Genomic DNA, 1,153,433 nt, shown 5'->3' with positions numbered 1-1,153,433 from the left:
GTAGAGAAAAAGTGGAGAAAAAGTGGAGAAAAAAATGTAGAAAAAGTGGAGAAAAAGTGGAGAAAAAGTGGAGAAAAAGTGGAGAAAAAAATGGAGAAAAAGTGGAGTAAAAATGGAGAAAAAGTGGAGAATAAAATGGAGAAAAAAATGTAGAAAAAGTGGAGAAAAAGTGGAGAAAAAAATGGAGAAAAAGTGGAGAAAAAAATGGAGAAAAAGTGGAGAAAAAGTGGAGAAAAAAATGTAGAAAAAGTGGAGAAAAAGTGGAGAAAAAAATGTAGAAAAAGTGGAGAAAAAGTGGAGAAAAAGTGGAGAAAAAAATGGAGAAAAAGTGGAGAAAAAGTGGAGAAAAAGTGGAGAAAAAGTGGAGAAAAAATGGAGAAAAAGTGGAGAAAAAGTGGAGAAAAAGTGGAGAAAAAGTAGAGAAAAAAGTGGAGAAAAAGTGGAGAAAAAGTGGAGAAAAAGTGGAGAAAAAGTGGAGAAAAAATGGAGAAAAAGTGGAGAAAAAGTGGAGAAAAAGTGGAGAAAAAAATGGAGAAAAAGTGGAGAAAAAGTGGAGTAAAAATGGAGAAAAAGTGGAGAAAAAATGTAGAAAAAGTGGATAAAAAGTGGAGAAAAAAATGGAGAAAAAGTGGAGAAAAAGTGGAGAAAAAGTAGAGAAAAAGTGGAGAAAAAATGGATAAAAAGTGGAGAAAAAGTGAAGAAAAAGTGGAGAAAAAATGGAGAAAAAATGGAGAAAAAATGGAGAAAAAAAATGTAGAAAGAGTGGAGAAAAAGTGGAGAAAAAGTGGAGAAAAAAATGGAGAAAAAGTGGAGAAAAAGTGGAGAAAAAGTGGAGCACCCTTTGGTGCCTTTCATGTGGCACTAAGGGGTGCTTAGCTTTGTATTTAGCCAAAAAAATGAAAAAAAAAATGACGTAGGATTCCCCCTAGTTTTGTAGCCAGCTAGGGTAAAGCAGACGGCTGCAGCCTGCAGACCACAGCTGGCAACCTCACCTTGGCTGGTAATCCAAAACTGAGGGCACCCCACGCTGTTATTTTAAATTTAATAAATAATTAAAAAAAAAAACACGTAGGGGTCCCCCAAAATTGGATCACCAGCCAAGGTAAAGCAGACAGCTGGGGCCTGATATTCTCAGACTAGGGAGGTCCATGGTTATTGGACTCTCCCCAGCCTAAAAATAGCAGGCCGCAGCCGCCCCAGAAGTGGTGCATCCATTAGATGCGCCAATCCTGGTGCTTCGCCCCAGCTCATCCCGCGCCCTGGTGCGGTGGCAAACGGGGTAATATATGGGGTTAATACCAGATGTGTAATGTCACCTGGCATCAAGCCCTGGGGTTGGTGAGGTCAGGCGTCTATCAGATACCCGACATCACCAACCCAGTCAGTAATAAAAAAAATAGACGACAAACACATTTTTATTTGAAAAAACACTCCCCAAAACATTCCCTCTTTAACCAATTTATTAGAATGAAAAACAAATCCAGGTCTGGTGTAATCCAAGGGGTTGCCATGACGATCCACACTGTCTCAGTCAATGAAGAGCAGGATGTTCCCCATTGGCTGGGAGAGCAATGCAGTGACCTGAGCTAACATCAATGGGTCAGCCCAGGTCACTGCAGGGGATGACAAGTGCTGCTGTCAGCGAGGTACATTACCTGCGCTGATCTCCAGCACACTGACAGCCCCTGTCACTGAGTTCAATGACCGGCGTCTTCACACCAAGTATCGCGAGAGGTCCGTGACGTCACCGCTAGTCAGTCTCGGGTCGGAAGCGAGAGGTGATGTGACAAGCGGCGGCCATGGAGGACAGTGACAGCGCTGAGGTCGGGATGGCGGGACTTCATCACCGCAGGTAAGCCGAGCGGGACCATGTGTGTGTGTGTGTGTATGTGAGTGTGTGTGTGTGTATGTGTGTGTGTGTGTGTGTGTGTACACATGTGTACATGCCGCGGGCAGGAGGGGGCGGAGGGAGCTGAGCGGGGAAGTGTGGGCTTCCTGCACGTAACTAGGATAAACATCGGGTTACTAACCAAAGCGCTTTGCTTGGATACCTGATGTTTATCTTGGTTACCAGCTTCTGGCAGGCTGCCAGCGATGGCTCCTGCACACTGTAGCTGTAAAAAGCCCTGCTTTTTGCTGCTAGAACCGTTCTCGAACGTATCTAGAACTATCGAGCTTTTGCAAAAAAGCTCGAGTTCTAGTTCGATCTAGAACAGCCCCAAAATCACTCGAGCCTAGAACTGGAGAACCGCGAACCGCGCTCAACTCTACTTAGGAGCCTTCTCAATGGGGAGCTGTACTAGGGTAGGCAGGGGGGTTGGCCAACACAAAGCTTGGGACTTTCCCGGTCACTAGAACAACCACCTGGGGGGCAGGTTCCACTTGGGGTAGAAGTAGGAGCAACCATACACAATCTTCAGTCAGTCTACCCGGGACATCACTTCTGGTGACATGACAACACCACCATCTTCTTCCTTTTTCTTCTTTCTCGGGGCCTGTGACTTGGAACGGAATGCTCAGCCCAGGTTCCCCACTACTGGAGAGGCAACTCTTACAAAGGACATTTTCCAAACACCTGTGGCTTCTTCCAACTTATCCGAGGTTGACGGAGTCCATCACAGTGGTGGCCAGTACTTCAGCAGCAGCAACTGGGTTACTTAAAGAACTGTGAGTAAAGACACCTGGAACTGCAGCAGCTAACTCGGACTCTTATTACCGGCGCTGGCCCCCTGCGCTTCGGCACCAACATCCACCATTACCACTACTCACCTCATCATCCTCCCCGGGGCCCGCTCCACCTGTGAGGAGTGATATCATCTTCGCTGTTTCTACCTTCAGCCCCAGAGGATGGCGACAGCATCGGTGGCTATTCCCTGGCCACGTACCACAGGTGGTGTCACGACAATCATCCACCTCCTAAACCCCATTTTATTGTGGACACCTCGCGGCACAAAGTCGGGCACGCTACCCGTGACATCCCGGACCCGACATCACCGGTACGGTGCCGAATAAGGTTAACCCCTGCCTGCTGGGTGCCACACCAGCAACAGATCTGGATGATTTGCACAAGTGGATTCAGCATGGCAGAATATTCTTCAGACAGCCATTAATAACGTCATTGATAGCATGCCAAGATATGTAAGACTAAGTATCTGTCTTTCTGTATGTGTTGCTCATATTCAATACTGGATAAATTGAGATGGTTTGATAATTTTGTTTCCATTTTCTAGCATTTGCATATGATTAACATGTCTATCAGATTGTGTGATTTCTATAATACCAAGACTTTTGCTTCTTGATATTACAATTTCAATGTTGAGGAGTGTATTTATAACAGCAAGTTCCAATTTTATCTCTACAGCTTACAGCATAACCAGTTAAGTTTCATAAACAGACCACTTTGGTCTGCAGATGTATACTGTATACACTATGCATTTACATTATGCAACTCTTCATTCATTTATCATATATATATATATATATATATATATATATATATATATATATACAGTGCTATGCAGAAGTTTGAGCACCACTGGTCAAAATTACTGTTATTGTGAACAGTTAATCAAGTTGAAAATGAAATGATCTCTAAAAGGCATAAAGTTAAAGATGACACATTTCCTTTATATTTTAGGTAAGAACAAAAAAAAATATTTTCATCTTTAACATTTTAAAAACTACTAAAATGAAAATGGGCCAATGCAAAAGTTTGAACACCCTTGGAGATTTGTGTGCTCAGATAACTTTGACTATCATTTCAGACCATAATTAGCCTGTTAGGTTTGTGGCTTGTTCATTATCATAGTTAGGAAAGGGCAGGTGATGCAAATTTCACAGCTTTATAAAAACCCAGCTTCCGATAACCTTGTGCAAATTAAACAACAGCCATGGGTTTTTCAAAGCAGCTGCCTGGCACTCTGAAAATCAAAATGGTGAAGGCCCACAAAGCAGAAGAAAGCTAGAAGAAAATAGCAAAGTGTTTTCAAGTTTCCCTTTCCTCAGTTCGAAAAGTAATTCAGAAATGGCACTTACAGAAACAGTGGAGGTCAGGATAAGGTCTGGAAAACCAAGCAAAATTTCTGTGAGAGCTGCTCGTAGGATTGCTAGAGTGGCAAATCAGAACCTTCACTTCACTGCAAAAGTTCTTCAGGAAGATTTAGCCGACTCTGGAGTTGTGGTACATTGTTCTACTGTTCAGAGACACCTACAAAAAAATGGCCTTCATGGAAGAGTCATCTGAAGAAAACCTCTCCTGCGTCATAACCATAAAATTTAGCATCAGAAGTATGCAAAATAACATCTAAACAAGAGTGATGTATTTTGGAAACAAGTCATGTTAACTGATGAGGTTAAAATAGAACTCCTTGGCCACAATGATCAAACCAAATGTTTGGAAAAAAAAGGAGACAGAATGTCATGACAAGAACATCTCGCCAACCATTAAGCATGGGGGTGGATTAATCATGCTTTAGGTGGTGTTCTATCCAATGACACTGGGAACATTTCATGGGTAGAGGGAAGAATGGATTCAATTAAAGTTTAACAAATTCTTCAAGCAAACATAACACCATCTGTAAAAAAGCTGAAGTTAAAAAGAGGATGACTTCTTCAAACGGATAAGGATCCTAAACACAATTCAAAATCCACATTAGCCTATGTCAAAAGGTACAAGCTGAAGATTTTACAATGGCCCTCAAAGTCCCCTGATCTGAACATCATTGAAAATCTGTGGCTAGACCGCATGCAAGAGGACCCAGGAATCTTACAGAACAAGAAGACTTTTCCAAGGAAGAAAGCATGAAAAATCCTCAAACAAGAATTGAAAGACTCTTGGCTGGCTACAAAAAACATTTACAAAATACTTTGATACTTGCCAAAGGGGGTGCTGCAGGGTACTAACCATGCATGGTACCCAATATTTTGCATTGGCCAACTTTATGTTTTGTTGTGAATTTAATAATGTAAAAAATATATACTGTATATATATATATATATATATATATATATATATATATATATATTTTATTATTTTTTTGTCTAAAATGCAGAGGATATGTGTTATCCTTAACTTGCAAAAAATCTAACATTACATGAGTTACTACCGTACTTACACAGAACACACATTGCTGCCATATTTATATGACCGATTGTTTAGTTCTATAATTTATCTAACTTTAAAACTATTCCATTTATTTTTGCTTATATTGATTTTAGGGAGCAGCACAGTGACAAATTTAACATGGATATTGAAAGAAACTGAAAAAACAACTTGAAACAACTTTTATTATTAATATGTGTAACCATCTTAGGCGTGAATGGAAACTGTCACCATTGTGACCTTTCTAAACTATTAATATGGGCATACAGGTAATAAGAGGCTGAGATAGTCTTACCTGTATGCTTAATATCAGATACTTTTGTACCGCCCCCGTGTCAACGGCCGAGCCGCTTGGATCCAGAACCACGGTGCCTTGAAGGGTCTCCGGACCCGGGGGTTCGTGCGAACAATCGAGTTTGAAAAAGGGAGTATGTACAGGGGAGTTAGAAGTTCGTGACGCCACCCACGGTGCGTGGTAAGGTGGAGTACCAATGCTGCTGTTGGGGAGCCCGGTGGCGGTGGTATGGCAGCAAGGTGTTTAACCCCTCCGTGGGTAGAGGGTTTTGCACCCCGGGGCCCGGTGATGGCAGTGAAGGGGTGCCATTGGGAAGGGAAAGGGTTTCTGCGTACTCACTCAGTCCAGAATGCTGACACCGACAGCTTGTAAACCAGAATTCTGAGCACCGCTGCAGCCAGGAAGGAGCACGCTTGGATCCGTGCCTTTGGTGTCGCTTGTTAGCCTGTGACCTTTTCCGTGGCACCTTCTCACTGTTGGACCCCATAGCATGGAACTAATCGGGTCCCGCTCACCCGTATGGCTAACGGAGTGAACTTGCTCTCAGGGTTCACGCTTGGGATTTGATGGACTGTGTTTTTGGGAAAAGTCCTATCCCATCGGTGCGCTAGTATCCCGATTTTAGAGTGGGTGAGGGATGAATCTTGAAGACTTCACCCCCGTCGGGTAAATTACCAGGATGCTTGAAGCTACTTCCCGGCCTAGAGTCCATGTACCCTGTCGTACTCTGGCCACTGCCCGTAGATGGCTCAAGGCCGCTGGCTGCCCTCCTCGGCAATCCGTGCCCCTTGACACGATCCCCTACGACTGGGGTTCCAGCTCCTACCAGGCCCAGACCAACGTCTGCCACCTAGGAGACTTTAGGAGCCCTGCTCCTCACCAGTGACCTCTCCCTCTCAGAGAGTCATGCTCTCTCTCCTACTCCTTCCACTCCTTTTCACTTTTTCACTTTCCCCTACCAACCCCCCAAGTGGGCAGCCCTATTCCCTTCAGGCCTCCCAATGGTGTGTCTGGTGGGTATGGTGTAAAGTGTTCCTAGGGTTTTGACTGACTCTGATCTTAGCAACACCAAAGAACAGGGATCCGTAACCAAGCAGGATTGGATACTGTGCTGAAGGGCAGGTTGCACAATACCCTGTGACGACCTGATAGGCCAGGGCATCACACTTTGTTGTGGATAAACCATCTTTTATCGTTCAGAAGATAGCCCTGCTTTTGCACTTCATTAGCATAGTTTTCACAGCCTATTATAGTCACAGTCTACTAATCCAAACAAAGGGGTCACAATCCAACTACTAATCCAAACAAACAGGCAAGTCTGCCTGTGACATTCATTCTCTGAAATCCCACGCCTGCGCACTAAAAGTTGCGACGTTAGCCTGTTTCATTCTGATTTTTAAAGCTGTGTGGTTAGCTTTCTGGATTTTATTTAACTATGAAATCACTATACAGGCAGGAAGGGAGGAAGTAAGTAGGGAGAACACTAGTGATGGACCAACCCGAACTGGAAGTTCGGGGTCCGTACCGGACACCTATTATCTGTTCATGGACCCTGAACACAGACTTCTCTGGGACATCTGTGTTACTGTTCAGGTTCAGCCACCCAGATAAAAATAAAAAAGTTAAATGGAAGCAAAATAGAGATTAAACCAAGAGAATATTACTTACCGATTCTCCGTGCGGCTGTCACACTGCTTCCGGGTTAGCACTCATGTATATTCCTTGCTTGCCCCACCCACCCTCTGTGACAGCATCTGTGATTTGTTGTGGAGTATAAAAATAAATATTTTGAAAAAATGGTGCAGTGTCCCCATATTTTGATACTCAGCTAAAGCAGACGGCTACAGGCTGCAGCCCCCAGCTGTGTGCATTATCTTGGCTGTGCATCAAAATATGAGGGACCCCATGCAGCTTTTTTTAATAATAATAATTTTAGAAAACTGTTTGGTCCCCCCAATAAGGACACTCTGCCAAGATAAAGCAGACCACGGGGAGTCCCATAGTTTTTGGGCCCACCAGCCTAAAATAGTAGTCTGCAGCTGCCCCAGAATTGTCGCATCCATTAGATGCACCAATTACAGTGCTTTACCTTGCTCATCCCGATTGCCTTGGTGCTGTGGCAATTGGGGTAATATAAGGGGTTAATGACAGCTGTAACTTGTCAAACAAAAATCACAGCTGCCATCAAGACCAAGGTTATAAATGGGAAGGGGTCTCCCCACTACTAATCCTGTAAGCAAAAACAAATAAATGCAGAACACACAAAGATCTTTATTTATTAAAAAAACAAAAAAAACAAAAAAAGCCTCTTTCTCCAATTTATTAACCCCCAAAACACCCATGCAAGTCCAACATAATCCACATGAGGTCCCATGATGATCCCAGCTCTGCTGCATCCTGAAGTTGCAGTGTGCAGTCACATTAGAAAATGTGACCACTCATTGCAGCATCAGGGACACACTGACAGAGCCGCAGCTGTGAGCAGTGACATTTAAAGTGCACACTCTCATGGCTCTCCTACGCATGCCAGGTCCTCTCTACTGCACCAGTTGTAGCACCCACTCCATCTGCCAATTGGTTTATTGAATTGAAAAATGAAAGTACGGTATTTCATGAATGTGTTGGGGGTTTTTTTCTACAAATACTTTTTTTTAGTTCATAATGTATAATTTTACTAGGTTTATAATCTATAGACTAAGGTAAGAAATACCAATAAATACCTAAAATCATTAGATAAAGAATGTCATTGTAATATACAGTAAAAAATAGAATAGACTCACAGCTGAACAGACATCGAGCTACTGAACATTTATTTTTTAGAGCTGCAGTGGCTCAAGAAATCTTTGGAACGCTGTGAAAAATGGGTCAAGCATACTCGAAAAGTTCAAAGGACAACTAAGGAGATTATACAGCAAAAAATAAAAGATTGATTTCACATTGTTGTCGTGACAAGGTAAAAATGAAAATATTCAGACATTTCTATATTAAGCTCTATAGAGATATTCTGCAGATAGGATAGAAACTGAGAAGTATGAAATACAGTCCTCAAAATTGAAATTGTAGCCCAAAGAAGGAAAAAGTTGTGGAATTATGGAAATCACTTAATCAATAGACATGCTAATGATGTGCAAAGAAAGACACAATTGACTTCCCACATTACAAGCATTGAGCCCATCTATTTCTGATGTTCATAAAAGCCCCATCCTGGTGATACCCTAATGTTGAGCCTGCTGTGGCTGTCGCCATGTTTGTCCCTATTATTGAACCTGCTGTGTAGCATGGTAACGGTGCTCCTCTTGTTGTCCCACATAGTAATAATGCCCACCACTGTACCTCTTAAATAGTAAGGCTCCCTGTGGAGACACGGGGCTCAATGGGTGCTCTCGTCCACTAAAACCCGCCGCCTTTAGAAAGACAGCGTGGCTCAGGGCTCATCCCAACTGAACGCCAGCCTCCTTAACCGTGGGCGTAACACTACTCAGACAACACAGGGTGAGGGAACCACAATAATTAGACTTTATTGGATCCCCAAACAATTAATGGCACATAACACATAAGCAGCAAAGCACACAAATGTAACAGGCAACAGAGTCTCACCCTTCCGCTGGCTCACCAGGGATTTAGAATGTCCATGCCTCAAAGGTTCCAGGGCTATTTACTCCAATCCAGCAGCACCCCGCTTTCGGCGGGCACCCACCGAAAAAGGAATAATGCCAGATTTAGGAAGCTGTGTGAGGTCTGCAAAGTCTGTAACAGGTGACTGAACTGTCCTCCTTAGGTAGTCCTGGTATGATGATACAATCCTGGCAGCCGGAGTCGAAATCCCTAGGCTGTGGATATGGTCTCCAACCGGAACCGGAGTCCCTAGATTGAAGCCATAAGATATCTTGATCCTCTAGTCAGCTCCAAAGAGCTTAGACTGGATCCATCAGCATCCATCAACAACCTGGTGGCTTAAAGAAATCCCTTTTATAGCCACAGCCTTCCACTTGGATACACTGTGTCCTCATCAATTGGTTGGACAAGAGCGCCTCTCCCATTGGATGAATCTCAAGCTGCATGGACAATGTTCATCCAAATGATGTGCATAGAAAGACTGAAGATATCTACATGAAGTCTGCAAGTCACAGACTCGACAATGGCAACTGAGGTAATCACATTAGCAATACACAACTACAATACAATGATTACTGGAAGAGTCTGGAGAACAATAGCTAAGCAAACATGAGCTAGCACACAGAAGAACAATGACGTCTGGCTGAATGTTAAGAAACTTTAACCCATGAGAGGCATTGGGTGTCCATGTCGTCACATTCCTCCCCCTTCTTAATATTAGCCAGACATGATAGGCTTCCGATCACCCTTCTCCTCTTGACGGCATTGTCCTTTTTAATGGTGAGGTCAGCAACAGAGGCTCACATCTATACACCTCCCCCTGATTACCTCCCCCAAGTTGAGCAGCCATATTGCGGGCAAGCACTAAGGTGGGGTCCATGAGTTGGGCTTGCATACATTTCTTACTATCAATCGTCGCCCAGTCAATAGCCACAGTGTGGTTAGGCTTACTCACGGTTCTTGGCTCAGAAGTGGATGCTGGAGACTGGGAATGTGAATTATCCTTGGAAAAGATGTTAGAAAGATCCACATCAGGGTCCTGCTTGGCTTGGAAGTGGGTGATGGCTGCTTCCATCTGACTGGATAGTCCTTGTACTAGGTCATTCTCCAAAATGACTGGTGTGAGCAGGTAATCCCCAAGCCCCACTTTCACTTCCCTCTGAGTGGTATCCGAAACAACAGGCTTGGTGGGGCCATCTATGAACCCCACTTCAACTTCCTCCTGGCTAGTCCCCGAAACAACAGGTGTGGGGAGGCTGTCCATAAACTCCATATGGACCACTTCCTGGTCAGACCCCAAAATAACTGGTGTGGGGACAGTGTCCATAAGCTCCACATCAGCCTTGCTCTGGTCAGTCTCCACAATGACAGGTATAGGGAGACTGTTCACAAGTCCCACATCGATCGCTTCCTGGTTAGTTCCCAAAATACCAGGGGTGGGGATGCTGTTCATAAGCTCCACATCAGCCTTGCTCTGGTCAGTCTCCACAATGACCGGTATGGGGAGGCTGTTCACAATCCCCACATCAATCACTTCCTGGTTGGTCCCCAAAATACCAGGTGTGGGGAGGCTATCCACAAGCTCCACCTCGACCTCTCCCTGGTCGGTCCTTAGGTCCAACTGCACACATGCCAGAGGGACGTCTGAGCGCTGGCCCTCAGCCAGGGAGATGGATAATTGGGAATCTGGTAAAGGGTCTTATGGGAAAACAATAACTGGGCTTACCAGGGTAATGGAGGAACCAGTGTCTCTTAGTCCCTGGCTCTTGACCGGCTGAGCTGGCACATGGGCTCCAAGCATGCGGCCTCGGTTTTGGAGACAATCTTTATCTATATGTCCATGGCGCCCACATGTATAACAGCGCCATAGATTGGGCGAGTCACAGGCCCTGTTTGTAGTCCTTTGTTTTGGCGCAGCTTCTGCTGGGTAGCGGGACCATCCTTCTCGACTGGCTGGTGTTAGCAGTACTGCAGCTGGAATCCCATAAACATATTCCAGAACATAAGCCCTCTCTTCTCTTGAGGATCTAGGCCCCAATGCATCCAACAACGCTGTGGCTTGGGCCATTTTGGACAAAGTTGATTCCCGATTGTCACTAGATCCATGATGTGGCACATAGTTTAAATCCTCTGGGTCAATATCGGCGGGATCCTCATCGTCCTCTGCATCATTCTGGGCATCCCAACGGACTAATTTTTGGATCAAGTCTGACCGAGTCTCAGCGTTCCAGTAGATAATCTTTCACCTCTGGCACAGATCCTGTAGCATCCATTTACTGCAGCGGTCGTAACTCCTCTCAGGTCCTTGTCCCATGGCTGAGCTGGTGGGGTTGGACATGGCAGCGTCCGAAACCTGAATACCTCCCCTATGGCCTGCTGGGTATACTTATGTGCCTCCCTGGTTGTTGAGCCCTGGACGGTGTCCGAAAACACCAGTCCGCTGCAGCTCCCCTGGGTAAACCAGGCTGAGTAGTATCCCACCGCTGCCACCAATTGTGGAGACACGGGGCTCAGTGTGTGCTCTCGTCCACTAAAACCTGCCGCCTTTAGAAAGACAGCGTGGCTCAGGGCTCATCCCAACTGAACGCCGGCCTCCTTAACCGTGGGCTTAACACTACTCAGACAACACAGGGTGAGGGAACCACAATAATTAGACTTTATTGGATCCCCAAACAATTAATGGCACATAACAGATAACCAGCAAAACACACAAATGTAACAGGCAACAGAGTCTCACCCTACCGCTGGCTCACCAGGGATTTAGAATGTCCATGCCTCAAAGGTTCCAGGGCTATTTACTCCAATCCAGCAGCACCCCGCTTTTGGCGGGCACCCACCGAGAAAGGAATAATGCCAGATTTAGGAAGCTGTGTGAGGTCTGCAAAGTCTGTAACAGGTGACTGAACTGTCCCAACCTGAGTGTCCTCCTTAGGTAGTCCTGGTATGATGATACAATCCTGGCAGCCGGAGTCGAAATCCCTAGGCTGTGGATATGGTCTCCAACCGGAACCGGAGTCCCTAGATTGAAGCAATAAGATATCTTGATCCTCTAGTCAGCTCCGAAGAGCTTAGACTGGATCCATCAGCATCCATCAACAACCTGGTGGCTTAAAGAAATCCCTTTTATAGCCACAGCCTTCCACTTGGATACACTGCGTCCTCATCGATTGGTTGGACAAGAGCGCCTCTCCCATTGGATGAATCTCAAGCTGCATGGACAATGTTCATCCAAATGATGTGCATAGAAAGACTGAAGATATCTACATGAAGTCTGCAAGTCACAGACTCGACAATGGCAACTGAGGTAATCACATTAGCAATACACAACTACAATACAATGATTACTGGAAGAGTCTGGAGAACAATAGCTAAGCAAACATGAGCTAGCACACAGAAGAACAATGACGTCTGGCTGAATGTTAAGAAACTTTAGCCCATGAGAGGCATTGGGTGTCCATGTCGTCACACTCCCTACTGCCCTTTAGATAGTAAATGTCACAGTTCCTCTGCTCAGTACGTCTAGGACATAATGAGTGACTGTTTGCTGTAATTATGGAATCAGGGTGTGTTGCGTTGTTAGTTTAGTGAGTGATAGCTCAGTCGTCTAATGTGATTCTGGGAGGTACTGGGTTTGTTGATGTTTTCCTTGTTCCTGGTGATTGCTCAGCTACTTAGCTGAGCATTTTATCCCAGTACTCTGCCAGTTGTAGCATTCTGCTTAGTTGTCCTGTTGGCCTGTATTCCTGTGCTCTGTTTGATTGATCTAGCGATGAACCTCATTCAAACCATCTGTTTGCCTAGCCCCTTTGCTCTGATCCACTAGCCTCCAAATATTCTGACTCTGGATCATGACCTGACTATACCTTTGTTTATCTCCTTAATCCTTGACATGCTCTCCTGTTATCTGACCCTGGAACATTTGACCCTCCCTTGTGACTTGTGTCCCATTATGACTAGCCCTATACTTTTTTCCCCAACTATGGATCCAGTTCATACACTCTGTGATCAGGTGGCGAACCTGACACCTGACGCAGCTGGTTCAGGAACTGGCCATGGAACATCAGAAGTTATAATCCTCATAGTCCCAGTTGCAGGGTCAGGGTTCTATTATTATGGCAGCTTCCTAAAGTTCTCCACTACTGACTGTAATTATGACTTCTGAACCTTCTGATATGCAATTGTTCTCTACTGAACCTGTAGTAGCACTTCCTCCTAATAAATTTTCAATGGAGAAAGACCAATTTCGAGATTTTAGGAAGAGCTGTAAACTATTTTTTTACCTTGTGACCCCGGTCCTAAGGGAATGAGTCCCAGCGGGTGGGAATAATCGTGTTCCTATTGTGAAAAATTACCCTCAGACTTGGGCATTTTTACTTTGTCTCCACTAGCCCCAGAACGATATTTTGATGATGCCTTTTTGATCATTAGAGAGGATCTATGATGAACATAACAGGGTACAGTTGGCAGAGGCAAAGATCATGAACCTGATGCAGGGGGGTGGCACTCTTGAGGACTATAGTTAGAAGTTTCGGCATTGGTCCTCTGAAGTACAGTGGAATGACACAGCTCTAAGGTGCCCGTTCCACAGATTCCTTTTAGGTACTCTTAACCCCTTTTTGCGGGCTTTTTTTTTGCTCCACTTCTTCCGAGAGCCGTAACTTTTTTATTTTTCCATCAATCATGCCATATAAGGGCTTCTTTCTTGCGGGACGAGCTGTACTTTTAAATAAAACCATACATTTTACCATATAGTGTACTGGAAAGCAGCAAAAAAATTTCAAGTGCGGAAAAACTGCAAAAACAGTGCAACCGCATAATTGTTTTTGGGATATTTTATTTACCATGTTCACTATATGATAAAACTGAAGTGTTGGTGTGATGTCTCAGTATGGTATGAGTTTGTAGACACCAAACATGTATAGGTTTTCTTTTATCTAAGGGGTTAAAAAAAAGTTCACAAGCTTGTCCAAAAAAAGTGGTGCTCTTTTTGCGCCATTTTCTGAGATTTTTCGGTATCTATGGCTTAGTGATGGCTTATTTTTTTCGTTTTGAGCTGACTTTTTTAATGGTACTATTTTTTTTGCAGATGCTACGTTTTGATCACCTGTTATTGCATTTTGCGTAAAATTTGCGGCAACAAAAAAAATGTAATTTTGGCGTTTGGAAATTACCAATTAGATGTATTAATTTTATATTTTGATAGATCGGGCGTTTCTGAACGCGACAATACCAAATATGTGTATATTTTTTATTTTTGTAACCCTTTAATTTTCAATGGGCTGAATGGGGGGTGATTTGAACTTTTAGGTTTTTTATTTTTTTATTTTTAAAACTTTTTTCAACTTTTTTTTTATTTTACTAGTCTTCCTAGGGGGCTATAACAATCAGCAGTCTGATCGCTCTTCCATTTCTCCAGATCACAGCTACACAGCTGAGATCTGGAAAAAAGGTGCTTTACTCTTACACACGGGAGTGTTTCGGCAGTGAGAGAAAGTGACTCATGATAGCTACAGGAGTCATCACATCACCCTGTGCTACCATGGCAACCACTGGAAGTTACATGATCACATCACATGACTTCCGATGGGAGTGGGTAAGTTATCCTTATGGCAGCGCGCTGATACATCTCACTGTCAGAATTTGACAGCAAGATGTAAGAGGTTAATAGGCGCGGGTGGAACACGATTCCACTCGCGCCTGGCACGCACACATGTCAGCTGCTGAAATCAGCTGATATGTGCGCGGATTGCCACGGACTGCCCACGACAGCCTGAGGGGCTTAACCTCACACGATCCATGATGTACCCAGTACGTCATGTGTCGTGAAGAGGTTAAGAACACTCTGTCTCTGCATACTCCACCCTGTTCCTTGGGGAAGCTATGACTCTGCTATTTGTATGGATCGAAGAATTCAGGCGAGACATGATAAAAAAGAGGAAGTCAGTCTTCTGGGGTCAGTCCACTTACCTGAGGTGGAGCCAGTGGAGGTAGGAGCAGCCAGCTCAAGGGTCTTCGAGAAGAGATGTCAATGCGATCTCAGACTCTGCCTGTCTTGTAATCGCATTGGACTTGTACTGAAGGACAGCTTGGCACGCTCTCAAGCAAACAAGCCGCTGGGAAATGTGTGACTCAGATAAAGTAACGCTGAACATGGAATTACTTTTCTAAAGTCGCTAATTATCACTATTCGCTTCATTGACTGTAAGTCTACAGTTAATTTTATTGATTTAGGACTGGTTTTGAGACTAGTATTAAGGACAGTTAGGTTGAAAGGACCCATTAAAACTGCTGCCATTGACTTAACACCATGACTCCAGAACCAGTGGGTAACTGTGGGAATTCTGTAATGCTCAGAGTGAGAGAAGTCCAATTACACATACGACAGTTGCGTTCGGACCTACGGACTTCTGACACAATACCAAAAACATCATGAACAAAGGGGGGCCCTGATAAGGAGAGGGAAGATGGGACACCTCCTGCACTTACCTGCAGCTGTACTCTCTAGCCAGCTATATTAGGGTTCTTTCACCCAATCACCGAACAGGATACCTAATGCTCTCGCAAAGCCTTGTGCTCACCCTCACTAGTGAGATGGCAGGAGAGGAACACTAGTCCCACTGCTGAACTATTACAACATGAAGGGAAGTAAGACAAAGAGGGTGAAAAAGGATACAAACCAACTCCACTGCTGCAGCCAGACTTCGAGGCAGCAAATGGATGGGCAAAAGTCAGAACCCCAGCAGTTCCTTCCACCTAGATGGCAAGGACAAAATGGATTATATCAGCAACAAAGGTTGATAGATATTGCCACTATTTGAAGGTGATGGGCGTGGTCACAGAGCGGCTACACCTGACATGGACTGCTAGAAAACTGCTGGCAACAAAACTGACATTAATTCTTAATATATCAAAGGAAAGGAAAAGACGTTGAATCATAAGGGTCTCAGAGCACATTGACACTCCGGCCCTGTACCTGATGCAAGTTTCTAAATGCAGAGAGATGGCAGTGACAAATTCACTCTCAGAGTGGGAACTCTACATGCTAAGTCCATCTCCTGTTATGTATTGGATAACATACCTGCGTGGTTGGTGTTGGGAATTCCATGGCTGCATATTTGTAATCTAGTCATTGATTGGTGTCAGAGGAATATTGTTAAGTGGAGACCCTGTTGTCATAAGAAATGACTTAATTCCATAAGTTTTTTCCGCTAGTCTGGAGGGTCTGCCGGTGTACCTGACTGATTTGAAAGATGTGTTCTCAGAAAAAAAAGGCAGACATATTACCTCCCCACTGTCCTTATGACTGTGTTATCAATTTTATCTCTAATGCCAAATTACAAAAACTCACCTACATAATGTGTAAGATCATGAATGGACTACAAGGAAAGAATATGTGAACCAAAATTTACAGAAGGTTCATATTCCTCCTTCCTCCTCATTTGTTGCGGTTACCAATGTCTCCCAACGAATTCCTGTTGATTAACAGAGTACATTAGATCCGGACATGGGTCCCTAAAGCAGCTTCCAGGTTCATCTCTCAAACAATCATAGGTGTTGTGTTCTCAAACAGCAGGTTAGTAGGACCACCTTTCAAACTATGATCATCCTACAATGTGAATGGATGTTTGCTCTATGAAATGCTATTTTTTTTATTCATGTCTGACAAGAAAGTATTAATGTATATGTTTTATACATTAGAAAGTAATAATACCCCCTGTGTGTCCCTTTGACAGTTAGAATACCCTTAATGCCTCTATAACTTATTATGCTTCTTAAATGTCCGCTGAGTGTCCCATTGGATTTAATAATGCCTTAAGTGCTTCAACCTCAATGCATGGAAACCATGTTATGCACGCTGATACAGTTAAGAATGGCAGTCACTCTGATTAAGCCCTAGGCACATTACCCCCGGTAGCTACGCTACTGACTTGAGTCGCTCCCCGTATGCGATGTGTTTCTTTTTTGGTCCATTTATATTTTCAACTGGGTCTAAAAGAATCAAATCTCTAACAAGTGTAAGGAGGTTATCAGATGCAACGGCGCAGAGAATGAGGAGTAAATGGAACTGAACCAACAATGTTTTTATTAACTATATACAAATTAAGGATTATGAAAGATAATCATATGACACAAGTAACAGTGTCAACTCCTCTGCTCTTGGTCCGGCCAGGCCTTTCATACTTTGCATCTGTGAGACAACTGTCACCTGACCTGGTGTATCTTCTAAACCCTTTTCTCTCCTTCCAGGAAACACTCTCAACTCTTTTAGTTCCTGTCTGCTCTTATTACCTTTGGTGAGCAAATGGCGATTTTTCTTTCCAGACACTATGAGAAGTTAGCTGTATGTGTTCTCTGCTTAGCTGAATGTGTCTTCTGCTTTACTGACTCTCTTATACACTTGTACTAGCTTACTTTAATTGGGTATGATCTGCTCCCAGTTTGTTCTCAGGTTGTGAATTCCTGCTGCTGTGTAATGTCAGCTGGTATCAAGCCCAGGGGTTAGTAATAGAGAGATGTCTATCTGACACCCTCATTTCTAACCCAGTAATAAAAAAAAAGCACACACACAGGAAACAATTGTGTATTTGAATAAAGACTCCCCCACACCTCTCCATTACTAACACTAGGGCTTGATGCCAGCTGACGTTACATAGTTGACATCAGCCCCAAAAATTATTACTCCACTTGCCACCAGACCAGAGCAATTGAGAAGAGTCAGGCAAAGCCCCAGAATTGGCGCATCTAATGTAATGCTCCAATTTTTGGATGGATGGTAGCTTTTTTATGTTAGGAAGACCCAAATAACCATGGGCCTTCCCAGCCGGATAATAGCAGCCCCCAGTTGCCTGCTTGCTCTGGCTGATTACCAAAATAGGGAGAACCCCATACCTTTTCTAAAATTATTTATTTGTTTGAAAATGGCTAAAGACACCCTTTAGTGCCACATAAAAGGCATTAAAGGTTGCAAATGTATAATATACAATCTACTACAATAGCAATTAAACACTGCCTGTATGGCTGCTCTAATCTAAGCTCTCCCCCTTAGACCAACTCTCCCTGAACTTTTCAGAGTAGCGTGTGCCAAGCATTGTGTCCGAGGTCTCATATAAGACCAGGTGATGTGATGCAGCTGGCCAATCACTGTAATGCCAGTTGCCAATATGGCTAGGGCATTACCTTATATGGCAGGCAATAACTGCATGTTTATTGGTTGTCTAACAGCCGCAAAACATGGTGGGTGGGGACTCGAGCATGGTGCTCAATCGAGTAATGAGAGTACCTGAGCACCTCAATGCTCTATTAAGTATCAAGCAGTGGTGAGCATGCCCATTCATCATTAGTAAACTTTAAAGTTGTTGTGTACATGCCTTTAAGATGTAGCAGAGCCGACAGCTACCTTATTATGTTTGTACTGTTAACATTTTCCTTTGGAGATATTGAACATGAGAATTCAGCACACAGAAGTGGATTATATACTGAACAAAAAGTATAAACACGACACTGTTGATTTTGCTCCCATTAGAGGAAATCAAAGATCTAATACTTTTTTCATGTACACAATTGCCCTTTCTCTCAAATATTGATCACAAATATGTGTAAATCTGTGTTAAGCTGGGGTCACACTAAATGACAGCGACAACGACGTCGCTGTTACGTCACCATTTTCTGTGACGTAGCAGCGACCTTGTAAGTTGCTGTTATGATCGCTGCTTAGCTGTCAAACACAGCAGCCGAAGCAGCGATCATAACGACACGCGTCGCTGTTCTGCAACATGTGCAGAGAGCAGGGAGCTGCGCACACTGAGCGCTGGCTCCCTGCTCTCCTAGCTACAGTACACATCGGGTTAATTACACGATGTGTACTGCAGCTACATGTGCAGAGAGCAGGGAGCCGCGCACACTGCTTTACGCTGGCTTTTTGCTCTCCTAGCTACAGTACACATCGGGTTAATTACACGATGTGTACTGCAGCTACATGTGCAGAGAGCAGGAGCCGGCGCTGGCAGCGTGAGAGCGGCGGAGGCTGGTAACGAAGGTAAATATCGGGTAACCACCTTGGTTACCCGATGTTTACCTTGGTTATAGCTTACCGCAGCTGCCAGATGCCGGCTCCTGCTCCCTGCTCACTTCATTTCGTCACTCTCTCGCTGTCACACACAGCGATCTGTGCGTCACAGCGGGAGAGCGACGACCAAAAAATGAGGCTGGTAACGAAGGTAAATATCGGGTAACCACCTTGGTTACCCGATGTTTACCTTGGTTATAGCTTACCGCAGCTGCCAGATGCCGGCTCCTGCTCCCTGCTCGCTTCATTTCGTCGCTCTCTCGCTGTCACACACAGCGATCTGTGCGTCACAGCGGGAGAGCGATGACCAAAAAATGAAGCTGGACATTCAGCAACGAGCGGCGACCTCACAGCAGGGGCCAGCTCGTTGCTGGATGTCACACACAGCGACGGGACGTCGCTGCAACGTGACAGAAAATGGTGACGTAGCAGCGACTTTGTTGTCGTTGTCGCTGTGTGTGACACCACCTTTAAGGTGGTGTCACACACAGCGACAACGACGTCGCTGCTACGTCACCATTTTCTGTGACGTTGCAGCGACGTCCCGTCGCTGTCGCTGTGTGTGACATCCAGCAACGAGCTGGCCCCTGCTGTGAGGTCGTTGCTCATTGCTGAATGTCCTGCTTCATTTTTTCGTCGTCGCTCTCCCGCTGTGACGCACACATCGCTGTGTGTGACAGCGAGAGAGCGACGAAATGAAGCGAGCAGGGAGCAGGAGCCGGCGTCTGGCAGCTGCGGAAAGCTGTAACCACTGTAAACATCGGGTAACCAAGGGAAGACCTTTCCCTGGTTACCCGATATTTACCTTCGTTACCAGCCTCCGCCGCTCTTGCTGCTAGTGCCGGCTCCTGCTCTGTGCACATGTAGCTGCAGTACGCATCGGGTAATTAACCCTATGTGTACTGTAGCTAGGAGAGCAAGGAGCCAGCGCTAAGCAGTGTGCGCGGCTCCCTGCTCTCTGCACTGTGACATGTAGCTGCTATACACATCGGGTTAATTACCCGATGTGTACTGTATCTAGGAGAGCAAGGAGCCAGCGCTAAGCAGTGTGCGCGGCTCCCTGCTCTCTGCACATGTAGCGACGTTATGATCACTGCTGCGTCGCTGTGTTTGACAGCTAAGCAGCGATCATAACAGTGACTTACAAGGTCGCTGTTACGTCACAGAAAATGGTGACGTAACAGCGATGTCGTTGTCGTTATGTGTGACACCAGCTTTAGTGAGCACATCTCCTTTACCGAGATAATCCAACCATCTCACAGGTGTGGCATATCAAGATGCTGATTAGATAGCATGAATATTGCAGAGGTGTGCCTTAGGCTGGGTACAATAAAAGGCCACTCAAAAATGTGCAGTTTTATCACACAGCACAATGACAAAGATATTGCGGGGGTGTGCCGTTGGCCTGTTGGCTGCAGGAATGTCCACCAGAACTGTTGCCCATGAAAAGAATGTTCATTTCTCTACCATAAGCTGTCTCCAAAGGTATTTCAAAGAATTTGGTAGTACATCCAGCCGAACTCACAGCCGCAGACCACGTGTAACCACAACAGCCCAGGACCTCCACATCCAGCATCTTTACCTCCAAAATCATCTGAGACCAGCCACACTGACAACTTCTTCAGTAATCGGTTTCCATAACCAAAGGATTTCTGCACAAACTGCCAGAAACTGTCTCAGGGAAGCTCATCTGCATACTTGTCCTCTTTGCGGTCTGCATAACTGATATGAGTGGGAAAATTCTAGCATTCGATGGCATCTGGCATGTTGGAGAGTTGTTCTCTTCATGGATGAATCCCAGTTTTCACTGTACAAGGCAGACGGCATGTATGTCATTGTGTGGAGGAGTGGGTTGCTGAAGCCAACAATGTGAATCAAATTGCCCAGGTGGCGGTGGGGCTTTCGTGTGGACAGACATATGATATGGACAACAATGATGATCATGTTACTTTAAATCATAGGTAGGGAACCCCTTCCCGACCATGACATATAGGTACATCAAATGTAGTTAAGGGGTAAAGGTAGGACCACAAGGAACATTTTAACACTAGAACTACTGAGGTAGTCATTTTGACTACTTTGCACCATGTATTTCTATATAGGTGTCACGAGTCCAGTAGTTCTAGTGTTAAAACTAGATTACTTGCATAATCAGGCGATTTGCTGCTGGTAATTCAAGTAATACCAAAATGAGAAAGTTTGAGTCATGCACCTTCAGGTTCTGCACAAGGTATAACATAGTGCATGGAGTATTGCTGTAAGACTGGGGCAACATGACGACTTTGGCCAAAGATCGCTGTATGATTATGTTTTATTGCAGCTTAATACAGGTGAACAGGGTAAGATTGTGAGCCTTAGCTTACCCCAAATGCGACAAGCGAGAGGCAAAAAATCTGTCTGGTTATGACTTTTCGTGGTTTACTTGGTGCAGTACTCTAGTGGTTGCAATGGAACCCCATTCACCTACAATAGGATGCAATGTAGCATTAGCACATACAGTAGCAATCTTAAGCCTTGCTACCTGTGCTGTGGCCAAAGACACCATGTAGCTTCAGCCTAAAAATAACCTGTCAGCTTGGAAATACAGTAACATCTATGGTGGCATGTCATACAGCAGGAGAAGCTAAGAATATTAATATACACAGTCATGGCCGAAAGTGTTGGCACCCTTGAAGTTGTTTCAAAAACTAAAGTATTTCTTCCAGAAAATTATTGCAATTACACATATTTTGTCATACACATGTTTATTTCATTTGTGTGTATTGGAATAACACAAAAATAAATAGATAAATAAAAAAGGCAAATTGGACATAATTTCACACTCCAAAAATGGGCAGGACAAAATTGTTGGCACCCTCAACTTAATATTTGGTTGCACATTCCTTTGGAATAAATAACTGCAATCAATCTCTTCCTATAACCATCAGCAAGCTTCTTACACCTTTCATCTGGAATTATTGACCACTCTCCTTTTGCAAACTGCTCCACGTCTCTCATATTTGAAGGATGCCTTCTCCCAACAGCAATTTTAAGATCTCCCCAGAGATGTTTAATGGGATTTAGATCCATTTTCATTGCTGGCCACTTCAGAACTCTCTTGCGCTGTTGCCATCCATTTCTGAGGGCTTTTGAAGTACAGTATGTTTGGAGTCATTGTCCCGTTGGAAGACCTATGACCTAGAACACAAACCCATCTTTCTGACACTGGGCACTACAATCCTTTGGTAATATTTAGATTTCATGATGCCTTGTGTAGTCAAGGCACTAAATGTCAGACGCAGCAAATCAACCCCAAAAAATCTTTGAACCTCCCCAATATTTTACTGTAGGTACTGTGTTATATTTTTTTGTAGACCTCATTCCATTTTCAATAAACAATACAATAATGTGCTTTACCAAAAAAGCTAAATCTTGGTCTCATCTGTCCACAAAATGCTTTCCCAGAAGGATTTTGGATTACTCGCATATATTTTGGCAAACTGTAGGCTAGCTTCATATGTCTCTGTGTCAGCAGTTTGGTCTTCCTGGGACTCCTGCCATAGCCTTTCATTTCATCCAAATGTTGATAGTTGTTGTGACACTGATGCACCCTGAGCCTGCTGGACAGTTGCATTTCTTTGGAACTTGATTGGGGCTGTTCATCCACCATCTGGACTATCCTGCATTGCAACCTTTCTTCAATTTCTCTCTACCGTCCACGTCGAGGGAGATTAGCTACAGTGCCATGGGTTGTAAACTTCTTGATTATGTAGTGCTCCGTAAACAAAAGACTTCAGATCTCTGGAGATGGACTTGTAACCTTGAGACTGTTGATATTTTCCAACCATTTTGGATCTCAAGTCATCAGATAGTTCTCTTCTTCTCTTTCTGTTCTCTATGCTTAGCGTGGTATACATGGATACACAATGCAAATACTGAGTCAACGTCTCCTCTTTTTATCTGGTTCCAAGTGTGATTTTCATATTGCCCACACCTGTGGCTTTCCACAGGTGAATTTGAATAAGCATCACATGCTTGAAACAAACTAGTTTACCCATAATTTTGGAAAGGTGCCAACATTTTTGTCTGGACCATTTTTGGAGTTAGGTGTAAAAGTTTGCCCAATTTGCATTTTTTTCTCAATTTTATTTGTCTTGTTCCAATGCACACAAAGGAAATAAATGTGTATAACAAAATGTGTCATTGCAATAATTTTCTGGGAGAAAAACTTTATTTTCTGGAACAATTCCAGGGGTGCCAACACTTTTGGCCATGGCTGCAGGTTTGTGGGAAGATATCCAGTACAGCTCATATTTGGCTTAGGCTGCTTTCACGCTACATTTTTTTAACATGTGTCATGAACGTTTTTTTTGCTGCAAAAGCGGATCCTGCTTTTACAGCAAAAAAATGCATGCAAACGCATGTGTTATTTTGCAGGATCCTGTCACTTTAAGTTTATGGGCGGCCATTGGAGTCATATGATCGGGAGTGAGGGGAACTGAACGTGAAAGACTGGGAGCCAGCTTCTGACAGCTGTGCAGGCTCGTAACCAAGGTAAACATCGGGTAACTTTCTTGGATACCCGATATTTACATTGGTTACGAGTCTCTGCAGCTGCTAGGAGCCGGTTCCCTGCACACGTAACCAACGTAAACATCGGGTAACTAAGACCGTGGTTACCCGATGTTTACCTTGGTTACGAGCGTCTGCAGCTACTAGGAGCCGGCTGCCTGCTCCCTGCACATGTAACCAAGATAAACATCGGGTAACTAAGACCGTGGTTACCCGATGTTTACCTTGGTTACGAGTGTCCTCCGCTCTCAGGCAGGGGAGAGAGAGGGAGGGAGGTGGGGAGAGAGGGAGGGGGGGGAGAGAGGGACTGATCACGCGAGGCTGGTTTCTGGGCATGCTCAGTAGAGCAAGCAGGATCCTGTCTATCAGCATGCCAGCGTTCAACTGAGTTTGCATGCTGTGTAGTCAGGATCCAGCAATTTGCAGTATTTGGACGCAGCTCAAAAACGCTACAAGTAGAGCTTGTTGAAAACAGTTAAAAAACTGCAAGTTGCTGGATCCTTACTATAACGCACGCAAATGCAGGTGAACGCATGTGGACGCGAGTCCATTGCAAATGCACTGAAATGAAAACGCATTTGCACTGGATCTGTTTTTGCGTTAAAAAAACGTTCATGACGGATGTTAAAAAAAGTAGTGTGAAAGCAGCCTTAGCAGTCCAGTGGGTGGTCCGAATCAGTGTCTGACAGCCTTCATGTTCTAGGTCTGCATACAGAGATAGCTGTCAGTCACTGATTAGGATAGCCCCTTGATTGCTATGCGCAGAATAAGCAGGGATTTTAACCCCTTAACGACCGCGGGCCGTAAAATTACGTCCTAAATGACATAATCTTACTGCCCGCGGTCCTCCGGCGGCAGCATGCCGCGATCGGCACACATCTCAGCTGATTTTCACAGCTGAGATGTGTGCCTGCTAGGCACGAGCAGAATCGTTATCTGCTCGTGCCGATTAACCCCTTAGATGGCGCTGTCAATACATGACAGCGCCATTATAAGCGCGATCGCGGTAAAGTTTTTACTTACCGCCGAAACTGGAAGTCACGTGACGCGATCACGTGACTCCCGATAGTTGTCATGGTAGCACAGGGTCATGTGATGACTCCTGTACTACACCTGACTTAGTTTCACTTTCGCTGTGCCCGGGGCACAGCAAAAGAGAAAGAGAGCGTATGTGCTGTTTACAGCCTTGCAGCTGTGATCAGCAGATACTGCAGAGCGATCGGAATGCTGATCGCAATAGCCCCCTAGGGGGACTAGTAAAATAAAAAAAAAAAGTTAAAAAATAAGTTTTAAAAAATTAAAAAAAAACAAAAAAACCTAAAAGTTCAAATCACCCCCCATTCGCCCCATTGAAAATTAAAGGGTTAAAAAAATAAAAAATATACACACATTTGGTATCGCCGCGTTCAGAAACGCCCAATCTATCAAAATATAAAATCAATTAATCTGATCAGTAAACGGCGTAGCGGCAAAAAAATTTCAAACGCCAAAACGACGTTTTTTTGTCGCCACAACTTTCGCGCAAAATGCAATAAGAGGCGATCAAAACGTAGCATCTGCGCAAAAATGGTACCGTTAAAAACGTCAGCTCGAGACGCAAAAAATAAGCCGTCATTGAGCCTAAGATCCCGAAAAATGAGAACGCTACGGGTCACGGAATATGGCGTAAAACGTGCGCCACTTTTTTCGGACAAACTTCCGATTTTTTTTTAACCCCTTATATAAAAGTAAACCTATACATGTTTGGTGTCTACGAACTCGCACTGACCTGAGGCATCACACCCACACATCAGTGTTACCATATAGTGAACACAGTGAATAAAATATCTCAAAAACCATAGTGCTATCGCACTTTTTTTGCAATTTTTCAGCATTTGGAATTTTTTTGCCATTTTCTAGTACACTATATGGGAAAACTGATGGTTTCATTTAAAAGTACAGCTCGTTCCGCAAAAAATGAGCCCTCACATGACCATATTGACTGAAAAATAAAAAAGTTACGTCTCTCAGAAAAAGAATGGCGAAAAAAAAAAACGGAAAGCGAAAAATCGGCCGGTCGTGAAGGGGTTAATGAATAAAATACAAGATGTGCAAAATCATTTCACAGAAATCTGTTCAGCTTCTTCAGCTCACGCTGTTGCAAGATAAGACCGCATGTTCAATGTGAGAGATTTAAACTATCATTTAATATCGCCGAATATTATGGAAGAGGTAGAGAATCTCCTCATAAAGCAAATTGATAAAGCAGCGAGTCTCGGAGAGGTAATTATTATGGGGGACTTTAACTATCCTGATATAAATTGGGGAACAGAAACTTGCAGTTCCAGCAAAGGAAATAGATTTTTGATAACAATGAAAGATAATTACCTTTCACAATTGGTACAGGACCCCACAAGAGGGGGAGCACTACTAGACCTTGTACTAACCAATAGGCCAGACCGCATATCAAATATACAAGTTGGGGGTTACTTGGGGAATAGTGATCACAAAATAATAAGTTTTCATGTATTCTTTAATAAGATGTCTAGTAGAGGGGCTACAAGGACACTAAACTTCAGGAAAGCAAATTTTAAACGGTTGAGAGATGATCTTAGTGCAATAAACTGGGATGATGTAGTAAGTAATAAAAGTACACAAAGCAAATGGGAGACTTTTATGAGCATCCTGAATAGGGCTTGTGCAGAAAATATACCCTATGGGAACAAACATGCTAGAAATAGGAGGAAACCCCTATGGCTAAATAGAGCTGTAAGGGAAGCAATAAAAGAAAAACAGAAAGCCTTAAAATAATTAAAGAGGGTAGGTAGTGATGAGGCATTATATAATTATAGAAAATTAAATAAAATATGTAAAAAGCAAATTAAGTTAGCTAAGTTTGAGACAGAGAGACTCATTGTGACAGAAAGTAAAAATAATCCTAAAATATTCTTTAACTACATAAACAGTAAAAAACTGAAAAGCGATAGTGTTGGCCCCCTTAAAAATAGTCTTGGTGAAATGGTGGAAGGGGATGAGGGTAAAGCTAACCTGCTGAATGACTTTTTTTCTACGGTTTTTATACAAGAAAATGCCATGGCAGATGACATGACCAGTGATACCATAAATTTACCCTTGAATATTACCTGCTTAACCCAGCAGGCAGTACGCCGCCGCCTCGAAATCACTAAGGTTGACAAATCTCTGGTCCCGGATGGCATACACCCCAGAGTACTACAGGAATTGAGTTCTGTGATAGATAGACCATTATTTTTAATCTTCTCAGATTCCTTAATAACAGGGTCGGTACCGCAGGACTGGCGCATAGCAAATGTGGTGCCAATATTCAAAAAGGGGACAAAAACTGAGCCGGGAAATTATAGGCCGGTAAGTTTAACCTCTACGGTTGGTAAAATCCTTGAGGGTTTCTTGAGAGATGCTATACTGGAGTATCTCAAGAAAAATAACCTTATGACAGAGTATCAACATGGGTTTATGAGGGATCGATCCTGTCAAACTAATTTGATCAGTTTCTATGAAGAGGTAAGTTCAAGCCTGGACCAGGAAAATGCAGTGGATGTTGTGTATATGGACTTTTCAAAAGCTTTTGATACGGTGCCACACAAAAGGTTGGTACATAATGATAATAATGGGGATAGGGGAAAATATGTGTAACTGGGTTAAAAACTGGCTCAGTGATAGGAAACAAAGGGTGGTTATTAATGGTACGTACTCGGACTGGGTCTCAGTTCATAGTGGGGTACCACAGGGGTCAGTATTGGGCCCGCTTCTTTTCAACATATTTATAAATGACCTTGTTGGGGGCATTCGGAGTAGAATTTCAATATTTGCAGATGATACTAAACTCTGCAGGGTAATCAATACAGAGGAGGATAATTTTATATTACAGGGAGATTTATGTAAATTGGAGGATTGGGCTGAGAAGTGGCAATTGAAGTTTAATATAGATAAATGTAAGGTCATGCACTTGGGTAGAGGAAATAACATTTATGATTATGTACTTAATTGTAGAACACTGGGTAAAACAGACACAGAAAAAGACTTGGGTGTATGGGTGGATGGTAAACTTCACTTTAGTGGACAGTGTCAGGCAACTGCTGCCAGGGCTAATAAAATAATGGGATGTATTAAAAGAGGTATAAGTGTTCATGAAAAAAATATAGTTCTACCTGTGTACAAGTCACTAGTGCGACCACACTTCGAATACTGTGTACAATTCTGGTCACCGATATATAAGAAGGACATAGCTGAACTGGAGAGGGTGCAGAGAAGAGCGACCAAGGTTATTAGAGGAATGGGTGGGCTGCAATACCAAGACAGGTTATTAAACTTGGGGTTATTTAGTTTGGAAAAACGAAGGCTTAGGGGGCATCTAATCACGATGTATAAATATATGAGGGGACAGTACAGAGACCTTTCCAAAGATCTTTTTACACCTAGGCCTGCGACTGGAACACGGGGGCATCCGCTACGTCTTGAGGAAAGAAGGTTTAATCATAATCACAGACGAGGATTCTTTACTGTGCGAGCAGTGAGACTGTGGAACTCTCTGCCGCATGATGTTGTAATGAGTGATTCACTACTAACATTTAAGCAGAGCCTGGACGCCTTTCTTGAAAAATTTAATATTACCAGTTATGTATATTAGATTTTATGACAGGGTGTTGATCCAGGGAACTAGTCTGATTGCAGTATGTGGAGTCAGGAAGGAAATTTTTTCCCCATTGGAGCTTGTTTGCCACATTGGCAAAAGCCTTCCTCTGGATCAACATGTTAGGCTACAGGTTGAACTAGATGGACTTAGGCGGGCTTTGCACGTTGCGACATCGCAGGCCGATGCTGCGATGTCGCACGCGATAGTGCCCGCCCCCGTCGCAGGTACGATATCGTGTGATAGCTGGCATAGCGAAAACTATCGCTACGCCAGCTTCACACGCACTCACCTGCCCTGCGACCGTCGCTCTGGCCGGCGACCCGCCTCCTTCCTAAGGGGGCGGGTCATGCGGCGTCACAGCGACGTCACACGGCAGGCGGCCAATAGGAGCGGAGGGGCGGAGATGAGCAGGATGTAAACATCCTGCCCAGCTCCTTCCTTCCGCATATCCTACGGAAGCTGCAGTGACGCCGGTAGGAGATGTTCCTCGCTCCTGCGGCTTCACACACAGCGATGTGTGCTGCCGCAGGAGCGAGGAACAACATCGGACCGTCGCGTCAGCGTAATTATGGATTACGCCGACGCTGCAACGATGATACGATTACGACGATTTTGCGTTCGTTAATCGTATCATCAAGGCTTTACACACTGCGATGTCGCATGCGATGCCGGATGTGCGTCACTTTCAATTTGACCCCACCGACATCGCACCTGCGATGTCGTAGTGTGCAAAGCCGCCCTTAGAGTCTCCCTTCAACCTTAAAAACTATGATACTATGATACTATGATATTTTAATTTTTGTCTCATAAATCAATAGTACATATGAAATGAAACAACTTTGTAATATATCTTATTAAATAAAAGTGCTTCTTTCTCCATATTATGAAGACTATGAGGTATATACAATGTGCTATTTGTAGGTATGAGGTGGTAGTGATAAATCTCAGTGCTATGGAAACATGTATTATCTTTGACAAGTTTCAGCAGAAAAGGTTTTATGATATTGAAATTGTGGTTAAGAAAACATAACCATTTCAGGCAAAGATTGGAACATCAGTAAAAACTTTCCAAAGCCATAAGAGTAATGCCCTACAGGCTCAAATTAGATTTAAAATTGTTAATCATATTCTATTTTTCCTGATTTGGCCCTATCTGATTATTATCTATTTCAGAAATTAAAAAAATAGTTGAAAGGATGAAAATTTACAACAAATTTGATAGCAATTGATGATGTGCAGTCGTGATTTGCAGAACAGGACAACATTTTATTTTTCCAAATGAATAGAAAAAGGTTACTATGTTGAATTAAATAGTATTACTTTGAGAACATGTTTTTTCTAGGCTATACCCCTTTATACTGTATATACAGTATATGAACAGACTTGCACAAAATTGTTGGTACCCTTCTATTAAAGAAAAACTGACAATGGCCACTGAAAACTTGAATATGGCAAAAGTAATTTTTAATTAAAATGTACGTACTGAATATCAATTAAATTTACTAAATATCAACTATTGAACATCAGACTTTGCGTTTTAATTGTCGCTCAGCAAAAAAAAAAAAAAAATGAGAATAGCTTGGACAAAAAAATGATGATAACTGTAGAAAAGACTGAAAATAGTGTGATCATAGGGAAACGTTAAACTAAGGTGTGCCTTGTATTTAGCATAACAGGTGTCTACAAACTTGTAATCCGTCAGTCTGCATATTAAAAGAGTGAAAAGTAGTTACTGTGCTGTTTGGTGTCGTGTGTACCATACTGAACATGAACCACAGAAAACTAAGGGGAAAGATGTTCTAGGAGATTAGAATGAAAAATATAGACAAAGATGTTAAAGGGAACATATCACCAGATTCTTGCCTCGCGGCCACCATCTATGTGACATTATATACAGCATTTTAGAATGTTGTATATAAGTGGCCCAAGCCGATCTGTATAACATAAAAAACAGCTTTTATTATACTCTTCTGTGGGGCGGGGCGGGGCAGTCCGGTCCGATGAGCGTCACTAGTTTCAGTCCTACACCTCCTATCATCTCGTGATCACTGGCCTTTTCTCCTGCTCCATGTGACTGATGTGTCCTACGTCATCTACACAGAGTCCCTCATTGCGCTTCTGCACAAACGCACTTCACTCTGCCCTGCTGAGGGCAGATTAAAGTATTGTAGTGCAATTGGGCATGTTCTTTGACCTATTCCTGCTCCTACAGTACTTAGCTATGCCTGTAGCAGGGAACAGAGAAGTGTGCGTGCACAGGAGCAAAATGCAGAAATCTGTGTGGATGACGTAGGATGCATCATCCACATGGAGCAGGGAAGGAGGAAGGTGAATGCAAAACGATAGGAAGCACCAGACTGAGCTCACTGAAGCCCATCGGCCTGGACCGCCCTGCAGGTTAGTATAATAAAACCTGTTTTTTATGTTATACAGATCGGCTTGGGCACTTACATACAGCATTCTAAAATGATGTATATAAGAGCTTACTGGTGGTGGCCGCAGCTTATAGGGGACAAAGCTGGTGACTGGTTCTATTTAACGGTAAAGGCTATAAGAGCATCTAAAGACAGCTAGATGCTCCTGTTACTACAGTTGCACATATTATTCAGAATTTTATTGTGTAAGGGACTGTAGTCAACTTCAGGGTGTAGCCTGAAGAGGTATGTTGCTGACAAATTGAAGAGACAGACAATACAAATGTTAACTAAAGAGCCCATAAAAACTAACTAGATTAGAGGTAAACATCAAGGTCAAGGTAGATAACATCATCCAGCATCGGTCTGGCGTGGCTGGGTAGCGGGGAAACCCCTGGTAGGCCCCGACCTTGTCTGTAATCTATGCTGTCTCCGGCAGCCTGCAGGGTGTATTACAATGACCTGCGGACAGGGCTCGCCAGACGCCACTGCGGGTGATAATATTTTATGCAGGCAGTCAGATGATAGCGCCAGTAGCTACACAGGGTGTGCGCTCCTGACTAGAGATGAGCGAACCGGTCCCGGTTCGGCTCGAGGCGGTTCGCCGAACGGGGGGTCTGGCTCGAGTTCGGCTCGTCGAACGTTCGACGAACCGAACTCGAGCCCATAGGAAACAATGGCAGGCAATCACAAACACAGTAAAACACCTAGAAAACACCCTGAAAGGTGTCCAAAAGGTGACAAACAACTCACAACATAACACAAACACATGGGAAAGTGACAAGGACATATACTCATGTGAAAACAAAACAGCTGGACAAGGAAAAAGAGGGAGACACACAGATATATGAGTATATGCAAAGAAACATCGATTCCATTATTGTGCAACTTGAGCCCTGCTCATTTTAGGCTTCCAATCTGGATAAATTGCCTGAGCTCGCCACGTACGCCTTGAGGATCTTGTCGTGTCCTGCAGCCAGCGTTCTCTCGGAACCTGTCTTCAGTGCTGCTGGGGGTCTGCTGGCAGATAAGCACACGTGTCTGTCCACTGACAATGTGGACCTGGCTCTCAGAGGACTTTTCTTCCCCTGGGTCAGCCAGGGGAGGCGAAAGGCACGCGTATTTTTGAGAGTGCTTCATGCAAAGCATCTTTTTCTTTGTCAAAAGGGGGGCTCAACCGATGACAGTCAAGTGGGGTGTGTGTGGCCCAGTTAGTGGCAACGAGGGAGACTGTGGTTGGAGTCCCCTCGCTGTGTCTCTAAAAGAACCAAGATGAACAAGTCATGGCTCTCAGAGGACTTTTCTTCCCCTGGGTCAGCCAGGGGACGGGAAAGGCACGCGTATTTTTGAGAGTGCTTCATGCAAAGCATCTTTTTCTTTTTCAAAAGGGTGCTCAATCGATGCCAGTCAAGTGGGGTGTGTGTGGCCCAGTTAGTGGCAACGAGGGAGACTGTGGTTGGAGTCCCCTCGCTGTGTCTCTAAAAGAACCAAGATGAACAAGTCATGGCTCTCAGAGGACTTTTCTTCCCCTGGGTCAGCCAGGGGACGGGAAAGGCACGCGTATTTTTGAGAGTGCTTCATGCAAAGCATCTTTTTCTTTGTCAAAAGGGTGCTCAACCGATGCCAGTCAAGTGGGGTGTGTGTGGCCCAGTTAGTGGCAACGAGGGAGACTGTGGTTGGAGTCCCCTCGCTGTGTCTCTAAAAGAACCAAGATGAACAAGTCATGGCTCTCAGAGGACTTTTCTTCCCCTGGGTCAGCCAGGGGACGGGAAAGGCACGCGTATTTTTGAGAGTGCTTCATGCAAAGCATCTTTTTCTTTTTCAAAAGGGGGCTCAACCGATGCCAGTCAAGTGGGGTGTGTGTGGCCCAGTTAGTGGCAACGAGGGAGACTGTGGTTGGAGTCCCCTCGCTGTGTCTCTAAAAGAACCAAGATGAACAAGTCATGGCTCTCAGAGGACTTTTCTTCCCCTGGGTCAGCCAGGGGACGGGAAAGGCACGCGTATTTTTGAGAGTGCTTCATGCAAAGCATCTTTTTCTTTGTCAAAAGGGGGGGTCAACTGATGCCAGTCAAGTGGGGTGTGTGTGGCCCAGTTAGTGGCAACGAGGGAGACTGTGGTTGGAGTCCCCTCGCTGTGTCTCTAAAAGAACCAAGATGAACAAGTCATGGCTCTCAGAGGACTTTTCTTCCCCTGGGTCAGCCAGGGGACGGGAAAGGCACGCGTATTTTTGAGAGTGCTTCATGCAAAGCATCTTTTTCTTTTTCAAAAGGGTGCTCAACCGATGCCAGTCAAGTGGGGTGTGTGTGGCCCAGTTAGTGGCAACGAGGGAGACTGTGGTTGTAGTCCCCTCGCTGTGTCTCTAAAAGAACCAAGATGAACAAGTCATGGCTCTCAGAGGACTTTTCTTCCCCTGGGTCAGCCAGGGGACGGGAAAGGCACGCGTATTTTTGAGAGTGCTTCATGCAAAGCATCTTTTTCTTTTTCAAAAGGGGGCTCAACCGATGCCAGTCAAGTGGGGTGTGTGTGGCCCAGTTAGTGGCAACGAGGGAGACTGTGGTTGGAGTCCCCTCGCTGTGTCTCTAAAAGAACCAAGATGAACAAGTCATGGCTCTCAGAGGACTTTTCTTCCCCTGGGTCAGCCAGGGGACGGGAAAGGCACGCGTATTTTTGAGAGTGCTTCATGCAAAGCATCTTTTTCTTTGTCAAAAGGGGGGCTCAACCGATGCCAGTCAAGTGGGGTGTGTGTGGCCCAGTTAGTGGCAACGAGGGAGACTGTGGTTGGAGTCCCCTCGCTGTGTCTCTAAAAGAACCAAGATGAACAAGTCATGGCTCTCAGAGGACTTTTCTTCCCCTGGGTCAGCCAGGGGACGGGAAAGGCACGCGTATTTTTGAGAGTGCTTCATGCAAAGCATCTTTTTCTTTTTCAAAAGGGTGCTCAACCGATGCCAGTCAAGTGGGGTGTGTGTGGCCCAGTTAGTGGCAACGAGGGAGACTGTGGTTGGAGTCCCCTCGCTGTGTCTCTAAAAGAACCAAGATGAACAAGTCATGGCTCTCAGAGGACTTTTCTTCCCCTGGGTCAGCCAGGGGACGGGAAAGGCACGCGTATTTTTGAGAGTGCTTCATGCAAAGCATCTTTTTCTTTTTCAAAAGGGGGCTCAACCGATGCCAGTCAAGTGGGGTGTGTGTGGCCCAGTTAGTGGCAACGAGGGAGACTGTGGTTGGAGTCCCCTCGCTGTGTCTCTAAAAGAACCAAGATGAACAAGTCATGGCTCTCAGAGGACTTTTCTTCCCCTGGGTCAGCCAGGGGACGGGAAAGGCACGCGTATTTTTGAGAGTGCTTCATGCAAAGCATCTTTTTCTTTGTCAAAAGGGGGGCTCAACCGATGCCAGTCAAGTGGGGTGTGTGTGGCCCAGTTAGTGGCAACGAGGGAGACTGTGGTTGGAGTCCCCTCGCTGTGTCTCTAAAAGAACCAAGATGAACAAGTCATGGCTCTCAGAGGACTTTTCTTCCCCTGGGTCAGCCAGGGGACGGGAAAGGCACGCGTATTTTTGAGAGTGCTTCATGCAAAGCATCTTTTTCTTTTTCAAAAGGGTGCTCAACCGATGCCAGTCAAGTGGGGTGTGTGTGGCCCAGTTAGTGGCAACGAGGGAGACTGTGGTTGGAGTCCCCTCGCTGTGTCTCTAAAAGAACCAAGATGAACAAGTCATGGCTCTCAGAGGACTTTTCTTCCCCTGGGTCAGCCAGGGGACGGGAAAGGCACGCGTATTTTTGAGAGTGCTTCATGCAAAGCATCTTTTTCTTTTTCAAAAGGGGGCTCAACCGATGCCAGTCAAGTGGGGTGTGTGTGGCCCAGTTAGTGGCAACGAGGGAGACTGTGGTTGGAGTCCCCTCGCTGTGTCTCTAAAAGAACCAAGATGAACAAGTCATGGCTCTCAGAGGACTTTTCTTCCCCTGGGTCAGCCAGGGGACGGGAAAGGCACGCGTATTTTTGAGAGTGCTTCATGCAAAGCATCTTTTTCTTTGTCAAAAGGGGGGCTCAACCGATGCCAGTCAAGTGGGGTGTGTGTGGCCCAGTTAGTGGCAACGAGGGAGACTGTGGTTGGAGTCCCCTCGCTGTGTCTCTAAAAGAACCAAGATGAACAAGTCATGGCTCTCAGAGGACTTTTCTTCCCCTGGGTCAGCCAGGGGACGGGAAAGGCACGCGTATTTTTGAGAGTGCTTCATGCAAAGCATCTTTTTCTTTGTCAAAAGGGGGGCTCAACCGATGACAGTCAAGTGGGGTGTGTGTGGCCCAGTTAGTGGCAACGAGGGAGACTGTGGTTGGAGTCCCCTCGCTGTGTCTCTAAAAGAACCAAGATGAACAAGTCATGGCTCTCAGAGGACTTTTCTTCCCCTGGGTCAGCCAGGGGACGGGAAAGGCACGCGTATTTTTGAGAGTGCTTCATGCAAAGCATCTTTTTCTTTGTCAAAAGGGGGGCTCAACCGATGCCAGTCAAGTGGGGTGTGTGTGGCCCAGTTAGTGGCAACGAGGGAGACTGTGGTTGGAGTCCCCTCGCTGTGTCTCTAAAAGAACCAAGATGAACAAGTCATGGCTCTCAGAGGACTTTTCTTCCCCTGGGTCAGCCAGGGGACGGGAAAGGCACGCGTATTTTTGAGAGTGCTTCATGCAAAGCATCTTTTTCTTTGTCAAAAGGGGGGCTCAACCGATGACAGTCAAGTGGGGTGTGTGTGGCCCAGTTAGTGGCAACGAGGGAGACTGTGGTTGGAGTCCCCTCGCTGTGTCTCTAAAAGAACCAAGATGAACAAGTCATGGCTCTCAGAGGACTTTTCTTCCCCTGGGTCAGCCAGGGGACGGGAAAGGCACGCGTATTTTTGAGAGTGCTTCATGCAAAGCATCTTTTTCTTTTTCAAAAGGGGGCTCAACCGATGCCAGTCAAGTGGGGTGTGTGTGGCCCAGTTAGTGGCAACGAGGGAGACTGTGGTTGGAGTCCCCTCGCTGTGTCTCTAAAAGAACCAAGATGAACAAGTCATGGCTCTCAGAGGACTTTTCTTCCCCTGGGTCAGCCAGGGGACGGGAAAGGCACGCGTATTTTTGAGAGTGCTTCATGCAAAGCATCTTTTTCTTTGTCAAAAGGGGGGCTCAACCGATGACAGTCAAGTGGGGTGTGTGTGGCCCAGTTAGTGGCAACGAGGGAGACTGTGGTTGGAGTCCCCTCGCTGTGTCTCTAAAAGAACCAAGATGAACAAGTCATGGCTCTCAGAGGACTTTTCTTCCCCTGGGTCAGCCAGGGGACGGGAAAGGCACGCGTATTTTTGAGAGTGCTTCATGCAAAGCATCTTTTTCTTTGTCAAAAGGGGGGCTCAACCGATGCCAGTCAAGTGGGGTGTGTGTGGCCCAGTTAGTGGCAACGAGGGAGACTGTGGTTGGAGTCCCCTCGCTGTGTCTCTAAAAGAACCAAGATGAACAAGTCATGGCTCTCAGAGGACTTTTCTTCCCCTGGGTCAGCCAGGGGACGGGAAAGGCACGCGTATTTTTGAGAGTGCTTCATGCAAAGCATCTTTTTCTTTGTCAAAAGGGGGGCTCAACCGATGACAGTCAAGTGGGGTGTGTGTGGCCCAGTTAGTGGCAACGAGGGAGACTGTGGTTGGAGTCCCCTCGCTGTGTCTCTAAAAGAACCAAGATGAACAAGTCATGGCTCTCAGAGGACTTTTCTTCCCCTGGGTCAGCCAGGGGACGGGAAAGGCACGCGTATTTTTGAGAGTGCTTCATGCAAAGCATCTTTTTCTTTTTCAAAAGGGGGCTCAACCGATGCCAGTCAAGTGGGGTGTGTGTGGCCCAGTTAGTGGCAACGAGGGAGACTGTGGTTGGAGTCCCCTCGCTGTGTCTCTAAAAGAACCAAGATGAACAAGTCATGGCTCTCAGAGGACTTTTCTTCCCCTGGGTCAGCCAGGGGACGGGAAAGGCACGCGTATTTTTGAGAGTGCTTCATGCAAAGCATCTTTTTCTTTTTCAAAAGGGTGCTCAACCGATGCCAGTCAAGTGGGGTGTGTGTGGCCCAGTTAGTGGCAACGAGGGAGACTGTGGTTGGAGTCCCCTCGCTGTGTCTCTAAAAGAACCAAGATGAACAAGTCATGGCTCTCAGAGGACTTTTCTTCCCCTGGGTCAGCCAGGGGACGGGAAAGGCACGCGTATTTTTGAGAGTGCTTCATGCAAAGCATCTTTTTCTTTGTCAAAAGGGTGCTCAACCGATGCCAGTCAAGTGGGGTGTGTGTGGCCCAGTTAGTGGCAACGAGGGAGACTGTGGTTGGAGTCCCCTCGCTGTGTCTCTAAAAGAACCAAGATGAACAAGTCATGGCTCTCAGAGGACTTTTCTTCCCCTGGGTCAGCCAGGGGACGGGAAAGGCACGCGTATTTTTGAGAGTGCTTCATGCAAAGCATCTTTTTCTTTTTCAAAAGGGGGCTCAACCGATGCCAGTCAAGTGGGGTGTGTGTGGCCCAGTTAGTGGCAACGAGGGAGACTGTGGTTGGAGTCCCCTCGCTGTGTCTCTAAAAGAACCAAGATGAACAAGTCATGGCTCTCAGAGGACTTTTCTTCCCCTGGGTCAGCCAGGGGACGGGAAAGGCACGCGTATTTTTGAGAGTGCTTCATGCAAAGCATCTTTTTCTTTTTCAAAAGGGGGCTCAACCGATGCCAGTCAAGTGGGGTGTGTGTGGCCCAGTTAGTGGCAACGAGGGAGACTGTGGTTGGAGTCCCCTCGCTGTGTCTCTAAAAGAACCAAGATGAACAAGTCATGGCTCTCAGAGGACTTTTCTTCCCCTGGGTCAGCCAGGGGACGGGAAAGGCACGCGTATTTTTGAGAGTGCTTCATGCAAAGCATCTTTTTCTTTGTCAAAAGGGGGGCTCAACCGATGCCAGTCAAGTGGGGTGTGTGTGGCCCAGTTAGTGGCAACGAGGGAGACTGTGGTTGGAGTCCCCTCGCTGTGTTTTACATGCTTTTAGAAGGGCATGAAATGGCTTGGAGGTTGACTTTCATCATATGCAAACTGTTGGCTACCAAAATGCTGCCTTTCCAACAACTGTGGTTATAGGCAATGAGGAACATACTGATGAAGATGAGACGCAGATACCCGATTGGGATGACAACTTAAATATTCGGTCAGGGCAAGAAGAAACTCGGTCTGAGGGGTAGGGGAGTGCAAACACAACAATTGATGATTAAGTTCTAGATCACACCTACTGTCAACCCACAGTCAGACACTCGAGGAGGTCAACAGAGGCGGTGGAGGAGGATGCAACCGACGTCGAAGTAACCTGGCGCCTTCCTGGACACAGTCGGAGCACTGGTAGCACGTCTACAACTGCATCCTCAGCCACCACTCTGCCTCTGAGCATTATTCGGGGTGGATCAACAGGTCGCATGGCCTCTAAGCCTTGCCTAGCCAGGTCCTTTTTTGACATAGAAAAAGATCGCCCAAATTATGTGATCTGTAAAATTTGTCATGGTTCTCTTAGTAGAGGTCAAAACCTCAGCAGTTTGACAACTTCTTCCATGAATCGTCACATGAATAAATATCATATGGCCCGATGGGAAGCTCACCGTGCTGCAATGCGGCCTAGCGGAGCGAACCATCCACCGCCTGCCCCTTCCAGTGCATCCGCGCGCTCGTCATCTTCTAGGACTGTGGGGACAGCTGTCACACCTGTTTTTCCACCCACAACTTCCACCACTGTAACCGCAACAGGCAGTTTGCTTGGTAGGTCGTCAGTTGGTTTGGAAGGGGAAACAAGTGAGTGTGTACAGCTCTCTCAGACATCGATAGCACCAACTTTGGATGAAGGCAACATCATGTCTCCGCCTGCACTTTCCTCACAAAGCTGCATTTTTCCAGGGACACCCGACTCAACACCGTCTACACACAGCAGCCAGATCTCTGTCCCTCAGATGTGGTCAAATAAAAGGCCACTTCCTGCGACCCATGACAAAGCGAAGAGGTTGACTCTATCCCTCTGTAAGCTGTTGACTACAGAAATGCTGCCTTTCCGCCTAGTGGACACACAGGATTTTAGAGACCTTATGTCTGTCGCTGTGCCCCAGTACCAGATGCCTAGTCGCCACTACTTCTCTAAGAAAGGTGTGCCCGCGCTACACCAGCATGTCGCACACAACATCACCGCTTCCTTGAGAAACTCTGTGTGTGAACGGGTGCATTTCACCACCGATACTTGGACCAGTAAGCATGGACAGGGACGTTACATGTCGCTGACTGGCCACTGGGTAACTATGGTGATAGATGGTGAAGGGTCTGCTGCACAAGTCTTGCCGTCCCCACGACTTGTGTGTCAATCCTCTGTCTGTCCAAGTTCCGCCACTGCTTCTGCATCCTCCACCTCATCTGGGTCCTCCACCTCCGCCCCAAGCCTGCCTGGTCAGGCCACCAGCGTTCTCACTGCGCAGAAGGAATCACGCACCCCTCATTACTATGCTGGTAGCAGAGCGCAACGGCATCAGGCGGTCTTTAGCTTGACATGTCTTTGAAATAGGAGTCACACAGCGACTGAGTTGTGGGCAGCTCTGGAGACTGATTTTGATAAATGGTTGTCTCCACTCAACCTGCAGCCTGGTAAGGCCGTGTGCGACAATGCTGCAAACCTGGGTGCGGCCCTTCGCCTGGGCAAGGTGACACACGTGCCTTGTATGGCTCACGTGTTTAACCTTGTTGTCCAGCAATTTTTAACACACTATCCCGGCCTAGATGGCCTTCTGACCAGGGCACGGAAACTGTCTGCAGTGCTCACTTCCGCCGTTCAACCGCCGCACCTGAGCGACTTGCATCGCTACAGAAGTCTTTCGGCCTGCCGGTTCATCGCCTGAAATGCGATGTGGCGACACGCTGGAATTCAACTCTCCACATGTTACAGCGACTGTGGCAGCACCGGCGAGCCCTGGTGCAATACGTCATGATGTATAGCCTGGGCCAACGAGATGCAGAAGTGGGGCAGATCACCCTGATGGAGTGATCTCAGATCAAGGACCTATGCACCCTTCTGCACAGTTTCGACATGGCGACGAATATGTTTAGCGCTGACAATGCCATTATCAGCATGACGATTACAGTCATTTACATGCTGGAGCACACGCTAAACACTATTCGTAGTCAGGGGGTGGGACAGCAGGAAGGGGAGGAACTACAGGAGGATTCATATGCGCAAGACACAACAACATCACCAAGGTCCAGACGTTCATCATCACCAACGCGGCAGGCATGGGACCATGGGGGACAGGGATCAACAAGGGCGCATGGTAGCAGGTGAGATGTTGAGGAAGGTGCAGGAGGACATGAAGATATGGAGGACGAACTGTCCATGGACATGGAAGACTCAGCAGATGAGGGGGACCTTGGTCAAATTTCAGTTGAAAGAGGTTGGGGGGAGATGACAGAGGAAGAAAGAACGGTTAGCACCTCTATGCCACAAACACAGCGTGGACTTGGTGCGCATGGCTGCGCAAGACACATGAGTGCCTTCTTGTTGCACTACCTCCAACATGACCCTCGTATTGTCAAAATTAGAAGTGATGATGACTACTGGCTTGCCACACTATTAGATCCCCGGGACAAGTCCAAATTTTGTGACATAATTCCACCCATAGAAAGGGACGCACGTATGCAGGAGTATCAGCAGAAGCTGTTACTCGATCTTAGCTCGGCTTTTCCACCAAACAACCGTGCAGGTGAAGGGAGTGATTCTCCCAGTTGTAACTTGACAAACATGGGACGGCCTCGTCATCTTCAACAGTCTACCCGTACCAGTAGGACCGTATCTGGTGCTGGTAACAGCAATTTTATGGAATCTTTTCATAATTTTTTTAGACCCTCCTTTGCAAGGCCACCAGAGACAACAAGTCTGACACATAGTCAACGGATGGAGAGGATGATACAGGAGTATCTCCAAATGAACATCGATGCAATGACTTTGCAAATGGAGCCTTGCTCCTTTTGTGCTTCAAATCTAGAAAAATGTCAAGAGCTCTCCAGTTACGCCTCGAAGATTTTGTCGTGTCCAGCTGCCAGCGTTGTCTCTGAACGTGTCTTCAGTGCTGCTGGGTGTGTGCTGACAGATAAGCGCACGCGTCTGTCCAGTGACAATGTGGACAGACTGACGTTCATCAAAATGAACAAGTCATGGATCCAGAAGGAATTTACTACCCCTGTGTCATCCTGGGGAGAGTAAATGCTTGTGGATTTGGAATGTGCTTGATGCAAATCAAAACATCCTGTTTGCAACTAGGGCACAAGTGCTGCCACTGATAAGGTGTCTGTGTGGGGCCCAATTTTTGGAAAAAAAAGGGAGACTCCGCTTGGAGTAACCCTTGCTTGCTGTGTTTTTTAAAAATGATACAAGATGAACAGATCTGAAGGCAAGATGAAGCCAACATCATGTCTCCGCCTGCACTTTTCTCACAAACCTGCATTTTTCCAGGGACACCCTACTCAACACCGTCTACAGACAGCAGCCAGATCTCTGTCCCTCAGATGTGGTCAAATAAAAGGCCACTTACTGCGACCCATGACAAAGCTAAGTGGTTGACTCTATCCCTCTGTAAGCTGTTGGCTACCGAAATGCTGCCTTTACGCGTAGTGGACACACAGGATTTTACAGACCTTATGTCTGTCGCTGTGCCCCAGTACCAGATGCCCAATCACCACTGCTTCTCCAAGAAAAGCATGCCCGCGCTACACCGGCATGTCGCACACAACATCACCACTTCCTTGAGAAAATCTGTGTGCGACAGGGTGCATTTCAACACAGATACTTGGACCAGTAAGCATAGACAGGGTCATTACATGTCACTGACTGGGCACTGGCAAACTATGGTGAGAGATGGAGAAGGGTCTGCTGTACAAGTCTTGCCGTCCCCACGAGTTGTTTCAATCCTTGTTCTGTATGTAGAAGTTAATACACTGCTTCTGCCTCTTCAACCTCGTGTGGGTCCTCTACCTTTGCGCAAACCCTGTGTGGTCAGGCCACCCTTCCTTGCAACTGCGCACAAGGACTACCACACACCTCCTTACTATGCTGGCAGCAGAGCTCAATGCCATCAGGCGGTCAAAGTTTTACTTTGAAATGTATGGGAAATGTGAGTCACACCGCTATTACAGAGAATAGTAGTCAGGCAGGGTCAAAACATTAATTGAGGAACAGGAACAGAATGGGACGGCCAGGACTTAATCAGAAAACAAGCAGAGGTGAAATGCGTATCGGCCAACAAGGTACATAAACAGCAAGCAGGAAAAGTAGTCAGGTAACAAGCACACAAAATCATAAAACTGAACTGGGGGTAAAATTAACCAGAGGTTCATAGCTATGTCTGGCAGTGGTCTGCAGACAGGATGGGCATAAAAAAGGGTGTGGTGTCTTCCCATTGGTTGTAGCTGAATGATGGTATTTCATCTGTGAGATACCCACCAGCTACATTCAGCCAGAGATTCTGCATCTGTCAAGGTAATGCAGCCCAGTGGGTGAGCATAACCTGCGTCCACCTGCGCCGCTGGCATCGACTACTCTCCCATCATCAGCACTATTCATGAAAGGAACACGTTGTCACCTGGCGACCGGAGTACAAATTGACGGAGCGGACTCCGTTGGTGACTTAACAGCCGTGTGCGGCAATGATGCAAACCTGGCTGCGGGCCATCCTCAGGGCAATGTGACACACGTGCCTTTTATGGCTCCCGTGTTGATCCGAATTCTCCAGCAATTTTTAAAACACCATCACGGCCTACATGTCCTTGTGCAGCGGGCACGCTCGCTATGTGCTCACTTCCATCGTGCGCACACAGCAGCTCAACAACTTTCATCACTCCGGAAGTCTTAGGGTCTGGCAGTTAAACGCCGTAAATGCGATGTTCCGACACGCAGGAATTGGAATCTGCACATGTTGCAGCGTGTGTGGCAGCACCGCAGAGCCCTGCTGAAATACGGTAAGACATATAGCCTGGGATAAGTTGATCCAGAGGTGGTGCAGATCACGCTGCTGGAGTGGTGTCAGATCAAGGACCTATGCACCCTGCTACACAGTTTTGAAATGTCGACGAAGATGTTTAGCACTGGCAATGTCATTCTCAGCGTGACAATTCTGGTCATCTACATGATGGAGCACACTGTAATTATTATTCGGAGTCAGGTGTTGGGACAAGAGGAAGGGGAGGAAGTACAGGAGGAGTCATATGCGGAAGGGATAACAAGATCTACGAGGTCCAGATGGTCAGCGGCACCTATGCGGCAGTCATGGTGAGGGAGAGGGATTAACAAGGGCGCATAGTATCAGCAAAAAGTGTTGATGAAAGTGCAGGAGCCCATGAAGAAATGGAGGACGAACTGGCGATGGGCATGGAAGACTCAGCAGATGAGTGAGAGCTTGCTCACATTTCGGTTGTGCGAGGTTGTGGGTAGAGGGCAGAGGAAGGATGCACGATTCTCACCTCTCTGCCACCAACACACCAAGGACTTGGTCCTCCTGGATGCACAAGACACATGAGCGCCTTCTTGCTGCACTACCTACATGACCCTCGGATTGTATGAATTTGAAGTAATCCTGAATACTGGGTTGCCACACTGTTAGATCCCCGGTACAAGACAAAATTTGGCGAACTAATTCCTGCCATAGAAATAGACGCACGTATACAGGAGTATCTGCAGAATGTGGTACGCAATCTTAGATCTACTTTTCCACTAAACACCAGTGCTGCACAGAGTGAATCTCAACACTTTGTCATGGATAGGAGGAAATGGTCTTTTACTTGTCCACATCGGAGGGACCGAGGGATGGCTGCTGTGCTGAGATGGCGTTGAGTACGGTGTCCCTGCACAGTTGCACTTTTGGTCATATCCCAAAATGAGTTGAAAAAGGACAGATGCTGTTGGAAAGGGGAACAGGTGTGTTGGAAAGGGGAAAAAAATTTGGGTCCGTGGATTTGGTGGTTAAACAACTGTAACATTTGCTGAAGAAACAACATCTGTTACAGTGGGACTGGCAGATTTGGATAAAGTGGTATATAATCTGTGACCGCTATATAACAAAAATTAATAAGAAAAGAAAGAGAAAGGTATATATCACCTTCAGCAGTCAGTGTCCACCGTGCTCCCAGTTGGAAAAGGAGAGGTTGGCAACTTGAAGGTTTGGTGGAGGATACAGAGCTGTGTGGCTATGAAACTAATAGTAGCCTGAACCGAGTTAGACGCCATTCGGATCTGGAGACTGTGAGCCCTGTTAGCGTCACAGGGTCCACATGCCCACCCAGCCCAGGAACTCCCTGTTAACAACACAGGGGCCATTGAGTACGCTGACCGTGTGCGTAGGGGCCACACCTGTGGACAGCAGGCGCATCAGCAGCAGCAGGCCTGTTAATGCCACTGGGCTGCACAAGCAGGACTGTTAGGACAGGAGCTGGTCTTAACCGTTCTGCGTTACCAACTGTGGTGGTGGCCTGCATCCACCACCCTATCCCTGCCTACCTCTGGCCTAAAGCCGCAATGGGTTCAACACATGGAGGTGTGCTCTTTCGGAGCATAATAGAAGACTGCGCACCTCCTTGTTGGCTCCAGCCCCTTTTATAACCTGGGTCCGCCCCAAACCAGGGTGAACCACAATGCACCTCCTGGAGACAAAAGCAGAGTGACACGTCATGAGTGGCATAACTAGCGTCCTATTTGGAAACGCAACTTCAATGATGACCTCATGGCTGCCATGACCCAAACACCTCACCAGTCATCGTCTGACCATCAATAATGCGGTGACAAGTCATAGGTGTGGGCCTCTGCAAGCCATTTGGGAGGACACCTGATGCCCTGTGGTCTATATGGGACCCCCACATCAGGGCCAGGGCCAAAGAGTTCATTACCGGACCTAGTCTCTGATGCAGGAAGTGCCTGAGCATGCTCAGTAGCATGAAATACAGTCTCTGAAAAAAGACTATCAGCTTTAGCATGGTGTCTAGGCACAAAACAGGACTTAGACCCGGCACAGAATGCAAGCACCTGTACAAAGAGGCTTTTCACACTTAGTGTGGGAGCATGCGCTGTATCCCGAAATGAAGACTTAGCGTCAGGAATGGCACAGTCAGGCTGAGCATACTCACTAGGCGAAACACTGTAATTATGCTGCAGCTGGGGTACATCGGCACACGCATGCGCACTAGCTGCCTCTCCACACTTAGACGTGGAGGGGAAATTTGTCTTGGAGATGCTGTCTATGAACAGAAGGAAAAGCTAAAGGAAGCCTGACTTTCTATCCCTCCGAATTATGAAATGCAGCAATGAATTCCATGAGTTTGCTATAACATTAGCGTAGCTAAATGTGCATGAGGGTGTGATGTAGAGGTGCTAGAAATAGCTTGTCACCAGTGGGGCACTAATGGAATACAACAGCCAGTTCTATGATGCCACAAAATGGCAGTATTTTGTGCTATCATTATAGCTTATTAAAAACAGAGCACGAGGTTGTCATGCAGAGGTGCTGCACATAGATTTGCAGTAGTGTGAATAGACAAAAGTACAATAGCCACGTTTAGGATACAACTAGGTACACTGAGTGTTTGCTACTATAAATGGCTGAGTTTAAAAAAGTTTGAGTGTGCAATGCAGGCAGACGTGCTGCAAATAACGTTCCAATACTGTGAATTGACAAAAGTACAATAGCCACGTTTAGGATACAACTAGGTACACTGAGTGTTTGCTACTATAAATGGCTGAGTTTAAAAAAGTTTGAGTGTGCAATGCAGGCAGACGTGCTGCAAATATCGTTCCAATACTGTGAATAGACAAAAGTACAATAGCCACGTTTAGGATACAACTAGGTACACTGAGTGTTTGCTACTATAAATGGCTGAGTTTAAAAAAGTTTGAGTGTGCAATGCAGGCAGACGTGCTGCAAATAACGTTCCAATACTGTGAATTGACAAAAGTACAATAGCCACGTTTAGGATACAACTAGGTACAGTGAGTGTTTGCTAGTATAATGGCTTAGTTAAAATGAGTTTGAGTGTGCAATGCAGGCAGACGCGCTATGCAAATGTCTTTGCACTAGTGGGACTATAGCAAAGTCCAATAGCCACGTATAGGATGCCACTAGGTACACTGAGTGTTTGCTAGTATAATGGCTTGGTTTTAATGAGTTGGAGTGTGCAATGCAGGCAGACGCGCTCTGCAAATGTCTTTGCACTAGTGGGACTATAGCAAAGTCCAATAGCCACGTATAGGATGCCACTAGGTACACTGAGTGTTTGCTAGTATAATGGCTTGGTTAGAATGAGTTGTAGTGTGCAATGCAGGCAGATGTGCTCTGCTAATGTCTTTGCACTAGTGGGACTATAGCAAAGTCCAATAGCCACGTATAGGATGCCACTAGGTACACTGAGTGTTTGCTAGTATAATGGCTTAGTTAAAATGAGTTTGAGTGTGCAATGCAGGCAGACGCGCTATGCAAATGTCTTTGCACTAGTGGGACTATAGCAAAGTCCAATAGCCACGTATAGGATGCCACTAGGTACACTGAGTGTTTGCTAGTCTAATGGCTTGGTTAGAATGAGTTGTAGTGTGCAATGCAGGCAGATGTGCTCTGCTAATGTCTTTGCACTAGTGGGACTATAGCAAAGTCCAATAGCCACGTATAGGATGCCACTAGGTACACTGAGTGTTTGCTAGTATAATGGCTTAGTTAAAATGAGTTTGAGTGTGCAATGCCGGCAGACGCGCTATGCAAATGTCTTTGCACTAGTGGGACTATAGCAAAGTCCAATAGCCACGTATAGGATGCCACTAGGTACACTGAGTGTTTGCTAGTATAATGGCTTGGTTTTAATGAGTTGGAGTGTGCAATGCAGGCAGACGCGCTCTGCAAATGTCTTTGCACTAGTGGGACTATAGCAAAGTCCAATAGCCACGTATAGGATGCCACTAGGTACACTGAGTGTTTGCTAGTATAATGGCTTGGTTAGAATGAGTTGTAGTGTGCAATGCAGGCAGACGCGCTCTGCAAATGTCTTTGCACTAGTGGGACTATAGCAAAGTCCAATAGCCACGTATAGGATGCCACTAGGTACACTGAGTGTTTGCTAGTATAATGGCTTGTTTAGAATGAGTTGTAGTGTGCAATGCAGGCAGACGCGCTCTGCAAATGTCTTTGCACTAGTGGGACTATAGCAAAGTCCAATAGCCACGTATAGGATGCCACTAGGTACACTGAGTGTTTGCTAGTATAATGGCTTAGTTATCAGTTGGAGTGTGCAGAGGACAAGAGGGTACAGTGGCAGGATTGTGGTGCTCTGGGTAGAGGAATGGAAGCCTGCCTTTCTATTCCCTCCTAATGGTGAAATGCAGGTAGGAAATCCCTGACCTGGGCTACACAGACGCTGTTGCTGTTTGCAGGACCTGTCACCTATGGCTCTCTGACCCTGCCGGTTGGAGCCCTTAAAAGGACTGCTATAAAGTGCTCTCCCTAAGCTGTCTAACGCTGTGTATGCAGCGCATACAGCTGTATCGGCTATAGGACTCAGGAAGACGGAGCTGCGACAGTGATGTCTGACACCAAAGACGCAGAAGGCAGATAATGGCGTCCGTGAAGAAAATGTCCGGTTTTATAATGCAGGGACATGTGACATGCAGATCCTATCACACATGCCGTTGCTTCTCTGGCTCAAAGTCCACTTAGCTGTGTGTGTGTCTGGGATTGGCTGACATGCTGGCCCGCCCCACAAGACGCGCGCACTTAGGGAAGGAAGACAAGAAAAAAAAAAAAAAAAAATGGCGATCGCCATTATAGAAACAGCAGTGATCTGAAGGCGCTGTTCACGCACACTATACACTGAAATGTCATAATAGTTTGATTCACAGAGTGACTTACACTATTACAGCAGAAACCAAGCTATGATTTAGCTGTTTTTTGGCTGCTAGAACCGTTCTCGAACGTTTCTAGAACTACCGAGCTTTTGCAAAAAGCTCGAGTTCTAGTTCGATCTAGAACATGCCCCAAAATCACTCGAGCCGCGAACTGGAGAACCACGAACCACGAACCGCGCTCAACTCTACTCCTGACCTGGAGGCACCCAGAGCTTATGAGCTGCAGCGCGGCAGGGGCAGAGCAGGAGCTCCATCCAAGAGGAAGAAAATGCATTCTAGTGGTGGATCTGCTAGGACCTGCGATGACTCATACCCATGTGACCGTGTGGTAGGAGCCGGGCAGGAACTGCCGACCGAGGATGATGTGCCGGAGGAAGAAGTTTCCGGTAAACGAGGGATGAGTGGGACATGGGGGGGTGCAGGGTGAGTGGCATATGGGGGGGTCCATACTGTGACAAAGGGGTGTTAAGGGATACAGGGTGTGCGGCACATGCGATTTCAGTGTGTTTGAGAGAGGGGTAATATAATAATAATAATATTCGGAAAAGAGTGTGTGCCGTGTGTGATTTGGGGGGTGCAGGGTGTGTGTAATTTGGGGGTGCTGGGTGTGTGTGATTTGGGGGTGCAGGGTGTGTGCACCAGTCCCTGCTGCATGATGTCAGTGAAGTCCACACAGTAGCCATATATCAGTAAGGATTAGGGAAAGAGGGATAGCAGCAGTCAGAGCATGGGATGGGATAGGGAAAGCTGGGTGCTGAGCTGAGGTAAAGAGGCTCTTTTCCTTATCATCATCCATCTTTTCTATGGTCTGATATCCATCTTGTCCTCAGCTCTCAGCTTTCCCATTCTCTGATATCAAGTGTCTTATCCTGCACCCCCCAGTGTCAGTGTCATTATCCTGTACCCCCAATGTCAGTGTCATTATCCTGTATCCCCAGTGTCAGTGTCATTATCCTGTACCCCCAGTGTCAGTGTCATTATCCTGTATCCCCAGTGTCAGTGTCATTATCCTGTACCCCCAGTGTCAGTGTAATTATCCTGTACCCCCAGTGTCAGTATCCTTTACCCCCAGTGTCAGTATCCTGTACCCCCAGTGTCAGTATCCTGTACCCCCAGTGTCAGTATCCTGTACCCCCAGTGTCAGTGTCATTATTCTGTATCCCCAGTGTCAGTGTCATTATCCTGTACCCCCAGTGTCAGTGTCATTATCCTGTACCCCCAACCAGTGTCAGCATCATTATCCTGTACCCCCAGTGTCAGTGTCATTATCCTGTACCCCCAGTGTCAGTATCATTATCCTGTACCCCCAGTGTCAGTATCATTATCCTGTACCCCCAGTGACAGTGTCATTATCCTGTACCCCCAGTGTCAGTGTCATTATCCTGTACCCACAACTAGTGTCAGCGTCATAATCCTCTATACCCAGTGTCAGTGTCATTATCCTCTACCCCCAGTGTCAGTTTCATAATCCTGTACCCCCAGTGTCAGTATCCTGTACCCCCAGTGTCAGTATCCTGTACCCCCAGTGTCAGTATCCTGTACCCCCAGTGTCAGTATCCTGTACCCCCAGTGTCAGTGTCCTGTACCCCCAGTGTCAGTGTCATTATCCTGTACCCCCAGTGTCAGTGTCATTATCCTGTACCCCCAGTGTCAGTATCCTGTACCCCCAGTGTCAGTATCCTGTACCCCCAGTGTCAGTATCCTGTACCCCCAGTGTCAGTGTCATTATCCTGTACCCCCAGTGTCAGTATCCTGTACCCCCAGTGTCAGTATCCTGTACCCCCAGTGTCAGTATCCTGTACCCCCAGTGTCAGTGTCATTATCCTGTACCCCCAGTGTCAGTATCCTGTACCCCCAGTGTCACTATCCTGTACCCCCAGTGTCAGTGTTATTATCTTAGGCTATATGTAATTACTCTTCAGGGGCCTCTATATGTGATGATAGTACAGGAGGGGCCTCAGTTTAAATAGATGTTAAAAAAAAAGCCTGATCTGCCTATAGAGCAGTATTGTCAGAATACACAGGACTAGTGAAGGGTTTATCCAACATGTAACACTAATGTGGAAACCAGTGCAGCTTTTATAGGCCTCTGTCCCTACAGGATGACTGCCCACATCCAGTACAGACACTGGTGGCCAATGATTACCTGATAATTATTTAAATGTATGATGGTGGAAAGAGAAGAGAATTCACCAGAGTCTCCAAATGGAAGCATGTATGGAGGGTAATGCTTCACACCACCACATACTGACTCTTAAGGCCCTGTCACACACAGAGATAAATCTGCGGCAGATCTGTGGTTGCAGTGAAATTGTGGACAATCAGTGCCAGGTTTGTGGTTGTGTACAAATGGAACAATATGTCCATGATTTCACTGCAACCACAGATCTGCCAAAGGTTTATCTCTGTGTGTGACGGGGCTTTTAGGCCCTGTGCGCATTGGAAAATGGCATTTTCTTAAGAAAATTCCACACCCGCGGCAAAAAAAACGCACCAAAAACCACATGTAGATTTGCTGCGGTTTGTTGTGTTTTTGGTGCGGATTTGCCGCAGGTTGGTCCCTGCAATTTCCCTGCGGAAATTAAGGGACATGCTACTTCTTTTTGCTGCAGAAATTCTGCAGCAAAACCTGGAGTGAAAAAAAAAGCGCAGTGGGAGCACAGCATTTGATTTGCTCATAGATTTTGCTGGAGAAGGACTGCAGGAAGGTTATGAACAAAATCTGCAGTTTTTCTGCAACAAAATCTGTGGCAAAAAACGCAGTGTGCGCACAGGGCCTAATAGGGGATTTTTCTATATGGTGGATGATAGATGGTGGCAGAGGTGGGTTAATCTTAGTACAGTCATGACCAAAAGTTTTGAGAATGCTACAAATATTAATTTTTACAAAGTCTACTGCTTAAGTTTTTCTAATGGCAATTTGCATATACTCCAGAATGTCATAAAGAGTGATCAGCTTAACAGCAATTACTTGCAAAGTCAATATTGGCTAAGAAAATGAACTTTAACCCCCAAAACTCATTTCACCATCATTGCATTCCTGCCTTAAAAGGAGCAGCTAACATTGTTTTAGTGATTGTTCCATTAACACAGGTGTGGGTGTTGATGAGGACAGGGCTGGCGATCAATCAGTCATGATTAAGTAAGAATGACACCACTGGGCACTTTAAAAGGAGGCTGGTGCTTGGTATCATTGTTTCTCTTCAGTTAACCATGGTTATCTCTAAAGAAACACGTGCAGCCATCATTGCTCTGCACAAAAATGGCCTAACAGGGAAGAGTATTGCAGCTACAAAGATTGCACCTCAGTCAACAATCTATCGCATCATCAAGAACTTCAAGGAGAGAGCTTCCATTATTGCCAAAAAGGCTCCAGGGCGCCCAAGAAGGACCAGCAAACGCCAGGACCGTATCTTAAATCTGTTTCAGCTGAGGGATCGGACTACCAGCAGTGCCGAGCGAGCTCAGCAATGGCATCAGGCTGGCGTGAGTGCTTCTGCACGCACTATGAGGCGGAGACTGCTTGAGCAAGGCCTGGTTTCATGCAGGGCAGCAAAGAAGACACTTCTCTCCAGAAAAAACATTAGGGACCGACTGATATTCTGCAAAAGGTACAGGGAGTGGACTGCTGAGGACTGGGGTAAAGTCATTTTCTCAGATGAATCCCCTTTTCGATTGTTTGGGACATCTGGAAAACAGCTTATTAGGAGAAGAAGAGGTGAGCGCTACCACCAGTCTTGTCTCATGCCAACTGTTAAGCATCCTGAAATGATTCATGTGTGGGGTTGCTTCTCAGCCAAGGGAATCGGCTCACTCACAGTCTTGACTAAAAACACAGCCATGCATAAAGAATGGTACCAGAATGTCCTCCAAGAGCAACTTCTCCCAACTGTCCAAGAGCAGTTTGGTGCCCAACAATGCCTTTTCCAGCATGATGGAGCACCTTGCCATAAAGCAAAGGTGATCACTAAATGGCTCATGGAACAAAACATAGAGATTTTGGGTCCATGGCCTGGAAACTCCCCAGATCTTAATCCCATTGAGAACTTGTGGGCAATCATCAAGAGACGGGTGGACAAACAAAAACCAACAAATTCTGGCAAAATGCAAGCATTGCTTATGCAAGAATGGACAGCTATTAGTCAGGATTTGATCCAGAAGTTGATTGAGAGCATGCCAGGGAGAATTGCAGAGGTCCTGAAGAAGAAGGGTCAACACTGCAAATATTGACTTGCTGCATTAACTCATTCTGTCAATATAACCTTTTGGTACTCATAATATGATTGCAATTATATTTCTGTATGTGATGTAAACATCAGACAAACACAATTAAAAAGGGCAACAGATCATGTGAAAATATAATTTTGGTGTCATTCTCAAAACTTTTGGCCATGACTGTAGTCTTTTCCATGTGAAGATGCTGGATAACATTTTGCTTCTCTTTTAATATTGTTTGGCTGATGAACTCGGTGGTTTATACCGAGGACCAGGAATGTCCGTGTGTAAGAAAAACTGCGACTGACTGTAAATAATAGATTCCATTATTATTTACAATAAATATGAGGCTGAACAAGAAATCCTGTGATATATACAGGCACAGGACAGGTTTCTTTTGCGCACTGTATAGTTTTCTAAAAGGCGCATGTTATACTGAGAGAAGCCGAAAATGATCAAGTAATAAAAACGTTAATGATAGCTATAGTGTGGGCCCCTAGGGTCAATTTCCCTGGTAGGTCCCTGGCACCCCAGTCCGACCCTGTCATCATCCATCACCTTCTTGGTCAAAGTGGACTCCATACAGCAGAGCTGGACACGACGCTGGAGGTCCGTGGATTATGCCGGACATGGAGGGCTTTTTCGGGCTTATTAAAGTGGTTAACCAGGGTATATGTTTGTGTTTTTTATTTCTAATAAATGATTTTTTCGGGTGTGTGTGTTTATTTACTGTAATTTACAGATTAATCATGGAAGGCATCTTGGGGAGACGCCTGACATGATTAATCTAGGACTTATTGGCAGCTATGGGCTGCCAATAACTCATTATTACCCTGATTTGCCAACGCACCAGGGCAAATCGGGAAGAGCCGGGTACAGTCCCAGAACTGTCGCATCTAATGTATGCGGCAATTCTGGGCGGCTGTTGGCTGATATTGTTAGGCTGGGGGGCTCCCCATAACGTGGAGCTCCCCATCCTGAGAATACCAGCCTTCAGCCGTATGGCTTTATGTGGCTGGTTTTAAAATTGGGGGGGACCGCACACCGTTTTTTTAAATTATTTAATTATTTATTTCACTGCACAGTATAGACACGCCCACCGGCTGCTGTGATTGGGTGCAGTGAGACACCTGTCACTCAGCGTGGGGGCGTGTCTCACTGCAACCAATCATAGGCGCCGGTGGGCGGGGAAAGCAGGGAATACGAGATTGATTAATGGGCGGCCGGCTTTTTCAAAATAGTAAAAGCCGTCGGAGCAGTGTGAATACCGTGCAGCGCCGCACCGGTGATCGGGGATCGGTGAGTATGAGAGAGGGGGTAAGAGGGATAGACTGACATGGACAGAGAGAGGGGGACAGAGATAGTGACCGACTGACAGAGATTAGTGAATGACAAACATTGTGAGGCGCTTCAGAACGCAGCTTTTCAGCTGCGCTCTGAAGCGGACCTTTTTTAAGCTGCGGTGCAGAGTGCACACCTGCGTACATAGCCTCAGACATCAAAATCGTATGAGGGATGTCACACGTTACAATTGACTAGGTTCGTGCAACAAAACGTTTAATTCTAGACAAAGATACGATGTGTTTGTGATCAACGGTTTTGCGTTCAATCCTGATCGCAAGTAGACGTCACACGCAGATACCTCACAAACGATGCCGGATGTGCGTCACTTACAACTTGACCCCAACGACGGATTGTGAGATATATTGAAGCATGTAAAGCGGGCTTAAGAACAAAGCAATGGACTATCCTGAAATGGCCTTCTACGAGCCCCAATCAAAATGCTATTGACTATCTGGATATGAAACATGCAGTTAGGAGAATGTGCCTTCACACTTGAGACAGCTGGAGCAGTTTGGTCTCAAGAAATGGGTCAAAATACTGGTGGACAGGTGCAGAAGTCTCATTGACCATTACAGGAATCGTTTGATTGCAGTAATTCCCTCAAAAGGTTGTGCAACAAAAAAAATTAAGTTAAGGGAACAATCAATTGTGTCCAAGCTAATTTAACCAGTTTGCTATTGAATTATGGTTCAACAGAAACATATTAAAAAAGTCTAATTTATTTGTTGATATTCAAAGAACTTGCTTTTGTCAATTTGAACTTATATTAGTGACCATTGTGGATTTTTCTTACTTTAACGGAAAGGCACCAAATATTTTGTCCATGTCTGTATATATATATAGACATGCCTTCCATGTTCTGTTTTTACTATTAGGCTGGTTTCAGACGTCCGTGTTTTAGGTATGTGTGACATCCGTTTTTAACATGGATGTCACACGTACCCATGTTACCCTATTGTGTTTTCACACAAACCGTGTGGCCCCGCTATTGCACACGGAGGCGTGCCCGTTTTTTCTCCGGCAGCACGGGTGTCACATGGACCGCACACTGATGTGATCCGTGTGACATCAGTGTGACATGGACCGGAGAAAACATGGGTTTTTAAATAAAAAGATTTTCTCTATTTACCTGTATCCAGCAATGCTGTCTCCGGCTCTGTTGCCTCCCGCTCATTATATTCATTGATTATTCACTGCAGTGAGCAGCTGGGAGCACGGGCATCGCTGTGACAGTGCTTGAGACAGCACTGCCGAGGACAACATCGCCGAGGACAGCATCGCTGCAGACATCGCTAGTGACAGGTGAATCAGAAGACAAGATATAAAAGTATTAATCTTCATTGAAAAATCATTAAAAGAACAATATGGGGTGTAGTTACAAATCAGTGCACAAGATGGCATACCAGAGCAGCAGAGAGGATGTGTCCGGTTTACAAGGGAAAATTACCATGTGTGGAGCCTATAGTGAATATCACCCAGTACATGGTCAAATAGGTCAAAAATTCAAGACCCCGTGACAGGTGAAAAACCAAAGTGGCACAAGTAAAAAGATAATTATAACTAACCGCAGATCATCTTTCTCACTGCTGAAATGGTGCCAGATCCCACCTACGCACGTTTCGGCGCAAGCCTTTGTCAGGGACATGATATCGGCAGGGTGATCTCATAAATACAATGTCCCAGCCAATCAGATCTTATTGTTGGGTGCATGCACTGTGCATACCAACGCAGGGCGCCAACGGAGAGGCGCGTCATCGCCATGGAAGAGAAAGAGGCCATCACCCTGAGTCACGGCCCCACGTGATCAGATCACATGATGCATATAACGCAGGAGGACCCGGCCCCAGTCCACCACGATGATAGAGATACGCCCCCCCGACAACGCACTGGCCGGAGACAACGCATGCGCACTAGTCTGAGGCACCGGAGGTGTAAGGTACAACGTGTAAAGTTTTTCATATGTTACAGGGTAGATGTGGTTAATTAAACAGTACTTTTCTGGAGTGTCATAAAATACAAAAAACAAACGCATTTATGTTCATATCTATTATAGCGCAGAGGACTCGCCAAGGAACACCAATAATAGAAAATATCGATTAAGAAATACATATACATTAATAAGCGTACACATGTGCAATTAGATGCATTTATATATGCACATGCCTGTACAAACAAAATGCATATATCTATAAATATACAAACTAATAAAAAGATTTCAAAAAGATACACTAAAATAGCCATACAAATCCTGTATGCTGGTATATATAATATTAAATAGAGAGATATTAATTATTTTATATTTATATATATAAAAAATGTGCAAAAAATTATCTATCCAGAGATATTCTAAATAAAGTGTAATTAATTTCATGCAAAATAAATATGCTGAAAGTGTAAATTATGAATATACGACCAAGAGGGAAATTTTTTTTTTAAATATATATGATTCCCAAGTAAAAACACATGTGAATTAGAGTATCGAAATCTGAGTGAAATATGTGAAAGATTAATATACTAAAGTGTAAAAATATGACTATATGTGTAAAATATATAGTGTGATACAAAAAATAAAAAATAAAAATATATATATATCTCATATAGACAGTCAATACAAATATAAAAATATAAAAATAACACGTATAGACCATATATATTAGTGAATTTATATAAATACATAATCACACAACCTCTCTCAATCAAACAAAATTGACCAATACAACAGCTTGTCAAATATTTTAGATATTAAAGGTCACAAAATCCGAGGCAAGTTCATTTTCCTCTTGAGTTAAGAGAGACCGGAAGAACTGTATAGAAGAGCTGTTTCAGAATTAGACCCAAATATCTGTGTATATAAGTTATAATCTGTAAAAAGGAAAAGCAAAAAAATTAGAATTCATTAGAATTCATCATCAGAGAATGCCTCTGATACATCTCTAAGTACAGGCACAACCACTTGGAGCCTGAAAAGAAAATTTGAAATAAAACAGACGAAAAAGAACAAACAGGGAAGAAAGGACCAGAATGACGAATCTTTGAAGGTAATCAACTTATCTACTTTCCAACTATCACCAGTCGATGTCTCAGTTCTCTCTAAGGGGCTAACATTTGCACCATCTGCCCGATTTGATACTTTTACAGCTATAAAGAATCTACACCTATTCGGTAGGAACCTAGTCTTTAAAAAGTGGTTCCATAATGAAGATGAAAAGAAATTATTTCCCTCAGATGTCGAACAGGAATCCCTTAGGATCCTTGAAGACCTAGCACAAGAACACGCAGTGAGAGATACGGGTAAGATACCTGAAACTATCAGAACAAAGTCTCAAACGTTTCCCCCCTAGCATCATGTCCAGCGGTGGACCTTTTCGTTAAACTGGTGTCAGATGAATTTGGTCAGATACCTAAAAACATCTATAGAGAAAATATGACATTGGAAGAGAGACAGAGTCTTAATCGTCTTAAACAAATCCCAGATATTCTTTTCAAACCAGCGGATAAGGGGGGTAATATTGTTCTTTGGCCTCAAAAAATGTATGAGACTGAGGCATACAGACAATTGAAGAATACCCAATGCTACAAGAAACTAACTTTTAACCCTTTGATTTCCTATAGAAGCATCTTAACAGGAATGCTAGAAAAAGCAGCCACTTTTGGACACATAACAAAAGAGCTCTCACAAGCATTGAATGTCTCTGATCCCGTGGTACCAACTATATACTTCTTGCCGAAGATACACAAGAATCAAGAAAATCCTCCAGGTAGGCCCATAGTATCGGGTGTAAGTGGCCTTTTGGAGAATGCATGCTGATTCATTGACTTCCATCTAAAAAAATTAGTTGAAAATCTTACTTCATACCTGCAAGATACCTCAGGTCTTTTGAGAAAACTTGATGAGGTATGTATTGAGGAAGATATGCTTCTGGTGACGTGTGATGTTGAGGCTTTGTACACCTCCATCTGCCACCAAGATGGTCTTAAAGCTACCTCTTTCTATCTGGAGATGAGCAACATGGAAACTGGTTTTGTGAAGTTTATTGAGGATCTTTTGGAATTCACATTGACACACAATTTTTTTACCTTCAGAGAATCTTTCTACCTACAGCTCCAGGGAACAGCGAGGGGGGCGGCTTGTGCCCCATCATACGCTAATCTGTTCCTGGGGCTGTGGGAGAGAGAATTGTTTCTCTCTTAGAATGATTTGTCAATGGACTGGGTCATATTATGGACCCGGTACATTGAGGACATCTTTTTTATTTGGAAGGGTAGTGTAACTGAACTGAAGGAGTTTTTTTTACAAAATTGAATCAGAATCATTATAATCTTCACCTAACTTTCAAATATGATTCTAAAGAAATTGATTTTTTGGATGTGTTGATAAAACGTGACCAGAGCAACCAACTTCAAACAGACATCCATAGGAAACAAGCAGCGGTGAATTCGTTGCTCCATGCCACGTCATCACACCCGACCCAAATGTTCAGAAGTATCCCCACAGGGCAATTTTTATGCTTGAGGAGAGTTTGTTCCACCAACTCTGATTTTATTAAACAAGCGGATGGGATGAAGAAAAGATTTTTTGAACGGGGACACAGTAAGAGAAATGTGAATTTGGCGTACTCTAGAGCGATTGATAGTGATAGACAATCACTATTATATAAAAAGCAAGACAATCGAAAGAAAGAACAGGTCCGTTTTGTGACAACATTTCACTCACAGTGGAATATAATGAAAAAATGCATGGAAAAATACTGGCCTATTCTTTCGGATTCAACATTGAGACAAAAACCCTCTTTAATCTCCGAACCCGCCCCAATTGGGGCTGTGTGCCATGTGGACGATGTGTGGCATGCCTGAATATTGAGCGTGCCACACATTTTTCAGACTCCAGTGGATCTGCAACATATACAATCACACATCATATTACTTGTGCTACAGTTGCGGTAATTTACCATGCCACCTGCCCATGTGGGAAAATCTACGTGGGCCTTACCACCCGTGCCCTGAAAGTTCGGATTAGAGAACACGTCCGTGACATCATTGCGGGGGGGCGTATCTCTATCGTCGTGGTGGACTGGGACCGGGTCCTCCTGCGTCTTATGCGTCACGTGATCTGATCACGTGGGGCCGTGACTTAGGGGGATGGCCTCTTTCTCCACCATGGCGATGACGCGCCTCTCTGTTGGAGCCCTGCGTTGGTATGCACAGCGCATGCGCCAAACAATAAGATCTGATTGGCTGGGATGTTGTATTTATGAGCTCACCCTGCCAATATGACGCCATGCCCCCCTGACGAAGGCTTGCGTCGAAACGTGCGTAGGTGGGATCTGGCGCCATTTCAGCGGTGAGTAAGATGATCTGCGGTTAGTTATAATTATCTTTTCACTTGTGCCACTTTGGTTTTTCACCTGTCACGGTGTCTTGAATTTCTGACCTATTTGACCGTGTACTGGGTGATACTCACTTTAGGCTCCACACATGGCAATTTTCCCTTGTAAACCGGACACATCCTCTCTGCTGCTCTGGTATGCCATCTTGTGCACTGATTTGTTACTACACCCCATATTGTTCTTTTAATGATTATTCAATAAAGTTTAATACTTTTATATCTTGTCTTCTGATTCTTCTTTGTGTGAATTGGTGGTATATTACTATGTGAATCAGTATATTATCCATTCTATTGTGACTAAAGGGTGGTGGTATTATCTCTCCTTTGAGTGACCATTTAGATTACCTTTCTTGGTCCATTATTTTTCTGGCTGAAAATTTGTTTTAGTGACAGGTGAGTATCCTGCCAGCAGTGTGTGTGCAGGGACGTCCAGGAGGTCATCGGATTTCCCAATGAACTCTGATGACCTCCTGATGACACCCCTGTGACAACTGCACTACAGCAAGTGTCATGATGGTAACTTCCAGGGGTTCTTGAGAGTTCATTGGGATCTCCGATGACCCCCGGGATGTCACTGCACAAACTGCTGTATACTCACCTGTAACCGGCGGTGCTGTCCTCGGCTGTGCTGTCCGGCGCTGTCCTTGCGATGCTCTGGCTTCCAAATCCTCGGGCAGTGAATAATCAATGAAAATAATGAAAGGGGGTCAGAAGCAGGAGGCAGCAGAGCCGAAGACATCACCACTGGATACAGGTAAATATAGAACATCTTTTCATTGCAGAGACACGTGTTTTACCCAGTACGTGTCACACGCATGCAAATACGGATGTCACACGTGTGACACACGTGTAACACACGTGTAACACACGTGTGACACACGTGTGACCATAACCATGCGTGTGACTGGTACCTGATTAAACACGGACGTCTGAAACTGGCCTTAGCAGTATTGGTAAGCCTTTTATCCAGCAGTTTAAAGCTTTAAGATAAACTGAAGTAATTTCTGATTTAAGACATTCTGCAAATCTTTTTTTGTTTTATTTTTTTTAGCGTTTTGTTACATCAAAGTAAAAAAACAAGATATTAAAGACAAATTCCCTTTAAGAACTCAAACATTATGATAAAATCAACTAGAGTTTTATATGTTGTATAATAACATAGGAAAGAATGTTAATTTTCACTGTAAAACAAAATGCTTGAGTAATTCTCTTTATTTATATCTATGCCTGGAGACAACCAACCCAAGTTGATGATATACTGGATGTCATCCATACCTCTAAGGCTGCTGATTAGAGAATCTGACTAGTTATACACTACTGTCTCCCTTTTTCTATACTGTCACATAACTAAGATTTGTCATTCAGTCCTCAGTAGAAACTGTATTGATTGTCATTCTGCTTTTACAGAAATAAATCTAACTATGAAACAGTTAGTAAGACAAGACTGAGAATTTCTGTGGCAAGACTATTTTTCAATGCAATAATTATTGTATTGTATTAGACAAAAGTACAGTAGCACTACATTATAAAGTTACTCAGGAATAGTGATGGGCAGACCAGGACTGTAAAAGTCCAAATCCTCGCAGGTTCAAAAGTACCTGAGCACCGACCTCGGGCACAGAGTTCTCAGGGAACTCCAGGTAACAATCTGAGTCCAGCAACTCAAGTAATGAAAAAAAATGTGCGGCTGTACACTGCTTCCGGTCTGCTCCCACTAATTCCGAGGCCACTCATTATCCTTCATGCATATTCACTGCTTCCCCCACCCATCAGCAGTCCCCACGTTTCTGATTGGTTGCAGTCAGAGGCGCCCCCACCCTGTGTGACAGCATGTCTGACTGCTTTCAATCGGAGATGTTTTCTGTGTATGTATATTGATGTAAAAATAAATAAATAAATAAATAAAAAAATTGGCGTAGTGTCCCCCTTATTATAATACCCAGTACAGATATAGCATAAAGCTAAAGGCTGCAGCCCCCAGCTGTGCGCTTATCTTGGCTGTGTATCAAAATAAGAGGGACTGCATGTGGCTTTTTAAATTGTTTAAGTAACTAATTTAAAAAAGCGAGGTGCAGTCCCCCCAAATTATGATACCCAGCCATGATAAACAGCTGACGGATAATATTCTCAGGCTGGGGAGATCCATGGTTATTATGCCACCCAGTCTAAACATAGCAGCCTGCAGTCACCCAGGATTGTTGCATCTGTTAGATGCCACAATCCCAGAACTTTTCCCGACTCATGTCGATTGCCCTGGCGCAGTGGCAATTGTTGTAATAAGGGGTTAATAACAGCTCATAGCTGGCACTAAGCCCTAGATTAGTAATGGGAGGCATCTATGAGAACCCCCATGGCTAATCTGTAAGGGAAAAGAAATAAACACAAATATAAAAAAAATACTTTGTTAATTAAAAAACAAACAAAAACACCCCCCTCTTTCACCCCTCTATTAATCCCCCAAATACCCAGATCTAACAGAATCCACATGAGTTTCCATGATGAGTCCAGTTCTGCTACATCTGAAGTGACAGCAGTCAGTCATAGAACATGACAATCATACGGGCAACAATTATTGAAAATATTGGTTGACGGATTATGTAACTAGCACCAGGTTTCTGCCTGATTTCTAATACATTAGGAAGTGTACAATATACTGTAAATCTCATATCTATAATTATACAGTGAAATGCAGACAATAATGTTTTCTAAAGCAGGAAACTGTGACTTACAAATGTCTCTAATTTTCAAATCCTTCTCTATAAAAGGTTTTCTTTGTTTTGATCTTTGGCTGAAAATAGGAATTTAGGGCCCTTCATTCTTGACGAAGGCGGAGGAGGCTCATAAAAAAAAAGTCAGAACCAATTTATCAAAATATGATTCTAATTTCAACTAGGGACAGGTAACAGTCAACATAGGTGGCCAGTTCTGAAGCATGGGCAAAAAAAAGTTGAGGGCATCTTCTGATGCTATCTTGCTTTAACCCTTTATTATTATTGTATAGTGATTGAGGAGCCAGAGAACAGTGGGATAATGCCTGGGACTAGTGGGATCAGCAATGCATTCTCAGGAGAGGTAGTCAACAGCTGTTTAGTGGTTCGTGAAGTAGGGGATGGCAATGACTGATCCTAACCCTGCATTATGTGCCTAATAAAGAAAAAGCTGATAATAATGGCAGGAACTTACAAGAATCAGGGTGTATTTAGGCATTAGAATTGATTTAGCTTCCACCACGGACCATGATCGTGGCTGTTTTCCCTTCTAAAATCTCTTTTTATTTCAAGGTTACTTTAAATATATTTTTCTCCCTTTTGTATCAAGGTTAAAATACTATACTTAAAAGCTTTACAGGTTTTTATTCCAGATTTTCCAGGAAACACTTCTCAGTGGTTGAAAATACTTCATCAAGCTATAAATGAGAAGGACTCTTGTACTGAGAACCTGCTCGGTGTTTGTAAAGAGACCGCCCCCATCTGATCAACTCAACTGATATGTCTTCAGGCTGCTTAGGCTACTTTCACACTTGCGTTCAGCACAGTCCGTCACTATGGAGAATAGCGCAGTCCGTTAACGCACTGCGCTATTCTCCATAGACTTGTATGGACGACGCACTGTAACGCAAGTGTCAGCGTTGCATCCGCTGGATGACGCAGCGTCGTTATTTTGACGCTGCGCCGGGCTGATGGAACGCTGCATGTAACTTTTTTTGAGCAGCGGAAACCTTTATTTTTCACTGCGCATGCTCTCTTTTTTTTTTAAATCACAAACTTTATTTTATTTCTCGGTGGCCGAACGTTCAGCTGAGCGCTCGGCCGCCGGCATGTCAGGGCACTCAGCTGAGCGCTCGGCCGCCGGCATGTCAGGGCACTCAGCTGAGCGCTCGGCCGCCGGCATGTCAGGGCACTCAGCTGAGCGCTCGGCCGCCGGCATGTCAGGGCACTCAGCTAAGCGCTCGGCCGCCGGCATGTCAGGGCACTCAGCTGAGCGCTCGGCCGCCGGCATGTCAGGGCACTCAGCTGAGCGCTCGGCCGCCGGCATGTCAGGGCACTCAGCTGATCACCCGGCCGCCGGCATGTTATAGCGCTCAGCTGAGCCCTCGGCCGCCAGCATGTGAGAGCGCTCGGCTGCCGGCTATTAAGAGCGATCAGCTGATCTTCACAATAGTCGGCTGCCGGTACTGTAAAGAAGAAAATAAATAAATAAATAAACAACGCTTTCCGTTATTTTGTACGATCCGTAGCATTGCATTGTGCCACTATATGCAATGCATCCGTTTCATCCGTCACACAACGCAATGCTACGGAAGCCGTCCAACGCAAGTGTGAAACTAGCTTTAGCCTTGTACATGACCTGCAAAAATTGATTTTTTTTTGGGATGTATAATTGACATATCTAAGATTCACTCTATACAATTATTTGTTTCATTAGTAAACACAGTGATCATTATATAACCACACATTAACAGTTTTCCTTTCATGTAAATATTAATTACACTATGGGGATCAATTGCAATAGAGCTCTTGACCTAGCTAAGTAAATTAAATCTGACTTTTCCCTTATTACAATAAGGTGCTCGGGTTCTGTTATATAGGATGTTAAAGATCAACAGCTAATACAGTGTTAAATGGTTTATAAAGGAAAGCGGAAAACCCAGCTTCAATTTAAAAGTCAGGCTTTATTCCCACACACATAGTAAGATCCAAAAATCAAGCCCTCATGCAGCTACATTGATGGAAAAAACAAGACTTGTCATTAAAGGGAACCTGTCACCAGATTCGGGGACAATAACCACCAGTGAGCTCTTATATGCAGCATTCCCCAATACTGTATATAAGAGCCCAGGCTGCTGTGTAGAATGTAAAAAACACTTATACTCAGCTAGGGGGGCAGTCCAGTCCGATGGGTATCGCTACTCTCCAATCTGGCGCCTCCTCTCTGCGGCGATCTCCGTCAGCCGTCTTATGAGGCCTGTGTGCATTACGTGTACTAAGTCATACACACTGGCCAGCATTAAGATCCTGCGCAGGCGCACTTTGATCTGTCTTGCTCATTGCTGATCAAAGTATTGTAGTGCGCATGTGCGGGCAGTCTTTAACCTTTTCTCGTGCCTGCACTTTACAGTACTTTGATCCGCCCTCAGCAGGGCAGATAAAAGTGTGCCTGCGCAAGACAAGTCATCAACACTGGGCTGGGTAGAAGGGGGATGTCGATGGCTGCAGAGAAGAGGCGCCGGACTGGAGATCAGTGACATCCATCAGAACGGACCGCCCACTAGGTGAGTATTATAAAAGTGTTTTTTACATTCTACACAGAGGCCTGAACTCTTATATACAGTATTCTAGAATGCTGTATATAAGAGCCCACTGGTAATAGCCGCAGTTTCTAGTCACCAAATCTGACAGGTTCCCTTTAAGGAACTAAGGGAAGTTGTGAATATTCCAATAAAGCCGGTACATGTTTGTAATGAACAGCAGACAAATGTAACACATATAGTATCTGAGAAAAGAAAACAATTCTGTACAACGACTTAGTTGCAAAAGGTGTATAAATAATTTTATTAAATATTATGAAAACATCATAGCAAGCAGGAAAAAATTACATAAGATGTAAAAAACATAGAGTCAGACAGTAAACACCAGCAGATGGCGCCCTCACAGCACACTGGCACGTAGGACCACACTGAAAAAAGCCAAAAATTGTAAAGATCCAGCTGAGAGGCACCCGTGCAAAAACAAAAGTGCTTCAAACACTGGAATGTGTTAGACAGGCAATCAGTGCCCTGTCGTGACCAACACAGTAAATACAATGAGCCATACAAACAAAACATGAATCAATGCAGAGTCACGGCAGTGTGCAGCCCAACGTACCTGAATGTGAAATGAGGGTACCAGGCCCCGACCTACAGGTTTCGGTGTTTAATCCTTCTTCCGGGGGTGGTTTCAAGTTAAAAAATACATGCTTATAAATGATAGCCCTCCAATCAAATCCATGTCGATCTGAACCAATCAAAAAGTCTCAATACAAACAGCCCCTCAAAAATGGCATGCGACGCTCACTGTCATTGGTCAAATCTTGTGATGTAAGGACCGATCCTCCCCGTTAAACCACGTGGTACCGGAAGTCCAATGAAGTTGGCATCGCATCACCATCATGAAAGCAGGGGGAGGGCGTGACTGTTAGACCTGCGCATAATGTGTGTATGAGATCCATAGCGTGGGCGTGTGCATCGGAGTAAACATTACACCTCCCAGATGAACTAAGGGAAGTTGTGAATATTCCAATAAAGCCGGTACATGTTTGTAATGAACAGCAGACAAATATAACACATATAGTATCTGTGTGCCATCTTTCCACATCTTAGACCCACTTATTTGGTCTGTGAATAAGGACAAACTGAAACATAATGGCCCCCATTTATCAAGACCGATGTTGTTCATGCCAGTCTGTTACGTTGCCAATGGAGTCTGCTCTGGCGACTTCTGCTCCGGACGCCGGGCGGCGCCGTGTTCCCGCCGTGGGTGGTGCCGGTGGTGGGAGAGGAGTTGGTGCCCGTGGCTCTGCGGAGCGCAGGCTCCACTCATCCTCTAGGCTGGGTTTCCCTGAAGCCAGCAGTACCACTGGCTGACTGTAGGTGGCGTGTGTCTTCTGGCTGAAGTTGCCAACTTTCACCTGCAGCCAATGGGAAGACATCACACCCTTCTTATTGCCCCTCCTGTCACATGACCACTGCCAGAGATAGTTCTGATTATCCTGGCTCCTGTTACGTCCTGTTCTGTTTGGTGATTCCTGTATGCTGATTTCTGCATGTTTTTGACTACCCTCCTGCCTACCGCTTTGTACCTCTGCCCGATCCGGATTTGACCTCTGCTTCGTTTGCTGACTACGTCTTTGCCTGCCGATTCTGTCCCTGTTCTGCTATTCCTTGTTTGACCCTGCCTGACTACTACTCTCATTGGACTGCAGCCTTCTACAGGTAGTGATCTCCATTGCCCTGTGTAATTCCAAATCCCTGTATAGGGGTTAAAGGGTTTCAGGGTTCTGGGGGTCCTGCTTAGTGGGTGGCTTCCCTCTAGCCTCCCCATTACAGGCCATCTGAGTCTGTGGATCCAGGCAGGCCATTTCATTATCTCTGGCCCATCTACAAGGAGAAAAAAAGGAAAAAAAAATGGATTCTCTCCATGCTGTGCTAAATCAGGTGCACACCCTTTCTGGTCTTGTTCATGGACTTACACAGCAAGTTCAGGATCTCAGGTCTGCTCGGGTCCAAGTCCCTGCACCAGCTACCTCATCGTGTCCAGAGTCCCGTCAACTGCAAGGGAGCAGATCCCATTGTGGAGCCAAACATGGAGTGCCTGGATCTCAGAGGCAGTCGCTTCCAAAGGAGCAGAAGTGTCTGAGTGGGCTCCAGGATACCCGCTCAGGCGCCCAGGTACTTCCTTCAGACCCTATGAGGTTAATGATACCTGTCTCCTTGTCTCACCAGGGAAAATCTTTGCGGCTGCAGGCATTTGTTGATTGTGGATCTGCAGCTAATTTCATAGACACTATTGTAGCAAAAGAGCTGGGTTTGCCTTTGATTTGATTGAATGCACCCATTAGGATATCTGCTATAGATAGTACACCTCTCACTCAGGGTGTGGTTACTTTTGTAACTCCAGAGATATCCATGCTGGTTGCGGCTCTGCATGTAGAATCTGTGTAATTTTTTGTTCTGGAGATTCTGATGTCAGCAGTGGTATTGGGCATGCCATGGCTGCGCAACATAACCCCGTCATAGACTGGTACCAGGGTGAGATTGTGTGCTGGAGCCCTGAGTGTCAGGACACGTGTATGTCGTTACCGGAACCTATTTTCATACCTTATGCATTCAGGGAATTTGCTGATGTGTTTTCTGTGTTTGCGTCTGAAAAATTACCTCCGCACAGAGATTATGACTGCCCCATAGGTTTGGTCCCCAATTCCCGACTCCCCAAGGGTAAAATGTATAATCTTTCTGGTCCGGAGCGTCAGGCCATGAAAGATTATATAGCAGACAGTCTGCTGAGAGGGTTCATCAGACCATCCAGGTCACCAGTCGGTGCTGGATTCTTTTTTGTTGATAAAAAAGACGGTGGACTAAGACCTTGTATTGACTACCGTGAACTTAATGCTATTACTGTAAAGAATCAGTACCCTCTGCCACTCATCCCCGATCTCTTTAACCAGCTCATAGGAGCCCGGTGGTTCACCAAACTGGATCTCAGGGGTGCATATAATCTAATCCGCATCAGAGAAGGGGATGAGTGGAAAACAGCATTTAACACTCCAGAGGGACACTATGAGTATTTGGTAATGTCTATTGGGTTAAGTAATGCGCCGGCTGTATTTCAGAACTTTGTTAATGACATTTTCAGGGATATCTGTGGACTATATGTGGTGGTTTATCTGGATGACATCCTGATGACATGTACGCACTGTACTCCAGAGACTCAGGGAGAACTATCTATTTGCTAAATATGAGAAATGTGTTTTTTTTGAGGCAGAAGTTAATTTCCTGGGTTATATATTGTCTGCAGAAGGCTTACGCATGGATCCCTCTAAGCTTCAACTGATTAAGGAGTGGGTGCAACCCAAGTCTCTGAAAGCCTTGCAGCGTTTCCTTGGGTTTGCTAATTATTATCGCAAATTCATTAGAGATTTTTCCAAAATTGCCAAACCCCTCACCGATTTGACTAAAAAGGGGGCTGATGTGGTTAATTGGAAGCCAGAGGCGATCCATGCCTTCTCTACATTAAAAGAATGTTTTTTCTCAGACCCGATTCTGGTTCAGCCTGACCTTATGCGTCCATTTATTGTAGAAGTCTATGCATCCGAGGTTGGAGTGGGAGCGGTGCTATCACAAGGTACTCCGTCTCTCACTCAGCTTCGTCCTTGTGCCTTCTTCTCCCGCAAGTTTTCTCCCACAGAGAGAAATTATGACATTGGTAATCGTGAGCTGTTGGCAATTAAATGGGCCTTCGAGGAATGGCACCACTTCCTCGAAGGCGCCAAACATAAGGTCACAGTCATCACAGACCATAAGAACCTCACTTATCTGGAATCTGCTAAGAGACTCAATCATAGGCAAGCTAGGTGGGCAATGTTCTTCTCCAGATTTGATTTTGTAGTAACATTCCGGCCCGGTACCAAGAACACAAAAGCTGATGCACTTTCCCGTAGCTTCTGTCCCTCTCAGTCTGAAAACTCTGAACCAGTCCCTATTTTAGATAAAGGCATTATTATGGCATCTGTTTCCTTGGATCTGATAGAAGAGGTCCAGAATACCCAAGACCAAGCTCCTGAAACCACTCCTGACCGTAAACTGTTTGTCGCCCCCTCACTTCGCCTACGGGTATTCCAGGAATCCCACAATTCTGTGCTGGCAGGTCACCCTGCTATCGGCAATACCCTCCGACTAGTAACAAGGTATTTTTGGTGGCCAACCATAGCAAAGGATTGTAAGGAATATGTACTGGCTTGTGAGACTTGTGCTCGAGCCAAGGCACCCCGTACCCGCCCTGCCAGATTTCTCCAGTCCCTACCTACTCCAGTAAGCCCTTGGACACATCTCTCCATGGACTTTATCACTGACCTTCCACCCTCCGAAGGGAAGACTTGTATCTGGGTAGTAGTGGATAGATTCAGCAAACAGTGTCATTTTGTTCCTCTGTCCGGATTACCCAATTCTGAAACTCTTAGCAAGTTGTTTATTAGGCATATTGTGCGGTTACACGGGGTTCCGGAAAATATTGTTTCTGACCGAGGAACACAGTTCATCTCGAAATTCTGGAGGGCATTTTGTAAAAAGATCAATATAGAGCTATCTTTTTCATCTGCCTACCACCCAGAGACCAATGGTCAGACTGAACGTTCCAATCAAACCCTTGAACACTATCTCCGGTGTTATGTGTCTGACCGTCAGTCTGACTGGGTGGAATATCTGCCGCTAGCTGAGTTCGCTATCAATAACCAGTATCAGGAATCCATCAAGACTACCCCCTTTTTCTGCAATTTAGGGTTGCATTCTCGTTTTGGTTCTTTTTCTTCCACTGTGGTGGATACTCCTGAGTAGAGATGAGCGAACTGGTCGCGGTTCGTCTCGAGGTCGGTTCGCCAAACGGAGGTCGCGTTCGAGTTCGGTTCGTCGAACGTTCGACGAACCGAACTCGAACCGCATAGGAAACAATGGCAGGCATTCACAAACACATAAAAACACCTAGAAAACACCCTCAAAGGTGTCCAAAAGGTGACAAACAACTCATAACACAACACAAACACATGAGAAAGTGACAAGAACAAATTCTCATGCGAAAACAAAAGAGCGTAACGAGGAAAAAGAGGACGAGACACAGATATAGGCATGGCACGCCCTTCTAAAATCATGTAAAACACCGCAAGGTGACTCCAAGCGGAGTCTCCCTTTTTTCCAAAAATTGGGCCCCACACACACCCACCCATTCAGTGGCAGCACTTGTGCCCTAGTTGTACACTTTACAGCTAGATTTGCATCAAGCACATTCAAAAATACGCCATACTTAACCGTCCCCAGGATGACACCGGGGTAGGTAGCAAAGTCTTTCCTGATCCCAGCTCTGTTCATCTTGGATCATTTTTAAAAAACACAGCAATCAAGGGTTACTCCAAGCGGAGTCTCCCTTTTATTCCAAAAATTGTGCCCCACACACACCCATCCATTCAGTGGCAGCACTTGTGCCCTAGTTGTACACTTCACAGCTACATTGGCATCAAGCACATTCAAAAATACGCCATTCTTAACCGTCCCCAGGATGACACCGGGGTAGGTAGCAAAGTCTTTGCTGAACCATGACTTGTTCATCTTGGCTCCTTTTAAAAACAATGTAAGCAAGGGTTACTCCAAGCGGAGTTTCCCTTTTTTCAAAAAATTGGGCCACACAGACACCCCATCAGTGGCAGCACTTGTGCCCTAGTTGCAAACAGGATGTTTTGATTTGCATCAAGCACATTCCCAATCCACAAGCATTTACTCTCCCCAGGATGACACAGGGGTAGTAAATTCCTTCTGCATCCATGACTTGTTCATTTTGATGAACGTTAGTCTGTCCACATTGTCACTGGACAGACGCGTGCGCTTATCTGTCAGCAGTGCACACACCCAGCAGCACTGAAGACACGTTCAGAGACAACGCTGGCAGCTGGACACGACAAAATCTCCAAGGCGTAAGTGGAGAGCTCTGGCCATTTTTCAAGATTTGAAGCCCAAAATGAGCAAGGCTCCATTTGCAAAGTCATGGCATCGATGTTCATTTGGAGATACTCCTGCCGTTGACTATGTGTTAGACTTGTTGTCTCTGTTGGCCTTGCAAAGGAGGGTCTAAAAAATTTATGAAAAGATTCCATAAAATTGCTGTTACCAGCACCAGTTACAGTCCTACTGGTACGGGTAGACTGTTGAAGATGACGAGACTGTCCCATGTTTGTCAAGTTACAACTGGGAGATTCACTCCCTGCACCTGCACGGTTGTTTGGTGGAAAAGCCGAGCTAAGATCGAGTAACAGCTTCTGCTGATACTCCTGCATACGTGCGTCCCTTTCTATGGCTGGAATTATGTCACAAAATTTGGACTTGTACCGGGGATCTAATAGTGTGGTAAGCCAGTAGTCATCATCACTTCTAATTTTGACAATACGAGGGTCATGTTGGAGGTAGTGCAGCAAGAAAGCACTCATGTGTCTTGCGCAGCCATGCGGACCAAGTCCACACTGTGTTTGTGGCATAGAGGTGCTAACCGTTCTTTCTTCCTCTGACATCTCCCCACAACCTCTTTCAACTGAAATTTGACCAAGGTCTCCCTCATCTGCTGAGTCTTCCATGTCCATGGACAGTTCGTCCTCCATTTCTTCATGTTCTCCTGCACCTTCCTCAACATTTCGCCTGCTACCATGCGCCCTTGTTGATCCCTGTCCCCCATGGTCCCATGCCTGCCGCGTTGGTGTTGATGAACGTCTGGACCTTGGAGATGTTGTTATGTCTTGCGCATATGAATCCTCCTGTAGTTCCTCCCCTTCCTGTTGTCCCACCCCCTGACTCCGAATAGTGTTTAGCGTGTGCTCCAGCATGTAAATGACTGGAATTGTCATGCTGATAATGGCATTGTCAGCGCTAAACATATTCGTCGCCATGTCGAAACTGTGCAGAAGGGTGCATAGGTCCTTGATCTGAGACCACTCCATCAGGGTGATCTGCCCCACCTCTGCATCTCATTGGCCCAGGCTATACGTCATGACGTATTGCACCAGGGCTCAGCGGTGCTGCCACAGTCGCTGTAACATGTGGAGAGTCGAATTCCAGCGTGTCGGCACATCGCATTTCAGGCGATGAACCGGCAGGCCGAAAGACTTCTGGAGCGATGCAAGTCAATCAGCTGCGGCGCTTGAAGGGCGGAAGTGAGCAGACAGTTTTCGTGCCCTGGTCAGAAGGCCATCTAGGCCGGGATAGTGTGTTAAAAATTGCTGGACAACAAGGTTCAACACGTGAGTCATACAAGTTACGTGTGTCACCTTGCCCAGGCGAAGGGCCGCACCCAGGTTTGCAGCATTGTCGCACACGGCCTTACCAGGCTGCAGGTTAAGTGGAGACAACCATTTATTAAACTCGGACCGCAGAGCTGACCACAACTCCTCAGCTGTGTGACTCTTATTCCCAAGACATGTCAAGCTAAAGACCGCCTGATGACGTTGCGCTCTGCTGCCAGCATAGTAATGAGGGGTGCGTGATTCCTTCTGCGCAGTGAGAACGCTAGTGGCATGACCAGGCAGGCTTGGGGCTGAGGTGGAGGACACAGATGAGGTGGAGGAGGCAGAAGCAGTGGCGGAACTTGGACAGACAGAGGATTGACACACAAGTCGTGGGGACGGCAAGACTTGTGCAGCAGACCCTTCACCATCTATCACCATAGTTACCCAGTGCCCAGTCAGCGACATGTAACGTCCCTGTCCATGCTTACTGGTCCAAGTATCGGTGGTAAAATGCACCCGTTCACACACAGAGTTTCTCAAGGAAGCGGTGATGTTGTGTGCGACATGCTGGTGTAGCGCGGGCACACCTTTCTTAGAGAAGTAGTGGCGACTGGGCATCTGGTACTGGGGCACAGCGACAGACATAAGGTCTCTAAAATCCTGTGTGTCCACCAGGCGTAAAGGCAGCATTTCAGTAGCCAAGAGCTTACAGAGGGATAAAGTCAACCTCTTAGCTTTGTCATGGGTCGCAGGAAATGGCCTTTTATTTGTCCACATCTGAGGGACAGAGATCTGGCTGCTGTGTGTAGATGGTGTTGAGTAGGGTGTCCCTGGAAAAATGCAGGTTTGTGAGGAAAGTGCAGTCAGAGACATGATGTTGCCTTCATCCAACGTTGGTGCTATCGATGTCTGAGAGAGCTGTACACACGCACTTGTTTCCCCTTCCAAACCAACTGACGACCTACCAAGCAAACTGCCTGTTGCGGTTACAGTGGTGGAAGTTGTGCATGGAAAACCAGGTGTGACAGCTGTCCCCACAGTCCTAGAAGATGAAGAGCGCGCGGATGCACTGGAAGGGGCAGGCCGTGGATGGTTCGCTCCGCTAGGCCGCATTGCAGCACGGTGAGCTTCCCACTGGGACCTATGATATTTATTCATGTGACGATTCATGGAAGAAGTTGTCAAACTGCTGAGGTTTTGACCTCTACTAACAGAATCACGACAAATTTTACACATCACATAATTTGGGCGATCTTTTTCTATGTCAAAAAAGGACCAGGCTAGGCAAGGCTTAGAGGGCATGCGACCTGCTGAGCCCCCCCCGACTAGTGCTCAGAGGCAGAGTGGTGGCTGATGATGCAGTTGTAGACGTGCTACCAGTGCTCCGACTCTGTCCAGGAAGGCGCAAGGTAACTTCGTCGTCGGTTGCATCCTCCTCCACCGCCTCTGTTGACCTCCTCGAGTGCCTGACTGTGGGTTGACAGTAGGTGGGATCTAGAACTTCCTCATCAATTATTGTGTTTGCACTCCCCTCACCCTCAGACCGAGCCTCTTCTTGCCTTGACCGAATATTTAAGTTGTCATCCCAATCTGGTATCTGCGTCTCATCGTCATCAGTATGTTCCTCATTGTCTATAACCACAGGTGTTACAGTTTGTGACAAAGGGTCAACATTATGCTCAGAAACTTGGTCCTCACGGCCTGAATCAGAGTCACAAAGGTTCTGGGCATCACTGCAGACAATTTCCTGGTCTGTACTCACTGTAGCTTGGGAGCAGACCTCTGATTCCCAGGCTATAGTGTGACTGAACAGCTCTGCAGACTCAGCCATCTCAGTTCCACCATACTGTGCAGGGCTGATGGAGACTTCAGAGCTGAGAGAAAGCAAGTTTGATTGGGATGACAACTCAGAGGACTGGTGTTTTTTGGATGCGGTAGTTGAGGTGGCTGAGAGGGCAGTTGTTGGACCACTTGAGATCCATTCAAGCATTTTCCTTTTTTGGCCATCATCTACCTTTGTTCCTGTTGTTCGTGTCCGTAAAAAAGGGAGCACATCGGATTGTCCACGGTAAGTAGTAGACATCTTACTTTTGCTGGTAGATGGTCTATCTTCAGCAAATGTTAATGGAGCTTTGCCACCTTCCCCACGGACAAACCCTTTTTTTCCTTTTCCAACACGCCTCTTCCCCTTTCCACCAGCATCTGTCATTTTGCCACTCATGTTGATTGCGACAAGATTGTGCACTTAAAATGTGGTAGTAAAAATTGAGAGGTGGTGTAGATTGCAGCGGTGGTCTAGCTTTAACAGCAGAATAATAAAGAATAATTATCCCTGACAATGTAACTACGGCCCTTAAACTGGCAGCATAAATTGCTAGTATAATGGCTTAGTAACAATGAGTTGGAGTGTGCAATGCAGGCAGACGTGCTGCAAATATCTTTGCACTAGTGGGACTATACAGAAGTCCAATAGCCACGTTTAGGATGCCACTAAGTTCACTCAGTGTTTGCTAGTATAATGGCTTAGTAACAATGAGTTGGAGTGTGCAATGCAGGCAGACGTGCTGCAAATATCTTTGCACTAGTGGGACTATACAGAAGTCCAATAGCCACGTTTAGGATGCCACTAAGTTCACTCAGTGTTTGCTAGTATAATGGCTTAGTAACAATGAGTTGGAGTGTGCAATGCAGGCAGACGTGCTGCAAATATCTTTGCACTAGTGGGACTATACAGAAGTCCAATAGCCACGTTTAGGATGCCACTAAGTTCACTCAGTGTTTGCTAGTATAATGGCTTAGTAACAATGAGTTGGAGTGTGCAATGCAGGCAGACGTGCTGCAAATATCTTTGCACTACTTGGGCAATACAGCAGTCCAACAACCACGTTTAGGATGCCACTAAGTTCACTCAGTGTTTGCTAGTATAATGGCTTAGTAACAATGAGTTTTAGTGTGCAATGCAGGCAGACGTGCTGCAAATATCTTTGCACTACTGGGGCAATACAGCAGTCCAACAGCCACGTTTAGGATGCCACTAAGTTCACTCAGTGTTTGCTAGTATAATGGCTTAGTAACAATGAGTTTGAGTGTGCAAAGGGCAGGAGAGTACAGTGGCAGGGTTGTGGGTCGCTGGGTAGAGGAAAGGAAGCCTGCCTTTCTATCCCTCCTAATGGGGAAATGCAGCGAGGAAATCCCTGACCTTAGCTACACAGATGCTGTCATCTTGTGTAGCTGTTAAACTCTGTTTTAAACTCTGTCACCTATGGCTCTGACCCTGCCGGTATGAGCCCTTAAAAGGACTGATAGAAAGTGCTATCCCTAAGCTGTCCAGCGCTTTGTATGGAGCGTATACAGCAGTATCGGCGATAGGAGCTGTGCCAGTGATGTCTGACACCAAGGACGCAGACGGCAGATAATGGCGTGCTGGAGGAAAATGTCTGGTTTTATAATGCAGGGACATGTGACATGGACATCCTATCACACATGCCGTTGCTTCTCTGCCTAAAAGTCCACTTAGCTGTGTGTGTGTCTGGGATTGGTTGACATGCTGGCCCACCCCACTACACGCGCGCACTTAGGGAAGGAAGACCAGGAAGAAAAAAAAAATAGCCATTATACATACAGCAGTGATCTGAATGCGCTGTTCCCGCACACTATACACTGAAATGTCATAATAGTGTGAGTCACAGAGTGACTTACACTATTACAGCGGAAAGCCAGCTAGGAATTAGCTGTTTTTTTTGCTGCTAGAACCGTTCTCGAACGTATCTAGAACTATCGAGCTTTAGCAAAAAAGCTCGAGTTCTAGTTCGAGCTAGAACAGCCCCCAAAATCACTCGAGCCGCGAACTGGAGAACCTCGAACCGCGAACCGCGCTCAACTCTACTCCTGAGGCTGAATCAACTGTGTACACACTGAAGGCATCTGGTCTGAAGTGAAGGAGAACTTGAAGAAGGCAAAGGTTGGTCAAGCCTCCTCTGCTTATAAGAGACGTTCCAAGGGCCCTAGCCTTGGAGTTGGGGACAAGGTATGGTTATCAAAACGGAATATTAAACTCAAGGTCCCTTCTGCTAAGCTGGGTCCGAGATTTATTGGACCTTACGAGATAATCAAGGTAATTAATCCCACAGCTTTCCACCTGCAACTGCCCCCATCATTTAAGATATCGAATGTATTCCATAAGTCCCTCCTCAAGCTATATCGTGTCCCCGTTCACCCAGTCAGTGCTCCCCCTTCCTCCTGTTTTGGTTGAAGGTGACTTGGAGTATGAGGTGCAGAGAATACTTGATTCCTGTATTGTCAGGGGGGCGGTACAGTATTTGGTGCATTGGAGGGGTTACGGCCCTGAGGAGAGGTCATGGGTCCCTGCGAGCGATATTCATGCTAAGGGTCTGGTCCGGCGGTTTCACCTCCGATTTCCTGGCAAGCCGGGTTTTGAGGGTACGGAGGTTCCTCGTGGAGGGGGGGGTACTGTTACGTCGCCAACGGAGTCTGTTCCGGCGACTTCTGCTCGGTTGCCGGGCGGCGCCATGTTCCCCCCGTGGGTGGTGCCGGTGGTGGGAGAGGAGTTGGTGCCCGTGGCTCTGCGGAGCGCAGGCTCCGCTCATCCACTAGGCTGGGGTTTCCTGGAGCCTGCAGTACCACTGGCTGACTGTAGGTGGCGTGTGTCTTCCGTCTGAAGTTGCCAACTTTCACCTGCAGCCAATGGGAAGACACCACACCCTTCTTATCCCCCTCCTGTCACATGACCACTGCCAGAGATAGTTCTGATTTTCCTGGCTCCTGTTACGTCCTGTTCTGTTTGGTGATTCCTGTGTGCTAATTTCTGCGTGTTTTTGACTACCCTCCTGCCTATCGTTTTGTACCTCTGCCCGATCCGGATTTGACCTCTGCTTCGTTTGCTGACTACGTCTTTGCCTGCCGATTCTGTCCCTGTTCTGCTATTCCTTGTTTGACCCTGCCTGACTACTACTCTCATTGGACTGCAGCCTTCTACAGGTAGTGATCTCCATTGCCCTGTGTAATTCCAAATCCCTGTATAGGGGTTAAAGGGTTTCAGGGTTCTGGTGGTCCTGCTTAGTGGGTGGCTTCCCTCTAGTTTCCCCATTACAGGCCATCTGAGTCTGTGGGTCCAGGCAGGCCATTACACAGTCTTGATGAGAGGGTGTGTTGAAGTCATTGATATATTAGGAGGCACACACCTCTTAAAGAATCAGGCGCATCTCAGAAGTGGCGTACACCTCACTTCAAATCTTGCTCCCTTCTGTGACTGGATTAAATTTTTGGGTGTATGATACATCACACTTCATCATAAATTACACAAGTGGGCTTCACCCTGCCCTACCGCTGATCCGCCCAATTCTGACCATTTTCACGAAGCCGATCAAAGCTGGTGTGAAAATAACAAGTTAAAAAAAAAAAATGTACAAACTTTTTGCATGTTTCAGGATTGTCAACTTTTCAAAGTGTTTTACACAAGATTTCTGGCATAATTTCTTTGATGAGTCATGGCCATTATATTCTTCTAGCCTGTAGGATGCAAAAAGAAAGTAAGAACATTCTAATTTTCTGTAGTTTGTAGAGGAAGGTAAAAACATTCCAAAAATAGTCCACAGTCTAAGCAACAACAAAGTTTACAAAAAAAAAAAACGGTTCCGGCCCGGAATTGATCTTGTATATCTGCCCGGACACCTGTCCCCATATAAACAAAAGAATCTGCAATCGTGAATTAACATATGCGGCTATCATATGGCCGCTTAGGCACGTCCTAAACCTACAGTATAATAACCAAAAGGGACAAAAAGGACTTAACGTGTAGACATTCAATTGCAAAATAATAAGTCAGAATCACAACCTTAAATACTGCATATAAAAATCATTTTTATTGTGACATGTAAAAAACAGGTTGGATTTATATTATATATATATATATATATATATATATATATATATATATATATATATATATATATATATACATAGACTACATGATAAAGGATACAGGGATAATGAGGATAGAAGAAAGTAGCACATTAACCCCAGCATGTAAAGTGTAACAGGCTAGTAATAAGGTCACCCATGAAGTATTCTAATAGATCGCATGAAGTGATCCTATATCATGGGGTAGCAGGGCAAGTCAGATTGGTTGGATAAACGGAGGTGACAGACAATGAATCCTCCAAAATTACATAGTTAAGATCTCCATGTTTCAAAGTGTATGTGCTGGTAACTATATCACCAGACAGGATTGAAAGCGGAGCGCTTCTGAATAGTACATATTAAACCAATCAGGCTTACCCATGTATCAGACTGCGCCGGAAAAATCACAACTCGTGTGCCCCTACGCGTCTCGCCTCAAGCTTCATAAAGGGGGGAGGTGACCAGGAAAAAGTGCCAGTCACTTTTCAAAGTGTTTTACACAAGATTTCTGGCATAATTTCTTTGATGGGTCATGGCCATTATATTCTTCTAGCCTGTAGGATGCAAGAAGAAAGTAAGAACATTCTAATTTTCTGTAGTTTGTAGAGGAAGGTAAAAACATTCCAAAAATAGTCCACAGTCTAAGCAACAACAAAGTTTACAAAAAAAAAAAACGGTTCCGGCCCGGAATTGATCTCGTATATCTGCCCGGACACCTGTCCCCATATAAGTTTATGGGGACCAGAATATGATGCTTTAATATAGTGGTAGAATGGATAGGGGGATTAGAGCAAGCACATTATACTTACTAGTCTCCTGCATGGCTGTAACAGTACTTCCAGGGCCACTCATTATCCTCCATACATATTCGATGCTTCCTTCGCCCAGCAGCAGTCATGGCTTCTCTGATTGGTTGCAGTCAGACGCGCCCTCACCCTGTGTGATAGAATGTCTGACTTTTTTCAATTACAGATGCTGTGTGCATGTCTATAGTGTAAAAATAAATAAATAAAAAAATTGGCGTAGGATACCCCCGTATTAAGATACCCAGAAACAGATAAAGCATATGGCTACAGGCTGAAGCTCTCAGCCGTGTTTTTATTTTGACTGTGTATCAAAATAAGAGGGACTGCACGAGTGAGTCTTTTTTTATTTTGGGGGTTAATAAAGGGGAGAAAGAGGGTTTTTTTGTATTTTATCTCAAATAAATGATTTTTCTGTGTTTTCTTTCTTCTTATTTACAGATTAGTAATGGGGGGTCTCATAGACACCTTATTACTAATCTAGGGTCTTAGTGAGCTGTCATTAACCCCTTATTACCCCGATTGCTACTGCACCAGGCCAATCAGGATGAGCAAGGTAAAGTTGTGGCATCTAATGGATGCAAAAATCCTGGGCGGTTGCAGGCTGCTTTTTTAGGCTGAGGCACCCCAATAGCCATGGGTCCTCCCCAGTCTGAAAATACCAGCCCCCAGCTGTCGGTTTTATCAAGGCTGAAAATCAAAATTGGGACGGACTGCACGCTGATTTTTTATTTATTTATTTATTTAGATAAGTGCACGGCTGGGGCTGCTGCCTGTAGCTGTATGTTTTATCTGTGTTGGGTATCAAAATATGGGGGGACCCTAGGCCAATTTATTTATTTATTTTTACAATATAGGTGCACACACAGCGTCTGTAATTGAAATCAGTCAGACATGCTGTCAGACAGAGTGGGGGCACGTCTGACTGCAAACAGAAATGCCGAGACTGCCAGGGGGCGGGGGAAGCAGTGCATATGTATAAACACTAATTAGTGCCCCAGGAAGTAGTGAGAGCACCCCATAAGTAGTGTTACAGCCGTTTGGTACACTGGTAGGTTTAACATGCTTGCTTTTCCCTTATTTTCTTTATTTTTACTTTATTTTCCTTTAATTACCTGAGATCTGGATAGGTACTCGGAGTTCCCTGAGAATTCCGAGCCCGGGGCCAGCGCTCTGGTACTTTTGAACCAACACAGATTCAGACTTTTAAAAACCTGGGTCCGCCCAGCACTAATCACAATACATAGCTAACTGCAGAATTTAAAGGGTTATTTACATTTTCACAAATGAGTATTGTAAAGTAAGAACCTGCTATTTTTTAAATAAATGCTATTAACATGAAGATATGAGGTTAATCTGCAAGATTTATATTCTAAAACTGCCCATCAGCTAGACTAAAAGCTCTGCTACCAGGAGGAAATCACCTTTATTCCTCTCGGCAGCCTCAGGCTTTCAGTTATAGAGACGCAGCTGGAGCATTTTTAGTCACCACTCACCGTACATAGTGAGTGGCAGCTCTAATCGCGGCCTGGCTCTGACTGATAGTCGGCTCTGTACTGATACAATGCGGAGCCAGCTGTTAGCAATTGTCGGGAGCGGTTAGAGGTGCCACTCACTATGCATAGAGCGTGACTGAAATTACTCCAGCTTCACCTCTGTGAATGAAAGCCCAAGGCTGGCAAGTTGTGGTTATATAGCAGACACACATCTGTTTACAGAGAATCTATAAAGCTGTATAAAATGTTAATATGACACACATCATGTTTAAGGGCTCAGGTTCACATAGGGTTCCAATCTGGAGTCCAATTTATGAGGAACTCCAAAGTATATTGCTATTTAATTATAGCAATCCAAAATAGTACATATGTGATCATTCAGTCTCAAAAAGCAGCCTTTTATCATAGATACGAACAAAAAACAAAAGTGACATATTATAAGAAACGTGTACATAGATATCAATATGTTGAATTAATACTACAAAAAGTATCAACAAGGATGTTTGGTTACAGCAATAACAAAAATAACCAAAGCAAATCACATATGGGAAAACAGAGTGCAGGCAAAGATAAGTATATATGAGTCAGTAAATCAACCAAATTAAATAAACTAAAAGGTTTAAGTCTGGGAATATGGTAGAAATGTGCCTGGTAACATCACCAAAACAATTGTATAAGCAGAGAATATGAGGTATTTGTGCTTAGATTGTATATACTATACAGTACATATACAGGGGGTAAAATAAGTAGTGAACATATCACCAATTTTCTATGTAAATATATTTCTAAAGATGCTACTGACCTGAATTCTTCACCAGATGTCAGTAACAACCCATCCAATACACACAGGCAAAGAAATCAAACCATAGATGTTCAGAAAGGAAGTGATGTAATAATGAGAAATGACACAATGAAAAATGACATATGTACTATCTTGGATTGCTAATATGAAATTGTCTATCAGCATTAAAAATTGTAGTAATAGGACTAGAAAAAGAAGCGCTGATAGGGTATTACCAGATGACAAGAGTAATATATAAAATATATACACTCACCTAATGTGGTTGTGAAACTCACAACCACTCACAAGCATAAGATAATGGCGTCTGCCGCACCGCCTCGTGGATGAGCATTCAAACAGGAGAAGAGAAGGGGTTAATGCCGCACATCAGCCAAATGAAGATGTAGAGTTATTGATAGATTAATATCTTTTTATTTCATAGGTCTACGCATTTCAAGGTTGAAACCTCTTCCTCAGGACCAGAACATCAAAGCATGCTTTGTTGATGTTCTGGTTCTGATAAAGAGATTTCAACCTCGAAACGCATAGACCTATGAAATAAAAAAAGATATTAATTTATCAACAACTCTACACCTTCATTTGGCTGATGCACAGCATTAAAAATTGGAGTGCTGAATTCTTCTTACATTACAATAAAATGTTATATATTTTTCCAGTCCATAGATGCAACATGTGTGCATGCAGAATAATGTCAGTCTACACATGTCAACTTTTTAGTGGATACAATAATTAGTACCTGTCCCGCTCACCGCTGGGTGATGGTACTTGCGGCGAGCTAGAAAGTGGACCCACTGGACTAAAGGGGGAACCATGGGTCTACCCTAACATAGGGTAAACTACTGGGACTGTGGAAGGACAAAGTCACAAGAACAGATGGGGACCACCAGGGTGGCTCAAGGCAGGTAGCACAGGCAGGATGGTCAGGCAGAGTCTCAAACACAGCAGGGCAGAATGGACAGGAAGAGTCCAGGTACAGGTAGAATCTCTAGTACCAACAGGGCAGGCAGAGTCCAGGTATGGGCAGAACAGGACTGGAACCAGGTGCCAACAGGTAGGATGGACTGGTAGCCATGTTTGGACAGGACCGGCTGGCCCAGGAGCCAACAGGCTGAATGGGCTGGGAAACAGGTACAGGAAGGACAGGCTGGCCCCAGGAGCTAACAGGCTGAACGGGCTGGGAACCAGGTATTGGACAGGACAGGACCAAGATACAGGATGGGACCAGACGGGACAAGTGACCTGACAACTGACTAGACAGAGTAAACTGACTAACGGGAACTATGGTGTTGAACAGGCTACTCCCTAGTGGGAGATTGCCCTAAATACCCAGTGCCTCTCAGTGATAGGCTGAGAGACACTTCCTGGGAGTGGTGCGCTGGCCCTTTAAGAGAGGGGCAGCTGTGCACGCACTCCCTAGGAGCGATCCCGGAGATGCAGTGACAAGCGCACAGACTCTAGGAGGCGGGGGAGGAAAAACCACATCCAAGAGAGGCAGAGATGCTTGGCAGTATGGAGGGACTCCGGCCGTGGTGGTGAATGACAGTACACATCCCTGCAACAGAGCAAGGAGTAGCATTACAGTACCCAAGAGCTCTACTCACATAGTGCTTCAACAAAGGGACAGCAATGATTTTAAAAGACTGATTAAACAATGAAATGTAGGAAGGAATGTGTTTCACTTTCTAAAACATATAGCATTGCTGTTACTTGAGAATTGAGCAGCTGTCAAGAAGAGAGATAGAAATAATCACAAATAATTACAGTATGCCTTAGGAGGATAACACAAAAATGTTTGTCAGGTTTGATGTATTTTACTACATTTATTTTCTTTAAAATTAAAGTCATATTTTGATAACAAAAAACATTTTTTTGTTGTCTTGTGGATCCTGATGGTCAGTGCTTTAATTAGAGTCCGATAGGCCCCAGAGCCAAATTTGGACTTGGGCCCCCACCTGCATGTTGGTAAGATGTATGGGCCCTTATAGCATTCTAAATACTATAAAGACATACATGTTTCCACTCGCATAATGTAGTAATCTCCCTCATCCTATACTAAAGTAACCCATCCCAGGCCCCTTCTGGTAGGAATGTCCCCAATTCTGTGTCCTTCCTGTTAAGAATGTCACCTATCCTGGGCATCTTCCAGAAATAAGTGTCAACAGTCTTCTGGGCCCCTTCCTGGTATAATGTCCCCAATCCTTCACCCCTTTCAGTAATATATGTCCCCCATCCTGGACCCCTTCTAGTAATAATGTCCCCAATCCTGGTGTAATGTCTCAATCCTGGCCCATTCAAGCAATTAGGATGAGTCGGGCAAGCGCCAGGATTGGCACATCTAATGGATTAGAAAAAGAAGCCAGCACAATTGTTTCAATATTTTCTGTTTCAAGGAACTGATTTACCCGTTTTGCTGTGTGACAGGGGGCATTGTCCTCCATGAAACTTGCTGGCTGATTGAGTGATGAACACAAGTAAGGAACCTCGTGTTCTTGAAGAAGGTTCTGTTACACACTTGCATTCACTCTGCCATTTAGCTGTATGAGAGGTCCAACTCCTGCTGCAGAAAACATTCCCCAAACCATGACACTTCCTCCACCACCTTTCACTGACTTCTTAACACACTTTGGGTTCAGTCTTTCCTCAGTTTGTCAATGAACATAATATTTCCCATCAGACCCAAATTAATTAAACTTGCTTTCATCACTAAAATTAACTGTGGATGACTTCTATGTCCACCCAAAATTCTCCTCTCCAAAGGTGAGTCTAGCCTTTTGATTCTTTCTGCTAATGAGAGATTTGATTATTGCAGAGTGAGATTTCAGTCCAAATGCTCATAAACGTCATGACACTGTATGATGAGACAGATCCTTACATTGTTAAGTGCTGAGCAATTCAAGCTGCAGTATTGAAATGATTACCCATGGAGATTCTCAGCATTATCCTGTCTTCGCTTTTATTTGTCTTCTTCGGGGACTTGAAAGAGTTTGTGATGTTGTAAAGATGCAATATTCTCAGAATTACAGACTTGGAAGGACCAACTTCTCTTGCTATGGCTGATAGGGTCACACCTTTGGCCTGCATCTGGACAACCTGCTGCCGGGGGGGGGTTCAGTTACTTTGTAATTTTATAATTAAGGAAATTAGCAGCAGGTGCCAGATTAACTTACTAATTGTAATAATTTACAGGTATCTGAACGTGTTCTCTAATTTTGATCAGTGTTCTTTTGAATTTATCTCATGTACATTTTTATTATGTGCTTTACAATTAATTCAATTTATGAAATAAGCTTAAAATACTACTAGTTTACTCATGTTAGGATATAATCACATAGGACTACACAATGACCTTAACATTTAGGAAATTGTGTGTTGTTCTGTAATTTTAATCTGTGATGTACATGTTGACTGGTCATAGAAAAAGACGTAAGGCAGACTTTTTATGCAAATATATTTTAATAGGGTAAATAGCAGAATGTTATATGTCTGTCTTTGTTCTGTGTGGTAACATAAAAACAACCTCTGTTATACAATATATGTCACGGAAAAGACCAGTGTATGCATATTTAGAGCAAACTTGCTGTCATTGTTATGTAGTTATACAGTAATAGAACCACATTTTATCTATTTAGCGGAGTAAAACATTGCACTGCATACAATTTTCATAATATATAACTTATCAATTCACTGAAAAACAGATATCAAGACAGAAAAAAAACAATACGGATCTTTATATGCAAATATTTATTTAAATCCCATTTTACCATGTTTCCGTTAGTCTGCACTGGAGAGGGCGCACCTTTTTCCAACACATGGTTTTATATTAAGCACAAGGATAATACAGCATGCAAGAAGCTGTTATATTCCCTCTTGCTAGCTGTACACAAGGTTCCATCCAGATGACTAGTCTCCCCATTCTTGACTCTTTAGAAAAGTATGGGCCCCATTCTGCTGTATATACATGTATAAAAAAAACTGAAAAGTGCAGTATAAAGATGCACACAAATTTAGCAACTTTTTATGTTTTTACATCAATTGCATGTGCCTCTTAATTAAACACATCTTAATCCTGCGCAACCCTCATTGAGAATGGCCGTTGGATGCAAAGGGGGGTCACCGTGGTACTCACTCAGTTCATTAAGCTGACACTGACAACTGGTCAAACAAGTCTCTGGACACCGCTGCCGCTGAGGGGAGCTTAGTTCGGGTCCCGTTACCAATGGCGCTGCATGATGATCCGTGACTTGCCTCCTGGCACTAAGTTTACTTCTTTGGTGGTCTTGGCAGTTTGAAGCTTTCCGGGTTCCGCTCCCCACTATGGCTAAGTGTGGTAGCTTGCTCTCAGGGCTCACGCTTGGGATTTTCTGGACCATTTTGAATTGGAAAGTCCTATCCCCCTCGATGCGCTAATGCCCCGATTTTGGAGCGAGTGGGAATGGATCTTGAAGGCTCCGTTCTCCTCGGGTAAATTATCGGGTTGCCTGAAGCTACTCCCCGACCTAGATTCCACGTAGCCAGCGATGCCTTGGTCCCAGCCCGGTGATGGTGCAAGGCTGCCAGCTGTCCTCCTCGACAGATCCGTGTCCCTTGCCACGATCCCCTGCGACCGGGGGTCCAACTCCTCTAGGCCCAGACCACCATCTGCCACCTAGATTGCTTCCCAGGAGCCCCGCTCCCGACCTCCTCTCACTTTCACTTCTCAAACTCAACTCTCTCCTCTAGACACTCCTCACCTCCCCTCCCCATCCCCCCCAGGTGGGTGACTCTATTCCATTCAAGCCATCCACTGGTGTGTTTGGTGGGTGTGATGCAGGGTGTATCTAGCATTTGATTAGCTGATATAGGCAACACCATATAGTTAGGGACCCTAAACCAAGATGAAGGTGGATACTGCACTGGGAGGGCAGATTGTGCAATACGCTGTGACGACTTGATAGTCCAGGGGCGTCACAGCATAAATTTAAAAGTTTGAACATTTTGAAATTTAATTTTTTTTTTACCAAATTTTTTATATTTTTATAAACGTCAATAATATCAAGCAAAGCTTACTGCTACTATGATATGTAAAAGTCTCAGAAACATTGGGTTATGTTGAAGCGTTCCAGAGTTATAACCTCATAAAGTGACAATCGTTAGAATTGAAAAATGATGCTCGGTCATTAACGTACAAAGGGGCTCAGTCCTTAAGGGATTAAGACTGAGCAATTATGTCATATTATTCCCACACTCGCTGATATACGATATAAATTTACTGAATGTGTCTCGTATCAAACGACAGTAATCTGTAGACAAGAAGATTTATAAAGAATATAGAAGATAAAATAAAATTATGCGCCACAAATCAGTTAATATGTTCTACCTATCTCATTTCTCTTCCAATGACCATAGGCCCTTAATATAAAATGAACGAGGAAAAAAAACATCTCCTGTGATTTAACATTCAAGTTAAAATATGCATTTAACATTTCAAAATAGCTTCCAGGGACACACAGCTGCTGAGCTAGCGCATCCAACCATGTTACGCACAAAACTGTCTCCATGGACCGCTACAATTCCCATCATGTCATGTTTACCAAATTTGATTAAAACATACACTTTGCATTTTAAATATTTCTAATCAATGTTTATTAAACCTTACTACCCCCTGCTTCCCCGGCTTGAGAGCCATCTTACGGAATAGATTTGGAACCTGCTAACATAGAAATATTCCAACATCTAAGTATTAATGGATTTGTTCTGATTACAGAGCAGACATATTTAATAGACTGCAGTTTACAGTCTGAGAATAGGATCCAGACTATAGAAGGTTACAATGATCAGTAGGTGGATAAGTAACGTAAGGGCAGACTATTATAAGTGATAACGACCATTTAACACTATTTTGAGAAACTGCTTTTAATTCCATAAATGTATTAATACAGCACAAAAAAATGAGGAGGCTAAATAAACAATTTTATTAGGATCAAACAAATGCAATGTAAAGAATGCTTTAAATAGTGCAGCGCAATATCTTGACGCCATATACATAAAATTATTATTATTATTATTTACAGCACTGATTTTGTTTTTTATTATTGTTGTCAATCAACTTGCCAGAGGAATGAAACCCTGTTTCAGGTTCCCGGATATAGCAATCCAGCCCAATCTTCCATAAACATGTATAATTGGACTTACCGTGTTTTCCGGATTATAAGATGCACTTTTTTCCCCCAAAACTGGAGGTAAAATGGGGTGCGTCTTATAATCCAGATATGGCGGCGGTGGTGGAGCAAGGTCACAGGAGGCAGGGTCGGCAATACTGAGCGTTTTTCTTGAATTCACTCTCGTCAACCACAAGCAATGCAATAGAGCTGGCAGATCAATGGCACCTGCCACCGTGACACCCAACAAGCCCGCAATATTGCCAGCCTTTCATCCACTGGCCCTTCTGAGCTGCATCACCCCCTCCTCTGAGCCCGCATCATCACAGACCCTGCCTCCTGTGATGTTCCTGAGGCGCTCCACCACTACCGCTCCCCCGAGTTAGATATTATAAAAAGCACTAGGATTATAAAATGGACCTTCATTTTAACATTAAAAACTATTTTCTACTATTTTCCTCCTCTAAATTTGTGGTGCATCCTATAAAACAAAAAATACGGTACATTAATTTGTATTTCAAGGGAATAAGTTGGTGTCAAATGTATTGGAAGATTCAATTTGTCTGTTCATCATGCAGTCGGTATAGATACAAGATATGGAACTTTGGCAAAATATGATCCGATATCCTTGGCTTGGTCTTGAGGTGCTTATACAGATGAGGAGCATTCATCTAACAGCTATCTCTCCAGAATCCTCCATACACATGAATACTCAGCTAGGTATGTGTCTTCTCAATAGGGAGAAAAGTAAGCCACTGCCGACACTTTAGCATTTTTACTTCCCATGAAAGTAACAGGATCACCGTCTCTTGGAGGACAGTTGGGAGGCCCTCATATACATCAGATGGTAGTCCAGGCTTCCCGAATGGTTAAGGTTAATGAGACTTTCAGTCTTATGATATCGATAACCTACTGATTCGTCATTCTTAACACATCTGTGGAGGTCTGATACCCAACACCTGCCTCTGATCAACTGTTAAAAACTCCATTGGTGGCTAGATTTAAACATTGTATGAAACCAAAACAGCACAGCGCAACCATTATGTAGTGGCCAATCTTGGGAACTGCAGCTCAATTCTTACTAACTTTAAGGTTATGTGCACACGATCCGGAGCGCCAACATTCTGGATGCAGCTCACTTTCTCTTCCAGAGATGTTAGCTTCCTGGGCAGGAATCACACTCTCCATGCACATGATCCAGACTACTGATGCAGAGTAATTTTGCTGTGTTCTCCTGCTCAGAGCACTAGCATCTCCGCAAGAATAAATTGACATGCTACGGCTCGGAAAGCTCTCAGTTAAAGGAGCGTCTAAAAGAAACACAGTAAGCATGGGATTTCTATATATCCCATCCACTGTTTGCGTGTGACGCCCTGGCAAAACCAGGTAGAAACACAGAACAGGCCCATGCATAACGCATAACACCGCTCCCGCACAGGGATAAACCAGCTGACAAAATCCTAGTCACCACCTTAGGGAAGGACAGACACACCAGTGGGCGGGACCAGGTGGAAGGTAAACGCCCACCAAGGGGTCTGGAGAGCCCGGGGCGGGAAAACAGTGAGATAAGTTTAGGGAGAGAGTGGAGTTTGGAGGTGAAGCTGACAGGTTTCAGGGTCAGAGCCCTGACACATCGGCTAGGTGGCAGACAGTGGTCAGCGCCAGCAGGAGACGGGGAGACAGCTGCCGGAGATCCAAGGTGGAGAGGAGCAGGGTTGCAGCCTGCCGGTACCGACACTGGAGAACCAACCCGGAACCCGTGTACAAAGGGGGTACTTGGACCCTGAAGCCAGGACCGGCACCAACGGCCTAGCTAATTAACCAATTGAGGGCAGGATCTTAGGTTCTGTCCCAACCTAAGTCTCGAAAAGTAGACAACCACCCACCGAGAGGGATAGGGCATCCGCCACGGCCAAATAGATCCCACGGTTAGCGTTTGACGGGCAAGGGTCCCACCCAAAGGACCGGGAGCAGACTCCTGCATTAGGAAAGGGGCATTGACCACCCGAGTGGGTGTGGGACCAGATAAACCCGTTTGCGGCGGCCGGCCACCATCATCTTGGTTTACCAAAGGACTTGTGTGATTTATTCAACTGTGAGTAACATTCTCAGTCTGACCGGGTGCGCCGGCCCCTGCCGTTATCATTCCCTGCACAGAGACATTGGGCCCCAGGGCATCCATCCCTGCCCACGAAGGGGTTAACATCCAGCTGCCAGACCATCGCCCCCGGGAGTTCCACAGCAGCAGCGGTGGTGCTACATCTCACCACACACCGAGGGTGGCGTCACAGACAGTTTTCAACAACATCCGTACAAATATGTCCCTTCCTTTTTATTTGAAGTGTCCGCGTGACCGCCGGGTCCGGTAGAGTCCCTCGAGCTATACCGCAGACCCAGATCCGAGCAGCACGGCTGCTGGCATGGGGGATGCACACTTGTACTGTACAATGCAGAGTTTTGAACTCACCCTAAGGCCCCCTTCATATGTCCATTTTTCCGGTACGTGTGACAACCATACATGTGACATTTTTTTCACAGATGCCAGATGTACCCATTATACCTTGGGTGCTGCTCATATGCATGTGTTTTCACACGGACCTTGTGTCCAAGTCTACAATACAGAGACATGTCCATTTGTTTCCAGCAGCATGAATGACAGGGGCTAATACAACTCTATGGATCTGTGTAAATACACACAACACATAAATGGCATCTGTGTGCTGTGCGTGTTTAACATTGCAAAGGATAGGAAAAGCTTTGTAATTTCATAATCCATACTGGAAAAATACAGAGGGCACACTTTTTTTTAAAAGAATAAACAGATGGATGGGTGAAGGAAATAAAAATGGATGGTGAAAATGGACCATGCCATATGTAGCGCCCCTGAGGCTGTGGTCGCTACAGGGTACTGCAATTGAATTAAGGATCAGTATCTATCTGGGGTAAGTGACAGGTGGTATGCTGATTCTCACACCAGACACATTTCACATGCAGTTAGGTGCCTTCCCCACAGTAGGGAGTGGACTGGGGTGGACAGGGAGAGTTAGGCCTAAGCCACACGGCGAGAAAATCGGTGCGAGTGGAGTGCGATAAAACATCGCATTCCACTCGGACCAATTCTAGCCTGTGTTTCAGCGCACATGAGCAATTATTTTCTCAGCCCTAATCGGACCGAGAAAACAATCGCAGCATGCTGAGATTATAATGCAAGACTCTTTTCTCTTGCACCCATTCAAGTGAATAGGGCAAGAGAAAAATCGCACTGCATTCGCGGTACACCGGTGTACCGCGTGTGCAGAGCGAGAATCGCAATAGCCGGCTACGGAGGAGAGAGGGAGAGAAATCCCTTTCTCCCCTCCTCCGTGCCAGCCAGCCCCTCCGCAACGCTGGCCCGCCCCTTCTCAGTGCCAGCCCGCCCCCTGCAGCTGAGGTCCGCTCGCACAGTTGTACCTCAGACGCGGGGATACTAGCAAGACACTCGGCTCCTGCTGTGCTGCCAGCGTGAGCCGAGTGTCATGCGATCATCGCACTAGTGCCCCATGTGGCCCCGGCCTTAGCCATCCAGTAGTATGGGACTTCCCGGTCACCAGGACAACCACTGGAGAGCAGGTGCCACATGGGGTATAAGAGGAGGTAGCCATGGCACATAGTGAGCTTTTTCCTGGAGGGACGTGCCATGAGACCAGACTGGGAGCAGGAGAGCAACAGTGCTGGTGGGACGAGACACAGCTTATCTTTCTGCTACAGGGCCTGGGGCTTGTGAGCAGGATCTCAGCCCAGGATCCTTCTGCCAGTCGCTGGACAGCGAGGACAAACAGGACATTTACACTGACACCAGTAACCACCTGGAACTTGCATCGGATAATCAGAGACTTACCAGCAGTGAACCAGGACACTCTTGGGCAATCTCCTAACCAGTGAGTAAAACACCTGAATCGGAGCTCTTGCCTCATTTGCATTATTTACCCGCGTCGTCGTCAGGCACTCCGGCACCCACGGCCCCCTACTAGCCAGCCGGCCATCCTCCCGGGAGACCCACTCTGCCTGTGGGGAGTGACTCCATCTTGGCTGCAATTAACATCGACCCCCGATGAGAAGAACCCTGCAGCGGCGGCCCCCATACCTGGCTGCGCACCACAGATGGCATCACAACAAAAACTTTATTATCCTTCCCATGTACATAACCCCTTTCAAGCAACCTAAAGGGTCATGGAACCGGGCAACGGCCACCCAATGAACTGTTCCAGTGAATATACTGCCCGGGACCGAGTACGCCAAAGCCCTGGGGCTAGTCACATACGTACTTGATTTTATACGGATGTATGAAGGCGGCCTAACAGCAATTATACACTGAACTGAACTGTGCTACAGTGGAACCTTGGTTAATGAGAACAATCCGTTCTGGGAGTGTGCTTGTTAACCAAGTTACTCGTTCAGCAAAGCAGGATTTCCCATAGGAAATCATTGCAATGCAGACAATTCGTTCCACAACTTGTTGCATGTCCCATCCTGGTCCCCTGTTGTGCCATTCCACACATGCACAAACACACACAAACTCACACAAAGACACACAAACACACACAAACACACACAAACTCACACGCACATATTATATGCTCACCTTACCTTCCGTTCCATCGCCTGCTGGGACTTGCTGTTCGCTAGCACGGGCTGAGTATTGGGTAACCATGAAGACGAGGGAGGAACTTTCGCATCCAGAACGCTGACGTCAAAGCCAGAAGCCTCTGATTGGACAGCGCGCTGCCTTTGAGTAGCGTCTGACAGCGGAAGTTCCTGTCTCATCGCCGATGGTTACCGATAAACAGCCTGGAGTGGCGAACTACAGGACCCAGGAGGCCGGCGATGGAATAGAAGGTACACATATTATGCTCACCTTACCTTCCGTTCCATCGCCGGCCCCCTGGGTCTTGTAGTTTGCCGCGAGGATTTCTTCCTCGCCGCGATGCACTGGCGAACTACAAGATCCAGGAGGCCGGCGATGGAACGGAAGGTAAGGTGAGCATAATACTGTATGTGTGTGCGTGCGTGTTTGTTTGTGTGTGTGTTTGTGCATGCATGTGGGTGTTTGTGTGGACTGCAAGAGTGGGTCAGAGCGCGGTGAATGTACGGAACCGGAAGTGTGTGCGGTGAGGATTTTGCTCGCACAGCAAAGCTTGCTCGTAAACCAAGTTACAAATTTACAGAAAGCTTTGCTTGTTAAGCGAAATTCTCGTTAACTGGGTTACTCGTTAAGCGAGGTTCCACTGTATTTTATACACTGTTTATATCCAGCATCTGCCAAAGCATAAAATAACTGATTGGTGAAAGTGCCAAGTGTCAGACCTCCACCAATCTGATATTATTGACCTATGCTAAGGGACAGCCAGGGAGGAGGTGTCACACAGTCAGTAAGTGGAAGTGAGAGGAAACGAACGTAACCGTACTGATTGGAGAGTGTAGCGGTGACCTGTGGGCCTAGGCATGTGGTTGCCGGTGGAGTACGGCGAAGTACTCCCGGAACCATAGCACTGACGGGGTACAGAGCCCTTGGTCAGGCAAACGCTCCAGGCAGACCTGATAAAATCTGCACAGTGAGGGGACCATCCAGGACCTCACTGACCGTAAATTCTGGGGGCACCAGCAGTGAAGGGAGAACCAGGGACCGGAACGGAACACTGATCCTACAGGGTTCAAACTGCCCACCATACGGACCAGAGACTGAAAGACTACTAGGAGGGGACCCCCAGACGCTCCAAGCCATGGGGACCCACCAACCAGAGACAGGTGCAAGGGAAAGAAGCCACCAGGTCACCACACCAACCAGCACTGGGACTAAGGGGACCAATGGCCAAGACCAGCCTTCTTCGGGTTGTCAGCCATAACAACGCTGTGAGTAAAGAAACCAGTTGCACTGCAGTCTCTTGTGTGGCCTACCTTCTTTTCACACATACCTCCCTCACCTACCCCCCAGGGGCCTGGCCGTACTTGCGGAGGGCCCAACATCCAGGCTGCCATTAACACCAGCCCAAGAGAGACTGTGCAGTGGCGGCTCCCGCAAGTGGCGTCACAACATAAACTTTATTATCATTCCCCTGTATATAACACCTTCCAAGTGACCCCCAGGGTCACGGAATCAGGCAACGGCCACCCAGTGAACTGTGCCCTGTAAATATACAGCCCGGGACCGAGTACCGCATAGCCCTGGGGCGAGTCATATGCAGAGACGGTTAGGCAGGAATTACTAATATACACCCAGAACTGCTCCTGGTTTTGGGTGCGTATTGCACCTGACATGTTCACTTTAGTGTCTGGAGTTTAGCACTAGGGAAATTAATTGTTTTTAGTTAGAACGTATTTGATTTTCAACATATTTTATTTTTTTTCTGACATACAATAAATAATTCTTGTGCCATGAGTATGTATAGAAACATTCACAATGCAAGGAAGAAAAATATTCTACAGATCAGGATTCCATATAATGTGGTATAAATATTAATAACAATTGTGCCCGAGCATCATAAATATCATGTACAACTGTTATTCCATGGTATGTTTCAAGGCACTCTGTTGTTATGCAGCTAAAACATGGATAAGAAGAACTTTTGAGTATGAAATAGTTTAAAAAAAAAAAATGGATTTCCATGCGTTCAATAGACAGCAATCTCTCCTATTTCCCTCACTGACGAGGGGCAATCACCCCGAAACATCCTATTTCCCTCATACAGATGAGCACTCATCTTGGCCAAGATCTCATGTGTTTTCAATGGGAAGAGAGGAGAAAGCAGACACATCTGGCTTTGGCTTATCTTTCCTAAAAGCAAAAGGACTGGTCATTGGAACACCAACTGTCCAACCCTACTCTCCCCCTACATTATCTGTTAGGGGAGAGTCAGGAAGCCCCCATATACTCCAGAAATTGGTGGGTTCAGATCGCTTTCATGTGTATTCTGAACTCTTGTGGCTTATTTACTCTAATTATCAAATCATATCTAAAATCTAAGTCAAAGAAATGTTATCACAACTTCAACTATCTCTATTAGAATACAGTAAGTTATTATTATTATTTACTATTATAGCGCTATATATTCCATGGTGCTTTACATGTGAAAAGTGGTATCTATATATATAATTGCCTTATTCTGTCTGTCTGTCTGTCATGCTCCAAAATTGTGTCACGGTGACATTGTGTCACCGTGACATGTCCTTACGGTGACACAAAGCTGATTGGCCGCTGGGTTCGCCATGGCCCCGCCCCCCCACACGGATTGGCCTCTCGCCCTGGCTGCGCCCCCACACGGATTGGCCAGCCGCTCGCCCAGGCTCTGCCCCCCCCCACAGATTGGCCTCTCGCCCCGGCACCCTGCAGGCATTGGCAACTCGCCCACGCCACGCCCCGCCCCCCTCACGCAATAGACGTTAGCTCTCGCCCCCCCCCCGCATTGCCCGAACTGACACGGTCACGGAGCCACGAATCCCAGGTGAGTACTGTACTCCCCCCCCCTTTCCCCCCTCACCAACGGGAGCCCACATCAGCGTACGCCGCCGCCGTATGCTGGTGTTGGCTCCCGTGCGAGCGGGGGACGTGTTGCGCTGGTAACCATGCTTGCATAGTTACCAGTAAATCAAGGTCCTGCAGCGGCGGGACTTCCACACGCACAAACATAACAGCACACACACACGCATACACACACACATCAGATCGCACTCACTCTCACAAACACCTCACACACACCTCACACACACCTCACACACACATCGCATCCACACACTCACAGCATCCGGCGATATCGCTTGCTTCTCGGCCTCGATACTGTGCTGTTGTGATCTTCCAGGACCTGACGGAGGATCACATGGCCAGAGGCATGTGGTATGTCCGGATGTTGTGAGTATCAGCGCGTATGTGCGATATCGTCAGTGTCTGTGTGTGTGAGTGGATGCGATCGGGTGTGTGTGAGTGGATGCGATCGGGTGTGTGTGAGTGGATGCGATCGGGTGTGTGTGAGTGGATGTGATCGGGTGTGTGTGAGTGGATGCGATCGGGTGTGTGTGAGTGGATGCGATCGGGTGTGTGAGTGTCGTCAGAGGAGCACGGCGTGCTGGAGGAGGCTGGGAGCAGAGAGGCTGATCATGGGGAAGGCTGGGAGGAGAGAGGCTGATGCTGGGGGAGGCTGGGAGGGGGAGGCTGATGCTGGGGGAGGCTGGGACGAGGGAGGCTGATGCTGGTGGAGGCTGATGCTTGGGGAGGCTGATGCTGGGGGAGGCTGGAAGGAGAGAGGCTAATGCTGGTGGAGGCTGATGCTTGGGGAGGCTGATGCTGGGGGAGACTGGGAGGGGAAGGCTGATGCTGAGGGAGGCTGGGAGGAAGGAGGCTGGGAGGAAAGAGGCTGATCCTGGGGAAGGCTGGGAACGGGAGGCTGATGCTGATGGAGGCTGGAAGGAGAGAGGCTGATGCTTGGGGAGGCTGGAAGGAAAGAGGCTGATGCTGGTGGAGGCTGATGCTTGGGGAGGCTGATGCTGGGGGAGACTGGGAGCGGAAGGCTGATGCTGAGGGAGGCTGGGAGGGGGAGGCTGGGAGGAAGGAGGCTGGGAGGAAGGAGGCTGGGAGGAGAGAGGCTGAACCTGGGGAAGGCTGGGAAGGGGAGGCTGATGCTGGGGGAGGCTGGAAGGAGAGAGGCTGATGCTGGTGGAGGCTGATGCTTGGGGAGGCTGATGCTGGGGGAGACTGGGAGCGGAAGGCTGATGCTGAGGGAGGCTGGGAGGGGGAGGCTGGGAGGAAGGAGGCTGGGAGGAGAGAGGCTGATCCTCGGGAAGGCTGGGAAGGGGAGGCTGATGCTGAGGGAAGCTGGAAGGAGAGAGGCTGATGCTGGGGGAGGCTGGAAGGAGAGAGGCTGAGGCTGGGAGGAGAGAGGCTGATGCTGGGGAAGGCTGATGCTGAGGGAGGCTGGGAGGGGAAAGCTGATGCTGGGGAAGGCTGGGAGGACGGAGGCTGGGAGGAGAGAGGCTGATCCTGGGGAAGGCTGGGAGAGGGAGGCTGATGCTGGAGGAGGCTGGAAGGAAAGAGGCTGATGCTGGCAGAGGCTGATGCTGGGGGAGGCTGGAAGGAGAGAGTCTGATGCTGGTGGAGGCTGATGCTTGGGGAGGCTGGGAGAGGGAGGCTGATGCTGAGGGAGGCTGGGAGGAGGGAGGCTGGGAGAGGTAGGCTGAGAGAAGAGAAGCTGATGCTGGGGGAGGCTGATGCTGGGGGAGGCTGGGAGAGGGAGGCTGATGCTGGGGGAGGGTGGGAGGAGGGAGGCTAGGAGGAGAGAGGCTGATGCTGGGGAAGGCTGGGAGGAGAGAGGCTGATGCTGGGGACAGAGAGGAGAGGCTGATGCTGGGAGGAGAGAGGCTGATGCTAGGATGAGAGAGGCTGATGCTGGGAGGAGAGAGGCTGATGCTGGGAGGAGAGAGGCTGATGCTGGGGGCAGAGAAGCTGATGCTGGGGGCAGAGAGGCTGATGCTGGTGCAGCATGGGGGATGGAGCACGATGGGGGGGTGCGCAGCATCGGGGATGGAGCATGATGGGGGGGTGCGCAGCATCGAGGATGGAGCACGATGGGGAGTTCACAGCATGGGGGATGGAGCACGTTTGGGAGTGCGCAGCATGGTGGGTGGAGCACGTTTGGGAGTGCGCAGCATGGGAGATGGAGCACGATAGGGGGTGCGCAGCATAGGGGATGGAGCACGATGGGGAGTGCGCTGCATGGGGGATGGAGCACGATGGGGAGTGCGGAGTATGGCGGATGGAGCACGTTTGGGAGTGCGCAGCATGGCGGATGGAGCACGTTTGGGAGTGCGCAGCATGGCGGATGGAGCACGTTTGGGAGTGCGCAGCATGGGAGATGGAGCACGATGGGGGGTGCGCAGCATAGGGGATGGAGCACGATGGGGAGTGCGCTGCATGGGGGATGGAGCACGATGGGGAGTGCGCTGCATGGGGGATGGAGCACGTTTGGGAGTGCGCACCTCCCCCCAAAACACACACACACACACACACACGCGCGCGCGCACTGCACAACACACCACACACCACACATCACACACACACACACACACACTGGGAACCACAAACAACTGCCCTACACAGACACCCACACACACAGACAACGCTGCGCACACACAGCACCCAACACACAAACACCGCGGCACACACAAATATACGCACATACCGCACAACACACACATTGCACAAAACATACCTCCCCCCAAAACACACCACACACACACAAACCGCGCAACACACACACAACGCTACAGACACACCGCGCTCCACAAACAACGCAACACACGCAACACACATACAACACCGCTCTCACCCCCCGTCACACCCAGACAACACCCAGAACATGTACAGCCCCTACACAAACACTTGGTAACTACACACAACAACATCTATATATATATATATATATATAACAAAAATCATACATGAACTACACAATACGTAAATTCTAGAATACCCGATGCGTAGAATCGGGCCACCTTCTAGTACATAATAAATACAATAATCAAACAAAACAAGGCACAGACTGGTACAGGAGGAGAAGGACCCTGCTCACGAGGGCTCGCAGTCCACAAGGGATGGGTGAGGATACAGTAGGCGAGAGTGGAGATGTGGTGCTATAGCAGACTGAGGGTTACGATAGGTTGTAGGCTTGTTGGAAGAGGTGGGTCTTCAGGTTCCTTTTGAAGCTTTTCAAGGTAGGAGAGAGTCTGATATATTGTGGCAGAGCATTCCAGAGTATGGCGGAGGCACGGGAGAAATCTTGGATGCGATTGTGGGAAGAGGAAATAGTGGCAAGCTGCGGTTTCTAAGATTTTTGAAGGAGATACTGAAGAATATTGTAGAAGATCATGAAGCTGAAAAAACACAATGGCCAGTCTACGAAGGAAGTATGCTAAAAGTTTGTAATGGCACAAAACTTTTACATTAAGAGATGTTGGGGGGCGTGCATTAGGAAGCAGCATGAGATTCACAATGGAAAGACAATCACAGTATCTGACAAAGGCATGAGCGGAGACAGGGAGAAAGCCGGGAGAACATGCTGACATAATTATGTTGGCTTGCAGCTGAGTAGAAGACTAGAATACTGCCTCATGAGACACCATGAATGTAGTCGTGCCTATGTTTAAGTAAACAAACATTGAACGGTCGGTATGAAAACCACATATTACCAAATTAAATTATGTAGACAAATAGATGAGTAGCAAAAAAAGCAACATATTATTTAATTTCAACTAATAACATTCATGTGAGAATATTCTGGTGGCATCACTGATTGGACGAGAGCTGCTGAGTGACAAACATCACTCCTGAACGATATGCTTACATTCCCTTTTACAGGACACTTAAGACCCATTCATACTCCACATATCAATGCTTACTAAACATCAGACAGACACACCTGCTTGTACCCTATTATCTATGACAATCATATGATAAACAGGATAGCTGGAAGTAGATTTGTAAAGGGGGGGTTTCACTTTTAGTTTTCTGGCCTCAAAAAAAATGAAATCAGATGTCAGTTAGCCTCCTCAAGTGCAATGCTGTCTCTCTGCTGCAGCTTCAATCTCAAATTCTCGGGGGTCTCTGGTAATGTGCATTGTAGTTGTGTGATCATTGAGTAGCCAGTAAATAAAAACTGGAGAAGTGGCAGAGAGGTAGCGCTGAATTTTCGTAGGGTAAATAACATTTGATTTTTTTTTATCTTAACTCAACATTAGTCGTTAGATGCCTGAAAGCTCTAAGGGCGGCTTTGCACACTACGACATCGCAGGTGCGATGTCGGTGGGGTCAAATCGAAAGTGACGCACATCCGGCGTCACTTTCGACATCGTAGTGTGTAAATCCTAGATGATACAATGAACAAGCGCAAAAGCGTCATTATCGTATCATCGGTGCAGGCTCCGACATTTCCATAATGCCGATGCCGCGATAGGTACGATGCTGTTCCTCGTTCCTGCGGCAGCAGACATCGCTGTGTGTGAAGCCGCAGGAACGAGGAACATCTCCTTACCTGCCGCCGGCGGCTATACGGAAGGAAGGAGGTGGGCGGGATGTTTACATCCTGCTCATCTCCGCCCCTCCGCCGCTATTGGCCGCCTGCCGTGTGATGTCGCTATGACGCCACACGACCCGCCCCCTTAGGAAGGAGGTGGGTCGCCGGCCAGAGCGACGGTTGCAGGGCAGGTGAGTGCATATGAAGCTGGCGTAGCGATAATTTTCGCTACGCCAGCTATCACAAGATATCGTACCTGCGACGGGGGCGGGGACTATCGCGTGCGACATCGCAAAATCGGCTTGCGATGTTGCAACGTGTAAAGTCCGCCTAAGAGGAAAATCACTTCAACATCTTTATAGGATATGAACTTAAAGGTTAGCCATCGCATTTTTGGTGCGTTTTTCTGTCAGATGCAAATGTGGTGCAGAAAATTCTCCAACCAAATATTCAACGTGCGCACATATCCGATTGGAGTAATCCAACATGGAGTTTAATGAGTTCACCTGAGGTAAGATCACCTGAAGTCAAAGTAGGAGTACCATGGAAACAGCCAGCTGTGACCTCAGGTGAACTCACTGATGTCACCGCTCTCACAGCTGTGTCTCTGTCACTGTCTCCTAGACGCTACAGTGATCGGTCATGTTTTTAAGGTGACTGCGCACTATGACCTCAGGATGTTGCAGATACGGGAATCTCTTGGGATGCCGTGCTGTGGATTACGTCGGACTTGCAGGGGTGTTTTGGGGGTTAATAAATTGTTTTCTTTGTTTTTTTAAATAAAGGATTTCTCTCTGTGTTTTGTATTTATTTCTTTTTACTTACACTGCTGTCATTAACCACTTATATTATGCTGATTGCCACTGCACCAGGGCAATCGGGATGAGTAGGGTAAGTGCCAGGATTGGTGCATCTAATGGGTGTGACAATTCGGGGGCAGCTGCAGACTGCTATTTTTAGGCTGCCGGGAGTCCACCAACCACGCGCCTCCCCACCCTAAGAATACAAGCCCCCAGCTGTCTGCTTTATTTTGGCTGGGTATCACGATTAGGGGGACCCCATGCCGTTTTTTTAAATTATTTATTCATATAATTGAAAAAAAGCCATGTAGGGTCCATCATATTTTGCTACACAGCCAAGATAAAGCACACAGCTGGAGCCTGCAGGCTCCAGCTGTCTGCTTTATCTGCGCTTGGTATCAAAATACATGGGATCCCACGCCATTTTTTCCAATTATTTATACATTTTTACACTCCACTTCAGGGACCCAGACAGCTAGTATGAGATGAGGGCAACCAATCACAGACACTGGCACAGAAGGTGGGAACGCAGTCTGACTGCAACCAATCATAGATACTGTCACAAAGATGAGTGGGGGAAGCAGTGTATAGTAAAAAAGATTTAATGAGCGGACCTGGAAGCAGTGCGACAGCTGCGCAGAAACTCTGTAAGTATAATTGTCCTGCTTAAATCCCTATTTGCTTACATTTTCTTTTTTTTTTATTTTTATCCAGGAGGCGAAGCCCGATCAATAACAGACTTTCCTTAGAAGTTAATGTTTGGGGTCTGTCCAGAACAGACACCGAACTTTACAGTTTGGGTTCACCCATCACTAGCTATGGGCCCAGACATAGAAGAGAGCAGGACTTTGTAAATACAAAGTAACTTTTAGAATGGGTCATCACATCAAAAACAAATATACACAAGTGAGAATGGCAGTTCAGAGTTTAAATTTTTAACCGCCAAACTGAATAACGATAATTACCAGGAATGAAAGGTTAAAATGGAGATGTTACTATCCAAAGATTATTGTGGGAGGTAATTACTACAGACAGGCCACAGGGTAATGATCAGAAATTGTAGAAGTAAAACAGACAGGCCAAGGCTACTATCAGCCTACTACTGGAGGAAGTCCAGTTAAGGCTAGGTTCACACTTCCGTTGTTTTGCATCAGTCACAATCCGTCGCCTTGAGGAATTACGGTATCCTGCAAAATATTTTGCAGGAATCCAGTTTTTCCCCATAGACTTCTATTAGTGACGGATTGCGACTGATGATGCTGTGTTGCATCCGCTGCGTCGCGGTCAGTCGGTTTTTAACTGACCGCCGGGCGGGAGCAACGCAGCCTGTAACGTTTTTTGAGCAGCGCGATCTGTAGGATTTTGCTGCGCATGCTCTCTCTGGCTCCCTGCACCCATAACCAGGATACACATCGGGTAACCAAGCAATGCGCTTTGGTTAGTAACCCGATATTTACACTGGTTACGTGTGCAGGGAGCCAGAGCTAAGCGGTGTATGCTGGTAACCAAGATAAATATCGGGTAACCAAGCAAAAAGTGCTTTGCTTATACCCGATATTTACCCTGGCTGTGCAGGGAGCCCGACACTTCCCCGCTCGGCTCCGCCCCCTCCCGCACTCAGCATGTACTCACACACTCACACACACACACACACACACTCACCTGTCCCCAGCCCTGCAGTCCCCGCGGCACTGACGTCCTCAGTGCCACGGCCTCGCTCGGCTCCACCCACCTCGAACTCCGCCCCCTCGCGCTCCGCCCCCCACACACAACGGAGTCTGACAAAGAATTCTGTTCTTTGTCATCCGTTGTACAGCGCATCAGTCACATGCGTCAAGCAACGCATGTGACTGATGCAAAACAACGGAAATGTGAACTTAGCCTAATCCACATAAGACATGAAAGCACAGCAAAAGGAATTTGGGAGGCACTGAAAAGACTGCATTTCTACTAAGACAAGACAAAGGTGAAAGTACAACTTACAGGCAGAAAAAAAATTGGAATTTACTTCTATCCCCCTCGAAGCAGTCCAGTAACATTAACCTTGGGTTCCACCGCACTTTTAGGACCAGCAAGTAGATAGCACCTGATCTCTGCAACCTCCAAGGACAAAGTTTTAATCTGTGTGACCAAAGCATTCACAGTGTTAATGATGACGCCTCAGTACACAAAATGGGGCGGGCTGGCTATAATATTATGCCTGTATAGCCTCACACATTGGTAAAAGGGGAAATAAAGCCTAAACCACTGAAACTAAACTCTGGTTTCTTCCACAAATGTCTGATTGTTGTTACTTCTGCTGAAGTCAAACAAATTTACATCACTCATACATGGGTAAAAAGGTAATAAAGCCTAAACTACTAAAACAGCACCTGAAGCCTGCTGGTTCCTGTACAGACCAGAATCAAACTCTGCACAATATCCTAATGGTTACACCACAGATCAGAATATCCCTAGCTACACAACTAAAAAAAAAAACACAATTCGGACCATTTTGCTCCTACGGAACCAGAGGGAACACATAACTAACCAAACTAATTTAAAGTACAGTGGTAGAAGAAAATTCAAAGTGAATAAAGATATAACATGAGCACAAGTGGACAAAGGAGTAATAATAAATGCAAACAAGGGAAACTTATTACCAACCTAATAGAAAAAAGGAGAAAAGTGGAAAAAAAGACAAATAAGACAACACAGGGAAATTACCAAATAGGTCTCTGTCAAACAGTAGGAAAATCCCAAGGAGTAAAATTGGATCTCATTAGTAGCAGTTCACACAGAAATATAGCCAGCACTGAATGCTTTAAAGAGGAAAGTATGTATAGCTCCACCAAGGATGTGATTGAAAAGACACAATGAGCAAATCATAATACATTGAAAACAAAGGTAAAAGGATTTGGCTAGTTAGCTAACCATGCTACAGCTAAGCATGCAAGAAAACAGACTTTGGAGCAAAAGGTCACAGCTAGTGATGAGCGAGTACTAAAAAGCTCGGGTGCTCGAAGCTCGGGCCGAGCCTCCCAAGATACTCGTGTACTCGGCCCGAGCACCGAGCCCAATGTTATTCTATGGGAGACCCGAGTATTTTTGTGAAATGACCCCCCGGCAGCATGTAGAAACCCTAAAAATGTCACAAAAGTCTCAGAAGAGTGCTCAAATGACATGGCATCAGCATGGGGAAGACCCCTTGAAGCATTTATCACTCAAAAGTCACAGCTCTGAACAATTTTGTCCGAGTTTTACGCCATTTTTACGGACTCACCAGAAAACCTTCCAAAATGACACCAAAATGAATTTTCATGGCGGAAATGTTAAGGGCACATACCCAATAGTGAGATAGAGCTGGTGTATGTTACTTTTTGAGATTAATACATGAAAGATTTTACATGAAAACCTTGTGTGGCACTCCGATGTCCAAAACGCACGTTTTGTGCTTTTTACTAGCGATGTCGGTCATTTTTTTTTTTTCATTCTATCTCCCTCAGTCCGTCGGTCTGTCTCTCTCTGTCTTGTCTGTCCCCCTCTCACAGTCTGTCGGTCAGTTCCCCCCCCTCTCTCTTACTTACCGTTCCCCGATCACTGCCGCGGCGCTGCACAGCTGTTCAAACTCCGGTGGCTTTTCCTCTTTTGAAAAAGCCGGCCGCTCATTAATCAATCTCCTATTCCCTGCTTTCCTGCTTTTCGGCGCCTATGATTGGTTGCAGTGAGACACGCTCCCACACTGAGTGACAGCTGTCTCACTGCACCCAATCACAGCAGCCGGTGTGTGTATACTGTGCAGTGAAATAAATAATTAAATAATTAAAAAAAACGGCGTGCGGTCCCCCCAATTTTAATACCAGCCAGATAAAGCCATACGGCTGAAGGCTGGTATTCTCAGGATGGGGAGCTCCACGTTATGGGGAGCCCCCCACCCTAACAATATCAGTCAGCAGCCGCCCAGAATTGCCGCATACATTAGATGCGACAGTTCTGGGGCTGTACCCGGCTCTTCCCGATTTACCCTAGTGCGTTGGCAAATCGGGGTAATAAGGAGTTAATGGCAGCCCATAGCTGCCACTAAATCCTAGATTAATCATGTCAGGCGTCTCCCCGAGATTCCTTCCATGATTAATCTGTAAATTACAGTTAAAAAACACACACACCCGAAAAATCCTTTATTAGAAATAAAAAACACTAACAAAGTCCCTCATTACCAATTTATTAACCCCGACAAACCCTCCATGTCCGGCGTACTCCACAGTCCTCCAGCGTCGCGTCCAGCTCTGCTGCATGGAAGTGACAGGAGCTGCAGAATACACCGCCGCTCCGGTCACCTCCACGCAGCTAATGAGATGAGTATAGCGATCAGCTGAGCTGTCACTGAGGTTACCTGGATCCAGCGGTGGATGCAGCGGTGGCCGCGGGTAACCTCAGTGACAGCTCAGCTGATCGCGCTACTCACCGCCGCTCCAGTCAGCTCCATGCACCAACTGCTGCTGCTGTCACTGAGGTTAATCGCGGCCACCGCTGGATCCAGCGGTGGCCGGGAGTTACCTGACTGACAGCAGCTGATCGCGCTATTCCCTTCATTAGCTGCGTGGAGGTGACCGGAGCGGCGGTGTCTTCTGCAGCTCCTGTCACTTCCATGCAGCAGAGCTGGACGCGTCGCCGGAGTCCGTGGAGTACGCCGGACATGGAGGGTTTGTCGGGGTTAATAAATTGGTAATGAGGGACTTTGTTAGTGTTTTTTATTTCTAATAAAGGATTTTTCGGGTGTGTGTGTTTTTTAACTGTAATTTATAGATTAATCATGGAAGGAATCTCGGGGAGACGCCTGACATGATTAATCTAGGATTTAGTGGCAGCTATGGGCTGCCATTAACTCCTTATTACCCCGATTTGCCAACGCACTAGGGTAAATCGGGAAGAGCCGGGTACAGCCCCAGAACTGTCGCATATAATGTATGCGGCAATTCTGGGCAGCTGCTGACTGATATTGTTAGGGTGGGGGGCTCCCCATAACGTGGAGCTCCCCATCCTGAGAATACCAGCCTTCAGCTGTATGGCTTTATCTGGCTGGTATTAAAATTGGGGGGACCGCACGCCGTTTTTTTTAATTATTTATTTATTTATTTTACTGCACAGTATAGACCCGCCCACCGGCTGCTGTGATTGGGTGCAGTGTGACACCTGTCACTCAGCGTGGGGGCGTGTCTCACTGCAACCAATCATAGGCGCCTGTGGGCGTGGAAAGCAGGGAATATGAGATGGCTGTGTACAGAGCACAGCGCGCCGGCCGGTATAAAGGCTCGGTCACGCTGTGCAGGCCGGCCAATCACTGCAATTCCACAACTAACAGGGCTGTGGCATTGCAGTGGTCTGCCAGCCAATCCCTGCATGAGGGCTGGCTCTCAAAAGAGCGCCAACATGCAGAAATGAAGACCACGAGTAAAGCACGAGTATTGCAAAATTACTCGGTACCCGCCGAGTAGCCCGAGTACAGTGATACTCGTGCGAGTACCGAGTAGTAACAAGCATACTCGCTCATCACTAGTCACAGCATCAAATCCTCAATACCACTTCACCTCTTTGGGGAAGGCTTTCTTCAACATCTCACTGTGTGTGTGGATATTTTTGCTTTACTGACAGTCACTGTTCTAGTTAAACCCAATGAAGTTTGAATGGATGAGATCAAGACTCTGTACAGACGACTCATGTTCTTCCACACCAAACTCACCCAACCATGCTTTTACAAACCTTGTTTTGTGCATTTGGGGCATAGTCATGAAGAGCATAAAGACCTTCCCTAAAGTATTCTCACAAAATCAGAAGTATAAAATCATTTAAAATGTCTTGGTATATAGGAGTATGGAGATTTCTCTTTACTGGAAATATGGGGCCTGGGCTTACCCTGAAAATTAACCTGATAGTTTTAACTCTTCTCCACCAAACTTTACAGTTGGCAAAAAGCAGTAAGGCAGATCATGCTCACCTTGCAGTCATAAAACACAGTGTTGTCCATCAGAATCTCATATAGAGAAGCTTGATTTGTCACTCGACAGAACACATTCCCACTGCTCAAGAGTGTAGTGATGATGTGATTTACTCCACTTTGTCTGGTGATTGACATTGTGCTACGTGATGAAAGGTTTGCATGCAAACCCATGCAATGAATAGTTTTTGTATTGATATTAGTGCAAGAGAAGAGAACTCTCTAATGAGTCAGCAGAGTGTTGGAGAATATTATGTGTACAGCGAATGCTACTTGAAATCATTTTTACGCATCTAGGTTATTTGATGCACTGGAAACCAGAGGTTTTTTTAATCTATGGACGGTACTCCAATTAATACACTGACTCTGGTGGAAGGTAAGAAAATTGCAATGCCAACATGGGATCACACAATTTAGGTCACTATGGGATACCCCATGGCTCCCTAACCTAGTTCCATTGAAAGGGTTCAAGAACTTGAGTCTAGGTAACCATATGGGTGATTGTTCCTATGTCTTTGATTATATATTTATTGGTCTTTGAGCAACATAATTGAGCCCTGATTTATGAACCTAGGGGTGGATGTATGGAATTTTTTCACTCAACGTATGTCGTTGTCCTGTATGTACATTGTGTTTTACATGTTTTTCTATCCCTATGCACTGTTTTTTGATAATTAATAAGATATACAATTTTGTATTTTCTATGCAGTGCTTATTTTAATAATTTGACTTAGGGATATGAAGTTATGTGGGCAAATGTAAAGACTTTTTGGTCCTCTGTTTCTATATCATATGTAGTTGTTGCCCTTTACTCTTGTAATGAGGTCCATATATGCCTTTAATTTGGTCTTAATTGCTGAGTGCTGAGTTGCATAGCACATAAGGTAGGGGGATGATTAGGATATCTCATATTGTAATGGGCAATCTGATTAAGGGCTTCTCCTTAATGCAATGAAAATTTGGAATAACTCACACTGAATTTTATAAATACCTCCAGCTATGGCATGCCTATCAGGCAGAGGGGCTCATTCTTAATGGCTGTGTACCCAAATATTTGATAATACAGAGGATAGCATCCTCACATAGCTCCAGAGGTCAGATTTCAATACTATTACCAATGTGTTCAAAAGAAAGGTAGAAGGGCGTAATTGGTCCTATAGAAGAAGGCCATTGTCAAGAAATTTTGGAGAGAGCCTCTGTGTCACCCCTGGACCATCAAGTCATCGCAGGGTATTGCACAATTTACCCTCCTGTGCATTATCCACCTTGCTCTTGGTTATGGGTTCCTAACCGAATGTTGTTGCCTACAGCAGCGAATCAAATCCTAGATACACCCTGCCCCACACCCACCAGACACACCAGTGGACAGCTTGAGTGGAATAGAGTCGCCCACCTGGGGGGTCAGGGAGAGGAGGTGAGGAGTGTAGTCAGTAGTTGTTGGTCAGAGAGTGTGGAAAGAGTAACCTTCGAGCTGTGAGGAGCTCTGAGGAGGTCGGGAGTGGGGACTCCCGTACGAAACTTTCTAGGTTGCAGACGGTGGTCTGGGCCTAGAGGAGTCGGACCCCCAGTCGCAGGGGATCGTGGCAAAGGGCTCGGATCTGTCAAGCAGGACAGTCGGCGGCCTTGCACCATCACCTGGCTGGGACCGAGGCACGACGGGGTACATAGACCCTAGGTCGGGGAGTAGCTGCAGGCAACCCGATAATTTACCCGTGGAGAACGGAGCCTTCAAGATTTGTTCCCAACTGCTCCAAAATCGGGGCCCTAGCCCAACAAGGGGGATAAGACTTTCCATTCAAAACGGTCCAGAAAATCCCAAGTGTGAGCTCTGAGAGCAAGCTCCCACACTTAGCCATAGTGGGGAGCGGGATCCAGCAACTTCCATACTACCGGGACCACTAGAGAAGTAAACGTAGTGCCAGCAGGCAGGTCACGGATCACCAGGCAGCATCATTGGGGCCGGGATCCGAACTAGCTCCCCTCAGCGGCAGCTGTATCCATAGACTTGGTTTACCTGGCTGTCGGTGTCTAATGGACTGAGTGAGTACAAGAGTGATCCCTGCATCCCACGGCCCTATCCCCACATCGAGTCCCGGGCATCCTCCCTACCCGTGGAGGGTTACAACACCTGGCTGTCCCCCGTCATCACCCCGGGTACTACCCAACAGCAGCGGTAGTATTCTCCCCAGTTACCGCGCACCACGGGTGGCATCATAAACTCTAATATCCCTTATAAATACCCCATTCATTTGAGTGACCGCATGACCCCTGGGTCCGGAGACCCTCAAGCCACTGAGAACCCAGATCTGAGCAGCTCGGCTGCTGCCACGGGGGTGGCACACCTCCATTGTCCCTAAATTAATCACCTAGGTTAACTTACTTGTACATGTTGCACCAAGCACACAGAACTCCTCAACTACAATTTGACATAGGGCTCCGATCAAACCTGTGCTAGATGTAAAAGGTACTCAGCTAATCTGCTGCATATGATGTGATCTTGTTCCAACCTGGAGTCCTTTTGGAAAGGTGTATTGGAATTTAACAGGGTTTATTCAGTCAATATCCTACACCTTTTGTGTGTGTTTTGGGGTATGCTAAGTACTTATATATGGATGACCACAGTAAAACTGAGGTGTCTTGTATGTTGTTTATGGTCAGGAAATGAACTACTCAAGATTGTATGTCGGAAAAGGTACTTAAAGGGAATCTGTTAGAAGGTTTTTGCTACCTCATCTAAGAGCAGCATGATGTATGCAAAGAGATTTTGAATACAACAATGTATAACTTAGATTACTAGTTGCAGTCATTCTGACACAGTGAAAGATTTTATTTTTTGTATGTAGCAGAGCTCTAGGAGCTGCCCCCGCCCACACCAAGCTTTCAGTGTACATTTCCATAGACAGAAGCTGCTAATCACAGAAGGGGCAGAGCTGGACTACACCTCACATGCTGCTCAGACCCACTAATGATAAAGCTAAGAGGCTTAAGCTAACAAAAGCACACTTTGAGATAAGAGATGGCTGGCTGTTAACTGCATGTTAACTCTTACAGCATGATGCCTTCAGATTATATAGCAAAAAAGTCATGACAGAGTCTCTTTAACCTATTATCTACAAATGTCCTTTTTTTTGGGACGTCTAATCTTTTGCTTAAAATTCATTAAATTAAATTAATTAATCATTAATTAATTCATTTAATTTATTCATTAATTTTGCTTAAATTTTATTTTATTTTTTATTTTTTTTTATCATTAAAAAACTGTCATTTAATAAAAAAAAAAGAAAACTTCTAATTTGGCAAGTAATGAGTTAATAAACATTAATGGGTTACTGAACCTGGAAAGGGGTATTTATTTGAAAAGAAGTACTATGATTAGATTCAAGAAGATATGGGCTCGGGTTTGGCATCAAGAAAATTGCAGAGATATTGCCTAGGTCTAGTCTGGTCAATATTAATGTATAACAAAAAGACTGATGGCACCTTTTAACTTTCTAATGTGAACAGGTGCATATAGAGCATAAAACATAGTAACACAAAAGAGTTGCACGCTGTAGTGCTAAGATATGTGGAACCATCAATATGGGAATATAGACATGCAATACTGCTATGGAAAATATGTACAAATTGAGATACTTCGCACACAAAAATGGTCCAACAGCAAACGGTAAGGCAACCTCTTATTGTTGGTTCCCTGCCTACTCTAATGCCTCTCTTTGGGTTAAAAAAACCGTACAATTTATGGGCGGACAGGAACCTGCAAATAAAGAATTAACAGCGCCTAAAGGCCGCTTTACATGCTGCGACATCGCTAGCTGATGCTAGCGATGTCGAGCGTGATAGCACTCGCCCCCATCGTACGGCCGATATATGGTGATCGCTGCCGTAGCGAACATTATCGCTATGGCAGAGTCACATGCACATACCTACTCTGCGACGTCGCTGTGACCGGCGATCCGCCTCCTTTCTAAGGGGGTGGTTCGTTTAGCGTCACAGCGACGTCACAGCAGCGTCACTAAGCGGCCGTCCAATCAAAGCGGAGTGGCGGAGATGAGCGGGACGAACATCCCGCCCACCTCCTTCCTTCCTCATTGCTGGCGGGACACAGGTAAGGAGAGGATCCTTGTTCCTGCGGTGTCACACGTAGTGATGGGTGCTGCCGCAGGAACGACGAACAACATTGTTACTGCAGCAGCAACAATATTTGGGAAGAGGGGGGCATGTCACCGATTAGCGATTTTGAACGTTTTTGAAACGATTCAAAATTGCTAATAGGTGTCACACGCAACAACATCGCTAAAGCGGCCGGATGTGCGTCACAAATTTCGTGACCCCAACGTAGCATGTAAAGCCACCTTTAGGCTCAAGAGCAGGAGTGCTCAATCAGAAGGCATGACCCTATAAAGAAAAAGACTGATGACACATCCCAACTTTCTAATGTGAACAGGTCATACTCAGCATGAAACATAGTAATCAGATTCAACTCACATAGTCCCGCTACAACTTTTCGCAACATAACTCCACGTCAAACTCCATGGCACCAAAATGCATCTCAAGGTTCTGGTCAACTGGTCCAGGAAGCCATTATATATCACCCATTTCCTTGAGATGCCTGGATTTTCATTGTAAATAAGCACTTGTACCCTGCCCCCCCCCCTTCATATCTCTTTGTAGATTGTAAGCTCTCACGAGCAGGGTTGTCTTTTTTTTCCCTCTAAATATTGTATTTTCTATAAGGCCCTGTGCGCACTTGCCAGTTTTTGCCGCAGATTTCCTGCGGTTTTGCTGCATGTTTCGCTGCATGTTATGTTCATAACATCTCGGCAGTGATTCACCAGCAAAACCTATGGGGAAAAAAAAATGCTGTGCGCACTATGCGGATTTTGACAGCTACATGTTTTGCTGCAGGATTCCTGCAGTAAAAACAATTGCATGTCACTTCTTTTCCGCACGTCGCTGCGGGATTTCACTCCATTGACTGCCATGTAATTGTGAAATCCCGCAGGGAATAACGCAGGCAGCAAATTCATAGTATCATAGTATCATAGTATCATAGTTTTTAAGGTTGAAGGGAGACTCTAAGTCCATCTAGTTCAACCCGTAGCCTAACATGTTGATCCAGAGGAAGGCAAAAAAACCCCAATGTGGCAAACAAGTTCCAATGGGGAAAAAATTTCCTTCCTGACTCCACATCCGGCAATCAGACTAGTTCCCTGGATCAATACCCTGTCATAAAATCTAATATACATAACTGGTAATATTAAATTTTTCAAGAAAGGCATCCAGGCTCTGCTTAAATGTTAGTAGTGAATCACTCATTACAACATCATGCGGCAGAGAGTTCCATAGTCTCACTGCTCGTACAGTAAAGAATCCTCGTCTGTGATTATGATTAAACCTTCTTTCCTCAAGACGTAGCGGATGCCCCCGTGTTCCAGTCGCAGGCCTAGGTGTAAAAAGATCTTTGGAAAGGTCTCTGTACTGTCCCCTCATATATTTATACATTGTGATTAGATGCCCCCTAAGCCTTCGTTTTTCCAAACTAAATAACCCCAAGTTTAATAACCTGTCTTGGTATTGCAGCCCACCCATTCCTCTAATAATCTTGGTTGCTCTTCTCTGCACCCTCTCCAGTTCAGCTATGTCCTTTTTATATATCGGTGACCAGAATTGTGCACAGTATTCTAAGTGCGGTCGCACTAGTGACTTGTACAGAGGTAGAACTATATTTTTTTCATGAACACTTATACCTCTTTTAATACATCCCATTATTTTATTAGCCCTGGCAGCAGTTGCCTGACACTGTCCACTAAAGTGAAGTTTACCATCCACCCATACACCCAAGTCTTTTTCTGTGTCTGTTTTACCCAGTGTTCTACAATTAAGTACATAATCATAAATGTTATTTCCTCTACCCAAGTGCATGACCTTACATTTAACTACATTAAATTCTGTGCGGTTCATTGAGTTTTCCTGCATTATTCCCTCCGGTATTTCGCGGTTTACCTGCGGTAATGTTCATCGCTGCCCTGCGGTTTGCAGGGAAGTGATGTCATTATGACAGGAAGAGGAAGCGGAGAGAGTAAACACACACATCACAGACACAGACATAGAACACACACATCACACTCAAACACAGACACAGACATATAGAATACATATAGAAAGCAAACGGGCATATAGAAAAAAAACACGTGGGCTCCGCCGTATTTTTACCGTCCAGCCGAAGTAAACACACAGTGGTGGCCCGGTATTCTCAGGCTGGGGAGGGCGAGGGGCAAGGTTCATACCCCCCCCCCTCCCGCAGCCGAGAATATCAGCCCGCAGCTGCCCTGGGACTGTCGCATCCATTATGCGGCAGTCCCGGAGTGTCCCCGGCTCTTCCTGTTGCCGTGATGTGGTGGCAATCAGGGTAATATAAGGAGCTAATGGCGGCGGATGACCGCCACTAAGTCCAGGCTTGATCATGGCAGCGTCTATGAGACTGCTGACATGATCAACCCGTAAGTAAAGTGAAAAAAACACACACACACCAAAACATCCTTTATTTTAAATAAAACACAAAAAAGCCCCTGGTTCACCCCTTTATTAACCCCCCCGAAACACACAGCTCCGGCGTAATCCACGTCCTCTGATGCTTGCATCCAGCAGTGACTGACACACTGCTGAATGCAGCCTCGCAACGAGACAGCAGAGGTAACCACAGGGCATTTCCCACGGCCGGTAATGTGAACACACATTACCGCTCGGGAGAAATGCAGCGTGTGGTCACAGGGACTCTACCTATCTATCCCTCTATCTATCCTTCTATCTATTCTTCTATCTGTCTTCTATTCTTCTGTCTATTTATCTATTTATCTGTCTGCTATCTATCTCAGAAGGAAATTACTTTTTTTTTTTTCAATGTGCATTGCATTGAATGCATTAAAGCACATGTACCAACCCGCATGCGGTAAAACCGCAGCAAACCGCATGCGGTTTTCGGGTTCGGTTTGTCACAGTTTTTTACCACGGGTGCGGTAATCTTTCAGACCCTGCGGAATTTTCTTAAGAAAATTCCGTTTTCCAGTGCGCACAGGGCCTAAAGGGGGCTTTACACGCTGCGACATCGCTAATGCGGAGTCGTTGGGGTCACGGAATTTGTGACGCACATCCGGCCGCATTAGCGATGTTGCTGCGTGTGACACCGATGAGCGATTTTGCATCGTTGCAATAATGTGCAAAATCGCTCATCGGTGACATGGGGGTCCATTCTCGATTATCGTTACTGCAGCAGTAACGATGTAGTTCGTCGCTCCTGCGGCAGCACACATCGGTATGTGTGACGCCGCAGGAACGAGGAAGCTCTCCTCACCTGCCTCCCGGCCGCTATGCGGAAGGAAGGAGGTGGGCGGGATGTTACGTCCCGCTCATCTCCGCCCCTCCGCTGCTATTGGGCGGCCGCTCCGTGACGTCGCTGTGACGCCGCGCGGACCGCCCCCTTAGAAAGGAGGCGGTTTGCCGGTCACAGCGACGTCGCCGGGCAGGTAAGTATGTGTGACAGGTCTGGGCGATGTTGTGCGTCACGGGCAGCGATTTGCCCGTGTCGAGCAACAGATGGGGGCGGTTACCCACACTAGCGATATCGGGACCGATATCACAGTGTGTAAAGTAGCCTTAACTGTTACTTGTTTGTATATGATCCTCCTGGATTGTAAAGCGCTGCGGAATATGTTGGCGGTATAGAAATAAAGATTAATATTATTATTATTATTATTATTATTATTATTATTATTATTATTATTATTATTATTAAGACAGTGGCACTCTGTAGTGCTAAGTTATGTGTAACAATGAATATGGGAATATAGACATGCATTACTGTTAAGGAAAACATGTAAAAATTATTTCAAATGTTTTTTATTAATTTTCAAATATAACGTAGGGTATGAACTAGGAATGTATGGGGACACAAAAGGAAAAATTAGGGGTGGTGATTACAACGGGTAAACAGGGGGAATAAATAAAAAAAATGAAGCATTGAAAGATCATAGCTTTTACCTTTTGTTAACAGTTGATTAATCTGAATGAGTATTTTTACAATTATTATATATACATCATAGCTGGGTATATAATGGCATAAAGAGAGCTTAGTCCTAGTCAATGGAGTCAGTAATATACAAATTGTGTGTGAAGATTTTGATCTAAGTAAGCCATTTTCGGTTGTATGTTTCCAAGTTCTTATCTCTTAGAGCCAAATTATGTTCAAATGTATTGTAGAGGGAAACTCTCTCTACTAGGTCCGCTATTTTGGGAGCAAACACCTATTTCCATCTTGATGCTATAAGATGTTTTATGGTTAGTAAAATATAGCAGATGATATGTCTAAATTTGTTCGGAATGTCTTCAAGACCTATTGAGGGCAGAATTATCTGGGGAGTGAGCGGGATATTTAGATGAGTAATTTTCAATATAAGGCCTTGTGTCTCCAACCACAAATTATCAAGGATTGGGCAGTTCCAAAATATATGGGTTAGGCTTCCTTTCCCCCCACAATTCCTCCAGCAGAGGGTTGATTTTTCTGGATAAATCATGTTTAATTTTTGTGGGGTGATATACCACTTAGAGAGTACCTTATAGTACGTTTCTTGAAGACTAGCGCAGGGGGAGTTTGTGTATATAGTATCTAGTGTTTTCAAAAACCTCTCCTCCTTAATTTTTATTCCCAGGTCTTTTTCCCATGTTGTTTGATTGGCCCCTTTGTAAAGGTCTGAGTCTTCATTAAATACCTTATAAATATTGTTAATTTTCCATGTTTGGGCGTTTAGGGGGTTGTTCAGTAGATTGACTATAATAGATGGTAATTTATGTTTGACTTTTTCCGTCAAAAAATGTTGGTTAATGTGTAACCAATTTCTATACTCTTTGTTGGAGAGACCAAATTTGAGTTTAATCTCTCCAAAGGTGACCGGGATGCCATCTATAAGGATATCCAATAGATTTGTTATACCGTGTTGTTTCCAGGTTGCCAGATTTATTTTGGGGATAATAAATTCTAGAGTTTCCAGGGGTATGGATTTTGGAGTATCATTTGTTTTGCACATCTGGGCGTTGTGGAGGAGATATTTCCAGGCAATGATGGTAGATTTATGTAGCATATTTTTGGGTAAGGGTCTCGAATGATCCATGAGATGAGCCAGCAATAGGGCAAGTAGAGATTTGTTGTTTTTTAAAGTTCTTTCAATCATAACCCAGGCTGGGTTGTCTGCATCTTGCAGTCATTTTTGGCTAAGCTTTGTAATGCTTGCTGAATAGTAAGCGAATATGTTTGGGAGGCTTAGTCCACTGCTCTTTTTATGTTTTGCTAAGATGGATCTTGCAACCCTAGGGTTATTATTGTTCCATATGTATTTGACTAACTGGTGTTGGAGTTTTTAGAGCCATGATTTGGGGATGAATAAGGGGATAGAGCGAAAAACATGTGAGTTTAGGCAGTATTGACATTTTGTATGAGACTACTCTTCCTATCAATGAGAGTTCAACTTTTGCAAAGTTCAAGAGGATTTTTTGTATAGATTGGTAAATGGTCTCTAAGTTTGTTTGAATTATATATAAGGGTTTCGTTAAAAACATGCCTAGGTATGATATTTTTTCATTCTCCCACTTGAATGAGTATTCCTTTTTAATAGTGTCTTGAGTATCTTGGTCCATATGAAAGTTGATTATTTGGGATTTTGTTTGATTAACTTTATAGAAAGAAACCAGAGAAAAGCTATTTAGCATTTTAAACGTAAACATTGAGATACTTAAAACACAAAAATGTGTTTCTTAGATTATAGGGTCATGCCTTCTGATTGAGCATTTTGTGGCACATATGACTTTCTGATCATTTTTTATTAACTCTTTAGGAGATTTAAAAAAAAAACCAGCAATTCAATTTATTTATTTTAAACATCAAAACTGTTCACTATAATTGTCATGTTATATTTTCTCTGTGGGTTGATATGAGCAGGCCAATAGCAAATTTATATAGGTTTTTTAAGTTTTGCTACTTTTCACAAGAAATTATTTAAAACAAAAATCATGGCCAAAAAAGGCATTTACGGCACAGATTTTCTTTTTTTTATGGTACTCACTGTATGGGATGAAAATTGATACATTCTTATAGTACAGGTCGTTATGAATGCTACAATACCAAATATGGTACATGGTGACCATGTAGAAGGCCCTTGTACACCGAAACGCGTAGTCCAAGCAGGCTACCACTCCTAATCTCTTTCTTTCACCGCCCAGAAGTGTGGCTCCAATTTTATGGAAGTTTTTCAAAATAAAGATTTGCAAATGCAAAAATTTTTTTAATATATATCTGCATCCTCAAATTTGTCCGCTGGAGTTATAAAGTTTTTTCATTTGGATTTCCCGTGGCTGGCTCCTGCTCTGGTTTTCCGTGCGGACTATCTTCTGGATTGATATTGGAATCCACACACAGGAGTGTACGGGTAAGCTGGCTTTGAAAACTATTTAGTTTTTTGTGTATTTCTATATAGGTGTCACGAGTCCAGTAGTTCTAGTGTTAAGTGCTGAAATCAGCACTATATCCAGTCTCAGCACTTGCAGCAAGAATCTGGCTGTGTGCAACAGCCGGCTCCTGCTGTGGATGGCAATTGAACTAGTCCAGATTTTCTTCTTGGGCTTCCAATTTCAATGATGAGTGTATTTAGCATAGTCACTTTTTTTTTTTTTTTTAAATAAATGAGACTATTGAATGACTATTCCTTTTATAATGCACTTATTATACAGGCAAATGACAAAGTTGAAAACTATTACAAAACAAAAGAGTTTTGCTTGTTATTTTACGAAAAAAATGGTGCCATTTATTTCAATTTTCTGTAAATAGGCTTCTTTTTTGAGGGACTCAAGGCACATGGAAGTGTTTTGAAATACGGACATTCACTTATTACTTATAATTTTGAGCTATATACTAATCAAGCAATAGATTTCTAAGCACGTCTTGTAATACTGTTAGTTTAACCATAAAGTAAAAAAAAAACAATATGTTAAGCTTTTTGCCGCGTTTGCAGTTGCACTTGGTAAAACTAGCATCAGCGCGCCTAAGGGGTTGAAACTCAGTGTAGAGTTATGTTATTTGACATGTTTTACCAGGCTATGTCTGTTACGTGAGTAGCTTTGATAATGACTTTGGACACCTTATGTGTAGTATATCTAACACAAAAAGAAGTTACATTTTCATCATTCCGGTAAAATAAGGAACTGGAAAAAAAATAAAAAGATGAAGAGTACATGTGTCTTTGTGAGTCATTTAGACTATGCCTATGGTTTGTGACACCATATCTGGTGTGCTTTGGATTTGTTTGAGCGGGATTTTCAAAAAGGATATAAATTACCACTAGAGTTATACTATTGCCTAAAATAGGAGGGAACACCACATCTTTTTTTTATTATTATTAGGTTAAACAAAGGCTAAAAATACCCTTTAATACCACATGAAAGGCACCAAAGGGTGCAAGGGTACAAAACCTGCTCTAATCTAAGCTCTCCCTCCTAGATCAAATTTCCTTGAACTGCTTAAAGAGGAGTGTGTGCCAATTATCGCGTCACCGGGTCATATATAATTACCAAGAATGACAGATAATCCCCATATGTTGACTGGCTGTCTAACAGCCACAGAACATGCAGGGTGGGGACTCTAGCATGACACTCAAGCACCCATGATACTCAGCAGAATATCGGGCGTACCCAAGCATCCCGGTGCCATAGCATTTAATTTCATTCAAGTTTTGTTGCATAGATTGAGCTGACACTATTGCCCCCTGAGCCTGCAGGACAGCTTGAATTTCTTTGGAACTTGATTGGCGCTGCTTATCCACCATCCAGACTATTCTGTGCTGCAACTTTTCATCAATTTTTCTCTGCTGTCCACTTCAAGGGAGATTAGCTACAGTGCCATAGGTTGTAAACTACTTGATTAAGATGCGCACCATGGGCAAAGAAACATCTAGGTCTCTGGAGATGGACTTATAACCATGAAGTCGTTGACATTTTAACAATTTGGTTATCAAGTCCTCAAAACAGTTCTCTTCTCTTTCTGTTCGAGTTAAATACCCCCCTTTTTATATGGTTTCATGTGTGATTTTTATATTGCCCATACTTCTTATTTGCCACAGATGAGTTTGAACGAGCATCACCTGCTTGGAACAAAGTTGTTTACTAAAATTTTTTAAAGATGCCAACAATTTTGTCCACCCCATTTTATTATTCTATAGAAGTGAATGACAGTGTAAGGTATAGTAGCAAACTATGGGCAAATGGATAGAATATTAAGAAATTGCTAGTGGGAAAATTAAAATTCCCAATAGATCCAGTGGTGGGAGTCCCTAACTGCAAGGTAAGTAATCATTAGTTTAACTGACCAATAGTTATGAATCAGGATATCAGGGCCAAGACAGGACCCCAGCATGCATTTTGCATTAGCTTATCAAGGGGAATAGATATGAAGGTGTTTTATCTAGTATATATGGAATGTACATAATGGTCACCTGTATAATCTGTACATGTGGCACCGGCGCAACCGGAATTATCTTTCAGCACCAATATTGAAGAGGGACAACACGTTAGGAGAAATTTCCTGGTGAAGTCACAGAATGTGCTGAAAGAAGCCATCAGTGAAAGACACACAGTATTGTGAGCCATGCGGCCATTTTTAAGAGGTCCAATGGAAAGCGTAATTTAGAGAATCTCGCATCAGTGCAACAAATGCCAATTATTTGCAACATCCAAAAGAAGAATAAAAATAAACAGAGTATGTAAGAGGGGGAGCAATACAATAAATGGCAAGTCTATTAGTAGTGACAAAGATATGTAAAATCATGACCACAAGAAAATGCAAATTGTTGAACCCATTTTTGTGTAGCACTATAGATGGCACCATTTTTATGTGGTTTAAAGTGCAACGAATCATAAGTGAATTAAAAGTCAGTAAAGAAAGAAAAAACAGAAACAATAGTTAAAGCAAATGAGATTTGCGTGGAGGGGGGGGGGGGAAAGGACGGAACAAAATGAAAATAATTAAAAAGAGAAAGAAGGCTTGTACAAAATAAAAAAAATGTAACAAAACCACCAATTGAATTCTATTGAGTAGTGGACCTCCATACACTGAGGAAGAAATATGACAAAAAGTCCCAATGAAACATAAATATGAAAAGTTCCTCACTTTAAGATATCACTGGTTGGTGAATCTTCAGACTCATCCAGACAGCTCATAGGAGACAAACAGGCATCACCTAGTATAAATGGTAAGGAAATATATAAGAGTCTTCATCCACAACTGGTACAAAACTAAAAACCAGAGAACATTTTTTAAAATGAAACAAAGAAATAATGAATCTACTCCAGGAAAAAGGGGGGTAGGGATATGCATACCAACACAGCGTAAAAGTAACATGATCTTATAGAAACAAGGCAAAATTAAGTTTTTCATTTAATCCATTATGGGACATGGTGCCAAGCATAGCTATCCACTGCCATTCAAGTCGTGCAAATGCCAGTTTCAAAATACTCCCTTCAATGCCACAATGTTAAAGATAAATGCCTCTGGTCTGGAGTCCAGATTGATCACATCCATGAATGATCTTAAAATTTTTCAGTAGAATTTTTAGTGTGGATACATCGTCAACGATGCTCGCTTTAATAATGTCTCCACATGTTCCTCCACACGGATGCACAATTATCAGGAGGTAAGTACCATAAAGAGTTTGGAACATGGACACATGGCGTAGTAAATGGCATAAGTGCTGTTACATGAAATATAATCAGTTATAGCAAAACATTGATTTTTGTCGGTTGGGTACAAGATAGACAATCTCCACTTAAGTAACATCCTCCTCTTGGTCTCCTGTTGGTGGAATTCCAAGGAGTAACTTTTGACTTGTATATTTTTAAAAATTTTAGCTTTACAGGATGTAAGGAATTTTTTAGTTTTGACAGAATATATCTGATTTTTCCACTTAGCAAAATCAAATTCCAACTCCATATTTAGTTTAGCTAGTGCTTCTTTGGATAAATCTTTTTTTAGAAATATTTGCATGTCATCAATTTCTATCCGAGTTCGTTGAGAGCTTTGTCATTGAATTTTATCAAAAGTCCCATGAAACCGTTCGAACATGTATCAGCTAATTGTTCCCATTCTGTTTTGAACCATTCATCACTGAAGACAAATGAAGGGAACACCTTTATCCGTAAGCCTCTAGGGATAAGATGTTTCTCTATCTATTTTGCTAAAAAACCCTTGTCTCAACACAATCTAGATCCTCCAACTGTTTCAATTTGTGAATGTGTGCTTGTTTATCTAATATGGTTCAATTTAAAAAACAATTTCTGGATCCTTCTTGAAGACCTCATTAATTTGAGAAAGCCACAACAAGTTATGGGCTCTAAAGTCCATTTTTCCGGAATCATTAGCTGTGTAAAACACAGAATTAATCAACATAAGCAAAATCACATGACATACACATAGTATATGTACCGCCCTCACGTCAGCAGCAGGGCTGTTCGGATCCGGATCTGCAGTGTGGCTCGAGGGGTCTCCGGACCCGGGGGTCTCACGGACAATTCAATATAAAAAGGGGATGTTGGTCTGTGGGGATATTGTATACAGTCCGTGATGCCACCCACGGTGTGTGGTAAAATGGGGTACCACCGCTGCTTTTAGGGAGCACTAGGGGCGTTGGGATGGCAGCTAGCTGTTGTTGACCCTCCGTGGGTAGGGATGGATGCCCCGGCACCCAGTGTCCCTGTGCTGAGGATGGTGATTGCAGGGGCTGGCGCACCCAGACGGACCGAGGAATGTTGGTGTACTGACTATTGAAGAAATCACACAAGTCCGTGATAAACCAAGGTGCCGGTGGCCGGAGCTCCGCGGCCTGGTGTATTCTGGTCCCTCACCAGGGGGGATGGTCTGTCTCACTTTCCTCTGCACTACTTTTGTTTCTTATGGACTTCCTGGTATGGAACACGGGAGCCCGCTCCCGTTATTTCTATTGGGAGACTTGCCCGCTGACGCTGGCCCTTGGGATCTACCAGGCCCTGGCGGATGCCTTATCCCCCTTGGTGGGCTGTTGTCTGTTTTTGGGACTTTTGTTGGGACAGGACCTATAATCCTGTCCTCAATTGGTTAATTAGTGAGGTCGTTGGTTCCGATCCTCGCTTCAGGGTCTAAGTACCCCCTCTGTGCACGGTTTCCGGGTCGGTTCTTCGGTGTCAGTACCGGCGGGCTCCTACCCTGTCCCGGTCCACCTCGGATCTCCGGCAGCCATCTTCCCATCTCCTGTCAGACACTGACCACCGTCTGCTACCTAGCCAGAATGCCGGGGCTCCAACCCCGACGCCTTTGCTCTCTGACTTTGCTTGCACTTGACATTCTCCTCTCAACTTCAACTTCCAACTCCACTCCTAACTGAACTCAAACTCAAACTGAAACTCAAATTGACTCTTTTCCCACCCCTGGGTTCTCTAGACCCCTAGGTGGGCGTTCTCCATCCGCCTGGTCCCGCCCACTGGTGTGCCTGTCCTACCCTAAGGGGGGGTGACTAGGATTTTGTTGGCTTGGTGTAACCCTGTGAGGGAAGGTGTTATGCGGGGGGGACCTATTCTATGTGTGACCACCTGGGGCGCCAGGGCGTCACATATACTGGCTTGGAGCATGATGTCACTAGGACAGCATGACATCCCTCAATGTAATTAGAGGATGAACACAATTGGTCTAAGAATAAATTAAAACAATGAAGAAATCTATGTGAAACACACAATGTAGCACTATATTCTAATTTAATACAAATATACAAATCTTTATTAAATATGGATTACATATAATGATAATACATAAAACTGAAATGCATCAATCTGACGAGTACCAAAGAGAATTCCAATATATCCAAGTACCTTGAATATAAAGATGCACAAATATAGACCAGCACAGGTGTCCAGAGATGAGCAAACCTGTTCGATAAAGGCTCTCCAAACTCAGGTTCGGTACGAGCCTGAGCTTGTTTGTTTGGGCTCGGCAAACACGGGCATAAAACTCGTATTTGGTTCGATTTTCCAACAAACACCGCCTTTTCAAAAATACATTTGGAATCCGGAGCAAAGTGGTATGAGCAAGAGCTTCATACTCACCGATTCACCAGAGCGGCTGTCACACTGCTCCCATGCAGAGGAATGCTGTTCTCACGGCCTCTCCTTCACTTCCTGTGCCACTCATCCCATATGCACTGCTTTCCCCGCCCACCAGCCAGCCTGATATCTGTAATTGCTTGAAGTCAGATTTTCCCCCTTCCTGTGTCACAGCGTCTGCCTGCAATCAATCACAGGCCCGGTCTACAAGTCAGTAGTATCATGGTATAAAAATAAATAAACAAAACAATTGGTGTAGGGTCCCCCATATTTTGAAACCCAGCATAGATAAAGCATATGGCTACCAGGTGCAGCCCCCAGCCCTGCTCTCATCTTGGCTGTGTATCAAAATAAGAGGAACTGCATGCTGCATTTTTTTTTTAACTAATTAATTTTAAAAAACGACCTGCGGTCCCCCCCAATTTTGATGCCCAGCCATGATAAAGCCGGACAGCTGGGGATGGTATTCTCAGACTAGGGAGGCCTATGGTTATTAGGCCCCCCAGCCTAAAAATAGCAACCTTCAGAACTGTCTAGGTTGCAGACGGTGTTCTGGGCCTAGAGGAGTCGGACCCCCGGTCGCATTGGATTTAGTACGAGAGTGACCCCTGCATCCCACGGCACCCCTCACCGAGTCCTGGGGCATCCCCCTACCCATGGAGGGTTACAACTCCTTGCTGTCCCACTTCATCACCCCGGGTACTCCCAACGGCAGCGGCGGTACTCCCTAAATTACCATGCACCACGGGTGGCGTCACAAACTATACATAAACTCCCCTGTAAATAGCCCCCTTTCGTTGGAGTGGCCGCCTAATGGATTGAGTGAGTACAAGAATGATCCCTGCATCCCACGGCCCTATCCCCGCACAGAGTCCCGGGGCATCCTCCCTACCCATGGAGGGTTACAACACCTGGCTGCCCCCCCGTCATCACCCCGGGTACTCCCCGGCAGCAGCGATATTCTCCCCAGTTACGGCGCACCACGGGTGGCGTCTCGAACTCTAATATCCCTTGTAAATACCCCCTTCATTTGAGTGGCCGGACGACCCCCGGGTCCGGAGACCCTCGAGCCACAGCGAACCCGAATCCAAGCAGCTTGGCTGCTTCCACGGGTGCGGCATACCTCAAAAACTTGGCGTCACGAACAGGATACGAGCAAGACCCACTTACCTGGGTGACGTGCGCCTTGAAAATCCAAACCACGGGTCAAGAATCCCATTTCCCGCCATTTCCGCCATCTTCCGTAATCTTTTGGCGCCAAAACGTCACCTTCTCGACCAAAAGCGCGCAAAGCTCAAGCCCCGCCCTTCGTCCTGAGAGTCATCCCGGAACCGGAAGTTCCCAGAGGGCCACAGCACAGAAGTGAGTGGTGGGCGAAAACCGAGGGGGCGTGACAGCATGTAGCAGCGGAAGAGAAGCAGGGACGCCAGGACTCTGCCATAATGTTCCTGGACCCCGGAGAAGAAAGATGGCGGCTGCGCGAGACTGGTCACCGTGCTGTTCCCGGGACCGCGACCTGGATCGAACAAGAAACGGAGCAGCTCTGCTGGAGGATGCAGACGCAATTCCTGTTCATACTAGACCACTGGAGGGAATAGATGAGGAGCCTGGCAGTGGCAGTGCGAGCCCTTGAGATCGAAATCCCACGTCAGGAGCGGGTAAGCGGATACCCAGTTCCAGCTGATTCCACTAATCCGGCCGATGCGGCTGTGGGATCCGGTCTACCTCCGCTTACGGCAACCACCTTACCACCACCAACGCCGTCCTCGGTGGACGCCGAGCTGCCCATTCAAACCCCGGCAGCGGAACCTTCAGCCCCAATTTATGAAGAACCAGCAACGAAGCTCCTGGCCCCGTCACCGGATCAGGTCATGACAGCGGTCACCCAGACACCGACCCCACCAGACCCGGCTGCATCACCGGGCCCATACCTAGAGACTGAGCACCCGGACTCCGCTTCCCCGACTGCGAAGCAGTCGGTTCTTCTCCATAAAGTGGTGAAGGCGGAACCTGAGGAGCTACCAATTCCGCCACCGCGCGGCATCCCAGCGGCTGTTGGGGCCGCAGAAATACAGCTTAAACCCATGCCAGCAAAGGAGGCGAGGTCGGATGCTGACGCCCCCTACTGGGAACGACACCAACAACAGCTCTATCCGGAGATGACAACACAAGATTGACAATGGGAGATTGTTGCCCGTGCTCAGAGGGAGAAAGAGCATCTGAGGAAGGCCACCTTCCGCGTCAGAGGGCCACGGCACAAGGGCCATGTGAGGCATTTTGACCCCAACAGGTATGGGGGTTTCTGATGGATGCAGGCCTCAAAGAGGAGGTGTTTGTCTCCCGTAGAGATATAGAGGAGCATCTTCCGAGAGAGCACCCGGGCTGCAATCTAGAACCGGGAGAGGTGGTGTCCAATACTCGGCATTGGGGAGAGCAGGGTTGGTATGCCCTGGATGTGAAGTGGCTTGCCATGGTTAATGAGCAGGTCCTGCCAGTTGCTGCCGTCGATTATAGGCACCCAAGTGAGTCGAACCCAGCCATTTAATGTTAGCAAAGTTAGAATGTAGATCTGTGTTTTCCTTTATTGTTTTCCATAGTTTGTTATTTTTCTTGTATCATAGTAAATAGTAATGTTTATAAAAGAGAAAAAATGTTGAGTAATCATACTGGGTTTTAATCAACAGAGAATTTTACCAGATTGAGAAAAAGTTGATATAATGTTTGCACAAGGTGCATGGAGTTCGGTTATATCTATATATATTTTAGTAGTAAATATGGACTATGGGCACGGGACTGGTTGTGGCCAACACAGACTTCTGTTATTGTACATAGTTGCACCTCCTGTGCCAACCAGAGTCTTCTTTGCAACACCTGGGACCTTAACCTGATCACGGACCCACGGATAGGAATGCAGCGGGTCAGGTTGTTTGGGTGGCGGGTTGATGGGATCTGGGACGTTGGGACTGGACTATCACAGGAAGAGGCTGCAACAGAGTAGGTTGAGCCTCCGCTACTAACATAACCGGTAGCGTTCCATAGTTGAAATTATGAACTCTAACTGTTTAGTAAAGTTTAAGGAATGTGCCTGCCTAATGTGGGATGAAAATCTTGTAAATAAAATGTTTCCCTTTTTTCTTACAGTTCTGCAAATAAATCTCTGGATGTCCTGTAGCTCGGGGACGAGCTACGTTTAACCATGGGGGAATGTGACGCCCCTGGACTATCAGGTCGTCACAGGGTACTTCACAAGCTGCCCTTCCGTGCAGTATTCTGCCTCCCTCTTGGCTCTGGGTCCCTAACTAAATGGTGTTGCCTCCAACAGCAAATCAAATCTTAGATACACCCTGCACCACACCCACCAGACACACCAGTGGACGGCTTGAGTGGAATAGAGTCGGACCCCCGATCACAGGGGATTGTGGTGAGGTGCTCGAAACTGTTGAGGAGGACAGCCGGCAGCCTAGCACTATCACCGGTCGGGAACTAAAGGCACGACGGGGTACACGGACCCTAGGTCATGCAGTAGCTTCAGGCAACCCGACAATTCACCTGTGGAGAACGGAGCCATTATGATCTGTTCCCACCTGCTCCAGAATCGGGGCATTAGTGCATTGAGGGGGATAGGACTTTCCAATCCAAAACGGTCCAGAAACTCCCAAGCATGAGCCCTGAGAGCAAGCTGCCATACTTAGCCATAGTAGGGAGTGGGGTCCGGCTAGTTCCATACTATCGGGCCATCAAGTTGAAGTCAAACTAAGTGCCAGGTGGCAGGTCACGGATCACCAGGCAGCACCATTGGGGACAGGCCCCAGACGAGCTCCCCTCAGCGGCAGCGGTACCCAGAGACTTGGTTTACCCGGTTGTCAGTGTCTGCTTATGAACTGAGTACGAGAGTGACCCCTGCATCCCATGGCACCCCTCACCAAGTCCCGAGGCATGGAACATTTAATCTTTTCAAAAACATCAATTGTTTGTTAGGACTATTTATAGAACTTTTTATTATTTATTTTTACTTTAATTTATATAGTATCATCCTGTCTCATTTATATATCAGTAATATGTGATCACCTGTTCTTTTGCATTCCTTTTAAAGGAGCTCTATATTGGTTTAATATACAGTTAGGTCCAGAAATATTTGGACAGTGACACAAGTTTTGTTATTTTAGCTGTTTACAAAAACATGTTCAGAAATACAATTATATATATAATATGGGCTGAAAGTGCACACTCCCAGCTGCAATATGAGAGTTTTCACATCCAAATCGGAGAAAGGGTTTAGGAATCATAGCTCTGTAATGCATAGCCTCCTCTTTTTCAAGGGACCAAAAGTAATTGGACAAGGGACTCTAAGGGCTGCAATTAACTCTGAAGGCGTCTCCCTCGTTAACCTGTAATCAATGAAGTAGTTAAAAGGTCTGGGGTTGATTACAGGTGTGTGGTTTTGCATTTGGAAGCTGTTGCTGTGACCAGGCAACATGCGGTCTAAGGAACTCTCAATTGAGGTGAAGCAGAACATCCTGAGGCTGAAAAAAAAGAAAAAATCCATCAGAGAGATAGCAGACATGCTTGGAGTAGCAAAATCAACAGTCGGGTACATTCTGAGAAAAAAGGAATTGACTGGTGAGCTTGGGAACTCAAAAAGGCCTGGGCGTCCACGGATGACAACAGTGGTGGATGATCGCCGCATACTTTCTTTGGTGAAGAAGAACCCGTTCACAACATCAACTGAAGTCCAGAACACTCTCAGTGAAGTAGGTGTATCTGTCTCTAAGTCAACAGTAAAGAGAAGACTCCATGAAAGTAAATACAAAGGGTTCACATCTAGATGCAAACCATTCATCAATTCCAAAAATAGACAGGCCAGAGTTAAATTTGCTGAAAAACACCTCATGAAGCCAGCTCAGTTCTGGAAAAGTATTCTATGGACAGATGAGACCAAGATCAACCTGTACCAGAATGATGGGAAGAAAAAAGTTTGGAGAAGAAAGGGAACGGCACATGATCCAAGGCACACCACATCCTCTGTAAAACATGGTGGAGGCAACGTGATGGCATGGGCATGCATGGCTTTCAATGGCACTGGGTCACTTGTGTTTATTGATGACATAACAGCAGACAAGAGTAGCCGGATGAATTCTGAAGTGTACCAGGATATACTTTCAGCTCAGATTCAGCCAAATGCCGCAAAGTTGATCGGACGGCGCTTCATAGTACAGATGGACAATGACCCCAAGCATACAGCCAAAGCTACCCAGGAGTTCATGAGTGCAAAAAAGTGGAACATTCTGCAATGGCCAAGTCAATCACCAGATCTTAACCCAATTGAGCATGCATTTCACTTGCTCAAATCCAGACTTAAGACGGAAAGACCCACAAACAAGCAAGACCTGAAGGCTGCGGCTGTAAAGGCCTGGCAAAGCATTAAGAAGGAGGAAACCCAGCGTTTGGTGATGTCCATGGGTTCCAGACTTAAGGCAGTGATTTCCTCCAAAGGATTCGCAACAAAATATTGAAACTAAAAATTTTTTTTTGGGTTTGGTTTATTTGTCCAATTACTTTTGACCTCCTAAAATGTGGAGTGTTTGTAAAGAAATGTGTACAATTCCTACAATTTCTATCAGATATTTTTGTTCAAACCTTCAAATTAAACGTTACAATCTGCACTTGAATTCTGTTGTAGAGGTTTCATTTCAAATCCAATGTGGTGGCATGCAGAGCCCAACTCGCGAAAATTGTGTCACTGTCCAAATATTTCTGGACCTAACTGTATATATCCGCTTTCTACGTTTTAGGTTTTAAATGCATTAAATGTTTTAATTGTTACTGACAATAACTTTTTCTAGGTCTAATATATGTATATGAAGTAGTGCGATACATTATGGCAACTGCAATATATTCTAGTGTGCGTTCGCATTGATTTCAGAGGCATACTCATAACACACAGCCCTTTAGATATACTGTACGGAGTTTTGAACTTTTGTCACCTTGCGGCGCATGCGTACTTGCCTTTTTTCCCACGTTCTGAACTTATATGACCTCCTAATACCTACGCTCTGTGCGGCTTCTGTTTTTGAGCCCTTAGCATGCGCAGATTCTCTTTTTGTATTAATCGATTCTCTTTTTATAGATTAAATATGTTTTTATTTCTACATTAATATAATAAAAACAAAAATATATATAATTATATATAATTTTAAATATATCTTATATTGATAACAAAAACATTTTTTATACAGATATAATTTTCTGTTTTTGGACATATTCAACCACTATCCCATCGATATATTTATCTTTCACACAAAGTAATGAGACATTATTCACAATATTGTTTATTACACAATAGCCCATTATTTATTTATTTAATTATTTTTCACAAATGTATTATTCATTCATTCTATCACAATTTAATTTATTTTTATGGAAAACATTTAATAATCTCTTATGGACACTAATTGCACATACAGTATATCATCTCTTTTTCACATAAATATGAATAGAAAGTTTTTCTGTGGCGCCTATCATTAAGGCCCGTTTCACACATCAGTGAAAAACACAGACGTTCTTCACTGACGTGTAAAACACGCACATGTCCCTCCGTGTGCCGTGATTCATGGCACACGGGGGTTGTCTAAGTGCAATCCGGGCTCCGTTCTCCGTGGTCCGTGATTGCACATAGAGATTAACTCACCTGTGCCCGCTCCTGCTCTCCATGGTGCTGAACGCTCCCGCGGTGCAGCATACGGCCGGCACTGACCTCCGCAGCAGCTGCTTCCGGGTCGGCTGTGTCGTGCATTCATGAATATGCACAACAGTAATGAGCTGGCTCAGAAGCAGCAGGCTGCACGGGCTGCAGAGAGCGCTGCTGACGCCGGGTGAGTAAAATTGATTTTTATTTTATATGCACGTTTTTTTCTGGCACGTGTCTCACAGATCACACCACTGCGTGGTCCGTGGGACATCAGTGATACCAGAAAAAAATGGACATGTCTCCGTGCAGCAATCATGGACACGCGGGTACGCCGCACGGAGACAAGGTCAGTGAAAAATCACTGATGTGTGAGCAGACCCATTCATTAGAATGGGTCTGCGTATGTCAGTGATTCTGGTACGTAGAAAAAAAAGCACAAACGTACCAGAATCACTGACGTGTGAAACAGGCCTAAGGCGATGGAAACTCTTGACAGTTATACCTTCCATTTAGGGGTTCTGGCCACTTTGAAGGAATTAAGCAATATATTGCGATATAGATTACGCACAACCTTTCTTTTTCTCTTTTCTTTTTAAACGATGCAATGTCTGCGGTGGCGTTCATCATTAAGTTAATGTTGTACTCTTGATGGATGCAGCATCTGTTTACAGATTCCAATCACTTTAAAGCCACTCATAAAAAAAAATTATATATATTTTTTCTTTATTTTTCTGTTTTCAATTGTATGTGGGCCATGTTTGTGCATGATTATTTATATAAATGTTATTTCTATGTAACTTTGATACTTTAATGGGATATGCTATGTCACGCTAATAGATTGTCAGCCTGACGATTTTTTTCTGTCAGTAGGCGGTCTTCTGGGTATACCATAAGTATATAGATCTGCTATTTCCATCTGTTTCATGCTTTGTTGATGTCCTGGTCCTGAGGAAGAGGTTTCAACCTTGAAATGCGTAGACCTATGAAATAAAAAAGATATTTATTCATCAACATCTCTACACCTCCATTTGCCTGATGCGCAGCATTAACCCCTTCTCTTCTCCGGTTTGAATGCTCATCCACGTGGGCTGCGGCAGATGCCATTATCTCATGCTTGTCAGTGGTTGTGACTTTCACAACCACAGTAGGTGAGTGTATATTTTTCATATATACTACTCCTGTCATCTGGTGTTAACCGATCAGAGCTTCTTTTTTCTAGCTTTATCATATGACCAGAAGAAGCAGTGTTACGGGGGTGCTGTCTGATATAATATAGATGTTAAATATTCAGACAGCCTGGGTCCACCGTGCGGTGATAGTAGACTGCTGCCAGCAATATACAGAACTAAAGTAGTCTCGGTAAGTTCACGGAGATAAGTAAATTAAATGTTAAATAAGGTAGTACGTTATTAAATATATATTAAGCGCTATCACTTATAGCGACTACCGGACACGTGGGTATAAAAGGAAGTGAACCTCTTGTTACGTCACAGAGGACACCTATGTTTTATAGGAGAAGGACCCCATTAACAGTCACAGAATTCCTAACAATGCTGCCTCTGTTGCCTCACAGAGGCAAAGTGTAAAGTATAGAATACTGTGTGTTTAAACACACACACAGTATAAAGATGAATAACAGCAGCACTCACCATACCCGCTGTATCCTGGCTCAGTGTTATCCACACTGACCTGCGTGTACCAGGTGCTAACCACACCGTATGGTGGTACACTGACTACCTGCACCTGCCTTGACAGCCTGTGTGCAACTCACAACCAAACCCCACTCCCAGAGGAATGTGCCTAACTGGCCAATGCAGAGCAGGGGGAAAGATAGCTGCTGAAGTGGCAGTATAGAATCGCCAGTGTATAGGTAGCGATTCACTATGGTAGTTTAGCAGGAAAACACATACATGGGCGGCTACCTCATGCATGCACAAAAATGACTGAGCGCTGTGCGGCGTGCTCCATGGTCTTTTATTAACTAAGAACCCCCCCAAGATAGTGACGTCCATGGCAAGACCGAACCTGGGCCAATAGGATGAGAGAGCGTCATCACTGACATCACTACAACCAATCAGACGCCTGCGCGTCATCGGTGATGTCTCCTGCAGCCAATCAGGCAATGCCACGTCACACGCCGAGAACCATGTGATCCCCGCATCATCTGTGATGTCTCCCACAGCCAATGGACGGCTGCCACGTGGCAGACATGCTCAGAATGGATTAAACCACACTTAGTGCAAAACTCCGTTACTTTACTTAACGCATGCGCAGTCGCCCTGCTCTTTGGACTTAGTCCCAAAACCACACAGAATTCAGCCCAAAGACTGAGAAGCAGACTGACGAGTGACACGCCACGACCGGGAAGCAGACGGGGAGGAACCCAAACGAGGCAAGGCAGGATCTCGGTCCATAACAAGCAGCTCTACTGGTTACATGGGCATGACATCAGATAAGGTCCTTTTAGCCACTGAGATTTACACGTTATTGTTACCATAGAAAATGTTGACACATGGACCTGGAAGCAACAGCATTGCTGGTGAGTACCCAGCAGTGTGTGTGCAGTGACAGGAGGTAATCGGAGCTTCCAGGTGTCTCTGGGTTGTCATCAGGAGGTCATCCGAGTTAAAGGTATAAAGGCTCGGGTTCGGTTCAATAAAGTCTCACGAGCGCACCCCTTGCTCACCAAGTTGCGGGAGGTTCACTCATCTCTACACATGTCATAATTTCACAGTGAAATTGTTAGTTTTTTAAATCATGACAACTAATGGTAAATATGAACCCAGTAATGTTATGAAATGTAAACCAATATTTATATACTAGAAGGTGGCCCGATTCTACGCATCGGGTATTCTAGAATTTACGTGTTGTGTAGTTAATGTATGATTTTTGTTATATATATATATATATAGATGTTGTTGTGTGTAGTTACCAAGTGTTTGTGTAGGGGCTGTACATGTTCTGGGTGTTGTCTGGGTGTGGCGGGGGGTGAGAGCGGTGTTGTTTGTGTGTTGCGTGTGTTGCGTTATTTGTGGAGCGCTGTGTGTCTGTAGCGTTGTGTGTGTGTGTTGCGCGGTTTGTGTGGGTGTGGGGTGTGTGTTTTGGGGGGAGGTATGTTTTGTGCAATGTGTGTGTTGTGCGGTATGTGCGTATATTTGTGTGTGCCACGGTGTTTGTGTGTTGGGTGTTGTATGTGTGCGGCGTTGTCTGTGTGTGTGGGTGTCTGTGTAGGGCAGTGTTTGTGGTTCCCAGTGTGTGTGTGGTGTGTTGTGCAGTGCGTGTGTGGCAGTGTGTGTGTGTGTGTGTGTGTGTTTTGGGGGGAGGTGTGCACCCCCCATCGTGCTCCATCCCCCATGCTGTGCACCCCCCATCGTGCTCCATCCCCCATGCTGCGCACCTCCCATCGTGCTCCATCCCCCATGCTGCGCACCCCCCATCGTGCTCCATCCCCCATACTGTGCAGCCCCCATCGTGCTCCATCCCCATGCTGCGCACCCCCCATCGTGCTCCATCCCCCATGCTGCGCACTCCCCATTGTGCTCCATCCCACATGCTGCGCACTCCCTATCGTGCTCCATCCCCCATGCTGCGCATTCCCCATCGTGCTCCATCCTCCATGCTGCGCACTCCCCATCGTGCTCCATCCCCCATGCTGCGCATTCCCCATCGTGCTCCATCCTCCATGCTGCGCACTCCCCATCGTGCTCCATCCCCCATGCTGCGCACCCCCCATCGTGCTCCATCCCCCATGCTGCGCACTCCCAAACGTGCCCCATCCCCCATGCTGCGCACTCCCCATCGGGCTCTATCCCCCATGCTGCGCACTCCCAAACGTGCTCCATCCCCCATGCTGCGCACTCCCCATCGTGCTCCATCCCCCATGCTGCGCACCCCCCATCGTGCTCCATCCCCCATGCTGCGCACTCCCCATCGTGCTCCATCCCCCATGCTGCGCACCCCCCATCGTGCTCCATCCCCCATGCTGCGCACTCCCCATCGTGCTCCATACCCCATGCTGCGCACTCCCCATCGTGCTCCATCCCCCATGCTGCGCACTCCCCATCGTGCTCCATCCCCCATGCTGCGCACTCCCCATCGTGCTCCATCCCCCATGCTGTGCACCTCCCATCGTGCTCCATCCCCCATGCTGCGCACCTCCCATCGTGCTCCATCCCCCATGCTGCGCACCCCCCATCGTGCTCCATCCCCCATACTGCGCACCCCCCATCGTGCTCCATCCCCATGCTGCGCACCCCCATCGTGCTCCATCCCCCATGCTGCGCACTCCCCATTGTGCTCCATCCCACATGCTGCGCACTCCCTATCGTGCTCCATCCCCCATGCTGCGCATTCCCCATCGTGCTCCATCCTCCATGCTGCGCACTCCCCATCGTGCTCCATCCCCCATGCTGCGCATTCCCCATCGTGCTCCATCCCCCATGCTGTGCATTCCACATCGTGCTCCATCCCCCATGCTGCGCACTCCCAAACGTGCCCCATCCCCCATGCTGCGCACTCCCCATCGGGCTCTATCCCCCATGCTGCGCACTCCCAAACGTGCTCCATCCTCCATGCTGCGCACTCCCCATCATGCTCCATCCCCCATGCTGCGCACCCCCCATCGTGCTCCATCCCCCATGCTGCGCACTCCCCATCATGCTCCATCCCCCATGCTGCGCACCCCCCATCGTGCTCCATCCCCCATGCTGCACACTCCCCATCGTGCTCCATCCCCCATGCTGCGCACTCCCCATCGTGCTCCATCCCCCATGCTGCGCACTCCCCATCGTGCTCCATCCCCCATGCTGCGCACTCCCCATCGTGCTCCATCCCCCATGCTGTGCACCCCCCATCGTGCTCCACAGTCACACATCAGACAGTATACACGCACACTTCTGATCGCATGCACTCACACACACACCCCACTTCTCCCTGTGCCCACCGGTGGGCGGTCCCAGCAGCTGTGCTGCACGCCATGCTCCTCTGCCGACACTCACAGATCCGATCGCATACACTCACACACACACACATCAGAACACACTCACACACATCCGATCGCATACACTCACACACACACACTGACGATATCGCACATACGCGCACACAAAATCACAACATCCGGAGATACCACATGCTTCCGGCCATGTGATCCTCCGGCAGGTCCTGGAAGGTCACTGCACAGTATCGCCGCCGAGAAGCAAGCGATATCACGGGATGTTGTGAGTATGTGGATGCGATCTGATGTGTGTGTGAGAGTGAGTGTGATCTGATGTGTGTGTGTGTGTGTGTGTGTCTGTGCTTATGTGTGTGCGTGTGTGTGTGTTCCGCCGCTGGGTCTCCGTATCAGTTCGGGGAATGCGTGCGGGGCCAGAGCGAGCATGCAATGCGTGAGGGGGCGGGGCGTGGCCGAGTTGCCAATGCGTGCAGGGGGCAGGGGCGAGAGGCCTATCCGTGTGGGGGGCGGAGCCTGGACGAGCGGCCAATCCGTGCGTGGGGCGGAGCCGAGGCGAGGCGAACGGCCAATCCGTGCGGGGGGCGGAGCCGAGGCAAGGCAAGCGGCCAATCCGCTGTTTGTCACCGTAAGGACACAATTTTGGAGCAAGACAGACAGACAGACAGACAGAATAAGGCAATTATATATATAGATGAAGTAAGATTCTATAAAGTGAGGGACACTGTGTAAGGTATAGTAGCAAACTGAGGGAAAATAGATAGAATATTAAGTAATTCTTAGCAGGAGTTCTCAACAGATCAAATAGTGGAAGACCCTAATTTCAAGTAAAGTAATAATTAGTTTAACTTACCCATAGTTATAAAGCGCTGATAAAAGGACCAGGGAAGGACCCCAATGCATGTTTTGCATTAGCTTTATCAAGGGGAATAGATAGGAAGGTGTTTCATATGGTATATATAGGGGATGTATATACAGGTCACCAGTATAATTAGAGCACTTGAGGCAGGCTCAAGCCGGAAGTATTATCTTTCACCACTGACATTCCAGGGGGACAGCGCATGTGAGGAGAAATCTCCTGATGATGTCACATACATGCGCACCTTACTGAAAGAAGCCACCTGGGAATAACACACAGTATTGCGACATACAATCTTGTGGTCCCTTTTTCACACATCTCATTACGATCATGAATAGACTTGCTGTCACGCAATACTCTAAGATGTACAATAGCAGTACAGCGCAGTAATTTGGGACAGGGAGGATTTCTGAAACTACCTGAGAAGGTAGTTAGCTGTTAAACCACTAGGGGGCGTTAGAGTGGAGAAAACGTATGAGCAGAAACTTCCCTAGCAGAGGTAATACTAGTCAAGCCCACCAGATGGCAGTAGAATCGTCAGAGAGCCGTGTCACAACATGAGATCTTGTAAATACACAGGGGCAAAGTCTAAACGTAGTCAGAAGGAAGCAAACAGTTAGTAGCCTGGAAATCAGAACTCAGAAGCGAGGGAGAATGGGAAGACAAGACAGAATCAAGGTAAACAGATAATGAATGACCAGGGAGACAGCGGGAGAGACACTGACAAGAAGGAAACAGAGAAGGTTAACAACAGGTCAGGTGAACACGGAGGTCAGGCGGGGGGCAGGACAGACAACAGGTCACTCACGAGCAGAACACAGCAGAGCCAGAAATATCACTGGCATAGTCCCAGAGAAACAGTACCCTAATAAAGCAGCCTGACCTCCAGAACAAGGCAGGAAGGATTAACCCCTAACGTGACCTGTATCAGATGTGAAACTAAAAAAAAGGCTCAGCTGCAGCTGAGCCAGGAGTGAATCATGACACTTGCCATTTTATTGTATTACTCCCCATCTTACATACTCTGTTTATTGTCCTTCTTCTTTTGGACACCGCAAATATCTGCCATTGGTTGCGCCAATGCGAGATTCTCTAAAATGGCACTTCCCATAGGACTTCTTAAAAATGGCAGCTGTTTAACGCATGCGCCATGGGTCCCAACACTGTGTTTTTCCCTGATGGCTACTTTTAGTGAGGCGCACATGTCCATGGTGTCACCAGGAGATTTCTCCTGACATGTGCAGTCCCCCTTGAATGTCGGTGGTGAAAGACAATACTTCCAGGTTGTACCTGCCACACATGCACTGATAATACAGGTCACCATTATCTATATCCCCTATATATACTAGATAAAACACCCTCATATGTATTCCCCTTGATAAGGCTAACTCGAAACGCGTCCTGGGCTCTTTCCCTGGTCTTGATATCAGCACTTCATAACTATGAGTAAGCTAAACTAATGATTGCTTAACTTGCAGTTGGGTCTAAAGGGGGCTTTACATGCAGCGATATTGCTGGTGAAAGCACCCGCCCCTGTCGTTTGTGCGTCACGGGCAAATCGCTGCCCGTGGAGCACAAAATCGTTAGGAGCCGTCACACGGACTTACCTGCCTATCACGTCGCTGTGGCCGGCGAACCGCCTCCTTTCTAAGGGGGCGGGTCGTGCGGAGTCACAGTGGCGTCACTAAGCAGCCGCCCAATAGAAGCGGAGGGGCGGAAATGAGCGGCCGTAACATCCCGCCCACCTCCTTCCTTTCTCATTGCCGGAGATCGCAGGTAAGCTGTAGTTCCCGATGTGTCACACGTAGCGATGTGTGCTGCCTCGGGAACAACGAACAACCTGCGTCCTCAACAATCAACGATTTTTTGAAAATGAACGACTAGTCAATGATCAACGATAAGGTGAGTATTTTTGATCGTTAACAGCCGTTCGTTGGTGTCACATGCAACAACGTCGCTAACAATGCCAGATGTGTGTCACGGAATCCGTGACCCCGGCGATATATCGTTTGATACGTCGCTGCATGTGACGGGGCCTTAACACTTCCCTCAGATTGCTACTATACCTTACACTGTGTCCCTCACTTTATAGAATCCTACTTTATGTATAATTATTGGTTTACATTTGATAATATTACTGGTTCATATTTACCATTAGCTGTCATGATCTAACAATTTCATTATGAAATTATATGACAAGCGGACTTGTTCTATATTTGTGCACCTTTATATTCCAGGCACTTGGATATGTTGGAATTATTCTTGGTAGTCCTCATATTTACGCATTTTAGTATTATGAATCGTTATTACTATATACAGTATGTAATCCATATTTAATAAATATTTGTACATTTTTATAAAATAACAATAAAGTTCATTGTGTGAGTCCCATAGGTTTCTTCTCCATATATAAGCTCCTTCTTTTGTATCTCATTGAGGCTTCCAGAGTGGAAGAAGTCTTGTTTATGACGTCCATATGTTAGTTTATATCTAGTATTTTTCTATGAAAATACCCATGTTTTGTCCTGTGTTGTCCCTGTCCATTTTAGAGGTGACAATGTGTAATATTTCCATATAGGTCACCGTTGTGGTAATGAGTAGAATTGCCATATGATGAACGTTTTGTCCTAGAACTACAGATGAGTCCATTCACAGTAGTGGTAGGAAATTCTGTTTTCCAGTTTTTGATAAAATTACCAGGAATATTTCCAGAATTCATGCTAGAACATCAATCTTTAAAGTATAGCAAATCGAGGGCTAATCCAAAATTGTAGTGTGCCAAAAACACCAAAAACTCCTTCATCAGATAGAAAAATCTTTATCGGTTCCAATACACATGAGGGCATAGAAACAACAACATTTCGGCCAATTCAGGGCCTTTATCAATCCATAAAAAGATGTACATGATAAAGGCCCTGCATTGACCGAAACATTGCTGTTTTTATCCCCTCATGTGTATTGGGACCAATAAAGATTTTTCTAATTGATGATTGAGTTTGTGGTGCCTTGGACACTAAAATATTGGATTTGCTTCGTAGCGTTTGGAGGGCTGCACCAAGTGTGTGGGAGATATCTGATTTTGTAAACTGAGGACTAATGGTGGGCAATATACATTACCAAGCACACTAAGGCGGGCTTTGCACGTTGCGACATCGCAAGCCGATGCTGCGATGTCGCACGCGATAGTCCCCGCCCCCGTCGCAGGTACGATATCTTGTGATAGCTGGCGTAGCGAAAATTATCGCTACGCCAGCTTCACATGCACTCACCTGCCTTGCGACCGTTGCTCTGGCCGGCGACCCGCCTCCTTCCTAAGGGGGCAGGTCATGCGGCGTCATAGCGACGTCACATGGCAGGCGGCCAATAGCGGCGGAGGGGCGGAGATGAGCAGGATGTAAACATCCCGCCCACCTCCTTCCTTCCGTAGAGCCGCCGGCGGCAGGTAAGGTGATGTTCCTCGCTCCTGCGGCTTCACACACAGCGATGTGTGCTGCCGCAGGAACGAGGAACAGCATCGTACCTGTCGCGGCAGCGTAATTATGAAAAAGTCGGAGCCTGCACCGATGATACAATAACGACGCTTTTGCGCTCGTTAATTGTATCATCTAGAATTTACACACAACGATGTCGAAAGTGACGCCGGATGTGCGTCACTTTCGATTTGACCCCAACAACATCGCACGTGCGATGTTGCAATGTGCAAAGCCGCCCTAAGTATCAGAGAAATATGAAAGTCTCCATTGGTCATACACTTTTTATAACCGTAGAAGATATATGGAAAATCTGGCAGGTCACGACAGCCACGCAGCTCACGCCATTGTGCTCCACTTCATATAACATTAGTTGCGGATCCTTTAGATGGAGGTGTAGTGAGCAATGGGAATGTTACAGGATATCGCTGTGCAGTTTATTTTATTAAGACTTTCATCGCTATGGCAACTGACTTGTCACCTAAAACAAATTTATATTTATAAGATGCTGAGCATGGTCATACATACAATATCACATGCCTAGATTCGGCTTCCCTGCCAGCACAGTAATATGTCAGTGAAAATCTCAACTGTTTCAATTACTGGTTTATGACAAAAATAAATACAGAACTGGGAGTCGTATAATAGACACTCAGTAATATAGTACAAAGGAATGGAATTATGTGCCGTTTTCAATGTTTAATTATTTACTTTTCCTTAACTGCATCAGGTTTTTCAATTAATAGAACCAGAACTAAACAAATTAATAGACAATGATTTTACAATTTTGGCAGGTTGAGGAAGACTTGAGGGGAAAGGACAACTTAGTAATGGATGGCTACCTAAAGTGAGTGGGTACAATAGCTGTCAGGAGCACTGGTATAATTGGGGGGTTCATATCACAGAAACAGTGCAACTATTATTTGACAGCAGTTCTTCTCACTCCCCTGTACAGTATATCCATAGAAGCATGAATAGTGACAAAGTGAACAAAATCAGAAAAAGCGTCTGAGAACATTTTGCTCCCAATACTTTTTTTTTGCTTGCATTGGGAGCTTACAATCCGGAATCCATGGACAATTCTTGTGCTTTTCATGGCAAGAATAGCACAATACAGTCCATACTAACATTTGCGATCATAGTACTGGGATACTTTTAAAATGCAATTAATTGTCATGCGTCTGGATTCGAACCCTTGAGTCTATTACTCTGTGGCCAGCTTCTCTTCCAGACCATAGTAGATTCACCTTTTCTTCAGGTGTTTAGTTTCTGTTTTCCATGTTTTGGTTCTATTAGAATAACAGATCTATTCATTTACTCATTTGCCTGCCCAATCACCTTTTGGGTTCCGCTTTAAATATGTTCTTCATGCTGGTATTTCCTGCTGGTGATATTCTCATTTTGAAGTCCAGTGATATTGCTGTTTATTTCTGACAGCTAAGATATTTCTCTCTGCTGTTTTTGTTCTCAACTCTGCACCTATCTTATGTTTGTTTTTAGTCAGTAGATAACATTCTTTAGCAATTTTCACCTTCTCTGGGATGTACCTTACTCACTCTGGGATCATTTTCTACGTCAGCACACCTTCCCTTCGGTAGGTAATTTTCACTCTGCTCTGCCCTCTGCTTCCTGAGGAGGAACGTGAAGTGTTCGATGGCCGATCAGGCGGCATAGGCCTGAATTGCCTTAGTTTAGTTTGTGGTCAGGGCTATTCCAACTCCAGCAGGAACCACTAGGGACTGCAGGGTTAGGATCTCTAGAATGTAAAGGAACTGGCAGAGGTAGTAACAATTTTTAGTCTGTTACCTTTAACCCTTTGTAAGTTGTTGTATGAACATAACAGCAATCACCAGAGTAATTGGCTAATGGCCCCATGTCAGGGTCAAAGCAGCCCTGATGAACACAGGGCTATCTCCAGGTTTTTGTGGGCCCTGAGCAAAAGAGTCACAGTAAGCCCCATCTACACGCAGACACGCACATACACAGATACGTACACATACAGGCATACGTACATATACATATTTAAAGACAAATTCACAAAAATACATCTAAGTAGACCTAAATATATACACAGACATATACACTGACATACATAGCTATGCACATCATACATACAGACACAGATATTTACAGATTTACAGATATTTTTAATATGGGCAAGTCGGCAGCAGCCTCACTCACCTCCCCTGCTTGTTGCCCATCCAGCTCCTCCCAGGCATGTGGCTGTGCCGCGCTTATTGGTGTCTATGACTAACAGACATGGCCACACACGGTGCACACTGACACTGCTGTATATGCATTACAGGAGTCACTGGGGATATACAGCATTAGGGGGACATACAGCTCTAGAGGGGGACACTCAGCTCTTGAGGGGGTATACGGCACTGGGGTCGAGGGGACATACAGCTCTGGGGTGGTATACAGCACTGGGGTGGGGAGGACATACAGCTCTGGGGTATAGAGCACTAGAGTGGGGGGCAAAGCTCTGGGGGGTATACAGCACTGGGGTTGGTGGGCATACAGCTTTGGGGGTATACAGCACTGGGGTGGGGGACACATAGCTCTAGGGGGACCAAAAGTTTGGACACACCTTCTCATTCAAAGAGTTTTCTTTATTTTCAGGACTCTGAACATTTTATATTCACATTGAAGGCATCAAAACTATTAATTAATACATGTGGAATGAAATACTTAAAGTGTGAAACAACTGAAAATATGTCTTATATTCTAGGTTCTTCAAAGTAGCCACATTTTGCTTTGATTACTGCTTTGCACACTCTTGGCATTCTCTTGATGAGCTTCAAGAGGTAGTCACTGGAAATGGTTTTCAAACAGTCTTGAAGGAGTTCCCAGAGATGCTTAGCACTTGTTGGCCCTTTTGCCTTCAATCTGCGGTCCAGCTCCCCCCAAACCATCTCGATTGGGTTCAGGTCTGTTGACTGTGGAGACCAGGTCATCTGGCGTAGCATCCCATCACTCTCCTTCTTAGTCAAATAGCCCTTACACAGCCTGGAGGTGTGTTTGGGGTCATTGTCCTGTTGAAAAATAAATGATGGTCCAACTAAACGCAAACCGGATGGAATAGCATGCCGCTGCAAGATGCTGTGGTAGCCATGCTGGTTCAGTATGCCTTCAATTTTGAATAAATCCCCAACAGTGTCACCAGCAAAGCACCCCCACACCATCACACCTCCTCCTCTATGCTTCACGGTGGGAACCAGCCATGTAGAGTCCATCCATTCTGTGCTGTTTCTATTTGTCTTAGTTAAAACTGTTATTTAATGTTTTTCATGCTTGTCTCTGCTGCCATCTACTGGTCAGACCTTTTGGCTCCTCTGTTTCTTTTGTCCAGCCCATGGGAGTGTCTGATGACCCTCTTGCATCACATCCTGGTATGTTCATTCCAAACCAGAGTTTGTGAGAACAACATGCCTTATTGGAGCTGCTAGAAGCAAAGTCTTCTGACCGTAGTAGCTTCAGAGACAAGCATCACAGGAGAACTACAATGCCAAGTACTTGGACCGCTGTACTTCTGCATGTCCTTAACCTTTGGAGAAAATAAACCACCATTGTTTCATCTCAGCATGTGCATGTTTAACTCTGGAGCGCTCTGGTCCTGTCTGCCTCACCTATAGGAAAAACAAAGGTAAGATTCTCACAACCTCTCACAACTACGTGCCTTCAATCGCCTTTAAGTGGGGACAGAACACATTCACCTTTTCTACAAAGACACGGTGGTTGGATCCAAAGATCTCAAATTTGGACTCATCTGACCAAAGCACAGATTTCCACTGCTCTAATGTCTATTCCTTGTGTTCTTTAGCCCAAAAAAGTCTCTTCTGCTTGTTGCCTGTCCTTAGCAGTGGTTTCCTAGCAGCTATTTTACCATGAAGGCCTGCTGCACAAAGTCTCCTCTAAACAGTTGTTCTAGAGATGAGAAGGTGTGTCCAAATGTTTGGTCTGTACTGTACATCTCGGCGGGATGTTAGTGCTGCAGCTCCTCTCTTCATGGTAGATTAAAGGGTAGATGCTAGAGTGTATGAGCTCTCTCCAGGTACTTTCTCTTCATCTGTGGGACGGGAGTTCAGCACACTGGGTGCAAGCTCCGCCCACAGATGAACATCAATGCCCCTGCACACAATGCTCAGCAGTGACACGCTGCGTGCAGGAAGGTGTGGCTGCCGCCCGAGCACTGCAGTCCCCAGAACTCGGCTTGAGGGACACAGGATACATCACCGCACCTGCCGACGACGAATGGGACCCCACGGAGGTCCAGGGCCCCCAGTACTTGCCCTGGTGTGCTGGGTGCTGACGCCGGCCCTGGGCGGACATTCAGATGAATGGTCGTCTATGCGCCACTCAAGTCCTGCAGTTTTCTACTGTGGAAGTTAATACACTATAGATGCAATGTTGCAAAGGCCTATGGCACACTGGAGTCAGACATAGATGTGGGACGGACAGAGAATTTTTATATTACATTATTTATACATTTGTGGGTTATTTAACAGTTTGGGGAAATATTTGATAATAAGACATCCCTTTACCGGCTTGCTCAGCTGTTTTCAGAACTACATTAAAAGTGAATGGAGCTTGAGCGAGTTCCAGAGCTGAGAATATGCAAAAAATGATTAAGATTGAAATACACGGTTAATATCAGCTTCCTTTACAGATGCATTGATGGAAGAACATTGCTACATGTAGCAGCCTACTTTAGAGAAGAAGAATGCACTGAGGTAAAGAAAGATCCTTACATTTTACTGTGACATTGTGCCTATGACCTTCAGTATATATGACTTTCATTAGAAAGAGATTTAGGTAGTGAGAAATATTAATTCCAAGGGTTCCAAGACACTTTGCAGTGGAAGGAATCAGTTTAGTTTTTCTTGTGCCAATGATATGAAAGCGGTTCAATTAGAGCCATGTTAATTCCCATTTAGCGACGTCCCTCTAGCACTAGATACAGAGTCCTGCTTCACACAACAGAACTGTTCAGGAAACGCAGCTTTTGATCTATATTTTTCGGATTCATAAGATATTGAAATCTTGTTTGTTTTTTTAAAGACTATTTTGAAATTAGACGTTGACACAAATGTATTAGACTATAAAGGAGCAGCACCACTTCAATAATCTAGCGATGCCAAAACTGTGTAGGTATTTATTAGGCCGGGGCCACAGGGGGCACTAGTGCGATGCTCGCATGACACTCGGCTCGCGCTGGCAGCACAGCAGGAGCCGAGTGTCATGTTAGTATCCATGAGACTGAAGTCCGACTGTGCGAGCGGACCTCAGCTGAGGGGGGGCGGGCTGATGCTGCGGAGGGGCGGGCCGATGCGGCAAAGGGGCGGGTCGATGCTGTAAAGGGGCGGGTCGGCACGGAGGAGGGGAGGAAGGGATTTCTCTCCCTCTTTCCTCCGTAGCCGGCTATTGCGATTCTCACTCTGCACGCGTGGTACACCAGTGTACCGCGAGTGCAGTGTGATTTTTCTCTCTCCCCATTCACTTGAATGGGTGCGAGAGAAAAGAGTCTCGCATTACAATCGCAGCATGCTGCGATTGTTTTCTCGGTCCGATCATGGGGCTGACACACAAGCTAGAATTGGTCCGAGTGGAATGCGATGTTTTATCGCACTCAACTCGCACCGATTTTCTCGCCATGTGGCTTAGGCCTTAACCTCATACACTGTTTGGTACTGAGTTAGTTAGTCCCCTTGGAAAGGCCTAGTTGATTTGTTTCCCTTATGGCCCTGTTTTAGGCTGGGTTCACGTCTGCATTGGAGCCTTAGTTTGGAGCTTCCCTTGCAGATTATGTGATTTCTACCGGAAAAATTAGAGCACCACACTGTGCTATTGTCTACAGTAAGATGTTAAAAAACTGATGGACTCCGAGATCAGACAGTAGGGTCTGCCTGGCACTGATGGGGTCAATCATGTTACTGATCCATATCTGTTATGAATTAATATTTATGTTCCTATCATGAACAGAACAATGGAATTAAAAATGCTGATGTGACCTCAACCATATGTTACCTGGTTTGCATTAAAGCTGCTTATTATTGTGGATATTTACTATGTTTTTTTATGAGTAATTTGTGTCTACACTATTACAAGGAGGTTATCTGGGTTATAAAAACTTGGGTCAAATGTAGAAACTACTTATAAGTAACAAAATATACCTTATCTAACCATATTTCCCAACTTTAAAAGACGTAATAGACAAAAGAATCACTGATCTCGGGGAGACCAGCCAGAGAAAACACTGCCGGCAGCCAGCGAGGGTGCTCAACACAGTCAAATCCTAGGTGCATTGCCCCCTGGGAAGTATGCAAATCAAAAAGGTCCATGGAGCCTCTGTTAGGAGTCTCAACACAGACAAAAAGCCAGATATCCCTCTGGGAAAGACCTAGCCAAGGAGGGGCTCTTTTTAGGAGACCACCATAACCACTATATTAAATGGTCCTTTTAGTCAATATCCAGCTCTTGACGAGTTTAAAGATATGACAAGGGAAATACCAAGGCCAGGTATCCATCCACAGACAGCCGTTTTTGGTTATTGCCCCTCATCAATGTGGAGTAGGATTCTGGCTAGGTGTGAGCAATGCCTAGTAGATCAACAAGACAAAACAATCACTGATCTTGGGGAGACCAGCCAGAGTAAACACTGCTGGCAGCCAGCGAGGGCGTTCAACACAGTGAAATCCTAGATGCATTCCCCCTGGGAAGTATGCAAATCAAAAAGGTCCGTGGAGCCTCTGTTAGGAGTCTCGACACAGAAAATAGCCAGATATCCCTCCGGGACGTACCTTGCCAAAGAGTGGCTCTTTTTAGAAGACCACCATAACCACCATATTAAGTGGTCCTTTTAGACAATATCCAGCTCTGGCTATTTTCTGGCTATTAATATCTGGCTATATTCTGTGTTGAGACTCCTAACAGAGGCTCCACAGACCTTTTTGATTTGTATACTACCCAGGGGGCAATGCACCTAGGATTTCAATGTGTTGAGTGCCTTTGCTGGCTGCCGACAGTGTTTTCTCTGCCTGGTCTCCCTGAGATCAGTGATTGTTTTGTCTTGTTGGTTTACTGGGCATTGCTCCCACATGGCCAGAATCCTACTCCACACTGATGAGGGGCAATACCCCGAAACAGCTGTCTGTGGATGGATACCTGGCCTTGGTATTTCCCTTGTCATATCTTTAAACTCATCAAGAGCTGGATATTGACTAAAAGGGCCACTTAATATGGTGGTTATGGTGGTCTCCTAAAATGAGCTACTCCTTGGCTAGGTCCTTCCCGAAGGGATATCTGGCTATTTTCTGTGTTGAGACTCCTAACAGAGGCTCCACTGACCTTTTTGATTTGCAAACTTTCCAGGGAAAATGCACCTATGATTTCACTGTGTTGAGCGCCCTCGCTGGCTGCCAGCAGTGTTTTCTCTGGCTGGTCTCCACGAGATCAGTGATTGTTTTGTCTTGTTGGTCTACTAGGCATTGCTCCCACCTAGCCAGAATACTACTCCACACTGATGAGGGGCAATACCCCCGAAACAGCTGTCTGTGGATGGATACCTGGCCTTGGTATTTCCCTTGTCATATCTTTAAACTCATCAAGAGCTGGATATTAACTTAAAGGACCACTTAATATGGTGGTCTCCTAAAAAGAGCCACTCCTTGGCTAGGTCCTTATCGTAGGGATATCTGGCTATTTTCAGTGTTGAGACTCCTAACAGACTAATTGAAAGACGTAATAGAGGGACAGATTATGTGGCATTATATGTTTGACCATGTCCTTAACCATACACCTAGCCATCCTCATTTACCATTTCATCATCCCCTGGCCATATATGAAAAATGTTAGAAAGTTATATATGAATACTGTAAATACAACAACAACATCGCGCTACTCACCTCATTTGTTGCGTGGAGCTGACGGGAGCGGCGGTGTATTCTGCTGCTCCTGTCACCTTCATGCAGCAGAGCTGGACGCGACGCTGGAGGTCCGTGGATTACGCCGGACATGGAGGGCTTTGTTGGGGTTAATAAATTGGTAATGAGGGAATTTGTTAGTGTTTTTTATTTCTAATAAAGGATTTTTCAGATGTGTCTGTTTTTTAACTGTAACTTACAGATTAATCATGGAAGGTATCTCGGGGAGACGCCTGACATGATTAATCTAGGATTTAGTTGCAGCTATAGGCTGCAATTAACTCCTTATTACCCCGATTGCCAACGCACCAGGGCAAATCGGGAAGAGCTGGGTACAGTCCCAGAACTGTCGCATATAATGTATGCGGCAATTCTGGGCGTCTGCTGGCTGATATTGTTAGGCTGGGGGGCTCCCCATAACGTGGGGCTCCCCATCCTGAGAATACCAGCCTGCAGCCGTATGGCTTTATCTGGCTGGTATTAAAATATGGGGGGGGGGACCGCACTCCGTTTTTTTTTAATTATTTATTTATTTATTTTACTGCACAGTATAGACACGCTCACCGGCTGCTGTGATTGGGTGGAGTGACACAGCTGTCACTCAGCGTGGTGGGCGTGTGTTACTGCAACCAATCACAGGCGCCTGTGGGTGGGGAAAGCAGGGAATACGAGATTTATTAATGAGCGGCCGGCTTTTTCAAAAGAGGAAAAGCCGCCAGAGTTTAGAGAACAGCCGTGCAGCGCCACGCCGAAGATCAGGGAACGGTAAGTATGAGAGAGGGGGGGAACTGACCGACAGACAGTGAGAGGGACAGATAAGACAGAGAGACCGACAGACAGACATAGAGAGAGACCGACCGACCGATGGACTAAGGGAGAGAACGAAACAGAAAAAGAAAAAAGACCGACATCACATGAAAAAAGCACAAAACGTACAGGGAGCAAACAGAGATGCGTCCGTGTCACTCAGACGTGCGCACAGACCCATTGACTTTCACTGGGTCCGTGCTGCGTGTTGTGTGCTGAAAACGGACATGCTTCCGTGCAAAACGGAGACACAAACGTAGCACGCACACGGACCTTAATGAAAAACGCACATGTGTCCTCAAACATTAAATAACATTGGTGCACGTTTGGCCGTGTCTCCGGTATATAAGGAAACGGACCAAACACGCACGTGTTTCACGGATGTGTGTTTCAGGCCATAGGTTGTAACTGGACGTCACTGCTGCAGCCCTGTCAACAATGGAGCAGAGGTAAGGCAATTCTAGAGTTTCAGGTGCATCAAAATTAAGCAATATTCTATTTTTGCTATTCATTTTTGTAAACAGACAACTCTAATTTCAGAACTTTGATTTCTAAGCATACTGACAGATCTTTTTCAACAACTGTTCAATCTATATTGTACAGAGAACAAAGGAGGAGAAAGGGGTTTTCATATGCCGCGCCAATGATCAATGGTTCAAGTAGTCCGATTAATGAATCTTTATTTTGCACAGGTCTACGCATTTCTGGAGGCTCAGCTCCCTTCCTCAGGACCGTCAGGCACGAGAAAACATCAAACATCAGTGATCATTGGCGCGGCATATGAAAACCCCTTTCTCCTCCTTTGTTCTCTGTTATCTGCCACCTGGGTTGCTGCTGCCGTGATCTAATAAATCCATGCTTTTACAGTAGTTGTGACTTTCACAACTATATCTGGTGAGTATCTTTGCTCCCTGTCCCCTCCCCGCACATATTGGTGTAAGACCCTATTGCGCTTTTTTTCCACAGCTCTTCACTGATTGACAATCTATATTGTAGCAACTTTAGTTTGTATTTTATATTGAAGAACTGACTTATACACCTACTTTTGTCAGTGACTCATTTTTTTTCAAATTGTAGATCTTTTATTTGTGTTTTTTATCATATGACATTTTTGATTAGTGATTTATAAAGATGCCTATTTAGAGTGTTAAGGCCGCTTTACACGCTGCGATATCGGTACCGATATCACTAGCGTGGGTACCCGCCTCCATCTGTTGTGCGACACGAGCAATTCGCTGCCCGTGCCGCACAACATCGCCCAGACCCGTTGTGGCGCCCCTGACCCGGTCAGGCACCACAGAGTATTGCACCCATGCGGGAACAATGCTTCCAGGTAATCTCCAAAGGCCAGGATGAGGCGCACACACAAACACATAGTGACCAGGCCTCCCACATTACCAGAGGGGACCCTTGGGTAGCCAGAAGGGGTTAACTTTCAATTCCCAGCTGGGGGTGTGTTCAGGGGCTGGTTGCTAGGAAGCAGGGCAGAGAGAGAGAGGAAGAGGGGAGTCTGGAGGAAGAAGTTGAAGTGTGTGGAAGGGAGCAGAGGGGCTCTCGTGTCAGACAGGTCCTGAGGAGTGCAGTAGCTGAAAGCGGGGGAGAAAGGAGTACCGTGGGTCGGCCTGAAAATCATCCAGAGAGAAGGGTGGCTGAGTACGGAGATCCCGGTATCCGAGCACACAAGGGGAACTAGGTCCCCAGTACAGGCAGCAGATCATCCAGAGCTGCTTAACCTACAGGTGGGGGGGGGGGGTACTTCATGCCCTCACCACGACTACACAGAGCTTGAGCCAAGCAGCAATCACCAGGCCCATAAGGGGACAGGGCCAGAAGCCATCCCACCAAGGCCACGCTGCCGGCAGACGAGCCAGAGAGAGGGGAGCAGGGTGGTAACAGCTTCCCTGGAGGGGTCCTACCACGCTTCAAGCAAAGGATCCTCCTAAAACAGAAAGAGTGCAAGGAAGGCGAGCGGACAGCTACCCTCAGAACGGCCTCCTGGAATTCCTGGTTCAACCTGGTTATCACAGTGTCGCCCGGGCATCTCACCGTGACCTCCAAACAGTGAGTAAACACGTTGAAAGACTTCTTGGACTGTGTTTGAGTCATTCTGCGACCTGTGGTCCCACACACATACACCGGGGCCTGGGGCTTGCCTCACTCTCAGGGGGCTAATATACTGACTGCACCCACCATCAGCCCCAGGCATCCCTTAATCTGCAGTGGCGGTCCCCGCTGACCGCAATACTGAGAGTGGCGTCACGACAATCCTAAAAGAAGGTTCCCTACCTGTGACCAGACTGTTCCATCCACGTGGAGTCCCTGAAGGTACTGCACCGACACATACTAGCGGGGCTTCACAACTTCTGGCGTCACGAACAGGATAAGGACTAGACCTGTTCAGACAGGTGACCGTGTGCCTCAGAGGTCCGACCGCAAAAATTGAACCGCCGCCATATTGCCATCTTCAAAAGCGCACGCTGCAGCCCGCGCGAGGGAGAAGAGCACCGCCCACGAAGAGGTGTGGCCGCCCCAGAACCCCCACAATTCAGAGAGCGTTCTGATCCAGGAAGTGGAAAGGGGGCGCGGAGATTTTTGAAGAAAAATGGACGCTGCAGGAGGTAATGCCCCTGGTCAGGGCGACGCAGCCCAAGCGATGCCCGCCCCCGTCGCGCTGGACGCAGCAGCGCCTGGTGCCGGTGCCGCGGTCGCAGCTGCGCCGGCCGAAGTCTCCCCCATAATGCCAGTTTCCTTACTGTATGTCCCAGGAGCGCAATGGCTGCCCCAATACGCCGGTAAAATAGACACGCTGACCGGGTTTAAGAAGAAGATCAACACCCTGCTAGACATGCACGCGATGACTGGTAAGCAGAGGGACGCTGTGGTGCTGGGACAATTGACTGGAGCAGCAGAATTGGAAGCTGAGTCCTGGACCAATGATGACCGGGGCTCTGTTGAGACCATCTTTGCCAAACTAGCAGCTGCTTTTGAACACCGCACAGAGGGAGAGCTGAGGACGGACTTCTATAACTGCCGTCAGAAGCCCCAAGATAGTATAAGAGACTATGCCCTCAGGCTGCAGGCTGCACTACGGGCTCTCAAGCTGGTGGACCCTGTCAGTGATCAGGAAGGAAACCGGATGATGAAGGAACAATTCTTGCGGGGCCTGCGCTCTCCTGAGGATGGGAAGCAGATGAAGCTGTGGTCCCTGGAACACCCTGACGTGGACTTTGCCATTTTGAAAGACAGGGCAGTGAAAGCACTCCAACCTCCTGTGGACACAGACCCCGTCACACCAGCATGGCCTGCCAGTTCCACGGCTGCAGGAGCGGAATCCTCCTCGCAGGCCCTGGTAACTGCAAAAGGACTCAACACGCCAGCAGAGACCATAAATACACTATCCTCCCAGGTGCAACAGCTCACTAAGGACGTCGCACAAATCCTGAAAGCAATGCAGTTGCCCTCAGAGACCAAAGTCCCTCATCGGATCCTGCTAGCTGACAACCCAGAGGACGTCCCTTGGATGCGGAGGAGAAGAGGTCCCCCAACCCGAGGCAGGAGCAGTGATCGCTATGACTCATCTGGACAACCCATCTGTCGTCGTTGCCAGGAGGCAGGACACTATGCAAGGGCCTGTCCTTTAAACGAGCCAAACCTGGGGCCGGGGGCCAGTCCTCAGGATTAAGAAGATCAGGCCCAAGTCGCTGCTGTGATCAGTACGTGGGTGGACGTCCTGTCCTGTCCATCGTCCTGGACGGGATCCCTACCCCGGCGTTATTGGACACCGGCTCTCAGGTAACCACGATCCCGTATGTCCTGTATCGTAGGTTTTGGTCGGACGACGATCTCCGACCACCGGACCCCTCCCTCACCATCTATGCTGCCAACGGACAACCTATAGACCAGATCGGGGTCAAAGAGGTAACCATAAAGGTGGGAAGGCAGGAAATGAAGGGACAAGGACTGATTGTTGTGGACACTGATATTAGAGAAAGGAACCCGCAAATGATTTTAGGCACTAATGTCATAGAAAATTGCCTAGGGGAAGTGTTGTTGTTGCTTCACCAGATTGTTGAAGGTGCTGAGGGCAGGTCGCAAAGAGCCTTGCAAAAGGAGATCCGAATCATTCTGAGGAAGCAACAGGTAAAACAGACTGGCGGTGAGATTGGTAGTGTACGGGTGATGGATGCTAACCCCATTGTGATACCCCCACGGAGTGAAATGATGATGTGGTGTAGAGCAGCGGTAGGTCTCAGAGGACAAGATTACCAGGCTGTACTAGAGCCCACTCATTCAGACCACTGGCCCACGATTCTGACAGCCAGGGGGGTAGTTGATGTACACAAGGGACGAGTGCCTGTACGAGTGTTGAACTGTGGGGAGGAGGAAGCCAGACTACCAAGGTACGCTACCATAGCCAAACTGTTTACATGCTCAAATGACGCCATAACACCTGTAGGTCCCCTGACACAAGCTGACTCAACAGAGGATGAGACCTCCCAAAAGCAGTTAGAGGACTGGTGCCAGAAACTACACGTGGGGACTGACTCTACACCCGTCTACCAGAAACATGGGGTTTACAGGGTCGTGCAGGAATACGAGCAGGTCTTTAGTAAGAACCCACTAGACTTTGGTAGGATCAAAGGGGTGCAACATCACATACCCACAGGCAGTCATCCTCCCATTAAGGAAAGACATAGGCCTATTCCACCAGCCCATTACCAGCGCACAAAGGACATGCTGAAGGACATGAAGGAGGCAGGCGTCATAAGGGACAGTTGTAGCCCCTGGGCGGCTCCCCTGGTCCTGGTAAGAAAGAAGGATGGCACGATGAGGATGTGTGTGGATTACAGACGGATAAATCAGATAACACACAAGGATGCCTACCCTTTGCCAAGGATAGAGGAATCCCTCGCTGCCTTGAAAGCCTCTAACTACTTTTCTACCCTAGATCTTACTAGTGGCTACTGGCAAGTATCTGTAGCAGAAGAAGATCGGGAGAAGACGGCCTTCACCACCCCAATGGGCCTCTGTGAGTTCAACAGCATGCCATTTGGACTCTGCAATGCCCCCGGGACCTTCCAGAGGCTTATGGAATGCTGCCTAGGGCACCTCAACTTTGAAACCGTCCTGCTCTACCTGGATGATGTCATCGTGTACTCCAAGACCTACGAGGACCACCTGAAACACCTGGCTGAAGTCTTTGAAGCACTATCCCGATATGGAATGAAGCTGAAACCATCCAAGTGCCATTTACTGAAGCCAAAGGTCCAGTACCTAGGTCACGTGGTCAGTGCAGAAGGAGTAGCACCGGACCCAGAGAAGGTCACAGTCATCCAGGAATGGCCCACACCTACTACCGTCCGGGAGGTACGTCAGTTCCTTGGCTTGGTAGGCTACTACAGAAGGTTCATCAAGGGCTACACGAAAATGGCAGCGCCTTTGCAAGAGCTCCTGGTAGGCCACCCAAAGAAGAGAGGAAAGATCTCCGGCCCGCCATTTCACTGGGGAGAAGCAGAAGAACACTCCTTCAGACAAATGAAAGGGGCCTTGACGGGTGAAGAGATCCTAGCCTACCCTGACTACGGTCTGCCATTCGTACTGTACACAGATGCCAGTAATGTGGGACTGGGAGCAGTGCTTTCACAGGTGCAGGGAGGCAAAGAGCGTGTGATTGCTTACGCCAGCAGGAAGCTCAGGCCTACTGAAAGAAACCCGGAGAATTATAGCTCATTCAAGCTAGAGTTCCTGGCCATGGTATGGGCTATCACAGAGCGGTTCAAGCACTACCTGGCAGCCACCAAATTCACTGTCTTCACGGACAACAACCCCCTGACCCACTTGGATACTGCTAAATTGGGTGCCATTGAGCAGCGTTGGGTAGCCCGACTGGCGAATTATGACTTTACTGTCAAGTATCGAGCTGGCCGCAAGAACGGCAACGCAGATGCTCTGTCCAGGATGCCTCACCTAGCAGACGAGGGTGAAGATGTAGATGATCTTGAAGAGATTGAGCTGCCAGCGTTCCATCACCATGGAGCAAAACAGTGTCGGCAGTCGCGTGCCAACCGCCAAGAGGTGACCCTGAACCCACTACCTCACTACAACTGGAAGGAGACCCAGGAAAATGATCCAGCGGTAGGCTTGGTAAAGAAACTGATCAGCCAGCCGGGCGCCAGCCTTGACAAAGGAGCCCCACCTGAGGCACAGTACCTATGGAAGGAGAGGGGTCGATTATTCATCTATCAAGACAAACTTTACAGGAGCATCATTGACCCGAGGACGCATGAGAAGGTGTGGCAAGTGATTGTACCACAGAAGGATACGAGGATGGTGCTAGAAGCCTATCACAATGGTGCAGGCCACTTTGGTTGGAAGAAACTGGAGGCCCTACTTAAAGTAAGATTCTACTGGGTGGGCATGAGATCTGCCCTAGAGAAGTGGTGTCGAAACTGCGGGCCCTGCAATCTTAGAAGAAAAGACCAGCACAGCCAGAGAGCACCACTCCAGCCAATCCAAACTAAACGGCCCCTGGAGATCGTGGCCCTGGACCATGTAAAGTTGGCACCCAGCAGACAAGGCTACAACTACGCTCTCACTATGGTTGACCACTACTCCAGATTCCTGGTGGTAGTACCAGTCAAGGACTTGACAGGTCAAACTGCAGCCAAAGCTTTCCAGACACACTTCTGTCGACCACATGGCTATCCAGATCAAGTGCTCACTGACCAAGGACCAGCCTTTGAAGCTGAAGTGTTTAAGGAGTTTTGTAACCTATACGGCTGCCAGAAGATCCGTACTACGCCTTACCATCCTCAGACCAATGGCATGTGTGAGAAGATGAACCACATCATTCTCGACCTTCTGAAGACGCTCCCACTAGAAGAATGAAGTCAGTGGCCGGAAAAACTGCCCGATCTAGTGGACATGTATAACAACATCCCTGTGAGTTCCACGAACTGCACACCGGCATACCTGATGAGGGCCAGACCAGGGAGATTGCCAGTAGATCTGGAAATGGGAGTTGAGACCCCTGAAGACCATCTACAAGGTGCTGATTGGGATTCCAACCGCCAAGCCCAATACAAGAAAGTACAAGAGTGTGTGGAGCGAAGCCTGACTCAGCAACGTGAGAAACAAGAAAAGGCCTACAATCGAAAAGCACCTGCTGTTCCTTTGATGCCAGGAGATATAGTTCTCAAAAGAAAGAGAAGACGTCATAAACTTGACAATCACTGGGAAGAAGAACCCTATACTGTGTTGCCATCGACGCTTAGCAGTGAAAAGACATGCCTTATCAGCAAAGATGGAGGAAAAACAACAGCTGTCGTTTCTAGAGATCGCCTAAAGAAATGTCCTGAACAACGAAGAACCCCTGAAGAAATTCCCAACCCTTTGCTAGTTCAAGAACCAAAAGAAAAGATGATCCATACTGTACTTGGAGATTTCCCAGCAAGTTGGCCTCAATACAATGGAGCAGTAGTTATTCCAGTCATTACATTCCCTCAATCTAGAGAAGTAAGAGAACCAGAAGAACCTGTCCAGAACCTGGAAGAGCCAAATGTAGCTGAAGCAAAAGACCATGCACTGGTATCAATACCCAGTACACCCATTATTCACATTGAGACACATACATCGGGTGGGAGGACACAACCTCAGACAGATGACAGTATAGTACTGCGTAGATCAACCCGCAGCAACTTTGGTCAGCTCCCATTACGCTATAGAGAAAGTACAGTTTAGTTCAAAGTGACGGTATGAAATGTAATGTTTCACCTGTTTACAGTTAAGTAACGTTTAAGTGAAATGTGCCCACAAGGACTATTGTGAGACCTATTTAAAATGTTTTCTTTACACTAGTTCACGTGCATTTTAAAAAAAAAAAAATGGACCACCGGTTATGAACTGGCTGTAACCACAAACTCTTGCATTGTAAAAAGTTACCTCCTTGGTATCAACCACAGAGTCTGCCTGTTGAGGGGCATGGCTCTGCACCAACAAGGGGGCACGCCTGTTTATGGGGCCTGCCCTCCAACACTCGGAAGCGGGTACGCCTGTTTATGGGGCCTACCTTACACCACTCTCCTCAGGAGAGGAAGATTGGAGGAAAGGTCTGGGGAATGTGATGGCCCAGCCCTGGTCACCAAAAGGACCGGCGACCTACCTCCTGGAGGTTTTTGGGTGGGGTTCGGACATGTGGGTGGTTGGTGGTGGAATGGTACCTGGTATGTTTAAATGTAAATAATTGCCCCTGCGTGGGAAAAGTTTGTATTTACCTTTTTCTCTTGTCTTTGCAGCCCGAGGACGTGCTGATGATAACTAAGGGGGAATGTGGCGCCCCTGACCCGGTCAGGCACCACAGAGTATTGCACCCATGCGGGAACAATGCTTCCAGGTAATCTCCAAAGGCCAGGATGAGGCGCACACACAAACACATAGTGACCAGGCCTCCCACATTACCAGAGGGGACCCTTGGGTAGCCAGAAGGGGTTAACTTTCAATTCCCAGCTGGGGGTGTGTTCAGGGGCTGGTTGCTAGGAAGCAGGGCAGAGAGAGAGAGGAAGAGGGGAGTCTGGAGGAAGAAGTTGAAGTGTGTGGAAGGGAGCAGAGGGGCTCTCGTGTCAGACAGGTCCTGAGGAGTGCAGTAGCTGAAAGCGGGGGAGAAAGGAGTACCGTGGGTCGGCCTGAAAATCATCCAGAGAGAAGGGTGGCTGAGTACGGAGATCCCGGTATCCGAGCACACAAGGGGAACTAGGTCCCCAGTACAGGCAGCAGATCATCCAGAGCTGCTTAACCTACAGGTGGGGGGGGGGTACTTCATGCCCTCACCACGACTACACAGAGCTTGAGCCAAGCAGCAATCACCAGGCCCATAAGGGGACAGGGCCAGAAGCCATCCCACCAAGGCCACGCTGCCGGCAGACGAGCCAGAGAGAGGGGAGCAGGGTGGTAACAGCTTCCCTGGAGGGGTCCTACCACGCTTCAAGCAAAGGATCCTCCTAAAACAGAAAGAGTGCAAGGAAGGCGAGCGGACAGCTACCCTCAGAACGGCCTCCTGGAATTCCTGGTTCAACCTGGTTATCACAGTGTCGCCCGGGCATCTCACCGTGACCTCCAAACAGTGAGTAAACACGTTGAAAGACTTCTTGGACTGTGTTTGAGTCATTCTGCGACCTGTGGTCCCACACACATACACCGGGGCCTGGGGCTTGCCTCACTCTCAGGGGGCTAATATACTGACTGCACCCACCATCAGCCCCAGGCATCCCTTAATCTGCAGTGGCGGTCCCCGCTGACCGCAATACTGAGAGTGGCGTCACGACAATCCTAAAAGAAGGTTCCCTACCTGTGACCAGACTGTTCCATCCACGTGGAGTCCCTGAAGGTACTGCACCGACACATACTAGCGGGGCTTCACACCGTCACACTACTTACCTGCCCGGCGACGTCACTGTGACTGACGAACCGCCTCCTTTCTAAGGGGGCGGTTCGTTCAGCGTCACAGCGACGTCACAGCTGCGTCACTGAACCGCAGCCCAATAGAAGCGGAGGGGAGGAGATGAGCGGGACGTAACATCCCGCCCACCTCCTTCCTTCCGCATAGCGGCCGGGAGGCAGGTAAGGAGAGGTTCCTCGTTCCTGCGGTGTCACACGGAGTGATGTGTGCTGCGGAACAACCTCGTTACTGCTGCAGTAACGATTTTTGAGAATGGACCCCCATGTCACCAATGAGCGATTTTGCACGTTTTTGCGACGATGCAAAATCGCTCATAGGTGTCACACGCAACGGCATCGCTAATGCGGCCGGATGTGCGTCACCAATTCCGTGACCCCAACGAGTTTGCATTAGCGATGTCGTAGCGTGTAAAGCCCCCTTTAGGCCAAGTACAGACAGGGCAAATTGCGGAAAAGACTGGCTACATATGTAGCTCCCTGTGTTCATGCGCATTAAGAAATTAAACTGCTTTTAGATTACATACATTAATCTGGTCCATAAAAGGGACTAGACTCGTGCATGATGCAATTTTTTTTCAACACAGATCTGAAAATCAGCCATGTACACCAATAAACTGGCTATGATAGGTCTGTGTGCTTTCCATGTGCACTCGTCACTCATGGACAAGTTATACGCATATCTGAACAATCCCTAACAGTCTTGTTTTGTATTTTGGCTCCCTGAATTTGTTTAAATTGATTCAGCATGCCACTAATTTCTGGTATTCTTGTCAAAAGGATGTGTCTATGCTAAAAATTACAACCTGTTCTCGCACTCCCTAATTACTCAGTGTGCTATTAGGTTGATTCCCAAGCAAAAGGTCACTGGTTCAAATAGAGCAGCAGCCATGAAGAAGATTTCCCAGGAAAAGAGAAACATCATCATCCAGCTCATAGATAGCTATCTTTCGGTCAAGAAAATTGCCAAACTGCATCATGTGAGTACTATGACAGTTGGAAGAATATGAAATGAAGTCCATCCATCCATTTAAAATCCAAGAAGCGAATGTCCAGACAAAATATCGGAGTCACAAGTGCAAGCAGCTCGTATGCTTTGTAATAGTGAGATCACAGAAGTCCATGTAAGCACCTTGGGATGCATGTTACACAGGTCTGGAATAGTGGTCTGAAAAAAGGTGAAGAAGCCTCAACTTCAATATCGTCATAAGAAGCGTCGGCTTGAGTCTGCAAAGAAGTATGAAAAATGGACATGTATAAATACATGTGTGGTCAGTATAAAGGACTGGCACATGAATTATTTCTTCCAAAGATAATACTAAGGACCAGGGGGCACTCGCTGCGAGTGGAAGAAAAGCGATTCCGACAGCTAAATAGGAAAGGGTTATTTACAGTTAGAGCAGTCAGACTGTGGAAAGCCCTACCACAAGAGGTAGTAATGGCAGATACTATAACAGCTTTCAAAAAAGGGCTGGATGATTACCTCATTACACAAAACATTGTTGGTTATAAATGACTTAATGACCAAATGTAGAACTGGTGGAGGAAGGTTGAACTAGATGGATTTAGGTCTTTTTTTCAATTTAAGTAACTATGTAACTACTATGTAAGATTGGAAGTGGGTAATTTGGAGCGGTGAGATGAAACTCAATACACTAGGCTCTGATAGCTGCAAATGGCTCTGGAAGAAACACGGGTAAAAAGGGCTAATGGATCGGGAAATTGAAGAAACTGTTAAGTTCAGTGCAGACAGACTGATGATATGGGGGTGTGTCAAAGCCAAAGGCATTGGATACTTGACCAGAATCGATGGTGGTCTCAATGCTGACCTATATGTGAGTACAAGATGAGTTACTTCGTACACTCAAATAGTATGGGCATTAAAAGTACGACATAGTGTTCCATCAGGACAACAACCTGAAGCATACGTCGAAATTGATAAAGAGATGGTTCAATGACAATGAAGTAGAAGTGCTGGATTTGCTTCCACAATCCGCCGACCTCAAACCAATTGAAAACTTGTAAGTAGAGTTGAAGATAAAGCTGTATACATACCCAAGTGAGTCGACCAGTATGTACCAACATTGGGAATGTGTAGAGGAGACCTGGGATCATATTTCAGACAAGACATGCTTGAATCTGATTGAGAACATACCCAGAAGGATTCAGATAGTGTTGAAAGCCAAAAGGTGGATTTACAAAATACCAACAAAATAATGGCAATTAAAATTTTGATTTTTAGGAACAAAACAGTAACAATGCAGTGATATGACAAGAATCTGCATGACTAATCATATGCTAAATAGTTGCAAGTCAAATTTATGTATTAGATAGCCAAGATCATTGTCTAGAAAATGAAGGTAGCCTAACACTCAAAGCGGTAGGGGATGGTGAGAATTCTGGCCTAAAAGTCAAAAGGTAAAAACGTAACCCCATGCTCATCACTGTATATTTCCATTGGTAGCATCAGAGTAACTGCACAATGCATCCTTTAAAGAGAATTTACAAGTGCATTTTTGCTATGTAAACTGAGACCAGAAAAAGGTCACTCCAGTGCCTTTTTTGTCAACTGATTGCCCAGATTAAAAATTTGCTACAGTGGTCAGGTGACTGAAATGTAATATCTTTGGTTGTGCTTCTAAAACAGGCCTGCACAACATACACCCGAAGGATGTTGTTCAGCCTGCAGAGAACCAGGAGGCTTTGGTTCACATCTTCCTATATTCAATGTATTTGTGTTTTTCAAACGCAAATACAGGTGAACACTGTAGCAGTGTGAGGGGAATATTGCAGAAAGGGACAGCGTATGAGATGCGTTACGTAGAGAGGCAGTTTAGGGGGAATGTAATAGAGAGGAATTGTATGGGCGGAATAATTTGGAGCGGGACAGTATGAGGGGAATATTATGAAGAGAGGCAGTGTGTGGTGAACATTGCAGAGAGGGGCCGTGAGAGGGGATGTTATGGAGCAGAACAATGTGGGGGGGGCATTAAGGAGAGGGGCAGTGTGAGAGGAATATTATAGAGAGGGCAGTGTGGGAGGAGACATTACAGAGAAGGCAGTGTGGGAAGAATGTTATGAAGAAGGGCAGTTTTGGGGAGACATTATGCAGAGGTGCAGTGTAGGGAGGATATTATGGAGAGGTTCAGTGTGAGGGGATATTATGGAGAGGGGCAATTATTTATTTATGGACACACCATGGGAGGGTATTTTATTTATGGGGCAGTATAATGATACTTTTTTTTTTAAGAGCACTTTTTCGAGAAGTGCTGCACAACACAGTCCATTCTATCAAAACACTGGAACCACTAACATTTGGGATCAGAATACTGGGATACTTTTAAAATGCAATTGTAATGTGTCTGGAATCAAACCCTTGAATCTGTGCTCTGTGGTCGGCTTCTCTTCCAGACCATAGTAGATTCGCCTTTTCTTCAGGTGTTTAGTTTCTGTTATCTATACTTTGGTTCTATTAGGATAACAGGTCTATTCATTTACCTGCCCAATCACCTTTTGGAATCGGCTTTAAATATGTTCCTCATGCTGGTATTTACAGCTGGTGATATTCTCATTTTGATGTCCAGCCATATAGTTTCTGCCAGTCAGTGGAATACCAGATAGGATATTTCTCTCTGCTGTTTTTGTTCTCCACTCTGCACCTATTCTATGTTTGTTTTTAGTTGGAGAAGCTGGAAGTCTTTTTTTCCTCTGAAAAATCACAGTATATTGTACAGCATTACTAGCTAAAGTAGAACATTTTTATTAAAATATTCAATATATCCAAGAATACCTTTTATGAAGAGCATTGGGTCTTTTCCTATTGTTACTGTATTACTATTTACCATTTAAGTAAATTTACAATCTGTAGCGATCAATACACATCATATGGGCAGCACTGTGGCTCAGTGGTTAGCACTGCAGTCTTGCAGCGCTTGGGTCCTGGGTTCAAATCCCACCAAACAGTTTGTATGTTCTCTGTGGGTTTCCTCCACCACTCCAAAGACATACTGATAGGGAATTTAGATTGTGAGCTCCTCTTCTTGATTGAGAGCCTGTCTAGTGATTCCTGCTGCCCAAACCTCAGGTGGCAGGAATAGCACCCTGGCTGCACAATTGCTGCCAGTTATTTAATTCTCTGAAATGCTGCAGCCCGGAGACATAATCTGCTGATGGAGAGCCTACTAAAGGAAGTGGCTGGCATCAGACAGGTCTGTACAGACTCAACACTGACATAGAGTGCAATACGATGGCACAGTGTATTAGGGCAGGGCATGGAGGGACCACTGGAAGCATTTATTAAAAGTATTATGCAACTGTCCTGGAGATACAGCCCCACCAGTTTTAGCAAAGCTGGCTGTGGTAGAGTCGTCTGTCATAGACCCATAGCGTTACAATTGATCAGAAGCTCCAATGCAAATGTGAACCTAACCTTACTAAAAATAGAAGGCTTCGAGAAATGGTTTGGTTCCACTTGCGCATAGCTTCCGATGCGAGAGTATCAGAAGTTATATGCTAATGACCCTCTGCTGTGAGCGTCAGCCGAGGATCATGTGACTGTGATGTGATCTTGCGATCGCGTCACAGCTGCGGAGAAAAAGGAGGGAGCAGTTTCTCCCTGGCCTGCCTTTGCGTACATTACACTGCAGTCAGATGACATCCGAGTGCTGTGCGATGTTTCACACCCTCCCATAGAGTTCTATGGGTGCATGTGAGCCAAGACTCGCTGCCAAACAGCATGCTGCGAATCATTGCTCATGCCAATATGGCATGAGAGATTAATCGCAGATGGACATTGCCCCATAGTTTTGCACTAGAGAGATGTCTAAAGTGGAACCAAGCCCCAAGTTGCGTTTACATAAACCCGCTTCCGCACTCCTATACCTATACATTGCACATGAAGGGTATCTTTACTAGAGTTGAGCGCGGTTCGCGGTTCTCCAGTTCGCGGTTCAAGTGATTTTGGGGGCTGTTCTAGATAGAACTAGAACTCGAGCTTTTTGCTAAAGCTCGATAGTTCTAGATACGTTCGAGAATGGTTCTAGCAGCAAAAAGACAAGCTAATTACTAGCTGGCTTTCCGCTGTAATAGTGTAAGTCACTCTGTGACTCACACTATTATGAAATTTCAGCGTATAGTGTGCGGGAACAGCGCATTCAGATCACTGCTTTTTTTTTTTTTTTCTTGTCTTCCTTCCCTAAGCGCGCGCGTATAGTGGGGCGGGCCAGCATGTTAGCCAATCCCAGACACACACACAGCTAAGTGGACTTTTAGCCAGAGAAGCAACGGCATGTGTGATAGGATGTCCATGTCACATGTCCCTGCATTATAAAAACGGACATTTTCCTCCAGCACACCATTATCTGCCTTCTGCGTCTGGGTGTCAGTCACCGCTGGCGTAGCTCCTGTCTCCGATACTGCTGTGTACGCTCTATACACAGCGCTATACAGAATAGGGATAGAAGTTTCTATTAGTCCTTTTAAGGGCTAATACCAGCAGGGTCAGAGCCATAGGTGACAGGTCCGTGAAAACAGATTTTAACAGCTACACAAGATGACAGCGTCTGTGTAGCTAAGGTCAGGGATTTCCTCGCTGCATTTCGCCATTAGGAGGGATAGAAAGGCAGGCTTCCTTTCCTCTACCCAGACCCACAACCCTGCCACTGTACCCTCCTGCCCTTTGCACACTCAAGCTCATTGTTACTAAGCCATTATACTAGCAAACACTGAGTAAACTTAGTGGCATCCTAAAAGTGGCTGTTGGACTTCCATTAGTGTCCCACTGGTGCAAAGCTATTTGCAGTACCACTGCATTACACCCTCCTGCTCTGTTTTTAATAAGCTATAATAATAGCAAAAAATGCTGCCATTCAGTAGCATCCTAAAAGTGGCTGTTGGACTTCAATTAGTGTCCCACTGGTGCAAAGCTATTTGCAGTACCACTGCATTACACCCTCCTGCTCTGTTTTTAAAAGCTATAATAATAGCAAAAAAAGCTGCCATTTAGTGGCATCCTAAAAGTGGCTGTTTGACTTCCATTAGTGTCCCACTGGTGCAAAGCTATTTGCAGTACCACTGCATTCACCCTCCTTCTCTGTTTTTAATAAGCTATAATAATAGCAAAAAATGCTGCCATTCAGTGGCATACAAAAAGTGGCTGTTGTACTCCATTTGTGCCCCACTGGTGCCAAGCTATTTACAGCAACTCTGTATTACACCCTCCTGCACATTTTGCTACTCTATTTTTATAGCAAATTGATGGAATTCCTTGCTGCATTTCATCATTAGGAGGAATAAAAAGTTAGGCTTCTCTTACTGTCCTGGTACCCACAGAACACGGCCACTGTACCCATCTGCCCACTTTTGCCACGCTATTTTATTTGCCCAAAGAGCTGACTCTTTTTCTACCATCATAAAATTGTCTGGAATACTAAGTTATTGTTTGTTTGCTGCCAAGCAAGGTGCAACACCTGTGCATTCTTCACTCCTTTCCATTTGTGGAACGTAATTATTAACTGCAGGTAGTCCAGCCAATCTGTGCCGAAGGTGCAGGAGTGGATATAATGTTTCCTTCATCCAATGGTGGTTCTCTCGATGTCTGACAGCTCAACAATAACATCTGTTTGCGCTTACAAAACAAGTGACGACCTGCCAATCACACTCCCGCTTACAGGTAACGGGGTGGAAGTTCAGTGTGAAAAAGCATGTGTGACTGCTGTCCCCACAGTCACAGAGGATGAAGAGCATGCAGATGCACGTGATGGGGCAGGCGGTGGTTGCACAGCCCCGCTAGGCCGCATTGTAGCACAGTCAAATTCTCATTGCGACTTATGCTTCATTTTAAGTCTTGTATTTGGTGTGATCCCCAGTATGCAGCAAAACTACGCAACATGAAAAGCACTGTATGTAGTTGGGTTCATAAATGATTGTTTCACTTTCTGAAAACAAACAATAAGAACCATGCACTAAATTTAAATAATAGAACAATCTATTCAGTTGCCTACTGCTTGGTAAGCCCTCTGCGTAGCAGCAGTAATTGTGTGTTTGTGTGTGTGTGTGTGTATGTGTGTGCGCGCGAAGACAACTTACTAGTGGCGCATCACAAGAGCTTCCCAGTTATCTACCTAAACATAGACAAAACACATCACCCACCCTGAATACCCTTGTTAGCTGAAGCCTCACAGATAAGGCAGATGATAACAGTGTGAATGCAAACCACACAGCTCTGCAACACAGTCATGCAATCTTGTAAACCAACATTCAATGCAAACATGTGTCGCTGTCCCTCTATGATTTAAACTGTACGTGACAATTTGACAGTGCAGAGGCAGCAAGTGTGATTGTCTATATAGTCGTCCTACCCAGAACAGATATGTGTTTTCATAATAAAACAAAGTGTTGCGTGCACGCATTACTGTCTGGGCACAGCCTACCGTACCCGGGTAATGTGATGTCCAGTTGCCATAAATACAGACTTTACGCTCCTATCATGGTTAACAGTATAGACAGCACCGGAAGAATGTTGGTCTGTGGCACAGGATGCTGCTCACTGGCGTTACGGTACTCCTCACCAAACTCCACAATGACTCCCCTCACAATTGAACGAAGTGTTTCCGCAGTTGCTCCTTCCTGTGTGCCGATTTACCCTAGCCGCAGCCTAACTCCAGTGTTTCGCCAACTGAGCATGCTCTGCCTGACTGTGTCATTCCTGAGGCAAAGTCTTAATTTTGGGCTACAGCGCATGCTCGTTTGGACTGTGCCAGAGTCATTCTGCGACCTGCGGCTCAACACACTTACACAGGGCCCTGGTGCTTGACTCACTCTCGGGAGGCCACTAAAACTAACTGCACCCAACATCAGTCCCAGGTGTCCCCTTACACTGCAGTGGCGGTCCCCACTGACCGCAATACTGAGAGTGGCATCACGAAAATACATATAAAGAAGCAACCTAAGTGTGACCAGACTCTTCCTCCACGTGGAGTCCCTGAAGGTAATGCACCAACACAACACCTGTGGGGCTTCACACTGACTGAGAAAAGCATCTTTGCACAGGTACTTGCACTCCGTGCCGGGTCTAAGTCCTGTGTTGTGCCTAGACAGCATGCTGAAGTGGATAGTCTTTTTTTCAGAAACTGTATTTCATGCTACTGAGCATGCTCAGGCACTTACTGAATCAGAGCCTAGGTCGGGTAATGAACTCTTTGGCCCTGCCCCTGATGTGGGGAGCCCATATAGACCACAGGGAATCAGGTGTCCTGACAATTTGGCCAGGCTACTCCCAACAGGCTTGCAGAGGGCCGCCCCTATGACTTGTCACCTCATTGTTGTTGGTCAGACGATGACTGTTGAGGTGTTTTAGTTGTGGCAGCCATGAGGTCATCATTCAAGTGGCGGTTCAAAAGAGGACGCTAGTTATGCCACTCATGACATGTCACTCTGCTTTTGTCTCCAGGAGGTGCATTGTGGTCCACCCTGGTTTGGGACGGACTCAGGTTATAAAAGGGGCTGGAGCCAAGAAGATGGTGCCCAGTCTTCTATTATGCTCCGAAAGAGCACACCTCCATGTGTTGAACCCATTGCGGCTTTAGGCCAGAGGTAGGCAGGGATAGGTCATCGATGCAGGCCGCCACCACAGTTGGTAACGCAGAACGTTTAAGAACAGCTCCTGTCCTACCAGTCCTGCTAGTGCAGCCCAGTGGCATAAACAGGCCTGCTGCTGCTGATGCGCCTGCTGTCCACAGGTGTGTCCCTGTTACGAGGGGGACCCGGGGAAGCGTGCCAAGATGGGAAATGGACTGCTTCCGCCGGTCAAGGTCCACTGTGCGGTGTAAGGGACCGCCGCTATGGTGGGTGAAGAGTGAGCGGGTTGCTGCTAGCGATCGTCTGGAATGTCACAGACGATCTATGTACACCGATCTGCCCTAACCCCTGAGGGTTGTATGGCACAGATCTCACGGCTCGGTGTACCTGTTGCACGGGGAAGCACAGAGGTGCCCACGCACGTGTGCCAGTGGAAGTCACGAGAATATGGCACGAGGGTAGCACAGAGGTGCCCACGCACGTGTGCTTTCAATAACCAGGTGAGTCCAATGGAGACTTGAGGAGCTCACCTGGGACAGGAACACGGCCTGTTGACGGGGGTACTGCCGGAGCAGCAAGGCAGGAACACGGCCTGCAAACGAGGTACTGCCGGAGCAGCAAGGGCCAAGCCCACAAGAGACAGTAATGCCTGAGCAGTGGCGTGGCAGCACGCTGCCAGAAATCCAAACATAGAAGGACGGTCGCGCGCCACCATGATGGCAGGGGGAGCTTTTAAGGAGGTGCAGCTCCACCCGAGGGCGGGCGCGAGGTGGAGATGACGGACTTGACCCAATCAGGGTCCACGACGTCCCAGCCTGGCCAGTCAGGATTCACCACGTCACCAGCCTTGTCATCAAGCCGTGTGACGTCAGTGAGCGAATCAGGACCCACCACGCATTGCACATGCTCACCCTCCTGCCTCTGGGAAATAGAGGCGGGATCCTCGGTCTCACAATGTGCAGAGATAACGGGAATCTCACTGCTTCCCTGAGCAGTAAACCTCTGCACATTGCGCAGCCTCGCAGACCTTCGGGGCCGCTGAGCAGGAGAGTCTGCGGCAGGCCAGGAATGGGAGACCGCTTCACTCCTTGTAACAGGAGAACCACTAGGTGTCACCCTTCTGCTGCCTCTCTGAGAAGGTATCTCCTGCACACTGCGCAGTCTGGCAGACCTTCGGCGCTGCTGAGCAGGAGTACTCGTGGCAGGCAAGGAATGGGAGACTGCCCCAGTCCCTGCCTCAGGAGAGCCACGAGATGTAACATTACCCCCCGTCTAGGCCCCCCCCTTGTCCGTGCTTGAAGGCCGCTATCAAACCCGGGGCGCGGATATGATCCTCCAACTCCCAGGATCTATGCTCCGGACCACGGCCGGCCCACTCCACGAGGTAGTACCTCTTGCCCTGTATGACTTTTGTCTCCACAAGTTTTGCCACCTCAGGGTCGTCGGACGGGGAGTCGGTTTGAGCCGGCAGGGACCCCGAGAATTTATTAAGTCGTACGGGTTTCAGGAGGGACACGTGAAAGGTGTTGGCTATAGCCCAGCGTGGAGGGAGCTGGAGTCGATATGCCACTGGGTTTACCTGCTGTAGTACTTTAAACGGACCCAGATACCTAGGGGCGAATTTGGCTGCCTGTACCCGTAGGTTAACATTCTTAGAGGACAGCCATACTAGGTCACCAGGGGCGAAGGATGGTGCAGGGCGGCGGCGAACATCAGCCGTTGTCACCATCCGGTCTTTGGCCCTTTTAAGAGCCTCTTGGGTGTCATCCCAGATCTCCCGGGCCTTGGTCGCCCAATCCTCCACTCTAGTATCGGGTGACGTAATGGGCATCGGAACCGGGATTCTGGGATGTTGTCCGTTATTGAGTAGGAACGGAGTCTGGCCAGAGGATTCATGGACCGAATTGTTAATGGCAAATTCGGCCCAAGGAAGGAGGTTAGCCCAGTTGTCGTGGTGCGCGGATATAAAATGGCGGAGGTAAGTTACCAAGGTCTGATTAGTCCTCTCCACTAGTCCATTGGTCTCGGGATGGTATGCGGAAGAGATGTTCAGCTCTATCTGCAGGAGCTTACAGAGCTCTCTCCAGAAGCGAGACGCGAACTGGGGACCCCGGTCGCTCACCACCTTGTCAGGCATGCCATGCAACCTAAATACATGCCGAATGAACAAGGTGGCGAGAGCACGTGACGTCGGGAGTCGTGGGAGAGGCACCAAGTGGACCATTTTAGAGAAGTGGTCCGTGATGACCCATACGACCCTGTGCCCTGCTGACTTGGGCAGATCTCCCAGGAAGTCCATCCCTACCACTTCCCAGGGACGATCCGGCACTGGCAGTGGGTGAAGAAGACCTGCCGGTCTCTGCCGGGACGGCTTATTCCGAGCACACGACATACAGGCTCCCACATATTCCTGTATGTCCTGGGGTAGTCTCGGCCACCAATAATGCCTGGTAACCAGGTCTCTGGTCCTTTTGACCCCGAAGTGACCCCCGACCTTGGAGGCATGGGCCCACGATAGCACCTCGTTCCGTAGTTCAGGGGGAACGAGGGTTTTGCCAGGTGGCACCTGGTCCAAAGAAGTGGGAGTGACCATCCTCAAGCTGTCCGGGGGTAGTATAAGACGAGGCTCCTCCTCGTCCTCCTCCAACACAACCATACAACGTGACAAGGCATCGGCCCGTACGTTCTTCTCACCGGCCAGGTGGCAGATAATAAAGCGGAACCGGGAGAAGAATAAAGACCAACGGGCCTGCCTTGGGTTCAGGCGTTGTGCTGTCTGGAGGTATGTGAGGTTTTTGTGGTCAGAAAAAACCTCAAATGGATGCTTCGCACCCTCCAGGAGATGCCGCCATTCCTGGAATGCTAGTTTCATCGCCAGTAACTCCCTATCCCCTATGGAGTAGTTCCTCTCGGCCGGAGAAAAGGTCTTGGAGAAAAAGAAACACGGATGTTTCCTTCCTCGTTCGTTTTTCTGGTACAGGACTGCACCTGCACCGACCGAAGAGGCGTCTACCTCTAGAAGGAAGGGTTTGGAGATGTCTGGACGATGAAGGATGGGAGCTCTGGAGAAGTGAGTTTTGAGAGTGTGAAATGCCTCTACCGTTTCCCGTGTCCATGCTTTGGGATTAGCGCCCTTGCGGGTAAGGGCAATGATGGGTGCTGCCACCGTCGAGAAGTTGGGAATGAACTGGCGATAATAATTGATAAACCCCAAGAATCGCTGGATCGCCTTCAGTGAGCGGGGCTCAGGCCAGTTCATCACTGTCTCCAACTTCCCCGGATCCATTGCTAACCCCTGACTGGACACTATGTACCCCAGGAACGGCAAGGATTCCTGTTCAAAAACGCACTTTTCCAGCTTAGCATATAACGAATGGGTGCGGAGCCTCTTAAGTACTCGGATGACATCCCTCCGATGGGTGGTAAGATCGGGGGAGAAGATAAGAATGTCATCCAGGTATGCAACCACGGAAAGATACAAATCCCGGAAAATGTCATTCACAAAGTCTTGAAATACGGCGGGGGCATTGCAGAGTCCGAAGGGCATTACTAGATACTCGTAGTGACCGTCCCTGGTGTTAAAGGCGGTCTTCCACTCATCGCCCTTTCGGACTCGCACTAGATTATACGCCCCGCGTAGATCCAGCTTTGTGAAGACCTTTGCCCCGCGGAATCGATCAAATAGCTCAGTAATGAGGGGCAAAGGGTATTTGTTCTTGATTGTGATTGCATTTAATCCCCTGTAATCGATACAGGGGCGCAGATCCCCTTCCTTCTTCTGCACAAAAAAGAACCCTGCACCAGCCGGTGAAATAGACTTGCGAATGAACCCCTTTGCCAGGCTATCCTGAATATATTTGGACATAGCCTCCGTCTCTGGAGCAGAGAGTGGATACACTCTGCCCCTAGGGGGCTCGGAGCCTGGCTTCAGGTCTATTCGGCAATCATATGGCCGGTGGGGAGGAAGAGTATCTGCGGCCCTTTTGGAAAAGACATCCCTGTAGGCCTCATAAGGTGTCGGTAAACCCGGCCCCTCAGTATTCCCTGAGGACCCAACCGACCTAATGGTAGCGGGTGGTTCGGTAGTCACGAGGTGCTCTCTACAGGATCCTGCCCAGGATGAGATCTCCCCTGTTGCCCAGTTGAGTATAGGAGCATGCTGTCTCAACCAGGGAAGACCCAGTAGGATCTCATCCGTCCCCCCTGGAAGCACCAGGAAGGACACCTGCTCATGGTGTCCCGGTGGTACATCCATCCTGAGAGGGATGGTGATCTGGGTGATAGGATCGAGTAGTATGGACCCGTCGACTACCCGGACCCTGAGTGGCTTGGGCAACAGAACCAGGGGAACTGAGTATCGGGTTGCCAGGGAGGTCGAGATGAAATTGCCTTCAGCGCCTGAGTCCAAGCAAGCCAGGGCAGAGAAGAGAGTAGTGCCGAACTGCAACTGGGCGCTGATAGTCAACCTAGAGGGAGAAGTAGCGTCTAGAGTCCCCCCTCTGATAGAAACTAGACGCTGTCTTTTCCCGACGGTTTGGGACATAGGGTAGCTATGTGTCCCCTCTGCCCACAGGAAAAGCAGATGACACAAGACCGAGAACCTGGGGCAGAGGAGACCACCTTGGACACTTCCATTGACTCCACGGAGTCGCCTACAGGACTGGCTGGGGGACCTGTCTGATGGAAGACGGGAGTCAGACGCTTTTTAGGCCGAGAAGACGTGGGTGCTGAAGAGACCTCGAGCCTTCGCTCCGCCTGGCGGATGTCTATGCGAGAGGCAACCTGAATCAAGGACTCTAAAGTGGCAGGCACCTCACGTGTGGCCAGTGCGTCTTTGACAAACCCTGCCAGGCCCTCCCAAAACACAGGGACAAGGACCTTATCCGGCCAGTCCAGCTCTGCGGCCAGTGTCCTAAAGTGTACAGCAAAGTCCCCGACTGAAGCAGACCCTTGCCGAAGTCGTAGGAGGCGCAGCGCGGAATCGTGGGTGACTTGAGGCCCGAGGAACACCATTCTCATGGCCCCAAGATAAGCTGCTAAGTTATTCACCACACGATCTCCGCGCTCACACAACGGCGTGGACCACTTCAGCGCTCTCCCTGTGAGCAGGGACTGGACGAAGGCTACCTTCACCTTCTCGGTAGCGTAAAGAGTCGCGGACAGCTCTAAGTAGGTGGTAACCTGGTTTATAAACCCACGGCACTCAGAGCTGTTGCCGCTAAAGCGCTCTGGAAGCGCAAGGCGAGGAGACCTTCCGCCCAATAGCACAGCCTGGGTAGCCGCCTGGGTGGCGACTGTCGTCAGAGTAGTCTTATCGGAGGAAGACTGCTCCACTGCTGCCAATCGTGACTCCAACTGCTGCACATAACGCAGCAACTGCTGCTGCTCTTCAGCCATAGCCAGACCTTTGGCGCGACCGTAATGTTACGAGGGGGACCCGGGGAAGCGTGCCAAGATGGGAAATGGACTGCTTCCGCCGGTCAAGGTCCACTGTGCGGTGTAAGGGACCGCCGCTATGGTGGGTGAAGAGTGAGCGGGTTGCTGCTAGCGATCGTCTGGAATGTCACAGACGATCTATGTACACCGATCTGCCCTAACCCCTGAGGGTTGTATGGCACAGATCTCACGGCTCGGTGTACCTGTTGCACGGGGAAGCACAGAGGTGCCCACGCACGTGTGCCAGTGGAAGTCACGAGAATATGGCACGAGGGTAGCACAGAGGTGCCCACGCACGTGTGCTTTCAATAACCAGGTGAGTCCAATGGAGACTTGAGGAGCTCACCTGGGACAGGAACACGGCCTGTTGACGGGGGTACTGCCGGAGCAGCAAGGCAGGAACACGGCCTGCAAACGAGGTACTGCCGGAGCAGCAAGGGCCAAGCCCACAAGAGACAGTAATGCCTGAGCAGTGGCGCGGCAGCACGCTGCCAGACATCCAAACATAGAAGGACGGTCGCGCGCCGCCATGATGGCAGGGGGAGCTTTTAAGGAGGTGCAGCTCCACCCGAGGGCGGGCGCGAGGCGGAGATGACGGACTTGACCCAATCAGGGTCCACGACGTCCCAGCCTGGCCAGTCAGGATTCACCACGTCACCAGCCTTGTCATCAAGCCGTGTGACGTCAGTGAGCGAATCAGGACCCACCACGCATTGCACATGCTCACCCTCCTGCCTCTGGGAAATAGAGGCGGGATCCTCGGTCTCACAATGTGCAGAGATAACGGGAATCTCACTGCTTCCCTGAGCAGTAAACCTCTGCACATTGCGCAGCCTCGCAGACCTTCGGGGCCGCTGAGCAGGAGAGTCTGCGGCAGGCCAGGAATGGGAGACCGCTTCACTCCTTGTAACAGGAGAACCACTAGGTGTCACCCTTCTGCTGCCTCTCTGAGAAGGTATCTCCTGCACACTGCGCAGTCTGGCAGACCTTCGGCGCTGCTGAGCAGGAGTGCTCGTGGCAGGCAAGGAATGGGAGACTGCCCCAGTCCCTGCCTCAGGAGAGCCACGAGATGTAACATTACCCCCCCGTCTAGGCCCCCCCCTTGTCCGTGCTTGAAGGCTGCTATCAAACCCGGGGCGCGGATATGATCCTCCAACTCCCAGGATCTATGCTCCGGACCACGGCCGGCCCACTCCACGAGGTAGTACCTCTTGCCCTGTATGACTTTTGTCTCCACAAGTTTTGCCACCTCAGGGTCGTCGGACGGGGAGTCGGTTTGAGCCGGCAGGGACCCCGAGAATTTATTAAGTCGTACGGGTTTCAGGAGGGACACGTGAAAGGTGTTGGCTATAGCCCAGCGTGGAGGGAGCTGGAGTCGATATGCCACTGGGTTTACCTGCTGTAGTACTTTAAACGGACCCAGATACCTAGGGGCGAATTTGGCTGCCTGTACCCGTAGGTTAACATTCTTAGAGGACAGCCATACTAGGTCACCAACGCACACGGACTGCGTAACCAATGGCCCCTGTGTTGTTAACAGGGAGTTCCGGGGCTGGGTGGTCGTGTGGACCCTGTCACGCTAACAGGGCTCCAAGTCTCCAGATCCGAGTTGCGTCTAACTCGGTTCAGGCTACTATTTGTTTGAGAGTCAATCTGCTCTGTATCCTCCACCTAACCTTCCAGTTGCCAACCTCTCCTCTTCCATCTATGAGCACGGTGGACACCGAATGGCAATTGGGATATCTACCTTTCTCTTTCTTTTCTTCTTAATATTTTTGATATAGCGGTAACATAGTATGTACCACCTTATCCAAATCTGCCAGTCCCACCATACCAGATGTTGTTTCTTCAGCAAATGTTAATGTTGCTTAACCACCAAACCCACGGACACAAACTTTTTTACCCTTCCAAGACATCTGTTCCCCTTTCCACCAGCATCTGTCCTTTTTCAACTCAGTTTGTATATGACCAAAAATGCAACTCTGCAGAGACACCGTACTCAATGCCGTCTCAGCACAGCAGCCAGCCCTCGGTCCCTCAGATGTGGACAAGTAAGACCATTTCCTCCTATCGATGAAAATGCATTGAGATTCACTCTGTGCACCACTGGTGTTTAGTGGAAAAGCAGATGTAAGATTGCGTACCACCTTCTGCTGATACTCCTGCATACGTGCGTCCCTTTCTATGGCAGGAGTTATTTCGCAAAATTTTGTGTTGTACCGGGGATCTAACAGTGTGGCAACCCAGTAGTCAGCATGACTTGTAATTCGTACAATCCGAGGGTCATGTTGTAGGTAGTGCAGCAAGAAGGCGCTCATGTGTCTTGAGCGTCCAGGAGGACAAAGTCCTTGGTGTCTTGGTGGCGGAGAGGTGAGAATCGTGCCTCCTTCCTCTGCCCTCTCCCCACAACCTCGCACAACCAAAATGTGAGAAAGCTCTCAATAATCTGCTGAGTCTTCCATGCCCATCGCCAGTTCGTCCTCCATTTTCTTCCTGGGCTCCTGCACCTTCCTCAACTGTTTTGTTGATACTATGCTCCCTTGATAATCCCTCTCCCCCACCGTACCATGACTGCCGACAAGGTGCCGCTGAACATCTGGACCTTGTAGATCTTGTTATCCCTTCCACATATGACTCCAGTACTTCCTCCCTTCCTCTTGGACCAACACCTGGCTCCGAATAATACTTACAGTGTGTTCCATCATGTAGATGACCAATATTGTCACGCTGAGAATGTCATCGCCAGTGTTAAACATCTGCGTCAACATTTGTAAACTGTGTAGAATGGTGCATATGTCCTTGATCTGACACCACTCCAGCAGCGTGATCTGCATCACCTCTGGATCAAGTTAGCCCAGGGTATACGTCATAATAACGTATTTCAGCTGGGCTCTGCGGTGCTGCCACAGACGCTGCAACATGTGCAGATTAAAATTCCTGCATGTCGGAACATCGCATTTCTGACGTTTAACGGCCAGACCTTAAGACTTCAGGAGTGATGAAAGTTGTTGAGCTACTGGGTGCGAATGATGGAAGTGAGCACATAGCGAGCGTGCCCGCTGTACAAGGCCATGTAGGCCGGGATGTTGTTTTAAAAATTGCTGGAGAATCAGATTAAACACGTGAGCCATACAAGTCACGTGTGTCACATGGGCCTGACGAAGGCACGCTGCCATGTTTGCATCATTGCCACACACAGCTGTTAAGTCACCACCATAGTCCGCTACGTCAATTTGTACTCCTGTCGCAAGGTGACAACGTGTTCCTTTCGTGCATAGTGCTGATGATGGGAGAGGAGTCGACGCCAGCGGTGCAGGAGGACACATGTTATGCTCACCCACTGGGATGCATTACCTTGACAGATGCAAAACCACAGGCTGAATGCAGGTGGTAGGTATCTCACAGATGAAGTACCAATATTCAGCTACAACCAATGGGAAGACACAACACCCTTTTTTAGGCCCCTCCTGTCTGAAGACCACTGCCAGACATAGCTATGAACCTCTGGTTACTGTTACCCCCAGTTTAGTTTTATGAGTTTGTGTGCTTGTTACCTGACTACTTTTCCTGCTTGCTGTTTAGGTACCTCGTTGGCCGATTTGCATTTCACCTCTGCTTGTTTTCTGATTAAGTCCTGTCCCTCCCATTCTGTTCCTCTTCCTCAATTAATGTTTTGACCCTGCATGACTACTATTTTCTGGAACTGCAGCCTTCCACAGGTATTGATCAACTTGGGCCCTGTGTCATTCAACATCACTGGAGATTCGGATTCAACACGTGAGCCATACAAGGCATGTGTGTCACATTGCCTTGAAGAAGGGCTGCAGACTGTTTAGCATCATTTTCGCACCCGGCATTCCCTGGCTGCTGGTTGAGTGGAGACAACCATTGATGATACTCGGTCTCACTCTACAGAGCTAACTGTCCACAATTCCTCAGCGGTGTCTCACATTTCCCCTACATTTCAAAGTAAACATCTGACCGCCTGATGGCCTTGAGCTCTGCTGCCAGCATAGTAAGGAGGTGTGTGGGATTCCTTGGGCGCAGTTACAAGGAAGGGTGCCCTGACCACACAGGGTTTGGGCTGAGGTGCAGGAACAACACGAGGTTGATGAGGCAGAAGCAGTGGAGGAACTTGTACATACAGAGGAAGGATTTAAACACACAACTCATGGGGACGGAAAGACTTGTACAGCAGACACTTCTCCATCTATCACCATAGTTACCCAGTGCCCAGTCAGTGACATGTAACGCCCCTGTCCATGCTTATTGTTCCAAGTATCTGTGGTGAAATGCACCCTGTCACACAGAGTTTCTCAAAGAAGCGGTGATATTTGGTGCGACATGCTGGTGTAGCGCGGGCACGCCTTTGTTGGAGAAGGAGTGGCGCCTGGGCATCAGCTCTTGGGGCACTGCGATGGGCATAAGGTCTCGAAAATCCTCGGTTAAAAAGGTTGGAAAGGCAGCATTTTGGTAGCCAACAGTTTGCAGATGCAGAAAGTCAACCTCTAAGCCATGTCATGCCCTTCTAAAAGCATGTAAAACACAGCAAGGGGACTCCAACCACAGTCTCCCTCGTTTCCACTAATTGGGCCACACACACCCCACTTGACTGGCATCAGTTGACCCCCCTTTTGAAAAAGAAAAAGATGCTTTGCATGAAGCACTCTCAAAAATACGCGTGCCTTTGGCCTCCCCTGGCTGACCCAGGGGAAGAAAAGTCCTCTGAGAGCCATGACTTGTTCATCTTGGCTCTTTTTTTCAAAAGCGAGGGGACTCCAACCACAGTCTCCCTCGTTTCCACTAATTGGGCCCCACTCACCCCACTTGACTGGCATCAGTTGACCCCCGTTTTGAAAAAGAAAAAGATGCTTTGCATGACGCAGTCTCAAAAATACGCATGGCTTTGGCCTCCCCTGGCTGACCAAGGGGAAGAAAAGTCCTCTGAGAGCCATGTCCACATTGTCAGTGGACAGACACGTGTGCTTATCTGCCAGCAGACCCCCAGCAGCACTGAAGACAGGTTCCGAGAGAACGCTGGCTGCAGGACACGACAAGATCCCCAAGGCGTACGTGGCAAGCTCAGGCAATTTATCCAGATTGGAAGCCTAAAATGAGCAGGGCTCAAGTTGCACAGTAATGGCATTGATGTTTCCTTGCATATACTCATATATCTGTGTCTCCTCTTCTTTTTCCTTGTCCAGCTCTTTTGTTTTCGCATGAGTATATGTCCTTGTCACTTTCCCATGTGTTTGTGTTGTGAGTTGTTTGTCACCTTTTGGACACCTTTGAGGGTGTTTTCTAGGTGTTTTTATGTGTTTGTGATTGCCTGCCATTGTTTCCTATGCGGTTCGAGTTCGGTTCGTCGAACGTTCGCCGAACCGAACTCGAACGAGACGCCCGTTCGGCGAACCGAACTCGAGCCGAACGGCGACCGGTTCGCTCATCTCTAATCTTTACTGCAGCTGTATTACATACTGACATGTTTAAAGCATATTTTAGAATACAGGTTAGTTAAGAGTTTGAGTATTGTTTTCCGCTCTTCATAGTAAAATATATGGCACATGTTTAGCATACAGGGGATGCAGAGATATTTAACACATGCAATCTTACATTAAATTATGTGCTTATATGAAAATCTTATGAGAAATATTAGCCTTGCTGTTCCAGTAAGTAGCTCTACAGTCGGTTTTCTTTGACCGATTTAATTCTAATCTTTATCATTACAAAACTGTACAATAGTTCACTGGGTTACAGAGTAGCTGCTGTTGAGCTCCTAAGTAGCTGTAAAGAAAATCGTAGAGGATACTAAATTTAGAAAACTTAACACCAGACAGTTTATTCCGCCAGGATTACACCAGACAGCCAGAGTTGTGTCTTGAAATAGAAACTGGTCATTTTTGCTTCTTTTAGAAGTTGTACAGGAGCACAAAGTATAACATTAACTGCTTCCCAACATGTGACGTACATAGTAGACATGTACAGTGAAGGAAATCATTATTTGATCCCTTGCTGATTTTGTAAGTTTGCTTACTGACAAAAAGATGAACAGTCTATAACTTTAAGGGTAGGTTAATTTTAACAGTGAGAGATAGGATATACAAAATAAAATCCAGAAAAATCACATTATGTAAATTTATTTGCATTTTGCAGAGAGAAATAAGTACCATATTTTTCGGACCATAAGACGCACTTTTTTTCCCCCAAATGTTGGGGGAAAGTAGGGGGTGCATCTTATGGTCTGAATACAGGGCTGCGGCCGGGAATGAGGGTGCCGTGGTGGAGCGGGTTATCGGCGGCACGAGCAGGCTGTAGCAGCGCCTGCCATGACCACGTGGGCCCGCTCATTACATATGTACACCCATCATCCCGCCCATCATCTCTCAGCGCTGAAGCCAGCGCTGACAGGTGGGAGGAATGATGGGCAGGGGTGCGCGCATAATTAACAGCCGTCAGTGATCACCCCTGGCAACTACAGCCTGGCGTGATCATGTGCGGCTGTATTCACTGCCCCCCATGCATCATCATCAGCACGGGGGGCAGTGAATAAGTACGGTACACTCACCCGTCACCGTTCCCCTGCAGCACCGCGATATCCTCCTGTCTGCCGGCCAGCTGATATGTGTAGCGAGCGGTGAGAACAGAGATGACGTCATCCCTGTGCGTGCTCTCCACACACATCAGCTGGCAGACAGGAGGACATCGCGATGCTGCAGGGGAACGGCTCCACACAGGTCAGCGCTGGGGGCAGTGAATCAGTATATTCACCCGTCACCGTTCCCCTGTAGCACCGCGATCTCCTCCTGTCTGCCGGCCAGCTGATCTGTGTAGCGAGTGGTGAGCACAGCGATGATGTCATCGCTGTGCGCGCCGCTAGTCACGCAGTCAGCTGACCGGCAGACAGCAGGACGAGCAATGCTGCAGGGAACAGTGATAGGCTCCACACAGGTCAGCAGTGCTGCTGCCGCCACAGACAGGTGGAGGAGCGATGCTGCATGGAGCGAGGAAAGGTGAGTATAAATGTTTGTTTTTTGTGTGATACAGGATACATTGCATATAGCAGGATGGGGCCATACAGCAGGATGGATGGGGGTATATAGCAGGATGGATGGGGGTATATAGCAGGATAAGGGCATATAGCAGGATGGCAGTATATAGCAGGATGGGTGTATATAGCAGGATAAGGGCATATACTAGGATGGCAGTATACATCAGGGTGGGGAGCATACAGCAGGATGGGGGTATATAGCAGGATGCCAGTATATAGTAGGATAAGGGCATATACCAGGATGGGGTACATATACAAGGCAGAGGGATCATTACCAGGATGGGGTACCTTAGCAGAGAATTTTAGGACATTACCCCCATAACAGTGTAGGCAGCAGATCCTCGCCCCATAATAGTGTGTCATGACCACATTTTTTGCTTAAAATTTTATTTTCCTATTTTCGTCCTCTAAAACCAGGGTGCGTCTTATAGTCCGAAAAATACGGTATGTGATCCCTGGTGGCAAAATCCTTGTTGGCAAGCACAGCTGTCAGGTGTTTTTTGTAGTTGATGATGAGGTTTGCGCACATGTCAGGAGGAATTTTAGTCCATTCTCTTTGCAGATCATCTCTAAATCATTAAGATTTTGAGGCTGTCGCTTGGCAATTTGGAGCTTCAGCTTCCTCCATAAATTTTCTATAGGATTAAAGTCTGGAGACTGGCTAGGCCACTCCATGACCTTAATATGCTTCTTTTTGATCCATTTGATCAACTCCTTTGTTGCTTTGGCTGTATGTTTTGGGTCATTTTTAATGTTCTGGCGGAGGGAAGGAGGTTGTCACTGAGGATTTTACGGTACATGGCTCCATCCATTGTCCCATTTATGAGGTGAAGTAGTCCTGTGCACTAAGCAGAGAAACACCCCCCAAAACATTATGTTTCCACCTCCATGTTTGCCAGTGGGGACGGTGTTCTTTAGGTCATAGGCAGCATTTCTCTTCCTCCTAACACGGCGAGTTGAGTTAAGGCCAAAGAGCTCAATTTTTGACTCATCTGACTACAGCACCTTCTCTCAGAATCATCCAGGTGTTCATTCAGACGGGCCTGCACATGTGGCTACTTCAGCAGTTTGCGGGCACTGCAGGATTTTAATCTATTACGGCGTAATATGTTACCAATGGTTTTCTTGATGACAGTGATCCCTGCTGCCTTGAGATCATTAACAACTTCCCCCTGTGTAGTTTTAGGCTGATCTCTTACTTTCCTCCTGATCCTGGATACCCCACAAGGTGAGATTTTGCATGGTGTCCCAGATCGATGTCGATTGACACTCATTTTGTATTTCTTTCATTTTATTACTATTGCACCAACAGTTGTCTCTTTCTTACCCAGCGTCTTAGGGTACTGTCACACTTTAGCGACGCAGCAGAGATCCCACCAGCGATCTGACCTGGTCAGGATCGCTGCTGCATCGCTACATGGTCGCTGGTGAGCTGTCAAACAGGCAGATCTCACTAGCGACCAGTGACCAGCCCCCAGCCAGCAGCGACGTGCAAGCGACGCTGCGCTTGCACGGAGCTGGCGTCTGGAAGCTGCGGACACTGGTAACTAAGGTAAACATCGGGTATGGTTACCCGATGTTTACCTTAGTTACCAGCGCACACCGCTTAGCTTAGCGTGTGCAGGGAGCAGGAGCCGGCACTGGCAGCGTGAGAGCTGCGGAGGCTGGTAACGAAGGTAAATATCGGGTAACCACCTTGGTTACCCGATGTTTACCCTGGTTACAGCTTACCGCAGGCTGTCAGATGCCGGCTCCTGCTCCCTGCACATTCAGGATTGTTGCTCTCTCGCTGTCACACACAGCGATGTGTGCTTATCAGCGGGAGAGCAACAATAAAAAAACGAACCAGGGCTGTGTGTAACGAGCAGCGATCTCACAGCAGGGGCCAGATCGCTGCTCAGTGTCACACACAGCGAGATCGCTAATGAGGTCACTGCTGCGTCACAAAAACCGTGACTCAGCAGCGATCTCAGTAGCGATCTCGCTGTGTGTGAAGTACCCCTTAGGCTAGGTTCACATTTCCATTGTTTTGCATCAGTCACATGTGTTGCTTGACGCTTGTCACTGATGCATTGTACAACGGATGACAAGAATAGAATTCATTGTCGAACTCCGTTGTAAAAAGAGAGCGCAATCAGCTGATCGTTCACAATAGCCAGCCGGCTTTTGAGAGCGAACAGATGATCTCCTGGCGGCTGGCTAATGAGAGCGATCAGCTGATCGCTCACAGCAGCCGGCCGCCGGGTGATCAGCCGATCACTCACAGCAGCCGGCTGCCGGGAGATCAGCCGATCGCTCACAGCAGCCGGCCACCGGGTGATCAGCCGATCGCTCACAGCAGCCGGCCGCCGGGTGATCAGCCGATCGCTCACAGCAGCCGGCGGCCGGGTGATCAGCCGATCGCTCACAGCAGCCAGCCGCCGGGTAATTACTTGATTGATCGGCCGCCGAGAATGTGTGCGGGGGGTGGAGTGCAGGGTGGGTGGAGCCGAGCGGGGCCATGGCGCTGAGGACGTCAGTGCCGGGAACTGCATGGCTGGGGACAGGTGAGTGTGTGTGTGTGTGTGTGTGTGAGAGTGTGAGAGAGAGAGAGTGTGTGTGTGTATGTGTGTGTGTGTGTACATGCCGAGTGCGGGAGGGGGCGGACCCGAGTGGGGAAGTGTCAGGCTCCCTGCACATATAGCCAGGGTAAATATCGGGTAACTAAGCAAAGCACGTTGCTTGGTTACCCGATATTTACCTTGGTTACCAGCGTGCACCGCTTAGCGCTGACTCCTTGTACACATAGCCAGGGTAAATATAGAGTAACTAAGCAAAGCGAATTGCTTAGTAACCCGATGTGTACCCTGATTACGTGTGCAGGGAGCCAGAGCGAGCATGCGCAGCGAAATCCTACGGATTGCGCTGCTCAAAAAACGTTACATGCTGCGTTCCTGCCGCCCGGCGGTCAGTCGTTCTACAACTGATCAGTCGGGCGGAGGATGCAACGCAGCGTCATCAGTCACAATCCACCGCTCATACAAGTCTATGGGAACAACGAAATCCGCCAAACGGATTCCGTTGTTTACCAGAGCCGTGGATTGTGACTGATACAAATTGACGGAAATGTGAACCTAGCCTTACTTATGGTTTTGTAGCCCATTCCAGCCTTGTGCAGGTCTATGATCTTGTCCCTGACATCCTTAAAAAGGTCTCTGGTCTTGTGACAATTTAAGACAGCTGAGTTGATTAGGAGCATCTGTAGGAGCCAGAATTCTTAAAGGTTGGTAGGGGATCAAATATTTATTTCTCTCTGCAAAATGCTAATTACTTTATATAATTTATACAATATGATTTTCTGGATTTTATTTTGGATATTTTATCTCTCACTGTTAAAAGTAACCTACCCTTAAAATTATAGACTGTTCATGTCTTTGACAGTGGGGAAATTCAGCAAGGGATCAAATAATTATTTCCTTCACTGTATGGTTCAGGCTCCAGACATAGTATATGCTGGCTTTGTTATACCACTTTCATCATGACCCATGCAAATACTGATGAACACTAAACTAGTGCTTCGGAAAAGCTCTTCCAATAAGCTTCAACAACCAGTTCCAAAACAAAATGAATTGGAACACAAATAAATCTATTTAATACTTATTTATATGGAATTTAATTTTTTTTTCGCCCATCAAACAGATGAATTTACATCACAAAACATTACACAACATTACATCGAGTGCTATAGTCACCATACTGAAATGTTCATCTAGGTTCCTTGGCTCAAAACTTTATGGCATAGAGCTGGAAGAGACACCAGTAAGATGGAATTCAAGGAGTTATTTGGCACTTTGAGATTTTTTTTTACTATGGGGCTAAGAACATACCATCAGGTAGTTGCTGGCTGTCTATTCTTCCCAATTCTGCTGACGTCACAATCGACAGAGCAGCTTTTTCTCTTCCACTGTGGACAGGCGTTACTGCCGATGTCATGCTGAATGAAAGCCGCCTCCTATCAAAAATCATGACGTCAGCAGGGATGCGCTATCGACAGAGCTGAGTGAAAGAAAAGGCGCTACTCTGCTGATGTGATATTAAATGAAGCAGAATAAGTGATCGGAAAAAGGACAGTCGCAAGGCAGAAGAGGCAGATAGTTACCAACTGACATGTTTGAATCATCTTTTATCACTTTATATATGCTTTTTTTGCAGCATTTTTACTTGTATTTTTGAATGGGTGAAAAGTGCTGCAAAAATGCTGAAATAATCGATATACTGCATCTTAGCAAAAATGCAGCAGGTCATAAAATATGAGCAAAAAAAAGTATGTACATGAGATTTTAGAAATAACATTGATTATGCTGGTATTGGAAACTGCTGCTTATTTTATGCACCAAATACAATGCGGAAAAAATGCTGTAAAAATGCCACAAGTGAACATACCCTAAATGTATTGCTGAACGTACAGGCACACATAAATAGGAAATCCTGCTGACCGATTCCCCTTAATCCTTTCGGACTTAAAGTGTCAAATGTATACATCTAGTATATTTCTTTTCTTGGTAAACTGACCTTTAATTCTTTCTGATCGATCCCCACCATGTCTTCGAACACCATCCATTTCAATTCACGTACGTGATATTTGTATTGAAGAAAATATCTGTCTACTGTTGTCTACTTTTTATCTAATTCTTTATCTCCCTGAATATTTTTACGTTTTATCCTTACTTGTTTTTTCAATGGCTGATGTTTCTAAGGTCCTATAGATTTCTCTCATATATGACATTCCACCTGATCTTTGGCAATTTTAGCACATTTAATAAAACCTAAAGTGTCAAAGCAAATGTTTTTGTCAACACAGAAACGAGGTGCATTCCTGTTCTTAAGTTTCCGGAATTGTAATTTCTTGCTGATTTTGAGGTGGAAATGTGCCTCATTAGCTTTTGGGTTTGACTAATGATATGTCCCTGCTGCTATCATTAGGGGAGACTACGTTCTCCTTCTCACATATTCCTATTCAAAATTCCTATTAAAGTGTTTTGTAAAGGGTTTACATATAACAGTAAAGGCTGCTTTACACCAGACAATCTATTGTGCGATAGATCGTCGGGGTCACGGTTTTTGTGACGCACATCCGGCATCGCTGGCAATGCCGGCCTGTGTGACACCTCCCAGCGACGCAGTATCACTCACAAATCGTGAGTCGTGTACTGGTCGCTAGGTTCCATAATATTGGTTCTGAAATCAGGCGCCGGTTGTTCATCGTTCCCGTGGCATCACACGTCGCTCCGTGTGACACCACAGGAGCGATGAACATTGCGTACCTGCCTTCCGTGTCAGCCGCCGGCTCTATGTGGAAGGAAGGAGGTGGGCGGGATGTTTACATTCTGCTCATCTCCGCCCCTCCGCTTCTATTGGCCGGCGGCCGTGTGACGTCGCTGTGACGCCGAACGTCCCTCCCACTCCAGGAAGTGGACGTTCGCCGCCCACAGCGTGGTCGCACGAGAGGTAAGTATGTGTGACGGGGGTTACCGACTTTGTGCACCACGGGCAGCGATTTGCCCGTGACGCAAAAAGGACGGGGGCGGGTACGATCGATTGTGAAATCGCACAATCGGTCGTACCATGTAAAGCATCCTTAAGAGTGTTATCTACTCACTCAAGTGGCAATGTGGTATGGCATGCCTTGGATAAATCTCCAGGATTTAAAAAAATATAAAAATAAGCATATTTGGTATCACTGTGTCCCAAAAAGCCCAAAGTAAAAAAATATATATATATATATATATATGTATATATATATATATATATATATATATATATATATATATATATATATATATAAGCCATATAGTAAAAGCTGTGGGGAAAAAAAACGTCAGAGTTGTCATATTTGGGTCAACTCATTTCCTCCTATAAATTGTCATCTTACGTGCTCCCTCAAAAATTACAAGTTCATCTCAATAAATTAGAATATCATCAAAAATTTAATTTATTTCAGTAATTCAATGCTAACAGGGAAACGCATATATTATATAGAGTCGTTATCACTGATCTATTTCAAGTGTCTATTTCTGTTAATGTTAATGATTATGGCTTCCAGCCAAAGAAAACCAAAAGTCATTATCTCAGAAAATTAAAACAATTACAACTAAACACCTGCAAAGGCTTCCCAAGCATTTAAAATGGTCCCTTAGTCTGGTTCAGTAGGCTACACAATCATGGCGAAGACTGTTGACTTGACAGATGTCCAGAAGGCAGTCATTGACACACTCCACAAGGAGGGTAAGCCACAAAAGGTAATTACTAAAGAAGCTGGCTGTTCACACAGTGCTGCAGCCAAGCATATTAATGGAAGGTTGAGTGGAAGGAAATAGTGTGGTAGTAAAAGATGATATTGATGATAGATGATACTCTAATTTATTGAGATGCACTTGTATATGCATCCAAAATAGTATCAATATCAGCTACAGTTTCTCTCACAAAGAACAAGCCTTCACACAGCTAAATCAATAAATAAAACAAGGTATGGGTCTCAGAAATGGTGACACTAAACAGGTTTTTTTCAAAGTTCTAAATTTTGTTAAACAAGTAAAATAATCAAAAATCTACAAATTTGGTATTGCTGTAATTATGAGCTATAGCATCAAATTAGAAAGGAATTTTTATCATACAATAAACACCACAAAAAAAATTAAAAAAAATCCAAAAACAATGATGAATTGTTTTGGGAGGGTTTTCCCGCTGGAGTTTTTCAGTTCATTATAAGGTAAAGTCAATAGTATCTTTTAAAATCACACTACAAAAAATAGACCCTGATCTCTCAATCTCGACAGAAAAAAATGATGGTTCTTGAAGGAAGGATAGAAATAATGAAAGTATAAACAAAAATAGGCTGAGACTGGAAATTGTTGAGGAAATTAATCTTATTTAGCTACATTTTATAGAAAGAACACTTTTCTGTAATAAAAATAGAATAGTATAGCGCTCTCCATCCTATACAAGCTGATTCAAATAAATAAAACATACAAATGTCAGGAACATATATTTTTTACTCATTTGTTTCCCTCCAGTTTTTTAAATTTAAAGTGGTTCTGCGGTCACAAAATATTGAGGACGTATCCAAAAATAGGTCATTAATATCTGATTGAAGGGCTCAAACAACTGGCACCCACAATAATAAACTGTTTCTTACCCTGTCAGATTTAAACACTGAACGGAGCTGTTGGGGCATCTCTGTAACATCTGGCCACCGGAAGGGCAAAAACTCCTTATCTAAATGGGTGCCTGGTGTGAAGTCCCCACCAATCTGATATCGATGACTTGTCCTAAAATGGTAACTACATTCAATATTTACATTGGCCACTAGCAGAACTAATGCCTGCTTATCAATATGGGTGCCTGGCGTCAAGGCCCCACCAATCATATATTGATGACTTGTCCTAAAATGGTATCTCTGTTCAATATTTACATTAGGCCACTGGCAGAGCTAATAACTGCTTATTAATATGGATGTCTGGCTACTAGACCCACCAATCTGATATTGATGACCTTTCCTAGGATAGATTCTAATTGTCATTAGTTTGTCAGGTGGAGATGCCTGGACAAAAAAATGAGATGGGAGGGAACCACCCCTAAGTGTGATCTCTCAGGTGGAGATGCCCAGTCAGTCACAAAAAGAATTGATCATAACTTATTTTCATATATTTTGCATTATGGATTCCTGAGATTATCTTTAATATCCTCTTCAGATTGCCACCAAAGGGCATTAACCCCTGTCAACAGTTTGGTTGCAGATGCAAGATCTTTAGTACACCCACAAAAAAAGCAACTACGTCCATTCTGTTTGTCCAAAGACATCATGTCATCATTTGTGAATCATACCATACCTTTGGGGCTCAGGTAAAATAGAACTCCTATATCTTACTCAGAGTCCAGAACTTGGACTGTATGCAAAATAAACCGTGGTTTATAATTTTCTTTCCCATTATACAGTCATGGCTGAAAGTTGTGATGCTATACCTGGTGCAGTTAAAGGCTAACCCACCAGGTGTTGCCAAAGTACTAACAGACAGGAACTGTCAAGTAGAAACACTAGGTGGCGCAATACCTAAAGAAGAGTTGTCAAACAGACACAGAGAGGTAACGTCAGGACAATAGGGAAAACCGAGACAGAGTCAAAGAGCTAGCCGAAGTCCGTACACAGAGGGAGTCATTCAGTAAGTAGGGATAAGATTAGTTTACAGGGATGGGAAGGAGTAGAGAAGGTGGGTTAGACAAAGGGAGGTACATGAAAAGAGGAGGTCAGAACACCGGCACTAGCAGGATGGAATCAGGAGATGAGACGGAGAGGGGTCACGGAGGGGTCAGGAAATGCAGACACGGGCAGAAGGAGGAAGTCAGGAGAGGCGGAGGAGAGGAGCGGTAGTAGGACAAGATCAGGGAAGACACAAGCAGAGCAGAGCCGAGTACTTGCCGAAATCGAAAATATCACTGGCAGCGCTGCAGCAGGATCGGCTCCGTAATAAGGTGAGGGGGAGTCGAAATCGAGGCCCAGAGGAACCTCTCCTAAAAGGTCAGGAAGAGGTTGAAAACCCGGGGAGGTCCAAAAAGGTAATCCAGCTCTGCAGGAAGCCGGCATACAGAGCAAGAGTGTGAAACCAGCTCTGCAGGATGGCGGGCCTGCAAAGCATGGTCATGACAAAAGTGTTTCCTTTATTTCCTTTGTGTATACTGGAACAACACAAAAAAGAAAACAGAAAAGAGGCAAATTGGACACAATTTCACACAGCACCAAAAATGGGCTGGACAAAATTTGTTGGCACTCTCAATTTAATATTTGGTTGCTCGCCCTTTGGAATAAATATCTGGAATTTTGGAACACTTTTCTTTTGCAAACTGCTTTAGATCTCTCATATTTGAAGGGTGACTTCTCCCAACAGCAATTTTAAGATCTCTCCACAGGTGTTCTATGGGATTTAGATCCGGACCCATTGCAGCTACTTCAGAACTCTCCAGCACTTTGTTTTAATCCATTTCTGGGTGCTACTTGAAGTATATTTGGTGTCAATGTCCTGCTTGAAAACCAATGACCTACGATGCAAACCCAGCTTTCTGACAATGGGCACAACATTGCAACCCAAAATCCTTTGGTAATTTTCAGATTTCATGATGTCTTGCACATAGAGGCACACAGTGCCAGAGGCAGCAAAGCAACCCAAAACCCAAAAATATCTTTATATCTTTATCCCCATTTTGTCCGTAGGTACTGTGTTCTTTTCTTTATAGGTCTCATTCTGTTTCAGTAAACAGTAGAATGATATGCTTTGCCAAAAAGCTCTGTCTTGGTCTCATCTGTCCACAAGACACTCTCCCAAATTTTGGGTTACCCATAAGCATGTTGGCAAAATGCAGTCCAGCTTTTTTATGTCTCTGTGACAGCAGTGGGATTTTCTGGGGTCTTCATCCATAGCGCTTAATTTCATTCAAACATTGAAAGATCTGACACTGATGCACCCTAAGCCTGCAGGACAGCTTGAATTTCTTTCAAACTTGATTGGGGCTGCTTATCCACCATCCGGACTATCCTTTCATCATTTTTCTCTGCTGTCCACGTCCAGGGAGATTAGCTACAGTATCATGGGTTGTAAACTTCTTGACTATGTTGCGCACTATGGACAAATGAACATCAAGATCTCTGTAGATTGACTTATAACCTTGACATTGTTGATATTTTTCAACGATTTTTGTTCTCAAGTGCTCAGACAGTTCTTTTCTTCTCTTTCTGTTCTCCGTGTTTAATGGGCACACAAAGACATGCAATGCAAAGATTGAGTCTTCACCCAGTTTTATCTGGTTTCAAGTGTGATTTTCATATTGCCCACACCCGTTACTTGATTGCCACATATGAGTTTGAATGAGTATCACATGCTTGACCTCACAGTTTACCCAAAATCTTGGAAAGGTGCCAACAATTTTGTATTACCCATTTTAGGAGGTTTGTGAGAAATTATGTCCACTTTGCCTTTTTTTCCCCTCAGTTTTTTTGTGTTGTTCCAAAGACACAAAGGACATAAATATGTGTATGACAAAAGCTGTATAATTGCAATAATTTTCAGAGAGAAATACTTAATTTTCTGGAACAACATCAAGGGTGCAACATTTTCGCCCATGACTGTATATGAACCAAACTGCCTGTTGGAACATAGCCTAATAGAAAGAGGTTATTTTTGCTATACACCATGCAGAAAAAGATTTGGTGTTTACTAGTACTGGATTCATAATCTCTGATACTTCATCATTAAGGTATCTTGTCATATTTTTTCTTCTACTGAAAACATTATTAATAATAGTAAACAACATCATAATATATTAAAAAAACTTCTGACATTCTCATGGAGGCTGTCCAGCCTTAGGGTACAGTCTACAGTCACTCTATTTGACTGTGGACTTGTGAATCTTCACATTGCATGCACTGTGTGCTGTGAGGATTCTCCAGTGTCGGGCAGGGAGCGGGTAATCATGTGATAGGAAGTATGGGATTTACATACATGACTAGATTGTCGTGGCTTCACTCAATGCAAGTGTATTGAGCGAGACTGAATGTGGTCTAGTTGGAATCTTGCCGAAAGTATCACATCGCGACCCTCTCCCAGTATTGGCACCAGAGATACCTTATAGCATGCAGTGTGCGCCGTGTGAGCATTTACAAGTCTACAGTTACAGGTCGGAAAACCCCTTTACCTACTTTACAGTTTAACTTTATATCTTAGAGAGGTTTTCAAAGGATAGAGAAAAGTTTTGTTTGTCAGAAACATCACTGATTTTGCCTATGGGTTAAATCTGGTATCACAGGTGGTCCCAAAATAACTCATAGACCATAGTATTTTGGAAAGAAACACATTCCATTCCTAATTCAGGGCAACTTATTAAACAAACGCAATGCATAGTGCGGAATCTCTCATATAAGAGCGACATAAGAGAAGAAAAATTGAAAGTTAGGCTTCTGAAACTGTGTCTCGTCAGTATTTTCTTTATAATCCTTAATTAGTAGAAATGAAGTCCAAGGACCTGCTGCGTTTATTAGCCTACCACCTACTAGATTAGATTCTAGAGTATATTGCTTTCCTGAGTTATGATGAATAATTTAGCTGGTTAAAAATTAAAAGTAATGTTCCATCACAAAAATATGGGAAATGAAATAAAGAAACATTCAAGGCTTCTGTAGCAGCAAGATGTGTTATATAACAGCAGGCTTTGTATTGAGATATCACTAGGATATTTACAGAGAAAGTGATGATGAACCAAATGTGTACCAAAGTAGCGGTTTAGAGCAATAACTGGAGGAAATGATCAGCTTTTAGCACTGGGTAACATCCATTTTCATCACAGTGTGCATTTCAATAAATTTCATTGCCAGTATTGTCATGTAGACCTATTACGTTATTTATGCCAAGTCTTGTTTGTCACCATTATGACGGATTTTCTCATTAAATTATATACTTTGTGACTCTCCATATAACATTATTTGTCATGCCCACTAATTGCAATTTATTAATTCAACAAGGCTGTAGAAATACAAAATGTCTTTGTTGTAAACACTCTTGTTTTTCAGTATAAAAAAGGTAAGTACTTGATGTCATGAACCCAGGGATAACCTGAGCCGAATTATGCTAAAGGGAACTTGGGCTACCTCTCAAAGCTTGAGACTCCAGATGATACCTATGGCCAGATTGCAATATTTATAATCTTTATCATCACCACTGATGACGCCTATTGCCATTGGTGGCACCCATTTTCCTTCAACTACTCTGCGATTTTTGGTAATGCCGGCAATAGAGAGGCAGGAAGCCATCACCAGTTTCTTGCCCAGTGCTTTCTCTAAGGCCCCCTTCATATGTCCGTGAAAATCACGCACGTGTTTCACGGACATGTCAAAGGTGCGTTTTCCCCTCCGTGTGCCGTGTTTATGGCACTACGTGTGTTCGCCGTGTGTTATACGTAATAACATACAGAGAGCAGAAAGCCCCGCCTTACCTGATTCTTCCGGAGCTGTCTGTGGTGCTGACTGACAGTGTCCGGTACCGGCCACGCCCCGCTGATGCTGCTTCCGGCCCCAGTGAAGAAGATGCGTTGTTCAAATTCACTGGGGGACGGATGCAGGTGACAGCCGCGGCAGAGACTGCAGGACTCTTGGAGGTGGGTATGTGTTTTTTTTATTTTTTAAATGACACATGTGTTTCTCCGGTGCGTGTCACATGTACCTGCATCCACACTACATCTGTGTGGTACGTGTGCGGGCCCATGCTGCCGGAGAAACACGGACATGCATCCGTGTGGAGCACACGGGCTCACGTGTGCTCCACACGGAGGCACGGGCCACTGGCTGCACACGTGTATGCACATAAACCCATTGATCTTAATGGGTTTACATGTGCCCGTGTCTCTGGTACATGCGGGCACGGACCTAGTACATACCGGAGACACGTGCATGTGAAGGGGGCCTAAGGCTCAGCTAGTGCCATGATGTCATTGTGTCGGCTGCGTCATTCAGCACATGTCCGCCACCCAAAAGAGGATGGAAGCATTGTCGTGGGAGATTTTACAAAGAGGTAGGTGATTTCTTGTTTTCTTTTTTTACTGAATGAATTGAAGGAAGACGACATGTAATCATAATGAATTAGGTAGACTGGATACGTAAGAGATGATGGTTGTAATACTCGTTTGTAAAAGAAACTCTTTTATTATATAGCTTCCCTATTATTATTTATAATATCATCTCTTATGATCACAGCACCCTCTCTTGTTATATAAAACGCCATATCTTATTACATATCCTCTCTTGTAATGTTCTTTCTTGTTATGTATAGCTCTGTCCCTTATTACATAGTATGCTTTTTGTTATGTATAGTACCGTCCAATATTACATATTGTAGCATCCTTACTTGTAATAATGCCATTCCTTATTACACTTTGTCCAATTTAGCACCATCCATTATTATATAGTGTCCTCTGTTGTTATGTAGAACACTATCCCTTATCACAGTGTCCTCTTTTTCTATAAAATGCTAAGTACAGTGCCATCCCTTATTACAGGAATGGGGCACCTCTGACTTGCAGACCACATGCGGTTCAAGATAACTTTTCTGCGGCCCCCAGGCAGATTCCTAGAAACCACAGTGCTTGGCCAGCAGATTGTCTTGCTGGCTGCCTTCCCTTTAAACACGGCACACGGAGACAAAACCACCCCTTTAACACGTACGTGACAAAAACGTTACGTTTTGTCACGTAAGTGTGGCAGAAGCCTGAATCTGACAGCATTTGGTCATGTTCCATGATCGCGCACTGTGCCTTCAGTAATGTAGCAGAGCTGAAATCATCATAGGATCTAGAGTGGATTACGTTGGACCTGCAAGGGAATTTGGGGGTTAATAAAGTGATGATACAGGGTGTTTTTTGTCTTTTATTTTAAAGAATTTTTTTCAGTGTTTGTGTTTATTTACTTTCACTTGCAGATCTCAGGGTCTCAAAAGACACATCCCATTGCTAATCTAGGGATTAGTGGCAGTTGTGGGCTGCCATTAACCTATAGTCACATCTCCACTAGAGTTTGCTTCTGTGACCTCTGCCTCGGGCACCAGGCACTGCTGTATTCCCACTGCAGGTGGTGCTGACGATAGTGGAGGAGTCAATACCAGTAGCTCTGGTGGGCGCAGTCGCTGCCCATCCACCAAGCTTAGTCTGGCTGGGACTTGCAGTACCATTGACTGACTGTAGTTGTGTGTGCCTTCTAGCTGAAGTTATCAACTCCCACTCCAGCCAATTGGAAGGCACCACACCTTTTTTTTATACCTTCAGTGGTCTGCTGTCATTTGCCAGACATAGCCTTGTGTTTCGCTAGAGCTACACACTTTACTGGTACTGTGCACACCTTGCTCCTTTGTCCCACTTGACGTCGGCCTGTTTTCCTGACATTCCTTCTTCCTGTTGATTCTGTACCTTGCCTGACATCTTGGTTTTGACCTTGGTCTGTTTTCCTGACGTTTCCACTGCCTGATGATCCTGTACGTTGCTTGCCGTCTTGGTTTTCACCTCGGCCTGTTTTCTGGACATTCCACCTGTCTTCCAATTTTGTACCTTGCTGACTTTCTAGTTTTGACCCTGCCTGGCGACTATCCCCATCTCTGGACTGCAGCCTTTCCATAGGCAGTGACCTCCTGGACCTTGCTGTAAATCTAGATCACTTTATAGGGGTTAAAAGGTTTCAGAGTACCTCAGGATCCTGCTTAGTGGGTGGCTTGCCCTAGCCGATTTGGGTTAACCATTTTGTGTCTGTGGTCCCAGACTGCTGTTACACCTTTTATAATACCTCGATTGCCACCTCACCAGGGCAATTGGGAAAAGCTCGGTAAAGTGCTGGTATTGTCGCATCTAATGGATGCCGCAAACCTGGGTGGCTGCAGACTGCTATTTTTAAGCTGGGGTCTCCCCAGCCTGAGAATACCAGCCCCCAGCTCTCGGGCTTCATCATGGCTGGGTATCAAAATTGGGGAAGGGGACCGTAAGCTGTTTTTTAAATTATTTATTTAAATTATAAAAAAAAAATGATAGCGCCCAATAGTCCTAAAAAGACCAATAATATAAGCAGGGACTAAAGTCCCTGCTATTATTATTTATCTGTGCTGGGTATCATAATATGGGGGACCCTACCTCAATTTTTTTTATCCATTTATTTTTATACAATGATGGACGCATCTACCACGTGTGAATGGAAGCAGTCAGCTGGCACACTCAGCATGGGGATGCGTCTGACTGCAACCAATCACAGACTCTGGTTGGTGGGCAAAGTAGTGCATATGCATGAGTCTAATGCGTGACCCCGGATGTAAATAGGCAGCTGCTGAAGCAGTGTACCACTGTGCTATGGCCTCTGTAAGTACAGCCTGCTTGCCCCCATCCCACTATCTCTTCTACCACCATTTTTAATTGCCTGATTTCGGGTCGGAACCAATTTTTAGTTAAGTTTGGTTAATCCTGTCAATCGCCCATCACTAATCACATACTGTCTTATCACTATCTACACACTCATCCCCCCTCACTCCTCACACTATGTCCGCACCCATCCCCCCTCAATCCTCATACTGAGTCCGCATACATTCCCCACCTTGCTCCTCATACTGTATTCTCAAATTTACCCCCTAGCTTCCCATACTATCCTCATATTTCTCCTCCCATTGCTCTCCATACTGTATACACACACATCCCACACCCTAGCTCCCCTTACTGTGTCCTCAAATTTTCCCCCTCACGCTTCATACTTTGTCCTCAAATTCTCCCCTCTTGCTCCCCATACTGTGTAGTCAAATTCCTTCCCCCCTTTTCTCCCCATACTGTGTCTGTATACACTTCTCCCTCACTCCCCATACTGTGTCTATGTGAATTTCCCTGTACACCGTCTTCCCCCATACTGTGTACTCACATTTTTTCCCCATTCCTCTAATTACAGTAAATCTTTGGTGTCTTCAACTTCACTGGAGCACTTACCACACCAAACATCTGCCACCTATGTGGCGCCAAGAAGTGACGTCAGCAGTGTGATTAGCTAACCTAATCAGGTTCAGGATATTGCCCTGACAAATTGTACTCGAGCCTGAATGATGAAAGTACAATTGATTGCTGGGAGCCGGCGAGCTGCGCTTTCTCTGAGCAGTCTGTCAGCTTGACAACCGGATAAGAGAGCGGCCGACTCCCACTATGGGGGTGGCAAAATACAACTGTCGTGAAGACACCTCGGACCACTGCATCAGGCAGCCCGAAGGCGCTTCCCTATTGGCTGTGCCCAAGGTAAATGCCCCGCCTGCCCCCTAGATACGCCAATGTATGCAACCTCAAATCGCAAGGTATGCAAATTACGTTCTATAATCAATTTTTAATCATTTATATTAATAAGCATATTTTTTTTTACTGATAAAATAAATAAAGGGGTGGTAAAATTTGGTGACAGGTACTCTTTAAATTATTATATGATAACATATGCTTATATTATGCCTCATATGTACGTTCAAGTGTGAGAAACATCACCATAGAGATGATTTCTATGTATCAACTTTATTACAATTAGGTAGAAATAAATAGATATGATGTTTGTGTGCTGTGTATAAATGTTTCACATGAGTGGCAAAATTGCAGTGATATAAAAATATATTTAAACCAACCAGAAACTACTTTTCCGGAGCAATTTATTATGCATTAGTGGTTTGCTGTGACCCGAGTATAAAGTTACTGTACAATACAGTTATACTGCTGCTGACTTTACATTCTAAATACATTTTACAATTTAAAAGCTAAAACCAATTAGGAAAATCGATGATTCATCAAAATATTATATTTGACAAAATATTACTGAGAATCAGCCCAGTGACTGCCCTCGATATTTATAGTACTGGGTTCTATTCGGTATTTGCCTCTCTCTATAGCTAGTCTGATAGTCCAATGATCAGGGAGATATTCCAACATCCTATGTTTCTGTACCCTGTCTCTGTAGCTTCTTCTTTGATGCAATATTATACGATGTGTAAAATGGTGGCAGATATTTTAGGCGATGCATTCAAAGTAAATTGTTTAAATTCATCCGATTCAATGCATTCCTTAAAACCTGAAATAAATTGGATTTTCATGAAATTGATTCACTCATCTATAGAAATACCTAAGATGTACCCTTATAGAAAATTGTGCTCACCTCTTATAACAAAGGATATTTTTGTTACAGCTAACTGATAAATCATCTACAAGAAAGTTCAACAACAAAGGACTATTACCAATCCACTGTGCTACGATGCAGGATTGGAAAGATGTTCTCCTGGCATTGATAGATTCTGACCTCACAGAGAGAGATTATTAGTGCACATATGGCTAACAGAGACACCCCCAACCTGCCTTACCTTGCCTTTATTAATGGCCACCTGGAGAGTGCCAAATGGTCAGAGACAAAAGCAGGGAGGGGGGCAGAGGGTGTGGTAGCAATGGGCACAGCACTCGGAGGAGCCTACCTGGAACTACCACTACTCTTAAAGTGAACCTGTCAGGTGCAATATGCAGCCAGTACCATGAGCAGTTCTGGGTGCATATTGCTAATCCGTGCCTAACTCTCCCTGTATACACTAGCATAGATAAAGGGATGTTTAGAAAAAGTATTTCTAAAGATTTGTTATCATATGCTAATGAGCATGGGGACTAGGCCCAAGGGCATTGCTTCCCTTGCTAGTCGGCCCCATTAGCATGTTAGCACTCCCGTGTGGGCGTACTAACATGCTAATGAATGCGCAGCATCACAAGATGATCTCGCTCACCTCTTGCTGCCATCATCGCTCAACGCTGGATTTCAGCTTAGTGCCCATTACCCCTGAGTTTCAGTCATGCGCACTACTTCAGTTTGAAGCCGGGACGCGTGCACCCAGCTTCATAGTGTGTATGACCGAAACTCTAGGGTTATGCGCACTGAGCCGAAATCCAGCATCAGGCACCCAGAACTGCTCGTGGTTCTGGGTGCATATTGGACCTGACAGGTTCCCTTTATATTGGCGCACACAGTATGCCGTTATAGTTAAGGTGTGCGGTGGAGCAGGGAGACATGATCTTCCTGCACTACCACTATCCATTCTATAGAGCGCAGGACAGTTTAAGCCTGTAGTCTATAGAATAGCAGGTGATACAATGGCCAAAGTGCCAGCACACGCAGGATGTCAGAGTCCCATTGTGGTGACGTCATCATACCGGGACTCTGACGTTCTGTTTGTGCGTTGGAGCTATGACAGCTCGTTGCCTTGCTGATGGACTTGTTGAATCCTGGATTAGGTGAGTATGTGATGTTTTTTATTTTAACTAAAGCTTGTGGTGGACTGTGGGGGCATAAAAAACACTGGTGGAGCAACATGTAGTGTGGTGGCTACGATGAGGGTCCTGAAACAGAGTGGGGAAGGCCCTCATACATTGTAGTGACTACTGTTGAGATCCCTCATAAAATGTGGGGGCCATTATACAGTTTGAAGGCTAATATAGTTGCCATTATACAGTTTGGGGGATAATGTGGGTCAATTATACAGTTTGAGGGCTACTGCCAGAGCCAATATAAAGTTTGGGGGCTAATATGGGGCCATTATAGTGTTTGGAACAAATGTGGGACCATTTTACTGTTTAGGAGCTAATGTGGGGCAATTATATAGTTTGGGGGCTAATGTGGGGGTCAATATAAAGTTTGGGGGCTAATACAGGGGCCATTATAGAGTTTAGGAGATAATGTAGAGACCATTATAGAGTTTGGGGACTAGTGTGGGGCCATTATACAATTTAGAAGCTAATGTAGGGGGGATGATTCAGTTTGGGGGCTATTGTGGGGCCATTATACAGTTTTGGGGCTAATGTAGGGGCTATATTACAGTTTGGGGGCTAATGCAGAGCCATTATACAGTTTGGAACTAATGTGAGGCCATTTTACAGCTTGGCTACCTTGTGAGGGACCCTTATACAGTGTATGCGGGGCTATCATACTGTGGCTGGACACCCCTATACAATGTAGAGACATTTGTGAGGGTTCTCAAAGTGTCTGGGCAATTATACAGCACAGTAGCTAATGTAGTAGCCATTATACAGTTTAAGGGACACTGTTGAGGCCATTTTTAAAGTGTGGAATAATTATACAGTATTTTGGGGAAGCAGTATGAACAACATACTTTGTATAGGGAGCTGTGTGCCCACCATACTGTGTATAGGTGAGTTGTGGGATCTTTATACTGTGTTCTGGGGAGCTGTGGGGCCATCATACTGTGCATAGGGGAGATGTGGGGACATTATACTGTGTATAGGTGAGATATGGGAACATTTTACTGTGTATTGGAAGCTGTAGGACCATCATACTGTGCATAGGGATCTGAGGGGATATTATACTATACTATACTATACTATACTATATGATTTTTGTTGCATATGGCACCTTATCTTACATTTTGGCTGCTACCATTGTGGATTTTTATACTTCTAGGCACAAAATATTCATATCTTCACTTATTTGTGCAAGCATTTTGGACCCTAATTATGCACTGGGCACCCATTGTATTTTAACACTTTTTGGTTCTATATCATGTGACACCTTTTTCATTCTGCTACTGTTCTGTTACAACATTTTAACTAATACATTTATTTTTTGCAATTGACCTATTTTGGATTGTTTTCTTGTTTGGTGCCATGGATTCAGTGTAGTGCACCTGCATGGCATAACATTATTTGGCATGAGCAGGGCACATTGGAGGCATAATTGGTGTGCCATGGATGTGTATTTTGGCTGGACTTGAGTGAGCATACCATACAGATCAGATCACTAATGAGCACACAGCTGGTCAATGCCTGAGCTTGCCTGTGCAACTCAGAAGCACCAGAGAAAGCATAGTGAGGAGTGTTAGTGTCTGCAGTCTGAACAGCGTCTGATGCCGCCATGACACTTGGCAAGTTTAGAGCCAAACACTGAGTGACAGTCAGAGTGGTTGCATGAGAAGTGAAGCAAATCTGATCCAAGGATTACAGTGTGATACAAGACCTAAGAAGGGGCATTATTTTGACACATTTATAGGTGGAATCATGTTTCTTAAGGCCCCTTTACACACTGCAACATCGCTAGCGATATCGCTGTAACGTCACCGGTTTTGTGACGTAATAGCGACCTCCCCAGCGACATTGCAGTGTGTGACACGCATCAGTGACCTGGCCCCCGCTGTGAGGTCGCTGATTGCTACAAATCGTTTGGGACCATTCATTGGTCCTTTGTTTCCCGCTGCGCAGCAGGTATTGGTGAGTTCGACACCGTTACAACAACATCGTTAGCGACCCAGCCCATAGGCGTGCTAGCGTTCCCTTTCCAGTGAGGTCGTTCTGCAGGTCCGTATCACTGCTGCGTCGTTGGCCAGATCTGCCTGTTTGACAGCTCACCAGCGAGAGACTTTCCAGCGATCCCGGTCAGGTCGAGATCGCTGGTGGGATCGCTAGAAAGTCTCAGTGTGTAAAGGGGCCTTTATTGTTGTGAGTTTTCTGTCTTCTGTAAGATGTTTCACAGCCTGTGAGATACCTAAAGGCTGCTTTACACGCAACTACATTGCTAAGGAGATGTCGTTGGGGTCACAGAATTCGTGACGCACATCTGTTCTTACTAGCAACGTCGTTGCATGTAACACGTACGAGCGACTGCTAACAATCAAAAATACTCACCTTATAGTTGATCGTTGACACGCTGTCCATTTCTCAAATATCGTTGCTGTAGCAGGACGCAAGTTGTTAATCGTTCCTGCGGCAGCACACATCGCTATGTGTGACACCGCAGGAACGCGGAAAGTCACCTTACCTGCGGCCGCCCGCAATGAGGAAGGAAGGAGGTGGGCGGGATGTTCGTCCCGCTCATCTTCGCCCCTCCGCTTCTATTGGGCGGCCGCTTAGTGACGTCGCTGTGACGCCGAACGAACCGCCCCCATAGAAAGGAGGCGGTTCGCCGGTCACAGCGACGTCGCTAGGCAGGTAAGTAGTGTGACGGGTCCGAGTGATGTTGTGCGCCACAGGCAGCAAATTGCCCGTGACGCACAACCGACGGGGGCAGGTACGCTCGCTAGCGATCTCGCTAGCGAAATCGCAGCGTGTAAAGTGCCCTTAAGAAAACTACATTTTTTCTGCAAAACTGCAATTTGCTTTTTGATGCTTTACATCCTTGATAACAAAGAAATAATGAGGATTGTTCCCATATATCATAATCTGGATAACACAATAGTAATTTATCAACATATTGTATTAGAACAACTTCTGGGAGGGGAGGCTGAGAGTGGCTATGAATTGAGGCTATTGCCGCTGTGTACATTGTAGGTGAATTTTTGGCAGCCTATGGAAACACTTGCCAACAATATTATCTGTGTTTAAACATAAAACAATACAAGTACTGACAGTCCGCGTGTAATGGAACAGAGAAAAATGCATTTTCCAAGTCAATTACAGTAAACCAAGATGAATCATGAGCAATTTGTGACAACAAGATGTGGGGATTCAGTACTATGCGACTGACACATTCTGTTACTTCATTTATGTCATGTAAGTTATGGACCATGCAGTACGTTGATGGTTGACCTGGGGTAGATTTGTTTTTCACTGGGTACAATGGTGTGTTACAGGTAGATTGGCTTTCCTTTATAGCATTTGATTGGAATAATTCTTCTACAGTGGTGTTTTGACTAACTCCTGTGCAGGACTTAAGGCCTGCGCCACACATCCGTGTCTCCGGTACGTTTTTGGCAGTTTTTACACGTACCGGAGACACGTGCTGATGTTGACACATTATTTGTAATATAAAAAGCCTCACGTCAGTGTTTGCGCACGGAGCGTGTGTCCGTTCCGTGCGTACGTTTGAGCGTGCCGAAAAAGCGCTGACATGTCCGTTTTCCACCGGCATAACGTCCTCACGGATCCATTAAATCCTATGGGTCCGTGTTTACACGTACGTGATACGGATGGCCTCCGTATGCTATCCGTGTGGTCCGTGTCCGTGTTTTCATTAGAAAGGTTGTTACAATCTCAAATACTTTCAGGTGGCGTAGCTAACATATTTTTGTTGCACAAAACTAGCTATGCATTTGCAGAAGGAGTGAGCAAGCAAGCAGTTGTAGTTCTGTGTATTGAAAGATATATTTTGAGCAAAATTTCGGCAACGAAATATAATAATGGCACCACGGGTGGACACGGAGAAACTGATAACAGCTGTCGAGACTCACCCACCATTATGGGATACACGTGTTGATGGTTACCATGACCGACTGACAGTTGACCGCCATTGGAATCAAGTAGCTGAGGAAGTGTACCCCAATAATGCATGGGCTAGATGTTCGCCTGCAAAGCGTGCTAAATATGGTAAGTTGTTGTATGTTTTTATATTTATTTATTTAATATATATATTAGGATTTTTAAAATAATTACAAACTGTCAATGTGTTGTTATAGTTATGTTGTCTTTTAGTTAAAAAATCTTTGTGAAGAATTGGTATATGTACTACTCTATATATTGAGTTCATGTTAAATTTTTAAAAAGTTAACCAAACATTTCATAACGTACAAAAATCCAAGTATACTTATTTTTGTAATCTGCCTTTGAATTCTTCATGAAGTTAATTAACTAACTGATTAAACTGTCATGTGTTTTTAAATTCCCTGTTTTATGAGTCTAATTTTAGTATCACAATTTCAAATCATGTTTTTATTTTTTTTATAATTTTTTCTTATTTATTTAGTTAAATGACATTTCAATATCATGACCTACATGAATAAAATAATATTTCTAGTAATTTTTTGCCAAATGTTATTGAAAAAAAAAGGAAAATGTTAATATATATGACAATTACTTCAAAGATAATTTTACAGAAATATTATTTTGTTATGTGTTAATGTCAAAAAATGGTTTTGAATGATGAATATATTAAAAAAATTTTTGTCCTCAAAAGTATTTGGCCAACATTATTTGTTTAAATTGTATATTACATTTAGCAAACATTATTTTAATTAATGTGTGCAGATTTATGGTGAATGTTGCAAGTGACATATTTTTTAAAATTACACAGTTGACTTGGTGAAAAGGCGTTGGCGTTCAGCACGTGATCAGTACCGAAGGGAGTACAACCCTATACCATCCTCATCCAGCCAAGGCCGCAAACGCAGATATGTTTATTATCAACAAATAAGCTTCCTAGCACCCATCTTAGAAGTAACACAGTAAGTTTTTTGTTTTTTTTAAAAAAAAAAAAAAAAAACAACATTCATTTACTTCATGAAGATAATTGTACAAATATAAATGTTAAGATTGTAATATGTTGTCTCATTTCTTATAGAACGGAGGATAATCTAGACGATTCAGATGATCAACCAACAGCAGGTCCCTCTGCTACAGCCACCTCAGCATCAGAACAAGAACCTGGCAGAGAAGACAGTGAAAATCCTGAGATTCAACAAGATGCAGCAACTGAATCACATGAGGGTGGGACAGAGAGTGCACAAACCAACACCCAAGCCTCATCAACACAACAAACAACCACACCAGCTACACAATCAACACAAACAAATGTACTTCCACGTTTTGCACCACAACCTCTACGTGCCAGAAGAATCCGCAGACCTGAGGAAATGAGATCCTTACCGGAAATAATTGACACACGCATTATTCACATAATGAACACTCTAATTCCAGAAACAGATGCCGAGCGCTTTTGTCGGTCTTTATCTTCTAGCCTAACCAAAATTCCATCCGATAGGCAGGAACGTGTACGTGCTGCTATGCTGACCCTACTTTCAGCTAGTCAGGCAGAACAGGAACCAGTGAGAGTATATGAGGCCATAGAAAATTGGCGTACCATTATGCAACAACATACAGTCCCAAACACAACAGACAATCAAAATACAATTTCAACACAAACAACAATGGCAACTGTAATAGTCAATAATCCAGTATTACAACAATCTGGTCAACCTTCAATTGCTTCAAGTACGTTATTCCCAACACCAATTAGACAAGGGTATGTTGCAACCAATACTGGTGCCTTAAGCACTGTACAAAGTGCTACCTCACAGCAACCCATCAACTATATGAATTTACAACCCACTCCAAGTACTAGTTACTTTACTCAACCCACAAATATTGGTGGTTTACCTAACTTGTTTCCTGGTTCAACATACCCACAATCATTCATGATGCCTCATTATCCAATCACAACTATGTTACCTACACCACACTTACAAACATCAGTCAACTATCCTCAAGGTCAACAACATACACACACACAATACCCAATTACCCATGTAGATCCACAGGTGTACTCAACAACAGGCAATGTGTTGGGACAAACAAGCATGCAACAGACTGTTCCACACACTACTGTAGTTAGTAATAGGAATGTTGTTCAGCAAACAACTCCTTCCATTCCTGAAAATACTATTTCTGAGGCCACACAAAACAACATACTCAGCAACACTCAGGTTACTTCACTAGAAGATCTTGTTGACTTATGATCCACATTTTTGGAAATCTTTACATTCAAACAACAAATATGATGAATGTGTCAAAATTTCTAAAAAGAGGGATTTCCAAAAATGTGTAAACTCTGATTTAAAAAAAAAAAAATTCCATGCGTGATTATATTTTGGGACGGATCACATATATGTTTGATGGCATGGTTTTGTTTTTTTTTTTTAGGAACACATTTGTACCCAACCAATTTGATGGTTAGATTACTTCTTATCTTCTCAAAACACAGTTTACATTTATTATGTCTATGTCAATGTCCAACATGAGACCAACTTAATTGGTGGTCAATTTTACAACATTGTAACCAATGCACACATTTTTGAAAATGTACTCTTGTAAGTAATTTATATGTTTAATTTTAGAAAGAATACCATAAAAATTTACATTTGGTAAAATTTAACAGAAGATGAACAATATGTTCATTTTTTAGTTTTATGTGACAAAATAACAGCATTACTTTATGGATTAATATGCTTATTATTAATAAAAAAATATGTTTGTGAAAAAACTATCATGTTTATTATTTATATTTATAATTAATATTGCATTTTTTCAATAGACGTTTAACATTATTAATGTTGTAAGTTTCAAATAACAAAAAAAACATGATAGTAACACAGAAACTTACAAAAACATACATACAACATTCAGAAATCCATGTTGTTAACATAAATGTCAGTTGATGATTAACGCATTTTCCCTTTAATACAAGTAAGATTTAAGCTCTTAGATGTTTAGAAAAAATTAAACATTTTCGTATAAGAAAAAAAATTAAATTTTTATCTAAATAAATCCATGACAATCTTAACAAACATCACTATTATTATTATCATCAAAACAATTAAAGTAATCAGTAAATAAATTTCGAATTTGTAAACCAGATGTCACGGAATTATGAGACATAGGTTCACCTGTTGGATTAACAACATGGTTTATCTGAAATTCATCATCAACATAAGTTCCTCCTTCATGTATCCGACAGAAATTGTGAAGCACTATGGTAGCCTTGAGGACAGATGTGACAAAGTTTGGGTGCAACTGAATAGTTGTCTGATAAATGCGCCATTTGTTAGCTAAAATACCAAATGCACACTCCACATAACGTCTTGCTTTAGTTAGCCGATTATTAAAGTACTGTTTCCTGTCATCAATGGATCTCCTTGGATATGGTCGCATAACATGTTTGGATAATGCAAATCCTGCATCTGCTACCATCACATATGGTGCCAACGGTCCAGATGTACCAGGTAGGGCAACTGGTGGGGGGATCAATAATGCATTTTCTTGCAGGCGTTGGGCTAATCTTGATGAACGGAAAATACGGGCATCTGAGGCACTACCATAGGCCCCAATGTCTGCATAAATAAAACGGTATTCTGTGTCAACCAATGCCAAAATAACAACGGAAAAAAACTTATGAAAATTGAAATAACGTGACCCAGAGTTTGGTGGCTTTTTAACTCTGAAATGCTTGCCATCCAAAGCTCCTATGCAGTTAGGAAAGTCAACAGAGTCCTTGAAGCCCTTAGAGATTTTCAACCAATCTTCTCTGTTTGGCTGAGGCATCATTTGTTCTTTTAAATGTTGCCATATCATGTCGCATGTGTGACGTACTATAACGGCAATGGTTGATCTCCCCAACAAAAAATCAAAATGTAAAGCAATAAAAGATTGACCAGTCGCCAAGAATCTATGAAAACAAGACAAACAATGATTTACAATTAACAACAATATGTTATTTTAAATTAAACCAATCAAAATTAAATACAAACATTGATTCCAAACAGATATTAGATCAATAAAGATCAATTACACATTTCAATGTGAAAAATAACACATTTAAAAAAAATCAACAAAAATAAAATATACCTCAGAGTCACCATGAATCTCTCCTCTGGGGAAATGGAAAGCCGCATCCAAGTGTCCTGATGTTGCAAATGAGGTCGTAAAATATTTAGTAAGTAATCAAAACTCTCAACTGACAAACGGCAGTATGAAAAAAACTTATCTGGGAAATTCCGTAGCTCAAAAAATAAAGTATGGAAATGACCATGCATAGGTCGCATCATCATTAGTGGATGCACCCACAATCTGGTTCTTCTTACATTATCATAATGCAACATGTGCCGTCTAACGCCAAAACGACGAGATATAATCCAACATAAAAACACTAAGGCCTCCGTGGATAATGGCATTGCGACAATTTTGTCTCAACACATAGGTGCTCCAAGGCAAAATACAAGCAGGAAACAGTTTATAGTTAACTTTTATTTATGTCCTAATCACATACACCTATGTGTCATTTAATTCCAAGTAATCACCATTATCTCAATGTGTGAAACATGTTAAACACGCACAAAAAACGGACTGCACACGGAACACACACTGACGTATTTCACGCACAGGAAAACGCACACACGTACACACGTATGACACACGATATGCATACGGACACTACACGGAGGGGAAAAACGGACTGCAAATACGGAACACGGACACAAAAAACGGACTACAGCAAACGTACGTTTTTTACACGTGAGTGTGGCAGAGGCCTTAGGGATATTGTTTGACTTTTGGAGGGGGCATTCCTGGTTTTAAGGTGACAGTCACTGGAGGTCCATTAAGTCAACCAATGTAAATTTTTACTCTAGCCCACAATTTCAGGGGTACTGTTCAGTCTGGTATCATCTCGGTCTGTCTGAACTGTAATTACTGGGGTTGCTACATGAGCATCTAACAGACAAATATGATCTTCAATATCAGTCTGTAGGGTCATTGTCCCATCTTCATTATACACTATAGCAGTATGTAAAGCTTGACGTACATACGAGATCATCAGGAAATTGACAGGGGCTGTGTCATGTGGCGCCCTGGACAAGCCAGGACGTCACAGGTACTGCAACAACACACCCCACACCCCGGCTAGGCACATCAAAGTCAGACAAAAATCCTGGTTGCCTCCCTCCAGGGGCTGATGTCCACACCAGGGGTAGAGCCAGGCAGTTGGCCCCACCCACCGGGGAGTTCACAGTCCTGGAGGCGGGAAAAGAAAGGGGAGAGGAGAGTTCGGTTTGGAGAGTGGAGGAGTGAGGTGGTAGTGGAGCAGACTGACCGTGTCCGGGTGCGTGGCCCGGGCACATACAGCAAGGTTGGCAGACGGTGGTGACCGTCTGCAGGAGGGGCTGATTGACGTGAACCGTAAGGACCGGGGACGGGCGGTGGCCCGCCGGTACCAGATCGGGGAGCGAAGAGAAGCCAGCACCATTCGGCAGGGCCTACGGACCCCGACCAGGCTTGGAGTTGCCGTAAAACGGGTCAAATCCGTTAGCGAAGGGAACCTCCGGAGTTTCCCAGCAGTCAAGACCCGATTGAAGGCAACCGCTCAAACCGTGAAGGGAAATACAGTCACCGCCAAGGCTACAGTTCCCAGGGATCTCCCTAAGGTCAACCATCCTTGCTCACATAGTCTTTTACTAGGCAATGCTCCCACTAGCCAGATTCCTACTCCACACTGATGAGGGGCAAATACCCTGAAACGGCTGTCTGTGGATGGATACCATGTTTGGCATAGGTGGTCTCCTTGACTGGAGACTGCCCTTCCCGTGGTTGTTCCTTCCCGGTGAAAGACCTGGCTAGTTTCCTGCCAGCGTTGAGAAACATGTGATGGTGTCTCCGCAGGCCTTCTTGTTTTTTAGTGAGAAGGGAGGGATAGGGAGGGAAAGGGCATCAGGGGGTTAAGTGGGAGGTTGGCTCTTCAGCACAGGAAGAGATATAGAGAATGGCAGCTTCCTGTTTCAGTCAGTTAGGGAGATGCTGCTGTAGTATAAAGAACAAGAAGGACCAGAAAAGTCAGAAAGCTGCAGAGTGGAGCAAACTGGGTGGAGGTGGTTGAAGTAGGACATGGACAGGACCTAAGGAGTGAAGAAAGCCCAAACCTTCACCATCCCCTAGTCCCTGCTACAGTAACAGAAGCAGAAAGAAATAGAGAACAGCAAAGATCTGTAGAGGGGACTCATCTACAGTGAACGTAAATCCAGTGTGTCATGGTGACGTAAAGGAGTTGGGACACCCCTACCTTAGTTGTTATCTGCCGGTACCTGCGGGAAAGCAGTTGCGGCAATGGACATCAAGAGAGTCTAACCGTCCATGAGCCGAGCTGTGTGATCCACCACCATGCTGGGGGAGTGGGTCCAAAGCGGGAGGATAAGTTGCCCCATTTCGGCCGTCCCTGTAAAGACGGGTCAGATACAAAAGATGATGTGCATGAAAGATGGCGATGCTGATGCTGATGTCTCTGTAATGAAGAAATGGAAAACTTCTGTTAAGCAATAATTCTGTAAAATTGTTCAAGTGTTACCCAGTAGTCATCTGCTTACTGAGAGCATGGGACATGGACGTGTACGGGAGCCAGAGAAGCTGGCTGAAGAAGTGAAAGTGCAGCAGTTAGCAGGAACCACCTCCACACCACATAACACCTACTCCACTCTGTCGCTCCAGTATCTGTATTGTGCCGGGGAGGGTTGAGGATCTTTGCAAAGACTCTCGCCCATGACTGCCCCTCTCCAGCAATTTACATTATGTGTAGTCGGCAGGATGCGTCCACCCTGCATCCAAACAGGGAGAAGACTCTGACCCTGGGCGCAGCTGGGGCAGTGCCTGAAGTGATCCTGCAGCCGAATGAGGGGTCTGCAGGAGGAGCTACGATTAAGATGGTGCTTGGAGCTGAGCGGCCAGAAACGGAAACAGTGCTGCTGCAGAGCAATTTGTCAGAAAACAAAAGCAAAACTACTGGTAAGACCGCAAGCAAGAAGGCGGACGGCAGCGTGACTCCTAAGATGGTGGCAACATGTGGCCGGAGGGAATGTGACCCGACCCACTATGGGAGGAGAAGGCACAAAAGGGCGCAAAACAGTACCTGTCCTGAAGGAGTGTCGGCCATACTGAAGAGAGGTGCTGATGAGGAGGTCATCTGCAGGAGGTGACATCTGCAGGAGGTGGGCGCAGCAGCTGAAGAAACGCTGGCTGGTGAGTACAGCCTAGCGTGTGAGAGAGGCATGTCTGTGGGCGCGACCGAGAAGATGGATGAATGATGTGGCTGGGTCCTGGTGCCGGAAGAAGCTGGACCCAGGGCACAGGAAGCGCGCATCATCGGCCCGTCAGGCGCCATTCTGGAAACAGCGTGTGATGGTGCAGGACAGACATTGCAGAGCCGGATACAGCAGCATGATGTTGGCTGAAGGAAGTGCTGCTGAACTGAAAAAAGAAAGAGGCCTGAAAGGCCTGAAGTAATCTTGCCGGTTCCTAAATTGGTCGTAAGGCCCTGTTAAAAAGAAAGACAAGGGCTGGTTCAAGGGCCCTGTTGGAAAAGATGTTGTCCCGTTTCGGCTGGATGAGGCCAGAAGTTTGAAGCAGAAAGGTGATTTGTGTTTTTATAGAGGGAAGGGACATGCCCCTCGTGGCCGGAAGAGGCCAAGGACTGTGTTGTTGTGCTCCTTCATGTACTGCCCTTATCCTCATTTGCCCCTCTATGGACTGCTGTTTGCCCCTTCATGGACTGCCATCCCCCCCATTTACCCCGTATGGACCCGACTCTCATTCTTCAGGTTTGTTATGACGATGATGGTTAATTAAGCACGTGGTTTTGGGATATTTTTTTGCATATGTTGTGTTTTCTTGCAGGTCTCATTGCCAGGGGACTGGTGAATTTAAGTGGGGGGAAATGTAAGAGGGTGACCAGCACTCTACCTCCTTGGCAGTCAGAGACACACTGGTGGGGCTACTGTGTCCATGGGTGAGACTTTACTTTTGTTTGGAGGGCAATTAATTATTTCACTTTGCCTAATTATGGCTGGGACAAAGAGCAATATAATGGATTAATATGTGCAACAGCTCCCCCTTTTGTTCATTGCCCTCCATTCTAATTATTATATTTATATTTTGTACTCTCCCTGTGCTTCCCTTTAACTTATACCTTTGTGTCTGCCTCTTGTGGGATTAGATTGGGATTTGGTTTTTCCCTCTCCCCCCCCCCCACAAAAATCCTTTTTGTGAACATCTAGTAGCACCTTGTTTTTAATGTGTATTTTTCCTTAATTACTATTTATGCTATAACTATTGATTGATTAATAAAAAATATATTTTTATCTCAGCTGTTTAATCTCCGTTGCTTTTCTTTGTTGTTTCTTTTTTCCACTTGCCCAGTTCTAGCAGTTGACTGTGGCTCCTGTCAATGGCCTCATCTAGTACTAGGCAAATGGACACTTTCACTCCCGTTTCAGCAATCATTTTTAACAGTGTCCCTGCTGGTTAATTCTACATAGTTACTGCTTTGGATGCATTGTGGTGCTGAATTGATTGGCAACCAGGGCTTAAGGCCCATTTACACACAACGATATCGCTAACGAGATATCGTTGGGGTCACGGTGTTGGTGACACACATCCAGCCTAGTTAGCGATGTCGTTGTGTGTTACAACTTTTTGCGATCAGTAACGATTGCAAAAAGGTGTAAAATCGTTCGTCGTGTACACATCGTTCATTTTTAAAAAATCTTTCCTCGTTTGGAATGCAAGTTGTTTGTCGTTCCTACGGCAGCACACATCGCTATGTGTGACACCGAAGGAAGGAGCAACAACATCGTACCTGTAGCCACCGGCAATGAGGAAGGAAGAAGGTGGGCGGGATGTTCCGGCCGCTCATCTCCGCCCCTCCGCTTCTATTGGGCGGCCGCTTAATGATGCCGCTGTGATGCCGAACAAACCTCCCCCTTAAAGGAGGGATTGTTCGGCGGCCTCAGCGACGTCGGTGAACAGGTAATTGCATGTGACGCTGCCGTAGCGATATTGTTCGCCACGGCAGCGATCACCCCGTGATATGCCACCAACGTAGGTGGGTGCTATCACTCGCGACATAGCTAGCGATGTCATAGCATGTAAAGCCCGCTTTAAATTTGTTCTCAGGCCTAACGGCCTATGAAGGGGGAAAACACCCCGACATTTTTTGCCTGCTGTTTGAGCCACCTTCATTTCTTGTTTCATGCTACCGTCTGTATTATCTACTATATTTGATCCTTCTAACCAATTCTTTGGTTTTCCCATTTGTTTGTCTTATTCCTGGTTCTGACTCCTGTCTTTCTACGGTAGTGACTTTATCATCTAGGTCACATTCTGATTTGTCTCCTGGTACTTACCGGTAGTCATGGTTCCACTCCCGACCACACTTCTGTTTTATCTGTGCCATAGCTGCCCACCTGTGGCTATTCTGGGGGTCAGAAATCAGCACTCATTAGGGAGCTTTTTCCCACAATTATGCTGCATCTATAGAATAGGGTATAATTACTGATTACTGGGGTCTGAACTAGAGTTGAGCGATGCTCGAGTCGAACGGTTCGCCAATTTCAAATTCGAGTGATTTTGGGTGGCGTTCGACGAACTCGAACGATTTGCTTCAAGCTCGACAGTTCGAGTTACCGTTCGAGAACGGTTCAATCACCAAAAAGCGTAGCTAGTTACTAGCTGGCTTTTCACTGTAATACTGAGAGTCACTGTGAATCAGGATATTATCCAAATTCAGCATATAGTGTGCGAGGGGGATGGGGTTTAGTTCAGTGCTGCTGCTGAGTGCTGAAAGAATGGCGATTTTTTTTTTTTGTTTTTCCTAACCGTGCGTACAGTGGAGCGGGCCAGGCTGTCAGCCAATCACAGAAATACACACAAAGCAAAGTGGATTTTTACCAGACAAGCAAGGGCATGTGTCATAGGCTGTACATGTCACATGTCCTTGCCCTATAAGACCTGGCCATTTTCCGCGTCGCCGCCATTATCTCTCTGCTGCGGGTGGGTGACAGCACTGCTGCTACTGTGTGCGCTATAGACATACAGTGCAATCTACACATCACTTTAGGGATTAGGGACTACTTGTAATTTCAGCCCTTTTCAGGGCTACATTACAGCCGTTCATAGCCATTTTTGCTAGGCAGGTCTGTGACAGCGCTGTGCAGGGGTTTATATCACAGCGTCTGGCTACATCAGCTCAGGCAAATCCTTGGGGCATTGTTTAATTGGCAAGGATAGAAAGTGAGGCTTCCTCTGCTGACAAGGTAGCTACAGTACCTGTGCATTCTACACACCTCTCCATTTTTGCTTTGCAATTTTAATAGCAAAAAGTGTTGACACTTTTAGGGGCATACTAAAATTGTCTGGGATACAAACTTAGGGTTCCTCTGCTGTCAAGCAAGGTACACCAACTGTGCATTCTGCACAACTGTCCATTTTTGCTAAGCAATTTTAATAGCAAAAAGTGCTGACACTTTTAGGGACATACTAAAATTGTCTAGGATAGTCAGTGTTGGTTCTTCAGCTGTCAATAAAGCTAGACCACCTCTGCAATCTACACCACCTCTCCATTTTTGCTACGACATTTTAAGTGTCCAATTTGGTCACAAACAAAATGAGTGGCAAAAGGACAGATGCTGGTGGAAAGGGGAACAGGCGTGTTGGAAAGGGTAGAAAAGTTTGTGTCCATGGGATAGGTGGTAAAGCTACAGTAACATCTGCTGAAGAAAGGCCATCTTCCAGCAAAATTAAGATGTCTACTAGTTTTCGTGGACAATCTGATGTGATCCCTTTTTTACGGAACCGAACAACTGTAACAAAGATAGATGATGCACAAAAAAAGAACATGCTTGAATGGATTTCAAGTGCTCCATCAAGTGGCCTCTCCTCCACCTCAACTTCAACATCCAAAAAACTCCAGTCCTCTGGGTTGTCACCCCAATCGCACTTGCTTTCTACCAGCTCTCAAGTCTCCACCTGCCCTGCAGAGTATGGGGTAACAGAGATGGATGAGTCTGCAGAGCTGTTCAGTCACACTATAGCCTGGGAATCAGAGGTCTGCTCCAAAGCTACAGTGAGTACAGACCAGGAAATGATCTGCAGTGATGGCCAGAAGCTTTGTGAGTCAGATTCAGGCCCTGATGACCAAGTTTCTGAGCATAATGTAGACCCCCATTCCCAAACTGTAACTCCTCTTGGTGGAGACAATAAGGAACATACTGATGACGAGGAGACTCAGATACCTGATTGGAATGACAACTTAACTATTCAGTCAGGGCAGGAAGAGGTTAGATCTGAGGACAAGGGGAGTGCAAACGCACAGGTTGATGATGAGATTGTAAATGCCACTTACTGTCAACCCACAGTCAGGCACTCGAGGAGGTCAGCAGAGGCGGTGGAGGAGGATGCGACTTACGACGAGGTTAGCTTGCGCCTTCTTTGACACAGACATAGTACTGGAAGCACGTCAACAATTGCATCCTCATGGGCTCTAAGTCTTGCCTAGCCTGGTCCTTTTTTGACATCGCAAAGGATCTCCCAACTCATGTCATCTGTAAGATTTGTCGCCAATCTCTAAGTAGAGGCCAAAAACTCACTAGTTTAAGTACTTTGTCCATGAACCGTCACATGAATAACAAGCATAAGTCCCAGTGGGAAGCTCACTGTGCTACAATGCGGCCAAGCGGGGCGGGCCAACCACCGTCTGACCCTTCAAGTGCATGCGCGCGTTCTTCATCCTCTATGACTATGACTATAGGGACAGCAGTCACACATGCTTTGCGACGCAGACCTTTCACCTCTTTAACCGCAACAGGCAGTGTGATTGGCAGGTTGTCAGTTGTTTTGGAAGGGGAAACAGGTGCTGGTGTAGAACTCTCTCAGACATCGAGAGCACCAACTTTGGATGAAGGCAACATCATGTCTCCGCCTGCACTTTCCTCACAGACCAGCAGTTTTCCAGGGACACCTTACTCAACACCGTCTCTGCACAGCAGCCAGATCTCAGTCCCTCAGATGTGGACAAGTAAAAGGCCATTTCCTCCTAGCCATTACAAAGCTAAGAGGTTGACTTTCACCCTCTGCAACTGTTAGCTACAGAAATGCTGCCTTTCCGCCTGGTGGACACAAAGGATTTTTGAGACCTTATGTCCGTTGTAGTGCCCCAGTACCAGATGCCCAGTCACCACTACTACTCCAAGAAAGGCGTGCCTGCGCTACACCAGCATGTCACACACAACATCACCGCTATCTTGAGAAACTCTGTGTGTGACAGGGTGCATTTCACCACAGGTACTTGGACCAGTAAGCATGGACAGGGGTGTTACATGTTGCTGACTGGGCACTGGGTAACTATGGTGAGAGATGGAGAAGGGTCTGCTGTACAAGTCGTGCCGTCCCCATGAGTTGTGCGTCAATCCTCTGTATGGCGAAGTTCCTCCACTGGTTCTGCCTCCTCAACCTCGTCTGGGTCCTCCACCTCCGCCCAAAGCCTGTCTGGTCAGGCCACCCACGTTGTAACTGCGCACAAGGAATCCTGCACACCTCCTTACAATGCTGGCAGCAGAGCTCAACGGCATCAGGCGGTCATTACATTGAAATGTCTGGGAAATAAGAGTCACACAGCTGAGGAGTTGTGGTCAGCTCTGGAGACCGAGTTTAGTAAATGGGTGTCTTCACTCAACCTGCAGCCAGTGAAGGCCGTGTGAGACAATGCTGCAAACCTGGGTGTGGCCCTTTGCCGGGGCAAGGTGACACACGTGCCTTGTATGGCTCACGTGTTCAACCTTGTTGTCCAGCAATTTTTAACCCACTATCCCAGCCTAGATGGGCTTCTGTACAGGGCATGGTCACTATCTGCTCACGTCCGCTGTTCAAACGGCGCAGCTGACCAACTTGCATCGCTACAGAGGTCTTTCGGCCTGAAGGTTCACCGCCTGAAATGCGATGTGTTGACACGCTGAAATTCGACTCTCCACATGTTGCAGCAACTGTGGCATCACCGCAGAGCCCTGGTGCAATACGTTATGACATATAGCCTGGGCCAACGAGATGCAGAGGTGGGGAAGATCACGCTGATGGAGTGGTCCCAGATCAAGGACCTATGCACCCTTCTGCACAGTTTCGACATGGCGACGAATATGTTTAGCGCTGACAATGCCATTATCAGCATGACAATTCCAGTCATTTACATGCTGGAGCACACTCTAAACAATATTTGGAGTCAGGTGGTGGGACAAGAGGAAGGGGAGGAAGTACGGGAGGATTCATGTGCGGAAGGGATACCAAGATCTACAAGGTCCAGACGTTCAGCATCACCAAGGCGGCAGGCATGGGAGGGTGGGAGAGAGGGATTAACAAGAGCGCATGGTAGCAGCCAAACTCTTGAGGAAGGTGCAGGAGCCAAGGAAAAAATGGAGGATGAACTGGCGATGGGCATGGAAGACTCAGCAGATGAGGGAGACCTTGGTCAAATTTCGGTTGTTCGAGGTTGGGGGGAGATGTCAGAGGAAGGAAGCATGGTTATCACCTTGCCGACACAAACACAGCAGGGACTTGGTCCGCATGGATGCGCAAGACACATGAGCACCTTCTTGCTGCACTACCTATAACATGACCCTCGGATTGTCCGAATTAGAAGTAATGCTGACTACTGGGTTGCCACACTATTAAGGGGGCTTTACATGCTACGATATTGTTAATGTTTTATCGTCGGGGTCATGTTGTTAGTGACGCACATCCGGCACCATTAACGATATCGCAGCGTGTGACACTTACCAGCGACCTTAAGCGACCTCAAAAATGTTGAAAATCATTCACCATGGAGAGGTCGTCCCAAAACCAAAAATCGGTAATGGTTGATTATCGATATTGTTTGTCGCTCCTGCGGCAGCACACATCGCTGTGTGTGACACCGCAGGAGCGAGGAACATCTCCTTACCTGCCGCCGGCCGCAATGCGGAATGAAGGAGGTGGGCGGGATGTTACGTCCCGCTCATCTCCGCCCCTCCGCTTTGATTGGCCAGCCTCTTAGTGACGTCGCAGTGACATCGCTGTGATGCCGAACGTCCCTCCCCCTTGAGGGAGGGATGGTTCGGCAGTCACAGCGACGACGCCGACCAGGTAAGTGCGTGTGAAGCTGCCACAGCAATAATTGTTCGCTGCGGCAGCGATCACACGAAATCGCATGCACGACGGGGGCGGGTGCTTTTGCGTACGATATCACTAGCAATTGCTAGCAATATCGTAGCATGTAAAGCCCACTTTAGATCCCCGGTACAAGTCAAAATTTGCCGAAATAATTCCAGCCATAGAAAGGGACGCACGCATGCAGGAGTATCAGCAGAAGCTGTTATGCAATCTTAGCTCAGCTTTTCCACCAAACACCAGTGGTGCACAGAGTGAATCTCCCAGTTGTAACTTGCCAAGCATGGACCTGTCGAGTCATCATCAGTCAAACCGTACCAGCAACACCGTATCTGGTGGTAACAGCAATTTTATAGAATCGTTTCATGATTTTTTTAGACCATCCTTTGCAAGGCCGCAAGTGACAAGAAGTCTGACACATAGTCAATGGCTGGAGAGGATGATACAGGAGTATCTCCAAGTGAATATAGATGCCATGACTCTGCAACCCGAGCCTTGCTCATTTTGGGCTTCCAATCTTGAAATATGGCCTGAGCTCGCCATTTGCGCCTTGGAGATCTTGTCGTGTCCCGCAGCCAGCGTTCTCTTGGAACTTGTCTTCAGTGCTGCTGGGTGTGTGCTGACAGATAAGCGCACACGTCTGTCCAGTGTCAATGTGGACAGATTAACGTTCATCAAGATGAACAAATCATGGATCCGCAAGGACTTTTCTACCCCTGTGTTATCCTGGGGAGAGTAAACACTGGCGTATTTTTTAATGTGCTTGATGCAAATCAACGTGTCAAGTTTGCAACTGGGGGACAAGTGATGCCACTTAAGTGGCGACTGTGGCCCAATTTTTGGAGAAAAGGGAGACTTTGCTTGGAGTCTCCTTGCTGTTTTTTTAAAAATGTTCCAAGATGAACAAGTCATGGTTCAGCGCGGACTTTTCCACTCCTGTGTCATCCTGGGGAGAGTAAAGGCTTGTGGATTTGGATTGTGCTTCATGCAAATCAACATGTCAAGTTTGCAACTGGGGGACAATTGATGCCACTTAAGTGGTGTCTGTGGCCCAATTTTTTTTAAAAAAATGGAAACTCTTGTTGGAGTCCCCTTGCTGTGTTTTACATGATTTTAGAAGGGCATGACATGCCTATATCTGTGTCTCCTCCTCTATTTACTCATCCAGCTCTTTTGTTTTCACATGAGTATATGTACTTGTCACTTTTCCATGTGTTTGTGGTGTCTTGTGAGTTGTTTGTCACCTTTTGGACACCTTAGAAGGTGTTTTCTATGTGTTTGTATGTGTTTGTGTTTGCCTGCCATTGTTTTCAATGGGGTTCAAAGGAGTTCGTAGAACGGAGCCCCCGTTCGACGAACCGAACCGAACTCGAATGCTAGGGGGGTGGCTCAACACTAGTCTGAACGCCAGCAATTCTGGATAGGGAGTTCTGAGGAGTCCTATTTAATAGCCAAGATTAATGTTAAATCTCTGGTTTTTTAGATCTAACACTGCTTTTAAATTGAAAATCTACAGTGTAAAAATCCTGGAGTTTTAATGTGCTGTGTAAGTACATAATCCAAGCCATCAAATCTAACAGAATAATCAAATACTGTATATTAAAGCAGATGGTTCATTAAAATAAATGCAATTATCTTGTCAAAATTGAACCATTGGTTCTATGAAATCTAATTCTGAGCTTGCAACAATAAACAAATAAGATTAAAAACTATTACATGATAGTCATATAGCATTGTCATAAAAGGAATAATTCATATCAGTACGTAGGGTCAGGAGATGCTCTGCCGTGGGAGATCAGCCAAATGGAACAGGGTGGGGTGAATTATAGTGAACAATCATGAAGTTTGTATTGTAAAATATATTTAGAATTCATTAAATCTTGTCTTTACAAAGTTTTCTCTGCTGTATGCAGTTGGGATTGTAAATATGGGCCATTTATGTACTTCTGGTTATTAACCAGTATAAACAGGCTCTTGTGGGCCAACTCATGAAGACTGGTGTTGTACATGCCAGTCTTAATGAATTCAGAGCATTGTACTCCAGAGAACCCTTCATTAAGAGGTGCTTCTTCTCAACAGTGTGCGCTTTGCCAAACATGCTACTCCAGTTAAGGACTGGAGATTATTTCTGGATTAAAAGGGTGAAGAACGCCTGCATTTTTTGAGACACTGATAGACGACCATAGACATTCCCCATAGCGCTTTGGCTCCTTCCTATCTTTGCCCATTTTGGTAGAGCTCCTTCACACTGACATTGTGAAAAAGATTGTGACTCTTCAAAGCATTTTATGTCAGTATCCTGGCATAAAAGCTTTGCTGTATTGCCCCTTTTGTCTTTTTGAGATTTTCTTTGAAGGTTCTCTTTCATTAAAACTTTCACGACATCCGCCGTACATGTACGGCACAAGACGGAAGCGGGTGTATGGAGGGAGAGCCTGCCTTATACTCAGTAGGTAATGGTTTTATATTACAGCCAAGTTCCTTTATAATGTAAGGTATAATGCATAGGGTATAAGATCTATGTCATGGTTCCACCTCCCCGTCCACATGGCTGGGGGGCCGAGCCTTCTCTGGGGCCTCACTTCCGGAGCTTGGATGCTTTAAATTCTGTCATCTCTGATGAACCAGTGCCAGCTATTAGCTTAGCACTGCTTTGCCTGTAATTGCTGCTCCCTGTAAGTCTTTCCTGATTCATCCTTCCCCTGTGCTCCTTCTGTGTTTCATCCCACTTCCTTCCTTCCCACAATAGCCCCAGTCGTTCCCCCTTCTCCTACCTCCCCCCTCGGTTGCTTCCTCTGGTACTGACCTTGGCCTGACCTCGACCCCGCTTTTGCACGTTCCTCCAGTCTTATTTCTCACCGTACTGTGTATGACCTGGCCTGCCTGATCATCCTCCGCACACCCTGTGGCTTCTGTATTCTGGCTGACTCGGCAGGGCAGTGCTCCAGCACACACTGAATGTCCACCTCCATGCTGATTCAGCTTTGTGTAGTGTCTTTTCCTGCAGGGCTCCAGCTTCCCCTGGTGGTAGCCTGACAATATATGAGTAATGTAGGATGTGATAATACAGAGTATTACATGGTTAGTGTAGTAGAAATGTATAATGTAGGTGAAAGGTTAGAGTCCAACCAGTAACAGACTGCAGGGACAGACAGAGCTAATGTTGGGAGTAGTCCACCTAGGGAGGGGTCAAGCTAAAGAAAAGATGACGGTTCCTGCTAGACAGCATAGTTGGTAGTAGTAGTGGAGAGTGGCTTAGTGTGAAGTAGCATCGGACATATAGCCTGCTGGCTGTAAAGGCCGTATCCATTGGATAACTAGTGGCAGAAGGAGAGAGAAAGACTGGTTGAGAGATAGACCTAACCCTACTGGTGGGTTGAGAACAGACAAGAACATCGAGAGGGATAAATATTGACCCTTGGATGGAGTGGCCCCAGTTAATTGGAACTGGAGTGCAGTCAAAGCCAAGCCCTTTCAATCGTAATGGAATTGGGTGAATTTTACTGGTGTGTGAGCATAGGCCCTGACTCGAAATTGGTCTCCATAAATATCCAGGAATACAAGGCCTTACTCTGAGTATAACTGAACCTGCATAAAAAATGGATGTGGAGCAGTTATAGGCAAATAAGATTGTTACTACTATACTGGTGTGTTGGACTGGGTTGCACTGCGCCTTTCGGGACCAGGAATAATGAAGGTAACCCTGAGGAATTTTGACACGTGTTTATTGTGATATGCTGAAACTGAAACGTACTGGAAGTGTTATGCCGCTATCTCCTGTGTAATCTTGTAACTAAAGAAGTGTTAAATCTGAGTAGTAAAGAACCGTTATAGAAAAAACTGTTTGTCTCTCAGATTGTTTGTTGGCTTAAGACCTCCTTGCTTGTCAGAGCAGCGCTCCTTTGAAACCCTGCCTGTTGCAGGGCTTCAAAGGACACTGTGACATTCACTATATGCAGCAAAGGTATGGCATTGCTGTATATAGCAAAAGTGATCAGGTGATCGATCGCAGCTTCAAGTCCCCTAGGGGGACTATTAAAAACTGTTAAAAGTTTAAAAAAAATGTTATATGAAAAAAAAGCTAAAAGTTCAAATCATGCCCCCTTTTAGACCATTAAAAATAAAGACAACAAAATACACTTATGTGGTATTACCGTCTTCAGAAAAGTGCGATCTATCTAAATATAAAAATATTTAACCCGACTGGGAAACACTTTAAACAAAAAATTCAAGAACGCCAAAATTACATTTTTTTGTTCACTGCAATACCAGAAAAAATAGTGTAACAAACGATTAAAACTATTAAAAATTAAGAATATATATCCCAAAATAGTAACAATAAAACATTGTCTCAATCCACAAAATATAAGCCACCACAGCTGCATCGACTGTAAAATTAAAATTTTATGGGTCATAGAAAATGGCAACCCAACCCCCCCAATGTTTTGTTTGTTTTTTTTACAAACTTTAGAATTTCTTTTTACCACAAAAATAAAAAAAACTGAACGTGTTTTGTATCGCCATAATCCTACTGATGAGTAGAATCATATTGCGAGATCAACTCAACCAAAAAACTGTACAACATAAAAACAATTCCCAAAAAAATCTCTTCAGAATTGTGGGTTTTTTTTCACAATTTCTCCATATTTGGAATTGTTTCCCCAATTTTCAGTACACTATGTGGTATAACGAAAAGTGTAGTTCAAAAATATAACTTTTGCTGCGGAAAAAACAAGCCCTCAGATGTCTATGTGGACAGAATAATCCAAAACTTAGGGCTCTGGAAAGAAACTAAGGAAAAAACGATAAGCAAAAAAAAAAAATTGGCCCTGTTGTGAAGGGGTTAAAAGTGTTTTAAGTAAATACTGGATGTTAACGTATTTCAGAAAGTCAAATAAACAGGATCCTAAGGGAATGTAAAGTCTGTAAAAGGATGAATTTTTTTTTCTTGTTTTTAATATAAACATATCTTTTAAAATGTTTGGTGTTGACTTTGTTATATTTGATTTCTGCAGTTTTGCTGTGTAGACTGGAAATAATAAAACACATGAGAAATAGTTAGGCAGTGAGTTGTAGTACATTATCATGCTCATTTGATAGGTCTGTACATCTGACTACGCAAGATCAGTTTGCAATTTTCGTAAATATACAAATAACACATTTCTATTTTCAGGTTGATTTCAAAGTTTAATTTTACAGTTGGAGAAGATATGGAATTACTATGTGACAATGTTTGCAATAAGCATGACAAGTGAATATATTCTGCAATGATAACACCTTACTATAATTTTTGGATAAGTAATTATTTTTCTGATTCACATTTAATTCACTTATCTAACCATACTGTAGTTCCCACTGAACAGCAGTCTACTACAGTATATGTACTTGCACTTATTGACCAAGGTGGTATCCACGTTAGAATTTTTCAGGGTTTTTTTCTAATATTAATTTTTACAAAGCATACATGGCAAAACCACTCAAAATATGCAATGCTATGTATGTACGAGGAGCTGCCTTGGTGGGGGGCTGGCTGCATGACACATGGAGGCCTTGGTGGGGGGGCTGGCTGCATGACTCATGGAGGCCTTGGGGGGGCTGGCTGCAGGACACATGGAGGCCTTGGGGGGCTGGCTGCATGACACATGGAGGCCTTTGTGGGGCTGGCTGCATTAAACATGGAGGCCTTGGAGGGCTGGCTGCATGACACATGGAGGCCTTGGGGGGGCTGGCTGCATGACTCATGGAGGTCTTGGTGGGGGGGCAGCTGCATGACTCATGGAGGCCTTGGTGGGGGGTACTGGCTGCATGACTCATGGAGGCCTTGGGGGGCTGGCTGCATGATACATGGAGGCCTTGGTGGGGAGGCTGGCTGCATGACTCATGGAGGCCTTGGGGGGGCTAGCTGCATGACACATGGAGGCTTTGGGGGGCTTTCTGCATGAAACATGGAGGCCTTGGGGGGCCTGGCTGCATGACACATGGAGGCCTGGAGGGCTGGCTGCATGACACATGGAGGCTATGGGGGGGCTGGCTGCATGACACATGGAGGCCCTGGGAGGGCTGGCTGCATGACACATGGAGGCCCTGGGGTCCTGGCTGCATGACACATGGAGGCCCTGGGGTCCTGGTTGCATGACACATGGAGGCCCTGGGGGGGGGGGCTGACTGCATGGTACATGGAGGCCGGGGGTGCTGGCTGCATGATACATGGAGGTCTATGGGTCTGAATGATACATGGGGGTCTATGGGGCTGCATTATATATGGAGGTCTATGGGGCTGCCTTATACAACATGAAGGACACCTTATACATGGACTATAGGGGTGCATTATACATGGAGGAGTATGGGGCTGCATAATACAAAATGAAGGACACCTTATACATGGAATATAGGGGTGCATTTACATGGAGGAGTATGGGGCTGCATAATACAATATGAAGATTTATGGGTCTGTATTATAATACATATAGGACTATGGGGGCTAAATTATAATATATGGAGGACTATGGAGGCTACCTTATACATGGACTATGGGGGTTGCATTATAAAACATGGAGGACTATGTGGTGCAGTATAATATATAGAGAACTACTGGAAATTGATTATAATAATTGGAGAGCTATGAGGGCTACTTTATACATGGAGAACTATGAGGGTGCATAATAATTTATGGAGGACTATGTCATGCAGTATAATATATGGTGAACTATGGGGTGAATTATAATATATGATGGACTATGGGGTGAATTATAATATATGAAGGACTATGGGGTGAATTATAATATATGAAGGACTATGGGGTGAATTATAATACATAGAGAACTATGGGAAATGCATTATAATACATGGAGGACTAGGGGGCTGCATTGTAATATATGAAGGATTATGTGGGACCCTTTATACTATATGGAAGGCTATGTGGGGGCAACTATAGTATTTGGAGAACTATATACGAGGGGGGACAAAGATACAAGCATGGGATGGGAATGTTTTGTGCTGAGGGAAAAGGCTCTTTTCCTCAGCACTTAGCTTTCCCATGCTCTGCTATACATCTTCTCTCAGCACCCAGCTTTCCCATGCTCTGCTGTACATCTTCTCTCAGCACCCAGCTTTCCCATGCTCTGATATGGGAAAGCTGGGTGCTGAGGGAAAGATGTATAGCAGAGCATGGGAAAGCTGGGTGCCGAGGACAAGATGGATATCAGAACATGGGAAAGCAGGGTGCTGATAGAGGGATTTCAGATCATGGGAAACCTGGGTGCTGTGGGTAAAAGCCAAGTGTCAGCATCATTATCCTGTACCCCGAGTGTCAGTGTCATTATCCCGTACCCTAAGTGGCGGTGAACGTGGAGGGGGGGGCCGGTCCACATTTTGCACTAGGGCCCATCAAACTCTAGTTATGCCACTGCCCGTGAACATGTTTGTGACATTATCCATGAACATTTGGACATGAGGAAGCTACAGTGGGAAAAAAAGTATTTAGTCAGACACCAATTTTGCAAGTTCTCTCACTTAAAAAGATGAGAGAGGCCTGTAATTAACATCATAGGCAGACCACAAATATGAGAGACAAAATGAAAAAACAAATCCAGAAAATCACCTTGTCTGATTTGGCAAATATTTTTTTGCAAATTATTGTGGAAAATAAGTATTTAGTCATCTAAAAACATGCAAAATGACTGGCTCTCACAGACCTGTAACTTCTTGTTTAAGAGGCTCCTCTGTCCTCCACTCATTACCTGTAATAATGGCACCTGTTTGAACGTGTTATCATTCTACAAGACACCTGTCTACAACCTCAAACAGTCACACTCCAAACCAGGGCCGGACTGGGACTGAAAATCAGCCCTGGCATTTGAGAGCAGACAGGCTCACCTACTATGAAGTGAATGTGAAGTATATTTGTTTGTTTGCGGATTGCTTGAGGTCTATAGCACAATTACCACGTCCAAACTGCTGTAAAGCCAGAATTAAACTCTATGTAATTAAAGTCGCCCTACAGAAAGTGTAGATGTTCTTTAAGGGACTCTGTCAAGAGGCAGGACAATATTTGTAATAAAAACCTCAATGGTCTTTATTACATGCTGCCAAAAATCAATTTCAGATATGCTGCCCTGCTCCCTACACACATACTTACTTGCCTAGATGGGGGTCTTTATTACAATTATACCACAAACAACCAGTCAAATAGATCTGGCAACATTAATGCAACATACTCATCATAGGACAAAAAAGGAGTACAATGAGCACTAACTAGTCACTTGGAGAAAGTGGAGCTAAACCTTCAAATAGACGACATACGTAGCAGAGCCAAATGTAAAAGAAATAGGTGGCTCTCACCCCGATCCATAAAAGTCCTTTATTTTGTTTGCTTAAAAATCATGGATGCAGGAGGACGAAGCTTTGATGCCCGCATCCTCTGCATCACTGCCTGCATCCTCCTGCATCGCTGCCCGCATGCTCTGCATCACTGCCCGCATCGCAACCCGCATCCTCCTGCATCTATGGATTTTGAGCAAACAAAATAAAGGACTTTTATGGATCGGGGTGAGGGCCACCTATTTCTTCCACACTCGGCTCTCTTTTATTACAATCATGGCCCTATGTGATGTTAGAGTAACGTCACCTTCAGCTCTTTACAACACTTGGGCTGGCCAAGAACGCGGTCACTGTTCCTGTCCTGTTACAAGAGAAAAGGTTTTGGTACCATGTTAGCCAGTTGAAAATTATTGATTGTTCTCAGTGAGAGAAACAAAATTATAATCTTGATGTGATACCTTTTAATGGCTAACTAAAATAAAATAAAATAAAATGATCAGGCATGATATGACAAAATATCTGAAGAAACACAAATATATACACAAACAGAGCAGAGGGATGGCATAATAAAATGATATTTAAATAAACAAACACTGAGCTTAGAGAGTGAATCCTTAATTAGCTTTGATTAGTGGTGTGAAAGGGTTATTGTCCCAATATCCATGTAGGATCAGAGGTCTGCTGCCCTCGCAGTCTCTGGAGCAGACCTCTCAGATTTTGTAGTGGGTCATAAATCCTCCTGACAGGTTGAGTCCTGTGTCCACAGAGTTAAACATTTTAATAAATTTGTATTCCCAGACCCTGCAATGGCTCTGTGATCTGAAGTTGCCTTTTAATATGACAACTTTTATGTTTCTCAGGACACAATATAGACCATATGAAAGTTGTCATATTAAAAGGCAACTTCAGATCACAGAGCCATTGCAGGGTCTGGAAATACAAATTCATTAAAATGTTTAACTCTATGGACACAGGACTCAACCTGTCAGGAGGATTTATGACACACTACAAAATCGGTCTGCTCCAGAGACTGACGGCACCAAGCCTCTGATCCTACATGGATATTGGGACAATAAAACTTTCACACCACTAATCAAAGCTAATTAAGGATTCACTCTCTAAGCTCAGTGTTTTTTTTATTTAAATGTCCTTTTATTATGCCATCCCTCTGCTCTGTTTGTGTATATTTGTGTTTCTTCAGATATTTTGTCATACCATGCCTGATGAAGGGACCTGAGATGTCTCAAAAGCTTGCTTTGTAACATCATTTTATTTTAGTTAAGCCATTAAAAGGTATCACAATAAGATTATAATTTTGTTTCTCTCACTGAGAACAATCAATCATTTTTCAACTGGCTAACACGGTACCAAAACCTTTTCTCTTGTAACTAAAAATATCTGAAGAAACACAAATATATACACAGAGTTATCATTTTATTTTATTTTAGTTAGCCATTAAAAGGTATCACAACAAGATTATAATTTTGTTTCTCTCACTGAGAACAATCAATAATTGTTCCTGCCCTGGGCATGCACAGTAAATCAATGTCGCTGGTAAACTTACAACCTCTCAGGAGCCACTCACTTACAGTCATAGGGGTATGGACAGAGCAATGTCATTTTATTTTACCTTGACATTATTATAAATTTGTTTACTTTAAAGGATCAAGATTAAAATATACTGACTGTTGCTGGCATTTCACACGGGACACTTCTGCTGAACATGGATAAACTGCAGTTAGTTGTTAGTAACTGTTAAATAGGTAACCCACTACTTGGACACCCCTTCTGAAGCCCTATGTTCTCCCTCCCCCTAAGGAAAATAATAACACCTATACTCATTTTTGGTGCTGGCACCGTTTCAGTGGTGTCATCTCTGCCTCTCCCTGGGCTCACATGACTTTATGTCTCACAATCCCTGTGGAAAATCAGTGCTGGCTTCACTGAAAAATCAATACATCCAGTGGAAGTAAGACTTGCTGCTCTCTCATTTCCTTCTGATGTCAATTACATCTGCAAGAGGTAAGCATGAAGCCAGCACTGATTGGTCGCAGGGATTATTTGTAAAACATAAAAATGTCATATGAGCCCTTGGGGAGGCAGAGCTGTCACTACTGAAATGGTGTTATTTTTCCTGGGGGGTGGGGGGGAGTGAAAACAGGGATTCAAAAAAGATTGTCTGAGTAGTGAGGAACAGTTTTAAGGAGAATAGAAATGTGGTGAGAATGCGCTAAAAAAATTCACTGCACTGGACAAGTTATAGGTGCTATCCACTACCTGGACAATGCCTTTTTCAAATAAGGTTACCTCCCTTGTAAAATAATAATGACATATACTCACGTTGTACAGAGACAGACAGGGAATGAGAGAGACAGACTGACAGGGAAAGAGACAGACTGACAGGGAATGAGAGAGAGACTGAGAGGGAATGAGAGAGACTGACAGGGAATGAGAGAGACTGACAGGGAATGAGAGAGACTGACAGGGAATGGGAGAGACTGACAGGGAATGGGAGAGACTGACAGGGAATGGGAGAGACAGACAGGGAATGGGAGAGACAGACAGGGAATGGGAGAGACAGACAGGGAATGGGAGAGACAGACAGACTACTTGCACAGTTACACAATATACATTACCAAATCTTGCAGGTCCTGATCGGTGCAGAGCAGGAGAGGAGCCGCTGGGAAATGCAGAGTCTGCAACAGCTGAACAACAGGACCTGCCACTTCACTGGTCATGTGATCAGGCACATGATTAGTCAGATGACCTGACAGGTCCTTCACCTTAGCCTCCATTCTGGTCCAGTACATTTCCGTCCCTGCTCTGCGCCGATTACATAGATCAGTGCAGGAAGAGAGAGGGTAGCTCTCTGTGAGCGACCCGTCGGCAGAACTTGAGGCACACGTCAGATGCCATCTTGCCCTGTTCCAGCCCGCAAGCTGCATAGTGACATCAACAGCTGCAGCCTCACAAAGGCACAGTGCAGGTGGACTGTAACTAAAGGAGCTGGCGGCCCTGCAGTCTTAAATAGCTGCTGAAGGACCGGCCCAGAGGAAAATGCCATACTGGCCAAGTCCGCCTCTGATAAAAAAAGTTGCATGTGCATCCTTGGAGAGAGTGAACGAGTGGCTCACTGCAGGCACCAGCTCATCTTGCATTTGCAAGAACTGCCCTATGGCCAGTCCAGCCCTGCTCCAAACTCTACTATGGTGAAGACCAAAGAGCTGTTGAAGGACACCAGATACAAAATTGTGGCTCTGCACCAGGCTGGGAAGACTGAATCTGGAATAGGCAAGAAGCATGGTGTGATGAAATCAACTGTGGGAGCAATAATAAGAAAATGGAAGACAAACAAGACCACTGATAATCTCCCTTGATCGGGGGCTCAACGCAAGATCTTACCCTGTAAGGCTAAAATTATCACAAGACCGGTGAGCAAAAATCCCAGAACCACACGGGGGGACCTAGTGAATGACCTGCATAGAGCTGGGACCACTGTAACAAAGGCTACCATCAGTAACATACTATGCTGCCAGGGACTTAGATCCTGCAGTGCAAGACGTGTTTCCCTGCTTAAGTCAGTACATGTGCGGGCCCATCTGAAGTCTGCTAGAGAGCATTTGAATTATCCAGAAGAGTATTGGGAGAATGTCATATGGTCTGATGAAACCAAAGTAGAACTGTTTGGTAGAAACACAACGTATCGTTGTTTGGAGGAGACAGAATGCTGAGTTGCATACAAAGAACACCATACCTATTGTGAAGCATGGGGGTGGCAACATCATGCTTTGGGGCTGTTTCTCTGCAAAGGGACCAGGTTGACTGATCCGTGTACATGAAAGAATGAATAGGGCCATGTATCGTAAGATTTTTAGTGCAAACCTCTTTCCATCAGCAAAGGCATTGAAGATGAAATGTGGCTGGGTCTTTCAGCATGATAATAATGCCAAGCACACCGCCAGGGCAATGAAGGAGTGGTTTCGTAAGATGCATATGAAGGTCCTGGAGTGGCCTAAGCAGTCTCCAGATCTCAACCCTATAAAAAAACTTTTGAGGGAGTTGAAAGTCCGTGTTGCCCAGCGACAGGACCAAAACATCACTGCTCTAGAGGAGATCTGCATGGAGGATTGGGTCAACATACCACCAACAGTGTGTGCCAAACTTATGAAGACTTACAGAAAACGTTTGACCTCTGTCATTGCCAACAAAGGATATATAACAAAATATTGAGATTAACTTTTGTTATTGACCAAATTCTTATTTTCCACCATAATTAGCAAAAAAAAAAAAGGTGATTTTCTGAATTTGTTTTCTCATTTTGTCTCTCATAGTTCTGGTCTACCTCTGATGTCAATTACAGGCCTCTGCCATCTTTTTATGTTGGAGAACTTGCGCAATTGGTGGCTGACTAAATACTTTTTCCCCACTGTATCTGCAAAGTGGGTCCCCAAATCTTTGGCAACAGATCAAAGAAGCATGCGAGTGAAAACTTCCTGGTCCATTTGTCAGTGTTTCCGGACTGATAAGAACTTCCTGGATCGACTGGTCACTATGGATGAGACCTGAATTTATTTGTATGACTCTGAAAACAAGGAACAGTGAAAAGAGTGAAGGCACAGTGGTTCTCCTCGTCCAAAGAAGTTCAGGGTGCAAAAATCAGTCACTAAGGTGATGGCTTCTGTGTTCTGGGATAAGAAGGGCGTGCTGCTAGTGGACTACCTTCAAAAGGGTTCCACCATCAATGCAAGGTATTACATTGATCTTCTGGACCAATTGAAGGCAGTTCTGAAGGCCAAAAGACATGGCAAGCAGTCCAAAGGAATCTTGTTCCTGCAAGACAATGCCTCCGTTCATACTGCACAAGCGACCACGCCAAAACTGGCAGAGCTGGGCTTCCAGCTGGTTGACCACCCACTTTTTTCACCAGATCTAGCTCCCTCTGACTATCATCTGTTTCCAAAGCTGAATAAACACCTCAAGGGTACCAAATTTCACACCATTTCTGATGCCATGGCTGCTACGGATGCCTGGTTTAAGGCACAAATGAAATTCTTCGTTGTGCTAGGCTTACAGAACTTGGAATACCGATGTAAGACGTGTGTTGACATCAGTGAAATAAATGTAAAGTTTCATTAAGCTATCTCGTTTCTTTCTGGGTAAAGACAAAGACTTATCAGCAGCCCCTCGTACACCACGACTTTTATGAACACAGCCACCTGGTTGATCAGTTCTTGAAGAATAATAATATGATACATGCATGCTAGCAGGGCCGGATTAAGGTTGGTGGGGGCCCCTGGGCAGAAAATCTGGTGGGGGCCCCATAAACGTTAACATTTTTAGCCATAACAGTAGAGCGCGAACTGTAGCATTTAGATATAAATTTAATGAACATTTATCTTCTCCTGTTCTGCCACATTCAGATTTACAGTACAAATACAGTCCAGGATCACTCACAGCCGTCACATATACACACAGTACAATACAGATACAGTCCAGAATCACTCACAGCCGTCACATATACACACAGTACAATACAGATACAGTCCAGGATCACTCACAGCTGTCACCCATACACACACAGTACAATACAGATACAGTCCAAGATCACTCACAGCTGTCACTTATACACACACAGTACAATACAGATACAGTCCAGAATCACTCACAGCCGCCACTTATACACAGTACAATACAGATACAGTCCAGGATAACTCACAGCTGTCACTTATACACAGAAAGTAGAGTTGCTCACATATTTTTTTATTCATCCCAATGTTAAGGCAGCCAGGGCCGGCTCCAGGTTTTTGTGGTCCCCGGTTGAGTCTTAGTGGGCCCCATCCACACACAGACACGCACATACACATACAGGCATACGTACATATACATATTTGAAGACAAATTCACAAAATACATTTAAACAGACAAATATATGCACAGTCATATACACTGACACACATGCAGACACAGACGCATTAAAGGTGTTAATATGGAGAAGTCACAAGCAGCCTCACTCACCTCCCCCGCTTGTTTCCGTCCAGCTCCTCCAGGACATGTGGCTGTGTTGCATGATGGCCATCACTAACATGACTGCACACCATGCACACTGACACAGCACTGCTGTATATACATCACAGGAGGGGCTAGGGCCTACAATATATACATTACAGGAGGGGCAGGGGGCATAGACGTTACTGGGGGGCATAGATGTTGCTGGAGTGGCAAACAGCTCTGGTGGCGTACACATTACTGGGATGGGTGGCTTAGCGCTCTGGGGTGCTGCACTGACTGCTCTGATTCATATATACACACACAGCTCTGCTTCACACACACACACAGCTCTGCTACACACACAGCTCTGCTACACACACACACAGCTCTGCTTCACACACACACACACACACACACAGCTGCTTCACACACACAGCTCTGCTTCACACACACACACACACAGCTCTGCTTCACACACAGCTCTGCTCACACACACACTCTGCTACACACACACACACACTCTGCTACACACACACACACTCTGCTACACACACACACACACTCTGCTACACACACACACACTCTGCTACACACACACTCTGCTACACACACACTCTGCTACACACACACTCTGCTACACACACACTCTGCTACACACACACACAGCTCTGCTTCACACACACACACAGCTCTGCTACACACACACAGCTCTGCTACACACACACAGCTCTGCTTCACACACACACACACACACACACAGCTCTGCTTCACACACACACACAGCTCTGCTTCACACACACACACACACAGAGCTCTACTTCACACACACACACACACAGCTCTGCTTCACACACACACAGCTCTGCTTCACACACAGCTCTGCTTCACACCACACATCTTTCTTCAGCTCTGCTTCACACACACACACAGACCTGCTTCACACTACACATATTTCTTCAGCTCTGCTTCACACACACACACAGCTCTGCTACACACACACACAGCTCTGCTTCACTCACACACACAGCTCTGCTTCACACACACACAGCTCTGCTTCACACACACACAGCTCTGCTTCACACACACACAGCTCTGCTTCACACACACACAGCTCTGCTTCACACACACACACAGCTCTGCTTCACACACACACACAGCTCTGCTTCACACACACACACAGCTCTGCTTCACACACACACAGCTCTGCTTCACACACACACACACACACACACACACAGCTGCTTCACACACACAGCTCTGCTTCACACACACACACACAGCTCTGCTTCACACACAGCTCTGCTTCTCACACACACACTCTGCTACACACACACACACTCTGCTACACACACACACTCTGCTACACACACACACACTCTGCTACACACACACACAGCTCTGCTTCACACACACACAGCTCTGCTACACACACACAGCTCTGCTTCACACACACACACAGCTCTGCTACACACACACACAGCTCTGCTTCACACACACACACAGCTCTGCTTCACACACACACACAGCTCTGCTTCACACACACACAGCTCTGCTTCACACACACACAGCTCTGCTTCACACACACACAGCTCTGCTTCACACACACACACAGCTCTGCTTCACACACACACACAGCTCTGCTTCACACACACAGCTCTGCTTCACACACACACAGCTCTGCTTCACACACACACACACACACACAGCTGCTTCACACACACAGCTCTGCTTCACACACACACACACAGCTCTGCTTCACACACAGCTCTGCTTCTCACACACACACTCTGCTACACACACACACACTCTGCTACACACACACACTCTGCTACACACACACACACTCTGCTACACACACAGCTCTGCTTCACACACACACAGCTCTGCTACACACACACAGCTCTGCTTCACACACACACACACACACACAGCTCTGCTTCACACACACACACACACAGCTCTGCTTCACACACACACACACACAGAGCTCTGCTTCACACACACACACAGCTCTGCTTCACACACACACACAGCTCTGCTTCACACACACACAGCTCTGCTTCACACACAGCTCTGCTTCACACCACACATCTTTCTTCAGCTCTGCTTCACACACACACACAGACCTGCTTCACACTACACATCTTTCTTCAGCTCTGCTTCACACACACACAGCTCTGCTTCACACACACACACAGCTCTGCTTCACACACACACACAGCTCTGCTTCACACACACACACAGCTCTGCTTCACACACACATACAGCTCTGCTTCACAGCTCTGCTTCACACACACACAGCTCTGCTTCACACACACACAGCTCTGCTTCACACACACACACAGCTCTGCTACACACACACACACAGCTCTGCTTCACACACACACACAGCTCTGCTTCACACACACACAGCTCTGCTTCACACACACATCTTTCTTCAGCTCTGCTTCACACACACACCTCTGTTTCACACACACACACACACACACAGCTCTGCTTCACACACACACACACAGCTCTGCTTCACACACACACGCACAGCTCTGCTTCACACACACACACAGCTCTGCTTCACACACACAGCTCTGCTTCACACACACACACAGCTCTGCTTCACACACACACAGCTCTGCTTCACACACACATCTTTCTTCAGCTCTGCTTCACACACACACCTCTGTTTCACACACACACACACACACACAGCTCTGCTTCACACACACACACACAGCTCTGCTTCACACACACACGCACAGCTCTGCTTCACACACACACACAGCTCTGCTTCACACACACACACAGCTCTGCTTCACACACACACAGCTCTGCTTCACACACACACACAGCTCTGCTTCACACACAGCTCTGCTTCACACACACACAGCTCTGCTTCACACACACACAGCTCTGCTTCACACACAGCTCTGCTTCACACCACACATCTTTCTTCAGCTCTGCTTCACACACACACACATCTGCTTCACACTACACATCTTTCTTCAGCTCTGCTTCACACACACACAGCTCTGCTACACACACACACAGCTCTGCTTCACACACACACAGCTCTGCTTCACACACACACACACAGCTCTGCTTCACACACACACACACACAGCTCTGCTTCACACACACACACACACAGCTCTGCTTCACACACACACACAGCTCTGCTTCACACACACACACAGCCCTGCTTCACACACACACACAGCCCTGCTTCACACACACACAGCTCTGCTTCACACACACACACAGCTCTGCTTCACACACAGCTCTGCTTCACACACCACACATCTTTCTTCAGCTCTGCCCTTACCTGCTCTGATGCCATCCTCCTGCTACTCCGGTATAGGCCGCCGTCCTCCTGCTGCTGTTCCGGTGCCGCGGCCATCCTCCTGCTCCGGTGAGTCTCCTTTCCTGGCCGCGGCGCCGGTCTTCTCATCCGCGGCCGTGGCGCCGGTCTTCTCATCCACGGCGCCGGTCTTCTCATCCGCGGCGCCGGTCTTCTCATCCGCGGCCGCGGCGCCGGTCTTCTCATCCGCGGCGCCGGCCTTCTCATCCGCGGCGCCGGTCTTCTCATCCGCGGCGCCGGTCTTCTCATCCGCGGCCGCGGCGCCGGTCTTCTCATCCGCGGCGCCGGCCTTCTCATCCGCGGCGCCGGTCTTCTCATCCGCGGCGCCGGTCTTCTCATCCGCGGCCGCGGTGCCGGTCTTCTCATCCGCGGCCTGGGCGGCGTCCTGCTGTGACGGCCGCGGCATTGGACCACGCAGCAGAGCAGGGAGCAGGCATACCTCTGACCCCGGAAGTACAAACTACTTCCGGGGTCAATCAGCGTCCTGCGCCCGCAGTTTGTTTTTGCGTCTTAGAGACGCAGATACAAATAAATGTAGGTGTGCACACCTCCCCCCCCCCCGAAAACACAGCTGATGTATTAGACTGTCTTTACGGAGGGGGAGAGGGTGTGAAGAAAAAAAAAAAAAAAAATTGCTGACGGGTGGCAAGTATGGCCCTGGTGGTGGGGGCCCCCTTGGAAGCTCTTATGGTGGGGGCCCCGGGGCTGAAGCCCCGCCTGCCCCGCCTATAATCCGGCCCTGCATGCTAGGTCTTCCTAAGTGACTCTTTTTGATAAATGAAGGTTTTGGACAAGGGGCCACATGACCTAATTGGGTGTATGGAAATTGGTTGGTTTAACACCACCCACTAATGGAACCGGAATCAAACCTTACTAGTTATCACAGCATAGATAATGGTGACTTAACATTTCCTGCAAACTACACTAGCAGAAATCCCCAAACGTATAAGGGGAAACTACTTGAAGGAAATCTGTCAGCAGTATTTCACCCCCAAACTATGTATATGCTCATCCAGCTCTTTCTAAGAAAAGTCTGTCAATAACTTTACATGGACAGTCAGTTTCTCCATTACTGATAGATCAGTGTATGTATTGATATGCAAATGAGACTGAAGGACTATGGTAGCTCTGAAACTTATGTCATTCCAGCCCAGAGCACCTCCTTCTTCAATGACAGCTCCCTTGCCTGAGGTCACACACTACAAAGGCTGTTAGTCAAGCAGAAGGAGGAGTTACTGAGCAGGGAATAGAGCTGGAGTAACAGAATCTTCAGATCAACCACAGCCCTTCAGCCTCGTTTTATCATCAAAACAAACACTGATATCTCAGTAACAGAGGAGCAGACTGGCCATGTAAAGGTATTGCTGTACTTGTTTTTGTAAGAGCGATATTTGCATATAAATTTGACGTGTGAAATCCTGTTCGCGAAGCCAAGTTGACGTGCCCACGGGGTCTTGGGGGTTACTCGTCACCGGGTCAGTGTTGTTTTGGGTTGTAATAGCGGCCAGGCCCGGTTCCGTGATCACGGCGGTGTCAATAAACATGCGGATGATGGGGATAGTAGTTATTCGTGACGCCACTTGTGGTTTGCGGATATTATGGGAGCCGCCGCTGCGGGAGGTCTTCTCTGGGCGGATGATAACGCAGCTCGAATGGTACAGCTCTCCACAAGCAGAGATCAGGCCCCAGAGAGGATTTTGGGAGTAGTAGTCGCCTATGGCGCAGGGGCACGATGATGGGAGCGCCGGCAATGATGGGACGACACAGAGAGTGAGTTCAAGTTCTTTACTCACTGAGTTTACACTGCCTTTGGAGTGCCATACTCCGCTGTCATGGGCTCCAGCCAATCCTGGATAGTTCGGAGGCCAGAACCGATGGGTTTCTCTGTGAGTCCTGTCTCCCTGCACTGTGTTGAGTCCCAGCGGTTTCAAGCTACACTGGGACCTGAGTCTTTGGGTTTGTCTTCGTTCCGGTCACGTATGGCATGCAGCGCGAGTCTGTCACTGGTGCCGCTATTGTAGCACGACCCCAGGCACTTGGTGTGGACCAGGAGACTTAAAATCCTCTGCCCGGCGGATTCCGCTGGAAGGTCGTGCAGTACCCACCAGCCTAGGGCTCCGTACCCTGTTCAGTGCGCTCGGTCCTGGGGGAGCTACGGCCAGCTCTCTCCCCAGCGACTCCCATGCCTCACTTGTTCCCAGTCCGATGAGTGACTGCTTGACTGTGTGTGTACTGCCCCGCTCTCAGCAGCCGAGCTGCTTGGATCCGGTCCTTCTGTGGGTGGCTCGAGGGTCTCCAGACCTGGGGGTCTCGCGGTCACTTCAAATGAAAAGGGGAGTGATGGGATGGTGGGTGTAGTACATATATGTACAGGCTGAGCCGTACGGAGTTCATGACGCCACCCACGGTATGTGGTGATATTGGACACCACCGCTGCAGTTACGGGGCACCCTGGGGAGATGTTGCGCAGCAAGTTGTTAACCCTTCCGTGGGCAGGGATGGTGGCCCTGGGACCCGTTGGGGACTGGTGGTGCAGGGAGATGGGTGACCGCAGGGTGCTGATGTACTCACTATTAGAAACACACGAGTCTCTGGTAAACCAAGGTGATGGTGGTCGGTGCCCGCAGCCGGCTGCGTTCGGGTTCCCCCACCCGGCTGGTGTTCTCTGTCTTTCTCCTGCACCTGTTTTGGAATGGTGGACTGCCTGCGCTTGCAAATTTAGGAGTCCGCTCCCGGCTGGTTGTGGCCTAAGGAGCCCTTGCCCGTGGGATCTCTGAGCCTTGGCGGTGGCCTGTTATCCCCCTCGGTGGTCTGTTGCCTTCAATCGGGACTTTTTTGTGGGACAGGACCTCTAGTCCTGGCCGCAATCAGTTAATTAACTAGTTCCAGTCGCTTCTGGACCTAGCTTGAGGGTCTGAGTACCCCCCTGTGTGCTCCGGTTTCCGAGTCGGTTCTCCGGGTCGGTACCGGCGGGCCACTACCCTGTCCCGGTCCACCTCGGTTCCACCGAGCCGTCTTCCTGGCTCCTGCAGATGGAGACTGCCGTCTGCCTCCTAGCCAAAGGCACCAGGGCTCCTACCCTGGTACCTGTCAGTTTTCCTTCAGACTTCCACTCTCACTGAACTCTGAAACTCAACATCTCTACTGAACTGACTTTTCCCCTCCCCGGGCTGTCTAAACTCCTAGGTGGGTGTCTTCCAACCGCCTGTTTCTGCCCCCTGGTGTGTCTATCAAGCCCTTTGGGGGTGACTAGGGTTTTAGAGTTTGGCTGTGTGTTACCTGTGAGGGAAAGGTGTAATGCGGGGCCCTATCTGTGACTACCTGGCCCGGCCAGGGTGTCACATGTGTCGCCTTACTCACCTGGTTACGCCCCTCCCCCTGGGTTCCTGAATTAGTGAGCAGAGGGTCAACTACATTAGTGATGGCCACTCCCCAAGTCTATACCCTAGCCCAGTCCTGAGGGAAACTAAACTGTGTGTTTTGGTGAATTTCGGTGGTTTACCTGAGATGACCTCTGTGACGACATGGACTCTCATGGGTTAAAGTTTCTTAAAATCCAGCCAGACAGCATGATAGATTGTCTATAGATGGGGGAGAAGTCCCTCATTGTTTTTACAAGACTCTTGTTGACTCAATGTAATTGTGTTGGCCACTGAAAGCTAGACGTATTGTAGTTGTGTATTGATAATGTAATTACCTTAGTAGCCATTGTCTAGTTGGTGACTCCCAGTTTACATGTACACCCTCAGACTTTCTATGCACATCATTTAAATGAACATTGTCCATGCAGCTTGAAATTCCTCCAATGGGAGAAGCAATCTTGTCCAACCAATCGATGAGGACGCAGTGTATCCAAGTGGAAGGTTGTGGCTATAAAAAGGACTTCTTTAAGCCACCAGGGGTTGTTGTTGATGGTTGATGGATTCAGTCTAAGCTCTTTGGAGCTGACTGGCGGATCAGGACATCTTATGGCTTCAATCTAGGGACTCCGGATCCGGTTGGAGACCATATCCACAGCCTAGGGATTTCGACTCCGGCTGCCAGGATTTTAACATCAAACCAGGACTACCTAAGGAGGACACTCAGGTTGGGACAGTTCAGTCACCTGTTACAGACTTTGCAGACCTCAAACAGCTTGGAACCTGTGAGGCATGGACATTCTAAATCCCTGGTGAGCCAGCGGAAGGGTGAGACTCTGTTGCCTGTTACATTTGTGTGTTTTGCTGGTTATGTGTTATGTGCCGTTAATTGTTTGGGGATCCAATAAAGTCTAACTATTGTGGTTCCCTCACCCTGTGTTGTCTGAGTAGTGTTACGCCCACGGTTAAGGAGGCTGGCGTTCAGTTGGGATGAGCCCTGAGCCACGCTGTCTTTCTACAGGCGGCGGGTTTTGGTGGACGAGAGCGCCCACTGAGCCCCGTGTCTCCACAACCTCCTCCGTATCTGAGATGAATACTGCACCCCTGGATGAGGTGCAGTACCTTGTGGCACCTGAAGCCTTAGTGGCGCTACAATCATTAGCAAATACCTCCAATTAGAAATGTTGTATAGTTCTTCTGAATCACTATGTTGCTTACCTCATGCTCAGGGCATTACAAGACCTTACGTATTCATGGTTATGACCAGTCATATAGTGAAAGTTAGTTAGGTATCTATGGTTACAACCACTAGCAACTAAGGTCCTGCAATACCCTGCACATGAGGTAAGCGACAGTGAATCGGAAAAACTATACTACATTTCTAACTGGATATATTTGCTAACATTATTATTATACCCACTACATATTAGGATAGGATCTTAATGATGGGATTACCCCTTTAACCTAAGCAGAAACATAACTGTAAAAACTTTTTAACAATAATGCTTATTTATTTATGTGCACATATACTGTATACACAGTGGAAGTAGGGCGCACAGCGTCAATTTCTAAATTTACCATGGCTTGAATGTGAATATCTGTGACAGAAAGTGGAACAGATAAGGATTATCATCTGTCCACAATTATTGGGCAATTTGAATCTTTCATGATTATTATTATTGCGCAACTACAGTGCTGTCAGTCCAAAAGGTTAATAAACCTAAAACTGAATATTTAAGAAAGTGAAAGTGAGGTTTCTTCGGAGAATACTTGTGTGCATCATTATTGGGCAACTATTAGTGTGCAGCATTATTAAGCAACATAATGAAAAACTTACTTTTTCCATCTCAATTGTTTATTTTGATCTGGTAAAGTGAGAATAAAAACCAAACAACCTGAACCATGCAAAAATACATATCTGAAAAAAATATATATATTGATGACCAATATAGCCACTCCTCTTTTCAATAACAGTCAAAATCTCTTCCATGGAGTTTGACAATTTCTTAATCTGTTGACGATCAACTTTGGGGCAGCACCAACCACAGCCTCCCAGACACTGTTCAGAGAGGTATATTGTTTTCCTTCTTTTCAAGTCTCTTGTTTAAGAAAGGGCCACAAGTTCTCAATGGGGTTTAGGTCAATGGAAGTAACAGACCATGTCATTATTCTTTAATCTACAAGGACAGACAAGCAATGGAGTACTTCGATACATAGGATGGAGCATTGTCCTGTATAAAAATCATGGTTTTCTTGAAATATGCAGCCTTTTACCTGTAGTATTGCTTGAAGAAAGGGTCTTCTAAAACTGGTAGTAGGTTTGGGAGTTGATTTTTTTTAGTCAATTTTCAATCCAAAATGGTCCAACTAGCTCATAGCAGTACCTCACCTTCACCTTGCTGGCATCTGAGTCGAAGTGGCTGTCTTTGCTCAGACCAGGGACAGGCCCATTCAACTGGTGTGTCAACAGTCACTCTTATCTCATGAGTCCAGAATTATTTTGAAATTTTTTTCTTCAGATATTGATCCAGTCTTGACATTTCAACTTCTGTGTCTTGTTCAGTGGTGGCCGGGTGTGAACCTCCCTTACGTTGGCCAGGAACACTGAACACTTTGTACTACTGGGCTCTCCGCGGAAGTTGTAGTTCGGGAATATGAACACACTGGAGGATAATGACGTCCCAGTCACTTCATATTTGATTCTTCTCAATTCTTTGGCATTAAGGGTTGGTTCACACTGGTGTGTAAAAGAAATTGGTCAAATTCAGAAATGTGGGACAAGTGGAATCTGGTATTTCATATGTAATGCGACTGCAATGCAAGTGTGCACGTCTCCTGCCTAGCTTCTGTATGCCATCTGTGGCGCCCCTGACCTGGTCAGGCACCACTCAGTACTGCACCCATGCTGGGTCAGTACAAACAGGTAATCCCAAAGGCTGATTAGAGTGTGGACACACACAGACACATAGTGGCTAGTTCACACATTCACCATAGAGGGGATCCCTGGGCAGACCCAGGAGGGGGCATGGCCTCCACATCTCAGCTAGTGGTGCAGTGGAGAAGCTGGTTGCTAGGCTGCAGAGGCAGGCACAGAGGGGAGGCAGTAATGAGCCGAGTCTGAAGTGAAGTGTAGTGTGCAGTCACAGAAGGAGGACGTGCGCTGAGTCACTGGTGAGACACTGTACGTGTAGTGGCTGTCGGCGGGGGAGAACGGTTATCAAGTAGTGAGCCTGAAAGATACCTCAGGAGAAGTGGGGTGATTGAGTACGGGGACTTTTGAAGTAGGCCAGGCCAGCACGGGGAAACAGGTCCCTAGAGCAGAAATCTATTTACTGGAGTTGCTAAACCTGCTGGTGAGGGTGCTGGATGTGTCTCACCAACCAATACAGAGTCTGCAGCACACACAGCAACGAGTGGGTCCATAAGTGAGATAGGGCACAAAGCCATTCTTCACTTGGTCCTAGCTGTGCAGCAAACAGGCCAGAAAGGGGAGAAAGGCAGATGCGACTTCCCTGGGTGATTCCCGCAGAACTTTAAGTCAGGGGTCACCCCAAACAAGAAGGGCTAGGAAGGTGAGTTGACAGTCACCCCTACAACAGCCTGAAAGATACCTGGTTCCACCTGGTTCATCATGGTATCGCCCGGGTTGCCTCACAACTACCAACTGAACGTGAGTAAAAACCCTGAAAGACATTTCTGGACTGTTTGTGAGTTCTTCTGCGACCTGTGGTACTACGCACTTACACCCAAGCCCCTAGGGCCAGTATCACTCTCGGGAGGCCAAAACACCAGACTGCAATTACCATCAGCCCCAGACGCTCGTTAAACTGCAGTGGCGGTCCCCCCCATCACTCTGACCGCAATTACCGAGAGTGGCATCACGATTCCTATTAAAGTTAACCTGACATACCTGTTGCCGGAAGATTCGACACGTGAAGACCCTGAGGCGACCTGCAGGTGAGCGGGGCTTCACACATCCGTATACCATGTGTATGCCAGCCACAAGCTGTCTGATAATTCTGCACACCTTGATAAAGGATGTTGTATTCTTAGGTCACATCCTTCCTCATTGTACAATACACATCACCTGATCTGCTTCATCAAATAAGCATTCAAGTTTATACACCTTGGAGTTTGAAAATCTGCATAAAAAAGGTGATCTGGTCAAAATACTCACTTGCCTAATAAAGTTGCACACAGTGTAGACTAAGTTCACATCCATGCATCTGCAGACAGAAGACATATGTATCAGAGGCACATGTGAAAATTGTATGCAAGCGTTTGCTATATATCAAACTACGATCCTCTGATTTTCAAAATATACGTCATCTACGTCTCTACGTCCATCTAAACCTATATATATGTTTATACACCTTTTTTCTTACAACATACTTTAAATTCTCTTTTTTCAATTAGCTTTTAATGGTACAGACAGAAAAAACATATCTGGATGCATTTTTGTTTTCAATTTAGATGTATACGTCCACAGAAGGCACTGTATAAATGTGAACCTTGCTTACTCTAAAGCCATTTCATGGTTGTAAATTAAGGAGCTATGTACAGATTTATTATATTCATGTGAAAAAAGGATAAAAAGGAAGCCTCATGCAGAGTGCTTTTTATTTATATATATATATATATATATATACACATATATATATATATATATATATATATATTATATATATATATATAAATAAACATGTCAACACTTAATTTTTTTCATTCATTGATGTAATTTATAGAGGTATTGTCAAGTGGTCTCTTGAGAAGCTCAAAGCTCTGCAAACTCCTTACTTCCTGGTTTCTGTGTGGGTGGGCTCTGCTATTATTATTATTATTGTGAAGTATACACTGCTTTCACTATATTTACATATAGATAACAGGCATTTAAACAAGCACAAGTCTAAAGAAAGTGAAAGACACAATTAGGAGACCTGGTCTGAAAACTGATAATGAGGGCCAGAGGGTTTATGACTTTGCAGTACTGATAAGAAGAGCATGTCAGGAAATAAAAGAGTGAGGTGAGCAGATAACTACTGTAAAGAAATTAATGGGCTGGAAAGAGTTGATTGGGATCTTAGGAGTTAACTCTTCTTCTGGCACATAGTTTCTGCATAGGCTGGGCCAGGCTACTGTGGTTGATCCTGGCTCTACTTGCCTTCTCCATATCCACCAGGAAATCTGTGGTTCTTATCCAAGTATCTGGCATTGGCTGCAGCACTGACATTGTGTTCAAAGTCCAGCAGACAATCAGTGAGGTCAGTGGCTCTGCAAGTGAGGATGGAACATGCCCATCACAGATACTGAGCTCACTGATTGACTGCCATATTGTAAACGTGACGGCAGCAGCGCAGCTAATGCCAGATTCTCTGTTTTTCTTGATTAAGGTGAGTGCAGTGCGGTTTGTTATTTTTTTAACAAACTGAATCTTGTGCCAAACATTATTTGAAAAGGATAAACCCCTTTAAAAGGATTTTACCAAGATTTTAACTCCCTTCTATAAATGCAGCTGGAGAGGTGGCTCTAAATAAGAGATACAGAACATTCCAATAGTCCTGATCTGCTGCAGGAGAGTGGTTCCAAGCTCCTTAAAGGTAAGGTATCGGGTTTTTTTATTTTTGTATTAACCTTTGTCAGGCTGCATAATTTTGCCAAAATTTCTCGACCCCTTATCTCAGAAGGGGGTGGAGATATTTTATTGAAATTTGGCCAATATATTCTGGACCAAAACTGCTGAGATGTCACGAAATTTCAGCCCTCTACGGCTTTTCGGAAAAAAAAAATTATTGCAATTTAAAAAGGGAATAGTTACAATTGTACCTATTCAGCCGGACGAAGGTTAATAATAGTGATTATGAAATCAAGTGTTTTTAATACAAAATTAAATTCACTGTTTATTTAGTTATTTAATTCTAGTTATACTGAAACCCTGGGAGCTGCCATGTTCTACTTGCTGTGTGTAACGACAGTTACCTCAAATACGGCTGCGCCTGTGCATAGAAGACCATTGTCGGACTGCGACCCTATCTCCTGCACTTTATCTGCTTCCTGCTGTGACCTGGACAAGCTCCCTGGGCTGTCCAGATCACAGCACTGGGAGGAGATCAGCGCCATCTTTGTGCAGCTCACAGGGTATGCTGAGTGCTGCACTTTCCTCATGTCACCTGCTCAGGATATGTGAGTACCGGTGCCGGGCTGCCGCCGCTACTGCTACCCTCTGTCCCCCGCACCACTGCACCTCCGCTGACACTCTCCCCTTCCCCCACCGCCACTGCTGCCCCTCCACTGCCACTCTCCCCTCCCCCCGCCACCGCTCCCCTCCCCCGCTGCTCCCCCGTGCTCACCTCAAGCCTCTGCTCCTCAGCTCAAGCTCAGTGGAGCACGGTATACTGAGGTATACATGGGCGTGGGTGCGGCAGAGCATTGGGGGGCGTGCATGTAGCAGAGCATTTTGGGGGCGTGCGTGTGGCAGAGCATTTGGAGGGGGCCTGTGTGTGGCAGAGCATTTGGGGGGGTGTGCATGTGGCAGAGCATTTGGGGGGGCGTGCGTGTGGCAGATCATTAGGGGGCATGCGTGTGGCAGAGCATTTGGGGGTGTGCGTGTGGCAGAGCATTTGGGGAGCAAGCGTGCGGCAGAGCATTTGGGGGGCGTGCGTGCAGCAGGGCATTTGGGGGCATGCAAGTAGCAGAGCATTTGGGGGGCGTGTGTGCGGCAGAGCATTTGGGGGGCATACGTGTCGCAGATCATTTGAGGGTGTGCATGCGGCAGAGCATTGGGGGAGCGTGCATGCGGCAGAGCATTAAAGGGGAGTGCGTGCGGCAGAGCATTTGGGTGGAGTGCATGCGGCAGAGCATTTTGGGGATGTGTGTGCAGCAGAGCATTTTGGGGAACGTGCATGCAGCAGAGCATTTGGGGGTGTGGAAAACATTTTTTTTTTTCTTTATATTTTACTCAATTAAAAATAAATAATATTTAAACAAAACATTAAAACTTTACATTTTTTCAGTTATTGAAATTTTTTTTTTTTTGGACGACACCTTCCATTTAAGAAAGTCCTCAGATGCACTGCACATGTTCAGTCTCATGTCCCCTTGTTAACATAAAGTAAATAATATACTGTATATATACATAAGTTTGTAAGCCACATAGATCCACACATTCACGCAAAGAACCTTAGATTTCGGTCTTCCATTATTTACTCGTTTATGGCATATAAATGGATAATGATTCACAGTGAAACAATCTATTTAAAGTGTCACCTATGCAAAAGATGTTCTTATGAATGTTATGCAGTCGCTTTATAATTCTGTTTTCATTTATTGACAGCCCATTGCATTTCACTGCTCTCCACACTAAAAATTGTGAGCTCTTGAAATTGTTGCTGTCACGCAATGCTGAAGTCAATGCACTAAATAACTCATCACTCCATTGTTTAATGCCATTATTTCATCAAACTTTCATGGAGCAAAGCGGCTGATTGACAGTGGTACAGTAAACCTTATTTTATTATTTCATTTATTATAGATATGTGAACATGCAGTAAATCTTGAATAGTGGCAAGTGAGGTGTAAATGTATTCCAAACAATCGGCACCTCGGGAGCATTGTCTATTCTTTTCCATATCCTCCAAGCGGGTTACTAAGATGTTATTATTACATTGCTAGGGTAAATTGTTTTACATATAAGAAATTGACTTTGATTCAAGATGTAAGATTATACGTGTTATTACAAAAAATTACATTACGTGCAGCATTGCAGATTGGAAATGTTTTATTTCTCCCCTAATTCAAGGATATGTCCCAGTTTTTGGTGCAAAATATACATAAAAAGGAGGTAAAAGGTTGAGTTATAGATGATTCATTCTCACATGACTGGTCTGATATAGGTCCTAGTCAAGACTGCCCCATTCTATAGATAAGAAGGTCTCTCCATATGTGTGTGTGTGTGTGTGTGTGTGTGTGTGTGTGAATAGAAAGAGAACTTGCGCTCAAGGCTATCACCGACTGACCCCGGAAATATGGCGCACAACGCAACACACTACAACACAAGAGGTACACTAGAGACACTTTAACAACGGTGGGCCCAGCGCTAGTGAGGGGAAAATGGGACACCTCCTTCACTCACCTGCAGCTGTACCCTATACTCCTAGCCAGTTCATAGACAGGTTGCACACCTGATATCAAATAGGATACCCGAGACCCTCTCAGACCCTGTAATAGCCTTGGCTGGTGAGCTGGCAGGTGAGAAACACTAGTACCACCGCTGCACTAATAAAACATCAAGGGAAGGAAAGAAAGACAGGGGGAAACACAACAACAGATTGCTGCAGTCAGCACCAAGACTGCAGGCTACACATCACCTTGCAGAGAGGGCTCCACCAGCTCCTTCCACCTCCAGGCCAAGCATCGAAATGAGTAAGAGAATAACCAGCACCCTCTACTGGGAACAGAGGGTATATATAGAGACTGGGAGTGGTCCAAACCAGAAACACCGGGGAAGGTAGTGAGAATGCTTGCTGGCAAGGAATACTGACACTAATCCTCTCCTCTCCAAAGGTAAGGGAATATATTTAATCTACAGAGATTCAAGGCAAAGAGACTCTGGCCCAGAATCTGCCTCTAGTCTCTACAACAGAGATGACCGTGACATAGGGGAGCAGGATGAGAAGAAGCTGGTGAAGCTATGCCTCTTAGTTTAGACCTCTGAGTCTCATAATTTCCAGTCACCTTTTCAAAGTATGATCAGATCAGCCAACATGTGTGGGCCTAGTGTGTGAGCCCGCATCAAAGTTAGCGACAGAGCCTTGGACGCACAGGTACTTCTGGACATGAAGGTGTTAAAAATAGTGTGCTGAGTACCACTCAAAATCTAATATAGAAACAAGAGTGCTTTTTTAAAAGCAATAATGGCTCTGAAAAAAGGTAGACTTAAGTCCCTGTCACACACAGAGATAAATCTGCGGCAGATCTGTGGTTGCAGTGAAATTGTGGACAATCAGTGCCAGGTTTGTGGCTGTGTACAAATGGAACAATATGTCCATGATTTCACTGCAACCACAGATCTGCCAAAGATTTATCTCTGTGTGTGACAGGGCCTTTACTCTACCCTGAGATCTTGAGTAACTGACCTGTCCAATGCAGTTAACATACAAACACAGGGAGAGCAATGAAGTGACATAGCTGCTTTGCCTTCACCAAAGACTTGGGCATGCCACCTGCTGCCTAGAAGATGGAGAGTGGAAGTGCCCCTTCCCTTTCTAGCAATGCTACTGATTGTATTGTTTTATTTTACTATGTAAGAAGAATTAGTTGTGTTCTTCCATAATTAATAATGAAAGCTCCAGGGTAAAACAAGGCTTTTTATAGTATTGTGTAACACTCACTGTTATGTCTTAGGCGGGCTTTGCACGTTGTGACATCGCAAGCCGATGCTGCGATGTCACACGCGATAGTCCCCGCCCCGTCGCAGGTACGATATCTTGTGATAGCTGGCATAGCGAACATTATCGCTACGCCAGCTTCACATGCACGCACCTGCCCTGCGACCGTCGCTCTGGCCGGCGACCTGCCTCCTTCCTAAGGGGGCGGGTCATGCGGCGTCATAGCGACGTCACATGGCAGGTGGCCAATAACGGCAGAGGGGCGGAGATGAGCAGGATGTAAACATCCCGCTCACCTCCTTCCTTCCGTATAGCCGCCGGCGGCAAGTAAGGAGATGTTCCTCGCTCATGCGGCTTTACAAACAGCGATGTGTGCTGCCGCAGGAACGAGGAACAGCATCGGACCTGTCGCGGCAGCGTAATTATGAAAAAGTCGGAGCCTGCACCGATGATACGATAATGACGCTTTTGCGCTCGTTAATCGTATCATCTAGGATTTACACACAACGATGTCGAAAGTGACGCCAGATGTGCGTCACTTTCGATTTGACCCCACCGACTTCGCACGTGCGATGTTGCAACGTGCAAAGCCACCCTTACAGTAATAGAAATGCCTGTCCTAAAATAGCATTGAATCTGTAAGCCAGGGGACTGTTTGCTTGGTATAAAGCTCTATTTCTGTAGCCAGCTATAAGTAACAAAGTATGATCCAAAGACTAGAAATTATTTGGCTATGGAAATGCCACAATCTGCTCTTAGGCTATTAGCTATACAGACAGTATGATTATTACAGAACCATGTACACAAATGGATGTAATGTTGGCAATTGATACAGACATCTGTGTCGAATGACTGTTACTTTTCCTCAGGAGCAAATTTAGAGTACCAAGATAAAAGAGGGCTTACTACCTTTACCATATCAGAAACATTGATGACTGGATCACATGTAGAATTTTTAGTGGTGATATAAATTAATTACTGCAAGATATGAATATACGCTAATAAGCGAAAGGGTAACAATATTCTGAACGTTTTACTTTCAGGCGCCATAACTTACCATTCACTACAACTTTGAACACGAGACTACCTTCGTTTTATAGACAATCATTTTTTCTATTTCATACATAAATTTGACTTGCAACTATTTAGCCTATGACTAGTTATGCAGATTATTGTCATGTCATTGCATTGTTACTGTTTTGCTCCTTATGGTGGAAAACTCTTTTTATTCCTATATACTACAAATTACAACCTGTTCTCACATTCCATAATCGCTCAGTGTGTTATTAGGTTGAATTCCAAGCAAAAAGTCACTGGTTCAAATCAAGGAGCAGCCATGAAGATTTCCCAAGAAAAGAGAAACTGCACCATCCAGCTCATCGATAGCGAGTTCAAAAACATAGCGAAACTTCATCATGTGACTGCCATGACAGATGGAAGAATACAAAATAAAGTCTATATATCCAATCAAAAGACATGAGGTGGATGTCTAGGCAAAAATATCACAGCCAACAAGTTGGCTCATCACAAATTCTCAGGTCTAAAACAAGAATGCCGCGGAGACACCATCACATGTTTCTCAACGCTGGCAGGAAACTAGCCAGATCTTTCACCGGGAAGGAACAACCACGGGAAGGGCAATCTCCATTCAAGGAAGCCGCCTATACCAAAAAACATGGTATCCATCCACAGACAGTTCATTTCTTCCTTGGTATGAGCAATTGGGATGGACGAACCTGTGAGCTGCTCCTCGAACTCCTTGACTATGTACTCACCCACAACTTCTTCGTCTTTAAAGATAGAATCTAGCTGCCGAGGCGGGGGACCGCTATGGGCGCGGCCTGTGCGCCTTCGTACGCAAACCTCTTTCTCGGATTTTGGAAGGGGGGTTTGTTTGTTGACGGAGGTGCATGGGCCGCCCCCATGGTGTCAATGTGGGTGAGATACATTGATGATCTTCTGATCATCTGGCAGGGTACCATCTCTCAACTCGGGGTTTTCATGGATCAGCTCAATAGGAATAATTTTAACATCAAATTAACATACAATTACAGTGACAGTGGAGTTGAATTTTTGGATATTAAGATCATTGCAGATGAGTTTGGCACCCTACAGACAGATGTCTATAGAAAACCAACATCAGTTGATGCTTTATTGCATGCCACCTTTGCCCATACCAACTCCACTGTACGTGCCATCCCGGTTGGCCAGTACCTTAGGGTGAGACGACTCTGCTCTCAGGACAATGTATTTGAACATCAGGCAGATGATTTGAGAATGAGGTTTAAAAACAGGGGCTATAGTAACCGTTCCCTTAAAAAAGCTTACCAGAGAGCAAGGTCGGTGTCCAGGAATGAGTTACTACATGGGAGAAGAGATGAAGGTGTGCCCTCACAGAATACAAGGTTCATCTCCACATTTAATGAAAAATAGTCAGAAATGAGGGGGATTTTGACCAAATTTTGGCCGATACTCCAATCCGATCCTACATTAAAATCACATTTACCCCCGGTGTCACTTATGACTGCAAGACGATGCAGAAATCTCAAGGATTATCTAGTTAGGAGCCACTATGTTCCACCTATGACTCCTGGTCTATTTGGCTCTTCTGGACCTCTCAAGGGCTTCTTTCCATGTGGTCGCTGTGTCTCCTGCCCCAATGTCTCTCGCTGCTCTACTTTTCATGCCAGTGATGGGATTAGAACCTTTTCAATTAAAGAACACATCTCTTGCACCACCATGAATGTCATCTATCATGCTACATGTGGTTGCAATAGAATTTATATTGGCATGACAATAAGAGAACTCAGGGTGTAAGTAAGGGAGCATGTGAGACATATTGGGGCGGCAGTAACAGCGACCAATGTGGCGGAATTAAAGACCATTCCCTGCCACTTCCAGTTGGTTCATGGGTGCAACCCTAAATCATTTAATGTAAAGGGGATTGACGTAATCCACTGTGGCATACGAGGGGGTAATGTCAAGAAACTTTTGGCCCAACGTGAGATGAAATGGATCACGATACTAGATACAGTGACACCAAAGGGCCTTAATGAGGCATTAAACTTCGCTCCTTTTCTCTAGTCCTTCTATATAAAATGCATCATTCTTTTTGTTTTGTTTTTTTGTTTGATTTTATTACCAGTATATGTTCTTCCTTTCCCCTGTTCCCAGTTTCTAAAATTACAATTTTTGCCGTTTTAGGATTCTTTTCTTATTCAAATTCCGTTGATGGAATTTATATTGGATCTGAAATGAACAACTGAATGAGAAATTTTCCTATCTCCCTTTAAATGGACGCACTGTCACTTTAAGAAGATCACATTTAAAGAAATTCTTATTTTTCTTATGTTTAATATGATTAATTCATTATGATGTGATATATGTATACTGATGTAATCTCAGGATGTGGGCATTCAGATGCTCATACTTTGGTTATAATTCATGTCTGTATTCTTTAGCCATTTGTGTGTCCCGCCCTCTGGCTGTTGTGCGCGTCCGTGCCGTGCGGTGACTTGTCCGCATCGTCGGCACGGCATCCTAACATGGTGGGGGTGTTGCTGGGGGTCCCTGGTAACCAGGGGCTCCATGCATCTCCACTCACTGGATGGCCGGGGGACATATGTGTACTCTTACCGCGCGGTGCGAATGCGCCGCTAAGCGCAGCCCGACTGGCTGAGAGACACACTCTGGCTAAGGGCTGTGTCCCGCCTTCTGGTCCCTGCTCGTGCGTGCGCGCCGCGCGTCTCCTCGCCCACCTCTCTGGCCTACTTCTGATGGGCGGGGGTGCTCAGCGTCCATAGTTACTATGGGTTCCATGCGCCTCCTCCCACTTGATGGCCGGGGGGCATGTGATGTGGGGCGCGCTGCACGCATGCGCCTGAGCGGTGACCCGATTGGCTAGGACACAAATGATAGATTGCAGATCCAATGCGGTCACATGACCGCTTATTTAAGGTCCTTTTGCTGCATTATTTGGTACACCTTCCCTGAAGAAGCTCTTAACATCTACTGTACCATGAAACGCGCGTTGGAGGGTTCTTTTCTTGGTGTGAGACATCCAGGCGACCATCTTAGCCATGTCTAAGTCTTAGGACTTTAACCTTATAAATTTTATGCTGACTCGTTTGTTGCCTCTTGCATAGAAATAGCCTGACACTGGTCAGTTGCATGGTAGTTTATCCATTATATGTTTTGGAGTATGTGTTGGAGGCTCCCTACTTGTCAGCCATGATATGATTATAGTTATACTGAGTCCTTCCTCTCTTGGACTTCCCATTCCTTTGGTGATCTTGCCTGGGCTCTCACTAGCATGTGGGTTCTCACCCATTATTTAGCACCATGATAGTGTAATTATATAAACTGAATCTTTTTAACTTTTTTATATTAAATAAAGTTGTTATATTTTATACTCAGCCTATAAAACTCTTGTATTCAATTTTCTCTAAAAATCCTTTATGGAGTGGCATATGCATTAAATACGAGATGTGCATTGCTCAATTGTTCAAATATATATATATATATATATATATATATATATATATATATATATACACATACATACATATACACAGTGCCTTGCCAAAGTATTCGACCCTCTTGAATTTTTCAACCTTTTCCCACTTTTCATGCTTCAAACATAAAGATGAAAATTTACATTTTATGGTGAAGAATCAACAAGTGGGACACAATTGTGAAGGTGAATTATATTTATTACTTATTTTGAACTTTTTAAAAAATAAAAAACTGAAAATTGGGGCGTACAATATTATCCGCCCCCTTTACTTTCAGTGCAGCAAACTCACTCCAGAAGTTCATTGAGGATCTCTGAATGATCCAATGTTGTCCTAAATGACTGATGATGATAAATATAATCCAACTGTGTGTAATGAAGTCTGCGTTTAAATGCACCTGCTCTGATATAGTCTCAGTGTTCTGTTTAAAGTACAGAGAGCATCATAAAGACCAAGGAACACAACAGTCAGGTCCGTGATACTGTTGTGGAGCAGTTTAAAGTCGGATTTGGTTACAAAAAGATTTCCAAAACTTTTGAACATCCCAAGAAGCACTGTGCAAGCGAATATTTCCATATTGAAATGGAAGGAGTATCATACCACTGCAAATCTACCAAGACGCAGCCATCCCTCAAACATTTCATGCCAAACAAGGAGAAGACTGATCAGAGATGCAGCCAAAAGGCCCATGATCACTCTGGTTGAACTTCAAAGATCTACAGCTGAGGTAGTAGAGTCTGTCCATAGGACAACAATCAGTTGTACACTGCACAAATCTAGCCTTATGGAAGAGTGGCAAGAAGAAAGCCATTTCTCAAAGATATCAATAAAAAAGTGTTGTTTAAAGTTTGCCACAAGCCACCTGGGAGACACACTAAACATGTGGAAGAAGGTGCTCTGGCCAGATAAAACCAAAATCGAACTTTTTGGGCACAATATCAAACGATATGTTTGGCATAAAAGCAACACACCATCCCCACTGTCAAACATGGTGGTGGCAGCATAATGGTTTGGGCCTGCTTTTCTTCAGCAGGGACAGGGAAGATGGTTAAAATTGATGGGAAGATGGATGGAGCCAAATACAGGACCATTCTTGAAGAAAACCTGTTGGAGTCTGCAAAAGACCTGAGACCTTTCAACAAGACAATGATGCCAAACAGAAAGCAAAAGCTACAATGGAATGGTTTACAAATAAACGTATCCAGGTGTTAGAATGGCCAAGTCAAAGTCCAGACCTGAATCCAATCGAGAATCTGTGGAAAGAGCTGAAAACTGCGGTTCACAAACGCTCTCCATCCAACCACACTCAGCTCAAGCTATTTGCAAAGGAAGAATGAGCAAGAATTTCCGTCTCTCGATGTGGAAAACTGATAGAGACATACCCCAAGCGACTTGCAGCTGCAATCGCACCAAAATGTGGCGCTACAAAGTATTAACTAAAAGAGGACGAATAATATTGCACGCCCCAATTTTTAGTTTTTTATTTTTTACAAAAATTTAAAATAAGCAATAAATATCGTTCAACTTCACAATTGTGTCCCATTTGTTGTTGATTGGTCTAAAATTGGATGAGACATCCGGGGACTTCCCGGGTTTAAGGAGGGTTATTATAAAGAGCCTTGAGCATCTTTTCAAGGAAGGACCCCTGGGAAAAGCTTAATTAAAAATCCTTGTGATGTAGGGGCTTTTTGGAATACTCATTTGTAAGACCGTCTTGGCCAGGGGCTTTATGGAATTTTAGTTGGTCAACAGCATGACTGGTCAACAAGTCGGCTCATCACAAAGTTTAGCAGGTCTGACATGACAAACATGGCAGTGGAAAAGACAGACATGGTCATCTGTCGCCGAGACCGTGAATGCCGAATAGTGTGTTGTCTGCCAGGTGCTCGGGTTTGGCATGTTGCGGATCGGATAGACAGATTGCTGGGTGGGGCTAGGGAAAACCCAGTGGTCATGGTACACATTGGTACTAATGACAAAGTTAGAGGCAGGTGGAAGGTCCTTAAAAATGATTACAGGGAACTAGGAGAGAAGCTGAAGTCCAGGACCTCCAAGGTGGTATTTTCAGAAATACTACCGGTGCCACGAGCATCACTAGAAAGACAGCGGAAGCTTAGGGAGATAAATATGTGGCTTAGAAATTGGTGCAGGAAGGAAGGGTTTGGGTTCATGGAGAACTGGGCCGACTTCTCAGTCGGCTACAGGCTCTACGGTAGGGAAGGGCTGCACCTCAATTGGGAGGATACCGCTGTGCTGGGGGAGAAAATGGTCAGATGGATGAAGGAGCTTTTAAACTAGGATCTGGGGGGAAAGAGGGTAGTGGAGCAAAAAAAAGGAAAGATAGAGCAGATAGAGATAGTGAGATGGTAGGGGTACATGAAGGATTGGGGGGGATGGGACATGCAAGGAACGTAGGGAGACTAGGAGTAATAAAGGTGTTAATAGTATTAACCCCTTCACGACCTTGGACGGATCTATCCGTCCAGGATCGTGTCCCGTTAAGCCCCGCCCCCTGCCGCGGGCAGGCGGCGTGGATCGGCACACATATCAGCTGTTTTCAACAGCTGACATATGTGCCTGCTAGCCGCGGGTGGAATCGCTTCCACCCGCGGCCATTAACCCCTTAAATCTTGCTGCCAAAGTCTGGCAGCAAGATTTAAATGCGCGCGGCCATGTTTGTTACTCACCGCCGCCCCCACCGGAAGTCACGTGTGTTATCACGTGACTATCGGTGGTTGCCATCGTAGCACAGGGTCATGTGATGACGCCTGCAGCTACGAAGTTTCACTTTCATTTTCCCTCGGCCGAGAGCAGAGGGAAAACCAAAGTGACTGAATCTGCTGATTACAGCAGATAGCGATCAGCAATCGGATTGCTGATCGCTATAGCCCCCTAGGGGGACTAGTAAAATAAAAAAAAAAAGTAAAAAAAAAGTTTTAAAAAATAAAAAAAAAAACAAAAAACCTAAAAGTTCAAATCACCCCCCTTTCCCCCCATTGAAAATTAAAGGGTTAAAAAATAAATAAATATACACATATTTGGTATCGCCGCGTTCAGAAATGCCCGATCTATCAAAATATAAAATCAATTAATCTGATTGGTAAACGGCGTAGTCGCAAAAAAATTCCAAACGCCAAAATTACGTTTTTTGGTCGCCGCAAGTTTTACGCAAAATGCAATAACAGGCGATCAAAACGTAGCATCTGCGCAAAAATGGTACCATTATAAACGTCAGCTCGAGACGCAAAAAATAAGCCATCACTGAGCCATAGATCCTTAAAAATAAGAACGCTACGGGTTTCGGAAAATGGCGCAAAACGTGCGCCACTTTTATTGGACAAACTTGTGAATTTTTTTTAACCCCTTAGATACAAGTAAACCTATACATGTTTGGTGTCTACAAACTCGCACCGACCTGAGGCATCACATAGATACCTCAGTTTTACCATATAGTGAACACAGTGAATAAAATATCTCAAAAACTATTGTACGATCACACTTTTTTTGCAATTTTTCCGCACTTGGAATTTTTTTGCCGTTTTCCAGTACACTATATGGTAAAACTTATGGTTTCATTTAAAAGTACAACTCGTCCCGCAAAAAACAAGCCCTCATATGGCAAGATTGATGGAAAAATAAAAATGTTACGCCTCTCAGAAGAAGGGGAGCAAAAAACAAAAACGCAAAAACGGAAAGTGCCCGGGGGCTGAAGGGGTTAAATGTCTACTGGTAAATGCAAGAAGTCTTGCAAACAAAATGAATGAATTAGAGACTCATGTCAACCATGGATTATAATGTGGTGGGCATTACGGAAACCTGGCTGGATGAAAGCCATGACTGGGTGACAAACATACAGGGTTATAGTACATTTAGGAAGGACAGGAAAGACAAATAAGGTGGTGGGGTGTGTATATTTATCAAATCTACCCTAAAACCTGTGTTGAATGATGACATTGGGGGGAACTGCAACAATGTAGAGTCAGTATGGGTAAATGTACATGGGGAGGAGAATAATGGAAAAATGCTAATTGGAGTTTGCTATAAGCCTCCTAACATACCTGAACAAATAGAGGGTGAAATGCTGCAACAAATTGAAAAGGCAGCTAATAATAATAATCGGGTTCTTATTATGGGGGATTTCTACTATCCAGACATACAGTGGGGCATAGAATCTTCTGGTTGTGCTAAAAGCTGTAAATAGTTATCTAATATTCAAGACAATTTCCTCTCTCAGATGGTAGATGAACCGACGAGGGGAGATAATTTGTTAGACCTGGTCCTGTCAAATAGATCGGCTACAATTTCCTATCTACAGGTCCGGGAGCACTTGGGCATCAGTGATCATAATATGGTAAGCTTCAACGTAATATTCAATAGAACATTTCAAAGGGGAAATGCTAAAACCTGGAAATTTAGGAAAGCTGATTTCAACACATTAAGGGGTACTTTGCACACTGCGACATCGCAAGCCGATGCTGCGATGCCAAGCGCGATAGTCCCCGCCCCCGTCGCAGCTGCGATATCATTGTCATAGCTGCCGTAGCAAATATTATCGCTACGGCTGCTTCACATGCACTCACCTGCCGTGCGACGTCGCTCTGGCCGGCGAACCGCCTTATTAAGGGGGCGGGTCGTGCGGCATCACTGCGACATCACACGGCAGGCGGCCAATAGGAGCGGAGGGGCGGAGATGAGCAAAATGTAAACATCCCGCCCACCTCCTTCCCTCCGCATCGCCGACGGGAGCCGCGGTGACGCAGGTAGATGTTCCTTGCTCCTGCGACTTCACACACAGCGATGTGTGCTGCCGCAGGAGCGAGGAATAACATCGGACCATCGCGTCAGCGTAATTATGGAATTTCGCCGATGCTACACCGATGATACGACTATGACGCTTTTGCGCTTGTTAATTGTATCATCTAGGATTTACACACTACGATGTCAAGAGTAACGCAGGAAGTGCGTCACTTTCGACATGACCCCACCGACATCGCACCTGCAATGTCGTAGTGTGCAAAGCCCGCCTAAGGGAAGAGCTTAAATGTGTAGATTGGGACAAAGTCATGGTAACTGGGGATACTGAACACAAATGGGGAAAGTTTAAGGATATACTGCTAGAGTCATGTAAAAAACTTATACCATCTGGTAATAAAATGTCCAGGAATAAAAAGAAACCACTATGGATAAATAAGACTGTACAAAGTATAATAAAACAAAAACAAAGGGCATTTAAAATCTTAAAGGCTGAGAATACAGAAATAGCATTTCAGAAGTATAAAGATATCAATAGGAAATGTAAAAAAGAAATCAAACAAGCAAAACTAGCTACTGAAACGAAAATCACCAATGACATTAAAATAAATCCCAAAATCTTTTATAAATACATTAATGCCAAAAGAAAAACAAAGGATAGTATTGGCCCCTTAAAATATAATAACAAGTTAGTTATAGAGGACAAACAAAAGACTGAGATATTAAATAGGCATTTCTCATCTGTGTTCACCAAGGAACTGACTGTACAAGGGATCATTCAACAAGTAAAAAATCAAAGTTCACCACTCGATATAATCAATTTAACAGAAGAAGAAGTACGCCTTCATCTGAGTAAATTCAACATTGACAAATCCCCAGGGCAAGATGGCATTCATCCATGAATATTGAGGGAATTGATCTCCGTAATTGACAGACCGCTGTATCTCATCTTTTTAGAATCGCTTGTAACAGGGTTGGTGCCTCAGGATTGGAAGATTGCTGATGTGGTACGATATTTAAGAAAGGTAAGAGGGTAGATGAAGCAACTACCGTCCAGTTAGTCTGACATCAGTAGTATGCAAAGTCTTTGAGGGCATTTTAAGGGATGACATGCAAAAATATATTGCAGAAAATAATATAATAACTGACAGACAGCACGATGAAGTCGTGTCTAACAAACCTGTTGGGGTTCTATGCAGTGCCAGATTAAGGTTGGTGGGGGCCCCTGGGCAGAAAATCTGGTGGGGGCCCCATAACATTAACATTTTTAGCCATAACAGTAGAGCACGAACCGTAGCATTTAGATATAAATCCAATGAACATTTATCTTATCCTGTTCTGCCACATTCAGATTTACAGTACTACAATACAGATACAGTCCAGGATAAATCACAGCTGTCCACTTACACACAGAAAGTAGAGTTAAGGCTGCTTTACACATTTCGATCTCGTACGCGATCGCACACGCCCCCATCGTATGTGCGGAACAGGCAATTTGTTGCCCGTGTCGCACAAACGATTAACCCCCGTCACACGTACTTACCTTCCAAATGACCTCGCTGTGGGCGGCGAACATCCACTTCCTGAAGTGAAAGGGACGTCACACAGCGGCCGGCCAATAGAAGCGGAGGGGCGGAGATGAGCGGGACGTAAACATCCCGCCCACCTCCTTCCTTCCGCATTGCCGGCGGGACGCAGGTAAGCTGCAGTTCATCGTTCCCGGGGTGTCACATGGAGCGATGTGTGCTGCCTCAAGAACGATGAACAAAGAGACGTTCAATTTTTAGAAAATGAACGACGTGTATGCAATCAACGTTTTAACGCACAATCAGGGTCGCACGTAGCTGTCACACACTACAATATCACTAACGATGCCGGATGTGCGTCACTTACGACGTGACCCCGCCGAGACATCGTTAGATATATTGTAGCGTGTAAAGCCCGCTTTTGTCACATATTTTTTATTGATCCCAATGTTAAGGCAGCCAGGGCCGGCTCCAGGTTTTTGTGGCTTCCGGGTGAAAGCGTCTCAGTGGACCCCATCCACACACAGACACGCACACACACATACAGGCATGCGTATATACATATTTGAAGACAAATTCAGAAAAATACATATAAACAGACAAATATATGCACAGTTATATACACTGACATATATGCAGACACAGACGCATTAGGGCTCGTGCGCACGTTGCGTAATTACATGCATTTACGCTGCGTATAGCACTGCAGTGTAAATGCATGCGTCCTGCGTCCCCTATACAATCTATGTAGATTGTGCATGATACGTGCACCCATTGCTTTTATGAACGCAGCGATTTGGGTGCCAAAATGTTGACCCAAATCCGTGCGTTCATAAAATGAGCATGTCAATTATTCCGTGCGCTATGGATGCAGCTCCCGCTCTGTCTATGGTGGGGGCAGCAGCCAGAGCGCAGGAAATCAGCTTTTTTTGTACAGAAAAACTGCATCCATTATGCAGTGTTTCTGCAGCGATTTGACGCGCACATGTGCTGTCAAATCGCTGCAGAATATTCAGCAGTTACGTGCGCATGAGCCCTTACAGGTATTAATATGGGAAAGTCGCCAGCAGCCTCACTCACCTCTCCTGCTTGTTTCCGTCCAGCTCCTTCAGGACATGTGGCTGTTTCACGATGGCTGTCACTAACACACATGACTGCACACTGACAGCACTGCTGTATATACATCACAGGAGGGGCTGGGGGCTACGATATATACATTACAGGAGGGGCAGGGGGCATAGACGTTACTGGAGTGGCAAACAGCTCTGGTGGTGTACTCATCACTGCGATGGGTGACATAGCGCTCTGGGGAACCCATATAGTTCTGGGGGGGGGACGCACAGACTGCTCTAATTCATATATACAAACACAGTACTGCTTCTTACACACACATCTCTGACACACACACACACACACACTACAATGCACCCCCCATCACCCCCTACACACACACACACACACACACACACAATACAATGCACCCCCCATTACCCCTACACACACACGCACACACACACAATACAACCCCCATTACCCCTACACACACAATACACCCCCCATTACCCCTACACACACACACAATACAATGCACCCCCCATTACCCACACACACACACACACAATACAATGCACCCCCCATAACCCCTATACACACAATACAATGCACCCCCCATTACCCCTCCCCACACAATACAATGCACCCCCCATTACCCCTCCCCACACACACACACACAATACAATGCACCCCCCATTACCCCTCCCCACACACACACACAATACAATGCACCCCCCATTACCCCTCCCCCTACTCACACACACACAATACAATGCACCCCCACACACACACATTACCCCTCCCCCCACACACACAATACAATGCACCCCCATTACCCCTACACACACACGCACACACAATACAATGCACCCCCCATTACCCCTACACACACATGCACACACAATACAATGCACCCCCCATTACCCCTACACACACACGCACACACAATACAATGCACCCCCCATTACCCCTACACACACACGCACACACAATACAATGCACCCCCCATTACCCCTACACACACACGCACACACAATACAATGCACCCCCCATTACCCCTACACACACACAATACAATGCACCCCCCATTACCCCTACACACACACAATACAATGCACCCCCCATTACCCCTACACACACACACAATACAATGCACCCCCCATTACCCCTACACACACACACACACACACACAATACAACCCCCATTACCCCTACACACACACACACACACACAATGCACCCCCCATTACCCCTCCCCACACACACACAATACAATGCACCCCCCATTACCCCTCCCCACACACACACACAATACAATGCACCCCCCATTACCCCTCCCCACACACACACACAATACAATGCACCCCCCATTACCCCTCCCCACACACACACACAATACAATGCACCCCCCATTACCCCTCCCCACACACACACACAATACAATGCACCCCCCATTACCCCTCCCCACACACACACACAATACAATGCACCCCCCATTACCCCTCCCCACACACAATACAATGCACCCCCCATTACCCCTCCCCACACACAATACAATGCACCCCCCATTACCCCTCCCCACACACAATACAATGCACCCCCCATTACCCCTCCCCACACACAATACAATGCACCCCCCATTACCCCTCCCCACACACAATACAATGCACCCCCCCATTACCCCTCCCCACACACAATACAATGCACCCCCCATTACCCCTCCCCACACACAATACAATGCACCCCCCATTACCCCTCCCCACACACAATACAATGCACCCCCCATTACCCCTCCCCACACACAATACAATGCACCCCCCATTACCCCTCCCCACACACACACACAATACAATGCACCCCCCATTACCCCTCCCCCCACACACAATACAATGCACCCCCCATTACCCCTCTCCTCACACACAATACAATGCACCCCCCCATTACCCCTCTCCGCACACACAATACAATGCACCCCCCATTACCCCTCTCCCCACACACAATACAATGCAACCCCCATTACCCCTCTCCCCACACACAATACAATGCACCCCCCATTACCCCTCTCCCCACACAAAATACAATGCACCCCCCATTACCCCTCTCCCCACACACAATACAATGCACCCCCCATTACCCCTCTCCCCACACACAATACAATGCACCCATTACCCCTCTCCCCACACACACACACACACACACAATACAATGCACCCCTCATTACCTCTCCCCACACACAAACACAATGCACCCCTCATGACCTCTCCCCCCACACACAATACACCCTCCATTACCCCTCCCCCCCACACACAATACAATGCACCCTCCATTACCCCTCCCTCCACACACAATACAATGCACCCTCCATTACCCCTCCCCCCACACACAATACAACCCTCATCACCCCCTACACACACAAATTACACTGCTCCCCCCCTCCCTCGGAATACAGTACTCCTCCTCTGCCTGTCACAGAGCTGTGTTCCTTCACAAATGTTCCCCGTTATGTGTCCTCTGCCCCTCCTCACTCATCCCCATTAATTACACCTGTCTCTTCAGCTCCTTCATGGAGCGCTCGCTTCCTCATGTCCCCAGTGTGGCGCCGGCAGCACTGTGATGACGTCAGCGAGGTGCTGATCTCATCACGTTGCTGCACGTCGGGGGCGGGGCCCAGTCCCGGCGCGCTGTTCAAATGTATTTACGTCTGAAAGACGCAAATACATTTGAATAGGAACGGAAACAGGAAGCTGCGGTCATCGGCTCTGCTGCGCTCCTCTGCAGTGTACATGCCGGCACACAGCAGAGCCGGCGCACAGCAGAGCCGGCGCACAGCGCGCTGCCTCCTGCTCCTGCTAGTGTGCCTGGCATGTAAGGAGCGCAGCGGGGACAGCAGACAGCGGCCCACCACACCGTGCCCCTGCTTCTAGGTACGGCCGCAGCACATAGCAGGGAGCATTAGCACACCTCTGACCCCGGAAGTTCAAGCGGCCGCTGGTACTTCCGAGGTCAATCAGCGTCCTGTGCCCGCAGTTTGTTTTTGCGTCTTAAAGACGCAGATGCAAATAAATAGCGGTGCCCCTCCCCCCCCCGAAAACACAGCTGATTTATTAGACTGTCTTTACGGAGGGGGAGAGGGTGTGAAAAAAAAAATGCTGACAGGTGCCTAGTGCCAAGTATGGTGGGGGCCCCCTTAGAAGCTCTTTTGGTGGGGGCCCCTGGGCTCCAGCCCCGCCTGCCCCGCCTATAATCCGGCCCTGGTTCTATGAGGGGGTAAGTGCAAACCTGGATATTGGTAATGCAGCTGATGTGATTTATTTGGACTTTGCAAAGGCATTTGATACTGTGCCACATAATAGCCTAAAGGTGGCTTTACACGCTACGAGATCGCTAAAGCGATCTCGTTGGAGTCACGGAATTTATGACGCACATCCGGCCGCTTTAGTGATGTCGTTGTGTGTGACACCTATAAGTGAGTTTGAATCATCACAAAAACGTTCAAAATCGCTCATCGGTGACATGCCCCCCTCTTCCCAATTATCGTTGCTGCTGCAGTAACAATGTTGTTTGTCGTTCCTGCGGCAGCACACATCGCTATGTCTGACGCCGCTGGAACGATAAACATCTCCTTACCTGCGTCTACTGGAAAAGGAGGAAGGAAGGAGGTCGGCTGGATGTTCCAGCCGCTCATCTCCTCCCCTCCTTTTCTATTGGGCGGCTTTTCAGTGACGCTGCTGTGACGTCGCTGTGACGCTGAACGAACCGCCCCCTTAGAAAGAAGGCAGTTCGCCGGTCACAGTGACATCGCTAGGCAGGTACAGTCATATGAAAAAGTTTGAGCACTCCTATTAATGTTAACCTTTTTTTTTATAACAATTTGGGTTTTTGCAACAGCTATTTCAGTTTCATATATCTAATAACTGATGGACTGAGTAATATTTCTGGATTGAAATGAGATTTATTATACTAACAGAAAATGTGCAATTAGCATTTAAACAAAATTTGACCGGTGCAAAAGTATGGGCACCTCAACATAAAAGTGACATTAATATTTTGTAGATCCTCCTTTTGCAAAAATAACAGCCTCTAGTCGCTTCCTGTAGCTTTTAATGAGTTCCTGGATGAAGCTATATTTGACCATTTCTGTTTACAAAACAATTCCAGTTCATTTAAGTTTGATGGTCGCCGAGCATGGACAGCACGCGTCACATCATCCTACAGATTTTCAATGATATTCAGGTCTGGGGACTGGGATGGCCATTCCAGAACATTGTAATTGTTCCTCTGCATGAATGCCTGAGTAGATTTGGAGCGGTGTTTTGGATCATTGTCTTGCTGAAATATCCATCCCCTGCGTAACTTCAACTTCGTCACTGATTCTTGCACATTATTGTCCAGAATCTGCTGATACTGAGTTGAATCCATGCGAACCTCAATTTTAACAAGATTCCCGGTGCCGGCATTGGCCACACAGCCCCAAAGCATGATGCAACCTCCACCAAATTTTACTGTGGGTAGCAAGTGCTTTTCTTGGAATGCCGTGTTTTTTTGCCTCCATGCATAACGCCTTTTTGTATGACCAAACAACTCAATCTTTGTTTCATCAGTCCACAGGACCTTCTTCCAAAATGTAACTGGCTTGTCCAAATGTGCTTTTGCATACCTCAGGCGACTCTGTTTGTGGCGTGCTTGCAGAAATGGCTTCTTTTGCATCACTCTCCCATACAGCTTCTCCTTGTGCAACGTGCACTGTATTGTTGACCGATGCACATTGACACCATCTGCACCAAGATGAAGCTGCAGGTCTTTGGAGGTGGTCTGTGGATTGTCCTTGACTGTTCTCACCATTCTTCTTCTCTGCCTTTCTGATATTTTTCTTGGCCTGCCACTTCTGGGCTTATTAAGAACTGTACCTGTGTTCTTCCATTTCCTTACTATGTTCCTCACAGTGGAAACTGACAGTTTAAATCTCTGAGACAACTTTTTGTATCCTTCCCCTGAACAACTATGTTGAATAATCTTTGTTTTCAGATCATTTGAGAGTTGTTTTGAGGAGCCCATGATGCCACTCTTCATAGGAGATTCAAATAGGAGAACTACTTGCAAGTGGCCACCTTAAATACCTTTTCTCATGATTGGATACACCTGCTTATGAAGTTCAAAGCTCAATGAGGTTACAAAACCAATTTAGTGCTTTAGTAAGTCAGTAAAAAGTAGTTAGCAGAGAGAAATAGTAGAACGGGGCTTTAAAGCCCCGTTCTACTATTTCTCTCTGCCATCAGCCGCTTGGGGTACTGCTGCCTTTGATCCATACCTATGCTGTTACAGGAGTTGTGCCTGTCACAACCCTGATTGGTGAGTAGGATTACTCTTCTTTCACCCCCTGTTTGTCAGTGTAAGACCCTATTGCGCTTTCTTTTCCACAGGTTCCTCTTTGTGTCTGCAGTAAAAAGTAGTTAGGAGTCTTCAAATCAAGAAATTGATAAGGGTGCCCATACTTTTGCGCCGGTCAAATTTTGTTTGAATGCGGATTGCACATTTTCTGTTGGTACAATAAACCTCATTTCAATCCAGAAATATTAGTCAATCCATCAGTTATTAGATATATGAAACTGAAATAGCTGTTGCAAAAACCCAAATTGTTATAAAGAAAACAGGTTAACATTAATAGGGGTGCCCAAACTTTTTCATATGACTGTATGTGCGTGTGACGCTGCCGTAGCGATAATGTTCGTACGGCAGTGTTCACCACATATCATGCCACCGACAGGAGCGGGTGCTATCGCACGCGACATCGCTAGCCGATGCTAGCAATGTCGCAGCGTGTAAAGCAGCCCTTATACTAAAGCTCCAGAAGCAAGGACTAGGGGAAACTACATGCAACTGGGTAAGGAATTGGCTAAAAGATAGGAAAGAAAGTGTAATCATAAATGGTACATTCTCTAAATGGGCTATAGTCAGCAGTGGGGTACCACAGGGATCTGTGCTAGGACTGATTCTTTTTAATCTCTTTATTAATGACCTTGTGGATGGGATTGACAGTAAAGTGTCAGTCTTTGCTGATGACACCAAACTATGTAGGATATTAAAAACTGACCTTTTTGTAATATTGTACTATCAAGATCTAGATAAGATGTCAGAATGGGCAGATACTTGGCAAATGAGATTTAATGTTGATAAATGTAAAGTAATGCACCTAGGACGGAGTAATCCTATAACTGCGTATACATTAAATGGAAGTAAACTCGGGACTACAGAACAAGAGAAGGACTTGGGTATTCTCATTACAAATAAGATGAGCAGCAGCACTCAATGTCAAGCAGCAGCTGCTAAAGCAAACAAGATTTTAGGGTGTATAAAAAGAGAAATTAGATCCCGTGATCCCAACATATTGTTACCCCTCTATAAATCACTTGTAAGGCCACATCAGGAATATGGGACCCAGTTTTGGGCTCCACATTTTAAAAAGGACATTCAGAAGTTAGAGTCAGTTCAAATGCGGGCAACTAGACTACTACAAGGAATGGAAGGCCTCCCATATGATGACAGGTTGAAAAAGTTAGATAGGTTTAGCTTAGAAAAAAGACGTCTCAGAGGAGATCTCATTTATATGTATAAATACATGTGTGGTCAATATAAAGGACTGGCACAGGACGTATTTCTTCAAAAGACAATACTAAGGACCAGGGGGCACTCACTGCGAGTGGAAGAAAAGCGATTCCGACAGCTAAATAGGAAAGCGTTCTTTACAGTTAGAGCAGTCAGACTGTGGAATGCCCTACCACAAGAGGTAGTAATGGCAGATACTATAACAGCTTTTAAAAAAGGACTGGATGACTTCCTCAGTACACAAAACATTGTTGGTTATAAATGACTTAGTGACCAAATGTAAAACTGGTGGAGGAAGGTTGAACTAGATGGACCTAGGTCTTTTTTTCAACCTAAGTAACTATGTAATACTATGTAACATAGTGTTCCAGTAGTACATCGAACTAAAGCTTATGTCGAGATTGATGAAGAACTGGTTCAACGACAATGAAGTAGAGGTGTGGGCTTGGCCATCACAGTCCCCAGACCTCAAGCTTATCGAACACTTGTGGGTAGAGTTAAAGAAAAAGCTGCATACATTCCCAAGTGAGTCGAACAGTTTGCACCAAAATCGGGAACAAGTGGGAGAGACCTGGGACTGGATTTTAGTCAAGACATGCTTGACTCTGATCGAGAGCATGCCCAGGATTTAGACAGTGTTAAAACCAAAGGTGGATTTACAAAATACTAACAAACTAAGGAGCAAAACAGTAACAATGCAGAGAAATGACAAAAATCTGCATAACTAATCATATACTAAATAGTTGCAAGTCAAATTTATATATGAGATAGCCAAGATGGTTGTTTATAAAATGTCTCACGCTCAAAGCTGTGGTGGATGGTGAGATATTCAGCCTGAAAGTGAAAAATTGAAAGCACTGGTACCTTTCTGCATGCCAGTGTATTTTCCCAGCACATTTATCTTAGAACTTCTTTTTTCTTTTAATAAAAATAACACATTTATTACTTGCCTTATGTTGCTAGGCAACTCATGTTACTTTTTAATGGAAATGTTATAGTGTTAAATCAAGCTGAGACTTCGGGAATCTGTAGGCACCAGACCAGAGCCCTATGAGCCTCCTCCTTCCTGCCAGCAACTCCAGTGCCTCTTCTTATTACCAGACCTGGGTCAATATCATGCTTGCATAGCGCTCTGATTGCCAAATGTCCAGAATTTACAAGACAGTCCAAAAAAATAAGGCACTTTTTTGCCCTGTCGGTAAAAAAAATGTAAGTTGTCTATGATTTTTTTGAAGTTGAAGAAACTTACACAGATTATTTTGAATGTAAGTATCGCCATTTCACAGTTTACATGTCACTTTTATAGAAGTTACCTGCCATAGATAAGAACTTTACTAAATACTTTGCTTTCCCAAATCCTTCTGCAACCTAAGCTTCTTGCCTGGTCACACGATCACTGGTTGAGAATTGTTTGACTTCCTTGTTTTGGAAACTAACAGGTGCGCAGGCGGATCTCTATTCAGTAGAGCACACAATGCTCCTGTGCATGCTACTGCAGACACAGTTCTCCCCGCAGACACAGCTTTCCCCTGTATCTGTATATATACACAACAGGGTGTATATACATGTACGCATACTGCTCTGTACCCTGTGTATATATATATTTTCACCTGGCTGTATACTTTCTATAAAATAAATACATTAACATCTCTGTCTGTCCCCATGCATCCATCCACCAATCTATCCATCACATTAATGTGGACTATAATTAGTCAGGGAGGTGGAGTAGGGTATACACTTTATTGCCAGGGCTGCTATTCTGCAGCTTTGGGTTACTTTTATGAATTGTGTCAAGCCTCTGTAGGAGGGGGTCTTGTTGCCCCCATACCTACTGAGGGTTTTTTTTTCTGTTTTATGTGTATTATGTCAAGTGTGTTTCATATGGACTGTGCTGCTGCAGGAGCATGCAGTTTACTGATTTAGCAGAACTGAGACGGTGTAGAGAGTGAAGCCTGGTGAAGTCAAATGTACGCGTATGGTGCTGTAATAACCAAGTATATGGTAATGTAAAGTGTAATCTGTTATGTGTTATACATGTGGTTATAAATGTAAAGTGTATTAGGCAGAGAAGCTTTAGGATAGAACATATGTTGTAATAGTATTAGCAGAGTAGAGAATGTTAAGCAGGATGTAGTGTAAAGTATAGGAATGTTATGTAGATAGACTTTGTTAGTAATAGATATAGCAGTATCAGACTTTTCCTGACTACAGAGGGAGCTGACGAGAGCAAAGGTTGGAGGACTGACAGATGGCCAAGGGGTTGGTTGTTGAGACAGGCCTGTAAGGCAGGAGTTCTTCAGAGGGGTTCCAACTTCCATTAGTGAGGACGTGACCTTGGAACTTGGGTCCGTCAGGGAGCTCAGAGGTATCCTCCAAAGGTCACCTCAGGACAGGCTTAGAAAAGTTCAGGGACTAGACAGACATGCCCGAGAGAGAGTCCCTCGGGACAGGCCTAGGGAAGTTGAGGGACAAGAAGTTGTCTGAGGCAATGAGTGGATCACAGGTAGCCACAGAAATAATAGCATGATGGTAGCGGAGGCATAGCTCCAGCTGGAGGACTAGTTCCCAGTCAGCGGGATAGGCAACAGAGTTTCCTTGGAAACATCAGCAGTAGAACTGGATAAGTGTGGATATGTCTGTCGTGAACACAGAAGAAGTAATAAACTGTTTACAGTTATTTTGCGAACAGTTCTCCAGTGTCCTGTGTTTATCGAATACATCCAAGATGGTGACCGGCTGCAGGGTGATGGGCGCTGCCCTGAAAAGTACAGTAAGTGTCGCACAACCCGCCTGAAGTAGTCTACAAACACTGACCCTCTCTGACGAAGGAGTGTGGAGCCCTCACGGCCTGGTGTCTGCAACTTCCTTCTCATGGAAGAGTGTCCTGAACAGGATGTTATGCTGTTAATATGTGTGAAGCTAGAGGATAAGCATGAAGTGTTTAAGCAGAGTTATTACCCTTTTCATTAATTGACATGTACCACAGACGTAAACATTGTTGCCGACCATATACATCCCTTCATTGTAACAGTATTCTCTAATGGCGTTGGTCACATCTACTAGGATAATGCATGCTGCCACACTAGTTCTAGTCATTCATCTGAAGTCCAAAGCATAGAAGTACTACTGCAAAACTTTCTGTATTTAAAGGATCTCCTGTAAACACCTTGGTTACTTACCGGTAGCCGGTTTTTCCAGAACCCATGACAGCACCACGTGAGAGAGAGGGATCCGCCCAGCGAGGACAGGAAACCATTCTGAAATAAAAGGGCGGTACCTCTCCCCTTCGTCAGTTGATTACCGAGAATTGAGAGGACCTCCAACAAACGTTAGAACTTAACTCTATCACCAACTATAACACACACACATGCACACCCAGAATAGTGCACACTAAGGGTGAAAAGGGAGGTATTATATGGGTGCTGTCATGGGTTCTGGAAAAACCGGCTACCGGTAAGTAACCGAGGTGTTTTCCCCTCACCCATGACAGCACCACATGAGAGATTTCCAGAGAATAACGTATTAGGGAGGGACCAACGTCTCGAGCACCCTTCTACAAACGAGAGATCAGCCGAGGAGGATAGATCCAACCGATAGTGACGGAAGAAAAAGGAGAATGTGAAGACCAGGTAGCGGTCCTACAAATCCGGTCAATAGATACCTGCGTCTTCTCAGCCCCGGAGGGCGACACCACACCGGTGGAGAGGGCCCTTAAGCCCTCAGGGAAGGCAGTCCCACTAGATGAGTAGGCTAAGCAATGGCCTCCCTAATCCACCTAGAGATAGTGCAGTTGCACACCCACAGACCTTTCCTACTACAGAGAGGGCTATGAAAAAGGACTGTTTTCCCCACACTATGTGTCACTGAGATGTAGAAAAGCAGGGCCCTATGAACCTCCAATGTATGAATCTGTTTTACCCCTGTATTTGTAGGATGGCCGCAAAAGGAGGGAGGATTATACCCTGCATGCTATGGAATCGAGAGGCGACCATTGGGAGAAAGGGACCTATTAACACCTGACCCGGCCTATCGTTGAACAACTGAGCATAGGGCCGTACTACCGATAAGGCGTGTAAGCACTAATTCTGCGGGCGAATGCCAAGGCCCAGAGCAAAATAGTTTCCAATGTCAGGGAGATTTTTTTTTTTTTTTTTTTGGCAATAGGTTCAAAGGGAGGACTTGTGAGGGCGTCCAACCCTAATTTGATCCCCCGGTGGAACTGTCAGGCATGAACTCACAAACCCAATAACCTTGAACCCACCGATCTGCTGCCAGTTTTCCAATGTATAAGGTTCCCAGGGCAGAACAGGACCCCCTAGAGTGTACACTGAGAATCCTAGAGCAACCCCGTCTGCAAGAATGCCAATTTGCATGGAATAGGAACTCATACCCAAGGGACCATTTGCAAAGAAGGGGAACTTTAGCCACCCATAGAGTGTAGTGGTAACCGGTTTATGGCTCTTCCGCAAGGAAGAGACCGGGTCAGAGGAGAACCCTTCCGCATCAGCAACAACCTCTCAAGCTCTAAGCTGTGAAATGAAAAAACCCATTTCCTGCACGAGGAACACAGGTAACTGCACTAACAGGTCCGGAATCCCCGGCAGAACCCCAGGATCCGGGACAGACAATGTCCTCAGGAGAGAGAGCCATGGCCCCTTGGGCCAGAAGGGGGCGAGGGGAAGGACCCTCGCCCGAGCTTCCCAGAGCTCTTGGAGAACCATCGAGAGCATGACAACAGGGGGAAGGGCATAGGCTATTCTGAAGGTCCATGGAATGGAAGTGCATTCACCGCGAGGGCTGGACTGCTGGGAACATGGAACAAGAGGTCTATATGCCAGTTTAGCCTGGAGGAAACAGGTATCTCCGTGGTATTCACCACAGAGCCACTACCGTTGAAAGATCCACGGATTCAGGGATCATTCCCCTTGCCGCGGTTGATGGCGCCTGAGGTAAGCTGCCAACTACAGGAATGGCCCATCGGGATTCAAACCCACAAGCTCACACATCCAAGGCCACAAGCTTACCACGAGACCATGAAACAACATTGGCATTTAGAATCCAGTGAAGTGTAGAGCCGAGGGGGATTCTGTCCCAGTAAAGACCGTAAGATGCCAGAATGAGGGATGGGGATCGTGCCACCCCCAGCGTTTCAGGAAGGAGATGGTAGACTGAGTGACTGACAGCAACCGAACGAGCTGACCCTGGAGGGGGGGGCAAAGGGAATTTAGTGCTTGTTCTTCAGACCCTAGCATCAGGAGGCATGAGGGCTGTGCTGCTTCCTGTGCTGACCACCAGCCCAGGGATATCTGCACCTGGAGGCGAGCATCCCCAGCCGTACCGGCTGGCATCAGCAGTGACCACCTTCAGATGCCGAGGTAGCCAGGAACCCCACAGACAGGTTGCCTATGGACGTCCACCAAAGCAGGGAAGTCTTGACTGGCAAGGAGAGAATGACGTCCCCTTCAAACATCTTCCTAAGGGCTTTTTTTTTTTGTTTGTTTTTGTTTTGTTTTTTTTGTTTGGCAGGCAGGATTTGCCATTGGAGAGCCCTGGAGTGGAACAGGCCCCATGGAGCCGCCGGTAAGCACAATATCATAGTGCCCCGCATGGATATAGCATGTCTCAGAGACATGATAGCATGGCAGAGTGCCCCCAGGGCCTAATCTGACACCTTGAGTATCTACTCTGCTGGAACAAAAGGGATAACCTTTGCAAGGGCTGCTTGGCGTCGGATACGGTCTCCAACGCATCTTCCAGCTGTTTACCAAAAGGAGCAGAGCGACATACGGCCCTGAACAGAATACATGCTTGGTTTGCAGGCATATGGGACAGCCCTTCAACCATAATGCCATTCTGGCCAGATTAGACAATCCTGCACAATGGGCTCCCAGCCTGATAGCATCAGCTGACGACTCTGCAAGAATGCTGCTGCTCCCCGCAGCAGTGGTAAGTTTAGAAAAAGATATACTCCCGAGGAGTTGTATCCTTCAGCTGATCTACAATAGTTTGTAGCCAGATCCTAAAAATCACGGGCCGTGCAGGGATTTGGCAATAGCCGGCTTCAGAATTCCTGCTGATGTTTCCCACAAGTGCGTGCATACAGGAGCATGCATACGGGACCTGGAGAGTGAGTGCCGTAACTGACAGTAACAAGCCCCCACTGTTAGTGACAGCTGTTAATACAAAGCTGTCACTGTGTACATGTCAATCTGTAGGCATGGACCCCAACTTATGCTGTATGTCATAGGGGTGTTGTTGCCAACCGTGGAGGCTGCCGCTGCTGAATTGTCACAAAGGAAGGGGCTGCTACAAACCATAGAGCAATACATTGTGAGGATTAGCTCAGGTAGGCATAGGCAAGGTCACAGGACGACAGTATCTTCATAAAAAATTCCAGCCGTTTATGAAAAACTTATCATGAACGGCAAACATTAACATAACAGGCCTCTCCTGGCTTAAGGCAAAAACATAGCACAACCACATACTGTGGGCTTCCAGTCCAATACTGTCTCTATTGGAAGTGTGGTGCCTGTACACACTGGCTCCTGCCAGGGAACAACACTTGCTGTGGATCCGTCCAAGAACCCAGAGACACTCTGCAGACTCCCGTCTGTCTCTCCACTCAAGGAGAGCTTTGGTCCAGTAGCCACAGCACTAACCAGCCTGGCTTGCACACTACTTCCAGTCTAAACCCAGACTGAATTCCAGAGCCCTGTGTTCAGCCTCCAACAGGCTGATACATCCAGAGTTCCCTGCTCTGCTCTCCCACTCTGCAGAACACACACTGAGTCTCCTAATCAGACCGGACACACCCACAGGTGGAGGACTGTGATTCTCCACACCTGCACAGCACACTGGGCTTATTAAAGGGAACCCAGCCCTTAGTTGCAGAAAGAAGCCTTTGTGGAACTACAAGTCCCATAGCAACCTCTTCAGGTTAATATTGCAGCGACCTTCTCCACTGCGACATATAGCGACCATTTACCATAATGGTGGTTGCTACCTCACAACATATATATATTTGTAACTCGCATGCAGCAATCCATAGATCGAAGCAGAGACATTGCCAACTATGCCCCACACAAGGGGTCTCCGACACATGGCCCGCAGGCCATATCGGCTCTCTGCACAGGGAACACTCCGTATGGATTTTAGGAGTCACCTAATGATGCAGATGACATTCACGAAGATCACTCACCCACCATAGGAGATCAAGGGTACCGGTCCTGGAGGCTTCGTCGGAACATCCACAGGTCCTGCAGAAATCCTGGAGCCACAAGAGGATTTGCCCTTCTGGCTATTGAGGCCGGGCAGGTCTGTTTCACTTAGAACGGTGACTGTTCATACGGCTATGCCGCCGGTGCTCCAGAGAGTGCTGCTGCCTTTCTGAAGCCATCCTGGGATGTAGGCACGAGCACCCGTGCTGCTCCTCCACCTTCCGGTCCCATAAGGTGCCCCCCCCCGTTTCAATGCGCCCAGCGGTGTCCAGACGGCCGGCGTCTGCCCTCAAACACCGCCGCTGCTACTGCATGGGCGCCGCCATCTTCTTCAGGAGACATCACGCAAGCACGCCCCTTGTACCCTGCATGCCTTGCGCACGTCCCAGAGTGCGCCACATTCGGAAGTCCTACGCAGCAGGGGAGCACAAGGGGGGCGGACGGAGCGGCGGTCCGGAAACCCTGATGGGCCCTGCCGCACACCCCCGCACGGACACCAGGTTCCCTAAAGGCTGGTGGACGGCACTTCCAGCCCCGAAGAACGGCACCGCAGGACTCACCCTGCTTTTCCGGACACCGGACGGGGCTAGGTAAATATGGCTTCTGTACTTCAAACTTCTTACTTCAACCGCCGTATTCCAGAACAAGGTCTCCCATCAAGGACAGGAAACCAACTGACGAAGGGGAGAGGTACCGCCCTTTTATTTCAGAATGGTTTCCTGTCCTCGCTGGGCGGATCCCTCTCTGTCACGTGGTGCTGTCATGAGTCAGGGGAAAAAATATTTGTGTCAGAAACCATACGACATCTTCAGACATCTTAAGAAATCTATGCTTGGATAAGGCAGAGCTGTTTTGTCAGCACAAGAGGAACCAACACAATATAAAGATGCTTTTAATTATATGACTGATCAGTGTGTAGATAAATAGAAAGAAAGAGAGCTAAAAAGATATAGAAAGCGTTCTGCATAGAGCGATATATCCATTAGAACTCATTATGCTGCAAGCAGATTTCTGTCCAGAAGGAAGAAAGCGGTCTCTCTACTGCTTTATATTGATGAGGAGCAATATCTCGATTAGACTTAATAGATAGGCTCCAAAAAGTGATACTGCTGAGACAATTTTCTTCCTAGTGGTAAAAGATTGTTTTGCATGCTTTTTCCCCCAAGGAGAAAAGACTCCATCCAAACTGGATCATTGCAAGGAGCAAGAACTTCTTAAAGGGTATCTGTCACCCTTTTGCATTTTTAATGTGGGCATACAGATGGCATAGAGGTGAAACTAGCCATACCTGTATGCCTCCTGGATAATGGGTAATTTGGCAAAAATATTTTTTTATATCTTCCAGGCTAGGGGCATGTGCTAGCCAGAAGAAAATCCTGCCTCCGAACTTCATTATACTGGATTCCTCCTCCTCGTCTCTTCCCTGGTGTTCCAGTGAAGTCAGGTCTGCAGCCAGAAATCTCGAGCCTGCGCATTATGTCTGCCATCCCTCCCTGCAATGTTACACCCTTCTGTGTGCACACGCCTCAATTTTGCTGTGCGCGGGAGTCACTGCTGCTTCACAGTGCAGGGGAGAGACAGCAGGCAGAATATGCAGGTGCGGTATTTCTGGCCACGCACCTGATGTCACAGGGACTCTGAAGAGAAGGGGAGGAGGAATCCTGTATAATGAAGATCGGAGGCAGGCTTATCGTCTAGGCAGCACACGCCCCATAGCCTGGAAGATAGAAGATATAAAAGGATTTTTTGCCTAACAACTCATCATTCATTAGGCATACATGGCTAATTTAACCTTTAAGTCACCTGTATGCCCATATTAATAACTAAAAAAAAATACAAAAAAGGTGGCAGATTCCTTTTAATCCCTTCATCAGGAGCAGACAGAAAGTGCAATTGTGCAAGAACAATATATGGGCCCTTAGCAGACCTCATCAATGCTAAATTTTACCTGATTTGGATGCAGAAGTGAGCCCCATTATCTCTTGAGCTCCTGTGCGGCTGCCCAGGTTGCACCATGGTAACTCCTCCCCTGCCTATCATGAAAAATGGTGTATATACGGTACACATCTTGAGGTGAAGTAAGCTACCACATCAGAATGTAGATGTACGTCTCATGGATGGTGCAGGACCACAGTTGTGCACCTGCCTTTCACAGTGGGATTCAGCTGAGCTCCTACAGCATCTGCTGGGATTTGGAATAGCTCAGATCTCAGTTTAACTACTCAGATGCTATGGTAAAGCTAGAGCCACACAAGTGTATAAAACAAATTAGGTGTATGCAATCCATTTTTTTTTACACAGCAGATTTTAATCTTTTACAGGACCATTTACAGTTTCCCATCTTACAGAATAGTGATGTATCCATAAAAAGCAGATGCTATTCTGATGGTCCATATGGCATCCGATTATTTTCTCGCATTGTACAGACTTTGGGGTCAAATCGCTGCATACTGCAATATTTTTTCTCGTGCAGAATACAGTTGAGAAAAAAAACAATGGTCCAAGAGCAGTCCAATTTATACACTTGTGTGAGTGAGCCCTAAAAGTATCTGAATAGTATGACGGAGCGAAAATTGTCTCTCCTTTAACCCATCAACACCACTGCATCACGATAGTGCGTTCTTATGGCAATTGGCATCGGGGTTTGCCATGTTTTAATGCCTATTAGATGCTGATGGAATGGGGTTCAAATAGATGGCAGCTCAGTAAACACTAGCATGCCAGGTAATGCACTGCACTATAAAAGGATTATAATAAAAGAAAATGAAAACTTTAAAAAAATGTAAGAAAAAAACAAAATACCAAGGTTATTAATAAAAAAAAAAAAAAAAAAATAACTTGTTTGGGAAAAAACAATCCTCCAAGAAAAGTTCTTATATTTGATATTGCTTCATCCATTATGAAACTAATGTATTATTTATTTTACATGGTGAGCATCATTAAATAATATCTGAAAAAACAATTCTGGACTTGTTGCTTTTGTTCATCTCACGTCACAAAAAATGAAATACAAAATTATCAAAAAGTACTGTATAAATAAAAACTACAGCCACTATGCGAAAAACACAAGCCTCGTGCAGGTTAGGCTGCTTTCACACATCCGGTTTTAGCAGAGCCGGCCAATCCGGCTCTAAAACCTATGCAACGGATGCGGCGACAAAACCGCATCCTTTGCATATGTTTTTTACATGCGGCCCTTCCGGTTTTTGCCGCTTGCGGCAGGCTACTGAGCATGCGCAGTGGAAAAAAACGCATACGGCGGCCGGATGCGTTTTTTGATGCAGGACGCCGCCCATAGGCATGCATTGCAAATCGCGCCGCATCGGCCGGATGCGGTGCGATGCGGTTTTTATTGCCGGACAAAAAAACATGCCAGGCAACGTTCAGCCGCCACATCGGCTAAATCTGCCGCATGCGGCAAAAAATGGATGGAACGCAAGCCCATGCAGCACTATATGGCACTAATGTAAGTCTATGCAAAAAAAACGCAACCAACAGCAAAAAAAAAAAAGGTTGTGTTTTTTCTGCAAAGCGCCGGATTGTGCCGCACAGGAAAATACGGATGTGTGAAAGCAGCCTTACTTAACAGAGAAATGTAAAATTTAAGGTTCTCAGAATATGATACCTAAAGAAAATGTTTTTTAAAAAGTGATTTTGTGCTAAAGTAGTAAAACCTAAAAAAGTGGTATAAATTGTGTATCACCATAATCCTATCAACCCCCAGAATTAAGTTATGTCAATTATACAGGAAAGCACATGGAGTAAATATTGAAACCAGATTATCCAAAAACAGAATAAAAAGTCATTACAAAGTGATATGTACCCAACGTACCCAATGTACTAATGAAAAGTGTAAACAAGCCCTCATAAAGCATTGTCTGTGGAAAAGTGAAAGGTATACCTTTCAGAATATAGAGATAAAAAACATACTATTTTGTTTTTTATGCAAGACATAAAAGCAAAAGAAAAAATATATACATTTTGAATAATTGTAATTGCATCAACCTGCAAAATATCATATCAAATATACTAAATAGGCAATGGTGTTTTTTTTATTAATTTTACCTCTCAGAATGTAATAACAAGTGGTTCAAAGTTGTGCATACCAGAAAAAGGTGACAATGAAAACCGCTTTTAACACAAAAAAGAACCCCCCACACAGTTCACATAACAAGAAAAGGTTAAAATGTATGTCACATCTCCTCTAGAATCGGCTCCTGCAATATCTGGTTTTGTCACTATTCACCACCATAATAATTTTGTGGGTTGTGCTGGTGATGGAGGAGACATTAGGACCAGAAGGTTTGGGCGGCATAACCTCTGTTCAGCCAGACTATAGTGGCTGCAACCTGTAGTGCTATTCAATCTAGCAGTTTGGGTGTGTGTGCTGTCCAGCTAGTAAGACTATGGTGACTCCAACTTCTGGTGCCCCTGAGGCTTCAATCGCCACAGGGCATTGTATCTCACATAAGCTGCAGTACTCATCTCGCGTAAGGAAGACGTTAACCACGGGTATTCACTTACACAACACACACACAGCTCAGGTGCTTTCCCACTGGAACTGGGCTAGAGGTGGTCACCATAGCAATGAGACTTCCACAGCCACTAGTGAGTCATCATAAAGGTGGGGGCAGCACGAGGGAATTGAGGAAAATGCAGACTTTTACCTCAGAAAAGTCTGGGAACAGGAGAAAGACAGTTACTGAGGAGAATATGTTATGATTCAGGGACCGAGGAGGATCAAAAAATGCGTAATCCCAAATGGTAATAGAGTGGCTGGAACCTTAATGGATTGCAGACCTAATTCTGACACACAACTAGAAGCAGTCGTGAAACGAGCCTACAATGACCTAGTCATCTCGACACAGCCGGAGAACTAAATATTCTCACAGATAGAGATATAAGAAAGCTAATCTGCCTTGGAGCAGTCCCCAAAGATAGATAGATAGACCCCCACATGTAAAGGCTACGGTGATATAGAAAAACAATACACAGCTAGAAAAGACAGATTCAGCAAAGGTGAGGCCCAAACTATCTTTATAGGAAAGGATAGGAAGGAGCACTGTCTGCAACTGTAAAAAACCTTAATATATACCAGCACTTCTGAGATGGAAAAATCCAGAGTCACACAACCTCTCCCCCACTGTATCAGCACTCTGATGTTACTGGGATCCAAAAACACTAATACAGATAAGGGACTGAATTAATACCAAGCATGACAAACACAATACCTTGCAGAATCATGGAGCTAAGTATACAGACACTCCCAGTAGGGAATGATCCCATTCCACCAAGAACTCCACACAGACAATATAGGAATCAAGCATTAGTATCAAAGCAGAAAAAAACAACAAGAAAGTGGAAAACAAACAGCAGAGGTACAAAGACCACTTATCTGAGAGGAGTTCTGGTAGTAAGAAGAGCTGGTTACAGGATGTCCTTAACACACAGGAGACTATTGAGCACCGGCAAGTAACAAGAGAAAACTACTCAGTCATATAGTCCCAATCTGACCCTGATTGCCAATCCTCTACAGGTGTGTGGCCTTCATTCTACAAATCAACTGCACCACCAGCACTGACCACAAGAGGGAGCCCCAAACTGGAAAATGTATTCACAACAAGAGTGCTTAGGAGTTTCCTCTGAAAGACCAGTCAAGGAGAGTGCTGTAGAGCTTCCTTAGAGGGAGAAGGACAAGAGTACCATAATATCCATGGACTTACAGAAACACAGGCGCTAAGGAGAGTGCTTTAGAGAATCCTTAGTTAAGACCGGACAGACTGGAAGAAGCAGGAGTTTTCCGGGTGGAGCTGGAGAGACAGAGGAGCAACACGGTAGCCGAGGGGTGAGCCTAACAGCCCCTTCAGGACCGGCACGGTCAGAGTGCAAAACCCAAGGGTGGCATACACTCCACATTGCACCATCAGAATCTGCAGGGAAGGGGTATTTCATGTCCCATTGCCCACCACAAAGGTCCCGGGGCACAGTAGTACATAGAGTCAGGAGTCAAAACCACGGTCAGCTCCACATCTGATTTGTGCTGCCTGCCGACGGGACGAGAACTAAACCCAAAGACACTGGGGTCCCTAAGTAACTTCACACCACGGGGATCCACACTACAGAGTGGAAGGAAGTTAGACAATGAGAAAGGAAGAGAGGAGGCACTGAAATATGCAAAATTAGTAATTTATTAGACATCAAAAGACATAAATACTACAAGTAGAAAAAGTCATCAATAAATAATTATGATTTTTGCATGAAAATATGGAATAATGAAGCCACAGGGGGTAGGTGGGAACATAGGATAGTACCGAGAACACAATGATGAACCTACAACCACCCAACCTGAACCATGCCAGAAGAACAGCTGAAGGGCTAGTCGTGGATCGGAGAGGTGTATAGTTATCACAGGGGTAAAAGGATGAATAATCCCTGGAAGGGTAAATTAGAACCTTTAAATGGCAATAGTGACACATTTATTAAGATACACCGCCGAGCCGTGAGCCAGCCCTGGAGCCATCCAGATATGAAAAGTAGCCGTGGAACATGGAGGTGAGGCCGCAATAAAAACTCAACTAAAGCAACCCACACAAAAGTGAAGTCAGGGCTGTCACTAATGGGCATATGTAGTCGTAAAGCACAAGAGTGAGGCTGTAATAGAATGAGGTATATGAAACATGACCGATCTATAAATGCCCATAAGGAACGCTCGAGCCACTAAATAAATAGTCGTGGATTGAGAGGTATGTGTGAACATGGGGCGCAAGTAAGACTATAGTAAAAAATCTTGATAGTATAGCCCATAGGGTACACACTACCAATCATGTAGTCGTGGATTGAGAGGGTTGCAAAAAATGGAATGTATGGAGTAACAACGGCCCACCAAGTAGTCTATAGGAAACAGTTTCTGGTATGAAAGTGAGTGAATAGAAGTAAAGAACAATGGCGCCAGTGCCGAACACAGCAGCAGTCAGAAGTAAATACCCCATATGCATAGACCTGTGAGGACAGGAAAAGCTAGGGGCAAAAAAATAACATGCTGCTGCGTTGGGCAGTGGCGTGACGTAAAAGGTGAGAAAAGAGTGACAAGAAAGTGGAAAGGAGAAAACGGTGAATGATTAAGAAATACCAGGAAGGTTACCTAATGACTGGCTGGACGGGAAGGTGGAAGGAAGGAAGGAAGGTCTCACAGCTTCACAACACCGGTGGTGGCCTCTGAATCATCCGGGATTACCTGGGGCCCATGACGGCAAAAACCGGCACTCTGAAGGTGACAAACTGACAGTGAGTAAAAGAACTTTGTCCGCAGTCCTGGTGTCGTTCCGTCATTGTCAGCACCCCACGCTCCGGCACCAATGGCATCTACCCCCACCATCGTCCTCCCTGGGAGCCTAGCTCTGCCTGTGGGGAGCTGGACCATCTGAGTTGCGTTACCATTCGCCGCAGAGGAGAGCAACATTTTGCAGCGGCAGCTGATCGTTGGTCGCATACCATGGGTGGCGCTGCAAAGCAAACCCCCATCATTCCTATACCGGTTACCTTGCACTCTTTTATTGACACTGATTGGGCCACGGTGCCGGGTCAGGCCATTCACAGCAACCTCAAATACCACTGGCCCAGTGACAAGTAGCCCTAAGGCCCCGTGGGTGCGTCAAACCTGTAGTGCTATACAACCTGGCAGTTTGGGTGTGTGTGCTGTCCAACCAGTGAGACTATGATGGCTCTAACCTGCAGTGCTATTCAATCTGGCAGTTTGGGTGTGTGCTGTCCAGCTAGTAAGACTATGGTGGCTCCAAATTGTAGTGCTATACAATCTGGCAGTTTGGGTGTGTGTGCTGTCCAGCCAATGAGACTATGGTGGCTCCAACCTATAGTGCTATTCAATCTGGTAGTTTGGGTGTGTGTGCTGTCCAGCTAATGAGACTATGGTGGCTCCAACCTATAGTGCTATACAATCTGGCAGTTTGGGTGTGTGTGCTGTCCAGCCAATGAGAAATATGGTGGCTCCAACCTATAGTGCTATTCAATCTGGCAGTTTGGGTGTGTGTGCTGTCCAGCTAATGAGACTATGGTGGCTCTAACCTGTAGTGCCATACAATCGGAAAGTTTGGGTGTATGTGCTTTCCAGCTGGAGTAATCAGGTCTCTGCTTTGGCCAACAAGACAACACCACACATAATTTAAACTATGCCAGCTACAGTTTTACTAGCTATGGTTAATGTCTTTAGTCTAGCTTCTGTTTAGCCTGTGTCATTCATATATGTGTTTAAAAAATCATACCAATTTTCATCCACAAAATTGGGGTGAATAAAATCCGTTTGAAACTCCATATGTCATGTGAGTGTGTGATTATTGTCTTGCCTAGTATCTGTATAACATGTGTATGTCATCCATTTACAATGCATTTTTTTTCTCAGCAACCATTATTCGACAATCATTTACAGAACCATTTACAGTGTTCTATGCTACATAGATTGTATGTATGTATGTATGTATGTATGTATGTATGTGTCGCGGGCGGGGAGGAGGGTGTCAGCACACCGCGCTCACCCCTTCTGCTCGGGTCCGGCAGCTGCTCCTGGTGGCTCGAGCTGTGGGCCGGATCCCGGGGTTTCTCGAGCGACACTGCTCGCCCGTGAGTGAAAGGGGGTGTTTGTTGGGTGTGGGGATTGTTATAGTTCGTGACGCCACCCACGGTTGTGGTGATTGCACCACCGCTGCTCAGTATAGGGGTCCCGGGGATGGTGATGCGGAGCAGCCAGGTGTTGTGTTGCCCCTCCGTGGGTAGGGGTTGGTGATCCCGGGGCCCAGTGATGAGATGTAAAGTGTAGGGCCTGGAGGGCGCAGGGACGCGGGGGCAGCGCTGTGCCTTGCGGCACTGTGGTACTCACTCAGCCTGACACACGGACACAGTTTGTACGGTAAACCAACGGCTGGTAGGACGGTCCCACAGACGGCTGCACCTGCACTCCCGGTAGGTGACGGTGATGTCTCTCTTCCTTGCACCTGTGTTGACTGATGGTAGCGGTGGATTCCCTCCGGTTACCCGCTCCCCGGCTGCAATCTGGGCCGGAGGGGCTCTACACTTTGCCCGCAGGCGCTGGCCCTGGGGAAACTGGTGCCCTGGCGGTGGCGGTGTCTCCCCGGTTCAGGTTGGGCTGTTGCCTTCACTCGGGACTTGGTTGTTGGGGGAGCTGCGTCCCCGTCACTGACGGATTTGGCAAATCTGGCGACTCCTAGCCTTGCCGGGGTCCGAGAGGCCCCTGCCCTGGTGCTGACTGTCCTTCGGAACACTGCTCCAGACCACCGGGCACACAGCCAACGGGGTCCTTCCAGGAACTTCCAAACGGTCCCCCTCCAGACAGTCACCGCCGTTGCTGACCTTGCTGTTCTGGCCCTCACAAAGCTGGACCCTTCAGGCTGTCTTTCTCTTCTGTCACTTTACTTCCTTTTTCTCCTTTACTACTTTCACTTTCTTAACTCCTCCACTTTAGCTCCTCACTCCTGCTCCTCCCTGAGCTATCTGCCTGGTTACTTCCTGCCTCCAGTGTTGTGAGCTCCTTGGTGGGCGGAGACAACCGCCTGGCCCACCCCCTGGTGTGCATCATCAACCTCTGGAGGAAGGCAACAAGGATTTGTGGTTAGCTGTGGTGTGCCTACCTGGAGTGTGGGGTGTGGTGGTGTTGTGACCTGTGTCCCCTGGCTTGCCCAGGGCGACACATTCCCCCTTAGCAAAATGCAGACCGTCCGCGGGCTGCCGTCCTACACCGGTTTTATTTTTCTGTAAAAAGGGGTAACAGGGTTAAGCAAAACATAAATAACATTTTTTATCAAAAACTCTTCCCAAGACGGGAGGCACATTTACTTAAACGTTGCAATGGTATACGGTCACGGTTTCCACTCTCTCCCACACAAGCAACCTGGCCCTGATGCTGCCCCTAAAACCTAGGCAGCACCCCTTGACCCACAGTCCAGCACAAGTTACCCGAGCGGGATCTGTCCTTCCCCTCCAGAGGGTGGCCACCGGTTCCTTTGGTGGCTGGGCCCTGGCCTGCTCTGCTCAGGGCCCTCCCTCCAACCTGCCTCTCCGGAGGCGGTATGGCGGAAACGGTAACGGTACCCAACATATTTACAAGCCACTTAACGTTTGTGGTGCCCTGCAAGTTCACAGGCTTGTCCATGGATAGTTCCCATGCAAATAAACTTTAACGGTCCCCACGGGGACAACGGTGCCGGCTCCTGCCGGTTCAATCACAAAAGCAAATCAGGTAAAGTACTCGGTATCATTTTCATTTTCCTTATCATTTCAGAACTTTTTCAAAACTTTTTCAAACAAACAATAAACTTCAGTGATGGTCCCAACGGGGACGGTGCAGCGGGCATCCGCTGCCCTACTCCGGCTCCTCTGCTAAGGCGAACCCATCCTCTGCCACCAGCACGGCCTTCTTCCTTTCTCTCTCGGCGATCTCCAGGCCCAGCGGTACCGGCTCCCTATCCCAGTACGGCGCTGCTGCCGGCGCACGGGTTGAGCCCCGCGGGACATCCAGCACGTTACCCACTGTCAGGAAGGTGGGCAGCGTATCCCGCGGTGTCATGGCCTTGGGCGCTGCCTTGCAGCAGCAACCCGGCGCTACCTCAGCCGAGGTGTGGGGGATGGGCATAGGGGCTTTCCGCTGCCGGGCCTTCGGCTCGGAACGGGTCTTCGGCTCCGGCTCGGGGAGTTTTTCAGGGGATGCCTCCGGTTCGGTCTTCGGAGTCTTCCACGGCAACACCGCTGACTGGCTGCGGGCTCCGGCTACAGGTTGGCCCGCTTGGGTGGGGACGCTGGGTACTGCTACCGGTTGCGGTGGTAGCAGGCTTAGTGGCGGGGTCACGGCCTCCGGGACGGGTGGCGAGGGAGGCAGCGAAGGGAGAGGGCTTGGACCGGGCCCCACAGCCGCGATGACCGGCCCCTCAAGGGCATCGGGACGTGGGTCACTCACCCTCCCTTTCTCCGCTTCCTCCTCGCGTCTCCGCACGGTGGCTACAATGTCCGCCATGTCGGCCTCCCACTCCTCCATGAGGAGCTCCATCTTCACCTGCAGCCGTTGGTAGAGCTGCGCGGTCCGGATCTCCACCCACGCCGCGGTTCCAGGCGCGGGGGGTACGGTGTCGCGGGACGGCATCCACATGACGGCTGGTTCGTTTGCTTCCAGGAACGGGATGTTTGCAGAGTCCTGGCGTCCCTGCTTTTATAGCCGCAGCTACATGCGGCCGGCCGCCATCGCGTCCCCCTTAGCTCTTTCCGGCCCCTCCTCTCTCGGGGCGGGGTTTTGGCCTTCGCGCCTCTACTGCTCGAGAAGACGCTCGAGCGGGAACTTTTCGCGCCAAAGATGGCGGCTTCTGAAATTTTTCTGCCGGATGCCTCCGGCGGTAACAAGGCGCACCTCTACCTGAAGGCAGAGCGGTAAGATCCTGTTCGTGACGCCAAGTTGTCGCGGGCGGGGAGGAGGGTGTCAGCACACCGCGCTCACCCCTTCTGCTCGGGTCCGGCAGCTGCTCCTGGTGGCTCGAGCTGTGGGCCGGATCCCGGGGTTTCTCGAGCGACACTCCTCGCCCGTGAGTGAAAGGGGGTGTTTGTTGGGTGTGGGGATTGTTATAGTTCGTGACGCCACCCACGGTTGTGGTGATTGCACCACCGCTGCTCAGTATAGGGGTCCCGGGGATGGTGATGCGGAGCAGCCAGGTGTTGTGTTGCCCCTCCGTGGGTAGGGGTTGGTGATCCCGGGGCCCAGTGATGAGATGTAAAGTGTAGGGCCTGGAGGGCGCAGGGACGCGGGGGCAGCGCTGTGCCTTGCGGCACTGTGGTACTCACTCAGCCTGACACACGGACACAGTTTGTACGGTAAACCAACGGCTGGTAGGACGGTCCCACAGACGGCTGCACCTGCACTCCCGGTAGGTGACGGTGATGTCTCTCTTCCTTGCACCTGTGTTGACTGATGGTAGCGGTGGATTCCCTCCGGTTACCCGCTCCCCGGCTGCAATCTGGGCCGGAGGGGCTCTACACTTTGCCCGCAGGCGCTGGCCCTGGGGAAACTGGTGCCCTGGCGGTGGCGGTGTCTCCCCGGTTCAGGTTGGGCTGTTGCCTTCACTCGGGACTTGGTTGTTGGGGGAGCTGCGTCCCCGTCACTGACGGATTTGGCAAATCTGGCGACTCCTAGCCTTGCCGGGGTCCGAGAGGCCCCTGCCCTGGTGCTGACTGTCCTTCGGAACACTGCTCCAGACCACCGGGCACACAGCCAACGGGGTCCTTCCAGGAACTTCCAAACGGTCCCCCTCCAGACAGTCACCGCCGTTGCTGACCTTGCTGTTCTGGCCCTACGCAAAGCTGGGCTCTCAGGCTGTCTTTCTCTTTTGTCACTCCACTTCTCTCCTTTCCTGCTTTCACTTTCACTTTCTTAACTCCTCCACTTAGCTCCTTACTCCTGCTCCTCCCTGAGCTGTCTGCCTGGTTACTTCCTGCCTCCAGCGTTGTGAGCTCCTTGGTGGGCGGAGCCAACCGCCTGGCCCACCCCCTGGTGTGCATCATCAACCTCTGGAGGAAGGCAACAAGGATTTGTGGTTAGCTGTGGTGTGCCTACCTGGAGTGTGGGGTGTGGTGGTGTTGTGACCTGTGTCCCCTGGCTTGCCCAGGGCGACACATATGTATGTATGTATGTAGCATAGATTTATAGTGTTCTATGCTACATACATTTTTTTGTCTCACACCCTTTGACTTGCATTGGTGAGTCTCGTTCTGATATACGTGGCCATACACAACATTATGCCTTTTTTTCTCAGCCAGATAAAAGCTGAGGAAAAACTTGCAGATCAACACTGCCTCATTGCATAACATAGGTCTGAGTGCAATGCAGTTTTTTTCATTACACTCGGCGTATTTACACGCAGATGTGAGTAAACCCTAAAAGGGTGAATACCAGGGAGATGATAGAGTAATGGTGTAGTCATACCTGCAGATAAAATCTGTGAGTGCAATGCAAGAAAAAAATCGCATTGCACTTGCACCAATGTTGAATAATGGAGCAGAGCACATCTGCTAGTTTTTCCATGCTGCAACTGGCTCTGTACCTCGATATACAAGTCAATGGGTGCAAGAAAAACACGTGGCACACGGACCGCACATGGACGTGCATTTTTTTAACATGGTGTTTTAGCAAAAGCTATAAAGGTAGATAGCTGGATAAGTAGACAGATAGGTAGATGATAGATAAGTAGATGTGCAACACATATATAATGTCCCACTACCCTCTATTTTGTAAGCTTGCACCCTTTAGTGCCTTTCATGTGCCACTAAAGGGTGTTTAGCTTTGCTCTTAGCCCCCTCCTAAAAATAAAATGATGTGGGGTCCACCATTTTTTTAGTTAGTCAGCTAAAGTGAAGCAGACAGCTGGCAGCTTTATGGCTGATAATCCAAAATAGTGAGCACCCCACTCTGTTATTTTAAATTTATTTAAAATTAAATAAATAATTTAAAACAAAAAACATAGAGTCATCCGAGCCAAGGTACAGCTGCCAACTGTGATCTGTATTCTCAGGGTGGGCAAGCCGGCTCATAGTTATTGGACCCTCCCGAGCCTAAAAATAGCAGGCCGCAGCCGCCCCAGAAGTGACGTATCTATTACATGCACCAATCCTAGTACTTCACATTGGCTCTTCTCATTGCCCTGGTGTGGTGGCAAACATGGTAATAAATTGGGTTGATGTCAGCTGTGGCCCTGTGTGAAAAAGTGATTGCCCCCTAAACCTAATAACTGGTTAGACACCCTTTAGCAGCAACAACTAAAATCAAGCGTTTGCGATAACTGCAGAGTCTTTCACAATGATCTTGATAAATTTTGCCCACTCATCTTTGCAGAATTGTTGAAATTCAGCAACATTGGAGGGTTTCCAAGCATGAACTGCCTCTTAAGTTTGACAAACATGCAAAAGAATAAGAAATCAAGGAATGGCAAACTTTTATCACCACTATATAACTCTACTGCAATAGCTGCACGTGTGTGTATATGATAGATGAGGCTTATGCCATGATCTATAAAGATACAGACAGTGCGAGTGAGACAGACGAGCAGTTTTTACTGATGTTGTCCCCATCCGCCAGCTCTTGCGATGATGAGTCTCAGCAACATCGTAGCAGGCGACAAAATGCTGAGTCTAATGCTAGTGTCACTGAAAATAATTGGGTGCCCATAGAATGAAACGCCATGCGTGCCAGAATTAACTTCTATCACGGTCATCTAAGTGGACACTACAGGGTTTAGGGAGTTTTATTTTTTTTTTTAATTTAGCTCTCTGAGGAAATACTAAATTTAATGATTGGTTGAACAGACCAATTCATATGGTGCACATTTAATTGCTGGCCAGTGGCCACTCAACAACCTACTACTCCAAAATTTATAACTAGAGACTTGTGGATGTGGCGGCTATTTTAAAAAATTTTGGCTTGCTTCTCAACATGGGGCTATTAAAAAACACCATCATATCCTATTGGTAATCTGACATCCTATACACACCACTATGTACAGAAAAGTAATGGCCCACCAATGATTTAAAGCATTCTGTGATTCCTACACTTTGTAGAAAACTCAAATTGCCCACTTTCCAATGGCCCCAGCCATAACCAACTTTACAAAGTCAGGCCCCTGATAAATTATTTGAATGATACATTTTCCCACATGTATACCCCTAAAAAAAATATTTGTATGGATAGTAGTGATGGACAAGCACTAAATTTCTTGGGTGCACTTTACTCAAGCAGAGCTGTTTCTAGAGCTTGGGCCTGTGGGTGGCTGACTATTTCCACTTTCATTCCAAGTCTTGGGGTAGAGTCAACTGGAAGCTGCGCTGGGACAAGGAGATACACATGGTTGCTGATGGTATTTGAAAATGTGCAAAAACAACTTAAACAACTTAGGGCATGAGGCATCCACGCCTGCATCCTGGACAGTGGATTGGCCAGCACATAGCACAGGGGAAGAGACTATTGTGACACCCTTAGACAGTGATTGTAGACCCAGGTATTTGGCCCACCTGGTCGGGTGCTTGGATGACATGTGCCTGAGCATTCTGGTGTTGGTCACACTAGTGGAGGTCTGGCCCTTACTGAGCTTGGTACGGCACAGGTTGCATATATACCAGCTGGTGACCGGATCATCCTGCGTTATTTGAATGCCCTTATTTATTATATTGATGGCTGAACAAGCACTTTACCATTTACCTTTTGTGTCTCCTCTCTTTCCTCATACATTGTAATCTTGCGAGCAGGGCCCTCACTCCTCTTAGTACTTATTTAATTATGTGTTATTTTATAATGTCTTCTTGTAATTCTACATGCCCCCTGAATGGTAAAGTGTTATGGTATTGTAGCGCCCCTGAGACTGGGAGCTACAGGGTATTGTATTTTATATATGTATTCTTATGTATCTTATAATATCCGTCCAGGCAGGCAGAGGTTAACCTGGTAAGTTTCTTTTTAGCTCACACAGCCACACACACACACACACACACACACACAGGCATAGAGGACATTCCTGAGGTGGGGGCACGTGCAGGGGGAAGTTACAAAATGGACAGTTACTTTCATTTTAGGCTACTTTCACACTTGCGTTGAACGGCATCCATTGCATTGCATTGTGTAACGGATGCCTTGCAAATAGTGTGATGTAAAGGCAACGGATTCCTGGGAAATAACGCGTTGTGCTAAGTTTTCTAGCCGCGAGAGAGAGCCTCTGTAAGGGGTGGACGGACCCCTAGTGTGGAGAAGACGTTTTTCCCCCCCTGAAGATGCCACAGGAGTATGGTGGCACATTGTACAATGTTGTGTGTTATGTACGGTTCTCCCCCCCTAGGTGCCAGTGTAGTGAGTGGTTCCCCTGGTAACAGTGACAGGGAAGGAAGGGGCAGGGCAGCCTAGGAGTGAAGAGAAGGGGGGTTGGGCTCTGAATGCAGGGCAGTGTGCTGTGAGATGTAACATGGGAGAGAGCTGAGGAGAAGTGCCGGGGCAGAGTGCAGGAGTGGGTGCTGTGGCAGTGGAGCGAAGAAGTTGGAGCTAATCCGGAGCCGGTAGTGAGTACTGGAGCCGTCCCCTAGTTCAATACAAATCCCTGGGAAAGGGCTGGACTAAAATCGGGATAGGAGTACCACTGCTAGGGGGATAACAATTGGCCCCTGCAGGCAAAGGAAAGTGCCCGTAGAGAAAAAGGAAACCGTTTTCGTAGAAAAGGACTTGTAACTTGTAACGTACTAAAGTAAGCCTGCTGCAAACAGAAAGATGGAAGCTTTGTTTAATAAAACGGTGTTTGGTTTACCCGCTGCCTGCAATTGTCTCTTTCCTGAAAGTGAAGAAGGAGCTGGAGAGCACAGAAAGAACGCTGTCATGAATGGGCCCCATGCATCCACACTCTGCCCCAACAACACACCTGTTTTACAAGTAACGGCCGGGCCGGGGTTCAGCCTGCGGCCCACAAGGCGAGGGGACCCGACTACACCCCCTGAGGCGCCCCCTGCCCCCGTTACACCTCCATCATCACCTCACACGCAGGCACTACTGCACTCATCATCACACACATCCCGGCACTACCGCACTCATCATCATCACCGCACACGCAGGCACTAACGCACTCATCATCACACACATCCCAGCACTACCGCACTCATCATCATCACCGCACTCATCATCATCACCGCACACGCAGGCACTACCACACTCATCATCACACACATCCCGGCACTACCGCAGCCATCATCATCACTGCACACGCAGGCACTACCGCACTCATTATCACACACATCCCGGCACTACCACAGCCATCATCATCACTGCACACGCAGGCACATGCGATATGTGGTGATTGCTGCCGTAGCGAACATTATCAATACGGCAGCTTCACACGCACATACCTGGTTGGCGACGTCGCTGTGACTGCAGAACAATCCCTCCCTCAAGGGGGAGGTGCATTCGGCGTCACCGCGACGTCACTAAGCGGCCGGACAATAGAAGCAGAGGGGTGTAGATGAACGGGACATAATATCCCACCCACCTTCTCCCTTCCGCATTGGCGGTGGATGCAGGTAAGGAGATGTTTGTCGTTCCTGCGGTTTCACACACAGCAATGTGTGGTGCTGCAGGAACGACAAACAACATTGTACCGGCAGCAGCAGCGATATTATGAAAAGGAGAGATGTGTCACCGATCAACGGTTTTTGACGTTTTTGCAATCGGTGATCGTCGCTCCTAGGGTTTACACGCTGCGATGTCAGCAATGGCACCGGATGTGCGTCACTAACGATGTGACCCCGACGATATATCGTTACCGATGTTGCAACATGTAAAGCCCGCCTTAGTGGCAGCTATGGGTTGCTGCCATTAACTCCTTATTACCTCGATTGCCACCGCACCAGGGCAATTCGGGATGAGCCGGGCAGAGTCCCGGGACTGTCGCATCTAATGGATGCGGCAATTCCGGGTGGCTGCAGGCTTGTATTTTTAGGCTGGGGAGCTCCCCATAACGTGTGGCTCCCCATCCTGAGAATAGCAGCCTTCAGCCGTGTGACTTTACCTTGGCTGGTATCAAATTGGGGGGGACCGCAGGCCGTTTTTTTTTAATTATTTGTTTATTTATTTTACTGCACGATATAGACCCGCCCACCGGTGGCTGTGATTGGTTGCAGTGAGCCAGCTGTCATTCAGCGTGGGGGCGGGTCTGACTGCAACCAATCATAGGCGCCAGTGGGCGGGGAAAGCAGTGAATACTAGATGGAACTATGAGCGGCCGGCATTTTCAAAAGAGGAAAAGCCGCCAGAGCTTTGTGACAGCTGTGCAGCATTGCGCCTGTGATCGGTGAGTATGAGAGAGGGAGGGAGAGGAGGGAGAGAGACCAGGAGTGATTTTAAACAATATCGATCGTTCTGCTGGACATGCTGAGCATGCTCAGTAGAACGTGATGGAATCCATCAGTGGATTCCGCCGCTTAGCGCATAGCGGTGGAATCTGCCACCATAGGCAATCATTAGACACCTTGGCAGATTCCAATGGAATCCATCAAGGTGCGTTATTTTAACGACCCAAAAAAACGCTACATGTAGCGTTCCCTCCGCTCGAGGCTGCGTCGTCGTCCAGCGAATGCAACGCAGACACTTGCGTTACAGTGCGTCGTCAATTCAAGTCTATGGAGAATAGCGCAGTGTGTTAATGAACTGCGCTTTTCTCCATAGCGGCGGATTGCGCTGGACGCAAGTGTGAAAGTAGCATTAGTCAGAATGCCTTGGGGAAGCAGAGAAAGAACATGCAGTGATCAGCTCTCAAAGAGCTCTCTCTATGGGAGTGGAGCAGAGGTATCACTGGGTCCAGTCTGGTTATACACCCTTTTCTTACTGGGGACCGGGCGAGTGGATGGCTAGGGCCCTAAGCTGAGGAAGATGCCAGTTAGGAGATTCCCGATCCATTAGCCAGCAGAGACTTGGAATGGGAGAGGTGGCTAGCCGGGAAGCAACTGAGAGCCTGGGACCGGTAGTCATGTGGCATGGAGGAGAATAGAGTTACTGAGCCCCGCAGCTTTGGGTTGGAGAATTGTGGGTCCCAATAGCTCCACAGACAGGGAGGGGACCACCACAAGAGAGCACAGGAGGAGAAAGTCCACAGACTGCCTTACCAGACTTTATCTCTGCCCTACTTGGGAACGAACGGAGTCATTGCAGTGAATATGAAAGAACTGTGAGTAAATAAGATCTGAAACCCGCAACCCGGTGACTCTGACTCTGTTTGTCATCACCTTGTGATCCAGCGATACCCAGTTCCCCGTTTTCCCTCCCGGGGGACGCCCTGCCTGTGGGAGGTGATATCATCCTGGCTGAACCCGAACATCTCCCCCGGCAATGTACCATACAGCGGCAGTCTTATCCCTGGCCGCACACCACAGGTGGCATAGTCGATATCATCCGTTCCACTCCTGGAGGAGGAAAGGTCGGAGGAAGGGTCCGCAGCGGAGAAGGCCAGGACCCCAGTCACCACCGTAACCGGTTACTACCTCTCCAGGACAATCCTTGCAAGTCTCCCTTTGACTGTGGACCACGGGGCCATGGAATTGGGTCAGGCCATGACTTCTACAAACTACTGGCCCGGCGACGGGTATATAAGGTACGGAGGTATGGTCCTATCTTGTGCTCCGTGAGGTGTCAAAACTAGCGTAGTCGGCAGGATTGCGTGCCCAATAGAATGGGTTCTGCATGCCTTTACTGGACTGTCGTATGTTTATTTTGTGCACGCGGCTGTGGGCACCTTAACTACCGGACTGAGACTGTAAAAATGGCATCCATTGAGAATGGGATGGGTGCCATGCTTACCAACAGAGACTGGACTGACCCGCCCTTCATGGGTGGGATTGCAGTGGGATGTGAAAACCAGTGCCTGCCTCCTTTGTTGGACATTCACTAGGAGCCAGGAACCCTGCCTCCCCAGGAGAAGATGGGAAGATGACTTGGACTGCCCGAGTGCGGGCCTTGGCGAGTGATGGCCGGAGTGTGAGCCCGGCACCGCAGCCCGCACCGGGATTGGACTACCGTTCTAGTTCCCTAAACCTGGGTACATGGAGGGCCCTGGAGCGTTGCAAGGAGGGCTATTCTAGAATGTTTAATGGCTTGATTTATGCCACTGTTTCTTTTTCCTTTTTTTTCTTCTCCTTTTTCTTTTTCCTCCTGCTTCTTCCTTTCCTTTATTGAGTCCCGGTAAAAGGGACATGTTATTTGTTGATATGAAAATTTTGCGGTGTAATTTTCTCTTGCAGCCCAGGAGTGCTGCATTTCGCTCTGGTGGAATGTAGCGCCCCGAGAATGGGTGCTACAGGGTATTGTATTTTATATATGTATTCTTATGTATCTTATAATATCCGTCCAGGCAGGCAGAGGTTAACCTGGTAAGTTTCTTTTTAGCTCACACAGCCACACACACACACACACACACACACACTCACACAGGCAGAGAGGACATTCCTGAGGTGGGGGCACGTGCAGGGGGAAGTTACAAAATGTACAGTTACTTTCATTTTAGGCTACTTTCACACTTGCGTTGAACGGCATCCATTGCATTGCATTGTGTAACGGATGCCTTGCAAATAGTATGATGTAAAGGCAACGGATTCCTGGGAAATAACGCGTTGTGCTAAGTTTTCTAGCCGCGAGAGAGAGCCTCTGTAAGGGGTGGACGGACCCCTAGTGTGGAGAAGACGTTTTTCCCCCCCTGAAGATGCCACAGGAGTATGGTGGCACATTGTACAATGTTGTGTGTTATGTACGGTTCTCCCCCCCTAGGTGCCAGTGTAGTGAGTGGTTCCCCTGGTAACAGTGACAGGGAAGGAAGGGGCAGGGCAGCCTAGGAGTGAAGAGAAGGGGGGTTGGGCTCTGAATGCAGGGCAGTGTGCTGTGAGATGTAACATGGGAGAGAGCTGAGGAGAAGTGCCGGGGCAGAGTGCAGGAGTGGGTGCTGTGGCAGTGGAGCGAAGAAGTTGGAGCTAATCCGGAGCCGGTAGTGAGTACTGGAGCCGTCCCCTAGTTCAATACAAATCCCTGGTAAAGGGCTGGACTAAAATCGGGATAGGAGTACCACTGCTAGGAGGATAACAATTGGCCCCTGCAGGCAAAGGAAAGTGCCCGTAGAGAAAAAGGAAACCGTTTTCGTAGAAAAGGACTTGTAACTTGTAACGTACTAAAGTAAGCCTGCTGCAAACAGAAAGATGGAAGCTTTGTTTAATAAAACGGTGTTTGGTTTACCCGCTGCCTGCAATTGTCTCTTTCCTGAAAGTGAAGAAGGAGCTGGAGAGCACAGAAAGAACGCTGTCATGAATGGGCCCCATGCATCCACACTCTGCCCCAACAACACACCTGTTTTACAAGTAACGGCCGGGCCGGGGTTCAGCCTGCAGCCCACAAGGCGAGGGGACCCGACTACACCCCCTGAGGCGCCCCCTGCCCCCGTTACACCTCCATCATCACCTCACACGCAGGCACTACTGCACTCATCATCACACACATCCCGGCACTACCGCACTCATCATCATCACCGCACACGCAGGCACTAACGCACTCATCATCACACACATCCCAGCACTACCGCACTCATCATCATCACCGCACTCATCATCATCACCGCACACGCAGGCACTACCACACTCATCATCACACACATCCCGGCACTACCGCAGCCATCATCATCACTGCACACGCAGGCACTACCGCACTCATTATCACACACATCCCGGCACTACCACAGCCATCATCATCACTGCACACGCAGGCACATGCGATATGTGGTGATTGCTGCTGTAGCGAACATTATCAATACGGCAGCTCCACACGCACATACCTGGTTGGCGACGTCGCTGTGACTGCAGAACAATCCCTCCCTCAAGGGGGAGGTGCATTCGGCGTCACCGCGACGTCACTAAGCGGCCGGACAATAGAAGCAGAGGGGTGTAGATGAGCGGGACATAATATCCCACCCACCTTCTCCCTTCCGCATTGGCGGTGGATGCAGGTAAGGAGATGTTTGTCGTTCCTGCGGTTTCACACACAGCAATGTGTGGTGCTGCAGGAACGACAAACAACATTGTACCGGCAGCAGCAGCGATATTATGAAAAGGAGAGATGTGTCACCGATCAACGGTTTTTGACGTTTTTGCAATCGGTGATCGTCGCTCCTAGGGTTTACACGCTGCGATGTCAGCAATGGCACCGGATGTGCGTCACTAACGACGTGACCCCGACGATATATCGTTACCGATGTTGCAACATGTAAAGCCCGCCTTAGTGGCAGCTATGGGTTGCTGCCATTAACTCCTTATTACCTCGATTGCCACCGCACCAGGGCAATTCGGGATGAGCCGGGCAGAGTCCCGGGACTGTCGCATCTAATGGATGCGGCAATTCCGGGTGGCTGCAGGCTTGTATTTTTAGGCTGGGGAGCTCCCCATAACATGTGGCTCCCCATCCTGAGAATAGCAGCCTTCAGCCGTGTGACTTTACCTTGGCTAGTATCAAATTGGGGTGGAACGCAGGCCGGTTTTTTTTAATTATTTGTTTATTTATTTTACTGCACGATATAGACCCGCCCACCGGTGGCTGTGATTGGTTGCAGTGAGCCAGCTGTCATTCAGCGTGGGGGCGGGTCTGACTGCAACCAATCATAGGCGCCAGTGGGCGGGGAAAGCAGTGAATACTAGATGGAACTATGAGCGGCCGGCATTTTCAAAAGAGGAAAAGCCGCCAGAGCTTTGTGACAGCTGTGCAGCATTGCGCCTGTGATCGGTGAGTATGAGAGAGGGAGGGAGAGGAGGGAGAGAGACCAGGAGTGATTTTAAACAATATCGATCGTTCTGCTGGACATGCTGAGCATGCTCAGTAGAACGTGATGGAATCCATCAGTGGATTCCGCCGCTTAGCGCATAGCGGTGGAATCTGCCACCATAGGCAATCATTAGACACCTTGGCAGATTCCAATGGAATCCATCAAGGTGCGTTATTTTAACGACCCAAAAAAACGCTACATGTAGCGTTCCCTCCGCTCGAGGCTGCGTCGTCGTCCACCACGGGGCCATGGAATTGGGTCAGGCCATGACTTCTACAAATTACTGGCCCGGCGACGGGTATATAAGGTACGGAGGTATGGTCCTATCTTGTGCTCCGTGAGGTGTCAAAACTAGCGTAGTCGGCAGGATTGCGTGCCCAATAGAATGGGTTCTGCATGCCTTTACTGGACTGTCGTATGTTTATTTTGTGCACGCGGCTGTGGGCACCTTAACTACCGGACTGAGACTGTAAAAATGGCATCCATTGAGAATGGGATGGGTGCCATGCTTACCAACAGAGACTGGACTGACCCGCCCTTCATGGGTGGGATTGCAGTGGGATGTGAAAACCAGTGCCTGCCTCCTTTGTTGGACATTCACTAGGAGCCAGGAACCCTGCCTCCCCAGGAGAAGATGGGAAGATGACTTGGACTGCCCGAGTGCGGGCCTTGGCGAGTGATGGCCGGAGTGTGAGCCCGGCACCGCAGCCCGCACCGGGATTGAACTACCGTTCTAGTTCCCTAAACCTGGGTACATGGAGGGCCCTGGAGCGTTGCAAGGAGGCCTATTCTAGAATGTTTAATGGCTTGATTTATGCCACTGTTTCTTTTTCCTTTTTTTCCTTCTCCTTTTTCTTTTTCCTCCTGCTTCTTCCTTTCCTTTATTGAGTCCCGGTAAAAGGGACATGTTATTTGTTGATATGAAAATTTTGCGGAGTAATTTTCTCTTGCAGCCCAGGAGTGCTGCATTTCGCTCTGGTGGAATGTAGCGCCCCGAGAATGGGTGCTACAGGGTATTGTATTTTATATATGTATTCTTATGTATCTTATAATATCCGTCCAGGCAGGCAAAGGTTAACCTGGTAAGTTTCGTTTTTGCTCACACAGCCACACACACACAAACACACACACACACAAACGCAGGCATAGAGGACATTCCTGAGGTGGGGGCACGTGCAGGGGGAAGTTACAAAAGGGACAGTTACTTTCATTTTAGTCAGAACGCCTTGGGGAAGCAGAGAGAGAACATGCAGTGATCAGGTCTCTAAGAGCTCTCTCTCAGGAAGTGGAGCAGAGGTATCACCGGGTCCAGACTGTTTATAAACCCTTTCCTTACCGGGGACCAGGTGAGTGGATGGCTAGGTTCCTAAGCTGAGGAAGATGCCAGTTAGGAGGTTCCCGATCCATTAGCTGGCAGAGACTTGGAATGGGAGAGGTCGCTAGCCGGGAACGAACTGAGAGCCTGGGACCAGTAGTCGTGTGGCGTGGAGGAGAAGAGGGTTACAGAGCCCCGCAGCTTCGGGTGACAGAGTGGTGGGTCCCAAGAGCTCCACAGACAGGGAGGGGACCACCACACAAGTGCACAGGAGGAGAAAGTCCAAGGACTTCCTTACCAGACTTGATCTCTGCCCTGCTTGGGAACGAACGGAATTATTGCAGTGAATATGAAAAAAACTGAGTAAATAAGATTTGAAACCCGCAACCCAGTGACTCTGACTTTGTTTGTCATCGCCTTGTGATCCGGCGATACCCAGTTCCCCGTTCTCCCTCCCGGGGGCCGCCCCGCCTGTAGGGGGCGATATCATCCTGGCTGCACCCCAACATCTCCCACGGCGAGGTACCAAGCAGCGGCAGCCTTATCCCTGGTTGCACACCACAGGTGGCGAAGTCGACATCATCCGTTCCACTCCTGGAGGAGAAAAGGTCGGAGCAAGGGTCCGCAGCGGAGGAGGCTGGGACCGCAGTCACCACCGTAACCGGGGACTACATCTCCAGGACAATCCTTGCAAGTCTCCCTTTGACTGTGCACCACGTGGCCACGGAACCGGGTCAGGCCACAACTTCTACAAACCACTGGCCCGGCGACAGGTATACAAGGTACGGGGGTATGGACCTATCTTGTGCTCCGTTGGGTGTCACAGTATATGTCAGCATTATAGAAATAAACATAATTATTATGATTATTATTATTATTATCATGGCTAGTTATAGATCTCTGTTTTTTCCTTTCTCCCTTTTTTTCTACCTCTTTATCTCTCTTCCTTTCCCTTCTGGTTTTTACCTTTTTCTTTTCACCTTCTTTCTTCATCTCTCTCTTTCTCTTCTCCATCTCTCTTCCTCTATCTCTCTTTTTCTCACCTTCTCTTTGCTATTCCTTTCTCACTTTTGCTCTCTTTATCTTTTCCTCTCTATTGAAAGCTTCATTGACAACAATGAACAATGAGGACAGGTACAAGTGGAGGGGAGGGTGAAAGAGGTTTATAGCGCCATTTCGCAAACTTAGTGCTTCAATGGGTCCTATTGTGCAAGATGTCAGATCCGTTCCTTTACAAAGGTAATGTGGATCTTAAGTCATATAGTGATTAAAATACAATGTATTAACAATACCATTTGTAACTATATATAGGGAACATTTATATCAATATAAGATTTATACAGCAAAAATTTACATGTTATTTTGTCTTATAAAAAGACAGCAAGGTCATTTTTATCATTCATTCCCAAGGGACCTAGGGCTTTCAGGTCCATTATAAGGGTAGGGCCCCACTTTACGTTCTCCTACTTGCAGTTCTAAACGCACGTTTTGGGCTTAATTGATTTGACCAAAGTTGCCTTTTTCAGAAATTTAGCGCTTTATACAGCAAACATTTACATGTTATTTATCTTATAAAAAGACAGCAAGGTCGTTTTTAGGCTATGTCCGTACTTTGCTTTTTACCTGTTTTTTACCTGCTTTTTTGCTGCTTTTTCAACTGCAGCGTTTAATGCCAAAATGGATGTGTTCTGCTTTTCAAGCATAGTCTATGGGAATTTGGGTTTCTTGTCCGCACTATGCTGATCAAAATGCTGCCTTTTTGTGGCAGAAATTTGTGCAAAAACTCTGCTTTGCAGTTCAAAACGTAAATGGCAAAAACCATTGACATGTTGCCTCTTTGAAAAGCAGAGTTTTTGCCCAAATTTCTGCCACAAAAAGGCAGCATTTTGATCAGCATAGTGCGGACAAGAAACCCAAATTCCCATAGACTTTGCTTGAAAAGCAGAACACATCCATTTTGGCATTAAACGCTGCAGTTGAAAAAGCAGCAAAAAAGCAGGTAAAAAACAGGTAAAAAGCAAAGTACGGACATAGCCTTATCGTTCATTCCCAAGGGACCTAGGGCTTTCAGATCCATTATAAGTCTTGATTCCTTTTGCAGTAAAAGGCGATGGGTGTGACCTCCTGTTGGTCGTGAATTAACCCTCTCTATTCCAGCAAATTTTAGAGAATCGGGATTGCCTACATGGCAATCTCTGATATGTTCTATTAGGCGGGCTTTACACGTTGCGACATTGCAAGCCGATGCTGCGATGTCGCACGCGATAGTCCCCGCCCCCGTCACAGGAACGATATCGTGTGATAGCTGGCGTAGCGAAAATTATCGCTACGCCAGCTTCACATGCACTCACCTGCCCTGCGACCGTCGCTTTGGCCGGCGACCCGCCTCCTTCCTAAGGAGGCGGGTCGTGCTGCGTCATAGCGATGTCACACGGCAGGCGGCCAATAGCAGTGGAGGGGCGGAGATGAGCAGGATGTAAACATCCCGCCCACCTCCTTCCTTCCACATATCCTACGGAAGCCGCGGTGACGCCGGTAGGAGATGTTCCTCGCTCCTGCGACTTCACACACAGCGATGTGTGCTGCAGCAGGAATGAGGAACAACATCGGACCGTCGCGTCAGCGTAATTATGGATTACGCCGACGCTGCACCGATGATACGATTACGACGATTTTGCGCTCGTTAATCGTATCATCTAGGCTTTACACACTACGATGTCGCATGCGATGCCGGATGTGCGTCACTTTCAATTTGACCCCACCGACATCGCACCTGCGATGTCGTAGTGTGCAAAGCCGCCCTTAGACCAGGTGAACCAATTCCTGAGGAAATAGACTATAATGTTCCCGAAATCTGACATATAACGGTCTAATAGTTTTTCCTATATAGATCTGCTGACGTGGGCAGAAAATGACATACACAAGGAATTTAGATTTAGAAGCAATGAAATCAGGAATTGGTTCACCTGGTCTAATAAAACATATCAGAGATTGCCATGAAGGCAATTCTGCTTCTCTAAAATTTGCTGGAATAGAGAGGGTTAATCCCTGAGCAACAGGAGGTGACACCCATCACCTTTTACTGCAAAAGGAATCAAGACTTAGGCTAGGGCCCCACTTTGCGTTTTTACCTGCTTTTCCGGTGCTTTTTGGGTGCGTTTTGAGAAGCACCTTTTTTATGCCAAAATGCTTGCGTTTTCATTTTCCAGCCATTTCAATAGCATTTGTGATTTTTCCGACCCCACTTTGCGTTTGTAAACGCATCTGCTAATTTGCATATTTTGTGGCAAATACCATGCGTTCAAAGAAGCAACATGTCAATTGTTTTTGCTATTTTGGGTGCGTTTTGCTAACATTGAAGTCAATAAGAAGTAGCAAAAACCAAGATTCCTTCAAATTCCTGCGTTTTACCTGCTTTTTATGTGCAGAAAACATGCATTTTGGACTACCAAAACACATGCTTTTGTTCATTAAAATAATGATTTTATATGTCCCTTTACACACACACATAGTCCTACAATTAAATTTAAGAAAAATAATTATTTATTGCTATTTTTCCAATAAATAGTATATTACCGCTATAATTTTATTAAATAATTCTATTTCCTTAATTATTTCTAAAATTCTGTGTTCCTTTTTTTTTCCTTTTTTCATTGTGTTTGACTGTTTAAACTTTATTTAGCAGTGTCTTGATGTTCAAAACTCATCTGTCAAAACACAGGTGAAAAAGCGCTGAAAACGCATCTAAAACGTGGTAAATACGCATGCATTTTCAGCGCTAAATTTCTGAAAATGCAACTTTGGTCAAATCAATTAAGCCCAAAACGTGCGTTTAGAACTGCAAGTAGGTGAACGCAAAGTGGGGCCCTAGCCTTATAATGGACCTGAAAGCCTTAGGTCCCTTGGGAATGAATGATAAAAATGGCCTTGCTGTCTTTTTATAACACAAAAATAAAATAAACTAAATTTTTGCCGTATAAATCTAATATTGATATAAATATTCCATATATATAGTTACAAATGGTATTGTTAATACATTGTATTTTAATCACTATATGAAGTGAGATCCGCATTACCTTTGTAAAGGAACAGATCTCACATCTTGCACCATAGGACCCGTTGAAGCACTAAGTGTGCGAAACGGCTCGCAGTTGTCCGACACTGTAAGCCTCTTTCCTCCTCCCTTCCACTTGTACCTGTCCTCAGCATGATTCAATAAAAGCAGCATCTGAAGCTTCGGTTAGTGCTGCCTTTCTTTACCTCCTTCTGGATATTATATATTTTATATATTACATAGTCTACACTTATTAAATATATTACTGCCCCTTATTATATCCTATTATGAACAGAACCATCCCTTATATAGTGGATTTTATTATTTTTTTTTGTTATTAATAGTGCCCTGTGTTCATTTTATAGTGTCTTCTCGTGATAGATATAAAATAAAATGACCGCTGATGGAATATAGTAATGCTTCATTTTTAATGGATGAGGCTATAGATGGCCTTCTAATTAAATTATGTTTCATCAGCAGTCCTTGTATTTTATATCTAACAGGAAAGGACGCTATGTAATAAAGAGAGGGTGCAATAAATAACAAATAATATAGAAAACTCTTTGAATGAGAAGGTGTGTCCAAACTTTTGATCTGTACTGTATATAATGTATTATATACATTACATTATATAATAAGAGATGGCACCATACATAATTAGAGAGGATGTAGTAAGGGACAGTTTTGCATATTACAAAAGATGATTCTATGTAATAATGGGACGTCACTATATTATATACTAGCTGTACTACCCGGCTTCGCCCGGGTTAATAACTGTTAACAAAATAGAATGTATTAACATTCCTGAGATAGAATGTATAAATGGAATGTATTAACGCCCGGGATAGTAACTGTCTCTCTGCTTCTCTCCCATTCTCTGTCTGTCTCCCCCTCTGTATATATCTCTCTGTCTCTCTCTCTATCTCTTTGTCTGTCTGTCTCTTTCCCTGTCTGTCTCAATCTCTTTCCCTGTCTGTCTATCTATCTCTTTCCCTGTCTGTCTCTTTCCCTCTCTTTCCCTGTCTGTCTCTTTCCCTCTTTCCCTCTGTCTCTTTCCCTGTGTCTGTCTCTTTGTCTGTCTCTTTACCTGTCTTTGTCTGTCTCTTACCCTGTCTGTCTCTTTCCATTTCTTTCCCTGTCTGTCAGTTTCCCTGTGTCTGTCTCTGTCTCTTTGTCTGTGTCTGTCTCTTTCCCTGTCAGTCTGTCTCTTTGTCTGTGTCTGTCTTTTTGTGTCTGTCTCTTACCCTGTCTAAGTCTGTTTCTTACCCTGTCTGTGTCTGCCTCTTTCCCTGTCTGTGTCTGTCTCTTTCCCTGGCTGCATTGTGACACGCCAACATTCCATATAAGGGCGTGGCTGTGCATTCTTCTGAAGTTCTGGCTGCACTGTGGCTCCCAGCTCCATGCGCTTTAATGGAGGCAGGTTTTTTGGCAAATAACTGTAAAGCGCGGGGTTAAAATTTCCCCTTAAAACATAGCCTATGACACTCTCGGGGTCCAGACGTGTGAGTGTGCAAAATTTTGTGGCTGTAGCTGCGACGGTGCAGATGCCAATCCCGGACATACACACATACACACACACACACATTCAGCTTTATATATTAGATATACTGTATTATATACATTACATTATATAATAAGAAATGGCACCATACATAACTACAGAGGATGTAGTAAGGGACAGTTTTACATATAACAAAAGATGATTCTATGTGATAAAGGGACAGCGCTTTACATAATAGCAGACGATGTTATATAATAGCATGTAACATGTCTGGCCTGAGGAAGACGTGTCTGATGATGAAACGCGTAGCCCTTATTCTTTTGGGAAATTCTTGTGCAGATATTACCTGCCTGTCTGTCACACTGAGTAGCACTTACATCACCCTTTTTCACTTTAATTATCCAACTATTAATCAGTGAAAAGGATTAAAATTTGGGGAAGAGGGATAAACAGCCACCTATACAACAATGGGATCTATTTTGTATGCTTTTTTTAATATTAGTTGATGTCATATTTTTTTTTAATTGGAACTAGCCAGGAGGGGTGAATAAAATTGACTGTTATTTTTGTCTGATTTTCATTTTTGTATTTGTACGTTTTTATTTTTTGTATATTTAAATAAAGTTGTAAAAGAAAAAAAAAACACACAATAGCAGCTTTCCGATTATGTCAAAAATGGCTGGATGATATAGAACAGCCCGCCATCCAAAGTTCCTTTGAGGGTGTTTTAAACGTTTGAGGAGAGAGGAGTGTTTTTAGTGTTTTCAGTGATTTTAGTGTTTTTAGTGTGTTGTGTTGAGTGTTGAGTGTGTTGATTGTTTTCTGCGAATATGGTACGAAGTAAACGCTTTAAGCGTGTTGTTGTCCTCTCTGACACCGAGGACAGCTGTGATGATGACGACTTCTATCATGTAAGCGTCACTTTTATTAAAAAAAAAAAACCTCCTTTTTGTCCCATTGAAAATAAACTGCAATAAGAGGCAATCAAAACATTCTATCTACCCAAAAAGAATATCTCCAAAAATGTCCTTTCATGGAATAATAAAATTAAGCCATCATACAGCCCCAGTTATGAAAAATGAAATATGTTATGGGTCTCTGAAAATGGAAACAAAAGCTAGATTTATTTATTTATTTTTACAAATTTATAATTTTTTTTTCAGCATGTAAAAAAACAAACAAAAAAAAACTATACATATGTTTGGTATCTACATACTCCTACTGACCTGGAGAACATTATTAAATAATTAGAATACATTTGGATAAAAATCTCAGAAAAAGATGGTTGTACTAAAAATATAGCTCCGGAGAGAGGAAATATTGGGGGATAGTTTGGATTATGTTTACAGAGTAAAAGCTACCCTGATATTTCTGATATCTCCATGTACAGATTGTATAATAATATTGTATGAAGACATATAAATGTCACCACCGCCCCTATCCATATCCTAACCATAAGTTTCCCATACACCTGTCATACTCTGTACATGAAATAAGCACAGGCCAATGGGAACCACATTCATATAGGTGAATAAATGTGAGGCAGTGGAATATGGAATAAGATTATATATTGGAGATCTTCATGTTTATAGATTTTATCTGACACGTTTCCCATTTTTTCAGTCTCATCCCAAAAAGAAGCCAATACCGAGGTCTGCAGACCAGGATACCAACACTGGCTTCAATTCGGGCCCAACTCTGGATATACCAGGTACTGTGCTCTGATCCAGTAAAGGCTTTGGGGGTACACAGATTAGTTATATTAATATATTAATAATATACTAATAAGAGATTTATGTTGTGCTCCTCCCACAGATCGGATTTCATCACATTCAGTTGATGATCCGGACCGTACAACTAGGTAAGACTCAGATCTCCTCCATTACTCAATACCTGATGGGGATTAATGTCTAATGTGGGCTCATAATGTGTTACATTTATTTCACAGATCCAGTGACATCATTGCAATATCTGATGATGAGGATTCTAGTAGAGCTGGAACTTCCATATATAATAGTAAGTAACACTTCTAGATACAATTCAGGGTTATAGTAGAAGAAATAATGAATTTCCTCTACAATCACATGTCCATGTCTAAATCTAATGATTTAAGTCCAATTCTAGATGGGTGTGTGTCTTTTTAAATTAATGTTAAAGGCGTAATCCTATTTTAGATATGCTTTATTGGTGTCGATCCTAGGTCTGGGACACCTCCATACTGGGAGAACCAGTCACCTCCATGATTACTTATGGTCTTCATTGTCTCTACAGAATTTATTATAGGGGTGCAATACATTTGCTCTGCTTTTTCTGTAAGTTCCATAGACAGAGAGAGCCTTGCGCAAACAATCCTACATCTCCATTAAAACCTATGGAGGCTGCCATGAAACAGCAGATGGGGTCATAGAACCCCTATTCTTATACTAGATGAAGGGCCCAGATGACAGACCTCTATATTTCCTGAGGATCTACTATAAATAATTAATAGGATTTATTTCTTTGATGTTGAGCCTCAGTCATTGCTAGTACAATATTCTAATAAGAGATTTATGTTGTGTTTCTCCCACAGATCGGATTTCTACACCTGATCCGGACAGTAACACCTGGTAAGACTCACATCTCCTCCATTACCAGATATCTGATGGGGATTAATGACTAATGTTGGGCTCATATTCTGTTCCTTTTATTTCACAGCTCCGATGCCGTCATTACCATCAGTGACGATGAGGATTCCAATATTGGAGGGATTCCCCCATGTGATGGTAAGTGATCATCTCTAGATAAAATCCAGGTTATGATAATGTAACAATGAGTTTTCTGTATGGTCTCAGGTCAGTGTCCAAACCTGACAATTAAAGGCAAATTATAAATGGGTCCGTGTCTTTAATTGGTCAGTTTTTAGCTTTTCCACATTTGTTTTTCCCCTCTTTCTTTGAGAGATACATTTATACTCTATTTCCTCTCACATTGCCTTAGCAGTGCTTGTTTTCAGCCTGATGAGATGTTCTTATCAATGACCTCATTCATGGTACCATATATTGTACTGAAAAATGGGAAACAATTCCAAGTGAGGTGCATTTGAAAAAAAAGATTATTTTTTTTGGGCAACCCAGGGGTCCACCCCAGGTTTTGAGGACAAGCTCACTTCTGATCTTGTATTGAGCACATACATCATTATTAAAAATAAATTAACGAAGCAACCGATAGGGTAAACGTCCGCAGAAACTCATGGGCCCTGTTGTGGTTGAACGCCATTATTATTTCAGAACCTGGTCCCAGTGGAGGGTCCTGTGGTCTCTGGTGGTCTGGTCAGCCATGTATTCTGATCTGATCCCTTTTGTGTAGTGTTATTAGCGCTCTACGGTCCATATTTATAGACCCCTCTCTAGTTTGGACCTGCACACTGGCATGTCTGATGTGAACCAAATAGAAATCATTTTCTCTCTTCCATATTTCTGTACAGATAATTTTCCATGTGATGGTGAGAAAAGCTATGCTGCACAGCATAGGTGAGTTATTCTGGACACATCTACTGTATCTCTATATTGTAAGAAATGTTCCCTGTAGATTTATAGATGATTTCTTTTCTTTCCAGGACACCGCTGTGTAACATCCCCGGCTTTTCCTGGAGGATATTATATCTCCGAATTCCATATACGTTACCGACTTTGAGGTAACAAGTGGAAAGCTGGTGGAGCGGCTATTCCACCATTATAACAGCACAGTCTTTGGTTATCAGGTATGTTATCACTTATATCTGGGGGATATATGACTTATCCATTATCTCCATCTACAAACAATCATGGGCCCCCTAACCCAATGTCACTGGTCTGAAATATAGTTATTGATTATCTCAGGTAAAACTCACTTAGTTTGGCAAATGCTTGATATCTGGATATTTTAGAATCAGTTTATGTTTATTTGTGTTCTCACTTTTCAGAAGACCTCACGCCCCATGTAATGAGCCCAGTAGTGTAAATCACACATGAGAGTTGGGTACGTTGTTACATTGGGGTGAAAGAATTTCCAAACTTAATGTAATTTGTTTCTTCTTTTTTAGCTCCCTAGGAAAATGGCTTTCATGTGGAAGAAAAGCCTAAAGACAACAGCTGGTGAATGCCTCCAAGGGATGAAGGATAACCAGCGTATGTCAGTAATTCTGCTGTCCAATAGAGTCCTGAATTTTGCTGGTAGGTGACACATCACTTCCATCCTGCAGCTTCGTAAGACCCTGTATACAGGGCAGAAGCTGCTACTTAGGATGTAATACATCTGATATACTATTCCTACATACTCTTCTAAGAAAAACTAATAATAATTCAAAGAATCATTCAAAGTTTGAATTTTCATAATTTGTTGGCAAATTACTAATATTTTTATAAATTAACACACAAAATATCATTCTAGATTCACCATAACCAAATAATATTTAAAAATATCACAACAAAACAATCTCACAATTCATTTGATATGGTGAGGCAATGCAGAATTTTTGTCACATAAAGAGATTTGACAAATTTGGTCTAGTTACAAAGGGGTTAAGGAGCATATATTTTATATTATGTCCTGATATGTAAAGAGCTCCAGCAGGGTGTACTTAGATTTTCTCATCATGTATAATCTCTTTATTTTAGAGCGTATTTTTTTACTACGATCCTCAGTCGCACACGAAATGTGCCGCGCGGCTTGTTGGATTATCAATGGGGAAGCATTTGACAACCATGGCCCACTATGGCAGGCTTATGCAAAAAGGGTAAATGACATCCACCCTGAGCTGCCAGAGGTGACAAGGTGTCACAATTACACCAGGCACTATGACTACTACTACCAATGTACCCTATGTGATCACAAGTAAGTAGATTTTTTGACTTGTGAGACAATCACTATGGAGAGACGTCAGTGCGGTCCTGATGGTATAATGATTTTATACTTATATCAGAATGGACTGACGTCTGGCAGTTGTAGGGTTAAAGATGCTGCACATTATATTTTCTGTACTGCGACCAGTTCTTAATATAATGGTTCCAATTTATTTTTCATATAATCCATGGCATTAACCAACATTCATTCTCGTCTGATAACCAGTATTCCTTCTCTCTTACAGATTTGGACGTTACCAAAAAATAGCGGACGCTAAATCCTATTGCAGCCGCTGTGGAGGAAGATTACGCCAACTGTCCTCCAGCGAAACACGTAACGTGTAATATCTTACACAAGGACTGCAAACATTAAAATTGATGTTATGATATATTGTTGTCCATGGTTTCTCTGTGTAGATAACTATATAATCTCCCATTACCACCTACCAGAAATCTCATGTCCTCACAAGATCTCCTCTCTTTCCTCCTCTTGTCTGCCCCTCACACATCATCTCTAACATGGTACAAGGAGTCAGGCCCTATAGACTTGGTGACGGGAATTATCCTGTTTCTCTTTGTATGGTTCACTTATATGGTGTTGGGCCGTCCGCCTGATAGAATAGTATGGATGTAACAGACTGTAATCTGGCATGGCGCACTACACGTATCTGTGTGACCGCCTCCATTCACTAAAGTGGTAAATCTTGCTGCTAATATAGATTTTATTTGGATCCAGCACAAATCGAAAGTTAATGGCCAACATTTCCACCAATAGATGTTCTTTAAAAAGGACATCTGTGCTGATTACAGTCGGACAAGGGGAAGGTGGAGCATAAGTAAGGGGCTTTATGTCATAAGGCTCCTCACCTATACACCACCTTCCTTATATCCTGGACTAAATATATATTTGCAGAAAGATTTACCGCATTTTTCTTCTTCCCTTCCTCAAGCACGACTACCTCCATAGCGGTGTTTCCAGTTATTCTCTACTTCCCACCTAATACTATCCTTACCCATGTACATGTGTAATTCAGGGCAGCCATACCCCACCTTACTGTTCATAAGTATTTTGCTTGTGTGCGGCCCCAGTCTTTCATCATGGTGGTCCCTGCATCCTGCAGTGCATTAGTAATGTGACCAGGTATTAGTAAGTATGGCTGTTTTTCTTTGTACATGTGTCGCGGGCGGAGGAGGGGACGCCGCGCTCTCCCTCTGCTCGGGTCCGGCTGCCACTGCTGCTGCGGCCTCTGCTGCTCGGTGGCTCGAGCGATGTGCCGGATCCCGGGGACTCGAGCGGCGCTCCTCGCCCGTGAGTGAAAAGGGGGATGGTTGGTTTAGGGGATTTATTGTCCGTGACGCCACCCACGGTTGTGGTGATTGTGTGGACACCACCGCTGCTCTGTATGGGGATCCCGGGAGTGATGGTATGGAGCAGCTTGATGTTGGCCCTCCCCTCTGTGGGTAGGGGGATTGGTGGTCCCGGGGCCCGATGATGGAGAGTTAGGATGGTTGACAGGCGGGTTATGGGGCCTGTTGGGGTGCAGGGGCGCAGGGGCAGCGCTGTGCCGCACGGCACGGAGGTACTCACTCAGCCCAAGGATGATGACACAGTTCACGGTAAACAAGCGGCTGGTTGGACGGCTTCCTCGGACGGCTGCGGTGTTGATGTTCCCTGCAAGTTAGCGGTGACTGTCTCTTTCCTGACCTAAATACGGTTGTTGGTAGCGATGGATTCCCACCGGTAACCCGCTCCCCAGCTTGGATATGAGCCGGAGGAGCCCCTCTTTTGCCCGCAGGCGCTGGCCCTGAGAAACTGGTGCCCTGGCGGTGGCGGTGTCTCTCCAATATGGTTGGACGGTTGCCTTCAATCGGGACTTTGGCTGTTGGGAGGCCCAGGAGGTCCCCTTCACTGACGGATTTGGCAAATTCACGGCGACTCCTAGCCTTGCCGGGATCCGAAAGGCCCCTGCCAATGGTGCTGGCTTCTCTTCGTATACCGCTCCGGTACCGCCGGGCCACCACCCGTCCACGGTCCTTTCGGCAACCTCCGATCAGCCTCTCCTGCAAATGGTCACCACCGTCTGCTAACCTTGCTGTTCTCAGTCCGGGGCACACACCCGGACCAACTTCAGGCTTTCTCAACTGTCACTTTCTCTTCACTTTAACTCCTCTCACTTGCTCCTCTACCACTTCTTTCCTCCTTCAACTCTCTACTCGACTGCACTCCTCCACTTCCCTAGCTTAACTGCCTGTTTTTCCCTCCTCCAGGACTGTGAACTCCTCGGTGGGCGGAGCCAACCGCCTGGCCCACCCCCTGGTGTGAACATCAGCCCCTGGAGGAAGGCAACAAGGATTTTGTGTTCTGACCTTGGTGTTCCGGCAGGGAATGTGGGGTGTGTGGTGGTGTCATGACCTGTGACCCCTGGCTTGCCCACGGCGTCACACATGCAATAAATTAATGATAATATAAAATAATTACAATATTGAGCAGTTAATATTTCAGCCTATTTTTTCCACTCTCCACAATAGTCATGGTCTCACATGTGGCCTTCTGCCCGTGATAGTAATACTGCTACAAGTAGCCAGAAAAGCAGCAGCCAATACAGTTTTTTCATCATGAAGGGACCAGTGTTTTCTTTTATCCGCTGAGGTAAACGGATGTAAAAAGGCAAACAGAGACTCAGTGTCTGAACAACCAGACTCATTACATCTGGACTGTGTCCTCCTGCAGCAGATAACGGGAGACCTGAACCCATGGACTGGTTAAATATGTCTTACCTCAAACTACTCCCAAAAAGGAAATCATTTTTTTGACTACTTAAAGAAGCCATTGCTTCTCAAGTTTTCTAACACCAACCCTGCTTATACCAATATAGAATATTTTTGGACAACTAAAAGAATTTTAGCCATTGCTTCTTCTGAATACTAGAGTGCGTGTATAAGAACCATATGTGTACACATCTGCCACTAAAAAGGGGTCGTTACTAGAACATTTTTTTTTCATTTTATAAAAGCATAAAGGCTCACGAGTTACCACTTCCCATAGTAATATATGCTAAAGTATCTTTGACATTAACCCCTTAATAACCAATAACGAATATAGCATGTCATGAGCAGGTGTCAGTTTCCCATCATGATGTGCTATGTGCATCAAAGTTTAATCTGCCCAATTCCAGGATTGCTGAGGCATCCGCAGATCATCACAGATCCTCCACTAAATTTCACAGTTGGTGCAAGACACTGTGGCTTGTACACCTCTCCAGGTTTCTGTCTAACCATTAGATGACCAGGTGTTGGGCAAAGCTGAAAATCAGACTCATCAGAGAAGATCCTCTATGGTCCAATTGGGCAGATTAAACTTTGCGAAGGATGTATGAATCAAGTCGCATACAAGGTTATCCTGGAAAAAGAATTGCTTTCTTGTGCTCAGGCAATGTTCCCCAACTCTGAGGACTGTTTTTTTCCAGCAGAACAATGCACTATGCCACATAGCTAAGTCAATCAATGTGTAGATGAAGGACCACCACATCAAAACCCTGTCATGGCCAACCCAATCTCCAGACCTGAACCCCATTGAAAACATCTGGAATGTAATCAAGAGGAAGATGGATCGTCACAATCCATAAAACAAAGAAGAACTGCTTCAACGTTTTGCACCAGGAGTGGCATAAGGTCATCCAAAAGCAGTGTGAAAGACTGGTGGAAAGCATGCCAAGACGCATGAAAGCTGTGATTAAAAATCATGGTTATTCCACAAAATATTGATTTCTAAACTCGTCCTGAGATAAAACATTAGAATTGTTGTTTCTAAATGATTATGAACTTGTTTTCTCTGCATTATTTGAGTTGTGAAAACAATGTATTTTTTTGTTATTTTGACTATTTCTCACTTTTAGAAAACAAATACAAAATTTATTGCTTGGAAATTCGGAGACATGTTGTCAGTAGTTTATAGAATAAAAGAAAAATGTACATGTTACTCAAAAATATACCTGTTATAAAAACAGAATTAATATTTTTTTTCCCTTCTCACTTAACCTCCCCCAAACAACCTATCTAATGGCTGCTCACTCTCCATAGTCCCACAAGCTCACTGCCTTGGGGTAACCCTTGACTCTGCTCTTTAATTTAAGCCACAAGTCCAAGCCTTTTCTACCTCCTGCTGATTCCAACTAAAAAATATATTTCCCGGATCCGTATATTCATTAACCAAAATTCTACAAAAATACTAGTGCATGCCCTCATCATCTCCCGCCTCGACTACTGCAACCTCCTGCTATATGGCCTTCCTTTCAACACTCTTGCACCCCTCCAATCTATCCTAAACTCAGCCGCACATTTAATCCACCTCTTCCCCAGCTATTCTTCGGCTTCTCCACTGTACCAATCCCTTCATTGGGTTCCCATTGTCCAAAGACTCCAGTTCAAACTCCTATCCATGACATTCAAAGCCATCCACAACCTGTCTCCTTCATGCATAAGTGACCTAGTCTACCTGCACGCAACCTACGATCCTCTTAAGATTTCCTATTGTACTTCCCTCTTATCTCATCCTCCCACAATCACATACAAGATTTCTCCCGAAACCTCCCCCAATACTCTGCAAGTTTATACCACAATATATTAGACTCTCTTTCACCTACTGTGGAAACCTTCAAAAGGAACTTGAAGACCCACCTCCTCTGACAATCCTACAGCCTGCAATAACCCTTAGTCCACCATATCGCTGCATGACCAGTTCTACACCCACCTACTTGGTCCTTACCCATCCCCTTCAGTCCACTATACAGCTGCATGACCAGCTCTACTCTCAACTACTGTATCCTCACCTATCCCTGTGAGCCCTCACGGTCAGGGTCCTCTCTCCTCCTGTACCAGTCTATGCCTAGTATTGTTCACGATTATTGTACTTGTCCCTAGTATGTATACCCCTCTTCATATGTAAATCTCCATGGAATAAATGGTGCTATAATAATATATAATATTTTAATGGACCTTCTGAAATGTCACCGATTCTATACTCCAAGTACTGTGTTCCCCAGCAAGCTTATGACATTGTGTATGCCACAAGCGGTAGCCCTCTCACGACAAACAATCTGCTGATTTCTGATGGCAGATAAACTATCAAGAGATCGCAAGTAGTGCAAAACCCGTTCAATGTAAACCTTGTGACTAAGGGGCACTTTGCACACTGCGACATCGCAGGCCGATGCTGCGATGCCGAGTGCGATAGTCCCCGCCCCCGTCGCAGCAGCGATATGTGGTGATAGCTGGCGTAGTGAAAATTATCGCTACGCCAGCTTCACACACACACTCACCTGCCGTGCGACGTCCCTGTGGCCGGCGACCCGCCTCCTTGTTAAGGGGGCGGGTCGTGCGGCGTCACTGCGACGTCACATGGCAGGCGGCCAATCGGAGCGGAGGGGCAGAGATGAGCAGGATGTAAACATCCTGCCCACCTCCTTCCTTCCGCATAACCTACGGAAGCCGCGGTGACGCCGGTAGGAGATGTTCCTCGCTCCTGCGGCTTCACACACAGCGATGTGTGCTGCCGCAGGAGCGAGGAACAACATCGGACCGTCGCATCAGCGTAATTATGAATTCCGCCGACGCTGCACCGATGATACAATTACGACGCTTTTGCGCTCGTTAATCGTATCATCTAGGCTTTACACACTGCGATGTCGCATGCGATGCCGGATGTGCGTCACTTTCAATTTGACCCCACCGACATCGCACCTGCGATGTCGCAGTGTGCAAAGTGCCCCTAAGGCTATGTGCGCACGTTGCGTAATTACATGCAGTTACGCTGCGCTTTGTAGCGCAGCGTAACTGCATGCGTCCTGCATCTCCTTCATAATCTATGAAGATTATGCAGGAACCGTGCACACGTGGCGTCTTAGAGCGCAGCACTTCGGCTGCTGCCCGAAGCGCGCGTTCTAAGAAGTGACATGTCACTTCTTCCGTGCGCTTTGCCTGCAGCCCCCGCTCTGTCTATGGGAGGGTCTGCAGACAGAGCGCATGGAATCGGCTTTTTTTTTTTCACTACGGACATTTTCTGCAGCGATTTGAAGCACACGTGTGCTCTTCAGATCGCTGCAGAAATTTCTGCAGTGACTGTACGCAACGTGCGCACATAGCCTAAAAAGCATGTGTACTCATCAATTCCAATTGACCCTGAATACAGATTGCATTTCAATAGGGCTATGCATTCTACCATATGCTGGTAAACTCTTCCACAACCTCTTTAGATCATGTACAAGATCATATGATCAACTGAAAAGAACCAACTGCCATATGGCAAAAAATTTGACAGAATCTGTAGTAGGGAAAGAAAGGCGCAATAGGGTCTTACCCGGTATTTGGGTTTGAAGAAGAAAATGGATGCACTCACCTGGTCAGGTTGTGCCAGTCACAACCCCTGCATAGACGTATGGGAGTGCTAGGATGGTTCAGCAGCGGCCCCGTCAAAATGAGGTTACTGCATAAAATCGGAGAAAGGAAGACGGGTTTTTCTGCCGCGCTATGAACCACAAAGCTGAAGATTTCTTAAAATATTTTTTTATTGAGCCATTCTAGGAATGGCTCAATAAAAAAAATATTTTAAGAAATCTTCAAATATTGTGGCACCGAGTCGGCTGAGGACAAAGCCGGTGGGTTCCAAAATCACTCTCTCAGATGGCTCATACAAATGTGGCACAAGAAACTGCTTGTGCTGCAGAAGCATACAACATAGGAGAACTACTTTTTGCTCCCTGGGGGGTTCTGAAAATTTTCACATCAGAAACCATTTAACTTGTCAATCCGATTATGTGATCTATTTAGTAGATTGCATGTGCGGTAAGCAATATACAGGGAGGACCAGCCAGGCCCTCCATAATAGATTAAATTCACACCGCCATAATATAAGGACTGGTTTTATGTTACATGGTCTCTCAAAGCATTGCACGGTTCAGCACAATAAGCCCTTTGATTTTAAGATCACCCCTATCGAGCAGATCCCTCCGAACATCAACAACAGGATGGAGGTTTTAAGTAAAAAAGAGACTTTCTGGATACACAGGCTCAATACCCTGAAGCCCCTCGGGCTGAATGAAGTCACTGATCTCTTTTATTAATTTCTCCTCTTCCAGCCTATTTCCGAATGCTTGTTATTCACTGTATATATAGAGACTCCAAGATCTCCGAGAGGTCCTTTTACATTAGATATTCCCTTGCTTCTCAAGAAGAGACTCCTTTTTTTAAAGGGGGTAATTTCTTTCAGATATGGAATTATGTTTTTATCAGGTCCAAAATATTTTATTATTTATATATATATTTTTATTTTATATATATATATATGTATGTATATATATATATATATATATATTCTTTTATATCTATGTTTTTTTCATATGTTTTTTTTATATATTTTCATATATCTATTATTTTCTAAGCCTGTATTTATACCTATTGGGCATATTGTTTGATGTATATAATCTGTGTCCATACCTTTTAGGCATATTTTTGTACGTATATAACCCGGATTTTTAGCTTGTCCCCCTTTAGCTTTTAGCACCCTTCCAACGCTTTTATTTATATATATTTTTTATCATTCAATTATTGACCGAATCAACAGTCCCCCTGCCTTTTCATACTCTCTCACAAGCAGCACCCTCACATCAATATGTCTGTTTGTATTATTCCCCTTTTTTAATCACGATCGCACCATCCTTATTAATCCCCTACACGGGCCCATGTGTTTTTCTCGGGAACCACTTTGTTTTCTCGGGTTACCAGTACGGAATGTTTCACTTTAACCCACATGTTAGTCCCTTGTTTTATTTCCCCACATTTCCCCTCTCTCCCCTTTTTCTTTAATAATGCAATCATCATATATAAAAGATAAATATTTTTAAAAGTTTTTCATAAGCCACAAAATGCAGCATGTTTGACTCCAGCACAAAAAACTTCCTTTTTCACAACAAAGCAGGGACTTCCTCTCCATGCTTCACCCCTGTAAGATGTCGGGGCCCCTACATCACTGCCTTACTCAAACACGCGCTTTTCTGCTTTCCCCACCCCTTTGAACTCACATCACCTTTCATCAGGAGAAACCGCGCACTCCTCTCACACCACGCATGCGCTCTACTTTTTTTCCCACGGTTTGAACTTATTTCACCTTTCACCACAAGGAACCCGCTCTTTGCGCACGCGCTCCCTGTTCTTTCTGCCCACACTGCGTGTGCACTGCTTTCCAGAGAATTAACTTGCTTGTTCACGTTCCCCACATTATCCCAAAATAAAAAGGGGGTAAAATTCAGAACATTTCATATACACATATATATTATTCTAAAATTAAATGAACGAGGAATTCCTGAGGACATCCTATTTGAGCCACTGTTTCTCAGTATGCTCCCAAGGCAGAGTAATGGTTAGGGAGGCAGCCTCTCATTTTTTTCCCGACGCCTTCTCTGCAGGTTCAAACCCTGTTTTTTTCTCCCTCAAACCCCCCCCCCCTTTTTATGCCTATCAAAAGAAATGCACTAATAAATACACATAAATAAATACACATTTTTTTGACAAAACCATTTTTATTATGGTTTTTCTATCATATTACCGTGTTTGACATGAATCTTCCTTTCATTCAATGTATCAAAGCATGCAGGACCTGTATGTATGTAAACACATTTCCCCCCCCCTTCTCTTCCTTTTTTTTCTGATCATGACGTAGTTCTGCTCCTCGTGGCTATGAGTCATGGGGAAATGAGGTCATTCCCAGAAACATGGCCTCACTGTGAAACTTCTATTTAAACCCTGTTTTTTTCTGTATTGGTATGTTTTTGATTCCCTGAAGAAGAAGGCGGTTATGCCTTTGAAACGCGTTAAAATCTAAGAAGGAATGGCTCAATAAAAAAATATTTTAAGAAATCTTCAGCTTTGTGGTTCATAGCGCGGCAGAAAAACCCGTCTTCCTTTCTCCGATTTTATGCAATATGGCAAAAAATGTTACAATATAAATCCGCTATATAGTGATTTCCCAATATACTTTTTATAGTACATTTAACAGAGATGAGCTGGTGGACACATAATGTTACAATTTCTGCTATTACCTGCCCTATTTAGTTTACAGGTTTACTATAATTTTTGATTAGCACCTTAATATATTTATAGCATTGGTGATGTATGTCAGTGATTCTATTATTTCATTCATTACAATCATATTCCACAGCTACTTACAGCCATCACGAAAATGTATCTTGTACCACACAAGTCTATTGTATTATATTACAAGTCTGGCTATCAACCACAAGAGGATCATAGCGCTGTAAAATAAAGTAACCATGTGATCTGTCAGTATCATTTTTAGAATAGCTTAGGCTGAAGCTGCTATTTTCACGTGTGATCTCTACTCTGAATCACATATAGCGAAAAAATAGGAACATGATGATTCAAACTCCGTGAAATGAGAATTGATGGATGGTTTAGTGGGGTGTTAGATGATTGATTTATTCTTCTCACAATTTGCTTTACAATGTCTAAGCTAGGATTTTGCAATGATACTTTACTGGCTACAACTTTATCAAAACCTAATTGCAGAAACTGCTTTTCAAATGCGACCAGACATTTTCACCATTACAGCGCGTATTCTAGTAATATCTAATAAAAGGTGTAAATTTGGTTTCATTAAATAATTTGTTACTCTTACAATTTTACAATCTTGTATTCACCAAATTACCAATGTACTAAAATTGATTATTTGAAAACCTCATTAAAGTTTCTTTTTAATACTTAAGTATTCCTGAATACAGGTTATTAAACAGCAGAGTAGACATAAATCGTAAGTCTCATGTGCCACCAAGAGTGCTACCAAATCTATAAAGCAAGTATTACCATAGTTTCATAATATATAGTTATAGGACATAGAGCTGCCATTTATGCACATAGACCTTCAAATTGCCTGTTTTTCTTCACACAGTCATATAACTACATGATAAAATTGTCATTGCAGCCACATCTAGAGTAACTTAACTCAATTTTTAAATTGAGTAGTGAACTTAGCAGGATCTATATAACTCAATAGCTGTAGTACCGGGATAGTAACTAAGTGTCTCTCTGTCTCGCTCTCCCCGTCTGTCTGTGTGACTCCATCTATCTCTGTGTGTCTCCATGTGTCCCTGTCTCCGTGTGTGTCCCTGTCTCTGTGTGTGTCCCAGTCTCCGTGTGGGTCACTGTCTCTGTGAGTGTGTGTCTCGGTGTGTGTGTGTCTCTGCCTTTGTGTATGTCTCTTTCTGTGTGTGTGTGTGTGTCTGTCTCTCTCTGTGTGTCTCTGTCTGTGTGTGTGTCTCTGTGTGTCTCTGTCTGTGTGTGTTTCTGTGTGTCTTTGTGTGTGTGTGTGTCTCTGTCTCTCTGTATGTGTCTATGTCTCTGTGTGTGTCCCTGTTTGCGTGTGTGTCTCTGTTTCTGTGTGTGTCTCTGTCTCTCTCTGTCTCTGTGTCTCTGGAAGTTGAGGCCCGTATTAGTAAACATAAGAGTACAATTAGGACAGGATTGGAACTTCCTATTCCCAAACATTTCAAAGAAAAGGACTACAATGTCAGCCAATTGAGGTTCTGTGTTATTGATGGGGTTCCGACCCTCAGAAGAGGAGGGGATAAACTGGGTGTTCTGAAAAGAAGAGAACTCAGTTTGATATTTGAGCTGGATTGCCTTCAACCGAAGTGATTAAATGTAGAGTATGATCAACATGGTTGTCTCTTTAAGTGAGTTTTTGGTGGTGTTGGAATATGTTTTTTAACAGTCATTGTCTATATTTAAGTCTTTTTCTTTTTACTTTGGATTTATGTCCCAATTTGGGATTGCTATGACTGTATCTGGGAGGTTAGATCGGGACAGTGACGAGGTGGTTGGTAATGTATCGCACTCCCTTGTCTTTCTCCCCCTCCCTCTTCCAATATACAGTACTTTCATTATTCAATAGCTTGGAGATAAATGTGTTTTTTATTATCCCTTTGTTATTCTGATTCTGTGGCATTATTTTGCAGTATATGTATTACCTTGCATCTCTTCTGCCAGTGTTGATTCCTCGAGTGTTGATGAGGGGTTGAAGAATATCCTTTCCTGGAGCATCCTGAAGAAAGAAAAAGAAGAAAGAAGAATTATATTTATGATAAGAATTTATATTTATATGATTTATGAGGATGAGGAATAGCTGTTATCCAGTGACACCTTAGGGAGATGTGGGCGGAGGAAGACTTTGTTTGGTATTTTCTGAGGAATATGGAGATTTCTATGGCAGAGAAAATGACTCTCTTTCGCCATATGTGCCAATTTTTCTTTGCTCATTATTTATACATATGATATTGTGGCGCCCTGGACAAGCCAGGGGCCACAGGTAACAACACACACACACCCCCCCACCCCCAGCAGTTCACAGCAGTCATTCCCAGTGAGACCTGATTTCTTCCCTCGGGTTCAGACAGACACACCAGGTGGGCGGAGTCAGGCAGATGGGCATGCCCACCGAGGAGTCTGGCTGGCCTGAGGCAAAAACCAGCTCAGACAAGTCCAGGCAAAGGAAGAGAGAGGAGGTCTGCAGAGAGGCAGACGCAGACAGGGGCCTAGGTTGGAGCCTAGGGCCCTCGTGCAGCAGAGAGTCAGGCAGACGGTAGTGGCCGTCTGCGGGAGCCAGGAAGACAGTCTTGGTGGAACCGTAGGTAGCCGGGGCTGGGCGGTGGCCCACCGGTACCGAACCGGGGAGCCAGCTGGAAACCGGAGCGCAGGAGGAGCGTACACGGAGGTGAAGGAAAGGACTTACACTACCAACCTGGGGTCAGGGGAAAAACACTGCAGCCGCCTATGGGACCCGTCCATCCAGCCGTTTGTTTGACCAGAGACTCCGTGTAAATTACTGGCTGAGTGAGTACCACCGTGCCGTGCGGCACAGCACTTCCCCCGTGACCCTGCACCTCACCAGGCCCCGTAACCCACCTGTCATCCATCCCTACCTCCCTCGCCGGGCCCCGGGACAACTAACCCCCCTACCCACGGAGGGGAGAACCAACATCCAAGCTGCTCCCTGTCATCGCTCCCGGGATCCCCGTACAGAGCAGCGGTGGTGTCACCAATCTCACCACAAACCGTGGGTGGCGTCACGGACAATATCCCTAAACCCAAACCACCCCCTTTCACTCATGGGCGAGGAACGCCGCTCGAGTCCCCGGGATCCGGCCCACCGCTCGAACCACCACCGAGCAGCAGCAGCAGCAGCCGGACCTGAGCAGTGGGTGAGCGCAGCGTCCCCTCCTCCGCCCGCGACAATATCATGTATTAGGGACATTTATTAATAATGGCATTCATATATATATATATATATATATATACACACACACACACACACTGTATATACACTGTATATATATATATATATATATATATATATATATATATATATATATATATATATTTGTCTGACCATCCCTGGACCTTTTCATTTCATGATATGTGTCATCAGGGCCAATATTTCACTTATAATGGCCGAGTCCTGCATGGGTTTTAGGATGGGGACAATGTCCTTCCTATACACTTTTGGCATTGATATACTTTTTGATACTAATTTTAAATCACCTATTTTTTTTTTTATACGTTATTTATCTTACAACCGTGGTATTGATATATTTTATATCAATTTCAATCACCTATTCTCTATATACTTATATCTAGGTATTCCTATTTATTCAATGCCATTTTATATTTCACACATTTAATTCACTCTTCACTTTATCTTTCCATTTATTTTTATCTCATGTTATTTTAGTTTTTATGTATTTTTCCTCAGCAGAAAAATGTCCCTACATTCATCTTTACGATCATGCACTTATCTTTTTCAAAATTATATCTGCACCAATATCTTTCACCAATCTTTGATGTTATTCATAGACTTTTTCCTTTTCACATTAATATTCACACTAATATTCAACATTTTATTGTTATTCACTTCACTTGTAATTTAGGTATATCATTCTCAATACAGCAATTACATTTTGTATCTATTTATATCTAAAGATGCAGTAATGCTAATATGCGGGGATTTTCCTCTTCCTTCACTTTTTCAACTTATCTTTTCTTTTTCTTTTTTCCTCACTCTATTTATTTTTCACTTCCCTCCCTTATCACTTGTTTCTCTTGTTTTTACAGATATATGCAATTTTTTTACCAGCTCACCTGGTTTCGGACTAATAGTTTTCAGAGTAACTAACAGTGCAACGTTGTTTCCTCTTCATATCCGGGTGTGCGCACAGCCATGTTGCCTCCTCGTTGACCTCTGTTGCCGCCAGCATTTTGGGCGCAAGGCACTAATCACCATCCAATGATGTATGGTGGTTGTGCTTGTGTTCCACGACTGGCGGTCCGGAGGTCACATGATGCGGGGATGGATCACATGACTCACGTGCCGTCATATCCAGCTATGTGTGCAAAGGAATTTTGGAAATCACCCGCGCCGGTTCTACATATTATCTCTATAAATAGCTAGCTTTTGACAACCTACGATCACTCTCTTCACTATCCTCCCTTGAGAAAGTCCAACGCAAGACGAAACGCGCGTCAGGCAGAAGGTAGGCAGGTTCCACGGATTCCACATCTAGGTAATGCACTTTTGAATTCTCCCCTTACACTATGTATTCTGATAGCAGCACTTATTATTGAGCACTATGCACTTTATTTTTGATAGCTGTCTAAGAGGAATTATTATGGGGGAATATTTAATAAAATATTTTATTGTGGTTTTTCAGGTTATTTATAAATTGATATTTTTTCACTATTGGATATAATTATATTTTATACCTATTTGTAGTAGTCCCCCTGGTATTTAAATGTGCACATACTGCCTTTTAGAGTTTCTCTGTCCTTAATTAAATATTTTCCTCCGCTACTGGTTTTAAATTGTACTTTATCTATTTTTTTTAAAATTTTCTTTAATAAAAAATATTTTTTTATATATATTCCATGGTGTGTTGACTCATATTGGCAGATGTATGCCTTTCATTTGTACATGGGAGCCTTTTTGAAATAATAAATGGTTGTCTCTTTAATTGAGTTTTGGTGGTGTTGGAATATGTTATTGTCATTGTCTATATTTACCGTAATTCTTTTTTTTTTTACTTTGCATTTATGTCCCAATTTGGGATTCCTACGACTGTATCTGGGAGGTTAGATCGGGACAGTGACGAGGTGGTTGGTAATGTATCGCACTCCCTTGTCTCTCTCCCCCTCCCTCTTCCAATATACCGTACTTTCGTTATTCAATAGATTGGGGATAAATGTGTTTTTTATTATTCCTTTTTTATTCTGATTCAGTGGCATTAGCAGGTTGGCATTCCAATATTGTTAATGGGATATTTCTGTGCCAGCCCTGTAGTTTTATAATGTGGTCCTGTGTACATGTGTGTTATCCTTTGGGTCAAATGTGATTCTACAATACTATATGTCTATCCCTATAACTGGGAATTTTTTGTATATTTTTTGTTTAGTTTGTGCTTTTGCACTGTTTTTATATCATTGTACCCCATTCTACTATTATATGCACATAAATGCTCCTTTTATGCTCCAATGGGTTTGGATATTATTATTATTTTTATTGTATTATTATTATAGCACCATTTATTCCATGGCGCTTTACATGTGAAAGGAGTATACATAATAGTGGCAAGTACAATAGTCATAAACAATAAAAAACACAAACTGGTACAGGGGGAGAGAGGTCCCTGCATGCGAGGGCTTACAGTCTACAAGGGATGGGTGAGGATACAGTAGGTGAGGGTAGGGCAGCTCGTGTGGCACTGTATCAGACAGAGGCAGGGGCGGAACAATCATGGTAGCAGGGGTTATCACTGCAACCGGGCCCAGGGCTCAGGGGCCCGAGAAACTCAGCACTTGTTTCAGTGAGTCCAAGTGAGCAGATCCAGCTGAAATATATTGCAGCACTGACCGTCTAGTTCCTGCACATTGCAACGTCACGAGAGGCAGCAGCCGACACATGTCCGGCTACTTAAGCAATTGTATATTCACTGCTCTCCACGCCCATAAGCCTGCCCACCTCTTTCCAATGAAGCGAAGGTTGAGAGGTGGGCGGGCTTATGGGTGTGGAAAGCAGAATAGCAGCACAGTGATCACCGGCCGCTTTTTGCTTTCTGTTGGGTTGTTTTGGCTTTTTGCATCTGTTGGGTGATGGATCCTCCCACTGGGCCCCTGACAGTTTCTCCTCCAGCATACAGCACATATGCTGCATGTTCCATTCATCAGAAGAGAGGAGAAATGCTGAGCATTGCCTCCTCTGTAGCACAGCCATTCCCTGCAGCAAATCATTTCCTGCACTCACTGCTCCGGAGCCTCACAGGAGTAAGCCCCGCCCACTGGCAGTAAGCCCCGCCCACCGGTGGAGTCTCAGGCCTGTGCAGGGAGTGCTGCAGAAATATGAGCGACTTCTGAGGAGATTGTATCCCTCTCTCCTGCACTGCCAATGCTCTGTAGTCGGCAGTAGTAGGAGGGGAGGCTCCAGTGGAACACAATGCGACCTGAAGTGAGTACTGGAGCTCCCTGAATGATGACTCTAGCCCCACTGCCCTCTTCTATCCTCCTATTTGCCTCTCACAACTGCAATCTCCTGCCTCCCTCCCCCACAGCTGCACTCTCCTGCCCCCTCCCCCACTACCCTCTTCTATCATCCTATTTGCCTCTCACAGCTGCACTCTCCTGCTCTCCTCCCCCACAGCAGCACTCTCATGCCCCCCTCTCCCACAGCTGCACTCTCCTGCCCTATCCCCCACAGCTGCACTTTCCTGCCCTCTCTTGCACAGTTGCACTCTACGGTCCCCTCCCCCACAGCTACAGTCTACTGCCCTCTACCCCACAGCTACACTCTCCTGCCTCCTCTCCCACAGCTGCACTCTCTCGCCTCCCTCCACCACTACCCTCTTCTATCCTCCTATTTGCCTCTCACAGCTGCACTCCCCTGACACCTCCCCCACAGATGCACTCTCCTGCCCCCCCACAGCTACACTCTCCTGCCCCTCTCCCCACAGATGCACTCTCCTGCCCCTCCCCCACTGCTGCACTCTCCTGCCCCTCCCCCACTGCTGCACTCTCCTGCCCCCTTCCCATTGTACTGTAACTGATGATATGCCTCACCGCTGTCCTGTGATACTGGCCGGGTCTCATCATCTTCATGGTTTGCTGTCAGACATCCAACGTTCTTATGTCTTTGTATATACAGTGTGTACAAAATGCTCATATATACATGTCACGAACCACCGGGGGGGTCACTCAGAAATCCCCCGCGCTGGCTACCAGTACGTCACAATCGGGGGGTAACAAGTGGGGGTCACCCCTCCTTTATACCTCCCGACCGACAGACAGAGCACATGACGCGCTCTCTAGCGCCCCTCTTATAGTCAGGCCAATTATGGAATTGCCCGACAATAAGCAAGGAGGCCGCTATACTACTTATGCCGATTATTGAAGGGTCCCCGGTGAGAGTAGGGTATATATTCCCCCGACCTCCGCGGGCGGAATATATAAAACCTCCCCGAATCTCACTGGCCTCCCCACAATAATCCTTGGTACAACTCGCTGCCACCAACCGCTTCACGGTAACTATTAGCCGAACACACAGACGTGGGATTCAAGATCGAGATAACAGAACAGCCCAAGATTAATTATATAATTTAATCAGCCTAAAGCACACTAGAAACTACAATATATACAATAGGGAATCTACAGAATATACATATGTCAGAGTACAGTTACAGATAAAGCATGGTTTACAAACAGGCATACACAGTTCCAGCAGTTACCTTGTGCGTCTGGCCACAGGGGGGCGCCGTGGACCAGGTTTCCAGGATCTTTCCCACAGATGTTTCCTACACGTGACCCCCGGCGAAAGAACACTGGAAAATGGCCGAAGTAGGGTTATCAACCTGGGCAAATCCAGGTCCCCTCCTACCTTAGTGACCTCACAGGGAAGCACGGCCACTCCCCCTGCATGGAGTCAGAGTAATATCCCAGAAGGGGCTATTACCTGCAACTCCGGACTGGGAGGTCCGATCGGGATGGTTCTGGTGCCATCAGATCCGCCCGGGTCCCCTCTGCATTTTGAGTCCAAGCACGACTCATTTACCGGACTCCTACTAGCAGTGCTCTATATCTCGCCGCCCCAGGGTGCCATATACACTCCGAGGATATGCACAGATTCGGCTCGAAGTCCCGATTCTAACGATGTAGGGGGTGTATGGCTGAGACGCACGGTAATATCATAACTGGGTATGATATTACGGAGCCAGCAGTATGCTCTCCTGTGGTGACTAGCTTCCTTTTGGTTTTGCCAGGTCACTGCCCACTTTCTTTGATGAGCGGGCACAGCTCCCAGGGGCTCTTCCTCTCTCTCTTTGTTTTAGAGGCCTGAGAGAACACTAATCTCCATATCAGAGGAGATGGCTGTTGGAGGTGTAAGTGGAACACAGACCAGTTCCTTTGACACCTATCTGCTAAACAAACCGTTTATCCCTGTGGTAAATTTTCTGATTGAAGGAGTTGTGTGAAGGAAAAGGGGGGGTGACACCAGGAGAGGGCTTCCTGACATAACTTGAATATCATGATTTATCGTCATATCTCCGGATTTACCTCACACCTCCCCCCTTTTGAGGGCGCTAGGGGGCAGCACACTCCGGTGTTCCCCCGTGCGCCCGTCCGCGACCTCTCCTTGTCGGGACAGCCCGTCTGCGTTACCGTGGTCACGGCCCCTTTTGTGTCGAATGGTGAAGTTGTATTGCTGGAGCGCCAGGCTCCATCGCAACAACCTGCCATTCGTCCCGGAGACAGTGTGTAACCAGCTGAGGGGATTGTGGTCCGTCTCCACGATGAAGTGGCGCCCGTATAGATAGGGTTGCAGACGCTGCAGAGCCCACACTATGGCTAGGCATTCCTTCTCCATTGTGGAGTAGGCCACTTCCCTTGGTAACAGCTTCCTGCTCAGGTACAAGACTGGGTGCTCTTGGCTCGCAGAGTCCACCTGGCTGAGCACCGCACCGAGGCCGAAGTCACTGGCGTCGGTCTGTACTACAAACGGCCGCGTGAAGTCGGCTGCCTGTAGCACGGGCGGGCTGGACAGGGCGTCCTTTAGGGCCCGGAAGGCTGTCTCGCAGTCCACTGTCCAATCGACTGCAGAGGGCAGCTTCTTCTTGGTGAGGTCCGTCAAGGGCTTTGCCAGGCTACTATAGCATGGAACAAACCTCCTATAGTACCCAGCGGTCCCCAAGAAGGACATCACCTGCTTCTTGGTCCTGGGGGTGGGCCAGGATGCGATGGCTTCCACTTTCTCAGGCTCGGGCTTCAGTGTTCTCCCGCCTACCCGGTGACCGAGGTACTGGACCTCGCTCATGGCCAGCTGACACTTTCCCGGCTTGATGGTCAAACCTGCCTGGTGGATCCGCCTGAGCACCTGTGCTAGATGCTCTAGGTGATCTTCCCAGGTGGGACTGAAGACGGCAATGTCATCCAGGTACGCGGCCACGTACCCTTCAAGTCCCTTGAGCAGGGTGTTGACCATCAACTGGAAAGTGGCAGGGGCATTCCTCATCCCGAATGGCATCACCGTGGACTCGTACAGTCCAAATGGGGTAATAAAGGCAGAGCGTTCCCTGGCCTTGCGAGTCAGGGGGATCTGCCAATATCCCCGACTCAGGTCCATGATGGTCAGGTACTGAGCCCCGGCCAACTGATCGAGCAGGTCATCGATGCGTGGCATTGGGTACGCATCGGCGACCGTGACAGCATTGAGCCCCCTGTAGTCCACGCAGAACCGAGTGGTTCGGTCCTTCTTAGGGACGAGGACTACAGGCGAGGCCCAAGCGCTGTTGGATGCCTGGATCACCCCCAGCTTCAGCATCTCGTCAATCTCCTGGCGCATGTGTTGCTGCACCTCCAGGGAGACCCGATATGCTGAACGCCGGATCGGGGGATGATCCCCAGTGTCCACGTGATGGACAGCCAAGTCAGTCCTTCCGGGCTGGTTGGTAAACAACCCCCGGAAGGGGTGTAGGGTGGCCCACAGCTGGGACCGTTGGTCCTCCAAGAGCTGGTGGCCAACCTCCACATCCTCAATGGATCCGCCTGCCCTAACCTGGGCTAGCATATCCAAGAGGGTTTCCGCTTCTCCCTCCTCGGGCAGGTTGCACACGGGGAGCGCACATGCCTCCCGCTCATGATGTGCCTTCATCATGTTCACATGGAAGGGCTTCCGCCTTCCACGGGCAGGGTCCAGGGTGACCAGGTACGTCACAGGGTTGAGCTGCTGGTACACGAGGTATGGGCCTTCCCAGGCTGCCTGAAGCTTGTCCTGTGGTACGGGGACCAGTACCCACACCTTTTGACCCACTTGGTAGGTCCTCTCACAAGCGTTCTGGTCGTACCAACGCTTCTGATCGGCCTGGGCTTGAGCCATATTGTCGTGTACCAGTTGCGTCAAGGCCTGCATTTTGTCCCGGAAGCGCATGACATACTCGATAACCGACACTCCAGGGGTGGCCAAATCCCCTTCCCAAGCCTCTTTCACCAGAGCCAGGGGGCCCCGCACACGTCGCCCGTACAGGAGCTCAAACGGTGAGAATCCTGTTGAGGCCTGTGGAACCTCCCGGTAAGCAAATAACAGGTGTGGGAGATACCGCTCCCAGTCACGCCCATGGGAGTCGACCAACATCTTAAGCATCTGCTTTAAGGTGCCATTAAACCGCTCGCACAGGCCATTAGTCTGTGGATGGTACGGGCTGGCCACCAGATGTCGCACCTGGACTTGCTTACAGAGGGCCTCCATCAGCTGGGACATGAATTGGGTCCCCCGGTCAGTGAGCATTTCCTGGGGAAAACCCACTCGGGAGAAAATCTCCAGCAATGCGGTGGCCACCTTGTCAGCCCGAATGGACGACAAGGCCACTGCTTCTGGGTACCGGGTGGCATAGTCCACTACCGTCAGTATGAAGCGTTTCCCGGAGCTGCTGGGGATGGCCAGCGGGCCGACCAGATCCACAGCCACCCTCCTGAAAGGCTCATCGATGATGGGCAGAGATACCAGTGGGGCTTTGGGGTGTGGCCCCGCCTTCCCCACTCTCTGACAGGTTTCACACGAACGGCAGTAGGCAGCCACATCGGCCCCCATTTTTGGCCAGTAGAAATGCTGGTTTAACCTGGCCTTGGTCTTAGCGATCCCTAGGTGTCCGGCCATCGGAATCTCATGTGCGATCCGCAACAACTCCGTCCGGAACGGATAGGGTACCACTAACTGTCGGTCCCTGGGCCACGCCTCCGGTGAACCCTGCTGGACCGTGACCCGGTACAGCCGTCCTTGGTCCCAGACCACTCGCTCCGGGTCCGAGTCCGAGGGAGGCTGTGCCGCCTGCACCTTTAGAGCTTTCAGGCTGTCGTCAGCTTCTAACGCTGCCTGAAACCCCTGACTAGATGTGGCCAGAATCGACGAGACTGTCACATCTTCGGTCAGTACCCCGGGACCTGTGTTCTGGCCTCCACCTGACTCGGCTGCCACTTGGTCAGAAGGGGAAGAGCTATCGGACCTCCGGGAGGCCCCTTGGCTTCCAGCACTCCCACTGCGGGTGACAGCGGCCACAGCCGCTGCGACCGTGGGTCGTGCCTGCTCCTCCTCCGTTCCTGACCAAGTCGCCGGTTCAGGCAGACCTACCTGGCTTCCTGACACCCCGGTTGTGGGGGAACCATGTACCGAGATCTTACCTGGGAGCACTTCCGCTCCTGGACCGGCCCCAATCTCACCTGCCTGTTCCCCCCCTGCAGCAACAGAACCCCGCTGTGAAATCTCTGGGGACCCCACATTTGCTGTGGTAGCCCCCACCCCACACACTGGTCCTCCCCCTGCAGCACCCTGCTCTCTGCTTATCCCTGCAGAGGGCAGCAGATCCCAGCTCACTGGCTGATCACTTGTAGAGGCATGGTCACACCTTTCTCTGACCCCCTCCCCTGTCACAGCTGCAGCTGTGTGTGTGTCTATGGTGTCTATGCAAGCAGAAGTATCAGAGTTCACTCCCTCCTCCCTTACATCATTCATAGATAACACATTAACATTGTCCGAAGGCCTGTCAGTACTGGCTGAAGGTTCAGCCCTTGGGGGGGGCCCAAACTGGGAGGTTATCTGCCCCAAATCTGTCCCAAGTAGCACGTTTGCAGGGATCCGATCAGTTACCCCCACCTCTCTCACCCCTCGCCCTGCGCCCCAGTCCACATAAATGCCAGCAACAGGCAGCGCCGGGTCAATGCCTCCAATCCCGGAGACAGCGAGGGTTTTTCCAGGGATCAAGTCTTGGGGGGACATCATCTCAGGCCGCACCAGAGTCACCTCCGAGGCGCTGTCTCGCAGTCCTATGGTCACAGACCGGCCGACGGTGACAGGTTGGAAGCTGTCCAGGGACCTACCACCACCCCCACCCACACAATACACCTTGGGCGGCCCTTGGGACGGGGACGGAGCCGGGGCCTTGGGACGCTGAGGGCACATGGCCTTGAAGTGTCCAGGTAGGTTGCACTGGTGGCACCGTCTTGGTTCTGCCACGGGCCTGGAGAGGGGAGTTGAGGGGGACACCCCCTGCAGTCTAGGGGCAGGTGGGGCAGTCGCAGAGTTCATCTTACCCCCTCTCCAGGTGCTGCTGGTGGCTGCTCTCCTGGCCTCAGGAGCCCGATTGTTGGTGTAGTCATCGGCCAGGGCAGCTGTAGCCGTGGACCCCTTTGGCTTCTGGTCTCGGATGAACTGGCGGAGATCCTCAGGGCAGTTCCACAAGAGTTGCTCTGTGATGACCAAGTCTAGGATCTCTGGTCCGGTAGTAAGCTGCAGGCCTTGGGTCCAGTGGTCGGCAGCTCGGGCAAGTGCCCGCCGGTGGTCAGCCCAGGAGTCCTTTGGTCCCTTCTGCAGGGTCCGGAACTTCTTGCGGTAGGACTCCGGAGTGAGGTTGTACTGTTGGATCAGGGCCCGCTTGATGGTGTCGTAGCCCTGATCTGCCTCAGTAGGCAAGTCCCCAAGGATTTCCAGGGCCTTACCCCTTAAACGGGGGGTCAGGTATTTGGCCCACTGGTCCTTGTCCAGATGGTGCTGCAGGCAAGTCCGTTCAAAAGCAGTCAGGAAAGAGTCCAAGTCTCCATCCTTCTCCAGCACTGGGAAGTCCTCAACATGGACCTTTGGAAGTTTGGTGTCTTGAAGGTCACATGTGGCTGATGAGGGCCGGAGCTGAGCTAGCTGCAGCTGGTAGTCACGCTCTGCCTGGCGCTCTCGCTCTTTACGCGCTGCCTGCCGCTCCGCAGCCTCAGCCTCACACGCTGCCCTGCGCTCTGCAGCTTCACGTTCTGCCCTGCGCTCTGCCATGAGTTCCTTGTAGCCCTCCCGGTCTCCAGCCTGGAGTAGGGCCATAGCCATTTGAAGAAGGCTATCCGAGCCTCCCAGGCTCGGTGGAATGGCACGTGGTGATCTGCGGCCTGCTGCGGAGCCTGGTGATTCACTGTCCATTGCAGAGCGGAGGGCTGGCATCTGGCTCGTTGAGGACCCTTGGGTGAGCTGCTCCTCATCTTGTCCATAATTGCCAGGTTGCGCAATGTCCTCTGCAGAGCTGTTCTCTGGCGTCGGGCTCTTGGAGGGCTCGTGGACAACCTCCTCATCGTCTCTGGCCTGAGCATCGGCCATTCCTTTGGCTTTGCTCCTGGTGCTCTCAGCCATTGTTGCAGACTTTGGTCACCGACACAGAACTGCCACCTGATGCACCCACACACCTTACAGTACCTGCACTCTGACACTCTAGTGTTGAGCTGGTCTGAAGACCCCAGCAGCCATAGCTGCTGCAGGCAGTCTTTAGTGTCTGGGAGTATGGGTCTCACACTCACACACACTATTATCTCGATCCCACCGCTGCCACCAATATGTCACGAACCACCGGGGGGGGTCACTCAGAAATCCCCCGCGCTGGCTACCAGTACGTCACAATCGGGGGGTAACAAGTGGGGGTCACCCCTCCTTTATACCTCCCGACCGACAGACAGAGCACGTGACGCGCTCTCTAGCGCCCCTCTTATAGTCAGGCCAATTATGGAATTGCCCGACAATAAGCAAGGAGGCCGCTATACTACTTATGCCGATTATTGAAGGGTCCCCGGTGAGAGTAGGGTATATATTCCCCCGACCTCCGCGGGCGGAATATATAAAACCTCCCCGAATCTCACTGGCCTCCCCACAATAATCCTTGGCACAACTCGCTGCCACCAACCGCTTCACGGTAACTATTAGCCGAACACACAGACGTGGGATTCAAGATCGAGATAACAGAACAGCCCAAGATTAATTATATAATTTAATCAGCCTAAAGCACACTAGAAACTACAATATATACAATAGGGAATCTACAGAATATACATATGTCAGAGTACAGTTACAGATAAAGCATGGTTTACAAACAGGCATACACAGTTCCAGCAGTTACCTTGTGCGTCTGGCCACAGGGGGGCGCCGTGGACCAGGTTTCCAGGATCTTTCCCACAGATGTTTCCTACACGTGACCCCCGGCGAAAGAACACTGGAAAATGGCCGAAGTAGGGTTATCAACCTGGGCAAATCCAGGTCCCCTCCTACCTTAGTGACCTCACAGGGAAGCACGGCCACTCCCCCTGCATGGAGTCAGAGTAATATCCCAAAAGGGGCTATTACCTGCAACTCCGGACTGGGAGGTCCGATCGGGATGGTTCTGGTGCCATCAGATCCGCCCGGGTCCCCTCTGCATTTTGAGTCCAAGCACGACTCATTTACCGGACTCCTACTAGCAGTGCTCTATATCTCGCCACCCCAGGGTGCCATATACACTCCGAGGATATGCACAGATTCGGCTCGAAGTCCCGATTCTAACAATGTAGGGGGTGTATGGCTGAGACGCACGGTAATATCATAACTGGGTATGATATTACGGAGCCAGCAGTATGCTCTCCTGTGGTGACTAGCTTCCTTTTGGTTTTGCCAGGTCACTGTCCACTTTCTTTGATGAGCGGGCACAGCTCCCAGGGGCTCTTCCTCTCTCTCTTTGTTTTAGAGGCCTGAGAGAACACTAATCTCCATATCAGAGGAGATGGCTGTTGGAGGTGTAAGTGGAACACAGACCAGTTCCTTTGACACCTATCTGCTAAACAAACCGTTTATCCCTGGGGTAAATTTTCTGATTGAAGGAGTTGTGTGAAGGAAAAGGGGGGGTGACACCAGGAGAGGGCTTCCTGACATAACTTGAATATCATGATTTATCGTCATATCTCCGGATTTACCTCACAATACAGTATATAAAATTCTACTGTATATATCTGCATTTGTGTGAATGTGTACATGTGTGGCATTTTTAAAATGCAGATACTAAAAAAGCAGAATTAATTAAAACAAGAGAACTAAGGGGTTAGAGTAGATGTAGCTACAACCGTAGCTTATGAATGATTCAAATCAAACCTTCTTGCAAAAATAGAAAAAAGTTTTAGAAAAGAAAATTTTCACAAGAGGTAAATACAATAATTTAAATACATTAAATAAAGATCAAATGAATATGGGGAGGAAATACACCAATTGTACAGCATGACAGGTGTGAGCATAGTTTCATTAATCATCAGATGTGGGTACGATATTTACATATCACAGTATTTCCCAGCAAATCAGCCATAATCTCACATGTTTAATCCAAGAGCACTAATAAGATTATATAACCACACACAGTGGGTAGATAAAATCCTACAGAGATAGAATAATTAACAAGTCACCCAGTTACCCTGTAACCATAGATCCATTGATCAATATAATCAAGAGGGAAAACCTCTAAGCCACCAAGTGACTATGTATTATAGTTCACCCATGTCACCACTGTAACGTGCCCCGATGCGCACGTTTCCTGTTTCTTCCTCGGGGGGCCGTGATATGTTGTGTGCCAAATTCCCGGGTTTAAATAGAGAGCCAAGATGACCCCCGCCGATTTCTATTGGCCGCATAGGGAGCGGAAGCTCCGACAGTAGTTCGCGCAATCAGGCGCTCCCGGAAGTGACGCGGGCCCTTCCCGTGTCGTCACACAGGGTGCCTGCGTCACTCAGTACAGCGGCCGTCTAGTGCGAGACTGCAGGCAGAACAGGAGTGCACAGTGAAGTCAGCAGACGTGCCTAGAGCTGAGTCATGTAACGGTGACCCGGGGACACAGGAGAGTGGTCGCCAGGGCAGGTACATACGGGTACCGCTGGGACCAGAGCACAAACGGGGCACAGGGCTCTAGGTCAGGTGACAGTTTCAGATGGCCTGGCAAATACATGCACAGAGTGGGGACCTTCACGGACTTCACTGACCCACAAATCCGGGGGCATCAGCAGCAAAGCAAGGATCAGGATTTGAACACATACCTGCACTTCAGGGTCCACACTGCCCGCTGTACAGAGAAGGAGACTGCTACCGCAAAGGGACAGTCGGGCCCCAAACGCTCCATGCTACGGGGACCCAACCAGAGTGTCGAGGACAGAGCAACCGAGTCATCAACTGGCACTGGAAATACAGGGACCTGAACCAGCTGTCCAAGGGTCCGGAGTGAGTAGAGACTGTTAATTACAACCCCGGTGTGGCCTCCATTATTACTACATCACATACCTCCCAGGCTCAGCCCTACCACCTCAATGTCGGCTAGTGTGAATGACGTAGGACGCGTCATGCACCCAGGTTTCAGAAGGAGGAGGACAAAGGTGGCTGAAAGAGGAGGCGCCGCACCCAAAGAACGGAGACACCCATCCAAACAGTCTGCAACGCAACGCCGCTCAGGTGGGTATTATAAAGTGTTTTTTTTATGTTCTACACAGCAGCATGAGCTCTATATACAGCATGTTACAATGCTGTATATAAGAGCCCACTGGTGGTGGCTGCAGTTTATAGGCCCCAAATCTGGTCACAGGTTCCCTTTAACTCAGCACCCAGCTTTCCTATGCTCGGATATCCACCAGAACCCAGATTTCATATATTCTGATATGCATCTTGTCCTCAGTGCTCAGCTGATGCTGAGTGTGGGTCACCCACCCATGCTCTGCTATACATCTTTCTCTTAGCACTCAAATTTCCCATGTTTTGCTATACATCTTTCCTTCACCACCCAGCTTTCCCATGCTCTGATATCAAGGGCAAGCTGGGTGCTGAGGGAACGTTGTATAGCTGAGTATTGGAAACCTGGGTGCTGAGGACAAGATGGATATCAGAACATGGTAAGCTGGGTACTGAGGGATAAAGGGATATCGGAGCATGGGAAAGCTGGGTGCTGAGGGAAAGAGCCAAGTGTCATTTTGCAACGGGGCCCATCAAATTCTAGTTACACCACTAGACAGAGGGTTACGGCAGGTTGTAGGCTTGTCGTAAGAGGTGGGTCTTCAGGTTCCTTTTGAAGCTTGCGGTAGGCAAGAGTCTGATATGTTGTCGCAGGGCGTTCCAGAGTATGGGGGAGGCACGTGAGAAATCTTGGATGCAATGGTGGAAAGAGGAGATGAGAAGGGAGTAGAGAAGGAGATCTTGTGAGGATTGAAGGTTAAATGCAGGTAAGTACCGGGAGACTAGGTCACAGATGTAGGGAGGAGACAGGTTGTAGATGGCTTTGTAGGTCATGGTTAGGGTTTTGAACTGGAGTCGTTGGACAATGGGAAGCCAGTGAAGGGATTGGCAGAGACGAGAGGTGGAGGAGCAGCGGGGGGACAGGTGGATTAGTCGGGCAGCATAGTGAAGAATAGATTGTAGAGGTGCGAGACTGTTAAAAGGGAGGCCACAGAGCAAGAGGTTGCAATAATCCAGGGAAGAGAGAATAAGGGCATGCACTAGGGTTTTTGCAGCTTCTTGGGAAAGGAATGTATGGAATATTTTTGAGTTGGAGGTGGCAGGAGGTGAAGAGGGCTTGGATGAGTGGCTTGACAAAGAGATCAGAGTCTAGATTTACTTTCAGGCAGCGAGCATGTTGGACTGGGGAAAGTGAGGAGCCATTGACATTGATAGAAATGTTAGGTGGGGGGGTTGAGTGAGGAGGAGGAAAGATAATGAATTCTGTTTTATCCATGTTCAGTTTTAGGAATCGAGCAGAGAAAAAGGATAAAATAGCAAACAGACATTGTGGGATTCTAGTTAATAGGGAGGTGATGTCAGTGTCACGCTGGGTGTGGGGTGAGACACCTAGCAAGTGGACTCCAGAGAATAAGGGAGGCTGTAACACAAAGAGGGGAGGGAAACCAAGGGCTCCTGCGCTGACCCTGACACTGGGGGGCCCTGCGCATACCCTCAAACCACAGGTACCTATAATGGTTAGGAGGTGTGGCCCACCAACATGCCCCTGTCTCCTAGCCAGACACTAGGACTAAATCCCACCACCCATCAATCCATGGGGGAAAAACAAACACAAAAATAACCAGCAAAAGGGGAAAAAGGAAAAAACAACAACTTATCTTTGAGAGGAATCTTCAGAAAATACAGCTACAGTAGTCTGAAGCAACATGCACACCAGAGCAAGCAACTTCTCCAAGTGAAGAGTATAACCAAAACTGGAGAAGTAAGAGGCCCAACCTTATAAAGGCCCTTAATTACCAGCTAGAGGAAAGACTCCTCCAACCTGGCAAGGAACAGAAAAAAAACCTAAATCCAGCCCTTAAAAGGGACAGCGTCCATTAATGTCTGGACGATCACCGGGCCCTTATGCACCTAGTCCCAGTAGCAGTACCTGAAGGTCCAGACACACATCCGTGACAGTCAGGTCCAGAGAGCTAGATCTGCGTATCATCAGCGTAGAGGTGATACTGAAAGATGTGGGACTCTATGAGCTGTCCCATGCCGAAGGTGTAGATGGAGAACAGCAGGGGTCCTAGAACTGAACCTTGGGGGACACTGAAAGATAGGGAGCGAGATGAGGAAGTGGTGTGAGAGTGGGAGACGCTGAAAGCTCAGTCGGTTAAGTATGAGGAGATCCAGGAGAGGGCCAAATCTGTGATGCCCAGAGATGAAAGAATTTGAAGTAGAAGGGAATAGTCTACTGTGTCAAAGGCAGAGAACAGGTCCAGGAGGAGGAGGACAGAGTAGTGTCGCTTGGCTTTGGTGCTTAGTAGGTCATTAGTGACTTTAGTTTGGGTAGTTTCAGTGGAATGATGTGGTCGGAAGCCATATTGTAGCTGGTCAAAGAGGAAGGGGAGGTGGGAGGACAGTTTAAGACGGACATGCAGTTCTAATAGTTTTGAGGCATAGGGGAGAAGTGATATGGGGCAATAGTTTGACACAAAGGAAGGGTCAAGGAAAGGCTTTTTGAGGATGGGTGTAATTGAGACATGTATAAAGCATGAAGGGAATACACCAGTTTTTAGTGATAGTTTGAAGAGATGGGTTAGGGTTGGGATGAAGACTGTGGTGCATTCTTCCAATTGAGGTCCCTGCTTATGTGGTCCATGTATATTATGTACCTAATTGTTATATTGTACTTTGTTGCTATATGTATATACCTGTATGTATGGGGCTTTTGTGATCTATATATAGCTATGAGTTTTGGATACACACATATCCCTCTGTTTGAAGTTTTTGTGATTATGTGGTTCTGTAGGCTATGTATCCAATTGCTGCATTACATATTGCTGTTATATGTATACAGTGCCTACAAGTAGTCTTCAACCCCCTGCAGATTTAGCAGGTTTGATAAGATGCAAATAAGTTAGAGCCTGCAAACGTCAAACAAGAGCAGGATTTATTAACAGATGCATAAATCTTACAAACCAACAAGTTATGTTGCTCAGTTAAATTTTAATAAATTTTCAACATAAAAGTGTGGGTCAATTATTATTCAACCCCTAGGTTTAATATTTTGTGGAATAACCCTTGCTTGCAATTACAGCTAATAATCGTCTTTTATAAGACCTGATCAGGCCGGCACAGGTCTCTGGAGTTATCTTGGCCCACTCCTCCATGCAGATCTTCTCCAAGTTATCTAGGTTCTTTGGGTGTCTCATGTGGACTTTAATCTTGAGCTCCTTCCACAAGTTTTCAATTGGGTTAAGGTCAGGAGACTGACTAGGCCACTGCAACACCTTGATTTTTTCCCTCTTGAACCAGGCCTTGGTTTTCTTGGCTGTGTGCTTTGGGTCGTTGTCTTGTTGGAAGATGAAATGACGACCCATCTTAAGATCCTTGATGGAGGAGCGGAGGTTCTTGGCCAAAATCTCCAGGTAGGCCGTGCTATCCATCTTCCCATGGATGCGGACCAGATGGGCAGGCCCCTTGACTGAGAAACAGCCCCACAGCATGATGCTGCCACCACCATGCTTGACTGTAGGGATGGTATTCTTGGGGTCGTATGCAGTGCCATCCAGTCTCCAAACGTCACGTGTGTGGTTGGCACCAAAGATCTCGATCTTGGTCTCATCAGACCAGAGAACCTTGAACCAGTCTGTCTCAGAGTCCTCCAAGTGATCATAAGTAAACTGTAGACGAGCCTTGACATGACGCTTTGAAAGTAAAGGTACCTTACGGGCTCGTCTGGAACGGAGACCATTGCGGTGGAATACGTTACTTATGGTATTGACTGAAACCAATGTCCCCACTGCCATGAGATCTTCCCGGAGCTCCTTCCTTGTTGTCCTTGGGTTAGCCTTGACTCTTCGGACAAGCCAGGAATCGGCACGGGTGGAAACTTTCAAAGGCTGTCCAAGCCGTGGAAGGCTAACAGTAGTTCCATAAGCCTTCCACTTCCGGATGATGCTCCCAACAGTGGAGACAGGTAGGCCCAACTCCTTGGAAAGGCTTTTGTACGCCTTGCCAGCCTTGTGACTCTCCACGATCTTGTCTCTGATGGCCTTGGAATGCTCCTTTGTCTTTCCCATGTTGACCAAGTATGAGTGCTGTTCACAAGTTTGGGGAGAGTCTTAATTAGTCAAAAAAGGCTGGAAAAAGAGATAATTTTATCCAAACATGTGAAGCTCATTGTTCTTTGTGCCTGAAATACTTCTTAATACTTTAGGGGAACCAAACAGAATTCTGGTGGTTTGAGGGGTTGAATAATAAATGACCCTCTGAATAAACTTTTTACAATTTAAAAAAAAAAAAAAAGAAAAAAATAACATTCTTTTTTGCTACAGTGCATTTCACACTTCTAGGCTGATCTACAGTCCAAATGTCACATGCCAAGTTAATTCCGAATGTGTAAACCTGCTAAATCTGCAGGGGGTTGAATACTACTTGTAGGCACTGTATGTATGGGGGCTTTTATGGTTTAATTGCAGTCTTGTTCGGTTATATATATCCCTTTAATTGTGGAATTTAATTGTTTTGTCTTTATGATTCATGTTTGCTCTAATACCTATGTAACTGTCATGCCACATTTTGGAGTCCATATGTCCTCAATTATTGTCCTTTTCTCTATATATTTAAAGCTATCAGTTTTGGATATGTTGTACATACATCTTTAAAACATTATATCTACAGGGACGATTGTGACCATGTTCTGGTCCTGGATAGGGTGATGGGTCATCCACTATGTTCCCTATTATATTCCCCATTTCTGCTTTATTATGGTTTGCACTTGTTACATTGGACTACCATGATGTGTTTTGACTTACCACATTAGGGTTATTGTGATCTTGTTAAAAATCTATGGTTTGTTTTTTTATTATGGATTTTTTAAGTGGATAATTCCACTTTATTATTATATGTACCTGAACGCCTGCATTGTATGCTGCTATTGTGTCGCCCAGGGACAAGGGGTACTCAGATCCGGGCCAAGGGGTCACTTCTGAGGGTATCACGGTGGCGTGACCTGGTCTGTTATCCCAGGCACCACAACAAAAGGGTGATTATATACAGGGGAGATTTTGGTAAAGTTCGTGACGCCAACCACGGGTTGTGGTGAAGGTGGACACCACCGCTGCGGTTATGGGGGTACCCGGGGGCCGATGGTGATGCAGCGGGATGTTTACCCCTCCGTGGGTAGGGATGGTGGCCCCGGGACCCGTTGGGCTTTGTAGTGCAGGGAGATGGGCGGCCGTCTGAAAGCTGCGTGCCCGGTTGGACCGGGTGATGTTGTTACTCACAGTTCGCTTTGCAAGAAAACTCACACAGAGTCAGGAATTAACCAGAAATTGCCGGTGTCCGTAGCCTTTGGTACGGAGGGTGTTCGGATCCCACACCCGGTACAGCAGGGCCCTTTCTCTCTCTGTCCACTACTATAGGAAGCCTCAACTCCTCGGCTTGGAATGGGGAGTCCACTCCCCAGTGACAATCCGGAGCCTGATTACTATGCCGGCGCGCCACTACCCTGTCCTGGCCACCTTGGCTCCTTCCCACCGCTCTACTCCTTCCAGCAATCCTGGAGCTCGCTTCCACACTCCATAGCAGCCGGGAACTCCTGTCTGCTCTGCTGCCTCTCCTCTCACACTCTGCACCAGCCCCTCCTCTGCTGCTCAGTTTAGCTCTTACACTGGGGGGAGGGGTGTGTCTGTAGAACTGTACCAGTGTGGGATCAAATTACCAAGGAGGATTAGATGTATCTGTGACTCCCTGGTTTTGCCAGGGCGTCACATTCCCGTTTGGTTAAACACAGCCCGTCCGCAGGCTGTCCGGACACCGACATTTATTTTAATGGGAAAAAGAAAAAGTTTACACATTACAACCATGCATCTTCCCACATCGGGAGGTACGTTTTCTTAAACCTTTAATTATCCTGCCACCCCCCACCTGCTGTGCAGATGGCCTCCTCCATGCTCTGCCTCCTGCTCAGGAGCCAGACCCACTCGGATGCCCTCGGCACCGGCTACAACCGGCCTCGCTAACTGCCGAGGGCCCCATCGCTCAGTGGCCTGCTCCTCCTCTCTGCAGGTGCACTCCGGCTGCTCAACAGCCGGGACAGGGTACCTGGGAGCGGCTGGCGCCGCATCTGGGGCAGACTTCCGATCGGGAGTTGCCTCTGCTGCGGCCGGGCGGACTGCCGGGGCCGACGTCATCACTGTTGCGGCTGGGCGGACTGCCGGAGCCGACATCATCACCGTTGCGGCCAGGCGGACTGCCGGAGCCGACATCATCACTGTTGCGGCCGGGCGGACTGCCGGAGCCGGGTGAGATGTCATCAGGGTTGCGGCTACTGCTTCCAGGAACCAGACGGGTGCAGAGTCCTGGCGTCCCTGCTCTTTTATCCCCGTGGTCACATGGGGCACGATCTTCACTGGGGCTTCACTTTTGCGCTCTTACCGCTCGGAGAAGAAGACTCGAGCGGGAATTTTTCGCGCCCAAAAATGGCGGCAAGATGGCGGATTCTGAAATTTTGCAGCGGAGCACCGCTGACAGTCCAGAATAAGGCGCACTTCCTCCAGGTAAGTGGATGGATAAGGATCCTGTTCGTGACTCCAAGTTGTCGCGGGCGGAGGGGACACGCTCGCCACGCTCGGGTCCGGGGCTTCTGCTGCTGCTCGGTGGCTCGAGCGGTGGGACGGACCCGGGGCCTCGTCCACGAGTGAAAAGGGGGTGGTTTGTTTAGGGAGATAGTTCGTGACGCCACCCACGGGTCGTGGTGATTATTAGCACCACCGCTGCTGGTGACGGGGTTCCCGGGAAGGATGGTAGGGAGCAGCTAGGATGTTGTCCCCTCCGTGGGTAGGGGTTGGTGATCCCGGGGCCCGGATGGTGATACGGGGAGGCTGGATGACTGGGGTGAAGGGTTGCAGGGGCAGCGTGGCGTGGTGCCGGATGGCACTGGTGTACTCACTGAGGCAGTCAATGACAGAGTCTCTGGTAAACCAAACGGCTGAATGGACGGGTCCCGCAGCCGGCTGCAGCGTTGTGCTCTCCCCGGACGGCTGATGGTGGCTGTCTTTCCCTGCACCTTGTTAGAATGTTCCGACTCCTGTGGTTGCCCACCGGTAGTACGCTCCCCGGCGTATAGGTGCCGTAGGAGCCCGTTTTGCCCGCAGGCGCTGGCCCTTGGATCTCTAGCCTGTGGCGGTGGCTGTATATCCTCTCGGTGTGGACTGTTGCCTTCTGTCGGGTCTTGGTTGTTGGGAAACCCCTGGGGTTCCTGTCACACTCGGATTTGACTATTGTCGGCGGCTCCAAGCCTGATCAGGGTCCGATGGTCCTGCCTGTGTGCTTAGCTTCACTCCGCTCCCCGGTTCGGTACTGGCGGGCCAACGCCCGACCCCGGTCCTACGGCTCTGCAGAGATTCACTAACTCCTGCAGACGGCCACCACCATCCGCCAACCTTGCTGTTTGTGTCTGGACCCCTACCCAGACACCAACAGTTTCTGTCTTCTCACTTTCACCTCCAAAACTAATCTGTCTGTTTTCCCGCCTCCAGACCTGTGAACTCCTCGGTGGCCAACCGCCTGGCCCCGCACCACCTGGTGTGGACATCAGACTCTGGAGGGAGGCAACAAGGGTTTTTGTTTGACTGGTGTAACTGTCTAGGGGAGGGTGTGTGTGTGTTGTTATGTCTGTGACTACCTAGCTAGTCCAGGGCGTCACACTATCACCGTGGAAACACTTCTATCTTCAGGGACCTTTGGATTTGGTGCTGCTTGACCTATGAACGCGAGACACCTGAATGACTGCATTGTATGCTGCCATCGCAATGGAAACGCTTCTATCTACAAGGACCTTTGGATTTGGTACTGCTTGACTTATGAGAGTGAGACACCTGAATGACTGTATTGTATGCTGCCATTGCTATGGAAACGCTTCTATCTGCAAGGACCTTTGGATTTGGTGCTGCTTGACTTATGGGAGAGGGACGCCGAAGCATGCGCAGGAGTGCTTACATGTTCATTGGAGTGTTCTATCACGTTTTCACTGGGACTGTGCTATTGGCTGACGGTCACCATGGTAACATGGGCGCTGCTGACCAGGATACAAGCCGTAGAAGATTTCCTTGTATACAGCGTTCGTACTGCCAAATATATTGGTCCTATAGGGTAGGATAAAAATGGGACGTATGCTATTATCCTTGTATGCTGCAGATTAACTGGATATGTCAGTGTGATCGTCGGACGGCGGGTTGTTTACAAACCATATTGGAAGATATCACTGATTGGTTGTATATGCAGGGGGTGGGGATTCCACGGATTGGTGCTTTCTTACAGACATGGTGTATTTAAACTGGGTTACGGGAGTATTTTGTACATGCTTGATAAAGCCCATATGTAGGGACAAACGTTGCCTGATGGAATAAAGAAAATTAAAAATACACAGGGTTACATTTTTCCCTCAAAACATAGTCTATGACATTCCCAGAGTCAAACACGGTGGCTGTGCAAACGTTCGTGATTATAAATGCAACATTGTGAATTGCTTTAGTGCGCGCACACACACACACACACACACACACACATACACTCAGCTTTATATATTATATTATGCAGTTGGTTACCTTTAGTTGCAGCACAATGCACCCTTTTTTCAGCCTACCTTTTCAGAATGAAATGTCATGTCCGTATACATAAGGAATAACACTATTATGCTGTATATCCTGAATTTTCACAAGTTTTCTCCTCTGCAGGCTCTATCTCTACTCTGTAATCAACTCTGAGCTGGTGAGGTAGACTACGGGTAAGTTCACACAGTGCAATAAGAAACGCAAATAGGTGCGTTTTGGTGCATTTTGGTGCGTTTCTAAGACCAAAAACGCAGCTATAAACGCAGGAGGTGGGTAGTAAAGTGACATGTACAGGAAGAGGATTCCTTCTGTCAGTAAACACAGAAGCGTGAATCCTCCCGGTACCGTCACCGCCGCTTCCACCTCCAGTCCTGTGCATGTCAGCTGCCGTGCGGCGTCATGTACGGGCAGGAGGTGGAAGCGGCTGCGAAAACAAAAGTGAACAGTAGAAAAAAAAAATTTCATACTCACCTGTCTGCAGGGTCCCGGTGCCATGCCCGCTCCCATCTCCTCCCGGTACCGCCGCTCCGGGTTTGTGCAGTCTCCCCGGGTACGTATGCCTGCAGGATGCAGGACCTGGCGATGGATCACCTGATGCAGTCACCTGACGCGTCAGCTGATCGTAAGTCTCGGGGTGACGCCAGCGGCCGGCTGGTTTAACCTATCAGCGGATGCGTCAGGAGACTCCATCCCTGATTACCGGCAGCTCCTGCAGCGATCGGACGGGATCAGACTCGCTCCAGGAGCTGCTGGTAATATGCACATAAGTGAGTATTTTTTTTTTTTTTTTTTTGCACCAATGCATCATCTGATTGTATAAACAGCTTTTATACAATCAGCTGATGTGTGATGTGATTCAGGCACTTGAACCTGACACATCATCTGATCGCTTTGACTTCCAGCAAACCGATCAGATGATACTGGATCCAGATTGGATGGCGCGGGACCCTTGACCCGGGATTACTGCGGAGGGGGGTTCTTTATTTCAATAAAGATGGAGTCACTAATTGTGTTGTGTTTTATTTCTAATTAAAAATATTTTTCTGTGTGTTGTGTTTTTTTTTATCTTTACTAGAAATGCATGGTGGCCATGCCTAATATTGGCGTGACACCATGAATTTCGGGCTTAGGGCCAGCTGATAATATACAGCTAGCCCTAACCCCATTATTACCCAGTAAGCCACCCGGCATCAGGGCAGCTGGAAGAGTTGGATACAGCGCCAGAAGATGGCGCTTCTATGAAAGCGCCATTTTCTGGGGTGGCTGCGGACTGCAATTCGCAGCGGGGGTGCCCAGAAAGCATGGGCACCCTGCACTGTGGATTCCAATCCCCAGCTGCCTAGTTGTACCCGGCTGGACACAAAAATTAGGCGAAGCTCACGTCATTTTTTTTTTTTTAATTATTTCATGAAATTCATGAAATAATTAAAAAGAAAAGGGCTTCTCTATATTTTTGGTTCCCAGCCGGGTACGAATAGGCAGCTGGGGGTTGGGGGCAGCCCGTACCTGCCTGCTGTACCCGGCTAGCATACAAAAATATGGCAAAGCCCACGTCATTTTTTTTGTTTGGGGGGGCAAAGAAATCCTGCATACAGTCCTGGAAGGAGGATGCTGAGCCTTGTAGTTCGACAGCTGCTGTCTACTCTCCTGCATACACTATTGGATGGAGGATGCTGAGCCTTGTAGTTCGACAGCTGCTGTCTGCTCTCCTGCATACACTATTGGATGGAGGATGCTGAGCCTTGTAGTTCTGCTCCCCCTGACTCTCCCTCCAGCATACAGTCCTGGATGGAGCATGCTGAGCCTTGTAGTTCTAAAGCTGTGGTCTGCTCTCCTGCATACATTATTGGATGGAGTATGCTGAGCCTTGTAGTTCTGCAGCTATCTGCTCTCCTGCATACACTAGTGGAGAATGAAGAACATATTGAAGAAGGAAATGACATCAGACCTTTTTTTTTGTTCACTGATAAAAAACACATAAAGACGCAGTGAGCAAAAACGCAGCAAAACGCAGCAAAAAACGCACCAAATCGCGACAAAAACATGCACGTTTTTTTCCGCGTTTGTGCGTTTTTTGCCGCAAAAAAACGCACAAAAACACAGCGTCAAAAAAACGCAGTGTGTGAACCTAGCCTACTACTGTGATCTCTCTGATGCACTGCACAGCACACAAATAGGGATTACTCTTCATTCTTTTTTAGCACACAGTGATAAACTGCAGCAGGATGGAGGAAATGATACATTACAGCTTAGCTGTCGAATCAATCTCTGATATGGGATAACAGAACTCTGCACAATGGTACTGATTCACCCTCTGCCTGTTTCCTCTCCCTGCTCATATTCCTTTTCCCCCTTCTCTTGCCATAGAGAGTGTCACATGACACCCTTAGTCTTTATCTGAACAAGGCAGGTTTGAGTAGGTTTTTCAGAGTGGATGACAAGTTCAGGAGGCAGGGGGAATAGAGAATAAAGTGTTCATTGATCAGTGAGAAAAGAAGCTGCTTTCTCTGATAAGGCATACTATAAAGATTTGATTATTCTCCTGTACTATTGATTTATGCAAAGTTTGATGAAAGTACAGTTCTATTTCAAAAGGAATTGGTTACAAGCTTTTAGCTGCCCCATTTAAGAGTAGCATAATGTAAGGACAGTGACCCTAATACCAACATTGGGTCACTTATTGGGCTTCTTATTGTTTTATTTCTTTCAGCTCTGCCAGTTCTCTAAATAGAGAGCTCTGTCTAATCCCTTGCAACTTTGATTGAAAAGTTTTCTTTCTACACTGTGCATAGGCAAAAAGCTGGGCCACAAGGAAAGTAAGAGCTCGTGAATCAGGACCTATATATATATGTAGAGGTGAGACATTTAATTAATTTTCACTGACTACATTATGAAACTGGGGGGCCTAGTAAGCTCAAGAAACAGCCAGGACACAAGCTCAAGGATGCTGCAAACAGAAATGAAGACCGGGTGCCACAAAAGACTGGACTAGATGCCAGATCAGGACAGTGAAAATCACATTACTCAACTCTAATTAAAGGTAGTTTAGATTTTTCCCTTAAATCGTACAAAAAGGAACAATTGCAATCCCCCCCCCAATCTTTAATTAAATCAAATGGCTTGCAAGAATAACAAGTTTCCATATTAGTTCTGATTACATGGGTACCAAAGATGCTGATGTATGTTAGACTGGTATATAATTTGAATTTAAGAAAAAGTTATGTTTTTCAAACATTAGATATTGTCTGACATTGCATTGTAGACTACAGCATACATGTAGAAGAATAAACCTTTTTGAAGAACATCATTTACTTTGTTACATAGGTTGACTAAATGAAGAACTAGTATAATACTCAACTGTTCGGAGCAGAAAACTGACAAAATAAGACAAACACAAAGGACATTCAATATATATCTCAAAGGCCCATAATACATAAATAGCATTTAAGGGGTATAAATATCTCAATAGGAAATGTATAAAAGAAATCCAGTTAGCAAAGTTAGCTACTGAAACAAATATTGCCAGCAACATTAAATAAATCCCCCAAATGTTATAAAAACATCAATGCCAAAAAGAAAACAATGGATGATATCACCCTTTAAAAGATGATAATAACAAAATAATTATAGAGGACAAAGAAAAGGCTGAGATATTAGACACTTCATCGGTTTTCACCAATGAACTGACTGTTCCAGGGATTATTTAACAAGGAAAAACTCAAAGTATACTGCCTGATATAATTAGTTTAACACAAGAAGAAGTATGGCTGCATCTGAGCAAATTAAACATTGATAAATCCTCAGGGCCAAATGGCCACAGTATTGGAGGATGGCTGATGCTGTACCAATATTTAAGAATTGTAAGAAGGTAGATCCAGGCAACTACCATCTGTAAAGTCTGACATAAGTAATGTGCAAAGTTTTGAGGGCATTATAAGGATGATCTGCAGAAATATATTGCAGAAAATAATATAATAGCTTACAAACTGCATGGATTCATGAAAGCTGTATCTAACCAAATGTCACAGTGGTAACCCGCATGCATTTGCAGCACAGCTTCACTCAGCCTCATGTTGTTTTCAGCGCTCCTAGTACTGCTGCACTCTCCTTTGTCTCTACATGGCTATTGGTCTGATTCTGCATGAATTTAACCCTGCTGTATCCTGCAGGGATTACCTTCCCTGGACAATCCTCAAACAGCAGGGGATTTATCAAGCAAACACTCCCACCTTTCCTTGTTTGATCCTAGTTCAGTTTTGTCTAGTTTCCTGCTAGGTTCTTCCCATATTGTCTCTGTTTTCTCACTAGGCTTGTCTTCCTGTCACAAAGAGTTTGCTCAAACTTCGCCGACTGTCATGGCAGCGTTGGGTGCTGTTCAGATTGCAGATTTTGACACTCCGCCTGATGGTTTCTCTAGTGTCTGGGATCAACACAGGCAGACTCATGTGTTGACCTGCTGTATGCTGATCCATAGGTAGGCTAGCAAGAGTTCAACTCTGCTGGTCTGCTTGCTCCTTTGGTCACATGTTCATGCTGGTTGAAACCTTCCACCCATGCCGGCTATAGTTTATTCAGTGTTGATCTGTGAGATTTGGTGTCCCAGACTTACTGGTGAAAGTTGTGCGCTTTGCTTTGTGCAGTTGTGGAGTTTACTCTTGTTGGTTTGTAATCCCGGCATTTTTATTTTTTTTTATTGCTACGCCCTTTACCGATCAGACTAATTGATTTTATATTTTAATAGAGTGGGTATTTTTGAACTCAGAGATACCAAATATGTGCATTTTTTTTGTTTTCAATGGGGTAAAAGGGGGGTGAGTTGAATTTTTAGTTTTGTTATTTTTCTTCATTTTTTTTATATTTTTTGAATTTTTTTTTAGAATTTTAATTGATTTTACTAGTCCCTTTAGGGGACTTTATGCCTGTACTAACCGTTTGTCTCTGATGTTCAGGGCAATGCTTCATTATTGCTGAAATGCTGTTCTCCTGTGAATGCTGGCCTATTTTTTTCTTTATGTAATGAGCCTTCAATTTTTTGTTTGTTTTTGTGTTCAATAAATTAGTTCTTGGTTTTAGGAAATCATCTTAGGGCACTCAGCTGACTCAAGGTCTTAAAATAATATATAATACAGGTTAAGTTTAATTACCCTACACAGTGAGAATAATATTTTTTAAGGGGATATTGCTAGTACCAGTGATTTTTTTAATACAAAGGACTGGCATAAGATTTATTATTTCCAAGGACCTTACAAACGACCAGGGGGCACTTATTACGTGTGGGAGAAATACAATTGTGTGAGATAAACAGGAAAGGGTTCTTTACAGTTAAGAGTATTCAGACTATGGAATGCTCTGCCACAAGAGGTAGTTATTACAGGCATTATAACAGCATTTAAAGGGAACCCGTCACCAGGATTTTCGTATATAACCTAAAGCCAGTGCTATACTGACACTATCAGGCTGATTCTATACATACCTGATCAGCTCGGATGTTTAGGTTTTGAAATCCAAGTAAGTGAAGTTTATAAAATGAGCAGCTTCTTGAGTGACAGTTGCACTGGAGCAGATCATATATTCATAGTTATCCCCTCCCCCGTTAGAATTAGCATAAGAATTATACAAACTATTCACTTTGTATTTTGCAGGACCTGTGTGAGGTCATACCCATGTGACCTGGTATCCAGCTTTGGTGGCTGAGGCCCCGCCCCTTCTGGTCACATGGGTATGACCTCACCACAGGTCCGCAGTGTTTCTCAACTCCAGTCCTCAAGACCCACCAACAGATCATGTTTTCAGGTTTTCCTCAATATTAGACAGGGGATAATTCCATCACCTGTGCAACATTAAGGAAATCCTGAAAACCTGATTGAGGAAAACCTGAAAACATGATCTGTTGGTGGGTCTTGAGGACTGGAGTTGAGAAACACTGTGCTAGACAAAGTGAGTCGTTTGTATAATACTATTGCTAATTCTAACAGGGGGAGGGGATAACTATGAATATATGATCTGCTCCAGTGCAATTGCCACTCAAGAAGCTGCTCATTTTATATACTTTACTTTCTTGGATTTCAAAACCTAAACATCCGAGCTGACCACTACAGGTATGTATAGAATCCACCTGATAATGCCAGTATAGCGCTGGCTTTAGCTTATATACGAAAATCCTGGTGATTGGTGCACTTTAAAAAAAAAAAATCAATGCTTTTCTACTAATAAGTTATCAATGTGTGTTATAAATAATCTACATGATCAAAGGAACTGGAACTGGACATCCGCCTCCTAATGATTTGATTATGAGGCAAATGTGCAATACCCCGCCACAGCTGCTATCAGAAGACAGAGTAGCTCCGAAACTGGTCATCTCTGGGCACAGGCTGCTGGTGCCAGTGTGACACCCCTGGACTAGTCAGGTCGTCAAAGGGTACTGCACGTTCTTTATCTCCAGTGCAGGACTCATCTTCCATGGTTCTGGGTCCCCATCTTGCAGTACTACCTCCAGCAGCATTCACAAATCCTAGTGACACCTCGCACCACACCTTGTCAGGCACACTAGTGGGCTGCTAAGCTGGAATAGGGCCGCCCACCTAGGGGTCAGGCAGGGAGGTGGGAGGTGACAAGTCAGTTCAGTGGTAGCCCTCGAGCTGTGAGGAGCTCGAGGAAGCTGGGAGTCGGCTCCAGGGGAGCAAAGTGATAGGAAGCTTGGAGTCGGAGCTCCCAGGGGAGAAGCAGACTAGGTCACAGATGGTGGTCTGGACCTGTAGGAGTTGAAGACCCGGTCGCGGGAGATTTTGACTGGGTGCTTGGCTATTCTTGGGGGATAGCCAGCAGCCGCAGTTCAGTGGTCAGGCTGGGGCCGAAGGCACATCGGGGTGCATGGACCCTAGGTCGGGGAGAAGCTTCAAGCAACCCGGCAATTAACCTGCGGATGACAGGGCCTATATGGACTGTTCCCATGAAGCTCAGAGATCGGGGGCACTAGTGCAACGAGGGAGATAGGGCTTTCCAAGCAAAGCAGGCCACTGAAATCCCAAGCGTGAGCTCCTGAGTGCAAGCTCCTCTTGCTACCCATAGCAGGGAGCGGGGCCCGGAAAGCTCCAAGCTGACAGGCCACCAAGGATACTCTAAAAACACTGTGCTCGGAGGCAGGCCACGGACCACCAGGCAGTGCTGCAGGGGACGGGACCCAGACGAGCTCCTCAGGAGGGCAGCGGCACCCAGAGACTTGGTTTACTACGTTGTCAGTGTCTGCTTTCTTCTGAGTGAGTACCTGATTAACCCCTGCAACCAGCGAGCCTGCGATCTCCCTGCACTCCAGTCCTCCATCCAGAGTCCCAGGGCCTTCCCCTACCCATGGAGGGTAACGTCATCTTGCTGCCCCACTCCATCACCCCGGGTACTCCCAACGGCAGAGGCGGTACTCCCTATTACCGCACACCATGGGTGGTGTCACAAACTACCTAAATCCCCTGTAAATAACCCCCCCATCACGTACCAGCGTGACCCCGAGCCCCCGGGTCCGGAGACCCTCGAGCCACAAGTAGCGACGTCTGGATCCGAGCGGTCTGACCGCTTCTAGGGCAGGACGCGCCCGGGACACAAGCACCCAGAACAGCTGATCAGCGGTGGTGCTATCGGACCCCGGCCAATCATACATTGATGACCTAGGTTAAGGATAAGCCAATGTTAAAGTAGTGGATAACCTGTTTAAGGTCTCTTTCACACATTAGTGTCTTCAGTACGTGTAAAATCCATTTTCACACGTACCAGGAACACGGACACACGTAAACCCATTAAAATCAATGAATCTGTGCAAACGTCTGTGTTTTGATATGTTTGCTCTACATGGCGACATGTCTGTTTCCTGCCATCATCACGAGTATCACACGGACCACACACTGATGTGAGCTCTGTGATATCAGTGTGAAACACGTCACAAAGGTAAATAATTGTTATACTTACCTGTCTCCAGCGCTGCTGTTACTTCCGCGTCCCTCTCATTATGTTCATGCATATTCACTGCACTCAGCACGGACCCGGAAGTAACAGCAGCGCCGCAGACAGCAGTGTCGGGGACAGGTATGTATACCTGCTGTATGCTGTCCATGTGTTATCCGGATGTCACACGGACGGCACAGAGACAGAACATGTAAAACGCAAACATGGACACACATACGCACCTACACCACAAACCATGCAAAACATTAGCGTTTTGCACGGACATGTGAAGGAGGCCAAAGTGTGTCATTAGCAATGGAGCTTGACTGCATTTGACTGTATTAATTTCATGAGTACAAATTATTAAGACACGCAGTAAAATAATTTCTTCCTGAAGGATTCTGGGTAGACTCCAAGCTTCCCTAACCCCTATATTGTCCATGTATGCATTATGTATCTGATACGTTCTTAGGTACATGCATAATTTACATTTCTGCAATACAGGAAAATGTCTGTTCTGCAATCCATCCTAAATGTCTGCACCGAAAAGCTATGATTGCCAGGTAACACATTAACTAAATATGTATGGGTGAAAGTACAAGAGCTATAACTTACACCAGGAAAATATCCATTATGCCACCAATTATTGTGCTTACAAGAAGAGAAAATGCATATTGTATTCAAGTGTTCTAGTTAGACGTATATACCTATCTGATTGACAGAATAGGAAGCAGAGCTGAAGCTACAATGGTTAGGGCTCCAAGGGCAGACCTGTCACATGGGAGGATTTACAGTGAGGTAGGTCTATTAGGGAAAGGATATGTCTAGAGAGCCCATGATCATTCCCAACAACAAATCACCATCATATTTCATTAGAGTTCCCCAGTGAAAACAACTTATGACATATCCACAGAATAAGTGATAACTGATTGATTGATCGGTGGGTGTCTGGTCTCTGGGACCAACACCAGTAGTCGCAATGAGAAACTTTTATCCCCTTAATAAAATTAATTGGCAATGTGTGTGCCCGATCGCCTCTCTATTCATTCCCAATTTGGATACTGAGCACCGCGCTCTGCTATTATGGCAACTCTAAAGAGAATGAAGAGAGCGCTGGTTGGGCATCTGACCTGAGGCTCCTTTCTAACAGGGATAAAAGTGTATGTTTGAGGGTAAAAGTTCCCCTTTCCGCTGATCGGATCCCAGGGTTGGACGCCTTCCATCACGAGTGTCTCCCATCAGTAGAATAGCTACCGGGGGGGCAGAGGGTAAGGTCGCCCCGGGCTCCATGCTCTGGGAGGGGCCCACCCATGCTCTAGGGCGAACCCCCACCCAGAGCAGTGCTGCACAGCGCGCCGACATAGTTTACCTCTACGTTAGTGCTGAGGAGACACAATCTCCCTTGCTGCACTACTGCTAATGACAGCGCACACGCAGGACAACAGCGTCCTAGTCATCGTAAAGCATCAGGACTCTGATGTCTGGTGTGTGCAATGTGACTCGCCCACCCCAGGGCTGTGGGACACCCGGTGCCGGGCCGGACTAGTCCGGTGGTAGTCAGTGGTGGCTGGGCCCGGCTCCGTGGCCCTGGTGGGTGTCAGTAATATATGTGGCTTGCTTATTAATGGTTGTGTTCGTGACGCCACCTGTGGTCTGCGGCTATTAAGCCGCCGCTGCTGTGTGAGGCCTCCGGGGTGATGTTATGGCAGCAATGGTGGTACTGCTCCCCACAGGTGGAGCGGAGCCCCGGGGATACTGTTAATGCTCGTGGAAGTCTATGAGGTTGTGTGGCTAACACGGTGCAGGGCCGACAGGCGATGAAAGAACCAGGCATAAACAACAGTCTCTTTACCTTTTCCTCTTTACTTTGGAAACAGTCCAGTCCTGGGAGTCCGTTACAGGTGGTGATGGGGATCCGGTCGGCCTGGAAGTACTTGGGGTGATCTCTCTGGCCAGCTGAGTATGAGGCCTACTCCTGTACTTTGCTTTGTTACGATAGGACCCTGCTTCTCTGAATCCAGCAATGGCCCTCTGTGCTGCTGGGACTGTTGGTGCGTCCCTTTCCCTCTGTAGCAGGCTGCGCAGGCTCTCTCTCTGGTGCTTCTCTGCTGGAATCCACACCGGCCTTGATGCTGCAGCTGTACTTTTGGGATGTTTTTGGGCCAGGTGCTTGCAGCTCTCCTGCCCTTCGGATTCGGCTACCAGGGAGTATTTTAAGCCCTGGTGGCCACAGACTCCGATGTCCGAGTCTCTCCGCTGCCTCTCAGCTACTCCTGCTTCTCTGGGCCAAGCTACTCTAGCTCTAGGCCCCAGATTCACAGGACAGCTCACTCTGCGTCTGTTCACTTCTACTGCTCTCTACAGACTGAACACTACTTCCTCTCTCAGATCAGACTTAAGGGGATGCTCCCTGGAATCCCAGGTTCAGAGCTCCCCCTGCTGGCCGGAGGGAGAACTGCGTTGGGTGTTAAACTTGCTGGCCAATGGATCTCCCAATTACCTCCAGGCTCAGCATTAACCCTTTGGGAGGGCAATGCTGTTGTGGCGACCAGGTCCTGGGGCGCCACACAATGTCTTGCCCGCGCAGCACCGTTCAAGACCTGCTGGAGCAGGTGAATATATGATTTATTGTTTTTAATGCAGAACGGGGGACATATATACCAGCACAAGGCCCAGGCTGGAGGCACATATACATCAGGCTGAGGGCCCATATACACTAGGATGGGACCCAGGCTGGGGGCTCATATATACCACCATGAGGGCCCATATATACCAGCATGGGGCCTAGGGTGGGGGCCATATACACCAGATTGGGATCCATATACTACATGCTGAGGTCCATATACACCAGGCTGGGGGCCCATATACAACAGGATGGGGGGTCCATATACACCAGGATGGGGGCCCATATACACCAGGATGGGGGACATTACTACATAATGAAGGGGGAGCAACACATGTCTTAGGATTTAGAAAGCTGCAAGGGCACGTACATGTGACATTAACATGTCAAAGTTAGTTGCATCGGGGTCCATTGGACTGTAGTTATGCCACTGATGTGGGGGGCACTTATACAGTGTGAGGAGCCTTTATACAGTGTGTGAGCTAATGTAGGGGTCATTATACAGTGTACGGGCTAATGGAGGGCCTTTCTACAGTGTGGGAGCTAATGTGGGGTCTGTCATATACTGTGGGGACTACTTTGGGGGCCCTCATACAGTGTGGGGGGCTACTATTAAAGCCATTATACAATGTAAGAGATGGTGTGGGAACAATTAATCAGTGTGTCGGCTACTGTGGTGGCCATTATACAATGTGTGGACCATTGTTTTGGAGAATCTGTAGGACCATCATACTGTGTAAGGGGAGGTGTAGAGGCATCATACTGTGTATATGCAGTGGCGTAGCAACTGCTTTTGCTGCCCGGGGCAGTTGTCAAATTTGCCGCCCCCCTCCGTTGGCCGTTGATAATCCAGAAACCTTAAAAAATCCGGAAAGCCATCAAAATATTTATTTTTTATGGAACTACAATCAAAGATCTAATTGTAGACTGCTGCTATTAGTCCTAGACTTTCACCTTTTTCACAGACACACACAGCTCTGCTGCATACATAGAGACAGACACACAGCTCTGCTGCATACATACAGACAGACACACACACAGCTCTGCTGCATACAGACAGACATACGCAGCTCTGCTGCATACATACAGACACACACAACTCTGCTGCATACATACTGTTACGCTCACTGAGGGGCGGCAAGCATCCGGGGGTGGACCCCACTGGACCGTGCATTGCACGCCAGAAGCGAACCCCTATACAGGAACTGTGTGGTGCCTCCCCAAAGAGCCTAAATGCATGGCAGCCAGGAGCCGGTAGCAGTAGTCTCTTTAAGGCCAAGTATAGCACAGGTGTGACGTCCACAGCAGGTAGAACACGGGTATGGCACAGGTGATGTCCACAGAAGGTATGGCACAGGTGACGCCCACAGCAGGTATGGCACAGGTGACGTCCACAGCAGGTATGGCACAGGTGACGTCCACAGCAGGTATGGCACAGGTGACGTCCACAGCAGGTATGGCACAGGTGGCACTATGGCGAGACAAAGGGTTAGGAACAAGTAGCTGGTGCACAGATACAAGCAATCGTACACAAGGGGCCTGGATACTAGCAATGCACTATTAGGAGCGTTGCTCGGGCACCTTCTGTCGGGGAAGGCGAACTTAAATACCCTCTGAGGTCACTTCCAGGTAATGGGACGCTACCACTTTAAGAAAGGGGGCGTGGCCTCACACGCAGCTCAAGATCACTTACTGCAGATCTGTTTGTGGCTGGGAGGCAGGAAGAGGCTGCAGCAACCTTTGGAGCAGAGCGCATGACCCAGGAGTGAGTAGGAAGCACAGCAGGACCTGAATCAGGAGCAGAGCCTGCAGAGCCATGGGAAAGGTAAGAGGAAGGACATCGCTGCCGGAAATCTGGGACCAGGAATGTACGTGGGAGCCATGCTGGGGCTGGGCAGGTGAGAGGAAAAGCGCCCCCCCTCGGACTCTGGTGGGACCGGGTGCTACACATACAGACACACACAACTCTGCTGCATACATACAGACAGACACACACAACTCTGCTGCATACATACAGACATACACACACAACTCTGCTGCATACATATGTGGCGCCCTGGACTAGCCAGGTCGTCACGGGTACTGCAACTCACACCCCCCACCCCGAGACAGGCACATCAGCCAGACACAAAATCCTTGTTGCCTCCCTCCAGGGGCTGATGTCCACACCAGGTGGGGTGGAGCCAGGCGGTTGGCCCCACCCACTGAGGAGTTTACAGTCCTGGAGGCGGAAAAAGGAAGTCAGGGCAGATCAGTTAGGGAAGTGCAAGTGTGAGGAGTGAAGTAGGAGTGGAGGAGTAAAACTGACCATGTCCGGGTGTGTGGCCCGGGCACCAAGAGCAAGGTTGGCAGACGGTGGTGGCCGTCTGCAGGAGAGGCGAATCAACGCAGAACCGTAGGACCGGGGTCAGGCGGGGGCCCGCCGGTACCGAACCGGGGAGTGAAGTGAAGCCAGCACACACAGGCAGGGCCTGCGGACCCCAACCAGGCTTGGAGTCGCCGTCAAAGGTCAAATCCGTCAGTGACCGGAACCCCAGGGGTTTCTTAGCAGCCAAGTCCCGATAGAAGGCAACCGTCCGACCAGCAGAAGGAAATACACCTACCGCCACAGCTAGAGTTCCGAGGGCCAGAGCCTGCGGGCAAAAGGGCTCCTCCGGTACATATACGCTGGGGAGCGGGTTACCGGTGGGAAGCCATCGGAGCCGAACATACACACAGGTGCAGGGAAAGGCAGCCACCACCAACCGTCCGGGAGGAGCCACAGCAGCCGGCTGCGGGACCCGTCCATCTAGCCGTTTGGTTTACCAGAGACTTGCGTATATTTGTGGCTGAGTGAGTACAACCGTGCCATCCGGCACCGCGCTGCGCTATCCCCGCGACCCTGCACTTCACCAACCCTGCCTCTCCGTCACCTCACCAGGCCCCGGGACCACCAACCCCTACCCACGGAGGGGGAAAACAACATCCCAGCTTCTCCCTACCATCGCTCCCGGGATCCCCGTCACCAGCAGCGGTGGTGCCCAACCTCACCACAACCCGTGGGTGGCGTCACGGACTAAATCCCCAAACCAAACTACCCCTTTCACTCACGGGCGAGGAGCGCCGCTCGAGTGCCCGGATCCGGCCCACCGCTCGAGCCACTGAGCAGCAACAGCAGCGGCGCCGGACCCGAGTGTTGGCCAGCGCAGCGCCCCGCCGCCTGCGACAACTTGGCGTCACGAACAGGATCTTACCGCTCTGCCGGCTGGTAGAGGTGCGCCTTGCGTTCCCCCACCGGCGGTGTCCGGCCGAAAAATTTTAGAATCCGCCATCTTGGGCGCGAAGATTTTCCCGCTCGAGCGTCTTCTCGTGCAGTGGAGGTGCGAAAGCTGAAGCCCCGCCCTGAAGAGGAGGTGCCGAGAAAAGACCAAGGGGGAAAGGATGGCATCCAGCCGCATGTAAACCGAGGCCATAAAAGCAGGGACGCCAGGACTCTGCCGCCATTTGGTTCCTGGAAGATACCGCTGCCAGCATGCACCGTCTGTCCGGTAGCCCCGCAGTCCCCGAGCCCGCGCCCGACACCGCAGCGTGGGTGGAGGTCCGGACCGTCCAACTGAGCAGCCGTCTGCAGGTGCAAGTGCAGCTCCTCCTGGAGGAGTGGGAGGCCGACATGGCGGATGTAGTGGCGGCCATACGGAGACGCGAAGTGGAGGAAGACTTGGAGGAGCGGGTAAGCGACCCACGCCTCTGTGTCCCTACGGGATCGGTCGCTGCGGCTAAGGGGCCCGGTCTGCGCCCGCTCACCCTGCTGCCTCCCCCGCTACCCGTGCTGGCTACTGCTGCCCCGCCACTAGGCCCGCTACCCCTACAACCGGTAGCGAAACCCTGCTCGTCCGCCCGAGCGGACCAGCCTGCAGAAGAAGTCCGCAGACGACCCGAACTGCTTCCTTGGAAGCTCCCGAGGGCAGCGCCAGTCTTCGAAGACACACCGGTGGCACCGGAAGTGACCGCACCCAGTACCGTCCCGGCTCCGGTTATCCGTCCCGTCCAAGAGGAGGCAGAGGCTCAGCAGGTGAGGACCCCTGTACCCATACTCCACGCCTCGGCCATGACACCACAAGATCTTCCACAGAGGGCGCCAGTAGTGGGCAGTGTGAAGGAGGTCCTGCGGGGCCCGACTCACGCGCAGGGGCAGGCAGACGCCCCTTACTGGGACAGGGAGCCGAGCCAGCTGGGCCGGGAAATCGCGGAGAGGGAGAAGCGGAAGGCTGAGATGATAGCCCGCACGATACAGGAGAAGGAAAACCTCTGCAGAGCCACCTTCCGGGTATGGGGCCCGATATACGAGGGTCAGGTACGAAGATTTGACCCCCTCCGGGGGTATTGATTTATTTTCGAGCTGGGCCTGGAGGCTGAGGTGTTTGTGGCCCGCTGGGATGTTAATGCCGATCTACCAGAAGGCCACCCGGGCCGTAACTTGCTCGCAGGCGATCTAGTGACGTACACGCGGCACTGTGGAGAGAGGGGCTGGTATGGGAGGACCAGCGCTGCGGAGGGGAGGGATTTATCTTCCTATCTCCTCTGTTGCCGGCTATTAGCATTCTCGCTCTGCACTCGCATTACACCGATGTAACGCAAGAGCAATGCGATGTTTTTCTCACCCACATAGACTTGAATGGGTGCGAGTGGAACAGGATCGCATTGCACCTGCAGCATGCTGCAACTGTTTTCTCGGTCCGATTAGGGCTGAGAAAATAATCGCTCATGGGAGCGGCCCCATAGAGTAACATTGGTCCGAGTGGAATGCAATTTTTTTTATCGCATTCCACTCTCTCCATATTACTCGCCGTGTGTGCTGACACGAACACTCGGGGAAGGAAACTTACATTTAAAGCAACACTCCAGTGCTGAAATAATAGTAAATGCAGTGGTGCTTTAAAGCAAGACTCATAGAAACTTACTTTCATCTTAGGCAAATTGACGTAATAAAAAAACAGGTTGTGAAGGTGGACAAAGGGCCCTGACCTAATGACCGTTTCTCTGTAAGGCACTGGGATAATGATCCTATTAACCCAACTATATTCCAAATAGCAATCTCACACCACGCGTTCTCAGTATTCCTATAGAGATATAATCCTATTAGGAAACGCGAGTAGACGGGCGCCTCCTAACAACAGAACCAGACCTACAGCCTCTATAGGATGAAGAAAGGGCGATGTATAGAGACAGAGGAGCAGTGCCAGCGCTTCTGGGTATTAGTCACTACTATCCATATTATTGGCAGCACATGCCTGCAGGATGGAGCATTGAAGGACATTCACTATGAATGGAGGGTCTGCTGCCTTCCCACCACAGAGTAAGATGCAGCTGAAGCCAGGCTGTGATGACTCCGATACCTTCAGAAGGATATTACGTGGACTCCCCAGAGTAAGGCAAGGTTAACCCTTGTGTGAAGCTAATGCTCACATCAAACAGGCACAAACATCTCAAGGCAACTGGGGATATCTGCACGCAAGTGGGGGCGGGATTACCTCACAATTTATTTAGGGACTGGTGCAAACCATTGAGTCAAACCAGGGAGCAGAAGGATGTGAGAACTTCTTGGGGTCACTTCACATCATCCGTATTCTAAGGGATATGTCTGTAAAATAAGATTTATGTGGATTCCATTAATTCTATTATATTAGGAGTACAGTAATATTACATGTTACAAAGCATTTCCTTATAAATAAATATAAACCTCTTAAGTGACATAATATTTTATATTCTTGTATTTATTGTTATTACTATGTATTATTATTACTGCTAGTTTTATTATTATCATTATTTTAATTATTATTATGCTTTATTATTTTTTATAATTTTTATTATTATGTTGTATTATTATTTTGTACTATTATCATTGTTATTACTACGTTGATTTTATTATTATTATTATTATTATTATTATGTTTTATTATTTTTTATCATTTTATTATGTTGTATTATTATTTTAGATTATTATTATCATTGTTATTACTACGTTGATTTATTATTATTATTATTATTATTATTTTTTTGTATTATTATTACTACGTTGTTTTATTATTTATCATTTTTATTAGATTGTATTATTATTTTGTATTATCATTGTTATTAATACGTTGATTATTTTATGATTATTATTTTTATTATCATTTTTATTATGTTGTATTATTATTTTGTATATTATTATTATTACTACATTGATTTATTATTATTATTACTACAACATTTTTGCTTATTATTTATATATTCAGCTATTTGTAAAAAAACAAACAAAAGATAGTAACCACATATCATTCTCCCAACTTTTTGAGGCTCCAGAATAGCAATTCTGCCTACTTACACAATAATTCATCCCTTCTCTCAGGTCTCAGGGGTCTAGGAAAGGTGGGTAATCATAACCCAAATTGTAGGAAGAATGATAGGCAATTATCAAATAGCAAATATCTCTAGACTAATATCTATATTATGAATATCCATATTATGAATTAATGAAAATATTTTACCACCTGAAAACCAGAATGTGTCAAGATTGTGTCTGACACCTAATATTATATATATATATATATATATATATATATATACACACACACATACACACATATATGCATATAAATATACCCATACACACACGCGCACATATATATACACACACATATGTATATTGTATATATACACACACACACACGTTAAGAGTGCATATGTTATATTATTAATATATTTATATTATTAAAATTATTATTATGTTTATACACACACACACATATATATTATTTATATATATTTATAGCTATATAATAACATATGCATTCTACTAAGGAAGGTGATGTAGAATAGTATACTCCAGTGGCAGGGAGCTGGCAGATGATGCTGGAGCTTTAAGAGACACCTCCCCTCCTCTGCTCTAAACAATGGTTTCACCCGAGCTCTGCTTCCCATTGCAAAATTTGTAATGTGCCATTTTTGCCATGGATGCCTTTCCATTTGGGTGCTGAGAGGGGAGGCAGACATGCCCAGGTGCCAGGCTGCTTCTGGCTGCACACTGGTGCCTGCAGGCTGCTGTGCCCCCTGCATATAGTGAGATCTGGGCTGGGATTGATGGGGACATGCTCCAGGAGGGATCCTCTGTGTGAAGGGAGACTGCAGACTGAGCTCATTGATTTCTTGAAGGAAGGAGCAGAAGCTGAAGATCAGGTAGAGGCATTGTCTTCTTCTTATCAGATCCTATGTAAGCATTATTGAAGCAGATAGTAAAGTTGGCCAATGCATGCAGATCCCTCCCTAGAACCATGCATGCATGTGCACATCACAGCCAGCACTGGCTGCCATCTGCTTGGCATGAATGCCAGGTATATATATATTCTATTATTGCTGCTTTATTTTTCTTATGTTTCTATTACTTACTATAGTCATTTTCTTCAGTGCATGGAAGGCACCGGTCAGGCAGGAGTTAAGTGGGAGGAGCACTAAGCATGATGTAATGCAATTGAGACAATGGCAAGCATTTTCCTGCAAGAATTACAGCGTGCAGCTCTTACTATATGTATGTGCCACTATAGGATGGTGACCAGAGAAGCAGAGGCAGAAGATTGGGCACAGACACATTGTACGAGGTGCACCTGTGCCATCCTGACAGTGGCTCAGGTGCTGGATGGAGGATGGCAGGGTCACCCTGGTGTTTGTTGTACAGCAGGGTCACCCTGGTGTTTGTGGTACAGCAGGGTCACCCTGGTGTTTGTGGTACAGCAGGGTAACCCTGGTGTTTGTGGCACACCAGGGTAACCCTGGTCTTCGTGGCACAGCAGGGTCCCCCGATGTTCGTGGCACAGCAGGGTCACCCGATGTTCGTGGCACAGTAGGGTCTCCCGATGTTCGTGGCACAGCGAGGTTACACTGGTCTTTGTGGCACAGCAGGTTCCCTCTGGTCTGTATGGCACAGCAGGTTCACCCTGGTCTTTGTGGCACAGCAGGGTCCCCTGAGGTTTGTAGCACAGCAGGTTCACCCTGGTCTTTGTGGCACAGCAGGTTCACCCTGGTCTTTGTGGCACAGCAGGGTCCCCTGATGTTTGTAGCACAGCAGGTTCCCCCTGCTCTTTATGGCACAGCAGGTTCACCCTGGTCTTTGTGGCACAGCAGGGTCCCCTGATGTTTGTAGCACAGCAAGATTACACTGGTCTTTGTGGCACAGCAGGGTCACCCTGCTCTTTGTGGCACAGCAGGGTCCCCTAGGTGTTCGTGGCACAGCAGGTTCCTCCTGGTCTTTGTGGCACATTAGGGTAACCTTGGTCTTTGTGGCACAGCGAGGTTACACTGGTCATTGTGGCACAGCAGGTTCCCCCTGGTCTTTGTGGCACATCAGGGTCACACTGGTCTTTATGGCACAGAGGTGAACTCATTAGGACTTGCACCTTAGAAGTGTCACGTGTGAGGGTGTGGCTGGCCAGTCTTCTGCCCAGGTGAAGGACTTCCAAGTCTCCATATCTTGAGGAAGGTATTGCCCATTTTATGGCCAGTGACTGTACCAAGCTGGTGGCTCCAACATGTCCAGCCAGCTGGGCAAAGCCTCCTGCATTACACCCCAGATATCACTTGTCAGCTGCTTCATCTCAAACTTGCTGAAAAAGACTTGAGCAAGACGAGCTCGGAAAAAAAGTGTTAAATCTGTGAGCCCAAAGTCACGTAATCCTGGAATACTGATACTAAATATTCCATGTGCAATTATAGATTGGCAGTGATATCCGCTCGGCCCTCCCTGAATACACCGGGCTTGGCATCCCTTGCCCATATAGATATTAGGACTTAGCGATTCTTTTATGGCAGACAGATATACTTTTGTCATGCTTTAGGTTTCTGTAACACCCACATGAAGTCCTCATTTTCAAGAGACTCATGTAAAAACTTCTGGCGCGTTGCTGGAACAGTGTTTTACAAGTTTCACCAAGACAGAGATTGTAATAAAAGGCCTATAGTAAAAGGATCCCCGGGAGCAGATTTCAGGGGCTACAGTTGTTACTGTATGTCATTCTTTTATTTAATATTCTCCTCTGTCTATGTATTTCCAACTACTGCAGCTGGAAATCAGGCGTTCTGTTCATCCAGAGAATATAATGTATATATATATATATCTATACAGTTAGGTCCAGAAATATTTGGACAGTGACACAATTTTCGCGAGTTGGGCTCTGCATGCCACCACATTGGATTTGAAATGAAACCTCTACAACAGAATTCAAGTGCAGATTGTAACGTTTAATTTGAAGGTTTGAACAAACATATCTGATAGAAATTGTAGGAATTGTACACATTTCTTTACAAATACTCCACATTTTAGGAGGTCAAAAGTAATTGGACAAATAAACCAAACCCAAACAAAATATTTTTATTTTCAATATTTGGTTGCAAATCCTTTGGAGGCAATCACTGCCTTAAGTCTGGAACCTATGGACATCACCAAACGCTGGGTTTCCTCCTTCTTAATGCTTTGCCAGGCCTTTACAGCCGCAGCCTTCAGATCTTGCTTGTTTGTGGGTCTTTCCGTCTTAAGTCTGGATTTGAGCAAGTGAAATGCATGCTCAATTGGGTTAAGATCTGGTGATTGACTTGGCCATTGCAGAATGTTCCACTTTGTTGCACTCATGAACTCCTGGGTAGCTTTGGCTGTATGCTTGGGGTCATTGTCCATCTGTACTATGAAGCGCCGTCCGATCAACTTTGCGGCATTTGGCTGAATCTGGGCTGAAAGTATATCCCGGTACACTTCAGAATTCATCCGGCTACTCTTGTCTGCTGTTATGTCATCAATAAACACAAGTGACCCAGTGCCATTGAAAGCCATGCATGCCCATGCCATCACGTTGCCTCCACCATGTTTTACAGAGGATGTGGTGTGCCTTGGATCATGTGCCGTTCCCTTTCTTCTCCAAACTTTTTTCTTCCCATCATTCTGGTACAGGTTGATCTTTGTCTCATCTGTCCATAGAATACTTTTCCAGAACTGAGCTGGCTTCATGAGGTGTTTTTCAGCAAATTTAACTCTGGCCTGTCTATTTTTGGAATTGATGAATGGTTTGCATCTAGATGTGAACCCTTTGTATTTACTTTCATGGAGTCTTCTCTTTACTGTTGACTTAGAGACAGATACACCTACTTCACTGAGAGTGTTCTGGACTTCAGTTGATGTTGTGAACGGGTTCTTCTTCACCAAAGAAAGTATGCGGCGATCATCCACCACTGTTGTCATCCGTGGACGCCCAGGCCTTTTTGAGTTCCCAAGCTCACCAGTCAATTCCTTTTTTCTCAGAATGTACCCGACTGTTGATTTTGCTACTCCAAGCATGTCTGCTATCTCTCTGATGGATTTTTTCTTTTTTTTCCAGCCTCAGGATGTTCTGCTTCACCTCAATTGAGAGTTCCTTAGACCGCATGTTGTCTGGTCACAGCAACAGCTTCCAAATGCAAAACCACACACCTGTAATCAACCCCAGACCTTTTAACTACTTCACTGATTACAGGTTAATGAGGGAGACGCCTTCAGAGTTAATTGCAGCCCTTAGAGTCCCTTGTCCAATTACTTTTGGTCCCTTTAAAAAGAGGAGGCTATGCATTACAGAGCTATGATTCCTAAACCCTTTCTCCGATTTGGATGTGAAAACTCTCATATTGCAGCTGGGAGTGTGCACTTTCAGCCATATTATATATATAATTGTATTTCTGAACATGTTTTTGTAAACAGCTAAAATAACAAAACTTGTGTCACTGTCCAAATATTTCTGGACCTAACTGTATATATATTATATATATATATATTATATATATATATATATATATCTATATATATATATATATATATATATATATCTATATATATATATATATATATATATAGATATATATATATATATATATATATATATATATAAAATTATATAATATATATATATATATATATATATATATGTAATATAATATTTAGAATATTTATATTTTATCATGTGAAGGTCAGACTTCCAATAATCCAGAAAGCTGGTGACCCAGGACTTGTGTCCTGCAAAGATCTGCAAAATAATGGAATATCAGATCTGCAGATGACGGAATAGAGAAAGTGATACGCTGTATACTCCTTTTTTGGATTGTTTTTAGTGTAAACAAAGTATACTATTTGGTAGACTTCACTGAGCATGTTGTGTTCCCATACGATACTGCCTGATACTCCAGCACATATTGTAATGCTTGTGTGACGCCCTGGCAAAGCCAGGTTGTCACAGAAAGAGTTAATCCTCCTTGGTAACCTGATCCCACACCGATGCAGCAGGACAAACCACATCCCCCAGGGTAAGAGAAAAGCGGAGCAGAGTGTGTGGAGAGAGAGACAGAAGAGGAGTCTGGAGTTGTAGCTCCCAGGCTGATAGAGAAGCGTGCTCCGAGAGGGCCGGGACAGGCTGTTAGTGAGGAAGGGGCCAGAGGTAGCCGGGGCAGGGTAGTGGCCCCTCGGTACCTAGGGTGATCCGGATCACTGCAGGGGAGTGGATTCCCCGTTCTCGGCTGAGGAGAAAGAGGAAGAGAGTGGAGAGAGAGGCACCTGGCTGCAGGGAAAGAACAACAGGAGCTGCTGCACCGTGTGTGGGACACTAACACTCCCCGTACCGAAGGCTGCGGACACCGGCAATTCCTAGTTTACCAGTGACTCTGTGTGAAATACTTGTGAGTACGCCCGTGCCCTCGGGCACCGCACCGCAGCACTGCGCCCTGCTCCCTGCTTATCCCCGAACGGGCCCCGGGACCAACTGCCCCTACCCACGGAGGGGTTAACATCCTAAGCTGCATCCCAACACCGTTCCCGGGAGTCCCGCACCTTCATCGCAGCGGTGGTGTCCACCATCACCACAACCCGTGGGTGGCGTCACGGACAATCTCCCTTACCAAATCCCCTTTTACTGTGGAGCCTGGGATCACAGACCGGGTCACGCCACCGTGATACCCACAGAAGTGACCCCGTGGCCCGGATCCGAGTACCCCTGGTCCCCGGGCGACACACTTTATTAAAGGAATTTTACAACCTAGCTATACCGTACATTATGAAGCACATTTTGAGAAATAAAAACTTTTTTTTCCATCTTAATTTTTTTCTTTATTTTACATATTTGTACTTTATATTGAAACAGTTTTTTTTTACGGTGCTAATATACATCAATACGGATATTTACATGCCCATTTTTTATGTCCTTTTTTTAAAAAGCAGTATGTATGTCTCTCTTGCTCTCCTCCATAGCAAATAACCTTCAGCCTGAAGGGAAAAAATGAGACGGATCTGTTTTTTTGCATCCGTCGCATCAGTATTTATACAATCTGCGACGGATCTGTCGCATCAGGCACAAGCCGGATTGTGCCTGATCGTAAAAAACTGATGTGTGAAAGAGGCCTAAGCTGAATCCAAAGGGCTCATTGAGACTGTATACATTAGATGTGTGCCATCTGATTTTTTTTTTATTAGATACAGTAGCACACTGACACATGTAATTTAATGAAGCAGTGTAGATAACCAATTTTTTCATTGACAGAATCTGTGACAAAAAACGCATCATGTTGCGATTTGGCTCTGAATCAGATGGGACTCACCCATTCAAGTCTATGGGTGCAAGAAAAAAATTAATGCCACAATATATCATCCGCTTTTTATATGTAATTTATCCTTTTGTAGCATTAGAAACTGTAAATGGTCCTGTAAATGATTAATAAATGACACTGTAAAAAATGGATTGCATACGGACAACACACGGATGACAAGTGAGAGAAAATTGTCCCAATTTTCTGGATGAAAATTTGACAGATTTTTTTTATACTCTGGTGCGAACCTAGCTTAACAGTATGTAACATACACACTGTCAGGATTTGGCTCTGTCAGTTTAAGTGGTTGTCACATGACCACAAGCAGGCGATTTAGCTACCTATGGTCATATGCCAAGTAGCTTCTCATCCAATTATCTCAATACAAAATACAAAATAGAAAGAGAAGCGATTGACTAATTGAACAAAATTATGCAAATCACACACTTGTAGTTACATAATCGACTGAACAGGCAAGCAGAGCTGAATCCGAACAGTGTGTGTATTACACACTGTTAGGATTAACACAAAGCTCCAGTGATTGCTAAAAAATGAACTGTGCTGGTCAACATCTTTAAAATACAGATTCATCCATCATATTATGTCATTAGCAGATGCATCATTATTTCATTGGCATTTCATCAGTATTAGATCAGCCTTTGGATCTATATTTGAATTAATTTTGGTTATTTTCATTTTCACAAAACCTGGATCTGTTTTGGCTCAATAGAAAATAATAGCAATTAATGGAAATAAAGATGTAAAATCTGATCCAGTATTGATACATCCTGCTTAATTACACACTGTATTTTGGATGTGCATTAGGATAATTAAAATTTAACCTTTAATATGATTAGATAATAAAACACATAAAAGCAAAATGTGCCCATGTATAAAAATACTGTCAGTTTGCAGTATAATTCAGGTGACCCATGGACCAACCAGTACACACCTACTTATATACCCAGCGATGAATACAAAGTGTAACGGTAGGGACATGTACCAAACAGTGGTTCTATGCAAGATAGACTCAAACTAGGGATGTCAACAATCTCACAATATTTAAATAAGGAGCGATCTCACTCAGTTCAGCCATCAATTGTCCATCCTGCCAGCGTACCGTCCACTCTGGTCAGATGAAAATGGGTCAGGAGCAGGGCCTTGCTTCACAATAACGCACTGGCCCTCCACCAAAAAGCTCCCGCCCTTACAAGGGAAGGCCACAGCTGACCTTAAACTGCGACTGCCCCCATCCAATCCTGGTGCCTCCCTACGCGTTTCGCCACCTCCGGCTTGTCAGGGGAGATGTATGTACCGCTCAATTCTCAAACAAAAGGACCATACATCCCTAACTGATCCCAGCTAGGTATAATAAGTGACTGAATGGTCATTTATTATACCTATATTATTATGAACTGGGTGAGATCGCTCCTTATTTAAATATTGTGAGATTGTTGACATCCCTAGTTTGAGTCTATCTTGCATAGAACCACTGTTTGGTACCTGTCCCTGCCGTTACACTTTGTATTCCCCGCTGGGTATATACCGTAAGTAGGCGATACCCAGGAGTATACTGGTTGGTCCATGGGTCACCTGAATTATACTGCAAACTGACAGTATTTTTATACACGGGCACATTTTGGTTTTATGCGTTTTATTATCTAATCATATTAAAGGTTACGTTTTAATTATCGCATTGTTAATTTCACCTTAATTTTGTGAGGTACCTTCGTTACCTAGGTGATTTTCACCTTGGATGCTTTTTTGTATGTGCATTAGGCCAGCTTCACATGACTTTGTATGAACTGCAATTTCTTCATGGGCCAACTGTTTCTTGACTGGACTCAACAGCCGCATAGGCATATGTAAGGCTGTTGAGTTCATGTCAGGAGACTAGTACAGAAGTCCCGATGCATACACTGACACCTAAAGCCAACATAGAGAACATATACTTTCATTTGAAATAGACCTTAGACTAAGTTAAGAGAAGTGTATAATAAATCTGGATGAAAACCTGATATCATCCAAATGGGATCAATTTTTTAATACTGTCATTAAATTTAATGAGGGTTGTTCAGTCATCTTAGGGTGGAGAGTACTGTGTCCAAGCCTCCTGGCTTCTTGCTTGCTAAAGGGCAATGCTTTCCTGCTTGATTGACAGTTCTGACCAACATCATTGTTAAGTCTTGACCCTAACTGTGCCACTCTGATGCTACATGCAGAGTTAGCTTTTCTGCTTTTCCTCCGCAGCTTCAGAGGAGTGCAATGATATTGAGGCTAACCTTGATAGGGAACTAACCCTGTGCAGCAACCTGGACAACTTCAGAGCAGTGCTTGCAAGCTTTATTGAAAAGAGCTTGTAAGCACTGCAAATGTTTGAACAACAGTTATTGTCTACAGTGGTGAGCCTAGGGAGGAGCGTAAACAAAAAATACATAAAAATATATATATACATGAGGATGCATTTTAATATATAGTACATTGGAAAGTTGCTTATTCTCACAAGCACTATCCAGTTATACCCATCAATGAAGATCCCTTTAATGGTCAGGTCTCATCTGAGGAAGGGATAAGATTAGTGTATTCTGCAGTTTTTTTCCCAAATGCACTGAGGGCTCAATGCCGCCTCCTTGCCACTCATCATGGTGTGGAGGCAGTCCTACTTGTATTATTATCATTCCGCCCTGTGTTAGTTACATAACATGATCTAATAGGTGTAAGTATAGAAAGCTGAGGTCATGTGATGCAGCTGGCGGGAATGACATGAGAATAATGTGAAGGGTGCAGTCTAGCAAGGGCGTCAGGAATGGTGAATTTAAAGTGGGTCCCATAGCACTGTTTCTTCTTGACTCAGGATTTAAAATTTTATTTTTTAACAATTGCTGTCAGTAGTTATTATATAAATAATTTTTATCTACTGTAAAATCATTTTAATATAAAGTGGATATTAGTTTACTGCAGAATTTAGGGTGGTCTCGATGCTCTTTTATTCTTTAGCATTAGGTTGAATATGCTGGCATAGGTATGATTAGGGTGTAGGCCTCATGCCAGAAGCTACCATAGTTTCCTAGTATACAGAACTTTTTAATAAGAATTTTATTTTTTGTCTATTTACAAGTTAATAGGGCTCGTCTAGACTCATAAGTCCTTATATGATTAGGTAATGAGTAGTTCAAAGAGAAGGCTGATGACCGACACACAAGCACAAATCTGTGAGGAGACAGGTTTTTTTTATACTTCTTCTACAGCCTTGTATGACATAACCTCAAGATCCCACTACAGCCTTGGGTGACCTAGCCTCAGGATCCCACTACAGCCTTGTGTGACCTAACCTCAAGATCCCACTACAGCCTTGTGTGACCTAACCTCAAGATCCCACTACAGCCTTGTGTGACCTAACCTCAAGATCCCACTACAGCCTTGTGTGACCTAACCTCAAGATCCCTCTACAGCCTTGTATGACCTAACCCCAAGATCCCACTACAGCCTTGTGTGACCTAACCTCAAGATCCCTCTACAGCCTTGTATGACCTAACCTCAAGATGTCCTGGTCCCTTCTCTGATGTCTACGAATAGGCTACAATCTACTATTCAGCCATATATCACTGGGCTGTGTTAACCTGAAATTGTAGCCTTGGACTTTTACCAAGTACGGACCATGATTTCTGGTCCAACCTCAGGTCTCCTGACTTCAACCAAACAGGTTCTTATACACCTTTGAAGCTGTTGACTTTGGGTCAGGATAAAAACAGTCGGTCCACGTTTCACAGCCATACTTGGACCATGAATATTGAAACCGGATGAAATTTGTAAATACTTTAAATGCCATGTGGTGCCGCGCCTAGAGAAAAAAGACATTTAAAAGGTTAATGATATTGTTTGGTTTCTAAAAAAAAAATTCCCCCAAACTGTGGGAGGCCTGCTGTGTAATTATATGTTTTTAATCATGGGGGAGTGATTTGACTGTTTAATTGCCTAGGTAACTGACTACTTGTTTTCTCTCTCTATGCAGAAGTGTCTTTGCCTTGATAAAGTACTGTATTATTTCTCCTGATGGGTGTGAATTTGTTTTACTGTTGTGGTTTTGTCTTATATTTACTCCTATTGTATGTAGTGCAGCCATGAAGGGAGGGTTCACTCCTTTTTTATAGACCAGGGGTGGGCAATTAATTTTCCCGACAGGCAACATGAGAGACAGTGACTGGTGTGGATGGCTGAACCAATAGCCTGAAATTATTTATGCTCAATAATATTAACATATTAATTACAATAATGTAAATTTTATAGTAATATTATCATACATCCCCCTATATGATGTATGAGCCTGCACACAACCCACAAAATATATATATGAGTATGAACAATAACAGAGCCACTTTATATACAGTATGAGTCCCCACAGCCTCATTGTATACACTCTATATTCAGTGTAAGCCACCACATAGCATCTCTATACAGTGTGTCCACCCATATTCTGTCTAGGTATAGTAAAGTAGCCATGCGCTACGCAATGAAACCACCTATAGCGCCACCTGGTGGAAAGCAACAGAGTTAGCATTTTTATCTTGAAAACATAACGAGATAGAGAAAAAAAGTGAATTAAAAAATTGCAGGGCATCATCAATACAATACGAATCGACAACTTGCATACAGAAATGCTATGATATGAAACCCACGACCCCCCCAAAACATTGAATGCTGGTCACGCATATGGCGCTCATTTAACTTTGATGCTCAAAGTTTCCATTGTCAGCTGCAATGCACATCTGGCCTCTGGACAGTTGTGTAATAAGGTAGGCGACACGTTTGCACAATCATCTGTGATACGTCCTCGTAGGTCCTGCAATGTTGGTGGAGGGGTCACAGACACTTGCTGTTTGATGTGACCTCACTGAAAGAAGTCCAATGGGGTCAGGTCAGGTGAGGGTGGAGGCCACTCCACACAGCTACCATACCCAATGACTTCTAAGAAGGTCTCCATGAGGTATCGCTTCACATCTGCAGCCTTGTGAGTTTTACACGTTCTAATCACTGCATTTCTGTATGCAAGGTGTCGATTCGTATTGAAATGATGATGCCCTACAACTTTGTAATTCACTTTTTTTTCTCTATCTCGTTCCGTTTTCGAGATAAAAATGCTAACTCCGTTGTTTTTCACCAGGTGGCGCTATAGGTGGTTTCATTGCGTAGTGCATGGATACTTTACTATACCTAGACACCACTTCTATGCCTATAGCCTATAGCTGCCGCCGTTCTCAAGTTAATGGGGGTGGAAAGGATATGGGTAAACACACTATATACAATATGAGCCTGCACATAGCCACCTTTGTACAGTATGAGTCCCCACATAGACTGTCTATATACATTCTATATACAATGTGAGCCTCCATATAGTCTCTCTCTCTATACAGCATGAGACCCCACATAGCCCCCTATATACAGTATGAGCCCTCACATAGCCCCCTTTGTACAATATGAGCCCCAACATAGCCTCCTATATACAGTATGAGCCCCAACATAGCCCCTATATATAATAATATGAGCTCCAACTAGCCTCCCATATATACTATGAGCCCCCTCATAGCCTCCTATATACAGTATAAGCCCCCTATCTATGCTATTAGCTCCCAAATAGCCACGTACATATATACAGGGTGGGCCACAAGTATGGATACTCCCTGATAAAATGGAAGTGGTTGCTGATATCACCTTACCTTTTGTGGCATATTAGTACCTGGGAGAAGCCAAACATTTGAGGCCGGGTGACGCCCATGGCGGCCATCTGCAAAGCCGCCATGTTGAATTCAACTTTAATATTTTCAATGGGAAGGGGGTGACGTGACACATCAAACACAGAGAATTGCACAAAACAACCCAATGGTGTGCTCATTTTTAACGTAGCTTTATTCATGATCAAGTTATTGACACGTTTATGACATAGAACAACGACAGTAACCCACTAAAGGATGTGCTCACAGTGCTGCCCATTGTGTTGAATTGTCAACGCGATTCTCTTCTCCCACTCTTGATACACTGGCATACCTGGGTTATCCATGTGCTCTCCGTGATTCGTGATAGATCATGGAGATAAACTCACCTGTCCCCATTCCTGCTGTCCATGGTGCTGAACTCTTCAGCTCTGCTGTGTTTCCGGCCGCTGCTGACCCCGCTGCAGCTACTTTCGGGTTGCAGTGCCATGCATAAATACATATGCATGACCATAATTAGCCAGCCTGAAAGCAGTAGGCAGCAGCGGTTGAAAACAGCAGCGCTGGAGAAGGGGAGTATTTTCAATGTACGTGTTTTTCTGGTACGTGTTACACAGATCACACCATAATGTGGTCCGTGGGACATCAGTGATGCTAGAAAAAAATGGGCATGTGTCCATGCGAAAATCACGGACACGCATGGAGACATGACGGAAACACGTCAGTGAGAAATCACTGATGAGTGCTGTGAGACTGTGACCGGGCTGGTCCATGACGGCCGGTACGTCTCGCCCCGGTTGTGCTCCCTCCATGTATAGTAAGCAAGTCCACTCCAGGGTTAATCCTGTTTCTCTACAGGCTGAAAGGAGGGTTAAAAGAAACCAGGAACATGGGCGTGGTTGCCTAGTGTGTGAGGGAGTGAACACAACTCCCTGAGTCTCTGCCGGAGTAACAAGTGTACAGTGTATTGGACTTTGTGATTTGTACAATAAACCGTGTGCTGTGACCCTTGGTGCCTGGATCCCGTGTCTTCGGCCGCGCAGCCGACCGCGCTACCTCACATATGGTGGAGAATGCGGGCATGCCAGCCCGGTGAGGTGTAGCTTCCATTGATGGTGACCCGGTAGCACATGTCCTGGATTCAAGCAGCTATACTACAGCCCAAACCCGGCGACGCCATGGAGGACATCCTAAAGCAGCTGGTTCAGGCCAATGCACGTCAGCAGCAAGCCTTGCAATTGCAGGAACAAAGGCACCAAGAACAGATGGTTCTACTGGCCAAGGCGATCCGTGCCGGACCGGCAGCAACAACCCCGGGACCGGGTGATGACGGCAGCGTCCGGAAAACGGTGAGACAAGCGTTGCAAAAGATGATCCCGGGGGATGATGTGGAAGCGTTCCTGGCGGTGTTTGAGCGGGTGGCCGAGCGGGAAAAGCTGCCGACCCCCCAGTGGGCTGAGGTATTGTCGCCCTATCTGACGGGGGAGCCTCAAAAAGCGTACCTGGACCTCTGTACCGAGGACGCCATAGACTATGCGACCCTGAAAGCCAAAATACTTGCTCGGTTGGGGGTGAATACCTATGTACGGGCTCAGCGGGTAAATCAGTGGTTCTATGAGGAAGCCAAACCCGTACGCTCCCAGGCCTATGACTTGTTGCATCTAGTAAAGAAGTGGTTGCAACCCGATACTCTTAGCCCGGTGCAAATGGTGGAAAGGGTGGTGGTTGATCGCTTTGTGCGTACTTTACCCGTCACCATTCAACGGTGGGTAGGACAGGGCGACCCAAGTACCCTGGACCAATTAGTGTGCCTGGTAGAGCGGCATGTGGCGACGCAGGACTTGATACGGGACACTGAGACTTTGCGTGCCGCCCGTCGGTCAGGCCCCTCCAAGCCTCGGGCCAAGGACCCACCGCTGACACCGGTGCGGGAGTCCGCTACCATCCCTGCTGAGGCCGCGCCCGCCGTCCCTGAGGTCCGGAAGGCCGGGTACCCTAAACGACAACTCGTAAAGGGGGTATCCTTCCCTATTAGATGTTGGCGGTGCCAACAGGTGGGACATCTGGAAGCTCAGTGTCCACTCACCACGGAGCCCATGGATTGTGGGGTTACCCGGCGGGGTTCAATGTATGCTCAGGCGGTGTATACCGCGGACCTTGTCTCCCCGGGGACTGAGCCCCACTTGTGCCAAATACAGGTGAATGGATGTCCGGTTAGAGGCCTGTTGGATTCCGGAAGCTTAGTGACCCTTGTGCGATCAACCCTAAGGGCTAAAATAAAGGCCACAGGACGTACCGTGGGGGTGGTTTGCATACATGGGGACCGCCGAGACTATCCCACGGGGGTTGTCACCATCACAGCACCCTGCGGACAGGTGCAACATGAGGTGGGACTTATGAACTCTCTTCCCTATGATGTGATCCTAGGAAGGGATCTGCCGTATTTTTGGACTCTATGGAAGGGGCCTCCTAAGTCCCTTCAGGTATTGGACAGTCCAGGACCTGAGCCCGACAATCCCGAGTCAGGGACGCCTGCCGTAGGGGTCCCCATGATAGGGACAGAATGTGAACCCGATAGGTCGCCCCTAGAGGTATTGGCAGGAGAGGCTGAGAGGGTCGAGCCCATCCCGGAGTTGGAGGCGTCCCCGGATACGTTTGGGACAGCCCAACTCCAGGACCCTACATTAATACATGCCCGGAGTCGGGTGACAGTGGTTGACGGGGTGGCACAGCTGCCCAGTGCCCAGGTAAGGTACCCCCATTTCGCTCTTAAGCAGGATTTACTCTACCGGGTAGATGAAATACGGGGCGTGGGGGTAGAGCAGTTGGTGGTGCCCCAGCCGTATCGCCGGCGGGTCCTCGACTTGGCTCATAAACACCTGATGAGTGGCCACCTAGGGGTCAAGAAAACGCAGGAGCGAATATTGCAAAGGTTCTATTGGCCCGGGGTCTTTGGGGAGGTGAAACGGTTCTGTGAAACCTGCCCGGAGTGTCAGCTTACCGCACCACTGGCCCACTTTCGCAGTCCGTTGGTACCGTTACCCATTATAGAAGTCCCCTTTGAACGGATAGGGATGGATCTGGTGGGGCCCCTCGTAAAGTCCGCTCGAGGGCACCAACACATCCTAGTGATCGTTGACTATGCCACCCGGTATCCAGAGGCGATACCTCTCAGACATATTGCAGCAAAGCTTATAGCTCGGGAGTTGTTTTCTGTGTTCTGCCGGGTGGGGTTGCCCAAGGAGATCCTTACGGATCAGGGGACCCCATTCATGTCTAAAGTGACCAAAGAGCTATGCCGGCTACTCCAGATCAAGCAGTTGCGTACGTCTGTGTATCATCCTCAAACGGACGGTTTAGTGGAACGTTTCAATAAAACCCTGAAAACCATGCTCAAAAGGGTGATTTCCAAAGACGGGAAAGACTGGGATATGATGCTTCCATATTTGATGTTTGCCATCCGAGAGGTGCCACAGGCATCCACGGGGTTTTCGCCTTTTGAGTTGTTATACGGGCGACATCCCCGGGGATTGTTGGACCTGGCAAAGGAAACATGGGAGCAGGAGCCCACCCCCCATAAAAGTGTGATTGAACACATTTTAGGAATGCAGAACCGCATAAGCGCGGTCATGCCAATTGTGAAGGAGCATTTACAGGAGGCTCAGGCCGCGCAAAGTGGCCGCTACAATAGACAAGCCACCGTGCGGACCTTTAAACCCGGAGATCGGGTGTTGGTGTTAATCCCCACGGCGGAGAGTAAATTCCTGGCTCAGTGGCAAGGCCCCTACGAGATAAAGGAAAGAAGCGGGGTGGTCAACTATAAGGTATTGCAGCCCGGTAGGCGGAAACCAGAACAAATATACCATGTCAACCTGTTAAAACCTTGGCAGGAACGGGAAAGAATGATGGTTGATTTTTCCCCATCTCCCTCCTCTTCGGGTCGTTCAACCCCGGTTCCAGCGACCTCCGGAGAGGATGAACCGGAAGTAAGGATTGGAGAAGCCCTCACCAAGCAACAGAGGCGAGAGGCCAGAAGGCTGGTTCAGCAGAACCCCGATGTCTTCTCCGAGCTGCCTGGTAGGACAAGTCTGATACGACATGACATTGTCACCGAGCCTCACCTGAAGGTACGCCTGAAGTCATACCGGGTACCGGAGGCTCGACGACAAGCCATATCAGAAGAAGTGAAGACAATGTTACGCCTAGGGGTCATCGAAAAGTCCCGGAGTGAATGGGCTAGTCCCATTGTCCTAATACCAAAACCCGATGGCTCCTTAAGGTTCTGCAATGACTTTAGGAGACTGAACGAAATATCCAAGTTCGATCTCTACCCCATGCCACGGGTGGATGAGCTGATTGATAGGCTGGGACAGGCGCGATATTTCACCACGCTCGACCTGACCAAGGGGTACTGGCAGGTGCCACTGACGGAGTCCGCCAAGGAGAAAACCGCGTTTCTTACGCCGGAGGGTCTCTTCCACTATGTTGTCTTGCCTTTTGGGTTACACGGCGCTCCAGCCACGTTCCAGAGGTTGATGGACTTGGTGCTGGAACCCCACCAGGCGTATGCATCAGCGTACCTTGATGACATCATTATTTACAGCTCCGAATGGCAGACCCACTTGGAACAGGTACAAGCGGTGGTGAACGCGCTCCGAACAGCCGGATTGACAGCCAATCCCAAGAAATGTGCGTTGGGGCTCACTGAAGCCCGCTACTTGAGCTACGTAATAGGCCATGGAGTGATTAAGCCCCAAATTAACAAAGTTGAGGCAATCCAGAAGTGGCCAAGACCCCTGACCACGAAGCAGGTTAGGGCTTTCCTGGGTATTGTGGGGTACTACAGGAGGTTTGTTAAGGATTTTGCGGGTCTATCGGCCCCCTTGACGGACCTTCTCAAAGGCAAGAAGTCCGTCATGGTGTGCTGGACTCCGCAGGCCGAGGACTCCTTCCGGGCCCTGAAGGGGGTCCTGTGCGGACAACCCGTTCTGGTCAACCCTGATTTCCGGAAGGAGTTTATAGTACAGTCAATGGAGATTAACTCCGGCACACTATTAATTTCCCATAGAAAGAAGGAACGCAGTAGTTGGATAAAAAATCCCTTTCTTTTATTTTGTTAGTGTCACACGTGAAAAAAGTGCTGTACAGTTGTCCGCCGGGTGTTGACGTTTCGGCTAACAAGCCTTCATCAGGTCGGACAGACTTAACCTTAAACTGGAATCATAATCAGGTGAATATGATAGTAGCTGTGAGATCACATACAGAGACTACCTGTATAGGGTCCCTGGGGGTGCCGGCATATAAGATCACATCCTATAAAGGTATAATCGGCGGAGGGAAAGAGTCTTGGCAATCGTGTGTGTCTCCTGTTAGAAGTGGCTGATGTACCTTAGGAATGTAGTAGCTCGCAATCCACCTTCACCACATTCTCCTACAACGACGATGAGCTACTACATTCCTAAGGTACAACAGCCACTTCTAACAGGAGACACACACGATTGCCAAGACTCTTTCCCTCCGCCGATTATACCTTTATAGGATGTGATCTTATATGCCGGCACCCCCAGGGACCCTATACAGGTAGTCTCTGTATGTGATCTCACAGCTACTATCATATTCACCTGATTATGATTCCAGTTTAAGGTTAAGTCTGTCCGACCTGATGAAGGCTTGTTAGCCGAAACGTCGACACCCGGCGGACAATTGTACAGCACTTTTTTCACGTGTGACACTAACAAAATAAAAGAAAGGGATTTTTTATCCAACTACTGCGTTCCTTCTTTCTATGGGAAATTAATAGTGTGCCGGAGTTAATCTCCATTGACTGTTATATATTTTTCTCCTGAGCACCTATGACAGGAGGTGATGCGAGGTCCTCTCCTTCTCATGGAGTTTATAGTACAGACTGACGCCTCTGAGGTCGGCCTGGGGGCAGTGCTGTCTCAGGTGGTTCAGGGGGAGGAACACCCCGTCACCTTCTTGAGTAGGAAGCTCACCCCTCCCGAGCGGAATTATAGCGTAGTGGAGAAGGAGTGCCTGGCGATTAAATGGGCCTTGGAGTCCCTACGCTATTACCTGCTGGGTCGGCGGTTTCGCTTGGTGACTGATCACGCTCCGCTGGTCTGGATGATGTCCGCCAAGGAACGGAATGCCCGGGTTACCCGGTGGTTCCTGTCTCTGCAGAACTTCTGTTTTACGGTTGAACACCGGGCCGGTGGGTTGCAGGGCAACGCCGATGCCTTGTCCCGCGGCCCGTGTTTGATGGCGGGAGTTCAACCCCACACGTTTGAACTGAGGGGGGGTATGTGAGACTGTGACCGGGCTGGTCCATGACGGCCGGTACGTCTCGCCCCGGTTGTGCTCCTTCCATGTATAGTAAGCAAGTCCACTCCAGGGTTAATCCTGTTTCACTACAGGCTGAAAGGAGGGTTAAAAGAAACCAGGAACATGGGCGTGGTTGCCTAGTGTGTGAGGGAGTGAACACAACTCCCTGAGTCTCTGCCGGAGTAACAAGTGTACATTGTATTGGACTTTGTGATTTGTACAATAAACCGTGTGCTGTGACCCTTGGTGCCTGGATCCCGTGTCGTCGGCCGCGCAGCCGACCGCGCTACCTCACAGTGCGCAGACCCATTGAGTTTAATGGGTCTGCGTATGTCTATGATTCTGGTACATATAAAAACTAGTACATGCGTACCAGAATCACTGACATGTCAAATAGGCCTAAAGGGGTTGTTCACTAATGGTTAACCCCAGTTTAATCAATTCAGGAGTCCAATTAAAATAAAAAAACCCAGCCATAATCACTTCTTGCAGTGGTGTTATTCTAGTGGTGTTGGCGCCACTGTACCTGGTAAGCGACATGACTTATGTCAAGTGCAGGTTGCAACTAATGGGCAGCCATTTGTTAGCTGCAGCCTTTACTATTCAATTAAAGTGGACGTCCTCCCTGACGGAATATTGAAGAGCTATTCATTGTCTACAACCTGTATAGAACAAAAAAGTCACGTCACTTCCCAAGGACAAACCAATATCACAGAAACGGCATCACTGCATGAGGTGAGTATATACCATTTTTATATTAATTGGGGTCTTGAATTGATTAAGTGGACAACTTCTTTAGACTTGTTCCTCACACTATTCTAAAACAATTTTTGACGGTTGATAGGGAATTGGCCTATAGTGAAGTGATGAGACCGGCAGAAGGAAGACCGGATGACAGGCAGATAGCAGCCAAAGATGAGCGGTGTGGTATTTCTTTTTTCATTTTCTTACATCTTACAGTTATATGTTTTGGGATCTGGAGAGACCATAAAGCATAATAAGGAACATTTTTCTTGACCAAATTCTCCCCAAAATTTAATTTGCAGCAAATAAAACCTGTCACTGGTTGACTAATCAGCCTTCCTTAGAATTTATTTTTTTAAGTAGTAACTGCTGCATACTGTCCCTATAAGCCTGTGTGCACACACTGCATCTTTGATACTTTTTTTGGTGCAGTTTTATCACAAACCTGCATGTCTATCCTTATGCCAGCAAAGTCAATGAGAGTTCTGAAGTCTCCAGCACATGTTGCTAATTTTTTCCTTGCAGATTTGGTGCAGAAAATAATCTGCAGCATGTCAGTTCTCGGTGCATATTTACCAGTGTCTCTCAGCCCTTCCACCCATTCACTTCATTATAAAAAAAGCATGGCAAAAAAATAACCCATCACCAAAAATGCACCAAACACACATGCTTTTATGGTGCATGTTTCTGCCAGAAGTTGCAGATTTGATGCAGAAAATTTCTGCACCAAATACTTGTGTACAAAGCCTAAAATCTTGGACTTTGGAAATGTTTTGACTAAGACATTTAAGCGGGCTTTACACGCTGCGATCTCGCTAGCATACCCTCCCCCGTCGGTTGTGCGACACGGGCATATCGCTGCCCGTGTCGCACAACCTCGCTTACCCCCGTCACACGCACTTAGCTGCCCTGTGACGTCGCTCTGGCCGGCGACCCGCCTCCTTCCTAAGGGGTCGGGTCGTGCGGCGCCACAGCGACGTCACACGGCAGGCGGCCAATAGAAGCGGAGGGGCGGAGATGAGCGGGACGAACATCCCGCCCACCTCCTTCCTTCCTCATTGCGTGCGGCCGCAGGTACGATGTGGTTCCTCGTTCCTGCGGTGTCACACGTAGCGATGTGTGCTGCCGTAGGAACAACGAACAACCTGCGTCCTGCAACAGCAACAATATTTGGGAACTGGACAGCATGTCACCGATCAACGATAAGGTGAGTCTTATCGCTCGTTAACGGTCGCTCCTGCGTGTCACACGCAACAACGTCGCTAACGAGGCCGGATGTGGGTCACGAATTCCGTGACCCCAACGACATCTCTTTAGCGATGTCGTAGCGTGTATAGCGGCCTTAAGGCAAAGTCTATACAAAGTACTGAAACCTTTCTTTAAGAATTTGCTTTGGTTTTTATGTAGCCAAAAACTTATTACAATATGATTTATCCCAAATGAATAATTTCTGCACGAGTGTTGATATTTCATCAACATTATCCAGACTGTTGGCTAAACATTTAATAGCTGGCAGACTACAAGGATGTCAGTTGTAGACACAGGCCTAGCGTGCCTTATGTCAAAGCTACCTCCTATAAATGAACATGGCTAGAAGGCAGAGTATGCAGAAAGCATTTGATTCTTAGATATCTATTGATCCAAAATGCATTGCCTTTATTTCATACCTAGAAATATATCAAATATTTCCAGTAACAATAACCTTTCACTCAATACTCCAACTCGTAAAAAAATCATAGAAAAACTAAAAAGTCTATTGCTCTAATTCATTAGACTGTTTCTCCTTAACTTAGTCTTACAGTGAATCCATCACCAGGTTTTTACTATCTCATTGTAGAGCACCATAATGAGGAAAAGAGACAATGATAGGATGTATCACTTAGTTTACTGCATGAAGCTGTTGTGACACAATCAGGGTTCTTATCTGTATGGTAGTACAAAGCAGAGCTGAGAAAGCTGACCCCGCCCACACCACAAATTTCTGTGTACATTGTCTATTGACAGTAAGCTGCTTATCAGTGCTGGGTGCCTGGTAGGCCCAGGTTTCAGGTGGACACAAGTCTGGGCAGTGACAATCTCCTGCTGATAAAACACTCATTGTATTGAAACAATAGCACACAGCCTAATAAGTGGCACATCCCTGAACTTAATGTCTCAGCCCCACCTCATAATGTCCTCCGATTACATAGGAAAAACCTGTTCACAGATTCTCTGTAATGAGGGGCATGCAGGAATATGATGCACCCACTTAATTTAGAGGCGCACATGGCTTAATGAATTTTCCACATCTTATCAGTGGCATGTACTTCTCCAGAACTGTTACTCCAGTCAAGCTTTATATAAGCATAATTTTAAGAATACAAATGGGAAATTTGCAAGTTTTTTATTTTTTTACACTTTTTTGTCTGCTTTACAAAATAAAGTTTTGAATGATTTCACAATTCTAAAAAAATATATCTGTTTTTCATTTCTCATTAGCCCCCCATAATGTAACTACAGATTTCTAGTAACCTAATCTGCATAAATTATATAGTTTCTGTATGTAAAATCATGGGACAGTTTAAAGATGATCCGTCAGGGAATGGAGTAACATTTCTGCATAGGAAACGCCACCACTCTTGATGAATTTGACGAGTGGGTATAGTCTCTCCTCCCCAGCTCCTCCCATTTTGGCGGAGGTGCTTAAAACTTGCGAGAAAATGCCAAAAGTCTCAGAATTTTTATAAACATTTGATCAAACAAATTTGTAACTTTTCAAACAATTGTTTTGTCAGAAACTAGTGTAAACATTTTGAATCAGGGCAAAATTTACAGTTATGGCCAAAAGTGTTGACACCCTTGAAATTGTTCAAGAAAATTAAAGTATTTTTCCAAGAAATGTATTGCCACTACACGTTCTGTTATACGTACACATGTCTATTTCCTTTGTGTATTGGAACAACACAAAAAAAGCCTGAAAAAAAAGCAAATTAGACAATGTCACATAAAACTCCAGAAATAGGCCAGACAAAAATTTTAGCACCCTCAGCTTAATATTTGGTTGCAGACACTTTGGAATAACTGCAATCAATCCCATCCTATAATCATCAACAAGCTTGTTACAATTCTTAACTAGAATTTTGGACAACTTTGCAAACTGCTCCAAGTCTCCCATATTTGAAGGCTGCCTTCTCCCAACAGCAATTTTAAGATCTCTCCATAGGTGTTCAATAGGATTTAGATCTGGACTCACTGCAGACCACTTCATAATTGTCGAGCTTTATTTCCATCCATTTCTGGGTGCTATTTGAAGTATGTTTGGGGTCATAGTCCTGCTGAAAGACCTATGACCTTGGATGCAAACCCAACTTTCTGGCACTGGATACATTGGACTACATTGCCACCCAAAATCCTTGGGTAATCTTCACATTTCATGATGAAGCAAGGAATGATGTTCTTTACCAAAAAGCTCTATCTTGTCCTAATTTCTCAGCAAAAGGCTTTACAGAGGAATTTTTGCTTAGTCACAGACATTTTGAAAAACTGTAAACTAGCTTTTTTATGTCTCTGTGTCAGCAGTGGGGTCCTCCTGGGCCTCCTGCTATAGTGTTTGATTTCATTCATTTATCGGCGGATTGTTCGCGCTGACACTGATTCACCCTGAGCTTGCAGGATAGCTTGAATTTCTTGGCACTTGATTGGGGCCGCTTATAAACTATCTAGACTATCCTATGTTGCAACCTTTCACCAATTCTTCTCTGCCATCCAGGTCCAGGGAGATTAGCTACAGTGCCATGGGTTGTAATCTTCTTAATTATGTTGCACAGCTTGGACAAAGGAAAATTAAAATCTCTGGAGATAGACTTGTACCCTTAAGATTGTTGCTATTTTTCAAGAATTTTAGCTCTCAAGTCCTCAAACAGTTCTCTTCTCCACTGTATGTTCTCCATAACGCAAAGATTGAGTCGACTTCTCCCCCTTTTATCTTGTTTGAGGTGGGAATTTCATATTGCCCACACCTGTTACTCGCCACAGCTGAGGTTTAACGGGCATCACATGCTTGAAACAAAGTTGTTTACCCACAATTTTGGAAAGGTGCCAACAATTTTGTCCGGCCCATTTTTGTGTGAAATTATGTCCAATTTGCCTTTTTTCTCTCTTTTTGTGTTGTTCTAATAAACACAAAGTAAGTAAACATGTCTATGACAAAACGTGTAATTGCATTAATTTTCAGGGAGAAATACCGTATTTTTCGGACCATACGACACACCCAAGTTTTAGAAGTGTAAAATAGAAAAAAAAATGTTGAAGCAAAAAATGTGGTAAAATATTTAATAACCTAAATAACATACTGTAATATTTCACCAATGTAACTGTAAACAACTCAACAGCGGCAAACAAGGGAAATGAGATGAACTTTGTCCAAGTAGTGGACAACCCCTTTAAGGAAAACTATAACTCCAAGCATGTCCTGTATGGCATGCTTGGAGTTCTAGTTCAGCACAGTAATGTGATTTTTCCTCCAAGGTACGATACTTTACTTTATTAGGGGGGAGGGTGGACTTATAGTTTATTGTACTGTAACTTCTTACTTCTACTTCTTACTGGAGCAGACTCCAGCTATGGTAACGATGTAGGATAAGCCTGCCCCTGCCGCCGCGTTAGAAACCAGGAAGTACGGTATTACAGTGATGTAATGACGAGGCAGGGTCAGTGGGGGGAGGGAGGGCTTTGCTATCCTGTGCCCTGGGTTTTCATTTACGGCAGCATTTCATCTGGAGGGAAAGACTGTCCACTTGATGATCCCTAGCGCTTGGCCAAGCCAGGCAGACATGCTGCAGTAACTGTACTGAGCGCAGGTTAACATGTGGCGGCAGCGGCAGTCATTTCAGCACCAGAGTTGTGCTGATACACTAGCCGCTGCCAGCATGATGCTCCTGCTCCTGCCGGCACTCTGCTCCTGCTCTGTAATAGCACGTAGACGATCTCCCCAGCAGCTGCAGGAAGCTCGTGGCTGCGGAGAGACCATGTGTGCCAGCTACAGCTAGGTCCAGAAATATTTGGACAGTGACACAATTTTCGCGAGTTGGGCTCTGCATGCCACCACATTGGATTTGAAATGAAACCTCTACAACAGAATTCAAGTGCAGATTGTAACGTTTAATTTGAAGGTTTGAACAAAAATATCTGATAGAAATTGTAGGAATTGGACACATTTTTTTACAAACACTCCACATTTTAGGAGGTCAAAAGTAATTGGACAAATAAACCAAACCCAAACAAAATATTTTTATTTTCAATATTTTGTTGCGAATCCTTTGGAGGCAATCACTGCCTTAAGTCTGGAACCCATTGACATCACCAAACGCTGGGTTTCCTCCTTCTTAATGCTTTAGCAGGCCTTTACAGCTGCAGCCTTCAGGTCTTGCTTGTTTGTGGGTCTTTCCGTCTTAAGTCTGGATTTGAGCAAGTGAAATGCATGCTCAATTGGGTTAAGATCTGGTGATTGACTTAGCCATTGCAGAATGTTCCACTTTTTTGCACTCATGAACTCCTGGGTAGCTTTGGCTGTATGCTTGGGGTCATTGTCCATCTGTACTATGAAGCGCCGTCCGATCAACTTTGCGGCATTTGGCTGAATCTGGGCTGAAAGTATATCCCGGTACACTTCAGAATTCATCCGGCTACTCTTGTCTGCTGTTATGTCATCAATAAACACAAGTGACCCAGTGCCATTGAAAGGCATGCATGCCCATGCCATCACGTTGCCTCCACCATGTTTTACAGAGGATGTGGTGTGCCTTGGATCATTCTTCTCCAAACTTTTTTCTTCCCATCATGCTGGTACAGGTTGATCTTTGTCTCATCTGTCCATAGAATACTTGTCCAGAACTGAGCTGGCTTCATGAGGTGTTTTTCAGCAAATTTAACTCTGGCCTGTCTATTTTTGGAATTGATGAATGGTTTGCATCTAGATGTGAACCCTTTGTATTTACTTTCATGGAGTCTTCTCTTTACTGTTGACTTAGAGACAGATACACCTACTTCACTGAGAGTGTTCTGGACTTCAGTTGATGTTGTGAACGGGTTCTTCTTCACCAAAGAAAGTATGCAGCGATCATCCACCACTGTTGTCATCCGTAGACGCCCAGGCCTTTTTGAGTTCCCAAGCTCACCAGTCAATTCCTTTTTTCTCAGAATGTACCCGACTGTTGATTTTGCTACTCCAAGCATGTCTGCTATCTCTGATGGATTTTTTCTTTTTTTTCAGCCTCAGGATGTTCTGCTTCACCTCAATTGAGAGTTCCTTAGACCGCATGTTGTCTGGTCACAGCAACAGCTTCCAAATGCAAAACCACACACCTGTAATCAACCCCAGACCTTTTAACTACTTCATTGATTAGAGGTTAACGAGGGAGACGCCTTCAGAGTTAATTGCAGCCCTTAGAGTCCCTTGTCCAATTACTTTTGGTCCCTTGAAAAAGAGGAGGCTATGCATTACAGAGCTATGATTCCTAAACCCTTTCTCCGATTTGGATGTGAAAACTCTCATAGTGCAGCTGGGAGTGTGCACTTTCAGCCCATATTATATATATAATTGTATTTCTGAACATGTTTTTGTAAACAGCTAAAATAACAAAACTTGTGTCACTGTCCAAATATTTCTGGACCTAACTGTATTACAGGAACTAAGTAACGCAGTGTCTGCTCCCCATGTCCTCTCTCAGCGTGCGCTGGCTTTAGTGCTGAGAGGTGGGCGTGGGGAAGGAGCGCATATTGATGAGGTTAATTAGCCGACTCACGTGGTTGTTCCAGCGGGGCATTCTTCAGCGGAGACCCTCTCCTGTCATTGTAAAGTCCCGTCCAGTGCCGTCCCTTTGCCCCTTAGGCCAGCAAGCCCCATATAATCATATATTCAGACTATAAGACGCCACTTTCCTCCAAAATTTGGAGGTAAAAAAATGCATCTATTAGTCTGAAAAATACAGTACTACATTTCCTGGAACAATTTCAAGGGTGCCAACACTTCTGGCCATGTTCGTATCCTAAATGTGTCAAGTGTGGTTTTCATTGAGATGCTATAAATATAATTTACCTGTTAAAAGTATAATTTTATGTATTTATTGGTATGAGTGGTTAATAGTTCTTTATGCCTAATTTTCTTCTAGTCCTGGCATTTGATTTCTACAAGTGTTTTCTCAAATTTGCTTGTATTCCTATATGTTTGATAGGAGAAGATTGAGAAACCACTATCAGTTTTTTGTTTTTTCCAGAAGAAACAGTGACAAAATTCTGATGGTAAAAACTGACACTGATCAAACTCTGAGGAAAATCGGACTTTTTTTTTTGAGATGAGAAAAATCACTGACATCTGAATGAGGCCTTATTCTTTAGTGGGAAAATGGGTATCAATAAAAATCACATTCCCCTTTATACAGTAGGGCCACATTACTTCCTATAATTTCTAGTCACATTTGCTCATAGGTGACACTTCTACTAAAGATGAGCAAACCTGAAAAGTAAAGTTCGTTGTTTGTACTGAACACGGACTTTACCCCAAAAATAGTGTTTGAGTTTGGAGTTTCAGTACTTTACATATAGAAATCACTCGCTCGAGCATCGCCGTGCTCAGGTACACTCAATGCTCAGCCCAGTACGAACCACTGGCAGTGTTTGATTGGCTTGCATCGTATAATACTCATATGCTTTGGGTTTAGAGTAGAGATGAGTGGACCCGAACCTTAAAGTTCGGTGTTCGTACCGAACACACACTGTACAAAAAAAATCAGTGTCCAAGTTCAGAGTTTGGCTGCTTTACATATACAAACCACTTGTACGAGTATCGCTGTTCTAGGGTACGCTCAGTGCTTGGCGCACTGCGAGCTGCTTGCAGTGTTTCAATGGCTTAGACTGAGGGTAACAACAGCGTGAACGCATGTGTGCCACCCCAGCAGCGGATCGAACCGCTCGGATCGGGGGTAGTGCCCGTTCGTGGCTCGAGGGTCTCCAGACCTGGGGGCTTAGGGCCCACACTCTAAAGTAAAAGGGAGATATTTACAGGGGAGTTATAGTTTGTGATGCCACCCGTGGTGTGCGGTAACTGGGAGTACCGCCGCTGCCGTTGGGTGTTCCCGGGGTGATGGAATGGGGCAGCAAGGTGTCGTTACCCTCCACGGGTAGGGGTATGCCCTTGGACTCTGGATGATGATACTGGGTGCCATGACGGGGAGATCACTCATGTACTCACTCAGCCAGTAAGCAGACGCTGACAACCGGGTAAACCAAGTCTCTGGGTGCCACTGTCGCTCGAAGGGGAGCTTGTCCGGGTCCCGTCCCCTGGCTAAGTGTGGGAGCCTGCTCTCAGGGCTCACACTTGGGATTTTAGTGGGCTGCTTGTATGGAAGGCCCTATCCCCCTCGTTGCACTAGTGCCCCGATTCTGGAGCTAGTGGGAACAGTCCGTGAAGGCTCCGTTCTCCGCAGGTTAATTGCCGGGTTGCCTGAAGCTTCTTTCCGACCTAGGGTTTGTGTACCCCGCCGTGCCTTTGGTTCCGGACCAGTGATAGGACCAGGCTGCTAACCGTACTCCTTGTCAGGTTCAGGCACCTTGCCTCAATCCCTTGCGACCGGGGTTCCGACTCCTCTAGGTCCAGACCACCGTCTGCAACCTAGATAGCTTCTCCTAGGAGCCACTACTCCCAACCTCTTCCACTCGACTTCACTCTTTACACTCTACTCTGACACTCCTCACCTCCCATTCCTGACCCCTAGGTGGACGACTCTGTTTCGCTCAAGCCGACCACTGGTGTGTCTGGTGAGTGTGGTGCAAGGTGTATCTAGGATTTGATTTGCTGTTGGGGGCAGCACCGCAAGATGGGGACCCAGAACCATGAGGGATTTGAATACTGCACTAAGGAGAAAGAGTGTGCAGGGGCGTCACACATGTAGAGTGCATAAACAAAAAAAAAAACTAAAAAACTCTGCCCTCCCTCCTCTGGAAGGGCTCTGTTTATGGCTCGCTGTATGTGAGCGGAGACCTGAACTGCCCAATCAGTGATTTCCAATTGGGTTCAGGTTGCGCCGGGTTCCAAACCAACTTTTTCTAAAGTCCGGCTTAACCCGCACTTCCACGGATCCGCTCTTGTCTCGTTTGGAAAACTCCTGCTATTGTGAGGCCATTACTTGCTGGGTGCCAAATAGCAGGAACATAATTATTTTAGGTTCTTGAGCCCAAAATCATTAGAACTTTTAGGCCATGTGCGCACGTTGTGTTCAGTATCTTGCAGAAATGAACGCATCCTCTGGCAGAATTTGTCATTTTCAAATTTGGTTTTGACCACATAAACGCTGGAAATACGTGTGTGTTTTTCTTGTGTTTTTGCCGCGTTTTACATGCATTTTTTTTATTGCGTTTTACATGCATTTCCAGTGGTTAAAATGGGTTGCATTTTCAATACAAAGACACTACTAAATAAAGTTTGAACATTCAAACACTATGAAAAAAACAAAAACAAAAACAAAAAAAACCTTTAAATAATACACTATAATAATAATTTCCCAAAAATTATAATTGAGAATTAATAATAATGTTCTAAATAAAGTAAAATTATTGTTTGACTCTTTTTTTGGAGTTGGGCTGGATGTGAGGGCAAAAGGAATCCTCTTGAACTCATTATAATGCCAAAAACACATGTTTTGATTTTATCAAAAAAGCATGCATTTTGCATCAAAAAAGCATGTAAAACGCTAGAATTTTGTTTAAGGATGCATTTTGATAATTCTCATCGACTTCAATGTTAGCAAAACGCTGCCAAAATGGCAAAAACAATTGATATGTTGCTTCTTCAAACGCAGAGATTTTGACAAATTTTTGACACCAAAAACGCTGCATTTTTAAGAGCATTGTGCGCACAAGAAAGCCCTATTTCCCATAGACTTTGCTTGGAAAGCAAAACGCATGCTATTTTGCATTAAAACGCTGCAGCTCAAAACGCTGCGGAAACGCATGAAAAAACACAACGTGAGCACATGGCCTTAGGGCTTGTTTAAAGATTCCAAATTAGGGTATGCTCACACGAGCGTGAAAATCGGACGAGTGCAATGCGAGAAAATCTCGCATTGCACTCTGACCAATGTTAGTGAATGAGACAGAGTAGTTGGTCAGCAAAATCTGGATGCGAGAAAAGTGGCAGCATGCTGCGATTTTCTGTTACAGCCGTATCCCTCGCACCCATTCAAGTGAATGAGTGTGAGAGATACATCGGACTGCACTCGGATGTTATCCCAGTGCAGTGCAATATACGCACAGGCTGACAATGGAGGAGATGGGGTGATTAACCCCTCTTTCTCCTCTGCAGCGCCTGCACTCCGCTTCACAGCTGTGAACCGATCGCAAGATCGGGTTACAGTCGCATGACACTCGGCTCACGCTCGCAGCAGAGCCTGAGCCGGGAGTCATTAGCATATGGCATCCGATGCTCCCGCATCGGATGTCATACGCTTGTGTGAATCCAGCCTTACTCAGGTTTTCAAGTCCAAGAGAGAGAGAGAGAGGCACTATGGTAAGCACAATAGGGGTAACAAATCATGGCACTGCACCATCGATAAGTTTAGGTGGAAAACGTTCATATCACCAAGATAAAAAAGACATTTAAATACCAGAATGGGAAGATATTTCAATGAGCACCATTTTTTTCGGGCTGTTACAGACTTTGCGACTGAGTAGGAGCAGTGAAAATGCTTTTGAGATGTGTGACAATGGAATCCCTCAAAGCTCAATTAAAATGTCAGTTCTTTGTATATTTAGATTCTTGACATGGCTCGAAAGGTCACATTCAGCCCAAAGGCATTTTCTCATCATTTGAATCCAATTTACATTACTGTACATAGAGGAAAAGAGCTTCAGAATAAACTAGGAACATACAGAATTATGCGAGCATCAGGCGTTTGTAACCTGCATATCCCCCTGGACAGCGTGAGCTATAACTTCTATTACACCATGTCAGCTTTTGGCTATTCAATATGATATTTGGTTATTGTAGTTAAAATACCAGGATGGTTTTACGTATGAAATCAAGCTAATAATAAAAATACCAAATAACCATTCTCACAAGACAGATCTACAAGCACATAACTTTGGCCACTGGTAAATTTTCCAAAATGTTACTTTGGAGTGAAATGGTACAAACATAATTTTAAGGATACAAATATAAAATTTGCAATATTTTTTTTTTTTACATTTTTTTGCCTGATTTACAAATATACTGCTCAAAAAAATAAAGAGAACACTTAAACAACAGAATGGTATTTTAGTGTTCCCTTTATTTTTTGAGCAGTATATATAGACCTACTGTCATAGGGGAAATGTGACTGCTTGGGAGAGAAAGGGGATAGGGGGCACTGCGCTTATCCTCAAGCTAGGGAGTACACTATGCTGACCCTCAACCAATAATTATGTTTGAAGGTAGCAATGTCTGAGCCCTCAACCTCTCCCTATCTCCTGTCCTGGCCCTGATGGTGATGTTCCCTCCACACCCACCACCCAGGGGGACAGACCGAGATGGAGATCCCCAAAAACCCCACCAACAAATGAAAACAGACAGGCGGTATAAACAAACCCACACACACCAAAGACCCACACAAAGGAACTACAAAAGGTGCACAAAGTAACGGGGGAAATTAACACACAGGGAACTCTCTCACAACTAATCAACGATAGCAGCAGCAGCAGCAGAAAGCAATAACTCACACTTTAGGCTAGCTCCAAAATGAATTGAATAACCAGCACCCTCTGCAGGAAGCAGAGGGCTTGTATCTAAGCTGGAGGTGGTCAACCACTGACAGCTGAGCAGGTCTGCTGCTATACCAGAAAAAGGAGTTAACCCCTAGTGTGCTCAAGGGAAAAAAACATGTTTATTGTGCTTGGTTTCAGATGGTAAAGAAAAGCTAGCCTGAGCCTGTCCCTAGTCACAAGACACGTAGTGACAATTATGACACCCACAGTTGAAACCAGAAGTTTACATATACAATCTAAAAATACACATATGCATGTTATTTTCACTATCTGATATGAAGTCGGAATAACCTTTTCTCAGTTTAGGTCAATTAGGAACCAAAATTATTTATATTTGCCAAATTCCAGAATAATGAGAAAAGATAATGTTTTATGGCATTTTTATTACTTTCTGCAAATCAAGAGTTTACATATACTAAATTTACTATGCCTTTAAACAATATAGGACAGCCCATATGATGATGTCATGTCTTTGGAAGCTTCTGATAGGTTTATTGGCAACAGCTGAGTTAAAGATACACCTGTGTATGTATTTTAATGCACACCTGAAACACACTGCTTCTTTGTGTAGCATCATGGGAAAGTCAAAAGAAATCAGCCAAGATCTCTGAAGAGAATTGTGGATTTGCACAAGTTTGGTTCATCCTTAGGTGCAATTTCCATATACCTGAAGGTGCCTTGTTCATCTGTACAAACAATAGGGGAAATGTCCAGCTATCATACCACTCAGGAAGGAGATGGGTTCTGTGTACCAGAGATGAATGTGCTTTGGTCAGAGATGTGCACATCAACCCAAGAACAAAAAAACCTTGTGAAGATGCTGGCGGACTCTGGTAAGATTGTGTCATTATCCACAGTGAAACAAGTACTTTCTTAACATGGGCTAAAAGGCCACTCTGCTAGGAAGAATCCATTACTCTAAAAGAAACATAAAAGCCAGATTAATGACCACTGTTACTTTTGGTGAAAAAAGAGAGAAGCTTTTAAGCCAAAGAACACCATCCCAACTGTGAAAGTGGCAGCATCATGTTGTGGGGTTGTTTTACTGCAAGAGGGACTGGTGCAGTTCACGAAATACATAGCATCATAAGGAAAGCAATACTGAAGTAACACCTCAAAACATCAGCCAGGAACGTAAAGCTTGGGCAGAAATGGGTCTTCAGGACAATGACCTGAAGCATACTGCCAAACTGTTACAAAGTGGCTTAAGGATGACAAAGTCAATGTTTTAGATTGGCCATCACAAAGCCCTGATCTCAATCCTATTGAAAATTTATGGGCAAAGCTGAAAAGGCAGGTGCGAGCAAGGCGACCTACAAATATGGCTTCTATCAGGAGGAATGGACTTAAATTCCTACCAACTATTGTGAGAAGCTTGTGAAAGGATATTCAAAATGTTTGACCCAAGTCATACAGTTTAAGGGCAATGGTACGAAATACTAATGAAATGTATGTAAACTTTTGACTTTTCAGAAAATAATAAAAATTGCATAATAAATAATAAAATTTGGCAAATATAAATAATGTCAGATAGTGAGAAATACATCCATACAGTTAGGTCCAGAAATATTTGGACAGTGACACAAGTTTTGTTATTTTAGCTGTTTACAAAAACATGTTCAGAAATACAATTATATATATAATATGGGCTGAAAGTGCACACTCCCAGCTGCAATATGAGAGTTTTCACATCCAAATCGGAGAAAGGGTTTAGGAATCATAGCTCTGTAATGCATAGCCTCCTCTTTTTCAAGGGACCAAAAGTAATTGGACAAGGGACTCTAAGGGCTGCAATTAACTCTGAAGGCGTCTCCCTCGTTAACCTGTAATCAATGAAGTAGTTAAAAGGTCTGGGGTTGATTACAGGTGTGTGGTTTTGCATTTGGAAGCTGTTGCTGTGACCAGACAACATGCGGTCTAAGGAACTCTCAATTGAGGTGAAGCAGAACATCCTGAGGCTGAAAAAAAAGAAAAAATCCATCAAAGAGATAGCAGACATGCTTGGAGTAGCAAAATCAACAGTCGGGTACATTCTGAGAAAAAAGGAATTGACTGGTGAGCTTGGGAACTCAAAAAGGCCTGGGCGTCCACGGATGACAACAATGGTGGATGATTGCCGCATACTTTCTTTGGTGAAGAAGAACCCGTTCACAACATCAACTGAAGTCCAGAACACTCTCAGTGAAGTAGGTGTATCTGTCTCTAAGTCAACAGTAAAGAGAAGACTCCATGAAAGTAAATACAAAGGGTTCACATCTAGATGCAAACCATTCATCAATTCCAAAAATAGACAGGCCAGAGTTAAATTTGCTGAAAAACACCTCATGAAGCCAGCTCAGTTCTGGAAAAGTATTCTATGGACAGATGAGACCAAGATCAACCTGTACCAGAATGATGGGAAGAAAAAAGTTTGGAGAAGAAAGGGAACGGCACATGATCCAAGGCACACCACATCCTCTGTAAAACATGGTGGAGGCAACATGATGGCATGGGCATGCATGGCTTTCAATGGCACTGGGTCACTTGTGTTTATTGATGACATAACAGCAGACAAGAGTAGCCGGATGAATTCTGAAGTGTACCGGGATATACTTTCAGCCCAGATTCAGCCAAATGCCGCAAAGTTGATCGGACGGCGCTTCATAGTACATATGGACAATGACCCCAAGCATACAGCCAAAGCAACCCAGGAGTTCATGAGTGCAAAAAAGCGGAACATTCTGCAATGGCCAAGTCAATCACCAGATCTTAACCCAATTGAGCATGTATTTCACTTGCTCAAATCCAGACTTAAGACGGAAAGACCCACAAACAAGCAAGACCTGAAGGCTGCGGCTGTAAAGGCCTGGCAAAGCATTAAGAAGGAGGAAACCCAGCATTTGGTGATGTCCATGGGTTCCAGACTTAAGGCAGTGATTGCCTCCAAAGGATTCGCAACAAAATATTGAAAATAAAAATATTTTGTTTGGGTTTGGTTTATTTGTCCAATTACTTTTGACCTCCTAAAATGTGGAGTGGTTGTAAAGAAATGTGTACAATTCCTACAATTTCTATCAGATATTTTTGTTCAAACCTTCAAATTAAACGTTACAATCTGCACTTGAATTCTGTTGTAGAGGTTTCATTTCAAATCCAATGTGGTGGCATGCAGAGCCCAACTCGCGAAAATTGTGTCACTGTCCAAATATTTTTGGACCTAACTGTATGTATATTTTTTTAGATAAACTTCTGATTTCTACTGTAAATGATTTCCCATTAGCCCATCAAAATTTGACTATGGACATTTTAGCAGGCCAAACTGTATGAAATCAGTAAATTATAAAGAAGCTGGCCTATTACAACATTTGTGTGTAAAATCATTGAAAAATTTAAAGGGCACCTATCACGGGGTCAAAGGGTTTTTGCCATAATTTATTCCTCTTATTCCAAAGCATTCCATTTCTACCTTTTTTATTACCTCCATACAGTTGTATATGTGAAGTTTTATTTAGTATGCCAATTTGCTAAGTTTTATTATTTTTAGCAAGAGGCGTAGTTCACAGTAGAATTATGTGGGGAGTCTAAATGCATGTGTCGCGGGCGGAGGGGCCGCGCTCGCTACGCTCGGGTCCGGGGCTGCTGCTGCTTGGTGGCTCGAGCGGTGGGCCGGACCCGGGGACTCGAGCAGCGCTCCTCGCCCCCGAGTGAAAAGGGATGTTGGGTGGTTTTAGGGAGATAGTTCGTGACGCCACACACGGGTCGTGGTGATAGTGGACACCACCGCTGCTCATGACGGGATTCCCGGGAATGATGGCGGGGAGCAGCTAGGTGTTAGTTCCCCCTCCGTGGGTAGGGGTGGGTGATCCCAGGGCCCGGTGGTGGTACGGGGAGGCAGGGTAGCTGGGGTGCAGGGTTGCGGAGGCAGCGCGGTGCGGTGCCGGATGACACTGTTGTACTCACTCAGGCACAGATTCACAGAGTCTCTGGTAAACCAAACGGCTGGATGGACGGGTCCCGCAGCCGGCTGCAGTGTCTTTGCTCTCCCCGGACAGGTTGATGGTGGCTGTCTTTCCCTGCACCGCTGTGTATGTATTGACTCCGATGGTTTCCCACTGGTAGTCCGCTCCCCGGCGTGTTTGTACCGAAGGAGCCCCTTTTGCCCGCAGGCGCTGGCCCTTGGATCTCTAGCCTATGGTGGTGGCTTTTTATCCTCACTGTGTGGACTGTTGCCTTCTGTCGGGTCTTGGGTGTGAGGGAACCCCTGGGGTCCCGGTCAATATCGGATTTGACCATTTTCGGCGGCTCCTAGCCTGGTCGGGGTCTGATGGCCCTGCCTTTGTCGTTGGTACAGATCTGCTCCCCGGCTCGGTACCGGCGGGCCACCGCCCGTCCCCGGTCCTACGGTTCCCCTGACTTGCACCACCTCCTGCAGATGGCCACCACCATCTGCCGACCTTGCTGTACGTACCTGGGCTCCTACCCAGACACTAACAGTTTCTCTCCTGTCACATTCAACTCCAAACTTCAACTCCTCGACTCCTACACTTAACTGCTTCACTACACTGTCTGCTTTTTCCCGCCTCCAGGCCTCTGAACTCCTCGGTGGGTGGGGCCAACCACCTGGCTTCGCCCCACCTAGTGTGGCCATCAGACCCTGGAGGAGGCAACAAGGATTTTGTTTGACTGTTGTTGCCTAACCAGGGGAGGGGGTGTGTGTGATGTTGTGATTGTTAATACCTGGCTAATCCAGGGCGTCACACATGCCCACAAGGGAATCCTGTGAGCCAAGACCCCTGTTAATGACCATAAAAATTAACATATTGGACAAACTTAATAAAGACACCCATATTTCTGGAACCATATTGCAAATTTAACTCCTCACTCCACCCCCCAAAAACAGGAAAAAAAACATTGGATACTCAGAGGAGCAGCAGGAATAAAAGAAGAGCAAAAACTTTTGACCTGATGACAGATCCTCTTTAAGCTCTGCCTTTCTTATATCTTGGAATGTCTCTAAAAATGCTCAAAAGCTGCTCATAATTACACAAATTTGGCTAAAGCTCACTCCTTTTGTGATCAAGCTCCGGAAGGGAATGCGTGACATGGAAGCAGCTTGCCGCCATGACACAGCCGCGGTGAGTACACCGCAAGTGCTCCCACCCCCCTCTCCCTTCTACCAACATTTTTAATCTCCAGATTCTGGTCCCCCATGGACTTATATGGGTAGCAGATTCTGGACCGGATCCAGATTTTTTTTTCACATTTAGCAGGGACCCGCCGGTCCCGGTTTTCTGCGAGTCCTCCCAAGTCTAGTCATATTGCATTTGGGATCATCAACATAACTCTCCAAACTGCATGTTACACATGTGTATCTATGTACCGTATCTATCCACACACTGCACTTACATTCCAGCCTGTCTCTCTTCAGTTTTAGATTACTGCAATTAGCAGACCTTTTGGTGACAATCAAGTCATGTGACGTTATGTCACAAAGGTCCTGAAGCTGTGTTATGATCAGGATATACCGTAAATGCTGGAGCCCCTAGGAGAATGGGTGCCCTGTGAAATTGCCCAGTTTGCTCTCCATTCCCCATAATTCCAGTCCGGTATACCAGCCTGTCTCCTGTTTAGTCCTGTTAGACTCCTGTAATTAAAAGACCTTCGGTCACATGACTAATGTCGCCAAAGGTCCTTAAACACTCTTAGGCGGGCTTTGCACGTTGCGACATCGCAAGCCGATGCTGCTTTGTCGCACGCGATAGTCCCCGCCCCCGTCGCAGGTACGATATCATGTGATAGCTGGCGTAGCGAAATTTATCGCTACGCCAGCTTCACATGCACTCACCTGCCCTGCGACCGTCGCTCTGGCCGGCGACCCGCCTCCTTCCTAAGGGGGTGGGTCGTGCTGCGTCATAGCGACGTCACACGGCAGGCGGCCAATAGCGGCGGAGGGGCGGAGATGAGCGGCATGTAAACATCCCGCCCACCACCTTCTTTCCGCATATCCTACGGAAGCCGCGGTGACGCCGGTAGGAGATGTTCTTCGCTCCTGCGACTTCACACACAGCGATGTATTCTGCCGCAGGAGCGAGGAACAACATCGGACCGTCGCGTCAGCGTAATTATGGATTACGCCGACGCTGCACCGATGATACAATTACGACGATTTTGCGCTCGTTAATCGTATCACCTAGGCTTTGCACACTACGATGTCGCATGCGATGCCGGATGTGCGTCACTTTCAATTTGACCCCACCGACATCGCACCTGCGATGTCGTAGTGTGCAAAGACCGCCTTAACCTTGGAATACAACTGTTGGGGTCCATAAGAAAGTGTGGGCCCTGAGAAATTGCGCAGTTTGACTACCCCTAACTCCAGAACTGACTGTAAATAGGGCTTATTTTTGGACTAGGACTTATATTTCAAACATACTCCAAAAATCCTGGGAATTCATGCTTATGTTCAGGGTAGGTCTTAGTTTTGGGGAAACATGGTAGATACATATTGCGAGAACTGAACAAAAAAAAAATAAAATCAGAACGCTAGGAATATGTTTCATGTGTTTACTTTGTATTTTGGTGATTTGTAAGTAAAATTAAGCCTTTTGTATACCTACTTATTTGTTCTGATTTTAATACAGAATCTTGTGTATAGGAGTCAAGTGTTCAGATTTGGTGCTCTAAGGTAAAAGCACTCTATGAAACCAAGATGTCATAGAAAATAATGTCTGTTTTTCCATTATGTGACACGCATAAGGTATTCACATCCTATTTCTCACAAGCTGTCAAGCTGCATACCTATCATTGACTGATTCCCCATACAGTCCTTTGTAATAATAGTTTCTATATAAAGCAGACCAGATGTAATACCATTAAGGCTACATTCAGATGTCTATGAAACTTTCCTCAGTGTTTGGACCGTCAGTTTTTATCATCAGAATGTCATCAGTGACTTTCACGTATGGAAAAATAAATACTGTAAATAAACTTAATGTTAATCAAGGACGGGACGCGGATTGCACACTGATGGCATCCATGTGTTGTCTGCGATTTTCATGGACCATAGATGAGTGAAAGTGATTTTGATCTGTCATACCAGGCACAATAAAAACAGACATGTGAATGTCACTATTGAAGGGGTCCGCACAGCTGAGAACACTGCCCGATGTACAAGCAGCATGTATCACACTGACTGTATGATTTCAACCAGGTATGTTTGTCTCAGAAACACTGCACAATTTCAGAAAAAAAATTCTACAAAAGCCGCACGGAATCTAGTCGGATAGGTAGGCTTCTTCCCACCTGCTCTTCTTGAGTGACACGGGTCTCTCCATGCGTGTGTGTATACGAAAAGACCTGTCAATCATTGGCAGCAGGTGGGAAGAAGCCACACCTGTCCTACTAGATGGGGCTTGGTTTTTCAGTGGCTTTTAAAATGTTCTCTCTGAAGCGGTGCAGCATTTCAGAGTCAATCATACCTGTGTCCAATTTAAGCTGTCCATAGATCGGGTAGGTTCCCATTAATTAATTTGTGATCTGTGAAAATCCCTGTTAAAGCATGTATGTGATTCACAAATGTCTAAATGAAAGCCTAAGATGTGTGTCATCACATAGGCAAAAAGCTTATCATCACCCAATGGGAGACATCACAGGTCCCTAAGAAGTGGTCACCTCTGAACACTGCCTCCTCTCTATTATTCGTGCTCCAAGCTATGACTCTGGGATCATTCATGTACAAAGCCTCTGAGGGCCACATTACATTTTAACTCCAGTTTATTGCTCGGGTTTTTTACCTCTATAGTTCATGGATAATATAGTGAAGGATGAAAATGAATCTCTTCTTGCAGCAGCCTCTTCCTCTTGGCCATGCTAGTTATTCCGTTTCTATGGCATTGCTTTCTCAGTTGACCTCACAGTGTACATGGCTTTGAGAGCATTAGTTATTTTATACATTGCAGTATTTCGCTGTTATGTGTATTCAATAAAAACGGCAATGTGTATATAGAAAAACATGGCCTCTTTATTTCTCTATTACTGCTGTCAATGGACTGGGCTTGATATTGCAACTCAGCCAAATTCGAGTGATTGGTGCAAAATTATGACACTCAGAACAGATACCACTAAGGCTGGAGTCACATTAGTGTATGGCATCAGATGCGACAGCATCGGATGTGATATCCTAATGACCCCCGGCTCAGGCTCTGCTGCGAGCCTGAGCCGAGTGTCATGCAACTGTAACCGGATCTTGTGATCGAGTCACAGCTGTGAATCTGAGGGCAGGCGCTGCGGAGGAGAGGGAGGAGTTAATCCCCCCATCTCCTCCATTGTCAGCCTGTGCATATATCACACTGCACTGGGATAACATCCGAGTGCAGTGCGATGTTTCTCTCGCACCCATTAACTTGAATGGGTGCGAGTGATACGGCTCTCGCAGAAAATTGCAGCATGCTGACATTTTTTCCTCAGTCCGTTTAGGGCTGAGAAAAAAATGGCTGATCTGAGCTGCAGCATTGTCTTACATGGGGCCGAGTGCAATGCGAGATTTTCTTGCATTGCACTCGTCCGATTTATACGCTCATGTGAGCGCACCCTAATACATTAATACAATAATTCTGGTGTACAGAGCAGTGCAAACAATGTAAAGGGTTCAACGCCTGTATGAGTGCTGCAGCCTTCTCAAACGGAGGATTGGAACCAATCTGGTATTAATGGGCTAGCTTCAGTTTTATAAGCTGGAAATCTCAATAATTGCACAATATCTTTTATCAGACATTCCAAATAAAGCAATATCCTAATATCACACCTAATATCATACCTAATATCTTATCAAATAAGATACCTATTATCATACCTAATGTTATACCTAATATCACACCTAATATTATACCTAATGTCATATCGTATACCTAATATTATACCTATTGTCGTATCTTATACGTAATATTATACCTAATATTATACCTAATGTCATATCTTATACTTAATATACCTAATATCATACCGAATATTATACCTATTGTCAAATCTTATACCTAATATTATACCTAATATCATACCTAATATTATACCTAATGTCATATCTTATACCTAATATTATACCTAATGTCATATCTTATACCTAATATTATACCTATTGTCATATCTTATACCTAATATTATACCTAATGTCATATCTTATACTTAATGTACCTAATATCATACCTAATATTATACCTAATATTATACCTATTGTCATATCTTATACCTAATATTATACCTAATGTCATATCTTATACTTAATGTACCTAATATCATACCTAATATCATACCTAATATTATACCTAATGTCATATCTTATACCTAATATTATACCTATTGTCATATCTTATACCTAATATTATACCTAATGTCATATCTTATAGATAATATTATACCTATTGTCATATCTTATACCTAATATTATACCTAATGTCATATCTTATACCTAATATTATACCTAATGTCATATCTTATACTTAATGTACCTAATATCATACCTAATATTATACCTAATATTATACCTATTGTCAAATCTTATACTTAATATTATACCTAATATCATACCTAATATTATACCTAATATTATACCTAATATACCTATTATGATACCTAATATTATATCTAATATACCTAATTTCATACCTAATAATATACCTAATGTTATACCTAATGTTATACCTAATATCATACCTAATATTACACCTAATATCATACCTAATATTATACCTAATGTCATATATTATATCATATCTAAAATTATACTTAATATCTAATATACCTAATCTAATAGTAATACTTATAATAATAAAATGTATTCATTTTTATAGTGCCAATAATTTCAGAGCGCTTCCCATATCATACCTAATATTATACCTATTATGAAACCTAATATATCTAATATACCTAATTTCATACCTAATAATATACCTAATGTTATACCTAATGTTATACCTAATGTCATACCTAATATTACACCTAATATCATACCTAATATTATACCTAATGTCATATCTTATATCATATCTAAAATTATACTTAATATCTAATATACCTAATCTAATAGTAATACTTATAATAATAAAATGTATTCATTTTTATAGTGCCAATAATTTCAGAGCGCTTCCCATATCATACCTAATATTATACCTAATGGTATACCTAATATCATAACTAATATTATACCTGGTACCATACCTAAAGGCATATCTTATATCATACCTAATATTATACCTTATATCACACCTAATATCATACCTTATGTTATACCTCATATCATGCCTAATATACCTATTATAGTACTTAATATTTATACCTAATGTTACATCTTATATCATGCGTAATATTATAGCTCATATCATACCTAATATTAGACCTAATATCATACCTAAAGAGCTGTTGTTTTGCCCTTTTTTCATACACAATTTCTCTACAGCAGTAGAGTTCTATTAATTTGGTTTAATAAATTTCATATGAAACCTGAGCAAATCTTATGATTGCATAAAATCGAAATCTTAGGTAATATTTTGCCTATTATTATACCTAAAATAATCCCTAATATTATACATAATATCTCATCTAATATCATACTTAAATATCTAATGTTATGCCTAATATCATACCTAATATTATAACTAATGTCACATCTTATATCATTCCTAATATTATACCTAATATCACACCGAATATCATACCTAGTATCATATCTTATATCATACCTAATATCATACCTAAACAGCTGTTGTCTTGCCCTTTTTTTCGTACACAACTTTTCTACAGCGGTAGAATTACATTTGGTTTAATAAATTCCATACGAAACTTCAACGCAGATCTTATGATTGAATCCAATCAAAATATTAGGTGAAGCCAAAAACTAAAAATAAACAATTATGATATTTGAACAATCCTTTTGATAGAAGATAAGTGATAAATAGAGTTGAGCAAAAAAATGTGTAGGTCCCTGGTTCATTGGTAGTCTGTGGCTGTCGGTCCAGAACCTGCAAGTCTTTTCCTACTGCCTGCATGTCCTGCACATCTTTTGATTAGTAGGGCCGACATGACATCATAATTGCGGTGACCCATGCATGACATCGTGCTAGACCTACTTAGAGGAACTGCAGGTACAGGAAGCTCGCAGATCTTTGGTCCGGCCTTGGACTACTAAAATGCTTCTCAGTCAGGGTCTTGCAAATCGTTTTGAATAACTTTAATGGTAAATTATAAATTATTTTCATTATTTGTGGACATATTTAGTTTGGGTTTTGACTGTGTTGAATATTAAAGCACCACTCCAACATTTTTTTTCAGCGCTGGAGTGGCACTTTAAATGTAAGTGCCCTGTCATATACTCACCTTCCGGTGGCTTCAATGTCTTTCGTCACTGCTTTGGTCCCACTGCACCACCTTGTGCCTGTAACTTCTGACGGCAAAAAGTCAAAAGTTACGTCACAATATCTCAATGCAAGTCTATGAGAGCCTTAATGAGTCCAAATTGAGGCTCCCATAGATTTGTATTTATTTGTGACATCTGGTGCACTCCGTGAAACACTGGAGCTGCCGGCAGGTCACAAATCACAGGAGACCCACCAGAGCAACACTGGGAAAAGATGAAGATGCCGGAAGATGAACAATACACTTTGTGCAGAATTATTAGGCAAATGAGTATTTTGATCACATGATAATTTTTATACATGTTGTCCTACTCCAAGCTGTATAGGCTTGAGAGCCAACTGCCAATTAAGTAAATCAGGTGATGTGCATCTCTGTAATGAGGAGGGGTGTGGTGTAATGACATCAACAACCTATATATGGTGTGCTTAATTATTAGGCAACTTGCTTTCCTTTGGCAAAATGGGTCAGAAGAAAGATTTGACGGGTTCTGAAAAGTCCAAAATTGTGAGATGTCTTGCAGAAGGATGCCAGAGAAAATTGTAGAAATGGGTTTCTATACCGCGCCAATGATCACAAGTCTGGATGTCAGATTAATGTGGCTTTATTGTAGCATAGGTCTACGCCGCGTTTCAGGAGCTCTGCCCCCTTCCTCAGGACCATAGAAACGACAACATCAAATCTATTATAGTAGACACATGTATACATTAAATAGACCAAGTGACGTCAGAGTACCGCCCCGTATAGAAAAAACGGGCGGGAAAGGGTGCATCGTGATCAATACATGACGCAATACAGGAAAAACATAGTGAAAGAAAAAAATTTAAAACTCTGTTCAATAAAGGTAACCCAATTATTGACAAAACATATTAAATCAAGTGAACTTTGAAAAATATTCCTAATATAATTATCTGTAAAGATGCGAAAAATAAAATGTACAACCATATATACACACTTATAAATTCTTTAATCGGGATCTACCAGTAGTATGTATTAAATCCATAGAATGATGAACTTCAGAAAGAGCCTAGAACTCAAGCCGGATAATGAGTATATGACCGTGAGTGAGTATGGATCCAAATTGCGGAGGCACAAGCCCGCTTATCCACGGGAAATGTGATGATACAAGCCGTGTGAAGGAAACAACAAGAGAACCACCGATGATAGGTGTGCATTCATCATACTTGTCCCATAAAGGGCTGAGTGGTGCATATCGACTTAAATAATCCAGGGTGACAATAGTGTTTCATAGATTGTCAAGGATAAAACAATCCACCTATTCAAGCGTGATGAAATTGGTGCAGATGTCAGTCTACACACATACGCATAATATATAAGTGCTCGTGTACAGGAAAACCCTCAACACCGTGTGAGTGTCAAAGAAGGTACAGAAACCGCTCCCGACTCTCATCAGGAGTAAGAGATCACAGGAGTTCAATACCGTGGGAAAAAAACCCATGGCGGCTGCGCAGGCAGCGAGTGTCAGACGAGAAAGGTGAACAGAGTTCATACCCGTGGGAAAAAAATGTGTGCGCATGCGCCAATTGCCGCATAACACAAAGTATGAATGAGCAATAGGACAGAAGGGTAGAAGTAAGGAGAGACAGGTGGTGCTAAGAACAACCCGGTGAAAATCCACCACCAGACGAAGTGACTACATACCATAAAAACTTTTACTATATGGTCCAGAGGGAAAAGTTGTGGATCACTATAAATAATATACATCGGGCCAAGTGAAGGAAAAAGGGACCGAAAAAACCCAACATAAATAAGGGGAGAGTAAGTCCGTGTGTCAGGGGAATAAACTATTGTCCTATGAAGACATGTGAAAAGGACGGGAAAGGGAGAGCCCAAAAAAAAAAAAAGGGGGATATGCCTACATAAGACATAGAACCGCAGAAATCATTTTCTATATAAATAACAAATCTGGCTATTGGGGAGAAAAGAAGAACTTTTTTCGTCCCCAAACGCCATGATACACGCAACCCATACTGATAAATTCTAAAAACAGTAATATATGTATTTTAATAACTGCTAGTGGTCGAGAAGCCACCTGACCAGAGGTAAAAATCACAGACAAACAACATATATTCTGGGCATAAAAATATGGATACAATTGTAATATCCTGACCTTCAATAAATAACAACTAAAAGGAATAAAACCGGCAATAAAAAGACCTAAAAACACCAAGGTAATTATCATGTGAATGTAATTAAATTTAAAATACTCAAACCCCAAAGGGAATAAAGCCATAAATGAGCAAATTTCCATATAAACCCCTGTGTAAGCACAAGAGAACCAACAGAAAGGAGTGGTTTAATGGAATAGGTCCGTTACTTCATTGAGGCCCTGAGGCTTCAAAGTGTTGAGCTTATATATCCAGTAGGTTTCCTTTCTGTTCAGGACCTCGACCCTATTAGGTACATGTGGGGGTATCTGTTCAATAGGGGTTACCTTAAGTTTGATTTTCTTAGCATGATATAGGGTCACAAATTTGCTCATTTATGGCTTTATTCCCTTTGGGGTTTGAGTATTTTAAATTTAATTACATTCACATGATAATTACCTTGGTGTTTTTAGGTCTTTTTATTGCCGGTTTTATTCCTTTTAGTTGTTATTTATTGAAGGTCAGGATATTACAATTGTATCCATATTGTTATGCCCAGAATATATGTTGTTTGTCTGTGATTTTTACCTCTGGTCAGGTGGCTTCTCAACCACTAGCAGTTATTTAAAATACATATATTACTGTTTTTAGAATTTATCAGTATGGGTTGCGTGTATCATGGCGTTTGGGGACGAAAAAAGTTCTTCTTTTCTCCCCAATAGCCAGATTTGTTATTTATATAGAAAATGATTTCTGCGGTTCTATGTCTTATGTAGGCATTAGAGATGAGCGAACCAGTCCCGGTTCGGCTCGAGGTCGGCTCGCCGAACGGGGGTCCCGTTCGAGTTCGGTTCGTCGAACGTTCGACGAACCGAACTCGAACGTATAGGCTAGAATGGGAGGCAATCACAAACACATAAAAATGCATGATAAATGTACACAAACAGTTAATAAACATTGCCATAACACTTACCGGTCCTCGCGATCCCTTCTGCACTCTGTCTCCTGCCGCTATTCCATCCGATGATCGCTGAATCCTCCCGGTGACCGGCACTGCCAGCAGAGATGCAGGACCTATCGTGACGTCAAAATAGCCATGTGACCAGTCACGTGGCTATTATCTCATTGGCTACAGACTGGTCACATGACTATGACACGTCATGTAGGACCTGCGAGTGCATCTCTCCGGTACACGGTGCACATATGTGTATCGCCGTGTACCGGCGACATGCTCTAGCACACGGTCGACTCCCCGTTCCGTTAGGGACCGGCTGTCACAGCCGGTCATTAACGGAGATCACCGTTGCCATAGCAACGCAGTTAGCGGTGATGTCACCGCTAACCGCGGCTCCGAGAGCACCGTTGCTATGGTAACGCGTCTGTCAGCGTTACCGCTGTTACCGCTGACAGCCAGCACTGATCACTCACGGAGTGAAGGCTGCACGATTGTAGTGAGCATTGTAGTGAGGATGGAGGTTCCCCAGCCCCAAGTGATGAGCTGGTGAATCTCATCCTCACTACAATCGTCACTACTACTACACTAGTGAGGATTGTAGTGAGCATTGTAGTGAGGATGGAGGTTCCCCAGCCCCAAGTGATGAGCTGGTGAATCTCATCCTCACTACAATCGTCACTACTACTACACTAGAAAGAAAGAAGACAGAAGAGCAGGATCGTGGAGGGCTGACAGGGGGTAATAAAGATGGAGTCTCTAATGTGTCTGTGTATTTATTTCTATTAAAGTATTTTTTCTCTGTGTGGTGTTTTTTTTAACCCTTTATTGGAGATTCTTAATGGCCGGGTCAAACGTGCCTGACATTAAGAATCTCTGGCTTAATACTGGCTAGTAAAACAAAGCCAGTATTAACTCATGATTACCCAACAAGCCACCCGGCTCCAGGGCTGTTGGAAGAGTTGGATACAGCGCCAGATGATGGCGCTTCTATGAGAGCGCCATTTTCTGGGGCGCCTGCGGACTGAAATCTGCAGTAGAGGCGCCCAGAAACCTCGGGCTAACCTGTGCTGCGGATTCCAATCCCCAGCTGCCTAGTTGTACCCGGCTGGACACAAAAATGGGGCGAAGCCCACGTCATTTGTTTTTTAATTATTTCATGAAATAAGTGAAATAATTAAAAAAAAACGGGCTTCCCTATATTTTTGGTTCCCAGCCGGGTACAAATAGGCAACTGGGGGTTGGAGGCAGCCCGTGGCTGCCTGCTGTACCTGGCTAGCATACAAAAATATGGCGAAGCTCACGTCCTTTTTTTTGTAGTTTTTTGGCAAAAAAAATAAAAAATGCTTCCCTGGATTTTCCATTGCCAGTGAAGGTAACACCAAGCAGTGGGGGTTAGCCGCCAGTAGCTGCTTGGATTACCCTTAGCTAGCAATACAAAAAATGCAGCGGGAGCCCATATATATTTTTTTTAATTATTTATTTAAATAACTAAAAATAAAATGGGCTTCCCTGTATTTTGATTGCTAGACATCACAGTGCTGTAAAAATAAATCTTTAAAAAAATGACGTAGCGCTCCGCGGTATTTTTGATTCTCAGCGCAGATAAAGCAGACAGCTATGGGTTGCCACCCCCATCTGCCTGCCGTTACCTTGGTTGGCAATCAAAATACAGGGAAGCCCATTAATTTTTTCTATTTAAAAAATGGTTAAAAAAAAAAATGACGTTGGGTCCCCCCATTTTTGATAGCCAGCTAGGGTAAAGCAGACGGCTGTAGCCTGAAAACCACAGCTGGCAGCTTTACCGTGGTTGGGGATCCAATGTGGAGGTCCCCTCAGGCTCTTTTTTATAATTATTTTATAAATATTAATAATTACACAATAAAAGTAGGGTCCCCCCCAAATTGGATCACCAGCCAAGGTAAAGCGGACAGCTGTGGTCTGGTATTCTCAGGGTGGGAAGGTCCATAGTTATTGGGCCTTCACAGCCTAAAAATAGCAGGCCGCAGGCACCCCAGACGTGGCGCATCCACTAGATGCGCCAATCCTGGCGCTTCACCCCAGCTCATCCCGTGCCCTGGTGCAGTGGCAAACGGGGTAATAAATCGGGTTGATACTAGCTGTAAAGTCACCTGAGATCAAGCCCAGCAGTTTGTGATGTCATGGCATCTATTAGATACCCAACATCATAAACTGCCAGTACTAACAAAAAAAAAAAAATCGACAAAAGAAATTTATTTGAAAAAACAGTCCCCAAAACATTTCCTCTTTCACCAATTTATTGTAAGAAAAAAAATAAAGGGGTCCCACGACGACTCTGGACCGTCTAGAATATGGGGGGGAGACACTCAGGGAACGTATCCCCCATTTTCTAGGAGTGCGGACCCTTCATGTGAGGAGTGTGGGTGCAATGAATCTGCACTCACTCTCCCCGGGTCCACAGCACCAGAGTCCATGTCGTAATGGTTGCTACCAAAGCTGCAATGCCCTGCTCATGAGGTAAGGGCATGCCTAATCAGGAGAACTACTGTAGAGGAAGCTCTGCTCACTGGTATATAGGTGCTCAGAGGTAATAATAGATAAAATTAGTGAGTAACCTCGGCACTCTATATCTCCCAGACTAAGTCAGTAAGTCACAACGGATAGTAATGCAAAATCACTCTTTATTGGTCCGTATTAAGAAAAAAAAAATTTTCATAAGCATATATGTTTTTGTCCAAAACAAGTTACAAATGACGTTTCAGCCTGAGCCTTCGTCAGATTGGACTTATCTGCATGTAATCATGAAAAATGACAATAATCAGTATCACATAAGAGTGAGAGAACAATAACATAAACTCGAACAATGTAGAGGTACAATTGGGATGCAGCAAAAAAATTGCAACACAGCAAGAAATGAAACACATGATACAAATGTCATAATACAGTACAAGGACAATATAGTAATGACAAATATGGGGTCAGAGTAGGCTTAGACAGCTCTGGTACGAAAGAGATGTCAATCATAAAGTAACATGTGCAGTAGGTGTAGAGCTACAGTATGCATGGCAGAGCTAATGGGTAGACCGACCATAGAAAAAGAACGGAGAAAAAGTGGAGAAAAAGTGGAGAAAAAAATGGAGAAAAAGTGGAGAAAAAGTGGAGAATAAGTGGAGAAAAAGTGGAGAAAAAAAAGGAGAAAAAGTGGAGAAAAAGTGGAGAAAAAGTGGAGAAAAAGTGGAGAAAAAAGTGGAGAAAAAATGGAGAAAAAGTGGAGAAAAAGTGGAGAAAAAGTGGAGAAAAAGTGGAGAAAAAGTGGAGAAAAAGTGGAGAATAAGTGGAGAATAAGTGGAGAAAAAGTGGAGAAAAAGTGGATAAAAAGTGGAGAAAAAGTGGATAAAAAGTGGAGAAAAAGTGGAGAAAAAGTGGAGAAAAAGTGGATAAAAACTGGAGAATAAGTGGAGAAAAAGTGGAGAAAAAGTGGAAAATAAGTGGAGAATAAGTGGAGAAAAAAATGGAGAAAAAGTGGAGAATAAGTGGAGAAAAAAATGGAGAAAAAGTGGAGAAAAAGTGGAGAAAAAGTGGAGAAAAAGTGGAGAAAAAAATGGAGAAAAAGTGGAGAAAAAGTGGAGTAAAAATGGAGAAAAAGTGGAGAAAAAGTGGAGAAAAAGTGGAGAAAAAAATGGGGAAAAAGTGGAGAAAAAGTGGAGAAAAAATGGAGAAAAAGTGGAGAAAAAGTAGAGAAAAAAATGTAGAAAAAGTGGAGAAAAAAATGGAGAAAAAGTGGAGAAAAAGTGGAGTAAAAATGGAGAAAAAGTGGAGAAAAAATGGAGAAAAAAATGTAGAAAAAGTGGAGAAAAAAATGGAGAAAAAGTGGAGAAAAAGTGGAGAAAAAATGGAGAAAAAGTGGAGAAAAAGTGGAGAAAAAGTAGAGAAAAAAATGGAGAAAAAGTGGAGAAAAAGTGGAGTAAAAATGGAGAAAAAGTGGAGAAAAAATGGAGAAAAAAATGGATAAAAAGTGGAGAAAAAGTGGAGAAAAAGTGGAGAAAAAGTGGAGAAAAAATGGATAAAAAGTGGAGAAAAAGTGGGGAATAAGTGGAGAAAAAGTGGAGAAAAAAATGGAGAAAAAGTGGAGAAAAAGTGGAGAAAAAGTGGAGAAAAAGTAGAGAAAAAAATGGAGAAAAAGTGGAGAAAAAGTGGAGTAAAAATGGAGAAAAAGTGGAGAAAAAATGGAGAAAAAAATGGATAAAAAGTGGAGAAAAAGTGGAGAAAAAGTGGAGAAAAAATGGATAAAAAGTGGAGAAAAAGTGAAGAAAAAGTGAAGAAAAAATGGAGAAAAAATGGAGAAAAAAAATGGAGAAAAAGTGGAGAAAAAGTGGAGCACCCTTTGGTGCCTTTCATGTGGCACTAAGGGGTGCTTAGCTTTGTATTTAGCCAAAAAAATGAAAAAAAAAATGACGTAGGGTTCCCCCTAGTTTTGTAGCCAGCTAGGGTAAAGCAGACGGCTGCAGCCTGCAGACCACAGCTGGCAACCTCACCTTGGCTGGTAATCCAAAACTGAGGGCACCCCACGCTGTTATTTTAAATTAAATAAATAATTAAAAAAAAAACCACGTAGGGGTCCCCCAAAATTGGATCACCAGCCAAGGTAAAGCAGACAGCTGGGGCCTGATATTCTCAGACTAGGGAGGTCCATGGTTATTGGACTCTCCCCAGCCTAAAAATAGCAGGCCGCAGCCGCCCCAGAAGTGGCGCATCCATTAGATGCGCCAATCCTGGTGCTTCGCCCCAGCTCATCCCGCGCCCTGGTGCGGTGGCAAACGGGGTAATATATGGGGTTAATACCAGGTGTGTAATGTCACCTGGCATCAAGCCCTGGGGTTGGTGAGGTCAGGCGTCTATCAGATACCCGACATCACCAACCCAGTCAGTAATAAAAAAAATAGACGACAAACACATTTTTATTTGAAAAAACACTCCCCAAAACATTCCCTCTTTAACCAATTTATTAGAATGAAAAACAAATCCAGGTCTGGTGTAATCCAAGGGGTTGCCATGACGATCCACACTGTCCCAGTCAATGAAGCGCAGGATGTTCCCCATTGGCTGGGAGAGCAATGCAGTGACCTGAGCTAACATCAATGGGTCAGCCCAGGTCACTGCAGGGCATGACAAGTGCTGCTGTCAGCGAGGTACATTACCTGCGCTGATCTCCAGCACTGCTGACAGCCCCTGTCACTAAGTTCAATGACCGCCGCCTTCACAGCCAAGAATCGCGAGAGGCCCGTGACGTCACCGCTAGTCAGTCTCGGGTCGGAAGCGAGAGAAGGTGATGTGACAAGCGGCGACCATGGAGGACAGTGACAGCGCTGAGGTCGGGATGGCGGGACTTCATCACCGCAGGCAGGGCCGGCTCCAGGTTTTTGTGGGCCCCGGGCGGAAGAGTCTCAGTGGGTCCCATACACACGCAGACACACACACATACACAGATACATACACGTACATATACATATTTAAAGACAAACTCACAAAAATACATATAAACAGACAAATCTATAAAGTCATATACACTGACATACATAGATACACATCATACATGCATACATACAGAGACACACACTGCTATGCTGCATACATACATACAGACACACACATACTGCTCTGCATGCATACATACATATAGACAGACACACACACACTGCTCTGCTACATACATACATATAGACAGACACACACATACTGCTCTGCTGCATACATACATACAGACACACACACACTGCTCTGCTGCATACATACATACAGACAGACACACATACTGCTCTGCTGCATACATACATGCATACATACAGACACACACACTGCTCTGCTGCATACATACATACAGACAGACACGCATACTGCTCTGCTGCATACATACATGCATACATACATACAGACAGAAACGCATACTGCTCTTCTGCATACATACATACATACAGACAGACACGCATACTGCTCTGCATGCATACATACAGACACGCATACTGCTCTGCTGCATACATACATGCATACATACAGACACGCATACTGCTCTGCTGCATACATACATGCATACATACAGACAGACACACATACTGCTCTGCTGCATATATACATACATACATACAGACACGCATACTGCTCTGCTGCATATATACATACATACATACATACAGACACGTATACTGCTCTGCTGCATACATACATACATACAGACAGACACGCATACTGCTCTGCTGCATATATACATACATACATACAGACACGTATACTGCTCTGCTGCATACATACATACATACAGACAGACACGCATACTGCTCTGCTGCATACATACATGCATACATACAGACACGCATACTGCTCTGCTGCATACATACATGCATACATACAGACAGACACACATACTGCTCTGCTGCATATATACATACATACATACAGACACGCATACTGCTCTGCTGCATACATACATGCATACATACAGACACGCATACTGCTCTGCTGCATACATACATGCATACATACAGACAGACACACATACTGCTCTGCTGCATATATACATACATACATACAGACACGCATACTGCTCTGCTGCATATATACATACATACATACATACAGACACGTATACTGCTCTGCTGCATACATACATACATACAGACAGACACGCATACTGCTCTGCTGCATATATACATACATACATACAGACACGTATACTGCTCTGCTGCATACATACATACATACAGACAGACACGCATACTGCTCTGCTGCATACATACATGCATACATACAGACACATATACTGCTCTGCTGCATACATACATGCATACATAAAGACACGCATACTGCTCTGCTGCATATATACATGCATACATACAGACACGCATACTGCTCTGCTGCATACATACATGCATACATACAGACAGACACGCATATTGCTCTGCTGCATACATACATACATACATACAGACACGCACACTGCTCTGCTGCATATATACATACATACACGCATACTGCTCTGCTGCATATATACATACATACATACAGACACGCATACTGCTCTGCTGCATATATACATACATACATACAGACACGCATACTGCTCTGCTACATATATACATACATACAGACACGCATACTGCTCTGCTGCATATATACATACATACAGACACGCATACTGCTCTGCTGCATATATACATACATACATACAGACACGCATACTGCTCTGCTGCATACATACATACATATAGACACGCATACTGCTCTGCTGCATATATACATACATACATACAGACACGCATACTGCTCTGCTGCATATATACATACATACATACAGACACGTATACTGCTCTGCTGCATACATACATGCATACATACAGACAGACACGCATATTGCTCTGCTGCATATATATATACAGACAGACACGCATACTACTCTGCTACATATATACATACATACAGACACGTATACTGCTCTGCTGCATACATACATGCATACATACATACAGACACGCATATTGCTCTGCTGCATATATATATACATACATACAGACATGCATACTGCTCTGCTGCATATATACATACATACAGACACGCATACTGCTCTGCTGCATATATACATACATACAGACACGCATACTGCTCTGCTGCATATATACATACATACAGACACGCATACTGCTCTGCTGCATATATACATACATACAGACACGCATACTGCTCTGCTGCATATATACATACATACAGACACGCATACTGCTCTGCTGCATATATACATACATACAGACACGCATACTGCTCTGCTGCATATATACATACATACATACAGACACGCATACTGCTCTGCTGCATATATACATACATACATACAGACACGCATACTGCTCTGCTGCATACATACATACATATAGACACGCATACTGCTCTGCTGCATATATACATACATACATACAGACACGCATACTGCTCTGCTGCATATATACATACATACATACAGACACCTATACTGCTCTGCTGCATACATACATGCATACATACAGACAGACACGCATATTGCTCTGCTGCATATATATATATATACAGACAGACACGCATACTGCTCTGCTGCATAGCATATATACATACATACAGACACGCATACTGCTCTGCTGCATACATACATGCATACATACAGACACGCATACTGCTCTGCTGCATACATACATGCATACATACAGACAGACACACATACTGCTCTGCTGCATATATACATACATACATACAGACACGCATACTGCTCTGCTGCATATATACATACATACATACATACAGACACGTATACTGCTCTGCTGCATACATACATACATACAGACAGACACGCATACTGCTCTGCTGCATATATACATACATACATACAGACACGTATACTGCTCTGCTACATACATACATACATACAGACAGACACGCATACTGCTCTGCTGCATACATACATGCATACATACAGACACATATACTGCTCTGCTGCATACATACATGCATACATACAGACACGCATACTGCTCTGCTGCATATATACATGCATACATACAGACACGCATACTGCTCTGCTGCATACATACATGCATACATACAGACACGCACACTGCTCTGCTGCATATATACATACATACACGCATACTGCTCTGCTGCATATATACATACATACATACAGACACGCATACTGCTCTGCTGCATATATACATACATACATACAGACACGCATACTGCTCTGCTGCATATATACATACATACATACAGACACGTATACTGCTCTGCTGCATACATACATGCATACATACAGACAGACACGCATATTGCTCTGCTGCATATATATATACAGACAGACACGCATACTACTCTGCTACATATATACATACATACAGACACGTATACTGCTCTGCTGCATACATACATGCATACATACATACAGACACGCATATTGCTCTGCTGCATATATATATACATACATACAGACATGCATACTGCTCTGCTGCATATATACATACATACAGACACACATACTGCTCTGCTGCATATATACATACATACAGACACGCATACTGCTCTGCTGCATATATACATACATACAGACACGCATACTGCTCTGCTGCATATATACATACATACAGACACGCATACTGCTCTGCTGCATATATACATACATACAGACACGCATACTGCTCTGCTGCATATATACATACATACAGACACGCATACTGCTCTGCTGCATATATACATACATACATACAGACACGCATACTGCTCTGCTGCATATATACATACATACATACAGACACGCATACTGCTCTGCTGCATACATACATACATATAGACACGCATACTGCTCTGCTGCATATATACATACATACAGACACGCATACTGCTCTGCTGCATATATACATACATACATACAGACACGTATACTGCTCTGCTGCATACATACATGCATACATACAGACAGACACGCATATTGCTCTGCTGCATATATATATATACAGACAGACACGCATACTGCTCTGCTGCATATATACATACATACAGACACGCATACTGCTCTGCTGCATATATACATACATACAGACACGCATACTGCTCTGCTGCATATATACATACATATAGACACGCATACTGCTCTGCTGCATATATACATACATACATACAGACACGTATACTGCTCTGCTGCATATATACATACATACATACAGACACGCATACTGCTCTGCTGCATATATACATACATACATACAGACACGTATACTGCTCTGCTACATATATACATACATACAGACACGCATACTGCTCTGCTGCATATATACATACATACAGACACGCATACTGCTCTGCTGCATATATACATACATACATACAGACACGCATACTGCTCTGCTGCATATATACATACATACAGACACGCATACTGCTCTGCTGCATATATACATACATACAGACACGCATACTGCTCTGCTGCATATATACATACATATAGACACGCATACTGCTCTGCTGCATATATACATACATACATACAGACAGACACGCATACTGCTCTGCTGCATATATACATACATACATACAGACACGTATACTGCTCTGCTGCATATATACATACATACATACAGACACGCATACTGCTCTGCTGCATATATACATACATATATACAGACACGTATACTGCTCTGCTGCATATATACATACATACATACAGACACGCATACTGCTCTGCTGCATACATACATGCATACATACAGACAGACACGCATATTGCTCTGCTGCATATATATATACAGACAGACACGCATACTACTCTGCTACATATATACATACATACAGACACGTATACTGCTCTGCTGCATACATACATGCATACATACATACAGACACGCATACTGCTCTGCTGCATATATACATACATACAAACAGACACGTATACTGCTCTGCTGCATATATACATACATACATACAGACACGCATACTGCTCTGCTGCATATATACATACATACATACAGACACGTATACTGCTCTGCTACATATATACATACATACAGACACGCATACTGCTCTGCTGCATATATACATACATACAGACACGCATACTGCTCTGCTGCATATATACATACATACATACAGACACGCATACTGCTCTGCTGCATATATACATACATACAGACACGCATACTGCTCTGCTGCATATATACATACATACAGACACGCATACTGCTCTGCTGCATATATACATACATATAGACACGCATACTGCTCTGCTGCATATATACATACATACATACAGACAGACACGCATACTGCTCTGCTGCATATATACATACATACATACAGACACGTATACTGCTCTGCTGCATATATACATACATACATACAGACACGCATACTGCTCTGCTGCATATATACATACATATATACAGACACGTATACTGCTCTGCTGCATATATACATACATACATACAGACACGCATACTGCTCTGCTGCATACATACATGCATACATACAGACAGACACGCATATTGCTCTGCTGCATATATATATACAGACAGACACGCATACTAGTCTGCTACATATATACATACATACAGACACGTATACTGCTCTGCTGCATACATACATGCATACATACATACAGACACGCATATTGCTCTGCTGCATATATATATACATACATACAGACATGCATACTACTTTGCTACATATATACATACATACATACAGACACGCATACTGCTCTGCTGCATATATACATACATACAGACACGCATACTGCTCTGCTGCATATATACATACATACATACAGACACGTATACTGCTCTGCTGCATATATACATACATACATACAGACACGCATACTGCTCTGCTGCATATATACATACATACATACAGACACGTATACTGCTCTGCTACATATATACATACATACAGACACGCATACTGCTCTGTTGCATATATACATACATACAGACACGCATACTGCTCTGCTGCATATATACATACATACAGACACGCATACTGCTCTGCTGCATACATACATATAGACACGCATACTGCTCTGCTGCATATATACATACATACATACAGACACGTATACTGCTCTGCTACATATATACATACATACAGACACGCATACTGCTCTGCTGCATATATACATACATACAGACACGCATACTGCTCTGCTGCATATATACATACATACATACAGACACGCATACTGCTCTGCTGCATATATACATGCATACATACAGACACGTATACTGCTCTGCTGCATATATACATACATACATACACGCATACTGCTCTGCTGCATATATACATACATACAGACACGCATACTGCTCTGCTGCATATATACATACATACAGACACGCATACTGCTCTGCTGCATATATACATACATACATACAGACACGCATACTGCTCTGCTGCATATATACATGCATACATACAGACACGTATACTGCTCTGCTGCATATATACATACATACAGACACGCATACTGCTCTGCTGCATATATACATACATACATACAGACACGCATACTGCTCTGCTGCATATATACATGCATACATACAGACACGCATACTGCTCTGCTGCATATATACATGCATACATACAGACACGTATACTGCTCTGCTGCATATATGTATACATACATACAGACACGCATACTGCTCTGCTGCATATATACATACATACATACAGACACGTATACTGCTCTGCTGCATACATACATGCATACATACAGACACGTATACTGCTCTGCTGCATATATGTATACATACATACAGACACGCATACTGCTCTGCTGCATATATACATACATACATACAGACACGTATACTGCTCTGCTGCATACATACATGCATACATACATACAGACACGCATATTGCTCTGCTGCATATATATATACATACATACAGACATGCATACTACTTTGCTACATATATACATACATACATACAGACACGCATACTGCTCTGCTGCATATATACATACATACAGACACGCATACTGCTCTGCTGCATATATACATACATACAGACACGCATACTGCTCTGCTGCATATATACATACATATAGACACGCATACTGCTCTGCTGCATATATACATACATACAGACACGCATACTGCTCTGCTGCATATATACATACAGACACGCATACTGCTCTGCTGCATATATACATACATACATACAGACACGCATACTGCTCTGCTGCATACATACATACATACATACACGTATACTGCTCTGCTGCATATATACATACATACATACAGACACGCATACTGCTCTGCTGCATATATACATACATACATACAGACACGTATACTGCTCTGCTACATATATACATACATACAGACACGCATACTGCTCTGCTGCATATATACATACATACAGACACGCATACTGCTCTGCTGCATATATACATACATACATACAGACACGCATACTGCTCTGCTGCATATATACATACAGACACGCATACTGCTCTGCTGCATATATACATACATATATACAGACACGCATACTGCTCTGCTGCATACATACATACATACAGACACGCATACTGCTCTGCTACATATATACATACATACAGACACGCATACTGCTCTGCTGCATATATACATACATACAGACACGCATACTGCTCTGCTGCATATATACATACATACATACAGACACGCATACTGCTCTGCTGCATACATGCATACATATAGACACGCATACTGCTCTGCTGCATGCATACATACAAACACACACCTTGCTCTGCGGGGCCCACACACGCGGCTCCGGGGGCCACACACACGGCTCCGGGGCCCACACACGCACGGGGGGACAGGGAGGGGCGGGGAGGGAGTGATGTCCCACATACTGATCAGGTCACGGTGCAGATGGGGCCCACACAGCGCCGGAGGGAAGCGATTTGCTGGGGGTCGCTGGCTGGCACTGTGACTCCTTCATCTGTGCGACCGAGCAGGACGCCGGGCGGTAGCTCCGCCCACAGATGATGCTCAATGCAGGAGAACACAGTGGCCTTAAAGGGCCGGCAGCCACAGTTTCCAGTGCCAAGGACTGCTGCCCCCGGGCCGACCGCAGGTAAGCCGAGCGGGACCGTCTGTGTGTGTGTGTGTGTGTGTGTGTGTGTGTGTACGTGTGTACATGCCGCGGGCAGGAGGGGGCGAAGTGAGCTGAGCGGGGAAGTGTGGGCTTCCTGCACGTAACTAGGGTAAACATCGGGTTACTAACCAAAGCGCTTTGCTTGGATACCCGATGTTTATCTTGGTTACCAGCTTCTGGCAGGCTGCCAGCGATGGCTCCTGCACACTGTAGCTGTAAAAAGCTTTTTGCTGCTAGAACTGTTCTCGAACTTATCTAGAACTATCGAGCTTTTGCAAAAAGCTCGAGTTCTAGTTCGATCTCGAACAGCCCCCAAAATCACTCGAGCCTAGAACTGGAGAACCTCGAACCTCGAACCGCGCTCAACTCTAGTAGGCATATCCCCCATTTTTTTTTTTTGGGCTCTCCCTTTCCTGTCCTTTTCACCTGTTTTCATAGGACAATAGTTTATTCCCCTGACACACGGACTTACTCTCCCCTTATTTATGTTGGGTTTTTTCGGTCCCTTTTTCCTTCACTTGGCCCGATGTATATTATTTATAGTGATCCACAACTTTTCCCTCTGGACCATATAGTAAAGGTTTTTATGGTAGGTAGTCACTTCGTCTGGTGGTGGATTTTCACCGGGTTGTTCTTAGCACCACCTGTCTCTCCTTACTTCTTCTACCCTTCTGTCCTATTGCTCATTCATACTTTGTGTTATGCGGCAATTGGCGCATGCATTTTTTTCCCACGGGTATGAACTCTGTTCACCTTTCTCGTCTGACACTCACTGCCTGCGCAGCCGCCATGGGTTTTTTTCCCACGGTATTGAACTCCTGTGAACTCTTACTCCTGATGAGAGTCGGGAGCAGTTTCTGTACCTTCTATGACACTCACACGGTGTTGAGGGTTTTCCTGTACACGAGCACTTATATATTATGCGTATGTGTGTATAGACTGACATCTGCACCAATTTCATCACGCTTGTCTAGGTGGATTGTTTTATCCTTGACAATCTATGAAACACTATTGTCACCCTGGATTATTTAAGTCGATATGCACCACTCAGCCCTTTATGGGACAAGTATGATGAATGCACACCTATCATCGGTGGTTCTCTTGTTGTTTCCTTCACACGGCTTGTATCATCACATTTCCCGTGGATAAGCGGGCTTGTGCCTCCGCAATTTGGATCCATACTCACTCACGGTCATATACTCATTGTCCGGCTTGAGTTCTAGGCTCTTTCTGAAGTTCATCATTCTATGGATTTAATACATACTACTGGTAGATCCCGATTAAAGAATTTATAAGTGTGTATATATGGTTGTACATTTTATTTTTCGCATCTTTACAGATAATTATATTAGGAATATTTTTCAAAGTTCACTTGATTTAATATGTTTTGTCAATAATTGGGTTACCTTTATTGAACAGAGTTTTATGTTTTTTTCTTTCACTATGTTTTTCCTGTATTGCGTCATGTATTGATCACGATGCACCCTTTCCCGCCCGTTTTTTCTATACGGGGCGGTACTCTGACGTCACTTGGTCTATTTAATGTATACATGTGTCTACTACGGTAGATTTGATGTTGTCTTTTCTATGGTCCTGAGGAAGGGGGCAGAGCTCCTGAAACGCGTAGACCTATGCTACAATAAAGCCACATTAATCTGACATCCAGACTTGTGATCATTGGCACGATATAGAAACCCGTTTCTACAATTTTCTCTGTTATCAGCTACTTGGGTTGCCGCTGCCGTGATCCATTTCTACATGCGAATATAGTAGTTGTGACTTTCACAACTACAGTTGGTGAGTATTATTGCTCCCCCCTCCTTTGCCCTGTGCCTATAAGGGTAAGACCCTATTGCGCTTTATTTTCCACAGCTTTGCTTCATATTTGCAGAAGGATGCAGCAGTCTTGAAATTGCCAAACTTTTGAAGCTTGGTCACCGAACAATCAAGCGTTTCATCGCAAATAGCCAACAAGGTTGCAAGAAATGTGTTGGGCAAAAAAGGCGTAAAATAATTGCCCATAAATTGAGGAAAATCAAAAGTGAAGCTGCCAAGATACCATTTCCCACCAGTTGTGCCATATCTCAGAGCTGCAACGTTAGTGGAGTATCAAAAAGCAAAAGGTGTGCCATACTCAGGGACATGGCCATGGTAAGGAAGGCTGAAAAATGACTATCTTTGAACAAGAAACATAAGATAAAATGTCAAGACTGAACCAAGAAATAGCTTAAGACTGATTTTTCAAAGGTTTTATGGACTGATGAAATGAGAGTGACTCTTGATGGGCCAGATGGATAGGCCAGAGGCTGGATCAGTAAAGGGCAGAGGGCTCCACTGAAACTCTGACGCCAGCAAGGTGGAGGTGGGGTACTGGTATGGGCTGGTATCATCAAAGATGAACTTGTGGGACCTTTTTGGGTTGAGGATGCAGTGAAGCTCAACTCCCAGACCTACTGCCAGTTTCTGGAAGACAACTTCTTCAAGCAGTGGTACAGGAAGAAGTCGGTATCATTCAAGAAAAACATGATTTTCATGCAGGACAATGCTCCATCACATGCATCCAACTATCCCACACTGTGGCTGGCCAGTAAAAGTCTAAAAGATAAATAAAATAATGATATGGCCCCCTTGTTCATCTGATCTGAATCCCATAGAGAACCTGTGGTCCCTCATAAAATTTAAGATCTACAGAGAGGGAAAACAGTACACCTCTCGGAACAGTGTCTGGGAGTGTTACGGTTGCTGCGAGCACTGGAGACTATGTCCAGATTTCTTGCTACTGCACATGTGCGAGCGCTGGAGACTAAGTCCAGATTTCGTGCTACTGCACATGTGCGAGCGCTGGAGACTAAGTCCAGATTTCTTGCTACTGCACATGTGCGAGCGCCGGAGACTAAGTCCAATCTTGGAGCCATTGCACATGTGCGGGTGACATCATCGCTGACACGAGGTCACATGTCTCTGACACCTTCTATGCCGATTGGTCGCTGGTCATGTGCTTGTGACGTCTTGCTCGGTGATAGGCCAGCATGACGTCACTCCTGTCGTTCTGGCAGCGGATTGGCTCTGGTGTCCTCCATCTTGGATGAGGCACAGAGTCTATATAAGACCCTGACACACGCCGCATGGTGCTCAGTCCTCTTGGTTCATGCATATGAGTAGACGCTCTGTGCGCGTTCCTCTAGGCATTCCTCTGTCTATGCTAGGTGAGCGCTACCGGCAGGGTAGCGTTCTTATACCTTACAGCTTTGGCTGCTGTCCGTATCCTTACCTCTTAGGGGAGCGGACATAGGCAGGTGCCTGAGGCACATGGTCTGGCTGGGCCTTGTGATTCTACTCGTAGGTGGACGTTGCCGCTAGGGTAACGTTCCTTATACTGCGTCTGGCAGTTGTTCGTATCCTCGCACACTAGGGGAGCGAACAGAGGTAGGAGCTTTGTGCGGCTTACGCTGCTGTTAAGAGCGGACCTAGGTAGGTGCCATTTCGCACACATTGCCTTTGTCTCTGTGATTGTTAACAGAGATCATTCCACACACCCTCCAAGTAAGGGAGGAATTGCTTTACTTACTTATTATATCCTTCTGTGCGTTAACAGAGGTATTGCACTCTGCCATAGTCTGCAGCAAAGTCTTTGCACGGTGGACCCTGACTGTCTGATACTCCTTTCGGTTATTATCAGACAGCCCCCCGTAACATTAGGACTGAGCCAAGGGTCTGGCAGTTATGGCAGAATATCAGCAGTTACACCGTTACATACAAGTACTTGAGTCACGGCTCAAGAGTATAGAGGATAAACCTCAGACCATGGTGACATCTGCACATGATCCTCGACTTGCTCTGCCAAACAGATATTCTGGCGATGCCAGATCATGTCGTGGTTTCATTAGTCAGTGTCAGATACACCTAGAGGTCAACTCTTCTCGCTTCTCTACGGAGAGGTCCAGAGTAGGCTTTATCATCTCATTACTTCAGGACAAAGCCTTAGAATGGGCGACTCCCCTATGGGAGCGCTCTGATGTGGTTACTCTGAGACATCAAGACTTTCTTGATGCTCTTAAGGCGGTATTCATGGGTCCGCAGGTTACCCATGATGCGGCCCTGAGACTGTTAGATCTATCTCAGGGTTCGTTATCCACTAGTTCTTATGCCATTGCTTTTAGAACTCTGGTGGCAGAACTAGATTGGCCAGAGAAGGTGTTGATTCCTATCTTCTGGAGAGGGTTGGCAGGCTATGTCAAGGATGCCCTTGCTACTCGTGAGGTCCCTGCTTCTCTGGAGGACTTGATCACAGTAGCAACGAGGATCGATGTACGCCATAAGGAACGTAGACTCGAGGTCTCTTCCTCACGCCCTAAGCATCGGGCTATTCCAGTTGTTGAGGGTCCACTACCATCTTCCTCAGCATCTGAAACATCTCCCACTCCTATGGAGTTAGGTCATACGTTCTCCAGACTACGCAAGTCTGGTCCTCCTATATGTTACGTATGTCGTCAGGCTGGGCACTATGCCAACAAGTGTCCTAGTCGTCAGGGAAACTCCCTGGCCTAGTAACCATTAGAGGGGGGTTACTAGAGACGTCTTCTGCACCCTCTAAGTGTTGTATCCCAGGTCAGCTCTCGTTATCTGAGAATACATGGCCTATTATGGCTTTTGTGGATTCCGGAGCTGACGGGATTTTTGTGTCCTCAGGATTTGTAAAGAGACACAATATTCCCTCTATCATGTTAGAGGCGCCTATTCCTGTCCGTGTTGTTAATGGAACTATGTTGTCTGACTCCATTACATTGAGGACAGTTCCCTTGCGCCTTTCCCTGTCTCAGGGTCACATAGAGGAGATTTCTTTTCTTGTTTTGCCTGAGGGTATAGACGACGTCCTTCTGGGTCTTCCATGGCTTCGGACTCATGCTCCTCACATTGACTGGGAGTCTGACAGCATTATTAGTTGGGGTTCGAAATGTCAGTCCCGATGTCTTCCCTTACCACCTAAGGTCGTTGCGGTTGCATCAACTGATCTCTCTCCCATACCTACACCCTATTTGGATTTCGCTGACGTGTTCTCCAAACAGGGTGCTGAGGTTCTTCCACCCCATAGGCCGTATGACTGTGCCATAGACCTTATCCCAGGTTCGGTTCCACCTAAAGGCAGGGTTTACCCCCTGTCGATACCTGAGTCGGAGGCCATGTCGACCTATATAAGAGAGAGTTTAGAGAAGGGGTTCATTCGTAAGTCCGTCTCTCCCGCGGGAGCTGGGTTTTTCTTTGTTCGGAAGAAAGAGGGTGATTTGCGTCCCTGCATAGATTACAGGGGTCTCAACGCAATCACAATAAAGAACAAATACCCATTACCTTTAATTTCGGAGCTCTTTGACAGACTGAGAGGAGCTCAAGTTTTTACGAAGTTGGATCTGCGGGGTGCGTATAACTTGGTACGAATTCGAAAGGGTGACGAATGGAAGACCGCTTTTAACACCCGAGACGGTCACTATGAATACCTCGTCATGCCTTTTGGGTTATGTAATGCACCCGCAGTATTTCAGGACTTCGTAAACGATGTGTTCAGGGATTTACTGTTATCCTCAGTAGTGGTGTATCTGGACGACATCCTGATTTTTTCTCCTGATCTGGAGACTCATCGTCAGGATGTCGTTCGTGTCCTTTCCCGTTTAAGGGAGCACTCATTGTTTGCTAAACTCGAGAAATGTGTATTTGAGCAGTCCTCATTGCCTTTTTTGGGTTACATTATCTCACAAGAGGGTCTGGCTATGGATCCTGCGAAGCTCTCTGCTGTCCTGCAATGGTCCGAACCTCATTCCTTGAAGGCGGTGCAACGCTTCTTAGGATTCATAAATTATTACAGGCAGTTCATACCCCATTTTTCTACTTTGGTGGCCCCTTTGGTGGCCTTGACTAAGAAAGGTGCTAATCCCAAAGCCTGGTCTACTGAGACATCTCAGGCTTTTGAGGCAGTAAAAAGACACTTTTCAACTGCTCCCGTTCTTCAAAGACCCGATGAGAATAAGCCCTTCCTCTTAGAGGTTGATGCCTCTTCAGTGGGTGCTGGTGCGGTCTTGTATCAAAAGAACGGTGCAGGTAGAAAAAGGCCGTGTTTCTTCTTTGCTAAAACCTTTTCACCGGCAGAGAGAAACTATACCATTGGGGATAGGGAACTGCTCGCCTTGAGATTAGCCTTGGAGGAGTGGCGTCACTTGCTGGAAGGAGCGAAACATCCTTTCCAGGTCTATACAGACCATAAGAATCTGACGTACTTACAAACCGCTCAGCGTCTGAATCCTCGCCAAGCCCGCTGGTCCTTGTTTTTCTCCCGCTTTCACTTCTCCATCAACTATCTGTCTGGGAGTAAGAATAACAAGGCAGACGCCCTGTCTCGCTCTATGCTTTCTACCCAGGAAGAGATTGACGAACCTCGTCTTATCCTTCCCTCCAGGGTTTTTCATACGCTCTCCCCTGTGACGTTAGACCAAATCCCACCGGGCAAGACCTTTGTTCCGCCTGATCGACAGAATGATATACTGTCATGGGCCCACACCTCAAAGGTGGGTGGGCATTTTGGTATTAGGCGGACACGAGAGTTACTGGAGAGGTGGTATTGGTGGCCACACTTAGCCAGCCACGTCAAGAGATATGTCGGTTCCTGCTACTCGTGTGCTCGCAACCGTCCATTACGGCAGAGACCGGCTGGGCTCTTGCATCCTTTACCAGTGCCAGATAGACCATGGGAGGTGGTAGGCATGGACTTTGTGGGTGATCTTCCATGTTCACAGGGACATAGATTTGTGTGGGTCATTACGGACCATTTCTCCCGGATGGTTCATCTCGTACCGTTATCGAGAATCCCATCTTCCAGGGTACTAGCCAAACTATTCCTCAAGCATGTCTTTAGGCTTCACGGGATGCCAGATCGTATCATTTGTGATAGAGGCCCGCAATTTACTTCCCGTTTCTGGCGAGATCTTTGTAGCCTTCTGCAAATTGAGTTGAATCTCTCTTCGGCATACCATCCGGAGACTAATGGTTTGGTTGAACGTACCAATCAATCTATGATTATATACCTTCGACACTTTGTTGCTGAGAACCACGATAACTGGTCCTCCCTCCTACCCTGGGCAGAATTTGCCCTTAACAATTCGCTGGCTGAGGCCACTGGGCAGACACCGTTCGTACTCAATAATGGGCAACACCCTAGGGTACCGGTACCGTTTCCCGCTGCTGCACCTCCTCCTCTTGTGGCCGACTGGGCAACTAATGCCAGAGAGGTTTGGGATCGGACTCAAGAGTCGATCCAAGCAGCTAAGGACCGTATGAAGACGGTGTCCGATCGGTTTCGTCGCCCGGCTCCTGTCTTTTCTCCAGGGGACTTTGTGTGGCTCTCTGCAAAACACGTGAGACTTAGAGTGAGCTCTGTCAAATTTGCTCCTCGCTTCCTGGGTCCTTATGAGGTTCTTCGACAGGTAAATCCTGTAGTCTATCAATTGAAGTTACCTGTCCATCTTAGGATTCATGACAAATTCCATGTCTCACTGCTAAAGCCGGCTATTTTACCTCACGCTCGTGAAGTGCACTCTCCTGCCTCTGATTCCTCTCGCTCTAGCTATAAGGTACGAGCCATAGTTGGTTCTAAGATGGTTAGAGGGCGCAGGTTCTTCTTGATAGATTGGGAGGGCTATGGCCCGGAACATCGCTCTTGGGAGCCTGAGGAGGCTGTCCATGCTCCCGACTTAGTTGCCGATTACCTGCGTCGCCGGGAGGGGGGCCCTTGAGGGGGAGGTACTGTTACGGTTGCTGCGAGCACTGGAGACTATGTCCAGATTTCTTGCTACTGCACATGTGCGAGCGCTGGAGACTAAGTCCAGATTTCTTGCTACTGCACATGTGCGAGCGCCGGAGACTAAGTCCAATCTTGGAGCCATTGCACATGTGCGGGTGACATCATCGCTGACACGAGGTCACATGTCTCTGACACCTTCTATGCCGATTGGTCGCTGGTCATGTGCTTGTGACGTCTTGCTCGGTGATAGGCCAGCATGACGTCACTCCTGTCGTTCTGGCAGCGGATTGGCTCTGGTGTCCTCCATCTTGGATGAGGCACAGAGTCTATATAAGACCCTGACACACGCCGCATGGTGCTCAGTCCTCTTGGTTCATGCATATGAGTAGACGCTCTGTGCGCGTTCCTCTAGGCATTCCTCTGTCTATGCTAGGTGAGCGCTACCGGCAGGGTAGCGTTCTTATACCTTACAGCTTTGGCTGCTGTCCGTATCCTTACCTCTTAGGGGAGCGGACATAGGCAGGTGCCTGAGGCACATGGTCTGGCTGGGCCTTGTGATTCTACTCGTAGGTGGACGTTGCCGCTAGGGTATCGTTCCTTATACTGCGTCTGGCAGTTGTTCGTATCCTCGCACACTAGGGGAGCGAACAGAGGTAGGAGCTTTGTGCGGCTTACGCTGCTGTTCGTCTCTTTTGCACCACTAGAAGAGCGGACCTAGGCAGGTGCCATATCTAGTGGTTCGTGTCCTCGCACACTAGTGGAGCGAACGCAGGTAGGAGCTTTGTGCGGCTTACGCTGCTGTTCGTCTCTTTTGCACCACTAGAAGAGCGGACCTAGGTAGGTGCCATTTCGCACACATTGCCTTTGTCTCTGTGATTGTTAACAGAGATCATTCCACACACCCTCCAAGTAAGGGAGGAATTGCTTTACTTACTTATTATATCCTTCTGTGCGTTAACAGAGGTATTGCACTCTGCCATAGTCTGCAGCAAAGTCTTTGCACGGTGGACCCTGACTGTCTGATACTCCTTTCGGTTATTATCAGACAGCCCCCCGTAACAGGGAGGCTGTAGTGGCTGCTGTACGCAATGTTGATCGTAAACAGATTAAGCAACAGGAAGAATCTATGGATGGTAGGCTGTTGAGTGTCATCATAAAGAAAGTTGGCTATATTGGTCACAAATTTTTTGGGGTTTTGTTTTTGCATGTCAGAAATGTTTATTTCTAAATTTTGTGCAGTTACTGTATATTGGTTTACCTGGTGAAAATAAACAAGTGAGATGAAAATATATTTTGTTTTTATTAAGTTGCCTAATAATTCTGCACAGTAATAGTTCCTGCACAAACAGATATCCTCCTAAGAGAGCCAAATCTAAAAAAACACACTCTAACTTCCAAAAATATTAAGCTTTGATATTTATGAGTCTTCTGGGTTGATTGAGAACATAGTTGTTGATCAATAATAAAAAAATCCTCTAAAATACAACTTACAACTTGCCTAATAATTCTGCACACGGTGTAGACAGGGAAGAGCGTCTTACATTTAAAGCACCACTCCAGTAAGGCAATAAAAAAATGTTGGAGGGGTGCGTTAAGCATTCATGTCTTATACTGATATTTTATAAATGTGGTTGCTGTACTTTGTTTTATTTTATTAAATATAAAACTGCTGTCTGACACTCATCTTTATTCTCCTAGAAATGATGTGTGAAGTAATGCCAACGATAAATGAGGACACCCCTATGAGCCAAAGGGGGTCCCAAAGCAGTGGCTCAGACTCGGACTCCCATTTTGAACAACTGATGGTTAATATGCTTGATGAGCGCGACCGACTGCTAGACACATTACGGGAAACACAGGAGAGTCTTGGACTTGCCCAGCAACGACTTCAAGATGTCATATACGATAGAGATTCCTTGCAACGCCAGTTGAATTCTGCACTGCCACAGGTATGTTGTGTTCTTTCATGGCGACTTTTATGTAGAATTTTCTGATGCTCTAGTTAGAAGGGTTTTTTTCCACTACAAAAGTCTAAATCAGATTTTAACTCTTGATACACTGTATACTGAAGGCATCTCTTGTATGACTTGTAATGATTACAGGTGCTGAATTGTTTGACTGCATTGTGACCCTCTTATGAGTTCTTAAGGGTTAATGTAAATTTGGTGGGTGACCTGCTAGGGGAAGTAGTGCATTGCTTTCTCTAGGAAATGGTAATACCTCCCTTCTGTCATTTAAGCACTGAGCGAGATAATATTGGTTGTAAGAGCTACCTAAAAATGATGTATTTTCTATTATAGGGACTCTGTTAGCATGTTTTTTCTACCTCATCACAACTGCTGCACCCAGTAAGCTGAGTGATGCATCTTTGGAAGTAGGATGTATTTTCCTACATCATGCTGCTCTTAGATTAGGTAACAAAAACCCACTGACAGATTCCCTTTAAGCCTAATGGATAAATTATTGTAGCCAGTCAAACGATGTAGTTGCATACAGTATATCACAAAAAGGAATACCATCCTCACATTTTTGTAAATATATCTTTTCATGGGGCAACACTGAATATTGGACACTATGATACAATGTATAACAGTCAGTGTACGGCTTGTATAACAGTGTAAATTTGGTGTGTACTCTAAATAACTGAACACACAGCCATTAATGTCTAAACAGCTAGCAACAAAAGTGAGTACACCTCTAATTAAAAATGGACAAATTGTGCCCAATTTGCCATTTTCCCTCCCTGGTATCATGTGACTGATTAGTGTTACAAGGTCTCAGGTGGAATGGGGAATAAGGTGTGTTAAATTTGGTGTTATCGCTCACACACTCTCATACCGGTCACTGAAACTTCAACATGGCACCTCATGGCAAATAATTCTCTGAGAATCTGAAAAAAAGAATTGTTGCTCTACATAAAGATGGCCTAGGTTATAATAAGATTGCCAGTAACACCCTGAAACTGAGCTGCAACACGGTGGCCAAGACCATACAGCGGTTTAACAAGACAAGCTCCATTCAGAACAGGTCTCGCAATGGTCAACCAAAGAAGTTGAGTTCACGTGCTTAGCGACATATCGAGGGGTTGTCTTTTCAAAATAGATGTATGAGTATTGCCAACATTGCTGCAGAGATGAAAGGGACGAGGGATCAGCCTGTCAGTGCTCAGACCAAACACTGCACACTGCATCAAATTGGTCTGCGTGGCTGTCATCCCAGATGGAAGCCTCTTCTAAAGATAATGTACAAGAAAGCCCACAAACAGTTTGCTGAAGACAAGCAGACTAAGGAAATGGATTACTGGAACCATGTGCTGTGGTCTGATGAGACCAATATAAACCTATTTGGTTTAGATGGAGTCAAGTGTGCATGGCAGCAACCAGCTGAGGAATACAAAGACAAGTGTATTTTGCCTACAGTCAAGCATGGTGGTGGGAGTGTCAAGGTTTGACCTGCGTGAGTTCTTCCAGCTGTGGGAAGCTGCAAATCATTGAGTGAAGCATGAATGCCAATATCTACAGTGACATTCTGAGGTAGAGCTTGATCCCCTCCCCATGGAAACTTTGCCACAGGGCAGTATTCCAAAAAGACAACAAATATTTACAAAAATGTGAGGGCTGTATTCACTTTTTTTATTTACTGCATATATTTACTGATTTGGCATTTGTACAACATATGTAAAAGTGAAATGCCAATGACGGTAAGACATCGTTCTTTCAATATACATATAATACTTTACTTCATAGTACAATCTTACTCTTTGGGATGTTATGAGTAGTCATCTTTGTGTAGCTCTTTGTTAAAGGGGTAGTCCCACTAATAATATTAATTTTAAAGGGGTTGTCCACTACTTGGACAACCTCTTCTTATTCACATTGTTGGCCTCAGAAAAAGATATTAGCCTATACTCACCTCCGGTTTGGCCACGATTTCAGTGATGTCTGAAGTTGCGTTTCCGGAGCCCACGCGACATTGTTATGATATGCGAGCCATGCGAGCAATCCGTGCCGGCTGTCTTCACCTGCCTCCGGACATTTCAGCAGGAAGTCAGCGCAACGCTCACATCCTGCTCAAATATCCAAAGGTGGGTAGACAGATGTCAGGTGTTGATCGGTCGCAGGGCTCGCATGTCATAACAATGTCACTTGGGCCCTGGAAACGTGACTTCACACATCGCTGTCACTGCATTGTGCAGTGTTAGTTTTCTGCCACACATAGCATTTTGGATTTAGTCCAAAAAGTTCTACTTTTTGTCTCATCTGGCCAGAGAACCTTCTTTCACATGCTAGCTGTGTCCCCTACATTTAATTTTGCTAAGTGCAAATGGGACTTTTTATAGCTTATCTGAAAAATGTTTTTCTTCTTGCCACTCATCCATAAAGGCCAGATTTGTGGAGCATACGACTAATAGTTGTCCTGTAGACTGATTCTGCCTCCTGAGCCATGGATCTTTCCTCCAGAGTGACCATGGGCCTCTTGGCTGCTACTCTAATTAGTTTTCTCCTTGCTTTGGATTTCATTTTGTGCACGGCCATGTCTTAATAGGTTTGCAGTTGTGCCATTCTTCGACTTTTGCATGATTGATTGAAAAGTACTCCATGAGATGTTCAGAGCTTGGGCTATTTTTTTTATGACCTAACCTTACTTTACTCTTCTCCACAATTGATCCCTGACCTGTCTGGTGTGTTCCTTGCTTGTCATGATGCTGTTTGTTTAGTGTACAGTCCTTGTGCTGACCATGATTACTATTGCAATGTATCAAAGAAGTTTTATAATTAGAGATGGGCGAATAGTAACTATTCACGTTTGGGTAATTCATTCCGAATACCAAGTACTATTCCAGCATTTGTCAAGGCAAGAAAAATGCTCCGGTTCTTCATTGACTTGCATTAGGTTTGTTACTCGTGACGAATACCGGAATAGTACTTTTGTAATCGTTACGAATAATCCAAACATGAATAGTTACTATTTGCTTTTAAAACAGGTTTTTTTCTATCATGGAAGACCTGTTCGATAAAGTAAAAAGTTGAGTTACTGTAGAACATATTGCAAAAAGTTTGTGATAAAGAAGTACCCATCACAGTCTCCCTTTCCGCTTGACTAAAAATATTTGTTTCTGATGGAGCTCTCCTAATGGAAACGTCTTTTCCAGCCCAGTTACCAGTAATGTGGTTCTGAAATGCTATTCCGTGTATTGACCTACAGTGAAGAACAGTTTCACATTTACAAACTTTCCTTACTCGGAATCTGTACATTTTTTTTCTTCCATCTGTTATTTTGCCAAATGCTTATGGTGGTGTAGGAGAAGATTATAATGAAATTAGCTGAATCCAATTAAACAACCACAAATTAATTCCATTCTCGCAGTACTTGTGCCTGACAGTTGCAAATCCTAGAAATTGCTTTTGTTATCTGGATAATTGCTTTTAGAAAAAAAAGTTGTTTTTTTAGGAAAACTAAGGGCTATTGCAAACAGAGTCCAGTGCGCTCTTGCAGTATTAAAGGGGTTCTATGGGACATTAACACTACTTTATGGGAATCCCTGGCTGCCCCTTGATTCGCGCACACCCTTTCTGTACAGCAGCTCATCTTTTAAAGTGAATAGGAAGAGCTCTAGTGCCAGACACAGACGACCATATGGATGAGCAGAATGATTGTGGGAAATAATTAATGGCTGTTTTTACTGTATACTTAATTTACTGGAACTTGCCTTTACATCTACTGGTACTTTGGGACTTTTAGCAACAAAAAATATGTGCATATACTGTTGTGTTTTCCACCATTTCAGATTAGGCCTAAGTGTGAGACAGATAGTTTTTCCTTTTAACCCCTTAACGACTGCCGATACGCATTTTAACGGCGGCAGAAGAGGGTACTTATTCCTTTCCGACGCTTTTTTTTACAGCGGTCAGAAATAAGTGTATAGCCACTCCCAGCATCGGAAAATCTCCGGGATTTCAGCTACCGGGCGTAGCTGAGACCCTGGAGATCACGATCCGGGTCGTTTTTTTCCGGTCCCCAGTCACGTGATCACTGGTATACACTGTATACCGGTGATCACATTATAGTAAATGACAGCATTGGTAAAACATGATTTCTCTTCCACCTGGCATGATCAAACATGTTAGATAGGAGATAAATCTCCTACCCAGTCCCCTCCGGTCTCCCGCTGTCTCCAAAGTGCCCCCCCCCAACCCCCAACCCCCTCCCAAAAATCCCAGATGGCGATGCGAACATTAGCGCGCCAGCCGCATTTACCCTCTTCCTCTGATTTCTATCGCATGTGCCATGACACATGTGACAGAAAACTCCTCCCCAGGTCCAGCTAGACCACCCCCTATACCCCCCGGTACCTTGTGCAGCATTGATCCCCCATGATCCCTCCTCCTTCACAATAAACGCTGGGTGGATGCGCACAGCGGCTGTCAGCTCAGCTTCCTGTGTTCAGTGAGACGCTGAGCTCACTGCCGCTCACACTGCTGCTGTGGACCTGGGGAGAGTGGGTGCAGATTCATTGCACCCACACTCCTCACATGGAGGGTCTGCACTCCTAGAAAGTGGGGGATACATTCCCTGAGCGTGCCCCCTTATTCTATAAAGTCCAGAGTCGTCGTTGGACCCCCTTATTGGATTACTGCTGACCGGATTTTTTTTTTCTTTACAATAAATTGGTGAAAGTGGGAACGTGTTGGGGAATGTTTTTTCAAAGAAATTTTTTTTTGTCTTTTTTTTTTTTTTATTACTGACAGTTATGATGTCGGGTATCTGGTAGACGCCATGACATCACTAACTGCTGGGCTTGATGCCAGGTGACATTACACATCTGGTATCAACCCCATATATTTCCCCGTTTTCCACCGCACCAGGGCAACGGGTGAGTCGGGGTGAAGCACCAGGATTGGCGCATCTAATGGATACACCACTTCTGGGGCGGCTGCGGCCTGCTATATTTAGGCTGGGAAGGGCCAATAACTATGAACCTTCCCACCCTGAGAATACTAGACCACAGCTGTCCGCTTTACCTTGGCTGGTGATTAAAATTTGGGGGGGACCCTACGTTATTTGTTTTGGTTTCTTTTTATTATTATTTATAAATAATTATAAAAAAGAGCCTCTGGTGCCCTCCAAATTGGATCACCAAACAAGGTAAAGCTACCAGCCGTGGTTTGCAGGCTGCAGCCGTCTGCTTTACCCTAGCTGGCTATCAAAAATGGGGGGACCTCGATGTTGTTTTTTTTTCCCATTATTTATTTTTTGGCTAAATACAAGGCTAGGCACCCTTTAGTGCCACATGAAAGTCACTAAAGGGTGCCAGCTTAGAATATGCAAAGGGATGGCACATTATATATGTGTTTGACATGTCTGTCTATTTATCCATCCATCCTAGCTTTTTAGGCTGTGTGCCCGCGATTCAAGTGTTTTGGACACTGTGTTTTTGCTGTGTTCATAACGCTGCGCTGTGCAGTAAAAAGCGAAGTGGGAGGATTTTTAGAAATCTGCCTACTGTGCTTATTTTCGCCACAGCATAAACTTACATCTGGCGCTGCAGAATGTCAATTTATGCCGTGGAGATGAGAGAAATTGCTGATGAAGTTTGAACCCTTCTAACTTCCTAACCCCCAAAAATTTTGTTTCAAAAATTGCGCTGATATAAAGTAGACATGTGGGAAATGTTATTTATTAACTATTTTGTGTGACATAACTCTCTGGTTTATGGGCATAGAAATTAAAAGTTTTAAAATTGCGAATTTTTTTCAAATTTCAGATTTTTTCACAAATAAAAGCAATAAATATCATCCTCAATTTACCTCTAACATGAAGTACAATATGTCACGAAAAAAAACATATCAAAATCACCTAGATCCGTTGAAGCGTTCCAGAGTTACAACCTCATAAAGTGACACTGGTCAGATTTACAAAAATGGCCTGGGCATTCAGTACAAAACTGTCTTTGTCCTTAAGGGGTTAAAAGGAGAAATTTCTTTTTAAAATCAATGCATGAAAAATAGATTTAATGCAGTAGTCTTGTGTTATTAAATTGTTTGTTACACAGTGTGAAAATAAGTAAGTTTACAATTGACTTGCTTTTATATATGTTGTCATTCTCCTGCAAAAAGAGCTTTTATCTTACACAGTGTACAGCTGGTTTCCATGTAGTTTGACCACTAGTGCCTGGACAAGTGTGTGCAGTCGTTACATTCCAGGAGAGTAGTTAAAGGGAACCTGTCAGCAGAAATTTTGCTTTAAACCTAAAAGTTTCCCCTTCTGCAGCTCCTGGGCTGCATTCTAGCAAGGTTCCTATAGTTTTTGTGCCCCCTTTTAGACCAAATTAAATACTTTATAAAGTTGTATCTTTTGGTATGCAAATCTTCTAAATTATCCATTGGGGTGAGCTGTCTGGTGTCAGTTACTGTCCCTCCTGCCGATTTACGGCATCCCCCAATGCTCCATTTCATACCTCAGGATGCCGCCCAGTGCGCCCGTGGTCCCGCACATGCGCCATGCGACTGTACCGGGACTGTGCACTGTGTGCACAGTGTGACCGCTGGTGACGTGTTCCGCAGGCACGAGATTATGGGCGGCGCTGTGATTGTCATCAGCAAGTGCCCTCCCATTATGTCGTGCCCGCGCTTTCCTCTCTGGCTCCAGCGCTCTGCGCAAGCGCTGGCCAGATGACCCGACGTCACCTCTTTCCCATCTTGCCCTGGAGCAGGAAATAGATGGGAGGAGCGGAGCAGGACACCACCGGTTACGAGAGGTGACGTCGGGTCATACTTTAGACATTAGTCTCTTACTTATCTCCCCCTCCCTCTCAGCTCCTGAAATGCTGCTGCTATAAATTTTGAAAAATCACCAGCCCCTAGAATTCTCCTAATCACAATTCTCACTATCTAAAGCTGTGTGGGTATTTAAATGCCCTCTTATGTCTATCGCTTTATAGTTCTGCTACTTTTTTCAGTTCTGCTCCTCCCCAGATCTGTCTATCAAGGAGGAGTGCCTGCATTATAGAGCAGCTGCACGACATTGTTCACCTGTGGAAGCACTGAGCTCCCTGTCATATACAGCCAGACTTTCGACAAAGAAGGCAGACTTGATTTATCATAATGTTTACATTCTTAATCACTGTATACACACTGGTGAACAAGCGCTGTATATGTATACAGATTAGGAAGCACTGACTGCGCTTCCTCCTCTGGACCCAGAGATGATGTGATCTCTAGGTGTAGGGATAGAACATGAGCTGCTGGGTCTGAGGACGCATAGTCATCTCTCCTGCGCAGAGAAAATACTGATTTTCCCCTCTGAAACTGGAGCTAATATACCAGCCTTATGCGGGCTTCACATGGTATGATCTATCGTGCGATTGCACGAGCATTCGTACCCGCCCCCGTCGTTTATGCGTCACGGGCAATTAGTTGCCCGTGGTGCACAAAGTCGTTAAACCCCCATCACACACACTTACCTCCCGCACGACCTCGCTGTGGGCGTCGAACATCCACTTCCTGAAGGGGGAGGGACGTTCGGCATCACAACGACATCACACAGCGGCCGGCCAATAGAAGCGGAGGGGCGGAGATGAGCGGGACGTTAACATCCCGCCCACATCCTTCCTTCCGCATTGCCGGCGGGAGCCGCGGGACGCAGGTAAGCTATGTTCATCGTTCCCGGGGTGTCACACGGAGCGATGTGTGCTGCTCCGGGTACGATGAACAACCGGCGCCATTAAAAATAAACAATTTTTTAAAAATAAGCGACGTGTACACGACTCACGATTTGTGAGCGATTCTGCGTTGCTTAGAGGTGTCACATGAAACGACGTCGCAAGCGATGCCGGATGTGCGTCACGAAAACCGTGACACCGACGATGCATCGTGCGATAGCTCGTCTCGTGTGACGCCCACATTAGTTTTAGGGGAAATTTGCAATAAAACAGGAGGACTTTTAATCAATTTTTTTTATGTAGAACTGTACACACGATGTAATAGTGGCTGCAGAGCGGAGTAAAACACTTTTTTTTCGCCTCTCCACTGCAGAGATGCTAGCAATCAAAGTACTGCATTTTCATTTTATGAGACACACCGGATTGAGACGCACCCCCCCCCAAAAAAAAGGTAAAAAAAATAAAATAAGAGGTCCGTCTTATAATCCAGTGGTGACTTGCTGGCCTGGGGATGGAGGGCGGCAGCAATGGTGGAGCGGGGTCACAGGAGGCAGGGACGGTGGTGGAGTAGGGTGATATTGTGGATGGTGTGCAGGGTGTCCCAGATGCTAACTACAAGCGCTGTGAGACAGGAACATCCAGAAACTGTCAGCGGTGTGGTCTTCAAAGAAATGTCACCCATAGTTGGCGTGTGCGCAGATTGAACTATCGGCTCAATGACGAGACAAGATCTCATCTGCGCACACATCACCTCCGAGCGCCATTCTTTTGAAGTCCGCTGCTGGGAGATCAATAGACCGGAGGCAGTACATGTGCAGATGAGATCTTGAACCCAGAACTCAATTTGCACACATGCCAACTCCGGGTGCCATTATTTGAAGCCCAAACTGCCGTCATTTTCAGGTTGGCCCCTGCCTCCTGTGACCATTCTCCACTACTACAGTAGGCTACATTCGGATTATAAGACACACCTCACTTTCTCCCAAATTTTGGGGAGGAAAAGTGCGTTTTATAATCTGAAAAGTATGGCATGTTATAGTTCAAATGCATGTTATCAGAGAGCAACTAATACAGGGAAAAGTACATCCCCCAGTGAAAAGTATCTGATAAGACCCACATGGACTAAAGTAAATGTTAGGTGCCAAATACTTTGATTGGAGAGGCGAAATTTAAAACAAAAAATATTTTTTATTCCGTTCTGCAGCCAGTTTTACATTTAGTGTACAGATCAACACGTAAAATTTAGTAGAAGGTCCTCCTTGACCACTTCACAACCTTGGAAGTATTTGTATTTGGTGAGTTTTTACCTCAGTATTTGTACGGCCATGTGCACATATTGAGTATTAGGTGAGTTTTTACCTCAGTATTTGTACGGCTATGTGCACATGTTGAGTATTAGGTGAGTATTTTACCTCAGTATTTGTAAGGCCATGTGCACATATTGAGTATTAGGTGAGTATTTTACCTCAGTATTTGTAAGGCCATGTGCACATATTGAGTATTAAGTGAGTATTTTACCTCAGTATTTGTAAGTCCATGTGCACAAGTTGAGTATTTGGTGAGTTTTTACCTCAGTATTTGTAAGGCCATGTGCACATATTGAGTATTAGGTGAGTATTTTACCTCAGTATTTGTAAGGCCATGTGCACATATTGAGTATTAGGTGAGTATTTCACCTCAGTATTTGTAAGGCCATGTGCACATATTGAGTATTAGGTGAGTATTTTACCTCAGTATTTGTAAGGCCATGTGCACATATTGAGTATTAGGTGAGTATTTTACCTCAGTATTTGTAAGTCCATGTGCACAAGTTGAGTATTAGGTGAGTATTTTACCTCAGTATTTGTAAGGCCATGTGCACATATTGAGTGTTTGGTGAGTATTTCACCTCAGTATTTGTAAGGCCATGTGCACAAGTTGAGTATTTGGTGAGTTTTTACCTCAGTATTTGTAAGACAAAAGCAGGAGTGGGTAATAAATACAGAAATGGTGCTGGTGTTTTTATTACACTTTTTCTCTGAGTGTTCTTTCTACTCCTGACTGAAAGGGAAACCTGCTGTGTTTATGAAAGAAGCAGCATGTCGGTTCTTTCAGTGTTTTTGCTGATTTTTTTTCACCACTGAAAGCAATGAGAGTGCATTACTTTTTTCTGCGTTTGTGGTAAATGAAACGAACTTTATTTAAACATGCACAGTAGACAAATGACGCAGTAAAAACACAACTTGTGAACGTAGTCAAAGGCTGAGAAAACTATGTCCATGTAGCCTTAAAATAAATTACAAGGGTTTACAAGACTAATTTTTTGAAATGATCAGGCTTGCAGAGCTATAGGTCCAAGGTCGTCTACCTGCCTTTGATGCGGGCTCGCATGTGCAATAAACTCTGAAAAAAATGTGCCCGATCAGGAGCAGAGTAAAATGTCATGGTCATGAATTTGTTAAAAAAAAAAGCTGACTAAAATATAATATACCACAAAATTTTAGATTTTTTTTGTTGGATGCAGTTTTTAGGTCTGTTTTGTGCTACATCTCATTCATTTATGTTAACATACATTAAATGCTCTTCTGGTGGGATAATTCATTTAGGTTGTTAACCTACAAATTTTAACTACACAACCATAGTAATTGTCAAGATCTCATATATTAGGTCCTTCCCGATGTGTGAGTTAGGCCTTATTTAGACATCATTGATTTTTCACATACGCAAAAAAAAAAAAAGTTGTGCAAGCGTCAGATTTTATCAGTGTTTCATCAGTGATTTTCACTACGGAAAAAAATAAACTCTAATTTTACCCTATTATATTAAAGGAAATCTTCCAGCAGGTTCTTGCTATTTAATCTGAGCAGCAAAATATAGAGCACAAGAGCCAGATTACAGTGATGTGTCACTTACTAGTATGAGCTTAGACTTTTCCAAGAAAACAAAGTTTGGATTTGGAGTTCGGGAGCTTTGGGAATGAAAACCACTTGTGCGACCCATCACTGTGCTTGGGTACACTTGGTTCTCGGCCTAGAGCGAGCCGCTTGTAGTGTTTGAACAGCTCACACTGGGGGTAACAACAGGATGATCGGATGTAGTGTGCACCAAACAAAAAAAAAAAAAATCTATCTATCTATCTATCCCCATCTATCTATCTATCTATCTATCTCTCTCTCTATCTATCCCTCTATCTATCTATCTATCTATCTATCCCCCTCTATCTATCTATCTATCTATCTATCTATCTAGCACAACCTGACAGTAGAATTTACCCCATAAGGCTTTTGGATCACGTTATCAGTATCCTAATACCATTTTTAATTAATGCTGTACTATCCATTAGAATTGTTGTAGTATGTTTTAAAAAATATTTAATGCCAGCGTGCATTTACTGGGACTAATCCGATACTGCTGTCAAGCATTTCAACAGCATGCTGGTATCACAGCAACAGCAGCGTGATTGATATCCAAGCATCTGGCGTAAGAGCAGTGAAGAGGAGAAGAAGAGCGTTGTAGGAATGATTGACAGTGGACTAGTCGGGTATCATGCACACCAGCATTAATCATTCTTTTTAAACATAGAGGAGTAATGTTTTGGGATAATACATGCGTAATTAAAACTGGCATTAAGAGGCTGATAAAGCGGTACTAATACCGTCTAGGTATAAATCCTGCTATTTGGTTCACTTTAAAGGGAATCTGTCAGCAGGTTTTTGCTACCTCATCTGAGAGCAGCATGATGTAGGCCATGGGTCCCCAATTCCAGTCCTCAAGGGCCGCCAACAGTGCATGTTTTCAAGATTTCCTTAGTATTGCACATGTGATAATTTAATCACCTGCACAGTTGATGATTCCAACACCCATGCAATGCTAAGGAAATCCTGAAAACATGCACTGTTGGCGGCCCTCGAGGACTGGAGTTGGGGAACCCTGATGTAGGCAAACAATAGCACACTTTGTGATAAGAGACACATGACTGAAATCTATTGTTAACCCTTACAGCATTCAGATTACATAGCAAAAACCTGCTTACAGATTGCCTTTAAATACTACCCTAAGTAGTAGGATATTTTAATAACTGTTTTTTGTCTTTAAGCACACCTAAACTTTCACAAGAAAATGGTTATAGAGCCGGACTCTGCAGTATAATCATTTTTATAAATTACTCTATTAAGTGAATTTTGCTGGCTACACTAAACTAGGCAACGTTCTGTTCATCACTGTAAAATCTTCTGACACTCACTCCCACACTGAGGATGGTAGCCTAGCGGCAGGTGAAGGACGCTGCCCACTTTAGTGCCGCTCGCAGCACAGACTTGGGACAGACCACACTGCGGGTTATCTTCAACACATTTTGCTAATAGAATGATTAAGAAAAATGATTTTACTGCACTATAATTACTTTCTTGCGAAAGTGAATAATTTTCTACTATTTTCTATGAACTAAAGCTATAAAAAAAATCTACTTACCTACTACATTACTGTATTTATAACTGGCATACTTGATTCCTTTTAAACAAACCTTTTCTCCGTATGATATATTCTATGTTTCCTCAGCGTTTGATTAAAATTAATGAGCTGCCAACATCCGCTGGCAATAAACTTTTACTAAAATGTTCATTAAATTTCCATTAGATAAAAATGTGCATTAGGGCTTTCATTATAAACTTGTACTGTAGTTCAATCTGTTTTGCGCTCCTGAACCTTATAACCGCGATGGCACAATTTAATTTCCGACTCTTGAATTCTTTTCAGTTGAAATTCTGTACACTAAAAATTGATTTCTGAAAGCAGAATGCCTTTCCATTTTTGTTCCAGCTTCAGGTTTTTCTCAGCGTTCTTGGCATGAAATGATCATTCTTGACATTGTGGCTTAAAGCTAGATGTTCTTGATAGGAATTAAACTAATAGATTACATTTCCTAGTCTTATAGGCAAAGGAATGTAGCTTATGAGAAATCACCTTATGAGATTTCATCTTGATGACAATAATAGGGTAACAAAAACAAAAAATAAGTTAAATAAGATATCTGCACAAGTCTTTAAACTCGAACACACTTGCTTATTGCTGTTTGCCTTGGCCTGCTATGGGCCTATACTGTGTAACCTGATTGCCCTCACTGGGCATACTGCAAATGCCATGTTACAGACATATCATCTAGACATAAAAGATTTGTATCCGGCATCTGTAAATAAAAATCACACTTTTATTGAATTGGTTTAAAACATGATAAAATCGAGCATAGACAGACAAGTCTACGCGTTTCGGGCAAAGCCCTTAGTCTTGCCTAAGGGCTTTGCCCGAAATGCATAGACTGGTCTGTCTAGACTCTCTATGCTCAAATTTCTCATGTTTTAAACCAATTCAATAAAGGTGTGATTTTTATTTGCAGATGCCGGATACAAATCTTTTTTGCCTTATCCATGGATCCAGGAACCCACCTGTAGTCCCAAGCACTGCACCTGCATCATACTGAGCAATTGGTCAGAGCTGTCTGCACTTCACTTGTTGAACATATCATCTAGACGCCTGGCTTCCAGGGTAAAACAAGTTGCTGTGTAAAGCAACCATATTACCATTGGCTAAGTGCTTTTTGAACCATAATGCAATCCTGTGGGAACTCAGCCCTTTATTCCGTTCAGTTTACCGTCTACTCCTTTTACACCGCAGGTCTGTACATTATTTTGTGGTCGTTGTTGAGTACTGCAGTTCATTTCTCATTCATCTAAAATAAACTGCAGTCTCAGATCTACACCGATCTCATATTGATCAGTAACACTATGAATAGGTCATTAATATCATTGATCTAGACAACCCCTTTAACAGCCAACATATCAGGAGAAGCCCTGGGTTTACAAGTCCTGGTGGTAAGCCAGTAAAATGTGCTATACAACAATAGATATGAGTGTATATCCTAATTCAAAACAAACAAAAAACTAAAAACATTAAAAAATAGTAAGTATACATAGCGTAAACACAAGAAGATAATATTCTATTAGGATCAATCATGAAACAGACAAAATTAAAAGTAATTATCTGGAAATTATCAGGCACCGTTATATAATAGGCTGTGTTATTCAGTGGCAGGTGCTGGACGGTTCTCTGCTGGCTTCCCCCAGAAATAGAGTCCTCAAACAGGTCTAGGTATTGCTGGGAAAGATGACCAGCAGACGCTCCTCCTGGATCTCAACATCGGACATGTGTTAGAACTCTATCACACTGTGTTATGACCTAAGTTCACTGGGCTACCGTAGTAGACTGCATCTGAATGTCCGTCTCTAGAAAGCGTACAGACCCAAAACTGATGCAAAACAGAGCACACAGTGTCTCCATCTGCACCATTATAGTCACTGGCCCAGTCTGCGAATGCGTCTGAAACCTGTTTTGCTGGGGGTTTGGATGGAAGCCGCGACAGGATCAGTGAACGTAGGTAATAACACAGTGCGAAGGCAGCCTTAGGTGGGCTTTGCACATTACGACATCGCAAGCCGATGCTGCGATGTCGAGTGCGATAGTCCCTGCCCCCGTCGCAAGTACGATATCTTGTGATAGCTGGCGTAGCGAACATTATCGCTACGCCAGCTTCACATGCACTCACCTTCCCTGCGACCGTCGCTCTGGCCGGCGAGCCGCCTCCTTCCTAAGGGGGCGGGGCGTGCGGCGTCATAGCGACGTCACACGGCAGGCGGCCAATAGCGGCGAAGGGGCGGAGATGAGCAGGACGTAAACATCCCGCCCACCTCCTTCCTTCCGTATAGCCGCCTGCGGCAGGTAAGGTGATGTTCCTCGCTCCTGCGGCTTCACACACAGCGATGTGTGCTGCCGCAGGAACGAGGAACAACATCAGACCTGTCGCGGCACCGGCATTATGGAAATGTCGGAGAATACACCGATGATACGATAACTACGTTTTACGCTCGTTCATCGTATCATCTAGGATTTACACACTACGATGTTGAAAGTGACGCCGGATGTGCGTCACTTTCGATTTGACCCCACCGACATTGCACGTGCGATGTTGCAATGTGCAAAGCCGCCCTTAGTGTTAAAACTGTGCAGTATTTTAGTCCAATAGAATTTAGCGCAGTCAGGGCACTTGCTGATATGCTGCCAATTTCTTACACCCCAACTAAATGTTTAGACTGTAGATTTTCTACTTTTTGTTGCACAAACAAAACAAGATTCTTAGTAATTAAAACACTGTTCACAAGGCACAATTTTATCTAGATAGATGAAGTGTTATATAGTCTCCCCCATTTATAACACAGGTCTCCAAAAATAAAAGGTGGCAATGGTTTTTGAATGGATTTAGGCTATGATGGTGTTAAATTAAAAAATGTCATTAATTTTGCAGATTGGGTCTAGTTTTTGAGATAATGGACATCCATGAAAATAATGCATTCCCCCCAATGTGACTTGTGTGTGATAAGAAATGCAATATCTTTTGGTTTGTCTTTTGACTCTAACATTGTTTTTGGTAATGGCTAGAGATAAGCGGACCTGTGGAAGTTTGGTTCAGTGGGTGAAGCTGGGCTTTTAAAAAAGTTAGGCTTGGGACCCGGACTTGACCTTAACCCCAATAGAAGTCACTTATTAGGCAGTTAGGATTTCGCTCACATGCAGACAGCCATAAACAGAGCACAAGTCTTTCATAAAGACCACCCCCCACTCTATCATTCACCAATTCAGTAATTTAAAAAAATCCTTCAAATTCCAACTTAATCCAATTGTGAATAAAGACTCCCCCACATCCCCTCATTCACCATTTTTTTAAATTAATAAGAAATCCTCAAAGTTCCGACATAATTCAGTGGTGTAAGGACACCACAACGCCCATCAAACCCTATGGAGTTTTGTTCTCAGAGCAATACACCATTGGATTACATCTGAACTTTGAGAATTTCTTTTTAATTAAGAAATTAGTGAACGAGGAAGTGTGGGGGAGTTTTTATTCATATAAACTATTTTTTCCTGTGTGCGTTGTTTGATAGACGCCTATCCATTACTTACCCCTGAGCTTGATGCGGGCTTCAATTCACAGCTGACAAAAGTATTACCTTGAGTGATCAGGGCAATCGGGAAGAGCCGAACAAAGTATCAGAATTTAATGGATGTGCCAGTTTTGAGGCGGCTACAGGATGCTATTTTTAGGCTGGGAAGGACCAAATAACCATTGGCCTTCCCAGTCTGATAATAGCACCCAGCTGTCTGATTTACCTTGGCTGGTTATCTAAAATAGGGGGAATCCCATGCCATTTTTTAAATTATTTAAATAAATATTTTTAAAAAGCGGGATGGGATGCCCTTCATTTTTGATAACCAGCCTAGATAAAACAGAAGGTTAAGGACTGCAGCCCACAGCTGTTAGGGCTTGTAAGGGCAGTTTGTTAGGGCTTGATTTAAGTATATTTATAGATGATTCCCAGGAATGTGCATGGAATAACAAACTGGAATCTTTGATGGTCCTCATATTCGTAAACTCATGTACAATTCCAATTTTACCAAATGCATGAATGACACTGAGGCTTCAGCCTGGAAGAGTTTTGTCTCAGTTGTGAAGGATCACTTGGCTAATCACAGAGCAGACAATTATGATGAATTGGTGCAAGATATGCTCGCTAACTTCAGAAATGGGGGTGTTAATATAAGTATAAAGATGCACTATTGCAAGAGCCATTTAAACAGATTTCCAGATATTCTTAGAGACTTCAGTGAGGAAAAAGGCAAGAAGTTCCACCAATATATGAAGGTGATGGAGGAGAGATATCAAGACTTATGGTACATACATATAATGACAGACTACTGTATGTTGCATTAATTACTAATAAACTATTAAATATCTTAGAAACTGGAGCCAATGTGACAACACCAAAGTCAAATTCTTAATCAGCACCAATATTAAACTGTTCAGATATCATTGGCACCAAAGTCAGTGTATAGCAGTATAATTACCGTATTTTTTGGATTATAAGATGCATCAGACTATAAGAAGCAAATTTAGAGGAGGAAATGGGGAAAAAATTAACGTAAAAATGAGGGTCTGACTTATAAGCAGAATGTAGCTTACCGGGGGGTGGTGGAGCGGAGTCATAGGAAGCTGGTGGCAGCTTGACTGTGGTAATGCTGTAGGTCCTGGGCTGTGAGGAGTGGTTGTACTGGCGGGGCAAGGCATGCGCCATTTATCTCCCGGCGATGGACTTCAAGAAAATGGTGCTGGAGGCAGATTGAGATTTCAGAGTCCGTCGTCGACCTAGTCAAGTAACGCCCTATGGTGTGATGTGTCATTACACTGTAATATCTTATTGTCTTCAATATGACTACAAGTACCTATATAGACATGCGGGTGAGAGTATCAATGGGCTCATGACCCAGGTGATTCAGCAGGTCACCCATGTCTTGCTGGATCTGTGGCCTATAAAAGCTAAGCATAGATGTTGCCTAGCAACGAAGTGCCTAAAATATTCAATAGGGACTCCCTAGCAAATAACTGCAGTGGCTCCTTTTCACTGGAGTCTCCATTTATTTGTATTCTTAAGTATATATCTGCATTATTTTTCCATGAAATGTGCTGTATAGTGCTGATTAAGTACCAACATTGTAATTACTCCCTATGAGTGCTTCATTAAAATGAAAGCGAAGACAAATATACAGCACTAGTGAAATATTACAGCACAGCCACAGTTTCTTCAGAAATGGATGGTTCGGTGTAAAGGTTATTCAGCAGGCATGCCAAGCAATTTCTGACATCCCGCTTTACTGCTTGTCACAATAACAGGTGGACATTGTAGCCGAGCTGCCACTCAGTATTGGAATTCCTTTATGTGAGGTGACTATTGTCAAATTCTCAGCACGTAAAAATGTATAGTTCAGGGAAAATCTAGCCAGTATTTTCTTTTTGGATTTTATTCTCAGCTGATATCCATGAAAGGTTTTCCTGAATATGGGAAATCCCATAAAATGGAAATATACTGTATACGAAGGGGCCATTGTGTTATTGTTTATTGTTTTTGTTACAGTTATAGATCCAGCTTTTCGCTATATGACTAAATTATTCCATCTGCACAACTTTATATTTTTTAAGTTTAGCAAATGAGAAAAGCTGTTTGGTTCCCATGGATTTTGTCTTGGAGGACGACTTTTCGGTTTCTCTCCAGAGTTGTAGTGCAGATTTAGCGCCAAAATCACCATTTGCATTTTTTAAGTCACTTTTCTTTTTTATCTCGTAGTTTTCTTTGACCTTATTTTTCACCAAAATCTTAAAAATGGTTTATGAATTTGACACAAAATAAAAAAATGCTCCTTATTTTTGTGTTTAACCCTTCAAATTTGTATCTAAAATACTAAAAACAGGTTAGGGGATGCAATTGTACATAAAAGACTCAGAGTGGGGGAAAGAAAAACTGGAATTCATTTGTGCAAAAGTTTTGTGAGTTTTTAAAAAGTCACAATTTATGACCAGCGAAAATACCTGGAATCCCCAAATCTGCAAACGGAAAAAACAAAACAAAACAGGTCAACACATTAAAATAAACTTTAAAAAAAACACAAAATAAAAGAATTTGCCACCAACGAAAATCAGGCAAAAAAAACAGCAAAAACAAGCCGCAAATACAATAATAAATGTGACCCTTAATTCACATTAATGAGCACAACTTCTTTAAAAATAGTTGCTCTGTTGCAAAATGTTTTTTTACAAGATGTCACAATTTTATATTTGCATTTAAAAGGGGTTGTCTACTACCAAACTATTCCTTATTAATTGACCCATGGTGCTATATAAAATAAAAAGTATCTATACTTGCGTCCCAGTCCAGTGCCTTTTTCAGTCCTAAGTCCCCCACCGGTCCAGTAAGACCCATGGTGCTATATAAAAAACAACAACATCTATACTTGCCTCCCAGTCCAGTACCACTCTCACTCCTGAGTTCCCCACCGGTCCAGTAGGACCCATGGTGCTATATAAAGAAATAACAGTATCTATACTTGCCTCCCAGTCCAGTCACTCCTGAGTTCCCCACCGGTCCAGTAGGACCCATGGTGCTATATAAAGAAATAACAGTATCTATACTTGCCTCCCAGTCCAGTCACTCCTGAGTTCCCCACCGGTCCGGTAGTGGACAACACCTTTAAACTTATATTTTATAATTTTATTCTTTGACAAACTTCTTTTAATGTTTAGTAACCTTTATGGAAGTAGACATAGGGTAACAGTTCATAGATATTTGACTGTCCTGGGTATGGCTTGTTCTTCTAGTTATATAAGAACACTAAGTGCAATGTTCCTTGGCATTTTGTTTCCATGGAAACGACTCGTAAGTTCAATTCTGGGCTTAGATCAAATTAAGTTGCTTTTTGAAAGGAGCAAGGTTATTACATATGATGTTGAGTAAGGTTCTGAGCTTCATTAAAGGGCTATTCCCATCTTCAGAATTTATTAACTTTCCATAAGATAGATGACTGACTGCTCGGTAGAGATTTGACCATGGGGAACCCAATAATCCTGAGAAAGGTGCTCTGTAAAGTCCTGTTTGAATAGAGAGGTGGTGCATATGACCTGCCCATCACGCCCCATCCTGACCGGGCTCCACAGAGCCCCATTCTATCTCTAGCAATGCCGTAGATAATGAGTATCATGTCTGGCCTATGCTCCATTCAGATAGGGCTATGCAGATCTCAGAATTATTATTAGTATTATTAATTATTATAGCGCCATCAATTGCATGGCGCTTTACATGTGAAAGGGGTATACATAATAGGGACAAGTACAATAATCATAAACAATACAAGACACAGACAGGTACAGGAGGAGAGAGGTCCCTGCCCGAGAGGGCTCACAGTCTACAAGAGAATGAGTGGGGTCCTAGCAGTATGACCTCTATCTATCTGTAACAGAAAACTTTTAAAGATGGAAATAACCCTTTATGCATAAAGGTATACGGAATGAGATATTGTCAATAACACTTGTGTTTAGTATGCTCGAATTTCTCCATTTTTGCATAGAATTATGACCCTTTAACTTTTTCTACTACTAAAGAATCCCTTTTACTTGCAAAAAACCTTGGATTTTGTTTGGTATTTGTTGATTATTTGGCTTCCACCAAAACCAAACATCTATGAGGAAGTTGATGCTTGAATAACTTTTTGTACCTTCAGGTTACATTCACATGAACATAGGTTTGTTCCAAGAGTGTCTGTATAAAAAGCAGAACTCATATGGACCATGGGAACGTTAAACTATTTTATATACAAATCGACAAACTGTGAAAAAAAAAAAATCACAGTATTCGCTAGTGTGATCCATTTTTACAGATGAAACTCACCAATATATTTCAGTGCGTTTACAAGAAAATTGACGCCATATGGACAAAACATCCATTTTTAGCGGATTCGATGTGAATTATTAACATAAGAAATTCTATTTGGCCTTGTATAGTGTCTTAATAATTGAATGCCTCATTAATGCCATATGAATTGCATACAGATAAGATTACTGATGAAAAAATTGTCTGTTTTTTTGAGTTTTGAAATGCTTATATGAATTAAGCCTAACCATGGTGGGTCCTCCTATTGCTTCGATGAGGGTCTCCAAAGGAACTTCTGACCACATTCTAAAGCACACCAGGGGATTCAGGGAACCTTAGTTGGAAATCATGTAAATTAGGAAACAAAGCAAAGCATCTGGCCTTTGTATTGTTTTTTGGTGGGTAACCCAAGAGAAGTATGTTGCGGAGATCTTTGGTCATGTAGACTTTTACGATTTGCAAAATAGAAGAAAAGTCCAGCACTACCACTCAAAGTCCAGCAACACGCTCCGCTATGCACACTTGATTCAGGCACCTGTTGTCAGAATAATGCTGGTGCTCAGCACATAAAGCACAAATCTTAAATCCGAAAGTCCAGAAAAGGGAGAAAGTGCGGCACACAGCATTAGTAATATTCACAACTTTATTCTTCAATCCGTAACAGCATCATAGCATACTGGTTAAGCAGGGAGTGGGTCGGGGGACATCAAGATAATGGCCGTTTTGTGCGACCAAGCCTGCACTTCAACAGGTCCATTCACAACGACCTGTTGAAGTGCTGTCACGTCCCCACCAGAGTCTGCTCCTGCAACTTTTGCTTCGATCACCAGGCGACGCTGTGTTCCCGCTGCTAGATCCGTATTTGACCTCTGCCTGGTTTCCTGACTACGTCCTTGTCTGACGATTTTGTCCCTGTTCTGCATCTCCTATTTTGACCCTGCCTGACTACTACTCTCCTCTGAACTGCAACCTACCACAGATAGCGATCTCCTGCAGTAATTCCAAATCCCTGTATAGGAGTTAAAGGTTTCAGGGTTCTCGGCGTCCTGCTTTGTGAGTAGTTTTCCTCTAGCCTGTCCGTGACAGCCAGTCTGAGTCTGTAGTTACAGGCAGGCATTACGAGTGCGGACTTGGTCGCGCAAAACAGCCATCATCTTGATGTCCCCCAACCCAACCCCCTCCCCCCTGTCTTACCTGTATGCTATGATGGATTGAAGAATAACATTGTGAATATTACCAATGGTGAGTGCCACACTTTCTTCCTTTTCTGGACATTCATGTAGACTTATCTGGCCCTGGTGCTTTTGGTCAATACCGTATTTGATAGGTCATCACAATGAAGGCCAAAATTGTATATGAATTATCTCATACCAAACTAGTTTCTTTTACGTTATGGGTTAAATGGATTACTCTGTCTAACAAACTTTGCCACTTTTCTCTATTTTTGCATTTGAACCTCATGGGGTGCTTCCTAACAAGCTCCCATTCTGGTGGACCTGGCACATCATTTTGATGACCAGCATATAATACCACATTTGTAGCCATCTTATTTTTTATTTTTTTATTTTTAACAAGGTGTAATACTGTATTTTCTAGTAGCTATATATCTAATCTCACATTTGTAAGAAATACTGTATTAGAGCATTTAATAATACAAGAAAAGAATATATGTTTTATAAACGGTATATGTTAATACCCATTGGAAATAAAGGGGACAGATGATGCATATACAGGAAATAATGTAGATAAGGAAAACTCAATGTTAGTAGTCATGTATATTATTTCATACCTTTTTTTAACAAGATACTGAGCTCTTGAAGGGAAGTTGCTTTGATCCTTCTATTAGCCATGTACAGGAGGAATTATTCTGTCCTTTCGAGCTGGGACCCTGACAGTGTAGTGGAACACAATTTTTCAATCAATAACCCATTATGTGTTAGAATACACATTTACCGGTGGCAGGAGGACGTCCGCTGTATGAAATTGCCAAGGTCTGGAGAAATTGAACCCTTTTATTGAAATCACTTCTGAACAAATGTATGCATATCTAATTATAGCAAATTATTGACTGCCAATATCAAGACTTTTCTAGTGCTGTTCAGTTGGCTTATGGTTTTATATACTACATATTGTTTTGCCAGAATATTAACTTGAACCCTTTTGTAACCATTTTTTGTGTGAATTATTTTCAGTAAAGAAGTGCATAGGGATTTGGGGAAGCAAAGCAAATTTAGATTGTAGCTGAATATTCGTATATATGATTCCTGACTTATTAATGGCAATGCTGTAACTACAATATACTGCAAGGCTAGTGTTTAAAGGAGGTTATTCATTGCTTTAAGGAATATTGTATGTTTCACTGGTTAATGACAGACCTTAAAGGACCCTGAAACGGCTACATAGATGCTGATCAGCATTTGTATAATAGTCTTTATTGTTTTGTAACGTGAGCCCTGCAGCCAATCAGCAGCTACGATTAGCCATTTCACTCCCACGTCCTTCTGCCATAACTGACATCTGGAGGAAATCAGAGACCAATAGCAGTTCTTGATTCTTCCACCTAAGGAAGTGAGAGTGAGGCGTCCGATCAGCAGGCGCTGATTGACTGCAGGGCACACGTGACATAAAAACGTCATGAAAGCCTCGAGACCAGGGCACACATATAATTGGAGCAATCTGTGCAGTCGCACAGGGGTCCAAGAGTTTGGGGTCCAAAGAGGTGGGATTGTGCACTCTGATGAGTTCTCAGGCCCATATATTGTCCTAGCACAGGGGCCCTTTTCTGTATGTGTCCGACAGTGCCCAGGACACAAGGTGCCGACATTGCTGGGATGATGTCGAGACCAAAGGGGAGTATAAAGTTTCTTTATTCTACATAGGGGAATATTATCATTGAGCTATAGCTGTCCAAGTAATGGACTATCCTTTCATGCTTATAAATTGAAACATACTATGAAGCCTAATCAATTTACTACATCAGCCTATGACATCATTGTGCTCAGCAGCACATGTCCTGTATACACAGAATAATGTGCTGCTGATAAAAAAAGTTTAAGTATCATTTCACCAAACAAAACATTTTACTCCTTCGCTAAGTGATTGGCAGCCTGTTTAGACTGGCTAATCATCAGGAAATGAGAATTTCTAAGCGTGCTCATTCCCAGTAAATGGCCTGTGTGAATATACAATTGTACCTTCTGTATCAAATTTTCATAGCTTTTAAAGGGAATCGGTCACCAGGTTTTTGCTACGCTGAAAGCAGCATAAATGTAGGGGAGGAGACCCTGATTCCTGCAATGTGTCACTTATTTTACTGGTTAATGTAGTTTTTATTGTAAATCCTTTTATCTGCTGCGGATCAACCAGTTCTCTCAATGCTGAGCTCTGCATAACCTCACTCACACCACTGATTGGCAGCTTTCTGTATACATTGTGCATAGGCAAAAAGCTACCAATCAGTGATGGCGCCATGGTTTGACTACCTAGCGCTAGATTTACTAGTCCTCCAATGATAATCTTCGGCTTATAAAACAATGATTTTATAAAAATTACACAAAGTAGCATAATAAGTGACATATTACTGGAATTAGGAGCTCTGTCTCTACATTATGCTGCTCTCAGATTAGGTAGCAAAAACCTGGTGACAGTTTCCCTTTAAATCCCTGATTGCAGTAATTCATTAATTCTTTATTGTTTATATCCAAGGAACAACAATCACTCTGGGTTATGAAATAGATACACAGATGGATTACTAGAGTTGGGTTATCGAACTGTATTGTGTACGGAGCAGTGCCCCTTGTTATCATGACATGACCTGGTCTCGTTATCGGTCACCAGCTAATATGGTACAACAAATAAACTGGCACTGCTCTACTGTAAATGGTGCTGAAGGCAACAGCATATGGCATGTCTAGATTCAAATATAGGATAGGACGCGACACTCTCACGCTTTCTTGATTCCTAACTCCATTAAAACAGCATATACAGACAGCAGCAGACAGCTAATGAGACATGTCTGTATGACGTGCCATCCATGCACATGTGAGCGATACTGCATATTACTGATCTCAGCGGTGACATATGGCACAAGCACACTAATGCGGGCGTCACACGAGACAATCTGTCGTGCGATGCATCGTCGGGGTCACGGTTTTTGTGACGCACATCCGGCATTGTTTGCGACGTCGTCCCGTGTGACACCTACGAGCGACGCAAAACGTTTGCAAATCGTGTGCAAATCATTTATCTGTCACACGTTGCTCATTTTTTAAAAAATCGTTTATTTTTCTTTGCGCTGGTTGTTCATTGTACCCTGGGCAGCACACATCGCTTCGTGTGACACCACGGGAACGATGAACACAGTTTACCTGCATCCCGCGGCTCCCGTCGGCTATGCGGAAGGAAGGAGGTGGGCGGGATGTTTACATCCCGCTCATCTCCACTCCTCTGCTTCTATTGGCCCGCCGCTGTATGACGTCGCCTGAGGAAGAGGATGTTCGCCACCCACAGCGAGGTTGCTCAGCAGGTAAGTACGTGTGACGGCGGTTTAACGACTTTGTGCGACACGGGCAGCGATTTCCCGTGACGCACAAACGACGGGGGCAGGTACGATCGCTCGTGCGATCGCACGATAGATCGTACTGTGTGACGCCCGCATAAGGTTAGTAATGGGCTGCAGCAGATAGGACTCAAACACCTATTTATCTTGTACAAATTCTATTTGTGTTTTTTACATGTGTTTTCAATATCTGATTCAACTCAAGAAAAATTTCCAAAATTTGGACGAGGCTGAGTTTCATAGAACATGTTTAAACCCATAACATGAAAGTAAGGATAATTGTATAACTTTCAGTACAAAATCTTCAGTTTTACACAAATTAGTTGATGCATAAATGAATATGTAGCGCCCCTGACTATATCAGGGTGCTACAGGGAACTGCATCCTGTCCCCCAGGGTGCAAGGCCAACCCCCCATGGTTCCAGGTTCCCATCAACAGTGTCATTAACACCCGCACTACAAATCCGAACCACACCTCACACCAGACCTGTACAGACACACCATTGGGTTAGTCAGGTTGGAGCAGGGCCGCCCACCTAGGGGTCAGGCAGACTGGTGGGAGGGACTGAGTCAGAACAGTGTTAGCTCTGAAAAAGTGAGGAGCTAGGGAGTTGGAGCTCCCAGGGAGGCGACAGGTTGGGTCGCAGACGGTGGTCCGGGACCACAGGAGTCGGGGACCGGTAGTAGTGACGTTGGAAAGGGGTGAAACAGACATCGTTATGTAGGACTGACGGCACCAGCAAGCACAAAAGAACTTACCGGTACCGAGCAAGGCGAGGTACAGGTCCCTAAATCAGGGAAAAGCTTCAAGCGCCTTGATAATTATTAACCTGTGGAGGATAGTCTCTTTATGAACTTTCCCCAAGAGCTCAGAGATTGAAGGCATCAGCACAACGCGGGGGATAGGGTTCTCCAAACTACACAACCCACTAAAATCCTAAGTGCCAGCCATCAAGAGCACAGCTGCCATACACACGGGTAGCGGGACCCCGAAAGGTTCAAGCCGAGGGGCCACAACGTTCAATCAATTTGTGCACGGAGGCAGGGCTCCGGATTTACCAAGTGACACTGGTGGGAGCGGTATAAACAAAGAGAATCCCGGCACACAGTATGAAAAGAGGAAAATAGTCGATGATTCTTGTTGTATGTTGTAGTTTTATTCAAGAAAAAGTTCTCATAGCAAGTTGTAATAAAGTCTTTTCATGATAACAGGAAATTGCATAAAAGTCCGACGTTTCGGCTCTAAATTAAGCCTTCATCAGGGACCAAAAGATACTGGATATAAACAGATAAAATCACAAACGACATAATTACAATAATATCATGTTCTGAATAAAAACATAACAACAGAGTTTTATCAGGTGATGTGGTATACAAACGTGAAGACAGTGTACGTGAGGCTAAGTGAGTCAGATGAACATCCGATGGGAGGAAGGGTAGGGAGAAAGGGAAAGGGGAGAGAAAGAGTAGACATAAAACAAAGAGAGAGGGGAAAGGGGAATAGAGAGAGAAGGAAGGAAGCAACGGAGGAGAAAAAAGGGAAACTGAAACATACCCGTACTGATGTTATCATAAAAGAGTCCTATTAGCAACGCTAGAGACTAAAGCGCTGATGGAAGAGAAAAAGGAAATTGTAAGAACCCAGATGCATATTGAACCCATAACTCGTTTTTTAGTTAGCCTATTAAACAAAACAATGGCCAGTGAACTTACATTCAGAAAAATATGAATCATCCAAAAATGGAGAGCTTCGGTTATCAGGTGTAGGTCACTATAGAGTGCGGCTACTGGATAGAGAGAGAGGGGAGGAAAAGAGGGAAGAAGATAGAAAAAGAGAAGAGATGATGACAAAGGGCATTATACGTTAAGGTTGATAAAAACGGGAAATGAGAATTAAGGGACACATACCTATGGAAACCACCTTATCCTATGAGTAGGTGTCGGCCCCTATATCAATGGGGAATAGAGTGTATTCCTGGTACGTATATGTATTAGCTAAAATAGAGTAAAGGTCAGGAAGATGAAAGGAATTTGAAAGGAATTGAACTGTAATTGAACCATATGAGACAGAATGTAACAGACTGCAAACATACCGCTGTAAGTGGAGGAATTATCTCAGGGTAAACGTAGGAGGACGCTTGTTATGATTAGGCAATGGGTAAAATGCCCAATGAAAAAAGAAGGAGGCTAGAATATAACATGACACTATTAGAATCACATGAATCGATTGGCATACAGTATGGGCACCAGTGGTCACATACCTAAAATGTCCGTGAGACATCTAAAAGGCCGAGGTGAAGTCCACCAGTCATATAGATGTGCAGTTTGCCATATATAACGTGTAAGGACAAATATATGTGTATTATGCCGCTATAGAGAATAAAGGGAATAGAAGAAAATTAGTATCACTAGTGAAAAGCGAGCCCTAATGTACGTAGGAGGGTAAAAAGGACAACATACCGCAGTATGACAGAACACTGTTTCAAAGTTGGAGCTCCATGTCAGTGTAGTAAGATGGCTATACAGTAAAATGACAGAAAGAGGGGAAAACTATAATAAAACATAGCAAAAATAGTGGCCTAGTCAAATGAGACATAATACAATATGGTGCCATGATCACATACCTAGGCTGGCAGTGAAACGGTTGAGACCGGAGGAGAAAGCCAATGCCCTAAGGAGATGTAACTGGTGGGAGTGGGACCTGGATGAGCTCTCCCCCATAGAGTCTGCAGTGCCTAGAGACTTTGGTTTACCATCTGTGTGAGTGGCTGCTTATTCCACCTAATCCAGCACCACGACTACCGTAGTGAGTAAGCTGACCCCTGCACCCTGCTTTTCAAGGCCAAGCCACCCGTTTACCAAATCCCCACTATCCGAGGCCTTCCCTACCTGCGGAGGGACTGACACCTGGCTGCCCCCACACCATCTGCCCCAGCACTCCGTTCGCCAGCGGCTGTACTCCCCTTTACCGCAAACCGCAGGTGGCGTCACGATAATTCATCCCCTGTTAATAATCCCTTTATATTTGAGTGGCCGCATGCCCCCGGGTCCGGAGACCCTCGAGCCACAGCAACCCCGGTTCCGAGCAGTTTGAATGTTGCAGGGGTGGCACAAATACATAGATCTATCTTTTTCCATTCTTTAAGAATTACCTCTTTTAGAGCCTGGAAGATGGATGAAGAACGATGACAGCTAGTCTCTTCAGAAACCTTCATAGGTGCTCGGTTGGGTTCAGATCAGGAGACATAGTTGGTCTTTGAATCACTTTCCCTCTGTTCTTTTTCAGAAATACAATAGTGACCTTATATGTGTGTTGTGGATCATTTTCATGTTGGAAAAGTGCTTGTCTACCAAGGGCACTTACTGATTGAGAATCTGATCTTTCAATACAGAGCAGTACATCAGTGAATTCATGATACCATCAATGAAATGTAGCTCCCCGACACCAGCAGCTCATGCAGACAACACATAGGGACAGCACCACCACCATATTTCACTGTAGGCACCATGCATTTTTTCTTTGTACTTCTCACTTTTCCGACACCATACTGTTTGGAATCTATCAGTTCCAAAAACTATTTATCTTGGTCTCATCACTCCAGAGTATAGAGCCCCAGTCGTGTTCATATTTTTCAGCATGGATCCTGGCAAATTGTAAAAATTTTTGTGCATGGGCTTCAGGAAAGCTCTCCTTTGTGGATGACACCCATGCATGCCATTCCTCTGCAGTATACACCATTTTGTGTCATAGGAAACATCTACCCCAGTTTGGCTTTTTTCTTATATACAATAGCTAACTACAGTGATCTTGCATGTTGATATTCTTCAACCCTTCTCATTAGAAAGTGCTCCTGTTTAGGTGCTAACTTCAGTGATCGACCTAGACATCTGTGAGATTGTTGCAGTTCTATCTTTGTTACATTTTTGCATTACATTTGCTACAGTGTTCTGACTGATAGGTAAAGCCTTGCTGATCTTCTTGTAGCCTTCACCATTCTTGTGTCAAGAAATTATTTTCTTTCTCGGATCTTGTAACATTTCTCTTCCATGTGGTGCCTTTACTAACAAAGATATTGGAAGGGGTTTTCTTTTGTTAAGTATAGCTCTTTTATAGTAATCTGTCTGCTGGACACCTATTTAATGAATAATTTGACTTACCTGTGGTTCAATTCTCGTTAATTATAAAATTCTAATCTAAACTTTACATTTGCTCCTATGACTTATTGGGATATACTGATCTTTGCAGCTTGGTCTTGAATTAATTTGTTTGGGAAATTACTTTTTTGGGTGTGCAAAATAACAAGTCCTGTTTGAAATCAAGGAAATCAATGGCATACATTTGTGGAGTATTTTGAAATGTGAACACACACACACACAAAAAGAATTACAATCTAACGTCCATGATGGAGATAATATGCAAAATATATTAATTATACATGCGTGAGGTTGAACACAAATGATAAAACTAGAGGGTGAATATAAATGTACACAGATCACGAGCCCATGTAAAATAGACAACCCATACATTAGAACAGATAAAATAGATCAGTTATTGCACAACCCCGCTATCATAAGGATATAAATGTGACCAGCACCGTTAGATCATCAGTATTTGTCATATAGAAAGGCCTGCCAGTATTCTGGTAACATTTGGTCAGTAATTATCATATACAAACATGTATCATAGCTGATTATTGTTACCTGTGTAGAGAGGCTGGGGCGTATGGGCAGAAATGTTTTGTGGGAACGACGCGCGTTTCACTGTACAACTTCGTCAGGGGGGGGGTAAGTGACAGGAAATGGAGGTTTAAGACAGGGATAAAAGTCAATTGTTCCTCTGAGTGGCACTATTGCAGTCCGCTCAAACCCATCACGTGATCCACAGGCTCCGTGATCTCTGAGATCCGGTGATGTCACGTAAATCAATGAGGTGGGCCTCAATCTCTGTGAGTGACTGGGCTGTGGGCAGAGTTCCACTGTTTGTCACAGCCTATCATCTTTCAAGCTTCCTTCGCTGCAAGCAGGAGCGATGCTGGGCTGTGACGAGCGGTGAAACTCCGCACACAGCCCAGTCACTCAGGGAGACCGGGGCTCGCCTCTGTGATGTCGGGTCACCTGAAAGGTGACGTGACATCACTGGATCTCAGAGGTCACGGAGCCCGGGGGTCATGTGATGGGATGAGTGGACCGTGATAGCACTGCTCAGAGCAGAATTTACTACACAAGGTATATGAGAAAAGCCTTCTTTACTAAAGGTTTACATCGATGTGGCCATAAATGCTAAGTAGTGGACCACACCTTTAATCAACACTTTCCCTGTATTCTTTTGTACAGGAGTATTTTGAAGAATAGTAACCCATAGAAAATGTTGATTCTGAAAGGAACGTTATTTGACAAATCTGTTGGGGTGTACTCATTTATGCTGAACACTTTATTTTATGGCATGCGTTGCTTCTGTTTAAAAGCCATTACAGTTTATACATTTTCTGAAATAAAATAAAATGGGAAAACAACTGCAAATGTGCTTTAAATAAAAAATGCACCACCACAGCAATACATTGGTGGCATCAGCTGTCGGTCACGTATCACACTACCGATGACATGGTGCAGCACTGAGCACAATTTTAGTAAAGTACAACACTTTGGAATCACTGCAGCCAGTCAAGTCCTAAGATGGTGTCCTATTACCCTCCTTCTGTCATATATTTTGTTCTACCACAAAAGAACACATGGAATAACATAGTTGACTTTTACATAAAATGGCATGCAGTAAAAGATTTGCTCAGTTGACACATTACCTACAACCCCTTGACCACTTGTGGGGATGGGAGCAGACATAATTGGCTGTGTGTGGGGTCCTGAGTTTGAATCCAACCAAGGACAACATCTGAAAGGACTCTGTGTGTTTTCCCCGTGTTTGCGTGGGTTTCCTCTTGGTTTTCTGGTTTCCTTCCACACTTCAAAGACATAATGATAGGGTACAGTGCTGGCCAAAAGTATTGGCACCCCTGCAATTCTGTCAGATAATACTCAGTTTCTCAGTTTCATCTTGAAAATGATTGCAATCACAAATTCTTTGGTATTTTCTTCATTTATTTTGCTTGCAATGAAAAAACACAAAAGAGAATGAAACAAAAATAAAATCATTGATCATTTCACACAAAACTCCAAAAATGGGCCAGACAAAAGTATTGGCACCCTTAGCCTAATACTTGGTTGCACAACCTTTAGCCAAAATAACTGCGAACAACCGCTTCCGGTAACCATCAATGAGTTTCTTACAATGCTCTGCTGGAATTTTAGACCATTCTTCTTTGGCAAACTGCTCCAGGTACCTGAGATTTGAAGGGGGCCTTCTCCAAACTGCCATTTTGAGATCTCTCCACAGGTGTTCTATGGGATTAAGGTCTGGACTCATTGCTGGCTACTTTAGTAGTCTCCAGTGCTTTCTATCAAACCATTTTCTAGTGCTTTTTGAAGTGTATTTTGGGTCATTGTCCTGCTGGAAGACCCATGACCTCTGAGGAAGACCCAGCTTTCTCACACTGGGCCCTACATTATACTGCAAAATTTGTTGGTAGTCTTCAGACTTCATAATGCCATGCACACGGTCAAGCAGTCCAGTGCCAGAGGCAGCAAACCAAAACATCAGGGAACCTCTGCCATGTTTGACTGTAGGGACCGTGTTCTTTTCTTTGAATGCCTCTTTTTTCCCCCTGTAAACTCTATGTTGATGGCTTTTCCCAAAAAGCTCTACTTTTGTCTCATCTGACCAGAGGCCATTCTTCCAAAACGTTTTAGGCTTTCTCAGGTAAGTTTTGGCAAACTCCAGCCTGGCTTTTTTATGTCTCGGGGTAAGAAGTGGGGTCTTCCTGGGTAGCCTACCATACAGTCCCTTTTCATTCAGACGCCGACGGATAGTACGGGTTGACACTGTTGTACCCTCGGACTACAGGGCAGCTTGAACTTGTTTGAATGTTAGTCGAGGTTCTTTATCCACCATCCGCACAATCTTGCGTTGAAATCTCTCGTCAATTTTTCTTTTCCTTCCACATCTAGGCAGGTGCCATGGGCTTTAAATTTCTTGATGACACTGCGCACCGTAGACACAGGAACTTTCAGGTCTTTGGAGATGGACTTGTAGCCTTGAGATTGCTCATGCTTCCTCACAATTTGGCTTCTCAAGTCCTCGGACAGTTCTTTGGTCTTCTTTCTTTTCTCCATGCTCAATGTGGTACACACAAGGACACAGGACAGAGGTTGAGACAACTTTAATCCATGTCAACTGGCTGCAAGTGTGATTTAGTTATTGCCAGCACCTGTTAGGTGCCACAGGTAAGTTCCAGGTGCTGTTAATTACACAAATTAGAGAAGCATCACATGATTTTTCAAACAGTGCCAATACTTTTGTCCACCCCCTTTTTTATGTTTGCTGTGGAATTATATCCAATTTGGCTTTATGACATATTTTTTTATTTTTTTTTTCATTGAAGACAAATTAAATGAAGATAATAATACCAATGAATTTGTGATTGCAATCATTTTCTAGAAGAAACTGAGTATTATCTAACAAAATTGCAGGGGTGCCAATACTTCTGGCCAGCACTGTATTTACATTGTGAGCCCCAATGGGGACTGTGATGGTGATGTCTGAGGCTATATAAAAGGGTAAAATAAATAAATTAGCCTTACACAGCATGTATGGAGATGTACAGCTGCTGCTCAATCACATTCTGGCTGATCTTCACTATTCAGAAACCTACTAGTGACAGCAATGGCTTCAGACGTCATTATTAAATGTGAAGTCACATTGCTGTTGCTGGAGTCTCCCTTTAAAGTGAAGGCTCACTTCTGGAAGTGAGGAAATTGCAGTCGAGCGGTCCTGTAATTTACTGATATTGGCGTCGTTCACCCGATGAGTTGGAGCAATCTTAAAATAGAACAGGGGAGCCGCTGGGAAATGCAATTCTCAGTGGCTTTCTTGCGGCTTGCAGTGTTTTTCTTCTGACTGACTGTACTGTGCCTCAGGTAGAATGCTTTTTGTCAGAAACGATAGTGTTTGTCTTACTAGGTGGACCTGGGCTCCAGTTGTCCTGGAGTTTTGCTGTTTATTAATATCGCTTTATTAGTGCGGCTTATTCTTTTACATGTACTGATGTTAGTGATATATCCAATTGTACCAGCGCCATCTAGTGCACAGGCGTGTGTACTGTGCTTCACATGAGAACAGGCTCCTCATTGTAACATTTTCAATGATTAATTTCAGCATTGTGAAATTACTTTCTACACTGTTTCTGATAAAAAAAAAATGTTCCTGCCTTTTAAAGAGTAATAAAATGTTGTTTTTTTTTATTTTGTCCAACATTGAAAGTTCTAAAACTTTGTAAATCACTTTTATTAAGAGATTTGTTTACATTACGCTAAAAAAAATTACTTTTCCCAGTTTATTTGTCTGTCTTTATCTGGATTAGTGACAGAATACCCTCACCTGGAGTACAGATGATGGCAGTGAAAGGATCGGCTCAGCACCTGCGTCCTCCTCCTGCTTATCAGAACAATCTCCAGCAGAAGGTGTATCCCCAGAAATAGTGACATGGGGGCTGAGATGCCCTTTCACTGCCATCATCTGTACTCCAAATGAGTATGTTCTGCTATCAAAGGAGCGAAAGGCAGGCAAATAGACATGCAATTTTTAACAGAAATGAAAGTGATGCCCCTTAAGAAAAGTGATTTGCAAAGCTTCAATACTTTCTATGCTGGATAAAATTATACAACAATTATGAAATTAAAATTAAAAAGATGTAGATCCTATTCCAATATGTACGTAGTAGGTGCAATAATAATAATAATAATAATAATAATAATGAATATTACCAAATACCTCTAATTAAAATGTAGTTAGTTCTCCTGATACGGACATTTATCTTACTTCATGTGCAGGGCACTGCAGTTTAGGTATCCATGATTACGACTACTCATTGATGAGTTAGTTGCTAGTTGTCGTAACTATGGATACCCAAGCTACTATAATGCCCTGCACATGAGGTAAGTAACAAAGCTAATCAGGAGAACTATACTACATTTCTAATTGGAGGTATTTGCTAATATTATTATTATTATTATTATTATTATTATTAAACCTACTACATATTGGGATAGGATTTTGGAGATGGTAATACCCTTTTAAGTTACTCATTAATAGAATTGAGCGGACCCATGGATGTTCAGGTTCGACTGGACTTTAGTTAAGGCTGATGTCACACTTGCGTGTGACTTGTATGAGTATCAGATCGCACTGCCCGGACCGGCTGCTGAACTCCTGACAGAAGCGAGTCAGCATCATAAAAATACATACAGTGAAGCCGCTTCTGTCAGGAGAGCCGCGGCCGGTCCGGGCAGTGTGATCCGATACTCGCACGAGTCACATGCAAGTGTGACTCAAGCCTAAGGCCGGCTTTGCACACTGCGACATCGCAGGTGCTATGTCGGTGGGGTCAAATCGAAAGTGACGCACATCCGGCATCACTTGCGATGTCGTAGTGTGTAAAACTTTGTTGATACGATGAACGAGTGCAAAAGCGTCGTTATCGTATCATCGGTGTAGTCTCTGACATTTCCATAATGCCGGGGCAGCGACAGGTACGATGTTGTTCTTCGTTCCTGCGGCAGCACACATCGCTGTGTGTAAAGCCGCAGGAGCGAGGAACATCACCTTACCTGCGTCCCGTCTGCTATGAGAAGGAAGGAGGTGGGCGGGATGTTTACATCCTGCTCATCTCCGCCCCTCCGCTTTTATTGGCCGCCTGCCACGACCCACTTAGGAAGGAAGCGGATGTCAGGAAGGAGAGTAAATCCTCTCCTTCCTGACATCCCTTGGCGCCCCCTGACGAAGGTAACCTAGCGTTACCAAAACGGTCGTCGGGCAGTCTACGGGATTTCCTCTCCTTCCTGACATCCACTTATTTATCCTATCTGTACCCATATAAGTAGCACAATCTATTAATTAATGAATAACGTCATATCTAAGGGTTGATATAGATTGATATATAGTGACACCTAGTGGATCTCAGGTATATATATTGGTTGAAAACCTGCCTAGCAGGTTATTGTTAACATACACTGCATATAGAGGGATCCGTGACCTCTTGGGGTATTCATGTCCTGCACTATACTGTTCCACCTTCACGCTGTCTGTCATGACTTTATAATAAAGAATCTTTGCATTATAAAAATTGGGGATTTGATCGTTTTTTCCTCTCCTTGTTCTATACACACATAGTCCGACAATTAAATTATTGAAAATCCATGATTTAACTTTATTTTATGTATAAATATATTAAAATCGTTATAATTTCAATTAAATTATCTATTTTGTGTACGATTTTAAATATGATATTTGTTATGTTTTCTGTTTATTTAGCAGTGTCTTTATGTTCAAAACGCATCTGTCTTTATGCAATGAAAATGCATGTAAAAAGCGCTAAAAACGCGGTAAATACGCACACGTATTTATAGCGTTTTGATGGTCAAAAGCAACTTTGGCAAAAGCAATTTCTGCCAGAGGATGCGTTTAGAACTGCAACTATCTCGACGCAAAGTGTGCACATAACCTAAAAGTTTGTTTCAGGACTCAGACGTGGTCTGAACTTGTTCCTAGACCCGGAACTCCATAAAAGTCAATGGGGACCTGATCTAACGGTCTCAACTCGAATAACAAGCATAATGGAAGTCAATGATTGGGCAATTCGGCTCTCCGACCACATACCAGCCATAAACAGAGCATCTCCAGGAAATACTTATTTCATTCAATAAAATGTCTGATTTTTAAATTAATTTGCAATGTGATTATATTGATATAAGTGGTCGCCTTTCCCCGCCACCATTGGATCCCCTGTGACACGTTCACGGGGAGCCGATGGTTGCCATGGTAGCAACGGGTCATGTGATGACTCCTGTCACTATCATGACGTAATTCCTGTTAAAGCCGGCAAAGCAGCGGCTGTACCAAGAACACAGCATTTCTGCTGATCAGAGCTGTGCTGCTCTTATCAACAGAAATGAATGAGTGATCAGACTGCTGATCCTTATAGTCACCTAGTAAAATTAAAAAAAACAAACATTTTTTTAAAAGATTAAAAAAAATTAAAAAACACTAAAAGTTCAAATAACCACTTTCAGAAATGCTTTACCTATCAAAATATGAAATCAATTAATCTGATCAATAAACAGTATAGCGGCAAAAAAATCCAAACACCAAAATTATGTTTTTTGGCCGTCACAAATTTTGCACAAATGCAATAACAGGCGATCAAAACGTAGCATCTGCGCAAAAATGGTACCGTTAAAAACATTAGCCTGAGACAATAAAAATCACTGAGCCTCATATCCCAAAAAATGAGAATACTACGAGTCACGGAAAAATGGCACAAAAAGTGTGCCACTTTTTTTGGACAAACTTGTGAATTTTTTTTAACACTTTAGATAAAAGTAACAGAGTTCATAGGAAGAAATGCTGGGCACTATTCATACTGATGAAATGCATATATCTCATGCTTTTTTTGCTTGAGAATAAAGTCAAAACATTAATGTTCATATAAAATCAGACCAACATACAGGCAATGTCGATACAAAGTTCTGTGGTGCTCTTTTCAAAGATAAAATATTCCACAAAATATATAATCCATAGGATGAAAGGCACTCACTGGTGTTGCTGTATCAAAAAATGCTTTATTCCTGAATCAGGTTACATGTAAAAGCAAACGAGAAGGGGGAGACACAAAAGACATAGGACAACGGCTGTTTCGCACCTGCACACGGCGCTTCCAAATCTCTGCAGGAAAAACGCAGTTAAAAATGCAGTGTGCGCACAGGGCCTTAGAATGGAAGTGCATACAACGTATTAACTTGGTTATTGTAATATCTACAAAGTAAAGGGATTTCTTACATTTTGTGATTGTCAAATTCAGTTCCTGAAATATGCAATCAAAGAAGCATTAGTGATATGTACAGCACTATACTTTTTCTGGGAGAAAACACATCTAAGCAATATACAGTGGCATGCAAAGTTTGAGCACCCCTAGTCAAAATTATTGTTACTGTGAATAGTTAAGCAAGCTGAAGATAAAAAGATCTCTAAAATACATAAAATTAAAGATGACTCATTTCCTTTGTATTTTAGGCACAAAAAAAATATTTTCATGGGCCGATGCAAACGTTTGGGCACCCTGCATGGTTAGTATCTACTAACACCTCCTTTGGCAAGTATCACAGCTTGTAAACTCTTTTTATAGGAACCAAGAGACTTTCAATTCTTGTTAGATGGATTTTCAGCCATTCTTCCTTGGAAAAGTCTTCCAGTTCTGTGAGATTCCTGGGTCGTCTTGCATGCACTGTTCTTTTGAGGTCTAGCGACAGATTTTCAATGATGACCAGATCAGGGGCCATTGTAAAACTTTCAGCTTGCGCCTTTTCTATTGTTAACCATACCAGTAATTTTGACTAGGGGTGCCCAAACGTTTGCATGCCACTGTGTATGTACCTCCATATTAATTCTGCTCTGACCACATGGCCATACATTTCTCCTGACCCCCTTTTCTCCTGTATATATTTCCTGAAAAGAGACCTCCGAGTCCTTACTAATAGAGGAGTAAACAGACATTGGAAATTGTTGTCTAATTTACACATGAGCTTCAACGCATCATTGAGACATTCCAACCTTTTATGAAAGCGATTCTCATTCAGTATTTTCCACGTTTTCCAGTCTCTCCTGAGCTACTCTACTTGAATTATTGATGTAAAGATGAATCAACCCAGGCTGTATTTTTAGATACTCCATACTCCAGAGAATTTGGCAGTTTCCTGCACTGGGTTTTATCAAGTGATGTACCAGAACGAAGAGCAAACAGAGGAAGATCAATTCGGAAAACATCAAGGCTTAACAGGAACTGAAAAGTCATGCACAAAAATGCTCAAATAAAGCAATATTTAATATATCACGAACATTTGAAGTATTACATGTGTTGTACAAGATTAGAAATAGAGTCAGCATTTGTCCCCAGGAATAACACCATTCATGTCCGTGGGCGGTTTAACAGCCCGGCCTTGTTCTCTTAATTAGGATGGAGGTGCAAAACCACCGAGCCCATGGACAAGGGTGGAACTGTTCCTGCAAAAAGAACATACTGTCTTCTAATGTCATAACTCCTTACAATAGAAGTCTGTGATAGTACCATCATAAAGTATATCATCCCAGACTGCCATACTTATGACCCAATTTATGACAGGGCAGCAATTGATGGCCGGCTGCTGTATATCTGCATACACAACAACCATCCAATCACTAGTAGGGCTCATGTAGACGACCGTATTTTCAGTCCGCGTGCTATCCGATAAAGCATTGGATCGCACTCTTCCCAATGTTATTCAATGAAGAAGCGCGTTTGTCCATTTTTTTTCAGACCGGGTCATCTATGGCAAAAAATTTCTCGACATCCACAATTTCCCTCCGAGGATCAGATACCTCTCAAGTCAATGGGTCCATGAATTTTTTTTTTCTCCACAGACTGACAAAATGGAATACCTTTTTTTCTTTTTACTCTCCGCCTCTGGGAAATATGGATCCCACCCTGATCAAACTCTGATTAGCATAATCAAACCGTTTTTTTAATGGAGAAAATATGGTCATGTGAAGACTTAGTAAGACTGGGGGGATAATAGGGAAGTGCTCACCTCATGTATACATAAGACTCATAAACTAAATGGTTGTTTTGTCAAAATGTTTACACCAGAAAACTAATATTTAGACCACGTTCCCATGTTCAGTATTGGATGAGGTTTTTACCAGTATTTGTAATCCAAAACCAGGAGCGGAACAATCAGCAGAAAAGTATAATAGAAACACATCACCACTTCCGTATTTATTACCCACTCCTGGTTTTGGCTTACAAACCACCTGCATGGCTTTGGCAATGGATTTGGCTTACAAACCACAATCCTCGATTCCGTAGAGCAAAGGCTATGGAGCATCAGAATGAGGCTCTACAGGCTTTGAGCAGCAGCCAGTCCCGACTCACACTGCGCACCACGAGATCCATGACACTGAAAAGTGGTGACGTTTCTGCTCATCACAGTGATGACGTTCTGGATGTCACCACCCATCACAGGGCCTGGGTCTCTCAGTATGCAGTGTGAATCAGGACTGGCTGCTGCTCAAAGCCTGTGGAGCCTTGTTCTGAGACCTCTTTCTGATGCTCCATAGCCTTTGATCTAGGTAATTGAGGAACATTGTAGGAAAAGCTGGACTACGTTGGATCTGGGAAATTTGCTTTCTAATAAATTGGTGAACCAGGGATTGTCTTTTGTGTTTTTTTCCCTCTTTTTATGTCTTTCAGGTTTCTGTTTGTGGACTACGGTGAAATCCCTGGACTACGGCGGACCTGCTTAGCTTTTTTTTCTTAAAGTAAATTGTAAAACAGGGAAAGTGTTGGGGAGTGTTTTTTTCAAATAAACTATTTCTGTGTTTTTTTTCTTTTCACTTACTGGGTTAGTAATAATGCGATGTGATGCAACACTTCTGCGGCAGCTGCAGGCTGGTATTTTGAGGCTGGGAAGGGCCCAATAACTATAGACCTTCCCAGCCTGATAATATCAGCCTGTAGCTGTCTGCATTACCTTTGCTGGTTATCAAAAACATGGAGCACCACACGTCGTTTTTCCAAAATATTTAATTGGTTAAACCAGGCTAAACACCCAGGTGATTTGAGACTAGTGATGGGCGGACTCGCAGATACCCGCGATCGGTGGGTCTAACTGGGTTTAAAAAAACAAAACCTGGTTCTGGCCTGGAATTGATCCCAGATATCTGGCTGCACACCGGTCCCTATATGTCTGGGGACCAGAATTCAGAGCTTAAAAATGTTAGTAGAAGGGATCATCGGTTTGGAGCAGGTGCATTATACTTACCAAGTCTTCCACGAGCCTGTAACGCTACTTCAGAAGCTGCTCATTATCGCTTATACATATTCACTGCTTCCCCTGCCCTTGTGTTTGTGATTGGTTGCAGTCAGACAGTGCCCCCACCCTGAGTGACAGGTGTCTGTCTTCGACTCTAGATTGTTGTAAAAATGAATAAATAAATTAAATAAAAATTGGCGTAGGGTCCCCTCATATTCTGATACCCAGCAAAGAAAAAGAATACAGCTACGGACTGCAGCCCCCAGCTGTGTGCTTATCTTGGCTGTGTATCAAAATAAGAGGAACTACATGTGGTTATTTTAACATTATTTAAGTAAATAATTGTATAAAAATGCATGCAGTCCCATCAGTTTTGATACCCAGCCATGATAAAGGCTGGGATCTGGTATTCTCAGGCTGGGGAGACCCATGGTTATTGGGCCCCCCAGTTTAAAAGTGGCAGCCTGCAGCCGCCCAGGATTATTCCATCCATTAGATTCAACAATCTTGGAACTGGGAGGTGTCTATGAGACCCCCCATTGATAATATGTAAGTAAAAAGAAATAAACATAAATACCAAAAAAATACAAAAAGATCACCCTATTTCACCCCTTTATTAACCCTCAAAACACCCAGGTCCTACATAATCCACACAAGGTCCCACGACGATCCCAGCACTGCTACATCTGAAGTGACAGCCCGCGGGCATAGAATATTATCGTCCGCTGTGACCGTCAGGCAGAGACTGACCCGTGTGATGAGGTGATGTCACTCAGGTCATTTGCAATCACAGATGGAGGTTCTTGCAATACTCCACTTGTGAAAACAGTTGCACTCGTCTTCATAAATCAGGAGCACCTTAGAAGTGTGTGCCTCACCATACTCCAGACAGAAACTGGAGTAAAGGGTGCTTTACACGCTGCGACATCGATAACGATATATCGTCGGGGTCACGGTGTTTGTGACGCACATCCGGCGTCGTTAGCGACATCGCAGCGTGTGACAGCTAGGAGCGACGATCAACGATCGCAAAAACGTCAAAAATCGTTGATCATTGACACGTCGCTCCTTTTCATATTATTGTTGCTGCTACAGGTACGATGTTGTTTGTCATTCCTGTGGCACCACACATCGCTACGTGTGACACCGCAGGAACGACGAACATCTCGTACCTGCGTCCACTGGAAAAGAAGGAAGAAAGGAGGTGGGCGGGATCTTTCGCCCGCTCATCTCCGCCCCTCTGCTTCTATTGGACGGCTGCCGTATGACGTCTCTGTGACGCCGCACGAACCGCCCCCTTAGAAAGGAGGCGGTTCGCCGGCCAGAGCGATGTCGAAGGGAAGGTAAGTCCGTGTGATGGGTGTAAGTGATGTTGTGTGCCACGGGTAGCGATTTGTCCGTGGCGCACAACCGACGAGGGCGGGTACGTTCACTAGCGATCTCGCTAGTGAGATCGCAGCGTGTAAGGTGCCCTTTAGGCTATGATCGCACATTGCGTAATTTCATGCATTTACGCTGCGTCGAGCACTGCAGCGTAAATGCATGCGTCCTGCGTCTCCTGCACAATCTATGAAGATTGTGCATAATCCGTGCGCACGATGCTTTTTTGAAGACAGCGTTTTGAGAGTCAAAAATTTGACAAAATCACTGCGTTAAAAAATGCAGCATGTCACTTATTTGGTACGCTTTAGATGCTGCTCCCACTCTGTCTATGGGAGAGGCAGCAACCCGAGCGCATGAATTCGGCATCTATTCTGCAGACACACAGCTTTCATTAGGCCCTGTGCGCACTTACCGTTTTTTCCCGCGGATTTCCTGCGGTTTTGCTGCATGTTTCGCTGCAGAAAATGTTCATAACATCTCTGCAGTGAATCACCAGCAAAACCTGTGGGAAAAAAAAAATGCTGTGCGCACTATGCGGAATTTGACAGCTGCATGTTTTGCTGCGGGAATCCCGCAGCAAAAACAATTGCATGTCACTTCTTTTCCACACATCGCTGCAGGATTTCACTCCATTGACTGCAAAGTAATTGTGAAATCCCGCAGGGAATAACGCAGGCAGCAAATTCTGTGCAGTTCATTGTGTTTTCCTGTGTTATTCCCTCCGGTATTTCGCGGTTTACGTGTGGTAATGTTCATCGCTTGCCTGCGGTTTGCAGGGAAGTGATGTCATTACAGGAAGAGGAAGCGGAGCAGAGTAAACACACACACCTCACAGACACACACAGACATCACAGACATAGACATATAGAATACACATAGAAAGCAAACGGAAATATAGAAAACAAAACACGTGGGCTCCGCCGTATTTTTACCGTCCAGCCAAGGTAAGTACACAGCGGTGGCCCGGTATTGTCAGGCTGGGGAGGGCGAGGGGCAGGGTTAATGTCGCCCGCCTCCCTCCCACCTCCCGCAGCCGAGAATATCAGCCGCAGCTGCCCCGGGACTGTTGCATCCATTATGCGGCAGTACCGGAGTGTCCCCAGCTCTTCCTGCTGCCGTGATGCGGTGGCAGACAGGGTAATATAAGGAGTTAATGGCGGCGGATCGCCGCCACTAAGTCCAGGCTTGATCATGGCGGCGTCTATGAGACAGCTGACATGATCAACCCGTAAGTAAAGTGAAAAAACACACACACCGAAAAATCCTTTATTTTAAATAAAACACAAAAAAGCTCCTGGTTCACCAGTTTATTAACCCCCCCGAAACACACAGCTCCGGTGTAATCCACATCTTGCGATGCTTGCATCCAGCCGCGACTGACACAGCGCTGAATGAATGCAGCCTCGCAACGAGACAGCAGAGGTAACCACAGGGCATTCCCACTGCCGGTAATGTGAACTCACTACCGACCATGAGAAATGCAGCGTGTGCTCACAGGGACTCTCTGTCTCTCTGTCTATCTATCCCTCTATCTAACTATCTAGCTATCTCTCTATCTATTCTATCTATTTATCTGTCTGCTATCTAAGAAGGAAATTACTTTTTTTTTTTTTCAATGTGCTTTATTGCATTGAATGCATTAAAGCACATGTGCCAACCCGCACGCGGCAAAACCGCGGCAATACCGCGAACAATACCGCGGTAAAGCCGCAGCAAACCGCATGCGGTTTTGGGGGCGGTTTGTCGCGGTTTTTTTTACAACGGGTGTGGTAATCTTTCAGTGCCTGCGGAATTTTCTTGAGAATATTCCGTTTTCCAGTGCGCACACTGCCTAAAAAGCAGTGTTTCTGCAGCGATTTGAAGTACACATGCACTGCCAAATCGCTGCAGAATATGCAGTATGGACACTACACAACGTGCGCAAATAGCCTAAGGGTTCTGGGGTTAATAACACCACAGCTCATCATTAATCAGGCAAGCTGTGGTATCACACGCACACACACACACACACACACACACCCTTTCCACCTCTGTCCAGCTTCAGCTATGTCCAAAAGTTGCTAAATTTTGTGCAACTCTGCCTTGTGAAAAACTAGTGCAACTTAGGCTGTGTGCGAACTTTGCGTTGAGTTACTTGCAGTTCTAAACGCATCCTCTGGCAGAAATTGTCTTTATCAAATTTGGTTTTGACCACAAAAACGCTAAAAATACGCTGGCGTTTTTACTGCGTTTTGGCCGCGTTTTTACCGCGTTTTACATGCTTTTTTGATTGCTTAAAGTCAGATGCGTTTTGAATACAAATACAGTACTAAATAAAGTTTAAACATTCAAACACTGAAAAAATAGAATTTTTTTTTTAACAAATATCATGATTAAAATCATGCACAAAATAGCTAATTTTATTAAAATGATAACTGTGTTCTAATATTTATGTATAAAATAATGTTAAATTATTGATTTTCATTAATTTAATTGTCGGACTATGTGTGTGTAAAGAAACATATCATGTCCTTAATATAATGTCAAAAACGCATGATTTTATTTTGTCACAAAAGCATGTTTTCTGCATCAAAAAAGCATATAAAACGCTAGGATTTTGATTTAGGATGCGTTTTGAAACTTCTGATTGACTCTAATGTTAGTAAAACGCTGCCAAAACGGCAAAAACAATTGACATGCTGCTTCTTTAAACGCAGAGATTTTGGCAAATTTTCTGCAACTAAAACGCTGCGTTTTTAACAGCAAAGTGCACACAAGAAAGCCCTATTTCCCATAAACTTTGCCTGAAAATCAAAACGCATGCATTTTTGCATTAAAACTCTGCAGTTGAAAACGCTGCGGAAACGCATGACAAAACGCTAAGTGCGCACACAGCCTCAGGCCGGCTTCACACTTGCGATTAACTCGCACGAGTGCAATGCAAGAAAATCTCGCATTGCACTTGGACCAATCTTAATCAATGAGGCAGCGCCGATCTGCTATTTTTTACTCACTCCAAATCGGGCTGAGAAGAAAATCGCAGCATGCTGCGTTTTGGTGAGTTTCTCGCACGAGTCTCTTCAATGAAAGTCTATGGGTGCGTGAAAAAAAAAGGATGTCACACGGACGGCTCATACACAATCCTAGTGACATCCGATTTTCTCAATACACTTCACGCATGTAGCAGAGAACACTGTAAATGCTCCTGTACATAACAGTACATGAGTAGCAGCTGCTGAGGGTAAAAACTGATTGCACACTGACAGCACACTGATGAAAAGTGAGCAGAAATCGTCCGACTTTCTGGCATGAGAATCGGCCTGATTTTACACTCGCAAGTGTGATTCCAGCCTTAAAGCGATTTAGCCAGAATTCTGGCCTGGTTTCTTAAGTGGATTAGGGCTGTAGGCTGCACAACGTTTTTAGCCATCCTCATTTTTTTTTATTGAATTCTATGGGAGATGGATCATAACATATTTTCATTTTGCGTCCATTTTTACTTTGTTTGTAACGGATTCAGATTTTTTTTTAATTTATATATTCTGGATCTGTTACAGATGACTACTGTGCACGTGAACAGAGCCTAAAAGAAAGACTGTTAGGCTATGTGCCCATGGGGGAAAGTGTCCTCAGGTTATATCCGCAGGACATTCCGCAGCACAACTTTGTCTGTTTCAATGCTGCGGTTTATTTGCGGAATGTCCTGCGGATATCCTGCGGGCATTCTGCATTGAGGATACAGTACCATGGCTTCGGCACTGCATCCTCAATGCAGAACAAGTGCTGAGTTATCGGGAGAGTTCATACTTACCTCCATCACGCAGCACTTCTCTCCGGCGTCTGTCAGCATCTCTACACTGTGCAGGAGAAGGTGGGCAGGCCTGAACTAGCTCTGGCTGTCACATGACCGGAGCTCGTGCAGGTCCTGCCCACCTCCTCCTTCCTGCTCATGGATCCACCGTGCTCCAGCCTCCTGTGCACCGAGGGAAAGTGACCGGATGTCTGCTATCAAAGCAGGTAAGTATGGGACCATCCACAGGTAAATCCGCAGGAATAATTGACAGGCAGTTATGTGCGGCTGCGGGACATCCGCAACATATTCCGCAGTCGCACATTCCGCAACATGGACACAGACACTCCACATGTCCCATAGGATAACATGGGGAGTGTCTGTACATGCTAAAACCTGCGGATTTATCTGGAAAATCCAGATAAAGCCGCAGGTTTTCCGCGGCAAAATCCGCAGAAGCAAGCTCCCGTGGGCACAGGGCCTTAGGCTATGTGTGCACTTTGCTTTTTTACCTGCTTTTCCACTGCTTTTCAACTGTAGCGTTTTCATGCCAAAATGCTTGCGTTATGCTTTCAAGCAAAGTCAATGGGACATTGAGCTTTCTTGTGCGCATTTTGCTGTTCAAAACGATGCGTTTAATTTGCATAAATTTGGGCAAAAACTCAGCGTTCAAAGAAGCAGCATGTCAATTGTTTTTGCTATTTTGGCTGCGTTTCCCATCCATTCAATTTAATACAAAACTGCAGCGTTTCTAAAAGCACCGGAAAAGCACTAAAAACTCATGAAAACCGCAAGGTGCATATAGGCTACATTGTTTGCATTTTACATGCATTTTTAAAGCCAAAAGCATTGTCCTTTCTGCCAGAGGATGCTTTTTGAACTGCAACTACCTCGACGCAAAGTGCACACATAGCCTTATTGTCACTTACTTTAGACTTATTTGATTCAAAGTTTATATAAAAGAAATGTTATTTTACTGTGCAACATTTGTATTGTCTCTATAGCCACCTTCTTTCTACTCTCGCATAGTGTACACATGCTTTTTATATGAGGCCCATAATACTGTCAACTATGAATAAAATCCCATATAGAGTATCTAAGCCTAGAACTAGGACATTATATGCACCAGTTACTCCCTAAACAAGTAGTACATTGCACCCTTCAGTTATTGAGTGAGACAGTATAACATTGATGTGACTGTCCCGGTGATGTGCTGTGCCCCGGGGAGGCATATCTCACTGTCACAGGTCATATGATGTAAAGGTTGTGTATGTGACCAAGATACAAATTGTCAAACCCTTCTGAATGCTGTACGAAAATCGTTACAGGCTATTATAACATGTGGCTTATCCCATCACTGTGGATCTAGTTTTGTAAGGCTCGGAATCTTCCTCCTTCATTCTCATACATTAGTAATATCAATAGCAGTTTATGAGCTGTGTTGTCCTTAGATTTTGTGTATATACTGTATATTCCATCCAGCAGTCTACCGCAGGTCTCCCAGGTTAATTGTTTTTGTCTTTAGTACTAATCCACTTGGGTGTTAGTGACAAGAATGCCAAGTGCCTCTGGGATTATTGATTCTCGGAGACGGTTGTATTCCGTGTACAGAAACAGAAATGGCAAAGAAATCTTTTAATGGGATGTTTAAAGCCCATAAGCTCAGAATTGCTGCTTGACGGCTAAGTTTTCACCTTAATCATAAAATTAATAACTATTATGACTCTTAAAATCATGTAATGAGAATTTGATGGGTAGTTTGTCCAGGAGTAGGTGCACTCCACTGTTTTCTCCATGTCCAACAAAAGCGGTCTGTATATGCTGATCAGAGTTTGAGCAGAGTCGGATCTGTTTCTCTTGGAGGTGGAGAATGAAACAAAAAGTTTCTCCACCTTCTCCATTCATTCAGCCCATGAAATCGGACCGCACTCGAATGTCATGTTTACTACAATCCTTAGACTTTCATCAATTTTGAGCTGATCAAAATTAGACATGTCACTGATCAAAATCGACTAAAAGACTGATGGCACTCACCAAACTGAAGTGTGAACAGGTGCATAACTGAACATGAAATAAAGGGCAGAGATACCAATAGCCATTTCTATATGCTAAATATCTCATTTTTCTTAGATTTCCCTTAGCAGTGATTCAGGTCTATATTCACACATTCATAGTTTTCATACTTTAGCATTTCAGAGTGCAAACTGTCTTTTTTTGTATTTACTGATCAAAATCGGACACGTGCACAGTCGCACACTAGTACAACTGCTATCTGTCATAGTCACCGATACCACTTGTCTGATTTAATTGCTCATGTTCACGAGCTCTAATACGGAGTGTTGTATCATTATGGGGCCATGAACAGTATTTTCACAATAGTTGCTGGTGCGCCAAATGTCCATCCCTCTACATGTCACTTGGGCTCTAAAGCTACAGATAATGCATTTATGTTTGAGAGAAAATCTGTAGGAATTCATAGACTTACATCAGTCACTTTTTTCTTTGTGACTGTATGAAAATGTCTCGCACCAGGGCTATGGGGTCGCTTTTAAAAAGGGGGTTCTATACAGGGGAATGTTCAATAGAGTTTATATCGTGACGCCACTTGCGGGTTGCGGTTATGGAGATAGAACCGCCGCTGCACAGTCTCTCCACTGGGGCTGATGTTGACGGCAGCCTGGATGTTACGCCCTCCGCAAGTAGGGCGGGGTCCCAGGGGGTAGGTGATGGAGATAGACGCAGAAAGAAAGTAGACCACACAAGGGGTTGCTGTGTAACTGGTTCTCTTTACTCACAGTGGATGGTAACTGGTACTCGGAGGAAGGCTGGTGTTCACCTCTGGACCCCTTAGTCCCAGTGCCGGGTTGATGCCCTGGTGACTTCTTGCTTGCTTGGAGCGTCTTGGGGTCCCCTCCTGTTTGTCTCTCAGTCTCTGGTCCGTACGGCGGGCAGTGTGAACCCTGTAGTGTCGGTGTTCCGTTCCTTGGTTCTCCCATTACTGCTGGTGCCCCCGGACTTCTAAGAACAGTGAGGTCCTGGATGGTCCCCTCACTGTGCAGATTTTATCAGGTCTGCCTGGAGCGTTTGCCTGACCTAGGGCTCTGTACCCCATTGTTGCTGTGGTTCTGGGAGTACTTCGCTGTACTCCACTGGTAACCACACGCCTGGGCCCTCAGGTAACCGTCACACTCCCGTGTCAGTGCAGTTGCATCAGTACTCTCTCACTTCCACTTCCTAATTTTCTAACCGTCCGTCCCCTCCCACCTGGTTGTCATCTAGTGGACTGGATCAGCTCCACCCCTGGGTGGCCATCCATTGGGTCCACTCTAGGCTGTCACCAGTCTGTGGATGGGGAAAACTGGGATTTTAATGTGTTTTGCTGTTACCGGCAGTGGTTTTCCAGGGCCCTGGGGGTAGGCCCTGCATCTTTGTCAGGATGCAGTACCTTGTAGTGCCCTGATGGGTTCAGGGGTGCTACAAGAACTGCTGCAAATGTGCAATCAAGAGCAACACGGTTTGAAATGCAGAGTGAGAGGAGAGGGATGGTTGGCCTGACTGTACTTAAGAAGTTGTATTGTTGTAGCAAATCTTGCAATTTTGGTGCAGAAATGTCTGCATCTCTTGGCAGGAAAAACACAGTGGCAAAAAACTCATGTTTCACGTTTTTGGTGCAGATTTTTCCTATACATTAGTATGGTGAAATCTGGAGCAAAAAAGCTGGAAGAATTGAAATGCTGTTGACTATTTTCTGCACTAAATCTGCAAGCAGAAGATACTCAACATGTGCATGAGATTTCAGGATTCTCATTGACTTTGCTGGAATCAGGAAAAAGCACTGCAAAAGCATAAAAAAACTGACAAATCTGGAACGTGTGCACAAAGTCTTAAGGGTGCTTTACACGCTGCGACATCGCTAGCGATTGTTAGCGATGTCGAGTGCGATAGCACCCGGCCCCTGTCATTCGTGGGACATTTGGTACTTGCTGCCGTAGCGAACATTATCGTTTCGGCAGTGTCACACGCACATACCTTGTCAGCGACGTCACTGTGACCGCCGAACAAGCCCTCTCTCAAGGGGGAGTTGCGTTTGGCGTTACAGCGACGCCACTGCGGCGTCACTAAGCGGCCGGCCAATAGAAGCGAAGGGGCGGAGATGTGCGGGACATAACATCCCGCCCACCTCCTTCCTTCCGCATTGCCAGTGGACGCAGGTAAGGAGATGTTCGTCGTTCCTGTGGTGTCACACATAGCGATGTGTGCTGCCGCAGGAATGACAAACAACATCGTACCTGTGGCAGCAGCGATATTAAGGAAAGGAGCGATGTGTCAACGATCACCGTTTTTGAACGATTTTGCGATCGTTGATCGTCGCTCCTTGGTGTCACACGCTGCAATGTCGCTAACGACGCTGGATGTGCGTCACTAACGACGTGACCCCGACGATATATCGGTAGCGATGTCGCAGCATGTAAAGCACCCTTTAAGGTATGCTCACACGGTGTTTTTTTCTATAGCAAAACCTTATCTCTTGGCAGGAAATAAGCTGTGGTTTTGTCATGTTTTTTTTGCCGCGGTTATATACTTCCTCATTGATTTGTATGGCGGAAAAACCGTGACAAAAACACTGTAAGAACTGACATGCTCTTTCAAAAACGCAGCAAAAAACAAGGAGGTTGACATTTTGTTGAGGAAAAAAACGCAGGTGTTTTGTGTGTGTGTGTGCATGAAATTTCAGGAGTCTCATAGGCTTTGCTGGGAATGTTTTATTGTGAGTTTTATTAGCATGGATTTGCATAAAACCAAGGCAAGAACCATGGTAAAAGAATGCTGCAAAAAGAACCTGTGTGAACATGCCCTTAGGGTTCCGCTGTATTTTTTGGACCAGTGATGTCTGCAAATTACCAAGTGACTAGCTCCAGTGCATCTCCATGTGCTGCTCCGCATAAGGCCCGTTTCACACGTCAGTGAAAAACACTGACATTTTTCACTGGCGTGTAAAACACGCACATGTCCCTGCGTGTGCCGTGATTCACGGCACACGTGGGTTGTCTAAGTGCAATCCGGGCTCTGTTCTCCGTGGCCCGTGATTGCACTTAGAAAACAACTCACCTGCGCCCGCTCCCGCTGTCCATGGTGCTGATCGCTCCCGCGGTGCAGCATCCGGCCGGCGGTGACCCCTGCAGCAGCTGCTTCTGGGTCGGCTGTGTCGCGCATAATGAATATGCGCGACAGTAATGAGCCGGCTCAGAAGCAGCAGGCTGCACGGGCTGCAGAGGACATCGCTGGACGCCGAGTGAGTTAAAATGTTTTTTATTTTAAAAGCACGTTTTTTTCTGGCACGTGTTTCACGGACCACACCACTGCGTGGTCCGTGGGACATCAGTGATGCCAGAAAAAAATGGACATGTCTCCGTGCAGCAATCACGCACACGCGGGTACGCCGCACGGAGACACGTGCAGTGAAAAATCACTGACGTGTGAGCAGACCCAATCATTATAATAGGTCTGCGTATGTCAGTGATTCTGGTACGTTTAAAAAAAAGCACAAACGTACCAGAATCACTGACGTGTGAAAGGGGCCTAATGGACAGGAGCTGCCTATTTACAGGCACTTCATAAATTGGACATTTGTCTATTCTGTGATTTTTATTTTTTTTTTTCATACAGATCTAAAGTCTGTTTGAAAAAAATAGCTTGGGTTGCACCAGCACATAGCCTAACATTTCGTCATGCTTTTCACATGGACAGCAATATGTTCTTTTTTTCATTATTAAAGCTCAGACTTACAACCTGTTCTCAACCTGCCGTCCAGTCATTTTCTAATATCTAGGTCTCGCTACAAATTTTTATTTAAAATCCTTTTAGGCAAGTATATAATTCAATTGTCATAAACGGTATATAGGTATATACTCAATCGCAGGCAGCCATTTATATATTATATTAATCTTGTAAAAATTCTTAATCTTTAATCATCTAATCATTCAATCGAATATTGTTCCGTGGGGGATAATTGATAACATTTCCTACGAGTTACAGTTAAATTTCACAATGTGTAAGCGATAACTATTAGTAAGTGTGTTTGGCCTCATGATTTTGGCACTTAAAGGGAATGTATCATCAGAAAATGACCTGTTGTTTAAATCAAATTTTTCTGTGAATTTAAATATATATTTTTAAAAATTAAATTTTTTTCACATTCCGACATGTATTACAAAAAATTGTAATCTTTAAATTTTTGGACAACCTGTACAGCAATGGACAAACTCAGACCCTATATTTTGTGTTGAAGCATCTAATGAGCGTGTGCTAAGGTCTTTGTAAATGTAGTGGGGAATGGGGAATTGTGACATCGCCTATTGTGAATGTGATATTAGCTGTATATAGTGATGTTACTTGTCATTGTAATTATATCTTTGATGATAATGAGACTTTCGAAAAGTCTTTAGTAAAAATTACAAGTCTAATTTAGCCTCAGTAGCCAGTGTGAAAATTGAAAGATTTCTATTTTTTCTAGTACAAATTGTTTTAGGATAAAAAAACATAGCCAAAAATGTTTAAGATATAGATTTACCACACAATTTTTTTTTAAACAATATGTCTATTTCTGATGATAATTTCCCTTTAACTGATTCATATTAAAAAATTATCCTTCATAATCGGACATGTGTTCCAATCAAAGCGATTATGGACTTTTCATTTTCCCTCCTTTTATTCTCTTAGATCTTCTCAACAGGGAGCCACATATAGGATTATTAGGGGGTCGTTCTCCGGATTCATTTGCTCCTTGTGATGTTTTTTTACATTTCCAATAGCTTGTCATATATTGACTAAGGGCCGCTTTACACACTACAACATCGCTAAAGCGATGTCGTTGGGGTCACGGAATTAGTGACGCACATCCGGCCGCGTTAGCGATGTCGTTGCGTGCGACACCTATGAGCGATTTTGAATCGTTGCAAAAACGTTCAAAATCGCTAATCGGTGACATGGGGGTCCATCCCCAATTATCGTAGGTACGATGTTGTTCGTCGTTCCTGCAGCAGCACACATCGCTATGTGTGACACCACGGGAACGAGGAACCTCACCTTACTTGCATCCACCGGCAATGAGGAAGGAAGGACGTGGGATGGATGTTACGTCCCGCTCATCTCCGCCCCTCCGCTTCTATTTCTATGTGTATTCTATATGTCTGTGTCTGTGTGTGAGTGTGATATGTGTGTTTACTATATGTCTGTGTCGGATATCTGTGTTTTTTTCTCTGCTCCGCTTCCTCTTCCTGTCATAATGACATCACTTCCTTGCAAACCGCAGGCAGTGATGAACGTTATGTCCCGAAAACGCGATATACCGCAGGGAATAATGCAGGAAAATGCAGTGAACCGCACAGAATTTGCTGCCTGCGTTATTCCCTGTGGGATTTCACGATTATATTCTAGTCAATGGAGTGAAATCCCGCAGCGACGTGCGGAAAGAAGTGACATGCAGTTGTTTTTGCTGCGGGAATCATGCAAAACATGCAGCTGTCAAAATCCGCATAGTGCGCACAGCATTTTTTTTCCCATAGGATTTGCTAGTGAATCACTGCAGAGATGTTATGAACATTTTCTGTAGCGAAACATGCAGCAAAACCGCAGGAAATCCGTGGCAAAAACAGGCAAGTGCGCACAGGGCCTAAAGCATTTTTCTAGATCTAACAGAAAAATGCTCTAGACTTTCATTATACCCGTCCACGCCTCCGACCTGCTCATTTTGAGTACCGAGCTCCTGAGCATGTTATTGCTCACTCATCACTAATTTAACTCATACTAAAGGGGGCTCTACACGCTACGATATCGTTAATGTTTTATCGTCGGGGTCACGTCGTTAGTGACGCACATCCGGTGTCATTAATGGTATCGCAGCGTGTAACACTTACCAGCGACCTTAAACGTCCTCCAAAGTGGTGAAAATCGTTCACCATGGAGAGGTCGTCCTAAAACCAAAAATTGTTAATGGTTGTTTATAGATGTTGTTCCTCGTTCCTGCGGCAGCACACATCGCTGTGTGTGACACCACAGGAGCGAGGAACCTCACCTTACCTGCGTCCCGCCTGCAATGAGGAAGGAAGAAGGTGGGCGGGATGTTCGTCCCGCTCATCTCCACCCCTCCGCTTTGATTGGCCGGCCGCTTAGTGACGTCGCGGTGACGTCGCCGTGACGCCGAACGCACCTCCCCCTTGAGGGAGGGATTGTTTGGCAGTCACAGCGACGCCGCCGACCAGGTAAGTGCGTGTGACGCTGCCGTAGTGATAATGTTCGCTGCGGCAGCGATCACACGATATCGCATGCACGACGGGGGCGGGTGCTTTTGCGTACGATATCGCTAGCAATTGCTAGAAATATCGTAGCATGTAAAACCCGCTTTACTCTTTCCCCACAAAACAGTCAGTTCTATAACTTGCTCCCTGCCAATGGACAACATGTTAAACACGACCGGTTCCCTTTAACATGTTTGCCTTTTTTCTTGGTTAACATTGGGACTAAGTAGGTGACATAAAACCTGTAATAACTTGCAGCAGGCTGCGCTTGACATATTTTCTAATTTTCCTGGGTTGTTAGATAAGCCATGTTATTATACATATTTTTCCTGCAGTGCATTTTGCATATGCTTCACAAGTGATGCTCGTACTTGCTGAAGTGCGTCCGTGCCGCTGTTATAATTGGTACTGGCACAGATTTACAAAAAAAGGAAATAAGGAATGCTACAAGGATTATTCACTCAGTGTTGGGTTCAGTAAAAGTGTGACTGCGGAGAAGTGAAGTACGACAAGAAGTATGGAAATGTCTATGGTCCATAGTTTTCATACAATAGATCCCATAGATTCAGCTTGTTCCAAATTGCCGTAAAGTGCGACATATCCATTGTTGTAATCCTATTTCTTAATATGCTGTGTTAAAATTTGTATTTAGTATATCTAATATTGGGATGTATGTTTGATGTGTATCAACAGCGTAGGGCACCAGTGCCTAATGGCAGTTAGTGATAATGGCCACTAGAGGGCAATACAAGTGTATGTTCTTGGAAGAAATGCTGAGAAATGGAAAAATGATCATTTTTATACCAAGGCAATAGAAATGGAGCAGATTTTGCTGTTTTTGAGCTGTTGGTGACATTTAGCAAATGGGAGCTTGATTTTTTGGATAAAACCTGTATTTTCTGGAACGTACTCTGTTTCCGTTTTAGAGCTATTGAGAAACACTGCTAATTCAGAGAAAATGAAATGTTCATTGTATGAAGTTACGCTATGTTGCAATACAGTTGGTACAAATCTGTCCTGGTCCCGTGATGGACACCCAGACGCTGGACTCGCTATATTGCGCTTTTGGAATTGCCGTAACTTTATTAAACATGCACTTGTAGACAAATCACATATAATCCACACCCCAAAAATACAACTAAAACACCACAAAGTGGGCATTTGGAGCGCAGCCAAGTTACTACAAAGAATGCCAAGTTTGTTCTTGAATGACAGCAAGCAGAGAGCTTAATCTATAAATGATTGATGTAAAAATGATCTAGGAATATGATATAATTTACTGTGTTTCTATGGAGCTGCAATAGGTGAATGGGATCTGACACTGCTCCCTTTAACCTCTTCCCGACATTGGATGTACAAAATGGATGTACCGGTATATCCTGTGGAAGAGCGACCACTGTGTCAAAACATACAGTGATCGGGTGAAGATGGCTTCTGTCCCCCGAAAGCAGGTCATCTCGCCTCAATGCTCAGCCTCAGCATCGATGTTTGCTGTGATTAGCCAGTCAAATGTGCAGCAGTAAACTAATTCACACCAATAAAAATGCTTTGTAGACTAGTGTCAACTGTTGATTGGTACTGTCTGTGAGGGACCCTCATTGTCACAACAAGTGGGATCGCTGTGATTGACCGATCAAATGTGACCAGCCAATCACAGCAGTTTTAGCATTGGTGGGCATTCTGTGACAGCACCAATTACTATTACTTAAAAAAAATAATTAAAAAAAAATGTGTTGGCTCCCGCCATATTTTGATTACCAGTCAGGTAAAGCCAGGCAGCTGGGGCCAGGAGTCTCGGCAGCCCGCAGCTGCCCCTGGAAATGGCGCATTGTTTCTTAGCGCCGTTTCCAGGCGCTTTACCATAGTCATAGTCTTGTGACCAGTCTGTAGCCAATGAGGTAATACAACATTCACACCTGACTGGTCACATGGCTATGACGTCACGGAAGGTCCTTTAGTCACTGGTGGTTACCGTGAGGGCACAGGAATGATCAGACGCAGAAGCAGCAGCCGGGAGACACAGTCTGCAAGACGCATCGCGGGACCTGTAAGTATATGATCACAATGTTTTTTAATAATGTGCTTTTTTTTTTTTTTGGACCCGAACTGGACCCGATCTGTAACACGAGCTTCCCAGGAAAGATCGGGATCGTGTGCACAATCACTATGTGATTGGTACGATCCCCGATCTTTACACATAGATCGGGATCGGCCACCACTAATGGCTAGGGCTCATTATCGGGGCAGGGCTTATAGTCAAGCCTCACTCTGAAAATGCTGAAGATCCCTGCTAGGGCTCATTTTTGGGAGAGGTCTTAGTTTTGGAAAAACCCAGTATATATATATATATATATATATATATATATATATATATATATATATATATATATATATAATATACTACCTTCTCACCCCCTGTGGGTGGTTATTATTTTGTCCTTTCTCATTCTCGGGTCCTCTACCAGACGCCTGGGAGTTTGAGGGTTCTGCGCAGGATCTTAGTTATATATAATGTGTTTATAAAACATCACTTTCAAGGACACTTCACTTTCTCCACTAGACTGTTAATGGCTAAGCTAGCAGGATTTCTTTTTTAAGGTTGTTTTCATTCTGAAACCACCAAGTGACGCTGTGTAACCAGTATTTTATCTAAAGCTGCTGCTGAAGTACAAAATAACAGTGATGGTGCTGATGATTATAAAGAAGCAATCTCTGTTAACGGAATGTAGGTCATTCTTACTTTAACATGTTGATGATTTATCTTATATTTTTTGGTTATGGTTGCCTCCTTAACAGTTGTATATGGAAACAATACATGTAAAAAATTGTGGAAGAGAAATATTAAATGCCTGTTTAGTATATAGGTGCCTGATTGGCCCTTAATCACATTCCTTAGTATCAGGTAGAATTTTTTAAATAACCAAAGCAGTAGGAAACATAATCCAGTTTGTTGCATTTCTCTACATTTAAAAAAGGACCCATTTCAAATGAACTGAAATGTTCTGAGGTTTAGGGGCCACATACAGAATAAAAAGCTGTTTGGCCGATTATTTGGCCAGCAGTCACCACTCCCAACTCCAACACAAAAGCTCTGGCTCTGCTGACTGCCCTCTTAATCTCCATGAGAGAGCTACTTTCAGACTCCCCTAGTGGCAGCTTATCTCAAGGAAGCCCATCATCTGTCGGGGATAAGTCGGGAGGTCTTCATTCACATTATCCTGGTAGCTGAACCCGAAGATATCTGCCGAAATTGGTCTAGTGTGCATAGAGGCTTTAACTGCTAGTGAAAGCTGAAGATAGCGATGTACTTCCACTGCACATAAGTGGACGACCCATATTGTACATGGTTGTTTGGTCTACAGATTGGGACCATTCCATGCAATAGTTTTACACATTTAAGAGGAACCTGTCACCAGGTTTTCCCAATATAAAGTACATCCACCAGCTGTAAGGACGCGGACAGCAAAGGAAAGTAGAGTAATGCTCATGTGCTGGGGAAGGCCATACAATGCTGATGACCCAGAAGTAAAGACAGCGCATGCACAGTACAGGGCAGAGCAAAGTACTTCAGGAGCACAATTGGGAGTCAATGTGTGGATGACATAGGATGCATCATCCATATGAAGATGGGAAGGAGGACGGTGATTGTAGGAAGAAAGGAAGGACTGGATCAAGACCAGAGATGCCCACCAAATCGGACTGTGTCCTCCATGGGTATAATAAAAGATCCTTTTTGTGCTATGCAGAGAGGGTTGGGGACATATAGCATACTAGAATGCTGTAAAAGTGGCCTTAAATGTCCTGGCTGGACTTTGCATTGGGAAAACCTGGTGTCAGGTTCTCTTTTTTTATATAAAGCTATAACTTGGACTGCACACAATTCCCTATTACTCAATTCTGATTCTGCCTCTGTACTTGTGAAGAGCTTGAGTTTAATGGGATATTTATGTAAGGATATCTCATTTAGGTAGTATTCTCATGGGTACAGGAGACTTGTGTTATTCTATAGCATATATGGATTTCATCACACATGAGGAGGCTTCCTGGCATCCTATTTTGTTTCACCATTTTACTTTTTAATTTGATTTATTCTAAAATTATATTCTAAACTGAAGTTGAGTGATCAGATCTGTGTTTTTATTTAAACTTCGTCTTTAAACAAAATTACAGGGCAAAACCATGAAATCATGATGAAATATATAAAAGTCTGATGTGTGTTCAACAGCTAGGACCACACTAATCCTTTAATTTAGGATTATTATAGACAGCTGTCTTTTAAGATGAACAAGAGTTATGGAAACCTTCAAGTGCTCTGATGATCCCCAAAAATGGTAACATATGATGTGTCTGTTTTGCTTTACAGACTGTACATGACTAGTAAGATGATGAACATTAAAACTTTCTCAGGATAAAACCAAGCTATTATGGCTGTAGTTTGTATTTCCTTATACTTTTTTAGTTCTTTGTTGTCTTTTACAGTTTGTCTCTTTAATATTTATACATTGAGCTTTAGAGTAAAATTTCCACTTTAAATTCCATTCATTCCATGATTTCCCCCAGATTTACTTATTTTCCTGCCAAAGAAAATTTAATTTTGTTTTTGTTTCTTTTTTAAAGTGTTGAGGAGAGCCATTGAATCAAATACGTGATTAACCTCTTGACAAGGGATTGTGGGAAATATGTCGATTTGCCTTACATACCGTAATTCAGGTTTCAGATCATACACATGACACAGATTTAAGGATGGCTTCCATTTCCTGTTTTCCACACCTTGCCTGCAATACAAGGAATGTCCAGATGTAAGAAGACCACTATATAAGGAAAATACCCACTGGACAAGCTAGAGGACCAACCCACAGATCAGATGACACCATGGATTCATCCATTGAAGTCAGACGCACCCATCAACAGCAACACGGATCTCCCCATTGGCTAGCCCATGAACTGTCCCACTAAATGGGCATATCCGAACTTGTGTACGCCCCTAGCCTATATCAGAAGCCACATGATCCCTCCTGGTCTCCTTGGCTGCCATTTTTGCTGTGATCAAGAAGCGATTTTACATCCGACTGGTAGTGACACACGACACTGGTGTACCACGAGTGCAGAGCGAGTATGGCAATAGCCGGCAACGGAGGAGAGAGGGAGATAAATCCCTTCCTCCCCTTCGCAGCTCCAGCCCTCCCCTCCACAGCATCTGCCCACCCCTCCTCAGTGCCGGCCCGTCCCCCGCAGCTGAGGTCCACTCGCACGACCGGACCTCAGTCGCAGTGACACTTGCATGACACTCTACTCTGCTGTGCTGCCAGCATGAGCCGAGTGTCATGAGAGGGGATCGCAGTAATCCCCATGTGGCCCCAGCCTAAAAACAAAGCACCAGTAGCTACTGGGAAACTTGCTAGATTACTAAATTTGTTTTTTTTTTCTTTTTTTTTACCAAAGATAGTGATGTGAAAAAAAAACTTTGCAATTTTTTTATTTTTTTTTTTAAACATGAAAGGCAAAAATCTGATTTAAAGAATAGTTCATTTTCTGATAATAGCTTCCCTTTAAGTACACCTTTACAGTAAATAAGAAGCTGTGTAAAGTTTTGCATCAAACTGTAAATTACCTAAAAAAACAAAAAACCTGCAGAATGTTTTCCTAGATGTTGAGATAGAATAAGACATAATTTGCTGATCAAAGATTACAGCACAATCTCACCTGAATGAAGCGTATTGTTCATGGGACAACTGGAGAAAGTCCAGTATAGCGCTCAGCTTTCTCCAGCACTTCCTCAGACAATTATAATTCTATATCTAATTTAATATAAAATAATTATTATAAGGCCCTGTGCGCACACTGCCTTTTTACCCGCTTTTTTTGCATTTTTGCTGAAGAAATTTCTTGAGAAAATGGTTGTAACTTTTCTGCAGACATTCCCCAGCAAAACCTATGGGAAAAAAAATAGCTGTCCGCATACTGCGTTTTTTTCTCAAAAACATTCTTTTTGCAGAATTTCTTGAGAAAAAGAATGAGCATGTCACTTCTTTTCTGCAGGTACCTGCGTTTTTTGCCATGGATAAATGGTAAAAAAAACGCAGGGACCAACCTGTGGAAAAAGGCACTAAAAGCGCATTAAATATGCACAAAAATGCGGTAAAAACGCATGCGATTTTCGTTGCATTATTATTGCGTTTTTTTACCACAAATCTTTTGTCTAGTGTGAACACAGCCTTACAAAGGTTAAAGAGAACCTGTCAACACTTTTTTGGCCTTTAAGCTGCGGCCACCACCACCGGGCTCTTATGTACAGCATACTAATATAGTGTATATAAGAGCCCAGGCCTCTGTGAGAACATAAAAAACACTTTATAATACTTACCTAACAGTCGCGCGGTGGGCCATATGAGCGTCTCCGTTGTCCCGTGCCGGCGCCGCCTCTTTTGGCCATCTTTGTACTCCTTCTTCTCTAGCCGTGTAGCATGACGGGTCTGACGTCATACACACTCGCCGGCATTCAGGTCCTGAGCAGGCGCACTTTGATCTGCCGTGAGCAGGGAAGATCAAAGTATTGTAGTGCGCATGCGCAGGACCGGCGAGTGTGTATGATGTAGACGCGTCATGCACACAGGCTTCAGAAAGAGGACAAAGATGGCCGAAATAGGAGGCGCCAGCACCGGAGAATAGAGGCGCCCATATGGCCAACCGCACGACCGTTAGGTAAGTATTATAAAGTGTTTTTTATGTTCTCACAGCGGCCTGGGCTTTTATATACAGCATGTTAGAATGCTGTATATAAGAACCAACTGGTGGTGGCCGCAGCTTATAGGCCAAAAAGTTGTGATAGGTTCCCTTTAATACACTTGATCTTTGCTCAATTCAGATGGGACTGATGAATCCCATTCTCTCAAATAATGGGGGTCCCAGTAATTGGAATGCCAGCCATCAGTAAGGGTATGTCACTGCATGTGCGTTTCAAAACGCAGCCGAAAAGCTGCGTTTTGAAAGCATTGTGCATGCGGAATTCATGCGTTCTGGATGCTTGCTCTGCCATAGACAGAGTGGGAAAAGCATCTGGAACGTACAAAAGAATAAAATGCAACGTGCGGATGGAATTTGCACAATCTTTATAGATTGTGCTAGGGACGCAGGACGCATGCTTTTACGCTGCGGTGCAGAATGCAGTATAAAAGCATGAAAAAAGCACACATGTGCACACAGCCTAAGTTATTCCCTCTCCCATGGATCGGGGATTTCTTTAAATTTCGGGAAAACCACTTTAAACACTGTCAGAGTTCATACATGCCATTATGTATATGTCTATATGCACATTGTATCGCTTTATTAGATGATCAAGAGAATCTTAAGGCTCAATTCACTCTCAGGCCCCAATTCATCAAGACCAGTGATATCCACACCGATATTGAATGTGAGGTGAGTTGGAGTCAGATGCTCCTAATTTGTTAAGAGGTGGACGTCTCCTAATGAATCAGGAGCGTCTGACAAGTGGTTTGCTCCTCCGAGCACCCCACCAAAAATCCTACTGCAGTCAGGGACTGGAGAAAGATTTCTGGGGTAAAGCATGCCACAGCTTTTTACGAATTAAATGAGCTATGACGCAGCATCCCTGTCTCACCCCAGCTCTGACCATTTTGGAGGAGCTAGGAAAAACTGAAATTAAATCACCAGAAATCGTATAATATTTGCCCTAAGGCTGAGCCCACACGGGGATTTGTGCAAGTCCTCGTATGACACTCGGCACACGCTTGCAGCATAGAGGGAACAGAGTGTCTGCAAATGTCATGCGACTGTGGTCCAATCATGCGATCAGACCACACTTGCGGAAGGTGTGGCCGGCGTTGTGGAGGGGAGGGCTAGAGCTGCGGAAGGGAGGGAGGGATTTATCTCCCCATCTCCTCCGTTACCTGCTGATGCGTGAATCGCACTGCTCTCGCGTTACTCCGGTGTACTGCGAGTGCAGTGCCATGTTTCGCTCGCCCTATAGAATTGCATGGGTGCGAGTGAAACAGGATCGCATTCCATTCGCAGCATGCTGCGACTGTTTTCTCGGTCCGATTAGGGCTGAGAAAATAATCGCTCATGGGTGCTGTCGCATAGAGTAAGATTGGTCCGTGTGAAATGCAATTTTTTTTTATCGCATTCCACTCGCACCGCTTTTCTCGCCATGTGTCCTAGGCCTAACTCACAACGAAGTCACAAAACGGCCATCCAATAGAAGAGGAGGGGCGGAGATAAGTTGCCGGAACATGCCGCCCACCTTCTTCCTTCCTCATTGCCGGTGGACGCAGGTAAGTAGCTGTTCGTCGCTCCTGCGGTGTCACACATAGCGATGTGTGACGCCGCAGGAACAACAAACAACCTCGCTACTGACCAGACAACGATTTTTGGTAAATGAATGACGTGTCACAGACCAATGATTTTTGCCTCTTTTGCGATCGTTTATGGTCGCTCACAGGTGTTACATGCTGCGATGTCGCTAACAACGCCAGATGTGTGTCACAAACACAGTGACCCCGACGATATATTGTTAGCGATGTCGCAGTGTGTAAATGGCCCTTTACTTTAAAGTCTATATTGAATTATAAAACCGTTATACGAAACATTTTCTCGTGACAATTGTTTCATCATGATGTGTTACATATGTCCTTGGCAGTGATAAAGATAAACACTGTTGGTATCTAAAATAACCCACCAAGTAGCTAAAGTTGGAGCCAGTGAATTTTTACTGACCTCAGCTGTACTGGCATAAATGAAAGATATTTACAAAAAGTCCTATTGGTAATAAATACTGTCTCCGTCTACATGTCAAGCTTGCTTGATTTTCTTACTTGACATTTTTGTCTCAATTTTGTTGGTTAACTGAAATATCTCACTTTCCTTAGCTATGAAATAATCATGCTGACAATATGCTGCACTACTGACACTGCCTTTCGAATTCATCAATGGTTTGATGCTGTAGGCCGAGTCCCCTTGGAGAATTAGAATCTATCACTGTGGTTCTTAGTCATTTTTACTGGCAGGCATCGACTGTATTAAGACAAAATGTCAACAGAATGACATAAAAATATCAAGAATTAACACCAACCTTAAAACTGACATCTACTTAATATACAGCATGTCAAGGGCAAACTGATAACCGACTGTCATATTTTGTTTTACCTGCCTCATTCTGCCCATCATAATCTGTCATCTCTACCCTTGTTTGTGTACAGACAACAATCTGATCTCTTACAGTGAATGACTCTTAAAGGACTTTGCAACTTTTGTTTCAAAATCATAAATGGATAAATACACTGATGAGCAAAAGGGTAACAATGTTTTGAACTTTCAACTTTCAGGCTCCATATCTCACCATCCGCTACAGTTTTGAATAGCAGACAAACGTCATTTTAAAGACAATTATCTTGGTTCTTTCATACATAAATTTGACTTCCAACTATTTAGCACATGATTAGTTATACAGGTTTTTGTCATATCACTGTTTTGCTACTGGTGGTGGAAAAATCTTTTTCTTCCTGTATACTACAAATTACAACCTATTCTCACATTTCCTATTAGCTCAGTGTGTTATTAGGTTGAATCCCAAGTGAAAGTTCAATGGTTCAAATCTAGGAGAAGCCATAGAGAAGATTTCCCAAGAAAAACGAAATGGCATCATCTGCTCATCGATAGCGGTCTCTCAGCCAAGAAAATTGCCAAACTGCATCTGTATGTGCATGTGTATGCCATGACAGTTGGAAGAATGCAAAATTAAATCCGTTCATCCATTCATAAGACAAGAGATGGACGTCCATTCAAAATATCAGAGTCAACAAGTCGGCTCATCACAGGGTCTATCAGATCTGGTGTGACAAACATTGCAGTGGAAGTGGCTCGTATGCTTCATAATAGTGTGATCAAAGACATCCATGTAAGCACCGTGTCATGCACTTTACACAAATCTGGAATGGAAAAAAGGTGAGGAAGCCTCGACTTCAATATCATCATATGAAGCGTCAGGTCGAGTTTTCAAAAAAAGTACAAAAAGTGGACAGTTAATTTATTCACAAAGTGCCCGTATATATTGTATTTCCCCACTGAGTGGTCAAGCTTCAGACAATATATAAAACACTATGGTTTGGTTAAAATTAATTTCCCAAACCAAAAGAAGCTATAGAAATCGATAAATTATTAAAAATAATTTTTATTTCAAATATCATAAAAACATTTTTTTTAAACATACAATTATAAAATTTCCAATGGAGTCCACACGCCCCCGAAGAAGAAAAGGCGAAACATATGTTGGGGTGACGGGACGTGGAGAGAGTTATAGTGAGTATTGTGCGGGTTTTTATGTCTTCTATATTTATGTAGTGATAACGGCCGGGTCCGTCACTTCAAACAGGGAGTAACGTATACGTCACACACCTAACAAACTAGCAACAAGCTTACAACTTCAGGTGATCCAGATATAGCGTTTGCTGCTTTACTTTAACATATATAGCAGTAATTTGGAATTATTTAGCATGGCTGATGTATTTTAGGTGCTCTTTAATAATATGAATTATATTTTTATTGCACGTTTCATTACTTTGGCGAATATATGTACTAATACTAAGCACATTAGAATTATAGTTGCTTATTGATTGACACATTCATCTACCTATTTTTATAAACTAGTTCATACAATTAATGTGAATTTAACCTTGAAATATTTATTGCCTGCTTTAATATTAATACTAACTGCTTATATATAAAGCTATACATTATTGGATTAATAGATCACTGTTATAAAAGATATATATTATTAAAATATTCTAACTAAAATTCATTTATATTTGTATTTAATATATATTCTTTCAATCGTTTTTAACTCATCTCTGTGTCTCTGGTTGTAATAATCTGTAACTCCATTGGAAATTTTATAATTGTATGTTTAAAAAAAAAAATATGATATTTGAAATAAAAATTATTTTTAATAATTTATCGATTTCTATTTCTATTTCTTTTGGTTTGGGAAATTAATTTTAACCAAACCATAGTGTATTATAAAAAATGGACAGTGTAAGATTGGAGATGGGTGATTTGGAGCAATGAGTTGAAAATCAATAGTCTAGACTCTGATGGGTACAAATGGATCTGGAAAAAACAAGGGAAAAGGGGGCTAACGGATCGAGAAATGGTAGGAACTGTCAAGTTTAGTGAAGGAAGCCTGATGATATGGGGGTGTTTCACAGCCAAATACATTAGATGATTGACCAGGCTCGATGGTGGTCTTAATGCTGAGCTATATATGAGTATACTACCAGATGAGTTACTTTGTAAACTTGAGTACTGTGTGTATGAAAATGACAAAATAGTGTTCCAGCAGGACAACAACTCGAAGCACATGTCACGTTTGGAGGAGAAATGGTTCAGTGACCATATAGTAAAGGTGCTGGATTGGCTCCCACAGTCCCCAGACCTCAACCCAATCGAACACTTGTGGGTAGAATTGAAAAGCTGTATACATACCAAAATGAGTTGAGCTGCACTAACATTGGGAATGTATAGAAGAGACCTGGGAACAGATTAACTTCAGCCTGTCCCAATTACGTGACAGTAGAAGCTGTAGACTGAAGATCTACAGCTGTTGAGACTTGTGTTTCAACTTGCAAGAGCTGTATCACACATACCTCAGTCAGCTGCTGGTTGTGATGTGTGACGAAATATTTTAACCTAGGTTATGCTTGACAAGGAGAGTTGTAGCTTTATTCCCCTCCTCTGTCATACTGACAGTTTTATAGTGGGGCAGAGTGGATACTGCATCCAACTAGAAGACAAATCAACATTGAAGAGATTGAACCTGGAGATAACCTGCATTGTGCTCAGTGTGGAAGATATATATATATATATCCATATATTCTTCACAAATGATAGCCTTGGGAGCTATATATTTTCATTCTCCTGCCCATACTGACATGTGCCTCGGATGGGCAGTTTGTTTAATTATACCAGGGGCAACATGTTATCTTATTCTCAGAGAACCCCTTTAAGTTAAGACTTGTTGTTTGGAGTAGTATTAAGCTTAAAAAAATGGCACTCATACGGGAATATAGTACATTTGGTTTGTGGGGAAATCTGGTGATAATTAGCCTTTGCTTTGAAAGGGTTCCTATGATTAAGCACGTCTTTTTGTGCACCAGAAACGCATCAGGTGTTAACATGCTGTAATTTTTTTAGTATTTTTAAAATGCTTTGAATAAAGATTTTTGATTTTACTTATCACTCTTTGGAAAATGCTGTTCCTTCACTCCTTCATTTCTATTTTTCTGGTTGACGCCTTACCAGAGGATCTGGCACCCATTTCCCATCTCATGGATTGAAACTGCTATATACAGCGTGGTGAGCTTCCACTTTTTCCTTTTGGTTTACAAATCTACAGAAGCTACGTTTGCAGGTTCTCAGTCTTTGCAGCAAGTGATGGGAATGGTGACAATCTGTGCACACAGAGCTGCAAAATATGTTATCACTCTGTTAAGGACAGAATATATATATTTATACAGCGTCGGACTGGCTACTGGAGGAATCTCCTGTAATGCCAGGCCTGGATTCAGGTACCTGCTTTGCACTCCGGAGCTCTCAGCTGCAGCCTGGTCTGATCTCAGAGTTTGCAGGACTGCACCGCGAGCGCCAAGTGATTGATTCCCCGGCGATTGTGGTTCAGTTCATAACCGCTATGGACAGGCCGGGGTGCAATCCGAAGTTCAGGTGAGAGCACCGGAGATCAGCCTGGGATATCTGCAGCTGTCACGAAGTGAACCGCAGTCGCCGGGGAATCAATCACTCGGCGCTCGCTATACAGTCTTGGCTGCAGTCTGGAGCTCAGGTGTGCAATGCAGGTAACTGAATCCAGGCCTGATATTACAGGAGATTCCTCCGGTAGCCAGTCCGATGCTGTATATATATATATATATACACATATTATACACATATACATATAGTATATATGGGATTATTGAGTAACAACTATGCTAAGCTAAAAAATAAGGTCAACATCTGTTAAATTAGAGGTGAAGTGTTTCTTTTTTAAGCGGTCGTTACCTTGTGTGTGTGCTGATGTCTGCATTGACAATGGTCAATCCGTTGCGTTTAGTAAATTATCCCCTACCCTAACAATGGGGGATAAGTTATATTCTTGGTACAGCTCCTTTAATTTATTTTACTGCTGCTAAGCGATGTTAAGAGTCTTACCAAAATTGATAAACTACACACTATAAGCCTACAGTACGCTGATGATGGAGCCATGGTTATAATTATATGCAGTATCCAAATCTGTTTTTCAAATGCAAAACTGAAACATTATACTGTGAAGAGTAAAAGTATAGATTATATCCAATAATCTGAAAATTGAATAACATGTATATTTCAGAAAATGTGTAATATAGTATTTCTACAAGTAGAACATATTGTTTTTAAATGGCAAGAATACATGGTATATATACTGTATAGCACTATTCATGAAAGACCTTTTGCAGTTGTTGAAGCCATCTTGGGTATGAGGCTACAACATTGTCACACCTGTATTTGAAGGTTGTTCATAAAAAGCCGTTTTCCATTCTCTCCAAGAAATATTGCATGGGTTTAAGCCCAGGATCTGGTTGGGTCTTTTAAAAGAGTTTTCCCACTATGAAGGTACATATTAACCAATAGATCTTGACTAAAAACAAGTTCAGCAATTTTATGTGGTAAAAAATGTTGCTATGCTGAGATAATCTTATAAAGGTGCCCCTGCTATGTACTGTGTAATGGCCGTGTCTGATTGTACAGGGACAACGTCTGATCACATCACATCTCCTGGGCTGGGAAGAAAGCAAAAAAATATACGAACTGGAGAGTGTTCTATCACAGCTGATTCTTTCTGTGAGATAAAACATTTCTCCACCTGTTTCCAAATTTTTGGAAAATATTTTACCTCACAAAAGAATCAGTTACAATCCTGAGCTGTCCTGTAGTGATGTGCGAACCCCCCAATGTTTGTGTTTGGGAGCCTCACCCAAACTTTTTGTAACGCTCGAGTTCGGGTTCTGAGTTAACGCAACCTTGTGTCCGAACCCCGAACTTGGACTTTACAGTTATGGGATGGGGCGGGGGTCTGTAAAATAAAGAATGTAGTTAACAATAAACATTGTCATTATACTTACTGCTCCTGCGACGCATCTTGCAGACCCGCTCAGCGATGGACTCGATTGAACTTTAACTGTCACTGTGCGAGTCTCGCATTGGTATCACCAGGCACGGCGCACTCTCTCCCGACAGGAGCAGGTCGGTTGCATGTATTTCTATACAGCTGAGGCACTCTTGTCAGGAGAGTGTTCGCCATGCTGGGTGATACCGATGCGAGACTCGCACGAGTCATACGCAAGTGGAATCATACCCTTAGGCGGGCTTTGCACACTATGACATCGCAGGTGCGATGTCGGTGGGGTCAAATCGAAAGTGACGGATATCCGGCGTCGCAGTCGATATCGTAGTGTGCAAATCCTTTTTGATACGATTAACGAGCGCAAAAGCGTCGTTATCGAATCATCGGTGTAGGGTCCGACATTTCCATAATGCCGGTGCAGCGACAGGTACGATGTAGTTCCTCGTTCCTGCGGCAGCGCACATCGCTGTGTATGAAGTCGCAGGAGCGAGGAACATATCCTACCTGCGTCCCGGCTGCAATGCGGAAGGACGTAGGTGGGCGAGATGTTTACATCCTGCTCATCTCCACCCCTCTGCTGCTATTGGCCGCCTGCCTTGTGACGTCGCTGTGACGCCACACGACCCGACCTTAGGAAGGAGGCGGGTCGCCGGCCAGAGCAACGTCGCAGGACAGGTGAGTGCATGTGAAGCTGGCGTAGCGATAATGTTCACTACGCCAGCAATCACAAGATATCGCTGCTGCGACGGGGACTATCGCGCTCGACATCGCAGCATCGGCTTGCGATGTCACAGTGTGCAAAGTACCCCTTAGTGTCATCCTGCTTCTTGCTCTGTCCAAAAATTTGATCAGCACTACTGTCGCGGGCGGAAGGATTGGGAACACCGTTTGCCTGGGGGTTCGCTGGCGCTCGGGTACGATGCTTCTGCTTCTCGGTGGCTCGAGCGCGGGGCCAGACCCGGGGACTCAGACAGCGCCTCCTCGCCCACGAGTGAAAAGGGGGGAAGGTTTGTGGTGCGATGTCAGTTGTGATGCCACCCATGGGTTGTGGTGATGGTGGGCACCACCGCTGCTGGTGACGGGGGATCCCGGGAGCGATTGCGGAGAGCAGCTAAGGTGTTGACCCCTCCGTGGGTAGGGGCTGTTGGTCCCGGGGCCCCGGTTGGGGAATAGGGAGGAGGGATAGGTGCAGGTGCCAATGCGGGGAGGCAGCGTGGACGCAGGTGCGACGTTGCGGTGCAGCGCGGTGCCGGTTGGCACTGGTGTACTCACTCAGGTAGACAAGAACAGAGTCTCTGGTAAACCAAACGGCTGGATGGACGGGGCCCACAGTCTGCTTTGGTGTCTTCACTTTACCCGGACGGGTTGATGGTGGCTGTCGTTCCCTGCACCTATGTGTAAGTGTTTGACTCCTTTTGGCTTCCCACGGGTAGTCCACTCCCCGGCTTGTACGTGTTGGGAGAGCCCGTTTTGCCTGCAGGCGCTGGCCCTTGGATCTCTGGCCCTTGGCGGTGGCTCTTATCCGGACGGGTTGGGCTGTTGCCTTCTGACGGGACTTGGTTGGGAATGAACCCCTGAGGTCCAGACCGCAATCAGAGAATTTGATCTTTACGGCGGCTTCCAAGACTAGTCGGGGTCTGAGTACCCTGCCTTGGTGCTTGGTTTCAATCTGCTCCCCGGTTCGTTACCGGCGGGCCACCGCCCGACCCCGGTCCTACGGTTCCGCTGACTTCCACCAACTCCTGCAGACGGCTACCACCATCTGCCGACCTTGCTGATTGTGCGTGGGCTCCGACCCAGAAACACACAGTCTTTCCTACTCTCACTTCCACCTCTCCACTTAAACTCCTGAACTTGACTGACTACTTTTCCCGCCTCCAGGCCTGTGAACTCCTCGGTGGGTGAGGCCAACCGCCTGACTCCGCCCCACCTGGTGTGGACATCAGACCCTGGAGGGAGGCAACAAGGGTTTTGTTTGACTGGTGTTCCTGACCAGGGGAGGGGGGTGTGTGTATGTGGTGTTATTCTGTGACCCCTGGGGTCCAGGGCGTCACACTACCCAATTGAATAACATAGGTCCGAGTGCTATTGAATAAAGAATCGGATAGCACTCATTCAATTTAAATGCTCATGTGACCCTTGCTTTGGTGGTAGTACAGGATAACTACTACACCCATCTGAAAATACCTTTAGGTTGAAAGATTTATGAATGATTAGAGTTAGCATTTGTATAGGGTAATGGAAAATGATAAATCTGTACAAATACCCTACTTAATTGCCATAAAAAATAGGTTGTTCAAGCTTTATTTTTTTCTTTAATATGTGCACTTGTGACACACTGTGTGAATGCCTCACATTTTATTTTACATATTGGATCTGCTTGAGCACTCATTTTAGTTGCAAATTTGTTTTTTTTTTATCTCTTTTTACGCAGAGTTGCAGGAAGCTGGCTGTGTAAAAAAAAAATACATTTTTAATTAAATTGCAATAGTTAGGCATAAGTAAGTTTTCAATGAAATTGCTTTTCTATCTGACTTAATTATCCTGCTGTTAGAACTTTTATCTTACATAGTGGACAGCTGGCCTGGCCAGCACAGTACTTACATTCCAGGAGCGGCATTAACTCCTAACATTCCAGTCAGCTCTCTCTAACATTGATTTCTATACAGAAGATAGCGGTTCATTTTTCTCCTATTCTCTCTCAGCTCCTGACAGGGCTCTCCTAAATAATATCAAACCATCACCCAGCATCAGCATTGACAGTTTCCAGAGCAGTTCTCCTAATCACTTCTCTCATTTTCCTGAGCTGTGTGCTTGTTCAAATGCCCTGTTATCCTTATTTTCAATCATAGTGATTGTGTAGAGGACAAACATCATTAATGTGTTGTAGCAGAGCAAAGCTCTTGACTAGAACTGTCATTGAAGGAGGAGCAAATGCTCCCAATCAACAAGAAATTAAGGAAACTGCAGAGCTGTGATATGCTCAAGAGACAATTTCTAAATGCCCCTTTAAATTCTATATTTTATGTTTCATGTTGTGCAATACAACAAAAAATAATAATGTGATATTAAAAATAGCTGTTTGGGGTGTGCAATGTACATTTTTAACAATTGATTACTGAAAAGCTTGCAAACCTTTTAACCTTTTAACGACCCATGATGTACTATGTCTGTCATACGTCTTCTCCTTGCCTTTGATGCGAGCCTGCATCTTTTCCTGCAGATGTCATCTGATCAGACTAGCTGACATGTGTCCCTAACAGCTGCGGGGGAATCGGAGGGGGGCGCTTAATTCCCCACTTCAATCGGCATTCCTGTGGCATGATCGCGGGGCGCCTATGGGTTCTCATGATAGCCTGCAAGCCGGCGTTCATAGACCATCATGTATTCTCCGGCACGGTGGCTCAGTGGGTAGCACTGCAGTCTTGCAGCGCTGGGGTCCTGGGTTCAAATCCCACCAAGGACACCATCTGCAAGGAGTTTGTATGTTCTCCCCGTGTTTGTGTGGGTTTCCTCCGGGTTCTCCGGTTTCCTCCCACACTCCAAAAACATACTGATAGGGAACTTAGATTGTGAGCCCCAATGGGGACATTGTTGCCATTGTATGTAAAGCGCTGTGGAATAAACAGCGCTATATAAATGAATAAATATTATTATATTATTATTATATTATACAGAACAATGCTGATGCACTGATATGCATAGCATAAGCGATCGGATGATCGTAACTGAGGACTAGTAAAAAAAAAACTGTAAAAATATATACAGTGCCTACAAGTAGTATTCAACCCCCTGCAGATTTAGCAGGTTTACACATTCGGAAATAACTTGGCATTGTGACATTTGGACTGTAGATCAGCCTGGAAGTGTGAAATGCACTGCAGCAAAAAAGAATGTTATTTCTTTTTTTTTTTTTTTTTAAATTGTGAAAAGTTTATTCAGAGGGTCATTTATTATTCAACCCCTCAAACCACCAGAATTCTGTTTGGTTCCCCTAAGGTATGAAGAAGTTTTTCAGGCACAAAGAACAATGAGCTTCACATGTTTGGATTAATTATCTCTTTTTCCAGCCTTTTCTGACTAATTAAGACCCTCCCCAAACTTGTGAACAGCACTCATACTTGGTCAACATGGGAAAGACAAAGGAGCATTCCAAGGCCATCAGAGACAAGATCGTGGAGGGTCACAAGGCTGGCAAGGGGTACAAAACCCTTTCCAAGGAGTTGGGCCTACCTGTCTCCACTGTTGGGAGCATCATCCGGAAGTGGAAGGCTTATGGAACTACTGTTAGCCTTCCACGGCTTGGACAGCCTTTGAAAGTTTCCACCCGTGCCGAGGCCAGGCTTGTCCGAAGAGTCAAGGCTAACCCAAGGACAAGAAGGAAGGAGCTCCGGGAAGATCTCATGGCAGTGGGGACATGGGTTTCAGTCAATACCATAAGTAACGTACTCCACCGCAATGGTCTCCGTTCCAGACGAGCCCGTAAGGTACCTTTACTTTCAAAGCGTCATGTCAAGGCTCGTCTACAGTTTGCTCATGATCACTTGGAGGACTCTGAGACAGACTGGTTCAAGGTTCTCTGGTCTGATGAGACCAAGATCGAGATCTTTGGTGCCAACCACACACGTGACGTTTGGAGACTGGATGGCACTGCATATGACCCCAAGAATACCATCCCTACAGTCAAGCATGGTGGTGGCAGCATCATGCTGTGGGGCTGTTTCTCAGCCAAGGGGCCTGGCCATCTGGTCCGCATCCATGAGAAGATGGATAGCACGGCCTACCTGGAGATTTTGGCCAAGAACCTCCGCTCCTCCATCAAGGATCTTAAGATGGGTCGTCATTTCATCTTCCAACAAGACAACGACCCAAAGCACACAGCCAAGAAAACCAAGGCCTTGTTCAAGAGGGAAAAAATCAAGGTGTTGCAGTGGCCTAGTCAGTCTCCTGACCTTAACCCAATTGAAAACTTGTGGAAGGAGCTCAAGATTAAAGTCCACATGAGACACCCAAAGACCCTAGATAACTTGGAGAAGATCTGCATGGAGGAGTGGGCCAAGATAACTCCAGAGACCTGTGCCGGCCTGATCAGGTCTTATAAAAGACGATTATTAGCTGTAATTGCAAACAAGGGTTATTCCACAAAATATTAAACCTAGGGGTTGAATAATAATTGCCCCACACTTTTATGTTGAAAATTTATTAAAATTTAACTGAGCAACATAACTTGTTGGTTTGTAAGATTTATGCATCTGTTAATAAATCCTGCTCTTGTTTGAAGTTTGCAGGCTCTAACTTATTTGCATCTTATCAAACCTGCTAAATCTGCAGGGGGTTGAATACTACTTGTAGGCATTGTATGTATAAAAAAAGTTTTTAAAACATATATGAAAAAAAAATCACCCCCCTTTTGTCCCATTGAAAATAAAAGTAAAATAAAAAAATACACATGAGAAATCCCTGCATTCAAAAAATCCAACCTATCAAAATATAAAATATATTAATCTGATTGATAAACAGAGTAAGGAGAAAAAAAATCAAAACACCAGAATTGCAGTTTTTTGACTGCCGCAACAACAGAATTTTTAATAACAGGCGATCATAACATCTAGAGGACCTTTGAGGCAAAATATTAACAGCACATTACCACAGGAGCATCTTCCAAACACAGGCAGTTTGTGGGAACTGATCTGAAGAAGGTCATTCATGACCAAAACGTTACGTGATGTCCGGTGGTTGCAAAGGTAGCACAGTGTCATGTGATGACGCCTGTTGCTATCATGAGTCACTTTCTCTCAATGCCGGCAGAGGACCAGCAGTGAGAGTAAGGGCACGCTCACATGAGACACGAGAAAATCTTGCATTGCACTCCGACCAATGATAGTCAATGAGGGAAAGCAGTTGGTCAGCTTTTCTCACTTCCAGATTCTGGATGCGAGAAAAGTTGCAACATGCTGTGATATTCTGCGAGAGCCGTATCACTCGCACCCATTAAAGTCTATGGATGCGAGAGAAACATCGGACTGCACTCGGATGTTATCCCAGTGCAGTGCGATATACGCACAGGCTGACAATGGAGGAGATGGGGAGATTAACCCCTCCCTCTTCTCCGCAGCGCCCGTTCTCAACTTCACAGTTGTGACCAGATTGCAAGAGCGGTTCAGTGTCGCATGACACTCAGCTGACGCTCGCAGCAGAGTCAAAGCCGGGGGTCAATAGCATATCGCATCCGATGCTCTCGCATCGGATGCCATACGTTCGTGAGAGTCCAGCCTAAAGCAGCAAATCTGTAGATCTCAGCTGTGCAGCTGTGATCTGGAGAAACGGAAGAGCGATCAGATTGCTGATTGTTATAGTCCCCTAAAGGCCCCGTCACACTAAGCAACATCGCTAGCAACATCGCTGCTAACGAACAACTTTTGTGACGTTGCTAGCGATGTTGCTGTGTGTGACATCCAGCAACAACCTGGCCCCTGCTGTGAGGTCGTTGGTTGTTGCTGAATGTCCTGGGCCATTTTTTAGTTGTTGCTGTCCCGCTGTGAAGCACAGATCGCTGTGTGTGACAGCGAGACAGCAACAACTAAATGTGCAGGCAGCAGGAGCCGGCTTCTGCGGAGGCTGGTAACCAATGTAAACATCGGGTAACCAAGAAGCCCTGTCCTTGGTTACCCGATATTTACCTTTGATACCAGCCTCCGCCGCTCTCACTGTCAGTGCCGGCTCCTGCTCTGTGCACATGTAGCTGCAGGACACATCGGGTTAATTAACCCGATGTGTGCTGTAACTAGGAGAGCAAGGAGCCAGCGCTCAGTGTGTGCTGCTCCCTGCTCTGTGCACATTTAGCTGCAGCACACATCGGGTAATTAACCCCATGTGTGCTGTAGCTAGGAGAGCAAGGAGCCAGCGCTAAGCATTGTGCGCTGCTCCCTACTCTGTGCACGTGTAGCTGCAGTACACATCGGGTAATTAACCCGATGTGTGCTGTACTAGGAGAGCAGGGAGCCAGCGCTCAGTGTGCGCTGCTCCCTGCTCTCTGCACGTGTAGCTGCGTGAGCTGGTAACCAAGGTAAATATCGGGTTGGTTACCCGATATTTACCTTAGTTACCAAGCGCAGCATCTTCCACGCGGCGCTGGGGGCTGGTCACTGGTTGCTGGTGAGCTCACCAGCAACTCCTGTAGCGACGCTCCAGCGATCCCTGCCAGGTCAGGTTGCTTGTGGGATCGCTGGAGCGTCGCAGTGTGACATCTCACCAGCAACCTCCTAGCAACTTACCAGCGATCCCTATCGTTGTTGGGATCGCTGGTAAGTTGTTTAGTGTGACTGGACCTCAAGGGACCTAATGAAATAAAAAGAAAAAAAATTAAAAGAAAAAGTTTAAAAAAATAAAAAAAATCTAAAAGTTCAAATCACCCCCCATTCTAAAAAAATAAAAATTTGCACATTTGGTATAGCTGCGTTCAGAAATGCCTGATCTATCAAAATATAAAATCAATTAATGTGATTGGTAAACGACGTACCGGCAAAAAAATTCCAAACGACAAAATTACGATTTTTATTCGCCACAAATTTTGTGCAAAATGCAATAACAGATGATCAAAACGTAGCATTTGTGCAAAAATGATACCATTAAAAATGTCAGCTTGAGACGCAAAAATTAAGTCATCACCGAGCCCCAGATTCCAAAAAATGAGAACGCTATGGGTTTTGGAAAATGGCGCAAAACGCGTGCCACTTTTTTTGAACAAAATTTTTTTTTTAACCCCTTAGATAAAAGTAAACCTATACATATTTGGTGTCTACAAACTTGCATCAGAGCAATACATCAGTTTTACCATATAGTGAACATAGTGAATAAAATATCCCATCGCACTTTTTTTGCAGTTTTTCCGCACTTGACTTTTTTTTGCTGTTTTCCAGTACTCTATATGGTAAAACTTATAGTTTCGTTTAAGGCTATGTGCGCACGTTGCATATTTACATGCAGTTACGCTGCGATCTGCAGCGCAGCCTAACCATACGTCCTGCGTCCCTAGCATAATCTATGAAGATTATGCAGGAGCCGTGCGCGCGTGGTGTCTTAGAGCGCAGCGCTTCGGCTGCTGCCCGAAGCGCACATTCTAAGAAGTGACATGTCACTTCTTTCCTGCGCTTTGCCTGCAGCCCCCGCTCTGTCTATGGGAGGGGCTGCACTCAGAGCGCATGAAATCGGCTTTTTTTTTTCTCATTACGGACTCTTTCTGCAGCGATTTGAAGCGCACGTGTGCTGTTCAAATCGCTGCAGAAATTACTGCAGGGACAGTACGCAACGTGCGCACATAGCCTTAAAGTACAGCTCGTCCCGCAAAAAACAATCCCTGATATGGGAAGATTGTTGGAAAAATAAAAAAGTTACGGCTCACAAAGGAAAGAGAAAAAAAAACCCCTGGAAAAACGCCCGGGGGTGAAGGGGTTAAGGGGGTTAAAGCTGATTTTAGATGTTGCCTATGAGGCAATTAAGTGCGTGTTGCGAAGCCCACGGCTGGTGTGTACATTACGGTACGTACAGGGACAAGATTTCATGGCCTTCTTAATTTGGCCTCAGTGTTTGAAGAGTATCAGCCCCGTTGATGGAGATAATTATAGTATATGCAATTTCACACCTTGATTTATTATTTGGACACTGTTTTTCTTTATAAACATCTTCCTTTTAAATTTATGTTTAAATTCGATTTTTAAACAATTCCTGTTTGCTATGAAGTGGATATGGCTGTTACGCTCTAATCAGATAATGAAAAGGCTGGGAAACAAATTTCTATTTGGATTGTTCTTAGAGCAAGTAAGGTTTTTTTTTTTTTGTTTTTTTTTTGTTTTTTTTAATATGCAGTTTACTGTACAAAATGTTAATCTCATCCAAATTTCCCCGTCCTCCCTAATATAAAACAAAATCACAAACCCTCGCATTTATTTGCTGTGGTCTTTAATGCCAGCTGCCTGCTTAATGTCAGCCAGATCAATACACTATAATACTTGGTCGTAAAGTTTTAGTAGCGATTAATAAAATATGCACGTTATGGCGACATTCTGGAAAATGGATTCTAGAATTTTTATTTCCCTTTTTTCGTATCTATACTCTCAAGCATTTTAACATAAGTACTAAAAATAAAATAGATTTAAAGCAACCAGTGAATGTCCAAAGTGATATTAAGTAACACCGTTGTGGATTGTGCCCCGGTAGCAGCTACCGGGACTCCACTGGAATGAAGAAAAGTGTGACTTTACGCAGCTTGTGTGTCGGCAAGGTCCCCTGACTGTATTCCTCTGAGCACTCATGCTGTAAAGGAAGCTGAGTGTTATTGGTTAGCCTGGATGCTTAGCATAATCACTTAGCTAGACTGGTAGAGGGGAGGTGGTAATCACTGAGAACAGATGGGCAGGACCAATGCATTGCCAGAACCTGTACAAGCTCCATGTATTCTAGGGCTCTTCTTCTCTTTTTCCCACAGCTGAGTCCCTATGTGTTTATATTTTACCGCCCCTCGAAGCCCCTCTAAGGCTCAAATGAGAGCAGGGGCTACGAATGCTTTGTGCCAGTTCAGATATGGATGCTTTTAAATGCTTGAGCTCCTCTATGAAGGGATGGGGCAGATTTTATTTTGTACAGTAGCCTCTCGTAATGCATGAAAGGATTTATAAAGAAGCTTAACTCCCTTGCCTGCATCTGTATCATTTGTGGATTGTATTGCTTGTGGGATCAGAAATGATTTTCTCGGATATGAACACAGTCTCTGCTTCTCCTAAAGTGCATCCTCCGAATGGGACTAGGTATTACACTTTTCAGGTATGTAGAATAAGAACATCCCTGCTTATTACTGACATCCCTAATAGAATTATAGACAGAATGGTGCTTTATACTTGACTTTTATTAGCTTAAAGGATGGGTACAGAAGAGTCATGGCGATTTGTCACTTAAAACCAAGTATATGGAAAGTCGTCTGCTTTTGTGATCTTAAAGGTACGGGATCACATAAGGAAACTTAAGCCCCGTCTTGTTTATAAGCAATGTTAACACTCCCATCCCTACTGATGTTTTGTGTACGCTCAGCAGAGGGCAGTACCATCCTAATATGCCAACTACTGCCTCAACAAGTTAATTAGCGACCCCTTACCATGATGTTGGTTAGACTTGTATTGTCACTATTTCTGCATAGTGAGCAGCGTCACAAAAACCCTGACATAGTTCTAATTTTACATAACCAACCACTGAATCCTGGCCGTTTGCAGGCTCTGAATAAGCAGTTCTAAAAATATACTGGCGAAAAAAGAAATTACTGTTTTTGTGAAATTGCAGAAGTCTCCTTACAAGTGCAAATTGTGTCATCTGACGTAAGCATGGAGCATAAAAATAACCATGGAACCTGCATCTGTTGTTGACCCGTTATGTATATTAATACTCATCTAAAATACCAAGATTTCACTAGAAACATTTGTGCTCATTAGCTAATCTATGGGTAAGAGCGGAGTCAAATGTCGGATGCCAGCTTTGCTATAACATTTGATTAGCTGTATATCCTTAGAATGGCTGACGGTGTCAGAATGTCACTTTTTGGCAGTGTGCTACAATCAATGCTGTGCACTTCAGTTGGATTTTTTATACATGATTTGTGTGGTCGCGTAGGAAGGTAGGCTCCGTTAAATTTCTATATTTTCTCTCATTTTTCAAGCTCTAAAAACAAAAAATTTGAGGGACAAACTTAATTTATTTACAGTTTTAATTAACCAAGTTCTCTACGCTGAACCTTTTATTGTCCATGTGATGTACTGCCTTAGCCTGTGAATAATGCATTAGAATGAAATTTCTTGATACCATGGATATCACATAGCTTGTGTCAATTCCAGTCCCAGTGTTCATCATTATAGCTGTCACTATATACATTTCACCATTGTACAGAAAAAGCAAATTAGGAAATGTTTAAGTTTAGATGGATACGTGTGAATATACTGCATTACTGTATATGCATATCATTTTACTAGTGGTATGTAATAATGAGCCAATTCTAGAGCCAGGAAACTAAAAAGTAAAAATAAGACATTTCCAACAACCTCACTGCAGCTCGTAAACAGCTAACACACTGTTTTACAATCAGAGTGATCTACTATAGATTTCTGTTCTAGATACCATCACCATATTGTTACCTGTTAATAACAGGGCCTATTGGGTCAGGCCTATGATAAAATGACTTGGCATCAAGAATGGCCCATTGCTAAATTTGTGTGCACCATGATACTTGTGAATCACAATAAAGTTATAGGGAACCTGTTGACTGATTCATGTCACCCAAGCTATGGTAGCCAACTCTTGCACTCTCAAAGCATAGTTGACAGCATGACCAAGGATGAGATAACTAATAAAAAGTGGCAGGTCCCTATTAGCTACTCCCTACATGCTCAGCAAGACTGGCAGTTTTCTTCCTAGGTGTGTACAGAAAGGGACCTGTCCGTCTAGCTGGGTGGGTTTGAAGAAGCCAACGGGGACCTGCCTCGTGGACTAGTCATCTCATGCCCAGTCGAAGTCTCAATTTTATTTTTTTCTAAAAGGCAGCAACATTTCAAAGTAAAATGTGTTCAGATTACAGGATTCAGTCTTTGTATTTCAGGTACCCATGGCTAGCGCAGTAGGAATCAGTAGACCGGTTACCTTTAAAACATACTTTGTATAGCTGAGTTTTAGAGTGGCCAAATAATTTATCTTGGTGGGTCCACAGTACAGTACTCCAGGGTATCACTATAGAGGTCTGTGTATAGCCAAGCTTCAATAAGCAACTGATAATAGTGGTCCACAGTTTGCAGTGGGAATTTCAAATGGGTGCCCTACTATAGTTTCTAATAAATCTGTTAGTGAGGGTATATTAAAGAGGTTGGCCACTACTTTTACCTTAGGATAGGTCATAAATGTCTGATTGGCTGGGGTCTGACACTCAGTTCCCCTACTGATCAGCAGTTCTAGATCCCACCAGCAGCAAGCAACCGGAAATGGTTAGTTCCGGAGCTGCCCAGTCTTCTCATAGCAACCACAGCCGGGTACTGCACATCCGCCTTCTATTGATTTGAATGGGAGGTGGGTGTGCAGTACTCAGCTGTGGCCACTATCAGAAGATGGAGCAGCTCTGGAACTAAGCATTTCAGGCCACCTGCTGCTGCCCCCGCCGAGACTGAAATCAGCTAATCGGCATGACTACCTAGTGTTGAACCCCAGCTGATTTGATACTAATGACCTATCGTAAGGATAGGTCATCAATGTAAAAGTAGTGGACAACCTCTTTAAGAATCCGTGGATAATATTGTTACAGCGTAATTTTGATTGTGAAGCTACATAGCAAAAGTTTCATATTTTTCTTACTACTTAAAGGGAACTTTAGATAATTCATACTGCCCAAACCAGGAGCAGCATGAATCAGTTACCGGCTCCTGCATTCTAAACCTCTGCCTTTTACTTTAAAACGCTACACCTACATCTGATTGATCAGGCAGCAAACACCTGCTGAGAGGTTCCCCTTCAGATATAATAGTTTGTCCCTGCTGTGTGCTAATAAACACCCCGTTGCATCTAACTATGCTGCAGATGAGTGACACGGCTAGATCTCCACAATCTAAATGAGTTCCAGGGTGTACCAAGTACGCTGAGACATGCAGCACAGCACTCAGTTGTCAATCACTAGGCACATTTTTAAAATTAGTAGCCGGGGGAAAATCTCTGAAATTACGTTTGAATGCAGTATTAAGGTGTTGAAGTGGTGCCTAAGGGAGTACTTCAAGCTGCAGAGAAGCCGTAGAAGTTCTGGTTTGTCTTCTGCACTTTGATCTGGCTTGGAATCGCTGATCTAATTATACACATATATACTTTGATTGAGGTATAGATATAGATATATATATATATATATATATATATATATATATATATATATATATACACACATAGGGTATGTTAAAACAAGGTTAAGATAGTGCAATCATAATTTCTTCAACACGAGATGATGCAGTTCTCTAATACTTTATGCAGATGTACTAAACATTATCTTACACTTAAAGAGACCTGTCAGGTGATTTTCAGTGCCCAAACCGCAGGTAGCATGAATCACAACCTGATGATAAGATCACAACCTGGTATACTAATCTCTAAAACACATTTCAGAAAAAATATACCTTGAAGATCCAGCTGGGGACCATAGCTAGAGGAGAACAGAACATGCTCGATTGAAATACCCTGTCCGACCAGCGCTGTCTTATCCTCCACTAACTCATATATGCCTAGAAGACAGTTAGCTCTGGTTAGGAGACCCAATGATTGGACCAGGTATGGCGATTTAAAGGGAACCTTTAACCAGATTTGGGGCCTATAAGCTGCAGCCACCACCAGTGGGCTCTTATATACAGTATTCTAACATGCTGTATATAAGAGCCCAGGCCGCTGTGTAGAACATAAAAAACACTTTATAATACTCACCTAACGGTCACGCTACGGTGGAGTTGGGTCATATAGATATCTCCTTTGTCTGGTGCCGGCGCCTCCTCTTTCGGCCATCTTCATCTTCCTTCTGAAGCTTATGTGCATGACGCATCCTACGTCATACAGACTCGCCGGTCCCGCACAGGCGCACTACAATACTTTGATCTGCCCTCAGAGCAGATCAAAGTGCACCTGCGCAGGACCTCAATGCCGGCGAGTGTGGATGACGTAGAACACGTCATGCACCCCGGTGACAGAAGAAGGATGACAAAGATGGCCGAAAGAGGTGGTGCTGGCACCGGACAATGGAGACGCCCATTTGACTAGAATCCACTTCAGCGCGACTGTTAGGTGAGTACTATAAAGTGTTTTTTATGTTCTACACAGCGGCCTGGGGTCTTACATGTATGTACAGTATATTAGAATGCTGTATATAAGAGCCCACTGGTGGTGGCTGCAGCTTATAGGCCAAAAAACTGGTGACAGGTTCCCTTTAAGCAGGTACATGTGAAACTGGCTTCATGGTACCTAAAGTAATTGATCCTATGACTGACTATAGGATTTAACTTTTAACAAAACCCCTACTTGTACAACCCATTAAAAATATTCCCGCTAAAAAGAGCAAAATACAAATATTTCTAATGAGTTTCTTTTCTTCTTGTTAGATGACAGTTACATTGTGAATTTTACATATTGCTGCTCGCTTCTGTTTTGGGCATTTGTGTCAATTTCTTAAGTTTTATGTTCACGGCATATGTAACGGGACATCTGGTTGCTTCTTCTTAATGAGGCTTTACGGCTGCTAACAAGTGAATGTTGTCCTGTTTCTTACATTTCTACACATTAGTTTTAAGCTTGTTCAGTAGTCTAAAAATAAAAGAACTCCAGCAGAATGCTACAGTGTTTGATGTACAGATTTAATGTCTATACAGTTCTAGTAACCTGTATTGGTTACTACATAATGGAAATCTATGGAAAAACAAACTTTGCTACTTTTAGGAAAGTGAGAAATGTTCACATCACACTCGCAGATTTTAGGCCGTTAAAGAAGTAATATTAATGATCTATCCATCTATTAGATAATGTGAGATCAGTGGAGTCTGACACCCTGCTTCCCCACTTATCAGCAACACCAAATATAAACATGGAATGCATCTGATCCGCTACACATAGTATGGAGCTGGGGTGTTCAATGTTTATATCAAACTGTCAATGAGCTAAAAACTGCCAATCAGAGGCGTACCGGGTGTCGGATCTAAACCTATCGGATGTTAATGACCTGGACAGCACATTTGGTCACGACATTAATGCCCCCATTACATCCACAGGACCGTTCTAACTGGCACAAGACTCCTAAATGCCACAGCACCTGCATCACAAAATTAGTACTGCATAAAAACTACTTTATTACCCTTTCAGAGAAAAATACATAGCATTGTATGCGTTCCAGAGCTACCAAGTTTCTATTCGCACAATTACTGCCATCAACCTAAAGCCTGCTTTACACGTTGCAATTTCGCATACGATATCGTATGCGATCGTACCCGCCCCCATCGTATGTGTGGCACGTTCAATTTGTTGAATGTGCCGCACAAACGATTAACCCCCGTCACACGTACTTACCCGTCCATATGACCTCGATGTGGGCGGCGAACGTCCACTTCCTGGAGTGGGAGGGACGTTCGGCGTCACAGCGACGTCACGCGGCAGCCGGACAATAGAAGCGGAGGGGCGGAGCTGAGCGGGACGTAAACATCCTGCCCACCTCCTTCCTTCCGCATTGCTGGCCGGGAGTCGCAGTACGCAGGTAAGATCTGTTAATCGTTCCCGGGGTGTCACACACTTCAATGTGTGCTACTCCGGGTACGATGAACAATCTGACGTTCAATTCTAGAGAAAGGTACGATGTGCGTGCGATGAACGTTTTACCGTTCAATCGCAATCGCACGTACCTGTCACACACTGCAATGTACCTTACGATGCCGGATGTGCGTCACTTACGACGTGACCCCGCCAACACATTGTAAGATACATTGCAGCGTGTAAAGCGGGCTTAAGGAGATTGTCCATACTCACATGGATCCAGAAGAAGAAATATGGGATTCTGTATACTTGGAACTTGCACAAATATACTGTTTTTACAGGGAATCTGTCACAAGGTTTAGGTCACCTAATTTGAGAGCAGAATTATTTAACTATAGACCTTGATTCCAGTGATGTATCACTTATTGGTCTGGTTGCTACAGTGTACACATAAAGCTGTCAATCAGTGGTGTGTGTGTGTGTGTGTGTGTGTGTGTGTGTGTGTGTGTGTGTGTGTGTGTGTGTGTGTGTGAGGGGGGGTTATACAGAGTTCAGCATTCAGAGAACGGATAGATATGTGGCAGACAAAAGTTATTTTATTCATCCTCCAGCAAGCAGCCCAGTAAGTGACATGTCACTGAAATCAGGGTCCCTGCCCCTACATCATGCAGCTTTCAGATGAGGTAGCAAAAACCTGGTGACAGATTGTCTTTAAATGCTTTTGATGTGACAGGGAAAAATTCACAGAGGAATATATTTTCTTAAGGGTACTCTCACGCTAGTGTATAACTCGGACAAGTGCTGTTTTATCTGATCTCAATTGCTCTAATATGATACTTTGAGGCAGTGCAGATCTACATGCTGCGATTGGCAGTGTATATTGGATGGCATACAAGTCTATGGGTGCGTGGAAATCGAGAGTGTACTCGGATGTCATCAGTTTGATATACTCAGAGAAAGACAATGGAGAAAATGGAGAAATTAATCTCTCCATCTTTTCTTTACCTGTGCTCTGATTCTCAGATCTGACAGAATTGGATCACAGTGACTGACATTCGGATCATACTCGCAATGGAGCCTGAGCCGAGTGTCATTAGCATATCATATCCAATGCTCTCGCAAGAGACAATCCCAGGATGCTATTTCTTAGTGTACGCACACCCTTACAAGCAAAATAGTTACAGTAGCAAAATGTAACTTTGATGCCTTAACCCTGTGAAGCTCCTGGCTTTTTAGTTAATAAATTAACCATTGAATACATGGTTGTCTTCATGTCTAAAGCTGGGTTCACACACAACGACGTCGCTGTTACGTCACCATTTCCTGTGACGTAACAGCAACTTTAGATGATCGCTAGTTAGCTGTCAAACATGTAATTTTAAGCAGCGACGGAGCAGCGTTCATAGCGACCTCGGCGGTCGTTGTGCGGTGTCACACGCGTCGCTATGCGATGACTCAGACCTTGCTAGAGGCGTGGTGTTTACCCCTAGACATGTTTTGCGTTGCCTCTTTTCACGCCCCTCTGTTCCGATTGGTGATCACTACAGCGCCTTTGTGTTGCCTTTTTTCACGCCCCTCTATTCCGATTGGTGATCACTACAGCGGCGCCTGATTGGGTGACTGTGCGAAACAAAGGAAGACACAGTAGTGCTTTCATTCATTCTATTTCATTTCATTCAGATCCACAAAGGACGACACACTAGCGACACCAGACAGAGAATCTACTACGTGGAACAAAGAATGGAACTTAAAGAATGAAATCACTGTAACACCTTCGGCAAGGTACCCAATCAGAACGCTGTTGTAACCACCAGTCGGAGTCATAGGGGCGTTGCAAAATACACTGCAAAAACACGCCCTTGTCCTGCCTTCAGTCCTACGTCACTGCCTTCAGCGTCGTCGCGACTGTCGCTGCTGCGGTGTCAAACACAAGGATGCTGAGCTTATCATCATGGCACAGCGGGATAGCAGCGATCAAAAAATGACCTGGAATATTCAGGAGCGAGCAGCGATTTCGCAGCAGGGGTCTGATCGTTGTTATGTGTCACACACATCGACGTCGCTGTTGAGGTCATTGCTACGTCACAGAAAATGGCGACTTAGCAGCGTTGTCGTTGTCGTCGTCGCTGTGTGTGACGCCACCTTAAGACAGGGACATGTGCAGCTAACACAGCTCTCCTCTGTGAAGGTCCTACATATCTCAGTTCTTATTTCAGCTTCTTGAAGCTATGTGAGTATTACACAATAAAGAGTGATCGAAGACGGGGGCCGAGGCTTTTCCTGGATTTAAAGCGCACCAATCACCAGGATTTTCCTATATAACCTAAAGCCAGTGCTATACTGGCACTCTCATGCTGATTCTATACATATCTTTAGTGGTCAGCTAGGATGAATAGTTTTTGAAACACAAGCAAGTAAAGTTTGCAGCTTTTTGAATGACAGCAGATGCAGCAGCTTATAGCTGTGGGGGTATTCATAGTTATCCCCTCCCCCTGTTATTTATGCTTATTCTATTATCGAATCGATTTACTTTGTGACTAAAAAGACCTGTGCTGATGTCATACCCACGTGACCAGAAGGGGTGGGGCCTCAGCCAACATAGCCAATACCAGGAAGCAACATTTTTCTGTTGGCTGAGGCCCCACCCCTTTTGGTCACATGGGTATGACATCAGCACAGGTCCTTTCAGTCACAAAGTAAATCAATTCTATAATAAAATTAGTATAAGTAACAGGAGGAGGGGATAACTATGAATATTCCCTCAGCTATCAGCTGCTGCTGTCATTCACAAAGCTGCTGATTTTACAAACTTTACTTGATTTTCTTTCAAAACCTGTACTTCCGAGCTTATCACTAAAGGTATGTATAGAATCAGCCTGATAGCGCCAGTATAGCACTGGCTATAGGCTATATAGGAAAATCCTGGTGATTGGTGCACTTTAACATTGAAGGCCTATCACTAGGACTGCTTAGGGATCATGAGATTAAAGAAACAGTGGTACAATACCCAACACCTTCATACATGTAATTAGGGAGTGTTTTGTGATTAATATGGCACACTTCACTTGCTTTGGACCACCCACAGGGCACTTGGCACCTAATTTGCACTCTTGTTGAAGATATGCCCATTCATGCTAATGGTTCTCAGTAGAATTCTACATTAGCTGCCTATGCACAGCTACTGTAAATGTCAGGGGAAACCCACACATCGTACAACTATGGCTTATTCTGCTGTCTGGTCCTTTAACAGCACATAAAACAATTGATTTTTTTAAAAAAATTAGAACGTTTAATAAGTTATTCTCAGTTTAGTCTAGACTTCATTAGTTAAATGGTTAAACCAGAAGCATTTTCACCTTATTTGTATAGCCAACTGTATCAGTAGAAGCGTATTAGCTCACATTACCTGATAACATCTGTAAAATGTAAGCGACATGGACGTTTATTATGTATCTCTAATGCATTATAGATATTGCCATTAGTTAGGACACGGCTGTAATCTGAAGATAAAAGCTTAAACTGTGAGAGAGGAATTGTTGATGAGCGCTACAGTAGGTCACCAGACATACGGCGAAAAGATAGAAAAAAAAAAAAGTCGTCATCTTCAAGCAAATGTACAAAATCCCTAAACCTTTGATTGAGATCACTGACAATGAAGGTCTGTTCTGAAACCTGCCACTAAATCATCTGTAGCTGCAGGTCCAGTTCTTCAAACCCTATAGGATGTAACATCAGCAGGGACTACAGTGGAACCTTGGATCACGAGCATAATTGGTTCCGATAGTTTGCTCTTAAACCAAGTTACTCTTATATCAAAGCGAATTTTCCCATAGGAAATAATTGAAATGCAGACAATTTGTTCCACAGCCAAAAAATATTTACTGCATTTACACAAATTTATTACAGTAATACAAAATAATGTACTGTATTCATATAACACTATTACAATACACTACAAAATACTGTACAGTGCAGTCAAATGCATATAAAACAGATTAAACTGCACTTTAGCTTACTATAAAATTGTTGGTGTGTGAGAGGTGCACTATAGAGAGAAAAAATGATGTATAAATATGACAACGTTTATTCTAGTACACAAAAAACAGACCCCAAATCTATTCTCCCCAAAATAAGGGCAGAACTAAGCCAAATGTGGGGTAGGAATACTGCCCAGGCAATTAGATTACAGTACAAGCAATGTGCTGCACTGGTTATCAGAAAGTACAATACTGTATCCACAAATGCAAATACATAGACATGCTATATAGTATATACTGTACTGTACAGTGGTATACTGTATACAGTATATATGTACAGAAAGTTACTTCCAGAATAGGTCAGAGTGGTGAAAGGACAGACCCGGAAGTGTGCACGGTGAGAATTTGCTCTTATTGCAATCATTGCTCTTAAACCAAGTTACACATTTTTTTAAAAAGGTTTGCTTGTCTTGCAAAACGCTCTCAAACCAAGTTACCCTTAAACCAAGGTTCCACTATATTTATTTTTACTGCCAATGAAGATATAGTCCTTCGCTTCCTTTTTTACTTGTATCCCATATGGGCATTTGGACAAAAGATGGCTTCTTTAAATAAACCTTTTAAGTATAAAAATGTAGTAAATGCTGCTCTCTCTGTGTTGTATAAGGGAGACATAAGGCCATATGGAGCTTTTGTTGTATCATTTCAGTTATAATTTGATGAGAAATTAATGTATTTGCGTAGGTCTTATATGGTTGGTGGTTTATTCAGGCTATTAAAAGGGGTTATCCACTACTGGGGGTGAAACATATAAGATATCTCTGACTGGTACCACTCCGCCATTCTTCGCATTGGGTCCCCTACTGTCTTGTGGCATGAACATCAGTCAGGTTGCCTGTAAGCAGCTGCTTATTGGCTGCTGTAGTCATATAAACTTCCGCAGGATATACAAGGAAGAAGATATATTGGGTATGGCGCTAATCTATATGATGACTGGGTAGCTTTTTTTATATTTTCACCTTCCTGAGCCCATTAAAGGGACTCTTTCACCAGATTTTTGCTACCTCATCTGACAACAACATAATGTAAGAAGAGACCCTGATTCCAACAATGTATCACTTAGTTTACTGAGTACAGAAATTTTGACTCATTCAACTTCTTGCATGTAGCAGAGTTTAGAAATCTAACCCACCCACACCTCAGCTTTCTATGTACATTGTGTGTTGACACTGAGCTGCTTATTAAAATGGGATATGGTTGGTCTAGCAGTCACATGAGCTGTAGTCATGTCCATGATAATCTCCTGGTGATAAAACAGTGATTGTATAAAAACAGCACACAGCTAGAGTGTAGCGAGTACCTAACTATTCGTTCTCATTATACTCATAGCGAGTACTGTCTACTACTCGCGTATTCATTCCGAATAGCATGTGCAATGGAAGTCAATGGGGAAAACTTGCAAAATAACGAGTAACCTGAATGCTGTACTATTTGTGCGAGTAGCAAATAGTGCGGCATTCGGTTACTCGTTACATTGCAAGTATTCCCCATTGACTTGCATTGCACATGCTGCTTAGAATGAATACACGAGTATTAGACCGTACTCGTTATGAGTATAGTGAGTACGAATAGTTAGGTACTCGCTACACTCTACACAGCCTGATAACTGACACATCTCTGAAATCAGTTACTCAGCCTCTATCTACTGATGATCTCAGATTACATAAGAAAAAACGTCTTACAAATTACCTTTAGGCTATGTCCGCAGTTTGCGTCGAGGTAGTTGCAGTTGTAAATGCATCCTCTGGCAGAAATTGTTTTTGCCAAAGTTGCTTTTGAGCACAGAAACGCGTTAAATACGCGTGCGTATTTACCGCATTTTAGCCACGTTTTTAGCGCTTTTTACATGCTTTTCCATTGCGTTTAGACAGATGCGTTTTGAACATAAAGACACTTCTAAATAAATTTTAAACAGTCAAACGCAATGAAAAAAGGGGAAAAAAAGAAAACAAATATAATTATTTAAATCATAACGAAAAGAGTAATATTTAATATAATTATAGGGGTTTTATACTATGTATCGTTAAAATAACAATAAATTAATATTTTTCATTAATTTAATTGTCGGACTATGTATGTGTGTAAAGGGACATATCATTCCATTATTTTGATATCAGAAACGCATGCGGGTTTGTAGTCCAAAACGCATTCTTTCTGCAGCTAAAAAGCAGGTAAAACGCTGGAATTTTGATGTTTCTTGCTTTTTACAACTTCTCATTGACTTCAATGTTACCAAAACGCAGCCCAAATGGCAAAAACAATTGACATGCTGCTTCTTTGAACGCTGAGTTTTTGCCCAAAATTATGCAAATTAAACGCAGTGTTCAGAACTGCAAAGTGCGCACAAGAAATCCCTATTTCCCATAGACTTTGCTGGAAAATTGAAAACGCAAGCATTTTGGCATGAAAACGCTGCAGTTCAAAACGCTGCTGAAACACAGGTAAAAACGCAGGTGAAAACGTAAAGTGCGGACACAGCCTTAATAAGGGGTTGTCCAGGTATGGACAATCTATTTAATGGGAATTCACATGGAGAACTCTAAAGGGGGCTTTACACGCAACGACATCGCTAACGAGATGTCATTGGGGTCACGGAATTCGTGATGCACATTCGGTCTCGTTAGCGACGTCGTTGCGTGTGACACGTACGAGTGACCGCTAACGATGTAAAATACTCACCAAATCGTTGATTGTTGACACGTCGTTCATTTCCCAAATGTCGTTGCTGCTTTTGGAAGCAGGTTGTTCGTCGTTCCTGAGGCAGCACACATTGCTACGTGTGACACCCCAAGAACGACGAACAATACCATACCGAGGTGGGTGTGACTTTCATGCGGCTGCTCTCTGCCCCTCCGCTTCTATTGGATGCCTGCAGTGTGACGCCGCTGTGACGCCGCGCGAACCGCCCCCTTAGAAAAGAGGCTGTTCGCCGGCCACAGCGATGTCGCTGGGAAGGTAAGTCCGTGTGACGGGTACTAGTGATATTGTGCGCCACGATCAGCGATTTGCCCGTGACGCACAAACGATGGGGGCAGGTGCGATCGGCAGCGACATCGCTAGCGATGTCACTGCGTGTAAAGTGGCCTTTAGGCTACGTGTCCACGACATGCTGAAATTTCTGCAGTGATTTGACTACACATGTGCGTTTCAAATCGCTGCAGAATCACTACATAATGGATGCAGTGTGTCTGCAGAATAGATGGCGATTTCATGCGCTCTGGATGCTGCCTCTCCCATAGACAGAGTGGGAGCTGCATCCAAAGCGCACGAAAGAAGTGACATGCTGCATTTTTAAACTCAGTGATTTTGTCAAATTTTTTACTCTCAAAAGCTGCGTTGAAAAAAGCATCGTGCGCACAGATTATAAAAACAAAAAAGTGAGCCGGAGTATGAGATGGTATACATGGAACTTGTGAGACCATGTTCACACTGGCCATGAGACAAAGAGAAACCAAGGGAAAAATTGTGAAAACATACCCTGTTGTAACTAAATAAAAGCATAGTGCATATAAACATAGGGTACTTAGTAAACACTGTTTTTGATCAAAAAAAGCATAAAGCTATCCCACCAACGCCAAGGTGTACCCAGTTGGGATAGTACCTACACTCTCTAATATTAAAACCTTATCATGGGTCTAAAATAGGCCTCAATGTGGCTAAGGGCTGAGAGCGACCGGGTCCCAACAGGACACACAGACAGGTGATGCACAGAATGAAATGTCCTGTTTGTACTGAATACAATTTTTTTTTGTATTCAGTACAAACAGGGAGTGGCCCCCTTCTCAGCGAGCTGGACATTTCATTCTGTGAATCCCCCTGACTGTGTGTGTCCTGTTGGGACCCGGTCGCTCTCAGCCCTTAGCCACATTGAGGCCTATTTTAGACCAATGGTAAGGTTTTAATATTAGAGAGTGTAGGTACTATCCCAACTGGGTACACCTTGGCGTTGGTGGGATAGCTTTATGCTTTTTTTGATCAAAAACAGTGTTTACTAAGTACCCTATGTTTATATGCACTATGCTTTTATTTAGTTACAGCAGGGTATGTTTTCACAATTTTTTCCTTGGGTTCTCTGTGCGCACAGATTATGCAGGATCTTCATAGATTGCATGCGTCCTGCGTCCCCTGCACGTTTACGCTGCAATGCTAGACGCAGCGTAAATGCATGAAATTGCGCTACGTGCACACATAGCCTTAATTATACCTTTATGTAAATTATGGTATGCACTACTATACACTCCACAATTATCATAAAGTGTGCTTCTCAGCATTTCTAATAATGTATCCACTGCATTTTTCTATTTAACAAGTCAGCATCATGGACCTGATGTAGCTCATTATATATTATCTCATTAGGTTTGTCTCTTCTAAGAACCGCTCCTTGAACTGTGCTCTAATATTAAATTCCAGGTGATTGAAATCATTAGGTCTCATGCATGTAGGTTCTAAAAAAAAAAAAAATCGGATCACACTCGCACCATTGTTAAGCTATGAGGCATTGTCCACTAGCTTAATTTTATATGACACGACTCGTGCTCTTGGTGAAATCGCAGCATGCCTATGGTAGCGAGAAAAAAAAATCAGAATACGGGTGGCATACGCATGTTACATGGATCCTTGATGTTAACAATCTACACACTTGCATACAGTGTCGGACTGCCTACCGGAGGAATCTCCAGTAATACCAGGCCTGGCCGCGGTTACATACACTGAACTACGGAGCTCTCACCTAAAAAGTGTACATATGTGTACACAGTGTGCAATAAAAGCAACACCTTTCGAACGTGGATAATTTCTTTATCAAAGCTGATTCTTTACAACACCACTCCATCTTTTTTTTTTTCACCACTGGAGGGATGCTTCTAATGTAAGGCCATGTTTGCCTTCTATTACCGCCACTCTCATTAGTATTCTGCAGTGTGTGATCTGCTGGCTGCTCCAGCGTTTCATGGAGCGTGACGGAGGTCACTCTTCAACGCAAGTCTATGACAGCCCTGTTCTTGCCTCATTCTGGCACTCACATACTTGCATTAAGAACTTGTGATGTAACTTCCGACTTCATGACAGTCAACAGTTGCAGTCACAAGATAGCGCTATAGAGTCGGAGCGGCATCGATAAAAGGTGAAGACAGCAGAGTGTGAGTATAAGGCCATGTGCACATGTTGCATTTTTTCTTGCATTTTGCTTACGTTTTAAACTGCGTTGTGTCATTGACAAATTGCATGCATTTTGCTGCCCCAGCAAAGTCTATATTACTCAGAAATTCGATGAGCACGTTGCTTTTTTTTCGGCAGAATTTTGTTTGACAAATATTTGTCAAAATCGTTGCTTAAAAAAAAAAGCAGCATGTCACTTATTCATTGCATTTTGTGAACATTTACCACCCATTGAAATGAATGAAGTGGGGTCAAAACGCAACCAAAATGTTTAGCTGTGCGTTTGCACTGCGTTTTGGTTGCATTTTGGATCCGTTCTTGCCAACCAAAACTCAGGACACCAACTTTTCTCCATTCTCTCTCTCTCTCTCTCTCCGCTTCATACACACCGATCACCAATCTCCTGCTTCTGAAAGTGCCGGCCGCTCATTAGGCTCATCTCATATTCACTGCTCTGGCGCCTATGATTGGTTGCAGTCAGGCGTGACCCCACACTGAGTGACAGTTGTCTGACTGCAACCAATTACAGCCGCGGGGGTGTGGGGGGGGGGTCTATATCATACAGTACAGTAGATAGATAATTAAAAAAAAAAAAAAACTGGCTTGCGGTTCCCTCGATTTTGATACCCAGCCAAGATAAAGCCTCACAGCTGAGGGCTGGTATTCTCAGGCTTGAGAGACCCACGTTAATGGAAGCTCCCAAGCCTAAAAGTATCAGCCAACAGCTGCCCATAATTGCCGCATCCATTAGATGTGACAGTCCGGGACTTTACCCGGCTCATCCCAAATGCCCTGGTGCGGTGGCAGTCGGAGTAATAAGGAGCTAATGGCAGCTCATAGCAGCCACTAAGTTCTAGATTAATCATGGCAGATATCTAAGAGACACTTTCCATCACCAATCTGTAAGTGAAATTGAATAAACATGAACATCCAAAAATCCTTTATTTGAAACAAAAAACACCCTCTTTCACCACTTCATTAACCCCTCAAACAACCCTCCAAGTCCGATGTAATCCACACGAGGTCCCATGACGCTTCCAGTACTTCTACATCTGACACTCACAGCGAGCAGCCATAGAGCATGACTGCTCCCTGTGAACTCCACCCAGCAACTGAAGTGAGTTGCGCTATCAGCAGTGATGTCACTCAGGTTAGGCGCTGCCACAGCTGGAGTACTCCACATGTGACAGCAAATCACCTGAATGACTGAAGTGAGCCACGCGACCTGCAGTGCCATTAATCAGGTGATTTCCAGTCACAGCTGGAGTCCTTCACCTCTACCTGTAAATCTGGCCACGACACAGACAAAGCCGCACAATGAGAATGAACTCGGGTGAACCTCTGACGTCACAGTTGCGGGGCCCGCACTACTGCCTGTGTCGTGGCATTGACGTGAGAGGCTCACCCAAGTTCATTCTCATTGCGCGGCTCTGTCTGCTGTCAGCAGGCAGTCATTATCTATGGTGCTCGCTGTAACAGGACAGGGTTGTAGCAGAGCTGAATCGCCGTGGGACCTCGTGTGAATTACTTCAGACCTACAGAGTCTGTTGGAGCTAATAAAATGGTGAAAAAGGATGTTTTTTGTAATTTATTCCAAATAAAGGATTTTGGGGGTGTATGTGTTTATTTATTTTCACTTACAGATTAGTGATGGGGCGGGGTCTCATAGACGAATGTTATCACTAATCTAGGACTCAGTGGCTGCTGTTGGCTGCCATTAACTCCTGATTACCCTGATTGCCACCGCACCAGGGCAACGGGAAGAGTCGGGTCCAGTGTCAGAATTGGCGCATCTTATGGATGCTCCACTTCTGGGGCAGCTGTAGGCTGCTCTTGTTAGGCTGGAAAGGGCCACATAATGATGGGCCTTCCCACCCTAATAATATTAGCCTCCAGTTGTCTGCTGCACCTTGGCTGGTTTTAGAAAAATGGGGGGACCCCACGTCATTTTTTTTTTAATTTTTTTTTTACTAAATCAAATAATTAAAAAAAAGTGTGGATCCCCTCTATTTTTCATAACCAGCCAGGGTACAACAGAGAGCTGAGGGTTGCAGCTGGCAGCTGCTACTGTTCCTGTGCTGGATATGAAAAATGGGGGGGATCCCACATCATTGTTTTACCCCCAAAAAATAAAAAAACAGCTGTCCAAGCTAGCGATCCCTCTATCAAGCTATTCTGTTATTTCTATCTATTCTTTATGTTCTTTCTTATTATTTATTCTATATGTTCTTTCTATCTATTCTATATGTTTTATTCTTTCTATCTATTTTTTCCATCTATCCGTCTATCTATCTATTCTAGCTATCTATCAATTATCCTATCCTATCATATTTTATTTCTCCTTTAAGGCTGTGTGCGCACGTTGTGTTTTTTCATGCGTTTCCGCAGCGTTTTCAACTGCAGCGTTTTAATGCAAAAATGCATGTGTTTTGATTTCCAAGCAAAGTCTATGGAAACTAGGGCTTTCTTGTGCGGACAATGCTGTTACAAATGCAGCATTTTAGTTGTAGAAAATTTGTCAAAATCTCTGCGTTTAAAGAAGCAGCATGTCAATTGTTTTTGCCATTTTGGCAGCGTTTTGCTAACTTTAGAGTCAATGAGAAGTTTCAAAATGCATCCAAAATCACAATCCTAGCGTTTTACATGCTTTTTTGATGCAGAAAGCATGCTTTTTTGACATTATATTAAGGGCATGATATGCCCCTTTACATACACACATAGTCCGACAATTAAATTAATGAAAAACAATAACTTAACGTTATTTGAAACATAACTATTAGATCACAGTTATCATTTTAATAAAATAAGCTATTTTGTATGATTTTAAGGATTATTTTTGTTTTTCTTTTTTTCATAGTTTTTGAATGTTTAAACTTTATTTAGTAGTGTATTTGTATTGAAAACGCATCTGACTTTAAGCAATGAAAAAGCATGTAAAACGCGGTAAAAACACAAGCGTATTTTTAGCGTTTTTGTGGCCAAAACCAAATTTGACAAAGACAATTTCTGCCAGAGGATGCGTTTACAACTGCAAGTAACTCAACGCAAAGTGCGCACACAGCCGAAAAAACACACTGACAAAAGCACATTGAAAATGCTGTTAGGGCCAGGTGGACGGGCAGACCCAGGAGGTGGATCCACTGGGCTGAACACCTCACCGAGGGCAAGGTGCCCGGTAGCCGGAGCACTACAGGTAGCAGGACAGTCCGTTCAGAGGAGTGTAGAAGTCCCTGGGACCACGGAGTCACTGAAGGTAGTCCGGGTGACGGAGCTCAGGTTCGGAGGCCGAGATGACGTCAGGCAGAGTCTGGAACCGACGGAGCGAGAAGACGGGTCACCACAGGGATCGGAGATGGTATGAACTTGACGGGATGGCAGACCGTCACCGTTCGGGGTTCGGGTATCGTCAGAACCGGTTGGCGAGGCAGGAGCGGCTCTAGGAGAGAGATAGGTAAGTATACCACAAAACACAAGGAGACCTGACTCCTAGCTTAGCAAAACACGAAGAACAGGCCCCGCCCACTTGGAAAGGATCTCCCTATATACCCTGTACCTGATTCTTCAATATCCTGTTGGAGGACACTGGCCCTTTAAGAGAGGGTCAATGACCGCGCGCGCGCCCTAATGCGCATGCGCGAGGCCCAGGTGCCAGAAGCCAGAGCAGGGAGCGGTGAACAGGAGGCAGGAGAGCCGGGCTGGAGCAGAGTTGCCGACGGGCGCCGGGAGCGGGGACCAGGCTGCCTGGGGACCGCAGGTGATGGGGCATGGAGGCTGTGGAGCGGGGGACGCCTGGCAGAGGAGCCGGGAAGCGAGGCAGGGGAGCCGGGGAGCGTGGCAGGGGAGCCGGGAAGCGAGGCAGGGGAGCCGGAGAGCGTGGCCGGGGAGCCGGGGAGCGTGACAAATGCATCAAAAACGCATTGAAAACGCATTGTGTTTTGTCAAATGCAGTGTTTACAGTTGTCAAGTTTGCCAGAGGGTTAATTTTTTTTTGTCAAATCAAGAATGCGGCGTGCGGAAATACCCTAAGACCTGGGGCAAAAAACTCAAATTAAATGCACCACTCCAATGGTGAAAAAAAAAAATCTGGAATGGTGCTTTAAAGAATCACTCCCATTAAAGTTGTAATCATTTTAATATATTGCAGTCATCATATTAGATAGCACTGTGTACTTACAACTGCACATTTTGCCCTTCTATCCAGTTAATTCTTCTCTTTTCCATTAGGTCTATGACATCACATGATTAAAAACAGACTAGCTGAATCCTTCTAAGGCCTGCGACACACATCCGTGCCGCCGGTATGTTTTTGCCATTTTCTTCATGTACCGGCGGCACGGAGACACGTTCAGCAATGCTACCCTACTGTAGCAGGCACACACACGTAAAACCACACGGAACGTGTGTCCGTGTGCGTTTGTACGTGTGTGCGTTTTTCTAAATGCTGACATGTCAGTGTTTTCTCCGGCAGCACGGGTGTCACACGGCCCACACCTGTACTACATGGGTGTAGTGTGGATGCAGTCCCGTGTGACACGCGCTGGAGAAAACACACGTGTCAGAAAAAAAAAAAAACCTTAACTCACCTTCTCCAGCACTCCTGTCTCTGCCGCTGCTGCCATTTGCTGCCGACCGCCGTTCATTATTCTCATTTAATATTCACTTCACTGCGGCTGAAAGCAGCAGCAGCGGGGAGACGGGAGGGCTGGAGACCGAAGATCAGCACCACGGACAGCAGTGCGGACCACGTGAGTATGTAAATAACCTGTTCTCCGTATGTTATCACGGATAGCATGCGGAGAACACACGTGGCCCACACGTACCAGAGACGCGTATTTACCTGCACGCAACACGCAGGGGAAATACGTGTCTCTCGGCACATGCGTGATTTTCACGTGAGTGTGTTGGAGGCCTAAGCTCTATATAGAAACAGACAGTCTCTTTTCAATGCATGAGTCACTGCGTAAGTCCCTAGCTGGGGAGGAGGGAGCGAGCAGCTGGGTCAAGAGTTAAAGTGAATGATTTATGCAGGGACAAGAGACTTCCTGTTTCTAGGTGGAGCAGAGAAGAGAACATTTACTAGGTAGAAAGGCAAAATGAGCAATTGTAAGTGTACAGTGCTATATAATATGATGACAACAAGATATTAAGAGGACAACTTTGATGGGAGTACTTTGGTATAAGTGCACAACATAGAAAAGCAGCATAAAATTGTATGCTTGAATCTAAAATCAGATAATTTGGATCCCAGTTCTTGACTATGATACCCAAAATAGATTTGGCTTCTACAATGCTCTTTTTCCTGATTTTGTATCTTCCAACTCATAGCTTAGCGGTATGTTTCCATCTCATCCTTTATGGCTAACATACAAATAACAGTTTCTATGCAATGATAATGTGCAGTCAGGACTACGGAAACAGACGAGCAGATTGTGCTAATGTTTTGTCATCTCTTCTGGTTGAATTATGCAAATAGTAAATAGCGTAGCGACGAACGCAAAACTGTTTCTGACTGACTGACTGCTGCATAGATACCTATGGGTATACCTCTACGAACTTTTCTTTCCAGTCTTAGATTATAATTTTTGACAGAATCTACCTTAACTATAAAATTAATTTTTATTATCATTAAATTTTTAAAAATTCAAATTACTATCCCTCACACAGAAGACAAATACGAATACATACAAACTAGACTATAGGATATCAAGGGTAAAGAAACCTCAATAATAATCAGCAGTAGGTGTTATTATCCAGTGACAGTACTAATGGGCAATCCAATTATCCCTCAAGGAAAGGTGTCCACTACCTGTCAATGGGGATATAACAATAAAGTTACATGCACCCTAGGGTTCAAGTGGTGCCCCCATTCCACGACAGCTGTCCCTCCAAACTGTTCCTAATCTCCCAATAATGATATTGTATGACCTTACTGGACTAATAAATATGTTACGCTCAATTCCAGATAAATAATTCAAGGTATCAATAACTTATAATATGGGAGCATTCAGGGCAGCATTCTCGAGGTATTTTTCTTCATAGGTGCCTAATAACACCCAGACATCCCAGAGTCATCATCCTATTAACAGGAATTATCCCAGGCTCAACGCGTTTCTCCTCAATTATGTGCTGGGGTTCATCAGGAGACGAAAACACAACACAGTCGCCATCACGTTCTTAAACTGCATGCACATATGGCAGGACCAGTTGTGCCAAGATGGTGCATGTGGCAAACACTTTTTTTAAAAAAAATGTAATGATAATAAAAATTAATTTTAATTTTATAGTTAAGGTATATTCTGTCAAAAATTGGATTCTCTGCCTTGTATTTATTGCTTTTGAGGTCTTTATACAGATTTAGATTATATTCACAATTCCAATTTTCACATAATTGTACGATTACTATGTTTTTCTAGCAGATAGCGCATAGACACATAATAGCCTATGCACCTTTGGCATGTGGGGTGTTTTATTTGGGGGTGTACTAAAGATATGTCCATGTTTTTCTGAATAAATGTTACAATGAGAAATCCAGGTGACACACTGATGGTGAAAACAAACACAGTGACTAAAAAAACTGATAAAATATGGATCTAGCAAATTGATGAAAATCGTCCTTTTTTTGTGTGTGTGCAATAAATTTACGCTTTGATTTGGCATTTAGATCTATTTCTGACCTATCAGTACACTTTTAGATTCAACAGCTTACGTGAATTTCTTTCTCTAGTTTTAGACCGTGGTCAGACAATGCGAGAGCATCGGATGCAATACGCTAATGACTTTTGGCTCAGGCTCTGCTAGGAGTGTGACCCAACTGTGATTCTACTGTGCTCCAATTCTCACAGGTGTGGAGAAGATGGAGAGATTAATTTCTCCATCTTCTCCATTGCCTGTCGATGTATACAGTATATCGGACTGGACTTGGATGTCATCAGTGCAGTCCGAGATTTCACACGCACCCATACACTTGTGTGGGTACATGTGATCCAAGACTCACTGACAGTCGTAACATGCAGTGATTGTAACATGCTCTGGGCAATTACTCAGCACAGTGGCTGAGTGATTAGGACTGCAGTCTGGGCTCCTGGTTTCATATCCCACTAAGGACAACATTTCTATGTTCTACCCATGTTTGTGTGGGTTTCCTTCGGTTTCCTCCCATACTGCAAAGACACACTGATAGAGAATTTAGATTGGGAACCTCAATGGGGACAGTAATAATTACGCGCTGTGGAATTAATAGTGCTATATTAGTGAGTAAAATAAGTAAATAAACTATCTGCATGTTCTTCCCAAGGCCGATCTCTGCCAGCTGAGAGTGGATATGGGTGACTCCTACCACTACTGGCGATTCTGTGTCTTTCGATGAGGTCATGTTGAAAGAGCAACTTGTCCTCTTCTGCTCTGGTCTGTCAATGGGGTATCACTGTCTATGTCATGCTAATTGACAGTAGGCTCTCCGCTACCTAAGTGAGACCATATCAACAGAGCAGCCTGGAAGAGGAAAAGCTGCTCTGTTGATGTGAGGTCAAATAAAGCAGCAGAACCTCGAGAACTAGCGATCCATGAATGCTCTGAGCCGGCAGAGATCAACACTAGGCAGAACAGGCAAATAGTTAGCAATTACCTGCCTATAAGTTTGTGGCCCGTAAGAAAAAAATACATAAAGTCCCACATAACTCTTTTAACATCAGTTTTTAAATCTTTTTTGGGGGGTATTCAACTCTAATATAGAATGATGAGTGAATGTATGTGTGTGTATGTGTGTGTGTGTGTGTGTGTGTGTGTGACCGCTAAGGAAATATGCACCGTCGCATTTACAATCACAAAGTTTTGCCCAGCCAACTCATTTGACTCAGGGGACATCATAGACTATGTTTTGAGGGGAAAATGTAACCCCGTGCTTTACAGTTATTCGCGAAAAGACCTGCTTACATTAAGGTCAATGGGGCTAGGAGCTACAGGTCATTAATAGGAGCTGTGATTGGTTGCTATAGGCAATGAAGGCCATTCTTAGTGTAAAAAGCTTATGTGTGAGGTAATATGATTCATGTGGAGAGACGGATAGAGAGAGAGAGACAAGGAAAGAGGCAGACAGATACAGATAGGGAAAGAGACAGTCAGAGATAGACAGACAGGGAAACGAGAGAAAGAGACAGACAGGGAAAGAGACAGACAGAAAGAGACAGACATGGAAAAAGACAGGGAACGAGACAGACAGACAGGGAACGAGACAGACAGACAGGGAACGAGACAGACAGACAGGGAACGAGACAGACAGACAGGGAACAAGACAGACAGACAGGGAACAAGACAGACAGACAGGGAACAAGACAGACAGACAGACAGGGAACGAGACAGACAGACATGGAACGAGACAGACAGACAGACAGGGAACGAGACAGACAGACAGGGAACGAGACAGACAGACAGGGAACGAGACAGACAGACAGGGAACGAGAGACAGGGAACGAGACAGACAGGGAACGAGACAGACAGGGAACGAGACAGACAGGGAACGAGACAGAGAAATAGAGAGAGAGACAGACAGGGAAAGAGACAGACCGGGACAGACAGAGAAAAAGACAGACAGGGAACGTGACAGACATAGAGAGAGAGACAGACACAGAGAGAGACAGACAGAGGCTGGGAGAGAGAGTTACTATCCTGGGCAACACCGGATACTACAGCTGGCATTAAATAAAGCTTGAAATGTAGCTTGATTTAGGAAGTTAGCGATTGCAGAAATATTCTACTTTCTCAGACTCTTCCCTCCCTGCCCTGACTTTTATTCTCAGTCATTTAGCGAAACTGGGGCATAGTATTTCATCTCCCTGCATTTTTATTTAGCTAATACGGAGGTGTTAAATGAATGTGATTCAGTGATATGGAGGTTAAGGAATTGGGTAATCGGAGTCACAGGTAATGCTAAACCACAGGAGCGCCAAGCCATTTTTAGCAGCAAATGACATTTATCTGATTTCCTGACATTTTATAGATAACCCAGCCCTATTATTTCAAGAATGTGCATGTCATATATTAACAAGGTTTAGAATTCTGACAATATCACATCTATAATTAGGCCGCAGTCTTCAGTTTAGCTGCATCTCATCAGTGGAAGAAGTCTCAGAGCTCCAATCCCCTGTGTATATTTCATCAAAGCAATTAAAATACAGCACTTCTTTTTTAGAAAATGTTATGCAAAATGAGTAAATGCAATATGACAGTCAGGGCTGACTCACAATAAGCTGTTTCCTCCTGAAACAAAGAAAAAGTAATGTGTATAATGACTTCAATCTATTTCTGATATGTAGTTCTCTTTTTTGTCTTGTTGATTTTGCTAAAAATGCTCTTGTATACACAAGGAAGAGATACATGGTCTTCTAGAAAAAGACATCTTAATCCATGTTCATATGGCAGAGAAATATATATACATAAAAAATAGGAAATCGAAAATAACCTCGGTGTGATGTCTCTTCTGAATGAGAAGGATCACGATAACATAAGAAGGGTTGTTTTATTAAAAAAAAAAAATAATTAAAGGTATTTCAGATTTCTAGAGAGAATCTACTAATCAGGACCTTCATTTATTAGCCAGAGAGACAACTGCTACCAAGAGTGTCCTTTGCGTTGGATGTTCATTCATTAACTTTCCCATTGATTTTAATGAGAATTGCGCAATGCTTTATTTCCCCTGTGGTGGCGCTACATGGGAATGAAAAACTTGGTACAGGAATTACCTTATAGATTACAAATGATTCCTGAGGGTCCCAGCCGTGGGAGATCAGCTTATTCTTCGGGACATAAGAGTGTCCAAAACAAACACCTCTTTAATATAAGATTAATCATGAATTCATGGCTAATCTCTAAATTGACTCCGCAGTTTTCTTAAATTGGTCAGTCGGTAATACGGTACATACTGCACACACTCCCCATGTCTGCAGGGTTCTTAGTATGCATTATCTTAAAAGATATCATGATTACCTACACAGCGGACAAAGTGCTATTGGCTATATTATTTGCACTAAAAGAAAAGAATGTCTCATAAGTCATAACTTAAAAAAAACCCCAGCAAATGCAAGCTCTGGAAATTTTTCTCCATATATTACCAAGCCATGCATATTAATGACGTCCTGTTTGTTTCAGGATTTTCTGAAGATGGCCAACTGTCAAAGGACCCATAGAATAGATTAACACCCAGTGAAAAATGCACAAATTTCTTAAAAGCATCAGACATTCTGCTGAAAGGCATGGTTTGTACAAGCTACTTAAAGGGAACCTGTCAGGTGCAATATACACCCAGAACCACGAGCAGTTCTGGGTGCATATTGCTAATCCCTGCCTAACAGTCCCTACATCTAGTAGGATAGATAAAGAGATCTTTAGAGAAAGTATTTCTAAAGATCCTTAATGAGCTAATGAGCGCAGGGACTAGTAGCAACAGCGTTAGTTCCAGTTCTCATTCCACTTTCTTTGCATGTTAGCACGCCCACAGAGGTGTACTAACATGCTATTCAATGCCTATTGCCTAGCAGCATCAGTGGTGACATGCGTACCTGTGTTCATTGTCACCGCATCAGAACGCAGAGCAGTGCACATGATAAGAAGTCCCGTACTTCCGGTCATGTGCACTATGAAGCCGGGTGTGTGCGTCCTGGCTTCAGAGAGGTCTAGTGTGCATGACTGATCATGCACACTGATCCTAAGCCCAGCGTTCTGAGGCGGTGCATGTGTATGTAGTGTAGTGTGAGTGTATTTCTCTATTCTGCTCCTCTTCTGAGCCACGTTGCCACTGTTGAAACTAGCCGGCTTACTCTCTGTGTGACCCAAAAGTCTTGTTTAGAATGTAAGCCTTCTTTTGATGCTCCATAGACTTACATTGTTAAAAGCCACTTCAAAGCAGAGGGTCCAGAGAATCTTCAGAGCAGTGACCTCAATGACAAGTGGAGTTGAACTGCACTGGATCTTGGAGAGTATATACAGTACATACATATTTAACTAAAAAAAAAAAATCATGGGAGAACTTTTTTAAAGCTGACCAACATGACACCAAACTATGTAATGCAAAAAGAATATACAAATGAAGCATAACATTATAATACAGTTATAGGGGTGATGACGAATAGTTTATATTAAGACATAATATGAGTTATCAGGTCATAAAAAGGAGAGCTTAGTAGTGAAGGGGAGCAGGGGAGCCTCAAACGTTTCGCTCCTAACAATGTGGCTTCCTCATGAGTCTTCTACATATCTATGGCTATATACACGTGATACTTTACCACCCCTGTAGCTGGATTTTTAGTCTGAATTCAGATATCCGTGTATAACACAGCCTGAGTTTGGACGGCGATGCACAGACTAGACACGGGTCTCCTCAACCGAACTTGACAACTGAATAGGCATATATGAAGCAGTTGAGATCGGTTTGGTACACCTTCAGCCAGTCTACACAAGACAGTGCGTACACTTACTGTATTTCAGACATGTGAATTCAACCTTATAGTACAAATATTAATTTGTATATTTGTTATTTTTTGCCTTTCATAGTTTGGTGCTGTGTGGTGTTTTTGACTGATCACTTATTAGGGTGACCAGCTTTATAATTTAATAGATGTATGTTTTCAACACTTTTTGTCCAATGAAAATTTTTAAACTTTTTATTTAGGTTGTTATTTAACCTCCCCCCCCCCCATAACCTATGAAAATAACACCTACTCTGAAAATATGCCCTAGCAGGGTTTTTTGGGCTTTTTGAACTATGCTTAAAATAGAAGGCTTACTCCAAAAATAAGCCCTAGATTTGATTCAGTAAGGAAGTGTCCAGGCAGCTAAAGTTAAAGAACACAGCAGCACTCTTCATTAAAGAAAGTACCCACAAAAGAAAGCAGACACCCCCAAAAGAATCACACTCACGAGACCCATTCAATTGCAAACTCTAATTGTTTGGGGTCTGGTAAGTGTGATTCTTCATTTTTTGGGGGGGAGGTCTGCTTTCTTTTAAGGGTAAACGCAGTACATAGAAAATACATTTAAACAGGTAATTTAAAAAATAGTAAATATGGTATGTACCCACCACTATAGGACTGTTCATGGAAACATATAAGACAGCCCCTGAAAAAAAGCCCTAGCAAAAAATAATATAGGACACTGTTTTATTTTCAGGTATCTCTTCCTTCTCGTTTTATATTACTTCTCTGTATTGGACATAGCACCTTATTTTCATATAGGTATTGCCCACCTTGTCTTTGTATAGCTTATCTAACTTTGATATTGGCCATGTACTGTCAAATGTTTGTACTGTTAATGTGAAGAATCACATAACAGCTCCTTTCAATGTATAGTGCCTGCTTCCAAGAACTGCAGCTCAGCTCCTAGGCCAGGGGTGGGAAACCTTTTTTCTGCCGGGGGCCATTTGGAAATTTCCACCAACCTTCGAGGGCCGCACAAAACTATCAACTTGAAAATTACCCTGCTATATTTACTCAAATAATTAACTCAGTGTTGTGGCTGGAGCTTCTACTCTTTGGTGCAGCTGTAATATTAGGCAATATTGATCTTGTTGCTTTTCACAACTGCTTTTCCAGGTTTAAGTTAGCTGGGACGGCTGTATATACATCACAGGGGAGGGTTGGAAAAAATATAGAACACTGGGGAGGCTGGGGGGCATAGACATCAAAGGAGATGCTGAGGGCAAATACATCACTTGGGAGGAGTATATATCACTAGAAAAGCTGTGGGACATAGAAATGGCTGTGGGCATAGATATCACTGGGGGGTACATACATCATTGATGGGGAGCACAGACATAGCTGGGGGGGGGGGCATAAACATTGCTGGGGAAAGCTGGGAGGAATATACATCACTAGGGAAGCAGCGGGGCATAGACATCACTGGGGGTACATAAATCACTGGGGGGTACAGACTTCACTGGGTGTGTATATATATATATATATATATATATATATATGTATATATACATATATATACACACACACACACATACACACACACACACACACACATCACTGGGTTGCACAGACATAGCTGGGGGCACAAACATTGCTTGGGGTATATACATAGCTAGGGGCACAGACAGCCCTTGGGGATGCCAGAGGGGCACACACAGCCCTGGGCACACAGAGAATAATGGGCGAGGCTGGAGGCACACACAAACCTGGGGGTGCAGATGGCAGAGAAAACAATGGGAGAAGCTGGAGGCACAGACAGACATGGGGGGGACTGGGGGGCACAGAAATCACTGGGGAGACTGCGGGGCACAGATCACTGGGGGGCACAGATCACTGGGGAAAAAGAGGGGCAGAGATCACTGGGGAGAAAGAGGGACACAGAGCGCTAGGGGCACAGGCAGACCTTGGGAGGCTGGGGGCACAGGCAGACCTTGGGGAGCTTGGCGGCAGTTAGAGAACTGGGGAAGGCTGTGATCAAAGAGAGCGCTGGGGGAGGCTGGGATTACAGAGAGTGCTGCCGCCAGGCACAGCGAGAGCCGCCACCGGGCACAGAGACAGACGCCGCTGCAAGGCACAGAGAGAAACGCCGCCGGGCAGAGAGAGAGACGTTGCTGCCGGGCACACAGAGAGACGCCGCCGGGCACAGAGAAAGACGTCGCCGGGCACAGAGAGAAACGCCGCCGCCGGGCACAGAGAGAGATGCTGCCGGGCACAGAAAGAGACACAGCTGCCGCCGGGCACACAGAGAACCGCCGCTGCCAGGCACACAGAGTTGCCGCCGCCTGCCACACAGAGAGCTGACGCCGACTGGCACAGTAAGACCTCGGGGGTGATGGCGCAGTCACTCCTCTTCTGCTGGATTGTAGCACACCTCGCGCCTACCCCACCTACAAAGTATGTCCTCACGTAGCCAGTGCCAGCGTGGGGACATAGTCCTTCAGGTATAGGAATTGCAGCGTTCGGCATTGAATGCGCCCGTGTGGGGTTTTAAAGGGCCAGCAGCCAGCAAGATGCGGCTGCCGCCCCAGCACCGCGGTCCCCGGGAATCAGCCCGCGGGCCGCAGAAAAAGTAATTGCAGGCCGCGTACGGCCCAAGGGCCGGAGGTTCTCCACCCCTGTGCTAGGCAATAGAATTGGTGTGCTGGGTGGGGTGGAGTGGAACCACCACCTACTTGATATTGATGGAGAGCTATCCTAGGTAGTGGACAACTCACTTTTGTAGTAATTTAAAAAAAATAAAGTTAAATTCATTGCACAATTTTATATTGATGTGCCTTGGATATTATGGATGAAAAAAATCGAGTTAAATTGTGGCCATTACTTATATTATAGATCAGTAAAGGCATAAGATGCATGGTTTCCGCATTGCAGGTGTGAAGTGTTTCAAGCCTTGAGTGGATTTTAGTTGTCCTAATGCCTATTCAACTGCCAACTAACTGCTATTATATATTTTCTGCTTTAGCGAAATTCATATCACGTAATTTGATGCCACACTCTTGAAAGAATATTGTGACATTGGCTATATAATCATTAAAATACACATACAATATATCACAAAACTGAGTACATCCCTCACATTCTTGTAAATGTTTTATTATATCTTTTCATGGGACAACACTGACGATATGACACTTTGATACAATGTAAAGTAGTCAGCATACAGCTTATATAACAGTGTGCCCCCTAAATAACTCAACACAGCCATTAATAGCTAAATTGCTGGCAACAAAACAAGAGTACACCCCTTAAGTTGAAAATGTCCAAATTGTGCACAAAGTTCCAGTATTTTCTGTTGCCACCATTATTTTCAAGCATTGCCTTAACACTCTTGGCATGGTGTTCACTAGAGCTTCATATCAACCTCTTTCATTACAGTGGTGGTGGATGTTACAGAGGATCCCCCACGCAAGCTCAATAGGGTTTAGGTCTGGAGACATGTTTGGCCAGTCCAGCACCCTTACCCTCAGTTTCTTTATCAAGGTAGTGGTCATCTTGGAGGTGACCAAGCATTTAACCCCTTAACGATCGTGGGCAGTAAGGTTACGTCCTAGCGGTCATAGTGTTAATCTCCCCTGGCTGCTGCCGGCAGCTGAGGGAGATCGACACACATCTCAGCTGATTTATACAGCTGACGTGTGCCTGCTAAGCACGAGAGGAATCGCTATCCGCCCGTGCCTTTTAACCCCTTAAATGGCACTGTCAAGATGTGACAGTGCCATATTAACGGCGATCGTGGAAGTCACGTAACGTGATCACGTAGATCAGATGTTTGTCATGGTAGCACAGGGGCGTGTGGTGACTCTTGTGCTCACATGACTCAGATGCTGCTCGGGAGAAAAGAATGAGCGATCAGAGTGTTGATCGTTATAGTCCCCTAAAGGATAGCCTAGTAAAATAATTAAAAAAAAAAAGTTTTAAAAAAAGTTTTAAAAAACCTAAAAGTTCAAATCACCCCCCTTTCGTCCGATTGAAAATTAAAGGGTTAAGAAAATGAAAGAAAATATACATATTTGGTATGTATATGTATAAAAAAATAAAAAAAATGTACACACATTTGCTATGTATTTACCACTGTCATTCAGAAAAATGCCTAATCTATGAAAATATAAAATCAATTACTCTGATCGGTAAAAGGCGTTGCGGCAACAAAATTCCAAACGCCAAAATGAGGGTTTTTGGTCGCCACAAATTTTGCACTAAATTCAATAACAGGCAATCAAAACGTAGCATCTGCACAAAGATTGCACCTTTACAGACGTCAGCTCGAGACGCAAAAAATAAGCCATCACTGAGCCATAGATCCCAAAAATAAGAACACTACGGGTCACGGAATATGGTGCAAAACGTGCGCCACTTTTTTCGGACAAACTTCTGATTTATTTTAACCCCTTAGATAAAAGTAAACCTATTCATGTTTGGTGTCTACGAGCTCGTACTGACCTGAGGCATCACACTGACACATCAGTTTTACCATATAGAGAACACAGTGAATAAAATATCTAAAAAAAATAGTGCAATCACACTGTTTTTGCAATTTTTCTGCATTTGGAATTTGTTTTGTCATTTTCCAGTACAATATATGGTAAAACTCATGATTTCATTTAAAAGTACATCTCGTTCCGCAAAAAACGAGCCATCACATGACCATATTGACTGAAAAATAAAAAAGTTATGTCTCTCGGAAGAAGAATGGCAAAAAAGAAAACCTGAAAGCGCAAAATCGGCCGTTCGTGAAGGGCTTAAGATTATCATGTTAACTACACCCACACCTGGCTGTTAATTAGTTTTCCAGTTTGGGGCTACCTCTTGTGGTCAGTGCTGGCGGTGCAGTTGATTTGTGGAATGAAAGTTACACACCTGTGGAGGACTGGCAATCAGGGTCAGACTGGGACTATATAACTGAATAGTTGTCTCTTGTTACTTGCCGGTGCTCAATGGTCTTCTGTGTGTTAAGGACATTCTGTAACCAGCCCTGCTCACAACCAGAACTCCTCTCAGATAAGTGGTCTTTGTACCTCTGCTGTTTGTTTTCCACTTTCTTGTTGTTTTTTTCTGCTTTGATACTAATGCTTGATTCCTATTTTGTCTGTGTGGAGTTCTTGGTGGAATAGGATCATTCCCTGCTGGGAGTGTCTGTATACTTAGCTCCATGATTCTGCAAGGTATTGTGTGTGTCATGCTTGGTATTAATTCAGTCCCTCATCTGTATTAGTGTTTTTGGATCCCAGTAACATTTGAGTGCTGATTCAGTGGGGGAGAGGTTGTGTGACCTCAGGATTTTTCCATATCAGAAGTGCTGGTATTTATTAGGTTTTTTTTACAGTTGCAGAAAGTGCTCCTTCATATCCTATTCCGTAAAGATAGTTTGAGCCTCACCTTTGCTGAATCTGTCTTTTCTGGCTGTGTATTGTGTTTTTCTATATCACCGTAGCCTTTAGTGGGGGACTATCTATCTATCTTTGGCACTGCTCTGAGGCAGATTATCTTTCTCATATTTCTATCTGTGAGAATATTTAGTTCTCCAGCTGTGTCGAGACGACTAGGTCATCGTAGGCTCGTCCCACGGCTACTTCTAGTTGCGTGTCAGGATTAGGTCTGCAATCCGTTAAGGTTCCAGCCACTCTGTTACTATTTGGGATTCTGCATTTTTTGATCCTCCTCGGTCCCTGAATCATAACACCTGGCTCTCTATGTACAATGTCTATAGACAGTGAGCTGCTTATCACAGAAGGGGGCGTGGATGAACTACCAGGCAGCGCTACTGTAGCTAATATAGTCCGAGCAATTATAAGGTCCTGATGCTACAATGATCATTGCAGAGTAACAACAGAAAACAGCCTGATAAGAGGCGCATTACTGAAATCTGCATTTTAACCCCTACAGCATGCTGTGTTCAGGATACATAGCAAAAACCTGCTGTCAGATTCCCTTTAATACTAATAATCCAATAAACATCATAGACAATTAAGAAACTGCAATGAAAGTTAGTGTTGTTACTAAAGAAAATAGAGTTATTAAATAGAATTACCATGTTTTCATTAGTGTTGAGGTTCTTTACACTTTGCATTGCTATTAGACAGCCTTTTGTTCATATATGTAGCTCCCTATGCCACCAATTTCGCTCTGACCGATACAGCAAAGCCTAGATTGTGTCTGACATTAATTTGCCTTTTTGTGCAGTATGTCATTAACATTATATTGTGTTTTTTCAACAAAATGTAGTGACAGAAAGTCAAATGCAATTTAATTTCATGTTTTAAATGATCAGTGTTTCTGTATTGGCTCTAGGGGAATATATTGCGGAGCATCTCAGCAGATAGCTACATGATATAAGCACTTAATATAGTTTGTTACTGTTAGCGCTTAGACTGGTTTGACTACAACCTGCTGTTTGTTTTCATATGCAAGACATGCCTTAAAGAGAATTAAAATCAATAATTTACATTGGAAGCACTGAATACTGAGCATCTTAACCATCACTGAACCCTGTAAATAAGGCATTTAAAAAAGAAATGAAAATTATACACAATCCGTCATAAATTTTTGGAGGCAGAATCTCAATGTGGCTAGCCGCATAGCCAAGACGCCGCCCAACCCTGGCGGGCTAATGGACACAACAACATTATGCGGCCATTGGCTTGCTGCAGGTGACCCTAAAACCACTGATGGATGAAGTAAATAATATTCACTATTGCAATGCCATCTGTCAAGCGTTGGGATATACAGTATTACACAGCAACATTCAGTTTTTGAGGATGAATCCGTAAAAATGAGCAAAAATAAATATCCGAGTGACTTTGACATAGGCCAAATTGTGATGGCTTGATAACTGGATGAAAGCATTTCCAATGTCATTGACGCCATATTATTTATGGAACCATTAGCTTAGGAAACTGTATTTAGTATTATGCTGATGTACTGTAAAAAATGACTACATTTATGTAATTTAAATGTTTAAAACTTACATATGTATGACAATACAAATAAAAAAAAAAACATTCATGTCTGAAGACTGGGGAGTATGTGATCAGATGACCAGAAATAATAATAATAATAATAATAATAATAATAATAATAATAATAATAATAATGATTTTTATATCTATAGCGCCAACATATTCCGGAGCGCTTTACAATTCAGAGGGGACATGTACAGACAATATCAGACAATACAAAATAACAACATTAAGATACCAGAAATAAAATTAAAGAAGCATTTTATTAGATGCATGTTGTATAGTGTGAGTCTATTAATATACTCACCTACCACTGCTCTTTCCGGTGTCTTCTGTTTTTAGCAACCTTGGATGACACTAGTGTCCTCAATCTTTATCATTTTGGTTCTTACAGATATCTGAAGATGAGAAAACATACCGTAAATAGTTATGCATGGTTAATGATACACATTCTTCAGCCACTGGAGACATCTTAGAAAATCTGATGGTAGAAAATTGGTGCAATTACTGCTTTCACTAATGTACCTTTTTTTAAAGAATTGGCTTTTCAAGGTCCTTTATTGGGCGTTTACCTCAACCCTTGTCTGGTATCATGGTGTCATTGTGACCTCATGCAGCTCGGTACAGCTAGTGTTTTTTTTTTTCATGGTACCAGACAAGGGTTAAGGAATGAAAATGAATTGATGTTCAATATTTTTTATTTGTACATTCAGCAGGATTGTGTCACAATGACTTTGGGAGAGTGGGAAACCGGGGCTCTTAAGCTGTCCCTCAAGCTAGAGGATTCTATTCTATCCCTATTTTCAGGGATACTTCTAATGGTGGAGAGGCCTGAGTCTCCTTCCAGACCCAGTCCTGATCTAACTCCCCTTCATTCAGGCAGGGTCGAGACACAAATTTCTTTAAACTACACATAAAGACAGATAAGGGATAAAACAAAAATCTGTCACATAGCAAGCACACACACAGGATAAGATAATAGATTCAGTAGGAAAACAGGAGCAGGAAGGAAATACAAAACAGTGGTACAACTCACAACCGCAGCAAGTAGAAGTCACCATTAAACACAACTTTCACCAGAGAGTCTGGGACAGCACACCTCACAGAACAACACAGAATAAAATATAGCTGGCGTGGGTAGAAGGATTCCAACAGTATAAATAGGAGGGGAGCAGATGTCATGGTCTCCCCACAACATGTGATTAAAGGAGCAAGCAGGCTAATAGAGGTTAACTCTTGCTAGCCTGCTTATGAATAATCACACAGTAGGTCAATGCCGGAATCTGCCTGTGTTGATCGCAGACACCAGAGAAACCATCGTGCAGAATCTGTAATCTGCACAGAGTCCAATGCCGCCATGACAGTCAGCGAAGTTTGTGCAAAACTCTGTGACAGATTAATTGTTCATTATATCTTACATGGGAATATGTATTACCTGCGGGATGTGACATGTCTGTGTGTGTTAAGAGCCTACAATGACTTTGGTGGCTAGTGCTGCATGGAAGCGTAGTTTAAAAGACCCAATGATACAACTATGAGTTATGCTACGAAGAGAAATTGCACTGTGAGGATGGCCCAAAGTCAATTTTTGGACCATGATCCATAAGCAAACTTCAACTTACTATTTACAGTATCATGTGATGTTACTATTTGGTAAATTGTGGAATGTTACAAATCTAATGACAACTTAGAGGGTGATAAACTGGTACCAAAACCTGTCATCATAAATTGCACTCTCCAGTTTGATATGACTCCTTCTCTTGTGTGACAATCCAAAGGCTGATGGCATCAGCTAAAAATTCTACACTCTTAGATCTAAGTACAGAAAGCAGAAACCTTATGTGATGTAATGGGATAACGATAGATATGGATGTTACATTTAATGTTCACGTTAGTAGTAATATAGGGAACAATGGAAGCTCATTTGGACAATTTGCTAGTTAGCAAACAAGATTTCCTAAAAAATACTCTTTAACAATTAACGGCCTATGTAAACTTGTTGGCGCTCACCTGATGAACTTTCAGACCTCTTGTTTGTTGTCTGCTCAGATGGTTTATGCCAGTTTAAGAATCAGTGTAATTGACATCACATAGCCCCATGTAAACAAGTGCTGCCAAGATCATGCATGCTATATGGAGACAGCAAGACTGTATTATTAAGTGTCCTGTCTCCAAGAGTTTGCATTGGTAAATGGATGTGATGCTGACAGGATGCTGTTTAGAGACAGTACGGTCATATTAACAATTATTGTGTCTCCATCGGTTTCACTGACGTGTAAACAGACCAGTAAAAGCGTGCTGATTGTCCTGTATATAGTCAATCATGCTTATTCCTCCAAAATTGGTTTGTTTAAATGGGCATTTAACCAGGGTAAAATCGTAGTCCTCTGTCCAGGTCTTAAGGCCCCGTTACAAATAGCGATGTCAATAGCGAGATCGCTGAAACGTCACAGGTTTTTAGTTACAAAAGAAAAGGTTTTGGTACCGTGTGAGCCAGTTGAAAAATGATTGATTGTAAATCACAGGTTTTGTGACGCAACAGCGACCTCGCTAGTGATCTTGCTACGTGTGACACATAGCAGCGACCGCCCCCCCGCTGCGATATCGCCAATCATACCTGAACGTCCTGGTTCATTTTTTGCTCATTGGTGTCCCGCTGGGCAGCATGCATCACTGTGTTTGACGCCATAACAATGACAAGCGACCTCGTTGGCACGCCTGGGTGGAAACACTACGCCTCTATCGAGGTCTAAGTCGTCAGAATAGCTGCTGTGTGACAGGGTCCCAATGACTGCCAAGGTCGTTATACGGATCGTCGTATCATTGCTGTGTCGTAAATTAGATCTGCCTGGTTGCCAGCTCACTAGTGACCATGTAGCGACGTACCAGCGATCCTAACCAGGTCGTATTGTTGTTGGGATCGCTGGAACGTTGCTACGTGTAATGGGACCCTTATCCTCTCCCTTTGGCATTTCCATCCTTTTTTCCAATTCTGCACTGCCATCTTGTGTATGAGAGCAAGAATGAGGCTCTCATAGACTTACAAACTTAAGGGGGATTTACACGCTACGATATCGTTAATGTTTTGTCGTCGGGGTCAAGTTGTTAGTGACGCACATCCGGCGTCATTAACGATATCGCAGCGTGTGAAACTGACCAGCAACCTTAAGCGACCTCAAAAATGGGGAAAATCGTTCACCATGGAGAGGTCGTCCCAAACTCAAAAATCGGTAAGGGTTGTTTATCCAGGTGGTTCATCGCTCATGCGGCAGCACACATCGCTATGTGTGACACCGCAGGAGCGAGGAACGTCTCCTTACCTGCCGCCGGCCACAATGAGGAAGGAAGGAGGTGGGCGGGATGTTACGTCCCGCTCATCTCCGCCCCTCCGCTTTGATTAGCCGGCCGCTTAGTGACGTTGCGGTGACGTCGCTGTGCCGAACGTCCCTCCCCCTTGAAGGAGGGATTGTTCGGCAGTCACAGCGACGACGCCGACCAGGTAAGTATGTGTGACGCTGCTGTAGCAATATTGTTCGCTATGGCAGCGATCACAAACAATCGCATGCGCGACGGGGGCGGGTACTTACACGCTCGCTATCGCTACAAATTGCTAGCGATATCGCTACCGTGTAAAGCCCCCTTAAGAGTGAGTTGTGACCTCTGGTTTGCTCCATGGAACACTGGAGCTGCTGGCAGGTCACAAAACACCAGTGTGATGCTGGGAACAGAAGAAGACGGCAGCAGGTGAGTATGACCGAGGGTCAGGGGTCTGAGAATTAAAGCATCACTCCAGCGGTGAAGTAAATAAAAATGCTGGAGTGGTGCTATAAACATCCATGATACAACCAGTTTTGGAGATATTGCATTAAAACCTATGCACTTCAAGTCACGCCACTGCCTTAAATGGTTATGGATTACAATAATCTGTTCTGTAATTTGCACATATTTTCTGCATGGAATTTGCAATGTAAATCCACAGCAAATCAGCCACGTCTAAACATACTCTAGGATGGTTTTAATGAATCTCCCCCAGTACGCACCAGAACACAGGTTTAGAGAAGTAAAGAATGAAAAGTCTGAGGCTGTGCAGGTCTGTCAAAAAAAGGGTGGGTGATGGTGGAAAAACGTGCCTCTCTGCCTTCAACTTTTATAAGCAGAAGTGTAATATACTGTAAAAAACAGTCGATTTTTAGATGTTTTCTTAGCCATTTAAAGGAGTTGTCCACTAGTAGGACAAATCCTTCTAATTTCACTTTTCCCCCAGATAAAATAAAAACGCCTATACTGACCTCCCGTGCTGGCGCAGTTGCAGTAGTGCTGCTGCTAGCGGTGCCGTGGCTGAAGTGACATTGTGATGTCATGTGAGAACCGCGTCCAATCAGCATCAGCTTCTGTCTTTCTGCCTTTGGATACTGCATGAATCAATAGGAATGAGCACAGCCGCTGCACTCACTTCATGTTGATTAACTTGTTTGTCCAAAGACGGACAGAGAAGCCAGCCCTGATTGAACTCGGGGTTCGCATGATGTCACAACCTCACGTGAGCCCTGGGAACTTTATTTTTCTATTAACAGAGCTATGTGAAGACTTGTTTATCATGGGACAAGTTCTGGTAATGTACTGAAAACAGAAAAAAAATCAAAGTGCTGTGAAATAGTTAAAAAAACCTCTTGCCATTGTTTTTTTTCCAGCATTTGTGCTGTAAAAAATGACCTGGAAAATTATTTTTCAGGTCAGTATAATTTATCGTGCTACAAAACTTGCATAGTTTCTTTTTTATTTGAGTAATGTAATTTAAAAAAAGAAAAAGAAAAAAAAGTGTCAAAAAAATGTCGTTTCTGTGGCCTTTTTCTGAGCCCCATAACATTTTTACTGTCATTGTGTGACATCTTGTTTTTTCTGCCTCGAATAGACAATGGTAGGGTACATAAAATGATTTGATCGCTTTTTTTAATGCATTTTTGGGGGGAAGGGAACTTCGGCAACTAAAAAGAAGCCAGTTTTAGCATTTCCCCCCCCCCCTATTTTGGCATTAACCTTATGAGCCGGCTTCATACAGTATTAGTGCAACAGTAATGAGGCCAGTCCATACAGTGTTATATGTTCGATGACCATGCACATCACATTCTTCTTTGAGGGGTTAAAGGGGTTATCCATGACTTTTAGGTTTTTCATTGGGCTACGAAGTTAATGGCAGTTGCTATCCACCTGCCTGTTCTGCTCTATGACGGTCTCTTGTATCTCCGAACGGTCACAAACTGCTCCTACCGGCAAATCTTCTACTTGATGTGACGACAAGTCCACAGAGCAGCTCATTCTCTTCAGCTCTGCTCTGTAATGTGATGTTACAGGAAGCAGGAGGATAACCACCTGAACCGGGGGAGATCGTCGCAGAGTAGAACAAGCAGGTAGTTAATCACCTGCTGGTAAGTTCTTATCCCCATAGGAAACATAAACAAAAAGTCCCCAATAACCCCTTTAAAGCAGACTTGCAATTCAGAATAAAGCTAGTTTCACACTTGCGCTATTTTGACGCAAACGGAATCCGTCACTAATGTAGTACAGTTCATTTATTTACATTGGAAGCGCGTTACTATGGCGCGTGTGTGTCATGCAGTACCCGCTTGTGTCCACATGATGTCGCGCTTCCACTGTAAATAAATGAACTGTACTACATTAGTGACGGATTCCGTTTGCGTCAAAATAGCGGAAGTGTGAGTGAGCCCTAAGCTGTACGTCCATCATTCAAGAGCATAATGATCGTCATATTAGCTGACATTCAAATGTCTGAGAAACAATCCTCCATTACTGAGAAATCAGCAGTTGTATTGATATGCAAATAAGGCTCAATAACTATGGTAAATCTGAAGCCTTTGTCACACCGGCTCTATTCCTCACACCACCTCCTCCTGCTTGACTGATAATAACTCCTTTGCCTCAAGTACAGCACTTAGCAGTTCCATAGACAATGAATGGGATGAGCAGTTCCATAGACAATGCATGGGATGGAGGCTGAGGATACAGCAGAGGCTGTATTCAGGATAGGGCTGCAGAGCTGTGTGCTCAAGGTTCCTGATTTGAGGTTCGCTAGGTATCCCAGCAGTTGAATTTCCAGGGATTAGCAAATTATTCCCTATCCTATTGATATTGTATTGCTTAATCTTTTGTGAATCATTCTGTAAAAGACTGGGAAATGTAATATAACACTTTATACATAACCAGCCTAACATCAATACTGTAGGCTGGTTTCTGTACATATCCCCTTCTTTAATTTTCTTTTTTTGGATTCTCATTTAAGTGGGTAAACTGCAACAATCAATGCTCTATATGCCATTAAAGGGAACCTGTCAGGTCCAATATGCAACCAGTACCACGAGCAGTTCTGAGTGCATATTGCTAATCCCTGCCTAACCGTCCCTGTATACACTAGCATAGGTAAAGGGATCTTTAGAAAAAGTATTTCTAAAGAACTTTTATCTTATGCTAATGACCGCGGGGACTAGTCCCAAGGGAGTTAGTTCCCCGGCCAGTAACCCCATTAGTATGTTAGTATGCCCCTGTGGGTGTGCTATCATGCTAATGAATACGCAGTGTCAGATGATGATCTCACTCACCTCTCCGCTGCCATCATGTCCGAAGGGGGATTTTGACTCAGTGCACATGACCCCGGAGTTTTGGTCATGCGCACTACTTCAGTATGAAGCCAGGATGTGTACGCCCGGCTTTCTAGTGCGCATGATTCAAACTCCGGGGTCATACACACTGAGCCGAAATACAGCATCAGGTGGCGATGGCGGCGGGGAGGTGAGTGAGATCAGCTTCTGACGCTTGACATTCATTAGAAAGTTAGTACACCTATAGGGGCGTATTAACATGCTAATGGAGCCAACTAGCAAGGAAAGCAACGCTCTTGGGACATCTGTGATGCTCTGGCCTATCAGGTCGTCACAGGGTATTGTGCAATCTGCCCTTCTGCATGGTATTCACCCTGCTTGGTTACGGATCCTGGTCCTTTGGTGTTGCTAACAGCTTAGCCAATAAAAATCCTAGGAACACTTTGCACTTTACCCACCAGACACACCATTGGGGGGCCTGAAGGGAATAGGGCCGCCCACATGGGGGGTTGGTGAGGGGAAAGTGAGTAAAGTTACAGTTGGAGTTGAGCAGTGGAGAGTGAAAGGAGAGGAGGTGAAGAGGTGACTCTCGTGAGGAGAGGTCACGGAGCAGGGCTCCTGAGTACTAGGTGGCAAGTACTAGGGTCCAAAGAAATCCTACGCATGAACCCTGAGCGCAACCTCACTCCGTTAGCCATACAGGTGAGCGGGACCCGAAGAGTTTTATACCCAATGGTCCAAACAGAGACAAAGGTGCCAAGGACAGGGCCACAGGCTAACAGCAATACCAGGGGAACGGACCCAAACGTGCTCCCTACAAGCTGCAGTGGTGCTCAGAATTCTGGTTTACAAGCTGTTGGTGGTGTTATTCCTGGACTGAGTGAGTACACTGAAAATCCCTGTTCCTATCTCCCACGGCAACCAAACGCCAACCATCCAACGGGCCCCGGGACACAAACCCCCTACCCACGGAGGGGTTAAACATTAGGCTGCCACACCACCGTAACCGGGCTCCCCAATGTCAGCGGTAGTCCCTCACATTACCACACACCGTGGATAGCGTCACGAACTTTCAACCCCTTTTGTACATATCCCCCTTCTTTTAATTCGAGTGTCCGCGCGGACCCCACGGATCCAGAGACCCCTCGAGCCACCGTGGCTCCGGATCCGAGAGGCTCGGCCGCTGGCGTGGGGGAGGTACACATCCATCCACAATAGGGACTCCCTGTAAACAAATACTGTATATACTGAATAGTATACATTTCTTTGCAGTGGCCCACCTTATTGTAAAGTGCAGTGTGCTGCACTTTTCTATGCAGGCAAACTGTATGGAGATGTATACTGGCCAGACAGAGGCTGAAAAGGCACATAGCCTTTCTGGTGAATGGGGACGTAAAGTGACTTTACAGTCAGAAAAAACTCCTGACATGCTTTAGGCTAGGTGCACAGAGGGAAATGTACAGCTAGCCTAAAGGTTCATAAACATACTATAGTTACTGTGCAGAAAAAAAAAATAATAAGCAAGGAGAGAGCCACTATTGTCTTAACATGATATTAGAGATCTTGGTATTAAATGGGTCGTCTAAAACTAATATTTATTTTAGTCCTATTTATTGTAATAATGTAATCTCTTTTCTAATACAAGTTAATTAAAAGATCCTTACCATTCGCTTACTACTTTAACTGTTTTATTTTTTTTAACCACTTTCCTTTTGATGTTATTTAATTTGAGAATCCCCAGTGCATGCTGGGATACTCAAACAAGACTTCATCATGCTATAGAGGTTGTGGTCACTGCTGCAGATTCTGTCCCCACCCAGAAATGAAACATCAGTGATGTATGTGTCAGGGACTAGGCTATTCTCTACTTTCTTTGCGCATGTGTCAGTTATCAATTCCAACAAGTGCTCAGTATGAGCTCCCTTGTCTCTGTGCAATATTTCTTTCAATGCATAGTGACAGTGCACTCCCTTGCTGGCTCTAATGAGAAGCAACAAGCCGTTAAGGGAGTGCACTGTCATTGTAAATTACAAAGAAAGAACACGGCAAGCAGAGACAAGCCCCACTCCCGAAACAAACATCAAAATATTTTTTTAGAATTTAGCCTTAATAGTGGCAAACAAGAGAAAACTATTTATAGAAAATACTCTGTGTATTACAAAATAAAGACATAGGTATTGGTATACCCCCCCAAAAATGAAAACATTATAGTTCCTGAAGCCATATTTACTAAAAATAATTTCTCTACTATAGCTAACCCGGTACTTAGCAGTAGTCTGAGAACATATGTAAACTTATCTATTGCCCGCAAAATTAATACATTCTCTGTCTACAGGCCACTCCATTCTGATCTTAGAAAAAAAAGATTCTAACCTCTCCATGGTGGTCTCTACAGTTTGCAATTTAAAAAAAAAACTACAAAAAAACAGCACAAAGGGAGCTCAAAACGATTACTAGTACTAAACAGTAATTTTTCATTGTTTAAATACTTTCTTTAAAGGGGTTGTCTCCTAATATCGGTGCTGCTCTGGTGTGCTCATTTTAGAAGACAATTATTCACAAGCACTTTTAGAAGGAAAAATGGCACTCACCAGTTCTTGCTGTGCAGAGGGTTCACTTATTCAAACTGTGGTGGTTACATACATGGGGCTAGCGGGGAGGGAGATGACTGCCTGACACGTCAGACGACGGCCGTTTCGCACTTACTCTCAGTGCTTACCAGGTTACCACACTCGTATAAGACTTTATTGGGTTCCCAACAGACAACAGTATATAGTACATTCCCAGCAATGACACAAGATGGTGCAAGTGACAGTCTCACACTTTCTCTCACTCACCAGATACTAGAACCTCAGCAACTTTGGGGCATCCAAGGCCACTACCTCATCCAGCAACACCCTCTTTTGGAGGGAACCCACTGAGAGGAGATAGTGGCAAGCTTAGGAAGCCAACCCAGCACAGTGAGACACGTGGCCAGGTGACCGGATAGTCCCAACTTGGGCTCTCCAAACAAATTAATGGACTCCGCTTTGGATAGTTGAATAGTTCTGTAATCCACCAGCTGCAACCAAGATCCCTATACTGAATTCCTTTAAAATCACTGGTAATAGGAGCAAGCCCCTTGTTATACCCCTGAGCTCCCATCTCAGGGCATTGTGTTCCACAGTATTGGGAGAAGATAATTATGTTCTGTTCTCTCATTGTTCGCTAGTTCAGTTGTCTTCCAGATGAAGCATATTAGTACACAGCAGGGGTTGATGCAATCCACAATCAGCAGGCATTCGATAAGTTAGCATACAGAAAGGGCACTGAACAGTCTCACATGCACCGCAGCGTAACTGCATGCGTCCTGCGTCCCCTGCACAATCTATGAAGATTGTGCATAATCCATGCCCACGTGGCGTTTTAGAACGCAGCGATTTGCATGCTGCCAAATCGCTGCGTTTTAAAAAGCAACATGTCACTTCTTTCGTGCGCTTTGCATGCTGTCTCCATTCTGTCTATAGGGAGAGGCAGCATCCCGAGCACACAAATTCTGCAGTCACCAAAGTTTCAGAACGGAGCTTTTCAGCTGCGCTCTGAAGCGGACATACAGTGACAAAACGCTGCAGTGCAGAGCGCACACACATGGGCACATAGCCTTAATCTGCAGGTAAATAGCATTAGAATTACTGAACATGGGTGGGATGGCTGGAGACATTGCTCACTATTGTGTATCGTTCCTTGTGATTGACAACTAGCCTGTAGAGCTGGCTGTCAAGTTCCAGGGCTTGATTAAGCTGCCACTCAGTGCGCTGAGCTGTGACTGTAGCCTGCCTGGGTACGCCTCTGTGACTGAAAGCCAGCGGCTACTGGGAGGAATAAAGTTAATTTTCTCCTGATAACCACACTTTCAGTATGGTGCCAGGGAGTTTTGCACCGCTGTTTACATGATGATTTACCCCTTTATCTGCAGGTAAGTAGAATTATTCGAAGTGACCTGTTCTCTTTAACAATTAGAACTCTGATGCAGAATGTTGCTGTTCATAAGAAGTAGAGCATCCTTGTTTTCCCAAGTCATTTTTCAACCTAATTATGCGTAATAACTTTATTGTACGCATCACCTATTTGCTTATATCTATTGCATATATCTTTGCTTATATCTATCACACTATAATCATGATGATCTCCTAATAACTCATGTTTTCAGTAACCCATTAGAATATTGCCATATGCCAGAAGATCTTTACATTACACTGTTTTATGGTGTAATCTGTCAACCTATACTTAAAGTGTCACTATTGTTAGATTTCTTAAGAATTTCATTTTACACAGTGAATCATTTAAAACAGTTGCATTAATGAATCAAGTGCTCATTTTCATATGTATAGATTTGTGCTATATATCAATGCTAAAGAGAGAGAAAGTCATTCACCAAAGGCTCTGGATTTGCTTGCATTGTATTGGAGCAATTTTTGCATCCACTGGCTGATATTACTTTGGATACACTTGTATGCTTCTTTTTGCTATTTTACTACAGAAGCCCTTCCATGACATTTTTGCCAGTAAATCTATGTATATGCATATTACTGTAACATGTATATAATAATATACTCACCTACCGCCACTTTCTCCGGGATCCAGCACTGCTCTGCTCCTCTTCTCAGAGAAGTCACTGCTCTTCAAACTCTCCGGGTCACACTTTGCTCTGCATGACCCAGAAATGGCTTTTACAATGTAAGTCTGAGGTATGTCAGAACTAGGCTGCATACGTTTACATTGTAAGACTCGTGGCTTACAATTAGTGCATAGAGTGATCCAGAGAGTCTGAAGATCATTGATGTCACTGAGAAGAGGAGCAGAACGTTGCTGGATTCCATAGAAAGTCGTGTTAGGTGAGTATATAACACATAAACATTACATGCACCTATACGCAGATTTCATGACAAATGGGAGTACTTCTGTAAGTACACATTTTCAATGGGTCATTGATTTCTTATTATTGTATGTGTGTGAGGGTACAGGTGTCTTGGACAGGGCACTTTTCAGGGTGCAGCCACATGTGCATTATTGAAACTGAACCATTCTTTTTAATCCTTTTTAATGCTTGGTGCTTTATTGTGTTCATTGAAACCTATTTCTTTCATATGTATTTGGTAGATTGTGTAATATATGCCTTTAAAGCGGGCTTTATACGCTGTGACGTCGCGAGCGATATCACCCGCCCACGTCAGTGGCGCATCACGGGGTGATCGCTGCCGTAGCGAACAATATCGCTACAGCAGCGGCACACGCAATTACCTGTTCACTGACGTCTCTGTGGCCGCCGAACAATCTCTCCTTTAAGCCCCTTTCACACGTCAGTGATTCTGGTACGTTTGTGCTTTTTTTTAAACGTACCAGAATCACGGACATACGCAGACCCATTATAATGAATGGGTCTGCTCACACGTCAGTGATTTGTCACTGCACGTGTCTCCGTGCAGCGTACCCGCGTGTGCGTGATTGCTGCACGGAGACATGTCCATTTTTTTCTGGCATCACTGATGTTCCACGGACCACGCAGTTGTGTGGTCCGTGAAACACGTGCCATAAAAAAACGTGCTTTTAAAATAATAAACATTTTAACTCACCCGGCGTCCAGCGATGTCCTCTGCAGCCCGTTCTCCCTGCTCCTTCTGTGCTGGCTGATTACTGTCGCGCATATTCATTATGCGCGACACAGCCGACCCGGAAGCAGCTCCTGCAGGGGTCACCGCCGGCCGGATGCTGCGTCGCGGGAGGATTCAGCACCACGGACAGCGGGAGCGGGCGCAGGTGAGTGAATCTCTAAGTGCAATCACGGGCCACGGAGAACGGAGCCCGGATTGCACTTAGACAACCCACGTGTGCCGTGATTTTCAGCACACGCAGGGACATGTGCGTGTTTTACACGCCAGTGAAAAACTTCTGTGTTTTTCACTGACGTGTGAAACGGGCCTTAAGGGGGAGGTTCATTTAGCGTCACTAAGCAGCCACCCAATAGAAGCTGAGGGGCGGAGATGAGAACATTGGAACATCCCCCCACCTCCTTCCTTCCTCATTGCCGGCGGCCGCAGGTACGATGTTGTTCCTTGTTCCTGCGGTGTCACACATAGCGATGTGTGCTGCCTCAGGAACAACAAACAACCTGCGTTCCAAATGAGGAACGATTTTTTAAAAATGAACGACGTGTCAACAACCAACGGTTTGACACCTTTTTGCAATTTTTAATGGTCGCAAAAAGGTGTCACACACAACGACATCGCTAACGAGGCCGGATGTGCGTCACCAACACCGTGGCCCCAACGATACCTCGTTAGCGATATCATTGTGTGTAAATGGGCCTTTAGGCTTTGTTCACACATGACTTTTTTGGTAAGTTTTTTTCCTGACCAAAACCTGATCTTGTGACAGGAAATCTCGTTTGAGTCATCTGTGTTTTGGGGCATGTTTGGTGCGTTTTTTTTCTACAAAATTGGTTATATCAATGAAAAAAGTTACAAAAACACTGCAAAGAATTGACATGCTCATTCTTTGAAATCTGCAGCAAAAACTCAGGTATTTGACAAAACAGTCAAGAAAACATCTGCAGGTGTGTGTGTAAGATTTCAGAAATCTCAGATTTTGCTTGGACTGTAAAAAGCTTTTATTACCATGGATTTGCATAAGGCTAGGAACGCATTTTGCTTTCACGTACTTGCAGTTTAGAACGCACGTTTTGGGCTTAATTGATTTGACCAAAGTTGCCTTTTTCTGAAATTTAGCGCTGAAAACGCATGCGTTTTTGCCGCATATTTGATGCGTTTTCAGCGCTTTTTATCTGCGTTTCCACCTGCGTTCTGATAGTTGCGTTTTGACCATAAAGACACTGCTTAATAAAGTTTAAATAGTCAAAATCATAGAAAAAAGGGTAAGAAAAAATTCAAATCTAGAATCATAGAAAAAATCATGAAATTAAATTATGTTCAAATTATTGCGGTAATATGATATTTTATGGAAAAATTGCAATAAAGTATTATTTTCCTTAATTTAAATTGTCGGACTATGTGTGTGTGTAAAGGGACTTATGAAATCATTATTTTATTGATCAAAAAGCATGCGTTTTGGTAGTCCAAAACGCATGCTTTCTGCACTGAAAAAGCAGGTAAAACGCAGGAATTTGAAGGAATCTTGGTTTTTGCCATTTCTCATTGACTTCAATGTTAGCAAAACGCACCCAAAGTGGCAAAAACAACTGACATTCTTTGAATGCATGGTTTTTGCCACAAAATATGCAAATTAAACGCAGCGTTTAGAAATGCAAAGTGGGGTCGGAAAATCCAGTTTTTCCATAGACTTTGCTGGTAAATCAAAACGCATGCCTTTTGGCAAGAAAAAGGTGCTTCCCAAAACGGACCTAAAAAGCACCTAAAACGCAGGTGGAAACGCAAAGTGCGTTCCTTGCCTAAAATCAAGGCAATTTTGCAGCTAAAAAACACAGCAAAAACTTACCAAAAAAGCAGTGTGTGCACATACCCTTAGGGTACCTTCACACTTAGCGATGCAGCAGCGATCCGACCAGCGATCTGACCTGGTCAGGATCGCTGCTGCATCGCTACATGGTCGCTGGTGACCTGTCAAACAGGCAGATCTCACCAGCGACCAGTGAACAGCCCCCAGCCAGCAGCGACGTGCAAGCGACGCTGCGCTTGCACGGAGCTGCCGTCTGGAAGCTGCGGAGACTGGTAACTAAGGTAAACATCGGGTATGGTTACCCGATGTTTACATTAGTTACCAGCGCACAGCTGTGTGTGCAGGGAGCAGGGAGCCGCGCACACTGAGCGCTGGCTCCTTGCTCTCCTACCATAGCTACAGTACACATCGGGTTAATTAACCCGATGTGTAATGCAGCTACATGTTCAGAGAGCAGGGAGCCGCGCACACTGCTTAGCGCTGGCTCCTTGCTCTCCTAGCTGCTGTACACATCGGGTTAATTAACCCGATGTGTACAGCAGCTACATGTGCAGAGAGCCGGAGCCGGCAGCACAGGCAGCGTGAGAGCTGCAGAGGCTCGTAACTAAGGTAAATATCGGGTAACCACCTTGGTTACCCGATGTTTATCTTGGATACAGCTTACCTCAGCTGTCAGACGCCGGCTCCTGCTCGCTTCATTTGTCGCTCTCTCGCTGTCACACACAGCGATCTGTGTGTCACAGCGGGGAGAGCGGCTTTGAAGAAAACGAACCAGGGCTGTGTGTAACGAGCAGCGATCTCGCAGCAGGGGCGAGATCGCTGCTCAGTGTCACACACAGCGAGATCGCTAATGAGGTCACTGCTGCGTCACAAAAAGCGTGACTCAGCAGCGATCTCGGCAGCGAGCTCGCTGTGTGTGAAGCACCCCTTAGGCTGTGTCCGCACTTTGCGTTTCCACCTGCGTTTCCGCAGCGTTTTGCACTGCAGCGTTTTCATGCCAAAAGGCATGCGTTTTGATTTTCCATGATAGTCTATGGGAAAGGAAGATTTCCTGATCGCACTTTGCGTTTTAAAACGCATCGTTTAATTTGCATAATTTGTGGCAAAAACTCAGCGTTCAAAGAAGCAGGATGTCAATTGTTTTTGCCATTTCTGCAGCGTTTTGCTAACATTGAAGTCAATGAGAAGTAGCAAAAACCAACATCAAAATTCCAGCGTTTTACCTGCTTTTTTGCTGCAGAAAGAATGCGTTTTGGACTACATAAACGCATGCTTTTCAGACATTAAAATAATGGAATAATATGTCCCTTTACACACACACATAGTCCAACAATTAAAATAATGAAAAATATGAATTTGCTATTTTACAGAAAAATAGTATAAAACCGCTATAATTATATGAAATAAAACTATTTTCTTTTTTATTTCAATAATGATATATGTGTTCCTTTTTTCCCTTAATTCATTGTTTTTGACTTTTTAAACTTTATTTAGCAGTGTCTTTATGTTAAAAACGCATCTGCCAAAACGCAATGGAAAAGCATGTAAAAAGCGCTAAAAACGCATGTAAAACGCGGTAAATACGCACGCGTTTTTAGCGCTATGTTGTGGCCAAAAGCAAGTTTGTGCAAAATCAATTACTGCCAGAGGGTGCGTCTGGAACTCCAACTAGAATGACGCAAAGTGCGGACACAGCCTAAAGGGGGCTTTACACGCTACGACATCGCTAATGCGAACTCGTTGGGGTCACGGATTTTGTGATGCACATCCGGCCGCTGTAGCGATCTCGTTGGGGTCACGGAATTTGTGACGCACATCGGTCGCTTTAGCGATGCCGTTGCGTGTGACACCGATGAGCGATTTTGCATCGTCGCAAAAACGTGCAAAATCGCTCATCGGTGACATGGGGGTCCATTCTCAAAAATCGTTACTGCAGCAGTAACGAAGTTGTTCCTCGATCCTGCGGCAGCACACATCGCTCCGTGTGACACCGCAGGAACGAGGAAGCTCTCCTTACCTGCCTCCCGGCCGCTAAGCGGAAGGAAGGAGGTGGGCGGGATGTTACGTCCCGCTCATCTCCGCCCCTCCGCTGCTATTGGGCAGCCGCTCAGTGACGTCGCTGTGACGCCGCACGGAACGCCCCCTTAGAAAGGAGGCGGTTCGCCGGTCACAGCGACGTCGCCGGGCAGGTAAGTATGTGTGACAGGTCTGGGCGATGTTGTGCGGCACGGGCAGCGATTTGCCCATGTCGCACAACAGATGGGGGCGGGTACCCACGCTGGCGATATTGGGACCGATATCGCAGCGTGTATAGCCCGCTTAAGTCTTTCCCCTATCACACATGCTCTTTTCTCTTGTTTGGACATAAAAAAAAATGCTATATTCACATTGGCCAGTTACACTGCAGAGTTTTCCTCTAGTTTTTCTTTTTTTTGGGGGGGGCAGGGGGGATGAAAAGTGGAAAAGTTGATGAGCATTTACTAAATCTCTGCCAGCAGGTATGTAAAAAAGCAGTTTTCAAAAAGACCTGCACTTGTGGATTTTATTATCCATCATGTCACATTGTGCTACATACTTTCACCAATGTGATGGTCAAATTTTGATAAATTCTTTGCAAAATGTGAAATAAAATCGCATATAACTCATATAGGTTTTTCCCTGAATTTTCACACTGATATATGCTAAAATACCTGGAGAATATTGCTTAGTACTTATAGTTGCCATAGGAATGAAGAGTATTAGGTCGCTAAGAAAAATAATTACAGTTGTGCTTTTTCTAATGTTGTGTTTAATAGGAGTCGGTTTACGCCACCTGATTTGCCTTACTAAACCACCAATCAGCTGCTTGTTTGCTGGTTGGCGGTTGTCTATAAAAGCGGATTACATTCCTTATGCGTACACAACTTTCAGTAATACAATTGATCAGGTGCATTGACTGTTGTTATTCCCAGCACAGAACAATGTGTTGCTCAGAATGCTTTTTAAGAAAGCCAAAAAATCATTTCACCCAACGAACAAGCATTTTACTCGTTTATTGGGGGACTAACGACGTAATTTAAACTGCACTATCAATCATAGGGAAACGAGTATTCCTAGGAATGCGCTTTCCCAAAGATAAGTGTAAAGCGGGCTTTACACGCTATGAGATCGCTAAAGCGATCTCGTTGGGGTCACGGAATTTGTGACGCACATCGGTCGCTTTAGCGATGCCGTTGCGTGTGACACCGATGAGCGATTTTGCATCGTCGCAAAAACGTGCAAAATCGCTCATCGGTGACATGGGGGTCCATTCTCAAATATCCTTACTGCAGCAGTAACGAAGTTGTTCCTCGTTCCTGCGGCAGCACACATCGCTCCGTGTGACACCGCAGGAACGAGGAAGCTCTCCTTACCTGCCTCCCGGCCGCTAAGCGGAAGGAAGGAGGTGGGCGGGATGTTCGTCCCGCTCATCTCCGCCCCTCCGCTTCTATTGGGCGGCGGTTCAGTGACGCTGCTGTGAAGTCGCTGTGACGCTGATCGAACTGCCCCCTTAGAAAGGAGGCGTTTCTCCGGTCACAGCGACGTTGCAGGGAAGGTAAGTATGTGTGACGGGTCCGGGCGATGTTGTGCGACACGGGCAGAGATTTGCCCGTGTCGCACAACCGATGGGGGCGGGTACCCACGCTAGCGATATCGTACCAAATCTTAGCACAGAAATACATGAAAGGGGCTTTTTTTTTTTTTTGCTTTTTAGACATGTACTAGGTAATCAAATAATGGAGTAGTATATTTTTAAAAGAAAGGTTTTCCTTTTTCTACTGAAATGTTATCCTATTTATGAAAAAAATCTAAAATGCAGGTAAATGATAAAAGGTAAACATGTTCCTGGGAAAATGGCCTTAAAGGAATCAGTCACCAAGTTTTTGCTAACCCATTTGAGAGCAGCATAATGTTGAGACAGATACCTTGATTCCAGCGATGTGTGACTTACTTGAATGCTTGCTGCAGTGTTAATAAGATACCTGTTTTATCTGCCACAGAGCTACCATTTCTCTGAATGCTGAGCCCTGTATGACCCCAGCCACATCAGATTGGCAGGTTTCAGTGTACACTGCTTATAGACAGAAAGCTGCCTATAAGTGGTAGAGGAGGGGTTAGGCTGGGGCCACACGGGGATTACTGGGATCCCCTCGCATGACACTCGGCTCACGCTGGCAGTACAGCAGAGCCGAGTGTCATGCGAGTGTCCCTGCGACTGAGGTCCGACTGTGCGAGCGGACCTCAGCTGCGGGGAGTGGGCCAGCACTGAGGAGGGGAGAGCCGGCACTGAGGAGGGGAGTGGTCCGGCACTGAGGAGGGGAGTGGTCCGGCACTGAGGAGGGGAGGAAGGGATTTATCTCCCTCTCTCCTCCGTAGCCGGCTATTGCCATTCTCGCACTGCACTCGTGGTACACCGGTGTACTGCGAGTGCAGTGCGATTTTTCTACCACCCCATACACTTGAATGGGTGTGAGAGAAAGAGTCTCGCATTAGTCGCAGCATGTTGCGATTGTTTTCTCGGTCCGATTAGGGCTGAGAAAATAATCGCTCATGTGCACCGACACACAGGCTAATATTGGTCCGAGTGGAATGCGATGTTTTATCACACTCCACTGGCACCGTTTTTCTCGCCGTGTGTCTTAGACCTTATACAAAGCTCATGAAAATGCAAGACCATGCTTTTTGTCCTCAAGTGATAATTATTAATGATTTTAGAAAAATTACAGCAAGAAGCATAGTAAATGATACATAACTGGAATCCGGGTCTCTGTCTCTTTATCATATTGTTCTTGGATTATGTTGCAAAAACCTAGTGACAGATTCCCTTTAAGGATTTCTCTGGTTCCTGTTAAAACATTTCATTTACTGGGCACAAGCATAGCCAAATACTATAATATGATTGCATTTTAGTACAGTTTGCTTGCCCAGGAGTGTTTTTGTACTGTTTACTATGGCTTTGAAGTGTTATTTCTACATGTATATCTTCAGATTCTGCGTCATTGGTTACTTACAATTTTTAACACTTAGGGTTCAGAGAAGTGTCTAGTATAATGCATTCTTCCACGCTTGAGTATGCCATGATCTGGCCTGATATTTATAGCTAGATATAGAAAACATTGGTGCATAGTGTAAGCCGCAGCCGAACACAAGCTTCTTCTGCATTATACAAAGTTACAATTTTAGCACAGAGCTGTGATTTTCACACTTGGAGGTGTTAGGCGTGTTATTTGTATGTAACCACAGTGGTCTCTTAGCAACCATCTAATTAGTACATTTACACTGGGATGGGAAAACATTACATTTTTTTCTCATGTTATTTTGATACTTGTAAAATTGGACGTTGCGCATTATTGACTGGCACATCTTCTATTTGGAAGTTTTATTACAACTTAAAGCGACCCTACAATCTTAGGCTGCTTTCACACATCCGGTTTTTGCTGAGCGGCACAATACGGCGCGTTGCATTTTTTTCTGCATAGACTTGCATTAGCGCCGTATTGTGCCGCATGGCCTTGCCTTGCGTCCGTTTTTTGCCAGATGCGGCATATTTAGCCCATGCGGCGGCCGGATGGCACGTTTTTTGTGCGGCGAAAAAAAACGCATCGCACCGGACCCAGCGCGATTTACAATGCAAGCCTATGGATGCCGGATGCGTTTTTTTTGCACTGCGCATGCTCAGTATCAAGCCGACAAAAAACGGACGGGCCGCAAGGAAAAACTTATGCAACGGATCCGTTTTTTTCGCCGCATCCGTTGCATAGGTTTTTGAGCCGGATTGAGCCGCACTGCAAAAACCGGATGTGTGAAAGCAGCCTTAGGAGTACTTTGCACGCTGCGACATCGCAAGCCGATGCTGCGATGCCAAACGCGATAGTCCCCGCCCCAGCTGCGATATCATTGCGATAGCTGCCATAGCGAAAATTATCGCTACGGCTGCTTCACATGCACTCACCTGCCGTGCGACGTCGCTCTGGCCGGCGAATCGCCTCCTTATTAAGGGGGCGAGTCATGCGGCGTCACTGCGACGTCACACAGCAGGCAGCCAATAGGAGCGGAGGGGAGGAGATGAGCGGGATGTAAACATCCCGGCCACCTCTTCCTTCTGCATAGCTGACGGGAGCCGCGGTGACGCAGGTAGATGTTTCTCGCTCCTGCAACTTCACACACAGTGATGTGTGCTGCTGCAGGAGCGAGGAACAACATCGGACCGTCGCGTCAGCGTAATTATGGAATTCGCCGACGCTACAATGATGATACGATTGGGACGCTTTTGCGCTCGTTAATCGTATTATCTAGGATTTACACACTACGATGTCGAGAGCGACGCAGGAAGTGCGTCACTTTCGACATGACCCCACCGACATTGCACCTGCGATGTCGTAGTGTGCAAAGTACCCCTTAGACTGAAAAATGATATATTTCACAAGTATAGTCATGCTACCTGGTGCCCTCCGGTTACCTTCCACCACCTCCTCTGCTCAGAGGAGCGTACGGGTCCTCCTGATTCCAAGATGGCAGCCCTAGTGGCATGAAGAGGTCAGTGGTAAGTCTAGATCACACCTTATTCTGATGTATCTATCTAATGGAGATGTGGTTTAGACTCACCACTGCACTTCATATGCCATTGAGGCTGCCATCTTGGATTCATGAGGATGAGAACGCTCCTCTGAGGGAGATAAATGGATGATACCAGGTAGGGTGACTATAAATGTCACATGTATGGTCACTTTTTACTCTCAAGGTACCAAAATACCAAATCTATCCAGGCACTGTGTGGTGTACTGTATATTTCAAACCTTTCTCTCTGTCTATTTCATGTGAATTGTCTCTAAGTAGTAAATTAGAACAAAAATATCAATACATAAGTACAAACAGTACTATAATGATTCCATTTTATTACACTCCCTACCACCAACACTACGTTCTTCAGAGTACATGCAAGAAATATATATGCGTACTGTTAAAGACTGCTGTGGCCTCAATTTTTCACACTACACATTAAGGACTACTTTGCACACTACGACATCGCAAGCGGATGCTTGCGATGTCGAGCGCGATAGTCCCCGACCCCATCGAAGCTGCGATATCTTGTGATAGCTGCCGTAGCGAACATTATCGCTACGGCAGCTTCACATGCACTTACCTGCCCTTGCTCTGGCCGGCGAACCGCCTCCTTCCTAAGGGGGCGGGTCATGCGGCGTCACAGCAACGTCACACGGCAGGCGGCCAATAGAATCCGGGGGCGGAGATGAGCGGGACGTAAACATCCCGCCCACCTCCTTCATTTCTCATTGCAGCCGGGACGCAGGTAAGGAGATGTTCCTCGCTCCTGCGGCTTCACACACAGCGATGTGTGCTGCCGCAGGAACGAGGAACAACATCGTATCTCCTATTGGTGCGACATTATGAAAATGTCCGACACTACACAGATCACCGATTTACGACGCTTTTGCGATCGTTTATCAGCGCATCTAGGCTTTACACGTTGCAACGTCGTTACCGACGCCGGATGTGCGTCACTTTCGATTTGACCCCGACGATATCGCAGTAGCAATGTTGCAACGTGCAAAGTACCCCTTAGTAAAGGAGTTATCCAGGCTTGGCATGAAAGTCTGCAGTCATTCTATGTGATTTGGGAATTTTCACAGTGCACCATCCATGCACTGTAAGCAGAGGCTTACATAGAAATCATGGGAACGAGGAACAACATCGTAACATCGGTCCTTCCGAAATTATGGAATGACCGACGCTACAACGATCATACGATTTTGACGCTTTTGCGCTCGTTAATCGTAGTAAAAATGATTCACATACTCCGATGTCGACAGCGACGCCGGATGTGCGTCACTTTCGATTTGACCCCACCGACATCGCACTTGCGATGTCGTAGTGTGCAAAGTACCATTAAGTTAGAGGTTGTCCACTACTTTTACATTGATGGCCTATCCTTAAGATAGGTCATCAATGTCTGATTGTCCACAGTCATCCATGCCAGTCAGCTGTTCTTGGTCCTGGAGGCAGCAGCAGGTGGCCGGAAATACTCAGTTCTGAAGCTACCTCGGAAACTGATAGCGACCATGGCCGGGTACTGCAAATCCGCCTTCCATTCAAATCAATAGGAGGCAGACATGCAGTACCAAACACGGTTGCTATCAGTTGATGGGAAAGCTCTGAAATTGAGCATTTCCTGCTGCCTTCTGCACTGAGAACAGCTGATCAGTGGGGGTGCGTGGTCTCTCTCGGACTGCGGACAATCAGATATTGATGACCTACCCAACGGATAGGCCATCAATGTAAACTTAGTGGACAACCCCTTCAGGAAACACATCAGCCCTATTTAATCTACCAGTTTTTGAAAATGCTTGAAATGTTACAAAATTGTTGCGTAACTCCGTTTATACACCAGTTTCGGGCACCTACACCTATTTTTTTGACACTGCAGAGAACGTAGCCAGGAAGGCCATAGCTGAGAGTGGCTGTCAAAATCATGCTTATAATATAAGCTAAAAAAGTGACATTAATCATGACAGAAATATACTGAAAGAAGTCACAAGTCCATTAAATTCAATCTATAGCCTTCACATGTCCATCAAATTCAACCCATAGCCTAACATGTTGAGCCAAAAAAAGGTAAAAACCCCATGAGGCAGATGCTAATATCCCCATAATAGGCCAGCGTCACACGACAATATGAAAACTTGGTCCATTTTAATCCAGAAAAGTGGTAGGATTTATTTATTTGTCACGTCTGCTGTTCATGTGCAATCCATTGTTTTACTCAGCAGCTATTAATCCTTCACAAGACCATTTTCAGTTTCCTGTGCCACAGAATTGTAATATATCTATAAAAATGTTATCCTATACAATTTTTTTCTCACACCCATAGACTTGCGTGGGTGAGTCCCATCCGATTTCAGACTCAAAAAGAAGCATTATTTTTTTTCCCTCCGAATTGGAGTGAAACTAGTTCTCTGAATCAGTATCCCATAACAGAATCTAGTGCGCATAACATGTAATATTTATCAAGAAACGTATTTATGCCCGCCTTAAACTTTTTTTGTTATCCCTGGCTGGAGTACATATTTTGCAGAGACACATTGAAGCTTTAATTAGGCTACTTTCCCGTGATTAGTCTTTGGTGAGTTTTTGACGCTGTGTGACATAAACGCAGCATCTTCCATTTCTAGCAAAGTGGATGGGATTTATACAAATTTCCTGCCCACTGTGCTTTTTTACTCAGTGTAAATTGACCTGCAGTGCGGGTTTCAAATCCGCAGCATGACCCTTTCTCTTGTTAATACACTCAGTTGTTTGTGCAAATTTTCACAATTGACTTACATTAGATGCAGAAAATCTACAAGTATGAAACGCACATGCGTTTTTAGTGTGTTTTTCCTGAGGAGATGCATGCAAAATGCATGTAATCCACACTAAGGGGTACTTTGCACACTACGACATCGCAAGCTGATGCTGCGATGCCGAGTGTGATAGTCCCCATCCCTGTCGCAGCTGCGATATGTGGTGATAGCTGGTGTAGCGAAAATCATCGCTACGCCAGCTTCACATGCACTCACCTTGCCCTGCGACGTCGCTCTGGCCGGCGACCCGCCTCCTTATTAAGGGGGCAGGCCGTGCGGAGTCATAGCGACGTCACATGGCAGGCGGGCAATAGAAGCGGAGGGGCGGAGATGAGCGGGATGTAAACATCCTGCCCACCTCCTTCCTTCCGCATAGCCGACAGGAGTCGCGGTGAAAAAGGTAGGAGATGTTCCTCGCTCCTGCGACTTCACACACAGCGATGTGTGCTGCCGCAGGAACGAGGAACAACATCGGACCGTCGCAGCAAGGTAATTATGGTTTTCGCCGACGCTACACCGATGATACGATTACGACGCTTTGGCGCTCATTAATCGTATCATCTAGGCTTTACACACTACGATGTTGAGAGCGACGCCGGAAGTGCGTCACTTTCGACATGACCCCACCGACATCGCACCTGCGATGTCGTAGTGTGCAAAATACCCGTAAGGCTATGTGTGCACTAGAAAGTGCCTTTTTTTTAAGAAAAATCTGGACCCTCTGAAAGAATCCTGCACCCGCGGTAAAACCACCCCCGCGTTTTTGCCGCGATTTACCACGGATTTACTGCGGATTTTCCGCAAGTTGGTCCCCGCGGTTTTTATCATTATCTATGGCAAAAACCACAGGTACCTGCGGAAAAGAAGTGCCATGCTCATTAATTCCACAGTGGAAAATCCACGGGTAAATCCGTGGGTAAACCCGCGGGTATAAAACAACGCAGTGTGCGCACAGCATTTTTTACAACCCATATGATTTGCTGGGGAATGACTGCAGCAATATTAAACACATTTTCTGCAGCAATTCCGCAGCAAATCCACGGCTAAATCCGTAGCGTGCGCACAGGGTCTTAAAGAGGTTATCCAGTACTGTTACAATGATGGCCTATCCTTATGATATGTCATCAATGTCTGATTGGCTGGGATCCGACACCTGGCACCCCCGCAAATCAGTGCCGCCGCCAACCTCAGGCTGCCGGAAATGCTCAGTTCCGGAGCTATAGTGACCATCAACTGATTGTGGCCGGGTACTGCACATCTGCCCCTATTGTTTTAAATGGGAGGTGGAAGTGCAGTACCTGGCCTCCACCACTATCAGTTGATGGGACAGCCTCTTGCTACTGCCGCCGGTGCAGAGAATAGCTGATAGGCATTGGTGCCGGGAGTCGGAAGTAGTGGAAAACCCCTTTTAAGTGTATTAATAATGATTTGTCAAATCAAAATACCAGGAAGTATCAAAAACAAAGGACCTTTATTTAAAGCAGACATACTAACAAGAGACAAAAATCACAGTGTCAAAACACATTAAACACGCGCCCCCAAAAACGCAATTAAAAAATGGAAGTTACCTATTTTAAATAAATAGATGCAGAAAGTCTGAAACATCAAAAGCTCACACTGATCGTGGGAACGTAGCCTTACGCTATGTCCACATGTTGCGTTTTTGCTGCGTTTTTTTATGCAAATTAAAACTGCTTTTTACAATACCAGCAAAAGCTATGAGATTTCAGAAATGTCATGCACACACAGCTTTCTTTCCTCACTGAAATGGAAAACTGCTGTGTTTTTAAAACTGCAGCATGTTAATTCTCTGTGTTTTTGCAGATTTTTTTTCCACTCAGAGAGCAATGAGGAAGTGCAAAAACGCAGCAAAAGTGCTACTATCAGTTTTTGCAGCATTTTGGTGAAAAAAATAAAAGCTACAGGAGGATGGGTCCTATTTATTTTTTTTATGTATACATTTTATTCCAAGTACAGTTTAATTAAATTAGTGACGTGGTAAAGTAAACAATGCCTTACCAACATGTGAAAGTAAACAATGCCCAACAAAAGTGTTAGGTATTCAATGCCCTACCAATATGTTAAGTAAACAGTGCCCTACCAATATGTTAAGTAAACAATACCTTACCAATATGTGAAGTAAACAGTGCCCTACCAGTATGTTAAGTACACAATGCCCTTTGCTTGCAAGGTATTTGGTATCTTTAAAAATGCAACAAGAAAAATGCTGCAAAAACACATCAAGAAAGCAGGAAAAAAGGCAGGAAAACCAGTGTTTTGGCTGCAAATTTTTGACTGCCAAGCTATCAGGTATTGGCTGCAGAAAAAAAAGCAGCAAAAAAGTAATGTGTGAACATAGCCTCCAACTGTGACAGCAAGTCACCTGTGACTACATCGCTGTCACTCGGGCAACTTGCTGTCACAGTTGGAGGATCCAGCGGTGGCCGCGAGTTGTCTGACTGCAACCAATCACAGGCGCCTGTGGGCGTGGAAAGCAGGGAATACAAGATTGATTAATGAGCGGCCGGCTTTTTCAAAATAGTTAAAGCCGCCGGAGTTTTAATAACAGCTGAGCAGTGCCGCACCGGAGATCGGGGATCGGTGAGTATGAGAGAGGTCTGCTCACTTCAGTCACTCAGGGGATTAGCGGTCACCGGTGAATCCTGCACAGCTGACCGCTAATCATGACGCGACACAGACAGAGCCGCGGCATGACAATGAAGTCGGGTGAAGTTCACCCGAGTTCATTCTCATCGCGCAACTCTTGTCTGCTGTCAGCCGACATCTATAAACGACATTGTGCATCACAAACACGGACATTCCATGTACACATACACGTTCATGCCACAGGCACACACGGTCATTCCACACGCACACATGGACAGCATACGCCATCAACACGGATGTCATACGTACCAGAGAAACGCCCCTAAAAAACGGAACACGGACCCGAAAAACGGACCGTAAGACACGTACGTTTTTTTTGCGGAAGTGTGTTTTAGGCCTAAAAGTCATACACCTCTTTATTAATTTGCCAAAATCTTACTCCAGTGCAGACTTTGCATACAAAAGACCTGTCTTTATAAATTGCGGCCATAGATCTGCAATTGGACTGTATGCAAAATATTTTAAACAGGACTATTTGTAAATGTTTTTTTTTTTAAATATTATTATTATTATTATTATTATTTATTGCAGATTGTGCAGAACAGACAGATCTTTTTTCATACCGTTTAAATATTTTTACTACAAAAGAATATTTTATTCTTTTCGTTCTGGCCAGGTGGGGAGAAGCTGATTAACAGTTTATGAAATTTGCATTGATGAAGTGATGCTGAAATAGTATTTACAAATGGAGCATTCACCTGCTGTTGGTGAGAAAGAGAATGAACTCACTGTCATGGCTCATGAAATGTTCTAGTCATCTTGGGAGAGTTCATTCAATTTCATTTCACATCTGTCACAGGTTTAACATCACAAGTGCCAAGAAATCTAATGGAATTATATCAATTGATAGATAATTTCATCTGAAAACCTGATTTAATCGGTTAATGCTCAAGATAAAATTGGGTCTGCAGAATGTAATTGAACTTCTATCTAGACAGACAGTTGTTCCTGTATTTTAATAGGTCTTGTGGGCCTTGGTGCGTCTTGGTTTTTTGAACCATGAATTCATATTTCCTGCCTACTTGTAGTACCGTAATAGCAATAGTAAGGAATTGTTCACATTTGGTTCTACTTTTATCTGTGTGCATAATATACACTAATCACAAAAAGTTTAAGGATATTTGGCTTTTGGGTGAAATTTCAGGAAGATCCCAAAATACACTCTGACCTTTTCAGATGAACTTAATGTGACCTCTAAACTTGTGAATGCACTTGTCCAACTGTTCAATGCTTTAGTACATTTTGCACAAGTTGCTGTTCTCTAACAAGCAGCTTAATGGCAAAATTCACAACAGTTGTTTGATCCATTAATCATCCAATGCATTTTGGGATTCAATTAGATTTGGTATTTAAACAGTCCTCCTCATCATAATGTTCAGATTTTGACATCATGAGACCAAGACGACACCTAACAATTGATCAACAGTACCTTGCCATTGTGAGGATTCAAGCAGGATCTTCTCAGACAGAAGTGGCTATTGAGCTTAGCGTGTCACAGAGTGTCATTAGCAGGTTGCAATAGAGATACAGAAACTAGGAGAGTCACAGAAAGGCATAGAAGTGGATGTCTTTTTCCCAATATCCCAACACTGATTACCGCTTCATTGTTAACAATGCTCTTCGGAACCGGATGATGAATGCCACACAACTTCACGCACATTTAAGGGAGGTCAGAGGCACCTAAGTCACAACAGAGTATTCAAAACCATTTATATCAGCGTGGTTTGCATAGTAGATGACCTGCAAATGTACCTGGCCATACAGCTAGGAACACGTGTCATAATCTTGCATGGGCTACAGAGCATCTACTCTAGATAAAGAACCAGTGGACCTCAGTGCTGTTCTCAGTTGAAAATTGATTCACGCTGAGCAGAAATGATGGCCGCCAACCATGTTGGAGACATCAAGGAGAATACAATGTATCAGCCACTCTTGTCACCAGACGAGCCTTTGGTGGTGGTATTGTTACAGTATATACAGGTATGTTCAAACAAAACCACAGCCACACCATGATTTACCAGATGCTAAGCTTCAAGAGGAACCTCAAGACCCACCTCTTCCAACAAGCCTACAACCTACAATAGCCTTCAGCCCAGTAGACCACTGCGCAACCAGCTCTGTCCTCACCTATTGTACCATCACCCATTCCCTGTAGACTGTGAGCCCTCGCGGGCAGGGTCCTCTCTCCTCCTATACCAGTCTGTCTTGTACTGTTAATGATTGTTGTACGTATACCCTCTTTCACTTGTAAAGCGCCATGGAATAAATGGCGCTATAATAATAAATAATAATAATAATAATGCTGGTCGTATTGTTCTCTCTTTTCTTAGTATATACAGGTATGTCTAGTCAAAACAGAACTTCCCTACACTTTGTGAATAGTACAGTGACAGGCTCCTACTTCTTGAATAACATCATTAATCCAGTCATTGTGCCTCTGTATGAACAACACAGACCTAATGTCATCTTCATGGACTACAATGTATATGTATAGAAATGGGGTGCACTACTATGCCAAACAAATAATAACAATTGGGTGCCACAGTATGCAGAGAGAATTATCAGCACAAAGAGAAAGACTCTGCAAAAACTCTGTGCACACCAGTAAAATAAAAAAAAATATTAGTATGAAAACACACATTAAAATCATTAAAAAGATCACAAACGAGGCTGACATAACTATATACAAAGGTTACAAACTCCCTATATTATGTAGGCTCACGAAGAGAAGGAAGCTGGCTATTTAATTATACATATAGCCTAACATGATAGAACGGGGCCAGTTACTTTAGAAGTAACATAAGGTGCAGATGAAAATATTGCAAGATTCAACAGAGGGCCCTGTATCTGATCAACAAATAATATATCCAATGTATCACTCAAAATCACTCTGTAGTGCATAAGCCAGGCCAGACAATATCAAAATTGGAATTGATAGCTTAAAGTGCATAATGCATTCCATAAAGTGTTGAGTGCAGGGTATGGCATTTATAATAAAGACCCACAAAGCAGACAGCTGGAAAAGTAAGGAATCAAGCACCAGTGTGCTTGAATACACGATGATACAATACCTAAGTAGGCAGTGAGTAAAAAGAGGGGGAGGGATCTTCATGGACTACAATGCTCCAGCTCATCGAGGTCGCATAATTAGGGAACAATTGCTGGACACTCTGGTACCTTAAATGGAGTGGCCTGCACTTTATCTAGACCTGAATCCCATAGAAAACCTATGTGATCAGGTGAGTCGCCATGTAGAAGCTCAGAAGTCTGTGCCCCAGAACCTCAATGACATGGGGGCCACCCTTCAAGAAAAGTTTGATGCCTTGACATTTTTGGGGAGGTATAGTGACCCACCACTGTTGTTGGCTTTTATTTCAATAAATTGTTTGAGATGAGGAAATCACCATTGCATGCTTCTACTTAAATGCCCTACTTTCATGGTAAAATATCACTGCAGCGTGAACTATTTGTTTTCCATAAATTTCACTCAAAACTCAAATATCTTTAACTTTTTGTGAGTAGTGTACACATGTACTTAAATTAATCTGACACCGGTAAAATTTAATTGAACTCTACTATTTGACCAGAAATGAGAATTGAAAATTTAAGTTAATCCAGGGCCGGGGGGGAAAGCGCGGTCCCGCGATTATGGGCGGTTGCTTAGGAATAAACATCACAGCACCGCCCATAATCTTAACCCTGCGTGCACGTCACTAGCGGTGACGCTGGGCACAGTGCTCATCCCCGAGAGATGGGCACTGGGCATGCGCGGGGATGGCTGGAGCAGTGGGCGGTGTCCAGAAGTGTTGAAATCAGCGATGGGGGCGGCATACAGGACCAGGGGGCAGAATAACGGCCATCAGGCTGCCCGCCCCCGTGACAGATTTACAGAATCAGAAGCCAAAAAGGTACAACTTTATAAACACTTTTTTTCGGTCAGAAAGTGGGCACAATCATAACAGGGACCTTTATAGAATGCAGCCCAGGAGCTGCAGAGGGGGAATCTGTTAGGTTTTAGGGGACATTTCTGCTGACAGGTTCCCTTTAAGTAACATCTGCTAGCAGCATCTTTTAACCTTAAAAATTAAAAATAAAAATGCTTTGTGTGAATAAAGTCTGTAAAATCCAACATACTGCTACCATTTTATTATGCTATGTTTATATAGCGCTAACATATTCTACACCACTATACACACATGATCATCACTGTCCTCATTGGGGCTTACATTGGGAATTCCCTATCAGTATGTCTTTGGAGTGTGGGAAAAATCCAGAGTACCCGGAGGAAACCCACGCAAACACGGGCAGAACATACAAACTCCTTGCAGATGTTGTCCTTGGGATTTGAACCCAGTGCTCCAAATCAACAGTGCTATCCAGTGACCCACCATGCTGCCCATATGCTGTTGTTACCAGTGATTAATGCCACTATACACTAGTGCAACCAACCCCTTTTAGACGGGAGCCAAGAACATCTTTCTTCAGAGGAACAGCTGTGCAGCACCTTCATTCTTAAGGCTGCTTTACACGAGTCGATATATTGTGCGATGCATCGTTGGGGTCACGGATTTTGTGACGCACTTCCGTCATTCGTAACGACATCTCCTCATGTGACAGCTCCTTGCGAGTCCAACCGATGCCTAATCGTTTGAAATTCGGCCATCGTGTACTCATCGTTTAATTCCATAAAATCGTTCAGTTTAGTCTTAATGAACGACACATTGCTAAGTGTGACACCGTGTAATCGGCCATCCTCGTAGTTGTTTGTGACGTCAGTAAACGTTCAGGGCGTATTTGTGGTTTTAATTAATCACGCCTAATCTAATCGGATTGGTTGTAGCAGATGCGTTTTGATTGGTTATTACTGTTATAAAATACGGAGCTGTAGTCATGATGTGTGAACATTCAGCCTTGGCGTCATGCACAGTGTTTTATAGTGCATTATTCCTAATTTTTCTTACGTTTGTTTGTTCGCTGGATTTTCCGCCCTCACTTCTTGTTATCCCTTTTTTGTGGTAAGTTGTTATATGCCAATCTTTCCTTTTTGGATCAAAATCGACATTAACCAGACCACAAACAACAAACAAGAATGATGCTAAGGACACACGAGGCAACAAAGACAGACGCAGAAGAGAAACTATATATATGGGATGTAACCAATCAACCACATTAGCAGAACTGGATTGAGCAGGTCAGAAGAATTCAGGGCGTGCAACAATCCAGACAACGTCACGGAGGGCTGTATAGTTTGCCTAATTACGCCCATACAAAAGACAGATTGACCAAAGGAAAACATGTGTGAAGCCTTTTGGACGTCCGCCATGGCCAATCAATATATCGATGAGCGCTTTGTGGTCGTTTGACAACACTCAACGTGTGACACATGGACAGCTACCTATCAGCGATACAAACAAAAAAAAAAAAAAAAAGACTTTGCCAAATAAATCGCACGATGGATTGACTCGTGTAAAGCAGCCTTTAGGCTATGTGCCCACAGGGACAGTGTCCTGCGGCTATATCCGCAAGACATTCCGCAGGAGCTCCCAGAAATCCGCAGCACAACTTTGTCTGTTTACATGCTGCGGATTATTTGCGGAATGTCCTGCGGATATAGTGCGGTATTCTGCATTGAGGATACAGTACCATGGCTTCAGCACTGCATCCTCAATGCAGAACAAGTGCTGAGTGATCGGGGAGTTCATACTTACCTCCATCACGCAGCACTTCACTTTCCAGCCGTGTGTGCACTGTGCAGTAGAAGGTGGGCGGGCCTGAACTAGCTCTGGCTGTCACATGACCGGAGCTCGTGCAGGCCCCGCCCACCTCTTCCTTCCTGTACCTGGCTCCACTGCGCTCCTGTGCACCGGACGGAGAAAGTGACTCCGGTGTCTGCTATCAAGGCAGGTAAGTATGGGACCCTGCGGAGAAATCTGCAGGAATAATTGACATGCTGCAGATTTTTCCTCAGGGAAATCCGCATTATTTCCGCTGCGGAAAAAAACGCAGCATGGGCACAGCAGTCCCCAAATGCCATAGAAATGGCTGGGGACTCGCTGTACTGCGAATTTTTGAAAAATCCCCGGAATTTCCGCGAAAAAATCGCGGTAAATTCCACGAATTTTCTGCAGCGTGGGCACATAGCCTTAGGATCAGAGAACAGAATCCCCAACAAAAATGTAACAATAGCATATATTAGCAATATATAATTACTACTAATATTACTTACTGAGATAGGAATATCCTTATAAAGGGGTATAATAAAAATAATAATCTTTATATCGCGCCAACATATTCCGCAGAACTTTACACACATCAGCAACACTATCCCCATTGGGGCTCAAAATTTACATTTCGTATCCAGGGGCGGACTGGCCCACCAGGAGGTCGGGAGAACCCCCGGTGAGCCCCTGCTATTGATGGCCACGCCCCCTAGGCCCCGCCCCCCTACCCCCCCATGGCCCCTATGGATGTGTGTGAGAGGCCCCCCCGGCCGGTAATTTCACTAATCATATCGGCACATTTCCGATATGATTAGTGACAATCCCATTCCCTCTGGAGCGGCAAGCAGGGAGAGCGATCTCCCTGCTCTCCCTGCTGTCACGGTCAGTGCCGTGTGGCTCTGACTCATCTGCGCAGCGACACTACAGGAGGAGGCAGTCTCAGAGTGGTGACTGCTTCCTTCCTGTGCAGGTGCTGGCAGCATCGCGCTGCGCGCGGCGGAGGACAGACCGGCGTCACCCCACTGGCTGCATCAGCACATGAGTATAGAAGGCGGGGGCCCCGGGGGAGGGTGCGGGGGCCCGGGGAGTGAGCAGGGGCCCCGGGGGGGGGGGGGTTGCAGGGGCCCGGAGAGTGAGAGGGGGCCCGGGGAGCAAGCAGGGGCCCCGGGGGGGTGCGGGGGCCCGGAGAGCGAGCAGGGGCCCGGGGGGGTGCGGGGGCCCGGAGAACGAGCAGGGGCCCTGGGGGGGTGCGGGGGCCCGGAGAGCGAGCAGGGGCCCCGGGGGGGGGAGTGCAGGGGCCCAGGAAGGGCGTACAGGGGCCCCGGAGGGGGGGTGCGGGGTCCCGGGGAGTGAGCAGGGGCCCCTCATACTCACCTGTCTGCAGCCTCCCGGTGCCATGTCCGCTCCCGGTACCGCAGCTCCGGCTGTGTGCAGACGGCCGGGACACCTCCGATAGCTGCAGGACCTGGCGCTGATCACCTGATGCGGTCACCTGATGGAATCAGCTGACAGTGATAGTGACAGCGGTGACGCCGGCTTTTTACTACCCGGCCAGCTAAACTATCAGCTGATGCCGTCAGGAGACTTTATCAGCTGATTACCGCCGGGTCCTGCATTGATCGGTCTGACAGGAGTCTGCACAGAAGTATGTGGGGTTTTTTTCTTTTTTTTTTTCACTGATGCATCAGCTGATTGTATAAACGGCTTTTATACAATCAGCTGCTGTGTCATGGAATTCACATCCTTGATCCTGACACATCATCCGATCGCTCTGCCTTCCAGCAAACGATCAGATGATATTGGATCCGGATTGGACGGCGCGTGACCCATGACCCAGGATTACTGCGGAGGGGGGGGGTGGTTCTTTATTTCAATAAAGATGGAGTCACTAATTGTGTTGTGTTTTATTTCTAATAAAAATATTTTTCTGTGTGTTGTGTTTTTTTTTTTTATCTTTACTAGAAATTCATGGTGGCCATGTCTAATATTGGCGTGACACCATGAATTTCGGGCTTATGGCCAGCTGATAATATTCAGCTAGCTCTAACCCCATTATTACCTAGCGAGCCACCCGACATCAGGGTAGCTGGAAGAGTTGGATACAGCGCCAGAAGATGGCGCTTCTATGAAAGCGCCATTTTCTGGGGTGGCTGCGGACTGCAATTCGCAGAGGGGGTGCCCAGAAAGCTTATGCACCCTGCACTGCGGATTCCAATCCCCAGCTGCCTAGTTGTACCTGGCTGGACTCAAAAATATGGCGAAGCCCACGTCATTTTTTTTTTAAATTATTTAATGAAATTCATGAAATAAAAAAAAAAGGGCTTCCCTATATTTTTGGTTCACAGTTGGGTACAAATAGGCAGCTGGGGGTTGGGGGCAGCCCATAGCTGCCTGCTGTACCTGGCTAGCATACAAAAATATGGCGAAGCCCACATCATTTTTTTGGAGGGCACAAAACTCCTGCTTGCAGTCCTGGATGGAGCATGCTGAGCATTGTAGTTGTGCAGCTGTCTGCTCTCCTGCATACACTAGTGGAGAATGAAGAACATATTGAAGAAGGAAATGACATCAGATCTTTTTTTTTCAACAATCTTTAATGGCATTGTTCACTGATAAAAAACGCATAAAAAAGCAGTGAGCAAAAACGCAGCCAAAAACGTGGTAAAAACGCATCGCGTTTTTACCGCGGGTGCATTTTTGTGCGTTTTTCTGCGGCCAAAAACGCACAAAAAACACCTAGTGCGCACATACCCTTAGTGTGCAGAGAGCCGCGGAGGATGGAAGACAGAGGAGAGGCCACCGATGCTTGGAGCAGGTAAGCGGTCAGTGAGCCGAAGATGCAGGGAGAGGGGCCACATTAGATGGCAGCTATATGTGGCTATATGGGGAGAGGGGCCACATTAAGATGGCAGCTATATGTGACTATGGGGAGAGGCCACATAAGATGGCAGCTATATGTGGCTATATGGGTAGAGGGGCCACATTTAGATGGCAGCTATATGTGGCTATATGGGGAGAGGGGCCACATAAGATGACAGCTATATGTAACTATATCGGGAGAGGAGCCGCATTAAGATGGCAGCTATATGTGGCTATATGGGGAGAGGAGCCGCATTAAGATGGCAGCTATATGGGGAGAGGGGCCACATAAGATTTGAGCTATATGGGAAAAGGAGCACATGGGATGTGATCTGCTGGGGAACTAGGCCATAATGGGATGGGATCTGCTGGGGAAAGAGGACATAATGGGATGGGATCTGCAGGGGAAAGAGGCCATAATGGGATGGGATCTGCAGGGGAAAAAGGCCATAATGGGATGGGATCTGCTGGGGGAAAAAGGTCATAATGGGATGGGATCTGTATGGGGAAAGAGGCCATAATGGGATGAGATCTGTATGGGGAAGGTCGTCCATTCCTATTTTAGCAGGGCTCCTTTAGTAATAATTTGTAAAAACTGTAGAAAAATCATTTAATACAATAAGAGTGACAGTGACTAGAACAACTGGTGCTGGACAGGAGAGTGCAGGTATTGGAGGGGAAGGAGATTTTACTTTAAATTACTTGTATTTTTTGGTTGAGGAAATTGCGTGAAAATGGGTGTGGCTAACAGAATGGGTGTGGTTTTCAAATGGGCGGGGTTTACAGAGAACCTGTTAAAAATTTGAATCCCACCCCTGCTATATACAGTACGGTAACTGCATGGTGCTGGTGGGCCCCAAGATTGATTTTTCCTGGTGGGCCCCAGGTACTCCAGTCCGCCGCTGTTCGTATCTGTATGTCTTTAGAGTGTAAGAAGAAATCGGAGGAAACCATGCAAACATGGGGAGAACTTACAAACTCCTTGCAGATATTGTCCTTGGTGGGATTTCAATCAAGGACCCCAGCGCTGGAATACTAACCACTGAGCCACCTTTTTCATCTCATTGATCTATTGATTTTTACCATTATCTCGGAGGACCTGTCATTTGCCATAAATATGTAATCTTCAAGCAGGTCTGAAGGATGTTCTTGAGTTTTTTGCTTCCTGCACCTCTGTGTTTGGGATTTGATCCATATTCCCGTTATATAAATTTAGTTTACTTAGTAAAAAAAAAAAATTGCTTTCAACATGTACACTTTGCTAGGTAAACTATCACATTTAATTGCCAAGATTTCAGGGAATTTTCATAATTAAAAAGAATTGTTTCTCCTTTACAAAAATGCAAAAATCTATTACAGTCACTTGTGACAAGCAAGTACACTGTCTCTAACTGACACCGATTTCAGTTTTTTTAATTAGGTAAAAAACTATTGTGATGGCTTGCTTCTGTTTTCTAGTACATTATGAATAAGGAAAAAGTAATATATAATTTTACTTCAAATGCGGTAGGTCAGATGCCAGCTACATCATATTACTGATCAGTCAGACTGAGCCTGTCACTACTGCTGGCACCTCTTCTTCTATCAAGTGAATCTCTGTATTATTCACAAACTATTGCTTACATCTTCTTCATATTGCAGTTGTACAACACATTACAGTGTGGGGTATTTGTCCAATGTTTCATGACTTTCTCTTCCTATTTCTATTGTTTACCTGTGTGAACTGACATCCTCTTGGTACACTAAAATCACCCTAACATGGCTGCTGCATTTGCTTTTATACAGGCTACTATAATCCCTCCTGATAGGCTGCACAATGCTGTGTGATATGGTAGCTGAAAGGCATCATGGGAAGCCCACACCAGCAGTTTTCTGTTACAGATGCAATCTTGTGCAAAGTATAAAAAGACATTTTTATTTTGTTAAATTTGTACGAATATATTGAATTAGACCTGCAAATTACAAAAAAATCTGTCTCAAATTAAATTTATAGAAAATCAATTCGATCATCTGTATTTGTTAGCACAGGGGCATGATCCTTATGAAAACTCCCATAGAAGAGATGAGGGTCATGCCTGCCAATACTAAATTTACATACAGGGAAAGAGGGGCGATATCTCAGGAACAAAGAGGGTCAGGAGTAAAAAAAAAAACAAAACAAACAACATTGCCAAGTTCAGGAGAAAAACCATATTCAGACCACTGAAAAAAGGTACATATTTATAGCAAGTAACAAGTAGTCTTAAAGTGAACCTGTCAGGAGCAATATGCACCCAGAACCACGAGCAGTTCTGGGTGTATATTGTTAATCCCTGCCTAACCGTCCCTGTATACACTAGCATAGTGTAGCACCCAGGGATATGGGGTACTCGGTCCCGGGCAGTGTCTCTCTTGGGAATGTCACGGTGGTGGCCATTGCCTGGTTCCGTGCCCCAGGCTCTTTTTGTAATGGGGATATTTACAGGGGATTGTTGAATAAAGTCTATATGTGACGCCACTTGCGGTGTTGCTGCTAAATATAGGGAGCCGCCGCTGCAGATTGTTTCTACTGGGGCTGATGGTATTGGCAGCTAGTATGGTAGTCCCTCCGCAAGTACGGTTTTGCCCCAGCAGGTGTATGGTGCAGTGGGCGTCGGAAGAAGGGAGTCCACACAGGTATTCAGTGCAACTGGTTTACTCACTATCTTGAGATGGCAACTGCGAGTCCGAGGCCGGCTAGTTTCACCTCCAGGTTCCCTTCGTCTCAGTGCCAGTCTAGTTTCTCTGTTACCTTCTTCCCGTGCACCTGTCTCTGGTAAGTGGGTCCCCGTGGTATAGAACACCGGGTGTCCCCGTTCTGTGGTTTGTCCACTTCTGTCCGCCTGACGGTAGCATGAACCCTGTGGGGTTGGAGTCTCTGGTCCTGTCCCCGGTTCTCTCGTTGCTACTGGGTCTTCGGATTCTTTAGGGTCAGCAAGGTACTTGATGGTCCCCTTTGCTGTGCAGGTTTTAACAGGTCGGCTTGAAGCTCTTTCCTGTCCTTGGGTACTGTACCCTGTCGGTGCGTAGTTCCAGGAGTACTCCACCGTACTCCACCGGCAACCACTTCCCTTGGGTACCAGGTCACCGTTAACCCGAGTCAGGGTGTCACTTCACTTACACCTTTACACTTCTACAGTCACTACTCAACTCCCTCTTCTCTCCACAGTCACTGCTGTTCTGACTACTGACTTCCTGTGTTCTCTCTGTCCACAGTCTGCCCCTCCCACCTGGTCAACTAGTGGAATGGATTGGCTCCACCTCTAGGCGGCCATCAATTGGTCCCACCCTAGCTGGGTACCATTGTATGGGGGAATGTTGGGGAAAACTGGGATTACCTGGGTTTTTGGTGTTACCGGCACTGGGGTTCTGGGCCCCTAAGGGGGTAGGGCCTGCATCCTTGGGGGGATGCAGAACCTTGTAGCACCCTGATGGGTTCAGGGGCGCTACAATAGATAAAGAGATCTTTAGAAAAAGAATTGCTAAAGATCTTTTACCATATGCTAATGAGCGAGGGAACGAATCCCCTGTGCGTTAGTTCCCCGTGCCAGTCAGCTCATTTAGCATGTTAGTACGCCCCTGTGGGCGTGCTAACATGGTAATGAATGTGCAGCATCATAGGATTATCTCACTCACCCCGGAAGTTCGGTCATGCGCACTACTTCAGTTTGAAGCCAGGATGCGTACACCCGCCATCATAGTGCTCATGACCCAAACTCCGGGGTCATGCGCACTGAGCCAAAATCCCCAGTCGGACGCGATGGCGGCGGAGAGGTGAGTGAGATCATCCTGTGACGCTGCACATTTATTAGCATACTAGCATGCCCACATGGGCATAATGGAGCCGACTAGCCAGGAGAACTAACGCACAGGGGACTGGTCCCCTCGCTCATTAGCATGTGATAAAAGATCTTTAGAAATACTTTTTCTAAAGATTTCTTTATCTATGTTAGTTTATACAGGGTCGGTTAGGCAGGGATTAGCAATATACACCCAGAACTGCTCGTTCTGACAGGTTCCCTTTAATTGATCTGATAGATTTTATTACACATTGACTTTCATGTTCCCCTTATGTAAAGTTATGAATTTACAATATTACCTTGATTTTTGAAATCTGTACTTTTCAGTACACCTTTTGCCAGGTCCCTTTTTCTGTTTGGTTGTTAGTACAGTATGATACCACCAGTTGACAAAGGGAGACAAGCAGTGTAGCTTCAGAGTGGAGTTAGCAGGCAAACCACCAGAGGGCAGTAGAGTAGTCAGTAAACCAAGTCAGCAGCAGGAGATCTCGTCAATAGCACATGGATAATCAAATCATGGTCAGGTGATAGCTGAGGGTCGGAAGCCGATATGTCACGTATGAAACAGAGGGGAGAAACAGTGGCAAAGTTAGGAACGAGGATACAGGTCAGATGCCGGAAAGTCCAAGTACAAAAAAGTGAGGATGACAAATAGGTCGGGACCGAGATAAGACAGACAGGGACTGGTACACAGTACACAGCAGCTGGTAGTCAGTGACTGGGACAGACGGACGAACGGAGTACAGGTCATAACAAGGTAGATGAGAAGGAAGGACAGATCAGGTAACTCACCAGAGCCAGTAACACACGCTGCAGAGCATAAACTATAATTGTTCCTGAAACGGAGGTGCAACACCAGGATATAGTGTCTCTCAAACCAGAGTGAGGCAGGGAGGAGTTAACCCCTGACATGACCAGGCTGGAGCTGGGTGAAATAATCAAACCACAGTGGCTGATACAGACCTGGATCATGACAGGTGACCATTGCATTGATGCTCATGTTTTTTTTCTACTGAGTTTAACCATATGGAAAAACCTATTAGGTGAGTATGCTTAATAGCTCCTAGCCACCTCTTAGCTGCTCAGTAGGGGTAAAGGCATATGGTATTCAGAGCTGGGAGACCAGATGGGACATTTTGCATTTAACTGACCTTTATCTTTATAAGCAAACATGACTATGTATTAATTGCAATCCTTTAAAGAGAACCTGTTATCACAATTTAATTTGTTAAAGTAAAGATATGGTCATAATGTGGCTGTTGTACTGATTCAATACCTCTAGTTCAGGAATCTGCAGGGTGGAGCTTATGCACATTCATCTACTGGGGGTCTTCAGCAAAATGACAAGATGAGATCTCAATCTGCATATGCGCTGACACCAGCCCCAATTTGCTAAATATCGTTGGATGTTAGTATGTGTTTGCATACACCACCCACAACTCCGTTTTGCTGAAGACTATTGGATGTCCATGTGTGCAAGCGCCGCCCTTGCTGAGGGCGGTGCTAGCACGAAATTTAATAAAAGAGGCTTGAAAAGGATATTGCACCAAATGTTCTATAGTGAACTAAACAAGAATAAGGCTGTAGATTTCTGCACTACATGTATCTATTAAATCAGTATAACAGCCCCATAATGGCCATATCTCTTCTTTACATGTGAAATCGTGATGATGGGTTTCCTTTAATGTGAAGTAGGATAATCCGTCCTTGGTCCTATACTGATGCACTCTGGAACTGGGCACAATGGGCTCCAGTTATATGGACAGAGAGGCTTAGACAGGTACAGGACCAAATAAGACATATGTAATACTTAATTGTTAGAAGTGTGAGGAAAGATTTATGTGCGTTCAACCTCGCATTATTGTGGCAGGAAAATGACACGTGACCGCATCGGGAGTGTGCAATCACTGAAATGTAGCATGTTTGTAGATCACATGAGGACAAGGCTCAGCACACTGAACCTATCGGGAGAAGCTGACAAAGGAAATGTGGAGAGGCTAAGTGATATACTGTATGTGAAACGGAAATACCCCATTACACGTTTGCTGTTCAGAATTGTGATGTTACTGTCATTCAGAAATCATTTGAAGATATGTTATACCAAATAAAGCCTTTCAGATTAAAGGGGTTGTCCAGTCTAAATCCATAAATCTGTAGTCATTGTATGTGACTGCAGAATTGCGAATCCTCACATTGCATGCACAAGTGTAGAGTGTGACGCCGAGCCCATCTAGTCGGATTCTGACAGGGTTATGCATATCACATACTTTTTGTCATGTGTCCTCGTTTCCCAGCTCTGACAATGAAGAATCAGCACAGTGCACGATGCCAGGATTCACAAGTCTGCAGTCACAGAGTGATACATAGTCACTGCAGACTTGTGGATTTTGACTGGGCAACCCCTTAAGTACTGTCTAAGAATACATTTTACATTACAAGTACTATTAGTCATTTCTATTGCTATTTTCATACTTACCAACAATTCTTTAGGCCTCTCTCACACTCCCATGAAAATCGCGCACGTGCCGTGAGACGTATTTTCCTTGCGTGTTGCGTTTGGTAAGTAGGTGTCTCTGGTACGTGCGGGCCACGTGTGTTTTATGTGTGCTATCCACGATAACACACGGAGAACTGGTAATTTGAATACTCACGTGGTCCTCACTGCTGTCCAGGGTATTGATCTTCGGCTCCAGCCCCACCCACTCCCCGCTGATGCTGCTTCCGGCCGAGCAGAGGGGCAAAGATCAGCAGCCGTGACATCACGCCCACCTCCCTAACACGCTCATAATGTGCGGCGGTCGTCAGCAACTGTTTGCAGCGGAAGATTCTGTAGGGCTGGTGGAGGTGAGTATGTGTTTTTTTATTTTAAAATAATGAGACGTGTTTCTCCGGTGCGTTTCACACGAGACCACATCCATTCAACATCCGTGTGGTACGGGTGTGGGCCGTGTGACATCTGTGATGACGGAGGAAACGTGGACATGTCGGATGTTTTTGAACACGCACAAACGTACAATCCAAACGGACACAAGTTCCGTGTGGATTTACGTTAATGTGCCTGTTACCATAGGGTAACATTGGTGTACGTGTATACGTGTCTCCGGTACGTGAGAAAACTGCCAAACACGTACCGGAGGCACGTACGTGTGAAGGAGGCCTTTGAAAGAGGCATGGTTTAACATATGTACATAATGTTTATTTTAAGTCACCATTTTGGGGGTCAAATAGGGCAGAGCTTATAAACGTCCTGCACATTCAGTTCATATATTAAGTAGGGCTGTTCAGTTTTACATAAATATTAATTTATATAAATATGGACAAACCTGTCATAAGCCCCGTTAGGACTATGATATCATGACTACTATTCACTGGATAAAGAAAATAAAAATGGAATTGTATGGTCTACAAAGTAGTAATATGTGCATCTACTTTAACAAGTTTTGTTATGTAAGATGGTTAATGAATCGTGTGGGTAAATGTTTCATTGCTTTATTGATCTCCACTATTACATTTACAATGACTGTTCATTATGCCATCCTCATTATAGACCTCATTAAACATTGTTTTCTGCTCTTGTAGTGTGCTGATGTTGCTCCGCTTGAAAAGAATAAAACTACTTTGACTGAAACTGGTAGACTTTCATTTGGGAAAATACAGCACCTGCCCTTTTCTGCATGACTTTCCAGTGATGGTATGATGAAAATTTCTGTACCTCCTGTTCTCCTAGTGGAGGAAGTGTGGTAGAGAATAGTACCTTTGTCATTGTCCACTCGGTTAGTGTCTTTGTGTCTTATATCCTTATGACAATTGTTTCCTTTCTACCAATTTCTCCCTCAATGTACTCCCAGAGTGGACATCTGTCTTATGTAGTTTTCCATTTCATGGCCCCAAACAGTGGTGTATTTGTACCTATGAAAAAAGGCTGCGTTAATATGTATCTGTTATTTAGATGAAAATTATAAATAAATGCACAATCCTATATAGCACATGATTAAGGATGAGCGGGCCTGTGGATGTTCAGGATCACTGGGTTTGGCTGGACATTAGTTAAAAGTTTGGTTCAGGATGCGAACGTGACCGAAATTTGATCCTGGACCCCAAATCCCATATAAGTCAAAGGGGACCTGAACTTTGGAGCTGTAAAATGGTTGTAGTAAGGGCAACGGGGCTGCAAAATTAGATTAAAAAGAGGGTAAAAGCAGGACAATTGCCCTGCAAACAAATGTGGGTAGGGAATAAATAAAAAAAGGATGTGGGGTCCCCCTAGCTTTGATACCCAGCGCAGTTAAAGCAGACAGCTGTAGACTGAATAAAAAGGGTGTCAGATAGACACCTATCCATTACTAACCCCTGGGCTTGATGCCAGCTGTCAATTCATAGCTGACACCAACCCCAAAAGTATTACCCATATTGCCACGCCCCCAGGGCAATTGGGAGGAGCTGGGTAAAGAACCAGAATTTGCGCATCTAATGAATGTGTCACTCCTGAGGCAGCTGCGGAATGCTATTGTTTTTTACCTGGGAAGAGACAAAGAACCATGGGCCTTCCAAGCCTGATAATGTCAGCCCTCAGCTGTCAGCTGATAATGTCAGCCCCTCAGCTTTACCTTGGCTGATTATCAAAAATGGGGGGCACTCCATGTCGTTTTTTTAAAGTACAGTATTTAAATAAGTAATTTGAAAAAACTGCATCAGGTTCCTTCTATTCTTGATAACCAGCTAAAGAAAGAAGACAGCTGATGGCTGATTATCAAAAATAGGGGGGTGCCATGTAATGTTTTTATACAATTGATTTTGTTCACAGCAGCATGCAGGTATCTTCCCCATGCTGAAAAGCTTGTTTATTGGCTGTGCTGCACTCTTTAAACAAACTTTATTCAGCATCCAAAAAGCACCCAAACTCCAAACTTGGACACAGACTTCCGTGAAAAGTCCGTGTTCGAGTTTGAACCACAGACACTAGGTGTCCAGTGTGAACCCTAAACTGTACAGTTTGGGTTAGCTCATCCATACACGATACCTTCTTTATTAAGAGGCACATGCCTCTTAATGCAACAGGCGTCTCACACTCCACTTCGCCCCAACATCAAAACTGTTGTGAAAAATAGCTGTCTTGATGATTTGGGGCCAAAATGTAGATAAATGCCAGTGTAGTCACATCATTTTTGAGGCAGAATATGGTTCAGGAATACACCAGTAGTGTTGTGCCTCAAGCATCTATTCTGACATATTTTTGGACTTCTTTAGCGGAAGTCAAGATAAGGATGGTATCGATCTCTTTTGTTTTCTAAAGCAATTAAAAGAGGTTACAATATACAGAACATTTGTACAGCGACTCGTTTTGACATTGTTGTGCATATGTTCATTATTTTTTCCATTTTTTTTATCATTTTCTCATGCGGTTTACAGGCGGAATCTGCCTGGACAAAATATGCAAGTGCTCTGGAGGAAAAGGCCTTGAAAATCATTTTGGAACAACTGGAGGCTGCTATACAATTGTGCGACTCTTTGCCCTCTCATACCATTTTTGGCCAGCTTTGTCAAACTGGACAGAGCTGGGTCAGAACGGGGGCTTGGCTACTGATTAAATTCATGACATTTGCTACACTACACATCTTGTTTAAGCAGGGGCTGGAGTAAGATTAGAGCCCGGCACATACAGAGGTCTGCTTTGCTCATTCAGTGCTTCTGATTCATGAAGAGTAGAGATGAGCGAGCCTGAAAAGTAAGATTCGGTGTTCATACCGAACCTTACCAAAAAACCCAGTGTTCAATTTTGGAGTTCAGGTGCTTTGTGTATACTCATACTAACTTAACAAGCTCAAGTATTGATGTGCTCAGGTCCCCCCAGTGATCGGTCCAGTGTGAGCTGCTTGTAGCATTTGAATGGCTCGCACTGGGGCTAACAAGCGTTATTGGATGTAGTGTGCACCCATAATTAAAAAATCCACACATTCTTTCCCCAAAGTAATCTGTGTATGGCTTGCTGCATGTGGGCGCAGACCCAAACTGCCCAATCAGTGACTTCCATTTGAGTTCAGGTCAGGTACAGGTTAAGAACCAAACTTTAGATAAAGTCCAGCAGAACCTGCCGAACCGAACTTCCACGTGTCCGCTCATCTTTAATGAAAAGGCAATTTGATTCTCAAACATCCTACTAGGGCATATAGGGAATGAGCATTGTCCGGAAACAAATTTTAGTTTAAACCAAGCAGTGACCTTAAAATATTAAGAATGCAATATAAAACCAGAAATAGCCATTACACCATTTGTATATTTTTTTTACAATCCCATTTGATTTGGATGTAACAATAATTATTCTTAAAGGCTGTCTTATTTTTCTTAATAAGAATATATTTTGTGCTGATGTAGAAAATGTTTAACATTTTACTTTGTGATTATAGATAAATGTTATGATTAGAGCATTTAATCAGTTACTAGCCAAGGAATCGCAACAAGAATCATTGCCCCAGCTGCAATCATTTGCCAGAATAATTCCATATGTTACCAACAGTATACTAGAAAAAAGAGAGTATATCTTGGGATATTTTTCTTTTCTATACTATACACTGTTTTAAGACTAGCAATATTCCTTGTCATGACAGTTTGACGAGACTACTCACCTTAATCACAACCCAACATTCACCCCACAAATGTCATTTGTTACAGTTATTTGTTTGATATGTTAAAAGGTTTCTCCGGTGCCATTTATTTCCACATTTGAAAGTGAGTGGTGTTGATGACCTGCTGTCTAAACATACCTACCAAGACATAGCAGAAATCTTTCTTCAGGTATCCGTAAAAGTACAGAAGTAATGCTTAATGCTGCTCACCTACCAAAGTGTAAAGCCCGCTTTACACGCCTGAGTGTATATTACAATGTGTCGGCCAGGTCACGTCGTAAGTGACGCACATCTGGCATCGTAAGGTACATTGCAGTGTGTGACAGCTACGTGCGATTGCGATTGAACGGTAAAACGTTCATCGCACGCACGTCGTTCATTCCTCATGAATTGAACGTCAGATTGTTCATCGTACCCGGGGTAGCACACATCGCAGTGGCCGGCTGCCGTGTGACGTCGATGTGATGCCGAACGTCCCTCCCACTCCAGGAAGTGAACGTTCACCGCCAGCGAGGTCTTATGGACGGGTAAGTACGTGTGACGGGGGTTAATCGTTTGTACGGCACGTTCAACAAATTGAACGTGCCGCACATACGATGGGGGTGTTGCAAATCGCATATGATATCGTATGCGAAATTGCAACGTGTAAAGCAGGCTTTAGTATGAGTTGTTGAACAAAACCTTTAAGACACAGTTGGTGCCATTTATGCCCCACTCTTTGAAGAGAACTACAACTTTCAGCATGTCCTGATTTTCCAAAAACTTTAACTGTAAAAAAAACTATATAAATTTGGATTTTTGTGTAGTCATATTCACCAACAGAATTAAAGGGAACCTGTCAGGTGCAATATGCACCCAGAACCACGAGCAGTTCTGGGTGCATATTGCTAATCCCTGCCTATCCGCCCCTGTATACACTAGCATAGATAAAGAGATCTTTAGAAAAAGTATTTCTTAAGATCCTTTGATATGCTAATGAGCGCAGGGACTAGTTGCAAGGGCGTTGCTTCCTGTACTCATTCCGCCCTCTTAGCATGTTATTACGCCCACAGGGACGTGCTAACATGCTATTCAATGCAGCATCATCGGTGACACGCGTACTGCTGTCACCGCTGATCAGAAGTCCCGGCACTTCCAGTCACTAGACCTCTCTGAACCCGGGATGTGTACACCCGGCTTCATAGTGCGTATGACAGAAAATGCCAGACATTCTGATCAGCGGTGACAGGGAACACAGGTACGCGCATCACCGCTGATGATGCTGCATTGAATAGCATGTTAGTATGCACCTGTGAGAGCGTAATGAGCACAGGAACTAACGCCCTCTCGACTAGTCGCTGGCCTTATTAGCATATAATGAAGGATCTTTAGAAATACTTCTAAGGATCTCTTTATTTACGCTTGTGTATACAGGGACAGTTAGGCAGGGATTAGTAATATGTACCCAGAACTGCTTGTGGTTCTGGGTGTATATTGCACCTGACAGGTTCACTTTAAGTTATCTTGTCGTTTACATTGTACAGAGTTTAAAAAAAAAAAAAAAAATGAACCACTGAGCTCACTAATTAGCTGCAGCACTGTTGATGTGACGTCAGCACTACAGACAAGATTACCGAGGGCACTGGATCCGGAGGGGGAGGCAGCAAGAGCCGAAGAAAGCAGGTAAATATGGAAAATCTTTTTATTTCACAGACACGTGTCTTCTCCAGTACCTGTCACACGTATGCAAACACTGATGTCACACGTGTGACACACGTGTGACACATGTATGACACACATATGACCATAACCATGCGTGTGACTGCTACCTGATTAAACACGGACGTCTGAAATCGGCCTAAAGGCCCCGTTACACACACCACGACGTATCTAACGATATATCGCCGGGGTCACGGATTCCGTGACGCACATCCGGCATCGTTAGCGATGTCGTTGCGTGTGACACGCACGACCGACCGTTGACGATGGAAAATACTCACCAAATCGTCCATCGTTGACACATTGTTCATTTTCATAAAATCGTTGATTTTATTGGACGCAGATTGTTCGTCGTTCCCGAGGCAGCACACATCGCTACGTGTGACACCTCGGGAATGACGAACTACAGCTTACCTGCGTCCGCCGGGAATGAGGAAGGAAGGAGGTGGGCGGGATGTTACAGCCGCTCATCTCCGCCCCTCCGCTTCTATTGGGCGGCCGCTTAGTGACGCCGCACGAACCGCCCCTTTAGAAAGGAGGCGGTTCGCCGGCAACAGCGACGTCGCTAGTCAGGTAAGTCCGTGTGATGGCTCCAAACGATATTGTGCGCCACGGGCAGCGATTTCCCCGTGACGCACAAACGACGGGGGCGGGTGCTTTCACCAGCGATATCGCAATCGATATCGCTGCGTGTAACACCCCCTTAAGAGTGAGTATGTGGTGGTGTGAAGCATTACCCTCCATACACTCTTCCATTTGGAAACTCTAGTGAATTCTCTTCTCTTTCCACCTTCAAACATTTACATAATTAACAGGTAATCATCGGCCACCAGTGTCTGTACTGGATGTGGACACTCCTTCTGTGGGCACAGAGGCCCTGTAAAAGCCTCACTATGGTTTCCACATGTTGGATAACCCTTTACTAGTCCTGTGTATTCTGACAATACTGCTTTATAGGCAGATCAAGCTTTTTTTTTTTTACATAAATTTATATTGAGGCTCCTCCTGTACTATCATCACATATAGAACCCCCCCTGAAGAGAAATTACATACAGTATAGCCTACTGACACTGTAGATCTATAGTATAGATACTGACACTGGGGGTACAGGATAATGACACTGATACTGGGGGTATAGGATAATGACACTGGAGGTATAAGATAATGGCACTGGAGTACAGGATAATGACACTGACACTGGGAGTACAGGATACTGACACTTATACTGGGGGTACAGGATAATGACACTGACACTGGGGGTACAGGATAATGACAATGACACTGGGGGTACAGGATAATAATACTGACACTGGGGTACAGGATACTGACACTGATACTGGGGTACAGGATAATGACACTGGGAGTACAGGATAATGACACTGACACTGGGGGTGCAGGATAATGACAATCACACTGGGGGTACAGGATAATGACAATCACACTGGGGGTACAGGATAATGACACTGACACTGGGGGTACAGGATAAAGACACTGACACTGGGGGTACAGGATAATTACTCTGGACACTCGGCTCTTTTCCTCAGCACCCAGCTTTTCTATGTTCTGAGAGACATTTTGTCCTCAGCACCCAGCTTTCCCATTATATCAGAGAATAGGAAAGCTGAGGACAAGATGGATATCAGAACATAGAAAGACTGGGTGATGAGGAAAGGGCCTCTTTTTCTCAGCTCAGCACCCAGCTTTCCCAAACACATCCCATGCTCTGACTGCTGCTGTCCCTCTTTCCCTAATCCCTACTGATATATGGTTACTGTGTGAACTTCACTCAAGTCACACAGCAGGGACTGGTGCACACACTCTGCACCCACATATCTCACACAGCCTGGCTGTACCCAGGGCCGGATTGGACATCAATGCCAGAATGGCCATTCCCTATGGAGGGCCGGTCCCAGTAGTGGGCCGCTCAATCTGCAGTCACCGCCCCCCCCCCCCCCCCCCCCAGCGCTGTGCTGTGCCGCACCCGGCCCTGCTGTGTGTTGTGTGACAGTGCTGAGGAGCATGGCGGTGGTGGTGACCGCAGCTCCCTCCTTCCTATTCAAATGTGTTTGCGTCTGTCAGACATAAATACATTTGATCATTATAGCGCTGGGTCTGGGGCTCCACTTGCGGCTGCGTGATGACGTCAGCAACTTGCTGATGTCATCACCACGCAGCTGTCGCCGCAGAGACACGATGTACAGCGCACTCCATGGAGGAGCCGAAGATGAAAGGTTTAATCATCGTGGATGAGTGAGGAGGGGATTAGGGTACATCATGGGGGACATTTGTGAAAGTGACACAGCATTGTGAGAGGCAGTGGGGGAGTACTTTATCCAGAGGGGGCTGTGTGTGGGAGGGTATATTATATAAAGAGGCTGTAGGGGGGTATATTATATTGAAAGGCTGTGTGGGGGGTATATTATATAGAGAGGCTGTGTGGGTGGATATTTTGAAGAGGGTCAGTGTTGGGATTTATTATGAAGAGGGGCAGTGTGTGAGATATTTTGGATAAGATCAGTGTGTATATGGGTGGAGATATTTTGTGAAGGAAGCACAGCAATTATTTATTCAGGGTCACAGCATGGGAGATAGTTATATTTATGGTTCAGAATAATGATACTTTTATTTTTAAAGTCACTGTGTCGGGAAGTGCTGCTGAAGAACAAAGAGGGAGTGATAAATGCACAAGTGATAGGCTAAGACCCCACTTTGCGTTCTCCTACTTGCAGTTCTAAACGCATGTTTTGGGCTTAATTGATTTGACCAAAGTTGCCTTTTTCAGAAATTTATCGCTGAAAACGCATGCGTATTTACCGCGTTTTAGATGCGTTTTCAGTTCTTTCTACATGCTTTTTCACCTGCGTTTTGACAGATGCGTTTTGAACATCAAGACACTGCTAAATAAAGTTTAATCTGTCAAAGACAATGAAAAAAGAGAAAAAAAAGGAACATAGATTTTTAGAAATAATAAAGAAAATAGAAATATTGAATAAAATTATAGCGGTAATATACTATTTATTGCAAAAATAGCAATACATTTTTTTTATTTTTTATTTAATTGTCGGACTATGTGTGTGTGTAAAGGGACATATGAAATCATTATTTTAATGTCCAAAAAGCATGCATTTTGGTAGTTCTGCACATAAAAAGCAGGTAAAACGCAGGAATTTGCTGGAATCTTGTTTTTTGCCATTTCTCATTGATTCAATGTTAGTAAAACGCACCCAAAATGGCAAAAACAACTGACATGCTGCTTCTTTGAACGCATGGCTTTTGCCACAAAATATGCAAATTAAACGCAGCGTTTAGAAACGCAAAGTGGGGTCTAGAAATCCCCATTTTCCATAGACTTTGCTGTGATATCAAAACGCATGCCTTTTAGCATGAAAAAGGTGCTTCTCAAAATGGACCTAAAAAGCACCTAAAACGCAGGTGGAAACGGAAAGTGCGGTTTTAGCCATAAAGGAATGTGCTCACCTTATGAGATGGTATGTCAGACAACCTGATTCAAAGCATGTAATCAGCTGCTGCAGAGTCCACGTGCTTAACAAGCTGATCAGGAACAAAAGTGATGTGGAGCTATTACTGTGCTGCAGAAGATATGACATAAATCCAAGGAAGACTGAATGAAGGTGGATTTATTGTACGCGTTTCGAAGTGTCTCCCCACTTCTTCATCAGGAAATCCACCAATAATACATTACATTGCTTTGGGTTATGAAACAAAAGATGACACACCAAAAAGAGACAAAAAACGGAGCAACAAAAACGTGATAAAATTGCACTTGAATCAACACACTCAAAACTGCAATAATAAAAAACAAAAGCTCATCCCGGGAACATAGCCATTATCAACATGCACCCAGTAAGTAATTTGATGAGTTTTTTTATGTCAGCATTTGTAAGGCCACAAGGACACATTGAGTGTTTGATTTTTTTTTTTACCTCAGTATTTGTGAGGCCACGTGCACACATTGAGTAGTTAGTGAGATTTTTACCTCAGTATTTGTAAGGTCACATGCACATATTGAGTATTTAGTGAGATTTTTATCTCATTATTTGTAAGACCTCGTGCACATGAGTATTTGGTGAGTTTTTTACCTCAGTATTTGTAAGGTCACGTGAACACATTGAGTATAGGGTGAGTTTTTACCAAAGTAGTAAGGCCATGTGCACATATTGAGTATTTGGTGAGTTTTTACCAAACTGGAGCGTTTTCATGCCAAAATGCTTGCGTTTTGATTTTCCAGCAAAGTCTATGGAAATTGGGGATTTCTTGTGCGCACTTTGCAGTTCTAAACGCTGCGTTTAATTTGTATAATTTTGGGCAAAAACTCAGCGTCCAAAGAAGCAGCATGTCAATTGTTTTTGCCATTTGGGCTGCGTTTTGCTAACATTGAAGTCAATGTGAAGTTGTAAACAGCAAGCAACATCAAAATTCCAGCGTTTTACCTGCTTTTTAGCTGCAGAAAACATGCGTTTTGGACTACAAAACCGCATGCGTTTCTGACATCAAAATAATGGAATGATATGTCCCTTTACACACACACATAGTCCGACAATTAAAATAACGAAAATTATTTAATAATTGATATTTTAGACAAAAATAGTATAAATCCGCTATAATTTTATTAAATATAACTATTTTTGTTATGATTTTAATAATAATATTTGTTTTCTTTTTTTTCCCCTTTTTTCATAGTGTTTGTATGTTAAAACTTTATTTTGTTGTGTCTTTATGTTCAAAACGCATCTGACTTTAGGCAATGGAAAAGCATGTAAAAAGCGCTAAAAACGCAGCTAAAACGCGGTAAAAACGCACACGTATTTATCGCGTTTTGATGGTCAAAAGCAACTTTGGCAAAAGCAATTTCTGCCAAAATATGCATTTACAACTGCAACTAAGACGACGCAAATTGCGGACATAGCCTAAGGTCACGTGCACACAGAGTATTTGGTGAGATTTTACCTCAGTATTTGTAAGGCCATGTGCACACATTGAGTATTTGGTGAGTATTTTACCTCAGTATTTGTAAGGCCATGTGCACATGAGTATTTGGTGAGATTTTATGTCAGTATTTGTAAGCCAAAACCAGGAGTGGGTAATAAATACAGAAGAGGTGCCGTGTTTCTATTAGGCCATGTGCGCACGTTGCGTTCAGTAACTTGCAGAAATGAACGCACTCTCTGGCAGAATTTGTCATTGTCAAATTTGGTTTTGACCACATAAACACAGGAAATACGCATGCGTTTTTGCCGCGTTTTGACCACGTTTTACATGCATTTTCAGTTCTTAAATTAAGATGCGTTTTCAATACAAATACACAACTAAATAAAGTTTGAACATTCAAACAGTAGGAAAAAATTTTCCCCTCCCCCCCCACAAAATAATAACCTTTAAATCATACACTATAATTACGTTTAAAAAAAGTAAAAATATTATTTGACTAATTTTTTTAAAGTCGGGCTGGATGTGAGGGTAAATGGAAACCTCTTGACCTCACTATAATGCCAAAAATGCATGCTTTGATTTTGACAAAAAAGCATGCGTTTAGCATCAAAAAAGCATGTAAAACGCTAGAAATTTCTTTAAAGGGAAACTGTCATCAGAAATTTGGCTTTCAACCTAAATCCAGCTCTGCAGCTCCTGGGCTGCATTCTAGTAAGGTTTCTATACTTTTTGTGCCCCCTTTTGAACCAAAATAAATACTTATATAAGTTATACCTTTTGGTATGAAAATCTTGTAAATTCTCCATGGGGGCGGGCCGTGTGGCGTCCGTTGCTGTCCCTTACGCCGTCCCCCCACGCTCCAAATCATCCCTCAGGACACCGCCCACTGCGCCCGAGGTCCCGTGCACGCCGAGACACCTGGTGACGTGGTCGCAGGCACTAGAGTATGGGTGGCGCTGTGATTGCATCGCAAGTGCCCGCCCATACTTTTGTGGCCGCGCTCTCCCCTCTGTACGTCGCTCAGATCCTCTCCGCTCCTCCCATCTATTTCCTGCTGCAGGGTACGATGGGAAGGAGGTGACGTCTGGTCATTTGGCCGGCGCAGAACGCTGGAGGCAGAGGGGAAAGTGTGGTCACCTGCTGATGACACTCACAGCACCACTCATAACCTCGTGCCTGCGCAAAACGTCACCAGCGGTCGCACGTGCACGCAGTGCACAGTCCCGCTACAGTCGCACAGCGCATGCGAAGGACCTCGGGCGCCCAGGGGCGGCATCTTGAGATATGAAATTCAGCATTCGGGGGCGGCGTAAATCGGCAGGAGGACAGTAACCGACACCAGGCAGCCCGCCCCCATGGATAATTTACGAAATTTACATACGAAAAGGTACAACTTTATAAAGTGTTTATTTTGGTATAAAAGGGGCCAGAAAAACTAGAGGAACCTTGCTAGAATGCAGCCCGGGAGCTGCAGAGGGGGAAACTTTTAGGTTTATAGCTAAATTTCTGATGACAGGTTCCCTTTAAGGATGCGTTTTGATGATTCTCATTGACTCTGTTACCAAAATGCTGACAAAATGCTAAAAGCAATTGACATGTTGCTTCTTCAATCGCAGAGATTTTGACAAATTTTTTACACCAAAAACGCAGTGTTTTTAAAAGCATTGTGCGCACAAGAAAGCCCTTTTTTCCCATAGACTTTGCCTGGAAATCAAAACACATGCAAATTTGCATTAAAACGCTGCAGTTCAAAACGCTGCGGAAATGCATGAAAAAACGCAACGTGCGCACACAGCCTTATAATTTGCTCTGATTGTTCCACTCCTGGTTTTGCTTACAAATACTGAGGTAAAACACTCACCAAATACTCAATGTGTGCATGTGGCTTTACAGTTTCAGCAAAGTTGATGGGATTTATAGAAATCTCCTGCCCACTATGCTTTTTTTTTTTTTTTTTTACACCACCACGTAAACTGACCTGTGGCGTGTTTCAAATTCACAACATGTCAATTTCTCTTGTAGGTACACTCAGTTTTAGAGTTCGCTCTCACTAGTGTATAAATACGACGAGTTGAATGCAAAGAAAAAAGGTATTGCAGTCAGACCAAAGTTATTCAATGAGACAGATCTGATCTGCCAGTTTTTTTACCTTAGCTGTGTTCCGTCTAAGACAAAAATGGCAGTATGGTCGTGTATATCGGATGAAACTTGCCAATGCAAGTGAATGGGTGCAAGAAAAAAATAAACGGACGTCACAATGACCATCCAAATGCAGTCCATTATTTACGCATACATTACCATTCTGTGACACAGAACACTGTGACTGGTCCTGTAAATAATTATAGAATAATAGCTGCTGAGAAAAAAACGCAGGTTATATGGATGGTAGGCAATAAGAAAATGCATAGCACTCGCATGACTTCATGCTCATCCAGCTTTTTTGGATAAAAATTGGACCACTTGTTTATGTTCTAATGTGAGCAAATCCTTATGTGCACATTTTCCCCATACATAAAAGTCAGTGTACTTGCAAGAGAAATTGACATGTTGAGGATTTGAAACCCGCACTGCAGCTTTGCTTAACCTCTCACTGACATTGGACGTACTGGGTACATCCTAGCTCATGTCTGTATAATCACCGCTGGCTGCTGTGGTGAGTCCTGCACATGTCAGCTGATTTGAACAGCTGATATGTGCGGCTTTCAGGCCCTGGTGGATCCGAGATCCACTCGCGCCTGTTAATTCCTTAGATCGTGCTGTAAAAATGTGACAGCGCAATGTAAATGTCCGCCACGCTAAGCGCACATTCACACGCTGCCATCAGAAGTCACGTGACATGATCACTGGAGCCGATGGTTGCCATGGTAGCACAGGATAATGTGATAACTACTGTAGCTATCATGACTCAGTTCCTCTTACTGCCGGGAGAGCGCTGAATGTAAGAGGAAAGCCGCATATCAGAAGATCAGAGCTCTGTAGCTGTGATCTACAGAAATGCACAAGCGATCAGACCGCTGATCCTTATAACCACCTAAGGGGACTAGTAAAATAATAATAAAAAAAAGTTTTAACCCCTTCAGGCCCCAGCCTGTTTTCACCTTAAAGACCCGGCCATTTTTGGCAATTTTGACCAGTGTCACTTTATGCGGTTATAACTCTGGAACGCTTCAACAGAACCTGGCGATTCTGACATTGTTTTTTCGTGACATATTGTACTCCATGACAGTGGTAAATTTAGGCCAATATTTTTTGCGTTTATTTGTGAAAATTTCAGAAATTTGGCAAAAATTTTGAAAATTTCGCAATTTTCAAAATTTGAAATTTTATGCCCATAACTCTGAGAGATATGTCACACAAAATAGTAACTAAATAACATTTCCCACTTGTCTACTTTACACCAGTGCAATTTTCGAAACAATTTTTTTTTTGTTAGGAAGTTAGAAGGGTTTCATCAGCAATATCTAATTTTTCCTACAAAATTTACCAAAAAAAAAATGTTTGGGTACCACATCACATTTGGAGTGATTTGAGAAACCTAGGCGACAGAAAATACCCAAAAGTGACCCCATTCTAAAATATGCACCCCTCACGCTGCTCAAAACCACATCCAAGAAGTTTATTAACCCTTTAGGAGCTTCACAACAACCAAAGCAATGTAGAAGGAAAAAATGAAAATGTTTCTTTTTTACACAAAAATGTTAATTTAGCCATAAAATTTAGCATTTTCACAAGGGTATCAGGAAAAAATGCCCCATAAAATTAATTGTGCCATTTCTCCTGAGTACACCACATGTGGTGGAAATCAATTGTTTGGGCGCACAGCAGGACTCAGAAGAGAAGGAGCATCATTTGATTTTTTGAAAGCAAAATTGTCTGGAATCATTAGCGGATGCGATGTTGCGTTTGGAGACCCCCCGAGGTGCCTAAACAATGGAGCCACAAGTGACCCCATTTTGGAAACTAGACCCCTCATGGAATTTATCTAGATGTTTAGTGAGCACTTTGAACCTCTGGAGGCTTCACAAAAGTTTATAACGTTCAGCCGTGAAAATAATTTTATTTTTTTTACCACAAAAATTGTAATTTCAACCAGGTAGCTTTTTTTTTCACAAGGGTATCAGGAAAAAATGCAGCATAAAACGTATTGTGCAATTTCTCCGGAGTACGCAGATACCTCATATGTGGTGGAAATCAATTGTTTGGGCGCACAGCGGGGCTCAGAAGAGAAGGTGCGCCATTTCTCAGCAAAATTGGTTGGAATTATTAGCAGACGCCATGTTGCGTTTGGAGACCCCCTGAGGTGCCTAAACAATGGAGCTCCCCCACAAGTGACCCCATTTTGGAAACTAGGACCCCCCCCCCATAAAAAAAATTAGTTTGGCGAAATAAAAAATATGGACGTCAGTAAAAAAAAAAATGAGCACCTGCAACTGACACTAAGGGTGGCTTTACACACTGCGACATCGCTAGCCGATGCTAGCGATGGCGAGCGGGATAGCACCCGTCCCTATCGTTATGCCGATATGTGGAGATCGCTGCCGTAGCGAACATTATCACTACGGCAGCGTCACACGTACTTACCTGCTCGGCGACGTCGCTGTGACCGGCGATCCGCCTCCTTTCTAAGGGGGCGGTTCGCTCGGCGTCACAGCGACGTCACCACCTCCTTCCTTCCTCATTGCTGGCGTGTGGAAGGTAAGGAGAGGTTCCTCGTTCCTGCGGCGTCACACGTAGCGATGTGTGCTGCCGCAGGGACGAGGATCAACTTCGCCCCAGCGACAGCAGCGAGATTTGGGAATGGTCCCCCATGTCAACGAGGAGCGATTTTGGACATTTTTGCAACTATCCAAAATCGCTCCCAGGAGTCACACACAACGAAATCGCTACAGCGGCTGGATGTGCGTCACAAAATCCGTGACCCCAACGAGATCGGTGTAGCGATCTCATAGCGTGTAAAGCCCGCTTAAGGCAAGTGCCACACGTGAGAGCGATGCACGAATCTCGCATCGCATCATCTGGCACAGCCACACACTCCTGTCTAGAAGAGAGCGACCGTGCCGGATGATGCGATGTGAGACTCGTGCATCGTTCTCATGTGTGGCACTGGGCTGACCCTTACAATATTCAGTAAAAAATACTGTAGTTGACGATTATTACAGTATAATTTTACTGGCCCTAAACTAAGTTTATTTGTACGTCTTACTTAGTTTACATAAATAAAAAAAATCAGGACGCACGCACGTGCTGCAAAAAGGGGGGGGGGACTAGGTGGGATGGAAAAAAAGCTGGATGGAGGATGGGAGAGTGCGCGGCGGAGGATGGGAGAGTGCACGGCGGAGGATGGGAGAGTGTACGGCGGAGGATGGGAGGGGGCGTGGTGGATGGAGGATTAGTGGAGGATGGGAGAGACCGGGCAGCAGATCAGGGTGAGAAGTGGTGTAGGGGGCAGCAGATCGGGGAGGGTGAGAGGGGGTGAAGGGGGGGCAGCAGATCAGGGAGGGTGAGAGAGGGTGGAGGGGGGGCAGCAGATCAGGGAGGGTGAGAGATGGAAGAGAGAGGGCAGCAGATCAGGGAGGGTGAGAGATGGGAGAGAGCGGGCAGCAGATCAGGGAGGGTGAGAGATGGAAGAGAGAGGGCAGCAGATCAGGGAGGGTGAGAGATGGGAGAGAGCGGGCAGCAGATCAGGGAGGGTGAGAGATGGGAGAGAGCGGGCAGCAGATCAGGGAGGGTGAGAGATGGGAGAGAGCGGGCAGCAGATCAGGGAGGGTGAGAGATGGGAGAGAGTGGGCAGCAGATCAGGGAGGGTGAGAGATGGTGGAGGTGGGAGCAGATCGGGAAGGGTGAGATGGTGGAGAGCGGGCAGCAGATCGGGAAGGTGAGATGGTGGTGAGCGGGCAGCAGATCGGGAAGGTGAGATGGTGGAGGGGGCAGCAGATCGGGAAGGTTAGATGGTTAAGAGCGGACAGTACATCGGAAAGGTGAAATGGTGGAGAGCGGGCAGCACATCGGGAAGGTGAGATGGTGGAGAGTGGGCAGCACATCGGGAAGGTGAGATGGTGGAGAGCGGACAGTACATCGGGAAGGTGAGATGGTGGAGAGCGGGCAGCAGATTGGAAAGGTGAGATGGTGGAGAGCGGGCTGCACATCGGGAAGGTGAGATGGTGGAGAGCGGGCAGCACATCGGGGAGGGTGGGAGATGGGGGGGGGCAGCAGATGAGGATGGAGTGAGCGGGAGCAGCTCACGGAGGGGGCAGCGGCTGATGGGGGAGAGCAGTGGCAGATGGAGAGGGGCTGGAGCAGATAGAGGAGATCGGCGGTGGATCGACGGCGGTGGCAGGGGATTGGGGGCAGGGCAGCCGATTGGGGGGGCAGGGGCTTACCAGGGCACTTGCAGGGATCGCTCTTCTCAGCTACCTTCCACGGACTGAGTGAAGCTGAGGGGAGGGGTCACCGGCCCCAGATCCATGGTGATTGGAGAGATTGCTCACAAGGCCGGTCTCTCCAATCAGAGCTGGGGGCGGGTGAAGCAGCGATCACCCAGCTCCAGACAATAATCAGTGCTACAGCTGCACTGATCAAGGCTGGATTTCAATGTTTTAAGCCATTTTCAATGGCTGAAACATTACAGTGGCTGTGATTGGCTGAGTGGCGTTCGTCAGCCAATCACAGCCTCCGTAGGTCCGGGGGGAGACATCACCCCTCCTGAGGTCAGGCAGAGGTCCCCTCCTCCCCGAATCTAAGGTTTGTGTGAACCGATCGCACTCACCGGGGCTCTGGGACCGCGATTTCGCCATGACGTACTGGGTACGTCATGGGTCGTTAAGCACCATGTCACCATGACGTACCGAGTATGTCATAGGTCGTTAAGGGGTTAAACAAATCTTTAAAAAAAAACCTAAAAGTTCTGAAAGGGTTAAAAAAAAATATACACCTATTTGGTATTGCCACGTTCAGAAATGCCTAATCTATCAAAGTATAAAATAAATTAGTCTAATGGTAAACGGCGTAGGGTCAAAAAAATTCCAAGCTCCAAAATTATGTTTTTTTGGTCATTGGAAATTTTTTGCAAAATGCAATAACTGGCGATCAAAACGTAGCATTTATGCAAAAATAGTACCCTAAATAACATCTGCTCGAGACGCAAAAAAATAAGCCATCACTGAGCCCCAGATCCTGAAAAATGAGAACGCTACGGGTTTTAAAAAATGCCACTTTTTTGGACAAAATTCTGAATTTTTTTAATCCTTTAGATAAAAGTAAATCTATACATGTTTAGTGTCTATGAACTTGTACCAACCTGAGGCATCACACTGACACATCAGTTTTACCATATAGTGAACACGGAGCATAAAATATGACAAAAACAATTGTGCGAATGCACTTTTTTTGCAATTTTTTTTCGCCATTTTCCAGTACACTATATGGTGAAACTCATGGTTTAAGTTAAAAAAATAAGCCCTTATATGGCAAGATAGAGGGAAAATAAGAAAGTAACGGCTCTCTGAAGAAGGGGAGCAAAACAAAAAATAAAAAACGGAAAACTGCCTGGAGGTGAAGGGGTTAAGGTAAAAAAAAAAAAAAAGCACAGTGGGCAGGAGATTTCTATAGATCTCATCCACTTTGCTGGAACTGTAAGGCTATGTTCACATACTGCATCTTTTCTTAACCACAAAGATACATCGTTTTCGGCCCCAAAAACGCACCCATGGCAAAAACACATGCGTTTTTTATGCGTTTTACTGCGAGTTTACCACATTTTGCCCAATGCATTTTGCATTTTTTTAAGTCAAATCTATTGACTGAAGGCCTCAAAAACGCTGGAAAAATGTAAAAAAAAATGACATGCTGCATCTTGGGTGCATCTTCAAAAATGCAGCCAAAATACAGACATAAAAAGATGCCCAGTGTAGACAGCAAAATAGAAATTTCATAGACTTTGCTGGGGGAAGGAAATGCACACATATAGGTGCATATTTGTGAGCTAAAAAATGCACCAAAAATGCAGTAAAAGATGCAGTGTGAACATAGCCTAAGGTGCTGCGCTTTTGCAAAGCAAAAATATGCAGCAGTAAAAACTCCCATAGTGGGAATTTCACCTAACAGAATTTTAAGGCTACATGCGCACGCTGCATCTTTTTGTGTTCACAAACTGTAACCAAAACTGCACCTTGTCAGAGAGAGCCTGGAAATCCACCTGCGTTTCAGCTGCTTCTTAGGTCCGTTTTGAACTGCAGCGTTTTCATGCCAAAAGGCATGCGTATTGATTTTCCAGCAAAGTCTATGGGAAATATGCATTTCCTGTCCGCACTTTGCGTTTTCAAACGCAGCGTTTAATTTGCATAATTTGTGGCAAAAACCATGCGTTCAAAGAAGCAGCATGTCAATTGTTTTTGCCATTTGGGTTTTGCCCTGCAAAGCTGAGTTTTTGCCCAAATTTCTGCCACAAAAAGGCTGCAGTTTGAACTGCATAGTGCGGACAAGAAACCCAAATTCCCATAGACTATGCTTGAAGAGCAGAACACAACCATTTTGGCATTAAACGCTGCAGTTGAAAAAGCAGCAAAAAAGCAGGTAAAAAGCAACGTGGGGTCTTAGCCTTAGAACCCCCTCACATATTCTTGTTTCCGGTATGTTTTTGTATCTTTTTTTTTTCTTTTCTTTTCACAGATACCACATGTACCCATTATAATCTATGGTGCTGTTTACATGTTTTATGCAGACTCTGTGTCTGGGAAAACCACACAGACATGTCCGTTTCTTTACTGGAAGCACAGATGAGAAGGACCAATACAAATCTATGGGTTCGTGAAAAACACATACAGCACACAGATGACACAGCGTATACTCCGTGTGCTGTACGTATTTAACATTGCAAAATATAGGAGAAGCTTTGTAATTTATTTATTTAGCTATCTGTGGGAAAAAAAAAAACGTTTTACACACTGATGGTAAAAACTAACACACTGATGACACCTTGATAGTAAAAACAAACACATTGTCCTTACAAAGATCCAAAACACTGATTACACCAGTACCATTTTTTAACATATGTGTTTTAGGCCTGTTTCACACGGCAGTGAAAAACACAGCCATTTTTCACTGACGTGTAAAAAACGTATATGTCCCTCCATGTGCCATGAATCACGGCACCAGTGAGTTATCCATGTGCTATCCGTGATGGCACATGGACGTTAACTCACCTGTCCCCACTCCTGCTGTCCGTAATGCTGAACTCTTTGGCTCTGCTGTGTCCGGCCGCCGCTGACCCCGCTGCAGCTACTTTCGGGTCACAGTGCCCTGCATAAATGCATATGCATGAGAATAAGTAGCCAGTCTGGAAGCAGCAGGCAGCAGCAGCTGAACACAGCGGTGCTGGAGAAGGTGAGTATAAAAAGCTTTTTATTTTCAATGTCCGTGTTTTTCTGGTATGTGTTTCACAGATCACACCATAGTGTGGTGCATGGGACATCAGTGATGCCAGAAAAAAATAAATAAGTCTCCGTGCGGAGCACACAGACACGCGTGCGCGCCGCACGGAGACACGGTCAGTGAAAAATTACTGATGTGTGCGCAGACCCATTGATTTTAATGGGCCTGCATATGTCCGTGATTTTGATATGTATAAAGATGTCACATACGTACCAGAATCACTAACGTGTGAAAGAGGTCTTATATAGATGAAAGAAGGTTTAAGCAGTTTATGATCTTTCACTAACAGGTTAAAATGTAATCTGAAGACTACATGCTGTGAGTGCTAAAACATAGAGTTCAGGGATGCCTCTCTTGTCAAGGTCCTGCTGTTGTTTACCTGCAATATTTGTTTTATCTTCAGGATTTTAGCATTGCTAAACTGCATTGCTCATGCCTGGCAGTCCGGCCTGCCTATTTCTGTTATTAGCAGATCAGTGTCTATGGCTATTAAATATAGGAAGCCTGGTGAAGATGGGTCGCTCCCCATCAGTCAATTTGTAACCTGCCAGCAGCTCCAGGATTTTATTGAGTGAGCTGGAGATCCAAGATCAATGCAACTCTATGAGAGCCTTCTTGAGCACTTTTGACTTAAGTTCTGATCTCCTGCCAGTCAGAAGTTATGGGCAAAAGATGGTGCCGCGGGACCAGAGAGATGCCGAAAAAAGATGAAAATGTAGAAGAATGGGGGCAGAGGATTACATTTAAAGCGCCACTCCAGCTATGGAAAAAACCCCCCACTGAAATGGTGCTTTCAGGCTATGTGTCCACGTTGCTTTTTACCTGCTTTTTACCTGCTTTTTTGCTGCTTTTTCAACTGCAGCGTTTAATGGCAAAATAGATGTGCTCTGCTTTTCAAGCAAAGTCTATGGGAATTTGGGTTTCTTGTCCGCACTATGCAGTTCAAACTGCAGCCTTTTTCTAGCAGAAATTTGGTCAAAAACTCTGCTTTGCAGTTCAAAACGCAAATGGCAAAAACAATTGACATGTCAGTTGTTTTTGCCATTTGGGTTTTGCACTGCAAAGCTGAGTTTTTGTCCAAATTTCTGCCACAAAAAGGCTGCAGTTTGAACTGCATAGTGGGCACAGGAAACCCAAATTCCCATAGACTTTGCTTGAATAGCAGAGCACATCTATTTTGCCATTAAACGCTGCAGTTGAAAAAAGCAGCAAAAAAGCAGGTAAAAAGCAACGTGGACACATAGCCTAAAAGTTAGATGCTTATGCATTTATGTATTTGGGAACTAGAAGGGCGCATTGTAGGGTATCATGGTGCAAGAAATTGATTTGTTGTTTCAAAATCACTGCATAATTCAAAACAAGTTACTGGTAGTTTAATATCAAGAAAATTATACAGGCAAGTAAAAAATAGTTTGTGTTCACTTCTGTGTGCTGCTACCATTCCATTTACTGTCAATCCCCTTAGTGTGTTCTTCTTCATTATCCATTCCTAGTAGTAATAAAGCTTTTGCACTGCAATCAACATTTAGGAGTGCACATGGGACTAATGTGATGTGTTGAATAATGCACTTCGTGTGAACGTTTTAAGCTCTTGTATTGGAATGGATCTATAAATCTAATGCGAGCTTTGTTAGGAATACTATGAACAACCTTCTTATGCATTGTTTCTTCTCCTTAAGGTATTTTGGCTGCTGAATTGTAAGACATGCCGCCTGTTTTTTTTTCTGCCAGCCACTTACGGTAACACTTTCTCATAGCAAGCCATATTTTGTTTTTCCACTTTTGTTTTTTTTTCCCCAAAATGCCTTTCAAAAGCTACAGCTTTATGTTCAATTGTTTTTTGCTTGACGAGCCATATATTTTTATATTTTTGTACTGAATAATGTTTTCCAAATCTGCTGTCTGTAATTGAGTAAAAAAGAAAAACAGGAATTCCGCAAATGTTTTTTTGGGGTGGTTGTGTGTACAATGTTTACTATGCATTAAAAATAACAAGTTAACTTTGTTATGCAGGTGAGTATTGTGCCTTAGTAAAAGAGTTATCCAGGCTTGGCATGAAAGTCTGCAGTCACTCTATGTGATTTGGGAATTTTCACGGTGCACCATCCATGCACTGTAAGCAGGGGCGTACATAAAAATCATGGGCTCCATAGCAGAATTTCTAATTGCCCTCTTCGCCCCCAAAACCTCCCTCCCTCCCCTCAAAAAAAAACAACCTAGTAATAATAATATTCAACTGGGTCACAGAAGAGCATATTTCACAACTTTGCAATCCTTTGGGCTCATGCGCACGTAACTGCTGATTCTTCTGCAGCGATTTGACAGCACATGTGTGCTTCAAATCGCTGCAGAATGAATATAGTATTTTTGTTAAAAAAAGCCGATTTCATGCGCTAGGGATGCTGCCCCCACCATACACAGTGTGGGAGCTGCATCCAGAACGCAGAAATAATTGACATGTTGCTTTTATGAACGCACGGATATGAGTCAAAATGTTAGCACCCAAATCGCTGCGTTCATAAAAGCATCGCGCGCACGTCTCATGCACAATCTTCATAGATTGTGCAGGGGACGCAGGACGCATGCAGGGGACGCAGGACGCATGCATTTACGCTGCAGTGCAATGCGCAGCGTAAATGCATGCTATTACGCAATGTGCGCATGAGCCCTTAAAGAGCCATTTTCCTCCTATTGAAGCCCCCCGATTCGCCTTTCATTGCATCCTTAAAGTATGATAGCAACAAAAGTGCCCCACAAACACTATATGATTTCCCACAGTAAATTGCTTCATAGTACCATCCACACGCACAAAATGATAACCCTACTGTACCCCCCTTCATCTACCCCAGCAATGACCCCCACACACCCCTCCATGCAATATAATGTGCTTACATACAGTATAATGGCCCCTAAATCCCCTCCAAATAGTATAATGGCCACCACACAGCCCTCCTTGCAGTATAATGGGCCTACATACAGAATATTGGACCCTACTATACCTCTAAGGGTACGGTACCACTTGCGTTTTGCACGGACAAGTGCAATCCGATAGAACATCGAATTGCTCTCAGTCTAGTGCAAAACTATGGGGCAGTGTTCATCTGCAATTGATTTCTCATGCCATAGTGGCATGCAGAATGAATCGCAGTATGCTGCGTTTGTCAGCTAGTCTCGGCTCACGCAGCCCCATACAACTCTATGGGAGCATGTGAAACATCGCACTGCACTTGCATGTTATCCGACTGCAGTGTGATGTATGCAGAGACAGGCAGGAGAATGGGAGAAAGTGTTGCCTTCTTCTTCTCCTTAGCTGTGATACGATCACAAGATTGCATTAGTCATATGACCCTTGGCTGATGCTCGCAGCAGAGGGTCATTAGCATATCGCTTCAGATGCTCTCGTATCGGAAGCTATGCGCAAGTGGAACGTACCCTAAATAGTATAATGGCTGCCACACAGCCCTCCACACAGTAGGATAGACTAGAGTCTCTGGTAAACCAAAACGGAGTGATGAACGGGGCCTGCAGCCAGGTTAATCATGGAAGGTATCGTAGGGAGACGCCTGCCATGATTAACCTAGGACATAGTGGTAGCTATGGGCTGTCATTAACTCCTTATTACCCCGCTTGCCACCGCACCAGGGCAATTAGGGATGAGCCAGGTAGAGTCCCGGGTCTGTCTCATCTAATGGATGTGACAATTCCGGGCGGCTGCTGGCTGATATTGTTAGGCTGGGGGGATCCCCATAATGTGGAGCTCCCCATCCTGAGAATACCAGTCTTCAGCCGTGTGGCTTTACCCTGGCTGGTATCAAAATTGGGGGGACCGCACGGGTTTTTTTTTTTATTATTTATTTTACTGCATGATATAGACCTGCCCACCGGCGGATGTGATTGGTTGCAGTGAGACAGCTGTCACTCAGCGTGGTGGCGTGTCTGACTGCAACCAATCATAGGCGCCGGTGGGCGGGGAAAGCAGGGAATACGAGATGAAATAATGAGTGGCCGGCATTTTCAAAAGAGGAAAAGCCGCCAGAGCTTTGTGACAGCCGTGCTAGTGATTGGTGAGTATGAGAGAGGGGGAGAGACCGACCGACGGACAGAGAGAGAGACAGACAGAGAGAGACCGACCGACGGACAGAGAGCATTAAGCACCCACATATAGCATTATGCAGCCCCATATAGTATTATGCAGCCCCATATAATATTTTGAAGCCCCACATAGCATTGTGCACCCCCACATAGTATTATGCAGACCCCATATAGTATTATGCATCCCCATATGGCATTATGGAATCCCCATATAGTATTATGCAATCCCCTATATAACATTATGCAGCCCCACATAGTATTATGCAGCCCCATCTAGTATTATGAAGCCCCCATATAGTATTATAAAGCCACATATAGTCTTATAAAGCCCCATATAGTATTATAAAGCTCTACATTGTATTATGCAAGCCAACTGTGTGCTCATTGATTCAATACATAAATACTCACGTCTCCTCATTCCCCTGCTGCTCCTCATTCCCCCACTGCGTCTTGCGGTCTGCATATCTTAGCACAGCGGCATGCAATAGTGATGTCACCACGCCCCGCTGTGCTGAGATGTCAGAGTGCAGACACAGTGAATGATGAGAGTGAGTGCTGTACGCCACTGACTGTCAGGATTCCCAGTGCTAGCATTGGGAGCAAGTAGTCTTGTAACTATGTGTATGAATGCTTGAGTGAGGCCCCGCACGTCTAGTTGTAATGAAGCAGGGAGTATGAATATCACATACTTGCAATTATATGATGGCTCAATCTTGTCACCAGCACCGGAGAATTCTGCGCTTTAGTCATGTTGTGAAGATTCCAAATTGAGTAAGCTTCGCTCTCTAGTAGTGGGTAACCTCTTTAGAGTATCAATCTACAGTGGCTTGTGAAAGTATTTGGCTCCCTTGAATTTTTCAAATTTTTCCCACATTTCAGGCTTCAAACATGAAGATAAAAATTGTAATGTTATGGTGAAGAATCAACAACAAGTGGGACACAATTGTGAAGTTGAATGAAATGTATTGCTTATTTTAAACTTTTTTAAAAAATAAATAACTGAAAAGTGGGGCGTGCAATATTATTCGTCCCCTTTAAGCGGGCTTTACACACTACGACATCGCTAATGCGAAGTCGTTGGGGTCACGGAATTTGTGACGCACACCCGGCCGCATTAGCGATGCCGTTGAGTGTGACACCTATGAGCGATTTTGCATCGTCACAAAAACGTGCAAAATCGCTCATCGGTGACATGGGGGTCCATTCTCGAATATCGTTGGAGCTGCAGGTACGAAGTAGTTCGTCGCTCCTGCGGCAGCACACATCGCTCCGTGTGACGCCGCTGGAACGAGGAACCTCTCTTACCTGCCGGCGGCCCCAATGCGGAAGGAAGGAGGTTGGCGGGATGTTACGTCCCGCTCATCGCCGCCCCTCCGCTTCTATTGGGCGCTCTATTGACGTCGCTGTGATGCCGCACGGACTGCCCCCTTAGAAAGGAGGCGGTTCACCGGTCACAGCGACGTCGCAGGGATGGTAAGTATGTGTGACAGGTCCGGCCAGTGCTGTGCGACACGGGCAGTGATTTGCCCGTGTCGCACAACCGATGAGGGCGGGAACGCACGCTAGCGATATCGGTACCGTTATCGCAGCGTGTAAAGTAGCCTTAACTCTCAGTGCAGCAAACTCACTCCAAAAGTTCATTGAGAATATCTGAATGATCCAATGTTGTCCTAATTGACTGATAATGATAAATATAAGCCACCTATGTGTAATTAAGTCTCCGTATAAATGCACTTGCTCTGTGATAGTCTCAGTGTTCTGTTTAAAGTGCAGATAGCATCATGAAGACCAAGGTACACAACAGGCAGGTCTGTGATACTGTTGTGGAGAAGTTTAAAGCCGGATTTGGTTACAAAAAGATTTCCAAAACATTAAACATCCCAAGGAGCACTGTGCAAGCAATCATATTGAAATGGAAGTAGTATCATACCACTGTAAATCTACCAAGACCCGGCCGTCCCTCAAAAATTTCATCTCAAACAAGGAGAAGACTGATCAGAGAGGCAGCAAAGAGGCCCATGATCACTCTGGATGAACTGCTGAGATCTACAGCTGAGGTGGGAGAGTCTGTCCATAGGACAACAATCAGTCGTACACTGCACAAATCTGGCCTTTATGGAAGAGTGGCAAGGAGAAAGCCATTTCTCAAAGATATCCATAAAAAGTGTTGTTTAAAGTTTGCCACAAGCCACCTGGGAGACACACTAAACATGTGGAAGAAGGTGTTCTTATCAGATAAAACCAAAATCGAACTACTTGGGCACAATGCCAAATATGTTTGGTGTAAAAGCAACACCACTCATCACCCTGAACACACCATCCCCACTGTCAAACATGGTGGTGGCAGCATCATGGTTTGGGCCTGCTTTTCTTCAGCAGGGACAGGGAAGATGGTTAAAATTGATGGGAAGATGGATGGAGCCAAATACAGGACCATTCTTGAAGAAAACCTGTTGGAGTCTGCAAAAGATCTGAGACTGGGACGGAGATTTGTTTTCCAACAAGACAATGATCCAAACATAAAGCAAAATCTACAATGGAATGGTTCACAAATAAACGTATCCAGGTGTTAGAATGGCCAAGTCAAAGTCCAGACCTGAATCCAATCGAGAATCTGGGAAAGAGCTGAAATCTGCTGTTCACAAACGCTCTCCATCCAACCTCACTCGCCTCAAGCTATTTGCAAAGGAAGAATGGGCAAGAATTTCAGTCTCTCGATGTGCAAAACCGATAGTGTCTATCATACCCCATGTGTCATACCCCATGCGACTTGCAGCTGTAATCGCAGCAAAAGGTGGTGCTACAAAGTATTAACTTAAAGGTTATGAATAATATTGCACACCCCATTTTTCTGTTATTTATTTTTTTAAAAAAGTTTAAAATAAGCAATACATTTCGTTCGCCTTCACAATTGTGTCTCCTACTTGTTGTTGATTCTTTACCATAACATTAACATTTTTATCTTTATGTTTGAAGCCTGAAATGTGGAAAAAGGTGGAAAAATTCTTGGGGGCCGAATACTTTCGCAAGGCACTGTATATCCATCTTATGTACAAACCCAGCATTTGAATGTTTTGTCTGCAAGGCTTGTGTTAACTGAATACGAGAATGAATGAACTTTGGTTTTTTTTGTTATTTTTAACTGCTAAAAAATTAATTTATTAAAGGGAATCTGTCAGGTTTTTCTATGTACTGTGAGAGCAGCTTGAGGTAGGGGCAGAAATTACTTTTATCTGCTGCAGATCTACCGGTTCTCTGAATTCTGAGCTCTATATAACCCCGCAAACACCATTAATGGGCAGCTTTTTACGTACAATGTGCATAGTCAGAAAACTGCCAATCCATGGTTATATAGAGATCATAAATATGGAGGACTACAGTGCTGCAGATTTACTAGTCCTGTAGTAATAATTTTGTGCTGATATCTAGTCTCTGGCTCAGCATTATGCCAGATTTAGTGGCACAAAACTGTTGATAGATTCTGTGTGACGGTCATTTTAGGAGAACCTGTTGCAGATATATATCTTTCTACCTTTAGCACCTCCCCACTCCCCTCTCCATAGCAGTTTATGAGCTGTGGCTGTCGTCCTCTATGTCAGTAATCAAATTATCTGTATTCACTGAAGACAGATACTGAATTGAGTGAATGGTCAGTCCAAATGGAGAAAGATGCAGATTTCTCTAAGTTATATTACAAAGTTTCTTATCATCACTTGTACTATGGATTTCTGGAAGAAAAAAAAAATAAAATATGATATCTCTTTAACCCCTTTCCAACACTGGATGTACTTAAAGAAAAATCATATATAAAGGAAAATAAAAAAAATTATAGCTCTGGGTGAGGCAATGGAAAAACAACATTGTGCTCTAAATTTGCTGAAATTACCATATTTTTTTATGGAAAAGTTTTGTTCTTGTGTGTATGTGTGTGTGTATGTATATGTGTGTATGTGTGTGTGTATGTATATGTGTGTGTGTGTGTATGTACGGTATATACTGTGTATATATAATATATATATATATATATATATGTGTGTATATATAATATATATATATATATATATATATATATATGTATATAATATATATATATTAAATGTGTAGTGCTGTAATTAGAAAGCCAGAGAACATATAGGGAACATGTTTACTTTCCATAAAAGCCTCTAGACTTTTACATATATGCTGTTAATATTACTATTATAAATCATGGAGGGATGTCAACTACATTGCTATTGTCGGTGAATGGGTGTCGGGAAGGTACAACTCCCTAACTTACAGTAAGTCTTATGCCGGCATCACACGGGGTGATCTATCGTGCGATCGCACGAGCGATTGTACCCGCCCCCGTCGTTTGTGCGCCACGGGCAATTAGTTGTCCGTGGCGCACAAAGTCGTTAACCCCTGTCACACGCACTTACCTCCCGGGCGACGTCGCTGTGGGCGGTGAACATCCTCTTCCTGAAGGGGGAGGGACGTTCGGCGTCACAGCGACGTGACACGGCATCCGGCCAATAGAAGCGGAGGGGCGGAGATGAGTGGGACGTAACATCCCGCCCACCTCCTTCTTTCCGCATTGCCGGGGGGATGCAGGTAAGCTGTGTTCGTTGTTCCCGAGGTGTCACACGGAGCGACGTGTGCTGCCACGGGAACGATGAACAACCGGAGAACAGAAGGAGGCCCGACATTTTGAAAATGAACGACGTGTCAACGAGCAACGATAAGGTGAGTATTTTTGCTCGTTCACAGTCGTTCGGAGGTGTCACACGGTACGATATCTCTGATGATGCCGGATGTGCATCGCTAACGACCAGTTATGCCAACTAATGACTATCTCTAGTGACTAATATTTTAACTGTAGCGAACCTCGAAATCTGTCCACTAATTATTACAATTCACTGGCTGTGTGAACAGTTTATAAAATTTAACCTTTATTAATCAATCTATAAAAACATACGATACAATTTCACACTTATTTTGAAGCCTATCGGAAACACCCAGTTAAAAATAACCGGGTTCAGATACTAAGATAACAGATGGACCGACTATTGAAACTTCAGTCCAAAACTGCTATAGTAACATATAAAATAGTGTCCAAATTTAATAGAGTAATTACTCTTTGTGCACCCTAATGTTCAGCTGCACTATCAGATAGGACACTTAAATTCAAACACTGCCCAATTTCTCCTATAGATATGGTTAACTATATGTGCCCCTAAATCCGCGCTGGGTTAATCCTTCTTTCTTGTTGTCCCTATTAATAGGCTCAGGCATCAAATCTTTTTTCAATGTACATTACAACCTTAAATCACGGGGAACTAGGAATCCCAATTGGCTCTCATTCATATAATGAATGAGGATATTATATGAAGCCCACTAGTGTTTACTTTCACTCCCTGGGCACATAAATATCCATGGCAACCTTATTTCATGCCCTTTTTAACCAATTGGTCTAATATATGCTCCGGATTCGGCACAATTACAGTCACGCCCTATTAGGATCAGGGTCCAATCAATGTGGCAAAGAGGCAGATTTAGTGATTCTCATCTTACCCCCATACCCAGTTATCCACACTTCACCAATATATTGCTGCTGGGATGTAGGAGAAGATATTGTCACCTATAGTTTATATGTAAAACTCTCCAGCCTATTCAATGATACGCTTTGTTGTTAATAACAATAACCTCAACGCGTTTCTTCTCACCTATAACAGTGAGACACATCAGGAGGTAAATTAAACACCCAGGTCACTATTGTTTAGACCAAGTGTTCTATTGTGCCTGGGATCTATTGATATTCAAGCACCATATGACTGATAGATGTCATAGGTGCAGAGCCACAGGCATCAATCTAATAAGAAGAGTGTCAGCAACTCCTAAGTTTCATGTATTAATGCCCTGCCTGATACGTTGTTTACAGGGCGCATCACTGTATGGCTCAGATGTGCCTCAGTGTGACCCCATTCTCAGTAGCGTGCGCCGCACCCGACAGCGCTACTGATATAGGGAAGTGCCCGCCCCCCTCCTTTCTGGCGCGCACTCCGAATTAGCCACGCACGCGGGCCATCTCACCGAGGCAATCATCTCTAGAGACTACCCCATTATTTTTCTACTGTAGCTTCACTTACTGTAGCTTTCTTAGGAGATATATCTAGCTTGTGTCGTTCCTATTTTTCTTGATTAAGGTGTGAGACAATTCGACTGTTCTTATAGCCGTGAGAGTTTTCCCCCAAGAATTGTCATTCTCAATTGCATATTTTTAGAGGACACTTGATTAAGCTAACATCTATGTGTGCATTAGTCGCTTTCTGTCTTTCTACGTATTGTTAAACTTTACCTTTTCTACTATTACAACACACAACAAATTTAGTTGCAGTGAACATGTAGCCTGATTTAACCTCTGCAGAAATGATTGAAGAGCTTAATTTACAATGCATCTAATCCCTGCCATTCTGTGTGGGATTTTTTTTATCAAAACCTAAAATTGTCTGAACCATGCTGAGAGCTTTTATTTCAAGGACTGTTTTCAGAGTATACAGTTTGAAGTGCTATTTTCATATATATTACTATAAGAGTTTAATCCATAGTCATCTGGTCAAATTAGTCACTGTTCAATGCTGAATCTGTCATGTGAAAAAACCTGTCGCTACTCGTGGCTTGAGGGTCTCTGGAGAGGACCTGGGGGCTCGGGGTCACTCTAAAATGTGATGGGAGGTTATTTACAGGGAATTAGATAGTTTGTGATGCCACCCGTGGTGTGCGGTAATAGAGAGTATCGCCACTGCCGTTGGGAGTACCCGGCGTGATGGAGCGGGGGCAGCTAGATGACGTTACCCTCCACGGACAGGGGAAGGCCACGGGACTGTATATGGTGGGGTGCAGGGGGAGCGCAGGCTCGCTGGTAGGAGGGGGTGATCAGGTACTCACTCAGAAGGAAAGCAAACGCTGACAACGTGGTAAACCAAGTCTCTGGGTGCCGCTGCCTCTTGGGGGAGCTCATCCGGGTTTCGTCCCCTGCAGTAATGCCTGATGGTCCAGAGCCTGCCTCCGTGCACAGAATTTAGTAGTGTCCAAGTAGCCCATAAGCTTGAAGCTGTCCGGGCCCCGCTCCCTACTATGGGTAGTAGAGGAGCTTGCTCTCAGGAGCTCACGCTTGGGATTTCAGTGGGCTGCTTTGTTTGGAAAGCTCTATCCCCCTCATTGCACTAGTTCCCCCGACCTCTGAGCTTCGTGGGGACAGTCCATAAAGGCCCTATCCTCCGCAGGTTAATTGCCAGGTTGCTTGAAGCCTCTCCCCGACCTAGGGTCCAGTACCCCGACATGCTTTCGGTCCCAGACCGGCTATTAAACCGCAGCTGCTGGCCGTCCTCCAAGACTAGGCCAGGCAACCAGTCCTAATCTTCCGCGACTGGGTCTCCGACTCCTCTGGGTCCAGACCACCGTCTGCAAACCAATCTACTTCTCCCCTGGGAGCTCCAACTCCCAGCTTCCTCACACTTCGAGCCGACTCACTTGTCACCTCCCATCTCCATGCCTGACCCCTAGGTGGGCGGCCCTATTCCAGCTTAGCAGCCCATTGGTGTGCCTGACAAGGTGTGGTGTGAGGTGTGATTAGGATTTTTAGATGCTGGTGGAGGCAGTGCTGCAAGTTAGGAACCCAGGGGTTTGAATCCTGCACTAAGAGTAAAGAGCGGGTAGTAGCCTGTGACGACCTGACTAGTCCAGTCACATGTGCGCTTCAAATCGCTGCAGAAATGGATGCAGTGTTTCAGCAGAATAGATGCCTATTTTCATGCGCTCGGGATGCTGCCTCTCCCATAGACAGAGTGGGAGCTGCATCTAAAGCGCACGAAAGAAGTGACATGCTGCATTTTTGAACCCACCGATTTGGATCAAAATTTCAGCATCTAAGTCGCTACGTTCAAAAAAGCATCGTGTGCAAGGATTATGCACAATCTTCATAGATTGTGCTGGGGACGCAGGACGCAGCGTAAATGCATGCAATACGTACACGTGCGCACATGCCCTAATAGTGTTTTGGAACCTGCCCAGCATCTGCACTTCAAACCTCGCTGTCAGGATGAAATTAACTTTAAACCTCAAGGCAGCATTTAGGTATCAGTCATTCCTCTATGTATGGAGAGTGGCACTGTGACACCCTGGACTAACCAGGTAGTCACACCAATCCATGGGCCAGCGCCTGCGGGCAAAAGGGGCTCCTTCGGTACATACACGCCGGGGAGCGGACTACCAGTGGGAAACCATCGGAGTCAATACATTCTACAACGGTGCAAGGACAGACAGCCACCATCAACCTGTCCGGGGAGAGCAAAGACACTGAAGCCGGCTGCGGGACCCGTCTATCCAGCTGTTTGGTTTACCAGAGACTCTGTGAATTTGTGCCTGAGTGAGTACAACAGTGCCATCCGGCACCGCGCCGCACTGCCCCTGCAACCCTGCACCACGACCCTACTGCCTCCCCGTACCACCACCGGGCCCCGGGATCACCAACCCCTAGCCACGGAGGGGGAACCAACACCTAGCTGCTCCCCGCCATCGTTCCCGGGAATCCCGTCACGAGCAGCGGTGGTGCCCACTATCACCACGACCCGTGGGTGGCGTCACGAACTATCTCCCAAAAACCACCCGACACCCCTTTTCACTCGGGAGCGAGGAGCGCTGCTCGAGTCCCCGGGTCCGGCCCACCGCTCGAGCCACCGAGCAGCAGCAGCCCCGAACCCAAGAGTAGCGAGCGCGGCCCCTCCGCCCGCGACAGCAGCTGTAATTGTGCTGCCCCCACCACACTGACTGACAGCCGCTCAACATTAGAACCTGCTCTCAGTTAGTGCAGAGGGTGCAGTTTCAGCCACCGCTCGCCATACATAGAGCGGTGACTAAACCAGTGTCGGCGCTGCCCCAATGACTGAAACTCAAACACTGCTGGGACTTCATTTCCTCCCGAAAGCAGCGCTCAACGAACAGATACCGGGCAGGTTCAAAACACTATTAGGCCATGTGCGCTCGTTGCGTTTTTTCATGCGTTTCCGCAACGTTTTCAACTGCAGCGTTTTAATGCAAAAATGCATGCGTTTTGATTTTCAAGTCTATGGGAAATAGGGCTTTCTTGTGCACAAAATGCTGTTAAAAACGCAGCGTTTTAGGTGCAGAAAATTTGTCAAAATCTCTGCGTTTAAAGAAGCAACATGTCAATTGTTTTTGCCATTTTGGCAGCGTTTTGCTATCATTAAAGACAATGAGAACTTTCAAAACGCATCCTAAAACAAAATCCTAGCGTTTTACATGCGTTTTTGATGCAAGTAAAAAGGTTTTGGTACCGTGTTAACCAGTTGAAAAATTATTGAATGTTCTCAGTGAGAGGAACAAAATTATAATCTTGTGATACCTTTTAATGTCTAATTAAAATAAAATAAAGGGATGTTACAAAGCAAGCTTTCGAGACATATCAGGTCCCTTCATCATATACCATGCCGGATGAAGGGACCTGAGATGTCCTCTCACTTAGAACATTCAATAATTTTTGATGCAAAACGCATGCTTTTTAGACAAAATAAACGCATGTGTTTTTGACGTTATATTGAGGTCATGATGTGTCCCTTTTCACAAACAGATAGTCCGACAATTAATTTAATGAAAATCAATATTTTAACGTTATTTGAAACATAAATATTAGATCACAGTTAGCATTTTATCCAAAATAGCTATTTTGTGTATGATTTTAAGCATAATATTTTTAATCATTTTTTTCCTTTTTTTTCATAGTGATTGAATGTTTAAACTTTATTTAGTAGTGTATTTGTATTGAAAACACATCTGTCTTTAAACAATGAAAAAGCATGTAAAACGCGGTAAAAACGCAAGCGTATTTTTAGCGTTTTTGTGGTCAAAACCAAATTTGACAAAGACAATTTCTGCCAGAGGATGCGTTTACAACTGCAGGTAACTCAACGCAAAGTGCGCACACAGCCTAAAACTGCAGATTAACCTCATGACTGGTTCCTTTTAAAAGGTGAATGACATCTCAGAGGTATTACTAATAGATATGGTTGAATCGATTCATTGCAAATTTGCCATTCAGGTTTGTCAAAGCTCACAGATCAGTCATACCGTAGAAGCATAAAGAAAAAGCCCTAAAATATTAGACAAACACTCCAAACCGTAATATGTTTAATAACTGCAGCACTGTAAAAGGTGAGTGTAGAAGCCTGTGAATAATGCAGATTCAATTGATAGTTAGACAGTTATCATGTTTCCCCAAAAATAAGCAGGATCCTATATTATTGTTTGCTCTGAAAGATACACTTGGACTTATTTTCAGGGGATGTCTTATATTTTCCCATGAACAACAATCAGCATATAATCATGTAATCACATTCTGGAACAGCAACGTTTTGTGTTAATCCTGTTACTGGTTCAGATGCCCATTTTTTTTAATTTGATCTGCTAGAACCAGTCCTATGGTGGTAGGTAGATACCATATTTACAAAGGTTTAAATTATTTGCTTAAACGTACTCTCTATGCACTGCTAAGTTTACCCCCAAAAAGAAAGCAGACACCCCTTAGTAGAATAAAACCAGACCCAAAACAGTTGGCAAGTAGATGACCTATCTCATATAAATCTGCGTCACTGTCAGGTCCCCCTGCCTTCTATGTAGCAGTTGACTCCCCCTGGTGACTGGAAGCAGTATCGTTTGCGCGGAGTGATACTGGTACCCAATCTGTTTGTGAAAGCTGCAGTGCAATGCAGCTTGAACGGCGAGGGACCTTACAGCAATGCAGATCTCTGGGAGAATCCATCCACCATTGGTACTTGCCAACTGCAATTGTTTGGGATCTAGTGAGTGCGATTTTTTTTTATTTTTTTGAGAAAGGGGTAGTCTCCTTTCTTTTGGGGGTGTGTGCTTTCTTTTGGAGATACTTTCTTTGATGAAGATTCCTGCTGTAGTCTTTAACCTTTTAAGCTGCTTGGACACTTCCTACTGGAACCGCAACTAAAGGTCGCTTTACACGCTATGATTTATCTGATGATCTCATGAGCAACGTGACACTCCCAGATCCTAGTTACGATTTGCCGAGATCACATGTAGGTCGTTTATTAACAGTCACACGTAACGATCGCACAAGCGATGCAAAATCGTTCAGCGATATATTGTTTGACCAAGGCGGTCATGTGGATGTTGCTCATCGTTTGCAGGGTGTCAAACGTACCAATTTGTCTGCTGCAATCCAAACGAAAAACAATATTTTGAAAATGAACGACGTGTTAGAGATCAGCAATTTTCAACCTATTTGCGATCGTTCGGAGTTGCACATAGGTGTCACACGCAATGACGTCGATAATGATGCCGGATGTGTGGCACGAAAACCGTGACCCCGCCGATATATCGTCAGATTAATTGTAGCGTGTAACGCCGGCTTGAGGCTTATTTTTGGAGTGGGGCTTATATTTTAAGCTTACTCAAAAAGCCCCCAAAATCCTACCAAGGCTTATTTTCAGGACAGTGCTAGACGCATTGTGATTGATCAGTGGTAGGTTACGTTCACATATTACGGTTTGAGTGTTTTGTGGGAAAAAAAACCTCACCTCACACGGACAGCACTATGACCCATGATACTCTGCTGGGCGGTTCAGATGACTGTTTTTAACACAGACAGAATGTGTATCCTGCTATTTGGGTGGTGAAAGTCCGTCTTATCTTCTAGTGCATAAGACATCATCGAAGAGCTCAAAGTAACTATTTTATTTAGCAGGTAGAAAGGAAATAAAGGAAGCAGGGTTGTTAATATTAATTCCTAGCTATTCTCTAAAATATGAAACCTCTTTCCCAGTATCTTTCAAAAAAAATTGTGATTTTTGTACAGATTAGTTTTTGTGGTAAAATGTTATGGTAAGAAGAAAAAAAAATAATAATTTGGCAACCTTGTGAGTGTGGTTCTTGTGCCATATGAATTTGTTTTCCTCTAGGGACAATACACAATGCACAATACATTCCTGAAAAACACAGGGCTTCACTTGCTTAGGTGGTAGTAACATTGAGTACCCGATGTTGCTGGAACCTTACAGGTTGTGGCCTTTTTATGATTTAATCCTAAATGGCCTACAGTAGGGCCACAGAAAACACAAACATAAACTGTTCCCTCTTTCAACCTTAGTAGAGCTATGCAAACCTGAAGTTCGGTGTTCGATATCAACTCAGGCTTTTCCAAGGAAACAAAGTTTGGATTCAGAGTTTGAGTGCTTTATGTATGCAAACCACTTGCATGAGCATCGCTTAGCTTGGGTACTCTTGGTGCTCGGCCCAGTGTGAGCAGCTGGCAGTGTTTGAACAGCTCGCACTAGGGGTAACAACAGTGTGATCAGATGTAGTGTGTACCAACAAAAATGTAAAAAAAACTGCTCCCCTTCTCCCGGAAGTGCTCTATTTATGGCTAGCTGCATGTGGCCGGAGACCTGAACTGCCCAAGCAGTGACATCAAGTGAAGTTCAGGTCAAGTCCGGGTCCAAAACTGAACTTTAAAAAATTTCAGTCAGACAAGCAGAACCCGAACTTCCATAGGTCCGCTCATCTCTAATCCTTAGCCCTTTCTGATTACTTTTTAAAAGTCGTGAGGAAAGTGTAAAAGAGAAGTTGCAAATCCTAACCAATGTGGTTTGTTTGAACATTTGTGATTTTTTTTTAATGCCAAATAACTTATGTAAAATAGTAAATTCCCCAATATGTCCTTGGACTCAGCGGTAATGTGGTTTTAAAAAGACAGGGTTAGTTACAGATGGAGCAAGAGCAGACACACACACTTTAGTCTCCATTTTGCATCTTTTCTTTGTCGCTCCATTGGGAGACCCAGACAATTGGGTGTATAGCTTCTGCCTCCGGAGGCCACACAAAGTATTACACTTAAAAGTGTAAAGCCCCTCCCCTTCTGCCTATACACCCCCCGTGCATCACGGGCTCCTCAGTTTTTATGCTTTGTGCGAAGGAGGCTGACATCCACGCATAGCTCCACATCTTAGTCAGCAGCAGCTGCTGACTATGTCGGATGGAAGAAAAGAGGGCCCATAACAGGGCCCCCAGCATGCTCCCTTCTCACCCCACTCTGGTCGGCGGTGTTGTTAAGGTTGAGGTACCCATTGCGGGTACATAGGCAGGAGCCACATGCTGTTTTCCTTCCCCATCCCTTAAGGGCTCTGGGTGAAGTGGGATCCTAATCGGTCTCCAGGCACGGGGACCGTGCTCCCTCCGCAGCCCCTGGGGAATCTGCTGGACAGGAGCCGGGTATCGTCAGGGACAAGGCCCTGCTACTGTGAGGTACTCTGTGTCCCCTTGGGGGACCGCGCATGAGCGCTTGTGCCATACACACTGCAGCACTGCTGGGTGTGTTAGTGCGCCGGGGACTACCGCGCCGACCGCGCTTATTTGCCGGCCGCGCTTATAAATTTAGTCCCCGGCTTTTGCGGCCTAGTATTGCATATTCCCGCCCCCAGGCCTGCCAGTCAGGGGAAGGGCGGGACGCTGCACAGGACGTCAGTGCTGAGGGCTGGAGCATACTTTGTATCCTCCTCCCCCCTCACTCAGCACAGTGGGGCACCAGATTCCCGCACTTTCTAGGGCACGCCCACGGCCCCCTCCTCCCCACAGAACGCCGGCAGCCATTCCTGTCAGCACTTCTGACGCTGGAGAGGAGAGACAACACGACTCTGGGAGGCCCAGGCAGGGAATCTGGTGATCACACAACCGCTTTGAGCGGTCGGTAAGCAGCACCTGAGGTGCTGGCCCCACTGAGTGCCGAAGTGTACATATATATATATGCTTATATGCTATACATTTACACTGTACGGTCGCACTGTTGATTTTTGGCTATATACCCTCCTGGATTGTACTCAGAGGAGACAACAGCATGTCGTCCGCAAAAAGCAAGGGTGCCAAAGCACAGGCTTACTTTGCAACCTGTACCTCATGTGCGGCTATACTACCGGCAGGTTCCACCGACCCTCATTGTGTGCAATGCTCGGCCCCTGTGGCACTTACTCAGCCGGAGCCTCTGCTACTGGTGGCCCAGGTGGAACCACCTGCTACCACTGTCCAGGTGACAGGGACGGAGTTTGCAGTATTTGCTGACAAACTGTCTGAGAGTATGGATAAATGGTCTGCTAAGATACTCGAAGCCTTACAGTCCAGACCGGTGACTCAGGCCCCGGGCACTGTTGAATCATTGACCCCAGGCCCCCCTCAGTTGGAGCAGCAAAGTGCTCCTGGGGTGACCAATAGGTCCCAGGGTGAGGTCTCTGACACGGACCGCAGTCCCAGGCCGCCTAAGCGGGCTCGCTGGGAAATTCCCTCGACTTCATCACACTGTTCAGGGTCTCAGCAGGAGGACTCTCTGGATGATGAAGCGGAGGTAGCAGATCAGGATTCTCATCCTGAGGCCGCTCTCAACCTAGATACACCTGAAGGTGACGCCATAGTGAATGACCTTATAGCGACCATCAATCAGGTGTTGGATATTTCTCCCCCAGCTCCTCCAATTGAGGAGTCAGCTTCTCAGCAGGAGAAATTCCGTTTCAGGTTTCCCAAGCGTACAATAAGTACGTTTCTGGATCACTCTGACTTCAGAGAGGCAGTCCAGAAACACCGAGCTTGTCCAGATAAGCGTTTTTCCAAGCGCCTTAAGGATACACGTTATCCCTTCCCCCCTGACATTGTCAAGGGCTGGGCTCAGTGTCCCAAGGTGGATCCTCCAGTCTCCAGACTGGCGGCTAGATCCATAGTTGCAGTGGAAGATGGGGCTTCACTCAAAGATGCCACTGACAGACAGATGGAGCTCTGGTTGAAATCCATCTATGAAGCTATCGGCGCGTCTTTTGCTCCAGCATTCGCAGCCGTATGGGCACTCCAAGCTATCTCAGCTTGTCATGCGCAGATTAATGCAGTCACACGTACGTCTGCTCCGCAAGTGGTGTCCTTAACCTCTCAGGCGTCGGCGTTTGCGTCCTACGCCATTAATGCGGTCCTGGACTCTGCGAGCCGTACGGCGGTAGCATCCGCCAATTCGGTGGCAGTCCGCAGGGCCATGTGGCTACGTGAATGGAAGGCAGACTCTGCTTCCAAAAAGTTCTTAACCGGTTTGCCATTTTCTGGCGACCGCCTGTTTGGTGAGCGATTGGATGAAATCATTAAACAATCCAAGGGAAAGGACTCATCCTTACCCCAGTCCAAACCAAACAGACCTCAACAACGGAAGGTACAATCGAGGTTTCGGTCCTTTCGGTCCGTGGGCAGGTCTCAATTCTCTTCGTCCAAAAGGCCTCAGAAGGATCAGAGCAACTCCGATTCATGGCGGTCTAAGTCACGTCCTAAAAAGACCGCCGGAGGAACCGCTCCCAAAGCGGCATCCTCATGACTTTCGGCCTCCTCACACCGCATCCTCGGTCGGTGGCAGGCTTTCCCGCTTTTGCGACGCCTGGCTGCCACAGGTAAAAGACCGTTGGGTGAGAGACATTCTGTCTCACGGTTACAGGATAGAGTTCAGCTCTTGTCCTCCGACTCGATTCTTCAGAACATCTCCGCCCCCCGAGCGAGCCGATGCTCTTCGTCAGGCGGTGTGCACTCTGAAGGCAGAAGGAGTGGTGATCCCTGTTCCTTTTCAGCAAAAGGGTCACGGTTTTTACTCCAACTTGTTCGTGGTGCCGAAAAAGGACGGATCCTTCCGTCCTGTTCTGGACCTAAAACTGCTCAACAAACACGTAAAAACCAGGCGGTTCCGGATGGAATCGCTCCGCTCCGTCATCGCCTCAATGTCCCAAGGAGATTTCCTAGCATCAATCGACATCAAAGATGCTTATCTCCACGTACCGATTGCACCAGAGCATCAGCGCTTCCTGCGTTTCGCCATAGGGGACGAACACCTTCAGTTCGTGGCACTGCCTTTCGGCCTGGCGACAGCCCCACGGGTCTTCACCAAGGTCATGGCAACAGTAGTAGCAGTTCTGCACTCTCAGGGACACTCGGTGATCCCTTACTTAGACGATCTGCTTGTCAAGGCACCCTCTCAAGTGGCATGCCAACACAGCCTGAACATTGCTCTGGAGACTCTCCAGAGTTTCGGGTGGATCATCAATTTTCCAAAGTCAAATCTGACACCGGCCCAATCACTGACATATCTTGGCATGGAGTTTCATACTCTCTCAGCGATAGTGAAGCTTCCGCTGGACAAACAGCGTTCACTACAGACAGGGGTGCAATCTCTCCTTCAAGGCCAGTCACACCCCTTGAGGCGCCTCATGCACTTCCTAGGGAAGATGGTAGCAGCAATGGAGGCAGTTCCTTTTGCGCAGTTTCATCTGCGTCCACTTCAATGGGACATTCTCCGCAAATGGGACAGGAAGTCGACGTCCCTCGACAGGAACGTCTCCCTTTCTCGGGCAGCCAAGGCTTCCCTTCAGTGGTGGCTTCTTCCCACTTCTCTGTCGAAGGGGAAATCCTTCCTGCCCCCATCCTGGGCTGTGGTCACGACGGACGCGAGCCTGTCAGGGTGGGGAGCGGTCTTTCTCCACCACAGGGCTCAGGGTACTTGGACTCAGCCAGAGTCCTCCCTTCAGATCAATGTTCTGGAGATAAGGGCAGTGTATCTTGCCCTAAAGGCGTTCCAGCCGTGGCTGGAAGGCAAGCAGATCTGAATTCAGTCGGACAACTCCACAGCGGTGGCATACATCAACCACCAAGGCGGAACACGCAGTCGGCAAGCCTCCCTGGAAGTCCGGCGGATTCTGTTATGGGTGGAAGCCACAGCCTCCACCATATCCGCAGTTCACATCCCGGGCGTAGAAAACCGGGAAGCAGACTTTCTCAGTCGCCAGGGCATGGACGCAGGGGAATGGTCCCTTCACCCGGACGTGTTTCAGGAGATCTGTTGCCGCTGGGGGATGCCGGACGTCGACCTAATGGCGTCCCGGCACAACAACAAGGTCCCGACATTCATGGCACGGTCTCAAGATCACAGAGCTCTGGCGGCAGACGCCTTAGTTCAGGATTGGTCGCAGTTTCAACTCCCTTATGTGTTTCCTCCTCTGGCACTGTTGCCTAGAGTGTTACGCAAGATCAGGTCCGACTGCTGCCGCGCCATCCTCGTCGCTCCAGACTGGCCGAGGAGGTCGTGGTACCCGGATCTGTGGCATCTCACGGTGGGCCAACCGTGGGCACTACCAGACCGACCAGACTTGCTGTCTCAAGGGCCGTTTTTCCATCTGAATTCTGCGGCCCTCAACCTGACTGTGTGGCCATTGAGTCCTGGATCCTAGCGTCTTCAGGGTTATCTCAAGAGGTCATTGCCACTATGAGACAGGCTAGGAAACCAACATCCGCCAAGATCTACCACAGGACGTGGAGGATATTCTTATCTTGGTGCTCTGATCAGGGTTTTTCTCCCTGGCCATTTGCCTTGCCCACTTTTCTTTCCTTCCTTCAATCCGGATTGGAAAAAGGTTTGTCGCTCGGCTCCTTTAAGGGACAAGTCTCAGCGCTCTCTGTGTTTTTTCAGAAGCGCCTAGCCAGACTTCCACAGGTACGCACGTTCCTGCAGGGGGTTTGTCACATAGTCCCTCCTTACAAGCGGCCGTTAGAACCCTGGGATCTGAACAGGGTGCTGATGGCTCTTCAGAAACCACCTTTCGAGCCAATGAAAGATGTTTCTCTCTCACGCCTTTCGCAGAAAGTGGTCTTCCTGGTAGCAGTCACATCACTTCGGAGAGTGTCTGAGCTAGCAGCGCTGTCATGCAAAGCCCCTTTCCTGGTGTTTCACCAGGACAAGGTGGTTCTGCGTCCGGTTCCGGAATTTCTCCCTAAGGTGGTATCCCCCTTTCATCTCAATCAGGATATCTCCTTACCCTCTTTTTGTCCTCATCCAGTTCACCAATGTGAAAGGGATTTGCATTTGTTGGATCTGGTGAGAGCACTCAGACGCTACATTTCTCGTACGGCGCCCCTGCTCCGCTCGGATGCACTCATTGTCCTTGTCGCTGGCCAGCGTAAAGGGTCACAGGCTTCCAAATCAACCCTGGCTCGGTGGATCAAGGAACCAATTCTCGAAGGTTACCGATCTTCTGGGCTTCCGGTTCCCTCAGGGCTGAGAGCCCATTCTACCAGAGCCGTGGGTGCGTCCTGGGCTTTGCGGCACCAGGCTACGGCTCAGCAGGTGTGTCAGGCAGCTACCTGGTCGAGCCTGCACACTTTCACGAAACACTATCAGGTGCATACCTATGCTTCGGCAGATGCCAGCCTAGGTAGGCGAGTCCTTCAGGCGGCGGTTGCCCACCTGTAGGAAGGGGCCGTTTTACGGCTCTATTACGAGGTTTTACTTTACCCACCCAGGGACTGCTTTTTGACGTCCCAATTGTCTGGGTCTCCCAATGGTGCGACAAAGAAGAAGGGAATTTTGTTTACTTACCGTAAATTCCTTTTCTTCTAGCTCCAATTGGGAGACCCAGCACCCGCCCCTGTTCCCTTCGGGCTGTTGTTCTTTGTGTACACATGTTGTTCATGTTGAATGGTTTCAGTTCTCCGAAATTCCTTCGGATTGAATTTACTTTAAACCAATTTATAACTTTTCCTCCTTCTTGCTTTTGCACCAAAACTGAGGAGCCCGTGATGCACGGGGGGTGTATAGGCAGAAGGGGAGGGGCTTTACACTTTTAAGTGTAATACTTTGTGTGGCCTCCGGAGGCAGAAGCTATACACCCAATTGTCTGGGTCTCCCAATTGGAGCTAGAAGAAAAGGAATTTACGGTAAGTAAACAAAATTCCCTTCTTTGTGGTCTGTGTATAACAGATCTGTTTTTCCTAGTGGCGTAGAGGTCTCTCTGAGCACCCCTCACTTCTAATGTCCTGGACATATGCAATGCTTAAAACAGATCCACTACCAAATTATTTAACAGTTGACCATCCATTATCATTTACCATTAATGTTAAAAAAAAAATAGATCCAATTGCTATTCGTTGTTTTGGGCCATACAAAAAAGTTGTGCAGCTTACTCCTTTTTATTCTTTTCAAAACATAACAGAATGTTGCTACATTGTAGTCTAGCGGATTACATTTTTGGACATTTCTGTTCCAATTCAAACTAATGGATGCTGTACTGTATTATTTTAGTTCTAGTTTTGTCATCCCAAAAAGGATCTAGAAACCGTAATAATTACTGGACATGAGAACCTAGCCAAAGGTTTGTGAAACTGGATAAATCTAACAAACATTTCTACTAAAAGTTAAAGAAGTTGTCCGGCCACAAAATATATATATTTCCACTTTATTCTCTGCAGACACTTTATTTACCTGCAACTCATCCAATCATCCAAACATGACATGTTTGACTGCCAAACTTCAGTCACAGCTGGCACTACCCAGCCTCAGTGTCCAGCCTTGCCCTCTGCCCACCCTCTGCACATTGTATTTTTTGTATAGTACCTAATGGTAGTCTATAGTAGATATATACACCATGTGTGTATGGTATAATATATATATATATATATATATATATATATATATATATATATATATATATGTATGTATATATATATATATATATATATATATATATATATATATACACATACACACACATATTTTATATACTCACATATAGAACCCCCCGCTTTGTCTCTGACCCATGCACACTCTTCCCTCCTTCTGCTTTCTCTCCTCTACCCCCCCAGCAGCCCCCTCGCTTTGGCTCTCGCTAGTGCACTCGCTTCTCTCCCCCTGCGCTCCCTCCTCAGCCCCCCCGCTCTGTCTCTCACCCATGCACTCTCTTCTCTCCTTCTGCTTTCTCTCCTCCACCCCCCCAGCAGCCCCCTCGCACTGTCTCTCGCTCGTGCACTCTTTTCTCTCCCCCTGCGCTCTCTCCTCAGCCCCCCTGCTCTGTCTCTCACTCATACACTCTTTTCTCTCCTTCTGCTTTCTCTCCTATGTCCCCTCCAGCACCCCTGCTCTGTCTCTCACCCCTGCACTATCTTCTCTCCCCCCTGCGCTGTCTTTTCTGACCCCCCCGCGCGCTGTCTTTCACCCTGTACTGTCCTTACAGCTGAGCGATGCAAAGCTCAGTGCTACTGACTGCAGTGTCAGGTGATGTCACTGGGCTCTCCTCCCAGCAGTATTAAAACACCAGGTGCGCCTGACACTGTGTTAATCACATAGTGCAGAGACAGCGCACGGGGGAGGGGGGAGACAGCTACCCAGGCTCCATACATCATAAAGAGCTGAGGACACTGTCTGGCAAACAGCGCGGTCCAAACAGCGAGTGGGCCCCATTTGTTCAGGGCCCGGCACAGAGAGCAGGGCATAGGGGGCAGAGGAGAGTACGGAATGTGGGGAGAGGGTGGCGGAGGATGAGAGGGGGCAGGGACTGCATCGCACTGTACTTGGTAGGCAGCAAGGCGGCAACATGACGTCGGCTGTGATGCCAGTCAACAAGGTCCAGCCCGTGTTGTCGTGACATCACAGGAAGTAGAAAAATCTCCGCAGGAGTAGTCACATGACTGCTCTGAGGCAGGGGATAAGGGCTGACAGCAGTGTGGGTAGGTAGTTACTATCTTCTTACCTGCCCTAATGTAGCCCAATAGTGAAATAATAAAAAAAGCGAAATAAGCCGAATAACCCCTTTTAATGTTTAGTTTGTGACTTTAATTGTATCTTTTTAAAAAACTGTATTGTTTTCTATAATTGTTTCTAACTTTTTTTTTTTGAGTAGCTAATGTCTAATGATTGTATTAATAGCACCAATAGCTTTCCACCCACATTTGTGGATTCTTAAAGTTGTGTTTCCATAGAAACAGTTTTGGGAGTTCACATTAAGTACAGAAAATTACCTTAATTAGATTGACTGACATAAGAGAGCTATTTTCTTGCCCATTGTAAACGGACTCGTTCTTGTTTTCTAAACTGAAATTATTTTGATGTTGTTGAATTTGCACATAGCATTTCTTAGATAACTTAATTATCTTTACAACTGCTGATTAAGGCAGTACCTTAATCTGTGGTGTCTCTCAACAGGTGCTATGAACACACAATGTCACACATTTGACGCCTTTTTATTAGAAAACAGCAAACAAACCTTATTCTGGCCTTTAGGGTACTTGTAAGGACCAGGTCACACAGCCGTGACTCATCCGAGGATGGAATGGCAATGCTCTGACTGGTCGGTGGCTCTCCTGACCAGATTTCTGTGCAGCGCTCATGCTCGGGTCAGGAGAGCCGCTGGCCAATCCGAGCATTGCCATGCCATCCTCGCGGAGAGTCATACTGCCGGGTGACCCCAGCCAAAATGAAGATTAGTTTCATAATAAGCTGTCAATTTTGCAGACCATAATGGATATTTCAATTTTATGAACAGTATGTCACCTTTTTAAGATTACAGATTTGCACCAAACAGGGCATCATTTTGGCACAGTGGTGGTCATTATGGGATATGTAAATAGGCTTACATAAAAGCATTTACACTGCTAAATAATTGTGAACGAGCCTTGTTAAAAACAATTGTTTCACAACTATCTTGCTCAGTAAACAGACTGTTGATCACACGATGAACGAGCAAAACCTCATTCATGGAGTACCATGATATTTGCTACAGTATAAAAGATCATCGTTCTCAGCGATGCCTCGTGCTGTGTATATAGGACTTGTACTGCCGAGAACAGCAGCAGCCTATGCACACTGAGTGAGCGTGAATTGTTTACTTTGGTTTGCCTGACTAAAAAGGCATGTCAGGTAGCTGAGAGGACGAGCACTGTCTTCCTGTATGGTGGTCTGTCCTATGTATTTCTGGTAGTGCCCCAGTTAAACAGCAAGTGGTATCCAATTCCTCTCTGATTGTGGGGAGTGGAGTGCCGCTACCGGCGGCAGGCTATGTAGGCATAGAGCCCTACCAGTGCTTTTGCCCTTCATTCGTGGGGTCCTTGCTCGGGTATTGGTGTGGTGGGATGCCGTCACTCCCAATTCTGACTATGCTCTAGGGTCCCAAGACACTGGGCTCCCTAGTGTCAGCTGTTGCCAGAAAGCTTTGGATGCTGTGTCTCCTGGATCAGGTGTGTGGTGGGAGGTTCCCTCCTCTCCGCTCTCCTTGCCCTGTTCTCTCTGGGTGGAGGGTGGAGATTAGGTGTTACCTCAGTGGTGTCAGGTGATCTGTGAGACGGATATTTAAAGCATCCCTTTCCTCTGGTTCACTGATGATTTATTTTTGTAGCACTTTAGTTGTCTGGTGGGTAGCTTTTAGGGTAGAGTCTCTGTCTCTGGCTTTGTTGCTCTCTGGTCATTTTGCCCCTTACTTATTCTCTCTTACCTTATTTGTTTGGTTTTACTCAGCCCCTTATTTCTATTGTTACTAGTGAGTTTGACACATCTGTGGCCAGCATACCCATCCATCAGCCACCCCACTTTTGCCACTTGGGAAGGACTCTGCAAAAGTCCACCTTCCTTAGTGGGAGCGGGTGAATAGTATTTCCGGCCCTGAAAGGGTGTACTTCTGCAGAAGGCTTGCGCCAAGTGTGTCTGGCATACTCACAGCCCTCATCTCATCAGTACTTGAGTGTTACAGCATTAAAACAACTGCCAATTGGTAAAAGTTTACCGATTAGTGACCGTATTGTGCTGCCAGTTGACATGGACTCTAACACGACTATCCTGTGACATATAGGTAAAAGTTGATGTTGTGGATCTATCATTGGGTAATGAAGAGGCATGTCACTTTAAGATCAGTAGTTGAAGAAAATTGGATCATATTTCATGTTTAACTTCATATTTGATCATTAATTGTCATATTTCTTGGATGAGATACTACATTTATATTGTAGAAATTCTATTAAGTTCTGATTTTTTAAATTACTTACTATTTCTATGTAAACATATTTCAATTCTAAATTTGAAGAAATTGTTGAAGAAACCTTATCTATAGCACTACATGAGTTGAAAGTGTTGAAATTTGTAGAAAGGAGGCAACACAAATTGACTGTTTAAATCAGTCACAAAACCTTATAAGGTGGCATGGATCTAAATAAATAATTGTAGCATTATTGTCCAAATTCATTACTGTGCTTACCAAAATATGTTCTTTACTTAAATATGCTAATGTGGTGTTCAGTTACCCTTGGCATGGTTGACAGTTCAGTGCATCTTCCGATCTACTTTCTCTATCAATTGCCACCTCGCTCTTCCTTGATTGGCAGTTCTGACTTTGCAGGAGAATGGGGGAGATAGATGGAACTGCTTAGTGACATCAATGGAGTACTGAGTACTGCATTAGCATAGTTGAGTAAAGAACCAATTCTAGCATATGTGTCAATGGATTTGGACGCTATAGGTGCACTTTTTTATTAGGATTGTGTTTTACAAGATGTTTTACTTGGGTTGATTAGTCATTTTGTGCTGACAGACTGCCTTCTAAAACTAATTACTCAGGGACTCAGGTACTCCCTATGGCATCCAATTAGGTCACATTGTTGTTTGAAGTATGGAAATTCTCTAGTTTTGTTTACTATAGTTTTCCTTCTGTTTTCATAGGTATTGTATATTTCAGAAATCAATCTACTTAAATTAATATCTCTCTAAAATTAGGTGAGACTGTTGTACTGTAAAAATCAATGTCAGGATACTTTTATAATCCTTTTTGAAAGTTTTTGCCCTGATATTGAAATATACATTTTATCCAGCAGCAGAGTGAGTTTCAAAGCATTCAAGTATATTCACGACCCAAACTTAAAGGAGATGTCTTATGATTTGAAATTGCTTTAGTTAGCATGAAAATAAGCAAGTTTGCAATTGACTTGCTTTTTCTATTTGATGTGGTTCTCCTGATATGAGAACGTTTATCTTGCAGACTGTATATCTCGTTTCCATGAAGCTTGGTCACTAGTTCCTGGCTGAGTGTGTGCAGTAGTTACAATCCAGGAAAGTAGTTGACTCCTACTTTTCCAAGCTGCTGTTATTAATCTTGCAGAATCATCAGCCCCACCATTGTATGCTTCCAGGGCAGTTATCTTAATAGCGCCTCTAATTTACCTGAGTTTACCTGAACTTGACTAATGAATGCACTCACTTTGTTGTTTTTCATTTTCATATAAAAAAAATATACAGCCATTCTGTTTTGTTTAATAATGTGTGCAGTATGTATTGTGAAATCTGGGGACAGATTCTCTTTAACTTAACCCCTTCCTGACCTTGGATGTACCAGTACGTCCAAGGTCGTGTCTGCCCCTTTAATGTGGGCTCGCATGGCTAGCCCGCATATTTCTCCGCACATGTCGGTTTATCTGATTAGCCAACATGCAGCTAACAGGTACAGATTGATTGGAGATCCACCTGCGCCTGGTAATAAGTTAAATCCCTCTGTCAATCTCTGACAGAGGGGTGTGCCCCATTCCCTGCCCCCATCGGCGGCCCCGTGACATGATCACAGGGTGCCGATAGCTTGTTATGACAGCCAGGGATCCAACTAAAGACTCCTGTCACTGTTATGATGTAGTTCCTGTGAACAACAGCTGAGTGTTCACAGGAGATCAGCATTTCTGCTGTACAGTGAAGCAATCGGAACTACATCAGCTTCAAGTCCAGTAAAGAAACCAGTAAACCAATAATAAGTGTAAAAAAAATAAATAAAAAATGTTTTAAAAACATGAAACCCGCCCCACAAAAGATCAAATCACCCTTTTGCCTCATTGAAAATAAAAAATATAAAAAATACACACATTTGGAATTTCCACATTCAGAAACGCCTGATCTATGAAAATATATAATTCATGAATCTTATTGGTAATAGGTGTAAAGAGAAAAAAAAATAAAAACTTAACAATTGTTTTTTTGGCCGCCACAATACTGCAATAAAATGCAATAACAGGCGATAAAAACATTTCATCTACCCAAAAATGCTATAATTAAAAATGTCCGCTCAGGATGCAAAAAGTAAGCCAACACACAGCTCTAGAACCCAAAAAATTAGAATGTTACGGGTCTCAGAAAATATCGACAAAAGTTCAATTCTTTTTGTTTGTTTTTTTAACAAATATCTGATTTTTTTTTTTTTACCACTAAAAAAAACTACACATATTTGGTATCTATGAACTCATACTGATCTGGAGAATCATACAGCCAGGTCAGTTTTACTATAAAGTAAAGTGGTAAATGAAAAAAATTTGCGGAATTGCACTTTTTTTTGTTTTGCAATTTCATCGCATTTTGATTTTTTTCCCCTGTTTTCCAGTACAATATGATGCAGAATATATGATGTCATTCAAAAGTACAACTCGTCACATAAAAAGCAAGCCCTCATATGGCTATAATGATAGAAAATACAAAGGCTTGGCTCCTGGAAGAAAGGGAGAAAAAAGCGAAAAACAGAAAATGACTGTGTTGTGAAGGGGTTAAACCATATAAGGCCCTGTGCGCACACTGCGTTTTTACCCTCGGTTTTACCCGCAGTTTTGCTGCAGAAAATTCTTGAGAAATGTTTGTAATCTTTCTGCAGACATTTCCCAGAAAAACCTATGGGGAAAAAAATAGCTCTTGAGAAAATTTCTTGAGAAAATGTGCATGTCACTTCTTTTCTGCACGTACCTGCGGTATTTCACTCCATTCACTGTAATGTAATCGCAAAATACCGCGGGTATACCGCAGGTAGCAAATGATGTACGGTATACCCTCGGTATAGCCGCGGTTTACCTGAAGTAATGTCCATCACTGCCTGCGGTTTGCAGGGAAGTGATGTCATTATGTCAGGAAGAATAAGCTGAGCAGAGTAAACACACAGATCACACTCCCGGGACGCCGCATGGAAGCACTTCCGTGTGACCTCCAGGTGCCCGTTCAGTCTGTGTCCCGCTCCAGCCCCGCGGCTGCCCGCACAGCAGTGTCAGTGTCTGCCCGCAGTATCAGCAGCTTCTCACGCTGCAGTGCTGGCAGCCACGGGGATGACGAGCGCTGCTGACAGGAGGTTAGATGAGGTCATTACCTGCTGTAATGATCTCCTGCAGTGCTGACGTCACCGCTGTCACTGCCGTCTATGCCAGTGTCGCGGGTGGCCCGAGACTGTCACTAGCGGTGACGTTACGGGCTCTCGTGATACTGCTGAGAACGCGGCGGGCATAGAAGGCAGTGACGGCGCTGACATCAGCAGTGCAGGACATCGTCACAGCAGGTAATGATCTCATCTAACCTCCTGAAGTCAGCGCTCGTCATGCCCTGCAGTGACCTGGGCTGACCTATTGATGTTAGCTCAGGTCACTGCACTGCTCTCCCAGCCAATGGGGAACATTTTGTTCTTCATTGACTGGGACAGTGACTATGGTATGGATTACGCCGGACCTGGAATTGATTGTTCTTTTCAATAAATTGGTGAAAAAGGGAATGTTTTGGGAGTGTTTTTTTAAATAAAACTTTTTTTGTTGTCTATTTTTTATTTCTTACTGACTGGGTTAGTGATGTCGGGTATCTGATAGATGCTGTGACATCACGAACCCCAGGGCTTGATGCCAGGTGACATTATACATTTGGTATCAACCCCATATATTAGCCTGCTTGCCACCGCACCAGGGTAATGGGATGAGTTGGGGCGAAGCACCAGGATTGGCATATCTAATGGATGCGCCACTTCTGGGGCGACTGTGGTCTGCTATTTTTAGGCTAGGGAGTATCCAATAACAGTGGACCTCCCTAGTCTGAGAATACCTGTCCACAGCTGTCTGCTTTACCTTGTCTGGTGATCCAATTTGGGGGGGAACCCACGTTTTTTGTTTTAACTTATTTATTTAATGTAAAATAACAGCGTGGGGTGCCCTCTGTTTTGGATTACCAGCCAAGGTGAAGCTGACAGCTGTAGTCTGCAGGCTGAAGCCGTCTGCTTTACCCTAGCTGGCTACAAAAGATAGGGGGATCCCACGTCATTTTTTTTTAAATATTTATTTATTTTTTGGCTAAATACAAGGCTAAGCACCCTTTAGTGCCACATGAAAGTCACTAAAGGGTGCCAGCTTAGAATATGCAGGGGGGTGGGACATTTATATATGTCTTTCTCATCTATTATCTATCTAGTTATCTATCTATTCATCTATCCATCTTTCCCTCTATCCATTATCTGTCTGTCTATCTATCTATTGATATCTATTTATTATCTATATTATTTATTGCAGTTACAGCATAAAAAACCGGAGGGACCAACCTGCGGAAAAACTGCGGCAAAATCGCATACGTTTTTCCCACGGTTTTGGTGCATTTTTTTACCGCAGGTGCAGTAATCTTCAACTCCCAGAAGTTTCTCAAGAAAGTTTCTTGAGAAAAATCACTTTTCTAGTGCACACATAGCCTAAAACTCCAAAGCTATTAGTATTGCTATATTTTTCCATTTGTGATAAAATTCAATAAGAGAAAACACAAGCCTTGTTTTAGTCAAGAAACAGACATCCCAGTAGTTGAGACTTGAGAGTACCACCATTTAGTAGACTGAAGTTCAGTGACGCTATGAAAACTTTGTTGTTAAGGGGCCACAAAGTAGGCTATTGTGCCCTATGATATAAACTTGGTGGTACTGGTGTAACACCCCGGGGTTGAAGAGTTTTCACCCGACATGTCGCCGGCCAGGGGTGCAGATCCTCTGCATCGTCACGGGCTGGCCTGGCCCACTTTTGTGACCCAGAGATGTACAGGAGGGAGGGAAGGCGGTGGACGGGATGAAGGATTGAGGATGGGGGTGGTAGTGACGGTGAGGAAAGTATTTTTAGATCATGACGCCACCTGTGGTCCACGGCCAGAGATGGGCTGCCGCTGCGGGTGCTGCTCTCCAGGGCTGATGGTGAAGGTCGCAACTGGGATGTTGTCGCTCCCCACAGGTGGAGTAGGTTTACCCCGGGGAGGATGATGGAGGACGAACAGGGATGGTGGTAGTCCCCGTTGGCGTTACAGCACTGGGCGACGACGCTGGCAAATGAGAGGCAGACGCAGGGGCTGCAGTTCCAGGTCTTTTACTCACAGGTAGTTCAGGCGCTGCCCCAGAGTACCGATCTCTGCAACGATGGACTCCAGCCAATTCCGGATAGTCGGCGGTCACCCCCGGTACCCGTGAAAGTCTTTCTAGTGAAGTGTCCCTCAATTGCTATCCGGGACCCGGGCCGAGCCTCCAGCTCCAAGTCACGGGCTCACAAAGAGAGAGGAACGCTAAACTCTAGTTGTCACTGCTAGATGTTATCCCAAGCTGTGCCCGGGAAAGTCTGCTCTAGTGAGGTGATTGTGCCTACTTCTACCCCAAGTGGTGCCCGCCCCCAGTGGTTGTCTTAGCGACTGGGGAAGTCCCATGCTTCGTGATGTCTAACTTCCCTGTCTGCCCTAGTCCAACCCCCTGTGGGAAAGCAGCCTACTGTTGTATGTGTGTGTTTTGTGAAAGTATCGGCAGTTAATCCCCTCCTAACCTGGGATGGATATTACCCCTTAAAAGTTGTGTAATACCCTGTGGCGCCTGAAGCCCAGGGGCACCACACTGGCAGAAAGGAAGCCGCCCTGGTATTTTGTTATTAGCTCCTCAGAAGTCAGACATTAAATTTTCTAGCAATTTGCGAGCAGCACACAGACTCTCTCCGTTTTTACATTAATTGGGTAGGAGACGCTTGGATAGTAAGAATAGACACGGACAAAATTCAGATGAAAAATGATGATTAATATCGATTCTTTTATTTTTTCTTTTATGCAAAAGTAGTATGAAATGAGCTTTACTTGCTTATGGGGGTGATTTTACTAATCATACTTTTAGGCTACTTTGTACTTGGCTTCAAAGCTTTTTCAGCAAGGGCACATTTAGATTACATTAGATTACTACAGTGCAGAGCACCGGCTAAATGTGAACTGAGCTTTAAAAGTGAACCAAAATAAATCTATATATATAATTGCCTTATTCTTTCTGTCTGTCTGTCTGTCTGTCTGTCTTGCTCCAAAATTGTGTCCTTACGGTGACACAAAGCTGATTGGCCGCTGGGCTCGCCATGGCCCCGCCCCCCCGCACGGATTGGCCGCTCGCCCAGGCTGCGCCCCCACACGGATTGGCCGGCTGCTCGCCCAGGTTCCGCCCCCCCCACAGATTGGCCTCTCGCACCGGCACCCTGCAGGCATTGGCAACTCGGCCACGCCCCGCCACCCTGACGCAATGCACGCTAGCTCTGGCCCCACCCCCCCCACGCATTCCCCGAACCGACACGGTCACGGAGCCACGACTACCAGGTGAGTACTGTACCCCTGGGAGCCCACATCAGCGTACGCCGCCAAACCAGCCGACACATACCCTCGCATTGCTGGGGCTGGCCAGCGTATGCTGGTGTGGGCTCCCGTGCGAACGGGGGACGAGATACGCTGGTAACCATGGTAGCATAGTTACCAGCGCATCAAGGTCCTGCAGCGGCGGAATATACACACACGCACACACATAACAGCACACACACACACATCAGATCACACTCACTCTCACACACACCTCACACACACATCACATCGCATCCACATACTCACAACATCCTGGGATATCGCTTGCTTCTCGGCGGCGATACTGTGCTGTGAGCTTCCAGGACCTGCCAGAGGATCACATGGCCAGAAGCATGTGGTATCTCCGGATGTTGTGAGTATAAGCGCGTATGTGCAATATCGTCAATGTGTGTGTGTGTGAGTGTATGCGATCGGGTGTGTGTGAGTGTATGCGATCGGGTGTGTGTGAGTGTGTGCGATCGGGTGTGTGTGAGTGTATGCGATTGGGTGTGTGTGGGTGTATGCGATCGGGTGTGTGTGGGTGTGTGTGAGTGTATGCGATCGGATCTGTGAGTGTCGGCAGAGGAGCACGGCGTGCTGGAGGAGGCTGGGAGGAGAGAGGCTGATCCTGGGGAAGGCTGGGATGGGGAGGCTGAGAGAAGAGAGGCTGATGCTGGGGTAGGCTGGGAGGAGAGAGGCTGATGCTGGGGACCGAAAAGGCTGATGCTGGGAGGAGAGAGGCTGATGCTGGGAGGAGAGAGGCTGATGCTGGGGGAGGCTGAGGCTGGGGTAGGCAAGGAGGAGAGAGGCTGATGCTGGGAAGAGAGAGGCTGATGCTGGGAGGAGAGAGGCTGATGCTGGGGGAGGCTGATGCTGGGGGAGGCTGAGGCTGGGGTAGGCTGGGAAGAGAGAGGCTGATGCTGGGGACAGAAAAGGCTGATGCTAGGAGGAGAGAGGCTGATGCTGGGAGGAGAGAGGCTGATGCTGGGAGGAGAGAGGCTGATGCTGGGGGAGGCTGAGGCTGGGGTAGGCTGGGAGGAGAGAGGCTGATGCTGGGAGGAGAGAGGCTGATGCTGGGAGGAGAGAGGCTGATGCTAGGGACAGAAAAGGCTGATGCTGGGAGGAGAGAGGCTGATGCTGGGGACAGAAAAGGCTGAGGCTGGGGGAGGCTGATGCTGGGGGAGGCTGAGGCTGGGGTAGGCTGGGAGGAGAGAGGCTGATGCTGGGGACAGAAAAGGCTGATGCTGGGAGGAGAGAGGCTGATGCTGGGAGGAGAGAGGCTGATGCTGGGAGAGGCTGAGGCTTGGGTAGGCTGGGAGGAGAGAGGCTGATGCTGGGAGGAGAGAGGCTGATGCTGGGGACAGAAAAGGCTGATGCTGGGAGGAGAGAGGCTGATGCTGGGATGAGAGAGGCTGATGCTGGGGACAGAGAGGCTGATGCTGGGGACAGAGAGGCTGATGCTGGGAAGAGAGAGGCTGATGCTGCGGGTAGAGAGGCTGATGCTGGGAGGAGAGAGGCTGATGCTGCGGGCAGAGAGGCTGATGCTGCGGATAGAGAGGCTGATGCTGGTGCAGCATGGGGGATGGAGCACGATGGGGGGTGCGCAGCATGGGGGATGGAGCACGTTTGGGAGTGCGCAGCATGGCAGATGGAGCACGTTTGGGAGTGCGCAGCATGGCGGATGGAGCACGTTTGGGAGTGCGCAGCATGGCGGATGGAGCACGTTTGGGAGTGCGCAGCATGGCGGATGGAGCACGTTTGGGAGTGCGCAGCATGGCGGATGGAGCACGTTTGGGAGTGCGCAGCATGGCGGATGGAGCACGTTTGGGAGTGCACGATGGGGGGTCCAGGGTGCACTGATGTTAGGTATCCCATGCATATCCGGACTTTTACAGTCCGGGTTCGCTCATCACTAATACCAACCTAAATTTACCACTAATATAAAGTACCATGTGTCAGGAAAAGAAAAACAACAAATAATCACTGAGATGTGTGAAAGCATTCCAGAGTTATAACTACATAAAGTGACATATGTCAGATTTGAAAAATATGGCTTGGTGAGGAAGATAAAAACAGGCAAAGCAAAGGTATCTAGCCATTTGGATAAAAAAAAGTCACTAATTTATTAGTACAACTTAACAGGTTCCAAGTGCATACAAAAAATTGTATCAAGGCAAAACTGATGTGTTTCAATCAGAGCTGTCCTTAATCTCTCCCTTGACTATTGTTGCTGCTTGAAAAAAAAAAAAAATTATTTAATTAATTTTTTTAGCTGAATTTTATTGCTTTCTCCACCAGTTTCCCAGATGAGTAACTTGTGTACTAACTTTAAGAGTGCAGTTGTGCTTGTCAAATTACATTAACTATGCAAAGGGTTTTTTGCCTCTGGGCTTGTAAACTATAACCAAACATACAACATTTCTGTTACAAACAATGATTGTGGATGACAGAATTCCCCTGGTTCGTGTACATCTGGAAGGCAAATATAAGAGCACAGGCCATTAGCATCCCGTACCATTGCATAACTCCGGAATACAAAGGGGATGGCAACATGCTTTTACGTATGTCAAAAGCCTGCTCTGTGAAACTGCACAAATCATCATGTAGATTTATTTGGAAACATTGTAAATTAACATTGACATTCAATGTGTAAATCCATCCTTACTTTACTGAATATTTAAGATATATCTTTTGCTGTGCAAATTTAGGTTTTTATTTATTTTATTTTTATATACAGTATTTTATTTGTCTGTTGGGAAACTGAAGATATTTTATGGTTTATTAGTTTATAGCAAAGTTGTATATAAACAACAGGGGTTAATTAATTATTGGCATATTATTTATTCAAATTTAATGTGTAAATGCATCTATGTGTGTATATATATCCTAGGAGACTTTAGTCCTAGGAGACTTTAACATCCCCATTAACAGCCCCTCCTCCCCTTCTGCATCCCAGCTTCTATCTCTCACCACCTCCCTTGGCCTCTCACAACTCTCATCCTCAGAGACACATGAAGATGGTAACACCCTTGACCTGGTCTTTTTCCGCCTCTGCTCAATCTCTCACTTTGACAACTCACCTCTTCCCCTCTCTGACCACAACATCCTCTCCTTCAAGCTCACAAACCTTCGTCCGCCCCAGCACACTCCCACCTATCACACATTCAGAAACCTACAGGCCATTGACTCTCAAACACTTACAGACTCTCTACACTTATCACTATCCCCTATCTCGTCACTTTCCTGTCCTGATCTGGCTGTAAAGCACTACAATGACACACTCAGAAGCACCCTGGACCAAGTAGCACCCCTCACCCTCAGAACCTCCAAACACCGAGTAAAACAACCTTGGCTCACATCACAAACTCGATTTCTCCAGCGATGCTCTAGGAGTGCCGAGCGCCTATGGAGGAAATCCCGCACACCAGAAAACTTCATCCACTACAAGTTCATGTTAAGGACCTACAACTCTTCCCTTCACCTCGCCAAACAGACCTACTTCACCACCCTTATTTCCTCACTAGCCAACAATCCAAAAAAGCTCTTTGACACCTTTCACTCCCTCCTCAGTCCCAAAGCACAGACCCCTATCACAGACCTTCATGCTGATGACCTGGCCTCGTATTTCACAGAGAAAATAGAAAACATCCGCCAAGAGATCAGCTCCCAGTCACCAAGCTCTGTGAATCCCATCCCTCACCACATCCCATCCAGCTCACTTTCCACATTTGACCCAGTCACAGACGAGGAAGTCTCCAGGCTCCTCTCTTCTTCTCGTCCTACCACTTGCCCTACTGATCCCTTCCCCTCACGCCTACTCCAGACACTCTCTCCGGTAGTCACCACTCACCTAACTAAAATCTTCAATCTCTCTCTCTCTCTTCTGGTATCTTCCCTTCCTCCCTCAAACACTCTATTATTACTCCACTATTAAAAAAACCTTCCCTTGATCCGTCCTGCACAAGCAACTACAGACCAGTCTCCAATCTCTCCTTCATCTCTAAACTCTTGGAGCGCCTGGTGTACTCTCGCCTCACCCGCTACCTCTCCTCTCACTCTCTTCTAGATCCTTTACAGTCTGGCTTCCGCCCTTTACACTCAACAGAAACTGCCCTTGTCAAAGTGACCAATGACCTATTGACAGCAAAACGTAACGGTGACCACTCTCTGCTTATTCTTCTTGACCTTTCTGCAGCCTTCGACACTGTTGACCACCATCTCCTTCTCTCTTTGCTCCATTCTATTGGCCTAAAGGACACTGTTCTTTCCTGGTTCTCTTCCTATCTTTCTGGCCGTTCGTTCAGTGTATCATTTGCTGGCTCCACATCTTCTCCTCTCCCTCTCACTGTTGGGGTCCCTCAAGGTTCAGTCCTTGGCCCTCTTCTGTTCTCCCTCTACACTGCCCCAATTGGACAGACCATCAGCAGATTTGGCTTCCAGTACCATCTCTATGCTGATGACACACAACTATACACCTCCTCCCCTGAGCTCACCCCCGCTGTACTACAGAACACAAGTGACTGCCTGACTGCAGTTTGCAACACCATGTCTGCTCTCTATCTGAAACTTAACCTTTCCAAAACTGAACTTCTGCTTTTCCCTCCATCTCCCAACCTTCCTAACCCTGACATCTCCCTCTCTGTGTGTGGCACAACGATAAGTCCTAGGCCGCAGGCCCGCTGCCTGGGGGTTATACTTGACACTGATCTCTCCTTCACCTCCCACATACAATCTCTTGCCCGCACCTACCGCTTGCACCTCAAGAACATCGCTAGAATCCGCCCCTTTCTCACAATGGAAACGACAAACACCCTCACCGTGGCCCTGATCCACTCTCGCCTTGACTACTGTAACTCTCTATTAATTGGTCTCCCCCTAACTAGACTCTCCCCTCTACAGTCCATCCTTAATGCAGCAGCCAGGGTCACCTATCTGGCCAACCGCTACTCGGATGCCTCTGCTCTGTGCCAGTCATTGCACTGGCTGCCCATATATCACAGGATCCAATTCAAACTGCTTGTTCTCACCCACAAAGCTCTCCACAGTGCAGCACCCTCCTACATCTCCACCCTCCTCTCTGTCTATCATCCCACCCGTTCTCTACGCTCTGCAAATGACTTTCGACTAACATCCACACTAATTCGAACTTCCCACTCCCGAATCCAAGACTTCTTCCGAGCTGCACCAAACCTCTGGAACGCTCTACCCCAAGAAGTTAGGACAAATCACAACTTACTCAGCTTCAGACGCTCCCTAAAAACGCATCTTTTTAGGGCGGCCTATCACACTCCCTAGCCAAACTAATTTCACCTAATCCCTCTACAACTTCTCAGAACATAACCCCACGTCAAACTCCATGGCACCCAAATGCATCTCAAGGCTCTGGCCAACTGGTCCAGGAAGCCATCATCTATCCCCCATGAGCTGGCTGGATTGTCATTTTAAATAAACACTTGTACCTTGCTCCTCCCCCCATCTCATTGTAGATTGTAAGCTCTCACAAGCAGGGTTGCCATTTTTCTTTTTAAATATTGTATCCTCTATAATTGTTACTTGTCTGTATATGTTTATGTATATGATATGTATATGTTCCTCCTGAATTGTAAAGCGCTGCGGAATATGTTGGCGCTATAGAAATAAAGATTATTATTATTATATATATATATATATATATATATATATATATATATATTGCCGTATGAATTTAGATTTTTATTCATTTTATTTTTTGTTTTATTTACTTCTATTGTGAAACTGAAGATATTTTAGGATTTATTAGTTTATCCATATAGCGATGTTGTATATAAATAGAGGTTAATTATTGGCATATTATATATTGGCATCCAGTGTGTAAATCCATCATTACACTTTCCTGAATATTTAAGATATATTTTTTGCCGTATACAGTGGAACCTCGGTTTACAAGTAACCCAGTTTGCGAGAATTTCGCCATATGAGCAAAGCTTGCTGTAAATTTGTAACTTAGTTTACGAGCAAGCTTTGCTGTGCGAGCAAATACTCCCCTCGCACACTTCCGGTTCTGTACTTTCTGACCCCCTCTTGCAGTCCGCACAAACATGCACAAATACACACACACACACACACACACACAAACATGCACGCACACACATATTATGCTCAGCTTACCTTCCGTTCCATCGCTGGCCTCCCAGTTCTTGTAGTTCGCCGGTACAGGATGTGTATCGGCTAACCATCGCGACCGATGCCGGAACTTCCGCTGTCAGACGTTACTCAAAGGCCGCGCACTGACCAATCAGAGGCAAGCAGCTCCTGCCTTTGACGTCAGCGCGCTGGCAGAGGAAGGTTCGCATCGGTCGTGATTGTTACCAGATACACATCCTGTACCGGCGAACTACAAGAACTGGGAGGCCGGCGATGGAACGAAAGGTAAGGTGAGCATAAGATGTGTGTGTTTGTGCATGTGTGGAATGGCACAATAGGGGACCAGGATGGGACATTGCACAAGTTGTGGAACGAATTGTCTGCATTCCAATGATTTCCTATGGGAAATCTTGGTTTACAAGCACACTCCCAGAATGGATTGTTCTCATAAACCAAGATCCCGCTGTACATTTAAGCAAGTTTTTATTTTTTTATATATTTTTTATATTAGAACATGACATATCTTCAGGTTCACATTTAGTTTTTACATATAGTGAAATTGTATACAGACAGAGGTTAATTAATTATTAAAGTTTACCAGTAAGTAGTTTTCTGGAAATATATTATATGGGGCTGGTGAGATCTGTATAAGATATCAGAAAGGAGAAAGGAAATTTGAGCGGTTCTTGATGTTTGGCAAGGACGGTCATGTCGAACAGTTCTTGGGTGTAGGCTGACTTTCTCATGGAGCAACTCAAGAGGAGAGTTTCTGGATTGTAAATTGTGGATTGTGACATATGATGCACATAAATGTAATGCATCTAGTTAATAAATTATATCCATCTGGACAGTTCTACTATCCAAATTTCCATTTTGTAAAGGGCAGTAAATCGGTAATACAATAAAATGTAATTTTTATCCAAACTTTGGAATATTGCTATGTTTAATGTATCAGTTTGAAATATGGAAAATAATACACCATTGTTGGAGTAAGGCCTTATTCATTTGTTTTTTTTTTTCACATCAAGTTCTTTGTTTTCCATGGATATAACCTGCACATATGGTGCCGTTCACATACCTGGTTTCTTTGCTGAACCAAAAATCACTAATGCAAGCGTATAGGTTTGTGAAAAAATCAGACAGCATCCAGTTGCCATCCAGGTCCTGTCTCTTTTTTTTATAGATGAAGCTCGAGAAACTTTTTTTTTTTCTCATCCAAGAAAAACTATTGAAACTTGGACCACACTATTGTTACTGTCTGCTGAAACCTGTATGAAACTGATCAAAAACATTGATGAAATTTGTCAGGTTTTTTTCGTACATGAAAGAAAAAAAAATATACTTCTAAAAGAGCCTTGAAGCTAATTTATAAGGTTTTGTAAAATATTGGCCAAGGAACAAAACACACACACAGACACATACACAGAGTCACTCAAGCAGTCATGAAGTGGTGTTCATATCTTCCTTATCGCCATTGCTTTATTATATAGTTTTGCAAACTACACGTCCAGTGGGCACTGGGTAGGTAAATCAGTATGTCCACTTATACAATTATATTCTTGCATCTAGGCTAAATGTGTGTCCTGCACATAAAAGATTAGACTTTGAGCAGTATGAATTCTTATTCATATTTAACACATAATAGTGTCTTTAACTGGGTGGTGTGAAACGAAAGATGATTTTTATCTTAAATACTAATCTATCCAATCATTTTTCTAATATACTTCAATTAACCATTCTCTAACATTTTCTCTCTACTCTAACTTCCTGCCTGCTTTTCTTTTTAAATTGCTGGTGATGTTTAATTTGAGAATTACCAGTGCATGATGGGATACACAAACTGGACAATATCAGGGGTCCAGGGCTGTGGTCACTGCTCTACTGAGTATATGCCAGTTGTAGATTCTGGCGCATGCTCAGTATATATGTGCTCCCTGTTCTGTATTAATTGAAGTCATTGTGCTCCCTTGTTGCCGCTAAAGAGAAATGTCACACCGGCAAGATAGCGCACTGTCAGTGCATATTGAAAATGAGAAAACTCTGCAATCTTTGGGAGAACAGAGATCAGCCTTATAAAAAGTCATTGTGTTCTTAAATGGGACGTCATTAGTGACATCTGTTTCCGGCGTTGGGTCCTTGTTTGTTCCCCCTAGTTGCTGCTTTCACTCCTTTTCATTGTATAGTACACTGATATTGTAACTTGACTGGTTATCACTTGTCTTTAAAGCCAGAGAGAAAGGGCAATGTAGGTACACATTCTTAAGTGGGCTTTACACGCTACGAGATTGCTACAGCGATCTCGTTGGGGTCACGGATTTTGTGACGCACATCCGGCCGCTGTAGCGATCTCGTTGTGTGTGACTCCTAGGAACGATTTTGGATCGTTGCAAAAACGGCCAAAATCGCTCCTCGTTGACATGGGGGTCCTCTCCCAATTATCGCTACTGTCGCGTGGGCGAAGTTCATCCTCGTCCCTGAGGCAGCACACATCGCTACGTGTGACACCACAGGAACAAGGAACCTCCCCTTACCTGCCACACGCCAGCAATGAGGAAGGAAGAAAGTGGGCGGAATGTTCGTCCCGCTCATCTCCGCCCCTCCGCTTTGATTGGGCGGCCGCTTAGTGACGTCGCTGTGACGCCGAGCAAACCGCCCCCTTAGAAAGGAGGCGGTTCGCCAGTCACAGCGACGTCGCCGAGCAGGTAAGTACGTGTGACGCTACCGTAGCGATAATGTTCGCTACGGCAGCGATCTTCACATATCGGCATAACGATAGGGGCGGGTGCTATCACGCTCGCCATCGCTAGCATCGGCTAGCGATGTCGCAGCGTGTAAAGCCACCCTAAGGCAAATAAAGCAGGGAACACATATTGAGCATGCTTTGAAATTGACAAGCAGCACAGGCTAAGTGGAACACAGCCTAGGCCAATCACCAGTGGCGTAACTACAATCCAATGGGCCGCAGTACAAAATTTGGACCTTTTCTTCCACTTACATATAGGTTATATGCATGGGCCTTTGTAGCATTCTAAATCCTATTCTAAAGTTATAAAATTCTAAAGACATATGCTGTCCCCATAATGTAACAATATCTCTTATCTTCGGCCCCTTCCTGGTATATCCTCCATCCTGGGCCCCTTCTTATAATCATGTTCCCCATCCTAGCCCCTTACAGTAATATTGTCCCAAATCCTGTATCCCTTGCAATTTTAATGTCCAACATCCTGGGCCAATTCCAGTAATAATGAAACCAACTCCCCAACCCATACTGGTGATATGTCCCCAACTAGTCCCTTGAAGTGATATGTCCCCCATCCTGAGCCCATTCCTGGTTTAATGTCCCCCATCCTTTTCCAAGAAGAATGTACTTTAAACTAGTTCAATGTCCCCCATCTTATAATGTTAGCTGCCGACATCTGAACCAGCGGGTTTCAGCTCTGCAATACATTACAGCTGAAAAAGGCCCTCTCCTGCACAGGCCCTGTCGCAATTGCACCTTCTGTGAGGACCACCACCAGTCTCTGAAATGAAAAACTGATGGTGCTGTGTTTCAAGGTTGCTGTTGCAGTGACCACAGCCCTGTCTCCCTGATAGTGTCCCGCTTGAGTGTGCCGCCCCCGTGCCAGCAGCCGGGCTCCTCGGATCCAGATCCGCAGTGTGGCTCGAGGGATTCTACCGGGCCCGGGGGTCGCGCGGACAATTCAAATAAAAAGGGGACATATTTGTACGGGATTTGCCGTAAACTGTCTGTTACGCCACCCACGGTGTGTGGTGAAATGTGGCACCACCGCTGCTGTTGTGGGGCACCCGGGGGACGATGGGATGGCAGCTGGATGTTAACCCCTCCATGGGTAGGGATGGATGCCCCGGGGCCAAGTGTCTCTTATGCTGAGGATGGTGATTGCAGGGGCCGGCAAGCCCGGTCAGACTGGGGGATTTACTCACGATTAAATGAATCACACAAGTCCAATGGTAAACCAAGGTGCTGGTGGCCGGCCGCCGAGGTCGGGTGTATCTGGTCCCACAACCGGGCTGGTGGTCTGTGTCACTTTCCTCTGCACTCTGTGTTGGGTGTGGTGGACTTCCCGGTGTGAAACACGGGAGTCCGCTCCCGGTACTCTTGTTGGGAGCCATGCCCACTGACGCTGGCCCTTGGGATCTACCGGGCCCTGGCGGATGCCCTATCCCCCGTGGTGGGCTGTTGTCTGCTTTTGGGACTTTGGTTGGGACAGCACCTATAATCCTGCCCTCATTTGGTTAATTAGCTAGGCCGTTGGTTCCGGTCCTGGCTTCAAGGTCCAAGTACCCTCTCTGTGCACGGTTTCCGGGTCAGTTCTCCGGTGTCGGTAACGGCGAGCTCTAACCCTGCCCCGGTCCACCTCGGATTTCTGGCAGCCGTCTTCCCGTCTCCTGACAGACACGGACCACCATCTGCCACCTAGCCAGTACGCCGGGGCTCCAACCCCGACGCCTTTTCTTTCTGTCTCAGCCTTCACTTTCTCCTCCTCAACTACTCCACTCCTCTCCATTTGAACTTCAACTTAGACTCTCAACTCTTAACTGACTCTTTTCCCGCCCAAGGTTCTCCAGACCCCTAGATGGGCGTTCTCCCTCCGCCTGGTCCCACCCACTGGTGTGCCTTTCCTACCCTTGGGGCGGTGATTAGGGTTTCTGGTCGGCTGTGTGTAACCCTGTGTGGGATGTGTTATGCGGGGACCTACTGTGTGTGACTATCTGAATTTGCCAGGGCATCACATGAGTATCCCAGAATGCAGCGGGGATTCTCAAAACAAACATCGTCATCAAAAGTTAATAAAAAAAAGCAGACTGGAAGTTAGTGGACAGAGATCTAGGGAATTTTTAATTGATGTATATTAGAAAAGTGATTGAAATATTAAGTTAATTTGTTAAACATTTAGTATGAAAATTACCATACAGCCCTGCAATCTCACGCCATTCTCCTTTTTTCTTGAACTGAGATCTTTCAATTTATTGAGTTACAAATATGTAGAGAGAGGCAGCACATTCAGTGAAATTAACCTTTATTACCTTATGCCATGCTCCAGCTCCAGTGAGAAAAGCTCACTAGAGCTGAAATATGGCATGTTTTTGCTACCTCACTGTCCAATTTGTTGACTTGGTAACTTTTGGATCAAGTACTTAAAGGTGTGCACCCCCTATTTCAAGTTGCCTGTGTTGTTGCCCTCCCTTTACCCCAATTTCTTGAGCTGATGGCACATTGCACAGCCATAGTGTCTAAAAGGATTTGCACTATAAGGCCGGGGCCACACGGGGACTACTGTGATCCTCGCATGACACTCGGCTCACGCTGGCAGCACAGCAGGAGTCGAATGTCATGCGAGTGTCGCTGCGACTTGAGGTCCGATTATGCGATCGGACCACAGCTGCGGGGGGGGCGGGCCGACACTCAGGAGGGGCGGGCCAGCGGTGAGGAGGGTTTTATCTCCCTCTCTCCTCCGTTGCCGGCTATTGCCATTCTCGCTCTGCACTCGCATTACAACTGTGTACTGTGAGTGCAGTGCGATTTTTCTCTCGCCCCATAGACTTGAATGCTGCGACTATTTTCTCAGTCCGATTAGGGCTGAGAAAATAATCGCTCATGGGTGCTGGCACATAGGTTAATATTGGTCCGAGTGGAATGTGATGTTTTATCGCATTCTACTCGCTCCAATTTTCATGCCGTGTGTCTTAGGCCTAACTTAAATGTTTGGTCATATATTTAATATAATTTATCATGATTAAACCTTTAGTAGTCTTGGTACTAGTCATCAATAGGTCTTTTAATCTGATGAAAATCTGTATCCTGAGGCTATACATTAAAGCCCCCCCATACACATTAGCCTAATGTTGGGAAAATCCTTTAAGATCTGTGGGCTTGGCCAATAGTGTAATGTGTATGCGGCCTCCCATGTCTCATGTGACAGCTGATATCAGGGGGATAAGGATTTGGCATGTCAGATTTTGGACTTCCAATACTTTTGTTCTCAAAGAGTCTGGTACTAGCACTTAATAAAGAACACAGGAGCACTTGGCAGAATATGAAGGAGTCAAGAGAGATAGCTGATGGCTGGACAATCAGCTTAACCATCATTCAGTCGCTTTTTATTGGGTGTCTAAATTTCTTGCTTTTCAAATTTAGTCTGAATATCATAAGCATTTGCTCACTTATGTGTATAAATATATCGAGTGCAAGCCGATAAAAGCCGATAAAAAGTCGGATTAGACTTACACCAATATTTATTCAACAAGTCCGGGCTGATCTGCGATTTTTTTTCCTCAGCTATTTTCAGCCAGAGGAAAAAATGGCAGCATTCTTTGTATGATCTCGTAAAACAGCAGAGACTCACCAATGTAAGTCTATAGCGGGCTTTACACGCTGCGATCTCGTCGCGCACAACCTCGCTTACCTCCGTCACACGTACTTACCTGTCCTGCGACGTCGCTCTGGACGGCAGCCGCCCAATAGAAGCGGAGGGGCGGAGATGAATGGAACGTAAACATCCCGCCCACCTCCTTCCTTCCGCATTGGTGGTGGAGGCAGGTAAGGAGATGTTCCTCGCTCCTGCAGTGTCACACACAGCGATGTGTGCTGCCCCAGGAACGAGGAACAACATCGCTAATTAGAAGAGAACGATTTTTTGTTTTAGGACGACCGCTCTGCGGCAAACGATTTTTGCATAAGTGTCACACTCTGCGATATCGTTAATGACGCCGGATGTGCATCACAAACAACGTGACCCCGACGATAAATCATTAACGATATCGTAACGTCTAAAGCCCGCTTAAGAGTGCCAAAAAAATGGACAGCGTTCGGACCATGCTTATGTCGTCTGATTTTTACTGACACATCACCATTCTGTAGAATAGAACACTGTAAATGGTCCTGTAAATCATTGTAGAATAATAGCATACTGGTGAAAAAAATGGATTGCATACGGATGACATACAGATGAGAAAACAAATCGCACACTCGCATGACTATTGGAATACCAAATGGATTTATCTCGTCGAACTTTTCTGGATGAAAATTGGAACAATTTTTTATACGCAGATCTAAGTGAAAACCGTTATGCATACAATTTTAGGGTGGAAACAGCATCTGAAAAAGATATGAATGATAACTCAATTTTAACAAAAAAAGAATGTGACCATTTTTTTGCTTGGTGGGAAACAAAATCTACCTTTTTTTCTAAACTAACATATCGATGTATTTATGTGACAAATTTAGTCTAACTATTCAGATATTTTATATTGCCTTGTGATCTGGTGGGATAACTAATTTTTTTTTTGTTTATACATTTTCACATGATTTGCCATATGACGAAATGTAACTTAATTTCATAAACACAGCACTGACCAATTCCCTGCTTAGAGACCAGAGTATATTGTGAATTTCTCTAAAATATATCTTTCTGTCCATTGTCTGGTTCTGTAAATGTGTATTGTGTATACAGCAGTAACGTGATGGAAAAGAAGCGATACGATGTGCTGCAACCTCAAAGGGGTTGTTCACGGCTAGGACAACCCCTTCTGATTTCAGATAAAATAAAAAAGCCTGTACTCACCTTCGGTGGTAGCTCAGTTCCAGCGGTGCCAGGGCTCACGGTGTCGGGGCTTACGGGAAGTTGTGATGTAATGCGAGCCCCGTGTGCATTCAGCGCCACTTTCTGTCTCCCTGTCTTTGGACAAACCAGTTAATCGACAGGAAGAGAGCACTGCAGCTGCCGCTCACTTCCCGTTGATTGCTCCTGTATCCGAAGGTGGGGAGACAGAAGCTGGCACTGATTAGACATGGGTTCGCTTGACATCGCAACGTATTGTGAGCCCTGGAACTGAGTCACCACAGGAGGTAAGTATAGGTTTTGGGGTTTTTTTACCTAGGGGAAAAGTGGAATCAGAAGGGGTTGTCCTAGTCGTGGGCAATCCCTGTAAAACCTAGAAGTAGAGATGAAATCTTCAGATCTGTGCTACTGCTCAACTTCACAAAATATATATGTGCTGATTGTAACTCATATTATCCCTTTAATGCAAAAACTGAATCATCTCTCTCACATTTCTACAGGAGTTTGCTGCACTGACAAAAGAACTGAATGCATGCAGGGAGCAGCTTCTAGAAAAGGAGGAAGAGATTTCAGAACTTAAAGCCGAAAGGAACAACACAAGAGTAAGTACACTGCCCATTACTTTATCCTTACCATTTTTGGCCATGATATTTGAAAGGGATATACTGTAACTAATGCTTCACTTTTATAATGTGCCCATTTTACATTAGAATTATTAAAAAAACTACAGACCTGCTATGGCTCCCCCTGGTGTTCTTTTCATTCCTTCTTAGAACGTCCACTTTAATGTGTTTAGCGCTAGATAAGCTGCTTCTAAGTGTTCCAGTTCCTAATGACTAGCCTGCATAATAATAGGAATACCTCCTCCATCCATTTACAATAAGATCGGAGCCTTTGGGCTTGTGATTATCAGCACTGGATACATTAGGGGGACATGGACATGAGCAGCAGGGAGTGACACAGAAAGAGCAACGACAGTATTTAGACACAAAGGTAATAATTTATAAGCCTGAATAACCTATAAAAGTGAATGCCCATGTTATAACATCAATGTTTTTGTTCCACAGTTCTGTGCTGATTTTTTTTTTTTGTACTCTACCTTTATAGTGGTCAAGTTCTATTTTTTCGTTCCCAAGCTGAAAAAGTTCTACTTCTCGTAATACAGTCATAAGTTTAAATGATAGAGTTCTTGCAGTTATTATGAACTAGGCAACATTTGAACTGTCTCTTTCCAGGGCTGTCACTTTCCAGGGCTGTCTCTTTCCAGGGCTGTCTCTTTCCAGGGCTGTCTCTTTCCCCATCTGTCTCTTTCCCCGTCTGTCTCTTTGCCCGTCTGTCTCTTTGCCCGTCTGTCTCTTTGCCCGTCTGTCTCTTTGCCCGTCTGTCTCTTTGCCCGGCTGTCTCTTTGCCCGGCTGTCTCTTTGCCCGGCTGTCTCTTTGCCCGGCTGTCTCTTTCTAGGTCTGTCTCTTTGCCCGTCGGTCTCTATCCATGGCTGTCTCTTTCCAGGGCTGTCTCTTTCCAGGGCTGTCTCTTTCCAGGGCTGTCTCTTTCCAGGACTGTCTCTTTGGCCGTCGGTCTCTTTGCCCATCTGTCTCTTTCTAGGTCTGATTCTTTCTAGGTCTGTCTCTTTGCCTGTCTGTCTCTTTGCCTGTCTGTCTCTTTGCCCATCTGTCTCTTTGCCCGTCTGTCTCTTTGCCCGTCTGTCTCTTTGCCTGTCTGTCTCTTTGCCCGTCTGTCTCTTTCCCAGTCTGTCACTTTGCCCGTCTGTCTCTTTCCCAGTCTGTCACTTTGCCTGTCTGTCACTTTGCCTGTCTGTCACTTTCCCTTTCTGTCTTTTTCCCTGTCTGTCTCTTTGCCCGTCTGTCTCTTTGCCTGTCTGTCTCTTTGACCGTCTGTCTCTTTACAGGGCTGTCTCTTTCTGTCTCTATCTCTGTCTCTTTCTCCGTCTGTCTCTGTCTTTTTCTGTCTTTCTCACACATTTTTTTATACTAACAGTTTATTTTGTTCCTATAGCAACCACCGACAGTTGCTATTAACAGCTATAGCACCCACCTCCATTCACTTTAATGGCGGCAGGATTTTTGGCGAGTAATTGTAAAGCGCGGAGTTAAATTTTGCCACCCAAACATAGTCTATGACGTTCCCTGGGTCACATGGGGTGTCTGTGCAAAATTTCGTGATTGTAAATGCAACGGTGAGGATTCCTTTAGCGGACATACACACATACATACACTCAGCTTTATATATTAAACTAGCTGTAGTACCCGGGCGACGCCCGGGATAGTAACTGTCTCTCTGTCTCTCTCTCCCAGTCTCTGCCTGTGTGTCGCTGTCTGTCTGTCTCGCTGTCTGTCTCTTTCCTTGTCTGTCTGTTTCTATCTCTCTGTCTGTATTTGCATCAGTCTATCTGTCTCAATCTCTGTGTTTGTCTGTCTCTCTCTCTCTGTCTCTTTGCCCATCTGTCTCTTTGCCTGTCTGTCTCTTTGCCCGTCTGTCTCTTTGCCCGTCTGTCTCTTTGCCTGCTCTGTTTCTTTGCCTGCGCTGTCTCTGTCTGTCTCTCGCTATCCGTCGCGCCACCGACATCTTTTTACCTCACACATAAGCTTCGTATACTAACAGTTTATTTTGTTCCTATAGCATCGACTGACAGTTGCTATTTATAGGCTGCAGCTCCATTCAGATTAATGGAGGCAGGATTTTTGTAGAGTAACTGGAAAGCACAGGGTTAAATTTTCCTGCCCAAACATAGTCTATGACGTTCCCTGGGTCACATGGAGTGTCTGTGCAAAATTTCGTGATTGTAAATGCGATGGTGCGGATTCCTTTAGCGGACATACATACACCCATACATACACACATACATACACACATACACTCAGCTTTATATATTAGACTAGCTGTAGTACCCGGGTGTTGCCCGGGATTGTAACTGTCTCTCTCCCAGTCTCTGTATGTGTGTTGCTGTTTGTCTGTCTCTCTGTCTGTCTCTTTCCTTGTCTGTCTGTATGTATGTCTCTGTCTGTTTATATCTCTCTGTATTTGTATCAGTATATCTGTCTTCATCTCTGTGTCTGTCTCTACGTGTGTGTCTGTCTGTGTCTCTCTTTCCCCATCTGTCTCTTTCCAGGGCTGTCACTTTCCAGGGCTGTCACTTTCCAGGGCTGTCACTTTCCAGGGCTGTCTCTTTCCAGGGCTGTCTCTTTCCAGGGCTGTCTCTTTCCAGGGCTGTCTCTTTCCCCATCTGTCTCTTTTCCCGTCTGTCTCTTACCAGGGCTGTCTCTTACCAGGGCTGTCTCTTACCAGGGCTGTCTCTTTCCAGGGCTGTCTCTTTCCAGGGCTGTCTCTTTCTAGGGCTGTCTCTTTCCCCATATGTCTCTTTCCCCGTCTGTCTCTTTGCCCGTCTGTCTCTTTGCCCGTCTGTCTCTTTGCCCGGCTGTCTCTTTGCCCGGCTGTCTCTTTGCCCGGCTGTCTCTTTTAGGTCTGTCTCTTTCTATGTCTGTCTCTTTGCCCGTCGGTCTCTTTGCCCGTCGGTCTCTATCCATGGCTGTCTCTTTCCAGGGCTGTCTCTTTCCAGGGCTGTCTCTTTGGCCGTCGGTCTCTTTGCCCATCTGTCTCTTTCTAGGTCTGATTCTTTCTTGGTCTGTCTCTTTGCCCGTCTGTCTCTTTGCCCGTCTGTCTCTTTGCCCGTCTGTCTCTTTGCCCGTCTGTCTCTTTCCCAGTCTGTCACTTTGCCCGTCTGTCTCTTTCCCAGTCTGTCACTTTGCCCATCTGTCACTTTGCCTTTCTGTCTTTTTCCCTGTCTGTCTCTTTGCCCGTCTGTCTTTGCCCGTCTGTCTCTTTCCCAGTCTGTCACTTTGCCCGTCTGTCTCTTTCCCAGTCTGTCACTTTGCCCATCTGTCACTTTGCCTGTCTGTCACTTTCCCTTTCTGTCTTTGACGTTCCCTGGGTCACATGGGGTGTCTGTGCAAAATTTCGTGATTGTAAATGCAACGGTGAGGATTGCTTTATCGGACATACATACAAACATAAATACACTCAGCTTTATATATTAAACTAGCTGTAGTACCCGGCCGACGCCCGTTATAGTAACTGTCTCTCTGTCTCTCTCCCAGTCTCTGCCTGTGTGTCGCTGTCTGTCTCGCTATTTATAGGCTGCAGCTCCCAGCTCCATTCAGATTAATGGCTGCAGGATTTTTGTAGAGTAACTGGAAAGCATGGGGTTAAATTTTCCCGCCCAAACATAGTCTATAACGTTCCCTGGGTCACATGAGGCGTCTGTGCAAAATTTCGTGATTGTAAATGCAACGGTGCGGATTCCTTTAGCGGACATACATACACACATACCGTACACACACACACACATACACTCAGCTTTATATATTAGATTTCTTCCTTCTTTTGGGGAGAAGTTTTTTGTACGGAGGGTACTGTTGTTATAGAAGAAAAAATATAATTCTAAACTTTTTTCTCTAACAGCTTTTACTGGAACATCTGGAGTGCCTTGTCTCAAGACACGAAAGGTCGTTGAGGATGACGGTGGTTAAACGACAAGCACAGTCCCCCTCGGGTGTTTCCAGTGAAGTGGAAGTTCTTAAAGCTCTGAAATCTCTGTTTGAGCACCATAAAGCTCTAGATGAAAAGGTAGGATTATCTTTCTTCTAAAATTAGTGTGTGTTCCCTATACTGTTCATCCAGATCTACAGTATGTGTATGTTCATCGTCACTAATTATGGTTTTGATTTTGAAGGCCCACGTTTGACACTCTAGAACGGTTTTACCCTGTAAAGTTGCTAAATATTTTTCTTTGTAGGCCCCAATTCCTGAAACAGTTTTTTGCCAAAATTTTAAATTAAAATTGTTTGAAATGTCTAAATATGTTTTGCACAACTTGTAGTTTGTGTTTTATGTAATTCCCAGACAGTTTTTTTTTTTACAATTTTGTATGCCAGATGTTCTCACATGCTACTACCCTACTTCAGAAAAAGATCTTATGGTATATTTCAATCTCAGGTCCTTGGACAATTGCCTTGTTTCTAGAAAATACTTCCTGATTCGCATCATTCTTTTGAAGCAAGTTTTAGGCTATGTGCGCACGTGTGCGTATTGCATGCATTTACGCTGCGTCTAGCACTGCAGCGTAAATGCATGCATCCTGCGTCCCCTGCACAATCTATGAATATTGTGCATAATCCGTGTGCATGATGCTTTTTTGAACGCAGCATTTTGAGAGTCAAAAATTTGACAAAATCTCTGCGTTCAAAAATGCAGCATGTCACTTCTTTCGTGCGCTTTGGATGCTGCTCCCACTTTGTCTATGGGAGAGGCATCATCCAGAGCGCATGAAATCGGCATCTATTCTGCTGAAACACTGCATCCATTATGCAGTGTTTCTGCAGCGATTTGATGCGCACATGAGCTGTCAAATCACTGCAGAATTTTCTGCAGTGACACGACGCAACATGCGCACATAGCCTGTGTTAAAACCTGTATTTAAAATATAGATATCTGAAACAAAAAAAAGCTGTGTGTATCACTTATTCTGCAGACAAGTGGTAGGTTATCAATAAATAAATTAGATGATTTTCCTCATTTACATCTTTGAAATGCATGGTGTTCTGGTGAAAAATAAAAAGGCATAATAATGTTGTGTGAAAATATCAGGTAGTTTAGAGTGACACAGTCAGTATATAATTTGTGTCTCTCAAGTTTGTAGCCTCTGTTAACCCCTTCCTGTTCAAGTCGATTTTTGTCACTTTGTTTTTGCATTAAGCCGTTGCGCTTTAGATTTTTATTCCACCTTATATTGGCGAATATATATATATATATATATATATATATATATATATATATATATATATATATTATGGGAATTAATATATTGTTTTTTTAGGGGTCAGCATAATTACAACGATTTAGTTATATACGGTAGTTTTTTTGTTTATATTAACCCCTTCACCCCCCCTCCCCCTCCAGCCTGCTTTTTTTCATCTTCCTGACAAGGCCACATTTTACAATTGTCACTTTATTTAAAGGTGCAAATAATTATAATCTTTCATTAATATTTCTAAAATTAGGACATATATAGGTACAAAAAGAAAGGACAGGAAAATGGTCACAATGTCAGATCCTCACCCACAGTAAAGTCATAAGAGATTAGAAATATGACAATTTGTAGTGGACATACACATATGTGCTGCTGTGTACAAAAATATGCAACTGCAATTATAAATGTAACATAGGCACATTAGGTAACACGCCTCAAAGAAGAAGCAGCCGGACGACCTGCAAAACAGCTGTTAGGCTTCACTTGGGGGTCTCTTGTGCCTTGTTACCTCACCCTATCTTGGTAAGACATCCCCTTTGTGTCTGCATTATGTTTTTTGCATTTGCACTTTAGTAGCAGTATAGCACCTTATAATGTCTCTCAGGACTATTCTGTGTTTGGGCGAGGTGTGTTTATAATAACCCCCTCTCGTGCGATTTGGATTAGACACCTTTAATGTGCCTATGTTACTTTCATAATTGCAGTTGTATATTTTTGTACACAGCAGCACATATGTGTATGTCCACTACAAATTGTCATATTTATAATCTCTTATGACTTTACTGTAGATGAGGATCTGAGAATGTGACCATTTTCCTGTCCTTTCTTTTTGTACCTATATATGTCCTATTTTTATAAATATTTAATAAAGATTATAATTATTTGCACCTTAAATTTTCCTTTTTCTTTTGGATTTTTATGTTTTTTGAGAATGCTTGGTCCCTGGTTCTTTTGTTTTCCTTGGTACCATCATCAATTCCTGTGGGACAGTGATTTAAACCATGGTATTTCTTGTTTGTATACCCATTGTCACTTTATGTAGTAATAACTCTGTAACGCTTCAACGAATTCCAGTGATTCTGAGACTTTGTCTTTGTGACACATTGTACTTCATGTTACTCGTAAATTATGGTTGATAACATTTGCCACACATATAGTTTACATGAGCATAAACTTTCACACTTCTGCGCATGCTCGGTTGCTTAAAGACGTATCCGTCACCGGAATCCGTCAATTGATGGATTCCGACGGATTCCGACGCCTATAGGCTCCCATTATAACACACGATGGACGCCGACGGAACCGTCGCTGTCCGTTTTTTCAACGCACTGAAAAAACGTTAAAATTCTGCATTGCTTCCGCCCAATGGTTAGTCATTTCACGACTATTCGTCGCAAAATGGATGCAATGCAAGGCTATCAGTCGCAATCCGTCGTTAATACAAGTCTATGGGAAAAAACTAAATCCTGCAAATTATTTTGCAGGGTGCAGTTTTTACTCATAGCAGCAGATTGGGACTAAGGGAAAAAGACGAAGTGTGAAAGCAGCCTTAGATGGGTTCAAAGTTTAGCAGCAATTACCAATTTTTCCATCAAAATTTATAAAACCAAATTATTTAGGGACCATATCACAAGTGACCCCAATTTAGAAATTACACCTGTCAAGGAATTAATCCTAAAGTGTAATGTGCACTGTTAACCCACAGGCAATTAACAGAATTGTTTTACATTGGGCTGAGTAAATGAAAAATTCTCATTTTTTTCTAATAAAATGTTTTTTTGGCCCCACGTTTTTAGTTTTTAATAGGTGTAATCTGAAAAAATGAACAGTGCAATTTGTTATGCAATTTCTCTTGAGTATGCCAATACCCCATAAATGGTCAAGAACTACTTTTGGTTCACAGTGCAAAGCTCAGAAGAGATGGAGCGCCATAGTGGAGTGCAAATTTTGCTAGAATGGTTTGAGGTTATTATGTCACATTGGTAGAGCCCCTGGCATGTCAAAATTAAACAGTGCTACATATTATAACAGCCTCACCAATGTCACTCTGACGCGTTTCGCCGTGGCTTTCTCCAAGGTCGTATCAAAAGAAAGCCACGGCGAAACGCGTCAGGGTGACATTGGTGAGGCTGTCATAATATATAGCACTGTTTAATTTTTATAGCAGGCATGTTTAATATTGTTATTCTTTATTAGGCTTTATTATAAGCCTGTTTTGACTATTGTACTTTTATAAACATTCCTTTGCTTATATAATACTATCTTGTTACAGTTGCTATCTTATTAAGCCTGTGTCCTTTTCTTGTGAAATGATCCTTCAGTTTGTGTTATATTGATATTATCATCTTCAGTTTGTCGCTATAATTAACACTAGAACTACTGAGGTAGTCATTTTTTTTCCAATTTAAGATTTTATTAATTTTCCAGGAAATACAAAATTAGAACATACATCCATACTATTGCAAATGAAACAGATCAGAAGTTAATGCTAAACCAAGCCTTCGCCGGCTTCGCAACATTCTATGGATGGTATAAATGGAACATAGATAATCACTTAAAAAAAACAAAACAATAAAACGATAAATCAAGGAGAAGATATTCAAACAAGAGGAAGTCACAGAGTCTAGAGAAATAGGGGTAGTGCAGAGAAGGGAGAGAATAGAAAGCAGAGTGAGGCGACCGGGACTGATGCAATGTCCGTTGAGCTGAAAATTTGTCAAAAGTGCGGTGTGAACTATCTGGAAAAGAAAAGGCCAGAGTGCCCCCCGTCCGGAGGTTAAAGTAGTTCAAGAAGTGTTTTACTAGACAAGAAGGAGTCCCATTGGAACCACTTGGAGGCCGTTTCCACCGTCTGCCCTCGAGATTGGGCCATCACCATTTCCATGCGGTGAATAACATTTACCTCTGTTATCCACTCATCTACCGTCGGGGGGTTAGGATCTTTCCACCGCCGAGGAATCACGGTCTTGGCGGCCTGGAGAAGGTGGCCTAGGATCGATTTCCTAAAAACCTTTTCTGATACGTCAAAGATATACAGTAAAACTGCCTCCGGGCGGCTGGGGACCACAATTCCTGTGGCCCCCCGTATGGCTGCCAGTACCTTGCTCCAAAAGACCGACAGGCTCGGGCAGTGCCACCAGATGTGGGACATGGTGCCTCCCGAGGCTCCACATCGCCAGCAAGAGTCAGGTATTTCGGGGCACCACGCGTGTAGAGACGCCGGAACCCTGTACCACCTGGAAAGTATTTTATAGCTAGTTTCCTGCATCCTAGTGGCAATCACGGACCTGTGGGTCAGGCGATAACAACGTTCCCATTTGCTCCCGGTAATCGGTTGGTTGAGCTCTAACTCCCAAGCTTTACAGAAGCGAGGAGGCGACGCCTCTACTGTACTCGTCAAAAGCTTGTACACCCTTGATATAGCATGGCGCGTATTAGAGGAACCAGTGCATAGATTTTCAAAAGGGGTTTGGGGTGAGGGGTGAGTCATGATAGTATCTTGGGAAGTCAAGAAGTGCTTGAGTTGGGCATATTCAAAATGAAAACGTAGTTTAAAATTACAACTCTCTACTATCTCCTGAAGTGGGATAATGGACCCCCTCGGAATCACTCGATTTAGCCTCAAGGGGTTCAATTTCGTGCTTCCTAGAAAATTGTTGGATGATGCCCCCGGCAGAAACTCCGGGTTGTCCGTCAGTGGCATAAGGGGCCCTCTAGGTTGGATCAGGAGATTACGTGACGGCCCAGAGTGCACCGTTTTCAGAGTCTGCTTGGTGCTATAAGACATCTCAATCTTATGTTTGGTGAGGAGTGGCCAGGTCCACGGCAGGGTCGGAATTGATAAGGGGCATATTTCTTGTGCCAGGCTAACCCACAGTTTAGAGCTAGAATTATGTAGAAGATCCAAAACCCTGGCATGAGCTGCCGCCAAGTAGTATCGCCTACAATCGGGCAGCCCCGTTCCTCCTGCACCTTTGGTCCTAGTCAAGACGCCACTTCCAATACGAGGGCGTCTTCCAGACCAGACAAATCTACCGAACATGCGCTGCATCTTGGCCCAATAGGTTGCCGGTACATAGACCGGGGCCGTCTGCAGCAAATATAGCAATCTCGGGAGGGCCGTCATCCTGAGTGCACTGATCCTGCCAAACCATGAAAGAGTGCCCCCATGCCACCGAGTCAGATCCCCCTCGAGCCGTGACAGAAAACTCTGGTAGTTTAATTGAAAGAGTCTGGATAGGTCAGATGGAATCTTGATGCCTAAGTATCCGATGCTACCATGGGGTGGCCATCTAAAGGGGAAGTTTGGTTTTATAACATTTACAGTCGATTGGGGCAAGGAGATATTTTGGGCCTCTGATTTATCAAAATTAATTTTAAAATTGGACCACTTACTAAACCGGTTTAGTTCCAACATTAAGGACGGGAGGGATGTGGTGGGGCTACTTAAATATACCAGAAGATCGTCGGCGAAAGCAGCGCATTTATGCTCCCGATTGGCAATCCTAATTCCCCGTATGTCTGGGTTAGCCCGGATGGCTGACAACAAGTGTTCCATGACTAATACATATAGTAACGGTGACAAGGGGCAACCCTGTCGTGTCCCGTTCCGGATGGAGAAGGGTTTCGTCAGAGTGCCATTAATCCTAAGGAGAGCAGTCGGGGAGTGATATAACGCCATAATTTTAGACGAGAAAACTGGCCCCAGGCCTATATGGTCTAGGGTCTGTGATAACGACTGCCAGGAGACTCTGTCGAAAGCCTTCTCAGCATCCAAAGACAGTAACATCATGGGCAGCTTTTTATTGTGTGCATGTTGGATTAAATCCAGGGTTTTTATGGTATTGTCCCTTGCCTCTCTACCTGGGACAAATCCAACCTGATCAAGGTGGATCAAGTTAGGGAGCAAGGGGCTAAGTCTGTTTGCCAAAAGCTTGGCATAAATTTTTAAATCTACGTTAAGTAGTGATATTGGTCTATAACTGCTACATGTCATGGGATCTTTTCCGGGCTTTTGAATTAGGGAAATATGAGCTGTGGTGGAGTGGGGCGGAAAGGGGACTGAGTCCGAGATTGAATTGAAGGAAAGGAGCATTAGAGTCGCTAATTGTTCCGAGAAGGATTTATAAAATTTGGCGGGGAACCCGTCAGGGCCAGGACACTTATTGCCCGGGGTATCGCGAATCACTGCCAATAAATCTTCCAGTAAAAATGGACTTTCCAGGTTGTCTATTATAGAACTGTCGGGACATCTAAAAGGTGAGGGCATTGAGGGATTTACATCACTCGGTCTATGGGGCTCGACAGGTAGATTATACAACTTGGAATAATAGTCATGAAAGGTATTTGAGATGTCTGGGGTGGCGTAAAGTAATTCGTCGCGTGAGTTCTTGATGCAGGGAATGAGGGTGTGAGCTCTGCCCTCCCTCAACGCGTTTGCTAACAACCTGCCGGGTTTATCCCCAAACTCATAAAACTTCCCCTTCCCTACCTGTATCAAACGCTGATATGAGGAATCAAGCAGTTTCTTAACCTCGAATCTAGCCTGTAGGAGTGCCCGTAAGTTCGTGGCCGATAAAGCTTGCTTGTGGATGAGCTCCAGCTCAGATACCCTATGGAGAGCTTTTACTATGTCTTGGGCTTTCTCTTTCTTGATTCGAGACCCATGCTTAATAAAAATGCCACGTAGGACACATTTCAGTGCCTCCCACTTATACGTGGGGGCTGTGTCATCTACTGAGTGGTCCTCCATGAATCTTGCAATGGAGGTCTGGATTTCCGAAACGCAAAGCTCATCCAGTAGCAATGACTCGTTCAGACGCCACGACCCCCTAGGAGCCGTAAGGGAGGGGATCTCAATCGTGCAATATACCGGCGCATGGTCTGACCATAATATATTATCCATTCTCGTGTGTTGGACCCAAGGGAGCGCGCTATGTTGTACCAGTATGTAATCAAGACGGCTATATGAATCCTGGGTGTGGGAATAGAAACTGTAGTCTCTGTCCGATGGGTGTTGTATTCTCCAGGTGTCGAACAGCTGCATGCGTAGTAAAGCTTTTTTAATTCGTTTGATAGTGGTGTATGCAATACTGGATTTCCCTTTTGAATTGTCTAAAGTAGGGTCCAGGGTGATATTAAGGTCCCCACATAAAATCACCGGACCTTGTATCAGGGGGATCGCGGTACTGATCAGGCGGGAAATAAAACTATTCTGTTTTTGATTTGGGGCGTACGCGTTAATTATCGTGAAGATGTGGGTCCCCACCCTCAGTGAGAGAATAATGTATCTGCCAAGACTATCTGTCGTGCACTTTATGATTTGATGTGGGAGGGATTTATGGATGGCTATTGCCACACCTTTTGAGCGGGAGTCAGGGTTATCCGAGGACACCCATGTCCGGTAATATTTATTTTTAAGAATAGGGGCATGTCCTTGTTTAAAGTGTGTCTCTTGTAAACACGCTATTCTCACCTTCTGTTTATGAAGATGATACAATATCTGTGTCCTTTTCTCCGGAACATTGAGGCCCCTGGCATTGAAAGAAGCGATGGTTAAGTCCGCCATCTATAAGAGAATAAGTCATTAGAGATATTTAAGAAAGAGAATCGGACACGTTCAGCCCGGCCGCCGAAGATATGGAGAAGGGGAGACTTGAGGAAAGTAAGAGGTAGTGGGAAAAAAAGGAAGAAAGAGAAAAAAACAAGAAGAACAACAGGCAAAAAAAGCCTAGCATAGTTAACTGAATCCGAACAAACGTTCCTAGGGAACATATCCGCCTCATCTAGGCAGGACAGAGGATCCCAACCTATTTGGGGAAAAAGGAAGTCCGACATATCCGAGCAGAGCTCCATATATACTAAGAAAGAAAAAACATTATGGATAACCATAGACACCGGTAAAGGTAATAAATTCTTATGGGATACGGGCTATGAATAGACTGGAGGGTATCATGTGGAAGCCGCGTGAGCCTCATTACTGTAAGAGGTATAAGTCATACAGGTGTTGTCAGCCTTTGGTTTCCTCGGGATCAGCTAACGCGGGCGGCCCGCCCTGCGACCCCGTTCTCCTCTCGGAGGCAACCCCCTGCTGGACTCAGTAGGTGGAGGTGGTCTAGAGGAGGTAGGCCGTCCCCTGGGCACCCACGGCTGGAGTAGTGTAGTCGGCCAGGCTGCAATAGACATTGCAGGCAGATTCAGACTCTTGATAAAAGCCGGGAGGTCCTCTGGAGAACGCAGGGTCATCCATCGGGAGTCCTTCTGTACCGATAGGGAAAACGGAAATCCCCACCGGAATGGCAGACCTCTCTCTTTCAAGACATCAAGGAGGGGTTTAAGAGTCGCACGTTGGGCCAGAGTGTGTCGTGAGAGGTCAGGCATTATGCGAAAGGTAGAGCCATTGTATGATAAGTTCTGTTTTCTCCTGGCTGCCTGTAGAATGGCCTCTTTTACAGCAAAAAAGTGTACTCTGCATACGATATCTCTTGGGCGGGAGTCATCCGGATCCGGAGGGCGTAGAGCTCTATGGGCTCTATCAAGTTCAAGGGGAGCTCCTGGTGGCCTCTTTAACAAATTGTTGAAGATGGAACGAAGAGCAGCAGGGATATCAGGGGCGGCAATAGATTCCGGAAGACCTCTAATCCGCAGATTGTTTCGTCTGTTTCTGTTCTCTAGGTCATCTACATGCTGCTGAAGGGCAAATAGTTGCTTAGATTGGTTTTCAGCAGTTTCTTGGATAGATCGGATAGATACCTGAGAATCAGATTGTTGCTCTGTCAGGGTATCTACTCTGTGAGTAAGTGAAGAGAGATCTTGTCGCAGCTGAATAAATTCTTGTTTGCACTCCGCCACTACTTGATTAGCCAGAGCTGCAATGTCACTCTTGGTGGGGATTGCTTGTAACAGGGACCGTAGGTCTGCCAGAGATGCCGGGCGCTCATCGCCCATTGAGGCGGCCGCGTGAAACATATTTGGGTATGCGTAAAAAGAGTCCTGAAGGGCCGGTCCATATGTCAGCGTCTGCGTGTTCTGGGGATTTTTGATGCCGTCCCATACTTGTGGTGCAGATGTGAGATGTATTGGGGGTGCCCCCAGTATTCTGGGTCCCCCATTCACAGGGATTAATGAGCTCCTATCTAGGTCCCTGACGGTGGCTGTCGGACTCTCAGCCCAAGAGGACCCAGTGGACCAGGTATCTGGTGAATGCGCCTCTCTCTGAGGTGTCCCCCAGGGCTCATTGGTAGCCATCTGAGATGTAGGTGGCCCTCCTCCATTGCCTGCTCCCCCTGAGGATTGCGTAGCCCCTGGTGAGTGACTGGGGGTGTTGTTCCCCCCACTAGAGTGCACTCCGCTCCCCAGGTCTAACTGTGGGCCCTGTACCTGATTCCTGTAGTACAGCCGGCCCGCAGGGTTTACTGCTGCTCCCTCCTCACCTCTGGTCCCTGCGCTTGCTTGTGTGGACACGAGCGGTGGTGTCAGAGCTGCAGCTTCTCCCTGTGTCATCTGCTTCTTCAGTGCTCGGGCTCGCAGCGGTGAGTCATCTCCTGGGCCCGAGCACCCATGCGTCCCGCTCCCGCACGCCGCACTCCCAGCTTCACGAAGTACGGCTGCAGGCATGTCGCCGGAGCCGCCCGGACGCAGCGGAGGCACAACGGAGGGTGATGCAGGTAGGGTCGCTGCCGCGGGAAACCTGTCCTCCAGCCCTAGGCTGCCTGCTAGCGTCCCAGGATCGCGGCCGCCATCTTGGAATGGCGCCGCTGGAGGTAATGCCGTCCCAGTTGCGGGGGGTACATCAGCTCCTGCCGCTGCCGTTGGACTATCGGAGGGTCCTCCCGGGCCACGGGGGATCTCCATCTCCTCACCCCTTCTCTGGGTCCCCTGGATTGCTGCCCTCATTGGCGCTGTGGCAGGGCTTCTTTCAGGCCCTGTAGGCCGCAGCTCTTTCTGTGGCAGTGAGCCGGTCTCAGGCTCCCGGGAGCGTGTTAAATAGGCCCCGATGGTGCCCTGGGGTGCAGGAGGCTTCCCCGAGGTGCTGGGCTTACCGGGCTTGTTCTTTTTTACTGCAGATTTGCCCATTGTGGCTAATAAACCGGTTCTATGGGGGATTATTTAGAGGAGCTCTAGCAAGTAGCGTCCTCACTCAGCCATGTCCGGCTCCGCCCCCCTCCTGAGGTAGTCATTTTGACTACTTCGCACTATGTAGTTCTAGTAGGTGTCACGAGCCCAGTAGTTCTAGTGTTAATAGTATATGATACTGTGTTGGATACCCTAAACTGACAGACTAATGACTGTTTGTATCATGGGGTATATTTTATTGGTATAACTTTCAGATTTTTTTCTGCTGTACTACTGTTTTAAAAATATATTTTAAAAATAAAGATTATTTTTTTCAATAAATCCGTTTGAGTTTTCTTCAGGGTAGTGTTTGTAGGTTTAACAAATAAAACGCTGACAAATAAACTGCAATGTGCGGATAGCAAATCTGACCTCTCATAGACTTTGCTGGGAAGTCAAATGTCAGAAACTTCTGACAACAAAACTGCCACCAAAAATACAGCAAAAAAACGCAGCGTGCGCATGTAGCCTTAATCTCCAAATGACATTATTTATATGACAGCCCTGAGGGATCCAATTACTATAAAGAGGCAGCAGACTTACTCTGAACTCCGTCTGGCCTCTGTTCAGCATTGTCCTTTTCAGAAGTGCACAAAACTTATAAACTGTTAAAAAGGTAGACACTACCGGATCATATGCCATACAGAGTCCAAAATAACTCCCTCTGCCTCATTATAGTGATTTTTTTTATGTTGGGCTACCATCACACACTAAAAAAAAGTTTTGCATCCCCATATTTTGAGATCTATAATTTTTCTAGATGTCTGCTGACGGGGTCATGTGAGAGCTTGTTTTTTGTGGGATGAGTTGACATTTTTAATAGTACCATTTTTCAGGCACATAATGTTTTTGTTTTCCAATTTTTTGGGAGGCAGAATGAACATGAAAAAGCAATTGAGCAACAGATTATTTTTGTTTGTCTTTAAGGCTGTGTCCGCACTTTCCGTTTCCACCTGCGTTTCAGCTGCTTTTTAGGTCCGTTTTGAACTGCACCTTTTTCATGCCAAAAGGCATGCGTTTTGATTTTACAGCAAAGTCAATGGTAAATGTTGATTTTCAGACCATACTTTGCGTTTCTAAACGCTGGGTTTAATTTGCATATTTTGTGGCAAAAAACATGCGTTCAAAGAAGCAGCATGTCAATTGGTTTTGCCATTTTGGCTGCGTTCTACACCCATTGAAATCAATGAGTTGTAGAAAATCGCTGCCAAAATGTGAAGCAGTGCACTTGCATTGCATTTTTATTGCGATCCACATGTTTTTTTAACATAACAAACGCAGTTCTTTCGGCTTTCTCTCTATGTTGGTCGGTCGTTCTCTCTCTCTATGTCTCTATCTCTCTCTCTGTCCATGTCTGTCTCTCCCTCCCACCCCCTCTCTCATACTCACCGATCCACGATCACCGGCACGGCGCTGCACGGCATTCACACTGTGGCGGCTTCTTCTCTTTTGAAAATGCCGGCCGCTCATGCCTCCATCACGTCTTCCCTGCATTCCCTGCCCACCGGCACCTATGATTGGTTGCAGTCAGACACGCCACCACGCTGAGTGACAGCTGTCTCACTGCAACCAATCACAGCCGCCGGTGGGCTTGTCTATATCGAGCAGTTAAAAAAATAAATAAATAAATGAAAAAAAACAACGTGCGATTCCCCCCCATTTGGATACCAGCCAGGGTAAAGCCACATGGCTGAAGGCTGGTATTCTCAGGATGGGAAGCTCCACGTTATGGGGAACTCCCCAGCCTAACAATATCACCCATCAGCCGCCCGGAAGTGCCGCATGCATTAGATGCGACAGTCCCGGGACTTTACCGGCTCATCCCGAATTGCCCTGGTGCGGTGGCAAGTCCTAGGTTAATCATGGCAGGCATCTCCCCGATATACCTTCCTTGATGAACCTGTAAGTGAAAGTAAATAAACACACACATCCAAAAAATCATTTATTTGTAATGAAAGACAAAAATACACCCTCTTTCACCACTTTATTAACACCTCAAAAACACCTCCAGGTCCAACGTAATCCATGCAAGGTCCTGTGAGCTCCATACAGCAACTGAAGTGAGTCGCGCAATCAGCTGTGCTGTCACTGAGGTTACTTGCGACCACCGCTCTCCGGTGGAGTACTGCAGCTGTGGCCACGAGTAACCTGAGTGAAAGCACAGCTGATTGCGCGGCTCACTACAGTCACTCAGGGGATTTGCGATCACAGGTGAGTCCTTCACGTGTGACTGCAAATCAAGCCACAGCACACGCACAGAGCTGCGCGATCACAATGAAGTCGGGTGAAGTTCATCCGAGTTCATTCTGATCGCGCGACTCTGTCTCGCAGCCAGCCATGCTCTTTTTGACAGTGCGGTCCCACTCGGCTCTGCTGAAAGTCTATGGGGATGCTGCAGGGCCAAGTGGGACCACACAGTCAAAAATGTGCATTCTGGAAGCATCCAGAACGCATGAATTCAGCAGGAATTTTCCAGTAACAATGCGTATCAGAACGCAGCTTTTTGGCTGCGTTCTGAGACGCACATGCAGTGCGGAATAGAATGCAACGTGCGCACATAGCCTTAAACTGTACCATGTCATCATGTTGAGGGAGGCTGATGTGGTGACTGGCCACTCTCCCCAATCTAACCACTCAGTCATGGCTGAAAGTGTTGGCACCCTTTAAATTATTCCAGAAAATGAAATGATTTTTGCAGAAAATTGTTCCAAATACACGGGGTTTTTTTTATGCACGTTTTTTTTCCTTTTTTTGTGCATTTAACAGCACAAATTTTTTTATGTTTTCTATGAAACCAACTGGGTATTTGCTATACTAATGTTCTTATATGATATTTGTGCTTTTGCATGAAGCCAAGCTAGGGAGCTGCATCCAGATAGTATTTATCTGTCATTTACATACAGTACATGTTTTGACTCATACTGACATGACTATGGCTTGGTGACGTGAATTTGACCATCATTATATTCTGTTTAGGTTAATATCACCTTTGGGATTGATTGATTGATTCTATGATCTATAATTGATGATATTGGTTTGTTTAACCATCACTTTATTTTGATTGGATTGACACCATCCTTGGGACTGATCGACTCTTCTATACTATGACCAATAGATCAGTAGATGGATGATACCGGGATTCTCTTTGACATACGTCATCTATGTGATTATATCATATGGATGTTACCCCCAACTTATTAGTTGTGATATCTTTGTGTTTACATTAATGTCTTTTTGTGCACTGGATTGTTATATGTGATATCTATTAGATATTTTAATGTATCTTAATAAAAGTTGTAAATTTTAGAGTGTTTTTGTATGGTGATTTAATACTTTTTGACACACTAGATTTATATTCTTTCGGTCATGTAGATGCAACAGTCCCGGAACTTTGCTCGACTCTTTCCAATTGCCCTGGTGCGGTGGCAATCGGGGTAATACAAGGGGTTAATAACAGCCCACAGCTGCCTCTAAGCCCTAGATTAGTAAAGTGCTGGGACTGTCACGTTAGTCTCCCAAGTCTGAGACTACCAGCCCCCAGTTGTCGGGCTTTATCTTTGCTGGGTATCAAAATTGGAAGGGAGGGCAGCATGTTGGGTTTTTTTAAATTATTTATTTATTTTTTAAAAAAAAAAATGGCTATGGCTGGGGGATGCAGCCTGTAGTCTTATGCTCTATCTGTGCTGGGTATCATAATCTCGGGGGACCCTACTCCAAATGTGTTTATATTTATTTATTTTTATACCAGAATAGATGCACGTTGCGACTGAGATTGAAGGCGTCAGATATGCTGTCACTCAGGGTGGGGACTGCAACCAATCACAGATGCTGGTGGGTGGGGAAAGCAGTGCGTATGGATGAGCAATAATGTGCGGCACCTGAAGGGAATTTGCGATCACAGGTGAGTCCTTCACGTGTGACCGCAAATCAAGCCGCGGCACACGCACAGAGCCGCGCGATCACAATGAAGTCGGGTGAAGTTCATCCGAGTTCATTCTGATCGCACTACAATGTCCGCAGCCAGCCATGACAGTGACAGTGCGGTCCCACTCGGCTCTGCTGAAAGTCTAGGGGGATGCTGCAGAGCCGAGTGGGTGCGTTCTGTGAAAAATGTGTGTTCTGGATGCTTTTCCCACTCTGTCTATGGCAGAGAAAGCATCCAGAATGCATGAATTCTCACCAGGAATGTCTGCACTTTGCGTTCTGCCGAATGCGTCTCATAACGCAGCTTTTTTGGCTGCGTTCTGAGACGCACACGCAGTGACTTACACGCGGCAGAATTGAACTACCAAGTGCGGTCTTAAGGAGGCTTTACACGCTACGATATCGCTAATGCGGCCGGATGTGCGTCACAAATTCCGTGACCCCAACGACTTCGCATTAGCGATATCGTAGCGATGCCGTTACGTGTGACACCTATTAGCGATTTTGCATCGTCGCAAAAACGTGCAAAATCGCTCATCGGTGACATGGGGGGCCATTCTTAAATATCGTTACTGCAGCAGTAACAAAGTTGTTCCTCGTTCCTGCGGCAGCACACATCGCCCCGTGTGACGCCGCAGGAACGAGGAAGTTCTCCTTACCTGCCTCCCGGCCGCTATGTGGAAGGAAGGAGGTGGGCGGGATGTTACGTCCCGCTCATCTCCGCCCCTCCGCTTCTATTGGGCGGTGGTTCAGTGACGCTGCTGTGACGCTGAACGAACCGCCCCCTTAGAAAGGAGGCGGTTCGCCGGTCACAGCGACGTCGCCGGGAAGGTAAGTAGTGTGACAGGTCTGGGCTATGTTGTGCGGCACGGGCAGCGATTTGCCAGTGTCACATAACAGATGGGGGCGGGTACCCACGCTAGCGATATCGGTACTGATATCGCAGAATGTAAAGCAGCCTTTAGCCTAACACTGTTCACCATGTTGTAAAACTGACAAGACAGGTTTATTCTTTGGGACAGGACAAGTTTTATTCCACATTTTTTTCACCAGTATAATAATAAAGCATGGCTTTTGGCCATTTTTTTTTTTTACGGTGTTCACTGAAATGGTTAACTAGTTTAACAGTATTATAGATCTGGTTGTTCCAGACATAGTGATACCAAATATGTGTACTTATTTTTATATTTTTATAAATATGTACGTGTTTATTGGTATGCAGTAATAGTTTTTGTTTTGTAATACATTTTGAGAGTTTTGTTTTTAATTTTTTGCAATTTCTTTTTAAAACTTTTTTGCTTCTTCCCTCTGTGAGACATTAACTTTTATTTTTCTGATAGCTGGTAAAATACATTCCAATTCACATATATAGCAAAGTATTACACCAGTGTGACACTGACAAAACATGTGTTAGACCATAGTGCTTGCATGGTCCAACAGACCATCGTAGCCAGCAAACCTGGAGGTCATTATTTCACATCTAGAGAACCACCCGCAATTGTTAGCCACCCCTGTCTACTGATCATATCAGCAGTGAGCCTGTGGGAGCCTACGGTAATCAGGGGGAGGCGACCTAGGATGTACATACTGTATATGACATACGGTATATGTCCTAGGTCGTGAAGGGGTTAAAGGCACATATCGTCTGATCAGATCAGTTCACCTGCAATGAAAGATAAAGGCTCAACTTGTGAGTCAGGGACACAACCTTGGACGGACAAGTAAGTCCAAGGTAATGAAGGGGGTTAAAGAGTAATTGTCATTTTAATTGTTATTTCAGAAATCAATACTGCACATGAAAATCAGCAACTTTGTAATATATCTTATCAGATAAACTTGATTGTTTCTCCAACTGGACGGATGTTTCACTCTCAAAATTCTCAGTTCATGGGTAAAATTTGTATTCAGTAAAGACAGATTTTTAAATTCCTGAGATCAGAGATGACAGTTTCTACTGATAAGATTCTATGTTAGAAGGAAGATGAGGAGAGAGAAATTGTCTCTACCATCTATACAGAATCTCTTCAGTAACAACTGTCATCTCTTTTCTCAGTAATTTAAAAATCTGTCTTCACTGAATACAGATTTTATCCTGGTATCGAAAATTTAGAGAATGAATGATCAGACCTAGTGGAGAAAGGAGCAGATTTCTCTGATAATATAAAATTAAAAATGTGCTTATTTTTCTTTTCTATTGACTTGAGATAAAATTGAAAAATACAGTTATACTTTAACCTGTAGCTGTGGGTTAGAACACAGCAGTCATGACACTTAAGCCTGCTTTACATGTTACGATTCTGCATACGATATCGTATGCGATCGTAACCGCCCCCATCGTATGTGCGGCACGTTCAATTTTGTTGAATGTGTCGCACAAACGATTAACCACCGTCACATGTACTTACCCGTCCATACGACCTCGATGTGGGGGCGGCGAACATCCAGTTCCTGGAGTGGGAGTGACGTTCGGCGTCACATCGACATCACGCGGCAGCCGGCCAATAGAAGCGGAGGTGCGGAGATGAGCGGGACGTAAACATCCCGCCCACCTCCTTCCTTCCGCATTGCTGGCCGGGAGCCGCAGGACGCAGGAAAGATCTGTTCATCGTTCCCGGGGTGTCACACACTGCGATGTGTGCTACCCCGGGTACGATGAACAACCTGACGTTCAATTCATGAGGAATGAATGACGTGCGTGCGATGAACGTTTTGCCGTTCATTCGCAATCGCACGTAGCTGTTACACACTACAATGTACCTTACAATGCCAGATGTGCGTCACTTACGACGTGACCCCGCCAACACATCGTAAGATATATTGTAGTGTGTAAAGCGGGCTTTAGGCTATGTGCGCATGTTGCGTTTGTTTTTTGCGTTTCTGCAGCGTTTTAAGCTGCAGCGTCACATTGTCAAAATGCATGCATTCGCCTTCCCCAGCAAAGTCTATGAGAATCATGCAAAATCCGTGCGCACAATGCTTTTTTAAACACAGCATTTTGGTTCTCAAAAATTTGACAACATCTCTGCGTTTAGAAAAGCAGCATATCAATTCTTTTGTCCGTTTTGGCAGCATTCTACACCCATTGAAATCAATAAGTTGTAGAAAAACGCTACCAAAATGCTAAGCAATGAATTTGCACGGCATTTTTGTTGCGATCCGCATGTTTTTTTGACATAACAAACGCAGATCTTTCGGTCTCTCTCTGTCGGTGGGTCTGTCGGTCGGTCTCTCTCTCTGTCCATGTCGGTCTCTTTCTCCCACCCCCTCTCTCATACTCACCGATCCATGATCACCGGCGCGGCGCTGCACGGCGTTCACACTGTAGCGGCTTCTCCTCTTTTGAAAATGCCGGCCGCTCATTAATCCATCTTGTATTCCCTGCTTCCCTCGCCCACCGGCACCTATGATTGGTTGCAGTCAGACACGTCCCCACGCTGAGTGACAGCTGTCTCACTGCAACCAATCACAGCTGCCGGTGGGTGTGTCTATACAAGCAGTAAAAAAATAAATAGATAAAAAAAAACAATGTGCGGTCCCCCCCAATTGTGATACCAGTCAGGGTAATGCCATATGGCTGAAGGCTGGTAATCTCAGGATGGGGAGCTCCACGCTATGAGGAGCCCCCCAGCCTAACAATATCAGCCAGCAGCCACCCGGAATTGACGCATTCATTAGATGCGACAGTTCCGGGACTCTACCTGGCTCATCCCGAATTGCCCTGGTGCGGTGGCAAACGAGGTAATAAGGAGTTAATGGCAGCAGCCCTTAGCTGCCACTAAGTCCTAGGTTAATCATTGCAGGCGTCTCCCCGAGATACCTTCCATGATTAACCTGTAAGTTAAAGAAAATAAATACACACATCCAAAAAATCCTTTATTTGTAATAAAAGTAAAAAAAACACCCTCTTTCACCACTTTATTAACTCCTCAAAAACACCTCCAGGTCCAATGTAATCCACGCAAGGTCCCACGACGCTTTCAGCTCTGCTACATCGGAAGCTGACAGGAGCGGCAGTAGAATACTGCCGCTCCTGTGAGCTCCATGCAGCAACTGAAGTGAGTTGCGCGATCAGCTGTGCTGTCACTGAGGTTACTCGCGGCCACCGCTCACAGGTAGAGGACTGCAGCTGTGGCCGCGAGTAACCTGAGTGAAAGCACAGCTAATCGCGCGGCTCACTACAGTCACTCAGGGGATTTGCGATCACAGGTGAGTCCTTCACGTGTGACTGCAAATCAAGCCACAGCACACACACCGAGCCACGCGATCACAATGAAGTCGGGTGAAGTTCATCCGAGTTCATTCTGATCGCGCGGCTCTGTCTCGCTGCCAGCCATGCTCTTTTTGACAGTGCGGTCCCACTCGGCTCTGCTGCAAGTCTATGGGTATGCTGCAGGGCCGAGTGGGACAGCACAGTCAAAAATGTGCATTCTGGAAGCATCCAGAACGCATGAATTCAGCAGGAATTTTCCAGTAACAATGCGTATCAGAACGCAGCTTTTTGGCTGCGTTCTGAGACGCACATGCAGTGCGGAATAGAATGCAACGTGTGCACATAGCCTTAAACTGTACCATGTCATCATGTTGAGGGAGGCTGATGTGGTGACTGGCCACTCTCCTCAATCTAACCACTCAGTCATGGCTGAAAGTGTTGGCACCCTTTAAATTATTCCAGAAAATGAAATGATTTTTGCAGAAAATTGTTGCAAATACACGTTTTTTTTTATGCACTTTTTTTTCCTTTTTTTGTGCATTGTAACAGCACAAATTTTTTTATGTTTTCTATTAAACCAACTGGGTATTTGCTATACTAATGTTCTTATATGATATTTGTGCTTTTGCATGAAGCCAAGCTAGGGAGCTGCATCCAGATAGTATTTATCTGTCATTTACATACAGTACATGTTTTGACTCATACTGACATGGCTATGGCTTGGTGACGTGAATTTGACCATCATTATATTGTGTTTAGGTTAATATCACCTTTGGGATTGATTGATTGATTCTATGATCTATAATTGGTGATATTGGTTTGTTTAACCATCACTTTATTTTGATTGGATTGACACCATCCTTGGGACTGATCGACTCTTCTATACTATGACCAATAGATCAGTAGATGGATGATACCGGGATTCTCTTTGACATACGTCATCTATGTGATTATATCATATGGATGTTACCCCCAACTTATTAGTTGTGATATCTTTGTGTTTACATTAATGTCTTTTTGTGCACTGGATTGTTATATGTGATATCTATTAGATATTTTAATGTATCTTAATAAAAGTTGTAAATTTTAGAGTGTTTTGGTATGGTGATTTAATACTTTTTGACACACTAGATTTATATTCTTTCGGTCATGTAGATGCAACAGTCCCGGAACTTTGCTCGACTCTTTCCAATTGCCCTGGTGCGGTGGCAATCGAGGTAATACAAGGGGTTAATAACAGCCCACAGCTGCCTCTAAGCCCTAGATTAGTAAAGTGCTGGGACTGTCACATTAGTCTCCCAAGTCTGAGACTACCAGCCCCCAGTTGTCGGGCTTTATCTTTGCTGGGTATCAAAATTGGAAGGGAGGGCAGCATGTTGGGTTTTTTAAAATTATTTATTTATTTAAAAAAAAAAAAAATGGCTATGGCTGAGGGATGCAGCCTGTAGTCTTATGCTCTATCTGTGCTGGGTATCATAATCTCGGGGGACCCTACTCCAAATGTGTTTATATTTATTTATTTTTATACCAGAATAGATGCACGTTGCGACTGAGATTGAAGGCGTCAGATATGCTGTCACTCAGGGTGGGGACTGCAACCAATCACAGATGCTGGTGGGTGGGGAAAGCAGTGCGTATGGATGAGCAATAATGTGCGGCACCTGAAGGGAATTGGCATCTGCCGGAGCAGTGAACAGCTGTGACTGAGCCTCATTAAGTACAGAGAGCTTGCTTCCATCTCCCTATCACCTCTACCAACATTTTTAATCACTGGATTTTGGTCAATGTAGATTTATATGGGGACCCGAATCGGGCTCTGAACCGGATTTTAAAAGCCGGATCACCGGGATCTCCCGGTCCCACCTATCTGTGACTCTGCTTATTACTACCAGTAAGCGTAAAAGTTTGTCACATGCCTATAATTATAGGAATAAAAATTATATGATACTATGTCACTTATACTTTACATAAACTCGTGATTGAATCTGCTGGTTCCACCAACTTCTTAACACCTTCCCAATTTTGTACGCATTAGTATTTCCAATGTCAGATCCCTGTCTTTGATGCCGGCTTACGACCTGAGCTTGCACCATTTACCTCTACTGTACAGGTATGTACGCACAGCATCTTGTAGACACCAACACGTTTTTTGAGGCATAAGAAACTTTATAGCGGACCCTGAAGAATTGTCAGTTCACTTCTTACAGCAGCTTCATGTTTTTCTAAACCTGAAGATGTTAAAGGAAGTAAAAAAAATGGAATATATGCACAGTAAGTTGTTCTTATATTGCAGTGCATATGTTCATTGTTTCTTTAATTTTTTTTAGAACTTTTTCAGGCCGTTTCTAAGTGGAATCAACCAGAAAAGACATCAACTGCATATATTCTTACAGTAGCAAGCAGAATTCAGCTCTGCTCGCTGCTGTTAATTCTTTAAATTACGCTCTCATTGTCTGTCAGCTGCATTTAAAACGCTTAGTCCAAAGGGTACAGCTTTGCACATTGGCCTTCACAACGCGCTGATGTATTTTCATGGAAGTTGGAGGTTTGCTGAGGAACTTTACCTGCCACGATGGGGCTTCTGTACAGATCAGTCTATGGCTGGCCTTAATAGGAAACTGTGATTTTCTAAGTAGTCTTCAATACTATGGCAATCATTACATCATCTGTGTAGGTGTGAATGTATAGGTAGGTTGGCTGCAAAGTTCTGTTCTCTAAAGTAGAAAAAAAAAATCTGGCCTCCTCCACCCCTTAATACCCGGCCATCTCTCACCTCTTCCAAGCCCTGTCACATGACAACACTGTCATAAGTCTGAGGAAATCCACTACCAGTAATGGTAAATTAATCATAGGCATGTGCTAGATGTTATTAAAAAAAATTCGGCCTCCTCCACCCCTTAGTAGCTGGCCATCATGCACCTTGTTATTTTTTCTTTACCCAAGGCAGCACCAAAACCTGGAGCTGTAGTGAGCATAAGGAGATCTTATTACTGGTCAGTTTAAAATGTTTGTCGCATGCTTATGATTATTGTAGAGTGCAGATATTATGGCGCTTATACCTACCGCCAGCTTGAGGGTGGACCTGCTGGTTCAGCCATCTTTAGGGTCTTCTTCATTAACTGTCTGTTCAGAAACACCGATGCTCTTAATCTTTCTGTTACCCTTGGTAGATGTGAAGGCTTGCTTGGTACAGATTCATGTTGTGTCAGAGGACAAAACTATGTTTAAGATATAAAAACAAAAACAAGAAAAAAAATCCAGCCTCCTCCACCCCTTAACCCCTTCACGACCGCGGGAAGTAAAATTACGTCCTATTTTAATGTGACTTAACGACCAGGGACGTAATTTTACGGCCTAAACTTCATTTGATTGCCGTGGCCATAGCAACGGCTTTCAAATGATGTCCCCTGCTGTTTCTTACAGCAGGGGACCTTTGTTTGACCCCAGGGGGGGTGACATCGCCACCCCCTATCGACGATCGATGTGATTGGCTGTTCAAATCTGAACCGCCAACCACATCGTTCACACTAATTTCGGCAAAAAAAATGCCAGAATTACTGCGATACTGTGAGATCCGGCTATGATCTGCTCTAGCAGCTTCAACAAATCATAGCCGGAGCTCTAAAATGTCGCCCCCAGCCCCTGCAGCACTGATTGGAGCAATCGTGCTATGACGCGCAATCGCTCCAATCAGTGTGCAGTGGGGCGGTCTGATCTGCCGGTAGCCGCCCTCCCCAGGCTTGTGCTGGCCTGCGAGCCCTCCCCCAACATGTCTGCAGCGACTACAGGTAGATGGACAAAACAAGATGCTTCAGTCCACGAGATCGCAAACTGGGACCTGTAGTTCAACTACCCCCATACCAGGCGATACCCACTATCTCCCGACTTTAGGTTGGCCCACAGCTTTTGTATCTCTTTGCTGGTATGGTCTGCAGTCACAGCCTACGCTCCTCCATACGAAGGATGCCACAAGCATATCCCGTGCAACCAGCTCTAGTCAGCAACAACGCCCAACTCCTTGTCAGTGTCCTTACTACCTAGTACCGAAAGTCACCCCTCAGGCTCGAGCCTGGACCCCAGAAATCACCCACCCAATGCTAGCTGTGCATCTTTGGAGATATTTTCCTGAGGTCCAGCCCCCTTTAGTGACGGCTGCCCTAGGTCTACTATCAATATACACATAATAGGAGTAGTGGCTCATAGAATAATGGCTTAATTGAGGCCCCTATGACACTAACAAGATTAATGGAATGATTGCTTTACTGTGATTACCAATCTCATGCCTGGACGTCTGTGTATATAAGATCTAACCGCCACACTGTCTCATAGCTCCAGGATATGGATGAGCATGGTATGTGTACGTGTGAATTATCTCCCACGGCGCCCCTGCTAGTCCATTGGCATATTATTTTGTACCTTAAACTGATGAGTAAGGAAATATCTTATAAAATACAACAATGTGATCAAAGTAACCAGTGCGCTATGCTGTAAAAAGTGTGCATCGCTTAGAGCCATGGACTCTGCTCTACATTAGTTGGTCCAATAGTCTCTTCTTCTCACAAAATCCATGTACCGTATTTTTCGGACCATAAGATGCACTTTTTCCCCCCAAATGTTGGGGGAAAGTGGGGGGTGCGTCTTATGGTCTGAATGTGGCTGCGGGGAATGAGGGTGCTGCGGTACAGCGGGTCATCAGGGGCATGAGCAGGCTGTAGCAGTCTGCCGTGACCACGTGGACCCGCTCATTTAATATGCATGCCCATCCCCCGCCCATCATCCCTCAGCGCTGAAGCAGGCACTGACAGGTGGGCGGGATGATGGGCGGGGGATAAACAGCCGGCCCGCATGATCACCCCTGGCAACTACGGCCTGGAGTGATCATGTGCGGCTGTATTCACTGCCCCCCGTGCATCATCATCAGCGCGGGGAGCAGTGAATCAGTGTACAGTACTCACCGTTCCCCTGCAGCATCGCTTGTCCTCCCGTCTGTGTCAGCGGCAGCGCCGCTGAGTGGAGCCATCCCCGTTACCTTGCTGTATCGCGATCATCTCCTGTGTCTGTGCCGTCGGCTGGGTGGAGACTAGCGGCGCGCACAGCGATGACGTCATCGCTGTGCGCACGTGTCCACACGCAGCCGCCTGCCCGGCACAGACACAGGAGATGATCGCGATGCAGCAGGGTAACGGGGACGGCTCCTCTCAGCGGCGCTGCTGCTAACACAGACCGGAGGACGAGTGATGCTGCAGGGAGTGAGGTGAGCTGAGGTGAGTATGAACGCTTATTTTTTTTTATGTGCCACAGGATGCGGCCATACACCAGGATGGGGGTATAATATGAGCAGGATGGGGTCATCTGAGCAGGATGGGGTCATCTGAGCAGGATGGGGTCATCTGAGCAGGATGGGGTCATATCAGCAGGATGGGGGCATATGCCATGATGGTTATATAGCAGGATGCGGCCATATGCCAGTATATAGCAGGATGCGGCCATATGGCAGGATGACGGTATATAGCAGGATGAGGGACATATACTGTATATACAAGGCAGAAGGATCATTACCAGGATGCAGCACCTTAGTAGAGAATTTGGGAACATTACCCCCATAACAGTGTAGGCAGCAGATCCTCGCCCCATAACAGTGTGTCATGACCACATTTTTTGCTTAAAATTTTATTTTCCTATTTTCCTCCTCTAAAACCAGGGTGCGTCTTATAGTCCGGTGCGTCTTATAGTCCGAAAAATACGCTTTTGTTAGTCTTCCCTGTGGATAATTTCCACAGTATGTGCATGAGATATTTTAGAATGTCATGCACTATGCTAGCACTGTAAAATGCAGATTTTTTGCATGTGGGAAAGCTCTTGAAAAGTTTTATTATTCTTTGCGATTTTGCAGTAAGTAAACCTGATACTAAACTATCCAAGCAGCATTTCTGCTTGGTTGGAAATGAAGCTTCGCTGTGGAAATCACACTTCACAGGCAGAGACATTAGGAGGTAGGAAAGATATATTTAGCAGCGTTATGAAACCAGGACATATGCTCAGTAGTTGCTAACAACAACCTTACAATCTGTTCCATCTCCATAACTACCTAAATTAGTCAATATATACACTGTAAAACACTTGTAGACTATACATTATAGTTAACAATAAAGTGAAGCTTCTTTTTGAAGTTTTGAGAAGTTTTTTGCAACCCTGATTTTAAATAATATTTTATTTAGGGATTTTCTATTAATAACCTATATTAAAAAGATGAATGGGAGCTTACAACTAGACGTATTTCAATATGAATTTATTTTTGGTAAATACTGCAATAGCATGATGCAGTTGCCTGCAGTTTTACATAGGACTGTCAGCAAAATAAGAACCTGACAGCAGCCACATCTCTGTGCTCCATTACTTCTTTGTATTTTTTGTAGTGGAAATACACAATTTAAAGAGTAACTGTTGATTTAATTTTTATTTCGTATATTCATTTTGTGACGCACATGCGCCCGCATTAGCGATGTCGTTGCGTGTGACACCTATGAGCGATTTTGCATCATCGCAAAAACGTTCAAAATCACTCATCAGTGACATGGGGGTCCATTCTCACATATTGTTACTGCAGCAGTAACGAAGTTGTTCCTCGTTCCTGCGGCAGCACACATAGCTTCGTGTGACACCGCAGGAACGAGGAAGCTCTCCTTACCTGCGTCCCGGCCGCTATGCGGAAGGAAGGAGGTGCGCAGGATGTTACGTCCCACTCATCTTCGCCCCTCCGCTTCTATTGGGCGGCGGTTCAGTGACGCTGCTGTGACGTCGCTGTGACGCTGAACGAACCGCCCCCTTAGAAATGAGGCGGTTCGCCAATCACAGCGACGTCGCTAGGCCGGTAAGTATGCGTGACAGGTCTGGACTATGTTGTGCGACACGGGCAGTGATTTGCCCGTGTCGCACAACCGATGGGGGCGGGAACGCGCGCTAGCGATATCGGTACCGATATCGCAGCGTGTAAAGCGGCCTTAACTGTCCCTGTATATGCTAGCATAAATAAACAGATCTTTAGAAAAAGTATTTCTAAATATTTTTTGTCATATGCTAATGAGGCTAGCGACTAGTCATGAGGATGTTACTTCCCCTGGCTAGTCAGCTCCCTTAGCATGACAGTATGCCCCTGTGGGCATGTTAACATGCTAATGAATGCGCAGGATCAGAGAATGGTCATTCTCACCTCTCTGCTGCCATGGCACCTGAGTCCTGGATTTCGGCTCAGTGCTCATGATCCCTGACTTTCGGTCATGTGCACTAAATGGGTTTAAATCCAGGACTCGTATACCCTGCAGTCATGCGCACTATGAAGCCGGGTATACGAGTCCTGGCTTCAAATCCACCAAGTGATGCTTCATTGAATAGCATGTTAGTATGCCCCTGTGGAAGTACTAACATGCTAAGAGTGCTGACTAGTCAGGGGGAATATAACTCCTTTGGGACTAGTCCCCACACTCATGAGCATAAAATAAAACATCTTTAGAAATACTTTCTCTAAAGATCTCTTTATCTATACTAGTGTATACAGGGACAGTTAGGTAAGGATTAGCAATATGCACCCAGAACTGCTTGTGGTCCGGGGCATATTGGACCTGACAGGTTCCCTTTACGGTTAAAAGAGAAGTGTGGCAAAGAAAGTGCAAAATAGGGTCTTATGGTATGTTTTATCACTTCAAGGGGCAGTGCCACAGGAAAATTACACTAAACATATTTTTGGATGAGGCTCTCCTTTATATTTTGAATTCTCATTCAAAATTTTCTTTATTTTCATGACTCTAAAAATTGTAGATTCACATTGAAGATATCAAAACTATGAATGAAAACATGTGGAATGAAATACTTAAAAAAGTGTGAAACAACTGAAAATATGTCTTATATTCTAGGTTCTTCAAAGTAGCCACCTTTTGCTTTGATTACTGTTTTGCACACTCTTGGCATTCTCTTGATGAGCTTCAAGAGGTTGTCACCGGAAATGGTTTTCCAACAGTCTTGAAGGAGTTCCCAGAGATGCTTAGCACTTGTTTGCCCTTTTGCCTTCACTCTGCGGTCCAGCTCACCCCAAACCATCTCGATTGGGTTCAGGTCTGGTGACTGGAGGCCAGGTCATCTGGTGTAGCATCCCATCACTCTCCTTCTTAATCAAATAGCCCTTACGCAGCCTGGAAGTGTGTTTGGGGTCATTGTCCTGTTGAAAAATAAATGATGGTCCAACTAAATGCAAACCAGATGGAATAGCATGCCGCTGCAAGATGCTGTGGTAGCCATGCTGGTTCTGTATGCCTTCAGTTTTGAATAAATCCCCAACAGTGTCATCAGCAAAGCACCCCCATACCATCACACCTCCTCCTCCATGCTTCACGGTGAGAACCAGGCACGTAGAGTCCATCCGTTCACCTTTTCTACAAAGTTACGGTGGTTGGATGCAAAGATCTCAAATTTGGACTCATCAGACCAAAGCACAGATTTCCACTGGTCTAATGTCCATTCCTTGTGTTCTTTAGCCCAAATAAGTCTCTGCTTGCTGCCTGTCCTTAGCAGTGGTTTCCTAGCAGCTATTTTACCATGAAGGCCTGCTACACAAAGTCTCCTTTTAATAGTTGTTCTAGAGATGAGAAGGTGTGTCTATACTTTTGGTCTGTACTGTGTGTGTGTGTGTATATATATATATATATATATATATATATATATATATATAAATATATATATATATATATATATATACATATATATATATATATATATATATATATATATATATATCCAAAGGAGAAAGAAAGTCGCACTCCAGATGATCACCATATCACTCCGTCTTTATTGCAGGGGAAACATGAAGGTACAAGCGGTGGGGAGGGTGAGACAAGCCATACAACGCCGGACGACTGCGTTCCGTTTCACTAGAACTTAGCTTCGACGGGTCCAGTGCAAACTGCCATGCAGCACCGCCCTTTTAACACAAATGGTGCAGGTACTGCATTAGCAGTAGAGACCTGGTTAAAGAGGGTCCCTTGGTATCTTACAGAAGAGGCCATAATTTAGGCGACCTTTTGGTAAAAAATAGATTCGTGCCCACAAAGGAAATCCCCAACAGTGTCACCAGCAAAGCACCCCCACACCATCACACCTCCTCCTCCATGCTTCACGGTGAGAACCAGGCACGTAGAGTCCATCCGTTCACCTTTTCTACAAACTTACGGTGGTTGGATGCAAAGATCTCAAATTTGGACTCATCAGACCAAAGCACAGATTTCCACTGGTCTAATGTCCATTCCTTGTGTTCTTTAGCCCAAATAAGTCTCTGCTTGCTGCCTGTCCTTAGCAGTGGTTTTCACCGCAAGTCTGCACCATGATCCCCTCCATGGCCCAGTAGGGCTCAAGTAGCTGAACGTGTAGTAACACGCGGAGTAGGTGGTGCACCGGGACTCTTACCTCTTTCATATATATATATATAGTGATGTCATACGGTTATCAAAATATAGATAACATGTGGGTAACATTAAGGATGAAAAAATCCGTTTTTTTACGGATGATTTTTTTAATAAGCTCGTATTAACTTAGCCTTACCATAGTAAATACAAACAGCAGACAGCCATGTCTTGTATTTTGTTTTTTAGGACCATTAGCATCACAAAATAAAAATATGGACATATGCACAATAACATAGAATAGAATATAATGTATATGTCTTCTATCCATGAAAAAGCATGGTTAGAACATGGATTTGAAAAATGAACGTCTGAATGAGGTCCTAAATTTTACAGCACCATGCAGATGATCAGTCCAAAATTTGGCATAAACACCATTAATTCATAGATAACGTACGGTACTTTTTAGACAATACAGAAAAATGTCCCAGAATAGCTAAAAAGTGAAAGAAAATGTTATTACTTGTTTTTACATTTTTTTGTGGTTTTCTCTCAGCTCACCATAATTACCGTAATATATATTTTTTCCCATGATTAAAGAATGGGAACACCCAGAAAGTGTTTTCTGAGTGATAAGTAGCATTCAGGGGTACAATATATACTTTAAGTATTAGGGCCATTTCACATTTGCGGTATTTTGCCAGAAGCTGGATGCGGCACAAATGCAGTACAGTTACATTCATTTACAATGGAAGCGCCACACCATGCGGACACATGCTTAATACACAACCGCATGTGTCCGCATGGTGTCACGCTGCCATTGCAAATGAATGTAACTGTACTGCATTTGTGCCGGGTCCGGCTTCCGGCAAAATACCCAAGATGTGAAACGGCTTTTATGGGTACTTTGCACGTTGCGACATCGCTACTGCGATGTCGTCGGGGTCAAATCGAAAGTGACGCACATCCGGCGCCAGTAACGACGTCGCAACGTGTAAAGCCTAGATGCACCGATAAATGATTGCAAAAGCGTTGTAAATCGGTGATCTGTGTAGTGTCGGTCATTTTCATAATTTCGCTGCAGCGACAGGTACGATGTTGTTCCTCGTTCCTGCAGCAGCATACATCGCTGTGGGTGAAGCCGCAGGAGCGAGGAACATCTGCTTACCTGCCTCCACCGGCTATGTGGGAGGGAGAAGGTGGGCGGGATGTTTACATCCCGCTCATCTCCGCCCCTCCGCTTCTATTGGCCGCCTGCATGTGAAGCTGCCGTAGCGATAATGATCGCTACGGCAGCTATCACAAGATATCGCATGTGCGACGGGGGTGGGTACTATCGCGTTCGACATCGCTATCATCGGCTAGCGATGTCGCAGTGTGCAAAGTACTCCTTAGTAACACTTAAGGCTACTTTACACACTGCGATATCGGTCCCGATATCGCTAGTGTGGGTACCCGCCCCCATCTGTTGCGCGACACGGGCATATCGCTGCCCGTGCCGCACAACATCGCCCAGAGCCGTCACACATACTTACCTGTCCGGCGACGTCGCTGTGACGGGCGAACCGCCTCCTTTCTAAGGGGGCGGTCCGTGCGGCGTCACAGCGACGTCACTGAAACGTCACTGAACCGCCGCCCAATAGCAGCGGAGGGGCGGAGATGAGCGGGACGTAACATCCCGCCCACCTCCTTCCTTCCTCATAGCGGCCGGGAGGCAGGTAGGGAGAGCTTCCTCGCTCCTGCGGTGTCACACGCAGCGATGTGTGCTGCCGCAGGAACGAGGAACAACCTCGTTACTGCTGCAGTAACGATAATTGAGAATGGACCCCCATGTCGCCGATTAGCGATTTTGCACGGTTTTGCAACGATGCAAAATCGCTTATCGGTGTCACACGCAACGGCATCGCTAATGCGGCCGGATGTGCGTCACAAATCCGTGACCCCAACGACTCCGCATTAGCGATGTCGCAGCGTGTAAAGCCCGCTTTAGCCAACCATTTGACATTGCTTCAAAATCACTGTTTAATGGCAATAACTAAATTACTTTTGTCTTTATCTTGTTTCCTCTGCTGTAGTGTATTTATGTTAAGTATAAGCACTGACCAGGTACCAAACTGTGCTGTTAATTGAACATTTTTAGTTACATTTTGTGTTAATTGCCTTAAGCTGGTAACATTTAGCAGAATGCTACTAAATAGTATACTTCCTAGTAGAGATGACTGAATCTTTTGAAATTGAAAATTGAGCTGTGGTGAATCTTAAAAAAAAAAAATTGATTAGCTGCAAATCAATTTTTCGTGACTTGGAATTACCGCAAAGCTATTAGTTGTCCAGAAGAGATATGCAACAGTCTAAGATCTCCTAGACCTACTATATTGAACTTCCTTAGAGCTCTTTAACACAAACACAGTCTTAGAAATGTCAAAAAGCTGTTAAAAAAGACCAACCTCCAGGATATTCCTATATAAACTAAAGCCAGTGCTATACTGGCGCTATCATGCTGATTCTAAACATACCTTTAGTTGTGAGATCGGCTGTATAACGTGTTTTTCCAAAAATAAGACACTGTCTTATATTATTTTGCCCCCTAAAAACGCACTAGGGCTTATTTTTGGAGGAGGTCTTATTCTTGGAGAAACATGGTTGGGCGGTAAGTTTACTCCCCAAAAAGCAGACCCCTTACTTCCCAGGAGACTCATACTCACCAGACCCGGACGGCTGCGTGGCTCCCAGGTCCTCCCTGTGATCTCCGGTCGGTGCTGCTTGCCGTCCTCCCCTGCTGCTAGCTGACATACTGACATACACAGCAGATAGCAGACACAACAGCAGATCGCAGACACGCACAGCCGATCACAGGCACGCACAGCCGATCGCAGGCACACACAGTCGATCACAGATACACACAGCCGAATGCAGACACACACAGCCGATCGCAGAAAAACACAGCCGATCGCAGACACACACAGCAGATTGCAGACACACACGGCAGATCACAGACACACAGCAGATCGCACACACACACAGTCGATCGCGCGCGCACACATCACATCCAACGCTTCCGGCCGCAGGGAATGATGAGAGCAAGTTACTTGTCCCGCCGCAGGTCCTGTTCTGCAGGACATTGCGCTCCACCACACTGCCTCCCAGGATTCTGCCGGCGAGAAGAGATCGGTGTCGCTGGATGTGGTGAGTATGTATGCGATCCGATGTGTGTGCGATCCGATGTTTGTGTGTGCGATCTGATTATGTGTGCGATCTGATTGTGTGTGCGATCCGATGTTTGTGTGTGAGATCTGGTGTGTGTGTTTGTGTGTGTGAGATCTGATGTGTGCGGCTGTGCGATAGCTACAGGTCCTGCCGCCCAGCGTCGGGTGAGTGTAATTGCGGGGTGCCACTGTCTATAGTGAAGTGTCCTGCAGTATCTGATCCGCAATCAGGGCTTATGTTCGGGAGAGGGCTTATATTTAAGCCTTGCTCTGAAAATGCTGAAAATCCCTGCTAGGGCTTATTTTTGGGGGAGGGCTTATTTTTAGAAAAACACGGTAGTTTCTGAAATATGGGCAGTATCTATCAAGTAAAGTTTGTGAAATACACTGTTACTTTATAGATGCTACAGATTATCTAGTAGGTGGATCGGGTTTTGCTAGTTATTCCCGCCCCTGTATGCCTGGCTGTCCTTTCTCCCCCAGTGTCTGTTATTACAGGGGGAGGGAGTAAGGACAGGGGGAAGAAGGACATGCAGCAGACAGGGGCGGGAACGACTAGTAAAATCTGACCCACCTATTAGATATACTGTGGCACCTATCAATCAAGTAGCAGTGTATTTCACAAACTTTACTTGTCTATATTTCATAAACTATACATCTGATCTCACAACTAAAGGTATGTTTAGAATCTGCATGATAGCACCAGTAAAGCACTGGCTTTAGATTATATAGAAAAATCCTGGTGGTTGGTCCTCTATAACCCCTTCACGACCAATGACGGATCTATCCGTCATGGAGCGTGTGACGTTAATCCCCGCCCCCTGCCGCGGACAGGATGCGGCGATCCGCGCACATATCAGCTGTTTTTAACAGCTGACATGTGTGCCTGCATGTTACGAGTGGAATCGCTTCCACTCACAACATTTAACCCCTTACATCTCGCTGCCAAAGGTTGGCAGTGAGATGTATACGGTCGCAGCCATTACATTTACTTACCGCCGCCCCCACCGGAAATCACGTGCTTGATCATGTGACTTTCGGTGGTTGCCATGGTAGCACAGGGTCATGTGATGACGCCTGTAGCTAACATGAGTCACTTCCTCTCAATGCCGGCATAGTGCCAGCACGGAGAGTAAAGCACCATATCTGCAGATATCAGCTCTGTAGCTGAGATCTGCAGATAGGGGAGAGCGATCGGATTGCTGATCGCTATAGCCCCCTAGGGAGACTAGTAAAATAAAAAAAGTAAAAAAAAAGTTTTACAAAAATAAAAAAAAATAAAAAACCTAAAAGTTCAAATCACCCCCCTTTCACCCCAAAATGAAAATTAAAGGGTTAAAAAAATTAAAAAATATACACATATTTGGTATCGCCGCGTTCAGAAGCGCACAATCTATTAAAATCTAAAATCAATTAATCTGATCAGTTAACAGCATAGCGACAAAAAAATTCCAAACACCAAAATTACGTTTTATGGTCGCCGCAAGTTTTGCGCAAAATGCAATAACAGGCGATCAAAACATAGCATCTGCGCAAAAATGGTACCATTAGAAACGTCAGCTTGAGACGCAAAAAATAAGCCATCACTGAGTCATAGATCCCGAAAAATGAGAACTCTATGGGTTTCGGAAAATGGCGCAAAACGTGCGCCACTTTTATTGGACAAACTTGTGAAATTTTTTTAACCCCTTAGATACAAGTAAACCTACACATATTTGGTGTCTACAAACTCGCACCGACCTCAGGCATCACAGAGACACATTAGTTTTATCATATAGTTAATAAAATATCCCAAAAACTATTGTGCGATCACAATTTTTTTGCAGTTTTTCCACACTTGGAATTTTTTTGCTGTTTTCCAGTATACCATATGGTAAAACTTATGGTTTCATTTAAAAGTACAACTCGTCCTTATATGGCAAGATTGAAGGAAAAAAAAAAATTACGGCTCTCGGAAGAATGGGAGCAAAAAACACAAAAACAGAAAAGGCTCTGGGGCTGAAGGGGTTAACATATCTAGCTATTGGTAAATGGATAGCAACTGGTGGTAAGGAGCTGCCTGTTTAACAACACCCTGAACTGACAGACTTTTTAAACTATTTAAATTATAAAAATGTTCCCAAAAAATTTCCCTTTTTTTAGGGAAAGATCGCTGCCTTGTTGATTTTTATACACAACTGATACATATGGAGGAAGCTATGGCTTTTTCATCAGTGGTGGTCCAAAAATGATCTCTGCTTGGGGCAGCAAAATAATTTTTGGTTACAGTAAATGCATAAGCTATAGCTTTTTAACAAGCCTTCAAATAAATTTGTATTTTGGGATTAGCAACAGGTTTTCTGTTTTGAAAGAAAAAACAATGCAATGACATCTTATGACTTCTTAATAAGCTATGGAAAAATTTTCCCTTTTATTTTAGCATTAGCAATAAGTTTGAAGTTTGCAAAGTAAACAATTACTTATCAAACTGTCCAATAATTGTCACTTTGGGGTGCAGTCACAGGGTTGTATTTTTTAAAGGGAAGAAGCAATGGCTTCTTAAAAATTGTCCTTTTTATTTGACCAGTTTCAGGTTTATTTACCCTGAACAGGGTAGAGTTTAATGCATCAGTATAGAATAGCTATAGAACATAAAGGAAAACTGGGGATGTAGTACAGTTGACTATCACTATTGGCAATGGATTTGGCAGCAGCAGCAAAGGCCAAGTGTATAATATGATTGGATAGGCAAGGAGATTTCTGGTAGTGTAGGGTCAGCACTGAGAGCAACAGTGCTGTTTAGCTATAAAATACATTTGACAGGCAGAAGATGTGTGGCTGTCATGGCAGTTTATCTACTGTCGCAGTGGAAGTGGCAGAAGCTGCACAGCATAGATTAGGATGGGGCAGGTAAGATGATGTCCAGCTGTGTGTGCAGCACTGACAGTCCCTGTAAGTTCAGCACACTAAAAAGACAGCACAAAAATGCTGGAAAAATGCGCAAAGAAATTCCAGTGGTCAAAAAAGTCTAAAAGCGCAGGGAAATTGCCAAACAAAAGCTAAAACAAATGATCTTAAAAAAACACACCAAGCACAGAAATGGGTTGTCTGTGGAATGTTTGCCACGCTGAATGCACTTAGACATGCAGATGACCAACGAAGTACCAGATATGTTCAATGGGAGACAAGTTCAGAGATGCTGCAGGCCCTGGTAACATGCTTGTGTCATGCAAGCTGCTCACAGTAGCACGAGCAACATGCGGCCTGATGTTATGTTGAAAAATGGCTCTTGGGGCACTTTGGAGATATGGCCATACCACTAATTCCATGACAAAATTCACAAAGTAGTCCTGGATCAGTGTGATGTTTCCTCGTGAAGGCCTCTTCATGGCTTTGCCCAGGTGATATCCAGACCAATCTCCAGCTATTATTTCATCCAAGACAAAAGCAGGACTCATTGATGAAAAGGGGTGACCTCAATTCAAAATCTCTATAGTTGTCTTATTCTGCACCATCATAGCCTTTGAGAGTGGTGGTGTTTGGTCAATGAAGAAGCATTCACAAGGAATTATCACACTATTCCTACTCACAAGATTATGATGTGGGGTGGCATAAAGTGTAGTAGGCAGACCCCTCTATTCTTCATGCCTGGAACACTAACACCGCTCAGTGTTACATTGATTTGATCGTGGAACCAGCTGCCAGCAGTGGATCTGACAGCAGAGCATTCCTCAAACAAAAATTTACCCCTCCACCCTGAATTCTATTTTCACCTCCCTAACCAGCCCATTTTTTTTCAATTCTGACCAATGTCACTTTATGAGGTAATGACTCTGAAACTCCTCAACTGATTAGCGATTCTAAGGCTATGTTCGCACGTTGCGTTTTTTCCCGCGTTTCCGCAGCGTTTTTAGCTGCAGCGTTTTTGCGCTAAAACGCATACGTTTTTGTTTTCCAGCAAAGTCTATGGGAAAAGATGAAATCCTGTCTGCACTTTGCTTTTTTTCTGCAGCGTTTCATTTGCATATTTTGGGTCAAAAACCATGCTGAAAAAGAAGCAGCATGTCAATTGTTTTTGCCATTTCTGCAGCGTTTCCTTAACATTGGAGTCAATGAGAAATGGCAAAATGCAACCAAAATCAACTTTCCTGCGTTTTTCATGCTTTTTACCTGCTTTTCCACTGCGTTTTTGGCTTCAAAAACGCATGCTTTTCTGGCATAAAATTAAAGGGTTATAATGTTACTTTACACACACACAATAACCGAAAATTTAAATGCTAAAAAATAATAAACTTTAACTATTTTTCTGTTAAAATTTGCATAACCGCTATTATTTCATTAAAAATGATATTTTCCATATAGTTTTATTAAAAGTTAATTTTATCCTTTTTTTTCTCTTTTTTTCATTCTTTTTGACTATTTCAACTTTATTTCTCAGTGTCTTGATCTACAAAACGCATCTGCAGAAACGCAGGTGAAAAGGCAGGTAAAAAGCGCTGAAAACGCACTAAAAACGCGGTAAATACGCATGCGTTTTTAGCGCTGAAAAATGGTCAAAAGCCATTTGGTCAAATACCAAGGGAAGGAAAACGTGCAGAATAAACTGCAGGTACTCCGACGCAACGTGCGCACATAGTCTTAGACTGTCTGTTTTTTTCGTGACATATAGTGCTTCATGATAGTGGTAAACTTAGACTGATATTTTTTGATTTATTTGTAAAAATGAGAAATTTGGCAAAATTTTTCCAATTTATTTTTATGACCTTAAACCAGAGAGTTCTGTCATAGAAAATAATAAATAACATTCTCCACATGTCTACTTTATATCCGCATCATTTTTAAAACATCACTTCTTTTGTTATGAAGTTAAAAGGGAGAGAAGTTTATAAGCAATTTCTAATTTTTCCAACAAAATTTACAGAAGCATTTTTTAGGGCTCACATCACATTTGAAATGACTTTTAGGGGCCTATGTGACAAAAAATTCCCAAAAGTGACACAATTTTAATAACTGCCCTTCAAATTGCTCAAGAAGGTTATTAACCATTTAGGTGCTTTAATGGAATTAAAGCAATGTGGAAGGAAAAATTAAAATGTTTCTTTTTGCCACAAAGCCACTTTAGCCCCAATTGTTTTATTTAACACAGGTAACAGGAGGAAATACATTATACGATTTGTTGTGCAATTTGTACTGAGTATGCCGATACCCCATATGTGGTAGCATACTATTGTTTGGGTGCACGGCAGGGCTCAGAAGGAAAGGAGCACGATTTGACTTTTGAGACCCAAAATTGTCTGGAATTGATAGCAAACGCCATGTTGCAGTTGGAGAGCCTCTGCTGTGTCTAACCAGTGGAAACCCAAGTCACAAGTGACCAGAGTTTGAAAACTAGATGCCTCAAGGAATTTATCTAGATGTCTGATAAGCACCTTGAACCCATAGGTACTTCACAGAATTTTGTAACGTTGAACTATGAAAATAAAAAATCAATTTTTCCCACAAAAAATGTTACTTTTGCCCCAATTTTTTATTTTCAAAAAGGTAGCAGGAAAAACATGCATCATACAATTTGTGGTGGAAAACTACTGTTTGGGTGCACAGTACGGCTCAGAAGAGAAAGAGTGCCATTTTGGCTGGAATTGATAGTGAACCCCATGTCACATTTAAGGAGCCCCTGACATTCTGTAACAACAGAACTTCCCACAAATGGTCCCATTTTTTAAACTACACCTCTCGAGGAATTAATCTAGAGGATTAGTGAGCGTTTTTAACCTTTATGCAATCCTAAAACTGCGTAGCATTGGGCTAAGTAAGTGAAAATGATAATTTTTTCCACTAAGATATTGCTTTAGCCCAAAGTTTTCAATTTAGAAAAGGGGTAATGATAGAAATAGAATTCTACAATTTATTGTGCAATTTCTCTTGACTATGTCAATGCCCCATATGTGGTTGAAAACTACTTTTGAGGCACAGTACAAAGCTCAGAAAGGAAGGAGCACTATATTGGAATTAACATTTTGGTGTAATGATTTGAAGGTGCCATACCACAATTGCAGAGCCCCCAAGGTGCCAAACAGCAGAACCCCTCCATAAGTAGTGCTCAGTATGTTCTAGGGCCTATTTATTGTGCCCAGCTCGTGCTTCTAGAGACATGTACCCCGTAACTTAAGTGGGCTTCCTCACTACAGAAATGCCAAATAAGATGCTATATGTGGTTTAAGTGCACTGTGGAGCTCAGAAGGGAGAGGGCCATTTGGATTTGGGGACACAGGCATTGTTGATTTCTTTTTTTGGGGGGAGTCATAGTGCTTTTCCAGAGCTTTTGTGCCTCTGTAATACTGTTTACAGATGACGTACCAGTTTGAGGACTTGTTTTTTTGTAGATTGATTTCAAGCTTTTATTGGGCACATGTTTCATAAATTTGGATCATGCTTATCCTGTGCTTTGCGCTAATGGGTTTCCATCTAAATCTCCGAATGACATTATTCAAAGGACACCACTGAGGGATCTATTCACTAGAATGAAGCAGCAGAGTTACTCTGGACTCCACGTGGTCTCTCTTCAGTGGTGTTCTTTTCAGAAGTGCACAAAGTATGGGCAACTGCACTTTTAAGCCCCACTGAAAAGACACTGCCACATTATAGCACAAACGGAATCCAAGGAGACTGCATCTGCCTCATTATAGAGAATTTTCCATCAGGGGTTCTGTCTGAATCATGTATTTCAGAGATTTACATGTAAACCCCATGTAAGCGCTTAGCGTAGAACATAGGATAAATGAGCCAAGCTTTACTGGAATCCTTGGGAGAATAAATAAATCAACAGCAAGTCAAGAATTGCTTTATTTATATTTTTTGCCATTCACCATGCAGTATAAGTGATTTTGTGTCTTTATTCTTTGAGCCGGTGTGATTATAGCGATACAAGATTTATACAGTGGCATACAAACGTTTGGGCACCTTTGGCCAAACTTACTGTTATTGTGAACAGTTAAGCAATTTGAAGGTCAAATGATCTCTAAAAGGTATAAAGTTAAAGATGACACATTTCCTTTGTATTTTAGGCAAAAAAAAATATTTTCACCTGTTACATTTTTAATTTAACAAAAAAGGAAAATGGGCCTATGCAAATGTTTGGGCATCCTACATGGTTAGTATTTAGTGCCACTCCCTTTGGCAAGTATCACATCTTGTAAATGCTTTTCATGACCAGCCAAGAGTCATTCAATTCCTGCTTGACTAATTTTCATCCATTCTTCCTTGGAAAAGTCTTCCAGTTCTCTGAGATTCCTGGGTTGTCTTTTATGCTCTGCTCTTTTGAGGTCTAGCCACAAATTTTCAATGATGTTCAGATCAGGGGATTGTGAGCATCATTCTTAAACATTCAACTTTTGCCATTTGAGTTAGTTTATGGTGGATTTTCACGTCATTAGGATCATTATCCATTTGTAGAAGCCATCCTCTTTTTAAGTGCAGCTTTTTTACAGATAGTTTTATGTTTCCATCAAGAATTTGTAGAAATTTCATTGATTCCATTCTTCCCTCTACCAGTGAAATGTTCCCTGTGCAATTAGCTGCAATACAATTTCAAGGCATGATTGATCCACGCCCATGCTTAATGGTTGGTGTTGTGTTCTTTTCCTAAAATTCTTTGCTCCTTTTCTCCACACATAACTTTGATCATTGTGGCCAAAGAGTTCTATTTTAACCTCATCATCAGTCCATAACACTTGTTTCCAAAATGTATCAGGCTTGTTTAGATGTTCTTTTGCATTCTTCGGATGTTGAATCTTAGGGTGAGGATGCAGGACAGGTTTTCTTCTGAAGACACTTCCATGAAGACCATATTTGTACAGGTGACTCTGAACAGTTGAACAATGCACCACAACTCCAGAGTCTGCTAAATATTCCTGAAGGTCTTTTGCAGTCTTGCAATGGTTCTGATTTGCCTCTCTAGCAATACTACAAGCATCTCTCACAGAAATGTTGTTGTAAAAAAAGCTGAAGTTGAAAAGAAGATGGTTGTAACAAATGGATAATAGCTATAATTTTTTTTTATTTTTCTGTGAATGGAGCTGTATGCTGGCTATTTTTTGCGGGACAAGACTGTTTTCAGCCATACTATTTCATCAACAGGCAACTTTTTGATTGCATTTTATACCACTTTTTTGTTGTATGATGAAAACGCATAGTTTTTTACACTTTTTTGTGGTATTAACTGAAAGGATTAACTACTGTGAGTTATATAAAGCGGGTCCTTCTGAAGTTGGTAATTCCAAATGTGTAATTTTTTGTTTGTTTGTTTTTACATAAATTTAATTTTTAATTGGCATATTCTTTTCATTTTTGTTCTTTATTTTATGATTTTTTTTAATTTTTTATATTTTACAATTTTTTAAAACTTCTTTTTTTTTAACCAAGGTAGTCCTAGGATGGGACATCAACTTTCCCTGCCATAATCGCTGATCTAAAACTTTGCAATGCTTTAACATTGAAGGACATTGTATCAGGGTCTCACACACAGGCAGGTGGCATGTCAGGTCCTGCTTAAGGCAGTACCTCACAGGCCACCATACCTGGGTGACCCCACGGCCATTACTGGCTCCTGGGTCACCATGGAGATGATCGGTGCAACACGATTGCAGTTACTTTGTTCTGATCGGAAGAGATCTTACCATAAAAGATGGGGAGTATGGTTAGACAATTTAATAGATACTAGATGATTATCGAATCCCAAATATATAGGTTGACTTCTACTACTCTCTGACAACATTATAATTTTATAGATTTTCTCAAAGACACTCTACTTCAAAGATACAAAAATCTCTGTTCCTCCCTACCCAACTCTCTCTCTCTTTCTCTATCTTTTCTCCTTTCCTTTACTCTTATTTTTTCCCCCTCCTTCTTTACTTAAGGTTAATTCTCCCTTTTACTACTTGCCCTTCCCAACTTTTTTCCTTGATCTTTCCCAGGTTTGCCCCAATAATTGTTCTTCCTTAATTTATCCTCCCTAACCCCTCCTTCCTTACCCCCTATATATACCAAATGGTTAATGTAAGTATACTTATTCATAACATAGTCAAACAAATTTATTAATGAAATTAATTCTGTTTTATTTGTTCAAACTTAAGATACAATAAAAATGATTGAAACTCTGATCGGAGCAGAGAGGGAGCTGTCTCTCTTTTAACAAGATAGATGTTGCTATCATTAGTGACAGCAGCATCAAAGGTGTTAAATGACTACGATTGGTGCTAGCACAGATCGTGGATGTTGCAGCAGGGTGTCACATATGATGCATAGCTGACCAGCGCAATCGTGCCACCATACATGTACAGCGGATTGCAGGAACACACCTGTGGTGCTTTACATGTACTGCGGATGTTGTGAAAGGGTTAATAACCTCTGATAGTATACTAAGGTGTGTAAGAGTGAGTTTTTCCTTTGCATGGTGTTCATATGCCATAATGAATAAAACGTGACGTTTGAAAATTTAGTCTATTTTTCCATCGCTTGTATGTGTTTAACATGTCAATTAATTCTTGGGATTTCTATAATTACACATCTGTTTCTTCCCGGTGTTGATATCTCAATGCAGAGGAGTGTGTTTTAGTAGAATAACTCAACTGTAGTGCATATGGTGCTGTTTTTCTCATGAGTGAAAAAAATGCACCATATCAATTCTTGAGGGGTTTCTTCTTGAAAACGTTCTGATGCCCATTTCACACATTCAAACTGGCTGTGGTTCTCCTGAGCCTAATTCTGGAATCTCATAGTCACACATGAATGTGCCACAGAGAGAACCTGTACATGAAATACTGACATCTGAATGGGACCTAAGACTAAGTTGAGACAGCTACAGTAGAACGTGAGCCGGACACATCTGTAATTCACAAATTGCAAACATGACTGACCTGTGTTCTCATCTACATAGCAGACAAGTGCAAGAGCAGCCTGCTACTTACATGCACTAGTCTAGTTCATGCATTGCTCACGAATAGCACATGCTGCAATTTTTTTTACTTGGGCTTGAGGTCTTAAGGCCCCGTTACACGCAACGACATATCTAACAATATGTTGTCGGGATCCCAGATTTAGTGACGCACATCCGGCGTCGTTAGCGACGTCGTTGCGTGTAACAGCTCCGAGCGAGTGTTAACGATCAAAATACTCATCTAATCGTTGACACGTCATTCATTTTCAAAATCTTGTTGGTCGTTGTGGACGTAGGTTGTTCGTCGTTCCTGAGGCAGCACACATCGCTACGTGTGACACCCCAGGAACGACGAACAACAGCTTACCTGTGTCCTCCGGCAACGAGGTGTCGTTAATGCGGCTGCTCTCCGCCCCTCCACTTCTATTGGTCGGCTGCTGTGTGACGTCACTGTGACGTCGCACGGACCTCCCCCTTAACGAAGAGGTTGTTCGCCGCCCACAGCAACGTCGCTAGGAAGGTAAGTTCATGTGTTGGCTCCTAGCAATATTGTGCGCCACGGGCAGCGATTTGCCCGTGACGCACAAACAACGGGGACGGGTGCTTTCACGAGCGACATCGCTAGCGATGTCGCTGCGTGTAAAGCCCCCTTTAAGGGAAAATCACCATTCGCACTCCAACATAAGCTAACGTTGGGTCTATTTTCCACAAAGACAGCACATGGACTGAAAATATGTTTATCAGAACAAACCTGAGAAGTAATCTTTGTTAAAAGTAAAGGATTTTTTTATCACTTGGGGAATTCAGCAGTAGCTGCTCAGGCATGTCAGTTTAATGAGGACCTTTCACCAAATTTTTCATGTTGAACTGGACACGCGACGGATGGAATAGTGGCTGCAGAGTGGAATAATACCATGTTTTTTCTGTATTTAAATTTCCTCTCTCCATCGCAGAGATATTAGCAATCGAAGTATTAGCGCATAATGAGTTAACTATTTTTTCATCCAAGTGGGTGTTATTAGTTAAATTTCAGCAAGGCCAAATAAATATTCTACCTCTATGAGCTGCTCATTCATAAGCAGGCAGCAACATGTTAAAGAGGGAACATGCCCCCACCGTAGCTTAGGTTTTTTTCAGGGTGTAAGATGTAAGGATACAGAACTGGTTTCCTTGTCTCCAACTATTTAATAACACCCACTTGGACTTAAAAAGGATAACCCATTATAGGCCTATACTTTGATTGCTAATATCTTTGAAATGCAATGGTTAAATTACCAAAAAACAAACAACACGTTATATTACTCTCTGCAGCCAGTATTATATCCGGTGTCCAGTTCCACCGAAGAATTTGGTGAAAGTTCTGAACAGTTCTTTATGTGCTTCTACAGTAGGGGTCCATGATCCTTCTTACTTCCAAGGCTTCATATACCACAGAATTTCCAAAATCTTCCTGACTTTTTCTGAAGTCTCACATCAATGAATGCATGTCTTATGTTGACTGATCAGTGAGAGCTGAGCTACAAAAGAAAGTTATGTCAAAATGTAGAAATTAAAACATATTTTGAGAGGACAGTTCAGGAGGTCAAAAGTGAACAAATTAGTCCTGCTGCTCCCCTAAGTATTGTTTGGGATTTGTTTTGTTTTAATCCACATATCACTTCTTAGATATGGGTCTTTTTATTTAGACTCTCACCTACCATGGAAACCTTCAAAAGGAATCTGAAGACCCACCTCTTCCGACAAGCCTACAACCTGCAGTAACCCTCAGTCCACTATACCGTTGCACGGCCAGCTCTATTCTCACCTACTGTATCCTCACCCATGCTTTGTAGACTGTGAGCTATCGTCAGCAGGGTCCTCTCCTCCTCTATCACTCTGTGCCTTGTTCGTAATTATTGTGCTTGTTTTTATTATGTATACCCTCTTCACTTGTAAAGCACGATAGAATGAATGGCACTATAATAATAATAATTTAGTGTGTCCAATACACTCTGAGGACATGTCTGTAGCTTTCAATTATTACTCTGTAAACAATGCCTCTTTGATAAAGACTATAACAATTTGCACTCAATTAAAAGGTCTACGTGGGGCTGCTGATAAGTCTTTGGCTTTGTGATCTTTTTTTGTTTCTATGGTAACGAATGTCACATGAAAGCTTTATGTGTCTAATATATGTTTTCAAAATTTTGTGTTTGTTGCTTATGGCAACAGTGTTCTACGCACGCGGGAAAACAAAATGGCGGAGTCTAATGCGATATTCACAGCAACTGAGAGCAGAGGATTGATAAAATTCTTGTTTCTGCAAGCAAAGTCCAAGAAGGGTATTCATGGTGATATGTTGCAGGCCCTTCATATTCCACAGTTAAGAACTGGGTTGCCAAATTTAAAACGGGCCACTTCAGCAACAATCATGAGGAACGTCCTGAATGACCGAGAGTGGTTGTTGTTCCAGAGATTGTCGAGGCTGTGCACAACCTCATACTGGAGAATCAACTTGTTACAGTTAAAGCAATAGCTGACATCATGGGGATTTCCCGTGAATGTGTTTTTGTCATTAACCATGAACATTTGGACATGAGGAAGCTATCTGAAAAGTGTGTCCCCAAATGTTTGACAACAGAACACAGAATCATGCAAGTGAAAACTTCACGGTCCATTTGTCAGCGTTTCTGGACTGATAAGAACCTCCTGGATCGACTGGTCACTATGGATGAGACCTGGATTTATTTATATGACCCAAAAAACAAGAAGCAGTTAAAACAGTGGAGAAACAGTGGTCATCCAAAGAAGTTCAAGGTGCAAAAATCAGCCACTAAGGTGATGGCATCTGTGTTCTGGGATAAGGAGGGCGTGCTGCTAGTAGACTACCTTCAAAAAGGTTCCAGCATCATTGCAAGGTATTACATTCAACTTTTGGACCAATTGAAGGCAGCTCTGAAGGCCAAAAGGCGCGGCAAGTTGTCCAAAGAAATCTTGTTCCTGCAAGACAATGCCTCCGCTCACACTGCACAAGTGAACAGGGCAAAGCTGGCAGAGCTGGGCTTCCAGCTGATTTATCACCCACCCTATTCACCAGATCTAGCTCCCTCCCATTATCATCTGTTTCCAAACCTGAAGATACACTTCAAGGGTACCAAATTTCCCACCATTTATGATGCCATGGCTGCTACAGATCCCTGGTTTGAGGCACAACCAAAATTTTTCTTTTTGCTAGGCTTACAGAACTTGGAATACTGATGTAAGAAGTGTGTTGACATCAGTGGAGAGTATGTGAAATAAATGTAAAGTTTCATCATCCTATCGCGTTTCTTTCTGGGTAAAGCCAAAGACTTTTCCAGCAGCCCCTCGTATATCTCTGGAACCATATGTTTTATTAAAAAAATGGAAAACTCATGGGAGTAATGAGAATGAAATAAAAGCAAAAACTCCCCTCTTTTGACCTGGTGACAGGTCCTCTATAAAGCATATGCTCTTTGCTCCCATTCCCATTTACTTTGGTTCTCTGGTATCTTTAAGTGGTGATAGTTCTGTCAGAAACATTTATTACCTCTACACTGTAAATGTAATGTTGGTTCTGGTTAGTGGATCTACCATCAATTGCTAATATAGGATTGGCTGCCTCTATGACTTTCAGTTAATTTGTTTGGAGCGGTAACTTGAATGATTGACCCCCGTATCATCCAAGCTGGTCTTCATCGAGGTTGTGAGTTTAGAGAGACAGGTTGCCAGAATCTTGGTGAACCCAGGATCTAGTAATCAATCGTATCTGTTATCCCAAATATTGGCGTAGCAAAAAATAGAGAGAAAAGAAGAACAGTGATAAATAAAATATATTTTTATGGGTCAAATGTTTATATATTTTCTACTATAAAGATTATTTCTACTATTTATGTTTGATCATAGTAATTAGGTTAACAGACTATAGAGGCTTATCATTGGTGAGGAACTCTCTCTGTGGGGTGTCCAATAATAGAGGAGTTGTTTTTGTAAGAGACTCTAAAAGCCACTTTACACACAACGACATCGCTAACGAGATATCGTTGGGGTCACGGAATTCAGAAATACTTAGCAAATCGTTGATCGTTGACATGTCGTTCCTTTCCCAAATATTGTTGCTCATTTTTGACGCAGGTTGCTCGTCGTTCCTGAGGCAGCATACATCGCTACGTGTGACACCCTGGGAACAACGAACAACAGCGTTCCTGTGTCCTCGGGCAACGAGGTGGGAGTGACGTGAATGCGGCTGCTCTCCACCCCTCCGCCTCTATTGGTGGCCCGCTGATTGACGTCGCTGTGACGCCGCACGAACCGCCCCCTTAAAAAAGAGGTTGTTTGCTGCCCACAGCGACATCGCTAGGAAGGTAAGTACATGTGACGCGTCCTAGTGATATTGTTCGCCATGGGCAGCGATTTGCCTGTGACGTAAAAACGACGGGGGCGGGTGCGATCGCTAGCGGCCTTAAGAGGGGACTTAAATTGCCACCGCTATGTAGCATGAATTTCTGCTTTCTTGTTCATCTTGAATGGGCTTTCAGAAATCTAAGTACTTGCCCACAGACTTTACTGTTGTAATGTATTGAACTTATTTTCCAGTAACTCTTTTTTTTTTTTTTATTTGACAATGCAAATAATAGCTTTATAGCTGATATCTATTGATTAATGTTTTATTTTTTTCTACTAATCTACAGTTTAATTGAATTTAAATATGCATTGTTGTTTGCATAATGAAACTAGAAAACATATCACTACCCATTTTTATTTTCCTTCTAGGTAAGGGAACGTCTGAGGGTTTCATTAGAGAGAGTGTCTGCACTGGAAGAAGAACTCGTCGTTGCCAACCAGGAGGTAAACATCAAATCCTCTTAAAAATTACCATATTAAACTTCTGCGGCATTAGATTTTGGGTCAGATATTTGGGAAACTGTCAACTAATTGCATTCTATATAGACTACTGAGCTCAGTCCACTGGAACTTCATGTCAGAAGTGTCAGTTTCCAGAATTTTATCCTCATTTAGATCATACCATGCGGAAGAAAACTGTGAAGCCTTGTCACAGATCCCAAAAGCATCCATCACAACCTTTATTGAAAGATATAATAGCTACTTGTCTATCTGTTTGGAGAGCCAACATTCTGCTTTGTTTAAATACTCTTGTACACTTGACCTGTGAAAAATCAGTTTTCAAAGAGACCCCAATGAATAATGAATACTATTTAATTCCTGACATAAAAATGACAGAATTACCAGAAATGTGTTAGGACCACTGCGATGTGTTTTTTTTTTTTCTTAACATAGCCTACTGAAGTATCTGTCAATTTGGTAGGAAAGATACGTTTGCTATCAAAATTACTTAACCCCCCATTTCGAATTGTGTTTATTAGCAAAATGTACAAACTTTCTGTTTGGAAAAATAAACCGTGAAATAAGAACAATTCACATAAATCAGCACAGCTGATATAACAAGTCATTTGTGCAAATTCATCACAAAATGCACTTTAATGAACACTGCAATCTCATAATTATTGAACCCTTTGTGGCAATGTGTCATTAGTTCTTAGTAGAGCACTCTAGCTGTTATGACCTGCTTCAAATATGATGCATAGCCAGAGACCAGCTTTTGGCAATGTTCCTGAGGAATCGTAGCCCGGTTCACTAATATTCTTGGGTTTGCATGCTGCAACTACCTTTTTTAAATACAACAAAGATTTCTGTGGAGTTCAAGCAAGTCAGGGGACTGTGATGGTCATCCTCTTATGAGATAAAACCTAAGTGGACTGTGAGACATGCTTCAGATCACTGTCCCTTTGGAGGGTCTAGTAACATCTAAGCTACAGTTTCTTCACAGATGGCATGTTATTTCCACCTAAAATATCCTACCACTTGATTGAATGCATATTATCTTCCACATGATTCCAGTGTCAAAGGAAGCAAACTAGTTCATGATCATCACCAAGCCCCACCATGCTTCACTGTAAGTCATCAATCCGCCACCGGCATGCTTTACTGTAGACATGATATTCTTTTTATACTTTTTTTTTCCATTCATTTTTTTCCCCTTTTAACATACTGCTGATTCATATGCCCTAAAAATTCCAGTTTTGTTTCATAGCTTCTCATAATAGAATCACACAACTTATGTGACTTATATAAATGGTTTTCAGCATATTGGAGCCAACTTTTAGTCTACTTTTGGGTGAGTAGAGGTGTACACCTTGGAGTCAGACTTGCAAACTTTTGGCATTTGATATTTTCCTTCCTGTGCAAACTAAAACTCTAGTGCCTGCTCTAGGTTCTTTTAATTCGCTTGAGGGTTTTTGATCATCTGCCTCCTCAGGAATTTGGTGGTAGCTATTGACAGCTACCTTTTTTGTAGTCATTGTTCCTTTAACTTTGGACTTGTGTACTATTACTTCCAACTGTATCTTTAGTAATGTTAAATGCCTTTGTATCTTTTTTGTATCCTCTTACTTGTTCATGTAAGGCAATGAACTCTTATTTTAACCTTTTGGACTACTCTCTTGCCAAAACAAGTATAGTAGAATACTGAAGGCAGAGGCAAACATACCACTATTTGTGTTAAGAGGCCCACTTTCACCTCCAAAGCATCAACCAGCTTCTGTTACAAACATATTATTGGATATCAAAGGGCCCTTATATAGTTCTTGCACAGGTGCCCTCTTCTGTCTGTGTCACCAATCACTAAAGGATATTGCTCAGGTAGAATGGTCTAAAATTCTTCAGTAATGTTGCCAGCAGCTGTTGTCTGGATCGTTTTCGCAGCACATCATAACAGCCAAAGGGTGATAAGTACTAAATACGCTTGTCATAAAGGAAGTCAATAATTATGAAACTTTAGTAGTAATTAAAAATGGCATTTTCTGTTGAATTTGTAGAAGCCACTTTTACTAGCGATGGGCGAACATGCAGATATCTGGGATCGGCTGAACTAACCGAACTTAAAAAAAAAAAAAAATGGGTTCCAGGCTGGAATTGATCCTGGATATCTGGCCGGACACCAGTCCCCAGTCTCCATATAAGTCTTAGAAATGGTTGTAGAAAGGATAGGGTGATTAGAGCAAGCACGCTATAATTATCGAGTCTCCGGTGCAGCTGTAACTGCTTCCGGGCTGCTAACTCTTCTTCCGGGGCTGCTTATTTACCTTCGTGTATATTCACTGCTTCCCCTGCCCACCGACAGTCCTGAAGTCTGTGATTGGTTCCAGTCAGATGCACCCCCAGCCTGTGTGACAGCGTTTAACGGTTTGCAATCACAGACCCTGTATGTGTGTCATTGTGGTAGGGTCCCCCGTATTATGATACCCAGCACAGATAAAGCATACAGCTACAGGCTGCAGCCCACAGCCATGCGTTTTTTTTGGTGTGTATCAAAATATGAGGAACCGCATGAAGCTTTTTTTATTTTATTATTATTTAAATTACCGTATTTTTCGCTTTATAAGACACACCTGATTATAAGACGCACCCCCAAATTTGGTGAAGGAAAAGAGATTTTTTTTTAATGTTAAATGGTGTCCATCTTATAATGCCAGTGTCCCTCTAACAAATCATATAGGGTATATGTCCCTCATAGCCCCCATCCTAAAATTAGCCCCCTTAATCTGGATATGGCCCCCTTATATTGAATATAGCCCCCTTGTGATGGCACACGTTCCCCTGTGCTGCCTATGGCCCCCTATGGATTGCATACATTCCCCTGTGCTGCCTATGGCCCCCTATGGATTGCATACATTCCCCTGTGCTGCCTATGGTCCCCCATGGATAGCACACGTTCCCCTGTGCTGCCTATGGCCCTATATGGATTGCATATATTCCCATGTGCTGCCTATGGTCCCCTATGGATTGCACACGTTCCCCTGTGTTAGATAGCGCCCCCATGCTGCTGCCCATGGCCCCTATATAGATCGCACAAGTCCCACTGTGTTAGATATCGCCCCCATAGTGCTGCCCATGGCCCCTATATAGATCGCACAAGTCCCCCTGTGTTAGATATCGCCCCCATAGTGCTGCCCATGGCCCCTATATGGATCGCACAAGTCCCCCTGTGTTAGATATCGCTCCCATAGTGCTGCCCATGGCCCCTATATAGATCGCACAAGTCCCCCTGTGTTAGATATCGCCCCCATAGTGCTGCCCATGGCCCCTATATAGATCACACAAGTCCCCTTGTGTTAGATATCGCCCCCATAGTGCTGCCCATGGCCCCTATAGATTGCACAAGTCCCCCTGTGTTAGATATCGCCCCCATAATGCTGCCCATGGCCCCTATAGATCGCACAAGTCCCCCTGTGTTAGATATCGCCCCCATAGTGCTGCCCATGGCCCCTATATAGATCGCACAAGTCCCCGTGTTAGATATTGCCCCCATAATGCTGCCCATGGCCCCTAGAGATCACACAAGTCCCCCTGTGTTAGATATCACCCCCATAGTGCTGCCCATGGCCCCTATAGATCGCACAAGTCCCCCTGTGTTAGATATCGCCCCCATAGTGCTGCCCATGGCCCCTATAGATCGCACAAGTCCCCCTGTGTTAGATATCACCCTCAGGCTGCTGCCCATAGTAAAATAAAACCCTCTTTCCTTACCTCCTCCAGCGTTTATCTCCCTCCTGTCTCCCTCCGTGCTTCTCTTCCTTACTTCCTGGTTCTAGTGCCGGTCATGTGATCGGCACAGCAGACTGAGATCTCTGCGTGCCTGATCACAGTGGAAGCAGGGACACGGGGAGAAACGCTGGAGGAGGTAAGTAAAGCTTTTTTATTTTAGAATGAGTAGCAGCATGGGGGCCATATCTAACAGAGGGGGGGGCATGTGCCATGACAGGGGGGCGCAGGCTCATATAATATGCACCGCTCCCCCAGCCCCTCACTGCGTGCAATTTCAGCACCACCGGAGATGGACAGCGGCTGTGCATATTATATGAGCGGGAGCAGGAGATCAAACGCTGCCGCCGCAGCGTTCACCTGCCCCCAGCACAACGCCCCCACTTTCCCTGGACCCTGCAGTGTACAAATATATATACCCCCCACCCCCCGTATATTCGGCTTATAAGATGCACCCCCTACTTTCCCCCAAAATTTGGGGGAATAAAAGTGCGTCTTATAAAGCGAAAAATACGGTAATCATTTTAAAAAATGCGCTGCGGTCCCCCCAATTATGATGCCCCGCAATGATAAAGCCAACCACCTTGGGCCTGGTATTCTCAGGTTGGGGAGACCCATGCTTATTGGGTTCTCCCAGCGTAAAAATAGCAGCCTACAGGCACCTAGGATTTTCGCATCCATTAGATGTGACTATCCCGGAATTTTACCCAGCTCTTCACGATTGCCTTGGTGCGGTGGCAGTTGTGGTTAATAACAGCCCACAGCTTCCACTAAGCCCTAGATTAGTAATGAGAGGTGTCTATAAGACCCCCCCATTACTAATTTGTAAGTGAAAAGAAATAAGCAAACACCAAAAAAATCCTTTATTTGAAATAAAATAAAAAAACACCCTCTCTCACCAATTTATTAACCCCCAAAACACCCATGTCTGACGTAATCCACGTGAGGTCCAACAACGATTTCAGCTCTGCTATATCTGCCAGAAGGAGGGGGAATAGATAGCAAGACCTGACCCACATATTCCCTTCCTGTTGCACCTGTCAATCAACTAGCAGTGCATTGCTGTAACTTGGACATATTTCTGACATAAAACGTCCAATCTCAGAACAAAAGGTATGCTTACATTCAGCATCCTAGGACTACTATAGCACTGGCTTTACTTTATATATGAAAATCCTGCTGGCTGGTTCCCTTTAATCAAGTAGAAAAGTCAGTGTTTCTATCCGTAGAATAAAGTGGGGATGGGAAAGGGGAAAGGCACATGTAGACATATTTAGCTAATGTCAAGCGACTTTTTAGTATTGTTAGTTAGTGCCACAAAATGATCTCCTTAATAAATCTAATATATAAAGCTGAATGTGTGTATGTATGTATGTATGTGTGTATGTCCGGAATTGGCATCTGCACCGTCGCAGCTACAGCCACAAAATTTTGCACACTCATACGTCTGGACCCCGAGAGCATCATAGGCTATGTTGTGAGGCGAAATTGTAACCCCGCGCGTTCAAATTTACCAATCAATTTTGCCCCATCTACATAATGGGGAAAAAGTGAAACGAAAAGTGTATCCGCACCATCGCATTTACAATCCCGAAATTTTGCACAGACACCTCATGTGACCCAGGGAATGTCATAGACTATGTTTTGACAGGAAAATTTAACCCCACTCTTTACAGTTACTCTCCAAAAGACATGCCTCTATTAAAGTAAATGGAGCCTGGAACTACAGGTTATTAGTAGGAGCTGTGATTGGTTGCTATAGGAACAAAAGACATTCATAGTATAAGAAGCTTATATGTAAGGTAGTAAGATGTCGGTGGGGAGATGGATAGAGAGAGACAGAGAGAGACAGACAGCGAGACAGAGAGAGAGACAGATAGGGAAAGAGACAAACAGAGACAAACGGTGAAAGAGACAGACAGAGACAGACCTGGAAAGAGACAGACCTGGAAAGAGACAGACCTTGAAAGACACAGACCTGGAAAGAGACAGATGGGAAAGAGACAGATGGGGAAAGAGACAGACAGACATGCAGACAGGGACAGAGACAGGCAGACAGGGAAGGAGGAGACAGCCAGAGAGACAGACAAAGATAGATGGGGAAAGACACAGACCTTGATAGAGACAGACGGGGAAAGAGACTGAGAAATACAGACAGACAAGGAAAGAGACAGACAGAGACAGGCAGACAGGGAAAGGGACAGACAGGAAAAGACACAGACAAAGAGACGGGGAGACAGACTGGGAAAGAGACAGACCTAGAAAGAGACAGATGGGGAAAGAAACAGAGAGATAGAGACAGACAAAACAAGAGACAGACAGAGACAGGCAGATGGGGAAGAAGACAGACCTGGAAAGAGACAGACCTGGAAAGAGACAGACGGAGCACATTACTTGGCCAATTTAGTTAAATCTGTGTGAATTATCTGTGGTGTTGAAATATATGTTGTGAAATGCTTCTTTTAGCTTAGTTTTTGCCTTTTAATAATTACATTTCTATCTATTTGCTTTGTGGTTTTTGTGTGCAGAATAAATTTTTGTTAATACATTCCTGGGCGAAGCCGGGTAGTACAGCTAGTTTGTTAATAAAAAGATAAAGTGGAAACTCCTTTAATATGTGTTAATGGAATGTCAAGTGAGTGTCAAGGTACTGATGATGCTAAAGATCTGTTTCCATATATCATGGTATTATTTTTTTTCCGTCACAGCACTTCATGAAAAGTTCTTTTGCTTATTCCGAAGTTTACTATTTTCCGTATGTACAGCAGATATTTTTACATGCAGAGTACACAAACTTGTCTTCTATGTTATAGCCCAAAGATTGTGTTCTAATAGTACTGGAAGCCGTCTTTCACTTTCATGAATTTATATCATTTTTTTATAACTAAAATTGTAAAGAATTTTGGTTCTTACAAGTGGGCAGAACTCAAGCTATTTAATAAAGCTTTCAGTGCGCTGAAGCTGAAATGAATCAAATAAACCGCTGTGGGCATAATAAAGTGGTAGCAGCTTCAGCTGGAAAGCATATGTTTAAGCTTTTTTCTCTTATGCTCTCATAGGTTTTAATGATGATATTTTATTTCATCTTTATGATCTAGTGCTACTTGTAACTGTGTTTTATAGTTATTCTCTTCTCGTTCCATTAAAATGTTCAAAAATACATCTGTGCTTCAGTGTAAACTACAGACTACACATTTCTAATGCTAGCCAGAGATATTTATTATCTGATAGCAGAATGATGAAGTGCTGAGTGGAAGATGCATATTATTTTAATAAGGAAAGGTGATAAGTGGCATCCTGACATATATACGTCCACTTATCTTATATTAAACATTAGTACTGAACAGGCTGGAAATGTAGCATTTTTTCTTTTGATGTAAATAAGGCCTACACTTTAGCTATTTGAAATTCAAATTTTGCTTATATGTTTTTTAGCATTTCTATTGGATAGGCAATAAATGTGTAATTAATGAGTCTATTAGGTGTTGATGGCCTGAAAAATGAATGGATCACATATACAATAGTGTGTGAATGTTTTAGTCAGGTGTAGAAAAAAAAATTGCAAAGTAAGAACGCTTTAAAAAATAGAAGTATTAATATTGCATTTTCATCCATTAACAAAATGCAAAATGAATCCACAAATGAAAAATCTAAAGGGTACTTTACCTGCTGCGACATCGCTAACGATTTATCGTCGAGGTCACGGTGTGTGTGACGCACATCCGGCGTCGTTAGCGACATTGCAGTGTGTGACACGTACAAACGACCTTCAACGATCGCAAAAGTGGTAAAAATCGTTGGTTTTGGAGAGGTCGTTCAAACACCAAATATCGTTGTATGTGCAGTAATGAGGTTATTATTGTTATTATTATTATTATTTATTATTATAGCGCCATTTATTCCATGGTGCTTTACAAGTGAAAGAGGGTATACGTGCAACAATCATTAACAGTACAAAACAGACTGGTATAGGAGAAGAGAGGACCCTGCCCGTGAGGGCTCACAGTCTACAGGGAATGGGTGATGGTACAATAGGTGAGGACAGAGCTGGTTGCACAGTGGTCTACTGGACTGAGGGCTATTGTAGGTTGTAGGCTTGTTGGAAGAGGTGGGTCTTGAGGTTCCTCTTGAAGCTTTCCACGGTAGTGGAGAGTCTGATGTGCTGAGGTAGAGCATTCCAGAGTATGGGGGATGCACAGGAGAAATCTTGTACGCGATTGTGGGAAGAGGAGATAAGAGAGAAGCAGAGAAGGAGATCTTGTGAGGATCTGAGGTTGCGTGCAGGTAGGTACCGGGAGACTAGGTCACAGATGTAGGGAAGAGACAGGTTGTGCATGGCTTTGTATGTCATGGTTAATGTTTTGAACTGGAGTCGTTGGGCGATGGGAAGCCAGTGAAGGGATTGGCAGAGTGGCGAGGCTGGGGAGTAGCGAGGGGAGAGGTGGATTAAGCGGGCCACAGAGTTTAGGATAGATTGGAGGGGTGCAAGAGTGTTTGAAGGGAGGCCAGAGAGCAGGAGGTTGCAGTAGTCGAGGCGGGAGATGATGAGGGCATGCACTAATGTTTTTGCAGATTCATTTCAGGTTGTTCCTCATTCCTGCGGCAGCACACATTGCTATGTGTGACACTGCAGGAACGAGAAACCTCACCTTACCTGCAGCCGCCCGCAATGAGGAAGGAAAGAGGTGGGCGGGATGTTACGTCCCGCTCATCTCCGCCCCTCCGCTTCTATTGGGTGGCCGCTTAGTGACGTCGCTATGACACTGAATGAACCGCCCCCTTAGAAAGGAAGCGGTTCGCCGGTCACAGCGACGTCGCTAGGCAGGAAAGTATGTGTGACTGTTCCTAGTGATGTTGTGCGCAACGGGGGCGCTCGCTAGCGATCTCGCTAGTGAGATCGCAGCATGTAAAGTACCCTTTAGTCAAGCCAATATGTAGTGTGACCACCTTTTGTCTTGCAAATGCATCAATTCTTCTACAATTCTTCTTCTTCACTTAGGCTATGTTCACACAGTGCATGTTTTATTACGTTTTTGCTGTGTTTTTGAGGTCACAAAGATTGCCCTAAATGCATGCATTTCCTTGCCAGAGCAAAGTCTATGAGATTTCTATGTTGCTGTCCACACTGGGCATCTTTTGTTGGCTGCATCTTTGGTTGGCTACATCTTTGCTGCGTTTTTGAAGATCACCCAAGATGCAGCATGTCAATTCTGTTTTCCTTTTTTTCCAGCGTTTTTGAGCCCTTCCAGTCAATAGATTTGACTTAAAAAATGCATTGGGCAAAATGTGGCATAAACACATGCATTTTTGATGCGTTTTTGCCATGTGTGCGTTTTTGGGGCCAGAAACGCTGCATTTATGTAGTTAGAAAAGATGCACTGTGTGAACATAGCCTTAAATGCAGTATTTGAAGGGACTCTATAGAAAAGTTGTTCCAATCACGTTGGAGGACTAACTACAGCTCCTCTTTGAATGTAGGCTTGCGCAAATCAGGCAGATTTGATGATTGATGAGTCAGGCCTCTGTGTGGGCCATGTCATCCCTTCCAGGAATCCTTGTTACATAGGTTAAAAAAAGACCTAGGTCCATCTAGTTCAACCTTCCTTCACCAATTATACATTTTGTCATTAAGTCATTTATAACTAACAATGTTGTAGTTACTGTGGAAATCATCCAGCCCTTTTTTAAAACCTGTTATAGTATCTGCCATTACTATCTTTTGTGATAGGGCATTCCACAGTCTGACCGCTCTAACTGTAAAGAACCCTTTCCTATTTAGGTGTCGGAATCGCTTTTCTTCCACTCTCAGTGAATACCCACTGGTGCTTAGTATTGTTTTTGGAAGGAATAAGTCATATACCAGTCCTTTATATTGACCACACATGTATTTATACATATAAATGAGATCTCCTCTGAGACGTCTTTTTTCTAAGCTAAACATATCTAACTTTTTCAACCTGTCATCATATGGGAGGCCTTCCATTCCTTGTAGTAATCTAGTTACCCGCCTTTGAACTAACTCTAACTTCTGAATATCCTTTTTAAAATGTGGAGCCCAAAACTGGATCCCATATTCCAGATGTAGCCTTACAAATGATTTATAGAGGGGTAATAATACGTTGGGATCACGGGATCTAATCTCTTCTTTTTATACACCATAAAATCTTGTTTGCTTTGCAGCTGCTGCTTGACATTGAGTGCTGCTGGTCAGAGTATTTGTAATGAGAATACCCAAGTCTTTCTCCTGTTCTGTAGCCCCGAGTATACTTTCGTTTAATGTATACGCAGTTATAGGATTACTCCGTCCTAGGTGCATTACTTTACATTTACCAACATTAAATCTAATTTGCCAAGTATCTGCCCATTCTGACATCTTATCCAGATCTTTTTGTAATATTGTACTATCAAGGTCATTTTTTTAAGATTCTATATAGTTTGGTGTCGTCAGTAAAGACTGACACTTTACTATCAATCACATCCACAAGGTCATTAATAAAGAGATTAAAAGGAATCGGTCCTAGCACAGATACCTGTGGTACACCATTGCTGACTATAGCCCATTTAGAGAATATACCATTTATGACTACTCTTTGTTTCCTATCTTTTTTATCCAATTCCTTACCCAGTTGCATATAGTTTCTCCTAGTCCTTGCTTCTGGAGCTTTAGTATAATATGTGGTACAGTCTCAAATGCCTTTGCAAAGTCCAAATAAATTACATCAGCTGCATTACCAATATCCAGGTTTGAAGTTACCTTCTTATAGAACCCCAACAGGTTGGTTAGGCACAACTTATCTTTCATGAATCCATGCTGTCTATCAGTTATATTATTTTCTACAATATATTTTTGCATGTCATCCCTTAAAATGCCCTCAAAAACTTTACACACTACTGATGTCAGACTTACTGGACGATAGTTACCTCGATCCACCCTGTTACCTTTCATAAATATCGGTACCTCATTAGCAATCCTCCAATCCTGAGGCACCAACCCTGTTACAAGAGAGTCTAAGAAGATGATATACAGCGGTCTGTCAATTTCTGAGCTCAATTCCCTCAATATTCGTGGATGAATGCCATCTGGCCTGGGGGACTTGTCAATGTTTAATTTACTCAGACGAAGGCATACTTGTTCTTGCATTAAATTAATTATATCAGGTGATGAACTTTGTTTTTTTGACTTGTTGTATGATCCCTGGAACAGTCAGTTCCTTGATGAACACAGATGAGAAGTGCCTGTTTAATATCTCAGTATTTTCTTTGTCCTCCATAATTAACTTGTTATATTTTAAGCGTCTAACACCATCCTTTGTTTTCCTTTTGGCTTTAATGATTTTATAAAAAAAATTGGAATCTATTTTAATGTCCTTGGAGATTTTTGTTTCGGTGGCTAATTATGCTTGCTTGATTTCTTTTTTACATTTCTTATTGAGATCTTTATACTCCTGAAATGCTATTTCTGTATTCTCAGCCTTCAAGATTTTGAATGCCCTTTGTTTTTGTTTTATTATAATTTGTACTGTCTTTTTCATCCATAGTGGCTTCTTTTTCTTCCTGGACATTTTATTACCAGAGGGTATAAGTTTCTAACAGGACTATAGTAGTATATCCATAAACTTACCCCATTTATGTTCAGCGTCCCCAGTTACCATTACATTGTCCCAATGTACACAATTAAGCTTTTCCCTTAATTCCTTGAAATCTGCTTTCCAAAAAATGCCAGGTTTTAGCATTTCCCCTTTCAAATGTTCTATTGAACATTACTTTGAAGCTTACCATATTATGATCGCTGGTGCACAATTGCTCCCGGACCTGTAGATCTGAAATTGTATCTAGTCTTTTTGACAGGACCAGATCTAGTAAATTATCTCCCTTTGTTGGTTCATCTACCAGCAGAGAGAGGTAATTGTCTTTAATTGTAGATCAGAACTTACAGCTTTTAGCACAACCCAAAAATTGTATGTCCCACTATATGTCTGGATAGTTGAAATCCCCCATAATAAGGACGTGATTATTATTATTATTATTATTATTATTATTATTATTATTATTATTATCTGTTGCTTTTTCAATTTGTTGCAGCATTTCACCCTCTACCTGTTCAGGTATGTTAGGAGGCTTAGAGCAAACTCCAATTAGCAGCTTTCCATTATTCCCCTCCCCATGTACATTTACCCATACTGACTCTACATTGTCACTACTCCCCCCTAGGTGTTAAGCTATATTTAACAAATATACACACTCCTTTACCTTTTTGTCTTTCCTGTCCTTCCTGAATGTAGTATAACCCTCTTCGTTTGTCACCCAGTCATGGCTCTCATACAGCCAGGTTTCTGTAATGCCCACCACATCATAATCCATGGTTGACATAAGAGTATCCAATTTATTCATTTTGTTTGCAAGACTTCTTGCATTTGCCAGTAGATATTTAATACTATTAGCACCTTTATTACTCCTTGCCTCCCTACATTTCTTGCATGTCCCAGCTCCCCGAAACCTTCATTGACCCCTACTGTCTCTATCTGCTCTATCCCCTTATTTGCTCCACTACTCTCCCTCCCCCCAGATCCCAGTTTAAAAGCTCCTCCATCCGTCTGACCATTTTTTCCCCCAGCACAGCTGCACCCTCCCCCATTGAAGTCTTCTTAAGACTGAAGGTAGTTCTTCATGACATTGTATATTTGGGCTATTATGTTTCTGCAGCATTTGGAACCTATTAGATTCCTCTCTGATGGTATTCCATATGGACAAGTATCTACCTGTATTTCTCAGCATTAATTACGCATTAATCTTTTTACAATTTTCCAACTCCATTTGCTGACATGCAGTGCAGTTGCCACTCTCCAGCCCTGCCATTTTATACAACCAATTATTTCACATTTTGACTCATCATTCCAAAGCACCTGCAAACCAGGCCCTCTGTTTTTTGTGCAGAATTGAGTCAATTGGCCTTGTTTGTATGCTGAAGATATGGATTTTGGTCACAATTCTTCGATGAAGGCCACTTTGTCCAGTCTCCTCCTAACAATATTTGTTATAGCTGGGTCCCACTTGCTTCCAGTTTTGTGTTGCTGGCCCTGATTTTGAAGAGGAATAAGAATGATGTGTCTTTCATCTGTTGTCCTAAGTTTCCTTGGTCAACATAATGCTGAGGAATACATGCAGATAATTCCCTGATTTTTTCAGATTGTAAGACAAACTTTTCTTTCCAAAAATTTGGAAGGAAAATGAGTGGTGCATCCTACAATCTGAATGTAGTTTACCAGGAGATGGAGAATGTACGCTGTGCTGGCAGCGAGGATGTGCTGGCGGGGGCCCTGTGCTGGCGGCGGGGGCCCCATGCTGATGTGGAGCTTGGCGGTGCGACTGGTGTTTCAGATGCTCTGTCGGCGGTGTGGGCTTCAAATAAACGGTAAGAACTGATCTGCGTACGCGTCGCCTCCAACCCATTTATCTCCCAGCAGCGGACTTAAATAAAATGGCGCCCGAAGGTGGCGCATGCGCAGATGAGATCTCATCTTGTTATTGAGCAGAGAGCTCAATCTCCACACGCACCACCTCCGGGCGCCATTTCTTTGAAGCCCGCACTGCTAACAGAGTATCTGGGAGTGAGACACCGGACAAAGTGCCCTGTTCCGCAAGGCCCCTGCAGCCAGGACAAACTCCACAGCCAGAACAGACCCGGCAGCCAGCATAACCTCCCACCGCAGCGCCTGCAGAATCGCCCTACTCCAGCACCGTCCCTACCTCCTGTAACCCCTCTCCACCATCGACGGTAAGACACCACCAGAGTTTGACGGACCCCATTTTTTTTTTCTCTAAATTTGGGGTGCGTCTTATAATCTGGTGCATCTTATAAAACAAAAAATACAGTACCTATCATGCAGTAACATTAGGAAGGAATCTAACTTTCTTCAGATTTATTCTGCAGGAGGATAATGGCAACAAACACATAGCCAGTATAAATAGGAACTATTGAATCTTTATCGTAAAGATAAACTAGGACTGCTGGAAGTCCTGGAAGTGATATTGGATTACATGAAGGATTTGTGAAAACCGATTTCACAGAAGGTCTTTAAGATGTTTGGAACAATCTCCCTGCCAAGTTCCTTCAAAAATATTCAAGTGTACCTGGAAGAATTGATGCTTTGGTCACACCAAATGTTTGATTTAGATTTCTGATTTATTCATTCACTTTGTATTTTGTTAATTGATAAACTCTTAACACTCTTACTTTTTAAAGCATTCTTACTTTGCAGCATTTTATCCACACCTGACTAAAACTTTTACACATTACTGTAGACATGTACCATTTGATTGGCAGAGACCAAGAATGTTTAAGACAATCAGTCATAACATTAAAACTACTGACAGGTGAATTGAATAACATTTATTATTTTGTGACAATGGCACCTGTCAAGGGGAAGGATATAATCAGTTCTTGAAGTTAATGTGTTGAAAAAATGATAAAGTATAAAGATCTGAGTGGCAATGACAATGGCTAAATTGTGAAATATCAAGAAATGAAACAGAGCATAAGCAAAACAGTATTGAGGGGTGTTTCTAGCATTTCCTAGTTAGTACCCTGTTTCCCCATAATTTAATGTAAATATATCAAAAAGACTGACCTGCACATCCAATAGGTGTGAACAGGTGCCAGCTCAACACATTAAAACTACAAAAATATATACAGCTGCACTCTAAAATGCTAACATTGAATAAGGGAACTGTGGTATTGCATTACTTCTATAGGAATATTTGAAAAAAAGAGATACTTTTCTTATGTATTGGCCAATACATGTGAGGCCGGTAACCAACGACAAGGTGATCTCTTATATACAGGTGCATCTCAATAAATTAGAATATCATCAAAAAATGTATTTCAGTAATTCAATACATAAAGGGAAACACAAATATTATATAGAGTCATTACAAACAGAGGGATCTATTTCTAGTATTTATTTCTGTTAATGTTGATGATTGTGACTTACAGCCAATGAAAACCCAAAAGTTATTATCTCAGAAAATTAGAATATTATATAAGACCAACTGGAAAAATTATTTTAAACTCAGAAATGTTGGCTCACTGAAATGTCTGTACAGTAAATGCACTCAATACTTGGTCGGGGCCCCTTTGCATGAATTACTGCATCAATGCGGTGTGGCATGGAGGCCATCAGCCTGTGGCACTGCTGAGGTGTTAAGGAAGCCCAGATTGCTTTGATAGCAGCCTTCAGCTCGTCTGCATTGTTGGGTCTGGTGTCTCTCATTTTCCTCTTGACAACTCCCCATAGATTCTCTATGGGGTTTAGGACAGGCGAGTTTGCTGGCCAGTCAAGCACAGTGATACAGTGGTCATTAAACCAGGTATTAGTAGTTTTGGCAGTGTGGACAGGTGCCAAGTCCTGCTGGAAAATGAAATTTCCATCTCCAAAAAGCTTGTCAGCAGAGGGAAGCATGAAGTGCTCTAAAATTTCCTGGTAGACGGCTGCGCTGACTTTGGTCTATCCTATCAAGGCTGCGGTTATCCCGGTTGTTTCTGCACCTTTTTGTACCATACTTTTTCCTTTCACTCAAGTTTCCACAAATATGCTTGAGTACAGCTCTCTGTGAACAGCCAGCTTCTTTAGCAATGACCTTTTTGTGTCTTACCCTCCTTATGGAGTGTGTCAATAATTGCCTTCTCGACAACTGTCAAGTCAGCAGTCTTCCCCATGATTGTGTAGCCTGCAGAACCAGACTAAGGGACCATTTTAAATGCTTAGGAAGTCCTTGTAGGTGTTTTGTGGTAATTATTCTATTTTTCTGATATAATGACTTTTGGAGTTTCATTGGCTGTAAGGGGTAATTTACACGCTGCGACATCGCTACCGATATATCATCGGGGTTACGTCGTTGGAGACGCACATCAAGTGCCGGTAGCGACATCGCAGCGTGTAACACTAATGAGCGACTATCAACGATAGCAAAATCATTCCAAAATGGTGATCGTTGACACGTCGTTCATTTTCTTAATATCACTGCTGCCACCGGTACAATGTTGTTCGTCGTTCCTGCGGCATCACACATCGCTATGTGTGACACCGCGGGAGCGGCGAACATCTCCTTACCTGCGTCCACTGGCAATGCGGAAGGAAGGAGGTGGGCGGGATGTTACGTCCCGCTCATCTCCGCCCCTCCGCTTCTATTGGCCGGCCGCTTAGTGATGCCGCAGTGACGTTGCTATGACGCCGAACACACCTCCTCCTTGAGGGAGGGATTGATCGGCGGTCACAGTGATGTCGCTGACCAGGTATGTGCGTGTGACGCTGCCGTAGCGATAATGCTCGCTACGGCAGCGAGCACCAAATGTCGCACGAGCGGGCGGGAGCTATCGCGCTCGACATCGCTAGCAATCGCTAGCGATGTCGCAGCGTGTTAAGTACCTCTAAGCCACAATCATCAATGCATATAATGTAGTGTACATGTATTAATGTACTCACCTACCGCTGCTATCTCCAGCACCATTCTTCTCTTTGCAGTGACGTCACCCCCTCTGCAGAGACTCTCCAAGTCATGCAAGGCTCTGTGTGACCTGAAAGTGACTTTTACCATATAAACCTATGGAGCAGCAGAAAGAGGCACCATAGGCTTACATTGTAGAAGAGACTTGGGTCTCATGCATGAAGCATACAGTGATTCGGCTAGTCAAAATTGAAATGACATCACTCAGAAGCGAAGAATGGCGCTGGACAACGGAGAGAGAAGCTCATTACTGTATATATACACACATTTAATAATAGTAGTTGATGGGAGTGCTTTTTATTTTTTTTAAATAATTGATATTGTATAACTAAACAGTGCTTAACATTTTACTTACAGTTAAATTGTATACTTTTTTTGTCTAATTTGTTGAATGTGCCTCAGAATATGTAACAGTAATTTAGTAGTATCACTGGATAAACAGGCTGAAACCAAATATACAGTATGAAGAAGAAATGTAGGACATTTGAGTATTAAAGACTTCTCCAACTAGATTCATTTTAATCCTTTGTATTATAAAAGATTGCAGTGGTCAGCAGAGTATTATGTTTATGTTTGCACTATTAATCAGAATGTTCAATCCCGAAGTTTGTGATACAGATTTGTCCTGCAGCAGTATTTGTCATATTCCAAGTACACAATGAACAGGTTCATGCACCATCAACGGCATTACACTATTCTCAGACAGGGTTTGGTCTCCTTTTAACAATGTAGATTGAATCTGCCGTGGATTGACTTTGACTTTTTCATCTCTGCAAGTCCTCATTCAGACGTCAGTTTTTCCCATACATAAGCTATCCATGTTTTTCACTGACAACACTTGTACCCATAGTAGTCTATGGAGTAGGTCACATGTCCTATTTTGTCGTCAGACTGAATTGCTTGCACAAAAGCAAGGACTTTTTTGATATTCATCCGAGTGTTGGATGAAACTCGCCAATGCAGTTCTATGGAATCTTAAAAGGAATATGTCAGCTGTTTTTTTTCCATTTAATCTGAGACACTGGAAGATAGGGGTTGAGTTACAGATTTCAGCAATGGATCATTTATTAAGCTCTGTGCTGTTGTTTACTTACAGTGAAAGTTTTATCCCTAGAACATTATTATTGCTGGGACTAGCTACCTCATGCCAAGTTGTCCAACCATGCCCCCTCGTCTGACTGTCAATAGACTATATACATAGAAAGACTGGGTGTGGTTCGTTTTCTTAGCTCTGCTTCATACTACATCTAAAGGCCGCTTTACACGCTGCAATATCGTTACTGATATCGCTACCGTGCATACCCGCCCCCATTGGTTGTGCACAACATCGCTCAGACCCGTCACACTACTTACCTGCCTAGCGACGTCGCTGTGACCTGCAAACTGCCTCCTTTCTAAGGGGGCAGTTCGTTCGGCATCACAGCGATGTCACTAAGCGGGCGCCCAATAGAAGCGGAGGGGCGGAGATGAGCGGGACGTAACATCCCGCCCACCTCTTTCTTTCCTCATTTCGGCCGCAGGTAAGGTGAGGTTCCTCGTTCCTGCAGTGTCACACATAGCGATGTGTGCTGCCGCAGGAACGACAAACTACATCGTACACGCAGCAGCAACGATAATTGGGAATAGAGGGGCATGTCACCGATTAGTGATTTTGAACGTTTTTGCGATGATGCTTCTGCTGTGGTCGGAGGCGGCCGGCGCAACTGCTGTGGTCGGAGGCGGCCGGCACTTCTGTTCTGGTCGGCGGTGGCCGGCACAGCTGCTGTGTGCGGCGGCCGGCGCAGCTGCTGTGGTCAACGGTGGCCGGCGCTTCTGTTGTGGTCGGCGGCGACCGGCACAGCTGCTGTGTCAACGGCGGTGGTGGTCAGCGACGTACAAGCCATTCTGACTATGTTAGTGGTAAGGAGTTCAAATACTGGTGCCCAGAGTCCACGCATGCGCAGATGGAGCTCTTGGCTCAAGACCACCATCTGCGCACGCGCTGCCTCCGAGTGCCATTTGTTTGAAGTATCTTCAGAATAACCCATTCCTTGCCACCCCCCTCACAGAAGAGAGCCAGCACGGGGTAGAGCAGAGCCAGCACGGGGCAAGGCAAAGCCAGCACGGGGTACAGCAGAACCAACATGGAGCAGAGCCAGCATGGAGCAGAGCCAGCATGGAGCAGAGCAGAGCCAGCACGGAACAGAGCAGAGCCAGCACGGAGCATAGCCAGAACAGACCAGAGCAAAGCCAGTACAGAACAGAGCAGCACAGAGCAGAGCTAGCTCGGAGCAAAGCCTGCAGCCCCAGCACAGCGGTAAGACACCACCGTATTAACAAACAGACCCCATATATTTTTTTTTTTACCTTTTTTTTCCATCTGAATTTGGGGTGCGTCTTATAGTCCGGTGAGTCTTATAAAACGAAAAATACAGTTTGTTTTTCCTCACTATCTGATATTAAATCAGAATAAAATACAAGAATTGCTGGCACATCTTAATCTTATATTCTGAAGTGGTGGAAACTGAACATAGCAAACATTGTCAAAAATAGTAGTTACACTCAAGTAGAGGGAGGGAGAAAAAAACAAAGAGATGTATATGGTGAACATTGGAGTGTGAATATGCATTACTGCAAAGAAAACAGGAGAATCTGAAAAAAAAAATTTGGGAAAAAAATGAGTTGTTTTGTAAATACAATTGACCAAGTTTACTTGAGCCCAGTTACCACGCCAAGGTATAACTCTCAACTGGGTCCTAATCTAAATTTCTGCCTTTTTTCGTGTCATTCCTGACTTCTTTATAAGGGCTAGAGAAGAACCTGCAAAAGGAAAATTAAAACACCAGAGGTCACTTGGAGGAGTGCGCAGACAAAGGACACGACTCCATATTTAATAATGAAATCAAAATAAACCTTTCCCGTTTTAGGTCAATTCAGATTACCAAAATTATTTATATTTGCCAAATGCCTGAATAATGAGATAGAGAACATCTTTTAAAGCATTTTTATTACTTTCTGCAAAGTCATAAGTTTACATACATTTCATTAGGATTTGGTACCATTGCAATTAAACTGTATGACTTAGGTCAAACATTTTGTATATTGTCCTGACAGAGCTGGTGTAACTGAGCAATGCTTGTAGGTTGCCTTGCTTGCACCGACCTTTTCAGCTTTGCCAATACATTTAAAATAGGATTGAGATTATGGTTGTGTGAAGGCCACAATATTGACTTTGTTATCCGTAAGCCAATTTGTAACCAGTTTGGCAGTATGCTTCAGATCACTGTCCATTTGGAAGACCCATTTGCACCCAAGCTTTAAGTTCCTGGCTGATGTCTTGAGATGTTGCTTCATTATTGACACATAACCTTCTTTCCTCATGATGCGATCTAGTTTGTGAAGTGCACCAGTCCCTCCTGCAACAAAACAATCTCACAACATGATGCTGTCACCCCCATGTTTCACAGTTGGGATGGTGTTCATAGGCTTCAAAGCTTCTCCCTTTTTCCTCCAAACGTAACGATGGTCATTATGGCCAAACAGTTTCATTTTAGTTTCGTCAGACCACAGGACATGTCTCTAAAATTAAGGTCTTTGTCCCTGTGTGCATTGGCAAACACTAATTTTGGCTCTTTTATGTTTTTTTTTTTTGTTTGTTTCTTTTGGAATAAAGCCATCTTTCTGGCAGAGTGGCCTTTCAGCCCATGTTGAAACAGTACTTGTTTCACTGTGGATAATGACAAAATCTTACCAGCTTCCGCCAGCATTTTCACAAGGTCTTTTTCTTTTGTTCTTGGCTTGATATTCACATGTCTGACCAAAGCACTTTCATCTTTGGTACACAGAACCCGTCTCCTTTCTGAGCGGTATGATGTCTGGACATTCCCTTCTTGTTTGTTCTTCTGTATAATTGTTTGTACACATGAACGAGGCACCTTTAGTTATCTAGAAATTGCACCCAAGGATGAACCAGACTTATGCAAGTCCACAAAAAGAAATATCTTAAGACTGATTTTTCAAAGGTTTTATGGACTGATGAAATGAGAGTGACTCTTGATGGGCCAGATGGATGGGCCAGAGGCTTGGTCAGTAAAGGGCATAGAGTTCCACTCCGACTCAGACGCCAGCAAGGTGGAGGTGGGGTATTGGTATGGGCTGGTATCAAAGATGAATTTGTGGGACCTTTTGGGGTTGAGGTTGGAGTGAAGCTCAACTCCCAGACCTACTGCCAGTTTCTAGAAGACAACTTCTTCAAGCAGTGATACAGGAAGAAGTCGGTATTGTTCAAGAAAAACATGATTTTCATGCAGGACAATGCTCCATCATATGCATCCAACTACTCCACAGCGTGGCTGGCCAGTAAAGGTCTAAAAGATGAAAAAATAATGACATGGCCCCCTTTTTCACCTGATCTAAACCCGATAGAGAACCTTTGGTCCCTCATAAAATGTGAGCTCTACAGGGAGGAAAAACAGTACACCTCACAGAACAGTGTCTGGGAGGCTGTGGAAGCTGCTGCACGCAATGTTGATCGTAAACAGATCAAGCAACTGACAGAATCTATGGATGGTAGGCTGTTGAGTGTCATCATAAAGAAAGGTGGTTATATTGGTCACTAATTTTTTGGGGTTTTGTTTTTGAATGTCAGAAATGTTTATTTCTAAATTTTGTGCAGTTATATTGGTTTACATTGTGAAAATAAACAAGTGAGAAGGGAATATATTTGGTTTTTATTAAGTTGCCTAATAATTCTGCACAGTAATAGTTACCTGCACAAACAGATATCCTCCTAAGATAGTCAAATCTAAAAAGCCCCACTCCAACTTCAAAAAATATTAAGCTTTGATATTTGAGTCTTTTGGGTTGATTGAGAAATTAGTTGTTGATCAATAATAATAAAAAAATCCTCTAATACAACTTGCCTAATAATTCTGCACACAGTGTATAAACTTTTGACTTTGCAGAAAGTAATAAAAATCCTTCAAAACATTTACTCTCCTTATTCTGGCATTTGGCAAATATAAATAATTTTGGTTCCTAACTGACCTAAAACATGAAGGGTTTATTCTGATTTCATATCCGATAGTGAGAAAGACATGCAGACGTGTGTGTGTGTGTGTGTATACTAGCTGTACTACCCGGCTTCGCCCGGGTTAATAGCTGCTGTTAACAAAATAGAATGTATTAACAAAAATGTATTCTGCACACAAAAAACACAAAACAAATAGATATAAATTTAATTATAATGTCTGTCTCCCCCTCTGTATATATCTATCTCTCTCTTTCTATCTCTTTGTCTGTCTGTCTCTTTCCCTGTCTGTCTCTGTCTCTTTCTCCGTCTGTCTCAATCTCTTTCCCTGTCTGTATATTTATCTCTTTCCCTGTCTATCTATCCCTGTCACTTTCCCTGTCTGTCTCTTTCCCTGTCTGTCTCTTTCCCGCTCTTTCCCTGTCTGTCTCTTTCCCTCTCTTTCCCTGTCTGTCTCTTTCCATGTGTCTTTCTCTTTGTCTGTCTTTTTACCTGTCTTTGTCTGTCTCTTACCCTGTCTGTCTCTTTCCCTCTGTTTCCCTGTGTCTGTCTCTGTCTTTTTGTATGTCTCTTTACCTGTCTGTGTCTGTCTCTTAACCTGTCTCTCTCTTTCCCTGTCTGTCTCTTTCCCTGTCAGTCTGTCTCTTTGTCTGTGTCTGTCTCTTTGTGTCTGCCTCTTACCCTGTCTATGTCTGTTTCTTACCCTGTCTGTGTCTGCCTCTTTCCCTGTCTGTGTCTGTCTCTTTCCCTGGCTGCATTGTGACATGCCAACATTCCATTTAAGGGCGTGGTTGCGCATTCTTCTGACGTTTTTGCTGCACTGTGGCTCCCAGCTCCATTCACTTTAATGGAGGCAGGTTTTTTGGTGAATAACAGCTAAGTAAAGAAAAATGAGTGGCCATCACTACTTTAAGAAATGAAGGTCAGTCACTCCGAAAAATTGGGAAAACTTTGAAAGTGTCCCCAAGTGCAGTGGCAAATCCATCAAATGCTACAAAGAAACTGGCTCACATGAGGAACGCCCCAGGAAAGGAAGACCAAGAGTCACCAGAGCTGTTGAGGATAAGTTTATCCGAGTCACCAGTCTCAGAAATCGCAGGTTAACAGCAGCTCAGATTAGAGACCAGGTCAATGCCACACAGAGTTCTAGCAGCAGACTCATCTCTAGAACAACTGTTAAGAGGAGACTTTGTGCAGCAGGCCTTGATGGTAAAATAGCTGCTAGGAAACTACTGCTAAGGACAGGCAACAAGCAGAAGATACTTGTTTGGGCTAAAGAACACAAGGAATGGACATTAGACCAGTGGAAATCTGTGCTTTGGTTCGATGAGTCCAAATTTGAGATCTTTGGATCCAACCACTGTGTCTTTGTGCGATGCAGAAAAGGTGAATGGATGGACTCTACATGCATGGTTCCCACCGTGAAGTATGGAGGAGGAGGTGTGATGGTGTGGGGGTGCTTTGCTGGTGACACTGTTGGAGATTTATTAAAAATTGAAGGCATACTAAACCAGCATGGCTACCACAGCATCTTGCAGCAGCGTGCTATTCCATCCGGTTTGTGTTTAGTTGGACCATCATTTATTTTTCAACAGGACAATGACCCCAAACACACCTCCAGGCTGTGTAAGGGCTATTTGACTAAGAAAGAGAGTGATGGGATGCTACGCCAGATGACCTGGCCTCCACAGTCACCAGACCTGAACCCAATCGAGATGGTTTGGGGTGAGCTGGACCGCAGAGTGAAGGCAAAAGGGCCAACAAGTGCTAAGCATTTCTGGGAACTCCTTCAAGACTGTTGGAAAACCATTTCCGGTGACTACCTCTAGAAGCGCTCATCAAGAGAATGCCAAGATTGTGCAAAGCAGTAATCAAAGCAAAAGCTGGCTACTTTGAAGAACCTAGAATATAAGACATATTTTCAGTTGTTTCACACTTTTTTGTTAAGTATTTCATTCCACATGTGTTAATTCATAGTTTTGATGCTTTCAATGTGAATCTACAATTTTCAGTCATGAAAATAAAGAAAACCCTGTATATATATATATATATATATATATATATATATATATATATATATATATTTTTATTTTTTTTTTTAATCGGGTTTTTCTATAAATAAAAAAATACTGTTTAGCATACTAAAGGACATTGCCTCTGGGATAGCTGAGAGGCTGATGTAATTTGTTCAGTTCACGTGCAATCTCTCAGGTGCTTCATAGGAAGAGCATTTTAGAAGACAAATCATAGTTTTATCAATTGTACATAAGTGCCAGAGGAGCAGCATGAATAGTTTTCTTCAGATTAGGGGACGCTTAGAAGTCTGCGCAGTGCTGCCGGGATTCAGCAGTATGTTCTCTAAAGTTCCTCACTGGCAATTTTTGAAGTACTGATTCACACATTGAAGTAAAAATTCAATACAAGCGATGATGTGAGGATAAATCTATTAACCACATCTAAGTTGGTGAATAGACTCCATAAGGGGAAATCTTTTTGTCATTTGGCAGTTCTTTGTATAAGAATTTTTATTCCAGCAGTTACATAACATAGGAAACTGTCCTTTATATTCCATTTTTGAAGATGTTCTGCTTTTCTAAGACTCCTTATTTTCTTTGCTGATGCCACTCATCTTATTTAAAGCTTCTACAGCCATTGATGGATAAATGTGAATGCATAATAATTTCATGTTTGCCTTTACATTTTGTGACAAATTAAGATGAGTGGATTGATCAATAACTATAACCACTGAAATTCAATACATAATGAGGTTATATTATTGTGGCATTAGGGCACACATTTTACTACTTGACTAGTGTTCTCATTAGGCCATTCATTATTAAGTGGAATTTGTCACCAAGTTATTGCTACCCCATTTGAGAGCAAGATCATGTAAGGGCAGAGACCCTGATTCCATTGATGTGTCACTTACTGGGCCACTTGCTGTAGTGTGAACGGAACTGTGTCCAGTTAAGGATTGTATAGCTGGGACTTGTGCTGCACCCAGCTAGGGAGTCTGTAAGTTAATACAGAGTAATGATCATCAGTAGTAATTAGCTCTTCATGGTGAACCGTGGACAGGGCTACACCCTATTATAGTGGGCTGCTTGCTGTAGTTTTGATAAAATCCCTGTTTTATCTACTGCAGATCTATCAGTTCTCTGAATGCTGAGCTCTATATAACCCTACTTACACCACTGTTTTTTACCTTTCTGTGTACATTGGCAGAAAATTTGTAAACTGGTCGGGTGAAGTTATACGGAACGTATGAATAAGGAGGTTTACATTGAAGCAGGTATACTCTAGTGATTATCTCCTGCTGATCTAAGGGATAACATTTCTCCTTGTAGAGAGTGATATGCCTAGTATGTCTGTGTGAGGAGGCTTAGGAGTCTTGGAATACTCCTCTAGGAAATTAAATATGCAAATTGCCTCTTCAAAGCGTCAATGCACTTGACCTCTAGTGCCACCTATCCCACTGACGATGGGCAATACCCCCAAAACTTGGTCTGCAAATTGAAAATCTAGTTTGTCTTTTATCCTAAATTATATGGCAAAACTCTTTTAAAGGGTTGATATTCACTTTTAGGATTGCTACTTCCAAAAGGTGGCACTAGAGGTCAAGCCTTCTTTCTCTCTGAGGAGGAAGTTTTGATATTTAATTTCCCAGAGGAGTATTGTATGGCTCATATACCTCCTCAGCCATGCATGTCACTCTCCACAAGGAGAAAAGCTAACCCTTAGACCCCAGCATGTCTCATATAGCCAACTCATATCTCATACTTTGCACTGATGAGAGGCAATGCCCCAAAACACTGTTTACAAATTGAGAGTCTGGTTTGGCTTTTATCCTAAGTCATGTGGCAAGGCTTGTTAAGGCTATGTGCGCATGCTGCGGATTTACCGGGGATTTTACCGCGGATTTGCTGCGGAAAATGTGTCTAACATTTCTGCAGTCATTCCCCAGCAAAACCTATGGGTGTAAAAAAAATGCTGTACGAACACTGCATTTTTTTTATACCTGCGGATTTACCCGCGGAACTTCCACTCCGGAATTAATGTGCATGTCACTTCTTTTCCATGGCAAATCCGTGGCAAATCTGCACCAAACCGCGGCAAAACTACATGCGGATTTCGTTGCGGTTTTGGTGTGTTTTTTTACCGCCGGTGCGGGATTCTTTAAGAGGTTCCAGATTTTCCTTGAGAAAAAGTCAATTTCTAGTGCACACATGGCCTAAAGGGTCGATATTGACTTTTAGGATTGCTAATTCCAAAAGTGACATACTAGTCTTTTTGCATATTTTGCATATCTCCTTCTGATAAAATAGTGGTTTTAGCAAAACTACAGCAAGCACCTTAGTAAGGCTGTCCCTTAACATTATATGGCTGACATATATGCTATGTGTGACACCCCTGGAGCGACGAACATCTCCTTACCTGCCTCCATCGGCAATGCGGAAGGAGGCAGGTGGGCAGAATGTTACGTCCCGCTCATCTCCGCCCCTCCGCTTCTATTGGGCGCCTGCCGTGTGACGTTGCTGTGACGCTTCACGAACCACCCCTTACAAAGGAGGCAGTTCGCCGGCCAGAGCGACATCGCAGGGCAGGTAAGTCCGTGTGACGGGGGTAAGCGAGGTTGTGCGCCACGGCCAGCGATTTGCCCGTGTCGCACAGCCAACGGGGGCGGGTACGATCGCTTGCAATCTCGCTAGCGAGATCGCAGCTTGTAAAGCCCGCTTTAGACTGCATTCTTTGCTATTCCTGATGACTTCATTAATAAATTGTATGAATCATTTTTGAACCGCATGGATGCAGTCCTTCAAGCTCATGGAAGTCACACAAAATATTAAATATGGCTCTAATAGCACCACAACTTCATTCACCAATATTATGCAACATATCTTTATATTAGAAGTTAATTATTTGTTTGAATTTCACATTACTTTCTGTGGGCGACAAAACGTTTGTCTTGCCAAAATCTGACCTTTCTGTGTTCATTAATTGATCAATATTTCAGTTTTGAGGCAACTTTAATTTCATAACCTAAACCAAATTTGGGAGGTTTCAGCTTTCAAAAGAGTAACTTATAAAACCAATGGATGAATTTAAAGTCAGGTTATATGCTTTTATTTACATAACGTGGCTAAGCGACAGAACTTCTGTCAGGGAGTGTATAGTGTGTATCTGATTGGCTAGATAAGCTACTATTTTTCAGTACCAGCCTGGTGGATTACAGGATACAAGACATGGCAGTGGGCTTCATACAGTCTGATCAGAATGTTAAAGGGAAGGTGTTGTCCAAAAAAAAATAAAAAAAATCAATAACTGAAAAAATGTAAAGTATTAATGTTTTGTTTAAATATTATTTTTAATTAAGAAAAATATACAAAAAAAAAATAAAGTTAGATATTTTCCACTCTTGAACACTAGGGGGAGCAGCTGCTGAGATCTTACTGTAGAACTAGCTCACATTAAAACTGCAGTAAAAGTGGGCATAATCTGCTTTCATGTGTGTGATGTCAAGCCTCCCCTCCCAATCTGGGTGTTTCCAAAGAGATAAGGGAAGATAAAGTTTAGGATCACAGTGCAGTGCCATTTTGTTGGTGACTGCAAAGTGATCCTAATATGTCTAAAGTGTCACGAGTGACAGCTGCATAGTGCTCCCCACATAGCGCTATGCACACCCTGTACCAGCAATGCTCTGTCGCATGCACACCCACCTGCAATGCTCTGCTACATGTACGCCCGCCTGCAATGCTCTGCTGCATGCACGCCCGCTCACAATTCTCTGCCGCACGCCCGCATGCAATGCTCTGCCACACGCCCGCCCACATTTCCCTGCCGCGCACACAACTGTAATGCTCTGCTGCATGCACGCCTGCCTGCAATGCTCTGCCACATGCCCACATGCAATGCTCTTCCACACGCCTGCATGCAATGCTCTGCCGCACATCCGCATGCAATGCTCTTCCGCACGCCCGCCTGCAATGCTCTGCCGTATGCACGCACAAAAGGGTGACAACTCTTTTGGCCATGATGGTATATATTGAGATTGAAGTTTGGAAAGCCAAATAAACTTTATATACACATATATATATTTTTTTTTTTTTACAAGAGCATATTTCAATATTTTATTCCGGATTATTGAAGACATAGTTACAATATTTTTGGTGTGTAAAATCAAGTAATGGTAATGTTTAAACTTCTTTTCTATGTAATTTTCCTTATGTAAGAAGTTGTTTTGCAAATGCCACCTAATGTATTAATCTGAATAAACGTCATTTTAATATAGAACCTGAGGAAGTCAGCAAGCTGCAAGCCTCAAGTCAAAATGTAGACTAATTTCAGTTGCATGAGATCTGCCTATGGGGTACTCTATTCCACTGGGTATGTTTCAAAGCTAGTTTACATAAGTTTTAACTTCCAATACCAGTTTATAATATTGTAAAAGCCAGAAATATTCTTATCAGAACTAGCAAAAAATGACTAGCATTTGGAATATATGTTGTTCAGCAAATTACAAAAGTGGGATGAAAGTGCTTTGCAAGAACTTGACATTCTTTACTAGACATATCGGATAATTTGGACATTGCCACCCCATGACTTGAAATATACTCCATCCTGTTAAAGAAACACTAAATCTAAAAATTGTATAAACAACAACGAAAAAAGAAAAAAATAAGTTTGCAGATTTTTAATGGAGCACATGCAACAGCCAGTGTTAGACTGGAGCCACACTACCGTATGACCGAGGAGTGCATCACATTGCATTGCCGGTGGCTCGCCTGACCCAAGTGTGTCCGATGCATAGAAATATATGAAGCAAACATTTTCCTGTCAGAAAGCTGCCAGCCAGTCCGGGCAATGCTTTGCGATCTTCGCGCGAGTCATACGGTAGTTCGACTGCAGCCTTATAGATATCTAACAGACAGCACATGTGTTTTGTTTTTTTTACTAATCTTTTCTGTATTAAGCTGGCAGATTAGGTGGGAAAATGGTTGATCTTGACCAAAATGGTGTTTCTTCTTTGCCCCTTATTGTAGAGCAATAGGGGAGAATGCCTCAGGGCCGCAATCGGAGCATTACTGCCCTTACGGGTGTATGCGGCCCGGTGAAGAGAGGGGAGTGGCTCGGGGTAATTACTTAGCTTTGTTAAGCACCAAGCCTGAGACCTAGTTATAGCATGATAGCAGCAGCCTGCAGATATTGCATGAATTGCACTGCTCTGCCCCACTGCCACTGGCACCACAACATTGCTAATTTTCATGCGACAGATTGTCATATGCAAATTAGCCATGTGGTGGCGCACACTGACTCAGCATAAAATGTCCACAACATAGGGGGCAAGCCTTGTCTGACATCATCAGTGACGTCAGATGCTGCCAGCTACCCTCTGTTGCTTCGGTCACTTTATGCTGGTTGAGTGCACACCATCACATGGCTAATTTGCATGTGATGCTGATGCGGTTCAGGCGTATCACATTCAAATTACCCCGGGGCAGAGCAGTACACGTCATCCTCACCCGACATGCAACAGCATGATGAGGTCATCACCCTACAACCCCATCACACTGCTGCGGGCTGCATGGTGTTGGCGATATTGGGGTGGTAAGCGCTCCATTGAGGAGCTAAAGATTATATATCCTACCATTTACTCTGGCAATAGAAGAAATTGTTAAATGGGGCACAGTATTGCTAGGAGCAATGTATGTGGGGGAATATTATACAGAGGGTCAGTGTTTGTGTGAGAATACAATATATTTTTCTATTTGGTTTTCTACTGTGAGAATACAATACATTTTTCTATATGCTTTTTCTATAACCAAGTTTTCTTTTCTATATAACTAACAAGATACTTTAAGCATGTGGACACTGATGTCTGCCGCGGCTGCATCTGCGCAAGTCCAAATTTATAACTGTGAGTTACGTTACAAGAACCTTGCAAGTCATGGAGTCGGAACACAAGAGGGACTGGTGAGGAAGTCTCAAAAAATGGATAAACTTCACAGGCTTTCTGCATATGCTTTTAATATAACCAATGGTATACTTAGGAATTTTACTAAAATAATAACCCATTACTGTTCTGTAAAAAGGTTTGTAATAATAAAGCATGTCACATGAGCACCTTCAATGAGAAAAAATGTATACCAGCAGTTTTGTGTGGTCTGAATTTCTCTGCCGGCTCTCAGTGACCTTCAATTTGAGATTACAGCAGACATTCACTGTTAAGAAGAAGGAGATTTCCCGAAACTGTGGAATTTCTCCTTAACTTGTGTAGGTGGATATTATAAAGAGGGGCAGTGTGATGGTGTATTGTACACAGGGACAGTGTGTAGGAGTGTATTATACAGAGGTGCAGTGTGAGGGCATGTATTGTAAGGAGGGGCAGTGTATGGGGGTGTATTATACAGAGGGGCAGTGTTGTGGTGTATTATAAAGAGTGGCAGTACCGGGGTGTGTTATGCAAAGGGACAGTGTTTGTGGAGAAATATTATACAGAGGGGCAATGTGGGGATATATTATGCAGAAGAATAGTGTGTGAGGGGATATTTTAAAGAGAGGCAGTGGGGTGTATTATACAGAGGGGCAGCGTGTGTGGGGGGACATTATATAAAGGGGCAGTGTAGGGGTGTATAATTTTTATTAAATGAAAATAAAATTAAATACTCGATGAAATACTTCGTTTTCTGGAACAATTTCAAGGGTGCCAATACTGTCAGCCATGACTGTGTACGTTTGTGTGCATGTGTGTATGTGTGTATATATATTATATATATATATATATATTTATATATATATATATATATATATATATATATATATATATATATATATATATATATATATATAATCTTCTCATCTCTACAACAATTATTAAGAGGAGACTTTGTGCAACAGGCCTTCATGGTAAAATAGCTGCTAGGAAACCACTGGTAAGGACAGGCAACAAGCAGGAGAGACTTGATTGGGCTAAAGAACACAAGGAATGGACATTAGACCAGTGGAAATCTGTGCTTTGGTCTGATGAGTCGAAATTTGAGATCTTTGGATCCAACCACCGTGTTTTGGTAGAAAAGGTGAACTCTACATGCCTGGTTCCCACCATGAAGCATGGAAGAGGAGGTGTGATGGTGTGGGGGTGCTTTGCTGGGGACACTGTTGGGGATTTATTCAAAACTGAAGGCATACTAAACCAGCATGGCTACCACAGCACTTTGCAGTGGCATGCTATTCCATCTGGTTTGCGTTTAGTTGGACCATCATTTATTTTTCAACAGGACAATGACCCCAAACACACCTCCAGGCTGTGTAAGGGCTATTTGACTAAGAAGGAGTGTGATGGGATGCAACGCCAGATGACCGGGCCTCCACAGTCACCAGACCTGAACCCAATCGAGATGGTTTCGGGTGAGATGGACCGCAGAGTGAAGGCAAAAGGGCCAACAAGTGCTAAGCATCTCTGGGAACTCCTTCAAGACTGTTGGAAAACCATTTCCGGTGACTATCTCTTGAAGCTCATCAAGAGAATGCCAAGAGTGTGCAAAGCAGTAATCAAAGCAAAAGGTGGCTACTTTGAAGAACCTAGAATATAAGACATAGTTTAAGTTGTTTCACACTTTTTTAAGTATTTCATTCCACATGTTTTCATTCATAGTTTTGATGTCTTCAATGTGAATCTACAATTTTTAGAGTCATGAAAATAAAGAAAACGAATAAGAAGGTGTGTCCAAACTTTTGGTCTGTACTGTATATACACACACATACAGTACAGACCAAAAGTTTGAACAAATAAGTATGGAGAAAACAGAGTAGGCACTAACCGATTTTTCCTCAGCTGAGTTTCGCTGGTCATACCAGAATGCGGTAGGTAACCACTGTATGTGAATACTGACAGATTTTTTAGTTGGAAGTAGTGCCCTGTATTTTTTTCTTCTTTACTCCTGCTTACAAAAGTTTGGACACACCTTCTTATGATGGTGTTTGATGGGAACTGTTACTGTGTGATTGGTGAGAATGTAGTGCAGAAGTAGAGTTTTTCCAAGAGTGGGGTGGTACTAGGGAAGGTTTGAGGGGTGGAGGCGGAGCTACAGTGGAGCCTGTGTGGAGTCCCAAGGGGGCCCGAAAATCTCGGTGCAACCTTGGGGCTCCCACTGTAGCAAAATTAAGGTGGGAAATAGCGGATATCCTCTGTCTACACTGGTATTTTAATGTTTTTTTCTTTTTTATGGGTGTTGAATAAAGTTTTGCTTTTCAATATACTCTTTATGTGGATGCTGGTAAGACTTTCTATTTTTCATCATAGCCATAGAAAGGCTTGTTATTCTGCAGGACTGTTTGTAGTTTTTATTTTACTTTATAGTAAATTGAAAAATAGAAATTAAATTCTGCATTTTTTTGGGTGTTATTTTTATAACATTCTGTGTGCAATAAAAGAAATTATCTGTCAACATGATTTTTTAAGGGTTTCTACTTGTATATATTACCAGCTAAAAATTTTCAGTAAGAACAATTATTTGTCTCAGTTTCCTGAGACCCATGCCTTTTTTTTATTTTTCTGACAATGGGGCTGTGTGAGATCTTTTTTTAAAGGAAAGGTGTCATAAAGAAAAAAAAAAATTCAATAACTGAAAAAATATATAAAAGGATTAATGTTTTAATATTATGTTTAAATAATATTATTTGTTTTTAATTGAGAAAAATATATATATATAAAAAAAAAAATAAAAGTTGGATACTTTCCACTCTTAAACACTAGGGGGAGCAGCTGCTGAAATCCTGCTGTAGAGCTACTGTAGAACTAGCTCACATTACAACTGCAGTAAAAGTGGGTGGAATCTGCTCTCCTGTGTGTGATGTCACCTCCCTCTCCTGTTCTGGGTGTTTCCAAAAGGATAAAAGAGAATGAAGTTTAGGATCACAGTGCAGAGCCATTTTGTTGGAGGCCGCAAAGTGATCCTAATATGTCTAGAGTGCCACTAAGGCCAGCTGCATAGTGCTCCACTGTATCCTGCGCCGCACTGTAACCCGCTCCACACTGTATCTCAATGCCCCGTTGGCTCTTTCCTAGTGCCCTGCTGGCTGTATCCCAATGCCCCGCTGGCTGTTTCCCTATGCCCTGCTGGCTGTTTCCCTATGCCCCGCTGACTGTATCACAATGCCACTCTGACTGTATCCCAATTCCTCGCTGGCTGTATCCTAATGCCCCGCTGGCTGTATCCCAATGCCCCGCTGGCTGTATCCCAATGCCCCGCTGGCTGTATCCTAATGCCCCACTGGCTGTATTCCAATGCCCCTCTGGCTGTTTCCCAATTTCCCGCTGGCTGTATCCCAATGCCCTGCTGGCTGTTTACCAGTGCCTCGCTGGCTGTTTCCCAATGCCCTGCTGGCTATTTCCCAATGCCCTGCTGGCTATTTCCCAATGCCCTGCTGGCTATTTCCCAATGCCCCGCTGACTATATCCCAATGCTGTGCTGACTGTTTCCCAATGCCCCGCTGACTGTTTCCCAATGCCTCACTGTATCCCGCGCCCCCATGTACTATGCTGCCAGCTGGAATCGGAGGTCCGAGGTGACATGTGGCGAGGAGGGGTGATCTGCAGCCTGAGCAGAATTGCACTACAGATGTCACGCCACGATCACCGCTTCCAGCCGCATGCACTCACCTCAGACCTGCGCCCCCGCAGCCTGTCCTGTCAGCGATCACAGTACGAGCAGCGGACGGAGGCCTGAGGTGAGCACATGCAGGGAGGGTGGGAGAGTGGCGGGGTAGTGAGTGGAGGGGGGGTGAATGGCAGAGTGCGGGTGGTGAGCGGCAGAGTGGGGAGCAGCACGCCAGGGTCAGTTACGGTGCAATCACCGATGCCCGGCACCAGTACTCACCCCATCCATCCCGGCGGGTGACAGGGGGAAGTGGAGCACACAGCATACGTTCTGAGCTCCACAAAAATGGCAACGATCTACTCCCTTTGCTGTGTTCTGGACAGCCCAGGGGCTTGTCCAGATGTCAGCAGACACTGTTTCTGTGTTAAAGGGAACCTGTCACCACTTTTTTGGCCTATAAGCTGCGGCCACCACCATCAGGCTTTTATATACAGCATTCTAACATGCTGTATATAAGAGCCCAGGCCAGGGGTTTAACATAAAAAACATTTTATAATACTTACCTAACAGGCACGCTAAGTGTTTCTGTTGTCCGGTGCCGGCGCCGCCACTTTTGGCCATCTTTGTGCTCCTTCTTCTCTAGCCGCGGTGTATGACGGGTCAAACATCATATACACTCACCGGCATTGAGGTTCTGAGCAGGGCAGATCAAGGTATTGTAGTGCGCCTGTGTATGACGTAGCTGCGTCAGGCACCCAAGCTTCAGAAAGAGGACGAAGATGGCTGAAAGAGGAGGCGCCGCCACCGGAGAACGGAGACGCCCATAAGGCCCACAGTGCGACCGTTAGGTAAGTATTATAAGCTTGCTGGGTCAGATGTGGGGGAGGATCGTAGTAGGGAGCGGCAGGACGGTGAGGTAGGTAGCTGGGTGACAGTTAGAAAGGGGGGTAAAGGGAAAAGTGCTAGGGAGGCTAGTCCTGAACTGACACACCCCAATAGGTTTGCAAACTTGGCAGATGAGGGGGATGTCATTACAGGGGTAGCATTGCTGCAGCAAGGCATGACCTCTGAACGCCAGAGGAGTGTCTGCTCCAGTAAGGGGGGGAATAGGAGTGCAGGGCAGGCAAGACAGGTACTGGTAGTGGGGGACTCAATTATTAGGGGGACAGATAGGGCAATCTGTCACAAAGACAGGGATCGCCGAACAGTGTGTTGTCTTCCTGGCGCTCGAGTTCGGCACATCGCTGATCGGGTTGACAGATTACTGGGAGGGGCTGGGGAGGACCCAGCGGTCATTGTACATATTGGCACAAATGACAAAGTTAGAGGTAGGTGGAAGGTCCTTAAAGATGATTTCAGGGAATTAGGTTGTAAGCTTAAAGCATGGACCTCAAAGGTGGTATTTTCGGAAATACTACCTTTGCCACGAGCCACACCAGAGAGGCAAAGAGAGATCAGGGAGGTTAACAGGTGGCTCAAGAATTGGTGTAGGAAAGAGAGTTTTGGGTTCCTGGAGAATTGGGCCGACTTTTCAGTTGGCTACAGATTCTATGCTAGGGATGGGCTGCATCTTAATGGGGAGGGTGCAGCTCTGCTGGGGCAGAAAATGGCTAGAAGGTTGGAGGAGTGTTTAAACTAGGAATGGGGGGCGAGGGTATTCACTTTATAGAAGGGGAATGTAGTGCAGATAGTGACCAGGGCACAAGTAATGAAATTGGGGGTGGTACGGGGGGAAGGGTTAGGACAGTCAATACAGTAAGCAGGAATATAGGTACAGAGTCATACGTAACGTGCATGTACACTAATGCCCGAAGCCTCACAAATAAGGTGGAGGAATTAGAATTAATATTGTTGGAAGAAAATTATGATATAGTGGGGATATCAGAGACATGGCTGGATGAGAGCTATGACTGGGCTGTTAATTTACAGGGTTATAGCCTATTCAGGAATGACCGTACAAATAAGCGAGGGGGAGGTGTGTGTCTATATGTAAAATCATCCTTAAAACCCATCCTGCGTGACAACATATGTGAGGGTACTGAGAATGTAGAGTCCCTATGGGTGGAGATAAGGGGGGGAGAATGAATAATAAAATACTGATAGGGGTGTGTTATAAGACGCCGAATATTATGGAAGAGGTAGAGAATCTCCTCATAAAGCAAATTGATAAAGCAGCGAGTCTCGGAGAGGTAATTATTATGGGGGACTTTAACTATCCTGATATAAATTGGGGAACAGAAACTTGCAGTTCCAGCAAAGGAAATAGATTTTTGATAACAATGAAAGATAATTACCTTTCACAAATGGTACAGGACCCCACAAGAGGGGGAGCACTACTAGACCTTGTACTAACCAATAGGCCAGACCGCATATCAAATATACAAGTTGGGGGTTACTTGGGGAATAGTGATCACAAAATAATAAGTTTTCATGTATTCTTTAGTAAGATGTATAGTAGAGGGGCTACAAGGACACTAAACTTCAGGAAAGCAAATTTTAAACGGTTGAGAGATGATCCTAGTGCAATAAACTGGGATGATGTACTAAGTAATAAAAGTACACAAAGCAAATGGGAGACTTTTATGAGCATCCTGAATAGGGCTTGTGCAGAAAATATACCCTATGGGAACAAACATGCTAGAAATAGGAGGAAACCCCTATGGCTAAATAGAGCTGTAAGGGAAGCAATAAAAGAAAAACAGAAAGCCTTAAAAGAATTAAAGAGGGTAGGTAGTGATGAGGCATTATATAATTATAGAAAATTAAATAAAATATGTAAAAAGCAAATTAAGTTAGCTAAGTTTGAGACACAGAGACTCATTGCGAGAGAAAGTAAAAATAATCCTAAAATATTCTTTAACTACATAAACAGTAAAAAACTGAAAAGCGATAGTGTTGGCCCCCTTAAAAATAGTCTTGGTGAAATGGTGGAAGGGGATGAGGGTAAAGCCAACCTGCTGAATGACTTTTTTTCTACGGTTTTTATACAAGAAAATGCCATGGCAGATGACATGACCAGTGATGCCATAAATTCACCCTTGAATATTACCTGCTTAACCCAGCAGGAAGTACGCCGCCGCCTCGAAATCACTAAGGTTGACAAATCTCCGGGCCCGGATGGCATACACCCCAGAGTACTACAGGAATTGAGTTCTGTGATAGATAGACCATTATTTTTAATCTTCTCAGATTCCTTAATAACAGGGTCGGTACCGCAGGACTGGCGCATAGCAAATGTGGTGCCAATATTCAAAAAGGGGACAAAAACTGAGCCGGTAAATTATAGGCCGGTAAGTTTAACCTCTACGGTTGGTAAAATCCTTGAGGGTTTCTTGAGAGATGCTATACTGGAGTATCTCAAGAAAAATAACCTTATGACAGAGTATCAACATGGGTTTATGAGGGATCGATCCTGTCAAACTAATTTGATCAGCTTCTATGAAGAGGTAAGTTCAAGCCTGGACCAGGGAAATGCAGTGGATGTTGTGTATATGGACTTTTCAAAAGCTTTTGATACGGTGCCACACAAAAGGTTGGTACATAAAATGAGAATAATGGGGATAGGGGAAAATATGTGTAACTGGGTTAAAAACTGGCTCAGTGATAGGAAACAAAGGGTGGTTATTAATGGTACGTACTCGGACTGGGTCTCAGTTCATAGTGGGGTACCACAGGGGTCAGTATTGGGCCCGCTTCTTTTCAACATATTTATAAATGACCTTGTTGGGGGCATGCGGAGTAGAATTTCAATATTTGCAGATGATACTAAACTCTGCAGGGTAATCAATACAGAGGAGGATAATTTTATATTACAGGGAGATTTATGTAAATTGGAGGATTGGGCTGAGAAGTGGCAATTGAAGATTAATGTAGATAAATGTAAGGTCATGCACTTGGGTAGAGGAAATAACATTTATGATTATGTACTTAATTGTAGAACACTGGGTAAAACAGACACAGAAAAAGACTTGGGTGTATGGGTGGATGGTAAACTTCACTTTAGTGGACAGTGTCAGGCAGCTGCTGCCAGGGCTAATAAAATAATGGGATGTATTAAAAGAGGTATAAGTGTTCATGAAAAAAATATAGTTCTACCTCTGTACAAGTCACTAGTGTGACCGCACGTAGAATACTGTGTACAATTCTGGTCACCGATATATAAGAAGGACATAGCTGAACTGGAGAGGGTGCAAAGAAGAGCGACCAAGATTATTAGAGGAATGGGGGGGCTGCAATACGAAGACAGGTTATTAAACTTGGGGTTATTTAGTCTGGAAAAACGAAGGCTTAGGGGAGATCTAATCACAATGTATAAATATATGAGGGGACAGTACAGAGACCTTTCCAAAGATCTATTTACACCTAGGCCTGCGACTGGAACACGGGGGCATCCGCTACGTCTTGAGGAAAGAAGGTTTAATCATAATCACAGACGAGGATTCTTTACTGTACGAGCAGTGAGACTATGGAATTCTCTGCCGCATGATGTTGTAATGAGTGATTCACTACTAACATTTAAGCAGAGCCTGGATGCCTTTCTTGAAAAATTTAATATAACCAGTTATGTATATTAGATTTTATGACAGGGTATTGATCCAGGGAACTAGTCTGATTGCCGGATGTGGAGTCAGGAAGGAAATTTTTTCCTCATTGGAACTTGTTTGCCACATTGGGGTTTTTTGCCTTCCTCTGGATCAACATGTTAGGCTACGGGTTGAACTAGATGGACTTAGAGTCTCCCTTCAACCTTAAAACTATGATACTATGATACTATGATATGATAAAGTATTTTTTATGTTATACCCCCGGCCTGGGCTCTTATATACAGCATGTCAGAATGCTGTTTATAAGAGCCCGGTGGTGGTAGCCGCAGCTTATAGGCCAAAAAAGTGGTGACAGGTTCCCTTTAAGTCTAGGGGTCGGAGCCGACAATCAGAGTCAATACACAGACGGCTGCCATAAAGGAGGTGACTAACTATCGTTACTCACAGGAAATCCAGGGTGGCAGCCCCCAGTGTTTCAGTAAAACTAAAATTAAATAAAAACTAAATAAACAATGAGTTTAATTTTGTATTAAAAATACTTGATTTCGTAATCACGATTATTAATATAAAAATAAAAAAACGCGACACCTTACCTTTAAGCAGTGAATTATTGTTTTCAATGGTATCATTTTTGGTTTGTCAGAAAATGAGAGCCGCCTTCAGTTGCTACTGTTAGAGGAGCGCATGCCAGCTGTATAACGCAGCTGGCACCTTCTGTGTTTGGAATGTGCTCAGCCCAGGGGCGGATACATTATTGGTTAAACCAGTGTAGCCACACGGAGACACAAAAGGTAAAGCGGCCACTTCCACCTCCAAAGCTACAAGCAGCTTCTTTCATAAATCGAACTATTGGACTGTAAGGACCCATATACTGTTCTTGCACAGTGGGCCTTTTCTGTCTGTCTAACACAGCCTGACCTCTTTCCATAAATAAACACTCAACATCCATTGTACTTGTACACGGGATATTAGGAGTGATTTAATTGTGGTACAGTTATAAATACCACCTTTGCCACAGTTCATGACATTTCTGGTTTGCCCATGTATCTGTGAGCGCTAGGTATTATGAAGTGGAATCATCTAGGAGTGGTATAAATTCCATCAATAGGTTCAGCGTGCAAGTTCAAAGAGTGGGGCCACCAAGGACTGAAGCATATAGACTTTTTCAGGGTTTTCTCAGGGCCTCTAATTTTTAGTTTTGGTAATGTCAGTGTTACAACATATACATTTTTTTTAGACAACTATATGCCTCCAACTTTGTGGTAATAGTTTGGGGAAGGCCAGCTTTTGTTCCAGTATGATTGTGCCACAGGGCACAAAGAAACTCAAGGCATGATTTGGCAATCTTGGTATACAGAATCTGGAGTGGGCTGCCCAGATATCTGACCTTAGCCCCATTAAACATCTTTGGAATGGTGAACATGGATTGCGAGCCACACATTTTGTTTACTATCACTGCCTGACATCACAGGTGTTTTTAAGGAAGACTTAGTAGAAATTTCAAAGATATCCTCATAAATCTCTCAAAGCCTTCTTGTAAGAGTAAAAGCTTTTCTAACCTCAACTGGGAAACAACCTCATCCTAATGCTCATTGTCTTGCAATGGTAAATCAAGGAATCTCTTATAGGTATGATAGTCAGGTGTCCACATTCTTTTGGACATATAGGTTACTTCTCAACGTTTTGATTGCAATATGATGCAAAATAGGATCAAAGGAAAAGATGGGATTAGGGAAGAAGTGCTGTGATTTTTTAGGGCATTATATTAATTTAGCTTTCCTCTAAGCCTTAATCCACTCTTCCACATTAAGCCTTCTTCTTGAACGCCTTCTAGTATTCTATAGTCTTGCTGAAAAAAATATTTCTCTTTCACTCCAATTTACTGTAATCCTGTATGTACGAGAACTATTTTTTTTTTATTGAAATAAATTGTGAAAAAATAAAAACCACAAAAGAGTAATTATTTCCGGGTAGATAACGTAGTTAGTATCTAAATAAATGAATGCATTTATTCCAATGGACAAATATGATGAATATCAGATATGGTGTGTTTATTGTGGCTTTTCTCCCCGACAACATTCCTCAGATTGACCATTCCAAAAATTGGTGCAGTATATGCAATAGTTTCTATATTTCAGCTGTAATCTAACGTACATTGGTTTTCTGGGTACGATCTTAAAACAATCAGCATTTTATGTACTCTATGTTACTTGCTTAACAAATTTTAAACTCTAATGTACTTATTCACTTTGTAAGCCTACCATATGGTGGCCACAGTGGCCTAGTTATAATGTAATGTATTTTGTTTGACCTTTTTTGTGGGATTGTTTCTTATTCATATCGAGTGCAGAAAGACTATAAGTAACATATTCAATTGTGAGATTCTTGAAGGTAGGCTAGTTTTGTTGTATTTCTACAACCAGAAAGAAAGGTACAATTTAGAGGTCTAGAGCCAGCTTTACACCTTACAATTAGGTATGCGATCTCGTATGCGATGTGACACGCCCAGTTCGCATATGCGATTGAATGAGATCGCACGTAGGTCGTTCACTTGCTGTCACACGTGCGTTAGTAGTCTATGTTAAATTGATCAATTTTGTGTGCGATCCTTTAGATCATGTGTTCTGTGACGTATGCATTGGGCACCTTTTTTTTTTTTATTTATTGACTTGCCAAGCGTGTGTAATGTAGGGATGCGTTTTTACTATGTCATCTGCCATTCAGCTCTGCTACATGGCCGCTGACAGCAGACACAGACAGCCATGTAGCAGCGGTGAATGGCAGATGACAGCAGACACAGACAGAGCCGCACTGTCAGAATGAACTCGGGTGAACCTCACCCGACTTCATTGTCATGCTGCGGCTCTGTCTGTGTCGCGCCCTGATTAGCGGTCACCTGGGAAGGGCTCACCGGTGACCGCTAATCTCCTGAGTAACTGAAGTGAGCAGCCCTCTCTCATATACTCACCAATCCCCGATCCCCGGCGCGGCGCTGCACGGCATTCACACTGCTCCGGCGGCTTTTACTGTTTTGAAAAAGCCGGCCGCCCATTAAACAATCTCGTATTCCCTGCTTACCCCACCCACCGGCGCCTATGATTGGTTACAGTGAGACACGCCCCCCACGCTGAGTGACAGGTGTCACACTGCACCCAATCACAGCAGCCGGTGGGCGTGTCTATACTGTGTAGTGAAATAAATAATTAAATAATTAAAAAAAACGGCGTGCGGTCCCCCCTAATTTTAAAACCAGCCAGATAAAGCCATACGGCTGAAGGCTGGTATTCTCAGGATGGGGAGCTCCACGTTATGGGGAGCCCCCCAGCCTAACAATATCAGCCAACAGCCGCCCAGAATTGCCGCATGCATTAGATGCGACAGTTCTGGGACTGTACCCGGCTCTTCCCGATTTGCCCTGGTGCGTTGGCAAATCGGGGTAATAAGGAGTTATTGGCAGCCCATAGCTGCCAATAAGTCCTAGATTAATCATGTCAGGCGTCTATGAGACACCTTCCATGATTAATCTGTAAATTACAGTAAATAAACACACACACACACACGAAAAAATCCTTTATTAGAAATAAAAAACACAAACACATACCCTGGTTCACCACTTTAATCAGCCCCAAAAAGCCCTCCTTGTCCGGCGTAATCCAGGAAGGTCCAGCGTCGCTTCCAGCGCTGCTGCATGGAGGTGACCGGAGCTGCAGCACACACAGCCGCTCCGGTCACCTCCACGCAGGTAATGAAGACAGCCGCGCGATCAGCTGAGCTGTCACTGAGGTTACCCGCTGTCACTGGATCCAGCGGTGGATGCAGCGGTGGCCGCGGGTAACCTCAGTGACAGCAGCTGATCGCGCTACTCACCTCAGTTGCTGACTGGAGCTGACCGGAGCGGCGGTGAGTAGCGCGATCAGCTGAGCTGTCACTGAGGTTACCCGCGGCCACCGCTGCATCCACCGCTGGATCCAGTGACAGCGGGTAACCTCAGTGACAGCTCAGCTGATCGCACGGCTGTCTTCATTAGCTGTGTGGAGGTGACAGGAGCGGGTGTGTCTGCTGCAGCTCCGGGCACCTCCATGCAGCACAGCTGGAAGCGACGCTGGACCTTCCTGGATTACGCCGGACAAGGAGGGCTTTTTGGGGCTGATTAAAGTGGTGAACCAGGGTATGTGTTTGTGTTTTTTATTTCTAATAAAGGATTTTTTCGGGTGTGTGTGTTTATTTACTGTAATTTACAGATTAATCATGGAAGGTGTCTCATAGACGCCTGACATGATTAATCTAGGACTTATTGGCAGCTATGGGCTGCCAATAACTCCTTATTACCCCGATTTGCCAACGCACCAGGGCAAATCGGGAAGAGCCGGGTACAGTCCCAGAACTGTCGCATCTAATGCATGCGGCAATTCTGGGCGGCTGTTGGCTGATATTGTTAGGCTGGGGGGCTCCCCATAACGTGGAGCTCCCCATCCTGAGAATACCAGCCTTCAGCCGTATGGCTTTATCTGGCTGGTTTTAAAATTAGGGGGGACCGCACGCCGTTTTTTTTAATTATTTAATTATTTATTTCACTACACAGTATAGACACGCCCACCGGCTGCTGTGATTGGGTGCAGTGTGACACCTGTCACTCAGCGTGGGGGGCGTGTCTCACTGTAACCAATCATAGGCGCCGGTGGGCGGGGTAAGCAGGGTGTCAGGTTTCCAGGTTTTCCAGTTCTCTTTTGAATGAGCTTGCCCTCAGTTAACATGGAGTTTAAGGTTCTGTTGCCCTACTTCCTGTCCAGCTGCTTAAAAGGCCGCCTCTCAGCCCAGTCCAGTGCCTGAGTATACTGCTTGCTGTGTGCTCCTGCTTTGCTGTTTCTACTTCCTGATTGCCTTGGATTCTCCTGAAACTCTACCGACCGACTCTGGACCATACCCGGTTTTCTTCAAGCTGTGCCCGGACTCCGTCTGCCGTCTTTGATCAGCACTCTGCCCGGTTCGTAACCACTCTGGACAATCATCCCGTACGGACACTCCTGGACTATACCACTTGCCCCTTGTGTACCGGCTGCCGCACATTTAGGCCTTCCGGGGTTGATTGCCGGACAGTCCCTGTACAGGGGTTCGCTCTGGTGGTCTCCCTGGGGGAGTCCGGTGCGTGGCCCCGGGAATCCCCTTCGCTCCGTTTTGTGTGTTGTTTTACTGTGTTTATTCCCGTTGTGTATCTACCGTGGTGACATATTATATAACATCTTGTACCAAGAACTCGTCTCTGTTGTCATTGCCCTAACGCAATCGAAATCCTCAGAACATACAGTAGTATTACATTATACTCAGGCCACTTAAGAGGATTTCGCTGGGGCAATGACTGAGACACGAGTAGATCAGCTCTTTTCCATGATCAACTCCTTGCAGCAGGAGATGGAGGCGGTGCAAACTAAACTCAGAGATGTGGAGGCACAGCTGGGCCATGATCACCAGGTACTGGGTCCGGCTATTCAGGATTTGCAAGTCAGAGTGGAGGCTCAGGAAGCCGTCCCCACTACGTCCGTATCAGCTGCCGGTATGCCTAGGTTACCCCCATTCCGTTTCAATGGTGATCGTAGTCAGTTTCGTGGATTTGTGAACCAATGTATACTGTTTTTTGATGTACATGCTGATTATTACCGTTCTGACCGGTCCAAAGTGTTATGTATAATCATGTTATTAACCTCACGAGCACTGGCTTGGGCTAATCCTATGATAGAGAATCGGGACATCCGTTTAAATCACCTGGATGACTTTCTGAACGCAATGGCGCAAATGTTTGATGATCCGAATCGCCGTGCTACCGCTGAATCGGCTCTCCTTTCCTTACGTCAGGGAAAGCGTTCTGTCGTTGAATACGCCACTGAGTTCAAGAGGTTAGTGGTAGACACCGACTGGGGAAACAATGCATTATTGTCTGTATTCAGAAAAGGTTTGTCCGGTACCATCAAGGACGAGTTAGCTCGTTCCGAATCTCCAGGGGATTTTGAACTGTTTCTCCAGCACTGTGTGCGTATTGATACCCGCTTGACGGAGCGTAGACAGGAAAAATGGGCAGCTGTAAACCGTGTAAACAACTTTGCGTTTCCTTCTAGAGAACCCGCTCTCAGGACACCACGGGAGGCCGAGGACGTTCCTATGCAAGTGGACTCTCTGCAAAAGCGAGAGACCAACGAACGTCGCGAACACCGGCTCCGTGAGCGTCTGTGTTTCTATTGCGGTCAATCGGATCATTTCTTGATCGACTGCCCGAAACGTCCGAATCGCCCAAATAAGGTATTGGCAGCCATGGCAGAGTGTGACAACACGGACGCAGAGTCCGATATCTCTGAGGCAAGTGGGCACTTGGATGCGGTATTTCCCTTGACTGTAATGTCAACCTCACCGAAGGACTCAGAAGGGAAATATACCCATTGCTCGCTCCCCATTCAGATCCGGTGGGAGGGGCATCTAATACCTACCTCTGCAATGATAGATTCTGGGGCAGGGGGAAATTTCATGGACTCCTCTTTTGCCAGGAAACACGGTATCCGGACTCAGCAAAGATCCTCACCGGTTACCATGGAGACGGTAGACGGATCTCCGTTAAGCTCTGGACCAGTGGATCGGGAAACAGTACCGCTAGAATGCGTGATGAAGCCAGGTCAGCAGGAGACCCTTGTTTTCATGATAATTTCTTCTCCTCATTTTCCGATTATTTTAGGTATTCCGTGGCTACGGTCTACGAATCCGGTCATCGATTGGGAAACTAAGGAAATAACCTTCCCACCGCAGAGTGGTCCGACCATTAGTCCAACTGTTCCGGTTCCAGTAACACCGAATGCGGAGGGCACTGTACAGGTACCTGTTCTACCCCCGGTTTATGATGACTTTGCTGACATATGCGACAAAAGAAAAGCCGATCGGCTTCCCCCGCATAGACCGTATGATTGCCCCATAGACTTACTTCCAGGGGCGGAGATTCCGTTTGGCCATGTCTACCCGTTGGCGGCACCTGAGCTAGAAGCACTAAAAGAATACATTGATGAGAGCCTAGCCAAGGGATTTATTCGCCCGTCTACCTCACCAGCAGGGGCACCCATCTTTTTCGTGAAAAAGAAAGAGGGGACTCTGAGACCCTGTATTGACTACCGGGAACTGAATAAAATAACCATCCGGAACCGGTATCCGTTACCGTTGATTCCTGAGCTATTGGAGAGGGTCCAACAGGCAAAAATATTCACCAAATTGGATCTCCGTGGGGCATATAATCTACTTCGCATACGTCCCGGAGACGAGTGGAAGACCGCGTTCCGATGTCGGTATGGACATTTTGAGTACCTAGTGATGCCTTTTGGACTTTGTAACGCTCCCGCGGCTTTCCAACATCTAGTTAACGATATTTTTAGGGATATCATGGACCAATTCATGGTGATTTATCTGGACGATATCCTAATCTTTTCTGATTCCTTACAGGAACACCAGGAGCACGTCAAGACCGTACTTACCCGGCTGAGGGAAAATCACCTGTACATTAAACTGGAGAAATGCGAATTCCATTGCTCACAGATACAATTCTTAGGGTATGTCATCTCTCCTCAGGGACTGAACATGGAGTCTGGCAAGATACAAGCAATTCTGGACTGGCCGGAACCGGGTAACGTCAAAGAGGTACAACGCTTTGTCGGTTTTGCCAACTTTTACCGACGTTTTATCCATAATTTTTCAGAGATCGTTCGTCCCATCACTCTGTTAACCAAGAAAGGACAGAAGTTTGTGTGGTCCGCCCAGGCCCAGGAAGCCTTCCATCGTCTCAAGGTTTGTTTTACCTCAGCGCCTATATTGGTACATCCGAATCCCGCACTTCCCTTTATCGTGGAAGTCGACGCTTCCGACTACGCATTAGGGGCCATCCTTTCTCAAAGGACTGGGGACAAGAGTCTCTTACATCCGTGTGCTTTCTTTTCCCGCCGGTTGTCCCCTGCAGAAAGGAACTATGACATTGCGGACAAGGAATTGTTAGCGATTATTTCCGCTTTCAAGGAATGGAGACACCACTTACAGGGAGCCGCGCAGCAAGTGATAGTACTCACAGATCATCGTAATCTGGAATTTCTTAAGTCTGCCAGGTGCCTGTCTCCACGGCAAGCCCGTTGGAGCCTATTTCTTAACCAATTCAATTTTGTCGTTACATACCGTCCAGGTTCACGTAATGGGAAAGCCGATGCCTTGTCCCGAATCCACGCCGTGGACTCCGTGCCTGGAACCCCGTCTCAGACCGTGTTATCGGATGCCAATTTCGTTGGAGTAATCCAGGACCAGGACTTGTGGAAGGACATCAAGCTGGCCTATGATGGTGACGTATTTCTTGCTGCCCCCCCGAATGATGTAACTCTTGTTCTTCGGAATGGTGTGTGGTTGAGAGAGCGACGCATTTATGTCCCGGAGGCCGTAAGACTTCGGGTTCTCAAGTTGGTCCATGACTCCGTGTTGGCTGGTCATAGGGGGGTACAGAAGACGCAGGAATTTCTGAGCCGTTTTTTCTGGTGGCCTACCTGTCTAAAGGATGTAAAGGACTATGTCCACTCATGCGTGGTTTGTGCCCGGTGCAAGGTCCCTCGTGTGGCTCCTACGGGACTCCTCCAACCGTTACCCGTGCCATCTCGCCCTTGGGGGTCTATCTCCATGGATTTTATTGTGGAGTTGCCAGTCTCAGGCGGGCACAATACCATCTTAGTGGTGGTGGATCGATTGACTAAAGCTGCTCACTTCATTCCGTGTACCGGTCTTCCCTCAGCCGCAGAGACAGTGGATTTGGTTATCCAGAACGTATTCCGATTGCATGGGGTACCAGACGAGATCATCTCTGACCGGGGCGTGCAGTTCACGTCTAGGTTCTGGAAGGGCTTTTGTATGGCACTCCAGATTGATGTCTGTTTGTCTTCTGCATACCATCCTCAGACAAATGGGCAAACCGAACGGACGAATCAAACCCTGGAACAATACCTTCGATGTTATGTCAGCCATCTCCAAGACGATTGGTTGAAGATGCTTCCGTTGGCGGAGTTCTCCTATAACAACACTCAGAGCAGCTCCACTAAGGTAACGCCCTTTTTTGCTAACTTGGGTTATCATCCGAATGTTTTGCCTAGGTCACCGGTTGCGGTTTCGGTGCCGGCGGTGGAGGACAGATTGACAGAGCTTCGACAGAATCTGGAGGTTCTAAAGGACACTGTGGCTACGGCCCAGGAGCGTTACAAGAGGTCGGCAGACACTCACCGGAAACCGGCACCCATGTACAAGGTAGGGGACTCTGTATGGTTATCCACCAAAAACCTGAGATTGGGTGTTCCTTCGCAGAAGCTGGGACAAAAATTCATCGGTCCGTTTAAGATCACCGGGATCGTGAGCCCTGTGGCCTGTCGGCTACGGTTGCCGCACCATCTAAAGGTACACCCGGTCTTTCATGTGTCTCTCCTCAAACCTGTCTCCCCTAATACGTTTCGTGGTCGTGTTGTGCCTCCTCCTCCGCCTGTGATGGTCGACGGCGAGGAGCAGTTCGTGGTTGAGGACATTATTGACTCCCGGCTCCATCGTCGTCGGCTTCAATATCTGGTACGTTGGCAGGGGTACGCCCCCGAGGACGATTCCTGGGAACCGGTGGGTAACATTCGGGCACCCCGGAAGATCGCTCAGTTTCATCGACGGTTCCCGGACAAGCCGGGCCCTGATCCGTCCTGAGGCCGTCTCTGGGGGGGGGAGTAATGTCAGGTTTCCAGGTTTTCCAGTTCTCTTTTGAATGAGCTTGCCCTCAGTTAACATGGAGTTTAAGGTTCTGTTGCCCTACTTCCTGTCCAGCTGCTTAAAAGGCCGCCTCTCAGCCCAGTCCAGTGCCTGAGTATACTGCTTGCTGTGTGCTCCTGCTTTGCTGTTTCTACTTCCTGATTGCCTTGGATTCTCCTGAAACTCTACCGACCGACTCTGGACCATACCCGGTTTTCTTCAAGCTGTGCCCGGACTCCGTCTGCCGTCTTTGATCAGCACTCTGCCCGGTTCGTAACCACTCTGGACAATCATCCCGTACGGACACTCCTGGACTATACCACTTGCCCCTTGTGTACCGGCTGCCGCACATTTAGGCCTTCCGGGGTTGATTGCCGGACAGTCCCTGTACAGGGGTTCGCTCTGGTGGTCTCCCTGGGGGAGTCCGGTGCGTGGCCCCGGGAATCCCCTTCGCTCCGTTTTGTGTGTTGTTTTACTGTGTTTATTCCCGTTGTGTATCTACCGTGGTGACATATTATATAACATCTTGTACCAAGAACTCGTCTCTGTTGTCATTGCCCTAACGCAATCGAAATCCTCAGAACATACAGTAGTATTACACAGGGAATACGAGATTGTTTAATGGGCGGCCGGCTTTTTCAAAACAGTAAAAGCCGCCAGAGCAGTGTGAACGCCGTGCAGAGCCGTGCCGGTGATCGGGGATTGGTGAGTATGAGAGAGGGGGTAAGAGGGATAGACTGACATGGACAGAGAGAGAGGGACAGAGATAGTGACGGACTGACAGAGATTAGTGAATGACAGACATTGTGAGGCGCTTCAGAATGCAGCTTTTCAGCTGCGCTCTGAAGCAGACCTTTGTTAAGCTGCGGTGCAGAGCGCACACCTGCGCACATAGCCTCAGACATCACAATCGTATGAGGGATGTCACACGTTACAATTCACTAGTTTCGTACTACCAAACGTCCAATGTATGAGGAATAAACGACGTGTATGCGATCACCGTATTTTCGTTCAATCTTGATCGCATGTAGGTTTCACACGCAAATACGTCATGAACGATGCCGGATGTGCCTCACTTACAACTTGACCCCGACGACGGATTGAAAGATCTATTGAAGTGTGTAAAGCAGGCTTAGGTCAAAGAAACACCCAGTGTATCTTTTTATTATAATAAAAAATGATCACAATAAACATTTCAATAAAAATTGAGTTGTAACCAGTTTAACCACGTAAAATAACTTGAGACCATCTACCTAAAGGTATTGTCTTTTCATAGATCTAAGCATTGGATCTAAGCATTAATCATGAAAAAGCAATATGGTCCTCATCACTACTTGTTCCATTACTTTGTAATGTATAGTACATACAGAATTTGGAAACCTTGGAAAACCAAGTATGCAGATATTAGTATTCCTCAATCCCAGTCGTGGACATATCATTGATGCAACCTAAGAGGTAAGGGGACCCCAGGCCACCTTCAAAACAGCAAGTAGCTTCTCTCACAGATACATTATTGGCTGCAAAGGACCCCATATGCTGTTCCTGCACCTTTTGTATCTGCCAGTCACTGCCCAGTCCTAAGGTACCAGCCCCAGACATATTGTACTCGTCCACCATTGCACTTGAGCTCTTATTGTGGGTTATTGGAATGGGAGTGCTGAAGACATGCCAAGTGACGTCACTTTCTAGACAGATAATAGTAAAAAAAAAAGATAAAAATATTATCCAGATCTTTAAAACTGTTAACAAGACTGAAATATTACAAATAAATTAGGTTACCGACAGATATACAGTAAGGTAATGGAATGTCTGGGTCTAAAGCAAAAAATCCTTCATTTGACAAGTTTAATTCCCTCCCTGTGATTTACAAATCAAATGCTATTTTCATATATTTAGTGATATCACCTATGTTTATATCCCCACAGATTGTTGCATTAAGAGAACAAAATGCTCATATTCAGAGAAAGATGGTTACTGGGGAAGCGACAGACCAGGAGGCTATGGATGGAATGGAGCAAGGACAGAAAGTTCATGACAAGGTCAGCACAATATGTGTGTGTGTGTGTGTGTGTGTATACATATATACCGGTATGTCTATATATATACATACATGTATATGTATATATATTGCAATATAAACTAATCCATAAGTTACAGTATGTGTGTGGATCGGTTATAGTATTTCCTTGGAATATTTTTTTCATATTGTTACCACAATAGTTACATATATAAGTCACATATAATACAGATATCCTCCACAGTGTTAAACAAAAAATTATAGAAAATTCCAATTATGCTACTTGTTAAGAATTATACTGCAGATCAGCTCCCATTCTTTTGAATAGGTGCTCCTCTCTAGTTCTTGTCAACAGGCGCTACACACTGAGCGCCAGGTTTATCGATGCCGGTGTTGTTCACGCAGTTCATGATGAGGGCACTTTCTGGAGTCAAACGCTCCTGATTCGTGAAGAGGTGTACTCCTCATCATGACTTAGGCGCGTCTCACATGCAATGTGTCCCTACATGACGTTTGTCGTAAATCTGATTCCAATCAGGTACTGTGGTGAGATTTCTGGCTAAAGGAATTAGACAAGCTGTGGCATCCCGCACCCACCACCAACCTGTCCCGTCCCAGCTCTGTACATTTTGTAGGAACTGAGAAAAACTGGCTTTAAAAGGTCAAGTTGCTCATAAATTTTACACTTTTAAAAGCTTTTATGCCAGAACTCTGATGTGAAAGCTTAATGAATCAGGCCCTGAATTTACATCTAGCTGCCAGAGCTTATAACAGCTGATCTTTTTGGAGGCTCAGTTATAGAGCTCGACCGATCTGATATTTTTGTCCTGATAGGTCATCAATATCGTATGCAGGGGGTTATGATTGTAATCATTTTAATATCATCTAGTATACTTTGCATTTTTTAATTAACATGTTTATGATTTCTTATTATTGTTAGTGGATGGAAACATTCTTGTTTGTATTTAAAGGCAAAAAATGGTAATAACCAGGTCCTACATTTACATAGTGATTTATTACAGTTATCTATCTTGCATATTAGTGCTTGTACCAACTGGTTGAATTTGGTATGCTGCGGTAGGCAGTTTAAAGGAAGGAAGTAGATAGTCCAGCTTCACGGAATTTAAATCTTTGTTAGGTGTACATACAGACTGGTGTCAGATAAAAAGAAGAGTATCTAAGTACCAGAAATGCGTACATGTTCTTATTTTGGTCTCTCACTAGTCTGTATGTACACCTAATGGTACAGTTCCACTTGTGTTTTGCACAGACGACTGCAATCTGATAAAACATCGGATTGCTCTCAGTGTAGTGCAAAACTATGGGGCAATGTCCATCTGCAATTGATTTCACATGCCATAGCGGCATGTGGAATGAATCACAGCATGCTGCGTTTGGCAGCGAGTCTCAGCTTACGCACCTCCTTACAAGTCTATAGGAGTGTGTGAAACATCGCAATGCACTCGTATGTCATCCAACTGCAGTGCGATGTATGCAAAGACAGGCCGGTGAGGAGATGGGAAGAAAGTGCTCGTAATCCTTTTCTCTGCAGCTGTGATACGATCACAAGATCAGATCACAGTCGCATCATGCTCCCAGAAGAGGTTCATTAGCATATTGCTTCCAATGCCCTCCACTATACACAAGTGGAACCGTATCCTAATAAAGAAGATATGCTCTTCCGTAAATCTGAACTACCTACTTTCTTCCTTTGATTTGTAGTCTACAGGGGGATATACTGTACATGTTCTGGATCGCAACACTCACACGCAATGGTGAGCTGAGTTATTTCCTTCGTTTTTAAGCAGTTTAGCAATATTTGGCCTAAGAAGCTGGTGTAATGTATTATGTCTGTTTTACAGCAATGAATGTATACCGTAGGTAAGAGCCAGCAGTGTCTCTTTTTAGTGTAATCACAGTTAACACACGTTTCCTCTACAGATGCCCCTTGGGAAAGTTGCTGTTTGATTGCCTATGGGGCTTGGGAAGCTCAGCAAACAAATACTGTATCTGAAATTACCTTGTATAATGTGTTTAAATAGTAATTGTGCCTACTAAACATGCTGCCAATCAACGAACAAATCAGCAAAATACTCGTTTGTCTGGTGACATGATCTTTTCGACAAAATATCATTGTTTTCGACAGCACATTGTCCTGTGTAAACAGATATCATTGTGCCGAGAACAATGGCAGGCTATTTACACTAAAAAATGAAGACCATTACAGATAGAGTGCGCATCTGAACTGGCAATACCAAATATGTTGTTTTTTTTCTGTTTGTTTTCATATCATATTTTCAGTAGTTTTACATTGCAATTAGAGATGAGTGAACCGTTCTGTGGATCAGTGAGTGCAAGTTGAATCTCCTGAAATTCAAAGTTTTGCATAAATTTGAAAATTTTGAAATTCGATAAAAAAAAAAGAAAAAAAGCTTGTCTGGCACAACTTCCCACACTGTTGAAGCATCAGAGAGCAACCTAGTGTTATTTTGCATTGCCACGCAGGCTTCCCCTTAATGCCCTGCAGCTCTGAATTTCAGCAGATTATCACACATTCCTTGTACGGTAGTGGTCAGTATCTGGGTCATCATAGTTCAATGGTTCACATCAGAGTGCAATTTGTATGTTCTTCATCTCCAGACTTACTGGGTAAGGCAGCAATTGACAGCAGCGGCCTTACCCTTTCTCCGGCCCTGCTGTCTCTGCCGCTGCTGTCACTTGCTTCTGACCGCCACTCATTATGCTCATTGCATATTCACTTCACTGCGGACCGGAAGCAGAAGCAGCGGGGAGTCGGCAGGACCGGAGACCGAAGATCAGCACCACGGACAGCAATGCCAGGGACAGGTGAGCAGAAAGTTCCCGTTCTCCGCGTGTTATCACAGATAACACACGGAGAACACACGTGTGCCATAAACACGGCTCATGGAGGGCAATACGCACCTTTGACATGTCCGTGAAAAACGTGCGTCATTTTCACGGACATATGAAAGAGGCGATAGAGGGTAAGTTCTTATGGTCAGCAGAATCCTCTCTCCTGTAGTCTGTGAGCTCTTATGACAAGCGAGGTCCTCTCTCTCTCCTATAGAGTTTAAGCTCTTATGGTAAGTGGGGTCCTATTTCTCCTGTAAAGATAAGCTCTCTTTCACTCTTTCTCGCTCTCTCACTCTCTATCTTTCTCTCGCCTTCTTTTATTCTCTTTCTTTCTCTCTTTCTCTCCCTCTCCTATAGAGTGTAACCTCCTATGGTCAGTAGGGTGCTCTCCCTCTCTCCTGTAGATTGTAATCTCTTCAGAATTCTCACTTCTGTAGACTGAAGCTCTTAAGGCCCCTTTACACACTGAGACTTTGTAGTGGTCCCACCAGCGATTGCAACCTGGCCGGGATCGCTGGAAAGTCTCTAAACAGTCGCTGGTGAGCTGTCAAATCAGGCAGATCTGGCCAACGATGCAGCAGCGTTTGGAGACTTTGCAGTGATCCCGGACCTGCAGAATGACCTCGCTGGTAGAGAACGCTATAGCACTGTCGTTGTAACGGTGACAAACACACCGATGTATGCTGCGCAGCGGGAAACAAAGGACCAAAAAATGGTCCTGAAAGATTTGTAGCAATCAGCGACCTCACAGCGGGGTCCAGGTCGCTGATGCATGTCACACACTGCAATGTCGCTGGGTAGCTCGCTATTACGTCACAAAACCGGTGACGTTACAGCGATATCGCTAGTGATGTTGCAGTGTGTAAAGGGGCCTTTATGGTCAGTGGGGTCCTCTCTCTCTCGTCTGTAATGTGTAAGCCCTTATGGTGAGTGGGGTCCTCTTTCTTCTGTAAAGTGTAAGCTCTCTCTCACTCTTTCTCTCTCTCTCTCTCTTTCTCTCGCCTTCTTTCTCTCTCTCTCTCTTTCTGTCTTTTTCTCTCTATTTCTTTCTCTCTCATTTTCTCCCTCTCCTGTAGAGTATAAACTCCTATGATCAGTAGGGGGCTCTCCCTCTCTCTTGTAGATTGTAATCTCTTCAGAATCCTCACTTCTATAAAGTGAAGCTCTTATAGTCAGAGGGGTCCTCTCTCGCTCGTCTGTAATGGGTAAGCTCTTATGGTCAGCAAGATCCTTTCCCTCGTTACTATAGAGTGATAGTTCTTATGGTCAGTGGAGTCCTCTTTTTCTTTGTTGTATATTGTAAGCTCTCTAAGTGAAGTGAACGGGGTCTTCTCTCTCTCTCTCTCTGTCTCTCCTGTAGAGTGTAAGCTCTTATGGTCAGCAGGGTTCTCTCTCTCTCACTCGTCTGTAGAGTGAAAACTCTTATGGTCAGCAGGTTCCTCTCTCTCCTGTATAGTGTAAGCTGTTATTATCAGTGGGTTCCTCTCTCGCTAATGTAGAGTGTAAACTTTCATGGTCAGCAGGATCCTCTCTCTCTTGTCCTGTAGAGTGTAAGCTCTTATGGTCAGCATGGTTTTCTCTCTCTCTCCTGTAGAGTGTAAGTGTCGCACCCAGGGATATGGGGTACTCGGTCCCGGGCGGTATTTGTCTTGGGAATGTCACGGTGGTGGCCGATGCCCAATTCCATGCCCTTTGCCCTTTTTGTAATGGGGTGTATTTCCAGGGGGATTTAGATTAGTGTTCATACGTGACGCCACTTGCGGTGTTGCGGCTATATATGTGGAGCCACCGCTGCAGAATGTCACTACTGGGGCTGGTTTTAATTGCAGCATGGATGGTAGGCCCTCCGCAAGCAGGGTCGGGCCCCAGAGGATGGATGTTGTGATGGGCGTTGGAAGAAGGTAGTCCAGACAGAGGTTTAGTGCAAATGGTTTTTACTCACTGCTGGTTGATGGTAACAGGTTACCCGAGGCCGGCAGGTTTCACCTCCAGGTCCCCTTCGTCCCAGTGCCAGTTCAGTACTCTGGTACCTTCTTCCCCTGCACCTGTCTCTGGTAAATGGGTCCCCGTGGAGTAGAGCAACTGGGAATCTCTGTCCGGTGGTTTGTCCACTTCTATCCGCCTGATGGTAGCGTGAACCCTGCGGAGTTGGAGTCTCAGGTCCTGGCCCCGGTTTTCCCTTTGCTACTGAGTCTTCGGATTTTTAGGGTCAGCGAGGTCCTTGATGGTCACCATGCTGTGCAGGTGTTAACAGGTCGGCTTGAAGCTCTTTCCTCTCCTAGGGTCCTGTACCCCATTGGTGTGTAGTTCTGGGAGTACTCCACCGTACTCCACCAGCAACTACTCTCCTGGGTACCAGGTTACCATTAAACTGAGTCAGGATGTCGCTTTGCTTCTACCTTTACTCCTCGCCTGCTTCTGTCCGACTTTGTTCTTGGTCTCTTCAGTCCGCTCCTCCCACCTGGTCAACTAGTGGAATGGTCTAGCTCCACGTCTAGGTGGCCATCCATTGGTCCGACCCTAGCTAAGTACCATTGTATTGGGGATTCTTGGGGGAAAACTGGGATTACCTTGGTTTTTGGTGTTACCGGCACTGGGTCTCCAGGTCCCTAGGGGCTAGGCCCTGCATCCTTGTGGGGATGCAGAACCTTGTAGCACCCTGATGGCTTCATGGGCACTACATAATCTCATATTGTCAGCAGGGTATTCTCTCTGTCCTATAGAGTGTAAGCTCTTGTGGTCAGCAGAGTCTTCTCTCTCTCTCGTGTAGAGTGTCAGCTCTTATAGTCAGCAGGGTCCTCCCTCTCCGATAGAGAGCATTCTGTCATGGTCAGCATGGTTCTCTTTCTTCCTCTCTATTTGTCCTGTAGAATGTAAGCTATTATGGTCAGCCGGGTTCTTTCTCTCCTCTTTTTCCCATATGTATTTTCAAAATAATTACAAGCTTTCCAGTATTGAAACTTATACAAATTTATTCTGGAAAAATCACATTTTGGGGGAAATTTTAGCAAGTTTCAGTTTCAAAAGATCTGCTAATGTATGTGTGTGTGTATGTATGTCCACTAAAGGAATCCGCACCATCGCATTTACAATCACGAAATTTTGCACAGACAACCCATGTGACTCAGGGAACGTCATAGACTATGTTTTGACGGGAAAATTTAACTCAATGCTTTACAGTTACTCTCCAAAAAACCTGCCTCCATTAAAGACAATGGAGCTGTGAGCTAAAGTTAATTAATAGCAGCTGTGATTGGTTGCTATAGGAATGAAGGACATTCATAGTATAAGAAGCTTATGTGGGAGGTAATATGTCAGTGGGGAGACCGATAAAGAGAGACAGAAAGAGACAGACAGACATAGGCACAGACAAAGTAAGAGGCAGACAGGGAAAGAGACACAGAGACAGACAATCAAAGAGACAGACAGGGAAAGAGACAGACAGAGGCAGACAGAGGCAGACAGAGGCAGACAGAGGCAGACAGAGACAGACAGAGGCAGACAGAGACAGACAGAGGCAGACAGAGACAGACAGGGAAAGACAGACAGAGACAGACAGGGAAAGAGACAGAAAGAGACAGACAATCAAAGAGACAGAGGCAGACAGATACAGACAGTGAATGAGACAGACAGAGACAGAGAAGGAGACAGGGAAAGAGACAGAGACAGGAAAAGAGACAGGAAAAGAGACAGGAAAAGAGACAGGAAAAGAGACAGGGAAAGAGACAGGGAAAGAGACAGGGAAAGAGACAGGGACAGAGACAGGGACAGAGACAGGGACAGAGACAGAGACAGGGACAGAGACAGGGAAAGAGACAGAGACAGGGAAAGAGACAGAGACAGGGAAAGAGACAGAGACAGGGAAAGAGACAGAGACAGGGAAAGAGACAGAGAGAGACAGACAATCAAAGAGACAGAGGCAGACAGATACAGACAGGGAATGAGACAGACAGAGACAGAGAAGGAGACAGAGAAGGAGACAGGGAAAGAGACAGGGAAAGAGACAGGGAAAGAGACAGGGAAAGAGACAGGGACAGAGACAGGGACAGAGACAGGGACAGAGACAGGGAAAGAGACAGGGAAAGAGACGGACAGAGACAGGGACAGAGACAGAGACAGGGAAAGAGACAGAGACAGGGAAAGAGACAGAGACAGGGAAAGAGACACAGACAGGGAAAGAGACAGAGACAGGGAAAGAGACAGAGACAGGGAAAGAGACAGAGACAGGGAAAGAGACAGAGACAGGGAAAGAGACAGAGACAGGGAAAGAGGCAGACGGGGAAAGAGGCAGACGGGGAAAGAGGCAGACGGGGAAAGAGGCAGACGGGGAAAGAGGCAGACGGGGAAAGAGGCAGACGGGGAAAGAGGCAGACGGGGAAAGAGGCAGCGAGGGAAGCAGACTGACAGACACAGAGATAGAGAAACAGACACAGACAGACACAGAGATAGAGAGAGACATAGAGACAGAAGAGACTTTAAAGATACAGAGACAGACAGAAAGACACTGACAGAGAGACAGACATGGATAGAGATGACAGACACACAGAGACAGACACACAGAGACAGACAAACAGAGACAGACACACAGAGACAGACACACAGAGACAGACACACAGAAAGAAACAGACAGAAAGGAACATAGGCAGAGACTAGGAGAGAGACAGAAGCACAGTTACTTTCCCGGGCGATGCCCGGGTACTACAGCTATTTACATGAATAAAAAAAAGAAAAAAAAACATAAATGGAAGCTCAAGTTTCTACATTTATAAATGTTCCAGTTAAAGCTGCTAAAAAGGAAAAAGATTAATGTCCCAGTGCATTTGGCTTTTTTGGCCCACACATTCCTTAGATAAAGTTAAAGGTAACCCGTCAGGTGCAATATGCAGAACCACAAGCAGTTCTGGGTGCATATTGCTAATCCCTGCCTAACCATCCCTGTATACAGTAGCATAGAGAAAACGATTTTTAGAAAAAGTATTTCTAAAGATCTTTTATAATATGATAATGAGCGCAGGGACTAGTCACAAAGGCGTTATTTCACTTAGCTAGTAGGCTTCCTTACCATGTAAGCACACCCGAACATGTTAAAGATGTGCAGCGTCAGAGGCATGGTCAATCTCACCGCTCTCTGCTGTTACCAAGTCCGACACTGGATTTGGGCTCAGTGCGAATGATCAGAAGTCTCGAACTTCAAGTCATGCATACTATGATGCCAGGTGTGCATGTCCCGGCTTCAAACTGGTGTAGTGCGCATGATTGGATGTCCGGGAACAGTCTGGCATCTCTGGCAGCAGAGATGAGAGCAACTATGCCTCTGACGCTGTGCATTCTTTAGCAGTACACACTAGCGTGCCCACAGGGGTATGCTTACATGCTAAGGGGGTCAACTAGCAAGCCAAGAGAACTAACACCCTTGCGACTAGTCCCTGGCCTCATTATCATATTACGATTTATCTATAGAAATACTTTTTCTAAAGATATCTTTATGTATGCTACTAGGTACAGGAACGGTTACGCAGGGATTAGCAATATGCACCCAGAACTGCTCGTGGTTCTGGGTGCATATTGCACCTGACAGGTTCCCTTTAAATAAAAAAAAAAACAGAAAAAAAAAAAACAAGATGCAGTACTTAATGCCACTTGGGTGAAAGTTTGGTTTTCAACTTGCCGATGTTTAACATTTAGGACTCTACTCTCAGGATTCCCAAAGTGCCCTCCAAATCCACTAAAGTATATCACTGTATGTATTTGAGCAAGGGAACTAGATTTTGAATTTCTCACTGGAATAATGGTTTTCATTAAATGTCTTCCATTTCTTGAGAATCTGCACATAGCTCGTTCTTTGTAGAAAGACATAGACTGCACATCCAAAAATTTTACACTGATCTATTTTGTCTAACCCAAAATGTACAAAACTGAAGGTGAGGTTTAGTTTAACATTCTGATTAGACTGTATGAAGACCAGTACTATGTCATGGTTGAGCCTCTCAGTGGATCCCTAACCTTAAAGGTGAGGCGCCATGCGTCAGTCACCACCAATGCAGCAGTGCACCAGCAGGTGAAGTGACCCGGTACCCAACAGCACCTATGCTGCAAGGCAAAGTAAACATGGCTCCAGGCCATCCCACCCCACAGGCACACAATCACAACAGCAATAGCCACCACAAAGCACCAACACCAAGTGAAAGTAGCTATAAAAAAAATCACCTTCCACAAGTTCTCAGACTCATTCACATTGCTGGTGCGAGGAAATGCTTAGGAATGTGTGACAAAACTGAGTGAATAAAAAAGACAAAAACCCAGCAAATACTTAGCTTGTGCACATACACTACCAGTGATTGAGAGCAACTCCTATCAATCACTACCATCGTTCCTGTTACCAACAAATGCTGACACGGAGAATCTCTTTAACAATGCTAGAAATGCCCTAAATGTTTTAAAAATAGTGTATTGCAGCTAAGGAATCAAGAAGTTCAGCCTGTTAATTAAAAATAATTATTCAACAGAAAACCGTCATTTTAATTTTCCTTCATTTACACCTTGTAATTATGTTCCCTTTGTAAGGTTACTGCTATATTAATACCTATAGAAGATTATTCGGAGCCTTCATTTTACACTTGTAACAAATTTTCCAGTTCATGAACCAAATACATAACAATTTTTCTTCTTGTTCGTGGCACATTAGAATTCAACTCTTTGTTTAGCGTGTTTATTATATTAGATATATTTCTTAGTCAGAGGTTTATATATGGGGAAGAGCTTTGTTAGATGTAGTAATAGTAGCAAGTAGTGATGGGCGAACATTTACTGTAAAGTTCGGGGTTCGTACCGAACACATAGTGTTCATGCACACGATCCCGAACATGAGCATTCCTGGGAAGTTCATGTTACAGTTCGAGTCCAGTTTGGGTCCAGGGGCTGTAAAAAAAAAAGTACATTATTTAAAAAAATTATGATCATGCTTACAGGTCCCACAACGCGTCCTGTAGACTCTGTTTACCGGCCGCTTCTGCTTCCGTGTCTGATCATTGCTATGCCCCTCTGTAAGCACCACTGACTAAAGGACCTTCCATGATGTCATAGCCATGTGACCAGTCTGGTGTGAATGTTGTACAGACATTGGCTTACAGACTGGTCACATGGCTATGATGTCATCGAAGGTCCTGTTAACTGAACTTTGACTGTCACTGTGCGAGTGTAGCATCAGCATCACCTGGTACGGCTGCACACTCCCAGACAGGACCAGTCAGCTACTTGTATTTCTATGCAACTGAGGCGCTCCTGTCCTGAGAGCGTCAGGCCGTGCAGGGTGATGCCATTGCGAGACTGCACGAGTCATACGCAAATGGAACTCCGGCCTCAGTGTCAGCCTGCTTCTCACTCTTTATAGATGCTTGTCTGTGCAGAGTGATGAAGCAGAGCTGACATTGCTCTCTCTGATTCTCACTCTGTACAGATGCTGTCTTTACAGAGTGATGAAGCAGAGCGGACAATGCTCTACTTGTGGACTACATCGGACTAAGGATTTTTTTATAATAAAGATGGAGTCTAATTTTTTTTTTGTTATATTTCTAATAAAAAAAATTCTCTGTGTTGTGTTTTTTTACTGTTTACTAGAAATTCATGGTGGCCATTCTAATTTGGCATGACAGCATGAATTTCGGGCTTAGTACCAGCTGAGAATACAAAGCTGGTATTAACCGCTTTATTACCCAGCATGCCACCGCCATCAAGGCCATAAGACAAGCCGGGGAAAGCCCCTGGAAATGGCGCTAAGAAACAATGCGCCATTTCCAGGGGTGCTGCTGGTTGCAGTTTTTAGCATGGGGGGCCCAGAACGCTTGGGCTTTGCCACGCTGAGAATCCCAACTCCCAGCAGCCTGGTTTTACCTGACTGGCAAACAAAATAAGACAGGAGCCCACACATTTTTTTTTTTTTTAATTATTTTTTTAAATAATTACAAAAAATAAATAAAAATAATGGGCTTTCCTGTATGTTGATTGCCAGCTAAGGTAAAGCCAGGCAGCTTGGAGCTGGGATTCTCAGCAGCCGCAGCTGCCCCTGGAAATGGCACATTGTTTCTTAGCGCCATTTCCAGGTGCTTTATCTGGCTCATCCAGCGGCCCTGATGGTGGAGGCATGCTGGGTAAGGCTATGTGCCCACGGGAGCTTGCTTCTGCGGATTTTGCCGTGGAAAACCTGAGGATTTGTCTGGATTTTCCAGATAAATCCGTAGGTTTCAGTAAGTACAGACACTCCCCATGTTATCCTATGGGACATGGGGAGTGTCTGTGTCCACGCTGCGGATTGTGCGGCTGCGGAATATGTTGCGGATGTCCTGCAGCCGCACATAACTGCATGTCAATTATTCCTGCGGCTTTACCTGCGGAAATCCCGGCGCTCCACTATGGAGATAGAGGCTTACCTGCCTTGGTACCATACTTACCTGCCTTGATAGCACACACCCGAGTCAGGACGGCAGTGGAGCTAGGAGCAGCAAGGAGGAGGTGGGCGGGGCCTTTATGAGCTTCGGTCATGTGACAGCCGGAGCTAGTTCAGCCCCGCCCACCTTCTCCTGCACAGTGCAGACGCTGACAGAGTGACACGGCCGGAGAGCTGTGCTGCATGATGGAGGTAAGTATAAACTCCCCGATCACTCAGCACTTGTTCTGCATTGAGGATGCAGTGCCGAAGCCATGGTACTGTATCCTCACTGCAGAATGCCCGCACAATATCCGCAGGACGTTCCGCAGCATGGAAACAGACAAAAGTTGTGGTGCGGTTTTCTGGGAGCTCCTGCGGAATGTCCTGCAGATATAACCACAGGACACTTTCCCCGTGGGCACATAGCCTAATAAAGAAGTTAATACCAGCTTTGTATTCTCAGCTGGTACTAAGCCCGAAATTCATGATGTCACGCCAAATTAGACATGGCCACAATGAATTTCTAGTAAACAGTAAAAAAAAGCACAACAAATAGAAAAACATTTTTTATTAGAAATAAAACAAATAAAACATTTAGAGACTCCATCTTTATTATAAAAAAATAATTACCCCGACTTAGTCCACAGGTAGAGCAGTGTCAGCTCTACTTCATCGTTCTGTACAGAGCGAGAAGCAGGCTGACAGGGTATGATTCCACTTGCGTCTCGCATTGCATCTCCCAGCACAGCCTGACTCTCTCAGGACATGAGCGCCTCAGCTGCATGGAAATACATGCAGCCGACCCTCTCCTGTGGGGAGAGTGCGCCACGCCGGGTGATACTGATGTGAGACTCGAAAAGTTACAGTCAAAGTTTAGTTAACAGGACCTTCAATGACATCATAGCCATGTGAACAGTCTGTAAGCCAATGTCTGTACAACATTCACACCAGACTGGTCAAATGGCTATGACGTCATGGAAGGTCCTTTGGTCAGTGGTGCTTACCGGGGGGCACAGCAATGATCGGACACGGAAACAGAAGTGGCCGGGAAACAGAGTCTGCAGGATGCATCGCGGGACCTTTAAGTATAATGACAATGTTTATTATTAACTATATTCTTTATTTTACAGCCCCCACTCCCCACCATCCCATAACTGTAAAGACCGAGTTCGGTGTTTGAATGCAAGTTCACGTTATCTCAGAACCCAAACTTGATCTTTACAAAACGTTCGGGCGAGGCTCCCGATCCCGAACATCAGGGGGGTTCCCCCATTACTAGTAGCAAGTATATTATATACTGTATTTGGATTTTGGTAAGGTTTCTGCTGGTAGCAGCATAGGATTTAAAGAGTTTAAAAGATAGCAGTCATTAGAAATACATTTTTATTTATGCCTGTATATTGATTTTTTTCAGCTTTCTTTTTTGCCTAAAGCAGTTACAGTTGAAATATAAAAAATACTTTAAAGTACAGGTAAAATAAATGTGCAACAGCTTGATTTAATGTAAGTGTTAATCCCCATCTTTTGGGGTATTTAGCATCTATCTACTATAGCTTAAAGGGGGTTCTCGTATGTTGTCTTCAGGAACCCATTGTTCCTCTGCCTCCTGGCTTCCTACATGCAGGTCAGCAGTGTTCTACTGAGGGCTGCTTTCAAGCTACACACTACCAAATCTCAGGGTGTGCACATAGCCGAAGGCTGTTATGTGGTACAGTATCAAATGCCTTTGCAAAGTCCACCTCTCAGACTGCAGGGGCATCCGGTAGCCTTGACAATGAGCTGTAAACTGTAGAATTAAAAATTCTTCACAATGGGAGATTCACACAACTTCAGGAGAAACCATATGCCTATTTTTCTTAAAAACGTGCCAAAGCTGAAATACAAACATGGTGAATTTATCGATATAGCCCAATATGAATTTCTGAAATGCAAATCACACAAACATTTTCCTAATGTCTCACCAGGAGCATGACCTGTATTACATATAGAATACAGCTTCTAAAAGGTTTATCTCCTGGAGGAGAACATACAGTAGCTGCATGTAAATTCTTAATTTACTAAAGGAGAATATAGTTACTTGTAAAGAGTTAAATTACTAGTTGAAAACATACACTAGTATCTCAGGTATGTAAAATCCAGCCCCTAGCCATGCATTTTGCATTTTCTAACAACTGTAGTTAATAAACATGGTTTGGTCTCACTCTTAATACATTTAGAATAGGGCGTCCATGGAATTAGGAGGGGACTATGTCCAGATAGGTATCCTTAAGCTACCTGTAATGTCCCATGTGAGGTTTCCTGTCCTGACAAGGGCAGTATCCAAGTGTGATACTGTTCCACTAAAAGTGTTCTTAGGTTTTAGCGGGGAACTCCTCAAGAAAGAGAAATAAGGAAATCACTAGCATAATGAACACAATAGAATAGGGTTCCAATGAATAAAAGACCACTTATATCCATTGAGAAAGGGAACATTTAAATAGGTGCATATAATGACAAGACACCCTATAAACCGGCAGAATGCTGCACTAAAAAGAGACAAGGGCAGCAAAACGAGGGGCAACAGAATAATCCAAAACATCTTTGAACCTCCACCATATTTGACTGTAGGTACTGTGATATTTTCCTTGTAGGCTTCTTCCGTTTTCAGTAAACAGTAGAATGATGTGCTTTACCAAAAAGTTCTATCTTGGTCTCATCTGTCCACAAGACACTTTCCCAGAAGGATTTTGGCTTACTCATGTATATTTTTGCACACTGTAGTCTAGCTTTTTTATGTCTCTGTGTCAGCAGTGAGTTCCTCCTGGGTCTCCTGCCATAGCGTTTCATTTCATTCAATATTATTGGATAGTTCACACTGACACTGATGCCCCCTGAGCCTGCAGTACATCTTGATTTTGTTTGGAACATGATTGGGGCTGCATATCCACCATTCGGACTATCCTGCGTTGCACCCTTTCATCAATTTTTCTTCACCTTCCATGTCAAGGGGAAATTAGCTACAGTGCCCTGGGTTGTAAACCTTTTCATTACTGTGGACAAAAAAAACATAAAGATCCGTGGAGTTGGACGTGTAACCTTAAAATTGTTGATATTTTTCAACAATTTTGGTTCTGAAGTTCTCAGACAGTTCTCTTCTCTTTCTATTCACCTTGCTTAGTGTGGCTCTCAGACTCAAAATGTAAAGCTTGAGCTTTTTATCTGGTTTCAGGTGAGATTTTTATATTGCCCACACCTGTTATTTGCCACAGGTGAGTTTGAGCAGCACTGATCTGTGCTGCTCTGATCAGGAGAAATGAATCAGCGATCAGACTGCTGAAACTTATAGCCCCCTAGGGGAAAAAGTAAAAAAACCCTAAAAGTTAAAATCACCCCCCATTCACGCCATCTGCGCAAAAACGGTACCATTAAAAATGTCAGCTCAAGACGCAAAAAATAAGTAGTTATTGAGTCCCATATCCCGAAAAATGAGAACGGTACGAGTCGTGGAAAATGGGGCAAAAAGTGCACCACTTTTTTGGATAAAATTCTGGATTTTTTTTTTAACCCCTTAGATAAAAGTAAACCTATACATGTTTGGTGTCTACGAACTTGTACCGACCTGAGGTATCACACTGACACATTTTACTATATAGTGAACACAGTGAATAAAATATCCCAAAAGCCATTGTGCAAACACACTTTATTTTTGCAATTTTTCCGCACTTGGAATTTTTTTGATGTTTTCCAGTACATTGTATGGTGAAACATTTGGTTTCTTTTAAAGTACAATTCCTCCCACAAAAAAACAAGCCATTATATGACAAGGTTGATGGAAAAATAAAAAAGTTACGGCTCTCAGAAGGAGAGCAAAAAAAAATTAAATGGAAAATCGCCCGGGGGTGAAAGGAAAATCGCCCGGGGGTGAAAGGGTTAAATATCCTTCCAATATATCACATCATTCTGATATACCCTAGTTGTATTACAACTTTATTATTACTATCATAAATAATATAAGGTAGCAGGCAACTTCAAATTCCGTACAATAAAGCAAACAGAAAATACTTTTATTTTCTTATATATTACATTCTAGCTATAGTATTGAACTCCTATATCAAATCCTGAGTCTAAAGCAACACAAATAATAAAAAACATTCTGATATAGCTGTAGATTTCTAAAATGCTGAACAGTAACAGCTGTGTCTTCCGCTAGTATCGATGGTACTGCCAGATTATTCTAGGGCAGAAAATTCTTTTTAACTATACCCCCTGCTACAATATTACAGAATGCAGCCAAGTTCCTTAGGATATGTTTCCTGTCCTATTTATTTGGTATTCTTTTTCACTTTTTTATCTCCTGTCTGACAGTATTGTTCTATAGTATTTGTTTCCAATGCTCACATGGTTTCTCAGTGGCGAGGGTCTTGTTAAACATCTTGAATTTTTTTCTTTTTCACCGGTACATTATTATTGCATGTGTTTTGTATACAAAACCGTGTTATACTGCACAATAATTATATTGAAGGAGTTGTCCGTTCACACCATAGTGATCACATATCCTTGTCATAGATCATCAATTAGTAGGGGTCCGACACCTGAATACAGCTTCTATGGCAGCCGAATATAAACACAGTACACATCCATTATCTATTCTGCAGTACCTGGCAGCAGCCACTACACATTGAATGGATCTGCACTCTGCAGCTCCGTTCCATGTTTTTACATTCTGCGGCCCCTAAGCTGTTTTCAGCTGATCGGTGGGGGTACCGGGTGTTGGACCTCACAGATGTTACGGTATATTGAATCAAAAATACAGGTCATCAATATGTGCAACTGAATGAGCCGTTTAATAATTATTGTTCTCCGTTATAATTCTGTATAAGATGGTTTTGCATAGAGGTGCAGTAATTTACAAGTCCAAAACACAAAAAATGATCTTGATGTATTTTCAGACACATTAATATGTAATAGTATCATGCTCAGTGCAGCACTTTTGAAAGGTAGTGACTCAGGTTAATTTTCGTATTACTTTTAGAATATACTTGGCTTTACTGTTATAGTAACATAGTAATATAACAGAGTAAATCATCTAGCCTTCTCTTTCATGAAAATAATTGAAACTTGTCTCATCCTTTAACCTCATTAGTACTGATGAGCAAGCGTGCTTATCATTGCTTGTTACTCTATCGAGCATTGGGGTTTTTGGGTGCGACTCGAGTACCGAGTATAAAAGCAGGCAATGGGAAACTCAAGCACTTTTAAACTCCAATGCTTGATGCTTGATCGAGTAACGAGTAGTGGTGAGCACACTTGCTCATGACTACTTATAAGTAGTGATGGGAAGATCCAGACTGTAAAAGCGCGGTTTCAAGTGTACCCGAGTGAATTCAGTGAATTCTGGCTAATGATCTGCCAGGCCTGCGACACACATCCGTGCCCCCGGTACGTGTTTGGTACGTTTTTGCACGTACCGGCGGCACGTAGACACGTTGACAAATGTTACCCTATGGTAGAAGGCACACACACGTAAAACCACACGGAACGTGTGTCCGTGTGGTTAGTACGTGTGTGCATTTTTCCACATGGCCGACATGTCCGTTTTTAGCCGTCAGCACGCAGGCACGGACCCGCTAAAGTCAATGGGTCCGTGCCTGCACGGACGGCACACGTAGCTTGTCCGTGTGCTACACGTACCCTCCGTGTGCGTTTTCAAACGAGCGATGTCGGGTTTTTTTTTCGTTAAATGTCAGTCAACTTTTTTTTTTCTGCTGTTCTCAGTCATCATCCCTTTGGCGCTCGGTCTGTATCTTCCCCTGATGCATACTCACCGATCCCTGATCATCAGCGCGGCGAAGAACAGCTGTGCCAAAGATATGCGGCTTCAATTACTTTGAAGATGCCGGACGCTCATTAATCAATCTACTATTCCCTGCTTCCCCCGCCCACAGGTGCCTATGATTGGTTGCAGTTAGACACGCCCACACACTGAGTGACAGCTGTCTCACTGCAACCAATCACAGCTGCCGGTGGGCGGGTATATACTGTGCAGTTAAATAAAAACTTAATTAATTAAAAAAAAACGACGTGTGGTCCCCCCCAATTTTGATACCAGCCAGGGTAAAGCCATACGGCTGAAGGCTGGAATTCTCAGGATGGGGAGCTCAACGTTATGGGGAGCCCCGCAGCCTAAAAATATCAGCCAGCAGCCGCCCAGAATTGCTGCATCCATTAGATGCGACTGTTCCAGAACTGTACCAGGCTCATCCCGAATTGCCCTGGTGCATTGGCAATCGGGGTAATAAGGAGTTAATGGCAGCAACCCATAGCTGCCACTAAGTCCAAGAGTAATCATGGCAGGCGTCTCCCCAAGATACCTTCCATGAATAATCTGTAAGTTAAAGTAATTAAACACATAGACCTGTAAAAATCCTTTATTTGCAATAATAAACACTAAGAAATATCCTCGTTTACCACTTTATTAAGCCCCAAAAACCCATCCATGTCCGGCGTAATCCACGGAGGTCCCGCGTCGCTTCCAGCTCTGCTACATGAAGGTGACAGGAGCTGCAGAAGAACACCGCCGCTCCTGTCAGCTCCACGCAGCAACTGAGGTGAGTAGCGCGATCAGCGATGACGTCACTCAGGTAACTCGCGGCCACCGCTGGATCCTCCAACTGTGAAAGCAAGTTGTCCAAGTGACAGCGATGAAGTCACAGGTGAGTTGCGGTCTCGGGGGGAGGACTCCAGCTGGCTGCGGGTAGCCTGAGTGACAGCAGCGCTAATCACGCCGCTCACTTGAGTAAAACCTGACAGCTGGGGGCTAGTATTCTCAGGCTGGGAAAAAAGTCACTTTTAAAATATCAAATCTTTATTATACAAAATTAAAATGTAGACATATAAACACCAAACACCTTAAGGGTATATATATAGAAAATAGCATACAACCAATATAATGAATGACTCCAGCTGGTTATATAGTGGAAAGACCAGTGATATGCCCAAAAGGAGGGTAAATATATCACTCCACCAATCAACTTTACCTTAATGTAGAAAAGTGTATGAATGGTGTGATTTTGGTCCAGGTATTTTTATATTCCAGTGCTCACCACCAAATATGATCATAATAATGTAATCTGGATATCAAAATATGAAAGCACATAGGATGTACATATCCTGACCAAATATTTATGGAGTCCTAGTAGAATTCACTATGACATTAATTAATTTGGTATACATACAGACACCCGTTCGATAATATCACCCAACGCGTTTCTCCTCCTACACTGGAGGTTCATCAGGGGTGTTAGTAATATGTCACAATAACAATGGTTGTTCACTAACAATGGTTGATACACGTATACAGTCATTATGTGAGGAAAAAGGACAGTGCACATATAGATATATGAATTAAAGATTGTCTGTCCCCTAAATATCACCGGAAAGACCTCATCTCTGAAGAGCCTTTTCTTAGGCCAATTTCAGATATGTAATCCAATTCCTTGTAAAGCGTAATACTCACATGGAGACACTTCCAATCACAATAGAGGTTCTGATTAATGTCTGGAGGGATGGCACAATCAATGTGCAAATTCCACATTACAATACATTATGGAACCTATAATAAGTCAATAAGAGACATTCTAAGCAGCTATCTACAGTATATAGACACACATGGACCACGAGATGTAAAGGGACCCAATCACTATGTTTTAAAATAGTTTTCACAGGTCCATCTGTAATATCACTTAATACTTTAGGCAAAAAAAAGGAGGTCCTCCATGTGGAATGTTGCAGCTACAGATGGACCCGTGAAAACTAATTTGTCACTTACCTCTCATTTATGAAAAGACAAGACGGGATAAGAGACAGACGGGGAAAGAGACAGACGGGGAAATAGAGAGAGACAGATAGAGAGAGACAGACAGACACAGACAGATAGAGAGAGACTGACAGAAACAGATAGAGAGACAGACAGACACAGACAGACAGACACAGACAGACAGAGAGAGACAGACACAGATAGACAGACAGACACAGAGATAGAGAGAGACAGACATACAGATAGAAACAGACAGAGATAGAGAGAGACAGAGGTAGAGAGAGACAGAGAGAGAGACAGACAGACACAGAGAGAGAGACAGAGACACAGAGATAGACAGACAGACACAGAGATAGATAGAGACAGACCCAAAGAGACAGACAGACACAGACAGACAGACTGGGAGAGAGACACAGACTGGGAGAGAGACACAGACAGACAGACTGGGAGAGAGACTATCCCGGGCAATTCCGGGTACTACATCTAGTGACCTATAAATGTAAAATATTTGTATTCAGTAGCAGCAATAAAGTTATCTTGCTTTCCGTTATACAATTATTATATTGTGCAATAACATAAAAAAGTGATGCAGCCCACCAGATATGTGCTGGTTTCTACTTTCTCGTCGCACTTGATGCCCGGAAAATGACTGCTCGGTCTCTGCCACATTCACGTGAAAATCACGCACGTGCCGAGAGACACGTATTTCCCCTGCATGTTGTGTGCAGGTAAGTACTTGTCTCTGGTACGTGCGGGACACGTGTGTTCTATGTGTGCTATCCGCGATAACACACGTAGAACCGGTAATTAACATACTCACCTGGTCCTTCCTGCTGTCCGCGCTGCTGTCCGTGGTGCTGATCCTCGGTCTCCAGCCCTCCCGTCTCTCCGCTGCTGCTGCTGCTGCCAGGCAGTGAAGTGAATATTCTATGAGATTAATGAGCGGCGGTCGGCAGCAAGAGGCAGTAGCGGCAGAGACAGGAGGGCTGGAGAAGGTGAGTAAATGTTTGTTTTTTTTTTCCACTGACACGTGTGTTTTCTCCGGCGCGTGTCACACGAGACCGCATCCACACTACACCCGTGTGGTACGGGTGCGGGCCGTGTGACACCCGTGCTGCGGGAGAAAACACTGACATGTCAGCGCTTTGAAAAACGCACACATGTACAAACGCACATGGACACACGTTCCGTGTGGTTTTACGTGTGTGTGCCTGCTACAATAGGGTAGCATTGCTTAACGTGTCTCCGTGCCGGCGGCACGTGTAAAAAATGACAAACACGTGCCGGCGGCACGGATGTGTGTTGCAGGCCTAAAGATGTAGTCCACATCAGCCAACGATTGGCTGAGCAGTCGATTGCTATGCTTTGCTGAAAGTGAAGCTGCTGGGTAAAGTGGTTAAATGGGTCAAGAGTGGATGTTTACAAAGTGTTGATATGATTATTAAAGTAGACCAACCTTTTAAATTTTATTTATATCGGAATATACTTTCTGCTGATATAACCTAATCTACTTAAAGGGCTTGTCCACTAGTGGGACAACCCCTTTTCAATCCACATGCTGCCACCTACTAAAATAATAACACCTATACTAACATCCAATGCTGGCATCGTTCCAACGGAGTTGGCAGTAGCCCTCCCGGGGATCATGTGACATTTTGTTACACTATCCCTGCAGCCAATCAGTGCTGGCTTCTCTCTCTCCGCCTTCGGACAAATCACCTACAGCCGAATGAAGCGAGAGCTGTTGCTCTCTCACTTCTCAAGATGTATGTGATATATCGAAGGCTGATGAAAGTGAGGGAGTCTCTGATTGGCTACAGGGATCGTGATCCCCTGGGAGAGTTAGTGCCAACACCGCTGGAATGATTCCAGCATTGGAGGTTAGTATAGCTGTTATTATTTTACTGAAGGGAAACATAGGGATTTAGAAAGGGTTGTTCCAGTAGTAGACAATAATATCCTTGTACTGTGTGTGATTTTCATGGATCCATAGATTTGTATTGGTAACTTTAATCTGTGGCACAGATTAAAATCGGACATGATGCACGATCCTCAAAAACACCACAAACGTGTGAACAAACCCAGAGACTGTAATAGCTACCTGTTCTAGCCTTCAGAACCATGGTTAAGATTAATACCTTAAAAATGGACGTCTGAATGAGGTCTAAATCTGCTGTTGATATGTTTTTTAAATTTGATCTAAAAAATGAATAATATGATATTGAAGACTTTCCAAATTAAAAAAATGAAAAACTTAAGTAGAAATATACTTTGCTTTAAAAATATGGAAATCGGATTAAAATGTTTTTTATGTCATGTCTACTGTCTCAACAGAGGTTATCAAATGGCTCCATTGATTCGAATGATGAAGCCAGTCAGATGGTGGAACTTCAAGAGCTGCTGGAGAAGCAAAATTATGAAATGACCCAGATGAAAGAACGTTTATCATCATTGTCAGCTCGAGTCGGGGAGGTTGAACAGGAAGCAGAGACTGCAAGAAAAGACCTTGTAAAAACGGAGGAAATGAATACAAAATATCAGAGAGACATTAGGGAGGTAGAGTTATTTATTTTTTATTTGTTACATCAGGTAATACAGTTCCCATAAATAACTGTTAATAATACAATGGGCTATACATTACTAATACATAAAATGCCACAAGAGCACTTGTAATGGAATCTTCCTTTTAAGGCCGCTTTACACGCTGCGATCTCGCTAGCGAGATCACTAGCGTGCGTATCCGCCCCCATCGCTTGTGCGTCACGGGCAAATTGCTGCCCGTGGCGCACAACATCGCTCGGAACCCGTCACACTACTTACCTGCCTAGCGACGTCGCTGTGACCGGAGAACCGCCTCCTTTCTAAGGGGGCGGTTCGTGCGGCGTCACAGCGACGTCATTAAGCGGCCGCCCAATAGAAGCGGAGGGGCGGAGATGAGCGGGATGAATATCCCGCCCACCTCCTTCCTTTCTCATTGCGTGCGGCCGCAGGTAAGGTGAGGTTTCTCGTTCCTCCGGTGTCACACATAGCGATGTGTGCTGCCGCAGGAACGACGAACAATATTGTACCTGTAGCAGCAACGATATTTGGGAACTGGACAGCGTGTCAACGAGCAACGATAAGGTGAGTATTTTTGCTCATTAGTGGTCGCTCGTACGTTTCATACGCAACAACGTCGTTAACGAGGCCGGATGTGCGTCACAAATTCCGTGACTCCAACGACATCGCGTTAGCGATGTCGCTGCGTGTAAAGCGGCCTTTAGTCTAGTGGACCTCAAACAATTCCTCAGTGACAATAACAATCTCTGATAGGACCCCTTTATAATTGCCTCTCCTACAATAGCAGGATGGGTAAATTCTTTTCTTCTCTTCAACAAGGTGTAAGGTTTTGTTTGGCAGCATGTGATTTGGAAACCCTAAACACCAGTGACACGTGATGTAGGGATAATGTTTTCCCTCACAATATTGGTATTGCTTCTATGGAGGCCAGTGACAGTGGCCTGCAATGTAGTGTAGTATAGAAGACAAACAAGGAAGTAGGAGGGGCCATTAAGTTAGAGGTGGTTCACTACTCAGCATTAGTGGCCACATCGTTATACAATTCATAGGGAAGGTTTTTATTAAATACCTTGTGTAGCACGTTCTGCCTCTGAGCATCGCTATTGCAATCCACTCATCCCCATCACGTGACCTCCAGGGCTCCATGACCTCTGAGATCCAGTAATGTCACATCAACTTCCAGTTGACCCGACGTCAATGCGGCGGGCCCCAGTCTCCCTGAGTGACTAGGCTGTGGGTGGAGTTTCACTACTCACAGTACAGCATTGTTCCTGCTTGCTGTGCTTTGCAGCGAAGGATAGAGCACGTAAATAGCTGGGCTGTGACGAGCAGTGAAAACTCCACCCATAGCCCAGTCACTCAGGAAGACTAGGGCCAGCCGCGGTGATATTGAGTCAACTGGAAGTTGACATGACATCACCGGATCTCAGCGGTCACAGAGCCCGGGGGTCACTTGATGGGGATGAGGGGACCGCAATAACGCCGCTCAGAGGCAGAATGTGCTACACAAGGTGTTTGACAAAAGACTTCCCTGTGAGTTTTACATTGATGTAGTCACTAATGCTGAGTAGTGAACCACCCCTTTAAAGGGGTTATCCGGCTTATTTTGAGAAGTTTTGTTTATTGCACTATTGGGCTACATTGGGGCAGGTAAGTAGATGGTGACTACCTACCTGCCCTGCTGTCATCCCCTCTCCCCGGGCTCAGAACAGTCATGTGACCACTCCTGCCATGATTTTTCTGCTTCCTGTGATGCCACGACGACAGGGAAGGAGCTTATGCTCGCCTTGTAGACGGGCATCACAGGAGACGTCATGTAGCCGCCCTGCTGAGCATGTACATGGCGCCAGAGTCCCCAGCCCCTTGCCCTGCACCTTCCAACACATTCCCCTGCACCCTCCCCACATCTCCCCCACCACTGCTGTGGGGCCCGTGAGCTGGGGAGAGGGGCCTGGTGGCAGCTTCCCGCAGTGTCACCACCAGCATCGGGCTCCCTGCTCAGGATCGCTTTTCAAATGTATCGGCATCACAGATGCCAATACACTTCACAGCAATGATGAGAGGCAACGCTGCGATGCTTCTCATCATTGTCCTGCTGCCTGCTCTGACAGTTCAATACAGCAGTGACTTCACTACTGTGCTGATATGGGCAGAGCAGACAGCGGGCGAACGAGGAGCAGCGGCGGGGACTGGGGAAAGGTGAGTATGTATTCCCTAAATGGTGGTGGGGTGGGGGGCTGCAGAGCAACATGGCGGGGGCTGCAGAGCAATGTGTGGGGGGGTGCAGAGCAACATGGGGCTGCAGAGCAATGTGTGGGGGTGCAGAGCGAAGTGGGGGGCTGCAGAGCGATGTGTAGGGAACTGCAGAGCGATGTGTGGGGGGGTGTACAAAGCCCTATGTGGTGGGGGTGTAGAACCCTATGTGGTGAGGGTGAAGAACCCTATGTGGTGGGGTCTGCAGAGCCCTATGTGGTGGGGTCTGCAAAGCCCTATGTGATGGGGCCTGCAGAGCCCTATGTGGTGAGGCCTGCAGAGCCCTATGTGGTGGGGTCTGCAGAGCCCTATGTAGTGGGGCCTGCAGAGCCCTATGTGGTGAGGCCTGCAGAGCCCTATGTGGTGAGGCCTGCAGAGCCCTATGTGGTGAGGCCTGCACAGCCCTATGTGGTTCGGCCTGCAGAGACCTATGTGGTGAGGCTTGCAGAACCCTATGTGGTGGGGCCTGCAGAGCCCTATGTGGTGGGGCCTGCAGAGCCCTATGTGGTGGGGCCTGCAGAGCCCTATGTGGTGAGGCCTGCAGAGCCCTATGTAGTGGGGCCTGCAGAGCCCTATGTGGTGGGGCCTGCAGAGCCCTATGTAGTGGGGCCTGCAGAGCCCTATGTGGTGAGGCCTGCAGAGCCCTATGTGGTGAGGCCTGCAGAGCCCTATGTGGTGAGGCCTGCAGAGCCCTATGTGGCGAGGCCTGCAGAGCCCTATGTGGCGGGGCCTGCAGAGCCCTATGTGGCGGGGCCTGCAGAGCCCTATGTGGTGGGGCCTGCAGAGCCCTATGTGGTGGGGCCTGCAGAGCCCTATGTGTGGGGCCTGCAGAGCCCTATGTGGTGGGGTGCAGAGCCCTATGTGGTGAGGTCTGCAGAGACATATGTGGTGGGGCCTGCAGAACCATATGTGGTGTAAGGTGCAGAACCCTATGTGGTGGGGTGCAGAGCCCTATGTGGGGCTGTTATTTCCAGTGTTGTAGTGATGAGAAGTTAGTGCTGGGGCAGAATACTTACAGCCAATGAGTGTGCAGAGGGCAGGGTTGGACAGTGAGGCTGGGCGGTGCCAGCTCTAACTGTGAAGTTTGGCACAGGAAAATGTCATGTTTGGTTGAGCCGCAGGTAAATAATCTGTCTACAGAGAATAAATTGATAATTCAAGAGGAACAAAAGTTACAAAAACAAAAAATAATGTAGGGATGTTTTATATAACAATACAGCACAAATTAGCTTAAAAAAATGTTTGCGTTTATGTTGGACAACTCCTTTAACAACAGAAAGTCTTTTACTGAAGAGGTAATTGAAGTTTCAAATACATAACAAATAAATGATATCAAACTGAATGGTATTCACAGATTACATTGAAACAGTTTTTACATGGCAGTGTTTTACATTTCTTCTTAATTAAGATCTTAAAATCATGCAAATCAATTTTAGGAAAATCCATCTTAACTACTTCTTCCAAAAGGCAAGACATAGACTTCTTTCTGTAAATCTTCCTCACTAATTTGGCACCTCACAATACACCACTGTCTAGCCTAGAGCAGTACTACCAGTAATTCGACTCCACCATTGTTCCCACTTATGCTCCAGTTTGGACCATATCCCAGCTTCCCAATGAGCTGTACTGCCTTCTTCTAGGATAATTCTTTGGCCACTCTTTCTGTATTCCTGCTCTGGTAGCATATGCATTCTGTCTGGCAGATGCTCACTGTGCTGTAACTACAGGGACTCTGGTGTTCTGGGGTCCACAGCCCCTTATATTGCTTAAGCCCCTTTTTGAGTTTTCCATTAATTGCTAACCCTTTCTCCTACCTCAAAACTCCTTCAGTTAGCATTTATTTTCACAGTACACTTAATCAGTGCAGCAACTACGAAATGCATCAACATAAGACATTACATTTCTTATTACATCTTCAAGGGGTGCTGATCATTCTCATACAAGTAGACAGGTGGAATATAAGTGTTTAGCCTTTGAGTCATGAACTGTAATATTCCTAGTCACTCAGATTTTTACCATGCAGACATATTGGGAGTCTTAGGCCGTTCTCACTTGTGTGTATAACTCAGGCAAGTGCTATCCAATAGGTCCAGTGTTATACTATGGGCACTGCCCATCAGTGCTTATTTACTCATGCCAATTCGCATTGAGAAAAATAGCACAGCATGCCGTGAGTGGTGATGCAAATCAGACAGCACACACCCATTCAAGTCTATGGGTGTGTGGAAATCATCGGACTGCACTCAGATGACATGTGAGTGTAGTCAAATATAATACACCAACACAGATGGAGTAATATTTTTCTCCATGTTTTTCTCACCTGTGATATGATTGTCTCCTCCTAGAGAATCAGATCACGCTAAGCTGTCACTCTGATCATTCTCTGAGTTGCATTAGAGTGTCGTTTACATAACTGATCAGATTCTCTCGGCCTATGCAATGCTTTATAATGACTCTTCCCTCATAGCATGGTGAACCTGAAAGGAACTTGGTATCAGATTAATGCTGTAGAAATCATGGGCAGCATAAATAAGATATTGGCTCCACGATTGCGGCCAAAAATGTTTTCCTCTGAAACATTGAGACTTTGCCTCTCCCCACTCCAATTGTCTGATATGTCTCTTTATATGTACACACATAGTGAGAAACCTATAAGTAAAGCCTGCTTTACATGTTACGATTTCACATACGATATCTTATGCGATCGTAACCGCCCCCATCGTATGTGCGGCACGTTCAGTTGTGTTGAATGTGCCGCACAAACGATTAAACCCCGTCACACATACTTACCCGTCCATATGACCTCGATGTGGGTGGCAAACATCCACTTCCTGGAGTGGAAGGGACGTTCGGCGTCACATCGACGTCATGCGGCAGCTGGCCAATAGAAGCGGAGGGGCGGAGATGAGCGGGATGTAAACATCCCGCCCACCTCCTTCCTTCCTCATTGCCGGCGGGAGCCGCAGGACGCAGGTCAGATCTGTTCATCGTTCCCAGGGTGTCACACACTGCGATGTGTGCTGCCTCGGGTATGATGAACAACCTGACGTTCAATTCATGAGGAATGAACGACGTGCGTGCGATGAACGTTTTACCGTTCATTCGCAATCGCACGTAGCTGTTACACACTACAATGTACCTTACGATGCCGGATGTGCGTCACTTACGACGTGACCCCGCCGACACATTGTAACATACATTGCAGCGTGTAAAGCGGGCTTTATAGGGATCGACGCAGATAGAAGCCGGCCATGGACCACATCGAACTCATCAGCCAAAACGCATAAATATGTTTACTCTGAAACGTTGAAGTGTTTATATGCTTGGCCTACATTTATGAATATTACAATGTACTTCTGTGAATTTCAGGCTATGGCTCAGAAAGAAGATATGGAAGAACGAATCACAACACTTGAGAAGAGATATCTCAGTGCACAGAGGGAATCAACATCCATCCATGATATGAATGATAAGCTGGAAAATGAGCTGGCAAATAAAGAAGCTATTTTACGTCAGGTTCAGTATATTTTACAGCTTATTGTATGCATTTTGGTAACCCAGGAAATTCATCCAAATTTCCAGTTTTCTTGCATTTCATCTTAGCATGCATAGATTTATATAAAGCATACATTAACCCTACCCTACATATGACTTACCGATACATCATATGGCAGGTCCCATTTGATAATGCAGGCTCATATTTTTCAACTGAGGTCACATTTTTATCGTCAGATGATGGCTGTGTTAGGCCATCAATAAATAAAAAAAAATCAGAATATGTGCTTGAAAGGATTTGCCTACAGGACTTTACAATCCAAATCTTGACAAATGTTTTCTTCCTTTTTTTTTATTTCCCCTCATTTTATCTTCTTCTTAATGTGTTATGCGGGCGTCACACGGTACGATATATTGGCGATATGTCGTCGGGGTCACGTCGTTAGTGACGCACATCCGGCATCGTCAGAGATATCGTTCCGTGTGACACCTATGAACGAGCAGAAATACTCACCTTCTCGTTCATCGTTGACACGTCGTTCATTTTCATAATCTCGTTCCTCCTTCTGTGCTCCGGTTGTTCGTCACTCCCGTGGCAGCACACATCGCTCCGTGTGACACCCTGGGAGCGACGAACACAGCTTACCTGCGTCCCGCCGGCAATGAGGAAGAAGGAGGTGGGCGGGATGTTTGCGTCCCGCTCATCTCCGTCCCTCCGCTTCTTTTGGCCGTCTGCCGTGTAACTTCGCTGTGACGCTGAACGTCCCTCCCCCTTCAGGAAGAGGATGTGCGCCGCCCACAGCGACGTCGCCCGGGAGGTAAGTACGTGTGATGGGGGGGTTAATGACTTTGTGCGCCACGGGCAACTAATTGCCCGTGACGCACAAACGATGGGGGCGGGTGCGATCGCTTATGCGATCACACGATTTATCGTCCCGTGTGACGCCCGCATAAATCTCATCTTCATAAATGGGTTTGCCAGTTAGTGCTTTTATATAATTTTGCGGTTTAAAGCTTATGCTCTAGATGAGTTATTAAAACTTTTTTATACCTTGTTGCCTTAGAAAATGACAACACCTGCAAAAAAGCATAAAATGCACTGGACTTCCAAGCTTTTTTCTATTGACCTTGTAAGCAGTATTCTGAAGCTGGCAAGGATCTCTGAAGTGTGGAGGACAGCTTCAGCTCAGGGCTTACAAACTAGTTAGTTACAACATACACAACAGCGGTGGTTGGTATCCTAGGCAGCAAGCTGCAAACATAAAATAAATAAAGTGTTAATATCTAAACAACGACTGCAAACTTTAATAAGCAATTACCGTATTTTTCGGAATATATGACACACTTTTTTCCCCCCAAATGTTGGGGGAAAGTGAGGGATGCATCTTATAGTCTGAATGTAGGGCTTCGGGGAATGAAGGTGCTGCAGTGGCGCGGGTCATTGGGGGCACGAGCAGGCTGTAGCAGCACCTGTTGTGACCACGTGGGCTCGCTCATTTCATATGCAGGCCCATCATCCCGCCCATCATCTCTCAGCACTGAATCCGGCGCTGACAGGTGGGCGGGATGATGGGCAGGGGGTGCGCATATACTAAACAGCCAGCCCACATGAACACCCCTGGCAACTACAGCCTGCAGTGATCATGTGCTGCTGTATTCACTGCCCCCCCACGCATCTTCATCAGCGCGGGGGGGCAGTGAATCAGTATACTCACCGTCCACGATCCCTGCAGCATCACTCGTCCTCCTGTCTGCCGGCCGCGGCTTTGCGTGGAGACTAGAGGTGCACACAGCGATGACGTCATCGCTGTGCTCACATGTCCACACACAGCCGCGGCCTGCACAGAAAGGAGGACGAGCAATGCTACAGGGATCGTGACCGACTCCACTCAGGTCAGCGGCGCTGCTGCTGGCACAGACGGGAGGAGGAGCGATGCTGCGTGGAGCGAGGAAAGGTGTGTATGAACGTTTATTTTTTTTGTGTGCCACACACCAGGATGGGGTATATAGCAGGATGAGGCCATACACCAGGATGGGGTATATAGCAGGATGCAGCAATACACCAGGATGGGGTATATAGCAGGATACGGCCATATGCCAGGATGGGGAATATAGCAGGATGTGGCCATATGCCAGGATGGGGTATATAGTATGATGCGGCCATATACCAGGATAGGGATATATAGCAGGATGCGGCCATATGCCAGGATGGGGTATATAGCAGGATGGGAGCACATACCAGGATAGCGGTATATAGCAGGATGGGGGCTATACCAGGATGAGGGACATATATATATATATATACAAGGCAGGAGGATTATTACCAGGCTGGGGTACCTTAGTAGAGAATTTGGGGACATTACCCCCATAACAGTGTCAGCAGCAGATCCTTGCCCCATAACAGTGTGTCATTACCACATTTTTTGCTTAAAATGTTATTTTCCTATTTTCCTCCTCTAAATCCAGAGTGCGTCTTATGGTCCGGTGCGTCTTACAGTCCGAAAAATACGGTAATTAAAAAAGCACTGTCTGATACTATCCATATATGAAGATTGGAATACCATTTTAAATGCTTATATTTCTACTTTCTTCATTTTCTTTTTCTTTGTTTGCCTTTCAATTTTTGTTTTTTTTTGTTTGTCATGCTTTTTCTCTTTTTTTTCTGCCCTGTCTTCACTTTGTTTTTCTATCGTTCTTTTCAATTTTTGTATATTTTTATTCTTCATCTAATTCATTCAGCCCTTCTTCCATTGATTTGACTTCTTTCATTCCCTTGGGCCTGTCTCCTTACCTTTCTTTTTTATCATATTGTTCCTTCTCTAGTTCTTTTTTTCATTCTGTTTCTTCCATTCTAACTGTATTGAATTATCAGAAATTACTATAATACATATTTCTCAGTTCACTTATTAATTCACAGTTTTACGAGTGTACTTAGTACTTGTAGGTATCCATGTATCTGTCCTTTCTCAAATATCTAGTAAGGGTGTCTGACCATATAATACGTAGTATATGCCATTTAAACCAATTTTTCGCTCAATCTAGTACAGTGTCCTTATCTTCTGTTTGCTTTCTGCCATTGCAAATAAGTTTAGTGTATATAGTAATATTTTTGCTCATTATTTTAAATGATTTTTCTAAATAATAGTGCATTACCTTTGTTGTGCTCGCAATCGGAAAACTAAGTCCCAGGTGTGCGCAAACATCAATAACATTCAGAGTTTCTGATCTAGCATTCAGCTTATTAAAGCTTTTTTGTTTTCTTTGAAAGGACTATTTATGATTTGGGGGTTTTTTTTCACATAATTCATTTTTAATTCTTTAGAACTTCTTCCACATGAAAAGAAAGTGTATACAGTATAAATGCTAATTAACATTTTAATTCAGATGATGTTTCAGACATACTGCATGTTTTGGGTCATTCTAGTTTAATATAATTATTATTTAGATTTTGACTATTGGATGATCACACAGACCAACATTTTAGTTTAAAGGGGTTTTCTAATTCACAAGGTTTATTTTAACGTTAATTTTAATCAATAGATCTTGGAATAATAATAAGTTTCACAATTGGATGTTTAAAAAACTGTTCATGTCCTGCGATAATCTTGTATATGTGCCCCTGCTATATAGTGTGTAATAGCTGTGTCTAACCGTACAGGGACATGGTCTGATCATATCACATCTACCGGGCAGGGGAGGACGCAAAAGAGAGTATACAGACATTACAGCAGGGGATCATAAATGATTCATTTTGTGAGGTAAAACATTTCCCTGCCTGTTTTTTAAAAAAATGTTTTTCCTCAAAGAATTAATTATGTAATCCCATCCCATACCATCCCATGTATGTAGACTTTTTGCTTCCTCCCATGTTCAGGAGATATGGTATGATCAGACCATTTTCCTGTACGGTCAGACACATCCATTACAGAGTAAGTACCAGGGGCACATATACTGTATAAGATTATCTCAGCACAGGACATTTTTTTAAACACATCTAATTGTGGAACTTATTATTATTCAAAGATCGATTGATAAAATGAACATTGTTCATTAGAATACCACTTTAAGCCCTTCACCCCGAGCCTGGTTTTCCCCTTCCTTTAATTCCCACGAGTGTCATTTTATGAGATAATAACTCTGAAATGCTTCAACGGATCCCAGAGATTGTTTGTTTTTTGTGACATATGGTATTTCATGTTAGTGGTAAATTTAGGATGATATTTTTTGTGTGTGAAAATATCAAAAAATTGGTAAAATATTGAACATTTTGGAATTTTGAATTTTTATACCCTTAAACCAGAGAGTTATGTCACATAAAATAGTTTTATTTTGATTGGACAGCCCCTGATGTGCCTAAACTCCCCACAAGTGACCCCCTTTTGGAAAGTAGACCCCTCAAGTATATTATCTAAAAATGTTGAGAACACTTTATATCTCCAGGCACCTCACAGAATTTTATAACGTTCTGCCGTGAAAATAAAAAATCACATTTTTTCCACAAAAATGTTTTTAGCTCCAAACTTTTTAATTCCACAAAGGTAACAGAAAAATTGCATAGTATAATTTGGTGTGCAATTTCTCCTGAGTACGGTGATACCTCATACATGGTGGAAAACTACTATTTGGGCACACGACAGAGCTCGAAAGGGAAGGAGCGCCATTTGAGTTTTCAAAGTCAAAATTGGCTGAAATTGTTACAGACACCATGTCACGTTTGGAGAACCCCTAGTGTGCCTAAACAGTTAAAACCCCACACAAGTTACTCCATTTTGCAAACTAGACCCCTCAAGGAATTTATATAGTAACTTTCATAACTCCACAAGTTTTTCTTTTTGGTGTAGCAAATTTAATTTGAGGAGTACATACACACATATGTAGACACACACCTCAGTAACTTTATATAACCTTATTATTTATTTATGTTGCAAAGGTTATCATTAGTGATGGGCAAGCACTAAAATGCTCTGGTGCTTATTACTCCAGCCGAACAGGTCAGACACTCTAAAAGTGCTCAACTCAAATAACGAATATAATGGAAGTCAATGGTTGGCCAGTTCAGCTCTCCTCCCACATTCAGCCAGTCATATACAGAGCATTACCAGGGGATGGCAGGATTTTTTTCTTTTTTTTGGGGGGACACAGACTACATCCAAGAACCCATGATACTCTGCCAGGCACCGTGAGTCCTCGAGCATTTTAAAGCTCGATCGAGTATCAATCTGTAGCATGCACACTTGTCCATCACTAGTTATTAATTATGTACGAGTGTGCTTGCCAGTGCTTGATATTCGATCAAGCATCTGGGTGCTCGGGTACTTGCGCTGTCAGCCTGAGTATCATGGGTACTCGGATGTTTTGTCCGTGAAACAACAAACACAAAGTACAGGCTTGCTTCACTGCATGATGTGAGCAGGCACCTCAGTGAAAGCTACTTGCAGTCTCTAAATAGCTTTCGCTGGGGGTTAAAGTAACATTTTTGGATGGGATGTAGTGTGTCCAAAATGTAAACCCTGCCCTCCCTCTCCTGAAATGCTTTGTATATGGCTGGCTGTATGTCGGCGGAGAGTCAAACTGGCCAATCATTCCACTTCAATTATACTCGTCATTTGAGTTGAGCTCTTTCAGAGCGTCTGACTTGTGCGGCACGAGTAATGAGCTCCCAAGCATTTTACACTGTAGTGCTCTCCCATGACTAGCTATCATGACCCATAATTTGTCACAGAGGGTTGTCTCATTTATGAGAATTAACATAGTTTAACAAAACACAAGCCACTGAGCAATGTCAAGTTGTGTTGAATTACACATCTTTGTACTGTGATATCCCAGTGTTGTGTTATCTGAGTCAGGGCAACCTTTATTAAATCTGTAATATTGATCTTCAGTTATAGGTTGCGTTTAGTCTAATGCTGAATACACAGTTTGCTTGCTTCAGAGCTGAAATCTCCTAGCATTCAGAGAAATCTTTACACTAGAAAAGTAGATTAACATGAATTAGAAGTAACTGCCTCAATGCCATCATTTGTTAGGACTACAGTATATGTGAAAGTAGATTTTTACATATCCACCAGCAGAACTATGAATGCTGCTAGAGGTCTGTAATTCAAACTGTGACTGATGGCTAAGACTACAGGATCGGGCGGAGGATAACTGGTTTGCAAGTGCTGGAGGAGCAGGAGGTTGAAGGAAAAATCTTTTTTTTTGCCACTTTTTTATAGAACATTCCCAACTCTAGAAAGAATTTTGTAAAATTTAGTAAAATCCCAGAAAATCCACTTAGAAAGGTTTTCCAGCTTAAGGTCAAAATGACCCACAAGCTGGTAATGTTACTTATAGAATAAAGGGTACTTTACGCACTGCAATATCGGTACCGATATTGCTAGCGAGTGTACTCGCCCCCGTCGGTTGTGCGACACGGGCAAATCGCTACCCGTGGCACACAACATCGCTAACACCCGTCACTCGGACTTACCTGCCCAGCGATGTTGCTCTGGCCGGCGATCCGCCTCCTTTCTAAGGGGGCGGGTTGTACGGCGTCACAGCGACGTCACATGGCAGCCGTCCAATAGAAGTGGAGGGACGGAGATGAGCGGGACTTAACATCCCGCCCACCCTCTTCCTTCCTCATTGCTGGTGGACGCAGGTAAGGAGATGGTCCGCGTTCCTGCTGTGTCACACACAGCGATGTGTGCTGCCGCAGGAATAAGGAACAACATTGCTACGTACAAGACAACGATTTTTGGTGTTTGGACGACCTCTCCAAAACCAACGATTTTTGTCTCTTTTGCAATCTTTTAAGGTTGCTCGTATGTGTTACACGCTGCGATGTTGCTAAGAACGCCAGATGTGCGTCACAAACACCGTGACCCCGACGATAAATCGTTAGCGATATCATAGCGTGTAAAGCCCCTTTTAGCCTTACCCGTGGAGGTCCCTGCATCTCCATCACTAAACCTGGGTTGATTCTTTAAGTTGTATGTTGACTGCCATGAGCGGTGATGTCCTAAGTACAATGTGTGACTGCTGCAACCAATCACTGTATCCTTGGCTGCCATGCTGAGATAGACAGCAAAAGACCACTAAGCCCAGTGCCTGCAGTTCACAACTCAGCCTAATGATAGACAACCCCTTTAACTGCATATGTAAGGAAGTTATTTTGGTTAAACTCTCTAGGTATGCAATTTTTCAGGAAAGTAGAATTTTTACATATTGATTTGATTGATTATTTTTTTTAAACAAAAATGTTTCCTCTTTCTGAAGCGTAGATGGAAGAGAAAAACAGACAACTGCAAGAACGTTTGGAATTGGCTGAACAGAAACTACAGCAGACTATGAGAAAAGCAGAAACCTTGCCAGAAGTGGAAGCAGAGTTGGCTCAGAGAATATCAGCCCTCACTAAGGTACTAAACCCATAAAGTTCTGGTGAAGTAATTGTTTGTATTTGTACTGCCCTAATAGCACATTCTTAAGGTGGTGGGTTTTATGGGGGGTAAAGATTTAATTATGAAGATACTGGTTACCTATTCTAGATATTCCATTGACTGTAAGCTGCACTGAGCTTTTTTATTATTATTTTTTACAATAACTTGCTTGTTTTTACCTAATTTGCACATGGGATATATATGTTTTTTATTTTTATACTTTAATTTGAGTTGAGCATGGGAAATTTTGCAAAAACTATGTTTGAAATTGGAAGTAGTTTTACACTTGGAACCATGTTTAGCATAACAAGGTAAGCTCTAGAGTATAGCGAGTACCTAACTATTCGTACTCGCTATACTCATAACGAGTACTGTCTACTACTCGTGTATTCATTCCGAATAGCGTGTGCAATGCAAGTCAATGGAGAAAAACTTGCAAAGTAACGAGCAACCCGAATGCCACATACTCTTTGTGCGAGTAGTGAATAGTGCGGAATTCGGGTTGCTCATTACTTTGCGAGTTTTTCCCATTGACTTGTATCACACATGCTATTTGGAATGAATACAAGAGTATTAGACAGTACTCGTTAGAAGTATAGCGAGTACAAATAGTTAGGTACTCCCTCAACCCTAGTCAGCTCACTTTTACCCCCCCCTCCAAAAAAAAAACTACTACAATTTTGATCACCACTCAAAGAACATGAGCCAGAGTTCAAATAATAAAGACCAGCAAGAAGTCCACCAGTGGAAAGCATATAAACCTATAGAAACACTACACTGAAATTTTTAAACAAATTCAAACTTTATTGGAAAATACCAAAACAATCATGATATTCTTAAAAAAAAAAATATATTACAAGCCAAATACACAGCAGTAGACAATGACGTGTAAGGAAATACAGCCAGTCTGGGTAAGGCTGGTAACATTCAAAGTGTTATGGCTGACTATATAATATCAGAATTTTTTTCTTAAAATTTTAATAAGAATATCATGATTGTTTTGGTATTTTCCAATAAAGTTTGAATTTGTTTAAACATTCCAGTGTAGTGTTTCTATAGGTTTATACACGTTTAAACCCCTTTGCGCTCCTGTTTCCGACCCTGACACAGATCCCACTAGAACAACATGTAGCATAAATGAAAAACCATTGATTATCCATATAAAGTTCACAGAATCTGTTTCATTTGGACTACTCTCTTTTCACCCAAAGTTCAACCCTTATCAATGAAATTAGTGCCTATACTTATTACCACTAACTAAATGTCAAAAACCATTGATGATCCAGTGAAGGAAGGAAGTGCACCAGGTGTGAATAAAAAATTACATTTCATTCTTCTACTTTTTTAAAGTATCAAATACATGTGCAGCAGTCAGAAAAAAACCTCTAAAAACCCCCAAGGGTGTGTAGAACCAATCAACATGTTTCGGCTTCATTGTGATTAAGGCTTAAAGCTGGCCGAAACACGTTGATTGGTTCTACACATCCTTGGGGGGTTTTAGAGTTTTTTCTGGCCTGTAATTACTTATGGTCGTCTTCACTACCACTATACCTGTGATTTATCTTTATATTCATTGGGACTAACCAGTGGTTACATTGCCGATTATATACTAGATTATAAAATGTATTCATGTTTACTACTACTACCATTTTTCTCCAAAAATAAGATGAGTACTATATTCTTACATAAAAAATACAAAAGCATTTATTGATATAATTACAAACTGATGTCACAATATGTAATAAAATACATTTAGAGTTGGTACTTGTAAATCCAGAAAACACCTACATTGGAGATGTAAGTTCAATCAGTATTCAAAATATATATGGACACATACATCACATAGATTGTCAATTTATATGAAAATATTATAAAACCTGACACACAAAGGTCATATGTGTCTTAAATTGAATATAAAACATAAACTGTAAGGTTAATGACACTGTGTCCAATAAATAATAGCATATAAGAACAGGTTTATGTATTCAAATATAATCATGTCATTATCACACACAGTATGTACAAATGTAAATATATACACACTGCACATACAGTACATCAACTTGTCTACTGTTTAATTCCTCTACACTCCTGAAGTTAAAGGACCTTTGGTGACATCACGGTCACATGACTTTAATGTCACCAAAGATCCTTAAGCAGTCTTCACCTCAGAATAGAAATGCTGGGAACCACTAAGAGAGCGGGGGCCTTGAAAAATTGGAGACCAGCCGGTCTCCTCTTCAATTCCTCTAGACTTCTGCAGTTATAGGACCTTTGTGACATCATGGTCACATAACCATGATATCACCAAAGGTCTTTAATCAATTGTAACAGTGAAATGGAAACAATGGGGACCCCTAAAAGAGTGGGGGTCCTAGGATATTCACCAGTCCTCCCCCCAAAATGCCCGTTCTGACTATTACTAAGGCTTATGTTTTAAGTAGCAAGCATGCTGCAATCCAATCCTATAAAATCATGATAGGGCTTAGTTTTGGGGTAAGTCTTATTTTTGCAGAAACATGGTATTACTGCTGCTATACTTTTTCTGACTTAATATATGGTTTTTTTTTTAGAGCGGTCTCTTTTTTAGAGCAATCTTGCCATTATATGTCATATTTAATTTTAATTTATTTTCAATAAAATTGGCATTTTATGAAATATGGGGCTCTTTTAAATGTCACATACCTGGGTTTGGGTTCAGGTATTTGGTTTATATTGAATGTTCTTTGAGTTTGATCCCCATTATTCTAAATGTGAGTTTAGTTGTTCCAGGGTTATCTACCTGATATTATTAAAAGGATTGCCTGGGAATTTAACATTCATGACCTATTTTTACTCTAGGTCATCAATGCATGATCGTTGGGGGTGCGCTGTTCAGCTCCTCCAGGTGCCACCACTGGCTGAAATTAGTTGTGGTGCTGAACAACATAGCTCTGTCTACGGAATAGTCACCGCAACTGGGTACTAAATATACACCCTCTATTGCTTTAAATAAGGGATGGCTATGCAGTTCACAGCCATAGCCACTCTACAGTTGATGGAACTGTGCTGTCCAGCGCTGAAATTGAGTAGTTCTCGCCTGCGGTAGTATCGGGAACAGCTGGTCGGCGGGGGTGCCAGGTATCACTCCCTCATTGATCAGACATTGATCTCCTATGCTGAGTATAGGTTATCACTGTTAACGGTCCAGACAACCCCATTAAATAAAGAATGTCTACAAACAGGTATCATTTTGCCAGGATGCTTAATGTCATGGTGACCAAACTGGATAGGCACATGGTGCTTGCTGTGGTATAAGTACTACTACGAGAAATTAAGCCAAAAATTTACCAATAACTGTTTCTTAGTATTTTATAATATTTTGCTGGATAACAAAATCGAAAACTTCTCAATTGCAGTAGTTCATGGAGGCAATAAACCTTTAAAGGTCATGATGCTGCCTTTCAAACTATGTCTATAAAGATCTAATTGCTAAGTCTGTGGAATGAGCCAAGAGATGCTCTCTCTCCAAGGCAACCACTCAATTACCAGGACAATGCACATACCACTTACTAATATATCAGATGGGACTGGCAAACAAATCCAGCAAAGCTAGATAGACTGGGTTGCTGTAAAGAAAATCAAATTGAATCTAGCATAGTATTGAGAATTTTTTGAGTTCATACTTGAGATTTCAGATGTTCAATATCGTGGTTGTCTCTTATTAATTTTTATTATGATATAAGACATTTTATAAACATTTCCATTGGAATGTTTTAGAACTGCTGTATAATAATAAATCATTTTAATTCTATAGCTCTAACATATACTGCAGCACTTTACAATTCATGCCATGATTATTGTCGCTGTCACGATGACTATAAGATGGTAGGGAACCGAGGACCCTAAGCTGTCCCTCAAGCTAGCGAGCCCTATGCAATCCCTAATCTCAGGGATACTCCTGAAGGGGGAGTTGCCAGAGTCTACTTCCTGGCCCTGCTCCTCACCAGTTCTCCTGTCATTCCCCATCCCACGAGGGAGGGATCAGACAGGAATTTGATGAATCCACAAATAAAGACAGATATAGGAAAAACAAAACTCTGTCACACTGTACACACACACACAAAGGTAAAGACAATAAGAGATTCAGGAGTAAACATAAGAGCAGAAGGGAATCTACTTATCAACAGGGGTAAACTCCACAACTGCTCAAGCAAATAGCATAAGTATCTCCAGAAAGTCTGAGACACCACACCTTAAAGACCAAGAAAGACAAACTAAACATGGGTGGAAGCATTCAACCAGCATAAATAGGAGGGGAGAAGATGTGATAGGCCTCCCCACAGCATGTGATCAAAGGAGCAAGCAGACCAGCAAAGATTAGCTCTTGGTAGCCTGCCTTTAAATCAGCACACAGCAGGTTGACGCCTTAGTCTGCCTGTGTTAATCACAGACACTAAAGAAGCCATCAGGCAGAGTGTCAGAATCTGAACAGAGCTGCTCTCTGCCACCATGACAATCGGCGAAGTTTGTGCAAAACTCCGTGTTACAGTCGCATAGAACTCCAATATGTTGATGTGTTGATGACAAATTTCATGTGTCAATACCAGCAATGGTGTGAAATGGAAAATTAGATTGAAATCCCACTAGGAACAAGGTCATCTGTAAGAATATGCATGCATTTTTCTAAATAGTATCAAATCAATACCATAGAATCAAATGCATAAAACATCCATAAAAGCAAAACAAAACATCAATTCTATTTTTATTTTCATTTTAAAATGAAGACATGTTTCTTTAAGGTCAGTCTCCTTTCAAATGTAACCAGTAGTCCAATGAAAAATATACCATACATCCCAGTGTCTACATATATTTTTGGGACTTGAGAAAATGTTTCCATAGGCTTTTGTTGGAGACAATGGGTCAATTATGTCATTCCTGATCATAAACTTCCTTACCATGCCCATCATATTGAAATAGTCTTAAATAGGTTGTCCACTACTTTAATGATGATGGCCTATCCTTAGGATAGGTTATCAATGTCTAATCTGCCGGGCTCCGACACCCCTCCCCTATGAACTGTTCTCTGTGGCAGCAGCAAGTGGCTAGAATTGCTCTGTTCCAGAGCTTCCCGTCCTCTCACAGCAGCTGCAGCTGGATACTGCACATTCGCCACCCATTCAAGTCAATAGGAGGCAGATGTGAAGTACCCAGTCACGGCCGCTATCATAAGACGGGGCAGCTCCGGAACTGAGCATTTCTGGGCACAAGCTGCTGCCGCCAGGATAGAGAACAGACTTCAGGTTTGTAAATCTTTACAGTGCACACACTGTGCACTGTGAGGATTATCTGTTGCAGTAGCGATTTGCATACATGTGGTCATGTGCCAACTAGACATGCGTGGCCTTACTCCATGCAAGTGAATTGAGGCTGGATACGTCTAGACAGAATGTGGCTGGAAGTATGCAATTCGCACCACATTACTGCCCGTTCCTGGCGCCGACACTATAGTACTTTTACAGTGTGCAGTGCTCACGCTTTGAAGGTTCTCAAGTCTGTAGTCACATACAGTGACTGCAGACTTATACCCTAAGGCGAGGCAACCCCTTTAAAGTGGTTCTTTCATAACACTATGATGCCCTATGACTAGTGATGGGGGAACCCGAACTGTAAAGTTCAGGGTCCGTACCGAACATGTAGTGTTCATGCACACGATCCCGAACGTGAGCTTTCCTGGGAAGCTCGTGTTACAGTTCAGGTCCAGTTCGGGTCCAGGGGCTCTAAAAAAAAAAAGCACATTATTAAAAAACATTCCGATTATACTTACAGGTCTCGCGACACGTCCTGCAGACTTTGTCTCCCAGCCGCTTTTGCTTCCGCGTCCGATCATTGCTGTGCCCCCGGTTAACCACCACTGACTAAAGGACCTTTCATGTTGTCATAGCCATGTGACCAGTCTTGTGTGAATTTTGTACAGACATTGGCTTACAGACTGGTCACATGGCTATGATGTAATGGAAGGTCTTGTTAACTTCCGGGGCTATTCATTGCACTGCTCGTCTCTCTGCAGTCTTTGGCTGTTTTTGGCCATGTGTGCAGTGACATCAGGGTTACCCGAGACCTTGGCTCATGGACTCAATTGAACTTTGTCACTGTGCGGGTCTCGCATCGCATCACCCGGCACGGCGCAAATTCTCCAGACAGGATTGGGTCGGCTGCATTTATTTCCATACAGCTGAGCTGCCCCTGTCTGGAGAGTGTCAGGCCGTGCGGGGTGATGCAATGCGAGACTCGCACGAGTCATATGCAAGTGGAATCATACCCTCAGTGTCAGCCTGCTTCTCACTCTGTACAGAGTGATGAAGCATAGCTGGCATGGCTCTCCCTGTTTCTCAATCTGTATATGTCTGTACAGAGCGATGAAGCAGAGCTGACATTGGTCTCCCTGCATCTCGCTCTGTATATGTCTCTAAGAGTGATGAAGCAGAGCTGACATGCTTTCCCTGCTTCTCTCTCTGTAGAGATGCTTGTCTTTACAGAGGGATGAAGCAGAGCTGACATGGCTCTCCCTGCTTCTCGCTCTATAGGGACACTTGTCTGTGCAGAGTGATGATGCAGAGCTGACATGGGCTCTATCTGCTTCTCGCTTTGTAGAGACACGTGTCTGTATAGAGCGATGAAGCAGAGCTGACATGGCTCTCCCCGTGTACTACGTCACACTAAGGATTTTTTTATAATAAAAATGGAGTCTTTAAATGTTTTTTTGTTTTATTTCTAATAAAAAAAATTCTATGTGCTGTGTTTTTTTTTACTGTTTACTAGACATTCATGGTCGCCATGTCTAATTTGGCGTGACGCCTTGAATTTTGGGCTTAGTACCAGCTGAGAATACAAAGCTGATATTAACCCCTTTATTACCCAGCATGCCACCACCATCAGGGCCACTGGACGAGCTGGGTAAAGCGCCTGGAAATGGTGCTAAGAAACAATGCGCCATTTCCAGGGGTGGCTGCAGGCTGCGGTTTTTAGCGTGGAGGGCCCAAAACGCTCGGGCCTTACCACGCTGAGAATCCCAGCCTCCAGCTGTCTGGCTTTACCTGACTGGTGATCAAAATATGGTGGGAGCTCACACATTCTTTTTTTAATTATTTTTTTAAATAATTAAAAAAAAAATAATGGGCTTCCTGTATTTTGATTGTCAGCCAAGGTAAAGTCAGCCAGATGGGGGTGGCAGTCCGTAGCCGTCTGCTTTATCTGCTCTGAGACTCAAAAATACTGCGGAGCGCTAAGTCGTTTTTTTAATTATTTATTTATTTTTATACTAGTAAATTTGTGAGGGACCCAACAACCAATCACAAATGCTGTCACACAGAATGGGCATCTTTGATTGGCTATTGGAGTAACCTGGATTCTGCCCATACATTCTAGAGGCTAGAATGCATGGACTGGTTTCAAGTTACTCCAGCATCCAATCACAGACGCCCACTCCGTGACAGCGTCTGTGACTGTCTGTTATTTTAACAGTAAAATAAAACAACAACCCAGAACCCAAACTCAATCTTTACAAAACGTTCGGGCGAGGTTCCCGATCCCGAACATCGAGGGGTTCGCCCATCACTACCTATGACACAGAAGCATAGCATTGGAACAGGTCTACTCTTAATTTAGGCAAAACAAAAAATAAAATGTGCCATTTGACTAAAAGCAATAAACAGAGTACACTAGACACTAAATATGGTGTATTCATGAGGAGACTGATTTCCACTCCTGTCCTTCCATCTTCACATTGATTTATGGCTTGTTGCTTTATACAATAGCAAGCCATCAATGATCACTTAAATGATCACTTAAAGTCAAGGATAGATAAAGACAGATGGGGAAATGTGTCTGGTATACGTATACGTTTTGATTTAATTTGATACTCTTTAAACCAAACATGTACCACGATATACCACCATTAAAACACAGAAACCACGAATGATACCTATATTTACATTGACATTGTTTACCTGAAATGTGAAGCTCCTCCATCTCTGTTCAAGTCTAGAGTCACTGCTGTCTCCTTGGTCATTTGCTGTGAAGCCGGGGATTTACACCCAGCTTCATTACGCATTCCCAGTGAGGAAGAGCATTATGAACATGCGCAATATTTGCAACGAGTCGGCGTTGACATCGTTCTTGCAAATCATGTTGCTCATGCCTACACAGACATGCTAGTTTTATATTAATTCAGCAACTACAAAGCTGCATTAGGGAGTTTGTTACAAAGCAGGGAAAGGTTGCTATACATATTGGTGACTTAGTGGAGTTAGCACAGCGGTTAGGTTCTCTTTAATTATTGGCTCTGTAATAACTGACAGTTGTGACGCTAGTGTGAACAAAGCTTGAGGAAATTGGCTATCAACATTACCAGGAGCACACGTCATTCCATTATTTTAGAACTGGGTTACATCAGTTTGCTGTTTATTTTTATTTTTTTGTCTGTTATTCCTTAAATTTACATCGTCCCATATTTTAGTTTTAAGCATTTTGTACTTTTTTTATTTAGTCTTTTATTCTGGTTTTATCAACTTTATCACTCTCCTTTTCCTTAACTTGTTAGTCTGATCCAAGTTCTTCTGCTTCATCTGCTGATTATCAATATGTAATGGAAGCTAAGCTACAAGAAATGGTCTCCATACGTAGGAAGGTAGTCCTACAGGACTTTACTTTCTATTGCTGAATAGGATCCATCTGATTTTATTTTCGTTAAATCCTTTGTTTTCTTTTTTTTTATTTGCTTTAATTATTGATAATCAACCATCATGCAGTTTAGTGCTTTAGGGGCTTATGATTTCCAATATGAGGTTTGTGTTCAAACCATGCACAGTCTGCATGTTACATTTGGCTGACTTCATTGCTCATAAATAAACCCGAAGTTTTGCTAGCGCTTGGATGTAGCAGGCCTTTATTAGCTGACACATTTCAAGCAATGCTGTCCAGCTGCATACTTCTGTACTATTTCTTTTACTAGAATAAGTTTGCGGTTAGTAGTAGCTTGCTTTTGTCTTGTACCTTACTTGAGGAACACATCATCACCAACCTGAGTGCACACATTTCAGATCAGCTCCTTGTATTTTTTTTTTCATAGGCAGAAGAAAGACATGGAAATATTGAAGAACGAATGAGGCACCTGGAAACACAGCTTGAAGAAAAGAACCAAGAACTTCAGAGAGTATGTATAATTGGCAATATAGGCATAATGCTCTAAAAGTTATCTCTGAATTTGTATGTCTTAGCATTAAAGGAAAATCATATACTGTAAATGCCATTTACATAACATGAAAATGTTTATGCTCGGCAACACTTTGCATCAAAATCACCACCAATTTACGGCCCAAAAAGAAATGTTTCTATTGAAAGGGAATCTGTTGTCAGGTTGTTGCTACCCCATCTGAGAGCAGCATAACGTAGAGACAAAGACCTTCTGATTCCAGCGATGTGTCACTTACTGGGCAGCTTACTGTCATTTCGATCTGTACATATACCACTTATCTGAATGCTGAGCGGTATGATTCTCCTCACACATCACTATTTGACAGCTTTCTGTGTAAGCTGCACATAGGCTTAAAGCTGCCTATTAGTGATAGGGGCGTGGTTGGACTACCTGGCAGCAGGTAGTGATAAACTCCTGCTGATAAACCAATGATTTTTTTTCACAACTACAGCAAGCAGCCGAGTAAGCGATACAACTTTGGAATCAAGGTTTCTGTCAGGAATGCCCTGGTTACCTATTGTTTGGTTACCCTGCTCTTCACTTTGCCCTCAGCCAAGATGGTGGAGCATGCTTCCAATAAGCTCCTCCCTCGCCACCTGTTTGTCTTTAATATCCAGCCTGGTTTAACACTCATTGCTTGAGTATTATTATTATTATTTATTATTATAGCGCCATTGATTCCATGGCGCTTTACAAGTGAAAGAGGGTATACGTACAACTATCATTAACAGTACAAAAAAGACTGGTATAGGAGGAGAGAACACCTTGTCCACGAGGGCTCATAGTCTACAGGGAATGGGTGATGGTACAATAGGTGAGGACAGAGCTGGTGGCGCAGTGGTGTACTGGACTGAGGGCTATTGTAGGTTGTAGGTTTGTTGGAAGAGGTGGGTCTTGAGGTTCCTCTTGAAGCTTTCCACAGTAGGGGAGAGTCTGATATGCTGAGGTAGAGCATTCCAGAGTATGGGGGAGGCACGGGAGAAATCTTGTACACGATTGTGGGAAGAGGAGATATGAGAGGAGTAGAGAAGGAGATCTTGTGAGGATCTGCGGTTGCGTGCAGGTAGGTACCGGGAGACTAGGTCACAGATGTAAGGAGGAGACAGGTTGTGGATGGCTTTGTATGTCATGGTTAATGTTTTGAACTGGAGTCGTTGGGCGATGGGAGGCCAGTGAAGGGATTGGCAGAGTGGTGAGGCTAAGGAATAGCGAGGGGGGAGGTGGATTAAGCGGGCCGCAGAGTTTAGGATAGATTGGAGGGGTGCAAGAGTGTTGGAAGGGAGGCCAGAGAGCAGGAGGTTGCAGTAGTCGAGGCAGGAGATGATGAGGGCATGCACTAATGTTGTTGCTGATTCTTGGTTAAGGAAAGCACGGATCTGGGAGATATATTTGAGTTGTAGTCTGTATGAGGTGAAGAGGGCTTGGATGTGTGGCATTGCATAAAGCTCCTGCTTGCAGTTCTCTTGCTGGAACCGTCTCTTTCCGGATCATTCCTTCCTCCTAATCTGTATCCCGCACGCCTGTCAGCAACCTGATTATCGTCTGCACCTGCCATGGAACTACAACTCCCAGGCTGTACCTGAGTTCCCTCTTCTCAGTGTACTTCCCGCTTCCAGTGTTCTCCCTGTTTCCCACTATTGGACTCCAGCTATTACCACCAGTATCGTGACAGTTTCTGTCTCTACATTATTCGTCTTTCAGATGGGGTTACAAAAGCCTGGTAACAGATTTCCTTTAAGTCAGCAAATATTTGACCATTACTATACATGTCCCGATGGCATGACTAAACTACAATACAGTACATTGTGTATTGTCGTAGGGACTCTAGGAATTGGGTGTTGAATATCATCACTGATATAAACTGATTAATATATTTTCTAGATATGTTTTTCTAAAATATATGGGTTTTTTTACCTTTTGCAAAACATTATATGAAAAATGAGTTTAAAAACTCTTTAAGGGTTTAGGTAGTGAAGGTACTAGAAGCTGAAATATGGTTCGGGTCAATCATCAATTTCATAAACATACTGAATGTTTGCTGATCTTTAAATTCAAAAGGGTATTTTGGTTTTAATTTTCTCTCTTTCTATAGTAGAAAATTATTTGCGTGAATTTACAGTTTTGCTCAAGTATCTCTATAACGTCAACTGAATAGCTCTGAACATGTCAGTCATGTGACCCCTGGTAATGATTTACTGAGTAACAGTATTTACAAAGTATTTACATCTACGACCACGTCTCATCATCACATATGTAAATATATGAAGGAAGATAATGATGCATATAAAGCATATAATGATGTGCACACCAAGTTTAAAAAGTACAAACAACTTTATTGAATTCCAAGGACAAACATATTAAAAGCAATTAAAATGACATGAAAGACAATACCACTATACAAAAAATATCAAATGTACAAAATACCTATAATGAAGTCCAGCGAAAATAAGTTATTATATGTATAGATCATATCAGTATAAGTCACCATATGGCAAGGGGAGAAGAAGGCAAATAGATAATGTATGGTACAACCACAAGGAAAATGCCTCCTGCAATTAATAGGTAAGTGGATGGAAAATACTAATATAACAACTCCCTAAGGTTCAATCTTGCCACACAAGGAAGGGTAAGGCACGCAGTATGGTGTGGGGGAATGGCAAAACCAAGAAAAACCCCTAAGCCAGGTGCTAGAGAAAAATAGACTGTTTGCAAACAGTCGCAATTACAAGGTGCCTCTTCGCTATCCCAGTAAGAGATAAACGGCTAATGGCTGGCACTGTGAGGCAAGCTAGTCAAGCTCTGGAAATGAAGGAGACCCAACGCGTGTCGCCACTCACGGAGACTTCGTCAGGGGTGTAGTCAAGGAAAACAAGCAAGTTTTAAATATCCCCATAATTAGGAAAAGAAGACAGCAAGTATGTGAGGAGCCAGTGGAGACAGCAACAGGCTGAGTATGCGTAAGTGCATGTCAGCAGTTCCGTAGCCAAGAAGATCGAGGCTAAAGCACTGATTGGCTGCTGTGATGTAGCATATAGCACATGTGCTATGATGTAATAGAACAAATAACCACCAGACATGGACTTCATTATAGGTATTTTGTACATTTGATATTTTTTGTATAGTGGTGTTGTTTTTTTATGTCAATTTTAATTGCTTTTAATATGTTTGTCCTTGGACTTCAATAAATGTGTTTGTACTTTTTAAATTTGTTGTCCATATCATTTATGCAGAGTCTTTTCTCTTCCTTCCTTGATTACCTCTTCTCCCTATCCCTTTGACATATAGCAAATTAGGTGCACCTGGCTTTCTTTAAAGTATGTAAATGTATGTGCAGAGGCATGTCTACCATCTCTCCAGGCAAGCACTTAAAGGCAGGCCATCATGTTATACATAACTTCATTGGATAATCCAGGCATAGGGATTTGATGACCTCTCCACAGCATAAATTATCTATAACAGGCCGGTAGGGTTCCAACACCCGGAACCTTCCCACCGAACAGTCATTTCCTTTTGCTTTGGCGGAAGCCAGATGTAAACATTTTGAATGGAGCTGCTGAGCAGAATTCCATTCAAAGTATAATGGCCACTGCCTGCTGTTGGTTACTACTGCAGCCCAATGTCTATGTAAAGAATAGGAGCTATGCTGCAGTAGCATTTAGTAACTGCTACCCTTTGAATGGAGCTGCCCTCAGCAGTTCTTATTCCAAGTGTTTACATTCAGCCATTACCAGACAAAAAAAAGGAGCTGTTCCATGATAGCGCCATATGTCGGACTCCCACTGATCTGCTATAGATGACCTATCTTGTAAATAGTTCATCAAATCCCTATTAAAGATAGTTAGTCCTTGTTAAAACAATTTTTCATGGTTAGGAAAAAGGAGAGGGTTTTTTTCTTTTACAAAAAGTGCCACACTTGTCCAAGGTTGTGTCTGGTTCTACAACCTAACCACTTTCAAATGTCTGTGCCGCAGTAGTAGACTCAGTCCTCAGGAGTGGCACTTTTAATGGAGGAGACAGGGCTATCACTAGGAATTTCAGGGCCCCATACTGGTAAGATTTCTGAGCCCCCTTGAGACTCCACCCAGGCTTCATCCTAGCTCCGCCTACACCCCTTGAACATTCCACAGTCCCACGGCCCATTTTCAGAAAAACTCTTGCATTTGCGAGTACACAGCCTGTGTGTGTGTGTGTGTGTATATATACATATATATATATATTTATATCCAGAGGACGCAGGCCTATTTTTGTAATCCGACAACCCCTTTAAAGTTTTCTCAAGATACAAAAAGCTGGTAGGAACAAAGTGTTACAAGTCTGCTTGTTATTTCTTTGTGTGATATAGGCTCGCCAAAGAGAGAAAATGAATGAAGAACACAACAAAAGACTTTCTGATACAGTTGATAGGCTTCTAACAGAATCCAATGAACGGTTGCAGTTGCACTTGAAGGAACGAATGGCTGCACTTGAAGACAAGGTGATCACTGCTGTTTTTTAACTTATTTGATCAGTAGTGAGAAATCTTCCTACAATAAATGAACACTGTCGGGGTATTTAAAGAGAATTCTTAACTTGTCTTAAATATAATTTTTAACACATACTTGCATTCTTCATAAAATAACAATTCTGGAGCATCTTTGGTAGAACTTTTCATTGTGCCATGCTTCCATTATACCTCCTAGAAATGTATAAATAAATAGATAATTAGGTGTTACAATTCATCTGGAAAGTGTCAATTCACGTTCTGACATTGTATTGAAAAGGAGTCAAAGCAACACCCAATTTTTACACATTTCAAGGAGGAAAAATAGAGAAACTGCACATCACATAGTTGTAGGAAAAGATGTTTCAGCACCAGGGACAGACGGACAGCCGCTGTAAATCTACAGTCGTTTTGGTCCCTTGCTCTCCAATAGCTCATTTCATATTATCAGAAGACATTTCTCATGAATTTAGAGAATCATTTACACATTAGATAAAATGGTCCTGTTCATAATATCTGAAACATTCCTCCTCTTATAAAAGCCACAGCATTCACAGATCCATTAGCAGTATATTAGTGCGCTGCTGTGTACAGAAAACATCCGGCCAGTGTGCGCTTGTCACTTCTAATCCAAACTCAGTTGGGTGGATACACCTGGAATAATCTATTTTTTGCAATTTGATGAAGCATGCAAGCTAAATATCACATGAAACACTGATTAATGTGAACAGGTCGATGCAAGAATGTGAAATATTGAGATGTTTGTAAAGCATTCATCACAAGATCTTCAAGGGAAATTGTTTTCTGATGTTATAATAGTCCATTTTTTTCAAATTGCAAGGGGCTGCCAGGACCAATATATTAATGTTAAACATGATGAAAAATCAATCACTAAGGAATTGACAGATTGATTTAAAGTGTTCATGTCGTAATAGATTCATATTGTGTTTCTGATGACTCTCATGAAGTGCACAATACTGGGTAAATATTTTAGGCAGGTATGGAAACATGGCTGCTGCATAAGAATTCTTTAAAAAAATAGAAGTGGTAATAGTTTGCCGTAATTTTATCATTTAACAAAATCCATGAACAAAAGAGAAATCTAAATCAAATCAATATTTGGTGCAACTATCCTTTGTCTTTAAAAGAACTTCCAAGCATCAATTCTTCTAGGTATACTTGTTTTTTAAGGAACTTGGCAGGGAGATTTTTCCAAACATCTTGGAGAACCACAAATCTTCTGTAGATTTAAGCATGCGCAAATCCTTCTGTGTCTTTATATAATCCCACACAGACATGATGTTTAGATCAGGGCTCTGTTGGGGTCATATCATCACTTTTAGGAATCACTGATACTTTTTTACATTGGCAGTATGTTTGCGGTCGTTGATGTAGAATAAATTTAGAGTGAATCAGATGTCTACTTGATGGTATTCTTTTTTAAATTCTTTATTTAACCATAAACATGGAATCATTCCAAACTGAATCACATACGATACATTTCACATCCATTATATGTCATGTTTATAACATTCTGACTTTAATACATGGAAATTCCCACACCTTAACTTTTCCAAGTTTACCAATAACTTTTTTATAATACGGGATTACCAGAGTAAATTACGAATAAAGAAAAAAGATGAGAGTCTGTCAGGAAAGATGAAACGGGCGACAAATAGGGAAGGAAGACACAAAAGGAAAAGGGAGTGGGAAGGAGGAGACACTAGGGCATAGACGAACACAAAGCAGGGATCCACCTTCTCAGATCACTTCCGTCCCATGGCACCAGTAGGCCTCCCCTCAATCGGGAGGTATCCATGTGCCGTAATCGTTAGAGTATTTAAACTCGATCCAAGAGTACTATGTTTTGTGAAAGGCCTCATATCTGTCGTGGAGAGACGCCATCGGGTCCTCCATGTACATCAGTTCATTCACCCTGTTTGCCCACACTGATAACTTTGGCGGGGAAGATGATCTCCACCCCAGAGGGATACACGTCCTGGCAGCCATCACCAGGAAGCTTAACAGAGATCCTTTATATGCACGGACAGAAGACTCAGATAATTGGAGCAGGAACAGTTCTGGGCCCAGGGTCTGCGTGTATCCAGTCACATGCCAGATCACTCCCCGTACCCCCTCCCAAAACTGCTGCAGCACGGGGCATGCACAGAATATGTGTAAAAAGTCTCCTTCCCCTGCACCACATCTCCAAGAACTAGCGTCTACTGCTGGGAACATCCTATGGAGTTTTGTTGGGACCCTATACCACCGGTAAAGACATTTGTAATTGGCTTCTTGAAATTTCGAACTAATAGCCGATTTGTGAGCAAGAGACAGCAACTTGTTTCTCTGCACAGCAGAGAGAGAGAGGCCCAAGTCCGACTCCCACTGCAAGAGAAATCTAGGAGGTGGCAAATCTGTAGAGGTAATTAGCATAGTATGTGAGATAGCCAAAGAGTGTCTGAGGATACCCCCCTCCATGCATAACTTCTCGAATTCTGTGAGGGGTCTGGAAAACTGACTATAGTCTGATAGAGAACAGAGAAAATGTCAAAGCTGCATAGACCGCCACAAGCCCAGAGGACAGGGGACCCGGTAATTCTGAAGTTCCTCCGTCGTTGGCTAATGCCCCTCAACCCCAATTTGGTGTGCTCGGAATCTATTCCGGGAAATCCACAGACGAAACACCGGGTCAGAAAGACCTAAGGAGAAGTCTGGGGAGCCGTTGGTTGGGGAAAGGGGAGAGGGTATGGGAATTAGGGATCTCTGGACCACCTCATGAGTACAGCAGGATAGCGTGGCGCTAATCGTAGGATTGGTCTTGAGTTTAGTGCCCATTGGAGAAATCACCCATGGGAGCGCCGCCAGTGGAATATCCGTGAAGCTCTGCTCCACCGACACTCAGGGTTTGACAGCAGAATGCCTGCACCAGTCCACCACTCTGGCTAAGTGAGTGGCTACATAGTATGCCTTGAGATCCGGGAGGCCCAGCCCTCCCCGGGTCCTAGGTCTACACAGCAGCGACCGCGCCAATCTCGCGGGCTTGTTTGCCCACAAGAACCCCGTTTGCATGGAAGAAACTTCTCTAAAGAAGGACCTAGGGATCCCGATGGGCAAGGTCTGGAGGAAGTACAACAGTCTTGGGAAGATATTCATCTTGAGGATCGCGCACCTTCCAAACCACGTAAACGTGCTTTTTGACCAAGTTTTACAATCTTCTTTAATTTTTTGAAGAAGAGGAGTAAAGGTCAACTTGAATAAGGAGCTCACATCGGCTGTCAATTTGAGTCCCAGGTATCTCAAGTAATGCGGGGTCCATTGAAGATCAAAGCCTCCCTGCAGCTGCAAGACTACCCCCAAGGGGAGGTTAACGCTTAGTGTCTCCGGCTTAGACAAGTTGATCTTAAAATTAGACAGTATGGAATATCGTTTGAATTCCTGCATTAGCGCTGGGAGGCAAGTAATTGGGTCTGTGATGCAAAATAATAGAATAAAAGATTGTCCGCAAAGGCCACTATCTTGTGGGTCGTGCTGTCTATCTTAGGCCCTCTGATGTTTGAGTTCTTCCGAATGTGTTGCAGCAGGGGCCCTAGTGTAAGGATAAAAATAAGTGGGGAAAGAGGACAGCCCTGAAGCATGCCATTGGCGATAGGGAATCTCTCTGACAACACCCCATTAACCCGTATGCATGCCGATGGTGAGCTATAGAGAGATCTTATCCATCTGAGCATGTTTCACCCCAGCCCCAGATAAGCAAGGACCCCGTTCAGAAACATCCAACCCACTCGGTCGAACGCCTTGTCGGCGTCCGTTGACAGCAACATTAGAGATCCACCATCTGTCCTAGCCCTGTGAATCAGGTTTATGGCCCTCGTAGTGCTATCCCTAGCCTCCCTGCCCAACATGAAGTCAGCCTGATCAGAGTGAACTATGCCCTCTAGCAAAGGGGCTAAACGATTGGCTAGAATCTTAGAAAACAATTTTAAGTCCAAATTGAGCAGGGAGATTGGACAGTAACTGGCGCAACAGGTGGGATCCCTCCCCTCCTTGTGAATGACCACAATGTTAGCTGCTAGTGAATCCCTGGGTAGTGGCAAGGATGTACATGCTGGAATCTTAGTGAATGCAACCAGGAAGTGGGGGAATAGTATGGGGCCCAACCTCTTGTAATAGGACAACGGAAGGCCATCCGGGCCCGGTGCCTTACCCGTGGGGGAGTTTTTTAGAACCGAGGCATGTTCCATTTCAGATATCGGCGCCTCCAGTATCTCTATATCTTCCGGTTTGAGCCTCGGGAGGCCCGAGGATCTTATGTAGTCCTGTATACGTTCCCTAGCTGTCTTCCTAGCATCCTCCGTCAGGGTGTCGTCAATCAAGTACAGGGCAGAGTAAAAGTCCCTAAATGCTGAAGGTATGTCACCCGGAAGTGAGGCCCTCTAACTTGACTGCCTCTGTATGTAGGGTATATATCCCTTTAACCTCTGAGCCCGCAGCGCCCTGGCTAAAGTCCTACTGTTTTTGTTTCCAAATTCATAGAAATGCCTCCGGAATCTTGCTAACGAGGCTTTAGGTTTGTTGGACAGCAGTGATTTCAGCTTTTCTCTTTTTTGAATAAGAAGGGTTTTGTTACCGTCGTCTAACCAGTCTTTGTGAGTCCTCTCCAGAGCATGTATGTCAGCTAAAAGAGACTCCATCTCCGAGTTCCTCTCCCGCTTCAGACGAGCTCCATGTTTAATAAACAACCCTCTCACTACACATTTGTGTGCTTCCCAAGTGACAGCGGGCGTGGTTTCTCCCCTCGAGCATAGGTCAAAATATTCTTTTACCGCCACCTGGACCTCCTGCATAGTCACCTGATCTCCCAGAAGCGAGGTGTTCAATATCCACCGACCATGCTTGACAATCGGGCACGTCAGGGAAACATTAAGGACTATCAAAGCATGATCGGAGAACACTATCTCATCTATTTCAGCATCCAGCAAACAATGGAGGTCCCTGTGCAAAATAAAGAAGTGATCCAGCCTCGAGTACGAATCATGTACCGGGGAATAGAACGTGTAGTCCCTGTCTGCCGGATGCTGCAACCTCCACGCATCTATTAGCTGCTGTTCGTGTAGACCCTGTTTGATCCACTTATGGGCAGCCTTAGGCATGGTAGAAACCCCCCTCGAGGTATCTACTTCTTGATCCATTACAAAATTGAAATCCCCTCCCATTATCAATGTGCCCTCTGAAAACTCATCTAGGATGTTCAGAAATCGCAATAGAGCCGAACACTGTCCCGTGTTGGGTAAGTAGAAGGCCGCGAAAGTGAAGACCTGGGACTGGACACGACCCTTTATCATGATCAATCTTCCATCCTTGTCCGTGCGTGCCTCTATCAATTCCCATGGCAAAGAGCTCGCAATTAGGATGCTAGTCCCCCTGGACCGTGGGTCAGGAGATGGAGAATGGTAGACCGTCGAGTATCTCCGGTCAGATAGCTTGTATGATTTGTCTAGACAATAATGGGTTTCCTGTAGAAAGATTACCTGAATTCGCCTACTCCACAACAGATTCAAGAGGATCGAGCGTTTCTCTGGGCTGTGAAGACCCTTGACATTCAGGGACCCCACTCTTAGGTCAGGTTTGGATATATGCTTCATGACGTTGACAAGGACCTACGGGTAAACAACAAGGACAAGACAGACAAACACACCACAAAGGGAAGCTCTGAGGAAAGTAGAAAGAGGGGGAAAGAAGGCGGAAAACTGAAAAGGGTTGTGAGAAGAAGAGAGAAAGGAGAAAGAAGAAAAAGAGGACAAATTAAATCAAAGAGTAGGGAAAGGGTGAAATAACTCCCCCCCTCTCTAGGTAGAGTGTTGCTAAGAGAGTTTGAGAGAAAATAGCACAGCAGAAATATTAAAGAAGAAAAGAAGAAAGAAAAAAAGAGAAAAGAGAGGAAGAAAAAAGGAAAAAAAAAAGAGAAGATAGACCGCTCACGAGGAGCTCTCAGACCTATGGACCAGCCCTAGGCCTACTAAGACACTATCAACGAGGATGGGTATGAACACGCGTGTGGAGCCCACCCACCCGCCCGCATGCCCGCCCACCCACCCAAAGTTTTAAGGGTGCTTTACACACTGCGACATCGCTAACGATATATTGTCAGGGTCACGTCGTTAGTGACGCACATCCGGCGCCATTAGCGACATCGCAGCATGTGACAGAAATGAGTGATGATCAACGAGCGCAAAAACGTGAAAAATCGTTGCTTGTTGACACGTCATTCATTTCCTTAATATTATTGCTGCTGTAGGTACGATGTTGTTCGTCGTTCCAGAGACACCACACATCGCTGTGTGTGACACCGCAGGAACGAGGAACATCTCCTTACCTGCGTCCACCGGAAATGAGGAAGGAAGGAGGTGGGCGGCATGTCCGGCCGCTCATCTCCGCCCCTCCTCTGCTATTGGGCGGCCGATAAGTGACGCCGCAGTGACATCGCTATGACACCAAATGCACCTCCCCTTGAAGGAGGGATTGTTTGGCGGTCACAGCGACATCGCTGACAAGGTATGTGCGTGTGACGCTGCAGTAGCGATAATGTTCGCTACGGCAGCAATCACCACATATCCCAAGAACGATGGGGGCGGCCGCTATCACTTTGCGACATTGCTAGCAATCACTAGCGATGTCGCAGCGTGTAAAGCACCCTTAACTGTCTACCGCCCCTGCAAACCTGCAAGAGGCGATACTTATTTTGAACTCTAACGGCATCTCCCCCAGACCATGAACTATCCCACCCCCGTATGAGAGGCAAAAAAGGAGACATTCACACAAGCTACACAAGCCCCTCTCCTATTTGTTAGACCGGGGTCCCTCAATAATACAAATGGGCACATTTCGACCTCCCCAGTATCTGATATCAGAGCCGTGCAGACTTTTCAGCCCCATCCACCAGATGACGTAGAAACTGTATCCTTTCCCCTCCTCTGCATCTGGGGACCCATGGACTCCCATGATAGCCAATCTGGAATGGAGAGGTCAGGCAGTTCCAGAAATTTGCACAGTCTCGGTAGCTCTGCAGGATGTCTCAGCGCAAATGCGGATGACCCCTTCCGGACAATGAGGTAGAACGGGTGCCCTCAGCGATACGAGGAATTCACCTCTTTGATTTTGGCAAAAAGCTGATGAAGCTGGCGCCTCATATAGAGGGTGCGACTGGAAACGTCTGGAAAAAGCTTTATAACAGCACCATCCATCTTCACCAGCCCGAACTCCCAGGCCCTCCTCAGGATCTGTTCCTTGTCCATAAAATAATGCAAACGGCAAAGAATGTCTCTTGCAACAGAGGAATTGGCCTCTTGATTGGCCCTGGCAACTCTGTGTACTCTGTCACATAGGTATGTGGCATCCAATGGTCTGGCGGTAACCTTGTTGAATATTTTTTGCACTTTAGAACGGAGTGACTCTGTGGGCCAGTCTTCTGGGACACCCTTTAACCTTATGTTGTTGCAACAACCTCTATTCTCTTGATCATCCAACAATAGTGCCATGTCCTTGAACCGGGTGTTATAAGACTCACAATCTTTTTCCAGCCATGAAACTCTGCATTCCAAGGACTCCTGGGCCTGTTCAGTGGCCGTGACTCTATTATCTAGGGCACCTATCTCTTCCCTCACTGAGGAAATAGCTTGTTGATGGGACTGTTTAATTCTGCAGACTAGTGCATCCAGGTCACTCTTGCTTGGGAGGGCCAGTATAAGCTCCCTCAGAGCCTGAAGGTCTGCTGCATTATATGAGTGGCACACATGCATGGAGGAGAGGGCTGAGCTTCCCAGGGGGGCCCTTCCACAGGGAGGAAGATGGCTGGAATGTCCCTGTCTGGGACAGCCCCTCTCAGGGCTCGGAGGTATCAGGGACTGCGACTCAGATGGTGTCCCCCCGTTCAGCCCCCCCCCCCGCTCCTCAGGGCCTCCTCACCTTCCTCCTCGTGGTGCTGTGCCTCCCTCATGGCTGCCTTGTGGTCACTGCTGGGGAGCTGCTCAGTAACGCTGCCTCTCCCACTGGCGAAATCCCCTTCTCTGCTTCAGCCCGTGGCCCTGCTTCCTCCTGTGTTCTTACGCCAGCAGCCGCCGGCTTCTGCAGTCTCACTGCATCTGGGGATTTCCCTCCAGGAGGACGCAGCGTGGGAGTCAGCGCCATCTTGCCGCTGCTGCCCGCCGCTCGCTTCACATCAGGTGAGGACCCGCTGAGGAACCGCTCCATCCTCCCGTTCTCGGGGTTGCAGCTCCAGCCACCGCAGTGAGTACCCCATGGGGCTTCTTTTTGGGTGGCATTTTCGGCAGAGAGGCCGAGATAGTAATAATATTAGGCGGTGGGTGCGAGAGCCCTGCAGGGATGCTTCCTCACGCCACCATGTCCAGGCCACGCCCCTACTTGATGATATTCTATGATCGATAAGTATCTGCCTATATTTCTTAACATTAAGGGAACCATTAATCGACCACGCCCCACTATTGCCTGACCATGCCCCACTATTGCCTCCACCACACCCCACTGTTGCCTCTACCACACCTCACTGTTGTCTCCACCACACCCCACTGTTGCCTCCACCATGCCCACTGTTGTCTCCACCACGCTTCACTGTTGCCTCCACCACACCCCACTGTTGCTTCCACCACGCCAACTGTTACAGGCACTCATAATTGGACTGCCCTCCAGCCCTCCAGCAAACAAACTACCTTCTGTTAAAGCCACATATTTCAATTTTGAGTTATCAGTCGAGACTACCTACAGCCAAATTTTTGTGCCTCCAGTATTTTCATGCATAGTTGCTTTGGTTGACTTTGTTTACATGTTGAAGGTAACATTTATTGCTTGCAATTTTTCCATGAAGAACACTTCTGGCCAAACGTCTACACAGCTGTTTCTGTCTCACCTAAAAGTGTTGTCCTGGCATTTTTGTTTTTTTTCTACTATTGGGCTAAGGACGTAGTGGCAGGTAAGTGCTAACTACCCGCTTTTTCTGCCATGTTCCAATCTTTCCTGGCTTAGAGTGCTTACATAGTCGCTACTGGTGGCGATTTATACTTGCTTACGTCAATAGAACAGTTTCTTCTCTTCTGCTTTGCTCTGTCGACGGGGCGTCACTGTTGGCATCATATTGATTGACAACTGGCTCTTCACTTTCTAACTTAGAGCAGGCTTGCTGAGTTAGTGCAATTTACATTGCATGAGTAGTATAATGAGATTAGTTTGATATTGACGCTGATACCCAGTGTAGATGACAAAAATCAAGTCACTTGCAGAGTTTTTTGCACTGTTGAAGCTCCAGCTCATGCAATGTAAATCGCAGCGCAACAGACCCAAGCGTGAAGCATATTGATGGGATTAAAAATTAATAAACGTTACATACTCATCTGTCCTAGGCCCACCACTCACCTGTCCTAATACAACCACAACTTCCTGATCATCTACAGCAGTTTTCAGGCCTTCTCTGGTGCTGAGGACTGTGATTTCCCTCTCAGTCATATGGAGGGTGAGCCACGTTATTGATATCAATGACTTGCATTGCAGCAAGCGGTCACGTGGGTACGACTTAAGTCTTTGACATTATTTTGATGGTGCGCCAAACATAAATGATGTCAGTGATGTGCGTGACCCACAGTGTGACTGGGTGAAGCCAATCACAGGCCTCTGCACTAGAATGCAACACCAGAAGATCTGAAGACTGGTGTGGATCACTGGGAGCAGAGACTGCATTAGGTGAGAGTGGATATACTGTAGGACAGATGAGTTTATAGTATTTATAGTTTTTTACTCCTTCCCAGTCATAAAAATAAGACTGTAAAATTCATACTTGCTGGATAATTGTAGTTGAAACCTAATTCACTAGAATTTGTAGAAATTCATAAGCAATTGGATTATGTAAAAATTGATTTGCTCATCTGTATCAGTATCTGAGTGCTTATTTACTTATTTCCCTGATTTTCTTTTGGAAGGCGGTTGAGCCTTAACCTCTTAATGACCATCAATATGCAATGTTTACTGATTGGAAAAATAAGGAAAAAACATCCCTTGAAGGGTTAACATGCATTGGTATCATTTGTATACTATAGCTAGCACTCTGCTGCATTGTCACAATCGGTGTTGACACTAGATATTGCTGTCAGTAAGGACATCAAGCATATAGATGCTTACCAGAGGGATGAGGCTCCCTCCTTAACCCTATCGGCTCCTCAAGGTTGCTATTGTGTGGTTCCAATGGTTGACATGGCATTTTTTAGGCCATATCTTGGCCTCACAGTCTAGTGGCTACTGCAACCCAACATAATTCTTCTTCCAATGTGGCCCGGTGATGCCAAAAGATTGGACACTCCTGACGTAAAGTGACATATATCAAATTTAAACATTGTTGGAAAACAATTAGACACAGGCAACAGCTGCGATCCCATTCTTTTGTGTCCTCCCCTGCCCAGGACATGTGGTATGTTCAGACTATGTTTCTGTCTGGCCAGACACAGCTATTACACAGTTCTATAGCAGGGATACATTTTTATCGCAGCACAGGAAAAAAAAAATGTTATTAATACATCCAATTGTAGAAATTATTATTATTCCAAGATCTATTGATTCAAATGTAATTTGCTCATGGGACAACTCATTTAAGGAATTGGAGTGTGGAAAATATGAAAGTTTAGTTTTGAATTTTCTAATAAAAGATGCTCCAACATTGTTAATTTATGGGAAATTCAGACATGGAGTGGTGACAGGTCCTCTTTAATGTCTGGAAATTACGGTACTTATTTCTATCTCACTATTGAAAAAAAATATGCAAGTTTGAACAAATTATGTAATAATCATATTTATGATTGAGATGAGGTGGGGGGTATTTCTTTTGCTTTATATTATTTTATACATCTTTTATATTTTGCAGAATATTTTACTTCAGGATTCAGAAAGTTACAGAAAACAATTAGAGGAATGTTTACATGACAAGGTAAGACTAATCCCGGGTGCATAGCTCAATTTTTTTATTTTGTATGTCACAATTTATATCATAAGCACAATTCTGATCAATGTTTGAACTTTATTTTAATTTTTTAACCTTTACTTTCTAAGGACCGATTAGCAGAAGAAATTGAAAAACTTAGAGTAGAACTTGACCAGATGAAGTTGCGAACTGGGTCCTTGATAGAACCAACTTTAACAAGGTATTTTTGGGGGGAGAAAAAGAACATGGGGTATATGTTAATGTATACAGTTAGCAGTTTGATTATGCAATAAGGTGTACCAGTAATTGGGCAATTATTTTAATCTTGCTTTTAACTTATCAACCATGCAGAAATCTGTTTAGATTTTTATTTATTTTCTTTTTGAAGCTAAACTATTACATTTCTTGTTTTTCTCTTAGGCCTCACTTAGACACTTCAGCAGATTTGAGGTTCTCTGTGACTTCACTGGTAGATTCACAGCCAGATTATCGCTCTACTAAAGTTATTAGGAGGTCACGCAGAGGAAGAATGGGAATAAGACTAGAAGAGCCAAAGGTATGGATCTGAAGATTTTTTTGCTCTGTTATATATTAGTCTAAAATTCTTGATCTGTGTAAACTGTGAAACCGTTAATAACCAATCATTATACTGATTGGTTATATTCAGTGGAAAAGTTACATAAAAGTAATATGCAGTAATGAGAGGTACACTGTGTTTGAATTCTATGGTTATTACATATAAGGACGGAATAAACACCATCTGGTCCCTAGAAAGCCTTAAAATTAGGTAAATACAATTTTAGGTGCGCAGCAAGACATGATAAATTTCACATTGTCAGTACTTATTTCAAAACGTTTGGCCAAAATGCAGAAGTTGCTAGAACCACTTTTAGCAATTATAGCTTGGAGTAATCTTCACATCGTTCTGGAGGAATTTTGGCCCGCTCGTTTTTTTACCAAGTTTTCTAAGTTTTGTGGTTTGTGGGCATTCACATATGCATAGTTCTCTTAAGGCCACTTCACACATAACGAGATCGTAAACGAGATCGTTACTACGTCACAGTTTCTGTGACGCAAGAACGACTTCAATTGCGATCTCGTCACGTTTGACACGTACCAACGATTCACCCCCTGCTGCGAAATCGCTGATCGATGCCGAACAGCTTGGGCCATTTCTGGCTCGTTGGAGTCCTGCTGGGCTGCATGAATCTGTATGTTTGACACCCTATTAACGATTTCGTTGACGACCTAGATGAGATGCACGAAGGCGTGTTGTTGCGTCCCCGTTTCCGCGCCCCTCTCTGCACCGATTGGTTAGCTCCAGGTGCAGGTGCGGCTTCGATCCGAAAAACACACCAACAAAGCGACCGGGTACAATGGACGAAGGAATCAGGGTGGAGACGCAGGTTCTATCTCAAAGCAAAGCGCAAAAGAAGTGACAAAGGGTGACGCGATCCAAAATTTAACCGCTAGATACGCCCCCAATCAGAACGCAGTATTGGCCGCCAATGAAAGCGGAGGGGGGGTATGGAAAAGGCGACGCAAATGCACGCCTACGTGACTCACTGCATTTTACTACGCCCCTAATGGGATTAGAATCGTTAACATAGTTGCTGTGTGACAGGGTCCCAGCGATTTGAAAGATCGTTATACGGGACGCATGCTCGTTCATAAACTCGTTATGTGTGACACCCAACATGCGATTTCAACAACGACTCATAAACGATCCAGAAAGTGTGACGTAGTAGCGATCTCGTTCACGATCTCGTTATGTGTGACTGGACCTTTAACAGCGCACCACAGTATTTCAGGTCGATCCAAACCTGGACTTTGACTTGGCCATTTCAACACCTTCTTACTTTTATTTTTCAGCTATTCTGATGTAGATTTGCTGATGTGCTTGGGATAATTTCCCTTTTGTGAAACTTAAGCTGCATTTACGCTGTAAGAGAATTGTTAACAACACTTGTATCACAATTATCTTGCTTTGTAAAGAAGCTGCTGATCACAAGATGAAGATTCATATTGTGTTATGGGTTGGTCTGCGTAAATGGACCCTTAGTTGCAGAGGAGCTTTAGCTTTCGGATAGATGGTTTCACGCATGACTTTACAATATGTTGATATGCAGAAGAGTTCATTATCACTTAAATGACTGCAAGTTACCTTGGTCCTAAGCTGCAAAACGAGCCCAAATCTTCACCCTTCACTACCACGCTTGACAGTTGGTATGAAGTTTTTGTGGTGACATGTGCTTATCTTTATCCAAAATTGGTGCAGGGTATTTTAGCCAAACATCTCACTTTGTAATTTTTGTGTCCTAAGAACCTTGTTCTGAAGTCTTGTAGCTTGTTCAGGTGCTATTTTGCAAATTTTAGCTGAGCTGTCTTTTTTTTTTTTTTTTTTTTTTTAGAAATAGGGTGCTTTTTCATGGCAACAGCTCCAAAGAAGCTGTATTTGTTCAGTATTTTACTATTTGTACATTTATGTACTTGAACATTTAAAGGTGTTTTTACTGATTCCTAACAGTGTATAACATATATAGTGTTAGGAATCTGCTCTGCTTACTGGTTCACTTGTGACTACAAGTATGTAATTTGCAAACTTTTGGTCACATACCACGTAGATTTTCATTTGCTTCTCTTTGCTTTGAACTCTTGAAGCAAATTTGTATCAGTGCCTATTTTACACGCTGTTCGGAATCAGCATGCTGCAGTGCATGTCAAAATTTTTCCCAGGGCTGGACAACCCCTTTAACATGTTTATTGAGGCCTATAGAATTGGAGTTGCAGCTCTTGGGCTTTTGTAATTTTTCTGAGCATTGCGCGTTCTAACCTTGGGGTGAAATTACCGGGGCATCTACTCCTTTGAAGTTTGCCAACAATCCTGAATGTTTTTCACTTGTGAATAATCTTTTTTTTATGGATTTTAAATTGTTTGGAAAGGCCTTATAACCATTCCCAGATAAATGGTTAGAACAATTGTTTCTGTGAGATCATGGCTTGATGTCTTTCTCTTTACCATTGTGTTAACAATTGCCTGAATCCTCCAGACCAACAAACTGCCAAAACGTCTGCTTTTATTGAGGTGGTCACACTTGCTGATGAACAATTACTAAAACTAATTTGATTAGTAGCACTTGACTGCTACTTCTTACTCTCTTAATTCTTATGGAATCAGTAAGGCCTTATGTTAAAAAAAAAGACAGTGTTTTGTCATGTGGTGTTCTTCATCTGAGATTGTATTTACCTAATTGTAAAACCTTCTAATGACCAGAAATTTGATTTAATTATGTCCTGATACATAGATAATACAATTTAGAGGTGATGTACTTAAATTTTCTCATGACTACATATTCTATTGTAATAAAGAAATAAATGTGCCCATACCTCATTGTTGTTAGCTGAATGCTTATTCATCTGATAGTTATCTTTGCATCTTCGGGGCCATTACTTCCACATCTATTTACAGACATCAACATCACTGTCCCCATTGGGGCTCACAATCTACATTCCCTATCAGTTTGTCTTCGGAGTGTGGGATGAAACCCATGCAAACACAAGGACAATGTACAAACGTTTTGCAGATGTTGTCCTTGGGGAATTGGGCATCCATGAACCTAACACTGTAAATCAATAGTACTAACCATTGAGTTATGTTGCCATACACATTGGATGGTCAGATGACAGGTTCATCAAACTCTTATGGAATGTGTATGGGACCTATGTACAAAATAACTTATACTCACCTAGGAGGGCGATCCGGTCTGATGAGAGTCACTGCTCTCCGGTCCGGCGCCTCCTCTCTGCTGCGTTTTCTTGCGGTTTTCTTTCTTCTGCGGCCTGTGTGCATGATGTGTGCTACATCATCCACACAAGCTGACATTGCGGCCTGCGCAGGTGCACTTTCATCAGCCCTGCTGAGGGCAGATCGAAGTATTGTAGTGCACATGCACTGGAAATCTTTAACCTTTCCTCGTACCTGTGCATTACAGTACTTTGATCTGCAGCAATGCTGGCTTGTGTGGATGACGTAGGACACGTCATGCAAACTGGCCTCAGAAGAACGAAGACAGCGATCACAGCAGAGAGTAGGTGCCGGACTGGAGAGCAGCAACACCTATTGGACGGGACCGCCCCCCTCGGTGAGTATAATAAAAGTGTTTTTTCCATTATACAGCACAGCCTGGGCTCTTATATACAGCATTCTGAAATGCTGTATATAAGAGCCCATTAGTGGTGGCCACAGCTTATAGTCGCCAAATCTAGTGACAGGTTCCCTTTAAACTTCACTGTGATAGCTATCATAGTTTCTCAATTCATTTCATTTCATTCTCATTTCATTTAAAATGGTTGTCCTCTACTAGGACAACCCCTTCTCATTACACCTTTCCGCCTTTTATAATATAAAAGCTTATACTTTCTTCCCATACTGTACCAGCTGTCTTTGGGATCATATTCCCAGGACTCATTTGATATTGTTACATCACGCAAGCACTGCACCCAACCACCAGCTTTTCCCTCCTCACATTTGGACTACAGGAAGTGAGCGGCAGCCACAGCTCTCGCTTCCTGTTGATTAACTCATACGGTAGGCTCAAAGGTGGGAAAAGAGAAGTTGTCAGTGATTGAATGCGGGGTTCGCTTGATGACACAATCTCATCTGAGCATCAGGATCACGAGCCCCGACACCACTAGAACAGCGCAATCACGGAAGGTGAGTATAAAGTTTTATATTGTAATAGGGGAAAACATGGGAAATGAGAAGAGGTTGTCATAATAGTGGACAAGCCCTTTTAAGATTAATGTAAGACGAACTGCCACAATGTCAGACTAAAATTTGTCCTTTTCTTTTAAATGATAAAGGTGAAGTCACTTGGTGATCATGAATGGAATCGAACTCAGCAAATGGGAGTCCTTAGCAGTCATCCTTTTGAAAGTGACACAGAAATGTCTGACATAGATGACGATGACCATGAAACTATTTTCAGTTCCATGGACCTCTTATCACCAGGAGGACATTCTGATGCTCAGACATTAGCCATGATGCTTCAAGAGCAGCTAGATGCCATCAATAAAGAAATAAGGTGCCTATTTTATAACATTGTCAACTTAGTGTATTATTGATTCTAGATTTTATATTAAAGCATTATTTAAAAGGAACCTGTCAGCTGCTCCAGTCCCCCTAAACCACCATGTCTCTACATTGTTATTTCTGCATTATAACAGCTTCCTCATTGTGGAGTTGCAATCACTATACACTTTCAAAATCAGGTTTTATTCTGTGCTCACTATGCAAGTATCTCAGGACTACTCTAGCGGAGCATTGGTTTTCCAGAACTTGTCCTGCCTCCCATCTTTTAAGCATGCTCCTCTTTGCACAATTTAAATGATTTGCAAGAGCATATTCACTATTGGCTCCTTGCAAATTTCATTCATCTGCACAACATTCTGCCTCCTTGAGAATGTGCAATGAACCGATTAAGCTCAAAACTATACACCTAGCTTTCATGTGCATTATAAGGGAAGCAGAACACCATACTCATGCGCATGATTTACAATGAGACAACAATGATGTGGCTCTTGCAAATTATGACAGTTGTTCATGTTTGCACCAGCTCCTCCTCACTATGCTCCGCTCTATCTGGCTCAAGGACACTGTTCTTTCTTGGTCCTCCTCTTACCTCTCTGACCACTCATACACTGTATCCTTTGCCGGATCCTCTTCCTCTCCTCTTCCCCTTACAGTCAGGGTTCCTCAGGGTTCAGTCCTCAGCCCCCTCCTTTTCTCTCTATACACAGCCCCTATTGGACAAACAATCAGCAGATATGTGTTACGTCACCGCCGGAGTCTGCTCCAGCGACTTCTGCTCCGATCGCCAGGCGACGCCGTGTTCCTGCCGTGGATGGTGCTGGTGATGGGAGAGAAGTCGATGCCAGCGGCACCAGTGGGCGCAGGCTCTGATCATCCACTGGGCTGGGTTAGCTTGGGATCTGCAGTACTTCTGGCTGACTGTGGGTGGCATGTGTCTTCCAGCTGAAGTTGCCAGCGTTCAGCTACAGCCAATGGGAAGACACCACACCCTTCTTATTTCCCCTCCTGTCACATGATCACTGCCAGATATAGTTCTAATTTTCCTGGCTCCTGTTACGTCCTTTTCTGTTGGTGATTCCTGTGTTGACTTCTGCGTGTTTTTGACTACCCTTCTGCCTACTGTTTTTGTACCTTGCTGCCCGACCCGGATCTGACCTCTGCTACGTTTGCTGACTACGTCACTGCCTGTCGATTCTGTCCCTGTTCCGCAATTCCTGGTTTGACCCTGCCTGACTACTACTCTCATTGGCTGCAGCCTTCCACAGGTAGTGATCTCCAGGGTCCTGTGTAATTCCAAATCCCTGTATAGGGGTTAAAGGGTTTCAGGGTTCTGGGGGTCCTACTTGGTGAGTGGCTTCCCTCTAGCCTCCCCTTTACAGCCCATCTGAGTCTGTGGATCCAGGCAGGCATTACAATATGGTTTCCAGTCCCATCTCTATGATGATGACACTCAACTGTAGACATCTTCTCCTGACATCACCCCTGCACTATTACAAAATACTACCGATTGTCTGTCCGCTGTCTCCAACATCATGTCCTTCCTCTATCTAAAACTGAACCTATCAAAAACTGAACTTCTTCTGTTTCCTCCCTCTCCTAACCTTCCGAAACCGAATATTACCATTTCTGTGTGTGGCTCTACCATTACGCCCCAGCAGCTTGGGGTTATATTTAACTCTGATCTCTCCTTCACTCCCCACATTTGTTCACTTGCTCGTTCTTGTCAATTTCACCTCAAAAACATCTCTAGAATTCGACCTTTTCTTACCGTTGACTCTGCAAAAACTCTTACTGTCGCTCTCATTCATTCTCGCCTGGATTATTGTAATTCTTTACTAATTGGTCTCCCTGTTACTAAACTCTCCCTTCTCCGATCCATTCTGAATGCCACAGCCAGGATGATTTTCCTCTGCAACCGCTTCACTGATGCCTCTGCTCTTTGCCAGTCATTGCACTGGTTGCCTATCCGCTACAGAATCCAACATAAACTTATCACTCTCACTCACAAAGCTCTCCACGGTTCTGCACCACCCTACCTCTCCTCACTCATATCTGTTTATCACCCAACCCGTGCCCTCCGCTCTGCTAATGACATAAGACTGACACCCTCAACAATTCGAACCTCCCACTCCTGTCTTCAAGATTTATCACGAGCTGCGCCTATGCTCTGGAACACACTACCAAGAGCAATCCAATTAATTTCCAACATCCACACCTTTAAGCGGGCCCTAAAAACGCATTGCTTTAGACTAGCCTATCACCTCACTGCCCTGATCTAATCTAGTCCCTTTCTGCCCTTCATAAAAATTTACTTCCAATTCTTGTCCCCTGTACCTGTATAAATTCTGGCCAATGACGGGTTCATGCAGCTGGTTTTGAATACCCTATTAAGTCGATGACTGGACCATATACAGTGCCTACAAGTAGTATTCAACCCCCTGCAGATTTAGCAGGTTTGATAAGATGCAAATAAGTTAGAGCCTGCAAACTTCAAACAAGAGCAGGATTTATTAACAGATGCATAAATCTTACAAACCAACAAGTTATGTTGCTCAGTTAAATTTTAATAAATTTTCAACATAAAAGTGTGGGTCAATTATTATTCAACCCCTAGGTTTAAAATTTTGTGGAATAACCCTTGTTTGCAATTACAGCTAATAATCGTCTTTTATAAGACCTGATCAGGCCGGCACAGGTCTCTGGAGTTATCTTGGCCCACTCCTCCATGCAGATCTTCTCCAAGTTATCTAGGTTCTTTGGGTGTCTCATGTGGACTTTAATCTTGAGCTCCTTCCACAAGTTTTCAATTGGGTTAAGGTCAGGAGACTGACTAGGCCACTGCAACACCTTGATTTTTTCCCTCTTGAACCAGGCCTTGTTTTTTTGGCTGTGTGATTTGGGTCGTTGTCTTGTTGGAAGATGAAATGACGACCCATCTTAAGATCCTTGATGCAGGAGCGGAGGTTCTTGGCCAAAATCTCCAGGTAGGCCGTGCTATCCATCTTCCCATGGATTCGGACCAGATGGCCAGGCCCCTTGGCTGAGAAACAGCCCCACAGCATGATGCTGCCACCACCATGCTTGACTGTAGGGATGGTATTCTTGGGGTCGTATGCAGTGCCATCCAGTCTCCAAACGTCACGTGTGTGGTTGGCACCAAAGATCTCGATCTTGGTCTCATCAGACCAGAGAACCTTGAACTAGTCTGTCTCAGAGTCCTCCAAGTGATCATGAGCAAACTGTAGACGAGCCTTGACATGACGCTTTGAAAGTAAAGGTACCTTACAGGCTCGTCTGGAACGGAGACCATTGCGGTGGAGTACGTTACTTATGGTATTGACTGAAACCAATGTCCCCACTGCCATGAGATCTTCCCGGAGCTCCTTCCTTGTTGTCCTTGGGTTACCCTTGACTCTTCGGACAAGCATGGCCTCGGCATGGGTGGAAACTTTCAAAGGCTGTCCAGGCCGTGGAAGGCTAACAGTAGTTCCATAAGCCTTCCACTTCCGGATGATGCTCCCAACAGTGGAGACAGGTAGGCCCAACTCCTTGGAAAGGGTTTTGTACCCCTTGCCAGCCTTGTGACCCTCCATGATCTTGTCTCTGATGGTCTTGGAATGCTCCTTTGTCTTTCCCATGTTGACCAAGTATGAGTGCTGTTCACAAGTTTGGGGAGGGTCTTAATTAGTCAGAAAAGGCTGGAAAAAGAGATAATTAATCCAAACATGTGAAGCTCATTGTTCTTTGTGCCTGAAATACTTCTTAATACTTTAGGGAAACCAAACAGAATTCTTGTGGTTTGAGGGGTTGAATAATAAATGACAATTTAAAAAAAATAAAAAAAGAAATAACATTATTTTTTGCTGCAGTGCATTTCACACTTCCAGGCTGATCTACAGTCCAAATGTCACAATGCCAAGTTAATTCCGAATGTGTAAACCTGCTAAATCTGCAGGGGGTTGAATACTACTTGTAGGCACTGTATAACAAGCTTTCCCCCCCCCCATTCACCTTTTGTGACTCCTCTATTTCCTCATAGATTGTAAGCTTATGAGCAGGGCCCTCACTGTTCCTGGTATCTTAATTTTGTTATTTTGTATTGTCTCATATTGTCTGTACATGTCCCCTCTGAATTGTAAAGCGCTGCAGAATATGTTGGCGCTATAGAAATAAAATGTATTATCATTATTATTTGCAAGTTTGGAGACCGGACTAGTCCAGGAGAATCAATGCCCAATCTGATTAGTACTAAGACATTTCCATAGGGTGAATTCAGAATCAAATTTGATTTTCGAATTATATAGCTATTGCAAAGTTAAAGGCACAGGTTGCCAGGATGCAGAAACAATGTTATGTAGAGCCATGGTGGAGGCTTAGGGAGGGCTATGGCAGCTAACAGAATCCCTTTAAAAAGGTTTATAGTGGGTTATTTGTTTTGTTTTTTTTTGTTTTGGCTTCTTCTTTTTTGACGCCATTGTTTAATGGAGTTTTCACACATGAGATTAAAGAAATAAGGCTAAAAATTCTATTCTTGTTAGGGTTACTTAGAATCATTGCAGTGGTCAATTTTACATTGGCAATTGAGTGGTTAAGTGAGACAAGCTCCTGACTGCCATTAAATGTAAATCCTAGACTTTAAGTCTGTATCTTATGCACCAGCTATGACCATAGAGGCATCCAGTTCATAAGTCATTTGTAGGTGTCCTATAATACTTTGCACCAAGACATCAGCAGCAGAAACTGACAGCTGTGAAAGTTGCTTGGCATGTTCTCCTTTGACCAGACATTTTTTTCAGTGCATTCTACAGATCCTAATATGGATAGAGATATGAAGAATTTAGACTCTACATCAATACAGTGAACTCTTTGTCAGGTTCCGCAACCCATTTTTGAAGAATGTTTGCAGCGTTGCAGAGAGTATTACCGTATTCTGCTGTAAAAGGGCACTGGCCTTACAAAAATACCTTTATCATGGATTGTGCAACACTATCTAGGTAGATTGTATGTATCAAAGCAATATCCCCTTAAATGCCAGGATCAAATATCTCCCAGCAGAACATTGTCCAGGGCATCAAACTGTTTCTTCTTATTGTACTGCATCCTGGTATCATCTCTTCACCTGGCCATCCACAGGATGTAAATCGAATAATCGTTCTAGACCACTACCTTCCATTGCACCATAGTCCAGTTTTCATGATCACATGATGATAGGCGTTTTTGGAAGTAGACGATGGTCAACATGGGAACTTTTAGTGGTCTGTGGCTATGCATCGCAACAAAGCTGAAATAAATTGTGTATTCTGACACCCAGCATACATTATTCAGTTCTGTAGACGTTTGTGTTCCAGTAGTTTTCCTGGAGGATAGGAACAGACTTGCTAGCCCTTAACCTCCATCGGACTCTGTTGCATGTTCACCAGTTATCCTTCCTATGAAGACTTTTGGTAGGTATGACTGCATACTGGAAACACCTCACAAGTAGAGATGAGCGAACCTGAAAAGTAAAGTTTGGTGTTTGTACAGAACATGGACTTTACTAAAAAAAAATTAGTGTTCGAGTTTGGAGTTCAGTTGCTTTACGAATGCTAACCACTCGAGTGAACATCGCTGTGCTTTTGTACACTCGGTGCTCAGTCCAGTACAAGCAGCTTGCAGTCTCTAAATGGCTCGCACTGGGTATAACAACAGCACTAGCAGATGTTGTGTGCACCCCCCAAAAATTTCATAAACTCCACCCACCCTCCCCCAGAAGTGTTTGGTTTATGGCTGGCTGTATGTGGGCAGAGACCTTAACTGCCCAATTAGAGACTTCCATTGGGGTTCAAGTCAAGTCTGCGTCCCAAACCGAACTTTATCTAAGTTCCGGCTGAACCCACCGAACCGATCTTCCACAGGTCTGCTCATCTCTACTTACAAGATCTCCAGTTATGTAGATGAACTGACCCAGTTCTCTAGCCATCATATTTTGGCATTGTCTAAACACTTGCCAATTTTTTTCTGCATTTAAACAATCAAGTATAAAACCTTTATGCTTTCTTGGTGCCTGACATACGGTTTAAGTATACCCTTCCCCAGATAGGTACTATAGTACCAAGATAATCAATGTTATTAACTTTGTCAGAGGTTTCACTGTTCTGTCTGATTGGTGAACATATCCTACAGTCAGTTATATACATTTGTATCACACTTTACCCCTGGGCTTGGCAGTTCTTCATGTACTTTTCAGATAATACACCCAAATCTAAATAACAGACTGGACATGAGTACTATGCACAACACTACTTATACCAGATCTCAGCAGGCATGAGAGGCAGACTAGCAGAATACATTTACTATGACTGAAATGTCATGTCTGCTAGCACCAGCAGAACCTGAGACAAATGTGGAAACAAGACAAGTTGGTGACATCTGAAATTATACTTTTTCACCGCGGAAAGCTAAGCTACTGTGACTGTGTTTCTGAGCCATTTCTATTTATTGCATTCCAGCTCTTTTGCCTGTGGCTACTGTACAAAGACATCCTGCTTCTGTCCTATTCTGAGAGATGCTAGGTACACATGACACAAGAAGTTATGTGAGGATATGTCCGCCTAGGTAGTCTTATTGTTTTCCAGTAACTTTTGGACACAAGAATGCCTGAACACAACAATAAGAATAGATAAATGTGAAAAACACTGTAAATCAATTGCTCATGTATTTATTATTACATATTATAGTTAATAAATTAAAGGGAACCTGTTAGATCCAATATGCACCCAGAACCACAAGCAGTTCTGGGTGTATATTAGTAATTCCTGCCTAACAGTCCCTGGCGGGAGAGAGGTGAGTGAAATCATCCTGTGACACTGCATATTCATTAGCATGATAGCACACCCAAAAGGGCATACTAATATCCTAATGAGGGGCGACTGACTAATGTCCAGGGGGTTAGTCCCTGCGCTCATTAGCATACGAGATAAGATCTTTAGAAATACTTTGTCTAAAGATCTCTTTATCTATGCTAGTGTATACAGGGACGGTTAGGCAGGGATTAGCAATATACATCAAGAACTGTTCTTGATTCTGTGTGCATATTGCGCTGGACAGGTTCCCTTTAAAGTAGAGACCAGTAGGATGAAGCTACATGCCTCAATATATTAGCAACACCAATAAGCAAAAGTTGTGGGATTATAGGAATCAAAGGATAAATAGACATGTTAATGATATACAAATGTGACAAAATAGAAGTTTCACAATATCTTGCTCCATTTATTATCAAGTATAAGCATCATGCACAGAAATGCACTCTTCGTGGCATGTTCCATGTGGTCTTCAGAACAGTCCCTGTCTATCACGTGTCTAAGAAAAAAGCAGCACTTATCACTGAAGAGGATAGACCTCCATTCCAGTCTCCACTGCCATTTTTAACACTGCCAGATAGTCCTTGACTGTGCTTTGCTGAGGTCAATAAAGAAGACTTCTCGAGGGAACATCACACTGATTGTGTGAGGTGGCATAATGTATGGTAGCTAGACCCTTCTAGTCTTCATTCAAGCAATACTAACAGCTCAGCATTAGATTGATTTGGTCTTGGAACCTATGATATGGCCATTTCTCCTGTGTCACAGAAACAGGTTTTAAACATCACTGGACTGCATGTTGCGTGTGCTATTGTGAGTAGCCTGCATGGTCTAAAACTGCGTCCATAGACTACAACATCTCCAGACTTGTCTCCCATTAACCCCATTTGACACATCATTGCTCAGAAATTCCAAAGGAAGCTGCCAGCAGCAGATCTTGATGATTTGCATGCCCAAGTACATTCAGCATGACAGATCAATACTTCCACAACTATTAATTATCTTATTGATAGCAGCTGAGGCGTGTTTGGTGCTCATACAGGTTGCTCAATAAATTGAGATGTTTCAAAATATTTGTTTCCATTGTTCATCATTTGTATATCATTAACATGTCTGTCGATCCTGCGATTTTAATAATTCTATGACTTTTTCCTTTGTGGAGTTGCAAATTCACTCGAAGATTTTATGAAAGGGATCAGGAAATGTTTTTTTTCCAGCTATTGGCCCAACCTGTCTTAAATGAGTGTTTTACATTTTTGGACAGCTAAAAATAGACTTTTTGTAGGCTCTAACTTTATGAGATAGTCAGCTTATCTGCTAACTCAATAGCGGATAGGTCATTTGGAAACAAGTAACTATAGTTTGAGCTAATTGCTGGGTTCAGAGTTTCTGTGACACAAGAGGTTTAGAGCCATTGTTCACACCTGTATTATGCTGGTTCTCAGACCTTTGTAACCTGCATTGACTGTTGTCATATAATTGTAATGTTTCTGGAAATCCTGAAATCAGGGAAAATTAGTAATTCTACCAAAAGTTGAACCTGTCAAAATGTATTTTTATATAATTGTGAAAGATCAGGAATAGAGACACATGGATATTTGGGTTTGCTGAATCCGCACAAACTGAAAACAAAAGTTTGGTTTAGGAACCGAACTTGACCCTGGACAACGACCCGCATACAAGTCAATGGAGAAGAGAAGTTCTGTGCTGTAAAATGGTCGTAGTAAAGGCTAGGGTGCTCCAAAAGGAAGCTAAATGGGGGTAAGACAAGGACAGTTAAACATGTTTCCCGGAAGATAACACTGCAGTCAGACTCTTTTCTGGGCCCTCTGATTAAGCTTCATGAATATTCACTGTTTTCCCCACGTACCCTCTGTGCCAGTTTGCTGTATGGAAGTGTAAAGAGAAAAAAAAAATTTAAAAAAAGTGCGTGGACTCCTGCCCTATTTTTGAGAACCAGCACAGATAAAACAAGACAGCTATGGTCTGCAACCCCTAGAGGTCTGCTTTACAGTGGCTGGTTATCAAAGCTGACAACTGGTGGTCACAGCCTGCCGCTACTGCTTTGCCTGCACTGGGTATCGAAAATAGGGCAGGAGCCCACTTCATTTTTTTGTTTTTTACAGTGGAGCACCGTCTGATCACGGGTGTGCCAATACTTGGCATTGCAGTGATGGGGTGAAAGTGCCAACAACAGAAAAGCTTGCTGATTCGCTGCTCTGCAACCTTTCAACAAACTTTATTTGGAAGAAAAGCCAGAACAAGAACTGGTACAAGTCTGCCTACGGGTCTGAGACCTGAACACCTGGTGTTCAGCACAAACCCCAAACTTCACAGTTTGGGTTTGCTCATCCCTAATCAGGAATAAAATTCCATTGTACACTTCTCAACAAGATTGGGTGGAAACTGTTACAACCAGTATTTCTAATTTTTATGCTTTGGTGTCATATACAAAATATACATGTATAGTTGACAGTACAATGTGTCTGGTTTATATCCTTTAGACTTACTCAGCTACCAGGTTTCCCAATCATTCTTGAAGATGTAGGATAATAAAGTGTAGATGTTGCACTGAATACAAAGTAACTGAACTGAATGTGAAAGCAGCAGACAGTAGTGACACATGCTCCTCAGGGATAGTAATGAGATAAGTGGGCATGAAATCTTGGCATGTATCTCTTTAGCACAGTTAAACAAGGCGTGCTATGATACTGAACTGAAAGTGGGGCAGACAGTAGAAAGGCTGTGGAACATATGAAAGCACAAACAAAAATCTTGAATTATGTACAAACCTCTTGTAAGAAGCGGCTCAAAAGAGAAATAAGATTATGCTGTTGATATCAATGTCTAATTGTTGGGTCTTTTCTTGATCTATCATGATTTCCACCAGGCTGATTCAGGAAGAAAAGGAATCTACAGAATTGAGGGCAGAGGAGATAGAGAACAGAGTAGCCAGCGTTAGCTTGGAAGGTCTTAACTTGGCAAGAATTCACCCAGGTACTTCGATCACTGGCTCAGTGACTGCCTCCTCCTTAGCCAGCTCATCACCTCCAAGTGGACATTCCACACCCAAGCTCACACCACGCAGCCCCGCAAGGGAGATGGATCGCATGGGAGTAATGACACTAGTAAGTTATTATACATAGTTATCTATAAGATGTCACCTTATCGCCCTTCACATGTTGAAACATATCTAGTCAATGTTACATGAATATTTGTAATAATTCCCTTTTCTTAAAGGGAAGCTATCATCAAACTCATTGATTAACTCAGGTTTCTATTTTAAATGCATTTTTAACATTTTTCGGCAATGGTTCTTTTTTTAATCCTTTCCTGACATGGCTAATTCCAGATTTTTGTGTTTTCTTTTTTTTCCTCCTCCCCTTCTTCTAAGAGCCATAACTTTTTTTTATTTTTCTGTCCACAAAGACATATGAGAGCTTGTTGTTTTTTGCAGGATGGGTTTTATTTTGATTGACATCATCCATTTTACCACATAGCGTAGTAATAAGTGGGAAAAAAATCCACGTGATATTGTGAAAAAGCACAATTCTGACATTATTTTTTAGGAATTGTTTTAAACTGTACTTTGTGTGGTAAAATTAAGCTGGAAATATGATTCCTCTCCTTAGTATGATTACAGCAATACCAAACATGTCCAGTTTCTTTTTAAATTATTTTAGTGGTGAAAAATAAATTATGAAATTTACGAAAAAATGTTTTGGATTGTGTCACAATTTTCCAAGACCCTTAACGTTTTCATTTTCTAGTTGAGAGCGCTGTGTAAGGGCTTTTTTTTTGCACAGCAAGATAATGTTTTTATTGATATTTTAGGGTAGATATGACATTTGATCTCTTGTCCTACAGCATTTTTCTTGTAGTGTTGCGTGACCCCCCCAAAAAAATGTTGCCATTTTATTTTTTTTTCAATTTAGAGGTTTACAAAATGGATTCATTAGTTTTGATACATTGGACTTTTCTGGACATGGCGATATCACAAATATGTATTTTACTATTTGTTTTAACATCTTTATTTTTAATGAGGGAAAATGGGGATGATTCAAACTTTTTATTTTTTTACGCTTTTTTAAATATTTTACCTCTGGCCGAAAAATGGATCCAAAAAATGCATGCCTTTTTGCCACATTTCAGTGATTTTTCGGTGCATTTTTCAGTTCACGTTTGCCCATGAGTTTTTCAATGGCAAAACCTAGTCAAAAACTCCCACAGAATTGACTTGCTGCTTCTTTTTTCTGCACCCAAAACTGCAAGGAAAAAAGAAGTAACATGCGCACAGCCTTTCTCAATTCTCATCGACTTTGCTGGGGAAGGAAATGCATTTCTGTTTTGGGCAACAAACTGTACCCAAAAACACGGCAAAAACGCAGAGTGCGCTCAGGGCCTAAGGGGTACTTTGCACACTACGACATCGCAGGTGCGATGTCGGTGGCGTCAAATTGAAAGTGACGCACATCCGGCATCGCAGGTGACATCGTAGTGTGTAAAGCCTAGATGATACGATTAACGAGTGCAAAAGCGTCGTAATCGTATCATCGGTGTAGCGTCGGCGTAATCCATAATTACGTGGACGCAATGGTCCGATGTTGTTCCTCGCTCCAGCAGCAGCACACATCGCTGTGTGTGAAGCCGCAGGAGCGAGGAACATCTCCTACCGGCGTCACCGCGGCTTCCGTAGGATATGCGGAAGGGAGAAGGTGGGCGGGATGTTTACATCCCGCTCATCTCCGCCCCTCCGCTCCTATTGGCCGCCTGCCGTGTGACATCGCAGTGACGCCGTACGACCTGCCCCCTTAATAAGGAGGCGGGTCGCTGGCCAGAGCGACGTCCCAGGACAGGTGAGTCCATGTGAAGCTGCCGTAGCAATAATGTTCGCAGGGGCGGGGACTATCGCGTGCGACATCGCAGCATCGGCTTGCGATGTCGCAATGTGCAAAGCCCGCCTAACAGTCACGAATGGAGCTCCACTCCACAGGCATCTGTTAGATGCAAGTCCTTTCTGTAGGTCACAGCCATTAACTTCCAAGTATGGAGTGAGCTAACTTGTGAGATCTCTCCATATATACATTCACCACTTGTGCCATACATGTATGGCAAATGTCTGTAAAGGGTTGATATCAAAATCTGTATTGAAAATAAAAAGTAGAAATATTGCAGTTTTTACACTGGTCACTGGGGCTTTTTTAAACTCCAACTTCCTATTGTTTCAAGAAACAACATATGTACATAGCTACAATGATCAGATCAAGACTTTTGTATTGAAGTGCCTAATGAGCCTGTGCAAAGGTCAGTAGAGTCAGCTCTGCCATCACTTATTGTGATTGTTACAGCATGTGTTGTCAGCTGTGTAAAATCCTAAAACTTCAGTAGAAAAATTAATTGCACCTAGGGTAAAAATTAATTAATATAACTAATCTGATGTTAAAAATAGTCTATTTGTAACATCAATTTAGGGTGGATTTTCACATTTCCACCACAATATATTTGTAGAAGGTTACTATATGTAATTGTGTGCACACCTATGAACTATTTAAGGGCTGTATATCGTTTTGCAGTATTTCTGTATGGTGAAATCTTGTAGTTTTTTAAAGCCTACTGTATGTAAATATGTAGCTTAAGAAATTATTTATATCATTTCACGTCTTATTGATCTTTTAAAACTTATTTTCATTTCTTCCATATCTAGCCTAGTGATTTGCGGAAACATCGAAGAAAGGTATGTGTTCAATTTTTCTGCTACCATATGGTTAGATTTTAGAATGATGGCAATATAAATGAATAGATACACCTGACCCCATAGATTTAGAAATTATATTTTTTTCTGTTTTGGCTAACAGGTAGGATCCATAAAGAGGTCTAAAGAGGTCCAAGGACTCACTCATATGAGCGTATAACATGGCCAAGTGCTATGCGATGTTTTATCGGACAGCACACGGCCCAAGGTTATACTATGGGTAGTGCCAACTTGTGCTTTTTTTCTCATGCAGATTCACTTATATGAGTGGGTGTCATTTGATAGTCGGATGACACACCCCTACACAAGTCTATGAGTGCGTGGTAATCATGTCGTCCGAGTGCAGTCCGTTATACACCAACACAGACAAGGGAGAAGATGGAGAAACTAATCTCTCCATCGTCTTCTCACCTGTCCTCTGATTCTCACATGCAAGAGAATCAGATCACAATAAAATGACACTCTGCTGACACTCGCAGCAGAGTTTGAGCTGAGTGTCATTAACATAATCCAGCCAATTCTCTCACTTGAGAGAATATACACTCCTGTGAGCGCAGCGTAATACAGGTAATAAATATATCAAACCTTCTACTTTAATCATATTAAGATAAGGTCCCCAGTCTCAAACTATCAGCACTGGTTGCCTGCTCTTGGGAGTTTATTTCCAGCTTATATTTGACACAGGAGAGACTTTCCAGTGTTGTAATGTGACCAGTGCTGTTTTTGATGGGAAGTACCTGACTGGTGTGTTTCAGTTATTGGTGTAATTCCATCAGCATTTTAAAAGTTAGCCAACTTCTGTCTATGCATCAGGTTCATGAAATGGCTGTTGGCCAAATGAATGGTTCAACTGATGATGTGGCTGACAGCTATTTTAACCTTTCTCCCAAACACAGGAGCATTCGATTGGCTAAGTGTTGTTTGTTCTCTATGAGAGAGCTACTGCCATACATGTCTTACAGCACCTCATCTCAGGGATGACGAAAGGGACAACGAAAGGCTCAACCATACGAAATCATATATGCCAGATCTTTAACTTGCCCAACAATGAAATTCTCCAGTACCTCCATACACATTAGACTGTTGGCCGAACCCATCATTATTGATGGGTTCAGCCCACATTAATCCAATAGTTTAGCAGTAAGCTTAGGGGTTGTTCACTACGAGGACAACCCTTTCTCATTCTCCATGTTTGCCCCCATTAAAATAAAAAAGCTTATACTCACCTCTAAAGCTGGCACAATTCCAGTGATGTCAGCACTCACATTCTCTAGGTTCATGTGAAGTTGTGACATCATGGGAGCCCCGTGCCCAATCACCACTTCTCTCCCTCCCTTCGCACATATACGTAATTACCAGGAAGTAAGTGGCCAGTGGTAGCTCTCACTTCCTGCTGATTACTCATACATCTGAAGGCAGGGAGAGAGAAGCCAGCGGTGATTGTGCATGGGGCTGTGACGTAACAACGGGAGTGGTGGCACTGCTGGAATGGCGCCAGCACAGGAAGTATAAGCTTTTTATTAAAAAAAAACACCAAACCAACAACTAATAAAACTAAATCAACATACAGTACAGACCAAAGGTTTGGACACACCTTCTCATTTAAAGAGTTTTCTTTATTTTCAGGACTCTGAAAATTGTAGATTCACATTGAAGGCATCAAAACTATGAATTAAAACATGTGCAATGAAATACTTAAAAAAGTGTGAAACAACTGAAAATATGTCTTATATTCTAGGTTCTTCAAAGTAGCCACCTTTTGCTTTCATTACTGCTTTGCACACTCTTGGCATTCTCTTGATGACCTTCAAGAGGTAGTCACCGGAAATGGTTTTCCAACAGTTTTAAAGGAGTTCCCAGAGATGCATAGCACTTGTTGGCCCTTTTGCCTTTACTCCTCTGCAGTCCAGCTCACCCAAACCATCTCAATTGGGTTCAGGTCTAGTGACTGTGGAGACCAGGTCATCTGGCGTAGCACCCCATCACTCTCCTTCTTAGTCAAATAGCCCTTACACAGCCTGGAGGTGTGTTTGGGGTCATTGTCCTGTTGAAAAATAAATGATGGTCCAACTAAACGCAAACCGGATGGAATAGCACGCCGCTGCAAGATGCTGTGGTAGCCATGCTGGTTCTGTATGCCTTCAATTTTGAATAAATCCCCAACAGTGTCACCAGCAAGGCACCCCCACACCATCACACCTCCACCTCCATGCTTCACGGTGGGAACCAGCCATGTTGAGTCCATCCGTTCACCTTTTCTATAAAGACACGGTGGTTGGATCCAAAGATCTCAAATTTGGACTCATCAGACCAAAGCACAGATTTCCACTGGTCTAATGTCCATTCCTTGTGTTTTTTAGCCCAAAAAAGTCGCTTCTGCTTGTTGCCTGTCCTTAGCAGTGGTTTCCTAGCAGCTATTTTACCATGAAGGCCTGCTGCACAAAGTCTCCTCTTAACAGTTGTTCTAGAGATGGGAAAGTGTGTCCAAACTTTTGGTCTGTACTGTATATAGTGTCACTGTGTGCGTAGCTGTCTGAACAGTAAAATATTTATTTCATATGGCGAAAGCAGAAATTAAAAAGAATGGGAATTGCAGAATAGCTTTTTATTGGTTCACTTATAAGAAAGAAGAAAGAAAGAAAGAAGTGGAATAAAAGGAAATCAAAAAGTTAAATGAACCCTAAAGTGTTACCAATGTAAATAAAAGCTCGTACAAGAAAATTATTACTTGAAGGCATTGCTGTTAAGGGGAGTCCGGCAAGCAATTGATTATAGTGGTGTACTTAACTTTCACAAACTGGCTCTGCATTTTGGCATAGTTTCTCAGAAGTAATGACTGAATGGAATTTGTGACGTGCTATTATTTATCTGAGGTTGTATTTACCTAATTTTAGGATGAAGTACTCAATTTTTGTCAGAATTATAGATAAGAAAAAAAAAATCTCACGCACACACACACACACACACACACATATATATATATATATATATATATATATATATATACAGCATATATATATATATATATATATATATATATATATATATATATATGCTGTGTATATATATATATGTATATTTTGTATGCATGTACTGTGTATACATTATATATATATTTTTATATTTATATATTTTTTTTATTTTTACAATGGTGAAATAAAAGTATTGAACTCGTCACCAGTTTTCTAAGTAGATATATTACTGAAGGTGCTATTGGCATGAAATTATCACCAGATGTTGGTAGAAACCCATCCAATCCACACAGGTAAAGAAAACAAACCACAGATGGCCATAAATTTATGTTGTGTGTAATGATGAGAAATGAAACAGGGAAAAAGTATTTAACACACTTACTGACATTTATTTAATGCTTCATACAAAAGCCTTTGTTGGAGATGACATTTCAAGATGCCTCCTGTATGGAGAAACAAGTAACGTGCATTGGTCAGGTGTGATTTTGATCCATTCTTTCACACAACCCTCTTCAAATCCTGAAGGTTCCATGGGTTCCTTCTATGAACCGCTAAGCTTAAGTTCCTTCCATAAATTTTCTATTAGATTTAGGTCAGGTGATTGGCTGGGCCATTCAAGAAGCTTTATTTTCTTTTTCTGCAGCCAATTGAGAATTGCCTTGGCTGTGTGTTTGGGATAGCTGTCTTGCTGACATGTCTACCCTCATTTCATCTTCATCATTGATGGCAGTAGATTTTTATTACGAATATCTCGGTACATTTGTCCATTCATCCTTCCTTTAAATACATAAAGGTTGCCAGTGTTGCATGATAAAAAACAGCCCACACCATGATGCTCCATCCTTCAAACTTCACTATTGGTATGGTGTTAAAGGCCTCCAAACATGGTGTGTATGATGACATCCAAAGAGTTCAATTTTTGTCTCATCTAACCAGGTAAAGTTCTACCTGTATTTCACAGGCTTGTCTAAATGTTGCTGAGCAAACCTTAAACGCATATGAATTTGCTGTATATTCAGCAATAGAGTCTTGCATTATCAATGTGCATATAGGCCATGGAGGTTGAATGCATTACTTAATTACATATTGTTTTTAATTTAAACAATTGTACCTGCTGATTCCAGATCTTTCTGTAGCTGTCCACAGATGGTCTTTGGCTCTTGGACAACTGTTCTGATAATTCTTTTCACTCTTCTGTCCAAAATCTTGTGAGGAGCAGCTGGCCATGAATGGGTCATGGTGAAATTATGTTCTTTCCTTTTCTGGATTATGACCCCTTTAGTGCTCAATAGAGCCTTTTGTAGTTTAGAAATTCTGTATCCAATGCCATCAGTATGTTTTGCAGCAATCAGGTTGTGAAGGTCTTGAGACAGCTCACTGTTTTTTCCCATCATAAAATGTTTCTTGTGTGGCATCTTGGAAATGAGGCATTTTTTTGTAGGTCAAACAGCTGATATTATTTTTCACTAAGTTACAGGATTGCTTTCTAATTACTTATAGATTTCAGCTGGTGTCATGACTTTCGATGGCTTTTTTTCTCCTCTTTCTGCATGCATTCAATTCTTTTTCCCTGTGTCATTTCTCATAATTATACATCACTAAATTTTTGGACATCTATGGTTTGATTTCTTTGCCTATGTGGATTGGATAGGGTTGTTACCAAATTAATGTCAGTAGCACCGTTAGAAATATATTTACTTACAAAATTGGTGACATTCAATACATATTCCACCCTCTGTAGCTAATACACTTTTAGTAATAATTGAAATCATTCTGGCTAAAAAAGTAACAGAAGAACAGTAGGTCCATATCACTGAAACATGTTCATGTACCTCTGACATTTTGATAGTGAGAATAATAAAGGTTTCATAACTAAAGCTTTATTGAATTTGTTCTTCGTCTAGATTGCAGTTGTAGAGGAAGATGGCCGGGAAGATAAAGCCACGATAAAATGTGAAACCTCCCCTCCTTCAACACCGCGTGCTCTCAGGATGACTCATACTCTACCATCGTCATATCACAATGATGCCAGAGGGTGAGATATGGACATTTTCAGACTTAATAATAAGTTGCTTATCTTGGCTTTCAACTGTAAAGCGAAATTCCACATTTATCAAAATTTCACAGTATAATGAAATGTTTTATTTATTTTTTTGTTATTGAACAACCCTTAAAAAAATTCTAGAATTAAAAAGTATAAAAAAAATAAAAACAGTCATACACTTTTATACTGTTAAAGTACCTAATATAGTAAGGATAACATGTCAGCTTACTTTTTATATAGAAAAAGCAAGACAAAATTGAAGGTAATGAATATGTATAGTTAATATAGTACTCCTGTGACTGTGATCAACTTTGCTTGATTTTTCTCTTATAAATGAGTAGAGGATTTGCCAAATATAGCTGACCGAAGCTGAAGGGATGCAGCTACCACCTAAATAACTTATTGGCTCTAACCACCCAGACTTCAACCATTTCAAATTACTACTATGTTACTGTCACAACCTTGCAAAAATGTAAAAATTAAATAATTTTTAAATATTTTAAAATTTCAAGTGAAAAGTAAATTGTCACCACTTGTTAACCATGCATTTAGACTAGTTTATCTATTATTACCTACAGCAAATAGAGGGCAGCAGTTATAACCAGCCCAGGCCAAGGAACTAATGCACTAGCAGAATGCAGCTAAACCCCCAAAGAGATGGAGGCATAACAGGTGCAAAAGAAGCAGGGAGCATTTAGACTAGTCTGTTACATGCAAATTAACCACCTAAAAATATCAAGACTCAAATCCAAGTCTCATCACATTATATACCCAAAATATACATTTGAAAACAAGCATAACACCCCATGCGTGTTTCGCTTCAACAGCTTCATCCCCTGACGCAAGTTTTGCTCTAACGACTTCATCCCCAGGATGAAGCCGTTCAAATGTTCAAATGAAACCTGTATCGGATGTGATAGAAGCATAGTACCTGGACAGATACATATTGAAGGTTATATTGCTTAAACATGGCGGAATAAAGGGTAATTTCTTTGCCTCTGCGCTTTTCAGGATTATTGGGTGTGCATTTAGTGGGTGGTTTGTGCCCAGATTATTTGTGCACCTAACTAAATTATTTGCACGCATTGCTTTTGGTTCGCTTGGTTGTTTGTTTCGAATCCCTAATTGGAGCTATTTATGTGCACATCTATACACCTGTCGTATGTGTATTCTTACAGTATCCTGCTGCCCCCATGTGTATGCTCTACACATTGCAGCAATCTAAAAGGAAATCTCTGTTCCACCCTGGCTTATAACTTCTAGTAAAAGTTTTTATGCACTATGGCTTTATCTAAAACTGACCTGATTTGACAAATTATTGTATTTTATTCAGTACGCGTAGCTTTGCAAGGTGTTTTTTTTATTTTATTTTTTTAAAGAATGTTGTATTTAACTTACTCAGCTTTTTTTTTGCATGGACAGTCCCTGTGAACTCATACACCATGTTAGCTAGTTAGCCAGACACTACAATAAGTTGGGTGTTACTACAAATGAACAAAGTTAGCTATTTAAAAAACTAAAAGGAAAAGATCTGTGTCTACGAGAGAAAAAAAGACCACTCTATTTTATATATTAGTAACCACATGAATAAACAAGAATCATTAAAAAGGTTAACTTAACCCTACTAAGATAGTGACAATGTTCACTAAAATAACAAAAAATATGGAAGGTCAGACCATAATTACTCAAATTAGTAGCCACTTATGCCCTCCTTGTAAGCACCGTGAATGCCAATAGAGGCTTTGTACTAGTGTGCTCCATGTCTTAGAATGATAATGTTGTAACAATGTACAGTACATATACTGGGTTTAGAAGTGTTTGATGTAATTGATGTAATAAATACAAGTATCATATTTACCGATTACTCTTACTATTTTTACAGAAGTTTGTCTGCAACACTTGAGCCTGATGTCCTCGGTCTAGTGAGTGCCAACAGCAGTCAAGACTCTCTTCACAAAGCTCCAAAGAAGAAAGGAATTAAATCCTCCATTGGGAGATTGTTTGGTAAAAAAGAGAAGGCAAGACTTGGGCAGCTCAGTAAGGAATTTGGCCTCCAAGGTCATTGTTCTTTATTAGGAATATGTTACTTTGTAATAGCATGGTTATATATCATGAAGATCTGTTGGATCAGCACTCTGGTTGAACAGTGAGATGTAGTCTCAAGTTAGTACGATAGTTACATCTCTATACACTACTCTTTACCATTATGTCTTTATGTCCAAAATTCTTCCGCTGACAAATCTTCATCTCAGTTTTTATCAAAGATATCTTCAAATCCTTGCATAAGCATAGATACAAACTACTGGTTAGTTTCTTGTCTTGTCCTGCCGCTAAGTTGTGGCAGGATGATCAATATGTACTTGTCAGCTACTCCTTTTTTCCTCTTTCTTTTTGCAAAATCCTTAGCCCTGTCAACGTCGGCTGTGTTATGAGTTTGTGTATCAGTATATACTCAATAATAGGCCACTATGGCCCTAAATTATGTTGTTTGCACCTATCTTTGTGCTTATACTGTTGGACGGATCATATATTTGTTTCTCCTCCTTTGAATTTTTCTACCTTTTTATTAAAAAGTGGTAAATAAAGAATTAGAAAAAAAGGGTTTAAAAGTTAACGCACTTCATTCAACCACCACTATTGGTTGAATTTAGCAGCTGATTCCAAACTGAGTTCGGATATGTAAGAATTTGCAGGAAGAATATCAATGCCCCCTAGCGGTTATTAGACAGTTTCAGGGGTATATCCATGTGTGTCTGGTTCAGGGAGAGGACCCAGTCATAGTATGACACATTGCTCTCTCATGTCCTCTGATATTAATGGGGTAGGCGGGGTGCCTCCTGACCCTGCATTCTGTCTCTGTTCTAAGTTAATACTTTTATAAAATTAATCAACTATTTCTTTGGCAGGTCTTGAATTCAGGACTTGTTTTTTGGAAGGTAGAAACACTAAAGGCCCCGTTACACTCAACGACTTATCTAACGATATATCGCCGGGGTCACGGATTCCGTGATGTACATCCGGCATCGTTAGCGATGTCGTTGCGTGTGACAGCAAGGAACGACCGTTAACGATGGAAAATACTCACCAAATCGTCCATCGTTGACACGTTGTTCCTTTTTAAAAAATCGTTGATAGTGGAAGACGCAGGTTGTTCATCGTTCCCGAGGCAGCACACATCGCTATGTGTGACACCTCGAGAATGACGACCTGCAGCTTACCTGCGGCCGCCGGCAATGCGGAAGGAAGGAGGTGGGCGGGATGTTAAGTCCCGCTCATTTCCGCCCCTCCGCCTCTGTCGCGGGCAGGGAGGACGCCGTCGCTGCTGCGCTCTCGCTAACGCTCGGGTCCGGCGCTGCTGCGTCTGCTCGGTGCCTCGAGCGGTGGGCCAGATCCGGGGACTCGAGCGGCACTCCTCGCCCGTGAGTGAAAGGGGTGGTTGGTTTGGGGGATTTAGTCCGTGACGCCACCCACGGGTCGTGGTGAAGATGGGCACCACCGCTGCTGGTGACGGGGATCCCGGGAGCGATGGTAGGGAGCAGCTGGGATGTTGTTTTCCCCCTCCGTTGGTAGGGGTCGGTGGTCCCGGGGCCCGGTGATGTTGTGACGGGGAGGCAGGGTTGGCGAGGTGCAGGGTTGCAGGGACAGTGCGGCGCGGTGCCGGATGGCACGGGTGTACTCACTCAGCAAGAAAGGTACAAAGTCCTCGGTAAACCAAATGTCTGGATGGACGGGTCCCGCAGCCGGCTGCAGTGCTTCTCCCCAGACAGGTGATGGCGGCTGTCTTTCCCTGCACCTTAATGTTCTCTTTCTGACTACTATGGATTCCCAATGGTAGTCCGCTCCCTGGTGTATGGGTACTGGAGGAGCCCGTTTGCCCGCAGACGCTGGCCCTTGGGTCTCTAGCCTTAGGCGGTAGCTGTATACCCTCACGGTGTGGGCGGTTGCCTTCAATCGGGACTTTTGCTGTTGTGAAACCCCTGGGGTTCCAGTCACATTCGGATCTGACTATTGTCGGCGGCTCCAAGCCTGGTCGGGGTCCGATGGCCCTGCCTGTGTGTGCTGGCTTCACTTCGCTCCCCGGTCAGTACCGGCGGGCCGTCGCCCGTCCCCAGTCCTACGGTTCCGCGTTGCTCCACCACTCCTGCAGACGGCCACCACCGTCTGCCAACCTTGCTGTCCGTGCCTGGGCCACAAACCCAGTCACCCAAGTGCTTACGCCTCACTCCTCAAACTCCAACACTAAACTGTCACTTTTCCCGCCTCCAGGCCTGTGAACTCCTCAGTGGGTGGGGCCAACCGCTTGGCTCCGCTCCACCTGGTGTGGACATCAGACACTGGAGGGAGGCAACAAGGATTTTTGTTTGGCTGTTGTCCCTGTCTAGTGGGGGTGGGGGTGTTTGTGTGTTATGTGTGACGACCTGGCTAGGCCAGGGCGCCACACTTCTATTGGTCGGCCGCTTAGAAAGGAGGCGGTTCACCGGCAACAGCAATGTCGCTAGGCAGGTAAGTACGTGTGACAGCTCCAAACGATTTTGTGCGCCACGGGCAGCGATTTGCCCGTGACACTCAAACGACGGGGGCGGGTGCTTTCACCAGCGATATCGCTCGTTGTGTATAACACCCCCTTAAGGCTAAAGGCTGCTTTACACACAATGATATCGATAGCAATCTTGTTAGCGATGTGACACACCAGATCGTAGCTATGATTTGCCAAGATCGCACATAGGTCGTTTTGTGACTGGCGCTACAAAAACGAACTATGTGCGATCTCGGTAAATCGTATCTACGAGCTGGCGTGTCACAACGCTAACGAAATTGCTAGCGATATTGTTGTGTGTAAAGCAGCCTTAAGTTCACACTTACGTTGTTTTAAATCCGTCGTTTTTTAGATGTCAACTGATGCAACATGTGTTATTTCACAGGATTCCGTTCACAGGAATCCTGTGAAAGAACTGATCCGTTGTGTCCATTAGGCTAAGTTCACACTTCCGTTGTTTTGCATCAGTCACATGCGTTGCTTGACGCATGTGACTGATGCGTTGTACAACGGATGACAACGGTGACAAAGAAAAGAATTTCTTTGTCGGACTCCGTTGTGTGCGGGGGGCGGAGTTCGGGGGGCGGAGTTCAGGTGGTGGAGCTGAGGACGTCGGTGCCGCGGTCTGCATGGCTGGGGACAGGTGAGTGAGTGTGTATGTATGTGTGTGTATGTGTGTGTGTGTGTGTATATGTGTGTGTTTGTCTACATGCGTGTGTACATGCGGAGTGCGGGAGGGGGCGGAGCGCAAGGGGGCAGAGCCGAGCAGAGCCGTGGAGCTGAGGACGTCAGTGCCGCGGGGACTGCAGGGCTGGGGACAAGTGAGTGTGTGTGTGTGAGTGTGAGTGTGTGTGTACACATGCGGAGTGCGGGAGGGGGCGGAGCCGAGTGGGGAAGTGTCGGCCTCCTTGCACACTGTATCCAGGGTAAATATCGGGTAAAAGCAAAGCACTTTTTGCTTGGTTACCCGATATTTATCTTGGATACCAGCTTAGCGCGGGCTCCCTGCACCCGTAAACACTGTAAATATCGGGTAACTAACCAAAGCGCATTGCTTGGTTACCCGATGTTTATCCTGGTTACGGGGGCGGGGAGCCAGAGAGCGCATGCGCAGCGAAATCCCACGGATCGCGCTGCTCAAAAAACGTTACATGCTGCATTGCACCATGCCCGGCGGTCAGTTAAAAAACAACTGACCGCGACGCTGCGGATGCAACGCAGCATCATCAGTCACAATCCGTAACTAATAGAAGCCTATGGGGAAAAACAGGATTCCTGCAAAATATTTTGCAGGATACCGTAATTCCTCAAGGCGACGGATTGTGACTGATGCAAAACAACGGAAGTGTGAACTTAGCCTTACATCCATTGTGCGTCCGTTTTTTTGACGGATCCGTCGTGATCCGTTTGTGTTTGGGACAGCCCAATGGGTGTGCCAAACATGCTGGGCATGCTCAGTAGAGCATGATGAAATCCAGCACTGCATTCCATCGTGTGATGGATTACGGCAGAATCCAGCACCATAGACATCCATTATAGCTTTTGACGGCTGGCGACTGAATCTTGCCACTCCAAAAAACATTACATTCAGCGTTGCTCTCACCTGATGGCCAGTCAGCAAACGACTGATCCGTTATGCGGCGATGCAACGCAAGGCCATCCGTCGCAATCCGTCTCTAATAGAAGCCTATGGGGAAAAACGGATTCCTGCAAAATATTTTGCAGGATACTGTAATTCCTCAAGGCGACGAATTGCGACGGAAGCAAAACAACGGAAGTGTGAACTTAGCCTTAGGCGGGCTTTGCACACTACGACATCGCAGGCCGATGCTGCGATGTCGAGTGCGATAGTCCCCGCCCCCGTCGCAGCAGCGATATGTGGTGATAGCTGGCGTAGCGAAAGTTATCGCTACGCCAGCTTCACACACACACTCACCTGCCGTGCGACGTCCCTGTAGCCGGCGACCCGCCTCCTTGTTAAGGGGGCGGGTCGTGCGGCGTCACTGCGACGTCACACGGTAGGCGGCCAATCAGAGCGGAGGGGCGGAGATGAGCAGGATGTAAACATCCTGCCCACCTCCTTCCTTCCGCATATCCTACGGAAGCCGCAGTGAGGCCGGTAGGAGATGTTCCTCGCTCCTGCGACTTCACACACAGCGATGTGTGCTGCCGCAGGAGCGAGGAACAACATCGGACCATTGCGTCAGCGTAATTATGGATTACGCCGACGCTGTACCGATGATACGATTACGACGCTTTTGCGCTCGTTAATCGTATCATCCAGGCTTTACACACTGCGATGTCGCATGCAATGCCGGATGTGCGTCACTTTCAATTTGACCCCACCGACATCGCACCTGCGATGTCGCAGTGTGCAAAGTGCCCCTAACAGTGAACCACAGGCTGCACTATTATTCATGGTTGATTTTTTTCTACCTAAAGATTTAAATGTTGTTTTTTTATAGGCACATTGTACTGATTATACTGGTATATGTAATACCTTATAGGGAATAAAAAAATACTGACATTTTTTTCCCCCCTAAACTTGCTAGAAAAAAGCTACGGTAGTGTAATTAGATTCATTGTAGGTTGTTCATTAAATGTCACAAAACAGTAACATTTTTGGTAGCCATTTAATCATAACAAGCCGTACAATTCAATGAACACTTCATTTATAGTGATCAGTAAACAGCGTAATTAAAAATGGCTCAATGTTTTTTTTTCTGTGTTAATAATACTTAAAGGGTTTTCAAACAAAGTTAATTTAACTCAATAGATCTTGAAATAATAAGTTCCACAATTGGATGTGTTTAAAAAAAATGTTCCTGTACTGAGATGATCTACTATAAATGTGTCCCTGCTATTATGTACTGTGTAATGACTGTGTCTGACAGTACAGGGACATGGTCCTATCATACTACATCTACTGGGCAGGGGAGGAAGCAAAAAAAATATACAGACATTACGGTATGGGATTGCAAATTATTCTTTCTTTGAGTTAAAACAGGGAAATGTTTTACCTCACAAAAAGAATCAGCTGCTATCCCATTATGCTATCTGTATACTCTCTATTGCATCCTCCCCTGCCCAGAGGTATGGTATGATCAGACCATGTCCCTTTAGGGTCAGACACATCCATTACACAGTACATAGCAGGGATACTTGCATAAGATTATTTCAGCACAGGAAAACAATTTTTAAACATCCAATTGTGGAAATTATTATTATTATTATTATTATTACAAAATGTAACCCCTTCACAACTGGCCGATTTTGCGCTTTCCTTTTTTTTCGCCATTCTTCTTCCGAGAGACGTAACTTTTTTATTTTTCAGTCAATCTGGTCATATGAGGGCTCATTTTTTGCGGAACGAGCTGTACTTTTTAAGTGAAACCGTAAGTTTTACCATATAGTGTACTGGAACATGACAGAAAAAATGCAAAACAAGTCTCCTAGCACTATAGTTTTTGAGATATTTTATTCACGATGTTCACTATATGGTAAAACTGATGCATAGTTGTGATTCCTCAGGTCAGTGCGCGTTCGTAGACACCAAACATGTATAGCTTTTCTTTCATCTAAGGGGTTAAAAAAAATCAGAAGTTTGTCTGCAAAAAGTGGTGTACGTTTTACGCCATATTCTGCAACTCATAGCGTTCTTATTTTTTGGGATCTATGGCTCAGTGACAGCTTATTTTTTGCATCTCGAGCTAATGTTTTTAACGGTATCACTTTTGTACAGATGCTACGGTTTAATAACCTGTTATTGCATTTAGCGCAAAATTTGTGGCGACCAAAAAATGTAACTTTGGCGTTTGGAATTTTTTTGCTGCTACGCCTTTTACCGATCAGATTAATTGATTTTATATTTTGATAGATTGGGTGTTTCTAAATGCAGCAATACCAAATATGTGTATAGTTTTGTTTTTTTTAATCCTTTAATTTTCAATGGAGCGAAAAGGGGGTGATTTGATATTTTTTTTTTTTTTTTTTTTTTTTAAACTTTACATTTTTTTATTGTACTAGGTCCTCTAGGGAGCTATATGGATCAGCTGTCTGATCGCTATGCCATATCTGCTGATCACAGCTACACACCTGTGAACGGCAGATATGCTCATTTCCTGTCTCACCCAGCTCTTGGCCGGGTGAAACAGTAAAGGTCCAGTCACACTAAACAACTTACCAACGATCCCAACAACGATAGGGATCGCTGGTAAGTTGCTAGGAGGTTGCTGGTGAGCTGTCACACTGCGACGCTCCAGCGATCCCACCAGCAACCTGACCTGGCAGGATTCGCTGGAGCGTGGCTACACAAGTTGCTGGTGAGCTCACCAGCAACCAGTGACCAGCCCCCAGCGCTGCGTGGAAGATGCTGCGCTTGGTAACTAAGGTAAATATCGGGTAACCAACCCGATATTTACCTTGGTTACCAGCTCACGCAGCTACACGTGCAGAGAGCATGGAGCAGCGCACACTGAGCGCTGGCTCCCTGCTCTCCTAGTACAGCACACATCGGGTTAATTACCCGATGTGTGCTGCAGCTAAATGTGCAGAGAGCAGGGAGCAGCGCACACTGAGCGCTGGCTCCTTGCTCTCCTAGTTACAGCACACATCGGGTTAATTACCCGATGTGTGCTGCAGCTAAATGTGCACAGAGCAGGGAGCAGCGCACACCGCTTAGCGCTGGCTCCCTGCTCTCCTAGTACAGCACACATCGGGTTAATTACCCGATGTGTGCTGCAGCTAAATGTGCACAGAGCAGGGAGCAGCGCACACTGAGCGCTGGCTCCTTGCTCTCCTAGTTACAGCACACATCGGGTTAATTACCCGATGTGTGCTGCAGCTAGCAGGGAGCAGCGCACACCGCTTAGCGCTGGCTCCTTGCTCTCCTAGCTACAGCACACATCGGGTTAATTAACCCGATGTGTCCTGCAGCTACATGTGCACAGAGCAGGAGCCGCCACTGACAGTGAGAGCGGCGGAGGCTGGTAACAAAGGTAAATATCGGGTAACCAAGGACAGGGCTTCTTGGTTACCCGATGTTTACATTGGTTACCAGCCTCCGCAGAAGCCGGCTCCTGCTGCCTGCACATTTAGTTGTTGCTGTCTCGCTGTCACACACAGCGATCTGTGCTTCACAGCCGGACAGCAACAACTAAAAAATGGCCCAGGACATTCAGCAACAACCAACGACCTCACAGCAGGGGCCAGGTTGTTGCTGGATGTCACACACAGCAACATCGCTAGCAACGTCACAAAAGTTGTTCGTTAGCAGCGATGTTGCTAGCGATGTTGCTTAGTGTGACGGGGCCTTAAGTGAGTCATGTGAGCTACCGGAGTCGTCACATGAACCTGTGCTACCATGACAACCACCAGAAGTCACGTAATCACTTCACGTGACTTCCGGTATCGGCAGTATGTAAACGTTTGCCGTGCTCGCGATCATAATGACGCTGTCACTTATTAACAGCGCCATTTAAGGGGTTAAACGGCACAGGCAGATAACTATTCCGCTCGTGCCTGGCAGGCACACATCTCAGCTGTATAAATCAGCTGAGATGTGCGCCAATCTCCCGCAGATTAACCCTATGTCCGCTAGGACGTAATTTTACAGTCTGTGGTCGTTAAGCGGTTAATGATTAAAATCCAAAAATTCTTACACTCATCTCAAGTGCAGCACCAAATTTTCCATCAGTAAAAAAAAGAAAAAGAAAGAAAGAAGGTGGCTGTATTGTGCAAAATGGTGTGAAATGGAACATTTTGCACAATACAGCCACCTTCTTTCTTTTTCTCTTTTTTAATGCATGTAATGTTTATCTGTAATTTGTGAATGGGTGTGTAATGCATATGTATGTATATATATATATATATATATATATATATATATATATATATATATATATATATATAATATGCTCGTGTATGTGTGATACAATACCTATAAAGGAGCCTTTGGCTGTCAGTGTCCACCTCTGGCCAATATGTTATCTATAAATCTATGTGTATGAAGGGAATTTGAGCTTTGTTTTTAATTGTCACTAAAATTACAGATTAAGAATGTAAATAACAACAAATGTTAATACTCCCCTGAGTATTTATTTCGTTTTTTTTAAATCCATTATACGAGTTCAGAGATATGTGCCTTTTGTATAGTACTTAATTCTCTGTCACGGCTAATATAATTCCAAGCAGTCTTAAGACCTGTCCCAGAGTATGTGAGCCACTCCCCTTTATTATAAAAAAATATAAATAAAAATTAACATTAAATATAAAGGCTTATATCTCTGAAGAAAAAACAACAACAACAAAAAAGGGAATACTTGGGACCAATGGAAACAAAATAAAACCAAAAACTGGCCACATGGGACCTGATGACAGGTCTTCTTTAAATTAACTGTTGGAAATATTGCTATGGTGAGATAACTAATCAAATTGAGACTGTGTATATGTAAATGTAATATGGAAATGTATTCAAATCTGTTGCAGACATTTATGCGGCTAAAGCCTGCTTTACACGGTACGATCTATCATGCAATTTCACGATAAATCGTACCCGCCCCCGTCATTTGTGCGTCACGGGCAATTAGTTGCCCGTGACGTACAAAGTTGTTAACCCCCGTCACACGCCCTTGCCTGCTGTGCGACGTCGCTGTGGGCGGCGAACATCCTCTTCCTGACGAGGGAGGGACGTTTGGCGTCACAGCGACATCACACAGCGGCCGGCCAATAGAAGCAGAGGGGCGGAGATGAGTGGGACGTAAACATCCCGCCCACCTCCTTCCTTCCGCATAGCCGGCGGGTGCCGCTGGACGGAGGTAAGCTGCTGTTCATCATTCACGGGGTGTCACACGGAGCGGCGTGTGCTACCCCGGGAACGATGAGCAACCGGCGCCATTTTAATTAAACGAGATTATGAAACCGAGCAACGAGTACACGACTCACGATTTGTGAGCGATACTGGTCGCTCGGAGGTGTCACACAGCCCGACGTCGCAAGCGATGCCGGATGTGTGTCACAAAAAACGTGACCCCCAACGATCTATCGCACGATAGATTGTCTCGTGTAAAGCACCCTTAAGAGTCTGTTCAATACATCTAATTCCCTGTTCACGTCTTGTTTGTTTAGTTAAGTTGGAGACCTATGCTAGTTTTATTCCCTGTTGCATCCTCAGATTTGCCCTTATGCACCTATCCCCTTTTTCTATTCAGCATAGCCATAAAGTTGCATGTGTCATGTTACAAAGTAAAGAAATACAGGATCAATGAGCCATTTATCTGGGAATGGTCATGCATATACTTTTTATACTTTACCTTGAGAAGTAAGTCAATAACTGCCTTAATGAGGACATCTTTGATGATGAGCACATGGATATCTGCAAGCCCCATTCAGAGGAATGTGAGAGTCACACTACTTTATACAGAAATCTGCCACATATAAATATATCTCTAAAAATGTTATATCGCTTATTGTGAACTTGTTCACCTCTCAGCACTAAATCTACTATATTTCTGTAATAAAATCCCTTTCCAATGTTTCTGAGAGCATATTTAGTACCAATATTACTGCTTTTTGTAAATAATTCAAAATCTGTAGAATGTATCACTCCATTGGCTAAGTCTAACCTTTATGTTCTCCAACTATTGACTGAAATAGGGCACTGTGACCAATGAGCTCAACCTTTCTCACAACTCTTATACTTTAATGGAGAGACCAAACTATCAGACATTTCTGAATTGTCCACCATAGATTTCAATGGTCAGAAAATCGTTAAAGTCTACATTCTATAGAGTATTAAGGTCATTAAAACACATATAATAATGCCTGTTTTTAAATTTCTCTATAGTTCTTCATAGATTCATTACCCAGATTTAATGACTTAACTTTACCTTTAAACAGGAGCGTTCATGGATGCTGACCCTGCAGCACAGGACTCTCTGGGGTTAAGCAAACTTGGAACTCAAGCAGAAAAAGACAGGAGACTTAAGAAAAAGTAAGTACTCCAGCTTACTGTGAATGTCCATGTCTATGTCCATGTCTGTGGTTTCAAGTATTCTGAGAGAATAAACATAATGAATATTGATGGGTGAGCAGGTCCTCTAGTCGAGCAGGTCAGATGTTTTGGAAATGCTCACCTTGAGCAACAAGTATAATTGAAATCAATAATTGACCAGTTCAGCTCTCCACCCACATACAGTCAGCCATATACAGAGCATCTCCGGAGACGTAGGGTGGAGTTTTTTTCATTTGACACACTACATCCAAAAACTTTGCTTCAACCCCAGTGAGAGCCATTGAGAGACTGTGAATGGTTGTCCCTGGGGTGCCGGCGCACACATGCAGTGAAGGAAGCCTGTGCATTGTGGTTGTTTTTTCTAGGATGAAACATCTGAGCACCTATGATACTCGGCCAAGCACCATGAGTATCAGAGCTCCCCAATGCGCAATCGAGTAACGAGCAATATCCAGCACACTCGCTGATCACTAATAATGAACAAATCTCACCCAGTCACAGCAGTACAGTGTGAAATGAAGGACAATACCAATAACCATAGATAGATACTGCCGATTACACTTATGTTAATGCACATACTGTGTTTTTCCAAACATAAGACACCATCTTATACAGTGGAACCTTGGTTTACGAGAACAATCTGTTCTGGGGGTGTGCTTGTAAACCAAGTTACTTGTCTAGCAAAGCAAAATTTACCATAGGAAATAATGCAAGCTCAGACAATTCGTTCCACAACTTGTTCAATGTCCCATCCTGGTCCCCTATTGTGCCATTCCACAGATGCACAAACACACATATTATGCTCACCTTACCTTTCGTTCCCTCGCCGGCCTCCTGGTTCTTGTAGTCCGCAGGTACAGGATGTGTATCGGGTAATCATCACGACCGATGCCGGAGTTTCCGCTACCAGCGCGATGGCGTCAAAGGCAGGAGCCGCTTGCCTCTGATTGGTCAGCGTACTGCCTTTTTTAGAAGCGGATGACAGCGGACGTTCCTCCATCGTTGCGATGGTTACCCAATACACATCCAGTAACGGCGAACTAAGAGAGCCAGGTGGCCAGCGAGGGAACAGAAGGTAAGGTGAGCATAATATGTGTGTGTGCTTGTGTGTTTATGTGTGTTTGTGCAGATTGCAAGAGCGGGTCAGAGTGCGGTGAAAATACGGAATCGGAAGTTTGTGCGGTGAGTATTTGCTCGTACAGCAAAGCTTGCTCGTAAACTGAGTTACAAATTTACAGCAAGCCTTGCTCATATAGTGAAATACTCGCACACCAAGTTACTCGTAACCCGAGGTTCCACTGTACTTTTTTTTTCCCCAACAAAAATGCCAGGGCTTGTTTTTGGGTAGGGCTTATTCTTGGGGAAAAATGGTTGAGGGTAAGTTTACACCCCCATCAAAAAAGCAGACCCTTCTTTACAGGAGAATCATGCCAGACCCCGGACGTCTGCTTGGCTCCTAGGTCCTCCTGCGATCTTTGGCGGGCGCTCCCAGCAGGTATGCTCCACATGGTCCTCCCCTACTTCTGGCCCACACTCACATACATCAGATCGCACACACACACTTTTACTCATAAACACACACACACACACACACACACATGAGGTCGCGCACATGTGACGCCCTGCACTAGTCAGGTCGTCCCAGGTAGTCCCATGCACACACACCCCCTCCCTGAAGAAATGACAGCAGTCAACCAAGAAACCCTTGTCACCACCCTCCAGGTTTGATGTCCACACCAGAGGGGGTGGAGCCAGAAGGTTGGCTCCACCCACTGAGGAGTTCACAGGCCTGGAGGCGGGAAAGACACAAGTTCTAGGACACACAAGTAGATGAGTCTTGACAGTGGAGGAGAGAGGTCGAATTCAAGGGCAGACCTGTGAACAGGCCTGCCAATAGTCTACTCAGGTGGCGGGGTTGGAGCCCAGTCACCTCTGGCAAGGAGGCAGACGGTGGTGGCCGCCTGCAGGAGCTGGGGTTACAGCCAGTGGAACCGTAGGGATCGGGGTCGGGCGGTGGCCCTTCGGTACCGAGCCGGGAAACCGGAGCACCAGGAGGGGTACTCAGACCCAGTACAAAGCCCCGAACCGACAGGGCCGAGTCAAATCAACTGATTGCGGGCTGGACTTTAGGACCTATCCCACACAAGACCCGTTAGAAGACAACAGCCCAACCATACAGGGTAAAGCCACCGCCAAGGCATAGAGACCCAAAGGGCCAGCGTCTGCGGGCAAACAAGGCTCTTCTGACAACCAGCAAGCCGGGGAGCGGACTACCGTTGCTTAGGCATAGGAGTCAAACATTCATACAAAAAGGTGCAGGAGAAAGGCGGAAACCACCGTTCAGGGAGAAGCTGCAGCCAGCTGCGGGCCCCGTTCATCATGCTGTTTGGTTTACCAGAGACTTCAGTGTATTGTGTCATAGTGAGTACACCAGTGCCTTCGGGCCGTGCACCATGCCGCACCGCACCAGCAGACGTCCGCACCCGCTACCCTGCCTCAGCACTTCCCTCGGGCCCCCAGGACCATTACTCCCCTACCCACGGAGGGGTTAACACCAAGCTGCGCAACACCGTCCCCGGGAGGCCTAGTTAATGGCAGCGGTGGTGTCCATCTATTCACCACAACCTGTGGGTGGCGTCACAAACTTACATCCCTTCCAAACCACCGCGGCCTCCGGCCGTGGAACTCCCCACTGAAGTCCCTGCGTGTAGCACCAACCCCCTTGCAGAGAAACATGACCCCCGGGTCCGTGAGGAGCTCGAGCCACCACCCATCGTACAAGCACGGATCCGAGCAGCTCGGCGGTCGCAGCCGAGCCTGCGTGGTGGTACACACACAATCATACATCAGATTGCGCGCACACACACTTACCACCGGTGATATTGATTGCTTCCAGCCAGCAGGGGAAGATGGGACATGGTGCAGTGGAGCACGAGGATCTGCGGTGGAACTCATGAAGAACTCGGTGATGGAATTCATTGATGCTTTTCAACGCAGGTTCTCTATCCATTCCACCGCACTGCATTCCAACTTCCCCTGCCAGCCAGAAGCAAGCAACCAGTATCGCCGGATGTGGTGATTGTGTGTGTGTGTGTTCGATCTGATGTGTGATTGTGTGTGCGATCTGATGTGTGTGGGTGTGTGTTTGTGCTATCCAATTATCCAATTTGTGTGTGTTTGTGTTCCACTGCAGGTCCTCCCATTTAGCGTCTAGTGAGTATGATAGCGGGGTCTTATGTCTTCTTTCTTCTCTCTTTTGGGGGTACACGAGTATCCACTTAGCATAGGTTCTTGTAGGTAATGGTAAAGCTATTGGTATTCTACGTTTGGCATTATACATAGGAATATAGAACTATCCTAGAACAAAAATATAGATAAAGTGAGCATCTCAAAAGATCTAAAGAGTTATAACCAATGTATGCAAAAGTAAAAAACTGTCCAATAAGAGAGAAATGAAACATATGCCTAATGAATTAATATCTGATGTAAAAGTATAAAGTTTTATTTACATAGAAATCCACAGACTAGTACATAGAAATTTGAAAAATACTTAAAACCATCCAGACAATTGAAGAACTAGGCCTTAGCCTATAGATGAGCCAACCCAAGGTTCGTTGTTTGTACCTGACATAGAATTTTATAAATAAAAACAGATCCTGTCTTCAGAGTTTGGGTGCTTTACGTATGAACACCACAAGCTTGAGCATCACTGTGCTCGGGTACGCTCTGTGCTTCGCTCAGTGAGCCACTAGCAGTGTTTGATCGTCTGGCACTGGGGGTAATAACAGTGTTATCGGATCAAGTGTGCAACAAACAACAAAAATGGAAAAAAAACCTCCATTCGGAAGTGTTCTGTTTATGGCTAGCTGCATGTGGGTAGAGACCCGAACTACCCTCTTAGTGACTTCCATTGGGGTTCAGGTCAAGTTCGGGTTCAAAACCACATTTTATCTAAAGTCCTACTGAACCCACCAAACGTCCACGGGTTCATTCATCTCAATCTGTAATGAGATAAAAAAAACATTCCACATAAATAGTAAGTGACCACAGAAGAATTCGTAAGACAATCAATCAAGATTTCAGTCCAATATAATATATACAGTATATTCTAATAACATTGTTCAACAATTGCAAAGCGAGCTGCCAGCAGCGGATCTTGATGATTTATGTGCCCAAATCCATGCAGCATAGCAGAACATTCCTCAGACAATCATTAATAACCTCACTGATGGGAGCTTTTATTAGTATAAATGCAAAACATAATGCTCAGACGTCTGAGGAGGCAAGCTTAAATGAAACTTTTCCACAGCATCATTCTAGTAAAAGTGGATATCTTAACAGACTTCACAATGCATCATGCATACACTTTTAAATAGATCTTTTAGTGCTAATGTGCACTTATTTTGAATATCCATATCAGAATAGGTGTATGTATTGAGAATATTTTTTGAGAGTTTCACCCATTAACAACGAAGTAGCCCCATTCACAGCAGGCTAAAGTGTGTTATTTAGACATCACCCCCTATAACAAATGCAATTGAAGTCGAGCTCCGTCCACTGTTGCTAACCTGTTAAATGCCACTGTCAATACTCATGGGTTGCCATGACAGTTAGGGATCTCATTAAGACCCCTGTGCCTGTCCTGACAATGCTCCTATGAAAACCAGATAGTGAAGACCTTGATTTTTTATTATATACTGCAATACAGTTGTAATAATCTATATAGCACAAACAATCAAAGCCCTAAGGGGTTTGAAAAAGAATGTAAAAAGTAAAAAAAAAAAATGCTTAAAAAACATAAAAAATTCCATGAAAAGGGATTACATATCTAATTTGAGTACACCAGTGTAATCAAGTCTTAATGGCCTATTTAAAGGGAACCTGCTGGATTAATGCTAAGCAAGCTGTCAAATTACAAAGATTGATATTTTACCCATAAACTGAGTACCACTTAGAGAAGACATATTTTAAACAGGAGCTGGGAATGATGGAACTAGTCACTGGAGAGGGTCTTATTAGTGCCCACCTCTACTTGATTGACCGGTCTCTCCCTGTGTTTGTATAGAGATCTGTTATTCGACCAAAGGAGGCAATGGAGACCCAACCCAGTGAGCTGTGACTGGTATCCAGGGTTGCAAACTCTATTTTTTATGACCTTCTTATCAAAAAATCATCGACAGACAATATTTTTTACGGACTTATTGGAAAACCATAATAAATCATTGGTTTTTTAACGCTCATAATTCAAATACTAAGATAGCAGCTGCATTCACTGTAAACTGTAATGAACCTGACCGCTGATATATGCTGCCCAAACCGTGGCCAGCATGTATCATCCACTATATAGGCAAAGATCTGTCAGGCACTGTCAGCGGGCGGGGAGAAGACGCTGGTCTTTTCTTGAGATAGGCATCTGCTTTATTTTACTTTTCAAATTATTTGATTGGGAATTTGTTAGGATTTATCCCTCACCAGCTGAGAAATAAAAAGAAGCAAAACTGTCCAATAAATTAAAACCCTATGAAAACTTTAAATAGTGGAAATGTTTTAGATATGTTGTGCGAAATGGAAGTTTACCTTTAATGTGCATAATACATTAAGACTTCTGTTACAATCTCTTTTTTTCGTCTAGGAAGGATCATTTTTCTGGTTATCTTCTTCATCAATTTCTTGGAAGTAGAGAGCTTGTAATCTAAGAGCACTGAGAGCATAATTATATCAGTCCCAGATTAAAGCTAACAATTCCCTGCAGACTATTACTTCCTTCATAAAAGCCCTTTGACTAGAAAGGCATGATATTGAAATGTAATTACTTCCATCTTAATGTAAGGGATTTAAGTGTAACATTATTTAGTGTAAATGTTATAGTATGGGTCACCTTCTAATATACAGTATATTGAATGTGACATATGCATGCAAGTGTGTGTGTATATATATATATATATATATACACACCGTATTTTTCGGACTGTAAGACGCATCGGACCATAAGATGCACCCTGGTTTTAGAGGAGGAAAATAAGATTTTAAGCAGAAAATGTGGTCATGACACACTGTTATGGGGCGGGGATCTGCTGCTGACACGTTATGGTAGTAATGTCCCCAAATTCTTTACTAAGGTACCCCATCCTGGTAATGATCCTCCTGCCTTGTATATGATCCCCATCCTTATATATATGTCCCTCATCCTGGTATGCCCCCATCCTGTTATATACCCCCATCCTAGTATATGGCCTGCATCCTATGGCACACACAATAAAATGAATGTTTATACTCACCTTTCCTCACTCCAGCAGCATTGCTCGTCTTCCTGTCTGTCAGAAGCAGCGCCGCTGACCTGTGTGGAGTCAGTCACCGATCCCTGCAGCATCGCGATCTCCTATCTGCCTGCCCGTTGATGTGTGCAATGACATCATCCCTGTGCTAACCGCTCTCTACACAGATCAGCAGGCCGGCAGACAGGAGGAGATTGCAATGCTGCAGGGAATGGTGACTGGAGAGTATACCGTACTTATTCACTGCCCCCCGCACTGAAGTGATGCGCGTGGGGAAGTGAATATAGCCACACATGATCACTCCAGGCTGTAGTTGCCAGGGGTGATCACGCGGGCTGGCTGTTAATTATGCGCGTATCCCCCGCCCATCATCCCGCCCACCTATCAGCGCCGGCTTTAGCGCTGAGAAATGATGGGCGGGAAGATGTGTGCATATAAAATGAGCGGACCCACGTGATCACGGTAGGCGCTGCTACAGCCTGTGCATGCCGCCGATGACCTGCTCCACCGCAGCACCCTCATTCCCCACAGCCATGCCCCTACAATCAGACTATAAGACGCACCCCCCCACTTTCCCCCAACATTTGGGGGGGGGAAAGTGCATCTTATATATATATATATATATATATATATATACTGCATATATACACACACATACACATTCATGGCTAAAAGTGTTGGCACTCTTGAAATTGTTCCAAGAAATGAAGTATTTCTCTCATGAAATTATTACAATGACACATGTTTATTTGTTTGTGTATATTGGAGCAACACGAAAAAACTGAGAAAAAAAGGCAAATTGGACATAATTTCACACAAAACCCCCAAAATTGTGGGTAAAGAACTTCGTTTCACGCATTGCACACATTTTGGAGAACTAACCACAGATATTCTGTGGGTGTAGGCTTGTGTGAATCTTTATTTCTCTTCATGTAACCCGAGACAGACTGGATGATGTTGAAATGAGGGCTCTGTTGTGGCAATATCTACACTTGTAAGCTCCATGTTCTTTTTTTATGCAGAAGATAGTTTTTAATGACATTGGCTGTATGTTTGGGGTCATTTTCCTGAGCAGAATAATTAGACAATTAGATGCCTTCCTGTTGGTATTCCATGATGGGTAAGTATCGGCCTATATTAATCAGCATTGAGGACACCATTAATGCTGACCAAATTCTGAAATCCAAGCTTGGGCTCACAATTTATCCTCAAACCCTTAATAAAATATAGAAGTTTATTAATAAATCTTTAAAATAATCCCAAAGACACACAAACATTAACAATCCAAGGTCAGGTGACCCCCCCTCAAAAAAATTTATACTGATACAAGGGGACGGAAATGAATGGAATGGGGAGGAAGGAATGCCCTGATAGCCCTCAACAATTCCGGTGTCCCTACCTAACAACGGAGGGTGTGACACCTTAAGTTACCGGGCGCCCCCGATCCATGTCGACTGTCCCTTTTTCTCACCCTAAATATAGGGAAGATAGTTTAAATAGAAGGGAGGGAGAGAGAAGGAAACCATTCCCAAAGGTACAGTAGGGTCTGAAAAAATAAACAAATAAAGGTTTTATAAAACCTGACTCAAGGTGATATGAAATACAACCGCAGAAGGTAATACAAAAACAGTAATTTCTGCAGAAATGTAGCTCATATGATAGTCTATTACACCGTAAGGTGTCACAGAAAAAGAGCCACCATAGTCTCTATGCAATCACAATAAGACCAGGTAATCAGCAGAATAACTCACCACCACCCATTGATACTAATGTCCTACTGGGGTGCCAATAGCCCAAAGCTTACAGCCATGGATTACCACCATACAGGATTTGCTGCCGTCTCCCCAAGCTTCCTGATGAACCTTTAATGGGAAAGGAGAAACGCGTAGAGGCTAGGCAGGGATGAAGACCTGCTCTTTTCAGGGAAGTGATTTATTTTCTTTTCTTCCTTTTCTGTCCTATGTTATTAAGTAATTGTGACGGGGGCTATTGGCACCCCAGTAGGACATTAGTATCGATGCGTGGTGGTGAGTTATTCTGCTGATTACCTGGTCTTATTGTGATTGCATAGAGACTATGGTTGCTCTTTTTCTGTGACACCTTACGGTGTAATAGACTATCATATGAGCTTAATGTTTGCAAAATTACTGTTTTTGTATTACCCTCTGCAGTTGTATTTCATATCACCTTGAGTCAGGTTTTATAAAACCTTTATTTGTTTATTTTTTCAGACTTTACTGTACCCTTGGGAACGGTTTCCTTCTCTCTCCCTCCCTTCTATTTAACACTAGAAGTCCCAGAGAGGGGTCATTTAATATTTCTACCTTTGGAACCCAGAGACGGGTCGAATGATCTGAAGGATTTTAGCTAACATCCTATAATCACCGTCTTTTGTTCTGTAATTAAGGCCATTACTGTCGCACCACAGGAGGTTGTTGTTTTCCATTGAGTTTAGCCATTTAGTTTCTAGTTAGTTCTATTCAGTTTGGACTACAGGCCCAGTCACACACAACGACTTACCAGCGATCCCGAAAACAATGCGACCTGATAGGGATCGCAGGTTAGTCGCTGGGAGGTCGCAGGTGAGATGTCACACAGTCAGATCTTACCAGCGATGCAGGAACGATACAGGTCGCAGTAGCGACCTGTATAACGATCTCAGCAGTCACTGTGACCCTGTCACACAGTGTCAAACACAGTGATGTGTCCTGCCCAGCAGGACGTCGCCTTTGAAGAAAATGGCCTGGACCATTCTGCAACGACTAGAGATCTCACAGCAGGGGCCTGATCGCTGGTAGGTGTCACACATAACAAGATCGCTAACGGGATCGCTACTGCGTCACGGAAACCGTGACTCAGCTGCGATCTCGTTATGTGTGACGGTACCTTAAGGGTCATTTGATCCTCTTTCAGGACTTCAGGGGGGAGCTTGAAATTTCTGGGACTTCTAGTGAACTATCTTCCCTATATTTAGGGTGAGGAAAAGGGACAGTTGACGTGAAACGGGGACGCCCGGTCACTTAAGGTGTCACACCCTCCGTTGTTAGGTAGGGACACCGGAATTGTTGAGGGCTATCAGGGCATTCCTTCCCCCCCTCATTCCATTCATTTCTGTCCTTTTGTATCAGTATCAATTTTTTTGAGGGGTCACCTCACCTTGGATTGCTAATGTTTGTGTGTCTTTGGGATTATTTTTAAAGATTTACTAATAAACTTCTATATTTTATTAAGGGTTTGAGGATAAATTGTGAGCCTGTACCATACTGTACCTGACAAATCTAATTTATTTTTTTAAACGAAATCCAAGCTTGCAAGAAACTTCCACCTTTACTGCTGCCTGCAGACACTCATTTGTACACCACTTTCAAACACTTCGACAAACAAACTACCTACTGTTGAAGCAAAATATTTCACAATTTGACACATCATTCCAGAGCACCTGTTGCAATTTTTCTGCACCCTAGTGTCTATGCTTTTGTGCATAGATGAGTCGCTTGGTTTTTCCTCAAGGCGTAGATAAGGATTTGGCAATAATCCTTCCATGAAGACCACTTCTGGCCAAACTTCTTGAAACAATAGACAGGTATTGCTGATTTCCACTGTTTTTTGCTCATTTTGAGCTGTTGGCACTGCTGGACATGTGACTTTGAAGGGAAGTAAGCATCATGTGTCTTTCATCTGTTGCACAAAGTTTCTTTGGACAACCACTGCTTCTACAGTATTCAGAGACTCATTGCGGTAGTGAAGGAGATGGAGAGTTTAATCTCCCAATCTTCTCCTCACCTGTGATCCGATCACAGAATTGGATCACAGTTGCATGATACTCGGCAGACACTCAAACCGAGCTTGAGCCGAGTGTCATTAGCATATTGCACCCGATGCATATGTGAAGATCCCCGGTAACTGTGGGATCCAGATATGTTTCAAAAGTGGTGTCACTGACAGGAAAGGCAAGCCTCCAAGCTGGTAGTACAATGATAAACAATATTTATTAAGACCAACTCGCCCCTGGATCCAGCGGTGGCCGCGGGTAACCTCAGTGACAGCAGCTGATCGCGCTACTCATCTCATTAGCTGCGTGGAGGTGACCGGAGCGGCGGTGTCTTCTGCTGCTCCTGTCAGCTCCATGCAGCAGAGCTGGAAGCGACGCTGGAGGTCCGTGGATTACGCCGGACATGGAGGGTTTGTCGGGGTTAATAAATTGGTAATAAGGGAATTTGTTTGTGTTTTTTATTTCTAATAAAGGATTTTTTTCGTGTGTGTGTGTTTTTTTACTGTCACTTACAGATTAATCATGGAAGGTGTCTCATAGACGCCTGACATGATTAATCTAGGACTTATTGGCAGCTATGGGCTGCCAATAACTCCTTATTACCCCGATTTGCCAACGCACCAGGGTAAATCGGGAAGAGCCGGGTACAGCCCCAGAACTGTTGCATATAATGTATGCGGCAATTCTGGGCAGCTGCTGACTGATATTGTTAGGGTGGGGGGCTCCCCATAACGTGGAGCTCCCCATCCTGAGAATACCAGCCTTCAGCCGTATGGCTTTATCTGGCTGGTATTAAAATGGGGGGGACCGCACGCCATTTTTTTAATTATTTATTTATTTTTTTCACTGCACAGTATAGACACGCCCACCGGCTGCTGTGATTGGGTGCAGTGAGACAGCTGTCACTCAGCGTGGTGGGTGTGTGTGACTGCAACCAATCACAGGCACCGGTGGGGGGAGAAAGCAGGGAATACAAGATTGTTTAATGAGCGGCCGGCTTTTTCAAATTAGAAAAAGCCGACGAAGCAGTGTGAACGCCGTGCAGCGCCGGTGATCGGGGAACGGTGAGTATGAGAGAGGGGGGGACACTTCAGTCACTCGGGGGATTAGCGGTCACCGGTGAATCCTTCACAAGTGACCGCTAATCAGTACACGGCACACAGACAGAGCCGCAGCATGACTATGAAGTCGGGTGAAGTTCACCCGAGTTCATTCTCATCCCGCTACTCTGTCTTCCGACATGTAGTAACGACATTTTGCATCACACACGTACATTTCACACGGACAACACATACACATGTCAGTTATTTCACTCACGCACACACGGACATTCCACACGCACATACGGCTAGCATACGGGATACACACGCAGGCCACACATACCATAAAAACGGACCTAAAAAACGGAAAACGGACCCGAAAAACGGCCCGTTTTACACGGACGTGGTTTTCACGGATGTGTGGCGGAGCCCTTAAAGGTTTTCTTTTAAATATTACTGATTTTAACGTGTATACATGAAGCAAAGAGGGTTCCCTCTAAAGAAAACTAAATAGCCCCCCCTGCTGGAGCTTTCTGTGTCATCAAGCATTTCATTTTGAGACACCGTACCAAAGTGCATGTTGTACTTAATCTGCCCCTTGCTTTTCTTAGTTGCAGTGTGGGATGATGGAAACCTTTGGCTTACCCCCTCACTAGTTGTTAACACCAATGTGATTAAGGAGAGAGGAGCCATGTGGATATTTTTAAAGCCCATAGGAATAGGCTATAAGGTTAGCCTAAGCAAGTCACCTCTGCTCCTGTACCCTTGGGAAACTGCATGGGCCTCCTCTATAATACATATGTCCTTGGCTTGGCTAGAATTGCTGTACAAGGAAACAAACTGTCCTGCTGAGAAATAATGTATAGATTTATAGCTAATTTACTGTAAAGAATTTCCTGAGTTCTAGAATAGCTAAAGAAAAATCAATCTTATTACCATTTTTAAGAGTTATCATTTGTGAATATATGTATCACTATTTAATGATTCTGAATATAGATCCCCTGCGCAAGCATCGCTCTGCTCAGGTGTTCTCACAGTGCGAGCCGCTTGCAGTGTTTGATCGGTTCGCACTGGGGTTAACAGCATGATCAGTTGTAATGTGCAGCAAAAAAAAAAGGGTCGGCTACAGAGAGAAAATGAGGATTGTTCCTCCCAGTAGCTACCAGTTTTCAGTTATAGAGGCGTGCCCGAAGCAGCTACATACATCACCCAGTTCACAGTGAGCAGCAGCTGTAAGCACACACCTGCAATTCTATTGCATCTGTACAAAGCAAGCTGTCAATCAAATTTGCCTGGGCGTGCATACAGCTGCTGCTCACAATGCTGAGAGCAATGACTGTAGCAACTCCAGACATACCTTATCTTCTCCCAGCAGCTACGCATTCAGTCAGGCGCTCAGACAGCATTCTAACGCTATTAACTCATAGATTAACATGCATGTCAATAGCATTTGGGGACATGACAAGTTCCCTTTTACATTACAGTTTCAAGTTAGGTGTCGAATTACACATTTCCGTGCTATGATATCCCAGTGCTGTGTTATGTGAATCAATCTAATTTTTACTAGCTCTGTACATAGCAATATTAAATAGTCATGTCATGTTCAGGGACGTTGACATATACCTAGGTCCCTAAATCATTGTTTGACCAAATAATTGTGAGAATGTCTGAACCATTAGGGTTCATTTACATCAAATGTTGTTGACCAAAAAGGTAAAACAAAAAGCACAACCACATAAGTTGAAACACATTGAAGCCGTGGACTTCATCTGTTGAAGCTGCGCGGTCAAACATGGCACTGCAAAACCTCAGCAATTCGCAGTAAAGCCAGTATATAGTTATGGACAGAAGTGGCTGACGTAACATGTGTAATAGGAAGGAGGAGGATAATATCTCAATAATACATCAAAAATATACAATCAAAGGAACATAGGCAGTAGTGAAATAAATATCAAAGGCTAGTCATTTAAAAACTGAATTTACTCATTAACATTTTTCCTTGAGGGAATTTAACACATTTCTGAAACTGCATCCAAAAAATGAATATTACATGATTAGGGCCAACAACAAAGTGCTGCAATGTTTTCTCCAGATTAATAAAATATTTCCTGTTAAAGAACAACAAAGTTGGTCAGGCGACAACTCTAGACTGTCAAACCATCATCTGGGCCATGGATTTATTTTCTTCATCACTTCTTGCCTATTCAATAAGTAATATGTGAGTGGAGTTGGGTTAATAAAGGAGTTAAAGAGGGTGTATTTTTGTATTTTATTTCAAATAAAGGATTTTTTTGGTGTTTGTGTTTAAGTTCACTTACAGATTAGTGATGGGGTCTCATATACATCTCCCATTGCTAATATTGGACTTAGTGGCAGCTGGGAGCTGACATTAATCGCTTATTACCCCAAATGCCACCACACCAGGGCAATTGGGAAGAGCCGGGTAAAGTTCTGGGATTGTTGCATCTATTCTGGGGTGGCTGCAGGTTGATATTTTTAGGCTGGGGGGCCAAATAACCATGGCTCTCCCCAGCCTGAGAATACTATCCCCCAGCTGTCAGGCTTTATCATGGCTGGGTATCAAAATTGGGGGGCACCGCACGCCCTTTCGTTAAATTATTTATTTAAATTATTAAACATAAAAAAGCTGCATGCGGTTCCTCTTATGTTGGTGCACAGCTAAGATAAGTGCACATCTGGTAGTTGCAGCCTCTTGCCATATGCTTTATCTGTGCTGGGTATCATAATATGGGGGGACCCTACAACAATGTATTTATTTACTTTCACTGTACTGTTGACCTGCAGACAGTGCCTGTGATTGTAAGTGCCAGACACTCTGTCACTCACCGTGGGGGCGCATCTGACTGCAACCAATCACAGATGCCAGTAGGTGGGGAGAGCAGTGCATATGCAATGATGGATAATGGGCGGCCCCAGAAGCAGTGTACAGCTGCACCAGAGCTTTGGTAACTATGAAGCGCTTGCTTTATTCTTATTTTTTTATTTATCCTTTTTTTTTTTTATTTCCCAAGTAGCTGGATCCGGATCAATACCCAGAGTTCCCTGAGAATTCTGGGCCCTGCACTCGGGTACATTTGAAACTATGTAGATCCAGACTTTTACAGTCTGGGTCCGCCCATCACTAGTCAAGACTCAACTTAATGAACTAGAAGCTCTTGCCAGCAAACCCTTGCTTAAATGATGTGTTTTTTAGGGCTTTTTGTAGTCTAAGGGATAAAAGTTTCTCCTTGTAGATTCTGCCAAGTCATCTTAGAAAGACTTTTAGGGCATGCAATGCTCTCCTGGGAATTTAAATATACAAATAGGCTCTTCAGAGAAGAGGTCTTGAATTATAGTGCCACCTGTTGGAAATTGCAATCCTAAAAGTTATTATTGACCTTTTTTCAAGGGTCTTTACTTAGGGTCAGAAGCCCAACCATAAACTCCATTTACAGAGACATGTTTCATAGTGTTTGTTCCTCATCAGGGAAAATCTGGAGATTTAGTTTGGCTGGATAAAAGGCATTTGATACTGTGTCTAAGTGGTAAAGTTTCTGTTTGTGTAGGGTGCCAAATTAAAGGATAGCCTTGCATGGCCTATAAATCTCCCAGTTTCCATACTACAACTCCGTGCCCTTTGCAAGGAGAGACCTTAACCCTTAAACCCCTTGTCAGAGACCTCATACTGAGCCAAATCAGTTCTCCTGCTTTGTACTGATGAGTGATTCCTTTTAATTCCAAGTTGGATTTTGCTGGTTTAAATTCTTCTAACACATAGCATTGAGGATTTAGAACTTTTTTATTTACTTTAAAGATTATCTTAAATGATTAATAAATAGGGATGATCGAATTTCACAAATATTCGGCAATATTCGGCTTCACGAATATTCGACAAATAGGTCGCCGCTATGCAAATATTCGATGCGCAATGTAAGTCTATGGGAAGCCCGAATAGTTGCCATTCAGCAACTATACAGGTTTCCCATAGACTTACATTGCGCATCGAATATTCGCAAATAGTCGAATAGCGGCTATTCGTCGAATATGGGTGTAGCCGAATATTTGAGGTATTCGATCATCCCTATTAATTAAACTCGATAAAGTATGAGGATAGCGCCCCCTTCCTTCACAATGCACAAACCTTTGCACTTGCACATTAGATGCTTCAAAGTAAAAGATAAGGATAGGACAGAGTCTAGAAAATCCAAAGCAGCCAGCATGAAAATTGAGAGATTTCTATTTTTTTTTAAATAAAGTTTGTGATATGGAAAAAAAATTCCAAAAATTAAAAAAAAATACATTTAGTACACAAAATCCTATTTTAAAGAATGTCATGTTCTGATATTAGCATCCCGGTAAATTGAGAGTTGTTGATTTTCCCAGCAGAAATCTCCACCAGAGGGCAGACTACTCCCTATTTTGAATAACCGTAGAATAGTATCTTTCCTACTATTTCAGCAGGTTTATTTATTTATTTGGAGTCATTATTAAGCCATACAGACATACAACCATGCATTACATTAATACAGGGAATCCAGAATAGGACTCCTAAAGAAAAAAATATAAAAAAATCACCCAGCCTAAAAATCTTATTTCTTTTCTTTTAATTGCCAGCACTTATATGATAAACTTGCTATTTAATTACTGTCTGTTTTAAAGAAAATCTGTCAGCAGGTTTTTGTTAAGTAATCTGACAGCAGACAGTATGAGCTAGGGACCCTAATTCCAGCACTTTGTTTACTGGGCTGAACAGTTATCATATAGTCACAGTTTTATCTGCCACAGATGGAGTTATTATTATTTATTTCTAGAGCACCATTGATTCCATGGTGCTGTACATGAGAAGGGGTTACATACAGAATACATATACAAGTTACAATAGACAGACTAGTACAGAGGGAAGAGGGCCCTACCCTTGCGGGCTTACATTCTATAGGATTTTAGGGAGGAGACAGTAGGTGGGGTGTAGATTGGGGCGGCAGCTCCGCACGGTGGTGGGGCGGCAGCTCTGCACGGTTGTGTGGCGGAGTTGTTGATTTGTGTATAACCAGCCCACGCCAAAGCTTTCTGTGCACATTTGATAGTGGTTGGACTACCCTGCAAGTGCCAAGTTGTCCGGTGATGATAATCTCTTGAAAATAAAACAGTGATTGTATTGAAACAGCACACCACAGCCCTGTGAGTGACACATCACTGTAACCAGCGACTCTGCTTCTAGATTATGGTGTTCTCAGATTACGTAGCAAAACCTGCTGACAGAATCTCTGTACATATATACTTCCTTTCCAGTCCCAGGCCTTGTGATAATAATTTCTTAATATAGAACAAATTATTGGACTGCTCACACGTGTGAGAACCACATTTTTGTACTGAAACCTATTCTCTTTAACTTTTAAGACTTCCACTGGGGGTGACAGATTGATACAAGTAGACACCTAACTAGTATTGTTAGACAATTTATTTTATTTTAAAAGGTACCTGTCATATAAAAAAAGCTATTAACCTGCAAATATGGGGTTCATTTGCTGGTAAATAGCTTTTTGAAGCCATGTGGCCGCAGCACTGGGAGCCCCACTTCCGGAAGGAAATTAACTCTTTACTCCTCCAAGCAGCCTTGGGTTTTCAGTCATAGGGGCACAGTACATTGAGTGGCGGCTGTAACCGCTCCCCGACACTGACTGACAGCTAGTTCAGCATTGCATCAATGCAGAGCTGGTTGTCAGTGCCAGAGTGGTGGCTTTCAGATCGCAGTAGACGGAGTGGCCACAAGTCTCCCGACCGGAGCATGACATCTTCATATATATTTCTCTGAGACAGCGATGCTTCGGTCAGGAGAGCCATGGCCAGTCCATACATTGCAGTCCAAGATTTGACCGATGTGCATGGCTGTCCAAATGAGCCGTTAACATTCCCAAGCAAATTCACAAATTGATCTTTTCTGGTAAAAGAAAAAGACTTTTCCTGTAGTATTACCAGTGTATTAAAGGTATTATCTACTATCAGAAAATCCCCCCACCCCAGCAAACTACACTTTAAACACCATCACCAGGTCCACCGTTGAGTCTCAGCCTGTGTTCTAGGTGTCTGGTACTGGCTGCTGCGCTCACGTATTTAAAGCATGGTAGCTAATTGGTGAGCTCATCAGCTCTGCCCTGTGTAGACAGAACAACCTGCCCAGAGCCACTGAGGTCACTGAATGCCCACCATGCTGTGGACGTGACTTCAACGCTGCAGCCAGTGCCAGAACTGGAACTGTTGAGTAAAATGTTTTTTTTGTTTGTTTTGGGTTCTACAAACAGCACCCTAGGACAAATATTTCTGAAAGGGGACAACTTCTTTAAGGTGCATCGTCTAGCGCTGCAGCTCCAAAACAGCTGATTTTATATATATATATATATATATATATATATATATATATATATATCTTTCCCCATCTGTCTCTTTCTAGGTCAGTCTCTTTCCCAGGTCTGTCTCTTTCCCCGTCTCTTTGTATGTGTCTTTTCCTGTCTGTCTCTTTCCCTGTCTGCCTGTCTCTGTCTGTCTCTTTCCTTGTCTGTCTCTATTTCTCTGTCTCTTTCCCCGTCTGTCTCTATCAAGGTCTGTGTCTTTCCCCATCTATCTTTGTCTGTGTCTCTGGCTGTCTGCTCCTTCCCAGTCTGCCTGTCTCTGTCCCTGTCTGCATGTCTGTCTGTCTCTTTCTTCGTCTGTCTCTTTCCCCGTTTGTCTCTTTCTCCGTCTGTCTCTTTCTCCGTCTGTCTCTTTCCCCATCTGTCTCTTTCCCCTTCTGTCTCTTTCCAGGTCTGTCTCTTTCCAGGTCTGTCTCTTTCCAAGTCTATCTCTTTCCAGGTCTGTCTCTGTCTGTCTCTTTCACTGTCTGTCTCTGTCTGTCTCTTTCCCTGTCTGTCTCTATCTCTCTGTCTCTTTCCCTGTCTGTCTCTCTGTCTGTCTCTTTGTCTTTCTCTCTGTCTGTCTTTGTCTGTCTCTGTCTGTCTCTCTCTATCCGTCTCCCCACCGACATCTTATTACCTCACATATACGCTTCTTATACTATGAATGTCTTTTATTCCTATAGCAACCAATCACAACTCCTACTAATAACCTGTAGTTCTAGGTTCCATTTACTTTAATGGAGGCATGTTTTTTGGAGAATAACTGTAAAGCGCGGGGTTAAATTTTCCTGTCAAAACATAGTCTATGACGTTCCCTGGGTCACATGAGGTGTCTGTGCAAAATTTCGTGATTGTAAATGTAACTTTTCGCTTCACTTTTTCCCCATTATGTAGATAGGGGCAAAATTGATTGGTAAATTGGAATGCGCGGGGTTAAAATTTTGCCTCACAACATAGCCTATGACGCTCTCGGGGTCCAGACGTGTGAGTGTGCAAACTTTTGTGGCTGTAGCTGCGACGGTGCAGATGCCAATTCCGGACATACACACACACACACACACATACATACATACACACATTCAGCTTTATGTATTAGATATATATGTACTGTAGATATATGCGGTATATATATATATATGTGTATATATATATATATATATATATATACAGTATATATGTATTCCCATGAAAAGCTTGACAATGAATTGAAGAGTCGCCTGTGATACCTACTAACTTACTTTGAACATGTAACAGTCAGTCAATTTAAATTGAGCAAGGTGAAATAAAAGTGATACATGCTGTAGTTAATCCTCGGCACTCTGAGATATGGTAGTGTTATGGCTGTTTTATATGAGCTTTACGACATAATCTACATGTCCCATTGAGCTTTAAATTGCACAAGTAGCCTTCCTGTTGATTTCAAAGAGCCATTGGCACCACAGGTTTCCATTTTTCATTTTGAACAGATATGCTTTAGACATATTTCAAATCATGTTATTTGCTTGGTAAATAAAATGTATCATCCAAAATGTAATAAATGTCAGAAATGGAATGAAATTCAGCGGGTGAAATAAGTATTGAATACGTTGCCAATTTTCTCAGAAAAATATATTTCTAAAGGTGCTATTGACAAGCATTTCTCACCAGATGTTGAGCACCTCCAATCCACACAAAGAAATCCCACCATAAATGTCCATAAATTAAGCTATGTGTATTAATGTGCAATTACACAGGAAAAAAGTATTGAACATGCTTACTGAAATTTATTTACTACTTTGTACAAAAGCTTATGTTGGTGCTAACAGCTTCAAAACACTTTTTGTTCAACAATGGAGTCATGCGTGGTGAGCCTGCATTCAGGCCTTCGAGGTTGAGTGCATTACTTATTGTTTTCTTTGAAGCAATTGTAACTTTTGTTTTCAGGTCTTTTTGGAATGCTCTACAGGTTATTTTTGGCTCTTGGACAACTCTTATGATAAATCTTTTCACTCTTCTGTCTGAATTATTTTAGTGAGCACCTCATCAAGGCTTTGTTCTTTCCACTTCTGGATTATGACCCCAGCAGTGCTCACTTGATCCTTCAGTAGTTTAGAAATTCTGTAACCAATGACATCAGTATATTTTGCAACATTAAGATTGCGAAGGTCTTGAGACAACTCACTGGTTTTTCCCATCATGAGGTGTTTCTTGTGGTATTTTGGTAATAAGACACCTTTTTATAGGCCATCAGTTGAACCAGCTGATATCATTTTTCATTGCGTGGCAGGAATACTGTTTAATTACTAATAGATTTCAGCTGGTGTCATGACTTTCCATGACTTTTTTTTTTCACCTTTTTCTTTTTGTGTTTAATACTTTTTCACTGTTTTATGTCTTATTATTACACATCACTAAATTTATGGACATCTCTGGTTTGATTCTTTGCCTGCGTGGATTGGATGGGTTGCTACCGACAATTTAGTGAGAAATTCATGTCAATAGCACCTTTAGAAATATATCTAGTTATTAAATTGGTGACATATTCAATATTTCTTTCACCTTCTGTATAGTATGGTAATTCTTTCCTGGTTAATCACCTTAAAATAGAGGGTAGTAACATTAGATGAGCAATGGAATGTTTTTATTTTGTGATCCCTATATACATTTCTTAAAATTGAAATTGCAACACCAAGAAGGAAAAGTTGTGGAATTATAGAAATCACAGCAGCAATAGACATGTTAATGATATGCAAGCCGACTGCTTGCACTCAAGATGTGTAAAGCGTTTTTAAACATATCACCAGCAGGGAGGAAAAGGGATTGAGAGTATTTAAACACACAAAGGGAAGTGCTGATGATTAGCAGCTGAAAAGGTGAGAAACTCCTCAGCTTGTGTAGCCAAATGCTGCAGCCTTTTACAGCCGGACACTACAGAACTGTCTGTCAAGCGTGACACATGGCACTGGCAGCTTAATAGGCAATGAATGGAGTGGAAGCTGAACATCTTCACCTCCTCTACATTAAAAACTGGGCTGCCGAGTGCATTTCTTGATGTTCCAGAGCCCTGTCTTCAGGATCGCATGGGGTCCCAGTGGTGAAGGACTCCTGTGATCAGCAAGTTATCAAGTGGAGTTGATATTTTTTACAATATCATTTCATGAAATTATTGCATCTGGAGTTTGAATTAAAGTACTCTCACTTCTTTTTCTTAGACATGAACTTTTAGAAGAGGCCAGACGGAAAGGGCTACCATTTGCTCAGTGGGATGGACCAACTGTGGTGTCTTGGCTTGAGGTAAATGTTGGAAAAATCTACCACACTCTAAATACTACTTTATGCAATGAAAACAACTGGTATACTTTTGATCACATAGAAAATGTTATCATTGGACACTTTGGTTATATCATCTATAGGTGGCACTCACACTGGTGTATAACATGACCAAGTGATATCTGATGTTTTATCAGATAGTTCTTGGCCCAATATTATACTATGTGGCAGTGCCGATCAGTGCTTTTTTCCTCTTGCCGAATTAGCATACAAGAAAAATATCTGCATGTTGCGATTGGCAGCGTATGTCGGACAACGAGCACCGATTTAAGTCTATGGGTGTATGTGAAACATCGGACTGCACTCAGATGTCATCCAAGTGCAGTCTGATTTATGCCAATATAGACAATAGAGAAGCTGGAGAAACTATTCTCGCATGCAAGAGAATCGGATCACATCAAATGACAGTCGGCTCAAACTCAGAGCAAAGATTGAGCTGAGTGTCATTTGCATAATCGTCCTGATTCTCCCGCATGAGAGATTCAATAGCCGTATGAGCGAGACCAGAAGATATTTTTGAATCAATCTGAATCAATTGGCAATTGATTGGCTCCCAAGTCAGGTCTGATCAAATGTTTGGCCTATTATTAAGTCAGATTTGGGCTCACTGTAGGATTCCCCAGGGGCCAGGGTTCTCCAGGGACCATTTCAACAGTCCTTCAGAAAAATATTTAATTTCACTCAGGGCTAGAACTTGTCTGGATCACTACAAAGTAAAATGTACTGGCACTTGGGAAAACATTTGACATGTTGTAGAGATATTTCAGAAGGTGTGATCAATGTGGGTCTGAGACTCAGCCCCACACTAATCTCTAAAATGAAAAGCTGAAGTTCTGAGCTGAGAGCTGCTCTTCTCCAATATAAAAGACAAGCTTAAAGACTTTCAATTGATCAGGACCGGTGCTCTGATGAGCACTTCTGCCTTAACATTTTATTCGATGAACACTAGAAGTCCCTGGAATTTCGAGCTCCATAGGGTTCCAATGGTAGAAATGTTAAATGACCCCTCTCTGGGACTTCTAGTGTTAATGAATCTGGACCACCTTCGATCAAAACTTCTGCAATGTCTGTGCGATATATGAAAAGTTGTTGTTTTTTCCTTTCTTGAGTTGCACATCATATGTATTTTGGTATATTGTCTGTTTTAGCTAACTTATCTGAATTTTCCTAATTTATTTCACAGTAAAAGAAAAAAAAGATTAAATATATAAATATGTAGTATGTAAAAACTATACAATAATACATATGGCTATTTTTGTAGGCTCCATTTGACTTCTGCTGGACATGGTACAATAATATAATATGCAGCCTATTTCCAATGTGTGTAAAAGTACAACAATGTATAGTACCAGCTATATTCATTACCATTCAAAAAACATGCATTAAAAAAGACCCCATTACATACATAAGTGAACAGTTCTAGAAATGTAGCCCCATGACCTTATTAAAATTAGATGAAGAATCAAACTGACTTTATTTTTTTTGTAAGCTTACTTTCACTCTTTTTTCCCAGTTATGGCTAGGAATGCCAGCCTGGTATGTTGCAGCTTGTCGTGCCAATGTTAAGAGTGGTGCCATTATGTCTGCATTGTCAGACACAGAAATCCAGAGAGAAATTGGGATCAGTAATCCCTTACATCGTTTGAAACTACGCCTTGCTATACAGGAGATGGTGTCGCTTACAAGTCCGTCAGCCCCTCCAACATCAAGAACCGTGAGTTTGTCAGCTTTCTCTTTTGTAACTTGATGAGTATCTAACATACTTGGCAAAATATAAGAAATGTAATATTCTATGTGCACTCTTAGAATAAATTTGGCACAATTTGCAATAATTTTGCGCATTTAAATTCAGTAGTAAAAAATATGCATACAAATTTGCCAGCACTACATATACAGTGTCTTGCAAAAGTATTCGGCCCCCTTGAATTTTTCAAATTTTTCCCACATTTCAGATTTCAAACATAAAGATAAAAATTTTAATGTTATGGTGAAGAATCAACAACAAGTGGGACACAATTGTGAAGTTGAACGAAATTTATTGCTTATTTTAAACTTTTGTAAAAAAGAATAAACTGAAAATTGGGGCGCACAATATTATTCGGCCCCTTTACTTTCAGTGCAGCAAACTCACTCCAGAAGTTCATTGAGGATCTCTGAATGATACAATGTTGTCCTAAATGACTGATGATGATAAATATAAGCCACCCGTGTGTAATCAAGTCTCCGTATAAGTGCACCTGCTCTGTGATAGTATCAGTGTTCAGTTTAAAGCACAGACAGCATCATGAAGACCAAGGACCACAACAGGCAGGTTCATGATACTATTGTGGAGAAGTTTAAAGCCAGATTTGGTTACAAAAAGATTTCCACAACTTTCAACATTGCAAGAAGCACTGTGCAAGCGATCATATTGAAATGGAAGAAGTATCATACCACTGAAAATCTACCAAGACCCGGCCGTCCCTCAAAATTTTCATCTCAAAACAAGTAGAAGACTGATCAGAGATGCAGCCAAGAGGCCCATGATCACTCTGGATGAACTGCAGAGATCTACAGCTGAGGTGGGAGAGTCTGTCCATAGGACAACAATCAGCCGTACACTGCACAAATCTGGCCTTTATGGAAGAGTGGCAAGGAGAAAGCCATTTCTCAAAGAGATCCATAAAAAGTGTTGTTTAAAGTTTGTCATAAGTCAGGTGGGAAAATGGTATATAATAAAATAAAGGAAAACGGGTTTTAGCCGTGCTAAAAACCACTGAAGCAGGATTGATGAAGAAGTTTCTTTTTATTTCAGCATTCCAACGCGTTTCAGAGACAAGGACCGTCTCCTTCCTCAGGGAAAAAAGAAATCATACATATATCCACAGCCTAATGCTTTATAAGAGGATACAAACTGCCACATTGACAGCCATGACGTCATCCACCCACCCGGTTGTAGGGCAATGACTCATAGACACGTGGAGACGTACAAAAGAAGAAGGAAAAAAGAAAAAAAGAAGGGAAAAAAATGGTCACATTTTGATACATTAAAAACATCGCAAGAACGCGAACAAACATCATAAATTACAATAAAAATGTAAAAAAAATCCTTTTTGTGGTTCATTACCGGCATATATGAAAATATAGACATAGTTTGGGTATAAAGAGATAAAAAGAAATTGGAAAGATGCGAACTTATAAGAAGGTGCTAGTGTGCAAAGGGGTTAACCACCAAACCATTACTCCAAATCCGTCAAATGATCTTGATGGAGATGGGAATGGGATGTTATTTTGTGACTTAAAGAGTAGAGTTGAGCGCGGTTCGTGGTTCGTGGTTCTCCAGTTCGCGGCTCGAGTGATTTTGGGGCATGTTCTAGATCGAACTAGAACTCGAGCTTTTTGCAAAAGCTCGGTAGTTCTAGAAACGTTCGAGAACGGTTCTAGCAGCCAAAAAACAGCTAAATCATAGCTTGGTTTCTGCTGTAATAGTGTAAGTCACTCTGTGAATCAAACTATTATTCAAATTGTCTCTCCAGTAAAGGAGACAAACTCTAGCACAGCGCCACCTATTGGAAGTAGCGATCCTAAAAGTCACAAGTGGATTTTTGACAATCCTTTGCAATATGACTCAGGATATATAAGCCAGATCAGAATCCCAATTTGCAGACACGGTGTTTCGGGGTGCTTGCCCCTCGTCAGTGCAAAGTATGGGGGTGTCTGATCTGGCTCATGAGAAAGCTATGTGGGGACCACGGGGGAACACTATTCTCCTTAAGGAGACTTTGCAAGCCAGTCTGGCTGCCAGGTAAGGGGACTTATAGCTGCAATGCCCCTAAAATTCCACGGGGGAACACTATTCTCCTTAAGGAGACTTTGCAAGCCAGTCTGGCTGCCAGGTAAGGGGACTTATAGCTGCAATGCCCCTCTGGGAAATATTCAAATTGTCTCTCCAGTAAAGGAGACAAACTCTAGCACAGCGCCACCTATTGGAAGTAGCGATCCTAAAAGTCACAAGTGGATTTTTGACAATCCTTTGCAATATGACTCAGGATATATAAGCCAGATCAGAATCCCAATTTGCAGACACGGTGTTTCGGGGTGCTTGCCCCTCGTCAGTGCAAAGTATGGGGGTGTCTGATCTGGCTCATGAGAAAGCTATGTGGGGACCACGGGGGAACACTATTCTCCTTAAGGAGACTTTGCAAGCCAGTCTGGCTGCCAGGTAAGGGGACTTATAGCTGCAATGCCCCTAAAATTCCACGGGGGAACACTATTCTCCTTAAGGAGACTTTGCAAGCCAGTCTGGCTGCCAGGTAAGGGGACTTATAGCTGCAATGCCCCTCTGGGAAATATTCAAATTGTCTCTCCAGTAAAGGAGACAAACTCTAGCACAGCGCCACCTATTGGAAGTAGCGATCCTAAAAGTCACAAGTGGATTTTTGACAATCCTTTGCAATATGACTCAGGATATATAAGCCAGATCAGAATCCCAATTTGCAGACACGGTGTTTCGGGGTGCTTGCCCCTCGTCAGTGCAAAGTATGGGGGTGTCTGATCTGGCTCATGAGAAAGCTATGTGGGGACCACGGGGGAACACTATTCTCCTTAAGGAGACTTTGCAAGCCAGTCTGGCTGCCAGGTAAGGGGACTTATAGCTGCAATGCCCCTAACATTCCACGGGGGAACACTATTCTCCTTAAGGAGACTTTGCAAGCCAGTCTGGCTGCCAGGTAAGGGGACTTATAGCTGCAATGCCCCTCTGGGAAATATTCAAATTGTCTCTCCAGTAAAGGAGACAAACTCTAGCACAGCGCCACCTATTGGAAGTAGCGATCCTAAAAGTCACAAGTGGATTTTTGACAATCCTTTGCAATATGACTCAGGATATATAAGCCAGATCAGAATCCCAATTTGCAGACACGGTGTTTCGGGGTGCTTGCCCCTCGTCAGTGCAAAGTATGGGGGTGTCTGATCTGGCTCATGAGAAAGCTATGTGGGGACCACGGGGGAACACTATTCTCCTTAAGGAGACTTTGCAAGCCAGTCTGGCTGCCAGGTAAGGGGACTTATAGCTGCAATGCCCCTAAAATTCCACGGGGGAACACTATTCTCCTTAAGGAGACTTTGCAAGCCAGTCTGGCTGCCAGGTAAGGGGACTTATAGCTGCAATGCCCCTCTGGGAAATATTCAAATTGTCTCTCCAGTAAAGGAGACAAACTCTAGCACAGCGCCACCTATTGGAAGTAGCGATCCTAAAAGTCACAAGTGGATTTTTGACAATCCTTTGCAATATGACTCAAACTATTATCACATTTCAGTGTATAGTGTGCGTGAACAGCGCCTTCAGATCACTGCTGTTTCTATAATGGCGATCGCCATTTTTTTTTTTTTTTTTTCTTGTCTTCCTTCCCTAAGCGCGCGCGTCTTGTGGGGCGGGCCAGCATGTCAGCCAATCCCAGACACACACACAGCTAAGTGGACTTTGAGCCAGAGAAGCAACGGCATGTGTGATAGGATCTGCATGTCACATGTCCCTGCATTATAAAACCGGACATTTTCTTCACGGACGCCATTATCTGCCTTCTGCGTCTTTGGTGTCAGACATCACTGTCGCAGCTCCGTCTTCCTGAGTCCTATAGCCGATACAGCTGTATGCGCTGCATACACAGCGTTAGACAGCTTAGGGAGAGCACTTTATAGCAGTCCTTTTAAGGGCTCCAACCGGCAGGGTCAGAGAGCCATAGGTGACAGGTCCTGCAAACAGCAACAGCGTCTGTGTAGCCCAGGTCAGGGATTTCCTACCTGCATTTCACCATTAGGAGGGAATAGAAAGGCAGTCTTCCATTCCTCTACCCAGAGCACCACAATCCTGCCACTGTACCCTCTTGTCCTCTGCACACTCCAACTGATAACTAAGCCATTATACTAGCAAACACTCAGTGTACCTAGTGGCATCCTATACGTGGCTATTGGACTTTGCTATAGTCCCACTAGTGCAAAGACATTTGCAGAGCGCGTCTGCCTGCATTGCACACTACAACTCATTCTAACCAAGCCATTATACTAGCAAACACTCAGTGTACCTAGTGGCATCCTATACGTGGCTATTGGACTTTGCTATAGTCCCACTAGTGCAAAGACATTTGCAGAGCGCGTCTGCCTGCGTTGCACACTACAACTCATTCTAACCAAGCCATTATACTAGCAAACACTCAGTGTACCTAGTGGCATCCTATACGTGGCTATTGGACTTTGCTATAGTCCCACTAGTGCAAAGACATTTGCAGAGCGCGTCTGCCTGCGTTGCACACTACAACTCATTCTAACCAAGCCATTATACTAGCAAACACTCAGTGTACCTAGTGGCATCCTATACGTGGCTATTGGACTTTGCTATAGTCCCACTAGTGCAAAGACATTTGCAGAGCGCGTCTGCCTGCGTTGCACACTACAACTCATTCTAACCAAGCCATTATACTAGCAAACACTCAGTGTACCTAGTGGCATCCTATACGTGGCTATTGGACTTTGCTATAGTCCCACTAGTGCAAAGACATTTGCAGAGCGCGTCTGCCTGCGTTGCACACTACAACTCATTCTAACCAAGCCATTATACTAGCAAACACTCAGTGTACCTAGTGGCATCCTATACGTGGCTATTGGACTTTGCTATAGTCCCACTAGTGCAAAGACATTTGCAGAGCGCGTCTGCCTGCGTTGCACACTACAACTCATTCTAACCAAGCCATTATACTAGCAAACACTCAGTGTACCTAGTGGCATCCTATACGTGGCTATTGGACTTTGCTATAGTCCCACTAGTGCAAAGACATTTGCAGAGCGCGTCTGCCTGCGTTGCACACTACAACTCATTCTAACCAAGCCATTATACTAGCAAACACTCAGTGTACCTAGTGGCATCCTATACGTGGCTATTGGACTTTGCTATAGTCCCACTAGTGCAAAGACATTTGCAGAGCGCGTCTGCCTGCGTTGCACACTACAACTCATTCTAACCAAGCCATTATACTAGCAAACACTCAGTGTACCTAGTGGCATCCTATACGTGGCTATTGGACTTTGCTATAGTCCCACTAGTGCAAAGACATTTGCAGAGCGCGTCTGCCTGCGTTGCACACTACAACTCATTCTAACCAAGCCATTATACTAGCAAACACTCAGTGTACCTAGTGGCATCCTATACGTGGCTATTGGACTTTGCTATAGTCCCACTAGTGCAAAGACATTTGCAGAGCGCGTCTGCCTGCGTTGCACACTACAACTCATTCTAACCAAGCCATTATACTAGCAAACACTCAGTGTACCTAGTGGCATCCTATACGTGGCTATTGGACTTTGCTATAGTCCCACTAGTGCAAAGACATTTGCAGAGCGCGTCTGCCTGCGTTGCACACTACAACTCATTCTAACCAAGCCATTATACTAGCAAACACTCAGTGTACCTAGTGGCATCCTATACGTGGCTATTGGACTTTGCTATAGTCCCACTAGTGCAAAGACATTTGCAGAGCGCGTCTGCCTGCGTTGCACACTACAACTCATTCTAACCAAGCCATTATACTAGCAAACACTCAGTGTACCTAGTGGCATCCTATACGTGGCTATTGGACTTTGCTATAGTCCCACTAGTGCAAAGACATTTGCAGAGCGCGTCTGCCTGCGTTGCACACTACAACTCATTCTAACCAAGCCATTATACTAGCAAACACTCAGTGTACCTAGTGGCATCCTATACGTGGCTATTGGACTTTGCTATAGTCCCACTAGTGCAAAGACATTTGCAGAGCGCGTCTGCCTGCGTTGCACACTACAACTCATTCTAACCAAGCCATTATACTAGCAAACACTCAGTGTACCTAGTGGCATCCTATACGTGGCTATTGGACTTTGCTATAGTCCCACTAGTGCAAAGACATTTGCAGAGCGCGTCTGCCTGCGTTGCACACTACAACTCATTCTAACCAAGCCATTATACTAGCAAACACTCAGTGTACCTAGTGGCATCCTATACGTGGCTATTGGACTTTGCTATAGTCCCACTAGTGCAAAGACATTTGCAGAGCGCGTCTGCCTGCGTTGCACACTACAACTCATTCTAACCAAGCCATTATACTAGCAAACACTCAGTGTACCTAGTGGCATCCTATACGTGGCTATTGGACTTTGCTATAGTCCCACTAGTGCAAAGACATTTGCAGAGCGCGTCTGCCTGCGTTGCACACTACAACTCATTCTAACCAAGCCATTATACTAGCAAACACTCAGTGTACCTAGTGGCATCCTATACGTGGCTATTGGACTTTGCTATAGTCCCACTAGTGCAAAGACATTTGCAGAGCGCGTCTGCCTGCGTTGCACACTACAACTCATTCTAACCAAGCCATTATACTAGCAAACACTCAGTGTACCTAGTGGCATCCTATACGTGGCTATTGGACTTTGCTATAGTCCCACTAGTGCAAAGACATTTGCAGAGCGCGTCTGCCTGCGTTGCACACTACAACTCATTCTAACCAAGCCATTATACTAGCAAACACTCAGTGTACCTAGTGGCATCCTATACGTGGCTATTGGACTTTGCTATAGTCCCACTAGTGCAAAGACATTTGCAGCACGTCTGCCTGCGTTGCACACTCCAACTAATTATAACTAAGTTGCATTGTCAGGGATATTTATTCTTTATTATTCTGCTGTTAATAAAGCTAGACCACCACTGCAATCTTCACCACCTCTCAATTTTTACTACCACATTTTCAGTCCACAATCTTGTCGCAATCAACATGAGTGGCAAAATGACAGATGCTGGTGGAAAGGGGAAGAGGCGTGGTGGAAAAGGCAAAAAAGGTTTTGTCCGTGGGGAAGGTGGCAAAGCTCCATTATCATCTGCTGAAGATAGACCATCTACCAGCAAAAGTAAGATGTCTACTACTTACCGTGGACAATCCGATGTGCTCCCTTTTTTACGGACACGAACAACAGGAAGAAAGGTAGATGATGGGCAAAAAAGGAAAATGCTTGAATGGATCTCAAGTGGTCCAACAAGTGCCCTCTCAGCCACTTCAAGTACCGCATCCAAAAAACACCAGTCCTCTGAGTTGTCATCCCAATCACACTTGATTTCTCCCAGCTCTGAAGTCTCCATCAGCCCTGCACAGTATGGTGGAACTGAGATGGCTGAGTCTGCAGAGCTGTTCAGTCACACTATAGCCTGGGAATCAGAGGTCTGCTCCCAAGCTACAGTGAGTACAGAACAGGAAATGGTCTGCAGTGATGCCCAGAACCTTTGTGACTCAGATTCAGGCCGTGAGGACCAAGTTTCTGAGCATAATGTTGACCCTTTGTCACAAACTGTAACACCTGTGGTTATAGACAATGAGGAACATACTGATGAAGATGAGACGCAGATACCCGATTGGGATGACAACTTAAATATTCCGTCAGGGCAAGAAGAGGCTCGGTCTGAGGGGGAGGGGAGTGCAAACACAACAATTGATGATGACGTTCTAGATCCCACCTACTGTCAACCCCCAGTCAGGCACTCGAGGAGGTCAACAGAGGCGGTGGAGGAGGATGCAACCGACGACGAAGTTACCTTGCGCCTTCCTGGACAGAGTCGGAGCACTGGTAGCACGTCTACAACTGCATCCTCAGCCACCACTCTGCCTATGAGCATTATTCGGGGTGGATCAACAGGTCGCATGGCCTCTAAGCCTTGCCTAGCCTGGTCCTTTTTTCACATCGAAAAAGATCGCCCAACTCATGTGATATGTAACATTTGTCATGATTCTCTTAGTAGAGGTCAAAAGCTCAGCAGTTTGACAACTTCTTCCATGAATCGTCACATGAATAAATATCATAAGTCCCGGTGGGAAGCTCACCGTGCTGCAATGCGGCCTAGCGGAGCGAACCATCCACCGCCCGCCCCTTCCACTGCATCCGCGCGCTCTTCATCTTCTAGGACTGTGGGGACAGCTGCCACACCTGTTTTTCCACGCAAAACTTCCACCACTGTAACCGCAACAGGCAGTTTGCTTGTAAGGTCGTCAGTTGGTTTGGAAGGGGAAACAAGTGAGTGTGTACAGCTCTCTCAGACATCGATAGCACCAACGTTGGATGAAGGCAACATCATGTCTCCGCCTGCACTTTCCTCACAAACCTGCATTTTTCCAGGGACACCCTACTCAACACCGTCTACACACAGCAGCCAGATCTCTGTCCCTCAGATGTGGTCAAATAAAAGGCCACTTCCTCCGACCCATGACAAAGCTAAGAGGTTGACTCTATCCCTCTGTAAGCTGTTGGCTACCGAAATGCTGCCTTTCCGCCTAGTGGACACACAGGATTTTAGAGACCTTATGTCTGTCGCTGTGCCCCAGTACCAGATGCCTAGTCGCCACTACTTCTCTAAGAAAGGTGTGCCCGCGCTACACCAGCATGTCGCACACAACATCACCGCTTCCTTGAGAAACTCTGTGTGTGAACGGGTGCATTTCACCACCGATACTTGGACCAGTAAGCATGGACAGGGACGTTACATGTCGCTGACTGGGCACTGGGTAACTATGGTGATAGATGGTGAAGGGTCTGCTGCACAAGTCTTGCCGTCCCCACGACTTGTGTGTCAATCCTCTGTCTGTCCAAGTTCCGCCACTGCTTCTGCATCCTCCACCTCATCTGGGTCCTCCACCTCCGCCCCAAGCCTGCCTGGTCAGGCCACCAGCGTTCTCACTGCGCAGAAGGAATCACGCACCCCTCATTACTATGCTGGCAGCAGAGCGCAACGGCATCAGGCGGTCTTTAGCTTGACATGTCTTGGTAATAAGAGTCACACAGCTGAGGAGTTGTGGTCAGCTTTGCGGTCCGAGTTTAATAAATGGTTGTCTCCACTCAAACTGCAGCCTGGTAAGGCCGTGTGCGACAATGCTGCAAACCTGGGTGCGGCACTTCGCCTGGGCAAGGTGACACACGTACCTTGTATGGCTCACGTGTTGAACCTTGTCGTGCAGCAATTTTTAACACACTATCCCGGCCTAGATGGCCTTCTGAACAGGGCACGAAAACTGTCAGCTCACTTCCGCCGTTCAAGCGCCGCAGCAGAGCGACTTGCATCGCTCCAGAAGTCTTTCGGCCTGCCGGTTCATCGCCTGAAATGCGATGTGGCGACACGCTGGAATTCAACTCTCCACATGTTACAGCGACTGTGGCAGCACCGCAGAGCCCTGGTGCAATACGTCATGACGTATAGCCTGGGCCAACGAGATGCAGAGGTGGGGCAGATCACCCTGATGGAGTGGTCTCAGATCAAGGACCTATGCACCCTTCTGCACAGTTTCGACATGGCGACGAATATGTTTAGCGCTGACAATGCCATTATCAGCATGACGATTCCAGTCATTTACATGCTGGAGCACACGCTAAACACTATTCGGAGTCAGGGGGTGGGACAACATGAAGGGGAGGAACTACAGGAGGATTCATATGCGCAAGGGACAACAACATCACCAAGGTCCAGACGTTCATCATCACCAACGCAGCAGGCATGGGACCATGGGGGACAGGGATCGACAAGGGCGCATAGTAGCAGGCGAAATGTTGAGCAAGGTGCAGGAGAACATGAAGAAATGGAGGACGAACTGTCCATGGACATGGAAGACTCAGCGGATGAGGGAGACCTTGGTCAAATTTCAGTTGAAAGAGGTTGGGGTCAGATGTCAGAGGAAGAAAGAACGGGTAGCACCTCTATGCCACAAACACAGCATGGACTTGGTCCGCATGGCTGCGCAAGACACATGAGTGCCTTTTTGTTGCACTACCTCCAACATGACAGTCGTATTGTCAAAATTAGAAGTGATGATGACTACTGGATTGCCACACTATTAGATCCCCGGTACAAGTCCAAATTTTGTGACATAATTCCAGCCATAGAAAGGGACGCACGTATGCAGGAGTATCAGCAGAAGCTGTTACTAGATCTTAGCTCGGCTTTTCCACCAAACAACCGTGCAGGTGCAGGGAGTGAATCTCCCAGTTGTAACTTGACAAACATGGGACGGTCTCGTCATCTTCAACAGTCTACCCGTACCAGTAGGACCTTTTCTGGTGCCGGTAACAGCAATTTTATGGAATCTTTTCATAATTTTTTTAGACCCTCTTTTGCAAGGCCACCAGAGACAACAAGTCTGACACATAGTCAACGGCTGGAGAGGATGATACAGGAGTATCTCCAAATGAACATCGATGCCATGACTGTGCAACTGGAGCCTTGCTCCTTTTGGGCTTCAAACCTACAAAAATGGCCAGAGCTCGCAACTTACGCCTTGGAGATTTTGTCGTGTCCAGCTGCCAGCGTTGTCTCTGAACGTGTATTCAGTGCTGCTGGGTGTGTGCTGACAGATAAGCGCACGCGTCTGTCCAGTGACAATGTGGACAGACTGACGTTCATCAAAATGAACAAGTCATGGATCCAGAAGGAATTTACTACCCCTGTGTCATCCTGGGGAGAGTAAATGCTTGTGGATTTGGAATGTGCTTGATGCAAATCAAAACATTCTGTTTGCAACTAGGGCCCAAGTGCTGCCACTGATGGGGTGGGTGTCTGTGTGGCCCAATTTTTGGAAAAAAGGGAGACTCCGCTTGGAGTAACCCTTGCTTGCTGTGTTTTTAAAAGAAGCCAAGATGAACAGAGCTGGGATCAGGAAAGACTTTGCTACCTACCCCGGTGTCATCCTGTGGACGGCTAAGAATAGCGTATTTTTGAATGTGCTTGATGCAAATCAAAACATCCTGTTTGCAACTAGGGCCCAAGTGCTGCCACTGATGGGGTGGGTGTCTGTGTGGCCCAATTTTTGGAAAAAAGGGAGACTCCGCTTGGAGTAACCCTTGCTTACATTGTTTTTAAAAGAAGCCAAGATGAACAAGTCATGGGTCAGCAAAGACTTTGCTACCTACCCCGGTGTCATCCTGGGGACGGCTAAGAATAGCGTATTTTTGAATGTGCTTGATGCAAATCAAAACATCCTGTTTGCAACTAGGGCCCAAGTGCTGCCACTGATGGGGTGGGTGTCTGTGTGGCCCAATTTTTGGAAAAAAGGGAGACTCCGCTTGGAGTAACCCTTGCTTACATTGTTTTTAAAAGAAGCCAAGATGAACAAGTCATGGGTCAGCAAAGACTTTGCTACCTACCCCAGTGTCATCCTGGGGACGGCTAAGAATAGCGTATTTTTGAATGTGCTTGATGCAAATCAAAACATCCTGTTTGCAACTAGGGCCCAAGTGCTGCCACTGATGGGGTGGGTGTCTGTGTGGCCCAATTTTTGGAAAAAAGGGAGACTCCGCTTGGAGTAACCCTTGCTTGCTGTGTTTTTAAAAGAAGCCAAGATGAACAGAGCTGGGATCAGGAAAGACTTTGCTACCTACCCCGGTGTCATCCTGTGGACGGCTAAGAATAGCGTATTTTTGAATGTGCTTGATGCAAATCAAAACATCCTGTTTGCAACTAGGGCCCAAGTGCTGCCACTGATGGGGTGGGTGTCTGTGTGGCCCAATTTTTGGAAAAAAGGGAGACTCCGCTTGGAGTAACCCTTGCTTGCTGTGTTTTTAAAAGAAGCCAAGATGAACAGAGCTGGGATCAGGAAAGACTTTGCTACCTACCCCGGTGTCATCCTGTGGACGGCTAAGAATAGCGTATTTTTGAATGTGCTTGATGCAAATCAAAACATCCTGTTTGCAACTAGGGCCCAAGTGCTGCCACTGATGGGGTGGGTGTCTGTGTGGCCCAATTTTTGGAAAAAAGGGAGACTCCGCTTGGAGTAACCCTTGCTTGCTGTGTTTTTAAAAGAAGCCAAGATGAACAGAGCTGGGATCAGGAAAGACTTTGCTACCTACCCCGGTGTCATCCTGGGGACGGCTAAGAATAGCGTATTTTTGAATGTGCTTGATGCAAATCAAAACATCCTGTTTGCAACTAGGGCCCAAGTGCTGCCACTGATGGGGTGGGTGTCTGTGTGGCCCAATTTTTGGAAAAAAGGGAGACTCCGCTTGGAGTAACCCTTGCTTGCTGTGTTTTTAAAAGAAGCCAAGATGAACAGAGCTGGGATCAGGAAAGACTTTGCTACCTACCCCGGTGTCATCCTGGGGACGGTTAAGAATAGCGTATTTTTGAATGTGCTTGATGCAAATCTAGCTGTGAAGTGTACAACTGGGGCCCAAGTGCTGCCACTGAAGGGGTGGGTGTGTGTGGGGCCCAATTTTTGGAAAAAAGGGAGACTCCGCTTGGAGTAACCCTTGCTTGCTGTGTTTTTAAAAGAAGCCAAGATGAACAGAGCTGGGATCAGGAAAGACTTTGCTACCTACCCCGGTGTCATCCTGGGGACGGATAAGAATGGCGTATTTTTGAATGTGCTTGATGCAAATCTAGCTGTGAAGTGTACAACTGGGGCACAACTGCTGCCACTGAAGGGGTGGGTGTGTGGGGCCCAATTTTTGGAAAAAAGGGAGACTCCGCTTGGAGTCACCTTGCGGTGTTTTACATGACTTTAGAAGGGCGTGCCATGCCTATATCTGTGTGTCCTCCTCTTTTTCCTTGTCCAGCTGTTTTGTTTTCGCATGAGTACATGTCCTTGTCACTTTCCCATGTGTTTGTGTTGTGTTGTGAGTTGTTTGTCACCTTTTGGACACCTTTGAGGGTGTTTTCTAGGTGTTTTACTGTGTTTGTGATTGCCTGCCATTGTTTCCTATGGGCTCGAGTTCGGTTCGTCGAACGTTCGACGAGCCGAACTCGAGCCAGACCCCCCGTTCGGCGAACCGCCTCGAGCCGAACCGGGACCGGTTCGCTCATCTCTATTAAAGAGATCAATATTTACGAGCAAAAATTCTTCATAATGCTCCATGAAACAATTTAATATCTATAGAGATCTGTGTGGGCACATCAACGTGATTAGTGCTGGTGCAGACACATTATGACCGATTTTAAATAGTGAACTTGTCTGATTGTAAAAATAGGATTTTAGAAGTGCAGAACAAGGTGAACAATTATCTGAACCGTGAAGGGCTGGTGTAGAGGAATCTAAAGTAAGATGAAAAGAGATCGCATGCGTGAAGGAAAGGAGCGAGTATCAGGGTTGTCGGGGTGAAACGGGTTCAGACCGTGGGAAAATGAAAGAATGCGCAAGGCGCACAGAGCAAGTATAACCAAGCGGAGGTAACAAAGGGTCAGACCGTGGGAGAAAAACTGTGTGTGCAGTAATATAGAGTGGTGGGTAAATGCACATGTGGAAGTACGTTGTGCAGAATTGAGGAATGGACGGGACTAATGATTATACTAATAAAAAATGTGTTGGAATGGTTATTTAATATCTAAAGGAGGGGGGAAGGGGAAAAAAATATTTTTAATACCACTCCAATAGGGGGTATTTTACAAAGATATACTCGATATGAAAGCTTAGATAGTAATAAAAATAATTTTTTGGAAAGGAATTATCAATTATTATTAAAATTAGAACAACTCTCCAAATCTCTGGAGTATAGAAACACGCTGGATAAGTCTAGAAATACTAAAATCATATTAAAAGATAGGGAATGCATGCCAATAATACATACATATAAAGAAAGGGGGGGAGGTTTTTTTCGAAAAACTCCCAAAACATTATTTCAAAAGTGGGTGATCAAGTAAAAATGCCTTGAGGTAGCACATGTGGCAAGGGTTACATAGACTCATGATAAATTATCATAAAATACTGTGATTATAATACTTAAAACTACAAACAACCGACCTTTAAGGATTCCTAGAGGTGAAGCGCAGATATAAAAATTAAAAAAGGATAAAAATGAGCATAAAAACATAAATAAAACAATAATTTAGCATAGAAGCGAATTAGTAAAATAAATCAGAGACTTCATTTAAGCCGAAGGGTTTTAGGGTATTCAGTTTATATATCCAGAAAGTCTCTTTCCTGCTAAGGGTTTCAGCCCTATTGTGCACAATAGGGTCAATTTGTTCAATTGGTGTAATCCTAAAGTCTGAGTTTTTGTCATGCTGTAGAACACAGTGTTTGGAGAGTCCATGTAGAAGGAAGCCCGTTTTTATATTATAGCGATGCAAATTCAGTCTATTATGTAGCGCCTGGCTTGTTCTGCCTACATACTGTTTGCCACATATGCAATCGACAAGGTATATGACAAAATTTGATTGACATGTCAAGCGATTTTTTATCTTAAAAGATTCGTTCCCATTGGATGAACAGAATGTAGTTCTGCCATGATGAATAATCTTACAACATAAACAATTCCTGGAACCGCATCTGAAGACACCCACTGGGGCTGGAAAAAGGTTTGGGGTGGACTTTGTCCTCAGTTTACTTGGGGCTAGAATATTTTTAATAGTAGGGGCCCGCCTGAACGTGACACCCGGGGTAGGGGGAAGAATAGGACTAAGAATAGGGTCATTCTGTAGGATATCCCAGTGTTTGGACAGGATATTTTTGATCGACATGTTGCCATTGCTAAAGGTGGTAATAAGATTAAGGCTGAAATCTTGCTTCGCCCTTTTTTTTATACATTAATTTTTATTTTTATTTACAATAGTATTATTATCGTTGATATGCATATCAGGGCCTTTTTCCTTTTCTTGTTCAGAGGGAAGAGTGCTCATTCGTGTTTTGATAAGGTCTATTTGCTTTAATTTGGAGGACTCCTGATAGGCCCTCCGAATAAGGGGCTTAGGATATCCTTTCTCCTCAAACCGTTGCTTCAATACTTCCACCTGCTCATTAAAATCAGTATCCTGGGTGCAATTTCTCCTAATCCTTTTATATTGATTTAGTGGAATATTCTGCAACCATTTGTTATAGTGTTCACTATTAAAGTGAATGTAGCCATTAGCATCCACCTTTTTAAAGAAGGTTTTAGTCAGAATCTTATGGTCCTGATGAAAAATGACTAAATCTAAAAAATGTATGCTATCAGAACATACTGATGATGTAAATTTCAGACCCCAATTGTTACTATTCAAATCATCAAGGAGGATTCTGATGTCAGAGCGGTTGCTGTCCCAAATTATGAACAGGTCGTCTATAAACCTTTTATAGAGGACTAGACCCTCTTTATGTCGGCCATTCTCTATATAGATCATTTCAAAAATCCCCATGAAAAGGTTAGCATAGGCACATGCAGCTTTTGACCCCATTGCCGTTCCGAGGCGCTGATGATATAGTATATTGTTAAAGGAAAAATAATTATTGCGGAGAATGAAGTTCATACCTTCTAAAATAAAGTTCCTCTGGGTTGGTGGAATTTTGCTATCATTCTCTAGAAATAGGGAAATACAGAACAGGCCTAAATGATGCTGTATGTTGGAATATAAAGAGGCCACGTCAATGGTCACGAATATGTAAGATTCTTTCCAATCAATACCACTGATATTCTCAATAAGATGGGCAGAGTCTCTAATGTGGCTATTTAGTTTTAACACATATGGCTGCAGGAGTAGATCTATATAGTTGGCAAGGTTGGAGGTTAAAGAGTCAATCCCCGCAATTATAGGTCTACCAGGGGGGTTCAAAATATCTTTATGAATCTTGGGTAGGTGATAAAAAAATGCCATTGCTGGATTTTTAACTTGCAGGAATCTTTTTTCCGTGGGATTCAGAATATTACTTTCGATTGCTTTCTGGATGAGAATATTATAAGCAGCAATAGCCTGATCATATTCCACTTTTTTGCAGTTCCATAATAAATCGGATCAGACAGAATCCTATGGGCCTCTTTAAGATAGTCAGTTCGATTTTGTATAACAATTCCGCCCCCTTTGTCGGCTGCTCTGATGACTATGCTGTCATTATTTTTCAGGGATATCAGGGCTTCCCTTTCACGGTAAGATAAATTGTTTGGATTTTTTCCTCTGGCTAACAGGGGTAGTAGACAAATTTTCACCCACTACTACCCCTGTTGAGAATTTGTCTACTACCCCTGTTGAGGATACTCCTTTTTGCCATGCCGCAGTGAAACCAAAATCTAGATTCTTCCCCATACAAAGCAAAGGACATTTTTTAAAGACATTCTGTGACTTAGTCTTGACAGACCTCAAAGAAGCCATTAGCCAGAGGAAAAATCCAAACACAATTTATCTTACCGTGAAAGGGAAGCCCTGATATCCCTGAAAAATAATGGCAGCATAGTCATCAGAGCAGCCGACAAAGGGGGCGGAATTGTTATACAAAATCGAACTGACTATCTTAAAGAGGCCCATAGGATTCTGTCTGATCCGATTTATTATGGAACTGCAAAAAAAGTGGAATATGATCAGGCTATTGCTGCTTATAATATTCTCATCCAGAAAACAATCGAAAGTAATATTCTGAATCCCACGGAAAAAAGATTCCTGCAAGTTAAAAATCCAGCAATGGCATTTTTTTATTACCTACCCAAGATTCATAAAGATATTTTGAACCCCCCTGGTAGACCTATAATTGCGGGGATTGACTCTTTAACCTCCAACCTTGCCAACTATATAGATCTACTCCTGCAGCCATATGTGTTAAAACTAAATAGCCACATTAGAGACTCTGCCCATCTTATAGAGAATATCAGTGGTATTGATTGGAAAGAATCTTACATATTCGTGACCATTGACGTGGCCTCTTTATATTCCAACATACAGCATCATTTAGGCCTGTTCTGTATTTCCCTATTTCTAGAGAATGATAGCAAAATTCCACCAACCCAGAGGAACTTTATTTTAGAAGGTATGAACTTCATTCTCCGCAATAATTATTTTTCCTTTAACAATATACTATATCATCAGCGCCTCGGAACGGCAATGGGGTCAAAAGCTGCATGTGCCTATGCTAACCTTTTCATGGGGATTTTTGAAATGATCTATATAGAGAATGGCCGACATAAAGAGGGTCTAGTCCTCTATAAAAGGTTTATAGACGACCTGTTCATAATTTGGGACAGCAACCGCTCTGACATCAGAATCCTCCTTGATGATTTGAATAGTAACAATTGGGGTCTGAAATTTACATCATCAGTATGTTCTGATAGCATACATTTTTTAGATTTAGTCATTTTTCATCAGGACCATAAGATTCTGACTAAAACCTTCTTTAAAAAGGTGGATGCTAATGGCTACATTCACTTTAATAGTAAACACTATAACAAATGGTTGCAGAATATTCCACTAAATCAATATAAAAGGATTAGGAGAAATTGCACCCAGGATACTGATTTTAATGAGCAGGTGGAAGTATTGAAGCAACGGTTTGAGGAGAAAGGATATCCTAAGCCCCTTATTCGGAGGGCCTATCAGGAGTCCTCCAAATTAAAGCAAATAGACCTTATCAAAACACGAATGAGCACTCTTCCCTCTGAACAAGAAAAGGAAAAAGGCCCTGATATGCATATCAACGATAATAATACTATTGTAAATAAAAATAAAAATTAATGTATAAAAAAAAGGGCGAAGCAAGATTTCAGCCTTAATCTTATTACCACCTTTAGCAGTGACAACATGTCGATCAAAAATATCCTGTCCAAACACTGGGATATCCTACAGAATGACCCTATTCTTAGTCCTATTCTTCCCCCTACCCCGGGTGTCACGTTCAGGCGGGCCCCTACTATTAAAAATATTCTAGCCCCAAGTAAACTGAGGACAAAGCCCACCCCAAACCTTTTTCCAGCCCCAGTGGGTGTCTTCAGATGCGGTTCCAGGAATTTTTTATGTTGTAAGATTATTCATCATGGCAGAACTACATTCTGTTCATCCAATGGGAACGAATCTTTTAAGATAAAAAATCGCTTGACATGTCAATCAAATTTTGTCATATACCTTGTCGATTGCATATGTGGCAAACAGTATGTAGGCAGAACAAGCCAGGCGCTACATAATAGACTGAATTCGCATCGCTATAATATAAAAACGGGCTTCCTTCTACATGGACTCTCCAAACACTGTGTTCTACAGCATGACAAAAACTCAGACTTTAGGATTACACCAATTGAACAAATTGACCCTATTGTGCACAATAGGGCTGAAACCCTTAGCAGGAAAGAGACTTTCTGGATATATAAACTGAATACCCTAAAACCCTTCGGCTTAAATGAAGTCTCTGATTTATTTTACTAATTCGCTTCTATGCTAAATTATTGTTTTATTTATGTTTTTATGCTCATTTTTATCCTTTTTTAATTTTTATATCTGCGCTTCAACTCTAGGAATCCTTAAAGGTCGGTTGTTTGTAGTTTTAAGTATTATAATCACAGTATTTTATGATAATTTATCATGAGTCTATGTAACCCTTGCCACATGTGCTACCTCAAGGCATTTTTACTTGATCACCCACTTTTGAAATAATGCTTTGGGAGTTTTTCGAAAAAAAACTCCCCCCCCTTTTTATGTATGTATTATTGGCATGCATTCCCTATCTTTTAATATGATTTTAGTATTTCTAGACTTATCCAGCGTGTTTCTATACTCCAGAGATTTGGAGAGTTGTTCTAATTTTAATAATAATTGATAATTCCTTTCCAAAAAATTATTTTTATTACTATCTAAGCTTTCATATCGAGTATATCTTTGTAAAATACCCCCTATTGGAGTGGCATTAAAAATATTTTTTTCCCCTTCCCCCCTCCTTTAGATATTAAATAACCATTCCAACACATTTTTTATTAGTATAATCATTAGTCCCGTCCATTCCTCAATTCTGCACAACGTACTTCCACATGTGCATTTACCCACCACTCTATATTACTGCACACACAGTTTTTCTCCCACGGTCTGACCCTTTGTTACCTCCGCTTGGTTATACTTGCTCTGTGCGCCTTGCGCATTCTTTCATTTTCCCACGGTCTGAACCCGTTTCACCCCGACAACCCTGATACTCGCTCCTTTCCTTCACGCATGCGATCTCTTTTCATCTTACTTTAGATTCCTCTACACCAGCCCTTCACGGTTCAGATAATTGTTCACCTTGTTCTGCACTTCTAAAATCCTATTTTTACAATCAGACAAGTTCACTATTTAAAATCGGTCATAATGTGTCTGCACCAGCACTAATCACGTTGATGTGCCCACACAGATCTCTATAGATATTAAATTGTTTCATGGAGCATTATGAAGAATTTTTGCTCGTAAATATTGATCTCTTTAAGTCACAAAATAACATCCCATTCCCATCTCCATCAAGATCATTTGACGGATTTGGAGTAATGGTTTGGTGGTTAACCCCTTTGCACACTAGCACCTTCTTAAAAGTTCGCATCTTTCCAATTTCTTTTTATCTCTTTATACCCAAACTATGTCTATATTTTCATATATGCCGGTAATGAACCACAAAAAGGATTTTTTTTACATTTTTATTGTAATTTATGATGTTTGTTCGCGTTCTTGCGATGTTTTTAATGTATCAAAATGTGACCATTTTTTTCCCTTCTTTTTTTCTTTTTTCCTTCTTCTTTTGTACGTCTCCACGTGTCTGAGTCATCGCCCTACAACCGGGTGGGTGGATGACGTCATGGCTATCAATGTGGCAGTTTGTATCCTCTTATAAAGCATTAGGCTGTGGATATATGTATGATTTCTTTTTTCCCTGAGGAAGGAGACAGTCCTTGTCTCTGAAACGCGTTGGAATGCTGAAATAAAAAGAAACTTCTTCATCAATCCTGCATCAGTGGTTTTTAGCGTTATTATATACCATTTTTCCACTATTTACGGGGCCGCTGCTTAAACCACGCTGACACTCACATGCGATTCAAGGAGTTGTGACTGGCACAACCCTATCAGGTGAGTGTACCTATTCCCTTCTTATCATTTCACGTTATATCGGGTAAGACCCTATTGCGCCTTTTGTCTCCCCACCTTTAGCACCTATAAGTCAGCTGGGAGACACACCAAACATGTGGAAGAAGGTGCTCTGGTCAGATAAAACCAAAATCTATTTGGGCACAATGCCAAACGATATGTTTGGCGTAAAAGCAATACAACTCGTCACCCTGAACACACCATCCTGACTGTCAAACATGGTGCTGGCAGCATCATGGTTTGGGCCTGCTTTTCTTCAGCAGGGACAGGGAAGATGGTTAAAATTGATGAAAAGTTGGATGGAGCCAAATACAGGACCATTCTTGAAGAAAACCTGTTGGAGTCTGCAAAAGACCTGAGACTGGGATGGAGATTTGTCTTTCAACAAGACAATGATCCAAAACATAAAACAAAATCTACAATGGAATGGCTCACAAATAAACGTATCCAGGTGTTAGAATGGCTAAGTCACCGTCTAGACCTGAATCCAATCGAGAATCTGTGGAAAGAGCTGAAAACTGCTGTTCACAAACGTCTCCATCCAACCTCACTCAGCTCCAGCTGTTTGCAAAGGAAGAATGGGCAAGAATTTCAGTCTCTTGATGTGCAAAACTAATAGACACATACCCCAAGCGACTTGCAACTGTAATCACAGCAAAAGGTGGCGCTACAAAGTATTAACATAAAAGGGCCGAATAATATTGCACGCCCCAATTTTCATTTTTTTATATTTTATAAAAGTTTAAAATAAGCAGTAAATTTCGTTCACCTTCACGATTGTGTCCCACTTATTGTTTATTCTGCACCATAACATTAAAAACTTTATCTTTATGTATGAAGCCTGAAATGTGGAAAAAGGTTGAAAAATTCCAAGGGGCCGAATAATTTCGCAAGGCATTGTAGGTGCAAGTATATGGTGGCTGTAATATAATTTTACAATATATGTACAAGCTCTATGCATCAACACTCTGCAAATATTATATACATGAATTCCACTACTCCTACATAATTGTGTGGTACTTTGTATATACACGATCACAATATGTGAACCTTTTTTCTGCTAAGGGCCTTTTGAATATTTATACAATCATTTGTGAGCCGTAGAAAGTTATCAACTTGAAATTTATGGTGCTATATTTGCATATATATATATATATATATATATATATATATATATACATTTATATATATTTCAAACATTTAATAAACTCACCTTCAATATGATGGCTGAAGCTGCTTTTGTTTGTTGACGCATGTAGTATAAGGTGACATTGATGATGTCACTACTTGCAACTGCTGTTTCAAGTTTGCATTGGTATGGAGCCCAGGCAACTCTTTGTGATGATAAGTTTTGGAAAGAACTCGCTGCAGTAAGTTGTGCGTAAAACAGATTTAATAGCTCCTTACAGTGGGAAATTCATCACTGCTCAAATTACATTTACATACCTCAAGCATTGTGTAGTCTGAAATCTACATCACAGAGGAGACATCGAGAAAGCTGTATATATTACATAGGAGACACCAATAATACTGAATACATCCCATAGGTGACACAGAGACTGCTGTATATACATCACATAGGAGACACAAGACACAGAGACTACTGTATACATCATATAGGTGACACTGAGACTACTGTGTATGTGTGTGTGTGTGTGTGTGTGTGTGTGTGTGAGTGTGTGTGTATATATAATATATATATAGATATATACGTTCTCCCCGTGTTTGCTTGGGTTTCCTCCAGGATCTCCGGTTTCCTCCCACACTCCAAAAAAACATACTGATAGGGACTCTAGATTGTGAGCTCCAATGGGGACAGTATGACCAATGTATGTAAAGCGCTGTGGAATTAATAGCGCTATATAAATGAATAAATTATTATTATTATTATATACTGTGTGTGTGTATATATATATATATATATATATATATATATCACATAGGAGAAACTAAAGCTGTATTACATACACCACATAGAAGACATTGCGCCACGCAACTCGAAAGCTCTGAAAATCTGTACAGCTCCTGTCCACGAGTAGAGTGCTCAGACGTGGACCATTGTTGAGCACGTTGATTCGCTCATCTCTACTAAACTCAAAAATTGTGAGGTTGTTTGTACACATTTGATCAAGTTACGTGAGCCCATCAGCCCATTGTGGATTTCATGTATATAATTTTTGCAGAGTGCTGTTGCATAGTGGTTGTATGTTTTAAAGGGTTTGTCTGGTTTTCTGATAAAAGCCTGCAGTCACTTTGTGGGATTACAGACTTCTGAATCCTGTAAACATGTGGTGCACATGCAGTCAGGATTTACCGGTATTGTCATGTGAATTCTTATATACGATTTGGATACTTCTAGCCACATTCCATCTAGATGTGCCACTGCCTACCAGTGAATTGATAAAAAACAAGCCCATCTAGTCAGCATATGACTGTATATACAGTATGAAAATTGCATTACGGCCCGCACGGACTGCAGACTTTTCTTAAAAAATTGGACAACCCCTTAAAATTCATTGATTTTTACCTATACTTTGGCTGTTATGAGCCACGTATCATTCACTGTGAGTAGTTTTATTTTCTAAGCTTTGATGGGAGCTTGGGAACGCCTGTGACACTTTGATGTGTATTTGCTGATTATGATGTTATTACACTATTAACTTACAGTGGTGCTGACTTTCTTCTTTAATGCTGCTTACAAAATATGGATGTCACCACCCGTTTTATGGGTCTCCTCATTAGCCATCTGGTAATGTATGGCTTACCCACGAGGAAATGGAAAATCTTGCAGCTCCTGCCAAAACGGTTGGTCAATACTTTTCATCTTATTACTAAGCCATTGGTGTTGATGATGTTAGATACAAAATTATAATATTAGACATTATACCTGTGTGGTTTGTATATACAGTTTAAGGCTGCGGTCACACTAGTGTATAGCATCAGATGCAATTTTCTAAGGACAATCGGCTAAAGGCCGCTTTACACGCTGCAACATCGCTAGTGATCGCACCCGCCACCGTCGTGCATGTCACGGGCAAATCGCTGCCCGTGGCAAACAATATCACAGGTACGCGTCACCCGAACTTACCTTCCTAACGACATCGCTGTGGCCAGCAAACAACCTTTTTTTTAAGGGGGCGGTTCGTGCGACGTCACACAGCAGGCCACCGATAGAAGCGGAGGGGCGGAAAGCAGCCGCATGAACGTCAGTCCCAGCTCGTTGCCGGAGGACGCAGGAATGCTGTTTGTCGTTCCCGGGGTGTCACACGTAGTGATGTGTGCTGCCTCCGGAATGACGAACAACCTGCGGAAAGAACTAGCAACGATATTTGGAAAATGAACGACGTGTCAACAATCAACGATTTTGTGAGTATTCGGGATCGTTATCGGTCACTCGTATGTGTCACACGCAATGACGTCACTAAAAAGGCCGGATGTGCGTCACAAATTCCGTGACCCCAGCGATATCTCGTTAGCGATCTTGTTGCGTGTAACGGGGCCTTTAGGCTCTGCTGTTGTGCATATATATAATAGCATCACACATATATAATGGTACGAGGTGTAGTACAAATATTTATTATTTCTTAATATGGTGCCAGACTGTTTAGTACCAGCTATAATGGTCACACAGTGAAGATGCACTTCTGACCAAGTGACAACTTAAGCACTTAAGGGTGGTCTCTTCAGACCATATCCTTTACATACTTCCTACTAAGACTTGTGGATATCACTGAAGTGAGGAGAGTTTGGGGGAATGTCTTGCTACAAGCATCTCCTACAGCTCTGAATTACTTGGTGGGACCATTTTAGAATCAACTCATTTGCCTGCCATGTAACACTACATTTATTATGCATAAGTGCCACAGAGAGAATGTGCCACCACAATCAGGTATTCCACTCCGAACTATCGGTGATCAGCTGGATTTAAAAAAAAAATATAAAGATCTATGCAGACAGAAAGCAGCGAAGCGGTGCTCTTCCCTTCTTCCCTAGCTGCCCCACTCTTCCTCCACCAATCCCTCATTTGCATGTTACGCTAATTAAATGCGCTTACTAAATGTTGCATTTTGTTAATATGTGCATGATTTACTCAATATACATTACTTTCAGTTTTCAACTAACAAACTTTTTTTATTTCTTGTTTTCTTCATGACCACATAGAAAGAGTCAGAAGAAGGAAGTTGGGCACAGGTACGAATTAACTAGGTGCCAAAAGTATTTCCATTTCTTCAGTGCTGGTATACATGAAGCGTGAAAACAGTCCATTTACATTACGTTTTCTCTGATAAGAGGACCTTTTACAACCTTTTACATGACATTCATGCACATAGTAGCAGTAATGTAGATAAAACAATGATTTTTTTTTCTCCATTTTTATTTTCTCTTTTCCGTTGTGGATATAAAGGGTGCCAAAATTACTATTTGTTATAGTAGTGTGAATGTACACACAGAACTGAAAAAAAAACCTCCCGGTTGAATTTTAGAAAAAATAACTCCTTGGGCACCAGTAATTTCAGCTCCAGAATGGACTGGAAAATAATAATAAAAAAAAAAACAACTGTTTTTCCACATTCTTGCTGCTATGTACAATAATGATGATTAGTTTATGAGGTCAAAACTTAAGAATGGACCTCTTTAAATTTGATCTACACATTTATGTGGATTGCGCGCTCTAGCCAGTAGTCTTAAATATTGTGCCCCCTTCTGGTGTTCTTTTGTTTGTTTCTTGATATTTTCGCTTAATCAGTCTAATAAGTTAAACATACGCATTGCCCAGTAAAAAAAGGGTTATTCCCATCTTCATAAATAGGTATCATTGGATTGTGCTTGTAAATGCAAGCAATTTTGCAATTTACTGCTTTAAAGGAATCTGTCAGATGATTTTTTAGTACAGTTCTAATGTTCTCTTTAAATAGGGTTAACATCTTTCAGAATCAGTATGTTTTATTGATCTTCCTCTCCCTGTTATCTTGTTGTAAGCTTTGTAGAACTCAGTGTGACCTAGTAACTAGTTAAGTGTATGTAAATACAAACTGCATATGCACTGCTCCCTCCACCCACCTCTCTGTGCTGGCATCAGTTATAGTAAATCTGAATTGAATTTGCACTGCTGCCCCCACCCATGCTCCCACTCACCTCTCCGCAGTGATAGAGAATGCACTGAGAGGTGGGTGGGGGGAGCAGTGAATATGTATATTGTATTTACATACACTTGACTACCATGCCTGAGACAATGAATTCTATGGAGCTTACAGCAGGATAACAGGATAAGGTAGAGCTATGAAACTTACTGATCCTGAAAACTTATCGATCTCCTTTTACCCTATTTAAAGATAACATTATTATTGTACTACAAAATCACCTGATAGATTCCCATTAAATAATTTTCAGCCATTATTGAAATAGTAACTATTTTCTTTACATTTGTTTACAGTCTGTTGCCTTGGAGACTGAACATCACTGCCAAACAGCAGAATATGTGCAGTGCTTACAAGCTCTTTTCTGAAAAGCTTGCCAGCACTGTTTTGAAGCTTGCCAGGATTACTAGAACGCTGTTATCTTCCTAAACCCGGCCAGCTTCAGAAAAGGGCTTACAAGGTAGACTACAATGGTGGTTGGTGTTAATATTTCCAAAACGGATGAAATGTGTAATAAGCAGTACATTGCAAAAGAGCATGTTTTTACAAGCACGATATGACAATATCCATCTATGAAGATAGGACTATCCCTTTAATACCGCTGGCTACATACTCTAGTACACTGGTGTCAGAGTCTTTTCTACTACTGTGTAGGCTAGCCAGTGTGAACCAGTACACAATATGGTGTATCACTAGCACAGGACACATTAGGTGGGCATTCTAAGAAGAAATGAAAATAACAGCAGGGGGCACAGTAAGTAATATGTAAGATGTAAGGATTGTATATTTTTATAATATCACAATAGAAAAAGGTTATGTCACAGAAAATGTAATGTTAAATTGGTTGGACAACACTTCTAATAATAATAATACGTTCAATTTCTCACACTCCAGACCCTGGCGTATGGAGATATGAATCATGAATGGATCGGTAATGAATGGCTGCCTAGTTTGGGATTACCTCAGTATCGAAGTTATTTCATGGAATGCTTAGTAGACGCTAGGATGTTGGACCATCTTACAAAGAAAGACCTTCGAGTGCACTTAAAAATGGTGGATAGCTTTCATAGGTATGTAACTATTGTATAAATATATCCTTGTTATTTCGACACAAAGACACAAAATCAAGTAAAACCCATGAAAGAATATAGTCCGATTTAGAAAGTTGTTTTCATCACAGTAAATTATTAAAATTGGAGAGTGCTTGTCAAAATAAACAAGTTTTCCATTTAATTGTTATTAAATGTCTTCCTTGAGCTGAATAATTGAACAATTTTTAATTTTACTGTTTACAGCTCTACGCCTAAGTTACCGGCCATTGCTGTAGTTTATCACCAGTGGCCAGTCTCCTAAGCATAGAGCACAGAGTTTATAATATCTTTTCTGAGTGTGTAACTTACTGTACTGAAATTGACTGGATCGCTGGATCTGCTGCAGAGGCAAAGCTTTATTAAAGGGCGTGCAGTTTAAACCATCAAAGTAATAATGCTGCTGTCCCGAAGTGTTAATCAAGCTGTAGCACAAAAGTCTGGCAACGAGGAGGCTGGAAAGCAAAGTACTTCTGAAGATGTTAAAGGGCATCTCCACTACTTGGACAACCCCCTTCCATTCCCCCTGTTTGCCCCTGTAAAAATAAATAAGCCTATACTCCTCTCTGGTGCCGCCATGGTTCCAGCAATGTCGCGTTCCCGGATCCCACATGATGTTGTTATGACACGTGGGCCCGCGACCAATCAACGCCTCTGTCTCCCCGCCTTCAGACATTTGAGCAGGATGAGAGTGAGTGAGTGAGTGCTGTGTTGACTTCTTGCTCAAGTGTCCAAAGCCAGGTTGAAGGAAGCTGGCACTGATTGGTCGAAGGGCCCTCGTGTCATAATATTGTCACGTGGGCCCGGGGAACACGACTTCAGACATTACTGGAACTGCGGTGCACCGGTGGTGAGTAAAGGCTTTTCATTTTTATAGGGCAAATGAGGAATCAAAAGGGGTTGACCAGGTAGTGGACAACCCCTTTAACCCTAGAACGCGCAAGCAATTCAATCTACCATAGAAAACTAATGACCTAGCAGGCCTGCGAGGCCCCAGGTATGCGTTCTAGGGTTAAGAAAACCATTTTAAGTCATTCCTTAGTCATCCATATTGTGTTTAATGCTAACACCTCAGTCAGAAACATGCTGTGTTTGAATGTTCTTCACATATTAATTACTGCAGGTACAAATAGTTACCTTCAGACAGGGCAAAGCAGAAATGGGAAAAACACATGAAAAATATACCATACAAAGAGCACAGAGAGAGTATTCCAAAGGGTGCTTTACACACTGCGACATCGCTCGCGATTGCTAGCGATGTCGTGCGCGATAGCACCTGCCCCCGTCGCTCGTACGACATTTGATGATCGCTGCCGTAGCGAACACTATCGCTATGGCAGTGTAACATGCACATACATTGATAGTGACGTCGCTATGACCGCCGAACAATCCCTTCTTCAAGGGAGAGGTGCGTTCGGTGTCATAGCGACGTCACTGCAGCGTCACTAAGCGGCTGGCCAATAGAAGCAGAGGGGCGGAGATGAGCAGGACGTAACTTCCTGCCCACCTTCTTCCTTCCGTATTGCCGGTGGACGCAGGTAAGGAGATGTTCGTCGTTCCTGCCATGTCACACATAGCGTTGTGTGATGCCGCAGGAACGACAAACAACATCGTACCTGTGGCAGCAGCGATATTAAGGAAAGGAGCGACGTGTCAACGATCCCCATTTTTGAACGATTTTGCGATCGTTGCTCCTTGGTGTCACACGCTGCGATGTCGCTACCGGCGCCGGATGTGCAACACTAACGACGTGACCCCGACGATATATCAGTAGCGATGTTGCAGCGTGTAAAGCACCCTTAAGGGTACACTCACACAAGGTTTTTTCATGCGGGTGTGCTCCGAAATCTGCTTAAAAAAACCCCGGAAATAAATGTTTAAAAGAATGAACATATACATTACAATATAAAAAAGACTTATTATTCATATGTTCAGTCTTTTGAGCATCTTTTTAGCACTTCCTGTGATATTTCCAAAGACACCAAGCATGTAAATCAAGCAATCTGACTATTCTTCATGGGTTTTCCGGAGTGAAGACAATTCTATACTTTCCAATACAAGTTAATGGAAAGGCTAAAAAGTCATTTGGAAGATGCCCAAGAGTCTTTTTGAGCATTTTGCCTGCACCTTTGCTTGAAAAACCGCCAGCGGTTTCTTTATTGTTGAATGGTGTTTAAAAAAAAAAAAGTATAAAAATGTTGTTAAAAAGATGACTCCAAAATGATGGAAAAATGCTAAAAAAACAAAACAGCAATGGTGGTTAAAAATGTAAAAAAAAAAAAAAAGCTCCAGAAACTATCAAAACCCACTAAAAAGTTCATGATTTTTTTTTTATTTCTGATACGTCTTTGTCTTGAAAAATTCAATGGGTTCGTCTGCCTATTCACATGTGCACATACCCAAAGACCACACACAGCAATATTTTGTTCAGTGTTTGTGTACTAAAACAAGTGGCTTCAAAACATGAGAGAGATTCAGATCTTTCCATTTCACTTTTCTTGGTTTATGTTTTACTTCTGAATTTGGTTCACAAATATTAAAGTAGCCTAAAATCTTATAGGACTTGTAATATCTGAAGACCAACCTCTTCTGACAAGCCTACAACCTGCCGTAACCCTTAGTCTGATACAGCGCCGCACAATCAACTCTACCCTAACCTACTGTATCCTCACCTATCCCTTGTAGACTGTGAGCCCTCGCGGGCAGGGACCTCTATCCTCCTGTACCTGTCTGTGTCTTGTATTGTTTATGATTATTGTACTTGTCCCTATTATGTACACCCCTTTCACATGTATAGCGCCATGCAATTGCTGTCGCTAAAATAATAAATAATAATAATAGCAGAACCACATTAGTGAGGAGATGCAGCAGGTCAGGGGCCAGGAAAGGGGCCTCATCTTACCCTTAAGGGGGACTTTTCACCACATTTTAAAATAAAGGGAACACTAAAATACCATTGTGTTGTTTAAGTGTTCCCTTTATTTTTGTGAGCAGTATATATTGTGGACATATTAGCTTGTAAAGTTTAAATGCTAATTTCCATAAAAACCAAGGGGGCATTAGAGATTCTTCTCTGGTGACGTGTACTTTTTCTCCAGCATGATGTTGACCAATCTTAAACAGGAGATGTCATACAGGAGAAAACATAAAACTCCCCCAGAGAATGCCAGAAACTCTTTTTTTCTGTGTGATATGGTAAGACTCATAATAATCAAACTGATGACTATAACTGTGCAGGGAGTCAAGAGCAGAACCGTGAGTCATTACAAACACCTTTCTGTATATATCAAAGGTATCAAGGAATGATATACCTGAGATTCATGCAGAGCGGTGTATTTGACAAGTGGTGATCACTCACTACATCTCTCATCTCTCCGTATGATGGCACTGTGAGATGAGAGCTGTAGTGTATGAGTTGCGCTAGTCATTTGCAACGCTATGTATCAATGCCAGACCGGGGATCAATTTCAGCCCTGGCATCTGAAGTGACACAGGCCCTGTGCTGTCCCCATTGCCGTCCCCATTTTATATACCACTATATAAAATGAAATAATAATAAAAATAACAATGCTGCAATAATATCATTGCAATATCTTAGACAAATACAACCAGATCATATCCAAATATTACCAGAATATAGATCAGTGATAATACCATCATGATAATTAACCCAAACTTATGTACTAAGACTGATATCACCGCCATATGGTAACCATGTAATGGTACTATCAGCTTTGTAACAGTTTTCTACAGACTATGTATGGTATGTGTGTACTGTACAGGAAATCACCAGTGGTGTTTTTGCTGATCATAGTTATACATTTTCCCTTTTCTTTTCCATTTGTACACAAAACAATGATTACCAATGGGTTTTTTTTAAGGAAAAGCTGTAGATTTTCTGGCACAAATATATTTCTTACCATTTCATGTAATCTGATAGAAATATATATATAGATTTTGTTAATTGAAGACCAAACATACCTGTTAATGTTTTTAAACAAGTTGTTATCATTAAAATGATACAAAAAATACCCTAAATGTTACAAATTGCCACAGGAACATGATTTTAACCTTTATTTTCCTAATTACAGAACAAGTTTGCAGTATGGAATTATGTGCTTAAAAAAGTTAAATTATGACAGAAAAGAACTGGAAAGAAGAAGAGAAGTAAGCCAGCATGAAATAAAAGGTAAATTCTGTATATGTATGTCCACTGTTATTGTAGCAACATTGTGAGACAAGTTTTACTTGTGCAGTTTTCAAGAAAAGGTATATAATAATTATAAATGTTAAAAAGCAGACAATAACCATAGCTCAAACCATTCACATCATTATTGTTCCAGTAGCATCTTCTTTCCACTACTAAGACTATATGGTTTGCCAACATAAGCACTAAGTACATGGGAAGAATAGACTCCACTGGCTCATGGGTTTTCAGATGCATGCACATATTTCTAAAAGCGGCTGGCTTAAGTTCTTAAGCAGTTAAAATGGCAAATTGCTTGTCAATAGAACAAACTATGCTGTTTACTTTGGATTAAAATCCTCTCCGTTCCTAAGAATGGATTGGTAATTTTATAGTGTACATTTTATAGTATACACATTGTTGCCTAGGTTACCGACCACCCAACAGTGTCAAAGTGGCCGGTTACCTAGGTTAGGAGTTTGCGCCTTAGAAGGCTCTATGCTTTACGGCCTCTCTGAAGCCTCCTAGATCGCTAGAAAAAACTAACCTCCGTGCCTCTGCACTTCTCCCATGCTGTAGAGGCTAGCAGCCTAGGAGAGCGGACACTTTGGGCCACCAGTGCCACCATTCTGCTGGTCCAAACCACCCATGTGCAGGAGCATTCTGCCCCCTGCAAAGCAGGAAGTCTGTGGCTGGGAACGATGTACTCTTGAAAAAAAGAAGTTTAGACAACCCCTTTGTTACGGTTGCTGCAAGCACTGGAGACTATGTCCAGATTTCTTGCTACTGCACATGTGCGAGCGCTGGAGACTAAGTCCAGATTTCTTGCTACTGCACATGTGCGAGCGCTGGAGACTAAGTCCAGATTTCTTGCTACTGCACATGTGCGAGCGCTGGAGACTAAGTCCAGATTTCTTGCTACTGCACATGTGCGAGCGCTGGAGACTAAGTCCTATCTTGGAGCCATTGCACATGTGCGGGTGACATCATCGCTGACACGAGGTCACATGTCTCTGACACCTTCTATGCCGATTGGTCGCTGGTCATGTGCTTGTGACGCCTTGCTCGGTGATAGGCCAGCATGACGTCACTCTTGTCGTTCTGGCAGCCGATTGGCTCTGGTGTCCTCCATCTTGGATGAGGCACAGAGTCTATATAAGACCCTGACACACGCCGCATGGCGCTCAGTCCTCTTGGTTCATGCATGAGGGTAGACGCCCTGTGCACGTTCCTCTAGGCATTCCTCTGTCTATGCAAGGTGAGCGCTACCGGCAGGGTAGCGTTCTTATACCTTACAGCTTCGGCTGCTGTCCGTATCCTTACCTCTTAGGGGAGCGGACATAGGCAGGTGCCTGAGGGACATGGTCTGGCTGGGCCTTGTGATTCGACTCGTAGGTGGACGTTGCCGCTAGGGTAACGTTCCTTATACTGCGTCTGGCAGTTGTTCGTATCCTCGCACACTAGGGGAGCGAACAGAGGTAGGAGCTTTGTGCGGCTTACGCTGCTGTTCGTCTCTTTTGCACCACTAGAAGAGCGGACCTAGGCAGGTGCCATATCTAGTGGTTCGTGTCCTCACACACTAGTGGAGCGAACGCAGGTAGGAGCTTTGTGCGGCTTACGCTGCTGTTCGTCTCTTTTGCACCACTAGAAGAGCGGACCTAGGTAGGTGCCATTTCGCACACATTGCCTTTGTCTCTGTGATTGTTAACAGATATCATTCCACACACCCTCCAAGTGGGGGAGGAATTGCTTTGCTTACTTATTGTATCCTTCTGTGAGTTAACAGAGGTATTGCACTCTGCCATAGTCTGCAGCAGAGTCTTTGCACGGTGGACCCTGACTGTCTGATACTCCTTTGAGTTATTATCAGACAGCCCCCCGTAACACCCTTTAGGCATTAATGTACGTGAGGCATCTGTAGTCCTGTCATGTACTTTGGATTTAAAGGGAACCTTTACGTTTCTCCATTCTGAACAAACCTCAGCTGTAATGAAAAAGTGAAATGTTCCTTCATTACAGAAAGGCATATCTTATTCTTCATCCTTTCAGAAAACATATCTCGGACACCTGACAATAAAGCTGAGATTTGGCTGAGAGAAGCCAGCAAAAGACTCTTTCCCTAATTCTGGCTTGTTTTTTTCAAGCTGTTTTATCTTCCTTTAAATGCAAGGGTATGTTATCATGAAGAAAAACCCTGAAGATTTTGTGAGTCAGTTTTGCCCACAAATTTTCTCTAGTGTGTGAATGAGATTCCACCGCAAGTTGCAGCTGATCTTCCGCATGCAAATCCGGGTTAGTCATCCTGTGGGCACATATACTAAAACACAGCTTTCTGCAAGGAGAGAGCCCATCTTTGTTTAATGCTACCCATAATTTAGATGTCATGTTCCCGTTAAAATAATTTAGTATGTAATGCTGCTACTTTAGGCTGCTTTCACACTACGTTTTTTTAGCATGTGTCATGAACGTTTTTTTGCTGCAAAAGCGGATCCTGTTTTTGCAAAGAAAAACGCATGGAAATGCATGTGTTATTTTGCAGGATCCTGTCACTTTAAGTTTATAGGCGGGCATTGGAGTCATGTGATCGGGAGTGAGGGGAACTGAACGTGAAAGACTGGGAGCCGGCTTATGACAGCTGTGGACGCTGGTAACCAAGGTAAATATCGGGTAACTTGCTTGGATACCTGATATTTACCTTGGTTACAAGCGTCTGCAGCTGCTAGGAGCAGGGCTGCCTGCTCCCTGTACACGTAACCAAGGTAAACATTGGGTAACTAAGCCCGTGGTTACCCGATATTTACCTTGGTTACGAGTGTCCTCCGCTCTCAGGCGGGGGAGAGAGGAGAGAGAGGGTGGGGGAGAGAGGGAGGTGGAGAGAAGGAGGTGGAGAGAGAGACTGATCACGCCAGGCTGGTTTCTGGGCATGCGCAGTAGAGCAAGCAGGATCCTGTCTATCAGCATGCCAGCGTTCACATACGTTTGCATGCAGTATAGTCAGGATCCAGCAATTTGCAGTATTTGGACGCAGCTCAAAAACGCTACAAGTAGCGTTTTTGAAAAATGTTAAAAAACTGCAAGTCGCTGGATCCTCACTATAACGCACGCAAACGCATGTGAACGCATGTTGACGCGAGTCCATTGCAAATGCATTGAAATGAAAACGCATTTGCGCTGGATCCGTTTTTGCGTTAAAAAACGTTCACGACGCATGTTAAAAGAACGTAGTGTGAAAGCAGCCTTATTCTGTTATTGTCCAGCAATTCTAATACATTATGCAGCACTGAAGTCATAGAATTACTTAGTTGTGACTGACTTCTATACTGCGTAACAATATTCCTAATAAGTGCCAGCCAGGGAAGATCTACAAACCTCTAAACTGGATTTGTTCTTTATTTGCTCATTTTATCATTTGGTTATGTGAAGATATAAAAGTGTAATCTTTAACACTTTGCAGCAGTCTATAGTTTCCTTTTTGATTCAGGATCACCACAAAACCTCATTAGTTAAGAAACAAAGATGCGCTTTTAAAAAAGTGGGTGGGAATTAGTGCATGAGGTATGGCTTCCCACCACCCAGCAAAAATTATTAGGAAAATTACACCATAATTGGTGAAAACCCAAGCAAAAATCTGTGCCAGCCCATTTCTAGTTACAAGAGAAAAAGTTCCTCCATTTTTAGTTACAAGAATAAAAGCCCATTTCTGGCACGTGTACTCAGAGGTGTGACAAGTTTATATGGATAGCCATACATCTCCTAATATCCTAATAGATCTGTTGTATTTTACTCCCGTGCATTATTCAATATGATTTGCACATATTATATATCTGCATAATCTATATGCAGTGTATGACAAAAGTGAGTACAACCCTCACATTTTTGTAAATATTTCATTTTATCTTTTCATGGAACAACACTGAAGATAGGACACTTTAATGTATAATGTAAAGTAGTCAGTGTGCAGCATGTATAACACACACCCATTAATCATTAATGTCAAAACTGCTGGCAACAAAAGTGAGTACACACCTAAGTGAAAATGGACAAATTGTGCCCAATTTGCCATTTTTCCGCCTCATGAGTCATGCGACTCATTAATGTTACAAAGTTTCAAGTGTTAAGGACACAAGGAGAGAGTTTTTCTAGTGCAAAAATGGGGGTTACAAATTCTATTTAATGAGGTGAAAATCCAATAAATACATGTTAAAACCAGGACCGTACCTCAACGTGAATGCGCATCACTGCACAATGAGCATTAAGGTAAACAATTATCAATATCAAACATAGATCAATATTTGCATCAGAATATCTCCATATTGGAGTCTGCACAAGAGAAGTACCAGAGTAGTATTCGCTATGTTGGTTACATACATGCGTACCAATTCAATGATGCTGAAATATAGACAAGCAAGTCCACGTCCGAATACAGGTCGGTCGGTCACCGGGAATAGGAACCTCGACTCAGCCCAACGCACGTTTCGATATCTTTAGTGTATTATCATCTTCATCAGGGGTAGGCAGTATATAATTTGTACCCCCTTTTTGCATTAAAACAACTCTCTCCTTGTGTCCTTAATATGTATTTGAGTCTGTGCTATATGTGGTTATTTGGTGATTCCCAAACCCACATCAACTATTGTATGGTGTTCAGGAGCATTTTGCTTACAAAGTTTCAAGTGTAAATGGGAAGCAGCTGTGTTAAGTTGGTGTTATCGCTCACACACTCTCATATTGGTCACTGGAAGTTCAACATGGCACCTCATGGCAAATAATTCTCTGAGGATCTGAAAAAAAGAATTGTAACTCTACATAAAGATGGGCTAGAAGAAAATTCTAGAACCCTGAAACTAAGCTGCATCATGGTGGTCAAGACTATACAGCGGTTTAACAAGACAATCTCCATTCAGAACAGGCCTCACCATGGTCGACCAAAGAAATTGAGTGCATGAGCTCAGCATCATATTCAGAGGTTATCTTTTCAAAATAGATGTATGAGTGCTGCTAACATTGCTGCAGAGATGAAATGGGCGGGAGATCAGCCTGTCAGTGCTCAGATCATATGCCTCACACTGCATCACATTGGTCTGCATGGTTGTGATCCCAGAAGGAAGCCTCTTCTAAAGATGATGCATGAGAAAGCTTGCAAACAGTTTGCTGAACACATAGCAGATTAAGGACATAAATCAATGAAATGATGCCCTGTGGTCTGATGAGACCAAAGTAAATTTATTTGGTTTGGTTTGGTGGTGTCAAGCATGTTTGGAGGCAACCAGCTGAGTAGAAAGACAAGTTTGTCTAGACTACAGTCAAGGATGGTGTTGGGAGTGTTATGATTTGGGGCTACATGAGTGCTGCCGGCTGTGGGGAGCTTCAATTCATTAAAGCAACCATGAATGCTAACATGTACTGTGACATACTGTAGCAGAGCATGAGTGTCTCCCTTAGGAAACTATGCCACAGTGCAGTATTCCAACATGATAATGACCCCAAACACACCTCCAAGACAACCACTGATTGTTAAAGAAACTGAGGGTAAAGGTGATGGACTGGCCAAGCATGTCTTTAGACCTAAATTCTATTGACCATTTGTGAAACATCCTCAAACTGAAGGTGGAGAAGCACAAGGTCTCTAACATCCACCAGCTCCATGATGTCCTCATGGAAGAGGATTCCAGTGCTTCCTGTGAAGCTCTAGTGAACTCTATGCCCAAGAGAATTAAAGCAGTTCTTGAAAATAATAGTGGCCACGCAAAATATTAACACTTTGGGCACAATTTGGACATTTTGATTTAGTGGTGTACTCACTTATTTTGCCAGCAGTTTTGACATGAATAGCTGTGTTGAGTTATTTAGAGGGCACCAAATTTACGCAGTTTTAGATGCTGTGCACTGACTACTTTACATTGTATGAAAGTGTCATATTGTCAGTGCTGTCAAATGAAAAGATATAAAATATTTTCAAAAATGTGAGGGGTGTACTCACTGTTGTGATATTTTTTATTATATTAAATTAGTATTAGGTACCCACAAAAACAGATTAGATACTCCATATAGTGTTTGAGCAGTGTACATATGTCTAATTTCTCTGGCCACATGAGTTTCGGCATGTTGCCAAACTATGAACATTACCAAATCTCTCATGTTGGATGATGTTGGAGGTGCAATGTTCATCACGTTACGAAGAAGACAAGGAGACAATGGTGTTGCTACCTCTTCTGATGTTCATTTGTAAGTGCCAAACAAATTGAGTGGTCCTGACCTGTAGGAAAAGGTCCCACTATAGGATTTCTGACCTCATTACACGTTCATAGAGTCTTTTTCTGACAGCTGCTGGGTTGATGTCCATCTATCATGTAACCTCCTGTCTCCTGGTAATAAGTGACCAGTCACTCCATGCCATGGATACCTAGCTATGAGACGCAGGAAATCTTCTTGTGACTACTTGAATGGATGCGTTCTCCTTGAGGAGCTGTACAATGTGTGCAACCTGGAGAAACTTTACAACCTAAGGGGGTTTCAGGTACTGCATCATGCTATTAGTAATTACAAAGATACTAGCAAATCGGAGATTAGTCAGTCAGGAAAAACCACACATCTTTTCCCATGAAGTTATGTCCCTTTAACAAATGTTTTGTATTTTCTGCCAGTCAATGTGCATGGACTGTAGTAAACCTGCCCCTTTGTGTTTTGCTTTTAAAGGGAACCTGTCGCCACTTTTTTGGACTATAAGCTGAGGCCACCACCACCGGGCTCTTATATACAGCATTCTAACATGCTGTATATAAGAGCCCAGGCCGCTGTGATATAAACATAAACCATAAACATAAAAAACACTTTATAATACTTACCTATCGGTCGCTCTCCGGTGGAATAGAGCCTAATGGGCGTCTCCGTTGTCCGTCTCCGTTGTCCAGTGCCGGAGCTGCCTCTTTCGGCCATCTTTGTTCTCCTTATTCTCTAGCCGTGGTGCATGACAGGTCCGACGTCATCCACACTCGCCGGCATTCCGGTCCTGAGCAGGCACACTTTGATCTGCCCTGAGCAGTGTAGATCAAAGTATTGTAGTGCGCCTGCGCAGGATCGGCGAGTGTGTATGACGTAGCCGCATCATGCACCCAGGCTTCAGAAAGAGGAAGAGATGGCCGAAAGGGGTGGCGCCGGCACCGGACAACGGAGACGCCTATTAGGCCCTATTCCACCGCAGAGCGATGGTTAGGTAAGTATTGTAAAGTGTTTTTTATGTTGTCACAGCGGCCTGGGCTCTTATATACAGCATGTTAGAATGCTGTATATAAGAGCCCGGTGGTGGTGGCCGCAGTTTATAGGCCAAAAAAGTGGTGACAGGTTCCCTTTAAAAAAAACAATTACAAACTCTGTACATTACAAGTGTAAGAATTTTATGTAAGATAAAGAAATATTTAGAAAATTAGCTTTCCCTGTTTTCTATGGTTACAGATGTGTTGGTGTGGAGCAATGACCGTGTGATCCGCTGGATCCAAACAATAGGTCTCCGAGATTATGCAAACAATATATTAGAAAGTGGAGTCCACGGTTCTCTCATTGCTTTGGATGAAAACTTTGATTACACAAGTTTAGCACTTTTACTACAAATTCCAATGCAAAATACTCAGGTAAGTCGCCATGTGCAAGCATATGTGACAAAGTGACCGTAAACAATATGAATGATAATGTTACCATATTCTGGTAATCCATATAAGTTAGTTGACTATGTTATTACTGCTTAAAGGGATTGTGTCTCCAGGATTTTGCCACCTAATTTGAGACCAGCATAATGTAAAGCCTGAGACTCTGATTCCAGTAATGTATCACTTACTGGGCTGCTTGCTGTAGCTTTGATAACATATTTGTGATTACCGGGAGATTTCCTTTAGAGGACTGCTGCTATGTAGTTCTACATATTCATAGGCTCTGTATAACTCCTCTCCTACCATTGATAGCTTTCTATTTATGCGGGGTACATAGAAATCTGTCAATCAGTTGTGTGGTAGGGGTTATACAGAGCTCAGCATTCAGAGAACTGAAACAACTTAATAAGTTAAACAGCAGTGGAATAAGGATCTCTGCTCTACATTATTCTGCTCTCAGAAGGGGTAGCAAAAACCTGTTGACAGATTCCCTTTAACAGCAATCTTCCTTGATTTCTCCATACGTCAGTCACACATTGAAGCTTGTTTCTAAGGGGGAGGAGCCTAAATAGCCTTTGGCAACATCTAATCTTTTGGAAAATAAACCCTTTGTAACTTTCAAATCTAAACATGTAGGGTTGGACTACTGTACATATTCGATTACTATCATTACTATGGGCCAATCAACGGGATCTAACAAAGGTTACCTATTGTGTGTCCAGCCTTAAGGCCCCGTCACATGCTACGATATATCTAACGATATGTCGTCGGGGTCACGGAATTTGTGACGTACATCTGGCATCGTTAGAGATGTCGTAGCATGTGACACCACCGAACGACTGTTAACGAGCAAAAATACTCACCTTATTGTTGCTCATTGATACGTCGTTCATTTTCATAATGTCGTTTCACCTTATGCGCGAAGGTTGTTCGTCGTTCCTGAGGCAGCACACATCGCTACCTGTGACATTCCGGGAACGACGAACACAGCTTACCTGCGTCCCGCCAGCAATGCGGAAGGAAGGAGGTGGGCGGGATGTTACGTCCCGCTCATCTCCACCCCTCCGCTTCTATTGGGTGGCCGCTGTGTGACCGTCGCTGTGACGCCGAACGTCCAACCCCCTTCAGAAAGAGGATGTTCGCCGCCCACAGCAACGTCGTTAGGGGGGTAAGTACGTGTCACGGGGGTTCATGACATTGTGCGCCACGGGCAACGAATTGCCCGTGACGCACAAACGATGGGGGTGGGTGCGATCGCTCATGCATGATATATCGTCGCGTGTGACGGGGCCTTTAGCTTTGACATTGAGTCACTCTTAGGGGGAATCTTAAAGTTGCCGAATACATAAAAGTTCAGTTAATCATAGAATCATAGAATATTAGAGTTGGAATGGTCCTCCTGGGTCATCTAGTCCAACCCCCTGCTCAAAGCAGGATTCACTAAATCATCCCAGATAGATGTCCGTCCAACCTCTTTTCAAAGACTTCCATTGAAGGAGAACTCACAACCTCTCGTGGCAGCCTGTTCCACTCATTGATCACCCTCACTGTCAATCATCCGACTTCTATATAGGACCACCATTTCTCCTCATACATGTGATAGAGGAGAGAAGGTTTATTTAGTTTGAAAGAAAAAGCCAATCCTTTTGTTCTACATGGAAGTAATCTGCCATCAGAGGTGTCTATAGTGTTCTCTCTTCTCTTTGAACACACATGAACGCTTGGCCAAGCTGAATATTCTTGAGTATAGGGAATTTGTGAGCGATAACTGTTAACCAAACAGTTATTCAAGGGAGGTTTCCAAGAATAGAAAAAAAACTAAGTAACTAAAGGGAATGTCAGAATAAATATATTCCTAAATACATTTAATTAGGAAATCATAATGGCTTTTTTTTTTATTCCCTTCACCACCTAGCAATTTTCCTCCCTTTCTTTCAAGAGCCATAACTTTTTTTTCCCATCAATATAGACATAAGAGGGCTTGCTTTTTGCAAGACGAATTGTACTTCTGAGTGACACCATTCATTCTGCCACATAATGTACTAAAATATGGGAAAAAAAATTCCAGGTGTGGTAAAATTGCAAAAAAAAGTGCAAAACCACAACATTTTTGGGGCTTTTTTGTTTACCATGTTCAATAATCCATATTTTTTGGATTATAAGGTGCACGTTTCCTCCCAAAAGTTTGGGAGGAAAGTGAGGGTTGCGTCCTATAACCTGAATGTAGCTTACCGGGAGTGGTGGAGAGGGGTTGCAGGAGGCCGGGGGAATGCTGTGGAGGCTGTGCAGGCGCTGTGTTGGCTGTGCAGGGTGTGCGGCGGCGAGGTCTGCTTCGGCAGCGGCTGTGCGAGGTCTGCGACAGCTGGTGATACGTCTGCAGTGACTGGTGCTGGGGCGGCTGTGCAGCGGCTGATACTGTGCGGCGGCTGGTGCTGTGTCAGTTATGTGTGGTCTGTGGCGACTGGGTCTGCAGAGGCTGTGTGGCGTCTGCATCGGCAGCAGCTGTGCGTGTTCTGCGATGGCTGATGCTGCGTTTGCAGTGGCTGGTGCTGAGGCAGCTCTACAGTGGATGGTGCTGTGGCGGCTGTGTGGTGGCTGGTGCTGTGGCGATTGTGCGCAGTCTGTGGAGGCTGGTGCTGTTGCGGCTGTGCGTGATCTGCGGAGGCTGGTGCTGCGTCTGCGACGGCTATGTGGCAGATGGTGTTGTGCGGCGGCTGGTGCTGTGGCAGCTGAGCGGGGTCTGTGGCGGCTGCGTCTGCAGAGGCTGTGCGGGCTCTGAATCGATGGCGGTTGTGTAAATTCTGCGGAGGCTGGTGCTGCGTCTGCAGCTGCTGGTGCTGAGGCGGCTGTGCGACGGCTGGTGCTTTGGCAGTTGTGCGATGGCTGTGGAGGCTGGTGCTGTGATGGTGGTGCAAGTTCTGTGGCGGCTGCGTCTGCAGAGGCTGTGTGGGCTCTGAATCGACGGCGGCTGTGTAGATTCTGCAGAGGCTGGTGCTGCGTCTGCAGCTGCTGGTGCTGAGGCGGCTGTACAGCGGATGGTGCTGTGGGACGGCTGGTGCTTTGGCAGTTGTGCAGTGGCTGTGGAGGCTGGTGCTGTGGTGGTGGTGCAGGTTCTGTGGAGACTTGTGCTGCGTCAGTGGCAGCTGGTGCTGTGCCGGCTGTGTGACGGGTGGTGCTGTGGCGGTTATGCGGTGGATGTAGAGGCTGGTGCTGTGGTGGCTGTGCAGGATCTGCGGCGGCTGGGCTGGTGCTGTGGGCCGGGCGGTGAGGACTTCAAATAATGGTGCCTGGAGTCAGTGCGTGCGCAGATGGAGCTCTCGACTAAAGCTCATATCTGCGCACGCTCCGCCTCCAGCCCATTGATCTCCCAGCAGCGGACTTAAGGAAAATGGCGCCCGGAGATGGTGCTTGCACAGATGAGAACTCGGCTTGCCATTGAGCTGAGAGCTGAATTTGCGTTGACTCTAGGCGCCATTTCTTTGAAGCCGCACTGCCCACAGCCGCCACTGCTGCTGCCTGAGCCCCAGCACAGCTGTCCCAGAACAGCTACCCCAGCACCAGCATAGCTACCCCAGTCAGAGCCTCAACACAGCTGCCCCATTACCAGCACAGCTGCCCCAGTCGCTGAAGCCACACCAGCACAGCCGGCAGTTTCTGGGACACCCACCACCCCTGTCTCCTGTGATTCGCTCCACCACCGCTGCTGTCCGCTCCGGTAAGACACCACCGGATTATAAAATGGACCCCATTTTTTTTCACCCGTTTTTGCTCTGATTTTGGGGTGCGTCTTATAATTCAGTGCGTCTTATAAACTGAAAAATATGGTATATAGATATCAAACATGTATAGCTTTCTTTTCATTTAGAGTGCTTTGCGAAAGTATTTGGCCCCTTTGAATTTTTCAACCTTTTCCCACATTTCAGGCTTCACACATAAAGATAAAAAATTTAAATGTTATGGTGAAGAATCAACAACAAGTGGGACACAATTGTGAAGTTGAATGAAATTTATTGCTTATTTTAAACTTTTATAAAAAAATAAATAACTGAAAATTGGGGCGTGCAATATTATTCATCCCCTTTAAGTTAATACTTTGTAGCGCCACCTTTTGCCGCGATTACAGCTGCAAGTCACTTGGGGTATGTCTCTATCAGTTTTGCACATCAAGAGCCTGAAATTCTTGCCCATTCTTTCCTTGCAAATAGCTTGAGGTGAGTGAGGTTGGATGGAGAGCGTTTGTGAACAGCAGTTTTCAGCTCTTTCCACAGATTCTTGATTGGATTCAGGTTTGGACTATGACTTGGCCATTCTAACACCTGGATACGTTTATTTGTGAACCATTCCATTGTAAATTTCGCTTTATGTTTTGGATCATTGTCTTGTTGAAAGACATATCTCCATCCCAGTCTCAGGTCTTTTGCAGACTCCAACAGGTTTTCTTCAAGAATGGTCCTGAATTTGGCTCCATCCATCTTTCCATCAATTTTAACCATCTTCCCTGTCCCTGCTGAAGCAAAGCAGGCCCAAACCATGATGCTGCCACCACCATGTTTGACAGTGGGGATGGTGTGTTCAGGGTGATGAGCTGTGTTGCTTTTACGCCAAACATATCGTTTAGCATTGTGCCCAAAAAGTTCGATTTTGGTTTCATCTGACCAGAGCACCTTCTTCCATACTGTATGTTTGGTGTGTCTCCCAGGTGGCTTGTGGCAAACTTTAAATGACACTTTTTATGGATATCAATGAGAAATGGATTTCTCCTTGCCACTATTTCATAAAGGCAGATTTGTGCAGTGTACGGCTGATTGTTATACTATGGACAGACTCTCCTACCTTAGCTGTAGATCTCTGCAGTTCATCCAGAGGGATCATGGGCATCTTGCCTGCATCCCTAATCAGTCTTTTCCTTGTTTGAGATGAAAGTTTGGATGGATGGCCGGGTCATGGTAGATTTGCAATGGTATGATACTCATTCCATTTCAATATGATCACTTGCACAGTGCTTCTTGGGATGTTTAAAGTTGTGGAAATTTTTTTGTAACCAACAGAACTACCTGTTGTGTTCCTTGGTCTTCATGATGCTCTCTGTGCTTTAAACAGAACACGGAGACTATCACAGAGCAGGTGCATTTATACGGAGACTTGATTACACACAGGTGGCTTATATTTATCATCATCAGTCATTTAGGACAACATTGGATCATTGAGAGATCCTCAATGAACTTCTGGAGTGAGTTTGCTGCACTGAAAGTAAAGGGGATGAATAATATTGCACGCCCCAATTTTCAGTTTATTCTTTTTTACAAAAGTTTAAAATAAGTAATAAATTTCGTTCAACTTCACAATTGTGTCCCACTTGTAGATTCTTCACCATAACATTAATATTTTTATCTTTGTGAAGCCTGAAATGTGGGAAAAGGTTGAAAAATTCAAGGGGGCCGAATACTTTCGCAAAGCACTGTAAGTGGTGAAAAATTTTCCGAAATGAGTCCAAATTTTTTTCACTTTTGTCACCATCTTCCAAGATCAGTAGTGTTCTCATTTTTCGGTATCTTGGGCTGTGTGAAGGCTTATTTTTTGTGCCCTGAGCTGATGTTTTACTGATACAATTTGGGGTAGGTAAGATGTTTTGATTGGATTTTATTGCAATGTTGTAGAAACTAAAAACTATAATTCTGATATTTAGATTTTTTTATTGTTACGCCATTTACTGATCAGATAGATAGATAGGATATTTCTGAATGTGGTAATACCAAATATGTGTATTTTTTTTATTTCTGTATTTTGGTACATCAATAAATAAAAATGCAACAATAACTTGACAAAAAAGCTATGCATATGTATTAGTCACTTTTTGCATCCATTTGAAAAATACAACAACGGATCCGTTAATGGATTGATTGACTATAATGGTGACGGATCCATTAATGGATCGGTGAAAACTTGTCATTTGTTAGATGCAATCCGTCAGCCATCTGTTGTTTTGGACAAACAAAAAGTCCTGGGTTCAGAACTTTTCTTCTGCGGATCCAAATACGGATCGCTAACGGAGCCATTAGAGAAAAATAATGACAGCTATTGTGTTTAGCAGTAGAGAGCCATACAACCTGTTAAAAAAATAATAATAATTAATAGTAAGAATAATGATGCTAATAATAACAATACTCCACCGCTTCCATATCCTGCCAGCATTTCAGATTGTATTCCTGCCCTCCATGTCTTTTCTTTTCCTTGTCACGTGCATCCTTTTCAATCCAGACCCAGACTAGTGGCACAACTAGGCCTCTGACATCCTACATGCCTTGATGTCATGATGTTACAATCCGCATCACCCAAGTGATAGCACGGCGCAAAGGAATGGCAGAGGCTTAGTCATGCCAGCAGTTCTGACGTGAAGATGCCGAAGAGGATGCACATGATAGGGGAAAGTGAAAAGAAGAGGAGTGGGCTTTGAGAACCGTTTTGAGGATGTCCATAGTGTCAGAAACGGGTTTCTTCACAAGGGCACTCCTGGAGCATCTCTCCGGTAAGACACTCTGCAGAGGCTGAATCACAATTACCTTAGTCTTTACTCCATTGCGTATCGGCTGCCCATCAGCATTACATTCAATTTGGGTGCAATACTCTGTGGCGACTGAAGCCTCAGGGGCGCCACACTTTCAGTTTTTAAAAATTATTTATTTAAATATGTTTTTTAGAAAAGCTGCATGCGCTTCCTTTAATTTTGATACACAGCTAAGATAACGCGCACAGCTGGGGTCTGCATCCTGTAGCCATATGCTTTATCTGTGCTGGGTATCATAATATGGGGAACCCTATGCCAATTGTTTTTTATTTATTTATTTTTACACTAATATAGAAGCAAACAGCTCCTCTGATTGGTTGAAATCAAACACGCAGTCACTCAGTCTGGGGCTGCTGTCTGACTGCAACCAATCAGAGATGCCAGGGCTGCTAGTGGGCGGGTGAAGCAGTGCATATTGATGAAGCGAATAAGCGGCCCTAGAAGAAGAGTGAGAGGACCTGGAAGAATTGTTAGAGCTGTGCGGAGACTGGTAAATATGAAGCTCTTGCTCCAATCCCCCTATCACTTCTACCACCATTTTTAAATGCCTGATTCGTGTCCCCATAGACTTATATGAGGACAGGCGTCCAGCCAGATATCCGGAATCAATCCTGCGCCCGAACCGTTTTTTGTTTTTTTTTTAAACCCAGTTGGACCTGCCAATCCCAGGTATCTGCGGGTCTGCCCATCACGACTTTTTACATCATATTTTTATTATCATTTGGATACTCCAGAGTATATTAGGGAACATTCAATTTGCATGGAATAAAAACCCTGCAAATTCCCCTGTAAAATAGGTGTAATTTGCTGAATTTGAGTCTTGGCAGATCCGCGCATGTATAACTGATGCGCGTTATAAAATAGCACATCAACATAGCTAAAGATGTATTAAGTGCTTGAATATATGTCAGTCAAACAATTTATAAACTTTTTTTTATTTCAGGCAAGACAAATCTTGGAAAGAGAATACAATAATTTATTGGCACTTGGAACTGAAAGAAGACTTGATGAGGTAATTTTGGTTTGCTGCCTAAGTGAGTTGTAACCTTGGAGCATCTCCGCTCAGCCTGCCATGGTTTGGGTTCTGATGCAGCCTAGACATAGCAGTGATAGGGAGTCATACCACCTGCTATTTTAAAAGTCTTGCAAATACGCAAGAAAAACTCAGCTGTAATACAAAAGAGGTGACACACTGCTCAGTCTCGATGTTGGATCATTTTTTGACTCAGATAAGAATACATACATTAACACTTGGAAACCAATTCAAAAAGGTAGTATATCATTAACTTTCATCCAGGATGCTACCTCAATTTGTATAATATAAAAACATTTTTATTGAAATTCATTAAAACATTCAATATTTCACCTGTGAAAAAATGTGACACATAAACAAAATCCCAGGACCATGGGACAGCTCCAGTAGATCCTACCAGAAGAACGAAAACAGTTGTTCCACAGAAAAATCACATTAATAGTACTGCCAGGGGAATAGTTTTTAAATGACCCTTGCTCTCTCTTTCCTCTGCCTGCCAATGGAGATGTAACTTAGGTCATGCACACCCTAAAGGTAAAAAGGTGCCCCCATTCCCCCCACATCTACATGGAGAGGTGTGTGCTGCAGAATGAGTAGCCCCCTTAACAGCTTTCTGGCGATTGGGCCATCTATTTAATACTGTCTCCTGATGAACCCCAATTAATTATATGGGGAGAAACGCGTCGAGGCTTTGTGATTTTACATTATTGGGTTGAGGACCATGGAAAGCCCGGACACCTTCACGTTAAGAGAAAAATACTGCTAAGGGACCTTTTGACCCGAACATTTCTCAGATAAGTGTTGTTTCCCTATTTTTCTTCACTATTGATGGTATAACCCCGCAGATTCTACCCGATTAAGAGGGAGACCAGGGATATCCTAGGGGGGAAAGCCGCCGAGGAATGGGGGCACCTTTTTACCTTTAGGGTGTGCGTGACCTAAGTTACATCTCCTCCATTGGCAGGCAGAGGAAAGAGAGAGCAAGGGTCATTTAGTACTATTAATGTGATTTTTCTGTGGAACAACTGTTTTTGTTCTTCTGGTAGGATCTACTGGAGCTGTCCCATGGTCCTGGGATTTTGTTTGTGTCACATTTTTTTTCACAGGTGGAATGTTGAATGTTTTAATGAATTTGAATAAAATTGTTTTTATATTATACAAATTGAGGTAGCATCCTGGGTGAAAGAATCCATACATCTCAAATATAAGGAGAAACATTAGGTCTTTAAATTCAATCAGGATATTTACTGATGTAATCTATATACATTTAGACACCATTTGCCCAGAAACCCCTTAAAAATAAACTTAAATATATAATAAACAGATGTGGAGCTTAGTGAATACCAATACTAATGATTTTCACATGGTGGCCTGATCTATCATTCCTCACTCAGAGGTCTACTTATAGACCACCATCTAAGATTGGGCCACCTCTGTTTTATAGCGTCAGTCAGAGAACAGTACTTCTATAATATAAGTGGAGTGTAATGCAGATGCATTATAAAAACTGCTTTGGAGTTTAGAGAAAGCAATGTCTCTCTATACATTCATTGTTGAAGATACATATTTCTATGGAGTTCCGTATTGCCTTTATGATCTCTTTAGATAGTGAGAGAAATGGTTGCCTCAAAACTACTAAATGCAGTTGATACCTTGCAGGTAAAATAGGTTTTCCGGGCACACAAATAATTAAAATATTATAAAGCCTATGTTAAATTAAGAAACTTCACAATATATTTGCCGTTAAAATTTAGCTCTGTTTCTGAGCAGTCATGTGACTTTCAGCTTCTTAGTTCTAGTGTTCAAAGCACAGAGTACAGATATTTCCTGCCTGTGCTTTGAATTGATTGTAGATTTCGGTCCAATACAACCCTGCAAAGAGGAGGCAGGACTCGCCAAGCAACTCTCAGCAGTGTGCTCTCAATGTTGATTTTATAGGTGATGTGGACAGTGAACCTCAGCATGTTAAGAGAGTCTGGGGATGTAAACAGGGAGGGAGAGCACAGGAATAACGCAAGCTAAAGGCTCCACTGAGAACAATAGTAATCTTATTAACTAATGACTTTGGAATGCCCAACATCATCCACTCTAGTCAGAGTGCTAGATTATATAAAAATAAATTATTACAATATATGAATTACTCTTTGCTCCCCTACAGTTCACAGACCCTGTATGGGGCCACATCCTGCAACATTACTAAGTTAAGAATAGTCTCAAGATAGCACATACTAGATAAAGTAGGAGGAGTTACTGTGTATGCAGGAATTTATCCATATTGATCATAGAAGTCTCATGATGATGCTTTGAAGATGGAGTGGGAGTGTGTGAGCTGTTGGACAGGTATAGGGCTCGCAAAGAAGTCAAAGTGCATTGCCTCCTGGCAAGGGCGTAACAATTGCAATCAAAGAGGTGACGACTGCAACTGTGCTCAGTATTGGAGGGGGCCGGCCGACCTCAGCGCCTATTTCAACTGGATGTGAATGCACATCCAGCTGAAATGCATTGTGGCGCAGAAACTAGTCCGGTCCCTGCACCACAATACATGCCGCCGGCCCATCAAAGAATGGCAGTTGATGTAGGCATGCTAGGCATTGACATTGCACGGCAATGACGTTATGCAATGCCATAGTAGGCACACCGATGTCAGCTGCTGGCCACTGCGCTGGCTACAGAGGCAGACTCTGCGGGTCATGGAGAGTGGACAAGGTGAGAAGAGTGCTTTTTTTGTATATGTTTTAGAGGCAGAACGGAAAACATATATGCCATAAGGGTCCCAGGATGGGGGACATTACTATATAATGAAGGGGAATGCAACACTTATGTCTTTATAAGATTTAGAAGGCTACAAGTGCCCATAGTTTTGACCAACATGCCTGGGGGGCCAGGTCCAGATTTTGTACTGGGGCCCATGGGACTCTAAATACACCACTGGCTCCTGGGAATTGTAGTCTGGAGACAAAAAGAAACAGCTAACAGGAAGTTCAGCCAGCAAACAATAAGACCACAAGAATAACTGTAGGAGGCTGTATGGGAATAGAAAATATAATAATAGTAATAGGAGGGATGGAAACTCAGTATAGGAACAGCCAAATAGTTTTTCTTTCTACTTATAGTGTTTCTGGAAAACTCCTTTAAGGTACAGGCAGTGAACATATTTTATTTACTGTATGAATCCAAAAGCTCAGAGAAAAGTCTGAAGGACAAACATCTTGTGTATTATAGTGTACAAAAGAAAATGCACAATAAATATATAAAATGCCTCTATATAAAAGTAATATTTTTTATATAAATACTATCCTACTGTAATTTGGCATGCTTTGTATTTCCAGAGTGATGACAAAAACTTCAGACGTGGGCCCTCCTGGAGGAGGCAATTTCCACCACGAGAGGTCCATGGAATCAGCATGATGCCAGGATCTTCAGAAACACTGCCAGCAGGATTTAGATTAACAACAACATCCGGGCACTCACGAAAAATGACAACAGATGGTACCACTTTATTTTTAGCTGCGCTAGCGGCAAGACAACATACTATTGTGTATAACTGTATTAAATGGATTATTATGTCAAAATAACATGCTGTATGTTTACAGGATATGTTCATTTACTGAAAATCATGCTCTAAACATTGCAGAATAATTATGGTTCCAGCATATAACACATCTTCCAACATAGATAAGCTGTAACAAACAAACACAACCCAACGTTTACTTATTACATGAGGAATAGCTACAAATTCTACAGGGTGGTGAGATCGTTGATCTAAAGATTTCTGCAAGTATATTTCAGTGAAAGGGTTAAAAGGATTGTCTACTAGATAATATTTTTTTAACCCCTTCACCCCGGCCGATTTTCCGTTTTTGTATGTTGCTCCCCTTCTTTCGAGAGCCGTAACTTTTTTTTATTTTTTCGGCAATATTGCCATATGAGGGCTTGTTTTTTTCGGGACGAGTTGTACTTTTAAATGAAACCATACGTTTTACCATGTAGTGTACTGGAAAACGGCAAAAAAATTCCAAGTGCAGAAAAATTGCAAAAAAAAGTGCGATTGCACGATTGTTTTTGAGATATTTTATTCACCATGTTCATTATATGGTACAACTGATGTGTCAGTGTGATGCCTCAGATCGGTACGAGTTTGTCGACATCAAACATGTATAGGTCTACTTTTATCTAAGGGGCTAAAAAAAAATCAGAATTTTGTCCCAAAAAAAGTAGCACACTTTTTGCGCCATATTCCATGACCCGTAGCGTTCTCATTTTTCAGGATCTATGGCTCAGTGACAGCTTATTTTTTTCCATTTCGAGCTGACATTTTTAATGGTACCATTATTGCGCAGATGTTACTTTTTGATCACCTGTTATTGCATTTTGTGCAAAATTTGTGGTGACCAAAAAACATAATTTTGGCGTTTGGAATTTTTTGCCACTACGCCGTTTACCAGTCAAACGAACTGATTTTATATTTTGATAGATTGGGCATTTCTGAACGTGATGATATCAAATATGTGTATTTTTTTAACCCTTTAATTTTCAAGGGGGTGAAAGGGGAATGATTTAAACTTTGTTTTTTTTACTTTTTTTTATATTTTACTAGTCCTCCTAGGGAACTATAAGGATCAGCAGTCTGATCGCTCATTTATTTCTGCTGATCACAGCTACACAGCTGAAAACAGCAGAAATACTCACCTCTTGACACTGACAGCAGCCGGCCAGGTGAAACAGGAAGTGAGTCATGTGAGCTACAGGAGTTATCACATGACACTGCGCTACCATGACAACCATAGGCTCACAGTGATGACATCACTGTGATACCAATGGAGTCGGGTGAGTAAAGATTTACCGCAACTGGCATTTAGATGTCAGTGATTGGTGCAGACTGTTAGTATTCATTTGTTAGAGCAAGTGAAACTAATCCTGCAGCTGTGACACCCCCTCCCACAGCAGTACACTATTAGTGTATTTGCCTGGCATTATCATACCAGATCTTGTCAGCGTCATGTTACACACCTTGTGTGTTATGCTGGATGTGCTTCATGACGCCTTTGTCTGGCGTCTGCAGTGTTCAGGTGATCCAGGCTCCTGTGACTATTCCCTACTTAGACTAGACATGCTGAGGACAAGGGAGAGGGCTAGCAGCATGACCACAGAGCACACACAGACCGGTAGCTGCGCACCGCCTCCTACCCTGAAGGAATGAGCACAGCAATTCAAGAGACATAGCTTTAGAGAAAGACATAGGTGCTGCGAGTTCCTTCAGGGGTGGAGGCGATGCCGTGCGCAACCATCTGTACTCATACTGCTATCTCTTTCCCTTTTTCCAGCACGTCCAGTCTGTGAGCCGGGAGTTGACAGCCACAGGAGCCTGGATCAGCTGAACACTACAGACGCCTGCATCATGGAGCAAATCCAGCACAACACACAAGGTGTGTAACATGACGCTGACCAGACCTGGTACGATAATGCCAGACAAATACACTAATAGTATGCTGGTAAGGGAGGGGGTGTCACAGCTGCAGGATTAGTTTCACTTGCTGTAACAAATGAATACTGACAGTCTGCACCAATCACTGACACCACACAGAGAGGTGGGCGGGGAATGGGGTGAATACGCATGAGGCATTTACATACACTTGACTTGACTTGACTTGACTAGTCGCCATGCAACAATAAAATTTCAAGGGCTTACAGCAACTCATTAGGGCAACATACAGGAATAAAAGTTGCATATCTTGAAAGGGCTGCCCAAGCCCTATTTCAGAATACTGTTATATGGTACACAAAAATCACCCGACAAATTCCTTTTAATGATACTTACCACTTGACCTCCAAACCAAAATATCTTTTTGCAGATACGTTTCGGTTTCTGTTAGCCCTCCTTAGTGCAAAGAAAGAGATCTGGTTTGGCTATATGAGAGCCCACTGGCTGAGGTTCTAAGTCATTTTGGAAGGTTTGTTAAAGGGTCGGTATTGACTTTTAGGATTGCTACGTTTAATAAGTGATACTGGAGTTCAAGTCCTGGACCTCTCTGAAGAGGCAATTTTCATATTTCATTTCCCAGTGGAGCATTGCATGGCCTATAAATCTCCTTACACTGGCATGTCAAGCAGATCACCCTCCACAAGCTTACCTTTTAGAGCACTGTTGGGTAGGTAACTACTTTAGTTATTGCTTCGTATGTCCCCCTTAAAGGGGACTCTACCCTCAGCGTCCACTAGTAATGACCTTTATCAAGCAGGGCAGTTTTTATTTACATGAATGCTTACTCCAAATACATTGCTATTTCCTTCCTTTATTCATCACTATGTTCAAAATTAAAAAAACACATACTATTGGTTTAATGGAACTAATCCTCCACTTCTAAATACTTTCTATAAAGACAGACATTTTCAAATCCCAGCTTATAGTGAATGTCCGCTTTTTTATTTGTTGTATTTAACTGCATTGTCTCATTAAGACAACTGTATTTATATACCCTGTCAGTGTATATAGATATTATAGAGCAGGGGTCTCAAACTCTGCTGAGTATATGGCTGCACATCTATATATATAATTGCCTTATTCTGTCTGTCTGTCATGCTCCAAAATTGTGTCACCAGTGACATGTCCTTACGGTGACACAAAGCTGATTGGCCGCTGGGTTCGCCATGGCCCCGCCCCCCCCACACGGATTGGCCTCTCGCCCCGGCTGCGCCCCCACACGGATTGGCCAGCCGCTCGCCCAGGCTCTGCCCCCCCCCACAGATTGGCCTCTCGCCCCGGCACCCTGCAGGCATTGGCAACTCGCCCACGCCACGCCCCGCCCCCCTCACGCAATAGACGTTAGCTCTCGCCCCCCCCCCCCCGCATTGCCCGAACTGACACGGTCACGGAGCCACGAATCCCAGGTGAGTACTGTACTCCCCCCCCCTTTCCCCCCTCACCAACGGGAGCCCACATCAGCGTACGCCGCCGCCGTATGCTGGTGTTGGCTCCCGTGCGAGCAGGGGACGTGTTGCGCTGGTAACCATGCTTGCATAGTTACCAGTAAATCAAGGTCCTGCAGCGGCGGGACTTCCACATGCACAAACATAACAGCACACACACACGCATACACACACACATCAGATCGCACTCACTCTCACAAACACCTCACACACACCTCACACACACATCGCATCCACACACTCACAGCATCCGGCGATATCGCTTGCTTCTCGGCCTCGATACTGTGCTGTGAGCTTCCAGGACCTGCCGGAGGATCACATGGCCAGAAGCATGTGGTATGTCCGGATGTTGTGACTGTGAGCGCGTATGTGCGATATCGTCAGTGTCTGTGTGTGTCAGTGTATGCGATCGGTTGTGTGTGAGTGTATGCGATCGGTCGGGTGTGTGTGAGTGGATGCGATCGGGTGTGTGTGAGTGGATGCGATCGGGTGTGTGTGAGTGGATGCGATCGGGTGTGTGAGTGTCGGCAGAGGAGCACGGCGTGCTGGAGGAGGCTGGGAGCAGAGAGGCTGATCATGGGGAAGGCTAGGAACGGGAGGCTGATGCTGAGGGAGGCTGGAAGGAGAGAGGCTGATGCTGGGGGAGGCTGGAAGGACAGAGGCTGATGCTGGTGGAGGCTGATGCTTGGGGAGGCTGATGCTGGAGGAGACTGGGAGCGGAAGGCTGATGCTGAGGGAGGCTGGGAGGGGGAGGCTGGGAGGAAGGAGGCTGGGAGGAGAGAGGCTGATCCTGGGGAAGGCTGGGAAAGGGAGGCTGATGCTGAGGGAGGCTGGAAGGAGAGAGGCTGATGCTGGGGGAGGCTGGAAGGAGAGAGGCTGAGGCTGGGAGGAGAGAGGCTGATGCTGGGGAAGGCTGATGCTGAGGGAGGCTGGGAGGGGAAAGCTGATGCTGGGGAAGGCTGGGAGAACGGAGGCTGGGAGGAGAGAGGCTGATCCTGGGGAAGGCTGGGAGAGGGAGGCTGATGCTGGAGGAGGCTGGAAGGAGAGAGGCTGATGCTGGCGGAGGCTGATGCTGGGGGAGGCTGGAAGGAGAGAGTCTGATGCTGGTGGAGGCTGATGCTTTGGGAGGCTGGGAGAGGGAGGCTGATGCTGAGGGAGGCTGGGAGGAGGGAGGCTGGGAGAGGTAGGCTGAGAGAAGAGAGGCTGATGCTGGGGGAGGCTGATGCTGGGGGAGGCTGGGAGAGGGAGGCTGATGCTGGGGGAGGGTGGGAGGAGGGAGGCTGGGAGGAGAGAGGCTGATGCTGGGGAAGGCTGGGAGGAGAGAGGCTGATGCTGGGGACAGAGAGGAGAGGCTGATGCTGAGAGGAGAGAGGCTGATGCTAGGATGAGAGAGGCTGATGCTAGGATGAGAGAGGCTGATGCTGGGAGGAGAGAGGCTGATGCTGGGAGGAGAGAGGCTGATGCTGGGGGCAGAGAACTGATGCTGGGGGCAGAGAGGCTGATGCTGGTGCAGCATGGGGGATGGCGCACGATGGGGGGTGCGCAGCATCGGGGATGGAGCATGATGGGGGGGTGCGCAGCATCGGGGATGGAGCACGATGAGGAGTTCACAGCATGGGGGATGGAGCACGTTTGGGAGTGCGCAGCATGGCGGGTGGAGCACGTTTGGGAGTGCGCAGCGTGGGAGATGGAGCACGATGGGGGGTGCGCAGCATAGGGGATGGAGCACGATAGGGAGTGCGCTGCATGGGGGATGGAGCACGATGGGGAGTGCGGAGTATGGCGGATGGAGCACGTTTGGGAGTGCGCAGCATGGCGGATGGAGCACGTTTGGGAGTGCGCAGCATGGCGGATGGAGCACGTTTGGGAGTGCGCAGCATGGGCGATGGAGCACGATGGGGGGTGCGCAGCATAGGGGATGGAGCACGATGAGGAGTGCGCTGCATGGGGGATGGAGCACGATGGGGAATGCGCTGCATGGGGGATGGAGCACGTTTGGGAGTGCGCACCTCCCCCAAAAACACACACACACACACGCGCGCGCACTGCACAACACAACACACCACACACCACACACCACACACACACACACACACACTGGGAACCACAAGCAACTGCCCTACACAGACACCCACACACACAGACAACGCTGCGCACACACAGCACCCAACACACAAACACCGCGGCACACACAAATATACGCACATACCGCACAACACACACATTGCACAAAACATACCTCCCCCAAAACACACCACACACACACAAACCGCGCAACACACACACAACGCTACAGACACACAGCGCTCCACAAACAACGCAACACACGCAACACACATACAACACCGCTCTCACCCCCCGCCACACCCAGACAACACCCACAACATGTACAGCCCCTACACAAACACTTGGTAACTACACACAACAACATCTATATATATATATATATAACAAAAATCATACATGAACTACACAATACGTAAATTCTAGAATACCCGATGCGTAGAATCGGGCCACCTTCTAGTGGAAAAATAATTTATTTGGGGGACCGTATTTCTTTGCTGGACAAAGTGACATCTTTAGTGATACCATATTTTTTATTTCTATACACTTTTGTATCACATTTTTTGAACATATTTTGCTTGTTTATTATAACAAATGTGCACTTTTTTATTTCAGTTTATATATACAAAAGTATTTTTAGCGGGAAAAGAAAAGGCATTCTTTTATTTTTAATTATTATTTAAAAAAACATAACATTTTATACCCTACTTGTAAGTAATATGGTTTTACAATTAGCTCCATATAGTAATTTTGACCAACATCTTGTAGTAATTTTCCCATCCTGCTCCTCATCTTGTAGAAATGTGTTCATCTTGTCCCCTTGTAGTAATGTGCCCATCCTGTAGTAACGTGCCAACCTTGTTCCCTTGTAGTAATGTGCCCATGTCGGTCCTCTTCTTGTAGTAATGTGCCCTTTCCTAGTCTCCTTATTTTAGCAATGTTCCAGATTGTAGTTATGTCCCCTATTTTGCCATTGTTCACATACACACAAAAAAAAAAAAGATTCTTCTCACCTGTCCTTTTACCTCCTTCTTGTGGCCCACAGGCACCTAGACCCTGTGGCAATTGTGGCCAGTGCAGGGGCCGCTGCCATCTTCGCTTTCCTTCAGGTGAATGATTTGCGGCACTATACAAAGAAGCTCTCTTCACATCTTTACCAATGGCGGCCGCCAGCCAATCAGATTCTAGCAGCTGACTTCATATACAGTACCCACGTCAGCTGCTGGCCTCTAATTAGCCAGCTGCTGCCATTGGTAAAGATGTGAAGAAAGGTTCTCTGCACGGTGTCGCAAATCATTCACCCGAAGGAAAACGATAACAGTGGCAGTCTCGTGTACTGGGCCGCAATCGTCATGGGGTCTAGGTGCCTTAGGGGCTGTATGTGACTCGTGCGCTGTGTGTTTGAGACCCCTATTATAGAGGGTGGTTAGAGTTGGAACCAGACTTCACTTGACCATGTTTTTACTAGTGATGAGCGAGCACTACCATGCTCTGTACTTGAACCAGGCAGGTCGAACGCTCGGATGGGCTCGACTCGAGTACTACGGTAACTATAATTGAAGTTAATGGAAAATTCTAGCATTTTTCCAGGAACATCTTCCAGAAAAATGTTCAAGTTTCCCATTAACTTCCATTATGCTTAGGTACTCAAGTCAAGCCTATCCAAGCGTCTGACCTGCTCGGTTCTAGTAGTACCAAGGCAGCATGGCAGTGTTCGCTCATCACTAGTTTTTACATTGCCCCTACAGTGGTTTCAAATCCTCTGCATAGATACGACATTTTGTCTGACTGCAATCTGCTGTAGGTGCCATGTTGTAAGGTAACAAGAATTTTCTTATTTGTAGGGCTTTTCTTTTGAAGAAAACCTGTTTTTCATCTGAAGCTGGTTTATTGATCTGCTGATCGTTGCTGTATTTGCATTTCACTTTCTACTTTAAAATTTTAAGTCTGTTTCTTATCTATATATTTTATCAGCTGCTGCCTCTTCAGCAATGCAGAGATTAGACAGCTCTACAGTCCGGACATACTCATGTTGACAAATCTAAAAAGAGCAAAGCACTGAGTTGCAGTAAGTATTCAGTAACTTTACACACATTTTATTGAAATGTGATGATCACCAATCACACATCTTACAGCTGATTACTGGTTCTCATTAAAAGTGGGTTTTTAATAAGAAACATTCATAACCTATATACCTATATACACAGAATGAGTAGTAAATAATGACCGATTGCTGGACCCCAGTTATCACTAGAAAATCTCTCCTGATACACTGTTCCTCATGGTGGTCGAGACTCAATGTTGCAATATAGTCCATATGTCCACTGACAATCTATTCAGTGTCTATAGAGACAGCAAAACGCTGGACTCTGCTACCTCCATCAGTCCCATAGACAATGATTGGAGCTCCATTTCTCATGAAAAATCATGCTTCTTCGCTACAATCCACCACAAAGAGGAGGACAGGAAAGGAACTCACATTTTCATGAATGGTGGGTCTCTGTGAAGTGCAATCCCCAGAAACTACACATTTATTATCTATTTCTGATAATTAAACACATTATTCAAACAACAAAAACTTAACTGTTCGTAGTTTCATCCAATTGTAATTGACCACTTTACTTTCCTATGTAGTAGAACAGCATGTGTTATTTGGCCCAACCAGGGCCGGCTCCAGGTTTTTGTGGGCCCCGGGCGGAAGAGTCCCAGTGGGCCCCATAAACACGCAGACACACACACATACACAGATACATACACGTACATATACATATTTAAAGACAAACTCACAAAAATACATATAAACAGACAAATCTATACAGTCATATACACTAACATACATAGATACACATCATACATGCATACATACAGAGCCACACACTGCTATGCTGCATACATACATATAGACAGACACACACATACTGCTCTGCATGCATACATACATAAAGACAGACACACACACACTGCTCTGCTACATACATACATATCGACAGACACACACACACTGCTCTGCTACATACATACATATCGACAGACACACACATACTGCTTTGCTGCATGCATACATACATACAGACACACACACACACACTGCTCTGCTGCATACATACATATAGACAGACACACACACACTGCTCTGCCGCATATATACATACATACACGCATACTGCTCTGCTGCATATATACATACATATAGACAGACACGCATACTGCTCTGCTGCATGCATACATACATACAAACACACACCTTGCTCTGCGGGGCCCACACACGCGGCTCTGCGGGGCCCACACACGCGGCTCCGGGGGCCACACATGCGGCTCTGCGGAGCCCACACAAGCGGCTCTGTGGGGCCCACACACGCACGGGGGGACAGGGAGGGACGGGGAGGGAGTGATGTCCCACATACTGATCAGGTCACGGTGCAGATGGGGCCCACACAGCGCTGGAGGGAAGCGATGTGCTGGGGGTCGCTGGCTGGCACTGTGACTCCTTCATATGTGGGACCGAGCAGGACGCCGGGCGGTAGCTCCGCCCGCAGATGATGCTCAATGCAGGAGAACACAGTAAACGCTGTGGTCTGCGGGCCTTAAAGGGCCGGCAGCCAAAGTTTCCAGTGTCAAGGACTGCGGTCCCCGAAACTCGGCCCGGGGGCAGCAGAACTGACGAGGCCGAGTGGGCCCCCCCAGCTCTCCAGGGCCCCGGCATTTGCCCGGGTATGCCGCGTGCTGACGCCGGCCCTGGGCCCAACACTTAGGACGTCATAGCCTACTATCTGAAGTTGGCGTTAGAATTACTGGTAAACCAGTTTCATTACATCAAAGATTATAGTAACTTTTGAACACTATTCATACAGTTTATATATATAATATATATATATATATATATATAATTAGAATTAAGCTACAAAGAAAATTAACATTTTACCTTGTTCTGATGTTTTTTACCTGACTATAGTCCAGAGCTGCAATCCTAAATCTGCACAGCTTATATCTGAATTCATCTGGGTGGCACGGTGGCTCAGTGGTTAGCACTGCAGTCTTGCAGCGCTGGGGTCCCGGGTTCAATTCCCACCAAGGACACCATCTGCAATGAGTTTGTATGTTCTCCCCGTGTTTGCGTGGGTTTCCTCCCACACTCCAAAGACATACAGATAGGGACTCTAGATTGTGAGCCCCAATGGGGACAGTGTTGCAAAGGTATGTAAAGCGCTGTGGAATTAATAGCGCTATATAAATGATTAAAGTTATTATTATTATTATTATTATCTAGGGTGCTTTGCTGCGATCTGTTTTGAGAAACTACAGTATTGCACTTCATTATACAGTGGCGACCAAAAGTTTTGTTTTTTTAAGGTGTGATTACTTGTGTCTGGTTGTTGTGATGCAATTTTCCTGGTGATGAACTGTAAGTGAATGAAGTTGTCATCATGCAAGACCTTTAATTATAACGAAAATGCTTTTGAATTTTGGTATGGTCATATAATTAAAGAAAACTGACTGTCAAAAGTTTTGCATATACTATTTATTGATCACAACATTAGAGTTGAGCGCGGTTCGTGATTCTCCAGTTCGCGGTTCGAGTGATTTTGGGGGGTGTTCTAGTTAGAACTCAAACTCGAGCTTTTTGGTAAAAGCTCGACAGTTCGAGTTACGTTCGAGAACAGTTCTATCAGCAAAAGCAGGGCTTTTTACAGCTACAGTGTGCAGGGAGCCATCGCTGGCAGCCTGCGGTAAGCTGGTAACCAAGATAAACATCGGGTATCCAAGCAAAGTGCTTTGTTTAGTAACCTGATATTTATCCTATTTACGTGTGCAGGGAGCCGACACTTCCCCGCTGGGCTTCGCCCCCTCCTGCACTCGGCATGTACGCACACACACACACTCACACTCACCTGTCCCCAGCCATGCAGTCCCCGGCACTGACGTCCTCAGCGCACATGGCCCTGCTAGGCTCCACCCACTTCGCACTCCGCCGCCCACACACATGGCCCCGCTAGGCTCCACCCACTTGCACTCCGCACACATTATCCCGCTTGGCTCCACCCACCTGGGACTCTGCATACATTACCCCGCTTGGCTCCGCCAACCTGCCACTCCGCACACATGACCCTGCTTGGCTCCGCCCAACTGGCACTCTGCACACATTACCCCACTTGGCTACACCCACCTGGGACTCTGGACACATTACCCTGCTTGGCTCCGCCCACCTGGCACTCCGCACACATGGCCCCGCTTTGCTACGCCCACCTGGCACTCTGCACACATTACCCCACTTGGCTCCACCCACCTGGCACTCTGCACACATGGCCCCGCTTGGTTCCGCCCACCTGGCACTCTGCACACATTACCCCGCTTGGCTCCACCCACCTGGCTCTCTGCACACATTACCCCGCTTGCCTCCGCCCACCTGGCACTCCACACACATGGCCCCGTTAGGCTCAGCCCACCTGGCACTCTGCACACATTACCCCGCTTGGCTCCGCCCACCTGGCTCTCTGCACACATTACCCCGCTTGGCTCCGCCCACCTGGCACTCCGCACACATTACCCCGCTTGGCTCCGCCCACCTGGCACTCTGCACACATTACCCCGCTTGGCTCCGCCCACCTGGCACTCCGCACACATGGCCCCGTTCAGCTTCGTCCATCTCGCACTCCGCACACATGGCCCCACTTGGCTCCGCCCACCTCGCACTTCGCACACATGGCCCCGCTCGGCTTACCTGCAGTGATGAAGTTCCGCCCTCCCGACCTCAGCACTGTCACTGTCCTCCATGGCCGCCGCTTGTCACATCTCCTCTCGCTGACGACCAGAGACTGTCACTAGCGGTGATGTCACAGGCTCTCGCGATACTTGGCTGTGAAGGTCATTGAAGTCTGTGACAGGTCTGCTATCAGCAGTGCAGGAGATCGTCACCGCAGGCAATGTACCTCGCTCCTGATACCAGCACTTGTCATGCCCTGCAGTGACCTGGGCTGACCTATTGATGCTAGCTCAGGTCACTGCATTGCTCTCCCAGCCAATGCGGAACATTCTGTTCTTCATTGACTGGGACAGTGTGGATCGTCATGGGAACCCCTTGGATTACACCAGACCTGGATTTGTTTTTCTTTCTAATAAATTGGTGAAAGAGGGAATGTTTTGGGCAGTGTTTTTTCAAATAAAAATGTGTTTGTCGTCTATTTTTTTTTTTAATACTGACTGGGTTGGTGATGTCGGGTATCTGATAGACGCGTGACCTCACGAACCCCAGGGCGTGATGCCAGGTGACATTACACATCTGGTATTAACCCCATATATTACCCCGTTTGCCACCGCACCAGGGCACGGGATTAGCTGGGGCGAAGCACCAGGATTGACGCATATAATGGATGTGCCACTTCTGGGGCGGTTACGGCCTGCTATTTTTAGGCTGGGGAGAGTCCAATAACCATGGACCTCGCTAGTCTGAGAATATCAGACCCCAGCTGTCCGCTTTACCTTGGCTGGTGATACAATTTTGGGGGGACCCCCACGTGTTTTTTTGTTTGTTTTTTTTAATTATTTATTTAATTTAAAATAACAGCGTGGGGTGCCCTCAGTTTTGGATTACCAGCCAAGGTGAAGCTGCCAGCTGTGGTCTGCAGGCTGCAGCCGTCTGCTTTACCCTAGCAGGCTACAAAAATAGGGGGAACCCCACGTCATTTTTTTTTCATTTTTTTGGCTAAATACAAGGCTAAGCACCCCTTAGTGCCACATGAAAGGCACCAAAGGGTTCAAAATTACAAAATGCAGGAGAGTGGGACATTATGTGTCTTTCTGCCATTATAATGACAGAAAAGACTGATATGAAGTGTACAAGCAAAAGAAAATCACCAGAGCGCTTTACGCTGTGAAAAGCAGTAGAAAATGGCACTGGAGTGAACATGTGACTGCCTCATGTAGGTTGAAGCTATGGATCTGTACCGCCCTGGGGGCTCGGCTGCTCTCCGCTGAGCCGCTCGGATCCGGGCTCGGGTTGTCGGTGGCTCGAGCGCCTCCGGACCGGGGGCCACATCACTCTGGAAAGGGAGGGGTTTGGTTCTTTGGTTTGCGGTGGACTGCTTTAACGGCCGGAGCCGCGGTGACCGGTAACAGTTCGTGACGCCACCCACGGGTCGTGGTGAAGTGATGGGCACCACCGCTGCGATAAGGTTGCGGGGGCTCATCTGGGATCGATGGTGGGTCGCAACTAGGTGGGTAGGGGGTTTGTTGGTCCCGGGGCCAGGTGGCAGGAGCAAGGGGTTGCAGGACGCAGGGGCTCGTTTGCGGTGCGGTGCCTGATGGCACTGGTGTACTCACGATTAAACCACACAGAATCAATGGTAAACCAAGTTCGGTGTAGATCGGTGCCCGCAGCCGGCTGCGTGTGTCCCCAGCGAGGTTGGTGATGTCGCCTTTCTCATGCACCTTTAAATTTGCTATAGTGACTCCTATGCTTCAGCAACGGTAGTCCGCTAACCCCGGCTTTTGGGTACCGGAGGAGCCCTTTTGCCCACAGGCGCTGGCCCTTTGGATCTCTGGCCCTTGGCGGTGGCTCTTATCCGGAATCGGTGGGCTGTTGCCGTCTATCGGGACTTTGGGTGGGAATGAACCCCTGAGGTCCAGACCGCAATCAGTAGACTTGTTTGAGCCCGGTTGCTTCTGGGCTAGAACAGGGTCTGAGAACCCTGCCTGTTGCTCCGGTTGACTTGTTAGCTCCCCGGTTCGGGTCCGAAGGGTCACCACCCTCTTCTCAATCCCTACGGTTCCGCAGTTCAGTCCCTGACCGGACTCCGGCAGACGGCCACCACCGTCTGCCTGCCTGACCGTTCCAAGGGGTACTAGGCTCCATCCTAGGCCCCTGACTCTCAGCTCGCCACTTTTACTCCTCTCCCCACTCGACTCGCTTGTCCTTTCCCTGCCTCAGGCCAGCAGACTCCTCGGAGGGCGTGCCTATCCACCTGGCTCCGCCCACCTGGTGTGCCTGGCTAGACCTGAGGGAGGCGGTCAGGACTTGTTGGCTGCTGGTGCCTCACTAGGGTGGGGGTGTGTGTTGTTACCTGTGACCCCTGGGGGTCCAGGGCATCACAGATCCTGGGTAAATTTATGTATTTTCCCTCCTTCAGTTTTTTTGCAGTACGCAAACAAACGGAAGGCACACGGATGACACACGGACCGTAAGGAATGTCCGTATGGAACAGAAACGGATGCACCCGTAAAAAAACGAACCGTTTTTTTGCGGACCGCAAAAACGGATCGGTCATGTGAATGTAGCCTTAAGGCCCCGTCACACACAGAGATAAATCTTTGGCAGATCTGTGGTTGCAGTGAAACCATGGACATGTTGTTCCATTCATACACAGCCACAAACCTGGCACTGATTGTCCACAATTTCACTGCAACCACAGATCTGCTGCAGATTTATCTCTGTCTGTGACAGGGCCTTTATTCTGATCTGCTGTTTATAAACAGCAGGCAGAAATAAATGAATAGCGCCCCAAGCGTTAGAAAATCTCCGGTGTTTCAGGGGGTAGCTCAGACCCTGGAGATCATGATTTAGGCTGGTTTTTCCGGTCTCCGCTCACGTGATCACCGGTATACACCGTATACCGATGATCACGTTACAGTAAATGACAGCGTCGGTAAAAAATTATTTATCTCCCATCTGGCATGAACAAACATGATAAATCTCCTCCCCGGTCCTCTCCGGTCCCCCGATGTCACCAAAGTGCCCCCCCTGAACCCCTCCTGGAAATCCAAGATGGCCGCGCACACAGCAGCGCGCCGGCCGCATTCACCCTACTCCTCTGATTTCTGTCGCATGTGCCATGACACATGCGACTGAAAACTCCTCCCCAAGCCCTGCCAGGTTACCCCGTATAACCCCAACGGTGTCCCCCGGTGTCCCACGGTACCTGTGCAGCGTTGATCCCCCGCGGCCCCCTCCTTCACAATAGACGCTGCCGCATGCACAGAGCATCTGTCAGCTCAGCTTCCTGTGTTCAGACACAATGAGTGGTGGTTATACATCTGTAAGCTAAATGGGCGGCACGGTGGCTCAGTGGTTAGCAATGTAGGGTGGCTCAGTGGTTAGCACTGCAGTCTTGCAGTGCTGAGGTCCTGGGTTCAATTCCCACCAAGGACAACATCTGCAAGGAGTTTGTATGTTCTCCCCGTGTTTGTGTGGGTTTCCTCCGGGTACTCTGGTTTCCTCCCATACTCCAAGGACATACAGATAAGGAATTTAGATTGTGAGCCCCAATGGGGACAGTGTTCTTAATGTATGTAAAGCGCTATGGAATTAATAGCGATATATAAATGAATAAATTATTATTATTATTATTACTGCAATGCCCTGCTCATGAGGTAAGGAACATAGTTGATCAGGAGAGCTATACTACATTTCCAAAAGGAGGTATTTTATTTTATAGTTGCCCTGCTGAACGACTACCAAACATGAGAGTCCGTTATACGCCACAAGAAAACACATCTAAATTGCGAGCTCTGTTGTTTAGTATTCATTCAGCTGGATAACTGGACTTAAAGGGGTATTCCATCTCCAAGATCCTATCCCCAATATATAGTAGGTGGAATAGCAGTAATATCAGCAAATACCAATATTTGGAAATGTAGAATAGTTCTCCTGATCAGGCATGCCCTTACCTCATGAGCAGGGCATTGCAGCTTTGGTAGCAACACTTACGACATGGACTCTGCTGCTGTGGACCCGGGGAGAGTGGGTGCAGATTCAGTGCACCCACACTCCTCACATGGAGGGTCTGCGCTCCTAGAAAATGGGGGATACGTTCCCTGAGCGTGTCCCCCCATATTCTAGACGATCCAGAGTCATCGTGGGACTCCCTTATTTTTTTTCTTACAATAAATTGGTGAAAGAGGGAATGTTTTGGGGAGTGTTTTTTCAAATAATTTTTTTTGTCTATTTATTTTGTTAGTACTGACAGCTTGTGATGTCGGGTATCTGATAGACGCCATGACATCACAAACTGCTGGGCTTGATGTCAGGTGACCTTACAGCTAGTATCAACCCCATTTATTACCCCGTTTGCCACTGCACCAGAGCACGGGATGAGCTGGGATGAAGCGTCAGGATTGGCGCATCTAGTGGATGCGCCACTTCTGGGGCGCCTGCGGCCTGCTATTTTTAGGCTGTGAAGGGACAATAACTATGGACCTTCCCACCCTGAGAATACCTGACCACAGCTGTCCGCTTTACCTTGGCTGGTGATCCAAGTTGGCGGGGGACCCTACTTTTTTTTTTAATTATTATTATTTATAAAATAATTATAAAAAAGAGCCTGGGGTGACCTCCACATTGGATCACCAACCACGGTAAAGCTGCCAGCTGTGCTTTTCAGGCTACAGCCTTCTGCTTTACCCTAGCTGGCTATCAAAAATGGGGGGACCCAACATCATTTTTTAAATAAAAAAAATTAATGGGCTTCCCTGTATTTTGATTGCCAGCCAAGGTAACGCCAGGCAGATGGGGGTGGCATCCCGTAGCTGTCTGCTTTATCTGCGCTGAGAATCAAAAATACCACGGGGCGCTACATCATTTTTTTTAATGATTTATTTTTACAGTTCTGTCATGTCAGGCAGTCAAAATACAGGAAAGCCCTTTTTTTTAGTTTTTTAAATAAATAAATAATTAAAAAAAAAATATATGGGCTCCCGCTGCATTTGCCGAACCGAACTCGACCTAGACCTCCGTTCGACGAACCAAGCTTGAGCCGAACCGCGACCGGTTCAGTCATCTCTACACAACATAGAGAATAATTCATTATTTACAATGCCATAACTTAGTATTTTGCAGCATGCCTTCTTACTTTAATTACTTTACCACACCGACGGGGCTTTGAAGACGCTAGTTTTCAAGATATCTTGAGGGATCTTGCTCCATTCCATTTGCAAATCTACAAACATCTTTATAGCTATGGGTATGGGCCTCCACTCATCCCCCTCAGTCATCCCAAAAGTAGTCTATAGCGTGTAAATCAGGTGAGTGGCTTGGCCATTGAAACAGGTGAACATTTTTCTTTGTTAACCAATTTGTTACTAAAATGGATGTGTGCTTAGGATCATTGTATTTCTGGAATTTCCATCCCCTGTCTGCTTTGGTTTTACCATGTGGCAGCATTACATGCTTTAGTATATCTTGTACATGGTAGCATTCATATTTCCATCAATTATATACAGAGGGCCAATGGGGTGACACGGAAAACAGCTCCAAACCATGACATTGCCACCACCATGTTTCACTGTAGGTGTTTGGTACCTTACATCATTACGTTTCCCAATTGGGCAGTATAGATAGTGCTTGCCATCACTGCCAAACAGATTAAACTTTGAGTCATCCGACCACAGCACCTTAGACTAATTTGTTTCTTTCCATTGGCTGTGTTCAACTCAAGTCAGACCTTCCAGTTCTTTACAGAGATGAAAGGCTTCTTGACTAGAACTTGTGCATTAAAGCCTACTGCTCTTAGCCACAGTTTGGCGACTCACTTTAACCCCATAGTCTTTGTTCATTTAACGTGAAATCTGTACAGCAAGTTATGGACCTCAGGTACAGCCTTTTTCTTAATAAGGCCGGTTTCACACATCCGGCTTTTCGCCGGTTTGCCGGATCCGGCGCTCTCCCATACAGTGACTACAGTACAGTGACAGCGCAACAAGCGCCGGTCACATGCTGTCATGTGACCGGCGCATGTGACCCAGAAGTTACAGCGCTGTCACTGTACTGTATTGTCTGTACGGGAGAGCGCCGACTCCGGTAAACCGGCGAAAAGCCGGATGTGTGAAACCGGCCTGATGTGGTCAACTTTGAAGGAAGTTTTCTGTGGTCGTCCACTTCTAGGTTTGTCAGCTGTTCTAAAACCTTTTTCTCTCTTTTTTATACGTGACACTTGACTCTGAGAACAGTTGAATTCCAAAGCTATCTCTTTTTAGCTTTTGCCTGACTTCACTCTCAGAATAACCTTCCTGACATCTGATGATAAATTTGTCTTTGTCATTGCCATTTTTTATCCAAAAAACACACAAGCAAAAATAAAAAAAAATAGGCAAAATTCGACTACCCATTACAAAATATGTAAAACATGTGGCCCAGCAAATGTGGAAAATTAACACATATAGCGATAAAACCATGTCAAACACAATTTTCATCCTTAGAGCTAAGAACTATTTACTTTCGGTTTACTAAAATCATCAGGAAAATGACATCACAGCAACCAGACAGAAGTAATCACACTGTAAAAAAAAATGCTAAACTTTTGGTCGCCACTGTATGAGCTCTGTCAAGTTATTAAGATTGAATGACTAAGCTTCCTCATAATAGACAACAAAATTGTGACCTCAATAATAAATGCTGTAACTCAGGACCAGTCTAATATGGGTTAATTTGATGGATCAGGGGTGGGCAATTGATTTTTTTGAGGAGCCACATGAGAGACCATGACTGTTGTGGAGGACTGCACCAATAGTCTGAGATTAATTCTGTTCAATATTAAAAACATATTAAAGTAAAATTATTTTACATTAATATTAATTAAATTACTTAATATTGAGGAAAATTAGGTATGCTGACACCAGCTTAGCCCACACAAAGCCCTCCTAAGTACAGTATGAATCCACATGCAGCCCCCTATATACAGTATGAGCCCAACATAGCTTCTCTATATACAGTGTGAGCCCCACATAGCCTCCTATGTACAGTATGAGCTCCCACATATATCTCTACTAGCTTTAAACATCCAGAGGCTGACATTTTTGCCCATTCTTCTTTGCAAAATAGCTGTAGCTCAGTGACATTGGATGGAGAGTGTCTATGAATAGCAATTTTCAAGTCTTGTCACAGATTCTCAATGAAATTTAGGTCCCGACTTTGACTGGATCACTCAAACACATGAATATGCTTGATATAAACCATCCATTGTAGCTCTGGCAGTATGTTTAGGGTCTTTTTTCCTGCTGGAAGGTGAACCTACTCCTCAGTGTCAACTTTTTTGCAGCTTCTAATATATTTTCCTCCAGTATTGCCCTGTATTTAGCACAATCAATCTTCCCATCAACTCTCACCAGCTTCACTGTCCCTGCTGAAGAAAAGCATCACCACAGCATGATGCTGCAACCACAATGTTTGATTGTGGGGATGGCGTTTTTAGGTTTATGTACAGTGTTAGTATTCTGCCACACATAGCGTATACTCTGCACTGCTGTACAAAGAAATGTCGCGGGCGGGGAGGAGGGTGTCAGCACACCGCGCTCACCCCTTCTGCTCGGGTACGGCAGCTGCTCAGTGGTGGCTCGAGCGGTGGGCCGGATCCCGGGGTTTCTCGAGCGACACTCCTCGCCCGTGAGTGAAAGGGGTGGTTTTGTGGTTGGGTGTGGGGATTGTTATAGTTCGTGACGCCACCCACGGTTGTGGTGATTTCACCACCGCTGCTCAATGTGGGGATCCCGGGGATGGTGATGTGGAGCAGCCAGTTGTTGTGTTGCCCCTCCGTGGGTAGGGGTTGGTGATCCCGGGGGCCAGTGGGGTGCAGGGGCGCAGGGGCAGCGCTGTGCCTTGCGGCACTGAGGTACTCACTCAGCCAGTAAACACGACACAGTTCTCTGTAAACAAACGGCTGGTTGGACGGGTCCCTCGGACGGTTCACGGTGCTGCGGTTCCCTGCAGTTAGCGGTGACGGTCTCTTCCCTGCACCTTTGAAATGTCTGTTTGGTAGCGGTGGATTCCCACCGGTTACCCGCTCCCCGACTGCAATCTGTGCCGGAGGAGCTCCACACTTTGCCCGCAGGCGCCGGCCCTGGGAAACTGGTGCCTTGGCGGTGGCGGTGTTTCCCCGTTGTGGTTGGACCTTTGCCGTCAATCAGGACTTGCTTGTTGGGGGATCTACGTCCCCTTCACTAACGGATTTAGCAATTTACAGCGACTCCAAGCCTTGCTGGGATCCGAGAAGCCCCTGCTCTGGTGCTGACTGCCCTTTGTATACTGCTCCAGACCCCCGGATACACACAGCCTCCGTGGTCCTTCCAGCAACCTCCAGACAGTCCCACTGCAGATCTTCACCACTGTCTGCTGACCTTGCTGACTCCGTCTGGGCACACAGCCACAGACCAACTTCAGGCTTTCTGTCACTTTCACTGCTGTTTCACTCTAGCTCCCTCCTGAGCTACACTCTGTTCACCTCCTACTCCTTTCTCCTCCCTGGCTGAACAACCTGGAACTTCCTGCCTCCAGAGCTGTGATCTCCTTGGTGGGCGGACACCAACCGCCTGGCTCCAGCCCCTGGTGTGAATCATCAGCCTCTGGAGGAAGGCAACAAGGATTTGTGGGTTAGCTGGTGTACCTACAGGGAATGTGGGGTGCGTGTGTGTTGTTATCTGTGTCCCCTGGCTTGCCCAGGGCGACACAGAAACACAACAAAAAATAAAAGTAATGTGGATGGTTTATTCTACGCGTTTTGAAGAGATATCCCCTCTTCTTCCTCAGGAAAATCCACCGATAAAACTTTCCTGAGGAAGAAGAGGGGATATCTCTTCGAAACTCGTAGAATAGACCATCCACATTGTTATTAAAAACAGAATGTAAAGTGTAGTGTAATGACATTTACCGTATTGTTCGGACTGTAAGATGCACCGGACCATAAGACGCCCCCTGGTTTTAGAGGAGGAAAATAGGACACTAATATTTTAAGCAAAAAATGTGGTCATGACACTGTTATGGGGCAGGGATCTGCTGCTGACACTGTTATAGGGGTAATGTCCCCAAATTCTCTACTAAGGTTCCCCATCCTGGTAATGATCCTCCTGCCTTGTATATCATTCCCATCCTTGTATATATGTCCCTCATCCTGATATAGCCCCCATCCTGATAAATACCCCCATCCTGATAAATACCCCCATCTTGATATAGCCTCCTCCCTGCTATATTCCCCTATCTTCACATATACCCCCATCCTCGTATATACCCCCATCCTGCTATATACCCCGATCCTGTTATACGGCCTGCATCCTGTGGCACAGAAAAAAATAAACGTTTATACTCACCTTTCCTCACTCCAGCAGTATCGCTCATCTTCTTGTCTGTGCCAGCAGCAGCGCCGCTGACCTGTGTGGAGCCCGTCACCGTTCCTTGCAGCATTGCAATGTCTTCCTGTCTGCCTGTCCGCTGATGTGTGTGGAGCCATGCACACAGGGATGACGTCATCGCTGTGCGCACCGCTCGCCACACACATCAGCGGGCCGGCATACAGGAGGACATCGCAATGCTGCAAGGAACGGTGACTGGTGACTATACCATACTTATTTACTGCCCCCGCGCTGATGATGATGATGATGATGATGCGCGGGGGGGGGCAGTGAATATAGCCACACATGATCACTCCAGGCTGTAGTTGCCAGGGGTGATCACGCGGGCCTGCTCTCCTGCCCACCTGTCATTCCCGGCTTCAGTGCTGTGAGATAATGGGCATGGATATGAAATGAGTGGACCAACGTGGTCACGGCAGGTGCAGCTACAGCCTGATCACATCGCCGATGAACCACTCCACCGCAGCACCCTCATTCCCCGCAGCCACACCTTACATTCAAACTATAAGACACCCCCGCCCACTTTCCCCCAACATTTTGGGGGGGGGAGTGCGTCTTATAGTCCGAAAAATACGGTGCTTACATGCTCTCAATAGTCAAATCCTGTGCAGCGCAGAACAGCCTAGGTAGGACAACTGCAAACAGGACAAAAAACTTTTTCTATTGGTTCCTTAGAACTTACAGGGGATCAGTATGTGGAAAATTGTCTATGGAGTGGGTAAACATAGGTGTGAACTAGCACTTGTACACTTTGAACACCAGGTGGCGCCATAATATGTACCGTCTGTAAAATGTCACAATTCTTCACTATTCAAATTGTCTCTCCAGGACTGGAGACAAACTCTAGCGCAGCGCCACCTATTGGAAGTAGCGATCCTAAAAGTTAAATGTGGATTTTTAACAACCCTTTACATATAACTTAGGATATATATGCCAGATCAGAATCCCAATTTGCAGACATGGTGTTTCGGGGTCACTGAATATTGTTGATTTTTTTTTTAATCAGAATGAAATTTGCAAATATTAGTCATTTTTGTAAACTATAAAGTGGATTTGATATTTAATGGTGTTACATCCTTTTTAAGAAAGCAATCCCTTTTCTCTTTAATCAGTGTTTTATATTTGTTCTCATAGGTGTCACTTTTTAACTATCTACCTGAAGTGCACTACCTAGGAGAACTGCAGCAAGAGAACAACTGGCGGGTGCCCGGGTGGCAGAATGAGCACTGATTTACAATACTAAAATGTGAAGATATTTTTATGTACTGCATTATTGTTTGCTTAGTTGAAGACAGAACAAACTATAATTGTACGAGGGTTTCTATGATCCTTAGAGGCTTCAATGTGCACAACTTACTGAGATGGAACCAATTGTTTTTATGTTCTTTTACATCTGTTTTCCTTGTAAAATACTAGAAATATTTAAGTATTTAATGTGTATTTATTTTATGAAGTGTAAGTCTTTTTATTTTCTCAAGTGTAAATGGTTATAAATATGATTTTTTTAAATAAAAGTTAAAGTTCAATAAGTCTATGTGAGAAGACCTAACAAAAAAAAGTGTCACTGATGTTTGTACCTTTCCATTTCACTGATTTTACAGTTTTTGGATTGTAACAGTCAATCTAGTATGTTTAGCAGTTAGATGCCTCAACATGTTTCTCCTAAGAACCTCTAAACATACAGCTGAATACCTGCCTCTGGCTCTATATGATATAATCTGGATGATGAGCCCAAAAGGACTGTCGAAGGCACCCGATAGGTCACATACTATCAGAGAAGCACTGTGAAGGCTCTTCGAATAATGAACTGTTTACATGAGTCAATAGCAATCACCGAAACAAAACAGTCTTTGTAAAACAAAGTCATGAATTAATGTAACCTGTGGACCAAGAAAACACTTTGCTTTACCGAGAATGACTTTTGCTTTCTTTCTTCTGTTCAGGTGCCAGCGTCTGCTGGATAGAGACCAATCTAGCAGTCTTAATAGTTCTGCTTCCTATGTACAATTCTGAGTTCATCCATTTATTTGCCGGAGCGTTAGGAAACCTATTTACTGTTATGCTCTTAGCCACGATGGCCTTGTAAAGACTTCCTCAGAATTCAGAGGAAATAACTGAAAGACAGTGTGACATATGCCTAAATATTATATCTAACCACCGGTATAATACATAGGCATATCTGAAATCTTATTACCTGCTGTGGCTTTATTTGTTGTCGCAACCGTTGCTTCCTTAATAGTTTCTATGGACATTTCTAAGTAGGCTAAGTTAAGATTATTTGAAACAATTTGCCAACTCCAGCTTCTTGACTTTCGCTTCAATACTGTCTTTTAGTTATTCTGTTTAAGAAACTGCACGTTCATAAACATTTCTTTTGTCAGATCTCATTTTTATCCAATGAAAGTTGAAAGTTTATGGTGACAAACTGTTTTCCTTCCATTGTCAATAAAAAGGGCAAAAAAAAAATATCTTAAATTCTGTTTTTTGATTTTTATATGTCCAAACTGATAATGAGCAAAGTCAATGGCCTGATATCGGTAATGGGGGACACAAAAAAAACGCTCATATGAAAAATATATTTAAACAATAAAAATTGATAAAGGAATTGTAAATACTCACATTTGATCATTGTACAAAAATAGTACACAATACTATGCACATAGTGTTGTGCACTATTTTTGTACAATGATCAAATGTGAGTATTTACAATATGGGTGTACTTAATCCTGTGAGCTCGTTGTGCACTGAAAAGTGGTTTTGAAAATTCTTTCAATATACAGTACACTGAACTAAAATATAATCACAAAACTTTTTTCTTTGCTCTCATTTTTCATGAGCTGAACTCAAAGATCTAAGACTTTTTCTACGTACGCAAAAGGCTTTTTTTCTCTCAAACATTGTTCAGAAAATGTGTCTAAGGCCTCTGCCACACTCACGTGAATTTCACGCACGTGCCGAGAGACACGTATTTTCCCTGCGTGTTGTGTGCAGGTAAGTACGTGTCTCTGGTACGTGCGTGACACGTGTGTTCTACGTGTGCTATCCGCGATAGCACACGTAGAATCAGTAATTATTATACTCACCTGGTCCTTCCTGATGTCCGCGCTGCTGTCCGTGGTGCTGATCTTCGGCTCCAGCCCTCCCGTCTCCCCGCTGCTGCTGCTGCCAGGCAGTGAAGTGAATATTCAATGAGAATAATGAGCGGCGGTCGGCAGCAAGAGGCAGCAGCGGCAGAGACAGGAGGGCTGGAGAAGGTGAGTTAATGTTTTTTTTTTTTTTCACTGACATGTGTGTTTTCTCCGGCGCGTGTCACACGGGACCGCATCCACACTACACCCGTGTGGTACGGGTGCGGGCCGTGTAACACCCGTGCTGCCGGAGAAAACACTGACATGTCAGCGCTTTGAAAATCGCACACACGTACAAACGCACACGGACACACGTTCCGTGTGGTTTTACGTGTGTGTGCCTGCTACAATAGGGTAGCATTGGTTAAAGTGTCTCCGTGCCGCCGGTACGTGTAAAAAATGACAAACACGTGCCGGCAGCACGGATGTGTGGCACAGGCCTAAATCTGTGTTAGTGAGCACTTCTCCTTTGCCGAGATAATCCATCCACTTCACAGGTGTGGCATATCATAATACTGATTAGACTGCATGATTATTACACAGGTGTGCCTAAAGGTACCGTCACACTAAGCAACTTACCAGCGATCCCAACAACGATAGGGATCGCTGGTAAGTTGCTAGGAGGTTGCTGGTGAGCTGTCACACTGCGACGCTCCAGCGATCCCACCAGCAACCTGACCTGGCAGGGATCGCTGGAGCGTCGCTACACGAGTTGCTGGTGAGCTCACCAGCAACCAGTGACCAGCCCCCAGCGCCGCGTGGAAGATACTGCGCTTGGTAACTAAGATAAATATCGGTAACCAACCCGATATTTACCTTGGCGCTGGCTCCTTGCTCTCCTAGCTACAGCACACATGGGGTTAATTACCCGATGTATGCTGCAGCTAAATGTGCACAGAGCAGGGAGCAGCGCACAATGCTTAGCGCTGGCTCCTTGCTCTCCTAGTTACAGCACACATCGGGTTAATTACCCGATGTGTGCTGCAGCTAAATGTGCACAGAGCAGGGAGCAGCGCACAATGCTTAGCGCTGGCTCCCTGCTCTCCTACTTACACCACACATCGGGTTAATTACCCGATGTATGCTGCAGCTAAATGTGCACAGAGCAGGGAGCAGCGCACAATGCTTAGCGCTGGCTCCTTGCTCTCCTAGTTACAGCACACATCGGGTTAATTACCTGATGTGTGCTGCAGCTAAATGTGCACAGAGCAGGGAGCAGCGCACAATGCTTAGCGCTGGCTCCCTGCTCTCCTACTTACAGCACACATCGGGTTAATTAACCCGATGTGTCCTGCAGCTACATGTGCACAGAGCAGGAGCCGGCAGCACAGGCAGTGAGAGCGGCGGAGGCTGGTATCGAAGGTAAATATCGGGTAACCAAGGACAGGGCTTCTTGGTTACCCGATGTTTACATTGGTTACCAGCCTCTGCAGAAGCCAGCACCTGCTCCTGCACATTTAGTTGTTGCTGTCTCGCTGTCACACACAGCGATCTGTGCTTCACAGCAGGACAGCAACAACTAAAAAATGGCCCAGGACATTCAGCAACAACCAACGACCTCACAGCAGGGGCCAGGTTGTTGCTGGATGTCACACACAGCAACATCGCTAGCAACGTCACAAAAGTTGTTCGTTAGCAGCGATGTTGCTAGCGATGTTGCTTAGTGTGACGGGGCCTTTAGGCTGGTCACAATATAAGCACACTCTAAATCGTGCAGTTTTATCACACAGCACAATGCAACAGATGTCACAAGTGGAGCATGCAGTTGGTATGCTGACTATAAGAATGGCCACCAAAGCTGTTGCCCGTGAATTAAATGTTCATTTCTCTACCATAAGCCGTCTCTAAAGGCATTTCTGAGAATTTGGCAGTACATCCAACAAGCCTCACAACCACAAACCACGTGTAACCACACCAGCTCATGACTTCAACGTCCAGTATCTTCACCTCAAATATCGTACAAGACAAGACACCCGGACAGCTGCTGCAACAATCGGTTTACACAACCAAAGATTTTCTTCACACACTATCAGAAACCATCTCAGGGAAGCTCATCTGCCTGCTCATCTCGTCCTCTTTGGGGTCTCCACCTGACTGCAGTTTGTCACCAACTTGAGTGGGCAAATGTTCACATTTTATGGTGTCTGGCATCTTGGAGAGTTGTTGTCTTCACAGATAAATCCCAATTTTTTACTGTACAGGGCAGATGGCAGACTGCATGTATGGCATTATGTGGGTGAGCGGTTTGCTGACTAACATTTCGAATCAAGTGACCCGAGATTATGGTGGGGTTATGGTATGGGCTGGCATATGTTATTGATAACGAACACAAGAACATTTTATTGATGCCATTATGAACGCACAGACATACCATGATGAGACCTTGAGGCCCATTGTTGTGCCATTCATCCATGACTATCAATTCATGTTGCAGCATGATAATGCATGGGCCCATGTTACAAGGATGTGTACACAATTCTTGGAAGCTGAAAACATCCCAGCTCTTTCATTGCCAGCATACTCAGTCCTTAGTGGGATTTGAACTCAGAGTGCTAACCACTGAGCCACTGTGCTGCCCAGATTGGTGAACAATATTTGAGACAAAAAGGCCTTTTGTGCACATAGGAAAAAGTCTTAAAGGTGCGTGCCCACAATCAGTGTTCACAGCAAGTCAATTCTTTGCTGCAGGGTTGCAAGCTTTCTCTGCAGGGAGAACAGAAGAGAGAAACCGAAACTGCCTGAGCCCGGATCGTGGGTACGAGCAGATGTGGTCTCCTGTCACAGGTCAGGAACCTCTGCGTTCAGGACGCGGCGGGTCCTAATCGTGTGCACATAGCCTAAGATCTTCGAGTTCAGCTCATGAGAAATTGGAGCAAGAACAGAAGTGTTGCATTGATATTTTTGTTCAGTGTAGAAAGGAGAGACATCTAAGGGTGCACTACACTATACTACAAATCTTAACCAGAGATGATATGCTACATTTGTAAAACATAACGCAACACATTTCAGATCTACTGTAGCTCCGAAACGCATTGTTAGCCATTTTACAAATAAAGCATCACCTTTCTGGTTCAGATGTGCGGTGTAGTGCACCCTTGAATACGGATAATTAATTTTTTACTTGATGAAGAAGGTGGCATCTTCCAGATGGCCACAAGAGAGTGCTCTAGTCGTGTAACTTGCGCTACTAGTTTCCATGGAGATGAATAATTTTCCTTGGTTAGAATAGTAAATTTAAGCACAAGCAGTCAGTGACATTATGAAATACCGTGAAAAGCTTACATCTTCCATAGCCCACATGAATCTGCCCATATAGTATGATGATGATGAAAAGAGACCACCAGATGTAACACACAGTTCATAAAAGATAACATTTACAATAAAGCTACAAGGTTTTTGCAGTTTTTAACTATAACTTTTGAAACAATACTATTTTTGGAAACCATTTTATATTGTAAGTGTAATCCCGGTACCGAGACGTTCAAACAATCTGGTTTAATGTAGATTCAACACTTCGCTTTTCTTGATATCTTCATTTTCTCAGACCCTAGAAGGGATACTATAATTTTTCTGTCGGTACTGTGGCTAGCTAATTTTGTTGCGTTCCGGTCAATCAAAAAAAGTTGTTTTCTGGGTATGTTTTCATATGTCTGGAAAATAGGTGTACTTATATTGCAATTCCATTATATTGGCATGCAAGTTTTAAAGAGGTCCTGTCACAAGGTCAAAAGTGGCCAGTTTTTGCTTCCAATTTATTCCGCTCCCTTGAGTATTCTGTTTGAACTTTTTTATATATCTACTTTACAGTTGCAGAGATATGGATCTTTTTATTTAGTGGTCATTTTCATGGTCTTGACCAAGGAGGCACTGGTAACCTTGTAATTATGCAAAGCATCTGAGCGAGAAGGACAGCTGGCCCTCTTGGAAAAGATCATAAAAGTTAATAAAATGGCTTGTATGGTGGTTTGAACAGAAAAATAAACTAAAAACAATACTCAGGGGACCAGCGGGAATAAAATAATTGCAAAAATTGGCAAATTTTGACCTGATGACAGGTACTTCTTAATTAAATTTGCTAGTCGGTTGTATTCACACATGCCAGGTTTTTTTGTGTAGAGACTTATCAGAAATGGCATTAAAAAATAAAACAGAACAAGTGTGATTACAACCTTTAGGACCACTGAGAGGTGAAACTTGAATAAATCAATTTCCATTGTTTATTTTTAATCAAACCTGCACAGAAAAAGCTTGGACCTGTAAAGTTTTGGGGTTTTTTTTCTAATGAACTGATTTTTTATCGACAATTTTTAAATTCTTACTGTACAAATTTTTTCAGTGTTATTCAGCATACAAAAAAATATGTCTGCAAAGAAAAATCAGCAAAACCTCTCAGAATTTATGTATTAATATACCGTATTTTTCGGATTATAAGACGCACTTTTCCTCCCAAAAATTTGGGAGGAAAATGAGGGGTGCGTCTTAAAATTCGAATATAGCCTATCGGTGGGGCTGTCTGTGCGGGCCTCCGGGTGCGTGCGGGCGTCCGGGTGCCTGTGGCTGAGTGCATGCATGCGTGCAACCGGGTGCCTGTGGCTGCGTGCCGGCTGCCTCTCTGTCCCGGCGGCCAGCTGCTTCTCTGTGCGGGTGGGCGGCCTGCGGTGTTTGTGCGGGGGGTGTCCCAGTGTGTCCGCGGTCCGGTTTCAAATGATGCCGCCGGGTGTCAGTGCGTGCACAGATGGAGTTCTCATCCAAGAGCTCCATCTGCGCACTCGCCGCTCCGGGCGCCATCACTTGAATCGGGACCGCAGACACACTGGGGCACACCGGCCTGCTCCACCACTGAGTCATCGCCGCTGCTGACACCACTGAGCTGTCGCTGCCGCTGCCACCACTGAGCTGTCACTGCCACTGCCACCACTGAGCTGTCACTGCCGCCGCTACCACTGAGCCGTCACCGCCTCTGCCATCACTGAGCTGTCACCGCTGCTGCCACCACTGAGCTGTCACCGCCAGTGCTACAACTGAGCTGCCACCGCAGCTGTCCCTACTGACCCACCGCTGCCACCACTGACCGCCGCTGCCAGCACAACCTCTGCCTCCTGTGACCCCGCTTGACCACCACTGCTGTCCCCCTCTAGTAAGACAACAATGGAGTATAAGGCGGACCCCATTTTTTTTTACCTTTTTTTATCTCTAAAATTGGGAAGCGTCTTATAATCCGGTGCGTCTTATAAAACGACAAATACGGTACAATGTGGCCTATCATGCAGTCCATGTATTGGGCCCAGTATAGAGCATTAAGAAATGCCAGTAACCAATTACAACACAAACAAAAATGTGTGCGCAGCAATATTCCTGCGTTCCTGTTGTGTATATGCACATGGTGTCTTTTTCAGGCAACTTGCTGTTGCTCAGGGATTTTTACCACTTTTTTTAATCACTTCGGGCTTAGAAAAGAAGTGAATTGATGATTATTCATGTGGCTGCCATTTGGAAGCAACTCAAGTTTTTATATACAGTTAAAAAAAGTAAGCCAAAAAAATAACGCCAAAGATGCTTCAGGAAAGGTTTCACGGCAGCATCGTAGAAGGAACAGCAGTTTAGTAAAGGTCCATCCATGTCATTTGAAATATCAGAGGATGCTCTTAAAAATAAACAAAGACAGAGACATTCTTCAAGTTTTAATGGTTGAACCCATCTATAACTCATAACTTAAGTCTGCTGTTCATAATGTTGGGATCCCTTATATTCTTAGTTGTATTGCCATAAAAAAATTGATTTTTCACATGCAGCGATAACTATTACAATGTTTCCAGTACTTTCCCGATCTACATAAAAGTCTCACTACACTGTAATTGTGGAGTACAGTAGATCTAATTTCCTAGTATATAAAAATCTATATCCGCTGAGATATGCATGAGCAGGACTACATAACAAGGTTGAAAGAGAGCGATAAGCTGGTTCATGTCATTAGGCATCTCCGTAACAGCAATCTTATATACCCTTCTTCCCATTTTGTTTAAAAATGAATCTGGGTATGGCCTAGAAAAGGTCACAAGTAGAGATAGAGATGAGCAGACCCATGGAAGTTTGGGTTCACCTGGACTTTAAAAAAAAATAAGTTCTGTTCAGGACCTGGACTTAACCCCGAACCTGGAACCTTATTAGAGTCAATGGGGACCAGAAATTCTGTGCTGTAAAATGGTCATGGTTATCCTCTCTCAGCCTCTCTGCAGCCTTTCAACAAACCTTGTTTGCATACAAGCACCCAAACTCGAGTCCAAGACCCAAACACCCGCTTTTCGGCATGAACACCGAATTTTACAGTTCAGGTTCAATCATCTCTAGTCACAGAACTTATGAAAAAGAATTCAGCTTGAGCTAAGGAACACCATTTTAGACTTGTAAAGTGTAAGGATATGAGCTCAGAGTGCACAGCTTGTTGTATTAGTATTCACAGACGAACACTAACATTCAAGTGATATATAGAGAAGTGCTGTACCTTTATAGTCCGTGTAACTGAATTGCTTGTTCTGAGACATTCAGCAGTAACACCACCATAATAATATACTTTTTAGTTAATATTTACGCACCTCAAATGAGGAGGGCAGTATTTAACCCCTTTGCGACTAATGACGTGCAATGCATGTCATGAGTCCTTTCACTGCCGTTGATGCTGGCTCGCATGCTAAACCCATATCTTTCCCTGCAGATGAAGGCTGAATTTAGCAGTGCAACATTTCTTTTACAAATTTACCCATATGAAAAAGGTGATGGCTATATTGACAGGAAATTGTCAGCTCATTTCAATCTTATGTGGCCAAACACGTCCTCCTGGCTTTGCAAAAACAAGATGGTGTGCCACAGCAATACCTGGTTGCAACATAGCAATCCGTAGCCATATGACTTTATACAGCATAAAGTGCTGATGGACTACATCATGCAGTAGACAAACTGGGAGTGTGGGTTACGTTAAGATCTGACATTGGCAGCTGATTTTGCCTATTGAAATTCTTGAAACAGCACCAAATGTTTTCAGTAGGGAGAAGCGTGGAATCAACTATGTCATATCCCTCAAATTTATACAGAAAAAAAATGGAAGAGTGGATGGAGGAAGAACGGCAACTTGACAATGACACTGATCATGTGTAACAACTATCGCAGCAGTGTGATGCAAATAAACCAGGTCTCTCCATTATGTTGGCATGCATGGCAAGTCACATGCTGGAATGCTTGTGGGATGACAGGCGTGTTAACATCAAGCAATGGGATGACTATTGGATAGCCACACTTTTACACCCTCGTTATCAAAGCACATTTTGTAATTTTTTATAAATAAGGGAGTCCAAATTGGCTTATTATTAGGGATGAGCAGACTTGTGAATGTTCTGGTTCTCCTAAACATTAGTTAAACCTTTTGTTCGGTACCTGGATTTAACCCAAACTTGACCCTGGACCTCAAACCCCATATAAGTCAATAGTGACCCGTACTTTTGTGCTGTAAAATGGTCATAGTAAGGTCTAGGGGGCTGCAAAAGGAAATAACGTGAAGGTAAGAGCAGGACAATTGCCCTGCAAACAAATATGTATAGGGAATAAAAAAATTATGTTGGGTCTATCCTATTTTTGATAACCAGCCAAAGTAAAGCAGACAGCAGATAAGTGTGGGAAATTCTATGTCTGGCGTTGACCGTACGTTACCTATAGAGCCTTGTTCTCATGAGCGTGAGAAATTCCGTGCCTGATCTCGATCGCGAGTGCCTCATGGAGCCTCGTTCTGAGAACAAGGCTCCATAGATTTTGACGGACATCATGGGACATTACACCATTGGATTACATCGCAACTTCAAGGATTTATTTTTAATTAATAAATTGGTGAATGAGGGAGTGTGGGGGGAGTCTTCATTCCCCATTGGATTACATCAGAACTTCGAGGAGTTTTTAAAATGAATAAATTGGTGAACAAGGGATTGTGGGGGAGTCATTATTGAAATAAACTATTTTTTCCTATGTGTGTTTTTTTTGTTTTTCACTTACTGGGTTAGTAATGGGGGTGTCTGATCGGCACCTATCCATTACTAACACTTGGGCTTAATGCTAGCTGACACTGCACAACTGATATCAACCCCAAAAATATTACCCCGATTGCCACTGCACCAGAGCAATCGGGAAGGGCATCTATTTCTTCTGGATCGGCTGCGGGCTGGTATTTTTAGGCTGGGAAGGGTCAAATAACAATGGACCTTCCCAGCCAGATAATACCAGCCCCCAGCTGTCTGGTTTACCTTGGCTGATTATCAAAAATAGGGGGACAGCACGCCGTTTTTTTTTTATTAGGTTTTTTTAGAAATAATTTTAAAAAAACTGTGTGGAATTCCCTCTGCTTTACCTTGGCTGATAATCAAAAACAGACAGCTTGGGCTGTATTCCGCAGCTGTATGCTTTACCTTGGATGTTATAAAAAATAAGGGGACCACAAACCGTTTTTAAAATTATTTATTAAAAAGGATAAAATAAGGATATCTACGTTTGTTTTTAGGGCAATTGTCTTGGTCTTACCCCCATTTTGCTTCTATTTACAGACTCCTTGCATTTACTAAGACAATTTTACAGCCCAAAGGTTCAGGTCCCCATTGACTTATATGGGGTCCGGATTCATTGTAATGTTTGGGTCAGGTGCGAGTACTAAATTCAACATCAAATTAACTGAAGTCCAGCTAAATATCCACGGGTCCGCTCATTCCTAGTCATCAGCTATCCGAACGAGAGCTGATAACTTTTTGTTCATGGGAGTCTACTGCTGAGACCCCTACCAATTTGCAGAACTGACGTTTCAACCCTGTAAGAATACAGCTGCAATGTGCTTGCTTGACTGCAGCTCCATTTATTTTCTATTTGGCTGATGAACACTATGCTGAGTTTTTTCTGACAGCCCCACAGATTATAAATGGAGCGTCAGTCATACAACTGAATTTTTGGTTGACTTTGTAATGGGGATAAACTTTCCCCACCAGAATGAAAAAAAATCACTATTATGCCGATTGGTGCGGGTCCCAGTGGTCTTCCCCCCTTTGAAGTTATTATCATCCATCCTTTAGGAAAGCCTTAAATGCCCAAAATATTCCATCGCTCGGGGTGATCTTGGACATTATTCTAAACATATTGGAGGGAACTTATGATTAACACTGGCATTTCACACACAGAGCTGTTTGATTTGACTGCAAGTGTGCCCTCATTTCTACAGCATTGGCTGTTGCAGCCAAAGAATAGGCTCTGAGGTCTTGTGTCATCTTGTCAGCAAGAATGCGGAGTCCAGAGTTTGGTGACATCCCATCTACAGTTTGGGATCGATGCAATCATCCCATCACAGACTGTCATGGAGCAATGGAGAGCCAATTCTGAAGCAGAGGAGAGATGATAGTTTTGTATTGCTCTTTTTATTCAGGCTGATCAAGCCTTTTGCCAATTTTATATTGAAACTGGACAATCCAGTATCCGCTTACTACATAACATCTCTGGCTTTGTACAGAATCCATAGAAAATGCATAAGAGCCAAATTAGACATGCGCACAACCGCAGGTGCATTTTAGACATTATGTGACGCCCTGGTAAAACCAGCTTGTCACAGGAGACTGCATCCATCTTCAAGGATCCCCTCCTCCTTGTCCTACCAACACAAACCCACACACAGATATAACACCAGCCACAAAGCCTAGTCACCCCCCCCAGTACAATAGGGACACAGCAGTGGATGGGGCCAGGCAGATGGTGACACCCACCTAGGGGTTCTGAGGTGTCAGAGGAGGGAACAAGTCAGTCTGAGTGAGACAGAGGAACAGTTTAGTCTGGACAGTGGAAGTGAGAGGAGTGAAGTGATAGTTGGGGGTTGTAGCTCCCACACTACCGGACTACCTGAGCTGACTAGGTGGCAGACGGCAGAGCAAGGCCACAGGCGACGGAGATCCGGTTGCGGGAGACCTTAAGTGTACCAGGGCAGCGTTGTAGCCCGCTGGTGCTGACAGCGGGAATGCGGTCTGGAGGCCATGCACGGTCAGGGTGCCTGGACCCTAGGGCGAGGACAGCTACAAGCCCTTTGGTCAATTAGCCAGCAGGGGACAATATTCCATGTCTTGTCCCACCAGTGAGCCCAGATAGAGCGAGACGGAATCCCAACGCTGGGGATAGGGCGTCTGCAAGTGCCTGCAAAAATCCCAAGGGTCAGATCTCGCGGGCAACAGCTCCCACAGTAAAGACACCGGGAGCGGACTTTTCCCGTTTCATGTGACTAGTCAACACTCAAGACAAAACACTGAAGTGCAGGAGGAAGGGCCCCTGTCCTGTCAACCGGTGTGTGGGACCCGAGCACACCCCTCCGGAGGCTACCGGTATCTGGCACTTGGTTTACTACTTGGACTTTGAGTGATTCATTTCTAAACAGTGAGTACACCGGTGTCATCCGGTCCAGCCTGCAGACGGCGCCCCAGCACTGCACACCTCCTACACCTGGGCCCCGGGACAACACTTCCCCTACCTGTGGAGGGGATACCATCCTGCTGCCTGCTCCATCAGCCCCGGGCACCCCCATACTGGCAGTGTCACCAACTATCACCGCAACCCACAGATGGCGTCACTGAAACTCTCCCCTGGAAATATGGAAATAATCCCCTTTATTACATTGTGGGCGACGGGCTGCTGCACGAGCCCCGGATCCAGCTGCCTCTCGAGCCACAGCCACGATCCTGGATCCAAGCGTCTCGAGTAGCTCCACACTGGCCGTGGCCCGCGACACTTACATGGGTCCCAATTGATAGCATGATAAAGAAAGGAACATATTTACTGTATGCATAAGACATAATTGGCAGAAGTATTCAAGATAGGACAAACATCTTAAGTTTGATTAATCAAATAAAACGCTCCCTGAAAACAATTCAAAAGGCATAGACAACACCCATGATAAAATATCACCCCCCAAAAAAATCTCTACCTCAACATTTATTACTACAGTATATAGTCATACTCAAGCACTACCATGCTTGGGTGCTTGGTACTCGTAACGAGCACTTGGATGCTCAGATGGGCGAGACTCAACTAACCGAGTATAATGAAAGTCAATGGGAAGTCAAGCATTTTTCTTGGAAATCTTCCATAAAAATGCTCGAGCTCCCCATCGTCTTCCATTATACTCAGGTACTCGAGTTACACTCATCCAAGCATCCAATGTCTCATTACGAGTACCGACCAACCACGCATGGTTTTACTCGCTAATGACAATTACTATACATTGCAATTAGATGGTCATAGTACATCTACGAATATAACGCTAGAATCAGGAATAGGCTGTGCCTCACTAGTGGTGACCAATCTAAAAAATCATAACTACAAAATCAATTATAGTCCTCAATATACAATATACATAGTTGTTAAAATAAAGTGCCTCATTTGAGCAATGGCAATTTAGCAACTTAAATTGGTTGTCCAACATCAGAAAAAAATGGCTGCTCTCTTTCAGAAACATTAACCTGACCACAAGTTGGGCATGGTGTTATAACCCATGATCTTGTGCTGCTTCTGCAGTGAAAGAAAACAGAAGTACAACGAAATCATAAAAATGAAAAAATGCTATATTTAATATTTGCATTCTACATAGCTGATGTTAATCATTTGAGATTGGCAGTTCGGATTTCACGTAATAATGATATAGCAAAGAACTAAGTGCTGAGACAATATAGATTGAATTTTTTAAAGGGAATATGTCAGCAGGTTTTTGCTACCTCTTCTGAGAGCAGCATGATGTAGGAAAAGAGACCTTGAATCCAACAATGTATCACTTAGATTAATGTGTGAAGCCGTTCTGACACAATCAGAATGTTTAGTTGGTTTTGTAGCAGACTTGAGAGAGCTCTCTCGCCCACACCAGGCTCTCTATATAGATTGTATATTGACAGTGGGCTGTCACTCTATGAAGGGGCTTGCCGGACTGCCGTGTGCATGACATAGTCCGAGCAATGAAAAGTGCTGCTGCTTAAACAAAAAATAACAAATAAACTACAAATCAGACCTTGACAAGGCAGGCATCCCTGAATTCTCTGTGCTAACCCTTGCAGCATGCGGTCTTCAGCTTACATAGCAAAAACATGCTGACAGATTTCCTTTAACTACATTATTTTTGTCAAATAATATTTGGAGGTGTGTATATTTATGTACACATACTGTATACATATCTCAACAATCCTTAGAAGTATAGAAGATATAAAACGTTAGGTGGTAATGAAAACCACAAGTTTTTTTCTAGTTCCAGTTGTAAACCTAAAATGGTTAATTTTTGTGCTTCAAGCAGCTTCTCTAGTTTATTCTTAGTACCAAGAGATTTAAGCCATTTATGAAAAAAATGAGTCATATTGATTCACAATCCGGCTTGTACAGCTTCTTCAATGTCTTTAAAAACACCAGGGTCCTCAATGGTCGAGCCAATCTGTAAGAAAACAGTACAGTGAAATAAAAATCTCTCGAAATATGTATTATTACCTGTTAAGGAGATGTATTAGTTATATTGCTTGCATCAATTATAACTAGGTCATGAAACACTATCTCTAGTGTCTTAAAGGTTTTCTGATTTTAGAGTAAATGTTATTACATGCTCTATATATACACAGTGCGTACAAGTAGTATTCAACCCCCTGCAGATTTAGCAGGTTTACACATTCGGAATTAACTTGGCATTGTGACATTTGGGCTGTAGATCAGCCTGGAAGTGTGAAATGCACTGCAGCAAAAAAGAATGTTATTTCTTTTTTTTTTTAAATTGTGAAAAGTTTATTCAGAGGGTCATTTATTATTCCACCCCTCAAACCACCAGAATTCTGTTTGGTTCCCCTAAAGTATTAAGAAGTATTTCAGGCACAAAGAACAATGAGCTTCACATGTTTGGATTAATTATCTCTTTTTCCAGCCTTTTCTGACTAATTAAGACCCTCCCCAAACTTGTGAACAGCACTCATACTTGGTCAACATGGGAAAGACAAAGGAGCATTCCAAGGCCATCAGAGACAAGATCGTGGAGGGTCACAAGGCTGGCAAGGGGTACAAAACCCTTTCCAAGGAGTTGGGCCTACCTGTCTCCATTGTTGGGAGCATCATCCGGAAGTGGAAGGCTTATGGAACTACTGCTAGCCTTCCACGGCCTGGACAGCCTTTGAAAGTTTCCACCCGTGCCGAGGCCAGGCTTCTCCGAAGAGTCAAGGCTAACCCAAGGACAACAAGGAAGGAGCTCCGGGAAGATCTCATAGCAGTGGGGACATTGGTTTCAGTCAATACCATAAGTAACGTACACCACCGCAATGGTCTCCGTTCCAGATGAGCCCGTAAGGTACCTTTACTTTCAAAGCGTCATGTCAAGGCTCGTCTACAGTTTGCTCATGATCACTTGGAGGACTCTGAGACAGACTGGTTCAAGGTTCTCTGGTCTGATGAGACCAAGATCGAGATCTTTGGTGCCAACTACACACGTGACGTTTGGAGACTGGATGGCACTGCATACGACCCCAAGAATACCATCCCTACAGTCAAGCATGGTGGTGGCAGCATCATGCTGTGGGGCTATTTCTCAGCCAAGGGGCCTGGCCATCTGGTCCGCATCCATGGGAAGATGGATAGCACGGCCTACCTGGAGATTTTGGCCAAGAACCTCCGCTCCTCCATCAAGGATCTTAAGATGGGTCGTCATTTCATCTTCCAACAAGACAACGACCCAAAGCACACAGCCAAGAAAACCAAGGCCTGGTTCAAGAGGGAAAAAATCAAGGTGTTGCAGTGGCCTAGTCAGTCTCCTGACCTTAACCCAATTGAAAACTTGTGGAAGGAGCTCAAGATTAAAGTCCACATGAGACACCCAAAGAACCTAGATAGCTTGGAGAAGATCTGCATGGAGGAGTGGGCCAAGATAACTCCAGAGACCTGTGCCGGCCTGATCAGGTCTTATAAAAGACGATTATTAGCTGTAATTGCAAACAAGGGTTATTCCACAAAATATTAAACCTAGGGGTTGAATAATAATTGACCCACACTTTTATGTTGAAAATGTATTAAAATTTAACTGAGCAACATTACTTGTTGGTTTGTAAGATTTATGCATCTGTTAATAAATCCTGCTCTTGTTTGAAGTTTGCAGGCTCTAACTTATTTGCATCTTATCAAACCTGCTAAATCTGCAGGGGGTTGAAGACTACTTGTAGGCACTGTAACATACATACATACATACATACATATACTGCATACAGATTATATATATATATTCTATAATTAGGTCAGCCAAATTGTCTAAGAATCTGTTAACGGCATCTAGAGGTTTGCTAACATGGATCAGTAAACAATAGAGAGAAGGTGGTCACTAATGTCTATAGGATATCCTGTGACCTGTGCAGAGGTCACTATGTTTGAAGGGGGAGAAGGTGAGATGTGACTATCACCTGTTATAATGGTGAATTCACTGTTTGCTTTATATAGGTGTTACCTTTGACTGTAATTCTGTGATGGTAATATTATGACTACTCAAACGTTATTCATACAGAACGGGAAGTCTTGATTGATTTAAATAATAGATTATATTATGATGACACATTCACAGAGATATATTTTTTTTCTTTCACTGAGCTCCAAATCCTCGCTTACTTTCACAGAGCTTGAAAATTTAGTAACATTTTGATTTTGCCCATAGCCTCCATTAGGGGGCACTAAAAAGCTTATGACTCCACAGCTCATTGTGAGTTTGTATGAATCCATATGCAGCATGCCCCCTCTAACTACTGCTGTAGATTTTTATCACAATTAGCACTATGGCTGCATGAGGATATGACAAACTATGTTAGAATAACTGGGCTTCAACACCTTGAAAGGTGTGTTTCAAATTAATTAGTGCAGAATTTTTGACTAAATAAACTGATAAATATATAAAGAGCATCTCTCACCAGGTTTTTACTATGTAATCTAAGAACACCATAATGTAGGCGCATAGACCCCGATTACAGTGATGTGTCACTTAGTGGGCTGTGTTTTCTTATTTAAATACACTCAGTGTTTTATTTGCAGAAGATTATCATCACAGGACAACCTCCTACTCCAACCCCTCCCCACACTGATTAGCATATCTCTGTCACTATACAATCTACACAGAAAGCGATTGTGTTGGTGGAGCTATACACAGCTCAACAACTGAGCTCTGCTACATCTGCAGCAGAGAAAAATAACTATCATGACTGTTGCACCCAGTAAACTAAGTGCCATAGCATAAAAAAAAAGAAGAGCAGCACTATTTACCTGTCTGGTGACCAAAACTAAGGGTACCGTCACACTTTAGCGATGCAGCAGCGATCCCACCAGCGATCTGACCTGGTCAGGATCGCTGCTGCGTCGCTACATGGTCGCTGGTGAGCTGTCAAACAGGCAAATCTCACCAGCGACCAGTGACCAGCCCCCAGCCAGCAGCGACACGTGGAAGCGACGCTGCGCTTGCACGGAGCCGGCGTCTGGAAGCTGCGGACACTAGTAACTAAGGTAAACATAGGGTATGGTTACCCGATGTTTACCTTAGTTACCAGAGCACACCGCTTAGCTTAGCGTGTGCAGGGAGCAGGAGCCGGCACTGGCAGCGTGAGAGCTGCGGAGGCTGGTAACGAAGGTAAATATCGGGTATCCACCTTGGTTACCCGATGTTTACCTTGGTTACAGCTTACCGCAGGCTGTCAGACGCCGGCTCCTGCTCCCTGCACATTCAGGGTTGTTGCTCTCTCGCTGTCACATACAGCGATGTGTGCTTATCAGCGAGAGAGCAACAATAAAAAAACGAACCAGCACTGTGTGTAACGAGCAGCGATCTCACAGCAGGGGCCAGATCGCTGCTCAGTGTCACACACAGCGAGATCGCTAATGAGGTCACAAAAAATGTGACTCAGCAGCGATCTCAGTAGCGATCTCGCTGTGTGTGAAGTACCACTAAAGCACTAACAGTACTTAACAGCCCCCTTGATAAAGGCAGAGGCAACACAGATGTGAAATACTGATAGACAGCTGCTCACAAGCTACCAGCTCATGGAGGGAGTGATTTTTTTAGTATTAGAATTTCTCACGGATAAGGCTTGTATAAAGTGCTGGTCACACTCATGTAGTGCAGTGCCCAGCTTACAGCCTATTGATGACACCCATACTATTAGACTAGGTGGGCTGCCCAGCACTCTGTGGGCACCCCACTGGGACAGATACCATAAATTACAAGGGCAACATAGATATGCTTGGCTGCATCCTGCATAAAAATGAATAAACAAACTGCAAAAAAAAATATACACAATAAATAGAGTGGGGGAAAAAAGTATTTAGTCAGCCACCAATTGTGCAAGATCTCCCACTTATAAAGATGAGAGCGGCCTGTAATTGACATCAGAGGTAGACCACAACTATGAGAGATAAAATGAGAAAACAAATCCAGAAAATCACCTTGTCTGATTTGGCAAGATTTTTGTTTTATTATTTTTTTTGGTGATTGACAAAAGTTAATCTCAATATTTTGTTATATGTCCTTTGTTGGCAATGGCAGAGGTCAAACATTTACTGTGAGTCCTCATAAGGTTGGCACACACTGTTGGTGATATGTTGGCCCATTCCTTCATGCAGATCTCCTCTAGAGCAGTGATGTTTTGGGCCAGTCGCTTAGCAACACAGACTTTCAACTCCCTCCAAAGGTTTTCTATGGGGTTGAGATCTGGAGACTGGTTAGGCCACTCCAGGACCTTCATTTTCTTCTTACTAAGCCACTCCTTCACTGTCCTGGCGACGTGCTTGGGATCATTATCATGCTGAAAGACCCAGTCACATTTCAGCTTCAATGCCCTTGCTGATGGAAGGAGGTTTGCACTCTACCCGTAGAAGCGCTAGCAGGCACGAAACGTCCGTCGTCCGTAGGGGGTCTGCCCCTGGATCCTATACCGCTTTTTAAATGCACATTTTGGAATAAAGCAAGACTCTCTGGTTATATCGTGGACTGTGCCGCTTTTTCTGATCTTGTGGATTATCCATTGGTAACTTTTATTTTATCCATGGAAATCCCTGGTGTCTGTGTGTAGATGAATCCATTGGGTGGTTCTATTCAGTGATTGACAGCTATCACAGCATGTACAGTCAGTCATACAGGGAAGACTGTCAGTCAATTATAGAACCGCTCACTGGACTCGTGAATATAAACATCAGGGATTTCAATTAATAAAATTGAAGTTTTACAAAAACTTTCCCACAAAATTGTATATGAATCCAAGCAGCGCTTCCTGCCTGAAGATCAGAAAACACTTTAGACATGATGGGATCACTTTAAATGAGAGCTAAAGTGGGCTTTACACGCTATGATATCGTTAATGAATTATCGTCGGGGTCACGGTGTTTGTGACGCACATCCGGCGTCATTAACAATATCGCCGTGTGTGACACTTATGAGCGACCTTAAACAATCGCAAAAGCGGTTAAAATCATTTGCCGCGGAGAGGTCGTCCTGAAACAAAAAATCGTTTTGTGTTTATTAGCGATGTTGTTCGTCGTTCCTGCGGCACCACACATTGCTGTATGTGACACCGCAGGAGCGACGAACACCTCCTTACCTGCCTCCACCAGCAATGCGGAAGGAAGAAGGTGGGCGAGATGTTACGTCCCACTCATCTTCGCCCCTCCGATTCCATTGGACGGCTGCCGTGGGAAGTCGCTGTGACGCCGCACGACCCGCCCCCTTAGAAAGGAGGTGGTTCGCCGGCCAAAGCGACGTCGCAGGGCAGGTAAGTCTGTGTGATGGGATAAGCGAGGTTGTGCGGCACGGGAAGCGATTTGCCCGTGTCGCACAACCGATGGAGGTGAGTACGATCACTTGCAATCTCGCTAGCGAGATCGCAGCGTGTAAAGCCCGCTTAAGTCTCTAGCATATCAGCTCAGTTCAACAAAATGATGTAGAATGGATGTCTTATAAAGCTGAGAACTATGAAGGAGAAAAAAAAAAACAAACTGCTTCTCACTGAAATCAATGAGCCATCAACGGATTTGTGATAAGGAACCTTTCCTTCTAACCCAAAAATCTCCTAATGAGAGTATACAAGCTCTGTTCATAGAATACATTGTACTGGAAATACTACTAATGCGCTTTACCATCCAGACGAATCATTCATTTGTTCTGTCAGGCCGAGCATACATTATGCATCTCATATCAGGCTTATCTGACATTGCTGGCTGACCTTGTATGGTTTGCCGTTAGCTAGTGCAGAGAGAGTAGCGCGAGGAATCTTGCCAGACCGTGTTTTAGGTAGCTGCTTTACAATGATCACTTTCCGGAATGCTGCGACAGGGCCGATATGTTCCCGGACCAGTAAGACTATTTCCTCCGCCAGTTTGTCAGCTGATTTTTCCACATCTAAAATAAGTTACCGTATATGTATATTAGATAATGTGCTAAATACCTATCCAAGGGAAGAAACTGAGAAATACAGTCCTTACCGTTTCGTAGGACACACAGTGCCAGGGGAATATGCCCTTTCAAAGGATCCTCCAAACCAACTACAGCACAGTCTGCCACCGCCTTATGGAGTAATACGGACTATATAAGAGTAAAAAGAGGAAATATTATACATTATATTATGTAATGTATTGTAAATTGCCAAAATACTTGGGTAATAAGAAGGATATAAAGGGCCATTAACATGCCAACTGTATAATCGGGCATGCCCAACTGCTGGCAGGTGATATTAAGGGAACATTGTTAGAAATGTTATCAACTTTAGAAAAGTACACAATTGGTTTTGCATATGTACTACATGTATATATCTGTACACTAACATTTAAAGATAGGAAAAGTAGATAGGTTGACCTACTTCTTCAATGGCACCTGAAGATAACCTATGTCCAGCAACATTGATGACATCATCAACCCTTGACAATACATACACGTACCCATCTTCATCCATGTAACCAGCATCCATTGTGTCATAATATCCCTGGTAAATATAACATTAAAAAAATTAGAAGAAAAAAAAATATTGGTTTGTGTAAGTTTAAGAAATAGTGTCAATGTTATAGTTACTGGAAAATTCTTAAAATAGAGGCTTTTAAACAGTTCTTCATTTTTCCAAAGGGATGAAAAAGCCCCAGGAGGCAACGGTAACCTAAAGCAGAAAAAAAAAAGAAATAAAACAAAGGCAAAAACAATTCCCACAAGTTAGAAACTACACTTCAAATAGACTCTTAGATCATTTTGATGTGGGGGTACAAATCAGTACTCACTCTATGTGCCTGCAGACTTGTATACGCTCAGAGTGCAGTGCCGATGCCGCGAGCAGGCATGTATGTGACTAAGGGGTACTTTGCACCTTGCGACATCACTAGCATCGCCTAGCGATGCCGAGCGCGATAGTACCCGCCCCCGTCGCACATGCGATATCTTGTGATAGCTGCCGTAGCAAACATTATCGCTACGGCAGCTTCACACGCACTTACCTGCCCTGCGACGTCGCTCTGGCCGGCGACCCGCCTCCTTCCTAAGGGGGCGGATCGTGCGGCGTCACAGCGACGTCACACGGCAGGTGGCCAATAGAAGCAGAGGGGCGGAGATGAGCAGGACGTAAACATCCCACCCACCTACGTCCTTCCTCATTGCAGCCGGTGGATGCAGGTAAGGAGATGTTCCTCGCTCCTGCGGCTTCACACACAGTGATGTGTGCTGCCGCAGGAACGAGGAACAACATCGTATCTCCTATTGGTGTAACATTATGAAAATGCCCGACGCTACACAGATCACCAATTTTCGACGCTTTTGCAAACGTTTATCGGCGCATCTAGGCTTTACACGTTGCGACGTCGCTGCCGGAGCAGGATGTGCGTCACTTTCGATTTGACCCCGACGATATCGCAGTAGCGATGTCGCAACGTGCAAAGTACCCCTAAAAGTACATGTATTTACAAACATGCAATCACATGCCAACTAGAAGTGTGAGGTTTTGCTCAATACAGCTGAATTGAGGGAGGCTGGATATGTCTAGTCTGAATGTGTCTGGTAGTATGCATATTGCATACTTGCCGAAACATGACCGTCTACTCCGAGCATCGGAGCATCCTGACAGTGTGCATTGTGCTCTGTGAGGATTTACAAGTCTGCATTCAAAGTGACTGCATACTTGTACTCCAAGGCTTTACAACCCCTTTAATGGGAAAGATGTCGGTTTTCCATTGAAGAGCACCATCAGTGAAATGAGATTTGCTACCTTAAAGGGAACCTGACATCAAACACTGGTTGTATGATTGCACCCATATATGTTTAACTCAAACCCTGTAGCGTTTCAGATAAAACCATAGTTTAATAGCTGCCGGGGATAGAGATGCACAAGAGACTAGTCGGACAGGCAAATTCTCAGCACTGCCTTTGAGTGATATGTTTCTTGTTATACATGAACACGGGGAGAGACCTGACACTCCGGCTGTTTTTCTCTGAAACGCGGCAGCATTTGGCTGAATTACTATCTGGCTGAAATGATGCAGCCTGCGTCTGATACATGGCGCTTGTGGTTAGGACAGCACGTATCAGATGTCAGGTTGCCTTTAACTTGTTTTCCTTTGGAGAATCAAATCTACTGATTTTCCAAGTTAACATGTAATGCTTTGTTTCTCCTTTGGTGGCGCTACAGGTTAATTAAACACTTGCAGCTTTTAAAGAAAAGGATATGCAAGTTAAACAGTATGCTAGTCTTCATGTGACCTACATTTTTATTTAAGGCTAGATTCACACTTTTGAGTGCGACAGATTTTTTTTCTCAGGTGTTATTCTAGCTACTTTAATTTTTCTACTAAATTTTTATTTATTTTTCTACTGTATTTTTTCAGTGGCTTGCTGCCAAGCCAATAAAAAAATCCCTGGAAGGTCATATGTTTTTTATTCAACTTTATTACTAAGCAACTGATCGGTGAGATGAAGATGCAAAGCGGAGTCAAATGGGAAGCCTTCTGATTAGCATCCATGTCTCATGGGTTCCTATACACCTGGAATGTGGAGTTTGATCCGCAAACATGAATCAGAATAGACCCTGCGCTGAGTCAGTCAGATCTCACTCTTGGATCTGGGACTGGATCACATTTATGAATATACCCAATCTACTGTATGGGTGGGATGGAGTGCTGCCCAAGAAAAAAAATCTCCTGGATGTGTGAATATCGCCTTATTGAAAACATCTATTTTTATAATAGATATGGATGGTGACATACAGAAACATCTAGAACACATACATCAAACTGTGGCCCGCAGGCTGACTTTAATTGGCACGTGATGCCAGGTGCCCATTATTCTGTGTGGAGGGCTATGTGGGGCCCATTATTATGTATGGAGGACTATGTGGGGTCCATTATTCTGTATGGAGGGCTATGTGAGGCCCATTATTCTGTATATAGGACTATGTGGGGTCCATTATTCTGTATGGAGGAGTATGTGGGGCCTAATATTCTGTATGGAGGGCTATGTGGGAACCATTATTCTGTATGGAGGGCTATGTGAGGCCCATTATTCTGTATATAGGACTATGTGGGGTCCATTATTCTGTATGGAGGAGTATGTGGGGCCTAATATTCTGTATGGAGGGCTATGTGGGGACCATTATTCTGTATGGAGGGCTATGTGAGGCCCATTATTCTGTATATAGGACTATGTGGGGTCCATTATTCTGTATGGAGGGCTATGTGGGCCCATTATTCTGTATGGAGGGCTATGTGGAGACCATTATTATGGATGGAGGGCTATGTGAGGCCCATTATTCTGTATGGAGGACTATGTGGGGTCCATTATTCTGTATGGAGGGCTATGTGGGGCACATTATTCTGTATGGAGGGCTATGTGGAGACCATTATTATGGATGGAGGGCTATGTGAGGCCCATTATTCTGTATGGAGGACTATGTGGGACACATTATTCTGTATGGAGGGCTATGTGGGGCACATTATTCTGTATGGAGGGCTATGTGAGGTCCATTATTCTGTATGGAGGGCTATGTGAGGTCCATTCTGTATGGAGGGCTATGTGAGGTCCATTCTGTATGGAGGGCTATGTGGGACACAGTATTCTGTATGAAGGACTATGTGGAGCCCATTATTCTGTATAAAGGGCTATGCGGGGCCCAATTAATATGTATGGAGGGCTATGTGAGTCACATTATTCTGTATGGGGGACTATGTGGGGCCCAGTATTCTATATCTAGGGCTGTGTCGAGCCCATTATTCTGTATGGATCGCTAAGTGGGGCCCATTATTCTAAATGGGGGCTATGTAGGGCCCATTATTTTGTATGGAGGGCTATGTGGGGCCCATTATTATGTATGGAGGACTATGTGGGGCCCATTATTCTGTATGGAGGGCTATGTGGGGTACATTATTCTATAAGGGGGGGCATGATTCTGTATTGAGGACTATGTGGGGCCCATTAATCTGTATGGAGGACAATGTGGGGCACATTATTCTACATGGAGGGCTATCTGGGGCACAATATTCTGTATGGACGACTATGTGTGGCACATTATTCTGTATGGAGGGCTATGTGGGGTACATTATTCTATAAGGGGGGGCATTATTCTGTATTGAGGACTATGTGGGGCCCATTAATCTGTATGGAGGACAATATGGGGCACATTATTCTACATGGAGGGCTATCTGGGGCACAATATTCTGTATGGACGACTATGTGTGGCACATTATTCTGTATGGAGGGCTATGTGGGACCCATTATTCTGTGTAGAGGACTATATGGGGCCCATTATTCTGTATGGAGGGCTATGTGGGGCACATTATTTTGTATGGAGGACTATGTGGGCACATTATGCTGTATGGGGGCTATGTGGAGCACATTATTCTGCATGTAGGGAAATATGGGGGCCCATTATTCTGTATCAAGGACTAAGTGAGACACAGTATTCTGTATGAAGGACTATGTGGAGCCCATTATTTTGTATATAGGGCTATGCGGGGCCCAATTAATATGTATGGAGGGCTACATGGGTCACATTATTCTGTATGGGGGGACTATGTGGGGACCAGTATTCTTTATCTAGGGCTGTGTGGAGCCCATTATTCTGTATGGAACGGTAAGTGGGGCCCATTATTCTAAATGGGGGCTATGTAGGGCCCAATATTTTGTATGGAGGGCTATGTGGCGCCCAATATTGGGCGGCACGGTGGCTCAGTGGTTAGCACTGCAGCCTTGCAGCGCTGGGGTCCTGGATTCAAATCCCACAAAGGACACCATCTGTAAGGAGTTTGTATGTTCTCCCCGTGTTTGCGTGGGTTTCCTCCGGGTTCTCCGGTTTCCTCCCACACTCCAAAGACATACAGATAGGGACTCTAGATTGTGAGCCCTAATGGGGACAGTGTTGCCAATGTATGTAAAGCGCTGTGGAATTAATAGCGCTATATAAATGAATAAAATTATTATTATTACTATTATTATGTATGGAGGACAATGTGGGGCCCATTATTCTGTATGGAGGGCTATGTGCGGTACATTATTCTATAAGGGGGGGCCCATTATTCTGTATTGAGGACTATGTGTGGTCCATTAATCTGTATGGACGACTATGTGGGGCACATTATTCTGTATGGAGGGATATGTGGGGCACAATATTCTGTATGGAGAACTATGTGAGGCCCATTTTCTGCACAGAGTGCTATGTCAGACCTACAACTAGGTTGGTCCCCGACTTTGTCCAAGATTTTAACTTTGGCCCTTTGTGTATGTGACTTTGACATCCCTGATTTAGAACATGATAGTTAGAGGTAAAGAAACAAGAGCACTTACTTAACTACAATATTACCCAGAGTGTTAGGCTTCACTTCTTGCATGTTGCTGTCCAATATTTTAACTGCAATGAAAATGTAACAAGTTCTTTATATACTATATATACACACAGTCCTATATGCATTTTGTAGAGTTAATATACTGTACAGTATTAAACAAACATAGTATCAAAATAATACTGAAAAAATAACCAAGTTTAAAATTCTATTGCATCCATGTCTTTATTACAAAAAAGTTATGGAATGATCTATATATTTTTTTTACTTTTTTATACCTGGTTATATGATTTATATTCAAATGGTGTAATCCTATAAAGACCAAATACTTTTATCTGAAAGCTTTCTCCAGTTCCATCCACTCTAGGTAATCCACTACTTGATAAACACTATCTGTGACCTGTGCTAAAAAGCCCGGAGTCACAGAGAACGTCTAGACTGGAATCGATCTGTAGAAAAGACATAACTAAAGTATGTAGAAGAATTTTAACTCTTGATGTAAACATTGAGACTTTAGTAAAAAAAAGTCACAAATGATCACAAGTGACTAAATCATTAGTGATCATATTGGAACAGTGACATGAAAAGTGGTCATGGCCTTGAAGGAGACATCATTTTAGTCAAATTTATTTAGAAAACAGAATACAAGTGGCACAAATTAACATTACTCATAGCAGGTGGAAATATTTATTTATGACTTAATAAAGGTTTTTTTGATCAAATTAATTTGCATTTTGAACTGTTTAACCCCCTTTTCCCTGGAACAATATTCAGTTTTTTGTAGTTTCCTCCCTTTCTTCCAAGAGCCATACATTTTTTTCTGTCAGTATAGCCCTATGAGGGCTTGTTTTTTGCGGGAAGAGTTGTACTTTTGAATGACATACCATATAGTGTACTGGAAAATGAAGAAAACGCTCCAAGAGTGGAGAAATTGTATAAAAAAAAGTCAATTGCACAATTGTTTTTTTTTTATTTACCATATTCGCTATATGGTAAAACTGACCTGGATAAAGGATTCCACAGATCAGTACGGCTTTGTAGATACCAAACATGTATTAGATTACTTTTATCTATGTGGTAAAAAAAAAAATTCAAAAATTTGACAAAAAAAAGAAATTGCGCTTTTGTCGCCATTTTCCAAGACCCGTAGCTTTGTTATTTTTGGGTATCTGGGGCTCAGTGATTGCTTATTTTTTTAATCTTGAGCTGGCGTTTTTAATTATATTGTTTTTGGGTAGATACAATGTTTTGATTGCCTTTTAGGTTTTTTTTCATATTTTTTAAAACTTTTTTTATATTTTTACTGATTTTATTATTCCCGTTAGGGCACTTTATGCCTGTACTATCCCATCACTTCTGATGTTCAGATCAGAAATGCTGATCTGTGAATGCTGGCGCTCTGCTGGCATTCACAGGAACTTCATTGTGACAGCAACAGGGGTCATCAGCTGAATCCCAGCTTGTCATGACAACCCATCAGTGCCCTGTGATTGCAGGGCTGCTGATGGTGACGGGGAATGGCGCAATCCCTGATGGTGCGTGATAGCTCATGCTATCAGAGTTTGACAACACTAACTAGTTAGCAGGCGCGGGTGGATCTTTGATTTGAAAAATAAACGCAGGTAATCTGTGATGATCTAAGACTAACATCCTTAATAATCCGAATCTCCCATTTTCTGTCTGATAGAATTCTCTTGTGCTGAGCCAGTTCTGTAGAAGGCACTACTTCAGATAATCCAGGTAATTCCCAGTATCCAGTTTTAAGGCCCCTTTACACACTGAGACTTTCTAGCAATCCCACCAGCGATCCCAACCTGGCCGGGATCGCTACAAAGTCTCTGGTGAGTCGCTGGTGAGCTGTCAAACAGGCAAACCTGGCCAACGACGCAACAGCGATCCGGACCTGCAGAACGACCTAGCTAGTCATTGGGGACTTTGTAAAGCAGCTTTTTGAAAGGGAAGTCGCTAACGAATTCGCTGTAAAGTCCCCTTTACACACTGAGACTTTCTAGCGATCATGCTGCACAGCGGGAAACAAAGGACCAAAGAATGGTCCTGAACGATTTGTAGCGATCAGCAACTTCACAGCAGGGGTTAGGTCGCTGATGTGTTTCACACACTGCAATGTCGCAGGGGAGGTCGCTATTACGTCACAAAACCGGTGACGTTACAGCGATGTCGTTTGCGATGTTGCAGTGTGTAAAGCCACCTTTAAGGTCCAGTCACACTAAACAACTTACCAGCGATCCCAACAACGATAGGGATCGCTGGTAAGTTGCTAGGAGGTTGCTGGTGAGATGTCACACTGCGACGCTCCAGCGATCCCACCAGCAACCTGACCTGGCAGGGATCGCTGGAGCGTCGCTACATGAGTTGCTGGTGAGCTCACCAGCAACCAGTGACCAGCCCCCAGCGCCGCGTGGAAGATGCTGCGCTTGGTAACTAAGGTAAATATCGGGTAACCAACCCGATATTTACCTTGGTTACCAGCGCACGCAGCTACACGTGCAGAGAGCAGGGAGCAGCGCACACTGAGCGCTGGCTCCCTGCTCTTCTAGTTACAGCACACATCGGGTTAATTACCCGATGTGTACTGCAGCTAAATGTGCACAGAGCAGGGAGCAGCGCACAATGCTTAGCGCTGGCTCCCTGCTCTCCTAGCTACAGCACACATCGGGTTAATTAACCCGATGTGTCCTGCAGCTACATGTGCACAGAGCAGGAGCCGGCACTGACAGTGAGAGCGGCGGAGGCTGGTAACAAAGGTAAATATCGGGTAACCAAGGACAGGGCTTCTTGGTTACCCGATGTTTACTGTGGTTACCAGCCTCCGCAGAAGCCGGCTCCTGCTGCCTGCACATTTAGTTGTTGCTGTCTCGCTGTCACACACAGCGATCTGTGCTTCACAGCGGGACAGCAACAACTAAAAAATGGCCCAGGACATTCAGCAACAACCAACAACCTCCCAGCAGGGGCCAGGTTGTTGCTGGATGTCACACACAGCAACATCGCTAGCAACGTCACAAAAGTTGTTCGTTAGCAGCGATATTGCTAGCTATGTTGCTTAGTGTGACGGGGCCTTTAGGCTACGTTCCCACTGCGTATTTTCTCTGTGACATAAATGCAGCATTTTACATTTACAAAAAATGCACAATATAAAAGTGAAAGTTTATTAGTGAATAATTATTAGAAACAAGATAAAAAGTAATGGAATAAGTGCAATAAAGCACCACAAGACAGTACGGCAAGGGACAGAAAATATTTCAAAGAACAAAAAATGGCACTGCGTACTCCAATATATACGTAAAAATTTACAAAATGTTATACAAAAAGGAGTACAATAAATATTAATAAATAATTATATGTGAGATATGACAAAAATAAGTAACATACACCCATAAATAGTATCTGTACCCGTATCTTCTTTTTAATAATTATTCACTAATAAACTTTCACTTTTATATTGTGCATTTTTTGTATTGGCTATCTTTTATAGGGATACATATGTTTATATTTAGAGCCATTTCCATTTACAGTATGGGGAATGTAATGGTGCATTGACACAGTAGGACATTTTGTCAAAATTCCTTTGTGTGACATTAATTTGGTATTTAGCATTTTACATTTGCAGAATAGTGGATGGGATGTATAGAAATCTCCTGCCCACTGAGCTTCTGTGTTACTCAGAGTAAACGGATATATGATGCGTGGTTCAAATCAGCAATATGTCAATTTCACCTTAGGGTATGCTACGTGTGCTGTGCAGATTCTCCCCTTAGGCTGGACTCACACGAACGTATGTAAAAATAGTCCCATTCTCGTCCAGGAGAGTAGGACAATTTTTTCTCACTTGTCATCTGTGTGCTGTCCGCGTGACGTCCATTTATTTCTCAGCAGCTATTACTTATTTACAGCCATTTACAGGAGCATTTATAGTGTTCTCTGCTACATGATAGGATTGTATCCATAAAAACAGACGTTACTAGGATGGTCCATGTGCTGTCCGTGTGACGTCCGTTTTTTTCTCGCACCCATTGACTTGTATTGTCGAGTCTCGGACGTTTTCAGGATACAGGATACAATCAGGATACAATTGCAGCATGTTGCGACTTTTCTCGCATCCAGAATCTGGATGCGAGAAAACCTGACCATCTGCTCTTCCTCATTGACTAACATTGGTCAGAATGCAATGCTAGATTTTCTCACATTTTACTTGTCCGATTTATATGCTCATGTGAGCGTACCCTTAGACATACATGTGGAAAATCTGGAGGTTAAAAAGCATCAAAAACACATGTAATACATACTTAAGTATATCAATAATGTTTTGTCACAGCCAAATACCAGAAAGTATCAATAACAAAGCAGCATCACACACCAAAAAAGAACATGGTCACAAATGCCATAAAAGCACATGCTAAAAAAACGCAATAAAAAAACACAAGTAACCGAATTTAAATAATAGGTGGAGAAATTCGGCAATATCAAAAACTCACCAAAAGTCATTGTGGGAAAATAGCCTTAAAGGGATCCACAGGTAGCATGTATCAGATACTGGCTGTATGATGTCAGCCATACATTATTGATATACTGTGGCGTTTCTTAGAAAAAAACAGTGTATAAATTCTCAATTCTGAGGTAAAATTTGTATTCAGTGAAGAATTTCCCATTACTGAGATAGAAGATGGCAGCTGTTACTGATGAGATTATATGTAGATAGAAGGGAGAGGAGCCATGGAGCTCTGCATCCTCCTCCAGCCTCCAGCTCCTCCTCCTGCCTCCAACTCCTCCCCCTGCCTCCAGCTCCTCCCCCTGCCTCCAGCTTCCAGCTCCCCCCCTGCCTCCAATTCCCCCCCCCTGCCTCCAGCTTCCTCCCCGCCTCCAGCTCCCCCCCTTGCCTCCAGCTCTTCCCCTGCCTCCAGCTCCTCCCCTGCCTCCAGCTCCTCCCCTGCCTCCAGCTCCCCCCCTGCCTCCAGCTCCCCCCCCGCCTCCAGCTCCACCCCCCGCCTCCAGCTCCTCCCCCTGCCTTCAGCTCTTCCAGTCATCATAGAATCTCATCAGTATATCTCATGTATCTCAGTAATGGGAAAGTCTTCACTTAAGGCCTAAGACATACGGCATGAAAATCGGACCGAGTGGAGTGGGATAAAAGATCGCATTCCACTCGAACAAATATTAGCCTGTGTGTCAGCACACATGAGCGATTATTTTCTCAGCCCCAATAGGACCGAGAAAATAATCGCAGCATGCTGAGATTGTAATGTGAGACTCTTTCTCTCTCACCCATTCAACTCTATGGGGTGAGAGAAAGATCTCACGGCACTCACGGTACACCGGTGTACCGCTAGTGCAGTGCGAGAATGTCAATAGCCGGCTACGGAGGAGAGAGGGAGATAAATCCCCCTCCTCAGTGCCGGCCTGCCCCTCCTCAGCACTGGCCCGCCCCTCCTCAGTGCCGGCCGCTTCCTGCAGCTAGCTGAGGTCTGATCGCATGATTGGACCTCAGTCACTGTGACACTTGGCTCCTGCTGTACTGCCAGTGTGAGACGAGTGTCATCCGAGGATCGCAGTAGTCCCCGTGTGGCCCCAACCTTACACAGATTTTACCTCAGAATTGAGAATTTTGTTAATAACTGATCAATTCTGGCAGAGAAAGAATCAAATTTGTCTGATAACCAATATTACAAAGTTGCTTATTTACATGTGAACTATTAATTTAGGAAATAAAAATTAAAACAACGGTTACACTTTAAACACTTTCTAGAGACCAGCCAGCTGCCTTGGTGTGACAGGTCTCTCTCAATTCACACATGCAAAGCAAGACATGTTGATCACTGGCAACAGGTCAGGAGAAGCTGCCAGTTGCCCGTCTGTCTGAGTAGTCTCCTGTGCAGCTCGGTCCCTGAAGGCTATTAAACGTAAAGTTTTCTCTAAAATGAAGCAGGAATTCTGAGTTAAATCCACTTGTGACTTTTAGGATCGCTACTTCCAATAGGTGGCGCTGTGCTAGAGTTTGTCTCCTTTACTGGAGAGACAATTTGAATATTTCTTAGAGGGGCGTGGCAGCTATAAGTCCCCTTACTTGGCAGCCAGACTGGCTTGCAAAGTCTCCTTAAGGAGAATAGTGTTCCCCCGTGGTCCCCACATAGCTTTCTCATGAGCCAGATCAGACACCCCCATACTTTGCACTGTCGAGGGGCAAGCACCCCGAAACACCATGTCTGCAAATTGGGATTCTGATCTGGCTTATATATCCTGAGTCATATTGCAAAGGATTGTTAAAAATCCACTTGTGACTTTTAGGATCGCTACTTCCAATAGGTGGCGCTGTGCTAGAGTTTGTCTCCTTTACTGGAGAGACAATTTGAGTTAAATATACCATGTTTTCCCAAAAATAACACAGTGTCTTATATTATTTTTTGCCCAGCAAAATGTGCTAGGGTTTATTTTTGGGGTAGGGTTTATTGTTGGGGAAGCATGAATGGGGATAGGTTTACCCCCCAAAAAGCAGACCCGCTTCCCAGGATAATCATACTTTCCAGACCTCGGACACCTACTTCACTCCCAGGTCCTCCTGCTACCTTTGGCAGGCGCTCCCAGCAGGTATGCTCCATGCGGTCCTTTCCTGCTTCTGGCCCACACTCATTTACATCTGATCGCACACAAACCTCATACATCAGATCGCACACACACACACACATACATCAGATCGCACACACAATCCCACATCAGGTCACACACACTCACCACATCCAACAATACAGATTGATTCCGGCCGGCAGTGGAACCGGGAAAGCAGTACAGTGGAGCGTGAGGACCTGCAGTGGTACTTACATAGCACCATCATATTTCACAGCGCTTTACATAATCATTATCAGTATTTGGAGTGTGGGAGGATACTAGACTATCTAACAGAAACAGTAGTGTTTCTATAGGGTGGAAAGTGGGGCATTTTCCCCATACACAGACAGAAGGGGGAGGGGTTGCCAAGAGGCCACCTGATGTGGCTGTCCAAAGAGTCTCTCAGGCTGTGGCACTTTGAAGTGAGATTTGGCTGTTCTCCAAGGCGGTTGTCATTCACTTACGGGAGCCGACTCTTTGTTCTTTCACGAATGACACTTATGAGCACCTGAGATGCTCAAATCGAGTAACGAGCGTACCAGAGCACCCCGATGCTCGATTGACTTTTGAGCAGTGGCAAGCACGCTCGCTCATCACTAATGATGACTACTCAAACTGCTTTAGTTGTCTACAGGAGAGAGCACCAAATTTAATTTATAGCAGGTGCAGAAAAACCTAAATTCATCTCTGGAAGAAAACCACACACAGGGGACAGCATAGATTTGAACCCAAGAATCTACTGCCTAAAAGCAACAGTGTAAACCACTGAGCCACCGTGCTGCCCATCTGGGCAAATATAGATAGTGGCTGGTGACCGTTTAATGCAGCCTAACATGTGTATTCTTATTGATTATAATGATGGCTGAGCCACACAGACAAAGCACTTTTTACCTTATGTCACCCATATTTCCATATGGATTGTAAGCTTGTAAGAAGGGTCCTCACTCCTCGTTTAAATTGTTGGCTCATGCGTTATTTTGTCATGTCTGATTTTATTTGCACATGTCCCCTTTGAATTGTAAAGTGCTGCAGTATATGTAGGTGCTATACTATATATATGAGAACAAGGAGAACAAAAGCGGAGTGTGTTGCAAAATAAACAATTTATTGACAAGGACTGGCACAAGAAAGGATAGGCGGCGACATCAAAGACATATGTGTGACAAAGAATGTATGGGAGATGTTACAACATACAGAGTAATTTCAATGGGCCACCTTAAATAGACATGAGTAGCTGTAAAAATGGTAACAACAGTTATATATATGTGACAAAAACACATATGCAAGGACAAACAGATGCAAAAAAACGGAGGAAAAAATTATCATAAGCACAGGTTATGTGCCCCCCATTTAATCATGCATCAGAAATGACCAGGGCCATAAGCATAATGCCCATACTATGTAGCATATGTAAGAGTGGAAACACATGTGCACATGGAAAATTCAAAATAGATGATGTAATAAGAATATTACGTATGAGTCAAACCAAGGTCATGGGTTATAGATGCAGGGATCCCCCTGATGATTAAGGTGGCCCATTGAAATTACTCTGTATGTTGTAACATCTCCCATACATTCTTTGTCACACATATGTCTTTGATGTCGCCGCCTATCCTTTCTTGTGCCAGTCCTTGTCAATAAATTGTTTATTTTGCAACACACTCCGCTTTTGTTCTCCTTGTTCTCATATGTCTAGAGTGTGCCATGTAGGAAGGTGTATCATGCTGCCCCTTTCCTATTTATATTGTGTGGTCTTTTGCTTTCTTATACTATATATATGTACCGCCCCCGTGTCAGCAGCCGAGCCGCTCGGATCCGGAACCACGGTGGCTCGAGGGGTCTCCGGACCCGGGGAATCGTGTGGACACTCGAGTTTGAAATAGGGAGTTAACAGGGGAGTTAGAAGTTCGTGACGCCACCCACGATGCGTGGTAAGGTGGAGTACCACCGCTGCTGTTGGGGAGCCCGGTGATGGTGGTATGGCAGCAAGGTGTTTGACCCCTCCGTGGGTAGGGGGTTTGTGCACCGGGGCCCATTGATGGCAGTGAAGGGGTGCCTTTGGGAAGGGACAGGGTGTCTGCGTACTCACTCAGTCCAAGAATTCTGACACCGACAGCTTGTAAACCAGAATTCTGAGCATCGCTGCAGCAAGGAGGGAGCACGCTTGGATCCGTGCCCTTGGTGTTGCTTGTTAGCCTGTGGCCTTTTCCGTGTCACCTTCTCACTGTTGGACCCTAAAGTATGGAACTAATCGGGTCCTACTCACCCGTATGGCTAACGGAGTGAGCTTGCTCTTAGGCTTCACGCTTGGGATTTGATGGACTGTGTTTTGGGAAAAGTTCTATCCCATCGGTGTGCTAGTACCATAATTTTGGAGCGGGTGAGGGATGAGTCTTGAAGACTTCACCCCCGTCGGGTAAATTACCAGGATGCTTGAAGCTACTTCCCAGCCTAGGGTCCGCGTACCCCATCGTGCCCTCCTTGGCAATCCGTGGCCCTTGACATCATCCCCTGTGACCGGGGTTCAAGCTCCTACTAGGCCCAGACCAACGTCTGCCACCTAGTAGACTTCAGGAGCCCTGCTCCTCACCGGTGACCTCTCCCTCTCAGAGAGTCACACACTACTTCCTACTCCTTCCACTCCTTTTCACTTCTCCTGTCACTTTTCCACTTTCCCCTACCAACCCCCCAAGTGGTCGGCCCTATTCCCTTCAGGCCCCCCAATGGTGCGTCTGGTGGGTATGATGTAAAGTGTTCCTAGGGTTTTGACTGGCTCTGATCTTAGCAACACCAAAGAACAGGGATCCGTAACCAAGGAGGACTTGGATACTGTGCTGAAGGGCAGGTTGCACAATACCCTGTGACGACCTGATAGGCCAGGGCATCACATATATATATTATATATACAAAATATTAATTCCTACAGCGTTAGGAAATATAGGCAATTTTTACATTCACTTTATGCAACCAGATAATGAAAATGATAAAAGGTTTTGAGCAATTTCCCTCATGGAAGACATTTTTAAGGGGAGAAGAGCAAGAGATGGTCTTGGATGAGGTTAAGAGATACATTTATGCTGTGGCACATTTGAATCTAAAATGGAGGGAGATTAATAACAAAAATGTAGATTTTTTTTCAGGTTATTAATTTTACTCATTTAAATATTACTCTTATATTCCACATCATTATCACCTAGCCCATTAGGACTTGTAATCTAAATTTACTTTGGCGTCTTAGAGGAACACAAAGTACACAGCGTATACCCACACAAACTCCTTGCAGACGTTGTCCTTGGTGAGATTTTAACCCAGGACCGCAGCGCTAAGGCTATAATGCTATCCATTGAGTCACTATGCATCTGATATTGTATATTAATTTCCCAATACCTCTTCTGATTAGTAGGGGCATTGTGTCATTGTGTCATGCCCACAATGATGATGTCACGCTGACCCTACTAATCTGACGAGGTGTACTGTGATAAGTGATATCTGTGATCAGTGCAGGGAAGGATATGGATGTCGTTTTTTTCTGAATTATCAGGTGGTTGAGGGCTGTATAGAAGGGCACTGTGGGCCACATCTGCCCCCAGTTGCCCACAGGCTGAGAACCACCTTAGTTAAAGTAATCTAGTGTCTTCCGTCAAACAAAGAGAAAAGTAAACTCATTGTAGGAGGTTTCGAAAACATTTATGGAATCAGACCAAAGTCACAGATGAATTTTGTGATATTTTAAAAACTTTTGATTTGCTTATGTAATGTGTTCTATTTTGCAGCATATTTGCTTATTTATTCTTATTGTAGCGTGTCTACCACTAGAGGGTGGTCACACTTCATACACATAGTGATTGAATCTTGAATGGCTTTTAAAGGCGTAATAAAATGATCAAAGTCCCTCTCAGCAACAGAGCACAAGCTTATGTTCTAAACTACAAATATATAGCTATATTTTGTGATACTTTCACATAAATTATATACATAGAAAATCACATACAGAACCTACCTATGCATTTATTCCAACACACACAACTGAAAACATTAAAAATGACCTTTCACCAATTTAAGAATTTTAAACTGGACACATCATGCAATAGAGGAGGCAGAGCTGAATAAAACATGGTGTTTATTTTTTAATTTCTCCTCACCTTTGTGGAGATTTTAGCTTGTAAAATTTAGGCTATGATTTATGAAAAGTTTAACTGGGCGTTTTCAGGTTTGTCTCTGCTGGCATGTACTTCTTCCGCTGCTTGAGGTTAACCAATCATAAGCAGGTAGCGTCATGCAGGGGAAGAAAGAACATGCCCTACCTCTTAATTCATGGCGATCGTGGGGGTTACTGCGCTGCATGGGACCAACTGTCTGCACTCTGTCACCTGCACCACAAGTCACAGAGTGGAGACAGTTAATGACAGAGCACCTCTGCCCCCCCCCTCTTCTTTCCCCACTCTCTTCTCTCCCCCCACTCTTTTCCCTCACTCTCTCTCTCTTTTCCCTCCCTCGCTCTCTTTTCCCTCGCTCTCTTTTCCCTCGCTCTCTTTTCCCTCGCTCTCTTTTCCCTCGCTCTCTTTCCCCCCTCCTCGCTCTCTTCTCCCCCTCCTCGCTCTCTTCTTCCCCTCCTCGCTCTCTTCTCCCCCTCCTCGCTTCCCCCCCGCTCGCTTCCCCCCTCGCTCTCTTCCCCCCTCGCTCTTTTCCCACCCTCGCTCTCTTCCCCCCTCGCTCTCTTCCCCCCCTCGCTCTCTTTTCTCTCCCCCTCCTCGCTCTCTTTCCCTCCCCCTCCTCGCTCTTTCCCTCCCCCCCTCGCTCTTTTCCTCCCCCCCCGCTCTCTTTCCCTCCCCCCCTCGCTCTTTTCCTCCCCCACTCGCTCTCTTTCCCCCACTCACTCTCTTTTCCTCCCCCCCGCTCTCTTTTCCCCCCCGCTCTCTTTTCCTCCCCCCCCTCGCTCTCTGTTCCTCCCCCCTCGCTCTCTTTTCCTCCCCCCCTCGCTCTCTTTTCCTCCCCCCCTCGCTCTCTTTTCCTCCCCCCCCCCCCGCTCTCTCTCTTTTCCCTTGCTCTCTCCTGGCATGGTCAGTACAGAAATCTCTCCATCGTGGAGGGGTGAGAGGGAGTAATAAACATGGAGTCCCTACTGTGTCTGTGTATTTATTTCTAATAAAGTATTTTTCTCTGTGTGATGTCTTTTTTTTTTAAACCCTTTATTGGAGATTCTTAATGGCCAGGTCAAACTTGGCCTGACATTAAGAATCTCGGGCTTTATACTAGCTGGTAAAACATAGCTGGTATTAACCCCTTATTACCCAGCGTGCCACCTGCCACCAGGGCCACTAGAAGAGTTGGATACAGCGCCAGAAGATGGCACTTCTATGAAAGCGCCATTTTCTGGGGCGGCTGTGGACTGCAATTCGCAGCGGGGGGCCCAGAAAGTTTGGGCACCCTGCACTGCGGATTCCAATCCCCAGCTGCCTAGTTGTACCTGGCTGGACTCAAAAATTCGGCGAAGCCCACGTCATTTTTTTTTTTTTTTAATTATTTCATGAAATTCATGAAATAAAAAAAAAAAAAAGGGCTTCTCTATATTTTTGGTTCCCAGCCGGGTACAATTAGGCAGCTGGGGGTTAGGGGCAGCCCGTAGCTGCCTGCTGTACCTGGCTAGCATACAAAAATATGGGCCCACGTCATTTTTTAAAAAAAGTTTTCAGGCAAAAACCTTTATAAAAAAAAAAAAAATGCTTCCCTGGATTTCTATTGCCAGTGAAAGTAACACCAAGCAGCGGGGGTTAGCAGCGAGTAGCTGCTTGGGTTACCCTTAGCAATAGAAAATGCAGCGGGAGCCCACAAACAGTGTGATTTTTTGTTTTTTTTTATTTTTAATGAATTTTTAAAAAAAAAAAATCGACATGGGCTTCGCCCATCGAGCACCAGAGCATTTTACTGCTCAATTCATCCCAAGTAATCAGATGACTCCAGTGTCGGCCGATTACTTGTTCTGTGTCTCCCTGCATCCATTGCAGCGTGTACGGGCTGTGAGGTCAGCGGAGTTCAGTCCAGCACTGGAGTCAGCTGATCTGAACTCAGCTGAACTCCAGCCTGCACACGCTGCGATGGATGCAGGGGGACATAGAACAAGTAAGGTCTAAGCCACACGGCGAGAAAAACAGTGCGAGTGGAGTGCGATAAAACATCGCATTCCCCTCGGACCAATTCTAGCCTGTGTGTCAGCGCACATGAGCGATTATTTTCTCAGCCCTAATTGGACCGAGAAAACAATCGCAGCATGCTACAACTGTAATGCAAGACTCTCTCTTTTACCCATTCAAATGTATGTGGTGAGAGAAAAATCGCACTGCACTTGCGGTACATCGGTGGACTACGTAGGAGAGAGGGAGAGAAATCCCTCCCACCCCTCCTCAGTGCTGGACCACCCCTCGAGTGGCGGACTGCCCCCCGCAGCTGAGGTTTGCTCGCACAGTCGGACCTCAGTCGCAGGGACACACGCATGATACTCAGCTCTGCTGTACTGAGCGTGAGCCGAGTGTAATGCGAGGGGATCGCAGTAATCCCCATGTGGCCCCAGCCTGATCGGCCGACACTTGAGTCAGCTGATCTGAACTCAGCTGAACTCCTGTACACATAGCCCGCACACACAGCCCGCACACGGTCACATGTGATCGGCAGCAGGCAGTGACTGCTGTTAAGGCTACATTCACATGACCGTTCCGTTTTTTCGGGCCACAAAAAACGGTCCTTTTTTTTCACGGGTGCATCCTAGTGGCATCCGTGTGACATCTGCGTGCCTTCCGTTTTTTTGCGGACCGCAAAAAATGGAAGCAGCAAGAAAGATAAATAGATGAGTAGATATAGAGATAGATATAGAGACAGAGGGATGAATGAATGAATGAATGAATGAATAGAGGGCTGGATAGATAGATAGATAGATAGATAGATAGATAGATAGATAGATAGATAGATAGATAGATAAGAAAGACATATATAATGTCCTACCCCCTGCATATTCAAAGCTGGCACCCTTTTGTGACTTTCATGTGGCACTAAGGTGCTTAGTCTTGTATATAGCCAAAAAATAAATAAATAATAAAAAAATGACATGCGGTCCCCCTATCTTTTGTAGCCAGCTTGGGTAAAGCAAACGGCTGCAGCCTGCAAACCACAGCTGGCAGCTTCACCTTGGCTGGTAATCCAAAACAGAGGGCACCCCACGCTGTTATTTTAAATTAAATAAATAATTTAAAACAAAAAACACGGGGTCCCCCAAAATTGGATCACCAGCCAAGGTAAAGCGGACAGCTGTGGTCTGGTATTCTCAGACTAGGGAGGTTCACAGTTATTGGACACTCCCCAGCCTAAAAATAGCAGGCTGCAGCCGCCCCAGTAGTAGCGCATCAATTAGATGTGCCAGTCCTGGTGCTTCGCGCCAGCTCATCCCGTTGCCCTGGTGCGGTGGCAAACGGGGTAATATATGGGGTTAATACCAGATGTGTAATGTCACCTGGCATCAAGCCCTGGAGTTAGTGATGTCAGGCGTGTATCAGATACCCGACATCACAAACCCAGGCAGTAATAATAAAAAAAAATAGACAACAAACACATTTTTATTTGAAAAAACACTCCCCAACACATTCCCTCTTTCACCAATTTATTAGAAAGAAATACAAATCCAGGTCTGGTGTAATACAAGGGGGTCCCACGATGATCCATACCATAGTCAATGTCCCAGTCAATGAAGAACAGAATGTTCCCTATTTGCTGGGAGAGCCGTGCAGCGACCTGAGCTAACATCAATAGGTCAGCCCAGGTCACTGCAGGGCATGACGAGTGCTGCTATCAGGAGTTTAGCGAGGTATATTACCTGCGATGATCGCTGAACTCCTGACAGCAGCGCTATCACCGAGTTCAGTGACCGCCGCCTTCACAAACAAAGTATCGCGAGTGGCCCGTGACGTCACCACTAGTCACAGTTTCGGGTCGACAGCGAGAGGTGATGTGACAAGCGGCGGGCATAGAAGGCAGTGACGACCATTGACGTCAGGAGGGCAGGACTTCATCACCGTAGGTAATGAACTTACTAACCTCCTGACGGTAGCGCTTGTCATCCCCGCGGCTGCTGACACTGCAGTGTGGGCCGCTGCTGACACTGCTGAGCGGGCAACTGCGGGGCTGGGGCTGGAGCAGGACACTGACTGCACGGGCACCCAACGGAAGTCACATGGAAGTGCCTCCGTGTTGCTTCCGGGAATTTTGCGGACCCATTGACTTGTATGGCGTCACGGTTCGTTATTACGGAACAGAATAGGACATGTTCCATAATAACGGAGCGCACATATGGCATCCGATGTGTTTTTTTTTGTAGGATCGGATGCACATGGAAGTGCTACTGTGTACCATCCGATCCTACACAAAGACATTGAAAAGATGGTCCTGTCTGTGGGGCTGCAAAAAAACAGGAACTGACCAGGACAAACGGAACGGTCATGTGAATAAGCCCACCTGCAGCTATTGCAGCGTGTGCGGGCTGTGAGATCAGGAGTCAGCTGACTCCAGCGCCGGCCGATAAATTCTGTGTCCCGCTGCAGAAGGATCCGGTAAAATAACGGTTGCATGCGCTGCACATTTAATCTACAGGATCCAGTCATATGAGGTTTGCGGATGATACGGACGACACACAGACTAGACAAGAGGGAAAAAAGCAATCTCATCACCCCCTCACCACATGTTGCGCCGACTAATAATCATAATTTCTGTACACACACACACACACACACTCTCTCACGCACACACACTCACACACACACACACTCACACTCTCTCACTCACACACTCTCACTCACACACTCTCACTCACACACTCTCACTCACACACTCTCACTCACACACTCACTCACACACACACCCTCACACACACACACACTCACACACACAGACACTCACACACACACTCACACACACACTCACACACACACTTTCTTCCCCTGGTTGTGCAGAGCTGGGAGCTGCTGCTGTCTCTGTGTGATTTCTCTCAGTGCATCCACAAAGGGAAGAGGCAGGGAGGAGGCTTTGGGTGGAGAGCTGAGGGGGGTGTTAGACACAGTGGGTGTGTTAGATAAGCTAGACACCGCCCTAGAGCCACAAAGAATTCTGGGACTTGTAGGAACTGAACACAGGAAGTCAGAGGAGAGATTAACCCCAGCAGAGCTGGAGCCAGCAATGTAGATGTGCTGCTAGTGCACAATAAAAGGTTATTTTGCTGAAAAAACATAATAGATGTGTTGAGGGGCACATATTAGCAAGATTTATCAGAAAAAAAAAAATCAGTTTTGGTAACTGGACAACTTCTTTAGGCTTGAAACACACATCCGTGAAACACGTGCGTGTTTGGTCCGTTTCCGTGTATACTGGAGACACGGACAAACGTGCACCAATGTTACTATATCTCAGCGGTTACAATTGCGTTTTTGGTTATGTCCGTTAGTCCGTCTCCGTGATGCGTTTTGTGGGCCGTGTCTCACGCCAGCATGTCCGTTTTCTGCACGCAACACGCAGCACGGACCCAATGAAAGTCAATGGGTCTGTGCGCACGTCCGAGTGACACGGACGCATCTCTGTTTGCTCCCTGTACGTTTTGTGCTTTTTTCATGTGATGTCGGTCTTTTTTCTTTTTCTGTTTCGTTCTCTCCCTCAGCCCGTCGGTCGGTCTCTATGTCTGTCGGTCGGTCTCTCTGTCTTATCTGTCCCTCTAGCTGTCTGTCGGTCAGTTCTCCCCCCTCTCTCATACTTACCGCTCCCCGATCCCCGGCGCGGCGCTGCACTGCTGTTATAAAAACTTCGGCGGCTTTTACTATTTTGAAAAAGCCGGCCGCCCATTAATCAATCTCGTATTCCCTGCTTTACCCGCCCACCGGCGCCTGTGATTGGTTGCAGTCACACACACCCACCACGCTGAGTGACAGCTATCTCACTGCACCCAATCACAGCAGCCGGTGGGCGTGTCTATACTGTGCAGTGAAAAAAAAAAAAAAATAATTAAAAAAAACGGCGTGCGGTCCCCCCCCATTTTAATACCAGCCAGATAAAGCCATACGGCTGAAGGCTGGTATTCTCAGGATGGGGAGCTCCACGTTATGGGGAGCCCCCCACCCTAACAATATCAGTCAGCAGCCGCCCAGAATTGCCGCATACATTATATGCGACAGTTCTGGGACTGTATCTGGCTCTTCCCGATTTACCCTGGTGCGTTGGCAAATCGGGGTAATAAGGAGTTATTGGCAGCCCATAGCTGCCAATAAGTCCTAGATTAATCATGTCAGGCGTCTATGAGACACCTTCCATGATTAATCTGTAAGTGACAGTAAAAAAACACACACACCCGAAAAAAATCCTTTATTAGAAATAAAAAACACAAACAAATTCCCTCATTACCAATTTATTAACCCCGACAAACCCTCCATGTCCGGCGTAATCCACGGACCTCCAGCGTCGCTTCCAGCTCTGCTGCATGGAGCTGACTGGAGCAGCAGAAGACACCGCCGCTCCGGTCACCTCCACGCAGCTAATGAGATGAGTAGCGCGATCAGCTGCTGTCACTGAGGTTACCCGCGGCCACCGCTGGATCCAGCGGTGGCCGGGAGTTACCTGACTGACAGCAGCTGATCGCGCTACTCATCTCATTAGCTGCGTGGAGGTGACCGGAGCGGCGGTGTCTTCTGCTGCTCCAGTCAGCTCCATGCAGCAGAGCTGGAAGCGACGCTGGAGGTCCGTGGATTACGCCGGACATGGAGGGTTTGTCGGGGTTAATAAATTGGTAATGAGGGAATTTGTTTGTGTTTTTTATTTCTAATAAAGGATTTTTTTCGGGTGTGTGTGTTTTTTTACTGTCACTTACAGATTAATCATGGAAGGTGTCTCATAGACGCCTGACATGATTAATCTAGATCTTATTGGCAGCTATGGGCTGCCAATAACTCCTTATTACCCCGATTTGCCAACGCACCAGGGTAAATCGGGAAGAGCCGGGTACAGCCCCAGAACTGTCGCATATAATGTATGCGGCAATTCTGGGCGGCTGCTGACTGATATTGTTAGGGTGGGGGGCTCCCCATAACGTGGAGCTCCCCATCCTGAGAATACCAGCCTTCAGCCGTATGGCTTTATCTGGCTGGTATTAAAATGGGGGGGGACCGCACGCCGTTTTTTTAAATTATTTATTTATTTTTTTCACTGCACAGTATAGACACGCCCACCGGCTGCTGTGATTGGGTGCAGTGAGACAGCTGTCACTCAGCGTGGTGGGCGTGTGTGACTGCAACCAATCACAGGCACCGGTGGGGGGAGAAAGCAGGGAATACGAGATTGTTTAATGAGCGGTCGGCTTTTTCAAATTAGAAAAAGCCGCCGAAGCAGTGTGAACGCCGTGCAGCGCCGGTGATCGGGGAACGGTGAGTATGAGAGAGGGGGGGACACTTCAGTCACTCGGGGGATTAGTGGTCACCGGTGAATCCTTCACAGGTGACCGCTAATCAGTACACGGCACACAGACAGAGCCGCAGCATGACTATGAAGTCGGGTGAAGTTCACCCGAGTTCATTCTCATCCCGCTACTCTGTCTTCCGACATGTAGTAACGACATTTTGCATCACACACGTACATTTCACACGGACAACACATACACATGTCAGTTATTTCACTCACGCACACACGGACATTCCACACGCACATACGGCTAGCATACGGGATACACACGCAGGCCACACATACCATAAAAACGGACCTAAAAAACGGAAAACGGACCCGAAAAACGGCCCGTTTTACACGGACGTGGTTTTCACGGATGTGTGGCGGAGCCCTTAAGGTGTGAGTGATGTCAGAAGAGGTGTATAATTGGGTGTCATCAGCATAGAGATGGTACTGGAAACCAAATCTGCTAATAGTTAGTCCAATAAGGGCAGTATTGATTATGAAAAGAACAAAAAAAAAAATGAACGCTTTTCAAATCCATAGTAACATATACCATACATGATGCATACCTCTGCTGCTGCAGAACCTTATAATAAACACCTCAGTTTCTGTAGAACTTCATAATACACCTTAGCAGATGTAGAACCTCATAATACACCTCGCTCAACTGCTGCAGAACCTCATGATGAAAACCACAGTCCACTGAAGAACCTCATAATACTTTCCAACTTTAGCTGCTGCAAAACTATAATGGAAACCTCTGCTGCTGCAGAACCTCAAAATACAACTGCTGCATAACCTTATAATACACACCTCAGTTGCTACTATCACACAAAATTGCTTCAATCACTTTTATTTCTACGTTGAACATTATATGACAACTTACGGTAATTTGGAGACAGAAGTGATCCAACCAATGTAATGTACTGTATAAGGCTAAGGCTATGCGCCCACGTGGCGTATTTTCATGCAGTTACGCTGCGTTCTGCACCGCAGCATAACTGCATGCGTCCTGCGTCCCCAGCACAATCTATGAAGATTGTGCCTAATCCATGCCCACGTGGCGTATTAGAATGCAGCGCTTCGGCTGCTGCCAAATCGCTGCGTTCTAAGAAGTGACATGTCACTTCTTTCGTGCGCTTTGCATGCAGCCCCCGCTCTGTCTATAGGGAGAGGCAGCATCCAGAGCACACGAATTCTGCAGTCACCAAAGCTTCAGAACGGAGCTTTTCAGCTGCACTCTGAAGCGCACATGCAGTGACGTTACACTGCTGTGCAGAGCGCACACACGTGGGCACATAGCCTTAAGCTTTCAATTGATTTCTCACTGAATTTTACTCACGATAAGAGAACTGTCATCTGATTTGTGCTACCCAAAATAAGGCAGAATTATCCAGAGTCAGTTGCATTATTGCAGCTGTGTTTACATTAGGCCTTCTTCACAAAAGCATATTTCACTGTCCGTATATGAGCCACATAGACTCATATGAATACATCTGTTTGTACCCAGTCTTTCTCTGTAACACTGCTACATTTCAGAGAAAAGAAAAATGGCAAGTGGCGCCAAATCCTATGTGTGGGTATTAGCACTCTTAAATTTCAGCAGGTCAATGTCTACTTGCAGAATCACAAAAACAGAGGAAGACTTGTCAGTAGTGATGGGCGGATCACAACTGAAAAAGTCTGGATCCGCGTAGGTTCAAAAGTAGCTGAGCCCATCTCCTTACCCCATTCCTTAACCTACCAACTCTTTCCTTAGGAATCTGCTTTACAGAAATATTTTTTTTGCTTTATTTCATCTGCTAATGATTCCTTCTATTTCCTGTATTATTTCCCCTTTAAAATTTAATAAAAATATCTGGAACACAAAAGTAGCTGACTGCCGGCCCAGAGCTCTCAGAGGTCTCAGGGTAATGTTCTGGGTCCAGCAACTCTGTTAATAAAAAAAAAGAAGTAAAAATAAAAAGAAAGCAAGTGATTTATACTTACCCGATCTTTGGCGTGGCTGTAACTGCTTCAGTACCACACATTCTACTTCCAGGGCCGCTCATTAACATCATTCATGTTCATTGCTTCCCCAGCTCATTGGCAGTCCTGGCATCCGTAATTGATTGCAGTCAGATGCTCCCCCAGCCTGTGTGACAGCGTGTCTGACTGCAACCAATCACAAGCGCTATCTGCGAGTCACTGTAGATTGGTGTAAAAATAAATTAAAAAAAAATTGTAAGGTCACCCCACGTTATGATACCCAGCCATGATAAAGCATATGGCTACAGGCTGCAGCCCCCATCTGTACGCTTCTCTTCCTCTGTATCAAAATAAGAGGAACCGCATGCAGCTTTTTTAAAATTATTTAAATAATGCGGTCTCCCCAATTTTAATACCCAGCCATGATAAAGCACGACAGCTGGGGTCTGGTATTCTCAGGCTGGCGGGATCCATGCTTATTGGGTCCCTCAGCCAAAAAATAGCAGCTTGCAGCCACCCAGGACTGTCACATCCATTCGATGCGAAAATCCCAGAACTTTACCCAGCTCTTCCCAATTGCTCTTGTGCGGTGGGAATCGGAGTAATAAAAGGGTTGATAGCAGCTCACAGTTGCCACTAAGCCCTAGCGTAGTAATGAGAGGCATCTATGAGACCCCCAATTACTAATCTGTAAACGAAAATGAATAAGCACAAATAATGAAAAAATCCTTTCTTTAAAAACAACATTTGAAATGTCTGCACTAGATTTCTGTACCAAATTTGAATCTCCTGGCAGAACACCGCAGTGAAACGACATCAAAACCGTTTTTGTGCATTTTTTGACAAAAAATGCAGCTATGGTGTGAAATTTATATACCATATTCCTGCATCAAAGCTGCATCTCCTGGCAAAAAAAAAAAATCACATCAATATTGCATTTAAACTGCATCGTGTTTTGATACAATTTTTTGCTAGAAGATACAGATTTGGTGCATGAATATGGTGTATAAATTTCAGCATCAAATCTGCATCTCTTTGCAAAATAAACATGGATTTCTGCCAGGAGATGCAGGTCTAAGAAATCTGTGTGAAGATGTAATTTACCCTCTCACTGTATATGCTGTGATACTATGTCATGATATGTATATTTCCCTGGTTGTATTAGTTGTAATTCATGTATTTTCTTGGGGGAGCTACTGGTCTCAATGTGTCTCTCTCATACAATTGCAGTCTTGGCATCTAATGTGATTATGTAAATAGCCTGTCCTCTTCTATCCAGAGTTGTGTATCTAGTCTGTAATTGCATTGGCCAGTGAAGGAATAGTCATTGTTCTGCACAGCAGGGGATCCCTTCATCTACTGTGGCTGGCAGACATATGGGAGCCCTGTGATGGACCAAACCATTGATGATAGGATGTGTGACCCCCACCCCCTGAACATGGTGGGCTGGTCAAGGAGCACAGACAATGCATTTCCCTTTTTGTAACTTCAGAGTGAGCTGAAACTTGGAAAGAGAAGGAGCCCCAGCCTGGGTGGCTGTGGACACGGACGGAGCTAGGCCTGTGTGGCGGCCCGTGGGATTGTGTGGAACTCTTTGGACTACTGTAAGGACAATTGCTTTGTTATCCGGTCCGAGGATTGTCGGGAAGGGCCTCCGAATCTGTTTTACGTGGACTAATCATGTGCTGTTCCTGTATTCCTGTTAATAAACCTGTTGGATCGTCCCTCGGCCTCGTCCATCCTTTGCTCTGTTGTACACCCCCGTCACAATCTGTTCACCTGAGCTGAGGTCATTGAGTTTAATGAGGTCAGTTTACCTGCAGTCACAGGTGGAGTACCACGGGAACCTCCAGCTGTGACCGCAGATAAACTGAGGGATGCCACTGCTCACAGCTGCGGCTCAGTCAGAGTCTGCCTGAAGCCACAACGTGCAGTCATGTTTTCTAATGTGCCCAGGTGATTTCAGTATGAAGCAGAGTCAAGATCGTTATAGGATGTCATGTGGAATGCATTGTAACTGGGTGTGTGGGGTTAATAAATTGGAGAAAAAGGATATTTTTTTTTATTTTATTTAAAAAAAAAGATTTTTTTTGGCATTTTTGTTTATTTCTTTTCACTTACATTATTTGTAATGGGGAGGTCTCAAAGATGCTTCACATTACTAATCTAGGGCTTAGTGGCAGCTGTGACCCGTAATTAATCCCTTATAGTACCCCGATTGCCGAGTACCAGGGCATTCGAGATGAGCCGGGTAAAGTTCCGAGATTGTCGCATCTAATAGATGCAATAATTCTGGGTGGCAGAAGGCTGTTGTTTTTAGGCTGGAGGAGACAATAACCATGGGCCTGCCTGAGAATATCAGCCCACAGCCGATATTTAAATTAAAAAAAATATATGGGTCCCTCTTATTTTGATAAACAGCCAAAATAAATACACAGCTGGGGGTTGCAGCCTATAAACGTACGCTTTATCTGTGCTGGGTATCATAATATGGGGGGATGCTATGCTAATTTTATTTATTTATTTTTACACAACTATAGAGATGCAGACATCGCGTGTGATTCCAAACAGTCAGACATGCTGTCACAGGTGGGGGCACGGCCTGACTGCAACCAAACACAGATGCTGGCTCTGCTCGTGGGCAGGGGAAGCAGTGAATATGTATGAGGGTAATGAGTGGCCCCAGAAGTAATGTTACCACCACGCGGGAGACTCTGTAAGCATAACACGCCTGCTCGAATCCCCCTACCTCTTTCTACCACCATTTTAAATCACAATATTCGAGTCCCCATAAACTTATATGAGGATTGGCGCAGAACAGATATTTGGAATTAATTCTGGTCCCGAACTGTTTTTTTTTTAAATTCTGGTTCGACCTGTCGATTCTAGATTTTTACAGGTTTGCACATCACTACTCATTACCAAGGTGCCGTACAAGAAACATGTCATGATGGGTAAAACCAGTGAGCTGTCTCAAGATCTTTGCAACCTTATTGTTGCAAAACATACTGATGGCATTGGTTACAGAAGAATTTCTAAATTACATAAGGTTTCCAGTTAGCAATTTTGGGGCCATAATACAGAAGTGGTGAGGACATCATTTCACTATAAATTGGCCAAGACCAGGTTCATGAAGCAAGATTTCAGACAGAAAGGTTAAAATAGTTGTCAGGAGAGTTTGCCCAACAGCCAAGAACCACCTAGGGAGCGCTACAGAAAAAACTGGAATCAGCAGGTAGAATGGATCCAAAGAAAATAATTATTTCACTCAACCTACATGGCTGTTGTGTATACTCACTACGCACAACTCCATTGCTGAACAAGGAGCATGTTCAAGCATAAGAAAGTATATGCTCACCAGTATCGTTCTAATTATTTATTTTTTTTCCCTTGTTTCTATTTTGTTTTACACCATACAAATACTCGATTTAAATTGGTTATTGTTTTCCTTATAATTTTATGGTCTCTCTAAGTATATTTTGTTATCTTAAGGAGATTTTCAAGGCAGTGATTTTCTTTGCAAATAATCATGTGTAACGGATTTATCATTAATTGTTTTCCAATGTGGGCAGTTTTATGTGGGTTTAAATGTTTTTGTGTTTCCATGTGGAAGTAGATTCGGTGAACAAGGGCATTTGCCTGAAACATGTTTGAATTTTATTCTGTCCAACATGGATTTTAAATGGATTAAATTAAGGATTTGCATTTTATTGAGAGGATACAGATTTTCTTTCTTTCTACATGTTCAGTATGTTTTAAATTTGCTCAACAACATACAGTGGGGAAAATAAGTATTTGATACACTGCCAATTTTGCAAGTTTTCCCACCTACAAAGAATAGAGTGATTAATAATTTTTATCATAGGTACATTTCAACTGTGACAGAATGAAAAAAAAGATAAAAAAGAAAATCACATTGTATGATTTTTAAATAATTAGCATTTTATTGTATGAAATAAGTATTTGATCACCTATCAACCAGCAAGAAGTCTGACTCTCACAGACCTTTTATTTTTTTTTTTTTTTTTAAAAGTCCTCCTACTCTGCACTCATTATCTGTATAAAAAACACCTGTCCACACTCAATCACTCCCACTCCAACCTCTTCACCATTGTCAAGGACAAAGAGCTGTCTAAGGACACCGGAGACAAAATTGTAGACCTGCACAAGGCTGGGATGGGCTACAGGAAAATAGGCAAGCAGCTTGGTGAAAAGGGAACAACTGTTGGTGCAATTATTAGAAAATGAAAAAACACAAAATGATTGTCAATCTTGCACTTGACTTTCTTGGATCCCCCAATGATAAAATAAAATGGCCAAATGTAATCTCTCTTCAGAAGTTAGGAATGTATTTATCAATCTCAGAAGATAAAGGTCCACAATGAGTGATTATGACAATAAATACAGGAGCTCCTATATTGAGTATGATCCAGTTCCTCATCAATAACAATGTGAAGAAATAATATTTCTTATGACAACTTCAATTGGTCTCCTAGTACAGAAAGCAGATGACTGTGTTGATAGTATGAATGACACAGGAAGGATGCAAGGAATCTTGTTTGTATAATTAGCCCATTCTCTATCACTCACTATTTACATGAGAAAACAAAGTGGCAATACTCATGCTAAGTTAAATATGAGCCTTTAAGGGTGAGAATTAGAGATGAGCGAACCGGTCCCGGTTCGGCTCGAGGTCGGTTCGCCGAACGGAGGTCCCGTTCGAGTTCGGCTCGTCGAACGTTCGACGAACCGAACTCGAACTGCATAGGAAACAATGGCAGGCAATCACATAAAAACACCTAGAAAACACCCTCAAAGGTGTCCAAAAGGTGACAAACAACTCACAACACAACACAAACACATGGGAAAGTGACAAGGACATATACTCATGCGAAAACAAAACAGCTGGACAAGGAAAAAGAGGAGGACACACAGATATAGGCATGGCACGCCCTTCTAAAATCATGTAAAACACCGCAAGGTGACTCCAAGCGCAGTCTCCCTTTTTTTCCAAAAATTGGGCCCCACACACACCCACCCATTCAGTGGCAGCACTTGTGCCCTAGTTGTACACTTCACAGCTAGATTTGCATCAAGCACATTCAAAAATACGCCATACTTAACCGTCCCCAGGATGACTCCGGGGTAGGTAGCAAAGTCTTTGCTGAACCATGACTTGTTCATCTTGGCTCCTTTTAAAAAACACAGCAAGCAAGGGTTACTCCAAGCGGAGTCTCCCTTTTTTTCCAAAAATTGTGCCCCACACACACCCACCCATTCAGTGGCAGCACTTGTGCCCTAGTTGTGCACTTCACAGCTAGATTTGCATCAAGCACATTCAAAAATACGGCCTAATTAACCGTCCCCAGGATGACACCAGGGTAGGTAGCAAAGTCTTTCCTGATCCCAGCTCTGTTCATCTTGGCTTCTTTTAAAAACACAGCAAGCAAGGGTTACTCCAAGCGGAGTCTCCCTTTTTTCCAAAAATTGGGCCACACAGACACCCCATCAGTGGCAGCACTTGTGCCCTAGTTGCAAACATGATGTTTTGATTTGCATCAAGCACATTCAAAAATACAGCCTAATTAACCGTCCCCAGGATGACACCAGGGTAGGTAGCAAAGTCTTTCCTGATCCCAGCTCTGTTCATCTTGGCTTATTTTAAAAACACAGCAAGCAAGGGTTACTCCAAGCGGAGTCTCCCTTTTTTCCAAAAATTGGGCCACACAGACACCCCATCAGTGGCAGCACTTGTGCCCTAGTTGCAAACATGATGTTTTGATTTGCATCAAGCACATTCAAAAATACGCCATTCTTATCCGTCCCCAGGATGACACCGGGGTAGGTAGCAAAGTCTTTCCTGACCCCAGCTCTGTTCATCTTGGATCATTTTTAAAAAACACAGCAAGCAAGGGTTACTCCAAGCGGAGTCTCCCTTTTTTCCAAAAATTGGGCCCCACACACACCCACCCCTTCAGTGGCAGCAGTTGTGCCCCAGTTGTACACTTCACAGCTAGATTTGCATCAAGCACATTCAAAAATACGCCATTCTTATCCGTCCCCAGGATGACACCGGGGTAGGTAGCAAAGTCTTTCCTGATCCCAGCTCTGTTCATCTTGGCTTCTTTTAAAAACAATGTAAGCAAGGGTTACTCCAAGCGGAGTCTCCCTTTTTTCCAAAAATTGGGCCACACAGACACCCCATCAGTGGCAGCACTTGTGCCCTAGTTGCAAACATGATGTTTTGATTTGCATCAAGCACATTCAAAAATACGGCCTAATTAACCGTCCCCAGGATGACACCAGGGTAGGTAGCAAAGTCTTTCCTGATCCCAGCTCTGTTCATCTTGGCTTCTTTTAAAAACACAGCAAGCAAGGGTTACTCCAAGCGGAGTCTCCCTTTTTTCCAAAAATTGGGCCACACAGACACCCCATCAGTGGCAGCACTTGTGCCCTAGTTGCAAACATGATGTTTTGATTTGCATCAAGCACATTCAAAAATACGCCATTCTTATCCGTCCCCAGGATGACACCGGGGTAGGTAGCAAAGTCTTTCCTGACCCCAGCTCTGTTCATCTTGGATCATTTTTAAAAAACACAGCAAGCAAGGGTTACTCCAAGCGGAGTCTCCCTTTTTTCCAAAAATTGGGCCCCACACACACCCACCCCTTCAGTGGCAGCAGTTGTGCCCCAGTTGTACACTTCACAGCTAGATTTGCATCAAGCACATTCAAAAATACGCCATTCTTATCCGTCCCCAGGATGACACCGGGGTAGGTAGCAAAGTCTTTCCTGATCCCAGCTCTGTTCATCTTGGCTTCTTTTAAAAACACAGCAAGCAAGGGTTACTCCAAGCGGAGTCTCCCTTTTTTCCAAAAATTGGGCCACACAGACACCCCATCAGTGGCAGCACTTGTGCCCTAGTTGCAAACATGATGTTTTGATTTGCATCAAGCACATTCAAAAATACGGCCTAATTAACCGTCCCCAGGATGACACCAGGGTAGGTAGCAAAGTCTTTCCTGATCCCAGCTCTGTTCATCTTGGCTTCTTTTAAAAACACAGCAAGCAAGGGTTACTCCAAGCGGAGTCTCCCTTTTTTCCAAAAATTGGGCCACACAGACACCCCATCAGTGGCAGCACTTGTGCCCTAGTTGCAAACATGATGTTTTGATTTGCATCAAGCACATTCAAAAATACGGCCTAATTAACCGTCCCCAGGATGACACCAGGGTAGGTAGCAAAGTCTTTCCTGACCCCAGCTCTGTTCATCTTGGATCATTTTTAAAAAACACAGCAAGCAAGGGTTACTCCAAGCGGAGTCTCCCTTTTTTCCAAAAATTGGGCCCCACACACACCCACCCCTTCAGTGGCAGCAGTTGTGCCCCAGTTGTACACTTCACAGCTAGATTTGCATCAAGCACATTCAAAAATACGCCATTCTTATCCGTCCCCCAGGATGACACCGGGGTAGGTAGCAAAGTCTTTCCTGACCCCAGCTCTGTTCATCTTGGATCATTTTTAAAAAACACAGCAAGCAAGGGTTACTCCAAGCGGAGTCTCCCTTTTTTTCCAAAAATTGGGCCCCACACACACCCACCCCTTCAGTGGCAGCAGTTGTGCCCCAGTTGTACACTTCACAGCTAGATTTGCATCAAGCACATTCAAAAATACGCCATTCTTATCCGTCCCCAGGATGACACCGGGGTAGGTAGCAAAGTCTTTCCTGATCCCAGCTCTGTTCATCTTGGCTTCTTTTAAAAACACAGCAAGCAAGGGTTACTCCAAGCGGAGTCTCCCTTTTTTCCAAAAATTGGGCCACACAGACACCCCATCAGTGGCAGCACTTGTGCCCTAGTTGCAAACATGATGTTTTGATTTGCATCAAGCACATTCAAAAATACGCCATTCTTATCCGTCCCCAGGATGACACCGGGGTAGGTAGCAAAGTCTTTCCTGACCCCAGCTCTGTTCATCTTGGATCATTTTTAAAAAACACAGCAAGCAAGGGTTACTCCAAGCGGAGTCTCCCTTTTTTCCAAAAATTGGGCCCCACACACACCCACCCCTTCAGTGGCAGCAGTTGTGCCCCAGTTGTACACTTCACAGCTAGATTTGCATCAAGCACATTCAAAAATACGCCATTCTTATCCGTCCCCAGGATGACACCGGGGTAGGTAGCAAAGTCTTTCCTGATCCCAGCTCTGTTCATCTTGGCTTCTTTTAAAAACACAGCAAGCAAGGGTTACTCCAAGCGGAGTCTCCCTTTTTTCCAAAAATTGGGCCACACAGACACCCCATCAGTGGCAGCACTTGTGCCCTAGTTGCAAACATGATGTTTTGATTTGCATCAAGCACATTCAAAAATACGGCCTAATTAACCGTCCCCAGGATGACACCAGGGTAGGTAGCAAAGTCTTTCCTGATCCCAGCTCTGTTCATCTTGGCTTCTTTTAAAAACACAGCAAGCAAGGGTTACTCCAAGCGGAGTCTCCCTTTTTTCCAAAAATTGGGCCACACAGACACCCCATCAGTGGCAGCACTTGTGCCCTAGTTGCAAACATGATGTTTTGATTTGCATCAAGCACATTCAAAAATACGGCCTAATTAACCGTCCCCAGGATGACACCAGGGTAGGTAGCAAAGTCTTTCCTGACCCCAGCTCTGTTCATCTTGGATCATTTTTAAAAAACACAGCAAGCAAGGGTTACTCCAAGCGGAGTCTCCCTTTTTTCCAAAAATTGGGCCCCACACACACCCACCCCTTCAGTGGCAGCAGTTGTGCCCCAGTTGTACACTTCACAGCTAGATTTGCATCAAGCACATTCAAAAATACGCCATTCTTATCCGTCCCCCAGGATGACACCGGGGTAGGTAGCAAAGTCTTTCCTGACCCCAGCTCTGTTCATCTTGGATCATTTTTAAAAAACACAGCAAGCAAGGGTTACTCCAAGCGGAGTCTCCCTTTTTTTCCAAAAATTGGGCCCCACACACACCCACCCCTTCAGTGGCAGCAGTTGTGCCCCAGTTGTACACTTCACAGCTAGATTTGCATCAAGCACATTCAAAAATACGCCATTCTTATCCGTCCCCAGGATGACACCGGGGTAGGTAGCAAAGTCTTTCCTGACCCCAGCTCTGTTCATCTTGGATCATTTTTAAAAAACACAGCAAGCAAGGGTTACTCCAAGCGGAGTCTCCCTTTTTTTCCAAAAATTGGGCCCCACACACACCCACCCCTTCAGTGGAAGCAGTTGTGCCCCAGTTGTACACTTCACAGCTAGATTTGCATCAAGCACATTCAAAAATACGCCATTCTTATCCGTCCCCAGGATGACACCGGGGTAGGTAGCAAAGTCTTTCCTGACCCCAGCTCTGTTCATCTTGGATCATTTTTAAAAAACACAGCAAGCAAGGGTTACTCCAAGCGGAGTCTCCCTTTTTTCCAAAAATTGGGCCCCACACACACCCACCCCTTCAGTGGCAGCAGTTGTGCCCCAGTTGTACACTTCACAGCTAGATTTGCATCAAGCACATTCAAAAATACGCCATTCTTATCCGTCCCCAGGATGACACCGGGGTAGGTAGCAAAGTCTTTCCTGACCCCAGCTCTGTTCATCTTGGATCATTTTTAAAAAACACAGCAAGCAAGGGTTACTCCAAGCGGAGTCTCCCTTTTTTCTAAAAATTGGGCCCCACACACACCCACCCCTTCAGTGGCAGCAGTTGTGCCCCAGTTGTACACTTCACAGCTAGATTTGCATCAAGCACATTCAAAAATACGCCATTCTTATCCGTCCCCAGGATGACACCGGGGTAGGTAGCAAAGTCTTTCCTGACCCCAGCTCTGTTCATCTTGGATCATTTTTAAAAAACACAGCAAGCAAGGGTTACTCCAAGCGGAGTCTCCCTTTTTTCCAAAAATTGGGCCCCACACACACCCACCCCTTCAGTGGCAGCAGTTGTGCCCCAGTTGTACACTTCACAGGTAGATTTGCATCAAGCACATTCAAAAATACGCCATTCTTATCCGTCCCCAGGATGACACCGGGGTAGGTAGCAAAGTCTTTCCTGACCCCAGCTCTGTTCATCTTGGATCATTTTTAAAAAACACAGCAAGCAAGGGTTACTCCAAGCGGAGTCTCCCTTTTTTCCAAAAATTGGGCCCCACACACACCCACCCATTCAGTGGCAGCACTTGTGCCCTAGTTGTACACTTCACAGCTAGATTTGCATCAAGCACATTCCAAATCCACAAGCATTTACTCTCCCCAGGATGACACAGGGGTAGTAAATTCCTTCTGGATCCATGACTTGTTCATTTTGATGAACGTCAGTCTGTCCACATTGTCACTGGACAGACGCGTGCGCTTATCTGTCAGCACACACCCAGCAGCACTGAAGACACGTTCAGAGACAACGCTGGCAGCTGGACACGACAAAATCTCCAAGGCGTAACTGGATAGCTCTGGCCATTTTTCTAGATTTGAAGCCCAAAAGGAGCAAGGCTCCATTTGCAAAGTCATGGCACCGATGTTCATTTGGAGATACTCCTGTATCATCCTCTCCAGCCGTTGACTATGTGTCAGACTTGTTGTCTCTGGTGGCCTTGCCTACCAAAGGAGGGTCTAAAAAAATTATGAAAAGATTCCATAAAATTGCTGTTACCAGCACCAGATACGGTCCTACTGGTACGGGTAGACTGTTGAAGATGACGAGACCGTCCCATGTTTGTCAAGTTACAACTGGGAGATTCACTCCCTGCACCTGCACGGTTGTTTGGTGGAAAAGCCGATCTAAGATCGAGTAACAGCTTCTGCTGATACTCCTGCATACGTGCGTCCCTTTCTATGGCTGGAATTATGTCACAAAATTTGGACTTGTACCGGGGATCTAATAGTGTAGCAAGCCAGTAGTCATCATCACTTCTAATTTTGACAATACAATGGTCATGTTGGAGGTAGTGCAACAAGAAGGCACTCATGTGTCTTGCGCAGCCATGCGGACCAAGTCCACGCTGTGTTTGTGGCATAGAGGTGCTAACCGTTCTTTCTTCCTCTGACATCTCCCCCCAACCTCTTTCAACTGAAATTTGACCAAGGTCTCCCTCATCTGCTGAGTCTTCCATGTCCATGGACAGTTCGTCCTCCATTTCTTCATGTTCTCCTGCACCTTCCTCAACATCTCGCCTGCTACCATGCGCCCTTGTTGATCCCTGTCCCCCATGGTCCCATGCCTGGCGCCTTGGTGATGATGAACGTCTGGACCTTGGTGATGTTGTTGTGTCTTGCGCATATTAATCCTCCTGTAGTTCATCCCCTTCCTGTTGTCCCACCCCCTGACTCCGAATAGTGTTTAGCGTGTGCTCCAGCATGTAAATGACTGGAATCGTCATGCTGATAATGGCATTGTCAGCGCTAAACATATTCGTCGCCATGTCGAAACTGTGCAGAAGGGTGCATAGGTCCTTGATCTGAGACCACTCCATCAGGGTGATCTGCCCCACCTCTGCATCTCGTTGGCCCAGGCTATACGTCATGACGTATTGCACCAGGGCTCGGCGGTGCTGCCACAGTCGCTGTAACATGTGGAGAGTTGAATTCCAGCGTGTCGCCACATCGCATTTCAGGCGATGAACCGGCAGGCCGAAAGACTTCTGGAGCGATGCAAGTCGCTCAGCTGCGGCGCTTGAACGGCGGAAGTGAGCAGACAGTTTTTGTGCCCTGTTCAGAAGGCCATCTAGGCCGAGATAGTGTGTTAAAAATTGCTGGACGACAAGGTTCAACACGTGAGCCATACAAGGTACGTGTGTCACCTTGCCCAGGCGAAGGGCCGCACCCAGGTTTGCAGCATTGTCGCACACGGCCTTACCAGGCTGCAGGTTGAGTGGAGACAAGCATTTATTAAACTCGGACCGCAGAGCTGACCACAACTCCTCAGCTGTGTGACTCTTATTCCCAAGACATGTCAAGCTAAAGACCGCCTGATGCCGTTGCGCTCTGCTGCCAGCATAGTAATGAGGGGTGCGTGATTCCTTCTGCGCAGTGAGAACGCTGGTGGCCTGACCAGGCAGGCTTGGGGCGGAGGTGGAGGAGCCAGATGAGGTGGAGGATGCAGAAGCAGTGGCGGAACTTGGACAGACAGAGGATTGACACACAAGTCGTGGGGACGGCAAGACTTGTGCAGCAGACCCTTCACCATCTATCACCATAGTTACCCAGTGCCCAGTCAGCGACATGTAACGTCCCTGTCCATGCTTACTGGTCCAAGTATCGGTGGTGAAATGCACCCGTTCACACACAGAGTTTCACAAGGAAGCGGTGATGTTGTGTGCGACATGCTGGTGTAGCGCGGGCACACCTTTCTTAGAGAAGTAGTGGCGACTAGGCATCTGGTACTGGGGCACAGCGACAGACATAAGGTCTCTAAAATCCTGTGTGTCCACTAGGCGGAAAGGCAGCATTTCGGTAGCCAACAGCTTACAGAGGGATAGAGTCAACCTCTTAGCTTTGTCATGGGTCGCAGGAAGTGGCCTTTTATTTGACCACATCTGAGGGACAGAGATCTGGCTGCTGTGTGTAGACGGTGTTGAGTAGGGTGTCCCTGGAAAAATGCAGGTTTGTGAGGAAAGTGCAGGCGGAGACATGATGTTGTCTTCATCTAACGTTGGTGCTATCGATGTCTGAGAGAGCTGTACACACTCACTTGTTTCCCCTTCCAAACCAACTGACGACCTACCAAGCAAACTGCCTGTTGCGGTTACAGTGGTGGAAGTTGTGGGTGGAAAAACAGGTGTGACAGCTGTCCCCACAGTCCTAGAAGATGACGAGCGCGCGGATGCACTGGAAGGGGCAGGCGGTGGATGGTTCGCTCCGCTAGGCCGCATTGCAGCACGGTGAGCTTCCCACCGGGCCATATGATATTTATTCATGTGACGATTCATGGAAGAAGTTGTCAAACTGCTGAGGTTTTGACCTCTACTAAGAGAACCATGACAAATTTTACAGATCACATAATTTGGGCAATCTTTTTCTATGTCAAAAAAGGACCAGGCTAGGCAAGGCTTAGAGGCCATGCGACCTGTTGATCCACCCCGAATAATGCTCAGAGGCAGAGTGGTGGCTGAGGATGCAGTTGTAGACGTGCTACCAGTACTCCGACTGTGTCCAGGAAGGCGCAAGGTAACTTCGTCATCAGTTGCATCCTCCTCCACCACCTCTGTTGACCTCCTCGAGTGCCTGACTGTGGGTTGACAGTAGGTGGGATCTAGAACTTCATCATCAATTGTTGTGTTTGCACTCCCCTCCCCCTCAGACCGAGCCTCTTCTTGCCCTGACCGAATATTTAAGTTGTCATCCCAATCGGGTATCTGCGTCTCATCTTCATCAGTATGTTCCTCATTGTCTATAACCACAGGTGTTACAGTTTGTGACAAAGGGTCAACATTATGCTCAGAAACTTGGTCCTCACGGCCTGAATCAGAGTCACAAAGGTTCTGGGCATCACTGCAGACCATTTCCTGTTCTGTACTCACTGGAGCTTGGGAGCAGACCTCTGATTCCCAGGCTATAGTGTGACTGAACAGCTCTGCAGACTCAGCCATCTCAGTTCCACCATACTGTGCAGGGCTGATGGAGACTTCAGAGCTGGGAGAAAGCAAGTTTGATTGGGATGACAACTCAGAGGACTGGTGTTTTTTGGATGCGGTACTTGAAGTGGCTGAGAGGGCACTTGTTGGACCACTTGAGATCCATTCAAGCATTTTCCTTTTTTGGCCATCATCTACCTTTGTTCCTGTTGTTCGTGTCCGTAAAAAAGGGAGCACATCGGATTGTCCACGGTAAGTAGTAGACATCTTACTTTTTCTGGTAGATGGTCTATCTTCAGCAGATGATAATGGAGCTTTGCCACCATCCCCACGGACAAAACCTTTTTTGCCTTTTCCACCACGCCTCTTCCCCTTTCCACCAGCATCTGTCATTTTGCCACTCATGTTGATTGCGACAAGATTGTGCACTGAAAATGTGGTAGTAAAAATTGAGAGGTGGTGTAGATTGCAGTGGTGGTCTAGCTTTATTAACAGCAGAATAATAAAGAATAAATATCCCTGACAATGCAACTACGGCCCTTAAACTGGCAGCAAAAATTGCTAGTATAATGGCTTAGTTATAATGAGTTGGAGTGTGCAATGCAGGTAGAGGTGCTGCAAATGTCTTTGCACTAGTGTGACTAGACAAAAGTCCAATAGCCACGTTTAGGATGCCGCTAGGTACACTGAGTGTTTGCTAGTATAATGGCTTAGTTATAATGAGTTGGAGTGTGCAATTCAGGTAGAGGTGCTGCAAATGTCTTTGCACTAGTGGGACTATAGCAAAGTCCAATAGCCACGTTTAGGATGCCACTAGGTACACTGAGTGTTTGCTAGTATAATGGCTTAGTTATAATGAGTTGGAGTGTGCAATGCAGGTAGAGGTGCTGCAAATGTCTTTGCACTAGTGGGACTATAGCAAAGTCCAATAGCCACGTTTAGGATGCCACTAGGTACACTGAGTGTTTGCTAGTATAATGGCTTAGTTAGAATGAGTTGGAGTGTGCAATGCAGGTAGAGGTGCTGCAAATGTCTTTGCACTAGTGTGACTAGACAAAAGTCCAATAGCCACGTTTAGGATGCCACTAGGTACACTGAGTGTTTGCTAGTATAATGGCTTAGTTATAATGAGTTGGAGTGTGCAATGCAGGCAGAGGTGCTGCAAATGTCTTTGCACTAGTGGGACTATAGCAAAGTCCAATAGCCACGTTTAGGATGCCACTAGGTACACTGAGTGTTTGCTAGTATAATGGCTTAGTTATAATGAGTTGGAGTGTGCAATGCAGGCAGAGGTGCTGCAAATGTCTTTGCACTAGTGGGACTATAGCAAAGTCCAATAGCCACGTTTAGGATGCCACTAGGTACACTGAGTGTTTCCTAGTATAATGGCTTAGTTATAATGAGTTGGAGTGTGCAATGCAGGCAGAGGTGCTGCAAATGTCTTTGCACTAGTGGGACTATAGCAAAGTCCAATAGCCACGTTTAGGATGCCACTAGGTACACTGAGTGTTTGCTAGTATAATGGCTTAGTTATAATGAGTTGGAGTGTGCAATGCAGGCAGACGTGCTGCAAATATCTTTCCACTAGTGTGACTACACAAAAGTCCAATAGCCACGTTTAGGATGCCACTAGGTACACTGAGTGTTTGCTAGTATAATGGCTTAGTTATAATGAGTTGGAGTGTGCAGAGGACAGGAGGGTACAGTGCCAGGATTGTGGGGCTCTGGGTAGAGGAAAGGAAGCCTGCCTTTCTATTCCCTCCTAATGGGGAAATGCAGCGACGAAATCCCTGACCTTAGCTACACAGACGCTGTCGCTGTTTTCAGGACCTGTCACCTATGGCTCTGACCCTGCCGGTACGAGCCCTTAAAAGGACTGATGGAAAGTGCTATCCCTATGCTGTCCAGCGCTGTGTATGGAGCGCATACAGCTGTATCAGCGATAGGACTCAGGACGGAGCTGCGCCAGTGATGTCTGACGCCAAGGACGCAGAAGAGATAATGGCGTCCTGGAGGAAAATGTCCGGTTTTATAATGCAGGGACATGTGACATGGACATCCTATCACACATGTCGTTGCTTCTCTGGCTAAAAGTCCACTTAGCTGTGTGTGTGTCTGGGATTGGCTGACATGCTGGCCCGCCCCACAAGACGCGCGCGCTTAGGGAAGGAAGACAAGGAAAAAAAAAAAAAAATGGCGATCGCCATTATACAAACAGCAGTGATCTGAAGGCGCTGTTCACGCACACTATACACTGAAATGTCATAATAGTGTGAGTCACAGAGTGACTTACACTATTACAGCGGAAAGCCAGCTAGGAATTAGCTGTTTTTTTGCTGCTAGAACCGTTCTCGAACGTTTCTAGAACTATCGAGCTTTTGCAAAAAGCTCGAGTTCTAGTTCGATCTAGAACAGGCCCCAAAATCACTCGAGCCTAGAACTGGAGAACCTCGAACCGCGAACCGCGCTCAACTCTAGTGAGAATGGAATCTTTTATGCTAACACAGTCTTTTTAGTAAAGTAGGAAAAGCACTCACCTTTCTTGTATCTCGATTTGTAGCAGTTGTCTTATGTAATGATGCTGAGGATGGTGTGTGAATCAGCAGTTATGTCCATAGAAAGGGAAATAGTCTTTTATTCTTTTAAAATGAAATAAAGATGCAAGTCTATGCAAGATTCCGCCTTGAGGGGTAAGGATGATTCTGAAGGTCAGTAATTAGCCCAGAACTACATGGGAGGACTTGATCAATGACCTGAAGAGAGCTGGGACCATAGTCTCAAAGATTACCAATATTAACACACTATGTCACAATAGGTTCCCCTGCTCAAGCCAGCACATTTCCAGGCCCTTTTGAAGTTCACCACTGACCATATAGATGATGCAGAAGAGGCATGGGAGAAGGTGATGTGGTCATAGGAGACCAAAGTAGAACTTTTTGTTATCAACTCCACTTGCCGTGTTTAGAGGAAGAAGGATGTAATGTGGAGGATTAGAGGAGGAAGGATGTATGTGGGTGTAAACATCATTTTGGGGGTGCTTTTCTGCAAAGGGGACTGAACGACTACACCATATTGAAGTGAGGGTAGATGGTGTCATGTTTGGCAAGATTTCAGCCAACATCCCCCTTCCCTCAGTAAGAGCACTGAAGGTGGGTTGTGGATGGGTTTTCCAGCATGATAGTCACCCAAAACACACAGCCAGGGCAACTAAGGAGTAGCTCCATAAGAAGCATTTCAAGGTCCTGGAGTGGCCTAGCCTGTCTCCAGATCTGAACCAAATAGAAAATCTTTGGAGGGAGCTGAAACTCAATGTTGCCCAACAAGAGCCCTGAAACCTGAAAGATCTGTTGCAGATTTGCATGGAGGAGTGGGCCAAACTCCCTGCTGCAGTGTGTGCAAACTTGCAGGTTTCTGTATCAAATAATAAATTCTGTTTTTCTGTTGTATCAAATACTTTTTTCATGCAATAAAATGCAAACTAATTATTTAAAAATCAAACAATGTGATTTTTTGGATTTTTTTTTCTCTGTCTGTCACAGTTTAAGTGTACCTACGATAAAAATGATAGACCTCTCCATTCTTTGTAGATGACAACACTTGCAAGATCCGCAGTGTATCAATGACTTATTTTCCTGACTGTATAGACAAGCCTTTGAAATAATGAGGGATTTTAATCTTTTCAGACAAAATCAAAATTAAACTCTTTGGAAGCCATAAATACCCACCATGTTTGGCGGCCAAAAACATCATACCAACAGTGAAGTTTGGAGGTGGGAACAAAATGGCTTGGGGTTGTTTTTCAGCATACATCAATGGCAAACTTCATATAGTTGAAGGAATAATGAATGGATAAATTTACCGAGACATGCTTCATAAACATCTGCTGCAATCTACCAGGATGATGACGATGAAATGAGGGTGGACATCAGCAAGACAATGATCCAAAACACAGCAACTCTCAGATGGTTTTAGAGAAAGCAAATATAGCTGCTAGAATGGCCCAGCCAGTCACCTGACCTGAATCCAATAACAAATATATGGAAGGAACGAGAGCTCAGAGTTTATAGAAGGAACCCATGAAATCTTCAGGATTTGAAGAGTGTTTGTTTGGACTAATGGTAAAAAAAAACAAAAAAACAACACACTTGAGCAATGAATGCAACTATAGTAGTTTCTCCATACAAGAGGCATCTTGAAGCTGTCATCACTAACAAAGGCTTCTGTATGACATATTAAATTTCAGTAAGCGTGTTCAATACTTTTTCCCTGTATCTTTTCTCATTATTACACATCACTAAATATATGAACATCTATGGTTTGATTTCTTTGCCTGTGTGCATTGAATCGGTTGTTACCAATATTTGGTGAGAAATGCATATCAATAGCACCTTTACTTACAAAATTGGTTACATGTTCAACACTTATGTATTTCACATGCTGTATGTTTTATGTATTTATTAAATACACAAAGTACTCAACATAAATGAGTACACCCCAACAGATTTGTCAGAGAACCTAAAGGCCCTGTTACACGTTACGATTTATCTGACAATATGTCGCTGGGGTCGCGGTTTTCATGACGCACTTCCGTCATCGTTAGTGACGTCGTTACGTGTGACACCTACGAGAGACTCCGAACGATCTTAAAAATAGCGAAAATCGTTGATTGTTGGCATGTCATTTAGTTTCAAAATATTGTTCGTCGTTTCGAACGCAGCAGACATATTGCTACGTTTGACACCCTGCCAACGACGAACAACATCGTTAGTGCGTCCGTCATCAGCGACGCGGGCGTGTTGTTAAGAGCAATGCTCCACGCCTCCTCCGCTCTGATTGGTGGTACCAACTGCATTCTGATTTGGCAGGCATGGTTGAAAAGGCGGACACAAATTGTAGGAGATTCTGACAGTATAGGAAATTGGGGCGTGTAGACGGTGAGGCAATCACACGCCAGGGTGTATGCTATGGACAATTATACGCCTCTGTCGTTGCCGGAATCATTGGGAGGAATGCTGTGTGACGGTGTCCACACGACCGCCTTGGTCAAACAATATATCACTGAACGATGTAGCGTCGTTTGTGAGATGGGTACGTGTGACCGCTACAAAACGACCTTTGAGCGATCTTGGCAAATCGTAGCAATGATCTGGGCATGTCACATCGCTAACGAGATTGCTAGCGATATCGTTGTGTGTAAAGCGGCCTTTAGACTTAACATTTCTATTGGATACCATACTATAAAATACTCCTACAAACAAACAATGTAAGCCATTGTTTACAAACAAGGTATGTTATTTTTCACACTCATAAATCATTTTCCTTATAAATTCATTGAAGACCATGTTGCAAAAATGAGACGAATACACCCCAACAAAAGTTTTAGGAGCAAAGCTAATGTTTAGACTACAAAATTTTAAGTACCAAGAATTCAGCCACCAGTACAAGTGCATCTCAAGAAATTAGAATAGCCTCAAAAAGTTAATTTATTTCAGTAATTCTTTAAAAAATGGGAAACGTATGTATTATAGAGTTATTACACAGAGTGATCTATTTCAAGTGTTTATTTCTGTTAATGTTGATAATTATGGCTTACAGCCAATGAAAACTCAAGAGTCATTATCTCAGAAAATTAGAGTAATTACTACAAAACACCTGCAAAGGCTACCTAAGCGTTTAAAATGGTCCCTTAGTTTGGTTCAGTAGGCTACACAATCATGGAAAAGACTGCTGACTTGACAGACGTCCAGAAGACTGTCATTGACACACTCCACAGGAGGGTAAGCCACAAAAGGTCATTGCCAAAGAAGCTGGCTGTTCACAGAGTGATGTATACAAGCATATTAATGGAAAGTAGGTGAGCATGGCACTGTTTTGCCCTAAGATGAGCCTACCTAGCCGCGGAGGTTGGCACTCTAAATTCTGCAAATGGCACCCCGCTAAATGTCGACTTCTCTGAAATAGCCCTATTAGGCGCATGGAGCATGAATAAACGTCAATACACCTAAATATCCACACAGTAATTTTACAAGCCACCAGATAAAAGTCTCATTGAGAATAGAACTTAATATATAGCCCCATGATCTTGTGTTGGTAAATTAATGATAATTGTCCTTAACTATATGTGACAATGTTACTTCAGACTTTATTAACAAAGTCATAAAATCCGATTACCACTCAATCAGGTGATATTAACACTCAAATGTAAGTTACACATATTCCAGAGGATAATGAATAACACAAGTAGCAGCAAAATCAGTACTCCAGCCCTACTTGACAGCTTTCCCCTCTAAAGTGGGTGGTTCCTCAGGAGGGATCAAGACCTGGATATGTCAAAGAGTATTAGGGTTATAGAAATAACAATCTGTTTATAGAAAATATAGAAACTGTCTAGTTATATGTACAGCCTATATATAGAAAAACTATATCACAAGAGATTTAAAAGTGCAAATGCATAGAAAATAATATTCTTAGCTTTAGCTAAAGAGCATATGAAAGAAAATTGTAGTTCAGCCTCAGAACAGAGAAAATGGTTTTAAAGATGTGAAATAAGACAAAGTCCCAAATAGCTCATCTGACAGATTCAATGTCTGTGGGTATATACATATATATGTGTAAATTTATATATATATATATATATATATATATATAAATATATATACAAACATATATTTATATACATAATAATACTTAGCTTATATGCTAGGTTAGAAATATAGTAGATGGAGAGACCGCTCAGGATTCAGTGCAGGTGCACTTAATTGTAATGCCACCGACATCCATTGGAGCCAGGTTATTGAGGGACAATGATCTCATGTAGGCAGTGCATAAAGAAAATTAGCATGCACTGCACTTAAATGGTTCAGAATGGAAGTGCATGGCCGGATGTGAAGTGATGGTCACAGGACCATATTCTAGAGGAAAGATTTGACGTACAGTCTGGAACACATCATGGGAAGAGAAAGCTTTGATGGATTCTACGGAAGTGACACAAAATGTGTTCCGGCAAAGTTCACAAGCGCTGACGTGGTAGTGCAGCAGGATTAGATTAGAGATATATTGGGTTCCAATGAGGAAAGCACCAGATCTGGAGACAACTATGCAAGATAATATCATGCATATAAATTTTTTCAGAAATGACATGTGTATAGGTTAGACAACCAAATATTTCCAGATTTAGGCATAAGTATCATAAGGCATAGGCATAGTGTAAACAAACCCACAGTGTATTGTAACTTAAAAGGATGGATCACCAGATAATAAGCCTACTCACATGCTATAGTAGGCTGGATAGATGCAATTACCAGAATACCCATAAGGGTTGATGGGTATAGGGCAGTTTTACAGGATTCATATATGATAAACAGGGTGATCATTGGATATCAGAAAGGATGGTCAATCATTTAGAAATGGTTACAAAAGGACAGCTAAAAGAACCACATGAATAAAGTGTTAAAGGAAACAACCAAATTTATTCTGTTCATTGAGACCAAGTGGGCTCACAGTCTGCATATGGTGAATCCACTTAATGAACCAATCTGCTGCAATACGGCAGGGTTGTCTCAGTGTGTCCCAGGAGCTGCAGTGATCGGTCGCATTTTCCATCACTGCAGATGTAGCAGAACTGGGATTGTGGTGGGAGGTCGTGTTGATTACATCAGACCTGCGGGGCTGTTTTTGGGGTTAACAAATTTTTGACTTTCCGGCTCCAGATCTCATCATCCGCTACAGCTTCATACGCAAGACTACCATCATTCTATATACAATCATCTTGGCTATCTCATACATAAATTTGACTTTCAACTATTTAGCAAATGTTAGTTATGCAGAATCTTGTCATCCTGTCATGTCACTGCATATATACAGTATATGGGACAGACCTGGAACTGACAGGAAATTTTTTTGGAATACATCTGGTAATACTGATGGGTGAGTTAAATGGAACAACAAAAAGGGCACATGTGTAGTTTGAAGCCCATTACACTATCCATGTGTATGTGTGGGGATTTTTTATATATATATATATCACACCTCCTCCTCCATGCTTCATGGTGGGAACCAGGCATGTAGAGTCCATCCGTTCACCTTTTCTGCATCGCACAAAGACACGGTGGTTGGATTCAAATTTTTCAAGTTTGGACTCATCAGTAGAGATGAGCGAACCGGTCCCGGTTCGGCTCGAGGTCGGTTCGCCGAACGGAGGTCCCGTTCGAGTTCGGCTCGTCGAACGTTCGACGAACCGAACTCGAACTGCATAGGAAACTATGGCAGGCAATCACAAACACAGAAAAACACCTAGAAAACACCCTCAAAGGTGTCCAAAAGGTGACAAACAACTCACAACACATGGGAAAGTGACAAGGACATATACTCATGCGAAAACAAAAGAGCTGGACAAGGAAAAAGAGGAGGACACACAGATATATGAATATATGCAAGGAAACATCGATTCCATTAATGTGCAACTTGAGCCCTGCTCATTTTAGGCTTCCAATCTGGATAAATTGCCTGAGCTCGCCACGTACGCCTTGGGGATCTTGTCGTGTCCTGCAGCCAGCGTTCTTTCGGAACCTGTCTTCAGTGCTGCTGGGGGTCTGCTGGCAGATAAGCACACGTGTCTGTCCACTGACAATGTGGACATGGCTCTCAGAGGACTTTTCTTCCCCTGGGTCAGCCAGGGGAGGTGAAAGGCACGCGTATTTTTGAGAGTGCTTCATGCAAAGCATCTTTTTCATCTTGAAAATTGGGTCAATTGATGCCAGTCAAGTGGGGTGTGTGTGGCCCAATTAGTGGCAACGAGAGAGACTGTGGTTGGAGTCCCCTCGCTGTGTTTCTAAAAGAACCAAGATGAACAAGTCATGGCTCTCAGAGGACTTTTCTTCCCCTGGGTCATCCAGGGGACAGGAAAGGCACGCGTATTTTTGAGAGTGCTTCATGCAAAGCATCTTTTTCTTTTTCAAAAGGGGGCTCAACCGATGCCAGTCAAGTGGGGTGTGTGTGGCCCAGTTAGTGGAAACGAGGGAGACTGTGGTTGGAGTCCCCTCGCTGTGTCTCTAAAAGAACCAAGATGAACAAGTCATGGCTCTCAGCGGACTTTTCTTCCCCTGGGTCAGCCAGGGGACGGGAAAGGTACGCGTATTTTTGAGAGTGCTTCATGCAAAGCATCTTTTTCATTTTGAAAAGGGGCATCAACTGATGTCAGTCAAGAGGGGTGTGTGTGGCCCAGTAAGTGGAAACGAGGGAGACTGTGGTTGGAGTCCCCTCGCTGTGTCTCTAAAAGAACCAAGATGAACAAGTCATGGCTCTCAGAGGACTTTTCTTCCCCTGGGTCAGCCAGGGGACAGGAAAGGCACGCGTATTTTTGAGAGTGCTTCATGCAAAGCATCTTTTTCTTTTTCAAAAGGGGGCTCAACCGATGCCAGTCAAGTGGGGTGTGTGTGGCCCAGTTAGTGGAAACGAGGGAGACTGTGGTTGGAGTCCCCTCGCTGTGTCTCTAAAAGAACCAAGATGAACAAGTCATGGCTCTCAGAGGACTTTTCTTCCCCTGGGTCAGCCAGGGGACGGGAAAGGCACGTGTATTTTTGAGAGTGCTTCATGCAAAGCATCTTTTTCTTTTTCAAAAGGGGGCTCAACCGATGTCAGTCAAGAGGGGTGTGTGTGGCCCAGTTAGTGGAAACGAGGGAGACTGTGGTTGGAGTCCCCTCGCTGTGTTTTACATGCTTTTAGAAGGGCATGACATGGCTTGGAGGTTGACTTTCATCATCTGCAAACTGTTGGCTACCAAAATGCTGCCTTTCCAACAACTGTGGTTATAGACAATGAGGAACATACTGATGAAGATGAGACGCAGATACCCGATTGGGATGACAACTTAAATATTCGGTCAGGGCAAGAAGAGGCTCGGTCTGAGGGGGAGGGGAGTGCAAACACAACAATTGATGATGAAGTTCTAGATCCCACCTACTGTCAACCCACAGTCAGACACTCGAGGAGGTCAACAGAGGCGGTGGAGGAGGATGCAACCGACGTCGAAGTAACCTTGCGCCTTCCTGGACACAGTCGGAGCACTGGTAGCACGTCTACAACTGCATCCTCAGCCACCACTCTGCCTCTGAGCATTATTCGGGGTGGATCAACAGGTCGCATGGCCTCTAAGCCTTGCCTAGCCTGGTCCTTTTTTGACATAAAAAAAGATCGCCCAAATTATGTGATCTGTAACATTTGGCATGGTTATCTTAGTAGAGGTCAAAACCTCAGCAGTTTGACAACTTCTTCCATGAATCGTCACATGAATAAATATCATATGGCCTGGTGGGAAGCTCACCGTGCTGCAATGCGGCCTAGCGGAGCCAACCATCCACCGCCTGCCCCTTCCAGTGCATCCGCGCGCTCGTCATCTTCTAGGACTGTGGGGACAGCTGTCACACCTGTTTTTCCACCCACAACTTCCACCACTGTAACCGCAACAGGCAGTTTGCTTGGTAGGTCGTCAGTTGGTTTGGAAGGGGAAACAAGTGATTGTGTACAGCTCTCGCAAACATCGATAGCACCAACGTTGGATGAGGCAACATCATGTCTCCGCCTGCACTTTCCTCACAAACCTGCATTTTTCCAGGGACACCCTACTCAACACCGTCTACACACAGCAGCCAGATCTCTGTCCCTCAGATGTGGTCAAATAAAAGGCCACTTCCTGCGACCCATGACAAAGCTAAGAGGTTGACTCTATCCCTCTGTAAGCTGTTGGCTACCGAAATGCTGCCTTTCCGCCTAGTGGACACACAGGATTTTAGAGACCTTATGTCTGTCGCTGTGCCCCAGTACCAGATGCCTAGTCGCCACTACTTCTCTAAGAAAGGTGTGCCCGCGCTACACCAGCATGTCACACACAACATCACCGCTTCCTTGAGAAACTCTGTGTGTGAACGGGTGCATTTCACCACCGATACTTGGACCAGTAAGCATGGACAGGGACGTTACATGTCGCTGACTGGCCACTGGGTAACTATGGTGATAGATGGTGAAGGGTCTGCTGCACAAGTCTTGCCGTCCCCACGACTTGTGTGTCAATCCTCTGTCTGTCCAAGTTCCGCCACTGCTTCTGCATCCTCCACCTCATCTGGGTCCTCCACCTCCGCCCCAAGCCTGCCTGGTCAGGCCACCAGCGTTCTCACTGCGCAGAAGGAATCACGCACCCCTCATTACTATGCTGGCAGCAGAGCGCAACGACATCAGGCGGTCTTTAGCTTGACATGTCTTGGGAATAAGAGTCACACAGCTGAGGAGTTGTGGTCAGCTCTGCGGTCCGAGTTTAATAAATGGTTGTCTCCACTCAACCTGCAGCCTGGTAAGACCGTGTGCGACAATGCTGCAAACCTGGGTGCGGCCCTTCGCCTGGGCAAGCTGGCACACGTGCCTTGTATGGCTCACGTGTTTAACCTTGTTGTCCAGCAATTTTAACCCACTATCACGACCTAGATGGGCTTCTGCACAGGGCATGGTCACTCTCTGCTCACTTCTGCCGTTTAAACGCCGCAGCTGACTTGACTTGCATTGCTCCAGAAGTCTTTCAGCCTGCCGGTTCATCACCTGAAATGCGATGTATCGACACGCTGGAATTCGACTCTCCACATGATACAGAGACAGCACCACCGAGCCCTGGTGCATTACGTCATGACGTATAGCCTAGGCCAATGAGATGCAGAGGTGGGGCAGATTACACTGCTAGAGTGGTCTCAGATCAAGGACCTATGCAGCCTTCTGCACAGTTTCGACATGGCGACGAATATGTTTAGCGCTGACAATGCCATTATCATTATGACGATTCCAGTCATTTACATGCTGGAGCACACGCTAAACACTATTCGGAGTCAGGGGGTGGGACAACAGGAAGGGGAGGAACTACAGGAGGATTCATATGCGCAAGACACAACAACATCACCAAGGTCCAGACGTTCATCATCACCAACGCGGCAGGCATGGGACCATGGGGGACAGGGATCAACAAGGGCGCATGGTAGCAGGCGAGATGTTGAGGAAGGTGCAGGAGGACATGAAGATATGGAGGACGAACTGTCCATGGACATGGAAGACTCAGCAGATGAGGGGGACCTTGGTCAAATTTCAGTTGAAAGAGGTTGGGGGGAGATGTCAGAGGAAGAAAGAACGGTTAGCACCTCTATGCCACAAACACAGCGTGGACTTGGTCCGCATGGCTGCGCAAGACACATGAGTGCCTTCTTGTTGCACTACCTCCAACATGACCCTCGTATTGTCAAAATTAGAAGTGATGCTGACTACTGGCTTGCCACACTATTAGATCCCCGGTACAAGTCCAAATTTTGTGACATAATTCCAGCCATAGAAAGGGACGCACTTATGCAGGAGTATCAGCAGAAGCTGTTACTCGATCTTAGATCCGCTTTTCCACCAAACAACCGTGCAGGTGCAGGGAGGGAATCTCCCAGTTGTAACTTGACAAACATGGGACGGTCTCGTCATCTTCAACAGTCTACACGTACCAGTAGGACCGTATCTGGTGCTGGTAACAGCAATTTAATGGAATCTTTTCATAATTTTTTTAGACCCTCCTTTGCAAGGCCACCAGAGACAACAAGTCTGACACATAGTCAACGGCTGGAGAGGATGATACAGGAGTATCTACAAATGAACATCGATGCCATGACTTTGCAAATAGAGCCTTGCTCATTTTGGGCTTCAAATCTAGAAAAATGGCCAGAGCTATCCAGTTACGCCTTGGAGATTTTGTCGTGTACAGCTGCCAGCGTTGTCTCTGAACGTGTCTTCAGTGCTGCTGGGTGTGTGCTGACAGATAAGCGCACGCGTCTGTCCAGTGACAATGTGGACAGACTGACGTTCATCAAAATTAACAAGTCATGGATCCAGAAGGAATTTACAACCCCTGTGTCATCCTGGGGAGAGTAAATGCTTGTGGATTTGGAATGTGCTTGATGCAAATCTAGCTGTGAAGTGTACAACTATGGCACAACTGCTGCCACTGAATGGGTGGGTGTGTGTGGGGCACAATTTTTGGAAAAAAGGGAGGCTCCGCTTGGAGTAACCCTTGCTTACATTGTTTTTAAAAGGAGCCAAGATGACCAAGTCATGGTTCAGCAAAGACTTTATCTACCTACCCCGGTGTCATGCTGGGGACGGTTAATTATGGCGTATTTTTGAATGTGCTTGATGCAAATCAAAACATCCTGTTTGCAACTAGGGCACAAGTGCTGCCACTGATGGGGTGTCTGTGTGCCCAATTTTTGGAAAAAAGGTAGACTCCGCTTGGAGTAACCCTTGCTTGCTGTGTTTTTTAAAAATGATACAAGATGAACAGATCTGAAGGCAAGATGAAGGCAACATCATGTCTCCGCCTGCACTTTCCTCACAAACCTGCATTTTTCCAGGGACACCCTACTCAACACCGTCTACAGACAGCAGCCAGATCTCTGTCCCTCAGATGTGGTCAAATAAAAGGCCACTTCCTGCGACCCATGACAAAGCTAAGTGGTTGACTCTATCCCTCTGTAAGCTGTTGGCTACCGAAATGCTGCCTTTACGCCTAGTGGACACACAGGATTTTACAGACCTTATGTCTGTCGCTGTGCCCCAGTACCAGATGCCCAATCACCACTGCTTCTCCAAGAAAAGCATGCCCGCGCTACACCAGCATGTCGCACACAACATCACCACTTCCTTGAGAAAATCTGTGTGCGACAGGGTGCATTTCAACACAGATACTTGGACCAGTAAGCATAGACAGGGTCATTACATGTCACTGACTGGGCACTGGCAAACTATGGTGAGAGATGGAGAAGGGTCTGCTGTACAAGTCTTGCCGTCCCCACGAGTTGTTTCAATCCTTCTTCTGTATGTAGAAGTTAATACACTGCTTCTGCCTCTTCAACCTCGTGTGGGTCCTCCACCTTGGCGCAAACCCTGTGTGGTCAGGCCACCCTTCCTTGCAACTGCGCACAAGGACTACCACACACCTCCTTACTATGCTGGCAGCAGAGCTCAATGCCATCAGGCGCTCAAAGTTTTACTTTGAAATGTATGGGAAATGTGAGTCACACCGCTATTCCAGAGAATAGTAGTCAGGCAGGGTCAAAACATTAATTGAGGAACAGGAACAGAATGGGACGGCCAGGACTTAATCAGAAAACAAGCAGAGGTGAAATGCGGATCGGCCAACAAGGTACATAAACAGCAAGCAGGAAAAGTAGTCAGGTAACAAGCACACAAAATCATAAAACTGAACTGGGGGTAAAATTAACCAGAGGTTCATAGCTATGTCTGGCAGTGGTCTGCAGACAGGATGGGCATAAAAAAGGGTGTGGTGTCTTCCCATTGGTTGTAGCTGAATGATGGTATTTCATCTGTGAGATACCCACCAGCTACATTCAGCCAGAGATTCTGCATCTGTCAAGGTAATGCAGCCCAGTGGGTGAGCATAACCTGCGTCCACCTGCGCCGCTGGCATCGACTACTCTCCCATCATCAGCACTATTCATGAAAGGAACACGTTGTCACCTGGTGACCGGAGTACAAATTGACAGAGCGGACTCCGTTGGTGACTTAACAGCCGTGTGCGGCAATGATGCAAACCTGGCTGCGGGCCATCCTCAGGGCAATGTGACACACGTGCCTTGTATGGCTCACGTGTTGAACCGAATTCTCCAGCAATTTTTAAAACACCATCACGGCCTACATGGCCTTGTGCAGCGGGCACACTCGCTATGTGCTCACTTCCATCGTGCGCACAGAGCAGCTCAACAACTTTCATCACTCCGGAAGTCTTAGGGTCTGGCAGTTAAACGCCGGAAATGCGATGTTCCGACACGCAGGAATTGGAATCTGCACATGTTGCAGCATGTGTGGCAGCACCGCAGAGCCCTGCTGAAATACGGTATGACATATATCCTGGGATAACTTGATCAAGAGGTGGTGCAGATCACGCTGCTGGAGTGGTGTCAGATCAAGGACCTATGCACCCTGCTACACAGTTCACAAATGTCGACGAAGATGTTTAGCACTGGCAATGTCATTCTCAGCATGACAATTCTGGTCATCTACATGATGGAGCACACTGTAATTATTATTCGGAGTCAGGTGTTGGGACAAGAGGAAGGGGAGGAAGTACAGGAGGAGTCATATGCGGAAGGGATAACAAGATCTACGAGGTCCAGATGGTCAGCGGCACCTATGCGGCAGTCATGGTGAGGGAGAGGGATTAACAAGGGCGCATAGTATCAGCAAAAAGTGTTGATGAAAGTGCAGGAGCCCATGAAGAAATGGAGGACGAACTGGCGATGGGCATGGAAGACTCAGCAGATGAGTGAGAGCTTGCTCACATTTCGGTTGTGCGAGGTTGTGGGGAGAGGGCAGAGGAAGGATGCACGATTCTCACCTCTCTGCCACCAACACACCAAGGACTTGGTCCTCCTGGATGCACAAGACACATGAGCGCCTTCTTGCTGCACTACCTACATGACCCTCGGATTGTATGAATTTGAAGTAATCCTGAATACTGGGTTGCCACACTGTTAGATCCCCGGTACAAGACAAAATTTGGCGAACTAATTCCTGCCATAGAAATGGACGCACGTATACAGGAGTATCTGCAGAATGTGGTACGCAATCTTAGATCTACTTTTCCACTAAACACCAGTGCTGCACAGAGTGAATCTCAACGCTTTGTCATGGATAGGAGGAAATGGTCTTTTACTTGTCCACATCGGAGGGACCGAGGGATGGCTGCTGTGCTGAGATGGCGTTGAGTACGGTGTCCCTGCACAGTTGCACTTTTGGTCATATCCCAAAATGAGTTGAAAAAGGACAGATGCTGTTGGAAAGGGGAACAGGTGTGTTGGAAAGGGGAAAAAAGTTTTGGTCCGTGGATTTGGTGGTTAAGCAACTGTAACATTTGCTGAAGAAACACCATCTGTTACAGTGGGACTGGCAGATTTGGATAAAGTGGTATATAATCTGTGACCGCTATATAACGAAAATTAATAAGAAAAGAAAGAGAAAGGTATATATCCCCATCAGCAGTCAGTGTCCACCGTGCTCCCAGTTGGAAAAGGAGAGGTTGGCAACTGGAAGGTTTGGTGGAGGATACAGAGCTGTGTGGCTATGAAACTAATAGTAGCCTGAACCGAGTTAGACGCCATTCGGATCTGGAGACTGGGAGCCCTGTTAGCGTCACAGGGTCCACATGCCCACCCAGCCCAGGAACTCCCTGTTAACAACACAGGGGCCATTGAGTACGCTGACCGTGTGCGTAGGGGCACACCTGTGGACAGCAGGCGCATCAGCAGCAGCAGGAGGCCTGTTAATGCCACTGGCCTGCACAAGCAGGACTGGTAGGACAGGAGCTGGTCTTAACCGTTCTGCGTTACCAACTGTGGTGGTGGCCTGCATCGACACCCTATCCCTGCCTACCTCTGGCCTAAAGCCGCAATGGGTTCAACACATGGAGGTGTGCTCTTTCGGAGCATAATAGAAGACTGCGCACCTCCTTGTTGGCTCCAGCCCCTTTTATAACCTGGGTCCGCCCCAAACCAGGGTGAACCACAATGCACCTCCTGGAGACAAAAGTAGAGTGACACGTCATGAGTGGCATAACTAGCGTCCTATTTGGAACCGCAACTTCAATGATGACCTCATGGCTGCCATGACCCAAACACCTCACCAGTCATCGTCTGACCATCAATAATGCGGTGACAAGTCATAGGTGTGGGCCTCTGCAAGCCATTTGGGAGGACACCTGATGCCCTGTGGTCTATATGGGACCCCCACATCAGGGCCAGGGCCAAAGAGTTCATTACCGGACCTAGTCTCTGATGCAGGAAGTGCCTGAGCATGCTCAGTAGCATAAAATACAGTCTCTGAAAAAAGACTATCAGCTTTAGCATGGTGTCTAGGCACAAAACAGGACTTAGACCCGGCACGGAATGCAAGCACCTGTGCAAAGAGGCTTTTCACACTTAGTGTGGGAGCATGCGCTGTATCCCGAAAAGAAGACTTAGCGTCAGGAATAACACAGTCAGGCTGAGCATACTCACTATGCGAAACACTGTAATTATGCTGCAGCTGGGGTACATCGGCACACGCATGCGCACTAGCTGCCTCTCCACACTTAGACGTGGAGGGGAAATTGCTCTTGGAGATGCTGTCTATGAACAGAAGGAAAAGCTAAAGGAAGCCTGACTTTCTATCCCTCCGAATTATGAAATGCAGCAATGAATTCCATGAGTTTGCTATAACATTAGTGTAGCAAAATGTGCATGAGGGTGTGATGTAGAGGTGCTAGAAATAGCTTGGCACCAGTGGGGCACTAATGGAATACAACAGCCAGTTCTATGATGCCACTAAATGGCAGTATTTTGTGCTATCATTATAGCTTATTAAAAACAGAGCAGGAGGTTGTCATGCAGACGTGCTGCACATAGATTTGCAGTAGTGTGAATAGACAAAAGTACAATAGCCACGTTTAGGATGCCACTAGGTACACTGAGTGTTTGCTAGTATAATGGCTTAGTTTAAAAAAGTTTGAGTGTGCAATGCAGGCAGACGTGCTGCAAATATCATTACAATAGTGTGAATAGACAAAAGTACAATAGCCACGTTTAGGATGCCACTAGGTACACTGAGTGTTTGCTAGTATAATGGGTTAGTTTAAAAAAGTTGGAGTGTGCAATGCAGGCAGACGTGCTGCAAATATCGTTACAATAGTGTGAATAGACAAAAGTACAATAGCCACGTTTAGGATGCCACTAGGTACACTGACTGTTTGCTAGTATAATGGCTTAGTTTAAAAAAGTTGGAGTGTGCAATGCAGGCAGACGTGCTGCAAATATCGTTACAATAGTGTGAATAGACAAAAGTACAATAGCCACGTTTAGGATGCCACTATGTACACTGAGTGTTTGCTAGTATAATGGCTTAGTTTAAAAAATTTGAGTGTGCAATGCAGGCAGACGTGCTGCAAATATGTTTACAATAGTGTGAATAGACAAAAGTACAATAGCCACGTTTAGGATGCCACTAGGTACACTGAGTGTTTGCTAGTATAATGGCTTAGTTTAAAAAAGTTGGAGTGTGCAATGCAGGCAGACGTGCTGCAAATATCGTTACAATAGTGTGAATAGACAAAAGTACAATAGCCACGTTTAGGATGCCACTAGGTACACTGAGTGTTTGCTAGTATAATGGCTTAGTTAAAAAGAGTTGGAGTCTGCAATGCAGGCAGACGTGCTCTGCAAATGTCTTTGCACTAGTGGGACTATAGCAAAGTCCAATAGCCACGTTTAGGATGCCACTAGGTACACTGAGTGTTTGCTAGTATAATGGCTTAGTTTAAAAAAGTTGGAGTGTGCAATGCAGGCAGACGTGCTCTGCAAATGTCTTTGCACTAGTGGGACTATAGCAAAGTCCAATAGCCACGTTTAGGATGCCACTAGGTACACTGAGTGTTTGCTAGTAAAATGGCTTAGTTTAATAAAGTTGGAGTGTGCAATGCAAGCAGACGTGCTCTGCAAATGTCTTTGCACTAGTGGGACTATAGCAAAGTCCAATAGCCACGTTTAGGATGCCACTAGGTACACTGAGTGTTTGCTAGTATAATGGCTTAGTTTAAAAAAGTTGGAGTGTGCAATGCAGGCAGACGTGCTGCAAATATCGTTACAATAGTGTGAATAGACAAAAGTACAATAGCCACGTTTAGGATGCCACTAGGTACACTGAGTGTTTGCTAGTATAATGGCTTAGTTAAAAAGAGTTGGAGTCTGCAATGCAGGCAGACGTGCTCTGCAAATGTCTTTGCACTAGTGGGACTATAGCAAAGTCCAATAGCCACGTTTAGGATGCCACTAGGTACACTGAGTGTTTGCTAGTATAATGGCTTAGTTTAAAAAAGTTGGAGTGTGCAATGCAGGCAGACGTGCTCTGCAAATGTCTTTGCACTAGTGGGACTATAGCAAAGTCCAATAGCCACGTTTAGGATGCCACTAGGTACACTGAGTGTTTGCTAGTAAAATGGCTTAGTTTAAAAAAGTTGGAGTGTGCAATGCAGGCAGACGTGCTCTGCAAATGTTTTTGCACTAGTGGGACTATAGCAAAGTCCAATAGCCACGTTTAGGATGCCACTAGGTACACTGAGTGTTTGCTAGTAAAATTGCTTAGTTTAAAAAAGTTGGAGCGTGCAATGCAGGCAGACGTGCTCTGCAAATGTCTTTGCACTAGTGGTACTATAGCAAAGTCCAATAGCCACGTTTAGGATGCCACTAGGTACACTGAGTGTTTGCTAGTATAATGGCTTAGTTATAATGAGTTGGAGTGTGCAGAGGACAAGAGGGTACAGTGGCAGGATTGTGGTGCTCTGGGTAGAGGAATGGAAGCCTGCCTTTCTATTCCCTCCTAATGGTGAAATGCAGGGAGGAAATCCCTGACCTTGGCTACACAGACGCTGTGGCTGTTTTCAGGACCTGTCACCTATGGCTCTCTGACCCTGCCGGTTTGAGCCCTTAAAAGGACTGCTATAAAGTGCTCTCCCTAAGCTGTCTAACGCTGTGTATGCAGCGCATACAGCTGTATCGGCGATAGGACTCAGGAGGACGGAGCTGCGACAGTGATGTCTGACACCAAAGACGCAGAAGGCAGATAATGGCGTCCTGGAAGAAAATGTCCGGTTTTATAATGCAGGGACATGTGACATGGACATCCTATCACACATGCCGTTGCTTCTCTGGCTCAAAGTCCACTTAGCTGTGTGTGTGTCTGGGATTGGCTGACATGCTGGCCCGCCCCACTACACGCGCGCGGTTAGGGAAGGAAGACAAGAAAAAAAAAAAAAAAAATGGCGATCGCCATTATAGAAACAGCAGTGATCTGAAGGCGCTGTTCACGCACACTATACACTGAAATGTCATAATAGTGTGATTCACAGAGTGACTTACACTATTACAGCAGAAACCAAGCTAGGATTTAGCTGGTTTTTTGCTGCTAGAACCGTTCTCGAACGTTTCTAGAACTATCGAGCTTTTGCAAAAAGCTCGAGTTCTAGTTCGATCTAGAACATGCCCCAAAATCACTCGAGCCTAGAACTGGAGAACCACGAACCACGAACCGCGCTCAACTCTACTCATCAGACCAAAGCACAGATTTCCACTGGTCTAATGTCCATTCCTTGTGTTCTTTAGCCCAAACAAGTCTCTTCTGCTTGTTGCCTGTCCTTAGCAGTGGTTTCCTAGCAGCTATTTTACCATGAAGGCCTGCTGCACAGTCTCCTCTTACAGTTGTTCTAGAGATGTGTCTGCTGCTAGAACTCTGTGTGGCATTGACCTGGTCTCTAATCTGAGCTGCTGTTAACCTGCGATTTCTGAGGCTGGTGACTCGGATAAACTTATCCTCTGCAGCAGAGGTGACTCTTGGTCTTCCTTTCCTGGGGCGGTCCTCATGTGAACCAGTTTCTTTGTAGCGTTTGATGGTTTTTGCAACTGCATTTGGGGACATTTTCAAAGTTTTCCCACTTTTTCAGACTTACTGACCTTCATTTCTTCAAGTAATGATGGCCACTCGTTTTTCTTTCCTTAGCTGCTTTTTTCTTGCCATAATACAAATGCTAACAGTCTATTCAGTAGGACTATCTGCACAACACAACTGATGGTCCCAAGCCCATTTATAAGGCAAGAAATCCTGACAGGGCACACCTGTGAAGTGAAAACCATTTCCGGTGACTACCTCTTGAAGCTCAACAAGAGAATGTGCAAAGCAGTAATCAAAGCAAAAGGTGGCTACTTTGAAGAACCTAGAATATAAGACATATTTTCAGTTGTTTCACACTTTTTTGTTCAGTATCTCATTCCACATGTGTTAATTCATAGTTTTGATGCCATCAATATGAATCTACAATTTTCAGAGCCATGAAAATAAAGAAAACTCTTTGAATGAGAAGGTGTGTCCAAACTTTTGGTCTGTAATATATATATTACAGACCAAAAGTTTGGACACAATATATATATATATTATACACACACACACACACACACACACACACACACACACATATATACATGCATACATACATATATATTCTAGTGGGTCAACCACTCTTGGATGCAGAGGCCCATGCAGTGTCCATCATATGACTCACAAAAAGTGCTGTCTATTTTAGGCCAAGTGCAAAGCATTTATTAGAATTCTTTTCTCCCAGGCTTGCATTGACAGCAAGAAAGATTTAGGTCTTGTCTTATCTAAAATAATATAACTTACATTTCAGGAGCCTTGACATTACAGTTCACTTTCACGCTCAACATGTGTGATTCACAGCTTTGAGATTATCTCAGAGCAGATAATAGATGTTCTGCATATCAAATAACTTCAAAGCTGTGAACAGCACCTTCTGTATGTGCTCAACACTTTCCAAAGCTTCCCCAGGAAGAAATACTGCATGAAAGAGACAGAAGCGTTTATGGATAAAAGATTCTGGCACGTCTCTCTGCTGATCTAATACAGCTAGTATAAATGGCAAAAGGCAGATTTTACTTTCATGCTCTTTATTCCTTTGAAGCCATGGCAATGTTTCCCCAAAAGCGCTTTATTAAATAAAAGAAGACCTTTCTGAAAGCCAAAAAAATGGTATTGAGTGGCATAGAGGAGGGTAATTTCTTATCAAAGATAGCTATTAATAGAGTTGACTCGTGCTATACAGGTGCAGGGGCCCAAGGTGCTAGCGTATGTCATTTCACAAGTGGTTGTGTCATTATGACAACTTTTCTATTTTTATCTAACCTTTTAAAATTAAAATTTGCCAGATTCACTTAATTTTCCGAGGGAATTTGTATACTTTATTAAATTTTAAGGGGTTTACAATAACAGGGGAGGGGGTAATTGAAGTATTTAAAATGCATTCTTAAAAATATTGTTGAAATAACAAAGAAGGGGAAGAGGAAGGGAAGAAAGGGTAGGCTAAAAGTGGATGGGAAGGGGTATTGGAGGGGAAGTGGGAATGGAAGGAGTTAGGGAATATAGAGGGGAGGAGAAAGGGAAGGAGGAAGACGTTGAGGTAATTTATTAAGTTTCAAAGTCAAGCAAGATTATAAACTCATATTCATTTAGCACAGTATATAAACACATTCGGAAATAACATATTACATTTATATTATTTAGATAATGTCAAGGAACTAATTCAAAACAAGGTTTGGCATGTATTTCTGGGACCAAAGAGACCATCTTATTTTATATCTTTGATAGTTTTTTTCTTTTAATGCAATATTATACTCATATAAATTATGAGCTGAAACCCTGTCCGTAACTTCTGAAATAGATGGGATTCTTTCTTCTCTCCAATTGGCTGCTAATAAATTCTTAATAACTAAGAAAATGTGACAGACAATGTATCTATACTTTTTCTCATATTCTTCTAACCCTATGGAAAGAATAACCAATTCTGGAGTAAGATTTATATCTTTTGTAGTCAATTGCTTTAAGAGGTCTCTGACTTTCTTCCATAAGGGTTTAAGTAAAGGACATCCCCAGAAAATGTGGATAAAGGATCCATTTTTCCCGCAACCTCTCCAACATAGTGGTGAGTTTTCAGCAGAAAACTTGCACAACTTTAGAGGGGTATAGTACCATCTGGAATACACTTTATAATATGTCTCCTGAAGAGAAGCACAGGTTGCAGTTGCATAAGTTGTTTCCAGAGCTTGTTTCCATGTACTTATAGGAAATTCCTTGTGCAAATCTTTCTCCCAATTATTTAGGTTTAGCTTTTTCTCAAATTCATAATCTTCATTTAGCAATGAATATATATTACTGGTTTTCCAAATAATTTGGTTTAATGGATTATTCAATAAATTTATTAGGGGTTTAGGAAGTTGAAATCTAGGTTTTTTGTTTGTAAGAAAATTTTCTATACGGTACCAAATTTTTTTCTCTTTATTTGGGATGTTGAATTTACTTTGTATGTTTTTGAAGGGCAAGATTTTGTTATTTTCTATTAGGTCGAGAAAATTGTTTATGTTGTATTGTTTCCATTTTATTATGTTCATTTTGGGAGTCAGAATTTGTATTGTTTCAATTGGGCAACATTTAATATCCTCCAAAGGTACATTATCTTTCATCAATGTTTTTAATAGGGATTTCCATGCCCATAGTTCTGCTTTACTTGTTTGAAATTTAGTTAATGTTTTTTGTGTGTTTAAAAGTTGGGCCAAAATGATATCTGATTTGGGAATGTTTCGATTATAATGTTTTTCTATATGTACCCAACTATTTTTAAATTCGGTAATTAGACTATTTTAGGTCTGTTTAATGAGACTAGTTAAATAATAAGCGTAAATATTCGGTAAACCTAGGCCTCCATTCCTCTTATGTTTACATAAAATGTTTTGGGAAATTCTAGGTTTCTTATTTTGCCAGATGAATAGTGATAACTGAGATTGTGGTTTCTGGATTCAGTGCTTAGGAATTGTTGTTGTTAAACATCGGAATAGGTATAGAATTTTCGGCAAAATAATAGATTTATATGATATTACCTTTCCCATCCATGAAACTTCAGTCATCTTTAAATTTTTCAATTCATTTTGGATGTTGTTTAATAATGGGGTAATGTTCATAGATACAATTTTTTTGGTTGGGTTTGTAATGTATATCCCTAAATATTTCAATTTTTCAGTTTCCCACTTGAAGGCAAATTCCTTCTGAATACAATCTTTTAAATCAGGGTCTATGTTATAACCCAAAATTTGGGACTTAGAATAATTGATTTTATAATATGATACGGCTGAGAAATCATCCAGAATATTAATTGTATTTTTAAGTGACTCTAGTGGGTCGGTTATACTAAGAATTACATCGTCAGCATATAGTGTGATTTTATACTGTTTGTGATTTGTGGAAATACCTTTTATATTTTCTCTTACTCTAATTTTTTCAGCTAGGGGTTCCATCATTAAGGCAAATAATAAAGGAGAGAGTGGGCAGCCCTGTCTGGTTCCATTGCTTATAGAAAAATTACTAGAGAGGAAGTTATTGACGTAGATTTTTGCAGTGGGTTGGGAATAAATTTCTAATATTAATTTTAACATCTGACCATTAAATCCAAATTATTTCAAGGTTGCTATCATGTAACCCCAATGGATCCTATCGAAAGCCTTTTCTGCATCCGATGAAAGGAGCAGAGAAGGCTCCTGATTTTTCTCAACCAGATCCACAAGGTTCAAAATTTTACGCGTCGCATCAGATAACTGCCTGTCTTTAATAAACCCCACCTGATCCAAGTGGATCAAATTAGGGAGAATTTTCTGAAGCCGGTTTGCAATAAGCTTAGAGATTAGCTTCATATCTGTGTCAATCAAGGATATCGGCCTATAATTTGACATGTCTAGAGGATCACCTTTATTTTTTGGGATAATAGTAATATTTGCTGTAAGCATCTCTTTTGGGATATGTCCTTCTGTAGATAAGTAGTTAATTAATCTGGTCAGATATGGGGATAATATATCTCCAAATGTTTTATAATATTCATTATTTAGCCCGTTGGGACCTGGTGATTTCTCTAATTTAAGCTTTTTGATGACTAATAAAACTTCTTCTTTTGTATATAGCTTATTTAAAGATTTTAAATCATTATTTGAAATTTTGGGAAGGTCAATTTTATCTAGAAAATCCTTTATTGATTTTTCAGTGGGTTGTATTAGGTTATCGTTATCTTTCAAGTTATATAAATCGTGGTAGTATCTGGCGAAGGAATTTGCAATATCTTTAGGATGTTTACAAAGGATACAGTCTTTATTTTTAATTGCTGGTACTCTACTTTTAACTCTTTGTTGCCTAATTCTTTTCATCATTAATTTTGTGGGTCTATTATTAGAATGGTAAAAATGTGTTTTGTTTATTAACGTCACTTTGTTGTGCTCTTGGGTTAGTAAAGAATTTAGTTCTATTCTCAGATTCAGAATGTGGGAGTGATTTGCATCTGATGGGTTTATTATTTGTATGTGTTCAGCTTCCCTAATTTTGTCTGAAATTTCTTTGAATTTCTTCAATTTTTGCTTTTTATCTTTACTGTTAATTTGTATCATTATCCCTCTTATGACCGCTTTATGTGCGTTCCAAAGAGAGCTAATTGAGATGTCGTTTGTGTCATTTTCCTTGAAATAATTTTTAAGGGCTTCTTCAATTACTGCAGTATGTTTTGGGTTTCTAAACAAATACGAATTGCACCTCCATATTCTATCACTATTATCTAATTTTCCAGAACCTATCTGATAATTTACAGGGGAATGGTCAGACCAGGTTCTTTGACCTATGCTTACAGATTTAAATTTATTTATTGTAAATAATGTAGTTAGAACCAAGTCTATTCTTGAAAAAGTCTTATGGGAGTCAGAATAATACGTATACTCTCTTGAACTCGTATTTAAGCACCTGAACATATCAAACAATTCTTCGTCTTCAAGCCAATTATCTAATGTAGGTAAAAGATATCTTGTTTTAGATGTTGAATCTAGCATGCCATTTGATACCATATTAAAATCACCAAAAAGAATCAAATCCCCCTTCTGAACTTCTCTGACAATAGTCATCAACTTATTAAGGAAGTGTATCTGGCCTCTATTTGGTGCGTATACATTAACAAATGTATATATTGTGTTGTTGATTTTGCACACTATTATGCAATACCTACCTGCATTATCAGATACCTTAGTAATAAGTTCAAAGGTTACAGAATCTCTAATTAGAATAGCCACTCCAACCTTTTTTTTTTTTCATTTGAGGAAGTATATTTGTGGGGAAAACGTCTATGGTTGAATGAAGGCGGTTTGGACTTTTTAAATTTTATCTCTTGGAGACCTACAACATCCGCCTTTAATTCATTCAGGAATTTCCATACCGCAAATCTCTTCCTTGGACTGTTTAGTCCCCTGACATTATATGTCAAGAGATTAAGTGTCATTAGCAATAGTATTGAAAAAGGTGGTTATTCCGAATGTTGTGTGGGGTAACCAAAGATTAGATTCGTATAAACATATAACTTGACTATTATTTTGTTCCTGTATGGAAAGAAAAAGGTTAAACACAAGTAATACAAACAAGAAAAACATAACTGTATAACATAAGTCCCAAAGTCTTCCTGGAGGATCTTGATATGGAAATGAAATGAAACCCATTTCAAGAATCACTCCTAATGGGAGTAAAGTTCAACAGCCAATGTCTTACTCCAACCTCTTTTATGAGTGGATATCCAAATCCAGTGATAATGAAGTGTTCTTCAAATCCAGGTGGTGGACCATAAATATTGTCCAACTAAATTGATGAGCCTAGAGAAGAAATAATAAATCAAGTTGTAACGAGTCCAAGATCCTTCAGCATCTTCTCGCCTTCTTTCGCAGAGATGATAGACAAAGTCTTTCCTTGATGATGGATTAGGATCTTTGTAGGAAATCCCCATCTATATGATATGTTGTTCTGTCTAAGTAGTTGAGTGATACTATTGAGACTTTTCCTCTGTAGAATGGTTTCTTTAGATAAATCCGAAAAAATCTTTAAATTCTTGTAGGGTGAAGGAAGACTCTTGTGAAGTCTTAGGTATTCAAATAGTTTTTCTTTCGTTTTATAGAAATGTATCCTGAGAATGGTATCCCTCGGAGTGTCTTGTGATATAAATTTTGGTCTAGGTAGCCTATGAGCCCTATCTACAGTCAAATCCAATTCTGACATGTTAGGCAAGGTTGTTTTCAGTAGTTTCTGGATATATTGCAAAAGTTCGTTATTTTTGACATTTTCAGGAATGCCTCTAACCTTAAAATTATTCCTGCGATTCCTGTCTTCTTGGTCAGTTAGTGTTTGTTTCAAAATTCTGATTTTTTCTTTCATTTTCAATTGCTCTATAGCGACCACTTTGGTATCTTTTTTCAATGAATCGACTTCAGTTTCTGTTTTTTTAATTCTTGTGGACATAGAATTGAAAGTTGATCTCATTTCGTTGAACCGTTGATCTAAGTCCGACTGAATTGACATTCTGAAATTAGAAAGTGAGTCCGAATATGAATTTTTGGAGTGAGAGTATATCTTGTGATAAAATAACATTTTTTTTTACAGCTCCTAAGTCCATCGGTGAGGTATCAGGTGGGTTATTTTCGACATCCAAGCGTGCTCTTTGTTTATCTGGACTGTTGAGTGAAGAAGAAAGTTCATTTCCAGAATCTGAATCTGAATCCATGGCCCAAGCATCCCAGTCAGCATCTCTGTTTTTTGACGCATCCTTTTCTTTTTGTCTTGAGCCTCTTTTCTTCTCTTGTTGGCGTTTGTCTTTAATTATTTTGGGAATTGCTCCAGAGCTTGGATTCCCAGGTGAAATATTTGTTGTGTTAGTTGGTGCCTCTTTGGTGTTTGTTGATGTAGTCGAAGTATTTTCCTCTTTTCCTTTTCTGTTATCTTTTTGAGACATTTTGTTTCAGGAATATTAATATTATATAGTAGGTCACTTAAGGGATTAATTATAGTTTTTAAACTTGGTGTATAACTAGTTTGCCTAATCTATTATATCTCTTTGATGTCTAGAGAGCTTTACTATCCATTACCACTGTCAGCAATCCCGCAATGTTTTAGTCTCAATAACTTTTTTGTGCCAGCTTTATTTTTCTTGAACGATGTCTGGAATTATGCAGGGGAGAGTCCTCTCTAACTTGAGTATTGAGATTAGTTGGAACACATTTAGTTTAGGCTGTCAGATGTTCAGAAGTGACTGACATGCAAGGGTTTATATTAAAGTTGCACTGGTATTCACCTATGCAGTTTACACAGGCAATAATAATAACAATAATAATAATAATAATTACGTTGTACCAGCTTAATTTTTCATAGGGTATGCCTAGAATCATTCAGTAAAGGGCTCTCTTTCTGCCAAGTGTCAAAACAAATCAGACCAGGTTTTAGTATTACGGTCAGAAGTGTCACAGCTGAGGCTATAGAAGATCTCTGATATGTAAACTGCATATAAGTCTGTCAGGCTGACTACAGTTGTTTGCACCACTGATTTCAGCCACCGATTTATCCAGAAATGGATGAGTTTTATCTTCTTCTACGTCGCTTTTGAGGTTGGAGATACAGCAGCAATTAAAAGATACGTCCTGTGTAGTCCATCATTAGGCCATGCCCCCTTCCGAGGGAATTTGATTCGGGTAAACTGATTTGCAGTGAATTAAAATAATGCCAAAGCCACCGATTTCCCTGAAAATTGCTTATGGCCTAAAACTCAAATCCGTGCCACCGGTACGTGTTTGGTACGTTTTTGCACGCACCGGCGGCACGGAGACACGTACACCAATGCTACCCTATGGTAGCAGGCACACACACTTAAAACCACACAAAACGTGTGTCCGTGTTGTTTGTACGTGTGTGCGTTTTCACACACGCTCAAAATGTCCACATTTTCTCCGGCTGCACGGGTGTCACACGGCCCGCACCCGAACAACACGGATGTAGTGTGGATGCGATCCCGTGTGACACGCGCCGGAGAAAACTCACGTGTCAGAGAAAAAAAAAAAATCTTTACTCACCTTCTCCAGCCCTCCTGTCTCAGCCGCTGCTATCACTTGCTGCCGACCGCCGCTCATTATGCTCATTTAATATTCACTTCACTGCGGCCGGAAGCAGCAGCAGCGGGGAGACGGGAGGGCTGGAGACCGAAGATCAGCACCACGGACAGTAGGAAGGACCACATGAGTATGCAAATTACAGGTTCTCCATCTGTTATCGCGGATAGCACATGGAGAACACACGTGGCCCGCATGTACCGGAGACACGTACTTTCCAAACGCAACACGCAGAGAAAATACGTGTCTCGCGGCACGTGCGTGATTTTCACGGATGTGTGTTGGAGGCCTATGACAGATGTCTTTGTTTTCTTACACACTAAACTTCCTTTATTGATGTGCTGTCACACACATGATATCTTTAGGCTCAGTTCACACATTGCATATTTTTGTGTTGATGGTAGTTCTTACTGCAATTGCAGCAAAAAACAAGCAACACGGCTGCAACGTGTGAATATAGCCTTAAGTTTCTTCAGTGTTTTCTAGCTTTCTCTCCTTATCTTTAGTGCTAAGCTGTGACATCCTTTCACTATCCAGGTTCAACACAAAAAGTCTGCTGCAATTCCTGCTTCTGCTTTTATAAAGACTAGAATTGTTCGTCCTAATTAACTATGATAAGATCATTTAAAAGCATGATGGGGAAGCCTGCCTGAGGTCACGTCACCCTTCCCTAGCTGATACATTCTTCTGCAAATTCCTAAAAATTTGAAACAAATTCAATATGCATTAAATCAATTTGCTCAGCTCTATATCCTATATGCTCTATTGGAGCATAATAGGGGTTTGCATTTACAGTAAGTAGCCCACCAGGGTCTTGACAGAGAAAGTGGACTTAACGCTTTGTGTTGTACACAGAAAAATCTTTTATGTATAATGTCATTGCCTTAAATGTCCAGAATCTAAGCCATATAGAAAACTGTACTCACCTTCTGTTCTCAGGTATGATGGTGCTCCACAGCTGCAGGATGTTGGAGTGATACAGATTCTCTTGGGCTTTTCTAGTGCAAAGCTGGTTTTACATGCCCAACATTTATGCCTCATAGTACACTGATACACTGATATCCAGACCAACCGTACGTCTGCAGATCCAAACTCAGCAGCCATAACCATATACGAAGCTGATGACTTTGGTTAGTGTGAACATCGCTGTCCGAACTCTGATGGCCGGACCATATATGACAAGTTTTGTTGCACCCCCACATTTACCATTTGTGCCTCCCCTATTTCCTTATAGACTGTAAGCTTCCGAGCAGGACCCTCATTACTCTTGGCATCTGTTGAATTGTGTTACTCTCTAATATCTCATATTGTCTGTACATGTTCCCTCTGAATTGTAAAGCGGAATAGGTTGGCGCTATATAAATAAAAATTATTATTATTATATCCTCGGATGTATGAAACAGGTGTAACTTGGGCCGGCACTGATGAAATTTGTGCTTATTTTATGTTATTGTAGATAACTATGAAGATGCTGACATTAAGAGGTATTCATTTACCGCTTAAAAACAATTCTGACGAGAACTAATTTTTGGAATTAAAATGGTGTGGGGAGGCTATGCTGTGCTACTGGCATTTCAATAAAAATCAATGTCCAGAAAAGAGTTAGATACTAGAATAAGTATTGTGGTTTATTCTATACGTGTTTCAAAGTCAACTGACTTCTTCATCAGGAGAACCAAAGTCATTGTTGGATTTGGCTGTTTTGTATTTTATTTGTGCCTATATAGCATTTAAACTATTTATACTCCAGTCAGACATCTCTAATCCTGCCATTTTCCTAAGCTCTCCAGAAAGATGAGGGTTATCTAAGTAATACTGGTTACTGAAGCAAGGAAAATCAATTAAAGTGACTTACCATTGTACCCTGGGACAGGCTTCCCGGCTTGTCCTGGAGGAGGTGTCAATGAATTTCCCAGTCCAGTACATGTTGCTGATATAGGGGATCCGGTTTCTAGAGAAACATAAAATCATAAACATATCATTACACAGTGTAAGCATCATAATATACTAGGAACAAGATAGAATACGGAATTACGGCTCACAAACAATGCCATTACTGCGCTAAACAACCTCCTATTGTATCCACAGATGAAATATGGCCCCCAGAGAAGTCTAGGTGGCCCCCGCCTCTGCTTTTCAATAGTTTTGAGACTGGAATATCCCTGCAATACAGCACAATATGGACGTACATATAGTGCTTACTGTTTTGTAGTACGGAATCATATAAATTATATAAATCTTAAATAAGAGGCGGATATACTGCAACTTTTTACATAAAAAATGGATCCACTTTAAAACAGCAGAAAAAGTGTAGTACAGGCATTAATAAACTTAAGCCTTTAGAGATCTTTTCGCTCAAATACATATTATATTTACAATTCCCTGGACGCTGGCCAGTGTATCTTTATATTAATGAGTGTCACTGCACATGATTTTGTAGTTATGTTGTTTTTTTGGTTGGTGCCTGATCACATTTGTGGAAGTTGCTGGTCATTTTTCTGATATAGTTGTGATCCATTGGCCAGATCAATAGTTTTTGGCTGCTGGAGGGAGGCTCACAAATCTTTTCCCTTCCAAGATCCAAGGCGCATTTTTTCAGTACAGGGATAGCGCAGTATCATTGGTGCGACACGCCACACTGACGACATTGTGCCAACCCTGGCAAATCAAAAGCTGCTCCATGGATCCTGGAAGGTAAGAGATGTCTGGATCCCAGAGGGTAAGATTCATCCTGGAACCACTGATAATATTATCCTTTTGTGTTCATGTAAATCTGTCAAAAATATTTGCAAAAACTTCAATCACAGACACCCGATTCTCAAGGAGGAATGACTAAGTAACAAAGCCCATCAGAACCCTGCGCTTTCCAACCCTGAGGATAGTTGAAAAGAGGGACAGTGTCATAGCTAAGATTTGCAGTGGTTGCTGTTACACCTTGGTCATAGGTCTTGTCTACCTCTTAAGACATCAGGATTAAAATGGAAGAAAAATACAAAGAACATACACCTACAAAAATCCTGACACATCCAAAATTGAACTTTTTTTATGTTATCAAAAAAAACTTTAAAAAATATCTAAAATATCAAAAAAGGCTATTTTAAATTATTTTTTTCCTTGTTCAATTTTCATTGATTGTGTAATACACGTTCAATTTTTGGATGTGTCAAGATTTTTATGGGTATATGTTCTTTGTATTTTTCTTCTAAGAATACATTTATACACTCTTTCCCGAGCACTCCATTTATATGTGTTATTTTTCAAGGTGCCCACCTAAGCCTCTGTCTATTGGCTTTATTAAAAATGATTAGTAATGGTCTAAAGCGGGCTTTACATGCTACGATATATCGAACGAGATGTCGGCGGGGTCACGTCGTAAGTGACGCACATTTGGCATCGTTAGTGATATTGTAGCGTTTGACAGCTATGAACGAGCAGAAATACTCACCTTCTCGTTCATCGTTGACACGTCGCTCATTTTCTAAATATCGAACGTCAGGTTGTTCAATGTTCCCGAGGCAGCACACATCGCTCCGTGTGACACCCCGGGAACAATGAACTGCAGCTTACCTGCGGCCGGCGGCAATGCGGAAAGAAAAAGGTGGGCTGGATGTTATGTCCCGCTCATCTCCGCCCCTCCGCTTTGATTGGCCGGCCGCTGTGTGATGTCGCAGTGACGCCGAACATCCCTCCCCCTTCAGGAAGTGGATGTTCGCCGCCCACAGCGAGGTCGTTTGGAAGGTAAGTACTTGTGACGGGAGTTAACAACATTGTGCGACATGGGCATCAAATTGCCCGTGCCACACAAACGATGGGGGCGGGTGCGATCGCAAATGCGATCGCACGATAAATTGATACGTGTAAAGCAAGCTTTAGGCTATGTGCACACACTGAGTTTTTTTGCCTCGCTTTTGCGCATTTTTTGGGTGCAGTTTTGGCCTCAGAACATGCATGAATTTCCTTCCCCAGCAAAGTCTATGAGATTTTATTTTTACTGTCCGCACCTTGCAGTTTTTTTGGCTGCGTCTTTGTGGTGACCACAAAGATGCAGCATGTCAATTCCTTTTGTGTTTTTCACTGCGTTTTTCACCCATTGAATGCATTGGACAAAAATGGAGCAAAAAATCTCAAAAAACGCACAAAAACATGCAAACATGCATGTGTTTTGTTTTTTTTCTGCGTTTCTCATGTGGGTGCGTTTTTGTGCAGTTTTTTTGAGCCAAAAATGCTGCATCTTTGTGGTCAGAAAAAACCCCAGATAGCCTTAAGGCTACATTACACACTGCGATATCGGTCCCGATATCGCTAGTGTGGGTACCCGCCCCCATCTGTTGCGCGACACGGGCAAATCGCTGCCCGTGCCGCACAACATCGCGCAGACCCGTCACACATACTTACCTGCCCGGCGACGTCGCTGTGACCGGCGAACCGCCTCCTTTCTAAGGGGGCGGTCCGTGCGGCGTCACAGCGATGTCACTGAGCGGCCGCCCAATAGAAGCGGAGGGGCGGAGATGAGTGGCCGGAACATCCCGCCCACCTCCTTCTTTCCTCATAGCGGCCGGGAGGCAGGTAAGGAGAGGTTCCTCGTTCCTGCGGCGTCACACATAGCGATGTGTGCTGTCGCAGGAGCGACGAACTACATCGTTACTGCTGCAGAAACGATAATCGAGAATGGACCCCCATGTGACCGATGAGCGATTTTGCACGTTTTTGCAAAGATGCAAAATCGCTCATCAGTGTCACATGCAGCAACATCGCTAATGCGGCCGGATGTGCGTCACAAATTCCGTGACCCCAAAGACTCCGCATTAGCGATGTCGCAGCGTGTAAAGCCCCCTTTAGTCTAACTGCTTAGATGATTCATGGGTTATGGGCCCCCTTCTGCCAACAACTTGCCTTCACCACTGAGTGCATGCCATTTCCACCCAGTATTAAAAATGGCACACAGTGGATCAGGCAAAATGTTATAGAAAGTTTAACATTCTATGTTTGCACTGGGGTCCAGAATCTTCACGTTAAACCTTTGTAATACAGTTGGTAAATTAATGGAAAGGTTCAAAGAATAAAATAATAAAATCAAATCTAAATGAGGTTATAATTATTTTCCATTTGTTAAATATTCTCCATCTTGCCTTTCTAATCCACTATGGGTGAAACAACTGCTCCCTCCCCCCAAAAAACCTTATGTTACAAGTTACAAAGATTATAGATTTGGAGATGTGACAACCAGGTTTCTTGTATTCTGGATTATCAGTCGGAAGTTTGTTTCATTAAGTTGAAGATTAACAATTCTAACACTTTAAATCCAATTTTCCTCAATATGACTTTATCCATAAACAATAATAGTATGCATACAACGCTGCCTCCAGTAAGAAGATTAGAACGCAGATGAAGATTTACATTTAAGCTGATGATCTGGATTTTGTTTGGGGAATATGTAACTAAGGTAATTCTCAATCCAAATCTGCATAAAAGGAGCATTAGAAATAATGCTGGGTTTAGGTTATCCATTCTGTACCCATACTGCATTAATAAAAATGTAAAAAAGAAAAAATAAACTCAAATTTCTGATAATTTCACCATTAGACTAAGACAGATGGCATAAGATCAAAGATAGGACTTTTCTATGCAGAAAAAATGTGCTCCTAATATTTTATATGGATGAGGGAAACTCTGATAATGTATTCATGAATCTGCTTAACCTTTTGGTCATGAAAAAATATCTTTGTACCATGTCAGCCAGTAGATTAAAAAATAATCAATTTAACCTTCTACATACACGTATTGTTACAGAGTTACATAGTTACTTAGGTTGAAAAAAGACCTAGGTCCTTCTAGTTCAACCTTCCTCAACCAATTCTACATTTTGTCACTAAGTCATTTATAACCAACAATGTTGTGTGTACTGAGGAAATCATCCAGCCCTTTTATAAAAGCTGTTATAGTATCTGCCATTACTACCTCTTCTGGTAGGGCATTCCACAGTCTGACCGCTCTAACTGTAAAGAACCCTTTCCTATTTAGGTGTCGGAATCGCTTTTCTTCCACTCGCAGTGAGTGCCCCCTGGTCCTTAGTATTGTTTTTGTTAGGAATAAGTCATGTGCCAGTCCTTTATATTGACCACACATGTATTTATACATATAAATGAGATCTCTGAGACATCTTCTTTCTAAGCTAAACATATCTAACTTTTCTACCCTCTCATCATATGGGCGGCCTCCATTCCTTGTAATAGTCTAGTTACCCGCCTTTGAGCGGATTCTAACTTCTGAATGTCCTTTTTAAAATGTGGAGCCCAAAACTGGATCCCATATTCCAGATGTGGCCTTACAAGTGATTTATAGAGAGGTAACAATACGTTGGGATCCCGGGAACTAATCTTTCTTTATACACCCTAAAATCTTGTTTGCTTTATCAGCTGCTGCCTGACATTGAGTGCTGCTGCTCAGCTTATTTGTATACCCAAATTGTACTTTATTGTATATGCCAACTATACAATGGGGATCCAATCTGAACATAAAACTTTAAAGGAGTATTTCCATCTTGGGTATTGATGGCACATGCAAGAATATTTCATAATTGTCTGATAAGAGTGGCTCTGTCCTGGAAGCTTCACTTGTCATACATTTATGGCAGTCCCCATATTGTGTGGGGGCTACAATGGTGGTCATAATACAACGTGGGAGTTCCTGTGGGGACCATTAAACAGTGTGTCGGCTACTGTGGTGGCTATTATACAATGTGTGGATCATTATTTTGGGGGAGCTGTGGGCCCATTATACTGTGTATAGGGGAGGTGTAGGGGCATCAAACAGTGTATAGGGGAGCTGTACATGGGGGGAATCAGAAGACATTATTAAATGTTAAGTGGACATTTAAAAAACATTATTTTTATAACGGTCCCCGGGGCATTGTGACCGCCAAAGGTGCACAGGGGCATTATTACTTATTATTCTAGGGGATAAATGTGGTCACTTTTCTGGGGCTCTTGCACAGGCTATTAACCCCTTCAGCCCCAAGCCTATTTTGACCCTAAAGACCAGGCCATTTTTTGCAATTCTAACCAGTGTCACTTTATGAGGTTATAACTCTGGAACGCTTCAGCGGATCCCGGTGATTCTGAGATTGTTTTCTCGTGTCATATTGGGCTTCATGTTAGTGGTAAATTTAGGCCGATATTTTTTGCGTTTCTTTGTGAAAAAAACGGAAATTTCGCGAAAATTTTGAAAATTTTGTAATTTTCAAACTTTGAATTTTTATGCTCTAAAACCAACGAGACATATGACACAAAATAATTAATAAATAACATTTGCCACATGTCTATTTTACATCAGAACAATTTTGGGAAAAAAAAAAAAAATTTAAGGACGTTATAGGGGTTCAAAGTTTATGAGCAATTTCTCATTTTTACAACAAAATTTACAAAGCCACTTTTTTTAGTGACCACATCACATTTGAAGCAATTTTGAAAGGTCTACATGACACAAAACACCCAAAAGTGACACCATTCCAAAAACGGCACCCCTCAGGCTACTCAAAACCACATTCAAGAAGGTTATTAACCCTTCAGGTGCTTCACAGTAACTAAAGCAATGTGGAAGGAAAAAATGAACATTTTACTTTTTGCAACAAAAATGTTAATTTAGCCTCAAATATTGCATATTCACAAGGGTAGCAGGATTAAATGAACCCCCAAAATTTGTTGGGCAATTTCTACTGAACACGCAGATACCTCATATGTGGCGAAAAACCACTGTTTGGGCGCACAGCAGGACTCGGAAGGGAAGGAGCGCCATTTGACTTTTTTGAACAGAAAATTAGCTGGAATCGTTAGCCGCACCATGTTGCGTTTGGAGAGCCCCTGAGGTGCCGAAACAGTGGAGCTCCCCCACATGTGACCCCATTTTGGAAACTAGACCCCTCATGGAATTTATCTAGATGTTTATTGAGCACTTTGAGCCTCTGGGGGCTTCACAAAAGTTAATAGAGTTGAGCTGTGAAAATAAAAAAAAATTTTTTTTACCACAAAATTGTTACTTCAACCAGGTAGCTTTTTTTTTCACAAGGGTATCAGGAAAAATTGCACCATAAAATGTATTGTGCAATTTCTCCTGAGTACACAGACACCTCATATGTGGTGGAAATAAAATGTTTGGGCGCACAGCAGGGCTCGGAAGGCAAGGAGCGTCATTTGACGTTTCAAACGCAAAATTGTCTGGGAAAATTAGCGTATTCCATGTTGCGTTTGGAGACCCCCTGAGGTGCCGAAACAGTGGAGCTCCCCCACATGTGACCCCATTTTGGAAACTAGACCCCTCATGGAATTTATCTAGATGTTTATTGAGCACTTTGAGCCTCTGGGGGCTTCACAAAAGTTAATAGAGTTGAGCTGTGAAAATAAAAAATTTTTTTTTTACCACAAAATAGTTACTTCAACCAGGTAGCTTTTTTTTTCACAAGGGTATCAGGAAAAACTGCACCATAAAATGTATTGTGCAATTTCTCCTGAGTACGCAGATACCTCATATGTGGTGGAACTCAAATGTTTGGGCGCACAGCAGGGCTCGGAAGGAAAGGAGCGTCATTTGACGTTTCAAACGCAAAATTGTCTGGGATAATTAGCGTATTCCATGCTGTTTGGAGACCCCCTGAGGTGCCGAAACAGTGGAGCTCCCCCACATGTGACCCCATTTTGGAAACTAGACCCCCATGGCATAGAAAAAAAAACAGCGGAAGATGGGGGGGGGCGGCAGATGGGGCGGCAGCAGATGGGGGGGCAGCGGCATATAAAGGGAGCATCTGTGATTGTGAGACGGCGGCTGGGATAGGGTGGGGGCGGATGGGAGAGGGCGCAGTGGATGCAGAAGCGGCAGAGGATGGGGGGAGGAGGCGGGTGGGGGGATGGGTGGGAAGGGGAGTGGGAGGTGAGATTGGGGATAGTTACCCTACAGGATGGATCTAGGCAGCTGGATCACAGGAGATGAAGGAGGCAGCAGATCGGGGAGGGTGAGAGGTGGGGGAGGGAGCGCAGCGCAGATCATGGAGGAGACAGGTGAGCAGAGCACAGATCACGGGGGTGAGAGGTGAGGGAGAGCGGACAGCAGATCACGAGGGTGACAGGTGAGGGAGCACAGATCACGGGGTGACAGGTGAGGGAGCACAGATCACGGGGTGACAGGTGAGGGAGCACAGATCACGGGGATGAGAGGTGAGAGAGCGCAGATCACGGAGGAGACAGGTGAGCAGAGCGCAGATCACGGGGGAGACAGGTGAGCAGAGCGCAGATCACGGGGGTGAGAGGTGGAGGGAGAGTGGACAGCAGATCACGGGGGTGACAGGGGAGGGAGCACAGATCACGGGGGTGACAGGGGAGGGAGCACAGATCACGGGGGTGACAGGGGAGGGAGCGCACATCACGGCGGTGACAGGGGAGGGAGCGCACATCACGGCGGTGACAGGGGAGGGAGCGCACATCACGGCGGTGACAGGGGAGGGAGCGCACATCACGGCGGTGACAGGGGAGGGAGCGCACATCACGGCGGTGACAGGGGAGGGGGCGCACATCACGGCGGTGACAGGGGAGGGGGCGCACATCACGGCGGTGACCGGGGAGGGAGCGCACATCACGGCGGTGACAGGGGAGGGGGCGCACATCACGGCGGTGACAGGGGAGGGGGCGCACATCACGGTGGTGACAGGGGAGGGGGCGCACATCACGGCGGTGACAGGGGAGGGGGCGCACATCACGGCGGTGACAGGGGAGGGGGCACACATCACGGCGGTGACAGGGGAGGGAGCGCACATCACGGCGGTGACAGGGGAGGGGGCGCACATCACGGCGGTGACAGGGGAGGGGGCGCACATCACGGCGGTGACAGGGGAGGGGGCGCACATCACGGCGGTGATAGGGGAGGGGGCGCACATCACGGCGGTGACAGGGGAGGGGGCGCACATCACGGCGGTGACAGGGGAGGGGGCGCACATCACGGCGGTGACAAGGGAGGGGGCGCACATCACGGCGGTGACAGGGGAGGGGGCGGGTAGCTGACCACGGGGGTGAGAGGTGGGGGGAGCGTGCAGCACATCACGGAGGGGAGGGGGCGAGCAGCACATCACGGAGGGGAGGGGGCGAGCAGCACTTCACGGAGGGGAGGGGGCGAGCAGCACATCACGGAGGGGAAGGGGCGAGCAGCACATCACGGAGGGGAGGGGGCGGGCACCGATCACGAGGGGGAGGGGCCGGGCAGCAGATCGGAGGGAGCGGTAGCACTATGACAGATGGAGGAGGACAGGGTGAATGATCCCTGTCCTCCTCCATCTGTCATAGTGCCACCGCTCCCTCCGATCTGCTGCACGGAGGTGAGGGGCCGGGCAACGATCACGAGGGGTGAGGGGCCGGGCAGCAGATTGGGGGGGCGGTGGCACTGTGGCAGATGGAGGGCGGCGGCGGCAGCGGATCGGGAGGTGTGGGGGTGAGGGTGCGGGCAGGAGATCGGGGAGACAGGTGGCAGATCGCGGAGGGCAGCGGCGGTGGCGGATCGGGACGCTTTTCGTACAGTGCAATGGCAGCGCGGCAACTTCCGGGTCCCATGCTCCGGTCTCATAACAGCATGGGACCGGAGCTTGTCGCCCTGCCATTGCACTGTGACACTCACTGTGCTCAGTGTGCTGGCGTGCTGCAGGGACAAGTGAAGCTGATGGGGGCGGTCACCGGCAACAGGTCCACTGTGATTGGAGAAATCGGTCACAAGGCCGATCTCTCCACTCAGAGCATTGGAGCTGGGGGAGGGTGATCCAGTGAGGTCACCCAGCTCCAGCCAATGGCCAGTGCTATAGCTGCACTGGCCAGGGCTAGATTTCAATGTTTCAGTCATTTTAAATGGCTGGAACATTACAGTGGCTGTGATTGGTTGAGCGGCGTTCGTCAGCCAATCACAGCCTCCGTAGGTCCGGGGAGGAGGCACCACCCCTCCTAAGGTCAGGAACAGGTCCCCTCCTCCCCGAATCTGCAGTTTTTGTTAACATATTGCAGTCACCGGAGGCTCCGGTGCCGCGATTCCGCCATGACGGAAAGATCCGTCCTTGGTCGTTAAGGCCCAGGGCACAAGGACGGATCTTTCCGTCCATGGTCGTGAAGGGGTTAGTACAGTATTTTCTAGGGACAATGTTACCATTGATAGGGCACAACGGAGACCTTATTACTGTGTAAGTTGCACAGGGGTGGTAATTTTATATGGAGCAGTAAGAGGAGTGCTGTTATTGTACCACACAGCAGGTGCAGAAATCTGGACACATACGACAGCAGCGGCTCGGTATTGGGATATCAGTAGCATGAGGGGTTTGTGCGGGTTGGGAATAGATGGAGATTGTGCTGGAATTGTGAGAAGTCAGACAGATGTCTTTGTTGTAATCTCTGAAGATGAGTTGTGACCGTGTAGGGGGTTACCCCTACAAATAGAGTATGCTTCACCTTTAAGAGACAGCACTCCTGTTCCTGTTTCCATCGAGTGGCTGGCTGAAACAGCACTTCTTGTTTCCCCCTAAACCTGAACCCTTGGTTTAGTATGGCTGAAAAGAGCGCGAAAAGGACAATTGTGTGTGTGTTGCAGGACGTGGACAGCAGAGAAGCCGTCCAGTGGAAAAACTTGGAGGACTACAGTGTTGGAAGAGTTACGGTACCGGTGCAAGAACCTTACCGCAGCCGGATAATGAGTGACCCCTGAGTGCAGTGGTGTGAATACTGAACCGAGGAGAAGATATCCCTAAAGCCAGCGAAGTCAAACCTAGGAGTCAGATTGGAGACCAGGTCTGCAATGGAGGAGTAGTTCCTTGCCCCGCTTGGAGAAGTATGTGCCAATGCCGACACTGGGACCGAAACGCTAGGAGTTGGATTGATTCCCCTTCAGAGGTACCTTGAGTCAAAACAGTTGTGCGCAGTTTGTAGGACATAGAGTAGGCTTCATCAGCCAGAGTGCGGCATCCAAATGGTCCTATTAGCGAAGACCAGTTAGGTTGTAGTGTAGTGTAGTAATTGAATTGCTTAGCTGAAGCTTGTAATATCTTACTGTTCTGAGTAATATTCCCCTTACTGCTTGTACCATTATTGTGTGTCCTGCCTGTAAACAAAGCAAACTCTTGTTTTCTGTGACCTCATCTTACATTTTGTAGCTGTATTCTGCACTGCGGTGGTCGCTGGCCATCAGTACAACTGGAAGAAATGTCAAGTAGATCTGGGCTAGATGGAAAAGTGACCAATCCAATGAGAGAGAATATCAGCTGTAATTCTCTATCTATAACTGTACTGTAATCTCTTGTATGTTCTAAAGGACTGCTATATAAAACACCATATGGTCACCACATAGTGGTAATATCAGTGTCAGTCTTTATATAGAGATTGATTTCCAATAACAGCCCAGTTATCTGCTGAGGTTCACCTGTACCCACAATTAGGGTGCGCCACCATAGTTGTTACCATGGTTACCTGCTTAGGAGCCCTCCCCCGAGCTGAATCCCTAGCTACGCCTCTGATAGCGCTGTACATAAGAAAAAAATATTTTTTGTGGTTCTCTCTGTCACTTTGCATCTATAGATATGCATCAGAGCACTTGTGAGTTAATCAAGTAATCCATCTCATGATTAGAGATGAGCGAACTGGTCCCGGTTCGGCTCGAGGCCGGTTCGCCGAACGGGGGTCCCGTTCGAGTTCGGTTCGTCGAACGTTCGACGAACCGAACTCGAACGTATAGGCTATAATGGGAGGCAATCACAAACACATAAAAATGCATTATAAATGTACACAAACAGTTAATAAACATTGCCATAACACTTACCGGTCCTCGCGATCCCTTCTGCACTCTGTCTCCTGCCGCTATTCCATCCGATGATCGCTGAATCCTCCCGGTGACGGCACTGCCAGCAGAGATGCAGGACCTATCGTGACGTCAAAATAGCCATGTGACCAGTCACGTGGCTATTATCTCATTGGCTACAGACTGGTCACATGACTATGACACGTCATGTAGGACCTGCGAATGCATCTCTCCGGTACACGGTGCACATATGTGTATCGCCATGTACCGGCGACATGCTCTAGCACACGGTCGACTCCCCGTTCCGTTAGGGACCGGCTGACACAGCCGGTCATTAACGGAGATCACCGTTGCCATAGCAACGCAGTTAGCGGTGACGTCACCGCTAACCGCGGCTCCGAGAGCACCGTTGCTATGGTAACACGTCTGTCAGCGTTACCGCTAGCAGCCAGCACTGATCACTCACGGAGTGAAGGCTGCACGCTACTTCCCGATTGTAGTGATGATTGTAGTGAGGATGGAGGTTCCCCAGCCCCAAGTGATGAGCTGGTGAATCTCATCCTCACTACAATCGTCACTACTACTACACTAGAAAGAAAGAAGACAGAAGAGCAGGATCGTGGAGGGCTGACAGGGGGTAATAAAGATGGAGTCTCTAATGTGTCTGTGTATTTATTTCTATTAAAGTATTTTTTCTCTGTGTGGTGTCTTTTTTTTAACCCTTTATTGGAGATTCTTAATGGCCGGGTCAAACGTGCCTGACATTAAGAATCTCTGGCTTAATACTGGCTGGTAAAACAAAGCCAGTATTAACTCATGATTACCCAACAAGCCACCCGGCTCCAGGGCTGTTGGAAGAGTTGGATACAGCGCCAGATGATGGCGCTTCTATGAGAGCGCCATTTTCTGGGACGGCTGCGGACTGAAATCCGCAGCAGAGGCGCCCACAAACCTCGGGCTAACCTGTGCTGCGGATTCCAATCCCCAGCTGCCTAGTTGTACCCGACTGGACACAAAAATAGGGCGAAGCCCACGTCATTTGTTTTTTAATTATTTCATTAAATAAGTGAAATAATTAAAAAAAACGGGCTTCCCTATATTTTTGGTTCCCAGCCGAGTACAAATAGGCAACTGGGGGTTGGAGGCAGCCCGTGGCTGCCAGCTGTACCTGGCTAGCATACAAAAATATGGCGAAGCCCACGTCATTTTTTTGGTGGGCAAAAAACTTCTGCATACAGTCCTGGATGGAGTATGCTGAGCCTTGTAGTTCTGCAGCTGCTGTCTGCTCTTCTCCATACAGACAGACAGCAGCTGCAGAACTACAAGGCTCAGCATACTCCATCCAGGACTGTATGCAGAAGTTTTTTGCCCCCTGAAAAAATTATGTGGGCTTCGCCATATTTTTGTATGCTAGCCAGGTACAGCAGGCAGGTACGGCTGCCCTCAACCCCCAGTTGCCTATTTGTACCCGGCTGGGAACCAAAAATAAAGGGAAGCCCTTTTTTTATTATTTCATGAATTTCATGAAATAATTAGAAAACAAATGACGTAGGCTTTGCCCCATTTTTGTGTCCAGCCAGGTACAACTAGGCAGCTGGGGATTGGAATCCGCACCACAGGTTGGCCTGAGCTTTCTGGGCCCCACTGCTGAGAATTGCAGTCTGCAGCCGCCTCAGAAAATGGCATTTTCATAGAAGCGCCATCTTCTGGCGCTGTATCCAACTCTTCCAGCACCTGCCTGCTATACCTGGCTAGCATACAAAAATATGGCGAAGCTCACGTCCTTTTTTTGTAGTTTTTTGGCAAAAAAAATAAAAAATGCTTCCCTGGATTTTCCATTGCCAGTGAAGGTAACACCAAGCAGTGGGGGTCAGCAGCCAGTAGCTGCTTGGATTACCCTTAGCTAGCAATACAAAAAATGCAGCAGGAGCCCATATATATTTTTTTTAATTATTTATTTAAATAACTAAAAATAAAATGGGCTTCCCTGTATTTTGATTGCTGGACATCACAGTGCTGTAGAAATAAATCTTTAAAAAAATTACGTAGCGCTCCGCGGTATTTTTGATTCTCAGCGCAGATAAAGCAGACAGCTATGGGTTGCCACCCCCATCTGCCTGCCGTTACCTTGGTTGGCAATCAAAATACAGGGAAGCCCATTAATGTTTTCTATTTAAAAAATAGTTAAAAAAAAAAAATTACGTTGGGTCCCCCCATTTTTGATAGCCAGCTAGGGTAAAGCAGACGGCTGTAGCCTGAAAACCACAGCTGGCAGCTTTACCGTGGTTGGGGATCCAATGTGGAGGGCCCCTCAGGCTCTTTTTTATAATTATTTTATAAAGATTAATAATTACACAATAAAAGTAGGGTCCCCCCCAAATTGGATCACCAGCCAAGGTAAAGCGGACAGCTGTGGTCTGGTATTCTCAGGGTGGGAAGGTCCATAGTTATTGGGCCTTCACAGCCTAAAAATAGCAGGCCGCAGGCACCCCAGACGTGGCGCATCCACTAGATGCGCCAATCCTGGCTCTTCACCCCAGCTCATCCCGTGCCCTGGTGCAGTGGCAAACGGGGTAATAAATCGGGTTGATACTAGCTGTAAAGTCACCTGAGATCAAGCCCAGCAGTTTGTGATGTCATGGCGTCTATTAGATACCCAACATCATAAACTGTCAGTACTAACAAAAACAAAAAATCGACAAAAGAAATTTATTTGAAAAAACAGTCCCCAAAACATTTCCTCTTTCACCAATTTATTGTAAGAAAAAAAATAAAGGGGTCCCACGACGACTCTGGACCGTCTAGAATATGGGGGGGAGACACTCAGGGAACGTATCCCCCATTTTCTAGGCGTGCGGACCCTTCATGTGAGGAGTGTGGGTGCAATGAATCTGCACTCACTCTCCCCGGGTCCACAGCAGCAGAGTCCATGTCGTAATGGTTGCTACCAAAGCTGCAATGCCCTGCTCATGAGGTAAGGGCATGCCTAATCAGGAGAACTACTGTAGAGGAAGCTCTGCTCACTGGTATATAGGTGCTCAGAGGTAATAATAGATAAAATTAGTGAGTAACCTCGGCACTCTATATCTCCCAGACTAAGTCAGTAAGTCACAATGGATAGTAATGCAAAATCACTCTTTATTGGTCCGTATTAAGAAAAAAATTTTTTCATAAGCATATATGTTTTTGTCCAAAACAAGTTACAAATGACGTTTCGGCCTGAGCCTTCGTCAGATTGGACTTATCTGCATGTAATCATGAAAAATGACAATAATCAGTATCACATAAGAGTGAGAGAACAATAACATAAACTCGAACAATGTAGAGGTACAATTGGGATGCAGCAAAATAAATTGCAACACAGCAAGAAATGAAACACATGATACAAATGTCATAATACAGTACAAGGACAATATAGTAATGACAAATATGGGGTCAGAGTAGACTTAGACAGCTCTGGTACGAAAGAGATGTCAATCATAAAGTAACATGTGCAGTAGGTGTAGAGCTACAGTATGCATGGCAGAGCTAATGGGTAGACCGACCATAGAAAAAGAACAAAGAAAAAGTGGAGAAAAAGTGGAGAAAAAATGGAGAAAAAGTGGAGAAAAAAATGGAGAAAAAGTGGAGAAAAAGTGGAGAATAAGTGGAGAAAAAGTGGAGAAAAAGTGGAGAAAAAGTGGAGAAAAAAATGGAGAAAAAGTGGAGAAAAAGTGGAGAATAAGTGGAGAAAAAGTGGAGAAAAAGTGGAGAAAAAGTGGAGAATAAATGGAGAAAAAGTGGAGAAAAAGTGGAGAAAAAGTGGAGAAAAAAATGGAGAAAAAGTGGAGAAAAAGTGGAGAATAAATGGAGAAAAAGTGGAGAAAAAGTGGAGAAAAAAATGGAGAAAAAGTGGAGAAAAAGTGGAGAAAAAGTGGAGAAAAAAATGGAGAAAAAGTGGAGAAAAAAATGGAGAAAAAGTGGAGAAAAAGTGGAGAAAAAATGGAGAAAAAGTGGAGAAAAAGTGGAGCACTCTTTGGTGCCTTTCATGTGGCACTAAGGGGTGCTTAGCTTTGTATTTTGCCAAAAAAATGAAAAAAAAAAATGACGTAGGGTTCCCCCTAGTTTTGTAGCCAGCTAGGGTAAAGCAGACGGCTGCAGCCTGCAGACCACAGCTGGCAACCTCACCTTGGCTGGTTATCCAAAACTGAGGGCACCCCACGCTGTTATTTTAAATTAAATAAATAATTTAAAAAAAAAACACGTAGGGGTCCCCCAAAATTGGATCACCAGCCAAGGTAAAGCAGACAGCTGGGGCCTGATATTCTCAGACTAGGGAGGTCCATGGTTATTGGACTCTCCCAAGCCTAAAAAAAGCAGGCCGCAGCCGCCCCAGAAGTGGCGCATCCATTAGATGCGCCAATCCTGGTGCTTCGCCCTAGCTCATCCCGCGCCCTGGTGCGGTGGCAAACGGGGTAATATATGGGGTTAATACCAGATGTGTAATGTCACCTGGCATCAAGCCCTGGGGTTGGTGAGGTCAGGCGTCTATCAGATACCCGACATCACCAACCCAGTCAGTAATAAAAAAAATAGACGACAAACATTTTTATTTGAAAAAACACTCCCCAAAACATTCCCTCTTTAACCAATTTATTAGAATGAAAAACAAATCCAGGTCTGCTGTAATCCAAGGGGTTGCCATGACGATCCACACTGTCCCAGTCAATGAAGAGCAGGATGTTCCCCATTGGCTGGGAGAGCAGTGCAGTGACCTGAGCTAACATCAATGGGTCAGCCCAGGTCACTGCAGGGGATGACAAGTGCTGCTGTCAGCGAGGTACATTACCTGCGCTGATCTCCAGCACACTGACAGCCCCTGTCACTGAGTTCAGTGACCGGCTCCTTCACAGCCAAATATCGCGAGAGGTCCGTGACGTCACCGCTAGTCAGTCTCGGGTCGGAAGCGAGAGGTGATGTGACAAGCGGCGGCCATGGAGGACAGTGACAGCGCTGAGGTCGGGATGGCGGGACTTCATCACCGCAGGTAAGCCGAGCGGGGGGTGTGTGTGTGTGTGTGTGTATATGTATGTGTACGTGTGTGTGTATATGTGTACATGCCGCGGGCAGGAGGGGGCGGAGTGAGCTGAGCGGGAAGTGTGGGCTTCCTGCACGTAACTAAGATAAACATCGGGTTACTAACCAAAGCGCTTTGCTTGGATACCCGATGTTTATCTTGGTTACCAGCTTGTGGCAGGCTGCCAGCGATGGCTCCTGCACACTGTAGCTGTAAAAAGCCCTGCTTTTTGCTGCTAGAACCGTTCTCGAACGTATCTAGAACTATCGAGCTTTTGCAAAAAGCTCGAGTTCTAGTTCGATCTCGAACAGCCCCAAAAATCACTCGAGCTTAGAACTGGAGAACCTCGAACCACGAACCGCGCTCAACTCTAGTCATGATCTATCAAGGGAATCACGTAAACTGTCATAGGATACCTCAGGTGTTGGGATGCCCAAGCCTTCTGAACTGCCCTGAGACCTGGCTACTCTTAGTCACCCTTGGTTTAATTAGTACTTAGAGTAACTTATTTCTAGACAGAGTTGGATATATAGGGTTACAAAAAACAACTACTAATTCATGGCCACCATGCTGTCAATAGAAGTCAATGAAGATGGGGCAAGATTTGCAAATGTTTTCCTTGTGATGTCTATGAAAGGTTCTGTAAGAATTGAGTCAACATCTCGCTTAATAGACGTGTCCCTTTTTAAAGTCAAGGACACTAAAGGAGGTGGAAGAATATATCAGTTGGCTGTTTCCCTTAGCTCCATAAGGGCACTTTACACACAGCGACATCGCTAGAGATGTCGCTGGTGAAAGCACCCACCCCTGTCGGTAGTGCGTCACGGGCAAATCGCTGCTCGTGGGGCACAACATTGCTAACACCCATCACTTGAACTTACCTGCCTAGCAACGTCGCTGTAGCCGGCGAACCGCCTCCTTTCTAAAGGCAGAGGTTCGTTCGGCGTCACAGCGGCGTCACTAAGCAGCCGCCCAATAGAAGCGGAGGGGCGGAGATGAGCGGCAAGAATATCCCGCCCATCTCCTTCCTTCCTTCCTCCTTGGCGGCGGCCGCAGGTACGATGTTGTTCCTCGTTCTTGCTGTATAATACTATTGTATGAACTTGAGGATTCTTATCGCTTAGGGCAATGAAGAGCAGAAGCGGGTTCTTGGTGCAAGGAATTTATATAATACACAGCCAACAATATGTATCCAGTATATAACACAGACAAACAAAACACAAACACGGTATATGTTGCTGAGCAGAGTCCTTACGAATATAGTATAGAAAATAAGCAGTCCAGGTAACGTAGATCCGAATGAACAAAGTTCGTGGCACAAATGCTCACACCGGTGTGACCGGGTGATAAGTCCACACGAATAAGGTATCAGTTAGTCCTGGCAAAGTTCAATAAGTCCAAACATATCTTTAGCAGAAAGAGTAGAGGCGGGTAAAGTTCCGGAAAGACAGTCACAATATAGTTATCCGGTAGTATCGCTTACATACACTTGGGACGTCCAGCCGCTGGTAGAAGCAATACTGCCGGGAGTTCACCTGAGACCAGCCTGACAAGGAAGCCACGGGTAAATCACAAGGATCCAGAAAGGCAACCAGGTAACGAGAGAAGCTGAGCAAGAGCAGACAAGACGCAGTATACTCAAGCAACTAGACTAAGCTTCTGGGCGGGCTTTTATACAGATGAACCGGAAGTAGGTCACACAGCAAAGAAACTCCATTTTAACCAAGGGCAAAATCATTCAGAAGCAACCTGGAAACCCTGGAACACTGACATGCGGTGTCACACATAGCGAAGTGTGCTGGCGCAGGAACGACGAACAACATCATACCTGCAGCAGCAGCAATATTTGAGATTAGAACGACGTTTCAACGATCAATGATATGGTGAGTATTTTTGATCGTTAACGGTCGTTCCTGCGTTTCACACGCAACGACGTTGCTAACAAGGCCGGATGTGCGTCACGAATTCCGTGACCCCTACGACATCTCGTTAGCGATGTCGTTGCATGTAAAGTGGCCTATAGACACTGATGAGAGTGGCACAGCAGTATTGTGGCTTTTATTTTTAAAAGCAAGCCACAATGTAAAAAGTTCTTACCAGTTTGCCACCAATGATCCAGCACAGGAACCTTGAAAATCCTTTTGGACCATTCTAATGTTTCTACATCACACCGTTCTCCAGCAACATAGAGAGTCCGGAATCTAGTAGACAAGAGGGGAGAAATGGTTTTTAAAAGTGTGTTCAGGTTTATCACTTTTGTTGTTTTTGAAAGTGGATTACTTGCTAAGCACAATCTTTGAAAAACATTGTCTGGATAGTCTTCAGTTGTACAATTAGTATCCTATTTTATATAATATAATAATAATAATAATATTTACTCGCTTATATAACACCATTAATTCGACAACGCTTTAGATACATCACGTCTCCATTCTGGCTCACAATCTAAATCCCCTATCAGTATGTCTTTGGAGTGTGAGAGGAAACCGGAGAACCCAGAGGAAACTTCTGCAAACACGGGGAGAACATACAGACTACTTGCAGATGTTGACCTTGGTAAGATTTGAACCTAGGACCAGGACTGCAGTGCTAACCACCGAGACACCGTTTATATCAATATACATTCTGTTTGCTGCTAGAAAACCATCATTAAGCAGCCTATATATTGTTGACAGAGCGCATATATATAAGTACTAAGGACATAATGATGCAAACGTGGCCTCACAAGCAACATAAAGTTTATGAGCTCCTTACTACCAACCATAAAATTCTAGCAACCTGCAGCTACCACTACGATAAGTGAAATTTACTGTACATGAATTTATAGATCTGCCAGTGAACTAAGAAATGTACAATTGTACATGTAGCGCCCCACGGGGCAGGTTTTTTAACCTACTTGTCGCCGGGCCGGGGGTACAGATGCTTTCTGTTGTCATGGGGTTGCCTAGCCTGGTTCCGTTACCCCAAGGGGTACAGGAAGGGGGATTGGAGGGTGGTAGGGAGGATGGAGGTAGTAGTTGGAGGTTAGGAAATTCTATTAGGTTTGTGATGCCACCTGTGGTATGCGGCCAGGGATGGGGGCCGCACCTATAGGGTCTCTCTGGTGTGGGGGTGCTTTGCTGGGGACACTATTGGGGATTTATTCAAAATTGAAGGCATACTGAGCCAGCATGGCTACCACAGCATCTTGCAGCGGCATGCTATTCCATCCGGTTTGCGTTTAGTTGGACCATAATTTATTTTTCAACAGGACAATGACCCCAAACACACCTCAATGCTGTGTAAGGGCTATTTGACTAAGAAGGAGAGTGATGGGGTGCTACGCCAGATGACCTGGCCTCCACAGTCACCAGACCTGAACCCAATCGAGATGGTTTGGGGTGAGCTGGACCACAGTGTGAAGGCAAAAGGGCCAACAAGTGCTAAGCATCTCTGGGAACTCCTTCAAGACTGTTGGAAAACCATTTCCGGTGACTACCTCTTGAAGCTCATCAAGAGAATGCCAAGAGTGTGCAAAGTAGTAATGAAAGCAAAAGGTGGCTACTTTGAAGAACCTAGAATATGACATATTTTCAGTTGTTTTACACTTTTTTGTTAAGTATTGCATTCCACATGTGTTAATTCATAGTTTTGATGCCTTCAATGTGAATCTACAATTTTCAGAGTCATGAAAATAAAAAATAAAAAAACTCTTTGAATGAGAAGGTGTGTCCAAACTTTTGGACAGTACTGTACATGCACTTAAGTATTTGTACTCATGATGGTTCTCCACATGTCTTGTTAATGAGAATTATTTGGTCTTTGAAAATCAATAAAAAATTAACAAAAGAAAATAAGTCTCTATTCATTTCAAAGAGAATCTCTATCTCTCCTTAACTATTCTACTCTTTGTGATGAAAAACAAAGGACTTGAGGCTCACAAATAAACCTTTCATGACTCCGGAATGTCTGACTGAAGGCCTTATCATTCACCCAACACCCCCTACCCACCAGGGTTCTTATCTAAAATAAACACAAAACACTGCGTGACATTGGATATAAAGCTGGTGTCACACATAACGACGACGACAACGACGTCGCTGCTACGTCACCATTTTCTGTGACGTTGCAGCGACGTCCCGTCGCTGTCGCTGTGTGTGACATCCAGCAACGACCTGGCCCCTGCTGTGAGGTCGCCGGTCGTTGCTGAATGTCCAGCTTCATTTTTTGGTCGTCACTCTCCCGCTGTGACACACATCGCTGTGTGTGACAGCGAGAGAGCGACGAAATGAAGCGATCAGGAGCCGGCACTGGCAGCTGCGGTAAGCTGTAACCAGCGTAAACATCGGGTAACCAAGGGAAGACCTTTCCCTAGTTACCCGATGTTTACGCTGGTTACCAGCCTCCGCTCTTGCTGCCAGTGCCGGCTCCTGCACTGTGACATGTGGCTGCAGTATGCATCGGGTAATTAACCCGATGTATACTGTAGCAAGGAGAGCAAGGACACTAATTGGACAAACCGTCCCAGGAATATTATTAAATAGTAATTAGTTCAATTATTCCAATTTTTAAGATTTTTTATTTTGTATAAATCAAGACTACATACCACCAACGTGCAGATATATCCATAAGTACTAGACCAGTGGTCGCATATATAAAATACACAGACAATATGTACAATAACCATATACAGTTGTCAAAAAAGTGAAGGTTCACAGAAAATGGGGATAGAGTCAGAGCCTAACTTATCCTTGGGACCATACAGACTGGTTCAGGCAGCGCCACATAGTATGGAAGTAAGGAAGATTTCAATCCTTATAAGTCCAAGGAAGTATATGGGGGAACTCTCCAGCAATTTCCTTTGTATTAATAGAGGTGAGCCTTCAATTTCATAGATTGGATAATCTCCACCTCAAACAGGTTATCTCCACCTCAACGCGTTTCCCCATACAGCACAAACGTATGGTTCATCAGGAGGCTACAAGATAAACACACTAAATCAGCAACCAAGACTTACAACAAGACAGACATTTTTAAACATAAACACCACATGTGGTATGGAGCGTTTGATAGAGTATAATAAAGTACTTGCCCAACGAGATATAGTTGTTAGATATGCAGGTTCATGGCGCCATCAGCAGGGATCCATAGTAGACAGACAATGCTGAAGATGTAACACTACCATAGTCCAGGGCGAGGCGTCATGAAGCTGCATATCAGAATGGTTTTAAATAGCCAGGAGCAGCTGGGTGTAATCAATCAATTATGCAAAAATAAACCACTCAACAGGTGCAGATTGCCTAGTGTGGTGCGGGCGTAGTGAATAGACATAGTCTGATACAGGGCCGTCCCACATCGCCATTAGCATGATAGGGAAACTTGTCCCAAGTTTCCTAGGTAACAAGCAAACCTATACGGAGGCTCAGCGGCGCCACAGCAGGCCGGTCAGTGCGCACGCCCGGGATCTCCCGGGCAACGCACATAAACATCCGGCAGCCCTGGCAGCACGCACATATCGCGTACGTCCAGAGGGAGGCCCAGCGGCGCCACACGCTAACCGGTTAGTGCGCATGCCCGGGATCTCCCTGGCGACGCGCATAAACAACTATCGGCCGTGTGACGCCACAACGCCTCCCATCGCGCATGCACAGACAAATGTCCGGCAGAGCGCATAGACAGAGGGACCCGGCGGCGCCTAGATACATAACGCACAGGTCCGGGACCCCTAGGCAACGCGCATATAAATCTTGGTGATGCGATAACACCACCCCAACACTAGTACCACATGCGTGGGACCCCTCATGTCAGAGCACCATCTTTAGATAAAGATAAAAATACCCTTCTGGACAAATTCTTGCCATTAGTCATAAGAATTAATCGTGTCAGCCAATCGCTGTAATAATACTACAATCAGACCCTTTAATATATTTATTACTGGTAGTGGCAATTATTAACCACACATAATACACCATGTTTACAGACAGGTGCAGTGACAGTTGGAGTCCCCGCTTACAACACTTGGCACAGATATTGAATAGATAGAGTTCATAACACATAATTCATAACACATCAGTGTACATAACTCTACCTATCACCTATTTCCAATAGAAAATTAAACCCTACCCCCGGCTAAGACCATAATTATATATATCCAGGCATATCCTACCCCCACACATATCACCATAAGGGAGAAGGGGGGGGGGGGGGCGTCTGGATCTATTACATATCTCAGAGCAAGCAATGTACATATATAATAACCATCAATATGATTTTTTCTCAAACTGAGAAAATCTTCCAAAGTAGGGCATAAGGACTATCAAACAATTTAGGATTCCATAAACACTAAGTAGGGAGGAAGCAAGAAAAGGAAAGTTGTTCATTAAGCCCTCTCGGAGCCAATGAACCCATTTTGAAAATCCATGCCAATTCTCTTTGCAATACAATCCTATCGAAATCACCCCCCCTAGGGCTAGGTCTAACGACTTCCAGCACCGAGAACCGAACATGAGTAACATCACCACCATGTACCATATTTACATGGCGAGAAATTGGCGTATCTCGTCCATTCCGGATATCAGAGAGATGTTCGCCAACCCGCCTCCGGAGTTCCCTTAGAGTCTTCCCGACATAATCCAAAGGACATGTACAGGTAGCCCTATAGACAACACCGGAGGTTTTACAGTTACTAAAGTCAGATCTCTTTGATCGCTTTTTGGATCGGGGGTATCCCAGAGGGATTCTACAGCAATCTTATGCCCATGCCAGGGACACTAATAGACATAATCTTATGATCCCCAGGATCCGTAGGGACGATTCTAATATTACACGAGTCATTGGGACCTTCGATGTACAGTCCGAAAGGGTATTCTCGGTGATAAAAAAGCACTGGAATATCCTGAGGGCTGACCCCGATTTGGCTAAATATATTGCTAAATTTCCAAGTATTACCTATAGACGGGGTCGTACTTTAGGTGATAGATTGGTGCATAGCATGTACCAAAGACCTAGGTCCCCTGGAACCTGGTTGGATAGACGTCCATGCGGAATGTTCCACTGTGGCACGTGTAAGTACTGTGGGTCCATGGAACAATGTAAAAGAGTGAGTAGTGCGGCTACAGGAAGAATTTTCTTCCTGCGTGACTTTAGTAACTGTAAAACCTCCGGTGTTGTCTATAGGGCTACCTGTACATGTCCTTTGGATTATGTCGGGAAGACTCTAAGGGAACTCCGGAGGCGGGTTGGCGAACATCTCTCTGATATCCGGAATGGACGAGATACGCCAATTTCTCGCCATGTAAATATGGTACATGGTGGTGATGTTACTCATGTTCGGTTCTCGGTGCTGGAAGTGGTTAGACCTAGCCCTAGGGGGGGTGATTTCGATAGGATTGTATTGCAAAGAGAATTGGCATGGATTTTCAAAATGGGTTCATTGGCTCCGAGAGGGCTTAATGAACAACTTTCCTTTTCTTGCTTCCTCCCTACTTAGTGTTTATGGAATCCTAAATTGTTTGATAGTCCTTATGCCCTACTTTGGAAGATTTTCTCAGTTTGAGAAAAAATCATATTGATGGTTATTATATATGTACATTGCTTGCTCTGAGATATGTAATAGATCCAGACGCCCCCCCCCCCCCCTTCTCCCTTATGGTGATATGTGTGGGGGTAGGATATGCCTGGATATATATAATTATGGTCTTAGCCGGGGGTAGGGTTTAATTTTCTATTGGAAATAGGTGATAGGTAGAGTTATGTACACTGATGTGTTATGAATTATGTGTTATGAACTCTATCTATTCAATATCTGTGCCAAGTGTTGTAAGCGGGGACTCCAACTGTCACTGCACCTGTCTGTAAACATGGTGTATTATGTGTGGTTAATAATTGCCACTACCAGTAATAAATATATTAAAGGGTCTGATTGTAGTATTATTACAGCGATTGGCTGACACGATTAATTCTTATGACTAATGGCAAGAATTTGTCCAGAAGGGTATTTTTATCTTTATCTAAAGATGGTGCTCTGACATGAGGGGTCCCACGCATGTGGTACTAGTGTTGGGGTGGTGTTATCGCATCACCAAGATTTATATGCGCGTTGCCTAGGGGTCCCGGACCTGTGCGTTATGTATCTAGGCGCCGCCGGGTCCCTCTGTCTATGCGCTCTGCCGGACATTTGTCTGTGCATGCGCGATGGGAGGCGTTGTGGCGTCACACGGCCGATAGATGTTTATGCGCGTCGCCAGGGAGATCCCGGGCATGCGCACTAACCGGTTAGCGTGTGGCGCCGCTGGGCCTCCCTCTGGACGTACGCGATATGTGCGTGCTGCCAGGGCTGCCGGATGTTTATGTGCGTTGCCCGGGAGATCCCGGGCGTGCGCACTGACCGGCCTGCTGTGGCGCCGCTGAGCCTCCGTATAGGTTTGCTTGTTACCTAGGAAACTTGGGACAAGTTTCCCTATCATGCTAATGGCGATGTGGGACGGCCCTGTATCAGACTATGTCTATTCACTACGCCCGCACCACACTAGGCAATCTGCACCTGTTGAGTGGTTTATTTTTGCATAATTGATTGATTACACCCAGCTGCTCCTGGCTATTTAAAACCATTCTGATATGCAGCTTCATGACGCCTCGCCCTGGACTATGGTAGTGTTACATCTTCAGCATTGTCTGTCTACTATGGATCCCTGCTGATGGCGCCATGAACCTGCATATCTAACAACTATATCTCGTTGGGCAAGTACTTTATTATACTCTATCAAACGCTCCATACCACATGTGGTGTTTATGTTTAAAAATGTCTGTCTTGTTGTAAGTCTTGGTTGCTGATTTAGTGTGTTTATCTTGTAGCCTCCTGATGAACCATACGTTTGTGCTGTATGGGGAAACGCGTTGAGGTGGAGATAACCTGTTTGAGGTGGAGATTATCCAATCTATGAAATTGAAGGCTCACCTCTATTAATACAAAGGAAATTGCTGGAGAGTTCCCCCATATACTTCCTTGGACTTATAAGGATTGAAATCTTCCTTACTTCCATACTATGTGGCGCTGCCTGAACCAGTCTGTATGGTCCCAAGGATAAGTTGGGCTCTGACTCTATCCCCATTTTCTGTGAACCTTCACTTTTTTGACAACTGTATATGGTTATTGTACATATTGTCTGTGTATTTTATATATGCGACCACTGGTCTAGTACTTATGGATATATCTGCACGTTGGTGGTATGTAGTCTTGATTTATACAAAATAAAAAATCTTAAAAATTGGAATAATTGAACTAATTACAAGGAGAGCAAGGAGCCAGCGCTAAGCAGTGCGCGCGGCTCCTTGCTCTCTGCACTGTGACATGTAGCTGCAGCACACATCGGGTTAATTAACCCGATGTGTACTGTACCTAGGAGAGCAAGGAGCCAGCGCTAAGCGCGGCTCCCTGCTCTCTGCACATGTAGCACAGCGACGTTATGATCGCTGCTTCTGCTGTGTTTGACAGCTAAGCAACGATCATAACAGCGACTTACAAGGTCGCTGTTACGTCACCGAAAATGGTGACGTAACAGCGACGTCGTTGTCGCTTAGTGTGACACCAGCTTAAAGGCCACAGCAGCCCCATTTATTAATAACAAACATAAGCCATATAACAATACAAATCTTCATTGAAGAACACCCGAAAAAGGAGGGGGGGTAACTGAAGGTTGACCAAACTGTTCCTTGCAACATCGGCCCACCTCCTGACGCTCAGCTGCAACACACCGACTCGAGAGCCCTGGCCAGATGTTGCCCACACCATGTCCCGCTGAGACTCAACCCAGCAAGGACCAGTTTCACCAAACAATTGCACCGCTAGAGGTAACCCGCTCCGGCGCTGGGTTCCGTCCTCTCCTCTGTGCAAACCCCCACTTTCAGACACCCCCCTCCTTTCCGCCGCTGCGACAAATTACGATCTTCCTCCTCTTCGTCGTCGATGTTGAATCCACCATCAGGGCGGGCAGGCGGGAACGATTCCAGTCACTGTCCAGTAGGAATGCCCTCCCACCCTTTGGCCTGACCTATATACGACCCCCAACAGCACCACCCCCTGACCAATCAAACTGACCCCTAGTCCTAACTGCCCCTTAGTTCCACCCCCAGATTTCCCACTCAAACTAACTTTCTACATTAACCCCTTACTGACCCTATGGCCTGGCATCCCTCCTAGTCATGCTGCCCTCCCTTGTACCCCTTTGGGGCAGCAGTCCGGGCTATTCCTTTCCCACTGGCATATAACATCATGCTGAAAATGCATTGTGGATCAAAATAGCTCATTATTTCTAATTGCTGCTTGGTTATTAAAAGAGATATATTACACAAAATATTCATGCTCATACTTGGAGACAGGTAAAATATATCTTTGTACCATGTTAGCCAGTAAAGATAAAAAAAGTTTGTTTAAAAGAACTGAGAGTCCTCAGTAGTTGATACCTTTTAATGACTAACTGAAAAGATGGTAATAATAGCAAGCTTTCGAGACTCGGAGACAGTTTTTCAGGAGTTTTAAGATGTTAAATGAGTCAAACACAAAACTATTCCAAATTGTACACCCCTGAGCACTCAAAGTACTAAGCAATGAAAGCTAATAGTAGAACACCTATCAAGCAGCTTCTTATTTTTCATGGAAATTTGTTAGAATCTATATCTAGATAAGAGAGTAATAAAGATACAATACTAATTGTTGGATGTTTATATTCGCTGAGCATGTAGCCAATGTCAGTTTCAAGTGGAGACACATTAAATGCATACAGTAAGCACAGTTTACTTTCTACATTTTATAATTGTAGAAAATGTTATAGTACACTTAAGATATTGAGAGCAGAGTAATTTAATTATGATTTCTCAATCTCCGTCCCACAATGTCTCTTCTGGGATGACTGTAATGATGTGAGATATAAACGATGCAAGAATGAATCACTGTATAGTTTTCATCAGAGAATTTGCACAACCCTGCTGTGAGCGCGCTTGTGGCAGTCTTGTGTCTCAGCTGATTAGTAATGAAGATTCATCTACCGCTGTAATTAAGCAAACATCAACAAATATGAAGCTTTATATAGCAAGTTTGCCTTCCAGATCCACTTAACATGTTCCTAAAGGGCAAATGTTCATGCTACGGATAAAAATATTAAGCAATTCCCTAACCAAACAGGCCATTTCCATAAATTTAGCTAGGGATCTCTCTATTTCTAATCAGTGCAAGTTCATTACACAGTCAAGACACTCGATCACATACTGGTAGTACATGTGTTATTTTACTTTTAGACAAGCTGGCATAGTTTCTGTTTTCTAATAATTAGGATATCTGAAATTTATTTTTTTGGCCAGATCTCACAAAAGAAAAATAAGTTCCTCAAGTTACAACATTTTCAAAATGCAAGGGGCTTTCCATTGTTACTGTCATCTGAGACCACATTCAATTTACTAAGCCACTGACTCCCCCGATGTGCACCATGAGAGATTAAGGATAGGTGTAGACGGCAGAAGATTCTTTCATCCAAGAGAACAGCGCAAAATAATGCAAATGACACTCTGATCAGAGTATGATCTCAGCGTCAGCATAATGTGATCCAATTGTCTCGAATGAAAGAATTGGAGCACTGTGTGAGAAGAAGATGGAGAGCAACGTTTCTCCATCTTCTCCATCGGACAGCACTCAGTTGTCATCCAACTGCAGCCCAATGATTTCCATGCATCTTTAGAGTGTCATGGCTGAGTGGAATCTGAATATCGGATCAAACTCAGAAATTCACCAATAGTAGTGTCTGTCCAATGAAAAAAATCTGACATGTGAGTGGCCCTATAGACTGACATTGGTCCAAATATGATTCCATATTTTATCAAATCTGTCTCAGACCAAAAATATGGTTGTATCTGCCCCTTCCCTTACTGGAAGATCCAGCCAATCAACATGTAACAGGCAAGAAATTAAGGCTCTGTGGTCAGCCAAGGCATGACACAATTTATACATGACCTACGAATAAAAAAAGTTCTGTAGCAAGACACACTGTCTTATAGGGAAATACAACATGACTCACAAGTGACAAAATATATAGTGAAGGTCTGGGTGAAGAACAACAGCAATCAATCCTCCATTGTTTAATAGTCTAAGTTATTTCAAAAGTTTATGTTTCAAACATATAGAGCAGGGGTGGGGAACCATTTTACTGCCAGGGGCCATTTGGAATTTTCTATGAACCTTTGGGGGCCACACCAAATTATCAACTTGAAAACTACCCTGCTATATTTGGTCAAACAATTAATTAACTCACCCCTAATGTGGTGGCTGGAGCTTCTTCTCTTTGATGATGTTCTCTGTGATGTGCAGTGATATTGATCATGTTGTTTTTCACAACTGCTTTTCCAGGTTTGTCTTGGTATAGAGAGGCTGGGGGCATAGACATTACAGGAGACGCTTGGGCGCATAAATTACAGGAGACACTGGGCCATGCACATTATAGGAGATGCTGGGGCCATAAATTACAGGAGACGCTGGGGGTACACACATCACAGTAGAGGCTGGGGGTACACACATCAGAGGAGAGGCTGGGGGTATACACATCACAGGAGAGGCTGGGGGCATATACATCACAGAAGGGGCATATATATTACAGGAGAGGCTGGGGCATATACATCACTGTGAGGCACAGATAGAACGGAGGGGAAGGACAGCACTGGTGGCGGCAAGGACATCACTGGGAAAGCAAAGACATCACCAAGGGAGCACGGAAAGCAATAGGGGGCATGGACAACAGTGGCAAGTACACAGCTTCTGGTGGATGGCAGACAACACTGGGGGGTGGCACACAGAACTGGGAAGTACAGAGCACTGAGGAGCACAGACAGCACTAGGGGGGCACAAACAAGACTGGGGACACAGAGAGCACTGATTGTGGTATGGACAGCACTGGCAGCAGCAAAAACAGCATTAGGTGGTGCAGACAGCACTAGGGGGGCACGGACAGGACTGGGAGTCATGGACAGTACTGGGGGATCATCAGGGGGACATAGACAGCACTAGGTGGGCACAAACAGCACTAGGGGGGCCCGGACAACAGTGGGGGGTTACACAGGTTACACAGCACTGAGGGGGCACACAGCGCTGGAGTCTGCCACACAGCACTGCGGGGGGCACACACACTACTAGGGGGTACATAGCGCTGGGAGCTGCCACACAGCACTGGGGGATGGCACATACACTACTCGGGGTACACAGCACTGGGGGCTGGCACCCAGCACTGGCAGCTGACACAGCACTGGGAGCTAGCCCACAGCACTACTCGGGGGTACGCAGCACTGGGGGCTGGAACACAGCACTACTCAGCTGTACACAGCACTTGGGGCTGGCACACAGCACTGGGAGCTGGCACACAGCACTACTTGGGGTACACAGCACGTGGGGCTGGCACACAGCACTGGGAGCTGACACACAGCACTGGGAGCTGGCATAGAGCACTGGAAGCTGACAAACAGCACTGGAAGCTGGCACACAAAACTACTCGGGGGTACACAACACTGGGGGCTGGCAAACAGCACTGGGAGCTGGCACACAGCACTGGGAGCTGGCACACAGCACTGGGAGCTGGCACACAGTACTACTTCGGGGTACACAGCACTGGGAGCTGACACACAGCACTGGGAGCTGACACACACACTACTCGGTGGTACACAGCACAGGGGGCTGGCACACAGCACTAGGGGCTGCCACACACACACACTACTAGGGGGTACACAGCACTTGACTGCGGCCCCACAGCACAGGGGGGAGGAGTCACTCACAGGTCCAGGAGGCATGTGCAGCAGGGAGGCCGGTAAGCTGCTGCTCCTCTAGTTCTTCTGTGGATGGGAGTGCAACTCGCGCTACTTACCTCGCCCACAAGGTAAGCCCTGAGCAGCGCAAGGACCTCATGGTATGTGCACGCAGTAGCGTGCGTGTCCTCGCATCACCATTAGTATTTAAAGGTCCACCAGCCGGTAAGACCGTGGCTGCCGCTAAAAGCACTGTGGTCCCTGGGAATGTGCCCAGGGGCCGCAGGAAAATTCATCATTTGCGGCCGGTGGGCCGAAGGTTCCCCACCTCTGATACAGTGGATCAATGGCTGAAGTTTTAAAGGGAATCGGTCAGCAGATTTTTACTATGTAATCTGAAAGCAGCCTTATGTAGAGGCTGAGACCCTGATTCTAGCAATTTGTCATTTGCTGGTCTGCATAATGTCATTTTGATACAATCCTTGCTCTCTCTGCTGCAGATCTATCAGTGCACTGGATGCTGATTGGAAGCTTTAGGTGTACACTTAAAGCTGCTTATCAGTGGAGGGCATGGTTACACAGAGCAGTTTACTAGGAAATATGAGACACCTAGTCCTGAAGTGATAATCTTCTGCTGATAAAACACCAGTTTTATTAACACAACAACACACAGAGGAGGAATGAAATCAGTATATCAGCCACTACATCATACTGCTCACAGATTACATAGCAAAAACACGCAGACAGATTCCCTATAAATCATGCAAATAACTATATTTCTACTGCCATGCTCTTAAGCGGGCTTTACACACTGCGATATCGGTCCCGATATCGCTAGTGTGGGTACCCGCCCCCATCTGTTGCGCGACACGGGCAAATCGCTGCCCGTGCCGCACAACATCGCCCAGACCCGTCACACACACTTACCTGCCCAGCGACGTCGCTGTGACCGGCGAACCGCCTCCTTTCTAAGGGGGCGGTCCGTGCGGCATCACAGCGACGTCACTGAGCGGCCGCCCAATAGCAGCGGAGGGGCGGAGCTGAGCGGGACGTAACATCCCACCCACCTCCTTCCTTCCGCATAGCGGCCGGGAGGCAGGTAAGGAGAGCTTCCTCGTTCCTGCGGTGTCACACGGAGCGATGTGTGCTGCTGCAGGAACGAGGAACAACCTCGTTACTGCTGCAGTAACGATTTTTGAGAATTGACCCCCATGTCACCGATGAGCGATTTTGCACGTTTTTGCAACGATGCAAAATCGCTCATCGGTGTCACACGCAACGGCATCGCTAATGCGGCCGGATGTGCGTCACCAATTCAGTGACCCCAACGAGTTCGCATTAGCGATGTCGTAGCGTGTAAAGCCCCCTTTAGTTGAAATAATTATTAATGTTTGTCATACAAATAGAAGTAATCTTTAAGAATACAGTGGATGTCAGGTTCTTTATCATTAACCCCTTCAACCCCGGTCGATTTACCGTTTTTCCATTTGTTTTTTTTTTTGCTCTCCTTCTTCCGAGAGCTGTAACTTTATTTTTCTGTCACTCTTGCCATATGAGGGCTTGTTTTTTGCGGGACGAGTTGTACTTTTAAATGAAACCATGAGTTTTACCATATAGTGTACTGGAAAACAGCAAAAAATTTCAAGTGCGGAAAAAATGCAAAAAAAGTGTGATCGCACAATAGCTTTTGGGATATTTTATTCACCATGTTCACTATATGATAAAACTGATGTGTTGGTGTGATGTCTCAGGTCGGTGCGAGTTTGTAGACCCCAAACATGTAAAGGTTTACTTTTATCTAAGGGGTTAAAAAAATTCACAAGTTTGTCCAAAAAAAGTGGCGCACTTTTAGCACCATTTTCTGAAACCCATAGAGTTCTCATTTTTCGGGATCTATGGCTCAGTGATGGTTTATATTTTGTGTCTCAAGCTGACATTTTTAATGGTACCATTTTTACGCAGATGCTACGTTTTGATCGCCTGTTATTGCATTTTGCGCAAAACTTCCCTGCAACCAAAAAACTTAATTTTGGCATTTGGATTTTTTTTGCTGCTACGCTATTTACCGATCAGGTTAATTGATTTTTTTACTTTGATAGATTGGGCATTTCTGAACGCGGCAATACCAAATAAGTGTATATTTTTATTTTTTTAACCCTTTAATTTTCAATGTGCCGATGGAGGGGTGATTTGAACTTTTTTTTAATTTTTTTTTAAGTTTTTTAAAACTTTTCTTTCAACTTTTTTTTTTTATTTTACTAGGTCCTCTAGGGGACTATAAGGGCGGCTTTGCACGTTGCGACATTGCACGTGCGATGTCGATGGGGTCAAATCGAAAGTGACGCACATCCGGCGTCACAGTCGATATCGCAACGTGTAAATCCTTTTTGATACGATGAACGAGCGCAAAAGCGTTGTTATCGTATCATCGCTGCAGCCTCCGACATTTCCATAATGCCGGGTGCAGCGACAGGTGCGATGTTGTTCCTCGCTCCAGCGGCAGCACACATCGCTGTGTATGAAGCCGCAGGAGCGAGGAACTTCAACTTACCTGCCGCCGGCTGCAATGAGAAGGACGGAGGTGGGCGGGATGTTTACATCCTGCTCATCTCCGCCCCTCCGCTTCAATTGGCCGCCTGCCGTGTGACGTCACTGTGACGCTGCACGACCCGCCCCCTAAGGAAGGAGGCGGGTCGCCGGCCAGAGGGACGTCGCACGGCAGGTATGTGCGTGTAAAGCTGCCGTAGCGATAATAATCGCTACTGCAGCTTTCACTAGATATCGAACGTGCGACGGGGGCGGGACTATCGCTGCAGTATCGGTAACACATTGTTACCGATGTTGCAACGTGCAAAGCCCGCCTAACAGTCAGCAGTCTGATTGCTCTTCCATTTCTCCAAATCACAGCTACACAGATGAGATCTGGAGAAAAGCTGCTTTAGGCCGGCTTCACACTTGCGATTAACTCGCACGAGTGCAATGCGAGAAAATCTCGCATTGTACTCGGACCAATGTTAATCAATGAGGCAGCTCCCATCTGCTATTATTTTCTCAGTCCAAATCGGACTGAGAAAAAAAATCGCAGCATGCTGCGTTTTGGTGAGTTTCTTGCACGAGTCTCTTCAATGAAAGTCTATGGGTGCATGAAAAAAAAGGATGTCACACGGACGGCACATAGTGACATCCGTTTTTCTCAATGCATTTCACGCATGTAGAAGAGAACACTGTAAATGTTCCTATACATTACAGTACATAAATAGCAGCTGCTGAGGGTAAAAACTGATTGCACACTGACAGTACACTGATGAAATGTGAGCAGAAATCGTCCGACTTTCTAGCATGAGAATCGGACCGATTTTACACTCGCAAGTGTGATTCCAGCCTTACTCTCACACAATGCACTCTGCTGGCAGTGAGAGAAAGTGACTCATGATAGCTACAGGAGTCATCACATGACCCTGTGCTACCATGACAATTACCGGAAATCACGTTAATACGTCACTTCCGATGGGGGTGGGTAAGTTATGCTAATGGCGGTGCGATGATACATCTCACTGTCAGATTTTGGCAGCGAGATGTAAGGGGTTAATAGGCGCAGGTGGAACGCGATTCCACTCATGCCTGGCAGGCACACATCTCAGCTGTTGAAATCAGACACAGTTCAAGAGCTCACACGATCCATGACGTACCCAGTACGTCATGTGTTGTGAAAAGCATAATAAAGCGGGCTTTACACGCTGGAATCTCGCTAGCGAGATCGCAAGCGATCGTACCCGCCCCCATTGGTTGTGCGATACTGGCAAATCGCTGCCCGTGGCGCACAAACTCGCTTAACCTCGTCACATGGACTTACCTGCCCTGCGACGTCGCTCTGGCTGGCGATCCGCCTCCTTTCTAAGGGGGCGGTTCGTGCGGCGTCACAGCGACGTCACACGGCAGCCGTCCAATAGAAGCGGAGGGGCGGAGATGATCAGGACGTAAACATCCCGCCTACCTCCTTCCTTCCGCATAAGGAGATGTTAGTCGCTCCTGCGGTGTCACACACAGTGATGTGTGATGCCGCAGGAACAACATCGCTAATAGGCAGAAAATGTTTTTTTGTTTCAGGATGACCTCTCCGCGGCAAACGATTTTGACCGCTTTTGCGATTGTTTAAGGTTGCTCATAAGTGTCACACACTGCGATATCGTTAATGACGCCGGATGTGCGTCACAAACACCGTGACCCCGATGATAATACATTAACGATATCATAGCGTGTAAAGCCCGCTTTACTGTGTCTACTCAAACAATTGATTCCACCCAAATTGTTGGCCATTACACCAAGTATACATTTCAACTATGAAACAAGCAATAACAATTATGTGGGAAGTTCAATCTTACTTTGATAAAGAATATTGCTTTCCTAAGGCAGCTTCTGGATCTTGCTGACGAATGGCTCGAATTGCAGTTGGAGCGGTAAACATGGCAGCAACTCCGTGTTCAGATAGGACACGGAAATATGAAGATGCATCTGGTGTTCCCACTGGCTTTCCCTGTGGATAGTTTTATTAAATTTATTAAGAAACACTTAAAAATATTATCCTATTTTTATAACTACATTGTTAAAGATACAAGAAGCCTGTTTGTCTACTCATATAGCTACAAACATACTATCTTCTACATGGTTAGCACACGAAAAAAAGAAGTTTACCCTCACAGTTCAAGTGATCAAGAGATATCCAAAGAAAAATAAAATAATAAAATACTGGACACTAGATGAAATAAAATAGTAAATTTATTACGTTTGTCTAAAAATTATGCCTTCTATTTTTCAGATATGAAAGATATAGAATATCTGAAGAGGGACATTTCCTCGAAATGCATTCTTTTTAGACAACCTTATGAAAACTACTACTGTATATTATTTATTCAAGTACTAGTGCCCGGGATTTTATTTTTCTTTTTTCGATATGCCGATCATTGCTTGGATTCACCATATCTGGCAGTACCCATTAGTGGTTATTGCTAATCGGTTCCAACCTTGTTATCCATCACGTAGAGGTGTTGCGGCCAATCATAACAATACAAGAAAAAGACCTTCATACCCTCGTTACATCTTTTCCTTTATATTTATAAACATTATACCGGAATGTGCAGAGCTCTACCTATTTCTTATTTGTTCTAGCTATTTAGTATATAATGTATTACTGAGATGATCATGACAACCTCTTTTCATGTTATCTTAGTGTTTTAGAGAGCTCCTAACAAAAAGCAGAACTTGCACAGCAATATTCTTGAATTGTAAGTCATGTTCCTCCATCTACTTTTATTTAAAGAGGTTGTCCACTACATTAATATTGATGGTGTATCCTTAGGATAGTTCAATGTCAATCAATGTCTGATCAGCCAGTGTCTGACATCCCGCACCCCGACGATCAGCTGTTCTCGGTTCCTGCGGCAACAGGCCTCTGGAAATGCTCAGTTCCGGAGCTGATAGTGGACATGGCTGGGTACTGTACCTCCGCCTCCTATTGATTTGAATGGGAGGCGGATGTGCAGTAAACGGATGCGGCTACCATCAGCTGACAGGGCACCTCCGGAACTGAACATTTCCAGCTGCCTGCTACCACCACTGACATCAAGAACAGCTAATCGGCGGGAGTGTGGGGTATCGAACCCTGGACGATTAGACATTGATAACCCATGCTAAGGATAGGACATCAATGTTTAAGTGGTGGACAACCTCTAAGGGGTACTTTGCACGTTGCGACATCGCTACTGCGATATCGTCAGGGTCAAATCAAAGTGACGCACATCAGGCGCCAGTAATGATGTCGCAACATGTAAAGCCTAGATGCGCCGATAAACGATCGCAAAAGCGTCGTAAACCGGCGATCTGTGTAGCGTCGGTCATTTCCATAATGTCGGTACGATGTTGTTCCTCGTTCCTGCGGCAGCACACATCGCTATGCATGAAGCCGCAGGAGCGAGGAACATCTCCTACCTGCGTCCACCGGCTATGTGGAAGGAAGGAGGTGGGCGGGATGTTTACGTCCCGCTCATCTCCGCCCCTCCACTTCTATTGGCCGCCTGCCGTGTGACATCGCTATGATGCCGCACGACCCGCCCCCTTAGGAAGGAGGCGGGTCGCCGACCAGAGCGACGTCGCAGGGCAGGTAAGTGCGTGTGAAGCTATCACAAGATATCGCATGTGCGACGGGGGCGGGTACCATCGCACTCGGCATCACTAGCATCGGCTAGCAATGTCGCAGCGTGCAAAGTACCCCTAAGTGCTGGAAACAACTTCTTTTAAAGGACAGAAGTGTTCATTCACCCAAGAAATTACAGTTAAAATTCCCGATATACTTTAATGCTGATTGCAAAAAGTTAACAACCACTTTCCATTTATTTTACTTCCATATTTGTCTTCACACCCCAAAAATTCACTATACAAGCCTGATGAAAGAGTTGACACCATAAAAGCAGACACTACCTGTACCGCCACCCAAGAGCTTCATATTTTACCCAGAATAACAAAAAATGCTAATTTTGGATTAACATAAAATTGACTTGACAGAAAGCTTCTTGAGAAGTATAGAATGGACGCAGCAAGAGCATTGTATGGAAGTAAAGGTTGGAAGGTATCAAGGTAATATTGTAATAGACAAAGTCTAGAAGCAATTTAAATGCAATTCTACAAAAAAAAACCTTGTTCTCTTCTCACTTGAATACTATTACACAGCTTGTGCTTTGCTGCTAACGGAAGAAATGAATAATATAATGTTTAGTCACTGTTTACATCCTTAATTTGTTAACAAAAAACACAGCCGCCGTTAAAAAGGGTCACAGAAGCATATGGTTTCTATAGCAACATCAAATGTTATACCTTGCTTTTATCTTCAGGAGGTATTCATGTTTTATGTCGTGGCAGCAGGTGATTAAGTCAAATTAGAAATGATCTATTTAAAAAGTCTTTCAGGAGCAAAGAAAGAAAAATTTATCAAAGAAGCAGATTTTATTGAATCTCGGTCAATCCAGGGCAAGAATTCTATGCATAAGGCAGAATATGAACGCAGTATGTAAAATCACTCTAACTGCCACTGGTGTTGTACTATTCATGAAAGGAAGGGAGCCTTTTTACTAAATAGGACTCTTCTCCAAACCTCTCCATCACTGTGCCAGAAATATATGGGCCTGTATCTCCTTCAAGGTTCACTTCCAGAATTCCAAAATGACCCCTTAAATGCTGAAGTCTGTGGTGACGCCAGCATCCAAGGAGTTTGACAGTGAAAATACAGAAAGAGTGTAAAAACAGTCATAAAATACAGAAAGCATGCAAAACAGTCATAAAATACAGAAAGCGTGCAAAAACAGTAATAAAATTTATATAAATAGTGTAAAAACAGTCATGAAATACAGAAAGCGTGCAAAAACAGTAATAAAATATATATAAATAGTGTAAAAACAGTCATGAAATACAGAAAGAGTGTAAAAACAGTCATAAAATATAGAAAAAGTGTAAAAAAACAGTCATAAAATAGAGCGTTGGCATTGCAACAGTTATAATGACTACTAGTTGATCATGTAGGTTATTATTTTATTTTTTTATTATCCTCCCTTCTTTGCTTAAAAAAAAAATTAAATTATATGCAACGCAAAATGGAGCCTTTTAAAAAAAAAAATAATGATTTAATGGAGCAAAATTGTTAAAATTTGAAAAGGTGAAAAAAAAGCCATGCATTTTATAAAGAACGTAACATTTTCTCAATTAAATCAAAATACCACAAAAATTAAAATAGGCACTGACAATAGTCAGGAGGGGGATTATGCAATGCCAAACAACTGGTAAGATTGTTCCTTCTAATAGGGTGACCTGCTATCTAGATACATTATTAAAGGCAACTTGACAGCTCATACATGCTGCCCGGTTGATGAGCAGCATGTATCAGATACTGGCTGTTAGAGATGAGCCACCCCCCTAGCGTTCGAATTCGGTTCATTTCGTCGAATGGCGGGCAAGTTCGGTGAACGTTCAACGAACCCATACGAACCCCATTGGAAGAAACCTGTCCCTCCAGGGCACAGGAAGAAACCTGTCCCTCCAGGGCACAGGAAGAAACCTGTCCCTCCAGGGCACAGGAAGAAACCTGTCCCTCCAAGGCACAAGAAGAAACCTGTCCCTCCAGGGCACAAGAAGAAACCTGTCCCTCCAGGGCACAAGAAGAAACCTGCCCCTCCACGGCACAAGAAGAAACCTGCCCCTCCAGGGCACAAGAAGAAACCTGCCCCTCCAGGGCACAAAAAGAAACCTGCCCCTCCAGGGCACAGGAAGAAACCTGTCCCTCCAGGGCACAGGAAGAAACCTGTCCCTCCAGGGCACAGGAAGAAACCTGTCCCTCCAGGGCACAGGAAGAGACCTGACCCTCCAGGGCACAGGAAGAGCCCTGCCCATCCAGGACACAGGAAGAGCCCTGTCCCTCCAGGGCACAGAAAGAAACCTGTCCCTCCAGGGCACAGAAAGAAATCTGTCACTCCAGGGTACAGAAAGAAACCTGTCCCTCCAGGGCACAGGAAGAAACCTGTCCCTCCAGGGCACAGGAAGAAACTTGTCCCTCCAGGGCACAGGAAGAAACCTGTTCCTCCAGGGCACAGGAAGAAACCTGTCCCTCCAGGGCACAGGAAGAAACCTGTCCCTCCAGGGCACAGGAAGAAACCTGTCCCTCCAGGGCACAGGAAGAAACCTGTCCCTCCAGGGCACAGGAAGAAACCTGTCCCTCCAAGGTACAGGAAGAAACCTGTCCCTCCAGGGCACAGGAAGAGACTTGTCCCTCCAGGGCACAGGAAGAGACCTGTCCTTCCAGGGCACAGGAAGAGACCTGCCCATCAAGGGCACAGGGAGACACCTGTCCCTCCAGGGCACAGGAAGAGACCTGTCCATCCAGGGCACAGGAAGAGACCTGTCCTACCAGGGCACAGGAAGAGACCTGCCCATCAAGGGCACAGGGAGACACCTGTCCCTCCAGGGCACAGGAAGAGACCTGTCCCTCCAGGGCACAGCAAGAGACCTGTCCCTCCAGGGCACAGAAAGAGACCTGTCCCTCCAGGGCACAGCAAGAGACCTGTCCCTCCAGGGCACAGCAAGAGACCTGTCCCTCCAGGGCACAGCAAGAGACCTGTCCTTTCAGGGCACAGCAAGAGACCTGTCCCTCCAGGGCACAGGAAGAGACCTGTCCCTCCAGGGCACAGGAAGAAACCTGTCTCTCCAGGGCACAGGAAGAAACCTGTTCCTCCAGGGCACAGGAAGAAACCTGTCCCTCCAAGGCACAGGAAGAAACCTGTCCCTCCAGGGCACAGGAAGAGACCTGTCCATCCAGGGCACAGGAAGAGACCTGTCCTTCCAGGGCACAGCAAGAGACCTGTCCCTCCAGGGCACAGCAAGAGACCTGTCCCTCCAGGGCACAGCAAGAGACCTGTCCCTCCAGGGCACAGCAAGACACCTGTCCCTCCAGGGCACAGGAAGAGACCTGTCCCTCCAGTGCACAGGAAGAAACCTGTCCCTCCAGGGCACAGGAAGAAACCTGTCCATCCAGGGCACAGGAAGAAACCTGTTCCTCCAGGGCACAGGAAGAAACCTGTCCCTCCAAGGCACAGGAAGAAACCTGTCCCTCCAGGGCACAGGAAGAGACGTGTCCATCCAGGGCACAGGAAGAAACCTGTCCCTCCAAGGCACAAGAAGAAACCTGTCCCTCCAGGGCACAAGAAGAAACCTGCCCCTCCACGGCACAAGAAGAAACCTGCCCCTCCAGGGCACAGGAAGAAACCTGTCCATCCAGGGCACAGGAAGAAACCTGTTCCTCCAGGGCACAGGAAGAAACCTGTCCCTCCAAGGCACAGGAAGAAACCTGTCCCTCCAGGGCACAGGAAGAGACGTGTCCATCCAGGGCACAGGAAGAGACCTGTCCTTCCAGGGCACAGGAAGAGACCTGTCCTTCCAGGGCACAGGAAGAGACCTGCCCATCAAGGGCACAGGGAGACACCTGTCCCTCCAGGGCACAGGAAGAGACCTGTCGATCCAGGGCACAGGAAGAGACCTGTCCTTCCAGGGCACAGGAAGAGACCTGCCCATCAAGGGCACAGGGAGACACCTGTCCCTCCAGGGCACAGGAAGACACCTGTCCTTCCAGGGCACAGCAAGAGACCTGTCCCTCCAGGGCACAGCAAGAGACCTGTCCCTCCAGGGCACAGCAAGAGACCTGTCCCTCCAGGGCACAGCAAGAGACCTGTCCCTCCAGGGCACAGCAAGAGACCTGTCCCTCCAGGGCACAGCAAGAGACCTGTCCCTCCAGGGCACAGCAAGAGACCTGTCCCTCCAGGGCACAGGAAGAGACCTGTCCCTCCAGGGCACAGGAAGAAACCTGTCCCTCCATGGCACAGGAAGAAACCTGTCCCTCCAGGGCACAGGAAGAAACCTGTCCCTCCAGGGCACAGGAAGAAACCTGTCCCTCCAAGGCACAGGAAGAAACCTGTCCCTCCAGGGCACAGGAAGAGACCTGTCCATCCAGGGCACAGGAAGAGACCTGTCCTTCCAGGGCACAGGAAGAGACCTGTCCTTCCAGGGCACAGGAAGAGACCTGCCCATCAAGGGCACAGGGAGACACTTGTCCCTCCAGGGCACAGGAAGAAACCTGTCCCTCCAGGGCACAGACAGAGACCTGTCCATCCAGGGCACAGGAAGAGACCTGTCCATCGAGGGCACAGGAAGAGACATTTCCTTCCAGGGCACAGGAAGAGACCTGCCCATCAAGGGCACAGGGAGACACCTGTCCCTCCAGGGCACAGGAAGAGACCTGTCCCTCCAGAGCACAGGAAGAGACCTGTCCCTCCAGGGCACAGCAACAGACCTGTCCCTCCAGGGCACAGCAAGAGACCTATCCCTCCAGGGCACAGCAAGAGACCTGTCCCTCCAGGGCACAGGAAGAAACCTGTCCCTCCAGGGCACAGCAAGAGACCTGTCCCTCCAGGGCACAGGAAGAGACCTGTCGCTCCAGGGCACAGGAAGAAACCTGTCCCTCCAGGGCACAGGAAGAAACCTGTCCCTCCAGGGCACAGGACGAAACCTATTCCTCCAGGGCACAGGAAGAAACCTGTCCCTCCAGGGCACAGGAAGAAACCTGTCCCTCCAGGGCACAGGAAGAAACCTGTCCCTCCAAGGCACAGGAAGAAACCTGTCCCTCCAGGGCACAGGAGGAGACCTCTCCATCCAGGGCACAGGAAGAGACCTGTCCCTCCAGGGCACAGGAAGAGACGTGTCCATCCAGGGCACAGGAAGAAACCTGTCCCTCCAAGGCACAAGAAGAAACCTGTCCCTCCAGGGCACAAGAAGAAACCTGCCCCTCCACGGCACAAGAAGAAACCTGCCCCTCCAGGGCACAGGAAGAAACCTGTCCATCCAGGGCACAGGAAGAAACCTGTTCCTCCAGGGCACAGGAAGAAACTTGTCCCTCCAAGGCACAGGAAGAAACCTGTCCCTCCAGGGCACAGGAAGAGACGTGTCCATCCAGGGCACAGGAAGAGACCTGTCCTTCCAGGGCACAGGAAGAGACCTGTCCTTCCAGGGCACAGGAAGAGACCTGCCCATCAAGGGCACAGGGAGACACCTGTCCCTCCAGGGCACAGGAAGAGACCTGTCGATCCAGGGCACAGGAAGAGACCTGTCCTTCCAGGGCACAGGAAGAGACCTGCCCATCAAGGGCACAGGGAGACACCTGTCCCTCCAGGGCACAGGAAGACACCTGTCCCTCCAGGGCACAGCAAGAGACCTGTCCCTCCAGGGCACAGCAAGAGACCTGTCCCTCCAGGGCACAGCAAGAGACCTGTCCCTCCAGGGCACAGCAAGAGACCTGTCCCTCCAGGGCACAGCAAGAGACCTGTCCCTCCAGGGCACAGCAAGAGACCTGTCCCTCCAGGGCACAGCAAGAGACCTGTCCCTCCAGGGCACAGGAAGAGACCTGTCCCTCCAGGGCACAGGAAGAAACCTGTCCCTCCATGGCACAGGAAGAAACCTGTCCCTCCAGGGCACAGGAAGAAACCTGTCCCTCCAGGGCACAGGAAGAAACCTGTCCCTCCAAGGCACAGGAAGAAACCTGTCCCTCCAGGGCACAGGAAGAGACCTGTCCATCCAGGGCACAGGAAGAGACCTGTCCTTCCAGGGCACAGGAAGAGACCTGTCCTTCCAGGGCACAGGAAGAGACCTGCCCATCAAGGGCACAGGGAGACACTTGTCCCTCCAGGGCACAGGAAGAAACCTGTCCCTCCAGGGCACAGACAGAGACCTGTCCATCCAGGGCACAGGAAGAGACCTGTCCATCGAGGGCACACGAAGAGACATTTCCTTCCAGGGCACAGGAAGAGACCTGCCCATCAAGGGCACAGGGAGACACCTGTCCCTCCAGGGCACAGGAAGAGACCTGTCCCTCCAGAGCACAGGAAGAGACCTGTCCCTCCAGGGCACAGCAACAGACCTGTCCCTCCAGGGCACAGCAAGAGACCTATCCCTCCAGGGCACAGCAAGAGACCTGTCCCTCCAGGGCACAGGAAGAAACCTGTCCCTCCAGGGCACAGCAAGAGACCTGTCCCTCCAGGGCACAGGAAGAGACCTGTCGCTCCAGGGCACAGGAAGAAACCTGTCCCTCCAGGGCACAGGAAGAAACCTGTCCCTCCAGGGCACAGGACGAAACCTATTCCTCCAGGGCACAGGAAGAAACCTGTCCCTCCAGGGCACAGGAAGAAACCTGTCCCTCCAGGGCACAGGAAGAAACCTGTCCCTCCAAGGCACAGGAAGAAACCTGTCCCTCCAGGGCACAGGAGGAGACCTCTCCATCCAGGGCACAGGAAGAGACCTGTCCCTCCAGGGCACAGAAAGAAACCTGTCCTTTCAGGGCACAGGAAGAGACCTGCCCATCCAGGGCACAGGAAGAGACCTGCCCATCAAGGGCACAGGGAGACACCTGTCCCTCCAGGGCACAGGAAGAGACCTGTCCCTCCAGGGCACAGGAAGAGACCTGTCCATCCAGGGCACAGGAAGAGACCTGTCCTTCCAGGGCACAGGAAAAGACCTGTCCTTCCAGGGCACAGGAAGAGACCTGTCCTTCCAGGGCACAGGAAGAGACCTGTCCTTCCAGGGCACAGGAAGAGACCTGCCCATCAAGGGCACAGGGAGACACCTGTCCCTCCAGGGCACAGGAAGAGACCTGTCCCTCCAGGGCACAGGAAGAGACCTGTCCCTCCAGGGCACAGGAAGAGACCTGTCCCTCCAGGGCACAGCAAGAGACCTGTCCCTCCAGGGCACAGCAAGAGACCTGTCCCTCCAGGGCACAGCAAGAGACCTGTCCCTCCAGGGCACAGCAAGAGACCTGTCCCTCCAGGGCACAGCAAGAGACCTGTCCCTCCAGGGCACAGGAAGAGACCTGTCCCTCCAGGGCACAGAAAGAGACCTGTCCCTCCAGGGCACAGGAAGAGACCTGTCCATCCAGGGCACAGGAAGAGACCTGTCCATCCAGGGCACAGGAAAAGACCTGTCCTTCCAGGGCACAGGAAGAGACCTGTCCTTCCAGGGCACAGGAAGAGACCTGTCCTTCCAGGGCACAGGAAGAGACCTGCCCATCAAGGGCACAGGGAGACACCTGTCCCTCCAGGGCACAGGAAGAGACCTGTCCCTCCAGGGCACAGGAAGAGACCTGTCCCTCCAGGGCACAGGAAGAAACCTGTCCCTCCAGGGCACAGGAAGAAACCTGTCCCTCCAGGGCACAGGAAGAAACCTGTCCCTCCAGGGCACAGGAAGAAACCTTTCCCTCCAGGGCACAGCAAGAGACCTGTCCCTTCAGGGCACAGGAAGAGACCTGTCCGTCCAGGGCACAGGAAGAAACCTGTCCCTTCAGGGCACAGGAAGAGACCTGTCCCTCCAGGGCACAGCAAGAGACCTGTCCCTCCAGGGCACAGCAAGAGACCTGTCCCTCCAGGGCACAGCAAGAGACCTGTCCCTCCAGGGCACAGGAAGAAACCTGTCCCTCCAGGGAACAGGAAGAAACCTGTCCCTCCAGGGCACAGAAAGAAACCTGTCCCTTCAGGGCACAGGAAGAGACCTGCCCATCCAGGGCACAGGGAGATACCTGTCCCTCCAGGGCACAGGAAGAGACCTGTCTCTCCAGGTCAGTTAGAAGCCACCTGGCATCTGCCTGTCTGACTAGTCTCCTGTGCGGCTTAGTCCCTGGCAGCTATGAAAATGTGTTTTTTTTTCTCTGAAATGTCGCAACATAAAACTTTTCCACCTGCAAACGTTGCAGTGTTTCAGAGTTGAATAATACAGTCAGTACCTGATACGTGTTGCCTATGAATCAGGCAACATGTATCAAGCTGTCATGTTCACTTTAACCACACAGATGGTTTCCTAAGGTCCACCGATTTGATACTGAACATCAATATTTATAACGCTATGATATATTGTTCAGAAGGCTAATATTACCAGTCTTAAACAGGACTCGCTTGCATTATTGGTTGCGTCACAATTAGACCCAGCATGTCAGAGAGCTGATTTTAGGACTTTTTTGATAATGATATTTAACCTTAGATTATATAACTCATATTAGGTGTTTACATATCTACATACATCTCCACCTACTAATGATTTTATGAATTACATAAAGATGGGCTGAAAGATCATTTCACAGAGAATGTTTTTCATAAAACCTTTCTACCTACAACCATCATTAACCAACTATATTCATACCTCGTACAATATTGATGTGTTGCCATGCAATAATGGTCCATAACAAATATAGGAGTGTCCAACAACCCAACCTAGGTCAGATGCCGCCCACCATACCTGTGGAGGTAGGCAATATTTTGACAGGTTAGCAAATGAATGAAGTTTATCAGGTTTTAAATACTTGAAGTGAAACAACTAGTAAGCATTTCTATTAATCAAATTACTACTACAGACCATTAAATTGTTATAGCTTTTTCTAGGTGACACCACAAAGGTATATGAAGGAACATGGCAGTCCTGTACTATTGGTGTGCCAGTAGAGTCCCACTCCTAAAATGAAGAACATGGCACTCATTGCAACTAAACTCTCAGGATATTTTATTGATCAATAATATCCCACAGAAAATGCACAATGTTTGGGTTACATTGACCTATTTCAGATGAACAGGATACGTTGGAGAAAATGGAAGCCAAAATGAGACAAAGTGCTGAAAGTATAGTGGCACCCAGCTGCATGTACGGAGCCAGTGTTGAGCTGACCTCGATCTGTGGGATTTCATTTATCAATAAAATATTCTGATAATGCCAAGGTCTTCTTCTGTACCACAAATTAATAATACTGTGCTATAGGGAGATACTTTACTGCTAAAGAAGCGCTATGTACAAAGTAATAGGAAACACTGACAGTGCTTCCTCCTCCATATCCAGCAGTCAGGTGATTGGCATGTATAGGGCAGGAACAAGAGCTACCGGGTCATAGGACACCCAGACAGCTCTATTATGCAGCCAAGAGGCAGAATTTACCTAGTAACTGAAGTTGATATACTAGCCCCAGTTACAAGAGAAATAACATGAAAATACAAAACATTCAATATTTAAATGGCCCCATCCCCAAATGTCTTTTATGACCTTATGGGGGACACAAGGTATAAAATAAATGAAAAATAAATAAATGCCACTGTCTGTCCAAATCACTGTTAGCCCTCTACCCTTAAAAAAATGTGCACAAAATTATTAAAAATAATTGTTATAGAATGAGAACCACATTTTTAAATATATATTTTAGTGGTTCTGTGTGGCCATTTAAAAAAAAAAAAATTAACTTAATAAATCAATAATACAAATTAAAATATGTAACTTTGTAAGATATATCTCATTTTAAATTGATCTTGGATTGATCTTTCATTCTCAATTCATGGGTGAAATCTGTACAATTTGTATTCAGTGAAGACAGATTTTCCCATTACTGAGATAGATGAGAGATGGTGCTTTTAAAATCCCAGTGATGAGAAAATCTGTTTTCACTAAAGACAGATTTTACCCAAGAATTGAAGACACATGATCAGTTTAGGAGGATTTATGTAATAAGATACATTACCGCATCTTATTTGGTGTGTACCATTGATTTATGAAAGGAATTAAATGACAGCAAAGCGGGCTTTACACGCTGCGATATCGCTAATGATTTATCGTCGGGGTCACGTCGTTAGTGACGCACATCCGGCGTCCTTAGCAACATCGCAGCATGTGACATGTACGAGCGATCTTAAACAAGTCACAAAAGAGGCAAAAATCGTTGGTTTTGAATAGGTCATCCTAAAACCAAATATCGTTGCCTGTTTATTAGCGATGTTGTTCCTTGTTCCTGCGGCAGCACACATCGCTGTGTGTGACACCGCAGGAGCGACGAACATCTCCTTACCTCCGTCCACCGGCAATGAGGAAGGAAGGAGGTAGGCGGAATGTTACGTCCCGCTCATCTCCGCCCCTCTGCTTCTATTGGATGGCTGCCGTGTGACGTCGCTGTGACGTCGCACAATCAGCCCCCTTAGAAAGGAGGCGGATCAGCGGCCAGAGCGACGTCGCTGACCAGGTATGTGCATGTGATGCTGCCGTAGTGATAATGTTAGCTACAGCAGCGATCACACAATATCGCACGTACGACAGGGGCGGGTGCTATCACGCTCATCATTGCTAGCCGATGCTAGCGATGTCGCAGCGTGTAAAGCCCGCTTTTGTTTTGTTTCGGTTATTTTTTTCATTAAATAATTGGTCAGTCTTTACAGTGTTATAAATCTATGTAACATTACTTTTTGCTTCCTTTCCTTCCAAAATTAATGCTAAAATGGCTGTTTTAACTGCCTTGTTCATGCACTTTGAGTAGCTACTTCGAAATGCAGGTCTAGAAAATACTCCAGTGTGAGTTCTTCCCCCCCCTGTCCTTCCCTGTCTGAGCATGGGAGAAGGGAGAAGAGGAGCTCACAGTGGAGGATGGGCATTTGCTAGACCTTCATATCAGCTACTGTTGTTGCATGAACAAGGCAGTTAAAACAGTCTTTTCAGCATGGAGTTTGGAAGAAGAATAATCAAAATAAAATAACAGAAAATGATAAAAAATCATAACTTTGCAAAGACTAATGAATAATGAAGATTAGCAACTCTTTAATGATTTACATAAGATATACTGTATCCCACACTCTACACAGGTTTCTACAACTAGACTAGTTTTTTACACTGGACACCAGTGTAATCGTCTGGGGCAGATGATCCTCATATATCATAATGATTTATGCAAAAAAAGTTCCCTTACCTCACCGGGTTTCATCCCATAGACAGCAGACATTGTCCAATTCAACATGACGGCATAGCCGGCTGTACCTCTCACAACACCCTATAACAAAAAAATTATTAATAGAATTATAATTTTTTTTTCATGCCACTTTAAATATTGGATTTCAGTGTGCTGTTTCAATTAATCTACTCTGAATCACCTTTGGCACTCCTGTGGTGCCTGACGTATACAGGACATACAATGGGTGACTAGACGGAAGAGGAATACAGTCATGAGGATGAGCTTTGGCAATCTCCTCTGCCCATTCAAGATCACGGCCAGCAGTGATTGGAGCTTGTTCCTGTTTAAAAAGACAATAAAACAATAAAGAACATCTTACACATTGTTGTATTAAGAAAATATTGTTTTGGCTATCCTCTATTGCAAGGTGAATTTTTTGGATGACATGATAACAAAAGTAAAATAAAAGTAACTATAGTGAAGTGATTACATCCAGGACTAACAATCCTTAACTAAAAACTGTACTCTTTATTTCTTCATACTAAAAACAAAACCCTTCGACAGCATCACTTGAAAAGGCATAAAATAAATGCTGATGCATTTCAGACCAGCGATCTAACGCATTGCATGATGATTTAATGCGAGTCTGAGTTTATGTTATGCTGTTTCAAATGGTCTTGTAGCACAGTTTTTAATATGAAGAATACAGGATTGTTGGCGCTTTATGCGTGGTCTTTGATCGGATAATTTGAGCCCTCTTTCAAGCTCACCAACCAATTAAGAAAACGTCATACGGCAAGTCAAAACAGCTCTTAAAGGGAACCTGTCACCACTTTTTTAGCCTATAAGCTGCAGCCACCACCACCAGGCTCTTATATACAGCATTCTAACATGCTGTATATAAGAGCCCAGGCCGGGGGTATAATTTAAAAAACACTTTATAATACTTACCTAACGGTCGCGCTGTGGGCCTAATGGGCATCTCCGTTGTCCGGTGCCGGCGCCTCCTCTTTCGGCCATCTTCGTCCTCTTTCTGAAGCCTGGGTGCATAATGCGTCCTACGTCATACACACTCGCCGGTCCCGCGCATGCGCACTACAATACTTTGATCTGCTCTGCTCAGGGCAGATCAAAGTGCGCCTGCTCAGGACCCGAATGCCAGCAAGTGTGAATGACGTCGGACCCGTCATGCACCGCGGCTAGAGAAGAAGGAGAACAAAGATGGCCAAAAGAGGCGGCACTGGCACCGGAGAACGGAGACGCCCATTAGGCCCACAGCGCAAATGTTAGGTAAGTATTATAAAGTGTTTTTTTATGTTATACCCCCGTCCTGAGCTCTTATATACAGCATGTTAGAATGCTGTATATAAGAGCCCGGTGGTGGTGGCTGCAGCTTATAGTCCAAAAAAGTGGTGACAGGTTCCCTTTAACTCTTTAAACTTTCCTTTGGGTTATACTAAGTTAGTAAGTTGTTATAGTCTCCTCTGCAAACAGAAACTACATAATTTATTCCTTTTATCATATGTGAATGATATACAGTATTACAAAGTTTCCTAAATATTCACTTAAATCTTTGTAAACAGAAATGCCTGTCTTTCTTACATCAATCACTTTTGATCTCCTAAATTGATAATTCTCAAATCTGCTCAAATCTGTCTACAAATTTGCCTTCAGTAAGGAAAAAAAGTAAACCTGCTGCCTATAGAAGTCTATGAAGTAGGTGTGAGTAAATCTGCAGGGAAACAAAATCAAGAAAGTACAAGAAGAACCTGCTGAGGCTTCTAGTGCAGGAAAGAAACTGCTAAAAAAACAGGATACATATGATAAAATGGACAGAAATCGTATTATTCAGGTACAAACATGACAGGTTATTCTGAAAAGTTACTTGGCAAAGTAGTTACAATTAAACTGTCCTTTTCCTTGTGACTAGGTGGATATCACAGCAAATCCCCCTGTCTTCAGCAAGATATTGTTTCACATTTTTAAAACAGTTTGCAAAATTCAGAACAATTCCCTTCCAGTGAACACACACAAAGAGAATAATGAATTAAAACAACAAAAGTGATGCAAAGTCTTTTGCTACAATGTCTAACTTTGGAGTGGAATCAGGGTAGCAACAAAGGACCCCCCCCAACCAGACATAAGTCTCCTTCACTGGGATACCCCATCAGCTCACAAGTGGCACATTTCTAGAGGTTACTTTTTGGGTGCTACAATAAAAATAGGTTTTGGTTCTATTTGCAGTGAATCATTTTTCACAAAGTATAAAATATTTCAGCCAGCTTTACAGCTACTGTATATTTATGCTATTTTAGGGAAGTATTATTTTCAATTGCAACTTCAAACAACACCTGATTACCCAGTTCATCTTGAGAGCTATTTCTACACCCAGACCTACTGACCCCTTGGAGAACCTATCCAACTTCAAGTATTCAGAGGGGTTGTCAGGTCTTTTGCTATAAGTCTGCACTCACTATGTGACTGCAAACTCTTGAATTCTCACAACGCATACTCCACAAGCGGTCCAGGTTCTCTGGTGTCTGCGGCAAGAGTGGGCAGTCACTTGGCTGCAATTCTACGATTTGCATACTTCTGGACACTCTCCGACTAGACATATGCAGCCTTGCTCAGTTCACTTGTATCACTTGTACGAAATATACACACACACACACACACACACACAAATAAAAATATGAGAAAGGGAGAAAGAGAAATTTGACTTCTACATTTGTTAGACACATTTCACCCTGTCTTGCCTGAAGATATCAGAAGATTTGGACTATTTTGCCAACAGTTACATGAAACAGTTCCATGAGATTTGTAGTAGAACCTTTAGGGTATGTGTGCACGATCAGGACCCGCTGCATTCTGGACGCAGCGGATTCTGACCTGTGGGGCCGCGAGTCTCCTCTACAAGAGACCGCAGCTGCTCGTGCTCATCCGGGCTCAGGCAGTTGCAGCCTCTCGCTGTGTTCTCCCAGGGGAAAACTCACGTCTCCACAGCAAAAAATTCACATGCTTGCTGCCCGGAGAGCAGCACTGCAGGTCAGTTTCCATGGTGGACAGTGCACACACAGTGGGCATGGGATTTCTAGAAATATCATCCACTGTGCTTACTGTACAACACAGCGTTTTGGACTTAGCAGAAGCACGTTGCTTCCAAAACGCTGTGAAGCCTGATCGTGGGCACCCAGCCTAAAGGCCCCATCATACGCAGCAACGTATCTAACGATATATCGCCGGGGTCACGGATTCCGTGACGCACATCCGGCATCGTTAGGGATGTCGTTGCGTGTGACAGCAAGGAGCGACCGTTAACGATGGAAAATACCTTATCGTCCATCGTTGACACGTCGTTCCTTTTCAAAAAATCATTGATTGTTGAGCATGCAGGTTGTTCGTCGTTCCCGAGGCAGCACACATCTCTATGTGTGACACCTCGGGAGCGATGAAGTAAAGCTTACCTGCGGCAGCCGTCAATGCGGAAGGAAGGAGGTGGGCGGGATGTTACGTCCCGCTCATCTCTGCCCCTCCACTTCTATTGGGTGGCCGCTTAGTTACGCTGCTGTGACGCCGAACGAACCGCCTGCTTAGAAAGGAGGCGGATTGCCAGACACAGCGACATTGCTAGGCAGGTAAGTACGTGTGACAGCTCCTAACAATTTTGTGCACCACGGGCAGCGATTTGCCCGTGACGCACAAACGATGGGGGCGGGTGATATCGCTAGCGATATCGCTGCGTGTAACACCCCCTTTAGGCTACGTTCCCACAATGAGCTTTTGGTGAGTTTTTGATGTTGCAGATTTTCTGCAGCATTTCTCCATCTATCATGTAAATTCGGTTACTTGTGTTTTTTCATTGCATTTTTCTGTGCGGTTTTTGTGTCTTGTTGGTATGTCTTGTTTTAAATAAAGCTGCTTTGTTTTTAATACTTCCTGGTATTTGGCTTTTAAAAATGTTATTGTTGCAGTAATGTCTTAATTATCCATGTGCTTAGTGTATTTCCGCAGCGGTGTTTACCTGCATTCTTTACGTGAGGATTTTCCGCTTCTAATGCAAGTTTATGGGGAAAATCTGCACCTAAAACTCAGCGTATCCACGAGAGAATTGGACTTATGAATTTCAAACATGCACTACAGGTGAGTTTAGACAGCATAAAAAAAACCCACAGTAGGCACGAAATATCTATAAATCCCATCCACTTTGCTGGAACTGTAAGACGCTGTTTTTGGCACATTTAATACACAAAGCATCAAAAACTCACTAAAAACTCAATATGGGAACGTAACCTAACGGTGCATTTTTTATACATTAGATGTCAAAATAAATCTATTCATTTTTGTTTTTTCTTCATATAGAAGGTTATTTTTTATCATGTTACGTACCATGTTTGGTCGGCTGTAGACCAGAACTTTTTCAGGCTTGTGCTGCACCATCTCTAGTGCTTTTTCTACAAGAGGAATGTATTCAACTCTCCTACCAGGCTCAATGCCAAACGATGCAGTTACGATTAGTTTAGGCTGTGGAAAGATCAAAATATAATATACATAAGTAAAAAATGTACATATTATAATTAGGGATGACCGAAAACTTCGATTATTCGGCTTCGCGAATATTTTCTGAATACCTCGCCGCTATTCGACTATTCGCGAATATTCAATGTGCAATATAAGTCTATGGGAAACCCGAATAACAACTATTCAGAACTATTCGGGCTTCCCATAGACTTACATTGCGCATCGAATAGTTGAATAGCGGCGAGATATTTGGAAAATATTCGCGAAGCCGAATAATCGAAGTATTCGATCATCCCTAATTATAATGTAATATGCTTTTTGGACAACAATCAATTAGGATCTTTAAATTAGATTAGAGCCCAAAATAAATATCTGGTCAACAAGAATCTAATAGCAAAAGAAAAGTGATTTGAATTTTACCTTCGCATGATCAATGCGTACAGATAACTCCTTGGGTGCAAACCCGCCAAATATCAGACTATGAATGGCACCAATTCTTGCACATGCCAGCATAACATACATTGCCTGGGGTATCATTGGCATGTATATAACAACTCTATCTCCAGTTTTGACTCCATATTTTGTCAGTACACCAGCTAGCTTGGACACCTGAGAAAAAAAATATATATACAGTTTTGAGTTATGTATCTGCAGTCACAATTATTTCCAAAAATGAACCCCCTACATTACCATAACGTGACTTGTTGGATAATGGGGGATAAGGGTCCCTATGCTGTCCCTCATGCTAGGGGGCTTTATGGTATCCGTAATCTCAGGGATACTCCTAAGGTTTGAGACACCTAAGTCATGTTCCTGACCCTGCTCCTGACCAAATTTGGTCTGATTCCCCCCTCCCGCTCTCACCAGGGAAGGATGGGGCAGGAGTGTGATATTAAACACAAATGAAGACAGACAAGGGAAAACCAAAACTCTGACACACAACAGGCACACATGGGATTAGAGAATAAGAGATTCAGGAGGAAAACAAGAGCAGGAAGGAAACATACAAGAGAAAATAGGGATAAACTCCACAACTGCACAAAGCAACAAGAGCTAAAAGCACCAGAAAGTCTGAGACAACACCCCATACCAGACCAACTAAGACAAGCTGTACCGTAGCTGGCAAAGGTGAAAGGATCAAGTCAGTATATGAGCGGGGAGCAGATGTGATAGGCTCCCTCACAACAGGTGATCAAAGAGGGAAAACAATCAGACTAACAGAGATTAACTCTTGCTAGCCTGCCTATGAATCAGCACACAGCAGGTCAACGCCCAAGTCTGCCTGCGTTGCTCCCAGACACCACAGAATCTCTCAGGCGGAGTATTAGAATCTGCAATTTGAACAGGACCAGACACCGCCATTACAGTCGGCAAAGTTAGTGAAAAGCTGTGTGGCAAATTCTTGTGATAAGAAGAATAAAACTATAAAACTCATTCATCAGGAGAGGAGAAAAAAGGAATCTTAGAATTAATGGATGCTGCATTTTCCACTAAGATCCATGGTGACAACACTGACCAAGAAGTATAACCTATGCATTTGAGGCTATATCTTATATATCTTAGTCATAATGCAATAGTATTTTGAATGAGGGTAAAACAGCATATGCTCTCCCCAAGAACGGGCTGATCATTTCAAAATGTAGTAAAACAAAAATAGCCTTTTTTTATTATTATTATTAATAATAATTTATTTATAGAGCACCATTAATTCCATGGTGCTGTACATGAGAAGGGGGTTACATACAGAATACATACACAAGTTACAGTAGACAGACTAGTACAGAGGGAAGAGGGCCCTACTCTTGCGGGCTTACAATCTATAGGATTTTGGGGAGGAGACAATAGGTGGGGTGAAGATTGCTCGGGCGGTAGCTCCGCTCGGTGGTCGGGCGGCAGCCCTGCTCGGTGGTCAGGCGGCAGCCTTCTGACATCCATCTATATTGTAGCATTTACATTTTATTGCTGTTCCAATCACACACAAATAAACACTATGAGCATCATAGGGATGTTCAGAAATGTTTTGTGACAGAGTCATTGCATTATACAGTTCTTGAACTATACTGCATTAAAGGGGTTGTCCAGGATTAGAAAAACATGGCTGATTTATTTCAGAAGCTGTTCGACCCTTGAACATAGGTTAGTCTTGGTAATACAGCTTAGCTACAGTCAATTTAATAGAGAAGAGTTGCAATATCGGACTAAACCCATGGACAGGGGTGGTGCGGTCTCCGAAATAAATCAGTTATGCTTTGATGATCAAGGACAATCTGTGGATCATCTGTTGGATAATAGTCTGGATTTGTGCATTTTAATTTGTTAAAATCAAATTAGACACCATCGTTCATACATCTTTGTTGTGTATAACCATACTATGATTTAATGCTGTGAACAAAAGCATTGTTGTAAAAAGGCTAAACATATCATTACAAGAAGGAAACTGGATTCTGGTATATGAACACACATACTCAATGAAATTTGGATATTTATACTCTAGGTTATGTAGATTAATAGACAAGCTGTCACCTAATGTAGATGAAATGCCACAGTGTTCATGTGTTGTTAGGGCATAACATGATGTTAGGAAATGTGCTGAAGGACAGAATATAATTGGTGCAAGGAGATTTTTGCCTTGTAAGTTTGACATTGTGTAATCTCCACATTTGCTGATAAGCACAGATAAGAAACATAACATCCCAATTTCAACAATTTCTCCAATTAGGCAAAATTCTCATCTATACCTTTTTATGTGCTTAAGTAGAGAATGTGTGCTCTAGGAAATGTGTGCAATTTATATTGCATGGTGCAATATCGTAAGTTAATGCAGTTAAACATGGCAGTTTTACACTGCAGGATAGAGGTAAGCCATGCAAGATAATCTAACAAACATGCTTCTTGTTCAGTTGTGCTACATTATTTATTTTTCATATCTTTTTGCTTAGTATATGTATTAGCTGGTTCTTACTTTTACTTCTTCCACCCTTTTACACTTTGTGTGCATGCTCTCCACATCAGCCCTTCTCTTCTGTCTGCAATGTACAGTGTTGAGGCTTAGGCAGGCTGCTTTCACACTACGTTTTTTTAACATGCGTCATGAACGTTTTTTTGCTGTAAAAGTGGATCCTGTTTTTACAAAGAAAAACGCATGCAAACGCATGTGTTATTTTGCAGGATCCTGCCACTTTAAGTTTATGTGCGGGCATTGAAGTCATGTGATCGGGAGTGAGGGGAACTGAACGTGATAGACTGGGAGCCGGCATCTGACAGCTGCAGACGCTGGTAACCAAGGTAAACATCGGGTAACTAAGCGAAGTGCTTTGCTTGGATACCCGATATTTACCTTGGTTACGAACGTCCGTAGCTGCTAGGAGCCGGGCTGCCTGCTCCCTGCAAAACGTAACCAAGGTAAACATCGGGTAACTAAGCAAAGCGCTTTGCTTGGTTACCCGATATTTACCTTGGTTACGAGCATCCGTAGCTGCTAGGAGCCGGGCTTCCTGCTCCCTGCACACGTAACCAAGGTAAACATCAGGTAACTAAGCGAAGTGCTTTGCTTGGTTACCCGATATTTACCTTGGTTATGAGTGTCTGCCGCTCTCAGGCGGGGGAGAGAGGGAGGGGGAGAGAGGGAAGGGGAGAGAGAGACTGATCACGCCAGGCTGGTTTCTGGGCATGCTCAGTAGAGCAAGCAGGATCCTGTCTATCAGCATGCCAGCGTTCACATGCGTTTGCATGCAGAATAGTCAGGATCCAGTGAAAAACAGTATTTGGACGCAGCTCAAAAACACTACAAGTAGCATTTTTGAAAAAAGTGACAAAACTGCAAGTCGCTGGATCCTCACTATAACGCATGCAAACGCATGTGAACGCATGTTGACGCAAATGCATTAAAATGAAAACGCATTTGCACTGGATCCGTTTTTGCATTAAAAAAACGTTCATGACGCATGTTAAAAAAAAACATAGTGTGAAAGCAGCCTAACTGACAATTCTCAATCACTCGAAAGCATGCACAAAACACTCCCATAAATCCATGAACCACCTGTTCTTTTTTTCTCCTTCCCCTTGGCGCCGACGACATCTCCCCTAACCCTGAGCCTTCTTCTACTACTACTTTATCATTTTCTTCCTACTGCACATAAAAATCCTGCTTATATTATCAACATTCAGCGCTCACCTTATCCTGTCTTTTTTAAATATGCTCTCTAGAACTCTGCATAAATATGCTCCCTCTTTTTAATTCCCTTTGCAGGACAAAGTAACATTTTTAGTAATACCATATATATTTTTCTATAAACCTTTGGATACATTTTTTTAATTAAATAATTATATTTTAAATTTATCATTGTATGGGCTATGGTATCATTTTATAACTTGAATGGTTACGGATGGTGCGATAACATGCACCTTTTTTGTTTATTTTAGTTCATTTATAAAAAAACATTTTTAATGATAAAAAAATGGCATGCTTTATTTAGAATTGTTTTTCATTTTATCCCCTTCTTGTAAGTAATATTGCTTTACAATTATCACCATATAATAATTTTGGACAACATCTTGTAGTAATTTTTCCATGGGGTCCTCATCTTGTAGTAATGTCCCCATTCTGTAGTAATGTGCCAATCCTTATCCCCTTTTTGTAGTAATGTGCCAATCCTTCTCCCCATCCCGTAATAATGTGCCCATCCTTGTCCCCACCCTGTAGTAATGTTTCTATCCTTGTCCCCTTCTTGTAGTAATGTTCCCATCCTGGCCGACATCCTGTAGTAATGTGCCCATCCTGGTCCTCATCCTGTAATAATGTGCCCTATCCTTATCCCCATACAGTATTAATGTTACCATGCTTGTCCCCATTCTATAGTAATGTGCCACTACTTGTCCCCTTCTTGTAGTAATGCTCCCATCTTTGTCACTATCCTGTAGTAATGTTCTCATCCTTGTCCCCTTCTTGTAATACTGTGCCCATCCTGGTCCCCATCCTGTAGTAATATGCCCATCCTGGTTCCCATCCTGTAATAATCTGCCCAATCATTGTCCCCGCCCTGTAGTAATGTGCTACTCTTTGTCCCCTTCTTATAGTAATGTTCCCATCCTTGTCACTATCCTGTAGTAATGTTCTCATCCTTGTTCCCTTCTTGTAGAACTGTGCCCATCCTGGTCCCCACCCTGTAGTAATGTGCCCATCCTGGTCCCCATCCTCTAATAATCTGCCTAATCATTGTCCCCACCCTGTAGTAATGTGCCCATCCTGGTCCCCACCCTGTAGTAATGTGCCCATCCTGGTCCCCATCCTGTAGTAATGTGCCCATCCTGGTCCCCATCCTATAATAATCTGCCTAATCATTGTCCCCACCCTGTAGTAATGTGCCCATCCTGGTCCCCATCCTGTAATAATCTGCCCAATTATTGTCCCCACCCTGTAGTAATGTGCCCATCCTGATCTCCATCCTGTAGTAATGTGCCCACCCTGGTCCCCATCCTGTAATAATCTGCCCAATCATTGTCCCCACCCTGTAGTAATGTGCCCATCCTGGTCCCCATCCTGTAATAATATGCCCAATCATTGTCCCTACCCTGTAGTAATGTGCCCATCCTGGTTTCCATCCTGTAGTAATGTTCCCATCCTTGTCCCCATTCTATAGTAATGTGCCACTCCTTGTCCCATTCTTGTAGTAATGTCCCCATCCTTGTCCCCTTCTTGTAGTACTGTGCCCATCCTGGTCCCCATCCTGCAGTAATGTACCCATCCTGGTCCCCATCCTGTAGTAATGTGCCCATCCTTGTCCCCATCTTATAGTAACGTTCCATCCTGTAGTAATTTTCCCCTTACATGCCATTCTACATGTTCACATAACAAAGACAAAAAAAAACAAAACGCATGCTCAGTTACATGTAAAAAGTTAAAGAGATACTGCTACCCTCCATAATTTGTATGTGTCCTGTAGTAATGTGCCCATCCTTGTCCCCATCTTATAGTAACATTCCATCCTGTAGTAATTTACCCTTACATGCCATTATACATGTTCACATAACAAAGCCAAAAAAAAAACCAAAACGCATGCTCAGTTACATGTAAGAAGTTAAAGAGATACTGCTACCCTCCATACTTTTTATGTGTACAAACTGGTGGTCAGCCTCTCATCCATGACTTCAATTAAGGGGTTTCTGAGTTAATGGATGTATATTTAACAAAAAAAAGGGACGCATACAAAACGATGACCCAATACGCATAGGGAGAACAGAAATACTATGACCTAAGAAATGGAAAAATCAGCAAGAAAAAAAAATAAAAAAGGCAGGGTATTGACAACTGCCAAAACTAACCCATGGTAACAGTGGAACAAAGGATCAGGAGACAATAGAGGAAGGAGGAAAGGACATTATACCTGATATTCCCATACTCTTGAACACTCTACCCCAGCATATCAGACTCTCAGCTACTGTGGAAAGCTTCAAAAGGAATCTGAAGACCCATCTTTTCCAACAAGCCTACAACCTACAATAACATTCAGTCTAGTACACCACTGCGCAACCAGCTCTGTCCTCACCTGCTGCACTCACCTATCCCCTGTGGACAGTGAGCCCTCGCAGGCAGGGTCCTCTCTCCTCCTGTACCAGTCTGTTTTCTACTGTTAATAATTGTTGTACTAGTTTTTATGTATACCCTTTTCACATGTAAAGCGCCATGGAATAAATGGCGCTATAATAATAATAATTATTATAATAATATACCATTTAAAGCCATGGTGGTAGAAGTGGCAAAAATGATGGCACCAGAAATTAAAGTGTCACTGGAAAACATTGGGGCAGATGCGTTGAAACAACTGCAGGCAGATGTGTCACAACACTCAGAAAGATTAACTACAGCAGAAAACCGGATCAGTGAGTTGGAGGATGATTTGACCAAAATACACTCTGACATGAGGAAGGCGAATAAGCTAAAACAACAACTATTTGACAATGTGGATGACCTAGAAAACAGGTTACATAGAAACAACCTACGAATAATTGGACTGCCAGAATCCATTACGCCAAACCATTGGGTCCGGATATGTGCAAAAGTTTTACCAGCAGCATTAGGAATAGCAGGCAAAATCAAGATGGAAAGCGCTCATAGGCTTGGACCAACAAATCTTGAGACTCAGGCTTCAAATCCTCCCAGACCAACGCCGGTAATTGTGCCGTATTTGGATTACATGGAAAAAAACATCTACACTACAAAATTACAGAAGGCAATAAACGCCAACAATAGTGAGTGATCATAAAGTCCAACTGTTCAGTGACTATTCTGCGGAAGTAGCTAGAAAAAGAAGAGGATTTAGCGAGGTATGCACAGACTTGGTTAAAAAGACAATTAGGTTTGCACTACAGTTTCCAGCAATGCTGAGAATTTTTGTTCCGGAAGGGGGAACAGAGACATTCATCGCAACTGACCTGGCAATGAACAATGTTTAGCAGCTAGTGCCCAGAGAAGAAGGCAGCCAATGCTAGTCAAAACTCAACAAAGACTGAGAGATGAACATTTTGACATGATTTTAGCTCGGAAATGGGAACAAGGAGACAGTCTGGGGCGGTGGGGGAGGGGGGGGCAAAAAGAGAGTAAACATTAGCTCAAGTGCCATAGTGGTCTCTGTCTGTCTGTTCTCTCCCTCTACCCTCTGTGCTACTGAACGCAACATGGTAATGCAAAACAAAGGAAATTGTGTATTGTTTTTTTTTTGTTTTGTTTTTTTTTCTCTTTTTTCTCTTTATCCTCTTCTTCCCCTTATGAATGACTGCTGGTCGTAAATGGTTAACAATGGTGTTTTCGTTTATCGTATAAGAGTTACTACGGATGGAAACCAATATTGAAGAACACAAAGGAGGTGGAGAGGTGGTGTGGTATATGAGGAGTTGACTGAAAAGGAATATACAGAGATCCCTCAAAGGTAGTGTGAAAAAAAAACAAAGCTAAGAAAAGGTAAAATTTCTGCTCTTGTTCTGGTTAAAGTTTAGTTAGAAGTTTAAAAAAAACAGGGGGGAAAACGGGGGGTAGAGAGCAGGGAAGCTGTTAATCCTTCAAGACAGGTCTTGGAGAGAGTAGAAGAAAAATGAAACAAAAAGGGAATATGAAAGTGATTGCATGGAACGTTAGAGGACTCCAGAGCGCACACAAAAGGATGATTATTTTAAGACACCTAAAAAAGTTGAAAGCAGACGTAGCATTATTACAAGAAACAAACTTAGAAGAAAAAAAAATTCAGAATGAATAAACTTTAGGTGGGAGAAGTATGTGGTTCTTCAGCTAAACAAGGAAAAGCAGGTGTAATGAATCATTCTAGTCCATAACCAGGCAAAATATTAAATCTTATCAGCAGAAACAGATAACACAGGAAGACTGTTGGTAGTTCTAATGGATAGTTCGATAGGCAGGCTAAAGCTATACAATGTGTATGCCCCAAACGGTAAGAACAAGAAAACAAAATTTGGAAATATACAGAAAGTTTGATTAGAAAGGAAAACAAAATTTTGGTAGATACAGAAAGGAAGATCATAGTAGGGGGAGACTTAAACACAGTAAGAGACACAACAGTGGATAGAACAGACCCACCACTTAAAATAAGAATACCACGTTTGCATGATAAAATGCTCAGTTCCTTCCTTAATAAAAACACTAAACTCACAGATATATGGCACAATTCATTCCCACTTGAACGGGAGTATATGCATTTTTCACACACACAATTCTTGGTCAAAAATTGATTACTTTATGATATCAGAAGAAGTGATGAGTAGAAAGGACGAAAATAGATGACCTTGTTATTTCAGACCATGCTCCGGTTGTGCTATCTTTGACAGACATCTTCTCACAGGGAACAGATATCTTGTGGAAGTTCCCTTTTTTTGGGCACAAAATGAAGATGCCCATAGGTTGATGAAGATATGGTGGACGGAGTATAGTATAGACAATGCAGCACATGAGGAGGAGCCCCACCTCTATTGGGACACAGCAAAAGCAGTTCTGAGAGGGAGGGTAATAGGGTATGTGAAAAAAATAAAGAACTATACCATGTGGGAATACAACAGTGCGAGTGAAAAAGGTCAGACTTGCATATAGAGTTTTTGGAGAAATCAACCACTGACAATAAAGACAGATGGGTAATGGCAAAAATGGAATTTTATGTATGGCTAGAGAGGCTAGAAAAACTGAGAGGTCAGAAGAAAATAAGGCGGAGGCACTTTTAGCACACATGTCGGAAGGGTAGAAACCAGGGTCTTTTATTGGTTCTTTACAAGCAGAGAACGGACATACACAAAATAATCCCAATAAAATAAATTATGTTTTACAGCGATATTAAACGAAATGATATGATCAAGGCCCGATAGATGAAAAGGAAGCTCAGATACTTATTAACAAGCTAAAGCTGCCGAAGCTGGAGGAACATGACAGGGAATCTCTAAATGCGCCAAAAAAATAGAAGAGGTTCTTCAAGTAATAAAAAACTTAAAGCATAGCGCCAGGACCTGACGGGCTAATGGAAGAATTCTATAATATTCTAAAAGAAGACATAGTACTTACGTTGATAATAGTATTTAACCATACGTTACAGAATAAAACCTTGTTAAAAATCGGCAAACATGGCATATGTTAAAGTTTTGTACAAAAACGGAAAAGATGTTAACGATCCTTCTTCATATTGATCGATCTCCCTAATAAATCAGAATGTCAAAATTTTATCGAAGATACTAGCGGACAGATTGGCACAATTACTTCCCGAACTTGTAGGGCTACATCTAGTAGGTTTTATCAAAAATAGAGGAGCAGTTTTCAATATCAGAATGGTTTGTCAGTACAAGATGGCATTAAATGGGGGTATGGATAAAGGAAATCCTGCACTGTTGGCCTTAGATGCTGAAAAGGCTTTTAATAATGTAAACTGGAAGTGGCTTGATATAGTGCTGGACAACTATGGAATAACAGGGATATTCAGAAATTATTTAGCAGCTATAAACACCTATCCTTAGCAAAGATATACATGCCAGGTTACATATCGGATCCAATAGTATATAAAAAAAAAAGTACAAGACAAGGTTGCCCCCTTTCCCCTCTGCTGTTCGACCTTGCACTAGAGCCGTTGGCGCAATACTTGATAACATCAAATTGTTATTTAGGGATCAAAGTAGGCTCCAAGGAAACTAAATTAACATGTTTCGCAGATGACAAGCTGCTATTTATATCTGATCCAAAGAAACAGATGCAGCAAATTCTGTAAATTTTGAAGTATTTTTGAGCCTTTTCAGGATAAAGTAAACATTGAAAAGAGCCAACTACTTTTTCTAAATCAATCGAATGGTGGAGCGGGAAAGGGGACGGAGTAGTGCCACATCATCACGTGACATATTTAGGAATCGAAATTGGGAGAGAAGCTACTGTATGTCACTATATAGCCTCAATTATAATAACTTGATAGTTAAAATAGTAAAAGAGCTAGATAAATGGAATAAGTTAACATTATCTCTTTTGTCAGGGCTCATTTAATTAAAATTACTAGTTTTTCACCTTTATTATAGCCAATGTAAATCATACCTCTGCTGTTGAAACATTCTGATACAAGAAAAATACAAACTGCGTTCATAAACTTTTTCGGCAGGGAAAAAGGCCAAGACATTAGCGCTACCAAAGTCGGATGGAGGAAAACAGATGTAGCTGATTAGAATGTACAATTTAGCATCAATTTTTAGATTTAGACATGTTAGAGATTGGGTAAACATCTCAAATACCTTTTTGGAAGCTGAGCTGCCAGCACCATATGTAAAGAGAGGGGAGCTACCACACCAGATGAATGAAATGTAGTATGCTTTTGAGCGACACCATCATGGCATGGAAGATAATTCGAAAAATGTATAGGCTCTCTTTGGAGTTTCAAAATACGTTCCATTATGGAGTAATCAGTAATTCTTGCAAGCAAGCCAAAATAAATTATATTCAGAATGAAAACAGAAGGACGTTGGTAAAGTGAGAGACATGTTAAATGTAGAGAGTGGGATGTTTCAGACGTGGCATGAATTTTTTCAAAAATACACCTTGGGTGGTCATCAGTTTCTTCAATATAATCAAGTAGAGCAGCACTATAGTTCCCTGGTGAAAGATCTAAGCAAAGTGGAAAAAGGGGACAATTTGACCCGCTGGTGGATGGGGCAGGGGGTTGTGACTCTTTGTCAGCAAATTGAGCATGGAAACACAATTAGGGTAGAATGAAGAGATTTTTTCGGGATGGGACAAAACCATAAGGGTGGCTTTACACGCTACGATTTCGCTACAGCGATCTCATTGGGGTCACGGATTTTGTGACGCACATCCGGCTACTGTAGCGATCTCGTTGTGTGTGACTCCTAGGAGCGATTTTGGATCGTTGCAAAAACGTCCAAAATCGCTCCTCGTTGACATGGGGGTCCTCTCCCAATTATCGATGCTGTCGCGGGGGCGAAGTTGATCCTCGTCCCTGCGGCCGCACACATCGCTACATGTGACGCCGCAGGAACGAGGAACCTCTCTTTACCTGCCACACTCCAGCAATGAGGAAGGAAGAAGGTGGGCGGCATGTTCATCCCGCTCATCTCCGCCCCTCCGCTTTGATTAGGCGACCGCTTAGTGACGTCGCTGTGACGCCGAGCAAACCGCCCCCTTAGAAAGGAGGCGGGTTGCCGGTCACAGCGACGTCGCCGAGCAGGTAAGTACGTGTGATGCTGCCATAGCGATAATGTTCGCTACGGCAGCGATCTCCACATATCGGCATAACGATAGGGGCGGATGCTATCACGCTCGCCATCGCTAGCATCGGCTAGCGATGTCGCAGCATGTAAAGCCCGCTTAAAAGACCCAGATTTATATGACAAGATCATGGAGGTATGGAGTAAAGTGAGGAAGGTAATGATCATTGAGCAGCGGAGAACATTTTTTTTCAAAATAATACATAACGCAACATATGCATTTAACCTTTCCTTCTAAATTTCACCTGCACATTATCTAACGGCTTGTCTGAAATGTAAATCACAGAGAGCAAATCTATTACACTGTTTGTGGGAATTTTTGATCATTCAAAACATGTGGGGAGACAGTATAGAATATATAAAATATATCTGGGATGTGGAGGTTCCTAAAACCCCTCAGGCCTGTATCTTCCATTATGTTAATTCACAGGAAGGTGGGGGAGATAGGAGGCAGGGAGTCCCCCTCATAATTCACATGGTATTACTGGTACGGTAACAAAAAAGTGCATACTTAGACATTGGCTACAGAGACAGGTGGCAGGGGTACCAGAAGTGATAGAGTTACTAAAGAGACTAATGGTTTTGATAAAATGGAGTTGGAAATATCATGTTTAATGAAGGTTTATAAAAATACAGCTTGGTATAGACAACAATAAATGTTGTAACAGTAAAAAAATAAAGGGGATGATTAGAAAGTCCTGTATCATAAGAATGCAGTCAAATAACCAAAATCTACTATGTAAGTTTGCTTGATTGTATATTTTCTTTTATAATCAAATAAAGTTTGTTATTAAAAAAATTAAAAAAAAAGATTATTTTCTCCTGTCCTCTGTTCCCTTGGTGTTCTCTTTTCTGTTTCTTGCGTCCCACAGGCCCGTGGACCCCATGATGATCGCGGCTGGTGTCAGGGGCCACTGTAGTCAGCTCATTATTTTACTTGAATATATTACTGGCGCCACACAGATCTCTCTGCAGGCCTAATCCAATGGCAGCTTCTGGCCAATCAGAGGCCAGCAGTTGACGTCATATGCCTATGTCAGCTGCTGGCCTGTGATTGGCCGGCAGGTGCCTTTGATATAGTTCTGCAGAGAGCTTCTGCGCACCGCCAGCAGTTCATTTAAATAAAATAAAGTGCTGAGTGCAGCGTCCCCTTGCACCAATCGCGATCATCATGGGGTCTACGGGCCTGTGTGCTACAAGAAGAGGCTTGAGGGGCCGCATGCAGACCGCAGGCTGTGTGTTTGAGAATCCTGGTCTACATAATTCATCACAATGTGCTCTCTAGGCTATACCACCCGTAACCTCACTAATATTTCCTACCATTGAAGTCCATACTGTTTGACTCTTCAAACGCTTCTCCCTGTGAGTGGTGGGTGTTTTTTGCCCTAGCACTATTTCAATACAATCATATATTTCAGAGTGCCCTGGATGAAGCAGCATCTGATACACGCAGAAAGATCTGATACAAACAATGGCAACCCTAGCACACACTGCAAATATGATTTATCCAGCATTGCTCAAGGTGTGCCAAGCATCAGTAGAAAAAAACCCCAAAAAAACAAAAAACACTTTCAGCAGAAAACTTCATTTACTATAAGTTCATGCTTAAAACTTTTAATTCTGCCCAAACAAGTCTACTTCACCACCCTCACCACATCACTAGGGTCATATCTTTAAACTTGTCAAGAGTTGGATATTGACTAAAAGGGCCACTTAATATGGTGGTTATGGTGGTCTCCTAAAAAGAGCAACTCCTTGGCTAGGTCCTTCCCGGAGGGATATCTGACTATTTTGCGTGTCGAGACTCCTAACAGAGGCTTCACGGACCTTTTTGATTTGACTAATGGGGAATGGCTTGTTTTCATATTGGCTAAAGTACAAGGATGGGGAGGTGCATTGATATGTTTCATGTGCTACTGAATACGGCCCTTTTCATTTACTCTATCAGCAATAACAGTCATATTTTATGACAGTTATTCCTGTCTATTCACTTTAATTCCATACTTCATGACATGTTATTTAATTTTCTTTAATAAGTGGATGTCACAGGTTCTCGAGGGAGAGAAACTTGCAATTTGTTTAAGCCTCTTGGCCCTCAATATTCCTTGCTTTTTCTCCATATGTTCGGCATTTCAGTGTAAAGTTCCTGCAAACAGTTACATATTTTAGATCTGTAGTCACCCCCCCATCTAAATAGGATGAGTCTTTAGAGGGAGTCACATAGCAAAAAAAATGAAACCGGGCCCTTTGCATCATTTTAGTTCTTATGAAACAAAACATCTACTTGGACAGTTTTGATTGCGCTTTCCACATCTTATCTCAATAAAAATATTTTTTTAAATTTGGACAAGGGATGGGGGGGGGCAGATGAATAGTGCCTTTAACTTGTAATAGAAGTCCCACTGACACATAAGTTTTAAGCATTAAGAAAATAATTGTTTTTATTTGCTAATGAGGAGCCATTCACTAATGAGGCGGTAGAATGGTTAATGCCAATTACAAGATGCACAGCTTTATGGTTATGCATAGACAGAATTGTTTTTGAAAAACAAACAGCACGGAGGAACAGTTTCCATCCTTCAACATCATATAATAAAAACAAACATAGTACTTATAGACTTGCTATTTTCTAGTAGAGATTCAGTGCTATAACCCTGGTTGGGGTTGATGATATTTCTACTCCTATTTCCATCTCTCTGCCCCAAAAATCATCATTTGTTTCCAACTTAGGTTCTGGAGTAAGGAGCAGTGACTTTCTGTGGGGTTCTTACAAGACCCTTCAAATCACTAGGAGGAAATGCGATGGGCACGTCATCTTTTTTTGTACATATTTGTCACAATGACTTTGGGATAGTGGGGAACCGGGGCTCCTAAGCTGTCTCCCAGCCTAGGGGACCCTGCGCTATCCATAACTTCAGGGATACTCCTGATGGTGGAGAGGCCTGAGTCTCCTTCCTGGTCCTTCTCCTGACCAGTCCTGATCTAATTCGTTCTCCCCACAGGGAGGGACATGACAGGAGTGTGTAGAAACTGCAGATAAAGCCAGACAAGAGAAAACACTCTGTCACACCACACACACAAGATAAGACAGTAAAGGGCACTTTACACGCTGCGATATCGCTATTGATATTGCTAGCGAGCGTACCTGCCCCCATCGGTTGTGCGTCACGGGCAAATCGCTGCCTGTGGCGCACAACATCGCTTACACCTGCCACACGGACTTACCTTCCCTGCGACGTCGCTATGGCCGGCGATCCGCCTCCTTTCTAAGGGGGCGGTTCGTGCGGTGTCACAGCGATGTCACACGGCAGCCGTCCAATAGAAGTGGAGGGGCGGAGATGAGCGGGCGGAATAACCCGCCCACCTCCTTCCTTCCTCATTGCCGGTGGACGCAGGTAAGGAGATGTTCGTCGTTCCTGCGGTGTCACACATAGCGATGTGTGATGCCGCAGGAACGACGAACAACCAGCAGCATGCACCACAAACGATATTATGAAAAGGAGGGACGTGTCAACTATCAACAATTTTTTACATTTTTGCGATTGTTGATCGTCGCTCCTAGCTGTCACGTCACACGCTGCGATGTCGTTAACGACGCTGGATGTGTGTCACAAACACCGTGACCCCAACGATATATCGTTAGCGATGTCGCAGCATGTAAAGCACCCTTAAGATTCAGGAGGAAAACAAGGGCAGGAAGGAAATACAAAACAAAAGGGGTACACTTCACAATTGCAACAAGCAAAAAGCACAACTTTCACCAGAGTCTGGGACACCACACATCACAGATCAACACAGAATAAACTATAGCTGGTATGGGTAGAAGGATCCCAATAATATAAATGGGGTGGACCAGATGTGATAGATTTCCTCACAACATGTTATTAAAGGAGCAAGCAGACTAGCAGAGATTAACTCTTGCTAGCCTGCCTATGAATCAGCACACAGCAGTTGAATGCCTGAATCTGCCTGTCTTGATCCCAGAGACCTGAGATACCATGGGTCGGAGCGTCAGAATTTGCAATCTGAACAGAGTTGAATGCCACCATGACCGTCGCCAAAGTTTGTGCAAAACTCTGTGACAACGTTACACTCTTAAATAGTAGCTACAAGTCCTACAAACAACAGAGCAACCTATTCAGTTGCCTGCAACCATTGTCACCAGGGATAGTCCATCAATAGTCCCTGAATGTCCTGCAGTCCAATTCACAATCCAGGTCAACAGCCAGCCATTTTTCAATAACATTGTAAACATCTATGGAATTATATAATGCAAGTTACAATCTCAAAGTATGCCCCTTGAACCACATTCACAATACTTTAAGTTTATACATTGTACCTGTTCATAGATTTCTTGGTAGGTAATAGATTGCTTGGTGCCCGTAACAGGACTGTCATGGATAATTGCAACTTGATTTCCTCTTCCACTTTCAATGTGACGATCAACAGCATTGTAACAAACATTAAGTTCTCCACCAATGAACCTAAAAGAGAACAATATAGAGTATCTTTTTTAAAAATTGAATATTTAACATAAATTATCTGGTAAAACAAGTTATCACCCAGCCACAGGATAGGTAATAATTTCTTGGAAACCACACCGATCAGCCAAACATGGAACTTTTATTCCCAGTAGAATCATGTAGCAGCACATGTACTCATTCTCCATTTGACTGCCAAGAGAATAGGATAGGTGATAAATTATAATAAACAACCCCTTTAATATCAACAAACATCTTTTACATAATAGCGTATTAGCTGAACTTAGGACATGTGCATACATAGCTTTTTGACAAGGTTTTGGGACATAAATTATCCAAATGTTCCTCAAAGGTTGGAGGTTCTGCTCAGTTTCTGCTCCAAAAAAAAATCTCTGGGCCAAATTGATCAAAGCTTTCACATCACGCAATTCTTGGAGTTGCGCCTAAATTTTGTAACTTTGAGTTCTTACACCAGTCTCTCCCAGCTCTGACAACATGGGAGAAGCTGGGACAGGGGCACAGCAGGAGTGGGACGCCACAGCTCGTCTTAAGGCCGCTTTACACGCTACGACATCGCTAGCAATTGCTAGCGATGTCAAGCGCGAAAGCATCCGCCCCCATCGTACATGCGATATCGTGTGATCGCTGCCGTAGCGAACATTATTGCTACGGCAGCGTCATATGCACATACCTGCACTGCGACGTCGCTGTGACCGGTGAACCGCCTCCTTTATAAGGGGGGTGGTTCGTTCAGCGGCACAGTGACGTCACAGCAGCGTCACCGAACCGCCGCCCAATAGAAGCGGAGGGGCGGAGATGAGCGGGATGTAACATCCCGCCCACCTCCTTCCTTCCTCATTGCGGCCGGCCGCAGGTAAGGTGAGGTTCCTCGTTCCTGCGGTGTCACACATAGCGATGTGTGCTGCCGCAGGAGCGACAAACTACTTCGTACATCAACCAGCAGCGATATTCGAGAATAGGGGTTTTTGCGACGATTCAAATCACTCATAAGTGTTACACGCAAAGACATTGCTAAAGCGACCGGATGTGCGTCACAAATTCCGTGACCCCAACGAGATCGCTTGAGCGTTGTCGCAGCGTGTAAAGCGGCCTTAATTCATGATGAGCTGTAGTGTTCCATATGCCAGAAATCTCTCGCCAATATATGGAGTCATTATAAATACATTCCTATATACTTTTAATTAGTAAATAACACTAAAAAGCTAATCACGGTAAAATTAAAACAGTTACCATCATGCTAAGTTTATATAAACTCAGCCATGTCTTGCTGACATAATACTGGAAACACAAATGGGCTGAATTAAGAAGAGGCTGCTCACAATGCTGTTCATCTTGTCTTTTCGATTTAATACTGGAGATACCATCCCTCTCAGCACATCTGTTGTCTAATTTTAATGCGATCTCTAAGGGCTCCTCCTTTCCGAAAGATTCCTTTCGGTCCCTTACAGTCTCTTCATCAAAAGACCACTTTAACGCATAAAATATTGATTAGCTCTTCTTTTCATGAGGCCAGTTATAAACTGCTATCCCGATGGCATAGAGTCCCAACTTGCCTACACTATTTTCCCTGATGCCAATCTCGTGTGTTGGAGATGTGGGGATAAGGAAGGTAACCTACTGAATATCTTTTGGTTTTGCAGGCTCCTCACTCTTTTTTGGGGAAAAGTACAACTACTGATATGAGGATTAAGAAGAGGCTGCTCACACTACTGTCCACCCTGTCTTTCTCAATATATACTTGAGACACCAGAGGTGCTACATGTAGGTCAGAAGTGGTTGCTCACACTGCTGTCTACCATATCTTTCTGATCAAATACTGGAGATCACAGGAGGACTGAGGTAAGAAAATGCTACTCAAACTGCTACCCAATATGTACATCTGATCGAATATTAATAGATAGAAGGGGTGCTGAGGTAGTAGCTGCTCACACTGCTGTGCCCATTATAAATAAAATTATGCAACAGCACTTTGCAATTAAAGATGTTGTCCACTACTTAAACATTGATGACCTATCCTTCAAATAGATCATCAATGTCTGATCGGCCAGTGTCAGACACGTGGTACTCGAGTCAATCAACTGGTGCCGTCGGCAGTAGCAGTTGGCCAGAAATGCTCAGTTCCAGAGCTGCTCCGTCTTCTGATAGTGGCCACAGCCGGGAAATGCACATCCACCGAATCTGGCAGCGGCCATCATCAGAAGATTTAGCAGCTCCAGAACTGAGCATTTACAACCACCTTCTGCCACTGGCACAGAGAACAGCTGATCGACACCGATGCCGGGTGTCGGATTACGAACGATCATTCATTGACGACCTATCCATAGTAGTGGAAACCTCTTTAATGCGTGCATGAATTCTACTGTTACTATATACTATTGCTACACATGTAAAGACATAAGTTACTTAGTTAATTCTCTGTTTAAGCAGAAAATGTATAAGCTATATGCCAACAAGGTGACTTCATTAGATGGACCCTAAAATCTTATCTTCTCCCGGGATTATGGTGTCGGGTGTCATAATGTATGGTAAACTAACCAGTCTAGTCTTAATTCCAGAAATACCAATACGAGGGGCTGCTGATAAGTCTTTGGCTTTGTGATTTTTTTTGTTTCTATGGTAACGAATGTTACATCACATGAAAGCCTTATGTGTCTAATATAGGTTTTCAAAATTTTGTGTTTGTTGCTTATGGCAACAGTGTTCTACGCATGTGGGAAAACATAATGGAGGAGTCTTATGCGATATTCACAGCGGCTGAGAGCAGAAAAGTGATAAAATTCTTGTTTCTGCAAGGAAAGTCTGCAAAGGATATTCATGGTGATATGTCACAGACATTAGGGGGGGATCAATTCTTTTCATATTGCACAGTTAAGAACTGTGTTACCAATTTAAAACGGGACACTTCAGCAGCAATGATGACGAACGTCTTAGACGACCGAGAGTGGTTGTTGTTCCGGAGATCGTTGATGCTGTGCACAACATCATACTGAAGAATCTACATATTTCAGTAATAGCAGACATGGGGATTTCCCGTGAACGTGTTTCTGTCATTATCTATGAACAGTCCCCAAATATTTGACAACAGGTCAGAGAACCATGTGAGTGAAAACTTCCCAGTCCATTTGTCAGCGTTTACGGACTGATAAGAACTTCCTGGGTCGACTGGTCACTATGAATGAGACCTGGATTTATTGGTATGACCCTGAAAACAAGGAGCAGTCAAAAAAGTGGTGGAGGTACAGTGGTTATCCTCGTCTAAAGAAGTTCAGGATGCAAAATCAGCCACTAAAGTGATGGAGTCTGTGTTCTGGGATATGGACTGTGTGCTGCTAGTGGACTACCTTCAATAGGGTTCCACCATCAATTACATTAAACGTTTGGACCAATTGAAGGCAACTCTGAAAGCCAAAAGGTACGGCAAGCTGTCCAAAGGAACCTTGTTCCTGCAAGACAACTCTTCTGCTCACACTGCACAAGCGACCATGTCAAAACTGGCAGAGCTGGGCTTCCAGCTATCACCTGTTTCCAAACCTGAAGAAACACCTCAAGGGTACCAAATTTCACACCATTTCTGATGCCATGGCTGCTACGGATGCCTGGTTTGAGCATAACCGAAATACTTCTTTTTGCTAGGCTTGCATAATTTGGAATACCAATGTAAGAAGTGTGTTGACATCAGTGGAGAGTATGTGGAATAAATGTAAAGGTTCATCATCCTATCTCGTTTCTCTCTGGGTAAAGCCAAAGACTTATCAGCAGCCCCTCGTAGCTCAGTGTGAAATTGATTTAATCATGGAACCACATATTTCTGCACATGGCACCACACACACACATATGTGTGGCTGGTGGACATTGTCCAGTGATATAACTGTGAATGGGGTCAAAGGACGGTGGACTTTTCATTCTCAGTGTTGGTGAGGATTTGCAAGGTTAGACTCTTGAGGACTATAAAGTGATAACCGATCAAAGCAATATTTTAGAAATCCCCTCTTAATGGAATATCAGTTGTATGCTTCTTAACAATTTGACAGGTTAGGTCCGTGTTTGGCACACACTAACTGGTGTAACAAAGTCCCATTGAAGGAAAGTGACTGATACAAGTAATCTCGTTGATGTATAGTTTTATGGATATATGAAGTAAAGATAACAATTTTCCAATAATTGTCGCAGCATGATAATTTAGTGGCATGTATGTGGTCTAATATTTTTTGCATATATAATGTCTTCCTTTCTGGAAATTCATAACTATTATGTGTTGCCCAGGGTTATGGGGTACTCGATCCTGGGCGGTGTATAACTAGGGAAATGTCACTTGGTGGCCGTTGCCCGGTTCCTTGCCCTGGGTGCTTTTTAAAAGGGGGTTAGTTACAGGGGAGTTTAAATTAAAATCTATACGTGACGCCACCTGTGGTGTGTGGCCAGGTAAGGGGGCCGCTGCTGCATGGTTCTTCTCACCGGGGATGGATGTTGATTGCAGCCAAGATGGAGTCACTCCCCACAAGCAGAGTGGGTGAACCGGGAGGATAGCCGGCTAGCTGGAAGTGGGCCGTGGGCGTACCAGACCGGTACCGAGCATGGCGGGGTACTGGACCCTAAATCCGGGAGTAGCTTCAAGCAATCTGATAATTCACCTGTGGAGGATAGTCTCTTTATGAACTTTCCCCAAGAACTCAGAGATTGAAGGCATCAGCACAACGTGGGGGATAGGGTTCTCCAAAGGTTCTCCAAACAACACAACCCACTAAAATCCCAAGTGCCAGCCATCAAGAGCACAGCTGCCATAAACACGGGTAGCGGGGCCCCAAAAGCTTCAAGCCGAGGGGCCACAATGGTCAATCAATTTATGCATGGAGACAGGGCTTCAGACTTACCAAGTGACACTGGTGGGAGCGGGACTTGGACGGGCTCCCCCCGTAGAGACTGCGGTGCCTAGAGACTTTGGGTTACCATCTGTGTGAGTGTCTGCTTATTCCACCTAATCCAGCGCCACGACTACCGCAGTGAGTAATCTGACCCCTGCACTCTGCTTTTCAAGGCCAAGCCACCCATTTACCAATTCGCCACTATCAAGGGCCTTCCCTACCTGCGGAGGGACTGACACCTGGCTGCCCCCACACCATCTGCCCCGGTACTCTCTTTGGCAGTGGCGGTACTCCCCTTTACCACAACCCGCAGGTTGTGTCACGAACATCATCCCCTGTAAATACTCCCTTTACATTTGAGTGGCCGCAAGCCACCAGGTCCGGAGACCCTTGAGCCACAGCAACCCCAGATCAGAGCAGTACGACTGCTGCAGGGGCGGCACATGCTACTATTACAAAACAGTAGGATAAGATAGCTGAATTTACATTGTAATTCAGCTTTCCAGAAAATCAAACATGGAAACTGTTTAGCAGCCATAGTCTAAATAAGAAGCAATTCCAGCTCTAGGTCTTGCTGTTGTCATACTATATCAAAGGGTTACATCTATTTTCCAACCAAGCTGCGAATATGAAATGTGTTAGCATAGTAACTTAAGATGGCCATACTTTTTAGACAGTTGTGATAATTATTCCTTTCAATCCCACCTTAAATACACATGTATGCCATTCTCATTAGGAGAGGAAAAAAGAGCCCCATTGACAGCAGCTTATCTCCCGTCGTATCAAAGTACCAGGCATATTGAAATCCAGCATGCCTGATATACTATTAGGAGAGATAATGCGGAGTCAACATAGGTGAACTATAACAACTCGGCATAGTTATCTCTCCTTTTTTACTTCATGTTTGTGTCAATGGATGCCCCAGGAACACAGAGTAACCTACACTGGCCCTAATTCGGGCGTCACACGATCGTACCCGCCCCCGTCGTTTGTGCGTCACGGGCAATTAGTTGCCCGTGGAGCACAAAGTCGTTAAACCCCATCACACGCACTTCCCTGCTGAGCGACGTCGCTGTGGTCGCCAAACATCCACTTCCTGAAGGGGGTGGGACGTTCGGCGTCACAGCGACTTCACACAGCGGCCGGCCAATAGAAGCGGAGGGGAGGAGATGAGCAGGACAAAAACGTCCCGCCCACCTCCTTCCTTCCTCATTGCCGACGGGACGCAGGTAAGCTGTGTTCATCGTTCCCGGGGTGTCACACGGAGCGATGTGTGCTACCCCGGGTACGATGAACAACCGGCGCACAGAAGGAGGGACGATATTATGAAAATGAGCGACATGTGAACAAGCAACGATAAGGTGAGTATTTTTGCTCGTTCACCGTCGCTCGTAGCTGTCACACGCTACGATATATCAAACGATGCCAGATGTGCGTCACTTACGACGTGACCCCGTCGACATATCACCCGATATATCGTACCGTGTGATGCCCACATAAGGCTGAGGCCCCTACGCTCACCCTTACACCCAGAGGTACCCTTGAAGGTAGGGAGGTCTGGGCCCCCGAACTGGCCCTGACTCCTGTCCTAGCCCTGATGGTAATGTGGGAAAACACACGGGGATGTACAGGTACTGGAAAGGGAAAAGCGAAAGTACCAATACTAGGGTAATACTTCCACACATCAAAGCACAGACTACAGGCAGGAACAGGAGACATGTCCGTTCACCTCAGGGCCCAGCTCTAAAATGAACCTGTATAACTGGCACCCCCTGCTGGAAGCAGGTAGTATTTATTCAGGCACCAGCTGGAAAAGCTGAGCTGCCTAGCATAGTCTCCTGCTGCAACAAAAAGTGAAAGTAACCCCTTGTGTGTCAAAATAAACTAAACTCATTTAAAGTGTGTGGTCTGAGCCTCTCAAAAACTCTCAGGCAGAGAGACCGTGACTTTGTGAATACTAAAATGTTTAGAGAAATGATCCGATTCACTTATGTTATGAGACGCGCTGCTGGGAGAACAAGGATCTGAAGTTTGAAGCAAAATAAAGTAGGAATAATTATTGATTACTCATTTGTTAGGAATATATTAAACATGACTAGAAATTCATCAGGAAAGAGATGAAAGCATGAAGATAAAAATGTCTATATCCTTCTGACAGAGCTCGATGTGCAGCGGAAAAACAGCTCTGATGAAAGACTTTGCTAACATGAATTCTTCACAAGAGGCCGACGTCCCTATAGACTGGAATTTTATAAAATGACTACAATTAGAGCTGCAGAAAAGTGTCCGAATAATGAACTGGAAAGCTTGGTCTGCATGTTTAGAACTGATTACTTGGGTATGTTTATGATCACCTGCACAGATTTGGGACCAGTTTTTATCTTTGAAGTAAAATTGTCTACATTGACATATTTATAGCGGAAATTACATTATGGTAAACTATGTTGTGGTGGGGACAATTAGAAAGCACAACTATAGCAATATGGTCAATCTAATAATGTTTGCAGTTCTCCATTAGCAATCATTAACAGTATTTATGTGGTCATATTGCTGCCAACTAAAGTACTAAAAAATAATTGCAAAATGCACAGCGCTTGTGCGATCATTAAGAGAAACTACTTGTCTAGAAAGCTGCTGCAGCATTAATTAACAGCAACAAGCTGATTTTTTCATTTTCTAAGGGAGAAGTAGCCACACAGAGTACGGGATTGCAGTCACATTGGTCAAGGTGCCTAAAAGGAACCTCAGCCACATAAGAGATCAATTGCGTAAGGCCCCCTACACGTCAGTGATTCTGGTACATATGTTGCAGTTTTTATACATACCAGAATCATGGACAAAAGAAGACCTATTAAAATTCAATCAACGCACATGTACCTCCCTGAGAGGGGCTCGGCCGCTCTCTGCTGCTCGGGCCGAGCCGCTCGAGGTCCGGGCTCGGGTTGTCGGTGGCACGAGCGCCTCCGGACCGGGGGCCACATCGCTCTGTTAAGGGGAGGCAGTGGGGTGGTGATGTGGGACGAGGTTCGCAGCCGGGGGCCACGTTGTCGTCGTACGGGTCGTGACGCCACCAACGGGTCGTGGTGAAGGGATGCACCACCGCTGCGGCTGGAGTGAAGAGGGCTCCCGAAATCGGTGTTGAAGGCGCAGCCTGGATGTCAGCCCCTCCGTGGGTTGGGGCGGTGTGTCCCGGGGCCCAGCGGGATGGGCAATGATGTTGTCGGGGTGCAAGGTGCCGTACTGCGGTGTGGTGTTGTGCCCGGATGGCACTGGTGTACTCACTATTAATTCACACTCGGAGTCACTGGTAAACCAAAGTTCGGGTATGGTCGGGTCCCGCAGCCGGCTGCTTGTGTCCCTTGTGAGGCTGATGGTGGCCCCTTTCCCTTGCACCTCTTGTTGTGGTTTTCGGCTCCCCTGCCTGGGCAGTGGTAGCCCGCTCCCCGGCTTTTAGCTGCCGGAGGAGCCCTCGGTTGCCCGCAGGCGCTGGCCCGTCAGATGTTTGGCCCTTGGCGGTGGCTTTCACCCGGTATCGGTGGGCTGTTGCCTTCTTTTGGGACTTTGGGTGAGGATGAACCCATGAGGTCGAGACTGCAATCAGTTAATTTGCCTATACTCAGTGGCTTCTAAGCTAGGACGGGGTCTGAGTACCCGGTTTCTGGTGCTCCGGTAAACGGTTAACTCTCCGGTTCAGGGCCAGCGGGCTCCAACCCTGGCCCGGTCCCTACGGTTCCGCCGGTTGCTATACCGGTACCCCTGCAGGCGGTCACCACCGTCTGCCTGCCTGACGTTACGGGGATCCCAGGCTCCAACCGGGGTCCCTGACAGCTCTGCTCCTACACACCTCCTGTCACTGTCACTCTCTGACTACACTGTTTGTATTTCCTGCCTCAGGACAATAGTCTCCTCGATGGGCGTGCCTTTCCGCCTGACTCCGCCCACCTGGTGTGCCCTACTTGCCCTGAGGGAGGCATCAGGTCTCCCTTTCAGGTGACTGGTGTGTCCTCACAAGGGATGGGGGTGTGTGTGTAATGTGGTAGGTGTTGTTACCTGTGACCCATGGGGTCCAGGGCGTCACACACATATCAATCATTTCTCACTGACGTGTTTCCATGCAGTACACAAGCGTGTCCTTGTGTTCTGCACGGAGACATGTCCATTTTTCTCCAGCATCTCCGGCGTCCCACTGACCACACTATGATGTGCTCTGTGAAACACGTACCAGAAAAAACATGTACATTTAAAATAAAAAGCTTTTTAAACTCACCTGTCTCCAGCGATGCTGTCTTCAGGCGCTGCTGTCTCCTGCTTACAGGCCGGCTAATTATGTTCATGAATATTCACTGCACCACGACCCGGAAGTAACAGCAGCGATGAGACAGCAGCGGTCGGACACTGCATCGCGGGAGACTTCAGCACCACAGACAGCAGTGGCATGGACAGGTGAGTATAATTGCCTGATCTCCATGGATTATAACGGGTAGCACACAGAGATCACACGTATGCCAAAATCACAGCCCACAGAGAGATATACTCACCTGTATCAAGCCAGTGAAAAACGTATGTGTTTTTCACTGACGCGTGAAGAGGGCCTAATGGAGTTCTCATGTTCACCACTTTATTAAACAAAAAAATAAATAAAAATCCCACGCTGCTCCGACGTGTCAAGCGAATCTGATGAACAATTCCTAAGGAGCTTCATTCTGACACTTTATAGGCTTTGCCAACAGCCATGTCTGGGTCATGCTGCCTGAGACCCAGCGTCACTTAAATGTGGAGACAACATTAATGTTATCGCTCTTCAGAGTCGCTGAGTCAACATTAATGAGGCCACCGCTATTTAGCGTCGCTGGGTTGCATGCAGCATGACCTGGAAGTGGCTGTTGGCAAAGCCAATGAAGTGTCAGAACGAGGCTCCATAGGCATTGTTCATCAGATTTGCTTGACTACGTTGGACCTGGGTGGGATTTCTTCTTTATTTTTTTCCACATGTGCCATGTCTCTGATACGTGTGAAAATGGATGCCATACATACTGGAAACACTGACATATGAAGTGGGCCTTATACAAAGAAAGCAGTCAATCACTAGTAGTCCCACCTACTGGACAGAAAATCCCAAAAAGAGCTGAGAATTAAATGATTAAAAACACAAAAATTATACTTAATATTTTCTCACAAAACTATATTTCAATCTTCTCAGCTCCCCCAAGGTGTATGAAGATTGGACACCATTTACATGGTGACAGATTGCCTTTACAGGTTGGGTTATATCAAAAACACAGTATTTCTCCAGTGTTCTTAGAGATGAATAACATTTTACCTTAAATATATCAATCATTAAAAAGTAGCAATAAACATACTTTTTTCCTGTTTTAATCATTTTTTGCATTAGTTTTTTCTGTTTTAGTTAATTCAGTAGTCATATTTGAAGACTGATTTTATAGCAGAAACACCTCAAAATGTTGTATTTGGCTTCTTTTTCCACATGCAAAAAACCCCAGCATCATGATTCATGTGCACTATAAGCATTTTTTCCCATTGCAATCAATAGGAAGCTTATACGAAGAGTATTTGTAGTGGGTTTTTTTCATGTGGACTTTAGAGTTAAATGTGTGTGAACGTATCAGTAATTTATTACACAATGTAGGTAGATTTATTTTGTTGTTTTGTGGAATTATATACAGAAACACTTCTGGACTTTTATTTGGTCTAAAGCAAAATTTGGAATTTCTGAAATCACTGACCCTAGCTTGTAATAATGGGATATTTGCTAACGAATGCCGTATCATACTATAGAACTGCTGTGTGTTCCTGGAGGTGCAATCATAAAAGGTTTTATTAAGTAGTGTTCTGGCATAAAACTATTTGAAATTCTACAATTTTTTGAGAAACTTGGAGATACGCGAAAATGTTGCCAATTTTGATGTTTTTATGCCACTCCCAGCCATCTCACCCAATATTTTGAAAAGTTTCACGAGCTTCACTAGGAAAGGGAGTGGTCAAGTGCATCCAGCAAAATCATTTACACTACAAGAGTGGATTAAATTATGACAGAAGCGTGCTCCAGTCTCAGGTAGGAGTACATTTCCTGCCGTGGCGTACGATAGCTGAAAGATGCACCAAATGTATTAACGAGATTCAAGTCTTTTAATTAATTTAGCACATTATACTCCAACTTGCTGCTCATCAAGACTGGAATGCAAAACATTAGTTTTGATGATTCAAGGCCTTTATGCCTCCATAACTAATTAGTCTGTGGCCCGTGGTTCCGGCAGCAAATGATACACAATCAAACCCTATCTGTGTTTTGTGTTCACAACCCTACAAGGTGAGTGAGCCATCTGTTTCATTTCATGTCTGTCCTCAGATAAGACCCTATTGCGCTTGTTTGCTTCGCACATTCCCTACTTCCATATCTAATTAGTGTCATACAGATATTCACTATAAATTTAGATTTGAATCCTGGGAAATGGATTGTGTTAGCACAAAATGACTAATTCAAGCACAAGCATTCGGTGTACCCTTGATTAGCCATATACTGTAGTTTAGTGCCCTTCTCCAACTACTTGTTTTCCAAAACAAGTATCTCCTACATTTTCTGCCTTCTGTTGCCCATAACACTCGATTAGAGAAGAGACGTGTGGCTATACATCGGGTGAAATAAGTATTGAACATGCAACCAATTTTCTAAGTAAATATATTTCTAAAGGTGCTATTGACAGGAATGTCTCACCAGATATCGGTAACAACCAATCTAATCCACGCAGGCAAAGAAATCAAACCATAGATGTTCATACATTTACTGACATCTGATGAGAAATTCAGGTCAAGAGCACTTTTATAAATAAATTTTCTTAGAAAATTGGTGACATGTTCAATACTTATTTCACCCGCTGTATAGCCACACTTCTCCTCCATGATTGAGAGTTGTGGCCAACAGAAGGCAGAAAAGGTAGGAGATACTTGATTTGCATCTATCCCCACCCTCTTCTGGCCTCTGTAGGGCCTGAGCTGTGAAGCAAGACAGGGAAGGGTGGAGATTAGAGCCGGGCGAATTTATTGTAACAGAATTGAGTTCTACTCAAATTTTACAAAACTTGTATTCTCCACAATATAATGCACAATTCAGGGCAATTGCGGGTGGCATTTTGCTGAACTCTAGAGGGCTGTAAAAAAACAAAAACATAACTCTGACCTCATGGCTTACTTGTTTGCCTTCTTCTGTTGCCTGCTGGATCCCAGGGCCTCTTACTTCCTCAAATGTGCACCAGAGTCTTCACTCTAGAACAGGACTTCAGTCAAAAACCAGTTCTCGAGGGTCATGGCGCTTTGTGATGTTAAAAAGCGTGATGAGCCCGGGGCTTGGTTGTTACCGGAAGTCTTGTTCTAGAGTAAATACACCAGTGTGTGACTGAGGAAAGAAGAGGCCCTGAGGACCAGTTGGACATGCAGCAGGCAATGGAGGTAGAGGGAGTGGTGGGATAGGTGAACAAAGAGGGATTTTTTACTTGTTATGTTTATTAGACCCAAGTGCTTAATAGGGAACATTCAATTTGCAGAAAATAATGATGATGAAAATTTAATTTCTTAGGAAGGATGAAAAACAGATAGCTGCTTGGCCTATTGAACTGCGTGGCAATGCCAAGTATGCCCCAAGTACCTGTGGTTGGGTTCAGCATCATTTTGTGCTGACAGACAACCTAACCCCTTCACACTAAGGCAGTTTTCACCTTCCTGACCAGGCCGGCCAGCGATCATAGGAGATTGTGAATTCTGCTATACAGAGCTGTGTATATATACACACACAGTCATATGAAAAAGTTTGGGCACCCCTATTAGTGTTAACCTTTTTTCTTTATAACAATTTGGGTTTTTGCAACAGCTATTTCAGTTTCATATATCTAATAACTGATGGACTAAGTAGTATTTCTGGATTGAAATGAGGTTTATTGTACTAACAGAAAATGTGCAATCCGCATTTAAACAAAATTTGACCTGTGCAAAAGTATGGGCACCCTTATCAATTTCTTGATTTGAACACTCCTAACTACTTTTTACTGACTTACTAAAGCACTAAATTGGTTTTGTAACCTCATTGAGCTTTGAACTTCATAGGCAGGTGTATCCAATCTTGAGAAAAGGTATTTAAGGTGGCCACTTGCAAGTTGTTCTCCTATTTGAATCTCCTATGAAGAGTGGCATTATGGGCTACTCAAAACAACTCTCAAATGATCTTAAAACAAAGATTATTCAACATAGTTGTTCAGGGGAAGGATACAAAAAGTTGTCTTAGAGATTTAAACTGTCAGTTTCCACTGTGAGGAACATAGTAAGGAAATGGAAGAACACAGGTACAGTTCTTGTTAAGCCCAGAAGTAGCAGGCCAAGAAAAATATCAGAAAAGCAGAGAAGAAGAATGGTGAGAACAGTCAAGGACAATCCACAGACCACCTCCAAAGACCTGCAGCATCATATTGCTGCAGATGGTGTCAATGTGCATCGGTCAACAATAGTGTTGAGCGGACCCGGATCTGAAAAATCCGGATCCGCACGGTTCGAGGGTCCGATCCGAGTCCGACCAGTACCTGGGATTCGGGGTGCACGATCCCGATCCGTTTTGTTTTTTTTCTCTCTCTCTCTCGTCCCGGATCCCGTTTTCCATTGATTTATATGGCCGCGGATTCTGGATCGGACCCGGACTTCGGCGGCATCCCGATCTGGATCCGCCGGACCCGGATTATGACCGATCCGCTCAACTCTAGTCAATAATACAGCACACTTTGCACAAGGAGAAGCTGTATGGGAGAGTGATGTGAAAGAAGCCGTTTCTGCAAGCACGCCACAAACAGAGTCGCCTGAGGTATGCAAAAGCACATTTGGACAAGCCAGTTACATTTTGGAAGAAGGTCCTGTAGACTGATGAAACAAAGATTGAGTTGTTTGGTCATACAAAAAGGCGTTATTCATGGAGGCAAAAAAACACGGCATTCCAAGAAAAGCACTTGCTACCCACAGTAAAATTTGGTGGAGGTTTCATCATGCTTTGGGGCTGTGTGGCCAATGCCGGCACCGGGAATCTTGTTAAAGTTGAGGGTCGCATGGATTCAACTCAGTATCAGCAGATTCATGACAATAACATGCGAGAATCAGTGACGAAGTTGAAGTTACGCAGGGGATGGATATTTCAGCAAGACAATGATCCAAAACACCGCTCCAAATCTACTCAGGCATTCATGCAGAAGAAAAATTACAATGTTCTGGAATGGCCATCCCAGTCCCCAGACCTGAATATCATTGAACATCTGTGGGATAATTTGAAGCGTGCTGTCCATGCTCGGCGACCATCAAACTTAACTGAACTGGAATTGTTTTGTAAACAGGAATGGTCAAATATACCTTCATCCAGGATCCAGGATCTCATTAAAAGTTACAGGAAGTGACTTGAGGCTGTTATTTTTGCAAAAGGAGGATCTACAAAATATTAATGTCACTTTTATGTTGAGGTGCCCATACTTTTACACCATTCAAATTTTGTTTAAATGCGGATTGCACATTTTCTGTTAGTACAATAAACCTCATTTCAATCCAGAAATATTACTCAGTCCATCAGTTATTAGATATATGAAACTGAAATAGCAGTTGCAAAAACCCAAATTGTTATAAAGAAAAAAGGTTAACATTAATAGGGGTGCCCAAACTTTTTCATATGACTGCATATATATACATATATACAGTATATATATATATATATATATATATATATATAATTGCCTTATTCTGTCTGTCTGTCTTGCTCCAAAATTGTGTCCTTACGGTGACAAACAGCGGATTGGCCCCTGGGCTCGCCATGGCCCCGCCCCCCCGCACAGATTGGCAGCTCGCCTCCTCTCCTCCCCCCCGCACGGATTGGCCGCTCGCCTCGGCTCCGCCCCCCGCACGGATTGGCCATGTCCTTCCGGTGACAAACAGCGGATTGGCCGCTGGGCTCGCCATGGCTCCGCCCCCGCACGGATTGGCCGCTCGCCTCGCCTCGGCTCCTCCCCCCGTACGGATTGGCCGCTCGCCCCGCCTCGGCTCCACACCCCCCCCCACGGATTGGCCGCTCGGCCTCATGGATTGGCCGCTCGCCTCTGCACCTCCCCCCGCACGGATTGGCCGCTCGCCTCGCTTTGGCTCTGCCCCCCCTGCACGGAATGGCCTCTCGCCCCGAGGTGAGCGCATCAAGGTCCTGCAGCGGACACACACGCACACACATAAGAACAGACACACACACACACATCAGATTACACTCACTCTCACACACACCTCACACACACATCAGATCGCATCCACATACTCACAACATCCCGTGATATCGCTTGCTTCTCGGCGGTGATACTGTGCAGTGACCTTCCAGGACCTGCCGGGGGATCACATGGCTGGAAGCATGTGGTATCTCCAGATGTTGTGATTGTGTGAGCGCGTATGTGCGATATCGTCAGTGTGTGTGTGCGTGTATGCGATTGAATGTGTGTGAGTGTGTTCTGATGTGTGAGTGTGTGTGTGTGTGTGAGTGTATGCGATCGGATCTGTGAGTGTCGGCAGAGGAGCACGGCATGCAGCACAGCTGCTGGGACCGCCCACCGGTGGGCACAGGGAGAAGTGGGGTGTGTGTGAGTGTATGCGATCAGATGTGTGCGTGTATACTGTCTGATGTGTGACTGTGGAGCATGATGGGGGGTGCACCTCATGGGAGATGGAGCACGATGGGAAGGGCGCAACATGGGGGATGGAGCACGATGGGGAGTGCGCAGCATGGGGGATAGAGCAAGATGGGGAGTACGCAGCATGGGCGATAGAGCAAGATGGGGAGTGCGCAGCATGGGGGATAGAGTACGGTGGGGAGTGCGCAGCATGGGGGATGGAGCACGATGGGGGGTGCGCAGCATGGGGGATGGAGCACGATGGGGAGTGTGCAGCATGGGGGATGGAGCACGTTTGGGAGTGCGCAGCATGAGGGATAGAGCACGATGGGGAGTGCGCAGCATGGGGGATGGAGCACGTTTGGGAGTGCGCAGCATGGGGGATGGAGCACGATCGGGAATTCGCAGCATGGGAGATGGAGCACGATGGGGAGTGCGCAGCATGGAGGATGGAGCACAATGGGGAGTGCGCAGCATGAGGGATGGAGCACGATGGGGGGTGCGCAGCATGGGCGATGGAGCACGATGGGGGGTGCGCAGCATGGGGGGTGGAGCACGTTTGGGAGTGCACAGCATGGGGGAATAGAGCACGATGGGGAGTGCGCAGCATGGGGGATGGAGCACGATGGGGAGTGCGCAGCATGGGGGATGGAGCACGTTTGGGAGTGCGCAGCATGGGGGATGGAGCACGATGGGGAATGCGCAGCATGGGGGATGGAACACGATGGGGAGTGCGCAGCATGGGGCATGGAGCACGATGGGGAGTGCGCAGCATGAGGGATAGAGCACGATGGGGAGTGCGTAGCATGGGGGATGTAGCACGATGGGGAGTGCGCAGCATGGGGGATGGAGCACGTTTGGGAGTGCGCAGCATGGGGGATGGAGCACGATGGGGAATGCGCAGCATGGGGGATGAAGCACGATGGGGAGTGCGCAGCATGGGGGATGGAGCACAATCGGGAGTGCGCAGCATGGGGGATGGAGCACAATGGGGGGTGCGCAGCATGGGGGATGGAGCACGATTGGGGGTGCGCAGCATGGGGGATGGAGCACGATGGGGGGTGCGCAGCATGGGGGATGGAGCACGATGGGGGGTGCGCAGCATGGGGGATGGAGCACGATGGGGGGTGCGCAGCATGGGGGATGGAGCACGTTTGGGAGTGCGCAGCATGGGGGATGGAGCACGATGGGGAATGCGCAGCATGGGGGATGGAGCACGATGGGGGGTGTGCAGCATGGGGGATGGAGCACGTTTGGGAGTGCGCAGCATGGGGGATAGAGCACGATGGGGAGTGCGATGGGGAGTGCGCAGCATGGGGGATGAAGCACGTTTGGGAGTGCGCAGCATGGGGGATGGAGCACGATGGGGAATGCGCAGCATGGGGGATGTAGCACGATGGGGAGTGCGCAGCATGGGGGATGGAGCACAATGGGGAGTGTGCAGCATGGGGGATGGAGCACAATGGGGGGTGCGCAGCATGGGGGATGGAGCACGATGGGGGGTGCACAGCATGGGGGATGGAGCACGATGGGGGGTGCACAGCATGGGGGATGGAGCACGTTTGGGAGTGCGCAGCATGGGGGATGGAGCACGATGGGGAATGCGCAGCATGAGGGATGGAGCACGATGGAAGGTGTGCAGCATGGGGGATGGAGCACATTTGGGAGTGCGCAGCATGGGGGATAGAGTACGATGGGGAGTGCGATGGGGAGTGCGCAGCATGGGGGATGTAGCTTGTTTGGGAGTGCGCAGCATGGGGGATGGAGCACGATGGGGAATGCGCAGCATGGGGGATGTAGCACGATGGGGAGTGCGCAACATGGGGGATGGAGCACGATGGGGAGTGCGCAGCATGGGGGATAGAGCACGATGGGGAGTGCGCAGCATGGGGGATACAGTACGGTGGGGAGTGCGCAGCATGGGGGATGGAGCACGATGGGGGGTGCGCAGCATGGGGGATGGAGCACGATGGGGAGTGCGCAGCATGGGGGATGGAGCACGATGGGGAGTGCGCAGCATGGGGTATGGAGCACGTTTGGGAGTGCACAGCATGGGGGATGGAGCACGATGGGGAGTGTGCAGCATGGGGGATGGAGCACAATGGGGAGTGCGCAGCATGGGGGATGGAGCACAATGGGGAGTGCGCAGCATGGGGGATGGAGCACAATGGGGAGTGCGCAGCATGGGGGATAGAGCACGATGGAGAGGGCGCAGCATGGGGGATAGAGCACGATGGGGAGTGCGCAGCATGGGGGATGGAGCACGATGGGGAGTGCGCAGCATGGTGGATGGAGCACGTTTGGGAGTGCGCAGCATGGGGGATGGAGCACGATGGGGAGTGCGCAGCATGGGGGAGGGAGCACAATGGGGAGTGCGCAGCATGGGGGATTGAGCACAATGGGGAGTGCGCAGCATGGGGGATGGAGCAACATGGGGGGTGCGCAGCATGGGGGATGGAGCACGATGGGGGTGCGCAGCATGGGGGATGGAGCACGATGGGGGGTGAGCAGCATGGGGGATGGAGCACGGTGAGGGGTGCGCAGCATGGGGGATGGAGCACGTTTGGGAGTGCGCAGCATGGGGGATGGAGCACGATGGGGAATGCGCAGCATGGGGGATGGAGCACGATGGGGGGTGTGCAGCATGGGGGATGGAGCACGTTTGGGAGTGCGCAGCATGGGGGATAGAGCACGATGGGGAGTGCGCAGCATGGGGGATGGAGCACGATGGGGAGTGCGCAGCATGGGGGATGGAGCACGATGGGGAGTGTGCAGCATGGGGGATGGAGCACGATGGGGAGTGCGCAGGCACGATGGGGGGTGCGCAGCATGGGGGATGAAGCACGATGGGGGGTGCGCAGCATGGGGGATGGAGCACGATGGGGGGTGCACACCTCCCCCCAAAACACACACACACACACACACACACACACACCGCCACACACGCACTGCACAACACACCACACACACACTGGGATCCACAAACACCGCCCTACACAGACACACACACACACACAGACAACGCCGCACACACACAACACACAAACACCGCGGTACACACAAATATACGCACATACCGCACAACACACACACTGCACAAAACATACCTCCCCCCAAAACACACACACACATACCCCACACCCACACGAACCGCGCAACACACACACACACAACGCTACAGACACACAGCGCTCCACAAACAATGCAACACACGCAACACCGCTCTCACCCCCCGCCACACCCAGACAACACCCAGAACATGTAAAGCGCCTTACACAAACACTTGGTAACTACACACAACAACATCTATATATATATATATATATATATATATATATATATATATATATATATATATATATATATATAAAAATTAAACATTAACTACACAATACGTAAATTCTAGAATACCCGATGCGTAGAATCGGGCCACCTTCTAGTATATATATATAAAAATATAAAAAAAGGTGTGTATATATATATATATATATATATATATATTTATATATATATATATATGTATATGTATATATATATATATATATATATATATATATATATATATATATATATATATATATATATATATACACACACACATATACATATATCTATATATATAAAACATTTTTAAATAGAAAAAAAAAAAAACCACAGAAGTTCAAATCACCCTCCTTTTTCCCCATTGAAAATATAACAATTTAAAAAAATTACGCACATACGTGGTATCGCTGAGTTCAGAAATATCCAATTAAAATATAAAATAAATTTATCTAATTAGTAAAACAGCCTACTGAATTTTTTTTTTAAAATACCGAATCATGTTTTTTTTGGCAGCCGCAACGTTGCAATAAAATGAAATAAGAGGCGATGAAAACATCACATCTACCCAAAAATGGTATCAGGAAAAACATCAGCTCAGGACTCAAACTGTAAGCCATCACACAACCCCAGATCCCGAAAAATGAGAACATTACAGTTCTTAAAAATGGCAACAAAAATTTTTTTTTGAGGGGGAGGGACACATTTCTGAGTTTTTTTTTCACAAATTAAATAAAAGAAATTAGACATGTGTGGTATCTACATACTCCTACTGACCTGGAGAATCATACTGCCAGGTCAGTTTTACCATACAGGGAACATGATAAATAAAAACCCAAAAAACAGTTGTGGAATTGCACTTTTTTTTTTTTTTGCAAATTTTACCGCACTTGGAATTTCTTTCCCCATTTTCCAGTACATTACATGGTGAAAATTAATGAAGTCTTTCAAAAGTACTACGAAAAAAATAAGCCGTCATTACGGATACAATAACAGAAAAATAAAAAAAAACGTTATCGGGAAAAAAGGGGAAAAAACAAAAACGGAATATGGCTATGGCATGAAGGGGTTAAGCTGTGTTCACACAGTGGTCATATGGCATACTTTAACTGCAGCAGTTCTGTGCCGCTGTGTTCCTTTTACTGTTTCCCTGTACAATCACTTAATCTTGCAGGGGGAAACACTAAGACCACTAGAAACTGCAATACAATTGCTGCATGTGATCACGGCCTTAAAGCTCCTATAAAATGGAGTCATGACTCTGAGCTTAAGGCCTAGGACACACAGCGAGAAAAACGGTGCAAGTGGAATGCGATTATATATATATTATATATAAAAAACGCATTCCACTCGTACTAATATTACTCTATGGGGCAGCTCCCATGAGCGATAGTTATCTCAGCCCTAAACAGACCGAGAAAACTGTTGCAGCATGCTGTGGGTGCAATGCGATCCTGTTCCACTCGCACCCATAAAAGTCTATGGGGTAAGAGAAACATCGCATTGCTCTCGCGTTACACCGGTGTAATGTGAGTGGAGAGCGAGAATGGCAATAGCCGACAACGGAGGAGAGAGGGAAATAAATCCCTCTCCTCTTCAGCGCTAGCCGGCCCCTCCGCAACTGTAGTCTGATCGCACCACAGACGCATGACATGCGGCTCCCGCTTTGCTGCCACCGTGAGCCGAGTGTCATGTGCGGACTTGCTGTTATCCTCATGTGGCCTCGGCCTAAGACCCATGTGCAAATTAAAAGCCTTTACACTCCTACCCTCCTACCAGTACTAAAAAGTTTATAGGTGCTTAAAGGAATGTTACAGGAGGTTTTCCACTATGGTGTCCTTCAGAATGTCATTAATTTTAATGAAATTATACCAGAAAAGTTGTGTTTTATTATTGATAAATCTATTCTCACTGATTTCACAGAATGGACTGAAATGTTAAGACCTCAATATTTATTGGTATGCCTTGAACATTTAAAATTTTAGCGTGCAGTGTGCGATAAATGTTTTATGAACCATTGCATTGTTACTATTATAGCACCGGATGTCCTTTAGGCCCTCTTCACATGTCAGTGGTTCCAATAGATATGTTGCAGTTTTTATACAAACTGGAATCACTGACATACACAGACCCATTAAATTCAATGGGTCTTCGCACACATCAGTGATTTCTCATGGACCGTTTGTCCATGTGGCGCACACGCATATCCGTGTGTTTCGCACGGAGACAAGTCCATTTTTCTCCGGCAGCACGGATGTCACATGGACCACACAGTGGTGTGATCTGTGTGACACGTACTGGAGAAAACACATCTTTGAAATAAATTATTTTCTATACTCACCTGTCTCCAGCCCTGCTGTCTTTAGCGCTGCTGTCACTTGTTTCAGGGCCCACTCATTCTGCTCATTGCATATTCACTGCACCGAGGACCCGGAAGCAAGTGTGACTGCAGCGCCAGAGACATCAGCACCATGGAAAGCAGTGTCGGGGACAGATGAGTAAAAGGTTTCAGCTCTCCGTGTGCTATCACGGATAGTTTCAAGTGAAAAGGTTTTGGTACCGTGTTAGCCAGTTGAAAAATTATTGAATGTTCTCAGTGAGAGGAGCAAAATTATAATCTTGTGATACCTTTAAAAGGCTAACTATAATAAAATAAAATAAAGTGATGTTACAAAGCAAGATTTCGAGACATCTCAGGTCCCTTCATCAGGCATGGTATGACAAAATATCTGAAGAAACACAAATATATGCACAGAGGGATGGCATAATAAAAGACATTTAAATAAACAAACAGTGAGCTTAGAAAGTGAATCATGAATTAGCTTTGATTAGTGGTGTGAGAGTTTTATTGTCCAAATATCCACGTAGGAACAGAGGTCTGGTGAGTCTCTGGAATAGACTCCTCAGATTTTGTAATGGCCATAAATCCTCCTGACAGGCCGAGTCCTGTGTCCACAGAGTTAAACATTTTAATGAATTTGTATTCCCAGACCCTGCAATGGCTCTCTGATCTGAAGTTGCCTTTTAATATGACAACTTTCATATGGTTTATGTTGTGTCCTGAAGCACAGAAATGTTTGGCCACAAGTAAATGTTGTTTTTTGTCTGTAATTGTGTGGCGATGAGATCTCATCCTTGTTCTCAGTCTCTGTCCTGTTTCTCCAACATAGAGGCCCCCAATAGGACATATAGAGCACAGGATTAAGTACACCACGTTGGAAGAGGAACATGTGAATGTCCCAGGAATTTTATTGTCCTTCTGTGTGTTAGGGATCTGTATCCGGTCTTTGGTCTCTACATGAGTGCAGGTTTTGCAGCTCTTTACATTGTAAGGATAAGTTCCTCTTGGTGTGTCTGAGGGCATAGAACTTCGGATCATGATGCTTCTTAAATTAGGAGGTTGCCTGTAGCACAGCAATGGAGGATCTTTGAATATTGTTTTTAACCGGTTATCCTTGTGTAGAATGTGGTGAAGTTTCTTGGCCGTTCTTCTCAGTACCTCATGGATAGCACACAGAGAATACACGTGTGCCAAAATCATGGCACATGGAGGGGCATATGCACCTTCAACACAAAAAAATGTGTCACACTGTACTAAGGGAGACGCTGAAGCTAGAAGCAGTGTAGCTTCAGAGTGCAGTCAGCAGGCAAACCACCAGAGGGTAGTAGAGTAGAGTAGTCAGTAAAACAGGTCAGCAGCAGGAAGTTTCTTCAATAGCACAGGGATAATCAAATCGTGATCAGGTGATAGCCGAGGGTCAGAAGCAGGGAAGTCACGTATGCAACAGAGGGAAGAGACGGAATTGAAGTTAGGACTGAGGATACAGGTCAGATGCCGGGAAGCCAAAGTACATACAAGGTAGGACAACAAACAGGTCGGGACCGGGATAAGACAGACAGGGAAGGGTACACAATAGACAGGAGCGGGTAGTCAGGGACCAGGACAGATGGAAGAACGAGGAGTGTATAGGTCAGAACAAGGTAGCTGGGAGGCAGGACAGATCAGGTAACTCACCAGAGCAAGTAACACACGCTGCAGAGCATAAACCATCTCTGGCACTGAACCGGAGGTGCAGCACCAGGATATAGTGTCCCGGACCAGAGTGAGGCAGTGAGGAATTAACCCCTGACCTGACCAGGCCAGAGCTGGGTGAAATAATCAAACCACAGCGGCCGATACAGACCTGGATCATGACAAAACGTGTGTGTTTTCCACGGACGTGTGAAAGAGGCTTAAGACACAAACAAACCCAACAAGGTTTTTCAGGAATTAGACACTTTGGGACACTTTATCTTGTACGGTAAAGACTAGTGAGCCAACTGAAGAATGCTCTCTCTTTTTAACTGCTTCATATTTTTGGAAACCTGAAGCGATTAAAAAGAAACTCAAAAGACTGATCATCTAAGCTGCAAGTAATATATATTATATATAAAATTACCGTATTTTTCGGACCATAAGACGCTTTTCCCCCCAAATGTTGGGGGAAAGTGGGGGGGTGCGTCTAATGGTCTGAATGTAGGGCATGGATGCGGGGAATGAGGGTGCTGCGGTGGAGCGGGTCATCGGGGGCACGAGCAGGCTGCAGCAGCGCCTGCCGTGACCACTTGGGCCTGCTCATTACATATGCACGCCCATCCTCGCGCCCATCTCTCAGTGCTGAAGCTGGCACTGACGTGTGGGCGGGGTGATGGGCGAGGACGGGCACATAATTAACAGCCGGCCGTGATCACCCCTGGCAACTACAGCCTGGAGTGATCATGCTCGGCTGTATTCACTGCCCCCCGCGCATCATCATCAGCGTGGGGTGCAGTGAATCAATGTACTCACCGTTTCCATGCAGCATCGCGATGTCCTCCAGTCTGCTGGCCGCGCTGTGTGGACTGGAGACTAGAGGTGCTCACAGCGATGACGTCATCGCTGTGCGCAATTGTGTCCTCACAGCCGCGCCTGCAGACTGGAGGACATCGCGGTGCTGCAGGGAACGTGGCCGACTCAACACAGCGCTGCCGGCACAGACAGGAGGAGCAACGCTGCGTGGAACGAGGAAAGGTGAGTGTAAACGTTTATTTATTTTTTGTGTGCCACAGGATGCAGGACATATAGCAGGATGATGGGGATATATGAGCAGGATGATGGGGGTATATGAGCAGGATAATGGGGGTATATGAGCAGGTTGATGGGGGTATATGAGCAGGATGATGGGGGTATATGAGCAGGATGATGGCGTAGATAAGCAGGATGATGGCGTATATAGCAGGATGATGGCGTATATAGCAGGATGGGAGCACATACCAGAATGGCAGTATATAGCAAGATGGGGCTATACCAGGATGAGGGACATAAATATATACACAAGGCAGGAGGATTATTACCAGGATGGGGTACCTTAGTAGAGAATTTGGGGATATTACCCCCATAATAGTGTCAGCAGCAGATCCTCGCCCCATAACAGTGTGTCATGACCACATTTTTTGCTTAAAATTTTATTTTCCTATTTTCCTTCTCTAAAACCAGGGTGCGTCTTATGGTCCGGTGCGTCTTATAGTCCGAAAAATACGGTAATTTGTTTCTCTTTTTAGCCTTTATTTAGCACTTTTTCAGGTAAGTTACGGAACACAGCCATCAAAAAAAGACATTGTCTGCACATACCCTTACAGCTAATTGTTATTTTCTGCTTTTTATCTGTTATTTCATTTGTGAAAAGTGAAGCTTACCTATTAGGATTCAACAGGTGGATTGTCTGCCTTCGCCCCCTTTCAATCTTAGAAGCTCTCATTTTCTGCTGGTCACATTTATTTTCACAAAATCCAATTCCCTACCGCTTAAAGTCTTTATTCAGTTCCTCCTTTCCAATTTTATTTTCTGCCAATTGATCAATTGTCCTTTATGTAGAAACTGACTTTCATTTTTTATACACAAATCAGTATAGTAATGAGTGAGTCAATCCACTGATATCAGCATAATTTTCTTACTTTTTAGGCGTTGCAATCTATTTCTTTGTAACTTTTCTGCAGCATACTTATCATACCAGTGACATTTTGAAAAACTGTTTTACCTTTAACAGAAGGTAAAACATTTCACCACATGATAAGGTAATATGTAGAATATATTTGGTTCCATTTCTCGAGGTGAAACTTTTTATCAAGTCCTAAGCCATAGCATTTATAAAAACTCCTCGTATGTTTACTCTGTGTATTTAATTGTGAAAAAAATAAATAAATTTAAAAAAAAAAAAAAAAATAAGAAATTGTAATTTTATATATATATATATATATATATATATATATATATATATATATATATATATATATATATATATATTATATATATATAAAAAATATATATAGTACAGACCAAAAGTTTGGATACACCTTATCATTCAAAGAGTTTTCTTTATTTTCATGACTCTGAAAATTGTAGATTCACATTGACGGCATCAAAACTACTATGAATTAACACATGTGGAATGGAATACTTAACAAAAAAAAAGTGTGAAACAACTGAAAATATGTTTTATATTCTAGGTTCTTCAAAGTAGCCACCTTTTGCTTTGATTACTGCTTTGCACACTTTTGGCATTCTCTTGATGAGATTCAAGAGGTAGTCACCGGAAATGGTTTTCACTTCACAGGTGTGCCCTGTCAGGTTTAATAAGTGGGATATCTTGCCTTATAAATGGGGTTGGGACCATCAGTTGTGTTGTGCAGAAGTCTGGTGGATACACAGCTGATAGTCCTACTGAATAGACTGTTAGAATTTGTATTATGGCAAGAAAAAAGCAGCTAAGTAAAGAAAAACGAGTGGCCATCATTACTTTAAGAAATGAAGGTCAGTGAGTCTGAAAAATTGGGAAAACCTTGCAAGTGTCCCCAAGTGCACTGGCAAAAACCATCAAACGCTACAAAGAAACTGGCTCACATGAGGACCGCTCCAGGAAAGGAAGCCCAAGAGTCACCTCTACTGCGGAGGATAAGTTTATCTGAGGCACCAGCCTCAGAAATCGCAGGTTAACAGCAGCTCAGATTAGAGACCAGTTCAATGCCACACAGAGTTCTAGCAGCAGACACATCTCTAGAACAACAGTTAAGAGGAGACTTTGTGCAGCAGGCCTTCATGGTAAAATAGCTGCTAGGAAACCACTGCTAAGGACAGGCAACAAGCAGAAAAGACTTGTTTTGGCTAAACACCACAAGGAATGGACATTAGACCAGTGGAAATCTGTGCTTTGGTCTGATGAGACTAAATTTGAGATCTTTGGATCCAACCACTGCGTCTTTGTGCAATGCCGAAAAGGTGAACGGATGGACTCTACATGCATGGTTCCCACCGTTTAGCATGGAGGAGGAGGTGTGATGGGATTTATTCAAAATTGAAGGCATACTGAACCAGAATGGCTACCATAGCATCTTGCAGCGGCATAGGCATTTACACAACTACTTTAGCTGGTCATGAATGCCTGTAATATAATATTTTACTTTATTATGTGTAATATAGTTACATATAAAAGCTGTTATTTAGATTCAAGAAAAAATAAAAGGAACATAATAGGGGTAGGACACCTTTGGCCCATTTTCTGCTTAGCATAACCTGTCACAACAATGAAATTTAATTTCCAAGTTCAGGTAAAAAGTACACTTCCACTTGTACAATGAGAGGCGGCACACATCCTTTCACCTACAGTGATTAGTATACTGAACATTTCACATTCCAACAAGCGTTAGAGACCTATTGACTACTAGGAGTAAAACACCTGAGGTCAATACTGGATGTATATCTCAAGCCAATAAATTCTTGGATCTTTGTTCCATTTATGTTAATAACTAGTAGGGATGATCAAATACCGCAAATATTCGGCAACGCCCATATTTGCCGAATAGGTCGCCACGATTTGCGAATATTTGATGTGCAATGTAAGTCTATGGGAGACCCGAATAGTTGCCGAATAGCAACTATTCGGGCTTCCCATACACTTACATTGCGCATCAAATATTCACATAGCGGCGAACTATTCGTCAGATATTCGCGAAGCTGAATATTGCCAAATATTTGTGATATTCCATCATCCCTAATAACTACACCTAAAGCAATGTGTCTTTCTATACATGTGGCCCAGAACATAAAGCAAGAGTCAGCAACCTGTTGCATATCAGCTGTCGTGAAACTACAAGAGCGGTCAGACTATGATGGGTGTTGTAGTCTCAAAAAAGCTGGAATGCCACAGGTTGCTGACTGTAGATGTAATGATACATCAGAAACATCATATATAGCGCAATAATACCAACAGTGCCAGACACAAAGGTCTGTAATCAGAGCCTTATTAAAGTATGTAAAGGCCACTGGAAGAAATATCTGAAAGGGAACCAGTCACCAGATTTAACGACTATAAGCTGAGGCTACCATGACTGAGTTCTTATATATAGCATTCTGGCACGAGAGATATTATATATATATATATATATATATATATATATATATATATATATATATATATATATATATATATATATATATATATATATATATATATATATATATATATATATATATATATATTGTGAGACTCATGTGGGATTAGTGGATGAGGGCAGGTATATCTCACCCCGGTATCGGTCCTATGTGACTTAGCCTGGCCAGGATCACCTGGCTACTAATGGATTAATGGGAGGTGAAGGACGGAGGTAAAAGGAATCTGGGAAGTTGGGGGAGGGTCTCCATCTGGGAACACAGTAAGCCTGTCTGTGTAGGAGACACTTGTGAGGAGCAGTGCCTGATGTTTGTATGGTTTAGCTGGAAGGGAGAAGCCCTCCAGTTGGTAGTTAGGATAACACCGTGTATACTTAGTGCCGGACAGGCAAGGATTTATTTTGTTGGTGTTTTTTTTCTTTTTGTTTATGCTTCACTGCAATAAACCTGACCAAGTGTCAGTTACACCTTGAATTCGGCTGTCTGCCTGAGGTGAATACGTGCCCTTTGAACCCAGCAAAGGCGATCCCGGAGCGTGTTATCACATTGTGGTGGAGAATGCGGGCAACACGTTACAGCGCATCATAATGGATGACGTGGTGAAAGCGCTGGTACAATCCGCAGCTGTGCAGCAGGAGGCTAATCGCTTGATGTCGGCACAGTTGAAGGAACTGGTGGAATCGACGGTTAAAGACCGCCAACTTTTGCAGCAGGTGGCGCAGCGTCTGGCGACCGTACCGGAGAGTAATGCGGAGGCTGACCAGAGGGTGATTCATGTGAGTCGGTGCTGGCAGAAATTAACCACAGAGGACGATGTGGAAGCTTACCTGACCACGTTTGAACGGACGGCGGAGCGGGAAAAGTGGCCAAAGGAGCGATGGGCCGACTTGCTTGCACCGTTTCTGGCAGGTGAGGCCCAAAAAGCCTACTTTGATCTTGAGCCTGAAGCAGCGCATGACTTTGATAAACTAAAAGCCGAGATCCTTGCCCGGCTGGGAGTGACGACGGCCATGCGAGCACAGAGAGTTCATCAATGGACTTATCAGCCCGATAAACCACCGCGGTCACAGATGTTTGACCTCATTCACTTGACCAAGAAATGGCTACAGCCCGAGGTTTTGACGGCGCCAGAGATGGTACAAAGAATTGTTCTTGATAAATACCTAAGAGCTCTACCGCCATCTCTGAAGAGGTGGGTAAGCCATGGAAACCCCATGACAGCGGATCAGCTAGTGGATCTAGTGGAGCGTTATTCCTTGGCAGAAGGACTTATGGACGATGCTACACATCCTCGCTCTTCCCCTTCTCGACGAGGATCTGGTAAGACTGTTCCAGGGTCATGGGGAGGAGGAAAATATCCTAAGGCAGTGGAGGAGGAAAACAGGACTGCTGGCCCTGTGAGGGCTAAGGTGCCAAACTATGGTCTTAGCAAGGGGCCCGTGAGGTGTTTCCGCTGCCAGGAGGCGGGCCACATTGCTGCAAACTGTCCAGTAACTGCAGAACCGATGCAGTGTGATGTCACGGACTTTGAAAAACACAGGGCTATGGTTGCACGGGTAGTGTGTGTTGCTGCATGTCAAGGCGATATGAAAAAACACCTGTGTGAAGTGTCCATTGATGGCAATACTGTTGTTGCACTATTAGACTCGGGAAGTGTGGTGACTCTGGTAAAGGCCAGTCTGGTAGCAGTCCCGATGGGACCGTCAGATAAATTTTCTGTGACATGTGTGCATGGAGACACCTGCTCGTACCTCACAACGGTCTCCTGCATTACTACGCCCTATGGGTCTGTGCATCATAAGGTGGGACTAGTACCAGCCCTATTGCATGATATCATTTTGGGCAGGGATTTTCCCCACTTCTGGCAGTTGTGGGAGAACCAATTAGTACCCCAGGGTAGCCGCACGGATGATCCTTCTCCCACACCTTGTGTGGGCCCGGAGCCACTAGAGGATGCCCCACAAGAGGGTTCAGAGGAGGAATCCGCTGAAAACAATTCCCAGTTCCCCTTTTCAGTTCTGGCGGGTGATTCCGATGAACCCGGGGCAGAGGCGGACACGGGTGGCTGTCCCCCTTCCTCTTGGCTGAATTTGGAAGTCCAGAAAGATGACTTCCAAAGTGAGCAAATGAGAGATCCTACCCTTTCTCAGGCTATAAAAAATGTTAAAATGATAAACGGGGTGCAGGTGGATGCAGGTACTAGGCTGTCTTACCCCTACATGGCACTGGAGAATGACTTTCTCTATCAGATAGAGAAGAAGGGGGATGACACAGTACAACGATTGGTTGTGCCGAGAGCCTACAGGCGGAGAGTGCTGGACATGGCACACGGACACATGATGGGGGGACACCTGGGGGTCCAGAAAACTACCGAAAGGATATTACACTGTTTTGTTTGGCCCGGCATGCATCACGATATTTGCACCTATTGCGAGTCTTGTCCCGACTGCCAAATCTCTACGCCTAGGCCCCGTTTCTGTAGCCCCTTAGTACCTCTGCCTATCATCGAGATCCCATTTGAGAGAATTGGGATGGATTTAGTTGGACCCCTCCCCAAGTCTGCACGAGGACACCAGCACATCCTTGTCATCTTGGATTATGCCACTCGTTACCCCGAGGCCATCCCTTTGCGTAACACGGCCACCAAGACCATTGCCAAGGAGCTGGTCCATGTGTTTAGTCGGGTTGGTGTCCCAAAACAAATACTCACAGACCATGGAACCCCCTTTATGTCTAAAGTAATGAAAGAACTCTGCAGGCTGTTACAAATAGCACAGTTACGCACCTCCGTGTATCACCCTCAAACGGACGGACTGGTCGAACGGTTTAACAAAACTTTGAAACAGATGCTCCGTAAGGCGATAGACAAGGACGGGAAGAACTGGGACTACTTACTCCCGTATTTGCTTTTTGCCATCCGGGAGGTGCCCCAGTCTTCCACCGGGTTCTCTCCTTTCGAGCTTCTGTACGCCCGACGTCCCCGTGGACTGTTAGATGTCGCTAAAGAAACCTGGGAGGGACAGGTCACCCCGTTCAAAAGCGTAATAGACCATGTAACCCAAATGCAGGACCGTATTGCGGCGGTGATGCCCATCATTAAAGAGCATATGATACAGGCTCAAGGAGCACAGAAAAGGATTTATGATAGGGGGGCCAAGATCCGTACTTTTGCACCCGGAGATAGGGTGTTGATCCTGGTCCCCACGGCAGAAAGCAAATTTCTGGCAAAGTGGCAAGGCCCCTTTGAAATTAAGGAACGGGTGGGTGAGGTAAACTACAAAGTGTACCAGGCTGGTAAAAGGAAGCCTGAACAGATTTATCACGTGAATCTGATAAAACCCTGGAAGGACCGTCCAGCTCTGTCAGCAGGTCTGGCCCTTCCGGTCTGCAAGCAGACCATACCGGATGTCGGGACGGCGGAGACTCTGTCGGAGCGGCAAAAGACCGACGTCAAGCAGTTTGTAATCAACAATCACGAGTTTTTCTCGGAAAAGCCCGGGCAGACCACTCTCATTAAACATGACATCATAACAGAGCCTGGGGTAACAGTTCAGGTAAAGCCCTACCGAATACCGGAGGCTCGGCGGGAAGCTGTCTCCCGAGAAGTGAAGACCATGTTAGAGTTAGGTGTAATCGAGGAATCGCATAGCGCCTGGTCGAGTCCGATTGTGTTAATACCGAAACCAGACGGCTCCATTAGATTCTGCAATGACTTCAGGAGATTAAATGCGGTCTCCAAATTTGATGCATACCCTATGCCACGGGTCGATGAATTAATAGATCGGCTTGGAAAAGCCCGGTATATCACGACCCTAGACTTAACGAAGGGCTATTGGCAGATCCCGCTAACAGAGGCCGCTAAAGAGAAAACCGCGTTTTCTACACCGGAAGGTTTATACCAGTATGTGTATATGCCGTTTGGACTACACGGGGCGCCGGCAACCTTTCAAAGGTTGATGGACCGAGTCCTGAGGCCCCATAGGCAGTATGCTTCTGCGTATTTGGATGACATAGTCATTTACAGCCTGGACTGGGAGACGCACCTCCAGAAACTAGAGGCTGTGATTGAGGACCTGCGGGAGGCGGGTCTAACAGCAAACCCCAAGAAATGTCATATCGGGCTGGAAGAAGCCCGGTATTTGGGATACGTAATTGGTAGGGGAATTGTTAAACCCCAGATTGACAAGATACAAGCCATTCAGAAATGGCCGCAACCAGTCAACAAGAAGCAGGTGAGAGCGTTTTTGGGAATAGCCGGCTACTACCGACGGTTCATTCCCAATTTTGCGGCTACCGCTGTTCCCCTGACGGACCTTACCAAAGGGAAAGACTCTGTCATGATCAAATGGACCACGGCAGCCGAAGAAGCCTTCCATAACTTAAAACTAGCTCTTTGCTCTCAACCTGTGCTAATGACTCCTGACTTCCGCAGCGAGTTCGTGGTCCAAACGGACGCTTCTGATGCCGGTATAGGGGCTGTATTGTCACAACTGAAGGACGGAGAGGAACATCCGGTCCTTTATCTTAGTCGGAAACTTAATAAGCATGAACGCAACTATGCCATAGTGGAAAAAGAATGCTTAGCCATTAAGTGGGCTCTAGAGTCCCTTAAATATTACTTGATTGGAAGGAAGTTCCGGCTGATCACTGACCATGCCCCTCTCAAGTGGATGCACTTGAATAGGGAACGGAATGGCCGAGTGACCCGGTGGTTCCTTGCACTTCAGGCCTACCGTTTTACAGTGGAGCACCGCCCGGGGGTGCGGATGGGGAATGCTGATGCCCTGTCTCGTGTGCACTGTTTTGTGGGTGCTGTTGCTCAGCTGCAGTGGTCTGAGCAGAGGGGGGGGATATGTGAGACTCATGTGGGATTAGTGGATGAGGGCAGGTATATCTCACCCCGGTATCGGTCCTATGTGACTTAGCCTGGCCAGGATCACCTGGCTACTAATGGATTAATGGGAGGTGAAGGACGGAGGTAAAAGGAATCTGGGAAGTTGGGGGAGGGTCTCCATCTGGGAACACAGTAAGCCTGTCTGTGTAGGAGACACTTGTGAGGAGCAGTGCCTGATGTTTGTATGGTTTAGCTGGAAGGGAGAAGCCCTCCAGTTGGTAGTTAGGATAACACCGTGTATAGTTAGTGCCGGACAGGCAAGGATTTATTTTGTTGGTGTTTTTTTTCTTTTTGTTTATGCTTCACTGCAATAAACCTGACCAAGTGTCAGTTACACCTTGAATTCGGCTGTCTGCCTGAGGTGAATACGTGCCCTTTGAACCCAGCAAAGGCGATCCCGGAGCGTGTTATCACAATATATAGATAGATATATATATATATATATATATATAAATATAAGAGCCCAAGCCGCGCTGTATAATGTAATAAACACTTTTATAATACTCACCTGAGAGGGCAGTCCTGCAAAGGTGCACTTTGCTCTGCCCTGCTAAGGGTTGATCAAAGTACAATAATTTGCAGGCGCGAGGAAAGGTTAAAGACCGACCGCACAGCGCACTACAATACTTTAATCTGCTCTCAGCAGGGCAGATCAAAGTGCACCTGTGCAGGATCTCAATGCCGGCTAGTGTGCATGACATAGGACACGTCATGCACATGGGCCTCAGAAGAAGGGAGGCCGGCATTCGCGCAGAGAAGAGGCACTGGACTGGTGAGCAGCGATACCCATCGGACTGGACCGCCCCCCTAGGTGAGTATTATAAAATTGTTTTTTACGTTATTCAGCGCAGCCTGGGCTCTAATATACAGCATTCTGGAATGCTGTATATAAGAGCCCAGTGGTGGTGGCCGCAGCTTATAGTCACCAAATCTGGTGATAGGTTCCCTTTCTAAGGGAACCTGTCAGGTACCCAGTGCACCCAGAACCACGAGTATTTTTAGGGGCATATTTAGAATCCTGCTCTAATAGTCCCAGAATATAGTAGCACATACAAATAAATCTTTAGAAAAAGTATTTCTAAAGAATGTTTATGAGAGTCTAATTAGACCTGTGACTAGTTGCAGGGGTGTTAAGCTGGTGTCACACATAACGACGACGACAACGACGTCGCTGCTACGTCACCATTTTCTGTGACGTTGCAGCGACGTCCCGTCGCTGTCGCTGTGTGTGACATCCAGCAACGACCTGGCCCCTGCTGTGAGGTCGCCGGTCGTTGCTGAATGTCCAGCTTCATTTTTTGGTCGTCACTCTCCCGCTGTGACACACACATCGCTGTGTGTGACAGCGAGAGAGCGACGAAATGAAGCGATCAGGAGCCGGCACTGGCAGCTGCGGTAAGCTGTAACCAGCGTAAACATCGGGTAACCAAGGGAAGACCTTTCCCTGGTTACCCGATGTTTACGCTGGTTACCAGCCTCCGCTCTTGCTGCCAGTGCCGGCTCCTGCACTGTGACATGTGGCTGCAGTATGCATCGGGTAATTAACCCGATGTATACTGTAGCAAGGAGAGCAAGGAGCCAGCGCTAAGCAGTGCGCGCGGCTCCCTGCTCTCTGCACTGTGACATGTAGCTGCAGCACACATTGGGTTAATTAACCCGATGTGTGCTGCAGGAGAGCAAGGAGCCAGCGCTAAGCGCGGCTCCCTGCTCTCTGAACTGTGACATGTAGCTGCAGCACACATCGGGTTAATTAACCCGATGTGTGCTGCAGGAGAGCAAGGAGCCAGCGCTAAGCGCGGCTCCCTGCTCTCTGCACATGTAGCAAAGCGACGTTATGATCGCTGCTTCTGCTGTGTTTGACAGCTAAGCAGCGATCATAACAGCGACTTACAAGGTCGCTGTTACGTCACCGAAAATGGTGACGTAACAGCGACGTCGTTGTCGCTGTCGTTTAGTGTGACACCAGCTTAAGTTCCCTGGCTAATAGGCCCACTTAGAATGTTATCACATCCCTGTGGGTGTGATAACCTGCTATACAATGCCCAGAGTCATGCGTGAAAATTTGTACTAGTTAGCATTGAGCTCCTTTGACGCTTGGTGCATGCACTTTGGCTTCAGAGACGCTCACTGGCCATGATCAAAAGTCGTTTGCACTTACGGTCATGCGCAATACTCTTCTCTGAAAAAGGGATACATATACCCGGCTTCTGAGTAGTACACATGACCGGAAATGCGGACGAATTCCAATCATAGGCAGTGAGCATCTTTGAAGCCAAAGTGCATACATCCGGCAGCACAGACAATCAATACTAATGGGTGCAAAGCCGTGCATGTATCGCGTTGACACCCAGGCATTGTAAACCAGGTTGTCACACCCACATGGACATGATAACATGCTAAGTGGGCCAACTAGTCATGGAACTAACGCCCCTGCAATTAATCACTGCTCTCATTAGCATGTCATAAACGGTCCTTAGAAATACTTTTTGTATAGATCTCTTTATGTACCAGGGGCTGCTGATAAGTCTTTGGCTTTGTGATTTTTTTTGTTTCTATGGTAACAAATGTTACATCACATGAAAGCCTTATTTGTTTAAAATATATTTTCAAAATTTTGTGTTTGTTGCTTATGGCAACAGTGTTATACACACGAGGGAAAACAAAATGGCAGAGTATAATGCGATATTCACAGCAACTGAGAGTAGAGGAGTGATAAAATTGTTGTTTCTGTAAGGAAAGTCCACAAATGATATTTATGGTGATATGTCGCAGGCATTGGGGGATCAATGCCCTTCATATTCCACAGTTAAGAACTGGGTTGCTAAATTTAAAATGGGCCACTTCAGCACCAATGATGAGGAGAGTCCTGGACGACCGAAAGTGGTTGTTGTTCCGAAGATAGTCGATGCTGTGCACAACCTCATACTGGAGAATCAATGAATTTCAGCTAAAGCAATAGCAGACATCATGGGGATTGCCCATGAACGTGTTTGTGTCATTATCCAAGAACATTAGGACATGAGGAAGCCATCTGCAAAGTGGGTCCCCAAATGGTTGACAACAGATCAGAAAAGCATGCAAGTGAAAACTTCCAGGTTTATTTGTCAGTGTTTCCGGACTGATAAGAACTTCCTGGATTGACTGGTCACTATGAATGACACCTGGATTTATTTGTATGACCCTGAAAACAAGGAGGGCGTGCTGCTACTGGACTACCTTCAAAAGGTTTCCACCATCAATACAAAGTATTAGATTGAACTTTTGGACCAAATGAAGACAGCTCTGAAGGCCAAAAGGTGCGTCAAGCTGTCCAAAGGAATCTTGTTCCTGCAAGTCAACGTTTCCACTCACACTGCACAAGCAACCACAGCCCACAGCAAAACTGTCAGAGATGGGCTTCCAGCTGGTTGACCACCCACCTTATTCACCAGATCTAGTGCCCTCTGACTATCACCTGTTTCCAAACCTGAAGAAACACCTCAAGGGTACCAAATTTCACACCATTTCACAAACAAAATCCTTCTTTTTGCTAGGCTTATCAAACTTGGAATACTGATGTAAGAAGTGTTTTGACACCAGTGGAGAGTATGTGGAAAAAATGTTTCATCATCTTATCTCGTTTCTTTCTGGGTAAAGTCAAAGACTTAGCAGCAGCCCCTCGTATGCTAGTAAATGCTGGGACTGTTTTGGGGGTGGGGGTGGAGATTAGAAAGTTGCACCCGGAACTGCTCGTTGTTCTGTGTGCACGGGAGACCTGACAGCCAGGTAAGGAGCCATTCTTTATCCTTTATTCCTTTAGGAAAATAAATAATTAAATTGAAAGTTAGCTAGCTGGTACTGATCAAGGCTAAAACATTACGAACAATAGCACAATCATAAGTACAATGGTGTGAAAAAGTGCTTGCCCCCTTCTTGATTTCTTATTCTTTTGCATGTTTCTCACACTTAAATGTTTCAGTCACCAAACAAATTTAAATATTAGACAAAGATAACACAAGTAAATACAAAATACATTTTATAAATTAAGGTCTTTATTATTAAGGGAAAAACAAATCCAAACCTACAGGGCCCTGTGTGAAAAAATAATTGCCCCCTAAACCTAAGAACTGGTTGGCCACCCTTAACAGCAACAACTGCAATCAAGCGTTTGCGATCACTGGCAATGAGCCTTTTACAATGGTCTTGAAGACCACTCATCTTTGCAGAATTGTCGTAATTCAGCCAAACTGGAGTGTTTCCGAGTATAAACCGCCTTTTTAATGTCATGCCATAGCATCTCAAATGGATTAAGGTCAGGACTTTGACTAGACCTCTCTAAATACTTAATTTTGTTTTTCTTAAGTCATTCAGAGGTGGACTTGCTGGTGTGTTTTGGATCATTGTTCTGCTGCATAACCAAAGTGCACTTCAGCTTGAGGTCACAAACAGATAGCCAGACATTCTCCTTCAGGTTTTTTAGGTAGATAGCAGAATTCATGGTTCCATTTACCACAGGAAGTCTTCCAGGTCCTGAAGCAGCAAAACAGACCCAGACCATCACAATACCACCACCATATTTTACTGTTGGTATGATGTCCCTTTTCTGAAATTCTGGGCTACTTCTAAGACAGATGTAATGGGACATACACCTTCCAAAAAGTTAAACCTTTGGCTTGTTAGTCCACATAGTATTCTCCCAAAAGTGTTGGGGTTATCTGGCATAACTGAAACGAGCCTTTATGTTCTATTTGTTCAACAATGGTTTTCATCTTGGAACTCTGCCATGCAAGCCATTTTTGCGAGTCTTTCTTATGGTGGCGTCATGAACAATGACCTTAACTGAGGCAAATGAGGCCTGCAGTTCTTTAATGTTGTTGAGGGGTCTTTTGTGACCACTTTGATGAGTCGTTGCTGCACTCTTTGGGTAATTTTGGATGGCCAGCCACAACTGGGAAGTTTCACCACTGTTCAATATTTTAGCCACTTGTGGATAATTGCTCTCATTGTGGTTTGCTTGGGTCCCAAAGCTTTAGAAATGGCTTTACAACCACTTAGAGACTGATAGATTTCAATTACTTTGCTCTTCCTTTGTAACATGGCATGATGTCTACCTTTTGGTCTTTTTCACATGGTCAGGCATGTCCTATTTAAGTGATTTCTGGATTGAGAATGTCGCAGGCGGCGGAGCGCTGCGCTCGCTAACGCTCGGGTCCGGCGCTGCTGCTGCTCGGTGTCTCAAGCGGTGGGCCGGATCCGGGGACTCGAGCGGCGCTCCTCGCCCGTGAGTGAAAAGGGGATGGTTTGGTTTGGGGATTTTGTCCGTGACGCCACCCACGGTTGTGGTGAAGTTGGGACACCACCGCTGCTCTGGACGGGGATCCCGGGAGCGATGACAGGGAGCAGTCGAGATGTTTCTCTCCCCTCCGTGGGTAGGGGGGTTCTGGGGGTCCCGGGGCCCGGTGATAGTGACTGTAAGATGGATGGCGGGGTTTGGTGAGGTGCAGGTTGGCGGGAGGGCAGCGCAGTGCCAGGCGGCACGGTAGTTCTCTCTCAGCCAATGATGCAGACGTAGTCTCTGATAAAACAAACGGCTGGATGGACGGGTCCCGCAGCCGGCTGCGATGGTCACTCCCAGTAGGTTGGCGGTGACTGTCTCTCCCTGCACCTGTTATGTGTCTTCGGCTCCGATGGCTTCCCACTGGTAACCCGCTCCCCAGCGGTGTATTTGCCAGAGGAGCCCCTTTTTGCCCGCAGGCTCTGGCCCTGGGAACTCTAGCTGTGGCGGTAGCTGTATTTCCCTTCACGGTTGAGCGGTTGCCTTCAGTCGGGTCTTTGCTGTTGGGAAACCCCGGAGGTTCCCGTCGCTGACGGATTTGACCGGTTTAACGGCGACTCCAAACCTAGTCGGGGTCCGTAGGCCCTGCTGAATGGTGCTGGCTTCTCTTCGCTCCCCGGTCCAGTACCGGCGGGCCACCGCCTGTCCCCGGTCCTTACGGTTGTGCGTCAATTGGCCTCGCCTGCAGACGGTCATCACCGTCTGCCAACCTTGCTCTAGGTGCCCGGGCCATGTACACGGTCAGTCTGCTCCACTACCACTTCCCTCAACTATCTACCTGTTCTCCATTTCAACTACTGTCCTTTCCCGCCTCCAGGACTGTGAACTCCTTGGTGGGTGGGGCCAACCGCCTGGCTCCACCCCACCTGGTGTGGACATCAGCCCCTGGAGGGAGGCAACAAGGATTTGCGTGTGTGACTGATGTGCCTAACCGGGGTGTGGGGTGTGTTGTTGCAGTACCTGTGACGTCCTGGCTTGTCCAGGGCGCCACATTCCCCCTTGGTTAAACGCAGACCGTCCGCGGGCTGCTCGTCCATCACCGGTTTTATTTTGTAACTGTTGAAAAAGGGGAAAACATATAAAACATTCAACACAAGCATGTTATAACTCTTCCCTTAACGAGAGGCACGGTACTTTAACGTTACTAAAATACATTTTTATTAACGGCAACGGCTTCCGCTCTCTCCCGCCCAAACAACCTGCCCTGATGCTGCCACTAAGAAGTGGGCAGCACCCCTTGCCCCAGTCCATCACCAAGCTGCCCGAGTGGGTACGGTCTCTTTCAGGGGACCCACATCCATGGGGGACCCCTGACCCCCGGAGGATGGCCACCGGTCCAGGTGGTGGCTGGGCCCCAGCCTACTCCACTGCGGGCCCTTCCTCCAATCTGCCTCTCCGGAGGCGGTAACGGATGTATGCCAACAATTATTTACATGCCACAAGATTGTGGTTGCCCTGCAAGTTCTCGGGCGTGTCCGTAAGTAGTTCCTTACGCAAACGGTGCAGAAAGTCCCAACGGGGACTAGTTGCCGGCAACGGCCGGTTCAATCACTGTTGCAAATCGGATAACATCTTCGGTTGATTTAATCTTATCATTCGGTTACTTAAATGTACTGGTGATCCCAATGGGGATAACTTGCGGCGGAGGGACCGCTGACATCACTGCTGGTCCACCACAGCGGCCGGAGGAGGGGGCTGGGCCGGTGCTTGGGCCTCCTGACTGCCCCTCAATTTGGCATCCAGGGCAAACCAGCCCCTCTCTCCACAGTGCCGTGTGTATTGTACCAGGTCCCCTGGGAGCAGGTTATGGTCCGGGTGGTCCTCCGGTAAGTGGACATTGACGTCCCGGCGGGCCACGTAAACTTCGGCCTCCAGGCCCGGGTCAAAGATAAACCCGTATCCCCGACGGACATTGAATCTCCTTACTTGCCCCTCGTGGATCGGGCCCCGTACCCGGAAGGTGGCTCTGTGGAGGCTCTCTTTTTCTCTGACGGTGCGGGCTATCATCTCAGCTCTCAGCCTCTCCCTCTCCGCAATTTCTCGGCCCAGCGGGGTCGGTTCCCTGTCACAGTAAGGGGCTACTACTTGCCCCTGGCGCGGGTCGGGCCCCGCGAGACTTCCACCATGCTGCCTACCACTGGCACCCTCTGTGGAAGATCCCGCGGTGTCATGGCCTGGGGAGCTGCCTCACAGCAATGACCCGGCGCAGCCTCAGCCGAGGCATGGGGGATGGGTACAGGGTTCGTCTCCCGCTTGACCTCCGCCTCCTCCTGCACGGGACGGGCTGCCGGAGTCGGTACGGGACCAGGCACGGTCACTGCATGAGCCTCCGGTACATCTCCGGCGGCGGGCTCGGTATTCGGCAGCTTCCAGGGGAGCGGATCAAGACGGTTATAGGCTTCGACTGCAGGTCGGTCTACTTGGGCGGACGGGCATGGTACCGTTACCAGTTGGGCAGGTAGCGGGCCTAGTGGCGGGGTGGTAGCAACTAATACGGGTAGCGGGGGAGGCAGCAGGGTGAGCGGGCGCAGGCCAGGCCCCTCAGCCACTACGGCCGATCCCTTCGGACTACAGGGGCGTGGGTCGCTTACCCGCCTCTCCATCTCTCCCTCCACTTCGCGTCTCCGCATAGCCGCCACCACGTCCGCCATGTCGGCCTCCCACTCCTCCAGGAGGAGCTGCACACGGAACTGCAGACGGCTGCTTAGCTGGACGGTCCAGGCTTCCACCCACGCCGTGGTACTAGGCGCGGGCGCGGGGACTACGGTGTTGCTGGTCGGACGGTGCATCGTTGCAGCGGCCTCTTCCAGGAACCAAAGATGGCCGTAGAGTCCTGGCGTCCCTGCTTTTATAGCCGCGGCTTACATGCGGCCAGATGCCATCCTTGCCCCCCTTGGTTTCTTTCCGACACCTCCTCTTCAGGGGCGGAGCTTCGGTTTTCGCGCCTCCACTGCTCGGGAACACGCTCGAGCGGGGAACTTTTTGCGCCCAAGATGGCGGCTTCCGAAAATTTTCGGCCGGACACCTCCGGCGAGACACAAGGCGCACTTCTACTGGTAAATAGAGTGGTCCGATCCTGTTCGTGACGCCAAGTTGTCACGGGAGGCGGGGCGCTGCGCTCGCTAACGCTCGGGTCCGGCCCTGCTGCTGCTGCCCGCAGGCTCTGGCCCTGGGAACTCTAGCTGTGGCGGTAGCTGTATTTCCCTTCACGGTTGAGTGGTTGCCTTCAGTCGGGTCTTTGCTGATGGGAAACCCCGGAGGTTCCCGTCACTGACGGATTTGACTGGTTTAACGGCGACTCCAAGCCTGGTCGGGGTCCATAGGCCCTGCTCAATGGTGCTGGCTACTCTTCGCTCCCCAGTCCGGTACCGGCGGGCCACCGCCCGTCCCCGGTCCTTATGGTTGTGGGTCAATCGGCCTCACCTGCAGACGGTCACCACCGTCTGCCAACCTTGCTCTAGGTGCCCGGGCCACGTACCCGGACACGGTCAGTCTGCTCCACTACCACTTCCCTCAACTCTCTACCTGTTCTCCATTTCAACTACTGTCCTTTCCTGCCTCCAGGACTGTGAACTCCTCAGTGGGTGGGGCCAACCGCCTGGCTCCACCCCACCTGGTGTGGACATCAGCCCCTGGACGGAGGCAACAAGGATTTGCGTGTGTGACTGATGTGCCTAATCGGGGTGTGGGGTGTGTTGTTGCAGTACCTGTGACGTCCTGGCTTGTCCAGGGCACCACAACAACAGGTGTGACAGTAATCAGGCCTGAGTGTGGCTAGGGAAATTGTACTCAGCTCACCAAGGATGTAATAAACCACAGTTAATTTATGTTATAAAGGAGGGCAATCACTTTTGCACACAGGGCCCTGTAGGTTTGGATTTCTTTTGTCACCTCTTGTCATGATCCAGAAAAGGTATTACCCGCTCCAGAGTTTTCCAGACCCGGCCTGGTCATGTCAGCGATTAACTCCCATCAGCCTCGTTCTGGTTTCAGGAGACACTATATCTAGGCGCTGCACCAGCAGTCCAGCGCTAGTTATAGCTTTGCTCTGCAGCCTGTGACTGGCTCTGGTGAGATTTCCTGTTTGACATGACTCCTTGTTACTGTGCCCTGACCTGTACCCTCCCCTGTTCATCCGTCTATCCCAGTCCCTGACTTCCCTCTCCTGTCATTTGCTTACCCATCCTGGTTCTTCCGGTGTTTGTGTCTCCTCACCCTCCGGTTTTGTCTTCTGATCCTTTTGCCCTTTGTGTTCCCCTCTGCATATCTTATCTCCCGGCATCCGACCTCGGTTCTTTTTTCTGACCTGATCTTGATCCTCCCTCTGCACTGACTTGATTTCCCAGCTAGACCCTGACTGCTTGACTACTCTATTGCCCCCTGGTGGTTATGAACTGGCTGCTGAAGTTACTCTGCAGTACTTCAGCCTCCTTTCTGTTACAGTGTTACTTTGACTCTCCTTCACTACACTGCTGCCACATAGTGGGGAATGCGCTGTACGACTTTTCACCAGCCCTTTGTACAGCGCGACATCTTTATTTATAAACTACATTTTTTGTTTACTTGTGTTGATCTTTGTCTAATATTTAAATTTGTTTGATGATCTGAAACATTTAAGAGTGAAAAACATGCCAAAGAATAAGAAATCAGGGAGGGGGCAAACACTTTTCACACCACTGTGTCTGTGTGAGCTATAACCCAGCAGAAAGTGGCGTACCGTCCATAGAGGTAGGCCACGCCACTGCTATGGGGCCCGGGACCTGAAAGGGGCCCCGTGATGGCTGCCCTCTCTGTATGCACTTTCACTTTCATAATTCCCAGCACGGGCGGGCTGCCCCCAGGAGGTCACCAAGCAGTTGATTAAGGGAGCTAGGAGCCCGCACTGTTCTATAGCTGTACGCTGGCTGCAACACCGATATGCAGACACTGCACACAGCGCAGCATCTGCTGAAGAGGAGGGAGTCCCCGGCCGGCCGCGTTTTCTTCCAATGGAGAGCTGTGAGAGATGGCAGGAGGCGAACAGCCAATCAGGAGAGGGGGCGGAGCTTGTTCAGAACAGCGCGGGAGATAGGAAGATGAAAACACAGAGCAGAAGAAGCAATGAAGGAGCAGAGAGCAGAATGAGCAGAGACCAGAGAAAACCTAGCAGAGCAACAAGGCAGAAGGAGCAGAATCAGCACAGCACAGAGCAGAGCACAAAAAGAGAAACAGAAAGCAGAAGAACCAGAAAGAAAAGCAGAGGGCAGGATCTGAACACAGCCAGACCCACAGGAAGTGCAGCAGAGAGGGAAGCCACTAACATCTCTCACAGCACAGGAGCAGGTGAGCATTATAATGTGCAAATGTCTGCCTGTAACACTACAGAAAGAACCTGCCCTGTACTGTGACATCACTGTGTATTATCCCTGTACTGTGCAGAGTTTTACTATAGATCCTAAGGCTATAAAGAGGGTCATAATCGTTACCATTATATGGGGGAGACAGATGTGAACATTTATATTATGTGTGGTGAAGGGCACGAAGGAGGACATACTACTTTAGGCCAAGTTCACACACTGCAGACTTGGGGTGGGGGGGATTTGCAGTGTGATCCCACTGGTCTTGGTGCAGTGGGCTTTGCTCAGTAACAGGATGATGGTTATATTCAGACTCCATGTGGTGATAATATTTGGTCATGGTGTGGCGGCATTATTTTGCATTTATACAAGTGTTATTGGTTTTGATATGTGGGTGCTGTTCAGTATCACTATGTAGTATGTATTATTTGGTAATTGTATGACTAGTTTGTTGATGCATTACTAAAAAGAAATGTAGCTATTTATAGATTTGTTTAATTTAATTATTTTTAAATGTATCAGTAATTACTGTGGGACACTTTGGTAGGACTATTTTTTATTACTGTTTACTCTGGAGATCTTTGGTTTGTTAGCTGCAACTGATTCCACTGTTTGCAGGCGGTGCGGTGCTGAGCGAGCGTCAGGCAGTGCGGTGCTGAGCGAGCGTCAGGCAGTGCGGTGCTGAGCGAGCGTCAGGCCGTGCGGTGCTGAGCGAGCGTCAGGCCGTGCGGTGCTGAGCGAGCGTCAGGCCGTGCGGTGCTGAGCGAGCGTCAGGCCGTGCGGTGCTGAGCGAGCGTCAGGCCGTGCGGTGCTGAGCGAGCGTCAGGCCGTGCGGTGCTGAGCGAGCGTCAGGCCGTGCGGTGCTGAGCGAGCGTCAGGCCGTGCGGTGCTGAGCGAGCGTCAGGCCGTGCTGAGCGAGCGTCAGGCAGTGCGGTGCTGAGCGAGTGTCAGGCCCTGCGGTGCTCAGCAAGGGTCAGGCCATGAGGTGCTCGGTGAGCGTCAAGCGGTGCGGTGCTCAGAAAGCGTCGGGCACTGTTACTTTGGCTGCTGCTGGTTTGTACTTTTTTAAGAGGTTCTTGAAGGTATTCCAGTGTTCTATTCACATCAATGGTACAATGCTGTAATACTGCTATATAGTCGGCTGATAGATGGATCTTCAGATGTGATAATGGCCTGTCCTAAGGATAAGACCTGAAACTGTAAAGGTTGGAACATGGACTTGATGCTGTGCAGTGGACTACTCTGAAATTAAATTTAATTTTATTCCTATATATCTGTCTATCTAAATTCGCAATTTAATATTTTTCTAATATACAGTACTGTAATTAGACATTCCCTATCCTTCCCTCACTTCTTTAACTGCTTTATTTTTTATATTTCCTCTATAATGTCGCTTCGTTTGAAAATCCCAGTGCATGCTAGGAGGCTCAAGCGAGTCATGATCAGGGGGCAGAGGCTGTGGTCACTGTCGCAGCCTTTGCCCCCTCCCTGAAATTAATTGTCATCAGTGACGTCCATTTCAGGAGCTGGGATCGTCCCTGCTCTATTGATTATATGCCGGATGTCAATTACCACGGATAGTCAGTGGAATCTTGTAAGTGTGCAGAATTCTTCTTAGTGCACAATGGCAGTGCACTTCCTTCGCCGGCTCTGATTACAAGTGACAAGCTGACAGCAGACCGCACGGTCAGTGCAAATGCTAAGTAAAGAACGAGCAAGCAGAGACCAGAGCCATTCCCACAAGTACGTCACTTGTGGGAATGGCTCTGGACATTCTGGTCACTTCTGGACAGAGCTGGCGAAGGAGTACACTGTCATTGTGCACTGAGAAGAATAGTGCACAGTGGTAAGATTCTACTGAGCATCTGTTGGAATTGATAGCTGGTGCATACAAAATAAAACACGGATTAGCCTGGCCCCTGAAATGGAGGTCACTGATGATGTTTTGTTTCAGCAAGAGGGCAGAGGCTGCAGATTGACCAGAGTCTCTACCCCTTAATGATGTTTGAGTATCCCAGGGTGCAATGGGGATTTTTAAACAAAGTGTCATCATAGAGGAAGTAGTAAAACAATAAAGCAGAGTAGTGAGAGAATTTTTCATTAACGTATTTTAGAAAAAAGATTGGATTATAACAGATTTAGAAGTAAAGTAAAATTTAGTTTTGGACCACCTCTTTAATGAATCAGAGCCAATAAGTATAGGCCACTTATCAGGGGCCACTGCTTTGTGCTTGACCCCAGGAAAAAATTCGCCAGCCAGCCCCTGATTCCCAGCCAGGCTGAGTGTCAGACTGTCAGTGTCTAAAGCTCAGCGCCGGTGCGTCGTGTACACTGCAGTGTCCTAGAGGCTCCTCCTGCTCTGTTGCACCTCTGGAGGCAGGCAGGCAGGTGGTAGCCATTGGTGGTTGTACTGCTCACGGGCGGCTCAGCACGGTGTCTGCACCCGGCAGAGACTCAAACGGGCGCATCAGGCACAGTCAAAACAGCAGCACGGTAATAGTCTACTTACTGGACTGGTAAATGTATATCCTGGCTAAAATAAAGATTAATTCCTAATGTGTATACACAGTGTGCAGAATTATTAGGCAAATGAGTATTTTGATCACATGATAATTTTTATACATGTCATCCTACTCCAAGCTGTATAGGCTTGAGAGCCAACTACAAATTAAGTAAATCAGGTGATGTATCTCTGTAATGAGGAGGAGTGCGGTGTAATGACATCAACACCCTATATAAGGGGTGCTTAATTATTAGGCAACTTCCTTTCCTTTGGCAAAATGGGTCAGAAGAGAGATTTGACGGGCTCTGAAAAGTCCAAAATTGTGAGATGTCTTGCAGAGGGATGCAGCAGTCTTGAAATTGCCAAACTTTTGAAGCGTGATCACCGAACAATCAAACGTTTCATGGCAAATAGCCAACAGGGTTGCAAGAAGCGTGTTGGGCAAAAAAGGCGCAGAATAACTGCCCATGAATTGAGGAAAATCAAGCATGAAGCTGCCAAGATGCCATTTGCCACGATTTTGGCCATATTTCAGAGCTGCAACGTTACTGGAGTATCAAAAAGCACAAGGTTTACCATACTCAGGGACATGGCCAAGGTACGGAAGGCTGAAAAACGACCACCTTTGAACAAGAAACATAAGATAAAACGTCAAGACTGGGCCAAGAAATATCTTAAGACCGATTTTTAAAAGGTTTTATGGACTGATGAAATGAGTGACTCTTGATGGGTCAGATGAATGGGCCAAAGGCTAGATCAGTAAAGGGAAGAGAGCTCCACTGCGACTCAGACGCCAGCAAGGTGGAGGTGGGTACTGGTATGGGCTGGTATCATCAAAGATGAACTTGTGGGACCTTTTCGGGTTGAGAATGGAGTGAAGCTCAATTCCCAGATCTACTGCCAGTTTCTGGAAGACAACTTCTTGAAGCAGTGGTACAGGAAGAAGTCGGTATCGTTCAAGAAAAACATGATTTTCATGCAGGACAATGCTCCATCACATGCATCCAACTACTCCACAGCGTGGCTGGCCAGTAAAGGTCTAAAAGATGAAAAAATAATGACATGGCCTCCTTGTTCACCTGATCTGAACCCCATAGAGAACCTGTGGTCCCTCATAAAATGTGAGATCTATAGGGAGGGAAAACAGTCCACCTCTGGGAGCAGTGTCTGAAGGCTGTGGTGGCTGCTGCATGCAATGTTGATCGTAAACAGATCAAGCAATGACAGAATCTATGGATGGTCGGCTGCTGAGTGTCATCAGAAAGAAAGGGGGCTATATTGGGCACTCATTTTTTGGGGTTTTGTTTTTGCATGTCAGAAATGTTTATTTCTAAATTTTGTGCAGTTATATTGGTTTACCTGGTGAAAATAAAAAAGTGAGATGGGAATATATTTGGTTTTTATTAAGTTGCCTAATAATTCTGCACAGTAATAGTTACCTGCACAAACAGATATCCTCCTAAGATAGCCAAATCTAAAAACCCCACTCCAGCTTCCAAAAATATTAAGATTTGATATTTATGAGTCTTTTGGGTTGATTGAGAACATAGTTGTTGATCAATAATAAAAAAAATCTTTAAAATACAACTTGCCTAATAATTTTGCACACGGTGTATACACCCCTAGTGCCGGCCCCCAGTAGCTTATATGTCCCCCCAGTAACTTGTATGTCCCCCCCAGACGTGCGCTGTTTATTATGTTAATATTTTATTGTATTTTTTTTATCGCGTGGGGGGCCCCCATTCAGACTTTTGCTACGGAGCCCCATGATTTCTATGTACGCCCCTGCCAGCAGCAATTGGTTGGGAGCTATGATATAATTGGATTGGAAGTTAGTGTAAGATAAAAGTTATGATAAATACTATGAAGAGCAGTAAAGGTTGTCATCTTCCTTTCTAATGCAACTAAGAGAGGGGTACATCATCACTCAATCATCCTCCCTTATTTCTCTGCCAGAATTGCACTAATAAATGTGCCCTGTAACATTGTAGTGGGGTTGATAAATTGTGTATTGTCCAATGTGAAATAGCTTTGCCCTTTACACTTCAGTTCAGCAATTCTGTTGATTTATATGGCTTTGTGCTTTGAAACTGTCATTGGCATTGTACTCTGAAACACATCTGAATCGCTACACATTCAGGAAGATTGCAAAGCCTTATTGTGGCCTAGTGATAACACACTAGCTTGAATCATAGTCCCCTAGTCACCCTTTCCTTTATTTTAATAAAAAAAAAATATTTCTTTTTTATCTTGTATTTGTTACTGGGGTTTGCTGCACTTTTTTTTTAATCTTTTTTTAAAGTTTTGTATATTTGTCTTCAACCGTGCAAAAATATAATTAGATGAATTCTGAACTTCAATAGGTTACGCGAATGCAAATGCACAAAAAAGTTTGGTATATATGTCCCTTATCCTATTATATACAGTGACAAGCAAAAGGGTAACAATTTTTTTGAACTTTTTACTTTCATGCTCCATATCTCACCATCCACTACAACTTTTAAGCCAGAATCACACTTGGGAGTGATTCACGCACAACTCGCATCACATCACCCAGCACAGCCTGCTGCTCTCCAGACAGGAGTGTCTTAGTGGCATAGAAAAGCAAAAGCATTCAGTAAACCGCTCCTGTCCGGAGAGCGGCAGGCCATGTCGGATGATGCAATGCGAGTCACTCACAAGTGTGACTCTGGCCTTAGAGTGAGACTACCTTCATTTTATAGACAATCATCTTGGCTATCTCATACATAAATTTGACTTACAACTATTTAGCATTTTATTAGTTATTCAGATTATTGTCATGTCACAGCATTGTTACTGTTTTGCTTCTGGTGTATGAAAATCTTTTCTTTTCCTATATACTACAAATTACAACTTTATCCTCACATTCCCTAATAGCTCAGAGTTTCATTAGGTAAATTCCCAAGCGAACGGTCACTGGTTTAAATAGAGGAGCAGCCATGAAGAAGATTTCCCAGGAAAAGAGCAACCATATCATCCAGTTCATTGATAGTAGTGTCTCGGGCAAGAAGATTGGTAAACTACATTATGTGAGTGCAATGACAGTTGGAAGAATAAGAAATTAAGTCCATTGATCCATTCAAAAGCCAAGAGTTGGACGTGCAGGCAAAATAGTCAACAACTAGGCTCATCACAAGGTCTATCAGTTCTGGTGTGACAAACATGGCAGTGGACCTGGCTCATATGCTTCATAATAGTGAGATCACAGACTTCCATGCAAGCACCATGCAAAGCATTTTACACAATGTAATGGAGGCCCTTAAAAAAGAGAAGGAGCCTCAAATTCAATATCATCATAAGAAGCTTTGGCTCAAATTGCAAAGAAGTAAGAAAAGTGGACAGTGGAAGACTGGACACGGGTGATTTGGAGCAATGACACAAAAGTCAATGGCCTAGGCTCTGATGGGTGCAAATGGGTCTGGAAGAAGAAAGGGAAAAAGGTCCTAACGGATCGAGAAAGTGAAGAAACTGTCAAGGTTGGTGGAGGAAGCCTGATGATATGGGGGGGTGTGTTTCACAGCCAAAAGCATTAGATTCTTAACTAGGAACAATTATAGTCTCAATGCTGAGCTATAGGTGAGTATCTTACAAGACAAGTTATGTTGTACACTCGAGTAGTATGTGTATGAAAAGGATGAAATAGTGTTCCAGCAGGAAAAAGACCCAAAGCAAAAATGGTTTTGACGCCATTTCGGTGCAGTTTTCTGCCAGGAGATTAAAATTTGGTGCTAAAATATCTGCACCAAATTTCATCTGGCAGAAAACCACACAGAAACGTATCAAAAATGTTTTTGTGCATTTTTTTCCCCAAGAGATGCAGATTTGGTGCTGAAATTTATATGCCATATTTCTGCACTAAATCTGCATCTCCTGGCAAAAAAAATACATAATTATATTGCATCACAACTGCATCAAGAACGCATCATGTTTTGATGCATTTTTGCCAGGAGATGCATATTTTGTGCATTAATATGGTGTATAAATTTCAGCACAAAATCTACATCTCTTGGCAAAAAAAAAAAAAGAAAAAAAAGCATTTTGCTAGGAGATTCAGGTCTGTCAACTCAGTTCACCTAAAGTGAGGTATTTGAGTTCTATGTGGTCACCTGAGGTCACTTTACCTACAGTCACTGGTGGGGTATTGTGGGAACTTCCAGCTATGACCGCAGATAAACTAAGTGACGTAATACCTCACAGGAGTAGCTAAGTCCATCTTTCCCTAAAGCCACAGCATGTGGACATGTGCTATGTCAGTGCACTGTGACTTCAGTATGTATGTAGAGTCAGCATTGTCATGAGATCTCATGTGGATTACATCAGACCTGGGTGTTTAGAGTTAATATAGGGGTGAAAGAGGGTGGGGTATTTTATTTCAGATAAAGGATTTTTTCGGTATTTGTGTTTATTTCTTTTCCCTTACAGATTAGCAATGGGGGAGTCTCATAGACACCTCCCATTACTAATCTAGGGCTTACTGGCAGCTGTAAGCTGTCGTTAACCTTTTAAATCGGGATGAGTCAGGTAAGGTGTTGGGATTGTCGCATCTAATGGATGCAACAATTCTGGGTGGCTGCAGGCTGCTATTTTTAGGCTGACGAGATCCCAATAACCATGGATCTCCCCAGCCTGAAAATACCAACTCCCCAGCTGTCAGCTTTTTCATGGTTGGGTAACAAAATTGGGAGGGATCACACGTCGTTTTTTTTAAATTATTTATCTAAATAATTTAAAAAAAAAAAAAAGCCACATGGGGTATTTTGATACACAGCCAAGATAAGCACACGGCTGGGGGCTGCATCCTGCCGCCATATGCTTTATGCTGTGCTGGGTATCATAATATGGGGTTATCCTACGCAATTTTTTTTTTCAGTTATTTATTTTTACAGCACTATAGGGACATAGACAAGAGTGTGATTCCAAGCAGTCAGACACCCTGTCACACAGGATGAGGTCGCGGAGACTGCAACCAATCGAAGACGCTGGGATTGCCGTTGTTTGGGAGAAGCAGTGAATATGTATGAGGGTAATGAGCGGACCTGGAAGTAGTGTTACAGTCGCATGGAAGACTCTGTAAGTATAAAGTCCCTGCTCTAATCCCCCTAGCCCTTTCTACCACCATTTTAAAGCGCATAATTCGGGTCCCCATATATAGACTTATATGGAGATTGACATCCAGCCAGATATACGGAATTCCAATCCCGAAAAGGGATTTATTTATTTTTTTGTTTTTTTAAATCTAGTTGGACCCGCCAATTCCAGATATCTGCCCATCACTAGTCATAATGTACAATTCCATCGAATGTGGAGGTGTATGTGGTACCCCTTATCTCTTGGGCTCCTGTGCAGTTACACCAATATGTCCGCCCCTGGTTATTACCTGAGAAGCTATTATCAATGTCGAACACTTTTTCCAGCACACCTTAAGAAAAAGTGTTAGGCATAGCTGACCCACTGCGCTTTCTGAGGCGTTTCTGCACAGCTGGTGTAGTTCAGTTGCGAAAAATTGCCCAGATTTCACCATCTATATTGCAAAAGTAAACATCCTGAATTTAAATTAACATTTTATTCTGAAATCAAGCTTAACTTATGCATCGTGTGGATGAGATTTGCTAGACTGTTACTCACAATGAGGGAACTGTACTATATACAGTGTATTATATACCCTGGAGATCCGGATGGAACATTTGCAGCATGTCCGCCTCATGTAAACAAACCGTTAAACTAACAGAAAGCCATTTCATTACCAGACAAACAATACACTGAAAACATTAGAAAGCAAAATTGTATTTGCTTGTAAACATTTACTTACCATTCTGTAAAGGGAGGGTTGGAATTATCCATAATTTTAGTCCATGGCTTAAACCATGCAATATTTTCAGACGCCCTTCCCCATACTTTCTCGGGGTCGTGCACTGAAGAATGGAACACCTGATCATAGTCTTCCGGATGCGCTGAGGAGTAGGATCTGCTGCTGAGGTGTTCGTAGTGTACGACAGAGCAGGCCGGAGGTGTCCTGATCCAGGCAGTAAGTGATGAGGAATCCCTCTGACAGGAGATTTGCCTTGTAAGTCCTTTCCTTTTTGATGTGTTCATGCATGATATGCTGAGCGCACTGTTTTTCAGTCCACCCTGTTTGAGCACATGTTTTGAGACAGATTTTAACCCAAAGTACATTTTCTTAAGTTTGCAGCTGACTTTTCTGGCAACAGATGTGTGTATTTAGTGAGAGGGCAGGAAAAGTTGGAAAACCAGCACTGGATGTTCACTCCCCGCAGACAGGTTGTGCACTGAATGAACTCTGCAGTCTCAGATGAGGCGTCTTCGATTCCTGAACAGGTTTTCCGGACATGTGCGATTCCTGAGAACTAAAAATTGCACAATGTTAGATGTGGATAGCATCAAAGAAACTAATGTCTGAGCTAGTTGCTCATTTACTTATTGCATAACCTTTTCCTTTATTTTATATGAGGCTACAAAACACTCAGGTCATAAGCCACAGTGTATATATCTGGAGATATGACTATGATTACATGTATGTAGTAAATATTAGAATGTGTGACACTAACCTAAGAAGTATATTATTGAATAGTTTGTTAAACAACACAGTTTTCTAATTGAAAAAACAACAAATTGTTGTAAATTCTTTATAACCATTATATAAACTTTATAGGGGTCATTATCAGAGGCTTTTAAAATTAAAAAAATAATAATTCTGGACTATGAGAAAATGTAAAAGTGCTTAGGTTTTGTGGCAAATGTACCAAATTGATTGTATTACCAAATGCATGTTAAATTTGGTCGATGTTTAATGAAAACATCTCAATCTAAAGGGGGCTTTACACGCTACAATATCGTTAATGTTTTATCGTCGGGGTCACGTTGTTAGTGACGCACATTCGGCGTCATTAACGATATCGCAGCGTGTGACACTGACCAGCGACCTTAAGTGACCTCAAAAATGGTGAAAATCGTTCACCATGGAGAGGTCGTCCCAAAACCAAAAATCGGTAATGGTTGATTATCGATGTTGTTCATCGCTCCTGCGGCAGCACACATCACTATGTGTGACACCACAGGAGCGAGGAACCTCTCCTTACCTGCCGCCGGCCGCAATGAGGAAGGAAGAAGGTGGGCGGGATGTTACGTCCCGCTCATCTCCGCCGCTCCGCTTTGATTGGCCGGCCACTTAGTGACGTCGCGGTGACGTCGCTGATGCCGAACGTCCCTCCCCCTTGAGGGAGGGATTGTTTGGCAGTCACAGCGATGCCGCCGACCAGGTAAGTGCGTGTGACGCTGCCATAGCGATAATGTTCACTACGGCAGCAATCACAAACAATCGCACACATGACGGGGGCAGGTGCTTACACGCTCGATATTGCTAGCAATTGCTAGCGATGTCGTAGTGTGTAAAGCCCGCTTAAGACTTCTAATCTACTGATTTACATTGCAAAAAAAAGTCACATACATCGGGTGAAATAAGTATTGAACAAGTCACCAATTTTCTAAGCAACTATATTTCTAAAGGTGCTATTCACAAGAATTATCGGACCAGATCTTGGTAACAACCCATCCAATCCACAGAAGCAAATAAATCAAACCATAAATTAAGTTACAGTGGGTGAAATAAGTATTAAACACGTCACCAATTGTCTAAGGAAATATATTTCTAAAGATGCTATGTCTCACTAGACGTTAGTAGCAACCCATCCAATCCACAGAAGCAAATAAATCAAACCATAAATTAAGTTACAGTGGGTGAAATAAGTATTAAACACGTCACCATTTGTATAAGTAAATAATTTCTAAAGATGCTATGTCTCACTAGACGTTAGTAGCAACCCATCCAATCCACAGAAGCAAATAAATCAAACCATAAATTAAGTTACAGTGGGTGAAATAAGTATTAAACACGTCACCAATTGTCTAAGTAAATATATTTCTAAAGGTGCTATGTCTCACTAGACGTTAGTAGCAACCCATACAATCCACAGAAGCAAATAAATCAAACCATAAATTAAGTTACAGTGGGTGAAATAAGTATTAAACACGTCACCATTTGTATAAGTAAATAATTTCTAAAGATGCTATGTCTCACTAGACGTTAGTAGCAACTCATCCAATCCACAGAAGCAAATAAATCAAACCATAAATTAAGTTACAGTGGGTGAAATAAGTATTAAACACGTCACCAATTGTCTAAGTAAATATATTTCTAAAGGTGCTATGTCTCACTAGACGTTAGTAGCAACCCATACAATCCACATCAGCAAAGAAATTAAACCATAGATGTAAATTTAGTGATCTGTAATGAGAGATTACACAGGGAAAAGGTATTGAACACATGAAGAAAGAGAAGTGCAAAAAGCCATGGAAAGTCATGACACCAGCTTAAATTTTTCACTAATTAGAAAGCTGTCCTGACACTTTGTGAAACATAATATCATCTTGTTCAAATGATGGCCTACAAAAAGGTGTCTCATTACCAAGGTGTCACACAAGAAACATCTCATGATAGATAAAATCAGTGAGCTGTCTCAGGACCTTTACAACCTAATTGTTGCAAAACATACTGATGTCATTGGTTACAGAAGAATTTTTAAACTACTGAAGGCTCCAGTGAGCACTGTTGGGGCCATAATCCAGAAGTAGAAAGAACATAATTTCACCATAAATCAGCCACAACCAGGTACTCCCTACAAGATTTCTGACAGTGGAGTGAAAATAATTATCAGAAGAGTTGTCCAATAGCCAAAAGCCACCTGTGGAGAATTACAGAAAAACCTGGAATCAGTAGGTAGAGTTGTTTCAAAGAAAACAATAAGTAATGCACTCAACCTCCATGGCCTTTATGCACGCTTACCACGCAAGACTCCATGGCTGAAAAAACAGCATGTTCAACTCCGTTTAAAGTTTGCTCAACAACATTTAGACAAACCTGTGAAGTTCTAGGAGAATGGGGTTTGGTCAGATAAAACCAAAATTGAATTTTGAATGCAATAGTACACATCATATTTGGAGGCTAAAATGCACTGCATGTCAGCCCAAAAACATCATCCACCAATGAAGCTTGAAGGTAGGATCCTTTTTCCTCACTGTATAGCAAAGTTTATGCTACAGTGGCAAGTGGTATATTTCAGGGAAATATCTCAAATGTACACCTTCAACATAAAAAAAAAATATATAAAGAGTCTTGTGAAGGAATTCTTCATTAGAAACAGAACTTTAAGAGAATAATATGGTTGTGGACTCCATACAGTCCCTCAAGAAATGACTATGGTCATGTAACACATAGCAGCTCAGATAACAGTACTGTACCCATGCACCTGTGTCCATCACATGACCAGGATCATTTTTCACACTATATTTATAAAAGTAAAACTGCACACTAAATGACTCCTAGAAGAGATCTTCAGGATCATGTATGGTGCATAGAATGCCTAGTAAAAAGACAACAAAGCGGCCCTTATCTGGTATGCAAAGGAAATATTCAATTCATCCTAGCAAGGGCATATGATTGTGGTGGCAGATGGCCCGTGGTAGTGGGGGCCACTGGCCCAGACCCTACGTCAGCTAGCAGTAGCAATTTAAAAGAGATTACCCAGTTCTGCACCAGGAGAAAAAAAAATATTTTAGAAATCCATAGTTTATTGATTCATCTTAAAAAAACATATGCTACAGATTTCAGGCATGTGGTGCCCTTACCCATGAATAAGGGCACCACATTCCTGAAACAAGTAATATATGTTTTTTAATATGATTCAGTAAACTATGGATTTCTAAAATATTTTTTTCTCCTCATGCAGAACTGGACAATCTCTTTTCAACTGTTACTCCCATCATCCACCTGGGAACCGGCCTAGGATTTCCTCTGTGCACAACACCTTATTGTTGCACTGGTTTTCTGCTTGGATGGGTGAGCACACTATTACAATTGTTTTATTTACTCAAGCCTACTTCAGTTTGATGTGCATCTGTGACCAGTGGCACATGGCAGTGACATCTAGCCAGATCAGACATGACAATCTCAGCTGCGCCACTGCGCCGTCACAGAGGAGGAAGCTGTGAGATTTGGGAAATGGGGAAAGTGAGTGCAATTTGTTTTTTTTATGAAAATTAAGAACTATATATACCAGGAATGGGCTCACGATAAAGACATTTAAAACTGGAGGGGGCCCAGGATAAGAACATACAGTGGCAAGCAAAAGGGTAACAATGTTCTGAACTTTCCATATCACATTATCCACTACATCCTTGAGTGTGAGACTACCTTCATTTTCTAGACAATCATCTTGGCTATCTCATACATAAATTTGACTTGCAAATATTTAGCATATGATTAGTTATGCAGATTTTTGTCATGTTAATTCATTGTTAGTGTTTTGCTCTTGGTGTTTTATTTTTTTTTCTTCCTGTTTACTACAAATTACAACCTGTTCTCAAATTCCTTAATAGCTCAGTGTGGTATTAGGTTGATTTCCAAGCAAAAAGTCACTGGTTCGAATCGTTCAGCAGCTATGAAGATTTCCTAGTGCAGAGAAACAGCATCATCCAGTTCAAAGCGGTTTCTTGGCCAAAAAAATTGCCAAACTGCATCATGTGAGTGCCTTTACAGTTGGAAGAATACAAATGAAATATGTCCATCCATTCAAAAGCCAAGAGGTGGATGTCCGGGCAAAATATTGGAGTCAACAAGTCGGCTCATCACAAGGTCTATTAGTTCTCGTGCGAAAAATATGTCAGTCGAGGTGGCTCGTATGTGTCATAATAATGAGATCACAGAAGTCCATGCAAGCACAGTGTGATGCAAGTTACACAAGTCTGGAACGGTGGCTCGAAAATAGGTATAAAAGCCTTGACTTCAATATCATCATAAGAAGTGTCGGCTCGACTCTGCAAAGAAGTAATAAAAGTGGACAGTAGAGGATTGGAAATGTGTGATTTGGATGGATGAGACAAAAGTCAATAGACTAGACTCTGATGGTGGCAAATGAGTCTGGAGGAAGCAAAGAAACTAACGGATACAGAAATTGAAGGAATTGTCACGATCAGTGGAGGAAGTTTGAAGATTTGTTATTGTTTCATAGCCAAAAACATTGGATACTTGACCAGGATCAATAGTGGTTTCAATGCTGTATATGTATGATACAGATATGTCTGTATCCTACAAGATGAGTTACTGTGTACACTCAAGTACTATCAGTATGAAAAGGACGACATAGTGTTCCAGCAGGACAACGACCCGAAGCATTCTGTATGTCAAGATTGGTGAAAAAATGGTTAAATGACAATGAAGTAGAGCTGCTGGATTGGCCTCCATAGTCCCCAGACCTCAAGCCAATGGAAGACTTGCAGGTAGAGTTGAATAAAAAGCTGTATACCTACCAAAGTGAGTTGACCAGAATGCACTAACATTGGTAACAAGTAGAAGAGACCTGGGACCCGATTTCAGTTGAGACTTGCTTGAATCTGATCGAGAGCATGCCCAGAAGGATTCAGGCAGTGTTCAAAGCGAAAGAAGATTTACAAAATACTAACAAAATAATAAAAATTAAAATGTAGATTTTTAGGAGCAAAACATCAACAATGCAGTGACATTACAAGAATCTGCATAATTATTTTTATGCTAAAAATTTGCAAGTCAAATCCATGTATGAGATAGCCAAGATGTGTGTCTATGAAATGAAGGTAGCCTCACATTCAAAGCTGCAGTGGAAGGGCAGATATGGCGTCTGAAAGCAAAAGTTCAAAACATTAATAGCTTTTGCTTGTCACTGTACATACTAGGATGGGAGACATATATAACAGGATGCAGGATATATTTACCAGGAAGGGGTACAAGATGGGGATATATACCAAGATTGGAGGCTTATATCTTTATGGGACTTGGACAGCTACAAGGGCCTACACATCTGACTAACATGCAGGAGGGTTGGGGGTAGTCAGGTCCAAATTTTGCATCGGGGCCAACAGACTAATTATGCCACTGCATCGTAGCGTACACTAGGTAGATGGTTGAACAAAAGATGTGACCCTATGATGTACTGGAGAACCTGTCACTAGTTCAGGTCTTCAGTGACAAAACACCTGCTAGCTCTACTTGCCTCCAGTGTAAAGGCTACTTTACACACTGCGATATCGGTCCCGATATTGCTAGTGTGGGTACCCGCCCCCATCTGTTGCGCGACACGGGCAAATCGCTGCCCGTGCCGCACAACAGCCGTCACACATGCATACCTGTCCGGCGACGTCGCTGTGACGGGCGAACCGCCTCCTTTCTAAGGGGGCGGTCCGTGCGGCGTCACAGCGACGTCACTGAACCGCCGCCCAATAGCAGCGGAGGGGCGGAGCTGAGCGGGACGTAACATCCCGCCCACCTCCTTCCTTCCTCATAGCGGCCGGGAGGCAGGTAAGGGGAGCTTCCTCGTTCCTGCGGCGTCACACGCAGCGATATGTGCTGCCGCAGGAACGAGGAACAACCTCGTTACTGCTGCAGTAACGAGATTTGAGAATGGACCCCCATGTCGCCGATTAGCGATTTTGCACGTTTTTGCAACGATGCAAAATCGCTTATCGGTGTCACACGCAACGGCATCGCTAATGCGGCCGGATGTGCGTCACGAATTCCGTGACCCCAACGACTCCGCATTAGCGATGTCGCAGCGTGTAAAGCCCGCTTAAGGCACCGATTCACAAGCACCAGTGAAATGTTGCACATTGGTTGGATGAATGTTCTTCTCTGCTAATCACATGCTCTGTAGACTGAAAGGGAAAACAGAGCACAATAGGGTCTTATCTGGTGAATAATGTTAAGTGAGAGATAGGAATAGCTCACCTTTTTGGATTGTTTAAACCCACAACTGAGGATGTCAGCTAGGACAGCTGCAGCTTTAGGGGTACTTCTCACATAGCGAGATCGCTAGTGAGATCGCTGCTGAGTCACAGGTTTTGTGATGTACCAGTGACCTCATCAGCGATCTCGCTGTGTGTGACACTAAGCAGTGACCTGGCCCCTGCTGTGAAATCGCTGATTGTTACACACTGTTCTGGTTCATTTTTTGCTTGTTGGTCCAACGAGCACTGACTCTGTGTAAGCAGCGTACGCTGGTAACCATGGTAAATATTGGGTAACTAAGCAAAGCGCTTTGCTTGGTTACCCAATATTTACCCTGTTTACCAGCGTACACCACTTAGCGCTGGCTCCCTGCACCCGTAGCCAGGGTACACATTGGGTTACTAAGCAAAGCGCTTTGCTTAGTAACCCCAGGTAACCCGTTATTTACCCTGGTTACAAAGCACAGAGTCGCTGGTGGCTGGTCGCTGGTGAAATCTGCCTGATTGACAGCTCACCAGCGACCATGTAGCGACGTACCAGCGATCCTGACCAGGTCGTATCGTGGTCAGAATCGCTGGTACGTCGTTTAGTGAGACGGTACCCTTACTCTCTGGCTGGGAGCACCCGCCGTGAAGACAACATAGTGGAGGAATGGAACTAGTAGTCTGTGCTTCTGCTGATTCAAGAAAATCCGAGAAGGCAATTTGAAAAAATGGTATATTCTCTACGCATTTCAAAACTTAGCCACCTTCTTCATCTGGAGAACCATAATATAGATTCTATTATTGTTGTTCTTCTCATGAAGAAGCGGGCTAAGCTTCAAAACGCGTTCAGAATATACCATTTTTCCATATTGCCTTCTTGGATTTCTGCAATCAGCAGACTATTACTTCCATACCTTCACGATGCCAGCAACATTCAAAGATAATTGAGATTTCAAATTGGGATGACCCAGAGAAGGCCAATGTAAGTAAAGTCAATGAGTGCATTAAAAAAGTTGCCATAATGACATTATCTATATTGCATCCATTTTTAAAAATCTAACACAATTATTGACACAAAACTGTCATTTGGATATAAAATATAGATATAGAGATGAAAAATATTTTTTTTTTTTTTTTTTAGTTTTTAGGATAAACAACAAACCATTTTTAAGGGGGTCATCTGAACCCAACCTAACTGGAATGATCATGTTAATTTGTGTGTCAATAAATGGATGGGGCACAGATGGCCTTATAAGTCAGTGTCCACCTTTGTGTTGGAGGTTTTTAGCGTCAGTCCTTAATTCCTTTCACATTTTTTTGTGGCTGGGACCACACGGGGAATACTGTGATCCCCTTGCATGACACTCGGCTCATGCTGGCAGTACAGCAGAGCCGAGTGTCATGCGAGTGTCCCTGCGACTGAGGTCCAATGGTGCGAGCGGACCTCAACTGCGGGGGGCAGGCCGGTGCGGAGGACGGGAGGGCCGGCTCTGAGGAGGGGAGGGAGGGATTTATCTCCCTCTCTGCTCCGTAGCTGGCTATTGCCATTCTCACCCTGCACTTGCGGTACACCAGTGTACTGCGAGTGCAGTGCGATTTTTCTCTCGCCCCATATACTTGAATGGGTGCGAGAGAAAGAGTCTCACATTCCATGCTGTAAATTTCACCTTAGGAGTAGAGTTGTGCTAACCTTAGGCTCGAGGCTCGGGGTTCGGAAAATGTCGTGAAAATCACCATGGTAAGTTGAGCGCTGGGCTTGTGTCTGAGTGATGTCCTGCATTGTGCATGCTGCAGTTAGTGTATGATCAGCTCAAATTTGGCTTCCATTCCGGGATCTGAGTTGTCTTGTTCACGGAGAATAAAAAAAAAAGAAAAACACCGCCCACCCACCCCCGGAAGTGTTTTGCAATGGTTCAAAAGTAAAACACTTCCAGAGGTGGGTGGGCGGTGTTTGTTGTATTTTTTTTATATTTTGTGATCAAGACATCTTATGCGGGTGTCACACGGAATGATATATCTGGAGATATGTCGTCGGGGTCACGTCGTTAGTGACGCACATCCGGCATCGTCAGAGATATCGTACCGTGTGACACCTATGAACGAGCAGAAATACTCACCTTCTCGTTCATCGTTGACACATCGTTCATTTTCATAATCTCGTTCCTCCTTCTGTGCTCCGGTTGTTCGTCGCTCCCGAGGCAGCACACATCGCTCCGTGTGACACCCCGGGAGCGATGAACACAGTTTACCTGCGTCCCGCTGGCAATGCGGAAGGAAGGAGGTGGGCGGGATGTTTACGTCCCACTCATCTCCGCCCCTCCCTCCGCTTCTATTGGCCGGCTGCTGTGACACCGAACGTCCCTCCCCCTTCAGGAAGTGGATGTTCACCGCCCACAGCGACGTCGCCCGGGAGGTAAGTGCATGTGACGGGGGTTAACGACTAATTGCCCGTGACGCACAAACGACAGGGGCGGGTGCGATCGCTTATGCGATCACACGATTTATCATCCCGTGTGACGCCCGCATTAGAGCGCTGAATATAAGTCTAATTTGAGCCGATGATACACTAACTGCAGAGCGCACAATGCAGGGCACCACTCAGACACGAGCCCAGCACTCGAGAAAACAAGGTGATTTTTACGTCATTTTCAAAGCCCGAGCCTAAGGTTCGCTGAACTCTACTTGGGAGGCAAAAAATAATAATACGCTATCTAAGCCCTTGTTTGCATGCTGCATTTTTTATGTGTTTTTTGGTGAAGTTTTGATGCAGTGAGTTGCCCAAATCTGCATGTCTATCCTTATGCCAGCAAAGTCATTGAGAAGCTATATACACGTTGTTTCTTTTTTCCTTGTATTTTTGGGTCCAGAAAAAAGAAGCAGCATTTAATTTGTTGGTGGGGTTTTTTCCCTGCGTTTTTAGCTCTTCCAGCCAAATCATTAAAAAAAGTAGAATTAAAATCGCACCAAAAAACACAAGCATGCGTTTTTCTGCCACAAGGTCAAGGTTTTTTGTGGACTAGTTTTCTGCAGTGTACACACATAGCCTAAGGATTCTCTCCTTTTCTGCTGTTGTGCGACTTATGGGCCCAACTCCGTGGATAACATAAATGGTAATGGTTCAATGGGTGTTGGGGATTCTTCAGCCTCCCACACAGTGATGGAATGACACCCTTCCGATCAGAATCTGGATCATCTTGTAATATCCTTCAAACTGAATAATCCCAATGAGATCGAGACGTAAAGTACATGCCACATGAAATGAAATATACCACGCAATATGCTTTTATTTTGCAGAATATCGCTATATGGAATATTGCAGTCTTCTGCTACATTTCAAATAGCCCAGATGGGCTATAAGAAAGAACTAAAGAGGCAGTTTTAGGCTGTGTGCACACCAGGACTTGACTGGCCATAGGACAATTCTGGTAAATGCCATAAGGGCCGGTCCCTCTAGTGGGCCGGTTCCTGTAATGTGCCGCTCAATCTCCAATCATCACCATTCTCAGCAGCATGCATGCACACTGCACAGCTGAAACCAGTAGGAGCAGGAGGCAGCGTGCTGTTCTGTGCCGCCCCCGCCCTGCTGTGCAGCGCGATCGTGTACCCGGCATGCACACACTGCTGAGGAAAGTGGCGGTGACTGCAGCTTCCTCCATACTAATCAAATGTATTTGCATCTCTGAGCTGTAAATACATTTGAACAATGAAGTGTCAACTTGCAGCATCTTGCTGATGACATCTCACTGCTGCGGGCACCGCTGAGAAACGTCGGGCAGCGGTAAGCACGAGATGCCGAAGATGAAATGTTTATCAATGTGGATTAGTGAGGAGGGTTCAGGTCACATAATGGGGGATTATTTGTGATAGGGGCACAGCTTTGTGAGAGGCAGTGGGGGATTACTATACTCAGAGGGACAGAGTGTGCCTGGGGGGTAGGGGGATATTTTACAAAAGGGCAGTGTGGGGGATATTTTGGAGAGGGGCAATATAGGAGGGATATTTTGCAGAGGGGCAGTATGGGAGGTATATTATGGAGAGAGGCAGCATGGGGTATATTATGGAGAGAGGCAGCATGGGGGGTATAGTATTGAGGAAGGCAGCATGGGGTGTATATTATGGAGACAGGCAGTGTAGGAGGTATATTATGGAAAGAGGCAGCGTAAGAGGTATATTATGGAGAGAGGCAGTGTGGGAGAATATTATGGAGAGAGGCAGCATGGGAGTATATTATGTAGAGTAGCAGCGTGGGAGTATATTATGTCAAGGAGCAGCATGGGAGTATATTATGGAGAGAGGCAGCATGAGGGTATAGTATGGAGAGAGGCAGCATAGGGGTATATTATGGAGAGAGGCAGCGTGGAAGAATATTATGGACAGAGGCAGTGTGGGAGAATATTATGGACAGAGGCAGCGTGGGAGTATATTATGGACAGATGCAGTGTGGGGGAATATTATGCAGAGTGGCAGCGTGGGGATATATTATGGAGAGGCGCAGCATGGGGGTATATTGTGTAGAGAGGCAGTGTGGGTGGTATATTAAGAAGCGTGGCAGCATGGGGGTATATTATGGGGAGGGGCAGCTTGGGGGAATATGATGGAGAGGGGCAGCATGGAGGGCATATTTTGGAGAAGGACAGTGTGAGGGAATATTTTGCAGATAGGCAGTGTAGGGGGAATATTATGAAGAGGGGCAATGTGGGGGGATATTTTGAAAAGGGGCAGTGTTGGAGGGTTTATTATGAAGAGGGACAGTGTGGGGGGATATTTTGGATAAATGCAGTATGTATGTGGGTGGAGATATTTTGTGCAGGAAGTACAGCAATTATTTATTCAGGGGCGCAGCATGGGAGAAATTTATATTTATGGGGCAGTATAATGATACTTTTATTTTTAAAGGCAGTGTGTCGGGAAGTGCTGCTGAAGAACAAAGAGGAAGGTCTTCAAAGATGAGCTGTGTGCATGAAGTCTCATCATGTCGACGTTTGTACTATGGGAAGACATAAGGGACGGGAACGACTCAGATCAGTGAAGATGGCACCTATAAAGGTACCTGGATGTAAATGTTTATTTGTGATACTTACTGCGTCTTATCAGTACTGTGGTTCCTGTATGTGCCGCAGTCTATTAATTATTGATACCAACAACTCCCAGCATATTCTTACCATTGTTAAGGACGAACTGAGAGTTGTAGGTTTGTGTGATACAATTGTACATGGGGTTAAGCATGTTGATTTAGTCATGTACTGATGGTGGTTCTGATGCTACATTCATGTGCTGGTAGTGGTTCTCACACTGCATTCATGTGCTGATGGTGTGTCTGGAATTGCATTCATGTACTGATGGTGGGCCTGGCACTACATTCATGTGCTGATGGTGGTTCTGAACTTGTACACATTTAACAATGCAAAACAAGTTTCATAGTTATGTGAATGCTTACAAATCCTCAAAACTTTGTTTTGAGATTGGAAAGAGAATTTGGCAAGATTCTGCTCAATTTTTAAAACCTTTGAAAAATCAGTCTTAATATATTTCTTGGTCCAGTCTTGACGTTTTATCTTATGTTTCTTGTTCAAAGGTGGTCGTTTTTCAGCCTTCCTTACCTTGGCCATGTCCCTGAGTATGGCACACCTTGTGCTTTTTGATACTCCAGTAACGTTGCAGCTCTGAAATTTGGCCAAACTGGTGGCAAATGACATCTTGGCAGCTTTATATTTGATTTTCCTCAATTCATGGGCAGTTATTTTGCACCTTTTTTGCCCAACACGCTTCTTGCGACCCTGTTGGCTATTTGCCATGAAATGCTTGAATGTTCGGTAATCGCGCTTCAAAAGTTTGGCAATTTCAAGACTGTTGCATCCCTCTGCAAGACATCTCACAATTTTGGACTTTTCAGAGCCTGTCAAATCTCTCTTCTGACACATTTTGCCAAAGGAAAGGAAGTTGCCTAATAATTAAGCACACCTTATATAGGGTGTTGATGTCATTACACCCCACCCCTCCTCATTACAGAGACGCACATCACCTGATTTACTTAATTGGTAGTTGGCTCTCAAGCCTATACAGCTTGGAGTAGGACAACATGTATAAAAAGTATCATGTGATCAAAATACTCATTTGCCTAATAATTCTGCACAGAGTATATTACGAGGCCGCAGCACTATATGGAGAGCAGCATCCTCTTCATTATCTATGGGACCCAGCTCTGTAGGGAAAATAATTACTCAGAAGAAGAAAATCTATTATGAACCAATGATCTGTGGTCTCTGAGTGGATCTGTAGGGAAAATAGCGGCTTTGCCAGGTCCTGCAACTAAGAGCAATAAATAGGCCTGAGCTTTACTGGACACAGCTCTGATTGCCAGTTATATGGTCGTGTTACACAATCTACAAGTGCACAAAGATATTACACATTCACCACGTGACAAGTGGACCTGTGCACCCCCAAATGCCAGGGCTGAATTTTAGTCCCAGTCCCGCCCTGGTTGAACACAATGCCTGTTTCAGTTGTGTCCACTCTGAAAACCAACTGAGCAAGTGCCCAGAAAATGCTCCAAAATATAAAAACATGCATTTCTATGTCACAACGACTTGCTGTTTTTGAGTGTTTAAACTACTTCAAAAGATGTCAAGTGGTTACAAGAAGTGAGTTGACTATTCCTCAATGTTTTACTGCTCTGAAGGCATGCTATACTTTAGAATACAAGGCAATGGGATTGCTCAAAAAAATTACGAAAAATGCAACAAAAAATTGCAACAAAAGACACTTTAGAGAAAACACTGCTAGTGCTTCGTGAACCATGTTGGCCAGTTCCCCCACTGATAAATGTTATGTCCACATACTCTTAGAAGGCCAAGGTCTGGTACAGGGCAAATGAATTGGTGACTGAAGCCTATGATGCATAATTGTGACTTATCTGAGCTGCAGAAAGCACAAGACATAATGCAGAATAAATATATATTGTACCTTGGGGCAGACCCCAGAACAGCATGTAAAAATATAACAAGATACTACACGGTATGTTATAAAATTGCCATAAAGAACGTGGCAGAGAAGAAAACAACTCCGGCAATCTGATCCAAACTAGTCAAGAAAACACTGAGCTGAAAGAAACCTACCAGAATGCAGCTGGCCAGAGAATAGTGGCTTTTCTTTAGTGGTTCCACCTCCTTATGTAGTTGCCAGGGGGAGTGGTGGAGATGAGGAGAGGCAGCATAGAAAGTTTAACTTCTGCAAAACACTGGGAACTTTGTATTGTGCGCGGTCATGCTATCTAGCTGGAGGGAGTACAGAAAAGGAAGGAGTTAATCTAGGAATGCATTGACAGATTCTTCAAGATCCCTTGGGCTGTTATGAAAGTCGTGTTAAGAATCTTTTCACACTTGTAGAATCTGTCCTTCCAATCAACAGATTTGTTTTGTATCAATAACATAACGTATCGTGCAATAAAGTATGTTTGTGCTCATATTTAATGTGTTCAAAGTCTCAACTCTCCACGTAACGATTTATAATGAATTTATTTACGTTCTTCACAGTCATTAGTTTTTGCACAGTTGTGATGTTATAGACATTTGCAAGTTAATAAGGCTTTTAAAATGATCTTCATTCAATTGCTTTCTTTGTTTTATTTATAATTACTGATTAGTATTAATAACAGTTTGTTTTCTTTTGTATATTTATATTTTGCTCTCATAGCTTGAGCTTCTTTTTTGCAATAATCTAGCAGAAGGTAATTTACAATATACCAGCTGGTTCTAAGGGTGAAAAGCTTGATGTAGTGTTGGGGAAAAGACGGATCAGACATTCAGGCCAGGGCCACACAGGGCACTACTGCAATCCTCGCATGACACTCAGCTTGAGCTGGCAACACAGCAGGAACCGAGTGTCATCGAGTGTCACTGCAACTGAGGTCCGATCGTGCGAGCAGACCTCAGCTGCGGGGGGCGAGTCGGCACTAAGGAGGGGTGGGCCAGCGCTGAGGAAGGGCATGCCAGCGCTGAAGAGGGGAGGGAGGGATTTATCTCCCTCTCTCCTCCGTTGTCAGCTATTGCCATTCTCGCCCTGCACTCGCGGTACACCGGTGTAATGCGAGTGCAGTGCGATTTTTCTCTAGCCCCATAGACTTGAATGGGTGCGAGAGAAACAAGGATCGCATTGCACCCCGCAGCATGCTGTGACTGTTTTCTCGGTCCGATTAGGGCTGAGAAAATAATCACTCATGTACATAGGTTAATATTGGTCCAAGTGGAATGTGAGGTTTTATCGCATTCTGTTCACTCTGATTTTCATACCGTGTGGCTTAGGCCTTAGAATTCAAATGGCACATCCGTTTCCTCTGCCTGGAGATAAACTGAGTGGCCAAGTCACTGGCGGACGCAGACAGAAAATTGACCCTGTGCAAAGAACAGTATGTGTCCCCTTTGCAGTCCAATAACTCATTAAAATGCACTAAATTTCACCTGCGGTTAAGGTAGAAACAGCCCTCTTACCTCTTGGGCCCCTGCGCGGCTACACAGGTTTCACCAATGATATGTCAGCCCTTGGGCCAAATAATGCTTTACTCCACTCCAACTTGTGCTAGGGTCACATGAGCATATAAATCAGACGTGTGCTATCTGATTTTTTATTGGGTAGCACTTGGACCAATGTTATTCAATGGTGCAGTGCTGAG

General features: G+C 44.7%; 2 protein-coding genes across 11 annotated transcripts; one reads left to right on the top strand and one right to left on the bottom strand.

Annotated features, from left to right (window-relative positions):
• Nucleotides 1–354,533: 354,533 nt before the first annotated feature.
• PPFIA2 (PPFI scaffold protein A2) lies at nucleotides 354,534–930,092 on the top strand. Of its 10 annotated transcripts, none has more exons than XM_075344764.1 (33): nucleotides 354,535–354,814; nucleotides 422,333–422,583; nucleotides 641,380–641,481; nucleotides 645,357–645,521; nucleotides 691,231–691,305; nucleotides 740,435–740,548; nucleotides 761,955–762,176; nucleotides 767,802–767,948; nucleotides 775,190–775,324; nucleotides 783,927–784,013; nucleotides 784,455–784,538; nucleotides 788,923–789,054; nucleotides 799,982–800,044; nucleotides 800,167–800,258; nucleotides 800,459–800,594; nucleotides 804,902–805,122; nucleotides 814,860–815,097; nucleotides 817,674–817,703; nucleotides 822,598–822,728; nucleotides 824,620–824,774; nucleotides 835,171–835,264; nucleotides 855,953–856,034; nucleotides 857,584–857,784; nucleotides 880,615–880,677; nucleotides 882,034–882,063; nucleotides 883,905–884,080; nucleotides 888,190–888,287; nucleotides 895,737–895,912; nucleotides 903,436–903,504; nucleotides 906,855–907,014; nucleotides 908,850–908,951; nucleotides 914,491–914,584; nucleotides 928,759–930,092. In XM_075344764.1, exons 2-32 carry the CDS (start codon nucleotides 422,335–422,337, stop codon nucleotides 914,550–914,552), a joined length of 3,891 nt encoding a protein of 1,296 aa, XP_075200879.1. In that variant the 5' UTR covers nucleotides 354,535–354,814; nucleotides 422,333–422,334; the 3' UTR covers nucleotides 914,553–914,584; nucleotides 928,759–930,092. The 10 variants fall into 10 exon arrangements, with proteins under 10 accessions (XP_075200881.1, XP_075200879.1, XP_075200878.1 ...); XM_075344763.1 differs by having other exon boundaries at nucleotides 824,620–824,795; XM_075344766.1 differs by lacking the exon at nucleotides 908,850–908,951 and having other exon boundaries at nucleotides 354,534–354,814; nucleotides 824,620–824,795.
• Nucleotides 930,093–942,352: 12,260 nt separating this feature from the next.
• On the bottom strand, nucleotides 942,353–1,152,023 carry ACSS3 (acyl-CoA synthetase short chain family member 3). Its single transcript, XM_075344762.1, has 17 exons — nucleotides 1,151,881–1,152,023; nucleotides 1,137,759–1,138,314; nucleotides 1,086,390–1,086,534; nucleotides 1,070,723–1,070,911; nucleotides 1,070,171–1,070,305; nucleotides 1,065,984–1,066,124; nucleotides 1,065,803–1,065,883; nucleotides 1,063,234–1,063,329; nucleotides 1,052,850–1,053,001; nucleotides 1,036,810–1,036,913; nucleotides 1,018,705–1,018,800; nucleotides 954,595–954,658; nucleotides 949,852–949,933; nucleotides 949,643–949,765; nucleotides 949,269–949,368; nucleotides 949,010–949,185; nucleotides 942,353–943,224 (listed from the first exon to the last, which is right to left on the bottom strand). The coding sequence occupies exons 2-17, from the start codon at nucleotides 1,138,121–1,138,123 to the stop codon at nucleotides 943,156–943,158; spliced, it is 2,118 nt and encodes a 705-aa protein (XP_075200877.1). The 5' UTR covers nucleotides 1,138,124–1,138,314; nucleotides 1,151,881–1,152,023; the 3' UTR covers nucleotides 942,353–943,155.
• Nucleotides 1,152,024–1,153,433: the final 1,410 nt, after the last annotated feature.

This window comes from Anomaloglossus baeobatrachus, chromosome 4 (genome assembly GCF_048569485.1).
Source record: "Anomaloglossus baeobatrachus isolate aAnoBae1 chromosome 4, aAnoBae1.hap1, whole genome shotgun sequence".
NCBI lineage: Eukaryota > Metazoa > Chordata > Amphibia > Anura > Aromobatidae > Anomaloglossus > Anomaloglossus baeobatrachus.
The sequence above is the reverse complement of the archived record's forward strand: the minus strand, read 5'-3'. Positions and strand labels throughout refer to the sequence as shown.

Excerpts from the sequence above, each read along its gene's own strand:
- PPFIA2 (XM_075344763.1), top strand. The coding sequence starts at position 422,335 with ATGATGTGTGAAGTAATGCCAACGATAAATGAGGACACCCCTATGAGC. Across the intron at positions 789,055-799,981 it reads TGGCTGCACTTGAAGACAAG|AATATTTTACTTCAGGATTC; the intron begins GTGATCACTGCT and ends TATATTTTGCAG. Across the intron at positions 884,081-888,189 it reads ATGGTGGATAGCTTTCATAG|AACAAGTTTGCAGTATGGAA; the intron begins GTATGTAACTAT and ends TCCTAATTACAG.
- ACSS3 (XM_075344762.1), bottom strand. The coding sequence starts at position 1,138,123 with ATGTACTTTGGGTTAAAATCTGTCTCAAAACATGTGCTCAAACAGGGT. Across the intron at positions 1,070,306-1,070,722 it reads TACGCATTGATCATGCGAAG|CCTAAACTAATCGTAACTGC; the intron begins GTAAAATTCAAA and ends ATCTTTCCACAG. Across the intron at positions 954,659-1,018,704 it reads GCCTGTCCCAGGGTACAATG|TTAAAATATTGGACAGCAAC; the intron begins GTAAGTCACTTT and ends TTTTCATTGCAG.